Genomic DNA, 1,129,335 nt, shown 5'->3' with positions numbered 1-1,129,335 from the left:
AGTGAGAACTAATTTCATGGCAAGTTTGATGTCTGAATGCATAACATTTTTAACACTCACATCATACTCTAAAACAGATCAACTAATTTTGTTGTAACTTTCCACAAAAATATTCGTTTTTGGTCTTAGAATAAACATGGAAAATTATTTGCAATAAAGAATTTTTTAAAGAAAGTTATGATCGTAAAAATAAATTAGTGCATTAACACTTTCATTCTTTGTGGTGGTTTTGATATCACTTGTGTAACAGTAGCCAATGGAATCAGAGAATGCTGGTCCCCTGTCATGTGATAGGAGTCTAAACTTTTTGTAACCCTGGCTTATGTCATATGACAGGAGCCAGGAAATACCAGCAAGTCTGTGTTTCACATCTTTATTATATTGAATAAGAAGTAAACTAAATCTCTGGCAAAAGAGTGGAAAATGAATCCACCTGAATACAAAGGAACAGGAAGGAGAGTTTGTAGTGTTAACAGATTTTCCTAGAAGCAAATGGCATTGCAGAGAAACCGAAGAGGGTGAAATCCTCCACACTGCTTCATGGGGCAGGCCCAGCAGCATGGAGACCTACATTGAATTCTCATAGGAGCAAAAGGGGACTGCAGAGTCTCATTTAAAACTTAGAAGTGTAATGTGCTTTTTTCCATACAAGAATATCACTTGAGGAATGCACATTTTCTTTGCAAGAAACAGGCTGCCTGGTGACATCATGGACTTTTTTTTAAAGCAAATTCATATGAATTTGGACTATTTAGAGACCAAATTATTGGGGGTATAACTGATAAGCAGAGTAGAGCAAGATAATTATGAAAAATAGACTTTGCTGTGCAAACAAGTTTGTCATGTTTTTTTACCTAAAACCAACAAGAGGTTGGAACAGACTTTGCTCTGTACGGACTCGGTTATTATGGAGCCCTACACAGCAGCGTAGGGAAATGAGAGTGTAAGCTCTTTCCCTACCTTCCTCCCACCAGCAAAGTGTCATAGGCTTGCCCAGATTTGGAGTCTGGGATGGGGGATGGGTGCCTTAGAATCACAGTTCCTTGGAACGTCTCCTAGGCTGGCACAGTTAATAAGGAAACTCCAACAACATATTCTATCGTATGACAACTTTTTTTGCCAGGTAACATTCATGTCAGGTATGTCAGGTGCATCCCAGGCATAAATATTTCTGGTTGCATAAAACAGCTTAGAGCCGATTCATGCTGTTTCCACTTACTTGTGAAAACATGCCCATTTTGATCTGCCTCCAATAAAAGAAAAGGTTAGACAGGTCTGGAGGACAAGAGCACTTGAACCTGTTCCAAAGCTCATTGAAGTCAATGGAAGTTTTTTCTGTTGACTTTAATAGGCACTAGTCAAATTCTTAGGGAGTTGTAGCCGTCATGCAGCTGTTACAGGAGGTACTATAGACAGCTGCAATCCATAGGGCCCTGGGCTGGAACCTGGAGTAGAGGGCGGGCCCGGGTTCCCCCAAACCTCCCAACTCCTGATCAGACACAGGAGGAGTTGACCCAGGCTGTGAGGAAAATCACTGAGGTGAGCAAATCTGCCAATAAGCGCAGGACCCACCAAGGTAGAGGAGGAACTTTGTCGCACCAAATATTTAAAAAATCATACAGAATCAAAAACAGGCAGAGGTCAAAGAATTAAAACATTAAGGGGGGAGGACAATGTGTGTCCTAAGGGCTAGCACACTGTACTAAACCTCAGGAGAACTACAGTCTATTCTTGGCTCTGCCACTGGCCTGCTGGGTGACCTTGGGCAAGACACTTCACTTCTCTGGCTTGGTTTTCCCATCTGTACAATGGGAATAATGATACTGGCCTCTTTTGAGATCCACTGATGACTAAAATAAAACAAAGAAATAGAGTTTAAAATTTTAAAAATAGCAATTGAAAGTGAAGAAAGCCCCCAGGCCCATTGGCTTCCTCTGCTGAATTATATAGATGCTTCCTTGGCCTCCTGTCTGACAAGAGGCTTGAAATGTTTGAGTCACTTGTGGAGGTCAACCTTCCTTTTATGCTCAGGGAAGGCCTAACATCAGTTAAACCAGGAAGATATGCCACACCATGTTCCAATTACAGGCCAATTTCACATTAATAATGCTGTCAAATTACTGACAGAAGTCCTGGCAATGAGACTGGAGAAGGCTTTGAGCTCTATCGTGCATCCTGGTCAAGCTAGATTTGACAGAGGCCATTGTTTCTCTGATAGCCTTTGACAACTTATTGATAGTGTAGCAGTGAAATATGATCATCCGAAACCAACAGGCCATTTTAGCGTTGGCTGGAAAAGACCTTTGATAGGGTAGACTGGAAGTTATATGTGTTATCCTACAAACATATGATTTGGACCCAACTTCAGTCCCTGGATTCACATGTTATATTCGCACCCAACCTCTCACATTACAGCCAACAATGCAACCATGGAAACCTTCAGGGGTACTAAGCAAGAGTGTCTGCTGTCTCCATTACATTTTCATTTGGCTCTTGAGCCCCTGGAAATAGCTATACAGCTTCATCCAGATATCTGAGGCATATATGTTGGTTCCACAGAGTATGGGCCAGATGCCCTTTTATATATATTCAAACCAGAAACCACTATTGCAGCCCTCCTATCACTATTTCAAAAATTCGGAGCAATATCTGGTTACAAAATAAATTGGAAAAAATTGGAACTGTTGGAAATCTCCCAGTTGTCAGGTACTGAAAATTTTCTCAGTGGGAATTCCATGTGCAAACTGATGTTATTAAATGCCTAGGTATAAAAGTACCAAAAACATTATGAAACTAGTGAAGATAAACTTAGATCCTGTATTCTCTCAAATAATTAGTGATACAAATAAGTAGAATTCTGAGCATGTGAGGAAGGGTTAAAACAATAAAAATGAATTTTCAGCCTAGGCTCCTCTATATTCTAAGCAGCCTGTCTCTATATGTCTCTCCTTCTTATTTTAGAAAATGTAAGAACATTATTAGGCTTCTGTTGGGGCCTGGTCAGTGCCCACAAGTTTCACTCAAAAAATAGCTCCCTATAGCCAACGGGGGCTTTGAGTTCCCAGACCTACAAAATTACTGTTATACTTTTAGCATGTCACACATGTAAAATTGGTTTCAGCATGCTAACACCTTTATTCCCACCTGGGTAGAAAATGAATAGGTATTAATGTATCCAAGTCTCCCTGAAGCTCTGCTCAATTCTTCTTTTTGGCCAATTGAGAAAAATAAGGTGCCTACAGCGGTGGGTACGCAAAGAGTCTAGACTGTCTGGGCAAAGCGGTACCAAATTCATCCTTGCCATCATGCAAAAGCACCTAGCTGGGTAACTGAGACTTGTAAAATGTGGAGGGGGGGAACCCTATAGTTTGGAAGAAATGGCTGAACAAGGGCATCATGTGAATTTCACAGTTAGTCAAGGATGAGGGCTTTGTCTCTTTTCTAATACGAAAGCAATGACATAACCTGCCACCTTCAGTGGAGTGGTAGTATATAGAACTAAGACACTTGTTAATGTATCAGTTTGGTCTGGATGCCTTAGGACTTTCAGAGGCCCCAGTGCTACTGGGAAGCTTGGAAATGCTTCATAAACTCCCCAGGCCCATGTCCACTACGTGTGCTTTAGTAATGAAGAGGAGCTCGATTGGTTTGAAGTTCTTCATGAAAGCATGGGAAGGGGAGTTATCACAGCCTTTGAAAGAACCCCAATGGCAGAGCATATAATAGACTATTAATGATGCTTCTGTGGATCTCAGGCTATGCCTGATACAGCAAAAGAGTCTATTGAAAATGTATTGGATGACACAGAAGTTGTACAAGATGTGGGTCTGAAAATAGTGCTTGATTTCAGCAACCAAATCTCAGCTGAAAATTATATCCTAGGTTATGTACCTACTACTATGGGTTCACATCCATCACAAAGACTAGGGTTTTTGCAGGATTCAATAGTTACCAAGCATGTGATTTTACAAAAATGGAGGAACACGCTTATGCTAAGAATAGAGCAGTAGTATTCTGACCTGTCTGAGTTAGCAGCAAAAGAAAGAATAGCATATCATCGTAGAGAGCAATTATGTCAATTTGAAGAAATTTAGACCCCATTTCTTGATACATTTGGCTAAAGAATGCTGACATAGCTCAAATAATGCCAGACTTGCCTTCCACATGATTTCTCTGCTTTTTCCCTCCTTCTCTCTTCCTCCCTGTCTTCTCTTCTCTTTTTTGACTATTTGTGTATGCCTTTTGTTTGTTTGCTTGCTTGTTTTTAGCCCCACCCTAACATGTTATGTCTGTGTAATACACCTCTACCCCGATATAATGCTGTCTTCGGGAGCCAAAAAATCTTACCGCATTATAGGTGAAACCGAGTTATATCGAGCTTGCTTTTATCCACCAGAGTGCTCAGCCCCGCCCCTTTGGAGTGCTGCTTTACCGCGTTATATCCAAATTTCTGTTATATCATGTTGCATTATATCGGGGTAGAGGTGTATTGTATGATTTTGTAGTTTCTGACTTTGCAGCTTTGACGAGTTGTAAAGTTGTAATGCATAATCTTATTGGCTCATCTGTGAAATGTGGAGATATTGGGGAACTATGATGAGATGTCCACCCCACACAAGGCCTGAAGAGGTAAATTAGGCCAGTTAACCTACAGGCTGAACTTGGAGGAAAAACAGGGAGTGCTAAGGCCTAACTTGCTGATGAAGTCTGGCTGAGGGGGGCGGAGCTGGACTGGGTTTATAAAGCCAGGAAGCTGACAACAGAAAAGGGGCTGCAAGGAAGTAGTCTGCAGTCACTCTCTGAGAGCTATATTTGAGGCGACAGGGTTCAGTAGTCTGTAGTTATTCCCTGGGCGTAGGGAGTTGGAGCTGGTACACCTGGGAGGGAACCAGAAGCTGTAAGAAGGAGTCCAGGGAAGGCACAACAGGGTCTGAGAGAAAGCAGATCACAGTTGCCAGGTAAAGGGTCCCTGGACAGGAACCCAGAAGTGGTGGGCAGGCCTGGGTTCCCCTATTGGCCACTGGGGAAGTGGCACTAACAGTGCGGTGCTGGAGACTACCTGAGACTGTTTGTGCAGTAGGACTTTGGTACCCCCTCGAAGGGGAAACTATATAGTGACCTGGCTGTAGGCTGAGTCATGAAGAAGAAGCTGCAGTTCCTGGAACAAGAGAGGGGCTGCAGACAGAGGAAGAGACAGAGTATAACTGCATCCGCAGGAAGGGTCATTGGCCTGGCAGATCTAATCCCCAGAACCGCCAGGAGGTGGTGCAGTCATAGCAGTGAGTAGAGTCCCCTGTCACAGTGACACAGAGAAGCTGTAAATCACTTACCCTTTTTGCACTTTTTATTGTACTTTCCTTATGAAAATCATTAAACAATCACAAATAATAGCAACTGAGAGGGATTACTCAGATGCTTAAAGTTAAGCACATGCTAAAGGAAGATCTGCTAGCTCATCAGCTTCCCATCCTTTCTGCCAGGAGAAGAGGAGTCTCATTGCAGCTGGAGGTTCCCCTTTTCCCTCTGGGTAGAGTGTGAGATAAATAATACTGTAATGAACAAGCTAGCTCATCACTGGGCACCACTGCAACAGCCATAATATTTCCAGTACAGGCAAAATAGACTCTCCGGTTAGTAGCAGCCAGAGGCTGCGTGAGAACAGGAGTGGCAGATTGGAGGCAGCTACCTGGAAGCCAGTTGCTAGGGAAAGGTCAGGCACTGAGGAGCTGTGACAGGACAGCCGAGAGACGGACAGAGACAACCCTGTTGCTGACAGGATGCCAGCAGTTGCCTCAGTGAGAGGATACAGGGCTGCAGCTTGCATGCAGATGGTCAGTGTTACTTAGAATGTAGTTCTGTGGGGGCAGAGACTGTCTTTGTTCTGTGTTTGTACAGGGCCTAGCACAATGCGGTCCTGGGTGCTATGGTAATATAACAAATAATAATAAATCTCTAGGGATTACACATGAGACTCTGTTACCTTCACACCCCTGAACTGGACTGCCCCTAGGCAGGAATCACCCTAGCCATTTTGCCAAACAGGATAGAAAATGTTTTCAGGGTCCCCCTGGAGTTGCTGAACCAAAAAAAAAAAAAGCCCCAAACCAAAAACATAGACGGCCAATTACAGCAGAGCAAAACAAAAGAAAGGGGGAAAAAAGCTCATTAGTATGGTGCTCCCTGGAAGTTGCCATGACCTCCCACCCCTAGAACCAGCCCTATCTCTTGGGGCCTCATTGGGAACTACTGTGTTTCTCCTCTTTGTTGAAGCCTCTGAACCACATGTGTTTAGGGTGTTTGCACCTTTTATTTCTGGCAGCCATAGTAAAAAAGTTCTGTTACTTCCTTGGACTAGGTGGGTGTTCGTAGGCTGAAGTCTGTAGAGCCTAGTGCTTAGAGAGCGTATAGTGCTGGCCTCCAAACTTTTGGGCCACAGAGCACACTTTGTAAAGCCCTGGCATGTCACAGTCCTCACAGCCACACTTTGAAGTGGGCTACGCAATTACAGTGCAAACTAGATTTCATGCAACTTCTTTCTTGGAATGGCTTAAAACTAGAGCTGACTGAAAAAAATAGCACATTTTTGTGGAAAATGTGGTGTTCTTTTTTTGTCAATAAACTTGGAAATGTTTCAACCAGGGAAACTGATTGCCTGTGGAGTTTTGAAATCTTCCAAGGAAGGAACCTGGGCCCCTTTGTTGTTATACTGATAATGATCCTCCATTCAGAACAATTCATTCCACCCTAGAACCTGCTACTAACATGGGCAGAGATGAAAGGGCTAATTCTTTAGAACTGAGATTTCGTAAGATGAAAAGCCTGAAAGAAATTACCGGAAAAGAGTTGCAAGACATTGCCAAGAGGTGGTTCCCTACTGTTCCGGTATGTAATTACAGTCTTTCTCACTTTACCTGTGTGGGCCCATTGCTTTCTTAATATCCCTCCCGTGTGGGTAGAAGGAGGTTTTACTTTAGGCACAGTCCAAGAAAGAAGCACCTGCTCTTGATTTCCTGTTGATAAAGTTGCTTGCAGCTTAGAGCCCATAGATGCTGGGATTTTACAACTTCACTGAGACTTTCCATCTGCCTCCTGTTTGAATATAGGTTCCTAACTCTTGATTGGATGGACGTCTCTATGGATCCAGGTTCTGGTATGTTTTTGAATTCTCATTATTGAAAGTAGTTGGAGTTTTAAGAACTCACATAGACCCAATCAATTTTATAATTTGCCAAAAATTATTTACCTGAATCCTTATCTTTTTTTCCCTTTTGCAAAGCTGTACCTGGCAATATGGGAGCCCAGTGGAAGCAAGTTAAACCAACTTCCAGCCTGCTTTAATACTCCTTTAATTAATCAAAGAGCAGTCACATTGATTAACAGCATAATGCTAAATGTTGCCCTTGAACTACCTGTGTAATTCCCATTGACGTAAATGGGAATTCAGTGGGCAGCATAAACACTTATGTAAAACACTTTTGTAAAGCAAGGGAGAGTTAAAATATATTACGTTTTCTTGTGCAATAATAATAATGCTTAATCCTTTTATACTGTTTTTTATTAATAGCTCTCAAAGCAATACATAAGCATTATTGTTTCTATTCTATAGATGAGGTAACTGAGTCACAAAAATTGGTTAAGGGACTTGCCCAGGGTCACACAGCAAGGCATAGAGCCAGGAACAGAACCTAACTCCTACTTCAGCATCCTTTCTTCTGACTTCTTGAACGTCATACTTAACTATACCTTCAAAGGGAGTCTTGATGGAACAAAGATTCAGGTTGAGAATGTTTAGACTCTACATGACTAGAATGCATTTCTGTTGCCAGTGTAATTTAGAGCAGCCTCAAGGCTGTTCTAATTTATGCTGGGCTGTAAAGACCCTTGTGAGCCCTTCACAGCTGAAATGATCCAGATGGTAATACACTCAAGCCATGGCCCTCTCCCATCCCCAGCATACACTTATGCCATGTTCTGCAAGAAATGGGGGCGGCATAGATCCATGTCTTCTGGGTTTTCAACCCCCTTATATTTCTAAAGCAGTGTGAAGGGGCTCAACCGGGATGAGATTAAGGCAATCCAGTTCTCTAAGGACACTGATATGCCCCGGGCCTCCATGGTTTCACTCTTCAGCTAATAACAATAGTGATAGGGGGTCCCATCCCCTCAGAGTGGCAGAGTTGGCAGCATTTGTAATCCCCTTCTTCCCAGGAGGGGGAATAAGAGCCCCCCTCCCTTCATGGGTAACATCTGGAGGGTCCCTCTCCCTTGCTAGAAAGGCAAGTGTGGCAGCAAAGGAGCAAGGGGTCTTGGGTTTCACTCCAGTGAGATAGATAGGGAAACTCATACGTCTCAGAGCTATTGTTTCAAGTTGTCTGCAGACGTCACTGAATTGGTTACATGCAGGTGTGACCAAAACCACCCCATAGTCACACTCTACAACACATTATTATAATAATCTTTATGCAAAATACACCTTGTGAGGTATCATCTAAAACTAACAACACACTGATCATTAATACTCTTGTGAAATATTCTTGTGCAAATTCGGGACTGGCGAGAGTGTAGCGTCACCTTACCAGTGATTAACCAAGGCTGGTGGAGACCAGTGGAAGTCTGGTGTTGCAGGCAGGCTCCTGAATCCAAAGCATTGAACCAGGGCTGTCTATATAGACATTAATGGCATGCTTATTGCTGCCTGTGGACAGCCAAAGCAGAGACTCACAGTGGTGAGACATCATAAGGCACTCAGGGTTACAGGGTAAAAGGTGATGCAACTCTTTACCAGTCTGGGTTGCCCCCCAGAACTTTGCTACAGGTCAGGGTTTTAAAATGCTCTCTAACTCTCATGGTTATGAACTCACTTTTTACATAAAAGCTGAGATACTAGTGTCATCACAAACTGCAGAAGTGGGGAGACCTTACCGTAGGCCTCTAATGTCTGTTTTACTCCATGCACAGAACGATTCTGTTCTGTGCATGAAGTAAAATATGTCCCAGAATAGTGTGAAAACAGGCAAAGCAATTCTATTTTTTTTTGAGTGAATATTCATGGGGGGAGAAAAATGTGACTCATTCACCCAGCTCTAATTATAACCAACTAGTATTACAGCTACCAACTAGATACAGTACTTTTTTTTTTCCATGTACAGCATGTGTAGCCATTTCCAACATGCATGAGTGAAGTGTCAGAGTTTGCACTGACTTACACTGACCTTTTGCCAGAAGCTGGGCATGAATGACAGGGAAAGGATCACTTAATGATTACCTGCTCTGTTCATTCCCTCTGGGGCACCTGGCGTTGGCCACTGTCAGAAGACTGGATACTGGCCTAGATAGACCTTTGGTCTAACCCAGTATGGCGATTCTTAAGTACATCCCCACTGACTTCCCTGGGGATGCTTTGGGTGTATGTGAGGGCAAAATTTAATGTTTTATTGCCTTCTATTGACTTACATATAGCGCTTGCAGCTAAGTATTGACGTATTGATAGTGAAAGGGAAAAATACTTTTTTTATATAGAGAGAGGGACATTATTGTACCAGCTTTGTCTGGGAACAGAAACCTTCTACCTGTTGCAATATTAGTCTGGGCCTGATTCTGCTGTAGGTGCATGTGCAGATCTCCCACTGAAGTCAAAGGGAACTTTGAGTGGGGGTTGATGGCAGGACTAAGCATAGTTTGGATAAGAACTTAGGAATGACTATTCAGATTTTTCACTGCAAAACCCTTAAACTTGTTCCTGGATTAAGAGATCACATAAATCACTGTGTGTGGACAGGGCCGGATCCAGCTTTTTTGCCGCCCGAAGCGGTGGAAAAAAAAAAAGGAAAAAAAAGAAAAACCCAATTGAGCTGCCACTGAAGTGCCACCGAAGAGGAAGACAGGGAGTGAAGGACCCGCTGCCGAATTGCCGCCGAAGACTGAAATGGAGCCATTGAGCTGCCACCAAAGTGCCGACGACGACGACCCGGACGTGCCGCCCCAACAACGGACGGAGTGCTGCCCCTTTCTGTTGGCCACCCCAGGCACCTGCTTCTTTCGCTGGTTCCTGGAGCCGGCCCTGTCTGTGGATTAGAAGAGATACAGCCCCCGCCTAATGCATGACCAGAGAAATCTCACCTGCTGCTTGTTGTGCAGCCACTGAGTAACTCCCGGCAGCTAATTACTCTTATCACATTATCAGACAAGTGAAGGACACCGTCAGTCACACTGCTGTCTTTATCTGGGATAGACACAGGCTTCACTTTAAGGATTAGGCAAGACTGTGCATGTTGTTCATTAAGCAAAATTTTCATCTCATCTAATGAGCAGTGCACGTACCAGTTGCAAACCTAGGACTGAGTTCCACTGCTATGCTACCTGATTGTCATTTGGAAAACTTCTTATTGCAACACCAATACTGTGACGAGAAAGCATATGACCATCAAAATTACTGGCAAAAATGTAAGCCAAAAATGATATAGTATATTGGGTCCAAATCAGAGGGCCTTGCTACAGATCTTTGAGTTATAATTGTATGGTTATAAGTTACATATAGATATGCAAGGAGGACAAAAGAGGGCATTAGGAACAGAGGAGAGAAATGAAGTCTGCATGTTAGAGTTCTAAGCAAAAACATTTTATTATCATTACTTATGTTAAGCAGAGACAGGGCTTAACAAATTTGGTGCTACACAAGACATGAGAAGATCTAGTCTCTACCCTGAGGAGCTTTCAGTTTAACCAACCATCTTAAATACATTTAATGTTATGAAACAAAAATATACTTATGTAGGAACGCCATATCTTGATATATTGTTCAGTGAGATGGCAATTGTGACATGATACCTTCCATTAATAAAGGGCCTTCCATCCATAAAGATCCCAAAATACAACCATAGATGGAGAAATCACTTCAGCTGTCACTGGAGCGTAGCTACTTCTTGGGCAGAACATAACATATTGTTTATCAGCATGCAGTAACACTAGGCAGTAGTTTAGGACATTGGGTGAATACAGAATGCTGCTGAGACCATATTGGGAATATAGGCAGGAAGAATTTGACCAAGATACTAGTGCTAACACACTTTCGAAAATGCCATCGTTATTCTGTGAGAAGGAATTTGGTTATGTCTGAAGCTCAGTGGTTCAGCAATGACTCAGGGAGAAGTGCCAGTCCCCAGCACCCCTTCCTACAGCAGCTGCTTGTTTTTTAGAGATGTGCCATGAAATCACTAACCAAGTCCAACTCTGCTTAGCCTGTAAATTCGCAGCTGTAGCTTGTATGGCAGGAGACCATTTAGTCAGGGCCTAACTTTAGTCTTTTAAGCTCACTACATAAGGAAGCTCTTGTAACCCCTGCTTATTTGTCAACAGTTTAGCAGTGTCACTGAAGGAAGGAGTGGCCGGATATAGCCCTAGTTCCTTGTCTTATGGAAATTGCTGGGCCTCTTATTTGCATGCATTTTAGAGGAATACTAGCTGCTACTGAAAACTGAGCAGAATTCCAACTTTCTTTTACCCGGGTAGGTGTGGTTTTAAAATCAAGAGCACTAAAACTGTGCAATGTGCAGGGAAGAATGGCTGTGTTTGATCTTCATATTACATGCCAAATGCTAAGGAAGTGTGTTTAAAAAAACAACAACAACCCCCAGTGAAAAAGAGAAGAGGAAATGCAATAACCTTTATTCCTGCCCCTTTTCCGTTCCCTTTCTATAGGAGCACAGAAGCTGTCTGCTTTTCAGCCCCAATAAATCAGGAAAACATAGCTGTTTTCAAACACTAGGAATGTTTTTGGCCTTGAAAATTTAGATCTGTAGGAATGCATTTGGTGTTACATGGAACACAAGAATAAAGTCAAGCTTTTTTAAACAGCTCGTTTTTGCTCTGCATAAAGCATCTACTTTCACAGGCAAGTGACCAAGGCAGTGTTTGTTCTTGGGAAGCAGTTACCTTTATCTCACCATGAGGAATCAGTGACGTCCCACCTTGCATTTATCTTGCTGCTCACGTGCCTGGGGAACAAGGTGCCCTTCTCTGCGCTGCACATCCATGCAGTTGCTGGGCCTGGTAGCTGTCTGTTCAAAGGTTGTGACTCCTAAGTAAACACTTACAATGATACTAACCTCTTTAGAGGAGGTGGGGCCCACCCTGTCCCACACTAGACAAGATTGCTGGTCCTGTGGCTGGGTATGGAGGGTACTCATGCTTCACTTTCACCCCTTCTGCTCATGAAGGCCTCAACCATGTCCTAAGGCTCAGATTCTGCCCCTCTTCTTTAGTGATTCCAATGTGACAACTACTCGGCATGTGTTGGGCATGGCAGAATCGGGCTCCAGATAACTGCAATGGCCAAAACTCCAACTTCTTTGTGTATAATAAGGCTGCACCTTCAAACTTGTCCTTTCTGTTTGTTTAGAAGCTTAGCACATTGCTCAGAGCAGTTGGAAAATGGAGCGCAGATCTGAGAGCAGCCTAAGTACCATTCCAGTCCCTTTGCACAGGGAAAAGCTGCTTATTTGTTTGGGAAATAGAGGTCATAATACTTAACTTGTGATATTTCAATCATTTCTATGGCAACAGACTTTGATAACAAATAGGACTTCAGTACAGGATCAAATCATAGCTTGCAAAATGGAAAATGCAATTCAGAAAGTTACCAGGGGCACTATGAAGTTCCTCTTTAAAATGTGCTTATTGCTGTAGCTCTTAACATTCGGATTTTCTCTGTTAATTAACTGTGTTAATTTCTTCAGTGAAGTAATTGTTGCTCTGGTGAGTGATTACAAACAAATCAGCACAGATTTCTTGCAGTTCCCAATGCAAACGAGCTGTGCACATGTTCTGTGATTACAGAGACTGTCCAGGCACTGCTTCCCCCGAACACCCAGCATAACATCATCCAAAGAGGAGCCAACATTTTTGATACCTCAAACACAAGGGCTGTTCAGAGACCAGTGTACAGAGTGGGTATTTTGAATCACATCATTCCCTTAGGCGATGCTGCAAAAGCAAAACTTCTGGGAAAGAGATAATAGAACAGACAAGACCTTTTTTGGCCAGCATTACTGCATCATTTGCAGAACATCTGCCTCTTGGAGGTTGACTATCCTAGAGGCTGTAGGTATTTGTGAGGCACAATATATAAAAGAAAATCAAGTGTTTCTAACTTCCCCATACACACCATGTACCCTCCTAAGGTGAGCCTCCCTGCTGCTACCATCATAAGAGCAGTGTTTCCCAAACTTGGGACGCCGCTTGTTTAGGGAAAGTCCCTGGTGGGCCAGGCCAGTTTGTTTACCTGCCGTGTCTGCAGGTCTGGCTGATTGTGGCTCCCACTGGCCACAGTTCACGCTCCAAGCCAATGGGGGCTGCTGGAAATGGCGGCCTGTACATCCCCCGGCCCGCGCCACTTCCCGCAGCCCCCATTGGCCTGGAGCGGCGAACTGCGGCCAGTGGGAGCTGCGATTGGCCGAACCTGCGGACGCAGCAGGTAAACAAACCGGCCCGGCCCGCCAGAGGCTTTTCCTACGCAAACGGCATCCCAAGTTTGGGAAACACTGATAAGAGGCATCATGGCACCCACATCATGCTGTACCTAGAGAAACTGAAATCTCAACATTTTGCTTTGTTTGGAATGAAAATTATTCCAATTTTTTTGTGTGTGAAATTGGCATTTGTGGGGTTGATTTTTTGTTTTGTTTTTGCCTGGCTGTGTTAATAATTAATGCTACATGTAACAACTCACTGGAGCAACAGTCAGTGCATAGTCCAGCATTCGGGGTCCATGACAATGAAAGGAAGAGATAGGAATTCCACCTGGGTGATCTCTCTTCAATATTTGGAAAGGTCCCTAGTCCAAAGAGGATTTTCATGTGTTAGGTGTCTTTGAGCAGGCAGAATTAGCTGCCGACGGGTGAAGATGGTAAATGGATGCGTTGTAACATCATGCATTTAGGGGGAAAGCAGTACTTCTTGCAGCCATGGGCCTGGTCCAAAACGAATTGATGTCAATGGGAATCTTTCCATTGACTTCCATGGGCTCTGGATCAGGCCTATATAAGAAAAGTAGCATAGCACATTGCAGGACAGACAGCTGCCGGTTGCAAAAGGCACAGCCCATTAACAATCCTCTGAATGCTGCTCTGGTTGAAGGTACACTTCTCACATCCTCTCTGAACTAGGCCTGATGTTTGGTTTTACTCTTTCCAAAATGGCCAGGGGACAGGGTGAGACACTAATTTACACCTCAGTGTTTTGCTATGCTCTGTGTATCACATGTTCTGTTTCACTAGCTCACTCAGGTAGCAGAGAAAAGGGAAACTTGCACCAGATGTCTAAATCCTTCCAGGCTTTCAAGTAATGTAAAAGAAAGCTGGGTGTGGCTGCTTCCCTGGAAACAAATGCTTCTTCTGATTTATCTTCTTTTCTCACCATCTCTCTAACCATTTCTCCAACATTATCTGCAACAAACTATGCTAAATGAAGGAAAATTGATTTCATTTAAAAGCACAAACAGCTTGCAAATGCCAGAACAGTGAGTGAATTTTCAGTGGAGCCGACTGGGCAAGCAGGAAGTTGAGCTTTTTAAAGTTTAACTGAGTGCATTGCTAGAAATGCATCACATAGGCTTGTCAACTATTACTACTTGGAGAGTATTTTTCCTGTCTTCTGCTGCCATAACCCTCACCCCAGTGGATAGTGAAGGGCTAACCAGATCTATTCATCTGTTTTACATTTCACATTTTGTCTCTTACTTTCAGTATGTCTCTGTCCATTTCTAAGCCCGCTGGTGAATATGAGTGAAATGACCCTTCTGCGTGCCTGTTCTCATTAGGCAAGTCTGGAACACATTAATAGGAGCTCTTTCATTCTCTCCCTCATTCAATGGCTGCGGCACATTGAAAGGGCTGACAATGAGACATTTCAGGTCCCTCATTTGTGCTAGTATACATTCTCCCACTCATCCCTCAGATAGCTCTGCATTTCCCGTCTTTGGGCCCCAATCATTGTCTAGAGTGGCTGCAGAAATATGGAAATGAACTTGCTGTTGTTCATCACAATAATTGTGCCTAAGTATGCAACCTCATTCTCTGTCTTGAGTAGCCACAATTTATATAGTAGGTGACACAATGGAAGTAAAGGAGAGGCTTTAATCTCATTTTTAGTGCTGGGGTATTGTAGAAATTGGTACAATAATGTAAGAAGTTATCTCCACACTATTCATATCTCAGCGTTTTATGTGTTTTTCCTTTACATTATTATTGTTGCTGTTTTAATTTACTGTATGCATGACTCAGTGTTGACCAAGAACAAAAAATGCACCTAGGCTTTTTCACCTCTCAGAAAGTTAGTCTCTTAGGTATAACTTTTCAAAATAACAAGACTTTGTGAACACCAGGGTCATTTGGGACAGGGAGACAGTATTATCTGAAGGTTAGAACTGGAGTCAGGCGATCAGGATTATATTCCCTACAAATGATCTTGGGCAAGTCACTGTGTGATCTTGGGCAAGTCACTTAAGATCAAATTTTCAAGTGGCCTATAATTTTGGGTACAGTTTTCAACACCTAGAGCTTGATTTTAGGAAGTGCTGAGCACCCGCCAACCCCGGGGAAGTCTAGAAGAACTGCAGATGCTCAGCTCCTTTGACAAGCAGGCTGCTTGGGATTGACTTTTCTTGACTTAGGCACTCCAGTTTCACTTGGCTTCAGTAGGAGTTGTGGGTGCATAGACCCTACGAAAATCAAATCCTAGATATCTAGTGTTGGTAGGGTGGCCAACTTTCGAATGTGTGAAAACTGGACACTGAACACTGGAACCTCTCCTGCCTGCTCTGTCTCTTTCCGCTGAGGCTCCGCCCCCTGCTTCTCTTCCCACCCCCGCTGTCGCTTGCTGCTCTTTCCACCTCGCTCCCCTGGCCAGTTGAGCAGGGCCATAGGGGTGAGTGGGGAAGGGGCGGGGGAGCCATGCTTGGGGTAAGAAGTGGGAGCTGTCAGTACCTCTCATTGCTGGATCCATTCCTGAATTCTCCTCCAGGCTCCAGCAGCACCTACTGCTCTTCCCACCCCCATGGTGGCGGAAGCCAGTTACTGCAGGTAACCAGACCTTGAGTGTCCAGTCAGCACTGCTAAGTGGACACTGTCAGGTTCCCTTTTTGACTGGACTTTCTGGTCAAAAAACAGACACCTGGCAACCCATATTGGGCATCCAAGAGTTGAGTCACCCACAATTACAAGTTGCTTTTGAAAATTTGGGCCCTCATCTCTCTCTTTCTGCCATAGGATATATCTGCACTTGGAGCTGGGGCTGTGCTTCTCAGTTTGAGGAGACCTCCTTGTGCTAGCTCTCATCAAGCTAGCACACCAAAAATAGTAGTGTGTCCACAGTAGCATGGACAGTGGTGAGGGGCTAGCTACTCTGAGTACAAACCTGTCAGGACCCTGTGAGTATGTACTCAAGTGGCTAGCCCATGCCACCACTACTAGTGCCAATGTTACCAGACTTACAATACTATTTTTAGTGCGCTAGCTTGATGAGCGCTAGCATGAGTATATCTCCTCAAGCTAGGAATCACACCCTGAGCTCGAAGTGTAGACATACCTTCTGTGACCACATCAGTATAATGGAAGTAGTGGCACTTAACCATCTCTGGGAAGCAGCTGGAGATAGGTGAATAATGCTAAAGAACTGCAAAGTATTTTATGCTATCATTTGATAACTGAACATCCACTTTTCTGAGCCAGAAGTTCTTTCTCTTTGTGCTATTGGCACAGATGTTGCTTTGGACTGAAATTGAAAACTAGCTGTAGTCTAGGTCAAATGTTGCTTAAACCCTCTTTCTTTTGGATACAAAGGGTTGTCCTAATACCCTTCTCATACTGGCGGCAAACTGGGAATACTTTAGTTGAAGTTGATGGAGTTACATTCTTGTAAATCTGGTTGGAGTGAGGAGAGCGTCAGGCCTGCCGTGCCCAGTTTTGCTGCACCTCCAGCAATGTGTGGTGGATTGCAGATGCCTAGTACAGGGGAGATACAATTTCAGTTGGGATTTTTAGGTGCTACGTAATTCACAGAAGGGAAAAAATGGGAAAGTGATCAACTCAAAAGTAACATAGGGTCAAATCTTGTGTGCCTGACTTATATGAATGACTTCAGTGGGACTGGAGGTGTGAGTATAAGGAGCAGGATTTGATCCTTGTGACTTCTAATGGACAGCACACTAGGCATGAGTTTGCAATGTGGTACATAGCAGCCAAAAGGCCAATGTAACTTTGGGCTATAGACACTGAAGCACCAAATCACAGAACAGATATAAGTCCCTCTCTTTACAGTTGAGGTGAAACCACACCAATAGTTAAGAGGTACCTAAAGATACCAGAGCTGCTTTTATTAGTAGTAGGAAATTTTTTTCTAGAAACAGCTTACAATAGTCTAAATGGCTCATGTAAAAATGAATTTGTTTGAAGTTGTTCTTTGGATTCACTCACTTTTGCATAATGACAGGCATGCTGTTCCTGTCACTTCCATATAATTATGGGGAGAATTTACAAAGCAGAGCACAGGATTTAGATACCCATATATTGTCATACAGCTATAGGTCTGCTAGGCATTTCTCTGGAAGGAAGAGCTCTTACAACTTGTCCATTGAGGCCATGGTAGCAAAAATTAAGCAGCTGGGAAATATTTGTTTTCTTTTCCAAAATCCAGATTATTTAGGAGAAAGCAGTGTCCTTATCTGTGGTTTTTAAAAATTTTTCATTTGCATGAAAAAGTGTAAAGGTATTTGGGAGTGACAAATCTACAGCATTTTTTATTTTTGGCTGCTCTTGAGAAAACCTGAAGTGAACCTTGCAAGTTCTTTGTAAGGTTAATTTTTTGTGTGACTTTATTTGCTGAAGGTTCCACATGGCTGCATCTGTGAAGCATCTGGAAAAGGCAGGTGTCCAGCCATTTAAAATGGTTGGCAAAGTACTGGCATTTTATCATCTTAGCTTGTCACTTCATCACGTTGCATAATGGCAGCAGCATGATGATAGGCACCCAAAGGACAAATTGCCAGATTGATCTCCTCCTGTTATCTGCTGCTGTCTTCCAGTTCACATGGCAGTTTTCTTAGTTAAATTAATGCTGAGAACCAATGAGGAAATGAAGTTTTATGGCAGACTCACCAAGAGAATTGCCTACCCTAGTGATATTCAGTGGCCTGGGTTCCCTTACTCATAAGTTAATGATGTAACAAACAAGAAGGCCCAGACTTTCACAAAGAGGTGTTGAAAGTTAGGCTCCCAAGTTTGTATTCAGGCATCTAAATAAATAGCCTGTTCTACAGAGGTTCTGAGCACTCAGCAGTTCTAACTGAAGTCATTGCAATCCTAAAGGCCTGCAGCTTGGCACTGGCAGAGTGAGCTAGAAGTACTGAGCCAGTAATTTCACAGAGGCTTGTGCTTTGACATCACCCTTGCAAGCTGCAAAATGCTGAGTCTGCGATGTCACTTTGTCTTTACATCAACTCTAGTGGTACTCCTCCTGCGGGCCCATTGAGGCCATGTCTACACTGCAGCGGGGAGGTTTGATTCTCAGAGCAGGTAGCCTCTAGCTAAAAATAGCAAGTGGGGATGTTGTGGCACAAGCTCTTCCCTGGGCTCAGATCCAGCGGGTTGGACGAGCTTGGCTATGGGCGGCTAGCCCAAGTCACAGCCCATGCTGCAATGTCCATGCTGCTAGTTTTACCATGCTAGCTTGAGCAGAGTGAGCACGAGTGTGTCTAACCACACAGAGAATCACAGCAGACATACCCATAGTCTATTCTCAGAACTCAAGCAGGAGTTTTCACTGCACTACTCTCCTGTTTTATCTAGTCTCATCTTATCTAATGCCCCAGTGAACTCCATTGGCAAACTATTCCATTGTCTAATTGACTTTGCTATTAGAAACATTTTTCAGTATGTCAAATATTAGGTCGATATTCTTACGTTAATTGCCAAGTGTTCCTCCCTGGTCCCTGGCCCACGTTAGTGTAATCACCCTGCATGCAATAATTCCCAGTAACAGTACCAAATTCTCAAACATCTCTGGCCCACTCCTGTTCCCCATAATCTAAAAAGTTGTTAGAGAGATGCTACCTTTTACATTGGCTATGGACTGAAAAATGGAAAGAAAGAGAGAGAAAAACTGTGTAAACTATTGAAAAGATTTTTTAAACTCCACATGGTACCATTCAAGTTAAAAAAGTGTCCTCCCAAGAGTAATTAGAACTTAATATAATGCTGCTTTTCTTTTTCACATCTGAGAAATGAATGAAAATTAACAGGGTGGGTTTTTCTTATCTACATCAAAGACAAATGCACATGTTTTAAAGTCTAGTTAATTTCCACACAACAGTGAAGGAAAATGTGTGTTTGAAAGGTTGGTGAACACAACACATCCCATGGGCCTTTCCCTCTATCCTTAAACTATATTATCCATGTGGCTGTCTTGGTGAGGTACAATTGCACTGAAGAGAAATGAGGTTAGCTGGAAACACCACTTTCTGTCAGCGGGACAAAGGAAATTCTGCCCTGAATCTCTCTGCAATGGTTCCTGTGACCCGTGGTGCCTGGGGCAGCCCTCACTAGAAATGCCAAGGTCAGGGCAGGCTGCAAAAGGGAGAGCAGATACTCCCAATACTGGTGGGTAACACCGAAGTTAAATTCCCCAACTAGTCACAAACTGTGCTTCTGATCCCCACACTGGTTATCAAGAAGCAAAGAAGAACTCACACAGCCCCCTTGATTGCATTCCAGTTCTCTGGCTCCCAGGCAGCACCTAGGTCCAGTACAGTGAAAAGTTATTTTAAAACTCTGCTCACAAGTATAAAATGTTCTTCTGACCCCCAAACAGTCAGCTACGTTACCAGGTCAGTATAGGTTTGGATGTTACCCAAAATACCACTCTGCCAGCCAATCCTTCAGTGATTAAAACTAAAGGTTTATTATAAAGAAAAAGGAAAGAACAAGAAGAGAGGTTAATACATACATCAAAAATATATAATCAGGTTCCTAGCAGTATTGGTGAGTTTTGTGGTTTGAGTTCTCTGTTTCTCTGTAACCACACACACATGGTGGATTCAGGTTTTTCAGAGCTGTTCTCAGAGTTTCAGTCCTCCAAGTTCCTCAGAAAGAAGGTAAGAAGAATGGAGAAAGGAGCAGATGCCTTTGCATTTTTTTTTCTTTGCCATGCGGCCTGTGCTTCCTTTGTTTCCACCACAAGCTGCCCAGCCCATGGCTTGAAAGCCTTAGAGTTCTGTTCATAGTCATGTCCCTGCATGCCGTGCTTGTATCTTCTCAGTATCTCTCAGTTCAGTTGTCAGTTAACTCTTAACTTACTACTTTGTAGTTGTGTTGAAAAAAATGAAAATTTTGATGTTATGATGTGAATCCAATTCTCCCAAAATTAAAATAAATGGGGGGGGGGGGGGGGGGATTTTTTTTTTTTTTGCCACAAAAGGCACTGCATACAAAAACATTTTTTTTTTTTAAACACAATTTAATACAGGAGGAGAGGGGGGGGAAGTGTGCACGTGCTGTGTGTATACAAACATACTGTACATACAGTGCTGTAGGCCCTACACACCCACACCCCTGGTGCTGCTGATGGGCAGGCAAAGGAGGAGGCAGGGGAGGGAAAGCACTGGGAGAGCAGCAGCAGCAGCTTCCCTACTCTGCCCTCTGCAAGGGGGGGGGGGGGGGGCAACCTCAGCCCACCCACCCTCCTCCTCCTCCCCCCCCCCCCCCCCCCCCCCCCCTCCCTCCTCCCCCCTCTCCCCCCCTCCCCCCCCTTCTGCATGCCGCCCTCACTCACCCCCCCCCCTCCCTCCATTCTCCTAAACGCGCGCTCTCCTCCCCGGGCAGGAGGCAAGGGAGGGAGGGAGAGCCTGCACATGGAGTCCTCGCTCCTCCCCCCAATCTCCTGCCTGGGGCAATCAGCTGGCTTGTGGAGTTTAGGGGGCAGGAGGGAGGGGGGAAGAGTGAGGACTTGGTGCACAGGCTCCCCTTCCCTCCGCCCCTGCCTTCTGCCTGGGGCAATCAGCTGGCTTGTGGCGTTGGGGAGGCAGGGGAGGGAGAGGGAGCCTGCGTGCTGAGTCCTCGCTCCTCCCTCCTGCTCCGGAAATGCCGCAAGCCGGCTGATTGCCGTGGGCAGGAGGCGCTGTTGAGGGGGGGAGGGGTGTAGGGAGGCTGCCAGCTGTGGAGAAAGCAGGCAGCCAAACAATTGCACAACTTTAAATGAGCATGTTCCCTAATTGATCAGCAACGTAACAACGAAACAACATTAACCAGGACGCCTTAAAGTGAGGCGTTACTATATAGCTGATGGTCCTGAATGGGCCATCAAGCAGGCTAGGCTGTGCTGATGCCAAACTAACTGTGGGTGTCAACCGAAGCATCGCACAAGTTTTGAAATACAGACACACATACATATCTATAACTCATAATGCAAAGATGATACAAACACACAAGTGAGATTATCAAATCTGGCAAATTATAACATTTTTGCAGATCTCTTACATGGCATATCTGGCATGACTCATTGCAATTTTACAATATTGGTATTCATAATATCCTCAGGTGTCCCCCAGATTTCATATAGTGTCTCAGTTCCCCCTCCACAGCAAGTGCTGCTGCGTAAGAGGCTTCAATCAGTCAATCAGTGGGGCAGGCAGCGACAAAAGGGGGAGAGGGAAGGAAACACTAGGATGAGTTAAATGAGAGACTAAAAGGAAAAACAAAGGAGGCAAAAGAGGAGATGGGGGTGGGAGGGAAGAGAGGGAGAAGTGGATTCTTCCTGCAGTGAAGCTGTTTCAGGTGCTGTGAGCAAGGCACTATTGATAGGAAAGGCTCAGTTCAACTGACCCAGGGTCAAGAAACTGACCATAACTGAAAACTAGAGCTGGATTACTACTGTGAATCTCCAGTCTAACTTCGAAATGAATTTGCTTGTTTGTGGTGCTTGTTTGAGGTGTTTGTGCCTCTTTTGTGTTTGCTCTTCATGAATAGGCTAGTGAATGTGTTTACATGGAAATATTTGGGAAAACAGCAAACAATGGAAAATATCTGCAGAAAGTGAGTTATAAATCAGCAAATGCTCGTATTTGCACAAGGGGAACCTGTGTACAAATTCAGAGAAAACAGGTAACAGAAGCAGACCATGTAACACACGTAGCTATTCACAGCTAACCACATACTTTGGATTTCAAATATCAAACGCTCACAACAAACTGCTTGCAAACTACAAATCAAAATTGTCTGCTAAGGGAGACCTAAGCAGCGTTAAAGCAGCAATTAACTGAGGTTAAACTATTTTTCCATTTGCAATCATTATTATTGCATTTTGTTTTCATTATGTTTAACATCTGTATTGGAGGGGGGTGGAGCTTAGGGAGAATGGTGCTTCGCAAATAAAGCGATTATCACCAGGATTGTGACTTATGTCCATCCGGAATAAATAAATAAAGTTCAGATACAGGCATGAGCATCTTCCCCAACCACAAAGAGCTGCTGCAGATGGACATGGGCTTTCCCGAAGTGCGGGAGGGGTGATTCAGGCCCAGGATTTTATTTCAACCCCTCCCTATTCTGATTGGCTCCGTTGGAATTTCAGTCTGCAGGGGAATACTGAGTTGTATACATGTGAGCAGAGCGCACATGCAGGCAGCCCTGTGCTCTGCCTCTGCGGGTCTGAAGTGAATTACCTCCCAGAATCCTGTATCCTGTTCCCTGCTCTGTACCTCCTCCCTCTGCTGCAAGCCCTCAGGACCAGCGTGAAGCCAGGTGTACTGCAACCTCCAGGACCGGAGAAGCTTCAGCTCCATGAGCAATCCCCAGTGGCAGCTGGAGGTACGGCACTACACAGGCTACAGCACATAACTGATAGTTGTAGTGTGACGGTTTAGCCGCAAATGACCAGCCTCCCCTGGATTTCAATGAGAACACCTCTCAGTACCTCTGGCATAAAAATATTTAGGAAAAAAATAGACTAAGTGTCAGCATCCTGAACCCCTTTAATTTAATGGCAAAATCTGATTGGTTTCAATGGGGCCACAATTTAACCCTAAGGCCTCAATCCTTCAGCATTCATGTCAATGGGAGTTTTCCCATTGATTTCAAAAGGATATAGAATCCGGGCCAACGTTTCTTGGTGAAAGGGGCTGGAAAGCAGAACCTGGTCAGTGATGTGCTCTGACACAAGAACAGTATGATTTTCCCTGATGTCAAAGTAACCTAACTGCTCTCTAGAGAAGGACAGAGCTTCTGATGTTTACTGTCCCAAACAGTTCATAGCAAAACTGGTGTAACTTATTCAGGCTACTCCATACTGGAGTACACGAAACCCCTATGGTGCCAGGTCCATCGCACCTTGGAGGCAATCACTGTAGACGCTTTAGCACGTAGGCCTTGTAGGTTCTAGCCCTGGTGGGACCCATTCAGATGCATGGCTAAGGAAAGGTCATTTTACTAAGGCTGTCAGGAAAGGCAAGGTTGCAAATACCCTAGGTACAGAGACTTTAAACAGTTATAGTTCACAGTGAGTAAGGGCAATTGCTGTTTGATTCCCTGGTGGTGGTGGTGAGGATTCAGTAGAGACCCAGGGCTCTTCAGGCCTTGTGCCTGGGTCTCTAGTCAAGCAAATAGGAGTTTGTGGGTTTCCAAGTAAGGGTTTGGCTAATGTCTCTCATTGTGGCCCCTCTGCACTAACTCTCTGCCTTGCTGCTGCTGCTCCCCCATAAGTCCCTCACACACCTTCATCCAACTGCGATGTCCGGCAGTCACAGCCTGTTCTACACAAGGATCTGCCTACAGTTCCTGGAGAATCTACTCTGCATCTAGCTTGTGGCTTGCTATGTAGCTGCCACTCACAAACTCAGTTCAGACACTTCCTGGTTTGGGACCTTTCTCTTTACCTGGCCAGGAATAAGGGTTGTGCAATGGGGAGAGGGATGATGGGAGTTGTAGTCCCCTGCTTAGCAGCTCCATTACATTGGAGCTCATTTTAGGATTTTGTACAATTGTGCAATTACATTGCAGACTCTCAGGCAGTCTCACAGAAACCTCAGCCATTTCACCATCCTTCTGCAAGCCTGGCAAGAAAGATCACAAAATGCCCTGACTTTTCCCCCACTTTTGCAAAGTAGAAATAAAATAAATAACCATCTCTTGCTTGAGATAAAAGCTCTTGAAACTGAAGTGATGGTGAATGATTTAGGTTTTGGGTTTTTTTTTGTTTTTGTTTTTCAAAATGCCAAAATAAACTCAGTTCTCTTTATGTACGAAATATATGCCTAGTTGTGCTGTTCCTTTGCTATTACACAAAATAGCTAGTCCTCTAGGCAAATAAGACTTGGATCTCATAACTCAGTGTTCCTTATGTAATACGTTTGCGACCCAAAGCCTGCAATGGGACAGGAGCGATGCTGAAGACCTTTTATTCACTAGTCTCTTTCTATTTTTTAAATGCACCTGATTTCAAATTATTAGTCAAATGAGAGCACCCTTTTGTATTCCCTGTAGTGAGGCACACTAAAATAAATCCATTCACTTTTAGATTGTTTTTGGCATTCCAAATTAATACTACTTTAGCAAAATTGTATACAGAGACCAGTACAATACATTGTTATGTTCATTCATTGTGACAGCAACAAAAACAACTAAACCGCAAACAAGACGATACTATATGGATCATGCCTTTCAATATGCATAATCCAGATTTTTTCCTGACAGTGCCAGCTTGTTTGCACAATAGCTTAGATTGGTTCAGACAACACATTATATTTCTCATATCACCAGTCTCATAGAAATCCAAAATTAGAAACAGACCTCTACTCTGATGGTGTTATAAGAATTTTCATTATTCTTTGACATATTTTCCCAACCAGGGAAAGCTGTGATTTCTAAAAATGATTTTGAAATCAAAGGCACATAGCATTTTCTCACCTCCTCCAACACTGGCTGTACAGTGCAGATTGGTCAATTGTAACAATAAAGCAGCACTCATAATAATACTTTTATCCCAGGATCCTAAGGCACTTTATCAAGCTAAGCATTATTACCCTCATTTTATACATGAGGGGAAATGAGATACAGGCTGGTTAAGTGACTTGCCCTAAATCACACAATTAATGACAGGATATTTTTTAATTTTATTTTTGAGTAAAATTTATGAGTGGTGAACTACTGTATTTTATTATGATTTTTATTTGATGTGAAAATATAGAAAGAGCAAAAGGTGTGATAACTTGGATACAAATACCATTTTTTAATATAAAGCATTTGAGATACTGTAGTGACAGGTTGCTATCAAAGATTCAGTCCTGCTATTAAGGTTCCATTTTATAAATAGTTTTATAAAGGGTTAATGATGATGTTTTAATGAATTGTATATAGATTGTTAGAGTCCAATAGGCCAATAGCTTGGTTTATAACAGTGATAGTCAGACCTCAGTGGTTCAGGAGCCAAATTAGCGATCAACACTAAATGAGCCACATTAGTGTGACTGAATTGTTTCATTTATTTGGGCATAAGCTTTCATGGGTAAAAAACACACTTCTTGCATCTGAAGAAGTGGGTTTTTAATCCATGAAAGCTTATGCCCAAATAAATCTGTTTGTCTTTAAGATGCCACTGGACTTCTTTTTTTTTTTTTTGGATACAGACTAACACAGCTACCCCTCTGATAATTGTTTCATTTATTATAGTACTATATATTTATATTTAAACAGTATAACAGAGGAAATATTTAGTTTTTATATATACGTATGTTATTCTCACAGCAAAATAACTGACCAAGTATTATTATTTTTATTAATTACAATTGGTTAATCGTCTAGTGAAAGCATCCTGATTGGTTAATAATAAATCACAGTGTTTTAATACCATGTGCTGCAACGAGCCACAGGAGATACATTAAAGAGCCATTTGCGGCTCACGAGGCTGAGTCAGAATATCACTGGTTTACAACAATCAATAACATCTTCTACTGATGTGTTTATAACACATACTACTCATGCTTATCACATCTATTAATCAGCAAGTCTTGATTAAATATTTATAAATGGAGCCTTAATACAATGTATAACCAAAGACACGCTGATAGATCAATATTCCTACATGGTTTATAGTGAAGGTTAATATTGTTAATCATTAGGCCACCGCACAAGGGGAATGGTGAGTTAGAGAGCAATTAAGCATTATGTGCCTAATTTTTTTAACAGTGAGTGTGCAAAAATAGACATGGATTTGTGTGCCGATTTTCACACATTCTTCACACAAATGACAATTTAGATTTGATAGAAAATGTTATAAGATTGCTCCCATCTGAGCCATTTAAAGTGCATAAAGCCAAGAGGAAACCTAGGCTCTAATCCTGGAAACATTTATGCATGTGCTTAATCTTACAGCCTTGACTAGCCTGGGGTGTGCTTGATTTGAAGAGTTTGATTCACTGCTGTGATGTCAATCATCTTTGTGTCCTTCATCTGAAAGTTTTCCATTTTCCACTTGTAGCACACAATTCTGAATCTATTTCCTCCTTTTGACATGGGGGTCAGTGCTGATGCTGAATGTCTACATGAAGGTTGAAATCTAAGGAATGTAAATATCTTTTATCAGCAATCAGTCTTTTCCAGATGTTGACATACGACAAAGAACTGTGAAAGCTGACGGGGGCATCTAACATTTGGCAATTGTGGCTGTTATTCATATGGCTCCATGCCTCCTTTTTCAGGTGCATCAAGTCAAGTGGGGTCAAAGTCTTTGCCAGTGTAACTGCTTGTTCCTCACTATCTGCATCTAAAATGCTCATGTCACAATGAAAGACAAGGGAGTCATTCCAACTCTTAAAATAAACCATGATACCCTAGTCCATTAGCTGGCTGTGTTTGCTGCTAGAAAATAACATTTCAACATCATCTGTATAGGCTGCACAATTGTGCCATGATTGTCTTTCTAGTGTCAGTAAAACATGGATTCTTAGTTTTATTGAATCTGAAAGTCCTAACTCCTGCTGAATTGTTGGATCTTTACAATGATGGGCACTTGCCAGCTTTCTGTCTGGCTAAACCAACACTTTCTTCACTGCTTCAACTTTCCTCACAAAGGGTACAGTCACTTCATTGCTGCTCAAGAAAAAGAAAATTGTGAATTTCAGTGAATATCAATGTACCTGGTCTGAGTTTTATCACAAAACTAGACAAGTTTTATGTGGTTTCAAGTTCTGTTGTGAACATTTTGCATAGTTTGGTTTCTAAAATCACAACAATCACCACCAGCTCTCCTTGACTCAGCTCAGGAGGGGAGAAGGTAGGTTTAAGACACTTTAGCTTTTCCCCAACGTGGGGCTGGCTGGGGCCAATGCAGCCTTTGGCATAATGTAAAGCAGCTTCAGGGCTGCCCTAAATTAGACCAGGTTACAACAATCACAAAGAAGCTGTCTGTAGTCAGAGATTATCCTGACACTTCTGCTATGCTGACACCTCGATGGGAGAGTAACGGGGAATGCTGGGGCATGGCCCACTATGCCAGGGAAATTCCAAAATGACAGGTTAAAGGGGTGTAAGAAAGGCCAAAGATCTGACTCAAACTATCTAATCCCACTATAATTTCTTACATTACAACCAAAGGAGATGTATATGCCATGTAAGAAAGTAGGAAAAATAACTGAGAAAGATGTGGCCACCATACTGTCCATAGCACACTCATCCTAAAATGGATACTAATATTTATTATTTGTATTATGGTATGGCCTGGAGGCCTGGTGTATTAATTTCATGAAATGTTACCCACTTTTCACCAGTTAGGCTAACAATTAAAGTAGGCCTGCTTGGCTCCAATTATTACAATTGGCCCCAGCTGAGATGGGAGCTCGTTTTTGTAGGTGCTTTTAATACACCTAATAAAGACATTCCATGTCTCAAATTGCTTATACACAAGACAATCAAAGGGTGGGGTTTATTATCTCCATTTTACACATGAACAATTGAGGCACAGTGAAATTAAATGGCTTGCACAAGGTCTGCTGAGTCAGTGGCAGAGTTGGAAATTGAATTGTGTTTTCTATATGCATCTGTTGTACTTAGGAGGTGGTTGAATTACCAAAAGACTTAAAGACTTTGAATCAGGAGGGACATTTGAATCATAAAATGAGAAAAATTAGTAAGGGATTATGTGTATTGCATGCAAAGGCAGGTAGGACACTGTGACGGTCTTGGAATACCCAAGACTGTTAGTCACCTTGTACCCCCGCCTCCAGTGAAAGGGAGACTTACTTGTGCTTAGTTGAGTGTTAGATCTGATACCACCAGCCTGTTAGCCATGCAAGCAATCTCCTCTAGACTGTGCCAGCCCGTACTTTGCCTTGCAGGTTAACAATACCCTTTGAAACTTGCCCCCAATAGTGTTCAGCCATCTATCTACTGAACACTCACCGAAATACTAGGTCTGCTGTCCCAAAGGAACAATGTACTCACCAACTTGTCTGATTCAACTCAGGATCAGCAGCATTTAATATCACAGCACATCGTTATAATAGTGTAAACAACAATACATTTATTAACAATGATTCAAAAGATGGTGAGCTAGGATAAGGGGTGGGGAAGGGTTATTTATAAAACAAAATCATAACACACTTTCTAGAGACTAAACTTAACAAGCCAACCTACTGTCTAAAGAAGTCGTATCTCACCAAAGTCTTTTGCAGCATCTTCCACCAAGGTAGGCAGAGAACCCATTTTCATGAATGTTAACAAGCTGACCATTTACTTCTTAAGTGCAGGATGACAAGATGTCTTCTCTGTTCCCCAAACATAGGTCAGCAAACCAAGTGTATCTCAAGATAAAGTTCTCCTTCCCCACAGTGTGCTCTTCTTTGTTGACTTAAACTTTGCATATAAATGTGCCACCATTGTGTTGGCTTACAATGCTTAATTTACCTGCCAATGGTGAGGCAGATGAATAAACAACTTTTGTCTGACGGGAAACATGTTTCTCCACCTCTACTGTGATAGACAATCTAAGACCGATTTTCAGTATACATTCTGAACTTCTTACATAGTATCTGTACACACATTTCACAGTGATATCACAATGATTAGTGTGACCCTGGCTTTCATTTAAGACCACCCTCCGATGACATTCTTTGGTGACCCAGAATGTACATACAAGCATTCAGATATTCTTGTAACCCCCTTGCCAGTAGGCGTTAACGGGTTCATGGATCACAACACACATAGTAAAAAGTGATAGAGACACTGAAGGAAGGGTTAACTTCAGTGCAGTGCTGTGCTTATGTGAGAGGTATAAGTGCACTGACAATCTACTAAAAGTAAATTCAAATAGATATTATCCTACTGCAGTGTGGTGGCATTTAAAGTATTGGCTTTCCTCTGTGAAAATCTTGGCATTAGAACCTATTGTTCTCCCAGTACATAGTAATATCAGTCAGGTCAACATGCCCTTTATTGTTAGAACTAATTTGGTTAATCTTCTTACACTTGGTTTGTGGACAGCACAAACAACTACTGTGCCAGCATTTGTAGTTAAACCCACTAGATTAACTAACAGCAGAGAAGTCCCTATCTGGGTCCATTTGCTATTTCCCCCCCCTTCAAGTAATTATCTAACATGAATAGCCTGATCAGGAAGGTAAGAGGCTGATGATATGCATGCCTTTTGTTTTCACCAACCAGGATTGCTTTTTCTATTGTTCACAGTTTGGCTATGGGATAAAATGTATTTTTCCAAACGCAGCTCTCCTTTATTTGTGGCTTGTGCCTAACCATTTGAAGCTGTAAACAGTCTAATGTGCAGCAGTTAAAAGACACTATCTGGCCTCTGACTAACTCTTTGGCATTAAGATTGTTATGTTCATACAAAGCACACGGGATCTTTATAGAGGAAGGTAAATACACAGCATTTATTGAGAATACAAATTAGCATATGCTTTTCAGTCTCTCTCTCTCTCTCTCTCTCTCTCACACACACACACACACACACACACACACACGAGTCTTGCCAGTGATGTTCATAGTTACCAGTCTGTTGTAGCTCGAGTCAATCTAATGGCCAGTTAGATTGAGCACGAGTGTGGAGATGGGCTCTTGTCAGTCGCGACCCGATGTTCCTGGAGTGGGGCAAGACGAACCCAAGTTCCATGGCCAAGCACCCTGGTTCTTATAGGTTTTTTCTTTTGTTGAAGTCTATGGATTTTGCTGTGTCAGTTTGTGATCGGTTACTTCTTAATTGGTGTAAACATTCCAATACACCTCCGAGAGGGTTATCCTGTCCTTTGTTTTGATTTAATCAATTGTCCTCAGAGGTGCCAGCCTTTACCTCAGGGTCGTCAATCTGCCCTTTATTATGGATGTGCGTTGATGATTCTTTGATGTCCTTTACACCTTATCTTTTCCTGATGCATACATCCTCATTCACACAAACAAATTGAGAATACAAACAGTAGTATTTTATATCGAGCAAAAAGGCATTGCAAATTAAACCTTGCCTTCAATGTTTCTCTAGTCTACTTAACATAGACACAATAGAGAATCCTGTATTTTACTTACTAAACCTTAAAACAAAGAAATGTATATTTAACTAGAGTGCCTAATTTATAATACATATAGGAAACTATAGTAGACATTATAACTTATCCTGAAACAAAAGGTGACCATAATCAGTCAGAAGGATTGTTCTGGTCTGTCATTCTTTTCTGCTATTCAAAAAGGGTGGCTGACAGGATGAAATCAAATCATACATTAATTCTCATAGTACATTATAAAATCCAGCTCCTACAAGATTTCATGTTGTTCAAACTACACCATTTAATATTGTTATGCAGAAAAGAGTGAATGGCTGCCAGTAGAGTGGGTCTTGGATCCAAAGACAATCACAGACCTCCTGGGTGTACGTAAGCACTCTATTTCAGACTCACCAGAAGGGGCAATCAAGCCCCTTCATGTGGTAGAAATAGCTGGTGGCTGTGAGGCTATCACTTGAGGCACTAGGTCGTGTGGCACGTCAGAGCTAAGCCATGTGGACTCAAGGGTTTCTCTGGTTGTAAAATCAGGGGTTAAGCTGTTGATGGCAGGCCGTTTGTGTGCGGGAGGCAGAAAAAACCAGAGGAAGGTGCTGAGTGTGACTCTTGAGAGGAGGAAGCAAAGAAACAGAGCTTCTTGAGGCAGACTTCACTGGACTGGCAGTCTTGAGAATTCAGAGCACGGAGACTAACTCTTCTTTGTTTCTGTTGTGTTCAAGGGACAGGACTTTGTAAATTTTTGTAAATAATAACATACCTGGCTCATAACAATGATTTCTTATCTTTACAGAAACAACCCAGCCAGGCCTCCAGTCATAGATTCATAGAACTGGAAGGGACCTTGAGAGGTCATCAAATCCAGTCTCCTGCACTAAAGGCAGGACTAAGTATTATCTAGACCATCCCTGAAAGGTATTTGTCCAACCTGCTCTTAAAAATCCCCAATGATGGAGATTCCACAATCTCCCTAGTCAATTTATTCCAGTGCTTAACCACTCAGACAGGAGTTTTTCCTAATGTCCAACCTAAACCACCCTTGCTGCAATTTGAGCCCATTGCTTCTTGTCCTATCCTCAGAGGTTAAGAAGAACAATTTTTCTCTCTCCTTCTTGTAACAACCTTTTATGTACTTGAAAACTGTTATCATGTCCCCCCTCAGTCTTCTCTTCTCCAGACTAAATAAACCCAATTTTTTCAATCTTCCCTCATAGGTCATGTTTTCTAGACCTTTAATCATTTTTGTTTTTTTCTCTGTACTTTCTCCAGTTTGTCCACATCTTTCCTGAAATGTGGTGCCCAGGACTGGACACAATACTTCAGTTTAGGCCTAATCAGCACAGAGTAGAGTGAAAGAATTACTTCTCGTGTCTTGCTTACAATACTCTTGCTAATACATCCCAGAACGATGTTTGCTTTCTTTGCAACAGTGTTACATTGTTGACTCATATTTAGCTTGTGATCCATTATGACCCCCAGATCCCTTTCTGCAGTACTCCTTCCTAGGCAGTCATTTTCCATTTTGTATGTGTGCAACTGATTGTTCTTTCCTAAGTGGAGTATTTTGCATTTGTCCTTATTGAATTTCATCCTGTTTAATTCAGACCATTTCTCCAGTTTGTCCAGATCATTTTGAATTTTAATCCTACCCTCCAAAGCACTTGCACCCCCTCCCAGCTTGGTACCATCTGCAAACTTTATAAGTGTACTGTCTATGCCAATATTGGCTAACCACTTGGGTCAAAGGGCCAACAACATTATTTAAAGAAAATTCAGTAGCCAAACCTTAGCATCCACAAACAAATCAAAGCAGAAATAAAAGCAGATGGTAATTAGGATCTGTCATCCATGGATCTTAAATCCTGCACAAAGGTTGTTGAGAATCCATATGTTACAGGTGGGGAAACAGAGACTTAATTGGAGAGATTAAAATGCCTGATTGCCAGAGGTGCTGAAGTCAACAGGAGCTGCAAACACTCAACACCTTTGAAAATCAGGCTTCATTGACTTGCCTAAGGTAGCACAACAAGTCAATATTAGAGCTGGGAATAGATCAAGGCTTCCAGATACACGGCCCAATGCCCTGTCCACTGAACTGCACTGCCAACACTCTGCACTAGCTCCTTAGTTATTAAATGTTTATTTAAAAAACACCCTAACATTCTGGCCCTTTGTCTCATCAATACTGAAGTCTGTCTACTGTGGGAACTTGGTTCGTACATCCTGAGTTGAATCAGGCATGGCAACACTTGATTGTTAGCTGGGTAAAGTTAAATATACACCTGCATTCCACCCATGGAACACCACCACTGTCTGCTTCTGACTCCAGGCCTAAAAGACATGGGCACTCCAACACATTTGGCCATCAATAACACAGCATCTAAGCACCTGCCTTTGCCTTCTTCCAGGGGTAAAAGGATGGCCACACAATCAAGACACTTCCAAGGCAGGGGCCCAATTCTCAAAAGTTTATAACGTAATTTTACTTGTTAATTACATGACACTTGTAGTAGCTGGAAGGTTGTGTGCAACATTAATGAATATATTTTAGACATTAATTCAGAAGGACCACAAAGACAGGAAACATGGTTGGGATGGTCTATAGTTCTCTCCATGTACCTGGCTCTGTTAATCTTTTACAGGATTATATAAGGAAGCTGGGAGAATATTAATCTGTGCATAGAATAGTGAGAGTAAAGGTAGTGGCTTGAAGCCAAGTTATAGAGTACATGATTACCATCTAGACAGGACCAAACCTAATGGAAAATACCAGGCCTTTGTACTTTATTCTCGCTGTGTTTATACAGACCTTCTCCAAAAGGTTAGGAAATTGTCCTTTTTCTTCATCTTTTCATATTTTGTGGAGAAAGTGAAACATACAACAAATCTGATCTTGCTTTTAATGGGAACTAGAGAATGCAGTTTGTTTTAAGCCAGAGCCTGATTCTATGGTGTGTGTAATTCCCCCAAGCATAAAGCAGATTTAAACCCAGAGGATCTGACCACTTGAGGATTTCCCTTGTGTAAGGGGATCCTCAGATGACACAGAGTTTCTGTAGTGACTCCTTTGCCACCCCTAGGCTCTTCCAAATGAGGAACCATAATGACTTCTATGATTCTACCACCATGGTCAACTCCTCAGGGGACACTAATTCCCCAATCCTGCAGTTTAGCTCAATAAGTTTGTTATTAATTAAGAACCTGTGGTGCACTCATAGCTCCTGTTGACTTCAAAGGACTGCAGGATGAGGCCCTAAATGAACAATTGCTGAAGGTGAGAAATATACAGAAAATGTCTTCTAGAATTACTTCTTAAGATCCTAAGAACAGGCTCAAAAGCATTTTAATAACGGCTTTCTGTGATTTTTACAAGTCCTCTTATGTATAATTAAGAAGGACATTGAATCCTTCTGTAAAGGCTTCATAGTTGTACAATATTGATTTACAGCTTCCTTTGAAACTGAAATGAGTGATTAGTAAAAAGGAATTAAGGATGGATCCAAACCCAAAATCCAGGACCAGCAACCCTGAATTTTCAGGCTTTTTAAAATCCAAACCTGGATCCAAACTCAAATTTTTCAAATAGAATCTCTGTGGATCCCTAAATTTTGGGGTGCCCTAGCTCTGGATCTGAAGTTGGCACTGCATGCCTGTTTTAAAAGGAAGTATTAAAAGATCAAGTAGTTATTCTGTATTTTTATTGTACTGTTTTAATAAATGTATTGAGAATGTTTAAAGAGAGATCCGTAGTGTGATCTCACATGTGGAACCTAAAACATATTGCTCATGATCACTGGTCTGTCTTAAAAGAAATGTAACATTATCCACAGCTGTTACGTCAGTAATGTTGATGGGAACAAGCTCTTTTGTTAGGAGTCTGCACTCAGATTCTTCAATAAACAGGTTTATTGAAGTGAAAATATGTTGAAAGCAAGGAAATTCAGACCTGCTCTTGAGATGAAAAATTGCTCATTGCTTGTTATTACACATTATGGGGTTTGCTCCAGACCGGGCCAGCTCTAGGCACCAGCAAACCAAGCATGTGCTTGGGGTGGCATAATGTCAAGGGTGGCATTCTGGACATTTTTTTTTATTGCTTGGGGTGGCAAAAAAGCTAGAGCCAGCCCTGGCTCCAGAAGCTGGGGAGACTTATTGTAAGCTGACTGGTTGCAAATATTCTAGTCATGCAAATTAAACTACTTGTTATTAAGTCTGTTTTAAGTCTATGAACACTAGGCCATTTTACATTGCCTGATTTTCATCACTTAAGTAATAGCAATTTTCTCAAGGTTCCCCCCCACACACACACACTTGACCTCTCCTTCAAGTTCTTTTTGTGGAAGTTTGAAAATATAATCTATGCAAATGATTTTTAGCAAGTAGAATTTACCCTTCAAAATCCAGTTTCTCGCTCAACTAGTGTGTCAGAAACCTTCAGTGCTGACCATAGAAGCCACAACTTGCTGTGTATTAATAATTTGGTAACTTTAAAAAATATCAGAGTTAATTCCTCCAGTATACGGATTTTAAACTTCCTACCAGGGGCCTTGGAATTCTGAATGTTCCAAAGAAATTTTATTAACAATGTAACTACTCCTAAAAAATTTTTTAATTGGTGCACACACACACACTTTGAAATTTGACTAAAAGATTTCAGCCACACAATTCCCATTAATTTCAATAGGCGTTGTGCGAAAAGATCCCCTAGTATAAGTTTGAAAATTTCCACCAGTAATTTAAACTTGAACTACCAATGTCTTAGCAGTTACTAATTTACCCACCAAGAAAGTTGCAATGAGACTCATTTGCTGAAACTTTTTGAATAGTTTGTTTATTGATTCAACGTTGTTACCTTGATTCAATTTTGCTGTTTGACTAAGATCAATTGAGTATTCTTCCTCAAGATTCTTTATCCTCATAGGTTTCCGAGAGAGGAAGCTGATTAACTGATTGTGCTGAATATTAATCATTCCAAGGTATTAGCTCAGAGTTGTGTCCAATAAATATTGTACTCTGATATAATATAAATTGATCTAACAACTCAGACAAAGCCAGTATGGATATATTTGAATTAATCATGAACCTTATCTTGTTGTTAAGATGCAATAATTGATGCTGCCTGAAAGTATGGCTTATGCTGCCTAAAATTAACTATGATCACTTGAAATAATTGCAATGGTTAAGGGCTCTAACACTAACGTGAACAAATGATGAGCTGCTGTAAATAATTCCCCTTTCTGGTGACTCATCTCAACAGAAATTGATCCAATATAATGCTACTGACTCATATTCTTGTTGATGGATGACTGTACAAAACAGATTTCACTTCAATGAAGGAGATCCCCACAAACAGCCTTCTAGAATAAATAGTGCCATTTTACATAATCAGAAGCTTTTTCTGCCATCCAATAAAATTGTAGCTGTAAGTGAATTCAAAGTGTGCACTCACGTTATGAGATTACAGAATGATGCCTATTTTAAAGGAAGCCTACCTTGGGCTATGTTGCACCACTGATTTGTTTTTAAAGCACAACTTTAATTGAAAGTAGTAAAAATCAGTGGCACCGTATGGTGTTTGGTCAGGATGACTCTGGATTCTGAGTTTTGTATTTTACATTCTTGTAGCTCAGATTTTTCTGCAAAATTATGTACCATTTTGAAAAACAAAATTACAAACAAAAGTGTAATGAAGGTTTTTCCTAAGTCAACAAAGAACATTATTAGCACTCTGAGCTGATAAAAATGTAGGGAGGCATACAAGTTAATGTACACGCCACAAAAGTGTGTACCTCATTACATACAGAGTGAACTTGCAGCAACTGGTACAAGTCTGAACAGCTTAGATTGTAAATTCCTTGAAAAGTTCAGGCACTGATTCAGCAATCATGTCTGCACAAGCAGACCCTTTGGTTTGTATGGAATCTCCTTCACCACAACAGGAGTCTGCACTGGTGTAAGGATCCACCAATGTAGGATAAGGGCCTTAGATTGTAAAGGACTCTCGTAGTCATAGACTACCAAGTATATGGTCAATACTCAACAAATAATAATTATTAATAAACAATGAAAACATCACATTCTAGGGGAAAATGGTACAGGGTGATCTGAGCTTGTAAGTGGTTAGAGGTCCATGTTCTGGCCTGTGCATGAGTCTAATGACCAAGAGTCACATGATGGCAGCCCAGATGTAGTGCTTTCTGTAAGATATACTTGCTGCTTATTCACTCAGGGTGCGGGACCATCAGGGAGCAGGAAGGCTTTCCTGCAGCAGAGCCAGTAAAGTGTTAGGCTGGAAAGTTTGCCAGGATTTAAGTGCAGGAGGACTGTTGAGAGCCCTTCACCCAGGGCAGATGGACTGCTGTCCCTTGAAGGAGGGCAACAGAGAAACCTGTTAAAAGATTCTTCAGTGCAGCCCCTAGAAGGTGGGCTGTGGAGAATGCTGCACCCAGGGCAGCCCGGAAGGAAGCCTGCTGACCAGAAAAGGAATGGGTGGTACCTGCAAGAGCCAAGCAGGAACCATCGAATCTCACAGTGATGAATCACAGCATAGGGCACGTGGGCACACACTTTTTAACAACGCTGTTAAGCAACTCACAACTTTATAAAAGGAGATTTGTAAAAAACAAACACAAAATCATAAAGGTCTAAAAGCAGGTTTCTTCACTAATGTAAAACATCCATTGAATCCAATGGGAGTTGTGTGAATAAGGTGAGGAGGATTTAGCTGTAAAGGATAAGTGCATCCAGGGGAATCTGGGTAACCACCTGCAATAAGAACACTATTAGGTACATATCACACAGAAAGAGAAATGGTGTCGAGGATTTAATAAAAAAAAATGGAGGAAAAGTGGGGTTAGGATTATCAGTGTTTGTCAGCTGTAGCCTATGATCACCCGGCATTGTAGTGCATCCACAAAGTAACACCATGCAGTCTTAGGCTTGTGTTGTCATGAAGGACATTGGCTGATATATAATAGTTTAGGAATACTCCATCTGTGTTAATTCAGAGACTGTATGTGACCAGGTCAGGGGAAATGTTTACTGTGTGACTATTGAGAACTAGATGATATGGAATGATTATTTTAATGGCAGGACTGTTACTCTAGCACGAAGACCACACAGGCTATGTCTACGCTGATGTACACATTTGAGTACTGGACCACGTACATGCTCACGCACATTCCCCTTACCCACTGCAAGTGTCTACCTTATGCTATGCTGCACATGAGTTTAACACTGTATATACATGCATACCCGCATCCACTCTGCCAGTATTGTTATCACCACTGAAATTGTATGGTGTATCCCAGGATTCTGTGCAGACAGGGAGACGTTCTAGGAGCCACTTTCCTATGCGGTGTTGATGCTGTCCCTTGCAATCAAATATTTGCTGATGGCAGTTCCTGATGACTTTGCCTCTCACTGTAATTCCCTGCTAAACTGGGTGGACGAAATGCAGAAATGGGATGATGGTCTGTTTCTGCAACTGCTTCTTATCGTGGGACAAATGGTTACAGAGTGGAGTAAGTGGATGGAATTTGGGCTGAATTTTCTGGCATGTTGAAGATGGATAACTAGGAGGGTCAATGACAACTCATTCAGCTCACATGGAAAAGGATATGGCGAATCCCAGTATTGCCACAGTATGCCCATCGCTTCTGGTGCAGGAGAACCAGCATGGTGTGGTGGGATCACATCATTCTGGAAACTTGGGATGAGTAGCAGTGGTGTCAGCACTTCCCAGTGAGGAAACAGAGCTTCATAGTGTGGTGAAGTCCCATGGGCTTGCTGAGTAATCACAGTTGGTGGACAGGGGGCTTGTAGCCCCTGGTCTAAAGGTGGGAGAATCGCATGATTCCAACCCAGAGACGTGAATGCTCAAGGCCTGAGCCCTGAGGGTGAGTGCACTCCGACTTATAAAGGGGGTCAGAGATACATCTAACCCCCAACCATGACCATATTATCCGGGCATGAGAGGAATTCCATGCCTGCAAAACTTAAAAAGGAGCTTTTACACTGGCTGGAGTGGCTCACAACTGTGAGTGCCTACCTCAGGGCAGACTGCCAGAAAACAGGGCAGATACCCCCAAGCTGGTGATGTGTTCTATAATTAGATTTCACCAAGCCTGTAACAAATGTGAACTCCTGGATCACTCTACGGTTTTACCATGGAGTCACAGACAGTCCCCTTTGCCTCTCCAGTCTATCTTGCCACCCAGACAAACTGGACTTTGTGATAAAAGGTCATTTAAACCAAAAATCACATCACATTTAGATATCTCTCAGTCCCAAGAGACCAGTCACTTACCCCAAGACAATGCTGGCAGCCAATGCTGTAGTAAACTAGCTAAAGGTTTATTAGCTAAGAAAAGAAAAGGAGAGTTATTGAGAGGTTAAAGCAGGTAAAATATATGTATAGGTGAGTCTCGGTTTATAATTCCAAATAGTAGCAGAGATGTAATAATCTGCCAGTTTCCCAAAAGTCTCTCGGGGCTACTCAGAATAACTCAGGGGATCTCCATCTTCTCGTTCAGTTATTCCACCATTAGACTCCAAACAGTCTAAAGAGGATGAATCTTTCTTTGAATCCATATTTATGTCTCTCACAGAAGACAAGCTGACATGGGCTTTACCCACGTGAACTTTTCCTTTGCATGCGGAATGCATTTTGAGTCTCTGACCTCAGGTCATCACCACAATGGCCATTTGCTTTGGACTTAGCACTTTTTCAAATAAAGTCCTTCATTAGCATTCCCCAAGGATTCTTTGATGTCTGAGTTATTTAGTTACAGGGATATTTACAATGTGGATGTTTGGTATTACATTATGACAGGAACAGATAAGTGAAAACAATGCATGTAACATCCCATTAGTTTTATGAAGTTGAAACACCCAAAACACTAATTGTGTTGATCCATACTAATACACAAGTGAATTGACCTCAGTACATTCTGACATGACGTGGTCAGCCAGCTTCACAGGAGCTATATAATGTGTTATAATCAATAGCTCACAAAGCTTTCCCTCTCCTTCCTACTGTAAGATTTTAAAAGTGAAAATGTTTTGTTAATGAACTATGCTACAAGAACACTGTTCTGGAATATATTGGATGCAAGCCAACTATTTTACAGTCAGCAATAGAGGCCATAGCTAAGCGCCAAATATAAGTGGTTTTCCCTCACTTTATGGACAAGTGGATCACAGGGTCACATGAAGAAAATGGGGCTTCATGTGGTTTCTGTGAGCTGCTTCTTCAAAGGCTGCCAGTGGACTCTCCTATGCTGCTATCTCTTTCTCAGCTGCTTTGCAGCTCTTGAATGTAAGTTCAGTCACATGGAACAGCTAGAAAGAAAAATAGAAAATTACAGTCTACTAGCAACCCTAAGAAACTCAAGCTAAAGAGATCATAGGAATCTGTAAATGTTTTAGTAGCACCTCTGCTGAGACCTAAACCTGTGTTTTCGTCTCCAGATTCCTAAATCACATTTTATTAAAATCTTATAGAGTTGTTTCTTCCAGTTGTTCTGCATGTTAGCTTTTATTTTTATTTATTGGTTTAACTTTATTGTTTTGCAATCTAATTGCATTTTCCATGATGGAATTCTGCTAGGGTCAGCAGTGATAATTAATCGGGAGGGAATCAGAAAAAGGGAAAATGATAAAAGTGTAGGTTTGAAGTGCATCAGATTGCATCCCCCTTAGTAGGTATGTGAGTACGTATGTCTTAAATCCTGCAGCTGCTCAGAGAGTCATTTCTGACCCCATATTGCTTATGAGTTCAGAAAAGGGAGCTCTTGAATACGTGGAAAGAAAAGTGGATAGTACTGTCTGCCACTCCAGTGGCTAAATCCTATTGATGTCATGGTCTTTGCCCAATATCCATTGCTTCTGACCCTCCCTTTGCTGTTCAGAGAACTGACTCCTCATCAGGGCCCAGCACATTGCCATCTCCTCTTTACATCCCCACTAATTTGATGGGAGGCATCATGGGCATCAATGAAGTGGGAGACATCCTGGCTCTGCTACTCATCTGCTGTGCAGCCTCAAGCGAGTCCCTCTACCTCTCTGTTTCCTCCTCTGTAAAAGGGAGATAATGATATTTACCTTCCTTGGTGATCTACAGATGAAAACTGCTATTTAAGGGCTGAATATTAGTAAATTCCAGCTGTCAATCACTCTGTGCAGCAAGTCGAGGAAATTAAAATGGATCGGTGGCAGTGGGAGCCTGGCAAAGCTTTTCTGAGCTGAGTGCATCTCTCACAGCACATACGAGGCCATGGGCCATTACAGTCAGAGATCTGACTTTCACTCCATTCTACTTTACATTTTGTAGGCATGTGCTCTCAATTATGTCTTTCAAAAATGCCAGCTTATGTCGTGTTCATGCTAATGAAATCTTTTTTTTAACTAACAGTAAAGCTGTATTAGAAGTGCCATTGATAGGTAGAGAACTTTCTTCTTCCAGATCACATGTTTTCTGTGAATCTTGTTAGTTCCTGGGCTCCCTTTAAAACAGAGCAGGCTAGGCTTGAGCTTAACGTAAATAAAATGTCAAGCATAGAGATATAACCTGTCTTTGGGTGTGAACTGGCAAGGGGCCACTCCTGTAAGTGTGGGGGTCTTCAATTCCTATTCACGTCAATGGTAGTTAAGAGCTTTCTCAACACCTTGCAGGATCTAGCTTTCTACGCCCTATTCCAGTTATAGGAATATATTATGTATATATTATGGGGGTGGGGGGAGAAGAAGATAGTAATGAGAAAACTACTACACCATAAATGCAGGGCACATTTCTAGCCTTGGGTTTACTGGTGAACACCATTCTTATCTGCCTAGTGGTAGTAAAGACACTAAAACAATAAAGAGAAAGATTTATTTTTAACTTGGCTTGACTAATCAGTCTGTTGCAAAGGCTAAAGGTGATAGTTTAGAGAAATATTAATCAGCGTCAACTATTTATAGGACATCTGATTTTTTTTGGTAGTTTCAACCAGAAAACTGTGCCATCAGCTCTCAGCAATGAAAATTTTCAGTCAGCTTTGGATCTACCGAAGGTTCCTACTGATTCTCTTCACTCCATTGCTTTTACTTCCACTGCCTCTCATCATTCGAACCAAAGTAAGTGAACTGATGTTCTAGGCAATTATTATATACTGTATGTCTGTTAGTTTCCCACATCCTTTCAGAATGGCTAGAGTCTCAGATATGTTTGCATCAGGGATTATTTTCATCACATTGCAGTGTTTTTACAGAAATATATAATGTAAGTTTAATGTAAACAGCAAAGTGACAATTATTTTGGAAACAGTTTATATCTAAGCAGCAATCCTATAGACTAACATATGTTTGCAGATAGCAGTTTGTGTGGATGTGGGTGGTCTCTCTTGCATTCGAAGAAGGGTAGAAGTGGGTATTAGCTCATGCTGCAAAAATCATTCTCTATATAATATAACACAGGATTCTTTGCTGCTTCTACAGAACCAGACTAACACGGCTACCCCTCTGATAGTTTATATCTATTTTCTCAAGCTGAGCTGGCTAAGAGATTTCTCACTAACATTGGGAACTGAACATCCAAATCACATTGCCTGTTCTGAAAATCCCACCCTGTTTGGTTTGTTTTAATTTTGGACACAATGAAGTTGCTCAATCTATTTGCAGTATATTTTACAGTATAGATGAACTAAAAAGGAAATATGGGGTTTTGCCCTTTATTTTGTTTCTTCCTGATGTATAAAGGAGATCTCTGTGTTTCATTTTTTTTAAAAGGAAGGTTCTGCTTCTTCTTTACCTTAGAAATATCAGGAATATCAATTTTCTTGTCTAACCCAGCGGTCTCTTTGGAAGACTGGAGAACTGGAGTAGGAGCTGTTGCATTCCTTATTTGAATAGGATGGACTGGTGAAAAATTGTTTCACTGGCCTGTCCCAAAACATTAAGTACAGATCTGAGCTATTCCACAAAATCTGCAGCTGACCACATTCCCTAGTCCCTCCTTGCTGCACTCATGGGCCTAAGCCCAGGTTCCTGCAGCCCAAAGCAGAGATGAAGAGGTTTGCTACAGAGCAAGTGCTACTGCTCCACTTGACAGGCTTCATTGGCTCATATGTGTAGAAAGAAGAAAAGAGAAGAATTTGATCTTAGACCTGGGCAGGCTGGACATGTCTTCCTATAAAAGTGGAATTCCTTATGTTTGTCCATTGCTCTAGTTACATTTAACCAACTTTTCCCTTCAATTGGTATCTTTTCCCCTGCTCTGCACTTGTTCTCAAGTGTGTCTGCCTGAATCTTTCAGATGAAATTTGCGGCAACTATTTTTAAAGGGAAAAAAATGCTTTGTGTAATCTAACAGCGAAAGCCAAATTTACACTTAAGAAAATGTCCAGTTGTTGCACATAAGATCAGTGCTTTAGATTACAGTCTTTGCATTTACTGAGCATCTAACACCCAACTGAATTTGTCCCTCTGTGGAAAACAATAACATGTTTATTATTTGTGAAATGTGGCCATTCTTGTGTAATCAAGACATTTGTTAGAAGTCAATAATGTTAATGAAAAGATTTTTTCTCTGAGCAGTAAAGTGATCTGAATTTTATGGGTATGCTAAATGTATTCTTAATCAGTCCATCTGTCACTAATCAAAGCAGCAATGTATTGATCTGAATTGTTTCTTGACCTCCATCAAAGCAGCATGTTCTAGGAAGGAAAGTATGTCTTTCGAGGTTCAAAATGTATTAACTGAGACACTGCTTTAAAATGCAAGAGACAGCAATAGAGAAATGGAAACATGGGGCCAACTTCTCTGCTGGTATAAGCTGGCACAGATCCAATTACTTCAGTGGAGCAGCACTCATTTGCACCAGCAGAGAATTTGGCCCATGGCCCAAACCACTGGATCCAATTCAAGCCAACAACTTTGGGTTAAATTAAGAGTCTCTGTTTGAATGTCAGAGGGGTAGCCATGTTAGTCTGGTTCTGTAGAAGCAGCAAAGAATCCTGTGGCACCTTATAGACTAACAGACGTTTTGTTTGAATATGTTTGAATATGTCAGTATTAAAAGTGAGATTTAAAGAGTGCAAAGGTACAAGCAGAAAAGGGGGCCCTAAACCTTCCGTGCTTTTGCACACTTGCCCAGAGGCCAGTGGCAATGTGTCCGGGGAATGCAGAGAGTCCAGGTGGGTAGCATTGCCAGCCAGAGGCACTGGAACTAGGGGGGCTGAAGATACGGCAGCACTCGAATGCATGTTTTCCTTCACATACGGGGTTTACAGTTTTGTTCAATGTCTTTTAGCATCCTCATTATAAAAAATCTTCCAGAGTCTCCGCTGCCAGCAGTGTTGCTATGCAAGAGGGATGAGGAGGGGGCGGGTGTGTCCGGAGTAGTATATTCCCTCTCCACCACCCGGCTGAGCTGGCCAGTTGCTGTCAGGACTTAAAGCACCTAATGGTAGTTGGAATGATAGCAATTTGCTAGCAACCATTTTTAAAGTTTAAAAAAAAACACCACACCATGTTTCAGCTAATCTTAACTGCAAGAGCTGAGATTTATATTAAAGAAAACATCTAATTGTTGCGTCATCACTGCTGATGCTAATGGGCATCCTTCCTGCCAGGCTGTTTTAGGAAGCCAAAGTCTTCCCAGACATGCACACTCAGTCAGCTTTCCTCCTCTGACAGAGGGCTCACTGCTAGGAATGGAGCACACTGGTAGGGCAGTATGATGAAGCTTGCAGGCTGCTGCCCGTACTGTACCTATATGGTGGGTTAAAAGGAGGGCTTCAAGCAATCCAGAACACTTTTATTTTTAAGTTTTGTTTATGGCATAAGCTTCCCTTTTCTCCCAGGATGAGTTAGTTGCAGGAGGTAGAGGGAGAAGGTTAAAAATTTCAAGCAATAAAGCGGATATATGAATGCACTTAATAAATTTCATTCATTTAAAAGCTCTGGAATTAAGAGATGTATAATATGGTCTGGGACACAGAGAACTGATTCTTATAAATATGCTGGGTTTTTTTAATAGTTTCTTATAAGAAGGCTTCTCTGTAATGTATTTGGAAAATGAATATATGAAAGAGCTAATCAAGAGTCTATGACTACAGTAGTTTTACCATAACACAAAAAGCTATATTACAAGAACATTTTTAAGACTGCAAAGTCGCGCACTCAGAAGGTAGAAAATGACAGAATTAAGATTGCCCATGCAACCTTAATGGGCCCCCCTTGTGTGTATGCATTATGATATAGATTTTACATGATCACATATTATTTTTTCCTTAGGACCCCTCCTCAATCAGTGGAAGGTGCTCACTAAGTGAGCGGGTTTCAATGGTTTGTTTTCTTCTCATTGTTCAAGGCCTTATTTACTGCACTCAATACAAACCCTGCTCTGAAGACAGAGTTATTAGTTTCCTCATGGACTTTTCTGTAGTCTCATCACTGTGGAATGTTCAACGTGCAGCTCTTATCTACTTCAGTCAAAGCTGTGAATGCTCAGAATTTATGCAAATTAGACTCCTGGATCTCAAGTCAGGTATCCAGAAAATGAGGAACACACAATTAGTGACCACCTGTGAAAAGTTTAGTTTAAGTGACTTGCCCAGCATCACTTACAAATTCTGTGGCAGAGGAAGGGATAGACTCCAGTTCTCCAGGGCAGAATTCCACTGCCTTGACCAGAAGGCATTCCTTTTTCATACTTCAATCCCTGCCTCATTCACTACACACCTTCTGACTTCTGCAACCAACAAAACAGAGGTCCTACAGACAACAGTCTCTTTCACTACGCTTCCCTGATTCATCCTCAGAGCAGTTCTATCCTGTACATTGAAAGAGCCGGGGGTCCTAGGAAAAATATGTGATCCTGTCATTTAAAACTGTATCATAATGCATATGCACAAGGGGAGGGGGAAAATTAAGGTTGCATGGGCAACCTTAATTTTGACATTTCCTAACTTCTGAATACTTGAACTTTGCATTTTTAATAATGTTCTTTTAATATAGTTTTTTGTGTGCAATTTCCTAGGTTTCTAAAAAAGCAAACTGAAAAAACAAACAAACAGAAATTCCATTATGTGGCATTATGTTGACACCCACATGGGTCATCAGCAGTGTTGGAACCTTTAGATCCACCACTCAGATCTCTGCCACTTGAACTAACTGAGGAAAAAAAGGTTACCAGAATTTATTAACATTGGCAAAGCAATGTATTTTCACCAGCATTATTCTTGTAAACAGCTAAACTGCTTTGGCTGCAACTATTCAAGAAAGATCAAATGGAAAATGACCTAGCATTATCCTAGAATGGAAAATTTCAGTAATTAAAGTTTGGCACAGTAATAAGCAACTGAAAACAAGGTCTTATAATGGGAAATGTTGAGCAACCTTAATAAAAAGCAGTGAATTTTGTAACCTTAATAAAAAGCATCCCTGCCTACAATAAACAGACTTATCTATAGCTCATTTCCTAGTCATTTATGAGTTCTTGTCAGAGATAGTGGCTTCCATATTGTGACATTGTGGTACAATGAATTCTGGAAGGCAGCCAGAATTCTCCTTGGTCAACATATACTTTCCTCAGGGCCCAGAGAATATGGCTGTGCAACAACATAAATTGATGCATAATTGTTCTTCTTTTTAAACTACCCAGGTAATTTTTCTCCAGAATCTACATTTTTCAAAAATGGCTTTATCGCCTATGATTGTGAAAACAACCTTCAACATATTACATTAATTTATGTTAAATTAATTAATATCAGAATTTGCACCATTTTACTTAAAATAACTCTTTAGAGGTGTGAACTGCCCCATTCAGGTCATGTCTTGAATTATCATCGAGCAGGTGTATTTCTAGTGGGGTTCTGTAAAGATAGGTTTTTGCCCTTCTGCTAGTTAACATTTTTATCAGTGACCTGGAAGAAAACATAAAATCATTACTGATAAAGTTTGCAGATGACATTAAAAATTGGGGAAGTGGCAAATAATGAAGAGGACAGGCCATTGATGCAGAGCGACCTGCATCATTTAGTAAAAGTGGACACAACCAAACAATATGAATTTTCATGTGGCTAGATGTAAATGTAGCCATCGAGGAACAAAGAATGTAGGCCATATTACAAGATGAGGGACTCTATCCTGGGAAGCAGTGACTCTGAAAAAGATTTGGGGGTCGCGGTGGATAATAAGCTGAACATGAGCTCCCACTGTGACACTGTGGCGAAAAGGCCTAATGAAATCCTGGGATGCATAAGCAATGGATTCTCAATTAGGAGTAGAGAGGTTATTTTACCTCTATATTTGGCACTGGTGCGACCGCTGCTGGAATACTGTGTCCAATTCTGGTGCTCACAATTCAAGAATGATGTTGATAAATTGGAGAGGGTTTAGAGAAGAGCCATTAGAACGATTAAAGGATTAGAAAACATGCCTTATAGTGATGGGCTTAAAGAGTTCAATCTATACAGTGTAACAAAGAGAGAGATGAGAAGTCACTTGATTACTGTCTATAAGTACCTGTATGAGGAATAAATATTTAATAATGGGCTCTTCAATCTAGCAGAGAAAGGTATGACATGATCCAATGGCTGAAAGTTGAAGCTAGACAAATTCAAACTGGAAATAAGGTGTAAATTTTTAACTGTGAAAGTAATTAATCATTGGAACAATTTACCAAGGGTCATGGTGGATCCTCCATTACTGGCAATTTTTAAATCAGGACTGGATGTTTTCCTAAAAAATATGCGCCAGGAATTTTTTCGGGGAAGTGCTATGGCCTGTGTTATACAGGACGTCAAACTAGATAATCATTTCTGGGCTTGGAATTTATGAATCTATGAAGTCTCAACTCTGAAGTCTCATGATAAGTTAAATATTGGTAATGCTTTCACTGCTGATCCTTTTAGCAGAAAAATCCATCTGGTCCCTCTGTATTGGATGAAGTAAGGTGTAGTTTTGTTGGGTTGACGAATGAAAAATTAAATCCTGCATCCACTCCCAAATTTAGGCCCCTATTCAGCAAGGTACTTAAGAGCATGCGTAACTTTAAACTCGTGCATAGTTCCATTGATTGCAATAAGTTAATTTAAGCATGCACTCAATTATCTTACTGAATCAGGATTTTAAAGAGCAGATGCACCCATTTGCCCATATCAAAGGCTTCAGTTGCTTTGCAGTTACAAAAACAAAACCTTCCCACATCTCCCTGAGTGTCAGAAGCCTCAGCTATCACCTCTCCAGCTGTTAAAACCCCTAAATTCCCACCAGCACTTTTGATAATGCTGCCATGCATTTTTTCAATACAAAAATCTGCAGGATGCAGATACATGCCTAGGATTACCTTCAGCCAATTATTATTACCCCATAGTGTTTTGCATAACTTTACAAGATGTCAATTTCTTAATATTTTTCTTTCTGCCTGCTAACAGACTAAAAAGCAAACTGTTCTTGTGTGCAAGACTGAAGTTCAGAGCAAATGCTAAATCACTGCACTTGTTGAACATATGAGAATTTTAGGACAAAATCCTGTCCTTATCTGAGGGAGCTGAGGTGAGGAAGCAGAGCACTGTTGATCATAATACATCCAATACAAAAGCTACAAAAGCAGTTCCTGGGCAGGATTGCTCAGTGCCCCCTTCTGCTGCTGCCATCATCATCCTCTGGGCACCAGGGCCTACCCCTGCTTGTCTAACTCACTCAAGTGAGTACTCTGGAACTTCACTTCAGGGGTACTACTTATGTAAGGGGAGTTAGCCTTATGTGTTTAAGTTATGCTTTCTGTTCACTTGTTGGAATTATGCTGTAAGCTCTTCAAGAAAGGGACTGCGTCTTCACTACATTGGTGAAGCAGATGTACAGTTCTGGCACTGATCTGAATAATAAAATAATTATAATAATAATAATGATAAAAGAAGAACGTATTGCAATATCTGAAAGTACTTGCATGGTGTAAAGAAGACTGTATCTTGTATCCAAGTGTCGGGCCAAGTGTAGGCCAGGGTATGTAGACTCTGAGTCTGACTCTCATTTGCAGTAAGGCCCCTTTACACCACTCTGGCTGTGTAAATAGAATCTAAAGTGGGGAGTAAATATAACGAGTCATAATATTTGTATAGCAGTGGCAGACCTTACGACAGTCCTGGGTTTTGCAGGACTATCCCGCTTTGACACCCCCACCCCCCAGACTCTCTGAAGTGGAACATTCCTGTAATCAGAGCCACCCAAGATGGTGGGGGAATGGGGCAATTTGCTCTGGGACCCTCTGTGACATTCTATATCTTTGGGGAGCGTCCTAGAACCCCCATATTCCTCTTTTTTATATAATCATGATCTTACATATAAAGCATGCCTTGTAAGGTATCAGGAGGAAGGTTATGATCTGCTGAGCATCATTTCTCTATCCGTATATGTATATCATTAGTGCATATGAAGTTATGAGAAATGTGTTGTACGGTGGTCACTAAAACATGCTGTAAATTGGGGAATCAGCCAGCTATTACCTCCCGCGAGGCAACAGCAAGGAAAGTAGCCAACATCCGGGCAGGGTGTCAATCAACCCACCAACAACCATTGTCCAGCAAGGGAGCCTCAATGCAATGACTCACCTGCATGAGGCCACACCAGGGGATTTGCTCAATCTTTCCTGGAGACTCAGCAATGCCCCAGACATGCCTGGAATTGTGCTCCCCAAGCACATAGAACTGAGTATATAAAAGAGACACAGTGGCCATATGCTGGGCCTTTCTCATTCACCCACCTACGTTGCAAGCAATGAGGACACGCTGAAGGCTCCAACTGAGGGGACTGGCCCAGATTTCAAGGCTGAAATCTGTATATTAAGGACTGAAATATCCAGTGGGGTGAGAAAAACTGCTTAGTCTAGTTGTTGCCCAGTCTAATCGGGTTGAGAGTTTAGACTGCGTGCTTATATTTTATTTCTTTTGGTAACTAACTCTGACTTCTTGCCTATTGCTTAATATCACTTAAAATCTACCTTTTGTAGTCAATAAACTTCTTTAACTTTTTATCTTTACCTGTGAGTTTGCCTGAAGTGTGTGGCAAATCTGCTCAGGTTTTGCAAAGGCTGGTGTATACCCACTTTCCATTGAAGAAGTGGTAAACCAATTGATACATTTTTTACTGCTCATCTTCAGCAGTGCAAGACAGTATATTCCTGAGGTACAGTGCTGGGAGCTGGGGGGGATTTGGCTCTGGTTCCTTTCCCTGTGTGATTGATGAGTGGCTCTGGGAGCATTAATGCAATCTAGCTGGGGGTGGGGACTCCACATGCTATTGTGCTGTGTGATCACAGCTCCTGGAGAGGTTTGCTACTGGTCACTAGCAAAGCACTGTGAGAGACAGCTCAGGCTGGAGAGAATTTAGGGGGCACAGTGGTCTCACAGTCCCAGGCTGCACCCCAGGGATCCCATCCCATTAAAGATGGTCCCCAAACCAAGTGGCATTGTGACCTGGCCCACAGGGTAGCAGCACCACTCAGGTTTGGCCCAGCTGCCCTTCCATCATTGTCTATGGTGAAGTTGATGGGCCAAATCTGAGTGGTGCTGCATCTTGCTTTAGCCCCTTGAAATGTTGGGAGATATACAGTAGTGACAAGGTGCCCCCCTCATGGGCCAGAGCCCCATTATGCTAGGCACAGAACAAGAAGAAACTCCCTGCCCTGGAGAGTTTTCAATCTAAGCAACAATCTACATTTACAGTCTCAGTAAATGCAATTTTACCCACTTTAAGGGACTTTGTACTTCCCGTGTAGGGCAAGGGGCCCAAGTGTAAACAAGAATCAGGCCCTCTGACTTCAATGATTAAAAAAGTTAAATAAAATCCTGATCTGCATTGACCCGTGTCTTCAATTTCAGGCCAGCTTACCTACATTTTAGTATTATAAATAAATGTCATATAAAGATACCATATCAAGTCCACAAGGGTGACCTACAAATATAGTGAAAGGTTATAGAAGGGATCATTTTTTGATTTTTTTACTTAAAATAAATGTATTATGTCATTTCAGGCCAGTAACTTCTGAAGCCTGGTCTACACTAGGCGTTTAAATCGGTTTTAGGAGCGTAAAACCGATTTAACGCCAAAACCGTCCACACTAGGAGGCACCTTATATCGATTTTAATGGCTCTTTAAACCGGTTTCTGTACTCCTCCCTAACAAGAGGAGTAGCGCTAGTATCGGTATTACCATATTGGATTAGGGTTAGTGTGGCCGCTGATCGAAGGTATTGGCCTCCGGGCGGTATCCCACAGTGCACCACTGACCGCTCTGGACAGCAATCTGAACTCGGATGCAGTGGCCAGGTAGAAAGGAAAAGCCCCGTGAACTTTTGAATATTTCCTGTTTGCCCAGCATGGAGCTCCGATCAGCACGTGTGGCAATGCAGTTAAAAATCAAAATAAAGAAAGAGCTCCCGCATGGACCATGCAGACGTGATCACTGTAAGGGCAGGCAAATCTGTTCTATCAGCGCTCCGTTACAGAAGACGAAATTCAAAATCATTTTTTTAAAATCTCCAGACGCCATAGCAGGGGCTCAGCGCACTGCTGCGTGACAAGCGTAACGGAAAGCCAAAGAATCAAATGGACGCTCATGGACTGGAGGACTCAAGCTATCCCACAGTTCCTGCAGTCTCTGAAAAGCATTTGCATTCTTGGCTGAGCTCCAAATGCTTCTAGGGTCAAACACCGTGTCCGCGGTGGGTCAGGGCATAGCTCGGCAATTTACGCACCCCCCCCCACCCACCCCCAGAAGTGAAAGGGAAAACAATCCTCTCTTGACTCTTTAACATGTCACCCTATCTTTACTGAATGCTGCAGATAGATGTGATGCTGCAGCACTCAACACCAACATCCTTGCTCCCCCTGCCATGGGTGTCTGATGGTGCAATAAGACTGGTACCCGTCCTCATCATCAGCCTATTGGCACATGCGGCAGTGCAAAAGGACTGGTAACCATGCTGACTAGCATCAGTTAGGTCAATCAAGGGCGCCTGGCCCTAATTTTTCCTGGCAGATGGTGCAGTATGGCTGATAACCATCGTCGTCATAGCAACAGGGGGCTGAGCTCCTTCAGCCCCCACCCTTCATGTGTAAAGAAAAGATTCAATTGCCCCTGGACTAGCAGAGGGATGCTGGGCTCCTCTCCTCCACACTCCTTACTGTCCTGTCTGGACTATCATAGCAGCTGGAGGCTGCCTTCCACTCATTTCTCACTAAGAAGTCACTGTGTCTTATTCCTGCATTCTTTATTACTTCATCACACAAGTGGGGGGACAATGCTACAGTAGCCCAGGAAGGCTGGGGGAAGAATGGAATCAACAGGTGGGGTTGTTGCAGGAGCACCCCCTGTGAATAGCATACAGCTCATAATTTCTGCTGGATCTGACACAGAGCAGCTGTGCTCTCTGGTTCTATGATACAGTAGTTCTCTAGTACACTTGCCCAAATTCTAGACAGGACTGATTCTATTTTTAGATACCAAAAAGGAGGGATTGACTCAGGGAGTCATTCCCAATTTTGGCTTTTGCGCCCCTGGCTAAGAGCAGCCAGGGGCATATATGACAGCAACAGATGGAGCAGTGCAAAAGGACTGGTAACCATGCCCATCTTTTTACCAATTTATGGATTGGTAGATGGTGCAGTATGGCTGATAACCATCTCTGCTGTCATGCAAAAGCAAAAGCATGCTGCTGTGTAGCGCTGCTGAATCGCCTCTGTCAGCGGCATCTAGTACACATACGGTGACAGTCACAAAAGGCAAAACAGGCTCCATGATTGCCATGCTATGGCATCTGCCAGGGCAATCCAGGGAAAAAAGCCGCGAAATGCTTGTCTGCCATTGCTTTCCCAGAGGAAGGAGTGACTGACGACATTTACCCAGAACCACCCGCGACAATTATTTTTACCCCATCAGGCACTGGGATCGCAACCCGGAAATTCCAAGGGGCGGGGGAGGCTGCGGGAACTATGGGATAGCTACGGGATAGCTACCCACAGTGCAACGCTCCAGAAATCGACGCTAGCCTCGGACCATGGACGCACACCACCGATTTAATGTGTTTAGTGTGGCCGCGCGCACTCAATTTTATAAAATCTGTTTTACAAAACCGGTTTATGCAAATTCGGAATAGTCCAGTAGTGTAGACGTACCCTGAGGCTTGAATGGCTTCTGGTATGCCAATTCCACATAGGCAGAACAATCACACTGGATAAAGGCAGTGATGAGCTGCCAAAATCTTAACAACCGGTTCCCTACAAAAAGTTCTGATTTAAGGCGGGGGGGAGTGGGGGAGGGGCCGGGGCGGGGGGAGACATACTTGTGGGGCTGGAGGCCCATGCAGGGCCTGGGGAAAATTGCACCCCCACCCCAGTGGCCCTGGAGCTTGCAGCCCCCCCCCCTTACCTTGTCTGCAGCTCAAAGCAGCAGGACGACTCAGGAGCTCAGCTGAGCTGCCCAGCTGGTGCCGGCGGCTGGCCACGCTGCAGCTGGGGGAAAACGGGGGAGGAGCTGGGGGAACCTCAGCCTCCCCAGCTGGGAATCCTGGGAGCAACAGGATGGTCCGGCCTGCGGACCAGAGTTCTTTGCCCACCCCCTGGCCTTTTAAAAAACGGTTCTCCACGGAGGTCTAATTTTAGCAACTGGTTCTTGGGAACTGGTGGAAACTGGCTCCAGCTCACCACTGGATAAAGGTTTTTCTGGTACTTCTTCTTGGCACTGATCTGATCTCAGTAGAAAAAATGATAGCACGTAAAAGTCTAGTTCAGAAGTCACTGAGTCTCAGTGGAAAGCTCCCATTATAAAAAGGGGGGTGGGAGGTGGAATCATTCACTGAATCCTTCAGAAATATCTACATTAAGCAAGTAAGGATTTCACTGAACCCAGTAAAAGCTATATGCAATCCTGGACATTAATTTGACTTTTGGGGGCCTAAATTTTGCTGATATTAGAGAAACTACATGAGATGCTTTCATACATATTCCAGTGTAAACACCATACACAGTGATGCAAAGGATACCATTGCTTGCTTGCTTTTCTAAACTATTAATATATTTTTACTGCAAATAAAAGGTGCTAGAGTGACGATCCTGGAGAATGAAGGTGTCTTGTTATCCATGGAACAGACACTATCAGATAGCAACCTTCTCCACAGTGCCTCACAAATCCACCTCCTCTTTTTTTCTGCAGGATTCACCAGTTGGTGGGAATCAGTCCAGTTTCTGCTCAATCTGTGAACAAAGGTGCAAATTAGTGTCAAATGTGGTAGAAGTTTTCCAATACAGACACTTCAGCTTATTTCACATAGACCAAAAACTGCCAGTAGAAGTAATAATGTTTGACCATTAGTCCCTTGGGTTGGATTTGAACCAGCCTTCCTAAGGTAAAAACTATATCTCATCATTTATCCCCAAAGCTACATCGTTTAGTATTAGCCATATATGATGATTGTAACAAGTAGTGCCATCGTCTCCATCAGGGTATCAAAGTCCATGACAGAAGCTGGCTCCTACATCCTGAAGAGAAAAGAGCCCATAGGAAGCAAGCAGCTCCCAACCAAGATATATACATTTGCAATAATTGCCAAAGATCATGCAAATCTCAGATTGGACTATTCAGTCACATGAGACATTGCAAACCATCTACATCATAGCCTGCAATTCCCACCGTCTCTCGTAGATAAAAGGATGCCAACAATACATATGCCATTTTCCTCTCCTGACCTCGCATGGTAAGAAAGGCACTTTTTTCAAGAGCAGATGTGTAAACCAGAGCTGTGCAAAGTATGCCTAACAGAATTCCATACACAAGGCATTTTGTTTCAGTACAAACCCAAAGCTCAGAGCAGGTTTGGCCAAAGTCTAATTTTGATAATTTCATTCTACCTACCCCAATTCCTTCTACAGCTTCATATGCTGCAGCGGTGGCTGCATTTCAGTGGTGAAGCTAAAGTGAATCCTGTGTTTCAGGATTCAGAATGAAAGACGCTGAAACTGCAAGATATAAGGACAACTGTATCAAAGCAGACTGGGTGAAATCCTTGTTCCATTGATGTCAATGGCAAAATCGAATTATCTTCAGCAGGGCCAGGATTTCACGTACTGCCTGCATAAGAGTTGTCTGGGCGATCTTAAAGATCAAAGGGATATTTTTAGTTGCTGGGGGTTATGATTTATTTTAATTCTTGGGTGAAGAGAGGTTCCTGGCATAATCTACTTATATAATTGTAGTTTCAAAATGTCTCATGAAGTGCCTGGAGAAAATGGCAGGCGTTTCTTTTTAATGGTGAGTCTTTATAAACAGAGAAAAATCATAAATAAAATAATGAATGCATAAAATAATATTTCATCATAATGTTTTTTTATTATTTATAAGGCTATAAATCAAAGTATCTGCTTCTGATGATAATACTAAGTACAATTAAGCTTTGGGCCCTGACTCAAAACCCAATTAAGTCAGCGCGAGTCCTTCTATTGACTTCTGTGGGCTTTGCATTGGTCCCCTATACCATTGTAGGATTGTTTGCTAAGTGAATCCAATCTTATTTTTAATGATGTCTTGTGTATTCTAGGAAGCAGAATGTGCATACACGCTGTTTGTAGTTGCGATCTTTTGGCTCACAGAAGCTCTGCCACTGGGTGTTTCAGCTTTACTTCCTGCCTTAATGTTCCCAATGTTTGGTATTATGGCATCCAAGGAGGTAACCTTCCTCTTCTTCCCTATCTTCTTACGCTGCACATATTATATAACCATAAACTGTGGAATGCCCAAAGAAAGAACTGCGTAATGCTGCAATTTCATCAGCTGTCTTTACTATATGTTTCTGCAGCACCTATCACAATGGGGCCTCAAGCTCAGGACTACTCGCATGCTCAAAATTAAGCACACAGCTTAAGTGTTTTTCTGGACCGAGATCTATTCAATTGGTTCTGCCTCATGCTCTGACCTGCAGCAGAAGCCAGCACAAACTATTGCAGGCATCATCTCTGAGCCAAAGTTGTCCCATCTGTGAAATGGCAATAATAACATTTATCTCCCTTTGCAAAGTGCTTTGAGATCAATAGATGAAAAAGTGCTATGGACATTCAAAGTATTATTAATGTTACACTACATTACATCAGAAATATGAAATGCTAAGGGCCCAATAAGCCTACTTTGATATCAATGGAAATTGATACCAGTTGATCTCAAACCAGAAAAACATTTAAACATGTGAATAGTCCTGAGCTCGAGGCATCATTGTGATAGGCATTGTAGGATCATGTTCTAAATCCTTATACCTCAAAGTGTTTGCAATGGGGAGGTAGCTGGATGGATTAAAGATAAAATGGACTAATGCAGCAGGCTTTCACCTTTAGCTTAGGTCATATGTGAAATGTGCTTGATGATCTTCGGTTGCTTACATCATGAACCTTATTATTGGGGCTGTCAAGTGATTTAAAAAATTAATCGTGATTAATCACACGATTAATTGCACTGGTAAACAATAATAGAATACCATTTATTTGAATGTTTTTGAATGTTTTCTACATTTTCAAATATATTGATTTCAATTACAACACAGAATACAAAATGTACAGAGCTCACTTTATATTTATTTTTATTACAAATATTTGCACTGTAAAAAATAAAAGAAATAGGATTTTTCAATTCACCTAATACAAGTACTGTAGTGCAATCTCTTTATCATGAAAATTGAACTTGCAAATTTAGAATTATGTACAAAAAATAACTGCATTCAAATATAAAACAATGTAAAACTTTAGAGCCTACAAGTCCACTCAGTCCTACTTCTTTTTCAGCCAATCACTCAGACAAGCAAGTTTGGTTACATTCGCAGGAGATAATGCTGCCCGCTTCTTGTTTACAATGTCACTTGAAAATGAGAACAGGTCTACGCGTGGCACTGTTGTAGCCAGTGTCAGAAGATATTTACGTGCCAGATGCGCTAAAGAGTCATATGTCCCTTCATGCTTCAACCACCATTCCAGAGGCCATGTGTCCATGCTGATGACGGGTTCTGCTTGATAACAATTCAAGCAGAGCGACGCATGTTCACTTTCATTATCTGAATCAGATGCCACCAGCAGAAGTTTGATTTTCTTTTTTGGTGGTAGCCGAAGCACGAAGAGGCATACAAATGTTTAGCATATCTGGCAGGTAAATGCCTTGCAATGCCAGCTACAAAAGTGCCATGTGAATGCCTGTTCTCACTTTCAGGTGACATTGTAAACAAGAAGCGGGCAGCATTATCTCCTGCAACTTGTAACTAAACTTGTTTGTCTGAGTGATTGGCTGAACAAGAGGTAGGACTGAGTGGATTTGTAGGCTCTAAAGTTTTACATTGTTTTGTTTTCAGTGCAGTTATGTAACAAAAAAAAATCTACATTTGTAAGTTATACTTTCACGATAAAGAAATTGCACTACAGTACTTGTAGGAGGTGAACTGAAAAATACTATTTCTTTTGTTTACCATTTTTACAGTGAAAATATTTGTAATAAAAATAATATAAAATGAGCAGTGTACACTTTGTATTCTGTCTTCTACAGAAATCAATATGTTTGAAAATGTAGAAAAACATCCAAAATATTTAATACATTTCAATAGGTATTCTATTGTTTAACAGTGCAATTAATATTGGTTAATTTTTAAACTGTGATTACTTTTTTTGAGTTAATCGTGTGAGTTAACTGTGATTAACTGACAGCCTTACTTATTATCCTCTTTCTTCCATTGTTTCACACCTATTTAACTCCATGTACCCAGTGATTCACATGGGTTTAAGCAATAGCACTGACCTAATTAAATGAAAATGGGACCTTTCCAGCACATATTTCAATGCATGCCTTAACTTGTTTCTGCTGAGGCTGATATTTTTTATTTGGTCATATTAAAAATGATAGGTAAAAAGCACCCATTTCATTAACAAATTGTTTTTGCTTTCAGGTGGCAGCTGCTTATTTCAAAGATTTTCATTTGCTATTAATTGGAGTAATTTGTTTGGCCACATCAATAGAAAAATGGAATTTGCACAAGAGAATTGCTTTGAAAATGGTGATGATAATAGGTGTGAATCCTGCATGGTATGTACTAAATACTACATATGGAAAATGGTAATGCTCATGGGAAACTTGGTACTACAGAAATAATTGCCTACAGAGGGCTACTGTTTTGTTCCTTAGTAAAAATCCAAGCACCTTTTGCTGCCGAAATAAAATGAAAATATGTTAAATGCTTTGGTTGAACTATACTGGGTGAAACATTATTCTTTTGCTGAAATTCTAATTATAGGGATAGTTAGGATATGAATGAGTTCTATTTCTAATGCCGCCGATATTCACAATAACTATGTAATATTCAGAACAAATATATGTTGAATTTGTGAATATATTTAAGATTCATATTTCTTAATGATTGGTTGTAAAGCCCACAACTGAAGAGTCATGTCACATGCTTATTATTAGTAATTTGTATTTCAGAAGTACTTGCAGCGTTCTGGGCACTTTCAAAATATACTGTAAGACAGTCCTCACCCCTAATAGTTCACAGTTTAAGGTAGGAAGGACAGTAAGACTGGTGGAGGAGAGGGGCAAAACATACTTTACAAAAAGAAAATTGAAAGCCTCAGCTGTCTACACCTAGGCTCCTCTTTGCCATTATCTGTGAAGAAAGCAGCTCCCAAACAGAACTGAACTTCTCCATCTCAGGCTATGTCTACACTAGTGTACCGCTGCAGCTGGTCATTGCAAGGTCTCCTGGATAGCCGCTCTATGCCAGCAGGAAAGAACTCTTCTGCTGGCATAATTAAACCACCCCCACTGACATAGCACTGTCCACACCGGCACTTTTGTCAGTGTAACTTTTGTTGGTCAGGAGTGTGGTTTTTTCCACCCCCTGACCGACAAAAGTTTTGCCGAAAAAGTGCTAGTGTAGACATAGCCTCAGAATGGTCAGATGATGCAGTGAAGGCACTGAAGATACTCATCATACATTCATCTCTTAATAATGAGCTAGTGATATCAAATGAAGTGAAAACCCTACTCGGCTTCTGAACAAGAAGGCTGTGGGGGGCGGGGGGTGGAGGCCTCCATCAGCATCTTAGTAAGACTGGACAGGAAATGTGCTATGTCATTCTGGCTCCCCAGAATATGAGATTCTCATAATCCTACTTTAAGAAACAGACATTAAAAGCTAGATGTTAAAAGGCCAGACAAAAAGAATTCAGATATTAGCGATGGAAAATGCCTGTTAGATCATCTAATCTCTCCTTCTGTCAGTGCAGAATTATCTCTATTCTCCAATGCTTTATCTGCCCTAGTTTTCAATAATTTCTCTAATGGGCCTTCCACCACTTCCTTTAATAACTATTCTCTTCCCTGACAGGTTTTATTATTAGAAAAATGTTCCTGCTATTCTACATTTTACTGCGTTCAATTTTCTCCTATTACTCTTAACTATCCTCCTTGAGCCCCGTCAAGAATTCTATTCCTTCCTTGATGTTCATGCCTTTCAAATATTTGTACCGAGCTTTTGCATCTCCCCTCCTCATTGGTAAGCCAAGCTTTGCACATTAGCTATTTTAATCTTTCCTAATCACTCACACTTGCCAGGCCTTTCATTTTGGCTGAAGTCTAGTAATCTGGCAGATGACCTGAATGCTGTGCTGAGGACTCTGCTGAGTAGCCCCCTGTGCAGTTATGGAGAAAGGAATTCTGCCCTCAAGCCATAGAGTGGACGTAGAGCCATTCCACAGGCAATACTGAAACCATGAGGATTGCAGCAGTTCCACTCTCCTCTCGCCCCACCACTAAACCACCATCTCCTCATGAGAAGGTTCTAAGTAGTGGAGGTTCCTCGAGCTTCACCCTCAGCCCCATCCAGCTCATGCCCAATTCTCACATGCCTTCTGCAAACTACCAGACACAAGCTCTCTGTGCTGAGCTCTCTGCTCCTCTGAGCAGCAGCCTGCACCCGAGCCCGGCCCTTGCGTATAGGAATCACAGCAGTTTCTCTGACAGGGGAGACTACAAAGCCACAGAAGTGAAAGCTGGGTTTGCCCATTTTTTCTTCTTCTCTAAATCCCCTCCAGTTTTGTACTATGTATTTTGCATTTCACAGTATTTTAGATGCAGTGTCACCAGTAAAATACAGAGAGGCTACAACCTTGATAGTTTGAGATGTAATACCACCACTTTGTATGCAGGCCAAAATCATACAGGGTAGAGATGCCTTCTTAGTCAGTCAGGCTAGCTGTGTTTTAAATGATCTGTTGTGACAGCTATGAACCATCTGACCTGGAGTTCCGGTTAGAACTGTGCCCTAGACCTCAACACAGACACGAGGTGAAATAGTGGGCTCATTTAAGTCAATGGGAGTTTTGGCATTGACTTCAATGGAGCCAGGATTTCATTCAAGAATTCAACAGAATGGACAGACAGTAGGCTCCATCCTCAGGTCTGGCCAAGCTGTACTGTACTTTGGTTTTTCTTGGCATCCAGAAAGGCCCCTGAGGGCTATGAACAGCGTAGTATGGCATACCTTAGAATAGCCTTGAGGCTACTCTAAATTACACTAGTGACTGGGCCACTCCTTTGTTGGCCCCAAGATCAGTAAACAAACACAGAGATAGTATAGAGCAACCTTTGCCTCACCACCAATTGCACTGTATTTCACTTGCAGCAGAGGATGTAGTCCACAGGGACGAATTGTGTGAGTAAGGCAAACAAGATTCTCCTCTCATTGTTATATGGCAAAAGGATATTAGCTTTATTGTTGGTTATAAATGAAGCCGTCATCCAAGATTTCATACAAAGTGTCACTTGAAATACTGTGGGTGGAATAGATTAGGAAAAATTGAGGTTGAATAGGTTAGGAAATGCTCTGTTATTTTTTAGATCAGTGAATCATCAGCTCTTAATCTCTGAAGCTACTGGGAACAGGTTAATTTTCCAATGTATTGAATGATGATTTGAACATCTGACCATCAACTATATGACGTCAATAAGAAATTATTTCAAAGCAGCTGTCAGTGAATGTCTTCTTTTTCTTTATTTCTTAAGGTTGCTGCTAGCTCTGTTAAGGTTGTATATTTTTCCAGTATAAAAAAATCTGTTTCCAGAGCTTTTGGCCTTCAAAGCCCCTCCCTTTCCTTCATTCAAATTCCTACTGGTCCTGGAGACCCACTTCTTACACAATTCCTTCAAGAGACTAACTGAAGATCTAATCCAAAGCCCTGTGAGGTCCATGAGTGTCATTCTAGTGTTTTGGATCAGACTGTAAATTAGCAAGTTCTACAGTCAAAAAAGTACAACTCTGTATTATCAGTGCTATTAAAAATGGGCAGAAATACAAGCAGAGATCATCTACTTGTCCAGGGCCTGAATTTAACCCAATCACTTTTTTGTGTCTCCATCATGAAAACAGACTTCTATTTTTAAATTAAAATGTTGCCTTTAGTTATTAGGGAGAGAAATACCATGGGAGTAATTTTGATTTTTTTAAAAATACTCTAATTATTTTGCATATTTTTAAAAAAAAAATTCTGCTCCTGCTGAGTTCAGTAATCCTTATAATTTATGTAACATCTTTCATCCAGGGAGGTTCCAAAGTGCTTTGCAACCTTTACAACCTGGTTGCACAAAATTATATTCGTTCATTTCAATTTACCCACTGCCGAACTGCTGCCATCTCTTGGTGTGAAAAATGTCAACTGTTTAACTGCACTCAATAATTTAGTACAGGAAGTGAAGCAGGCCGTATTAATTTAAAATTGCAGAGAAAAATGTTGGTAGACAGATGATAAATTCCTAATTAAAACTTGTTCATGATGCTAGGTTTAACACATCTGCTGTTACAGAAAGTGACTTGGAGCATCAGTTTCTGATATACTTTCAGTGGTGGTAAAACAGGAGTAATTACAATGAAGTCAACAGAGTTACATCAGTATAAAACCACTGTAAGTGAGATCAGCGCCAGACCAAGGATCAGTAACCGCTGATACGATCTAACCTCAGTTTTATGTTTCCTTTGAAAGACAGTATGTGTTGCAGGTGACCCCTAATACCATCCAGGGATCAGTGCTGACTTTATGTATGCCTGCACTGCAATCAGAGCTGTGACTGCAGCATGTGTAGATATCCATTTGAACTTATAACAGTCTGATGTGTCATGATACCTTGAATTAAGTATTGTCCAGATGGATAATGATATCATAAGTAAAAAACATTACTGTAGTTTTAACTGCATAATATATTTAATCTGTACACAATTTTACAGTATTTACTATTTGTATGAATAACTCTTCTTTTATATATTAAAAAAATCACAATCAAATTAACAGCCCTTAACGCTGGCGTTTTTTATAGTCCCATATTTATGCTGAAAAAGTTATCCTTTTGTATTAAATTGGATGCTCGTAGCAGAGGTTAATGGAACAGTAATAGACTGGAACAGTAATAGACTGAAGTATTTCTCATTTCAGGCTTACGCTGGGCTTCATGATGAGCTGTGGCTTCTTATCTATGTGGCTTAGTAACACCTCTACTGCTGCTATGGTGATGCCAATTGTAGAGGCTGTAGCTCAGCAGATCATAGGTGCTGAAGCAGAAGTCGATGCCTTAGAGATGAATTGCGCAACTGGATCCACCAATGAGGCATTGGAACTTGATGGTGGGCATAGATACAGTTTTGATATTGATCCACCCTCATTCTTCAGTTTGAAAGTGACCAGCTAAATTGAAGTATTTATCTTTCTAATTCCCCTAATATTTTACAGAAAGTGTTAGTGAATGTGAAGCTAGTGACTGGAAAGAGAAAACAAAAGAAGTTAATGGGTACAATTTATGGATTTCATCATTCATATTTTAATAATTTGTTTAAGAAAAATAGTTCATTTATTACAGTAAGGAATTTTTTTCCAGATACACCAATGGTGAGGGTCACACTGTGTGCGAGATTGAAAAGGAAAAGGTATTTAAGCTGTGATTATTTTGAGAAAAAAAAATCATGCAGTTACTACACGTTAATTAACATAATTTTAACCTAGCAATCAAATCTAAGTTTTTACATAGCACCTGTCTCTGTTATCTAAATGTTTAATTTTTTATATGTACACACACACATATAGATAGATATTTAAATACACATGACATGCAGTTTTTATTATTTTATTGTTATTTCATTTATTTGAGTGCTCACAATGTGCTTGGCGCTACATAACACTGTCACTGCCTCAAGGATCATATTACAACCTTCTTCAAATACTGACAAATCAGTTCAGAGATATATAATACCTTGGGTTAGGGAACAAATTTGAGCCCCAGCCCTGCAAATGCCTATGCATTGCTTAACATTACACACTTGGGTAGTCCCACTGACTTCAGTGTGATTACGCCCACACATAAAGATAAGCACATATGTAAAGTATTTGCAGGTTTGGGGCCTTGAGATGGAGCAGAAAACTTCCAGAAGTCACTGCTGAACCACCTCTTGCAATAGTGAAGTCAATGGGAGTTTTGCCATTGACTTAAATAGGCACAGAATAAGGACTTAAGTATGTTTTAAGGAGGAATTTTAGTTCCACCCATAATGGAGTCAAATTAGTACCTTCCACCGAAAGGCAAACAGTGCACATCCCCATCCAGTCAGGATTCCCCAGAATCTGAAATGTCTGTGGGCCAAATCCTGATGTTATTAATCAGTTATTACTCATCCTTATTCTGGATTATTAATTGCAGTGAGGATTTTACTTGTGTAAGGACTGAGAAAAACTAGGGAAAAACTCTTCTCTATAATATTTCTATCACCATAGTTAGAGCCCTACCAAATTCATGGCCATGGAAAACACGTCATGGACCATGAAATCTGGTCTCCCCCTGTGAAATCTGGTCTTTTTGTGTGCTTTTACCCTCTACTATACCGATTTCACAGGGGAAATGAGAGTTTCTCAAATTGGGGGTCCTGACCCAAAAGGGAGTTGCAAGGGGGTTGCAAGGTTATTTTTGGGGGGATCATTATATTGCCATCCTTTCTTCTGCACTGCTGCCTTCAGAGCTGGGTGGCTGGAAAGCAGTGGCTGTTGGCCAGGCACCCTGCTCTGAAGGCAGCGCTCCACCAGCAGCAGTGCAGAATAGTGGCAATACCCCATACCATGACACCCTTACTTCTGCGCTGCTGCCTTCAGAGCTGGGTGGCCAGAGAGTGGCAGCTGCTGACTGAGGGCCCAGCTCTGCAGGCAGCAGCACAGAAGTAAGGGTGGCAATACCATACAATCCTTACTTCTGCACTGCTGCTGGCGGTGGCTCTGCCTTCAGAGCTGGGCTCCTGGCCGCAAACTGCCACTCTCCAGCTGCCCAGCTCTGAAGGCAGCACCACCATCTGCAGCAGTGCAGAAGTAAGGGTAGCAGTACCGCAAACCCCTCCCACACACAATAACCTTGCAACCTCCCCGCACACACAACTCCTTTTTGGGTCAGGACTCCTACAATTACAACACCATGAAATTTCAGATTTTAATAGCTGAAATCATGAAATTTACTATTTTAAAAATCCTATTACTGTGAAGTTGACCAAAATGGACCGTAAATTTGGTAGGGCCCTAACCATAGTCCTAGGCCCCAACAAATGCTGCATATGACAATACTCCTAGCAAATGAAACAGCCCTGTGGAATGCTGGGAAATCCTGAAAGCTGGTTGCTTCTTAAAGATACTGGTTTTTATGTAGAGTTTATAATGTCAGATGAACCCTTCTCACACATTAATCAATATGTATTCTTATTGAGCAGACTCTGCCCCCAGCTGAGACAGGAAGAAAATACAGAAACCAGAAAGACCACATGATGTGCAAAGTGATGTGCTTGTGTATTGCTTATTCTTCTACCATTGGAGGGCTGACTACAATCACAGGAACATCAACAAATTTGATTTTTGCTGAGCAGTTCAATACGTAAGCGATATCAAGTTATTTCTATACCTGTTACCCATAAGTCCAAATACTACTTTTTGTACTCTTAGCTGGTTCCCCCAAGTGTGTGATAGTCTGGAGTTATGGCTTGGCAATGCCTGGCATCACGACTGACATCATGACTTTGTTGTTTTCCCATAAGACATACAATGAAATTCCATGATATCTGATTTGCGTGCATTCAGTTGCATTGGAAAAGGTTGCAAGGACTCATTCTACAAATGCAAAATGACAGCCAGATTCTGTCATCCTTCTCAAATTGAATAATACCTTACTCTTTGAATTCTCCCATTGAAACAGATGGGTTTATTCGAGGGGTTAGGTACCACTCAATGTAAATCCTGGTAACCAATGGCACAATATCTGGCCGTAAGAGACTTTTCCTCATTGCTAAATAGAATTGGAGCTAAGTTTTTATTGCCTTTTAATTCCAAAGCAGCTGTGACAGCACCATTTAATCTTCCTGATACTATTTGGCATTTCTTTGAGTGATATCAATGATCATTTTGTCAGTTTCACTTTGTGTTCCAAATGTCTCTAAGGGGCTAATGTGATTTTTAAGTAGTAGGCATAATGTCTGACTGCCCCTATGTTTTGTTAAAATTGGTGTAATTGAAAATCAAACTTTTACAGCAGGGAATATACCATCATTTAGATTTAAAAAAACCCAGACAAACCAAAACAGCTAAGGCCCCAGCTAAGGTCTATTTCCTCTTCTTCATCACCAGAATGGGACTTAAAATCAGTCTTATATCTGGATACTGAGCATTCTGCTGCTGTGAGGTAGCCACCTGCTTCCTCGGCCTCTGGGATAGAAAGAAACATGTTGGAGTGGAGCCCAAGTGCAGTGCACTCTTGCAGAGCCGGCTTTAGGCCGATTCCTCCGATTCCCTGGAATCGGGCCCCGCGGCTAAGAGGGCCTCGCACCATAGGCACCTTTTTAATTTTTAAATTTTTTTTACATACTCGGTGGTGGTCTGGGTCTTCGGCAGCACTGGGTCCTTCACTTGCTCCGGGTCTTTGGCGGAATTTTGGTGGTGGGGAGTCCGGAGCAAGTGAAGGACCCCTTGCCGCTGAAGTGCTGCTGAAGACCCGGACCGCTGCCAGTTATTCGAATCAGGCCCTGCAGTTCCTAAAGGCGGCCCTGCACTCTTGTGCTCCTGTGCCAATTAGCATAACTTAGCGCAGCCCTGTGGCGACTCTAACTTGCACTGTGGGGTAGTTTGGTCCCCAGCTCATTCCAGGTAGCTCACAGCCAATTCCTGCTCTTGCTCACAGCGGAGGATTCAGCCCTATAGCTGATTTTCCACTCATTTGCACCAGTCTAAAGATAGTGTTTTCAAACTCTAAAACCTATTTAATAGATTGTAAAATCAAATCTGTAGCACACAGTGGAACTCATAAATAGTCTAAGAGTTTTCATCAAAAAGCCCCTTTTTCATTTGTGTAAAACTTTTCTCAAACTTTCATCTTTTAAGACTCAAATTTTCTGGGTCTGGTCTCTGACCAAACATGTGTGCTTTTTAGTTTGGACATTTTGAGGAAAAAAGTCCAACCATTTTCAAGAAGAGTTGGGGAAAGAATATGTTTGCCATTACTAAAAATAAATAAATGAAAAAAATTGTACACTGTTTTATGAGCAGCTCTGGCACCAAAGCAGGAGGGTAGGTAGGTAGATTTGGCACAGAGACACTCTGAACATGTGACTTTCATTCTTCTTTGTTCCAACAGCATGAATCACATTCCACATATGTTACTATTTTTCTAACAATAAGAGTTTGTTAAATAATGATCTCCTGGCATTGTACTGGCTCTGAAAGTGTGTAGAAGTAAGCTGTATGGAATATGAGATCTGACTAAAACATTTGAAACCCTTTTCATTCAGAACCAGTGTTTGACCCTTGCTGCATACTCAGGCAGGGAAGTAAGGAGGCTTGAAGATTCTTTTCATTCCCCTGTGCTTGCTACTTGTAACACTCATAGCAATGCAGAGGGGAGAGCAGCCACTGATGGGCTGCTACCCTTCCTGTGCTGGTGACCAGGGAGGGGAGGTGGGGCGTGGAGCCTTGGCTCTTACCCCACAATACACTGGCCACCACAGCTGAACTAGTACGGTGGAGGGGAAGCAAACTGCACTAGGAGAAGGTCTGGTGCAGATTATGTCTCCCATGGAACAATGGGGAAAGCAGGGACCAAATTATAACACAGAGTCTGCTCTTGGGGCAACACAATGACATGCTGCCCCTTTCTCAGGGTAGATTATGAGATCACAGTGGAGCCCTTAATGCACAGGACTGTGCTGAATAAGACTGAGCCCTGCAGGAAAGACCTTTGTAAGTCTGTAGGGGTTCCTGCAAATAACAGGATGATTCTGCAAAGGAGCCTTACATCCTTATGCAGGGTTCTAGAGTTGGCCACTTTGTTACAGTGCAGTTAAAATAGAATAATGGGGTTTCATATTCATTGTGTCTCACTGATTTCAATATCAAATGCACTGAGTTTGCAAGTAAAGAGAGTTTTTCAGCTGGTGGTTCTCCCAAGACCCACTTTTAAGGCAGATTACCAAATGCAGAGGAAAGCCACAGAAAGGGTGATGCAGCCTTAAATTGCATTAATTTTTTGTAGGCTTGGGATGATGTGCTATCCCCAGATTACTTCTTATCCAACTACACATGCCTGGTCCCAGGGAGGGGGCAGCTGGAGATGGTGCCACAGAGGAGGTTGACTCCTGCCGCTACAACTGGACAGGGATGATCCTACAGAGGGGACCCTCTGTTTTCCTTCTGTTGGGCCCACTGAAAATTCCCTAGATTATTGCAAACATATTCAGGTAATTTACTTTGACCTGTATATAAACTCCACAAGGAATAGTCAAGCCTTATCGAGAATTAATCATATAAATGCTTAAGAATGTTCTAAAAATAATAAAAACACATTACTAAGTAATAGCCTGTCCTTGGAAGGAAGGGAATTTTGTTTTCAATACTGAGAGTATAAATCACTTTAATATAGGATGCATATTACAGCTTATCACAGAAGTTAAAGATGGAAAAAAGCTATTATAGCAGGTCATCCAGTCCATTTCTGTTCAAAGGCAAGATTTTATCAATGGGACAATCCAATCTGTGTCATCACTTAGGTCAACATATTAGATTAATTAGCATTTAAATAATTTTTTAATTCTAATTAGTCCAACAGTCTTTCAGAGCAATACTTGCCAGAGGGCTAATGATTAGGTAACCTTAATCTTCAAGTTACTAGAACTACGGAAGTATAGCCTCAAATATCCCCAAAGTTACACTGCAATCTGACGCCAGTAAATGAGTAACTGAGAGCAGAACTTGCCCTGTAGTATAGAGAGTTAAAGAGCTTGTTCTTCCTGGCAAAAATTGCTAACTAATGTGAGTATAAATCAGGTTCCAGGATGATAAGTACTATATCAAAACGTTGGATAAATCGTGAAACTGAGTCATTGTAACAGTAAAGTCACTCACATACTATCTAAGAAAAAGGTATGTTCTAGAGAGTGTTTTTAATCATTTAATAAGAAATACACAGCCATATAGTCAATAGAGTATGTATAATAACGTGCTATCTTTTCTTGTCTGAACTTAATTCCTGTTCCCTGACAGCAATGAGTTCAAACATTGCTGTCTCAGCACTAGTTACGGTTGAAGATTGGAACTTTAATCTCAAGAAGGATGCAGACATTTTGGATCATTCCCTGGTGGCATTATAATGACAGGATCTATTTTTTTTATTATTACTCTTAGAATTAAATGAAATTAAAATTAGAAAAGCATATCTTTTTAATTATAAACTTGCACAGCACTTTGGAAAATGCTCCCTGCCCCAAAGACCTATTTGAACATTACCAGAGGCTTTCCTTTTAAAATATTGGAATACAGAAGATTCAGGTATAAAGAATTGTTATGATCTCTGACTAAACGTCCCAATTTCCTTTCCTTCTGACCCTAGCAAGGAGAGGAGAGACTGCCCCCATAGTATAGAATCATAGAATCATCGAATCTCAGGGTTGGAAGGGACCTCAGGAGGTCATCTAGTCCAACCCCCTGCTCAAAGCAGGACCAAACCCAACTAAATCATCCCATCCCGGGCTTTGTCAAGCCTGACCTTAAAAACCTCTAAGGAAGGAGATTCCACTACCTCCCTAGGTAACCCATTCCAGTTCTTCACCACCCTAGTGAAAAAGTGAAAAAGTTTTTCCTAATGTCCAACCTAAACCTCCCCCTCTGCAACTTGAGACCATTACTCCTTGTTCTGTCATCTTCTACCACTGAGAACAGTCTAGATCAGGGATGGGCAAACTATGGCCCGCGGGCCGGATCCGGCCCTTCAGGGCTTTGGATCCGGCCCGCGGGATTACCCCTGGTGGTGCTGCGGGCCCGGCGCTGCTCTCAGAAGCAGCCCCCGGGCCGGGAGGCAAAGGGCTCCATGTGCGCACGCAGAGCCATCTGCCCCCCCCACACACAGGGGCCGTAGCACTTTCTGGAGTGGCGTGGGGACAGGGCAGGCATGCAGGGAGCCTGCCTTGGCCCTGGTGTGCTCCACTGCCATCCCGGAGCCACTTTAGGTAAGCGGCACCGGGCTGGAGCTCAAACCCCTCCTGCCCCCCGCCCCCCAACTTCCTGCCCTAAGCCCTCTGCCTGTACCTCGCACCCCTCCTGCACCCAACTCCCTGCCCTGAGCCCCTTTCTTCACTCCTGTGCATTCCAACCACCTGCCCTGAGCTCCCTGCTGCACCCTGCACCCCGTGCACCCCAACTCCCTGCCCTGAGCCCCGTCCTGCACTCCGCACCCCTCCTGTACCCCAACCCCCTTCCCTGAGCCCCCTCTTACACTCTGCACCCCTTCTCTGCCCCAATCCCTTGTCCTGAGCCCCTTCCTCCACATCCCGCACTCCACCCCCCCTGCCCTGGCCCTGCATACAATTTCCTCACCCAGATGTGGCCCTCGCCCCAAAAAGTTTGCCCACCCCTGGTCTAGATCCATCCTCTTTGGAACCCCCTTTCAGGTAGTTGAAAGCAGCTATCAAATCCCCCCTCAGTCTTCTCTTCTGCAGACTAAACAATCCCAGTTCCCTCAGCCTCTCCTCATAAGTCATGTGCTCCAGCCCCCTAATCATTTTTGTTGCCCTCCGCTGGACTCTCTCCAATTTATCCACATCCTTCTTGTAGTGTGGGGCCCAAAACTGGACACAGTACTCCAAATGAGGCCTCACCAGTGCTGAGTAGAGGGGAATGATCACATCCCTCGATCTGCTGGAAATGCCCCTACTTATACAACCCAAAATGCCATTAGCCTTCTTGGCAACAAGGGCACACTGTTGACTCATATTCAGCTTTTCGTCCACCGTAACCCCTAGGTCCTTTTCTGCAGAACTGCTGCCCAGCTATTCGGTCCCTAGTCTGTAGCAGTGCATGGGATTGTTCCGTCCTAAATGCAGGACTCTGCACTTGTCCTTGTTGAACCTCATCATATTTCTTTTGGCCCAATCCTCTAATTTGTCTAGGTCCCTCTGTATCCTATCCCTACCCTCCAGCATATCAACCACTCCTCCCAGTTTAGTGTCATCTGCAAACTTGCTAAGGGTGCAGTCCACACCATCCTCCAGATCGTTAATGAAGATATTGAATAAAACTGGCCCCAGCACCGACCCTTGGGGCACTCCACTTGATACCGGCTGCCAACTAGACATGGAACCATTGATCACTACCCGTTGAGCCCGACCATCTAGCCAGTTTTCTATCCACCTTACCATCAATTCATCCAACCCATACTTCTTTAACTTGCTGGCAAGAATACTGTGGGAGACTGTATCAAAAGCTTTGCTAAAGTCCAGAAATAGCACATCCACTGCTTTCCCCTCATCCACAGAGCCGGTTATCTCATCATAGAAGGCAATTAGGTTAGTCAGGCATGACTTGCCCTTGGTGAATCCATGCTGACTGTTCCTGATCACTTTCCCCTCCTTTAAGTGGTTCAGGATTGATTCCTTGAGGACCTGTTCCATGATTTTTCCAGGGACTGAGGTGAGACTGACTGGCCTGTAGTTCCCTGGATCTTCCTTCTTCCCTTTTTTAAAGATGGGCACTACATTACCTTTTTTCCAGTCATCCGGGACCTCCCCCGATCGCCATGATTTTTCAAAGATAATGGCCAATGGCTCTGCAATCTCATCGGCCAACTCCTTTAGCACCCTCGGATGCAGCGCATCCGGCCCCATGGACTTGTGCTCGTCCAGCTTTCCTAAATAGCCCCGAACTACTTCTTTCTCCACAGAGAGCTGGTCACCTCCTCCCCATACCGTGCTGCAGAGTGCAGCTGTCTGGGAGCTGACCTTGTCTGTGAAGACAGAGGCAAAAAAAGCATTTAGTACACTAGCTTTCTCCACATCCTCTGTCACTAGGTTCCCTCCCTCATTCAGCAAGGGGCCCACACTTTCCTTGACTTTCTTCCTGTTGCTAACATACCTAAAGAAACCCTTCTTGTTACTCCTAACATCTCCGGCTAGCTGCAACTCCAAGTGTGATTTGGCCTTCCTAATTTCACATCTGCATGCCTGAGCAATACTTTTATACTCCTCCCTGGTTATTTGTCCAATCTTCCACTTCTTGTAAGCTGTTTTTTTGTGTTTAAGACGAGCAAGGATTTCACTGTTAAGCCAAGCTGGTCGCCTGCCATATTTACTTTTCTTCCTACACATCGGGATGGTTTGTTCCTGCAACCTCAATAAGGATTCTTTAAAATACAGCCAGCTTTCCTCGACTCCTTTTCCCGTCATGTTATTCTCCCAGGGGACCTTGCCCATCAGTTCCCTGAAGGAGTCGAAGTCTGCTTTTCTGAAGTCCAGGGTCTCTGTTCTACTGCTTTCCTTTTTTCCTTGTGTCAGGATCCTGAACTCGACCATCTCATGGTCACTGCCTCCCAGGTTCCCATCCACTATTGCTTCCTCTACTATTTCTTCCCTGTTTGTGAGCAGCAGGTCAAGAAGAGCTTTTCCCCTAGTTGGTTCCTCCTGCACTTGCACCAGGAAATTGTCCCCTACACTTTCCAGAAACTTCCTAGATTGTCTGTGCACTGCTGTATTGCTCTCCCAGCAGATATCGGGGTGATTAAAGTCACCCATGAGAACCAGGGCCTGTGATCTAGCAACTTCTGTTAGTTGCTGGAAGAAAGCCTCGTCCACCTCTCATCCCCCTGGTCTGGTGGTCTGTAGCAGACTCCCACCACGACATTACCCTTGTTGTTCATACTTCTAAATTTAATCCAGAGACACTCAGGTTTTTCTGCAGTTTCATACTGGAGCTCTGAGCAGTCATACTGCTCTCTTACATACAATGCAACTCCCCCACCTTTTCTGCCCTGCCTATCCTTCCTGAACAGTTTGTATCCATCCATGACAGTACTCCAATCATGTATCAGAGGGGTAGCCGTGTTAGTCTGGATCTGTAAAAGCAACAAAGAATCCTGTGGCACCTTATAGACTAACAGACGTTTTGCAGCATGAGCTTTCGTGGGTGAATACCCACTTCTTCGGATGCAAGTCTTCTTGCATCCGAAGAAGTGGGTATTCACCCACGAAAGCTCATGCTGCAAAACGTCTGTTAGTCTATAAGGTGCCACAGGATTCTTTGTTACTCCAATCATGTGAGTTATCCCACCAAGTCTCTGTTATTCCAATTACATCATAATTCCCTGACTGTGCCAGGACTTCTAGTTCTCCCTGCTTGTTCCTCAGGCTTCTTGCATTTGTGTATAGGCACTTAAGATAACTCGCTGATTGTCCCGCCTTCTCGGTCTGAGACAGGAGTCCTCCCCTCTTGCAGTCTCCTGCTTGTGCTTCCTCCCGGTATCCCACTTCCCCACTTACCTCAGGGCTTTGGTCTCCTTCCCCTGGTGAACCTAGTTTAAAGCCCTCCTCACTAGGTTAGCCAGCCTGCTTGCAAAGATGCTCTTCCCTCTCTTCGTGAGGTGGAGCCCATCTCTGCCTAGCAATCCTTCTTCTTGGAAGACCATCCCATAGTCAAAGAATCCAAACCCTTCTCTCCAACACCATCTGCATAGCCATTCGTTGATTTCCACAATTCGACGGTCTCTACCCTGGTCTTTTCCTGCCACAGGGAGGATAGACGAGAACACCACTTGCACCTCAAACTCCTTTATCCTTCTTCCCAGAGCCACGTAGTCTGCAGTGATACGCTCAAGGTCATTCTTGGCAGTACCATTGGTGCCCACGTGGAGAAGCAGGAAGGGGTAGCGATCCGAGGGCTTGATGAGTCTTGGCAGTCTCTCCGTCACATCATGAATCCTAGCCCCTGGCAAGCAGCACACCTCTCGGTTTTCCCGGTCAGGGCGGCAGATAGATGACTCAGTCCCCCTGAGGAGAGTGTCCCCGACCTCTACCACCCTCCTCCTCCTCCTCTTGGGAGTGGTGGTCGTGGAACCCCCATCCCTAGGACGGTGCATCTCATGTCTTCCAATCAGTGGAGTCTCCTTCTGCTCTGTTCCCTCAGATGTATCATCCACTCCACCCTCTGCACTAGTACCTGCGGAGAGAACATGAAAACGGTTGCTCACCTGTATCTGTGTTACTGGTACATGGACATTTCTGGTACTCTTTCCTCTTCTGGAAGTCACATGCCGCCAATTATCCTCGCTGGCCTTCTGTCCCCGCTGCGTAGCCTGCTCTGAATCTTCAGAACATTGTGGCCGCTGAAGCTGATCCTGACGTCTATCCAGGAAATCCTCATTTACTTTTATGGAACGCAGGGTTGATATCTGTTTCTCCAGACCTTGAATCTTCTCTTCCAATATGGAGATCAGCTTGCACTTTGTACAGACAAAGTCACTTCTATCCTGTGGAAGGAAGACAAACATGGCGCATCCTGTGCAGGTCACAACAGCGGATTGCTCAGCATCCATAGTCTCTTCCTTCTAAGAGCTTCTTTACCTGTGGCAGAAGCTACTCAGGGACACCTGCGAGAGGGGGGCCTCGGCAGGCTCTCTCCAGGCGAACTCCTTCTGTTTGCCTCTCTGCTCCATATGGAGTTAAAGGCTCTGTAGGTAGAGCTTGTGGTTTAAATACAACATTTGCTCATTTACCTCTTTCCCCAGTTGGTCTCCATCTCCTGCAACAGCCAGTTCTTTTCTTTCAGAAAATCCCACAACTCTACTTTCCTTAGATGTCTGCAGGTGGAGGCTGTTTGTGGCTGGGTGGCCCTTTTATCTGCAAACTTGCATGGTGGGTTCAGATTATATGGGGCCCCAACCAGATTGCAGGGCTCCACACACCTCTCCCACAGGCTCCAACCCAGCAAATGATCTTGGACATTTTATAAGCAATTATCATGGTTATTAAATGTGCATTGGCCTTTCTTCCTCCAATTCTTGCCTTCCCATTTCCATAGCCCATCTTAGAGCCCTAAAGCCCTATCTTCCTCCACCACCACCCCTTCTCACAGAAAGGCCCTTCCTTCTCTTCCTCCATTGCCCCAGAGTCCTAATGGCCCTTCCTCCTCCACCGCCATCCCCATGAGCCATGGGGAGCCTTTACCACAGAGTAGATATTTAATTCTTTCGATCCAGGGAGCAATAGGGTATTCTGTTGCTGCTCTGATATTCAGTGCTCATGGCATGAGGGTTGGACACAGAGGTATGAGCAGCCCAGTTACTTTAATGGCCATTGTCATCATGGGACAGGATAGGAGAGTGAGGTGACATTGACAGTCTGTGGCTGAAGATTCCTGCTCCACTGGAGGCAGCTGATAGCAGCAGTCTTCCCTGAGTATTCCTGTGCGTCAGAGCCTGATGGCATTTTATATAGGGTTTGATTCCTCTTGCAATGCCTAATGTAAGTCTATTTTATTTTCATTCAGACGCTATCCAGATTGCCAGTGCATCAATTTTGGATCCTGGTTTATACTCTGCATCCCCATCACTATTATCATTATGTTGCTCTCCTGGGTCTGGCTCCAGTGGCTTTTCCTTGGTTTCAAGTGAGTAAATGTTAAAAGCAAATAGTAAAATGACAGGTTGATAATGCATGAGATATTCTATACAGATCAAAAAGAACATCATGTCTATATCTAATGCATACACTGTAGAAGGGTAACAATTTATTGTCCTTTCATTGTCAAATAGCACAAATGAGTTCTCTGGAAGTGCTGGGAATTCACACTATCAGTTGTTATGGCTTCTCTGGACTGTCCAACAGGACACCATGGGAAAACTTATTCAAGGATCCATTTTGTAAAATATGTTGTACATTTCTATAGAATATATATACATCATTAGTAGAGAGTATCTGAGAGAAGAATTCAGATTTTACAGTTTGTGGTTCAAAACTTGATGTTATTGAAATAACAAGTATCAGAGGGGTAGCTATGTTAGTCTGGATCTGTAAAAAGCGACAAAGAGTCCTGTAGCACCTTATAGACTTAACAGAAGTATTGGAGCATAAGTTTTCATGGGTGAATACCCACTTGTCAGATGCATGTGGTGGAAATTTCCAGAGGCAGGTATAAATATGCAGGCAAGAATCAGTCTAGAGTTAATGAGGTTAGCTCATTCAGGGAGGATGAGGTCCTCTTCTAGTAGTTGAGGTGTGAACACCAAGGGAGGAGAAACTGCTTTCGTACCTGCTAGAAGAGGGCCTCATCCTCTCTGATTGAGCTAACCCTGTTATCTCTAGACTGATTTTTGCCTGCATATTTATACCTGCCTCTGGAAATTTCCACCACGTGTCTGCCAAAGTGGGTATTCACCCACGAAAGCTTATGCTCCAATACATCTGTTAGTCTATAAGGTGCCACAGGACTCTTTGTCACCTTTTTATTGAAGTAACAGTAGTTTCCTGGCTGATTTCAATGAGGCCAGCATTTAATCCTATGTTTGAACAATGTTTAGCTAACAAACTTGATGAGCAGACTGACCTATTATATTTATAGAAAAATACAATGTTTCCTGTCCACAGATATTCCTGTGTGTGTTTTTTGGGTGGGTTTGCTTCACCCCTGAGTTTTGTGCTTCACGTTTTTTCATAGAATGACAGTTCTTTGGGCCCAATTCTCCATTGCCTTGAACTCTGGATACTTATTTACAGCTGTATGAAGTAGGTGCTCAAAAGTATGAAAAATGGAGTCAGGGTAATTTAGTGTGAAACACTTCCCACATAGCATTTGCTTTCCACACGTATAAAAGGCTGCTTAAGGTGAAGACAGTGGAAAAGTAGGCCCTCTATATTTAATCTTAAATAGAAGCATCTTAAATTTCCTTCTCACTCCACTGATAGTTTGAAACATTAACATTTCATTTTTCTAGGCCATTTTGGCAGTGTTCTTATTAATGCTGTGGAGTGGCTCACTTCAAGAGTGTGGACTGAAAGCCAAAATTGCTAATCTTGTCCCCTGCAAAAGATGCTACAGAACACTCTGATTAATGTGCTGGCTAGTTACACAGTAAAAACTTTCCCATTAGAAAAGAAGGCAATGTATTAACAGGAGAGAGTCTGATTCAGTGAAGACATAGATGACTTCCCTTAATTAGATGGATATGTTGTGTGCTTCATTTGTTCCTTTGTGAAAGCACCCCCTTCATGGGCAAACAAGCCAATTTGACCTTTGAGGCCTTTATTCTTTCTGACAGAAATACTATGATGAATAATACTGCACAGGCATAATGATGATTGTCTAAAACATGAGCTTCCAATGTTCGGACATGAGGTGGCTCTTAGCTATAGATATTTATTGGTAGACACACCAGTACTCCAGTGTTATGTGCCTGTGGTTGTTATTAATATCACTGTTTTGATGGCAGAGCCTAGAGCCCTACTTGTGCTGGATTCTGCATAAGCACTTAGCTAGACATAGTGCCTGCCTCAAGTAGTTTACAATGTAAGTAGAGTAACAAAGAGTGGGATGGGACAGAGAGAGACTGAAGTAAAGTGACTTGCCTAAGAATACATCTTGGCCCACTGGCAGGGCTGGGTATTGTTATATTTGGACCCAGCAAAGAAGGAGATAGAGGCATAGGCACAAAGAGATTTGACTGAACCAAAGATCTCTATTCTGCTGGATTTATCCTTCAGGCTGCAAAACAGAAACTAACATGAAAGTGAGGCTTTGCATTGGGGAAGGTAGAGTGCTCAAACATTTAAAGGGGCAAGACATCACATTCTTCCAACCTACTATAAAAACTTTCCAAACACACATACATTATCGTTTACATGGCTAAAAATAAACACTATATAACTTAACTAAGAATTGTGGGTGGACTACAGCAGACTCTTAAAATGCAAGGGATTATTCTGTGCTGGAATAGCAACTCACTAACTAAACAATTTAACTGGTTTTTGTACGCTCTTGGGACAATGTGGTGATGGTGGTCCAGCCGAGTTCTGAATATCAGGAACAGTCACTGGTAAGGAATCAACTGCATCTAGTATGGAATCAACTGCATTGGGTACCACATTTTTTCCCAACAAGTCATCGAAAATAAGAGTTGCAGGAGAAGGAGGTTCAATTAGAAGAACAGATAGACTTACTGGAACATCCCTGGACTGTGGTACTCATCAAGACTGAAACTGGTCCATGTTATTTCCATAAAATACCACTGGATAGTTCTACCATGAACAAAACAGGTCCTGTCCATTTTAGAAGTTCTACAACTGTAGCTGCAATTCTACACTAAGTCCCCAGCTTGAAAAGAATGATGACAAGTCTCATATGATTGATCAATTTGCATAGTTTGGGATTTGGCTACACATGAAGAAAGTTCAGGACGTAGCAGGTTCCAACAGGTATGCAAATACTGCTTCAGGAAAAGAGGTGCAGGTGACTCCTGGGTAGTAGCATGTGGAGGGTTCCTGGAGAGAAGCCAGAAATTGTCCAATTTTTGCTGATGACTCAAAATAGATTTGTTAGCTTTTAAGGCATGCCTAAGTGTTTACATAAAGCAGTCTGCTAGTCAATTTGTAGCAGGATAATATGGAACAGAGCATATGTGCTTTCATTTGAAGCTAGGAACCTGTGAAATTCTTCAGAACAGAATTGAGGTCCAATATCACTCACCAACTGTACCAGTAAACCAAACTTGCTAAACAAAGTACAAATATGTCCAATGGTCTTAGTGACTGTTGTAGAAGTCATTCTGAAAACTTCTGGCCATTTTGAATGTAACCCCTCTGCTAGGCTGAGACGATAGCAGCAAGGGCCGGGTTCAATACATAGGGGTCCCTTCCCCACCACGTAATGCAAACCAGCTCGAGCCCCCACCCAGTGACCTGGGAAAATCTTACACACACCCCTGGGCGCCTCAAGGAGGCAATGCTTCCCCTCTCGCAAGCACAGACTCTTGGTGTAGCAGAAAAGGTTTAATCACATAAGATAAACAACAAGCATTAAATTTGGAAAATACCTCAACTAAAGTTCATAGGTCAAACCGTGAGCAAAGACCCACCCTAACAAATTGGGCCGTGTCCTTCTCTCTGGGCCCTTGAGTCCAGCAACCCCCCAAATCACCCACAGTCCCAAAAGTCCCACAATTCAAAAGTCTCTGTCCCGGGTCAGTGCAGCCCCAGAGTTCAAGAGTCTCTTTGCAGAGGTCCCCCTCCCCAGCCTGGGTAGAAAGGGGCACCTTATGTGGTTTCGGGGCCAACTGCCCTGCCTCTCCGTGGGGTTCTGCTTCCACTAGTCGTCCCTGCAAACAGCTCAGCTCCGCTTGCTCTGTGGGCTGCTCCACTCTGCCAGCTGCTCTGGTCCACCAGCTGTCCTGTGAGCCACTCCAGCCGTCCTCACGAGCTGCTCAGCTCCACTCACCCAGTGGCTGCACAAACTGCTCCACTCCGCTCTGCCAGTATTGCTTCAGGCTCCCCCACTCATTAGCACAGTGCTCTCAGCTCAGCAAGTCCAGCTCTTCAGTGATTTCAGCTTTTAGTGATTCCAGCTCATAGTAGGGGAGCCCCAGTACCAGTGAATTCAGCTCAGTAACCTACATCTAGGATTCTTAAGGGAATCAAAAATTAACTCTGACATTCCACAGTGGAGAGAGGCATAGGTGGAACTGGTGCTTCTGGCTCACACAAGGAGCCTATGTCACCAAGTACAGATACCTGTCCCCAACCTCTCTCCTTTCAATGGGTTTTGGAACCCATGTGCCCCATCTAGCAAGCGCTATCCAGCTGACAATGAAACCCCCCATCACAAGACAATTTTGTAGTTCCCCATTTACCCAATCAGGGTGACAACATTTTATTCCTCCTGCCCCAATAACAACGAAATTGGGGCTCCCACAGCTGTGAAAATAACCATCCCATGCTGCTTTGCGGTATGCTAAGCGGGGTGGGAGTGCCCATGCAAATAACTGAAATGCTAATGTGAATACTTGAAACTTCCACTCTGCACTCCCCATAATCTACCATCAGATGTCAGGTTAGAGCTCATCCTGACTCTGCTTACATGAACATGTAATTTTCTAAAGGTCCAGCAAAGTCCACATGAATATGTATCCAAGGAGTCTGAGGCCACGATCAAGGCTGTAGATGAGATGGGTCAGGATCATGCTGAATTTGCTGACACATAGTAGAGCACTTTACATTCCTCTCAATAGCTTTGTCAATCCCCAGCCACCAGACATGACTCCAGGCTATGGTCTTCGTCCGTACAATGCCAAAATCACCTTCATGAAGAGCTTCCAAAATCTGACCTTGAAGTGATTTTGGAATATTCACTCACATTCCCCATAAGATGCAACTATGATTCACAGATAATTCCTATTGATGTGATATGAATTGTGTATGTTGATCCAGTGCCTTACCATGTAGTACCATTCCCTTTGTAAGCAAAAACACATTCTCCTTAGCAGTTCATTTGTGGATGTCTGTGCTAGTGATGAGTAACCTATTGCTCAAATTGAGAAAAATACTTCATCTGAAGTTCCTTTGGGTTGATGGGAGCTTGGGCATGGCAGGAGTGACAACTTATTGGCATTGCAGTGCTAAGTCTCTTTACAGAATTGAATAGCATAGGAGTGAGCTGAAAGATGTAATGCCCCTCATTGCATATGAGCAGCAGCTAATGATGGGATTCCATGTTTCCGTCCAAAAAATTGAAAGTAATGGGTGATGATCCATCAGCAAGGTAAAATATCTATCATATTGATAGTTATGGAACTTCTCAATTCTGAAAATAACGCTGAGAGCTTCTTGCTCTGGTTGCGCATAGTTCTCAGGAGTAGTAAGTGTTCATGATGCAAGGGCAGCTGGTTTCTTCATGCCATTAGAAAAAATGTGGGAAAGAACTGCACCCACACCACATGGTGAAGTATCAAAAGCCGATTGCAATAGTAGTGAAGTATCAAAATGCATAAGAACTTCAGCGGATGTCAACAGTTTCTTTGCTTCCTTAAATGCACACTCACACCCTTTAGTCCATTTCCATTTTTTCTTTGCTTCTGACAATTCATGTAAAGATGCCAATACTGTTGCCAGATTAGGCAGAAATTCACCATAGTACTTAAGCAGTCCTAAGAATGAATATAACTGTGAAATGTTCTCTGTTGATGATGCCTGAAGATGGTGCTCCTTTTCTGGCAATTTCCTTAAGCCCATGGCACCAATTACATGTCCAAGGTATTCAACTGAAGGTTTGAAAAACTCACATTTGTCTCAACATAATCTTAGTCCATAGTCTTCCAAATGTTAAAGGCATCCAAATTTCGAAGATGATCCTCGTGATCCTTTCCTGTAACATGGATGTCATCCAAATAGCACTGAACTCCATTCAGTCCCTTCAGAATCTCATCCATGGCTTTCTGGAACAGAGGAGGTGCCAATGTGATACTAAAAGGCAACCAGTTGCAATAAGTAAGTCTTTTTGTGTGTTGATTTTGAGATATTTGTGAGATGCTGGATCAATCTCTGAGCAAATCCAATTTACTGCAACACTCTTCACCACTAAGAATAGAAAACAAATCTTCAGTAAGAGGATACTGGTCTGTATGTAAAACTGGACTCAGCATCACTTTGAGATCTCCACAAATTTGGACTGAGTCTTCCTTCTTGAACACTGGTACAAGAGATGTAGCCCACTCTGTTTGAAACCAATAACAAGATTCCAGTGTTCACTAAACAGTCCAAATCAGCTTCTACCAGAGGCTTCAGAGCATAAGACATAACTCTGGGGTTGCAATATTATGGTTGGCTGTCAGACTTAACAGTGAGCTTCACTGACATGTTGCTTGGTCCAAAGATTTTGAAACAGAGCTTGAAGTGTCTGTCCAGTATTTTGAAGTGCTTTTGTGATCGCCTTGATCTCGGTTCAATTCACCTTGAGCATTTCAAGCCAAGATCTGCTAAATAATGATGGATACTTTTGTTTTACCCTTGTATGTGATTGAACAACTGATAGTCCATCTAGTTGAACTTTTACCTGGAGTATCCCTTTTAAGACTAACAATTCTCTGGTATCCCTTTTAGGACTAACATTTCAAAACCATGGAGGTTCCTTTGTGTGGAACTTGTGACAAAGTCTGGAGATAGGTGGATGCAGAAATCTATGACATAGCAGCTCCCCAGTATTAAGCTGAATTCTTGTAGGAACTCCTTCAGTCCAGGGTGTGACCTAGATCCCATCTGTGACTCCATCTTCTGACAACACATGCAGTGCTAGGTCTTGATCAGCATCACTACAGCTCTTGTCTTTTTCCTCATTATGAATTCCCAACTTCCATCTTTTCTTAGGTTCAGTTGTCACAGGTGTCTTTTATATGTGTTTACTCTATTACTGGTTGTTGAACTGTGCAACATCATGCTGATGTGTCCTTTCTTCTGCAAATGACCTGGTGTGCCCAGCAGTCCTTTTCAGCAGGCACAGCTTGTGCAAACTGCCACATGGAAATTCCTTATGTTTCTGTGGTCCTCTGTCTTGCAGATTCACAAGATGAACTTTTCAGTGCACACTAAATTGCAGAGAATCCTTCTCTGTGGTTTCCATTGCAACTGCTATATCAACTGCTAAGGGAAAGGGATAGCTCAGTGGTTTGAGCATTAGCCTGCTAAACCCATGGTTGTGAGCTCAATCCCTGAGGGGGCCACTTAGAGATCTGGGGCAAAAATCAGTACTTGGTCCTGCTAGTGAAGGCAGGGGGCTGGACTCAATGACCTTTCAAGGTCCCTTCCAGTTGTAGGAGATGGGTATACCTCCAATTATAGAACTGAATATAACCTCTGTTTCAGTGAGTAACTTCATTCCAATGTGGTCATTGTGTAACCCAGAGACTAACTGGTCATGCAGGGCATAACTTAATGTTTCTCCAAACTGACAGTGCTCTGACAACTTCCTGAGAGTAGCAACAAACTCTCCACCTCCCTGATGTCACTCATGAAACCACTATAATCAACGGGATAGGAGAAAAATATGCTGCAGTAATTGCAGCATACATGGCAGTTCCAGGCATAGTTGGAGACATAACAGTCCGTATGCCTTCAGACCCATCACAGTCAGCAAGGTTGAAATTCTTTGTCCATCTGTAATGGTGTTGCAGGTTACAAATTGCTCAGAATGTATGAGGTATACTACACAACATTGCCCATAAAAGATGCCATTTTACTGCTCTCCTGTTGAACTTTGCACCTCCTGGACATTGCTTCCACAGGGAAATTCTTTCTATTCCTTTTTTTTTTTTTAAATTGTACACTATCTGCTCTGGCTCACCCACTGCTGGCTGCCTGCTTACATTGCAAAATTCAGAATTCTTCCTTTTGGCTGCATTTGGGCTCCCTCTGCTGGCTACCGATCCTGTAGTGCAGCCTACAGGTTGTTTGCCTGCCTGCTTGCACCTGGTCAACAAAGATGGCTGCTTGCTTCTACTTCACTGTCTTGTTTGAACAGCTCCAACAGCAGAAACCTCTTCCTTTGATCTGCTTCTAATTGCCTACTTCCCCCTATGTAGCGAACTGGTTCCCAGAAGCAAAAACAGCAGTCTGTCACCCTGTGCCTCCAGGTGAACTTTGTCCCCTTTTCACGTTATTATCTGCTTACTCTTTCTTTTTGTTGTTCAGGTAATGGGAGTACTGAACACTCATGGGATATAAATCCTGCCTTGCCAATGTTATATTTCTGGACCCAGCAAAGAAGGAGAGAGTCGCAAAGACAGAGGGAACTGATAGAAAGACAACTGTCTGCTGTGCTTGCAAAACTGAAACTAACACAAAAGTGAGGTTTTGCACTGCAGAGGGCTCAAATATTTAAAGGGACAGGACATCACAGGAATAGATCCCAAGGCTTTTCATTTCCTAGTCCTATGCCTTGAGCCACTAGACCATGCTGCATCTTTAAAGAACCCAGTGATCTAGGTTGCCTCCTCTACCTTAATGACAAGCCTGAGTTTTGGGCTATATTTTGCTGCTGCCTCTGCCAAGCTCCCATTCACTTGTGTAGACTCCAGCCTGCTCAGGTTACTCCAAATCAGTACTGTAAAGTTCAGAGTGTGCACAATTAAATAGGAGATAATGAGCACTGGCTGGTAGAACTGAAATCTTAGCCTAGTAAATTGGTACAATTAGCTGGAAAGGTTGGGATCTGTGACTATCCTGTAAGAGTAACACTCCATTATTGTTGACTTACATTCCAGTTTCAAAGAAATGTTCCGATGTGGCAAGGAAAAAACAGCCAGAGAACAGGCCTCTGCGCAGGTGATTAAAGAGGAGTACACAAAGCTTGGACCAATAAGGTAAAACAGACTGCAAAACATCAGGCCATTTCAAAACAAGCACAGATTTAAATGTAAGGAAACCAGACACTAACAAATTGTGCTTTTGCTCCAGCTACCCAGAAATCATTACCCTTGTCCTGTTCATTTTAATGGCCCTCTTGTGGTTTACCAGAGAACCTGGATTCATCCCTGGATGGTCTTCTCTTTTTCTTCAGTAAGTAAAACAGCTGAAATACCAACAATGACTATACTGTATTTAATTGTTTGCATTTTCTCCTAGATTTAAAGTGAACTTTAGTACTTGTGAAAGACTGTAGACTGACAGCACTGAAAATCTTTGTTTATCTACAATATGGGAACAGCACGGGCAGCAATATTTCTTTGTACAATATTGAAAAGTAGTACTAAAATGTACTAATTTTACAGAACAAATTCAAGGACATGGTGGACATTTGACATGCTTCAGTCTAATTTTAGACATGCCCAATGAGTGAGAATGAGTAAAGGGGTGGATGGGGGTGGAGATTATGTAGTTATATGAGAAATGAGATTAGTTATGAGTGGGCACATCTTGGTGATTCTTTTGAGTATGTAAAAATGTGCTTTGTTTACATTAACTTGCTGCTTATCAGCAATGCAGAGAAATGGGGTTTTAGGGTGGATTCGAATGAAGAGAGGGGTTGTGGTTTGGTGAATAACCAATGAGATGACCAAACCAAACAAATACAGCAAGCTTCTCCATACTGTTCCCCCCCTCTCCAGTGTGCCTCCAATTGAACCTGGAGGAAATACCTCCAGGAGGAAAAGGTATTTCAGTTTCCATGTCCTTTCAGTCCTTAGCCTCTCTGCTGAAACTCCAGAAAGTGGTGCCAGATGTGATGTAGACAAGCACCTACTAGGAATTCATTTGAAAGCACCACTTTGTTTCGGTCAAAACAGAAAACAAACATCTTGAACCATCATGACCGGTGTGTTACCTAAATGGAATAACCACATAATCACATGTACATAACCTGTGCCTCTTTCCACCTTCCCCTTCCTTTTTGCCTGTATGCCGTGTTGTTTTAACCATGTCAATCCCAGGATATTAGAGAGTCAAGGTTGGTGGGGTAAATCTTTTACTGGACCAACTTCTGTTGGTGAGAGAGACAAGCTTTCAAGCTTACACAGCGTTCTTCTTCAGATATGAGAAACTAACTCAGGGAAGGTCTACACTTAAAATACTGCAACTGCACCGCTGTAGCACTTAAGTGAAGTCTTTCCTGCTGGCATAATTAATCCACCTCCCTGAGAGGTGGCAGCTATGTCAATGGTAGAAGCTCTTCTATCGTCACAGCACTGTCTACACAGAGGGAATCATGTATAATTACGTCACTATAATACAGTATAATTACGTCACTCTGGGGTATGAATTTTTCACACTCTAAGCGACATAGTTATAACGATATAGGTCTGTAATGTAGACCTGGCCACAGAACGTCACAGCTGAAAACAAGGTGGAACAAATTGTTTAGCACCTGTAGTTAACACATATTTCAAGCAACCATTCAAGGTGAAGTGGCCTGTTAACACCTCTCCCGTTGGGGAGGGGGCTATTTATGACTTATTACAACAATCTATAATCCACTAACAACTCCCCTGAGCTGCTTTGCCCTCCCCACCATTCCTTTTCTCCCTCTGACTGGAGGGGTGTTAACCACCTTGTTTTTCTTTTTGCTGGTTATGTCTTCCATTTAAATTCTAAGGTGTTGGGGGCAAGGAGCCGTCCTTTTGGAGTTTTTCCGTGAAGCAACTAGCACACTCGTGTGTGTCATAAAATAATAAATATCAGTAACTTCATGCAGACCATAATGCAGCCACCAAATAGTGCATCTTTTGTTTTTTTCTGGGCTTGGAAGGAATCCATCTAGTAGCCTACATTAAAATGTCCTATAACTCTTTATCACCCATTTCTCTGATGCCCTGCCTCCACTCCTCCCTGTCCTACCTCACTCTTACATTGACTCCATAGTTTCCACACACAACTCTATCTTCTCATCCATTCTCAGCTTTTTTTGCACTTCTCTCAAACAGCTGTATTTATCCCACACATGCCCAGGCTTGGCTCACTCCTTGCATCTTCTTTCTCTGCTGCTGCTTGTGTTCCGCTGAACGACTCTTGAGAAAATCCAGAGACTAGCTATGCATGATTCTTCCACACAAGTGCATCCTCTGCTTTCAAATCCCTCCTCAACCTCCAATATCTGACTGACTTCTTCAAAAAAAAAAATCAATGTGAGCCAATATGAAACAATCCCCCTCTCTCTGCCCCATTTCCCACAGCCTACCATTTTCTCCTCCTTTAGCATGATCTCTGGTTCTAAAGTGTCCAACCTCCTCTCATTTGCATGTCCTTCAATCCTATTCTGTCTCCTGACCTCCTCAGCTCCTCCTTTTCCATTGCCCTTCATCTCACGCTCTCAAAAAACCTTTCTTGACCCCACTTGCTTATTTGGGTACCACCCCATCTTCCTTTTTCTTCTAAATTTCTTGGTCACCTCATCAATAACTCAACTCCATTCTTACCCTTCTTGGTCTGTCTGCTGCCTTTGACATGTTGAACACTTGTTATACTGAAAACTCTCCTCCCCAAGCTCATGATTCTCTCACCTCTTCTGGTTCTCTTCCTACCTCCCTAACCAATTCTTCTGCATATCCTCTTGGAGCTCTAGCTCCTCCTCCTCCTCCTCCTTCTCTTCCACTCTCCAGCTGTCTGTTACTGTTCCCCCAGGGGCCTGTCCTATCTTGTCTCTATATATAGCCTCTCCTTGGGCAACCTCATTCACTCTGCTAGCTTTAAGTATTATCTGTAATGATGCCCAGATCTATATCTGTATCTCAGCTGGGATAGTAAGTTCTCTCCTTACTATATATCAACACACACACACACACACACACACACACACACACACACACACACACACACACACACACACACACACACACACACACACACACACACAGGGTGTTGTAAGGAATAATTAGTTAATGGTTGTAGTTCTTTGAAAAAGTAAAGTGTTAAGTAGAGTTATTTTGTGACACCCAAAGAAAGATAATCAGTATAATGCATCTTATAGTTTTAAAATTGTTTTTTATCTTTTAAACATATTTCTCCAAACAATAGCAAAAATTCAAAAAAAAAATCTACCCCCACAGCAACAATAGAAGAGCTTTTGATCTTGCTCTTGCATGAAGCAACATCTTTTTAAAGAAGATTTTAAAGTGCTGAGCTAATCAAGCAATCAGCCAATCAAGCAATTAAGCTGACTTGAACATGCCTACCTGCTTTAAAATAGCATTTAATGTTCAGAGAGCACCACTTAATGACCTATCCTGATACTAACAAAGCAATTGTAAACAGCTTTTTAAAGGTGCATACACTGATATGTTCCTATATTATCTTCTCTGTTTATTGTTTATCAAACCATCTTGATCTTAAAAAGAGAGGAGTGGAGTGTAGCTATACTATTCACAGGTACTGCACAAGTGTGTTACTTGTGGATGTCCTTTAATGTTTTCATTTGAAATAGACTGCAAACATGTCTCATTTCACATTAGGCTAAATCATGTTGTATTGTATGATAGCTGACCTAACCTGTTGAAATACAAAGCCTGTACTGCTTTACAATGAAAGCATAAGAAACAACATGTCCTGCAATTCAGTATGCCTCTTATTATAATTAATTGATTGTATAATAATTTCCATAAAAAATGAGCAGTTATATTCTTATTCTTACAATCCTCCTTAGATTGATCAGAAATACAGTTTTGCATATTGCAGTTTCAGAGGGGAGTTAAGAATTTTTTCAGGGAGTTGAATTACTTTCATTTTAATATAATAATGTACTGTGGACTGCGTGCAGGGATGACATATATTGATTATATTTTTTTATTCAATTCTAATAGTAGGCCATCTACATGCACTTCTGAAAGGTGTTCAGATACACAGTGATGAATGTGGGACAAGAACCTGAATAAAATCATTCACATTAGGTTGCTACTGGGCCTATTTCCCAGGAATGCTTCAATTCAGCCCATTGTGAGATTTCCTTACAGGACCATACCTACCTGATATATGGGACAATTATTTTTATAGCACCTCATGCTGATATATATTTTGTATCCATGTATCATAAGTCAGGCAAATAGGTGCTTAAAAATCATATATTTCAATACACCATGGTCTTTGGAAAACTACAGTTAGAGAAACACCCATGCCCATCATGTCAAACAGCAGTGACAGCTGCTAATTTTTAATTCCAGCTCAGGTATTGTTCTCCTTTTGAATCCATTTCTGTGTATGCAGTATTGTCCCAAGAGCAGATTTTCCAGGAATAATGGAATTGCATCAGAAAATCTAATTCTGTAACCTCACTATTGTTCACAGATGTTTCTGCTGCCTAGACATAGTAGTTGCAGGCATTATATCATTACAAGCCAAATCCTACATTCCAGTACAACTCCCAGTGAGTACAGAATAGGATCCTCCTATAAATGTCTGCTTGGAATATCAATGCTTTGAATTGACAAACGTACACATTTAATATATTTTGCATATTTTAAGAACATAGGTTTTTATGGAATGATGTTAAAGTAATGAAGAGGGCTACAAATAAGTTCAGTTCTTCTAGGAACTGATGAAGCGGGAAGGTTGAGCAATATTGTCACATGAGTATTGTACATGCAGCCATAAGGGTATTGCAGTAGCAGTGGCATTAATGTGTCCCACATATTATTTCTAAAAACTGTAGCCTGCAAAAACAAATCTTTTCCATGGTAGCAGACAACAGAACAAAAATATTTTTAAAGCAACTCCCAGCATTTATGGACCATTCCTCTTTTTACAACCTTAAGAAGCTAGCTAGTAGTGTTCCTTTCACATGAGAGTTTGTGGGACAAAATTAGTTTTAGAAGAACTATGAGGTGGTTTCAGTGCAATATTCATATTAAAATATCTTTGAGTTTCACTCAGCATTGTTAATAGATTTAGGATACCCTAGGTTGCCCTGTTGGATTATACAATGTTATAAAGTGTAACAAAGTGTGATGGTTTATTCCAAGGAAATAGCTAACATAATATAAAACCTAAGGGTCAAATTATTCCTGGAACATATAAACCAGGATAGGACCAAAAATATGTGGAAATGTGGCATGATGCTGGAAGGAAAAATACTCTGTATCAATCCAAAAATAAGGAGATCCCAAGGGCCCTTTGCAAAAAAATAAATAAATACTGACAAGACATTGGCTCGGATCCGTCTTGCTCAAGCAAAATTCTCATTCTACTTAATGGGAGTTTGGGCTGAGTAAGAAGTGCAGAACTGGACACAATGGACTAGATCCTTGCCTATGCCTGAGAAGCACACAGCATAAATTATGTGAGTATTTGTGTGTTAAGGTGGCATAAAGCTCACCTTTTCATTCCTCTGATCCTGGGCTGCTCTGTGCTGAGCTGATCCCCAGTAGTAAACAGAGCAGTGGAAGGGCTACTCTAATTTGCACCACTTTCAAACAGTTCCAAGGAGCTGTAAATGCACCCAGAGATCAGTGCAGCATAGGGGCACCCCAGACTCTATGGTTATACCTCCTATGGTGGCAGCAGAGAGAGGTTGCCATAAAAGGCTCCATGTCATCTCTAGATCATGAGAGGATCCCTCTTTGGGCAGGAATGATCTTCCTGGGACCAGTTACCTTGGCTCTATTGCTAGATTCTACCGCTGCGAGAAGTGCAACGCAACTATATTACACCCAAGAATCTGGCCATTTTTTATTTTATTTATTTATTATTATTATTTTGTGAAAATGGGAACCATATAACTGCAGATTTATAAACTTGATAGAATGTGACAAATTACTGTGCAGTCACACACAGACCAAAAGTTTTAGTATTTATAATATTCTTCTTGTATGCTGTTTCTACAGAATATTATTTTTCCTGGAGCTGTATATCCTTTATTCTTTATTTACTAAAAATACATTTAATCTCTCCTTAGATACCCAGGCTTTGCTACAGATTCAACAGCTGCCTTATTAATTGGCCTCCTCTTCTTCATTATTCCAGCAAAAACTTTGTCTAGGACTTCAAATGGAGAGAACAGTTGGGTATATTTTTATTGGACCTTTGTTAGACCGAGGATTGTAGTGACCTTATGTGAATATAATTGAGTGTTTAGTCTAGGAACTCTATCAGGTATTTAAGCCCAACAGGTACACTAGATTTTGTTAAATAAAAGGAAACGTGGATAGTCGATGGAGATTGTTAGAAAAACCTGATAGAAATCGAAAAATGTTCATGATATCAATTCAAATAGTTTTTGTTCCCATTTAAACAACTCCCTGCAGTGCTAGAAACCAGAACACAAGAGCATTGAGTTAGTGCATGAGATCTAGGGCTCATCTTCACTATCGGGCTAATTCAACCTAAATTACGCGACTCCATCTACAACCTAAATTACGTGACTCTGGTCGATTTCCCTTACTCTTCTCGGGGAGCTGGAATACCAGAGTTGACTGGCATGCACTCTGATGTCGATTTAGCATGTCTTCACTAGACCCACTAAATTGACACCCATTGCATCAATTGCAGTAGTGTCGATCACCCTGATAGTGAAGACAAGCCTTCAGAAAGCAAAACTGACCTATGATGAGAAAGTGATACTGAGCTTCATTTCAGTGTCCAAACTGAGTGAAGACCAAATAGAATAAATTAAAAATAGCTGGATAAGTGGCGAGAAGTACATTTGATTGTTAAAAAATTCTTTGGGACATATTTTGTTCAGTTTCACTCATGTAAATCCAGATTAACTCGAAGTCCATGTAACACTGAATGTTACTTTATATATTATTGTTGCTATGGTACATAAACTAGCTCATGTGTTCAAAAAAAGGGTTCACTGATATGTGCATATATGGGCCGGATTCTCATTTACAGAGCTGGCGCTTCCATTAGGTGACCCTAGGCGGTCGCCCAGGGCGCCAGGATTTGGGGGGCGGCATTTTGTGCGCTTACCACGGGGCACATGGGAACTTCCGGTTCTGCTCCCGTCGCGCCGCCGGAGAAGGACCTTCTGTCGATGTGCCGCGGAAAGCAGTGGCAGGCAATTGAGCAGCTCAATGACTGCCGCTGTCGCCTGCGGCATTTCAGCGGAGGGTCCTTCTTTGGCGGCGCGATGGGAGTGGAACCAGAAGCTCCCGCACACCCTGTGGGGAGCGCACAAAATGCCGCCCCCCGAATTCTGCCTAGGGCGCCAGAAACTCTGGCACCGCTCCTGCTCATTTACAATAGGTGGCTTTAAATAGCTTTGGCCGTGGAAAGAGGTTTTAAAAAGGGCATAAATGGAAAGGGGCCTTGAAATTTATACTTGCTTTAAGGTCCCCTTACAGTGGTAGAGTTGTGTAAAGTGTCTGTAGCATAAATGAGAATCAGAATTGTGTATATATACATTTTTCTAGGTAACAAGTGTGGGATTTTTTGTGGGGGTGTTACTGGTTTGCGTTTTTTTTTTCTTTCCTCACTAAGGGGCTAATTCTGCCACCATCACAATGAGCAGAAAATTAATTCCTTGCCAAGGAAATCAAGTGGTAGTACTTGCAGAGTAAGAACAGAATCAGTGTAAGGCCAGCAGAAGTTCACTCTAAGTAGGCACGTGATCCAAAGCCCATTGAATTGAGTGGAAACCTTTCCATTGACTTAGTGGGCTTTGGATCAGACACTAGGGTTTGTTTCTTAACAAAATATTTTCAGCCCTTATTTACATTAACCTTAGGAAAATATAAAATGGTGAATGAGTCTATTTTCATTCCATTCTCCTGTCTTAGAAAGTAATTTACCCAGATTAGAATATGACCTGAGCTGGAATTCTGTATGTACTCAAAACTCCTCCTGAAATCAGTGAATTTTTTAGATGAGCAAGGAATACAAGATCAGACCCTAAATGTGTCTCAGTGAAGCCCAGAATTTACACTGCAATCTATTTAAGTAGAGTAGCCATCTTGCTGCATTAGGCCCATCAATTTCTATTTTTCATAAGGGGGCAGCTTCTCAGCTGGTGCGAAGTATCATGGCTCCACTGAAGTCAATGGTGTATTGACAATTCAGAGCTGCAAAGGGTCTTCCCCAGGAAGTTCAAGATGATGAGAAGAAAAGCCTTCTTAATGTTGTGATAAAGATTTGCCTTTACATGTTTCACTTGCATATCTGGAGAGAAGTTATATCGAGATGTCTTTTTAAAACTTTTTTTTTCCTCTAGCTATTTTTGATTACACTCCTCTGATTACTTGGAAGGAATTTCAGTCATGCATGCCCTGGGAGATAACGATTCTTGTTGGTGGAGGTTTTGCACTGGCAGAGGGCTGTGAGGTAATGCAATTTCTACAAGATTCTGAACAATTAACATGACCTGTGCCGAGAAAAACACAGCCTACTGGCATATTCAAGGTTATTCTGTCATTTTACAAGTGTGTCTTGCTAACAATTAAACCTGGAACACTGAAATGCAGAGAAGATACAAGAATATTCATATTGGACACTAAAAAAAACAGATCCAAGCCTCAATTAACAGACTTCATAAATTATATGCCTGAAGCTAGCAGCATCTAAGTCTTTGTGCACAGAAGTTTGAAATAAAGACTTATTTGCTGAATTTCACTGTATATAAATGACTCCCAGTTAATCCAAATCCTTTGTTATCTGAACAGTTTATATTTTTCTGCTGTTGAAAAAAAAAATCTAAAGTCAAGCAATGAACTGGAGAAAAAATACAAATATTTTGGTCAGTGAAGTCATTTCAAAATCTTTTAATCCTGTCGCAGTTTGTATTACTTGTTATTATTACTGTGGTAGCTGTCAGGGATCCAAAGAGGGATTTAGAATTCCATTGTACTAGAAACTATACAAACAAATAACATGACTCCAGAAAGCAGATTTGAATTTTGGTCTCCCACATCCTAAGTTTGGCAAGAAACTGTGATTGAGACAGATTCTGGAGCTATGTGGATGTTAGGATAAACATCTAGGATGAGAGAGCCCCAAGTTCAAGTCCTATTCCACTGGTTAGTTAATTAATTATACGCAGTAGAACAGCTTCAACCAGAGAAATTGACAGGTACCCATCCCAGTGGCTAAGGCAATCTTCTTAAAGCATAGGCTAGAGCTGAGTTTAAATCTCTTCTCAACATCAGGTAGTGAGGAGAACTGAGCCTGGCTGCATGCCCCAACTACCAGGCTAAAAGTTATGAGAGCTCTGACTCCAGCCCAAAAAATTTAAAGGTTTCTCAGTTTAAACTATCCAGTGAAAACAAATTCGCAGATAGTGTTAGGTTGCCCAAAACTGCATTTTTCAGTGAATAAACTGACTGCCAAAAAAATTCTTCCAGCTTTATTCTGCCTGGGTTGAGCTCCCATGTAGAACACCACTGTTTTATCCCATAACTAAGGTGAGCAAGATTTGGCCCTAAAGGTTATCTAGTAACATAAGAACAGCCATACTGGGTTGGACCAAAGGTCCGTCTAGCCCAGTGTCCTGTCTTCTGACAGCGGCCAATGCCAGGTGCCTTAGAGGGAATGAACAGAACAGGTAATCATCAAGTGATCCATCCCCTGTCACCCATTCCCAGCTTCTAGCAAACAGAGGCTAGGGAAACCATCCCTGCCCATCCTGGCTAATAGCCATTGATTGACCTATCCTCCATGAATTTATCTAGTTCTTTTTTGAGCAGACTTAAAACATTTGAGGTTAGAGTCATGGAGTCATAGACTTTAAGGTCAGAAGGGACCATTATGATCATCTAGTCTGACCTGCACAACGCAGGCCAGAGAATCTCACCCACCCACTCCCGCAACAAACCCCTAACCTATGTCTGAGCCATTGAAGTCCTCAAATCATGGTTTGAAGACTTCAAGGTGCAGAGAATCCTCCAGCAAGTGACCCGTACCCCACGCTGCAGAGGAAAGCGAAAAACTCCAAGAGCCTCTGCCAATCTGCCCTTGAGGAAAATTCCTTCCCGACCCCAAATATGGCGATCAGCTAAACCCTGGGCATGTGGACAAGACTCACCAGCCAGTCACCCAAGCAAGAATTCTCTGTAGTAACTCAGATCCCACCCCATCTACTATCCCATCACAGACCATTGGGCATATTTACCGCTAATAGTCAAAGATCAATTAATTGCCAAAATTAGGCTGTTCCATCATACCATCCCCTCCATAAACTTATCAAACTTAGTCTTGAAGCCAGATATGTCTTTTGTCCCCACTGCTCGCCTTGGAAGGCTGTTCCAGAACTTCACTCCTCTGATAGTTAGAAACCTTTGTCTAATTTCAAGTCGAATCTTCTTGATGGCCAGTTTATATCCATTTGTTCTTGTGTCCACATTGGTACTGAGCTTAAATAATTCCTCTCCCTCCCTGGTATTTATCCCTCTGATATATTTATAGAGAGCCATCATATCTCCCTTCAGCCTTCTTTTGGTTAGGCTAAACAAGCCAAGCTCTTTGAGTCTCCTTTCATAAAACAGGTTTTCCATTCCTCAGATCATCCTAGCCAGGTTGTCTCTGTAAACATCTGTAAGTTATAAACATTGCAGTATAGTTTGTGCACTTGGCTTAGGAGAAGAAATGCAATGTCTTGATATGAGAACACTGCAATAAAAACACATGGTAGGATGAAGTATATTTTATGATCTGTGTTATCGCTAACTATACAAATATGCCACATATTAATAAGTGAATAAACTTCATTAATACTATGTTGTTTAAATTTTTCATTCAATAATTGTATAATCCTATTCCTTATTCAGGTTTCAAAACTATCAGCTTGGATAGGAAGCAAATTAACCCCTCTCGGATCATTACCAATGTGGTTGATTATCCTAATATCATCTCTGATTGTCACCTCAGTAACAGAAGTGGCCAGCAATCCAGCTACCATCACTATATTCTTGCCTATACTATCACCTTTGGTGAGTACTCTGTCTAGGTCTGTTTTAACCTTCGTGTTCTTTGCTCTATCCAAGAAAAATACACTATATAATTGTAATGTGTCTATAAACTCACACACACACACTGAGCAGCTGCCAATTGTGGAGGCAGGCACCCACAGCTGCAACCAGTAGAGAAAACAAAACCTGCTATAAAGGGGAGAGTACAGGGCCAGAAGGGGAGGTAGAAAGCCCTGGGATAGCAAAGGGGTGACAGTCCTGTTCCAGGCTGCCTTCAAGAAAAAGTAAGGAGATTGCAAGACCTAAAACTGAAGGACTGATAGACCTAATTGAAGGTGAGGGTCCAGGAACTGACCTGACTGAGAAGCAAAGTAAGATGGTTCAGTCAGGAGAAGCTGAGACCCCTCAAGAGATCACCCCAAGAGACCATGACAATAATATATAATGGACTCTCAAAGCATGGGTGCCATCAGCTTAAAAACCAAGCTGGTCAAAGAAATAGTTTAAAACAAACAAAAAACATGATTTAAAAAAAAAAATTCAAATTTTGATGGAATTTTGAATGCTTTGAAAATCAAAAAATCCCCAACAAGCTCTAATCTTCTTTTTTAAAATGGAAGTGTTTCCAAGAAAATTTCTGACAGAGGGTTTTATCAAAATTGAAATTTTTTTGAGAAAACATTTTGTTGAGAAATCACAAGTCAAAATCTTTGACAAGCTCAATCTGAAAAATAGTAGTAAGCCAACTGAGAGTTGCTGAATATGTATTTCCCACTTTCTCAATCGCTTCTCCATCTCTCCCTGTCCTCCCGATCAAATACTGGGGCAATGGCATAAAGCTCATCCTCTCCTTCCTTTTACCATCTGCACCCTCTGAGTTCTCTACCCTCCCACTCTTCTTCCTCCTTTGTAACCTACTATGTTCAGCTCCCTATCTTCTCGTCTTGCCTGGCTCCTATATAATTATCTTCTTCTTCTCCCACTGCTCCAGTCACATTACTTAACTTCCTGAATCACTTTGCTAACTTCCTGTTTTTTACCACATCCAAATTCAATCTCCCCCCATCTCTTTTAAAGCTCTTCCTTGAACTGTTGCACTGTATCTGTTAGAATGTAAACACTCTGATGCAGGGGCCCTTGCTTTATTCTGTGGTTAATAAAACACTCTGTACTTACTATGCTAATGTTTATTAACTATAATTACAGTAAGTATTATAATGTAATCAAGCTGCAATTATAATATTTTGTTACAATATAAACAAATTTATAAACCTTTCAAAAGGTTGTTTCTTTGTATTTGAACAAGTTATTCAGTTCATTCATGTGCTTGTATTATTGTAGCAAGTAAGTATTTGTAGGTATGTGTCCCTGGAAATCTGTTATTTCTCATTATCTTTACCATCTGGCAGGCTGAAGCTATTCATGTGAACCCACTTTATATTTTGATACCGACTACACTGTGTACTTCATTTGCGTTCCTGCTTCCCGTAGCAAATCCACCCAATGCCATTGTATTTTCATATGGTCATTTGAAAGTTATTGACATGGTGAGTTATTAACAGAAATACCATAACATCCAGTGTTGCTTTCTGATAATCACACTAATGCTGATGTCTGATTTTGCCATTTTGGAAATTTTCTTCAGAATTGCTTAGTTTTTCTGATACCAACTTTTGATTTTTGTTATTACTCTAGGTGAAAGCTGGCTTGGGTGTTAATATCATCGGAGTTGCTGTAGTTATGCTTGCTGTCACAACATGGGCAGTGCCCCTGTTTGATCTTCAAACATATCCAGGTTGGGCACCAGGTCTTTCCACTGTGAATAACACAGGGCCGTAAAAACTGGCAAGGTTTTTGTGGGTTTTTTTACTATTATTTGGTGAGTTAGTAGAAATGCAAAATACACCACAATAACGATAGTGATCCATGTTACTTTGAAGTCCATATTTCCCAGTCCCAGGGATAGATGATCTGCTGATCCTAATCAGGAATAATGTTATCCAAATATGGACTTTGCAAACACCATGAAGCTTGAATATGTTTCTTAGCCAGGTCGTCTTATTCAGATTTTACTTGTACATGTTGTTGAGTACCATCTGTGAATGTGCACATTCTTTATGAATGACAATTTGTCCCTGTTCTTAGGGTCATAAAATAACAGGAGCTATCTATTTTAACATTTTAAATGTAGGAACATTTGCTGCTGGTCTGTAGAACACACTGTATTTTTGGTTGTTGGGGTTTTTTTGGTTTTTTTTTTTCAAGTCATAAAATTTTAGATGATGATGATGATTACAAATGAAAGGTCAGGCTGGGGATTGTCTGAACAATCCATTCACTGCCCTGTCCATAAATCTGATCTTGTAGGAAAAGTACAATCTGTGGAGAGCTGCCTGGGTATTTATACTCCCGCTATTCTGTCAATGTTTCTCTGGCCATCCCCTTACTATCTGCAGGGAAAATCATTTAGACCCCAGTTCAGGAAAGCAATTAAGCGTTTATTTAATTCTATCCTTATCCAGGACTGTACTTAAGCCAGGGGGTATCACAACAAATTTTTTGGTGGCCTCAGAGTGCAGCCACCAACTCTTGCTGGTGGCCACACTGATACTTTTTCCTAAAATACTTAATTTACTTTAGGAAAAACAAATAAATATGCATGTATACACATCCAGATCATTGTAATTTATTCATGTAGGATTTTTTTTTGCAGACTCAATACAAATAATGCTGTGAAAAGTCATATTTGTATGTTTGTTAATATCACTTTTCACAGGAAGTCCTTGCAAGGTAAGACCTGAATGGAGGGGTTGAGGGTGAGGCAGCAGAGGCCAGGGGCGATGGATGGGGGGCTCCACGACCACGTGGTCAGAGATGCGGGTCAGCACCTGGGGCTGAGGGTCGGTGCCCTGGCCCAGCACCCACTGGAGCCCAGGGTCATTCCCCCAGTTGTGTGGCCAGGGCCGGGAATCGGCGCCCAGGGCTGGGGATCAGCACCCACTGCCATGTAGCTGGGGGTTGGCACCTGGAGCCAGCACCTTATGCTGTGCAACTGGGCTGAGGGTCAGCACCCAGGGTCAGAGCCTGGGGTCCATGCCTGCTGCTGCACAGATGGGGCTAGTAATCAGTGTCCTGAGCCAGCACCCACTGGCGCCAGCTGCTGCGCAACTGGGACTGGAGGTCGACATCCAGGGCCAGCATATACCGGAGCCTGGGGTTGGTGTCCGCTGCTGCATGACTGGGGATGGGGATCTGCACCCAGGGCTGGTGCCTGGGGCTGGGGATCGGTGCCCATGGCCAGAACCTGCCGGAACCCAGGGTCGACATCCAGGAGCAGTGCCCGGGGTCAGCAGCCAGGGCTGGGAGTCAGAGCATGTGGCCAGGGTTTGACTGCCAACAGGTTTGGGGCTGACACTTGGGGTCTGCACCTGCTGTTGCATGGCCAGAGCTAAGGGTCAGCATCCAGAGCTAGCACCCACCAGAGCCCAAGACCAGCACTGGGGATCTGCACCCAGGACGGGCAGCTGCTGGAGCTCAGGGTCAGTGCCTGGGGCCAGCCCCCAGGGTAGGGTAGGGGGTTGGTGCACGGATGGGGGTCAGCGCCTGGGGCCAGCAGCCGCTGGTGGGATTGGGGGTTGGCATCATGCGGCCAGAGCCAGGGATTGGAGCCCGTCGCTGCGCGACCAGGGGTTGGAGTGTGCAGCCCCATGACTGGATCCCTAGTCTGCAGCCAGGCTCCCTAAGTCCCTGCCACCCAACCACCCCAGGGCTGAAGTATGAGCGCCACTAAGTCTCCTGCCCCAGTACAGAACTCGCCTTGCTCCTTCAGCGTTGTACCCCACTTGTCTCTAAAGACATGCAGAGTGGTGCAACAGGGACAAAGGGGAGGGGCCATTGCTTTGCCACCCCCCTTTATCAATGCCCAGGAAGCTGTCGTGGCCATAGGTAAACCCCCTGGTGGTTGCCTGTGGCCAGAGTGGCCACATTTGAGAATAGGTGAATTAAGCATTTACTTAAAGTTACGGACATACTTTAGAGTTGTCCTAGATAGAGATGCTCTCCTGAATTGGAGCCTATAAGAGTGAAGAATAAACTATCAGAATAATTCTCTGCTCAGGACCTGTCAAAACAATAGATGCATTCTTTAGATTAATACACAGCATACAGTCCTGGCGAGTTAAAATGCAACTCTCCTTAACAAGTTGATATCTCCTTCAGGATAGGTACAATTTTAAGCTTCCTAGACTGTATTAATGTTAGAAACATTAAAAAAGCCCATGTGATTGAAGAGGAAGTTTGCAGTTAAAAGCTGTTTAGAGATCATTTACATTGTTATAATGTGTTTTGCAGATTAAGAGCTATAACATTCGCCTCTTATTGGGTTATAGTAGTTAGTGAGTTATGTGTACCATCATCCAAATGTTAGACTCAAGTCTACATACTTGAGGTCAGGTCCACCCTTGGGGCTGCCTTACAAACAGTGTATGGGACGATAGGAGTGTTTTTTCCCCCTGGGGAACCTCACAAAAATAAGATTGGTGTCTCTTCAGTTAATCCCAGGAAGCAAAATTTTACAAAGATATTTTCTTGGCAAGTTTAAAGAAAGGGGGCATATTGTCTTCTGCCATGGAAAACATGAAGTAAGCAAACTTCCTGTGCCTTTGCCACAATGAATGTGACATCCTAAGGGTACGTCTATACTACGGGATTATTCCGATTTTACATAAACCGGTTTTGTAAAACAGATTGTATAAAGTCGAGTGCACGCGGTCACACTAAGCACATTAATTCGGCGGTGTGCGTCCATGTACCGAGGCTAGTGTCGATTTCCGGAGCGTTGTACTGTGGGTAGCTATCCCGTAGCTATCCCATAGTTCCCGCAGTCTCCCCTGCTCATTGGAATTCTGGGTTGAGATCCCAATGCAAAAACAGTGTCGCGGGTGATTCTGGGTAAATATCGTCACTCAATCCTTCCTCCGGGAAAGCAACTGCAGACAATCATTTCACGCCCTTTTTCCCTGGATTGCTGTGGTAGACTCCATAGCATGGCAATCATGGAGCCCGTTTTGCCTTTTGTCACTGTCACCGTATGTGTACTGGAAGCTGCTGACAGACGTGGTACTGCACTGCTACACAGCAGCATTCATTTGCCTTTGCAAGATAGCAGAGATGGTTACCAGTCATATTGTACCGTCTACCATGCCATTGTAAATTGGCGATGAGATGACAGTTATCAATCGTTCTGTTCAGTCTGCTGCTGTCATGAGTGCTCCTGGCTGGCCTCGCTGAGGTTGGCCGGGGGCGCATAGGCAAAAATGGGAATGACCCCCTGGGTCATTCCCTTCCTATGTTTTGTCTAAAAATAGAGTCAGTCCTGCCTAGAATATGGGGTAAGTGTACTAGAGAACCAGAGAGCACAGCCGCTCTGTGTCAGAACCCCAGAGATCCCGCAGAAATGATGAGCTGCATGCCATTCTAGGGGGTGCCCCTGCAACAACCCCACCTGTTGCTTCCCTCCTCCCCCAACCCTCCTGGGCTACCGTGGCAGTGTCCCCCGATTTGTGTGATGAAGTAATAAAGAATGCAGGAATAAGAAACACAGACTTTTTAGTGAGATAAATTGAGGGGGAGGAAGCCTCCAGCTGCTATGATAGTCCAGGCAGGACATTAAAGGGTAGGGCGGGAGAGGAGACCAGCCTTCCGCTGCTATGATAGTCCAGGCAGTACAGAATCTTTTCTTTATACATGACGGGGGGGAGGGGTGATGGAGCTCAGCCCCCAGTTGCTATGATGAGGACAGTTACCAGCCCTTCTGTACCATCTGCTGGGAATGACCAGGAGTCATTCCTATTTTTACCCAGGCGCCCCCAGCCAACCTCACCGAGGCCAGCCAGGAGCACTCATGGGCTGATGACGAGAACGGATACCAGTCCTTCTGTACTGTACCGTCTGCCACCGGGGAGGGGAGGGGAGAGGATACTGCTGTTTAGCTCTCCAGCACCCCGTCTACCAGCAGCATGCAGTAGACATAGGGTGACATTGAAAAAAGGTGAGAAACGATTTTTTTCCCTTTTTTTTCGGGGGGGGTGAAGGGTGTAAATTGATGACATACACCCTGAAACACCCGGGAAAATGTTTTTGACCCTTCAGGCACTTGGAGCCCAGCCAAGAATGCAAATGCTTTTCGGAGACTGCAGGGACTGTGGGATAGCTGGAGTCCTCAGTCCCCCCTCCCTCCCTCCATGAGCGTCCATTTGATTCTTTGGCTTTCCGTTACGCTTCTCACGCAGAACTGTGCTGAGTCCCTGCTGTGGCCTCTGTCTATCATAGTCTGGAGATTTTTTCAAATGCTTTGTCATTTCGTCTTCTGTAACAGAGCTCTGATAGAACAGATTTGTCTCCGCATACAGCGATCAGATCCAGTATCTCCCGTACGGTCCATGCTGGAGCTCTTTTTGGATTTGGGACTGCATCGCCACCCATGCTGATCAGAGCTCCACGCTGGGCAAACAGGAAATGAAATTCAAAAGTTCATGGGGCTTTTCCTGTCTACCTGGCCAGTGCATCCGAGTTCAGATGGCTTTCCAGAGCGGTCACAATGGTGCACTGTGGGATAGCTCCCGGAGGCCAATACCGTCGATTTGCGGCCACACTAACCCTAATCCGACATGGCAATACTGATTTCAGCACTACTCCTCTCGTCGGAGAGGAGTACAGAAACCAGTTTAAAGAGCCCTTTATATCGATATAAAGGGCCTCATTGTGTGGACGGGTGCAGGGTTAAATCGGTATAATGCTGCTAAATTCGGTTTAAACGCGTAGTGTAGACCAGGCCTTAGTTATCCATGGTTTACAATCCAAAGGATATCTATTGTCTTACCAAGACAATTCCTTATTGTCTAAGAGTCACACTGAGTGTTTTAATCTTGATATAGCAGCACTGATTGAAATTGTCATCTTGAATATGGCATTGTGGCCCACCGAGTTTGTCGGTCCCAGCATGCAATACTCTATCAAATCAGAATTGAGCTCCTTGCATGCTTGGGTACCTGTATTCTCTCCATCTTTATTAAAGAAAATGCTGACTGGTTAAATTTTGCCAGCCCCTTAACAGTTAAGACAACTGTTTTGTTATAAAACTGAGGTTTAGTTTGTACAGTAGAACTGTCAGCCTTACTGCTGTTTTATTTAGAGGCTTTTAATGATCCCATTGACAGCATACAAAAAAATCCAAGTAAACTAGAGACAGGTTTAAACATTTCAAGAAAGGATGCGCTCTTAAAAGTTATTTTTACCAGCAGATTGCATTTGAAGTGAATAGTCTGCAGGGTGCAGGAGGGGGAAGTGAGAGTTGTGCAGAAAATATAAATTGCAGTGATTTGTTCTGTCTATTTTTGGATATTTTAAAGTGTGTAATAGAGGACACTTCCCAATGCCTCCTGACATGCATTCCTCCTACCCTACCATGTTCTGGCTCTGGCTTGAAAGGGCCTTCCAAGAGTCCATGTTCTTTATGATTAGGCTTGGAAGGGTTAGATTTTTACTGGCAAATGTCAGTAAATATCGATTTCACTGTACACACACAAACTGAAGAAAAAATATTTCCATCAATGATGATTGAAATTTACAGATAGCAAAATAACAAAAATGCTGCTTGAGAACTTATTAGTTTGATTTAAAGATATTTACCTTGTATATTTTGTTATGTGATGTCGACAATTTGTGAGTTAATGGTTATAAAGCTTTAACTTTTTGAATCTCAACGTCTACTGTCATTAATTGTCTGACCCCCCTATTTTCTGATCCAGCTATAATTTCCCGCAGGTGTGAAAATTTAAATAAACATTAAAAAAAACTTAAAACCCATAATTTTGAGCAACTGAAAATTTAAATTGAAAAAAATGCTTACAAATTAACAGATTGTATGTCAAAATTATAAATAAATAAAAATCAAATTCTGCCAAACTTATTTAATATAAGGTGTTTGTCTACATGATCACTAACCATGAGGGAATATCATACTTTGTATGATATGGAGGAGGAGGTATTGGGTGCATTATAAAATATAGTCCTTATTTAACTTATAAAAATAGTAATATTTGCTATATATTTTATATCACTATTTTCAAAATGAAATGCAATGCTGTAAGTGAGTTGATTTTTATTCTTACCAATATTTTAATTATGATATTACATGATAGTCGTGACAGATAAAATGAGCACAATTTTCGTTAAAAGAATGTTATCCTTTCATGAGTAAAGGAGTGGGTGGTTGAGTGAATGTGAGATTCCTGTGACTGAACCACTGTTAAACTTTTTAAAAAAAAAACTAAGGAAATTCCCAGACAAAACAGCTTTGTTAACATGGAACTAAGATTGTTCAGACATAACATTAACCTTTTTTGAAACAGCTTTTAAAGAATATTTCAGTTAAAATATATCAACGTTATGTGCAATGTGCCCAGCCATTTGATGGCGTCATCATTAGCCAGGTGGAGAGCTGGTAGCCTGCTGTTGAAATAAGTTAGTGGGCACTCATCAAGGATATGCAACATAGTCTGAAATTGACCACAGCTGCATCGTGGGTCATTAGAAAAACCCCATTTAGTAAGATTGGCTGCACCATTGCCATGTCCTGTTCTAAACCAGGTCAAAGATGACTACAGGTGCCTTGGCAGATCAAAACCTTGTGGACAGATGGTTGGGTCAATGATAAGAGAGTGATTAACAACTGTCATCAGTGATAGCTCATTGAGCCAAGCACATTCCACTGTCATGTTCTGTGGTGGCATAAATGACCATAATGGCATCTAGAAGACAGGCAAGTTGGTGGGTGATTAAAGAGGTTTGCCTATAAAGGCAGGTCACTATTGTCATGGATCTTGGCAAGCAGCATGACAGAGGCCTTCTCGCGGTGAATATGGGGCAGTGCTATGTTATTAAGTATCAGTAGCCATTGCAATGGAGTTGTCTGTAAAGTCCTGGTAACAATTTGCAAATCTTTGTTAAGCTTTGGCAAGCAACACCAGACAGGAGCATAGTTCATTGCTGTTGAATAGCAGGGGGTGAGGGCTGATGTTCTAAGCATCCAGACCAAGGGTGAACCCCAGGGCTGCTTGCGGCCCAAATAGCACACAGCTGTGGCCCATGTGACATCCTCAGGGCCATACAGGTAGTATATGTATTGTATGGACGCAGCCCACATAACACATAGAGAGCTGCATATGTGGTCCACAAAGGTAAGTAGATTGAAAACAGCTGGTCCAGGAGCTCACACTCCAAGTTGAACTGACCAATTTTCCAAACAGATTGTTCCAAATGCTGACTTGGCTGCCATCTGCCTCAAGTTGTTGTGGTACATTAATGGTCAATCTCACACCGAGGTAAACTGGGTTTGGATCATGCTGCAGGCATTGGCCATTGAGAGAAACATTTAACTTGTGGCTTGCACTTGCATTATGCAGATGAAATATACTAGAAACTGTGTTGGAAAATCTTGGCTGCAGGCCAATAGTCTGCCATTAGCTTCATATCATCATGATAGTTAGTTGTCAGTTAAAATGGCAAATGCTTAAATGCATGGAAATACCAAAATATCAGTAGCAATGGAGAAGTATAATTAGGATTATCCTAGTAATGTTGACTATGCCGCACTCTAATCTAACATTTGGAAAAGAAACTGTATAGTTTGCAGATGTAGAACTGATAATGTTAACCACAAAGTATTGGTTCTAAAGGGTTAAGAATAGAGGGGAAAATAGAAATACAAAATGTTAGGCTCTACAGGTTGGCTTGATTCATCTCTGACAGGCTGCATGGGGCACCATTCCAATTGCCGGAGGAAAATGTGCTCTTTATTTGTCACTAGTGCATTAGTTATTTAAAGCTTTATCCAGAGGATGTATACGGTGTGGCAAATGGTAGAAATTATTTTTAACAATTGACCAATATGATCAATATATTAAATATTTTTAATGCTTCAAGCATAAATTAATATACAAATGAATGTGTTTTCCTTTTCCTCTAATGCGGATAAGTAGAATATATGGAATATAATTACTATGTATTAGTGGTCCCAATCCTACACCTGAGGAATTTAGTAGGAATTTTGTTTTTTACTTCACTAGGCATTGGGTCAGGCCTTTGTTTTGCTACTTTTATTGATGTTCTGTATTTAGTTTATCCTTCCCTCACTTTATTTCTTGGAGGCATGTGTTCAAATTATCAGAAAATACAAATCAAGTATTTCAAGGAACTTCAGCTCATCTTGCCTGCGCATCCACCTCGTGCATACCCTGAGCTGCAGCTATGGAGCACTCAGCACAGAGGTTCAAAATGGAGAGAAGACGCAAAACCACCTTTACATTCCCTCAGTCTTTTGAGTATCCAAATGCCAAGCTGACCCTACTGTCAACTACAATAGTCTGAAGGCTGCTGCAACTTATGCCCAATTGCCAATAGCCCCCGGATACCATTGCAACAGTTGGCGTACACGGTCACTCAGCACGCCCTTGTTTCCCTTGCCACCCTCTTGCACTAGTAGCCAGGAGTAGGGAGTGTAGCAAGCATTATAGCAGCTCGAGGCCACAAAAGCATTCCCCCATGTAGGGGAAATCCTTCAGTGGGCAAATCTGCCAGGTTTGGAGCCTCTTTGTGCCATTGGAGCAGCACTAAGAAGCCTCGAAGTACTGAAGCACCAGGAAAATCATAAAATATTAATGATTGTGGGAAATACACATCAATGTTACAATAAATTATCCACCTGTGTGTGTAAAGGTGACTAAATATTTAGTCTCTTTTTGACCAATATACATAGAATTGCTTTTTAGTGCTATCTTTCCCCCCACTGTTCTTGGAAGCTATTGTATGTTTTCAGTTTTCCTGTGTACTGTACAATTACTGTACGACATTGCTATGCCTTCGCATGCTTAAAGCTTACTTGTAAAAGTAATATTTGCCAAATGTTGTACAGAGAAACCTGTGTTAAGTGCTCATTTAACAAGTCCTGATCTGTGAAGGAAGGCAGTCTTTTGATAAAGGTGGCTGAGAATTTAAAATGTTTTTTATTGTCATAATATTTCAGAATCAATGCAGGAAAGGACCATCATGCATAAAGCTGAAGGAAATCCCATTAGGGAATAAATTATAGGTATTTAACAAAAACAAAACCCCTGCTTAGGTTCTAAAACACTTTCAGACGCAAATGCTAAAGTACTCACATTTTTATTGTTTGTGAAATGTAAATACTTAACAAAAAAAGTTTTTAAAATATATGTAAAGTCATTTGTAGCTGAAACACTGATCTTTTTACTAGGCAGGCATCTTGTTGAGAGGTGAAATAAAGATGGAACACTTTTCCATCATCTGTGGTCAGGGGTTTCAGTATAAAAGGTTAAAGCAATACATATATCTACCTGAAGTGCAATCCCCTGTACACTGGGCACCTTTCCAGTGCCCACTAAAGTCAGGGAGAATCTTTCCAGAATCTTCAGCAGACATTGGCTTGGGCGGCAGCCCCTGGATTAAGTCCACAATATGCCATGTGTGCATGGAAGTCCAAGTCAGATCACCTGGTCTCTTAGAAGTATCTGGGCCCAATTCTGAATGGCTTTAGAGGGATTGTCACTTAACATAAGTAGCTTAACATACATACCCCTATACAGTCAATCCACTGGTGAACCCAAGAGACAGATTCCAGGTTAGTGAAGTTCCTATTATAAGAATACAAATTTTAGATAAGAAAAAAATTCTATAGTAAAGTACGTGGGGAGATCGCTTAGGATAGGTGATTTTAAAACAAGTTTCAAAGTAGTTTATCACCCTGAGGAACTCTTTCTTCAGTATACAAAGCATCACCAAGGTTCATGGGCTGTTTTTACACAGAATATTGTAGACCATGCTATCTGACACCCACTCCACAAGTCATAATGGTAGCTGAGACATGAGACATGGGAGACGTATACGCAAAATAAACATTCCTGACACATTTAACTGAATTGTAGCCCTTTGCTACTTATAACTGTTTGAATCAGCAGTAATATCACTAAATGGAATAAATGCCCAAATGTACTGCAATACTTTCAAACATGTAAAAGTGTGTGCAAAGGGTTCCTGCTTTCTTAAATAAGCTGTCTGAATAATTGGCTTTTATCATCTATAGCATCTTGCAAGAATCTACTTATTACTGCCATACACTTAAAGCATTTAAAAAGGTTTGATAAGCTAAAGCTGGCAGTTTGAAGCTCTGTTGTCCACTAAAAATGGCAGTGAGCCAGATACAAGATTGAGACACCTTTTGTTGCTAGCCTTGATTGACTTGACTTTGCATAGTATTAGAAAAACCATATGCTTGTCTCTCTTTTTTCAGGTGTCACTTGCTTTGTTCAGGTGCTATTATAATACATCAAAGGAGGAGAAAATGGGTGGCATAGAAAATACCATAATTTGCACTGTTTGTACTGCACAAGCAGATGGAGCTTTGTGCTTGTTGTGAACCATTCATCCATTCCAACCAGCTGTTAACCCTTTACTGTTTGCATTGTACAATCCCAGGGCAGCAGTTATAGTTTGCACAACATTGGCTTATGATTCCTTCCAATTTTCCATGAGTAATATACTGAAAGCACTGACCCAGAAAGAGCTAGATGCGAGGAGCTCTCTGCACAATACTGCCTTAAATCCAGTACCTTTTAGCAAGCATTATATACGAAGCAGAGCAGCCAATGTCACTACCCCTACAACTGCACTGGCCGTCACTCACAAGTCTTGTTTTACTCTTCCTTCACCATTGCTGCAGTGGAGGAAAAATGTAGTGCATGATGCTGACAGAACTCTGTGAGGATCATAATGTGATGTTGGTGAGAAATGGGATTTCTCTTCATCACAGCTATGACTGGGACATATGGCAGATACCCTACTGCCTCTCCTGTTTAATGTGAAACCTCTATGCACTGTCTAAATCCCCTCCCAAGCCAGCATAGCACAGGAGTTTGGGACAGGTGGGGTACATGGAAGTGCAGAGTGAATCTTGGGCCGACTAGTGTGTGATCTTGTCTGCAAAGGTGAACAATGCAAGCTGCCTCACCAGAAGCTGTGGATGTACATAAGTGTGGAATACGTTACTATAAAAGGAGATGTGTTTCCTCACTCCAGCTGATGTTCATTTTATGCCCAGAATCATGATAGCTCTTCACATGTTATCTCAGCCAAAGGGACTGCACATTAATAAATGTCTAATCCTATTTGGAAACTACTAGGAATTTTTTACTTCAAGTGGTTGGCCGTAGCAGAAAAGTAAAAATCAATAGTACTATCCGTGTACTGCCAGATACTGTAAAGTGCTAAGAAGTATAATAGGAAAGGAAAAGCCTTGTATGTGATGGAAACAAATAAGACTAGAAACCTTTGAGAAACCGATTATGGACAAAGTAATGGAAGATTTCAACTACTTAGACATAAACTCAGACATAAAACAAATCCTACTTGTCTTACATGAGTAGTCTCAATCAGCCAATTTCATCCCAGATGTAAGTCCTTTCCATGACACTATTCAAGACCCTGATCCATATTCTACTGAAATCTATGGCAGTTTTACAACTGAAATCAATGGGAAGTGGATCAGGTCAGTGCTGGATTATGGCACAGACAGAACTGTGCATAAGGCCCTGGCTTCTGGAGTCATTTGATTACATCGGAATCTAAGCTTTCATTTCAAAACAGAGTAAATATCTAGCCTTCGTGTTTACCAAGAATAGCTTGGAAATGTGGTGTATGGCTGAGTCTGCAGACAGTCTGCAGCAATAGCTCTAGGGGTGGGGCAGTGAATAGCCTCATGCATCACAATGAAGTGTTAACTCCAATGAACATTGCTCTGGGAGTCCCTGCTACCCCAGCAAAGGGCTCTATGTGTGTCAGGAGAAGAAGAGTGCAGAGAGCCCAGTCCACTCAACCAAATGAATATATCCTGCCTGCTGGGGGTAAATACTGGGGATTCCCTGCTGCCATAAAATCATAGACTCTCAGGGTTGGAAGGGACCTCAGGAGGTCATCTAGTCCAACCCCCTGCTCAAAGCAGGACCAAACCCAACTAAATCATCCCAGCCAGGGCTTTGTCAAGCCTGACCTTAAAAGCCTCTAAGGAAGGAGATTCCACCACCTCCCTAGGTAACCCATTCCAGTGCTTTGCCACTCTCTGAGTGTAAAAGTTTTTCCTAATATCCAACCTAAACCTCCCCCTCTGCAACTTGAGACCATTACTCCTCATTCTGTCATCTTCTACCACTGAGAAAAGTCTAGATCCATCCTCTTTGGAACCCCCTCTCAGGTAGTTGAAAGCAGCTATCAAATCCCCCCTCATCCTTCTCTTCTGCAGACTAAACAATCCCAGTTCCCTCAGCCTTTCCTCATAAGTCATGTGCTCCAGCCCCCTAATCATTTTTGTTGCCCTCCGCTGGACTCTCTCCAATTTATCCACATCCTTCTTGTAGTGTGGGGCCCAAAACTGGACACAGTACTCCAAATGAGGCCTCACCAGTGCTGAATAGAGGGGAATGATCACGTCCCTCGATCTGCTGGAAATGCCCCTACTTATACAACCCAAAATGCCATTAGCCTTCTTGGCAACAAGGGCACACTGTTGACTCATATTTAGCTTTTCGTCCACTGTAACCCCTAGGTCCCTTTCTGCAGAACTGCTGCCCAGCCATTCGGTCCCTAGTCTATAGCAGTGCATGGGATTCTTCCATCCTAAATGCAGGACTCTGCACTTGTCCTTGTTGAACCTCATCATATTTCTTTTGGCCCAATCCTCTAATTTGTCTAGGTCCCTCTGTATCCTATCCCTACCCTCCAGCGTTATCAACCACTCTCCCAGTTTAGTGTCATCTGCAAACTTGCTAAGGGTGCAGTCCACACCATCCTCCAGATCGTTAATGAAGATATTGAACAAAACCTGCCCCAGCACCGACCCTTGGGGCACTCCACTTGATACCGGCTGCCAACTAGACATGGAACCATTGATCACTACCCGTTGAGCCTGACCATCTAGCCAGTTTTCTATCCACCTTACCGTCCATTCATCCAGCCCATACTTCTTTAACTTGCTGGCAAGAATACTGTGGGAGACTGTATCAAAAGCTTTGCTAAAGTCCAGAAATAGCACATCCACTGCTTTCCCCTCATCCACAGAGCCGGCTATCTCATCATAGAAGGCAATTAGGTTAGTCAGGCATGACTTGCCCTTGGTGAATCCATGCTGACTGTTCCTGATCACTTTCCCCTCCTTTAAGTGGTTCAGAATTGATTCCTTGAGGACCTGTTCCATGATTTTTCCAGGGACTGAGGTGAGACTGACTGGCCTGTAGTTCCCTGGATCTTCCTTCTTCCCTTTTTTAAAGATGGGCACTAAGTTAGCCTTTTTCCAGTCATCTGGGACCTCCCCCGATCGCCATGATTTTTCAAAGATAATGGCCAATGGCTCTGCAATCTCATCGGCCAACTCCTTTAGCACCCTCGGATGCAGTGCATCCGGCCCCATGGACTTGTGCTCGTCCAGCTTTTCTAAATAGTCCCTAACTACTTCTTTCTCTACAGAGAGCTGGTCACCTCCTCCCCATACCGTGCTGCAGAGTGCAGCTGTCTGGGAGCTGACCTTGTCTGTGAAGACAGAGGCAAAAAAAGCATTGAGTACACTAGCTTTCTCCACATCCTCTCTCTCTAGGTTCCCTCCCTCATTCAGCAAGGGGCCCACACTTTCCTTGACTTTCTTCTTGTTGCTAACATACCTGAAGAAACCCTTCTTGTTACTCCTAACATCTCCAGTTAGCTGCAACTCCAAGTGTGATTTGGCCTTCCTAATTTCACTCCTGCATGCCTGAGCAATACTTTTATACTCCTCCCTGGTTATTTGTCCAATCTTCCACTTCTTGTAAGCTGTTTTTTTGTGTTTAAGACGAGCAAGGATTTCACTGTTAAGCCAAGCTGGTCGCCTGTCATATTTACTTTTCTTCCTACACATCAGGATGGTTTGTTCCTGCAACCTCAATAAGGATTCTTTAAAATACAGCCAGCTTTCCTCAGCTCCTTTCCCCGTCATGTTATTCTCCCAGGGGACCTTGCCCATCAGTTCCCTGAGGAAGTCGAAGTCTGCTTTTCTGAAGTCCAGGGTCTCTGTTCTACTGCTCTCCTTTCTTCCTTGTATCAGGATCCTGAGGTGAGAAACGGGACGCCTGCTGATGCAGCTTGTGAGAGGAGGAACCCTGTTGCCACTGCTGGGATAGAAGAAGGAGGGCCCATGCTGGTGTCCCAGCAAGACAGGAGAGGAAGGGGACATGGAAAAAGACCAGAACTATGGGGGAGGAGTTATGACATGACTAGGTTTCCAGGATTGTCTAAATTCAGTCCTGGATGAGACATCAAGTGAGTAAGGCAAGTAGCATTTCATTTGTTAAGGGCAATGAATAAATTTTAGGGCCATGAGAACCTTACAAGTTTTTAACCAACCTTTCTGAATTTCTGTGGGGGCAAATCCAAACCATTTCCAAATCTATTGAGAAGCGAAAAAAAAAAATGGAAGAGATGCAATTCATTGAAGTCATTAATCCTAAATAAATGACTAAAAAAACCAAGACTTTCCTAATCTTGGTGCTTTTTGTTTTTGTTAAATCCTTGGGGCAGCAGGTGTAGGAAGCAATCACTTGAGGCCAGAGAGCAGGCAGCTAACCAAAACCTCCATTTTATTTACAGACACAGAGAGCTCACTCGGCCGGTTGAAACCGGTTGAGCTAACCCATAATAATCTAACTCAGTTGCCATAGCAACAAAAACCATGACAACCAAATACACAACATATTCCTCCCCCCCTAATAAGAACATCCCCTAAATAAAACACACACTAGACTAGAGAAGGAGGGTAGACTGCCTCCATTCCCGGCTAAACCCTGGGGATTATTTTGCCCCATAACCGTGGGTTCGCCCTAGCTAAAGATCCAGCCGATGAGGAGGCCTTCTGTCTCTAGGTGGATTACGGCGAACTTCTGGTGTTATTGCACCCGAAAGCACTAGGGGCTCAGGGTCCGCAGCACGAACAGGTGAGGAGGTGGTATCAGCTCGTGCTGGGCAAAGGGGTATCTCAGCCGCCGGCAGTAATGGAGGAGAACAGTCAGAAACAGGTGACTCGTGATTCGGTCCCTCACCAGAAGAGGTGAAGTCAGACCCCTCAACTGCAGATGGGTCCTGAGGACTGGCATGACCTGGCAACAGCTGATCTACATGTCGCCGCCAGGTAAGATTCTCTGCAGTCCGGACTGTGTAGGAAACAGGTCCTGTTTGAGTGATGACTGTGGCCGGAACCCATTTAGCTCTGGAAGTATAATTCCGAGCCAAAACTGGCTGTCCCGGGCTAAAGGTTTGGTCTTTTGCTCTGGGTGCCCGTCTGATGACTTGATATTGCTGCTGATGTTGCACAATTTGTCGGGGTTCAGAAGGTTTCAGCAGATCAAAGCAAGTGCGCAGCTGTCGTCCCATCATTAGAAAGGCCGGAGATGCGTGGGTCGTAGCATGAGGTGTGTTTCTGTAGGAAAGTAAAAAGGTATCCAGACGCTTTTGAATGGAGTGTTGTCCCCTTGCTGATTTCAAAGCGTTTTTCATTGTCTGCACAAATCTTTCAGCTAATCCGTTGGTGGACGGATGATATGGTGCTGACGTGATGTGGTGTATCCCATTTGCCTTCATAAAATTTTGAAACTCCTGAGAAATGAACTGTGGTCCGTTGTCACTGACAAGTTGTTCTGGCAGACCAAAACGACTAAAGAGTCCTCGTAGTTTTTGGATAGTACTCTCTGCAGAAGTGGACTGCATTATAGAGACTTCTGGCCATTTAGAATGGGCATCTATTGCCACCAAGAACATGCTTCCTTCAAGGGGGCCAGCAAAGTCAACATGAATACGTTGCCACGGGTTTTCAGGCCAGTCCCATGGGTGTAGGGGTGCCCACTGGGGTGCATTCCTCACACCCTGACATGACATACAAGCTTTTGCCTTCTCTTCAATAGCGCTGTCCAGTCCAGGCCACCAAAAATAGCTTCGTGCAATTTCCTTCATGCGCACTATTCCACAGTGACCGGAATGTAACTGTTCTAACATCTGTGATCTCAGTGGTGGTGGAATAATGACACGTCTCCCCCACAACAAACAACCAGATTGGACCGATAACTCCGTCCGCTTGGACATGTAGGGAACAAGGTCAGATGAGACCGGAGAGGTTTGTCGAGATTTTCCATGCATCACCAGGTCCATAACGTGGGACAATACCGGGTCAACGCGAGTTGCCTTCTTTATCTGAGTAGCAGTGATGGGTGTATTCTCTACCTGTTCAAAGTAGAAGATTTCCTTTTGGGCACTATCTTGGTGTTTGACCGGCAAAGGCAACCTTGAGAGGCCATCTGCATTGCCGTGCAGAGTGGATTTCCGATATTTGATTTCATATGTGTGTGCTGAAAGTAACAATGCCCAACGTTGCATACGACTAGCAGCTAATGGGGGAATGCCTGTGTAGGGTCCAAAAATTGATGTCAGAGGTCGATGGTCTGTGAGAAGAGTAAATTTTCGCCCAAACAGGTACTGATGAAACTTCCGAATTCCAAAAACAATTCCTAATGCCTCACGTTCGATTTGGGCGTAGTTAGTTTCTGCTTTGCTTAGAGTGTGTGAAGCAAAAGCAATAGGTCTCTCTTCTCCTGAAGGCATAATATGTGACACAACTGCTCCCACTCCATAAGGGGAGGCATCGCAGGCCAATTGCAGTGGTAAGGATGGATCAAAGTGCGTTAGAACTTCAGAATTTAGCAGTGCATCCTTAGCTTTGTTAAACGCAACATCACAGGCTTCAGTCCACTTCCAGGCCTTGTTCTGCCCAAGGAGCTCATGAAGTGGTTTTAGCAGTGTGGCTAACTGTGAGATGAACTTTCCATAATAGTTCAGGAGTCCTAGAAACGAGCGCAGCTGGCTTACATTTCGAGGTGGGGAGCCTCACAATAGCTTTAACTTTTGCAAGGGCCTTATGAAGACCTGCAGAATCAATGATGTGTCCCAAATATTCAACAGAGGGCTTGAAGAATTCACACTTGTCTTTGCGAACTCGTAGGCCATACTCTTCCAGTCTTTGTAGGGTAGCCTCTAAATTCTTTAAGTGATCCTCTTCATTTCTTCCAGTGACCAGGATATCATCCAGATAGCACTGAACTCCTGACAAGCCACACAAGATCTGGTCCATAGCCCTCTGGAACAGGGCGGGAGCAGATGTTATTCCGAAGGGTAGGCGACAGTATCGATAAAGCCCCTTATGAGTCACAATAGTCAACAGCTCTTGGGACTTTTCATCGACGTGCATCTGTAAATATGCTTGACTCAGATCAATCTTACTGAACTTTTGTCCCCCAGCCAGGCCTGCGAAGAGGTCATCGATGCGGGGAAGCGGGTATTGCTCTGCACACAACACTGGGTTGACAGTGACTTTAAAATCACCACAAATCCGGAGAGAGCCATCTTTCTTCACGATTGGAACGATAGGAGTGGCCCATGAGCTATGGGTAACTGGTATTAGGACTCCATTGGTGACCAGGCACTCCAGGTCTGCTTCAACTTTTGGCCTGATGGCATATGGCACAGTTCGGGCTTTCAGATATTTTGGTGGACTGTCAGGTTTAATGTTCAATGTCACAGTGATTCCCTTCATACTTCCCAAATCATCTCCAAAAACAGCAGCATGTTTCCTTAGAATAGGGGTTAGACTGGTTTCTTCTTTAGTCATCCGGTGCACTTCTGCCCAGTTCAGTTGAATCTTCCCAAGCCAAGACCTACCCATTAAGGCTGGGTAGTCACCTCTCACCACAAACAGTGGCAATTTAGCTGCCTGTCCATTGAGCTCCACCTTAACATCAATAGTGCCCAACATGGGCACAGCTTCACCTGTATACGTCTTCAGAACAGTTTTTGTTGCCTTAAGCGGAAGATGCTGTAGCTTTTCCTTATACACAGTCTCAGGAACCAGCGAGACAGCTGCACCGGTGTCTAGTTCCATGCGTATAGGTTTGCCCTCCAATAAAGGGGTTACCCAGTATTCATGTGAGCCCGCTGCCAAAGACAAAACATGCAGTGGCACTTCCTCTTGTGAGGAGGTGTCACCTTGATCATCCTGGGTCTGCTCTAGGGTATGCAAGGTTCCTCTTTTGTCGGCCAGACCACAGGCCTCTTTTTCTTTTGTTTACAGGCATACTCAATGTGTCCCTTTGCCACAGTGTCGACACACCAGGTCCTTACACCAGCATTCTGATGCCTGGTGACCCAGCTACCACAGCGGTAACATTCTTGACTCTGCACCGTTTTGTGGGTCAGTTCTTGTGACACTTTTTGCACCCTAGGGGATGCACCGATGTATTGTGCCTCCCTTGTAGCCAGTTCCATGGAGACAGCAATATCAACAGCCTTCTGTAATGTAAGCTGAGCCTCTGTCAGTAGGCGCTTCCGTATAGCTTCACTGCAGAGGCCACACACTAACCTGTCACGCAGGGCATCATTTAACATCTCTTTAAATTCACAGTGTTCTGCTAGCTTTTTTAAAATGGCTACAAATTGTACAACTGTTTCATCTTCCTTTTGGTCTCTTTTGTGGAACCTATATCTTTCAGCAATTACCAGTGGTTTTGGGGAGAAATGAGACCCCAGGATTTCCACAATGTCACTGTAAGATTTAGTCTCAGGCTTAACAGGGTGCAGTAAGCTGCGTAGCAGAGAGTAGGTTTTAGCCCCTACAACAGTTAAGAATATTGGCACCTTCTTCGCTTCTGTAATGTCATTTGCAATACCAAAAAGCTCAAAACGCTCAGTATACACATGCCACTGCTCTGTATTCTCATCAAAAGGCTCCAGGGGCCTGGTCAGAGTAGCCATGATTTTTAGTTTCACTTTCACAGTCAGTGCAAACAAGCAGCTTTTTTTGTTTGTTTGTTCTTTACCTTGACTTCTACTTCCTTCTGTTACGGGAGCAGCACCAGGATCCCATCCTCGTCGCCAGTGTTAAATCCTTGGGGCAGCAGGTGTAGGAAGCAATCACTTGAGGCCAGAGAGCAGGCAGCTAACCAAAACCTCCATTTTATTTACAGACACAGAGAGCTCACTCGGCCGGTTGAAACCGGTTGAGCTAACCCATAATAATCTAACTCAGTTGCCATAGCAACAAAAACCATGACAACCAAATACACAACAGTTTTCACTGAGGATAAAACTAACCCCATGCACATCAGGCTCTGTGTGGGTGAAATCCTGCCCACAGCCTTCAGTCCGGAGCCAGATTGTAGAGCTCTTGCACAGCCTTTCTAGTCTATAGGCCTCTCTGTCATCACCTGTAACTAGAGCTGCTTGAAATTTTTCATATTAAAGGCTTTTCTGCAGACAAACCATCTTTTCTTAAAGTCACATTTTTTGTGAAAATTGTCAGCATTGAAATTTTCAATTTTTCCTGAAGTTTGTGACATTTTAACACATTTTTTAATCAAAATCAAAATTTATATAAAAATTATTGAACATTTTTGTTTACCAAAAATAGAATTTTTGGTAAAGGAACCTGTTTGATAAGGATTCTAAATAGTATTTTGATTTTAAAAAGGCATAAGAAAGTCAAGGACATTTTCACAAAACCCAGAAAATGAGTGCATTTGAAATCCTGTGAAACAGAAACAGTTTAGAAATCTCCCACAAAACTGTTTTGCTCTTTTTTGACCACTTCTACTCATAACATAATCTCCCAGTTCCACTTATGCAGGGTTGGCACACAGACTGCTTTTAAAAGTGTTTGATTACACAACTTAGCACCTATCACAATTTTTGTGTTTGATATTAGCAGGGGGTGAAAAATAGTATTGCTCCAAATGGGATAAAACCTACTTTAGCAGTAATTTGGATGTTACAATGCTAACCTTGGACCTAAGTAACAAGTGGGGAATAGGTGTGTTCCTCAAACTCTCTCCTTCCCTGCCCAGCACAATGCTAATATGGCTGCCACGTCTCCTTTCATTATGATATCCCCTGGCAGTCATTATGAATAGTACCTGCCAACAAAAGCACTCAGTGTTCAAATGAGTAATGTGAATGGTCATTTTGTATTCAACAATACGAAAGTGGAATGGACAAGGCACATCAACTATCTGCTCAAAGAGGAGAGGTATTTTAGCTCAACAGCAGTAGGGTGGCCTGTGATGCTGCACACTCTGTACTAGTATGTCATTGGGCCCAGACCTGCAAGCTCCTAAGCATTTTTTGCTGAAGTCAATGGGAACTGAAGGCAGGTAGAGAATCTTGGAAGAGCAGGATGAGGTTTAGTAAGTCAACGATCTGGTTCAAAAGACATTGAAGAGATGAAGTAATTCAGCCTCCAAAGTTAACTTCCATTCCTCAAGCAATCAAGAAACAATGAAGGGTAAAATGTTGAGAAGGTCTTGCATGACTCTGGAGCCTAAGTGCCATTTCAGAAAGTGACATAATAACGTAAACAGTCAGTGGACGAGAGAGAGTGAGAATGACTCTATAGCCTGGTGGCTTGTGTACTCGCCTAGAAACCCCAGGCCCTGTTCCAATAGGTATGTAATTATGTTATACAAAGTGGAACAGCTTCAAGAGGAGAGGTAGTGACCCACCCTTGAATACACATTGCCCAGTGGTTAGGGCACTCACCTGGGTTCAAGTCCCTGTTCCACATCAGGTAGAGGAAGAATTTGAACCCTGGTCTCCCACATCCTGGGTGAGTGCTCGAACCATTGGGCGAAAGGGAGTGGCCTCTCAATTTTCAGTGACAAAGGGCTGACCTGGCTTGAACACCTAACTCCAGAAGAGTATTCATACCCATGAATCCTCAGCACAAGGAGTTGCCTAACTCCCTTTGAGGGGCAGAGCCTAAGCCCCACCCTTCTCCTCATTATTTCCTACTGATGAGTTTAGGTGGTTCCCCACTCAGCATGCTGGTTTCTGTGAATCCCATTCTTATGCACCTAACTTTCCCCATGCATTGTACAGGGAGCTTGGGTGCCTAACTCAGGGCTGTGAACTCCAGTAGGTAGCAGGGCCCTTCTACTTAAGCATTGCAACACTGAGTCTAAGGGCTTATCTCCACAAACATTTAGTTAGCGGCAAACTGGGATGTGAATCTACCCTGCACTATCCTGCATACACTAACTGTCCATGTGGCCCCTGCTTTAACAGTTTGTTAATGTGCTTTGATTAGTCCCATTTCAATGAGGACTAGATCAAAGTGCGTTAGCAAACAGTTCATGTGCATCACCAGGGCTAAATGGACAGTTAGTCTGTGCCAAGCTACTGCAGGGTAGATTCAAAACCCATCTTGCCTCAAATTAACTGTTCATGTAGACAAGCCATAAGTCCCCTTTGTAGCTCTAGCCCCTAGAAGCTTAAGCCTAACTGAAAATCAATAGGACTGAGGCTCTGAAGTGGGAAATTAGGCTTCCAAAATCAATTAGGTGCTTTTGAAATGTGACCCTAAATCACAAGTTGGCCTGTATTTTTATTTACCATTCTCTTTCTATGGAGTGTGGCCATATGGCTAAGCTTGTTGCTTTGCTTCACCTGGCTTCCTTTCCTCTGGGTCATCTGCACTGAAGGAATTTTGCTGACATGAAAGCAATGAACATGCATTTACTAAGCCCGGCTATATGTTCACATGTACAGAGGTGGTTTTTTTCACTTCACGTGTTTCTGCTTCAGAATGCACCTCTTTATTGTAACGTTTATCTGAGAGAGTACAAAGGACGCCCTTTGAATAGCTGAGCAGAAACTAAAAGGTAATCCACCTAAAATGCAATAACGTGGTAATTTTGTGTATTTTATTTTTGAAGAATGTCCATATTTATGCTTGCTTTGTGAGCTTTAATAGAGCTTGATGAATTGCCCACAGTCTCCAAGAGGCAGGCAACAGCATCTAAATTATTTAAGAGAGCATCCACAGTATTATAATGACTACTAACCCATCTCCGGGAATAAAGGTCAGCAAATATATTAGGGTCTTTGTGCATTGCTACTGACATTTTCCAGTGCCTTCCCCACAGCTTTTTGAAAAAGAGAAACAGAGTAAAATGCAAACACTGATTTAATGGCAATCGCTGCCCCAATTTCATGCTTAGAGTTGCTTAGTGATAGTCAAGAATAGTTGGCTTTAAATGATAAGAATGTAATGAAGATTGATAAACTGGAGAAAGATGGGTTTTAATTATTTTTTAATTTGTCATGGCATTATCTAATCACACTATGCAATTAAAATATGCAACAATATTCAGTTAGCAATTAATAAATTAAACTCCAGAAACTACTTATTGAACTATTGGCCAGTTCACACTCAAACAAATAAAAAAACCCTCATATAATAAAATGGCACCGGTTGTTTGAGAGAGACAAGAAAACATGGGGTTCTCATCTCTACCCTATCACTGATTCACTCTGTAAGTCTTTAGGAAAACTAAGACCAAGGAAAACTCTGAGTCTGATCCTGCTGCCTCTGATGACAGTGGCAAAACTCCCACTCACTTTCTTCAAAGATGATCCTGGAGAATAACAGTAAAAGTTACTAAGTATTATTAGTGTTAGAATTCATATCTTCATGTTGGCAATGGAAAACCTTCATTGCAAACATTTGTTGAAGTTAGTAACATATGTTTAATATAAATTCTTGGCTGCTGGGATAGTGCAAGTCATTAGTAGAGCTGAGCAAATAATTGCTTTTGGTTCAGGGGCCAAACGGAAAATTAAAAACTATGGTCCATTTCAAAATGAAAAAATTGCAATGAAGTGTTTTGAACTGGTTGAAACAAAATGTTTTGACTCTTTTGAACATTTTTCCTATTGCATTATTTGCCAAATTCGGGAGTTTTGCAGGCCCCCCTCCCATGCATTTTTGGCAAAAAAATAAAAATAAAATAAAAGCAATTTGTAGAAAAAAAATTACCCAATTGTCGTCATTAGGTCACACCAGCCTCCAAATATGGTGAAGCAATCACTTTCGAATATCATAACCATTTGAAAATGCAGTGAGACTGTTGGTGAGCAGAGGGTAATTATTCAAACTGGAACTTGGGCTGGATACTAGAGATGAAATGCTTATGCCTGCAAGACCTTTGGAAGATGCAAATCACTAGACAATTGCTAAGGAGCAGCAAGTGGGAGCTGTGTTACTAAAAGGCAGATTATGGGGATGGTGTCATCTCCATGAGGCCAAAGCTGCACAGTGGAAGTGATTGCATAGTTGTCATGAAATCAGTAAGTCAAAATACAAGATCCGACAGACACTGTCCAAAACCCTACACAGCCCAGAAATTTTTGGTGTTCAAAATCCAAATCCAGCTCTAAATGTCATGGCTTCAGTCCTTAAATGCCACCATTATTAATCACAGAATTCTAAAAATGTAGGGCTGAAAAGGACCATGAGAGATCATTTAGTCCATTCTCCTCCACTGAGGCAGGACCTTTTAAAAAAAACAAAGAGATGGAAATCAAAACTCTCCTGAAGCTACTCCATAGCTTAACTATCCTTATAATTGCTGAATACTTGTCCTACCTTCAGGGACATGGAGAACAATTACTCACTGTCCTCTTTATAACAGCTTTGAAGAAGAAGACTGTTATCTGTCCCCCACTCAGTCTTCTCAAGACTGAAAAATGTTTTGAACTTTTCCTCATAGATCAGGTTTTCTAAACTTTTTATCATTTTAATTTGTCTACATCTTCAGTTGAAGCCTCATCAGAGCTGAGTAGAGCAAGACAATTACCTCCCAGGTCTTATATTCAACAATCCCGTTACTACACCCCAAAACAATATTAGCCTTTATTGCAACTGCATCACATTGTTATCATTGTATCACATTGCATCACACTATAACCCCCAGATCCTTTTCAGCAATACTACTGCCTAGTCAGTTATTCCCCATTTTGTAGTTGTGCATTTGATTTTACAAATAACTAATGAGCTTGTTAGGTCAGTGCAGCTGGACATACCTGCCCTGGTCTGATAATTTAAATGGGTTTTACATTGAAATAAAGGTGTGAGGCAGCTTATTTAACACACATGGAGTTGCATGCACACAGTGCAAGGGAGTTGCAATGGATTCTGTGATGTTTCTGTATGAATGCTGCTGTACAGAAACACATCATAGTTAGGGCCCTACTAAAGTCATGGTCCATTTTGGTCAATTTCAGAGTCATAGGATTTTAAAAATAGTAAATTTCATGATTTCAGCTATTTCAATCGGCAATTTCACAGTGTTGAAATTGTAGGGGTCCTGACCCAAAAAGGAGTTGATGTGGGGAACTTTAGAGGCAAACAGCATTAGAGTCACACAGACACTCAGCCCCAGTGAGGAGGGTGGGCCAGGGCCCCCCTACCACCACCCACACACAACGTGGGGAGCAATTTATATGGACCCTGGCCATTGGGCCACACTGCCCTGACACTTGGGGCGAGTTACCTGGACTCCAGCCACCCAGATGTTTGGGCTGAGTTACCTGGACTCTAGCTGCTAGGTCCACTACCCCGACCAAGGAGTGATTGTGTGGAAGGAGGCCATTAGGCCACAAATGGCCACCCACAGAGAGACAGCGAGTGAACTTGAGAGTGGTGAGGTTCCGACACCGCATCCCACCCCTGCCACAAAGGGGCAGTGCGGTGCCAGGCCCGCCACAAGGTCCCTTATAAAACTGATATTCCTGCACTGGGTGACCCCCATGATAGACTTATTTGCCATCGACAATGCCAAGTACCAGAAAGTTTGTTACATAGAGGGTCTAGCTTCACCCATACAAGTTCCTCATGAAGACCAGGCCTAAGCTACACTGGTGCAGATGGCTAGCTGGCAACCAATAGATGGCAACAGGACAAATCCCCAGCATAAGCAAGACTCTAACATCTGAGAACAGGGCCAATGGAAAAACAAAAAAGAACAAGCCTGTGTAGAAATTACCCAGAATTTAGCAATGTCCTTCACCCCTGCAGATTAGGGAATGAAGTCTCAAAACGCTGTCAAAACTCTGCAGATCTCTGGCTCTTGGCTAGGAAAAAAGATTTTCTCCTGAATGTTGATGTTATGAGGGACAAGGTGGGTGAGGTCATATCTTTTATTGGACCAACTGTTGGTGAAAGACACGAGCTTTCGATCTACACAGATGTCATGGTTAGGGATAGTGTTACAGTGAAGTGATAGCAGCATCAGTTTAGCCTGTCAATTTAAAATTACTTAGAACAGCTTTGATTGAGGCCACTGGTTTTTTTTTTTAAATAGCATTTGCTTGTTTTCATAGAATCAGTTGTTTATTTGGAATATTCTCTCCCACCCCCAAAGAATGGTTTCTGCGTGTGTCATATGGACCTTTTAGATTCACGTCATTATGCAGGGCTGACATCTACTGTGCAAAGCACACAATGTGAAAAACGCACACACAAAGGTGAAACTCCTCTTATGATTGTGCCTGCCCAGGATCTGAGATTTGCTGGTAAGTGATGAAGATCTGCTGGATCAGGAATATAATATCCCCAAAGCACATTTTGAAGTCAGGTGTTGCTGGTTATTAACAAAGGATAAAATGCCTTTAAAGACCCAGTTTGGATATGAAGAAGGAAAGGCAGACACCCTTTCTCTCAGCAATGTAGAAGAGAGGGGACAGGGCCAGAAGCTCAATAAGCAAATGTTGTTCCTGGAGGGCTCACTCAGAGGAGAATGTATGTCAGCTCCTGAGTCTGGGTGTTGGTAAGTCTTATGAAGTTTAATTTTTATCTGTCCAAAGTAGAGCTTTCCAATACCCCAATTTAATTTCTAGCTAGGTTTTTGGTAATGCAGTTTCAATATATACCATTTTAATTTCTTTTTTGTTTTGCTTCATGACATTGGCCTTGTAAATAGTGGTAAAAATACCATAGTTAGCATTCGCTTTGGTTGACACTTATTTAAGAGGTGTCCTCTCAAAGCATTTCTGAGGGCATGTCTACCCTGCAGCTGGGAGCATGCTTCCCAAACTAGCATGCTAAAAATAGCTGTGTAGGTGGGGGTCACATGGGCAGTGGCTTGGGCTATTCACTTGAGTACGTATGCAGGGGGTCTTGGCAGATTTGTACTCGGGCAGCTAGCCCAAGCTGCCACTCATGCTACCCCTGGCCACACTGCTAATTTTTTTGTGCTAGCTAGTGTGACTGTCTACCCAAGCAGAGGAGCACGCTCCCAGCTGCAGTGTAGATCCCTTGGAGGCACCTTACCCAGGTGGAAGCAAACCATTATGAAAGAGTTGTCCTGAATGACCTCATTAGCTGGGCAGTCAAGAGAGAATTTAAGAAACAAGCCTCAGAATATGGCTTAAGCAATTGGTCCCATTCCAAGACTAACCAAAGACTTTGCCATAGGAGTGAACCATGAGTGATTTTATATGGGCAAACACTGGATGGAAACAATATCAAGGTATCTCATAGATTTTTTTTTTTTAGGCCAGAAGAGATAATTATGATAATCTACTCCGATGTCTTGTATAACACAGGCCATAGAATTTCACCCAGCAATATCGGTGACGCTGGCAACTCCATCGTCCAGGAAAGAGCTTAAAAAATAGCACTAGTCTGAGTGAGCACAGAGCCATGGCAAAGGAGGAGCTTCATTATAAATACATTAAAAGTTCTCTTCATGGGGTATTTTTGTTCCAAGCCATTTAAGCTGAAGTTGGGTAGCATAAAGACCTTTTACTTCAAAAAAGAAAGGAGGAGGGGGTGGAATCCTAAGTATTAACAGACAATAGTTGCATTTAGGATGATTAAATGGCAGATATGAAAAATCAAATAATATTTGTATAATGGGGGGAAAAGAACCAATCATATATTCATCACTGGAATCCACATAGCTCCTTATCTAATAAGATATGACTGAATTCTTGTAAAAATAGCAATAAAAGATTGACCTCATAGAGAATGGCCAGAAGATGCATGTTAGTTCTTCCTTTCATTATTTGCTCCCCTTCTCCATCAAATGCAGCTATTAATTTTTTAAGGAAGAAATTGATTATTATTACCTGACTGTTATACTGAAGAAAGAACAAGAATTTCACTATAAGAAAATCAGAATTTAAAAGTGGGGGGAAATTGCTGATATCTTTCTTTAAAATATATAGATAAAGTAAATGCTTGTGTTTTAGAATTAATAATGTATGAGTTTCTCTAAGAAGTAGCAGAGTGACAGTATAAGGGATACCATTCCTCTGCAGTCAGGCCTGCAGCTAGCTAAGTGGCTGATTAGCCCCATCTGCTGCACCTGGGAAAAGAACTGAAAACTTAACTGTCTGATCCTCATGAAAGAGGGAAGGCAGGAAGTGGAAGGTAGAGATTGCAACACTCTTCAGAAAGTAGAAGGGTCAGGGGTTGTGTTCTCCATGGACTGTTACTGGAGCTACAGCAGAGAGGAATTATTCCAGAAACCAAACAGATGGCAGGGAGACCCTGCAAAGACCTTTATTATGGAGGCTCTGTGGTAAGAGCCAGGAAATTTTGAGTTGCTGGAGTTACTGGTGTGAGAGGCAGACTTAGGGAAGGAACTGCCCAACTTGCACAGACTTTGAAGGAGGAGTCTGTGAGGGTCTGATTTGTTTTGTTAAGAAGGCTTAAAATAAAAACCAACTAACCCTGTTGGAAACTGTTTCCCTGGATTCTGAGAGAGCTCTGGCAGAATTACACGGGGGAGTGAGCCAGCTCAGTAAGGGCAAAACCTGGTCCAGTAGGAGGAAGATGCCATAAGATAGGCTCCAATCCTTTACCAGTAGGCAGTATATAGAGTTTGCTGTAGTAGTTATCAAAATGCTAATTATTGGCATCAGTCCTACAAGATTCTGGCTCCAGTCCAGTAAACCATGTGCTTAAAATTAAGGCTGTGCTTAAGTGCTTTACTTGATCTGGTTCTTGTCATCCTCAGGGTATCTGAGAAGGAAGCCACCTTTATATAGCAGACAACCAGTTTCTATTTTTTGTTTTAAATATGTAACTTGAAAAAATGTTTTTACACTTTATACAGGTAAAATGATATGTCAAGGTTTAATGAATTGGGTCCACAGGAAGCTAAGATTTGTTTCTATTTACTACACCAGTTAGTACAGGGTGTACAGAATCTTCAGCACATCCTGTGTCAGGGAACTCAAAAACACATTTCAGAATTACCAGGAGAGTACATATGAAACCAGAGCTTGAATGTGGGGTGGCCTGACAGGCCCTTCAAAATGGAGATAAGGATGGAAGTGTAGATTGATGATGGGGGATGTGAGCAAATGCCTTTTGCCCTGGTGTTATACATTTTACAAGAATTTAAAGGGCAGGCCTTTTCAGGGCAATCTAAATGTAAATAAACATAAGAGATCTCCACATGGCTACTATGGTTCTCAAAGGGATGTTTTAATGAGTATTTTTGTCTGTATTTCAGTAAGTATTTTAAATATATTAAAAAGAGTGAAAATGTGGGCAGGCAGTCTATCAGGGACCCTTCTCTGGGATTCCTTCTGAGGTTTATTACCAGTGGTAGCATTGCAGCGTTTTACCTGATAAATGCTGTCCTTCTTTTACTTGTCTTGACTCCAGCAGCCTCCTGTCTAATCTCCATTGGCTCTAGACTTGTGTCGGGAGGTCGGCTCCCACACCCTGGATGTTCTGTCATCCTGCTCTCTTTCTGATCCTGTGAAAACTTCCCCACAGCCTCACCCCTGCCAGAGCCTTTCTTTGCTGCCAAAGTCTCTCCCTGTGGCAGGCGAAGGGCACCAATAGTGGGGAACTGCCAGACCCTTTCTCCACTACTGGAGCCTTTCCCTGTGGTGGGGAAAGGCTCCAGCAGCAGAGAAAGGGTCTGGTAGAGCCTGTTCTCAGGGGCTGTCCCCTGCAAGAGCCTTTCCCCATTAACAGTCTTTTTCTGCAGCGGGGAAAGGCTCCAGCAGTGGGGAGGCAGCAGGATGCTACCCAGCTAAAAATAAAAATATAGAGGGGGAGGCAGGGCTTGAGAGATTAAAGAGCTGTGTAATGTAAATACTCTAGTACATACTCATACCCTTAAGACGTGTCTTAATTCTACGCACCTCACGATCTGCACTGCTATATATACACCTGGGCTAGGGGTGCTACACATATACATACACCACATGCCACCAAAAGAAGCATACGGTATGGGTACATCTACACGGCACACTTCTTTTGGCCATGACATGTATATATGCACATAGCCCCATAGCATGGGTGTATATATCAGTGAGGCCCGGCTTAGGGGAGTAGAGTAAAGACATGCCTGAAGTGTGTGGGTATCCACTGGAGTACATATCCTACATAGCTCTCTACTCACCAAGGCTGTGCCACCTCATCTATGCTGCTATTTTTAGCAGTGTAGTGTCTTACTGCCTCCCTGCAGCTGGAGCTTTTCCCTGCCACAAGGAAAGACTCCAGGTTCTTCATTTTATTTACCTCCTGACACTGTTCCTCTTTAACAGTGTCTCTGTGTGATTTTTTTTTTCCTTCTACTCCCTCTCTGCTCCATTTTTTTTTTATTATTAATTTTTTGGTCCATTTATTTCTTTGGCTTTTTCCTGTCTGTTCCTCTTTGTGCAGCTCTTGCCTAGTCACTGAACAAACCCGGTATTATTTCATACTTTCAATTTTATTAGTTCATTTCATATATGTGCATAATCAGTATGTTAAATGAATGTTATTTAAGTTACACAATCAAATGCTCAAAAGTTATGAAATGCCAGATTTATGGTTGCCTGTGAAACCATAATTTGGCCTATTTGTGCATTCATCCTATGTGCTGAATGAAGCAGGATCTTAGAGAAAAAGTAGTTTGTGATTATGTAATTAAAGACTGTATCATAATACATATGTATGAGAGTGAAATTGAGGTTGCACCAGCACACAAGTGAGAGAAGGGAAATGGTAACTTTTTTTTTTTTAAACCCTTTTCAACTCAGGTAAATGTGAAATTCCATTCACATGACAAAGAAAAGTAACTTCTAGGGTCTGAGGGCTTTTCCTCAGCTGAATATGGAAGGCCTACTGCTAACAATGGAGGTGTTAATGTTTCTCAAAGAAAAGCTTGCAGGAATCTTTTAAAATGGAAAATTGTAGGCAATCTAAATGGTTTCTAACAACTGCCTTCATAATATTATACAAATTATGTTTAAAATATTTTAAGGTAGCAAAGTTGACAAAATAATAAATTATTGTAATTAAGACTGTACCATAGTGTATATGCACAAGGGGGTAGAATTAAGGTTGCACAGATAATCATAATTCTGGTGTTTCCTAACTTTTCAGTTCTTGCACTTTGCACTCTTAATGTTCTTATAACAGAACTGTATGTTGTATGCAATTTCCTAGGCTTAACTTTTTTTTGTTTTTTTAACTGAAAAAAACAAAGTCCATGATCTGGCATCATACTGGTTCACCACATGGTTAATCAGCATGGTTGGAACCTTTAGATCCACCACAGAGACTTCTGCCACTTGAGCTAACAGAATAACCAATAGCCATTGTGGATTTCATCTTCTGTGTGGACCAGCACTAGAGGGAGATGAGAGACACACTTTGCCAATGGATTTCACAGGTGTCTGCTGACAGCAATGGAACTGAGTTCTGCTCCAGGCTTTGGAGGGGAGTGTTTCTTAGTGAACATAGACTCTCCTGCCCATTTCCCCCGCCCCACCACACCCCACCCAAGCTTGACCCCTTTTCCCCTACCCCTCCAACCTGTCCACATCCCCAGTCTTGTCTCTTCCCCACCAGTAGCTTCTTGTCCCAGTCTCATTCTCCTTGCCTGCCCAGTCTCCATTCCTCAGTTTTCTCATCCCAGTTCCAGTGTCCTTGCCCATCCAGTCGTATTTACCCACTCCAGGCTCACTATCCAAACCCCAGTGACCCAGCCAGTCCCAGTTTCCCCCAATCAGCTCCTTGTCCGATCTCTCTCTCTCTCTCTCTCTCTCTCTCTCTCTCCATCCTTCCCACTGACTCCCAGTCCTAGTCTCCCCTCCTGGGCTTCTCACTTATCTGAATCTCTCTCTCTCTCTCTCTCTCTCGTCTTTCTTGGCTCCTTGTCCCAGTCCCTTTGCCAAGTTAGTCTCAGTTCTCCATCTCATCATAAGAATGGCCCTACTGGGTCAGACCAAGGGTCCATCTAGCCCAGTATCCTGTTTTCCAACTGTGACCAGTACTAGGTGCCACAGAGGGAATGAACAGAACAGGTAATCATCAAGTGATTCATCCCCTGTCGCTCATTCCCAGAGGCTAGGGACACCATTCCTGCCCTTCCTGGCTAATAGCCATTGATTGACCTATCCTCCCTTTTTGAACCCTGTTATGGTCTTGTCCTTCACAACATCCTCTGGCAAGGAGTTCCACAGGTTGACTGTGTGTTGTGTGAAGAAATGCATCCTTTTATTTGTTTTAAACCTGCTGCCTATTAATTTAAATTGGTGACACCTAGTTCTTGTGTTATGAGAAGTAGTAAACAACACTTCCTTATCTACTTTCTCTACACCAGTCATAATTTTATAGGCCTCCTTAGCTGTCTCTTTTCCAAGCTGAAAAGTCCCAGTCTTATTAATCTCTCCTCATGCTGAACCCGTTCCATACCTCTAATCATTTGTGTTGCCCTTTTCTGAACCTTTTCCAATTCCAATATGTCTTTTTTGAGATGGGATGCAGGGGCGGCTCCAGGCCCCAGCATGCCAAGCGCGTGCTTGGGGCAGCAAGCCGCGGGGGGCGCTCTGCCGGCGCTGCGAGGGCAGCAGGCAGGCTTCCCTCGGTGGCGTGCCTGCAGAGGGTCCACTGGTCCCGCGGCTTCGGCAAAATCCCTAGAGCCGCCTCTGATGGGGTGACCACATCTGCACACAGTATTCAAGATGTGGGTATACCATGGATTTATATAGAGGCAACATGATATTTTCTGTCCTATTATCTATCCCTTTCTTAATTATTCCGAGCATTCTGATTGCTTTTTTGACTGCCACTGCACATTGAGTGGATGTTTTCAGAGAACTATCCACAATGACTCCAAGATCTTTCTTGAGTGGTAACAGCTAATTTAGACCCCATAACTTTATATGTATAGTTGGGATTATGTTTTCCAATGTGCATTATTTTGCATTTATCAACATTAAACATCTGCCATTTTGTTGCCCAGTCACCCAGTTTTGAGAGATCCTTTTGTAGCTCTTCGCAGTCTGTCTGGGTTTTGACTATCTTTAGTAATTTTGTATCATTTTGTATCAAATGTTCCCACTTCACTGTTTACCCCTTTTCCCAGATCATTTATGAACATGTTGACTAGGACTGGTCCCAGAACAGACCCCTGGGGGACACCACTATTTACCTTTCTCCATTCTGAAAACTGATCATTTATACCTACCCTTTGTTTCCTATCTTTCAACCAGTTACCAATCCATGAGAGCACTTTCCCTCTTATCCTGTGGCAACTTATTTTCAGTAAGAGCCTTTGGTGAGAGACCTTGTCAAAGGCTTTCTGAAAATCTAAGTACACTATATCTGCTGGTTCCCTCTTGTCCACCTGCTTGTTGATCCCCTCAAAGAATTCTGGTAGATTGGTGAGGCATGATTTCCCTTTACAAAAACCATATTGACTATTCCCCAACAAATTATGTTCATCTATGTGTCTGACAATTTTGTTCTTTACTATAGTTTCAACCAGTTTGCCCAGTACTGAAGTCAGGCTTACTGGCCTGTAATTGTTGGGGACACCTCTGGAGCCCTTTTAAAAAAAAATTGGCATCACATTAGCTATCCTCCAGCCATTTGGTACAGAAGCTGATTTAAGTGATAGGTTACAGACAACCGTTAGTAGTCCTATAATTTCACATTTGAGTTCCTTCAGAACTCTTGGGTGAATACTTGGAGAACACTTACTCACAGTCCTGTTTATAACTGTTCATAACATATTTGAAGACTTATCAGGTCCCCCATCAATCTCCTTTTCTCAAAACTAAACATGCCCAGTTTTTAAAATCTCCCCCCCCCACCCCAGTCAGGTTTTCTAAACCTTTTATCATTTTTGTTACTCTTTCTGGACTCTCTTTAATTTTTAAAGTGTGGAGCTCAAAACTGGATACAATACTCCTGCTGGCACCTCACTGATGCTGAGTAGAGGATGTTTTACCTCTACTTCAGTGTCTTGCATATGACACTGCTGTCAATCCACCCCAGAATGATAATAGCTTTTTTTGCTATTGCATCACATTTTTGGCTCATATTCAGTTAGTGATCCATTATAACCTCAAATCCTTTTCTGCAGTACTACTGCCTAGCCAGTTGTTTATTTTGTATATGTGCATTTGATTTTTCCTGTCTATGTGTAGTACTTTGCACTTGTCTTTTAAAGAATTTCATCTTGTTGATTTCAGTCCAATTTGTCAAGGTCATTTTGAACTCTAATTCTGTTCTTCAAAGTGCTTGCACCGCCTCCCAGCTTGGTGTCATCTGAAAATTTTATAAGCATATTCTCCATTCCATTATCCAAGTAATTCATGATAATATTGAACAGTGCCAGACCCAGGACAAACTCCTGTGGGACAGCACTAGATACATACTCCCAGTTTGACAGTGAACCATTGATAACTATTCTTTGAGTATAGTTTTTTCAACCAGTTATGCACCCACCTTATCTTAATTTCATCTAAACCATATTTCCCTAGCTTGCTTCTGAGAATGTCATGTGGGACTGGGTCAAAAACCTTACTAAAATCAAGATATCACCTCTACTGCTTCCCCCATCTATGAGGTCAGTAACCCTGTCAAGGAAGGTGATTAGGTTAGTTTGACTTTTTTTGTTCTTGACAAATCCATGTTGGCTATTACCCTGTTATCCTCTAAGTGCTTACAAATTGATAGTTAATTTGTTCCAGTATCTTTCCAGGTATCAAATTAGGCCGACTGGTCTATAATTCCCCAGATCCGCTTTGTTCCTCGTCCTAAACATAGTACTATGTTTGTCCTTCTTCTCTTTGAGACCTCACCATCCTCCATGAGTTCTCAAATATAATTGCTAATCTTTCTGAGATAGCAAAAGCAATTTCCTTAAGTGCCCTAAGGTGAATTTCATCAGGCCCTGCTGTCTGGAATACATCTAACATATCTAAATATTCTTTAACCTGTTCCTTTTCCCATTCTGGCTTGTTCCTTCCCCCTTGTTAAATGTTGATTGTATTAAGCATCTGGTCACAATTAACTTTTTTAGTGAAGACTGCAACAAAATAGGCATTAAACACACATTGGCGCTTCTTGATGTCACCCATTATTAGCTCACCTTCTCCGCTAAATAGTTAGCACCTACACTTTTCTTGTTATTATAGAACAGAGATGCCTTTTATGTCCCTTGCTAGATGTAACTCATTTTGTGCCTACTAGGGCTCGTCTGCACAGGGCTTGTCTTCACTTCCACAGTGAATTAAGATACACTGAATTCAGGCCACTTTAGTTCTGAATGAGAGTGTCCGCACAGGGGTTCAATGCAGTTTGATTAATCCACTTTAAATTTACACCTATAGATTGGATTAATTTTTCTGAGTGTCTCCATGTAAAGCAGCCCTTATCTTTTCTGATTTTGATTTTGTCCCTATGTGCTTGTGCTATATATATATATATATATTGTACTCAGCCTTAGCAGTTTGTCCATGTTTTCACTTTCCTATAGGATTCCTTTTTGATTTTAGGTGATTAAACAGTTCCTGGTCCAGCCTCTTCCTATCAACCTCTTACTATTGTTGGATGCTGTTGTGCCATTAATATTGCCTCTGAGAAATTGCCAGCTCTCCTGAACTCCTTTTTTCCTTAGATTTTCTTCCTATCAGATCTCTGAATTTGTTAGTCTTTTTATTCTGCTGCTTTCACTTCTTCCTTTTCTTAGAATCATGAAATCTATAATTTTGTGATCACTTTCACTCAGATTTCCTTTTTACCTTCACATTTGCAACCAATTTCTCCCTGTTAGTTAGAATCAAGTCCAAAATGGATGTCCCACTAGTTTCTTCCTCTACCTTCTGAAACAAGTTGTCATCCTTAGTATAGTCCAAGAACTTATTGGAGGTTTTATGTTTTGCTGTATTACTTTTTCCAATGCATATCCAGCAATTAAAGTCCTCTATTACTACCAGGTCTTGTGTGTTGGCTATTTCTGGTATTTGTTCTAGAAATACCTTCTCCTCCTCCTCCTCTTGATTTGGTGGTCTATAGTAGACATCTACTATGACATTGTCCCTGATTTTTCCCCCCCTTTTTATCTTCATCCAGAGACTTTCAAGTGGCCTGCCTCTTACACTTGTTCTGAGGTCCAGAAGGAGGTATGTATTCTTGATATATAATGCAATAACTCCTCCCTTTTTCCCCTGCCTGTCTTTACTGAACAAGCAATAGCCCTTTATACCAATATTCCAGCAATGAGATTTATCCCACCCAGTCACAGTGCTGCCAAAGTAATAATTTAGCTTGTGGTACTGACTTCCAGTTCTTCCTGTTAGTCCCCATCCCTCTTGCATTTATGTATAGACATCTTAAAAAAAAACAAAAACACTTTCCACCCCCTGCACAGGAGGGGGATTAGCAGCCTCAGAGGCTGCCTTCCTCTTGCATGCTGTTACCCATGACATGGGTAGCTGGCACACAGGAGAGAGGAGGTGCCTTACACCCCCTTACTCCTCTGTGGTGCATCACAAGGCTAATGGTGATCTAGCCCAAAGTGACTAGCACTCATGCTGGAAATAAGCTCAGAAATAATACTTCAGAGAACTTTTTTTGTCAAGGAAAAAAAGATCCTTGAGAAATCAGGAAGAAGGAATCCATCTATAATTATTCTGTGTCACAGAGATGTGATCACAGCAGGCAGGCTCACGTTTTGCCAACTCCAAATGGGCATATTCAGAATAAAGTCTAGAAGTTGTGGTTCAGCAGGCAGCCCAGCTGGCTGGAACATGGGGAACTTGGAGCTTTTTTCCCCAAACAGAAGGGAGCTGGAGGCATCATAAAGTGACAATATCAATCTTCCAAGAGTAGCAGTGCAGGTTATCATCCTTTAAACATGCTGCGAGCAAGTCACAGTGTGAAGATCAACACATCAAGCCATCTTTGAGCTATTATATGGTAATTTACACTGACATTACAGCTAAAATCCCCAGATGTTTGAAAGAAAGGAATTGCAAATTAGGAATACGCAGGAGCCCTGGCGATGATGAGGAATGGGCTTGATAGCCGCCATCTTCTGATTTCAGCCAGGATGGGCTTTGCTATTAGAGCTGGGGGGAATAATTGTTTTTCTGGTTCGCTGCCAGGTCTGAAAAACCAAAAAACCCCTAGTGGTTTGAAGTGAACCAAATCTGAACATCTTTGGAATTTTCACTGAATCAGAAAAATCAACAAAAAGCCCCCTGTGGGCTGAAATGGTGAAACCTCCTTTCTTTTCATTTTGTAAATGGTGCCTAAGTCCCTTTGTGAATCTAGGCTGAACACTTTTTTTTGTCAAAAGTATTCAGTGAATGTGTCAAATTCAAAAATAATGTCCACAAAAATTTACCTCTCTAATTTCAATACCAGAGGGAAGTTAAGGGAATTTTAAACGAATACCTTAAGCAGACCTTTTTAACACAGATGCTCACAGCATGAGTGAGAGAGCAGCTTTACTGCCTTCTAGTGCCTCATCCAACATTGTACAGAATAATCAAGTAATAGTGGAACATAGGAGTTTCTATATGGGATTGGACCCAATGTCCATCTAATCCATCCTGTCTCTGACAGTGGCCCACTCAGGAAGGGGTGTAAGAACACCACAGTAAGCATATGAGGGAAAAACTGTCCCTTCACATTAAGCCTCCTCTTAACCTCTAATAGAGACTGGCTTAAACTCTGAAGCCCCAGGTTTGATATCCCTTCCAATATATTTTTTTAATCATTAATGATGGCAACTCTGGCTACTACTGAAAACAAATATTGCTTTGTGCTCAAATTCTCTGACTAAAAGGCAGGCAGGCTAATTCAGAAATGATTTCAGTGCATGACAGAATGAGGCTTGCAAAACAGGAAGGTGATGATCAATCCTTGATCAGGGTGGGACATGGAGGAAGGGCAAGGCAATCTTAAAATGGATGACTTCTTGCTGGGCTCTGAAGATGAAAGATGCAGACTTTGTAACCATAGAAACATGATGGGCCAAGGATAATGCTGAACTTCTGATTAGGTTTTTGGTTTAGCATAAAATGCAGTTTGGAGAAGAAGATGAGATGTAGTAATAGACTTTTTTGCTCTTTCTGACATCCATGGATGAAAAGCACTAAAGTGATTTACAAAGAAAGTTCAAGTATTATGTCCAGTTTACAGATAGGGAAACTGAGACCCAGGGAGGTGACATGCCTAAGGCCAGAAATAGAAGCCACATCTCCCAACTCTTAGGCTAGGTCTACCCTTGGAGCTAGGGGTGTGATTCCCAGCTTGAGCAAACATATGTTAGCTGTCATTGAGCTAGCACGCTAGAAGTAGTGGTGTAGCTCCAGGGGCAAGAGGTGGCACAGACTAACTGGCCCTGAGTACGAACCCTCCTGGACCCCTGGGTAAATACTCATGGCAGTTAACCCATACCACTATTTGCCACTACCTGTGTTACCATGGCTATGCTATTTTTAGCCACTAGCTCAATGAGAGCAACCATAAGTATGTTTACTGAAACCTGGGAATCACACCCCCAGCTACAAGTACAGATGTAGCCTTAGTTTATTGCCCTACCCTCTGGATCAAATAGGCTCCCGTAAGATCCAGAGAGGCATTCTGATGCTAATTGTTAATAATTCACCCTTTGACAGTATTGGGACATAGGGCCAAATTTCCCTCACCCCTTTGCATCCACATATCCCCATTGATTTTGGTTGGTCCGAGTGAGAGCAAATTTGACTTAAAGCTTATGCAAGATTTACAGAAAGGAAACTGTGTAAACATTTAGGTAGTCAAACAGAACAAGGATACTTACAGAAAGTTGGCCAGTCTCGCATATCTCCTGTTTGCATATGTAGCCCTTCTGCCAGGTGGAGCCAGCAGCAACAAGGGCCAGAGTCAGTATCTAGGGGTTTTGTTTCAACAATACAACATAAAACTTGCTCGAACCGTCACCCAGTGACCTGGGACAATTACACACCACCCCTCATAGAGGCAATACTTCCCCTCTCACAAGGACAGAGTCTGAGTGTAGCAAAACCTTTTAATAAAAGGAGGGAAGTAACTTAGCATTAATTTGGGGAAACACCACAACTAGGGTTCATAAACATTAAACTATGAGCAAAAGACCTACCTCCAAGTAAGTTGGGCAGTGCCCTTTTCCCCTCAGGTTCTTAAGTTCAGCAACCCAAAAGTCCCTTTAACTTGCTCATCCCTTCTCTGCACCCCACTCACAGTTGCTGTCCTTAGCCAGTGCAGCCCCAGACTTCAGAGGTTCATTTGCAGAGTTCACCTCCCACCCTGGGCAGAAGGTGGGGGTAAGAAGGCACCTTACATACTCTGCTGCTTGGGCACTTACTCATCACCCCAATGGCTGATTGCCACACCTCTCTGTGTAGCCTCTCCACCAGCTGCCCTGCTGGCCACTTCCTGTACCTCTCTGCCAGCCTTCCTAAGGGCCACTTGCCTCACCTTTCCATCAGCTGCTCTGCTGGCTGTGCCTCTCCACTAGCCACCCGGCTGGCCACTTACCACACTTGTCCACCAGCCACCCTGCTGGCCACGCCTTTCCAACACCAACAACCTGGCTGGCCATTCACCAAGATGTCTTCAGGGCCCCCCACTTAACACAGCTCTCAGTGATTTTTAACTCTGTGATTTCAGCTGTTAGTGGGGGAGCCTCACTGCTAGTGCACACTATCCCAAAGTAGGTCTAATACTTAGACCTAGGTATCAGTGATTTCATCTCTGCAGTGTGTAACAAGACCCTCAATTGAGCCTAAATTATACCTTGGAGAGAGAACAGGTCAAATGGTGTCTAGAACCCTTAAACAGGGCCCACACCACCAAGTACCTGTCCCCACCCTCTCTCAACTCATTGGGCTTTGGAACCCATTCCCCATGCCTAGCGAGGGCAATTCTGTTGACAGTGAGTCCCTCCATCAGCGTATGTCAGGTACAGTTCTGCTGCCTTCGGTTCACACAACAAGGATAACAACCCTTTATTACTCCTGCCCCAATAACAAGGAGACTGGGGATGCAACACCAGCCACAAGTGATCATTTGGGCAAGGAAGCCCATCATGCTGAGCACCTAGGCAGGGTGGGTGTGTCCATGCAAACGAGATCAGCTCCTGAAGTCCTTTTCCACAGCTCACCATTAGATGTCAGGGGAGAGCTCATTCAGACTCTGCTTACATGGAACAAACCTCAACATCTGGCAAACATGAAGGCACAGTGCTAAGCCTACCCTCAAAGGATAATCATAGTTGAGAATTGAGATGATGTATTGAATTGAGCAAATGACAGGAAATGACTTGAAGTTTTCAAAAGACATGCCACAGTAATGTAGTTTCTAAGAATATGAGCTCAACCTCTGCTTCTGAAAATACCACTGGGCATCTTGTTTCAATGCTCAACTTAATCACACTTAAACCTGGATTGAAATTTCTGTGAGAGAAAAATATTGATTGATGCATGAGCACAAACAGCCTCCCCAAACCTCTGAAAGAATCAGCACTTTTGCAGAAAGATTAACATTATCCAGTGAATCCACAAACCAAAGGATATCTTTTGTGTTTTGAGCAAATGGTTCAGATCAAGAATAATTAGTTATTTAGCAATAATAGAGACAAATAAAAAATCTGGATCACAATCCATTTGAATCAATATAGAATTTCATTTTTCATGTATTCAAGTATAAAGAATAAGATTTTTCTCCTTGGAAGAGTTGACTAGTGCTTTGACTTTGATGCATTGAAATGTACAAAGCCATTTATCCTAAAAAGGCATTTGTAAAGCTAAAGGGCATATTTATACAAAAAAAAACCATGAATCCCTATGGAGGCCTTCATTTATCTATTGTACTGTGGAAGAGTCCTTATAGGGGTCTGCTGAGGACTTAGGTAGACCTTAATATTGTATGGTTTTTAGAAGCAAATATGCACTCACATGCTGTATTGAAATGCTAATGGATACAGAACTGAAGGCTTCTCTTCTGTTCTGACAGGCCATGGGTAAATGATTAAATCTGCCTGTCTATCCCCATCCTCTGGCCTCTACTTGAGCTGCCTAATAGCCATGATGCTCTGTCAATTAAATCAAGTGTCCTTTGACACACCTGCTCATATGGGATCCTCCTCTGTTACAGATATGTATAAAGCACTACATTTTAGTTTACATATAGAGGAGAAATAGATCCAGTGTAGTAAGCGTAACAAAAGGCAACTTGAGCTAACATATTAAAGGGAAAAGATTAAGGTTGTTCTGTAGAAACACTCACTTTCCCCCCCTCAGTAGTACAGAAGTATCATTCAGTATCTCTTCTTCGCAACCTATATAAACCAGTGTTTGAGAGCACACATTTTTCAGTGCACTATGAATAATTTGATTGGTATGTGCTTGGATCTGGAACACTGTGTGGCACACCCACTCCCCCCTGGATAGCAACTCCTCTCTCTTCCCTTCAATGCTGCATGGTGCCCTTGATCTCTTTCCTCAACTATGTTGCTAGATACTGACAGTCATTCTGGTAAACTGAATTTGTCTTCTGAAAGGAACTACAGGTTACTCACTCTAAAATGGCAAAAGTGAAAAAAATCAAACTATCCTTAAGAGTGTGGATGGTGTCTTCTCATATCACTGTCATGTTAATGTAAAATTAAGCATTAATTAACCACAAGGCTGGCAGTTGGGCTTGAGTGAAGCCCAGTACCTTGGGTCCTCCCGCCTTTAGGGGAAACTACAAATGAAATGAGGCTCTTACTTTAAAAAAGTGATTCACTGGCCCTTTTCCTTCTAGAGGTAGCCTTAAAACTATAAACTGATGTAAGCCAATTACTAGAGTCAGGAAAGGAGCTGGACACCACTAGCAGCAGCAGAGGAATAGACAGAGAGCTAGGCAGAGGAATAGACCGGCTAGTGAAGGGACGGGGTGGTGGTCTTCCAGTGTTCTGGTGCCCGTTGGGGGTTTGTTTTGCTGTGGGGGGTGGTGTTTGGTTTGGTTTGTGTTTCCCAGACTAACAGGATTTAGGTGGGAAAGCTATGACCGATAGAGGCGCAGCAGTGGTAGTGACCCAAGCAGTGGAAGACACAATGAAGATGACTGGATGTGGAAGCTGCGGCATGTACATGATCCCGGAGGGGGTACCTGAAAAGAGTTTCATCTGCATGAAGTGCCGCCTGATAGAGCTGATGGAAGAAAAGACCCGAGGACTGGAGAGGCAGGTGGAAACTCTGGTTGAGTTTAGAAGGAGGTTCGAGCAGATGATAGAGCAAAGACATGAGGAGTCTGAAGGGAAAAGCTCAGACTTGCAGATGGAAGCAAAGAACTCTGAGGGGAGACTGTTGGGTGAGGAAAGTGGACAGTGGAAGCATGTGACTAACAGAACCAGGCAGAGGAAAAGACGGGCCAGTGAAGGAGAAATAGAGCTCAGGAACAGGTTTGCGGAGTTGGAAAATGAAGAACGGGCACAGCAGGTGGTCGCTGAAGGTGAGAGGGCAAGGAAAAAGAGAAGAGCAGCTAGTCCTATAGGAAGAGGGGAAGAGTCAATGGAAATGATAACACCAAATATGAGCCCTGGAGGATACAGGATGGGTTGCAGAGGATTGCAAGGGACAATAGGAATCGAGAGGACTTGCAGCCAGAGGGAACAGGAGATAGACCAGAGAATCACACCATCACCAGGAAAAGGCAGGTCTATGTGATTGGGGACTCCTTACTGAGAAGAATAGACAGGCCTGTAAATAGAGCTGATCCGGAGAACAGAAGGGTGTGCTGTATGCCAGGTGCTAAGATACAGGATGTAGACCTGAGGCTGAAGAGGATCCTAACAGGAGTGAGAAAGAATCTGCTGATTGTCCTCCATGTGGGAACAAATGATATGGCTAGATTCTCGCTGGAACATATCAAGGGAGACTATGCCAGGCTGGGGAAGACACTTAAGGAAATTGAGGCTCAGGTGATCTTCAGTGGGACTCTGCCTGTTCCTAGAGAAGGGCAACAAAGGTGTGACAAGATTATTGTGATCAACAGATGGCTCAGGCAGTGGTGCTATAAGGAGGGCTTTGGGACGTATGGCCACTGGGAAGCATTCATGGACAGAAGACTGTTCTCTCGGGATGGACTTCACCTGAGTAAGGAGGTAAATAATACTTCTAGGATGGAGGCTGGCACAACTGATTAAGAGAGCTTTAAACTAGGAATTTGGGGGAGATGGTTGGGAGATGTCCAGGTAATCTCCACACCGGAATTTAACATTGAGAGGGAAGAAAACAAAATAAGAAAGGATACAGCCGTGGGTATGAGAATGGACATAAAGAGGAAGGGTAGTGTAGATACTGGTCTAATAGGTGATACTGGTGGTAGAATGTCTGTGCCTAACTGGGTAAAGAATGCCAGTGAAGCCAAATGGTAAAAATTAAGATGCGTGTACACTAATGCAAGGAGCCTAGGTAACAAAATGGAGCAACTAGAGCTACTGGTGCAGGAAGTGAAACCAGATATTATAGGGATAACAGAAACATGGTGGAATAGTAGTCATGACTGGAGTATAGGTATTGAAGGGTGTATGCTGTTTAGGAAAGACGGAAATAAAGGCAAAGGTGGTGGTGTAGCATTGTATATCAATGATGAGGTAAACTGTAAAGAAATAAGAAGTGATGGAATGGACAAGACAGAGTCTGGGCAAAAATCACATTGGGAAAGAAAGGTACTAGAGCCTCCCCTGGGATAGTGCTTGAGGTGTGCTACAGACCACCAGGATCTGATTTGGATATGGATAGAGACCTCTTTAATGTTTTTAATGAAGTAAACACTAATGGGAATTGTGTAATCATGGGAGACTTTAACTTCCCAGATATAGACTGGAGGACAAGTGCTAGTAATAATCATAGGGCTCAGATTTTCCTGGATGCAATAGCTGATGGATTTCTTCACCAAGTAGTTGAAGAACCAACAAGATTTAGTTTTGGTGAGTAGTGAGCACCTCATAGAAGAAATGGTTGTAGGGGACAACCTTGGTTAGAGGGATCATGAGCTAATTCAGTTCAAACTAGATGGAAGGATAAACAAAAATAGATCTGGGCCTAGAGTTTTTTATTTCAAAAGGGATAACTTTAAAGAATTAAGGAAATTAGTTAGGGAAGTGGATTGGACTGAAGAACTCGTGGATCTAAAGGCGGATGAGGCCTGGAATTACTTCAAGTCAAAGTTGCAGAAACTATCAGAGGCCTGCATCCCAAGAAAGGGGAAAAAATTCATAGGCAGGAGGTGTAGACCAAGCTGGATGAGAAATCACCTCTCTGAGGCCTGGTCTACACTAGGAGTTTATGTCGAATTTAGCAGCGTTAATTCGATTTAACTGTGCAACCGTCCACACCAGGAAGCGAATTAGTTCGACCTAGAGGGCTCTTTAGTTCAAATTCGGTACTCCACCCCGACGAGGGGAGTAGCGCTAAATTCGACATGGCTATGTCGAGTTAGCCTATGTGTGGACGGAAATCGACCTTAGTAGCTCCGGGAGCTATCCCACAGTGCACCACTATGTTGACGCTCTGGACAGCAGTCTGAGCTCAGATGTTCTGATCAGCCATACAGGAAAAGCCCCGGGAAAATTTGAATTCCTTTTCCTGTCTGGCCAGTTTGAATCTCAATTCCTGGTTGGACATCGGGGCGAGCTCAGCAGCAGCGGCAACGATGCAGAGCTCTCCAGCAGAGGGGTCCATGCAATCTCAGAGTAGAAAGAGGGCCCCAGCATGGACTGACCGGGAAGTCTTGGATCTGATCACTGTGTGGGGCGATGAGTCTGTGCTTTTGGAGCTGCGCTCCAAAAAACGGAATGCAAAGACCTACGAGAAGGTCTCCAAAGCCATGGCACTCAGAGGATACAGCCGGGATGCAACGCAGTGCTGCGTGAAAATCAAGGACCTGAGACAAGGCTACCAAAAAATCAAAGCGGCAAATGAACGCTCTGGAGCCCAGCCCCAGACATGCTACTTCTACGAGGCACTGCATGCCATTCTCAGTGGGTCTGCCACTGCCCCACCAGTGACCGTGGACTCTGAGGATGGGATAGTGTCGACGGGCAATTTCTCGGCGATGTTCGCGGATGGGGAAGATGAGGAAGGGTTTGTGGAGGACGAGGCAGGTGACAGCGCTTACACTACTGATTTCCCCGACAGCCAGGATCTCTTCATCAGCCTCACAGAGATCCCCTACCAACCCTCCCCGGCCGTTAACCCGGACTCTGAATCAGGGGAAGGATCAGTCGGTAAGTGCTATAAACATGTAAACATTTATTTTTTAAAAAACAGGAATAAAAACTATATGAAAAGAAGATCAATACATATAGGGATAGAACAGAAATCCTCTTGGGAGAGTTCCACGAAGCTCTCGTAGAGGTACTCGAAAAGCCTCCACAGGAGGTTCCTGGGGAGAGGTGCCTTATTGGGTGCTCCGTGGAAGCACACTCTTCCGCGCCAGGCCATCCTCAGGTACAGTGGGAGCATTGCCTCCACGAGCATGGCAGCATAGAACCCTGGTCTGTGCAGGGTTTCACGCAGCATGCACTCTCTGTCTCTCTTAGTGACCCGCCTCAGGGTGATCTCTCTCGGCGACTGCTGCATCTAATTAGGGGAATTAGTGTAATGTTACTATTGGGAATGCTTGACTTTTCCTTTGCATAACAATGACTGTCGTTTAACAGCCACGTGGTGGAGGCTGCAGAGGGAAAGCATACAGGGATCTTTCCCGGGGATAGCCGCGAGGGGGTGGAACAGGGTCAGACTTTATGCTTTCCAGATTGCCTGCAGCAGGAGGGCACTGCTATCCATTAACTGTTAAGCAGCCTAAAGTTTACGGCTTACCAGGCCTGGCTGCTACACGGATTCTGCTGTCCTGCCCCACTTGTCTGATCTCCAGTGCAAGACCCCAGGCAATGAAAGCGAATGCCAAAAATTCGAACTTGTCCTGAGAGCGCATGAGATAGGTGCCGTGTATGGTCTTGTTCACAGAAACAGACTAGACTGTGTTCAGTGTTCGCAAACATGTATCTTTGCAAGGAAATCACTTACTTTTTCCCATCACACAGCTGCGGCTCTTTCCCGAACTGCCCCGGCATCCCCCTCACAGAGGCTGGCGCACATTAGGCGGCGAAAGAAAAAGACTCGGGACGAGATGTTCGCTGAACTGATGGCCTGCTCCAGAGCCGAGGTGGCCCAGCAGAGCCAGTGGAGGGAGACCCTCTCTCAGCAGCAGCGCTCACACAGCAAACGGGAGGACAGGTGGCGGCAGGAAGACCAGCAGGCGACTCAAACGCTGCTTGGACTAATGAGGGAGCAAACAGACACGCTCTGGCGCCTTGTGGATGTTCTGCAGGACTGCAGGAAGGAGCAGAGAGCCCCCCTGAACTGTATCTGCAACCGCCCTCCCCCGCCACAAAGTCCTGTCCCGCCCTCACCCAAAATCACAAGAAGGAGGGGCGCTAGGGGCCGTGAAAACTGTCACTCCACCCCAGCAGAGCGCTCATGTACCAAACAGCTCTCATTCCCTAAAGTATGAGAATTGCTTCCCTTCCTGGCTCACCCAATCCAAAATCCCAGTTTCATCCCCCAACTGTGTAGTTGAGTATTTAAAAATAGTTTGCTGTTCATTACTGTTTCCGTCATGTTTCTTTGCAGAAGACTTTGTGTGAAGGGGAGATAGGGGTTTGTTAATTGCATAGGACAGCCACCATTACCAGGGTACAGACATGGGGGCAGGATCAACAGCAGGTCACACACAGAATGCAGTCACTAGGCACCTGGGTCACTCTGGGAGGTGTCTGCTGCCCCAGGTCAGTCTGGGAGGTGTATGCTGCCCCAGGGTCCGCGCGCCTGGCATCCACAAATGGCAAGGCAGGCTGCCCTTACCATGCCCTTCCACCCTAGCCATGAGCCTCTCCGATGCCCTGAGCCCCAGCCAGAGCCATCATCCCCCTACACCTACTCACCCTTCCCACACACCCCTCACCCCTTCCTGCAAACCCACCCCTTCCTGCACACCCTCCTGTAACCGTCCTCCCCCCAGAGACCGCTGTAGGAGCAGGAGCCTGTCAGTCCTCGAGTGTAGAAGCGGTCTGTACATCACTGCACACCGTACCCACCACAGTCTGTGTCCCTGTTTGAACCCTTTAACGTGAATTTGTTAGTAAAGAAAACTTTGTTAATTAAAAATGTTCCAATAACTTTATTTTTAAACGTCTGTTGGAAGGGGGGAAACCTGGTGAACGGGGTATGTAACCGCTGAAAAAAGTCAATAGTAACTGAAACAGGGGCAGGTTCAGCTTCTCTGTAAAGAGACTGGACAGTCATAGGTTACCCTGCTCTCTGAGGAACCTAGCTTTCAAAGCCTCCCGGATGCACAGCGCTTCCCGCTGGGCTCTTCTAATCGCACGGGTGTCTGGCTGAGCATAATCAGCAGCCAGGTGATTTGCCTCAACCTCCCATCCCGCCATAAAGGTCTCCCCCTTGCTCTCACAGAGATTGTGGAGCACACAGCAAGCTGCAATAACAATGGGGATATTGGTTTTGCTGAGATCTGAGCGAGTCAGTAAGTTCCTCCCTCTCCCCTTGAGACGTCCAAAAGCACACTCCACCACCATTCGGCACTTGCTCAGCCGGTAGTTGAAGAGCTCCTTGTCACTGTCCAGGGCGCCTGTATAGGGCTTCATGAGCCAGGACATTAGCGGGTAGGCTGGGTCCCCGAGGATCACTGTAGGCATCTCCACATCGCCAACAGTTATTTTGTGGTCCGGGAAGAAACTACCTTCCTGCAGGCGTCTAAACAGACAAGAGTTCCTGAAAACACGCGCGTCATGAACCTTGCCCGCCCACCCGACGTTGATGTTGGTAAAACGTCCCCTATGGTCCACCAGTGCTTGCAGCACCATTGAAAAGTAGCCCTTTCGGTTAATATACTGGCTGGCCTGGTGGGCCGGTCCCAGGATAGGGATGTGAGTCCCATCTATAGCCCCACCGCAGTTTGGGAATCCCATCGTGGCGAAGCCATCTATGACGACCTAGACGTTTCCCAGGGTCACTACCTTTGAGAGCAGTAGGTCAACGATTGCGTGGGCTACTTGCATCACAGCAACCCCCACGGTAGATTTGCCCACGCCAAAGTGGTTCGCTACTGACCGGTAGCTGTTTGGCGTGACAAGTTTCCAGAGGGCTATGGCCACTCGCTTCTGCACAGTCAGGGCTGCTCGCAGCCGGGTGTCCTGGCGCTTCAGGGCAGGGGCCAGCAAGTCACACAGTTCAAGGAAAGTGCCCTTACGCATCCTGAAGTTTCGCAGCCACTCTGTGTCATCCCAGACCTGCAGCACTATGTGGTCCCACCAGTCCGTGCTTGAATCGCCGTCCCATAGCATGAACGTGATCCATTGCCACCATGATCTCCGCGGCACGGGATCCCGTGCTTTGTGAGAGGTCTGTGCCACTCTGACACTTCATGTCCTCACCGCGCTGCCGGAGCCTCCTCGCCCAATTTCTCAGCAGCTGACTGTGGAAGAGGTGGACGATAAGGTGCGAGGAGTTGACAACGGCCATAAGTGCAGCGATGATCGCAGCAGGCTCCATGCTCGCAGTGCTGTGGCGTCCGCGCTGTCACTGACCAGAAAAGTGCGCAAACAGATTTCCCGCCGGCGCTTTCAGGGAGGGAGGGCGGGAGTGACGGTTGAATGACGACAGTTACCCAAAACCACCCTCGACACATTTTTCCCCCAGCAGGCATTGGGGGCTCTACCCAGAATTCCAATGGGAAGCGGGGACTGTGGGAACTGTGGGATAGCTGCCCAGAATGCACCGCTTCCAATGTTGACGCTTGCCCCGTTAGTGTGGACTCACAAAGTCGAATTAGTGTCCTTAGTGTGGATACACAAATTTGACTTCATAAGGTCGAATCCACAAATTCGACCTAAGTTAAACCGAACTACTCTTGTAGTGTAGACATACCCTGAGATGCTTAAGAAAAAGCAGAAAGCCTACAAGGAGTGGAAGATGAGAGGGATTAGCAAGGAAAGCTACCTTATTGAGGTCAGAACATGTAGGGATAAAGTGAGAAAAGTTAAAAGCCATGTAGAGTTGGACTTTGCATAGGGAATTAAAACCAATAGTAAAAGGTTCTATAGCCATATAAATAAGAAGAAAACAAAGAAAGAAGAAGTGGGACCGCTAAACATGGAGGATGGAGTAGAGGTTAAGGATAATCTAGGCATGGCCCAATATCTAAACAAATACTTTGCCTCAGTCTTTAATTAGGCTAATGAGGAGCTTAGGGATAATGGTAGGATGATAAATGAGAATGAGGATATGGAGGTAGATATTACCACATCTGAGGTATAAGCCAAACTCAAACAGCTTAATGGGGGCCCAGATAATCTTCATCCAAGAATATTAAAGGAACTGGCACATGAAATTGCTAGCCCATTAGCAAGAATTTTTAATGAATGTGTAAACTCAGGGGTTGTACCCTATGACTGGAGAATTTCTAACAGAGTTCCTATTTTTAAGAAAGCGGGGGGGAAAGTGATCCGGGTAACTATAGGCCTGTTAGTTTGACATCTGTAGTATGCAAGGTCTTGGAAAAAAATTTGAAGGAGAAAGTAGTTAAGGACATGGAGGTTAATGGTAATTGGGACAAAATACAACATGGTTTTACAAAAGGTAGATTGTGTCAAACCAACCTGATCTCCTTCTTTGAGAAGGTAACAGATTTTCTAGACAAAGGAAACACAGTGGATCTGATTTACCTCGATTTTAGTAAGGCATTTGATACGGTTCCACATGGGGAATTATTAGCTAAATTGGAAAAGATGAGGATCAATATGAAAATTGAAAGATGGATAAGGAACTGGTTAAAGGGAGACTACAACGGGTCATACTAAAAGGTGGAAGGAGGTTACTAGTGGAGTTCCTCAGGGATCAGTTTTGGGACCAATCTTATTTAATCTTTTTATTACTGACCTTGGCACAAAAAGTGGGAATGGACTAATAAAGTTTGCAGATGACACAAAGCTGGGAGGTATTGCTAATACAGAGAAGGACCAGGATATCATACAGGAAGATCTGGATGACCTTGTAAACTGGAGTAATAATAATAGGATGGAAGGAGGTTACTAGTGGAGTTCCTCAGGGATCAGTTTTGGAACCAATCTTATTTAATCTTTTTATTACTGACCTTGGCACAAAAAGTGGGAATGGACTAATAAAGTTTGCAGATGACACAAAGCTGGGAGGTATTGCTAATACAGAGAAGGACCGGGATATCATACAGGAAGATCTGGATGACCTTGTAAACTGGAGTAATAATAATAGGATGAAATTTAATAGTGAAAAGTGCAAAGTCATGCATTTAGGAATTAATAACAAGATTTTTTGTTATAAATTGGGGACACATCAGTTGGAAGTAACAGAAGAGTAGAGGGACCTAGGAGTATTGGTTGATCACAGGATGACTATGAGCCGCCAATGTGATATGGCTGTTTAAAAAAAAATGCAGTTTTAGGATGCATCAGGCGAGGTATTTCCAGCAAAGATAAGGAGGTGTTAATACCGTTGTGCAAGGCACTGGTGAGACCTCATCTGGAATACTGTGTGCAGTTCTGGTCTCCCATGTTTAAGAAGGATGAATTCAAACTGGAACAGGTTCAGAGACGGGCTACTAGGATGATCCGAGGAATGGAAAACCTGTCTTATGAAAGAAGACTCAAAGAGCTTGGCTTGTTTAGCCTAACCAAAGGAAGGTTGAGGGGGGATATGATTGCTCTTTATAAATATATCAGAGGGATTAATATTAGGGAGGGAGAGGAATTATTTAAGCTTAGTACCAATGTGGATACAAGAACAAATAGATATAAACTGGACACTAGGAAGTTTAGACTTGAAATCAGACGAAGGTTTCTAACCATTAGAGGAGTGAAGTTCTGGAACAGCCTTCTAAAGGGAGTAGTGGGGGCAAAAGACATATCTGGCTTTAAGACCTAAGCGTGATAAGTTTATGGAGGGAATGCTATGATGGGATAGCCTAATTTTGGCAATTAATCAAAGATCAATTGCCAAATTATCAGCAGGTAAGTATGCCCAGTGGTCTGTGATGGGATGTTAGATGGGATGGGATCTGAGTTACTACAGAGAATTCTTTCCTGCGTGCTAACTGGTGAGTCTTGCCCACATGCTCAGGGTTTAACTGATCGCCATATTTGGGGTCAGGAAGGAATTTTCCTCCAGGGCAGATTGGCAGAGGCCCTGGAGGTTTTTTGTCTTCCTCTGAAGCATGGGACATGGGTCACTTGCTGGAGGATTCTCTGCAGCTTGAGGTCTTCAAAGCACGATTTGAGGACTTCGATAACTCAGACATAGGTTAGGGGTTTGTTCCAGGAGTGGGTGGGTGAGATTCTGTGGCCTGTGTTGTGCAGGAGGTCAGACTAGACGATCATAATGGTCCCTTCTGACCTTAAAATCTATGAGTCTATGAGCAGCCTAGGGCCAAACCTAAATATCTTAAATGTTCACACCTGCAAAATAAATAAATCTGGATTGGTGGGGTGATTCAAACTGAGAATATATGAGAATTTTAGCTAGACTCTTCACATCTCAGTTGAAATATATAGGCCAGTAAGCAAAGCATTTCCAAAGATCTGTATTAGGTTAATAGAAGAAGGAGCAACGTGCTATATGTAGGCACTTGTGGGATTAATTCTTGCAGTGCAAAGCTGACTATCTCAGCCCGAGCCTTGATAATTTTCTAATGAAAATTATTTGGGAAGCTCTCCAGCCCTGGTGATTTATTATTTTGTATACATTTTTAACTACCCGAATTTTTGCTTGCTGTGGTCCCCTCTAGCTGCAAGGCCATCTCTCTGTCACCGTTTGGAAGATCTAGTGATTGTAACAAAATCGCCGAGCTTGAACCATCAGTGCTTTGGCTAGCTGTGTATAGATGTCAGAATAATGGAAAACTCAATCATTGATGCCTTTGGGGTCTGAAGTTAAGTGTCCATTATCTAATTCAATTTGAAGTGTTACCCTTGACATTTCTGCTTGCTTTATTAACCAAATCAGATGGTCATTTTTGTCTCTGTCTCATATCAACTCTATTTTGCTTTAAATGTAAAAAGTTTGTTACTAGATGCCTTCTGTTTAGTAGTTGTGCTCTGGCATTCTCCGAATCCCCATATAGCTGTGTACAACATTGATATCACTCTCTTGTTCGTGAATCCAGACCCAAACAGTTAGAATCAATTTGACTTTTAGTGTTTTTAAGACTAGCGATAATGTGAAGAGCACAATCACTTTAAAGGCTTCCCATCTTGGGTTAATTTCATTTTGTGTTGGAAGTATTTTAATTCTAATAAAACACTTGTACTTGTTAGTAATTGTAGCCAGAGCTACATTTCTGTGCACGTAAGGGCCTGCCTGTCTCTGCAGAGGCTGATGTAGTGAACTCCACTGTGGATAAAAGAGAGAGGTGTGGATACATGTAATAATCTCAGCATAGGTCCTTGGGATTAAGCAAAGCAGTTGATAAGAGAAAGAGAATTCTATTGAACAGAGGGTTAGGCAAACTGTTTAATATCTGGGTTCCTGTTGCACCACACATTCACCAAGTCCGCCTCTTCAAATCGTCTCCGGAGGTTTAAACTCCAAGAGTGAATTTCTGTACAGCACAGCACAGGGTCAGTAGGGCAACTTAAATCACCCCCCACTACAGTACAAAGCCGTTAGATAAGGAGATAACTGAGTCCCAATGTTTAAGAAAGTTGGTGCCACAGCATTGGAGACATACATAGCATTATTAATTATTATATTAACTTATCTTTGAGAATTGACATCTACTACTAGGCTTTCATTTAGAGCTGGATGGGAAATGGTTTTTCCTTCCTGCAAAAACATTCCCAACATAAAAAAAATTCCCATTCTGAATTCCCTAGCAGCTCTACTTCCATCATTTCCCCCCCCCCTTTGGTAAACATGTACATTGCAACCACCTGAGTTGGAGATCTGAGAGGAGTCAGACCTGTACTACTCAGAAATTGTTAAATTATTTTGCATTTGTGAACAGTGTAGCCCTGGTCTACACTACAAACTTATAACTGTGTCACTCAAGAGTGTGGATTTTCTGAACTACCACCTCACTGAACTCCCAGTGTAGACAATGCTATGGTAAGGGGATAGCTCCCATCAACATAGCTACCACTTCTTGGAGAGGTGAAGTACCTACACCAATGGGAGAAGCTCTCCCGTCAGTGTAGGTACCATCTTCACTAAGAGCTACCAGCTATGCCACTACAGTGCTGCAAGTGCTGTAGACAAGCTCGGAGGCTCCTGTACTATAACTTACTGGTGTATAATAGTTTAAGACTTGAAAAGATGACAGCTGCTTTTTAGGGATGTTCATCTCTTTCCCATCTGCAGACTGCCAGCCTCTCTCCTCACTGCTGCAGACAGTGGCCTGAACTAGCCTCCTTCTCAGGGGTACAGAAGCCTTAGGTCAGAAGCTTAAGGTGGTCTGAGTGTCAATAACTTTTGAAGGGTTTGGGGGCTGGAAACAATATAGGTTTCTGAGCTATACGTGCTCCCTAGCTTTGACTGACTGAACTTCCAAATTCCTGGAGAGCCTCAAATCATATGGAATTGACATAAAAGATCAGCCCAGTGGTTTATGGAAATGCTGCATAGATTTAGTTCACTTCCTTTATGAGACGTTTACCCCTTTTCGGCAGGATTACTTCTCTCTTCCATGTGGGTAGCTTTGGGGAGCTTCATCATAAGGCTAAGTACTTTTGGTTTCCTCCAAACCAGTACTTTGGTCTGGGATGAAATTCCAAGGCTCGTGATATAGGGCTCTATCTCCTGTTCAAAAGGAAGCACCACAGCAGAATCAAGAAAATCAGTCCATCGAGGTGGATTAGTAACTAAGCAATGGATTACCAGGTTGGGGACTTTGATGATCAGGGGGTCACTTGACAAAGGGGATGGGACATTATAATAGGTAGGTTATCTCACCAGCCATTTTAGAGAGAGGGAGAAGAGACAAGAGACACTCCATGTTCCATAGGAGAAGCGATATGAAGTAGGGTAGAGGAAGGAGGAGGATTTGGACTCCTTAGAAGACACTTCCCCAAGTGCCAGAGAACACTCCAGAGAGATGAGGAAACTGAGGCAGGGATGGCATATAAGTGTTCTATTGTTTTAGTCTTGATCTGTATATCTTTCATGCTATCTAACTGTAAGTGGGGGAACTTTCCTGGTTTTTACACTACCCCAGTGAAATGGACTAGTGAAAGGATCTGAGGCCTGGTCTACACTAGGACTTTAATTCGAATTTATCAGCGTTAATTCGAACTAACCGCTCAACCGTCCACACCAGGAAGCCATTTAATTCGAACTAGAGGGCTCTTTAGTTCGAATTTTGTATTCCACCCCGGGAGGTGGAGTATCTCTAAATTCGCACTTGCTAGCTCTAATTAGGCTTGGTGTGGATGCTAATCGAACTTAGCAGCCCGGGAGCTATCCACAGTGCACCACTCTGTTGACGCTCTGGACAGCAGTCCGAGCTTGGATTCTCTGGCCAGCCACACAGGAAATGACCTTTGAATTCATTTTCCTGTCTGGGCGGTTTGAATCTGACGTTCTGGTTGCACATCGAGCACCTGCAACGATGCAGAGCTCTCCAGCAGAGGAGTCCGGGCAATCCCAGAATAGAAAGAGGTCCCCAGCATGGAGTGACCGGGAAGTCCAGGATCTGATCGCTGTGTGGGGCGAGAGTCTGTGCTCTCGGGCTGCGCTCCAACAAGCGGAACGAAGACGTTCGAGAAGGTTTCTAAAGCCATGAAAGACAAAGGATACAGCCGGGATGCGATGCAGTGCCGCGTGAAAGTGAAGGACCTAAGACAAGGGTATCAAAAGTCAGAGCGCAAACGGACCCAGACATGCCGCTTCTACGAGGCACTGCATGCCATTCTAGGTGGCTCTGCCACCAGTGCCCCACCAGTGACGGTGGACTCCGAGGACGGAATAGTGTACGGGACAGTTCCCCTCCTGTTCGCCGATGGGGAAGATGAGGAAGGGTCTTTAGAGGACGGCGCAGGCGACATCGAACCCACTCCCGCTTTCCTGACAGCCAGGATCTCTTCATCACCCTCACAGAGATCCCCTACCAACCGTCCCTGCCCGTTAACCAGGACTCGGAATCAGGGGAAGGATCAGGCGGTAAGTGCAACACACGTATAAACATTTATTTTTTATAACATTGTTATAGAAAAAATAGAAACAGTATTTACAAAATTCTAAATATTAAACTATAATATATATTAAATTATATGAAGAGAAGGTCCACACAAATGGACTTTAAAAAATTCTAAATATTTACAATTTAAAACATTCTAAATATTAAACTATAATATATATTAAACTATATAAAGAGAAGGTCCACACAAATGGGGATAGAAAAATAGTCCTCTAGCGACATTTCTACGAAGGTGTCATTCAGTTCAAAGCCTCCGCATGAGGTGGAAGAGGTCGCTGTTGGGCGCCCGTGGAAGCAGACTCTTCCACGCCAGGACATCCGAATATAGAGTGGAACCATCGCCTCTACTAGCATTGCTGCATATGGTCCTGGTCTGTGCAGTGCGTCCCGTAACATGCGGTCTTTCTGGGCACGAGTGACCCGCCTCAGGTGATCTCGGTCTGCAAATACTGCATCTAAGTAGGCAATTAGTGTAGTGTTACTATTGTTAATGGTTTACAATTAGGTTGCATAACAATGACCCTCGCCTAACAGCCACGAGAGGCCACAGAGAACAAGCATGCATTGATCGTTCCGTGCGCTGGTGGGAGGGGCTGCAAAGGCTTATCCTTTCTGCTTTGCACATTGCCTTTAGCAGGAGAGCACAGCTAACCAGTAACTGATAAGCAGTATGTACTGTAAGGCTTACCAGGACTTTGTGCAAGAGGGATGCAGCTATCTTTCTCCAGTGCAATGGCGCCGCCAATGAGCGTATTCAAATCTCGGACTAGTTCTGAGATCTCCTGAGACTTGGTTCCCTCTTTGGTCTTGTTCACTGAAACTGACTAGACTGTGTTTACTGTTGGCAAACATGTATGTGTTCAAGGAAATCACCTACTTTTTCACATCACACAGCTTGGCTCCTTCCCGGACTGCCCGCCATCCGCAGAGGCTGGCTCGGATTAAAAGAAAAAAGGGACGACATGTTCCAGGAACTGATGGCCAGCTCCAGAGCGGAGGCGGCAGAGCAGAGACAGTCGAGGAGAGCCTGTGTCAGCAGCATCGCACACACCTGGAACGGGAGGATAGGTGGCGGCAGGAAGACCAGCAGGCGACTCAACGCTGCTTGGTCTAATGAGCCGGCGCCTTGTAGATGTTCTGCAAGACCGCAGTCAGGAGGAGAGCCCCTGCAGTGCATCTGCAACGCCCTCCAACGCCAAGAAGTCCTGTCCCCCTCACCCAAAGTGACAAGACGGAGGCGGTAGGGGCCGTGAGAACTGTCCCTGCACCGCAGCACACCGATAATGTTAGAGACAACTGTGCTCTTTCTTTACAGCATCAACCAGTCCCAACTCCAAGTTCAAACCCCCACTGTGTATTACATTATTAAAAGCGGTTTGGTGTTACTGACTGTTCACGTTTCTGGTGTCAGAAGACTTTCTGTTGTTCTGTGGGGAATTGTAATGTCACTGCATAGCCCACAGTGCCATGCTACAGACTTGGCTGCAGGGTCAACTGCAGGGCACACACAGACTGCAGTCACTAGGCACCAGGGACAGTCTGTGTGGTGTAGGTCTTTCCTTGATGTGTATGCTTGTGCAGGGTCCTGGTGCCTGACATCCCGAATGTAAAGGCAGGCTTCCCTTCACATGCATTTGGACCGTAGTCACGATCCTCCCGGTGCCCCGAGCCCCAAAAATAGACCTCATCCAGGGCAGATACTCACCCTTCCCCACCCTTCCAACGCCCAAACCCACAGCCGTCATGGTAACCCCTATCCAAGCTTCCTGCAAACCCACCCATCAGTGCACACCTTAACCAGCACAGAATGCTTCCATGTTTCAACGAATAAACAGAAATGCAAAGTCAACGAAAGATTTATTATTAATTACTAAAACATGTCCTTAGTTTTAAAACGTCCTTGGGAAGTGGGGAAAACTTGGTTTATGATCAGGCTCTCTTAAAATCAAGTGGACAGTCACAGGTTACCCTGCTCTGCGAGGAAACTCGCTTTCAAAGCCTCCTGATGCATATCGCTTCCGCTGGGATATTCTCTCAGCACGGGTGTCTGGCTGATCGTAAACAGCAGCCAGGCGATTTGCCTCAACCTCCTTGCTCTCACAGAGATTGTGGAGCACACAGCAAGCAGCAATAACTACGGGGATATTCTTTTCGCTGATGTCCAGCGAGTCAGTAAGGTCCGCCATCTCCTTGAGGCACACTCCACCACCATTCTGCACTTGCTCAGCCGGTAGTTGAAGAGTTCCTTTTCAGTGTCCAAGGCGCCTGTATAGGGCTTCATGAGCCAGGGCATTAGCGGGTAGGCCGGGTCCCGAGGATCACTGTAGGCATCTGCACATCCCCAACCGTTATTTTGTGGTCCGGGAAGAAAGTGCCTGCCTGGGCGTCTAAACAGACCAGAGTTCCTGAACACATGAACCTTGCCCGCCCACCCGACGTTGATGTTGGTAAACGTCCCCTATGGTCCACCACAGCTTACAGCACCATTGAAAAGTAGCCCTTTCGGTTAATGTACTCGCTGGCCTGGTGGGCTGGTGCCAGGATAGGGATGTGAGTCCCATCTATAGCCCCACCGCAGTTTGGGAATCCCATGCCATCTATGATGGCCTGGACATTTCCGACAGTCACTACCTTTGAGAGCAGTTGCTCAACGATTGCGTGGGCTACTTGAATGACAGCAATCCCACGTAGATTTGCCCACGCCAAAGTGGTTCGCTACTGACCGGTAGCTGTCTGGCGTGGCAAGTTTCCAGAGGGCTATGGCCACTCGCTTCTGCACAGTCAGGGCTGCTCGCATCCTTGTGTCCTGGCGCTTCAGGGCAGGGGACAGCAAGTCACACAGTTCAAGGAAAGTGCCCCACGCATCCTGAAGTTTCGCAGCCACTCTGTGTCATCCCAGACCTGCAGCACTATGCGGTCCCACCAGTCTGTGCTTGTTTCCCGGGCCCAGAATCGCCGTTCCACACCATGAACTTGACCCATTGCCACCATGATCTCCACTGCCCGGCGTACCCTGCTTTGTGAGAGGTCTCGCCACTCTCCTCACCGTGCTGCGAGCCTCCTCGCCCAGTTTCTCAGCATCTGACTGTGGAAGAGGTGGACGATAATGTGCGAGGAGTTGACAATGGCCATAAGTGCAGCGATGATCGCAGCGGGCTCCATGCTCGCAGTGCTGTGGCGTCCACGCTGTAACCGACCAGAGAAGGGCGCGAACAGATTTCCAAGGAAGACAGGGAGGCGGGATTGACGGTTCAATGACGACACATTTTTCCCCCAGCATGCATTGGAAATCCAAATGGGCAGCGGGAGTGCGGGAACTGTGGGATAGGTTCCCACAGTGCACCGCCCAAAGTCGAAGCTGGCCCTGTGAATGTGGAAATTTGTGTATTTAGTATGGATACACAAATTCGACTTATTAAGGTCGAATCCACAAATTCGACTTAAGTAGATTCGAAATAGTCCTGTAGTGTAGACAAGCCCTGAGTCCTCACTCCCACTTCCTTTACCAAGATGCCTGCCTGACCTTGAGGGCTCCCCTTCCACTCTCCTGTGTGGCAGAATCCTCGTAACCCGACAAGGCTAGGCCTAAGATTCCTGGGGGGCTGAGACCCCCAACCTTATCCTGGTCAATTAGGGCAGGGAATAGGGTATCTTCACTCTGGGGTGCTCTCTCCGCACTGGACATTTCCCTGACTCACTGATCATTACATACAGTTCAAAGCAAATACAATTTATTAAACTGCAATCAATTTTTAAAAAATAAGGAAAAAATGGGAAAGGTTAAAGGAAAACACATAACCCCGCTCTGTGGCACGGGGACGTCACAACCAGCCTCGCTGGAATGTAAGGGCAGTTCACAGTCTGTTCCTCACAAGTCCCATTCCTCCTTCTCAGGCCCTGGCTGTGCTTCAGGGATGCCGTGGGTCAGACACTTGCTCTGGCAGTGGCCAGACACCATCAGGCTCTAGGTGGCAGGGCCCTTCTTTCCAGCGTCAGCCCCCCGTCAGGGTTACGATCCTCCTCCAAGTCTGGCCTGCAAGGCCTCTTGGCTGGGGGCATCTCCCTGTGCTGGGCCCGCTGTCCAGGATCACCCCTCACTCTATCCAGTGGCTCACCCCACTTGGCTCCGGACTGCTCCAGCCCCAGCTCCAGCTCCACTCTGCCTCCGCACTGATGCTGCTGCTCTGCCTCCAGGCCCCTATGCTGCTTTTTCTGTCCCCTCTGGCTCTAGTTGCTGCAGTTCTCCTCCCAGCACAGGGCTGCTCTCAAGGGCTAGACAGCTGGACTGCAGGGTCTCAGTTCTCTGGAGGGGGTGCTAGATGAAGGATCTGCACCCCAAACGTGTGCCTAGAAACTCAAAGCCAAAGGGAGTGTCTAAATTCTGCTGTCTCATGAAGCTTAAAAGCACATGGGCCAACCTGTTGGGCTCCAAGCACAGCAGCCTGGTAAGTGTCTAGGGACCCCAGGGGCGATGGATGCTTGTAGAAAGTAAGTATTCATTGGCAGTGTCAAAGCTCCTATGTGAACGTGGATGTTGAGTCCCAGTCATTATCAGTTTGGCCAGCACCACCTTCTTTAATTTAACCATCTAGTGATTCTCTCCAGCCCCTACATTTAAAATTTTATAAAAGAAAAAGTGAAAGTGGTTATAAAAACCCAAACAACTAGCAAACATACACTCACAGGCCTGGGAAATTCCCAAAACAAAATAACGGCTTTCAGAAATCCATAACTATTCACTTCCTTGCTTTTTGAGTGTTCGAGTTTTGTCAGTGATATAAAAGGCTAAGTACATTGTTGTTACTTAGCAACCATGATTAGTTTTCAAAACATTTTTTAAAATACAATGTATTTAATTATTTAGCAGAATTCTCCCCCCCCCCCACCTTTCTGCTCCTTTTTCCTTACTGAAATTTCAACAAAAGAATGCTTGAGTCTCATCAAACTTCTGAAGCCAGGATTTTGGAGTGGATCCAAAAGTAGATTGTAAACAGGTATGGTTGGTTTTATTCAATAAACAGTAATTATAGAAAATCAGAGCAAAAATACAGCTAGGAGCCAGAGATAGTGTTGCTGGTTCATATAAACAGATCAGTTTCCAGCATGTTTTGAATTTGTATTTCAATGGTCCTGAATGCCCTCTGAGGAAAAAATACAAAAGCAAGTTCTAGGATTATTTTTCATGTTTGTTTTTATTCATTTTAAATTCACATGTTTTAGGTGTGGTAGGGCTCTTTTTTCAGTTTTAATTTAAAAACTGAAGGCTGAAGTGAATTTCAACTATTAATGAATTCAGACTTGAAAAGTGTAATTTACGTGGGATTATTTAATAAATAGCTGTGCTGTTGTGTTGATTTTATGGTTATGCATATTTTAATATTAGATGAATAATTAATCAAAGACAATCAGAACCAAAATACAGGTGAAATACTGGCTTTGCTAACGTCAAAGGGAGTTTTACCATTGACTTTAATGGGGTCAGGATTTCACTCTGTTTGAAGAATCAGGAGTATAGCTCCAAAGATGTTCCTATTCTAGAAACATGAAACGGTGAGGATAAGTGCATCAATTGCAAGTGCTATGCTCTCCATCTAGCTATATTTGACTACGTCACCTCTCTTTAGGAGTCAGGAATTAGGCATAAAAAACTGAGCAGCAAGAGTATAGTGTCTTAGGTGTCCTGGTCAGAGGAGATAGTAGATCAGAAATTGCCTGAAAGCAGGGAGTTGTAGTTCTTAGTTCCCTTTAATCTCAGGGTGTTCAAATCAACTGTAAACGCATTTATAGTGGCTTGCAACACAGAGCTTTTTATTTTAGAATTTTCACTGATCAGAGCTCTGCTGACAATATATCTGCTCATCGAAGCAGGATGAAACTGAAGGGATGCTTTTGTCATTTAAATATTGATGATTCTTGGACTTAGAAGCCGAGTGGCTTTGAAGCTGCATCTATTTGCTACCATAGTACTTTGAAGATGATGAACACAAAGAGCAGGTACTATATTAAGAGCATTTTGATGTGTGTGACAGAGTCCAGTCCCTCCCAAAGGGGAGAACAGGGATCTGAACCCCAAAGAATAAGCAATTCAATCAACTGCCTACACTAGTACTGTACTATAAAACTTGTGATTAATATCATTGTGAAATACTAATACTCTGAGGAATTAGAGATACTCACTGATAATACGCTTTAATCTCTGTTCTGGCCAGTTCAGATTCTGACAAAATATTTGAATTCTATATAGATACATCAGACGTTGGTTTAGATGCTGTACTGAAGCAAGAAACTGGTTTAAAAAATATTGTCATGGAGAAAGAATGGTATTACCATAGTGTGGGCAATTAGGCAGATCAAGCCCTAAACAAGAAATTCAGGGTCTCAATTGACCACTCTCCATTGATTTGGCTGCACAGACCCACTCCAAGAATATGACATGGAAGTTGTACGTATAAAGGGGAAGAAAATATGGTGGCTGATGCCCTACCCAGGAAAGAGTGTTCTGACTTGTTCCCGAGGGGGTAGCCCTTCTGCAGCTTTATAAGGAGGGCAGGTGTGACCCTAACAACACCCCAATACCAGATGGCAAGGGGATCCCTGGTATCTAGCAGTGAATCTCAGCTGGCCTGACCAGCTCATCATACCCCCACTCACTGTTGTCATAATCTGTATCTAAAAAGGTGTCATGTAAATTGTCATATGCAAACTGGTAGCACACTGGTCATTACTGTTTTTGCAGAGTGTACTTACAGGTGAGAGATGAAAAATTAGATACATGCCAGAAATGTGTTCTTAATCTGTTTGTCAAATAGGGCTTCAGTCACCATGCCCTAGACAAAGAAATGTTGTTTCCCAGGCTTGACAGTGTCTCCAACGTAAATTTAGCCAGGTGTGACCTAAAACACTGAAAAGCACATATACATGCAAGGTAAAAAAAAGCCATCACATTAGCGAGTGGGGGAGATAGCCACCTGTGACTGGGGTCCTTCGGGGCCATGCTGAGATTGCTCAATAAGGGCAAACTGCAAAGAATGGGGCAGACAATCTCCAAGACTTGCGATTATTCTAATACTTAGATTCACCAAGCTAGCAACAAAACTTCTATAATACTTTACTGGTTACCCAGAAGCCAGACATACAATTCCCTTAAAGCAACCGAGCCTTTGGGCTCCCACCCATACAGCGAAATCAAATAGGATGAGGATTACTGAAAATCTTGTTCATCATATAAAAAGTTCTATCAATCCCAAAGGATCAGACACATTATCCTCCAGGTTAATGAATATTTCAGATCTGACCCAAATAAAAACTTATAGCCAATTCTTATTAACTAAACTAAAATTTATTTTAAAAAGAAAAGAGAGGGTATTGGTTAAAAGATACATACAGACATGAATAGAGTTCTTAGGTCAGTTTCATAGTAGAGATGATGAGCTTTAGAGTTGAAAAGAGTTCTTTCAGAATTAGTCCATAGGTTCAGCCTAATGTTCAATGTCAGGGTGATCCAGAATGGAACTGGAGACCTCAATCTTGTTGCTCAAGCTGATGAAGCATAAGCAGATTTGAGATGAAAGGATCAGGCCCCAAAAGCCCTTTATACAGTTCTCAGGCAGCCTCTTGACAGCATGCAGTCCTTGGGTGAACAATAAGCAATTATCCTAGCTTTGAAGTAGACTTCCTATTTCCTATGTATACTCAGGTAATTAGTTACATGGAGTACCATAAAGCAATTGCCCATCTCCTGCCATTTACAGGTAGTTTGCTATATACTTCAAAGAGAAATGAAGATACTGATATCACTACAATCACAGTTCACTAAAAATGTTAATATCTCCTTTTGATCTCTGAATTAACAGAATACAGCAATAGACAGGAACTGTTTGATTACATTGTCAACCTCTAACAATACATATGTAAAGTCATAAAAAACACAAACATTATCTGCTGATATGTCTCTAAAGGTTGAATCTGGGTTAACTAGCCTGCAAGTTCTGTATCCCTTTCTGACCCTGTGTCATGCCACCTAACTATCATGACGTGGGGAGGAGACTGCAGATATTAATGTGGCATCCACTCCCTGGTGGATATGACAAGCTGAGCCTCCAGGAGGGCATCTTGACTTTGAAAACAAAGAAACGTTGAGAATACAAGTAGAGAGACAGCTACATCGGCATCTTTCATCTGAGGAGACAAAGAAACCCAATGCTTTGAGCTCTGTGTTGGATGATGGCCAAAGACTGACCAGCCATGATGGAAGAATGACTGTGGTGAGAAAATTACTTTGAACAAAAGACTTTAGTGTGTTAAGTTAGGTTTTAGTCTTAGAAGCATATTTTTATTTGTGTTCATCTGTAACCATTTCTATTCCAATTCCTTCTACTTCAGATCACTTAAATAACTTTTTTTTATTAATAACTGAATCTTATTTGTTACACAACCATCTCAGGGCAGTGTTTCAAACTGAAGACTAAAATTCTCAGCCAAATTAACAAGCTGATGCTGTGTACTTCTCTAGAAAAAGAAGCAGCCAAGGTTTTGAGCATGCGACAGTGGGAGGGGCTGAGCGCTGAACAGGAGACAATTTTGGGTACACTCAGGTCTGGACGGTCTGGTAGTTCACCTTGCAAGGTAGATCCAGGCTGGTGGGAGCCAAGGTGAGATCATTGTGCTGTAAGCAGGCTGCTGGTGGCAGGGCTCTGAGCCAAATCTGCACAGCATAGAAGCACCCACAGTTACAGGGCAGGCAGGGACAAAATCCCTTACTGGGTTGGGTTGAACTCCCAAAGTGTCACAGTATTAGCATTGGATCTTCACCATTATGATGGCTCTCTTACATTCCTCCATGGCAGTTTTGAATAAGAAAAATGAATTTAATATGGTCTCAAAAGAACTGGATTCTTAACTTTGCTTTTTTATTTATAAAGCAGCAATTAAGTAGATCATAGAATCTCAGGGTTGGAAGGGACCTCAGGAGGTCATCTAGTCCAACCCCCTGCTCAAAGCAGGACCAAACCCAACTAAATCATCCCAGCCAGGGCTTTGTCAAGCCTGACCTTAAAAACCTCTAAGGAAGGAGATTCCACCACCTCCCTAGGTTACCCATTCCAGTGCTTCACCACCCTACTAGTGAAAAAGCTTTTCCTAATGTCCAACCTAAACCTCCCCCTCTGCAACTTGAGACCATTACTCCTTGTTCTGTCATCTTCTACCACTGAGAACAGTCTAGATCCATCCTCTTTAGAACCCCCTTTCAGGTAGTTGAAAGCAGCTATCAAATCCCCCCTCAATCTTCTCTTCTGCAGACTAAACAATCCCAGTTCCCTCAGCCTCTCCTCATAGGTCATGTGCTCCAGCCCCCTAATCGTTTTTGTTGCCCTCCGCTGGACTCTTACCAATTTATCCACATCCTTCTTGTAGTGTGGGGCCCAAAACTGGACACAGTACTCCAGATGAGGCCTCACCAGTGCTGAATAGAGGGGAATGATCACATCCCTCGATCTGCTGGAAATGCCCTTACTTATACAACCCAAAAATGCCATTAGCCTTCTTGGCAACAAGGGCACACTGTTGACTCATATTCAGCTTTTCGTCCATTGTAACCCCTAGGTCCCTTTCTGCAGAACTGCTGCCCAGCCATTCGGTCCCTAGTCTATAGCAGTGCATGGGATTCTTCCGTCCTAAATGCAGGACTCTGCACTTGTCCTTGTTGAACCTCCTCATATTTCTTTTGGCGCAATCCTCTAATTTGTCTAGGTCCCTCTGTATCCTATCCCTACCCTCCAGCGTATCAACCACTCCTCCCAGTTTAGTGTCATCTGCAAACTTGCTAAGGGTGCAGTCCACACCATCCTCCAGATCATTAATGAAGATATTAAACAAAACCGGCCCCAGCACCGACCCTTGGGGCACTCCACTTGATACCGGCTGCCAACTAGACATAGAAGCATTGATCACTACCCATTGAGCCCGACCATCTAGCCAGTTTTCTATCCACCTTACCGTCCATTCATCCAGCCCATACTTCTTTAACTTGCTGGCAAGAATACTGTGGGAGACTGTATCAAAAGCTTTGCTAAAGTCCAGAAATAGCACATCCACTGCTTTCCCCTCATCCACAGAGCCGGTTATCTCATCATAATAGATCTACATAGCTTCTCTGTGTTTGGGTTAAAAAGGTAAACCCAAGAAACCAGCTACAGGAACAAGGCCGGCTCCAGACCCCAGCGCGCCAAGCGCGTGCTTGGGGCGGCATTTTGCCAGCAGGGCAGAAGCCGGGTCCGGCAGACCTTCCGCAGTCATGCCTGCGGGAGGTCCACCGGAACCGCAGGACCAGCGGACCTCCCGCAGGCATGACTGCGGACGGATCGCTGGTCCCACGGCTCTGGTGGACCTCCCGCAGGCACGACTGCGGATGCTCCACCGGAGCTGCGGACCAGCGAACCCTCTGCAGCTGCGGGAGGTCCACTGGTCCCGCGGACCCTCCGCAGTCATGCATGCGGGAGGTCCGCTGGTCCCGTGGCTCCGGTGCACCTCCCGCAGGCATGACTGCTTGGGGCGGCCAAATTCCTAGAGCCGCCCCTGTACAGGAAACAATGTTTCTTAAAAAATAAATCAGTGGTGGAATTGTATAGGAAGCTATAAAACATGAGGTTTCATCATGTCAAGGCTAAACAAGTTTCAGAGACTCAATTTTCCTCGAGACAACAAAGCTTTCACATGATCAGGGCTACTCGACACAGCCTTGAAGAAAAGTCCTTCCTCTGTCTGTTCATTCAGAAAACATAATATAAAGAATAAAATTCCTCATCTCTCTTCCTTCCCCTGTCCTCCCTTTTTTCTTTTCTTCATTTTACAACTAAGCAGCTAACGAAATACCTTGCTTTCTTTTCACCCAAGATGACTTTTGGGACCATACAGGCAGCAGTAAGACAAAAGGGATTCAAAGCATCAGAGCAGAAGGTACCTGCCTCTCTTGGAGCCTCACAGCTCTTTAGAGGACTTTCATACAGCACACATAATAGATAAGCTGGGGAATACAAATATCTTAACTAGTTTCCTGGAAGGACAGGAAGAGCTTTTGTCTGCCTGCCCTTTTCTCTCTCTGGCGAAGGGTTTGAATTGTTAGTCAGCCCCCTTCCCAACCCCAACCCCCCAGCACCTCAACTTCCCTCTCTGGGTATAGCTCCTGACTCCTCTATCCTACTCATACCTTAGTGTAGTAGACCCCCAAGGGTAGGATGAACAACTTTTCAAAACAAAAATGGGTTTGATGTTACACAAAGACTGAAGGCTGGATGAAGCATTTATACAATTGTAGTGGACTCACTGATAGGGTACGTCTACACTACGGGATTATTCCGAATTTACATAAACCGGTTTAGCAAAACAGATTGTATAAAATCGAGTGCGCGCGGCCACACTAAACACAGTCAATCGGTGGTGTGCGTCCACGGTCCGAGGCTAGCGTCGATTTCTGGAGCGTTGCACTGTGGGTAGCTATTCCGTAGCTATCCCATAGTTCCCGCAGCCTACCCCGCCCCTTGGAATTTCCGGGTTGAGATCCCAGTGCCTGATGGGGCAAAAATCATTGTCGCGGGTGGTTCTGGGTAAATGCCATCAGTCACTCCTTCCTCTGGGAAAGCAACGGCAGACAAGCATTTCGCGCCTTTTTTCCCTGGATTGCCCTGGCAGATGCCATAGCATGGCAATCATGGAGCCTGTTTTGCCTTTCGTGACTGTCACCGTATGTGTACTAGATGCCGCTCACAGAGGCGATTCAGCAGCGCTACACAGAAGCATGCTTTTGCTTTTGCATGACAGCAGAGATGGTTACAAGCCATACTGCACCATCTACCATACCGTAAATTGGTAATAAGATGATCATGGTTACCAGTCCTTTTGCACCATTTGCTGCTGTCATAAGTGCCCCTGGCTAAGATCAGCCAGGGGCGCAAAAGCCAAAATTGGGAATGACTCCCTGAGTCAATCCCTCCTTTTTGGTATCTAAAAATAGAATCAGTCCTGCCTAGAATATGGGCAAGTGTACTAGAGAACCACTGTATCAGAGAGCACAGCTGCTCTGTGTCAGATCCTGCAGAAATTATGAGCTGTATGCTATTCACAGGAGATGCTCCTGCAACAACCCCACCTGTTGATTCCATTCTTCCCCCAGGTAGCCTTCCTGGGCTACCGTAGCATTGTCCCCCCACTTGTGTGATGAAGTAATAAAGAATGCAGGAATAAGAGACACTGACTTGTTAGTGAGGAATGAGTGGAAGGCAGCCTCCAGCTGCTATGATAGTCCAGACAGGACAGTAAGGAGTGTGGAGGAGAGGAGCCCAGCATCCCTCTGCTAGTCCAGGGGCAATTGAATCTTTTCTTTACACATGAAGGGTGGGGGCTGATGGAGCTCAGCCCCCTGTTGCTATGATGACGATGGTTATCAGCCATACTGCACCATCTGCCAGGAAAAATTAGGGCCAGGTGCCCTTGATTGACCTAACTGATGCTAGTCGGCATGGTTACCAGTCCTTTTGCACTGCCCCATGTGCCAATAGGCTGATGATGAGGACGGGTACCAGTCATATTGCACCATCAGCCACCCATGGCGGGGGGAGCAAGGATGTTGATGTTGAGTGCTGCAGCATCGCATCTATCTGCAGCATTCAGTAAAGATAGGGTGACATGTTAAAGAGTCAAGAGAGGATTTTTTTCCCTTTCACTTCTGGGGGTGGGTTGGGGGGTGCGTAAATTGCCGAGCTATGCCCTGACCCACCGCGGACACTGTGTTTGACCCTAGAAGCATTTGGAGCTCAGCCAAGAATGCAAATGCTTTTCAGAGAGACTGCAGGAACTGTGGCATAGTTTGAGTCCTCCAGTCCATGAGCGTCCATTTGATTCCTTGGCTTTCCGTTACGCTTGTCACGCAGCAGTGCGCTGAGTCCCTGCTATTGCGTCTGTCTGTCTGGAGATTTTTAAAAAATGTTTTTTAATTCGTCTTCTGTAACGGAGCGCTGATAGAACAGATTTGCCTGCCCTTACAGCGATCACGTCCGCATGGTCCATGCGGGAGCTCTTTCTTTATTTTGATTTTTAACTGCATCACCACACGTGCTGATCGGAGCTCCACGCTGGGCAAACAGGAAATATTTAAAAGTTCGCGGGGCTTTTCCTGTCTACCTGGCCACTGCATCCGAGTTCAGATTGCTGTCCGGAGTGGTCAGTGGTGCACTGTGGGATACCGCCCGGAGGCCAATACCGTCGATCTGCGGCCACACTAACCCTAATCCGATATGGTAATACCAATATTAGCGCTACTCCTCTCGTTAGGGAGGAGTACAGAAACCGGTTTAAAGAGCCCTTTATACCGATATAAAGGGTCTCTTAGTGTGGACGGGTGTGACGTTAAATCGGTTTAATGCTCCTAAAACCGGTTTAAACACGTAGTGTAGACTAGGCCGTAGCATGTGACAGGCCTGATGGGGCCAATCCTTGAACTGCATGGTCAGAGTAATTGGCTCAGCTGGTCAAGTAGCCAGACCCTGCAGGGAGTTACGAAAACAGACAGACAAAAACACTTGTATCTATCTATTAGGATCACTGGGACTTTCCTGTTTTCAGGGACACATGGTTGTTTTACCTGAGAGTAAACTTTTGTGACCAGTCCTGTTCTTCCCACTGCCTAGACCTGCAGTGCTACCAAATTTTACACACCTCATGTGAGATTCATGCTATTGACTCTCCTCCCCATCACGCCTGCTCACAGGTATGCTGTATTCTTATGCATCCATTGAAGCTGCAGGCAGTAGGGTTTACCTCACACTTCCTCCCAGGGCCCATGCAAGGATGTTTCGCGCCCTAAGCAAAACTTCCACCTTATGTCCTCCCCCGTCCCTGAACCCCTGCCCTGAAGCGCCCCCCCCCACAGCAGCTCCTTCCCTCCGCCCTGAGGCCCCCCCATGGCAGCTCCCCATCCCCCACCCTCCGCTCTGAGGCACCCCCCCACCCCAGCTCACCCCTGCTCCGCACACAAGCACAAGCACCCCGAGCACACCGTGGCTGCTTCACTTCTCCTGCCTCCCAGGCTTGCGGCGCCTAAGCTAATTGCAGGCAGCCCTCCCTGTGCTCCCCTGCCCCAGCTCCCTCTGCCTAAATGCTGGCGGTGACCAGGGCAGCCGAAGATCCGGCCGTCGTGGTCGCTGCCAAAGAAAATGCCACCCCCCAAATCCTAGCGCCCTCGGCGACCGCCTAGGTCACCTAAATGGTTGCACCAGCCCTGCTTCCTCCTCTTTATCACCAGGGCTCAACATTGCTGGATTACAGCCAGCCTACTGTTTTCTCTGCTCCCAATCAGTCTGGGAGCATATGTAACTCTCTGTGGGCAAATTAGTGATAGACAGGTAAGTCCGGTGTCATTAGATCTGTAAAAATCCACAGCATCATAATTACAATAGTGTCACCTTCTGTGGCATAGCATGGGACTGCCTCCCTTCCTCCTAGCTCTCAATTCTTTCATTTGGAGGAAATTTTGATACTATGTCATCAGAAACAGGTCAAGTTAGATATCATTTGAAAGCCCTTTTTCCCACAAACAGCATGGCATGAAACACGACAAATCTAGAACAATTATTGTTATATATTCAAAAATGTATGATAAAATTGATTTTTTTTTAAACACAGGCACATGAAACAAGCAGCCCTCACAAAGTTAAATTGTGTTGTCAGTTAATGCTCACAACATGGAACCAGATTAATGTTTTGAATGTTACAGATTACTATAAATGGAAGGAGTGCCTCAATCTGATTTGCCATCATTGGCAGAAAACCAATACCGCTGACCTGTTTCGTATCAGCTTTGTTTATTATGCCAAAATATTTCTTCTTTGAACAGCATAATGAAGTGTTTGAAATCATTTCCCAAAGGGCACAGGACTTGCAAGAACAGTTCCACACATCTAGTGTACATTCCACTCTCATTAATCTATTGCCTACGATGGAGAGCTGCAATATCATAGAACAGATCAAGCAATTCAATGAGCTTAAATCTGCAACAAAATCAACTTTCAGGATGGTGCAGCAATGAATGAAGATGGTTGAGTCTTTGCTGCTCTTTACTCAATCTGTTAGGACTGCTAATTAGAATTTGCACCTTTGCAGCACTTGAAGACTTGGTTAAAACTAAAGCAAAGAAAAAAAGTATTTCACTAGCTCTTCAGTGATGATTGACTGTGCCTCCCAGAAATAAGAAGCACAGAAAAGTCTGACTCATGGGAAGAATTTCTAAAAGGAATTGGGTTGTTAAAAACTCAACATTTCCCTTCTGTGCACTTGGTTCAGCTGAAGCCCTAGAACACACAAACAGAGCCGTTAAAGGTGTTGGAGGAGTGGGGGGATGGGAGTGGGGGGGGTGGGCATAACCCAGCATCCAAATGTTCTTCCCTAGTTTTTCATGACAGCCCCAGAACTCCATTGAATTTCAAATAAAACATTCAGCATGGCTGGGATGGATTCCTGTGATGGGGTGTACAAACCTCACACTGGGCACCAGAGCGTTGAGGAGCTAATCTGGTCACAGGAGCCTCTGCCCAGCCACACCTACTGGGTGTGTTCTAAATGAAGGGGGAGCTTTAAAAAGCACAGTACAGCTCAGTCAGTGCCAGGGAGCAGATCTGCCCTCGTAGCTCCTGCAGAAATACAGTAGGATCCCTGTACTGTCCTAAACTAAGCTTCAATCCAGAGCTGCTAGTCAACCCAGAAGAGATGGCTAAACATCTATTAATTAGGAGGGAAGGGACCCTCCTGTCTCCCTTCTGAGGGGACATATTGCAGGCTGTTGGCCAGGCCTTCTTCATGCCTCTGGTGAGGAAGAGATGCAGTAGGAAGTAAGCTAGGAAGTAAACCAGCATCTTCACAGTGAAACTCCTGCTGTTTGTCTAACCTGAAAATTCTCCGCAAAAGGAGATGCACTGTTCCCAGAGACATGCATTGTCCTGGTATTGCAGTGAGATGGACAGAGCAAGCTCCTATTCCAGCCCACTCTTTCAAAAATCAATTTTATATTCAGTCCTCAAATAAAGGACATATCAGATATGAAACTGATAAGAACAGGTACTACACTTGATCTGAGCTCTAAGGAGCCGAGAAGTTCCCCATCATGCCAATGTTTGGCTAGCTGCGTGCCTTGTACAGTGATGTGAGACTGCGACACAGGCAAGGATCAGTGTGATTAGGAAAGCACTACTAGACACAGATAGAGAGAGAGATTTCAGAGAGGTAGCTGTGTTAGTCTGTATCAGTAAAACCAAAGAGTCCTTGTGACACCTTAGAGACTAACAAATTTATTTGGGCATAAGCTTTTGTGGGATATAACCCACTTCATCAGATGCATGGAGTGGAAAATACAGTACGCAGGTATAAATATACAGCCCATGAAAAGATAGGAGTTGCCTTACCAAGTGGGGAGTCAGTGCTAACGAGGCCAATTCAATCAAGGTGGATGTGGCCCATTCCCAGCAGTTGACAAGAAGGCGTGAGTATCAACAGAAGGGGAAATTATTTTTTGTAGTGACCCAGCCACTCCCAATCTTTATTCAGACCTAATTCGATGGTGTCAAGTTTGCAAATTAATTCCAGTTCTGCAGTTTCTCATTTAAGTCTGTTTTTGAAGTTTTTTTGTTGAAGAATGGCCACTTTTAAGTCTGTTATTGAGTGTCCAGGGAGATTGAAGTGCTCTTCTACTGGTTTTTGAATGTTAAAATTCTTGATTTGTGTCGATTTATTCTTTTGTTGCGTAGAGTGTCCGGTTTGGCAAATGTACATGGCAGAGGGGCATTGCTGGCACATATCATATTGGTAGATGTGCAGGTGAATGAGCCCTTGATGGTGTGGTTGGGTCCTATAATGGTGTTCCTTAGACTCATAGACTCCTAGACGTTAAGGTCAGAAGTGACCCGTGTCCCATGCTGCAGAGGAAGGCAAAAAACCTCCAGGGCCTCTGCCAATCTGCCTTGAAGGAAAATTCCTTCCCAACCCCAAATATGGCAATCAGTTAAACCCTGAGCACATGGGCAAGACTCACAAGCCAGCACCACGGAAAGAATTCTCTATAGTAACTCAGATCCCAACCCATCTAACATCCCATCACAGACCACTGGGCATACTTACCTGCTGATAATCAAAGATCAATAGCCTAATTTTGGCAATTAATTTGGCAATCCCATCATCCCATCCCCTCCATAAACTTATCAAGCTTAGTCTTAAAGCTAGATATGTCTTTTGCCCCCACTACTCCCCTTGGAAGGCTGTTCCAGAACTTCGCTCCTCTAATGGTTAGAAACCTTCGTCTAATTTCAAGTCTAAACTTCCTAGTGTCTAGTTTTATATCCATTTGTTCTTGTATCCACATTGGTACTAAGCTTAAATAATTCCTCTCCCTCCCTAATATTTACCCCTCTGATATATTTATAAAGAGAAATCATATCCCCCCCTCAACCTTCTTTTGATTAGGCTAAACAAGCCAAGCTCTTTGAGTCTCCTTTCATAAGACAGGTTTTCCATTTCTCAGATCATCCTAGTAGCCCTTCTCTGTACCTGTTGAATAGATATGCAGACAGAGTTGGCAATGGGGTTTGTTGCAGGGGTTGGTTCCTGGGTTAGTGTTTCTGTTGTGTGGTGTGTAGTTGCTGGTGAGCATTTGCTTCAGGTTGGGGGCTGTCTGTAAGCGAGGACTGGCCTGTCTCCCAAGGTCTGTGAGAGTGAGGGATCATCCTTCAGGATAGGTTGTAGATCCTTGATGATGCATTGGAGAGGTTTTAGTTGGGGGGCTGTAGGTGATGGCTAGTGGCGTTCTGTTACTTTCTTTGTTTGGCCTTTCCTGTGGTAGGGGACTTTTGGGTACCCTTCTGGCTCTGTCAATCTGTTTCCTCACTTCCCCAGGTGGGTATTGTAGTTTTAAGAATGCCTGATAGAGATCTTGTAGGTGTTTGTCTCTGTCTGAGGGATTGGAGCAAATATGGTTGTATCTTAGGGCTTGGCTGTAGACAATGAATCGTGTGATGTGGTCTGGATGAAAGCTGGAGGTATGTAGGTAAATATAGTGGTCAGTAGGTTTCCGGTATAGGGTGGTGTTTATGTGACCATCACTTATTTGTATAGTGTCCGGGAAGTGGATCTCTTGTGTGGACTGGTCCAAGCTGAGATTGATGATGGAGTGGAAATTGTTGAAATCCCGGTGTAATTCCTCAAGGACCTCCTTCCCCTGGGTCCAGATGATGAAGATGTCATCAGTGTAGTGCAAGTAGAGCAGAGGCACTAGGGGACAAGAGCTGAGGAAGCATTGTTCTAAGGCAACCATAAAAATGTTGGCATACTGTGGGGCCATGCAGGTACCCATAGCAGTGCCACTGACGTTAGGGTATAAATTGTCCCCAAATCTGAAATAGTTGTGGGTGAAGACAAAGTCACAAATCTCAGCCACCTGGTTTGCCATGTTATTATCAGGGATACTATTCCTGATGGCTTGTAGTCCATCTTTGTGTGGAATGTTGGTGTAGAGAGCTTCTACATCCATAGTGGCTAGGATGGTGTTTTCTGGAAGATCACCAATGAATTGTAGTTTCCTCAGGAAGTCAGTGGTTTCTCAGAGATAGGTGGGAGTGCTGGTAACGTAGGGCCTTAGGAGAGAGTCCACATAGCCGGACAATCCTGCTGTCAGGATGCCAATGCCTGAGATGATGGGGCATCCAGGATTCCCAAGTTTATGGCTCTAGGGGTGTGTCTGTGTAGATTTGTTCCTGTGCTTCTTCACAGAGTTACTTGAGCAGATGGTGCAGTTTCTTTTGGTACCCCTCAGTGGAGTCAGAGGGTAATGGCCTGTAGAAGGTGGTGTCAGTGAGTTGCTTAGCAGCCTCTCGTTCATACTCTGACCTAATCATGATTACTACAGCACCTTCTGTTGAGAATGGGCCACATCCACCCTAATTGAATTGGCCTCGTTAGCACTGACCCCACACTTGGTAAGGCAACTCCCATCTTTCCATGTGCTGTATATTTATACCTGCTTACTGTATTTTCCACTCCATGCATCTGATGAAATGGGTTATATCCCATGAAAGCTTATGCCCAAATAATTTGTTAGTCTCTAACTTGCCACAAGGACTTCTCATTGTTTTTACTAGATGGAGATGACACTGATAACTTTGGTGAATAAGTGTTTTCAGTCTTGCATGTCAGGCCTAATTTCCCTTGGATTACCAAAGATTAATGCGTTTTTTTTTAATTTAAGACATGCATCTCTGTGCTAAAGTTTTAATTTAAAAAATTTAAACATTTTCTCAGATACATAGCTACATAATTGTTCTTGGTTTGTCATATTTGGTACCATTGTGTTTGTGGGAGAAAAGGCTTTCAAACAGTACCCAACTTGACCCATTTCCCATGACATTGTATTCTCAAAATTTCCACCAATTGGAGGGCATGAAGCAGTGAGTCTCCCTAGCCCGCCTAGCTGCAGAAGGGGATTGTGACACTTCACCCCATATTCTTCATAGAGATATTGTTATGATACGAATATGGTACAACTATGATATTTTTATGCAAGATGATTTACTGAATGAGATTATCCTGTTTGTATGCATGCATCATTTCTTTATGTGAAGTTAGAAATATTGACTATGTATCAATTGCAAATGTGTTTGCATCTGGGGAATGCCCACCAGACAGTAGGCAATCAGCCTGAATGGGCCATTAGGGAGAACAATAGGACTTTGAAGATGCTAATCTCCCACATTCCTGAAAAGCTTCCTGGGATGCTGCTTTGATACTTCAGGGTCATGTGATCATGTCACCTGGTACTGGACACCATCTTGGACTGCTGGTATTTTTCCACTAGTAGGGGGTGGTGATCAAACTGTGAAACAAAGGATTCCCATATGTACCGGTAAAAGCCTATTTAAGGCTGGGGAGGGAGTTAATCAGGGTCAGTTCTTCACTGAATCCCTGCCCAATATGACTGCTGAAAACACTTATGACTGAGCTGGGGAAGAACTGGACCCAGGCTAGAAGGTGTCTGGCCTATGAAAGGATTATCTGAAATTCTAAGCTGCAAGCAAAACAAGTTTATCTTCAAGAATCTCTGCAATCTGTTTAAAACATTTAGGGTGAGAAATTACGACTTGTAGCCAGTTTCTTTAATGTATTAAGCTTAGTTTGTGTGTTTGCTTTATTTGCTCAGTAAACTAAATTTGATCTGTTTGCTATCCCTTATAAACACTTAAAATCTATCCTTTGTAGTTAATAAACTTGTTTTTGTTTTCTATAAACCAATTTGTGCTATTCATATCTTGGGTGCAAAAAAGCTGGGCATATCTTCCTCCCACATTGAGGGAGGGAGCGAATTTCATGAGCTTATGCTGTACAGCTATCTGTGCCGTGCCAGACATTACAATTTTGAGTTTGCACCCCAGAAGGGGTGTGCACTTGAATGCAATTCCCATGATGATTCTTCTCATGCGGAGCTGATTTCAGTGTCCGTGTCTTTCTGGAGCTGGGCGTGGCCCTACCTGTGTGTGTGCTAGAGAAGGCTTGAGGGCCTGGTGCAGCAGGATAGGGTGAGGGAGTCCAGGCCCGTGGAACAGGAGGGCTTAGTGGGACCCCACTACATCAAGTGGCACCCTGGAGTGGCTGGCTTGGGGGGGGGGGGCAACCCATCACAGGGATATCATTCAAATTGTGTTTCTGTAAATTTTTACAAATCAGATGACACCCATCACTAACTTGCCCATGGAATGAGGTTTAATTTCATTATGCTCCCAGACTAAGTGCTCCATATTCTATCTAGACCCAAGCCACCCCGTCAGAGCTTCCAGAAGAGCAGGGAGGTGGACACAGAAGAATCCAGTTGCCTACAGGGGTGGTGAGTTATCTGGGCCCCCTGTGGCTGTGCTCCAGCAATATTCAGGGCCCAGGGGCCCGACTCCACCAATGTTTGGGACCAGGTCTCTCCCCTGGCTCCACCTGCCACCCCCAGAGTGTCCCTGCCTGTGCCCTGGGCAGCTGCCCTGACACTCCGCTGTGCTCCCTCGCTGGTGACTGCTGGCTACAACATAGGGAGTGGCACCAGTGGCAGGCTGTGGCAGCTGCTGCACCAGGGGTGGCGGTGGGGGGAGAAGAAGTGCAGGCCCTGCCCCCCGCACCCACTGGCAGATGACTCCGAGGGAGCTTCCTGGAGTCCTGTCCCCATGACTGCAGTCACCACTCCTGCCCCACGCTGGGCAAGGGGCAGCTCCATCCCCCACTGAACAACAATGGAAAGTATTTGCTGCCTCCTGAAGAACATCACAAAAGAAGGGGCTACATTTTGTTTTAGTTTTAGAAAGTATTTGCTTTTGAGGGTTATTGATCCAAGAGTGCTTGGTTGTTTCTATATTCAAAAGAGTATTAATAAAGTTGATATTCTTAGTGATATTGTGCAATATAGGGAAACTGTTAAATGCTTACAGTCCATTTTACATTTTAATAAATATCTATCAGCTTACAAGGCAGGTGTGTGTGGGGTGGAGGGGAAGACTTGGACCCCTTCTGGGCATCACCAAATATTATTCAAGCCTTCCACCCCTGGTTGTCTATCCTATCAGGTGAATGTGGGGTCAGACATGATGAGGGGGACAGAATGGGGAACATAGGGCATGACTGGGATTCACAGAGCAAAATGGGAGGAATGTCGGAAATGGACTGGGGACAAGAGAGACAGAGGCAGAATGAAAGGTAGTTTACAGTGGAAGGAGTAATTTTGATCTACTTAAAAACACATCGCTCAGTTCTAACTTAACTGTAGACATTCAGGATAAGATCTCGACATAGTCAGACAGTCAAATGAAAACCTTTTCTCAATGTGGAGTGATGATCACAGAAAAAGAAAAGGAGAGTAAACAGACAGAATGGTTACACCACTGGATAGAAAATACTCTAATGCCATTATATAAATCAGCTGTATCCTCTCCTCTGGAATTCTGTGTTCTGTTCTGACCAACCGATTGCAAAAAGTTACGACTAATATACAGGCTGTCCAAGGATAGAATATAGAAAAAGTCAAAGTGGATAGCACTGCTCCTAGTAGGAAGATTTCACAAGGTCAGCCATCAGGTTAGCATCTTCCTGATTATTTTTTCCCTGATATTCCTTTGCATATTCATAACTCAGAAAATACTCTATACCTTCATAACTCATTTTTGTTGTATAAGAAGCTCTGATATTTTCCTGATTTAATCTTCACTCAACATACATTTTCCAGTTTCCAAAATTTAGTTTCAGAGACAGCCACTGACGTTCCCTTTTCTCCCATCCCCAAATATCCCTGAGCTGACAGAATGCAACAGTAGGAGGGATGGATTTAGCTGGCAGTTACTTCCTGGCATGCAATTTTAATTAAAGAGTCAGCATGTATGCTACAGAAGCCACAGGAGTCAGTAGCTAAGAACGACTAGGAAAGTTTCCATGGATAAAAAAGTAAGAGAAAGGGACAATGAAGCTGTATGTCAGGAGACTAATGGAATGTTTTCATCCTACTTTACTCCAAATAAATCCTATTTCCAAGGGAAAAACAGACAAATTGCTGTGGTCAAAGACTGCTCAAAAAATACCTACTTTGTGGAATACAGTCACAGCTCTATTATTGACCCAGGGTAATTCAGCATAAAGGCAACATCTATTTTTCAGACAGGTTCTGTGTTTATACCAGGTTGCACATCAACGCGATGAGAGCTTTTTCTGATTGGGAACATTCCATTCCTAGTGATTATGCCTGTCATTTAACAGGTAAATTAATATAAGCATAAGAAGCAGATTTAGCTTGTCCAAAGATCACATACTAAGATATTACAGTTATCAGTTAGTATATTTAATCAGCTCCAAACAGAAGCTTCCTTTCTCTTAGACTGTAGTTATTACCTATCTATAAGAATAGTTATTACTTATCACAAGAATGTGGCTTTAAATCATCACTAGTGATTTTTCAAAACTACATTTTTTTTCTCCTCAGTGTAATGAATCAGAGCCAAACAGGATAGAGAGGCTGATTCATATCCTGAATTTTCAACAACCATTATTAATCGTACAAACATCCTGCCTCAGAAGTGCTGCAAAATCCTGCTGCAGAAATCTCATTGTTGGCTGTTGTCTCCACTGGCAAAATGTTCAGACATAACTCCAAAAAGTAAGGGATGGAGTTCATGCACCTGTCTTGTTTTATAACTTCACACATCAATCTGAAGGAACTTGGACTAAAAATAATTTGTGAAAGAAAAATAAATTAATGTGATATGACTTAAAATGAGAGCCATGAGTTCTGAGGAGAAAAGAACTGGTGAGGAGCTAGTCTCCCTGTCTGTATCACTTTCACTTATTAAGAGCTCTCCAGAGAGGAGCATAATTTATGTCTATAGTGAAATAAACTGTAGGGTAAATATTAGGGAAATGAGATAGTTATACACTTGTATTAAGACTAAATGAGACCTCTCAGACTGACAATTTCTTTTGTATAAAAGCATTTTAATGTTCTCCTTTAGTGTCACAAGTATTACAATATGATTTCATAGCTGCTGCGACTGCAGGCAAAACACTATTTTATTTTTTACTTGCAGAGCAATCAGTAATGAGTCTCCTCCCTCCTTCTGTTTAAATGCCCTTCCAAATCAGAATCAGTTGAGTGATGTTCAGAACCAGATGCCACAATGTGGTTTTGAATATTACCCATTCATTACATTTCTCATGTCTGATTTCTGGAACTGGAGCAAACTAAAAAGATTTCCTATATTGAAGACTTTGATGTACCACTTAGATGAACAAAATTACTGGACCACATTGTTTAGGCAAACATACAGGCAGAATTTTGTCTGCTGCTTCCCACTGGGCATAGCAGAAAGGATCTCCCTGATTCTCTGTACATCCCTGGCTCAGGATGCTCTAATGTGCACTGGCTGGCAATGGCCCCATAAGGGACCATATGCCAGTTGAAAATTGCCAGAGAGCACTGCATTGCAGCCATTCCTCCTCCCTGCTCTCCTCACCCACAACATGTGTGCTGCAGAAAAAAGGAGGCGTAAGAGCCAACTTGCCAGCATTATGCCCACTGTGGAATTCACAGCCCATGAGCAGAGTAGAGAAACCACCCCATAATGTCTTGTGTGCAAGAATTCATATCTGAGACATTTCTGCTGCCATAACATTAAAATGTCCATCATATGCCTGATTCTACACTGTCCTGAACTGTATTACCCCTTTGCAAAGTGAGCCCAAAGTGTGTGTTAAGTGCCACCACCTGTGAGTGCAGAATTCTGATCTGGTGGCATTTTACACCCATCTGCTTTTCACAGGTGTAAGTGACTACGCAAGGTAGGAGAACGAGGTCAGTTTGCACAGCCTCTTTCATAGATTGAACGTATCATTTGATTTTCAATATCACTGGACAACCTTAAAAGTAAAAGGAAATGTATTGTTGTGCCTGCATGCCGGAAAAAGTGATGTGTCCAACATACAGTATTTTCACTGGAGCCAACGTGCTATTTTAAAGCAAAAATATTGAAAAGAGATTATTCATAACAACAGGGTTTTAAGTATTCCAGGTACCTTTTCTGCCCCTACTTTTCCCTTGTCGACTTCAATTTTTAATTTCCTTTGAACAATAAACTTGCACTATGTGGCCTTCTTATTCAAAGTACTCTGAGTAAGTATTTTACCTCTGAGATTCTGTGACTAAATCTGGAAACTTGTCAGATATATGAAGGGATGGGTTCCATGTCCAAAAGAGGCTGCAAACCCGAAGAAAAGGGGAGGCAGGGGGAGGGGGAGAGAAACTGAGCCAAAAAACAGCAGGTTGCACATATTTTCTTCCCTACATTTTGTATGAAATCATGAAAAAGTTGTATGCATTAATAATAGCTGCCTCGAGGCAGTTTTAATTTGCCAGAACAGAACCTATTCAATTGCTCACTGTACTGTAGATGGCATGGTTCTTGGCTGCATGACAGGAATAATATGTTCACATGGGTGAACTATTCTTGATTAATTTCTCTGCTGTGGTAGGCAGAAATAGGTTTTCCACAGACCTCAAAGATAGAGTAGTGCAGCAGGGTTGTTGGGTAACTTGGGATTGTCTATATATGTGTGTGTGTGTGTTCATTTCTACAATTTTGAAAATATAGGTGGAGCTGGTAACATCACCTAATATTAAGGTTGCCCAACACTTCCCATTATAAGACTCTGTTTTCGGTTGCTTATAACTTTGGCAGACTACCCATTTGGGCTGAAATCTTACACATCAGGTATCTGCCTGAGGATGATTAGTTAGGGAAAATTTTAACCAGAACAGTTCAACCATTTGTAAGAGTGAAGCTAGGGAAAATTATGTTTTTGGCCATTTAAATTTGGGTGACCTTTTCTTTCAATTGCTCAGATGTCTCCATGCTTTCAAACAGGGATTTTAAGTTTGACAGTGCAATGGCCTTTGTGAGGGATGTGCCTTTTGCCATGAGCATCAAAATCCAACCAAATTTGGCCATGACATGAGTCCTTGAAAAAAAAATACATTTGCTCAGTAGAAATCTGTTGTTTTTAGTATCTAGAATCTCCAAAGATTCTGTCCTCACTGGCATGCTCGAGCTTCCTGGTGGTGATCAAACTCTGCATAAGCCACCATCACAGACTGCTCCTATGCATGACCAGATTATGCACGCACTTTCCCCTTCCCCACAAAGGAACTGAATATGATCCTGTGATAAATAGGATGTGGGGGGTAAACTCCCTTTTATGGACACCCAGCCAGCCAGCTAACTATAAAGTCCCTCTTTGTGGCTGGTCTCTGCTCGCTTTACCTGCAAAGGGTTAACAAAGTCCCCCAGGTAAAGAAAAGGGCACCTGACCAAAAGAGCCAATGGGAAGGCTAGAACTTTTTAAAATTTGGAAAGAAGCTTTCCCTTTATGTCTGTGGCTGTTCTCCAGAGAGTGGAGACACAGAGCAGCAATGCTGTAAGCAGCTTTAAGCTAGGTAGGATCATAAATCATCAGCTCATACCTAGAACTACTTAGCTGGAACTCCCGAATGTGTAGTAGATCAGGAATGTTTAGAAAGATGTGATTAGGGTTATTTCTGTTTATTTCTTATGGCTAATAGAGTCCTCTGTGCTAACCCCAGATGCTTTTGTTTGCTTGTAACCTTTAAGCTGAACCCCCAAGAAAGCTATTTTGGGTGCTTAATTTTTGGAATTGCTCTTTTAAAATCTAGCAAAAGCCTAAGTTCCAGATGTATTTTCCTTCTTTTTTGTTTTTAATAAAATTTATCTTTTTAAGGGCAGGATTGAAATTTTGGTGTCCTAAGAGGTTTGTGCATGTTGTTTGATTAGCTGGTAGCAATAGCTAATTTCCTTTGTTTTCTTTCTCAGCTCTTCCCTGGGATGCGTGGGTGTGGCTGTGAAAGGGCTTGAGGGTACTCCACAGGGAGGAATTCCCAAGTGTTCCTTACTGGGCCCTTTTTTTTTTTTTTTTGCATTTCGATGGTGGCAGCATTTACCTAGCCAAGGTCAGAGAAAAGCTGTCACTTTGGGAGTGACAAGTATTAATTTTTAAAATCCTTGCAGGTCCCCACCTTCTGCACTCAAAGTGCCAGAGTGGGGATTCAGCCTTGACAGATCCCTCCAGTCCAAGACTACTGGGGGCCATGGTGGACTCTGTCTGTAGTGGCTGCTCAGGGCCAGAGTGGGGCCAGTGTCTCCTGTCTTCTCAGTGACCCACCTGTTGTCACCCGGACAGCGTGCAGGAGAATGCTGTCCGAGTGAAGTGCGGAGCAGACAAAAGCCAGACTGGGGGGCATGAAAGGAATAGATTGGGACAAGGACTGGGACCAGACTGTAATAAAGAAGGAAGAGAAACAGGGACTGGTTGGGCAAGGAGACTGGAGCTGGGGTGGGGGTTGAGGAGTGAAACAAGGGGGTCTGAAGGCCAGTGAGAGAAAGAAGTGGGACTTAAGTCAGTTGGCTGAGAGGAGACAATAAAACTGGATGAGGAGCTAAGGGGTGGTGGCTCAGCTGGGACTAGGAACCAGCATGGAGGGAAACAAAGGCAGTGGGGAGAGGAAACAGATGTGATAAGATGGGTTGATCAGAAACAGTCAAATAAAAAAAGAGTCCCATTCAATTACATTGTGTAATGGCAGACAGCTAAAAGGAAACAAGTTTTTAAAGTGCTTGTACACCAATGCTAGACGTCTAAATAATAAAATGGGTGAACTAGAGTGCCTCGTACTAAATGAGGATATTGATATAATAGACAGCACAGAAATTTGGTGGAATGAGGATAATCAATGGGATACAGTAATACCAGGGTACAAACAGGGCCGGCTCAAGGGGTTTTGCCGCCCCAAGCAGCCAAAAAAAAAAGCTGAGATCGCAATCGTGATCTGCGGCAATTCAGCGGGAGGGCCTTCGCTCCGACCAGGAGTGAGGGATCCTCCGCCGAATTGCCGCCGAATAGCTGGACCTACCGCCCCTCTCCAGAATGGCCACCCCAAGCACCTGCTTGCTAAGCTGGTGCCTGGAGCCAGCCTTGGGTACAAGATATATCAGAAGGACAGAACAGGTCGTGCTGGTGGGGGAGTGGTATTATATGTGAAAGAAAGCATAGAATGAAATGAAGTAAAAATCGTAAATGAATCAAACTGTACCATAGAATAACTATGGATAGATATTCCATGCTTTAATAAGAATAGAGCGGTAGGAATATATTACCGACCACCTGACCAGGATGGTGATAGTGACTGTGATATGTGAAATGCTCAGGGAGATTAGAGAGGCTATTAAAATAAAAAAACTCATTAATAATAATAATTAATAATAATAAAGGGGGGGTTTAATTATCCCCATATTGACTGGGTACATGTCACCTCAGGATGGGATGCAGATAAAGTTCCTTGACACCTTAAATGACTGCTTCTTGGAGCAGCTGGTCCTGGAACCCCCCAGAGGAGAGGCAATACTTGATTTAGTCCTAGGTGGAGCACAGGATCTGGTCCAAGAGATGAATATAGCTGGACCGCTTGGTAATAGTGACCATAATATAATTAAATTTAATATTCCTGTGGCAGGAAAAACACCACAGCAGCCCAACACTGTAGCATTTAATTTCAGAAAGAGGAACTACACAAAAATGAGGAGGTTAGTTAAACAGAAATTAAACTGTACAGTGCCAAAAGTGAAATCTCTGCAAGCTGCATGGAAACGTTTAAAAGACAGCATAATAGAGGCTCAACTTAAATGTATACCCCAAATTAAAAAACATAGTAAGAGAACCAAAAGAGAGCCACTGTGGCTAAACAATAAAGTAAAAGAAGCAGCGAGAGGCAAAAAGGCATCCTTTAAAAAGTGGAAGTTAAATCCTAGTGAGGAAAATAGAAAGGAACATAAACTCTGGCAAATGAAGTGTAAAATTACAATTAGGAAGGCCAAAAAAGAATTTGAAGAACAGCGAGCCAAAGACTCAAAAACTAATAGTGTAGCTGTGTGGCCACTCACTGGCGCGGCGCCTCCTGCTGGTTGTCCAGGGAATTAGCTTGCCAGCCTTCGGAGCACCTTCTGCAGGCTGATGTCCCACTTGCCCCCGTGGACCTCCCTGACCCCGGTGTCCCTTTATGTTGGGTGCTGCCCCCGGCAGTACCCCCACAGATCTGGGTCACCCCTTCCCAGGGAACCCCCAACTCCCTATCCCTGCCTTGCCTCAGTATATGGCTATGGCCAGTCACCATCTAGCCCCTGTGCACTGGGGCGGACTGCAGTGTACACGCCATTCATCACTGGCAAAGGGGGGGTTGGACCTGCTGCCTTTGCCTACCACAGGCTACCCCTCTGTAGCCCCAGTACCTGTCCTGGCCTTTATCAAGGCCTGCAGCCTGGGGATTCTCCAGGCTGGAGCTCCTCACCCCAGCTACTTTAGCCTTTCTCCAGCCCTGCTCCACTCTAGCTACCTTCCTCAACTCCTAGGCAGCCAGGCCCTTCTCCCTCAGAAGCTAGAGGGAGAATCCTCTTAGTTCCTGGCTTCCCTGCCCTTTATAATGCCAGCTATGGTCTGATTGGGGCATGGCCCCAGCTGTGGCTGTTTCCCCAATCAGCCAAGGCTTGCTGCTCTCCCTAGCAGCAGCCCTCACGCAGCCTCAGCCCTGTCCCAGGCCTGATTTCAAGCCCTTCAGGGCAGGAGCAGGTGACCACCCTGCTACAAATAGCAATTTATTTATTTTTTTAAGTACATCAGAAGCAGGAAGCCTGCTAAACAACCAGTGGGGCCACTGGATGATCGAGGTGCTAAAGGAGCACTAAAGGGGGATAAGGGCATTGCGGAGAAACTAAATGAATTCTTTGCATCAGTCTTCACGGCTGAGGATGTGAGGGTTATTCCCAAACCTGACCCATTCTTTTTAGGTGACAAATCTGAGGAACTGTCCCAAATTGAGGTATCATTAGAGGAAGTTTTGGAACAAAACACCAGGACCAGATGGTATTCACCCAAGAGATCCGAGGAACTCAAATGTGAAATTGAAGAACTGTAGTCTGTAACCTATCATTTAAATCAGCTTCTCTACTAGATGACTGGAGGATAGCTAATGTGACGCCAATTTTTAAAAAGGACTCCAGAGGTGATCCTGGCAATTACAGGCCTGTAAGCCTGACTTCAGTATTGGTTGAAACTATAATAAAGAACAATATTGTCAGACATGTAGATGAACATAATTTGTTGAGGAAGAGTCAACATGGTTTTAGTAAAGGGAAATCATGCCTCACTAGTCTACGAGAATTCTTTGATGGAGTCAACAAGCATGTGGACCAAGGGGACCCAGTGGAGATAGTGTAGATTTTCAGAAAGCCTTTGACAAGGTCCCTTACCAAAGGCTCTTAAGCAAAGTAAGCAGTCATGGGATCAGAGGGAAGGTTCTCTCATGGATTGGTAACTGGTTAAAAGATAGGAAACAAAGGGTAGGTATAAATGGTCTGTTTTCAGAATGGAGAGAGGTAAATAGTGGTGTCCTCCAGGAGTCTGTACTGGGACCAGTCCTATTCAACATATTCATAAATGATCTGGAAAAAGGGGTAAACAGTGAGGTGTCAACATTTGCAGATGACACAAACCTACTGAAGATAGTTAAGTCCCAGGCAGACTGTGAAGAGCTACAAAAGGATCTCTCAAAACTGGGTGATTGGGCAACAAAATGACAGATGACATTCAATGTTGATAAATGCAAAATAATGCACATTGGAAAACATAATCCCAACTATCCATATAAAATGATGGGGTCTAAATTAACTGTTACCACTCAAGAAAGAGATCTTGGAGGCATTGTGGATAGTTCTCCAAAAACATCCACTAATGTGGCAGTCAAAAAAGCTAACAGAATGTTGGGAATCATTAAGACAGGGATAGATAATAAGACAGAAAATATCATGTTGCCTCCATATAAATCCATGGTATGCCCAAATCTTGAATACTGTGTGCAGATGTGGTCGCCCCATCTCAAAATAGATATATTGGACTTGGAAAAGATTCAGAAAAGGGCAACAAAAATTATTAGGGGTATGGAACAGGTTCCATATGAGGACAGATTAATAAGACTGGGACTTTTTAGCTTGGAAAAGAGATGACTAAGGAGGGATAAGATAGAGATCTATAAAATTCTGGAGAAAATAAATAAGGAAGTGTTTTTACTCCTTCTCATAACACAAGAACTAGGGGCCACCAAATGAAATTAATAGGCAGCAGGTTTAAAACAAACAAAAGGAAATATTTTTTCACACATTGCACAGTCAACCTGTGGAACTCCTTGCCAGAGGATCTTGTGAAGACCAAGACTATAACAGGGTTCAAAAAAGAGCTAGATAAATTCATGGAGGATACATCCATCAATGGCTATTAGCTAGGATGGTCAAGGATGGTGTTCCTAGCCTCTGTTTTCCAGAAACTGAGAATAGGCCACAGGGGATGGATCACTTGATGATTACCTGTTCTGTTCATTCCCTCTCGGGCACCTGGCACTGGCCACTGTCGGAAGACAAGACACATGGCTAGATGGACTTTTGGTCTAACCCAGTATGGCTGTTCTTATGTCCACTGAAGGCAGGACAAGAAGTAATCCATTTAATCTTCAGCAAGGGAGATTTAGGTTAGTTATTAGGAAAAACTTTCTATTTGTAAGGGTAGTTTAGCATTGTAGTAAGCTTCCAAGGAAGATAGTGGAATCCCCATCATTGGAGGTTGGACAAACGCCTGTCAGGGATGGTTTAGGTATGTTTGGTCCTCCCACAGAACAGATGCTAAATTAAATGACTTCTTAAGGTCCCTGCCATCCCTACATTTCTATGATATTTTGGGATATTCCTTTAGTGAAACAATATTAGTGTGTATGAATTAACAGTGGGGCTAAGATGAGCTCTAGTTCTGTCGTTAGCGCAAAGGTCTAACTGAAAAGAATCTAGCAGAACCAGAATGCCATGATTTCAAGAGGCGGATTAAATGGAGCACACATAAGGGAATAGAAGTACCATTCACTGAAAGTACTGCTAAGCTTCAAAACAGCTAGGTGGCCAATAAGAAGAGTGTGACAGACTCACAATTGTCACTATTAATCATAACAGTGTGATACCAGTTTGCAATGTCCGGAGAGAAAGCAGAAGGGACGGACATGATAAACTGTTCTCATTATCATAACCTGGAGAGACAGACCATAGATAATGTGGTTCCAGAATTCACTAACCAATAAACCAATAGAGGGAATGAGGGGGAATTAATGCTGTAGACTGACTCTGCAAGCCCAGAGATGTTATGGTTTTGCTATAGTCTTTACCTGGAAACAAATACCTTGCTGCTAAAGAAAGCTAAATGAGAGGCCTTAGTTTGTTCTAGCAATAGGGTAGGACAGGAGAGCAGAGCATTCAGCACTATATCAGTCCCATAAACAGGGCTCTACCTAGCCATTCTGGGGCACTACGCAGGTCTCCGGGGCGCTGGCTGGCGGGGCAGAGGGGAACCTCCCCCAGCACTCACCAGTGGTGTGGCTGGGGACAGGTTGCTGCACTTCCTGCCACCAGTGGGTGCAGGCCCGGCCCTGCTGCAGTCCTCAGGGGAGTGGAGGCAGGGCGGGGGCAGGGGCAGGAAGGGGTGGGCTGGGGGGGTTTAGCAGGAGCGGGTGCTTTGGGAAAGGGGTGGGGTGGAGGCGGGGCTGGAGCAGAGCAGGGGTGGGGTGGAGGCCATGGAGAAGAGGTGGAGCAGGGGCTGGAGCAGCACACAGCTGTGCAGGGCACCAGGAAATGTGGTGCCCCAAATTCCCTGGTGCCCTACACAGCTGCGTACTTTGCGTATAGGTAGAGTTGGTCCTGCCCATAAATAGATTCTCATGAATCTACTGGCACAAACATAGTAACTAAAACCTGCTCTAATTATCACATATTTAGAGAGCCCTGAAGACCTTAGAAATGCTGCAGGGCCAGGAGAGGAATTTCACTGCTGCACACTTTAAGATGTGTGCAGGAAAGGAACTTCACTTTCATTGGCTTCCTACGGTCAGCAGGAAAAGAGCTGTCCTCTTTCATGCCTTAGGACAGGGGTGGCCAACCTGTGGCTCCGGAGCCACATGCAGCTCTTCAGAAGTTAATATGCGGCTCCTTGCATAGCACCGACTCCGGGTCTGGAGCTACAGGCGCCAACTTTCCAATGTGCCGGAGAGTGCTCACTGCTCAACCCCTGGCTCTGCCACAGGTCCTGCCCCCACTCCACCCCTTCCCGCCCCCTCCCCTGATCCTGCCATGCCCTCGCTCCTCCCCGTCCCCCTGGAGCCTCCTGCATGAGTTAGTTTTCCAGACCTGAAAAAAAGCTCTGTGTAAGCTCAAAACTTGTCTCTCTCACCCAACAGAAATTGGTCCAATAAAAGATATTACTCCACGCACCTTGTCTCTCTAATATCCTGGGACCAGCGCAGCTACAATAAGACTGCATATTTAATAAGAGTAATTTTTAACTCCTTTGGATTCTTGGAGTAGTGAGACATTCTCAGAATTTTGCAGAAAATTTTGGGTTACATCCTCAACTGGTGTAAGTCAGCACTGCTCTATTGGCTTGACACTGATTTACACCAGCTGACTTTACCCTCCGAGTAAATGGTGTAATTTTGGTTATGGTTAAGATTTGTTGTTATGCCTTAAAAAAGGTTTAAATATGCTTCTAACTAGAAAAACTGAACCCAGTTTGACGATGAAATAGTTGCCAGTTCCTCCATAATTAACACATTCACCAAATATGTCAATACTGGCTTGTCAGCATTTTGAATTTTCCAAGTACAAAAGAAAGGGATGCAACAGATAACTGGATACCAATTACAGCAAATTACAATTAAGATTATTGGAAGATGAAGACCCTCAGGGAACTACAGTGCCACTTAATTGTAAACCTGATAATCAGATAGTTCAACCTTCTTCTAAAAATTGAATCATCTTAGACTATAAAAATTAATTTAAAAGAAAAGTTACTCATTCTGGGCTACTGAAACAACACAGACAAAACCTTTCAAACGTCAGGTCTTCTGTCTTCAAAGAAGCAAATTAATTTCTGACTTGATTATAGCCATTCTTCAGGCCCAATATTCCCCCACTATCCTCTCCCTGAAAATAATCAGGAGACCCAAATCTTGCAAGTTGTTCTACGAAGGCACCTCTGTGTCAGCCCTGAATCCCTTTGGCATCAATGGTCCATCGAGGCAGAACCATTTGCAGGATCAACGCCATAGCAACTAGTCTTCTCTACTGCCTTGGAAATAGGCAAATGTCACGAAAAATACACAATATGCACAGTTAGAAATTCTAAGGGCCGAATCCTTCTTGCCTTATACACAGGGATAATATTATTGACATCAGGCAAACAACATTTGACTTAGAGTAGGGGATAGTCAATAAGCAGCCTGCGGTGCAAATCTGGACTGCCAGAGGCTTTTCAGTGGACCGCACAGGGACTCAAGGCTGCATGTATTTGTTATTGGAAAGACTTAAATCATAAAAGATGAAGAATTCATGTGTTCTGAGTGTTGTTTTCTTTCAAACTCTGATACTTATGTTAACTTTTCAGCCTTTTATGGTTTATTTTTAATATGTTTATCTATATACAGATATGCCTACAATAATTTTATTTCACAAAAAAGATTCAAAACTTGACAGTTGTCTGTATGATTAGATGTTCGGCTGCTTGTATGTGTTCTCCCTATGTGCTGCCCCAGTTCTGCACAGACAGACGGCACAGCAGACCTTGAGCAAACCACCCAATGACCATAAGATCGGTTAAGGTATTGAAGGCACCAGGCCAGGTTTATTTTTAACAAAGCACAGTAATAGCACCTGGCAGACTCTATGAGGCTACTAAGATATGTATGCCCCATGACAATGGACACAAATCAGTGAATGGCGGGACTTTCCATTTCCCCCTTGGTTGAACAAAGATACAGTAACTCGTCACTTACCAAGTCATCCTGGTTAAAGTTGTTTCATTATTAAGTCTCTGTTCTATTAGAGAACATGCTCATTTAAAGTTGTGCAATGTTCTAACACCCTCCACCACCATCCCCAGCACGTCCCTTCCACCAATGGGCCCCGCAGATCAGCACCTCCCTCTTCCCTCTCCGTGCCTCCTGCCTACCACAATCAGCTGTGTCGCGGCATGCAGAGATGCTGGGAGGGAAGAGGAAGAGCAAGGACACGGTGCACTCGGTGGAGGGGGCAGAACTGGGCAGGAATAGGCGGGGTGGGACCTTTGGGGAAAGGGACTGGGGCAGAGCCAGGGGTTGAGCACCCACCGGCAGTTTGAAAAGTCGGCGCCTGCAGTGCCAGAAGCCGATTGCTGTCTCCAGCTCTGCAGAGATCTAGTGCCTCTGCATTGTGTGTCCTGAGCGTACCATACTACCTGGCAGATTGGTTCCCTTAGGATAGGGGTTCTCAACCATTTTCTTTATGAGGCCCCTCAACATGCTATAAAAACTCCATGGCCCATCTATATCACAATAACTGGTTTTCTACATATAAAAGCCAGGGCTGGCATTAGGGGGTAGCAAGCAGGGCAATTGCCTAGGTCGTACAATGATGCTGTCTTTGGTGGGACACTACTGAGAGTATCAATTCAGGACAAGTTGCTTAGAACAGGGCAGTTACAGCTCAAAGCTGGAGTTCCTTTACTATTAAGGCATGCCAAACCAGCCAAACAGAGAGGACTTTGGTTTTACCCCACTGGTTAACCATAAGTCATACAAGCAATTTCCTTAGACACTCCAGTTTCCCAGCATCACCACCAGCACCACTCCTTATGGGGATGACTGGTTATGAAAAGCAATACCCCAGTAAAAGAAAAAAGGTTCTCCCAATCCCAAAGGACCAAGCCCTAGACCCAGATTAATATACAAGTCAGATCTTACCCACAAATCACGCTGTTGCCAATCCTTTAGAATCCAAAATCTAAAGGTTTATTCATAAAAAGAAAGAAATATAGATGAGAGCTAAAATTGGTTAAATGGAATCAATTACAAACAGTAATGGCAAAGTTTTTGGTTCAGGCTTGTAGCAGTGATGGAATAAACTGCAGGTTCAAATCAAATCTCTGGAATACATTCACAACTTGGATGGATCATTAGTCCTTTGTTCAGAGCTTCAGTTTGTAGCAAAGTTCCTCTAGAGGCAAGAAGCAGGATTGAAGACAAAATGGAGGGGTTTCCAGGGCCTTTTATAGCCTCTGCCATGTGGAAGCAGGGACGGCTCTAGGTTTTTTGCCGCCTCAAGCAAAAAAGTTGCCACCCCAAGCTCTGAGAGTGCAACCGCCCAAGCAAAAAAAAAAAAAAAATGGCCAGAATGCTGCCCCTTTGTTCTTACTGTAGAAAATCATAGCAGCTAGATGGAGTTTGGAGTCATATGGGCAAGTCACATGTCCATGCATGACTCAGTTCTTTACAGGGAGAGCGGCCAGTGCTCACATGCTACCTTGAACGTTCCCAGGAAGCCTCCTTATGTGGACTGGAGTCTCCCAAGGTCCATCATCAGTTAAGAGTTTGGAGTCTTCCAAGGTCCATTGTCAGTTAAGTGTTTCTTGATTAGGCACTTAATCTGCAAATTCCTTTCTCAAGAAGCTGACCAAATGCTTCACTAATGCTACTTAAAATCAAACACATTGAGCTACAAGTACAAATCCAATATTTATAACTTCAAATACAAAAATGATACACGCATACAGATCTCATAATCATAACCAGGAAATCATAACCTTTTCATAGACACCTCACTCGACAACCATTGTACAATATTTGCTGCAAATATAGAACAGTGGTTGCAACAATGATCTATACGGTTACAGTTCATGTCAATAACGTCACAGGGCCCCATGTGACAGGGGCTCCCACAAAGCTAAGTTGTTCAGGCTTTGGCTTCAGCCCCTGGTAGCAGGGTTCAGGGCCCCAGGCTTCAGTGCCATGCAGTGGGCCTTTGGCTTTCTGCTCTGGGCCCAAGCAAGTCTAACACTGGCCCTGCTTGGAGGACCCCCTGAAACCTGCTCGCGGCCCCCCATAGGCCCCGGACCCCTGGTTGAGAATCACATCACTGCCTTAGGAGACAACTGGTCTCCCCAGCTACTGGGGGGCGGGAAGGGCATTCAGTGACTAACTGGATCAATTATCAGAGGGGTAGCCGTGTTAGTCTGGATCTGTAAAAGCAGCAAAGAGTCCTATGGCACCTTATAGACTAACAGACGTATTGGAGCATGAGCTTTTGTGGGTGACGAAGTGGGTATTCACCCACGAAAGCTCATGCTCCGTGCTATACGTCTGTTAGGCTATGGCTACACTTGCACTTCAAAGCGCTGCCGCGGCAGCGCTTTGAAGCGCTAAGTGTAGTCAAAGCGCCAGCGCTGGGGGAGAGCTCTCCCAGCGCTGTCCGTACTCCACCTCCCTGTGGGGAATAACGTACAGCGCTGGGAGCCGCGCTCCCAGCGCTGGGGCTTTGACCACACTGGCGCTTTGCAGCGCCGCAATTTGCAGCGCTGGAGAGGGTGTGTTTTCACACCCTGCTGCAGCGCTGCAAATTTGCAAGTGTAGCCATGGCCAAAGTCTAGCTGGATCAGGCATTTGTACGATCTGCTGCTCAGAGGCCAGCAGAGACATCGCCATTGGGTGTTGAGGAAGGATGCAGCACAGTGTCCGTTCCTATGTGCTGCTGCTTGCCTACCCTGCCTGGCTCCCATGTCGAGCCCAAACCCGCGGAGCTTGCTCAGGGAGGACTCTGCAGGCCTAGGACTGGGGGTACTGTTGGCCCACACCCTCACCAGAGCTTTGAGCCAGAGGATAGTCACTTACCTAGTCACAGCTGTGAGTCAAACCGCATATAATGTCTTTTGTGTAGTGAAAAAAATTTCCCTGCAACCTAACACCCACCCACCCCCATTTACATTAATTTTTATGGGGAAATTGTATCTTTATACCCTGATACAAACAAGTTAGTGCTGCCTCTGACTTAGTTACGGCCCGCTGACATGGCTAGTTATCACCCATCACCTTGTATATGTTGGTTCGATCAAAGCATCTCTATTACGTACTGTCATCCAGACCTTATCTTTTAGGAGGGGTCAGTGTGTTCCTGTTATCTTTGAGAAATGTTTTTGTACCATCCTTGATATCGGGATGTGTTTGTGTGAGTACTCTGTGCTTAGCACTTCTTAGGAATGTGTATTTCTGCAATATTAGCCCTGTTCTTGCCAGATTCTGTGAGCAGGTCTTGCCTTATACCAGGCCTCTGATACAGCTCTTATGTCTCAGGCTCTCTTCCTACTACAGTCTGAAAGTGTTTAGATGCTAATATTTGCTTTTATTTGACATTTTATCTGAGTACTTTCTCAAAATCTCAGATATAAATAAATAATAATTGGAGATATACCTATCTCCTAGAACTGGAAGGGACCTTGAAAGGTCATCAAGTCCAGCCCTCTGCCTTCACTAGCAGGACAATTTTTGGTGCAGATTCCTAAGTGACTTCCTAAAGGATTGAACTCACAACTCTACGTTTAGCAAACCAATGCTCAAACCACTGAGCTAGCCCTCCCCTTTCTCAGGGGGTTATGTCTAGGTAATACAGTGGTTTGATTTTATTTTTCATTTAATGCACTAAAAATATAAGCAACAGGTCCCGGGTATATTTCACAGCATTGTATGTGTGGGGCACTTGCGGTGTGAAAAATGTTTCTCTGGAGTGTGGACCTCGACTAAATCTTGACCAAGAAATTTTGACCTTGACAAAAAGTAATTTCCTGTCCCTGGCGTTAGGTTGTACACTAGAGAATTCATTAAAATCTATTAAGTATATGTGACAGTCCTGAGATCTTAAAATGTAAAATATTGAATATTTCTGATAATTAAACAATGCAACAAATATTTGAACAAAACAAATAGAGAAAATCAATATGTATATTTTTAAATCAAAGCTTCTAAAAAAAGCTCCTGCAGCTGTCCCAGTGCAGGTCTCTTCTTGCCAGCTGAAGCCATTGTGTGCCAGCACATGAAGTCTGGTATTTAAAATGCTGTCCCAGTATTGCCTACATTTGCAGAATTAAATTGGTTCCTATTTTCAACATGCTTCCAGACTTTACTTAAAAAAATGAAAAGCTCCACATCATTCATTTGCTCTTGCTACAGGTCACCTACTTTAAATCACTTTGAATACAGGATAATCTATTCCTACACTCATTCTCCCATTCTGTTAAATATGGGAATGAAGTTGAAATTTAATAGATAGGGACGGAGTGAAGATATATGTGGGAGGTGGTTCAGGGTGGAGAAAGAAGGAAGGAGCTGGAAGAGAAAAAATAATGGGCCAGATCTCTTTACCTCCAGGGTATTTTTGGAGTGCCTTTTGGCCACTTCTATTGCCCTTCAAAATTCCAAGGGTTTTTGGTGGGTGAGAGACAAGAATCTGCCTTTACACCCCCTACCTCCTCCACACACTCTTTCTCTGTCTCCCCCTCTCTCCCCTTATTATGACTCTAAGTCTAGAGGCAGATAGTGTCTCATAAAGCCCACTGCGGCAAGTAGTATAATCAAGAGTTTTCTAGTAAATATACACTAGGAAGTAAAGTTTCCTAATTCCAAGCCTAACATTGCCAGGATTTATGAAGCATTATCTCTCCCTGTAACTTAATCCACTGACTTCAGTGGAAGAGGGAAAACCACCTTTTCCCACTGTTATGTGTGAGTGGATGGAGATGGGCAGTTTCTTGGCCATCTCAAACGATCCTTTGGAATTGAGAAGTTGGGGGTGGGGACAACCATTTTGTCCAGCAGCCTCTCCAAGCTTCAAAAATGGGGAAAAACAGCCAGCCAGCCAGCACAACACAAGAAGGCAGACAGAGAGGGAAAGTCGGGTGGAGTGGCAATGATCAGTGTCCCAGTGCTAGAGAGGTTGGACCCATGTAGTGAGAAGGGATACAATATTCCTTTGAACATGTTTTTTCTTTTAACTCAAACATCCAAGCAGATCCGAAGAGGCTCATTCTGCCTGCAGGACTGGCATGACTCTAGTACAGAGGTTATTTCAAAGGACTTGTCACTTGGAGGCTTATTGGTTCTAAAGAAGGATAACTTGCAACTCACTGTCTGACTACTGGCAAGTCCTCGGATGTCTTTACTCTGTTATCAATAGAACTTTATAACTCAGCATAATTTCTTTCATTTAAAATACTATAGTATGAGGTGCATCCAAAGGAATGAAGTGAGACCACATTGTCTAAAAATTCCAACAAATTTCCACAACTCTCACACAGCAGCACCTGCCTCTCCTAAAGCTGGCATCCTTCAAAACATCACTTTGTTTCAGTTCCCATTCCCCAGCATTCCTCCCAAGCCACACCCACCTGCTGTCCAACTAGTGAGGGAGAAAAAGCTCATTACAGGCTGAATTTCAGAATCCAGACAGAGTTTGTAGGTTTAGCAGTTATCAAAATGTTAGTTTTTGTATGGAGTCATTGAGACAATGCCATTTTTTTAGAGGTAGCACCTCTGTATGTTGTTTGGCACAGTGGGGAGTGGAAAGAGCTGGAAGTGAGCAGTTATTGTTAATAACCAGCCATTAAGAACTTATGTTACTGTATACATATGCATATTTCTATGTACTTTGATCTTTGCAACACCTAGCCCAGGAACTAGTAATCTTCTGGTTACTCCTAAATTTAAATGTCTTGCATTGCTACAGGTGCTGAATATACAACACAGCAAACTGAAGGACTGACATCCTATCAGTAGATGGAGTTTAAGATTACAGTTACAATTGTATTGAACTGAAGGACACCAGTCTGAGTTGTGGATACACCTTTTTGTTTTGCCAAGGGAGCTGGGAACCTGATCTGTATTACCTTAACAACAAATCTTAAGAAAGCTCTCACATCTCAACTCCATGCTATTACACCGTGCAACAGACTACACTAACTAAGGGTATGTCTACACTACAAATTTAGGTCAATTTTATAGAAGTTAATTTTTTAGAATTTAATTTTATACAGTCTATTGTGTATGCCCACACTAAGCGCATTAAGTCGGTGTAGTGCGTCCTCACTACTGTGGCTAGCATTGACTTACAAAGCAGTGCACTGTGGGTAGCTATCCCACAGTTCCCACCATCTCCACTGCCCATTGGAATTCTGGGTTAAGCTCACAATGCCTGATGGGGCAAAAACTGTCGCAGGTGGTTTTGGGTACATGTCGTCAGGCCCCCCTCCCTCTCTCCTTCCATGAAAGCAATGGCAGACAATCGTTTCACGCCTTTTTTCTGAGGTCCCATCCACCGGCCCTGCTCAGCCCACTGCCTGCCTGGGGTTCTGATCATCATGCTCAGAAACATGCAGGATCAAGCCCTTTATGCTTAATTTTCTTTCATTCCAGAATGTTTCCATTTTGGTAGATTCTCCAGACATGACTATGTCAGAGTACCACTTTCACACTGTCAGGTAGGGACTGCAGCTGTGTTCTGCAGTCCAGAATAATCATGAGGGCTCCTGTGTCTTCAGTCTGTCATGTTGGCAGGTGGTGTCACGCAGGAATCCTTCCTATCATCTTCAGAATATTGAGGATGGCCAAATGACCATCTGAGTGGAGCGTAAACATCAGGGATAAACCACCTTTCTTTTCGTGCAACAAAAGATTATTTCAGCTTTTAAGTGTGGCTTGCAAGCTGCTTTATAACTATGAGCTAATTTAAACTTCTTATGGTTTGGCTAAGATTAGCTCATGCAGTGACATTTAAATTTCATTTGCTAGCGGTAATTTTGCTGTGCAGAATGTTGCAGATAAGAGAAAATGGCAGATTATGTAAATAATCATTTATAAAAACAGCAGCTTTTTTCATTCCATTGTCTTGAACATCCTACCCAAATTGCCTTATGCATGTTTTTCATTTTAAATATGCACAATTAATACCAGAGGCTTTGCTGTAACAAATATTTCCAAGTTGCACCCATATACCAAAGAGAAAAGTTGTCTTAAGCTAAAAGGCTACAGAAATCCAACCATTTGGCCAGAGTCCAAATAAATAATCTTCCCAAATGAAGGACATGAAATACAAAAAACCCATCTGCTATATGTGGCAATAGTATTAAAAAGGTGCAAGAAGTGACATCTGAAGCAAAACTACTGGCCGACATAGAGCAAGCCACATCAAAAATGTTGCCCATCAGATCATTTATGAGCCTTTTCAATTTATGGCAGTGAGACCTTGACATGGATCATCTATCTGAAGCTTCATAAAAGCCCTAGTCCTAAGTTCTGCCTCATTCCATACTGCAAGAAATCACAATTTGACTATTTTTGTGTAAGGACTGTGCTTACATACAAATAAGCATTGTCATTTAATAGAAGCACTATACGAATTGGAAAAGCATTTGTTCTCTGTCAAGGACGAGGCTTTTCAAATCATGTTTAGAAGAAAAACCTGTGAAGGATAACTAAATATGATTTCCTTCTTGTTAATAAAGTCCTCTGAGATTTTTTAAAAAAAAGATGGATATGATGTGTCTGAAAGTTAAAACTGAGGGCCAAAGAGAGAAGCAGAGAGACATTGGAGAAGAGGAAAAAAAGATTTAAAGAAGCAGTAACTCAAACCAGTACGTTCAGTAAGGGTGGAGTATCTCCCTGGTTTAAACCCTGCTGCTCCATCTCCAGCAGTGGTGGCATTAGGCTTAGGTGACCTATTCAAATGCGTGGGGCACCACCCTGCCATGGGCACCCAGGCCATACTTGCATGCTAGCCCTGCCAGGCAGAATTGCATCCCTGACTCTTCTTCTGTACGGCAAGGAAAGTGTTGTTGGCACTGTTGGGGCCTGATCTGGAATCCAGTGAAGTCAACTGGGAGTCTAATTTGATTTCAATTGGTTTTGGATGAGACCTATTCCATTTGTCTGGCTATTCCATAGGAAGCTAGTGTCAAAAAGTTTGCATATCCTAGCAAAGGCAAAATAGTTGAGAAATGTAAAGGAAAAATATGCCCTAAATTATATACGTGATTCATTATATACATATGGTATAAAACAGGACAAAGTTTAGCATCACTGAAAAGAAAAGAGACAAAATGGAGTTAGATGAAAGATGAATTTGGTTCAAGATGGTATCACTCAAATCCATATATAGTTACCATTTATTTAACACTTTTAACATTTTTTATTTTAATTTTTTTCTACTTGAAGAACACAGTACATATTTTGATAGGCCTTTTGCAAAAGATATGGGAAAAAGACAAATACCAGATGAGTGGGAAAGGGATCATGTAGTGAAGCTGCCAAAGAAAGGAAACCTCTGTCAATGTAAAAACTTGAGGGGCATTCAGTGTCTGTCTATCCCATGTAAGGTATTTATATATATATATATATATATATATATATATATATATAATTCCAGACAGAATAAAGAAAGCAGTAGATTCAAGGTTCTGACAAGAACAAGCAGGGTGGAGACAGGACAAATCATGTATAGATCAAATAGTAACCCTATGTATCATCATAGAACTGCAAATCAAATGGCAGTCACTGCTTTATGTGATTTTTTTTTAAAGATTTCCAAAAAGCCTTTAATACAGTGGACAGTACAGTATATGGAAATTGCTATGTTATTATGGTTTCACCCAGAAATCTGTGAACATCATTCAGAGCTTCTTTGAAAATAGGAACAAAATGTCTTAGTCATTCGAGGTTACTGCAGGCATCAGACAAGGATATCTTATGTTACTCATGCTCTTTTTACTTGTGGTGGATTGGATAATGAGACCACAGAACAACCAATGGGTATACAATGGACTTTCACACAGAATTCAGAGGACCTTGACTTTGCAGATGACATCAACTTGCTATCCCGTACGCAAAGAGACATAGAAACCAAAACAAATTATCTCCAGGCTTATGCACAATTAGTAAGATAGAAAATCAACACTGAGAAAACTAAAGCCATGAAAATCAATACACACATCCCTCCCATAGGCTTCAAAGCTTGAGCTCCAGCCCAAGCAGCAATGATACACAGCTATTTTTAGTGCAGTAGCATGAGCCCGAGTCTGTCAATCTGGATTGGGAGGCTCACTGCCATAGTTTATGTAGATGTACCCAAAGATTAAAGCAGGAGAATGGCAAAGATGGAAGGCAGTGGTGAAGGCCCTTGGAATAGAGAGGCATAAGACAGTGAGAGCGAGAGAGAGGAGGGAAAGATTTTAGGCTAGTATCTGAAAGCCCATGCTGTTGCACATGTGTAATTGGTCAAGTCACATGTATAAAAAAGCCAAAAAGGGGGACTCTGTTTCCATGTGCTGTGTTGTAGTGCGCAGTGTTGCTGTTTGTACATGTTCACCAAAGTTTATACTTGGTTGGAGGCACCAACCACCTCTTAGCTACCCCACACAGCTGTCACTCCCATTGTCTATGATCAACTGTCACACTGCAACCACAGCTGCCAACTTGGTAAATAAGCAGGGCCGCCCAGAGGATTCCGGGGGCCTGGGGTCTTCAGCGGTGGGGGACCCCCGCTTTGGCGATAATTCGGAGGTGGGGGGTCCTTCCGCTCCAGGACCTGCCACCGGAGTGCCCCGAAGACCCGCGGCGGGGGCCCCCCGCCACCGAATTACCACCAAAGCAGGACCCGTCACTGCCGGGTCTTCAGCGGTAATTCGGCGGCGGAGAGTCCCTGCCACGGGTCTTCGGGGCACTTCAGCGGCAGGTCCCGGAATGGAAGGCCTCCCCCCCCCCACCGCCAAATTACCGCCGAAGAGCCGACTGCACTTCGGCGGCAGGTCCCACTTTGGTGGTAATTCGGTGGCAGAGGGTTCTTCCATCCCGGAGTGGAAGGAACCCCCCACCGGTGAAGACCGGGAACAGAAGAAGCTCTGGGGGCCTGGGCCCTGCGAGAGTTTGCCGGGGCCCCCGGAGCAAGTGAAGAACCCTGCTCCAGGGGCCCTGAAAAACTCTCGTGGGGGCCCCTGCGGGGCCCGGGGCAAATTGCCCCTCTTGCCCCCACCTCTGGGCAGCCCTGTAAATAAGCACCCCGACTTTCACAATAAGCCAAAAATCAAGCTAATCCCATTTCAAAACAAGGCCAAAACAAGCCAATCCCTAAGAACCCCAACACTCTATGTGACTAGATCCCCCGCCCCCCAGCATGCAGTCTGGGACTGTGGTGGGCCTGCAGTGCACCCTTGACTCCCCCTCCCCCCCAGCTTGTCCCTTGCTCCTGCTTGCTGGGAGCCAATCAAAAAAAAAAAAGAAGCAACAAGCTACAACAAGCAACAAGCCAAAAACTAGCCAACAAGCAACTCACAAGCCAATTAAGCCAAAACCAAGCCCAGTTTCTGCGTTTTTTTCACGGGTTTGGCATGTCTGATTCCAACTGCCACAGAACTTTTGTATTCCAATGTTCCATCTGGTTCTTGTAGGCCCCAGTGATGACTGAACCTGGTGCCTCAGAACAGAAAGTGCCTTGGAAAAACTTTGCCTGTAACAGAATGACGTTCCTAGAATCTTCTTATACAGATTACATACAGAGTTTTTCCAAGACACTTTCTGTTCAAAATGTTTTCATTAGAGGTAAGATATAGGTAAGCTGATTCTAACACATATTTTATTAGAATTTTGCCAAAACATTGTTTTTAAATACAAATGAATATATTTAAATTTTAGATAGAAGTATTTTATGAACACACTATATGTGTATAAGGGAAGATGCAGAACAACGAAGTAGCTTAAAGCCAGCATAAAATCCTATGGATGAGTATTGTACAGATATCTACATAACAGACCAATGATGGTGTCTCTGTGCTGTGAAAAATAATTTGATTTGGACTGTAATCCGTAAACTATTAATATTCATTTAACATGGATATGATGAGCTGGATTAGAGAAGAAAGTGTGTGTGTGTGTGTGTGTGTGTGTGTGTGTGTGTGTGTGTGTAGAGAGAAGGGACAGAAAGGGTTAGTTTGAGATGCATTAAATGTTATCTGAGATTCGTTAAAATAAGGATGTGGATGGAACATATCCTAGTTTGTATGAACATGAATATTCTGAAAGGACCACAAAAGCTTCCTACAGGCAAACATAGATTATTGTTATTAGAATGGGTTCTTACTGTGATATAAGACAACAAAACTTTGAATAACTTCTGTTCTAAAAGTATGATCAGGCTCAAGAATGTATGGGCCAAATTCTGGGGCATTATACGTTCATAGAGTAGAGCTGGGTAGCTGCTTGGACTCTGCAGCTGTGGAAGACTATATGGATCCTGACTATGGTATTGCCACATACATTACCAGTTTTTATTGGCAACTCCCAAGCCAGAAAGAAGAAAAGATCTCTGCTCTGAGGAGTTTCCAAACCCAAATTACACTGGATGTAATGAGGAGGAAATAAGACAGTTGGGGGAGGAGAAAATGGAGGTAACATCAATAAGATTATGTGATCACTCATGAAGGGCAAGTAAAAGGCACAGTATAGTAAAAGGGCTGGATTTCTTCCTTCTTTTGTCAGGGAGGAGGGGATAAATGGATATCTTAAAGGAAGCTGGTTAGTTTTCAGTAGATATGGTGTGAGAAATGGGTCTTGAGGGACTGGAATGAGAAGGGGGAGCCTTACTGATCAGCTCATGGAAGGTATTCTAGGTGTCACAACTTGGGCAGGGGAGGGAAACTCAAACATGTTTGTGAGAGACTTGGTGGAATGGGATATTTAGGCTGGCATTGTTGATGGAGCAGGAGGGACATGGGGCAATGCGGAAAGAGAATGTCAGCTAAATATGGGAAGGCAGAGTTAGGCAGGGTATTGAATGTGAGGACAAGAAGTTTAAACTTGATGTAGAAGAGAAGGAAGAGAGTGCAGGGAATCAAAGATGGGGCAATGTTGTCAGCTCAATAGGCAAGGCATATGATTTCACCATCAGCATTCTGAATTGACTGAAGAAGGCAATGTGGGTGTCTGAGCCAGGAAAGCAGGAGGTTACAGTATTCAGGACAGGAAATGATGTCTGAATAGACAGAAATGGTTGGATATTAAAGATGCTGTGGAGGAAGAAGCAGAAGGATCTGGCCACCACCAGGATGTGTGAGATGAATGAAAGAGACGAGCCAATGATGACATGTTAAATGGTCGAGGTATAAAGGAAGAATCACCATCAAGATGGAAGAACCAGGAGAGAACCTAAGCCAGAAGGGGAGTATAATCAGCTATGTCAAAAACAGCTGAGAGAACAAGGAGGATGAGGATGCTACATAGGCACGGAGATTTGACCACGAAGAGGCCAGTGGAACCCATTAGTGAGAGTGGTTTCAGTGGAAAGCACAGGAAGTAGATGGATAGAAGAGGACCCAGGATGGAATTAGGGCTAGATTTTCAGAAGTGCTGAGCTCCCATAATTCTTAATGTAAATCAATGTTCAGCACCTCTGAACATCAAGTCCAAGATGTCTCAAGTCAGGCACCCAAAATTAGTGGTCAGTTTTGAAAAGTTGGGCACAGATACCTCCTCAATGGATTCTTACTATGACTGAATAAATGGGTAGCAAAAAAAAAAAAAAGTGAAGCGATTGCATGAAACAGTTTTTTAAAATGATGCTTTTAGGAGGAAACTGATTTTAAAGTTACCATTTTGGGGACTATTTCCTGCAGAAAAGGACCTGTGGGTTACAGTGGCCGAGAAGCTGGATATGAGTCAACAGCGTGCCCTTATTGCCAAGAAGGCTAACGGCATTTTGAGCTGTATAAGTAGGGGCATTGCCAGCAGATCAAGGGACGTGATCATTCCCCTCTATTTGGCATTGGTGAGGCCTAATCTGGAGTACTATGTCCAGTTTTGGACCCCATACTACAAGAAGGATGTGGGAAAATTGGAAAGAGTCCAGCAGAGGGCAACAAAAATGGTTAGGGGGCTGGAGCACATGACTTATGGGGAGAGGCTGCGGGAACTGGGATCGTTTAGTCTGCAGAAGAAAAGAATTAGGGGGGATTTGATAGCTGTGTTCAACTACCTGAAAGGGGGTTCTAAAGAGGATGGATCTAGACTGTTCTCAGTGGTAGCAGATGACAGAACAAGGAGTAATGGTCTCAAGTTGCACTGGGGGAGGTTTAGGTTGGATATTAGGAAAAACTTTTTCACTAGGAGGGTGGTGAAGCACTGGAATGGATTACCTAGGGAGGTGATGGAATCTCCTTCCTTAGAGGTTTTTAAGGTCAGGCTTGACGAAGCCCTGGCTGGGATGATTTAGTTGGGAATTGGTCCTGCTTTGAGCAGGGGATTGGACTGGATGACCTCCTGAGGTCCCTTCCAACCTGATATTCTATGATTCTATGATTTCTGTGCACAGTGCATTAAATATTTTCTGTATCCATATAATGTTACTAGTACAGCAATCGGCTACAATGTAAAGGAATAAAGATGTGTTTATTTTTTAACAATCAATACAAATCTCTAAAAAGAAGAAAAACCACTACACTTAAATTTCTAATTTCTGTTCTTTGCCATGAGAGGAAGACCCAGACTGCATGCCAAGGGCCTGATTCTGACCTCACACTGACTTTCCCCCAGAGTAATTCTGTTGTCTTTAGTCCTGATTTACTCTGATGTAAATCTGAAAAGAATCATGCCCCTTATCTTTCATCCCCATTCCTACATATAAAATGAGATGACTCATGTCAAGCAACACCAAGCCCTCCAGCCAGGGTAAAGCAAGCTCTGAAGGGGAGTCTCATCTCATTAGCTTCTCAACTGGAAGCTACAGAGGTTTCAACGGTGAGGTCAATAAAATGAAGGAAGGTGGGAATCCTAATAACTCTGACAGAGATGCAGTAGGGCCCCTGACTGTCTTGCCTGCTCTCCACAGCTTTCAGATCTAGCAACAGTAAGTTGCTGTGATGGCAGCTTTTAAAGAAAGGATTGGTATAAATCAGAGGAAAAGTAAAAGAAATTATAATCTTCCTTTGATTGCAGTTTTATTACATCTTACTGAACTGCAGTACAACATAAAGATATCTGAATGGTGATGGCCTATTAAGTCATCTAAAATTTGTATATGTGTAGTGCTTTCTTCGTTACATATTAACAGTTACAATGCTTTAGCATAGCAAAGTTGAATCAACATAGAATTTTCTCTGCTGAACATAAATTCTACTAGACAGCACTTAACTACACATGGATCCATATGGGAATCATTGTGCTGCTTGGCTGTAATAAATAGAGGTGTGCGCTGCCCATATGTCAATAATCGATAATGCAATGGACCCCGTGTAATGAAGAATTATAATGGTGGCTGCCATTGCTTTAAAAAGCATTCAGATCTAAAGGAAAATTCAATCCAAAACATCTCTGAAACGCTTGTGGTGACTCACTGGCATAGCATGGTGCAAGTGATCATGTCAGGGCCCATGAGGTTATGGAGGCCCAACCAGCAGAGGAACAGGAAGTGGTTCCCTGCCAGGCTGCTAAGGAAGTGCTCCCAGCCTCTCTCCAGGGGCTCCCCGCCTCCAGCATGGGTAAGACTATGACCATACTCAGGCTCTGCGCAGCCCAGGGCTGCTCCTAACAGCACTGCTGGATGCACACAGTGGCTGATGCTTCAGCAGCAAGGACTTCTTGTGGAAAGGTGCAGGGGGCAGATTGAGGGATGCAGCAATTGCTGGTGGCTAGGCAGAGTGTATGGGCTGGGCTGGAATAAGGGTATGCAGTCTGGGGGGCCAGGTGAGGGGTGCCTGAGTCCCATTGTGGTTGAGCTGAATGGCTCCAGGGGAAGTGTTGCAGGTGGTGTGGTCCTCAGCCCTGGGGAGTGAGGAAAAGGAAGCCAGGGGAGGGGGCCCCTAGCCTATTCTTGTACCAGGGCCCTCTGGGGCCTTGTTATGCCACTGTCGGTGGCTGTTCACAAATTCATAATAGAGAGCTGACTCAGCCTAACTGCAAAAGGAATTCGAATGTATAAAAAAATGTATGTGAGGCCTAAAGTGATGGATTAATACACAAGCTAAAGGCTAGATTTTTATTCTGATATATTTAGCTCCTACTAACTGGATCAGCAGATAGCAGAACATGAACTTGAGTCTCCTGCAGAAGAGCTTGACACTTTGAGAAATGAAAAGTGAGCTAAATAGGGTCATTATAGAAATCCCTCTGGTAAATCTACAGGGGGAAAAAGTTGAAGCCAGATGCTTCTATTAACTGGCTTGTCCAATTTAGAGAGTGAAAACCAGTTCGTGATCTAATTTTCACCCGTGTAAATCCAAAGTGGCCAACATCAGTGGAGTTGCTCCAGATTTGCACCATTGTTACTGAGACCAGACTCTGGCATCAAGCTTTCAATTGTCTAAAACGTGAAAAGAAACCTTTAATGAATTAAATTGAATTAGGTGCAGTGACAACAGATTTGATACCATCAGTATTTTGTCTTTTGACGTTGTTTTTAATATTCCAGGCAAGCAGGTAGATTTGATAATGTTCTGTGTGGGTGCTTCCAAAATCTGTCCCTATTTTGCATTCACTGAACAGGTGTTGCTTTTATATATCTGCAGATGGCAACAGTGCCAGAAAGGATATCAAATCACCAGGTAAACAGCATTTTTCAATAGTGTGGTACCATTTCTTCTTTCAGTGTAGTGACATCAAGGTAGAGTGACCATATGTCCGATTTTGGCCGGGACAGTCCCGTTTTTAAGCCCTGTCTTGGCCATCCTAAAAATTGGGCATTTGTCCTGTTTGCTCTTGACAAATGCTCAGTTTTGCCAAAACAAAAGTCGAGTGCAACCTTTAGTGGGAGCACTGAGGAACATGCAGGGTTCAACGCCAGCCCCATGTGAGGGAAAGGAAAGCTCAGGTCAGCTGCTCGAGCTAGGCAGCCCTGCACGGGTGGGTTGGCGGGTAGCTTGGGCCAACGGCAAGTAGGCCGAGGGGAATGAGTGGTGCAAGTCAGTCTAGTGTGGTGGGGAGGGGTAAGCAGCGCGGGCCAGGGGGATGAGCAGCTCGTGGCGGGGGAGGAAGAGTCAGTGGCATGAGCCAGGAGGATGAGCGGCGTGGGCTGGTGGGGGAATGGTAAGCGGCACAGGCTAACCCCACATGTGGGGAGAGGGAGGCCTTTGGCTAGCCCAAGGCAGTGTCCTGATTACTCTTTTGGGAAATATGGCCACCCTATATCAAGACTAACTTCTCTAGGAGAAGCCCCCAGTGCTGAAGCCTAGAATTAGTATGGAATTAGGTGGAGTAGTCTAGTGGTTCTCAGGTTTCAGAGTGGTAGCCGTGTAGCTGTATCAGCAAAAAGAACGAGGAGTACTTGTGGCACCTTAGAGACTAACAAATTTATTTAAGCATAAGCTTTTAGCCCACAAAAGTTTATGCTTAAATAAATTTGTTAGTTTCTAAGGTGCCACAAGTACTCCTCATTCTTTTTAGTGGTTCTCAGATTTTCTGGAAGCGAGGAACTGTTTTCCAATTAGAAGATGTGGGGAGGAATATCCATCACATTCTCAGAACCGTATAGGACTTTCTAAAGAAATTTCTCCCAAACTAAAGGGCATTTTTTGTATAACAAATTTTCTTGGGGATTTTCTTTGATACTTTTCTTTTTATATTTATATTATATTCCCTATGGTTTGGGCAAAGGCTGAGCTATGTCCTTGACAGGGGCTTTTCTGCTGCCTTCATTTATAGGCTAGCTACACTAATTTGTTTCCTGTAGATTATTTTGATGCCAGTGATTATTTTGATGCCAGTGCCACCATTGTGGGCTAGATTGTGCCCTAACTGCTAGGCCTGCATGTGGGGTGGCATGTAACAGCATTGCCTCAGAGGGAGAGGTGGGAAAGTATTGTGACTTAACAGTATGTCTGCACTACAGTCAGAGGTGTGACTGCAGCATGTCTAGACATACCCAAGCTAACTTTGATCTAGCTAGCTCGAGTAACCATAGCAGTGAAGGTCCTGCAGTGTGGACAGCTACTTGCTTAAGTACATACCGAAGGTCATGGGCAGACTTCACTGCTACTGTTAATTAAGCTAGCCAAATTAAAGCTAGAGCAGGTGTGACTACATGTGCTGCAGTGACAGCTCTGAGCTCTGATTGCTTTGTAGACAATTCCTTCCCTATTTTTTCTTTGCTCAGGAGCGGGGGGAGTAGTTACTGCAGTCCTTTACAGGGTGCAGGTTACTTCCTCCACCTTGTGCTGACTCAGTCCTGCCAGGCCAACTTTGATACATTGGGAGTGGAGCCAAGATTCCATCTGCTTCCCACCTCTTTCCACTCCCTACATGCTTTAAGCCTCCATATATCCCTGAAAACCCATGTAAAGGCAAGTGACAACTTTGCCCTATGGGATTTTTAAGCCTAGCTTTTAGAGTGCCAAAAACTCTTGTATAGGTGTGTTTTAAATATTGTTTACAACTAAAGAAATAATAATAAGCTACAACGTGCAGAGTCCGTCTCTCAGTGTTGCACAAACATGAGCACAAAAATACTTTTCTGTTGTAACAACCAAGGCATGACAATAATTGAAAATGAGTGCAGGAAAAAGTGGGATGAATTCAAGCTAACTGTGGTTCAGAGAGATTATTTGCATGTATAGGAGATTGAAAACAGTTACATAATATTGGCATTCATAGATTTGCTAAGGTACTAAATGGAAAGAAGAACAGTATGTCTCTAAGCAAAACAAAATAAAACACAAATCGATTGGCGGTTAAGAAGGATTATAGTTTTGTTGTATTCTAAATTACTGGAACACTGCACTTGATCACAGTCTGCATTTTGGATTAGGAAACGTTTGACAATATTTACAACAAATTCCACCTATTGAACTAAACACTTGTAACCTTCATGATATAGGTCATTATTTCCAGGATTGCATTTTCACAGCAAAGCCTGTGGACATTAATAAGGCCTTTAAATGTGTAAACCAATTAAAATACAATTATAAAAATCCATTATGCAAATCTAGAAAGGTTTACGGGCATGGGCCTAAGATGTGCTGAGCACCCACAACTGTCATTGACTTAATTTCTCAGGATCAGTTGCTAAGAAACTAAATTTTCTTATCTCTAGAACTCCTCAGTGATGTATCCAGTCCATGCACAATAATGCAATAAAATGTTACTTTTAAAAGGCCCAATCCTTCTCCTAGTGCAAAATTGTTATTGATTTTAATGGCACAGGATTAGATCCATCTAGCACTTTTTGTCCCAAACTACATCATAAACAGTGTATAATCAGGGATCACTTTATCCACTTTACTAGCTGCCAAGTCTGAAGTACAACCTAGTAACAGTTTAACAGCAAATACAACTACACAACAGTTGGGGACAAGAAGCAAGACAATTACCATAGCCAATTAAAACTTCAGGGGAAATTTAGGATTCAACATACGATTACCCGAACTGGAACACTGTTGTTAAAATCCTTGCTTTTGAGAAAGTGCCATGGTGTATTTTGTAAAGAGTCGTAAAATATTCTACTCCAGTCCTGAACACATTCATATAATCAGCTTTTGTTCAAAGCTGACTTCTATTTATGAACTATTGTAGTGCACGCAAACATAGATTTAGTCTGTGAGCTCTGGGTTAAAGCTGAACACGAACTTTTTTGCTTTGTCCGAATATCCCTGAACATTCTGAATTTGCTGCTCACCAGTGTATATTTGTGATTATAGTTTTTGGCTGAGAAACATCTCATGATATAGTATGGCTGCTAGCTCCACTTGCATTTCCTAGTGGAAATACCAGATGAGAATTTCCAGTTGGTTCCAGTTGGCCAAACTAGGTTTATAAACTATGATGTATAGCTCCACTGGTTTCTGGAGTTACTCCTCCCCCAGTTTAAACCAATAGAGACCACCTGAAAAATTCTAATGGATTTCTGGCAAATAAGCTAACTGATGGGGGAATGGGGAATTGAACTTTGCCTGTTGGTTCACAAGGCAAATGAGGCATGGAAGAGACAATTTCATTCAAACTCAAACCTTCAGGACTTGGAAACTGATGTGATTTATACCAGTTCTGACTACAAATGTTTCCAAATCAGACCCTTGATATGCACACCTGAAACTTTGGAGAAGTTGGAATCTCAACCCAAATCAGGATTCAAATTCCCCATATGCATAATGAGGTCCTATATCTCTAATGAGCCCTGAATGTGAACAGCCCTCAACTTTGGGGAAATTAAAATCTGCCTTTATTATTATTAATTTTTTATTACAGTTGTGCCTCGAGACCTTAACCAGCCCTGTGCCCAATTGTGCTAGACACTGTACAAACACACAGAGATGTTCCCTATGTTGAAGAGCTCACATTTTAAATAGGTAAGACAAAGGACAGGAGACACTAAGTATTATTATCCCCATTACAGATAGAGAACTGAAACACAGAGAATGACTTCTCTGAGGTCACGCCAGAAATCTGTGGCACAGTCAGGAACTGGACTCAGGAATCCTGCATCCCAGTGCTTTAACTACAAGACAATCCTGCTGCCACTAAGCCTAAAAACTCTAGTTCTGGCATTAAAGAAATGTGAATGTTTCAAACCAACCCTGGAAGGGCTTGCACAGCAATAACAGTCAATGCTCACAAGAAATACAGTCTTTTACTTAATCTATAATCCAAGAAGCAGCACCTCCAGCAGCATAGTGCCCTTTCATACTATGCTTGGGCACTAGTTCGGTACCAAATCAGAGGGGAGAACGCTACCTATTAAATTTCCAGCAGCACTTAAAACAACAACTGTGCGTTCCTTAGAGGATCCACATCTAACCTGACCCTGCTAAACTTGTGAGATCTGATGAGCTCACAGACTAGGTGGCACAGCAGCAGGAAAAACAAGCAATGTATGATATTACAGAAATAGAAAATGGAACATATTGTAGTCAGATCAGCCACTAGCTTATAGAGAGTACAAGAGTAATTCAACAATACTTTTTAATCAGCCTTAAATCTTCAGTCTTATAATGTCAAATATTATTAGATTATTTGCCAACACGGAGAGGAGCAGCTCTCGCTTTGACACAGATCTGAGCTCACTTCCTTGCTTTTGATTATGACTGTCCTCTCTACCAGAACCAGGATTTTTTCTGCGCTGGTTTCTTATGAAACCTTTGTAAGACTCATCTGCTGGATTTTTCTTGGGAGACTGAAACCAAAATATACCCAATAAAAATATCAAATTGCTTAGCATCTGAAAAATACAATTTCTGAATTGTCTTGCTTAGGACTATATGTTTTGCTGTCAGATAAATGAACTTTACCTGCACCTAAAAACAAAAGAAATTATTAATACCGTTTATATATATTCTATTATGTTTTCTAAGAACTGTATTTGACAGCAATCAAAATATATTTCTAGCTTGCACTGTAGAACAAGACTAGGCATTTGTCTCATTAAGTTAAGGGCTTAGATTTTTGTAGGTATTTTGGGAATGGAAAAAACAATACATGTACTTCCTTTCATCAACACTGGCAGCTTTCATTAATGTTAGTGAATTGTCCATAGCCATACTTTACCCAGGTCCATTAGGCAAGTGACAGGCCCCACTAAGAAGAATGAGGTCCTTACCAAAAAATGATCAATCATGAAAAGTTAAACACTTAAGGCCCATATCCTCTGCTAGTGTAAATGGCTGTAGCTCAGCTGATATCAATGGAGTTGCACTGATTTACACCAGCTGATGATCTGGCCCCTTAAGAACAAGATACAAAAGTTCAGTTTTTCTATTGATATGTATGGAGATAGTCTACATGAGCATTTTTAATCTGTTCCCCTGCATAGTACAGGATGGGATTATCTCCTCAGTTACAGTGTTACACACACTTTGAGGGGGAATAGAGGGGGTTTTTGTTAGGGTTTTTATCCTTTGATTTTAGAGACTCTCTCTCTCTTTCCTATTCTATACTAATGAAGAAATATCAATCTTTACAGAAATTTAAACTTCCAGGGCCGGCTCCAGACCCCAGCGCGACAAGCACGCGTGTGGGGCGGCAGTTGTTGTCAGGGGCGGCAGATTGGGCCGGCGTACCTGCCGCAGTCATGCCTGCGGGAGGTCCACCGGAGCCCCGGGACGACCGGACCTGCTGCAGGCATGACTGCGGACGGCTCGCTGGTCGCGCAGCTCGGCTGGACCTCCCTCAGGCATGACTGCGGCGACTCAACCGGAGCCACCGGACCAGCCAACCATCCGCAGCTGTGGGAGGTCCAGCCGAGCCGCGCGACTAGCGGACCCTCACCAGTCAAGCCAGCGGAAGGTCCGCTGCTCCTGGGGCTCTGGGGCGTCTCCCGCGCATGACTGCTTGGGGTGGCCGAATATGTAGAGCCGGCCCTGGGTCCTACCCTATAAAGCCCTCCAGACAAGAAATCCCCACTGAAGTCAATGAATTCTGCTAGCAACATCAGGTCTTCCATTTAATTTAATTTTGTATCACAGGCCTTACGAAAAGAGATCAAGTGGGCATTCATCTGCTATATATGTAGAATATTTCATTCTCCTATAAACTTCAGTAGTACTTTAAAAATTCTTTTTTTTCTTTAGCTGCTTTTTTGTCTTGCTGTATCCCAGGTTCTTTACTTGTGCAGAATTGTCAGATCTCTTGCTCCCCATCTCACCTGCTCATCAAACACTCATTCAGGGACTCTCTCTGTCTTTAGCCAATTGGCAATTATTAGCTGCCACCCAGTGACCGTCCCGTTGTGACATCCTATTCATTAGAAGGAATACTCTAGATTCATGGCTAGCTTGTTAAACATGTATTTGTTTTAAATAAGCAGCAGTCTATACCCATTACTGGACTTCAGGAGTGTTGAATGTTAGCAGAGTCTCAGTATTATAATGTAACAGTCTTTAAAGTAACCTCACAATCTCATCCTCAGTGACTTCATTTTCCATATTTATGATACACCCAACTCCTCAGCTGTACATTTTCTTGCCCTCAGCTCTTCATTCTAGCTGATTTAACTGTCCCACTCACCGGAAGAGCTGTTCACTTGACTTGATATTTACCAAGCACGGCTTTCTTTCTGAGCTCTCTGATGAATTCCCACTCTCTGACCATCACCTGGCCTCATTCAGCATTGCCTATCAGCTCCTCCCTGTCTCATGCCTTGTCATCACTTGGTCTTTCCATGACCTCCAGTCCATCAACACTGATGACTTCTTGTCTTGTCTCAGCCTTCTCCTCCCTATCCCCTATCCCCTCTTCCCTTTCTTCCATCTTTATGGTTGTAATTCTTTCCTTGCTTCATTCTCCTTCACCCCTTGACATTTTTGACCCTGTTTCCCATTGGAAGGTCTGCCCTACCAACCCCTAGTCCAGGCTCACTCCCAACATCTTTTCTGATGTTCCAGTTCTCATGCTGTGGAGTCTCTCTGGTGGAAACCCCATGAACAGGCTGACTTCCTCCATTACAAATGTGTTCTCTCCTCCTTCAGTTCTGCCCTCTTCCTTGCTAAATAACTCTACTACTCCAACTTAATTGAATCACCTAAGCCATGATCCCAGCCACCTTTTGAAACCTTTGACTCACTCCTCAACCCTCCTCACTCCTCCTGCTTCTGCACATAATCTTACTAATTTCTTCCAAGAGAATATTGACAAAATATGGCTAATCTTACCCCTCCCCTGAGCTGGCCTTTCCTTCCCCCTTTCCCTCCTACAACTTTCTCTCTCCTTCTTCCCTGCAGATGCAGAAGTTTCTCATCTGATCTACTCTTCTAACTCCTCCTTTTGCCCCAGTGACCCCATCTCAAACCATCCCATTTTCTGATCTCCCTCACGCCAACTCTCATCCCTACCCATATTCTTTTCTTTAACCTCTCACTCTCTTCTGTCTCTTTTCCCTCACAATACAAACATTCTTTAGTGTCTTCTGTCTTAAAAAAAGCAAGTGACCCCACTTGCCTCTCCAGCTGCTGCCCCATCTCTCTTCTCCTTTTCATCTATAAGCTCATTGAACATTCTGTCTTCAATCACTGTCTGGAGTTCCTTTCCTCCAATTCCACCCTAGTCCCTATCCATTATGGCATCCACCTTTTGCACTTCACTGAAAGTACTCTTGCAAAAGTCTCTAATGACCTCTTTCTAGCCAAAGCTCAGAATTAGTACTCTAGCCTCCATCCTTGACCTGCTAACTGCCTTTACACAGTCAACCATGCTCTTCTTCTTGAAATCTTGTCCTCCCTTGTCTCCTGGGAATCTGGCCTCTCCCAATTCTCCTCCTGTCTCTTTAATCACTCTTTCTGTGGATCCTTTGGAGGATCCTCCTTTCCCTTCTTCAGCTTTCTGCAGGAGTTTCACAGTGCTCTGTCCTTGTTCCCCTTCTCTTTTTCCTCTACACCTCTCTGGGTAATCAAATCCACAAACACAAATTCAACTGCCATCTCTATGCTGATGACTCACAGATCTACCTGTCGACTCCAGACCTGTCTCTTTCCATCCAGACTATAATCTCAACCCACCTCTCTGACATCTCCTCATGGAAGTCTAGCTGCTAAATCCAGCTCAGCATGACTAAAACAGAGTGCTTAATCTTTCCATCCTAGCCCTCCCCTTCTATTTCTTTTCTCAGTCACTATGGACATCACCACCATCCTGCCTGTCATTCAGGCCCATAACTTGGGCATCATCTTTGACTCAGACCTCTCTCTAGGTCCTCACATCCAGACTATCTCTAAATCTTGCAGATTCTTTCTGCATAAAATCTCTAAGGTATGAACTTTCCTGTCCACCCACACAGCTAAAACTCTTGTCCAGCCTGTCATCATCTCACATCTCAGTTACTTCAAAGTCCTTCTCTCTGGCCTTAACAAGTTCAATCTTGCCCTGCACATATCCACTCAGAATGCTGCTGCAAAGTTCATTTTCCTAGCTCACAGTTTTGACCATGTCACCACTCTCTTTGAATCCCTCCACTGCTCCCTCTACTCTACTCCCTCAAACATAAGTTGCTTGTATTCACTTTCAAGGCATTCATGGCCTTTCCACACCCTATCTATCATCTCTAATTCAGTATTGAAAAGCCATCTCCTACCTCCAATCAGTCCATGATGCCACCCTTGTTAAATTTTCAAACAAGCTCCTTTGTTCTTTCTTCCATGCTTCCTCTCATGCTTGCGTGAAGCTCCCCATAAACATCCTCAAAACAACCTCAATATCCTCCTTCCAAACCCGCCTTAAAATTTTCCTTTGCTGTTATGCCTACAAAAAACTTGACAGTGCCCCCCTACACACACACGCATACATCTGTTGTCTCTTGTCTTATACTGTACTTAGATTGTAAACTCTTTGGGGCAGGAATTGTCTTGTTTTGTATTTATGCAGTGCCTAGCACAATGGGGTCCTGGTCAATGACTAGGACACCTAGGTTTTATGGTAATAAATAATAGCAACTGTTTAAATAAGTGGCTACATTTGCTCTGTTGTACGGTTTAATTTTAGGGTAATACCACTGGCTTCTGTAGAATTACTTTGGATTTACACCACTGGAAAGGAGAGTAGGATTCAGCCCGTGTATGGTATGTCACTTTTGTACCTGCATAGCATTGTACTGATTAAAATACGGTTTTACACTATGAAAGATGGTTGTAGTAGGTCCCTTTGTTTTCTTAATATGTGTTATTTAACTGAGGAAAAATGAAAAGCTTTCTGTTAAGCACAGGTGTCCTTCCTTACTTAAGTGTTCAGATAAAGACCTAATAAAATCAGCTATATCATTTAACAATATAAATAGTTATCTGTGCTGATGATCTCACATTGTTAACTCATATGATCCCAGCTGTGTGGCTCTTTCATAGTCTCTTCTACTCTCAAAATTTCAGACGTTTTGGAGTTATCAGTGTATCTTTGCTTAGTACGCTTAACAGAGCCCTGTTCTATGGTCTACTAAAGCATTTATCACAATCATCATTGTATGATCTTAAACAAAATTACAAAACAAAGTGACAAACTAGAGCAAGAAAATAACACAAGTTTGTGTGATATAGAAAGAGAAATGCAATAGTGTCCAGGTCTATTTTCTGCTCTGGATATAAACAAAACAACATTAAATATAAAAAATCCTTCACCCGTGGATACAAAGAATACGTGATTTTGCCAGGGATCATTCTTTTTCAGTTGAAGAAATGAATTCTGTGCAGTGGGGTCAAGGAGACAGAGATTCCTTTACACAGACTTTTAAGAGTAAATTTCCATTGTGTTTTGCTGGGTTGCAGCCAGTGACATTGACTGACTGAGTCACATGTTCAAAAGCCTGTGTAACACTTTGTAACTTTAATTCCATTAGTGTCATGGTGGCCAGGTTTAAGGCCAGCAGCTAATGGTTGAAAAAAGAAACACAAATATGATTTATCTGAAGCCAGCTCAGTCCTAAAAGAATTGGAATTTTGTGAGGGATCCTGCACAGGAACAATTTACAACCGCAACAAAGTGGCAACACCGAAAAGATTGCAATATATGTTCAGATAATTAGCCTAAATCTGCTATATAAGATTCATCCAACAGGTTACTAGATGGCACTATTGCTCAGTACAGCTGCAGCAAGGACTGCATTTCCTTGTCAATAAGAAGCCCAAGTCCTCAGCAGGCATTCTGAGTTTGGATCCATCCCTAACAAAAAGTTAATTGCGCCTCTGTTTAGAATGCATATAAAAGAAAGTAAAGTTAAACAAGAGAGACTTTGACTCTTTTCCAAAAGTGTTTTTAATTATTTCTTTTCTTTATAAGGATATTTTTAGGTAAACATGAAAGCTACATAGATAGGCAAACAAGTTTTAGGTGTGGTTTTAGGTACAACCAAGTACCCACCAGTACAGAATTGATGCATTAGTGCTCAATAACAAAGCAAACTTTTAATGTATTTAAATAGATTCTGTGCCATATTTATTATTCTGATAGATGTCTTGGAAATGTTCTCATCAGCTAAATGCTTTAATTCATTACAGATTTTGAGCTAAAGCCAAGTTGCAGTAGTGATAACGGTTATATTAAAAATACTTTTTTCATGTAAATGTCAATTTTTTTAGACAACTGATAAGTTAATTTTAATATGACTGATTGTCCAAGAGAATGCCATTGGAGTGTCCATGGCTCACAGAAGGATACCAGTCAGATTATGACAAAAGGTAAACCAATAGATAGTGGGTGCAAACAGATACACCAGTGACAAATATTTGATTATTAAAATGATGAGCTTTTCAGGGATCTGCTTGACCAAGAACAATGCTGTCTGGCATCAGCATGGCCAGGATTTAGCTTTGCAGTGATAATGACCTTGGGTGAGATTCTGTGCTGCATCTCAAATATGGGCAGCACAGATCTCCCAGATCACATAAGATGGGTTCAAGACACCTTACTGCCCTCACATCCTGGACTGTTTTGGGGACTGGAGGGACCCCTGGCCTAACTTAGGGCTTGTCTACACTTACTGGAGGATCGATGTGTCGGTGGTCGATTTAGCGGGTCTAGTGAAGACCTGCTAAATCGACTGTCGATCGCTCTCCCGTCGACTCCTGTACTCCACTGGATCGAGAAGAGTAAGGGGAGTCAATGGGAGTGTAAGGGGAGTCTCCCATCGACATCGCATAATGTGGACCCTGCAGTAAGTAGATCTAAGCTACATTGATTCATGTAACTCAAACTGTGTAGCTATTCACGTAACTCAAATTGTGTAGCTTAGATCAACTTTTCCTTTTAGTGTAGACAAGGCATTAGGCTGTGCTGGGGGCCAGTCCAAGTTACAGAACCTTTCCCTGAGCTGTGCTCTGGGCTGCAGCACTTTCTGGAATCTCACAGCTGTGCAAGCTGCAGTCCTTCCCTGGCATACCCTCTATGCCAGCATTGGGTAGGGGATCCTCAGAAGGCAGACTTATGGCTGTGTTCCACAGTTCCTCCACCAGGGAAATCCTTCCCTGGCTAGATATTGGGCTTTTAGGGCCCTTTTATGTCTTTTCATCCTTTTTACCTGGCATAAGGGGTCAGAACAGTGTGTGAGTATTTCTCCTCTTGCATTTGTAGATATCACTTTCCAGCCAAATAGAGATAGAAGCACTCTGCAACTGTTCCTGAACTGATGCTTAAAGGTCTCCAAATAGTAACCACTTTGTCCCCCACTGAAGCACGGCCAACTCTGAGGATAATTGTGGCAATAGTTTAATAGTGTATATCAGCACTACATGAAAATATAGGATAGTTCTTGAAGAATAGCATATCCAGTGGAAACTGAAGGTAGGATTTAGGGCTAGATTGTAACTACAATACTGAACATGAGATTGTTCCAAGACAGCTGTGTTAACCCCCTGCCCCTCCACTTTTTTCAAACATAGGATCTGTCATGACAAGTGGTCAGTGTTATGGATTTGGAACTGTCTGTACTAATTTATGAATATTGTATCTTGATTGGGTTATTGTGATGTTTACTGTATGCATATATTGAGTTAATTTAACAACAGAAGTGTCAGGAAATACAACCAGAAAGGGGGAGGTGGATTCAGACATATGCTTCGTAGCAAACACTTGAGTGACAATTCAACAGCCATTCACTTTGATGCCCTGGATCAGCCCCCCATAAAGCTCATTAAACAAGTTTGGGGTACTAAATCCATGCCCTGAAAACTGAGAAGAAAGAATTTTGGCTGGATTTAAAGACAGGAATTCAAGGATAAGTGGAGAGAGCATTAAAGGGAAGACTGAGACCCAGCGCCACAGAGGCTAGGGGTGTAGAGTAAGATAGGCCGATCTAGGACTCTAGGTAAGATGGACATGCATGAAGACTTTTTGTTGTTTTATAAATCCTTAAGTTAGACTTTGTTCCTACTCTTAAGAATGTACAGTAACTATTTTTACAAAAACTGTTTTGATTAATTGTAATGCACTGGTCACTGAAGGAAATAACTGCAGGTGCCTGAATCCAGTCCAACCTGCAGGATAAGGTCAATACACAGGATGCTATAATGCAGGACCCAGTTTAAAAGTGGAGAACCACATTGTCGTCCCTCCCACCCCCAAAAAGTAATAGCTTGAGGCCTGTGAATAGAGGAAGTGCACTGGAAAGACCAGAGAGGGGTCAGAGGTGTAGCCTGTAACCATGACAGTCAGGACCTGGTTGTATGTCTCCCCAGAAAGGTAGCGCCCCTGCACCAGCACAATGCTCAGTATTGCCAACCTCCCAGATCGTGAGTCAGACTCCAGAAATCACAAGATTGGCTTAATAATCATGAGATTTTTTTTAAAAAAATGGATAAATTTTGAGGGGTTTTTTCCTATTTGCTTTTTGAGCTTTAGTGCACTGAGGTCATGTTTTCCAGACTTTTTTCTGCAATCAGCAGGGTTAGAAATTTATTCTTTAAAAAAAAAATGAAATCTGAGATTCTCACCTAATCACATGAATCTAGACACTATGGCTTTAAGAACACCAAATAGCATGGCACACAATAAAATTATGTGTTGCTAACACTGAGTGTGCTGGTTCAGTACACACTGGGGGGAACAAATGTTACCCTCTGAATTATCAACTCAGCTTTTCTTCTGCCTTGGTTTTCTCTAGAGGGCTTCCATCCAAGCACTGCTGCAGCCCAGCCCTGCCTTGCTTACCAGCTCTGACAAGACCACCACTTGAGGTGATCTGAATGCAGACAATAGGCAAAACAAGTTGTGGTCGTGATGATTGGCTGAAACACCCAGGCCTATAATTGTCTGATAACAACACCATACAGTCTCTTCTGCATGGCAGTATCGTGTTAAGCGAAGTTGTCTCACTGCTCTTGCTCAATAAGAGGCAGTGTGAACAAATCAAAGCAACGCTGTAACAAAATTAAGCAATGAATGCATAAGCAATTAGGAGGTGCAGAAAGCCTCAGCAACTAGGAAAGCAGTGGCCATACAAGACATTGCAGCAAAGGAAAATAAGGCTAAAAAAGCCATGGGGCATTTGCATCCTAAGGTCAGACAGAACTCTTATTTATTCTTCTAGCATTTGCAGAATTTATTAGGGAAGGTGGAGGCAAATGACTGTTATACACAACATTTTCTGGCTGATTTTAAAAGCAAGAGATTTCAGAAAAGAGCATATTCAATAGGGTGTGCTGATGTCAGTCTTAGCATGGCAAATGGACTGGACATAAGCAGAGATACTGCTCTGCAGGAAGGCTTGGTGTGGAGCACCTAATACAATATCCCTCACTGACTGGAGAAAAGGAGATTTCATCCCCTTTAAGAACAATGATTGTTCTGGACAAGGTCTGTGGACCAACTACTACAGAAGCAGGATGTTCAGCAGAAATTTCTTTAGGTAGAAGAAAATTAAGGTGGGAAACAGGCTGCCAAGTGCAGCAATTGTATCCATCATGAACACCATGTATGTTTGTGAGATTTGAGATATATAAATTGGACAAGCTATGGCAGAAAATGACAGTACAGATATAAATGCTATAGACAGAAAATATATTCCTTGAATAACCACCTTTCCGCCTTCTGTACTGAAATTTTACAATTGCAAGCTTATAACCTAAGGCAGTATTCCCAGCAAGTATAGAAATTATAATGCAATACAATTTATTTTATATAGTGTCTTTTCATACAAACTCTCCCCAAAAATGCTTTTCCACACTAAATAACACCATTACAAAGTCAATAGATGAAGTGAGAGAAAACAGAGGCAGTGATTAAGTGGTATATTTAAGGAAAGCTTGTCACAAACTATGTGTGGGTAGGAAATGTTGTAAAGGTATGAAACTAATATCCGTATTGAAGATATTATGCACAGATTCATAGGTTTTAATAGTTATCTAAGATGGGAACCCACAGAAGTGATTAACTGTGACTGTATGCCCCAAATGCTCGCTAATGAGTTGGATTAACAGCTGAGTGCTTGAAGGTATGTAAGTGAAAACAAACAGAGGCTTCAAAAGAGGTTTGATTCCTGGTGGTTGAGAGAGAGGATTACTGAAATCAGATGGGTTTCCTTTTGTAAACCAAAACAGCTATAGTTAGGGAGGTATCCCTAACATGGATCCTCCAGACAAACCCTCAACCCCAGAGTGTTTTTAATTGACACATGGATAGGGTGGCTAAAGGGTACATGAGTTAGTATGACAACCTAAGCATGTGCCCTTAAGAAATATTAAAAAATGTGTGGGGAGAAGTTAAGACTTAGGGCCTGATCTACAGTACCTTGCAGCTTGTGTAGTGATTTATACCTGTGCAAAGTGAGTGTATAATACGGTAATTAAATCTGAATTCTCCGCTAATATACACCTGTAATAATTTTATGCTGCTTTTGCCCAGACATAAATAACTACACAGAGCAGAAGGAGCAGAAGGAGACTCCACTGATTGGAAGGCATGAGATGCACCGTCCTAGGGATGGGGGTTCCACGACCACCACTCCCAAGAGAAGGAGGAGGAGGGTGGTGGTGGTCGGGGACTCTCTGCTCAGGGGGACTGAGTCATCTATCTGCTGCCCTGACCGGGAAAACCAAGAGGTGTGCTGCTTGCCAGGGGCTAGGATTCATGATGTGACGGAGAGACTGCCGAGACTCATCAAGCCCTCAGATCGCTACCCCTTTCTGCTTCTCCACGTGGGCACCAATGATACTGCCAAGAATGACCTTGAGTGTATCACTGCAGACTACGTGGCTCTGGGAAGAAGGATAAAGGTTTTTGAGGCACAAGTGGTGTTCTCGTCTATCCTCCCTGTGGCAGGAAAAGGCCAGGGTAGAGACCGTCGAATCGTGGAAGTCAACAAATGGCTACGCAGATGGTGTCGGAGAGAAGGGTTTGGATTCTTTGACCATGGGATGGTCTTCCAAGAAGAAGGATTGCTAGGCAGAGACGGGCTCCACCTCACGAAGAGAGGGAAGAGCAACTTTGCAAGCAGGCTGGCTAACCTAGTGAGGAGGGCTTTAAACTAGGTTCATCGGGGGAAGGAGACCAAAGCCCCGAGGTAAGTGGGGCAGTGGGATATCGGGAGAAAGCACAAGTAGGTGAGTGCAAGAGGGGAGGGCTCCTGCCCCATACTGGGACACCAGGGCGATCAGTGAGTTACCTTACATCCCTATACACAAATGCAAGAAGCCTGGGGAACAAGCAGGGAGAACTAGAAGTCCTGGCACAGTCAAGGAATTATGATGTAATTGGAATAACAGAGACTTGGTGGGATAACTCACATGATTGGAGTACTGTCATGGATGGATATAAACTGTTCAGGAAGGATAGGCAGGGCAGAAAAGGTGGGGGAGTTGCGTTGTATGTAAGAGAGCAGTATGACTGCTCAGAGCTCCAGTATGAAACTGCAGAAAAACCTGAGAGTCTCTGGATTAAATTTAGAAGTATGAACAACAAGGGTAATGTCGTGGTGGGAGTCTGCTACAGACCACCAGACCAGGGGGATGAGGTGGACGAGGCTTTCTTCCAGCAACTAACAGAAGTTGCTAGATCACAGGCCCTGGTTCTCATGGGTGACTTTAATCACCCCGATATCTGCTGGGAGAGCAATACAGCAGTGCACAGACAATCCAGGAAGTTTCTGGAAAGTGTAGGGGACAATTTCCTGGTGCAAGTGCTGGAGGAACTAACTAGGGGAAAAGCTCTTCTTGACCTGCTGCTCACGAACAGGGAAGAAATAGTAGAGGAAGCAATAGTGGATGGGAACCTGGAAGGCAGTGACAATGTCGAGTGAGTGGTCGAGACACAAGGACTGACACAAGAAAGAGAGAGAGCAGAAGAGCAGAGAGAAGAGAGACAGAGACTCAGCAGAGAGAAGAACTGCAGACTCCCCTGAGAATGACATGATGGGGAAAAGGAGAGATGGGAAGTGGGAATGCTTTTAAAGAAAGCTGGCTGAGGTTTAAAGAAAAAAATTGAATGTTGTGGAAGAAAAGAAAATAAAAGAGGCAAAAAAAGGCAACCAACAGGCTTGGGCAAAAAAACAAACTTAAAAAAAACACAAAAACAAAAAAAACAAACAACAAATGGAAGACAGGAGGAAATAAGGAGGAGAAGTAAGCAGGGAGGATGCAGAAAGATTGAGAAGGTGAGGAGGAGAAAAGCAGTTGCAGGGCAGCGTTAGGGAGAGGAGAGGAAGGAGGGTTTAGGTTTCTATAGGGCAAGAAGAAACAAAGAAAAAAAAAGTGAAAGCCCTGGAGGGAAGGGGGAGAATGTGGTGAGAGAGGGGAGAGAGAGGATGTGGAGAAAAGCTTTTTTGCTTTTTTTTTTCAACAAGGTCTTCTCTTCACACTCTCAGACAGCTGCACTGCAGCTGCACTCTGGGGGAGGGAGGGAGTGCTCCAGGAAGAGAAAGGAAAGAAAACTAGGAATATGGAGAAGCAAAATGGGATGAGCACAAGGGGCCGGATGGATGTGCTGCATCCCGAAAAAGAGTTGAGATTGGGATTTGAGATGCATTGGCCATTATCATTGAAAAAAAAAATGATGCGGGTCGGGAGGGGTCAGATGAAAAAAAAAAAAAAAGTGCCATCTTTAAAAAAAAAAAAAAAGAATCCAGGTGAGACTGAGACAGACACACAGTCAGTCCTCAGTCAGTCCCTGAAATCATGGAACAGAGTGCTCAGAGAACAACTCTGAACCACTTAAAGAAGTGAAAGTGATGTGATCACAACAGTCAGATTGTCAGCAATGCAAAGTCATGCCTACTACCCCTATTGCCTTCTATTTTGAGATAACCGAGAGATGGATGAGGGGAAAGTAGTGGATGTTATTTTCTTTTCTTTTTAGCTTTTTTTTGATACAGTCTCCACAGTATTCCTGCCAGCAAGTTAAAAAAAGTATGGGCTGATGATGATGATGGATGGAGATAAAAAAACTGGCTATGGTCAGGCTCTCAACGGGTAGTCAATGGTGTTCCATGCCTAGTTTGCAGCCCAGTATGTGGGAGTCCCCCCCAGTCGGGTGCTGAGCTGGTTTTGTTCAATATCTTCATTAACAATCTGAGGATGGTGTGGTGTGCTGCACTAGCAAAGTTTTGCAGATGACTAAACTGGGGGGAGAGGTTGTGATACGCTGCAGGGTAGGGATAGGATACAGAGGGACCTAGACAAATTAGAGGATTGGGCCAAAAGAAATATGATGAGGTTCAACAAGGACAAGTGCAGAGTCCTGCACTTAGGACGGAAGAATCCCATGCACTGCTACAGACTAGGGACTGAATGGCTGGGCAGCAGTTCTGCAGAAAAGGACCTAGGGGTTACGGTGGACAAAAAGCTGAATATGAGTCAACAGTGTGCCCTTGTTGCCAAGAAGGCTAATGGCATTTTGGGTTGTATAAGTAGGGGCATTTCCAGCAGATCAAGGGACGTGATCATTCCCCTCTATTCAGCACTGGTGAGGCCTCATTTGGAGTACTGTGTCCAGTTTTGGGCCCCACACTACAAGAAGGATGTGGATAAATTGGAGAGAGTCCAGCAGAGGGCAACAAAAATGATTAGGGGGAGCACATGACTTATGAGGAGAGGCTGAGGGAACTGGGATTGTTTAGTCTGCAGAAGAGAAGAATGAGGGGGGATTTGATAGCTGCTTTCAACTAACTGAGAGGGGGTTCCAAAGAGGATGGATCTAGACTGTTCTCAGTGGTAGAAGATGACAGAACAAGGAGTAATGGTCTCAAGTTGCAGAGGGGGAGGTTTAGGTTGGACATTAGGAAAAACTTTTTCACTAGTACGGTGGTGAAGAACTGGAATGGGTTACCTAGGGAGGTGGTGGAATCTCCTTCCTTAGAGGCTTTTAAGGTCAGGCTTGACAAAGCCCTGGCTGGGATGATTTAGTTGGGTTTGGTCCTGCTTTGAGCAGGGGGTTGGACTAGATGACCTCCTGAGGTCCCGTCCAACCCTGAGATTCTATGATTCTATGATACACAAGGTGTAAGCTAATAAAGAATTAGAACCAGACTCTCACAGCTGTTGGTACATGGAAGAATGGAAGAATCAATCAAAAGAAAATTGGCTGGCTCAGGGTTGAACACAGCTGTTAGATTTAGTGCTATTCTATACATGTGAGTTATAAATTGCATATTGCTCTGTTGTCTAATATCCCTACTCAAGAGTATACCTACTTATCAACCAAGTAGCCCAGGATATAGTGTTCTATATTTGTGGCAATTTATTTTACTTCCAGTGAGGAAATAACCCATACCTGAAGTCTTTTGTGATACTTTGGAAACTGAAGTATGCAAGAAAGAAAGAAAAAGTCCAAGAAAGACTGAACAAAATGGGGATGGATAGCTCGGTGGTTTGAGCATTGGCCTGCTAAACCCAGCATTGTGAGTTCAATCCTTGAGGGGGCCATTTAGGGATCTAGGGCAAAAATCTCACAGTACTTGGTCCTGCTGTGAAGGCAGGGGACTGGACTTGATGACCTTTCAAGGTCCCTTCTAGTTCTATGAGATAGGTATAGCTCCATATATAAACATGAGGGGAAAATTGCTAGAATGCTTATGTTCCTCTGGTGTTATTACAATGTCTTCTAAATCCCAAATTGAGAACCTCAGCTTTAAATCTTTTGTGTAAACAAATATTAGTCTCTACTTTTATTTATTTATTTTTAAGCTGAAAACATTTTCAGGCTGAAGACCTTGGAGATTCCATAATTGTACAAAACTTTAATAACTTTTTTAAAAGTTTTCAGTGTTTCCAAAGCCTCTTTGGACACAAATGGAATTCAAAATTAATGAAGCCAGGCAAAAAGTTTGAAATTGGATTCTCCACCTAATTAATGGGCAAAATCTATGTATTTACCATAAGAGATTTTTAGCCTGCATCAGTGTAGATAACTAAGCACTGATCCAACTGATGCACTTAAACTTATTTCCCTTTAGAGTTCTGATTCAGAAAAACACTTAAGCATGTGCTTAAATCCATCCCTCTTCAAGACCTCATTTAAGCATGTGCTTAACTTTAGGTACATGCTTAAATCTCATTGACTTCAATGGGACTTAATTACACACATAAGTGCCATCCTGAATAGAGATCACGGCATACAATAGTATTTTTCTTGTATGTCTTAACTTCTATAATTGTGTTATATGCACTTAAAGGTCACAGATTAATCTTTCAAATATAAGTAATCTCATTTTAGCCAAGTTACATAGACAAACAACTGTCTTCAACTACAGTCCCTTGCAAAATAATGAGTTTTTAATGGCCATTATTAACAATCTTGCAGATTCAAACTATGCCAGCTATTGCCCAATTTTAATAGTAGCCAGAGATGGAGAGATTAAATTTAGACACACTGGCAGTGCATGAATCACAGGCCATTCTTATCTAATTCTGCATTAAAAGAAAAGCCCGACCACCTACAGTCTACTATTAAATCACCAGGCATGCACTTGCCTTAGCAAAATACATAATGAAATACAATACGTTACTAGCTCATCATTTCAACAACTGAATCGGATTTTACAATGAAAATGTAATTTTATCTCATCAGGTTTCATAGTGGTGAAATATTACACTTATCAATAGCAGTTGATACGAGATGCTTCAAATTAAATTGGACTGCTGCAAACAATGGGATTCTTCAGAGGTTGGCCATGACTAAATCTGTTTTCCACTCCAGTTTGACCAAGAGATTATTCATTATATTGCAGATAAATCCTCACGTCTGGTGACTTCAAGCAAAGTGATGTGCAGGTTAAATTAAAAAATAACCAACTTAACTGAAATGAGTATCTTAATTAAACAAAGAAAGAAGTTAACATACAAGAAACTTCTGCTGAAGTCAAGGGGCCTGACTGAAAGCCACAGAAGTCAATGAAAAGACACCCATTGACTTCATTTGTATTTGGATCAGACCCAAGGTCCTACACATGTTGCATAACTGTTACCTAGCTCTCAGAGGAGGGGCTGATCTCGCATATCATCATGTGTGTGCTGGAAAAGCTAGATACAAAGGAACGATTTTAAGTTAATTACCAAGGGCTAGATGTTGCCCTCCACAGCATAGTGCAGAGGAGAGCAAAGGAAAAGAAATCCTAGCAGACAGGAGGCAAAACTTGTGAAAGGAGAAGTTCAGAGCTTATATTGCATGTGCATCCTTTCCCCAGCCTGCAGTACCCTGTACCCATAAGCATTCTACAGGATTTTAGGTGTGGTTGCCCTGGTAAGGGAGTATCCAGCCTATTGGTGGAAATCCTTATTGATGTTTAATGGGCTCAGTGCAGTCCCATACCTCTTCCAGCTCACAGAGGGGGTGAGGGCAGTGTGTGGATAAGACACTCTGGAGCAATGCTGGAGCATTCCTGAGCTGGCAGAGCCGCCATGCATATGACAAGTAAGCAGCAGAGAGGAAGCACATCATCTGGGGCTCCTGAGACACAGGTCTAGGACCTGTATGTAGTGCTGTTGTAGCTGTGTTGGTCCAGGATATTAGAGAGATGAAGTGGGTGAGGTAATACCTTTTGTTGGACCAACTTCTGTTGGGAAGAGTGACTAGCTTTTGAGCTTACACAGAGCTCTTCTTCAGGTCTTCAGGAAACATTTCCCAGACTTGAAGAAGAGCTCTGTATAGCCTGAAAGCTTGTCTCTCTTGCCAACAGAAGTTGGTCCAATAAAAGATATTACCTCACCCACCTTGTCTCTCTCCTGAGTCTTTGCAGTTATCCCCCTTCACCTGGCTACTAACCCCTTCCCTCTCAAGGGAAACGCTGCCATTTCTTCTGTACAGTCAATCTCACAAAGCTTTTAGTCTGCTTTTTCCAGGAGAGGGGATAATACAGGGCTGAGAGTATCTAGCCACTCTGTAGTAAAAATAGCAGATACATGTCAGTGAGATACACAGTAACCATATTAATGTTTTAAATAACTGTTTCATTTAACTTCCAATCATAATTAAAAATAAAACAAGAGACATCTGAATCTGAAATCAATATTACGTGCTTGTACATTTCCATTCTGTTAATGTACTTGGCAAGTTTCGCTGTTTACAATTTTTTTAAAAACTCACAGTGCTGGGGAAAAAAATACCCAACATTTTTTTCCTTCTAGAGCTAGACTGCTAGCCAATTCCTCCTTACAAAGACTTCCAGATGGCTTTGAGCTAATTCTGATACCAACTGTCCAATTCCTAGATGCCTCTTTTGGCAATATTGTTTATCTTCATTTGTTTACTTTCAGAGTATCCCTATAGTGAGATTTATGGCCTAAATCATCCCACCCCATGGGAAAACCTATGTGAGCAAGCAAAGACTGGAGGAAGGAAATCAGAAGTTCACCTCATGGGGTTTCCCCCACTTCTTCACTGGGAGGGGCCAGGTTGGATGGCTGGTTGGGGTTTGCCACCCATATGGCAGAAGCAAAGGGATTCAGTTCCCAAGCTCCACAGATCTCCTGAAATAAGCACATCTCAGGATTCAATGGAGGGCAATCCAAGTGAAGGTCCTACCTCTGTCTTGACACCAGGACGTAGCTTCCTGGGACTCTCTAGCTTTTGACTGTCCTTGAACCTTCCATAGTTCCACAGTACAAGAAGGCTCAGCTCAGAAGTTAATACTTCTCAGGATATGTTAACTTCTGAGCAGATTGCCCACCAAAGTTAGTGGGGGAATGATGTGAGTTCCCAGACCCTCACCCAATTCATCACATAGGAATTCAGAAAGCCAGGGAGAATGAGCTGATGCCACAGATGCAGCTGCTTGAAGAGGGATCCTATATTTACTTAAAGAAATAGCAATACATTTATAACTTTAGGCCATGCTATTTAAAGTGGGCTTGTCTTGGCCTCCCTTTTTTGTGGGTGTATTTGCATCTTCAGTTGATACAATGTGCAAATCCTGCTATTTTTCAGTCTAAAGGTATGTCTACACTGCACTTAGAGATGCAAATAGAATACACATGCCGCACGTCTGCCTAGCATGGGTATAAATCATAGGCGCTGACTCCTGGGTGCTCCGATGCTGGAACAACCAAAGAAAAAAGATAGTGAGTGGTCAGCACTCACCAGCCACAGTTGTTTGGCAGCTAGGGGAGAAGGTGGAAAGCAGCAGGCAGGCAGATGCCTCGGGGTGGGGGTAGAGTGGGGGCAGGAAAAGGCAGAGCAAGGGCATGGAGGGGGCGGGGCAAGAAGAGGCAGAGCGAGGGCAGGGCCTTGGGGGAAGGGGTGGATTGGGGGTGGGGCCTCGGGCAGAACAGGGGTGAAGCATCCCAGGGGAAAACTAGAAGTCAGTGCCTATGGTATAAATAACAGTGGAGATGGTGAGGCACTGCTTAGGTGAGTAAAGAAGCATCTGAAACCTGTGGGGATGTCCCTGGGGTATGTACCCTGCATCACTCTCTACAACCCAAGCAATGCCTCCCCGCATCTAATCTGCTATTTTTAGCAGTGTAGTGTCCCACTCCTGGAGTATCTCCCCACTACTGGAGTCTTCTTCACCACAGGGAAAAACAGCTCTCCACTGCTGGAGCCTTACCCCACTGCCTCCCACTGGCCAGAGCCTTTCATTGACACATGTAGCTATACACTGCAGTGTGGCTGCAGCTTGCTTTTCACTGTGGAGTGTAACTACACATACCCAACATGTTGCTGACACTGTAGACATCGACTAAGTAACTGATTTGAGAGCGTAATCAAGAGTTTAGCTAAATGGAAGAATTGTGTCCATAAGTAATTGCAGGTGCTAAATTGGATGCACAAAAGAAGGAATAGCACTGAAATTCTGTCCCTTAATGTATCTATCATTTTATGGTAGCAACTGTAATACAATCAAGTCACTATGGATGCATTAGTCCAATACTCTGAATTCATAATTGACTCCTCAGTAAGGAGAGAGTAGCTAGCGAGGAGGAATGCATACTGCACACTTAAAGCTCCTACAGGCTTTGTGCCTGGCTCCTGATGGGGAAGTGCACCATTACACTTCTTCCTACTGTGCAGCTATGGCTTAAAGCCACAATTTAGCCCACAAAGTCTATTTTTGATTAAACAGAGGTACTGGAATTCTAGAACACACCTAGCCATAATGAAATATTTATCTTTTTTTTTTAATTTCCCAGGGACACGAGTGAGTAATGCACTGGGCCAGACCTTCAGCTGATGGAAATTGGCACCATTGACTTCAGTGGAGCTGTATTCATTTCCACCAGCTATGGATCTGGCTCAATGTATGCCAAGGTAGAAAATAGGTCACATAGGTCAAACTAAGATCTTTTAAATGTCTATATACATAAAAGATACTTTAAAAATAAACAACTTCAGTACATGTCCAATTACTTGTTATGTGTTTTATTTTTTAAGGCCAGTCATTTCTTGCTGTGGCCAAAACGTCTCAAATTTTGATAAACTGTTTGCCCTCTGTGGGAGCAGCAGCTTTTCTCTAATTCTCTATCAAATAGAAATGTTGGGCTGGAAGGGATGTCAAGAAGTCACCCAGTCCAGCCTATTCAGACAATAATACTATATATCTCTTATAGCATGATTGAAATTTTTTGTTTGTAAAAAATCAAAATGGATTAATCCAGTCTGGAAGAATTAAAAACCTTACTCTTATTTCTCCTTTTACTTATACTGTTGATCTACAGGGCTATGGTATGTATTAAAAGCCCATCAGGATAAGTACCTCTCTTATGTAAAGTTTGATGATGGATTGAAAGAGCAGTTTTACTCTGAAACTTAACTCGCTACCAAAAAATAAATAAACTTTAAAAGTGGCGTCATGGGTTTCCATGATTATCATGTCTCAATGGCTTCCAAATCAAATTTCTCAGTTTACAAGTAAATAGATGGTTTTTCTAACTGCCATCCCTGGAAACTCGAGCTGGTATCTGAGAATCAAGCTGTGATCCTTTTCACTCCTGCCTAATTTGCTAAATACTAAAGTTTCTACAGGCCAAATTCTGACTCCGTTACATCTGTGCAGCTTCAGTGGTTTGGAAGAGTGTAGGGAGCAGAAGGGAGAAGATAGAGACATGAAAGGAGAGATGTAGATGGGGGCAAAGTGATGTAGGGCTTTGTATATGAGGCTCAATTTGATGCAGTAATTTGAGGCAGCAGGCTACTGTAGGGAATCAGAGGACCATAATGTGTTTGTCATGTCTAGAGATGAAGATGATTTTAGAAGCATAATTTTAGACAGACTGGAGTGAGTACAGAGAGCATCAGGGTGAGAGATAACCTTGCCTTGGGAAAGGGTATTAATAGAGGGCAAAGAGTATATTTTGCTAACACTAAAGAGGACGAAACTACAGAAATTATAAAGAGGTTTGATCTGGGGGAAAGAGCAGAGCCAGTAATTAGGGAATATGGCCATAATTTGATACCTGAGGAATATTTGCCCTGAACTCAGACATTATATATTTCATTTGCCATTGATTATCAACCTTTCCATTAAAGTAATAGGGCTGTATGGACTGTCTCTAGTGGTTAATTTAACATCTGAAAACTAACATCTGAAATAGTTATGGGGTTTTTTTAATCAAAGACTTTCTGTACCTCATGGATAAAAGTAATTGGCTTGAGCACAGAAGACAGCAGTTTCATTTTGGTTGTGCTATGACCCTGGGTGGCCTTCAATGTGAACTGGCAGAGGGCACACCATACCATAACTCACATCAGGCCTGACATGCTCATTGCCCCAACATACTGTTGTCATAATCTGTAGCTAGAAGGGGTCATGTAAAGTGTCAAAATTGGTAATGTGCAGGCCCCGAAAATCATTGTGTGACACATATGTACGGGGTGTGTATAAAGAATGATAAATGTGTGCTGGAAAGATGTTCGTAAAATGCATTTGTCAGGCAACACATTAAGCCCAGCCTGCCCTAGACAAAGGAATAAGTATTTACTTGTCTGACCATCTTGATCACAAAGGACAGTGAAATGTACATTTATATATGAGGTAAACAAAACAATCAAGCTAACAAGTGGGGGAGATGACTACTTAACCATCATGATGGGGCATGGAGTCTGGACCCTCAGGCAGCCTTCCTGGCTCTTCAAACAGAAACAATGAACTTTGGGGGAATGTAAAGGAGGCACAGAGACATTTGAGTCATCCATCACTTAGGGGATTAAGGGGTGCAGCACCCTTTGAGTTCATGAAAAGTGGACCTTCTTGACCTGGGAGGCAAAGGAAACTGACTATAGGTGAAAAACCTACTTATACAAAGATTGTAACTTGCTGAAATTAAGTTTTAGTCACTAGAGGGCATGTTTTGTTTTGTTTACTTGTAGCTATGCCTGTCTCATTCTAACCTATTATCACTTAAATCTTTGTTCTTAGTTTTATAATAAAACATGAATATGTTTTTGAACCATCTCAGTGCTGTGTATTAAACTGGAGAGAGAGTGTCCTCAGCTAACCTAACAGGCTGATGTACATATTGTCTCTCTGGAGGCAGTGAACTTAATAACTTCTGTGAGTGTTCAGTGACAGGGATTGGACACTGCAGAAAGACATCCTGGGAGAACTCAGGAGTTGGGATTCACTGGTTGTTACCTGCAAGACAAGGTTTGGACTTGCAGAGTCCTGTAGATCTTGATGGCAAGACAGAAAGCTGGTGTGTCAGGAAGCTGACACAGAACTTAGCAGCAGCAAAACTCCCAGTTGCTGAGGCTAATGGATAGCAATGACTCACAGCTCTAGGTACCCCAAGAGAATCATCACAGTTGCATCAGGGGTTCATTTAAAATTTGGTTTTCAATGAGACCTACTGATGAAAAGCACTAGATAAGACCTAGCTATTATTGCCATTACCATCATCTCAAAGTGACATGAGTGAATACATCCTCTGCACTTATATTCATGTGGCTCCAATTAATTGTAAAGGGAATTAAGCATACTTAATGCTGACAAATGCAAGGTAAAACACACTTAAAGGAATAAACTGACCCACTCCTCTACACTGCTCGGTTCTAAATTAACTGTAACCATTCAGAAAATAGACCTCGGCATCACTGTGAACAGGTCATTGCAAACTTCTGCTTCGTGTGCAGCAGCAGTTAAAAAAGCAATCAAGATGTTAGGATAAATGAAGAATGGGATAAAAGTGAGACTGCAAGTAGAATCATGTCATTCTCTGAATTGATGGAATAATAGCTATGGTTCTGATCTCCCTAGCTCCAAAAAAGATACAGCAGAAATAGAGGAGGTTTAGAGATGGACATTGAGAATGATTAGGATAAGAGAGATAGAAAAGATTAACACTGTTTACAGAGGAGTCAAGTAAAAAAGGACATGGTACAAGTATTCAAAATACTGAATGGTACATTTCTTTTAAAAATTTATGTATTTATTTATTTATTTATTGATACATACATACATAATACTATACTTACAATAGAAATGTATCCATCCCAGTTTCTCAGCGCTCTTGACAATGACTTTACACTATACAGTTCAATGGATTCTAATCTACTTCCTAGATCACAGTACTGGCAACAGGGAATATGTAATAAAGATTAATTTAAGCCAACCCTGTGGCAGAATCTCTACCCAAGTCTTTCCTCATTACTCACGCTCTCACCTGCCTCCTGCCCACTTATGAGCCATTGCCACATGGGTGTAGCTTGGTTTAGATGTAATTGAAAATAATGCTTACTAGGAATCTATAAAAGGATTGGTTCATCAAACCAATGTGTACTTGCAACCACTAGGAGAACTGATGACATGGGCATAAGTGCCAGCAATATGCAGATGATGTGCAGCTCTACGTATCCTTCAACACATACAATACACTATTGGGCCTTATAATTGAATGCTCCAACATATCTAATTTTTCTGTAACTTCCTTAAAATCAATTTTGCTCTTAAATTAGTCATGGAAATTTCTTTCCTTCAAGTACTGCTTTTTTTTCCTTTAAGTATCCCTTTAAATCTCAGTCATAATCAGTCTCCTCACAAAATTTCCAGATGGCAGTTTCATCTGAGACAATCTGCTATCTCAAGTACCTCTCTCTGAAAAGCCCAGTGAGGATCAAGTGAATTTATTACATTCTGATGCAACTTCCAGTGCAAGTTCTGTTTACTTTTTATCTAATACTATATCAAATATTTTACATCGTAATTATTGATGCAGTGATTGCAAAACTACTATTCAGCAGGGGAAAAACTAGCTGTTACAAAACAACAGTGGAGCATTTGACTGTATTAACATCTATCATAATGCTGACAAAATGGCACAATAAATTCTGCTCATGTCCTTACTAATCAGCAGTTCAGCAAAGCCACTTTCTGCTGTTTTAGTGCTTTGTTAGGCTAAAGTCCATAAAAAACAGTTCTCAGTTTGAGTTTCAGATGAAACTTCTTGTGAATATATAAAATAGCAGCCTCCAGTCAATCCCCATGCACTATTTCTGGCACTTCATTAACATATGCTAAATGTCACTGAATCTCTCTGTGCTAGTCATACTTTAACTGTCACAGGCCAACCATGACATTGAAAGAAAATGAAGGGGGAAAAAAATCCTCTTCTCATTAGTTTTCCTTTCCAGCAAAATCTAAGCCCTATGTAAGCCAGAGGTCCTATGGGATGCAGCTCTTTGTACTTTATTCTAATTGTTTGCTTCAGAATAGTTTTGCTTTAGATACACAGGATCAGATTCTGCCTTCATATAGGTGCGTGTGAGATGGGATATACCTGCTCCACACTGGACAGGAAGGGGTTAACCCCATACTGTGGGCTGAGGAAGCCACACCCCCTTGCCTCTGCTAGGCAGGTTCCAGTTGGAACCACAGTATAAAAGGGAGCAGCCCAGATCAGTCTGCCTGGACTACTGAGGAGAAAGGATGTGCATTGCAGACTCCTACCCGGGAGCTGTTGGCGCCTTGGGTTGCAGAGGCCAGGCACGCCAAGACCCAGGCACCTGGCTGGCCATGGAAGCCCATGAGAAGGAGTTGTCGGGAGCTTCACCTGTTGGCTATCCCAGAGAACCCAAGGACTGAGCAGGAAGACAGGGCAGGAAGTAGCCCAGGGGAACTGGACATTGATCTGGTTGTGGAACTGGCAGCAGAGTCAGCATGTCACTTGATCATTGCCTGTTAGGTTCACTCCCTCTGGGGCACCTGGCATTGGCCACTGTCGGTAGACAGGATACTGGGCTAGATGGACCTTTGGTCTGACCCAGTACGGCCATTCTTATGTTCTTATGTTTTGGAGGGATCCCTGCTGACTCAGTAGCAGATACATCTGACACTTCTAGGGCCGTGGGCTGGGACCAGGTGGAGTAGAGAGAGACTGGCTGCCATCCCACCCCCTGCCTGGCCCCTAGGCCGTACTACCCCGATCTGAAGGACAGTCCTATTAACTTTGGCCCCTCAGGCCAGAGCACCTCATCCCGCCTGTAGTCATCGTGGATAGTTCTCTGAAGACGTCCACGCAGTGTGCAGCAGCAGTCAAAAAAGCAAACAGGATGTTAGGAATCATTAAAAAGGGATAGAGAATAAGACGGATAATATCTTATTGCCCTTATATAAATCCATGGTACTCCCACATCTTGAATACTGCATACAGATGTGGTCTCCTCATCTCAAAAAAGATATACTGGCATTAGAAAAAATTCAGAAAAAGGCAACTAAAATTATTAGGGGTTTGGAACAGGTTCCATATGAGGAGAGATTAAAGAGGCTAGGACTTTTCAGCTTGGAAAAGAGGAGACTCAGGGGGAATATGATAGAGGTATATAAAATCATGAGTGATGTGGAGAAAGTGAATAAGGAAAAGTTATTTACTTGTACCCATAATATAAGAACTAGGGGCCACCAAAGGAAATTAATGGATAGCAAGTTTAAAACAAATAAAAAGAAGTTCTTCTTCACACAGCACACATTCAACTTGTGGAACTCCTTGCCTGAGGAAGTTGTAAAGGCTAGGACTATAACAGGGTTTAAAAGAGAACTAGATAAATTCATGGAGGTTAAATCCATTAATGTCTATTAGCCAGGATGGGTAAGGAATGGTGTTCCCATGTATGTCAGAGGGTGGGGATGGATGGCAGGAGAGAGATCACTAGATCATTACCTTTTAGGTTCACTCCCTCTGGGGCACCTGGCATTGGCCACTGTCGGTAGACAGGATACTGGACTGGATGGACCTTTGGCCATTCTTATGTTGTTATGTTCTTATCTTCTGGAGGGTGGTTCTATTGACTCTGGCCGCTCAGCCACACTGTCCTGCACAGAAGAAGGCGGTCCCATTGGCTTTAGCCAATTGGCCAGACCATCCTGAATTGAAGGACAGTCCTATTGACTCTGGCCATGAGGCCATACTACCCTGAACCTAAGGGCAGTCCCCCATGACCGTTAGGCTATACAGCCCTGAGAGGAGGAGTGGTTCTTTGGACTTGACTGCAGGGCTGGGGCCATATTGTCCCTAGGGGTCAACAGGGTATACCTGCCTTGTGACAACATGTCATTGAATTCACTAGTGTTACTCTGGATTAGATTGCTGTAATTTTGGAAAGAATTTGGCCCTCAAGCAATTGTTCAAATGTTGAGAGCAGAATTTGGTTCATATTCTTCAAGTATCTTTCAAATCCTCCACTTTATACATCACACTTTACATGTGTCCAGTTCAACTGAATCCCACTAATATGCCACTGTTTTAAGTGCTGATGTATTAATTTAGATGGAAAATATGGACCCAAAGAGTGAAAAGTATTAACATAATCCAGTTATTGTTTAACATTTAACAGTTTTAAACAAAGTTCAGGGTTGGTATACAGAGATCTTAGCCTGCTTAGTACCATGGCAAACACACCATTAAAATTTTTTTTTACCTCAAAGATACAGAAGGGGAAATAGTAAAAGCATTGAAATATGAAGTGTCAAGTAAGGTTTAATTGGTAGCATGGCTCCTAGAGCTATACTGACAGGGCAGAGGGGCCAGCAGAGCTGCAGCCATACCCCCAGGATGACTACTGTCTCCATATGGAAGGAAGTTCTCTTAAACCCCTTCATGATCTGGGACCCAGTTACCCAAGTGTATTTCTACACAGCCTAGCAGGAGCAAATCTCCAAGCCTGGGTCGATAGACTTAGGCTAGCAGGGCTCATGCTAGCACTCTATACAAAGAATTGTGTTGACAGCTCAGGCTGGAGCTTATGCTCTGAAACCCTACACAAGCACTCTGAAACCAGAGTGCTTGTGTAGGCACCACTCTCCTAAGTCTGTCGATGCAGGCTGGGAGTCTCATTCCTGCAGGCTATGTAGACATCCCCTAAGACTCTTAAACTGAGCCTCTCTTTGGGTATGTTTACACTGTACTTTAAAACCTACAGCAGTGAATCTCAGAGCCCAGACTCTGGCTCATGGGGCTCATTCTACAGTGCTATAAACATCAGCGTGGATGCTGCACCTCGGGCGGGAACTCAGGCTCTGAAAGCTGGGAAGGGGGGTGGGTTTCAGACCCTGAGCTCCAGCCTAAGCCATAACATCCACAATGCTGTTTTTGAGTATTGTAGCGCAAGCCCAAGTGTGTCAATCCAGGCTCAGAGACTTGCTGCAGTGGGTTTTCAAATGCAATGTAGACATATCGTTTTAGGTCTTGTCACAAGCTTTGAGCTTAGATGAGTCATTTGTTTCAATAACCATCCTGCCAGGTGGAGTTGGCAGAAATGAGGGGCAGGTTCAGTGGCTAGGGGGTTCTCTTAACAACACTCAACCCCCACCTAGTAATCTGGAAAAAGTAAACACCACCTTTGGGTGTCTCTAAGAGGCAATACTTCCCATTTCGCAAGCACTGAGTCCATGTACAACAAAAAAAAAACCTTGGTTAGAAGGGAAAAGAGAACCAGCATTAATTTGGGAAAACACCACAACTCAAAACCACGGGCACATAGACAAATACCCTCCCCACAGTATGTTGGGCAGTGTCCTTTGCCTCAGTTTCTCACCTCACAGTGGGAAGATCCAATAAACAAATGTCCCTTTAAGACATCACTCCCCTCTCCCTCTGTGGCACACCACTCACAATTGCTGTCCTTGGTTAGTGAAAATGTGGAGTTCACAGGTGCGTTCATAGGGTTCACCTCCCATCCCTGTGCAGGGCAGGGCATTGTATGGCTTCACATTGGGAATAAGGAGGGAGGCTGTAGCTAGCTAAGTGGGGAGGTTATCGCTCTGTGTCGGTCTGCAGAGAGGGGCAGAAGAGGGCATTGGAGGAGTTGTGGGGGAAAGTTTACTGTTGCCAAAGATGACCAGGAGCACCCAAAACTGACTGCAGGACTGAAACTCTGCCTAGGATTCCTGAACTCTGATGAGTCTCTATCCTTGGCCTCTGTCCTTTTATATTGTGATACCACTGGGCCCATGTTGGATGTAACCCAGTTTAACCGATCCCCCTATCTTATCACACTGTTGTTTTTCTCCATTCATTCCTCTGTAAATAAATATTTCACTTTCTTTCATTCACTGTACTAATCCAGGGTGTGTGTATGTATTTACACTGTGGGGTTTGGAACAGGTGCCCCTGGGGAGGGAAGGGAGTTTCCCTGCTGCATTTCTGTATCTGCCTTTTCTTGGCCGGAGCCACCCGCAGCATGGATTCCATCTTGGATATAAGGACACTATAGTTACATGAAAATGTATTTATGAAGCAGTCCAGTAATTCAGACCTTTTAGGATCATGAAAGAGTTTGTCTTCGTATTAATTTCTTGGGTCTACTTGGTTTTGAATGATCTAAATCTAACAGTTTGTTAAAATGAAAAACCAAAAGCCAAGGGGTATTTTGGCACTGCCACAGACATAGCTTTTACTCTGGATTCGTCCTTGCTACTGAAATGTACCATCTTAAGAAATTATGTGAATACTTTTTTTTGTTGATGTGTTACACCATCTAATATATCAAATGAATGAGGTATCAAGTGGCATTATACTAACACAGTACATCAACAGAGTTAGCTGTCTCTATAATCATGTCTTGCATCACTACACTGAGAAGCAATCAGTGTTACTCAAATGATGGCACTATGAAAAGGAAGAAAAAATCCAGAAACAGATTTAACAAAAATGTACAGGATTCAAACAGTGACAGCAGCTCTTCTATGATACCAGGTAGAAGTGCTGGCCATAAATTAATACATGTCTTTTCCTGTAACTAGGACATCATATTAACCACCCTGCACTACTAGTCAGTTTCTCTCTCTCTCTGTCTTCAATTTACATCAGTTCTACTGATATGACTAATGCTTCCTTTTTTCCCTCCTTGGTATTTTAAATTTCTTACTAAAACAGTTTTATTTGGGAAGGGGGACATTGTATCATCATTTATCATCAACTATGCTTTTTACATTTTTGCTTTCCCTTACCCCCTAAGTAACAGTAATAACAATAAAAGTATATTTCATGTTTGCATTGTGTATCTCACCAAAAAAAACGAGTATTTGCAAGCTGAGGCCCAAGCAGTGCCGTATGTTGGAAAACCCTACCATAGGGCTTACCTTCTAGAGTTTCCTGTGTATCAGCTCATGAACTGTGGTGTTAACCCTCACACATGCATAAACTAGTCAAGAGGGTTGGCCTTTAAAGGCCATTTTGGGATGTATTAGCAGGAATGTTGTAAACAAGACATGAGAAGTCCCATATATACTCGTTCATAAGCTAAATTTTTTTAGTAAAAAAGGGAAGCACCAGAGAAGGTGGTTGGCTTATGAACGGGTATAGAGAGGGGGAGGTGGGACACAACCCCTCCCCACAACAGAGGGCGCAAGGAGAGGCAGCACAGCCAGCAGAACCAGAAGGGAAGAGGCAGGACCAGAGTCTCTTCACTTCTGGCCACGCTCCTCTCCCCGCAGCCTCCAAAGCAGCTGCAGCTCTGGGGCTGGCAGGCTGCAGCTGTGTTGCTCAGCCCCGCCCCCAGAGCAGGCTGTGGCTGTGCCGCCCGGGTGCCAGAGCACGCTGGCCCAGCCCGCTGGAGCAGGCTGCAGCCGCGCTGCCCAACCTGCCAGAGCAGCTCCAGCCAGGCCAGAGACATCCTCCCCGGCCCTCCCCAGATAAGGTTGGAAGGGATGGGATGGGGAGAGTGTGGGGGTCCCGGGCTAGGGGTAGGGTCATGTCAGGGGTGGTCACAGGGGTTACTCCCCTGATTCCCAGCTTCTCCCCCCAAAAAAATTTCCCACCAGTTGCTGCCCCGGCCCATCAGGGTATGCAGCTGGCACGCTGGGACACTTTGTTTACTTAGGTTTACCTCTGTGCCTGCGTACGCTCAAGGTAAACAAACCATCTCGGCACCCCAGGGGCTTATCCTGATGGCTCGGGAGCCAAAGTTTGCTGACCCCTGAATTATAGGGTTGGCTTATGAATGGGTTATACAGATTTTCCATTTTTACTTATCCATCTTGGGGGGTCATCTTATAAACGAACCGGCTTATGATTGAGTATATACGGTAATTCTTCCATTCTACTTAGCACTGATAAATCCTCAACTGAAATACTGTGTCCAGTTCTGGGCGCCATATATCAGAAAAGATGTGAAAAAATTGGAAAAAGTCCAGAGGAAAGGAACAAAGATGGTTAAATGTCTAGAAAATATGACCTATGAGGAAAGATTTAAAAAAATGGGTTTGTTTAGTCTGGAGAAGAGTGATGGGGGACATGATAATAGTCTTCAAGTACGTAAAAGGTTGTTATAAAGAGGAGGGTGATAAATTGTTCTCCTTAACCACTGAGGACAGGACAAGAAGTAATGGGCTTAAATTACAACAAGGGAGATTTAGGATAGACATTAGGAAAAACTTCCTGTCAGTGTAGTTAAGCACTGGAACAAATTGTCTTGGGAGGTTGTGAAATCTCCGTTATTGGAGGATTTTTAAGAACAGGTTAGACATACACCTGTCATGGATTGTCTAGATAATATTTAGTCCTGTCTCTGTGTAGGGGATTGGACTAGATGACCTATTGAAGTCTCTTTCAGTCCTAAATTTCTGATTCTGTAATAACAGATATGATATGACAGGGTGCTCTAAATTCCTGATTAGTCAGAGGGAAAACTCACAGGGTTGTGTGGGGGAAAACAATTGGTAAGAATTTATCTTGTATGGGAAATTGCAGCATCAGAGGGGGATGATGTTACATAGTGAATGTGGTGTGTTTAGCTATGTAAACATGCGGATGTTATGACTCTCTCTCCTGTGTACAGCACCACTTTATCTGATGGTGGGCAGTACCCATATGGCTGTTACATACTGAGTGCTCACTCTCTTCCTCTCTCTTGCATAGAGGATTATATGCATCCTTTCTTTATTTTCCTTTATCTCATATAAGCTCCACACTAGTATAACATGTTTTGCTCTTTGAGAACAGAAAACATAATAGCCCCAGCTTGCCCCTCCCCCAAAACAATCCAGTCCCAAAGCCATGGAGGATGCTTTTGTAGGTTTTCAGGGGAGAGGGGATGATGCTCTTTGTGCACATTTCCCCACTTCCTTTCCTTGTGTACTGGCTACTATTGACCCATGAGTGTTCTGTTCTATGTAGGTTCTTATACTGCACTCATAGTATATAGTACATAGTATACTGCACTGTACTATCTGAGTGCCTTCCAGTAGTGTGTTAAGTCAACGTGACTACACATCTGTCATGTGTTTGTTCTCTCATTCTCTCCTGGGGGGGAGAAGCATGTGCAGAGAAGTGCCTTGTTTTGGTAAAGTTTTTTTTGTTTTACATTTGTATAAATATTCTGTTGCTATGTGTTTGTGTTAGTGAAGATGAGGTCAAAGAAATGTGCCTTGCACTTGGAGCAGAAAGTGGTAAGGTTTGTGATGGTCCATGTTCTTGGGGAAGTTCATTCCACAGTCTTGGATTGTCCCCCTGGAGAAAGTTCTGGCTCCAGCACAGACAAGCTTTACTCTCATTGCAGAGGGAGTGGTTGCGCCAGAAGAGTGAAGTTGTCAACCAGAAGTCTTCACCCTGGAGCTTTATAAGGTCTTTTAGGTGTCCTTCAACCAGACCTCAGAACACTTTCATGATAAGGATCAATATCTTGAACTTTATTTGAAATTCTGTGGGAAGCCAGTGTAAAGAGTCGAGGACAGGTGTGATGTGCTTTTGGTTGTCTGTGCTGCTGGGGAGATTCATTGCAGCATTCTGTACTAGTTGGAATTATCCCAAATGTTGAAGGCTTGGCCAGGTATACTGCATTGATGTGAGAGGTAATGAAAGCATGAATAAATGAATCCAGGCTTTCGTCCATGTTAGTGTTCCTTCCCAGCCATAGGTGCTTCCCAATGGGATGATTTGGCTCTGACTCTGTTTAAATAATTTCAGAAGTAAATGCATAAGAGAGCTGGATTTTATTGTGACCTGGAGCTTGAGCTGATCTCGGGGCAAGGAAAATGTGTTTGGAAAACTGCACTGATAAGTTAGTACATAGCCCCAGGTCATGTTGTAAACAGGTTTTGGTCCTAGCTGTTTTTTACAAATGTTTTAGATAAAATATTGATATATTGGAAAATGCTGTTTATATTGATAGTTATTGGCATGGCATTTATGCAAATATTAATTAAGATGACACAAAGTAAAAATAGCAATGAGAAAGTAGAATATATTTAATTGTGGTAAAAGGATTGATTTTATGTTAATTAACATAAGGGGCAGTATTATAATAGATGATTAAAAGGATAGCATAATAATTGTAGACTGGGTGTGGCCATGTATCATCAAGTTACCTTTAAAGAAAGGATTAGATCCATCCTTCTCATTTAGGGACTGATCACCCCGAATGCATCATTTCATCTTAGAATGCGAGTACCAATGCAGTGTATGGTTTACTGTAATGCCTATTTGCTTCACTAACTATTTCATATTAAATAAAGTTTTTTAATTTTATCACTCACTGTGTCATTCCCAGTCTTCCACTAAATTAATTGTCTATAACTGCCTTGGTGGCTCAAACCTTACATAAATCAGCTTGGTTTTATTCCTTATTTTGACCATTTAATTGAGAACACCTAAATCAAAGGTTACATGGCCCAGAGACAGTTGGGTGCTATCCCAGTCATGGGATTGTGAGGGGAGTTAATTACTGATAGATATTCCACTGGAAAATCTACCAGTATCAGAGGCATGATACTGTAATTTGCTGCCCTTTCAACTCCTCCTCTTTTAGTTGCTCTTTTCTCAACAAATCCCAGAAAGCCATGTGTTAGCTGCACATTACATTTCTGTTGTCTTGGAGTGTGTGTGTGTGTGTGTGTGTGTGTGTGTGTGTGTGTATAGATACCTCAGCCATGTCTGTCCCACACCTTTTGCACTTCTGAACAGATTTGGCCATTATCTGTGTCACATCCGTCCCCTCTGTGCTTCACACCTTTAAGTAGAACCTCTAGGGTGCAATTTTTTCCTCTTTGTCAAAGTGAATGACTATAGATGATCCTTTAAGACTATCACAAGTCTTTAGCAGAAATGGATGAAGTAAAATTTAACTATGAAAGGGAGCTGCTGCTAGCTCATAGAATGTCAGCTAAAACTAACATTTCAGCTAGTTTTCAGATTTACAGCCTTGAACTGAATCTTGAACAAAGATCCGATGACTAATATTTTAATACATGTAAATTAACATATTGGAATGATTTTGAAACCAACATTTGCAATCTGCCTGCCAAAAAATTGTCACCAACTCTCAGATTATAAAAAGGACTTTTAGCTACAAATGCAACATACATTTTATTTTTCAATCCAAATGACTCTGGTCAAATTAAAGATACAGCACCATCTTATGGATATTTCTGTATAAGTTAATGAATGCAACAGTTTTTCTATTGGCAAACAAAGTTGAACCGTTTAAGCATTTTCTGTCCTACAGAATGTAATATACTAGCATTATCAATTGCTAGGCACTTTCTAATTATATTAGAAATCACAACTAACTTCAGGAATGAGAGATGTGAGGGATAGTCTTGAAATCTTTACTCAGGCAAATTTCTCATTTGGAGTCATGAAGCATATGGCAATAGTGGCAATACAACAAACTCAAAAATCATGAAACAGGCCTCAAAAACATGTGAGATGAGTTTAGAAATCATGAAGTTGTCTCTTTTTAAATTATAAGGTTTTGGGTTCATTTTATTTTTCTTCTGTTTCCAAGCTTTCCTCTGTAACCACAGGGGCTAGAAACTTCCTTTTTATTACATGGAAGTTGAGAGTCTCTCCTAATCATCTAATTCCAGGAGTTCGGGCTTTAAGAAAACCACCATATATCACGAATCACAATAAAATTGTCAGTGTTGTCATCACCGCAATGGGTTTGATTCTCATTTGCATTAAGCGCTGCCCCTACAGGAGGTATAAATGTAATTTATTTCACTTTAAAGTCCTTTTAAAAGCCCAAAGTGTTGTAAATGAGAATCAGGCCTACATTGCTTCCTTTTATTGACTGTACTAAAAATGATTTGAGTCAAGCTTGATATTATGTGAATTACTTATAAAAAGGTAATTTATTCATACAGCTTCTTGTCTCGCAAACAATACATCAGATGAGCTTATCTTTGTTTTGCCAAGATGGTTTATAGCATGTCATTAAAAAAAAAAAAGGCATGACAGACAAATTAAGGCCCTAATTCTGCAACTGAGTCCTTGCTGGCTGACCCTTACAGTCACATAGTATTCAATTAAAGTCAATGGGGCTCTTCATGAGCTCCAGGGTCTCCCCTTTTCGATCTGATTACAGGGTCACGTGCTAAGTCCCAAATTCAGGAAGGCATCCATGTTAAGGAAAGCACCTCAGCAGGTGTTTAACTTTAAACTTGTGCTTAAGTCTCAATGAATTCAAAGGGCATTATGGAGCATACTTAAAGTAACGATGCATGCAAGTGCTTTCCTAAATAGGGATAAACTTACATACATGCTTAAGAAAACATTTTCCTGAGTCAGGACCTAAACTATGTGTGCATATACATACATAATTAATTTAGATTTAAAATAGTAAAAAATACATCTATCCAAGTCTCTAGGGATCCTAATAAATCATTAACAATATAATAAAATCCCAGCATTAAAGCAATCATTTAATTCCAGCCAGATACCTACAGAAACTCTTTTCCTGCCCTTCATGGTTCTGGGAAGCATACTCTCAGGCCTCTCCAAACAATTTATCAAACAGATGTCTTTTGCTTAGGACTGGGTCCAGCTTTTTTGCTGCCCCAAGCGGCGAAGGAAAAAAAAAAGGAAAACCAGATTGAGCAGCCGCAGAAGTGCCGCCAAAGAGGAGAAGATGGAGTGAAGGACCCACCACCGAATTGCTGCCTAAGACTAACGTGAGGTGCTTGAGTTGCCGCCGAAGTGCCGCTGAAGACACAGACGTGCCGCCCCAATAATGGGTGGAGTGCCACCCCTTTCTATTGGCCACCCCAGGCACCTGCTTCCTTTGCTGGTGCCTGGAGCCGGCCCTGCTTTTGCAGCATGTCTGGGAGGTTACCACATTTGGGCTATTCTGGACTAGGGCAGGAGCCATTCTAGAGTCTTGGAGCCCTCAGAGAGAACACCCTGCCAGCCAACCCTCTTTCATAATGACATAGGCTGCTCCCATGCTGTTTAGGGCTTTACGGTCATAACCAACACCTTAAATGCCACCCAGAGATGGAGAGGCAGCCAGTGCAGATCCCAGAGTACTGGTGTTATCTGCTCCCAGCCAATAAGTGAGTCACAGCTTTCTGCGCCAGCTTCTGTCTCCAAATGGTTTTAAGGAGTAGCTTCATGTAGAGCACATTGCAGTAGTCTGATCTTGAGGGACAAAACCCTGGATAACACTGGAAAGCTCCACATGGAAAAGGAAGGGTTGCAACTTCCTAGCCAGATGCAGATGGTAAAAAGCAGGGCCAGCTCCAGGCACCAGTGAAGGAAGCAGGCGCTTGGGGAAGCCAATACAAAGGAGCGGCACTCTGTCTGTTATTGGGGCAGCACGTCCAGATCTTCGGCGGCACTTTGGCGGCAACTCAAGCACTCCGCGTTAGTCTTCAGCAGAAGTTCGGCGGCGGTTCCTTCACTCCGTCTCCTCCTCTTCGGCATCACTTCTGCGGCAGCTCAATCGGGTTTTCCTTTTTTTTCTTCACTGCTTGGGGCGGCAAAAATGCTGGAGCCAGCCCTGGTAAAAAGCTGTAATATGATTAAACAGCATCAGTGGGGGAAGGTCTAAAATCACGCCTGAGCTGAAAACTCTCAAACAATGAAGGATGTACCCACACAATTAAAGAGGTTGTTATTACCTCCACCAGCTCCCCTAGCTGCTTACCCCAATCTGCCATGCAAAGAAATGGAGAAACAGAAAGTGATCTAAGTTAAAGTATTGATTGCAGAATACAGGGCAGTGTGAATAAATAACATTTATATGTGTTAGTCACATTAGGAATGAGCATAACTCAAATAATTTTATACATTTAATATGCGCAAGCAAAGTGGCCTTCTGACTGTATTATTAATTATAAGTTAAATATTTCATGTAGTCTTAATAATCCTATATTGAATCAAATGTACTAATCTTATACTGAACGGACTTTAAATTAGTTGCTGTAAAAATCTTAATAAAATTAAACTTGGTACAGATTTCATTAAAATAATTTGTTTAGTAGATGTTTGGATCAGTTGAAATATCTATTATACATAAAGGCTTATGAAACTAATATAAAATGTGAACTGTGCTTTTAGCACTGTTTACTTTTGAGGCACATGTAACTATTTTTGAACAGATTACAAATCTGATAAATGCTCACAGTTCCCCTTTCAGCATATTGCTCACCAGACTGTCTGCCATTGCCTATACCTATATTGGAGGTAGAAACCGAGGCTCAGATGCTGAATGGTAATTTAGGCACCTAACTCCCATTGATCTAAACACTGTTTAGGATCTGGGCCCAAGATCCAAGCTGTCTTTAATAATTAATAGTAATCAATAGTGTATTTCTGACAAACTCCCTACCAAGTGACTAGGACACTGCAAAAACACTAGCAGTGGAAAGATCATAAAATGCTAAAAGGCTAATGTGGCATTACTGGATAGGATCAAAAGCAGTACTGCCAACCCTGAGTGCTCAAAAATCATGAGTCAGGCTCCCCAAAATCATGAAATTGGCTTCAGAATCATTTGGTTTTTGTTATTTTAAAATAAATATATGTTGTGTTATTTGTCTTCTGGTTTCTGAGCCATTAGGGTGCACTTGCTTCATGTTTTCAAGCTTTTCTCTGCAACTAAAAGGTCAAGAAATTTTGAGAGTTTTTTAAAATGAAAGCAGAGATTCTCATGCAATCTATTGATTCTAGGAGCTGGGATGCTAGGAAAAACACCAGCTATCATGACCCTGATAGCAAAATTGCTTGAGTTGGCAATGCTGTAACAGTAGATCATAACCATACACTTTTGAAAAAGAGAGGGTTTTTTCAATTGCCTCTTAAAAGTAGATTGAGGGTGGCTGAGATAGTGTGCACAGGAGAGTGAGCCGTACAAAGTTAAACTTGATCACCAGTTGACCTAAGGCATGGTGACGGAACCCCAAAAATGTGGAGTTCGGATACCTGCCAGAGCAAGTCTCAAAGTCTTGAATGCCTGTTCCATTTAAGGGCTTTACAAACCACTAAAGCCAGTTTAAATAAAACCAGAAGAAACATTTGGGCCACAGCTGACATAAGTCTTGCCATGAAAAGTGTGTGATGAACAATGATTCCAAGGCCCTTAACTTGGTTTGCCACATCTGAAAATGCTCCCTTCAGCAAGTGGGGTATAAAGGAGAGAAAGCATCATCATAATGATGACTCCAGCCACAAGCCAGGCTTCCCTCTTCCCCAGGTTGAAACTGAGGATAATCTGATGTATCCAACTAGCAGCTTTGTCGAATGGCCCTGCAGGACAGATCTTTTTCAGAGAGACTCCTATTGACTTCAGTAGCCTTTGGATCAGGTCCTATGTTTGCAAGATCTACATTCAGAAGATGTACAACTGTGTACCATTAGAATGCTGTGAAAAATAGGCAGGGATAAAATAGATTAGCATATTCCATTTAGTAAGAGCGCTATTCATATGTATTGGATTTCTGCCTGTATCCATATTTTTTATAATCTTTCTTTGGGGACTAGGACAGGTGAGCTGTTTGCATGGTATTCAACTAGAACAAAAATCAATTAAAAACACATCTTGTACGCAGGCATCTGAGCAAGGTTTGAATGACCAACTACTTAAAATGCAGATTTCAAAAATGGCCACAGGGATACCTTTTGTTTTGACCATATGTTGCAAGAGAACTGCCAAAGTGAGTACAAGCACTTATATTTCTTTACAAAACAGAAAATGTCATCGCTCCTTAAGGGTCAGGAACAAGCTGGCTTCATTGCATACAATGAGAAGGTCTGTTCATATCAGCAGTGCTCTTTTTATTGCCAGTTCTGATTCTATAAAAGTAGTTGTACATGTTCATCATCCTTGGGTACTGGGCAGGGCCACAGCCCAGGGTGCTGTGCTCCCACCCAACTGACCGGCCGACAGCCAGCGGGGCTTAGAGGCAGCCAGGCAGCTACGGCAGTGTCTGGAGAGGGCAGATGGACTGAGCTGCAGGGGGCGGTAGCTGGACCAGCCAGGTAACTCTTACAGGGCAGGGGTGCCCCTCTTCCCCTGCTCCACTGCTGACTGCAGCTGCTGCTGTTCCTGCCTGCCCCCGGTCCAAGGAGCCTCCCTGGGCCAAGATGCTTAGGACCTGGAGCCTGCCTCCTGTCTGCTGTGCAGAGTGGGGGTGGGAACACTGATGTTGGGGAGCCCCCTCCTCCCGCACCCATGTACCTAGTCTCTGCTGAGCTGCAGTGGAGGTCAGGGGGAGTGTGCCTGTATTGGTGTCTCTGGGTCCAGAGTGGGTGTTGCCGGTGCTGCTGTTCAGGTTCCTGAATGCTCTGCTTAAAGAGACAGTGTGCTGTCACATTCACTCAGGCACGCACACACTCCCCCCAACTCTCTCTCTCTCACACACACTTCCCTAACACACATTCTGTCTCACACACACACACACATTCCTCCCAACACACACACTCACACTCTCTCTCACACACACTCCTCCCAACACACAGACACACACACACACAGGCCTCCCAACCCACACACTTCTCCCAACTCTCTCTCCCTCACACTCTCTCACACTCACTCCCCCAGCACACTCTAACACACACACACACATTGCCCACAACACTCTCTCTCACACACTCGCACACACTCCTCCCAGCATTCACTCTTTCTCTCTCTCTCTCTCTCACACACACACACACACATTGTTGTTGTTATTACTCTTGGTACTTCATGTTAAAACGTGCAAGGCACATATATTCTCTGTAATTTTATTCTTTCAAAGTTCATTAAGGATTGCAGTGCTGTTATTTTAGTGTTTTGACTAATCTGTGCATTTCATTATTGTATTTCTCTCATGCTTAAATTTAATTATTTGAGTAGTGAGTTCTAAAATACCAAACCTGTCCTGGCAGGAGTAATTATCATTATTACTTTTATTACCATATTGTGCTTTGTCATTCATCATTTAAAGTGGTACAATCAAATATTTGTATCCTTCTAGTATGTACATTTAGCTTGTACTCATGTTAGTAGTGTCAATTTAAAAAACATTAACTAAACACATAACTTTAGAAACTGTCAGATGAAAGTTGTTTATTTTCAAATGGTATTTTTAGTTATATCTGTAAGATAACTTTAAATTCGTACGACAATAAATGCAATTCCAAGTCTGATACTAATAGTTATGATGGAGTCAAATGTTAGCGAGTCACATTCACAGTTGTGATTGGTAAGCATAAATGCCAAAATAAGTAGAAAAATAAATTCCTGTTCTTAATAAAAGGGAAAAAAACCTTAATCACATCTGTTAAAATTAAGTAAATATGTTTTTAGTGGAGTGAAAAACAATTGACAAAAATAAAATTAGATAATGCACTAACACAGTGTGTGTCTAGAGAAAGTAAGCAGATTTTATTTCTTTGTATTTATCTCTCCTAAAGATAGTTTACAAAGTATCAAACATCTGTTTCTGATATCAGTGTGAAGCTCCAGAACTGATACCTCAAGCCTTGGGATTGGGAATATCTTGCTGTGTTATCTCCTGATGGTTCTAAATTTAAAATATGTCTTTAATTGGTGTTTATATATATATATATATATATTCTTTCTTTGTACAGGAATTAGATACAGCAAAAAATCTAGTTTTCATGTTAAAGTTGTGCCCACCCTTGCTCACCAAAATCTGAAATGGTGCCCCTGCTGAACCAGGAGTGGCTAGAGGACTGTGGGATAACCATGGGCTCCAGCAGATGCAGCCCCCATGCAACAGCATGGAGCCCACCTTGAGCCTCAGGCTGAGTGCTAGGCTCCACAAGATGCAGCAGCAGTAAGAGTAGGGGGAAAGGATAGCTCAGTGGTTTGAGCATTGGCCTGCTAAACCCAGGGTTGTGATTTTCATGTATTGTGCACAGTATATGTGGACCAAATTCTGCTCTCAGCTGTACTGGTGTAAAATCCACTGAAAGTCAATAGTGGTTGCACCCCATGCAGTTGAAAAAATTGTTTTGGCCTTATAGAAGGGCCAGATGCTTTCTGATAGGGAGTCAAAACTTGCAGAACCCAGCTCAGAAGGAATAGGGGGCTTGACAGGAGCAAGTGCTGTCTCCATTGCATTCCCTTGGCTTTGCCCCAACCTTGCAAAAACTATTCTGTAGGGTTCCAGCTGCAACCTTGCAGAGTAAAAGTATTAATTTTACTGCATAGGGATATTCTGGTGCAGTGTGGAGTCTTCCCCAGGACAACCCAGAGTTGGCAGTTGTCAGGGGAACACTCAGGAGCATGGCTTATTTAGGATCATGGCTGTCAAGGTGCAATAGCAGGCAGAGGGTGGGGGATCAGGGACTCATGTGGGGAACAGGCAGTCTTCAGTCCTTCCACTTGCCTCAGCGGCCAACTGCAGTCTCTAGTCTAGCCTCTGGCTTCAGGGGCAAACTGCAGTCTGGATTTAGGCCACTCTTCTCATTGGCAACCAGGGACCCTATAGCTGGCGGCCACTTACTGTCCCTCCTCCTATTCCTGCTGCCTACTTTCCTTGGGCTACTTCCCCTGTAGCCCTATCATCTTCCCTGCCCTTGCTTCAGGGCCTCAGTCTGGCCATGGTCAGCCAAGAGCTCCCCTATTGCTCTGCTACCCTGCCCAGCACCGCAGTATCCCCAGTGCTCCTCAGCAGATAATCCTTCCCCTTTGCCCTCTAGAAAGAGACTGCCCCTTGCTCCGCTGAGCAGCCCTTTACATATGGGCTGCTCCAGCAAGCCTTCTCCTGATTGGCTCTCCCAGTAAACCCTTTCCTGATTGGATGGGTTCTGCACAGCCTCTCCCAGGCTGCCTCAACTCTTCTTCTGCCCACACAGGAGGTCACGTGCCTCCCTCCACCCTCTCACCCCAAGGTTTCTGCCTTCCATTTTAGCACAGAGGTTTTCAAACTGTCGCCTACTGCCAGGAAGCAGCGGATTGGAATCTGGAGCCACCCAGGGTGCTCAGGGACGGCATGGCAGCTGCGCTTTATGGGCAGGGGCATAGGCGCTAACTTTCCCTGGTGCCGGTGGGAGCTCGTAGCCCCTGCCCCTATTCCACCCTTTCCCCGCCCCCATTCCAATCCCTTCCCCAAAGTCCCTGCCCCATTGGACCCCTTCCCCAAATCCCCACCCTGGCCCTGCCTCTTCCCCGAGCGCGCCGTGTTCTCCCTCCTCCCCCATCCCTCCCAGTGCTTGCCGCTGTGAAACCTCTAGGGGGGAAAAGCAGGCACGCAGTGCACTCAGGAGGCGGAGGTGACTTGGGCAGGGGGGTGGGGCAGGGATACATTACAGCATAACAAGAAACTACAGCCACAAACTCAGATTGTGTACTTCAGGATGGATTTGACCTAAGGCTCAGACCTACAAAGATGTTTAGACTCTTAACTTCCACTGATTTCAATGAAAGTTAGCCCTAAATACCTTTGTGGATCTGAGCCTAAGTGATTTCCCAATTCAAGTGAAATCCACAATACACGCTGCATCAGCCATTCATGAATATGGTGGCTCAATCCTGCAACTTTTGCTTTTCATATTAGCAGACTACAATACTATCAACCCTGAGCATTCAAAAATCATGAGTCAGGCCCCCCTAATCATGAGATTAACTTCAAAATTATGAGAATTTAAAAAGAATAAATGTTGAGTTCTTTCTATTTTTTTCTAGTTTTGAGCCTTCAGGGGGCACTTGCTGAATGTTTTCAAACTTTTCTCCACAAACATGAAGGCGCAACCAAACTTTTTTTCTAAAATACAAAAGTGAGATTCTCAGATCATCATTTAACTCTAGCATCCGGGGCTTTAAGAAATACACCAAATATTACAAGAACTGGCAATACTGAGAATGAGCTCTGTGAGGGTACAACCCACTAACATGAACTACAAGGGTTCTAAGAAGAAATACTGCATTTTTACCATTAAATGTTCTGCAAGTGACTTACAAAATATCTAATATAAAAAAGGGACAAGGCAGATGAGTCCAAATTTAGTTTTATGGAATACATTTTTATTTGTAGACTTGCCTGAAGTAGGGTGACCAGACATCAAATGTGAAAAATCAGGATAGGCGGTGGGGAGTAATAGGAGCCTATATAAGAAAAAGACCCCAAAATCGGGACTGTCCCTATAAAATCAGGACATCTGGTCACCCTAGCCTGAAAAATGGTTAAAAATTAGTTTTCTCGTTGCTCTAATTTCTCTTAACACTTATTTTCTCCTTGATACCCTAAATAAGACATTGTATTGCACAAAGCCTCTATCAACTGCTCTTAGTGCAGTTTCTCTAGGATAGTGACTCTCAACCTTTCCAGACTACTGTCCCCCTTTCCAGAGTCTGATTTGTCTTGTTTACCCACAGGTTTCAGCTCACTTAAAAACTACTTGCTTACACAATCAGACATAAAAATACAAAAGTGTCCCAGCACACTTACTGAAAAATTGCTGACTTCCTCATTTTTACCATATAATTATAAAATAAATCCACTGGAATATAAATATTGTACTTACGTTTCAGTGTATAGTATATAGAGCAGTATAAACAAGTCATTGTCTGTATAAAATTTTAGTTTGTACTGACTTAATTAGTGCTTTTGATGTAGCATGTTGTAAAACGAGGCAAATTCTGTTGCCCAACTGGAAGACATACATTCATACCTCTTTACTAGACTATCATTTTTGTTCCTGTGCTTCTTTGAGATTTTTCTCTAGCATATGCCTCCATAGCCTCCAGTCTCTTACATAACTTTAGAACATATTATACTCTGTTTTCAACTCTTGGTGCCTGCCTCTCCCATATTTCCCATACCAGGTCTAGTATGCTTCTTGGCTGCCTCCCATATAGCAGTTTGAACAGTGAAAACCCTGCTGAGGCATGGAGCATTTCCCTGACGGCAAAGAATAGTGCTGGGAGTAGCTGACCCGAATATTGAGAGTCCTGGATAAGGAATTTCTTGAGCATTCTCTTGAGCATCTGATTGAATCTTTCCAGTAGGCCATTGGTGTATGGATGGTCTATGGATGTGCATAATGCTTTGACTTTCAATAATTCCCAGACCTCTCTCACTAGCTGGAATGTGAAAGTTGTGAAACTTTGGGAATCCCCACCTGTGCAAATCCCTACCTGTGCAAAGACCTTCACCAGCTCATTGGTGATAATCTTGGCATTTTCTGACCAGAGTCATATGGCTTCCAGGTATCAGGTGGCATGATAGCAAGTATATGCTGGTGACTAGAGATGCTTTTGTCTAGGGGGCCAATAAGCTCAATTCCTATTCATTAAAAAGGGATCTCTGTCAAGAAAGTAGTAGCAGTGGGGCTGTGGGATTCCCTTAGGGGATACTAATTGGCATTCAGAGCAGGCTGAACAGAAATTCTCAACTTCTTTAAGGACCACTAGCCAAAAGTATTGGGCCAGGATCCTAGACTGTGTCGTCCTTCCCAAGCTGTCCTGTACATGGGGCTGTGTGTGCGAGATGGAGGCGTTTGTGATGATATACCTAGAGTATTAGTAGTTGTGTCCATAGCTCCTGTGTCTGCTTGTCCTGGTCTATGCAATATAACAAGTCCATATAAAGGACAAAATGGGGGTATAGCCGTGCCCTCAGAGGATCCACCTCTTTGTTGTCTATCACTGCTACTTGTATAAAGACCTGTCTCAAAGTCTCATCATGTCTTTGCTCTGTACAGAAATCTGAGAATCCTGTTAGCTTCTCTGGGTCCAGTTGCAGAGGGGGCATTTTATTTGGGCCCATAGAATCATAGAATATCAGGGTTGGAAGGGACCTCAGGAGGTCATCTAGTCCAACCCCCTGCTCAAAGCAGGACTAATTCCCAACTAAATCATCCCACCCAGGGCTTTGTCAAGCCTGACCTTAAAAACCTCTAAGGAAGGAGATTCCACCACCTCCCTAGGTAACCCATTCCAGTGCTTTGCCACTCTCTGAGTGTAAACGTTTTTCCTAATATCCAACCTAAACCTCCCCCACTGCAGCTTGAGACCATTACTCCTCGTTCTGTCATCTTCTACCACTGAGAACAGTCTAGATCCATCCTCTTTGGAACCCTCTCTCAGGTAGTTGAAAGCAGCTATCAAATCCCCCCTCATCCTTCTCTTCTGCAGACTAAACAATCCCAGTTCCCTCAGCCTCTCCTCATAAGTCATGTGCTCCAGCCCCCTAATCATTTTTGTTGCCCTCCGCTGGACTCTTTCCAATTTTTCCACATCCTTCTTGTAGTGTGGGGCCCAAAACTGGACACAGTACTCCAGATGAGGCCTCACCAATGTTGAATAGAGGGGAATGATCACATCCCTTGATCTGCTGGCAATGCCCCTACTTATACAGCCCAAAATGCCATTAGCTTTCTTGGCAACAAGGGCACACTGTTGACTCATATCCAGCTTCTCGTCCACTGTAACCCCTAGGTCCTTTTCTGCAGAACTGCTGCCCAGCCATTCGGTCCCTAGTCTGTAACAGTGCATGAGATTCTTCCTTCCTAAGTGCAGGACTCTGCACTTGTCCTTGTTGAACCTCATCAGGTTTCTTTTGGCCCAGTCCTCTAATTTGTCTAGGTCCCTCTGTATCCTATCCCTACCCTCCAGTGTATCTACTACTCCTCCAAGTTTAGTGTCATCTGCAAACTTGCTGAGAGTGCAGTCCACGCCATCCTCCAGATCATTAATGAAGATATTGAACAAAACCGGCCCCAGGACCGACCCTTGGGGCACTCCGCTTGAAACCGGCTGCCAACTAGACATGGACCCGTTGATCACTACCCGTTGAGCCCAATGATCTAGCCAGCTTTCTATCCACCTTATAGTCCAATCATCCAGCCCATACTTCTTTAACTTGCTGGCAAGAATACTGTGGGAGACCATGTCAAAAGCTCTGCTAAAGTCAAGGAATAACACATCCACTGCTTTCCCCTCATCCACAGAGCCAGTTATCTCACCATAGAAGGCAATTAGGTTAGTCAGGCATGACTTGCCCTTGGTGACTCCATGCTGACTGTTCCTGATCACTTTCCTCTCCTCTAAGTGCTTCAGAATTGATTCCTTGAGTACCTGCTCCATGATTTTTCCAGGGACTGAGGTGAGGCTGACTGGCCTGTAGTTCCCTGGATCCTCCTTCTTCCCTTTTTTAAAGATGGGCACTACATTAGCTTTTTTCCAGTCATCCGGGACCTCCCCCGATTGCCATGATTTTTCAAAGATAATGGCCAATGGCTCTGCAATCTCATCCGCCAACTCCTTTAGCACCCGAGGATGCAGCACATCCGGCCCCATGGACTTGTGCTAGTCCAGTTTTTCTAAATAATCCCGAACCACTTCTTTCTCCACAGAGGGCTGGTCACCTTCTCCCCATACTGTGCTGCCCAGTGAAGCAGTCTGGGAGCTGACCTTGTTTGTGAAGACAGAGGCAAAAAAAACATTGAGTACATTAGCTTTTTCCACATCCTCTGTCACTAGGTTGCCTCCCTCATTCAGTAAGGGGCCCACACTTTCCTTGACTTTCTTCTTGTTGCTAACATACCTGAAGAAACCCTTCTTGTTACTCTTAACATCTCTTGCTAGCTGCAACTCCAGGTGTGATTTGGCCTTCCTGATTTCAGTCCTGCATGCCTGAGCAATATTTTTATACTCCTCCCTGGTAATTTGCCCAAGCTTCCACTTCTTGTAAGCTTCTTTTTTGTGTTTTAAGATCAGCAAGGATTACACTGTTAAGCCAAGCTAGTCACCTGCCATATTTACTATTCTTCCTACACATCGGGATGTTTTTTTCCTGCAACCTCAATAAGGATTCTTTAAAATACAGCCAGCTGTCCTGGATTCCTTTCCCCCTCATGTTATTTTCCCAGGGGATCCTGCCCATCAGCTCCCTGAGGGAGTCAAAGTCTGCTTTTCTGAAGTCCAGGGTCTGTATTCTGCTGCTCTCCTTTCTTCCTTGTGTCAGGATCCTGAACTCGACCATCTCATGGTCACTGCCTCCCAGGTTCCCATCCACTTTTGCTTCCCCTACTAACTCTTCTCTGTTTGTGAGCAGCAGGTCAAGAAGAGCTCTGCCCCTAGTTGGTTTCTCCAGCACTTGGACCAGGAAATTGTCCCCTAAACTTTCCAAAAGCTTCCTGGATTGTCTGAGCACCACTGTATTGCTCTCCCAGCAGATATCAGGGTGATTAAAGTCTCCCATGAGAACCAGGGCCTGCGATCTAGTAACTTCTGCTAGTTGCCAAAAGAAATCCTCGTCCACCTCATCCCCCTAGTCTGGTGGTCTATAGCAGACTCCCACCACGACATCACCCTTGTTGCTCACACTTCTAAACTTAATCCAGAGACTCTCAGGTTTTTCTGCAGTTTCATACTGGAGCACTGAGCAGTCCTACTGCTCTCTTACATACAACGCAACTCCCCCATCTTTTCTGCCCTGCCTGTCCTTCCTGAACAGTTTATATCCATCCATGACAGTACTCCAGTCATGTGAGTTATCCCACCAAGTCTCTGTTATTCCAATCATATCATAGTTCCTTGACTGTGCTAGGACTTCCAGTTCTCCCTGCTTGTTTCCCAGGCTTCTTGCATTTGTGTATAGGCAGTTAAGATAACTCGCTGATCGTCCCGCTGTCTCTGTCTGAGACAGGAGTCCTCCCCTCTTGCACTCTCCTGCTTGTGCTTCCTCCCGGTATCCCATTTCCCCGCTTACCTCAGGGCTTTGGTCTCCTTCCCCCAGTGAACCCTTCTTCAGTGTCTTCTGTATTGACTACGGAGTCTGTGATTTCCATTATGCCTAAGGAGGGGATCACCCTGCTGTCCACAGGAGAAACAGGCTATCAAATCTCTCCCTTGTCTTCTAGCGGCTGGATCTTCATCTTTCCAAGCTTCACTGGGCCCTTGTTCCTGTGTAGGCATGGGGTGAAGGGCTGGTGGGGTGATTAAAGTCATGGGCCTGCTGTCTTGGGAAAATCTTACCCACAGAACCTGAGAGGGCTGCCTGTCACCTATCCTGCCCACCAACTAGTCAGTTGCCTGGGGAATTACCCAATATGGGCCACCACCACCCTCAGATACCCAGTCCATTTCCTTCTCTAATGTATGAGGAGCAGCTACTTCCACAGTAGCTTGAGTGCCCATGTAGTCTTCCATGATGTGGGTGGCATCACCTAGGGTTACTGGTTGGAGTCTGCAGACCTGCAGATGGAGGAATCTGTACAAACTGCTCCATAGCTATGAGTTCTACTATCTGGGGTCCCATTCAAGACTCTAGCTTTAACTAAAACAAGCAGAAGTCTTTGGACAACCGCCCTTGGCCATGCTTTGGTGGGGAGCACTCTTGGCAAAAGCGCTGATGGTAGATATCTTCATCCAGACCTAGCCAGTTCAATATGACCGCCTTTACTTGTTCCTAGACCTGTGCTGCCACATCACCTAATCCCCCTATATGCTGCTTAGGCTTCCCCAATGAGGAGTGGAGGAAGTCAGATTGCCTTCTGGGCTGAGGGCCATTGACAGGCTGGGGCTACCCTTTCAAAAGTTACCAAGAAGACTTCAGGTCATCATCTCTCATCATCTCGCAAAGCATTAGGGTCTAAGTGTTCCCTGAATTATGGAAGATATATTCTCTTTAGGGGCAGGACCCTGAGGAGTAGCAGCTGGTACTAATTCCGCCAGCCATTGTAACAAATATTGCTGATGTGATGCCATTGGTCTGAACAGTTGTTGCTGTCTCTTTTGCTGAATTGCTTGTGAGTCATCCAGCTATTGCAGGAGCTAATTCACCTCCACAGCTCTCTTGTGTATATATAAAAGAATAGGGGGGGGAGTTGTTTGTTTTTTTATTTTAAGCTTCCCTTTTCTACAGGGACAGTGAAAATCCACCCCACTTCTTGTACCACATTCTCAATTGCTCTTGGTGCAGTCTCTCTAGGAGTCCCAGCTTTTTCCTAACTGGTTCCCTTCAATTTATCTGCAATTAAACCAGTCCATAAACTCTTAACTTCAATTGAGTCTATCAGCCCTTAAACTCCAGTACTAGCAGTCTTCTTTTGTCTCCTTGTTGGTTTCTCAGAGGCGGCATGGCATGGCATGGCATGGCATGGCATGGCATGGCATGGCATGGCATGGCATGGCAGTGGTGTCCCTCTGGTATCCCAACTCCCTCTTCCCCCCATTTCCTCTCTATTCTCCCTCCTTTATAGCTGGGTGTGGGTGCATATCTCCATGACTGGCAGTTCTGGGAACTGTGTGGGGGTGTGGTCAGGTGATTGCCTGTAAGCAGGGTAGACTCTGATCTCCCTTCTGCCTGTGCTCAATATGGGGTTTGTAAGGCTATTCCAGTCTCATATTGCTGCTCAGTAGATAGAACCAGAACTGTAACTAGTGCTAATTATTTAAAATAAATTGCAGTGTAAATTAGGATAATTATAACATTTAAGGGAGGGGGGGAAGGTTACTCTTGGGTAAACATGTCCTGAAAATAAACCTGTGAGGTCAGCAAGAAGTAGAGAACAAAACAGGTTAGGTTAGATTACATTGATAAGAAGCTGCAAAAGTTGTTGCCTTGCCAAGAGCGCCTACTCATGCAGCCTAAGGGAAGATTCACTTCATTTTCTAGGTGTTAAAAAGCATTAAAGAAAACTAAGATATTTTTCCCTTCACAAAAAATATAGGCAGCAAATAGAGCAAAAGCAATTGTAATGCTAAACAAGAAGTGTGTTGTAATCCACTGTATGATAACACAGTATGAACAACCTAAGATTAATATGGCAGTAGTTGGTATTATAGATTTATGACCAAATCCTGCAGTGCTGATGCAAGTAAAACTCCTACTGCAGGATTTGGGCCCTATGTTAAAACAAACAAACAAACAACAAATCCCCAAAACCTCAGTAAAATGGAGTTATGGACCTTTGGAGACGCATAACAGCTCCCCTGATGGAAGCAGAATTTGCCTGGAATGGGCATGGTCCACTGAGATGCTATGGTACTCAAAGTGTTAAGAAAACATATATCACTGATTTCTAGAAACCTGAATTGACTAATTGGTGTATATATATATAGCAGACAGGAATGACTCTTATTTATGACTTTTAAACCTGCAGGTTTCCTACCTGCTATTTATATACCAGACTAGTGAAAGTTCATAACATTTCACATAATTTACTTAACTTCTGAGGTGCTATGACTTCTCAAGTCAGAGGAAGCAATAAGTTTGGTCCTAAAAGCATAAAGGAGCAGAACAGGTTAGATTGTAAGCACCTTGGGGCAGGGACCCTCTCATCCTCTCTGTTTAGCACCATGTATGCTGATGGTGCTCAATAAATAATAAAGGGTTGTGTCCCTGTTCCTTCAGCTCTGAGTCTGTGGAATGCAGTACCTTTTGATCTGAAAAATGCCTCGGACCAGGAGTCTGTTAAAAAGAATTTAAAAGTATTTTTATTTCTAAACACATTGTGCATGGCAGCATGATTTGATTTTCTTTTTAAAATGTCATTGGTGGTAAGTAGAGACAGGACCAAGCTGTGAAGTTCAGATCTGGATCCAAATTTTCCCAAAAAAGTTTAAATCTAGGCCTTTAATAGAAATAGACCTCAGCCACAACGTTTGAATTTAAACTCTCAAAGCCTAAAGGAGTTCTGGTTTGAGCCCATCTCTGTTTCATAGTGGTATCTGTATTGTGTTTGTGAAGCACTTAGAATGATGGAAATAGGAGCTGCTGATGATCTAACTCTAAAGTTGGGTAGGGCTGACTTCTCTGTCAGTTTCTTGGCTCGGGTAAGTAACTAGAATTCCAGCCACCTCAAGGATAGGCCCATGTCAGAGATGGGGAACTAAAGCACAGAGAGGTTGTGACTTGCCCAAAATCACACAGTAAGTCTGTAGCATAACAGGGGCATGAACCCAGTCTCCCATGTATTAGGTGTGTGCCCTAAATACCAGCTCATCCTCCCTGTCAGAATGACAGATGTCAGCCACAAAAATGTAAATTACAATAAATGTTCATGAAAGACCTGCAAATCTGAGTGTGCATACAGTAGTTCCCATGGAGAAAACTGGTGTGTACATGAATAAATCTATTCTTTCAGTACTAATGGTTGTGTTTGTCATGGCCCTGGCTAGGCTGCCCCTGCTGAGATTCTTTTCCAGTTCCCCATGTGCACCTCCTTCAAGTAACTGGCCAAGGCTTCCACTCTTCTTTGGCATGGGATCCCACAATCTAACCATTCTCCGAGTGATTCTCTGAGTTACATGCCCTGGTTGCCAACCATGATACCTAGAAGGCCCAACAGGGTTGGCACCTGCAGGAATTTCCCTTTGGAAGCATGGGTACAGTAGTAGTATACAGTGATGCAGAGGCAACTTCTTCAAAACAAAGTATGATTTATTTTCCCAAAAGGTGAGTAGCACTCAGACAAATGGATTTAAAACAACAAAGAGGATTTAAACAAATGGATTTAAAACAACACATACTGTCTTATCTATGCTTGGCATTCCCCTCAAGCCACTAAAAGATATAACTTAGCCGAGGTGCCTCCTATTCTCTTGGGGACCACAAGTCACAATTTGTTTGCCACAGATCCTGACTCTCCATCAGTCTGTGTCAGCCTGCCGCAGGTGACAACTTCCCCTGCCTTCTCTTAGGGCAGATCTTAGAGCCTTTTCTCTTGTGATCTCCATGTTCTCAGCCTTGGCAAAACAGCCATGTAACCAGGATTGGGACCGAGGAGTCGACTCTTCACAGCTGTTAATCTGGCTGTTGTCTTTGAGTGTGTGTTAGGATGCTCCTTATCTAGGCCATTGTGTTACCTTTCCTGCTTGGTTACTCTACCAGCTCCCTGTTGCTCTAACTCCATAGCAAGCAACTCATTATTAACACAGAGAGGCATGACTAATATTAATAAAAATAATACAAATATTTCCTAGTTCTCCATAGATATCTAAACTCTGAATATCTGAGAATGAAAGAGCCTATATCAGTCTATAAAAGCTGCAGATGCAGGCCCGGATTAATCAATGTGCTCTTGGTCACTTACACTAAACCCCCATCTCAGGTCACCAGTTTTTTGTGGGTGGTGGTGTGACCTGGCACGTGGGGTTGCAACACTGCTCAGGGTTGGCTTGGCTGCCCCCTCTGTCATGAGGGGGGCAGCTAGGTCAATTCTGAGTGAGTGGCATTGCAGCCTAGCACATGGGGTCATAGTACCTCTCAGGACAAATTTGAGAGAAGATGTAAGACCCCCAATTTCCACAAGCATAGGGCTCCAAAATTCTTTAATCTGGCACTGTGCAGTTGCTTACTGTACTGGTAGCACACTCAAGTTTAATGTAATATGGCAGCTTCTATGTGTACGAATAGGCTAGCTAATCCTGCAAATAAATGCGGAGTACAAAGGAAATATTACTAACAACAAAACATTTTAAAAAGGACAATAGTATTTACTGACAATTATATATATTCCTTTAAAGGAAAAAGGAGTAGTTCAGTCTCCAGGGCCCCTGCAGTTCTGGGTCTCTATACTGAGTTTGTTGATTAGAGCAAAGCAAGGTGGTGAGTTTGCAAAGTGGGAGCTGGAATTAAACCCTGGCAAACTCATCTCAGACAAGGGCCACCAAACATCCATTTGATAGAAACAACCTTCAGACCCTACAGTGAAAGGCTGTGTAGTCTGTATCAATATCCTGTGGCATCCAGTCCTCCAGTAAGTTAATTTAAGAAGGAATCCTTAAAGTAGGTTACCTTCAACTCCAAGAGGGGGAAGTCACTTTGCCAAGAGGTTACACACCTATCACTGTTGAGCCACACTGGTAGGTAGGGCTCCAAAACAGCAAGTATTCAAATGTCTTTGAAGGAGCTATTTTGTTCCCGAGAATATAGGCTAAAAAGTCTTTAGGTGTTAAGGTTGGAAAGAAAACCTCAAAAACATCAACCTTGATAGAGCCGGGACCAATAGCGCTGAGAGCTGTGAACTGCTCCTTTCATCTCAGTGAAATGCTAACTCAGATGTCCACTATGTCATTCCTCAGCTAAGAGAGGAGAGGGAGGGTCACAGAGCTTCAGAAGTTACTATGAGCAATGTCTCCTTTTGTTGCCACAACCATGTAGCTTTTTGGCAGATTTATTATTTTCCACCCTTTGAGAAGGAGACACACTCAAGACACTTAGCAAGGCACAAGTACATATTCAAGCCCTCCAGAAGGGGAGCTAAGCTCAAGGAAGCCAGTGAAGCCCTAGCAGCTGCCCAGTGAATGATATTTTGAACATTGCACAAACTGCTGTGAGAGGTGTCTCATTTTGGCTATTTGCCCAGGCAGTTTATTTTATGGGTGTAGTTTAGAAGAGTGGTATTTCCCCAACCTGACCCCGCTGGCTAGGCTGTGTGTTCAGGAAGCTAAAGAGGAAATCGACAGAGAGTCCTGTGGCACCTTATAGACTAACAGAAGTACTGGAGCATGAGCTTCCGTGGGTGAAGTCCACATGTGTCTGAAGAAGTGGGTATTCACCCACGAACGGTTATGCTTCAATACTTCTGTTAATCTATAAGGTGCCACAGGATTCTGTCGCTTTTTACAGATCCACACTAACATGCCTACCCCTCTGATACTAAAGAGGAAATGTCATTCACCTGGGAAGTTCAAACGGTTTCATTCACCACCACTAGATCCACACATTAAAAAACAAACAAAAACCCGTTACACTTCTGCTTATATGCAAATTATCGTATTAACCAACTTGCATATGTTTTCCATCATAGCAATTAAGTTGTTCCCGATTTTCCCCTCCCTCCGAAAAGTGGCAACGCTAAACTGGATCCCAGTGCTGGATCCGGGGTTTGGTGGGACTGTTGTGCAAAGATGCATCAGGGTTGGGATTTCTGTTTTCTGGCGGAGCAGGAGCGACGGCGGGATCCTCTACTCAGGCAGCGGATCTGGGGAAAGGCAAAAGTTGGCTGGATCCCTGTTTTGTGGCAGGGTTTTCCTGGTGCAATCGGAGCGGCGACGTTTCTTTATCGGCGGGCCCCAACATCGGCAGGATCCAGCTGGCGGCAGCTTTCCTCCGTTTTGGTTTCCCGGCAGGAGCCAGCCTCGCTTGGGCGGGCGGGCGGAGCGCGCCGGGCCCCATTAACATTCCGCTCCACGTGTTGCTTGTTGTGGGCGCTACAGGTTCCCCACCTGCGCGGCGCGGCGGCCGCCGGCGGGCGGAGCCCGTCCCCGTCGCTCGGGGAGAAGTGACAGGCTGGCCGGGGCTCTGATAGGAGCCGGCCGGAGCAATTCCCAAGGCAACCCAAGCTCGACCCCCTTCCCAGGCCCCGCCCCCTCCCTGGCGGCTGCCGCGGGTAGGAACTAGTCGGTGTGTAAAACTCGACGTGTCCGGAAAGGTGCGCGCCGCTTTCCCTTTCGCTCCGCGCCCGCCCGCCCGCCGGCACCATGCTGGACCCGTCCTCCAGCGAAGAGGAGTCCGACGAGGTGCTGGAAGAGGAGAAGGGGGAGGTGCTGCTGGTGGCGCCCGGGGGCTGCAGCGGCAGCTCGCCGCGAGTCCTGCCGGCTCCTAACCGGGAGCCCCGCGCGAGGGAGCCGGGGCGCCAGGGCAGCGGCCCCGCCAGACCGGCGAGCCCCAGCCCCTCGGTGCTGAGCGAGGGCCGGGAGGAGCAGGAGAGGCTGCAGAAAGAGGAGAAGGAGAAGCGGCTCCGGCTGCAGCTGTATGTGTTCATAGTGAGGTGCATCGCGTACCCGTTCAACGCCAAGCAGCCCACCGACATGGCCCGCAGGCAGCAGAAGGTGAGTCGCCGCAGGCAGCGGTCCCACCAGCCACCCCCCTCCCTTCCCGCCTGGCCGCTGGGCACTGCCCGCTCCGCTCCTGCTCCATCTCCGCTGCATGGTCCGCGAGCTTGGGGCTTTGTTTTCTGCAGTGCGACCCCCATCTCGGTGGCCGCAGCAGCAGCTGATCGTCACTGGCAGCCTGAGCCTGGCGTGCTTGTTCCGTCCGGGTGCAATCCCCGGGATCCCGCTGCACGTCTCTGAAGTGCCATAAAGTATTAAATCGCCCGTAACTTCTTCTGAGCACGCCCGAGACCGGGATTGTGGGCCATCGTCTGCCCACCTTTCATCCGAGTCTCTGCATTGATCGGTTCAGTAGTGAAGTGTTTTTGTGTCAGTGGGTCACACCGCACTGCTGAGAGTAATTTCCAGCTCGCTAGCAGAGCATGAGAAGCCTGTTCAGACACTACCATATTCTAGGCTGGGCACATCTCTGGTTCCTTCAACAGGTTGATCTCTTTAATAGGCGTTTGTTTAATGAGCCTCCGAACGTTTGGGAGGAAGAAAATGCAGTTGTTCAACAGAATGATTCCCTTTGCAGAAACATCTCTGAAAATTAATCAATTTCTTGTATTTTATGTCGGTGTTAACAGGATTATTTTTGCAGCAGATACTCACTAAAGTAGGTGCCAGTGCATTTTTTAAATCAGCATGGCACTACTGGCATGTAGAAATGAGCAGAAGAAAATTTCTTTACAAATTATAAGTTTTCAGGGTGACAGTTAAATCCACCTCTATTGTCAAATATGGGCATATAGGATCATTTTATAGTAAAAAATAAATAATGGAAGATTTGTTAGAAGTACTAATCCAGCAGGGTATGATCCATGGCAAAACAGATGTTAAAATGACATTAAACTCTGAAAGGTATTTCATGCAAAAAAATAATGTGCTGACCAAATACATCTAAAGATAAATCATGGATATAATACAAAGGAGAATTGTTTGGTAAATGATACAATCCATCTATTTTATTTCAGTGATTATTACTAAATGCAGACTTCAGATAAGGAGAAACAGTGTCTTAACAACTCAGGGAGCCAATAACATGGTTGTTTGCCTTTTATTAAAGGTAGAGGAAAGTTTCATTTGCTGTGCAATATATTTGGGGCAGGCTCCCAAGATAGAGTGTGTTACTCTGTGCTTTTAGATTTTGCAGTAGCTTAAACTTTTCAATAACTGAGTATTTTTATTTTAAAATTTGAAATCTTTTCATTTTGTACTTGGTTCTGTAAATATCACATAATCAATTTCTAGAAGGACACTAAACACACTTCTATTAATGGCTATTAATGACTCTAGAGGCTAATGAAGAGAATTTTTTAAAGTTCAATCTCCAGACAGAATATTTCTGATTCTGACTCTTGATCTTTTTGAATACATACGGGCTATTGGGGAAGAGAATTGTCTGGGTATTGACTTTTACATAGATTCAAATCTTCATATATTTCAGAATGTATTTATTTTTAATTCACAAAATGGATTGAATTCCACTTGGTTTGTTGCTGTGAAGACTAGTAAACTGTAAGTTTTTAAGGGTTTACTGTTTTGGGGACATGTAGGGTGCCAGCCTGAATGTGACTGGTATAGATGAGGGCAGATTGTCACAAAAATCCAGTAGGCACTAATGCAGGGGTCGGCAACCTTTCAGAAGTGGTGTGCCGAGTCTTCATTTAGTCACTCTAATTTAAGGTTTCGTGTGCCAGTAATACATTTTTAACATTTTTAGAAAGTCTCTTTCTATAAGTCTATAATATATAACTAAACTATTGTTGTATGTAAAGTAAATAAGGTTTTTAAAATGTTTAAGAAGCTTCATTTAAAAATAAATTAAAATGCAGAGCCCCCCGTACCGGTGGCCAGGACCCGGGTAGTGTGAGTGCCACTGAAAATCAGCTTGCGTGCCACAGGTTGCCTACCCCTGCACTGATGTAATGTGATGATAGTAACAGCAACAAAATAGTATATTGTAGTAATTCTTTTATTACATCTTACTTATTTAAACAGAGAAACCCCTGGTCAAGATTTTTCATAAACAAGTGCCTAAAGTTAGGTTCCTAAATCTATATTTAGGACCTAAATAAATGGCCTGATTTTTCCAAAATGCTAAGCACCTAGCTGCTGCTATTGATTACAACCTTTAAATTCATTAAGTATTTTGATGGTATGCTCCAAGGTAGTACCATGTACATGGTGTTTCTAAAGGTATGTAAAAAAGGATCTTGAGCATTTCTGAGATCAGTATAGGGCCCTTATTGGTGTTGCACCCAATGTAAAAAAGTATGACACTTGCTGTATTAATTTTTAGCCATTGAGCTGTAAATCACCCAATCTGACATCTCACCTCAAATCAAATGCTACTACCTGCAATTTTCACTTCTGACACATGACATTCGCTGTACAGTAATTAAAATGGGACACATTTTCATTTGCTTTAAGAATTTAACTGTGGAACTAGAATGTTTTATGTTTTTAATCAGTCTGAAAAACCTAGTGCTTTTGTAAGAAAGAAAAACGTCATTTTTCAGTGTCCATAACAGTTAGAAGTAAGAAACTATCAGATGTTGTTGTTATAATCTAGTAAATGTAACATACTTAAATACTGTAGATCTGTTAGGCTTCAGCTGCTCAGCTAGAATGTTTTATTTACCAGGAATTGTCTGAATTGTAAACACACCTGTTTTCAGTACATGCCTCGTGATCATTACAGTGTTGTCTGGAACGTAACAGACAGCAATATCCCACTTTGTACCAGGGATAAATTTAAGATTTAGCCATACACCCTGTAATTTCAAATTGCAAATCTATTTAAATCATTCAAATTTTCATTCATTACATAGATTGTAGTAGGAACTACAGTGTTCTAGGTGTTTTCCAAACATGAAAGTCATAGACCCTGCCACAAACAAAACCCATAATTTGAAATAATCTGAATCTTTGTCTATTTCAAAATTAGCTTTTTAAAACTTCATATGTATAAACTTTACTCTTTATATAATAACTCCTCAAAGATTATTTAGATTTTGATAATTTTCTTAGCTTTTATTTCTTGTCCACAAAATGTTTAGAGGTCTTATTGTCAAGTGCACAAATATCTTCTTGAACTCTTTGGATATTGATAACTCATATATTAATCAGAGCCACTAGACAAATAGGAATATTGTCATTTTAAAAACAGAGTATTGGATAACCTATATGAAAATCTCATTGATCTACTACATATTTTATTATTTGGATTATATAGTAGTATGTTGGGCTGCTTTTTATGTGTGAGGCTAACTACTATAGACAGCTCCTGCTGTCTGTGTTCTTGTCTCCTCCTGGTACACAAGCTAATTAACCATACTTGTTAACAATAGGTAGGGGTTTGCTTACCTTACTATTTCTCTACCTCCTACTCCCTCTTCATACCCCTTCTATAACATGCTTTCTTCTTGATAATGTGTTAAGTAATCTCTTTCTAAGGTAAATTGCCTCAGGAAGCTTCACTTCTAGATGCGTGCCTCTGTCTTAAGTTCCCTTATCACATCTTGAGGATTTTCTGACTTCTGGCCTCATAAGTCTTAAATAATGGGGTATCTGAAATAAAAAAAAAACATTTTAAAAAGTGAACATCATGCTTGTGCAAAGCTCTACAGCTGGTATGTTCTGGGTAGCAAGTGTGCAAGATCCTGCCAATGTGCCTTAACCCCGACTAAGAGATTCATAGATTATTTTAAGGTTAGAAGGAACAATTGTGATCTAAACAGGTATCATCCCCCTTTTACAGATGGGCACAGACAATCTAAGTGACATGCCTAAGGTGAGACAGGAAATCTTGGTTCATTTTTCAACTGCACCACAGATCTTTCAAGTCCCGGTACAGTTCCTCAACTGCAAGACCAGCCTTCTGTCCTACCACATTGAAGGGTTAAAATCTCTTATTCACATTTATTTAATCCTTGAAGTCTGTTACACAGATGTTTAATGTCACTTGTAATGATAATTTCTGTGGTCCTTTTCACAGGGAACTGGACTGAGACCACCCTATTGTGTTGTTTATCATAGACCACTAAATAGTTCATATGGTATCCACTGGTTGTCACTAATGATTGGGAAGTATTTGAACCAGTGGCCTACATGTGGAAATACTCCAAATTCCGGCATCATCTCAGTCTTCCCAAAGACCAGATCTCTTGATGCTGTGCACTGTCAGTGATGTTTTTGCTTGCAGGCTTCTAGCAGTCTTGCTAATAAACTAAAAAGAAGTTAGATAACTTATTAGGCTTTGATCATTTATTTTTTCTGCTAATTCAGTATTACTTTGTTGCTGAGCAAATACTGCAAGATGTGCCAGACTGCTGCTTTTTGTTATGTGGAATATATTATCCAGTAGGGAACATGATGGAAACCACATATTAAACTACAACCTCAGTCTGAACAGAAACAATATCTGTGAGGAGATGGTTTATTTCTTTTAAAACCAATGCATTGGTCTCTATGATAGCCTGAGACCACAATACTTAGTTTTATAGGCTGAGTTGTATTAATGAACTTAAACATTTTTAAACTGTGATTTAGCATTTACTCTACTTCCCCCTATACAACAAGAAATGTATTCAGCTCATTTATGAAGCTCAGGAAACAAGAAGTAAAAACAAATATTAGAGTATTTTATATAAGAACTGCCATATTGGACCAGATTAGTGGTTCACCTAATCCAGGGGTAGGCAATCTATCGCACGGGTGCCGAAGGCGGCACGCGAGCTGATTTTCAGTGGCACTCACACTTCCTGGGTTCTTGCCACTGGTCTGAGGGGCTCTGCATTTTAATTTAATTTTAAATGAAGCTTCTTAAACATTTTAAAAACCTTATTTACTTTACATACAACAATAGTTTAGTTATATATTATAGACTTAGAGAAAGAGACCTTCTAAAAACATTAAAATGTATTACTGGCACGCAAAACCTTAAATTAGAGTGAATAAATGAAGACTCGGCACACTGCTGCTGAAAGGTTGCAGACCCCTGACCTAATCCAATAACCTGTTTTTGACTGTATAATTTACTGTCATTTATCCCGTAATTTTATTTAAGCACAAGCTATGTAAGAAAAATAGTTGTTAAATAGACGTTAAAATTAATTTACAGGATTATGCCTAACTAAAAATATTCCTGTGAAATCTGACTCTAGGTGGAATCCTACCACCCCATCCTCTTATTACCTAATTACCACTAGACTAAGGCAAATTGCGAGGGGAAAAAAATCCATGCTAAACATTTTTAGAGAAATTGAGAAGTTTAACAAATACTTCCAGGAGTGGCCCATTTTAAGGTGCCGAGTCCATGTACTCCATTGAAGATCAGCAAGACTTTTCTTTTGCTTGAGACAAAAGTTAAAATGATGGTCAAATTGCTAAAATGGCTGTCTTAAGCATTACATTGGAGGCTATCTGGCACAGACAGGTAGGAAGTCCTCAAGGGATCAGGGCAGGGTGCACCCTTTTGCTAGAAGTGCTGTACTCCATAGATATTCTCTCCTGTGAATGTACATGCTTAGTGATGAAAAACCTTCCAAATAAACTTCACTGTAGATCTCGCCACATTTATTGTGGAAGAGGAAATGAAATAATGAAAAGATGAAGCAGTGGTTGCTGCAATTCATTGATGTCCATCATTGTACTTACCAGTGCTGTAGCATCAGAGCATCTGCAAGTATTTGTGGATTTAATCTCTCCGTACTCCCCTCTGAGGGAGGGCAGGATTATTACCTTCACTTTACAGATGTGCAACTGAAGAACAGAGAGACTAAGGGCAGGTCTACACTATGGGGGAAAATCGATATAAGATACGCAACTTCAGCTATGTGAATAACGTAGCTGAAGTTGAAGTATCTGATATCGAATTACTTACCGTCCTCACGGCGCGGGATCGACGTCCGCGGCTCCCCATGTCGACTCCGCTACCACCGTTCATGTTGGTGGAGTTACGGAGTCGACATGAGCGTGTTCGGGGATCAATATATCGCGAACGTGATATATCGATCCCCGAGAAATCGATTGCTACCTGCCGATACGGCGGGTAGTGAAGACGTACCCTAAGTGATTTTTCTCAAGTTGACACAAAGTCTTCAGCAGAGCCAGAGTTGAATCTAGGCCTCCTGAGTATCAATGCAGTGCCTTAACCAGAAGACCATCATTCCAGTGGATATTTTGCAAACGTTCAACCACATACTTGTCCAGATGTCTTGGAATGTTAATGTCACCAGTGTACTGAGGGTGGCATTCTATTTTCTATGAGCAATAGAGCCTAGTCTAAAACAAGTTATGATTTTGTTTGGTTCCTGAGAATCCAATGAAGTATATGCTGGTGTCTTTCTTCTCACCCGCACCCCCCAAAATACAGCTAATTCAATTTATATATGGAAAGCTCATAGAATAAAGTGTGTAAACAGAAATGGATTGTTCTGTAAACTGTTTTCAGTCTAGAAAGAATTTTGTTTGTGAACATGCATTGAACCACTTGAGTGAGGAAAGATTGTGACAATTATAGTGCTCAGCTTTATTCATGGACTACATGCCAGAGGAATGTTCTCTGGGTAACACATCAGGAGGAGGGTTCCTGAGTAAAGAGAGGACAATAAAGTGTTAAAATTCAGTGCCTGAAAGGATATCAAACGACTGCTTTTTCCCTCCATATTTATAATTTTACTTTAATAATCAACATGTACATACAGTAGAAATCCAAGGATGGGGGAAGAATTTAAAAATAAATCAATAAAAAACCTATCAAAACCAAAGAGAGAAATATTCCCAAGCACAATATGAAGTCAAACACCACCAAGAGTTAATAATTAAACTATGCCTTTAACTGATTATAAAGAATGGACACTAATTTAGCTGGCTGTTTAAGACCAGAACTAAATCAGTCTAACATCTGAATCAGAAGAAGCAAAAAGAAAAAACTGTTTAAAGTAGTAAATGACTGACATTTCATATTTTTCACTTGAAAATAGGAGGGTGGGGATATAACCAAACAAACCCACAAATGAGTACGTCAGAAGCGTTACTACTCAAAGCTGGGAATCATGGAATTCAATAATTCATTTTCATCTGAATCCCACAAGATTCCTTTTGCCTGTTTTTTTTCCCCATTTTTCTAGGATTTTATCGATGATAGACCAGTTGATCATAAGTTATAATAATAAAAACCTCCAAGCAACTATCAGGAAAAATTTAGCAAGAAACAAAACCATGGTGTTCATCCCCAGGGAACAGACTGTATTGTCAGATGTTTCTTTAGGCCTGTTTTGCCCAAGCAATATCTGGAACTACACCTCTACCCCGGTAGAATGCTGTCCTCGAGAGCCAAAAAATCTTACTGCATTATAGGTGAAACCGCATTATATCGAACTCGCTTTGATCTGCCGGAGTGTGCAGCCCTGCCCCCCCGGAGCACTGCTTTACCGTGTTATATACGAATTCGTGTTATATTGGGGTAGAAGTGTACATTTGTTTTTCTTCTCCTGGATGCTTCCAGGCCTCCTTTATATGATGGTCTCAGACCAAAGTAAAGGTAAATGTGGAAGTACCTCACAAAGCCAATTCTGATGAAGATTCAAGGGGTATTTCAGAGGAAGAAGTACATTGCAAAGAATTCTCATGCTCCCTTCCAAGGCAGATCAAACTTAATCAGAAATGGTTTCTATCAAGAGAGGTAAAATGGAACATTGATCTTCTCCCCCCATACCCTCAGGGAGAGCTAACACTCCCAAATTACAGCTCTTAAAATGATTTTCCACCATGTCTTTTTTTCTGATGAAACTCAGGCTTATCCTTTACAAGCAACCTAAGGCCCTGTCTTGATGGGCAAAGTGTTTATTTTACTTTCAGTTCTCTTAGATCCAGTTAGCATGCCATGATTTGATAAGCCCTGTGAATGCCAAAGATGTGGCTTAAGACAGCTTCACATGTGTTTAAAAGGCTGTTCAATTTTGTTGTGTTAACATCATTGAAAAATTCACCCTTTTTGTCCATCAGGAAAGGCTTTGGGGTTTTAGATTTTTTTACCTTAGACTTGTCTGTGCTAGGAAAATTACCCGTTGAGGGTGATGAATGTTGGCCATGGATGAGATTGAAGAGAGATTGAAAGCTGCTTTATAGCCAGTGACAGTGTCCAGCACCATTTCAGAGAATGGCGATTAAAGCAGAACTTTGTCAGTTAAAACTGCTGTCTTGTTTATCCAACTCAGCTTGGTCAAAAGTTTATAAGTCTAGTTAGCACCCATTATGCTTCTGATGCTTAAGGCAGCAATGAAGCTCCTCCACTCCTGTATGTTTCTGGCAAGTCTTTCAATGGTTCCCCAACTGTGTCCCAGGTTTTTCAGGTCGGCTTCCACAGCCCTTTGCCATGTTGTTTTTGGGCAACCTCGTTTTCGCTTGCCTTCAGGTGTCCATCTTATTGCTACTCTGGTGATGGAATCAGTTTCCATCCGAAGGAGATGGCCAATCCATCTCCAGCGCCTCCTGGTAATGATGGTGCTCATATCGTCTTGGCTGCACTATGTGAATAAGTCCTGGTTTGAAATTCTTCTGGGCCAAAAGATACGAAGGATTTTTCTGAGGCAGGTTGTATGAAACAAAGACAGTCTGGCCATGTTGTATTTTGTCATTTCCCAGCTTCTGCCCTGTAAAGTAGTGTTAAAAGTACTCAGCTCTGATAAATCTTGAGTTTGGTTTTGGTGTTATATTTTGATGATTTCCAGGCTTTGGATAATAGTCTAAGGTGCTGAAACCTTAGCAATGCATTTGCTTTTATCAGACGCAAAGAGTGGCAGTCCTGGCTAGCTAGAAGATTGGCAACAATTATATGTTTTACTTGCATGGTTGCAAACTTTTTATTTTGGCCAATTTCTGCCTTTTTACGTTTAATAAAACCACAGAGGTTTTGTTAGTTTACCCCTCACTTCCCCTTCCCCTCTCCCAGTTTTGGGAAAAATCTCATCAGCTCTGTTTGCTTTGGTTAACACCCTGTTCTGAGTGGGGCTGGGAGGGGAGAGGGGAAAGAAGAGAACTTCACAGGTTCTCTAAAGGTGGCTGATCAAAGCACTTGTCAGGAAGACAGCATGGGGAGCCCAGTAACTGTCACAGTCTCTGCAGGGCTAGTGGGAGGGAGCTGGCTAGCTGCTTTGCTCTTTTCCCATATTCAGAAAATTATTCCTGCCCTTCTGTTTTGTATGTTGGTGTGCGTGCTTTCTTTCCTGCCACAGCAGGCTACCTGATGCTTGGGGAAGCATGGGTGTGGTGTTCTGTTCCCCTCACCCACTTCCAGGAGTCCTTTGACAGGACTCAAAAAGTGTGTGTGTATGTGGGAAATATCTGCTATGACACAACTGCTCCCACTCCATCCAAACCTCTTGCAATTTAAACAACTAAAACATTTGTGTACTGTATTTGGTTGTAGACTATTGTCAACCAATGCAGCAAAAATCCATTTGTTGAATGTCATTTGACTAATTTCACTTGTATTTATTGAATGTTATATTTGCTGAATAACATTTGACTAGCTCTTAAAAAAAATCGTGACTAATATATTTTGGTGAATACTAGCCAGTCATCCCTCCATCTCCCTATCTTTTGGTATGCCTTTTTCCCCTTCCTGATTTCACTCCATTCTTCCATAATAGATCATCATACTTAGGGTTCTGATTTTTGGTTTTAACTGATAACGCTGTTAAAGCACCCACAATACAGAAACAATTAAAATTGTTTATCCAATAAACTTGTACCTAAGGGCTTGTCTACACAGAGCAGTAATGCGGACTACCGGGGGTGATTTCTAAAGCATACTAACGTGTTGCTCATTAATTTGTTGATGTAGGCCCTGGTGGTGCGCACTAAGTGTTCCCTAGTGTGCTTTAACATAGTGCTGCCTGAAACAGTGCTTCGTTAAAGCGCATCAGAGATTACAGTAGTATATATTGTAATGTGTATAATACATATTACTCATTACAGTAGAGACAGTGAACCCTGAAAAACCATGATTTTTGGACATCTATATAAAACTCAAAAATTGCTAAAAATAAACTCTGAAAAACAGAAGTCCTACTCATAGTATATCTCTTCCTGACTTTCCTTCAGTGTATGGTTCCTCACTATTTCTCTCCCCCTCCAGACATATTGTGCTCTCTACCTTGTTTGCCTCTATTTTCTCCCTTTTCATCTTCCACTTCTTTCTGCAATATCTTTATTTTCTGACTTAAATCATCCTTCTCTCCTGCTTGGTCTGTCTCCTGTCCATATGCTGATTAAAAAAGATTGGGGGTGGGGGGAAGGTGCTGCCCAGGGAAAGTACACAGATGTGAATTCAAAGAACTCCTCTAATGAATAGAAGGAGGGTGCTTGATGCTGTCTGTTGGCTCTGTTCTGGGACTCTTATTCATTAATATGAAGCTCAGGCTAGTGTGTTTAACAGATTTTTAGCCCACCGCCCAGCTCTGGCTTCTGGAAGAGAAAAGAGTATTCTCTCTCCTCACTTTCTGGTTCCCACATAGTCTCTTGTTGCTAGAAGGAAATGTGGGCGGAGTCTTTGCAATGTGACCCTCCCCAAAGTCTCCTGGTTGCTGTGATGGGCTTGAGTCTACTACTCCAACCTTATCTGGGTTTTCTGGCTATTGTGTGAAGGTGTCTGTGCTGAACTACCCTTCCCTCAATGTGTTTTGGGTAGTCCTCTCTGGTGTCTAGCTCTAGTGCCTATTTCTGCCTGGAAATGCTAACACCATATTGAAATTGACCAAATTCTTGTCATTCTCACTTATTCCCAGTGTCCTGAACAACAGCTGTGAAAAAGGACAAGACTCTGGTCAGTTTTCTTTCTGACGTAGTTTGGGGAGAAGTGTGAGGCGCATCAGAGGCAGTAGAGTTGCTTCCAGTGCGCTAGATTGCATCAGTTTATGCCCAAGTTCAGTTTGAAGATTGTTTTGGTAGTTATAAGGACTAGAGACTTAAAAAAATAAAAAGAGAGTTTAGATTCTGTTGAAGTTGATGCCACTTGTGTGAAAGAGCTTATTACATACTCTGGGCAAGTGGAGTTTTTAAGTCCTGCTATTTGTGTTATAACTGTAAGTAGGGTGACCAGATGTCCCGATTTTATAGGGACAGTCCTGATATTTGGGGCTCTTTCTTATATAGGCTCCTATTACCCCCCCCACCCTGTCCTGATTTTTCACACTTGCTGTCTGGTCACCCTAACTGTAAGAGATCCAGTTCAGCAAAGAATTTAAGTGAATGCTTAACTTTAAGCATGACTACTCAAGTATATTCTTGGACTTACACACGAGTGCTTTGCTGAATTGGGGCCAGAATGAGAATTTGTTGGCGGGGCTATCAGAAGCTAAACTACAGTTACTGAATTTTAAGTTTGTAATAAATAATGTGTTGATTTAAAAAAAATCACCAGGGAAATTGTGCAAAACCTTTTGCACTATTTTGTTTGCATCTTTTTTTTTCTTGAAAATTCATTGTCTGTACTTGAGTCTTTCCATTGAAGTCAATGGAATTTAGATCAGACTCCATGACATTCCCTTTCCAAAAAAGTGAGATCAGTGAATACAGTAATACACCTTTTATCATTATGGTGATTAGGAGATGATAGGTAGGGTGGACATAGATCATGAAAGGCTTTGAAAGTGAAGACAAGCAATTTGTTTGATGCCATGGAAAATGGGGAAACAGAAGAGGGATCCAAAGGAAGATGTAGTCAAAGTGATGTGCAAGGAAAATGATCCTAGCAACACCATTCTGAATGGGTATGAGTAGGGCAAGGTTACATTTATTAAGGCCACAGAGAAGGATATAGCAATAATTGAGATTTGAGATGACCGCCTGGATTAAAGTTTTAGCTGTGTGAATGGATAGGAAAAGTCATGTTTTAGAGATGTTACGCAGAAACAGTCTGCAAGATTTGGACCTAGCCTGGATGTGAGGCTCTAGGCTAGAGAGACATCTGAGTTGAAGATAATGCCCAAGTTGTGGGCCTGAGTGATAGGCAGATGCTTGTGTTGTCCTCAGTGATCAAGAAAGGAGGAGAGGGGTGGGCCTGGGTGGAAAGATTAGTTTTAGTCATGTTGAACTTGAGCTGATGGCTAGACATCAACTAGATCAGGGGTGGGCAAACTTTTGGCCCGTGGGTCACATCTGGGTATGGAAATTGTGTGGCGGGCCATGAATGCTGACAAAATTGGGGTTGGGCTGGGGGTGCGGGCTCTGGGGTGGGGCTGGGGATGAGGGGTGCAGAAGGGTGCTTTGGACTGGGACCGAGGGGTTCGGAGGGTGGGAGGGGGATCAGGGCTGGGCTAGGGCAGGGGGTTGGAGCGCGGGAGGAGGTCAGAGGTGCAGGCTCCCAGCGGCACTTACCTCAAGCAGTTCCCTGAAACAGCGGCATATTCCCCACTCTGGCTCCTATGTGAGCGTATGGCCAGGCAGCTCTGCATGCTGCCCCGTCCACTGGCGCCACCCCTGCAGATCCCATTGGCCATGGTTCCTGGCTAATGGGAGCTGTGGGGGTAGTGCCTGGGGTGGGGGCAGCGGGCAGAGTCCCCTGGCTGCCCCTAGGCATAGGAACTGGAGGGTGGGGCATGCCACTGCTTCTAGGAGCCGCATGGAGCCGCGGCACGTATGGAGCAGGGTCGGATTGAAATGTCTGACATGCCAGACGTGGCCTGCAGGACGTAGTTTGCCCACCCCTGAACTAGAGTAAGAGAGACAAGCTGAGATTTGTAGTTTGGACAGAAAATCAGGTCTAGAGTACAGAGGTAGATCTGTGTTTCATCAGCATAGATATGGTAGTTAAATTTGTGCTTATGGATGAGATTACTCAGAGAGAGGGAACAGAAGGGGACCAGGGATAGAGCCATGTGAAACACCATTGAAAGTGGGAGGGGAAGGAGGAGAACCAGGAAAGGACAGAGTCACAGAACTCAAAGGAGAATGAGATTTCAAGAAGAAGAGTATGATAGATGGACTCACACGTTGCTTACAGGTCAAGGGGAATAAGGGAGTATTAGTTCTGAGCTTTGGCTAGGAGGAGGTCATTAGAGACTTTGACAGGAGTGGTTTTCAGTGGAGTGGAAGGGTGGGGGGAGGGGGCAAAGCCAGATTGGAGAGGGTCTAGGCTAGAACTGGAGGACAGGAACTTTAGATAGTGTTTGTAAACAATGTCTTCAATAAGCTTAGAGATGAAAGGGAGGGGTTAGGGGAGTAGGGCGAGTAAGAAGCATCCACATCTGTGATGGGGAAAGGGAAGGGAAGCCAAGGGGAAGGGCAGTGGTATTTAGTCAGTGTTCTCTTGGAGGAAATCAGCAAGATCCTCTGCAGAGAAGGGAGGGTTTGAGGAGTTGTCCTAGGTGGCAAAAAGGCAGCTGGGGTTGCAACCAGGGGGTTCGATTAGGTTGGAGTTGTAGGGTTGTTTAGCTAGAAGTATGGCAGAACTGAAGGAAGGAGGCGAGAATGTAAGGAAGGAGGTCGCTCTGGTTGTAAGGTTTCCAGCAGGTATTCTCCACAGCGTGAGAACTGGAGTGGCGAAAGTGGATGTTGGGGCTGAGCCAGAACTGGGGGTTGTCAGGTGGTTGCAATGGGGGAAACAGGCAAAAGAATCAAGGGAGGAGGAGAGTGAAACGTGAAGAGAATCAACTACCGTTACAGTGGAAGAGAGGGCAGGGCTGAGAGCAGATGAGAAGTCGTTAATGCTGGTGGACTGGAGTTCATGGAAAGGACAAGTGAAAGGGCTTAAGGAGGGGGGTCAGTGAGCGATGCTAAATGAGACCACTAAGTGATGGGTGGATAGGAGGAGTTCAGCAAGAAAGAGATCAGAGAGAGAGAGCAGTGCTTGATGAAGGCGAAGTCAAGCAAATGGCCCTTTTTTGGTGGATGGGACAGTTGAACCAGGTGCAGGAGGAATAAAGAGGTGAGGGCAAGGAGACTAGAGCCCCATGGCCTGATAAACTGAGCCAGCAGAGCAAAGTTTCCTAGCCACTGGGGAGGAGTCAGGAGCTGTCATGCTGGAGCAGGATTTGTGCTTGAGAGAGAGAGAGGGCAGGGAAGCTGCTGCAGAGAGGGGAGAGGAACTGGGGTCATGTTACTGCGGGATCTTTTCTATCCAGAACTTCCTGGCTAGAGCTTGATGTGGGGGGATCAGCAGCTCCTTCCAGCGGTGTCTGAAACACAGGAGTTGAGAAGGAAAAGGTGGAGACAGTTTCTAGACCTGGTGAGATGCCTGGAGACTAAAAGTGCTGCCTCCTTTCATTTGTTGTTTCATACTTTGCATGAAACGGTTTGGGTGTCTGGAATTTTTGTACCTTAGAGGTGGTAACCCTAGAGGAGATGTGCAGGTTGCGGTGAGTCATCAATATGGAAGTTTGGGTCCCCAAGAATAAGTGTGGGAGACAGGGAGGAGAGGCAGATAGAGTACAATATAGTACCATAAAAACTCTTGCAAAAGAATGTACCCTTTAACGGCTTGTGTGATAACAGGATGACTTTTGTGTTTTCATTAAAAATATAAATGAACATCTCCAGGCAGTGTGTGCCAAATATTTATTTTGAAAGCTGTTGCTCAAGAGAGCCCCCTGCATGTGCTTAGTTGTCCTCTATCCCTTCATTAAGTTTTGAATTACATATTCAGAGGCCGCATAGCAGGGTACCGGAGGATGTTTCCTTGTACAAAAATGTCATAATATTGTCTTTCTATTGGAACTGTTTGGCATATCAAATATGCATTGTGTTTAAAATATTAATATTGGACCTTTATTGTGATCTCCTTACAGATGAGGTGCCTAGCAAGACAAAGAAACACAAATAAAAAGCAGACTAGTTTGAGGTGTGTCTGAAACTTGCTGTGTTACTCTGCTAATATCACTTCATGGAGGAGAGGAGAATTTCTCTTCCTCCTGGGTTGGTTTTTCAGAGTAGCAAAGGTTGAAAAAATACCTGGAAATCAAAAATAACAAGCTGTATTTATGAGCTTAGGCCAGATCATGCAGTCATACTGAGATCAAACTCCTATTGAAATCAGTGGGTGTTTGACCTGAGTGAAGGCTGCAGGAAGTCGGGTCATGGTCTAGAAGGGACTCAAATAGAAGGAAAATGTTGATATGTGAGGATGGTACTACTCATGTTTTAGTGCATTCACTTTATAGTATCAGTATTGCCAACCCCAAGAGTTCAGAAATCATGAATCGGGCCCCTGAAAGTCGTGAGATTTACGAATTTTTTTTGAAGAACTTTTTCTCTGTCTTTGGGTTTCTGAGCCTGTAGGGTGCAATCACTTCATAGTTTCAATCTTTTTCTACAGCCATGAGTGCTAGAAACATCCGGGTTGTCTTTAAAATGAAAATTTAAATACTCTTGGTGCTGCAGCTGGAGTGTTAAGAAAAACATCAAATATTGTGAGATATGATTAAAATCACCAGAGGTGGCAACATGGTACTATGTATGCATTAGCCATTGAAAACTACTAAACAAATTTAAAAATTGTAGAAATCAAGTCGTTACATTGTCTGGGATTTTTGCATGTGTAGCATAAAGATAACATAGTAATCTGTGTTGAAAATCTGATTTAGATCCCAACTATTTCAGAAGATGGAAATATTTTTTCCTCTGGTTACTTGTGTGATCCTGTGTGATTGTGTCTGCCCACAACTCTCATTGAAATAAACCTGTGGGGTGGTTAGTACCTTTGGGGATTGGCCCCATAAAGTGGTGACTTTTTAAAAACTTTGAAAGTAGTTACAACTTTTTTTTTTTTAAACTTTGGTGAATTGGGTGGTGGAGAGTATCTTACAGAAACCATGTTTGCTGTACATTTTTCTCCCAGACAAGTAGATCTTGTAAGTTCTAGTAAGATCTTTGATCATACATTTATAAGTTGCAATGGGAGTCAGAGTGTCCCAAAGAATGGGGCACTAGACTGGGAGTGAGGCGACGTAGGCTCTGTTCCTGGCTCTGCCAATGACATGCAATATAACCTTGAGCAAGTCACTTAACCTACTTGAAGAATGGAACTAATGACTCCTCCTCATTGTTGGTAATGTGCTTTGTAAACTATAGATGAAAAAGCATTGTGTAAGAATGAATGTATTATTATAATGAGGAAATCAATCATTCACTCTAAATCACTTACTGACTAACTTTTGGATGTTTCAAGTCCTTTGTCTAAATATAGGTGTCTCCTGAAGTCCTATATGTAATATAAAAGTCTTTTAGTGTTAACTACTAGTACAACTCAGAGCTCAGTCTGGTATAGTTTGCTGAGATATGATGGCATCAATTACATTTTGATAAAAGCTACACAAGGTAGATCTTTCTAATGTGCTTCACTATTTGAAGCAAAAGTTAACAGAAAGCTGTTGTACAGATAATATTGGCATGTGGAGGAGAGAGGGAAGGGGAGAGTGAGTGAGTGCATTCAAGGACAGAGTCTGTTTTCAGAAGCATGTAACTTTTAGAAAGATTACCTATTTCTTATGTGTTTCTGCTTTTACAGAACCAGACTAACACGGCTACCTCTCTGATATTTCTTATGTATGATTTTTGTCTGAAGATTGTTTCCCCTTCGTTGAAAAATTTAAATTCCCCCCCCCTTTTTTTTTAAATTATCCAAGCATTTATCAAAGTATGTATAACAAGGTGTTAATTTTTCCAGATGCTTATTTTTGTACCCTTTTTAAATCACCTTAATTTGTAAAGTTTAAATGTACCATGGACTTTGGCCTCCATTACTTTTGACATGTTTGAAGAAATGCCTGTTAGGTATAACTAAGCTATAATTATTTGAAAATCACTTACTGGGCCCTAAAATTTCCTGTCGTGTTTTTAAGCATCTGCCATCATGGTAGGAGGTGGGGCGTTCCAGGTACACCATAGCATGGTTGCTGCAGCTCCCTAGGTTGAGAGAAGTGCAGGAGCATTGGTTTAAGGAATTGGGCGCTCAAACAAATACACAGCTATATGAATGCCTCTTGATCAGTGGTTCTCAGGCTGCTTGCGGCCCAATGGCACACACTGCAGCCCATGTGACATCTTCTGGGCCATACAGGTAGTGTATATATTGTAAAAGCAACAAAGAATCCTTTGGCACCTTATAGACTAACAGACGTTTTGCAGCATGAGCTTTCGTGGGTGAATACCCACTTCTTCGGATGCAAGTATTCACCCACGAAAGCTCATGCTGCAAAACGTCTGTTAGTCTATAAGGTGCCACAGGATTCTTTGTTGCTTTTACAGATCCAGACTAACACGGCTACCCCTCTGATACTTGTATATATTGTGTGGACGCAGCCCACATAGCACAGAAAGAGCTGTATATGCGGTCCACAATGTAAGTAAATAGTTTGAGAACCACTACGCTAGATCAGGGGTGGTCAATCTGAGCCTGAGAAGGAGCAGAATTTACCAATGTACATTGCCAAAGAGCCACAGTAATACATCAGTAGCCCCCCATTCGCTCCCCCCTGCTCCCAGCACCACCCACCCACCAGCAGCCCCGCCAATCAGTGCCTCCCCTTCCCTCCCCATCAGCTGTTCGTGGCGTGCAGGAGGCTCTGGGGGGGGGTAGGAGTGAGGGCATGGCAGGCTCAAGGGAGGGGGTGGGAAGGGGTAGAGGGGGGGCAGGCCCTGTGGCAGAGCCAGGGGTTGAGCAGCGAGCACCCCCCAGCACATTGGAAAGTTGGTGCCTGTACCTCCAGCCCTGGAGTCTGTGCCTATACAAGGGGCCACATATTAACTTCTGAAGAGCTGCATGAGGCTCCGGAGCCACAGGTTGGCCACCCCTGCTCTAGATAGTCATTATATTTAATTTTGACATTTCAACATATGATCATTGCAATAAACACAGATGCGGTGCTGTCAGATGGAGTGGAGGTAACAGGACAGATTACATGCATGTGTATTTGCATCATGCACGTGGTGTTGGCAGGTTTGTTTGTTTGGTCCTCCCCCTCCCCCCAAGTTACTGGAATGTTAAGATTGTTGTAGCTCTCAAGGACGGACAGGTGTACCAACATCTCGGCACAACCATGGGTGTCCATGTCCAGCAGACTCCTGAGGATACCATCGCGGAGATCCTACAAGATGTGGCCAGGATTGACTCCTCCTTATTGGCACTATGGCAGAAGATCAACTCCTTGAACACTTTCCTGATTCCCCGTATCTCATTTGTCCTGAGGGGATCTGCCATGGCGAAGGTACCTCTGAACAAGGCAGACAGCACCATCTGGCAGCTGGCGAAGAAGTGGATGTTTCTTCCCCAGAGGACCAGCAATGAACCGGTGTACATCTTGCACAGGCAGGGCAAGGCCAGCGTCCTTTGAATGGGTGATCTGATTGACGTTGCCATGATCACTCATGCATTCCACCTTCTGACGTGCCTGGACGCCATGGTGAGGAACATTGCGGAGAGTGCTCTGCAGGATGCTATCAAGATGCAAATCACCAGGACCCCCTCCAACCAAGATGTTACCACCTACCTGAGCGGCTCGCTGGAAGGTGAATTTGGAAGAGATGGGAGGCTTTGCTTCACTCTGGACTCGTGCCCACAATGCTACTCGATGACTGGAAAAGTGTATCGGCTGCCACTGGACTTGGTGCAAGGAATGCCAGGAGCTGGGAGTCCTGGTGCCACAGATGAAGAATACAGATCACACTATCATCACTCTGAGAGCTAGAACCACACTGGAGAGCACCCTGAAGGATGCCATCTGCAGCCAATACATGGAAAACCTGAAACGGAAGCTGGACTAGGGCAAGGCGTTCAAAGTGACGTGCAAGTGGGATGCCAGCAACCACTTCCGCCCTGGGGGCAGCTTCACCCAATTTGCCGATTGGAGGTTCATCCACAGGGCCTGGCTCAACTGCATCCCACTGAATGGAGCTGTCTGCCGTGGTAATCAGGTCAAGCGATGCAGGAAGTGTAGCCATGCCAACGAGATGCTACCCCACATCCTGTGTAGCTGCAAGCCCCATTCGAGAACTTGGCAGCTGAGGCACAACACCATTTAAGATCGCCTGGCCAGAGCCATCCCGCCTCCCGTGGGGAAGGTTGCCGTAAACTCCGCCATCCCCAGAATCGACAGCCAACTGCGACCGCACATAGTCATCACCAACAAGGACCAGAAGAAGATCATCATGGTGGACATCACAGTGCTGTTCGATATCAGGACCCTGGCCTTCCATGATGACCGAGCTCGAAAGGTAGAGAAATATGCCCCTCTGGCCGAAACCTTGAGAGCTAAGGGTTACCAGGTCCAGATGCATGCACTGATTGTCAGAGCTTTAAGTGCTTGGGACCCCAGTAATGAGTGAGTGCTGAGAGAATGCGGAATCGGTCTACGCTATGCTCGGCTGATGCGGCAACTCATGGTGTTGGACACCATCAGATGGTTGAGAGACCTCTACATGGAATACAACACTGGACATTGAAAATACCATGAGGGGATGAGCTGGAGTGCTGATGAGAAGCGCAGTCAGGAAAGTAACACATACTTTCCTTGTGGATTGTATTTTCTAAATGGATAACCAACCTAATTCTCAATTACTGAGGGACAATCTCCACTCGTTTATATATTTTGCTTTCCCCAACCAAGTCTCCATACAACTTTTCATGAGTGATGTACCCAACTATTCAGATTCTAATATCTAAACTGTATTGTTAAATCTATTCACCTAAATTTGGGTTATTGCTGATTATGTACTCTATGTATCAGAGGAGTAGCCGTGTTAGTCTGGTTTTGTAGAAGCAGCAAAGAATCCTGTGGCACCTTATAGACTAACAGAAGTTTTGCAGCATGAGCTTTCGTGGGTGAATAACCACTTCTTCGGATGCAAGTAGTGGAAATTTCCAGGGACAGGTTTATATATGCAAGCAAGAAGCAAGCTAGAGATAACGAGGTTAGTTCAATCAGGGAGGATGAGGCCCTGTTCTAGCAGTTGAGTGAAAACCAAGAGAGGAGAAACTGGTTCTGTAGTTGGCAAGCCATTCACAGTCTTTGTTTAATCCTGAGCTGATGGTGTCAAATTTGCAGATGAACTGGAGCTCAGCAGTTTCTCTTTGAAGTCTGGTCCTGAAGTTTTTTTGCTGCAGGATGGCCACCTTAAGATCTGCTATTGTGTGGCCAGGGAGGTTGAAGTGTTCTCCTACAGGTTTTTGTATATTGCCATTCCTAATATCTGATTTGTGTCCATTTATCCTTTTCCTTAGAGACTGTCCAGTTTGGTCGATGTACATAGCAGAGGGGCATTGCTGGCATATGATGGCATATATAACATTGGTGGACGTGCAGCTGTCAGAAACAGTATCCCTGATGATGCCACAGCACAACTGGTTGCTGAGCTCTGTGCCTTTATCCTCACACACAACTATTTCAAATTTAATGACAATATATATCTCCAGATCAGTGGCACCGCTATGGGCACCCGCATGGCCCCACAATATGCCAATATTTTTATGGCTGACCTGGAACAATGCTTCCTCAGCTCCCGTCCACTCACGCCCCTTCTCTACCTACGCTACATTGATGACATCTTCATCATCTGGACCCATGGGAAGGAGACTCTGGAAAAATTCCACCACGATTTCAACAGCTTCCACCCCACCATCAACCTCAGCCTGGACCAATCTACACGGGAGGTCCACTTCCTAGACACTATGGTGCAAATAATTGATGGTCACATTAACACCACCCTATACCGAAAACCTACCGACCGCTGTGCCTACCTTCATGCCTCCAGCTTCCATTCCGGGCACACCACAAGATCCATTGTCTACAGCCAAGCACTGAGGTACAACCGCATCTGCTCTAACCCCTCAGACAGAGACCAACACCTACAAAATCTCCACCAAGCATTCTCAAAACTACAGTACCCGCACAAGGAAATAAGGAAACAGATCAACAGAGCCAGACGTGTACCCAGAAGCCTCCTACTGCAAGACAAACCCAAGAAAGAAACCAACAGGACTCCACTGGCTATCACATACAGTCCCCAGCTAAAACCCCTCCAGCGCATCATCAGGGATCTACAACCCATCCTGGACAATGATCCCACACTTTCACAGGCCTTGGGTGGCAGGCCAGTCCTCACCCACAGACAACCTGCCAACCTGAAGCATATTCTCACCAGTAACTGCACACTGCACCATAGTAACTCTAACTCAGGAACCAATCCATGCAACAAACTTCGATGCCAACTCTGCCCGCATATCTACACCAGCGACACCATCACAGGACCTAACCAGATCAGCCACACCATCACCGGTTCATTCACCTGCACGTCCACCAATGTTATGTATGCCATCATATGCCAGCAATGCCCCTTTGCTATGTACATTGGCCAAACTGGACAGTCTCTAAGGAAAAGGATAAATGGACACAAATCAGATATTAGGAATGGCAATATACAAAAACCTGTAGGAGAACACTTCAACCTCCCTGGCCACACAATAGCAGATCTTAAGGTGGCCATCCTGCAGCAAAAAAACTGCTGACCTCCAGTTCATCTGCAAATTTGACACCATCAGCTCAGGATTAAACAAAGACTGTGAATGGCTTGCCAACTACAGAACCAGTTTCTCCTCTCTTGGTTTTCACTCAACTGCTAGAACAGGGCCTCATCCTCCCTGATTGAACTAACCTCGTTATCTCTAGCCTGCTTCTTGCTTGCATATATATACCTGCCCCTGGAAATTTCCACTACATGCATCCGAAGAAGTGGTTATTCACCCACGAAAGCTCATGCTGCAAAACTTCTGTTAGTCTATAAGGTGCCACAGGATTCTTTGCTGCTTCTATGTATCATATGACTTTTAAAAACTAACTTCATATTTGTGGATAATCTAAGCACTATACCCAGATGTACAGACACTCTTTCCCTAACCTATGCATTGTATAATTTTTTTTAACATTAGCTTTAATAAAAATTTTATTGTTTAGGAAGACTGCTAAGAAGGATCAGCCAGTGCCCTTTGTTAGGAACTGATGTCATAAGAGGTTTGCTTTATTTCCTGTCTGTATGTGCTGGTAGAAAAAGTTATACCCACTTGTCTGGCTGGCATAATTTGAATTCTTCAAAGTTCTTTTATCAGTTAAGAAATTACCATTTACAAGTTTCAGGTTAAAGAGGCTTTCTTTTGATTGGTTCAACAAGACAAAATGGTGAGATTGGATTCATGTTCAGCAGCCATACATATCCCCAAACATTCCCAGTTACTAGATGCTACTGTGGAAAAGGACAAACAGCAGTGGGCATTATTGTTAATGTGTACCCCGTCTTAGCATTGCAGTGAGCTTGCCTTGACTGTAATTTTTGTCAGCTAAACCTCCCCCAAAAAGTTCTCAGTTTTGAGTGTTCTAATAAGCGAAAGCTTCCTCTGGCATGGTGCCAGAGCTTGTTTGCCAAGTTTCTGAGTGGAGGGTAAGAAACATCTGTTGGGTCAAGCATTTAATTGACCTCAGGACCGTTTAATTACCAGGACATGCAGATTTTAATATAGAATGCCTTTTGAGCTATATTTTGTGAATTTTTATTATATTTTTGAGTACTGTTTGAATGGGCCTTCTGAACATAATATATATTTAAAAAAAAGCCATAATTAGGAAAATTTAATTTTAAAATGGTTAAAAATCTTGAATATTTGCAGTTTTTTCAACCTTGTAAGTGTACATACACATATTTTACATAATAAAATAATGAAAAAAACCATACTTATTTACTGTAGTCTTCCTAATCTCTCCCCCCTGAAATTCCCCATGTTCTGCATGACCTGCTTTTATTGTTGTAATATATCACAACTTCATAACTGTACAAAACATAACAATGTTATGTGACCTAAGTGCAGGATAGAAAGATTAAGTTAAACACTTTTTAATTCAAGTGCCTTACAATTTCTGGAATTTACAAAGGGTTTTATGTTTCCTTCCATTCTCCAACTGGGAGGGCTTTCTTTTTAAGTATTATTAGTATTTATTATTGTAGGAAAGCTAGTTCAAAGAAGTGAGTGAGGTCTGTCATCTCTCTGATAGTTTTGGAAGTGATGCCTACAGGTAGCTGCCAAGAAAGCAATGTTCATGTTCTCCAGAGTCTTACCCACACTGCATTTAAAAGATGCACTGCCAAAAGTGAAATCCCTGCAAGCTGGAAACTTTCTAAAGACACCATAATGGAGGTTCAAACTAAATGTAAACCCCCAAATTAAAAAACATGGAGGACCAAAAAAGTGCCACCGCGGCTAAACAACAAAGTAAAAGAAGCAGTGAGAGGCAAAAAGGCATCTTTTAGAAAGAGGAAGTTAGAAAGAGGAAAATAGAAAGGAGCACAAACCTTGGCAAATGAAGTGTAAAAGTATAATTAGGAAAGCCAAAAAAGAATTTGAAGAACAGCTAAGACTCAAAGTAACAGCAATTTTTTTTTTAGTACATCAGAAGCAGGATGCCTCCTAAACTACCAATGGGGCCACTGGACGATCGAGGTGCTAAAGGAGCACTCAAGGGGGATAAGGCCATTATGGAGAAGCTAAATTAATTATTTGCAAAGATATTCACTGAAAAGGATGTGAGGGAGATTCCCAAACCTGAGCCCTTCTTTTTACATGACAAATATGAGGAACTGTCCCAGACTGAGGTGTCACTAGAGGAGGCTTTGGAACAATTTGATAAACTAAACAGCAATAAGTCACCAGGCCCAGATGGTATTCACCCAAGAGTTCTGAAGGAACTCAAATGTGAAATTGAAGAACTAACAACTGTAGTGTGTAACCAGGGCCGGCTCCAGACCCCAGCGCGCCAAGCGCGCGCTTGGGGTGGCGTGCCGTGGGAGGGCAGCAGGCGGCTCCGGTGGACCTCCCGCAGGCGTCCCTGCGGAGGGTCCTCTGGTCCCGCGGCTCCGGTGGACCTCCCGCAGGCGTCCCTGCGGAGGGTCCTCTGGTCCCGCGGCTTCAGTGGAGCATCCGCAGGCGTGCCTGCGGGAGCTCCACCGGAGCCGCGGGACCAGCGGACCCTCCGCAGGCACGTCTGCAGGAGGTCCACCGGAGCCACGGGACCGGCGACTGCCAGAGCGCCCCCTGCGGCGTGCCGCCCTGCTTGGGGCGGCGCAATTCCTAGAGCCGCCCCTGTGTGTAACCTATCATTTAAATCGGCTTCTATACCAAATGACTGGAGGATAGCTAATGTGACACCAATTTTAAAAAAGGGCTCCAGAAGCAATCCCGGCAATTACAGGCTGGTAAGCCTAACATCAGTACTGGGCAAACTGTTTGAAACTATAGTAAAGAACAGAATTATCTCTGCTAGGGGCATCCTTGCGTGGTGAGCATCCCTCGCTCCCCCGGGCCGCCTTGCTGTTCCTCTGGGTCCAGCTCTCAGCCCTGGACATATCAGTGGGTAAGTTCCTCTGCTGTTCCCCTGCTTTCAGCCTTCTCCAGGTATAGACTCTGTCTCTCCATCTTAGAACTAGCAGTCAACTCTCTCTACAGCTACTGCTGCCTTCAGCCCTCTCCAGCCTGCTGGCCGTAGCTCTCTGGCTTGGGGTTGCTAGCCAGCAAACCCGTCTTGCTGCTTTCCTGCCTTCAACCTTCTCCCATGTCCCAAACATACAGTCTCCTAGCCAATTCCTCCCTCTTTCCTGGGAGGGCGGAAGCTCTCCCCAGAGATAACCACCATCACCTCCTCCAGTCTCCTGACTTTTCTCGACTGACACACTGAGGGCTGGTCTACACTACGGGGGGAAATCGATCTAAGATACGCAACTTCAGCTACGTGAATAACATAGCTGAAGTCGAAGTATCTTAGATCGAATTACCTACCGTCCTCACGGCGCGGGATCGACGTCCGGGGCTCCCCATGTCGACTCCGCTACCGCCGTTCGGATTGGAGGAGTTCCGGAGTCGACAGGAGCTCATTCGGGGATCGATATATCGCATCTAGATGAGACGCAATATATCGATCCCCGAGAAATCGATTGCTACCCGCCGATACGGCGGGTAGTGAAGACGTAGCCTGTCTCTCTCCCTCTCTCTCTCTCTCTCTCTCTCTGGGCTTCTCCCTGACCTTTTATAGTCCCCTGATGTTGCCCTGCCCTCTTAATGGCCCAATTGGGAGCACTTGCTCTGGCACAGGTGAGTTGGACGTGCCTTAATCACCAGACACCCTGTGACAGACATTTCAAGCATACTGGATCTTGCAGACTATTCAGCTTTTTTGCTGAATCATGCTGTCTGTCTGATTGTACCACAAAGGCAGGCAGAGTCCCCACAAAGGGGAAGAGAGATTATTTTCCTAAATACTCTGTAGCCTAGGGGAAAGTGCCCTAAACTGGGAGCCAGGAGAATGAGTTCATATCTCACGTCTGCTGTCTGTTTATTTTTCTTGTGCTTCACAGTCCTTATAACTGACAATGGCCTTCCACCCCAAATGTAAAATGTGGTCAGGTATTCGCCCCTTTCCCTCATTTTACAAATAAGTTAACAGAGAAATTGCACCAGATCATTTGAGACAAAATTGGGAATAAAACGTGGGTCTCTAATATGATAGACCTAACTCTTATCCACTTAGCAGTGCTGTCTTTTTTTTTTAACACCGAAGTGCCAAATCTATGTCCTTTGGTTATCCCGTATCTAACCACTACCCCATACACCCCACCCATGGCTATGGATACAGCCGAGGAGTCCTAATCTTCAATATTCTACTGCAGCCTAATAAATAGATGTGTAACCTACGAGCAAAGCATGTATTGAGTTCCTCTAAGGTTGCTGGTCTATAGAGAGGTTAGCAGTTATGTCTTAACCCAAGCGATAAAGGTCTGTGCTGAGGATCTGAAGAGCCGAGGTTCAAACCCTGCTGGTGACCCATGTACAGGGTTGAATATGACCAAACTAGTTTTTCCTGTTTGCTTTTTCCAAAACTGGTTTATTTGCACAATGAAGAAACATCTTTAAAACAGGTATTGTAGTTACAAAGCAAAATAATCTGTAAATGATGGTGAAATACACAACAAAATACAGGCCTTCTGCCATTCTGTAGTCTGTCCCACCTTTTTGATTGTTGATGTCAGGAATTGGTACGTTAACAGAGATGCCATCTATGGAAAGAGTTTGTGAGGTCTCAGAATTTCATAAAAATCCTAAACTTCCTTTTTCTAATGCTGAAAACTCAATTTATGTTTAGAATAGATCTCCACAAAGTTTCTGCTGAAATGGTGTTTGAGTCCCACATCTTTATCTGTGGAAGTGATACAATGACAAATTTCTTTCAAAGCAGAGTAGGAGAAAAAAGGAAAGTGTTCTCATCAACTCATGACAAAGGAAATCTGCGGCATTCATCAGAGTGGCTGGGAGTTTTTCCCTTCTCACTCTGTTTCCAACTCTTTCTTCCTGCCCTCCCCCTCCACCCCTAAAAAGACACAGGGTGCAGGGTGGGAAGGTATTCTCACAAACACGAAGAATCTTGGACAGCCTGGTGCGGGAGATAAGAGAAGAAACACAACAACTACTCCTTCCATGAAGACTGGGGTAGGTAATTTGGTTGAAGACAGCTAGGGCTGGATAGGAGCAGATCTTGTTCCACCTTGCAATGTTCTAGTACAAATACTGAAAAGAGAATTAATCTGAGAAAGTGCCAAAGGATCCTGGAGATCCTTCCTGTCCTGCAAATAAAGGAAACCAAAAGGCAGAAGATTCTGTAAGTGAACCTTTGGTTGGGTAAGTGACGTAAGATGGAGAGTTTGGGTTTTGTGGAACACTGGTCCACCTTCTATGGGGAGAGAGGACTGTATAGTTTGGATGACCTCCCTCTCAGTAGAAGGGGAACCAGTCTCCTCAGGGGCAGGCTGTTTAGAGTAGTCAGGAGAGTTTTGAACTCACAACAGAACGGATATGAGCATTCTGAGCAAAGATATGAGCATTCAGTTAGTGTAAAACGGAGATATTGAGGACAAAATTAATCAAGAGACCAGGGGTCATGAAGAGAAGAAATTATTGAATTGCCTATATAGCAATGTTAGCAACCGGGATAACAAACAGGAGGAATTTAATTTATTCTCAGAAGTGAGCAATTCTATCTAGTTGGTATTACTACAACCTGGTGGGATGATTCACGTGATTTAGGATGTTAAGATCAATGGTTATAACTTCCTTAGGAAAGATCTAGTGGGCAAAAGGAGAGGAAGAGTGGACTTTGTCAAAAATGGCATTACCTGTTTCTGAGTCCCTGACAACTCAGAAGAAATAATATTTGATCCATAAGCATTCATGTTCTAACAGATAAAGCACAAGATGGGTTATTAGTTGGTTTCTGCTACAGACCACCAAATCACTGGGGCACAGGATGACTGGGTCCTATAATGTGTAGGCAAAAACTGTGTGATTGTTGGGACTTCAATTTCAGTGACGTATGCTGGAGGTGTCATGCTGCCAGTATTAAAACAGCCTCGGAATTTCTAAATATTATAGATGAGTTTCTGAACTAGCAGAGTGTTTCATCAAACCCAGGGGAAATCTATATTAGACCTTGCTTTGACAGATAAAGGGTAATTGCTCACCGAACTAAAAATTAATGGTAACTTAGGTACGGGTGATCATAACAACTTGATCACACTTGTAAACCAGTAATATATATGCTTGGTGCCTAAGACCTGTTTTCACCAAGCTGAAAATAATTATGAGCTAGTTCAGCTGGGAGGAAAATGTGATAATGGGGAATTGTTTAAGAGCACTTAACAAGATGCCCAAAAGCCACAATCAATAAAGAAGTTAAAATACGACCTGGTTTAGAAGGGAAGTAAAGGCAGCTATAAAAAAAAAAGAATAAAATGGAAGTTGATAGTAATAAAAATAAATAAGAGGCTAGGACATGTAGAAAACAGAAAAGGAAAGCAAACGGACACAAGGAGAAATCTCTGGCAAGCAGAGTTAAGGAACAAAAAGAATCCTAACAATATTGGTCCATTGCTAAATAGAAATGATAGCATTATCCATAATAATGCAGAAAAGGCAGACATGTTCAATAAATATTTCTGTTCTATATTTGTGTGGGGGGGGGGGAGAGGGGAAAAAGATGTAGATTTCCGTTCCACTAAACAGCAGCTACAAAAGTTAGATATTTTAAATCAGCAGGTCTGGGTAACTTGCATCCAGGTGTTTCAAAAAAGCTGGGTGAGGAGCTCACTGGTCTGTTAATGTTGATTTTTCAATAAGTCTTGGAACACTGGAGAAGTAAGAAAGCTAATGTTGTGCTACTATTTAAAAAGGGTGCATGTGTTGAGCCTGTCAGTCTGATACTAACCCCTGGCAAGATAATGGAGTGGCTGATATGGGCCTCAATTTCTAAAGAATTAAAGGAAGGTGGTATTTAATGCAATAAACATGGGTTTATAGAAAATAGATCCTGTCCAACTAACTTATCTTTTTTATGAGATTACAGGCTGTGATGGGGGGGGGGGGAACTGAGGGTTTTTTAATCTTTCCTTCCACTTTAGAAAAATATTGAATAAGAGGAAGGAAATTTCAAGCGTGTATGCTTTTGAGATGAAGGGCTGCCATTTGTTGGCCATGGGGCTAGATGTTAAGCAGATCAGATGAACTCCACTGATAGCTTAATATACTTCCTTTCCCACAGGACGTTTCTCTCCTCATTTTGTGTGTGTGTGTGTGTGTTTCCTTTTGCTCTTGCACTGATTGCCAAGTGGAAGCTGCTCCTCTTTCTCCTGATTCATGTTTGTACAGAGTACAGAAAACGGTTAGGATGGAGCTTCTCACTCAGCTATCCTTAAAGGAGGGAGGGAAGCGTCTGATCCAAGAGTGTTGTTTCTCTGACTGAATATATTTGCTCCCTGCAAATACAAATTTCCAGGAGTTTGTTTTTCATGGTAGATTTTAAATAGCTGTTGATCGTGGTTGTTGGATTTTTTTTGGTCTGCTTCTTCCCCGCCACCCCATTGCCTGGAATCGTCGTTCTTCCTCTTCCTTCTCCACAAGTCATTTCTCTGTTAACATGTTTTTCATGAAGCTTGTCTTTCCTGGTTATTATTTGTGGGATTGGGGGTGGGGGAAAAGAGGCTGGTAGGCTGCTCAGCTGACTTCCTTTAGTTGTCTTCAAGACATTCAGCGTGGTCTCTTTGGCCCTTTATAACCCAGTCATAGTATCACACAGGTTTTTCTCTTTTCATACACCTCTTAGGCATCTGTTCAGCTTTCTTTACTTGGGCAAAACTTTCATTCGTTTTAGTGGGAGTTTCCCTGAGTATGTGGTGTATTAAGTACTGCGGTGTGGTTGTGATGTACCCTTGCGGAGAGAGCCTCTAGCTTTCAGAATATATTCACATTTAAAAAATTAGTGTGTGGCCACTTGTCGTCATGCCCTAAGTACAGTAGATGGGATTTGGAGAGAACTGTTTTGCTTTACTGTTGAATTTCACTTCGTACAAAGCATCTTTTGATCAATTTGTTACTGTTAGCCTTCAGTCTTGTGCATTCTGTCTGACCTAGTTATTAGTGAATTATATTCTATGATGTGGTCTAGTTCCCACTGCATAACTTTTCTGTATTGATTTCCATTCACGTTTTCATTCCATTGTCATCCTCTCTCTTTGCGTAGTTTAACTTTTATATTATACCTTTTCAGAATGAATATCTGTAACTCATGATTTGAAATGAAATACTGATAATTGCATTATGGTACGCTGTGAAATAACTGTGTGCGAGGCTGTTACACGAGCCCTTTACGTGTTAGACTTTCCTGCAAAGAATGATGGCATGCTGCAGTGATCACAAATAAAAAAAAAAATAAGGTGCTGACAAATTTCAATATTTCATTTAAAGGGCTTATCTCTGAATAGGCTTGCCAGCGGCAAGCTGAGGGAGAAAATTGGATAGGTTATTTATTCAAATGAAATACTAATAATTTAATAAATCACATAACTACTGTAGAACGAGAAATTTGATGTAAATTAGTTTTTGCTACATTCACAGATATGAAAAATCAGATGTTAATTTTCAGTGACTTTTATTTCTAGCAATAGGGAAATGGCAGCACTCCCCTGCAGAGCCTGGAGAAGTGACAATGTTGCTAGGGAGTCAGCCTCATTGTATTTAAATAGGTGGTGAAATAAACAATGCTAGAGAATATGCACTATTCCATTCCATTGCAAAATGTCTGACTATTCAGCATTAAGCAGCAAGAGTTTAAAAAGACTTTTCTGTTTTAAAACATTCAAATATTTGTGAGAGATTAATAAATAAGGCCTGCAAAAGCATTCTCGGTCATGGACCAGTACATCTGCTCTGTGACCCATTGACTTCATTGGGACTACATGCAGGAATAAGAATCCACGCCTGTAGATTGCTTTATAGATATAGGCTCTCAGAGGGGAATAATTCAGTGAAATGAGGGAAGAGAGTGGCGGTTTATATACCTGTTTGGGGGTCAGGGAAAATGTAATGGTAACCATTGGTTTAGGACCTGTTTTTTACCAATAGCTGTTTTGTAACTATGGATCATGGAATTCAGCTGCTGAGCTTCCCTAAAATGGTTTGCAGCAGTACATTTCTTCCTGCTTTTTAATGAAATAATATCTATAATGTAATCTAAATATTATTTTGGTAATTAATTTCCAAGTGAAAATTCTTCTCAGGTATGCTTGCTATCAGTGAGGAGTAACCAGTCTGGTATTGAATTACTTGCTGGAACTGCTACCTAAACCTTTGAGCATCGTAGAGGCATTTTTAAGTACTCTTGTAGCATGAAAAAGCAGCATTAATATTAATATGTGTTAATATTTCATAGTTGGATTGACATTTGTATCTGTCACTTTTTATGTGCTATCTTTTTTTTTCTAACACATAATTTGGTAACTGCTCTTTTACTGAGCAATTCATTTTCAGTGACTTTCTGTGTTTTTTAAACATTTAATTACTTAGATGGAACTTGTTTCTGGTCAGTCTAAAGTACAGTTAGAAGGACCTTAGGAAGGGTTTCCTGCCCACTTGATTAGAGATTGGTAGCTACAAGGCAGACCTTTTTAGAAACAAGTTTTCAAGGAGGTGTGATGGAGTTCTTTGGAATCTCACTGGGGAAGGGAGAGAAATATTTGCTTTGTGCAATGTCTGATGGGTTTTTAAGCGCCTCTGTGTATTTCTTCAACACAGCAACAGTTAATTGTTAAATTACATTTGGATTAGCGGACAACAGGGCCCTGTATTTTTAATAGTATTTACCAGCTGCGGTAAGTGCACATTACACATTCATAGATTTTTAAGGCCACAAGGAACCATTATGATCTGCCAGTCTGATCTCATCAAAAAGACAAGTTACCAGCCCTGAGAAATTCAACATTTAATTCAAACCAATATGCTGCACAGGACAACAATTCAAATGCACAATATCGTGGAGACATCTTTGAGGGGAGCCATGGAAAACTGTAGCTCCGTGGATACTAAAACATGCTATATTAAAACATGCCTGAGTTAAGGTTCTGTTTTCAACACCCCATGTGGTAGGTGGGTATAATTCCCATTTTACAGATGAGTAACTGAAATGCAGCAGTGATAATGACTTATTGAAGAGCGCATAATTCCATATGGAAATTAGAACTGAAGAGTTCCCATCTCTGTGTTTATACCATGCTGCATCTAACTTCTATTGATCTGAATAGCTGTATTAGAGCTAAACGTGGGCACACCATAATGAAAATTTTCATGTAATTTTGTACTGTAAGTGCTCAAACACATCATTCAGCGTCTTATCTGCCGAGTGTCTTAAATCATAGACACATTCAAGCCTGTACATTTCTTCAGATTGGTAGGCCTGTTACAGTCTGTCCATCACATGGCTCACACAGATGATATATCGCCATTTTCCTCCTTAAAGCCACTAATAAATGGGTAAAAGGCTGACAGTATTTCTTCACAAGCTGGGGAAGAATCCACCTTGTATAAATGGGTTCTAAAGTCAAGATAAGAGTAAGTTCTTCGATATTGATAAATGCAAAGTAACGTACTCTGGAGGGGAAAATACAATTTACTGGTATATCTTAAAGGGTTCTAAACTAACTATATCAACCCGAGAAAGGGATCTGGGCTTCATTGGTGGCAGCTCCATGATCACCATGGCTCCATGTGCAGCTACTGTCAAAAAAGATAAGATGTTAGGATTCATAGAGAATTGGATGAAGAATAAAACAAAAATATTATAACACATTTGTATAAATCAATGGTGTAGCTGTATCTGGAATACTGTTTTCAGTACTGGTCACCCCACTCCAAAAAAGGATATTGCATAACTGGAGGGAGTTCAGAGAGACCATTAGAATGATTAGGAGCATGGAAAGCTCTCCTATGAAGAAAGTAGAAAGATTGGGATTGTGGAGGTGACATAAGAGTATATCAAATAGAGAAGGTAGATTGAGACCGTAGGTTCTCCCAGTCTCATAATACAAAAGCAAAGGGACATTTACTGAAATTAAAAGGTGGGAAATTTAAAATTGATAAAAGGAAAGTCTACTTTATACAAGTATAGTTAAACTGTAGAATTCATTGCCAGGAAGTCACTGAGGCCAGGAACGTAACAATATTTATATGGATATCAAGAATATCCAGAGTTGTAAAAATTAATAAAACATGTTGGAAGGGCTATTAAACCTCATGCTTCAGGGTTTAAACCTATCTCTAACTGTTAAATCAGGATGAAACCTGTCATGGGGGCAGACTGCCTACACCACCTTCTGAAGCATCTGGTGCTGGCCATTGTCAGAGATCTGATACTGGACTAGATGGACCACAGGTCTGATCCAGCGTGGTAGTTCCTATGAATCTGCTGGAGCAGCTAAGAGAGCCTCATGCAGTGCTGTGATGTTTGTTACAGATGTCAGTATTTTAGATTAAGTTGCAAAGAAAATGAGTGTAAGCAGTAAAGTAGCAAGCACTGAGGTGTACCTTAAATATCAAAGGGACAGATATGTGTAGCAGGAAAGGCACCTAACAAAGGGTCAAATAAGAGTTCCCTTGTGTATTCTAAAGAGCAGGATAGTATCTTGAAGCAGATTGAGTGGGAAGGCAGTGCTGAGTTCAGAACACCCGGGATCTGTGCCAGACCTGAAAGGGGCACACTTAGGACACAAGCTGTTGTGTGATCCATCAGTTTCCTTCATCTTCAGTTCTAGACATAATCTGTGAAATGTAATAGTGTTCTGCAAAATAATGTTATGCTCGTTGCATACCAGTTACCTGCAAAATTCACAGGATGCACTTGCTAGAATATTCGTTGAAGGAAAGAAGATCCTTTGCTTGGAGTGGAAGTGAAGTATCAAGCTTATCTGGCTATTAGCAGACAAAGATTCTGTTGTCCTTTCCACAGAATGGTTAGCTAAGATTAGCATTTCTATTTCTCAAGACAGAGATTGGGGTAATGTTCTCTCTCTTTGCTGTGAGCAGAATAAATGAATGACTGAGTTCAAGTATGAAACCTGTGAATGCAGTCTTCCCCTGCTACTCTGTTCTCTCCCTCTTTCCAGCTATGCTTTCACTCATTCCTTTCTCTTTTCCCACTGACACATTCTTTCAGCTCCTTCCCATAATGCACACTAGTTATTGTCTCCTCTCCATCGCACCTCCTTTCACTTTTCCTTGCCCATTCTTCTTCTCTCCATACCACATACCTTCTCCCTCACTTTCACTGTTTATGTAAGGGGAAGAGAAAGCAAGATGAGGAAAAATTACTTGGGAGTGGGGAGAAGGAAACGGCCAGAAGAAGGGGGAATCTGGTGTCCCCTCCCCTGTGGTTCCAGGCAACCTTTGTTAGCAAGGTGTATGGCTTAGAGGGTAATGAGTGGGTGGAGGGGAGCCTTAAGAGCTGCCCAACGTAAGCACTGACATGAACAAACAGACTGTTGGAAAGATCCACCAAGTTGCATTACACAGCTGATCAGTTAATGATTAAAGACTGTTACTGCATGTGGCAGTAGACCAACCTGGAAGTAACAAAGGACTTAAGTGTGTTACTTGAGCATAGTCAGATTCTGGTGAAAGGAAAGTGGTGTACTGAAGAGTAGGCATATCACAGATATTAACCCCTGGCCATATTCTAAAATATAAACTTTTTCTGATTCCTGCGCTGAGTGGCTGTCTGTCCAAAATTACGTAATCTGTGTAATCAAAATGACTGAAACTGTAAATGTATCCTATCCCCGCTATTCATGAAGTCTGTTTAAATGTACACACCTAGCATAACCAAACACAAATTATCTAAAGCCATAGAAATGCCCTCCCCCTCCCCCGTTAGCTTTATGGATGGAGAATAACATTATATGGCTATAAATCAGGTGGGTATAGACAACTTGATTCTTCTCTCTTTTAAACAGATGCAACTCTCACTTCAGTGATGTTAACTACAGTGGTGTAAATGAAGAGTAAAAGGTTCTCCTTTAAAAATGTTTTTTACAGCAGTTGGTCACCAAAGCAGTACAGTGTGGTTAAATATGACTGTGGTGTCTGAAATGCTTGCAGATGTCATGGTTCAAAATAAGGGCTTAGGGGAGGGAGAGAGAGTGTGTACACAAATATATAAAGAACAGTGACAGTGTACACTATATTTTTAAAGTTTGCTCCATGTTCCTTGCTTAATTGTTTTTGTTGAAGAAGCATTGTTACCTATGACGTTTTTGTAAACTTCAATAAATGCATTTTTAACAACTTGTCTGACAAAATTAATTCAGGTACAGCTCATGCCATTTTTGGGTTAACATCCACCACCCCATTCTATTAATTCATAACAAAAGCAAAGCAAAATACATTTCCTGGCTTACAGATCATTCATTAATCAAAGTTACCCCTGGTATCAAAGTAGAAGCACTATGCATCCCTGACCCTCTTCCCTTGACCATTTGGGCCCTTTTGCAATGGCACTGTCTGTGGTGACCCCCAATTTTGAGAGAGAATGCTCCCAGTTCCTGCTCCCGTTTCTCCCCTGGCCTCACAGATGTCATGCAAAGTACAGATGGCATTTATCACACGAGGCACATAATGATGAGACACCACCATCCTTTTCATAAGGCACTGCCATCTTCCGTTAAGCCTTCTAAAAACACACTCCACCGACTACAACTACTCAGGGTAAAGTTTAACTTCTCCTTTTTCTTGTCCAAGGATCCATTGTCAGTCTTCATAAGCCAGGAAAGCAGAGGGTGAGCTGAGTCTCCCAGAATGAGAGGAGGAATCCTTAACTCTGTTAATGTCCACAGTGTTCTGAAGAGCAAAAGTTCCCTTAGTCATTTCAGCAAACAGGCATGAGCTGCTAAATATCCTTGCATCATGAACCTTTCCAGACCAACCCGCATTAATAATGGCAAGTTTTTTGGCTTATGACCAGGGACTTGCAGCACCATGGAAATCTCCTGTTGATAATTAAGGCTAAGTTTTAGTCACAGTATTTTTAGTAAAACGAATGGACAGGTCATGGGCAGTAAACAAATATTTACGGCCCGTGACCTGTCCATAACTTTTACTAAAAATTCCTGTGACTAAAATTTGGGTGGGGGGCCATGGGTACTCTGGGAGGGAGGGGGTGGCACAATCTGGGGCTGGCTTGAGTGCTTGGGGAGGTGGCCCGGGATCTGTGGGGCTGCTGTTAGAGGGAGGGCTGGCAGGGGCTCTCTACCCAGCTCTGCATCCCTGCAGCTCCTAGGTGGCTCAGGCAGCCCCTGAACTAGCACTAGCCGCTGCAGAAGTCACAGCGATCACGGCAAGTCACGGAATCCATGACTTTCCGTGACCTCTGTGGCAGACTAGCAGTCCTGTTGATAATCAATGCCTTGGAGTGAGGGAGGCAAAGAATGGGCATCTACGTCCCATCAGTAGCCCCTGTATAGTTTGGGAATCCCATTCATGCAAAGCGATCAATAGCCTCCTGTGCATGGTCAAGTTTTATGACCTGGCACAGCTGCACCCTCCTCATAGCATTGGCAGCCTCTGTGACAACAACCCTGACAGCTGATCTACCAACACCAAGCTCGTTAGCTACTGATTGGTAGGAATCGAGAGTGGTGAGGTTCCATATGTTGATGGCCCCACAGTTCTCCATGTTGAGGGGAATTCTCATGTTAGTCTTCTGCAGCTAAGGAGTGAGTTCTGCACAGATTTGCTTTGTCATCCTGAAGTTCTGCTGCCATTGCTGATCCATCCTGGTTTTGCGTCACTACCCTTTTCCATCAGCTAATGCTAGTTGGTCAAGCCCAGAGGCAGCACTCCACTGAGTAAAGATGCTCTAAGAATATGCTCTGCAGACGTAACTGCTCAATTTCATCCTTATTCTTCTTCATTAGCTGTATCACTGCAGCATCAGCAACTTTATGAAACTGCAGAGCAACATCCATGCATCTGTGTGACTCAAAATGCATTTGCATCATCTTGTTCATAATGACTGTCATGACCACAGTACTCAGTACTGGATCATCTACACTGCTTGTCAATAGTTTGAAAATGGTGCTGGCAACACGAATGAATATCAGGAGAGGAATCATGGAAGTTGATTAGTTTGGCCCCAAGTCCCAGAATTCCTATAGTTTCCTGTATGCATCCCAAATGCACTGTGCAAACAATCAGAGCATACATGTAGAGCATCGCACCATAAGACATCTGCCCAGAATGCTGACTGTTAATTCAAACTAATAGAGCTGCATAAATGCAATTATTAACTGTGATGAACTGAAGTGTGTACTTTATAATATCACTTCATTTTAGAGAAAGTAAGAGAGAGTGATCCATCCCTCTGATCACTAGCCCGTGCTGCTCATCTACATGGGTACTAATGATACTGCCAAGTAAGACCCTGAGCAGATCAGTAGTTGACTACAAGGCTCCGTGAGCGAGAGTAAAGGAGTCAGGGATTCAGGTGGTGTCCTCACCCATCTTCCTAGTTCAGGGTAAGGGCCTAAGCAGGGACACGCACATTCTGAAGATGAATGCATGGCTGCACAGATGATGACAGGATGGCTTTGGTTTCCTTGACCATGGGATGCTGTTCTGGGAATTAAGTCTGGTGGGAAGAGATGAGGTGTTTCTGACCAAAAAGGGGAAGAAAATCGGGGGGGGGGGGCTTTAAACTAGGTTCACGGGTTGCAGAGTAGCCAAAGCCCACAAGTAGGCATAAAAATGTGACCTTGACCAAGGGCAAGCGGGGGAAAATGGAAGATTACAATAGAGTAATAGGAGCATCAAGAGGGAAAACAGTGGGGAAAATTTGCTTAGCATCTTAGATGTCTCTACACAAATGCAAGGAATGTGGGGGAATAATCAGGAAGAGCTGGAAATTTTAGTACACAGAATAAAATAGGACTTAACTGCATTACTGAGAGTTGGTGGGATAAATCTCATGTCTGAAATACTGGTTTACAGGGGTATAGCTTGTTTAGGAAGAACGGGCAAGGAAAAAAGGGAGGAGATATTGCATTTTACATCAAGAATGTATACGCTTGTTCTAAGGCCTAAAAGGTTGTATGAGGCAAACCAGTTGCAAGTCTCTGAAGTAAGGGAAAAAAACAAGGGTTACATCACGGTTGGGGTCTACTATAGGCCACCAAATCGAAGTGGTGGTGGTGGTGGAAGGGAGATGGATGAAGCATTTCTAGGACAAATAATAGAAAAAGCCAAAACACAAGTCATGGTAATAATGGGGACTTTAACTACCCAGATACCTGTTGAAAGAGTAATACATCAATACATACACCAATAAGTTCACAGAGTATATTGGGAACAACTTCTTGTTCCAGAAGATAGAAGTAGTAACTTGCAAGACAGCCATTTTAGACTTGATTCTGATTAACAGGGAAAAATTGGTTGTGAATCTGAACATAGAAGGCAATTTGGGGACAAATGATCATAAATTGATAGATTTCATGATTCTAAGTGAGAGCAGCAGAATAAGGATGTTGGACATAAAAAAACCCCCCAGACTTTAACAAACTCTGAGAAAAGTGGTAGGTAAGGCCCCAAGGGAACAAAATCTAAGGGAAAAAGGAGTTCAGGTGAGCTGGCAGTTTCTCCGAGACAATATTAAATAAAGGCATAGCAGCAAGCTATCCCGATGCAAATAAAAGATAGGAAATAGGTGGCCAATATAGCTCCACCAAGAGCTCTTCTAATGAGCTGAAAATCAGAGGAATCCTTCACAAGAGGAGACATGGACAAATTGCCAAGAATGAGTACAAAAGATTAGCACAAGTGTGTAGGGGCAAAATCAGAAAGACTAAGGATTTGCGTACACAGGGACACTCAGGAACATTAATCTGTATTAATGCAAGGTTTTAAATTTAAGTGGATTAGTTAAACTGCATTCAGCACCTGGTATGGAAACTCACATTCAGAATTAAAGTGGCCTTAATTCGGTTTAGCTTACTTCGCTTTGGAAGTGAAGACAAACCCCATTTAGACAAATCGTATTAGGCGCAAAATGAGTTACACCCAGCAAGGGACATAAAAGGCAATAAAAAGAGGTTGTACAAATACATTGGGAGCAAGGGAAATAGGAGTGAAAGTGTAGGTCCTCTACTTAGTGGGGAAAGAATGGATGACATCAAGAAGGCTGAGGTGTTTAATGTCTATTTTGCTGGAATCTTCATTTAAAAAGGTTCATGGTGACCAGGTGCTTAATAATTTAATATTAACAGCAGGGTGGGAGGAACACAAGCCGGAATAGAGAAAGAACAGGTTAAAGGATATTTAGGTAAGTTAGCTGTCTTCAAGTCAGCAGAGCCTGATGAAATTCATCCTAGGAATTTAAGGAACTAGCTGAAACAATCTCAGAATGATTAGCAGTTATCTTCACACACTCATGGAGGACAGTCCCATAGAACTGGAGAAGAGCAAATATAGTACCTGTCTTTAAAAAGTGGAACAAATAGGATCCAGTGAATTAAAGACCAGTCAGCATAACTTCAATTCCTGGAAAGATACTGGAACAAATTATTAAACAATCAGTTTGTAAGCATCTAGAGGATCATCAAGTAAAAGTAGTTGCTAACATGGATTTGTCAAGAATAATTAATTCAAACCAATCTAATTTCTTTCTTTGACAAGGTTACTAGCCTGGTGGTTGGGGAAGCAGTGGATGTGATGCATTTTGATTTTAGGAAGGCTTTTGACAGTCTGACATGAGATTCCCATGAGCAAACCAGGGAAATGGGGACTACATGAAATTGGTGGGTGATCAAATGGTTGAAAGGCCGTACTCAGAGTATTTATCAGTGGCTTGCTATCAAACTTGGAGGATGCAGCTAATGGGGTCTTATAGGGATCTGTCCTGAGTCCAGTACTAGTCAACATTTTCATGAATGACTTGGATAATGGAGTGGAGAATATGCTTATAAAATCTGAAGATGACACGAAGATTGGAGGGGTTGTAAGCACTCTGGATGACAGGATTAAAATTCAAAATGACCTTGATGAATTGGTCTGAAATCAACATGGTGCAATTCAGTAAAGACAAATTCAAAGCTCTGCTCTTAGGAAGGAATACTGAAATGCACAAATACAAAATGAGGAATAACTGAGTAGGTAGTATAACTGCAGAAATGGATCTGTGGGTTATAGTGGGTTACAAATTGAATATAAGTGAACAGTGTGATGCAATTGTGTAGAGGCTAATTCTGGAGTGTATTAATTGGAATGTCATATGTAAGTCATGGGGGTAATTGTCCAACTCTGGTGAGGCCTCAGCTGGACTAATGTATCCAATTCTGGATACCACACTTTAAGAAAGAGGTGGACAAACTGGAGAGAGTCCAAAGGAGAGCAACAAAAATGATAAAAGATTTAGAAAACCTGACCTATGAGGAAAGGTTAAAAAAACTACATATATTTAGTCTAGAGAAAAGATTGGCAAGGGTCCTGATAAGTTTTCGGAGATGTTAAGGGGTGTTATAAAGAGGATGGTGATTGATTGTTCTCCATGTCCACTGAAGGTAAGACAAGAAGAATACAGCTTAATGTGCAGCAAGGGAGGTTTAGGTTAGATATTAGGAAAAACTTCCTAACTTGAAGGATAGTTAAGTACTGGAATAAGTTTTCAAGGAAATTGTGGAATCCCCAGCATTGGAGGTTTCTAAGACCAGGTTAGACAAACACCTGTCAGGTGTGGTTTAGATTTGCTTGGCTCTGCCTCAGTGGAGAGCACTGTAATTGATGTCCTCTCGAGGTCCTTTACAGCTATATGATTCTGTGAAATTACATGACTGTAACATCACCATGTAGACATGCCTGAGTGTGTTAGAGACATCTGAGCTTTGTGTAGGAGATTTTGCCTGAGTGCGTACAGAATGGAATACCCTGCCTGTGTAAGCTCCAAAAAAGACTGATCAAAACTAGAAAGCAGACCTCATTTTCAGAGGCGTAATACTTGGTGCTTATGGGGGACTGGCTGCCTCAGGTTGTTGCTAGTGATCTACAGAGCTGGTCACCAGTGTAATCCTATCCAGCACAGCAGGGATTAAATATTTCATTTAATGGAAGTTTGTTAGCTCCTTAGAGATATTTAGTGAGTAGTAGTTCCAGGTCCCATATCACAAACAGGGCTGTGATCCCTGGCAGCAGACCTGGTTCTAGGTTTTTTACTGCCCCCAAGCAAAAAAAACAAAACAAAAAAATCTCCGAGAGCGCAACTGCCGCCCCCCGGAATGCCGCCCCTGCAATTGTGCCGCCCCAAGCATGTGCTTGGTTTGCTGGTGCCTAAAGTGCAACGCCAAGAAGATCTCACTTCCCTCTTCCTGTGTAACCTTATCCATTCAGGTCAAGTATTCTCTGTTAACCTCATGAAACACAAATACATTACATAGGCTTATTGTTCTCATTGGTTATGTCTGCATAATAACTAGACACCTATGGCTGGCCTGTGCCAGCTGTCTCAGGCTCAGGCTGCGGGGCTGTTTCATTGCTGTGTAGATGACCTGGAAGTCATCACAGTAATGAAACAGCCCCATGAGCATGAGTCGGCTGGCATGGGCCTGCCGCAGGTGTCTAGTTGCTCTGTAGACATACCCAGTTGATACGTTTTTTTACTTAATTAATTTTTTGACTTTGGATACAGGGATTGCCAGCCTGAAAGCACTGAGAAACCCTTCTCTAGGCTATAAGCTCTTCAGGGTAAGGACTGTCTCTCAGTATGTTTGTATACAATGGAGCCTGTTCTGATTGAGTCCTCTTAGCATAGATCTTCTGCAGGAGGGGCCAGAGTTGTATTACTTTTGATAAATTTATGAGAGCTGGCAGCACTATAATTATCATGTGCACATGCTGTAGAAAAAGGTCAGGGGAGTTAGAAATAGTTCCAAAAACATGGCTTAATGTATTTTTTAAAAATCTTGTGTTTTTGGAGGGACTTTATCATGATTTTTTAATTTTTGGGATTGGCAAAAGTGATCCGTAGAGAAGGAAAGTTGATAACTTAATTCTGAAAGGGTCAGCACCAGCTTTCAGGCTAGAGCTTAACAAAGTTAATATTGGGGTAATTCCACAAAGAACATCTGACTCCTCCCTAGCCAAAGGGTTTCCACAGTGTTGGTGGATGCGGTAATACTGCTGTAGAGCTGTCCCTCCTAGTTGTGTGCTCCCTCTCTTGTTGGCTTCTTATCCCTTCTGCTTGAGGAAGCAGAAAGCGTACCTGCAGTGTTGCCAACTCTTGTGATTTTACTGACTCTCTTGAGAAATGTTATGTATTTTTAAGTCCCAGCTCCTGGAGACAAGTGATTATGTGAGAATCTCAGCTTTCGTTAAAAAAAATATATTTGGCCGTATTGTTTTCTGAGCCTTCAGGGTGCACTGGGGTTATGTTCCCATGCTTTTCCCTGCAATCATAAGACAAACAAGAAGAATCTGAAATTGAATTTTTTTTAATTACATGATTTTTAATCCAGTCTCGTGTTATGTTTTGCCTCGTGATTTTTGTTTTTGAACATTTGAACAATATTGTGTAGAAAAGGTAGTTTTTCTTTTCTAAAAGGTACATAGTGTGAACTGATGTAGTACCTTTTAGAGCACATCAGCAGGGTCTAGAATTAGAGTGCAGCACTTCAGAACATTCTACAATTGATACCCCTGTGGTTTGCATTGCTGCACTGTATAGACAAGCCCTAGGTGAAGAAGGGGAATTTCTTTATATTTCAGTAAAATTATGACCAAGACAACATTTACTTATTTTTATTTCTCAGCCTCTATCTCATCTTCTCAACCCAGCTCGCACAATAATACAGAGCCGGGTTGGATTACCTACAGTTTGAATTGTCATAATAGGTGGATGGTCTTCAGTGGATCAGGTTTATAGGTGATGAAAAATTGTAGGAGGTAAAAGACAAAGCCACATACTGTGTGATCTTACCTTAGAGAGGAGAAACAAACTGTCAGATCCACGTAATAGAATACACCTGGCACCCCATACTTTATTTTAGCAGCTAATTAATTGTTTGTACGAACCATGTCTTGCTGTATTTGATCCCTTCCTTTGGTCGCCAGAGTTGCTACTGTTGTTACCCCAGCTGGAACTGCTGAGGTAAACTGAATCCTATCTTCTGTTGCTCTGAGGACTGTACACACTTTATCACTATTACACTAGCCCTTAATTATTGGGGATATACTCCCCTGCTTGAATTTCTGGTCATGAAGGCTATGGTTAGGTTTTTGTGCAGAGAGTGCTTGATCTGCTCGCTCCCTGCATATGTAAAAAGCTGACACCCAACTGTTTCAGGCCTTCTGAGACTGTACATGAGTTTATGTAGGACTAACATTAAAAATCCCCAGGCTGTGCAAGGTATTATAACCTGTGTTTAACTTCACCATGACTCCTTGTCAAATCCATTATAGGTTGAGCACTTGAAGAGGTTAACTTTTGGGGTATAATGTAGGATATTTTTCTTTCTAAGAAGAAATAGAAAATTGCTTTTCTAAGGAACTGGGAAGCCAGTGCTCAAAAAGCACAGAAAAAGCCTTGCTGAATAAGACTTTTTTTAATGTACACACCATTTTAAGCATATTAATTTGACTAAAAGAAAGCTTACTGATGCTTTTCATGAACCTTGGTCTGTGAAGATCTGTCTCTGTGTGCCTAGTAATTTCCTGTTTTAAAGAAAAAAAAATGCAGTTGCTGTGGATAAGTTAGTCTGTGACACTGGGTTTAATACTTCTCTAACCCTTGTATGAAGTCTTTATTGGCTTCTGTTCAGATGGAATATAATAGAGTAGGAGACTACAGAAATTACTACAGTGACCCTGCCAGTCTACATCCACAGTGTGGTGCCCTGAAAGATGAACTGCTTTGGATTCTACTGTAGGATATTGCATTTCATCCGGATTTGAAGCCAAACTTAACCTTTGGGAAGACTGAATTCCAACTTGTATTCTCATTATTAGCAATAGCTCAATTGGATCTGACTCCAGCAATAGGCTGTAATTATTTAAACTGGATTCTTGAAAGACAGTAACAGGCATACTGTGGGCATAATACAGAATTTGTCTTGGCTTACTACTCCTTTTGTTTGCCTCACATCTGAGACAGAGTTTGTGCTGGAGAACATATGAAAGCCGTTCCATCAGTTCCCCCACCTCATTTAAAAAAAAATCTGAACTATTTTCTGCGTGTTGCCTGTTAGCACAGACTGTAACTGTCTTCCATCATAGGAGTCTAATGTAGAGAAAAGATGGATACAGCATAATCCTTCTCCTTTGCAGAGATACTTGTGGTCAGTTAACAGTCTGAGGGTTAGAAATATTGCACAAAGTCCTATGGTGCAGTGGTTTTTTTAACTTTTTTTTCCTGGGGACCCAGTTGAAGAAAATTGTTGATGCCTGTGACCCAGTGGAGCTGGGGATGAGGGGTTTGGGCTGTGGGAGGGGCTCAGGGCTGGGGCAGAATGTTGTGGGGAGGGCTGTGGGGTGAGGCCAGGAATGAGGAGTTTGGGGTGTGGGAAGGGGTCAGGGCTCTGGGCTGGGGTGCAGACTCTGGGGTGAGGCCTGGGATGAAGGGTTTGGGGAGGGCTTCAGGGCTGGGACAGGAGATTGGGGTGCGGGGTTGGGGCACGGACTTGCCTCTGGTGGCTCCCGGTTAGCGGCACAGCCGGAGTGCAGAGGCAGGCTTCCTGCCTGTCCTGGCACCACGGACTGCGTTGCGCCCTGGAAGCGGCCAGCAGCAAGTCCAGCTCGTAGGCGGAGGTGCACAAGCGTCTCTGCGTGGCTCTCACCTGCAGGCACTGCCCTCCTAGCTCTGGCCAATGGGAGTGCAGAGCCAGTGCTCGGGGTGGGAGCAGCACACAGAACCCCATGGCCCCCCTGCCTAGAAGCTGGACCCACTGCTGGCTGCTTCTGGGGTGTAACATGGTGTCAGAACATGTAGGCACTAGCCTGTCTTAGCTGGGCAGCACCGCCAACGGTACTTTTACCGTCCTGGTCAGTGGTGCTGACCAGAGCTGCTAGGGTCCCAGGATGCTGAGCAAGGCAACCCAGTGCTTTACATGCCGTGACCCAGCACTGTGTCATGACCGAAACTTTGAAAAACACTGCTGTAGTGCAGTGGTTCTCCACCTTTCCAGACTACTGAATGTCTGGATTTGTCTTGCGTACCCCCAGTTTCACCTCACTTAAAAACTACTTGCTTACAAAATGAGATGTAAAAATACAAAAGTGTCATAGCACACTATTACTGAAAAATTGTTTACTTTCTCATTTTTACCATAAATTATACAATAAATCAATTGGAATATAAATTCTGTACTTACATTTCAGTGTATAGTATATAGAGTAATACAGTCTAAACAAGTCATTGTATGAAATTTTAACTTGTACTGACTTAGTAGCGCTTTTCATGTAACCTGTTGTAAAACTAGGCAAATATCTAGATGAGTTGATGTACCCCCTGGAAGACTTCTGTGTACTCCCAGGGGTACACACATCCCTGGTTGAGTAACACTGCTATAGTGAGTTGGTGGGACCCAGACCTCCTGATTCTCAGTCCTGTGCCACAACATTTATTCATCTCTTTATAATGTCTTGGTCTGTTTTCTTTGGTAAAGAATGTAAATAGGTCAATATGAATATGCTTTCCAGAAAATTTGTTGGAAACCTTTCCAAAAATACCCTTTCCATAAAAATTAAACAGTTAAAATTTTTAAGGCACGTGGTATTATAATTTAGAATCACTTACCACTTGATTTATAAATTACAGATTATATCACAAGAAGAGCAATTTATACATGAACCATAGAATCTATTGTACTTTTTTTTTTACAGTTCTTTATCTATAGGCAACTTAATGGAAATAATAAAAAAATTTTGAGAGATTATTGTAGGTGGTGAGAAATAAGCGAAGGTATCCAAAGGCCCAGATGCAGATAGGATGTAGTATATCTTGTCATAGTGATACACCAGTACATAAAAGGTACATTTTGAGAGATGTTTAAGGAATAGTGTGCCAAAATGGCATGCGTACGTAGGGTGGCCTCTCATGCATCCCCAGAATACTGGATGTTCCAGTACTTCTAGGAATGGTGTTGGACAGCCTACCTTGTGTGACCCCGCCCCTGCTGGCGTCACCTCACACACAAGTCATATCGGCAGGGGCGGAGCAGTGTGCTTATCAAGATAGCATCCCCCGTCCATGATACCCTACAAAACTACATCTGGTTTTGTCTCTGGTTTGTTAGTATATGGTATTAACCATTTAAAAACAGGACTGTATGGCATAAAATCTAATGCATGGCCTGCCTGTGCATGTCAAGAAAATTGTGTCAGTAAGTAACCAGATAAATCTCCATATTCATTCAACTTTTTGCATCACTAATAATCTGTTTCCTAAAGGTTTTTAATAATCAAATTATGTGCAATCTGACAGATCAGTTACAGACTCTGCCTTGTCGATGTGCTTGTGTGTGGGTGTGGGTTTTTTTTGTTTTTTGTTTTTTTTAAGTCCGTGAAACAAGTGAAAAGTGGCAGGAAGACATTGGAAGAAATCCAATATACAGTCATTAAACTCTCAAATACTCTTTATAAAATGGATGGTAAACACCTCACGTGTTGAACATGAAGTTTTTTTTTTAAGTTATTAAAGAGTATTTTGAAAGTTTTCATAGAAGTAATTTATTTGCAATGCAGTAACTTCATGCTGTGCTTGCTTATTATTTATAATCAACTGTCTGAGATAAATCTTGTTTACAGTAGCATCCTGTCAGCAGAGTTTTCTTAATACAATACTACAGATGTCAAATAGATACTCTCCTTGTTACAGACCTACTGCAGGATTAAATTAGGTATTCACTGTAAGCAGGTCCATACATTTCAGTAAGAATTCGACGTTTTGTATACTTTTGGCCCGGTGTTGCATGAACAAAGTGCTTTTTTTCAAGAAGGGATAGTGCTTAGAAAATAGCAGTCTATGATGTTGGAGGGGAAAAAATCTAATATGTACAATGTTTATTAGCCCTGCATATACTTCAAACAGGCTTTTTTTCCTTATTGAGGAATTAGCTAGCATTTCCTTGTAATCCCGTTAGCTTCATCAGCTTTTTTTACTTAATGGTTATGCAGTAGTATGCAAATGGAGCACATAAAAATAGAGACAAAACCTGAACTGATAATTCTGTGTAGTACTTGAAGGATAATCCTAAATATTTCACAAGAAATAAATAGCTACGTTACCTTTGCCTTTTTATACTATACACTTCTTGTTCCTCCTCTGTGCTGCCTGGGCACCAGCAGGGAGGTCATTGAAACCACAGGAGAGACAGTCTCCCTGCACCTAGTTCCAATGCCCAGACTGGAACAGCAAGTACAGGGCAAGTTTAGTCCTGGGCTAGATCACGTTTACTTGCTTTGTGGGCTGGTACAATGCATGCATAGGCCAGTCACATATAGGAGCTGTGAGAGACTGGAACGTGCTCAGCATGAATGGAATTTTGCGGGGTTTAGGGTGTTAACATCTAAAGTCTCTACAGAGCATGTGCAAACTATTTTTTTTTCCAAAGGCTCTTGGGCAGATTTTACAGGATGGCAAAAGGCACATCCTGACACACAGGCCAATCCTTGCCAAATTTCAGATCCATGCTTCAAAGCATTTATTGATAGAGCTGTTCAAAAAAGGGTTGCCAGAATTTAACTTGGACGTTTTTCTCTAGTCTTGTTTGTGTAAGCAGCTGAACCATTTTGGCTGATTTTTTCCCCACAAAATATTGAGTCCAAAGAAGACACCTGGTACAGAAAATATCTGCCCAAATGGTCAAAGTTTGGCAAACTTATAAACAACTTTAAACAGGATCTTAGAATACAGTGTATTAATAGTTGTTGCTTCCAGCGTTGTGTGGAATACTTTAGTTTTCTATATATCATAGAAAAACATGAAACATACTTATTTATAATATGAGTTATGTATTTGCACAACAGGGTGATTGACTATTCAACTCTCTCCTTTATAAACATCAGTGGATAAATAAGTCTTGGTTGCATTTTTAAACCCTTTTTCCTTCTGTTTTCAAATTTAATTACGTTTTTGTTTCTATGGGTTTAGGTTAGATTTCTTGACTGAATTTTATATTTTTATATTTTACTGGGAGACAGGTAGGGAGTCAAAGTAGTGTTAAATCTGGTGTCATAACGTTCTTTGTCTTTCTTGCCTCTTTTAGAAAACAGACAAGCAGTATAAATAATGCAGGGGAAAAAGAATACCAGGCTGGAGAGAAGGTGGGATTTTAAATCTTTTATTTTTTTTTTCAACAAAGGTTTGAAACAACATTTAAAAAAAATCCTGGGAAGCAGGGAATACATTTGTAATGTGTAAAGGTGGTTAGCTTAATATATTGTTACAGTTTTCATGGTTTTGTTATGGCTCTGGTGCTGACTACAGCTTGTTTTTCTGATTTTAATCTTATTGGAGAAATTTGTAATATGGCCAAATCCTGCCTGCTTACTTATGCATGGGACCTGACCCTGATAAGGGCAGAGTTATCCCAGCTCCTGTTAAACACCTCAGCACCTTGTAGGAACTCAGCCACAAGTAGACTCCTGGTATTTGGCATGGACCTAAGTTTTACGAGTGACACCTTCTTTCCTGCTTTCGGGGAGAGGCGGGGCTGGGCCCCTTCCTCCACAACTTTCAGCCACTACCTGGATGGGGGGGGGAGCAGTTGGAGGCTGCTGTTCAATGCATCTGTGGTCAGCAGGTGGGTGGCGAGGTGGGGCTGCTCTATTTTGCTGCTGGGCTGGCAGAGGCTTCTGTGTGGCACTCCCCTTGGCTTCCTCTCAGTCTGTCCCTTCCCCACCCTCTGAGTACAAAGCCGGGGTGGCCCGCAGGGCTGAGCTGGCAGCAGAGAGACTGAGCTGCTGATGCCCTGTTCTGCAGTGGGAGCTTTTGTTGCTGCCCCACCTCCTCCCTCTACCTGCCCTTGAACCAGGTTTGGGTGTGAGCTGGTGCCATGAGGAGAGCAGCTTGAGGGGAAGGAATCAGGAGCCCAGCCTGGTTGGGTGCGTGTTCAGTGTTCAAGCATAGAAAGAGCCCAGGGAGGGGCGACACCATGGTGAGAGGCAGGGATAACTCTACAGTTGAAGAAATACCCTCAGTAAGTTGATGCTGTTTCCTACTGGCTATCATTTTATGCTCTAGAGCAGTGGTTCTCAACCAGGAGTACGTAGAGCTCTTCTGGGGGTGTCATAAGTCTCACCCCCACTCTGAACTTTAGGGTACAGATGTGGGGACCTGCATGGACACTTCTAAGCTTAATTACCAGCTTAGATCTGGTCTCGCTGCCACCATCCAGAATTTCTGAGTACCTGGATCACTCCCTTTCCCCCCCAAAACCTTCCCCTCCCTGGGTAGCGTTGAGAGACTCCTCCACCAATTCCCTGGTGAGTCCAGATCCAATTTCCTTGGATCTCAAAAACAAGGAAGAATTACTCCTTCCCCCTCCCTTTTTCCCCCCACTAATCCTTGGTGAGTCCAGATCCAATTCCCTTGGATCTAAAAAAACAGGGAAAAAATCAATCAGGTTCTTAAAAGAAGGCTTTTAATTAAAGAAAAGGAAGGTGAAAGAAAGAAGGAAAAAAAACCTCTGGGGGACAGCATATCAGCTAATCTCACAGACAATAGATTGAAAACACAGGATGATCCCCTGGGCAGAAATCTTAATACACACAAGAATACCCAATTTGATAATTCCCCCCTAATTGCACCAAGACAAGTTACAAAGAAAATAAACATAAACCTATTTATTCCTTTCTAAAACTTACTACTCTGATAAGAGGCTGGTTCCTTGATCTTTTTCACTCTGGCTGAAACTGACTAAACAAAGGAAACTTTCCTCCTTCCTTTTGAAACATCTTGTTCCCCCATTGGTTCCTCTGGTCAGGTGTCAGCTAGGCTAGGTGAACTTCTTAAGAGAGGCATTAACCCTTAACTATCTGTAAAGGGTTAATGCCTCTCATCTGTTTATGACAAGGGGTATGCAAGTTTCAGTGCAATAAAGTGGCAGTTTAGACAGTGCACCAGCGCTGGGAGCTACTCCCCTCATGGGGGTGGTGTTTTTTTTGTTTTTTTTTGTTTGTTTGTTTTTTAACAGCACTGGGAGAGCTCTCTTTCAGCGCTGGTGCTGCAACTACACACCACGTTAAAGCGCTGCTGCGCTTTAACGTTGGTAGTGAAGACATACCTTAAAACTGACCACAGACAATGACTTGTTTCTACTACTCTATATACTGTACACTGAGATGTAAGTACAGTATTTATATTCCAGTTAACTTTATTTTATAATTTATGGTAAAAATTAGAAAGTAAGCAATTGTTCAGTAATAGTGTGGCTGTAAAAGCAACAAAGAATCCTGTGGCACCTTATAGACTAACAGACGTTCTGCAGCATGAGCTTTCGTGGGTGAATACCCACTTCTTCAGATGCAAGTGTGGCTGTGACTCTCTCTTGTATTTTTACGTCTGATTTTGTAAACATATAGTTAAGTGAGGTGACACTTGGGGGTGCGCAAGACAAATCAGACTCCTGAAAAGGGGTACAGTAGTCTGGAAAGGTTGGGAACCACTGCTCTAGAGACAAGGCTGGATTAAGGCAAACTGCATCCAGACTCCTAAATATTAGTTTTTCTTTATTTCAATTGTGAAAGTTCTTTCAATATTTGCTTACCCAAATACATGAAGTTCTATTATGAAAATATGATGATGGCTTTCCAATGCATGTCTCTTCTCACTTGAAGAAAAATATAATCTTTAAATTATGAATAACTTTAAATCATAAGCTATTTTCTTGCATTTATTCCAAAACACTTTTAGAAGGGTTTAAATGTTAGAATAATTCCAATTAATTTTCATGAACTGAAATGACTAACTGTATATCTTTTATTTAATGTAGCCACTTATTCCCTCTCTCCTTAATTCTCCCTTTCTCTTCTCCTGTTCATGACCCTTTGTCTCACTTCACACTGCCCTGTGACTAGAACAGTCACTTCCTAACTCTGCATCATATAAGCTTCTTTATTACATCAAGTTCTGTCTCAAAAGTTCACTACTTTCTGCAACCTTTCCACTGCTAAAGAAAAGAAAGAAAGAGCTTGAAAAAATGATGCCTAGAGTCTTCCATCCTCAGATCTCAGAAATAATTGATTCAAATCCTTCAGTATTCTTGCAGGGTTTTTTTTTCCTTTTTGTTTCTCCTCCCTATCTTAGGGTTTTGTCATTTCTTATTGTTCATAGTAAATTGGTGCCCTGTCCTACAGCCCCTAGTCCTCTGAGTCAGTAGGAGACTCTTATCGCTAAGGGCTGAAGGATTAGGTTACAAGACTCTAAGCTCCTTGGAGCTGGGATTTGGGTCTCTGTCAAGTGTCATGCACATCTATGTCATTTTATAAATAAGAGGTGAGCCTGATACTTGTGATATGAACTTCCCCAAAATTCAAGGTTAGTAGGTTCTGTCCATTTAAAAATAAATAGTATATTTTTTCCCTTAAAAGTTCCACAGTATTAGTACTTGTACTATCTTTTTTTTTTTACTTTTTTCAAGAAAATGTATTTTAAACACTGAACATTTGGCTCATCTTTAATAGCTTGCATTTATATGCAGGCTCTGACTTTCATCTTTCAAGCAAGTTGAGTGTAAAGAATACTGATAAAGACATAATTAACTGGCACTTCCCTGTAAGATAATGGTTTTTGGGCTTTATAGCTGCTTAATGCCGAAACTTGGAAAAATGAAAAGTGATAGGGTCTTAATCCTTCTGTGCTGTTCCTTCCTAATGCATCCATTGTATGCGCTGAACTTCACACCAGGAAATTGACTACTGGCACCAAGGAGGTTAAGTAACAACTGACCTTCATGAAATCCAAAGGCTACAGAAGAGACACAGTAGGCTCTCTGAGATTGCAGTTTTAGTTGTTGAACATCAGTTTGCATCATGGTACAACATGCAATCTGCTACTTTTTAAGTTACAAAAATAAAATAAAAAGCTTAGTGGAACTAGATCGGATACACATGCATATTGCATGAATGGGGGCAGGGATTGTTACTTTTTAAGTTTTTTGTACAGTATTTACTGCAATGGGGTCCTGACATACTTGTTCATCTTCGAGTGATTGCTCATGTCCATTCCACAATAGGTGTGCGTGCTTGCCATGTGCACCAGTGCCAGAAGCTTTCCCCCAGCAGTACCCGTAGGGAAGCGCCCCCAGCAGCCTCTGGAGTACCTCTATGGTGCAATATAAGGGGTGCTGCGCGCTCCCCTCAACCTTCTTGTCTCCAGTGAAGGTGCGTCACAACTGCTCTGCTCTAGCTTGGCTCCAGCTTTCCTCTTGAACTCTTGTTCGTTCATAGTTGTTAGTACCCATAGTTAAAGTAGTTTAGTTTAGCTTTAGTTTAGTGCGCCCGGATTGGGGCATGCCCCGGGCTCTAAGTCGTGCAACACTTGCAGGCGGCCAATGCCAGTGAGTGATCTGCACGAAGACTGTTTACGCTGTCTGGGGGAAACCCATCTCAGTGATCGCTGCAACATTTGCAGATCCTTCAAGCCTCGGACCAAGAAGGAAAGGGACATTCGGCTCCGAGCCATTCTGATGGAGTTGGCGTTGACCGTGACTCTGGTGTGCTGCTCCGAATCAGCACCGAGTACTGTGGTGTCGGTGTGCGGTGACCCTTTAGTGCCTTCCACCAGTTGGCACCGCTCCCCATCCGCGGGGCATGCCATAAAGGCTAAGAAGAGGTCTTTTCCACTGAGACACTGGAGCAAGACCGGGGGAGAGACTAGACCCACGTTGGGCAGTTCTTGATCCCCGTCGGCCTCCGACTCAGGTTGAGTGAAGCAGCCCAGCCCACTTGGTGCCGACCTCCCTGGATGTCTGGGTGTCCTCTGTGCTGGAGGCCCTGCAAGCGGCCTGGGATATTATGTCTCTGCCGGTACCAGGGGCACCACCACCGTTGGCTCCCCGGTCCAGAGGCAAGCCACCGCTTCGATCTCCGCAGCCACCGCCTGGTCAGTACCGTTCACAGTCTAGGGAATGTTTCCGACGCCATTCGCCGCTCAGCGACTGCCCCATGTGCAGTCTGTGCCGGTCCTCATCAACCTCCACCAGGTTGTCTGACTGGGTTCTGACCGGCAGGGATTCCAGGCACCGCTCTGCCTCCAGGGACCACAGACCTCTTGAGGAGGGCGTGCCCCGTCGAGACTGGGACAGACAGCACCGGAGGTCCTAGTCTCTGAGAGGCTACCGTAGCCCGTCGCAGTACGGGCATCAACGCTGTTCCCGTTCTTTGTCTCGCTCCAGGACCCCGCCGCGGCACCGCTCCATCAGTCCCAGGTATCTATTGCCAGCACCTCGCCATCACGCATCCCCCCCATCGGAGCTGATCGTTGAGCAGCCGCTACTGGCAGTACTACTGCTCCTCCACGCTGGGATCATGGTCTTGTGGTCAGCAAAATTTATTACAAAGCGGCATGATTTTGCCCTCTGCTGCAGGCGCTCTCATGGAAACATCATAACCTTTTGGTTTCATGTAGTTTTGGATGAGGAGAGGGAAAAGAGTGAGACAACCAACCACATGTAATGCCCTGAACCTTTGAGGTATATGCACTGAGCTGCCAGTCAGGACACCATGAATTCTAGCCAGCTCTTCCACTGAATGCTGTTAATATATTTTAGTTAGAATCCTTAGTATTAACCAAGGCCACATATCACTACCTTTAGGGAGGTAACTACCATTCACGTATTTTATAGCTAGGGTAACTGAGAGCTTGCATAAAGTCACTTCAGACAGTGTTAAGAATAGAACTCAGCTCTCCAATATAACAGATTATTCTCACCTACTTTGCTAGAGAGCTTCAGAAAGAACACTCCAAATTATGTGTGTGTGTAACCTATTGTGTAACACAGCTTGGTTCTGTCACCATCTAGTCTAATGGCTAGACCTTATGTAAAGGGTTGACTCTTCTGTTGTGTGTCTAACAGACATGATTTTTTTAATTCACTGATAGAGGCATATGCTTTTACATTCCAGCTTCATTCCCCATAGATGAGTTAAATAGGGGTGTGTTTTATGCTTGATTGTGTTGTCTGTTACCATGAGACCACACTCTGCTCCAAGAAACAGAATCAAGCATTTTTTTGTCCAAGATTCCAGTGCTGTCCCAGGTTCCACTGCTGCCTCAAAAATACTTGTGTAAACCACTGGCAAAATGTATGTGGTGCTGGTAGAGGATAACTTTTCCTGTAGCAGTTACTATTATAACTGCAGCAGAAGATGTCTGAGCTGTGGATCTCAAGGTTTTGGGTTCAAACCCTGATGAGGACCTAAGTGGTAGTGAAAAAGATAGTGTAAAAGCTAATGTAAGGACTCTTGAGTAATTGTTGGAATGATTTTTACACTCTATTTAGAAGTGGATTTGAATGTTGTATTAATGTGTTCATCTATTTTTAGTGTTGGTATATTGGTTAGTGGGACTGGTCCCTTTTAGATCAGGCTAGGCTGGCTACTTTATTGTTGAATATGTTTTGAGGCTGACAGCAGTGGATAATGCTCTATATATACAGAGAGGGGAAGACCCAGCCAGTGTAAGTATCAGAAGGTCAGAACGTGATGTAATATACTGATTTTTTCCAGAAACAGCTTCATTCTTGAAGATATAATCTTAACACTTTCTGGGGACTACATACTTCAAGACATAGTTAATGAGCTGCAGAATCTTTTATTTAATAGGCAATAAATTTATGAGTGTGGTAACACTGTAATTGTCTCTACTAACAGCTGCCCCATGAAGAGTTGTAGTAGGTCAGCAGTAAGGTTGCACTGAGGCTAATGAAGGGGAAATAACTTACCTTGTATTTCTGCTTCTTGGAAGATATCTTTTTGCAGGACTCTTGGTCACCCATGTGCCTCCCCTCAGTTTGGAGATTTTGTTTTTGGGTTGGTGCGTTTTTTGCCTACATAGCTGAATATGTAATCCTTTCCCTTGAAAAAGGAATGGCCAGTTGAATGCATCAGATGAATGGCTTTTTTGACCTCGCTCCCCTCGCTGATTTGCACTCAGAAGGGTTGAACAAGTGTAATTAAGGGCATTTTGTAAAGACAGTAGGGGGCAAAGGAGAATAATTTGGCACTGTCAAACAAGAGACTGTCTCTGCCACCATAGGTTGTATGGCGGTAGGTGTAACACATGCTACATCCTCTGCATTGGTTTCTGATCTGCAGTTTCTGTAGTAATCAAGGATGAGCAATGTTGCTGATGGAGCAGATCTCACAAAGAATGACTCTAATGGAAATGATCTGAATAGCATTTTCTGACAAAAGTACACAGCTGCCTTTCTTTTCTGTATGTATGCACACATCTCAGGTCGGTAGTGCTTACTTCACAGTACACAATCATGATGGATACAGGCTTCACTAACATTACCTTTAACACTTCAGCTGGCTTTCAAGTATATTAATTTTTCTCACCCCTAAAAATAACCATGTAAGTGCCCTCTCTGAGACTCTTGGTTACTGCAGATTACATAAAAAGGCATAGGGTATGTCTACACTGGCACAGTTATGTTGCCAGCAGTTACAGTGCCGCTCAGAGAGCGCTGAAGGGAAACGGGTGTGGTGTGTTCACACTGTCAGCTTCCTGCACAATAGTGTGTTCATGCTTGTGGCACTGTAGCAGGGTGGACCCTGCTCCTGCCCGAAGGGGTTTAAAAAGTGGCCTGGCAGGGCTTGAGAAGACAGCCTTCAGGCTAGGCTGATTGGGGAAGTGGCTGCAGCTGGGGCAACGCCCCATACTGAGCCACAGGCCTTATAAAAGAAGGCAGGGAAGCCAGGAGCCAGACAGTCTCTCTCTGGCTATAGAGAGAGATGGGCCTGGCTGCTTAGGAGCTTGAGACTAGATACCTGAGGGCAGCAGGGCTGGGGAAGGCTGAGGAGCCGGGGAGCTCCAGCCTAGACAGCCCCAGGCTGCGGCCTAGCAGTGGGCCAATAGGTACTGGGGGTTGCAGAGGGCAACCTAGGGGTAGGCCAAGGCAGCAGGTCCAAACCCAACTTTGCCTGTGATGAGTAGGCTGATACTGCAGTCTGCCCCAGAGTGTGGGGCTAGACAATGACTGGCAGTAGCCAAATACTGAGGCAAGGTAGGGATAGAGGGTGGGGGTTCCCTGAGAGAGAAAGGGGACCCAGAGAGAAAGGGGTTGCTGCTAGGGGGCAGTGCCCCATGTAAAAGGGCACCGGGTCCAGGGAGGGACACGGGGGCCTACGAACAGGTGGATCACCGGCCTGCAGAGGGTGCTCCAGGGCTGGACTGAGCTAAATTCGCAGAGCAACCAGCAGGAGGCGCCGCAGGGGTGAGTCCGACCTGTTACAGGCACTTGCAGCGGTATTTGGAGCGGTGTACTCTGGGCAGCTGTCCCACAGAGTATTTCTTCCTCTTGTGCTGCTAAGAGTTGTAAGAAAATGGAGGGGGTTGCGGGGCATCCTGGGTCATGTCCCAATGCCCGGTGATGCATTGCTTCGCATCCCAGCAATCCCTGTGGTTCTGTCTGCATTTGGTGCTCTTTCAACAGTTTGTGTACTGTGCGCTCTGCCTCTTAGGTCTGCAGGAATGGATCCCACACTATTGACCAATATGCTACTCGCTCTCACTAACACATTACGAATGGCAGTGGAGTTATTCCTTAAACTACAAAGGCAAGAGGAGTTTGACATTGATTGTGCCATGCATAGTAGCTATGACACAAGATTGCTTGTGGCAATCACAGAGATGCTGACCACAGTGGATCGCCACTTTTGGGCTCGTGAAACAAGCACTGAGTAGTGGGATCACATCGTCATACATGTCTGGGATGATGAGCAGTGGCTGCAGAACTTTCAGATGAGGAAAGCCACATTCATGGGACTGTGTGATGAGCTCGTCCCAGCCCTGTGGTGCAAGGACACGAGAATGAGAGCTGCCCTGTTGTTGGAGAAGCGTGTGGTGATTGCACTGTGGAAGCTGGCTACACCAGACGGCTACTGATCAGTCGCTAACCAGTTCGGAGTGGGAAAGTCTACCGTTGGGCTTGTGTTGATGGAAGTCTGCAGGGCCATTAATCTTGCTCTGAAAGACTGTGACTCTGGGCAACATGCATTCCAATTCTGGCACCAGACCACCTAGCAACTGAGTACATTAATTGGAAGGGATATATCTTAATGGTTCTTCAGGCGCGTGTGGATCACTGTGGGCATTTCACGGACGTTAATGCAGGCTGGTCTGGAAAGGTGCATGACACACGCATCTTTCGGAACACTTGCCTGTTAAGGAAGCTGCAAGCAAGGACTTTCTTCCTGGACCAGAAGATCACTGCAGGGGAAGTTGAAATGCCCATTGTGATCCTGGGAAACCCTGCCTTCCCCTTAATGCCGTGGCTTATGAAGCCATACATGGGGAACCTGGACAGCAGCAAGGAGCGGTTCAACAACAGGATGAGCAAGTGCAGAATGACTGAGTGTGCTTTTGGCTGTTTAAAGGCCCGCTAGCGCTGCCTATATGGGAGGCTGGACCTGGCTGATGACAATATTTCTATGCTTATAGCTGTGTGTTGTACGTTCCATAATATTTGTGAAGGGAAGGGTGAAAGCTTCACTTAGGGCTGGACCACTGAGGCTCAGTGCCTGGAGACTGAATTTGAACAGCCAGAGACTAGGGCTATTAGAGAGGCACAGCGCAGGGCCATAAGGATCAAGGATCCCTTGAGGCAGCAATTTGAAGCTGAAAGACGACACTAATATTTGTTGCTATGCTTGGGAGTACCATGCTTGTAATGCTAGGAGGTGATTGTGATTAGTGCAGACGATGCACTATGAAGGTTTAAGAAAATCGCCTGTTGCTTTGCAGGGCTCTGTTTGCTTTCAATTAATGGAATAAAGATTGCTTTTAAACCAAAACAATTCTTGTATTAAAAAAAAACCACTGGAGGAGAGAGACGAGCAAAAAAAAACCAAACACAGCAGCATGGTGGGGGATTGGAGGAAGGGAGGGGCCTAGAAGGAGGCGGTGTCCCGGGATGCTTAAAGATTTGTGTATGTCCAGGTATCATATGCAACCTTGTCCTTTGGAGTACAGTGCAGTGGGTATTGTACTTCATCGGGTCTAAACCGCAGAGGGACGGGTGTTGAGAGCAATGGGTACTGGGAGTCTGCAGGGCTGGATTGTGATGGGGGAGGAATATAATGCATCAGGTACAGACTGGAGCCAGGAAGTTGATAAGAGTGTGCTGGCGGAGTTTGTGAGTGCATGGGAAAGAGTTTTGCAACAGAGGCTGGAGGGGAGGGTGGGCGCGGAGCTGCTCAGTTTGCAGTGCTAGTAGCACCTGGAGCATGTCTGCTTGGCACTCCATAATATTTAAGAGCCGCTCCGTGGCTTTGTTCTGGCATGTCGTGTTCTCCTTTCGATCCCTCTATTTGCTGTCCCGCCACTCCAATTCTTGTTTTTTGGCCGCAGAGTGCATCATGATATCACACAGAAAGTCCTCTTTAGTTCTTCGTGGCCGCTTTCTAATTCTCCTCAGCTGTTCAGCCAGCGATAACAAAGAGGGAGGCTGGGCTCCCAAGGTCATATCTGTGAAGCGAAACTGCAACATTTTACAGAAGTAGTATTGTTTGCAACACACAGACCACTGATTCAGTGATTTAAAACACAGCCACTATTCACATACCTGTCACTAACTGGCTGACCCCAGGCAAGCTCACATAAGCCACAAGGTCCCCAAAATGGTGAGTAACCACAGGGGCAGGGGAAATCAATGTTCCAGGACCGTACTGTACACTGGGCACATGGCTCTTGGGGAGAGCAAGCATTGTAGGGGACCTTATAATCATTACTGTCCCCACATTTTCCACAGACTGTTCATTATGGAAGCTATTTCTCTGCAGAGGATGAGTAGGGAATCAAGGGACGGTCTTCTCAAAGACTGCGGCTTCAGCCCTGGCCCTTATGTGGCTCGCCTGTGTGCAGCAATGGGTAGCCTCCCCCAGTGATGGCAGAGTGGCACGGGAAAGTTCCTCTGAATGGGGCAAGAAACAAAACAGCTCCTGCCAAAGAACGTGCAGCAGTGGATTGCCCAGTATCTCCATGAGAGTTTCATGGAGATCTGAGGCAGATTTCCATGAAATGAGGGCATCAACCAACACCCTGTTCCACCGCTCAGACTAGGTGTGTGGTGGTATTTGCATCATACAGATACAAGCCTGTTTTCTGCAACCCGCCTGCCCCCAACAACTTGCTTCAGTGATTCCCAAAATCAAAGCCACTTACCTCTCTTGTTTGCACTTCGCCAAGCTCTGACAGCTGTGACTAGGTAACCTCTTCCAGGGTAGAGAAGGGCTTCTGGCTGCATGCATCTCTGAGCTCCAAGTTGTCCTCAGCCTCTGGGTCCCCCTCCACATCCTTGTCCAAGATTTTCTCCTCCTGGCTCAGTCCACACTTGACTGGCATGCGAGCCACCAAAATATCCACAGTGGCCTTCACAGTGGAGGTAGGGTCGCTACCGAGTATCGTGTGCAGCTCTTTGTATAAATGGCAGCTTATGGGCACAGCACCAGAACGGCAGTTAGCCTCCTGCGCCTTGTGGTAGGTGTTCCGCAGTTCCTTCACTTTGACCCTGCACTGCAGTGTGTCCTGGTCATGGCCCCTTTCTGTCCTGCATCATGGAGTCTGTCTATAGGTATTCTAATTCCTGCAGCTGGAGTGTAGCTGGGACTGCACAGCCTCCTCTCCCCAAATGCTGATGAGGTCCAGCAGCTTGGCATTGCTCCAAGCCTGGGATTGCCTGGTGTTTGGAGCAAGCATGGTCACCTGGAAAGATGTGCTGAGACCACTGCACACGTCACTGAGCATATAGGAAGAGGTCTTTCAAAATTCCCAAGGAATTTAAGGGGTGGTGCTCATGGTTAATCACCTGAGGCAGGGCAGTAGAGTTCAAATCGATGACCAGAGAAGTGAGAACAGGCATTGTGGAACAGCTCCCGGAGGCCAATCACAGCACTGTAATTGACCAGGGTGTCTACACTGGCACCGCAGCGCTGTACTCCCGGCGCAGAAAGCTGTACGCCTCTTGACCAGGTGGCTTTTTTAAAGCGCTACAACTGCACAGTTTGTGTGCACTAAGTGGCTTGGCAGTGTGCACACCTTGGGAGTTACACTGCAGAAAGCTGCTTTACTGCGCAGAAACTTGCCAGTGTAGACAAGGCCATAGATTTTTGGGGGGTGGGAGGAAGGAAAATTTGTATGTATTGTTCCATCATTTGCCCTTCAGGAAGAAAACAAAATTTGAAGTTTGCCAAATACATCAGACTTGGTCTCAGTGACATGACAGGTAGCACATACTGTATGTAGGGATAGTAACTCAAGGCAATCACTCTGGGGAATAGATGAGGGGAGAGAGGAGCTAGCAGCTAAATCTACTCTGAGGATCAAGAAGGCAGGGAATAGATATGTTGGTTCATGACAAGAAGCACGAATGTTGTGCTAGAAACGGATCAATTGGTGGTTGATGAGAAAGGAACATTAGTAAGCAGAGGAGAAAAAAACAACAAAAACAGATTTTAGAAATGATTAAATGAATAATTATCCAAGGTAGTTGGTGAATTATCTCCCTGTTCAGCAGTGCCTGGTAGTACAGTGTAATAAAATCAAGGACATGCAGCACTTCCTGTGTCCAAATATAATGTATTTCTCCAACAAAGTAAACTAATAAGGCAATCTGTTAATGTCCATGGTAAGAGAGACATCACATTACGAACGGACACATTAGCATTTAGCCAGTACAAAAGTAACACAAATCCATATTGAAAAAGGAAAAGAAAAAAATGCACATCAACCACATTTTATTAGCCTTTTGCATAAGTTTTTTGTTCTATTAATATATTCCATTTCCCCCTTCCCATCAATGTGCGTGCTTGCAAGCAAGTCCTTCGAGTGGATTATTTTTAAGTAAGAGTATTAATATTGCTTGTCCTTAAGTTAAGACTTTTTTGTTTTTCTGAGAGCTATATACTCATTAGCATAAAGAACTCTGCAAAAGTCACAGCAGTGGCCATGGCTATTAATCTTCAGTGTGTTGATCAGCTTTAATAAATCCGTGTTGGCAATTTAAAAATATTAATTTTTTGAGCATTTATTCTGTATATTCCCACTTTTGGGATATGCATCTCCTCTAGTCAAAAAGCTTCGGGAGTGTCTAGAACAGCAGTAGTTGGGACACTGCGAAGGTCTCGTGGCTCAGGCTTGGTGGTTTGAGCATTGGGCTGCTAAACCCAGGATTGTGAGTTCAATCCTTGAGGGGGCCATTTAGTGATCTGGGGCAAAAATCTGTCTGGGGATTGGGCCTTGTCATAACTATAAAGGGAAGGGTAACAGCCCTCCTGTTTACAATACTATAAAATCCCTCCTGGCCAGAGACACCAAAATCCTTTTACCTATAAAGGGTTAAGAAGCTCAGGTAACCTGACTGACACCTAGCCCAAAGGACCAATAAGGGTACAAGATACTTGCAAATCTTGGTGGGGGGAAGGCTTTTGTTTGTGTGCGCTTTGTTTTCGGGGTTGTTCGCTCTTGGGACTAAGAGGGACCCAACATCAATCCGTGCTCTCCAAATCTTTCTGAACAAGTCTCTCATATTTCAAACTTGTAAGTAACAGCCAGGCAAGGCATGTTAGTTTTATCTTTGTTTCCTCAACTTGTAAATGTTCCTTTTGCTAGAGGGTTTACCTGTGTTTGCAGTAACTTTGAACCTAAGGCTAGAGGGGGTTCCTGTGGGCTCTTTGAATCTGATTACTCTGTAAAGTTATTTTCCATCCTGATTTTACAAAGATGATTTTTACCTTTCTTTCTTTCATTAAAAGCCTTCTTTTTAAGAACCTGATTGATTTTTCCTTGTTTTAAGATCCAAGGGGGTTGCATCTGGACTCACCGGGAATTGGTGGGGGGAAAGGAGGGGGAATGGTTAATTTCTCCTTGTTTTAAGATCCAAGGGTTTGGATCGGTGTCCACCAGGAAATTGGTGGAGAAGTCTCTCAAGATTACCCAGGGAAGGGGTATAGTACTTGGGAGGGAGAGATTCTGGGGGGAAGGTAGACATAGTTTCCCAAATGATGCATAAATAATTTGGGTGGTGGCAGCAAAACCAGATCTAAGCTGGTAGTTAAGCTTAGAGGTTCTCATGCAGGTCCTCACATCTGTGCCCTAGAGTTCAGAGTGGGGAAGGAACCTTGACAGGCCTGCTTTGAGCAGAGGGTGGGACTAGATGACCGCCTGAGGTCCCTTCCAACCCTGATATTCTATGATTCTATAAGTGTGGAGAACAAAAGTAAGATAATGATTAGAATGACGTTGTATCTTATGACATATCAGGGCTAATAGATCTTTGGGTGAGTACAAATACCTTCAGAACTAGTAAAGTTTTGAAATACTGGGCCTGCACAAATGACCTTTTCTAATAGTGTCTACATGTGGGATTTATAAATGTGTAATTCTTGAATTATCCCCAAGAATTCTATTAGAATGATCTGTGTTGTATGTTGCATTGGTTTTGTATTACAAATTAAAATTTGCAAACATTTAGGCATGAATAACTTTACATATGTGAATAGTCATCCCCTTGAGTTCATTGGGCTATAAGTGTTTGCAGGATTGGGGCCTTAATTTGTCAAATTCACTTTTGAATTCATTTTGTTTTGAGTAGATCTGAAAAGAATTGATTATTCTGAAACAAAAGTAAATCAGCTGATGTACTAACTTCTAATATTACCCTTTAGTGATTGGAAGGAAAATAAATACTTTGAGAAAAAGTTTAGATTGGGGACTGAAGTGTGTTATGCAGTATTCAAAATTTATCTCTGCTTAATTCCTTCTCCTAGGGTAACCTTCTCCCTGCACTGCCAGATTGAGGGAATTCATTAACTAATTATTGTACCTGTTTTACAATTAGCTTAAATGCCTTTAATGAGTCTTTTCAAACAAACTGATCGATCATTGTCTTTACCTTCTGTTAATGAGGGTCATAATGACTTCAGTTTTCCTCCAATTTCCTGTAAAGAGATTTGTGAAGTGTTCTTGCCATAGCAATCTTAAAAGAAGCGTTTAGGTTAATAACATAGAAGCTAAACTATTTAGCTTAGCAGCTAGATCTCTTTTAAGATTGGCTTTTTGTTTGTTTAACCTTTCTCTTGAGACTGAACTTCATTTTGGAAATGTGTAAACGGGGTCACCTTGTTATAGAAGGGAGTAGAACAAATTAGACTAGATTTCTTGCAGTTCTTTAAATGTTTTCTAAACCACGAGAAGAAAAAAGTACACTCCTGAGTAATTAAACTTCATGGGGTGTGTTTATCACTAATATAATCAGGTTTTGGAACTGAACAACCCACCACTTCTTCACTTAATAAAGGTTATTGCTGTATTTATCGTATTAGGGTAGCATGCTTGTATTATTAGTTTTATTGACCTAATTAGAACATCTGCTTCCTCTATAACACTTTACAGACCCTTTCATTGGATGGTTTAGTTGTCTGAATAGGCAACGTCCGAAATGTTGTTTAAGTAACTGGGTGTCTGAGCTAGGCTAATACCCGAATGGGTGCATTGCAATGGCCAGCCGTAGATAAGGTGCTTTTCTCAGTTTTTGTGATTAACTTGCTTACATGTTCAGTGTGTGTATATGTAGATTAAAAGAAAGCTACCTGGGTTACAAAGTCAAGGATGTGAAAGTTAGGAAATGCCAGGTTTAAAGTTGCTTGTTCAGCCTGAATGCCGCCCTTTTGAACATCCATACTGTACACAGAATGAGGCAGGGGTCCTATGGAAAAAGTAGTATGTGATCGTGTAACTAACAGCTATCATAATGCAAATGCACAAGTGGACTGAATTAAGATTGGAACATAACCTTATATTTTATCATTTCCTGACTTTTGAGTCTTTGGCTTTGCAACCTAAATGTTATTTTAATGTAGGTTTTTAAATATAATTTACAATTTTTTAAAATAAAAGTTGTAACAATGATAATGAATAGAAATTGTTTTAACTCCCCTGCCCCATCATGCATCATCAGCACGATTTGAACCCTGAACCTTCCTTGCTGCATCACAAATTTCTACTGTTTGAGCTTCAGGACTACCTTCATTAGCTCACAGCAGAAGACTTGTATTCCAGACTGGGGATGGGCCACTAGTGATGTGCAGGATCTGAGATAGTGGTTGTAGGAGATGGGGGAGTCTGGACAGTCTCTCAACCCCCTGCCCCCAGCTGCTACAACAACTTCCTAGGTGTTCCTACTTCAGAGTGCGTTGCTGCAGCTGCTTTGGTGGTGATTGGGCCTGGCTCTTTAAATAAGTTCAAGTCCATGTAATTATTTTGAGATGGTGCCAAAATTTTCCTGAGCATTGCATGCAAGGGAAGAGAAATGACAATTTTTCAAATGCTTATAACTCTGTTAAACTGAATGAAATTAGATAGGTCAAGTAAAAGTCATGTCTCCAAACCGAGGGCTGTGTCCTTGATGATTTTCGAAGCCTGGCTGCAAACAGTGGAGGTGTCCAGAGGTTCTGGGAGGGGGAAAAGGTTGCAAGCAGGGCTGGCTTTAGGCCGATTCCCCCGAATCAGGACCTGTGTAAGAGGGCCCCACAAGCTAAAGAAGAGTGCCTAACTTTTTAATTTTTACTCACTCGGTGGCAGTCCGGGTCTTCAGCAGCACTTCGGTGGCGGTTCCTTCACTCTCTCTGGGTCTTCGGTGGCGGGTCCTTCAGTGCCACGGAAAACCCAGAGCGAGTGAAGGACCCGCCGCTGAAGTGCCACCAAAGACCCGGACTGCCGCCGGGTATTTGAATTGGGCCCTGCACTTCCTAAAGCCGGCCCTGGTTGCGAGAATCTTTTGTAATGGAAATTTTAGAAAGTATTTAGGAAACTAAATACAGGGATCACTGCCAGCTTCCTCTGTACTGATATTGTTGAAAAAGTGTTAAAGATGTTAAAATAATTAATCAATATACATAATATTGGAGTTATTCTTTTTCACTATGCAAAGGATTAAAAAAACCACTGCAGTCCTAGTGCACTAGCAAGTTGAATTAATAGATGGTTCATCTCTCAAATGGGAAATCTAGAAAATAGGGACCACATCACCTTATCTGCAAGGTAGCTTACAGCACCCAGGAACAGATTCTGATCTCAACTGCAGTTCTTGAAGTAATAGTAGTATTTAATTTATTAATTTTTTTACATACTTAAATGGCGCCCTTTATTGTAGTATCTGGGAACCTCACAATCTTTTAAATGTATTTATCCTCACAACACTGATGTGAGATTGAAAAACATAATCTCTGTTTTTACAGATGGGAAATTGAGGCACAGCAAGGTTTATTGACTTGTCCATGGTCACACAGTCCATGGTGGAGCTTGGATTTGAATTTGGGTCTTCCAAGTCCTAGACTGGTGCCCCAACCACCATATCACTCCTCCTGGACAAGCTTACTGCCAAGGGAGATGCAAGAAACCCTGAGAGGGGAAGTTTCTTCTTTACCCTCCTTTTTTGGAGGTTGACTTGTGCCCAGAAGCACAAGGGTTTATGTGTCTTGAAGCATGATGGTTTACCTTTCTGCGAATGGGTAATTGTGTTGATTTCTGTAGGTGGTGATGTGGAAGTGGGGAGTAATTGGAGCAGAGCTATTGTATCAGCAGTCAGAGAGTGGCTATAGTGCTTCTGTTCCTTAACTTCCTGGCTGGTAGAGTTTTCTAGAAGTAAACTTGGAATTTCAGATCTAGCTGTCACTACTAGTAGTGCTGGATCCTGAGGGCCTTTCCAAGGTGAGTCTCAGTGCCTGGAAAGAAGATCACCAGAATGCGTCTTAAAATCCACTACAAGCATCAAGCAGCTTCCCCATGCAAGGCCAAAAACAGACAAACACCCGGGGGCCTCAGCCTCATGCTGATCTCTGGTGGTCAGATATTTTACTATCTTACCGTCTTCTCTCTGATGAATTGCCCATCCTGACTTGCATCACAGAAATCTGGCTGAAGCCCAGGCCCAGTGCTTGCTTCCCATTTCCCTTCAAGCTGCTTTCTATGCTACAGCATTGGACTCCAGAAACACTCTTAGGGCTTGGCTACAGCGCTGCGCAGCTGTTGCAGGGTCACAGCGCTGTGTGCAGGGCTGTGCAGGCCCAGCACACCACAGCAGCCTGGCCACACAGCTGCACCACACACTGCAGCTTTCACTTGCTGTACTGAGAGGTGCATTGTGGGCAGCTATCCCCACAGCACCTCGTCCCAGATTTGGTTGGCGAGGTTTGGGGGAAGGAGGGCGGAAAGGGAAGATTCCTGCGTTCCTGTGTGCCAACGCGTCGTGGTGCATCCCTTCACATCCCAGCATTCACTCTTGGCGCCATTTTGCGTGGCGCTGTTGTTTTCTTCTTTCTTTACTCTCTGTGTGTGAATCGCGATTTCTGTGGAGCAATGGAGCCTGAGCTGCTGAGGACTGTGCTTGATGAGTGCCAGCACAACACACGTTTAGCAGTCGAGCTCCTCAGTCCCAGTGACAGGAGGAGTCTGACGATGATGATGATATCCATTCTCCCCTGCGCGTGTGTGACACGTAAGTGTGCATTGAAATATCAACTCAGCACCGTTGCGCGCGCGCTTTGGGCGGAAACAAGCAAGACTGGTGGGGATCACATCGTCATGGAAGTCTGGGATGACGAGCAGTGGCTGCAGACGGGGTTGATTGTAGAAAAAGTTCATTTAAAATTAAATCTTTTGTGCGTCCACTTACTCCTTGAGTCCAGAGAGAAAAACAGTTTGGCTAATCTGCAAATTGTTTTTCAGATTACAGCCATCCAAGGCTTTCCAGAAAAGATGGGTAGAAATGCAGTCTCATATAGTGACTCAGTTTCCCAAGACTCTTTTCCTTGGAGACTTGAACGTACATGCAATGCCTCTAATACAGATGTGGGCAAACTACAGCCCGCGGGCCCGTCCTGCCCAGCCCCTGAGCTCCTGGCCGGAGAGCCTAGTCCCTGTCCCCTCCCTTGCTGTCCCCTTCCCCCCCCCCCGCAGCCATGCTGCTGTGCGGGCCACACTCTGGCCTGCCGCTCCTGCTGGGCAGTGTGGGGAGCACAGCTGGTTCTGGCTGGGTGTCATGGCTGCAAGCTCCTGCTGCTGGTAAGGGAGCGGGGGGTTCTGGGGACAGTCAGAGGAGGGGGAGGTTGGATGGGGTGGTGGTTCTGGGGGGGGGCGGTCTGGGGATGGGGAACAGGGAGGGTTGGGAATGGGAGTCCCGGGGGGCCTGCCAGGGGGTGGGGATGTGGTTAGGGGTCGGGAGGGCAGTCAGAGGACAGGGAGCAGGGGGGGTTGTATAAGGGGGTGGGATCCTGGGGGCAGTTAGGGGTGGAGGGTCCTGGGAGAGGGATGAGGAGCAGAGGGCGGTTGGATAGGGGTGGGAGACCTGGGAGGCTGTCAGGGTGTGGATAGGGGTTGGGGCAGTTGGGACAGGGAGCAGGGGGCTGGATAGGGGGCGGGGGTCCTGGGAGGGGGCGGTCAGGGGACAAGGAGCAGGGGGCATTGGATGAGTTGGAGATTCTGAGGGGGGGCAGTCAAGGGGTGGGAGGGGCGGATAGGGGGTGGGGGCCAGGCTGTTTGGGGAGGCACAGCCCTCCCTACCCAGTCCTCCATACAGTTGCGCAACCCCAATGTGACTCTTGGGCCAAATAGTTTGCCCACCTCTGCTCTAAGAGAACAACACCAAAACTCCTATTTGATATCCGTCCTAGGTTACTCAGAAGGAGAGTGGGACAGAAATAACTGGATAATTTGGTTCACAGGTGGTTTCAAAAGAAACCTTTGACTCAGCTCGAACGGAATTAAAAAAAATGCTGAAAACCTTTGGCAAATTGAAACAGTCCATTTTGGGTGAAACAAAACTTGTCATTCAACCCAAAATGCTTTGTTGCTGGGCATTTTGAAAGGTGGGGGTGGTAGCAGTGGTGGTGCCCAGCTTAACTTTTAGCATGGTGGTTGGGGCACTTATCTTGAATGCAAGAGACCCAGATTTAAATCCCTTCTCTGCTTCATGTGGAGCAGGGATTTTAACTTTTATCTCTCCATCCCTGCTGAGTTCCCTAACCACTGGGCTCAAAGTTATAAGTTGGGCACCTCCCCCACCAGCTGCTTTATGAACTAGCCTTCCCCCCTCCACCGTTTGTTTGTTTTTTCTTTCTTTGGCTAAAATTATTCTGTGAGTTTATGCCAAACTCTCATATAGTTTCAGGTTGAACACATACAATTTTTGAGAAAATCAACTATTTGTTTGACAGATTTTTTCCAGCTCTAGTCAGAAATTATCTCCAGACCTGCATGCTACAGATAACACCCTGGATGCAGATATAAACACAAGAACGGCCTCCTTGTTTTGGTCAGAGCTCTTCTTTTGTGCGGGAATCTGAATTCTTCCTGCCACAAGACCAACAGCAGCTATTAGTCCTCCTCCAAAAACTCTTAGACACTGCCAAATTCCAACTCTAATGCTGGAGTCTGTTTTCGTGATTGCTCAAATGATAAAGATAGGCCAAGAGAAAAATGGGCTGAAGATTGAGAGAGAAGTTGGCTGAAAGTGTGTAGGGAGGAGTATAAGGGACAAGAGGAAAGGAGTTATGAGAGGTAACACACAAGACTGAAGCTTGTAATGGAAGGGAATGGGGAAATGGGTCATTCTGTCCTATCACGGGCCTCATTTAATGTCTAGAATGAAAAGTGCACAGCAGTATTTATCTTCCTGCCTACTGTTTTTTACTGATCTCTAAATCTAATTATAGGTCCAGTTGTTCCTTAAGGTCAAGTCCTGCTGCTTTCCTGTTGTGTTCAACCTTTTAATTAAAACTTCTTTGGATGTTGTGCCACTGCAATTTGTAAGTTGCCACTATCTCTCCTACTTCTTTTTTTTTCCTGTGTGTTTAAAAAGACACCACCAAAATATAGAAAAAGTAGTAATGCAGTGCACGTTTTTGAATTAATATGAAAACTAACTAAATATATCCCCTGCTTCCCTTCACAGTATCCAACCTGAGCTAATTTCTGTAGGTACGCTAAGGCCTTTTGCTAAAGGTACTTTGGGAGTGTGAACACCATGTTTTAAGTGCAAAACTGAACTCAGCCTAACTTATGGAGTCACCACCATAATAAGCCCCAGAAGACTTAAAAATCTGTAACTAATAGTTTAATGTTTTGGAGCCATTTAGAATACATCTACAGAGGTATAAAAGACCTGTGACATGGCAGTGGCAGGTCTGAGTCAATAGATTTTGGCTCGGGCTGCAGCGCTAAAAATTGCTGTGTAGACATTTGGGCTTGGGCTGGAGCCCAAGCTCTGGGATCCTCCCCTCCTCGCAGGGTCCCAGAGCTCAGGCTCCTGCCTGAGCCTGAACATCTACTTGGCAATTTTTTAACCCTGTGACCCTGAGTCAGCTGACCTGGACCAGTGGTGGGTGTTTTACACCTGTGTAGACACATCCTGACTGTTCCACTACTTAGCTTGAGTGACAGATAGTAGCAATCAGTCAGTCTGTACAATTTTGATATACTCACTCCCAACTTGGTTGCCATGATCCTCTCCAAGCTCCCAATTCTTTCTGCATTAGTTAGAAACAGTCACAATGTTCACCTATGGTTGTTCGTTGTTTGTGTGGGAAAACTTTGCTTCTTGTGCAACAAAAAAGAAAAAAAATCACATGAGATAAAAGCAGTGTGATGAATATGGAAACCCCTTTTTGATTCATTATACTAAGGCCTGTTTGCATGCATTGCTAGGCTTATATTTGGATGTTTGATGGGAATTGTGAAGAAGGAAACAGGACAGTTTGACTTCTTTGACTTCACCACCACAATCTTTTCTTTTGCTACACCTGAAATTAGACATTTTAACATTAAAGGACATTTTTAAAAATAAGAGCTTTCTAGCACTATAGTGATACCTAGCTCAGGGGTCGGCAACCTTTCAGAAGTGCTGTGCCGAGTCTTCATTTAGTCACTCTAATTTAAGGTTTCGCGTGCCAGTCACACATTTTAACATTTTTAGAAGGTCTCTTTCTATAAGTCTATAATATAACTAAACTATTGTCGTATGTAAAGTAAATAAGGTTTTTAAAATGTTTTATTTTTTTAATATGCTGTACAATTGACATACCAAAGAAGCGCAGAGAGAGATCTCACAAAAACAGCAAGCTCAAATAAGTCAAAGATCTATGAAATGTGCCCTCTGTGTGGAAAACACTATATCCTTTGTCTGGGCATCTCAAAAATGAATGGTGTGCAGACCATATAGATTCTGTTTTTGTTTATGAAAACATACTTGTATTCATGTGAACTAACTTGATGTCTCTAACATAATGTTTTTTGTATTTATAGTTTATGCCTGTGAGAATGCTTTGATAATTTTCTTAAACTATGCAAGTACTTGAGGTGTATAGGCTGCTAAATAAGGGATAAAAAGTAAAATGTACTTGTATGGAATCTAACACTGAAACTACATTGGCAGAGATAAAAGGTATATATTCTTTTAACTATATTACAAAAGACATAAGATCATTTTTAGCAGGACTGCAGTCCTTCTAGTAATGTAGCTATGCTACTTCATTGCAGAACAGTTGGATGTACTTCTATTGACTGTATTCTCTTAATCCAAAACACAGTAAAGATGTAACCCTTTTATTGTCTGTGGTTTGTTCATTGAGGAGTGTGGGTTAGCAATGCATCTTGCATTGTGCAAAGTCATGTTTCAGTTGGCAGACATTTAGTCTGCTTTTTTTTGTGATGATCATTCCTTTTTAGTATTCAGTGCATGGAAGAAAATGTGAAATAAGGGAATTGGTCTGCTGTCTTACAGACTGATTCAGTCATTTATTTCTGTTTTCTTAAGGTATGAAACATGGCAATAAAAGTATTTCCTTTACCAAAAATGACTTTGCATAGAAATGCACATTAATCATAATTGTTGACTTTTTAAAAAACTGGCATGTGAAAAAGATAGTAAAGGAAAAAATATAAATATTGTATCCAATTGAGCTTCTATTTTGTTTTTAATTTATTCTTCAGAATACATTTTGCTAGTATTTTAAGGCGTTAAAGTTATTCATTAGCATACTTGCAGAAATGCAAATATACATTTTATAACTAGCAAGGAGAGATTCTTAACGCTGCAAAAATCTCAGTTAAAAATAGATGTTTTGTGAAAAAAGCTAAATATTTCTATCAATACATTACATGATTAAAAATAATTAAGTAGGAATTAAATCATGCTGTCGAGACCAGAAATTCTTGAGATTGGCAGAAGGGTTTTTTTTTTGTTTTTTTTTTTAAGTATGAAGCATTGTTTTCTAGCTGGTGGTCCCGGGCAATTATACAAGAGAGCTGATTAGGAAATGGGCTTCCAGAATGCAACTGTAAAATAATTTTAGATTTCAGGGAAACATTTAAGAAGTTAAGGAATATGGGGCTAAATCTTACTGAGTCCAGAGAATATGCACGCAAGAGTATCAAAGGACCTAGAAAACAAACTTACTACATTGTCATTTTATTTTAAGTAATGGAAAACTGAGGTACCTGAATCAGGGGTGCTGGAGTGTGGGGGGGTAAGAGGCCATGCCCCCACTTTTAAAAGGTGAGAGGACTATACCTTCCCACTTTTTAACCGTCCGTAAGGACAAGCGATGGAGGGTGGCGTGGGAGTGAGACCTTGGGGTTGAAGGGGTGGTGCTGGTGGATGGGTTTGGGTGCTGGTGACCCCTCTACTGTTAAGAAGCTTTTGCTGCCCCTGACCTGAATACAGAAAGCAAATAAAATCTTGCACTCATTTTGGCTGGTACTATCCCATAATTGTCTAACTTCTTTTCCTTTTAAAATAATTCAACAAATACTAACTGAGGAAGGGGGAGAAATCACACAACATTTAGAAGATAGTGGAACCATGATCATTAAGCAACATGAGACAAATTCAGAACCAAAAATACAGTCTTTGTGTTAGAGTTTACAATCTAAGTAGGAGACAGGAGACGAGAGGTGGATACAACAGACTGGAGCACTGGGTAAAAATGAGACCAAACTGGTCACTTTGAAAAGCTGTGGTCATAGCACACCAACTTCCTAATCACTGTCTGGTATTTTTAAGCATTATGGTAGAGAAGAGTATTTTAAGGAGGGATTTGAAGGAGAACAAGGAGGTGGTTATTTGTATCTTTGAGGAATGCTTCCTAGGATTGTGAGAGTGTGTGAAGGTGCTTGTTTGAAATTTTAACAAGTGATGAAGCTTGGTCCCATTGGAAAGTAGAGGCGGGGATCAATTTCTTAATAGTATGTAAAGGATGATAAATAGAGCAGGAATAGGCTGTGAATACAAGTAGTTTGTGTTTTAGACCATGGAGCCAGGGGAGCCAGTTTAGGGCTGCAAAGAGAGAGGTGAAATGGCTGAAGCAACAGTTTGGGAACATGATCTACACAGCAGTGTATTAATAGATGGCGGTTGCAGTAGTTGATGTGAGATGAGGGCCTGGACTAGAGATTTGGCTGTGTGTACTGAGAGGAAACGCTGGATTGTAGAGTTGTTTTGCAGGAAGGAGCAGCAAAATTTAGGCACTACTAGATATGAAGATCTAGAGAGAGGGTTGAGTTGAAGATAAAGCCTAGATTAGGCCTGAGTGACAGGGAGGAGGAATGGTGCCCATGGTAAATGAGGAAGGAGGGAGAGGAGAGGTTAAGAGCTGTTTTGGCCATGTTGAGTTTAAATTGAAGGCTGGACTTCCAGAAGGAGTTGCCTGAATAACAGGCTGAGATTTTAGCTTGGATCTGTCTTTTCCTGTGGAAGATAAATCTGAGAGTCTTCTGTATAGAGATGTTAGTTGAAATACTGTTTGTGAATAAGATATCTCTTCCTGTATCTTATCATTGAGGAAAGAGGAGAGGGGGCCAAGGATGGAGCCCTATGGACCCTCCTCCTGTGAGTTGGAGGGAGGATGATGGAGAACTTCCAAACAAATACTGATAGAGTGATTAGAGGGGTAGGAGGAGAATCGGGAGAGGACTGAAACATCAAAGTTGGGGGAAAATGAGGTTTCAGGAAGAATAGTGTGGTTGATTGTGCCAAAGGCTGATGGTTTGAAGATGATGAGGATGGAATGCTTTGTCCTGGAGAAGTAATTAGAGACCTTAATGAAAGCTATTTAAATGGAGTGAAAGGCATGGAACTTGGAAGGTGGATCAGAGAGGGTCTAGGGTGGAATTGGAGGAGAGGAACTCCAGACAGAGGTGGTAGGTGGCATGCTCAGTGAGCTTAAACAGAGTGCATTAGTAGTAGAGGAAAGTGAGGTGGGATTTTTATGGTTAGAGAGACTAAAATATGCTTGTATTGTGAGAGGAAGGAAACTGAGGAGAGTACAAGGTTGAGGAGAAAAGTAAAGGAAGGAATGAGTGTATGGGTCAGGGGAGATCAGGAGATTCATGGAGTCACTGAGGTGCGGGGGTGGGTTAGAGAGGAGATGTGAAGTTATTCTTTCATGGCACTGATGCAGGAGGGATTGACAGGGGTGTGAACAATGGGAAGATAAGCAGGGGCATGAGCCCCTCACAGAACTCCTCCGCCTGGCCCCAGGATGGGGAGAGTGAGCTCCTCCAGCCTCTCCAAAAGCAGTGAAATTTAAATTCCTCTGCACATCCCTAGGGACTGGTGCAGCAATGGAGGGGAGAAAAGAAAGTGGGAATGATACACCAGACTTTTGTCAACTTTTTATAATAAAATTACAAAAAGAAGGGAAGGCAGTAGCTTCAGTATTTGCATTTTAGTAAAGTATTGATTGCATCATGAAATTTTACACTCTCAAAATTAATTCCAATCAGCTGTCATATGAACACTTGTGCAATAAAACAGGTTGAAGATCCATAACCAAAGGGTTAGGAAAAAATGAATGGCTAAGTATCAAATTGCATTTAGGTAGGTGTCCAGCAGGGACCCACAAAAATCTCTATTGGATTAATTCTTTAATGAGCTACAAAAGAGTAAAAAAATGTAATGAAATTGTTGATAATTGAGAAGAGCTGTGAACACGAATAACACAAATGGACGACAGAAGGTCAGAAAGAGGGGGGAAAAAAGTAGTTTTAAACGTAGTTTAATGTAAACTAATCATATGAGGAAAATATCCAAAATGCAAATTTCTGGACTTTTTCAAGTTTCTTCATCCCACTGTTTATTTGCAATGTGAAGTTACCAGAACAAAGTGCTCCCACACAAAAAACAACAACCCCCAACCAAACCCCACAACACACAGAGCAGCAACTAGGGACCTTGATAGAATGATTTAGGAGGAAAATATAAAAATCCAAATATTGATGGTTTGGCAAAGAGATGACCAAGTGGGGACATGAGTTTACAAAGATTTGAGGGATGTGAACATCAAGGAGGGAGAGGAATTGATTAGCATACTAAAAGGAAATAGACAGAAGTAGAAGGGTAAAATTATAGTAAGAAAGTGAAAAGTCAGGCTGAGTATAAAGAAAATCTTAAAATCTGTTAGTTGTGAAATAATCTGCCAAATTTAGTGGTGGTGTAAATCCCATTGCGTGGCACATTTAAAATTGGCCTGGCCATGGTTTATCTTTGACTCATTTTCAGAGTGTTTAATTTTTTTGGGTTCTTTTGTGGGAGTCTATTCTCTTGGCTCTAAAAGTTATTTAAGACATAGGGAAATAATAAATTGAATAGAATTAACATAATATTTCTTCTATCATCTCTTAAAATCCTTAAAGTTCTAAGGTTTAGAAATATATCTGGAATGTGAAAATTGTATATTTCGAGTTATAAAGACACCATTTCTTTCCATGTTTATAATGTCTTGTAACCTACAATTCTCTAGTGACAAATTCACTTTCCTGGAAAGATGGTCCAATTTACAGTAGTTATTAAATATACTTTATCTGTTACTATTCATAAGATATTATAGGAGATGTCAGCAAGAATTGTATGGTATGTGTGCTGTCTAAGTTTGCATACTAAACTAGCACTTCTACAGAAGAGGAAATAGTAATCATATAATTAATATGACTTAGATGATCTCATGCTAAATACTTTATCCTGTTCTCAGTTATATGGATGAGTATGGCCACATAGCTTGTAAAATTTTGCTATTGTGCCAGTATTCAGTAGCCAGTTACACTGGTATGCATCACTGCATGTCTTTGAATCTGAAGATAGGATTGAGTCTATAAATTTAGACAAGTGACAAAACACATTTGTGTGATTATAACATGCTTTCACATCATAGACATTCCAAAATAAAAGCACAGATAATTTTTAACTTGTCTTTTGTTCAGTTCAAGGAAGGGAAACTTATTTGGAGCATTAATTAAGATTGCAACCAAGTTCCATTGTAAAGCCTATTTTTAGGATCTATCTTCTCCCATAATTTTGGCTATGAAAATTATTTAGGCTGGATGAATTCCAGATTTATTCTGCAGCAAAGGAATAATTTTTTGCAAAGGCTGAAGAATACTGATTCATATATTATAAGGCCAGAGGGACTGTTATGATCTAGTCTAGTCTTCTGAATAAGATGGGCCATAAAAATTCACCCAGTAAATTACTGCATCAGGACCATATTGTCTGAGTTAGAGCCTATCCTTTATCAAGACATCCAGTTTTGATTTAAAGATGTCAAGTGATGGGCCTTGACATGGGCACAAGTTCATACCAGGAGATAGCATAGCAGGGTTGGTGCCTAAATGTGTATACTACATTTGTTTTAGGTAGTTAAATGATCAGTCTTTTGGAACCTGGGGTCTATTGCAACTACTGGGAAGGTGAACAGAGAAAGTATATTGGCATTTTAGTCCACATAAGGAAGGTAGTTGGAGTAGAGAGGCTTTTCTGTCTCATAATAGAATTGTGGATGAGGTTAGGGTGATGTTTCAGGATTATATATGGCAAACAAGGGCCAGCCATATATGATGTCTTGACCATAGTGAGAATTTGACCTGAAGAGGGTCAAGTCTATGGTCAGTATATGGAGGGGAGGGACAAAATCACGTGTTTGGAAAATTGACCCTACCTCTTTTTGTTCCAGGAATAAGGTGACTAGTACCCTCCTCCCACTCTTCCCTGATCTTGAAAAAGGCCATATACCCCTTTGTGTCCTCTCACCTTCCTCATGCAGATGCACAACCAGGCTGGTGGCCCCATCCTCACACTGGTATCAAGTTGTGGGACAGAGGGATATGGTGTCCATCTCACACCCAAAGTCTTGGGGTGGGGAAGTACCACTAGGATGCTTTCCAACCCCTCACCGGATATGGGGACTGTTTAGTTGCATCTGAGGAGGGTAGCAGGGCAAGTGCTCTGATCAAGGCTCCGCTAACTTTTTTTTTCTATTCTGAGGTTGAAGTAAGGTGAGTAGAGTATTGATCAGAGCTCCTGCTCTGCATCACCAGATTGCCACCTTACCCTCTGCTAAATACATAGTTCCTTCCCTTTGTCATATTGTCCACCCTGACTCCCCCTAGAGTTGCCAACCCTCCCAGTTTCACCGGGAGTCTCCCGGAATCACGCCCTATCTCCCGGAGGCTACTGAAGCCAAGCCGGGAGATTTTAAGTGCTGAAAGTCCAGTGGCGCAGTTGGGGCTAAGGCAGGCTCCCTGGCTCTGCACCATTCCCAAAAGCAGCTGGCACGTCCCTGTGACCCCTAAGGGAGGGAGGGGGGCAGGTGGCTCTGCGTGCTGCCCCCGCCCCCAGCGCCGACTCCGCAGCTCCCATTGGCCAGGAACTGTGGGTGTTTGGGTTTGTGTGATTAGACAGTTGGCAACCGTAACTCCCCTGTACTGGATTCTTTCTGCTTCTTCAGATCCTCGCTGCTTGCTCAGCAGCCTGCTGTTCACCAAGGTTGAATTTCCATTTCCCTTGGGCGAACAAATGAGTAGGAGTTTTTTCAACCTTGGGCAAAATGCTGATGTATGGACAATAATGTGATATTGACCTGGAAGGTGGTGTATGAGCCACATGGTGGATTATGGCTCTTGAAGACTTATCACCCATATTGGAAACATCTAGGGAGAAAAATGTGTGTAAGAGGGTGTTTGATCTATAGGTTGAGATTGGATGGGGATACATGGGGAGAAGTGGTCTATTTTATTTTTTTGAAAGTGCAATAAGATCTTTAAGAGATTATAGAGCCTCACAGTTCATACAAACACATCTACTTCAACTTTGGATTGCTTTTTTGTGTGTAGCATCTCTTGGTCCTTAGGATATCCTTTGTCCAAATCCTTGGGCGTAAAAAAAGTGAGAATTTGGCCCTTCCCAGGATCATTGTTCTCTTACTTCCTGGTCACTACTGATATCTCTCAGATACTTCTGAATCACACTTTTTCAGGAATTTTTCCCAGCATGCTGATCTGGTAGCAGACAGTTTAGATTTTCTAGACAATATGGCCATGACTTAAGCTAGAAGTAACCACATTTATTTAATAGTTTCTTTTTTGTTGTACCACAGTGATAGTAACACACTGTTGTATAGCTTGTGTGATGTATGTTTAGTATGAGTTTCTATGTTTTTTCCCCCTATTCTTTGTGCTGGCAAACAACTTTTTTTTGGTAGAGAATATTTCTGTGTTAATGTCAATGTATTTTCATAAATCCCAGTTGAAACATTTCTTTATGAAAAATAGTCTAAAGGTCAATGCATAGAAACTGACGTCATAAAGGATTAGGTTAATAGAACTAATAAATATGATCCCCAGCACTCCTAAGTGCCCAAGAGAACTCCTAATTTTCATTTTCTGATCTTGCTCTGCAGCAAGCAAGTGTTTTTTGTATGGGAACCCCTCTTCTTCTCACTTCTACAGACTGAAAAACCAACTATCCATGCTGTCATGAGTCTGTGTAGCACTGGCAGATAAAGATTATTTAAATAGCTTTGATATAGTGATATCCCCAAAAGCATCTCTGTTCTTATTGTAGAAACAAATAAACAAATGCAAACTAAGGTTCCACACCAGGTTCCAGTTTCTGGTAGCTATTTTTTAGACAAACCCTTAGCCCTTAGAAAGATGAGAATTTTGCCCTTTCCCACAATTATCCCTCCCCTCCCCCCGGTAATTGTAGTTACACTCACACACACCAGTCCTGGAATGGCCAAACAGAATCCAGGCAATTCTTCTTTCAGGAATCTCAGCCCAACACTGATGCCTGATTCCCAGACAGTAACTCTGCCTTCATCTCTAATTGGAGACATTCTCAAGGCAGAGAGCAAACTCTCTTGCTGCTTGCCATAGCATGTCTTTCCGAAGACCATTGTCTGTACACATAACCTAGCCCAATTCAAAAACTAACACACAGTATTTCTTCCCAAGACTGAACATTGACTCACAACCTAAGAAAAACTGAAGACTGTCATACTACACCTATACATTTCCTTAAGTTTTACCTTTCTTATTCATGAGGAGATGGCACGTACACAAAAGGTAGTAGCTACAAGACACTTTCACGACATCTACATACATGAAATGCTGATTTCACAGTGTGGAGTTTTGCAGGGAGACAAGGAAGAAGTTCTTTAAAAATATAAATAGCCTATCAAACAACCAGAAAGACCCTTCATATCACATTTCTCTACGTTCCTTATTTTCTGGTTCTACTCTTGTCCAGCAGTTAGCAGAGTGCTTTTTTTCCCTTTTTAAAATCTTAGTTTCTATCTTCATAACATCCTCCACTGCCCCCAGTGAATATGAATTACCTGGTATTTTATGAGACTGTCTTCATTGCTTTATATATTGGCTACTAGAGGGCACTGAAGAAGCTGTTGCCTGCAATTCTTTCTCTGCAAGTTCAATTGTTATTACGCATATCACTTGTGGCTTCTGCTAACTGCGGAATCCAAAGGTCTGTTTAAAGATTTTAAAAAAACAACACTTGTCTCTATCTTGGGTATATCTCTTAAGATTCTGAAAGTATGGAGGGTTTGACAAAATGTCTTCTGTGTTGTAGAGAGGTGCCCTAGACTGTGGAACAGGGTGGCAGAGGAGTAGGAGTTAGGTGGCACTTCATAGTCATCTATGTTGAATTGTCTGTGGAACAACACTAATGTAAAAACATTTACATACTCACATTAAACGTCAGATCAAGTTGTTAAAATCTAATATTTCTTAAAAATTTGCTAAATTATTGCATCCTGTATGACAAAATAGAGATGTGATGGTACAATTTGAGTGGCAGCCTTTAAAGTTATTCCAAACCCAATGTGTTTTTTTTTAAGTTAAAATAGGGAAATGATAGCAATATATTTACCTGTCAAATCATTTACGAAACCCAAGCACTTAAAGCAAGGAAAAGACATAAATCTTATGCTACTATTGCTATATAATAAATCCATTATTTTTAAAAGTATAAAGTATTGCATATTTCAGCTCACTAACAACTCTGACTCAAGGAGGTTTTGGGTTTTTTTTTTAATTTTTGTTACCTTTATTAGAGTATCTAAATTATCTATTGAAGGGCTTTTTTTGCCCATAAGAAAATATCAGTTAATATAGTTTTTCCAATTGAAGGACTATTTTTAGTTAAGTACTTACATAATTGTTGTTTCTTGAGAATTATCTTGAATGTTCAGTGACCTATATTGATTTGATACAGGAGAGGGAATATTAGATTCTGGATACAGGATTCCCCTTAAAATGCTTGTTTTACTGGGGCATTATCCTGTCCCACCCTTCAAAATCAGCAGCAGGGTCCCTCCATTCCTTGATTTTAAATTGGAATCAATTAATTCTTTACAAAATAAAGCCAAACAAACCGAAGTTGGAGAAAATAGTCTGTGATCATGTAAGCAAAGACTGCAGACAAGGAGGCTAAATTAAGAGTTTACAAACAACCTTAACTTTGGCATTTTTTAACTTTTGAGCACTTGACTTTGCAACTTCTATGTTCTTTTAATGCAGATTGTGTGTGCAATTTCCTATGTTTTTAAGGGACTGTATTTGTTTTGGGTTTGTACAGCACCTGGAACAATGGGGTCCTGGTTTGTGACCAATCCTGGGAGCTATTGTAATACAAATAACTGAAAAGAAATCCATCTTGTTGCAACATATTGACACTGACATGGGTCATCACCTGGGTTGGACCCTTTAGATGCCTGACACAAACTTCTGCCACTTGAGTTAATGGAGTAACAGATAGCAATAGTAGGTTGTCATCCTCTGTGTGGACCCGCATTAGAGGAGAATGGGAGACCTTGCCAGTGGACTTCAAAGATATTTGCTGACATCAAAGGAATCATGAGACTTGGGTTCCATTCTAGACTCTGGAAGGGAATGTGTTCTAGTCACCCCAAGCTTGACCCTCCTGTCCGAGTCTGGTTTCTTCACCTAGCTGGTCTCAATCTACACTCATCAGACTCCTCATCCCAGTCTTCTTCCCCAGCAAGTCCTAATCTAATGCCTTCGAATTCCCTGCCCAAGCCTTCCCTCGCCTTCAGCACTCTCCAGGTCTTAATGTCTGGCTGTTCCCAGTCCCTATGCATCTTCACCCCACGTGCTCCTCATTCAATGTGTGTGTCCCCCCAAGTCTGCCCTCCAGTAGCACTTTGCCAATATTCCTCATCCTCACATACTCCCAGTAATAACCTCCCTCCTCAGACGCCTTTTCCAATCTCCACCCCTCCTGACTCCTTTTCCTAGTCCCTTTTCCCAGCCGTTTAGTTCTCTCCCATTGCCGATAGGTCTCCTGTTCCTCTTCGCCTCTTCCCCAGCCCCAGTGAATCTCAGTTCTAGTCTCATTGCCTTTGTCCCAATCTCCTTCATGACTCCTCATACGATCTCATATCCCCCGCCCCCTAGGACCTGTTTCCCTCCCTGGCTCCCAGATCCCAATCTCCTTGCTCAGTCAGTCTCACTCCTCTGACCTCAATCTGTTCCTTCACTCCCACCGGCTTCTTGTCCCAATCTACTCTGCCACATCCCTCCACAGATCCAACACTTGTCCCCTCTGCATTCACATCAGGCAGGTTCCTCCTTCACCCTGTCGTGGTTCTCTGGGGAAGTGTATGTGGGGTTGTCATTGAGAGTACAGGAGAGACAGTCTCCCTTCTCTCAGTTCAGGTGCCTGGACCTGACATGGCCCACAGCAACCTAGAAGTGCCATTGCAAGGAAAGTCCTGCTCAGTCCCAGGTTTGGAGCATGCATAGTGTGGAGGGAATCTTTGCGGAATTTAGCTGCTAAAATCTAAGTCTCTACGCATCTGTAAACTGTCTTTTTTTTTTTAAAGGCTTATAACTTAGCTAAATTTGGGTTGATTTCGACAGGATTGGCAAAAGCCATGTTCCTGAAACAAAGGTCACGCACTACCAAATTTCAAGTCCCGGCTCCAAAGCATGGGGATGCTAAAGCTTTTCAAATAAAAGGTCATCTGAATTTAAAGCTGGCAAAACAATGTATTTTTTTTCCTGCTCTAGGTCTTGGAAATGGCTGAACTGTTTTGGCTGAAATTTTTTGGGGAAAAAAAAAATGAGCCTGAGACAGACATCTGGCATGGACAACTTCAGCCCAATCAGCAATCTATAAGCAACTGAAAAAGTGGGAAGTGTCAAGGAACATAAATAGGTGGTGCTACCAGCCCCACCTATATTAAAATGTTACAAGAATAGTATGCATACTGTAACTGTGAAGGAAAGTTGTCTTTTTGCTGTTCTTTTCAGTCAAAATTAAAAAGAAATATTGTCTTTAGCTCTAAATAGACCAAGAACACACATTTCCATTTATTTTCTTCTGCAAAAATCCATGTGCTAGTGGTGAGAAAATATTCTTATTTTCTGTTAGTCTTTGTTTTGGAAATATTGTGTTGTCACAAATTCATAGACACTTACAAGTTCCATTAAGTGCAGTTTTGAGTCTTGCACATGTATAGTATAATTGCTGTTTCTTTGATATATCTTTCTTAATTTGCCACAAGATGGCAGTGCTTCAGAAGATTATTGCTACCTTGCCAGGTCTTTGGTTTTCAAAATTTCAGGTATACAGAATTAGCCATAGCATATGCTTATACCATATAATTGTGTGTGTGTGTGTGTGTGTGTGTGTGTGAGAGAGAGAGAGCGCTAGCCTTTAAAATTCACAAATCTTATTACTTTTGTGGCAATTAGTTTTTTGTGCTATGATTCATGCCTTTGGATACCTTCAGCTTCTGCATTTTTGGGGGGATGTATTGATTTGCTCCTTCTATACAGCCAATTACAACCGAATCATAATGTCCAAAAAGAATTGTTGATATAAACTTAGGGTCTGATCCCTCAAAGCCTTACTTTGTAATTTGGTGAAAATGTTGGCAGACGTTGGTAACTGGATATGATGCATGAGGTAGGAATGCCTTAAGGTTTTCAAGTTTCAGAGTAGCAGCGGTGTTAGTCTGTATCCATGTCGAGGAGTGGACTCACATCTGCGGCGCCTCCTGCTGGTCGTCCTCGGGAATTAGCTCATTCCAGGGTCCGGAGCGCCCTCTGCAGGCCAGTGATCCGCCTTCCAGCTACAGGCCCCCGTGTCCCTCCCAGGACGCCGGTGCCCCTTTAACTGGGTCTCCCCCTCCCAGGGGAACCCCCACCCCACTGTCCCCACTTCGCCTCAGTATTGGCTACTGCCCAGTCTCTATCTAGCCCCCTGTTCACTGGGGCAGACTGCAGTATCAGCCACTCATCGTTGGCAAAGGGGTTTGGACCTGCTGCCGTTGCCTACTCCTGGGGTGCCCCCTGGAGCCCCCAGTACCTCTTGGCCTTACCCTAGGCCGCAGCCTGGGGCTTTCCATGCAGGAGCTCCCGAGCTCCTCTGCCTTTGTCCAGCCCTGCTCCACTTTAGGTACCTAGGTACAGGCAGAGGGAGAGTTCCTAGGCCTCTGGCTCACAGCCTTTTATAGGGGCCAGCTGGGCCTGATTGGGGCATGGCCACAGCTGAGCGTACTTTCCCCAATCAGCCCAGGCTTCTTGCCCCAGCCACAGCCCTCTCCTGGGCTGTTTCAAGCCCCGCAGGGCAGGCGCAGGTAATCACTCCGCTACAATCCGCGAAAAGAACAGGAGTACTTCTGGCACCTTAAGGTACCTCCAGACTACCTGCTGGATCGGCGGGTAGCGATCGATCTATCGGGGATCAATATATTGCGTCTCGTCTAGATGCGATATCTTGATCCCTGAATGCGCTCCCGTCGACTCTGGAACTCCACCAGGGCAAGTGGCGGAAGCGGAGTCGGCAGGAGCCACGGCCGTCGATCCCGCGCCATGAGGATGGGAGGTTAGTCGAACTAAGATATGTCGACTTCAGCTACACTATTCTCGTAGCTGAAGTTGTGTATCTTACCTAAATCCCCCCCTCCCCCAGTGTAGACCAGGCCTTAGAGACTAACAAATGTATTTGAGCATAAGCTTTCGTGGGTTAAAACCCACTTCATCGGATGCATGCAGTGGAAAATACAGTAGGAAGGGGTGTGTGTGTGTGTGTATATATACACACACACACACACACACACACACACACACACACACAACATGAAACAATGGGTGTTACCATACACACTATAACAAGAGTGATCAGTTAAGGTGAGCTATTACTAGCAGAGGGGGGGAGAGAACTGTTTGTAGTGGTAATGAAAATGGCTCATTTCCAGCAATTGACAAGGTGTGAGGAAACGTGTGTGTGTGGGGGGAAATAAACATGGGGAAATAGTTTTGCTTTGTGTAATGACCCATCCACTCCCAGTCTTTTTTCAAGCCTAATTTAATGGTGTCCAATTTGCAAATTAATTCCAGTTCAGCAGTCTCTTGTTGGAGTCTGTTTTTGAAGTTTTTTTGTTGTAATATTGCGACTTTTAGGTCTGTAATCGAGTGACCAGGGAGATTGAAGTGTTCTCCGACTGGTTTTTGAATGTTATAATTCTTGACGTCTGATTTGTGTCCATTTATTCTTTTACATAGAGACTGTCCAGTTTGGCCAATGTACATGGCAGAGGAGCATTGCTGGCACATGATGGCATATATCACTTTGGTAGATGTGCAGGTGAACGAGCTTCTGAAATTTGTTCCTCCCTTATCTTGACTCTGCCTCTTGGGGAATGAATAAACTGAAGCCCAGAATAGCTGGAATTCAGCGCTGTTCAGCTGTGAAGCAGTGGTTACTATTGTTTGGTATATGTTTAACATTTACAGTATGGGCACTGTACAGAGAAGTATGATGACAGTCCATTCTTTCAGGATCTTAAAATCCAAGCAGACAATGTACAACTGACTGAAGTTTATTGCATGTCTCGTTAATTCTTGGATTTTTGTTTGGGGCTGTGGGGGTAAAGACTTTTCAATCACCTAGCTTAGTACTTCTGAGTGGAACAACAAACTCAGAAAGAACTGTTTTAAGGTGAAGAGTAAGGAGTGGTAAGAGTAATAAGGAGATGGTCCACATGTGAGAGCAAGACTCTAAGAAGAGGAGTAAATATGCGGCTTGTGCAGAGTCAAGGGGACAGGGAGAACAGAAAGGTACCTTTGGGCCAATTTGTATAAATTATTGAAAGAGAGGACAGAAGAGCTTAAATGTGCAGTGGAAAGTGAGAGGAAGCCAATGAAGGGGATTGAAGAGGTGGTTGGATGACTTTTACAGCTGCATTTTGAAGAAATGGTGACCTCTTCAAAATCTTACAGGGTGGATGGCCACACTTTGCTGCATAGTTCCACCCATCCTCTCCTCCACTCTGTGCCACTGAAATGTTGATTAATGTGGAACCCCTTTATTTCCTGGGGCAGCAACCCACAGACTCTTTGGCAGCACAGGCTGAGCAGGATCACAGTGCCTCTGGCAGATCTTAACCAGATTGTCAGTTTTGCAGGGATCAAACATCCTGCCACTTGTATGGCTGGAGGAAACCTCACTTCCCTGGCAAAAACTGGAAGAAATCCCCACAAGTTCCAAGCACTGATGTAGAAATAACACATGTAAAGAAGCATCTGGCCCTTCATTTATTAAAGTGCAAAGGCTTAAGAGTGCATCTCTATACTGCCTGAATGAGGGGAAGGATGTAATAAAACCAGAAATAAAACCTTTAATTTTTCTGAATCTTGCTTTCACCTTATGCTCCTTTCATTTATCTCTCTCCCCTTTGCTGAGTGCTTCTCCTCACTCCCTCTCTGTTATATTTAAAAAAAAAATGTCTTGTATGTTCATTAGTACATGCTAATGAGGGTCTTCAAAATGAAAAGACAGACAGGAGAGGGAGGGGGAGCATACAGCAACCTCAGTAGTTTGAGGAATCTTTCAATAGTATGGGACAATAAAAATTCTTCTGTTTTTTTTTTTTTGGCAGCTGGCCCAATTGCATCTCTACAAGTCAAACCAGTTAGATCTATTAAAATATGCTTAACGTGTTGTCATTCTCTCGGGACATTAGAGCTGAGAAATCCAGAAATTTATGTTGCAGTATTTCATCCATAATTTTTCTGTTTGATATGTCAGTAATAGACAGATAAATCACGTAGAAAATACAGTCTGCAAGCAGGAAAAACATTTTTATAATTGTCCTGGCAGACAACCCACATATTCTAATAGAATATTCATCTGTCTATTTCCTAGCAGTGCTACATTGTCTGACTATGGAAATGGTTAGTTATCTTTAATCCCCTGCATAATAAGTACAACGTGCATACATTCAGGTAAAAACTCACATAATCAGGTATGCTTTGTATTTTCCACTGTCTCAGCTTCTTTCAATTTCTGTAGGAAAACTTTGACATAGGAAATGCATAACAGATGAAGGGATGATGGTTGTCTTCCCTAGGAAAGAAATAAAAACCAGGAGGCTTGAATCAGTTAACATACGAGAGGTAAAATATATAGTACTAGGAACAGAGACATTTGTCAACTCATGGTATGGATATCTTTAAGGTGAGGTACTACAGATATACCAGTGAGTCATGTGAAACAAATATTTGTATTACCGAGTAGTAGGTGTGATTTGAAACACAGGGTGGAGATATTAAAAACCCGCAAGAATTGTGTTGGGAAGCAGGTGAAGCACTGTATATTTACATACACGGAAATATGCTGCAAACTTTTCCAATCTTTGTGGTCTGAGATGAAGTTTACCCCCTCCCCCGCCCTTGTTTGCATAGACTTCCACCAAAGTTTATATCTTGCTGCTAATCAGTTAGTATTTCTTCTGTCTGTAATCATTGCCAGTTTTCTATAGTTAGCTTACCCTTTTCCCCAAGTGTGCAGAGTTCTTCAGCTTTGAATTGACTCCTCCCTCTTTTCTATACACACTACTCTTTTTTAGGATTTGTCCCATTCAGAAATCAATAAAATATTTGCTAATATTTGTGTTGTCATTTCTTGTTGCAGAACAACAAATAGCTTTTACATATCATTGGGAGGTGAATTTTGTAGTAAATTGCTGCAGGTTCCAGCATACAAGTCATGGAGCCATGTGGTTGCTTAAATGTTTGAGGAATCTTGTCATGCTATAGCTTGTTAAGCCTCATCTGCAGTAAAGCAATTGAAAATTCTCATGGGTACTACCTCTGGTAGCAGTTCTTTGTAAAATTCCTTAAGTTATACACAACATTAATAAGATGAGCAGAGTTTGGTTCTCTCATTTACAATGTTGCAACTCCAGTGACCTCAATGGGTATGTCTATGCTGCATTGTAAACCTGGATCTGCAGGACACTGGCTTATGAACATCCACACTGTGCTGCTGATGCTGGAGTTAGTGAGTCTGTGATGATGCAGCAATTACTCGGGTGTTAATCAAATCACTGTGTGTTGCTCCAGTGTTTTGCAGTTGGTTGCTCTCACTTGAAGTAGGCTAGCTTGAGTGGAGTAACTCCAGTGTACTAATTCAAGCTAACTTTGTCAGCTAAAGGCAAGTCCTAAATGAAACATGCAAAATCTAAATTCTTTTTTTATCTTCTTAGAAAAGTGGTTCAAAATGGAAACCTTTTTTTCCTGCTGAGTATTTTGCCAGTCATTATTATTTAGCAATTTCTAGCACTGTCATGTGAGATTTGGGATATTTCAGTATTGGCTTAACAAAAAGTTGGCAATAATTAGAAACTTTTGCAATAAATGATGCTGTGTGTTAAGTGTGATACACTGCACAGTACATCCATTAGCAAGCATTATTTTTTGGACTACAAAGTATTTGTGTTAGTAACTTAAAACAAACCATAGCTGCATACTTGCTTAACAAAGCAAGATTAAAAAGACTGACTTTCTTTCAGTCAGCAGTGTTTGAATATTTTAATGATGAACTTCAAGTAGAAAAGTTAATCGCAACTATTTGCTGTTTTAATCGCACTGTTAATAGAATACTAATTGAAATTTATTAAATATTTTGGATATATTTCTACATTTTCATATATATTTTATTCTGTGTTGTAATTGAAATTAGTGTATATTTTTATTACAAATATTTGCACTGTAAAAATGATAAAAGAAATAGTATTTTTCAGTTCACCTCATACAAGTACTGTTGTGCAATCTTTGTCGTTAAAATGAAACTTACAAATGTAGATTTTTTTTTTTGGTTACATAACTATACTAAACAAAACAATGTAAAATTTTAGAGCCTACAAGCTCACTCAGTTCTACTCCTTGTTCAGCCAATTGCTAAGACAAACAAGTTTGTTTACATTTACAGGAGATAATCAGAATCTCAGGGTTGGAAGGGACCTCAGGAGGTCATCTAGTCCAACCCCCTGCTCAAAGCAGGACCAGATTTTTTCTCCAGATCCCTAAATGGCCCCCTTAAGGATTGAACTCACAACCCTGGGTTTAGCAGGCCAGTGCTCAAACCACTGAGCTGTCCAGTGCTGCCCATTTCTTAATTATAATGTCACCTGAAAGTGAGAACAGGCATTTGCATGGCACTTTTGTAGCCAGCATTTCAAGCTATTTATGTGCCAGATATGCTAAACATTCATATGTCCCTTCATGCTTTGGCCACCATTCCAGAGTCCATGCTCATGACGCTTGTGTGTTTATATTATTTTAAAAAAAAAGTGTTAATTAAATTTGAGACTGAACTCTTTTGGGGAGAATTCTACCTCCCCTGCTCTTTTTTCCCTGCATTCTGCCATATATTTCATGTTATAGCCATTTCGGATGATGACCCAGCACACGTTGTTCGTTTTAAGAACACTTTCACAGATTTGACATAACGCAAAGAAGGTACCAATGTGAGATTTCTAAAGATAGCTACAGCACTCAACCCAAGGTTTAAGAATCTGAAGTGGCAAAATTTGCAGATGATACAAAACTACTCAAGATAGTGAAGTCCCAGGCAGACTGCAAAGAGCCACAAAAGGTCACTCAGTTTTCAGCTTTCTTTGAAGTCTGAGAGTAAACCTATGGTTGCTCACTGAGGCAACTGCCATGATGAGGGTCGAGTTGCTATTGCTGAACTATGGGAACTGCCACAAGGGGAGATTCCCCCCCCCATTTCTGACCAACCAGCATCACAACAAGTACACGAGGGATACACCAGTGGGATACACTAGTGCTGCTGGTATCACGCTAAGTCTCTGCTTCTGTACTTAGTGAATGTCCGAGAGCTGCTGCAGTTTGCCTATTTCTCGTATCAGTCCCTGTCTGCTCTGCCTGGACTTTAAAGAGCCAGTACTTTGAGGGAGCCCATTTCTTTTCCAGTCCCTGCCCCCAAAAGGCCATTAGTTTGATGTTGGAAGGAGTTTTGACGTTGATACTAATAGCATTTATCTTTTTCTCCCACAGCTCAACAGACAGCAATTACAGATCCTTAAGGAGCATTTCCAGGCCTTCCTGAATGGAGAGACACAAATTGTAGCAGATGAAGCATTTTGCAATGCAGTGCGAAGTTATTATGAGGCAAGTTGAACACAGTTTTCTGTGCTGTTTTAAAGTTAGTTCACAAGACTGTTCTTTTTAAATCCATTTACATGGCAGAAATTGTAAGGTTCCAAGCCTGAGAGCTCGCATACCTCTTGAAAACATTTTCTACACCGCTTTGCAATTTAAAAATTTTAAATCCACTGCCTGGGCATAAGAGATAAAACTGAACTGGAAAATATCCACTACTTTTGGGAAAACAAAACAAACACACACAAAAACCCGGTGCTAAAAATCTTTCTGGCATGATTGATACCACTGGGTACTGCTATCTTTATCTCCATATGTCTAAATTACCCCCTTTAATCAAGGTGTCAGCTGTAAATTACCACCTTGAGATACATGTCCCCTGGCCTTTTAAATTTTTAGGGACAGTAGAGAATATCTTAGGGACAGACTGCTCTTTTTTCTTCCAGAAGGAATAATGCTGCCAGTGCAGCTATACCAAGTCTCTTGAATTCAGCTTGTGACTTCCGAGGGATTCTGTGTGGTTAACACCGCCAGCACCAGTTTTCACATGTGTTCTATAATTGCTTAAGGGAAATGCCCTTTTCTGGGGAAGATAAAAATGTGTCTCTGATGTCATAGGTAATGCATGACTGGGGAGTATATTTCTTACACTGTGCAGAAAGCAGCCACTGTGAATACAGTATTTATCTATAGAACAAAAAAGCTCAAATTTGCTCAGCATATCATCAAGGCTGCACATTTAAACTTGATTGTTATTTCTTTGTGTTTGCTTCCTAATTTCACTGTATTGCTTTGTTCGTTTTCAAATTACTCTCATATTTTCTTTTAGCATATTGTTGCTTTTTATTTCCTACTGATGTACTTCATTTATTGGGCTAAGACCGGGGCCGGCCTACAACATTTTGGCACCTGAGGCAGGGAGCTCAAATGATGCCTCCATGCACCCTTGCTTGGGCCAAAACTTTGAAAGGTCTCAGTTCTACCTTCTTCCTGTTCTGTTTCTCATGGTACTGCTCTGCTATCTACCCCAGTAAAGGAGAATTAACAACTTAAAATGCCTTGTTCAAAAATTTTAAGTAATGCTTAACTTTCAAATGCCTGAACAGCAAATGTAACTTTTCTTGTCTGCGTAGAAAACCCTGGCATTTTTATCTGTTTGAATAATCAAAGTGGTGCTTTCCGTACCTTCTTGGTTGCAAAGATTTGAACTGCTTCCTGGAGGCCCACAGTCTGGGCCAGGTCATGCTCTATTGAGATGGTTGCAAGGCCAACCAGCGTCTCCTGTGTCATTGTGGAGTGTAGATGTGTTTTTGTAAACTTCAGCTTGGAGAAGCTGCGTTCTCCACTGGCAACTGTTACAGGAAGTGTTAGACGTATGCGCAGAGCAACCAAAGCATTTGTAAAGAGGGTGGTCATCTTATTTGTGCATGTGTATTCCAGATCAGCCTTTGGAGTTGATCCTGCTGAAATGTATCTTCAAAGGGGTTTCAGTTTATCACCTAAATCACTCGCATCAATATCGCGCATGTCATCATGTGTCAACACTGTCTCTCGTGCCCTGCATTGCTGGTGTAGGCCTTCTTCAGGTATAGTGAGGAGTTTTGGAATATCATACAACATTCCAAAATATACTGATGTGTTCCTTGAGCTGCATGAAATGTTCTTCAACCGACTGTATTGCACAATCTAGTGCCCGGTTAAAGAATTCAACTTTGAATTGTTGTTTGGGGTTTCTTATGGGATTATCCTGTGCCTCATAATCAAAATGTCATAATCGTCGGTGACTCTTGTATTCTTGAATGGGTGGGAAAATAGCTTCAGTGTGAAGTTCCTCTGCCAGCTTCTGTGCACTCTTCAGGACTTTTTGAAATCTCTCCTCTGACCGGTAAGATTGTAGGTATGACTTTGCTTTGTCCAGTTGTTCCATTGCTCCAGATATATCAAGGTCCACACCTTGGAGTCTCTTGCTTACAACATTTATTTCAAACAGTGTGTCATGCCACAACGCTAAGCCACACAGAAATTTGAAGTTATGTATGTTTCTGGTGATTCCATTTCCCTCTGCCACTGTTCTCCCACAAACAGTTCCTGTCATAGCATTATCCTCCATAATGGCAACTATGGCATCATCTATCTTCCCAATTTGGTATTTGTTAGGCTTTATCGCCTCCACTTGACTTTCCCATTATGTGGCACTCAGTGGTTTCAGTGTCAGAGAGGATATTCCCAGATGTTGCTTCAGAATTTGCCATCAATGAGTTGATGCTGAGAAATACATAGATGCTTTGAATTACATAAAAAAATTCAGTTGCCTCACTAGAAGCTGATGCTGCATCACTGACCACCAAGTTCAATGAATGAGAATTGCATGGGACAAAAAAAGCTCGAGAGTTTAACTCTTGGATCCGTGTCTGCTCTCTGTTCTTTCCTCTCATGTTGGCACCATTATTGTAGCCCTGACCTCTCATGTCAGCTATCGCAATTCCCGTATCTTCCAGCTTTTTAAGAAGCACATTTGTCATGCCAACTCCTGTAATATCATCCATATCAGTAAATTCTAGAAAATGCTCTCTGACAGTCACCATTGCAGGGACATTTTCGCTAGGTTCTGTTGTTGTTGTTACAAAACGCACCATTAAAGTCATTTGTTCCGTATGGCTGATGTCAGGTGTGCAGTCCAGAACAACAGAGTAATATCTTGCTGACTTCAGATCTGCCACAATCTTCTGTTTTGACTTTTGTTGCCAATAACTGTGTGATCTCATTTTGAATAGTTTTTTCCAAGGTAGTGGTGATGACTCTTCTTTGATGCTGTACTCCAGGAGCATCTAACTCAGCCATTAGCAATTGTGTGTAAGTGACTGCTGAGCCAGTCACTCAATAGCAGGGTTTAGAGAGAGAAGGGTGGGCCATGGACAAAATCTTTGGGGACATTGAAAGAATAGAGTAGAAGTGAAGAGGATTTATTATTTAATAGTACAGTTCTTACCATTTGTTCAGCTCCTCATATGTTCAAAGTGTTAACATAAGGTGCCTCAGAAGGAAATGGTGAAGCAGTATTTGGGTAAGAAAAGAACCAGAAGACTACACCAACGTAGAACCCCAAATAGAAGACAGCAGATTAAGAAGAATTAGAACTGAAAAGCATGAGGAGTGGACTATTTAGTCTTCTAGAGAGACTGATTTAATGCCACAAGGAAATAGCTTACTGGTGGCCAGAAAGAGAGGCATGATGAACTGACAGCTTTCTTGTGCTAAAACTGTAATGACAAAATCAAGGGAGAGAGTTGTTCATTTTAAGGATTCTTCCTCATCTAGACATTTTTGGTGTTCAACCAGCAACTACAATAATTGCATCCTCAAAAGTGGGAAACAATCGCATGTATCCATAAATTTCTGGTATTTTTGAACTCATGAAAGATTTTCTTTTTCTGGGCCTCTTTCACTTATGACAGCTATGCTCTTGAGGAACACTAGAATTGTCTGCTTCCAAAATGTGGCTTGCGTATGCCAGAGATGGGGCTTTTTCGGTGGCTGACTGATGAGTGTGGAATTAGCATTTGCAAGAATGCACAGTAAGCATGAATCTGAACTCCTTCAAGACTAATGCAGAGCTGCTTTGACGAAGTCTTCACACGCCACGCAATATTTAAAGAAAAACATTCACTAAAACCCTTTTCTGGGATGAAGGAAGAGAACAAAAGTCAAGAATATGTTATATGTCTGAATTGCTTTTTAACTTCCCAAGGTGCTAAATTACCTGAAAGGGGATCGTGATACAAATACCTAATTAGGAAATCTTGTTAGCTGAGTAAACTTACTTTTTCATCAGACTATATTGACTCATATAGAAGCTACTCTGCCCTCTCCAACAACTCAGTTTAATATAATGAGGAACATGGCCTAAGAAAAATAAGGCCATGCATGGAGTGGAAGAGCTCAGTTCTTCAGGTGTGTTACATACTATCCTTTCTTAGCTCTGGTAGGATAGCTGGGATTTTTGTACACAATTCTCCTTCTCAAACATTGGGACTTCAAATGACTTCCCTCTAGGGGTGGTCTTGGACCTAATTTTGAAGCCCGGCATGAACCCCAGTAGATTACACCCAATCCTGAGGATGTGGAGCTGTTTCATACCTGACCTTACCTGAAAAGCTCCCCAAATAAAATAATCCTAAACATACACCTCTACCTCGATATAATGCTGTCCTCAGGAGACAAAAAATCTTACCGCGTTATAGGTGAAACGACGTTATATTGAACTTGCTTTGATCCACTGGAGTGCACAGCCCTGTTCTCCCCCCCCCCCCAGCACTGCTTTACCGAGTTATATCTGAATTCGTGTTATATCGAGGTAGCGGTGTACATGGTTCAAATTAAGGGCGTGTCTAAATAAACAATTGATTAATTGCACGATGGGGTGTGAATCTACCCTGCATTAGTCTGCAGTGGACTAACTTCTTGTGCACCCTGCTCATGTGGACACTAACAGTTCGTTAATGTGCTTTGATCTAGTCCCATTTCAAAGACTACTAGATCAAAGTGCATTAAGGAACAGTGAATGAGCATCGGCAGGGTCAGGATGGACAGTTAGTCTGCAGCAGGCTAGCGTGGGGAGATTCACACCGCATCCCAGCTTGCCGCAAGCTGGTGGTTTGTGTAGACAAGCCAAAAGGCACATTCTGAACAACCCCAGTACTGTGCGTTTTCTGGTTTGAGTGGCAACACACTTCTGATAGCTAGACTGAGATTATAATTACGAGAGGTCGGGGGACACTCTCATTAGCTGTGCTATCATAATGGGATTGCTCACACTGAGGCAATATTATCCTCTTGGCTTCCAACTCCAAGAAAGGCCCTCCCCAAGGCACATTTTAGCTATAACAAGCAAATATCTTAGCCTTTAGAAACAGCCTTTCATAGAAAAAAAAACAACCAGTACAGACTATGGATATAAACAACAACAATGGAAAAATACCAAATATATGCTGATCATAAGTCATCTCAAGTTTTTTTCTTCTTCAGCTTTATATTTCCTGAGGTCAAAGAAAAGTCTATGAAGAGTCCCCAAGACTCCTCATTTATTAAAAATTGAGATTCATTTAACATTCAAACAGCACAGTGCATGGTCAACAGAAATATTAAACCAAGACAGCAGCTTTTAATAACTATATGATTTTTTACTGTAAACCAGGGATCATGCAGTGTCCATCTTCTTTCAATAATATGTAATCCAAAAAGTCTTTACTGATTTGTTATATTTATAACTTTAGCCTTGGTCAAGTTAAACTGGATAGGTAAAATTATTAAATCCCTCTTAACAGAAGCCAAAATCATTAATAAAAAAGCTGTTTTACAAAGTTTATTTAAGAAAAGAATAGAGTCGCTGGTTAATGGCTTGAGGAAAGTCTTCCATTGGGCAATCATCCTTCAAGACACACTGCTGCTGGCTGGCATACATAGCACATTTCTAGCCAACATGGTCAATGCTGTGTTTCTTCCACCAGTTAGTTCAGTGTATCCTGTTCATTTTCCATTGTGGCTGTCTGTGGCGTATACCGCTGCACTTCATCGTCTTCTAGTCTATCACCATCATGTAGATTCTCCCAATCAACAAAGTCAGTCAGTGCTTTTCTGGCAGCTGTAAGCCGATTGTCAATGTTGCCGTGCTTTACAGGGTCTGCTCTGCTTCCTTTGATTAGTCTGCACACTTCGGAGTTAACTTCACATTCATTGCATTCAAAATGGATTATATTTAGGCCAGAGAAGTCATTCTATCTTGTGTAGGTCATGTGTTTACACTTTTTTTTTAACAATGACTTATAGTCATTGCCTGGGCAATGGCACTATGAGTGCTTAGTTTAAAATAAAAATAAATAAATAAATAAAGGCTGGGGGGAATACATGGCTTGCACTGGTGTATCTGAAGATAGATACTGTGCATATCTTAGGGTAAAGCTTCACTCACATGGGATGATTAACAGACAGACAAAAAGGAAGTTGGATGAGGTCTTTAGGAACAACGTGACAATGCCATGTGGCAGTGCACAATGAAGAAAAAATAAAAAAGTAAGGAAATACTTCTTGGCTTACAGTTGCAAAGAATAGCACTGTAATCGGACTCTGCATCCATTAAACTCATAGGTTGTGTACATCACCATTTAGTTTGTGGCAAGCTGGGTTGTGCTGCTCCTTCCCAGCACTAGCTAACTGTCCATGTAGACCTTACTGACAGGTGTTAACAGTTGGTTAGTGCTTTTTGATCTAGTCCTTTTTGAAGATGCGTGTAGTCGGGTCCTGTTTTGGTTCGGGTTGGGTTTTTTGCAAGCCTCTACTTCCCACATGAACTAGTTAAAGACTCAGTCATAGAAGCAAACAGATGTGATCTATCTAATCCAACAGGGTGTGTGAGGCAATATCTTGTATTTTACCAACTTCTGTTGGTGAGAGAGATAAGCTTTCAAGCCACACAGAGCTCTTCAGAGATGGGAAAGGTACTCTAAGCATCACAGCTAAATGCAAGATGGAACAGACTGTGCAGCATAAGTAGACCACAAGTAGTCTAAGGGACCATTCAAGGTAGAATGGCCCGTTAACACCTCTGCAGTCATAGGAAAAAAAGGGGGGGGGATTTACAGATTAGTGTCATAAGGCATAAATCCAGTGTGTGTGTTCAGTTGGTGATATCTAGTGTCTAGCAGAGTTATAAATTTAAGCTCCCAAACTCGGTTTTTGAAAATATTGTGCAAGTTTCCTTTGAGGAGGAGGATCCCAAACATTGCCAAACTCGTTCATTTCATCCTTATCCATAAGAATTTTACATTCAACCACAAACACTTTGCCCAAACTAGGAGAAAAGCCATGTGTACTAGGATAGCTCCCTTATATGCCAACCTCTTCCTGCATCACCCTGAAAAAGAATTTCTGGAAAAATGCACCACGAAACCAATGATATATCTGAGATACATCAATGATATTATCGTCATCTGGACAGATGGCTTAAATTCCCTCATAATTTCCACCACAACTTCAACAATCACTATCCATCCATTAAACTCTCTCTGGAATGCTTGCACATCCGCTTCTTGGACACCACAATCAGTTTCAGTAATAGAGGTTTACAGATTACCATACACAAGAAACCCTTGCATCACTACACCTACCTTCATAGATCTAGTAACCATCCCAAACATACCAAGAAATCTGTTGTTGTATAGGAGTGCCTAGCTTAGACAACATAAGCTCCAAGGAGAAAGCCCAAAATATAAACCTTAACATGCTCAAAAGCACCTTCGCCAAACAAGGACACTGCACCAGAGAAGTAGATCTCCTCATCATGGAATTGGCCACCCAAATACCCCAAGAGAACCTGCTTCAATACACAAACCCCACTTTACCACACACACCCTAGTTTTCACCTACCACCCCACACTGAAACCCATCCATATGGGGTATCATCAAACTACAACCTATACTTGATGGGAACCACATCCTGAAAGAAGTCTTTCCTGAAACCCCTCTTCTGGCTTCAAACAACCCCAAATCTCTCCAAGCTCATCATCAGAAGCAATCTTCCCACAGACCAAGATACACCAACTCAAAGTGGCAACAGACCCTGGCAGAACCATAGATGCAAAACCTGCAGAGATCTCTACTACTACACTGATCACCCCCCCCCCCCCCACAACACACCTTTCAAGATCCATGGATCCTACACATCACTTCATGTTGTGAGAGGCTACTTCGTCCAGTGCACTAAATGCCCCAATAACAATTATGTGTGTGAAACTAGATAATCACTACGCTCTCGAATGAACTCTTACAGGAAAATAAGACGAAAACACCCTACCACCTGTGAGTGAACACTTTTCACAAAGTGAGCACTCTATATCTGACCTATCAGTCCTCATCCTGAAAGGAAACCTGCACAACACTTTCAAAAGCCTGGGAGCTTAAATTCATAACTTTGCTAGACACTAAAGATCATGGACTGAACAGAACGACTGGATTTATGGCTTGTTGCACTAATCTGTAACCCACTAACCCTCCTTTTTCTCCTATGATTGCAGCGGTGCCGATGGGCCACTCTACCTTGAATGGTCCCTTAGAATATGTGTTAGCTACTTATGCTCAACAGTCTGTTCCATCTTGCATTTAGTTGTGACGCTCAGAGTACCTTTCCTAGATCTGAAGAAGAGCTCATCTGTGGCTCAAAAGCTTGTCTCTTTCACCAACAGAAGTTAGTCTACTAAAAGATATTGCCTCGCCCACTTTTGGTGTCTCATATCCTGAAACTGACACGACTACGCTACGCTGCATACATGACCTATCTAGCAATTTTTTACTCTGAAAATTATTTCTATCAGTTCCTCCTTGATTCTATGCAGGGATTTTGTGACATACGCTCTTCAAAGCCAGGCTACTTTACCTTTCACATATGTTGAATAAAAAGTCTCTTGAAATGGCTGTTCTGCATGTGAGTCATAAACAGTAAGCTAATCTGTTCAATAATAGTTCCTTCAGTAAAATGAAAAGTCTGTTACTGACCTTGGGTTTAGCAGGCTAATGCTCAAACCACTGAGCTATCCCTCTCCCAATTCTTACTATTACTCTGGGATCCTTTTTAAGTTACCTTGAAAACCTCATGGGAGCTGAATTGTTAGGAAATGCATTAACTCAATTTTTCATTTTATTTATCCCATGAATCTACCTTTGTTTTCCCCTTTCTTCTAACCCTGCTCTGTTTTTGTGACTCTTTTGTGTCTTGGTCTTTGCATAATTAAAATTGTATCGGGGACTTCATTAGAAGCTTGATCTGATTTTATTACTTCCACACTTAATATATCGTTGGATAGAAAAAAATGTGGCTGTCTTTCTTCCCCTTCCCCCCCATGTGTGTGATTTACTCTCAGGGCTATAGTAGAATTTTTATGGAAAATTCCATTATATTCATTGAGCCCAGCTTCTAATCTGCTTAGAACATCAGTTGTTGGTGATTTTAGATAAATAGAAAAATTCAATCATATGGCAATTTATTATGAGTAATTATATTAGACACACTAAGAATAAAATTCAAGTGGGAAAATGATTTGTGAAATAAAGTATTCCTTTGCATATTTTAGTCCAATTAGTTCAGACAAAAACCAACTCAGTAAAATAGGCACAGATTCATGCTCTTAAATTTCAAACATGGTGGGTGGAAAGCCTCCGGCATAAGACCTGTATTCAGATGTCCAGCACAAGAACCAATATGTACCACTTAAGCCATATTTTGAAAACTTAAGTGGAATTTAAGTGATTCGTATAAGCCTTGTGCTAGCGTTCTGCACAGGAGTGGTTTTTTACCTTTGGTTGTGTTTAATCTCAGAAATACATAACTAGGTGACAAGAATGGTGACTTGATTCATATTTTCTGGAACTAACTGGTTATTCAGAAGTTCTGGATTGCAGTAAGAACTGCTGTAGATGTTGTAGAGATGCAAGGTTTACTACAACCACAGGTTTGTATTAATGATGTTTTCAAACATTGCCTGGACAGATAGATGTAAAAACAAATGACTTGAAATGTCCTTAGCAGTAGCTAAGAATTTTTAAAAGGCATAATTTGTACGGGCTGGTTTTTTGTTTATATTCCTTTAAAATAGCCTTTTGCTATTTTTTAAAGTCTGGAGCCCTAAATGTTAATGGTAGTAAAACAACAATGTGATGCTGTAGCTAAGAGGGCTAATGTGATCCTTGGATGTATAAGCAGGGGACTATCAAGTAGGGATAGGGAAGTGGTGTTTTTCTGTGCACGGCATTAGTGATGCCATTTATTGGAATAATGTGTCTTCTTATAGTGTCCATAGTGGAATATAGCATGTCCCTTTCTGGTGTCCACACTTGAAAAAAGGCTGGTGACAGATTGAAAAGGATTCAGAGAAGAGCCACAAGAATGATTAAAGATCTGGGAAACATGCCTTATAATGAGCCTGAAGAAGTACAGTATATTTAGTTTATCCAAGAGAAGATTAAGAGGTGACTTGATCTGTGTACAAGTTCCTAAAATGGGGTAGAAATTTCTGATAGTAAAAAGCTCTTTAATTTATCAGAAGAAGTTATAACAAGATTCAGTAGTTGGAAGTTGAAGCCAGACAAATTCAGACTAGAAATAAAGTGCAATTTTTTTTTAACATGGAAGATAAATAACCATGGGAATAATTTATCTAGGGACATGGTAGATTCTCTATCACTTGAAGTGTTTTAAGATTAGATATCTTTCTAAAAACTATGCTATATCTCAAACATAAGTTGTGAGCTTGATGCCAAGAATCATTTGATGATCTTCTATGGTGTGTATTATACAAAAGGTCAGACTAGATAATCACAGTGGTCCCTTAAGGCCTTAAAATCCATGAATCTATGTATAAACTAGTATGATTTTAGTCTTTGTAACTGTGTAGTAAAAAATCTATAACAGATGGAGTGAAATAAATGACAGCAGAGGTTTTTATAATTCATTATAGAAATTTGTATAGCTATGCTGAAGAATCTTAAGGCAAAAAAGGTTGATGGCTTGAGTTCATCTATTAACTGACTTACCACATGTGTGGATGAAATCATTATGAGTCTGAAAAATGAATGCCATAGTTCTGTTATTTTTTTTCCAACAAGGTGAAGAAATCTATATTATCAGTGTTATGAAACTGATCATTTGAGTTGATATCTTCTTATGTGTGCACAAAAAGGAGAATGTATGTATTAATTTTACATTCTCTGGCAGCAAGAATGCAAGGAAATTTAATGGGAAATCGTTGTCAGAACTTACTCTAAAATTTCTGTGTAATCACAAAACTAAACTCTGTAAGGAATTATTGGAGAATGAGAGTTTTCCTCTAGGTGTATGAGATGGTTCGTTTAAAAGATTCAGTATTAAATTACCAGAGTTTAATAGGTTGGAACTTAAAGATGATCTTGTTAATATTTTATTTAAAAATTTACCATTATGAAATAACTCAGTCATACAATTGTGTTAAGGCTTGGAGTCAAATTCAGAATTGCTGGAACATCACTAGAGTTGCAGCAAAGAGTCCTGTGGCACTTTATAGACTAACAGACGTTTTGGAGCATGAGCTTTCATGGGTGAATACCCACTTCGTCGGATGCATGTAGTGGAAATTTCCAGGGGCAGGTATATATATGCAAGCAAGAAGCAGGCTAGAGATAACAAGGTTAGTTCAATCAGGGAGGATGAGGCCCTGTTCTAGCAGCTGAGGTGTGAAAACCAAAGGAGGAGAAACTGATTTTGTAGTTGGTAAGCCATTCACAGTCTTTGTTTAATCCTGAGCTGATGGTGTCAGATTTACAGATGAACTGAAGCTCAGCAGTTTCTCTCTGAAGTCTGGTCCTGAAGTTTTTTTTGCTGCAGGATGGCCACCTTAAGATCTGCTATTGTGTGGCCAGGGAGGTTGAAGTGTTCTCCTACAGGTTTTTGTATATTGCCATTCCGAATATCTGACTTGTGTCCATTTATCCTTTTCCGTAGAGACTGTCCAGTTTGGCCGATGTGCATAGCAGAGGGGCATTGCTGGCATATGATGGCGTATATTACATTGGTGGATGTGCAGGTGAATGAACCGGTGATGGTGTGGCTGATCTGGTTAGGTCCTGTGATGGTGTCGCTGGTGTAGATATGCGGGCAGAGTTGGCATCGAGGTTTGTTGCATGGATTGGTTCCTGAGTTAGAGTTACTATGGTGTGGTGTGTGGTTGCTGGTGAGAATATGCTTCAGGTTGGCAGGTTGTCTGTGGGCGAGGACTGGCCTGCCACCCAAGGCCTGTGAAAGTGTGGGATCATTGTCCAGGATGGGTTGTAGATCCCTGATGATGCATTGGAGGGGTTTTAGCTGGGGACTGTATGTGATGGCCAGTGGAGTCCTGTTGGTTTCTTTCTTGGGTTTGTCTTGCAGTAGAAGGCTTCTGGGTACACGTCTGGCTCTGTTGATTGGTTTCCTTATTTCCTTGTGGGGGTATTGTAGTTTTGAGAGTGCTTGATGGAGATTTTGTAGGTGTTGGTCTCTGTCTGAGGGGTTAGAGCAGATGCGGTTGTACCTAAGTGCTTGGCTGTAGACAATGGATCGTGTGGTGTGCCTGGGATGGAAGCTGTAGGCATGAAGGTAGGCATAGTGGTCGGTAGGTTTTCGGTATAGGGTGGTGTTAATGTGACCATCACTTATTTGCACCGTGGTGTCTAGGAAGTGGACCTCCCATGTAGATTGGTCCAGGCTGAGGTTGATGGTGGGGTGGAAGCTGTTGAAATCGTGGTGGAATTTTTCCAGAGTCTTCTTCCCATGGGTCCAGATGATGATGTCATTAATGTAGCGTAGGTAGAGAAGGGGCGTGAGTGGACGAGAGCTGAGGAAGCGTTGTTCCAGGTCAGCCATAAAAATGTTGGCATATTGTGGGGCCATGTGGGTGCCCATAGCGGTGCCACTGATCTGGAGGTATATATTGTCATCAAATTTGAAATAGTTGTGTGTGAGGATAAAGGCACAGAGCTCAGCAACCAGTTGTGCTGTGGCATCATCAGGGATACTGTTCCTGACAGCTTGTATTCCATCTGTGTGTGGGATGTTTGTGTAGAGAGCCTCTACATCCATGGTGGCTAAGATGGTGTTTTCTGGAAGGTCACCAATGCATTGTAGTTTCCTCAGGAAATCAGTGGTGTCACGGAGATAGCTGGGAGTGCTGGTGGCATAGGGTCTGAGTAGAGAGTCCACATAGCCAGACAGTCCTTCAGTGAGAGTGCCAATGCCCGAGATGATGGGTCGTCCAGGATTTCCGGGTTTGTGGATCTTGGGTAGTAGATAGAATAACCCTGGTCGGGGCTCTAAGGGTATGCTGATTTGTTCCGGTGTTAGTGTAGGGAGTGTCCTGAGTAGAGGTGCAGTTTCTTAGTGTATTCCTCAGTGGGATCTGAGGGAAGAGGCCTGTAGAATTTGGTATTGGAGAGTTGTCTGGTGGCCTCCTTTTGGTAGTCAGACCTGTTCGTGATGACAACAGCACCTCCTTTATCAGCCTCTTAGATTATAATGTCAGGGTGGTTTCTGAGGCTGTGGATGGCATTGCGTTCTGCACGACTTAGGTTATGAGGCAAGCAATGTTGTTTTTCCACAATTTCTGCCTGTGCATGTCGGCATAAGCATTCTATGTATAGGTCCAGACTGTCATTTCGACCCTCAGGAGGAGTCCATGTGGAGTTTTTCTTCTTGTGCTGTTGGTGGGAGGGTAACTGTGTATCAGTGGGCTGTTCAGTGTTATTCCGAAAGTATTCTTTGAGTCGGAGATGGCAGAAGTAGGCTTCCAGATTGCCGCAGAACTGTATCATGTTGGTGGGGGTGGCAGGGCAGAAAGAGAGTCCCCGAGATAGGACAGACTTTTCTTCTGGGCTGTGTGTGTGGTTGGATAGATTGACGATATTGCTGGGTGGGTTAGGGGTACCACGGTTGTGGCCCCATGTGGCAGATAGGAGTTTAGACAGCTTACAGTTCTTTTTCCTTTGTAGAGAGGTGAAGTGAGTAATGTAGCTCTCCTGTCTTATTTTAGTGAAGTCCGTTTGTATGGAAGTTTGGTTATTTATGAGCATCTCCAGGTTGGAGAGCTCTTTTTTGATGTTTTCCTGTTTGCTGTCTAGGATGCTGATCAGGTGGTTCCTCAGTTTCTTTGATAGAGTATGCATAATCAATGCAACAAACCTCGAAGCCAACTCTGCCCACATATCTACACCAGCGACACCATCACAGGACCTAACCAGATCAGCCACACCATCACCAGTTCATTCACCTGCATGTCCACCAATGTAATATACGCCATCATATGCCAGCAATGCCCCTCTGCTATGTACATCGGCCAAACTGGACAATTCCTACGTAAAAGGATAAATGGACACACATCAGATATTAGGAATGGCAATATACAAAAAACCTGTAGGAGAACACTTCAACCTCCCTGGCCACACAATAGCAGATCTTAAGGTGGCCATCCTGCAGCAAAAAAACATCAGGACCAGACTTCAGAGAGAAACTGCTGAGCTTCATTTCATCTGCAAATTTGACACCATCAGCTCAGGATTAAACAAAGACTGTGAATGGCTTGCCAACTACAAAACCAGTTTCTCCTCCTTTGGTTTTCACACCCCAGCAGCTAGAAGAGGGCCTCATCCTCCCTGATTGAACTAACCTCGTTATCTCTAGCCTGCTTCTTGCTTGCATATATATACCTGCCCCTGGAAATTTCCGCTACATGCATCCGACGAAGTGGGTATTCACCCACGAAAGCTCATGCTCCAAAACGTCTGTTAGTCTATAAGGTGCCACAGGACTCTTCGCTGCTTTTACAGATCCAGACTAACACAGCTACCCCTCTGATACTGATCACTAGAGTTGCATCTGTTTACATAAAGTCTGAATTTGGCCCTGGATTATCAATTATTGAGCACAATTGTTTTTGACCATTGTATTGTTAACTTTAGGTGCATATCCTTATGATACCAGAAAGCTTAGAAATTTTGTCTCAATTTTTGCTATTTGATCTTAGCACATACAAAATTGTTGTATCTAAGTGTCAACATTTCAAAAGGTTTTTTCATATATATATATATACACACACACACACACACACACACACACACACACACACACACACACACACACACACACACCAGTGAGATATTGTGTGTGTGTGTGTGAGAGAGAGAGGAGGCGGGGCATAAGTGGCTTTAAGTAATACACAAGTCGTGCTGACCCACTGTACAAGGATGAATTTTGTGTGCTAAGAATTAGTCTTTAAAATTGGCAGTGCAAATAAACTTGACACCATTTATCGTTATTTGTTAGAATCATGTTTTCTGGCAGTCTTTTCTTTTTCTTAGAAATAAAACCATCAGTAATCAAGTCTAGAATCATAGAATATCAGGGTTGGAAGGGACCTCAGGAGGTCATCTAGTCCAAACCCCTGCTCAAAGCAGGACTAATCCCCAGATAGATTTTTGCCCCAGATCCCTAAATGGCCCCCTCAAGGATTGAACTCACAACTATGGGTTTAGCAAGGCAATGCTCAAACCACTGAGCTAGACAGGAAAAGGAACATTTTACTTTAGTACGTTAGGAGCCAAATGGTTGCTGTCAGGCTTTTAGGATTGTATCAAAACATAATAAGAGAAAATTTGCTCTGAAGTGTAGTCAGTTTTTTGTTTTGTTTTTTTTAGTGTGTGTGTGTGTGTGTGTGTGTGTGTGTGTGTGTGTGAAAAATTTGACTCAAAATGATGAGGATAATTGCAGATGTATGCGTTAGTTCAATTTCTTCCCTACATCTTTCCTTCCTTCCTTTTTAATTAATATTTGTTCATATTGCACAATAACCCTATATTAATAGATTGTTCAGGTTGCAAAGTCAAGAACTCAAAAATTAGAAAATACCAGAATTATAGTTACCTATGCAACTTCGATTTGAGCCCTTGGTATAATGCATTATGATAGTCTTTTATGACGTGATCATGTATTCCCAGAGGATACCTGCCTCATTCAGTGCACAGGATGGATAGTGCACACTGAGCAGCTACTTAATAATTGTTTTTATCCTCATCTTTCAGTATGTGCCCTCAGGCTTTATTTACTATGCACCATATAAACCATCCACTGAATACAGAATTCTGGACTTTCTTCAGAGTACTTAGCATTTTTATAGCACTTTATATGTTCAGATAATTCCGATTGGTTGAAATTACTGTTGTGAGTGCTCAGCACATCTACAGCTCTCATGTTGAAAATCCAGGAGTTCACAGTAGCCACCTGGGAAAAATTTGATTTAAGTGATTTGCCTGGCAGAGCAGGGGTAAAATCCAGTACTACAATGGGGCTTAATCACAAGACCACCCTTTTTCTTCCTGCACTCCCCTGACTCATTCATCACACATCTTTCAACTTCTGCAATAAATAAGGCAAGGGTCCTATAGGCAACACCCTTCTTCATTACGCAAAACCCTGAATCCTCCCTGGCATCCTGTGCACTGAATGAGGGAGGGTCCGATGGGGCAGAAGTCCATGATCCTGTAATAAGACTGTTCCACAATGCATATGCAAAGTAGGCTGAATTAAGGTTGCACAGGCCGTATTAATTCTGGCATTCTTTAACTTTTGAGTGATTGACTTTGCAATCTTAATAATGTTTTTAACATAGTGTAATGTAGTTTCTTCAGTGTTTAAAAAATTAAACCAAAAAAAAACAACCAAATTCCCTCACATAAAACCATATTGTTTCCTCACGTGGGTCGTCATCAGGGCTGGGAGCTTTTAGATTAACAGCAGGTACCTCTATTACTTGAATTAATGAGGTAACTGGTAGCAGTAGTAAGCAGTTATCCTCTGTGGACGTCACTAATGGGCGAAGGGACACACTTTTCCACTGGCTTATACAATCTTTTGCTGACAACAGGGGAACAGACGATTCACCAAGACTCCTGTGTTCAATTCCATGTTCTGGGGGAGAGTTCTTTCTCCTTACTTTCAGTTCCATTTCCTGGCACCATAGCAGCCTTTATCAGCCAAGAAGAGTAATTGCACAAAGTTTTGCTCCGCACTGGGCTGGAGTGTGCTCAGTGGAGATGGCATGTAACAGAGTGAATGCCCTGTTAAAGATAATAAGAACTAGTGGTCAATGAACACCCCTTCTGTTGTGTGTCCCTCTAGCTCCTGAGACTTTTTAGAATGGATGAAGACCCACGGAAGGCAGAACAAAGTGTTGGGAGAGAGGAAGATGGTCCCAGGGAAATAATTAGGGCTTGGGGAGAAACCAGGTGTTGTTTCTTTAAGGGTCTGAGAACAGGACTCCTGTAGAATGAATAGGGAAGGGCTCCTCTCTCTCCCAGCCAACCAGGACAAGCACTGGGAAGAAGACTATATATATATTCTGTCTCTTCTCTCAGAATGAGGGAGACAGGAGTAGGAGCAGGTCTGCCTGCTGAACTCTCTTAGCCTGAGATTGAAAGTACTGAGTGGGGAAAAGGGACAGCTGGAGGAGAAGCTGGCTGGGGGTCTACAGCTGGCCCAAAGTACAGCTCCAGCTCCAAAGAAGAGAGCTAGGGGCTGGAGCAGAGAGCAGACTTCAGGGAGGGGAAGAAGACTCCAGACAAAATAGGTACAATCCCAAGAAGAGTAACTAAAATTGATTTTATCTAAATTTACACAGTGCTATCCAATTGTGATTTTTTTTCTAAAGTTCTAAGCAGATACAATAGAATGAAGAACAAACCATTCTTATTGGCTATTTATATCTGGCATAATTGAGGGCATGGGGCCAATATCATTTAGCAGAGATTAAAAGATTAGGATTATTTAGATTAGAAAGGAGAAGAGTAAGAGGAAATATGTTGAAGTTTATAAAATGAATGAAGGTCACAGAGAGCTACATCTGATCAGTAATAGAGGAATAAAATGAACATTTAAATGATTAATTAGAATAGATAATTGAAATACTACTTTATGCAATGTATGGTATAATTTAAATGATGGAGCTCGCTGCCTCATGATATTATTGAGGCAAATAAAGCAATAAGACCAAAATGTAATTAAACACTTCTGTGAAGGGACAAATTACAAATTGCAATCAATAATTATGTTTCAGGGCATAAACTGATCACTGCCAAAAGTGGTATTGTTTAGCACAGCTGAAATATCTGGTACTTGGAAAACAATGCCAGATGAGAATAGTATGGGTGTTTTTATTAATCTGTTCTAAGCAAAGGCTGATTCAGCAGTGTTTTGAGATGCTAACTAGGATAGTTTTGGACTTTGCCAATTTGAGGGAGCTTCCTAACAACAAATGTGTTCTATTATAGGTGTAGGTGATAGTGTCTCGTGTACTTAAGGTTGCCTGATACGTCTCATTATAAGTCCCTGTTTTCAGTTTATCAATTTATCAACCGTTAGCCATTTGGATTTAAATTTTTCATGCCTGGCGTCTGCTTTAGATCATGTTTTTTTTAAGTTTTAGCAAAATGTTTTATCCATTTCAGAGAATGAGATTAGGGGATAAATACATTGTTCTGCCCATGTTTGATTTTTTCTTTTAATCAGTTTTGTTGACTTGTGTTTCCAAGATTTGGAACAGGAACTTGAAATTTGACAATGGAAGGGGGTGTGTCATATGTGATCCATTTGCTATTCCTGCAGGGGACGTGGCGGGGACAGACAGTTTAATCAAGTTATATGCAGATCACACAAGCTCAGTAGGGGCAGGTTAGAGTTTGGCAACTAAATTCTTTAAGGATTCTGAGCATGCTTCAGCCTAGAGCTGCAGGGGCTGAGCAGGACTTTTCCTACAACTGGTGCCCCCAGCTGCTGTGGGCCACTGTGCAGCTGGGCAGCAGAACTGAAAGTAGGGAGATGCTCTCAGTGTTGCTTCTGCTGTTGCACAGGCAAGCTTAATTCTGGCACTTCCTAAATTTTGAGTGCTTGATTTTTGCAACCTTTGTGAGCAAGCGAGAGAGAGGGGCTGGATTTCTAAAAGTATGTACCTTCAAATTTCTTTCCTCTTCTTTCCATTACTAAGTTTCAATAATATTTTAGTACAGACTGTATTGATTTTTTTTCTTTCTATTCATTTAGATAATATAATTTGGCAATTTGGTAAAGAATATTCAGAGAAAAGTCTTGAGATTGAGTCTTAGGTATATTTATGACTACAGAACAAGTAACTCATAGTATTTATGTATAACTTTCCTTCCAGTTGCTATTACCTTGTTGTTGCATTGTTCATAGATTTTTTTTTTTCGTGTGGAATGGTGTTAACTCTGAATTCCCCTATATCTTCCACACATCATAACTAGCTAAGGATAACAGGACTCTTTTTTGCTTTGATGGGCTGAATATCCTACCTTCACTCAAGTGCATGATGATCCAAGATATTGGAGACCATGCTTGAGAATCAAAACCAGTTTGCTATATGGTAGTGCAGAGTATGATCACTAGGCTATTGAATCTATGCCTGCTGTTCAGTCTGTTCTGGCACTGGTATTTTTCTATTATCATTGTTAAATTGACTGAGAATGTTATACAGCTGCTTTATCCATATTACGGGTATAACTATAATAAACTTATTTCAAACTTTTAAATATAGTGGCTGAAATAAACCCATTATTACACTATAATTTTATCTATCCCTGGATTTGCAAGTGATGTGTTCTTGTTGGAAGAGAGCTGGAGAATTTGCTTACTGAATGAAATGAACAATTTCTCCTAATGCTTGTAGTTTAAATTGTTATTTCTCACCTTTTTGTGAAGGTAGTTGCCCTGGCAGAATGAGGAAGTCTCTCACAAATCGGACACAATAGTGAGGAAGTAATTAGTTTGCGTAGTCAAATACTTTACTAGTTTGTAAGCAATAGATTAAATTGCTCACTTATTCATTACACTAATTCTACTTGTCTTCTCATCAGAATACACCAGTTACAAACCAAAGAATGGCTTAAAATGTTATGCATCAGTGGACTTAATCTGCATGTTTTTAATTATTTTTCTACTAATCTCCATGCTGTTTTGTTGTGGATTTTTTTTCCCTAGAAAACAATTTATCTGGACTTTGGTTTTGCACTGTTAACAAATTGCACTGAGACACTTGGAATACACACACCACACTTATTTTTATCAAATATTTTTCTGGACAATTAAAGTTGATAAGCTTGTATTTTAACCAGCACAATCCTGATATGGGAATATATTAACAAAATATCACTGGGGCAGAAATCCTGAAGGCTTCAGAAATATTCTAGGTACTGATTGACTTTTTATTATTAATTGTATTAATGTTCCACCTAGGAGCCCTTATCATGGATTGGAACCCCATTGTGCTAGGCAGTGCACAAACTCAGAAAAGATTATCATTCTGAAGCACTGGATGGCCAAAGGCCACATCATTCCCTTCCTCACAGGAAAGGCAGAGGGAGGGAGAATAAATATTCAACTTGCTCAACAAGAATGTTGGCAATATGAAAAGTGGTGGTAGCTCTCAACGCTGCCCCTACCCCCCCTTGGGAAGGTGGAGTCTGCAGATTGGAAATAATTCTTCAAAGAGCTTTGAATATGACATGTATGGTAATATGCTCACATCTATCTCATATTCTTCATTTTGAGTCTAGACGATCCTAAAGAGCCCCAAAAATACTGGGGAGGAAGGAGGACCATCACTCTACTTTGTCCTTTGAGTGATTGTCTATGTGCCTATTCCACTGATGATATGCATGAGCCTCAAGTGGTGGAGATCGGCATTTTTGGCCAGCAGATCTGGTAGGGGGTGTGTGTGCTCTCCAGTCTTTGTGCTCTGTGAGAGCATATGAGGGTGAAGTGCACCCACTGCCATTCAGTTCCTCTCACCACCTCAGAGCTTAGAGACAGGGTCCAAGAGACGACTAGCCTTCTAGATAGCTATGAAGCTACATATTCAGTGTTAGTAGTTGAATAGTCATTGTTTCAGTTGCCTATTGCAGCCTTCACTAGTTGTTCGCTATGGTGTTGCCTGTTTCACTCAGGTTTAAACACTGTCCTTGTGTGAGGGAGTTATCTGAGCTTCTGGTGAACACTCAGTGTCTCTATTGTTTTGGAGAGATGCACATACTGAGGAAATGTGCGATTTGTAAGTCCTTCAACCCCAGAGCTAGGAAGGGCAGGGAGGCCCAAGTTCAGGTCTTCCTAATGACCAAATCAGTAAGACCAGCTTCCCAGCCAAGTTGTCTTGTACAAGGGCCTTCTGAACCCAAGAGCATCAGTGTGGGCTTTTTAACATGGAGAGCTCTGACTTGAATCCTGACTACAACAATGGTGTCATGCTCAGACTGCAGGGAGCTGGAAGCCCCAGGGGTAGGTCGGTCACCAGGGCTGCTTCTAAGAAGAAGCTCTCCCTATGGCACTGTACATCATCTTAGACCTCACAGCCCAGAATGGCTCCTGCTGAACCTTAGTCTCAAGCTGGCTCCAGCCACGTGGCACCAAAACATTTGGCACCGAAACTCAGCACTTCAGGAAAGACTATTGTGACCCAAATATCCCCCAATACCAACTGGCAAGGGGGTTACAAGAATATCCTGATTCTGGTGTGTACATTCAGGTTCACCAAAGAATGTCATGTGAGGTCTTAAATGAAAACTTGGGTCATACTAGTAATTGATATCATTGTGAAATGTAAGTACAGATACTATGTAAGAAGTTATGTATGTATACTGAAATATGTTCTTAGATTCTGTGTCACAGCAGAGGTGTAGAAACAGGTTTTTTGTTAGACAAAAGATGTTTATTCACCTGTCATTGTCAGATGTAAATTAAGCATTGTAATCTAACACAATGAATGCACATTTCCATATGAAGTTATCAAAGAGATGTAAAGTCAACAGGGAAGAGCACACAGGAGAACAAGCAATGGGGTTTTGTGGGAATTATATGGTCTCTGCATACAGAAAATCAACTTTGCGTACTGTAATGACCCTATGACAAACCCTAGAAGCTGCTTTTTTGAGTAAATCCTTGATATCAGCTTGCTGACTTGTCTTCTGCTTCTTTCTCATAAAAGTCGAGTGCAGTATTTGCAGTTGCATAACCTCCAAGGCAGTATACTTGTCCCGGTTACTAGATGGAAGATTTGTATTGGGAGATATCAGAAATGCTCGTTAATAGAGCTATCCGTTTGGTAAAGTGCCGGATAACACAGCTTTTACTGTAAATGGGCAGAACATTTACATTCATGAAAATGGGATCTCAGCCAGCCTTAGTTGAAGGTGCTGCAAAAGGATTTGACTGAGAGAAACTTCATTAGACTGGAAGTTAACCTAATAGTTAAGTTTAGTCTCCAGAAAGCATGTTATGAAGTTTGTTTGCTATATAATCTTTTTTTCCCCCCCATTATCCTTACTATATCTTGAATCTTTGGTAATAAACATATTATTGTTTTCACTATAGATTTGTCTCATTGCTGTAAATATATGTGATATATCTCAGTTGAATCACTCAAGCTGGTGTGTGCACCTTTCGCTTGGGGACACCAGACCTGGTATTTGTGAGTGTTCAGTGGATAAGGGTCTGAGCACCTCAGGAGAAAAGCTTTAAAGGGAGTTGGGGACTCGGGTATTCATATTGTTAACCTGCAAGGCAAAGTAAGGGCAGACATAGCTCCTTGGGTGGCTAGCAGGCTGGTGGTGTCAGGGAGCAAGCCTCCCTCATGCTGGAGGCAGAGGGCTAACAAGGTGAGACTCAGTCCTTAGTACTCCGAGAACCATCAGAACTACAGCACTGACATTGGCAGTGTCTACCTCAATGGTGCACGAACCAACACTGCTAACACCAGAACTAGACCACTTCGGACAGCACAGTGTCTCACTGCGGTGGACATCACTATACTGCCTCAACAAAACCTGGTTCTGATACAGCTAACTACACTGCCCCACACAGCATCATTTTTTTAGGTGGTTCGCACTGATGAACTTCCAGATTCACCTGGAACCATGGATACCGGCCTCCCTGCTACCCGCCTGTGTATTTTAGTTGGCACTGAATCCACCTCGTAATGTGGCACCATTGGGCCCCTCACTCCCCAAGACCCTCATCACAACTTTTGGATCTGGGCTCTGTTTTCCTTGGACTCGCATTCCTAATTGGGGGATGAAGAAATCCATTTGCAGGAGCACATTTATTTGCTGAGGCTGTTACCTCAGCCCTTGACATTCTATAGAGGATCCAGACGCTCCTCATGAGAAAGATATTGTGACCCACAGAAAATGGTCTATTGGTTTCCTACACCCTGGCCACCTTGGACATACCTGCCAATGCCTATGTGGCTGTACTGGGGACCCTGATTGGCTCAGTGCATCTCTGGTCCTAGGGAACAGCTATACTTTCAAAAAACTGTATCCTTCATGGCACTGTGCGCTCAGGTGCTCCAACCACCCTTTCTGTTTCTGGCACAGCCAAGAACAGAGGAGGCAGCAATAGAAGAACAAACACTGGAAGGTGATCTGCTTACACCAGTAACCCTTCCCTTCTTGTCCCCAGATGAGGCTGTAGTACCATGTTGTGGGGTAGGCACACCCCATCACGGGGTGCCAGGTCATGTAGTGTCAGATGGAAGGGCAAAGGCGATTCTGCAGCTGGTCAGGTCCTCCGCTGATGACCCTTACTGTAACATGGGGTAGTATTACTTAGTAACTAGAGTCAGTAAGTGGCCCTTACTATTAGGGCCGCATGCCCCAATGGTCAGGGTCAGTGAGCTGCCCTTCCCATGAGGGCCACATGACCCAATGGCCAGGGTCAGTGAAATAGCCCACCTCTATGAGCTTGCATGGCTGGTTGGCCCATGGGGGGAGTGGTGCCCCAGGTAATGGGACTCGGGCCCTCCCTGCTCCTCCAAGCCCCAGCCTAGGGTCCTGGCAGTGCAGGGATCTTCCTGAAACATGCTGACCTGTCCCCCAGTTCACTCACTGGCAAAGAGTTCAAGTCCCTTGGGCTGCTTTTTACCCTTTCACCCTCATTGAAACTCCCCGGGTCTCTGGGGTCTTCAAATGGCTGGGCTCCCACTGGTGCCATCCTTTCTCTGGGCTTGTTGGGAAACCTGGAGTCTCCAGTCAGGAACTCTGTGAGCCGTTGTCCTGTAGTTGAGGTTTGTAGCAACTCCTTGCAGGGAGCTTGCAGCGTGTGTCCTTCCCTGCTGGGAAGCTACCTTTTATATGCTGCCTCCAAGCTGAGCATGCTCAGCAAGGTTGGAGGGGTGGGGCTTCCTCAGCCTGCAAAGCAGAGTTAACCCTTTCGGGGCTGGTGTGGGGTAGGTATGCCCCATCACATACCACTCACTGCTCCACAAATGAATGATTATAAGGGTTTCCAGAACTTATTAGAAGGATGTCTCCAAGCCTCCTCAGAAGAGAAGGTTGCCCTCCCAGTTAATGAGGCCATGATGGATCATACTAGAACTGTGGGGCAGGCACCTCCCTCAGCACCCACCTCCATCTCGCTGGGTAGATTAAAAAATACCAGGTGCCTTCTAAGGGAGCAAAATTATTTTATATACACCCTATCCCATTATCCTTTGTCATCACTGCAGCAAATGAAAAGGCAGGGCAATTTAGGTCCACATTAAAAGAGAGAGAGCAAAGCGATTAGATATATTTGGCGAAGAAGTCTACTCTCCGGGATGCCTACAGCTCCATGTAGCTAATTATCAGGCCTTACTGGCCAGATACGACTTTTTGTATACATTAGAAATTGCTGGCCTTCGTGGACAATATTCCCAACAACGCCCATGAAGAATTTATGTCTCAGGTGCTGGATGCAAGCTTTTCCTCAGTAAACAAGTCTCCAAGTGGCACTGAATGCAGATCAATGGCAATGACATATTCTCGCCTGTCCTTGTGGTTTCAGGGGTCGGGCTTCCCCAGAGAAGTACAAGCCATGGTGAAAGATCTGACCTTTTAAAGAAGCTTAATTGCTCAGCTCTTAAATCAACGAGGACCTCAACATACTAAAGACCTCATGATTCACCTTATGTTCCCTCAGAGTTTATGCACCAGTTCCTTAAAAAAGCAAATGAAACCAGGCAATATTCTTTACAGAGACTGACCCAGTCATACTTTTGCCAGAGATCTTTGGAGACTGACTGGCTCTACTTCAACTCTCCCCTTCCCCCACCTCCACCCATCTTTGCAGTCCCAGAACCATTCATTTTGATGGAATGGTTAAGAGATGTGTCCTGTCCCCACCAACTCTGGAAACTGTCAACCTCTTCTTTGGAAATCACTTAGCTCATTTCAGGCAAATTTAGTCCCTTATCACTGTTGTGCAATGAGCCATGGATATGATTACACATGGCTAGTTCATCCAGTTTTCTGCGATGCCTATTCCCAACCCTCCTCTCCATCCCTTTTCAACGACCCTTCTCAAGAGGTCCTCATGCTTCACTCTCTTCGAGTGGTAGAGTAGATACCTGCACCTTATGGGGGAAAGGGATTCTACAGTAACTGTTTATTCCAAATAAAATGGAAGGATGGTGACCTGTCCTAGACTAGTGAAACCCTAATACCTTTATTCACTGAAGTTCTAGTTGGTCACCCTATTTGATAATTCCAACTATTCTAGAGTCAGGAGGCTGGTTCACAACTCAGTCTTCAGGATTGATTCTTCCACATCTCCATCATTCCACCCCACGGGAAGTACCTGAGCTTTATAGTACAGCAGAACTATTACCAATTATGAGTGCTACCCTTCACCCTCTCTACAGTGCCAAGAATATTCACCAGGGTGCTATCAGTAGTGTCATCTTACTTGAAAAGGCACAACATCGTACCAGCTAATCATCAAGATACTGGGGAAAATCTCCTCATCAGACCTCTGAGGCAGTCTGCATCATGCTCAATCTTTTCAGGACATTGGCCCTAAAAGTCAACCACATCCAGGCGTTACCTACCGAAGGACAGATTCATGAATATGTCTGTTTTGATTAATTAGTTTAGAAAGAAACCCAAACACCGATGTGAGGCCATGCCTTGCCCTATTAGGCCATGGGGTCTCATGATACCACATTCCAGACTCCACTTCTGATGCCTGCAGGATTAGCTGAAGTCAGTCTCTGCACCCTCCAAACATCTCCTGGATGTATCCCTCACCATCCCAGCCACTGTCCTCTTATCACTGAAATGGTGCAAGGAACCACTGAATGCATGCAGAGGAGTCCCATTCAGAGCACCTCTATCTTCCAAGACCATAGTACCGGAGACATCTCTGCAGGGTTGGGGAGCCCACATGGGAGAACTAACTGTTCATGGCCTGTTGTACCTGAGGGAGAGGAGAATGCAAATCAACCTCTTGGAACTGCATGGGCTGCATGTCCTGTCTCCATTAATATTGGGACAGTCTATCCAAATCATAACAGACAACATGACTACGATGTTTTACATCAACAAGCAGGATGGAGCCACGTCCTCCTTACTCTGTCAGGAGGCAGCCAAACTCTGGAATTCGGTCAACTATCAAATAGCGGCAATACACTTACCTAGATTGCAGAACATGGGAGCAGGCTTTTTCCCAAATCATGAGTAAGAGATCAAAACCAGGATCCTAGTAGACATCCCACAACAGTCCTCTTTGCCTCTCAATCCAACTGCAAATGTCAGAGATTCTGCTCAAGAGGAGGGAGGAGTCCAGGATCTGTAGCAGATACATTCCCGATACCATAGTCAAGCAGTCTGATGTACGCTTACTCTTTGACCTCATTAATCTCCAAAGTATTCTGCAAACTCAAACAAGACTCAGCCAAGCTGATCCTTATCTCTCCATCATGGTCAAGACCATTCTGGAAGTAGGGTTAGAGTCAACAGATCTACTGACATAGAATCAAGGACAGATTCTATACCAGAATCTAGCATCTCTGCGCCTCACTGTATGGAGACTGGATGAATGTTGATGATAGAGCAGACCTGCTCTTCCACAGTTAGGGAGGTTGTGATAAACAGCAGAAGAGACTCAACAAGACAAACTTACCCATCAATGGACAAGGTTTTCTAGCTGGTGCCAACGAAAAATGTTAATCCCACTTCACTCCTCAATCCTGCATATTTCTTACTATTTACTAGAACCCAAAAATGAAGAATCTGTCCCTCAGCTTGCAAAGTGCACTTGGCAGTGATCTTGGTTCACCTCCCACCAGTGGAGGATCTCATGGTCTTTGCTCACTTAATGGTGACTAGATTCTTGAAAGCCCTAAAAGTATTCCCACCCATCAAAGAAGAAACTCCCCCATGGGGCTTGAATCTAGTGCTCACAACGCTCAGGTTGTGCCCATGGCCACCTCTTCCCTACTGTACTGGTGAATGAAAATTGGCTTTTTGGTAGCTATAACTTCAGCCTGAAGAGTAGGAGAGATTCAAGCATTAATGTCTGACCTACCATGCACAGCTTTCCATATTGAATAAGGTATCAATGAGAACACTTTCTAAATTCCTTCTGAAGGTAGTCATAGAATTTCTCCTTAACCAACCAATACACCTCCTGGTATTTTCCCAAAACACCCTACATCCAAATCTGAGGCAATGATGCATATTTTGGATATGAGGAGAGCCTTGGCCTGCTACCTGAATAGAACAGCCTTTCAAAACATTGCCAGGATTGTTTGTGTCCATTGGGCAAAGAATGAAAAGCTCTGCACTGGCCAGTTAAGACACATCCCACCAGCACTTAAGCATCAGCACTCAAACTTACCAATATCAGATGTTTGTAAGGCAGCCACTTGGGCACCGATCTACATGTTTACTCCACATTATCATCTTGATGGAAAGCCTCTCAATCGGATGCTGTGTTTGGTAAAGCTGTCCTTCAATCACTATTTAATTAAGTTACACAGAGCTCCCACTTCCGTAACAGGATAACTGCTTGGGAGACACCATCAGTGGAATAGGCATATGGACACTCAAAGGACAAAGGAAAGTTACGTACTGTGCCTAGTGTTCAAAGTTCTTCAAGATGTGTTGTCCATATACACATTCCATGGTGACCCTGCCATCCCTTCTACCTTGGAGTCCTCTTCTAAGGGATTCTTCAGTAAGAAGGAACTGAATTGTGATGAGTATGCCTGGCCCTTATATGCCCTCTGAGTGGAGTATGAGGACTGGAGAGCATATGCGTGCTCTATGGGTGCTGCTGACCAAAAAGACTCTGCTGTCCACCACATGAGACATGTGCACCATCAGTGGAATGTGTATATGGACAACACATCTTGAAGGACTCTAGTTACTATACATGGTAAGTAACTTTCTTGCTTTCATCAACCTGCACATTTGGTCCCTTCTGCAGTTTGCTACCTTTGTATTCTAGTCAGAAGAAAGCATGTGGCACCAAAATAGTAGGGCACGACCTCAGAATAGAAAAACAAGAGAAAATTTCCACTGACATTCTGTGAATTAGCTGCAAGTGGTTGTTAAACTCAGTGAATCCAGATCTTTGCAACCAGTATTTCTGAGAAGGCGGTGGACTTCCATCAAACCAGATCTTTGGATTCTGAAACCCATCTGGATACCTCAGGGAACAACCGTTGTGCTATTATGATAGACTTTTTTTTTTAATAGTCTTTACTATTCAAGGTGATAAGTAAAATAACAGCTAAGGAGTTTCTTGACAAAAGAAAGGTGGTGATTTTTCTGTATCATACTGGATAAGATAAATACCAGTCCAAAAAATGGACTATTAAGTGTTATTTCATTCAGTCATTGTTTTCTCCCCCAAGTAGAAATCTATGCTCATTTACATATTTTGATTGAAATTCTATGATAACATCTTACTTGAATAGAAAGATTTACCTCTCAAATCCCTAGAGATATGTGACCCGTCAACCTCTTTTAAACTTTGAAGTAAACTTTGAAAAAAGATATTTTTTTCCCTAGCAAATTGATAATCCCTAAGTAAACCAAGCTATGCAGCATGTTGCAGTAAGGGATAAAAAAGGTCAAAAAATTCATAGCTGAAATCCAGACACTAGTAATGTGACGTGAGGTATTAAATTCACATTGATCTCTCTTGATCAAATTTTGTTTTCTATTATTAACCTTAACAGAGAACAAATTCTTATATCAGAATAGCTGTTTCAGTGTGGTAGAGGAGCCCTGGCAATAATAATGTAAATACTTTCTTTGTGGTTATTTTCAAACTTTGTTACATTTAAATTTCCCATCACTCCGCTGTAAAGAGCAAACTGGGAAATCAGATTCTTCACCAGTTTGTATTCTCTGAAGTAACCATTCTAATGCTATAGAGAGGGTTGTTCCTATTTCATGTTCCCTGTAAAGGCTATTACTACATCCATTGAACAGGAACGAGCCTTCTTTACTACTAAAACTAGGCCTAATGTCCATGCTCATTTAATTTGATTTTTGTTGAGATATAACTTAAAACAACATAATAAAAGAAAATTAATTATCCAGCCTATTTAGGTTTGTAAATACCATTGCTTAGAGCACCTCTATTTAGTTAGCGATAGCTACTTCATTAAGGAAACTGTCTGATGGCAAGGGCTATCAGACAAACAGTTTTCTTTAATTTCCTAGTTTCCCTTTCCCTTATTAGCTGAAGCTTGTTCCTTAGCTCATTGTTTTTCTGTGTAAATAGTACATTTCCTTTTCTTACTTTATTACCCTTTAAGTATTTATATGAGGCTATCATGTGCCTACTTACCATATGAAAAAGGCTTAATAAATTCAGTTCTATTAACCTGTCCTACTAAATCATTAATCTCAAGTTTTTATTATTTTGGTTGTCCTCTTTTGAACCTCTTAAAAAAAACAAAACTCTCTCTCTCTCAAGTGAAGGTTTCTAAAACGGCACAGTGGTACTGATGTGGTTCTAACACTTTAACCTATAGAGTTGCATTACATCTTCTCATCCTATAATTGATCCCTCTATATAAACATTGGATATGCATTTTTTTATTGCTCTTGGGGTAATTCTGCACCACTGCACATGCACAGAATTCATGGGTTGTACAGAATTTTTTCTGCCGCAAAAAATACATTCTGCTGGAAAAGTGCTACAGTTACACCTTTTGTCCATGAGGGGCCTCTGATGCCAGAAGAGAGCTGCTGTTTCCGGGCAGGAGCAGTCCAAGCTGTGGATAGGGACGAGAAAGAGGCTGCCTGCCTCACAGCACTGTGGGGCCAGGTTAGGAGGAATGGGATATGGAGGGATGGACAGTGTGGGGCACATGAGGCTGCTGGGGATCACAGACTGGGGTTGAGAAGGAGGGACAGATTAGGCTGAGGCTGAATGGGAATGGTGGTACAGGGACACATGGGGAAAGGGGGGATGGAGTGCAGGGGTGCATGGGGAAGAGGGAAGGAAGGGTGGCTGAGTGGTGGTGCAGAGACACATGAGGATAAGGGCAGATGTATCTGACTGAGAAAAGCTAAGGGTTATCTGGGGTCATCCAGGGTCTGCATGGTAGAGGTTCCCTAAAAATCTCTCCCCGCCCAAAAAACCCCTCTGTTCCGTATTTCTCCTACCCACATCCAACAACCCTCCAAGTTCACACTCAGGCTCCTTCCCATCAATGACTTCCCTCTATCTCAGCTCCTCTGTTATCCCTGATTCCCCCAAGCTTTTGTGTGGCTTCTGAGGGTGCAATATATACATTTCTGTATTGTAGTTTAAATGAATTATTACTCAGAGTTCTGTATTAATATGCCTAGTAAGAAATCTATTCGTCAAAAACATTTCCTCAATCTTTTTTGTTTTCTGTATCATTACAGACATAAATGCTGATAGATATTTTTAAATAAATTACCAAAATAATTGAAACTGGTATAATTATATTGTTATTTTGACACAAATGCAGAATTTTGCATAATTTTAAAATATTGTGTGCAGAATTTTTAATCTTTTTGGTGCAGAATTCCCCCAGGAGTATTTGTGTCACAAAAAGAACCCAAGTAGTAGACTTCAGTATGGGTACTGAATTGCCATAAGTACAGTGTGACCTTTGGAATAGTAAGTTATTTCTAAGTGGACCAAAATACTATAGTGCTAGAGATTGCTTTTGGTACTAAGGTCTTGTCTACACAAACACTCAGTCCATGGCAAGCTGCGTTGTGAATCTATCCCACAATGGCCTGCTGTGCACTAACTTTCAATGTGGACCCTACTAATGCGCTCTGACCGTTGCTTAGTGTGCTTGAAATGAACCATTGGTATGGGGTATAGTTACACCCTAGTTTGCTGTGGACTAAGGCCTCGTCTACACTACAGTGTTAGGTTGGCTTAACTACATTGCTCAGTGCTGTGAAAAAAATCATGTATAATGTTGTTAAGCCAGCCTAAGCCCCAGTGTAGACACTGCTAGGTCGATAGAGGAGTTCTTTTTGACCTAACTGCCACCTTTCAGAGAAGTGAATTTACTACAGTGATGGAAGAACCTCTTCTGTTGCTGTAGTACATGTCTACACTAAAACACTACAGTAGCACAACTGCAGCATTTCTAGTGTAGACATATCCTGACTATGTACAGCTTAATTCTGCACAGCATTGCTTATAGACTGTGTAGATTGAAATCAAAAGGTACTCTTCCCCCCCCCCCCAAAAAAAAAAAAAAGGAAAAAGTGACAAGTGAGTCAGATGTGCATGGCAGCCTGATCCTGCATGAAAGAGTGTTATCTTTCTAGTCCAGACTCTTGCTAATAAGGGTGTCACCATATAAAAGGCTTAATGCTTAAAATGCTTAAGGCTGGTCACTCAGTGGAGTAGGCTAAATGTAGGCCAGTATTCTCATACTAAAGTGCAAGGTAGCCTACAACTATTTTTAGGTACTCAGTGCTAGTGTGTGTCACACATCTTGCAGGACTTTCACATAGATGGCAGCCTTGTCATGCCTGCCCACATTCCAGTCCTTTTTTGAGTTTATAATTATTTGATGCGTTAATTATTGGTTGAGTTTTCTATTCTTATTGCTTTAAGTTTATTTGGGTTTTCTAAAATCTGTTTCAGCTTTATCATCTATTTTCTCAAATTACACGTATCTGATTTTTTTTTCTTTCATTTGGTGCTTGTTTTATTGATTGGGATGACTCTTCAAATTTGTCCAAGCTCTCTTAAATTCTTTGACTCAGCATAGTTTCATTGTGATAAATATTCAGAGTAAATAAAATGTTGTACTCACCATCTACTGGATAGTGATTTGTCTGCATAGTACTTTACATAATTTGGAAGATGTTCTCATTTTCTTTGTTATGGAGTTAAGTTTTCTCTCAAACCTCACTTTCTTCCTGATTTTGTTTTAAAAATACCCCCTAGATATTTGAGTGCCTTTCCTACTATATTTTAGGCTCTTCCTTTAAACATGCCTTGACCAGTTCTTGTCTTAACTATTCTAATTTCTTCTTTGATAGTCTTCCTACATCCCTCTTTTTTAGCTCCAGGCATTTCAGAATGCTGGAAAAGAAGTAGTTTGCTACACTGCATGTAGCAATACATTGTAAGTATTTTGTATATTACTGTCCCCCATCTTCATTGTTTTCCAAGTCATCACTGAATCCAATTCAACCTTTACTACTTGAAATTTTTTCCCTAAGTTTGCTCTATAAACATCTTGTACTATATTAAATCTTTTTTTACTGACGTGACTGTCCAGTTCTCCATTTTTGCACTCTCCTTGCAATTGCTAGAATGTACTATGGCATGCACAGAATAATAAAATGTATGGAGATTTACATGCTGTTCTATGTATGCAGGCTTTACTGTAGATGCTTGTTTTTTGTTACTCTAGGATTCTTTTTTTCAAATGGTGTTTGCAATAACTACCTTGGTGTAGTAGTACATCTATTCCGAACTGAGCATACACCCTACACCTAGCTTCAAGTTTCAGAATTCACCTGAACACTTTTTAGTTGATTGCAAAAAAGGACTAACCAGTTTTTTTAAGGGCAAGCAAATAAACTTCATACTTGCTTAAGCTCAAATACAGCTGACAATATCTTACTTTAAGCTACTAAAAAAATCCAAACCAAACAAAAACTATTCATTTTGGGGATAAGATAACACCTGTGAAATTCCCATACAAAAGCACATTATTCAGAGTACTTGTGACTAAGTAAAATGAACTACAATTGCCTTCTTAAAGGTAACTACACTGTGATGGCTATTACCAGAATAAAGTGATTGTAATTATGAAACCGATTTGTTAAAACATAACAGAGGAAGACAGCAATGTTCAAATATCTGTGCAGTAAATTTTTGCAGGGGCTGACCTTTTTTCAGTATTTTCTTCTAGCATTAAAATGTATATACTATGTGCTTTTTCTTTGTCCAGAAGTTTATCTCTAGAGTTTTTTCTTTGTGGGGAGGAGGAGAGTTTTAATTAAACTGAAAACTGAGGTTTAGAATTCAAATGTCATTTTTTGCAGCTTTAACAACGTTATTTGTAGTCACTAGCCTTCTTTTCTGCCTCTGTATTTTACTTATGCTGTGAGGGGAGCAGAAGTGACACAAAATACAAACATCTCTCTCATGCTCACTGGTCTTCTGTTCTAACAAGTATAAATATGTTCAGCTGTAAAAAGACAATCTAGGAAAAAAAACCAGGGCCTTAGTTTCTAAAATAATCTACACAGCTGTTATGGTGTGGAATCTTGTTTAAAGAAGATGGGGGGGGGGGAAAATCTGGATCTGAGGTTTTTTTTTTTATTTCTGTTAATTGTAGGTGTTACCTTTCTCATCCCTCTCATCCCCTCAGTTATGCTTCAGTACTTTATAGATGGAGAGGGATTATAATTGAATTCAAAATCACATTCCCTTCATTTCTCTTTCCTTGTAACCCCATTTCCCCTGTTCATGTACCTTCTCCTCAGCTTGATTGTATGAGGCTTCTATTCTTCCTTCCTGGGACTTAGGCCTTACAGGAAATAAACCTGTTTAATATGATGTTTGTCTCAAGACCCCTTGCACTCTCACTGCCTCCCCAGATGGTTGCTACACAGTTCATTTTGATGCTTACTCCTCTGTCTTTCCTCCTGCCTGGTAATGGAGAACCAGTACCTGAGCACAGGAATTACTTGGAAGTAATGAACATACCAGGCAGGTAGAGGTTGAGTAGTCAAAGTGGTGAGGACCCCTAATAAGCAGAATACGGAGAGAAGTCCTCACCCTACTAATCTCTCTAGGTAATGGGTATTATGTAAGTGTGAATCCCAGTGTAGGTGTGCTTGCATCTCATGCTGTGAGATCAATTTTTTTTTAATAGTAGTGTCAGAGTGGCACAACAAAATGGTCTTTGTCCATGAATGTGCTTTTTGTTAATTTTCGGGTGCAACTTGTCCATCTCGCTGCAACTCCAAGGGCAAATTATCAGGCATTCTCAGAATATAATTTAGTGATGTGCGAGTAAGTGACTCCCTTTCATGCAAAAAAAAAGTCTCTAGGGAGAAATTGAAAGGCACAGTCTAAGGAAATCAAATGAGGCCCAGGTCAGCCCTGCAGGCATACACAGTTGCCAGCTGTTAGCATCTGAAATACGAAGAGAGGTCCAGAACATCATTCATACCTCTCATTCAAGGAAATGGAGCTCTTCAGCAAAAGAACTGACTAAGCATTCCACTCCTTAAAGGACTCAAGGCTCACCCTGCGATCACTGGGGATCTGCACACCAGCCTTCTACAAGAAGCTCTATAGGTATCAGCCTCAATAGAAACAGTAGGCTCATCCATAGTCTCAGGGTAGACAGCCCTGAATCCCCATTGCAAAAATTATCATGATACTCCAGGAAATACCTGTCATTTGCCTCTCTCACCCACCCAACCCCATCAAGACAGAAGATTTGACTAAAGGTGTTAGGAGCCACATTGAAAATAATCAGGAGCCAGCCTTCAGGAGCTGCTTTGCCTTGTTCCCTTGGCTTGGTATGATACGTCACCATGGACATATCTGCCCATGGCTATCCCATTCATTTCTATGGCCTTCTCTGTTCTTCTTTGGGAACCCTTCTGACAAAAACCTGTTGCAAAAAAATGGCCTCGTTGCTTCAACTGAGAGGCAGATTTCTTAGAGAGAGAGAGGAAGACTTCACTCTTTTTTTTTTCCAAAAAAAAGAGGTTTTCATTCTTAGATCCTAGATCTGATGAAAAAAAAAAAAAAAAATATCTTGCCTCAGATTCAGGTGTGCTATGCTCATCTCCATCATCTCATCAGACTCAGAGAAAGACTGGTGACTCTTCTTCTGCAAGAAGACACGTAATTTCACCCCACCACCACCCACCTGTAATGAGGCGACACTCACCCGTGCCTGCTCCTGCTGGTTGTCCTGGGAATTAGCTCTTTTCCAGCCCGGAGCGCCTTCTTCAGGCCAGTGTCTCGCCTGCCGCTGGCCCTGTGTCCCTCCTGGACCCCAGGGCCCCTTTCCCTGGGGTTCTGCCCTCCACAGTATCCCCACTCTGGGTCTCCTCTCCCAGGGGAACCCCCAACCCCCTATCCCCACCTTACCTCAGTGGCTACTGCCAGTCATCACCCAGCCCCTACTCACTGGGGCTGTCTGCAGTCTGTAAATCCGTCATCAATGGCAAAGGGGATTTGGACCAGCTACCTCTGCCTGACCCAGTACCTTTCTTTAGGTCTTGCATAAGGCCTGCAGCCTGGGGGTTTACCAGGCTGGAGCTCCCCAGCTCCCTTGCCCTATTCCCCAGCACTGCTCCAGTTCAGGTACCCTTTTCTCCCAGGTAGCCACGTCCTTCTCCTTCCACACCTAGAGAGAGATTGACTCAGCCCTTTTATAGGGCCAGCTGTGACCTAATTGGGGAAGCAGCCACACCCACTCACCTACTCTTTTCAGGAGCAGGGTAACTGCCCTGCTAAGGCCCTCCTCCCCCATAGGAGAGGAAATACTTGAGTCACAGTGGGACCAAATCATTACTAGTACAGGGTACTGCCATTTGGACTCTTCACAATACCAAGGGTATTCATGAAATGCCTAGTGGGGGCAGCAGCCCACCTAAGGAGGCAGGACATCATGTATACCCCTACCAGGACAAATAACTGATCAAAGGCTGATTGCAGTGGGAGATGATGATGGTGAGCCTCTAGTGCAAGGATGGCCAAACTGTGGCTCGCGCGCCACATGCAGCTTTTTTATCGTTAAAGTGCAGCTGGCAGAGCCCCCCACCCACTGCCATTCTCCACCTCCCAGACTGGGGGTGAGGGGTGGGAGAGATTGGGATGTCTACCTTGAAGTGGGGAAGAGGCTTCTGCACAGCGGGGAGGGGAGTCTGGGGGCTTTAGCCCCAAAGGGCACAGCTGCTGGGCTCAGGGCTTCAGCAGGAGAGGGGCTGAAGCCCCGAGCCCTGGAAGGTGTTCCCTGACTCTCTAACTTCTAAAGATTGTCATATGCAGCTCAGAGGGTCATAAGTTTGGCCACCCTGGTCTAGTGTGTTATATCCCTATTTCCCTGGCTGGGCCTACTAGTGAACAACAAAAAATAGTCATTCACACCATCTCATATAATACAGCTCATAGGAGCTATGATAGACTCCAAATCAGAAAAAGCATACGTGCCCGAGGACAGATTGCAGCTATTAACAAGAGCTCATCCTCCAACTTAATTCAAAACAACTAGGAGAGTACGGGATTATCTCACCGTATTGGTCTGCATGTTGTTGTGCAAGAACATGATGCTACTTGCCAAACTTCACCTGCAGCCCCTCTAACTCTAGCTCAGGCCAGTCTATTCTGCAGCAAGTCATCAAATAAACAGGAAAGTTTCATTGCCCCAGCACATCATTGCAGAGCTTGCTTGGTGGTTGGACCCCACAAATGCATGATGAAAGGTGCCCTTTTCAGTCTTCCCTGACAAACATGCTAATCATGGACATGTCAGGGATAGGCTGGGGAGCTCACTTGGATCACTGACAGATTCAAGGAACTTGGTCTCTGCGTGATATGGAGTTGCACAGGAATATCCTGGAGCTCAGAGTCATCAGACTGGCCTGTGTAGCGTTCCTGCCTCTCCTCTGGAATTCAGTAGTGCAGATCTTCACAGACACCATTGCAGCTGTACATTTTATAAACCAACAAGAGACACCTATTCCTTGCCCTTGTGTGTGAAGGCTATCAAGTTTTGGACTGGTGCCATCAGAACAGTGTGACCCTGATGGCTCTTCACCTTCCAGGAATCAGCAACAACTTGATGGATTTTTTTGAGCAGGTAGACGTTGACCAATCACAATGGTCCTTGCACAGATCTAACATAGGACCAATATTTCATCATTTGTGCTCCCTGGATGGTCTTGTTTGTCAAAACTTGCTCCATGAGAGAACTGAGTCCAGGGTGGCTGTTTGGAGTAAAGATCACCTGTTCAAAAGAGGTACATGAGGTATTGCTGAACAGTAGAAAGGTGTTGACATATCTGCAGAAGTGGAAGAGCTTCTACACTGGTGTACCCTTTTGGCATCTGTCCCCTGTTGACTCTTTCTTATCTGATGTCTAGGATTACCTTTTGGGGTTTGAAGAACTCAGACCTATATCTGAGCTGTTAAAGTCCACTTAGCAGCAAACACAGCTTTCCGTTAGTGTTTTACTCACCCCACCCCTTCCTGGTTAATCAAGGGATTAGCTAACCTGTTTCCACATCTCAGGGAACCTCTCCCATATGGAACATGAATTTGATCTTCAATTCTCTAGTGAAGCCTCCTTTGAGCCGCTAGCTAAATGTTCTCTTCTCCATATGTCCATGAAGACTCTCTAGTGCAGTGGTTCTCAAACTTTTGTACTGGTGACTCCTTTCACATAGCAAGCCTCCGAGTGCCACCCCTGCCCTTAAATATATAAAAAAGTGTTTTTAATTTATAACACAGTTATAAATGTTGGGTGCAAAGCAGGGTTTAGGGTGGAGGTTGACAGCTTGCGACCCCCCCCATGTAATAACCTCATGACCCCCTTAGGGGTCCTGACCCCCAGTTTGAGAACCCCTGCTCTAGTGACTATCACCTCTTCTAGAAAAATCGGTGAGCTAAGGGCTCTAACAGTGATTTCTTTTGTCCAGTTTCCTATAGAGTGGAAGCTTTAGCTTTTTGGCACCCCATGAGGAAAATTATGGAGCTCTCAGCTAGTTTTAATTAGGAAACACGGTCCTGAACTTTTTGATCTTAACTGAAATACTAGGAGGTGTCACTGGGAGAAATGGGAAATCCCATGTCCAGGGTCTCAAGATTTCAGAGAGATGTCACTGATTTCTTCTTTTGCCCTGGATTTGAAAAACATTTTTGCATTGTTTTTATTACTTTTAAAATAAAACTGTTGCACTAAATAGGATTATTTAATAATTTGAGGCTTTATTTTTTTTTTCTTTTGTAACACATGGTGTAAATGAAGCAGACGCTGGAGAGTTGAGGCTACACATTTTTTAACAGGAGTAGATTAAATGTAATGGAACAATCATTTAATGCTTACAGAATTTTAATAAACCAAACTTACATAAGCTGTTTTTCATTTAAAAAAAAAATGACCTGGTGAAAACCAGTGGTCATATTTTACAAAACTGAAGTCTATTTCATGCACTTACTAGATGATGCAAGGAAATCATGTACATTTTGCAAACAGTTTGATAAAGAAACTATAAATGGCTTAAGTAAATCACCACGTACTAAGTAGCAGCTTATTCATACTAAGGTTAAGGAGAAGGGAGGAATTGCTGATACCTGAGTTAAAAATTTGATTCAAACTGAAACCAAATGTATTTTGTTTGGATAAGTATCCTGTCTCACTTCTGTTACAGTCAATTTTTCCCTACTTTTGCTAAGATTCATCTTGCGATTTAGGCATACCTGATGATGATCGCTGAGTTGGTTTTCATCTTATTTTGGTGCCTAAATTATGGAGTTCATAAGTCATTCAAAAGTCAAGTGGGATAATGAAACTTTCAGCCACTTTGACCTCACCATTATGAACAGCCTCTCTCCTATGTTATTTTTAACACTGTTTTTTTTTAATTATAGCTTGAGTTGCTTCCTATATACAAGATTGTTGTCTGTTGTTACTGCATCCAGTAACTCCAAGGCTTTGATATAATTTTGATGCAGAAAGGTTCCAAATGAGATCTTCAAAAAATAGATCATTTTGGAGGTTAAATATTGAACTTGGCACTATCAGTGTGTGAATAAATATCTGCCAAAACTGATGGGATGCACTGAGTGAATAGATTATTGGCAACTCCAGCTAAAATAGGGGCAATATCCTCTAGCATACTGTAGCAAGTCTGAGTCTTATGTTCTAATTGTGGTTGTTTGGCTAAATCCTAGTGTGTGTTCTGGGACTATATTGTCCTGTCATACTGCTTTATTACAGGATACCATCATTTGTATTTTGTGCTTCACAAGAGGCAGCTACTCTAACATCACCATTTTAGTATGGCAGATTAAAAAACTGCAGGTAGGAATCAACTGAAAACTCCAGAGGGCAGGAGTAGCTGCAGAAGCAGCCCAAGTAGGGACCTTTAGACATTCTGGGAACTTTCTGTACAGTCTCTGGTCAGTAATATGGACTGGACCCCAAAATTCTGGTACTGCAATTTTCTAGGGCTGTAACTAGGGCAGTGCGTGAGGGGCAGCTGCCCCAGGCACAGAGCTGGTGGGGGAGGTGAAAAATGAGGCGGTGCAGGATTGGGTGCCCCCCCCCCCCCCAAAAAAAAACCCTACAGCAGGATTAGGGCAGAGCAGCTCCTGCAAGGGGTGGAGATGCTTTTGGTTCTACTTTACCCTGGCCCCTGGGCGCGTCTGACTCTGCTTCTGCCACAGGCATGGATGAGCTGCTGCTGGGGGAAGAGAGTGTGGCCTGGCCCCTTACTGGCTGCTGGGTGCGGGAGGATCCCTGTGGGAAGCTCAGCAGCCTAGGCAATTTTGATCATAGCTGTAGTTCAGGGGTGCTGGAATGGGAGGGCCAAGGACCATGCCCTCCCACTTTTTACCTGTGTGAAGGGTGAGCAGGCTGGGGGGAGCTAGGTTATCAACCTGCTTAGCCAAGCCTGCCTCCTACCTGCATCTCGTGGGCAGACAGGCAGGCACTGCTTAGGCTACAGCTTCCAGCGCCAGCTCTGAGGGCAGAGGTGAGTAGTCCTATTCCGGGCAGAGGGAGCTCAGTTAGTGGGGGTGGAGAGGATAGAGTCAGGGCCGGCTTTAGGCTGATTCCCCTGAATTGGGCCCAGCACCTAAGAGGGCCTCACGCCCTAAAGAAGAACGTCTAACTTTTTAATTTTTACTCACCCGGCGGTGGTCCGGGTCTTTGGCATTTCGGCAGTGCCGCGGAAGACCTGGAGCAAGTGAAGGACCCACCGCTGAAGACCCAGACCGCTGCCGGGTATTCGAATTGGGCCCGGCACTTCCTAAAGCCGGCCCTGGATAGAGTGACAGAGAAGGGAGAGATGAGAGAGGAACGAGTAGGGGGCGGTGCCTCGGGGGAAGTGGCGGAGCAGAGGGAGGTTCTGGCACTCCTGCAGTAGTGTCCAGATTTGAGAAATTGGGAAGTTAGCAACCCTACCCTCTTTCCCTCTTCTCTCTTGCTCTGTTTCTCTTCACCCCTTCCCTTCACTTTTTGCTCCATGTAGCTTATCCCGTTGGTTAAACCCTCCCAAAAAATAAAATTGTGCAAATAACATGATGTTTGCAGCCATCACACTGTTCATTCTGCTGGTGTGTCATATCCCTTCCCTGGTTCGGTGTCTCTCTGTCTATTTGGATTGTTAGCTCTTTGAGGCGGGGACTGTCTACTATTGTGTTGGTGCTGTGCCTAGATGGTAAGCTCTGTGCACTGTCAGCAACATCGGTTACAAATACCTTGCTGCTGTTTACTAAATAGCCTAATTATTTAATTACAAAAGCATAGATTGCAATGTATTCTGCACAGTGTAATATATGCTCAAGTATCGTCTTGTTATATTCCATGTAGCTATAATGGAAGAGTGAGAGAAAGCCATTTTGATTATAAGGGACAATGATACTAAGGAGGACTCTGGTTGTGTGTCAAAATTGTGACCAAAAAAATCCCAGGAGGATTATTTCGGCTTTTCAAGGCATCAAATAGAGAAGTGATCTCTGTTTAAGCATGGCAAAAATAACCCTCACAGTATGAGCTATGTGTTTTAGAGGCTAGCAGATGGATAATAAAAAAAACAACAACCACCAACTTTCAAATACTCTGGAACAGAATTTAGTTACAATTTATTATAACTACTTAGGTCACTGTAAATCTGATGTTTAGCTAAATGGGAAATAACTTTTCAGAGTAGCATAGAAGAAGCTGTAATAAAAATGAAAAATCTCACACAGCTGAAGTACAATTTTATAAATTGAGTGGAATAATAGAAAATAACAAGCACTTGAAATTACTCTGGCTATTTAAAGCTTTAGGATTTAACATTAGATGAGATGAGTGCAGATCTTCTCAGGACATTAAAAACTCATTAGTATATTGGCTAATAAGTCAGTGACAATAACAAGAAAAAGTTGAGTTCTACCTAGGTATAGTGTAGTAGTTTTTTGACAGCAGGGAGATAATGCTTGCCTTAGTTATTGGCTATGACTGCATAATTCACAGCTCTTACCAAAGCTCTTGCTTGTCCTTTGCTTAACAGCTACTCAGAATGGCATATAGTTGCTATGTTTACATTTCATTTTAAAAGAATTTAACTAGCATACTCTTGAGGGAATTCTGCACCAAAAAATTAAAAATGATGCACCCAGAATTAAAAATTATGCTCACTGTATTTTAAAATTCTGCAAATTTTATATGTCAATAAATAAATATGGCTCCAGCATGGCAGTGGGGAGCACAGGCCACTGGCTGCGTTGAGGTGGGAGCTCACCCTGAAGCCCCCACCTCCCTTGATACAGGGAATGGGCAGTGACCCTGGCACAGTAGAAGGGCTAGGCATGCCCCAGAAACACCCCAGGGCCCTGCCCCTGTGCACCAGGTGTGGGTGGGCAGGCTAAGCCCGGGAGGCTCCAAGTGTGGAAGGGCTTAGTGTGGGGGGATCCAGGTGTGGGGTGAGAGGTTTCTCTGTGGGGCAATCTGGGTGCGGGTGGCTCAGTGGGACATCTGGATGCACAGGGGCTCATTGGAGGCTTCTGGGTGTAGGGGCAATGGGACTCTGCAGGGGATCCAGGTGAAGGTAGTTGGGGCTCAGTGGAGAGGTGTCTCAGTGTGGGCAGATGGGGCTTGGTGGTGGAATCTGGGTGTGTGGGGCTCAGTGAGGGTGTCTGGGTCCTGGGGGATGAGGTGGGGGTCCAGGTGCAGCTGTTTGGGGCTCAGTGGCTGGGGAACTCATTGGAGGGGTCCATGGGTAGGGGTAGGGCTTGTCAGGGTGAGGGTTCGATGGACCTGCTTAATGGGGGAGCCCCAGCTGCTGCCGAGGGGACGCTGTATGCCAGGCTCGCACTTCCCCCAGTGATTCCCCTTTTCTTCTCCATCCCCTTCCTTTCCCCCAGCCCTATGCCAACCCCCCCTTACCTAGCCCCACTACTAACACTCACTGTTGTACAGAAAACAGGAAGGCTCCTATCACACAGAAAGGGAGCATGGCTGGCACTAGGACCCAGGAGGCAGTGTTCAGCTGCAGAGTCAGCTGAGGCCAGAGAGAGCCTCCCTCAGCTGGGCAGCTCAGTGCTTGCAAAAATGTCAGTATGTGTCGGGGGGGGGGGAGTGGCACTTAACTCCGTGTGCCTCCCCATGCCTCACCTCTGTTTGGAGAGGGGAAATTCCCCCAAAAAAACTGTGCCCATGGTCGCTTCCCCCCACCCACCATGGATTTCCTTTGTTTCCCTGCTGTTTTCTGCAGGGAGAGGGGAGTGTTTTCTGAGGGCATGCAGTCATGCAGAATCCCCCCCAGGAGTAAGTGTAGTCGGTGTTCCTATGTACAGAATGCAAAAGTAGTGAAAGCTCTATTACTAAATTCACTTAAATTAGTCTAGACAATATACTTAAATATATGGTAGGGCAGGGGCTATGCTGTGCCATTTAAAGTTGGGAAGGGGCATAGATTCTTCGAGTGATTGCTCATGTGTATTTCACAATAGGTGTGCGTGCCCCCGTTTGAGCTGCTAGCCATGTGCTCCTGGTCACACCTCTCGTGGAAGGTGGCCTTTCTGGTTGTGATCACGTTGGCCAGGCCCTGACCTCCGAGCCCCTATACGTGCTGTTTCATAAGGATAAGGTCCAGCTCCGCCCACACCCTTTGTTCCTCCCAAAGGTGGTCTCCGCCTATAACATGGGTCAGGACATTTTTCTGCCGGTCCTCTGCTCCAAGTCCCACGTGTCCAGTAAGGAACGCCATCTCCACACGCTGGATGTGAGACAGGCTCTGGTTTTCTACCTGGAGTGGGCTAAGCTGTTCAGAAAGTCCTCACAACTGTTCATCGCCTTGGCTGAGCGCATGAAAAGTCGGCCAATCTCCGCTCAGCGGCTCTCCAAGCGGATCACTTTGTGCATCCGTACCTGTTGTGACCTGGTGGGAATCCCTCCGCCACCAATTGTGAAGGCACGCTTGACTCTGGCACAAGCCTCGTCGGCTGCCTTTTTGGCCCATGTCCACATTCAGGACATTTGTAGGGCTGCCACGTGGTCTTCAGTTCATACGTTCACCTCGCATTATGTGATCATCTCCCAAACCAGGGATGACGCCAGGTTCTGCAGGGCTGTGCTTCGTCCCGAGAATTAGTGAACTCCTACCCATCTCCAACAGATATAGCTTGGAATCACCTATTGTGGAATACACATGAGCAATCACTTGAAGAAGAAACGATAGTTACCTGTTCCATAACTGGTGGTGTTTGTTATGTGTTGCTCATGTCTATACCACATCCTGCCCTCCTTACCCTCTGTTGGAGTTGTCTGGCAAGAAGGAACTGAGGGTGGGGGGAGCCACGCAGCACCCCTTATACCGCGCCATGGAGGCGCCACTCCAGGAGTTGCTGGGGTACTCCCCTACGGGTATTGCTAGGGGAAAAACTTCCAGCACCAGGGCACATGGTGAGCATGCACACCTATTCATGGGGAGGGGAGCGGGAAAATTTATTAAATCTCTTGCACCATCATGCTCTTCCCCGCACCCATCCTGTCTATTCTGCTGTTGCTGCTCATAGTTCTTTCCTCCAAGAAGCATCAGGAACAGGATGATGAAATTTGACATAATCCTTAATTTCATAAGTTTCATACGGTCCTGTTTGCCACAGAATGTGAAGTTAATGGGGATTGCATCAGGTTTGCGAAAACTGGACTTCTGTGTGCACTGTATTCAAATGCTGTGGGCAGGAACAGTGGCACAGGCACAATCCTTCACTATGGGATTCTCCTGTAGAAGAATTTCAGAAAAGTAGCGAGAGTGGCAGTTGAAGGTTTTAGGGGAAAATACGGGATTCCAATGATTCCAGGCTATCAACTTCTGAAAATGTGTCTAGAAGTATTAGTGATTTTAGATGAAGATGCAATTTTTGACAGATTTATTCAAAATACCGCTACCTCAATGTAACGCCACCCGGTATAACACGAATTTGGATATTACGTGGTAAAGCAGTGCTCCGGGGGTGGGCGGGGCTGCGCCCTCCGGTGGATCAAAGCAAGTTCAATATAACACGGTTTCACCTATAACGTGGTAAGATTTTTTTGGCTCCCAAGGACAGCGTTATATGTAGGTAGAGGTGTAGCTGCAGTGGTTGGGTAATTTCTGAGGCCAGTGGAAGCATATTTTAAATTTACAGAAGATTTTTGCTCTTAAGATGGTACTTGGTGATAGCCTCTCTTACTATGTAAATGATTTTCCAAGAAACTGAACACTATGTTGAAAGCAGTGCTATGTATCAGCATAAATTTGCAAAAGTCTTTGACAAATTCTGTTGAATTTCATTGTGAATCTGTATAACAATGAATAGTTAATCTTGCATTACAGCCTTTAATAATCTGAGGGTATTTACAGAAGTATCTGCTAAATGTGCACGGGCAGAGAGATGTACAGACTCTGTTACTCCACAGCACCAAATTCCATACCAAACATAGTGGAATTTCAGCTGAAGGATCCTCTTGTCCGTCCTCATATCTGGAAGTAAAGCACTATAGAAAGTGAGAAACAAGGAAGTAAAAGGGGGGAAAAAACAAGGATGCAAGTATAGGGAAACCTTTGGTTGCTCATCTATCCTAATGTCTGTGAAAGAAAATTTCTGTTTAGGAACTGGGGTATAATGAGGATGAGGACCTCATTGTGATAGTGTTTTACATTTTTAATAGTGAAAACCCCAGGAAGTACTTGTGAGAAACGTTCTCTTTCAGTGCATCTAGGAGCCTGGAGTACCATTGTATGTTAATGTATATTATGGGTGAAGACGTTCCATGTAAACTACAGGTATCTATTGTTTTTAAAGTTCTTTCTTCTACTGTCCTGCAAATCTGTGAATGCTGCAAAAACAGTAGCCCTCATCTTTGGGTGAGTGGGGCAATGACTTGCTTCATTCCCTTGAGATTTCTTCTGACTCCAGAAGCTGTCCGTGTTGCTCTGATGATTTCAGGAGCATTAGGACAAGGGAGCAAAAGGGCAGAGTCCCACATACTGGTGCTTCCTGTGTAAGTGATGATGATGTTTTGTATTAATGTTCCCCATCTCTTTCCTTCTCTCCTAAGAAGTCATTTCTGTGGCGCACGGGGGAAGCATCAGACTGACGGCTGCTGCTGGGCAAGAGTGCGGGGTGTTAAGCTAAGACTGAGATAAGGAGAGAGCAGTAGATGGCAAATGCAAGAGCTGCTTTTGCATAGTTTAATTTGGGGAAAGCCCTAGGAATAGGGTGACCATGTCTCCCTGAAAAAGAACTTTGTCCATATTTTCAAGGTTCTTAGCCTCTCCCTGTTGGTTTTACAAAATAAAAAGCCGTGTTTTGTCAGTGTTTATAAACCTCAGACTGGCCACATGGAGACATTGTGAGCAGGTGAGGATGAGCACCTGTGCACATCACCATCTTGCCTGCCATATGTTGGGAACATGCCCACTATGAAGCCTCCAGTGAATAACTTTTTCAAATCAGCCCTTCTCTCAGTATCTGCTTGGTTCTATGTGGAGTTAGACTTTGGTCATTGCTGTGGGTGGGAAGCCTGTAGCCCGATCTAGCATCCTGCCTTCTGTTCTCCTCCTTGTGTGTGCTCATGAGCACTGGATGGTGGCGGGTCTGTGAGGCAGTGTGAACGCAAGACAGCAAGCAGGGAGAGTTAAGACTTCAGAGTGAATGTGATAAAGATTTTAGGTCTCTCAAAGGGAGTCAGAAGCAAGAGATGCAAGCTGGTGTGGGAAGAGGAAAGGGGAAGAAGATTAGAGGATATGGTGACAGAGGAATGAGCAGAGGAGATAGTGGGGAGTGGAAAGGCAAAAGAATAATTATAAGAGGAAGGAGTGGAGACATGGCGTCCTTCCTGTGCACAACTCTCTAACTTCAACCCAAACTGACCCCATTAACTTTATCTCCACAGTACAAGTGTGATGGCTTTTCACTTCAAAAAAAATCTAGTCATCTAACTAGGAACCACCTCCTTTCCTCCACTGGCAATTGCTCCCCTAGTCCACAGCAGGTTCCCCAGGCTGTCCTAGCAAGAACACCTTTTGCTGTTGAGAGTTGAGTGACCCACCTGGTAAGAGAAATGGGGAAGCAGAATTTGCAGTTGTTGCTGGCAGAGGAAAGGAAACAGGTCTGGGGCATTGGCATGGATCTGTTAGAAGGCCCTTTCTCTACAGACAAAAGCATATTTGTCTGTAGAGAAATATGCCTTCATATTCTTCCACTTCCAGACCCTTTTATTTCAAAATCTGCCTGAATGTACAACATGAAAGGACTGAAAACTTAGTTTGAAGCATGCATACCAATAAAACTATCATGACATGATGGATCAAAACGGTTACTGTATAGCTTAGTTGTAGGGAAATCTGCATTAAAGTTATCATCCATGCCATTTGTATGTTTGTCAGTGTCTTGCTGCAGTTAAATTTATGGGAGAAAATATAATGGCAGGAAAATATAATTGCAGAAATATATTTGTTTTGGAATGATGCATTAAAAAGTAATTTTCAAAGGTCTAGAAGTTACTGTAGTTCAGTGAATTTTTAATATTTTCTAAAAATTTAACAGCTCTAAAGGGAGAGCGAACTATGACTAAGAAGTCTCAAAATTACTATTAAAGCTATATGAACCTTGACACATAATTGGAATGCAGAAAAATAGTCTAATTTATAAAAGTTTGCACTTTGCATACTAAACTCTAGAGGGATTAAACTGCAGTCCAAATGTTCATTAATCTTCCCATTGAAGCATTGCTGTCTGAAGTGCAGATGGGTTATTATTAAATCTGAAGAAGGTTTTAAGATTCAGAATGCATTTTGAACCTATTATATATATTATAACTTTTCCACCATCATTTTGAATTGATCACCCTTGTGAAAAATCAATCAAGGAAAATGTGGCATTGCTTTTTCACACATGAAGTTTACTTTTTAGAACTGGGGGAAATAGGGGTTGTGTTTGTTTATGATAAAAAGTTGACATTTTGAAAGTTGTGTTGGAATAACCTTATCCGTGCTTTCTATAATGAAAACTAGCTGTAGGAAGTAGGACTGTAAAACGATTAAAAGCACTGTAATTAATCATGAGTTTAAAAAAAATTAGTCATGATTAATTGCAGTTTTAATCACACTTTAGAGCCTACAAATCAAAGCATGAAGGGACATAGAAATGTGTAGCATATCTGGCACATAAATACCTTGCAACACTGACTACAATAGTGCCATTCGAACTGCTGTTCTCACTTTCAGGTGACCTTGTAAATAAGAAGCGGGCAATATTATCTACTGTAAATGAAAATGTTTGTCTTAGCAATTGACTGAACAAGAAATAGGACTGAGTGAACTTGTAGGCTGTAAAATTTTACATTGCCTTGTTTTTGAGTGCAATTAAGTAAAAAACAAAAAACAAAAAATTGACATTTGTAAGTTGCACTTTAACGATAAAGAGATTGCACTATAGTACTCATATGAGGTGAATTGAAAAAATACTATTTTATAATTTTTATAGCGCAAATATATGTAATTCAAACTAATAATATAAAGTGAGCACTGTACACGTTGTATTCTGTTGTAAATGAAATCAGTATATTTGAGCAAAGAGTCCTGTGGCACCTTACGGATATGCATCCGACGAAGTGGGTATTCACCCACGAAAGCTCATGCTCCAAAACTTCTGTTAGTCTATAAGGTGCCACAGGACTCTTTGCTGCTTTTACAGATCCAGACTAACACGGCTACCCCTCTGATACTTGTCAGTATATTTGAAGATGTAGAAAAACAAAAATATTTATAATTTAAATTGGTTTTCTATTATGATTTAAAGTGATTAAAACTGATTGATTGTGACTATTTTTAATATAATTAATTTGTTTTGCATTAATTGCATATATTAAGTGTGATTAATAGACAACCCTAGTAGGAAGGAAATGGAGTTCAAGGAGGGGGTCGCAGCCCAGCCCAGGAAAAAAAAGGCAGGAACATATTTTCATTTTTTTAATGTAATCTTAACCAAGCCACTATTGATTCAAGACTTGTTTCTTCCTCCTGTATTTTCCAGTGCAGTCTGTGTGTCTTTTAGATTTTAAGCTCTTTGAGGTAGGGACTGTCTATATATCTGTATTTTCTACAGCACCAAGCACACTGTTGGCACTAGTACTAATCAAACTTTCTAGTGATATATTATTGATTATAAACTGAGATCAGCTTGCTAGATCTTCAGTCGTCTTTTCCCCTCTAACTTATTGAACTGTTTTACCATTTTAGAGACTCTTTTCCTTTTTAAATGGCAGTTTTCTTGTGCAGATAGATGATGATAATTTAAAACACTCTTTCCTTATTTGACTTTTATGTTTCTGTGTTTATCTTCTTTGTCTCTTTTCTTCATTAGCCTTTTTCCGTTTCCACTTCCCTATTTCCCTACCCACTTAGTCTATTTTCCCCTTCCACAACCATTTTACTGCTCTCCTGTCCTCCGCCACCTGCCACTTCGGTCCTCATCATTTACAAATTCCCCTCGTGGTCTTCATGTGTCACCCAGACACTGTCCCTCAGACCAGCAGTGGGGAATGATGGGTAGGGAAGTCATTTCTTTTTTTCCTTTGGCATGGGGAATCTTCTATCCTTGGCCTTCCTCTGTGGATCTTTCCTCCTCTCCCCCACAAACACCCCCATCCAACCCTTCCTCCCAAAAAGAACCCCAAACCAAAAAACATCACAATTGTGTTTCTTGAAATAAAAAAAAAAAATCTTCCTTGATTAGGAAGGGGAAGTATCCTTTTATCTTGATCGGTTCTGGCCTCCCCCAACCCAAATTCATTCTCTCTCCTCTTTCCCTCCTTCCCCCGATCCTGAAGGTTATGGTAGAAGTGATAATATATTACAGTGAAAAGTGAGAGGCAGCATAGTCTAGTGGATTTCAGGGTGTGAGTTCTAATCCAGAGTCTGCCAATTACATTTGGTATGTCCATGAGCAAATCTTTTACAAGACTGTAAAGTCTCTGAGACAAGGACCATGTTCTTCTGTATTTTCTCTGAAGTATCTAGCACTTATTGAAGCGGCAAAAGCAAACTGCGGAATATGAACTTTGGAGTACTGTTGGAATTGTTAATGTTGGTTTGATTTAATTTTTTTAAAAAAGAACTGATGCAAAAGAATAATAAGAATTTTTGACCTTTCAGGAAATTTTTAAAATTGGATTGTCACTATTCTTTGTATCCTTTTTGCAAGTAATCTGAAACACACCGGGATCTGTCCTTTGGCCATATTGTTACTCTTCATGTGTTGCTTCCTAGAATATCAGTTATGCATTGTTATTATCTATAGAATATTTTGTAAATTTTTAACCTTAACAGAAATATATTTTCTACAGCAAACGTGCCAAATTGTAATTAGATAACAAATCTGTTGTGGTGTGAAAGTCGTGGCCACTCAAGTGCTCAAGAAGGCTTTCACTTTCATCTCCAACCAGAAACCTAAGAGTAATACGTACCCCAGCTATATCAGAATTGCACTTCAATACAAAACCTTAACAGTGACCTCCATAATGTTAAGGCAAAATAACTTCCTATATATAGATTGAATGTGAGACTGTCAGATGTGCTGATCTGTTTATATAATTGATACAAAAGCATATGAGATCACTGTTAACATTTTGCATTGGAGTTCAGGTTTGATAAACCTGGTATATGTGTTGCTTTTTGGCATCTGTTGGAGATGAAAGCCTTATGGAATACTGGCGTATGCTGTTGACGGTGTTGTAGGCAGTATGAAGGTGGAAAGGAATGAATTTCCATTGTTTTAAGTGTTTAGGTGGATGACGTATATAGCCCCATTAAAGTCAATGGCAAACTGGGATTTCATCTTCTCTGTTTCCAGCGTTTATGTCAGGAATATGTGAGTAGTGGGCCTATAATACTACTTCTGTCTCTGGGGGTTTGTGCCCTTCATTGGGCTGTGGAGAATGGAAGGAAGCAACCACACTGTATACTACTATATACACCCAAATACTTAAATGCATACTACTTTGTGTGGAGAAATGTTAAAGTACCCTTTATATGCTCTCTGGGTTCCTTTTTGCTATAAACAACAGTGCTGTTCGCTTTAGGCTGCAGTGCATAATTGAGACTATTACGGAGTACTTGTACGTACAGACAACCTTAACAGAATGTCCAGATTCTTCTATGATACTGCTATTAAACTTTACAGCTCTACAAACTCATTTTTAACCAAAAAAAAAAAAAGGAAATTTCTCCTCTTCTCCAAAAGAATTACTAAGGTTGAAGGTACATTGGTAGGGCAGCATGGGGAAGGTTACACTGGGGCTCATGCTAATGTAAATAATGGAATTAAGTCTCCAAGGCTTTTAATTTGGCACTTTCCAGGGATACTAAATTAACTGGGGAGGGGAAAAAAGTCGCACCACCTTCTCGCCTCTCCCTCCCTAATAAACAACATATATTTTCAAAATACTGGGTCGGGGTTTTTATCTATACAGCTTTCATTAAGCCTAATGAGAGTTGTGAAACAGAAACACAGCATAACTTAGAAGATGTATTAATGTTTCAGGGTTTTACTGAACCTTTTTTACTGGTATGAGGAGAGACGATATTATGGATTAAATTTTTAATGGGGCTTCACTCTGTTTCTCTTTGCCTGCATGTTTTTTGAGCACTCATATACACAGGCAAAATCTTTACATGTGCAAAAACCCTCTGAATAAATAATCTTTTGAAAATTAGACCTCTTTTGGTCCTGAAACATCCAAATATGTTTGATTTCAAAATAGAGATACAATAGGGTTTTTTTTTTTTCAGACTAATAGCTACTAACCCACATTGGGGGGAAAAAATAGCTACTGCAAGAGAACTTTAATGACAACGAAAAAATACTTGTAGTGAAAGGATCTTTATATTTCAAGCAAAATTAACCCTGTATGACACCAATGACAAATGTGCTTAGACTTGCACGGTTTCTGTTTTACACTCAAGTGGAGCAAAAATGAGAACCACAGATCACTCTAGGGAAACATTTAATGAAGAGGAATAATCTTTTCTCCTACCACAAACTTAACTGTGGTTTTGTTCAGTAAACAACTGTAAAATTTGGGTCCCACATCCAGGGATGGACTATCCTGGGAGATCAGAGTATAAAACACTATTTTTTAACAAAGAATCATATGGCAATTACAAAACTCCCTTGCGAGTGGAATGGAGATCCTCCCTATTGGTTTTAAACAATTTTCGTTTTAAAAAAACAATTATTTCCAATTATCTGTGACTGAAAAAATTGCCTTTTGTAGTGTCTAGGTTTAATACATTCTTCCTGAATCTTCCAGATACAGTTTCAGTGTGTTTGCTGCTCATCACTTTCACAAGTATGGGCATATAGCATTTAATAAGATTCTGGTAATGCCTATGATCACCCAGCAGACCGATCACAGAGCTGGGAATAGAACCCTGGGCTTCTGAGCCTCAGTCTGGTGCTCTATTCTCTAGGCCATACTAGAGAGTGTTTTTTCAAAGTTTGGGTCGCTACCCAGTACTGGGTTGTGGCATATAAGGCACTAGGTCGCCTTGTCAGCACCCAAGGACCCTAGCGATTCTGGTCAGCACTGCCCCCTGGGATATTAAAAGTCCCATCAGTGGTACTGCCTAGCTAAGGCAGGCTAGTGCCTACCTGTTCCAACACCGCGCTGCGCCTGTGGAATGTTCCACATTATTTTATTCAGATCTCATAAACTGGCATCTCTTTTCATAAATTACATTAAGAACAAGTATTACAAAATTAGAATGGAAAACCATATGTCTTGTCAGCAGCAACAGGAACGTTCAATCTTGGGGAGTAGCATATGTAAAACCAACAGCAAACTGCCTCTGCACTCAAAAAAGCACTCCTTGATTTCCTGGTTCTCTTTTTATTTTCTCATATTTATTTTTCTTTGATTGTTTTCTCCTCGTCTCTCTCTAGATATCTTTGTCTTGTGATTCTCTTTTCCTTTTGAAGTTTTTCTCTCTTTTTCAAATTCCTTCTCCTTTTTCTTCCTTTTTTGGTCTGTCTCATTTTTATTTCTCCCCTTCCCTTTTAATTTTGAGACCCCTTCACTCAATGTGTGAATCCCACATCTTGCCCTCTTTTCCCCTCTCATACTAATCTGGGCCCCCATTTTTCCCATGTCTCTTTGCAGACCTGCTTTCCCCATTATCTCTTTCTGTACCCTTTGGCACATCTTCCCTTGTTTATGTGCCTCCTTTTATGTCCAATTTCCTTGTATGGTTGCAGGGGGCAGGGGGAAGGTAGTATTTTCCATGGCCCTTTAAAGGCCTTTTGACCTCACTGTTGCCTTCTCCCCCAGCTCTATCTCAGTTCATTTCCTGGCTCTGTCTTTTAGTCAGTCTGAGACAGCACTACTGAAGGAAGTTGGCAGGACGACTTCAGAGTAGCACACAGAGGAATTGAAGAGACTGTCACCAAGCTGATGACTGATGGGGAGGGATTTTTGCCTAAACAGAGAGGAGGGCTGGTCCCACAGAGGAGAGATGTTCACTTGTCATTCCTTTGCCAGTGCTGGAACCCAGTAGTTTTCCTGCTGAGTTCTTTGCCTTCGGTGTTCTGGAGACAGAGTAGAGAAATCAGGGTGCAGCATGGTAGTTTCCATGAGGGAATGTGGGAGCTGTGCAAAAACGAGTGGAAATCATTTAAACCAACTCACACAGTGAAGGGTGTCCCCACTTCATCCCCTGATGTTCTATGCCTTCAAAGCATGGTGAGGAATGCAGAGAGATCAATTGACAGTCCACATCTTGTGGTTAGCAGTAGAAACAAGGCTACTTAAGAGCAGTTTATCTGGCATTCAGAGCTTTCTCTCTCTCTATAGCCACGGGAATGCCCTGTGAAAGACTTAATCCAAGCATACTTTTTGCAAATGTTCCTTTTCCCAAATAGATGCAATTGGATCTAATTGGAGGGCAACAAGCATTTCTACAGTTTTGCTCCGGAGGTGGAAGTAGTTTTGGTTCCTTGATAGGGTTGCCAACTTTCTAATTGCAGAAAACTGAACACCTTTGCCCTGCCCCTGGCCCTAGGCCCTGCCCTACCCCTTTTCTGAGGCCCCACCCCCACTCACTCCATCCACCCTTTTTCTGTCGCTCACTCACCACCACCCTTGCTCATTTTCACCAGGCTGGGGCATGTTTCCTCTAATTTTTTCCATCCATGTGCGGAATAAATTTTGTTATGTGCACCAAGGTATGTGCCTATGTGCACCACCAGTAGAAACAAAAAACCTAGATATAATATATACCCCGATATGATGTGACCCAATATAACACGAATTCGGATATAACGCAGTAAAGCAGCACTCCGGGGGGGCGGGGCTGCGCACTCCGGTGGATCAAAGCAAGTTCGATATAGCGCGGTTTCACCTTTAACACGGTAAGATTTTTTTGGCTCCCGAGGACAGAGTTATATTGGGGTAGAGGTGTATTTTTAAAAAGTTACCATGGAGATAATTACTCCAGCCAGTACAGAGTAGGCATTTTAGAACTCAGTACTCAAAGAATTAAATGCAAGTATAAGAGAAATAAAAATTATGAGATGCATAGACCAGTCAAAACATTAAAATAACACACTTTGAAAGAATAAAATTACAGAGAATATACCAGAAACCTACTGACTGTTATACTTACCTACATGCCTCCAGCTTTCATCCAGACCACACCACTCGATCCATTGTCTACAGCCAAGCTCTAAGATACAATTGCATTTGCTCCAACCCCTCAGACAGAGACAAACATCTACAAGATCTCTATCAAGCGTTCTTACAACTACAGTACCCACCTGCTGAAGTGAAGAAACAGATTGACAGAGCCAGAAGAGTACCTAGAAGTCACCTACTACAGGACAGGCCCAACAGAGAGAGTAACAGAACGCCACTAGCCATCACCTTCAACTCCCAACTAAAACCTCTCCAGCGCATCATCAAGGATCTACAACCTATCCTGAAGGACGATCCACAACTCTCTCAGATCTTGGGAGACAGGCCAGTCCTTGCTTACAGACAACCCCCAAACCTGAAGCAAATACCAGCAATCACACAACAAAAACACTAACCCAGGAACCTATCCTTGCAACAAAGCCCGTTGCCAACTCTGTCCACATATCTATTCAGGGGATACCATCATAGGACCTAATCACGTCAGCCACACCATCAAGGGCTCGTTTACCTGCACATCTACCAATGTGATATATGCCATCATGTGCCAGCAATGCCCCTCTGCCATGTACATTGGCCAAACTGGACAGTCTCTACGTAAAAGAATAAATGGACACAAATCAGACGTCAAGAATTATAACATTCAAAAACCAGTTGGAGAACACTTCAATCTTGCCCTGTGCTTATCATTGGAGATTTGTAGTAGCAGTGCCCTAGTTGGCTGCGCATGTGCAGCAGCCGTTTTGCGCCACTCCAAGCAGCTACCTAGCATGAGCAGCCAACTGACCCCCAGTTCCTTCTCTACTGCCCTTGGCTTGAGTTGGAGCAACAGCAGAACCCCTTTAACTTCGTAGAAAGTTTGTTCCTTCCTTTTTCTTTTATCCTCTCTTCTAGCTAACTTTGGTTACCATTACTTTTAATTTCTTCCATACTTTAAAAATATATATATATTAGGGTAGTTTTTCCCCTCCCGCCCCCAGCAGGCCTCCGCCAACAATGACTCCTTAAACACGAGCTGCCCCATTTCTCTCCAGAGCTGGACGTTCCTCAGGCATGCCTGGTTCCCCTGGATTTAAACACTGCCTGACCTGTAGGCTATCCATACCTGTTTCAGATAGCCATGCTCATTGCGTCCACTGTCTCGGAGAGACTCGTATTCCTCACTGGAAAAAACTGACTTCCAGGACACTAAAAGCCAGGGACCTCCAATATTACTTATGATGGAGAAATCCCTCAGGCCAGCCTCTGACCCAGATTCCAGGATACCTCCTGGCCAACGGTTGCAAGCAGCAGCCTCAGACAAGGGCACAACTACTAAGACTGTTTCTAAGGACCCTGTCCCTAAAAAGGCAACCAAACACCAGTCTCCGTCCCCGCCAGAGTGAGACTTGCCTAAAAACAAACAGTCTCCTGGCGAAAAATCAGCCCTGGTACCAACAGCACCGAGAGCCTCTGAGCAAGAGTCACCATGAATGTCCAGTACCGAGATTTCCCGAGGAGCCAAGGACCCGGTATGGGCAGGCTGTAGCAGACCTGCTGACTCACCGGCATGGTGCCTACTGCTGGTCAGTCCGGGAATTAGCTCAGTCCAGCCTTGGAGTGCCTCCTGCTGCCCGGTATCTCCCTACCTGCTTCCTTGTCAATCCCCACCATTGTACTTCAGGCCCCCAAGCTCTGGGTCTCCCCCTCCCCCTATGCCCACCTTGCCTCAGTGGCTACTGCCAGTCGTCATCTTCTCTGGGGCAAACGGCAGTCTGTAATGGCCACTCATCATTGGCAAGGGGGTTGGACCTGTCTCCATGCAGCCACAGTAACTCCTCAGGCCTTCCTGCCAGGCCCTCAGCCTGGGAGGTAGCCAGGCCTGAGCTCCCCAGCTCAGCCTGCTCGTTCTCCAGCACTGCTCTGTCGAAGGTACCCTGTCTCTCCCAGGCAGCCAGGTCCTTCCCACTCCTAGCTAGAATGAGACTGACCTGGCTCCTGACTATAAAGCCCTCTTATCAGGGCCAGCTGTGCCCTGATTGAGCTGTCCACACCTGTGGCCAGCTACTCAGCCAGCCTCCCTCAGCTGCTCTCACTCCTTTTATCCCAGGAGTGGGGTAACCACCCTGCTATACAGGCTCTCAATCAGGTGTGTGATCTAAAGCCAAGCTTCTTAGCTCGATACCAACCTTGCCGAAGAATGTCCTGACCCTCTCCCCTCAGACTGAGATGCCATTCCCAGCACCAAGCTTCCCGATATCGCAACTTTTCACTAGACAGGCATACCTGGCAGTTTCTTCGATACCAAGGTACCCAGTGAGCCCCGGACCAAGCCAGACCATCACCCCAGGGGTTTCGGCGCCACCTCTCTCCAGTGATGATGATGAAGAGGATGACCCTGGACTGTATACCCCTCGCCACTCCTCTCCTAAAGCTGGACCCTCACATCACCAGCCACTGGTAGACACACGAGCTTGGTAGCCCAGCCCCAATCCTGGAATCCTGGCTGCCATCTCCTATGGCTCTCCCACCCAGCTGGCCATATTGGGACCCAGGGGCCATTTATAGGACCAAGGACATAAGATCGCCTAACCCACCGGTCTCCAGAACACTCTGCCCTCCCTCACCAATGGACCAGCACCTTCAGAGGCCCAGGATGAGGAGACTGAAGAGCAGCAGGAAGGACCTGAAGGAGACACCTTGCCACCTGTGCATATCTCATCTTCGTCTCCAGATGAAATTATCATGCCACCCCCCCCCCCACATTGGGGGATGACTTCAAATCCTTTCGGGTCCTTTTCAAGAGGGTGGCGGAATATCTCGACATCTCTTTGCCTGAGCTCCCTGAGACCCAACATAAGCTTACTGACATTCTCCAGGCATCCCCATTGGCAAAAATAGCACTGCTGATTAATGCTGCCATAATGGACGCTGCCAAAATCATCTGGCAGACGCCAGCCATGGCCCCTCCTTCCTGCAAAAAATATTACGTGCTGGCAAAAGGGGCTGACTTTCTGTTTACTCACCCCACTCCTAATTCGCTGTTCGTGGAGATAGTAAATCAGAGGGGCAAACAGCAACAGTCCAGATCCGCCCCTTACGACAAGGACTGGAAGAAGCTAGACCTCTTTGGGCACAAAGCCTATTCTTCTGCCACCCTGCAATTCTGTATCACAAATTACTCTGCATTGCTTGCAAGATATACACACAACCTATCTTCTATAATGAACATCTCCCAGAGGACAAGAGAGAAGCGCATAAGTCCAACATCTCTGAAGGCTCTCTCATTGCAAAGATGGCCCTCCAAACCTCTCTCAATTCCGCGGGCACAGAAGCATGCTCCATCGCAACTTCCATCGTCATGCGTCGGGCATCATGGCTACATCTATCTGGATTCCTGAGAGAAGTGCAGGTTACTATGGAAGATCTACCCTTTGAGGCTCAGAAACTGTTCGCAGAATCCACAGATGCGTCCTTACATACTCTAAACAACTCCTGGGCCACCTTAATGACTCTGGGCATCTATGTCCCTGGAATCAAGAAAAAGAAAAGCAAGTTTTACAACCAAAAATTCCAGGCTGCAGCATACTCCCAGCCCCAAAGACACTATATGCAATGCTGCAAACAGAGGTAGATGGAATGAAGACCGAATCAAGACCAGCCTTCCACCTCCAGGCAATCATTTTGAAGGTCTGGTCAAGGGCCCAAGAGCTCTATACTCTCTCACTTCGGAACTCAACCCTACCTTAACACCATTTGGGCACTGCCTGCCTCCATATTACTCAATCTGGAACAAGATCACTACAGACAAATGGGTCCTGGAAATTATCTAGCAGGGTTACCCCATCCCATTTATTTCTATCCAACCTATCCGCCCCTCTTCTCCGTTCCTCTTCAGGGACCCCTCTCATGAGCCCCTATTACAACAGGAAATAAACCGCCTCCTGCAATTAGGGACCGTGGAACCAGTACCACCTCAACATGGGAAGAGGATTTTATTCCCATTATTTCCTCACTCAGAAAAAGAACGGAGGATGGAGACCCATTCTGGATTTACGCAAACTCAACAAGTTTGTGAGAACACAGCGATTCAAAATGGTGACCCTATCAACGATAATTCCGGCATTACAGAGAAGAGATTGGCTCTCGTCCCTCGACCTACAAGATGCATACTTTCATGTCACCATTCACCCAGCGCACAGAAAATTCTTGCGGTTCACCCTAGGACATCAACATTACCAATGCAAAGTGCTACCCTTCGGACTGTCAACAGCCCCAAGGGTCTTTTCCCTGATCCTTGCTGTTGCTGCAGCTCACCTTCGCAGACTAGGGGTTATGATTTTTCCATACCTAGATGACTGCCTATTATGAGAACCAACTCAGCGGGTAACATGAGAAGCCACACAGACCACAATGGCCCTCTTTATGAACTTCAGACTCAAATAAATTTTCAGAAGTCCACTTTCGTTCCTGTCCAACAATTGGAATTTTTAGGGGCCTATCTCAACTGCCTCACAGCAACAGCGTGGTTACTTCAACAACGCTTCTCAACTTAACCACTCTGATTACTACAGGCACGCTCAGCCCACAGACATCCACCAGGACGTGCCTACAACTTTTGGGTCACATGGCTGCTACAACTTTGATCATCAAACATGCCAGATTACATATGAGATAACTACAAGCCTGGATTCTCACTCGCTATATACCACACAAGCACTCCCTCAACAGGTAGCTCACCATTCCCCACAAGGTAAAGGGCTCTCTCGAGTAGTGGACACACCCACAAAACATCTGCTCAGGTGTCCCATTCCTACCGAAAGCTTCTACAATAACCATCACCATGGGTGCCTCTCTCATGGGATGGGGAGCTCACCAGGACAACAATGTGATCCAGGGTCGTTGGTGGGCCACGGAAGCCAACTTGCATATAAACATACTAGAACTAAGAGCACTCGGAAACACATGCCAGCGTTTCCTTCCTCTAATCCTACTACTATCAAAGTCCTTACCGACAACACAGTATGCATATTCTAAATAAACTGCCAAGGGGGAGCCTGATCATACCCTCTGTGCATGGAGGCAATACAACGCTGGAATTGGTGCATCTCCCACAATGTAGACATCTCGGCATCTTACCTGCTGGACACCAGAACACAATGGTGGACCAATGGAGCAGAGACTTCTCACAAACCCATGAGTGGGAGATGGACTATGCAACCCTCACCACCATCTTCAACCTACAGGGGTTCCCCGCTAAAGACCTATTTACCACAGCTCAAAACGCAAAGTGCCCTCAATACTGTTCCCAAGCGGGACTGCAATGCCACTCCCTGGACAATGCCCTCCTCATGAAATAGCAGGCGCCGCTAATGTATGTGTTCACTCAAATTCCACTTCTGAGTTGGGTTATATACAAGATCAGCCAAGACAAGTCCAGGGTCATTCTCATTGCCCCTACATGGCCCAGACAAACATGGTTCCCATTCCTGAGACAAATCTCAGTGAAACCACCTCAAACCCTCCCTTTAATATCTCACCTCCTGACACAGGACTCAGGATGCGTCAATCACCCAGAGGTGAAAGTAAGCCAGTATGGTCTGGCATAGCGTACCGGCAAGAGCCGGTACACTGTGCCAGACTGGACCGGCTTCTCTGGTGGTGATTTAAGGGCCCAGGGCTCCAGCCACTGCAGGGAGCCCTGGGCCTTTTAATCACCGATGGAGCTCCGGCAGCCGGGTTCGGGCGGGGATTTAAAGGGCCCAGAGCTCCAGCCCCTGTGGGGAGCCCCGGGCCCTTTAAAGCACTGCCTGAGCTCTGCTATCTATCTTTGCTCATCCAACGACTAAGCATTTTCTAAAAGGCATGATGAATACCTACCCAACGCTAAAAAACCCTACACCCACATGGGATCTTAATCTCATCCTTCGTAGCCTCATGGGGAAACCATTTGAACCCTCAGCGACTTGTTCATTGCTACATCATTCTATGAAAGTGGCCTTCCTGATTGCCATCACATCGGCGAGAAGGGTAGGAGAGCTAGGTGTCTTAATGGCACACTCACCTTATACCACATTCTATAAAAGACAAAGTGGTCCTATGACCTCACGCCAAATTCATACCCAAGGAAGCCTCACCCTTTCATCTAAATCAACCGATACACTTACCTGTGTTTTTCCCAAAACCACATGCCAACAGCAGGGAGGCTTCTCCTCACACGCTTGACATCAGTAGAGCACTAGCCTTTTACCTAGAAAGAACAAAAACATTTAGAAAACTCTCATCTTTCTCTCCATAATAGAACGATCGACGGGTCAGACAGTCTCTGTTTAGAGATGATCTAAATGGATCTTGCGCTGTATCCATTTGTGTTACCAGCAGAACAACCTCCTTCTTCCTCCAGGAGTTTGCACACACTCCACTAGAGCGTTACTAACATCAGTAGCATTTCTCAATGACATCTCCATCGCGGACATTAGCAAAGCATCTACCTGGGCCTCTGCCCCCACTTTTGCTAAGCACTACTCTCTCGAGCAGCAATCAGCTGCAGACGTACAGTTTGGACTCTCAGTGCTAGCCACTGTCAATAAACCAACTCCAAAGCTCCCCCTCCATTGAGGAGTACTGCTCCATAGTCACCTAAAGTGGAGCACCCACAGGGACACTCGAAGAAGAAGAAGAAGAAGAGGAGGTTACTCACTCAGTGCAGTAACTGAGGTTCATCGAGAGGGTTGGCCCTGTGGGTGCTCCACTGCCCCCCTATCCCCTCTACTTTGGAGTTCCATGCTGATCCTCTTGGATAGAGAAGGAACTTGGGAGCTGGTTGGCTGCGTATGCTAGGTAGCCGCTTGGAGCACACTGCTACTACAGATCTCTGATTATAAGCACTGGGTGCCAAGACACCTAAAGTGGAGCACCCACAGGGACAACCATCTTGAAGAACCTCAGTTACTGCACAGGGTGAGTAACCTCATTAAAATAGGACAGAAAATAACTACTGCTAGGCACTCCAAATTGGGCTAGGTGCTTTTAGTATTTAGGTCTTTTGGATCTGGCAACACTGCAGTGCTTCTAGATTTGCTTTATATAGCCAAATCTTTCACCCCAAATTTGAACCTTTGTAAGTACCTGTATAGATAATACATCTCTGATAGCAAGAGGCAATTGTTAGATAGAAAAGCATGGACATGCACTGGCAAGTTACTCAGATCTTTAGTTACTTTTAAGTAGCCTTTCTTTTCATAGCTAAATTGTAATAATTTGTGGACTGTGTAGCTATGAAATCAGACTTCATTTATTGTGTTAAAAGCCATAAAATATTTCCATACCATTAGCCAATAGGATTGGAATATGCAATGAATTAGCCCACTGTTTGGCATTGTAGCCTGAGATGTCACAATCCTACCTCCAAATATTAAACTTTTCAGATTAAAAAAAAACATATACGCTGATCTCAGTTTTTCTTGTTTCTTTTTCTCTTTAAGAACTGGAACCTCACAAAATATCTAAATGTAGAGACACTATTCCCACTGGCGTCCTGTGGTCTCTTTCCTTTATTTTTATCACCTAATTTCTCCCTGATATGCGAGACTGATTTTTGTTTGTTTTTTTTATTTTCTATTTTTTATTTGGTCAATTCTGTAGTTACTTGGTAAAGGAAGGAATGAAACTGCTTGTGAGTGGTATTTGGGAAAGAGAGAATGCATCATCCTGGCTGGCATTAAATGATTTTTCTTGCTGTTTAGCCAGCTTGGGCCTCAAGCCATTAGAACTTCTGTTGCCTGCATGAACATAACATTTCTGGAGGGGAATGGGACTGTCAGATTTTACAACAGGCTTTGTTTCTAGAGAACTCCCCTTTGGAAAAAGTGACTGGAATGCTGGGTACCACCAGAAAGAAAAAATGCCAAGATGTGCAGCTGCTGGATGGATTTTAGAAAGCTAGTAAATTCTGGCTCCCAGTTAGCCTTCCTTGTGCAGGAAGTTTGTGCTGTTAAAGACAAAATAAAGGTGACTGTGGAGAATGGTGTCACCTACAATAATTCAGGCATAAGCAACAGAGTGTTTAATATGTCTCCTCAGAGTGTGGAAGATATTGTTGCAATCATGATTGGCAATCTGATGACTGAAAGGAAAACAAATGTTGTACTCGATTCACAAGGGTATCCAGGTAACTGAGAAGTAGGAACAAAGCACTCCTGGATTAAGTATTTTTTGTGTGTACTTTTTTCAGTCACATAGCTAAGGGACATCTTCAGTTGCACAGATTTTAAAAAGGGAAACATGGACGTTGATTCAGAGGGAGAGAGCTGTGTTGTATGCTTAGAAGCACACAAGCCCAGAGAGTGAGTTCATAGTTTAACGTGCAAGCAGTTATTCCACAAGAAATGCTTTGAATTCTGGCTGTAAAAGCATAAAACATGCCCAGTGTGGAACTGTGACATCTTAAAAATGAATTGAAGGAAATGAATTAAGCCTTTAAAATCTCTAATTTTGAAAGACTCATAGCACTGCTATTCTTGATGAGAATACAATAGCCATTTTGAATATGCTCTAGTAAGAGGCCAGATAAATTTGTGGACTAAGAACATGCTTCCTTAGAGAATTATGATCCAGTTCTGTGACTTTGGTTATCTTTCATAACCTTGACAATGCAACTTTTGAAGGAGAGGATTTAAAACTCATGTTTGTTCAGAAAAGTTTGGGATTTTATTTAAGCAACACAATTTTTTGTGTTTAGAAATCTGCCAGCCATAGTTTAATTTTCTTCATTTAATTTTGGGTATATGCACAATTAACAAAATTGTGAATGAAGTGTGCAACTTGTGGAAATGCTGATTTATTAATTTAACTTCTCTAAAATTAAAAAGGTATTATCTTTTCTGCAGCATTATGGATCCAGTCCTGAAAACCCTTTCTTGGGTAAGAAGCCCTTAACTCTCTTGAGTAGCGCCTTTGAAATCACCGGAAACATTGTTAGTTTTGCTATTTAAAAAAAAAAATCTTCTAAGCAATTCATTACATAGGAGAAAAACACTTATGATTTCAAAATATTAAGCTGAACTCTCATTACACAGATACGCTTTTGTTGTTCTCCACCATCCTGTAGTTATTAAAAGAACATTTACATTTAAAATGCTCAGATAAATTTTAGTCTCCTCTTGGTCTGCATTGGAGGTCCCTATTGGAAATGTATTTCAGTTAAAGTAGACAGGTTTTTAGTTGAATTTTAAAGGACCTGTAGTAATGTACTAGATTTTTTTTTATTTAGCCCACATACAATTGTTTATCTCAACTAAGAGCTGTATAAACCCATTGCATAAACATAGGTCTGTCTCATTTCAAGAAAAGCTCACCTTGTTCCTGTTACTGGATTAAGTTGATACCCACCTCCAACTAGGGAAATATACTTCTATTTTACTGCTAGAATCTAGTTAGTGGCCTACAACTGTAGAGCTTGCTGTAATCCTAGGCATGGCTAACAGTATGAATCAAAGTAAGGCTGAGAACCAAAGTAGGCCTTGTCAGAATACTAACACTAAATATCATCTTACCAAGTAAGCACATTCCTGACATGAGAGGATGGTAGAGCAACTCACAGACCTCTTAAGTAACTACGTAAACACGGTCCTAAGAGGGAGGTCTCTTCCTTTTTCTTATAGTACTCTTTTTCTTTGAAAATAATCTCTGGCTAAGGTTCAGGAGACGGAAGTTTGTGAGGATGGGAACCTCCAGGTATTCCTTTGCCAAAATGTAGATTTCTCGCTCACACCAATAGGCAGCGGGTTGCATAGGCTGTGGGGAGGCTGTGCCTCCCCAAACAGCCAGGTGTGGCCCTAACCTCTGCGTGCAGCTCCAGTCCTCCACCTTCCTGGTGCTTCGGGGTGGGGGAGGCTGTGGCCGCCCTCCCTTCTGCGCACCAGGGCCGGGGAGGCCGGGGCCATTCACCGCCCACCGTCCCGGCACTCCTTTGGGGCTGAGAGGCTAGCCTGGGGTGGGACTGAGCCAGTGGCCGCTGTGGGGGGGAAGCTCTGGGCTCCAGATGGGGGAAGAAGAGATGGGGCCTCGGGTGGACAGGGTGGGGTTGGGGACTAGCCTCCTCCAGCCGGTGGTTCACATGCCACCAGTGCTCACACTCTTTTTCCTGCCAAAGAATGGTCTCTTAATCAGGTGATAGACCATTTTATTTTGTTGACACATGGCTGTGGCTTTGGTTTGCCTTTTGTCTCCAGGGAACTGGTTTGTGTCTGATTTTCTAAACTTTGAATATGTATCAACAGTGTCATACAGTAGAATTTTGTAAATTTACATTATGTAATGTTGCCATACGTATTTTATCAGGACAATAATGCTCAGCAAACTGAATTTTCAAATGATACCTGACAAGGCATACTTTTTAAACAAAATTTATCATGATATTGTAAAAAGAGTGAGCGTAGGGACATCTGTCTGAGGGACATCTCAGGTGAATGGTAAATAGTGTTTGACCCTTACGTTGTAAGACAATTGAGTGAGGGTGTGGGTGTGTAAGTGTAATGTAGTAAAATGGGATATATATTTTTCAAATATTTGAGAGGGGGATGAGGAATATCACTAGAAGCTGGGCAGGGGGTAGTTTACTGTGAAACTTGCTCATTGAAGATTTTGGAAGGAAAAAGTACAAGATTAAAAACAGCTTTAAACATTTCTTGTTGGTACATCAGTGCTCAAGGTTGTAAGAGTTTTATTTTTTCAGTTTTTTTTTAAAAAGGGCGGCAATAGCATATCAAAAGTATGCATATACAATAGTATATTGATTACAAAGTATAACCCTGTATTGTAATATAATGAATCTAGATGGCAAAAATTCCAACTAGCAAAAATAAGATTGTTTTACACTTAGTATGGTTGTTTTGGGGATATCAAAAGTCTGTGTGCTGAAGCAGAGGGTTTAGTTCACCACCACAGAATGCTGGCTGTGAAAATACATTTTTCATAGAGTAATATAGAGAAAACTAAGTCAGTACTTTAGTTTTTTTAGCAAGTACAATTACAGGTATGCAAATGAGTTAGTCCTTGTTAATACATTGGCTCATGAGCATGTGATGTCACAATCCCATTACCCAACAATGAGCTGTTTATGACTATTTTGAAATGAGCCTTTTAACTTTTTTTTTAAAGCTATATTTTTCTTCTTCTGTTTGTAAGAAACACACTAGCAGGCTATCAAAATGCAGGAGACCAGTGGAACTTATTCTGTTTTTACAGGCATTTAATGTTTTATTCTCTTCAGTTAACTGTTCTTAACTATGATCATTTTGTTTTGTTTTACTGGTTATGTAATTGTTTGGCTGAGAAAGGAATGAAGTTGCTTGAGACTAGTGCTTGGAGAAGAGGGGACAAATTGTCCTGGTTGCTGTGTCTTGGTGTCTTTCTGGTGCTGAGTCTGCACGTCTCCCAAGCCAATGCCTTTTGGGTTGCTCATCTGAACATATCGTTTCAAATAGGGAACAAGACGGTATGGGAGCAGGCTGACAATGGAGTATTTGGAAAAAACTCCCCATTGAAGAAGGTGTCTGGAGTGGTGGTGCCACCAGAGGGACTGAACCAAATTGCCTGCAACCCCTTAACAAACTTCAGCAGGCCTGTAAACTCTGAAACCTGGATAGCCCTCATTATGAGGGGACACTGTACCTTCACAAAGAAAATAAATGTGGCAGCAGAGAGGGGAGCAGTTGGCGTGATTATCTATAACCATGCAGGCACAGGCAATGGAGTATTTCCTATGATTTACCTGGGTTCAGAAGATATTGTTGCAATTATGATTGGCAATCTGAAAGGCGCGGACATTTTACACTTGATACAGAATGGCATCCAAGTAATAATAGGAATAGAAGTAGGAAAACACTATGGTTCCTGGATGAATCATTACTGGGGGTCCCTTCTCGTCTGCACACTGGTCACGGTGGCCTATTTTACCTTTTACTGTGCTGGAAGGCTAAGGATAGCAAGAACTCAGATCAGGAGATGCCGACAATTAACAGATGTCGAGAAAGCTATTGGTCAACTTGAGCTTCGCATATTAAAAGAGGGTGACAAGGAAGCTGATACAGATGGAGAGAACTGTGTAGTGTGTCTGGAAGTATACATGCCGAAAGACGTAGTGCGCATTTTAAGATGTAGCCATATTTTCCATAGGAAGTGCATTGACCCTTGGCTGCTGAAACACAGAACATGCCCAGTGTGCAAATGTGACATTCTCAAAGCTAGGGAAACTGAGCTGCCTGTCAAAAATGAAGCAGAGTCTTTACAAGCTGTAGTGCCAAATGAAGCTCCTAACACCACTTTACTTAATGAAGAAGATAATCATAATGAATATGTGTTAGTACAAGGTGCAGAGAGATCATCTGTGAATGAATAACTTCCTTCTTCACAGATGGATAATCAAACCATTTCTCTAGTCCTTCATGTTGCTTCACTTTGATCACCTAGTTTGTAAAGGTCAAAATTAAACTTACATTCTTGAAATAAATTCCGAAATTCTGTCAGCATAAATTTTGAACTCTTTTTTGCTAATTTCAATAATGCTCTGAAATGTAGAATGGATGAACGTGAATTAACTTGGCAAGTATTTCTATGATAATGAGTATTTTTTATGTAACACTTTTTGGTAACTTAAATGTCACAGTTTACACTTTCTGTATAAAAATAGTTTGGAAAACTTTGCCCTGAAAAATAATTAAATTGGCTCTGTAACTTATTACATATGAAAAATTTCAGCCTTCACTTTACTGTATGGACTAGAACATATCTGTGTGTTTTTGTGCAGTAGCCGGGTGTGGCAAAGATATACAACTTTGCATTTTAATATATGGATATCACATCCTTTTGGTTAAATTACACCTTCCTAGCTAAGAAAAACACATGATTTTAAAATCAGGGTTTTTTTTTTTACATCTGCCACTTTGATTTAAATTTTATTTCCTATTCTCAGTCTTTTTTTCTGTTGAGGCCGGGGTTTGGAGGGCACTGCTCACGTGACTTGGAAGACCAGAGAAGCATTGAGGCAGCATTGGGTAGAATTATAGTTTCTGCTGGGAGTCTGCCTAGGTTTAAGGAACACTTCTTCCCTTCTTCTCTTCCCTGCTCCTCCCCCACAACTCTTATCCTTCAAAGACTCTGGAGAGAGAGAGAAACTGATTGTTGATACCGATTTACTTACTACATATGTAAATTGACCACACAGCTGATCTACCAGTGTACTAATACAATATGTTGTTTCCTTGTCCTCCCTCCCCTGCCCCTGTGTTTGTGTCCCCATCAGTTACATATTTTCTTGTCTCTTAGAATAGATTGTAAGCTTTTGGGGGTCATGGACTGTCATTTCTTATGTTTGTACAGAGCCTGCTAGCACAATAGACCCATGGAGCCCTGATGTGATGGTGATCTCTATGTGCTACCGTAACCCGTGCCTGGTTGGTGTGGTGCTCAGTCTCCCTCTAGTGGCACCTAGCCCAGCTAGAGATTGATAAGTCTGCTACAGCCTTGGCTAAGAGTCATGTGGTTTTTAGCTCGCGCTGTAGAGGCTTGTACACCAAGCTTCAGAGGTCCCAAGTTTGATGCTGATGACGAGTCTGTCAGCATTACAGTACAAAGAATAAATAATGAGTATTATGCTGCCATCTTGTCATTTCTTAAAGAGTACAGGAGGATTAGAGGAAGGAGCCTTTAATTCCCCAGCTTCTTCCACATTTTTTTCCTTTGGCTACAGCACTAGCATAATACACTTACTGGTTCCTCACCTGCTCTTTTCACCTAGACATGTGGTGGAGCAAAGGGACAAGCAACTGCATAGGCAAATAAAAATCACTATACTGGAGGAGACCAGAGGTCCATCTAATCCAGTATTCAGTCTCTTACAAAGGAGGAAGGTGTAAGGATGCTGCAGCAGGCAAATTGCACCCCCCCACACACACACATTAAATTTCATCCTAATATCTAAATTGAGATTAGTTTAAACCAAGAAGCATGAGGTTGATATCCTTTTTAAAATGTTGTGTTACTAATTATAACTGGATCTTCTTTATCCATAGACATGTACTATCTCTTTTTCAATCTTGCTAAATTCTTAGTCTCAGTGATTGGGAATGACTTCCAAAGCCTAATTGCAGATTTTTTGAAAAGCTGTTGTTTTTATTGGCTTTGAATTTGCCACCTTTTAGTTTCATTTAATATTGTCTTGTTGCTGTGTTATGAGATGGGAAGAACAGATGTTCCCAGTGTAATTTCTCTACACAATTCATTCTTTTCTTTTAACGTATTCCCTCTTATTCGTCCTCTTTCCATGATAAACAATCCCACTCTTTTTAGTCTGTTTTCCGTGCTGCAGTCATTCAACCAAAAAGTGAAGGCAGCTGCTGGAAATAGAAAATGGGACCTTTTCAAACAAACAAACCAACAAAAACCATAAATAAGGGGAAAAAACATACGGTAAGGGGAAAAATAACTTCAGCTGAATGGCAGACAATCTAATCTTACATAATTGAACAAGATGCTTAAAATAATATCAAAGATATTTAAGGTAACACAAACAATAAACATTTGGGTTTGTTTTGTACAATCCTATAGTAATGAGAGAATGGTTCCAGTGTGGTTTGCATGTTCACTTTCTCAAACTTATTGCAGAGTTTTTTTACCTGTGAATAAGAAGGAGTTTGTAAAGCACGTGGGACCAAGTTCAAATGTTTGTATAAGCGGGTGCAACACCAGTTGGCCAGAGCTGAATTTGGGTTATTAGGTGATTTGGCTCACTAAGTGGATTGACATTTGGGTAAAGGATACCAAAGAAGATGTTTTAAGTCACAAATGTAGCAGAATTACAATTTATCCGCTGTAATACTTTAGTAATACGCTGATCTGAGGAAACTAGTAAATATTGGTATTTTGTAGATACAATAGGTAAGTATTTATCATTGTAGATATTTATCATTGATAGGGATTAGATGTACAGAAGCTTGCTGAAGGGAGGCCACAATAATACAAAATTGAAGCAGTGAGTATTTTTTTTAAAAGTGAAAAGAAAACTTAAATTATAAATTTACGTGATATTGTGGTCTAATGGATTTTTTGTATCTTACAAACTGGTTAAATATGATTGAAATTACAGTTGCTGAAATTGAGATAATGTAAATATAATTGTTTAGTAAATTGGCTTTCTAATCTTTTAAGTGGAAAAAAAAGTAGGTTTTTGCCATCAAAATCTCTTAATGTGCATGCACAGCCATGTGGACTTCATTAAATTCAGTATCATGTTTAGTAAATACTATAGTGTTTTCAGTTTTGAGCGGCAAGTCCTAGGTCCAGTAAAAAAAAAAAAAAAACCAAAAAACCCCCCCACAACTCTTTCTCCTCCAACCCCCACCCCCACCCCCACCCCAAACCACTTGTTTGGGTATGTATTTTACATTTTTCAATGCTAGCTTTTCTTAGTCCACAGAAATGTTACTTAAAAGATAAATGTGTTACACAGCTCCATTCTTGTAAGCTATTTATTCATGGTTCCATTATTTTTTTAATTCAAAAAGTGAATTATTGGATTTTCTTTGAAGGATAATTGATAAGAATAATTGATCCGGTGGTATAAAACTATACAGTGAAGTGTTCCAAGCCTATCAAAGCAGCAAGATTATTCCAGTTTATTCCCAATGATTAGGCTAAAGGAAACCTTTTAAAGTAAATTATTTCAGTAGATAAAATAAAAAATGGTAATTACTGCAGCTGTAACAGAGGATGCACTTGTGGCCATTTTTATGATAGTTTAAACCCATTCTTGAACCCATGTCATTTAGTGAAGATGATATGAAAAAGAGTATTGTATCAACAGAAGGTTAATATCTAAGTTTGTGTGTTGACCCAGGAGCCGTTTCCAGGGTTGAGATTGGTGATCCATTTCAATGCTTATATATTTAGGTGATTTATGGATTGTAGCAAAGTCAGGAGAGCTCCTCAGGAAAGGAAGTTGGCCTCTTGCCATCAGTTTGTCCTGATTGCATCCTATATGCCAGCCACTCTGATCTTCCCAGTATCAGGTGCTTTCACACCAGCGGTCATGTGGGGTTTTGACGTCTGTGAATGAGGTCCATTTTTAGGTCTCCACTGACTTCAGTCTGACTGATGTTGGCATCAGTGTTGGGTACCTCAGTCTGACAGCCTATATGCTGAGTAGATAAATATGGTAGACTGGGATTGTTCTGGGGAAGTGAATTTTTTTTTTTTGGTATAGAACAGGAAATCTTTCACAAGAAAGTTCTATGACCCGACCTGAACAGGCAGAAGGTATCTTAAACGGCTACTGGCTGACCCACCTAGTGCAGTGTTCCACAGAAATAAACTGATGTTCTCATACATTGCTCGTGAAGGGTGTTTTTACTTGTATTGGTACAGCTTTGCTGGTGTAGCTGCATCCACATTAGGAGTACTAGCTGGTATACTGGTATAGCATACTGCTAAAGTACTCCCACTGAGATTTCCATTTTCCACTTAGTTTAATCCATGAATATGTTTATCTCCAAGCCCCAGTAGCTACTTTGCTGAGGCTAGGTTATGTAGTTTAGTTAATTAGGACTAAGCTTAGTTTCAAATACAAGAACAATACGGGGGGAGAATCTTCTGTAAACTTATTATTAAACACATTTTAAACCAATGCGCTAATTATCAGAATGAACAACCTGACTCAGGGAGAGGATTGGGTTTTGTGTATACCCTACTCCGGAGGAATGGAAGTGAAGGACTAGGGGGATAGACTTTATTGGGGTGCTTATAACAATGGCTATGGAAATGGGTGCTGGCAAGAAAGTATATGCAATGAGAGCTAAAGTGTATACCTTGTAGAGATGAAGCACACTGTAAAGTATGACCCCAGACCATCGGAGTGCAGAAATTCAGCCAGAGAGGCTGCCTGAAGAGTGGCTTGTGTACTGTGGAATGGTGATAGATGGAGTAATGGAACCGTTCCAGCTGCAATGTCAGTGCTGTCTGACTTCACTGCAGCACAACATCCTTCAGACAGTGGGGTTTACTATAAACTTTCACAAAACTTTTTTTAAGCAAGGAAATTCAGGCACAAAAAATTAACAGGAGCTTTAAGTTTCAGGAGAAAAAATGCAACAAACACAATAGAAAGCATAGAATTTTGCATTTAAAGTGAAATGAATCATATGCCTTCAGTACAAGGAACAAGAATGTCTTAATGTCTTTCTAATGCATTGTATTGTGTCATATTTGTAGCACATATGGTATATTTCACTCTTAACTGTGAAATTCACTTCCTTTGTGGTTTTCTGTCACAAACATAATATTTTGTAAATATAGCCTTTATGCATGAATGTTCCTGGATTTTTATTTATTTTTATCTTAAAACAGTTTTCTCCAAAGTATATGGTAATAAGCTGTTTATATTAAGGATGTTGTGATTTATTTATTTTCAATGACTTCTATAGGGAAATTACCATTCATTAAGAGTCTATCCTGAGGCTGGATAGAAGCATTGAAGAAGTCAGATTAGTTCCTTCTCAGTAGATATGTATGAGCTTTCTATGGTGTGAAAATTGTACCCTGAAGTTTTGTTTCTGTGTAGCATCTTTGTAATCCACTCTAATAATGTGTCATGTATTTGTTGAGTTAAATACCTTGAAATATTTGTGTTGTAATACTACTAAAATTTTTACTCCTGGGGGAATTCTGCGCCACTGCGCATGTGCAGAATTTATGTCCTGCGCAGATTTCTTTGCTTCCCAGTCAAGAAAAATGACTTTCTGACAGGGAAGCAAATGGAAGCCACAGGAGTGGTCATGTGACCCTCCCCAGCAGTATGTTTTGGGTGCCCAGGGCAGCTGGTAGAGAGGAAAATCAGTGTGGAGCAGGGGGTGGGACTGGAGAAGACCTGGCTGGTGGCTCCTACCCTGCAGCATGCTCTGCTGCTAGTCTCCAGCTGGGCTGGGGTAGATGGGACTTCCTTTTCTCCTACACTGCATCTGAGGCTGGGTTAGACTCACCCCCAGATTTCTTCTTCAGCTGCAGGAAGCTCTGCAAACTCCACATGTCATTTCCTGCACCCATTACTCCTCAGCTGCAGGGATCCTTGTACAGGGACCTGCTCCCCCATCGGCCCAGACCCCCTCATACTCAGATCCTCCCGCTGAGCCTCAACCCCCGCACTGAGAACCCCCCTATATGACCCCCACTCCCTCTGCATCTGGACCATCCGCACGAGCCACCTGCACCCGGATCCCCACCCCATCGAGCTGCAACCAGCTGCATCTGGATCCCCACCCCACTAAGCCCCCCATACCCAGACCCCCTGCTGAGCTATATCCCCCCCATATCCAGACCCCCCCCCTCCTGCTGAATCCCAACCACCTTCACCTAGACCACCCTGCGGAGTCCCATTACCTTTGCACCCAGAAGCCCCTGTACATCCAGATCCTGCCCACACCCATACCCCTCACTGAGCTGCCCACACACAGTTTGCCATCCACAGAACCCTCTCAACCCCCACGTAGATCCCCCCACACTAACCCCCTCCACACTTGGATCCTGCCTTGCTGAGCCTGCCTGCCCACACATACTGGCATGGAGGGGCAGGGCCCAGGGGTATTTGAGGGGCAGGCCCGGTCCTTGCGCTGTGTCAGGGTTGGGTGCAACCTCACCACTGAGTCCATGTCCCAAGGGGAGCTGCACAGTGATCTCCCACCTCTGTGCAGCCAGTGGCCTGTGCTCCCCAGTGCCAGGCTGGAGCCTCCACATTTATCTGACAAATAAAATTTGCAGAATTTTAAAATATTGTGTGCAAGATTTTTTTTGGGGGTGCAGAATGCCCTCAGGAGTATAAAATGCACTCTGTTGCTGAAAACGTATGTTGTATCACATGACTTTAAAACAGTGTGGCTTTTTTTATCACAACTGCTTGCTGTTTCACCCAACACAAACATGACAAAATCTTGCTGAATGATGGTGCAGGCACCATGAATTGCACTATTGCTCCAATCTCAAGTAGATCCAATGAGTGAAGGTCACAGAAGAGCATTCCAGCCGTCTGCTAGAGAATCCAGGATTTACAAACAGTTCTGGAAGTTTACAGATAAAAAAATATAGTCTGTTGCAGAAGTCAAGGAAAATGCTACATCAGTGGTAGACCAGCTCCTTTATTTAACCTGAAATCATGGCCTCAAATCATATGCGCCATATGTTGTGAACAGTGGAAGATTGTCATCTTTATCTAGCCCAGGGATCTCAAACTCAAATCACCACAAGGGCCACATGAGGACTAGTACATTGGCCCAAGGGCCGCATTACTGAAACCTTTTGATACAACAATACAAAAGTATAGTAAAAAAAAGAAGAGTAATATAGTATGCTATTAAAAGTTAATACATTTAACTTTTTTAAAACTCTAATGTGAAAAATCAGTGCTAATTTCACAGTCATTTCATTTTTGGCCACTTAGCTGGCAGCGTTAATTTGTTAATTGTATGAGTTAAAAAAAAAAATTCTGGCAGCCTGTGATGGGGTGTCCATCCCACACAGGCCCTGAGTGGGTAAATGTGGGCCAGAAAGGGCCAATTAACCTTATATGTTGGAAGCCAGAGATTGATAAGAACTAATGGAAGATGAAGCCCAGTGGGGAGAAGACCTGGGCTAGGATGATAAAGCCAGGAAATGACAGCAGGAAGGAGGCTGCAGGGTGGAGGTCTACAACCACTCCCTAGAGGGAAAGGGAGTTACCTAGATACAAGGAGGAGGTCAGGAGGAGAGTAAACCCTGTGGTTCTGTCCTGGATTAGGGATTCTTACAAGAGGCCTTAGAGGGTGGAGTACCCACAAGGAGAGCTCCTGCAGTGAGTGGACTGCTTTACACAGGTCTGCAAACGTACCTTCTAATTTCAGTCCAGCAGTGTTCTTTCTCACTTATGCTTCTTCACCAGTACTATATTCTTCAACTGGAATTTAGGGTCTTGTCTAACTCCCATTGAAATCAATGGAAAGAATGTCATTGACTTCAATGGGGGTTGGACTAGACTCATAGTCAAAAGTTCTGTTGATGATGCATAAGCCAGAATAGCATACAACTCATGCTCCTCATCCCCGTTCTGGCGCCACCTCTTCTTCACCTCCTCCCTCCTGGAAAGTCTTAAGCATCACCAAACAGCTGTTTGGCAGCGGGAAGCGCTGGGAGGTAGGTAGAGGAGTGGGGATGCAGTGCACTGGGTGGCGGGGGAAGGAAGGGGACGGTGGGGAGGTGGCGCCTATGGCTGGCAGCAGGAAATAGCTCCGTGGGCTGCATGTTTAAGACCCCTGGTCTAGCCAAAGGTTTACCTTTGATCTGCTGAGTGGGAGACCCCTGGGCTCTGTGGAAGACATCAAAGCTAGATTAAAGGGAGAGATGTTTGCTTTTCCCTCTGCAATTGCTCTTTTCTCCTCCAGACTGTACAAGGCATCTGATAATAAAATTTCCAAGGTGCTTCATAAACTCAAAGTACTATACAAACATTTATGCAAGCATTAATCTTTACAGTATATTTCTGAGGTAGCAGAGTAGTAGTATCTCCTTTTGCAGATAGAGCACCTGAAAGCAAGAGGCTAATGGCCTGATTTACAGACCTGCTGAGTACCCGCAAATTTGCTGAAGTCAGTGGGAGGTGCAGGTACATACCATCTTTTGAAAATCACCCCGTGTATCTTGCACAAAGTACAACAGAACGTAAGTCTCAAAACCAGGATTAGAATTCAGATCTCCTGACTTCCAGGTCTTTGCTTAGTCCAGTATGTCAGTGACCTTAGGCAAGTCACTTACCTTCTCATTGTCTCCAGGTGACTTGGTGTTATAGATCTTGTCAGGCTCCCTGCTGCTGGTGGCTCCCCAGGCTGCTGGGAGGGAACCGAGCCACTGGATTCCATGCGTTTTAGGCCTCTGGAGTCTGAACTCAGTCCAGGACTGTCCATGTTTTGTGGACCCAAGTCACATTTTCTGTCTAGCACCCCCTTCTCAGAGCTATAACCTTGTGGCCAAGCTGCCTAGCCCCTGGGCTCAGTGCTGGATCCTCAGAATTCCCTTGTAGTTGAAATATACCTTCCCCCAGAACTCCACCCAGACCTTTTGATTTACCTCTTCAAGGAACCATGTGGTAGGAGAACTGTATAACACAGACACTTCACAGAATTCTAACACATCATTGCTCTTTATTTAATCAAGGAAGATGTACACAGATCTATACAAAAGCAATAATCCCATAAGCACATTTCCTCACCATTGCAGTGTTCTTTGGGCTGGGGTCTGGGTCGTCTTTGAGATGGAGGATCCTTCCCCTGCAGCTACATTACTTCCTCACTCCTGCTCAAACTTCCATTGTGTTCCTCTGTGAGCCTTTTTATAACCTTTTGCTTTTCTCGCCTGTCTTTGTCCTGTTCTGATAACTTTCCACCGCTCTCCATTCTTACCCTCTCTTCAGGCAGCAAGAGGAAGTATCTTCTCCAAACTCAAGCAGCCCCACTGTCTCCAGGTACTTTACTTTGAAAAGATGGTTATTGAGTTCTAAGTATTCAATTCCCGCCCCCTGCCTTGTCCCTGGTTTGGCAGAGACGTGATGCAACCCTTCTTGTTCGTGGTGGATACACACTGACAAAAGGGCTTCATGATACATCTGTTTTCATAATAACTTCGTAATATCAAACAGGATTCATGAGTTGTTAAGACAGATTCCCTCCAAATTATCCCACTTGGCTAAGTAATTAAATTTGAGACTTGGAGTCAGGATATCTGGGTTCTAATCCTAGTTCTGAGACTGACTTGCTGTGTGATTTTTAGACTGCAAAATGTGGGCAGTGATACTGCAACTTCTTTTGACCTAAACAGTTATCCAGTATTTGGAGTCTGTTGGGCTATTTTAATTAGGAGGAGAAATTGATAATAGTCATGTATTTTTTTTAGATAATCTTGTTTATTTATAAGAACGTACTGAGTCCTGTTTCCCTGAACACAATAGGAATCAAACACGAGATGGATTCCTTGCTCAATATTCTAAGCTTCTTTTTCCAAACCACACTCTACGCAAGGAGTGTGCGCTCTCTCTTATCTTTCTCTGTGTCATGTTACAAATGGTTTGCTGGTTGTTGTTGGCTTTCTGTCTCTTCTGCGGTGTTTCTGCTACTTTTCTGTCTCGCACACAGTTCCATCAAACAATACCCAGCAACCCCCCTACAACCAAATAGCTCAGTTTCTGACCCACCTTGCATGTGATTTGGGTCGTGGCTCTTACTTGTCTATCTTACTCGAAAAGGAGCTTAACTGCTCCTCAATTTCTTACAACACACAGCATAACAAACATTGTGAGGCATTACTAATAACATTTGCAAAGTACTACAGTGAATTAGTGTGCATAATTAAGGCCACTCTGGCAGAAATGAGAATAAAATTTGGAAGTTCCTGATTCATTTAGCAGCCTATGATGCGTCTAGAAACAGCAGACATATATTACGAATTTGCAAGCTAATATTTGAGCAAAAAGGTGCTATTTGATTTTTCAAATGCTTCAGAAAATGTCATCTCAAAATGTCACAATAAAACAAAACATTGGGGTTCTGAAATTGTATGGAACAACACAGTAAAATATTTTGCACAAAGATTTTTTTCCCCCTGTTCCTTCTTGTTATTCCTAGGGGCTCTATTGAGTTAGGTGCTGTGCAAAGAGAGAGCTTAGAGTCTAAGAGTCTTAGAGTCTAAGTAGACAAGACAGACAAAGGAGGGGATAGAGTGAAGAGTATGATGATCTACCAATTTTGTTCATTAGTTGTACTTAGCTGTATTGAAAGTAAACAATGATGTGAAACTTTTGATAAGATTGATTGATGTTATGTCACTAGTCCATCTGTATCCGAATCTATTTTGTAAGGCCTGCATGCTAGTGTGGTGGAAGATCTATTGTTGTGATACAGAATACAAAAGAGAGAAAGTGGAGCATAAGCTACATGAGCCCTTCTTAGATTCTTAACTAATCACTTTACAACTTTGTTTTCACTGATGATGCTGTAAGAAATAAATTGTAGTTTTAATTGCAAAGTATTTCAACAAGAAAACAACAGAATGCACTTGCACCAATTTGTGTTAGTAAAGTTCACTGCAGCAGGGAATTTCTGACCATATGTTTTGTTCTGAAATTAGATTCTAATTTTACTTTTGAACAATGTGTTGAGGAAATTAAACTAGTAAGTCATCTGTAACCATGCCAGCTCCTAGTTTAATGCACTAGGAAACACATCTGAAATATCGATATCTATAAAAGAAGTGATTAAACAGAGAACATGTTTAATGAAAAATGTAATCCTTAGGTATAGGAAAAAAATCTTTTAACCCAAGCTTTGATCATGGCTCTTTTGGTCCCAGATAATCTACAGGTTACAAGACAGTAAGGGTCATTATGACATTTGGAAGATTAAATCATTAAATTAATCTTTAAAATATATTATAGAGGTTGCTTGAATCACTGGGCATCAGCACCTCCCTAACACATCCTCCTTGGGCTTCTCTCTTTCTTTTTTCACTCTTTTTTGTTGACACATGGTATGAAATAATTAGGGCGGTCAAGTGATTAAAAAAATTAATCATGATTAATCGCACTGTTAATAACAGAATACTATTTATTTAAATATTTTTGATGTAATTGAAATTAATATATTTGAAAATATAGAAAACAACACAATACAAAGTGTACAGTGCTCACTTTATATTTATTTTTATTACAAATATTTGCATTGTAAAAAACAAAAGAACTAGTATATTTCAATTCATCTAATACAAGTACTGTAGTGCAATCTATTTATCATGACAGTTGAACTTAGGAATGTAGAATTATGTACAAAAATAACCACATTAAAAAATAAAACAATGTAAAACTTTAGAACCTGCAAGTCCACTCAGTCCTACTTCAGCCAGGCCTTCACATGGCACTGTTGTAGCCAGCAATGCACAATATTTACGTGCCAGATGTGCTAAAGATTCAAATGCTTCAGCCGCCATTCCAGAAGAAATGCATCCATGCTGATGATGGGTTCTGCTTGATGATGATCCAAAGCAGAGCGGACCGACACATGTTCATTTTCATCATCTGAGTCAGATGCCACCAGCAGAAGGTTGATTTTTGTTTTTTTGGTGGTTTGGGTTCTGTAGTTTCTGCATCGGAGTATTGCTATTTTAGACATCTGAAAGCATTCTCCACACCTTGTCCCTGTCAGTTTTTGGAATTCAGATTCTTAAACTTTGGGTTGAGTGCTGTATCTATACTTAGAAATCTCACATTGGTACCTTCTCTGCATTTTGTGAAAGCTGCTGTGAAAGTGTTCTTAAAATGAACACGTGCTGGGTCATCATCTGAGACTATAACATGAAATATATGGCAGAATGTGGGTAAAACAGAACAGGAGACATGCAGTTCTCCCCAAAGGAGTTCAGTCACAAATTTAATTAACGCATTTTTTTTTAATGAGCATCATCAGCATGTCCTCTGGAATGGTGGTCGAAGCATGAAGGGGTATACGAATGTTTAGCATATCTGGCACCTAAATACCTTGCAACGCCGGCTGTGAAAGTGCCATGCGAACGCCTGTTCTCACTTTCAGGTGACACTGTAAATAAGAAGCAGTCAGCAATACTCCCATAAATATAAACAAACTTGTTTGTCTTAGCAATTGGCTGAACAAGAAGTAGGACTGAGTGGACTTTTAGGTCAGTGGTTCCCAAACTTTAACAACCTGTGAACCCCTTTCAAGAAAATGTCAAGTCTCATGAACCCTTTCTTAAAAATGAATATTTTCAGGGATTTTCTCCTTTACCTAAGTATAAATTATAAAAGCAGTGATCTTGGAAATATAAAATTTGTTTTTGTGACATGTTTATTACACACTATGTATTATTATTTATCATCACAGTATATTTATTACATTACAAAAATGGCAACACTCTTCTAAAATCTCACTTTCGTAGGTTGTATCACTTTGAATAAGCCTGTTATAAGACAAGGCTCCTATGTTTCATCAAGGAGTATCAGATGTGAAACAGCATGAAGGTATTTAAGAAGCCAACTCAGAGAGTTCCTCCTATACAAGCATTCAGGTATTGAGCAGTCCAGGCAAATAACGCATGTTACAACAAAACTTAAACTTGTTCTTCATAATTTAAAAAAACAATACTAGCTGCCTATTTCATTTTAAAAACAGCAGAAAATATCCCTTCCCTTTCCATTTCTTATAAGGAGTCTTGAAGGATGGGATCAGTGTCCCATCCTGCTTGGGGTTCCTAGGGACAGCTCTGTCCGCCATTAGGGAATTTTTCCCTGAGAACCTCCTGTAACATTTCGTGAACCCCCAGTTTGGGAAACACTGTTTTATGCTCTAAAGTTTTACATTGTTTTGTTTTTGAGTGCAGTTATGTAACAAAAAAAAAAATCTACATTTGTAAGTTGGACTTCACGATAAAGAGATTTCACTACAGTACTTGTATGAGGTGAATTGAAAAATACTGTTTTTGTTATTTTTACAGTGCAAATATTTAATAAAAAAAATATAAAGTGAGCAGAGTACACTTTGTAGCCTGTATTGTAATAGAAATCAATATATTTGAAAATATAGAAAAACATCCAAAAATATTTAATAACTTTCATTTGGTATTCTATTGTTTAACAGTGTGATTAATCATGATTAATTTTTTAATCTCAGTTTATTTGTTTGCAGTTAACTCATGCGATTAACTCAATTAATTGACAGCCCTAGAAATAATGTTTTAAGTTGTTGGCTAGATGCACTGTCCTTGTGCACGTGGAGGAAGGTGGAATCTATAATAACAGCGGGCATGTATACACTTTGAATTGGGGATGTGATTCCCAGCTCAAGGAGACATTCTTGCGCTAGTTCTGATCGAGCTAACATACTAAAATCACCAGAGTGTAGCTGGAGCAACATGAGTGGCAGGAGGGGCCAGCTGCCTGGAGTACCTTCTGGGCATCTCAGTTGGGTACATACTTGAGGTGGCTAGCCCTTCCTGCCACTTCTGCTGCTGCTGTTTCACTCTGTTGTTAGTGTACTAGCTTGAGCTGGGAATTACGACCCCAGCTTGAAGTGTAGACATATCCTGTATATTATTGTCATCTTTCATTTGTATTCTGATAGTGCCCACAATGTGCTAGGTGCTGTCCAAACACACTGAAAGACAATTTGTCCCTTAAAGAGCTTCCAGTCTAAGTAGGCAAACTATGTTCAAAAGGTGGAGGAGAGGGGTACAATCAAAATGTATGCATCTTTTTTTTCTCTTATCAGCTATGTCTGAATGCCTCTCTTCCTGTCTGTTACAGTTATTAGTGGGGACAATTTCTTGCAGACATACTGGTAGAAATAAGTCTTGAAGAGAGTTTCTAAAGAGCTGAACACAAGTAGCCATTCAGATTAATTCCATACATAAGGAGTGGCTTAATGGAATGTATGAATACAGTTTTGTAAGTTTTTAAAATTTAAATAAACACTAATAAAACTTCACAATTAATTATTTATATTTGTTTTTGAAGTTACCTCAATCTGCTAATGTGTTGTACTTTTCAACGGAGAATCTTGCAGTATGTCATCTAAGTTTATGCAACACTAACTCCATTGTTCTCTCTTCTGGTACTCCCAACCATCCTGCGTTAGCACTGATCATCTTATTCCCTTCAGTATTTTTACTTGCCCACTTCATGGTTTTCTCTGATCCTTGGACTTCTTATTGTTACCTGGGAAGATACTGGAACAAATTATTAAACAATCAGTTTGTAAATACCTAGAGGATAACAGGTTTATGAGGAATAACCAGCATGGAACTGTGAAGAACAAATCATGCCAAACCAACCTAATTTCCTGTTTCTCTGGTTATTGACCTAGTGGATGGGGGGAAGCAGTAGACATGATAGATCTTGATTTTAGACACATCCCACACAATGTTCTCATAAGCAACCCAGGGAATTCAGTCTAGATTAAATTACTGTAAAGTGGGTGAATAACCGGTTGAAAGACTGTACTAAGTGTAATTATCAATGGTTCCTTGTCAAATGGGAGGGCGACTCTAGTGGGATCATGCAGGAGTCTGTCCTGGGTCAGGTACTACTCAGTATTTTCATTAGTGACTTGGATAACAGAGTGAAGAGTATGCTTATAAAATTGGTAGGTGACACCAAACCAAGGGGTGTTGGAATTACTTTTGGAGGACAGGATTAGAATTCAAAATGACCTTGACAAATTGGAAAATTGGCCTGAATTCAATAATAAATGCAAAGTACTTTACTTAGGAAGGAAAAATCAGATGCACAGCTACAATGGGGAATAATTGGCTAGATGTTAATACTACTGAAAAGGATCTCTAGGTTGTAGTGGAGTACAAATTGAGGATGAGTCGACAGTGTGATGCAATTTCCAAAAAGGCTAATATCATTCTGTGGTATATTAACAGGAGTGTTGTACGTAAGACACAGGAGGTTATTGTCCTGCTCTACTGGCGCTGGTGAGGTTTCAGCTAGAGTACTGTTTCTGGGTGCCCCACTTTAGGAAAGATGTGGAGAAATTGCAGACAATCCAGATGGAGATAAAAGGTTTAGAAAAACTTGACCTATGAAGAAAAGTTAAAAAAAACTGTTCATGTTTGGTCTTGAGAAAAGAAGACTGAGGAGGGATCTGATTAGTCTTCAAATATGTTAGGGGCTATTGTAAACAGGACAATGATCAGTTGTTTTCCTTGTCCATTGAAGGTAGGACAAGAAATAATAGGATTAATCTGTAGCAAGGGAGATTTAGGTTAGATATTAGGAAAAGCTTTTTAACTATAAGGATAGTTAAGCACAGGAATAGGCTTCCAAGGGTGGTGGTTGGATCCCCATCACTAGAGGTTTTTAAGAGCAGGCTGGACAAACATCCATCAGGCATGGTCTTGTTTACATGGGGGCTGCAGTTGGTGACTTCTTGAAGTCCCTTCCAAATCTACGTTTCTATGATTCTGTGAAGCACCTGCTCCACTCATTCTCAACTCTTTTAACACTGTTGTTCCACTTCCATCCTGCTATTGAGTTAATTCTGTTGCAAAATTTGCTGAGGGCTGCATTTTCCTCCAATGGTGTTTCAAAAAATAATGGACTTTATTAAAAAAAAAAAAAGTCTCACTTAAAAATATATTTATCTTCAGGAGGAATATATAAGATGTTGGGAGACTGTGTATTTTCATAAATATTTACAGTTCATTTTACATTTCCCTTGTGGCCATGGAGGAAAGAGGAAGTCTTAATTTTAAATTAATTTTTTGCACATTCAGAGAATTTAATTTGTCTATAGTAATTCTTTGTAGAGTTTCATATAAGGTTATTTGGTTCTTTTATTAATTTAAGTCATTAACATAAAAAATATATACATTTCTTTATGATGAACACTTAACAATTTTTGCATGTGTAATTTACATTATAAAGCCATTTTCATAGTAGCACAATGCTAGTCTGTAATTCCTATACACTAGGGTATTCAGTATTTATGCCCATACCTAACTGTGTGTTTTTGTTTTGTTTTAAAAGGTTTTTCTCAAGAGTGACCGAGTTGCCAGAATGGTTCACTGTGGAGGATGTTCTGCAAATGACTTTAGAGATGTTTTTAAGAAAAACATAGAAAAAAGGGTCCGAAGTTTGCCAGAGATTGATGGATTAAGCAAAGAGACAGTGTTAAGCTCTTGGATAGCCAAATATGATGCCATATGCAGGGGAGAAGAGGACTTGTGCAAACAGCCCAATAGAATGGCATTAAGTGCTGTATCGGAACTTATTCTGAGTAAAGAACAGCTGTATGAAATGTTTCAACAGATTCTAGGGATCAAAAAATTGGAACACCAGTTGATTTATAATGCCTGCCAAGTAAGTAATTGATCTTGCTCAGTTCTGTAGCATTCAAAGCCTTTCACCCAAAAGGCCAAATCTTGTCTCCACACCTCCATCAGTGCAGCAGACCCTAAATACAGCAGAATCATGTGGTTCCACTGTATGGCGTCCCAAGTCTGCAGAGAGTCCTCACAAGGAAACTACACCCTGCGCAGAGTGGGTTTAGAGTGGGTTCTTTATTAAAAAGAATAATCATTAATGATCCAAAAACCTATTGACACATTTTACAATCTTGCTGCTGCAGTGATTTGGGTGATGGTAGAACATGGTATGGTTTATATATTTTTAATAATGGCCTCTCCATGGCAGCATGGAAAATGGGGGACAGGGGTAGGAATTTGAGGCTACGTGGGCAAGGAACATAGTGAATGGGAATATATCTATGCTGACCCAATAATTAAATTTTATTTGCATTGGAGCTTGGTGGCCTTCGTTGCTACTAATTCCAGTGAGCTGAGTTAGCAGCTGCTTTGCTGTTCTGCACTGTGGAAGAAGAATGATTCTCCCCAAACCATTAACAGAACCAGAGCAAAGCCAGTTTAATCAAGATTTGATCTAAATCAATTACAAAATAAACAACCTACTAGTCAGCAGAACCCTGTTTATCTGCTCTAATTGGGACCAGGGCCATATCCGATAATAAAAAAAAAAATCGGATAATCCGGCCAATGGGGGAGTGCGAGGCTGCAGCACCATCTAGCGGCTACAGGAGAGGTCACCTGCTTCTGGATCTTCATGTGCTTGTTGTTGAGTTAATACAGAGAACTGGATAATGGAGGGTAAGATAAACAGGGTTCTACTGTAATATAAAATGTATTGCCATAAAACCTGTAGACTGCTAAAATGTTTTTGTAGCTATAACCTCACTATTTTTCTCAAAAATGTCATAGAACTGTTTTAGAATGTAAAAGTACTGTAATTACTAAATCTATTATCCTTCATAAGGATAACAGAATAGCAGCTATCTTACTGCAACCACCACCACTACCAAAGTAAATATAAATTAATTAAACTCATTGACTTACCTAGCTGACTGACCTTGTCTTAACAGTGGTGTGACTGTAAATTCGCCATTACTTGGATTTTTAATGCAGAAAATGATGGTAGCTGTATTGATAACTTGTCCAAATTATTTGTTTATAACACACATCTTTAGTCATCCAAGAAAAGTTAAACCCTTAAAAGGCATCCCATTATCTAACTTTTCCATATGACTTTCCTACGTATTTTTGGCTGTTTTGCACTTTGTTCTTTAGGCTAACATTTCACAAGTTTTTATTTTTTCACATCATTCCACTTACTGGAACATATCAGTAGTTATTTATACAGTGCAAACAATACAAATCCAGGTAATTGTATAATTTCAGGAGTGGTCAGGTTAAACTCCATAAAATAACACTTCTGGAGACCTTCCATTCAATGATCACCAAGCACTTTGCTATTGTTAATGAATGAATGCTTAGAAGCTTTTAACTGGATATAATTATGCCATTAGGAAAAACTGAAACACAGATGTCTGCTTGCCAAAGGTCACACAGCAAATTGAGGTAGAGCTGGGAACTGAACCCAGATCACCTGAGTCCTAGGCCTATACGTCTCCGACAAGACCAGTGGCTCTCAACTTTTCCAGACTACTGTACCCCTTTCAGGAGTCTGATTTGTCTTGCATACCCTCAACCAACACCTCACTTAAAAACTACTTGCTTACAAAAGCAGACATAAAAATACAAAAGTGGCACATCACACTATTGCTGAAAAATTGCTTAGTCTCTCATTTTATCTGTATGAAATTTTAGTTTGTATTGACTTCACTAGTGCTTTTTATGTAGCCTATGATGAATCTAGGCAAATATCTAGATGAGTGGATGTACCTCCTGGAAGACCTCTATGTACCCCCAGGTGTACACACATCGCTGGTTGAGAACCACTGACTAGACTGTGCTTCAGACTTTGTTTTCTCCCATGGTCTATATGACAGGCCAATGTTGTACGCCAACAGGACCATATCAGCACAGGGGGAAATGAGAAATCTTGAGGATTGACTACTAAATGTACACAGTGGATTGACATAAAATTATACAACAAAATTGTTCCTGTCACTGAAACATTTGCTGTGTATAGTGACCCTCACACTCTCAGCTTTTACCTCTGATGGAACACTCTAATGTTTGCCTTCTGGGCTATATATTGAAGGTGTCTCATTTTCAGTTCCAGCTGTTTGTCAATAAAATAAAACGACTTCTCAGGAAATAGAGGTTTAAGTGAAAAGAGCTTGAAATTATTCCATAATTTTATTTGTCCTCTTTGCCCCCTTCCCATCCTCCTTCCCTTGGTCTCTTCCTCCCTCCATGCATGTACCCACCAGAGGACTACTAGCTTTGTGACATTCTCCCCAATTCACATGGGGAAGTTGCATGGGACTGACTTCTGAGGGCATGAAGATCACAAGCAAAGGTAGAGAATGTTTTGCAAAAGGGATTTTTAACATCACATCACATAAAATGCTAATGAATCAGTTCTATTATTCTACAAATAAACAGCCATAGCTGTAGTAGAGGCCCTGTAGAAATAGTCTTTAAAGACTGTTAGAATTGCATTTTATTTTCATTTCCACTTTTTTTTCCCCAGGTGGCTTCTGATGTTTTTAGGTCCCACTTGTCTTTTCCTTGTAGACAGCCAAATTCTGCCATTACGTTTATTAAATCCAGAGTAACTCTACTGAAGTAAATGATATTGCTATGGATTTAGCTGTAGTAACAGAGGTGAATGTCTATAGAGCTTTGAAGAATGATTTTGGTTGTTAAGAACAGAAAATAGTTGTGCTAGTGCAACCTAGTGGTTATGCCCAAAGGCATTCCTTTGATTTAATGCAGGAATTTTGATAGAATTATGGAAGTTAGGCTAATAGAGGTTTTCCAACTCTATCTAGTCCAGTGGTTTTCAGTCCATTTTTGGTCTGTGACCTGCAAAATGACTGAAAATATCATCCAGTGACTGACCATATTCCACAGTCCTAGTGGGATTTTCGGTCATGGAACAGTCTTTTGGCCTTGTTATAAGTTGTAGATTTTTTTTAAAAAATGATGTGAAGGTGGGGATGGGCTTGTGTATGTGCATCAAGGGGGTTGTCTCCCAAGATTGGTAAGACTGCTGGTATGGGGAGCTGGTGCTATGGAGTGGAATGGGACTTTTCCCCCCTCCTTACCTGCACAGTGCTGAGCTCTGCAGGTTGGGAATCCTGTACTACACCTCCTTGGAGCACTTCTTTACCTGTCCCAGAGCCAAGCCATTGTGGTTACGCGTTCGGGGGTGGAACAGAGCAATTGTTGTCAGTTTGAGTAGAGGACACACAACAAACAAGCAGGAGTGGAGGGAAGCAAAACGCAGCAAACCAGAAGCAGTGGGGAAGGAGAGAGCTACTTCAAACCCATCCCTGACCAGTTTCACTATTGGTCGTAGTTTTTCAGGGATTTTGTTTTCTTTAGGGAGGGGGTGTGTGTGTGTGCGTGTGCGCGCGTGCGCAACCCACAGGATATCTCCTGGTGACTGTTTCCAGGTTGCAGCACATCTGTTGAGCCACATTGACTCAGTTCATCCTCCTGACAGTACAGGATTGTTCCAAGCAGCACACTTTGTGTAATGCTTTGTGCAGTCCAGTTCAATCAATTAGGTTTCCACTTCTCTCTTTGGGAAATTATTCCATAGTCTAATATCATAGATCTCACTTTTCACAGCAAGTGTACCACAGGCAGCTAGCGACCTGTTCCTTATGCTGTTAATGGTAGTTTTTGACAGAGAGATCCTTCCAATCCCAATATAGCTATAACAAGTGTTTTTTGTTTTGTATTCTATTTCCCTGTATTTTCAGGGTATTCACAGAATGGGAGCAAAAGTGAAGTGAAAAATTAGAGTAAAGCAAAATTACATCCAAATAGCACCTACTATTTACATGCCTATCCCCACCCCATATACAGACATGTTCTTTTATTTCCCTTAGCCATGGCTTTTAGACTTGCAGATAGTGACAGTCAATACTATCCAGGAGGAGAGGAAACAGCCAGACAAGTGAGAAACCAAACAGATGTTAAAATTGAATTTTTGATAGAGGTTTCGATGAGTCAGCTGCTGGTTTGTGCTTTTGACAGACTTGGAGTCTGAAATGAAATCCTGCATGAGTTTATTCACCCCTTGTGAGAAACAACCATCACAGCAAACTTGTATAATTACAATTTGTACAGAGAGTTGTAAGTTATTTGTCCTCCTCTTTGTACTTCCAGTCCCTTTGGAAACACCAGGCTATGCAATATATCTTTGAGGGAAAAACTGTCCTACAGTTAAGCTGCATTTTGTGAGGCCCATAGATGTGGGTAACAGTAGGTAGTGCTGCCTACCAACCTCTGTTCACTGTCTCCCATGCAGATCCTCTGCATGTTTTGCAGCAGTTGCCTGTGTTAGGCAGAAGTACAGAAAGCAGCTGTTCTCTTTGCTTTGCTGCAGGCTTCCAGCAGCGCCCTCACTGGTTGCCTGCTGTATTGTGCCCCACCACTTTGAAAATGGAGCTTCCTCCTTTTCATCCTTGTTTAGGGGAGTTCAGCGTCTTTACTGATGCTGCTTCTCACTGACTGGTGACGTGAAACTCACCAGCCATGGCAAGTTGAGGTGGGAAAAATGGGAGAAGTGAGTGGAATATGTTGGAATATGTTGGGCCTTCAGCTTTCCCTGCAGTAGATAGAGCAGCAGGAGTGTCTGACAGAAGGGGAAGTTTTGCCTCTCTGCCTCCTCACCAATTCCACTTTTCCTCAGGGGGGAAGAAGAGGACCTCCACTGCCAGTTTGAAAGGGAGAGGGGATTGAAGTGCATCAGGTATTTCAGAGGACAAGAGGTAAAGAGGTTTTAGGGGTAAGAGGTAAATTGATGCTTTGTTTCCCTTGCCATATGGTCCTCTGCTTCACAGCCCTCAACCAACTGGTCCTTTTCCTCCCCTCTGAAAAATGTTGAAATAACTGATGCAATTTCCTCCATTTTAGAACATTTTAAACTTAACAGACCATAACTTGGCTCTGGCAAGTGTTAATAAATACACACCGAAGCCAGGGTTTGAACTGGGGGAGGAGTGGGGGGGAGAGGCTGTGATATTCTTCTAAGCTCTGTCCACAAAATATGTTCAGCTTGCGTCCTCAAAATATGATGCTGCTTAGAGTAAATTGTGCAGATATTAAAAATATAATTGTGTGTGACACTTGGCTCCATTAGCTGTTTGAGTTTGAGTGCCTCTTCGCGTGGTTTGTGTATGCACATGGGCTCTGTGAGGCTCTTGGGTTTGGTTTTTTGTGGAGGGGAGCTGTAGCATCTCCCAAATACCACCCATTTGTGGCACCAAAATGAGATGTCAGTCTCAGGGAATTGTGCAGATCTGTGATACCCTTCTCGCCTTGCTTTCAAGAGGAATGAAATCATTAACATCTCTGCCTTGGTTATACTCTCTTCACAGTTTTGAGGTTTCCTTTGCAGCCATAACAGCTAGAGACTTAATTTTTTAAATATGAATGCTGAGATTCTGGAGAATAAGATAGTAGTTTTCAGAGATGCCAGTTTTGTGTCTGGGCCTGTATCAGCTATTTGCTATACACCAAAGCCACTAAAACGAACATGCCCCATCAACCCAGAGCAAGTTCTCTTTTCTCCTGTTTGTAAAGACATTAGGATCCTGTGCACATTTCCCATTTATGAGCACGGCTGCTGAGCCTCCTCCTTCCACATAAGCATGTCCCCTGACAGGTATATCAACCAGGAATGTGTGTTTTATTGCAGTAGTTTGGCAATAAACTTTCCGTAGAACAACGTATCATATTTTCATCTGCTGTGTTTCCTGAGCTCTTTTCTCACCCTCCTTTTCTCTCTTGCCTATCTTTGTTCCTTAGCTTTTCAGTCTCCTGTGTCTAATTTTTTTCTTCCTTTCCTCATCTATAATTCCCCCTTTCCCCACCTCCTATATTTTTTCTGTGTTTTCCCCTGTTGACTCCTTCTGTCCTTCATGCTACTTTTTTGTGCAGGATGAATGAAGCGTGGTAGATCAGGGGTGAAAATTTCACCCTAGCTTAATAGCCCTTGTATATTGCTGCAGTGGCATTCCAGGGCATCCCAACAGCCAGCCAGGAGAGAATACCTCAGTTCAGTGCATAGGATCTCTGTAGCCTGCTGTGCACATGCTGCCACCACAGGTCCCTGCACAAGGGGCATGATAGGGTGAGCGAGGATGGGCCTGTAATACTATGTTCTGTGGTGATTCTCAGTAGCGTTGTTGCCCACGGGCACCCTGCAGTAGCATGCTATAACCTGTGCTACCTAGGTTACATCAGGTGCAGGGGTGCCTGTACAATTTGTATAGTGGGTGTCCTGAGAGCCATTGAACCAACTGCAAACCCTGTATATGATAGAAACCACTGCAAGCCAGGTGGTGCGGCAGCACCCCTAGTTTCAGCATCTATGGTCAGGTGCCATTTCAGCCCCAAGAGTAGCCCAGAAGTGGTAGGGTACAAAGATGGCACCCCTGGTTGTGAGTTGGACTTGTGAGTCTGTTCCTAAGTATGTGTTGAGAAGGGAAATAATCTGCTTTATTTAACAAAAGAGACACAAAAAATCCAAACTCGTAGTCAACCTTGATTTTATGATTATTTTATTACTGTTTCTGTGACTACTGGGAAATATGACTGCTTTCAGGACTTCGGGGTTTTGGTGCATATTTAGTGTTTCAAAGGAACATTATCAGTTTGAAATCTCATGTTTCACAAAGAGTTCTTTCCAATATTGCACCTGCCCTCTAATTCTTTCTGCCAATTTACAATCACATTTTCCTATTTTTAAAGATGTTTATCTTCCCTTTTGCTATGTGAAACACCTACACAAGCAATGAAGGAAACTGATTATACAAGGATCTTGTGAAAATGATTATATGTAGCTAAAACTGCACTAAGAACTGATCAAATACAAAAAAAACCCTCAAATCTCTCACTTCTAAAGATCATAGGTGTTTCGTGTAACAATAGGGGACAAAAAATTAGATGCAGTAGTCTCTTTTAATAGAATATAATTTACCAGTGACAACTTCTAGAATTCCAAGGTCAGCTTCCAGTGGGAATATATAGGGTTTTTTTTTTTTTTTTTACCTCCCCACTAGGGTTGGGCATTTGGCTGGTCCAAATATTATTGATTAAATATTGTTAAATAATATATAAAAAAATTGCTGTGATAGTTTTGTTTGTAAGGGAGAGGCTTAATGGTTAAGAGTTTTTCTCTTTGTGTTAGGTGAAGAAGTTTAATTACTGAATCCTTTGCTCTCCCCCCCTCCCCCACAATTTCTTTGTGTTTGCTTAGTCAGTTTAGATTGTAAGCTCTTTGGGACATTTACTTAATGTGCTTTGTAAACCGCCATGTACATTGTGATGTACATGATCAAGACAAGTGATCAAGACAATTAAGTAGGCTTGCAAACCGATGGCACCATGATAAAATCAAAAAAGTAGGACACCAACTACAGCAGGGTACTCTTGTTGGAATATTTGACCACGGTCAAATAGGCCATCAACTGACATTATTTGACTTTGTCAATTGACTGACTTGCCAAGCCTACTCCCCATAGCTTCCTTACTTTTGTTTCCCAAGCTACGGGTCTCTGCAAAGTTTGTAAGTTATAGCAATCTGGGGTACATTATATGGGAGAACAAAGATCTGCTGGCTTCAGACATTCTAAAGATATTTACAGGCTTCCATGGAAATGTCCCAGGTTACATTTATTTAATTATTTAGGATGAGTTTTAGGCTGAGGCTGGCTATTAGGAAACGGGAATTAAACTATCCGAATTTAGTTGAAGTTTGACCACATATGGAGTAAACTGGATTTAGGTGTTCAGCTTGGTCTGTGAGCTTTATAGAAGAAATGGAAATCTAGGAACTTGAGAATCCTTCAGAGCCACAAGAAGGCACATTTGCGGTGCAGAAGGTTTCCAGCTTGTGCGGCAGAAATGTAAAAGATAACATAACCATAGCAAAAAAATATAATTTGAGAGTCTCATTAAGAAAATATCCGTAGGGTTACCATATGTCTAGGTTTTCCCAGACATGGCCTCTTTTTTGATCCTCTGCCTTCTCTATCCAGACAGAATATTCAAATAAGAGGCAATATCTGGGGTTTTTGTGGAACAGATGTTGCAGCTCAGAAAGAGTCCTGATTGGTCCGTTTCCCGATTGGTCCCTCCTTTGCATCTGCATCTGATTGGTCTCTCGCAACTACCAGGATCTTGCCCACTCAGGCCCTGACTCCTAGCCCAGAGGAGGAGAAGAGCCCTGCAGGGAAGCACTGACTGACTGCTGTCATATCCAGGGTCTGTGCCAGCTGCCCTGCCACCATGACAGGGAGCGACACTGCCCCCCAGGTTAACACATGCGATTAATTAAAAACAAATTAATGTGTAATTTTTTAAATGGGAGTTAATCGCACACCTCTAGAGATGGGATTTGGTGGTAGCCAGGTGGGGAGGGAGGCACCAGCTGGGGCAGTGAGCAGGACAAGGTTATCGCGGGGGAGAGGGCGCAGACTACTGGAATCCTCAGGGCTGATCTTGCGCCCTCTCCCCCGCGATAATCTATTGATTTGTTTTACGTCGGGGGAGAAGTAAGGGCAATCGCCAGCAGCCGCAAGGACACAAAGCAGGGAAAGGGCTCTTCGGAGCCACTGCAGCAGGACCCCCTGCCCTCCCCCACCTGGGTGACTCTAGGGGTATCTCCCCCCACTGCACTAATTGATAGTTACCCAGTCCCATAGTCTGTGAGCAATTTGGGAGACCCTGTTAAACATCTTCCAAGGGGGAGAGAGGAGCCCAGCCACTGCTGCCTACACCATCCCCTCTCCACTGGACGAGGCTGGCTTTAGGAATGGGCGAGAGGGGCCAAGCCCCAGGGTGCCATGCTCCTACTGAGAGAAACATTTTACATAATATTTTTAAAATGAAATATTAATTTTTCTGAGGTGCCCCTCTTCCTACCACCCAGCTCCGCTCCTGTTTTTGGCCCCCGTGGAGCCACCCCGGCCAACCTAGTCTGGACTGATTAAAACTGCGATTAATCAACACTTTTTTTTTTAATCTCACAATCATTCATTTTAAAAAATTGTTCAACAGCCCTAATTGGTTTGTATTGTGAATTTATTAAAAACAAGTCTTGGTTTCGAACTAAAATATTTAAGATACCCAGGACCTCAAGGTAATTTGCATGTATAATGTTATTTGCATATATGGCACTGAGAGTTCTCTATAGTAGCCAAGTCTCTCCGCCTCATTTTCCTGTGATACTCAGTTTAGTTCAGTACATACAGCATAATTTTGGCTCCAATTCACTGCATCAGAATGCAGCTTGGACGTACTGTTGAGTGGTAGCCACGGGGAGTCAGGTGCAGCCCTGATCCTCAGCCAACCCAGCTCTGGTGGAAGGGAGAGTGACCAGGGTCTGCTCTAACTTCTACCACTAGTGTAAACTACATAATGTAATGGATCTTGTGCCAGCAGAGGGATTGGCCATTGTGCAGCTCTGCTCCATGCCGCCCCCAAGATTCTACATCATGCCCTGTACGTTTGGGTTTGTGGGAGCAGCTGGTGTATGCAGTGAAGTTGACAGACTGGAAAATGGAGCCCTTAACATCTAATTACTCCATGCCTTTTCTTCTTTGGGTTCACCTCCACGGATCTGTTACAATGGGTACTTCAGCCTGTTTGCTTCTTGGGGGCAGACTCAGACCTGCCACTCGCTGGCAGGAGGGGAATGCCTTGTCTCCTGAAGTTTCTCTGCCTCCAAACTGGTCAGCGGCTCAGCCAGACCTCCCTACCGCAGAGCTTTTCTGAGGAATATTCCAAACTTTATTTTGAATGTTTAGAGTAGTAATTCAGTTGAATGTCTGTCAAATTCCCATCCATGTCCCAGGGCTGCATATGGCTTTTGGGAGACATTATCGTCTCAGCTCTTCTTCCCTTTCTGAGGCATTTACTGCAGCTGGTGCTCCTGAAGGCATCAGGGCAGAGCTAGGCCAAGAAAAGCCAGTCTGTCTCCTGCTCCCCCATCTTATCAAGTGTCTTGTTAGGGAGTTTGACTGGCTGCCTGGGCAGAGAGTGGTTTTCCTCTCAGCCCAGTCTGGACAGGGTTTCCCTAGCAGGAGGGGATCCAAGGGTGGGACTGAAGATTTCAGCTCTGCTGGGCAAGTTGCAGGCCAGGCCAGGCTTTGGCATCCTCTCCCCAGGAGGAAAGGAACTAGGAAGGAATGGAAAAGAATGGTTCCAGGGCAACTGCTCTCTCCCTACCCTCCCAGTTCATTGGAGTGAAGTCAGAAGACCAGTGCACCAGTTGGAAATTTGCACCTGAGTCCCCATAGCATGCATGAGCTACCACACCTCTGATTGCAAAGTTCAGCTTCCTCCTCTTCCTCCTCTGCTTCCCAGTGGGTCACAGATGGAGGGTGTTGGGCACAGCATGGACACTGCCCATGTCCGAGAATGCGGTAAGGGGCTTTTGGCCCAGGTATCTTCCTTTGCTGCCACTTCTATAACGGAACTCCCCTTCCACCACCCTCCACACCCTGAGGATCCCTACTCATATCCAAGACTGAAACCTCCAGGGGAAATGCAGACCTATCTGGCCCATTTGGATGCCATGCAACAGAGAGGAGTGGGGCTTCTGGGGCAGCCCGTCCTTGAGCCCCAGGTGAAACTGATGCCTTGAGAAACTGAGAAGGAAGCCATCTGAGGGAGAGGAGACAAATGAGCTCAGCCTCTTCGAGCATGTGGACATCACTAGCCACTTGAAATATTTTCGGAGCAATCTTTGAGCCCAATTTTCCTCCACCCTCTGAAGCAGTATTAAGGGGATAAACCCAAAGGAAACTAAACAGTGTTGTTTCCCTGTCTCACTTTCAGAGTGCGGTCGGGCAGATAATCCTGAATGCCCGATTCCTCTGCTCACCTTCACAGGGTGCAGCAGAACAGATCAATGCAGAAAAGACCAGCCCTAGGTGTGCCAATTCCTCACCTCATGTCTGGTCTGAAACATCTAAATAAGTTCCTAAAAGAGGCTTATCTTCAAAGCAATCTTCCTTTACCATCCTCAGACAATTCTTGTTTGCATACGGATGAGACCCATTTTCTTTTCCTAACTTTAATCATTATCATTTGATCTTCCAGGGTCTCTCTCCATGCAGTAGTAATAGTGGCTTTAAGGAAGAAGGAAATTGACTTATCTTTTCCTAGACAATTTTTTTGATCAGGGCTTTCAGAGTGTTATGGATCTTGGAGTATCTTTGATTCAGGACAAAGACAACACAGTGCTAGGGAGGTCGATCATAGGCTTGGGCTGAGGATGGTACTATCAGATAAGAGATCTCACCTCAGAAGGATGTTAACAGATGAAAATGGCCATAATGGAAAACAAATGGAGTCACAGAAACAAAAATCTAAGTCTTATTGGAGCTTATTAGGAATTTTGGTCTCAGGCATAGGCAAGCTTCAGTGATCCAGAGTTCCTTTGTTAGCTATGTACTAACTCCGAGTATTCCCTCCACATCTCCTTCCATCTCATCTGTTGGTAGATAACTATCTCTAATTTCTATATTCTTTGCTCCCACAACTGGTGAAACCGGTGAATCAGATTTACTTATTGATTTGATTGATTGAAAGGGATCTTCCTGATTCAGTTCAGGGAACAGCTACCAGAAAGAGATCTCAGGCATCCACCAGCCGGAAGAGTTCCATCTGTTCATTCATTCTTTCATATGTGTTTCTTCAGAATGGCATTCCTCACAATTATTGTCCTGCTCAAAAAAAGAAATTTTGTTTCTAGAATATTTGCCCAGAAGCTGCGTCTTTAAATTTAAATGAAATGTAAATGCTGATTTCATTTCAAATAAATATGAACTCCCTCCCTCTGTGTAAGGCTTTGTTATTTAGACATGGTTGGTTTTTTCACTCTGTGAAATCTGAAGACAACTTAGTTAATGAAACGTTTGCGTCTTGAAAAAGTATAATAAATTGGCAGTTCAACTAAAGATACACTGTCCTCTTGAATTTTAAGGCTCTTATCTAATTAAGTGACAGGCAGCTACAATTATTTGGGATAAATTATTGGTGTGACATTCAAGGTGCTTTTGCATATTAAATACAGCATTCGTTAACATTTATTGCCCTAATTACATAGATTCACTTTGCTTTCAACACTCAAGAGGAAATCTAATCAATAATTAACGCTTACTGAGAGAAACATTTTACATAATATTTTGAAAATGAAATATTAATTCTTCTGAGGCAAACCCTCAAATTTGCATTCACTTTATAACTGAAGTCACTGTGGAACAACAAAGTGATGGTTATCTGTCTTTGTGTTACAGAAAGCCTGAATTTTACAAATGAAATCTGGGAAAATTCCTGAAAGGGTTTATAATTTTTTTTTTAAACCTTGTACAGTGAGAGTTTGCATGTATGCAAGTCCCTGGTCATGGAGTGTCTTTGGATATGCTATAAGAAGTGTTTTATAGCATCTTATAAATACATAAGATAATTGTCCTTACAGTGGACTCCTTTCTCCAAAGGTGTCACTTGTCACAGACTCCCATCTATACTTCTAATGCAAAATGGATGGCGAAACGCCGACAACTTTAAAATTCCATGGCATTCCATTATTCTTCCCCTGCTATAGAATGAGAGTGAGCCCTAGTGCCTCAATAGTCAGTTTCTTTCTTACCATTGATGCAATAGAAGCTGCCAGATGCTGAGGTGTTGAAAACATGAAATCACTTGCTTTCCCTTCTTTGCTAGTATTTGGCTGTTGGATTTATGAGTGTGACTAGTCTATATGAGGAGCAATGTAAGGGTTTTTTATTTGACTTACAAAACAATGAGTTCTGTGGTAAGCTCAAAGAGGATAAGAATGGCTGGAAGTTATCCAATAATAAATAATATTTGGGGCTGATGCAGTTTTTCTTTTCTGTTTTTCGTGTAGTAGCAAGAGCCATTGTCTTTCCTGGTTTCTGCTGCTTCACTGGGAAAAGCCAAGCCTAGCTGAATCTATGCTTTTCGTAGCGCTTGGGTCTAGAAATTCCTGCCTTTTTATTTTGTATTTCTGAACTGGAGTGGAGGTAGAATGAGATTTTGATCAAGTTGATGTTTAAATCCTCTTTCCATCTGGCAAATTATTTTACCTCTGTCTCTAAATTGGACAGGATACTCCCACAGTTCTGGGAAAACAGACAGGTGAGAAAAGTTGGGGGAAGAGCCTAATACTTATGAGAGTATTTGGATGGTATCAGGTTTTGAATTCTGTCTGAGAAAGCAGTTATAGCAACTCTACCATATATTCAGCAGGTTTCTTCAGTTGATCTGTCTGCTACTGAAATCTGTTTTTATTATTAAAAAATGGAGTTTCTCCAGTTGTGGTTTCTTGAACATTTCTTTTCCATTTCCATATTTTCTTAAGTGTTCCACATGTTTGGTGTCACCTGCAAAGGTGAGGCCAACATTCCCATCTGTAGTTTCCCCTGCTGGTATTTTGTTGACAAGAGATTGTTGTTTCTTCCTGTATGTCTGTAGGGTACCTGGGTGCTACTTTTCTGATCTAATGTTGCCCAGTAGTTCCTCAAGGAACATAGTGATGGTTCATAGCATACTGATTCAGTTAGAAGCAAGTTCTCAGCCTGCATCGTAGATGTCACGTAGTCTCCTAAACCTCAGTGTTGACAAAGTAGTGCTGCTTCTGTTTTCTTCATGGTAACCATATTTTATTTTATTCTTAGTAGGTATCTGGCATCAAAAACCATCAGTACTGTACTTTAGTTCTTTTATGTAAATTCTCAACATTTTTTCTGCAAAATCTTACGTCTAAGACTTAAGACTTGTAATATAATTGTTAGCCAAAATGCCTTTTGGTTAAATTTTTCTAATGGCCACTTGATATCTGTTCAGGGATAAAACATTAGTTAGCAGACTTTGAAAAAATCAATGTGCTCAGTCATCTCCGTAATCTCAGCAATCTTAACATTTTTGGTATGGGGTTAATTCTTTAGTATTTTATTTTTCTTTTACACAAACATTTAATTTCTCCTTTATGACAAGGTCAGTGATGTTTGTTTTATACTTCTACTTCTTACTCTTTTTTATTTGTTTTTCATTTCAGCATATTATCTACATCAAGGGCAGTTCCTATATCTCTCCTTTTGCTAATGAATATACTCTTTACCTGTTTATTGTAATGGAGAAATTATTTTGTTTATAGCAAATTTTTATCAGTGCACACCAACTTTATTCAACCATTCATTATTCCTCCCTTATCATCCCTAATCTGAAGATTTTAACTTTGAAAGTTGAATCTGACTTTTGAAATGCATTTCATGTGGGAGCACTTCTGTACCAGCTGTAAAATATATTAACTGGATGTTTCGTCAGTGTTGCCAACTCTCACAATTTTATTGGAAGTCTTAAGGTTTCTGGTGGGTTTTTTCTGAAAGCCCCAGCTCCTGGATTCATGAGATTATACGAGAATCTTAGTTTCCATGTTTAATAAAGGTAAATTTCTGGCCCTTATGGTTGAGAGAAAAGCTTGACAATGCAAAAAGCTGAAACTAAATAAAAGGAACACAACTTTTATTTTATTTTTTTACATTTCCCATGGTTTGTTGGGGCCTGACTTGTGATCTTTGAATATTTGGAATTGGCGATGCTGGAAAGTATGTGCTTTCTCTGTTACTGTCGTATTTGCATTTTACTTGTGTAAAGCATGTATATGGCTGTATCTGGAACTGATCTTAACTCTGTCAGTACCTGAATAAGCTTATACAAGGTATGTTCAGATAAGGAGGACATCTACACTGTGGCATATATTATAGGTGCTGATTTTTTTGGTTTCTATAAAAAAGCAAACTGTACTCTACATCTGAATCCCAGATTTATTGGCACAGGACATATGCGTAATTCATCCTTGTATGCACTCTAGGCAAAATGTCAGGCACTAAAAATCCAAGTTGCCATTGCTCTCTTCCCCTCTCCCTTTTGCCCCAAGCCTTTGTCTTTTTGCCCTGGCCAGGTGGGCAGAAGCAACATACTTCAGCATCTGCCCTTTGGGACACTAAAACTTAGGTAGGGATTAGGCTTTGGCTTTTGAGCTCTTATATCATTTTTCAGAAGTAGAATGAGCTCAGGAGACAAAAGGATGAAAGAGGGTAGGAAGCTCATTGGTTGTAGTGGCGCTATTCAGACCATACTGGCAGGTTTCCTTGCTCTGCCTGTTTGCAGCCCATGTCTACTTTCTAATGTGTCTTCTGGAGCTGGGGCTTAACAGTGGCTTCTTTAAATCTGTGCACACTGTATTTCATCAGGGAGGATAGCCTGCTTTGCAGGTGACAGGTTTTGCAGTTGTTGTTCACACAGTCAGGGCAGTAATTTAAGATCCATTCTTGGAAATAGCCTCGTTTGTCTTTTCTCCTCTTCTGCTCCCAGGAGAATTTCTAATTGGTTGCTCTCTGGTCAGATCTGCCTATGAAGAAGAGCTATGTATCTGTGCTGTGCTCACCAGAAACCCTGCTCATCACTCACTGTAATACAGATTGAAATTTTTAATAGATAGCCAAGTTTTTTGGCATGTCTTGAGCTCAAAGCAAGGGGATGGTAGGCAACGTCTTCATTGTAGAGTTAGTCCAGATGATTTGCACTTGGGTTAGCCTAGCTGGGGCTAAGGAATTAGTATTAAAAATGTTTCCTTTCTCATGGTTTTGAGAACTTGGCATTTACCAGGAAAACCAGGATTTTTAAAAATATATTTTATACCTTTTATGGAGATCATCATCATATGAAAGGAATTTCTCTTCACAGCATTTGAATTAGACAAATAGGATGATGGTCTTTGCTCTCTTGATTTGAATGCATAATATATCAGCAAAAATGCAACTGAGAAATAAAGTAGAGTGTATTATAGGTGACAAAGTGAATAATACAGATTTTACAATAAAGCACAATTTAAAATGCATCCATTTTATGCATTTGTAGCGTGGACTTGTGGTAATGGAATGGCCTGTGCAGCTAGATAACTCGTTAGATTACTTAGTCTTTTATTTTCTTTCAAATTTTCCTTGTGAACTATACAGCTTCAAAATCTATCCTCTATCATCATCATCCTTTGACAGGGAATCTGCAAGCATTAGAGTGATTTATCTAAAAGTAATTTGACATTGTGTGTCACAGTCTTCTCTCCCAGAAACCCTGCTCATCGCTCACTGTAATACAGATTGAAATTTTTAATAGATAGCCAAGTTTTTTTTGGCATGTCTTGAGCTCAAAGCAAGGGGATGGTAGGCAACGTCTTCACTGTAGAGTTAGTCCGGATGATTTGCACTTGGGTTAGCCTAGCTGGGGCTATGCTGGACTTTCAAACTACACTGCAAAGCCCTGCCCGAGTTGCTGTATCCATGTGTGTTGCTAGGACTTCTGGGGGCATGTCCCATGGTGGTTTTTCTAGTGCTGTCCCTGTGGGTGCTCCACTCCAGGTGACGGTGCGTCCTGGCAGTGATCGGAGATCTTCGGTAACAGTGCCCAGTCAGGATGCCCAGTCAGCTGCTGTCTCGCAGCGTTGTTAGGGTCTGCCTGAGTGCGCGCATCCTGCACCCCCCTGAGTTCCTTCTCAACTGTCTTCGGCTGAAGACAGGACTCAGGGCAGTGCTCATCTCTTCCCTGGTTACTTTAGGAAATAAGTAGAGAAAAATAGAAATAGCTAGCTAGCCATTTCCCAGTTCTCCCTTTCCTAGCGTAGTTTGCTAGTTTAAAAAAAAAATCCTCAAGTTAGTCTCTTGTTGAGACTTCCCCGGCTGCTCAGATTTTCATTATGGCGAGGTCACCAGGCTTTAAGAAATGTGGCTCCTGCAAGGAGTCTCTGACATAGTGCCCGTCAGACCAACTCTGCGTTAAATGCCTCAGCGAGAGACACGTCCCTGTGAAGTGTCTCCACTATACTAACTTAAAAACTAGAGCTCACCCTGACAGAGACTTGCGGCTAAAAATGCTCCTCATGGAGAAAGCTCTGCAGCTGCCTATGGAGAAGAGCAGTAAACCCTTTCCTTCACGCTCCCCTGGCAAGTCAGAACTGACCGGGAGCGCGGCTCCACCCCCTCATGCGAAGAGCCAGGAAGCCCTAATGCCTCCTCTCAGAGACACTCAAAAGGGTAAAGGATCTCCCACAAGGTCTTTACCCTTGGTGCTAACAGCACTGAGAGCAGGCAACGCTGATCACCCCAGCACCTCAGCAGCAACTCACGCAGGGCACAAAAGCAGGGACTCGACTTCCCACAGCAGGAAGCTCTCTCTGCACTGGTCCTGCCGGCACCAATGATGGACCCGGTGCCGGCAGCACGTTCCACCCCAGTGCCGACAAGAACATCGGCACTGAGCCTGCCTGCCACCCCCGGAGCAGATTACGACCCCCGGCAGGGCACTCACAAATTTCTCGTGGCTCCTACAAAAGTGAAGCTAAATCACTCTGGGCTGCTGCTCACACTTCACACTCTGCAGCACACCACTCTAGGGAGAAGCAACAATTCCTGCATCAGCAGGATATCTCTGTGGCTCCCAAGCAGCTCTCTTCACCTGACCTGGCTACTTTCACAGATAGTGAGAACAACATACAGCAGCAGGCAGAGTTCTCCCCGCTTGAATCTCCCCCTCCACCGGAGCCATACACACCCCAAAACATGGTGTATCATAAGAATCAGCCTCAGTTTCCCTACTTTGTCCCCCCTGGTGGCCAGGACTCAAATTTTCCTACCTGGTGCCCTGGCCTCAGTGGTACCCGTGGTCAGCTGCTGCCACTGCTCCTCCTTGCACCCCTTTTACCAGGCAGCAAGCTCGTCCTATGCCTATATCTCCAGCTCCATCAACATCTAGAGCTCCTGAACCCCCTCTTGAAGAGGTGGGTTATGAACCCTTCCTGGATTTACTAGCTCCTGCCTCACTATCAGCTGCAGAGGATGCCCTCGTGCCTCCACCTCCACAACACGTGGATGACTTTAAGCAATTCCAGGAACTTTTCAAGAGAGTGGCGCTCAGCCAGGACATCCCTTTGGAGGAAATTCAGGAGACCCAACGTAGACTCCTCAAAATCCTCCAACCTTCTGCACCCTCAAAGATCTCACTACCCATAAACAAAGCCCTCCTAGAACCAGATGATACTCTCCGGCAGACCCCTGCCTCCATCCCACCAACATGCAAGAAAGCTGAACGTAAATACTATGTGCCTGTGAAGGACGTCGATTTCTTATTTTCCCACCTACAACCCAATTTTCTTGTGGATGCAGCGACACAGAGAACAAAGTAGCCACACTACCGGCCCACTCCGCAGGGCAAGGATCTCAAACGCCTTGACCTCCTGGGCTGCAAAGTTTATACCTCTTCTACTCTACAATTTAGAATTGCAAATTATTCCGCCCTCCTCGCAAGCTATGACTATGACAATTACAAGCTCTTTGATTTTGCCTCCCATATACCAGAGGACAGGACAGCGGACTTCAACTCAGTCCTCGTCGAAGGTCAGTTGGTGTCTAGGACAGCACTACAAGCGTCAATGGACGTGGCAGATACAGCAGCCCACACCACTGCAGTGATGATGTGCCGGTGTTCCTGGCTGTCTGCATCTGGTATCCCCAAGGATTTCCAGACCAAAGTGGAAGATCTTCCCTTTGACAAAGATAAATTCTTTTCCAAAAAAAACCGATGAAGTCCTTCACACTATGAAAGTCTCTAGAGCCACTCTGCGCACACTGGGCATATACCCATCCATCCCTAGGAGACAATGGTATCAACCTTATCAGAGGCCCCGTGCACAACAATATCACCAACTCTAGTCCAGGTTGGATGACACTGGGAGAAACCACAACAGACCTCCTAGGCACTGGCAAAACCAGGCGCAACCAACTACTTCCCACACATCGGGTAACAAACAACAATTCTGAAGTGCTGGTCAGGGCTCTGCGCATCCACTCCTTGATTCCGCTGCCTATTTGCCCATTTGGCTACCGCCTCCAGGCTTCCACCATGTCTGGTTTGCCAGACTTTGCACCTCATGTCAGATTCCAACCTCTGCTTTACTTGATGTGCCAGTTCCATCAGGGTGTCATAAACCTCAGTCACTTGGTACCTCACTAGCCTTACACTGTCAATTCAGCTCTCCTAGCAAGTGCCACTTGGCAGCTTCACAGTCAGATTTGTAACATAGTGAGTATCTTCCACCTGATAGTTGATGCTGCAAACAGGATGTATATCCTTAGCAGTACTCTGAAGAGAGAGACTGAATCTAAGGAAGATGATGCAGCATCTGACGCAACCAGGTTTTTGGGAATGGCAGCCACAAGGCACGAAGAAAGCTCTTGGATTCAGCGCAATGACCCTTGTGTGGATGCCACTGTTTCTTCCCTTCATGTTTATGCTGTTGTCATAGTCTTGGCCACAGCAGTCCCAAAGCTTTATTTCATTCTCACTCAAAACATTCATAAACAGTTCTCTTCGGCCTTTCCTAGTAGAGTCATCCATAGACCTGAAACAGATAGTATTCCTTTATTTGAATACAGTCATCCTCATCAATAAATCGTATTTATATAACATCTTTTCACTGTGACTAATGTCAGGAGTGCAGTCCATTATTATGGTGTAGTACTTCGCTTTGCTGAGCTGCATCAATATGTTATCAAGCACTTTCCTTTCTATAAGGTCAATTGATTTGTTTTGAATTATTTTGCTGCAGTAATGGTCAATAGCTTCTTTATGGACTACTCGATGTAGGTGCTCATGCATGACATCATCGTATTTCCCAAAGAGCTCTACCAAACCGAGAAAATTACCATTATGTTCAGTGAACAACTTATCTGACGTGCCCGAGAAAGCCAAATTATTTGTTGCAAGGAAGAGGTTAATTGAGATCAGATGTTAAAGCATGTTCTTCCAATGCTGGGTTTCTGCATTAATAGTGTGCTGGTTTTCTGCATCTGTGCATTTATTCAGCTTGAGCCTGGACTCGACCTCCATCCATTTGGAGATGGCCATGTTGCTTCAGAGCATCAGCCAAATTATGCCAGCAATTGTACCCAGAAAGCGCAAACAACATTTGGCATTCTTGTCAAATATTTTGCAATGAAAACAGAACACTTTGCCAGTTGATTTTGAGTAAACTAGTCAATGCCGATTCAGTTTCTCACCATTCTCGATCGCTCTTTCTCAGTGTGACTTTGAGAAGTGTCACCACTGTTCATTTACTGGAAATGTCATATCCTTGATTTTGCCTGTCCCGTTCAAAATTGTACAATCAATACAGACAGCCCCCCAACCTGAAGCAAATAGTCACCAGCAACTACACACCGCACAACAAAAACACCAACCCAGGAACCAAACCCTGCTACAAACCCCAGTGCCAACTCTGTCCATATATCTATTCAAGGGACACCATCATAGGGCCTAATCACATCAGCCACACCATCTGGGGCTCGTTCACTTGCACATCTACCAATATGTTATATGCCATCATGTGCCAGTAATCTGCCATGTTCATTGGCCAAACCAGACAGTCTCTATGCAAAAGAATAAATGGACACAAATCTGACATCAGGACATTCAAAAATCAGTAGGAGAACACTTCAGTCTCTCTGGTTACTCAATAACAGTGGCAATTCTTCAATAAAAAAACTTCAAAAACAGACTCCAATGTGAAGTTGCAGAACTGGAATTAATATGCAAACTAAATACCATCAGATTAGGCCTGAATAAAGACTGGGAGTGGTTGGGTCATTACAAAACCTAAACTTAATTTCCCCAATACTAATTTCACCCTACTGTTACTCGCACCTTCTTGTCAACTGTCTGTAATGAGCCACTCTCTTACCACTTCAAAAGTTATTTTTCCTCTCTTTGTATCCTGCTGTTAATTGATTTATCTCGTTAGACTGACCTAACACTTGGTAAAACATCCCCATCCTTTCATGTATTTATACTTGCTCCTGTATTTTTTTACTTCATACATCTGATGAAGTGGATTCTAGCCCACGAAAGCTTATGCCCAAATAAATGTTAGTTTCTAAGGTGCCACAAGGACTCCTTGTTTTTTAAATATTGACAGTTTAGTATCGCCAACCATAAAGTAGGATCTGATGTATAGATTTGTGGTGTGCAGTTTTTCTCACTGCTGTTTTGGTCATAATGCGAGGCTAATTCTTCTTTATCATTTCTCTCCTTTTCATGTAAACCAGATTTTTCTTTATCGTCACTCTCCTTTATGCCACCAGGAAAACTAGATGATTCTCCATCACTTTCCTCACATTTTCATTTCTTATCTTCAGGTAAATCTGCTAATTTGCAATTTTAAGCCTGGCAAAAGAAGTAACAGTATTTCTTTTACATTGTTGCGTATATAGGTGTTCGATAGATATCTCTGGCGTCTCATTAAATATGTCCTTTATTAGTCGCTACCTACACTCTTCAAGTCTTAAAACACAAGTAGACTTTCACAACTGAATTTTGTCATCTAGTGACTGGAAGGAATACTACTTTGCTCTATCTAGTGTCTTGCCCCAGCTTTGCACAGTAGAAAATGGCATCAGCAGTTTCAATTTTCCTGTTTGGATTTGAGCAGACCATGGCATTCCCCTTTAATTGAATAGGCCCACAATAAAACAAGGTTCACAGTATCACAGCTGGGCTCTCACTTCACTTCAGTTTGTTCTTGTATCTCACCGACTGATTGGCAAAGCCCCACCCTTTATATACCCATGAGACCATGGTTGACAACATACTAGGACAACATTTGAGGAAAATGTAGTTCTCAGAAACTCTGGAGGATTCTTCAAGATTCTATAAAAGTCCAGAACATTTTAGGAGGCTAGTGAAAAGTGAATCCAAATACGGAATACATGAAACGTTTTTCTTTAAATGTTCTATTTTCTCTTTTGTTAACAACAAAAATAGCACAGCGAGCCTGGCACCCCGCAAGCCCTGCACCACTGTCAGTCGCCTGGGTTGCCTGCCTCTAAATCCAGCCCTAGGTCACAGCATCTGGTAGCTAATAAGGAAAAAGTATCTGCCATTGTGATGTTTTCTAGTTATACCCTCAAACCCTCTCCCTCTCCCCTCATTTCTCTAGATTAAAGATTAAAAAAAAAAAGAAAGAAAAAAAAAAAGATAAGGTGACCCTCTGGTTAGACTTTTCTGATTAGTTAGTTTAGAATCATCTCCTCTGGGTACCAGAGCAGAAGAAATGATATCACTTAATTATATTAGAGATCTTTTAATTCCTTTTAGGTTTTAAGTATTCAATGGTTCATTTGTGGGTTGCAAACGTAGTTCTTCTTCAATATATTCAGCATTAGTTATCACTTCATTTCAGTTTAAGCATTTAGTCTAAACTCTTCACTCACTCCAGTCATTTTATGGACATAAACCATAACTTTTTATTCCAGTTTCAACTTCAGGTATCCAAACTTCAGGTATCCAGAAAAAAATAGAATACAAATATCAAAATGACAAAAACAGAAAACTATACTACCACATTATTTCTGAGCCATTCCCTGTAGTTATATAGTTGGCTAGTTTTATGTCAAATTAGTATTAATCTAGTGAGCTGGTCAATCATTGCAACAATGGCAGATTATATGCAGTTAATTGATGATATAACTTTACCTAGAAAGACAAGAGAAATGTCAGGCACTTGAATTTCAAGTGTTACATTAAAAATATATGTACCAACAAACCAGAAAAATAATGAAAATCCTTATTTTCAAGATTTAAACCTTGTGTAGTATTTCAGGTATCATCCACTTACTCTTGTACAAATACATCTGCAAAACATATCCCCTTTGCTGACCAAGAAGAAAAGAAAGGTAGCAGCTGAACAAATCAGAAGTCAGCTTTGTATTGATTATTGCTGGGCTTTTGCTGCCTTTTAAACCCTCTCTTAAGCTGTTTGATAAATGCAATAAAGATAAATATAGTACCAGGTGTGTCTGTAGGGAGAACCTTATTGAATGGTTATTACAAGTATCTCATTGATTTACTACTTTCAGGTAAGCCAGTAATATTATACTGTGTATATTTAGACGGAGGATATTTCAGGTGTTGAATATCATTGTAGATCTTTAGATGACAAATACTTTGAGTCTTTTTTACAAAATTATCCTGTGCTCATTCTATTAAAGAGAGTATCGTGTGACAGAATTATTCACTGCTGATGTTGATTTGTTGACCGTATATAAATATAGCCTTTCTCAATATAGTTTTTCAAAATGAGTAAATAAGTGCTTATAAAAGTAAGAGACTGATGTCTCTGGTGCCTCATTTAAGGTGGCGACAGGTGCTATGCAATTCTACCCATCTGTCTGACAAGGGAATGCAACACTTGCTTGGTGGAGTCAGTTATCCCATCAGTTGTATACAAGCAGCTTCCACTGACTACAGTGGTAGTTGTATATGCACAACTGATGGGATGAGTTGATCCTTTACTATTTCAATTCCATGTCTTTCTTGAGCCGAGACTGTCATTTTTGTGACAAATGGCATGGTAGTTTAGTCATGTGGACAAATGACTATGATGAAAAACAAATTTTGTCAGTGGCAGAGTGTTCACTACTTTTTGGATTTAAGGTTGTAAAACAAAGCCTCACCTACACTAGTAGTGTGAGTGTGCTGGGAAGTATGGAGTTTACCATTGTTTCAGAGCCTGCTGTTTCAGACTAGCTTGTAAAACTATTCACACATTTAAAAATAGATTGCCAAGATTTGTGTGGTAAGATTGGGATTCACCCTTTTTTTTTGTATGATTGCAAAACCCAAATAATCTATGGGGAGAAGATCTGCATTTAAGGATAGATTCATCAGAGAACAGAAAGACAGTGTGCCCATATGCCAGTATTTATGAACAGTCCTTTGAAAACAAACCAATAAATGCATGTGATAGAGGAAAAATCATTGAAGTGAGAAAGGAAATACCGGTAGATTTCAATGCTAAGCTTAATTGTAATGGTTTAATTTTCCAACCTTCTCTTTTTATTGGATTTTTCCTTCCAAAACCTGTTGTTAGTTCCCAAGTTTTGAAAAGATCTTCATAATAGCAATACATTATAGTCCTGAAAAATACAATTGAAAGAAACATTGGAGACTTACAATTCAATATCTGTCTACCTATAGTTTTCTGATTTCCTCCCCTCAATCCCTAAACAGATCACAGGGAGTGAATAAATATTTAAAATATTTGTTTCCAGTTCACAGTGTGCATGTGTCCATGTAAATGGAGTACCCAATGCCTGGACTTTTATCTTTGTATAAAATCTGAGGAAAATAATGAGTAATCAAGTGGATTTTATCTATGATTCACAAAGCCACATACAGAGCAAGCTACACACTTTCTTCAAATGATTTTTCTAAGTACCAAAGAGACGTACAACTTCCTCCAAAAGATTTGGGATATATTATGTGGTCCAATATGGAATTCTTCTACAAGCTGTTTGCTCAGATTACCAGATTGGGAAGAGGGAATGAGTCCCCGTAGAGTTATGAGTCCTTGACTTCCTGGAACTTCATACGGCAGAATAGGTATTTTAAATTCAGCTCAGGAAACAAAAGAAAAATTGAACCGCATGATTATATCTAAAATGTTGGATTTGAGGGGCAACAACAGTGCCATGGGCAGCACATGACAGAAAGGATCTTGTGCATAAATGAGTGAAAATTCTGGGCCTGTTCAATTAAAGGGGAATGCCATGGTCTGCTCAAATCCAAACAGAGAAATTGAAACAGCTGATGCCATTCTCTACCGTGCAAAGCTAGGGCAAGACACTAGAGGGAGCAAAGTAGTATTCCTTCCAGTCATTAAATGACAAAATTCAACTGCAAAATACAAGGAAGACCAGACTTTAACTCAGACCAAGGCAATCTTCACATGAATTGTTAGTTTTCAAACATTTGGTTTGGCCACTGAAATGAAAAACTGGAAATCTACCTGGAAGATCCTGCTAATGCAGAATGCAGCCACCTATCTGTGTAATGCATTTGGCATGAATAATATTTGTACTGAGTCTGAGTCTGCTTCCTAGTCCTGTTTACTTTGAAGTGTGATTCAGGATGTTGATGGCTTCTAAATCCCTTAGTAAATTGGAACACAATTGTTCAAGAGGGCACCTCTCTCCCTATGCCATGGCTGTTAAGATCACTTGGGAGATTCTTTCTTCATCCCAAAGCTTGATCATGCTCTATATAGCAACAGGGCTTTCTCAGTAGAGTGGTTCTGGCTTTGGAATTGAAACTATCAAAGCCTACATCTAGTACATGGTGTAAAGGCCTTTTATTTTGTTTAGTGTCTGGTTTTTTCCCCCAGATTTCTGCTCACTAATTGGTATTTTAATCTCTTATCAAAGCACCTAGCTGCCATGGGAGTTGGCATTATAGAGCCAGTCAAATAAATGTGTTCTTATGTTTCTTGGTTTACATTTTCTTTCTTTTTAAACATTTTTCTGCAGGTTAATATTAATTCAGTATGCTGACTTCTGCAGTCTTAATTGTATTTTTATGAGATATGGTTGAATAATATAGGCAAGTTGAGGACTTCTAAGATACTTTCAGGGCCCAGAAATTCTCACCATGGCAGGTCCTGTATGCATACTTTTAAGCCAGAGTTCAAGAGCAGTCAAACTTGCATACAGAACTTGCCTGTGGAATAAGAGGGTCGAAGGGATAGTTTGAGTAAGATATAAGATTTCATGTTTTTAAACTTGAAATGTAGTGTTCTGGGGTAAGTCAGCTTAAAAATTCCAGACACAGCTTCTGAGAACTTTCTTTTTTGGCACATGTTGAATGTAAGGATTATATAACTCAGGCCAGTATAGTGCATGTAGTTGTTGACGAGTCTTGTTGTGTAGCTGCATGAATACTTGTCATCAGCAGGGTGTTGGATATATGGTGTGAAATTTTCACTCCTGCTTCATATAAGCAAAGAGACCAGAGTGGCATAAAAGGGCCCCAGGAGAATTCCCCTGGCTGTCTCCTGAGGACCCCTGGCATATATGACAGGCCAAGAGCATGGGTCTGGGAACAAAAGGGAAGGGGGTGGGACTGCAGCAGGTAGCACTGCAGAGATTTTGGACAGCCCTGCTGCCCATAGGCTGGAGGGCACAGCTTGCTGTAATTTAGCACCAAAAGGCTGTCTAAATTACACTAAAGACTACTCTGGTCACCAGAGAAGCCCAGAATCAGGAGAGCACAAATGTGGCTTACAGACAGCTTAGCGCCACCTGTCCCTGACTGGCAAAATCTGTGCTGCACCTCGCAAAATGTCACCCATGATATGGAGGCAAAAGGAAGAGGAACTCTTAGTGGTTGTGATATACAAAGCAGAAATGTATCCCCATAATTTCCAAAGGAGAAAATATTATCTCTGTATTTGCACAGGTCCCAGTATGGTAGCTCGCTGTGGCTGCACACCCTCCCGCACACCACTGGTGGTGTAGTGGGCCAGTGGCTTTGCCTCTGTTTCCTTCCTAGTCTTGTCTTCTGTTGCTCCACCCATCCTTCAACAGCCTCTGAGTTCAGGTGACAGCCTTCCAGTGATGTCATGTAACAGTCCCACCTCTTCGGGGTACCAAACGTCCAAAATCAACACAAAGAAACAAACTCTTCTATTCCTTCAGAGAGGTCCTGGGTAAGCAGCATTCTTTCCCAGTTCCTGGCCCCAGCCACTTCTCTCCCACATTCAGAGTTCCAAGTCTGCTCTCCATCCCACCCAGGCAGCAAATGAGCTGGGCTCTCCCTTTTTAGCTCCTCCCTTGATGTTGGGTATCTGCTTCAGGTGTCATGGGGTGGGGCTGATTGGCCCCCAGCAGCCCATTAATTTGCTGCTGATTTGTGAGTTTTGTACACCCCATCACTTGTCTGTTTTGTATAATTTAAAAAGCATGCCTTTACAGTATTGGACTTCTTTAAAGGTGATCTACAAAGCGCTTTCACGTGTGTTCACTTTTTTCAGCTTATGAAATTCATGGTCTCTGAAGGTATGCTTTACCTTTGGTTTTTTTTTCATAAATTCATAGATTAATTTTAGTTAGCATGCCTCTTTTCATGATTCTTTTTAAAATAGTGCTTGTAAGCCCCCTGCCTGACAACATGAGTGAGAGATTCAAGATTTCAGCTATGCATCTTGATTGATATTATTATTTGCAGGCTTGGCAGAAATTTTATTTTTAATGACGATGGATAATATTGATATTTATTTTTAAGCATTCGACAAAAGAAGAGTTTTAAAAGTTATTAGGATTTAAAATGTACATGCTAACATATGAAAACTGTTAAAACATTTCATAAAAGCTTTGCAGGTCACCTTTTATAATACACCTTTTATTTTTTTAGCTGAAGACAGATTGAAGTGAAAGTACTGTGATTTACTTTAGAGCATCCTTCCGTGGGCCCTGAAGTTGTCTTTTGACCTAGGATTTCCTGTAAATGATGTATATTTAATTCTTCATCCAGAAGATATATAATTTTAAGGAAAAGATCCTGGTTACTTTTTGCAAAGTTTACAGATTGTATGTATGAAAGATCTTTCCTCATCCTCTTGTGTTTGTTTTACTTTGATTCCTCTTTGCACATAAGCTTAAATACTACCAGTTCCACGAGGTTTTTATTTGCCAAATCCAGCATATTTTCTGCACTCTGTAGGTTAATTGGGAGAGGGGGTTGCTTGAGTAGCAGGGGACTAGGAAGAACTAAGAACTGATTATGTACACAGAATTCCCTTTGAAATCAATGGGAATTCTGTGTGTGGAGCTTGCAAGGTCAGGACCCAGATCCTTAGGGATCAGGGCCTAACTTTCACTGATGTCACCTTTGAAGATTTGGGCCTAGGCCATTAGGATGCATTGCTATTGGAGCCATCCATCGCTACTATAGGAGATACTGATCCTGCAAAGTGCAGCGCTCCTTCTATGAGGTGTTGTGCCCCTGAAACTCATGATGGAGACCATGAGAGTGCAGGGCCTTTAGAAATTTGCAGGAGGATCTCTGCACCTTCCAGGATGAGGTCTGTTAAGTGTAAAAATCTATAATAGTGCAAAGATTTCAAATTCGAGTCAGAATGTAAAAGTTTTAGGGCTTGATCCTACAATATGCTGAGCACTGCATCCCTAATCCCACAAAGCACTGAAGCATGTGCATAATTTCTTTGTAGGACTGAGCACTCAGACTCCATAGCAGCATTGAATTAAGTAAATTCTTAAAAGGAAATAAAATATTAAAGCAAAATACTTCATTTGGGGGTCATTTTATGCATCTGAAAACTGTAAATCTTATCAGAATTGTAATCCAGAATTTAGTCTGTAAGAAGACAAGAACAAAAACAAAACAAAACCCTCAATCAAACTAACAAACCCCCCAACCCCACTACCAACACCTTTGAAGAACTAGACTCCTATTTTGATAAATAAATTTAAGAATTATGTATTTTACATATTAATTTGGGGTTAAATGAGAGGGAATTGTCTGATAAGACATTGAAGAGTTATTTTTTTCCACTGTAACACTCTACCTGAAACAAAAGACTGAAGAGTTTTTAATAAAGGGTTTAATAAAAAAAAAAACAGTTGCAATATTTGGGAAAACTATATAGGCTGGCCTTTAAATAAACCTTTATTCTGCTTGTTTTGCCTGTGCAAATAATTTAAGGTTGCAACCAATACTCTGATGGCTTTTCTTTGGGGTCATAAAATCCTTTTATTGATACCATATCCAAAAGTGCTGTTGCTGTTGATTAGGTGTTGGCCTTTTGTGTTTTCTGGCTATTTGAGAGTTGCTGATCCTTCTACAGTATATACTTAACTGCTAATCCTGGCTCATAAGCTTGAGAAATTTTAGGAACATTGACCATCTTTTCTGGGGTCAATGCACAACATTAGGAGTTTACTGCTCTTAGGCTGTGACACTGCAAAGACTTATGAACATGCTTAACTTTACAGTTGAAGTCTATGGGACTGCTCGGCATGTGTAAAGTTGAGCACATGTATAAATCTTGGCAGAATCAGGGCTTCATAGACCTAGTGTTGCTTGGAACAGGTATCTTTTTCTGGGTACTTTTATCTTTGATGACAAGGAAAGTGGACAGTATGAAAAACCTGTATCTACATATTCCATGCCTACCATATTTCTTAATGCCACATACTCACAGGACAACCATAAATCTGAACCTTACCCTCTCATTCCCAGGAGCAGTGCTGGACTCCATTTGTTGCTAGTAGAATGGAGGAATCAACCTTTTCCCCCTCTAATATCATAAGAAGGCTTCTAAACTATTCCACTGTGACTAGGATGGTCATTGAGCACATCCCCCAGAACACCAGACATTCCGGACTTAGGGGAGCAATGTGACACCATCCTCCCTGCGTGATCCTGCCCCCACCAGCATGACCTTGTACACATGTGAGGTCATGCTGGTGGGACAGAGTGGTGCTGTCTTCAATATGGTGTCCTCCATCCCATGCAGTGTGATGCTGGACAAAACCATGTCCAAAACCATGTTTTACATTCATACTGGACAGGGGACAAAGTTTGAGAAAACAGACCTGTCCAGCTTAAAACAGAACACATGACCTGCCAAACTATGACCTTTATTGCACCACAGTGGCTGACAACTTTTCCGTGGTTGTATGCAATGTTGTAGCTGTGTCGGTCCCAGGATATTAGAGAGACTAGGTGGGTGAGATGATCTGTGTGGCTCGAAAGCTTGTCTCATTCACCAACAGAAGTTGATCCAATAAAAGATACTACCTCACTCACTTTATGTCTCTAACTTTTCCCCTTGGCTATCAGACAGAAATGCCATAGGGGGAACTCTTGGCTACCTCAGGTAGGCACCTCTCAGCGGCCTCTCAGTATAGCAGAGTCCCAATTAGTCAGCATTGAAAGAGATGATCACCGGGGAACATTATGTGGTCCAGGAGCTGCCAGCCACTCAAAGAGCATAGGAGAAAGTTATAGTGCTTTTTAATTGATGTGACAGAAATGAGAATGGGCCCCAAAGCTGCAGATGTATTAAAATATTTTGAATTCAGTCATTAATTTAGAATACATTTAAAGCTGCACATTTGTTATTTCACATTAATATGGAATTAAAAAGTTACAAGAAACTAATTTAACATTAATGAAATGCTCAGGGGGGAGAGCAAACTTTAATAATTATGGATGTGAAGAACTATAATTTCTGTCAGGTCAATATTCCCATTTGTATATAATTAAAATGTTTTAATTTCTTCTATGAATGATATTTGACATACTGTGTGTGTATAGGAACTCAAACGAACATCATGGAATTTAGTGCATTACCTCTTGGCAACATGATTACCTCTTCCACTGCAAGTTGTTCTTGTACTTTAGCCAGATTTTTCACATAGTGCCATTTCCCTTTTGTGTCAAAATGCATGAACATGTGTTAGGGTCCTTTAGGTAATATAACAGTAAACAAAGGATATTTACAATCAGAACTGCAAATCATTCTGTCCTTGGATTTCAACCTCTAAAAACATGGGTGCTCATTCAGTAGACCTGTGCTCCCTTTCCATATTTTTATGCACATAAACAAATAGGTTGCAAACTGATCAAGATATTATGCTATTGATCTGACCTGTGGTTCTTACTCAGATAAACTCACAATGAAGCCAGTTTTGCCTAAATAAGGGCTATTGCAGCAGAATCTGCTTAAGCAGAATGACCTCCATAAGTAAGTGGTCTTATTTGCCACTTAGGCAGAATTCCCAGTTATTGGAGGATGTCATTTCAATAGAAATGCTATTCATGGAGCTGAAGATGTAGTACCATCTAGTCTGGTATCCTGTCACTGAAATTGGCTAGTACTAGTACCTTCAGAGGAAGGTCCAAGAAAAACATGCAGTAGCCAGTTACTGTTTCTCCTAACTAGTCTCCTGCCCAATCAGTCCCAGTGTCCTGCTAAGCAAGTCTCAATATTCCCTGCACTCCACTTCCCAGTCCCAGGTTCCCTTGCCAGGTTCCTTGTTCCAATGTACTTTCCCCACCCCTCCTTTGCAGGTGTGACTCTTGTCCCCTCTGCATTTGAATCAGGCAGCTTCCTTCTCCACTCAGCTTGAGTCCAACAGCAAGTCACAGAGTACAGAAGAGCCCCCCGGTTCTCAGTTCAGGACCTGGACCTGGCATGACCCTCATCAGACCAAAGCTGCAATTGCAGGGGAAGTGCTGCTCAGCCCTAGGTTGGAGCATGCCCAGTAAAGACAATTTTAGGGAATTTAGCTGCTAAAAATGACCATGTGTGAACAAGAGATTATTTTTCAAAGGTTTATAATTTGGCTTAATGTGGGTGGATTATCACAGGGACAGCAAAAGACACATCCCTGCTGCACAGGCCACTCCCTTGCCAATTTCAAGTCCCTGTTCCAAAGCATGGAGCAATAGAGCTGTTCAAGGAAAAGATCATTTAAAAAAAAACCAAACAGTTTCAAACAATATATTTTTCCTTAACTTCTTTCTTGGCAGTGACTGAACTATTTTATTTGGGCTCAGCCTGAGTCAGACACCTCGCATAGGAAATGTCAGCCCAAATGGTTATAAGCAACTGAAAAGAGAGTGCTGCATGAAGTGCTGTGTAACCTTAATAGTCAGTGCTATCAGCCCCGCCTATAATAATAATAAAAATACTTTTGCTCTTTTAAGAGATGGGAGAGAGAGTAAAATATATTGGGGAAAATGGAGTGAAAATGTAGGCTGGAGAGAGGCAAGCAATTGGCAAAAATAATTGACTGGCAGAAAGGATTTGTTGATGAGCATGTGAATAAAACTAGGAGGTCTCTTGAGAGTGTCCAGAAAGACATAACAGCGTGTAGTAGAGAGGAGCCGGTAGCAAGAAGGCAAGGAGTAACAAAGTTGAGCAACACTCAGCTAAGAGTGTTTTGTCCCCAGATCTCTCATACTTTGTGCTGGTCTTTGTAATCTGCATTGTCTGTGGAGCACAGTGGTCTTGGCAGTTCATAGATGGAGATGTGGTCTCTAATGTAGCTTGGACATGATCCATTAATTGTTTTGAAGATTAGGTCCAAAGTCTTAAACTGGCTATTATAACACCACTTGGAGAGACAGTAAGATGTCATGGGTCTTGCTCTCTATATATGTTGATGACACCTGTTTGCATATCTCATTCTCCACTGATGCAATCACTGCCATGATAAGATGCCACAATGCTTACAAGAGTTCAGCTTTCTGGATGAAGAGCAACTGGCTCAAACTCAGACCTGGCAAAACCAAAATGATCCTGGTTGGCCAGGGAGATGCCTTGAAGGACTAGTTGGGAAGCTGTCACTATATCTAAAGCTGAATATGAAAACAACAGAAATACTCCCGCTGATGTAAAATGTGGCTACTTGTCTCCTCCAGGGTTTAGGCTACCATGAGCACATCACAGGCAATGCTCTACTCCCTCCACTTGTTCCCATTCTAAAAATCAGCTGTTAAAATGGTTCATGTGATTTTAAAATGGCACGGATGGTTCTATTTATGTAATCTTAGTTTTTCCTCACCCTCCCTGTTTTTTGTCACTCTCACTTACTGTATCTATCTAAAATTTAGACTGTAAGGTCCTTTGATAATCCTGCATTCTATCTCCCATGAAGCACTTTTGGAAGTTACAATGTCCTAATAATGAGGAAAATATTGGGAATTTTTAATCACAACTAATCTATATAAATCTCTTTGTATGTCATAGCTCTAGTGGCTAATGCCTCCATGATAATTTGCATTTGTACTTGTCATGATATATTCAGTGTTCTTGTAGCTGTGTTGGTTGCAGGATATTAGAGACAAGATAGGTGAGGTAATATATTTTATTGAGTTATCTTTTGAGTTTACACAGAGCTGAAGAAGAGCTCTGTGTAAGTTCAAAAGATTATCTCTCTCACCAAAAGAAGTTGGTCCAATAAAATATTATATTAAATAAAATATAAATAATATTACCGCATCCACCTTCTCTCTAATGATGATATATTGTCATGATTCACTTACAAATTGAAATTGCCTTGCATTTCTGATGAAAGTCAGACCTTTAATATTTGTGTGTAACATTTTACTATAAATACAGAGAATATTTGAAGCTTTTCTGTTATTCCCTTATTTTGAAATGTTGTTTTTATTATAATTAAAACAGGCAATTACCATAGCTTATCCCATATGATTAATTTTTGCATTTTGTGTGCTCTGTACCGAAGCTGGATAATGCAGATGAACAAGCAGCTCAGATCCGACGTGAACTAGATGGACGTCTACAAATGGCAGAACAAATGACAAAGGTAAATTATGATTGTCACTTTCATGCCTACAATTTTAAATGGTGTGTGAGAGTGCATGCGTGTACGCCATATACCTTCCTGAATATTATAACCATTGATCCTTTTAAAAGGAAAATCAAGCAAATTAGGGCAGTTGTACTGTGCAGCAGTTTAGAAGAACAGACTAGTTCCAGACTAGAGCCTCTGTCTCTCTCTCTCGTTTTATATATATATATATATAGACACGCTGGGTGGAAGGAGAGAGAGGAGACTTTGTTAAGTCATATATAGTGTGATCTGATTCTGCCATTGTCAGCGAGCTCAATTGGAGAGAAAAGAAAGTGTGTGTGTAATTTGTACACATGTGAGTATGATATGGTATAAAATTTGTATTCACATGAGTTTAGGATGGATTTTGGCATTACAAGTAGCAAAGCCATCAGAGAGTTGTGCAGGCCATCCTAAATGGTAATGGATAGATTAAAGAGAGTGTTTTTTTATAAATGTTTTAGAAAATTGGATCTATTTTTATATCCCTCAACCTATAAAGCCAGACCAGGGTGCACCACTGACCTGTTAATGCACATCAGCAGGGTCCATACGGACAATTAGTGAATGGCAAGCTAGTGCAGGGTAGATTCACATGTCAGCTTTCTGTGAACTAAATAATTATGTAGACAAGGCCATATAATTCCTATGGCCCAGAGCACGTCCTCCCATGTTAAAAACTATGGGCGGAAGATAATGGTGAGTAAATCTCTGGGTGTATTCATTAGGAGAGAACATCCCTACCTTTGTACCACAGGCCACATCACTCGGGCCGAATTTCCCAATTGCAGAAAGAGCCATATGAGCCTTCCCCACACCTAGTATTCCCTGGGCCATAAACAAGGAACTTCTGTACTAGTTCTGTACTCTGGTGGCTCCCCAGCCCCTTGCTAGTGTAGCTCTAATCATATATATGGTTTTCTCAATGTGTACATTTAAAAAACCCTTCTCTTCTTCTTCAAGTGCTTGCTCATGTCCATTCCAAGTAGGTGTGTGCACGCCACGTGCACAGTTGTCGGAAGGGTTTTTCCCCTAGTGGTACCTGTCATGTCGGCCCTGGAACCCCTGGAGTCGTGCCTTCATGGTGGTATATATAGGTCCCTGCTGAACCACCGCCTTCTCAGTTCCTTCTTAACGCCACTGATGGTTGTTGGAGCAGCTCTCTTCTCTTGCAAGCGATCCACTAGTGGGCCTTCTCTTGTTGTACCTGTAAATAGTTAAAACTTAGTATTAGTTCCAGTAGTTCATAGTTAGTTAAGGTAAGTTTTAGTTGGGGGGTTTCCCCCACCACCTTTCCCGACTGGGATATATCTCGGTCTCAAGGATTCAAACCATGTGGGTCCTGTCTGAAGCCTATGCCAAAGGGAGACCCACATGCCTGCTGCTTAAAGTGTTTGGGGAAGCCCATCAGACTGAGAAGTGCAAAATCTGTAGAAGCTTCTGCCCAAGGACTAAGAAGGAGAGGGACTTTAGGGTGACATTACTCCTCATGGAGCCAGCCCTTCATCCGCAGCCGGCATAGGTGGCATTCGACCCCACGTCCAGCACTTCGGTGCGGAGTGCACTGGCCTTAGTAAGAGAGGCTGTGGTGCTGAGAAAGGACTCGGGCTCCAAGGACCCTTTGCACCACCATTCCCCAGCACTGAAGACCTTCTCTGGTACGAGTGCCAGGCATTGCTCCCATTCGCCAGTGCCGCACAAGAAAAAGAAGAGGTTGCTCTCCCACTAGAGTAGTGGAGTGAGGAGGCAGTGGGGTGCATCTGCACCGGGTCACCTTGTTTCGGATCTGACTGAGCCGGCACCGTCGACTCCGGCCTCACAGGGAAGTCCGTCGAGTCCGGTTATCATGGAGTCCCTGGTGTGGGGTGGTTGGGTGGAGGAGTTAGACCTTCCCTCCACGCTGGACACCTTTGAGGCAGGTAGAGACCTCATAGCAATGACGGCACAGTCCCCCACACAGGCACCACAAGTGGCACCGTGCCTTCTAAGGGCAAGCCGGCAATGATGTGGCCCTCCTCTCCCTTGCCTTGACACTGTTCCCCAGCACCATCTCACTCCACAACACCTTGGTCACAGAGATCAGAGTCCTTGTCTGACTCGAAGGCAGAGTTGTATGCGTCTAGGCGATGCCGGCTCCACTCCAGACAAGAGGAAGAGCAACCATTGCCTATGATGCCGTGGCCACCGCAGTGGCAGACGCCTGCTCAATGGCCCTTCTGGACCCAGTGGGCCTACTACCAAGCTCAAGGGCTGGAGTCCAGGTCCTTGTAGGTGGTATCAGAGCAATGGGCCCCTCCACCATCATCATCTGTAGCCTGTGAATCTCCACGAGGCTAAGAGATGGGCACACGGGCCAGCACTGAGACTGCAGCAGGACCCGGCACCAGGGCCAGTACCAGGATGTGTCGGCACAGGGGGATCCCCACAACTGGAGGGTCAGGAAGACCTGGTGCCCCTGTGGGCATCTTCCTTATCCTCCCCTGATGAAAGTGTGGCGGGAACATCCACCACGCTTCCGGCCATGGACAACTGAGTCCACAAGGAGTTGCTCAGAAGGATGGCTGGAAATTTGGACATGCAGGCAGAGGTGGAGACTGACCCATGGTTGACATTCTGGTGCCTGAAGGTCCCTCAGGGGTGGCTTTGCCCCTCATTAAGACCATCCACAACACTACAAAAGCGTTGTGGCAAAAGCCCGCCTCCCTTTCCCCTCACAGCCAAAGGGGTGGAGAGGAAGTATTTTGTGCCTTCAAAAGGGTGTTAGTACCTGTTCACTCACCCTCAGCTGGGCACTCTGGTGGTGGCGGTTTCCAACCAAACGGAAAGACAAGGACAACCGGGACCTACTACTAAGTCCAAGGAGGCGAAGAAACTGAATCTCTTCGGTAGGAAGGTGTATTCTTCCGCGGGGTCCATCTTCACATTTCCAACCAGCAGGCAGCCTTAGTTGCTACAGTTTTAACTCTTGGACCATGTTGTCTAAATTCAAGGAGCTACTCCCGGTGGACTCCCACTAGGACTTTGCTGCTGTTCTTGAGGAAGGCAAGGTCGTTGCAACGACCTCCTTACAGGCCTCTCTAGATTGGGTGGACTCGGCAACCCGTACTTTGTTGACAGTCGTAGCCATGAGAAGGAGCTCATGGCTTCAGGTGTCGGGACTCCTGCACAAAGTTCAGCAGACAATCCAGGACTTTCCTTTTGACTGTTTAGGGCTTTTCTCGGCGCAAACAGACTCTAAGCTCCACAGCCTGAAAGACTCACGGGCAATACTAAAGTCCCTGGGGCTTCATACGTCTTAGCCTGGTAGGTAGTTCTCTTTCCCTGCCTCAGTGGTTTTATGATAATGACTTTTCACTTTCAAGTGTCTGTTTATAACTTTTAAGCTAGTTTCAGGTTTTTCAGGTTGCTCCTGCTTTTTGTTCTGTTCTTTGACTAATTCTGACTACTTTGCCATTCTGTATAGCTGTGGCTAGGGTTAAATCTCTCTTCACTTGTAGCTGCTGTGAAAGATTTTTATCAATTAACCCAATAACCAGCCTGTCTGATATTTTTAAGTTTTGCATCCCCAAAATCTCAGTTTTCAGCCAATACATGTAGAGCTCTTATAAAACATACATTTCTCCTGGTTCTTGAATTCTCTGCTGCAAAAAAATGTTCTTTGATAAATCACATTTCTCTGGAGTATAAAGACATAGCCAGACTTAGCCAGAACTCCTTCACGGTCATGTTTGTGATTGTCTTCACTAAAATCAAAGGATTTAAATATATGCTCTGCCTGCTGTCCCATAGCATAAATTACAGAAAATACTTCTATATCACCAGTTTCTTTGTGGAGTTTGTTTGCAATGCAAAATCTTGCAAAATTATTGTTTCCAGTCTGTTCATTGTGAATGTTTGTCAAAGCTGAAGTTCTCTGGGGCATTGAAGAGTAGCAGATTGATAAGGTCCTACAACTTTTGTTGCTTTGTTTCTTCTGTCTGTAACCTTTGTTGCTGTTTTCCTTCTGTTTCTGTTCTTTCTTTATTTCTGACACCATGCCATGTTCTTTTGTATCAGATATGGTCTGGTCACAGAGCGTGCTTATACACATCAGCTCTGTTAATCAAGATCCTTTACTGCTCTGCCAGATATGGCTGAAGTTTTAAAAATGGTATTTTTTCACACAGTGCCACCTAGTTGCTGAACAGTATAATACTGTTTACCATTCCATTCCATTCCAACAACAATTTAAGACTGGCTTCTTGCACTCAGAGGAATTGTTTGTCATATGTAAGGTATTCCCAGATCGTTTTTATTTTTGACCGTCAAAATTAGGAATTATGGATTCTTTCCGTGAAAACTGGCTTTTTTAGCAGCAGTGATCCAACTTAAAAAGACTGACAGAACTACAGTCTTTGGTGATCAACATATATTTTTAAAGTTTCCCCAGCACATGGTATTTTAAGATCTGACCCATGTTTTCCTGTAAAATATTACATACTAATTTTGATATTAGAGTTCATAATTATACGCCAGGTATATATATTATCAAAAAAGATTAGCTACTGCACCTAGTGAATGCAAGAATGTTAGAAAGTGTTGATCTAGGATAGGATAGAATTATTCAAGAAGACAAACTTCAGTATATTTGTTATCTCTTTCCAGCTGACAGACTTAGAAATGTATATCAAAGTGCATCTTGGTATAATGGATTTTTATCCATATTAGCAAATTATGCCACAGTTGAGAGAGCTTTTTGCTTTCCTGTAAATATCCACTTCACAATAAAAATTGTCCCATTACCATCAGAATAAAGAGACACTCATGTAGTGTGATATGTTAGCCGTAAGTTTGGGATCTCTGTAGAGCAGGGGTCGGCAACCTTTCAGAAGTGGTGTGCTGAGTCTTCATTTATTCACTGTAATTTAAGGTTCCGTGTGCCAGTAATACATTTTAACATTTTTAGAAGGTCTTTTTTCTATAAGTCTATAATATAGAACTAAACTACTGTATGTAAAGTAAATAAGGTTTTTCAAATGTTTAAGAAGCTTCAATTAAAATTAAATTAAAATGCAGAGTTCCCCAGTCTGGTGGCCAGGACCCGGTGTGAGTGCCACTGAAAATCAGCTCAAGTGCCGCCTTCGGCAAGCGTGCCATAGGTTGCCTACCCCTGCTGTAGAGCATTTAAGTCACAGTAGTGCTGCAGTAATGTTGAAATGCTAGTGCCAATGTCCTGGCCAAACTCCAGCTCACTGTTGTATCAAGCAGGCAAGGTACTAACAAACTTTAACAGGACTTTATTTTTACAGTGGAAACCCTTTTACCAAGCTGCTGCTGCACACTCTGTAACTCTCACTCAGCCTCCTCAACTCCTCCCCCCTCCTTCCTGTTTCCTGTCCTTTCAGACTCCCAACAGCCAGTGCTCTCAGTTCTAATAATTACAAGCACAGCTAAACACCACACTCATGTAATCATATTCAATGATTCAGTGGTTGCCAGTTCAATTTCTCCCCTACTTTCAACTGTCTGTTATTTTTCAATCTTCAAAATGAGCAAACAAAGGCTGCTTTTCAGTAATGGGTGAATTGATCCCTGAGATTTAGGGACCAGTTCTGGCCCTAGTTCCAGCTCCAATAGGTCACTCTGGCTGCATGCAGGGACCATTCTGCTGGGGCAGAATTCCACCTGCATAGGAGCAATGTAGCATTCATGTAAACAGCATTACATTATCCCCCTTGCAGCCTGCAGTGTGCAGTGGGGGAGATTTGGGCAGGAGGGGGGGCTTACTGAATGCTATGGCGGTATTCTGGCAACTTGAGGGAAGGCTGCAAACTAAGCCCCATTAGTATAGATGACCCTCTCTCTCAACTGATGGCCTATTTTATATCTTTTCATTTTTAATTACCTATCACAATAAGAATGGATTGACAAGTACTTTCACTTACTTTAATAGGTAGGATGCGGCATCTTGGGGGGGGTGTAATTAGCCTCTTTGAGTTGGTAGGGCTACTCTCACCTTTTCAAGTTCTCTGTATGTGTATACATCTCCTCATTATATGTTCCATTCTATGCATCCGATAAAGTGGGCTGTAGCCCACAAAAGCTTATGCTCAAATAAATTTGTTATTCTCTAAGGGGCCACAAGTACTCCTGTTCTTTTTGAGAGAGAGAGAGTGTGAGAGTGAGAGAGAGATTACCTACATGTGATCCAGGACTAGTCAAATATCTCTCAGATACGAGGGAATGATACTCACCAATGATTAGAGAAGCACACACAGAAATAGAAATAAGAATTCCCTATAACGCTTTTTAACATAGCATATATTCCTATCAAAATAAGTAAATAAAAGCTGATAACCATAATGTAACATTCATGGTACTTGGGGCTTTAGAGTAAATGCTTTAATTTTTAAAAGTCTGTTAGCGTTTGTTTATTTTGACCTTAAAGAAACTTAAACTGCATTCTTCTTAAGTTGCATTTTGACTTAGCCTTTACTTTCAAAAGTTCAGGGAGATAATTCCAGCCATAGTCTGCATCATGTTTGTCCATGGTCCCTTTCTTTAATAGCATAGGTTTAGACCAGTGGAAATTTTCTTTGACCTTTTACATTGTGAGACATTCTATTTGGCAATATTTGCATCATAACAGGGCTTTATTAAACTTTTTTCATTTAATTGTTTTATTAGGTCTGCCCATGATTATAATACACATTTATGGGCTTGTCCTATATAATTTAACAGGATTGTAGCTAATAGAGTTTAATATAAATTATTCTAAACCATCTACAGAGTCTAATAGAAAATTGTTTCTTATCTATAGAATGTTTAAATCAGCCTGTGGAATTCAATGGCACGGGTATAATTCTCTATAAGATTCCATAGGATTTTTCCATAAGGGAACTTGTAAGATATGAGAGAAGACTACTTGAAATGTTTGTTCCACATTCATTGCCCTTTCTTTCCTGTTCAATAGCCTATGCTAATTAACAGATATTCATTTATTTTAGTATTTAGTATTTTAAGCTTACTTTGATCTTGTTTTTTTCCCCTCCACATTTTTCTTTATTTTTATACTCAGGAAAGTAGAAATAATTCTGTTGAGTTCTCTGCCAGTTTCTTTCATTTATGTGAAGCTCACATGGTGTGTCAAGATATATCAGACAGTGAAAATGCAATATGCTTTTCACTACAGCAAAGCTCAACTCATTTGTGACTTCACTTCAGTCCTTGCCATGAGCTACTCAGTCATACTGAATGAATGAAAATGAACACTTCAGAGGGGAGTTTAATAAGTAAATTAGAAGTATAAACGTTTTGTTATTTTGACAATGCAATTAAGTTATCTTTCTACATATCAAAATAACAGTTACTGTTGTTTTTTATTTTTTTATTATTGGTTTGGTATGGAAAATACTGTATTGCTCCATATATCTGAAATGTGCTTGAGATCAGAAATATTCAAATAAATGGGGATTGGGTGATGTCACGCCATCTGGAGTGGCTCATGATCGTGAGTGTCAACCTCAGGGCAGACTGTCAAAAAAACAGGGCAGACACCCTAATCCGATTGTATGCTCTATAATTAGATTTCACCAACCCAGTAACAAGTGTGAACTCCTAAAGCACTATGACAGTCTTACCGTGGAAGGAATGAGGAGTACTTGTGGCACCTTAGAGATTAACACATTTATTTGGGCATAAGCTTTCGTGGGCTAAACCCCAATTTGTTAGTCTCTAAGGTGCCACAAGTTAGTACTCATTCTTTTTGCTGATACAGACTAACACGGCTACCACTTTGAAACAAGTTTTACCATGGAGTCACAGACAGTTCCCTTGGGCATTTCAGTCTAACTTGCCACCCAGGCAAGCTGGAATATGTGTTAGATGATCACTTTACACCAAAAATCACAATAATATTTAGGTTTCAGAGTAGCAGCCGTGTTAGTCTGTATCCGCAAAAAAAAACAGGAGTACTTGTGGCACCTTAAAGACTAACAAATTTATTTTAGCATGAGCTTTCGTGAGCTAAAGCTCACTTCTTCGGATGCATAGAATGGAACACACAGACAGGAGATATTTATACATACAGAGAACATGAAAAGGTGGAAGTATGCATACCAACAGGCAGAGTCTAATCAATTGAGATGAGCTATCGTTAGCAGGAGGAAAAAAAACTTTTTGAAGTGATCATTAAGATGGCCCATAGAAGGTGTGAGGAGAACTTAACATAGGGAAATAGATTCAATTGGTGTAATGACCCAACCATTCCCAGTCTTTGTTTAGACCACAGTTAATAGTATCTAGTTTGCATATTAATTCAAGTTCAGCAGTCTCTCTTTGGAGTCTGTTTTTGAAGTTTTTTTGTTGCAAAATTGCCACCTTCAAGTCTGTCACTGAGTGGTTAGAAAGGTTGAAGTGTTCTCCCACTGGTTTTTGAATGTTATGATTCCTGATGTCAGATTTGTGTCCATTTATTCTTTTGCGTAGAGACTGTCCGGTTTGGCCAATGTACATGGCAGAGGGGCATTGCTGGCACATGATGGCATATATCACGTTGGTAGATGTGCAGGTGTACGAGCCCCTGATGGCGTGTCTGATGTGATTAGGTCCTGTGATGGTGTCACTTGAATGGATATGTGGACAGAGCTGGCATCGGGCTTTATTGCAAGGATAGGTTCCTGGGTTAGTGTTTATGTTGTATGGTGTGCGGTTGCTGGTGAGTATTTGCTTCAGGTTGGGAGGCTGTCTATAAGCGAGGAGACAGGCCAGTCAGTGACAGACTTGAAGGTGGCAATTTTGCAACAAAAAAACAAACAAAGTCTAAACAAAGACTGGGAATGGTTGGGTCATTACACCAATTGAATCTATTTCCCTATGTTAAGTTCTCCTCACACCTTCTATGGGCCATCTTAATTATCACTTAAAAAAGTTTTTTTTCCTCCTGCTAAGGATAGCTCATCTCAATTGATTAGACTCTGCCTGTTGGTATGCATACTTCCACCTTTTCATGTTCTCTGTATGTATAAATATCCCCTGTCTGTGTGTTCCATTCTATGCATCCGAAGAAGTGAGCTTTAGCTCACGAAAGCTCATGCTAAAATAAATTTGTTAGTCTTTAAGGTGCCACAAGTACTCCAATAATATTTAGGTAACTCTCAGTCCCAAAGGACCAGTCACTTACCTCAGATCAACTCTACTCAGATCTCAAATCAAAGACAACGCCTGTAGCCAATCCTGGCTAAAGATTTATTAACTAAGAAAAGAAATGGGTGGTTAAAACAGAAAACACAAACGAGTTACTGTCTTAGATTTAAAAAGGTAATATAAGTTTCTATAATAAGCAGCTCTAGGTGTCCTTTAGGGCTGACACATGATAAGCAGCATGGGGATTTCTTGCTTACGTTTAGGAATCTTTGCCCCTCAGAGTCCTGGCAGCATAAAGAGACCAAGTTTCTCTTTGACAGGGATTTTTATCCCCTTCACCTCAGATTCCAAGCTGATGGGATGAGTTCATGCACAGGTTTCCTCTTTCTGGAGTGAGGAATGCAATCAACAAGGTCTCTGTCCTTTGGTACTACACAATGTCTCATTTATTTTCAATGGGCCATCTTGTGTGCAAGATGAGCACTTTACCTTAATTAATGCTTCTTTTCCTGCTTGGTGATACACAGTTACAGAGATTTACAATGCAAACACGCAATATAACTTTAAACCATGGGATACAGATATTGCAAGTAGGGTTAATACATGCAGCATCCTACAAGCATTCCATAAAGTCTAAAAACATTCTTATAATGCTAATATCTGTTTTAACTAATTTTAATGTTAGTGAGACTAGAAAAGTTGTTTGTTTAGTTAACCTATTTAACTTCATTGCCTAGCAAGGAAGCCTTTTTCAAAATTAAGATTCAACACCTACAGCACCTACAATTAAAGTGTTAGAGATGTATATTGTGAACTCTGAGACTTCCTAATTGAATCTATTTCCCTATGTTAAGTTCTCCTCACACCTTCTATGGGCCATCTTAATTATCACTTCAAAAAGTTTTTTTTCCTCCTGCTGATGATAGCTCATCTCAATTGATTAGACTTTTCCTGTTGTTATGCATACTTCCACCTTTTCATGTTCTCTGTATGTATAAATATCTCCTGTCTGTGTGTTCCATTCTATGCATCCGAAGAAGTGAGCTGTAGCTCACGAAAGCTCATGCTAAAATAAATTTGTTAGTCTTTAAGGTGCCACAAGTACTCCTGTTCTTTTTGAGACTTCCTAGAAGTTCTCCAGCAAGAACAAGGAGGACCAAATATTATATTCTTTACTTTTCTATGTTTACAAAAAAATAAAGAAAGCAAATAACAAACAATTTTTGGGCTTTCTTTGTGCATCATAAAGAAGCAAAAGAGGGCACATGCTCAGTTTCTTTTAGTAATCGTTTGCAAGGCTTCTTTAAATTTGTTTTCTATGAATATTCTTCATGGAAACTTGACTGGGGTTGTTGTGCTCATCCTGTTAAGGAGCAGAATCAATACCATGTTAGTAATCCTACAACGATGGGGCTGGAAGGGACATTGAGAGGTCATCGAGTCCAGGTCCCTGTGCTGAGGCAGGACTAAGTAAACCTAGACCGCCCCGACAGGTGTTTGTCTAACTTGTTCTTAAAAACTTCCAAGGGTGGAGATTTCACAGCCTCTCTTGGAAGCCTATTCCAGAGCTTAACTACATAGTTAGAAAGTTTTTCCTAATATCTAACCTAATTCTCCCTTGCTGCAGATTAAGCCCATTACTTGTTGTCCTGCCTTCATTGGACACGGAGAACAATTGATCACCATCCTCTTCATAACAAAGTTCCCCCAAGCTGATAACATGGTTAAGGCTTGTCAGTTTCATAGCCAATGGTACACAAGGGACTGATGTGGCCAGCATCATGTCTGACTGATTTTGACTTCCCTACAGGGCCGGCGCAACCCATTAGGAGACCTAGGCGATTGCCTAGGGCACTAACATTTGGGGGGCAGCGACCGTGGCCGGACTTTCCGCCACCTCTGTTGGGGGCGGCATTTTGGGGGCGGGACCTTCCGCCGCCTAGGGCGGCAAAAAAGCTGGTGGCGCTCCTGCTTCCCTAACCTGATAGATCATGTTTCTTACATGCAGCAGACAGACTAGCCTTCTCCACCATCTCTCTTGTCCCCGAGACCCTGGAATCTGACTTCCTTGTCTGATTCAACAGCCTATCAGCACTCAAACCACCCAGGTTTCAAGTGTTTCAGCCTGAACTATCTCCTACTTCTCCTTCTAGCCTTTTCAACCTTTTCTTTCAGGATTCATCAGTATATCTTCTAGGGAATCCATTTTTCCCTCAGCTTCTTTTCCAGGTTGCAGGACCTTCCAGTCTGTTATCAAAAGTGGATGGCTTAAGGCCATAAGAATGGCCGTACTGGGTCAGACCAACAGAGGCCAGCGCCAGATGCTTCAGAGGGAGTAAACAGAACAGGGTACTTTATCGAGTGATCCACTTCTCATCCAGTAACATGGGCTTGTTCCATTATGTTGCACTAATCCTAATCATAGCCCTGATGATTACAGCCTTGTGGGAGGCATTATCTCTGAGAAGATTTGGGCTTCATAAATCAACTTCACCAGACTACATCCCCCACCTTGAGTTTGAAATATAATTGAGGTGGGGGGAAAGAATAGAAACCTTATTGCTCTAAAATATCTGTAATAAATATCGGATATCACAATTTGTCACAACTTGACTTCTCTTGAAATGTATTATGAAAAAAACATAGCCTATATACTGAAGATGCTAGACTATACTTTCGTGAGACAGGGGCAAGTGGGTAATAGAGGGCTCCTTTTTGAGTGCAGAAAATGATCTAATCCAGAGTAGAAGCTTATTGCACAATGCAAATTTACAAATGTGACTTGTTTTGAAATATAGGCACTATTGTTGCCACCACTATTTTTGCTGCTAGTGAGAGTTAGTGCTGCGTTAGACTTTTGGAGATCACCTTTACTGAAAATAATTGAGGAAAGTAAGAAGAAAGATCATTTAACACAATTGACTAATGTTCTATCTTTAACATTCTAAAACGTCCCACATACAGTCAGAATATTATTTGTTATCCTAGTAAGACATTTTTAAATGTAACTTTGTAATCTATAATTTGAAAAGCATTGGGAAGGGCTTTGCTTAAAACCACTCTGAGTTTTAACTTGTTACAATTTTATTGCTGTCACAAAGCAAGATTTTTTTAAAAATCTGTTTTGTGTACTGCCTTTGACTGTTAGACTTGTATAAAATATTTCTGATTGCAATTGGCTTGCCTTCTGGTGGTTGCCCTTGAACCATTCAAATCTTAAAATTTTTAAAATGTTACTTAATTAAATTAGAATGGTATTTCCTTTACCTGGCATAAGCCTGCTCATCAGACCATGCATCAAGAGTCCTTAGAGTTATACTCAGTGATGCAATTGACTGAATGAGTGTCCTTGGGAATGTCACTTAAGCTATATGTGTCTCATCTATAAAACAGTACTCAAAATGCTTACCTGCATTTTTTTAAAGGTTTTGAGATTTGTGACTGAAATCTGTCATTTAACTGCTATGTGTTCCTGTTGTTCCTTGTACACGGTATGTGTAGCAAAAAGCAATTGTAAAGATTTTAAATGGCCATTATTTTCAGCCTCCTTACTAGAAACAGGTAGTGGGGAATTTTCTGTAGTTCAACAGAGAGATGTCTGTTTTTTCCAGCAAAAAGTTGGGCGTACTATTCCTCATGCTTCACATATGTGGTTAATAGAAAGCTGTATTGTTTCTCTTTGTCCACTGATCACACAATGCTTTTATATTACTCATTGACCATAGGTAGGGTGTTTTGTTTTGTTTTGTTTTTTTACAGTGCAGGTTGGCAGAGCTTACACACTATTGTCTGTTTAACTCCTACTGAGAGTGAAAGTTAGCTCTTAGCTACCCTATAAGTTCCATTTTAAAACAAGTCTTTCTCTAGCATAATTAGCATTGTCATCTAAAATAATGATTTAAAAAAATAAGAGTACAGTTTGATTTTACTTTTTTTTAAGCTTTCTGTGTCCAGATATGAAGAGTTTTAAATAGCAAAATTACTACTGGACAATGGAATTTTGTGTCAGCTTGTCAGATACACCTCTACCCCGATATAACGCTATCCGATAGAACACGAATTCGGATATAACGTGGTAAAGCAGCGCTCCAGCGGATCAAATCAAGTTTGATATAACGCGATTTCACCTATAACGCGGTAAGATTTTTTGGCTCCCGAGGGCAGCGTTATATCGAGGTAGAGGTGTATTAACAGTGAACATTAAAGGGATACAGTAAGTTGATGAACATACAAGTAGAGCAGAGAGACTGTGTAAAATGCATGCACATACTCACATTTTGAAATTAAGGTAGAATGAATTATTTGGCCCTGCCTCCTTTGAAAGATGCCCTTTAATCTGTTTTTCTCTGTAAGTACTCAAGAAGTTGCAATTTGGTTTAATCTGTTTGAAGTATTTGATGGAATTCCTCAATTCAATTCACATTGTTTCTGGCTAAAGACAGCAATGTATTTAGGATAGATTTCCAAAGCCAAGTATTTGTAACATGTAATCCTAGATAATCATTAAAGTTCAGATTTATATTTTAATTAACTATCTCTGGCTGCAAGCACATAGCCCATTGATTAGTAAGTTAAACAAAATTTATAATATGACATAATTAATGACATTCTGAATTTTAAAAATATTTTCAAGGAAAGAAAATTTCCAAAGTTTGTAGCGAAAGAAATGGAGAACATGTTTATAGAAGAGTTGCGGTCTTCAGTGAATTTGCTAATGGCAAATTTGGAAAGTCTTCCAGTGTCTAAAGGTGGCCCAGAATTTAAATTGCAGAAGTTAAAGCGATCACAGAATTCTGCTTTCTTGGACATAGGAGATGAAAATGAAATTCAGCTGTCAAAGTCAGATGTGGTGCTATCATTCACATTAGAGGTAAGTGAATATATCACGTAACATTTGTTGATTATTTAAATGATTCTAGAATATTATTTCTTACTACCTTCTTATGATTAGTCCTTCCCCATTTTTGTAGTTATATTTAGAATTTTCATACTCATGTTAAATAGCTAGACCATAATTTAATTTTTGATAATTAGGGTTTATGTGCAAACATATGTACATTTTCCCCTTTAAACTAAGAGCAGGATTCAGGATCACAATATTGTCAGGTGAGCTGTAGCCTATAGCATGGCTTTGGTTAAGAAATAAGTAAACCTTAGGTTTTGGGCCTAAATTAGCCTAAATGTAGAGGAGTATGGGAAACTTAAGTTCCTAGTGTGAAAAAAGTCAAAGATAACTTGGAGATAAATTATGGGAAAGTAAGAATCAGCAACGACATGATGTAGGGTTATGTTACCATTATGTTTTGGTTATAACTGGTTTGAGCACAGTTTTCAATGGATGTTTTTGAGAATTGTAAACGTTTTACTAAAATGCTATCTATATTGATAGTAGGGGGGGACATTGGTGCAGATGTTAAATTAAGTCGTGTGAAAAGACAACAAGAAGGTGGAGGAAATATAATTATGATAGAGGCTAACATAATATTAATTAGGATGATAATGGAGCATAGAAGGTGTAGTTTTGCTGAATTGTGAGAGAGTGCCCGAAGGGTTAACATCCGAAGGGTACCATTAGGTTCTAGTGTTATAAGTCTGTACTTCCTCTGTTATCAGTGGACTGATTTCCCACCCCCACCCCCCATTGATATACCATTTTGTCATTGAATGTGAGTATAGTAGAACCTCAAAGATATGAACACCAGACTTACGGACTGACCGGTCAACCGGACACCATGTGGAACCAGAAGTAAGCAATCAGGCAGCAGTGGAGACCAAAAAAAAAAATAGTGAATATTGTATTATGCCTGTATTGCATTTTAAAGGTAGGCACATCTGGGCTGCCTGTCCCCACCCCCTACTCGCCACACGGGGGATGGGGAGCACAGCCACTTACAAGTAGGAGGTGAAGATGCTGACTTAGTTTCACAGGCACAGCTGTGAGCCTCTGAGCAGGGAGAGCAGGAGCAGCGCTGGGGTCTTCTCTGCTTCCCTGTAATCCAGGGGTCCCCAACCCCCGGTCCGCGGCCCGGTACCGGTCCGCGGCCTCTTAGAAACCGGGCCGCGAACTGACCCAGTGGAGCTTCCGCAGGCGTGCCTGCGGGAGGTCCAGCTGAGCCGCGGGACGAGCGCTCCCTCCGCAGTCGTGCCTGCGGGAGGTCCGCTGCTCCCGGAAGCTCCACTGGAGCTGGTGGACCTCCCGCAGGCATGCCTGCGGAAGCTCCAGCTGAGCCCCGGGAGCAGCGGACCTCCCGCAGGCACGACTGCGGAGGGAGCGCTCGTCCCGCGGCAGGCACGCCTGCGGAGGGTCCGGCAAACGAAACCAGTCCCTGGACCTAAAAAGGTTGGGGACCCCTGCTGTAATCTATGAGTGCAGTTCCTTCCCCTCCTTCCCCGGAGGGAGGGGGACAAGCTTGGATGCTCAGTAAGAGCCAGGAAAGAAACTTCCCGAGCTCCTGCTGGAACCTGGCCTGGCCCAAGCTCCTGCCTCCATGCTGTGCTCTGAAGGAATAGCTCAGTTTTAAAGGGCTACAGCCCCAGGATACCTCACTCATCACCCTTGCAGCCAGGGGCTAGAACCAGCTGCCTGTCCCCACACCCACTTGCCAGGCAGCCACTTACAGGTAGAAAATGAAGATGCTAATATCGCAAGCAGAGCTGAGAGACCCCACTCTGAGCAGTCTGCCCTGAGGAGCATCCCATAACGTCTTGTTCAGAGTTATGAACAACGTCCATTCCCAAGGTGTCAGTAACTGAGGTTCTACTGTATAATAGTAGCATTTGTGTAAGTAATAATTGAATGCCTGTTTAAAAAAACTAATCATTTTTTAAAATAAAGTTTGGTTGCATCATTCAAAGTATTGCCTGGTGGTCCTCTATTAAATAAATTTTCTGTAACCAACCTAGAGGTGTGAACCTCAATGCTAAGTTAGGTTATTTCACCCTTATTTTTAACAACATAATATTAATTGGGAACATTTTAGTATAAAAGTTACAAAACGTCACACTCTCTCTCCTTGTGACTGGCAATCTTGTATAAATTCCATGCTAATTTATTAAATACACAGGAATACTGTTGGCCATAATTAGGAATGAAAGTGAAGGTTGTCTGATCAACTCTGGATTCTTTTTAATCCATCAGTCCATTTTGGCTTTCACTTCCTATCCTCCATTGTTTCAGCTCACCTGTATATCTTCTCCAGAGGTTAAGGGTAAGAATCTCTCTTATGATGTGGGAAAGTATTATCATATTTATTTAATTTGATTTCCCTTGTGGGCAAAACTAGAAAGAGGCAAATCAGAAGTCTGCTTTTGTTTTTTCTTTCTCTTTTCCTTAATTTAATTATTTTTGCCTTAACTCTACCTCTGCGACTATTAACACATAGTTTGTCATCTGCCATGGACTCAAAGCTGTAGAAGTTCACAAACAAATTATCCATTTTACTGAGCAGTAATATAAATAAACGTGCAATTTACATCTTCCATGCTCATTATTAATAGTAGCAGGAAAGACAGTTTTTGAAATCTCCTGTATTTTCCTCAAGAAAACAGCTATCTTTTTGAGAATATTCAGGAAGAATCGAAGGCCTTAAGTCCAAAATACTGTAGTAGGAGAGCATGTGGACATAAGATTTCAGGATCAGGCTTTGTCTATTAATGCAAACCGTATACCAGGGAATACCAGCCTCTCCTTGTGATAACAGCATACGTAAAAAGAAAGACTGGAGTTTGTATTTGACACCTTTACGTGTGCTGCATTTAGAGCACATTCTGCACATTTGAGAATAGTTACACGGATGGATGAAAGTGCAACTTGGATTATATTATTGTTTTAATTTTTTTAACTAGCTTAAAATAAACTTAGAAGTATGCATATACTTCTTAAACAATTGTTCTTTTCTAAGCAATGTGTCTTTAAATAAAAAGCTTTCAATGTTGTTATTGGGGGAGCTGGTAAGTGATCCTTATATTAAGGTTGCCTGACACCTCCCATTACAGCCCCTTGTTTTTAGTTGTTTATAATTTGGCTGCTTGGGCTAAAAAGATTTCCCAAGTCACGTATGTACACCTGTAATCACAAACATTCCGAGCATCTTGGATTCATTGTTAATTGGCTACTACTGTAAGTAGCTGGGATTTTATTTTGCATTATGAATAGCCTTCATTTAGGGGGACTCACGCTTTTCCACAAAGGATGAAATGTGTAAAATATCCAAAATGTTCAAACATAAATGTTTCAAATTCAGTTCCTAAATAGTTTTCAAAGATGCTGATGAAAATTGGAGATGTAGGTGCTCAGCACCTTTTGAAAATGTCATTTTTTTTAAAGCTGTTTGAAAACTTTATCTTGCATTTTTAGGTGGGTTTAAATTTTGGGTCTGTGAACTGGGACTGATTGTGCTTCTTTAAGGAACTGCTCTTTACCAGAGCTGATTGAAAAACAGAACTTCTGTCCTGTGGGAAATTGCAGTATTTTGCCATTTTGATTTTATCTTAATTCAGGAAGCAAAGTCAAAATAGCAAAACTTTTTGTGGAATAAAAAATTAGCATTTGGGAATGCTGAAATGATCCACTTTCACATTTTTGATTGAAGGTAAATGTTTTCCCTCTCTCTCTGTGCATGAGCAACTGTGGTGCCCTGAGGGAGCTGAAGTTTCCTCTTTCCTCTTGGTTTGTTTCAGAATCTACAATTTCTGTTAAGCACTGCAGCTGCTCAACTACAATGAGAGACTGCAGTGCTTCCTGGGAGGTGAAGTCTGGCCAGGAGACTGGGACCGTTTGGAGAATAGAAACAGGAGGGACACGGCACTACAATTCCCATGATGCATTGCAGTGGCTCAGGCAGAGGGAGAAATTCTGAAACTAAATGTTTCTCATGTCAGGTTGACTTTTACAACTGAAGCACATTTATATTCTTTATGGAAAATTCCACTGAAGTTGATCTGTACCAGAGAAAAAACTTGGTTTTGATGAAACCCTGTTTTGGGGAAATTTTTCTTTGAAATTTTTCGACCAGGCCACAATTGTTGTTCCTATTTATTACTGTGGCTTCTAGAAGTCAACAGTTACAGTGCTTCCAAATCCTAAGCTAAAATCTTCAGCAATTCTCTGCTGCACCTATTACATATACTTGGCGTGGCTTGGTGGCATTAGTAAACCAATTTATGGTTAGAAATGAACTTTTGAATAAATGCTTCAATCTACACTGACTAAATGTTTTAAATAATATTGTCTCCTGTACTGTGTGCCACCTCAACTGTCAGTTCTGAAGTCATTAAGGAATTTAATTTATACACTGGACTTCAGAGCACAGTGATTAGTGGACCACTAGTAACAGTTTTCTCTTAATTTTTTTTTAAGACTTTTATATGCTAATTCGGAACTCTCACAATTAAGGAAAAGTGCTATGACCATTTTCTTTGCCATTATTGAGCCATAAAGTAAAATGCAAATGCATACTGATCACATTGATACTGTACTTGAACTGATAGTAATAATTTATTTGAGATTGTTTGATGCAGGAGGTAACCTCTGAAGTTTCTTTCATTTGATTTATTTTTAATAAGATGCAAAATGATAGGAAGATTCTGATTGATACGTGTATCAATACAAAAACATGTCTAGCATTCTTGTAATGGGAGAGTTTTTAAGAGCAATTTAAATCCTTAATTACTTGGAAAAGAAGAAAAGGAATAGGGCTTCTCCTCTACGTGCAATATTCATATGTAAAAGGCTAACTTTTTTTTTTTAAAAGAACAACAATAGTCCTTCATTCCATGCATCAAAACAGCAGCAGTTCATCAGCTAGACAGGTACTCTAGTGGTAAAGTACATGAAATGAATTAGCCGTTATATAAAACAATACATACCTCCCTTGTTTTCACCAAACCCACTGAAGAGAGTGAATGCAAAGCCTGAAAATAGTGCCATAAGTCTCCATTGCAAATATTGGTTGTGTAGCTCCTACAGTGCATGGCAGACAGAAAATGTCCTATTTTATAAAAGGAGATTGCTTTTTACGGAGTGGATGTTGAAAGTTTAATGGAAATGTCAAAAAAAGGCTTTCTGCAACTTGCTTTAGGTTTCTAAAGATGGACACATTTCACACCATGAGTGACATGATATTTGGTAAGGAAATATATTGAGATCAGAAGAATCACAACAGCCAATAAAACTAAAAATCAGAAGAATCATGAAAGCTAATGAATCTAAAAGATGCTCAGGGATGACATGAAGAAGAAGAAATCAGATTTTCTTGTAAATGTTCTATTTGGGGTGAATATAGTTTTTCCACTAGAAACTTATCCAGCTTAAACAACGAGGAGTTTGGTGGCACAGCTTGTTTTATCCATCTTGTTTTAGTGAATTTACAAAGCTCTTGTAGCCTTTTCTGTCACTGACAGGCTCTTTAGAGGTCAAGAGGCTACAGTTCATTTTTTGACAAGTCAAAAAGTAGATTAGTTTTCTGATCTGTTATTTTACAGGTAGCATTTTTTTAGCATGGGACACTTATATTTTAAATGCTGAGTGTTAAAAATCTGAAAGCCAGATTCTTGCCTGAGATCGATACATGCACATCCTATCACTTAAAGCTAAATCTCAAAGAAAAAAAAGTGGGTGGGGGGAAACTAAGGCCTGGTCTACACTAGGACTTTAATTCAAATTTAGCAGCGTTAATTCGAATTAACCGTGCACCCATCCACACCAGGAAGCCATTTAATTCGACATAGAGGGCTCTTTAGTTCGAATTCTGTACTCCTCCCCGACGAGGGGAGTAGCGCTAAATTCGACATGGCTATGTCGAATTAGGCTAGGTGTGGATGCAAATCGAACTTAGTAGCTCCGGGAGCTATCCCACACTGCACCACTCTGTTGACACTCTGGACAGCAGTCCGAGCTTCGATGTTCTGACCAGCCACACAGGAAAAGCCCCGGGAAAATTTGAATTCCTTTTCCTATCTGGACAGTTTGAATCTCATTTCGTGGTTGGACATCGGGGCGAGCTCAGCAGCACCGGCAGCAATGCAGAGCTCTCCAGCAGAGGAGTTCATGCAATCTCTGAATAGAAAGAGGGACCCGGCATAGACTGACCAGGAAGTCTTGGATCTGATCGGTGTATGGGGCGAGGAGTCTGTGCTTTTGGAGCTGCGCTCCAAAAAACGGAATGCAAAGACCTATGAGAAGTTCTCCAAAGCCATGAGAGACAGAGGATACAGGCGGGATGCAACGCAGCGCCGCGTGAAAATCAAGGACCCCAGACAAGGCTACCAAAAAATCAAAGCGGCAAACGGACGCTACGGAGCCTGCCACCACTGCCCCACCAGTGACCATGGACTCTGACGATGGGACAGTGTCGACGGCCAGTTCCTCGGCGATGTTCGCGGACGGGGAAGATGAGGAAGGGTTTGTGAAAGACGAGGCAGGCGACAGCGCTTACAACGCTGGTTTCCCTGACAGCCAGGATCTCTTCATCACCGTCACGGAGATCCCCTACCAACCCTCCCCAGCCGTTAACCCGGACCCTGAATCAGGGGAAGGATCACTCGGTAAGTGCTTTAAACATGTAAACTTTTATTCTTAATATAACAGGAATCTGAAGTATGTGAAAAGGAGGTCTCTATATATATGGGGATAAAACAGAAATCCTCCTGGGGGATCTCCACGAAGCTCTCCTGGAGGTAATTGAAAAGCCTCCGCAGGAGGTTCCTGGGGAGAGCTGCCTTATTGGGTGCTCCGTGGTAGCACACCTTTCCGCACCAGGCTTTCATGAGGTACTCAGGGAGCATTGCCTCCCTGAGCATGGCTGCATAGGCCCCTGGTTTGTGCTGGCTTTCACGCAGCATGCGCTCTCTGTCTCCTTCAGTGACCCTCCTCAGGGCGATCTCGCTCAGCGACTCCTGCATCTAATTAGGAAAATTACCATAATGTTACACCTGGTCCAAAGTATTTTAAAAAAATCTCCGGACAGACGGCGTAGCAGAGAGTCAGCACGCTGCTGCGTGACAAGCCAAAGAATCAAATGGACGCTCATGGAGGGAGGAAGGGGTGGGGGACTGAGGACGCAAGCTATCCCACAGTTTCCGCTGTGTCCGAAAATCATTTGCATTCTTGGCTGAGCTCAAAATGCTTCTAGGGTCAAACACAGGGTCCGCGGTGGTTCAGGGCATAGCTCGTCAATGTACAGCCACCCCCCACCCCCAGAAGGAAAAGGGAAAGAAATCGTCTCTTGACTTTTGTAAATGTCACCCTATGTGTACTGAATGCTGCTGGTAGATGCGATGCTGCGGCACACTATGGTAGCATCCTTGCCCTCCCTCCCCGCCTCATGGGTGACTGATAGTGCAAAATGACTGGTACCCGTCCTCATCATCAGCCTTGCGGTAGATGGTGTAGTGCAATAGGACTGCTACCTGTCCTCATCATCAGCCCATAAGTAGACGGCCTGCTAACCGTCTTCATCATAGCAACAGGGGGCTGAGCTCCATCAGCCCCCGCCCTTCATGTGTAAAGAAAAGATTCTGTACTGCCTGGACTATCATAGCAGCTGGAGGCTGCCTTACCCTCATTTCATTTCCCTAACAAGTCACTGTTTCTTATTCCTGCATTCCTTATTACTTCAGCATACAAATGGGGGGACACTACAATGGTAGCCCAGGAAGGCTGGAGGAGGAGGGAAGCAACAGGTAGGGTTGTTGCAGGGGCACCCCCTGTGAATGGCACGCAGCTCGTCATTCCTGTGGGATCTGACACAGAGCGGCTGTGCTCTGTAGTTCTCTGATACACTGCAACCCTAGTACAGTTGCCCCATATTCTAGGCGGGACTGTTTCTATTTTTAGATACCATAAAGGAGGGATTGACTCGGGGAGTCATTCCCAGTTTTGTCTTTTGCGCCCCCGGCTGATCTCGGCCAGGGGCACCTATGACAGCAGCAGAAGGTGTAGTGCAATAGGACAGCTACCCGTCATCACCTTGCCAATTTACATTGGCGTGGTTGATGGTGCAATATGGCTGATAACCATCTCTGCTGTCATGCAAAAGCAAATGAATGCTGCTGTGTAGCGCTGCTGAATCGCCTCTGTCCGCGGCATCTAGTACACATACGGTGACAGTGACAAAAGGCAAAACAGGCTCCATGGTTGCCACGCTATGGCGTCTGCCAGGGCAATCCAGGGAAAATGGGCTCGAAATGATTATCTGGCATTGCTTTCCCGGAGGAAGGAATGACTGACTACATTTACCCAGAACCACCCGCGACAATGAAATTTGCACCATCAGGCACTGGGATCTCAACCCAGAAGTGCAAGGGTCGGGGGACACTGCGATGGGGTAGAACAGGGGCAGAGTTTATGCTTTCCGGATTGCCTGCTGCAGGAGTGCGGACGAGATAGGTGCTGTGCATGGTGTTGTTCACAGACACAGACTAGACTGTGTTCATTGTTCGCAGAAATGTATCTTTGCAAGGAATTCACTCCCTCTTTCCCATCACACAGCTTCGACTGTCTCCAGACCTGCCACAGCATCCCCCTCACAGAGGCTGGCAAAGATTAGGCGGCGAAAGAGAAAGACACGGGACGAGATGATCGCTGAAGTTATGGGGTGCTCCCGAGCCGAGGCGGACCAGCAGAGCCAGTGGAGGGAGACCCTCTCTCTGTACCAGCGCTCACACAGCGAACGGGAGGAGAGGTGGCATGAGGAAGACAAGCAGGCGACTCAAACGCTGCTTGGACTAATGAGGGAGCAAACGGACACGCTCCGGCGCCTTGTGGATGTTCTGCAGGACCGCAGCCAGGAGGACAGAGCCCCCCCGCAGTGTATCTGCAACCGCCCTCCCCCGCCACAAAGTCCCATACCTCCCGTCACCCAAAGTAACCAGAAGGAGTGGCGCCAGGGGCCGTGAAAACTGTCACTGCACCCCAGCAGAGTGCTCAAGTACCCAAAAGCTCTCATACCCTAATTTTTGAGAATTCCTTCCCTTCCTGACTCACCCTAGCCCCAATCCCAGTTTCATCCCCTGACTGTCTGGTTAATTATTAAAAATACTTTGCTGTTAATTACTGTTTCCGTCATGCTTTTTTACACAATGCTGCGTTTGAAGGGGTGGGTGGGGAAGGGGGTAGGGTATTGCATAGGACAGTCACCTTTAGCAGGGTACAGAGACGGGGGCAGGATCAGCAGCAGGTCACACACACAGTGCAGTCAGTAGGCACCCTGGTCGGTATGGGAGGTGGTTTGCAGGTTCTGTGTGGGTGGGGGGGTACGTGACTTTGTAGCGGGGGAGAGGGGGTTACAGATCTCATGCAACGGTCCCTGTCCTGGACCATAGAGCCACGCAGCAGAGGAATCTGTATCCGTCCTCCCCCGCCACAAGGCCACATAGCCCCCGCACACAGAGTCCCAAAAAGGAGGGATGGCAGGCTCCGTTGAAACAACCAGTCCGGCACTGCAGACCGCTCTGGGAGCAGGAGCCTGTCATTCCTCGAGTTTAGAGGTGGTCTTTACATCACCGCACACCCTACCCAGCACAGTCTGCGTCCCAGTTTCAACCGTTTAATGCAAAGTCATCAATAAAGAAACCTTTGTAAAGTTACAGTGGAACATGTATTTTATTTTTAAATGTGTGTTGGAAGTGGGGGAAGCGGGGTGGACGGGGTATGTAACTGCAGATGCTGGTCAACAGTAACTTGGTAAAGAAACAGGGGCAGGTTCAGCTTCTCTGTAAAGAAACTGAACAGTCACAGGTCACGCTGCTCGCTGGTACTTGAAGAGTTCCTTGTCGCTGTGCAAGGCGCCTGCATAGGGCTTCACGAGGCAGGGCATTAGCGGGTAGGCTGGGTCCCCGAGGATCACTATAGGCATCTGCACATCCCCAAGAGTTATTTTGTGGTCCGGGAAGAAACTACCTTCCTGCAGGCGTCTAAACAGAGCAGAGTTCCTGAAAACACGCGCGTCATGAACTTTGCCTGGCCACCCGACATTGATGTTGGTAAAACGTCCCCCATGGTCCACCAGTGCTCGCAGCACCATTGAGGGCCTTTTTACAGCAACTTGTAACAAAAATGATAAAAATAGTGGCAGAAGGTGCCTTTTTCATATCTTGTCTATTTTGGCTACTAAACAGGTATAGGAAAGGAATACAATACAAACAAATAGGACCTAGAAAGCTGTTTATCACCTAATGAGAATATGATGATTTCCTTTCACCAGGAGTTGTCTTGACCTTCTTGTTTTCTGTTCCGAGCATCCAGAATTGATATCAGAGACGAATGTACCTTCTAATTAAAATGGAAACTGAAGAAGAAAACAAAACCACATCAATGTAGATTGCATCACAATAGTTGCATTCAACAGAGCTATTCATTTGGCATGAGAAAAGGAAGAATAGGTATTATTAGGTACCATAATGTTTCAATGCCTCAACTAGCAATTATGAAATAATTTAATGAGCATGGAGATCACAAATGACAAAGAGAGTAATTCATAAAGCAATGATGTAATTGTTATTCTTTACAACGCTCTGTAGGTATTGGTGGTATTTCTCAGTTAAAAAAATGCTCCGTGTAGCCCAGTACCTGTCACCCCAATGTGGTATTATCTTGGCTTTAGCCATTTCACAATGCATGCTGTTGTATCAAGGTATTGGAGGCTTTATGGTACATGTTATCATTAGCTATTAAATCCCTTACATTCCCCTCCTCCCCCAACCTTATCTTTAAAGGTGGATTTTTGTAAGTGAGTAGAAATAAAAAAGCCAAAGTACAGATGTTAGAGAGACAAGGTAGGTGAGGCAATGTCTTTTTTTTTTTTATTGGACCAATGTCTATTGATGAAAGAAACAAGCTTTCAGGCTACACAGAGCTCTTCTTAGGTCTGGGAAAGTTAGTCAGAGTGTCACAGCTAAATACAAGGTGGAATAGAGTGTTTAGCATAAGTAGTCAACCCACATTGTAAGAAACTGTTCAATGTGAAGTGACCTGTTAACACATCTGCAGTCATAGGACAAGAAAGGGTGGGGGCGGTTAGTGGGTTACAAATTGCTATAATGAGCCATAAATCCAGTGTCTTTATTAAGACCATGATTTATACTGTCTAGCAAAGTTATGAATTTAAGCTCCCAGGTTTGTCTTTTGAAGGTGTTGTGCAGGTTTCCTCTGAGGATGAGGACTGAGAGGTGAGATGGAATTATTGTTTTGTGAAAGGTGTTCATCCACAGGTGATAAGGGATTTAAACGTGATGAAAGACAAAAGCACCATATCACCTGTGGATAAAATAAATGGTGAATAATCCTGTACTCTCCTTCAGCTTTTTTAGGGACTACATCTAGGTGGGGATAGTCCTAGGTCTGGCACTGGTAAACTCAAAAAGGTCCAGCCACTTGTTTAGCTGCAATCTCCAACTGTATTTTTCCCTGAATTATTTCCTTGTCCTTTAATAGATTTCACTTTTTTCTGCCCGCACATGCAACCTCTCTGCTCATATGGGATCTCAAAATTCTGTGACACAAGTCTGCAAGGTAGTCATTATCCCCCTGCGCAGCCCTGCCTCTAGAGCTTGAGGCCACCAGGCTTTTAGCTCTCCCATGAGCGGAGAGGGGATCTGGCACAGTAGTAGCCAGTGCTGCATGGCTCTCATGAGGCAGTTGGAGCCAGCTGGAGGCCAGTCTTAGCAGCCGTCACATGGCCCACAGCCTCCTCCAGGCTTCTGATCCCAAGCAATAGCACCCCACTCCTGGGCTGTTGCCAGTGATCCTCCCTCAACTTGCAAGTGGGTGAGGGGGGCAAGGCTCCGACTCGCTGCTGTTGCAATGTGTTCCAGAGTCCCCCTGCAGTTTCTATTACCCAGCATGTTGACTGAGGGGACAGATGAAGAAAACGTCTATCTGTCTCTTTTCTGCTGCACTGATCTCTTCCTGAGCACAACAGAAAATCTGGGCTATTATCTTTGTGCTACAGAGCTGTAAAGAGGTAAACTGGAGCACAGAGAAAAGCTCAAAGCCACAGAAGAAATATGTGGTGCAGCTGTGAATAAGAACCCAAGTCCCTTGACTTCCAGTGCTTTAGTCGCAAGAACATATTTCCTCTCATCATAATGCGCTAGTGTCTGGTATCCATAATTGGTCAGAGTCTCACATTATTGGGACAACCACTATACTTTCTGTAAAGATTAGCTAATATTGAAAAATAACTACGATAACATAGTTTTCCAACTATATTAGAATTTTGTAAGTCAATTCATAATACAGTAAAAATCAAGGGTATGCATTTTGTTTATAATATGCATATATTAGATACGTGAATGTTAACAAATATGTCATATGTTTTTTAAATCAAGACAGCTTTAAAGTGTTTCTTGAGTGAGTGTATTTAGTAGAACTGCTGAAGAGACTTTGGGTCAATTTATCCAATTTTTCACTTAGAAAGAAAAATGGAAAAAAGTTTAGACAACGTCTAAACATCCCATTTCAACATTTTTTAAACAAATGTTTCTGATTTTTGTTTTGAAATGATTTTTTTGTTTTGAATTTTGTTTTATTTTATATTTCTAAGTTTAAAAAGTCAAAATTGAAACAAAATATTTGAATTGACCTGAAATGAAATTATTTTTCTTAAATAATTTTCCTTTGCAGAATTTCAAAATTTTCTGTTTTCACTCCAAATCAGATGCTGAAATCCTTTGAAAAACAGAACTTCCGTTCTCCACACCGCTCTACTATTTAGTTGTCTGTTTGCAACATGTTACATTTTTGACCCTCTCCAGCAATAGATAGGTACTTTTTCTAGTAAATTGAAAAATATAGACTTTTTTACGACAAAGGATGATGGTTAACAATTAAAATAAAATTTTCATAGAAGATATAACTAAAAATGGAGTTTTCCCATACCATCTGACACCAAAATTAATTAAGCAACCCTTTGGAAACTATCCATCAGTTTAACAGGCAAATTACCAAAACTTTTATGGTGTAACATATGTTCTTCATATCATTTGTACCTCTTATTTATTAAAGGCCTGATCGAATGCCCATTAAAGTTAATGGAAAGATTGATTGACTTTATGTGCATTAGGTCAGCCCTTAAAACTCTGAAAATTATCTTTTTTATGAACACTTATTTAAGCAGTTGCTTTAAAAATTGTAATCTGTTCTAGCATTTAGACCTCAATGTAAACATTAATTTTAAATGTAAATACTTTACATCAATGTTTAGTTTATGGTTAACATGAGAGATTTCAACAGGTACCCAAATAGAACCCCACTGAAGATTAATAGAGCACAAGGCATAACTTTACATTCTTTGTTCCTTAATTGCTGTAGTATATATTACTTAAAGATGATGATAAGGGGAAAATATAAATTCATGTCTATTTATAGAGACTTGAGTGAATTATTTGTTTTTCTGTGTGTAGCAGCTTAATATCACAATATCTGTGTTGTTTAACATTTTTTAAATCTGACATATAAATTGTTTGTGTTCCTTTCTTCTTGCTTAGATTGTTATAATGGAAGTGCAAGGTTTAAAGTCAGTAGCTCCCAATCGGATTGTTTACTGCACAATGGAAGTGGAAGGAGGAGAGAAGCTTCAGACAGATCAGGCAGAAGCGTCAAGGCCACAGTAAGCGCTTCTAAAATTGTTTTTTATAAAATATATTTTCTTCACAGTGTGGAAGACTCTACAAGAAGATTTGGAGAGACCTTTAAGAAGAATCAGGCATTACAATGGTTGGTTGGTTTAGTATTAGAGCACTATAGTGTTTTTACTTGGAGCAACACTTGAACTTTTGTCCAACGTAGAGGGGAAATGTAATATATAAAACACTATGCAGTGTGACTGTAGCCATGTTGGTCTCAGGATATTAGAGAGAGAAGGTGGGTGAGGTAATATCTTTTATTGGACCAACTTCTGTTGGTGAGAGAGACAAGCTTTCGAGCTAAAGGACCTGAAGAAGAGCTCTGTGTAGCCTGAAAGTCTGTCTCTCTCACCAACAGAAGCTGGTCCAGTAAAAGATATTACCTCACCCACTTTGTATCTCCAGTACAAAACAATAGTTAAATAGAACAGGTAAACAAAACACTTGTAAACCGTGCAAATGAAAAGATGCTTGTTGTCAAAAAATCAATACAAATATTTAAAGTCTGTGTGAACAAAGCAATTGGAGGCTGTAGCACTGTGCTCTTTTCTGTATCATCTGACAATGCAAACCTTTTTATATAAATTAACCTGAGATAGCTTGTATGCTTTCTAGGTTAATATGAAGGCGGCCTTGTGGAGTTCAGCTTGCACAACCAGTGGAAAATCAATACTCAGTAATCAATCCTCACAAAGCTTAGTCACCTGCTGAGCTTATTTCATTTTAAATTATAGGATTCACTTCTTTCATTTAATTTTTGAAGGAAATGGACTCAGAGGGGAAACATATCGTACCATTGCAGTTGAACTAGTCAGAGGAAAAAAAATGTGTGATTTTGGTAGATTTGTATGACCTCTGGCTGCACATTGACGTCATAAACTTTTTCCTCTGTTAAAATGTCATTTGGAATCTCTTTGCAGATATGTTTTCAGATAGACTGTGAGGGTTTTACCAGCACCTTTGTGTCTTGTGAAAATTTAAAAATTGCTGTCACTAATATTTCTAAAAGACAACTTAAACTCAGATGTGAAGTTGGCTTCAGTTCAACTCAAAACACAACTATAAAATTCCATTAGGCCAAATGGTAAGCATGTAATTGTGATTGCGTGCCTCTTTTCTATAAAATTTCCATAAGTCAGTAAACTTTCTCCTTGCAGTGGCCAAGCTAGCACAAGTGGTGGTGCTAGCTTGTTGAGTCTCTGGTTGCTTCCAAAAGATGGGAAGGTCCTCATTCCTTCGGTTAGAATGCTCCCATTAGTGTAAGTCCGTAGTCCAGAGCAGGAAAGAGGCAAAATGGAGATGCTTCCAGGGCCTTTTATACTTTCTGCCATGTGGTGGGTCTCAGGTACAGGATTATTGAGATGCAGGGGGGTGAGGACTCCGGGGTGGGGCTGGGGATGAAGGGCTCAAGGCTGGGGCAGATAGTTGGGGTGTGGTGTGGGGGGGTGAGGGCTCCCCATAGCTCTCTCTCTCCGCAGCAGCACCTTGGTTGGGGTGGGGTAGAGGGTCAGGGGGAGAAGCTGCTGCTTATTAGGCTGCTGCGCGGTCGTGCATCTTAGAGGAAACTTAGGCACTGAAATCTCATTGGTACCAAGAGGCTTTGCTCTGTAAAGTGAGCCTTTCTTTTCCTAGAACACAATGGTTTGCAGACAGATTTGGGTTTCAAAGCAATGGTTTGGTACAGGTTGGAGTTCCCCTTTCACCATAGCATTGAGGGGCTCAGATGACTGACCTGTGACAGTGATCCAAACTAGAACTATTTTCTGACGCAGTCAGTTCTCAGATATATCAAGCCCATTCCTGTTGAGAATTGCAACATTGAAACCCTGTTTTAGACCTGTGGCAGGCATGGCATGTCTTTCTGCTTACTTCTAGCTAGGTGAGCAATTCTAGAATCCGGTTGGATTGTGTGGGGTTGAAAGGGGTAATTTTAAATTATATTGGGCACCAAATTATTTTATCCTAAAAATTACTTAATATATTAATCTGCCGGGGGGGGGGGGGGAAAGGTAGGCCAGCTCTTACTAATTGTTTCTCTTATTGCCAGCTCAGGAGTATGGCTTTTACATAACTTAGGGGACACCATGCTTAGGACTAAGCAAAATAATTGCAATTATTAACCTTGGCTATTTTAGTTATGGCATGGTATTTCACAGTGCTTATATCTGAGATATCAAAGTGCAGCAATCTCTCCCTTCAAACAAACCAAAGAGATTTTGGTGTGCTTTGATGTTATTTTAGTGCTCTGTCCTTCAGTTGATTTTATATTACAATGGTCTTCTGTCTCCATCTCAACTTAATTTGATTTAATGTGAAAATGCACACATATAATGGCCAATGCAATGAAAATCTCTGTGCTGATATGAGTACAAAGCCTTAATCAATATCCTTCTATTCTGTCTCTCTGCATCGTACCATAAAGGAACAATTCCAAGGTATAGCAGCTGAGAACCAAGAACTTCTTGTATATATCGTTTGATTTTTAAACTAGAAATAGCCAATATGTTTTTATAATGCTTTATGTACTTAAAGTTTGGCACAGGCAATTAAAAAAATCACCTGGCTAACAGATTACTCATTGAATGTGGTCTTGAATAGATTATAGAGAACAAAGATGACAGATGTTAGATTAGTCTTACAAAATCTACTCACTTAACACTCACCAACATATTCATCGTCATGGGGGGGAAATATTTTATTTGGCATTAATCAAAAAGGCAAATAGCATGTGTGAAGTTGTTTTTAGAAGGAATTTGACAAAGAAGACTAAGTCCCAGATTTTAAAATCAATAGGAATTGGGGATCTGGGTATTTTTAAAAATCCAACTAGGTATCTGTCTTTATCTTTAGGTGATTAAATACGTATAAATATATAGCCCTGTGTTCTTTAAGATTCCAACCTGTAAACATGATATGTATTTTGTGAAACATTTTTCTGTTAACGAGAGATAATTAACAAGAAATATTTCCTGATATTTAAAAAAAAAATGCTTTCTCTCTATCTCAGTAGCTATATAAAGCTTAACTAATTGTAAAAATCTGATTTTACTTTTCACATTTTTTGCATGCTGATGGGTTACATTTTCCACTTCACTCAATTTGTGATCATGTTTTTCTACTTGTTCTCAGACACTAGCACAATACTGATTTGATTGAAGACACTACAGGAGAATGTTTATATAGAACAGCTAAGTATAGAATCATAGACATGTATGAGGGGAGGGATAGCTCAGTGGTTTGATCATTGGCCTGTTAAACCCAGGGTTGTGAGTTCAATCCTTGAGGGGGCCACTTAGGGATCTAGGGCAAAAATTGGTCCTGCTAGTGAAGGCAGGGGGCTGGACTTGATGACCTTTCAAGGACCCTTCCAGTTCTAGGAGATTAGTATATCTCCAGTTATTACCTTATCCTTGAGGGGCCACTTAGGGATCTGGGGTAAAATCAGTACTTAGTCCTGCAAGTGAAAGCAGGGGGCTGGACTCAGTGACCTTTCAGGGTCCCTTCCAGCTCTATGAGATAGGTATATCTCCATATTTTTTTTTTAAATTTATGGGCAGGGCAGCCCGGGATGGAGGGGAGGGAGCAAGTGGGGCAGTTTGCCCCGGGCCCCACAGAGGCCCCTACGAGAATATAGTATTCTATAATATTACAACTTTTTTTATGGAAGGGGCCCCCAAAATTGCTTTGCCCCAGGCCCCCGAATCCCCCTAGCCCTGTTTATGGGTGGTGGGGCCCTAGACCATCCTTGACAGTTGATTTCTAACCTGTTCTTAAAAATCTCCAATGACAGGAATTCCACAACCTTGCTTGGAAGCCTATTTCAGTGCTTAACTATCCACATAGTTGGAAAGTTTTTTTCCTAATATCATCATAAAAGCTTTTCTTTCTGCAGATTCTTGTCCTACCTTCAGTAGACATGGAGAACAATCAGTCACCACCCTCTTTATAAAAGGCCTTGACGTATTTGAAGACTATGATCCATTCCTCCTTCAGTCTTCGTTTCTCAAGACTAAACATGCCCTGTATTTTTTACCTTTTCCTCATAGGTCAGATTTTCCAAACCTTCTATCATTTTTGTTGCTCCTCTCTGGACTTTCTCAAATTTGTCCATATCTTTCTTAAAATATGGCACCCAGAACTGGACACAGTACTCCAGCTGAGGCCTCACCAATGCCGAGTAGAGCCGGACAGTTACCTCCTGTGTCTTATGTATGTCACTCCAGTTAACACACCCCAAAATGATATTAGCCTTTTTTGCAACTGCATCACATTGTTGACTTCATTTAATTTGTGATCTATTATAAACCTCATATCCTTTTCAGCAGTTATACCATCTATGTAGTTATTCCCCATTTTGTAATTGTACATTTGATTTTTCCTTTCTAAGTACTTTCTGCTTGTCTTGATTCAATTTTTGAATTCTAATCCTTTCCTCATAAGTGCTTGAAACCACTATCCCCCAGATTGGTGTCATTTGCAGATATTATAAGCATATTCTCCACTCCATTATCCAAGTCTTTAATGAAAATATTGAATAGTAGCAGACCTAGGACAGATCCCTGTGCGACCCTACCAGATATGTCCGCCCATTTGACAGCAAAATATTGATAATTACACTTTGAATATGGTCTTTCAACCAGTTATGCATGCCCTTCATAGTAATTTCATCTAGACCCCATGTCCCTAGTTTTCTTCTGATACTGTCATATGAGAGTATATCAAAAGCCTCACTAAAATCAAAATATATTACACCAACTGCTTCCCCCTTCCACTAGGCTAGAAACTCTGTCAAAGAAGGAAATTAGGCTGGTTTGGCATGACTTGTTCTTGACAAATCCATGGTGGCTATTACTTATTACCTCTATGCGCTTACAAATTGATTGCTTAATAAATTGTTCCACTATCTTTCCAGGTATCGAAGTTAGGCAGGCTGGTCTATAATTCCCCGGATCCTCCTTGTTCCCGTTTTAAAAGATAGGTACTAAATTTGCCTTTCTGTAGTCCTCTGGGACCTCACCTGTCCTCCATCAGTTCCTGAAGATAATCTCTAATGGTTCTGAGAGTACTTCAGCTAGTTCTTAATCTGAATTTCATCAGGCACTGCCGACTTGAATACATCTAACTTATCTAAACATGCTTTAATGTTTGCTTTCTCTATTTTAGCTTAACCTCTTTCTCCCTTGTTGTTAATAGTAACTGTGTTGAGTATCAGGCCACCATGAACATTTTTAGTGAAGACTGAAGAAAAATAGGCATTAAACACCTCAGCCTTCTTTATGACATCCATTATTCACTCTCCTCTGCTAAGTAGCGGTCCTACACTTTCCTTTGTTTTTCTCTTGCTCCTGTGTTTGTAGAATCTCTTTTTGTTGCCTTTTTATGTCCCTTGCTGGATGTAACTCATTTTGTGCCTTAGCCTTTCTGATTTTGTTCCTTCATGCATGTGCTATTCTTTTTCACTCATCTTTACCAATTTGTCCATATTTCCACTTTTTGCAGGATTCCTTTTCGATATTCAGGCTATTAAAGAGCTCCTGATGGAGCCATAATGGCCTCTTACTATTTTTCATATCTTTCTTTTGTATTGGGACAATTTTTTGTTTTGCCTTTCACAACCAATTCCTCCCAGTTAGTCAAAGTCAAGTCTAAAATGGCTGTCCCCCAATTACATTCTTAGATGTGGTTTTATTGAACTTATTTTCACAGAGCTCAAAATAAGTTCATGTAAAACTCCCTTTAAAAACAAATTATGAATTCCAGGAACATAATTATATGGATGTACATTTGAATGATTTTCATGGGAAATACATATATGTATAAATCTTTATTTTGCAACTGGTGGTTCATTTGGACCCAGGTGGCTTTTTATATAGCATCTACAAAAGTTGGTCAAATAAATATTAAATCTTTCAAAATAATTTGAGATGTGAGTACTATTAGAGTGGTAGTGATCATGACACAGGTGGTGTATGTTCACTTTTAATAACTAATTTAGGCTGACGTTTTTGTGTAACTTTCAGCATTTCCTATTCTGTTTCTCAGATGGTTTGGAGATAAATTATTGTATTTCTAAAGGGATAACTACCTTCATGGCTCCCATTGTGCCTGGTTTTAGTAAAACTTTCCTTTCTGGTTTGTCATGACTGGGGTAAGTCATGGACTAGGATTTAACAAATTGCCCTTCAAAATTAAGATACTATGAACAGAGAAGCCAAATATGCCTGTCTGGTATCCAGCTGTGAAGAGGAAAAAGGAAACTGAAATGAACTGATCCATCTTTTCTGAAACACCATTTTGTCGCAGCGTATTTTGCTGGGCTCTGAACAGAAGATGATGGAATACATTTTTATCACAGTCTGTGTACCAAACTAACACTGAATGAATTTCACAAAAGATGTATGGATTCAGTGGAGGGTTTAAGCCACAATTTTATTCAACTATGTCTGACCAATTGTTCACTTTTTTAGAGGCAAGAAATAGCTGCTAATCTGTTTTGAGAGCAGAGAAGAACAGTAATGGGCAAGAGAGAGAGAGAGTGGGTCTCCGCAGTAAACAAGCTCCTACACTACACTGTATTCTGTCATTGATCATTATCCTGTAAAATAATCTTTTCTACAAATGTTTTCTTTCTGCACAGAATTTTTTCTTTTTCTGTCACTGGGAAATATAAGTAGTTTTTGTATGTACTTTTAAAAACAAAAAAGAAATCCTCTATTTTTATGATTTCCCCCTCTAGGGTTTTTAGTTAAAAAAAATCATGGCTACTCAAAAGGAATTTTTACAGCTCTACTATAAAAGTGTAGTATTGTGTCATTCAACAATTCGGGTATGTGGAGAAGGGAATTAACTAAAGTTAGTTGTGAGGCCACTGTGTCTGGTATTTAAAATAAAGATAGTCCCTCTCCTTATCCAGCATATCTCTTGTGCTTGATTTCCTTCTCTCCTACCCCTTTTCATGTTCCTCTTTGTGTGTTCTGCCTAATTCCCCACATGCCTCCATTTTTCTCACCCAACTTCTGACGATGTTCTGTGCGATTTTGCATATGAGTGAAATTGGCTAAAATCTGCCACTGATGTCCTGTTTGATAGCACTTTGGAGATTGGAATAAAATTGAACAAAATACCACTACTACACTGAGGCACAAGACAGGACGCAAAGGAAATAAGAGTTATACAGTTGCTAGGTTGTCTGGTTCAGGTAGGAAGCTTGACATTTCTTGAAATTTGATGCTCAACAAAATCTTTGTACTCCATCTGCAAATCAATTTGCATGCCTATATCCTGTTTTTGAAACGGCAGATTATTTGAATTATCTTCCAACTGTCCCAGTGACCCTCAGTTCCCTCCAAAAATGGGCTGAAAAGAAGCTGGGAAACTTTAAGCCAAAATTGATACATTTTGAGAAAGTGATAAACTTCTAAAAATGGGGGATTAGTATGGAATTGCCATCTCCTCTTTAATTAAAACACTGCTGTTATGATGGGTCAATCATTTCAGAATGAATATTCCATCCAAAACATGTCAGCATCACTAACTTCTGGCTACAATGACATTCAAGTTTTATTTTGAAGTTTTAAAGAAGAATTTGGGCAGACCCAGTGGCTTAGAGGTACATTTTCATTCTTATTCCAATGTCTCTTTCTCTTCCAAAACCGGTAAAGGTTTGGAGGAATGTTGTGTAACCCACTGGTCAATGTATGTAAGGTGTCCCTCTCTTTTCCTGATCCCCAGAGGGATGTGAGTTTGTTTTTGGAGACCTTGATTCTTTAGTTCAAGCTTACCCAGTGGGTTACAGTTGCATAGGTTGGAAATCACTCCTTGGAGAAGGGGAGTAAGAATGATTAATTTAACTCAACAGCAATCCCAGGGGTGAGTAGGCATCTGCAAATCTCCTTCAGGAATATTATTAACAATAGATTTGGTTGAGAATTTTTGATGCAATTTGTGGGAGGTGTCAGAAAATTCTAATTCATAAAAAGTAAAACTATTCGAATGGTCAGCTTCAGCAAATTTCCCATTTTGGAAAGAAAATCAAAATTGTTGAAATGTCCCATATTCATGCTTTCAGAATGAAAAGTTCTGTATTTTGTTTCAAACAGATTTTCTTTTTGAGGTCATTTATTATAATAAATAATAATAAAAGTTTGAAAGGGTTAAAATAAAGCATTTAGAAATTATCAGAACATTTCGATTGGCCTGATCTGATTTTCAGTTTGTTGAAAAATTTAGAGTTTCTGACTTTTCATCCCTGTTCAGGATGGGAAAATTTCCCCAAATCTCAAAAATTCTCATGGGACAGGAGAAGCATTTCTCCCCCCAGCTCTAATTAATAGGCCTTTCTCAATCAGAAGAACTATAGCAGCAATGTGTGAGACCTCAAGAATCAGGTGACTAAAGTGTGTGTGCAAGGGGACCACTCCAGAAAGGATATAAAATGCTCCCTTACCCCAGAGGAAAAACTATAAATTTTCTGTTTTATGATCTAAACTACTAATTTCCTTTTATATAAAAAAGTAAAAGGGCAGGAATTTAGTGTAGCTGCCAGCAAGCCTCCTTGAAAGTTGCAGCAGATTTAGAGTAGGAGGGCAGCGGAAACAAAAAGTTAGAACAACAAAGGGGGGTGAGAATAGCAGGAAGTAGGGAGACAAGTAATTATTTTAGAGCAGAAGTAATGGTGGGGACACTGGAAACCAGAAGCTCTTGAAATCTAATCCTGGCTCTGCCACAGATTTACTGTTGTTAATTATTTATATTACTATAGCACCTAGAAGCCCTAGACATGGGCCAGGACCTGATTGCGGTAGGTATTGTACAAACACAGAATACAAATATGGTCCCTGCCCCAAAGAGCTTACAATCTAAGTATTGTGTCAGTTTAGGCATGTCACTTCACTTGGTTGTCTGTTTTCCCCCGCCCCCTTTAAAGTGCAATGATAATACTTAGCAGTTTCACAGAGGTGTGGTGAGTTAACAAATGTTTGTTCACCATTTTGAAGATTATAATGTGCTAATTATGATTGCTGCTAAACGTTATGGAAAAATAGTTTACAGCAAAAATATTCATAGACTATAAGCTGTAACTTTACTTTTACTTTAACAAACAACTTGATCTTGCTTCTTAAGGTTTGTGATGTCAAAGAAAATGTAAGTAGAATCTTCTATTTATAGTGGTGGTGTACATTGCAAATTGTAGCCTCTGAATTGTTTTCTATGTAGTAAGCCTAAACTAATGCATTCACTTGCTCTACACATATAGTTCTCTGTAATTTAAAAACATGCACTACTTAATTGCTCTGAGTCTGATTAATAATTGTTCTTAGTCTGATTAATGGCGCTAGAAGAAATGGTTGGTAATTAAGGCTTTTGCTCTGTTACTTCCCTTATCAATTATTACTATGTTGTTAAATACAAAAAAAATTGCATTAAGATAAAAGGCCCTGATTCTCATTTATACTGTGGCCACTTTACACCATTCTAGTTGTGTAAAGAGGCCTTTAAACGTACATAAATATAATTTCTTGTCACTTAAAGGCCCCTTTTGACTGTTAGAGGAGCAAATAGTGGCTGTAGTGTAAATGAGAATCAAACTCAATGGACTCAAACTTATAGCTTTTAGCCCTTCCCTATATGGATTCAATAAGGCATTGCTATATGTTGTCTTAGAGCTAGTTTAGGCCATAATTTTTTTAAAAAGCTTGGTTTAAAATGAACTCTTCATGGCTGAGTTCATAGAAAATACCCTGTGACTTTTCCCAGAGGGTCTGGTTTTGAATCTAAATGGTGACTAGGAACCTCAGAATATTTCAATACACATATATCCAGAAATCCCCACAAAATTTTCCTGGCTAGTCTATCGCAGAGGTGGGCAAACTATGGCCTGCGGGCCACATCCAGACTGGAGAACCGTCCTGCCCAGCCCCCAGAGCCAGAGGGTTTTGCCGCCTCCCAATTCAGCGGGAGGTCCTTCGCTCAGACCGGGACCCGCCGCCGAATTGCCGCCGAATGGCTGGACCTGCCGCCCCTCTCCGGAGTGGCTGCCCCAAGCACCTGCTTGCTGGTGCCTGGAGCCAGCCCTGCCAGCCCCCGAGCTCCTGGCCCGGGAAGCTCACCCTCGCCCCTCCCCTGCTGTTCCCCCTTCCCCGAAGCCTCAGCTCACTCGCTCCACCGCCGGCACCATGCTCTGGGCAGCGAGGCTGTGAGCTCCTGGGGCAGCGCAGCTGCTGAGCCCAGCCTAACCTGGTGCTCTGTGCTGTGTAGTGGTGGCGGTGTGGCCTGGCTGTAGCACTGCCAGCCATCAGTGCTCCAGGCAGCACAGTAAGGGGGCAGGGACTGGGGGGGTTGGATAGAGGGCAGGGGAGTCGGGGTGGTGGTCGGGGGCGGGGGTGTGGATGGGGTCGGGGTAGGGAACAGGGGTTGAATAGGGGTAGGGGTCCTGGAGGACAGTCAAGAAGGAGGGGGGGTTGGATCAGGCAGCAGGGGGCAGTTAGGGGACAGGGAGAAGGAGTGGTTTGATGGGGCAGGGGTTCGGGTAGGGGCCATCAGGAATGAGAGGAGGGGTTGGATGGGGCAGCAGGGGTCTTGGGGTGGTCAGGGGACAGGGAATGGGTGTGTGTGGATGGGGAAAAAGTACAGAGTAGGGGAGCAAAACTTATTAGGGGTATGGAAGAGCTTCTGTGTGAGGAGAGATTAATAAGACTGGGACTGCTCATCTAGGAAAATAAACTACTATGGGGGTCTATAATGATAGAGGTCTATAAAATCATTAATGGTGTGAAGAAAGTGAATAAGGGGAAGTGTTATTTACCCTGTTCCAATAACACAAGTATCTGGGTCACCCAATGAAATTAATAGGCATCAGGTTTAAAAAAACATGAAGTATTCACACAACGCACAGTCAACTTGTGGAACTTGCTGCTAGGGGATGTTGTGAAGTTCAAAAGTATAACTGGGTTCAGAAGAATTAGATAAGTTCATGGAGGATAGGGCCATCAATGGCTAATATGCCAAGATGGTCAAGGATGCAACCTCATGTTCTGGGTGTACTTAAGCTTCTCACTGCCAGATGCTGAGACTGGACTGGAGGGGATGGATCACTGAATAACTGTTCTATTTATTCTCTCTGAAGCATCTGGTACCAGCCGCTTTTGGAAGACAGGATACTGGAGTAGGTGGACCACTGGTCTGACCTAGTATGGTCATACTTATCTTCTTTTTGGATATTTATAAATAGCTACAAATTAAAAATTAGAGAAAAATCCCACCTTATTCCTATTCTTCGAACTATGGTATCTCCAGAGTCATAGCATCTGAATGTTGGACTTAGTTTGGTAACAAAAATCACACATTTTTGTTAAAATGTTGTCGGAGAAAAACTCAGTTCTCGCATTTTTGTTTGGGTGCAGCAGAGTCAGATACTTTATTCTGTTTAGCAGCTACAACAGGGAGAGAGTGCACTAGGACATAGGGTCTCCCCTTCCTAGACAGGTCTCTCAACAGGTAAACAATTACAGCCAGCATTTATACTTTTGTTACAGACAATAATAAGCAACAGCTGCATTTTGTTTATACATAGGTCATCCTGATATCTTCTTTTTCTCACTTCTAAAAAGATGCCAGTCTACATATTTTATCGTTGCGACCTTGCACTAACTTCTCACACAGTTCTTTTCCACTCGCCTCACACAATTCTCGCTTCTACAAATCTCGCGTTATTAGGGTTAGAGCTAGCCTAACTCTTGCTAACAAAGACTGTCATGCATTAAGATCCCCTACAAATCCCTGTCAGTTCTTTCTGTACTTCCACAATGTATTCATATTTGGAAAAAAAAAAAGCCCTAATTGTTTCTAGTCTGTTGAGATTTATCTGCATTTTATTAACATAAAATCAAATGCAGATGCTACTGATTTTTTTACATACTGTGAAATATTGTGCAAAAAATCTTTTACGCCTCATTTGACTTTTCCCTTTTTGTGATGTAGCATAAATGTAAAAATGTTCATATTTTTGCAATATATTTAATGTGATTTCATGCAGCCTGTGTTTGAACCACTTTAAATACTTTTTTTTTTAAATGGAAGAAGCCTATTGTTTGAATGAAGGTACATTCCTGGGTCTCCATTCAGGGGCTCCATTCAAGAATTGCATTAGATGACTAAATCTCCATAAACATTTTATTTTATAAAAGGTTAGAAAGTCAATATATTATGAAGAAAAGAAAGTGAATTTTCTCTCTTAGGCCTCGGTCCTCAAAGTTACAGTGTCTGGGCAGACTGCTGAACCTGCATGGAGCTGCTTTGAACTCAGTGTGCTCGTGATTTGTGCATTGCAGGGTCAGGGTCTAAGGATGTAATGCTTATAAAATGTCGGAGGCAGTTCTAAAAGTCATTAAACAAATACACTAATTAAGGAAAAGATCCTGCAGTTCAAAAATTCTTCTTGTGGAACTCTAAATATAGAATATTTTCCATATATCAAAATTATTGTAAAAAGGGCACTGTGTGGCCAAAAGTACATAAGAACATAAGAATGGCCATACTGGGTCAGACCAAAGGTCCATCCAGCCCAATATCCTGTCTACCAACAGTGGTCAATGCCGAGTGCCCCAAAGGGAGTGAACCTAACAGGTAATGATCTAGTGATCTCTCTCCTGCCATCCATCTCCATCCTCTGACAAACAGAGCCCTCTGACAAAACCTCAGGCAAGGAGTTCTACAAGTTGTCGATGTGCTGTGTGAAGAAGAACTTCCTTTTATTTGTTTTAAACCTGCTGCCCATTAATTTCCTTTGGTGGCCCCTAGTTCTTATATAATGGGAACAAGTAAATAACTTTTCCTTATTCACTTTCTCCACACTACTCATGATTTTATATACCTCTATCGTGTCCCCCCCCCTTAGTCTCCTCTTTTCCAAGCTGAAAAGTCCTAGCCTCTTTAATCTCTCCTTATATGGGACCCGTTCCAAACCCCTAATCATTTTAGTTGCCCTTCTCTGAACCTTTTCTAATGCCAGGATATCTTTTTTGAGATGAGGAGACCACATCTGTACGCAGTGTTCAAGATGTGGGCATACCATGGATTTATATAAGGGCAGAATGGGGCCCTAGGCAGGGGGAAGAGCTTATAAGCCTTCACCTTGCAGGAGCCAATAGACTGCTTCCTTCTGTCCAGCCAAGGAGCTACCCTGCCAAAAACCCATCAAGAAGAGAGGAAGAACTGGGGGAGGATGAGTGAGAAATCAGAGGAGCAAAAGGTTTCTTTCCTTGTTTGACCCGATAAAACCTCCCAACCTGAGAGGTTGTGGGGGGAAGGGGTATACTTTGTGGTGAGTCCTCCACTTCCAGTTTTTAAAAAAGACATATATGTTGGCCCTAAATTTATTGTAGTGACCTTTTCCTTATTATTTTGTTATTTTTACTCATTTGAATATATTGTTTGCAAAGGAGGTTGATGTATTTTCAGGGTGTGAAGAGGGCAATCCAATAGCTTTTTCCTCACTGCTACTAACCTTTCAGAGCTGAATATGCATTAAACTTGCAGTGATTGACATATAGTAATTGCTTCATTTCAGAATAATAGATTGCAGCATTTTGTCTCCAAGGCTGCCAGTTCTTCCTGTAAATATCACTTGGTATCTCAAATATTGTTACCTGCTCTAGCAAAAACATGAATTCACATGAGTTGTTTGTCTGACCATGTTTAAATCATTCCGTATATTTTCATGTAAAATTTACAAAAAAAATTAACATGATCTTAAAACCATTAAACAGTCTCAAATATGGATAGTCTATTTCATATAGTAAAGATTCTGTTTATTTTAAGAAGGGAATATTTGATAATTTTTTCGTATAAGAACTTTTCTGGCAATTTGTGGGAAACGGGGATAATTTGCAGCATATCCATATGAAAAAATTGCAATGAATGGATTTCTTCAAGAAATAGTTGAAGTGTTTACAGTATTAAAAGTAATGCTGAAATCTTATGCTTTTTGCTTGTGTGTAAGATTTAGACATAAAATACTCACATTCCTGAAGGAGGCATTACTTTTTAATGTTTACCATGTTTCCTTTTCACTTTTCGTTTCCTTTCTGTTGCATTTTGTGATTTGATCCATGGCCTTTCCTTAGTCACACTTAACTTATCTGATAAACTGCTTCATGAAGAATATTCATCAGCTGTGTTATAAACAATTTTTATGCAAAATTATTCAATTTAAGGGGATCTATACACACATACAGAGAACATGAAAAGGTGGGAGTTGTCCTACCAGCTCCAAGAGGCTAATTAATTAAGAGAAAAAACTTTTGTAGTGATAATCAAGATAGCCCATTACAGACACCTTGTCAAGAAGGTGCGAGGATACTTAGCATGGGGAAATAGATTCAATGTGTGTAATGGCTCATTCATTCCTGTCACCTTCAGCCCCCAACTAAAACCTCTCCAGCGCATCATCAAAGATCTACAACCTATCCTGAAAGATGATCCCTCACGCTCACAGATCTCGCTTACAGACAGCCCCCCAACCTGAAGCAAATACTCACCAGCAACCACACACCACAGAACAAAAACACTAACCCAGGAAGCTATCCTTGCAACAAAGCCCGATGCCAAGTCTGTCCACATATCTCTTCAAGTGACACCATCATAGGACCTAATCACATCAGCCACGCCATCAGGGGCTCATTCACCTGCACATCTACCAATGTGATATATGCCATCATGTGCCAGCAATGCCCCTCTGCCAGGTACATTGGCCAAACCAGTCAGTCTCTACACAAAAGAATAAATGGACAAAAATCTGACATCAGGAAACCAGGCTAATCTAAGAGTACATAAGTGTCTGTGTGCGCCTCTGAGAGATTAGATCGTTCAGGTATATATTGCACAGAAAACCTAGAAACAAGAGGGAAGAAACTCAGGTTAGGGTCTGTTTCCTTAAGAATAAAGGAAAGAACTCTGCTCTGCTGTGTTGAGCGTGGGGACCTTACTGTAGATTTTGGCACAAGAATTGGGGTTTGCCAGGCATCCTCTGCACAAGTGAGGGAAGATGGAAGACACCCTGAATGAAGGACAAAGGGTGCATTAGCATGGAGCCCTAGCTGCTGTTCAACAATGATCCCAGGCTGCTGTGCAAGAGAACTTGATGCAATTTATGAAGGAACAGCATCAATTTATGCATTAGGAACAGGAGCAAGCCCCAGGCTGCAACCCACAACAGCCACAGGTGGAAGGTCCTTGGGTGAAAGTGATCATCAAATGATAGAGTTCATGAATTTAAGGAATGATTGGAGGAAAACAGCAGAATAAAGATAATGAATTTCAAGAAGGCAGACTTCAGCAAACTCTGGGAGTTGGTAGGTAAGATCCCATGGGAAAAACAGTTCGAGAGAGTTGGCCGTAGTTTTTCTATGCAAAAGGCGTATTGGACATATGTATAATATATGTAATACACACACACGTACATATGTACATATGCCATATCCTCTCGTGCTTATCTGATGTTGATGGAGTTAATTCCTTTTTATAGATGCTATTAATCCATACATACTAGAGTTGACAACTTTTTTTAATCTCAGGACCATGAAGACACTTCTGATTTGGCCTACACCAGATTGTACCCGTTGCCTTCTGCACCTCAAAAAAACAGACAAACAAACAAACAAAAAACCCTAGAGGAGAATAACTCTTGTTTCTTACAAATTAATTGGTGATATATGGGCTAGCCAAAACACATTGCCCAAGACACCTTACTCTTCCCAGCTCAGGGGGAAAAAAGGCCATCTGGAGAATGATTCATTGCAGCAGCAGCAGCAGGCCTGATGGAGGATAAGAGCTGGGAAAATTAACATGTTAATGATAACTTATAAACATGTTTGACAAGAGACAAACAAGACAGGTTTTTGGAAAGAAACTAGTAAAATTTCCCAGTCATGATATTCTTGAGAGCTGGCAGTGCATATAAATTATATGAATGTGTAAAGTAATTTATAAATTGAAATAAGGAATTTTAATAATATGGTAATCAAGATCCACTCCATGGATTACTAGGTGTCATGCAATCTATTTTTCACTATAAAATTGAGAAGTTTTGTATTGGCTTGAAGAGCAAACAGGCAAAAATCTCGCGTTTCTATAACCCTATTACAATAAACCTAAAGAAAGTAGAAAGAACTTTTAAGTATATCAGGCCTTGTCTACACTACAGGGAAAAGTCAATCTAAGCTACACAGTTTGAGTACGTGAATAGTGTAACTCGAGTCGACATAGCTTAAATCTACTTACCATGGGGTCCACACTACTTGATGTCAATGGGAGATGCTCTCCTGTTGACTCTCCTTACTCTTCTCGAACCGGTGCAGGAGAGATGGGAGAGCGATCTGTGGTCTATTTAGCATGTCTTCACTAGACTCGCTAAATCGACTGCCGATGCATTGATCGCTGCATGTCGATGCCTTGGTAAGTGTAGACAAGCCCTCAGAAATAGGAAACCAGCAAAGATGTTCAGTAAGCCCACTTGGCTGCCAGGCAGTAAAGTGCATAATTAAGGTAGATAAGGACATTACATTGAAGCTAAACAACTTATCTGCATAATATTTAACCACAGAGAATGATGGGACAAAAGCTACCCTAAAAGCTGCATTTTGCAAGGGTATAATAGATTCATACAAAAACGAATGGTATAGAGAAGGCCTTCATGGCACTCCAGTTTATTCTTTCTTGAATTACGAAAACAAGGTGACACCTAATTAAATTCAAAGGTAACTCATTTACAATTATTAAAATGAAATACTTTTTTATGCAATACATAGTTCATTTGTGGAAATCAGTGCCACAAACCATTAGTGAGGCAAAGAACTTTGGTAATTTTTAAAAATCTTACTGTGAATGAATAATATCACCCTTAGTAATCCTAGCTAAAATAAAAATATATAAGAAATATCAACCTTCATGCTTGTTCCCTGAGCCTTTTTAAGGTTGATGATGTTTAGATTTATGGCCAATTGATCTGACCGTGATAAGGTTCTTCCCCCCCAGAATGAGGCTACACTGAATTAACACTATGGAGTTCAGTATCTTGTGGGGAATCTTGGGTGGATGCCGAGGACACTCACGCTGAGGACTAAGTAAAACCTTAGACACCTTTGTTAAAATAATGGATAAAGCTAGAAAATATCCAATACGCATAACAAAATCGTGTTAATACAGGATTGGGGTTATCTGTGGTATTCTATGCATAAACTCTTAGAATTGCATACTCACACCCTTAGTTGAGGACCTGGTGGTAAGAGACAAAAGGACCAGCTCTGGGTCTGGCATGCAGTGTCTGATGGTCCAAGTCCTGCAGTGAATTGAAGGGTCAAGTAGAAAAGAAACAGAATGCAATGGAAGATGCCCAGGAAAGAACAGTCCCAGACCATGTGGTGACTGCCCTATTATGGGACATGAGCATCATCTGCTCCTGCTCAGTCCTCCATGGCCATATTTAGCCTTTATATCAATATAATAATGAGGGGTACTAATTCTATAGGTTAACATATTGATATGTGTAACTACCATTGCAATGCATGATCGTACCATCACCCCTTACTTAAGCAGATTTGCGGTTATTACTTCCACGTTTCTTGCAGTAGCACTTACTAGAGCATTCTAACTCCTACCATTGAGCAAACTCCTCATTTCTTCCCAAAATCTAAAGGTAATTGTTGATCTGTGCCAAGGGTTATGCCTTACTTAACCACACTTATGCTAACTTAGGCTCCAGCTAATATCTTACAGGATACAGGCCAGTAGGTTTCTTGCGTTACAGCTTAATATAATAGAAGGCAAGCCAGTGAATATAATGGGGTAAACTTTCCTTATGAGCTACATGCTGTAGGTCATAATCTAACCATAGACTTACTGGGTTTGGGTAGAAAATTCCCCAGAAGCATATTCTTGAATAACTGTCTCAACTAGAGGTTTCACCATTTATTTTATTAATTAATATTAATAATTAATCCATAATATTAATAGTATGGGTTTTAGGCTCGCCAGTCTGTTTGATCGGAAGATAAAAATTCTTGTCCTGAATCAGGCTCCACAGAATTTACAAAGCTCACACGGAGACAGATATAGCCTTAAAGACTTTTTATTAAAATCAATAATATTAAGTAAATGGTAAAATACCCAGAGTTACAAAGTTGCAATTGCATTACTGCTATTCAAAAGATACATATGATAATATAGTATTATATGCAACAAAGCTTTGGCTAATATACTCACACCCTTCCTTGATAAACTGGTAGTAAGAGACACAGGACTAGCCTTGCAGTTCAGGTTTCTCAATTCTTGAGTGAGGGATGCTTAGAAAAATCTAATGCTAAGAGCTATCAAAGCTAAATTAGGGTTTACTTGACTAACTTAAACTTAAAATCAAAACCTAATAAACTAAGAATAAAACTTAGGGAGACCAAGCTTAGCCTAGTTCCCGTGAAACTTAAAGTTTAAGAAGAACAAGTACAGCCTACTAATAGTAGCAGTCATCGTAGATAGACTAGAGAGAAAGAGAGAGTAGAAATAGAACGTAGATGAGAATGATAGAGCGGAGTAAGTGAGAATGGAAATGGAGTACTCTAGCGAGGTGGGTTGCGTCTTTTATAGGTCAAAGTGCCAGAAATCCTTCCTCCTATGCCCAAATTTCATTCCTCACCCACAAAATGTTAGGGTACACTTATCCCATAGGCTAATATGTATGTGCGTATTGGTGACAGGTATGTACGCACATCAGTCTCTTGTGGTATACTTGTTAAGTCTCTGGGTGCAACACTGAAAAATCCCCTATGCCATTTTTCATTGTCTGTTGGTCTAGGTCAGGGGTAGGCAACCTATGGCACGCGTGCCGATTTTCAGTGGCATTCACACTGCTTGGGTCCTGTCCACCGGTTGGGGGGGCTCTGCGTTTTAATTTAATTTTAAATGAAGCTTCTTAAATATTTTAAAAATCTTATTTACTTTACATACAACAAAAGTTTAGTTATGTATTATGGATTTATAGAAAAAGACCTTCTAAAAACATTAAAATGTATTACTGGCACACACAACCTTAAATTAGAGTGAATAAATGAAGACTCGGCACAACACTTCTGAAAGGTTGCCAACCCCTGGTCTAGGTAAAGGTCTTAGACATAGGTGTGGGTACTTTATCTATTTGGCTAACAAGATAAAGGTCAACTTCACTTTCTGGATAAAAGTGCCCACTATAGATACGCTAACTTTTGCTTTAGCTTAACATGTAGGTTTTTGGCCTGTAGGTCTCTTGCATTACAGCCAAACTTATTTTTAATATAAATTTATAAACCTATTACAATAAACCAAATACTTAAACTATGAGAAAAGATTAGTCCTATAGGCTACAGGGTATCACGAAGACTTAAATCTCATGTCTGAAATATTGGTAAAGAGGAATATAGCTTGTGTTTTTCTGTAGCGCTGATGTTTTTCACAAAATGCCAATGTATTACTTGTACATTTGTGTCTACTTGTATGTAGATGATTGGCTGATGAGAGCTCAGTCATTTCAAGGAGTGTCCTCCGCTGTGAAGAATGTATAAATGCTGTCCACGGTGCTTAGGTACTCTAGGGATGGATGTGATAGAAAAATCTGAATAGAGGAGAATAGAATTTTGGGCCTTGGGGCTTCATATAATCATTTTTTCTTGGCAGAAAATGTTGGAATTATCTTGAGCAGTTTCCTGCCCAGCAGACAAGTCTCATACCATTCAGAAGACAATATGCTCTGAGAGCCGAGCCTCAGAGGAGTTGTGTAATTCTTTCTGTGGCTGTTAAATCTCATGGCTTTGTACTTCTGTGGCACCATTTACTGGGTTATGTCCTAGCCTGTGCAGGGCTGATTATGTATATCGTTCTCATCTTGGCATCATGGACATCTTAGCCATTCAGGACTGAGCTGTGGTATGAAAGGAGAAACATGCCAATCAGAGAATTCCCTCATCTTTCTCCTGAAGGTAGAGGGGGAGAGGGTGTGCTCACCTACACTACCCTCACACTGTTCAAGGCTTGTGCATACTGCAGAGACAAGGTGCCACATTGATGTGCTTCTGGTCTTTCCTTCCTCTGATCAGTTCCAGAGTTGCCCAGGTTTTGACTAATGTCATCATGGCAACAGATTACAGCAATATCTTAAGAGGATCCTGATTGAGATAGCCATGCCAAGAAGCTGTCTTGTCCTGAGAGTGGAGCATTTGCCATCAAATCATCCCAGTTCATGTACCAGGGAAAGATAATGTCTTAGCAAACTCCTAAAGCCCAAATTATGATTAGCAGCCTTAATGACTACTAAGCAACTTAATTCAGCTAAGGGCTTGCTTACTATAGAACGATGGTAGCAACAGCAGAGTGCCCATCTAATGTAGACAGGACCAGGCATGGAGGCCAAGTGCCTCCAACAGACATTGTTGACTAGAAGCTAGTGAGTTTATTTCCATACATGTGCTTTTCTAAGAGTGTGAATCCATATGGGAGCAATTATCTCACAGAACTACAGTCTCTATTGTAAGTAACCATTTTTACTTCCAGGCATATTTGAGTTTAACATTTTCTCTACTTCTACATTAATTTATGGTGCTTCTTGAAACATAATTGTTCACCTGTGCTTCCTCCTCCAACAATGTAATTTAAAGGCTTAGTCCTTCAAATGTAATGGACAGGGGGATGGTCAGGCAATCTTATCTATAACTATATGCTCCCCTTCTTCTTTCACCTCAGCTTTATTCTTTGCTGAAGCACTGGTCTGAGTTCTGTCTTCTCAGAAAGCATTACACAGAGTTAAACCTCAGAGCTATTGTATTTAAAATCTTGATAAATTGATGTTAATTCTCAGTCAATTTTCAAAGAAAGTACTATACACTTTATTAGTAAAGCAAACATTTAATGCACACAAAACACTGTGTATATAGTTAAGGTTAAAATTCGGTCACAGGTGTTTTTAGTAAAAGTCAGGGACAGGTCGAGGACCATAAATAAAAATTCACGGAAGCCCACAACCTGTCGCTAACTTTTACTAAAAATACCCTTGGGGGAACTGACAGCTGGTCTAGCCCTGCCACTAGAAGTAGTCACGGAGGTGCTGGAAAGTCACAGAATCCATGCCCTCCATGACAGAATCGTACCCCTATATATCATATAAAGCCATGTAAATAGTATTTTGAATAATATGAGTATCTTTTAAACAAACCTATCAGACAATAAATGTACTGGTGTTCCTTATATAGACTTTCCCCCTTTTTTGTTTCTGTTATACATATTCAAACATAAGGTTTCCACATAACATTTTCCATGCTTTAGCAAACAAACATCAAAATACATTCTCCTCTGATCTTCTCTCAGAGATGACTTCTCAGTCTTTATAGCGGGGTCGGCAACCTTTCAGAAGTGGTGTGCCAAGTCTTCATTTATTCACTGTAATTTAAGGGTTTGCGTGCCAGTAATACATTTTACATTTACAGAGGCTGGCAGATGGAACCCCAGGCCGGTAGTGGACTGAGCGGGGCCGGTGGCTGGGACCCCAGGCCGGCAGCAGAGTGCCACTGAAAATCAGCTTGCATGCCACCTTTGGCACACATGCCATAGGTTTCTGACCCCTGCTTTATAGTGTATGTTGATGTGTGTCCCCTGGACTTTTCAGATCTTCAGAAATGGCACATCTCAGCCCTTCAGAATCCTGTCAGCAAACAAACAGTCTGGGGATCTCCACAGCTAGCAGCATTCCAACCCTTGGGTTAATAGTTGACAGGTCCCCACAGTGTATGCTACACTGCAGGGTAAGCCAACATTTATTGAGACTTGAGCCAGTGGACCCTGGGTTTGGAGGCCCAGGGCCTGAGCGTCCACATTGCATATTGACCAGAGGTTAAGAATTTTTGGACCCAGACCCCGAACACATGGCTAAGGTGTCCACGCTACAATAAGCAGACCCAAGTCAAATTTCCATTTCCTGCCATATCCTAGTCTTCCTAGCACCCTCCATAGCTGGGGATACTTTAGCCCCTGCTTCTTGGACAGTGTGGGGAAACTTGATTGTCTGCCCTGAATGTTACAGGAAGTTGTGGCAGCCAAACTCCGAGCTATGTTTTAGGTCTGTATGCTCCTAATAATCAGAGCCAGCAACATGGAAGAGTCACTATTTGAAGAGCTTCTTTTCCTTGCATTTTCACTCCTGTTTCAGCAAACAGGAAGAACATCCATTAGACACTGGAAGACATTCCAGTGGAGGTTTCTGAGCTACTGAAGGTACCTGGTGGAGGAGGAGAGCAATACAGACATGGATGAATAGAATTGGTTGCTGATGCTCACAGCTCGGTGTAAATGCTTATGTACTCTACCTAGATCAGCACTTCTGCAGCAGGGCCGCAAGCACAGACTGGTGGGATCACATTGTCCTGCAGACCTTGGTTGACCAGCAGAACTTTTGCATGAAGAAAGCTACATTTCTGGAGCCTCATGAGCAGCTTTCCCTGACCCTCCAGTGTCATGACACGTGCATGAGGGAGGCCAGACCTACCCAAAAACAGGTCACTGTCTAGAAGCTGGCTACCCCTGACTGCTACAGGTTTGTTGCTAACCAGTTTGGCATTCGATAGTCAACAGTGAGTAAAGTGGTCATGGAGGTTTCAGAGGCCATCAGGTGTGTGATTTACCCAAAGATGGTGGGCGTAAACAATATATCTGAAGTAGTCACTGCTTTTGAGAGAATTGATTTTCCAAACTGCGTTTGGGCTCATGTACCCATATTTGCTCATCCTCAAGGAGCACGAGCACATAAACCACAAATAATACTACTCCATTATTATGCAGGCCCTTGTGGACCGCAGAGGCTTATTTATGGATGCCAGTATAGGCTGCACTGGAAAAAATACATGAAGCCAGGTTTTCTGCTGATCGAGTGTCTACTTTCATGGACAGACTGGGATGCTGTTACCATCAAGTGACATTGTCATAAATGGAGTGACTGTCTCTATTGTTCTCATTGGGGACACTGCTTATGAAACTATATCTTGATTTCATAGGACCTGGCAAAAGAAGCTTTAATTACACTCTCAGCAGGTGCAGAATGGTTGCTGAATATGCTTTTGACAGATTGAAACCGCTTTGGAGATGTGTACAAACCCATCTGGATGCCAGTGTCATCAATGCTGTCCACATCACAGTAGTTTGCTGTGCTCTTCACAATCTGTACCCTCAGCCAGAAAGTGCACCTACCGCAGATAAAGCTGGCTGCACCCAGGCAATAGAAGTCAGGGATGCCTTGTGTTCCCACATTATGGACTTGCATGGGCCAGTGAAAGAGGCAGAATAGTATGTTTATGAATGTGCTTGTGCAATTTTTACAGAACACGAGGTACTGTCTCATCATGCAATGAAATGGTTGGGTGGGGAAAGTGATTGCCAGGCATTGTACTTAATGAATGAATGAATCAACATGAACCGCTTGTGAAAACTGAGGGAAGTTACAATGAAAGAATGAATGACATGACTGCCTAGGGAAAATTTTTTTTGAGGGGGATTGTTAATTACATGCATTGTACTTGTAGATGAAAGGACTGCTTATGAACTGCCGGGTGAAGAGTTGATTGCCATGCATTGTGCTTATGAATTAATAACACACCCACTTATGAAATGGGGGTGGGGTAAGAGTGGTAAGAACTGTGGATGTACAGTATGAGATATATGTAGGTAACTATTGAGAAATGGTGTTTGCATACAACTTTCCAGTTGTTCCATAGCATGTATTTATCTTTATTATTTGAAACACACATTATATGATGTGATGCAATGATAGCAATAAAACTTCTTAATAAAATAAAAAACTTTACTTTTCTGAAGGCTCCTATTTGAGGAGCCTCTGAACCCTATCAGGTTCAGATTAGACAGACCTCTGTGTACCGTTATGCTGACTTTGAAGGACTGCAGATCCCAGAATGCAGTGGTAGATGCTCTCTGTGATTGGACTGAGCTTCCTGGGTCAGAGGGTGCAGGGGAGTGGCAGTGTCCGTATTGTGGGAAGGGAACTGGAACAGAGAGCTACTGCTCCCTTTGGAATCTGGGCTGATGAGAAGCTATGACAGAACATAAGAACAACCATATTGAGTCAGACCAAAGATCCATCTAGCCCAGTATCCTGTCTTCTGACAGTGACCAATGCCAGGTGCCCCAGAGGGAATGAACAGAACAGGTAATCACCAAATGATCCATTCTCTATTGCCCGCTCTCAGCTTCTGGCAAACAGTGCTAGGGACACCATCCCTGCCCATCCTGGTTAATAGCCATTGATGGACCTATCCTCCATGAATTTATCTAATTCTTTTTTGAACCCTGTTATAGTCTTAGCTGTCACAACATCCTCTGGCAAAGAGTTCCACAGGTTGACTGTGCATTGTGTAAAGAAATACTTCCTTTTCTTTGGTTTAAACCTGTTGCCTATTTATTTCATTTGTTGACCTCTAGTTCTTTTGTTATGAGAAGAGTAAATAACACTGCCTTATTTACTCTCTCCACACCAGTCATGATTTTATAGACCACTATTATATTCTCCCTTAGTCGTCTATTTTCCAAGCTGAAAAGTCCCAGTCTTTTTAATCTTTCCTCATACAGAAGCTGTTCCATTCCCCTAATAATTTTTGTTGCCCTTTTCTGAACCTCTTCCAATTCCAATATATCTTTTTTGAGATGGGGCAACCATATCTGCATGCAGTATTCAAGATGTGGGTGTACCATGGATTTATATAGAGGCAATATGATATTTTCTGTCTTATTATCTATCCCTTTCTTAATGATTCCCAACATTCTGTTAGCTTTTCTGACTGCCACTGTACATTGAGTGGTGTTTTCAGAGAACTATCCACAATGACTCCAAGATCTTTCTTGAGTGCAAACAGCTAATTTAGATCCCATCATTTTATATGTATAGTTCGGATTATATTTTTCCAGTGTGCATTACTTTGCATTGATCAACATTGAATTTCATTTTCCATTTTGTTGCCCAGTCACTCAGTTTTTATCAGACCCCTTTGTAACTCTTCAAAGTCTGCTTTGGACTGAACTAAATTGCATGGTTTTGTATCATCTGCAAATTTTGCCACCTCACTGTTTACCCCTTTTTCAGATAATTTATGAATAGGCAGCAGGTTTAAAACAAATAAAAGGAAGTTCTTCTTCACACAGCACACAGTCAACTTGTGGAACTCCTTACCTGAGGAGGTTGTGACGGCTAGGACTATAACCATGTTTAAAAGGGGACTGGATAAATTCATGGTGGCTAAGTCCATAAATGGATATTAGCCAGGATGGGTAAGAATGGTGTCCCTAGCCTCTGTTCGTCAGAGGATGGAGATGGATGGCAGGAGAGAGATCACTTGATCATTGCCTGTTAGGTGCCCCTGAGGGAGTGAACCTGGGATTGGCCACTGTCGGTAGACAGATACTGGGCTAGATGGACCTTTGGTCTGACCCGGTACGGCCGTTCTTATGTTCTTATATGTTCTTAATATGTTGAATAGTTCTGGTCCAAGTACAGAGCTCTGGGGGACACCACTATTTACCTCTCTCCATTCTGAAAACTGACCATTTATTCCTACCTTTTATTTTCTGTCTTTTAACCAGTTACTGATCCATGCGAGAACCTTCCCTCTTATCCCATGACAGCTTACTTTGCTTAAGAGCCTTTGGTGAGGGATCTTGTCAGAGAGTTTCTGAAAATCTAAGTACACTATATTCATTGGATCCCGCTTGTCCACATGCTTGTTGACCCCCTCAAAGAATTCTAGTAGATTGGTGAGGCATGTTTTCCTGTTACAAAAACCCCAACAAATCAAGTAGGGACTCCAAGCAGGGTCCCAAAATGTGCTGCAGCTTCTCCAGCGGGAAAGCTTCCTTGGGGACCAGTTTGAGAAAGAGTCATTTCATCAGCCTGGTCTGGGACTTGCTGGCTCCCCTCCAGTGCTGTACTGGATTCCGGGTTTAGAAGTTTGCCATCTTGGCTCGGTGCTAGTACTGGTTTTACAATGGCACCAATGGTCCTGTAGGGCCGGGTCCATACTCAGAAGGGGCCTTGGTGCCCAGACCGTGGCCTCGCTCCCTGCTCTACCACACTCTGCCCTGAGGCCCTGCCTCCACTTGGCCTCTTCCCTCCCTCACCCCTCCAAGGCCCTGCTCGCTCCTCTCTGTCCTCTCCCCCCATTTAAGCGGCAGGTGGGTTTTGGGGGGAAGAGGTCGAGTTGGGGTAGGGTCTCGGGGGAACAAATTTGGGGGGGGTGTCTTGGGGTGGGTGGAGTGGGGGCCCACAAAACATTCATCCCGCCCTGCTTGGCACAGTACCCAGCACCTAGTCAAACTCCTTGTAAAATGGGCAGGGTGATATGGAGTTCCTAGAGGAGTGGTTTTCATCTCTGGCTTTCTGGTAGTCTGTCTTGAGCTGCTTAATCTGCTCCCTACACTGGTCACTGATCCGGTGAATCCCCAACACTGCAAGCTTCTTTGATTTTAGCAAGAGTTCCAGGAATGACCACTCATACCAGCTCTCAGCAAACTGTTTACTCACCTCACACCAGAGATTCACCAATGTCTGCCTGCAGCACACTTTCAAAGGACTTCTTCATGTCAGTGGCCATTGCAAATGCAGAAAGAGGTTCACTGTGTTTGCAGCTCTGTGTCCTGAACAAAAGGGAAGGGTTAAATGCTGAGCAGCTGTACTAGAACCAGAGAGTTACTTCAGTTTTTGGGGGTCGATTGGCCAGTGTTGGGATAGAAAGGACAAAGGACACTGTCTCATGGGATTGTGGGATAGAATTGGCAGATTCTCAGGAGCCGAATCAGACATGTTCCTAAGTTTAAGCAAACAAATAGTTTCAAAGTTAAGCCCATGTATGAGTCTTTGTAGGATTGGGACCCAACTTTACAATTGGGTGAATCTCTTGAGAAATCAATTTAATTTTTGCACGCCCAAGAGATATTAAACCTAATAATTTCAGTATATTTCAATAGAAGAATAAATGTGATCTTCTGCTTTGTTATACATAAATCTGTCCACAAGCTTGATACTGCATTCTCCCAATAGTCTATTGTTGCAATGCTTTGATTATGCCATCTGTCAAATTGTGATTTTAATTACAAAATCATGTACAAAAACCATGGTCCATCACAAAGGAAGCCCAATTTTCAGATGCAGATGTCTAGTCTCTGTAGCCAACTACAGCTGCAGATGTACAATTTTTTTCCCCTAAATATACAATTCTGCTGTTTAAAAATTAGGCCCAGGGAGTAAAGTTACATGTATTCTACAAAACATTACAAAGCTATTGCCTTAAAACTTGAAAAAATAAATCTTAAATTCTGTTACTTTATTTATTACAGATGGGGAACTCAAGGGGACTTCACCACTACTCACCCTCGGCCTGTTGTCAAAGTAAAACTCTTTACAGAAAGCACTGGGGTCCTAGCCCTTGAAGATAAAGAATTAGGAAGGGTGAGTGTCATTGCATTTACAAAATCAGAATATTGACAAAGCACATTGTGCAAACAAACCATAGCAGACCACCTGCTCTGCTATGGTTAAGGCTGATGCTTGCTTTCTGTTTAAAGGTGGGCTATTCTAAGTGCTCCAAAATCTATATTCTGACTCTGATTGTCTTGAAATTTGCTGTCTCGTGGGTTTCTGCATAGTGTTAGTGATTCAAATTTGGGGTCATTTGAACAATACAGCCCCCTCCCCCCCCCAAAAAAAAAGTACCACGGCATTTTACATTTTTTGCAAACATTGATCCTCCCCAAACTAATCTCAGCTCAGGATTTCTCTCAGCTAGGGCATGGCACCTCTTTGGGGCAGCATTGCTGAAAAAAGTGTGTAACTCTGGGTGGATGCCAAAGTGATGCACCTAAAAGTGAAATAGGTTATGTGCCTTTACAGAAGACTAGGGTTCTGTTGAAGCAAGAGGGTTTCCAATCTGTTGTCACAGCAAAGGAACATACTGCACTCATTGAACCTGAACTGCACCCATGAACTGGGATTTTGAGCCCTGCCATTGAGTTTTCAAAGAATGTGTTGTGCATGTTCCTTGTTCTTTGCCTGCCAGGGGCAGATATAGCCTCCCAATTAAAAAGAAGGAAAAAAGACTCTAGTAAGTGGTTAAGATAATGTGAACATGTTTCCTGAACAATGGAACTGAATGAGATCAAATGGCAGTAAGTCACTGGGTCATTTGATCAAGGGGTTCCTGATAAATACCCGCCCCCCAGTCATGAGCTGCTTGTAACATTTTCAGATTCTTATAACATTTTGGCATAGAGCTAGGGAATAGCAGCTAGCAATGTACAATCATACCACACTGAAAGCTGTGGGGTAATGTAAAATCAAAACAAGAAATCCAAGGAACAAAAAAGAAATGCAGACTGGACTTTGCGGTAATAGATGATGAGACAGCAATAGCACTTCTGGGCAGCAAGTCCACCTAAGCCATGAACCTGATACAAGTACTGTTCTAGAACATAATGAAAGTGCTTAGCAAAATGACTAAAGCTATCTAGGATGGTATTACCTGGGCCCAGGAGATGATACAGAGGGTGTATAGAGATGTGTTTCATGGAGACAGATATCTAGATGGTGTTTGTCCAATAGAGAGTGACACTAGTGTGAAGCCAGTTAAATTGCCAAAAAGAAAAGTACCCATTGCAGTACTACAGCCACTGAAAGAGGAACTGCAGCGCCTACAGAATTGTGGAATTGTACAGCCTGTAGAGAATAGCATAGATTAGATAAGCAGTCTTGGAGTAGTAAGTAAAGTCATCTGGAAAACTGAGAATATGCATAGACCCAAAGCTTTGAAACGGAACCATTTCCTTCTACCTACAATTGAGGACTTATCAGTGAGACTTTTTACAATATGCAATGTACAAAATGGATTCTGGCACATTGAACTGAATGAAGAATCCAGTTACTTGACAACTTTCGCAACTTATGGTTAAGGATGCCAGTGGGAATCACTCCAGCACCAGAGATATTCCAGAGCAGATTGACCCACACATTGGAGGGCCTGACAAGAATCTGGACAATAACTGATGATGTGCTGATAGTGAGAGAAGGTGACAGTCCAGAACAGTACAATGAGATCATGACTACAAATTATTACAATTTTTGTAGAGATGCTGAGAAAAAAATATTAAATTGAACTTAGACAAGCTCAGGTTGAGAGTAACTGAGATGCCATATCTTGGACATTTGTTGACTTCCAAAGTCCTGAAAGTAGACCCAGAAAAAGTGAGGCATTGTAAAGAAATTCCAAGGTTCAGTAATGTTAAAGGAGTTCAGAGGTTCCTGTGAATGGTCAGTTATTTAGTAGCTAAGTTTTGCAGCCATCTGTCTGAGAGCTGCAGGATCTTGAAACAGTTGGCACTTTGAGACAACTTATGGGAGTGGATGGACCAACATGAGCAAACATTCAAGAAAGTAAAAGAGATGATTGGGAAGGCTCCCATTCTGAAATTGCTTGGGGGACATGCTGCAAGGGAGACAACCTGTCGCATATGCAAACAAAGCATTGTCCATAGCCTTTGGAATGGGAATATTTCACCAATACACTTACGGTTACACCATGGACATACAATCTGACCATAAATCTCTTGAAAGCATTTGGAGAAATCCATTACTTGGTGCAACAAAGTGCTTACAGTGGTTGTTGATGCATCTGCAGAAGTATGACATACAAATCAAGTATTACCCAGGTAGAGACTTGGTGTTGGCAGACACCTTGACCCATGCATATCTGCCAGAACCCAACTAAGAGGGCTCTGTAGAGGCCAAGGTGGAGAGAATAAACATGTTATAATACTTACCTATCTCAGAAGAAAGACTGAGAAAGAAACAGAGAGGTACAAAACAAGACAGAATGCTGTTGACATTGAAATTCATGATCCTACAAGAATGGCTGGTGACAAAACACCAAGTACCCAAAAAGAGAACAACATTTTTTTCAGATAACAGATGAGTTGTATGTACAGAATGTCACCATATTTCAGGGAGAAAGCGTGGTTATGCCAACAAACAGCTTTTAGGAATGAGATTATGCACAAAGTTCATTTGTCATATCTGGGAATTGAAGGCCACTTAAGGCAAGCCAGAGAGACTATATACTGAATACATACTGAATGCGCAATTAAAGAGATTTGTGGAGAAGTGTGGTGTATGCAGACCTTGAAAAGACCATCAACCGAAAGAGGCCGTGTGGCAATGCAAAGTTCCAAAAAGACCATGTTCAAAGGTGGATGTTGATTTGTTTACCTTTGGAGACAAAGGACACATGATCATCGTAAACTATTTTTCCAGTTTCTGTGAGACAGACTGTTTACCAGACACAGGATCCAGAACATTCATGTGGAAGATAAAAACACCCTTTGCGCGGTATAAGAGATACCAATTATTGTGTGTTCCAATAATGGACCACAGTTTGTTTCAGGATAGCTCTGGAAGTTCAGTAAGGCCTGAGATTTTGATCACATAACATCTTCACCAGGGTATCTTCAGAGAAACAGAAAAGTAGACTCAGCAGTAAAACTGCCAAGAAACTAATGAAAAAAGCAAAAACCGCAGATGCTGACCCATGTGTAGCATAACAAGATCACAGGAATACTCCCTCACAGTACCTAAATTCTAATGCAGCCCAAAGGTTGATGAGCTGGAGAATGAAGACACTCTGGCTGACAAGTGGGAAATTGTTAGAGCGTGGGTACTCAGGAGTTTCCCTTGGTGAATTATGGACAAACTGGCAAAAAAGACAAGTGTTTTACTACAGTAGATCTGCAAGAGATCTGCCAGGTCTGGAGCTGGGTAACAAAGTGCAGATGCAACCGTTAACAAAACAGGGTAAGTTTTAGCAAAAAGCTACAGTGGTTCAACCAGGAAACAAAAGATCATATCAAGTGCAAATGGACAATAGACAGATAGTATCAGAGGGGTAGCCATGTTAGTCTGTATCCACAAAAACAATGAGGAGTCCGGTGGCACCTTAAAGACTAACACATTTATTTGGGCATAAGCTTTCATGGATAAAAAACCCCACTTCTTCAGATGGATGGAGTGAAAATTACAGATGCAGGCATTATTATACTGACACATGAAGAGAAGGGAAGAAGTGGAGAACCAGTGTTGACAGGGCCAATTCAATCAGGTTGAATGTAGTCCACTCCCAGTAATTGATGGCCTGATTTTACCCACAAAAGCTTATGCCCAAATAAATTTTGTTAGCCTTTAAGGTGCCACTGGACTCCTCGTTGTTTTAATAGACAGATAGTGAGGCAAAATCTTAGGCACCTCAGGAAAACAAAAGACAGTATGGACAACACGTCTTCACATTCTACAGCAGGAGAATCCCGAGCAGAGTCATTAGAAGTAGGCATACGTATGTCAGGGCATATGAGAGGAAATACAGGAAGAAGAAGATATTTCAACAGAGGCTTCAGCAACATCAAACCTAGAGACAGTGGTTGACCAGACTGGTGGAAGACAGCATCAGGGAGGCACCAGTGAACCTAACTGTACTAGAGGAAAGTGGATTGTTAAAAGATCGACTTATCTGAGGGATTTTGTGTGATGAACCTGTTTATACAGGTGCCTAGCCAGACAAATTGATAAGATGTTGAATGCAGTAACCGTAAGGATGGACAGTATCTGAAAGGAGTATGTTAGATTATTGTTGGGATGTTAGTTTTATTTAAAAGAGAATGGATGTAACAATATAAAGGTTCTAGCAAACTTCCAGTCATCATACGTCTTGGAAGGAAAACCTCCTGGGAAACTGTCGAAGAAGCCATGTTGTAAGCAGCTACAATAAAGCTGGAGTTTGTTGATCATCCTGGTGTTAGCACAAGATCTTATATGGCAGATGATCCAGAGACAACAAAGCATAAAACAAGAGTAGTGAGGGAGAATGGGGTGGGTTTAGGAACAGTACAGGGAGTGTGGGAGTTGGAAGGATGCAGGAAGGAGGGTTAGGGGTTGGAGGAGTGGGAGGAATAGGGAGAGAGGGGTTTGGGGCTGCAGTGAGGGGAGGGAGATGCATGGGATGGGTGATAGGGAAGAGTATTAAAGGGAGGAGATGGGTTGTGGGGCTTGGGTCAATTGAAGGGGTTAAGGATTAGTGGAAGGGGGAATGGGTGGCAGAGGAAGTGGGGGGAATTCGGGTGGGGAGGATCTGTCAGTCCGACATTCTCTCCTCCAATTAAGCCACAGTCCCCTCCCCTTCTCCCCTTGTCCTGGCTTGGCCAAGTGGTGGTGGAAGGTGCACCATAGTCACATCCCCATCTCTCAGGGCCAGATGTGGGGGTCCAAGAGGGTGCATTTTGCACAAAGAGGAGTGGGAGGAATGGGGCAAATGACATTTTAAAACAATACATTTTTAAAAGAGAGTCTAAAGTCATATTGGCTATATGTATTGACATTCATCTTTTATGTAATCATTCCTTCAAAGAATGGTTCTTGACCCCATGACACTTTCCCATAGTATTAAAAATTTGTATTCCCCTGGTCCAGTGATTATTGTTTTGGGGTGTGTTTTAACCTATAATTTGAATGAGACTTGGGTCCAAGGTACAAAAATTTGGAATGAGGCCTGAACTTTCACCAGGTTCAAAGGTGCTCATATTCATGGTTCCTCTTATAACGCCTTATATGGACAGACCCAAGCTACAAAATTTGGGTCCAGGGATTGCAAGGAATTGAGGGTAAGGGGTTTTAGACCTAGGGTTTCAGTTTAGGGCAAGCCATAATTTGAATAATTAAATTTTGTATATAGGGCCCAATTCTGATATAAATCAGGCATTTCTCCACTGAAATCAAGGTGTCACAACAATGTAAAACCCATTTAAGTGAGGAAAAGAATCAGGCTCACACTTTTAATAGATGTGACCCATCTTAGAATTATTGGATTTGAATATTTCCCTCTTCTTCAACTTCCAGAAAGTTTGAATCTGAATCTGAGCCTCATGACTCAGATCAGTCCCACCTTTGTAGCATTTCACTTCCCGTTTGGAGGCAGGGGCAGGATATGTTGCTCTGGTGAGATCTGCCAGAGATATCGGCAGAGGAGCAACAAGGGGTAGACCGGTGGAGTCTATGATTCTTCTTATAAAAAGTCAGACATAGCACTGTCTTACCACTCCTGGGGCTGTAGGGGTGCTGTTGTTGTGAGACTGAACTGAGAGATGTTGCAGGTGGCTACTGTTTAGGGGGCAGGAAAATGCATAGAAATGCTTTCCCCTGAATGACTCATGGTCCACTCACAGATAGAGTAAGAAGATGGTGAGTTGGACCCTGCTGGTTGAAAAGGAATTAGAGGTTCTTACAAAGATTTAATCATATAATTTGTGGTTGTTATAGTACTGAGTTGTCAGTGGATGCTATCGTACTAGATAAAATAATTTTTGCTGAAATCAAAAGTAATTTCTGTCACTCTGAAGAGTAATTAAATTATTCTTAATGACAAATTGCCCAGTTAAATGTTATTTTTCACTGAATAACAAATGCTATTTTTGTTTTCTCACTGTGCAGAACCACTTTATGGTTGAGTCATCTGTTGTATTATCCATAAAACATCATTACAGACACTGTAGGATAAAGATTCAAATTTTGGGACCTAAATTTAGGCAGTTGACTCCTATAAAGATCATTGGGAGTTGCATGAATAAATCCTTAACAGCATTTTGAAAATGTGTCCCTCTTTCGCAGAGTAGTCATCTCTTTGTATATCCATAGCTATAGTACATACTTATAATTATGGTTTTGGTTTTGTATCCTTGCCCATCCTGGCTAATAGCCATTGATGGACATATCCTTCATGAAATTAACCCTGTTAGTCTTAATCTTCACAACATCCTCTGGCAAAAAGTTCCACAGGTTGACTACGCGTTGTGTGAAGAAATGCTCCTTTTGTTTGTTTTAAACTGCTGCCTATTCATTTCATTGGGTGACCCCTAGTTCTTGTGTTATGATAAGGAGTAAATAACACTTCTTTATTTACTTTCTCCACACCAGTCATGATTTAATTGAACTCTATCCTATCCCCCCTTTTCCAAGTTGAAAAGTCCCAGTCTTATTAATCTCTCTCAATATGGAAGCCTTTCCATACACTATCATTTTTGTTGCCCTTTTCTATATCTTTTCCAATTCCTATAGTTCTTTTTTGAGATTATGTGACAACTCCCTGTTACTACATAAAAAGCATAATGCTAAGCCTATTTAAAGAATATTTTTCTTACTGTTACATTGAACATACATCTCTTGCAGATAGTGAACTACAGCAAATGAAGAGAGCCATTTATTGCAGAAGTTCAGTGACAATATTCCATTTGAAAAAAAAATTGTTTTAAACCATTTGCAGCTTTGCAAGCCAAGAATAGAACAAAAGTAATAAAATGTGCTTCCAATAATTTGGTCAAGTATGACAAATCTTATATATAATGTGATATAATCTCAGGAAAATCATCTTTCAAGGACCAGTTCAGTACTTCTTGCTCACTTCTCAGTCAGGCAAAACATCTGTTGATATGTTGGATTGAAATATTAAAATATAAAAAGTTCCTGTCATGTTTCAGATATGATATAAAATCAAGAATAGAAAAATAAACAAACAACCAAATAACCAAACGTCTTGCCACTCTAAAGACACACATATCCTTCATCTAAACATGCATGTCTCACAGTTATCACCTTTTTCACTGTGACGCTGCCCAGGGTACCCAGGGCTTAGAGGCACTTCACCACTACCCACCTTTGGCATCAAGTAGTCTTATCTTTGCATGCTGTGGCTCAGCTCCATAAAACCAGTAGCCTCTGGCAATATAATTACTTACTTCATGGTATCCACAAACCTCACCGTCTCTATTCAGGTTAGTGATAGGCACACACCAACCCGCGAGTCCTTGGAGCGCTCTTTGCAGGGTCCAGCCCTTAACCACTAGATACTCTCAGAAATTACCAGATTTACTGTCCCTGAGGGGACAGTATACATACTAGCTTGTTTGATTCAACTGAGGATCAACTCCTTTATAACATCACAGCACTGAGATATATTTATAGTGAAAACAATCATAAATTTATTGTCAAAGGCTAAGATTAAGAGATAGTGAGTAAGGATAATAATGGAACAGAAATGGCTACATATACGGTAAAACAAAAGGAAACAGGCTTCCGAAGTCTAAATTTAATTTTAACAGGCCAAACCCTTGTCTAAAGTAGTTTATCTCTCCTAAAGCAATCTCTGTCTCTCCAACCAACATGGCTGAAATCCCTCTTTCATGAATGCAAAAAGTGCTGTCCTTTTTGTTTCCTTAGTGAAGGATAAAGAAGTGTCCTTTTGCCTGCTTCTTATATTCCCCCTCCCCCACCCCCGCCTCCAATTCATTGTTTTGTCTCCAGGGTCAGGATGTCCCCTCTTGGTTTGTTCCCTGGTGTGCTGACTTCATTGACTTCACATCCTTACGTTGTGACGTCTTATGCAAATAGAGCTTCCATTGGGTTAGTTTATAATGCTTACGTTACGTGTGAACCGAGGCAAAGGTGAATATACTTTCATTGTCCGGCAAGATCTGCTTGTCAACCCTGCACTGATTCAGACTTTAAAACATATTTTCAATATATAGAGATAACTTTTTACATAGTGTCAATGATATTAATGACCAATGTGATCCCGGCCTTCATTGAAGACCTCACATGACATTCTTTATAGTTAAAAATACTATGAAAGCAGTGTGCTAGGTGTAGTGAGTGTCAGGTATGACAGGAGATGCTGTTATAGAACAGTGAACCATTTGCCAGTTTTCATTGAGGAATTCTTAGGGTCACAGTCACCTCTTGTTGATCTTGTCTTAATGTGAGGCTTCATCCTGCAACAGATTGTACACAGACACCGGGATCCCTCCATTTACAGCCAATTGCAGGATAGGGGCCTTAAACTGTAAATTCTTCAGGGGGAGGAGTCCATCTTTATTTGTTTTGTAAAATGTTGCATACATGTATGCCATTGTGTAAATAATTGTATATTGTGCATTTCTGGCATCTTCAGCTTCTAAGGCATTTAGGATATGCCTGTTATTGGAGGAATCTCTTACCTGGCACAATTCTGACATCTTATTTTCTGTCTAACAAATCCAAATATGAAGACAAGAATAGTTTGCTCACATAGGGATGCCCTGTTTGCTTTCTGCTGGTTGCTCAGAACATTTTTAAAAAAAAAACAATGCCTTTTTCACTGTTCTTAGGTAATAATTGGAGATATACCAATCTCCTAGAACTGGAAGGGACCTTGAAAGGTCATTGAGTCCAGCCCCCTGCCTTCACTAGCAGGACCAGTTTTTGCCCCAGATCCCTAAGTGGCCTCCTCAAGGATTGAACTCACAACCCTGGGTTTAGCAGGCCAATGCTCAAACCACTGAGCTATACCTCCTCCCTTCTTCTGGAAGATACTGGAGGATCATTAGATATACTGACTCAATGTAAAATGAGAAGTGGACCAGGACCCCATGACTAGGGCTCCTAGGCACTACAGCAGTACAAATGAGCAAAGGTGTGTGCTTGTCTTTGTACAGACCTAAGCATACACTCAGTCATTTAATTTAAAAAAGTGTTAGAGAACTGTGACCCTAGGTACCCCTGTATTCGCACCCTAGGCACTACTGTAATGACATTAGTACAGAATATGCCCCGGGAGGTATCATTTGAAAACTAACAACACACTGGCTATTAATATCATTGTAAAATGCAGGCATTAACATTATATATGAAGTTACCAATTCCATCTGTATGATGTTGCTAGAACATGTGTAAGATCAGACATCCTAGCCTAGGTAAAAGTGATAATCAAGTCTGTCTTAGATAAAGGAATATAGGTTTACCTCAATTTACATATTAGCAGTAAACAAAGGCATTGAGTTAAAGCATTGGGGTTTATCCTGATCCTGAACTCCAGAGTCAGAGAATTAACACTGGTCCCGCACCCCAGAGACACAGGAGACTGAATCCCCAGGAGGCCTTCCTGCCTTGTAACACACAGACATCCCTTGGGGATATAAGGAACAGAGAGAGACTCCATCTTTATCTGTCAGCTTAGGAGACAAAGGAACCAAGCAATTTGATCTTTGTGATGGATCCTGGCCAGCCTGGCCAGGAAAAGCTGAAAAGGAGACTGGTTTAGAGAAATTATCTAGAGCAAAGACTGTATCTTGCTGTATTAAGTTGTAGTCTGTTAGATGCCTGTTTTTACTTGTAACCTTTTCTAACTTTATCTCCTTTGCATGGTATCTCTTAACCTATGTCCTTTTGTTAATCAACTTTTTTATTTTTACTGTAAACCTACTCAGTGCTGTATTTGAAGGGAAGGGTTTGTTTACTCCAGTCAAGCTAATAGGCTGTAATGTACTGACTCTCTAAAAGAGCAGCAAACGGATTATCTTCTGTGAATGTACAGTGATAGATGCTGTGCATTGCAGAGAAATATTTCTGAGGAGCTTGGGGGCTGGAATTCACTGATGGTGACCTGCTGGTAAAGTTTGGGCTGGGAGAGCCTTGAGGAGTTTGCTGGTGATGAAGACAGGGCAGGGAGCTGACACAGTTTAACTTCCATCTAAGATCATTCTTGCTGAGGCTCTGGATGTCCCCAGCAGCATGTTACATGAGCAAAGTAAAGTACAGCATTTAAAGTTCTTAAGTTTAAATTTCTTAAAGTTATAAATTTCTTCTAACGGGAAAACAGAATTTGAGAGGATTAGGTCAAGGTGGGCCAACTAGCATCCAGCCCATGGCAGTGAAAAGGTTGGACCACCCTGAATTAGGTAATGGTTGAGATCTCCCAAAATATGTGCATTATTTTGCATGCTGCTGACTTAGGGTGACCAGATGTCCCAATTTTATAAGGACAGTCCGGATTTTGGGGGGCTTTTTCTTATATAGGCGGCTATTACCCCTCACCCCCATTCTGATTTTTTACACTTGCTATCTGGTCACCCTATGCTGACTCCAGTTTGCCCAGGTATCTAGCTATGTATGTACACAAAACAAGGTTGATGTAAATGCTGGAGTTTGTGTGAGACAGCTGAGTGAGTGTAAAAAGTGATGATTTTCTCTCTCCTTCCTACCAGAGAACCTTTTTGTTCAAGGTTTTGTCTATGAAGATGTTCAAACGTAATAATTCAAAGTGACAGCCATTGTGCTTGCTTCATACACATGTGAATACAATGTGGGAGCAGCAGGTGGTGTTTGATTACAGATATTTTTTGAATATAAAGATAATTTAGTCTTGTTGCACTGATTATTCAATTAAAAGTGAAGAACTATTGTCTTTTTAGCTGCTTGTCACATCCAAATGCAGCCAGTAATAATTAGCTTTATAGCTATGCTTTTCATTGATGCTGTTATTCTGTATTTGCTTTAAAGATATCTTGCTGGGCAGGTACCCACACTTGCATAATTTTCTAGTTTCTGAATGTTGACTACAGCAGGCACATAATTTATATTCTGTGATCTGTTCAAACACCCTCCAAGAAAAGTAAATTTTAAAACAGATTCCACACTTTGAATATGCTAGTTTATGGTTCTCTGTTGTGGGAATAGGAGTACTTGTGGCACCTTAGAGACTAACAAATTTATTTCCGCATAAGCTTTCGTGGGCTACAGCTCACTTCTTCGGATGCATAGAATGGAACACACAGACAGGAGATATTTATACAACAGAGAATATGAAAAGGTGGAAGTATGCATACCAACTGGAAGAGTCCAATCAATTGAGACGAGCAATTGGTATGCATACTTCAACCTTTTCATAATCTCTGTTGTATAAATATCTCCTGTCTGTGTGTTCCATTCTATGCATCCAAAGAAGTGAGCTGTAGCCCATGAAAGCTTATGCTGAAATAAATTTGTTAGTCACAAGTACTCCTGTTTATTTTTTGCGGATACAGACTAACACGGATGCTACTCTGAAACCTGTTGTGGGAATGTGCTTCTCTATCCGGTGATGAAATACTTGTTTTTTCCTTCCCACCCCTCATCTCTGTTTTTCTGTCTTTTCCAAGTCTTGCAGTGCAGGTCCCATCCCCAGCACCCATTATAAGTGTGGTTCCACAGGTTTTTTCCTCATGCTCAAAAGCAGAGGTTTCCTGAGCAGCTCTGTCTGAGTCTCATTTCTTCAGAAATGTTTACCATCTGTCTTTCACTCCAGCATGGTCTCTTTCTGGCAGAAACCAATTCTTTGGGGAGCATGTGTAGGAAGGCTGGAACGCCCCTAGCTTAATGTTAGCTCTCCAGCCACTTCAGCAGTTGTATGGGGCTCAGGTGGCAGCATCCAAAGGCTCCCATTGCTACAGCTGGCCCCATGTGCTGCCAGACCTCACTCCCTCTCATCACTATATCATTATTTTAGGGTCTTCTCAGCATGTGCTTTGTGTGTCAGATATTGCAAATATACACACCGTCTTTAGGGACTATTGTTTCAACTTTATGAATGGTATCTGTATGTTTGAACCAGATCTGTAAATCATGGACACTTCAAAGACTGCTATACTGGAATGGATCAGACAACATGGGCCTGTAGAATATTCAGAGACCTTTGTGTCAATATGTATTATATGTATGTGTGTGTTTCTGGCTCACTGGGTGTATTTCATGGGGAATATGGAATCACTAGGTAAGTGATTAGTGCAAAATCCCAATACTAGTTATGCAGACACCCAGCCTTGACACTTTGCCCCCGGGGAAAGGAGTATTGACTAGTTTTAGCTGTTTTAGGAGGCCTGGGAACAAAGGCTTTTGGGGTATAAAGGCTGAGTTTAAACAGACTCAGGGCTCTCATTTTGATCCAACAAACTGACATCAGTGTTTAACCAAGGATCCAAACCCTACTGAAGGGTTGGAAGGACTTGAACCTGCTGTGGTCTCCATAGGACTGATGGTGGTCCTCCGGTAAGCTTAAATATGTGTTTAGACCTGTTATGACTATTATTATCTGTATTGAAATAGCACCTGTTGTTTTTTATGTTTTCTCTGTAAGAATTTTGTCCTTAAATTAATGTACTTTGCTTTTTCAAAGCTGTCTAGTTACTGGTAAACCACTGTCAGTGCTCCTAGAGGAAAAAAAAGATTGAAATGGCAGGTACTGAGCTAGGTCAGACCTGCTAGGATATGCACAGTAAATTGCGAGGTGGGGGGTTGCAGCCTAAACGCTGGTCCGGAGGGAAAGAGGACATGGCTCCATGGCCACAGAAAGGTGATGGCAAGAGGCCTGAGACTTAAAGGTGCATCCTTTGAGTTAGATCATGGTTGGGGGTCAAAGGTGCACTTACCCAGAAACTATGACTCGTTGCTGTTTGCCATTTTCCCTGGTCATTTTTTGTGCAGTTTCTTTTCTAGTATTATGGCAGCTGGCAAGTCCGAGATCACTCAGCAAGGTAGGTAATGTAGGTTGTATGGAATCCCCACAAACTGCCTTGGTGACCAGGCTTCAACGCCCATCCTCCCAATCATTGTCCTTTGCTTTGCCTGAGAGCTTTCCCTCAGAATTTCTACCTGTGATAAGGTATAAAAACCCCACACTGGGCTACACAGGGTTAACAAGCTAATGTAGGCTTGGGTGGCCCTGCCCTGTCACACCTGCGAGAGATGTTGGAATTGGAGAGAGGAGCTTAAAAATGAGAAGCCCAGCTCATCTGATGGCAGACCAGGGAGAAGAACAAACTTTCAGTCACAGCTCCTGGAGAAAGGGCTGGCTGAAGGCAGGAGCTCCTCAGATGACTGTTGCCTGACAGCCCCTCCCTGATGGAAGGGAGGGTCCGATGCTGACTCACGTTGAGAAGGGTCTGTTCCTGTCCACAGCCTGACGAGTGCCCTATGAAGGAAGAAAGCCTTAACCCAGTTTTGGGATGATTCATTTGTGTTAATTCCCCTTTTGTTCTGTTCATTGACAGTCTGTCCTTTCTGGGGTTATCTGGGGCTAAGCCTTTTAGTACTAGAACCAGAGTGGGAAAACCACCTGGCCATTCCAGAGCAGCGGCCTGGTTGAGAGCTGGGTCCCTGCCCAGAGCCCAGGGGGTGCCTTGGGTAAGGAAATTTGACACTACCCAGCACTCAGCCACAAGTGACTTACAACTTCAACAACTGTGAGGCCTGCATGGACTCCTCAGAGGATAAAATTATGCTCAGCAATCTGTCATCAAGGCATTCAAGGGCATTATTTACAACTTTGAGCCTTCTGAAGTTCAGTCATGTGAATTTGGTGAGACCAAAGCAACTCCAAATAGTCCCAAACTCTCTCATGCCATTGTGTGCGGGAGAAGAAGGCTTAAAGCGGGGCAGTGTATCCTAAAAAAATGGGCAAGAGTGTCTGGTTAAGGGGACACAGCCAAAATCACCCTGAGAGTATGCTCATTCAGTGCATCCCCACATCGATTCCTGCCCAAGGAGCTTTCTGAAGGAATTAAAGCTACTCCCACGCCCAGGTGCTTAGGGAAGAAGTTGGTGGCAAGGGGTCTCACAATAATATACCTCCATGAACCAGTTTCATTGACCCTGTCCCATTATCTGTATCTTAAAGGTAATTTACCAAAGGGCATACTAGCAATGAAACTTCTTGTGCCTTTGTGCAGACAATGGCTTGGCTCAGTCACATGTATAATTCACTCAGTTTGACAGTCATAGGTGCCATGTAACAATAGGCAAAAATATACAGCAAAACCTGCCCACACTGTCTGCTTTGTCTGGAATCCTTTCCTTTTTCAGTCATTAACTTTGTAAATCATAAAAGAATAAGCCCTCTACAGAGTGAATTATTCTGCTACATGGTGAAAAATTCCAAAAGGATATACTTGAGGGAACAAAGGAAATTATATGTAGAACAATGTTTCCCTCTCCATCTCTACCATCTCCAGCTTCTCTCCCCCTATTTCAGGCTGCAGGACACAGGGCCCCTCTCCCTGCCTCCAAACACAAGAAGCTCCCAGCTGGATGGACCTAATCAGCCTCTGGGAAATTGCAAAAGAGCCGCTGGTGGTAGCTGGTGATTAGGTACAGTTTCATCTTTGAGGTTGGCAACACTGAGAAGCAGCCTGACAGAAGTGCAGAGGGTCGTGGGTTGGGTGGGGGGCGGGCACAGGCTGGAAGCAGGGTCTCAGAGTGGGAGTTGTGGGAACACTGCAATTGGCTGGACAAAGAAGCGGGGAGTGGGAGCCAGGGGTCAGTATAATTCCACATGGTGAAATTTCTGGTTTTCCAGTTTACTTTATAATTTTCTAGGTTTCTAAAACAAATAAACGGTGTTAAAATAATATTAAGTTTGCAAAGTAAAGAACGCAAAAATTAGGAAATGTCAGAATTAATATTGTCTGTGCAAATGTAGTTTGTCCCCTTTGTGCATGTGCATTATGATACAGTGTGATCAGACTATTTTTCCACAGGACCCCTGCTTCATTCACAGGCTGGAGCTGCACTGGGGATGAACTGGGGTGGTGTGAAAAAGGTGGTTGTAGTTTGGAGGACTCTACCTTATTTGTTGCAGAGGCTGGAAGGCGTGTAGCTGAATGGGGCAAGGGACTGTAGGAAAAGATGACACAGTCTCAAGGCTAAGGCAGCTGAATGCTGCTCTGGAGAATTGGTTTTATTTCTGCCTCTGGCACAGATTGCTGGTGTGATGCTTGGCAAGTCACTTAAACCATACTCTTCAGAGGTGGTCACAAACTGTGCGCTTCCCATTTTATGGGTGACCCTGGCGCTGAGTACTCACAGCTGCAACTGAAGCCCCTGGGAGCTGTGCTTTGTACATAGTATACAGTGTTATTTAATGCTAAGGACTCTGAAAAATAAGGCTGTCATGATCTCAAATTGAGCACCCAAAGTTAGAGGAAACTTTTGATCTAAATTTCTCCATACCTCAGTTTCTCATCTGGAAAATAGGGAGAATTACAGTGCTTTATTTCACAGGGCTGTTGTGAAAATAAATAAACTAATGTTTGTGAAAATACCATTGTGATGAGTGTTGTAGGTCAACCCTCAGCCTGCGCTTAGCTGTAGTCTCTTTGAGTGTCTTGCCCCTGGGTCCTCTACTGGAGCCCCCACTCCTGCGCATTCTCTCTGTTCCCAAGAGGAATTCAGCTCACTCCTGCAGTTCTTTCTGAGTCCAATTACTTCTAGTTCCTGGCAGTGTGCCCTGGGTCTCACCAGAGGTCACTGGTTTGGAGCAGCCCCCCCCCCACCCCACCCCCGCCGGCTGCCACCTGTATCAGGCTTGTAGTGTCGGTCCCCAGAACAAGGGGGGAGGGGAAGGAAAGGCTAGCCACCACCTCAGGCTGGGCTCCTCTCGCTCCTGAACTCACTGGCAGTCCCTAGCAGCCACTCCTCCTGGGCAGACTTCTCCTCCCACTTCTCTGTGGTGGGTTTAACCTTTTTAAGCTCCCCTTTTCCAGGTGGAGCATACTCTGCAGGTGCACCTAATTGCCAGTGTCTGAGTGTAGGAATGTTACCTTCATCCAGCTGATAGAAAGGCTATGTCCCATCACCATCACCACCACAGTAAAGCCCTGAAGGAGAATAGTAATTCTAGATTCAGAGCAGTATTTGAATAATAAATAAGGCATGGACACCCCTAACGGCTAAGGATAAAATGGACTGTGGAATAACTACTTATTCAGTAGATGTGATTAACTACTTAACTTCAGATGTGTTAACTACTTGCATCCGAAGAAGTGGGTATTCACCCACGAAAGCTCATGCTGCAAAACGTCTGTTAGTCTATAAGGTGCCACAGGATTCTTTGCTGCTTCTACAGAACCAGACTAACATGGCTACCCCTCTGATACTTATTCAGTGAACATCATTCATTCTGTGCACTGAATGAGGCAGGGGTCCTGTTGAAAAAAATAGTATGTGATTGTGTAATTAGATGTATCATAATATATATGCATAAGGGGACTGAATTAACATTGCATAGTCAACCTTAATTCTGGCATTTTCTGTTTAACCATTTATCTAGTCTCTGGCCTAAATTGGGGCTTAGATAAGGGTCAGTTGACTGGGCCTGAACTCAGATGTGATCGAGGTTATGCATGTGGGCTGGGAGAAGTAACCAGAAGAAATGGCTCCCTTGATTGGGGAGTGTGCTTATAGTTTGTGTCTTGGGTGTGATGAATCTGCTGAAGAGTCCTTTTGAGGACCACTGCCTCATTTGACACCGCGGCGGATGAAATCAGTTGAAGAGCTTGAGCTAACAGTCCCTGGCTTAAACAGGAGAGTATGGGTGGCAGGTGTTTTCAATGAAATGTCTTTGACTCTGAGGGTACGTCTTCACTACCAACGTTAAAGCGCTGCTGCTGTGTAGTCGTGGCACCACAAGGGGAGTAGCTACCAGCGCTGGGAGCATGGCCACACTGTCACTTTACAGCACTGAAACCTGCATTGCTCAAGAGGTGTTTTTTCACACCTCTGAGCGAGAAAGTTTCAGCACTGTAAAGTGGCAGCGTGGACAAAGGCCTGAAACGCCCTGCTTACACCTTTCTTCTGGTAGATCAAGAGTTTAAGCTTTAGGGCATGCTCCGTGGCTCAACTATTATTCCAAACTTCCTAGAGGAAGTGGATTAAGGCTGGGGAAGGGATGGAACTTGCGCACCCTGATAAGTTAATGACTGAGGAAGAGTTGTTCTGTTGGGTATAAATTATAACTTCTGTATTTGCTTTTATAATGTGGTTGACATTTTCAAAGCTGACTTGGGGATTTAGCCACATAGTTCAATTGCAATAGATAGTTGTGTACCTACATACTCTAGTTGGCTGTGAATATTTCAACCTGTGTTATACCTAGGGCTTAGGAGAGAAACATTCTGCCAGTCACAAAAAGTGACTCAAAAAGTGCTTTGAGATCCTTGCTTGGAAGAGAGTATTTAGATACAAAATATTGTATATCTGTGTGGGTTTTTAAAATTTTATTTTTTGTGATTTTTATCCCTGGGCAATATACGTTATGTGTATGATCGGAAGGAAAAGCATAAAAAGCGAGATTCTAACTTTTATTTTCTAGATCTTTAGAAAGACATGATGATTTAAAAAAAAAGAGGGAGAAGATTAAGATGTGATACTTAACCCCTTGTGGCTTAGTTTAATTAAAACGTCTGGCATACTTACTAGGATCATAAGATGACTGCATTTATCACCAATATCCCAAGCAACAGTAGACTGAGATTGATGATTTGTCATAAGTCACGTGGCCCCATGCAACACTCAAGACCCACTTTTGGCACTCAATTATATGGTCATAAATAATGCATGTGACTTTTGTAATGAAGGTTACCTATCTGGTTATTTCTTTATGCTTCTCTTTAGAATTATGGTTTATAGTTCTTGTTACTTCTGACAGAATGTATTTTAAAAATAAGATCATTGAGAGTAAAAGGTGATTTGAAATCATTTTGCAACTGGAATTTGTGTGAAACTTGTAGAATTACTGTGTATAGAAAAAAGGGATACTTACAGGTGTTTTCTAAATCCATTAGTGAAAAGAAGAAGAAGTTGATGACTTCTTTGTAAGCAGGTTATGGAAAATATAGCTAGATGATTAAAACCATGAAATGACATAACACTTTGAAAATAAACCTGTGACAAAACAATCTAGAAAGTTATTTGTTCACTAACATTGGAAATAATACTGTTTTACAACATATATTACAATGGAGAACAATCCTTTTAATAATAGCAATCAACTGTTTTTCCTTTTCTTGCTCCCCTTGGCAGTATGTCACCTTTATTTACAGTGACACAAAGCACTGTAGTTAGAGCTATAAGATAGAGTGATGTGTATTTATTCACATTTCTCATGGTTTCATTAATCTTTAGGCTTTAGTTCTTGATGTTCAGTTCAAAATAATAGTAAGGTTCACCCATCTGTTCCAAAAGAGATCATTGGACACATGAAACTGCCCTCTCTCCTTTCTCCTATTGCTTGAGATACACACATGCGCACACACCCGTGAGCATGCACACAGATATTTACATCGTGCTAAACTATTAAAACTTGGGAGGGGGGGGAAATCCCCATAAATACATTACTTTTTAGTTAAGGCTGCTGGGTGATGTAAAACTTAATGATTAATCAATAATGATCTGGATGATGGGATGGATTGCACCCACAGTAAGTTTGCAGATGACACTAAGCCAACTGCATTCCAAAACATGTTAAAACCTTTTTAAATTCTTGTTTAAGGTACTCCGCCTTGCACCTGGTTTGTGGCATAGCTCTTAGGCTCTTCAGGTATATGTGTGTGTGTGGTGGTGGGTGTCTTTGCCAAGTGTAGCATGCAGCTCTTTGTAAGAGCTGCCTGTCTTTGGATCAGCACCAGATTGACTGTTGGCCTCCTTGGCCTTCTGGTATGTCTGTCTCATTTTCTCCACTTTCATGTGGCATTGCTACTGATCCTTGTCATTCTCCTTCTCCTGCATCCCCGTGCAAGCTGCTTGTAGATGTCCACATTTCTGTGGTTGGCCCGTAGCTGTGCCTGCACAGCCTCATCTCCCCACAGGCCCAGGAGAGCCAATATCTCCTGTCTATTCCAGACCAAGGTGTGTCTGGAGCACATAGCTGGCATGATCATCTGGGCAGTTGCACACAGAAATGGAGAGCTGCTTGATGTGCTCGCCAAGCTGGACAATCAGGAAAAGGCATTTAAAAAAATTGCGTTTGTGATAAATGAAGGGTGGGGTAGCCCCCATTTATGAACACCCAGCCATCCCCTTAGCCGTAAAATCCCTCTTGGTTTCTGTTCTATACTTGTTTTTCCTGTAAAGGGTTAACAAGCCCACAGTTAAAAGAAAAGGAGTGGGCACCTGACCAAAAGAGCCAATGGAAAGGTAGAACTTTTAAATTTTGGAAAGGAACTTTCCCTTTGTCTGTTGTTCTCCTGAGAAGGAGACACGGAGCAGCAATGCCATATAAGGCTTGAATCAGGTATGAAGATTCATCTTTCGTACCTAGAAGAAATTATTTGGATAGGGGATGTTTGTGTCTAACTAATCAGGTTTATTTTTTTATTTTGGCTTGTGGATCTCCTGTGTGCTAACCCCAGATGCTTTTGTTTGCTTGTAACTTTTATGGTGAGCCCCCAAGATGCTTTATTTGGGTGCTTGATGATTGGAATTGCTCTTTTAAAATCTAGCAAAAGCCTAAGTCCCAGATGTATTTTCTTTCTTTTTGTTTTTAGTAGAATTTACCTTTTTTAAGAACAGGATTGGATTTTTGGTGTCCTAAGAGGTTTGTGCATATGCTGTTTGATTAGCTGGTGGCAACAGATAATTTCCTTTCTTTTCTTTCTCAGCTCTTCCCCGGATGGGAGGTGGGGTGAAAGGGCTTGAAGGTACCCCACAGGGAGTGCTCCTTCCTGGGTACAAGGTTTTTTTTTTGCATTTGGGTGGTGGCAGCATTTACCAAGCCAAGATCAGAGAAAAGCAGTAACCTTGGGAGTTTAATACAAGCCTGGAGTGGCCAGTATTAATTTTTAGAATCCCTGCGGTCCCCCACCTTCTGCACTCGGAGTGACAAAGCTAGGATTCAGCCTTGACAGCGTTGACCTTAGTGTGTTGACCACAACTCTCTGCCGTTTGGGGAGATGGTGTTATTGTGTCACTACAATAGGGCACTTACATGGGTCAGAGATGAATTTAAGTATAGACACATGGACAGATAGGTTGATGCAAGATTGCTTACGTTGACCTAACTTTGTAGTGTCGACCAGGCCTGAATGATGCATGAGTTCTGTTGAAAAAATAGTAGAGTGATCATGTAATTAAAGACTGTATCATAATGCATATGTACAAGGGAGCTGAATTAAAGGTGCACAGGCAACTTTAACTCTGGCATTTCCTAACATTTGAGTGCTTGACTTTGCAAGCTTAATAATCTTTTAGCACAGTTTTTTTAATGTAATTATAATTATTATGTACTTTAAGGGGTTGATTATATTGCTTGGGCATCCTCATTAGAGAAAAACATGAATACAAGACAGTGTCCTTTGTGTCCTGTATATGACTATGTGAAATGAAATGTTAGTATTACTTGTAATAGATGAAACGTTAGTATTATTTGTAATAGATAGCTAATGTGACTTGAGATTTTGTCAGAGAGCTATGATGGACATGAAATGGAGTACACTGTTGCTGTGGGATTGTTATTTGGTATAAAGGGCTTATGATAAACTACATGAGGTTATATGCGTGCAATGGGCTAATGGACCATTTTCAAATTTCTTAACTTGCAGATTTATTTTTAACTCCCTTTAACCTCCTTGTTGAGGCATTGTGATTTGGAAGAATGAGCATAGAGTCAGGAGGTCCAGAATTCTAATAATAGTTCTGCCACTGACTCACTGGGTGGCCTTGGGCATATTGCTTTGCCTTCCCATCTCTGTTTCTCTATCTATTATACATTGAGCCAGATCCTCGGCTGGTGTAAATCAGTGTGGCTCCATTGACTTCCACAGTGCTATGACAATTTATGCCAGGTGATAATCGGACACATAGGGGTTAATACTTGCCCAACTACCTCACCTACCTTGATGATTAATTAGCTAATATCCGTACATGCTTTGTAACATAAAGTGCTAGAAAAATGTTAAACATTATCACTAACATTCTTGGAATGCAATTTGTACAAGATTTGCCTCTCTTAGCAATCTGTACTTAAAGTTAACAATGTTTTGTTGGGGGGTATATGCAAATAGATCTTCTGTGCACATTTGGTATATAAGAACTTGTGCCAAAAAAGAGATATGGGAAGAAAATTCTATCATTCTTTTAAAATACAGAAAGAAACTACCAGTTGAAAACTTATGAATTAATGACACACTTGTCTATTTGTGTTTACATCAACTTTAAAAAAATAAATAAATAACCTTGGAGAAAGAAATGTTGCTTGCGACTCATTAGGTCTGTTAATCTGTTTCATGACAGCAGTAACTACTGCCTGTAGAAAAGGAAAAAAATCAGACTATTATCTACTGTTCGGCATGAATGCCTAGATATATGTGAAATCATTAAATGCAAGGAAGGAGTAATAATGTTATTTACATAGTTTCCACTTAAAAGGAAAAAACAACTGGAAACTATTTCCTATGCAATGGAACTCAAAGGCTTCTATATTTATGGAAGAGGGGGAACTATCAAGAATTACCTTTCTTGGAATTCTGTTAATAAGCACAATGAGAAATTTAAAATTGTTAGAATGTAGTAACCTTCAGCATGCACACAGATACTTTGCTTAATATTCAGTGTGGTTTGCTTTGAATTAACAACATTTTTTATTTCAGACACATGCATTGCAACTTAGGGTTACACTAAATGACTTTGGGTTTTGGATATGTATTTAGAAGATGATTTTTATATTAAATGGAAATCATTTTGCTTCCTTAGGGGCCCCATTCTGAAAAATCATCATTTTTGAACAGTAGAAGCATCTAAGTACTAAAACTGAGATGTACTGTCAGCTTACTAGCTCTTTAAAGGGAACTGAGTCTACTTAATGCCCCAGAGCAAGTCACTACTATTAGTTGTATTATGAAATATGCACATTTCATATGTTTTATGATGATAGATCTTGATTCTTTTTCTCTGTCACTAAAACAGTTGAGAAATAGAGAGCAACTGGTTGAGAATTTGAAAGTGAAAGGCAGCTTGGGTGAAAGTGATCATGAAATGATAAGAGTTCATGATTTTAAGGAATGATAGGAGGGAAAACAGCACAATAAAGATAATGGATTTCAAGAAGGCAGACTTCAGCAAACTTGGGGAGTTGGTAGGTAAGATCCCCTGGGAAGCAAGTCAAAGGGGAAAAAGAGAGTTGGCATTTTTTCAGAGAGACATTATTAAGGACCAAAGGTAGGAAAGATAGGAAGTATGGCAAGAGACCACCCTGGTTTAACCAGGAGATCTTCGGTGATCTGAAACTTAAAAAAGAGTCCTACAAAAAGTGGAAACTAGGTCAAATTACAAAAGATGAAAATAAACAAACAACACAAGCAAAATAGGGACAAAATTGGAAAGGCCGAGGCACAAAACGAGATCAAACTAGCTAGAGACATAAAGGGTTACAAGAAAACATTCTACAAATACATTAGAAGCAAGAGGAAGACTAAAGACAGGGTGGGCCAATTCCTCAGTGAAGGGGGGGAACTAACAGGAAATGTAGAAATGGCAGAAGTGCTAAATAAGTTTCATGTTTCAGTTTTCACCAAAAAGTTTAGTAGCCCATTGGACATCTAACTTAATGAATGCCAGTGAAAATGAGGTGGACTCAGAGGCTAAAATAGGGAAAGTACAAGTTAAAAATTATGTAGACAAGTTAGATGTCTTCAGGTCACCAGGGCCTGATGAAATGCATCCTAGAATCACAGGCGCCGACTTTCCAAAGTGCCAGGGGGTGCTCAACCCCCATCTCTGCCCCAGGCCCTGCCCCATTCCATCCCTTCCCCCAAAACCCCACAACTCCACCTTTTTCGGCCCCCACTCTACTGCTGTCCCGCCTCTTCCAGCCCCTATCTCCATCCCCACCTCACCTCTTGCCGCCCAGTTCCACCCCCCAGCGTGCCATGTCCTTTCTCCTCCCCACTCCCTCCCAGCCTCCTGCATGCCACAAAACAGCTGATTGCAGTGGGTGGGAGGTGCGGGGAGGGAAGGGGAGGCACTGATCCATGGGGCCCGCTGGTGGGCGGGAGGCGCTGTGGGGGTGGGAGGGAGCTGAAAGAGGGGCTAGCACCCACCATTTTTTCCCCACTGATGCTCCAGCTTTGGAGCACCCATGGAATCGGCGCCAGTGCCTAGAATACTGAAGGAAATGCCTGAAGAGATATCTAAGCCACAAACAATTATCTTCAAAAAGTCAGGGACTACGGTCAGATTCCAGAGGACTCGAATGGACAAATATAGTGCCAATCTATAAAAAGGGGAATAAGGACAACCCAGGGAATTACAGACCAGTCAGTTTAACTTCAGTACCCAGAAAGATAATAGAGCAAATAATTAAGCAATTTGCAAAGATAATAAAGTGATAACTAATAGTCAACATGGATTTGTCAAGAACAAATTGTGTCAAACCAACCTAATAGCTTTCTTTGACAGGATAACAACCCATTTGGATGGGGGGAAAGTGGTAGCTGTGATATATCTTGACTTTATTAAGGCTTTTGATACTGTCTCACATGACCGTCTCATAAACAAACTAGGGAAATACAACTTAGAATCTGATGGAGCTACTATAAGGTGGGTCATAACTGGTTGGAAAACTGTTCCCAGAGAGTAGTCATCAGTCGATCACAATCAAGCTGAAAGGGCATATCAAGTGGGGTCCTGCAGGATGAGTTCTGGGTCCAGTTCTGTTCAATTTCTTAATCAGTGATTTAGATAATGGCAGAGACAGGACACTTGATGATACCAAGCTGGGAGGTGTTGGAAGTGCTTTGGTGGATAGGATTAAAAATCAAAATTATCTGGACAAATTGGTGAAATGATCTGAAGTAAATAGGATGAAATTCAATAAGGACAAATGCAAAGTACTCCTCTTAGGAAGGAACCGTCAGTTGCACATATACAAAATGGGAAATGACTGCCTGGGAAGGAGTACTGCGGAAAGGGATCTTGGGGTCATAGTGGATCACAAGCTAAATATGAGTCAACAGTATAATGCTGTTGCAAAAAAAGCAAACATCGTTCTGGGATGTATTAGCATGAATGTTGTAAGTAAGACGCAAGAAGAAATTCTTCTGTTCTACTCTGCACTGATATGGCCTCAACTGGAGTATTGTGCCCAGTTCTGGGCGCCACATTTCATGAAAGATGTGGACAAATGGGAGAAAGTCCAGAGAAAAGCAACAAAAATGATTAAAGGTCTAGAAAACATGACCTGTGAGAGAAGATCGAAAAAATTTGGTTTGTTTAGTCTGGAGAACAAAAGACTGAGAGGGGATATAATAGTTTTCAAGTACATAAAATGTTACAAGCAAGAGGGAGAAAAATTGTTCTCCTTAACCTCTGAGGTTATGACAAGAAGCAATGCGCTTAAATTGCAGTAAGGGAGGTTTAGGTTGGACATCAGGAAATACTTCCTAACTGTCAGGGTGGTTATGCACTGGAATAAATTGCCTAGGGAGGTTGTGGAATCTCCATCATTGGAGATTTTTAAGAGCAGGTGTCAAGGCTGATTCCCCATTCTGGCACTTTGAGTGCAGAAGGTGAGGTCCCGCAAGGATTCTAAAAATTAATACTGGCCACTCCAGGCTGGTATTAAACTCCCAAGGTTGCAGCTTCTCTCTGATCTTGAATGGGTAGATGCTGCCACCACCCAAGTTTGCAAAAAACAAAAAAACAACAAAAAAAAACTTTTGAGAACCCAGGAAGGAGCAGTTGGGAATTCCTTCCTGTGGGGTACCCTCAAGCCCCCCCCCCCCCCACACACACACGCACGAGCAGAGGAAGAAAACAAAGGAAATCAGCTGTTGCTACCAGCTAATTAAACAACATATGCACAAATCTTTTAGGACACACACACAAAAACACACCAATCCTGTTCTTAAAAAGGGTACATTTTATTAAAAACAAAAAGAAAGAAAATACATCTGGAACTTAGGCTATTGCTAGAATTAAAAAGAGCAAATATAATAATTAAGCATCAAGAATGGTTTTCTTGAGGTCCAGCTTAAAGGTTACAAGCAAAACAAAAGCATTTGGGGTTAGCACAGAGGAGTCCACAAGCCAATAATAAATAAAAGAAATAATCCTAATCACGTCTTCCTAGACATTCCCTGATTTATTTACATATCTGGGGTTCAAATAAGTAGTTTTAGGTATGATCTGATGATTTTCCATACCTGGCTTAAAGCTTCTTATAGCACTGCTGCTCTGTGTCGCCTCTCTCTGGAGAACAACAGACAGACCAAGGGAAAGTTTTTTTCCAATTTTAAAATGTTCTAGCCTCCCATTGGCTGTCTTGGTCAGGTGCCCACTCACTTCCCTTTACCTGTGCATGCAGTCAGACTTTTTAACCTTTTACAGGTAAAGCAAGTAGAGAACAGCTACCAAGAGGGATTCTATAGCTAGCTGGCTGGCTGGCTGTCCACGAACGGGGGCTATCCCTCCCCCCTCATTTATCACAGCAGGTTAGACAAACACTTGTTAGGAATGGTGTAGATAACACTTAGTCCTGCCATGAGTGCAAAGGACTGGACTAGAAGACCACTCGAGTTCCCTTCCAGTCCTACAATTGTATGATTCTGTGGTTACCAGAATTCATGATCCTAATCCTGCAAAGTACTAAGATAATATGATGTAAACTGGGGTCATTCAACATCCCAGAGATGTAGGCCTCAGATACAGTACCATTGTAATGGTCTTAGCATTGAAGGTATTCTTTACATTTACTTTTCTTGGTGACTTGTACTCAAGTTCTCATTTTAACTTTCCCATATTACATGGAGGAGATATGTAGATAGCCTTTTCTTGAGAATCTTACAAAACAGTGACACAGAAGAAGTAGATTATTGTTTTACAGGGTTGTGCTTTAGTTTGAAATATTTCATTTCTCGGTGGTGATAGTCTGAACACACTGACTTGTCATGAGGCCACAAGAGATGTGCAGTTTTGACGTATAATCCTGTTCAAGGGCTGTGGCCAAAATGAGAATGGAGGTGGCTATGGTCAGGGGTGGTTCCAGGCCACAGCATACCAAGCGCGTGCTTGGGGCGGCAAGCCGCGGGGGGCGCTCTGCCGGCACCGCGAGGGCGGCAGGCAGGCTGCCTTCCGTGGCTTGCCTGCGGAGGGTCCGCTGGTCCCGCGGCTTCGGTGGACCTCCCGCAGGCAAACCGCTGGAGGCAGCCTGCCTGCCATGCTTGGGGCAGCAAAATCCGCCCCTGGCTATGGTTATCTAATGTTATTCAGGTACTACATAGAAACTGCTTAATTGTAAGTAGTAATAAATGAAGGATTTTTTTAACAGTTTGCATGAAAGCTTCTGTTTGATTTGAAATAAAGGTTTATTTTTTTCTAACTTTATATAACTTGTCATCATTGTAGATATATCAACATGGTACTGCGAATAGATTACCTGGATTGAATGGAGTGCTAGAGAAATAAATGTAGTCTACTGCACTTGTACCAAGATAGGCTAGACCTAATCGATCTCTTCCATCTCTAATTTCTGTGATATTACTTTAATTGATTTTCATTATTACCACTGATTGAATAATGAAGCTGGTAAGAAAGAGTGTATTACTCTTGTGTTCTCTCATGTAATTAATTTCATTGCTGGAGAATGCCATCTATTGTATAATACCATAGCACATTATTTCACTAGACATATTCCCTGTGGAGTACTGAATGATGTAAGTGTCTAGGTGCCTGCTTAATTGTACATGAGCATTTCTCAACTGTCAGTTCTGCTGGTGCTTCTTGAGCTATTAATTTGGAATGAAGTAACATAGGAGGAAAACATGTTATCTGATAATATAAAAACACCCATTTGTCAGAAAATAAATGAATCCCCTTTGAAAACACATCTGTTGTGAGGAGATGGAATAAAATGGTTTAATAGCCATGTCTTGACTCTGACAACCCCTATTGGAAAAGACACAATGAAGCTCTCAATTGGTCACACGTCACCAAGTAGATTCTGGTAAGATTTTTGAGTCAGTACAATAAAAAAGTTCTTATTTTATATTTTACAGGTTATATTATATCCAACATCCAATAGCTCAAAGTCACCTGAGTTACATAAAATGATAGTCCCCAAAAACAGCCAGGACTCTGACTTGAAGATTAAACTGGCAGTGAGGATGGATAAGCCACCCCATATGAAGCATTGTGGGTGAGTATGCACTTTGTGAATTCCTCTGCATGTTTAGTTCCAGTCTTATGTTCACATTTTTCCACATGTAACTATAAGGCAAAGTTGAGAGGCAGCACTGAAATGCACAACATTTGCTGTAATATGGGAAGGTATAGTGCTGGCTTTATAAGTAATTTGTAGCCTGGACTAACATTTAATTCAAATGATTCACTGGGATGTAAAGACAAATTGTAAGAACTAATTCTAAGGGCTTGGCTACACTTGCAAGTTACAGCGCATTAAAGGAGCCCCGGGCGCACTAGCTCACTACCCATCCACACTGGCAAGGCACGTAGAGCGCTCTGACTCTGCAGCTACAGCGCTGCTGGTACTCCACCTCAGCAAGTGGAATAATGTTTGCTGCGCCCCCGCTGTAGCGACGCAGCACTAGTGTGAACAAGGTGTTGCATTACTGCACTCTGATTGACCTCCGGAAACATCCCATAATCCCCTTAAGTCAAGTGGCCACTCTTGTCATTGTTTTGAACTCGCTGTAGGACTGCAGATACACCCTTTCAAAGCTCTGTTTCTGACAGCTGGCTGCTTATCTGCTCCAGGACAAAAGAATCATTATTGAGGAATGCTGCTTGCTTCGAGGGAGAGAGAGAGAGAGAGAGAGAGAGGTGGGGGCGGGGGCGGGGGGTCTTTTTTGCTGCTGTCTGAACTTACAAGACAGCATGCTGACATGCTATCAGCCCCACAAAAACCTACTCTCTCTCTCCACATACACACAACATACTCCCTGTGACACTCCACCCCACCCCCCCGCATTTGAAAAGCACCTTGCAGCCACTTGCATGCTGGGATAGCTATCACAATGCACTGCTCTTTGTGGCATTGCAAGAGCTGCTAATGTGGCCACATGAGTGTGCTTCCAGCTGAGAATGTAAACACTCAGCAGCGTTTTCCCTGCTGTGGTCTCCGAAGGCTGGTATAACTCCCAGTGCTCTACAACTGCAAGTGTAGCCTGCCCTAAGATGTCAGAGTGAAAAGTGCAATGCCCTTTACAAAAAGCAGTTCTTGAATGTTAGGCTTAGAGTTAATAATTATTTAAAAAATACTTGATATCTAGGTGGCACACAATTTCCATTAAAATAAAATAAATTTTATATGTGAATGTGGTGCTATTTGTAACACAAAAAGTTTCTGTCCTCTCATGTTCCGTATTTCTGTTCAAGGGTATTTGCATTATAGTAGCAATTTAGGAACTTTTCCTGTTTCTAGATCTTACATTAGAGCTATGTGTAATGGATTATAAAAAGAATATAAATATAAAAACACATGGCCAGCATCTCCCATCCCAATTGCAAAAATAATAATGTCTCCTGGAAGAGGGAAAGGCTTCAATTACAAGTATTACGAAGTGTTTGGCAGGCATATTTTTTATCCTTCTACACAATGCAAACAAAAGGCAGAAGTGCTTTCCAGAAAAAGAACACCATTGTAGATTCTAATTATTACTGTATAAATTAGCATCAAGTATGCTATTAAATTCTTCTGAAATACTTCCTATTGTTTCTATTTTGCTTATTTCAGACAGGGCTGATGTCATTGCCTATTATTAAAGATGCCCCATACTTCCTATTATATAACACAGTTTTCAGTTCCTTATGACTTTGCTAAACTTTAACTGTATGGCCTGAAATTTTCCATGACACATGTCTGCCTCAGGATGTTTTTGTGTGTGTGTGTGTGTGTGTGTGTGTGTGTGTGTGTGTGTGTGTGTGTGTGTGTGTGTGTGTGTGTGTGTGTGTGTGTGTGAGAAAATGTCAGCCCAAATGGTTCTGTTGTTTCAAAGAATGAGACTCGGGATTGGTAGGCAAGGAGACCGGGACCGGTTGTTCCAGAGGACTGAGCTCAGGAGCCTGAGGCATTAGGGGATAGATGCATTGTGTGAGGAGCTGGGACTGGCTGGGCAAGGAGAGTGTGAAGGGGTGAGAAATCTGAGAAGTGGAAACTGAGACTGGGTAGGCAAGGAGAATAGGACAGGGAATAAGAAGAGGCCAGGGATGGGGTAGATGGAGACAAGTTGGAGGGAACAGGGCAGAAGGGGTCAAGATTTGGGGGGAGGGAGGGCAAAGGGACAGGCAGAAGAGCCTCTGCAGAATCCGTGTCGACTAGAAAACATTTCCCTTCAGAACCTGTAATAGAACCCATGACTCAATAGTCTTCTGTTCTCAGCAAATATCTGGGAAACCAACTGGCAAAGTGTGTGCCTCATCTCTCTCTAGTGCTTTCATGTACAGGATGATGATCTACTATTGAGATCAGTTACTCCATTAGCTCATGTAGCTGAGGTACGTGTGGTGGAACTAAAAGTTCTAAATCTACTGCTGACCTATCTGGGTGTCAATATGATGCCACATGATGGACTTTCTTGCGGGAGGGGTACAGTGTTTGGGGCTATTTTAAAAATTAAGGAATTATTTTTTTAAATGTTAAAAATAGGGATGTAAAATGTTAACCGCTTAACCAGTTAATTGGTAAGCATTAGGCTTACCGGTTAACTGACATTAACCGTTAATCTCTGGCCATGCCAGGCGGCCCATGGCTGCGCCACGCCGAACCCCATGTTGGCCAGACCCCAGCCTTCTGACTCTTTAAATCTTTCATGAATGGATATTTGAAAGAGTGGAAGAAACTGAAGGACATTCCAATCCTCCCCTTCCCCCACTTTTTACACACTTAATCCATGCATTTGATGCCACAAGCACATGTGTGCCTGGCCCTAACAAATGCTACTAGCCAGAAGGTTCTGTGCAGTCTGAGGTGAATGCAACCCAGCAATGTGGATTTGTGACACATTCTTCTTGAGAACTCTAGCTACTAGTAACTTATGCATTTTTTAAAAATTCTTTTTTACTATAACTCAGAATCTGTTTATCTTGTATTCATGGAATGTGGCAACGTTCTACTTGCCAAAGATTGTAGAGCCTGCTAGATAAAGTGTTGTCTCAGTATTGCAAAGGTAGTGAGTTCATATTTTGCTAGAGTTTTACTTTTATTAAAATTTCTATTAAAATGTTTCCATTATGATTTTAGATTTTCCAAAAACTTATGAGCCAAAATGTATCACATGCTAAAAAGCCTATTTTGAAAGCTGTTTAGCTATATGAAGATGTGATAGTTAAGATTACCTGTGTAAGTGATTACACTGAAGACACGTGTGCCAATTTGGTCTTTCCCTTTAACTCATCACTTCATTGTGTGGGGTTGTTGAGGCAGATGAGTCAGTCCTATTTGTCTTACTTTGCTTAATAATTTAAGTAGCTTTCCTCTGTCTAATACGTTCTCTTTTAATGTACATCTTTACATGACTGAATAGATGGATTTGTAATTTGGATTATTTTTACAAGTGAAATATTTTGGATCAGTTGAATTATCTTTTAGCATAGCCTAGTGGCTAATAGAGGGTATTGCTCTGTTGCTGTCAGTTTAGAATGAAAACAGGCACAATGAAGTTTTTACAAGTAACTTCTTCAAGAAATAAATGCAGAACAAATAATATTCAATAGTCTCATCTAAAAGGGAAAAGAATAAAAACAAATTTTAGAAAGCAAAACCCAAACAGTGTTATGTTTACAAAGCATTACTGCTTGAATTGGATATTGCATTTCTGTCTCAGTGCTCCAGAAATTGTTTCCAAGATACAGGAGGCAAAACTTTCATTCCCTAAATGTTTTGTTTTGCTTTTTCTTGAGATGTCCCTTATCAGTTTTTCCATGTTTGTCTTGTTTGTTTTCCTGGATTCCTCTCTCATTCTACAGACTTTTGATTGTTGTTCTTAATGCTGAATTTTAAAGAGGTTTCTTGGTCCTCTGTATTTGTGTGTGTATGTAATTATATATAAAAACTCTGTGTGTGTAAAACTCCCTCGCTTTTTGTGTTATTGGCCATATTGTTGTGGCTTGTTGCATCTGTGCTCTCATTTTCCTTTTGGGACATCTTTACAATTTATTCTCTTCAGTAGTAAGAACCCTAGACAGGATATCTTCAGAGCATTACTTACCCTATCATTCTGATTCTCTGAACATATCTTCCAGAATTGTCACTCGCTGGCCCACCTCTTCTGTGTTTAGTAAGTAATATTGGGTGAGTCTCATGTGGAAACCTCGGGGATTGTGAAAGATATTTTTCAACAGAAAACTGTTAACAAGTATTCTGAAATTAGCTGCAACAGATCTTTCTTACTAGATACAGATATGGATGGTTCATTTTTATTTTCCACCAGAAACAGTGCCACTCTGTGGAAAGCAGAAGGGTTGCTAGGAGGAATCTGAAGATGGTTTTGAGAATTCAAGGGTCTCAGTGAAACTGAATATAATTGCAAACTGCCATAAATGTCTGTTAATGTTCCCAGGAGTCCTAACCACTTGTCACTGATAAGTATTGAGATTTGTATATAATATTTCAGAAAGTTAATAAATGATCTGTTGTTACTTACAGCCTTTGCTGCCCCAAGCACAATCCGTCTGGCATATTGTGTATTTATCTCATAACACTACTCCTGGGCAGACATTCAAATTTCCACATGACATCAGAAAGATCAAATCCCTAAGTTTAGCTAAAACAAAATATGGCACATATTGTGCTTGTTTCTCAAGATATACATTTGCATTATGGAACTAGTCCAGGTCAGCATCTTCTCATGAGACATTTCTAAAATTTGTGGGGAGGATTATTAACCTATAGTTGCTAATTGATTATTTCTGTTGCCCTAAAGATACATGCTTTCATAGCTGTAGTTTTCAGTCTCACAGGATCCTTCTCTGATATTTTCTTGTATAACATATCCTAGTATGGTATCAAGAGAACTGCAAAAGTGTTCACCAAACAGATGTAAATTCATTGATACACACCTGAGCTGAAATCTGCCTGCTAAAGTCCAGCCCAAATAGCTGATCTGGGCACTGGGAAGACATAGGAGAAGGAATCTCCACTGCTAGAGAAGGTCTCTCTAGGTCAGTGTTAATGGCACATGGCCTTGCCCTGAAGAGGTTAATTTAATCTTAGGGGTGTAACCCAGCAAGTATGTGGGGTGTGCAGTAAGGGGGATGGGATGAAGAGATAAGAGCTACAGCATTTCAATCACATGTTTACTAAGTTTAGAATGTGCCCATCTTGGTAGTTCAGAATTTGGGTTGAATAACTCAATATTGTTGTAGAAGCCCACCAGGGAGTCTACAGAGAAGCGAGTTCTAAAGAAGGGATTTGAATGAGGAGAAGGTAATGTCTTGGTGGGCCAGAACTTGGGTAGTGTAGTGTTGCCTAGTAGATGCAACATTGGACTGTGATTTGAGAGATACAGATTCTAGCCCCATCGTTGCAAATATCAGGCTGGGTAAATTTGGGTAAGTCATTTCACCCCTGTGTGCCTCAGTTTCCCCATTTGTAAAATGGGATAATGATACTTGCCACCTTTGTAAAGCACTTTGAGATCTATAGATGGGAAGTGCTATGTAGGAGCTAGGAATTACTATGATTTGAATAGAGTGTGACCTGCAAAAAGGCCCTGAGACATTTGACAGGGAAGCAGGCAAATGGTGCACTGAGCCTGATATTATTGGTAGAGTGGATGAGATGTGATTGACAATGGCACACATCTGAAAAACTTTCACCACAGAATTTTCTCTCTTTTATAGAGTGAAATTAAGTACTCAGAAGTATTTAAACAAACTATGTTATGACATAAGCCAACAAAAATTAAAAATAATTGAACATAATGGTTTGTACTCCATCCCTAATACCTGTTCTTATTTTAATGCCTACGTGTAAGTGGACTGTTGGAAGTTGACATTAATACTGCATATTCTGGCTTTTGTCAGTTTTAGTAATCTTAACATTATTTATACATACATTTTCTTTTTAATTAATAGGCACTCCTCCGCACAATGATAAGAGTGCCCCAGGGCACTACAACTAGTGTTAAGAACATAAGAATGGCCATATTGGGTCAGACCAAAGGTCCTTCCAGCCCAGTATCCTGTCTACCGACAGTGGTCAATGCCAGGTGCCCCAGAGGGAGTGAACCTAACAGGTAATGATCAAATGATCTCTCTCCTGCCATCCATCTCCACCCTCTGACAAACAGAGGCTAGGGACACCATTCCTTACCCATCCTGGCTAATAGCCATTAATGGACTTAACCTCCATGAATTTATCTAGTTCTCTTTTAAACCCTGTTATAGTCCTAGCCTTCACAATCTCCTCAGGAAAGGAGTTCCACAGGTTGACTGTGCACTGTGTGAAGAAGAACTTTCTTTTATTTGTTTTAAACCTGCTGCCCATTAATTTCCTTTGGTGACCCCTAGTTCTTATATTATGGGAACAAGTAAATAACTTTTCCTTATTCACTTTCTCCACATCACTCATGATTTTATCTACCTTTATCCTATCCCCTCTTAGTCTCCTCTTTTCCAAGTTGAAAAGTCCTGGCCTCTTTAATCTCTCCTCATATGGGACCCGTTCCAAACCCCTAATCATTTTACTTGCCCTTCTCTGAACCTTTTCTAATGCCAGTATATCTTTTTTGAGATGAGGAGACCACATCTGTATGCAGTATTTAAGATGTGGGTGTACCATGGATTTATATAAGGACAATAAGATATTCTTTGTCTTATTTTCTATCCCTTTTTTAATGATTCCTAATATCCTGTTTGCTTTTTTGACTGCTACTGCACACTGCATTAATGTCTTCAGAGAACTATCCACGAGGACTTCAAGATCTCTTTCCTGATTAGTGGTAACTAAATTAGCCCCCATCATATTGTTTGTATAGTTGGGGTTATTTTTTCCAATGTGCATTACTTTACATTTATCCACATTAAATTTCATTTGCCATCTTGTGGCCCAATCACTTAGTTTTGTGAGATCTTTTTGAAGTTCTTCACAGTCTGCTTTGGTCTTAACTATCTTGAGCAGTTTAGTATCATCTGCAAACTTTGCCACCTCACTGATCATTTATGAATAAGTTGAATAGGATTTGTCCTAGGACTGATCCTTCGGGGACACCAATAGTTACCCCTCTCCATTGTGAAAATTTACCATTTATTCCTATGCTTCCCTGTCTTTTAACCAGTTCTCAATCCATGAAAGGATCTTCCCTCTTATCCCATGACAACTTAATTTACATAAGAGCCTTTGGTGAGGGACCTTGTCAAAGACTTTCTGGAAATCTAAGTAGACTATGTTCACTGGATCCCCCTTGTCCACATGTTTGTTGACCCCTTCAAAGAACTCTAATAGATTAGTAAGACACGATTTCCCTTTAGAGAAACTATGTTGACTTTTGCCCAATAATTTATGTTCTTCTATGTGTCTGATAATTTTATTTTTTACTATTGTTTCAACTAATTTGTCCAGTACCGACGTTAGACTTACCGGTCTATAATGCTGGGATTACCACTAGAGCCCTTTTTAAATATTGGTGTTACATTAGCCATCTTCCAGTCATTGGATACAGAAGCCGATTTAAAGGACAGGTTACAAACCCTAGTTAATAGTTCCACAATTTCACATTTGAGTTCTTTCAGAACTCTTGGGTGAATACCATCTGGTCTCGGTGACTTGTTACTGTTACTGTTAATTCCAAAACCTCCTCTAGTAACACTTCAATCTATGACAATTCCTCAGATTTGTCACCTACAAATGATGGCTTGGGTTTGGGAATCTCCCTAACATATAAGTTGGGCCTCTATTACGGAGTCTTTGAAAACTGTCCATGCAGCTTTCAGGGATTTTCCTCTAGTCACTGTACCTTTTAATTTCTATTTAACTAACCTCCTCATTTTTGCACAGTTCCCCTTTCTGAAATTAAATGCCACAATGTTGGGCGGTTGAGGTGTTCTTCCCACCACAGGAATGTTAAAAGTTATTATATTATGGTCACTATTTCCAAGCGGTCCTGTTATAGATTCATAGACTCGTAGACTTTAAGGTCGGAAGGGACCATTATGATCATCTAGTCTGACCTCCTGTACAACTCTGGCCACAGAATCTCACCCACCCACTCCTGTAACAAACCCCTAACCTATGTCTGAGTTATTGAAGTCCTCAAATCATGGTTTAAAGACCTCAAGGTGCAGAGAATCCTCCAGCAAGTGACCCATGTCCCACGCTGCAGCGGAAGGCGAAAAACCTCCAGGGCCTCTGCCAATCTGCCCTGGAGGAAAATTCTTTCCCAACTCCAAATATGGCGATCATGTGGGCAAGACTCGCCAGCCAGAACCCAGGAAAGAATTCTCTGTAGTAATTCAGATCCCACCCCATCTAACATCCCATCACAGACCATTGGGCATATTTAGCTGCTAATAATCAAAGATCAATTAATTGCCAAAATTTAGGCTATCCCATCATACCATCCCCTCCATAAACATATCAAGCTTAGTCTTGAAGCCAGATAAGTCTTTTGCCCCCACTACTCCCCTTGGAAGGCTGTTTCAGAACTTCACTCCTCTAATGGTTAGAAACCTTCGTCTAATTTCAAGTCTAAACTTCTTAATGTCCAGTTTATATCCATTTGTTCTTGTGTCCACATTGATACTAAGCTTAAATAATTTCTCTCCCTCCCTGATATTTATCCCTCTGGTATATTTATAAAGAGCAATCATCTCTCCCCTCAGCCTTCTTTTGGTTAGGCTAAACAAGCCAAGCTCTTTGAGTCTCCTTTCATAAGACAGGTTTTCCATTCCTCGGATCATCCTAGTAGCCCTTCTCTGTACCTGTTCCAGTTTGAATTCAGCCTTCTTAAACATGAGAGACCAGAACTACACACAATATTCCAGATGAGGTCTCACCAGTGCCTTGTATAACAGTACTAACACCTCTTTATCTTTACTGTAAATACCTCACCTGATGCATTCTAAAACCGCATTAGCTTTTTTTAACGGCCATATCACATTGACTATGATCATAGTCATCCTGTGATCAACCAATACTCCAAAGTCCTTCTCCTCCTCCTCTGTTACTTCCAATTGATGTGTCCCCAATTTATAACCAAAATTCTTGTTATTAATCCCTAAATGCATGACCTTGCACTTTTCACTATTAAATTTCATCCTATTACTATTACTCCAGTTTACAAGGTCATCCAGATCTTCCTGTATGATATCCCGGTCCTTCTCTGTGTTAGCAATACCTCCCAGCTTTGTGTCATCCGCAAACTTTATTAGCACATTCTCACTTTTTGTGCCAAGGTCAGTAATAAAAAGATTAAACAAGATTGGTCCCAAAACCGATCCCTGAGGAACTCCACTAGTAACCTCCTTCCAGCCTGACAGTTCATCTTTCAGTATGACCCTGAGGTCAAGAATTCATGGCTCACCATAGTCAGCTCTGAGTCTGATGCTTTGGGCCACATTTTTCTGACTAGCTACAGAGAGGAGGCAGCTTAATTTTCAGCCAGGGCTATTTGAGCACCCAATCACGCTGAGGGAGTCTAATAGGACACCAACACTGGAAACGAATTTAGCAGGCTCTGAGCAGAGGCTTTGGATAAAGAGAGATGTAAGGTCAACAATTCTGTCTTTATTTACTTAAACATTCAGGGAGAAATTGCAATGCAAAAGCCAGCTTTTCTTCCTAAACCACACTTTTAAAAAATGATGTAAATCATAATTAGGTTGAAGTCAAAACATTCTCAGCTTTATTCACAAAGGTGTTAGTTTTGTCAAGTCAATTTCCTCAATCAAATACATACATAAGAAGATATACCCATGAAAAGGAAGGAGAAGGAAAAGGCAATAAAATAGATTCAGTGCAATATTCCTTTTTTATAATCAAGTGGGTGGTACGTAGTGTTTGCCATTAGCTTCAGACCAAAGTTCCTTGGTGCACTTTAGGAGAAATTGGATCAGAGAAGGAGGTTTGCTTTTCAGATAGCTTTTTTATTTCTCTCTGGATAATGGAAATCAACAGAAAGATGATCAGGCAAAGACCAAACTCAAGACTCTGGGGTGTGTTAAATCCAAGAAACATTATGGTCTTATGTTCAATAACCTTTACACAGAATAGACCTGTAACCTGCAGCAGTAAGAAGGAAAAGTACAGACACATAGCAACCAAACTAAAAAACAAAAAAGGCCCCTCAGGATTGCTCAGGGTTTTATATTTTCTTAGTCCATGGAAAATTAACCAGGCTGTTTCAGAAGGTTTCCAATAGTCTTTTAAACAAAAAGTCTTAGTTCATAAATAGAGCAACCGAAGTACTGTCTCAAAACATGTCTGAATATTCAGTTATCAGAGAAGAAGTTCCAGCATACAGTGTGTTCCTCCTTCAGTTACTTTGGTTAGGGGTAACAAGCATTCTCAGAATTCTGGTGGCAGGTCATTAGTTCATGAGGCCTTCACCCAATGTCAGATGTACACATGCCCCACATGAGAGCCCCCAAGGCCTGCCCACTGCCATATTCCACTTCTCCATGAGGTGTTAGTGATAAGGGCTGCCCACATGAACTGGCTGTTGGGCTGGTAGAGATTGGGGGCTGCCACCACTTCTCTTTGGGCAGGCTGGTATGTCCCCTGACCACAACTCCCATTCCGTGTCTTCTGGTGGGTGAGGATCTGTCCCAGAAGAGAGAGGATTCAGCTCCGCCTCTCTTCCCCCACTACCATCACTATCTGAACAAAGGACTCTCTCTCTCTCTCTCTGTGTATATATATATATATATATATATATACAGAGAGAGAGAGAGAGGAGACCCCTGCCAACACCGCCCTAGTGGAACCATAATAGGCTAGTGGCAATGAGGGCCCCTGCTCACACAGCCCTCTGCTGGAGTGGTGTTAACAGCATGCGTCAGAGTTAAGCCATTAAGATGAAGGGGGCAGTTCACACCTCTCAGAGATGCTGTTTTAGGTTCTCTGAACACTTAAGCAGACACAGCTGTATCTGTTATAATCAGATCACATAATTAGACTTTTTTGGGTGGGGGAGAGGGCAACTAGGAGGGCTAGGATCATAATTTTAATTTTCCACAATGAAAGCTGAGATTCTGATGTCATTGTATGTCTCCAGGAGTGAGGGCCCTAGACACATGCCTATTGTGCCTGTGCTTTACTCTTGCTTTGTGTTTGCAGAGTCTCTCTTTCACAGGTAGGCCTGGTCCATTGTTATGAAATTGTCTGCTACTAAACTGCTAACTCCACTTCCTGAAACTTGTAGGTATTTTGTGGAGGTCCCCCTTTCAAATACTGATTTAGCCTCACTCTGCTTGTCTGGTGAGTTCTGATGTTACCACAGCACAAGATGCTATGGTTTGACACGTTGACATTAATATTTCTGCGTGTTTCATACAAGTATTGGTGGCCACACTGGTTTAAGCTGTGCTAAATGCTAGAATGATACATTTAAGAAATGTGCTAATATGTTAATTCTGTCTTAGTATACATGATTTTCATTCTATATATTTCTGCAAAATCAATTGAGTGAAATCCATTACATTAAAAATGGAAAATTGAACTTCGTGACAAATGACGTGTTAAAATTACATTAATGATTGATTGGATAATGATGATGACTTTAAATGCAAAATTGCTGGGGAAGGAAGAAGCAAAAGTGTTTATCCTGCTGCTAGATCCTCAGAGAACAGATTATAGCGATGAGCTTGATTTTTAATGCTTCCTTCAGTAATTGCTAGTGGGGAGGCATGGGGGATCTTGGAGACCTTAGTAATATGCCACTGCCATTTTAATTGCCAAGAGAAGTATTCCTAATTAAGGTGTCATTCTTCATTCATTCCAAAGTAATTAGTCTGAAATATTTGCAAAAGCTGAGCTATACATTTAGATCCAAACTCACTTAGCTTAACCACAACACACTTTATGTGAAAAAGATCTGTGGGTTAAGCAAGGTTAATATTCAAAAAACTGAAAATGTCATTTCTTTTCTTAGAATAATTTGGTGCAATTATGTGATTTTCATGTTTTCATGGCTTGTTTTTAACTGAAGTAGCAGAATTGAGGATGGTTTCAGAATTCTGCATAACCAAAGGACAGTGTTTAAAATGTGATTCTACTCTGGGATAAAAACATCTCTAAAAATGGCAATGTGGTGATTCATTTTTACTGTCTTTCAATGAAAAGCTGAATGCTTTTGAAAATCCTGTCTTTGAAGTCAAGATGAGTTATTGCCTTCTTGAATATCATCGCAGAATAATCAAGTTTCACTTTTATTAGTACAGCCCCATTGTCCTCAGATTATGTTCTCAGTGACACCTGTTCAACCTCACTGCCTTCCGTGGGTTTATGCAAGTATAACTGATGGTTCACGGAATAGCTCACAGAAAAATATCCATATAGCCCCACTACTTTATCCTCTTTGTATCTCAATTTGACTCACCTATGCTGAAATACCAGTGTATTTCTGCCAGATGATCACCAGGAGACAAGTTAATATTACTGCTACTTAGGAATTTGCCTGGAAACTCTGCACACAACTAGTTATTGGAACAACATGCTCTTGTTGTGGTTACCTTGCCTTGTCCTCCCTCCCTAATTTGTTTCATCCATCTGTTACGTCTTGCCTTTAAGGGTATGTCTACGCTGTAATTAAAAACCTGCGACTGGCCCATGCCAGCTGACTTGGGCTCATGTGGCTCCAGCTCAGGGGATGTTTAACTGCAGTGTAGAGGTTAGGGCTTGGGCTGGAGTCTGGGCTCTCAGACCCTGTGAGGTGGAAGGGTCCCTGATCTCAGGCTGTGGGCTGCAGCCTGTGCCCAAATGTCTACACCACAACTAAACAGCCCCTTAGCCCCAAGCTCATTAGCACAATCATAGATTCATAGGACTGGAAGGGACCCTGAGAGTTCTTCTAGTCCAGTCCCCTGCACTCAACGCATGACTTAAGTATTATCTAGACCCTCCCAAACAGGTGTTTGTCTAACCTACTCTTAAAAATCTCAAATGATGGAGATTCTACAACCTCCCTAGGCAATTTATCCCAGTGTTTAACTATCCTGACAGTTAGGAAGTTTTTCCTAATGTCCAACCTAAACTGCACTTGCTGCAATTTAAGCCCATTGCTTCTTGTCCTATCCTCGGAGGTTAAGGAGAACAATTTTTCTCCCTTCTCCTTGTAACAACATTTTATGTACTTGAAAACTATCATGTCCACCCTCAGTCTTCTTTTCTACAGACTAAACAAACACAGTTTTTCAGTCTTTCCTCATGGGTCATGTTTTCTAGATCTTTAATCATTTATATTGCTCTTCTGTGGACTTTCTCCATTTTGTCTACATCTTTCTTGAAATGTGGCACCCCGAACTGGACACAATACTCCAGTTGAGGCCAAATCAGACAAAGTAGAGTGGAAGAATTACTTCTTGTGTCTTGCTTACAACACTCATGCTAATACAGAATGATGTTTGCTTTCTTTTTTTTTCCTTGCAAGAGTGTTACGCTCAGGGCCGGCTCTACTGTTTTCACCACCCCAAGCAGCGCGCCGAATTGCCACCGTGGGCCAGGGCTGCCCAGGGGTGGGGGGGGGCGCGCAAGTGGGGCAATTTGCCCCGGGCCCCACAGGGGCCTCCACAAGAGTATAGTATTCTATAGTATTGCAACTTTTTTTTATGGAAGGGGCCCCCAAAATTGCTTTGCCCCAGACCCCCTGAATCCTCTGGGCAGCCCTGCCGTGGACAGCGGGGGCAGTCCATGAGCTGTTAGGGCAGCACGCGCATTTCCACGGCGGTGGCAATTCGGTGGCAGCTTCTGTCTTCAGCCAGAAGACAGAAGCTGCGCCACCGCGGACAGCTGAACATAGAAGCTGCCGCCGAATTGCCGCCACCGCCGAAATGCGCATGCCGCCCTAACGGCACATGAACTGCCCCCGCCGTCCATGGCGGCAATTCGGCGTGCTGCTTGGGGGCAAAAACACACGGACTTCCGCCCCTTGCAGATTGCCGCCCCAAGCAGCTGCTTGGAATGCTGGTGCCGGCCCTGGTTACACTGTTGACTCCTATTTAGCTTGTGAGTTACTATGTCCCACAGATCTCTTTCCGCAGTACTCCTTCCTAGGCAGTCATTTCCCATTTTGTGTGTGTGGCACTGATTGGTCTTTCCTGAGTCAGACCATTTCTCCAATTTATCCAGATCATTTTGAATTTTAATCCTATCCTCCAAAGCACTTGCAACCCTCCCAGCTTGGTATCATCCGCAAACTTTATAAGTGTCCTGTCTCTGCCATTATCTAAATCACTGATTGAACAGAACTGGACCCAGAACTCATCCTGCAGGACCCCACTTGATATGCCCTTTCAGCTTAATTGTGAACAACTGATAACTACTCTCTGGGATCAGTTTTCCAGTCATTTATGCACTACCTTATAGTAGCTCCATCAGATTCTAGGTTGTATTTCCCTAGTTTGTTTATGAGACGATTATGTGAGACAGTAAAAAAAAAAAAAAAAAAAAAAAAAAAACCTTAATAAAGTCAAGATATACCACAGCTACCACTCCCCCACCCCCAATTGCTTGTTACCCTGTCAAAGAAAGCTACTAGGTTGGTTTGACATGATTTGTTCTTGACAAATCGATGGTGACTGTTACCAATCATCTTTTTATCTTCTTGGTGTCTGAAAATTGATTACTTAATTATTTGCTCCATTATCTGTCTGGGTACTGAAGTTAAGTTGACTGGTCTGTGATTTCATTTGTTGTCCTTATTACCCTTTTCATAGATTGTCATTATATTTGCCGTTTTCCAGTCCTCTGATATCTCACTGCATTCCATGATTTTTCGACGATAATTGATAATGGCTCAGCTATCTCCTCAGTCAGCTCCTTGAGTATTCTAGGATGTTTTTCATCAGGCCCTGGTGACTTGAAGACATCTAACTTGTCTAAGTAATTTTTAACTTGTTCTTTCCCTATTTTAGCCTCTGATCCTAGCTCATTTTCACTGACATTCACTGTGCTAGACGTCTAGTCGCTACTAAACTTTCTTGTGAAAACTGAAACAAAGTAATTTAGCACTTCTGACATTTCCACATTTTCAGTTATTGTTCTCCCCACTGAGTAACGGGTCTACCCTGTCCTTGGTCTTCCTCTTGCTTCTAATGTATTTGAAGCCATTATTATTAATTATATGTCACTCTTAATATTCACTGCTAGCATCTGTTGAGTAAGCTGCCATTTTTACATTGACATTTTCTATAGTAAAACCACACCTTGAACAAAGAGTTCTGTTATGATATTTTTATATGACTGAAGTTTTAGTATGGATGTGGACATGGAAAAACAATGGGACATTGGCATCAAATGTGGTTAAATGCACAAGCCAGAAGTTTATTCAACAAGCCATAAATAATTGGGATAAGCCACCCTAAACTACCGGATGGGGTTCTTCCAGAGTAGATCTCAAACTGGCACCAGTGGCCTGTGATGTGTTTATGAACTTGAGGTTGAGGGCTATGGTCATGCCCTCTCACCTTCAGCCCGTCCAAAGGACCCTGACCGGGTCCTTATCCCCTCCCTTCCTCCACCCATCCCCCCCACACACAAACATACACTAAAGTACAAAATAAAAATCTAAACAAAAAGTTGTTTTGAAAGAAAAAAATCAAAATGGACCCCTTTTGATGTTGTTGGAACTATTTTCCTTTTTTTTCCCCCTTCCTATAAAAAGGAAATTTTGGTGAAATTGAGACAATATTGCAAATTATTTTGATTTTGACAGAGCTACATTTTCTGATAGAAAACTGTTCCATTTAATCTTTCTGGACAGCTATAGTTGTGATATTTCAACTTTAACCCTGCCCCCCTCACCCAACCGAACTTCTTGGATGCCAAGAGAAAAGTGAAAAATCACCAGCCATTTGCTGAGCCCTGGATATCACAGAAGATCTAGCATTGAAGTTTAGGGTAGGGCTGATAAAAGGAAGTAAAATATATTCACTCCCCTTCCCCCCAGCTACCACTGGATGAGAGCCAATCACCTGATCCCATCCTCACCATCAATGACAGCAGCAGTGGGCAAGACAAGCCCCAGCATTCAGATGAGGCATGCAGCTTTCCTTCCCTGCCATGAGGAAAGAAGAGGTGGGGAAGGGAAGCGCAAAAGCACCAACACACCAACAAAGACTCCTGTCTCCAAGTAGGAATTTCTGTGCTGCTACCAGTCCCACCAAAGCACCATTCCTCGCTCTCCCGCCCCGCACCCTCCTCCCCACCCCGGTACCAGCGTTAGCATTTCTTCAAAGATAAAAGATTAATGTTTTCGTACTCTTTTAAGAAAAATTACTATTGCTACTGAGAATACAAGGGCCAATCCTGCAAGCCCTCACTTGGGTGAATAGTTGCACTCACAGTCATGATTGTTTGCAATAGCAGACCTTTAATAAAAATGAAGAGTAAAATCCAAGTTGCATGTTGCCCGTTGCCGTTAGTGAGAGTTTTGTGCTCATCAGAGAACCCTTAATGTCTAAAACCCAAATGTTTTAAAGTTTGTTTAATAAAAACAGCTTATCGTGGTAATAATTTGAAAGAGCAAATTATTTCATAATATTTTCATTTGACAGAACCTGCAGCTAGATATAAAACTGGGCAGCCTGTATACGTAGTTGGGACAATCTCAGGCCAGATGTAACCTGCAACTGGCTTTCATTCTAGAGTGCTATCTTCATTTGGAGCTTCATTTACATGTCACAAGTTATTACTGAAACAGCCAGGGTAAACAGACTCAGGGCTTTGGTTGTTTGAATATATTACTTTTAAAAAAAGAAAAAAGGAAACATGATGTTATGCCATTGCAAAATATGTCCATCTGATTAGGTAATTGCTGGAAAGACAGCTGAATAGGCTAGCTAGTCACCATGTTCACATGAAATAAGGCAAAGAAAAGTCACTTCCTTTCCTGTGTAGTAAGTGCCATTTAACAAAGTCCCCCATAACTGTGGAAAAGATCAGTTCACAACAAGATCTGAACTTTACTGTTCAGACCCATTTCTGATTTTTAAGAAAGGGACTAATACCCTGTAATATTACCTACTGATTCAAAATATGACTACCGTAATCTTTTCAGAACAAAGCCACATCTGTGCTTCGGTGCCACTATTTTTATACATATTACAGCATTGCACAATATTTTTAAACTCTTCTATCATTTGAACTCTTTTTTAAATGTCATATGAAAACTTCCCTCCTATGAGGTGTCTGTCCATGTTAATGAAGGGGGAACTGGCTGTGACAGTAGAGTGGCCTATTTACCATACCCATGACACAAGTATTCTTTATGGTTATTTCACCATGATGTGGGACTATCACAATAAGAACATTTTTAGGTTGTTTTTGTATTTGAGTTATTCTGTTTATATATTAAGTATATTATCCATGTTAATAATGTGGAGAGAGCTAGGTGATGCTGTGGTTATTTATTAGCCTTTCTCTCCAGGTGATCTGACTTGAATTCAGTATAGGTCCTATAAAACATTTCGAATGGCATAACATTTAAATACCAGTTTCCCCACCTGACATTCACCTCAAATTGCAAGTGGTTTTATAGCTCCTGGCATTCTTTTAATTTAGAGTTACTGTTAACTGCAGAGAGATTTGCATTGTGCCACATCCTCACTTGCACTATCTATCTGTCACTTGCCCAAACATAAAATTCACCCAATTTGTGTTTCATGGAAAATAAACCCACCCAGATTCAAGCACACTAATTAAATCAGGACATCATTAATTGTAAAGGCTAATGGTATGTCTTAATTCTTAATTCTCTCTCTCGGACTCAGAAAATAGTGGATCAGTTTACATACCATAGACCTGATGTTGCTCTTAGATATGTGGGCATACATCCTTCCATGTCTTATAAAATTTGTTACTGCATTGAATCTGAAGGTAGATTTCAGCTCATAGTAGCTCATAGTGCTTCTGTACTTATGAACACTAGGACTAAAACATACAGGTGATATGACTAAGAATTTCCTAGCTTTTTGTGATATTATGTGAGTTTCTTCACAGTATTTTAACAATTATTTTAGTTCAGTGTTATGGGTTTTATTTCCACAGTAACATAATTCCAATGACATTATTTCATTCTCTTTAGACATGGTAACAGAGTCCCCATGATCTTATGCTGCTATTGTTTTGCCAAAATAGTGTGTTGATCACAATGAAGTCCCTTTAGATAGTTCGTATGGTGTTATATTCCAATTTTATTGGCAATTGCACACTGTAACATTTTCACAAGGTCCTCATGGAAATCTCACATCACAAAGTAATATATCATGGTGGCATCACCTTGGTAATCTGGCAGTGCACTTCCCAACAGAAATGTATTTTCTTTGTAGTAATGCCATCAGACTGAGCTCTGTACCATAAGTTCACACTGAAATGTGGCTTTTTTTCAAGTTATGATTGAACAACTATGCACATGTACTTTTAAGAATGTTCTCAGCATATCTAAAGTCACCAGTCTAAAGGAAAATCTAGAATACAGTTTTAAATTGTTGATATGTTTGTGTTAGTGCTTGTATATATTCTCTAGAATATTTTTTTTTTGTCTCTGGGGCTGTGTATGACAGGATGAGGTTTTGCTCATAAATGAGAGGGGGGAAAGTGAGTGAAACAGTATAAAAAAAATCTTTTTGTGGGCACTATCACAGAAGCAAGAGATTGAAATGACCTGTTCGATCTTCCTGCCAGGCATCTTTTAGAGACTGAGACATAAGGAATACCGGCAGGTAAACTCCTCTGGCAAGTGTGTTCCATTATTGAACCAACCCCTGGTTCAGACAAACTTCCTCTGGTTTGTCAGATGGAAAGTTCTGTGATAAACCGTGGGAAGTTTGAGAGTCCAAAACTGCCATCTGCCACTGTTCTGATGCTGGGGAGAAGGATCCGGGGGGGAGTATTGGGATTTTGGTGAGAGAAATGAGGGGAGGCTACTAGAATCAGTATTATCAATGACTGATCAGCACCCCAAATCATGATATTGGCTTAAAAACCATGAGGTTTTAAAAAAAAATCACTTTTTTCCCATATGCTGTCTGACCTTTGAGCTTTAAGGAGGAAGCCACTTTTCCCCAATTTGTGTCTGATAATTTTAGGTTCAAAATTCAGCCTTAAAGGCAAAAATGTGAGCAGTGCAGAAGGGGCTGCAGTATTTCAGGTGAGGATGTGTCACAGTAGCATGGAGAAGGTCTATGAGCGTATTTCCGTAGTCTGTGGCATGTCAACTGCACTGGACTTTCTGACTGCCACTTCACATTGCACGTTCATGTTGAATACTTGTGGAAAAGTTTGTGAATTCTGAATGATCATTCATGCAAATTCAAAAATTTGTACTGGAAATTATTTTGTTAGTCATTTAAAAGTTTCAGTCATCCAATCAGGGAGCAGAGACAATTTCCATATGATTTAGATGACCAATTACATGAGAAGAATGAATAATGAATAGAGAAGTTAACGTGAAAAATTAATGAACTATCCATATCTTAAAAATTAGTCATCCAAACTACTCAGCAAATACTTACAAATTACAAATACGTTCAAAGAAAATCAGAATTGCTTTAGAAGTAAAAATGGGTCTAGATTTATATTAAATATTTTTTCATAACAAATAGTTTGACCAGCTGTAAAGATATGATATACTAAAATCCTAACATATTATAATAAATGTATTACACCTACATTTCTTTCATCTACTAATTCTGTAATTTTACTATAAAAAGCAATCCAGCCAGCATCCAAACATGCTGATGTATATCTAAGTGGAGAAAACCAACAACCTAACTTGCATATGTGACTGAATATCTATATGTAAATATATATTAACATCCAGATTAAATTTTGCATATCAAGTATCAACAGATGCATTTTAAAACACCAGATAAATCAAATAGTTAATAATTCAAAGGCTGATCCTATGAATATGATGTAATAAAGTAGCAATGTAGAGTACAGAATTAAAATGTTGTTGACTTTATAGAATGTTTGAGTATAATTTCATCATGAATTGATAGACTGTTTTTTTAATTGAACTGCATGCGTTCCATTAAATGGAAAGTTTATGCTTTCTCTTGCACACCTAATATTTTTAATTGAATACCTGATTTCTATCACTAACAAATTAACATCCACACTGTATATATGTCTTATGCAAATAGATACACTGATTAGAATTCTATAGAAAAGCAGATACTAGAAAGCAAAAAGACAGCATTGTGAAACATTTAGAGCCATAAATTTTGATTACATATTGAGAAGTGTTTAATTATCTTATTTCATTTAATTAGCCCCACTACTTGGGTCAATTGCTTTTTTTTTTTTTTATTAAGATGGCATGTTAGCAACTTTGTTAATTGGCATGAAATAGCATGCGACTCCACTGAATATTTTGTTTGATTATCATTTTTGTGTGGTTTTAGCTTTCCCTGAGATTTCTATTTATTTGAGAGAATCTTTTCAATAATGTGTACAATATCTGATCAAATTGCTCCTTGGTTTGAAATTCAGCATTCATTCTCCATTTGCTTGAATATCAAGAGACAAAATGACACTATAAAGAATCCAGATGATTAGCTCTTAGTATGCATCTTTTAAAGTTTGAGAGCATCTCTATCTCTTCCTTAGATACAAGAAAGATTTGTTCTTATTTGCAAAGATAATTATTTTGCTCTGTTTGTAAGCACTCTTTAACATTAAATATTTAAACATTCATCTAGAAGAATTTTGGTGTTTAGTCTGTAATATTGTTACTCCGACTCTCACACCTCTCCGACACTGATGTTATCTGTTCAGCACTCCTGTTGTTGCTGTAAACCTGTAATTTATAGTAGAACTGACTTTTATAACAAAGTGTAACAGGCTTAGTTCTAAGAAGACCCTTACTTTATACTTAGGCTTGGAAGGATTAAATTTTTATCAGTAAATATCGGTAAACATTGATTTCACTGTATACACACAAATGGCCAAAAAAATATTTTCCATCAAAGGTAATCAAAAGTTACAGATAAGCTAAGTAAGAAAAATGCTTCTTGAGAACATCTTATAATTTAAGGATATTTACTTTGTATATTTTGATGTGATGTTGATAATTTGTTTTGAGGCTTATAAAGCTTTAACTTTTTTAATATGAATGTCTGTCATTAAATAATTATTGTCACCCTCCCAATTTCTTTGCAACTGTGAAATTTAAATAGATATAAATTGAAAAAATGCTTTAAAATAAACATTGATACTATCTCTGAACATTATAAAAAATAAAAAATTCTGCTAAGACTCGTCATATTTTATGAAGTATTTCTCATACATACTACCACTTTGCAGTCACAGTGTGACACAGAGCACGTTAGAACCCTGGATTTATTAAAATCCATTTTATCTGGAATGCCTTTCTGTCCCGCCCCCCCCCCCAAAAGACCATTCTTTATTGAACCACCTAATAATGCTCATTTTTAATTGTAGTATATTTTATTCAGATTTATTTTAATTTGTATGCTTTATATATTTACATATAAAGCACTTACATGTACTTTAAAAAGAATTTACTATATTCCGCTCAGTGTTTTTACTTTTGCCCTTCAAAAATGAATTTAGACTATTATACTGGATGCTGTTGCCTTTGAAATTTATTTCAGGTTTCCTGATTGTATAGCCCCCTGATTTATGAGGGTCTTGGGTGACCTTCATAATATCAGGGCTAAAATGTTTTGCCCTACAGCATGCAATATAAGTGTATGTTTCATACAATATATGGCCTTTCCCTAATTTGAAAATAAATGTATTATAATGGCATAATACTGTGTATTCTCATGAGAACATGGGTTGCAGGATAATAAGGCACACCATCAACTTGAAAGTACTCCTTTTCAAAAATAAATTCGAAGTATTTTTCAGTAGCTGCTCTTGGCCCTAAGTTTCTCTGTCAAATTTTTTTGGCTTTATAGTGACATGTTCCTATTTTAAATGTTTTTCTCTTCCCTGTTACTGTGTGACAGACCCACACAAACAACATGGAAAACTAACTACACAGGGTAAACAGTAAACATGACTGCCCCAAAGTCTGTCAAATGCAGAAAATAAACTGAAAAAATATGTTTTTCTTATCTTTCCCTTTATAATAATTATAATAGGTTGATTTGTAACAATAAAAAGTCAGACAGAAGTGTGATCTTTAAATTGATTGTGGTTTCCTTAAATATTATACAGAAGGGAAAATGAGACTAGTTTTGAAGAGATTTGTATGATGTCCTAAGTGAAAAGTGTATTGAGGCTATGTTTTAGTTGTGTTGGGAGACCTACAAGAGTTTAGATTTGCTGGTCCTCCAGTTAGAAAACTGCACCATAAGTAGTTGTAACAATGATTATATAATGGTAACCAGTTGTGGGCTTCGCTTTTGGCAAAGGTTTCAGTAAAGGACTTCTGATGTTACTGGCCCCCACAGAGTAGTGATACTAGATGTGTCTGTTGTAACAGGATGAATTGCAAAGACAGATCTGCTCACCAGTGCAACTCCAAGGCAAGAGAGTAGGACAGAAGGAGACACAGGCATGAAAATAGACCGAAAGTATGATGTACGCTTGAGAACTGACATTGTTACATTTTTGAAAAACAGAGAAATCTGGTTTAATCCTAAATTTGTCAGAGTGGCAAAATTTGTTATGTACTCTCAGTTATAACACAATAAATGAAATGCTTTACTGTGTTCACTCTCTTCTGTGTCTAAGCCTAAAATTACATTAGATCATATACATCAGGGTTACTCCAAGCCTGTAACCTTAACATCAGATTGCTGTGTATCAAGTAAGGATTGCATAGTTCAAAATGCTAGGCCTAATTCACATCTGGTGTAAGCATTAGGCCACATTAGGACTGAAGTCAGCCCCTCTCTCTCTCTCTCTCTCTCTCTGCCTTGTTGAATATATTGACATCCACAAGAGGGCAGTGTGGTTAAATTTTAAAGGCAAGAAGGGCCAGGGAAACATTAAGCATTAATGATTTTTATATTTAAAAAGTCATAAACGCATAATAAACATATTTAATTGTATGAAAGCATTTTTTCTAGTCAGCATAGATTAAGATGTTACCTTTTAATTGTATATGTTTTCCTTTATATCCATTGATTAATATGAATGAAAGTGTATCACAATATGAATGCCATCTGTTTCAGACCAAGTTGCAAAAATTTAAGTTTATAATTTTTAAAGCCAAATAGGAGATTTAGCTACACAACTTCTGTTAATTTCAATATGACTTTTTTGGCTAACTCTACTGGACTAGGTGCTCCCAACCTGGGCATTGTGACCCTTAACAGGTGTCAGGTGTGGAGGCCAACCTACTGTTCCCATATTGCTAAATGGGAGGAGGTTCCTGCTTCCACTGTGATTTGGAGGAGGGACAATTCAGGCATGTAAAAGGGTGTCCTGATCTGGGAAACACTGGCTTTTAAAATCTCAACCTAAAACCTGAATAATATCAGAAAACCATATAAATAAGATACATTGTAATAATTGATGCAATTTAAAAACTGTTGCCAAAACACCACATATTTTCCAATTTACAATAAGAAAAGGTATGTTGTCATATGTTGCAATGTGTGTGTATTTGCAAATTAGCCTCTTTATCAGGAATATATTTGTGGAACTTACACATTGAAGCTTATGAGTTATGTATTGTGTATTTCAGAGAGAAGCTGCATAGATCTGTATAGCAAAAGGGAGCAATCCAACATTTTTTTTTTATTTTATTTTGTTCTTTATCCTTTTATGTCCCCTTAGCTTTCATGGAAGTAGGCATCTATAGCATTTTATATATGATAGGAAAATATATATGTAAAAATATCAACGTGAATATACCTTTGACTGTTTGTAGGGGTCCTTGAAGTATTATGCATTGTCCAGTAGATGGCCCTGATATGTTCCACATTCCTGCAAGTGTTAGTATATCAATTTCTGTAGAACTATTCATTTCGGCACTACAGTACAGGCACAGAGAAATTCACTTGAACATTGTAAGAAAAGTGTTTGAAAATGATAAAATGCAAGTGATGTTATGGTGCGCATCTTTCTTATCTATCTGTTTTGTTTTTCCATATTGCCCATCACTGCAGTGCAATATCTAAGGGCTGATAAGTGTAGTGCAATCTGTGACAATTTGGGGAATGTATGTAAATTTAGGGATAATATTTGAAATTATGGACTCTATATGCATCTCTCAAACTACAAACTCCATTTTGATTGCAAGGCTGATCAGGCTTCCCTGCTAGCATTGCCTCCATCTTGGATCGAAATTCCAAGCAATAGTGACAGGGGGCTAACAATGGAAGGCTTGATCCTCTATTCTATGTGGAAGCACCCTGGAACAAAGAGTTGGCTACCTTCCAAAAGAACTAGTCCGCCCAGATGGGCTGGTAACTAAGCAGTGGCACCTGTGGGTGGAATTGGTTGCCTGATGAGGCTGATCAGTGGATCACCTGACAAAAGGGACTGGAAGTTATAGACAAAGGGTCTCTCACTGGCCATTTTTGAGAACCAAGGTCAAAGGAAGCTAGCTGGGGCAGAAACGAGCAGACGGAAACTGGCAGTAGGAGAGAGAGACTCTCCGATTCTTCTTTGAGTAGATGCAACCATGTATTCCATTTTTGGGGGGGGGTGCATGCATGCGCACCTAGCGCACTGGAGCCAAAGAATTTTGCCTAGCGTTCCCCATAGAGGGGTGGCACTCACTCCTCATGGCTGTAGCTCCTCCCCTGGCTATATGAGATGGCACCACCCAAAACCCATCTTCCTTCAGTTCCTTCTTACTGCCCATGGCTGGAGCTCTGTGTGGTTTTTCACCTCACAAACCCTCTATTTTAATTACTTTTTCTAGTTCTATATAGTTAATTAGTATCCTTAGTATAGTGTTAATGTTAGTTAGTTGTAGTTAAATGTTCTCTGAAGATGCCCTCACCAGAGTTTAAACATTGTCCATTATGTTGAGGAGCGATTCCCAACAACGATCACCACACGTGGTGCTTGCTGTGTCTAGACAGAGCCCCCATCAAGGAGCAGTGCTCGATTTGCAGATTGCAAATGAACTCAAGTGATGATAGATCTTCATCTGAAGCAGCACCTGTTTGAACAGGCTGTGCAGCCCTGCTTTGGCACTGAGGCCCTCATCAGATCGGAGGTCACCCTGGGGTTCGAAGAGGGCTCTCACTTTGCATCCTGGAGCTGGCACCTCTCCAAAGAGATGGAGGAGTCATTCCCTGTTGAGTGTGCTGAGGAAAAGGTCACACAAAACTGACTGACACAGCTCAATATCCGGTGGAGCTCTTCTTCCTACTCCAGAAGTGTGGATTGGCATGGGGTGAATGGTGGTGCTCAGAATGAAGCAGGTCCCGTCAACTGCTCTCCAGTTCTCCGCAAGGAGGTTAGACACACCATACCATTTGGTCTCGCCCCGGAGTGTCCATTGAGTCCGGTACCAGCAAGGGCGATGCTGGCACTAGCTGCTTCCACGCTGGTGGTGTATCAGGTAGCAATGGACCTCCTCTGCCTTTCTGTTCCTATCTTGCCACTGGTCTAGGACTTTGCCAAGGCCATCCTTTATAGCCCCATTGGCTGGGCAGGCCATTAAGCCTGTTGGCACCATACCCTGAGGTTCCCCTTTCACAGTCAGTGGAAGTGTGCCAGGCTCGGAACAAGGCACTTCCTTGACACCTCTACTGTCAGTGCTGCTGATGTTATCATGGTGGCACTCATGTTGGAGGCATACTCAGTGCTGCCAGCACTGTTCCCACTGTCAGTGCCAGTCCCCTCTTCTTTCTGGGCTATGGATGAGTCAGACCGGCTCCTTGCACCCTCAGGGCTGGCACAACCTCTATCCCCTGAAGCTCGGGACTCCTTGGCATACAGGTTGGGAGCCTCCTCCTTTCTCTCTCCATCAGCTGACCCACACTGGGGACTGTTCATGCAGCACTGCAGGTACCAGAACTGACGCTCGTCTCACGGTCAGGATGTGGGCCTCCTGACCCAGCACTTATTGGCCATCAATGCCTTATCTGTACCGGTGGCCTCCATCGAATCCATGGGACTTGCCTCAGTTGTGGAGGGCCCACTCCTCATCTCACTCAAACGTGATATCACTGGCCATGTCTGCAGCAGTGACCATTGATCTACCACAGGCCTGGGTACTGGTGAGCCTTTCCTTCGCAGAGCCTCCAGAGTCATCCCATCCAGGCCTGTCAGTCCTGAACAGGATCCAGCTCTGGGAGTTAACTGCTTCATCTTCATCCCTGGATGATTCTGCAGTGACGGGTACTTCCTTCCCTTTGGTACTGGAGGAGTTCAAGGCATATCAGCACCTTTTGAAATGTATGGCCATCTCCCTCAGTATCCAAGTGGAGTTGATATCCTGCACCCATAAGTTGATATCCTGCAGCCCCTGCAGACGCGCTTGGGACAGTTGCCCTTCCTATTAATGATGCGCTCTTTGAGCCTCCTAAGGTCCTGGAGCATGCCTGTACTGCCTGCAGCAAAGCTCATGGAGAAGTGCTACTTCGTCCCAGTGCAGGGATCTGAGGGGTTTTAGTCCCATCCGGCCCCAAATTCCCTGGTTGTAACTGCGGTGAATGATAGAGCCTGGCTGAGCAGGTTTAAGGCCACCCCCAAGGATAAGGACACTAAACAATTGGACCTGATGTGCAGGAAGATTTACACCTCCTCTTTGTTGTTGGGGGGGATAGCTCAGTGGCTTGAGCATTGGCCTGCTAAACCCAGGGTTGTAAGTTCAATCCTTGAGGGGGCCATTTAGGGAATTGGGGCAAAAATTTGTCTGGGGATTGGTCCTGCTTTGAGCAGGGGGTTTGGTCAAGGTGACTTCCTGAGGTCCCTTCTAACCCTGATATTCTATGCTTCTATGAATTGCCAGCCAACAGGCATTGCTGTCCAGGTACAATTAGATCACTATGTTTGTGTTCGTGGACCAGCTGCCCAAGGCCTTGAGAGAGAGGAATTTCAGTCATTTGTCATCAAAGGCTGCTTGGTGGCAAAGACATCATTGCAGTCCATGCTGCTGGACATCATGGATAATTCGGCCACAGTGGTGGCCTCAGGAGTGACCAGGAGGAGGGTTTCCTGGCTGCAGAATTTGGACATTACTCCCAATGTTCAGCAGGCCATAGACGATTTGCCCTTTGATGGCCAAGTACAGCTTTTGGACAAGACTCTGGACATCCTCAAGGATTCTAGGGCTATCCTACCCTCGTTGGGGGCATACACACCAGTGGCGCAGAGGCACCATTACAGCAGTCAGCAGCAGTGTCATCCACAGTGCATGTCTGGGCAGTCTTTCCCTTTCCTGAAACAGCAGGACTACCCCAGAAGGGGATAGGTCCCAGTGGAGGAGACAGTCAGGTCTGGGGTTCAGTCAGTCCACATGCCCTGCCCCAGTGCCCCTCAAGCACCCATTTTCATACCTTGGTCCAGAGCAGTGTTCCAGTTGGTACTCCTTTGTCCCCATCCTCTCTGTTTGGGGAAAGGCTGGCCTGTTGTCATGATGCTTGGGGCTCAGTCATCACTGACAGCTGAGTCCTAAGCACCATCAGATCAGGCTATGACATCCAATTCCTCCCTGTCCCTCTTTAGGGACCCCTATCTCACGATACTGCTCCTCAAGCAGGTTCGCTCTTTACTGACTTTGGGAGTGGTGAAGGAAGTTCCACCAGAACACCAGGATCATGGCTTCTATTTGTGATACTTTCTGATGTTCAGATCTAAAGGAGGGGTAAGACTCATGCTCGACCTTTGCCGCTTCAACAAATATGTCACATGTGAGGTTTCAAATGGTCGCTCTATCAACTACCCTCCCCTTGTTGTCTCAGAATGATTGGTTTGCTGCTCTGGACCTTTAGGCCACCTGCTTCCATGTGGCAATTTTGCCAGATCACAGAATTCCTTTAATTTGTTGTAGCAAAGCGCCATTTTCAGTATACAGTCCTCCCCTTTGGCCTCTTTTCTGCCCCTCGGAATTTTTACCAAATGCATGGTCATCATGCAAGCGAATGTTAAGAAGAAGGGGAGTCACACCTTCCTGTATCTGAACAACTAGCTGCTGAGAGGCAGGTTCAGAGGGGCAGTCCTTTCTCACGTCGACAGTAAATTCTGCTGCTTTGACTGTCTGGTTCTCATCCTAAACATCGGGAAGCCAACTTTGGTTCCCACTCAGAAAATCGAGTTAATCGGGGCTCTAATAGACTCTTGAGTTTAAGAGCATTTCTGATGACTGACTGTTTTCAGGCAATTTTCCACCTTTGCCTCAGTCTGCATCAGTCTTCCACAATAGTTTAGATGTGCCTAAGGCTCTTGGACCCCATATCCGCTTACACAACCATAATTTGTAAGGTTTGCCTTCTACCCCTCCAAATGGGGCTCAGGGTGTTTTACCATCTTACTCTTCATCCCGTGGACAGATTGGTCTGTTTTCCTCAGCTGGTCCTGGACTCCTTGCAGTGGTGGACATGTCCAGAGAACATTAGACAGAGCATTCCATTTGTCTGGCCCTTGCCAGCCAGGTCAGTTGTCACAGACACATCCCTGGTGAATTGAGGGGCACACCTGGGATTGCTGGAAGTCCAAGGTCTGTGGTCAGAAAAGGAGTCAGTGTGCTGGAGCTTTGGCCATTTACAATGCATGTCATGCTTTTCTGCACCATATCAAGGGTTCAGTGGTTCACATACTTATCAAAAATAACTTTGTGATGCATTTTGTGAACAAGCAAGGGGGAGCACGTTCCAGGGTACTCGGCCAAGAGGTGATAAGGTTGTGGCAGTTCTGCATTGAGGAGAGTATTACTCCGATAGCCAACCACTTGCCAGGGCTCCAGAATCATCCTGTGGACCATCTCAGCAGTTTTTCCCTGAGTCATGAGTGGTCTCTGAAGACAAGGTCACATTCGCACCATGAGGCATCCTGAAGATCAACCTATTTGCTATGATGGATAACAGGAAATGCCATCTGTTTTGCTCTCAAGGGGTTCTCAGTCTTCACTCCCTGTCTGATGCTTTCCATCTCAGCTGGCAGTTGGCTCTCTTGTATGCTTTTCCCCCATTCCTGACCATCTCACAGGTCACCCTCAACCTTCTTGTGCTGTGAATTCAGCCTCCCATACCACCTCCTCTCAGTCCTGACCTGCTCACTCAGAAATACGGCCACATCTTGCATCCCATGTTCAGCTCCCTGCATCTCATAATGTGGCTGCTTCATGGCTAAATGATGAGGAAGAACAGTGTTCAGCAGCTGTTCAATGGGTCTAATCAGCAGTAGAAAGCCCTCTACCAGAGTGGCCTATTCAGTGAAATGGAAGTGGGTTTTGGTGTGGTCATTGGCCCACAGAATTCAACCAATTCCACTTATATCCTAGGGATCCTGGAGTCCCTGTTGCACCTTCAGTCTTTGAGACTTCTGCTTAGTTCATAGAAAGTGCAGTGATATCGGCATTTCATCTCCTGTTCAGGAAAGATCAGTCTTCTCCAGTGCCATGATAGCAAGATCCTTAAAAGGGCTTCTTTTGTCTACATCCTTTGGTCTGAAAGCCTCTGTGGGACCTTAACATGGTCCTAATGGCTTTAATGGGATCTCCGTTTTAGCCCCTGGCATCCTGTCCCTTTTCATTTTTGTGTCAGAAGACTGCATTCCTGGCAATAACATCTGTAAGAATGTTGCAGGCTCTGATGGCAGAGTCTTCTTATACACAGTTCTCCAAGGACAAAGTGACTTTATGACCACAGCAAATTTTTTTGTCTAAAGTGGTGTCTCCATTTCATCTGAACCAGTCAGTGTATCTACCTATATTTTTTCCTAAGCCACATTAATCTCCAGAGGAGCAGCAGCTTCATGCATTAGAAGTCAAGTGATGCCTAGCCTTCTAGCTGGACAGGACTAAACTTTTGTGCTTAGACTCGCCTGTTTGTGTCATATGCAGACCGTATGAAGGGTCAGGTGGTCTCTTTACAGATGTTCTCTAACTGAATAACAGCCGGTATCAAGACTGCATATGAAACATAAGTGCTGACTCCATGGGTGCTCTGGGGCTCAAACACCCACTGAAAAAAGTAGTGGGTGCTCAGCACCCAGAGGGCCGGATTAATCATTTATGGGCCCTGGCATCCAGACTGTGGCCCTGCCCCCTGCTTGGCCTCTTAGAATCATAGAATTGTAGAATATCAGGATTGGAAGGGATCTCAGGAGGTCATCTAGTCCATCCCCCTGCTCAAAGCAGGACCAATCCCCAGGCAGATTTTTGTCCCAGATCCCTAAATGACCCCCTCAAGGATTGAACTCTCAACCCTGGGTTTAGCAGGCCAATGCTCAAGCCACTGAGCTATCCCTCTCCCAGCTTTCCTCCTGAGCCCACGCCCACTTCTTGCACTGGGGTGAGGGGGTGGAGAAGAGCTAGCAGAGGGAAGGGGGCGGAGTGGAGCGAGTGTCAGGTGGGGCCTCGGGGGGGGGAAAGGTCAAGTGGCAGAGCATGGACAGGGCTTCAGGGGGGAAGAGTCTGAGCGAGGATGGAGCATAGGGTCACGGGTGGAGTGGGGGGCGGGGCCACGGTCCAGGTGCCAGGTTGCGTGTGGGCCCAGCACCATGGATGCGCCATTACTGAGCACACACAAGCCACAGTGTTGCTGACAGTTTCATCCAGAAAGCTACAGGGAGACGTAATATATTTAAACTGGGATATTAGTGAAGACAGCTTGTAGGTGAGTACAATGATTTTAATATACTGTAATTCATGATAATGTAATTATATAGCTCATTACTATTTTAATTATTAAATTAAGATACCAATGATACACACATTCAGTAACTAGAATATGAAAGAAATATATAAATATGTTGAAAATAGCCTCCCTCCCCCAAACACACACATCTCTTCAGAAGCACCCAGTGGCAGAAACAAAAGTCAGCGCCTGCGATTTGAAATAGCTTTGGCAACACCTCCTCAGTGGGTGCAAGCTCATTCTACAAGAGCGCAAGCAATGTCAATAGTGTTCCTCAGTGACGTTCCAATCCAGGACATTTGCAGGGCGGCTACATGGTCATCCATTCATACATTTATGAACCACTGTGCCATCATTTCATCTTCCAAGGCGGATGCAAACTTTGCGGTGTGGCCGTCCTTGTTTCTATGGACTCTGAGCCCCACCTCCTGGATAGGTAATACTTGTAAGTCATCTTTGTGGAATATACAGCTGCAGCTACTTGAAGAAGGAGAAGAAGAAATGATTACTTACTGTAACTGTGGTTCTTCGAGATGTGAAGCAGACTGTAGTCCACGCCTCCCTCCTTCTGCCCCCTCTGTATCGGATTCTAGTCTGGGTGTTCAGTGAAAAGGAACTGAGGGAAGTTGGGGCGGCACCACATCATGTAGCGTGGGAATGGATTAAAGCCATAAGAAGTGAGTTCTGCCCCTCTGTGCGTATGGCTAGGCAAAAATCTCTGTTGCGCTGGGTGCACAGACACCTAAGAGTAAGTAACTGTTCGTCAGCGGAAAAGCCATGTGCAAGGAGAGGATCCTGGATAGCCTAGAGGATTTTGACCAGATCCCAAAGGTGGTGAGGGAAGTGAGGCAGGGAATGGTGTACAGGTGTTCATTGTTTTTATTTGGATCTGGGTGTCTCTTGTACCATCTAAAGTAAAGAGTAATTGTGTTCAAAACATCTGCAAAGCCTGCTTCAACTATCACATGTACCTTGAGAGGTAAACTAGAGTGCCCATTAAGGTAGAGCTTTGGGAAATGGTGTGATGAAGTGACTGGGGTGTCTTGTGGTGGGCAGGTGTCACACTGGGGACCTAGGACAAAAAAGGTCCCGCTTTTGTGAAGGGGTAACAGAGTCTGTGCCCAGGACGTGTGCCAGAGAGGCTGGAGAAAGACAGTGCTGGAGCCTCCTCAGACTCAGGAAGCTTAAAGCTCCTAGGTCCAGCATGTTGGGACCCAAATATAGTAGTCTGGTGAGTGTCCAGCAGGGGGAACTTTGCTACAGCTGTGAGGCATCCAAAGCACGTCTTTTTTCTGGGTTTTATACAAAAACCTTTATAAATGCCTTATGGAAAAGTCTTAAATAGAAAGTTCTTTTTTTTTTTTAGTTTTTGTTCCATTTAACAGAAAATGACCCACTTTCCTGGTATTCTATAAGATTTTTGGAAAAAACGTCTAGAAAGATACAATTCTCTATTACATTCATTACGTTTGTAGAGTAATTTCTATAGAACGTTGTTTTCACTTTACACGTTTCTGTAGAACATTTCCAAGAGCAGTCTTCTAATTAAATGTATGGTCATTTTGTAAACGTCTTTACTGAAAGATTCTAAAAAGGTAAAATTATTGCTAAAGGATGGGATTTTTAAAAGAGCCCAAGTGACATAGGTGCACATCCCCATTGCTGCTTCAGCATGTTTGAAAATTTCAACCATAATATCCTCTCTATGGCAGGATTTCTCAAAATGTGGTTTGAAAAGAACTGACTGGTTATACTGTGAAACTCTCCTCCTTGTTTCTACCCCCTAAGCTGCATTAAAAGACAGTAAACAATACAATAAATACTTCCCTAATGTACAGCTGTTGTTGCCACAGAGAGGTTACTCAACTGTGAATGGAAGGGTAGATAGTCAATGAGTGAACCTCTGTATTAAATGTGAACCACAGTATGAAAAAGATTGAGAACCCTACTTAATGAGAACAGACCATTAGATGCTGCACTGGCATATGAGATCTGGATTCAGCCTCTGGTTCTGTTCCTTTGCTCTCCAAGTTGAAAGAGGCTGGAGTGCAATGGAAGCAGTGCACTCTGCTTTTGGGGTATTGACAGCATCTTGTGTCACTGCAGCACCTCTTTTGGCTGACTTAGAAGGGCCATTCATGAGCTCCAAAGAGAGTTCCATTCAACCCTTGTAGCTGAAAGACGCTTCCAAGGTATGAGGACTCATGCAGATTTGCATACAACCCAGGGGAAAATCAGAGAATTCACAGGACGCTGTCAGTTCAAAAGATTTTTTTTTCCCTTGGTCAAAAAAAAAAAAAGGACCCTCCATTTTTATTTAGGAATTATTATGTTATGTTCTTGCACACTCTTGAGTTTTGGAAATCTGTATGTCATGTGAGGAAATCTGAGAAGAGTAGTAGTTTGTTGTTTCTATTATTATTATTTAGTAAGTTTATAAATAGTAGTTATCCAGAGCAGAATTCACCTCTGTTCAGATGGCTACACTACTTAAATTTCACCTAATCCCTATTTGGAGGGTTTTTTTTCCTATCTCAGTCTCCCTCTCTCTATTAGTATATATAGTAGATTCCACTTATTAGCAATTCTTTGGTTATCAGCAAAAAGTTGCTATTATCCAGCCATTGCTAAATAAGTGGAAGGCAGGTTTGCAAGGCAGCAGCCAGGGGAAGAAACTCGGACATGCCTTCCCTGGCTGCAGTCTTGCAAACCTGCCTGCAGGGAAGGGAGCTGCAGGCCAGATGCTTGGGCCTCCTATGGGGAGACAGGGTGCTGGGAGGCTGTGGGGCTGCACTGTACCTCTCCCTGCGCTCTCCAGGGGTCAGCACATCCCAGTGCTTCCTTCCTTGTATGCAGTCCACGTGCAGGGCACAAACTGGAAAGCTCAGGGAGAGGTGCCATGCAGTTCCAGCATCTGGGCTGCAGCCCCCCTCCATGTTACTGCTCTCCCCACAGCCTCCCCTCCCAACCTCCACACACACACACCCCTTATCTCCTGCAGGCACGTTTTTGCGGCTGCAACTTCAGAAGAGAGAGCTGAGCACCGGCCAAAGATCAGTTTGCAGGGCTGTAGCCAGGAAAGGCGTGTCCCAGCACTTCCTTCCCTCGCTGCAGCCTTGCAAACCTGCCTGCAGGTAGGGTCTTTCTTCCAAAAAAGTTGCTATTAAGTAGCATACTGTTGTCACTAATCTGAATGCCATTAACACTGATGTTAATGGGGCGGGATTGGTTCCCAGCCATATGTTGCCTTTAACCAGAAGTTGTTAATATCAGGATTTCTTTCACGTGGAATCTACTGTAATATGGAAAGATGCAATATTTTTTTGGTTGGCAGAGTTTGTATTCACTGGAGGCCCATCTTCATTGATTTGATTAATCTGGGTAACAAAAGGTACGTCCAACTACTGAGACTTTACTTGTTCTGTACAGGAGTTCTTATATTAGACTAATTTGATTTACTTTTGATGAAGACATTTTCCCTATAAGGTTGTGCTGTCAACTTGAATGCCCTGGCTAAATTCCAAGTAGACAGTTGCATTTTTGCTTGCCTAAAATTCTACTGTTTCATTTTTACAAGCTCCACTTGTTATCCTAGACTATTTGGTAGTATGTGAGTGAAATAAAGACTTTAACTGTCAGTGAAATGAAGATCATATATAAAGCTTGCCAAACACTTTGAAACCTTTGAAATAAAGGTATTCTAAAAATGTAAATTATCATAATTAAAGTTCAGGCATGGTAGCAGCAGCAGGTTCACATGGCTATAATGTAGCTGTGATGTCACGTAGACTGGACTTTCATCTCGAACACTCCCTTGTAAGTCTTCTTTCTTCATCAAGAGTCAGTATGGAAGGATTTAGGCTTCTTAAATCCCTTAAAACTGCATCCTCCAACCTCATCCCTGCCTGTCATCGTGCTCTACTTTCTTCAGCCTTGGCTCTGTAAACCTTGCACAGAAGCATACCTTCTTCTGCACGTTGGACATGATTCCAGCATTGGAGTCATCTTGTTTTTAGGCGCGGCCCAACTTGCTGGGATTATCTGAGCATCTCCTCTTTTGTGACAAAATCAAGCCAATGAATGTTAAGAATACACTGTAACTTTTGACATTGGAAACTGTTAATTTTCTGCCCTCAGCAGTTTTTAGTGAGATGTTTCTGCTCCATATAACAGGGTTGCCATCACCCAGTGCATTCAACACTCATATCGTAGCTGTCACACAGACATCCCACCGCCCAAACAGAGACCTTTGAAGATGTTGAAATGCCATTGACACAAGATTGACCTGATGAGTGATTTCTTCAATTATGCAACCTCCTGATGTTAATCAACCACCTAGATAGTTAAAACAATTCAGCCATTTGATGTCATTACCATCTATCTGCAGTATCGGAAGGCCATTCCATTTTATAAGAGGCATGCATTGCTTTAGTTTTATCACCACTGATCTTAAGTACCATACATTCTGCAATTTTTCTCAGCTCTTCCAGCATTAGCTGTAGTTGGTCAGTAGTCTCTCCAAGCAAGGAAATATCATCTGTGTACTCAAGAGCCTCTAAAGATGAATCTTTAATTTTTACACCTCCTACTTTGTCCTCAATCAGCTTTGTCGTCAGATCCTCTATTAGAACATTAAAGGTAGGTGAAATAATGCATCACTGATATACTCCTGATTCTTCTGAAAACCAGTCTGTAAGACAGCTGTTGACCCTCACACAACTAAATGTACCGCGGTACTATTCCTCCACTAGGTTTGCTAAGTCCTCAGGCACCTCATGCTGGTGTAGCTGAGTCCAAAGCAGCTGTAAAGTCTATAAATGAGATGTTAACTTCCTTTTCTCGATTAAGTCATTTTTCAGTACCTCTGTGAAAGGCATATATAGCATTGTCGATTGACCTGTATGGAAACCACACTGATTGTCTCTCATTTTAGGGCTGAGACAGTATTTCAACTGTTTGAGCAGTTTGATTGTAAATACTTTCCTTGGAATTGACAGCAACATTCTTCCCCTATAATTTGAACAAATTGATCAGTCTCCATTGTTTAAGGAGGGATGATACAGCCACTTTTCTAGTCCTCTGGGAGTGTGACCTGTTTCCCAGACTTTTAAGATGACTCTATGAAGCCAGTGAACTAAATCTGGACTTCCATTCTTTCACAGTTTTGCTGAAATGTTATCCAGGCTAGGTGCTTCATTATTTCGTAGCTGTTTGTCTGCAAGTATCAATTCCTCTGTCATTGGCCTATTTTCTGCTGGGCTCATTTTTTACATGAAGTTGTAGTTTATATCTTGGTAGAGATCTGTTCCTTAATTCACAAAAATGCTTGTGCCTGCTCTTAAGTTGTTCATCAATGTCCTGGCATTATTTTCCATATTTATCCTTAATTAGCAGAAGCTGTGAGAGTGGGTGTCCAGTCCAGACATTCCAATACGCACTTCTGGTGATGTCTTTCAGAGGCTCCCTCAAAGTGCTGCACCATATCATTCCACCATTGATTACCATAATTCCTACAGTCCTCTTAACTGCTCGTTCAAGATATTTCTTTTCCTCTATTGCCCATTTTCTCCTACTACTTCAGTAATTCACTACTGATCTTCAAGTGCATCCATTCTACATTGCAGTTTTTTTCTTTCCCATAATTTGATGGCATCATCTGTAATCCAACATTGCTTTTCATATTTCTTAGTCTTAGTTGTTCTCCAGCAATCTCTGTAATAGAATTGCAAAATGAAGTCCACTCTTCCTCTGTGGTAGACAGCTGGTCATCCTATATGGAATATTTAGAGAAATCTCTATTGCTTAACTACTTGCAATCACTTTATCATGAAGCTTATCAATACTGAAGTGTTTCAATATGGTAGGAACCTCTCTCTGAAACTTTATTAAGCAGAACAACACTGTTGCTGTTAGGAGTTGATGACCGGGTTCTGGAGCAAAATCTGCTCTCCTAAATACACATACATCCTGGATGAGTTTACTTCGGGGGTTCCAAACAAGAGTGTGATCCAATATTGCATAGTTACCCAAAAGATATTGAAATGTATACAATTCCTGTGCTGAAACCAGGTAACCCTTAAAAATAGTCCATGTATAAAAGCAAATTCTAACAGACACACACCATTATCTGACTTCTCATCCAATAAGCTGTGTGGCCCTAGTATGCGTTCAAATCCAGTTTTATCATAACCAGTTCTTGCATTTATATCCTGAAATGACAATTTGATGTTGAAGTGATGTACTAGATACAATGTCATCTAGCATAGCATTAAAAACATCTCTTTCAACATCAGGCCTTACATTGTGTTAGGCATATGCACTAATAACTACTGCACATCCTACATTCAGACTGAAAATGGTGGCTATCAGGTGTGGAGAATAAGCTTGCCACGTAAGTAGTGCAGAAGGCGCCCTCGGGGACAAAACCAAAGCCACACCAGTGTGTCCCATTAGATGTATCACACATATGCAACGGTTGAAAGATCTGACTACTGCAAGTCAGGGCTGAGCTCTTGGTGTTCAAATTCCATCATGTGTCCTGCATGCCACATAGATCAGCACTCAACTTTTCCAATTTTTTAGTTGAGAGAGTCGTTTTTTCAACAGCTTAATGATCAAACATTCCACAGACCATCCTCAGATACAGATATCATTGCAGAAGCAGACATACCATCTTTATATCAGATGCTTCCCCCAAAGTCTGGTTTATGGAAGAACCATCATCATATGGTCTGACTCTCCTGTGTATAGTAGGAGATTTAGATGAATCCCAAAGTTTGGTTTCATTCTGAATAGCAGATGAAGTTGCTGAAGTTTTATGTCCTTTTCTTCCATGTGTTGAAGCTAGAGATGTTTTAGGGGGATGGCTTGCCAGGCCATCACCCAGTCTTCCCATTTCATCCCACCTTGGAACCAGCACGAGGAACCCAGTGGTGTGGTTCAGACATAGTATACATCATTAGTTATAAAAAAAATCCTATATTATATTAGGACTGACTCAAATTAACAAAGTCTAGTAAATTCAGAGTTAACTTTTAGAACACAGATATTTTCCAGAGGGCCAGCAAAGTACTGTGAGGATATACAATATCTATATTTCTAATACCTGTAGACCTATTTCAGTAATATAAAATCATACACATTTTTCAAATCATAGGTACAGGAAGTGCTGCTGTTATTTGTATAGTGTCAAAACAGTGTTCAAGGCTATTATTAAAACAGCAAACGTTTAAGAAGGTTTTATTTTCTAAATAGTTTTGTGTTGAATTTCAATCCCTATTATTATTACTACTACTAATATTTATATATGTTCGTATTGTCTTATCATCTAAAGGCCCTGATTCTGATTGGGGCCCCATTGTGCTAGCCTCAGATTACTGCCAAACTAAGAAAATGAGCCAATATACAAAGGTTGAGGGAGCGGGACAATCAAGTATATACATTGTTAATATATGTACAGATTTTATACTTGTGTGTTTGAAATTCTGTGATTACTAGGGTGACCAGACACAAGTGTGAAAAATCGGGATGGATGGGGGGTAATAGGAGCCTATATAAGAAAAAGACCCAAAAATCTGGACAGTCCCTATAAAATCGGGACTGCCCTGAGAGCTTAAATCTATACACATACAAGGAGTGGGGAAAGGGAGCAATAGAAAGAAGCCTGATGGAATGATGAAAGTTAAGCATTTGTTTAGTTCATGATTTTATTTGGATATTTTTCTAGTATGTCTAATTTATTCTGTGTATGATTTTCAAGTGTGTTTTGGCACCTGTGCAATGGGAGGGCTGAGTGGGGTTTATAGGTCTTTGAAATGCATGGAATAGCTGTCAGAACAAGACTGGGAACAAGCAACTCTTGAATTCTAATTCCAGATGTAACAGATTCCTTCTGTGTTCTTGAGCAGTTTACTAAACTTCTCTGCCTCAATTGCTGTTCCTGAAAATCTGAGATTTTAATAGTACTTACCTACCTCCCTGGACTCTGGGGGTGTTTATGAGGAGTAATTATTTAATGTTTGTAAAGAATTATTCAAATGCCATGTACTATTCTTGTTAAGGAAATAATGAGAGTTTTAATTTAAAACTTTTTAGTTTCATTGATTTGTTTCAAAACTTTAATAATGTTTTCAAATAAGTTTTTTAATTAATTTCCTTTTGCTTTTTATGTAAAAAAAATCTGATTTACTAAGAATTTAAAAAAATAATTACAGGATATCCAAACACACTGAATAAATCTTTGTGCACAAATTGAGTTAAACTCCTAGATTGATTTATTACTGTAACTTCTAACTTCAAAGTAGTAATAGAAGATACCAGATACAGCAGAATTTGCCAGCCTGTAGCACACTCTGATGCAACTTTTCAATATTATGACACCCATTTAAAGAGAGTTGCTCGAAAGAAATAATTTAAAAAAAAATACTGTGATACTTGTGCAGGAAATTAAAATAAGAACATCTTGGACTCACTTAATCTTGTCAGTCCATATCATGGAATTGTGGAATTATATACATCTACTTATTTTATTACTTAATTTTACTTATAACTCACATTAAAAACACTTATCCTGGATTATAGGTGCCTTTGATGTAATTAAAAGTAGAATTTTGTAAAGATAAAACTGTCAGCTTCCCTATAACCAGCTAGATAGATCAAATATAAACAGTACCCCAGAAACATTCCACCACTTCTACCAGTACCTACTTGGCCTTCCCAAGCCCTGGCTATATAAAATCAGGCTATTTTGCATCAGGGAGGAGAAAGGAATGAATTTTAAAGCAGTGTCCCTCATAGACAACACCCTGCTGGTGGTTCCTTCTCTTTTATATCCCACAGATTCTAAGGGTATGTCTACACTTAAAACACTACAGTGGCACAATGGTTCTCCTGTCAGCGTTGGTAATCCACCTCCCCAAGAGGCAGTACCTAGGTCCACCGAAGAATTCTTCTGTCAACCTAGCACTATCTACACAAGGAGTTAGGCCAGTTTAACAACATCACTCAGGTGTGCATTTTTCACAACCCTGACTGTTATGGCTAAACTGACCTAATTTTCTAGGCCAAACCTCAGTGAAGTTCTTTTGCTGACACAGGCACAGGGACAAAGAGATTCTCTCAAATAGGCAGGTCCTAAGCCATTTAAGATTTCATAGGTCAAATTCAACTTTTCAGCAATACCTTGAAATCAACTGGATCAGTGTCATATGCTGCTTGTGAGATACGCTACAGACTACAATCCCCTGTACCTACTTCAGTTTCTGGGTTGACTTAAGGGGTAGTCTTGTAGAGTGCACTGTAGTAGTCTAATCAAGAGGTGACTAAAGTACGGGTAACTAATCAGGTTTGTATCCAAAGAAGTCGTCAGAATTGCCAAGCTGGAAGCTGAAGAAAACTTTCCTTAGACATCACTGCTCTGTGATCGTTCACCAATAATACACCCACATTGAGAAGTAATAACAAAGGACAGGAACACACCTTCAAACACAGGAGCAGATGTAATCCTCTTTATATCTTCAGGTTGCTTCCTCAAACCTTACCCAAATTGAGCCTTCAACCAATAGCAGAGCTGGATCAGATAGGGAAATAGGGGTGTGTGTCACCAGCCTGGTGAAAACACTGTTGTTCGTGCTTTCTCACCAGGCCTCCCAACAGTTTCAAATACACATTGAACGAAAGGTGCGGCGGGGGGGGGGCGTAAAAATAACTGTTCTGTCTTAATTTCTTATTGTCATGTCTCTGTCATGGTTTTTCTTATAAATGTGTAATGCAAAGCCTTTTACTGGGAAGTTAGATATTATGTGCATAATGTTCTGCTTCCTGTTATTGGAACACTACCCGCATTTATGTTGTATACACACATACAAAGGATATTAATCACTTTTTTATTGTCTTGGAGGTCCTTTCAAAGTTGAAGAATGCTTTTTACCTTTAATGTGAATGCTCAGTTAATAAATTTAGTTAATTTTACAGTACTACATAGGTTCATTAGCAAATCATAATAGTATTTATTTCACAGCTGATGTAAGTCCAGTAATGCTTATTTAGTAGTGGTAAAATGTTGTTGGATGGGGCTATTAAGATGGTAAACGGACCTTTTCAGATAAAAATGTATGCAAGAATATACAGATCCTTAAGTGCACCTGTATTAATCAAAATACTGTATTTATAATGAAATGTAAATAGAATGAAAAGGTGCTCAAAATAAATCACATTTTTTCTGTCCATATTATGAGACTATTGCTCATTGGAATAAATAGTACTATGTTCCCTCTCAGTTGTGATGCTTACATTACTTGACATTTCTCAAGATTTCTGCATCCTTAGCAGTCATAATTACAATAGAAGTTTGGGCTGATATGTTTTCATTTGTTGATGGTTTATTTAGTCCTCTTTCTCAAGAGCACAGAAAGTACTGAAATCAATCTGAGAATGTTTGTTACTAGGCTTTGATGACCCAGGTCATATTGTTGTCTTGCATCGGTTGTGCCTCTCATCCTCAACTGAAGGCAAAAAGAAAAAAAAAGGCTTAATCTTGTGGGGTTAAATAAAAGAAGGAATGCAGTGCAAGGAAGATTCCTTTTATGCAAGCAACACAGAACGTGCAGTGATGACTGAAAGTGCCTGTGGGCATTTGGTCCCTATTGGTTCTCACATCAAATGCAATGATGCCCACAGATAGCCTGTATTGTTGTCAGTTAAATGGGATCATGAGTGTCTGAAAGGTGTTTGAGAATGAACTGAAAATCATTTTCACAAGTGGATGATTACTTCTGCCACATGTTAACTGAACTCTATCAGAATGGCCCAGATTTTTGAGACTGCATTAATTGCTCTTTCAACCTTGACTGAGGTTTCTCTTTAAGAAAGCCCTTTGCTGGACTAAACTGCTATATGTATTGATTTTTCTTTATGTATTTTTTCATTGTCTGTGATCAATGAAGCCTTGGAAAAGTAGAGGATTTATCATTCAAGATGTAAATTGATTGCTTCATTCCTTAGAATGAAAAGCCGGACTAAAAAATTATCTGTGTTGAAGTAATAAGTCCTTTTCCCTTTTTTTTCAAGCAGTGAATAGTTCCAGTATTCCACCCACAATTAGATTTTTCAGCTATTCATTAGTGCTGATTTTTCATCAAAAACTAAATCCCTGAACTCTCACAGCATGAATTTAGTGCAAATAATCTGCCATCCTCTCTTTCATTTTTGACACATATGCCACCACATAATTGAAACTAAATTACAATATTTAACAATATGCTTTTGAACTTTTGTAGTATGTGGATATGTACTTTGAAAAACCTTTAAGTTTATTGTATTTAAAAAATGTCAGTTTTCTCATTGCAAATATTTCAGGAGTACAACATTCAGTAAATTTCTTTGATTTTCAGATAAAAGGATATTGACTGCCCTTACATTGTTATATAAATAAAATCAGCATCCATCACAGTTTTTATCTTATACAGAAAATTAATTATAAAAATTCCATGAAATGTGCATGAATTGTATTTTTGTTGTTGGAAAAAATACTGCAAACAGCATAGAATAGATTGTTTTAATCTATGACTTAATTGATTATAATACAATTCTGAGTTCTACAGCTCAACTCCTTATGTGGATTGAAAAATAAAAGGGAAATATAGCTTGTCCGTTTGACAAAACAGTGTTCAAGGCTATTATTAAAACAGCAAACGTTTAAGAAGGTTTTATTTTCTAAATAGTTTTGTGTTGAATTTCAATCCCTATTATTATTACTACTACTAATATTTATATTTGTTCGTATTGTCTTATCATCTAAAGGCCCTGATTCTGATTGGGGCCCCATTGTGCTAGCCTCAGATTACTGCCAAACTAAGAAAATGAGCCAATATACAAAGGTTGAGGGAGCGGGACAATCAAGTATATACATTGTTAATATATGTATAGATTTTATACTTGTGTGTTTGAAATTCTGTGATTACTAGGGTGACCAGACACAAGTGTGAAAAATCGGGATGGATGGGGGGTAATAGGAGCCTATATAAGAAAAAGACCCAAAAATCTGGACAGTCCCTATAAAATCGGGACATCTGGTCACCCTAGTGATTACATAGATCAATAAATAACAACTTTTCTCAACTTGCCTTCAGCCTACCCATTGAATGCTGGCCAGTTTGTAATAGGTGTTGTAACAAAAGTGGATCTTGAGAAATGGAGTTGAAGGTGAAGCTATTTAGTAATAAGCAACATGTAACTGTTTTTTCAGAGGCCTCCATCTAAATATGTAGCCAAATTGTAATAATTCAAGAACTACCTTTGACAATCTCTATGGTGGAACCAGAATTAGAGAGAGAGAGACTACATGTAGTATATGGTGCAATATTTTTGAGGAATATCATATCAGCTGTATCTGCATATATGTTTCAGTGTTTCCCAAAGAGAGAGAGAAAATCTATGAGAATGACTGCTGTGTCATTTTCAGTATGGCCGAAAATAATCAAAAGGGCATATACCCCAAGGTATAGTGTTAAGGGCATATTCTGTGCATGGAATGATTGATCAGTACGTGTAAATGAATGAAGGTACAGACAGGGATAGATTTAAGCAGCAAGCTGCAACTTTATTAACTGAGCGGAGGGCAGGGGTGCAGTATGCCCTCCCAGGCATTTAACTGGGTCCAATGTGGGATTACAGGGCTCCCACCATATAACTAATAACAAAGGGTAGGCCCTCCTAAGCCTAGCCCCTGTGATTCAGCTCACTTCTGAGCCTTTTGGCCCTTCTCCCTTGTGAGAGTATAGAGGGTACTAAGAGGGACACTTTGGTTTGCAAAGACTTCAGGTCTTCCCTTCTCCCAGAGGCACAAGGTCTGCCAGTGAAATCCCAGGTCTCCTTCACTCAGTGCTTAATTTGTAGTGAAAGAGCTGCTAGGGCTCAAGCAATTTTTTTAGTTTCATAATTGATGTGCCAAGCCCAGAAATGCCGGGGCGATGAACTGCCAAGTCCAGAGGTGCCAGGGCAATGAACTGCCAAGCCCAGAGGTGCCAGGGTTCAGCCCTGGCACAAATTAAGTATTGCTTTCACCTCTGGGAGCTGGCCTTTTTACTGTTATTCCCAATGAGCCCTGGCCAGAATTTGTCACAAACTAACATTCCTATAAATTCCTAATATGAAATTTCCAAGTGCTACTCCACACAGAATAAACGTTTAACTCTTTATGGTACCACAGGAGTTTTCCCATGTGCCATGGTAATTACTGAAATGTTCTACGGTAGGAAATAGCACTTCCCTTTACGGAGAGCACTGGAAGCGGGATTACTAGTTTAAGATTATTGTTGTGTGTTCATAGTGATTTGTAAAACCAAATGCCATAAGGCTTTGCTTCTCTGTGTTAAATCCCTGCTTTGTGTCAATAGTGCTAATTTCTTTGTTACCTAATCCTATGTAAGAACAGCAGATTTTAAAGTTAAGTAGGCAGCGTTTTCCTCCCCCTCTTTCTCACTCCCCAGAGAAAGCTGGTATTTAACATCTTACATTGGTTGGACTTACTAGAGGAATATAGGCTTTTCCCCCTATATTTTTGAACTGGTTTTGAGTTGATTGTTAATTGTGAGCATTGTGCCCATTTAAGTGACAGTAATAAAAAAAAGAGTATCAAAGAGAAGTTTTAATGTAAACAACCGTATGGGAAGAGAAGTTTAAAAAAAAAAACCCACCACCTTTTTTCTTATAGAAAGACTTCATTCAGAGATCAAATGTTCATGGATCATCATACAATTATGATTGTTATTTCTCAGTGCCATACTCATTTGGTCTCAGAGAAAACCCTTAGTGTGAGGTGTTCATTTTATGCTGCAGCCCTAATGGATTCTAGGCCTACAACCAGCATTGCTGGGTGTGAAAGGATTATCCTGGAGTTGGGGGATCCTCTGATGGCATAGAGATGGCTCCCTTTGTAACCGTCTCAGAGTAAGTCTATCCTGCAGTTAGGCAATTGTGGCTGGCCTGGGCCAGCTGACTCGGGCTTGTGGGACTTAGTGTAAGGAGCTGTTTAATTGCAGTGTAAATGTCTGGGATCAGACTCTAGGACCCTGCAAGGTGGAAGGGTCATAGAGCTTGGGCTGCAGCCTGAGCCGGAAGATCTACACAACAGTTAAACACCCCTGCATCCTGAGTCCCAGTCAGCTGGCATGGGCCAGCTGCAGGTGCCTAATTGCAGTGTAGACATACACTAAGGGGCCACACCCAGCAGTAAGTTCACATGGTCACGACGTTCCTGTGTCTCAGCACTTTCCAGCTGTTTATTCCTAGCTGCTGTGTTGGCCACATGAGACCATTGGCATGCAGCATGGGTTAAAGCATGGCTCCTCTGAGTTATGCCACAAGACTAGCTTGGCAGAGGGCAGGTTCAGAATTGAGAGATCACAAAGGTCACCTGTGCACCCCCTTTCCTGAGCTATGCTGTGGTCTCCTTTGTCCCCAAGGATGAGAGCAGTATTCTGTAGATGTTTTAGTTACTGTTCTTCAGACATGTCCATTCACACTTTTCCCTCCCCCAAACATGATCATTGAAATGAAAGAAATTACAAGGGGGAAGAATGGGTATGTGTTGGCAAAAAAGAATAAATGTTCCAACCTAGGGGAACGTGCTTACTTCTTTTAAAGTATATATGAAAAGTAAAACAAGTCACATTACACATTAGAGTATGTTTCTGGCACTCTGTGTGGTAAATACATATATTATTGGCAAACACTAAAAATTCTCACATAAAACACAGTTAAATATATGCTCCCAGTATGCCCTTTCTCTGACAGGTCTGATTTACACACCCTATTTCTTAAACTTTCTTTTTATCGAATTTAAGATAATCATACAATTGAGAGAAGATGGGAATTACACAGCAGGCTCTAGAGTATTCAGCCAGAACACAATCACACAGCAGTCCTGCAAACAAACCTCTGGTACACAAACCAAATTGTCTGATCTCACCAGCACAAAAAACCCCACAGTACTTAAGTAGAATTCTTACACATTTGTACCAGGGTATGAACTAAGGGAAGATAACTCCATGTTTTAATAATGAGGAGAGAGGTGCAGTGTGTGATATAACAAAATGATCACAGTCTGATTAAAAAACAGTTGTGTCCTACACATTCTCAGTGGGCAAAAGTTTATATTCTTCACCTGTAATAAGTATACAGTGCAAGAATCTATTTAGAAACACAAGAGTATTTTCTTCTGTCCCCTGCAAAAGTGAGTGGAAGGAACAAGTTACTGCTGACAGGATGCAGAACACAGGGGATTGAGCCCAAAAAGACAGCAGAAACCAGAGATCCGCAGGGAACCACAATCCCAACCCCTTGGACCTCAAGCAGCTGTCCCCTCTGTACTCCCATACAGCGATGGCTGCATGTTATAAGACGACCCTGTGCTATTGTGAACTCAGTGATCCCATTACACTCTGAGACATAGAATACACAGAGGAGAGTTAATGCTGCCTCTCTGATTTTTCTTGTGGAGCAGCTGATAGTTTGTAGGGTAGCATACCTCTTAGCCCCTCTGTGGCACTTTCCATCCCATGTCCTACCTTTTCTTAGTGAGGCAAGGTCCACAGGTCCTACAGTGAGTTTTCAGTCCTACAGTGAGTTTTCAGCCTTGCTTGAAGTTTTGGAGGCAGAACTAGCCCTGTCAGTCACCAGGAGACCTTAGCCTCCACCCTCCTTACTTGCAAGTAGACAGACCTCCTGCTGCAGAATTTCAGGATTGAAACCAGTCAGATTCTTGATACCATGATTCTCCTCAGTGCTTTAACCCAGGACTGTCAGTTTGCAGTGCTTTCTACAGTCTCATGTGGGTCTTTATTTCAAAGACTCTTTAATACCACTCTTGGTTGTCCTCAGACTCAAGGAAAAAGAGAAAGAAGTGCTTACCCGTGTTTGGGACTGGAGTTCCCATCACTATGTCAGAAAAGGAAAATGCATGATCAAGAATCCAAAAATCTGTGACCCTGAGATGCCTGCTATGGCACCATTAGTGCTGAGGACTCTTCTCATTTTGGCAGTGATTTCGATGCCTAGGACTCTGGGTTCCTCTTCTATATCCATAATTTTTGTGGGGCCTTCAGCACCTTCACCAGAGTTTATACCCCTGAGTATATGCTTTTCTGAGGAATGCCCTGTGAGTCCAGCCCCATCAAATCCAGACACTGAATTGCAATTTTGTATAAGGAGTTGGTTCCATGAATTATACTAGTTATCTTCAGTGCAGTCTGGCAGGCTCCTGGCCAGCTGCTGGGGCAGAGGGTTGTGTTGTTCTCCCTCAGGTTCTACAAGGAGTTCTCTCTCTCAGCTTTTCTGGGCTGTTGGGGATGTTCATTTCAGACCACCTTCTTTTGCCCTCTGACATTATGAGCAGGCTTGTCCTCCTCATGATTAGGAGTCTGACAATCATTAAAAAAAAACAGCCATAAAACTTGCTGCTAGTCTGCACCCTTCTGCTTCTTCTCAGATAACTACAGTGTTGCTCTTCTGCCCAAACTTTCACCAAAGTCTTGAATTCTCTGTCCCCGGGAACAAGAAGTCCAGGTTTTTATTCTCTATGCCAGGTGAATCTGTATTTGGGAACCTCAGTTTTATTTACATTAAAGAGAATGAAGTCCTGTTTCCTTGATGGCAGTTTTATATTTGAACATCTTCCCACCTTGGCACTATGGATGATGTTATACAAAACTTACCCGCACTCACCGTGTTGAAGAAGTAACAGCAAAAAATTAGAAATAGAAAGTAAATCTGCACGGAGCAAAAAGATGAGCCTGCAGTCTAATTATTTGACAAAAACACACGTGTGTGTGTGTGTGTGTGTGTGTGTGTGTGTGTGTGGCCATAAGCGTTCTAATTTGCTGTCGTGTTTCTATTCTATCTTTCCTTTTTTTTTTCCCAGTGTCAATTGCTTGCATAAAAGAGCCAAGCAGATTAGTCTTTTTAAATATCAATGCACTCAGTTTGTATCTGTTTCTCTTTGTCATATTTTTAATTACAGTCTAATTTTGAGTGAAAAGGAATATTTACACACTTACATTTTTAATGACTTGAATAAATAGAAGAGAAAATTTCTTCTGTTTGGAGATGACAATGCTTAATTTAAAGGAAGGCTTGATAGTAGTTGAATAATTTTTTTCATTGGCTCCTCTTTATATCACATTGATTATTCACAGATGACTTTTTTTTTTTAACTTGGCAGGTATTTATATGCTCTTGGACAGAAGGTTTGGAAAAGATGGAAAAAACGCTACTTTGTTCTTGTTCAGGTTAGTAGTTTCTTTGTCTAACAAGTTTGGATGGTAAAATTTCTGGAAATGTACTCTCAGAACGGTAACATCTTACCTGTGATTTCTGCAATGTTAAAGCAGCGTATTCTCCTTTGTAAATACATACCTTCCATTTATGTTCACAGAACTCCTCCAGATTTTTTAGCAGCCTCTCATCCTGCTGTTCCCCCATGCTTCCCTCCTGTAGCCCCCCCTGTTCTGCTGCCCTCTATCTCACAAAAAGGCTCAATTCTCTTCCTGCCAGGCTCTATTCTCTCCCTTTTTGTGGACCTTCTAGACGTGTAGAAAGTGAGCACCTTAGCAGGCCTAGGGGGGTGGATGGAGAGGTTGTGGGACAAACTCAGAGACCAGCTGAGTCCAATAAACTTAACTTCAATTATCTCTCACTCTCTGTTCTCAAGCTAGAATCTAGGGGAAAGCATTACAATAATTTTCTAACTGTGATGATCTTCTGCACTAGACATCAGTGCTTTATTTTGGCCCATATCAGTAAAGTTGGTGCATGATGTCAGCATGGCAGAATCATAACATGAAGTAGCTACAAAAATCAACAAGATTATATTATATGAAGAAACTGTGTGAATTTAATATTAGCTGTACAGTCAGGCCCTGTTTATTGATGTGATCTATACATGCTACTTGCCTTATGTTATCAGTGCAGGTGAAAGATTTGAAATAAACACATAACAATGCATATCAACCTGTTGTATTGATTCATTATTGATGTTCTTGGTGATCCTCCCTTCTCTTTCTGTCTCTTTCATATCCATTTGACCTACATCATTAAAGCACTAAGCACATAAAATTCAGTTATATGATAGATGCCTTCAACATGGTTTACACATGGTCATGAACTATTATTCAGGTGTGATGTTGGTGTGTAATGCTGATTGTGCAGGATGCTGATGTGAGAGTGTGATTAGTCCCTTTTATTGAGAAATTGTATCTCTGCATATTCATAGAATATCAGGGTTGGAAGGGATCTCAGGAGGTCATCTAGTCCAACCCTCTGCTCAAAGCAGGATCAGTCCCCAGACAGATTTTTGCCCCAGATCCTTAAATGGCCCCCTCAAGGATTGAACTCACAACCCTGGGTTTAGCAGACCAATCCTCAAACCACTGAGCTATTTAATAGTATAGGGTGGATACAATTGGCTCTTGAGTATTTGGAAATTCTAACAACCTCTGTTCTGTGATATAATTGTTTATTCCTTTTAAAATACAGTCACTTCTTTAGACGGCTATCTATCCATCCTTTTCAAACTGGAAAACAACAGGGGCACAATATCTTATATTTTAGAGAAGAAGAAAAAGCAGGCAGTTCTGATATTTTATCTTGCATATGATCTGGCAATATTTTCTTCTTCCAATAAGCCAAATAGAGAAACATTTCTCTTTTAATTGTAATTCATTCGTAGCTGTTCTTTTCATCATTAAATGCCAGAAGTCCATCTGCCCAGATATTGGTGCTCTTGTTATCTCAGAAATGTTGGTGCCCATAGGAATACAAGCTGTCAGGAACAGTATCCCTGATGATGCCACAGCACAACTGGTTGCTGAGCTCTGTGCCTTTATCCTCAGACACAACTATTTCAAATTTGATGACAATATATATCTCCAGATCAGTGGCACCGCTATGGGCACCCGCATGGCCCCACAATATGCCAATATTTTTATGGCTGACCTGGAACAACGCTTCCTCAGCTCCCGTCCACTCACGCCCCTTCTCTACCTACGCTACATTGATGACATCTTCATCATCTGGACCCATGGGAAAGAGACTCTGGAAAAATTCCACCACGATTTCAACAGCTTCCACCCCACCATCAACCTCAGCCTGGACCAATCTACACGGGAGGTCCACTTCCTAGACACTACGGTGCAAATAATTGATGGACACATTAACACCACCCTATACCGAAAACCTACCGACCGCTATGCCTACCTTCATGCCTCCAGCTTCCATCCCGGGCACACCACAAGATCCATTGTCTACAGCCAAGCACTGAGGTACAACCGCATCTGCTCTAACCCCACAGACAGAGACCAACACCTACAAAATCTCCAACAAGCATTCTCAAAACTACAGTACCCGCGAGGAAATAAGGAGACAGATCAACAGAGCCAGACGTGTACCCAGAAGCCTCCTACTGCAAGACAAACCCAAGAAAGAAACCAACAGGACTCCACTGGCCATCACATACAGTCCCCAGCTAAAACCCTCCAGCGCATCATCAGGGATCTACAACCCATCCTGGAGAATGATCCCACACTTTCACAGGCCTTGGGTGGCAGGCCAGTCCTCGCCCACAGACAACCTGCCAACCTGAAGCATATTCTCACCAGTAACTGCACACCGCACCATAGTAACTCTAGCTCAGGAACCAACCCATGCAACAAACCTCGATGCCAACTCTGCCCACATATCTACACCAGTAACACCATCACAGGACCTAACCAGATCAGCCACACCATCACCGGTTCATTCACCTGCACGTCCACCAATGTAATATATGCCATCATATGCCAGCAATGCCCCTCTGCTATGTACATCGGCCAAACTGGACAGTCTCTAAGGAAGAGGATAAATGGACACAAATCAGATATTAGGAATGGCAATATACAAAAACCTGTAGGAGAACACTTCAACCTCCCTGGCCACACAATAACAGATCTTAAGGTGGCCATCCTGCAGCAAAAAAACTTCAGGACCAGACTTCAAAGAGAAACTGCTGAGCTCCAGTTCATCTGCAAATTTGACACCATCAGCTCAGGATTAAACAAAGACTGTGAATGGCTTGCCAATTACAGAACCAGTTTCTCCTCCCTTGGTTTTCACACCTCAACTGCTAGAACAGGGCCTCATCCTCCCTGATTGAACTAACCTCGTTATCTCTAGCTTGTTTCTTGCTTGCATATATAAACCTGCCCCTGGAAATTTCCACCACTTGCATCTGAAGAAGTGGGTATTCACCCACGAAAGCTCATGCTGCAGAACGTCTGTTAGTCTATAAGGTGCCACAGGATTCTTTGTCATCTCACCAACTCAGTCAAATAAACTAAGCTCTATCTCAGAAATGTAAGAAAAAGAGGAAGGTTCTTATATGCTCTTCAAGTTTCTCAATGAACTAACAGTACCTACACCTTATCTCCTGGGTAGCAGAACTCTACAAGGGCATGAGCCACACAGCAGGTGCACATTTTATGCATAGAGAGACATGGTGAGTAAGATAATATCTTTTATTGGGCCAAATTTCTTTTTGTGGAAGAGACAAGCGTTTGAGCCACACAAAGCTCTTCTTCAGGTCTGGGAAAGGTACTCAGAGTATCTCAGCTAAATACAAGTTGGAACAGATTGTTTAGAGCTGTGACCTCTGGGAGTCCGCAGACTATGTCTAAAGGGTCTGGAAAAGGTTGTTGTTACCATAAAACAGTAGTTTACAACCTGTGGTCCACAGATTTCTAGCGGTCCACAGACTATATCTAAGATTTCCAAAGGGATCCACACCGCCATTCAAAATTTGTTAGTGGTCCACAAATGAAAAAAGGTTGAAAATCACTGGTTTAGAGTAAATAGTTGACACATTCTAAGAGACCATTCAAGGTGAAGTGGCCAATTAATACCTCTACAGTCATAGGATGAAAAAAAGGGAGGGGGGAGAGCTAGTAGATTACAGATTGTTGTAATAAACCATAAATCCAGTATCTGTATTAAATCCATCATTTTCAGTGTCTAGCAAAGTTATGAATTAAAGCTTCTAGGCTCATCCTTTGAAGATTTTGTGCAGGTTTCCTTTGAGGATGAAGATTGAGAGGTCAAATATGTAGTGATTGCCCACAGGCGATATGGTGCTTTTGTGTTTTATTATTTTCTGTATGAGTTCATTCGAGAGCGTAGTGATTGTCTCATTTCACCCACATACCTGATATTGGGGCATGTAGTACATTGGATGAGGTACACTACCTGTTGTGACAGGCACATGTAGGACCCCTGGATCTTGAAAGATGTGTTGTATGGGATATTGGTAGCAGTGGGGATATGTCTGCAGGTTTTGCATCTGTTGTTCTGGCAGGATCTTGTGCCACTTTGAGTTGCTGTGTCCTCGTCTGTGGGGACTTTGCTTCTGACGATGAGCTGAGTGAGGTTGTGGGCTTGTATGAGGGCCAGAAGAGGGGATTCTGGCAATATTTCAGGATGGTGTCCCCATCGACTATATGTTGTAGTTGTTTAATGATAGTCCCATACGGGTCCCAGCATAGGGTAGTAGGTGACAACTAGGGGTGTGTGGTCAGAGTAGTTTTTTTCCCATAATGAAGCAGGTTCTCGTGGGATATTTGAGTGGCTCATTCCATGATATGACCTACTTCTCTGGTGGAGTGTCCTTGTTTGTTGAAGGCTGTTTTAAGTGTGTAAAGGTGTGTATCCTGGACTGTCTCCTCAGAGCATATTCTGTGGTATCTAAGTGCCTGGCTGTTGATAACAGCTTTTTTGGTGTGATTGGGGTGGTTACTGGATCAGTGAAGGGAGGTGTGGTGGTCCTGTGGGTGTCTTGTATATAGTTATCTGTAGGGCTTCATTGTTGAAGTTGATTGTGGTGTCCAGGAGGTTGATCCTGGTGTGGAAGTGTTCTAGAGAGAGTTTGATGAGTGGGTAGTGGTTGTTGAAGTTGTGGTGGAAATCTGTGAGGGAGTTTAAGTTGTCTGTCCAGAATATGAAAATATCATTGATGTATCTCAGGTATAACACTGGTTTCATAGTGCATTAGTCCAGAAATTCTTCCTCAAGGTGGCCCATGAAATCCTGGCCTCATAGACTTTATGCATAAAAATGTGACTACTACAAAAGAAAGTGGAAACACGCCTTATAATCACAGAGCCCAGTGAGTGTTGATTTTCTAGATTTATTTTAAAATCTTTTTTACTAGGAACTTTTACAATTTGAAAATATTTTAGGTTAAATATATATTTTTTTGCTTTACCTTTATACTGTAAGAAGGATTTTTTTATTAGCAGTACAGTATATTGTTGTGCTTGGGAGTATGATTACATCAGTTAAATAGCCAGTAAAACATAAGGGTAATAGAAAGGGTAACTAAAGAATTTATAGCAGGTGGTAACACCTGTGCCTCCCTGATTCCAGCCCAAACAATCTGCCACCGTGTTGTGAGATAGCACAGAGAATCTGTAGTGACCCAGATGGGAGTATAGGGAAGGGGGTTGTGGCTCAGGTTCAATCACAGAGTTTTCTGTGGTGGGGGATCATTACTATAATTAGAACCAGTGGCTATTGACAAGTCTGTCTGTAATCGGCAGTATGTGATTCATGAAAAAAATATTTGGAAAGATAGCAAATGTGAGCTCAAAATTACATGCCAGATGGGTACAGCTGTGAGTGTGTTGTTCATATCCAAGTGAATACACAGCATTACTCTAGCTTAGAATGGTGATGGAGGGTTTAACATACATTTAAAAGAGTAGCAGTGAACAAAAATACATTTTTTTTTCTTTCCTCCTTATTGTAAGCCCTTTTTAGCAGGGACTTGTCTCTTATTTGTTCTACTAAGTACCTTGCACACTTTTGAGTGCTGCAAAAATAATTAACACTAATAATAATGTTGTGGCAGGAGCACTGATTCCTGATGAGACAAAAGATGATGCAACTAAAACAATGTTTTTGGAATATACAAACACCTTCATGTCTTTAGCTGAGCAGATCCAGTTACCCAATTATTTCAATAATCGTACATCAGCAGCCTTCATAGTTTATAGATTGTAATAGACTTAATTAACTTTTATATGTTTATTATTATTTGGATTTATATAAACTATTATAGTGCCCACAGTTTCAAATCAGGATCAGGGTCAAGTTTTGCTGGACATTGTATAAATACATAGGAAGATTTGGTCACCAACTCAAAAATCTTAAAATCTCATGGAAGACAAAACTCATTGGATGAGTGTAACAGACAGTAGGAAGGAATGGAATGCAGGGAATGGGAGGTTAACATTATTAATGTTACATAGGCTAACAGTTTGCACCACTTTAGGATTTTGAATTACATTATTTTTAAAACAATTCTAAATATTCCCTAGGAAATGATAACCCTCAAGCACCCTTTATGATGTGGCTCTGTACCTGCTGATTATCCACTCCTTCCTATTAGGTTTTATATATACAGTACCTAAAAAACTATCTTCAAAACTCCCTCAGACCATGGGCGTCCTCTATCCCTAGGGTGGCCAACTGTCTAATCGCACAAACCCAAAGATCCTTGCCCCGCCCCTGCCCCATACCTTCCCCAAGGCCATGCCCCCCATTACATCCGCCCTTCCCCACGTTGCTCGCTGTTCCCCACCCTCACTCACTTTCACCAAGCTGGGGCAGAGTGTTGGGGTCTGGGAGGGAGTTTGGGTGCAGGAGGTAGCATGGGGTGCGGGCTGTCGGAGGGCATTTGGGTGCAGGGAGGTGCAGGGTGCAGGCTCTGGGAGGGAGTTTTGGGGCAGAAGTGGGTGTGGGGTCAGGCTCTCGGAAGGAGTTTGGATGCAGGGTGCAGGCTCTGGGCTGGGGCAGGGGGGTTGGGTGCAGGAGAGGGTGTGGGATAGGGCTCTCGAAGGGAGTTTTGGTGCGGGAGGGGATGCAGGGTGTGGGCTCCAGGAGGGAGTTTGGGTGCAGGGTGCGGGCAATAGGCTGGGGCAGGGGGTTGGAGTGCAGGGTGTGGGCTTTGGGAGGGAGTTTGGATGCAGGAGGCGGTGCGGGTTCTGGGCTGGGGCAGGGGCTTGGGGTGTGGGAGGGGGTGAGGAGGTCAGCGTTTACCTCAGGCGGCTCCCAAAAGTGACTGGCATATCCCTCTGTCTGTGACTCCTAGGTGGGGGGCCAGGAGGTCTCCATGCGCCACTGCCCATAGGCACCACCCCCGCAGCTCCCATTGGCCACAGTTCCCGGCCAATGGGAGCTGCAGAGTCGACACTCGGGGCGGGGGCAGCATGTGGAAACCCCCTGTCCTCCAGGGGCTGCAGGTATGATGCCGGCCGCTTCTGAGAGCGGCGCTGAGCCCAGGCAGGTAAGGGAGCCTGCCTTAGCCCTGCTGCTGCACTGGACTCTTAATGCCCAAAATTTCCTAGTTTGGCTGAAGTAGACCCTGGGAGATAGAGCGTGATTCCAAGAGACTCCCGGCGAAACTGAGAGGGTTGGCAACCCTGTCCATCCCTATAGGTAATTGTCTGTTTGGGCCCTGACCCACTGATCAATTATGGATCATATTCTCTCTGTAACTGTGGTCCTGGACCATGAAGGTATTGCCAGAGTGTGCTCATGCCCACCTGGTAGTCAAGCTTTGAACCCTATACTCCACCTCCTAGAGTCTGGAACTGATGAGAAGATATGGAAAACTTGGAGCCATATGTCCCCCAAATCTTCCCTCTCTATGAATGAAAACTTGTCTGCTCCCTTCCACCTGCCTTCTGGTGGGGAATGCTTCACCTTATGGGCTGGGTCTCCTTTTAAAAATTGGTATACCTTGGTGAAATTGTTTTACAGCCCATTTTCAGGTTTGTAATAAACAAACACAAAATTTTAGTAGCTTTACGTTTTGTTATAAATAAACTTTACCATGCAAGCTAATTAAACATATGTGTGAGACCCTGATGTTTGGCTCTGTGGAAATTATGACCTTCAGAGAACTCCAATTACAGACAAAAAATTTACATTTCTTCCTACCTAACAGTGCTTAATTTGTGCCAGAGCGTGCCCTGGCTGAGCCCTGACACCGCTAGGCCTGGCATTTCATAGCCCCAGCACCTCTGGGCTTGCTGCATGAGTTGTCAGGGCTCAAGCAAGTTTTTTACACTAACGAGTCTTCCATTACATTTTAAGCACTACAACCTAATATTGCTATTTAAGAAGATAGATCAGTTCTATTTTTATCTGAAAATATCTTGTCTCTAGCTTCAGGCTTTCCATTTTTGACAGTTATTTGATGAATTATCAGGGGAGACTTCCTTTAGCCCAATTACTTGAAAATGTATTTCTCCACTTTTCCAGCTTTTGTTTATGATGAAACAACAAAATGTATATTTTCATAGATGTGTAGATTCCAAGTCCAGAAGGGACCATGGTGATCATCTAACCTACCACAGGCCTAGAAGTTCCACAAAATAATTCCTCGAACATATCTTGTAGAACAAAATCCAATCTGGATTTAAAAGGAGTCAGTGATGTAGAATCCAGCACAATCCTTGGTAAATTGTTCCAGTGGTTCATTATTCTCAAAATTATGCCTTATTTCCAGTCTGAATTTATCTAGATTCAACTTCCAGTCACTGGATCTTGTTATACCTTTCTCAGCTATGTTAAAGAGCCTATTATTAAATATTTGTTCCCTGAGCATATTGTTGTTTTGTTGTCCACATGATGTTCCTGTTTAGCATCTTATGTGGCCACTGACAGAGATAGGTAGCAGACTAAATGGACCATGATATAATCCAATAAGGAAATTCCTGTGTTCTCATGTTTTCTGAAGGATTTTCTAGTGATTTTATTCTCTTTGTCTTAGGATTTGAAAAGGTTTAGGTTTTATATTTTTAAATAAAATCTAAAATGTGGGGCTGATTTTGAGGAATGTCCCATTAGAAAAATGCAAGTAAAGCCAACAGACTATGGGTAGGTTTACACTTACCTTCCGGGTCGACGCGGTGAGTTCAACTTCTCGGAGTTCGAACTATCGCGTCTGATCTAGACGAGATAGTTCGAACTCCGGAAGCGCTGCGGTCGACTCCGGTACTCCACCACTGCAAACGGCGGTGGCGGAGTCGACAGGGGAGCCGCGGAGTTCGACCCCGCTGCGTCTGGACGGGTGAGTAGGTCGAACTAGGGTACTTCGAATTCAGCTACGCTATTCACGTAGCTGAATTTGCATACCCTAGTTCAACCCCCCTTCTTAGTGTAGACCAGGCCTATGTTGCACAGTCCGTGGGAGACTACCTTGTGATGCAAAACCGTGCAGGAGATATTAGCAGTCAGCCTAGTACCAAGTAATTCACAATGTCTTCACAGGTGTACAGTAACTGCAGGAAAAACTGGAATATAATCATTATAACGATTAGTTAATTACTAACTACCTCTATGATGCAAGTCATTGGTGTGATATTGTTATTTAAAGCTGCTAGTCTGAGAAAACCGATATGGATACAGAACAAACTGAATCAGCTGGTAAGAACAACCTGTGTTTTAGTGTATAGCCAAATGCAGGAACATTCAGCTAGGAACAAAGATTGTAGGTCACATTTACAAGATGGGTGTCTGTATCCTGGGATTTGGTGATGCTGAAAAGGACTTCAGGGTCATGGTAGATAATCAGTTGAATGTGAGGTCTCAGTATGATGCTGTAGTTAAGAGAGCAAATATGATCCTTTGGTGTATAAGCAGGTGAATATCAAGTAGAAGTAGAGAGGTGGTATTGTCTCCGTATATGGCATTAGTAGACCATCACTGGAATGTTGTCTCAGTTCTGGTATCAACACTTCAGAAAGGATGTTGAAAAATTAAAAGGGGTTCAGAAATGAGCTGCAAGGATGATTTGCAGTCTGAAAAAACATGCCTTTTAGTTGAGAGAATTAAATACAAAATATATTTAGTTTATCCAGGAAAAAGTTAAGTGACTTGATCCTTGTCTACAAGTATCTGAATGTGGAAGAGTTCTTCTTTTAGTAGATGGGTCTTTGATCTAGGCAGAAAAAGGCACAACAAGATCTAACTGTTGGAAACTGAAGCTAATGAATTCAGAAATAAAATGTAAATTTTTAGCTGTGAGGGTAATTAACTGTTGGAACAACATACTTTGGGATCTGGTAGATTCTCTATCACCTGTAGTCTTTGTAAATCAAGACTCATTATCTTTCTAAATGATATGCATTAGCTTATACAAAAAGTATGGGCTTCCTGCATACCTGAGCAAGGTTCTATGGCCTGTGTGGTTCAGGGGGTCAGACTAGCTGATCATAATGGCCTGTGTGGCCTTAAAATCTATGAATCTGTGTGAAAGAAAATTTTAATCATTTTGGCCAGATTTGGCCCTTACTCATGTTGAGCTGTACCTTACTCCTAGGGCAGTCCCATTTAAATTGGTGGACCAAGCTTGAGGAGCAAGGTTGCTGCTCAGTGTGAGTAAAAGAATCTGGCTCTTAGCTAGCATGTGCTGCTCATCTTAATATTTATAGAAGTATCAGACTAAATTAAATAAATATTTTAAGTAACCGATAATATAAAAAATCTACATACAGAATCTCATATATGTACATATGCACTTTATAGTTTAATTTATCCTTAGTTCATTTATGTGAAAAATTAAACAGAAGGGTTGGTCTTGTGGTTAAGATATTTGACTGGGACTCAAGATATTTAGGTTTTGTTCCTGTCTCACCATGACTGCCTTTGCGACACTGAATAAGTCACTTAATCTTTTTGTCCCTAGTTTCCCCTGTAAAATGGGATCATACTCCACTTGTCTGTTTTGTTCATTTAGAGTGTAAACTCTGTGGGCAGGGACTGTTCACTTACTATGTGCATCTACCCCTACCACAATGGGGCCCAATCTTTTTGGGGGCCCTTAAAACTACTGTAAAACAACAAATAATAACTAAAACAATGCAATACATTTTCAAAGCAGTGTACAGGAATTTAGCTACCCACATTCCATTATTATTATACTTGACATTCATATTGCACCTTTTGTCTGAGTATGTCAAAGCTCTGATTAATTCCAGTAAAAATCACACAGCAAAATGTACATGCACCGTTCTGAAAATGTACTGAGATAGAGATCTGTTGCCTTTTTTTTTTTCCGATGTGATGCATAATTTGGCTAAGCACCTGCCGAACCCATTGAATTCAGCTGGAGTCAGCTGTTGAAATTTGACTTCAGATGAGGGTTGTTAGTGAATGATGTACTGATTGGGTCTAGAATGGAGAAACCTGAAAAGGCTGATTTAGATAAAAATTCAAAAGCTCCACCATAGCTTTCCACCCAGCCCCATGTGAAACTTGGGGTTCTCTTCCTCCCCATACTACAGACTATAGGTAGCTCTTACCTCTATTGATTAGGAGTGACCAGACTGCACACTCATTTATCCCCACTGGCTGATTGTATGCATTTCCCTCTGTCAGCAGTTTCTTTTCCACAAGGTAGTCTGCTTTTAGTCTTCTGGCAACTGATCCTCTTCAGAGGATGACTTATGGCACTTTCTCACCCCCTTGGTTTGAGCATTTAGAAGATGTGAAGTAGCATTTCTTCTGCTTTCTGTATGTGTCTTGTTGTTTGTGTTGTATAACACCAGTCAATTGTCATCTGGCATGTAAACATATGAAATGCAATGTAACAAACCAAAACTCATGTTCTTATTCAGGTAAGCCAGTACACATTTGCAATGTGCAGTTACAGAGAAAAGAAATCTGAGCCTCAGGAATTAATGCAGCTTGAAGGATACACTGTGGATTATACAGCTCCTCACACAGGTACACTTGATGCTATTACAAAAGTTTTACAGAGTATGTACAACAGCAAATTCATTTTACTTATTATCTTTGATTTTTCTGTCAGTCAATATGATAACGTTTATTTTCTGTCAGCGGCTGAAGGTTTTACAGTTACTCCTCTGAGATTTTCAAGTAGGAAAATCATGCTTTAGAAAGAAGGAAGTTTGTTGAAAGAAAAAGAAAGAAAGAAAGATCAAAAAATTCAAACTAAAGTGTCCAAAAGGTCACAGAGCCATTTGCACTAAAACAAAAACACACCTATCAGGGAAACATAGTAAACCAATATCTTCCCCTTTCTTCCTATATTGTTAGTATTGATAGTAAACATTGACAAAGAGAACTCAGCAGGACTCTACTGAATGAAGTCTGTTATCTAAAGCCACACACTTCAACACTGCAAGAGTTGGCATGGTCTAGTATATTTATACTAGAATCAGAAGCCAGGAATTTATAGGTTATAATCCTGACTGAGGAAGTCAGTTAACAGCTCTGCCTCAATTTCTGGACATGAAAATAGGAGTGATCAAAATTACCTACACATCAGGGATGTTGAGAGGCTTGATTAGTTTGTTTGTGCGGTGGTTTGTAGATGAAAAGTGATACATGAGTGCTAAATATTATTATTAGTCTCTCTCATTCTTGACTCCAATGGGAAACAGATTAATCTTTGCATGGCCTGTATATATTATGACTACACACTACCATTTAATGGCTGTGCTGCAAATTTTGTCATGCTTCTTGAGCACAAATACCTATTTAATTCATTTGATGATCTTAAAAATATTGGCATCCAGTTAGTTAACATACTAAATATGTATTTAATATTCACATTAAAAATCACTGATGCCATTGTGCACTGATATTTTGCAGGTCTTCAGGGGGGGCGAATGTTTTTCAATGCTGTTAAAGAAGGAGATACGGTAATATTTGCCAGTGATGATGACCAGGATAGAATACTATGGGTTCAAGCAATGTACAGAGCAACAGGCCAGTCATATAAACCCATTCCTGCAAGTCAAGCACAGAAGATGAATCCAAAGGGAGGAAATGTCCACATGGAATTATCACAGCTTTGTAAGTATTTATTTATTTTATTTTTATTTTATATTTTTTTTGTTTTGGTTTATAAAAAGTGAAGCATGGAATGGCTCCCTCAGGGAACATTAAGCAGGAGTGATTAGCAGGGAGGATGTTTCCTGCTAGTTTGTTCTTATCTGAAAGCTCTTTAACCCAGAGTATCATTAACAGCCAGAGAATGTCTGATTTGAAGGTCATTGTTGCTATTGTAAATTATGAAAATATAGCAATTAACTATATACGGGTTAAAGTCGAACCACATATTGCCATGGAGATAGCATTTGCTGTAGAATATATTTTTCTGAGTGTTAACCATTACAGTGATCAATAGGAAAGCATTATTTTATCCTCATCAATCCATTAGCTTATAATCTGCTTTTCTGTGCACCCAAATATATTATTCAAATATGTTAATGCAAACATAAGATAGAGAGGTGGATGGCCTAGATGGGCTGCAAGATTTCCATACATCCCCAGAGGATACTAAATTATGTGTTAAATCTTCAAAGCATTCAGACAAAGCATGAAGGTGCTAGAGCTTTAATAAAGCACCAGAATATTTTAACATAGGCAAAACTTATTTTTCCATAGCCTCATTCTCAGAAATGGCTGAACCATTTTGGCTGAAGTTTTCCCCCCAAAAGTACCAACCTGAGGCAGAAACCCAGCATATACAATTTCAGCCCAAACAGTTGAAGTTGTACAGAGTTATAAGCAACTGGAATCAGAATTTTATAATGGCTAATGTTGAGCAACCTGAATAGAGGCGGTGCTACCAGTCTCTCATATAATCACACCCCCTCTGATGCAGCCCACGTCATGCTGACTCTGCTGTCATATTCTGTTCGAAGTCACTGTGGGTTGAAGAGAAAAGCTAATTTCAAATAAACCACACGTGCTTTTACTGATTAATTCCTTGACTTATCAAAGCACTTAAACACATCCCGCTTGAGCAAACACTGAAACACATGCTTAACCTTAAGCACATGCTGAATTTCCATTGACTTCATATTAACAGCTGGGTGAAACCAGGAGTTATGGTTTTACTTTACTTCTACTTTTGCAAAGCCTATCCATAAGTGAGGTTGCTTCAAGTTAGGCACGTGCATAAGTGCTTTGCTGAATCTGGGTCTACTTCTTAAATTAAAAGATGGCATTTCTCAAAACATTACTTTAAAAAAAATCAAATATGAGCAGGTTTGAATAAATACCCACATCTCTTTAGACCACAAAAGTTTAAAGCAGTCTACTAGCAGACTTTGAAAAGATTGGTATGTCTGATACTCTTAACAGTTGCCCTATAGCTACTGAAAGTCTTCTGTAATCTAGGGTTTCCTTATACCTGGTAGCAGAATGATGAATTACAGTTCTATCAACATATACACAAATATTTTGTATAATAAAGGTGAACTTGGAAATATTTTGTTGGAAATTTAAAGCTCTTTTTAGAATATAAAGGGAAGGGATTTAATTCTTATTTATTTAAAAAAAAATCAAATGTTAACTTCTGCTGTATTTGAATTTGGAGCATTAAAAATGCCATACTGACCCATGATAGTGCTTCATTTTCAGTCACTCCTAGCTTATTTTTATTTGTGAACCAGTTTCTTTTTTCCAGATATGTCAGAAACATTCACTGAAGACTAAGGGCCTGAATCAACTCCTGTTGAAATCAGTGGAGCCTTTTCATTGATTTTTAGTGAGAGTTAGACCAAGCCCTGTGGTCCATTAAATTAAACAATTAACCTATTTATGGTTCCTGAACAGAAAAGGGCACGTTAATTTCACATGTACCTAATCCAGAGATGACACAGATAGTACTGCTGGGGGCGGGGAAGTCAAATATGAACTGAAAATAAGCAGGAGCAATTTCAGTCCTCCTTATGTTTTTTTCTCCATAAAGTTGAGGGAGTGAACAGAAGTTAAAAAGGAATTGCATTTTTATTATATCATTATGGTGGTCAAGGTGTCACTTTTTTACCCTGGTGGGCAAACCAGAAAGTCTCAAACTCATTGCTTCAAGGATCTGATGAAGCAAATTTTTATTCTAAATAATGCTAAAATTTAGTGCTAATCGAATTTTGAAACCACAGCCATGGTCTTTTAATCTTCCAAACAAGTTCTTATGTTTTTAATTATGCAGTTCAACTTTATTTTATTTTATTTTTGTGGGGAAAGGATTGGAAAAGATGAACAGTTACTAGAGTGTAAACACTGTAGAGTAAATGGTAAACTATTCTTTTAATTATTATTTCCTGCTCCCCTATAGCTGGCAAAGGTAAGTTTTTAACTATTCTTTTCTTTTTTAAAAATCTGGAGTGGTATATTTCCCATTTAATGTTTGATATTAGTACATTAAGGTTTTTTATTGACTTTTGAAGAAAAATATAAAATGCAAATATTGGTAGGAAATGGGTATTGGGACTAAGTACCATTAAGTATGTATATCTGAAAACTTTGTTTTGGTTTTCCCAACTTATCCTGTACCTGGGTCTGCTGTCACAGACTCCATTGACTTCAGTGAGACTTCATACATGTTCAACTGTCCATATTAATGCATCTGGATGTTAGGTCAAAGTCTCATTGTGTAACAACACACACGCCACTGATTTCAAATTAAGCATCAAAAGAAATATATACTTTTTTTAAAATAAGAAAAAAGATCTTGTACCTGTAATTATGCAGAGAAGAATTAAGTCCCAAAAGCTTAAGTAAGCTGCTGCTGAGTACATGTTATGCACAAGAGACACAGCACAAAGGAACATTATGTATTCTTTTTTCTGTGACCTGCTGTAATGTTTAAAAAAAAAAATACTCAAAGTAGATATTTATACAAGAAGCAATTGTTACTAAGAAATGCAGAAAAAAATCTATTTATTACATTGACATGGATTGTGTCTAGGGAAATATTTCTATTAATGTAGAACATTTTGGAAACAATATTCAAAATAATTTCACAACATAGTTTAATACTTTGAATCAAATATTATCTTGTTGATGCCCAAGTGTATCTCTTTAAACTTATTTAAAATATTAATTTGAACTATTTACTTCTTATATTTAGGAAAGGACCCTTCAAATTACTGTGTGTGAAATACAGTCTAAGTTTGTGATTAATGGTAGGCCACTTGTATTCAGAAAAGAAATGTTAATCTTTTTAAAAGGTGTTTAATCATACATGCAGTTGCTTCTTAAATGCTAAGAAATAATATGCTGCTGTTTCTGTAGATGATCATCTTATACCTTAAATCATCAATGTACTGTCACACTGTTTATTTGCTACATCCACCTTGGTGAAATCTGTCACATGGATTTGACTCTTGCTTTGACAATGCAAAGCCAAGTGATATGAATTAGTTTGTGCATCTTTTCAAGATATGATGCTGCAGAACCTTCAGCTTGAATTAAATAATTCTTCCATCTACAAATACAGCTGAAAGTTGGAGTTGACATGGATCAATATGATCTGGGGCTAAATTTCTAAATGTGACTGATTATGTTAGCATCATGCCCGCAGATCAATATTGAGTTTTATTATGAACCTGACTCTATAATTGGGTTTAATCAATAAACTTTTGTCTCCCTTTCTTTAGAAATTTTAGGTTTGTACCATGCAGTTATCAAAATTACATTTAGGATACATTTAGGACTGTAGTTTTCTAGTAACGAGCATAAAAAGACATATTTGAATTTGAAGGAACAAAAGCTGAGATCCTATTGTAAGGGAAAGTCAATTTTTAAGTTGATAGGACTGTTCACCCTAATATAGTCTATAGAATCTAGCAGAGCTAATGTGCTAATACATAACTAGTCCTTTTGGGCACTGTAAGGCTTTTTCTGTCCATACTTGGTAGATAATTCACATTGAGGACTTTGACAAAACATACCATTAATGAAAGCAATCACTAAAGCTTGTCTTTTGATAAACCCGCGGGGTTCAAAGGCGTTGAAAGATGCAATCTGTGAAGAACAATAAATTTGGGCCTTTGATTGAAGTGCCATTTGGAATGGCATGTTTTCTCTATGTATTTACACAAAAATACTGCTCCCTTTTTTCATTACTCTTTGCTTGGAGGTTGAAGGAGCTTTTTGCCATTACTACATTTAGGTTTGTCTCATTAAAAGCGGAATACAAAAAGAAGGCTGGAAATGACCTAGCTCAACCCAATGTGTTCATTTCTGCTCCAGTTTGCCATTTGGGAAATGGGCTTCTAGCAATGGTGAATGTTTTCTCTGAGTGGTACTTTGATGTGCAGTGGACATACTCTTTCCTACATCGACAAATGAATGCATAAACTTTTATTGCAATGGAGGAAGGCTATTTATTTGGTAATATTACTAAAATTAGCAAGAGGACCTCATGTAAACAAGAAACCTTAGAAATAAATTGTTTACACTCATAAGATTATTTTGTAATCTGTGATGGTTAAAAAGGTACAATAAAAGAATCATACAATCAGAATGATTTTAAATATCCTGTTTTGTGTTTGCAAATAGATTTTCTAAACTGGGGTTTTGGTCAAGCACTTGTTTGATTCTGGGCCTTATCTGGATCATTTATGTTTGTTTGGGACTGTACAAGGAAAAAGAGCTGTTTGTGCTGTTAGTTGCAGGTTACTTAATTACACCCACTGTTACATTTAATCTGTGTTGTGCCCAGATTTTATGGTGATAGGCAATTAAAAAAAATAATTCAATAAAACTATTTGCTAGATCAATTTAAGACGAGATTCTATAATTGGAGTCACCTGCATGCACCCGTTGATGTAATTCAGCCCTCAGTTTTTAATGCTTTCAAGAATCTTCTTCATTCTATGAGAGTCATAGGCCATTAATTAAAAGAATATACATACACATGTACTGTATAGTATGTTTTTTCCTGTCTCTGAACAGATGCAGATCGTGCTCAGAAACATGGGATGGATGAGTGTATTTCTGCTAATCCCTGCAAGTTTGACCATGCTTCCCTCTTTAAAGTACTTCAGAGGCAGACCTTGGATCATAGATTGAATGATTCCTATTCTTGTTTGGTGAGTACAGAATGGAATAAAAGAAAAGAAAAAGTGAGAAATAGTTGTTAACAAAGTGGCCTTTTCTTCCTGACTCATTCAATAACTGTGCTTGTAGTTGGGATAAAGGATTCTAATCGATTGGCTTCAAATTTGAAAATTATACACTTGAAGACTACTGCTGTGCCACTCAATAGAGAACAGAATAGAATCAAACTGACTCTGAACTGTAGTTTATCAGCTCCTCTAGGGAGGGCTGAATAAAACAGAAGGCTTTAATAAAAATGGAAACCTCTGTGGTAGGATTTACTAACACCTGTACAGGCATTTTAAGGTACAAATTCAGCTTGCCAGATGTCAGACAGTATGTCATCTATCTTGTAATCCTCTCTTCTGTCATGAACTAGGAAAGTTTTAAAAACAAAGAATAGAATCAAAACCACAGGGGGAAAAGGCAACAGAATTGTGAGGGTTTTAATCAGCTGAGCCAAGGTTCGCTCTATGAGAATAAATCCTGTATAAATTACATACAATAATTGGTAGTTAGAAATATATATTTTAATTATTAAAAGAAAACAGGAAAAATGTGATCACTCTGCCAAAATGAATGTTTTTCCCCCAAATCTGAAGTATTATTAATAGGGAAAATTGGGGTGAGAAAGTGTTTGTCAATATTTATTATTCACATTTCACTGTTTATTGCATATTGTATTTTTTGTCTTGGCTTTTCCTGTTTTGTTTTGTGTAATTTTTTTTAAAGCTGTCCCTCTGATCCTGATTTAATTTAAAACAGTGAAAATCAGGAGTGACTACATGAAAGTTAATGGAATTACACAGGTGTAAAAGTAGTGTTATTAACATCAGAATGAGATCCCCTAACCTGAGAGTGCCATATTTTTAACTTTGGGAGGTCTGGAGTTGTGATCAATTGCTCTAAGCATCAAAATCAAAGTCTACTAGCATCTGCTCTTCAAAACTGTGAGCCCTAGCAAGTTAATACAACACTTTTTTTTACTTTCATTACTAACCAATCATGGTTGCCCAGATATAACAATGAACAGATTTCTGTAGGTTAGTTTGTTCAATTTAAAAAAAATAACTTTTTTGATGGCACTTTCTTTCTTTTAAAACACTTTTTAAATTATGGTTTTCTTTGGTAGTGTACCAACTAAGTGTGTACAGAAAAAGTTAAAGGACTAATTTTGTGTCTGTGAGTTGTGCATTGAATCAAATGAAAAGGCCTGAAGGTACATCTGCACAAAGTAATTGGCACTCAAGAGAAAATGGTTAGCTTTCTAACAGTGCATCAGGGTCAAAAACCTTTTTTATAATAATAATATGGTAAGACACTAAATATAACCTTGGATTCAAGAACTTTTAAAAAGAATTTCTGAAGAATATGCAGTGCTATAGCAACCACAGAACAGGTGGATTTCTTATTGGTCTTTGTTATTTTAGCTTTTGATAAACAGAACGTGCATGCCGAATGTTCTGTTTTCCTTGGAATATAAAGGAGAAATAAATCATTGTATTAACTCCTTCCCCTTTTTGTTTTAAAGAAATATTTTGAGACTGCTAACATGAGAACAGTTAATGCAAACATAGCTATAGATGTGTTTGGTGACTTTGTACTAAACATTTCAAATTGTATATACTGCAGATATTTTAAAAAAATCAATACCTCTTTACATTTCAATAAATTAAAATATAATTATCCACACATATGACTACAAAGAAACCTAAACCTTAATTTTTAAGAATTGGAATTATACATAGTTTTTGATTATTTGCTATTACCAGCACTAAACATCTTTAATTTAACACTCTTGTAAACAGTAGGGAGCTTTTTTGCAATTATGCAATAAATAAAATCTGATTGCCAGAAAATTATCTAGTTATCTAACAATATCTAGTGCATAGTTGTTCGCATAATTATATGTGTGCATATATACATACGAGTGTATATGTGTGGACATATTATGTAAAGATACACATTTTGTGACAGATTTATTAAAGGGATAATGGGAAGATGATCTTCATTTAAAGGTTTTAATCAATTAAATGGCACTCCTATTTCTTATATAGCTACTTTCTGATCTAATATTCAGCAGGTCTAGTGATGACGTACTGCTTTTAAATAATTTTGTTTTATTTACATGGATATATAAATAATATAAATAAAAAATCTTCACTAAAATGTTCGTTAAGATGTGGGAATGTATAATTAATTAATTTTGTTCGTGTATAAGAAAAGTATCTTTTTGGTTAATAGTATCATTTTGATAAATTAGGGTATCCTGAATCTATGGATACATTTAATCACCTGGATTCAATTAAACCTCTATTTCTCATTTCCTTGCCAGAATAATATGTTCTCTTTACTGAAAAATCTTTGTTTATTGATACTTTTACATCATATTTAGTAATATGAGTGTATAGTTGGAGTTTATTTTAAAATGTTGAAGGGCTGGAGGTTTTTTGGGTGCCATCACAAAACTAGGTTTCCTCTAAAAACAGTAACGGCCTGATCCAAAGCCCATCGAAGGCAATGGAAAGATTCCCATTGACTTGAATGGGATTTGGATCATGCCTTAAGAGCTTTATACTGGACAACTCTGTGCGATAACTGTGAGGAGCTGTCAGACAATAATCCTAAATTACAGATGAGTGTCAGACTGAGACTATAGGGCCAAATTCCTTTCTGCTGTAACCCCATTGTCTTCAATGAAGTTACACCATGGATGAATTGGAACTATAATGGGAATATTTTTTCCAGGACTCTTTTCTAAGATTTTTGTTTCTATTTCATTTAAATTATAAATATCTAAGACCATTGAAGTATTCTGATTATATAGGAAATAATTCAGAAGAGATGCTTTCAGATGCTAGACCACGGTAATAATTTAATGACATCCAAAACCTTTCTGAAGCATTCGTCACTTACACCGAAATATTTTTTCTTATTTTTTTTCAAATGTTCTTAATATTAAAGTTTAGTTTACATGTTCCTCAATGATCTCTTTTAATGATGAAAAAAGGAAAAAGTGTCACTATTAAAAATTCTGCCATTTAAAAAGAAAAATATTTGTCTTTCCACCACAACCACCACCCTCTACCTCAATGTTTATATCTCTCTTCCTGTTGTATTTGGAAGTTTATTTTGACACCTTTCCCCAAATCATGAGATAAATCAAATGATTTTTTTTCTGAATCAGGAATCCAATTCTTTGCAGTCTGAATCTGATCAAAGAATATACAGCTTTCCTTCCCTCAAAGACATGCCCCCCCATCTTCCTCAGTCTCTGCAATTTTGGGCCGATCATCTCAAATCCATTTCCAAAAGGCAGTGTTCCAGTCCAAGTAATGCACCAGAATGTCTATTAAAGGTCAAATCCTCCTCATCTTACTCATATGAGTAGTCTCATAAACTATCTGGTTGTATATCTTTGAATAAATACAACACTATATATGCTGAAATGGTTATGCACAAGCGTGTTATATAAGAAATATGGATAAGCAGTCAAATTGTGGTTCATCTCTCTCAGATTAAGTATGCAGTCACAGACAATTGGCCACCTGGAACTTGTCTTTTAACGATCTCGCTAAAGGCACTATAACATTACCTTCCAAAATTCTTTTTTAGATTATTAATTACATTAATAAATCCCAGCTCTTTGAGGTGTTTGTTATTTAATAAACGAAAAAGAGTCCTGTGGCACCTTATAGACTAACAGACATATTGGAGCATAACTTTCGTGGGTGAATACCCACTTCGTCGGATGCATGTAGTGGAAATTTCCAGAGGCAGGTATAAATATGCAGGCAAGACTCAGTCTAGAGATAACGAGGTTAGCTCAATTAGGGAAGATGAGGCCCTCTTCCAGCAACTGAGGTGTGAACACCAAGGGAGGAGAAACTGCTTTTGTAGTTGGCTAGTCATCCACAGTCTTTGTTTAATCCTGAGTGATGGTGTCAAATTTGCAAATGAACTGAAGCTCAGCAGTTTCTCTTTGAAGTCTGGTCCTAAAGTTTTTTTGATGCAGGATGGCTACCTTTAAATCTGCTATTGTGTGTCCAGGGAGATTGAAGTGTTCTCCTACAGGTTTTTGTATATTGCCATTCCTAATATCTGACTTGTGTCCATTTATCCTTTTACGTAGGGACTGTCCAGTTTGGCTGAGGTACATAGCAGAGTGGCATTATAATCAAAGAGGCTGATAAAGGATGTGCTGTTGTCATCATGAACAGGTCTGACTACCAAAAGGAGGCTGCCAGACAACTCTCCAATACCAAATTCTACAGTCCACTTTCCTCAGATCCCTCTGAGGAATATACTAAAAAACTACACCATCTATTCAGGACACTCCCTACACTAACAACACTAACTTTCACCCACGAAAGCTTATGCTCCAATACGTCTGTTAGTCTATAAGGTGCCACAGGACTCTTTTTCACTTTTTACAGATCCAGACTAACATGGCTACCCCTCTGATACATGTTTTTTAATGTATTTTATCACTTGTCAGACAGTGACATTTTAGATTCGGTACAAGATCATGGACATATCAGTGCATTTTTTTCTGAGCCGTGTGGTACACAGTAGTACTAAGGCTGAAGAACTGCAAAGAGTTACTCCATGACACTCAGTCGCAGTTCTCAAACAAGCTATTGTTAGAGCCCAGCCCCTCTGATATATTTCCTACGTTATTAGCATCAACTTGATTAGTATGAAATGTTTCTGTAATGCATACAAAAATGTTATTTGCTTTTGTTTCTTCTTTGCTGGGTTGATTTAAAAGTAGAGCAATGAAAAGAAAAATGCTGATTAATTAAAAGAATGTATTTTTCCCCTTCTCTTCCAGGGTTGGTTTAGTCCAGGCCAAGTCTTCGTATTAGATGAATACTGTGCTCGTTATGGTGTGAGAGGCTGTCACCGCCATCTCTGCTACCTTAATGAATTGATGGACCATTCAGAAAATGGTGCTGTCATTGATCCAACCTTGCTCCATTACAGCTTTGCATTCTGTGCTTCTCATGTTCATGGCAATAGGTAATTTAACATGCAAATACACAGTAAAACTAATTAGGTTTGGCTGAATGGATAAAGGAAAAATATTTTACTTAGTTTCTTGCACTCACCAGATAGCAAAATTTAATATTTTAAACAAATGAATCAGTTCATAAAAAGCTTCTGCAGTGGTTCTGGGGTTCTTATGGAGCTTATAGAAAATATCATTTCCATTTCATTAAGCATGTTTTCTCATGCATTGTGTCTGGGCCTTGAGTTTTTCTTCTGCATTCCCCATTTTGTATTGCACTAGTGAATAAATACCCTGAGCAATCCTGGAACCCAGTAAACTCCGGTGCTCCTTCCACATCCTGTAACATGTCAACTTGTCTCTTTTATTGAATTCTCCTTGTCCCAGACACTGCAGGAAGACAGAGAAGACACTAGGAATGTGATTGAAGTAGGTGATAACTTTAGTAAGTAACATATCTGGCAGCTCTCTGGCAATAACTTGTCCAGAGCTGGTCACCCTTCCTTTTTAATCCGTTCCACCTGGTGGAGGATTGCCATCAGCCCTCCACCCTATTACATGGTCCCAGCACTGTTGCTGGGACCCCCACTGCCCTCCCCTCATATGATGTTTAAGGGGGTCAGGGAATAGGGGAGTGTATGCACACTGTGCTGGACATTAGGAGCTGCAACCACATTCCCCATCTTCTTTGGGAGATGCCTTCTCCTAATCTCCTTCCAATTCCATTTGATCAGGAAACCAGATCCCCTACTGAACTGTACTGGGCTCCTGTCAAGTTGAAAGAACAATTAATTTTACAACCTGCCCACTGAGTCCCGGAGCTGCAGAGAGGCAGGTGAATGAACTCCACAATACCCAGGCCAATCTGGCAGTGAGAGAAAAAATTCCTGCTGAGCCCTAAAAAAGCAATTAGCATGATGCCCACAGCAAGGCCTCAAAACCCAGCCCTTTTCTAATCACAAGAGAGGCAGCTTTTCTTCCCACCACAGAATGGCACTCCTGGGCAGGAAGAAGGGCTTATAAGTCCTTCCCTTGGGTTCACGGCAGCAAGTAGGCTTATGTTGCAGCCTTCTGTCGAACCAATCAGTCACAGAGCCCCTCTCCTCAAGTCCATGAGGGGGTGCAATCTTTAAAGGGGCCAAGGATTTCTTCCCCCTGCCCAGACAAAGCCTCCCAACCTCTGAGGCTGCATGGGGCACAGGTGAGGATCAAGAGGGTTGGGCATTTGAGCACCTGAGGGATATGCAAAGGGGGAACAGGGGAATCAAGGGGGAAGTGATTTCCTTGGCTGTAAGGTGCAAAGGAAGAATTCTCACCAAGTATCTAAGATGCTCTCCAGGTATCTTAACTTGCATGCTGACTAGCTAGGTAGATTTTCTGGCTTTTACTTAGTAACCTCTTCTCTGTCAAAGCACATTTCTCTTGTCAACTCTTGAAGCATCTGGCAGCTCAAGTAAGTTTCTTGTAGAAGTCTGATTCTATGTAGTTTTCTCTCTAGATTTTTTTATTAGCTGTGAATCTGACAAGACAAATAGTGATAATTGCGCAAACTTATTTCAAGTTTTCAAAAGCAAGGGAGATATATTTCTTTTTATTTATTAACTTAAGTGAAGGACAACAGTGCATGCAATATGTGGAAAAATCTCTGGGAGCACATCATTTTGCACAGTAGTAAGCACTCTGTATGTATGTATTCCTTCTGTACAAATGCATGCTGTCTGAATAGCATTATGAGTGTTTTAGGTATAAAAGAATAGTGTTGAACAGAGCGGGTCTGACTAGTACTGAGACATTGTAAAAAGATTGGAAAAAAGAAAAGAAGAAGAAGAAGAAGAAAAGTAAGTCAAGGACAGAAACAGAGACACTCACTGAGGATGACAGACACACATACACAGATAATACATCCACTCGTTCATCTACAGCATCACTAGGGAAGTGCAGGAAGGGGGAGAAAGAATTTCACAGACAATACATGATAGGCCAAAGTTCTAGGCTGATCTATGTTGTTATACATCTTAGTTTTATAAGTCATGCTGAGGAGAAGAAATACCACAGAGCCAAGACAAAGAATTTTCATGGCCCAATTAAATGGTTTAGAAATGATGGATAAGCAGTGAATTCAAAGATTTTTCTTTGGTTAGGAGGGCCTTAGACCTGCTACTAGCCTGACAAAGACCATCTAAGATATGCTAGCTTTGGAGTGGGGGAGATATAGAAATACCAGTTCATAACTATAGTCCATATACAAAGTAATCCTTGTTTCTTTTAGTACTAGTTATTTCAGAGTGGCAAGCAACCTTAGTGACATCAGTCAAATGATCAGATGAAGATGTCTCTTTTTCTTCATGTTTTCTAACTTATTGTGTGGCATCATAGTGATATATATGGAAATAGACAGATATAGTTAGATATTGTGTATGTATATTTACACTCCTCTCACTTCAAAAAAAGCAAAAACAGGAATCCTGGCTGAATTCTTCAACCTATATTTCTAAGAGACAATGACAGTATTCACATAATTAAAATTTAACATTTTGCAACAACATGAAAGGATGTGGAATCAGAGCAAACCTTATACAACAATTATATGCAAATACACCGCTACCTCGATATAACGCCACCTGATATAACACGAATTTGGATGTAATGCGGTAAAGCAGTGCTCCGAGGTGGGCAGGGCTGCGCACTCTGGTGGATCAAAGCAAATTCAATATAACACGGTTTCACCTATAACGCGGTAAGATTTTTTTGGCTCCCAAGGACAGCATTATATTGAGGTAGAGGTGTACTCTAAAGAATATCATGAATGCGGTGGCCAAGTTTTGAGATCAGCTACTATTCATACATACATATTTCAAGTATATCAATTTAATATTTTAAAAATATGCATTGTGATTATAATTATTATTAGATATTTGTTGTACTCAGCAATGTATAAGAGAGAGCCTTACTCCCTTTACCTGGAGCTAAAATGCTGTACAGATACAGTGTTTACACTACATTACATTCATTGCAGATGTGTGTGGGGGGTGAGTTATTTTATTTATTTGGTTGGAAACAAATAACATTAAATTGTCGGAGGAATTATGGAAGATCACTTCTTAATTTTCCCGCTTCCCTTTTTCTCCTTTTTCACCCTATTCAGAACCCCCAGAATTTCATTTATTGGTTACCTTCCTGGTTACCTGTTTTAAACTCTTTTTCAAGGAAACTATAGTGCTAACCTAGTAGAAACGTTCTTTGGAGCCTATCCATAGCAGACCTGAATCAGTCAGAAGATCAGTGCTCCATACTGGCCTGAGTCTGGTTGTGAATGCAAAGAGAGCTCTCTAGTCACAGCTCTCCCCGTGTCCAGGCAGAAGCAGGTATCATCAGTCTCTGCTGCACCATGCCTTACATTGCAGATGTCCTCCATGGGCTTGTAAATCTTTATGGGAGCGGGGAGCAAGCTAGACAGGAGGCAGGTTTGGGGGGAGATGCACATTGTTTTTCTTGCCTTTCAGCCCCTTTTCTTTGCAATAACTCTATATGGAATCTGCTGGAAAGGTGATACAGATTCAGTCAGGCTGCCTTTTACATATCCATGAGGCATCCCCTGTACAATGGAATCTGTCTTTAGCAATGGGACCCGGAGGTCACAATGGGGGTACTAGAGCTGCATGGCTGGGGAGTTGATTCTGGTTTGTTGAAGAGGGCAAGACCCATGTTCAGCCTCAATGATCTGGGGAAAAGCAAAGGGAAACGATGTGGAGTTGCTCCTCCATGTTCACAGGATATATCTGTGAGCCGGAGCATAGACCATCGGGCCTAGGCTTCAATTGACAGCCCATACTGAGAGTCTTTCCTTTTCAGTTCTGCAGAGATGTTGAAGCAGACAGGGAAGGATTCTACTGTCTGGAGCACATGCAGCTGAGCTCAACAACCTGTAGGACGTAGCTGCTAGGAGCTAGAAGCAAGCAAGCAGTAGTAGTCTGGTAGGGGAGAGGTCAGGCTCAAGTAAGGAGGAAACTGTTCTCCTTATACCTCAAAAGGAGAGAACTTTTATTTCAAACCTTGCTTATACTGCTAAAAGGGGTGCATTTGGGGCCAAATCCCGAGAGGTCCTGAGCACCTCCATGTGGCATAGGCTTCTGTGAAAACAGGTTCATTCTCTGTCAGGACTTTACATAACTGACTAGATTGTGGGTTTTGAACTGAAGAGAGGGGAGAACTGTGCTTATTGTTAATAATTGTAATGTATTAATTAATTGTTTGTATTGCCGTAAGACCCAAGATCTACCAGGATCTTACCAGGATCCTACCAGGATCAGGGCTCCACTGTGTTGAATGCTATACAAATACAGATAGGAAGACACAGTCCCTGCCTCAAAGATCTTATAATGTAATTTCACTTCACCTGAAATGGTCCCTCAGACTGTGTGTTTTAGGGCAGGTCTACACTAAGGACGGGGGTCAAACTAGGGTACGCAAGTTCAGCTACGTGAATAGCGTAGCTGAACTCGAAGTACCCTAGTTCAAACTACTTACCCGTCCAGACGCCACGGGATCAAAGTCCGCGCCTCCAAGGTCGACTCCGCCACCGCCGTTTGCAGTGGTGGAGTACCGGAGTCAACTGGAGCGCGCGGGGAGTTCGAACTATCGCGTCCAGATTAGACGCGATAGTTCGAACTCCGAGAAGTCGAACTCACCGCGTCGACCCGACAGGTAAGTGTAGACTAGCCCTTAGCTACTTACAGTAAACAATCTGTTCCACCTTGTATTTAGCTGTGACACTCTGAGTACCTATTCCAGACCTGAAGAAGAGCTCTGTAGCTCAAAACCTTCTCTCTCACCAAAAGAAGTTGCCCCCATCTCACCAAACATCAGTCGCCACGTCGGGCAAGCACCAAACTGCACCAACATCCCCGGGCTTGGTGTGCGAAGTGCAAGCAGATGCTGAGGTGTAGGGACAGGTGCCCATCCCGAGACCCCCTTTCCCCATGGGGAATGATCCTCTGGGCCCTCCACCTGTGGTTCAATCATCCTTATCCTCTGCAGATGAGGTTGTGGTGGGACCCACTTGTTCTAGCCCAGCAGACGACTTTAAGGAGCATCAAGCCCTGCTCCGAAGGGTGGCCACTAACTTAGGCCTAGAGGTGGAAGAGATGGCAGAACAATCAGATGCTTTGTTTTATATGCTCTCTTCATCCACCCCCACATGCGTCACACTCCTGGATCCTAAAGATTTCCAAAGCCCTCTGGCAAACCCTGTCCTCAATCCCACCTACTTCCAAGAGGGCTGAGAAAAAGTATTTTGTTCCAGCAAGGGGTCAAATACTTATACACTCACCCGCCCCCAGGGTTGTTGGTTGTTTCAGCAGCCAACAAGACAAGGGCCTTCTACTTCCACCCCCAAAAATAAGGAGGCCAAGAGATTGGACCTTTTTTGGGAGGAGAATATATTCCAGAGCCAGTTTCCAATTCCAAGTTGCAAGCCACGAGGTTCTTTTGGGACGATATAACTTTAACCTGTGGGACTCCCTCCATAAGTGTAAGGACTCCATGCCCCAGGAGGTGGCCCAAGAATTCGGGGACCTTGTCGAGGAGGGTACAATAGCAGCTTGGTGTTCCCTCCAGATGGCCTGGGATGCGGCTTATTCGGCGTCCAGGGTGGTCGCCTTGGCAGTGATCATGAGGCGCAGTGCCTGGCTTCAGACCACAGGTCTGTCTCAGGAGATACAGTCCTCGATACAAGATCTCCTGTTTGATGGAGTTGGACTCTTTGCAGAGCAAACAGACACGAGGCTGCACGGTCTGAAGGACACTCAAGCCACCCTCTGCTCCCTGGTGTTGCATACTCCTCAGTCGGGGAGGAAACAGTTCCAGCCGCCCCCACCACCAGGGCCTTGGCAGCCTCGGCAGGGATCTACAATGAGAAGGGACACTAGTTTTAGTCACTGCTGCCCTTCCTCCTCCCGTTCCCCTGAGCAACCTGACCCGGCGAACCACCACAGGGCAAGAAGTGTGAGTTTTGAGGGTGCACTTGAGAGCAACACTCCAGTCAACTCCCCAGATCTGCCCCATCTTTTCCTCAACCATCTCGGTCCCTACCATTCAGTCTGGTCGTGGGTTACCTCAGACCACTGGGTGCTAGAGATTCTGTCATTGCGCTATACCGTCCAGTTTTCAGCCACCCCTCTTTCCCTGGCCAACCCCCTACAACTGGGGGCGTTGGAGGAGGTCCCTCAGGAAACAAGGGGGAAAGGTTTCTACTCCCACTATTTCCTGATCCCAAAAGCAAAAGGGGGCCTAAGACCCATTCTGGACCTGCGGCGACTCAACAAGTACCTCAAGAAGTTGACGTTCCACATGGTTTCACTGGCCTCCATCATCTCCTCTCTGGATCCAGGAGACTGGTACGCTGCTCTCAACTTGAAAGACACTTATTTCCATATTTCTATCTTCCAAGTATGCAGACGGTTCCTCCCTTTTACTGTGGGCCATTTCCAGTTTACGGCACTTCCTTTTGGCCTCTCCTCGGTACTGCAGGTATTTACAAAATGTATGGCGCTGGTAGCCGCTTACCTGAGGCATCGGCGGGTCCACATCTATCCTTATCTCAACGATTGGCTCATCAAGGGCAGGTCGCAGGATCAAGTGCAGAACAGTCTCAGTCTGGTGTGTTCCACCTGTCGCAACCTGAGTCTGTTAGTGAACGAAAAGAAATATACCCTCATACCAGGGTCTAATAGAGTTTATTGGGGCAGTCCTTGACTCCACTCAGGCCAAAGCCTTCCTTCCAGAGGCCCATTTCCAAGCCATGTCAGACGTGATCTCCCATGTAAGGGGTCACCTGCTCACCCCCGCCCACACTTGCCTAAGGTTGATAGGCCACATGGCTGCCTGTACTTACATGGTCCTTTATGCCTGGCTCCACCTCCGGTTGCTGCAGGCATGGTTGGCATCACCCTACATCCCCAACAGGCACGACCTGGGCCTGGTAGTCAAGGTGCTGGACCACATTCGATCATAACTGGCTGGGTGGTTGGACCCCGCATTGGTGTTGAAGGGAGTTCCCTTTGTGGCCCCGTCCCCATCACTAACTCTGGTTTCTGACACCTTAGACCTGGGCTGGGGAGCCCACCTGAGTGAGCTCAGTACACAAGACTGCTGGTTGGGAGTTGACTGCTGCATGGTTAACTGCTGAAGAGCAGGAGTGCTTGGCTTGCATCCAGCAGGTTCTACTGGGTAGTAGAAAGCCCTCCACTAGAGCAAGCTATCAGGACAAATTGAAACGATTCACATGTTGGGCCTCAGCCCAAGGGGTTAGGCTTGAGAAGGCCTCACTACAGTCGATCCTGGACTACCTTATGCATCTCAAGCTCCAGGGCTTGTCCCTTTCATCAGTGAAGGTCCACTTGGCTGCCATATCAGCCTTTCACCCTTCATTCCAGGGCAGGTAGGTCTTCGCTCATAACATGACAGGCCGGTTCTTGAAAGGTCTGGAGCAACTTTACCCCCAGGTCCAGGACCTAGTCCCTCTGTGGGACCTGAATCTGGTGCTTGTGCGGCTCATGGAAGCCCCCTTCCAGCCCTTGGTATCCTGTTCCCTTCTTCTTTTCTCCTGGAAGGTCATCCTGGTGGTGATAACTTCTGCCCAAAGGGTCTCTGAGATTAAGGCACTTACTTCAGAGCTGCACTATACGATGTTCTTCAAGGACAAGGTCCAGCTGCGGACACATCCAGTTTTCCTGCCCAAGGTGGTTTTGCAGTTTCACACGAGCCAGGACATATTTTTGCTAGCCTTCTTCCCAAAGCCTCATAAGTCTGAGGAGAAATGTAGGATACCACTAAGGCAAAAGTCTCCAACAACTGTGCACGTGGGCGTGCACACACCTAGAATAGAATGGACCTGAGCAAGACATCTCAAAGAAAAACTGTTATGAAAGATAGGTAACCATTTTTTCAGTGCTCCCAGCCAAGATCACTATCTCACAAGTGATTTTGTCTCACTGCTGTTATTATTCATGCTCATGTACTTCTGATGTAAGTGAAATGGGCTGATTATGTAAATACAATATAGCCCTGAAGGTTGATATTTCAGTCTAAACAACAGCAGTGGGTGTTAAGCACAGGTCAGAGTTATTGTTTTCTTCCCCGTCATCTTCTTTTCTATCTGGTTCTCATGCTGTGACTTCCCATTCTGTCTCTCTTGTTCTGAAATGGATGCTGGTGAGAAATACATGAAGTGCAAAGTGACTTCTTTCACCTGCTGAGCTGCAGGCAGAATTGAAACATTCAAATTTCAAAAATACCCCTCCATTAGATCGAGAGAGAGAGCTGATGTGTCATACATTCCTTATATGGATAGTGTAGGTGAAAAGCGTCTGACCAAAAACTTTGTAATTTTTCTCTCCTTTGTTTTTGAAATTTTCAGCCCTTGTGAGAAATGGAATGAATCTGTAGCTTTTGAGTTCTACTGTACTTGACTAACTTGAAGAGGTATGCATGAGTATGTAAGAGTATTGCAGCTCTGTAGATCAACATGGATATCATATAGAAAATTGAGAGAGTTGTGGGAGAGCCACTGCGTTAACTCACCTTCTTTCGCTGTTAATTGATTTGTAACAGGAACCATTTATTGTGTTCATCCACCTCAAGTCAAGTGACAATGATAAGTATCACAGGAACTGTTGCTTTCTTCAGACTCTGATCCAGGAACTTTACAAAAAAATAAGCAATATTATCTCTAAAGCTAATCTGTCTCTTTCCTTCACTCTGCTTCACTGTAGAGCTTCTGTTCAGAGCTTTCTCCTTCTTCTTCTTCTACCTGGCTTCCTTCAAGATTTAAAGTAACAGGGCTTATAGCATGAAATCTCCTTCACCTTTTTTTCAGCATAAGCAATCTCTAGCAAGATTTAACAGAAAATGATGCCTCACCTCTCATCCAAGTCTGATCATCATCAGGCATGATGGATAGTTTTATTGATTTACTTGGATTATCAAATTGAAAGAAAGAGATTCCTGTTGAGTGATCCTTCTCAGCTCGTTCCATGAAAGCTGTGTTGTCAGAACCAGTGCTAGTAGACCATATGTCAGTTCAACTGGGTTGGAATCACATTAAGATGCTGCCTCTTTCTTCTGTACTGAATACCTTGATCAGTCTCAATTCTGTAGAATCTTGGGCTGTAGCTGCATTTAGTGATAACAGCTGGTTTACTATATTTTTCTTCGTTCTGTTTTATTGAGATTGTCTCCTGGTTAAGTCTGGGTAAGCTGCAGGCTGCATTCTAACAGTTAAAGGAGGAAAACTGAGATCCTTTACATTATGGGTAGGGCCCTACTAAATTCATGGCCATGAAAAACACGTCACGGATCGTGAAATCTTGTCTTCCCCCATGAAATCTGGTCTTTTGTGTGCTTTTACCCTTTACTATACAGATTTCATGGGGGAGACCAGAGTTTCTCAAATTGGGGGTCCTGATCCAAAAGGAAGTTGCAGAGGGGTCACAAGGTTATTTTAGGGGGGAGTATGATATTGTCACCCTTACTTCTGTGTTGTCTTCAGAGTTGGGCAGCCCAGAGAGCGGTAGCAGCTGGCTGGGCACCCAGCTCTGAAAGCAGTGCCCTGACAGCAGCAGCGCAGAAGTAAGGGTGACAATACCATACCATGCCACCCTTACTTCTGCGCTGCTGCCTTCAGAGCTGGGTTGCTGAAGAGTTGCAGCTGCTGACTGAGGGCCCTCTGCTGACTGAGGGCCCTCCAGCTCTGCAAGCAGCAGCGCAGAAATAAGGGTAGCAATAGCATACCTTGTCACCTTGTCATCCTTACTTCTGCACTGCTGCTGCTGGCAGTGGCTCTGCCTTTAGAGCTGGGCTCCCGGCCAGCAGCTGCCACTCTCTGGCCACCCAGCTCTGAAGGCAGCGCCAAAGTCTGCAGCATTAAAGAAGTAAGTGTAGCAGTACCACAGCCCCCTACAATAACCTTGCGACTCCCCTCCCCCATAACCTGTTTTTGGTTCAGGACCCCTACAGTTACAACAACATGAAATTTCCGTTTTCAGTAGCTGAAATTATGAAATTTAATATTTTTAAAATCCTATGACCATGAAATTGACCAAAATAGTGAATTTGGTAGGGCCCTAGTTATGGGGTTACTCAGGATGATTTACCTCTAAGGTTGGTAGAGTTCTTCTAATCTGACCACCCATGAGAACTCGTGGGTCAAGGTGAGATGCAGAATTTCCACAAATTTAGAAAAATAGCCATTGACTGTTAGACAGATATGTTCTTTTTCTTCACAAGAAGATAGCTAATGCCATTCTTTTCTGAGGTCCATTGGGTAATGCTGGGGGCGTGAGATATTCTTCACTTGTGTCCTTCTTGTCCCTATTCGAGACTCCCATGATTCCCTCCTATGTTTTAGATACTGCCCTATTCCAAGCCACCATTCCATCTTACTCAGTTTGTTTCTTCACTTGGGTAGCTGCAGGACTGGCACCCTCTAGACGTTTCTGGGTGCACGGGTATGCCTTCCCGCCCTTCACTTTGATTTGCACTGGTTCTCCTTTTAGCAGTTCATTTTCACAGAACAGCATTGTTACCCCACTGTGTGATTTATAAGGCCTGTCTCAGTGGCTGTGCTTTGGTCTAGAAAGTCATTTGTTGTGGTCTTGATTATAAAGGTGTCAAATACATGCTTGTAGCGTTCATAGCTAGTACAATCTTTGAATTGCCCAAGGTCACACAAAGCTTATGGTAGAGCAGGGAATTGAACCTAGTTTCCCAAGTCCCAGGCCAGCACCCAAACCACTGTTGCATCATTTCTCTCTCTGATTATGTATTACCATGCATGATAATGGCCAAATAAATGGACTAATGAGCATTCAGATTATTCTACCGTTCAACAACAGCAACAACAGAAGTGAAATGGCACAGGCTGGTGACTGAGTCATGGTGCTTTGAAAGACTATCCAGAAGATCTAGGTTGTGGTAGTTTTTCACTGTAAATGTTTTCCAGAGGCTGAGACTTATGGAGAAGTGGAGACACCTTTCTTCTGTCTTTTCTTTAACACAATGAATGGGTGACTTTCATTTCAAAAACATTGACTCTTTATCACACCTATTCATTTAAAATAGGGGGAAAAAACAAGAGTCTGTTTCAGTTACAGAGAGAAAATATATTGACTTCATCTATCGCCTGAGGAAAGGAGTTATCCTAGGATGTATTGTGCTGATGGTTTATAATGTGGTGAGATCTAAATCTGTCCTTACCAGGAAATATACAGCTGCATATTTTTCAACACAGTGAGTCTGGTCTGCTCCTAATAAGTCTCAGAGAAATTGTCAGTGGAAAAACATATTTACATGTAACAAGAAAACAGTAAACCCAGATCTTGTATGTGTAATGTGGCAGTTACCTTTTAGACAGTGAAATAACAGCTGCTAATACTTGATTTTAATGAAGTCCTCTATAAATTTTATAAGATGTCTTATGATTATTTTTAGTTACCTATATCCTGCTTATATGTCAACATATGTCCTATGTAAATAGTATTTTTTGCAACACATGCTTAGCCTTTGAACTGGAAGACACTAATGAGTCGTATCTAAAATGTTCCCCTAAAGAGATCATGAAATTAACATGACCTACCTTCATAATCCATTCTATAGACCTCTAAAAATGGCCTTTTTCTTTTGCTTGTGAAAATAGAGGGTATGACCTGTAAGCAGATGTAGGAGCAGGCTGAGAAGCACATGCAACAGAAGGCTCTATTGTACACATTTTCTTTTGTAAGGATGTTTAAAGTATAGTTAATATAAACACCAAAATGCTTGGTCTTCAAGTGCCTGCTGGTTGAAGGAGTGCCAAAATGCTGCACCCTAATTTGTTCTCTTCCTTCTGTGTGTTCCTCCTTAACTCACATGCCTACTTTTTGAGCACATAACGGCTTGCTTTTCTCAAACTCCTTTCACGTGTTCCTCAGATTCTGCTAGTCTTTAATTAACAACACTGAGCTTTGAAGGAAAATTCAGGTATTAAGAGCTTGTTAAATGAATAAGAGAATTCTTTTCATCAAAGCTGCAGACTTAATCTTTCTGTGACTTAAAGATAGTAAATGCATGTTTTTCACTTGCAGATTTGAAAACTGGTTGGTTTCATTTTGCTTGTTTTTATTCTGAGTGTCACTGTGCATGTTACATTTGAAAACAAGCATTCTTAGAAAGGGTTGAGGCTTTTTTAGTAAATTTGTTTCTAGCCAAAAAACTCAGGGGGGGCGGGGATTCTGAAATGTAATACACTATAAAAATCCACAGGTGAAATTAATGGCTCCATGTAAACATTATGAATTAATTTTTTTCTTGTCTTACAACTCTTTTATTTTCTCTCTTTTGCTGCTACATTTTTGGTAACGCTGCTGTACCTATCTGTCCACATGGATTCAAATCCAAATGTCAACTTGTGTATTCCTCCTTATCTCAAGTTTTTCAGTTTTCATCTATTTTGGTAATGCTAGAAAAGATTCTATTTTTTTAATATTTGGACATATGCAGATCAGTAATATCAGTTACTGTGCAGATGACCAGTATCACATAACACTTAAAAATAACTTCACCTGTGTTCAGTTGAAAACAAACATACATACACCCTATTATCACCTCTTTAGGCAAAAGCCTGATTGAAGGTCAAGAGATTCACACTCTGTCAAACCAGCAGGAGAAGCTACTTCCAGAGTTGAGGGCCCTTCACTGAGAACATTCTGCCACCAGTCCTATGACATTCGTATCTAGGGACGGTAAACTTGAGAGCCCCGTTTGATCTCATCTGCTGCAGCTGTTCACAGGGGCCCCCGTCCTGCATTACACTCAGTGACTCCTGCAAATTACTTGGAGCATTTAACTCCTATTGACATCAGTGTTTCACAGGAGGCTCTCCACACCTTACAGGATTGTGCCAAGTGAGAAATGATTGGGGTCAAGGAAATCTCAGCACTCAAGGAAATCCCTAAATTTGCTGTCTGATCAATCACTTTTTTCTAAAGGCTGGGTAGAGTATGGGTATCAATTTGCAAGACTGTCAGTTTTTCTTTCTGCAAAAGGATGCTGGAATCCTCTTTTCTGCTTGGACACCATTTAACAGTCTCCACTAGCAACAAAGTTGCTACTTCTCACTTTATTTTACTGACCATAATGAACACAGGTCCAACTCACAGTAGGGTTTCAAACCTTTTGATATATCTAGAACCGCAGTGAGTGAAACTTGTTGAAAGATGAGTAGAGATGACATTTCATCTCTACTCCTCAGGCATGAATATATTCCAGCAGAAGCAGACGGGCTAGTCCAAATCCACTGATCTGATCCTCAAAAATAAGTGGGAATTTTACAAGTGAGGGAAAGTATTATTTTTCAATAATTCAGCTAGCTGTACAGTACCAAAAGCATTTGTGGTGGATGAGATTTTGTGGTTGCTGTTTACGAGGAAAGGAAAATCCAATTTGCCTCTTCGTTTAAGGGAAGAAGATGCTTAAGTGGTGGAAGGCCATAGGTGGTCATCAGCAGATTGGCCCACCAACTGTAAACTACTCTACTCTCATTTAGAGACATCTGAAACTTACTTGGGTCCATCAGTTGCCATGGATGAACCAATGGAAGAGGTCCTAAACTGTAACAAGAAAAATGAGCTCTGAATTGAAATTGAAAAATCAAGTCACCTGTATAACTTTTCCTTGGTTGGTAAGAGGGTGTCACAAATATTGCTATTAGCTCCAGAAGAGTACTCAGGTGATTTATGGAGAAGAAAAGCTTTATCATCCCACAAGTCCAATGGAAAGAAAAGGTTTAATTCTAATTGCCCTGTGCTACCGGCCATATTAGTATGTTCCTGTGGGGATGGACAACAAAATAACACTAAAACATACAAATAACTAGTTAAAAAATGTAAGTGCCATTTTGTTTTAATCTCATTTTAACTTTGAAGCAAATGAAGAAAAAGATTTGAAAGAGTAAAACAAGAATGTGTTTTGAAATCTGTTGTTTTTCTGTATTTTTAAGATAGAACTATCTTGGGGCCAGGTGGACTACCCCTTACTCTTGTGGGTGGGCGGTTACTTACAGAAACTGCATCTGAAAGTAAATGTTCAGTATTTTAAATCAGGTTATGTCTACACTGCATTTAAACACCTGCAGCTGGCCAGTGCCAGCTGACTCAGGTTTGTGGGGCTCAGGCTAAGTCGCTGTTTAATTGCCGTGTAGACATTAGGGTTTGGGCTGCAGCCTCCCACTTCAATCCCACCTTGCAGGCTCCAGTCTGATTCTGAATGTCGACACCACAACTAAACAGCCCCTTAGCCCAAGCCCCGCAAGCCTGGATCAGCTGGCATGGGCCAGCTGCGAGTGTCTAACTGCAGTGTAGATATACCTTTAAGGGGCTCACTATCTGGCCCTCATTTATATCTTGGAGAATAACAATTTTATATACTATTCTACCACAGTAATATTTAAGTGAAACAAGAAAACCATGTTTGAAAGTTGGGGCAATTTTCCAAGAGCACATTTTGGAGGGCTCAATCGTACCTTATTGTCTATTGTACACATTTTCTGACATCTTTTTGTGCTCTCCTTATTCTTCTTGCAGCACATTCAGTTCTGTCGAAACACTCACTGCAAATACATTTGGCAATTGTAAAAAATTGTAAAAAATTTAGGTATTGTCGGTGTGGTTCTGTGTGACAACAAACTCAGTGAAGTGACAGTTCCTTTGTATGTAGTTATTCTATTCTTAGTGCAGGTTGACAGATGTGACATTCTCCTGGTTCACCTTTCTCTCTTGTCATTATCTAGACCCCTGGCTCTTTCCTGTCACATATATAACATGCCTCAGTGAGGTTTAACATGACAGAACTATTTACTTTATCACTCCATAGCACAATCTCTCTTGACAATGAAATCAGACAGTGAAATTTACTCAAATTTGAACACGTTCCATCTGTCAGGGGACTGAGGCAAAGTGTCAGGGCATCCATCAAAAGAGAGAAGATACGTTATTTGCTCTTTCACTTCAAATTTATATGATAGTATATTGATGTACATAGCTACACATACCTTCACCATATCTGACTTTTGTTCTTTGAAATAATTTAAAGAGTTCAGGCATGTTTTCCTCCTTGACCAGACAGGTCACAAATATAAATGATTATGAGGGTAGGGAGTTGTTGCTTTTGATTTTACAGCACATTATGTCATGACCAGGTAACAATCTATCACTTCTAGATTTAATGTTGGTTGAGAAAGTTAAGATCAGAGTTTAGCCAGTTGACCTTTCATTAATTTTTGGTGGTTAGTTTAAATTATTAATAAATGAAAGCATTGATATGTCTTTTTAAACGTGCTGCACAGGGAAAAGTCATGAGTTGTATATGGCAGATATATAATATTGGAAATGTTTACTTCAGGTTTCTGTAACTCTTCTGTATTACCTTTCATGCAATATTTTTAATGATATACATTTTAAGGTCCTGATTCTGTAAAACATTCTTATTCAGGACAAGACTTGAGCATATGCTTAAATTTGCTCTTAAGTTAAAGAGTGTGCTTGTATAGAATTGGACTTAAACATTTACTTAAATACGTTCCAGAATCAAGGCCAGTATTCCTTGGGCCACATCACAATCTTCTTGTTCATTAGAATTTATTGAGAAACTAAGTACAATTTGACACTATAGTCAAATTACAGTATAGTAATTGAATGTCTGTTTCTCTCTTTATTTGTTATTTTCATGGCTTACTGTCTTTTGATGTTCAAAAGCTGAAAATAGGCCATTTAAATAGTAGATAAAATTGTATTCACAAATCATGTGTAGTCTGTTGCCTTGATAATTTCCAATCTCTTTAAATTTTTATTGTTTTAGAGCATATTGTCGCAAACCTTACTCCTATGAGCAGTCCTGCATAGTTCCATTAAAATCAAGCTCGTTAACTCCATGGGGTTACTTGCAGGAGTAGTAACGTTTTAAGTATTGGGCCCTTAATTTTACCTTTTGTGCCTGATTTGGTTAAAAAATAAAAACAACTTCCTTAGCATGAAAGCCTTGCTGAGGAGTTTAAATCAGAGATAATTTTTCATCATTTATTTACAGCTTGTTTAGAAATACTATTCCAGTATTTTGATATATATGTCTGTCTGCATATAAAAAATAAATACATTGGAATATATGCAACATTTTTAAATTTGAGATATACTTTAAAGAAAACAAAGTATTGAGATATTTACAGTCTGAGCAAAATAGGAAATAATTATGAATGTGATTTGTTAAAAAATAAATTACAGCCCGACACGCCACATTTACAGTGGTAACTCTGCACAGGAAATCCATTCCTTTCTCAACATGCTGTGGACTGACTGTTTGAATTCATGGCCTAACTTCTTTTCATTAACAATAACAAGCCACAAATAAACTGGAGCTTAAATTAATTGCCAGTATTCTAAATGTCATCGGTTCTAATCATCTTGTTAATTCAATGCCCAATATTATTTTAATTGTATCAGTTTTCCTTTTGACACTTTTTCATGAAGTAAATATAATATTTTATAAACATGCAGGCCTGCTCATTATAAAACATAATGGTGTCTACTGTCAGTGAGAGACATAGAAAAACGAGTATGCAGGTAAACTTTTTTTAATTGCTATGTACTTGCATTTAATATTCAGTATAGCTAATGCATTAATTATATTTCTATGGTGTAAAAGAAAGGTACATTATAATTTGCGTGTACTCACACAGAATATAACTGCTTTTTCAGTTTTATCATTTCTATGTAGTTAGGGTCTCTCATATATTCAAACTATGGTAATACAATTTGTCTCCAATTACTTATCTATTCTTTGCATTTTTGAAGTGATGTTATTAGATAGCTGAGATGCAAACTTAGGTGATTGTATATCCTTAGTTCCATTATATGACTGAATCAAAAAGGATTTATGTTAAAGTGTATGTAAGTAGCTGGGAAAACGTACACAGAAAATTGTACTGGAAAGATCAGACGTTTTGGGTTCTGGACAAGACATCTAAGGTGAGATTCACCTTGGTGTGGGTACAAGGCCCTCTGAATCACTCGAGTTTCATGGGAGAGGAGATACTAAGGTCACACCTAATTTTATTAGACATTTACTTGGGAATGTTGACCCCTGTATAAATTTGTTCACACCAGGTTAAATCTCTTAAGGAATCCAGTAATAATTATGCTTCCTTTGGTATATGAATGCTCTTTTCCTAGGTGTGTATTCCTTCAACGATTCATAATAGACAACATTTACCATTGTGCAGAAACCCAGCATAAGGTCTAAACATTGCTTAAACTCCACTTAAGCCCTCCTGTGGGTTTACGAGGAATTTAAACAGTGCATAGACCTTGTACTGGCCCTCTGTACAGAGATGAATTTCACCCAAGCCATCAGCTATCAAAGCAAGACCTTTAGAGATGCAGTTGAGCTAATGGTTTATTTTTATATCAAGTATTTGCCTGTATTTAAGAAGAGGTTTGTGTTACTTGATAGATGTTTTTCAACATATGTATTAGAGTAATATTATTTTAACTGTTGAAACATAGCTTTCCCTTTTGCAAGTGCAAATTTGCACTTGTGGTTTAGCACCCATAAAATGGAATTACAGGTACCAGTCAGAGGCTCTGCACTTTGAAGTACCTGTTTTTCACCTATAAAAAGGACTGAAGATGTGCAAATATCCAGATTTGCACTGGCAGTTTAGTTGCGGGTGAAAATTTTGCAGGTGTAAATTGCACCCACAGAAAGGGCACTTCCTAAAGGTTAATTATTAATTACTGCAAGTTGAATGAGGAAAAAAATAGACAATTTGTTTTGAGAAAGGACCTCATTTGTTGAAGTCTCTTTTGCTGTATACCTGGTCTTCCTCCAATGTTCTGGTGGCTGCTCTGTCTTGTTCACTTGCTGCTTCTTGTTCATGTTGAAGGAGCTTCATTTGATAGGTCTGACCCTAATTGGTGCTCATTCCCTCAGGAAGGGATTCTTAGGAGCTGCCTGCTAGAGGTGGGAAACTTTTTCATGATGGGATGCCATGTCAGCAGCACAATTCCTCAGGGTGGGTACCTCCAAGGATCAGGGAGTTGGAATTCAGAAGACTGGGCCTGAGTTTTGGGCAGGAATGCTCAGTTGAGTGTGCAAGGATAGGACCTATCTGGGGGATGGATCAGAAAGACTGTCTGTGCTACCTTCTATTGGGTAAGCATGGCTGTTATTGGGAGGGGTCTTTATGACAGGGATGCTGGAATGAAAGACTGCACGGAAATGGGAGCCAGATAGATAGTTAAGAATTTGAATTTCTAAGCTCTAGTCTAATTGATTTCTCAATATAAGTTTCCGCCTCGTTCTTTAACTATATACATACATTATTATTGGGATTATTTCAAAGCAATGGAAAGGGGGCAAAGGCCCGGGAGAACTCTGGGTGTAGGAATGGGGTAAATGACAATGCTTACATTGAAGGATGTTGTTCAAACAAAACTCACTGCGTAGTTTTAATCGATTAAAACATACCAAGACAGAAGACAGGTTTAGTTTCTATGATTATGATAATATGTGGAAGAAAATGTTGAACAAAAGATTAAATAACTATATCATATTACAGGCCTGATGGAATTGGAACAGTCTCGGTTGAAGAGAAAGAAAGGTTTGAGGACACTAAAAACCGACTTTCTTCCCTTTTAGAAAACCAGATAAGCCACTTCAGGTGAGTGTATAATTCATTCAGTGCATATGAAGCTTCATTCAAAATGGTTTTGACATGGTGGTGTTCATTGTTGTGACTATGAACAAGGCATAGTAAAGATAAAAGTTGTTACTTGAGGAAAAATTCAAGTCATAGTAAGTATAACATAATACATTTATAATAGATGTTTTTCAAAAAGATATCATTTAATTTAATCACACATTATTGGCCTATAACATTCACTTATATAGCAGAGGAGATTAATTCCTTCCAATGTGGGAATCACTGGATGAAATTCTGTGGCCTCTGACCTCCTGCATAACAGACTAGATGACCATAGCAGTGCTTTTGGCCTTAAAACCTGTGACTGTAATTCTAGTTCATGATTAGCTGAAAATCTTCAAATGAAGATGAGTGAGTAAGCCATAACTGAAGTCTTGAATAGTTTTAATGAGTATGATCCATACGCAAACTGAGTGCCTTGATTGATTGCAGCTAAGTTAAGTTAAAATTATTTTTTTAACCTTTGAGCTAATCAGATCCCATATGCAAGCACTCAAAGAAGAAAAAACAGTTACTTACCCTACAGTAACTTTGGTTCTTTGAGATATGTTGTCCGCATGGATTCCGCAACCCACCCTTGTTCCCCTCTACAATAGAGTTCTACTTCTCTGGGATTGGGGATTGGCAAAGGAAATGAGGGATGGTTGGGCCTGCTCTGCCCTTTATGCCCGCAGGTGGAGGAGCAAGAGGACATCTAGGGCTCAAGTGCAGCCCAATGAACACTGTTGGCCAAAATAATCCAATCTCATTCACATGGGGTGCATGCCTACCAAGAGTGGAATCCATGTGGAGAATATACCTCAAAGAACGACAGTTACTATAAGTAACCATTCTTCTTTTTCCATTATCCCACAACTTAAAAATAGCTGAAATATATCTTTTCAAACTCTCCTAAAAAGTTCACCTTTTGGCAGAGACAAAGCATGGAAAAATGTAGCTGATCAAGTGAGTATTTTGGACAAGTATGACTGCATGAAAATAGGTGGTTGTAATCGAAACTGTTTTGTAGCCTTAATTCTAGTGGCAACTACAATACAAAACTGTAATTATTAAGTATGGCCCTCTATACTTCGATTGTTTTCAGCATTGACTTGGGATTACATGCATTTTAGAAGTGTTACGTTATTTACATATCATATGAAGGAAGCCTATGAACGTACCCAGTGGGATCTCTTAATTTGAAATGCTAAATGTAATCCAGGGATCAATAACATGTATTCATAAATGATGTCACCTACAGGTTAACAGGACTAAACAATAGAAAAGACAATACATGGATTATGCAAATACTCTGAGAAGGTTTAAGAAGGAGGAGGCAAATACAACAGCCAAATGTGTATTTTATTTAAAGGTGGATTAAGGCTAAGGATTAAATCTGTTTTGCTAATTTGTTAATACGCCCAAGAGTTGCTAGCACAACAATAAGAAACAAGCAGAATGAAGGAGATAGTGTACTGGCACTATGTCTGCTGAAAAGATTTGTCTGACCTCATTTTCAGGGCTTTTTATAGGTTGGCCAAAGTGATTACTAAAATTCATTGCTCTGAATCCTTTTATTACTGGTAAAACGATGTTAGAAAATGAAGCAGCCATTCTCACTAAACAATAATAATATTAAAAGAAATGTAGTTTCATGCAAATAATCTCAGCAAAGTAGAAAATCCCTTTTTTGATTGGGGATATCCCAGCAAAATACAGGTTTCATAGATAGGATTAGGATAAGGTATGGTGTTCTAAACTCTACAGACATGAAGGAGTGGCAGGTGGTTTTGTATGTTTGTTTCTGTAATCTGTTGAATTTATGGAATATTTTCTTTTAATTAGTTAAGCGCCAAAAGTGTGGTCGTGCTGTATGATTCATAAGAGGCTTGTGTCCTGGGGATCTTCCAATATAAAGCCAATATAAAATGCATTCATATGTAATATAGTTATAACAAAAGAGGAAATATTAGAGGAAATTTGCACTCATTTTAGCATTAATATTTTAAAAGTTTAGACAAAGATTTTCTTATGATAGTTAAACTAATATTAAAGCAGGATAGAACAGGTAAAATGCTACTTTACAGTTTCTTACTGGGATGTCTGCTAAAGTCATAAATGAAATCCCTTCTCAACATCATGGACACCTCTGACACCAAACTCGGAATATTTTTGTAAATACCATTCATAGTTTAATCACCGTGGTGGGTTCTTTTTACCTTTTGGACTTTCAGAATCTTGGGGCTAAGCAAGAGGGATTCAGCTTTCATTTAATGTTATCCTATAAATTGGATTAATGAAAAGATTTAAAGGTGTCTTCTGTCAATATACAGTATATATGTACCTTGTATTAATGTAAATTAAGGGAATGATGTATGCACATTACATGTAAAATAAAATTCTTAATTTAGAAATTACACTCTTAATTAATGGATCATGTGTTTTGTTGTTTGTTTTTTTGTTGTTGTTGTTGTTGGTTTTTTTTTAAGATACTGTTTCCCTTTTGGACGTCCTGAAGGAGCTTTAAAAGCCACGCTTTCATTACTTGAAAGGGTATGTTTTTTTAATTTGTTTTAATCCTGCTGGAGTACTTAATCTGTGTGTCCTATTATAATTGGGCCAGTGAGGACACCTGCACTTCTGTTTAGATACTGTTCTACTGGTTTCATTAATGCTCTGCAACATTTTTCAAGCATGACAGATAGAAAATATTTACACGAATTTCCCAGAAGTCATTGCAGTGATTTCTTATTTCTTTATAAATTGATGGTTATTGAGCACAACCTCTCAAATGAAGGTGGTTATGATGAATCCTGGTCATGTGCCACCTGAGGCACATTGCGCATATGCTTAATTTAACTTTAAAAAAAACCTCCATAAAATTGAAATAAACTCCCAGTAAGCGCAAAAAAAGTCGATTTAAGAAGAAAAGGCGAAGGGCTAAAGTCAGTCAAATTGGCCTGGAGAGCTGGAAGTAAACTCTGGTCCTACAAATCCCCTGCACTGGTCCACAGGAAGGACAAGCAGTGTTAACAGCATCTATCCTCTCTTGGGAAAGAGGAGCTTTACATTTTAGAAATGACTCCATAGGAGTGGGAGGCTGCTGAGGGAATGAGCTAAAACAAAGCATTGTGTGACCACCCAGGCAATACCCTAGGTTGTCTAACACTGCCCAGCATTTAAATGGCACCTGACCCTGTAGCTTCACGCACAAAGTGGAAGTGGCAGCCATTTTGTGCCACTGAAACATTCCCTTGGCAGATTTTCTGCCTTGGAAGCCCTCTGCCAGGATCTATACCTAGGGAGTTTGATTCTATCTATCCATTTTGTTTTAAAACTAACTTCATGTACTATTTTACCATATGTTTATAAATCTGTTATGTGAAAACAGCATTACAATTTGTGTTGCTGCAGAATGTACATCATATGCAAGTGCCAGCTTTGCATGCATACCTGGGACCTCATTGTTTTTTTATACTTACTTTTGAAAAATTTGGTTCATGCTTTCTAGTGTAGATGCTTTGATTAAAGATCAAGTCTAGAATAAACATAATCATGTAAAATCAGAACTGAATTTTGGTCACAGCTAACTACAGGCAGCAAAGTGCAAATAAGAAAATTTTTAAATAGCAAAATTAAGAGATGTAAGTGAAACATTAAAGCAATTTTTTAGCTTTGTTGGATTATTAAAAAAATAGTGTTAGAGACTGGAGGATATCAGACTCCCTTAGTATTATCTTCAAGGGAGATATATATATCTAGATTTACATATTAAATTCTCCATGACCAATTCACCTCATTTATAACAGTCTTGATTTTTCAAATCTGTATTTAAATTTTAGTCAGTAATTAAGTGTGTATAAGAAAAATCTTTAATTTGTTCAAATGCTTACATTTGTCCACACATTGAAAAATGTAAATAGTTCTTTTCTGTATTTTTTGTACATACTTTATTTATATTTTAAGCTACTAAAAGCCAACATACATGTAAAGATTGAGTGACATTGAAGTCACTGGCAAAGCTTCCGTTGTCTGTCCACGCCAGAAGAGACATAAGGCCATGGATGTGGTTTAACTAGGCCACAGTTTTATTCACTTATAATATCTGGAAGTGCCCTGCAATAAATTGTACAGTGCAGAGAGCAGACGTCAGCTCCCTGCTGATCTAAACATAGGCGCTCCAATCCCCCTTCCTCTACTTCGTTAAAGTGGGTCAAGAAAAGGAGGGGGGTCTCAGTGATGAGATGTAGGAGACCCAAACCTCCATTACTCAGCTCCCATAAGGGATGCTTTCCTGCAAATCTTTTTCCAGTCCATTTTATCCAATAACAGTATCCCATTTATACCAAGTACCTGCACTGGTCATCCGCCACAAGTTAAACCCAAGCCACTCCGGCCACTTTGGCAGTGAGGGAAAAATTACTTTCCAACCTTCAAAGGAAAAGAAGCAACTACCACAATACCCACAGCAGCTCAACACAGAACCCGGTCCTTTTGCCAGCTTCAAGGGAAGTGGGGAGAGAGAAGGGGCTTCCAGCCCAATCTGGGTAAAGAGGGTCTCTCCATGGCTACCTAGGCTATAAATACCCACACCACACTTCTGGTCAGCAGGAAGGGCAATGCAGTGAGCTTGTCCTTACATGACCCCCATCTGCTTCCTACCCTTCCTGTCCATCCCCGTAAACTTCCCCCTTCTTCCCATCTGCTGTCAGGGATCCCTTAAAGAGACAATGCTCCTTTTCTTCCAGCTAGCCAGAAAAAGACCCACTCTCATAAAGGTTGCAGTGGGTATGTTAATTTCAAAAGGGATCAGGATTTCATCCTCAGCCCATTTTATCTTGGTTACTAATTTTAAATGCTGGAAGACTAGTCTCCTTTAATTTTTTTTTAAAAGTGTCACAATTTTTTTGAAAGTCTGTTTGTTTACTAGCCTTCTACTGCTTCAAAAATTCAATGAAAGTCTGATACTTGTTCTGCCTAAAATAGCTAATCCTTTTTCATGAATGAGACCTGCTTAATTTTAATAGGCATATGCAGGAGGAAGAACAGTCAGTAATGGCAAGTCTTGATGCTGTGCTCTTCAAATATTTTTTTTCATCTGTCAGTGAGTGTTATGCTCATGAAATTGTTGGATGAATTTCACTGGCAAAGGCTTAGCATAGCACAGATAAGTGCTCCGCAAATTTCGCTACTCACATCTCTAGCTGTGTACCTTAATCTAACCTTCAACACTTCTGGTATTCCAGTCCTGGCTCTCGCTAGAACAGAAATCGACAATCATGCTGAATGGTGCCACGCTGTAGGGGTGGTCTTTTAATGTGCATAAATGAGAATAAGAATGAAACCATCAAATTAATGCAACATAAATCAGGGTTTGAAGTCAAATCTTCAGAGCTAGTTTATTAACCAACTGTTATCTACTGAAATGCCTCTTTGATTTCTGCATTTATTAGCAAATCTAAAATAGCCACTAGCGTACATTCAGATTTTTCTCTTGGGCTTTAGCTAATGTGTGTAACCAATGTGTCTATGTTTGTCTCTGGGATAGGTTTTAATGAAAGATATTGCCACTCCCATACCAGCAGAAGAGGTGAAGAAAGTGGTTAGAAAATGTCTGGAGAAAGCTGCCTTGATCAATTACATGCGACTTACAGAATATGCCAAAATAGAAGGTTAGTACAGTGATCAACTGCCAAAGTGGCTGTAAAAGCCAGTAATGCCTATTAACTGAATATTCTGTGAGCAGCCTTTTCCCTTTCCTGAACAAACCTGTACCACAGCAAGGGGACATGTCTCATTAAAATCTCAGCTGGTGAACTATAGAGCTTTTTCCTATTCATTGCTTTAATATGCCTCCTGGGACCCTGCTTGAATGAAAGATCCAGACTTGATGTTTAAGTTATCCTTTGTTCTTATTTGATTTTTCTTTAAGCCTAAAAGTGTGTTCATGGCTTATTTTTAATTTCTCTAAGTATTCCTAATAATTAAATTATTGGCAGTACATTCTTGCCATATCAGCAATAACAGTGCCCTGAAACTTGGAAACCCGGGTGATAGAGACCTTAAGCAGCCAAATAGATAACAGAGTAATTTTGTTTGTTGTTGTGATGTCTTATCATTGTCAGTCAGAGATAGAAAACTTACTGGTGGTATATATAGTGAGATGTAACGGTAAACTGTTGAACTATCAAGTATCTTTAGATTATTTATAAATGCAGTAACAGAAATAAGCATTCTTTCTTATGATGATCTGTACTTTTTCTTTATTTACAATTCGTGTACATTTGGGATAATGAGATTCATCAGAATTGTTGCTAGTCATGGAGTAGTTTATGATGTGCAATGTTATTGTTCAACATCAGGCTTGTATTACCGTAAGTCATAACATTGGGAAAAGTTTATGAAGCCATAAATGCAATAAAATTATTTTCAGAACGCATCAGGTAGTGTACCAGTCATCCATTGTATATTGCTACAGAGTTAACTTTAGGATCAGGAAAAAGGCATGAATCTCATTTTTAAAAAACATAGACCGTAGTTGAGTTAGTTCAGCAGAAGAAGGACCATAACATATTCTTAAGAGTTACATGTTATTACTAAACATTAAAATAGTTTAATATAATGTGTAATATTCTGGAATTAAATACAGTAATGATATCAAAACCCAGTGAAATGAAAAGAGGCCAATGTTTGTAGAAGTATTATTATTTATTTATTTATTTATTTTTTAACTCCATCTCTGGTCAAACTCACTGACAAACATGAGTTAACCAATCTCATGAGTGATTAACCAAAAAAAAGGAAAAAAAGCTATTTCATCACTATAGCAACCAATATTATATAACAGCAGTAACAATGTGAAGCGACCTTAGTAACCAGCTTATCATAATTAATTATGATATCACGTTGTGTTAAACCAAGAAGGATGAATATTAGGGTGTTTTTTTTAAATGAGAGAGCCAAGATACCTCTTCTTCCTTAGCTTTAATAGTATGCATACTCATAATGGGGACTTCTGCTGTTCAATAATCTTGAGCTTTTAGCAGAGCTGTTAGAATAATAGGTATAAAAATTTTAAAAATAAATTAGACACCACTAAAGCCTATAAAAAACTTAGAAACTTACTAATTTTAAGTTGGATGTAGAAACAGTTTATTTGCAGTTAAAAAAAAATACAGCATTGCACAGAGGTTCTGAATTTTATTCTGGAAAAGTGTGGGAATGCAATTCTCCTGTGGACCACATTCTGCACTTTAAACCACACATATAGTTCCCACTGAAATAAACAGGAATTCCATGTGAGCATCCAAAGCAGAAATTTGGCCCACTATATATTTTGACTAAAGTGAATTTCTTTGGGGTTTACTAAGCCCCTGCCCCGTCTGATGCATAATTAGCTTGCTCTAAGGCATATAATGGAAAGCCCGAGATACAGAAGTCCATCTTCTAAATTTTCTTTTATATATACAAATACATAACATCAAGAAGACACATTTTTTAAAGAACAAGAGAGAGTATACATGTCCTAAATCCCTATTGGCACCAAAACCTCATATGACAAATACCTTATCCAATAGCTTGCATTGAGTCTCTTTAGATTGATAGTATCAGAGGGATCTACAAAAAAATCTCAAAAAGCAACAAGAATCCTGTGGCAGATAACAGATAGACAGAGCTTTTGCAGAATACTCTTTTTTCGGATGCAATTCTTCTCTTGCATCCGAATTCTTCTTGCATCCGAGTGAGTTCATGCTGCAAACTCCTGTCTTATCTGTCTATCTAACAGGGATTCTTTGTTGCTTTTAGATTGATAGCAATCCTGGTCTGTCTTCATGTACTGAAATGGAGTTCTGGGACCCCATAACAATAAGTATTACTTGCTTACTCCCTGCATTGGACAGTGGGAAGCATCTAAGCATTATGTAACTTGCACAGCATTCATGGGTATTGGAACTGATGCCTAATCAATTAATATTTCCAGTCAACAAACCAGCTTCAGTTAGTCAAACATCAGCCTACTCCACGTGCTCTAGCGGTTATATTGGCTACATATAAATCAATAACAATGAAGTACAGAATAAAGCTACAAAGATGGTTATCATAACAATAGTAACATACAGTGTTCTTATTCTGTGTTTTACTGCTTTTTCTCTCACCAATTTCCCAAGCACAATATGGGATGGATATGCAGGCTCAGTCATTGGGCATAAACCAGAAAGAGAACTGTTCCTAAAATATAGTCAGATGGGAGTAGCAAATCAACAAGGACTACATGGAAAAACACATGCATTACACCCTCAATGGGAAAAGTCAGGTGATCTGTGAAAACTCAAACAGGACAATCGGGGATTAAGAAATATCCTGTATTATTTGAAATGAAAATGTACTATACATTTAAATACATGATGAAAATAGAAAATACCATTATCAAAATTTCAACATGAGTTCAGCTTATTTTAATCCTCTTTCATTTCCCCATTTTTCTACCTCCTTTCCCCACATATCTCTTCATTACCAAAGAAGGAAGTCTGTTCAGAATATCATTATTAATGTTATCTATTTTTGGATGAATAGCATGTGATTAATTCATTTTTTGAATTGCTTAATGTTATTGAATTTTAAAGTGAATTTTTCAGTGCCTGCTTTTTTTCTCAAACTGATTTGTGGTTGTCAAGTTTTTATTTGAAGAGCAACAAATGTAGTTTTCTGGATGCATACATAAAAGTCAGTCAAAAATTTTAAATAGATGAGCACTGAAATGCCTGATTTGATATTTGTTCTGGGTTAAATTAAACACTGTATTTTTCTCTGATGGTGTCTTCATTTCTTTTTTCTTGCACTTTAGCAACAGCAGAGAAGGATCCAGGTGATTACTATTTGTGTGTATGCATGATTGTACCATTGCTTTCAGTGTATTATATTTAAGTTAAGTTAATTTATTAATTTATTTAAATAATCCCAGCATTTGAACCAGAACACAATAAAATATTACAATTAAAGTTGTGCTTGGAGTACAGTCCATGCATTGTTTGCCTATAGTGAAACATACATATGATGTGTATTATTTATTAACAATCTAGATAATTGTAAAATTCTGTAATTTCTGGAGATTGATACAGTTTTGAGAATAATATTTTCATCACATTCTTCAAACAGAACATTTTGTTTAATTTGAAAAATATACACAGAGGAATTCATTAATAGCTTCTTTGGGTTTTTTTTAATTGACTAAATTTATAATTAAAGGGACATTGTCAAATTACTTGAGACCCAAACTTTAGGTTTTCCGAGTATAAGCTTTTATGAAACATAATGGGCTAAATCCTGAATTTGGCCCTCTGTTTTTACTCAGGTTTTACTCCATTGAAATTAATAGAAGGTGTCCTGAGTAAGGACCTTAATGTTTGGCCCCATGTAATTGTAATTGTTTCCAATAAAACTTTAAGAAATAGGGGGAAAGATTAGTGGCAAAAAATTGTTGAAATGGAAAATATTCTCTTATTTTTGTTTGCAGTTGAAACATGACAATATCTTTCTAATGTCTGAGAATCAGAAAGTGAAACTTATTAAAAACCACAGTGAAATTGACTAGCTTATTTTCATTGATCCACCTGAACTCTCCATATACTGGTGTTTTCTGCAATGTCCATTACCACCCAAATGGGTGCTCCATGGAGTCTTCTGCTTTCCGCTTTGCCCAGTTTGTTTGTTGGGTGTATGTGCATGCGTGCGTGCACGCACACACACACCCCTAAAAATGGTCAGATTGGATTAGCTTCATCTCCTTTCAAAGCTAGTTCCACAGTCAAATGCTCTCAGTAAAATAGCTAAGATGCCTTATTTCTGTCTCACATTTCATTCAGATCTTTGTAAACTGCATTGTTACGGAGGCAAGCAGTTTTGAGAGGTCATGGATGGAGATGTCTTTTAAGATCAGGACCGGAAACTTGAACTAGCAACAGAAATTTTGCTCAGTCACTCTCCTGATGGGAAGGGAGAAAGGCCATTATTATTACCTAGATAAAGTGGTGGAATAAAAATCTTTGTTAAATCTTCAGTGTTCACTCCTAGTCTAAAAATGAGGCTCAGTGCATGTCTGGTTAGGAGTATGGTGCTGCCAACTTTTGCAATTTTATCATGAATCTTGTGTATTCTGCATTTTTTCTTAAAGGTCCAGCTCCTAGAGTTATGCAGTTTTGTTCTAATCCCAGTTTTCAATTAAAAAAAATAAAATTTCTAGTGCTCACGGCTACAGAGAAAGGCTTGAAAATACAAACCATAATGGCCCAAAACCACCAGAAGGGAAATAAAGAGAACCCAAAATGTGTATTTTTAAAAAAATCAAAAATGGTAAGCTAAACTCATGATTTGTGGGGGCCTCACTCATGGTTTTTTGAATACTTAGGGTTGGCAATATTGGATGTAGGCTTGCCTATGAGAAAGACATGGCTACCATGAGGTACCAAAGAACGGATGCTGTGGTAATCGTAGTTCTGTTTATGTGGACACTAATTTCCCCAAGCATGATTAATCTTGGAGATTCTGGCAGCATGAGGAACAGTGGGTCTGTCTGTTCCTCTAGGAACTCAGGAGAGTCCTTCTCTGGACTGTAGCCCCTGGGGGTCTTAGGTTTCTTTGCCTTGCAGACCACATTTTATTTCTGGACTGGGGCATCTGAGACTGAAGCGGAACAGGACTGATGATTTGCCTCCCTTTGTCTTTCACTATGTCTAACCGGTGCATGTATTCAAGTACAGGACTTTGTACATGCTCACACATGTTTCCCAATCCCATTTCAGGTGTCTACATTATGCTGTGCTGCACATGGGTATAACACAGTGTACACATGTATACATGTGTCCACGTTGCTGCTGCTGTTACATGTCTCAAGAGACCAGGTCACAGGTGGTTGGGCCTAATGGTCAGAGCAGGAGTCAGGCCTAATGGTTTGAGTCTGAATGGCAGAGCCAAGGACCGAGATAGAGTTGGAGCTGAGGGTCAGAACCAGATTACCTGGAGTCAGGGAAGGCAGAAGCAGGGCTGGTTCCCAGACAGGAGCGAGGCTGGGACAGGACTGGAACAAGGCTGGGACAGGGCAGGATCTAGGCTGGAATGAGGTTGGGTCAGTGCAGGAGCAGGGCTTGGTGTGAGCTGAGCACAGGGAGGCAGAAAATCTGCTGGCCTGTGCGTTGAGCAGGCACTCATCCTCTGCAGTTGTTGGGCTTAAGAACAAGCCAACTGACTGCCTTAGCCAATCAGGTGGTTCTGCTGTAGCCTAGCAGTGCTTATTGGCTGCCTGACAACTAGGCAAGTGCATCTGCAGGTCCTCATCCCTGACAATATGACATTAGCACTATCATTTTGGGCAGCGTGCTAGAGTTCTGTGTCTCAGAGGGAGACACCGTAGGAACCGCTTTACTGTGTGCTGTTGGTACTGTCCCCTGCCATCACACATTTGCTGATGGCCATTCCTGATCACGTTGCCCCTCACTGTTATTCCCTGCCAAACTGGGTGGAAGATATGCAGCAATGGGATGATTATTTGGTTCTGCTTCTGCTCTGTATTGTGGGACAAATAGTTATGCAGTGGAGTAGGCACTTGTTGAGGTACTGGATGAAATTTGGACAGAGCTTCCTGGCAAGTTGAAGATGGCTGACCTTGAGAGTCAATGACAATTTATTCAGCTTACATGGTGTAGCTCATGGGTCGGCAACCTTTCAGAAGTGGTGTGCCGAGTCTTCATTTATTCACTCTAAGGTTTCGCGTGCCAGTAATACATTTTAACCTTTTTTAGAAGGTCTCTTTCTAGAAGTCTATAATATATAACTAAACTATTGTTGTATGTAAAGTAAATAAGGTTTCAAAATGTTGAAGCTTTATTTAAAATTAAATTTAAAATGCAGAGCCCCCCGGACCGGTGGCCAGGACCCAGGCAGTGTGAGTGCCACTGAAAATCAGCTCGCCTTCGGCACCTGTGCCATAGGTTGCCTACCCCTGGTTTAGCTATAGTGAATGCTGGTATTACCATAGTGTAACTTTGGGTGTACTGTCACTTCTGGTTCAGGAGAAGCAGCACCGTGCGGTGGAGTCAGATTGTTTTGGAAACCTGGGATGACCAGCAATGGCTTCAAAACTTCCCAGTGAGGAAGCAGATTTTCATGGAACTATGTGAAGCACTTGCACCAAACCTCCAGCACCAGAACACTCGATTCAGGAAAGCCACGCCAGTCCAGAAGTGGGTGGCTATTGCCCGGTGGAAGCTGGCAACATGAGACAGCTCTGGGTCCATTGCAAACCACTTTGGGGAAGGAAAATCCATCGTTGGGGTTGGGGTTGTTCATGTTTGCAAGGTAATTAGCACTGTGATCTAGCCAGGGATGGTTACCATAAAAAAAAGTTCCAGAAATAATAGCTGGGTTTGAGAATATGAAGTTTCCAAGCTCTGCGTTTGGTGGCACCCACATCCCAATACTTTGCCCACCACAAGGGGCAAGTGAGTATGTGAACCAAAAAGGTTACTATTCACTCATTTTGCAAGGCTTGGTAGACCACAGAGGCAGATTCATGGATACCAACATGGGAAACACTGGAAAGGTTTGTGAGAAGATTAGGATTGTACTTCAAAAAGGAAAGAAGGGACTTTATATTGTTCTGCACGGTTTGTCTGTACCCACTGTTATTTTGAGGGATCCTGCATACCTACTTCTAACTTGGCTCACAAAACCATACCTTGACATCTGTGACTCTGGTAGGGACTTCAGCTCCCATTCCTCCAGGAAGGCAGGAGCAGCACCTCAGAGACAGCAGAGGCAGATGGAGAAGGGCCCTGGAAGAATTGCCACACCAAGTCCTGCTGTACAAGTCAGGTGGGAGAGGAACCAGTCTGGGAGTTGGATAAACACAGTGTGGTGCCTCTTTACAATAGAGAGACGAGGGGCTTGTGCTGATCTCAAACTTCGGGGTATTCGCCATGGTCCCTGCTGCCTCCTCACCCTGGCCCTCATCGGCATCGTGTTGGACATTGAGGTCAGCAGGGTTCAGGAGGGAATCATGAGCCACTTCAGGCTCTGTACTGGGAGCCTCTGACAGCACCAGATCAAGCTCTTCGTAGAAGGGGTGTGTATGACAAGCCCTTCTGGTGCGATCATTGGAGTCTTTTGCTCTCCTATACAGGAGCCTCGTGCTTGATGTGTTCCCGGCACTGGGTTGGAGTCCACTGTATACCCGCCTTCTCCAGCCTCCATGAAATTTCCCAGTACAGCTGTATGTTCCACCACTGCCGGCAAAGTTGTGGAGGACGATGTATTCTGACTACATATTGATCAGCACCCATGTGTGGTTTGTGGGCCAGATGGCTGCTGTTGGAGCAGGATCCATGTTCACCTGTAATACTCTGTAAAGAGTGCAGTGCAAATCTGTTCTGATGTGATCAGTGCAGCTTGTGCCTACTGGTGATAATGGCGGGGAGGGGCGGGGAAGGAACCTTCACAGATTGGGCAAGGGCCAGGAACAAAAGTGTTCAGTGCACTGTAGAAATGGGGATAGAGGACTATTGAAACTTGCGACACAGTACACTCCCCTTGGCCCCATCCACACTGAAAACTGGCCTGGGTACGGGCTGTGCCACACCCCTCAGGTATGCTAGCTCACTCTCCCTGTGCTGGCCTGCAGACATGTGCTTCTGGGGTTTAGGTGCAGATGATAGGGAAGATATGGTGCAGGAATGGGCATGTGTATAGCCACTGTGTACCTTTTGTTTTGGTTAGTTCTGGAATCAATCTTAGTGTGTGTTGTACGGAGTAGCCTGTTGGGACTAGCTGGACTAGAACATGTTTGAAGTGTCATTAAATCATGTCTCAGTGATGCAGACAAGTTTGGGTGTTCTGTCTAAAATCAGATGATGTTCAGTGCTGGATTTATTGACAGCTGATCTCACATTCATCAGCAGATGGTTGTGTCTGCAATTTGGGAGGGAGGGAGGTCTTCAGGTTCCACTCTCTTGAAGGTTCCTGTTCTCCAGCAGCATAGGAGCTCTCTTGGGTGCCTTATGGTCAAGGAGTTGGCAATATGGCCTGTAAAAGAGAACTGTTGGAGCCTTAGTGTGTTTGACTAGTAGTCTGATGTATGTGAGGGCATTTTCTGTGTGCATGTGTGCCTTTTGGTGCCTTTTTATTACATATATGTACAATACCTAGCACAATAGAACCTTGATCCATGAAGCCTTGAGGTACCACTGCAATATCAGTTATATCAGCAACAGTGTGGGGGTTGCCTTGGTGATGTTCCCAGGATGAGGTCACTTTCCATTTGAGAAGAAGGCTCAGATGATGATGGAAGGCCGTGTGAAGATGACTCTGGCTGGGGCTCCCTCTTGATGCTAGTGATGGAGTGAGGAAGACAGCTGCTGTGAAGTGGGCTTCCCAGTTGTCCCTTTCCTCAGGGAGGAGAAGTTTCTGTAGTGAGTAAACAAACAGCATACTGTATATGGTGAAAATTAAATTAGATTTTAAAATTCTTTCAATTTTTATAGTGTATACGCAAGTTCTATTCTTCAAGTTGTTGTTACAAACAAGTAAGGACGTGTGTGTGTGTGTGTGTGTGTGTACACATTATATACACCTCTACCCCGATATAACATGACCTGATATAACACAAATTCAGATATAACGCGGTAAAGCAGCGCTCTGGGGGGTGGGGCTGCGTGCTCCATTGGATCAAAGCATGTTCAATATAACGCGGTTTCACCTATAACGCGGTAAGATTTTTTGGCTCCTGAGGACAGCATTATATCTGGGTAGAGGTGTATTATACATACATCTATTTTATAATTATATTTTATAACATATAATGTGTATGTTTGTACACACACATGTACAAAGATTTCCTTACCTCTTTGTAACAGCCATTTATATATAGATATAGATATATATATAAAAATATATTTTTTTTTAAAAAGTCCTGTTATTACTGACCAACTGACTTCTAATTTTAAGTGAAGAATATAGAAAAATAGTACAAAGACTTAAAAGAACTGAGCAGCCTGCAGCACAATAGCAGTGGTGACAAGTTACGAATAGTAGTTATATGATTAGAATGTGTTTATAGAGTGAATCCTTATACCTTTGCTTTACTCCTCTTTGCTGTACGATTATGGTGTATGTTATTTGTTTTAAGGACATATTTTCTTATGTGCACCACAGACGTACTGCTCTTACTTCTTATTCCTGCAAGCCATTGATATGAGCAATGTAAAATGATGAAATGGAGGGAATGGAGAATAGTACAGGAATTGACTGAAATTATATGGTGTGTTTATTTCTTCATTTTTCTTCGTTATTTTTGTGTTTATCCCTCACTTTGGGGTTTTTTGCACACTTTAAAATAAGTTCATTATCATCCAGCTAAGTCTTAGAGGATAGTGAATTGTTCTTTGGATGCACTGGCAAGTGAATATATTGTGGAATGAATATGAATAAAGTCCTTTGCTCACAGTGAGAAAAGAGTGATGCACAATGTTAGAAAGATCAATTTTTTATTTTCTGGTATATTTATCATTTAAATGCATAATTAAATTAACTTTTTTACAAAAAGGGTAGCTGTAAATAAATCAGACAATTCACAGGAACGGGTAAAATGACAATAAATACATTGTGAGGAAAAAGCTTTTTGGATCACGCGAATCACTTTTATCCAATGAAAATCACAAAAGGTCCTGAAAAAGATGCAAATACTAATGGATCTTGCATATCTTAATTCTAGATAGACAAATAGGGCCTGCTCCTATTGTAGTCAATGACCAAACTGCTGTTCACTTCAGTGAAAACATGACTGGACCCATAATGTGTATTGGATTTATCCATAACATTATATCTGACATTGTAGCTGAAGACAAGGGAAGACTATCTCTTAGTGATTATCACTGACCTCTTAACTTATGCAATAGATTTTGTATATAGGATCTTGAAATGAAAAGGTGTCCTGAATAAAAGGTATACAGAGGTGAACATGCAAATTCTTTGTGTTATGAGAATCTTTTCTCAGCAGTGTGGTTGCCAGGTTCCCAGGTCTAACCCCCAAGTGCTCTCATTTTCACAGTGTCTCAATTGAACTAAATTCAGAGTGCTTTCCCAGAAGACCTTAGTTAGGTTTTTGTTTTGTTTTGTCTTTTTAATTGAAGATGTGGTGTAAGCTGAATTTACATAGACAGGATGTGTTTGCAGTCTGGATGATATTTTGCTTAGCTCTCCTATGTCGTTGGATTATACAGAAAACCCTGTCTGAATAAAAATGAACATTTACAATAGCCAATACACCATGTAACTTACTTATACCATATGCCATTCTTTACAGCGTGGGCTGCTGAAATTCTCATAGCTGTAGATACTCTGTTCAGGCAGTATAATTGCTATATTATAGTGAAATAGCAGCAACCTCCATATTAAGGTTTTCTAACACTTCCCATTATATTTTTTTCTTCCAACCATTTTAAAAGCTCTAATGCCTCCATGGTTTGCAGCAGAGACTTGACATTTTGCTGAGAGATGGTCCTGGGAACAAACACACGTTTTGCCATCCCCATGAAAGTGTCATGTTTATGCATGTCAGGGTTCCCTCCCCACTCTGAACTCTAGGGTACAGACATGGGGACCCGCATGAAAGACCCTCTAAACTTATTTATCCCAGTTTAGGTTAAAAAGTCCCCAAGGCGCAAATCCTTCCTTGTACCTTGGATTAGTTAATGCTGCCACCACCAAGTGATTTAAACAAACATGTAGGGAGGGCCACTTGGAGCCCTACCTTCCCCAAATATCCCCCCAAGCCCTACACCCCTTTTCCTGGGCAGGCTTGAGAATAATCCCCTAAACCCTTCACCCCCTTTCCTAGGGAGGCTTGAGAATATATCCTCACCAATTGGTACAGGTGAACACAGACCCAAACCCTTGGATCTTAAAACAATGAAAAATCAATTAGGTTCTTTAAAAAATAATTTTAATTAAAGAAAAAAGGTGAAAGGAGTACCTCTGTAAGATTAGAATGGAAGATAATCTCACGGGCAATCAGATTCAAAACACAGAGGGTTTCCCGCTGGGCAAAACTTTAAAGTTACAAAAAGAAAACCAGGAATACCCTCCCTCTCAGCACAGAGAAAATTCACAAGCCAAAATAAAAGTAAATCTAACACATTTCCTTGCTAAATTCTTACTAACTCTATAGGAGTTGGATTGTTTGCTTTTTTGATCTTGCTCCGGCCAAAGCCGCATGGAACAGACCGAATAAAAGCCTCCACCACCCCTGATTTGAAAGTATCTTGTACCCTTATTGGTCCTTTTTAACCCTTTACAGGTAAGAGGATTTGGTGCCTCTGTCCAGGAGGGATTGTATAATACGGTATACAGGAAGGTTGTTACCCTTCCCTTTATATTTATGACAATGCACAAGCAGCCTTAATACTGGCATATCCTAACTTTTGAGTACTTGACTTTTTGCAACCGTAAAAACATTCTTCTAATGTAGCTTTTTTGTATGTAAATATATATTTGAGGTAATTTTATGAATTGTCATATTAATAACCAGTAATATTTGGTATATAACTTGATATAAATTCTCTGTGTAGTAATAAACATATCTTTTTGATTAAGGTCTGAGCTATTAGATGAGTTTACTGTACTAGTTCATAAACAGGGAGCCCACTCCAATGAGCAATATGGAAATGTGATCTTCTCCATTGCCTTTTCTGTCCCTTTCAACCTCCATGCTGCTTAGGAAGAAGATGACGCCACACACACAATGAATAATGTTTTATTTACATTGTATTTATAATAAAGCAACCATTCATCACTTACCCCATTTATTCTCCCTCCTCAGAAATGAATATTTTTGCCCATAAAGTTATTTAAAACAGGACTAGATTAGGCTCTACCCCCTGACTCAGAGGCTGGATAGGAGCTTTTAAAGTTAATTTTTTAAATAAATTACTCACCATTGGGAGTTGGGGAGGCTTAGCCTTTCTTATGAATGCTACAGGGGTTGAGGATGTGGGACTAAGTTTCAAATGGTTGGGAAGTTGAAGGGGCCGTATTTGTTGTAGGTATATGGATGTTCCTTGAGGGTGCAGGAGCCAATCAGACTGCAGAGATTTCCATGAAGTCTAGTTCTTTTATTCATTATATAAATTGGATCTCTTCTTCCAATTGGATACCGTTGTGATGGATGTGCTCTAAGAACCTGAAGAGAATAGACTAGGGGAAAATCATACCAAAGGCTCCTGTAGACTTTGCAGCTGTTCAAAAACATACCATATATATCATGCGCATATTACTCTTCAGCCAGTCAAAGTGCTGAGGTCTGAAGTAAGTGTGAACCCCATGCTATAGTGGGTCAGTAGTAGCACAGCCTGTGTCTGCTTAATTTGAAATAAATTCACAGGTAATATATCATTAGAAACAAGTTTTCTAAAGGAAGGGAAACATGTAAATGCCCTCAAAGCTCACAAGGATCTATCTGAGGAAAAACAAGAACACTACAAACATTATTGAAATTGAGGAGGCAAGTAGAGAGTCACTTGTGCAGGTGGTGAGAGGGCTTCATGGTGATTTAAAGCTCTCAGTGCATGTTCATTTCACTGAATGAACAAAGAAAAATCAGTGACCTGCACAATCACATAACATCGTGTTGTTGGACTCTGATTACTATGCAACTAAATGAAAATCAAATGAGAACATAAGAAATCACTCCGATCCTTAGCTTATTCATATGGATCTAAAGTTTGCTATGTTTATTTATACAGGGCTTTATTCCATTGAAATAAAATATTCTGTAGCCACCAGTGGAACCAAAGATTGACCCAGAACTAAGCATTTAATTCTTTTTCACTTTTTGAAGAGAAATTAAATTATAAAAGGAGAAAATTATAGAGCAGTAGTGTCACTATTGCCAAACTCAAGCATTCAAAATTGGCTTTAAAATGATGGGATTTTTAAAAATAATACATTTTGTATTCTTTTTTATTTGCCTTCCAGTTTTTGAATCTTCGGGGTTCACATTTTGAAGTTTTTTTCTTCAAAATCATGAGGCCTAGGAAATTTTTTTAATTGAGAGCTGAGAGCCTCATGATTTGCATGTGACTCCAGGAGCTGGGGCTCTAAAGAAATAATGGTAATTAAGTTTTTAATAGAATGTTTTAAGACCCTTGATTTACAAAACCTATTTAACTCCTAAGTAATAATCATGGAGTCACTGGTTACAGCTCCATAGTTAAGGTTGAGTTCCGTTTTTCCTTAAAGCAGGAATTCATCCTCTTTGTTTTGTAAGGAAAATGTAGTGTATCCTTCTTAGATAAATAGTCCTTACCCTTTCAGTACAGAATTAATTTTTTGAGAATGTACAAGAAAATCCATCAATTAGTTTGAGTTAAGAAATTCAGCATCTATAGCAGTTTTTACTTGATTCCAAATGAGCTTAACAATTAAATAACAAAGACACTTCAGACTTTCCAGGTAGTTAAAATTAAATGAAGTCCTTTGAATAAACTGTATTTGAAGAAATATTAGGCTGAGATTAAGCTAAGATATTAATGATTGTGATGTATAATTCTCTAGGCTACAGACAGGCTCAGGTAACTCTTAAATGCAGACATTGTATCATCAGAGGTAACCCAAACAATTGCCATCTTTCCTACATGTGCATGTACAGTTGTGTTGGTTGTGGTGGATTCTGAGAGAGAGATTTGACACATGAGTGAAGAGTTCTCATTGGTAGATGATTTGGCCTAGCTGTCACTGCTTTATAAAGATTCTGTGGCTGCATAATAGCTTGGGCATCAGTGTTTCAAAGGCTCCCCGTGGCACTGCTGTCATGGCTCTGCTGTTCATTGATGCAACACAACCAGGAGAACTGAGGAAGAATCACAAGGGGAGCCCTTCACATAGTTACAGTCTCACTAACACAGCTCTCTAAATTAATGAGTCAGTTGCATACCAGATTCAGCTGTTTCAGCTGCTCTGGCAATTCAAAGCAGCTGTAAACCCATCTTAAGTGGACAATGGGCTCTGGCTGCCTTGTGCTGTTCTAATATACCGGTGACTCTACCCTTAAAAGTTATTTATAAAAATAGATTTAAGATGGAGAATCCATGTCATCAAATTGTTAGATATAATGCATAGTGATGTTATTTTTGGGGTTCAGAATTGTTTAGTATTTGTAGATGTCATTTTTATTAATTATTAAAAACTAAGGACATTCCTAGACAAAAAACTATGTGAAGATGTAGTTAAGTTTGAGAGGACATACCACTGACTTATGGAAAGAAATAAACTGCTACGGTTCCCAAAATAACCTTAAGTCTGCCCTGTAGGGACATTATGCAATAAACGTACAATTGTTTTATATCTTGCAGTCCCAGATTAGATAAAACTGATTTTAACACTATTTGAGTTTTTTTCATATTTCCCTTTCTCCTCCTTCCCCACTCCCTCATGTGGCATCACTCGTTTTTTGTTAGGGAATATTATTAGAATACAAAATGGTAAAGATATTAAACTGGAAAAGGTTTGTGCCTATGGTAAACATATTTCCCTAAAGATATCCCAACAAGAAATGAGTTATGTTTAATTCACAGTAATTATTTTATTTCAGTTTATTTTAAGCACTCCTGTCTGTAGTTCCATAATCCTAGAATATCTGTAGCACACAACTGAAATTTAAAATCAAAAGGCATAAATGTATTGATTATAAAATAATTTTGGTGTAGGAAAATTAATTTTTTCAGCCTCAGAAGGATCAGTTCTTGGTAATTCCATTGGAAGTGGGCTGTGTTGGGATTTTTGAAGACTCAAAATGTCTCTCCAACAGGGTTTTATAGTGTTGTGTAACAATGGACAAGTTACTTCCTCCATCTGTTCCTCTGTTTCCCACCCCATCCTTTCTGTCGTGTATTTAAATTGTAAGCTCTTCAGGACAAGGACTGTTTCATACTACTTGTTTGAACAGGGCCTAACACCACGCGGCCCTAGTCTTGGTTGTGACCTCAAGACCATTACTATAAAATACAAAGTAAAGATCTGTTGCTTGGTCTTCATCTGTCTGAGGTGTCACATACTGTTTATCTTATGAATTAGTTGCTATGTTAAATTATTCCTTTTCATTGAAAACTATAGGAGGAAAAAACAAATTCACATAGCTTAAGATATCCCCTTTTAATACAGTATAATTTTTTTTGACAGTAGGTGGAGGTAGGGGCTGCCTGAAACAGACTGACTGCTTTTTAAGTAGGCACATCCCAGCCTAGTATGAGTCACCAGTAACACTGGCGAAAGGAACCCATCTTAGGCCTGGTCTACACTAGGAGTTTATGTTGAATTTAGCAGCGTTAATTCGACTTAACTGTGCACCCGTCCACACCAGGAAGCTAATTAGTTCGACCTAGAGGGCTCTTTAGTTCGAATTCTGTACTCCTCCCCGACGAGGGGAGTAGCGCTAAATTCAACATGGCTATGTCGAATTAGGCTATGTGTGGACGGAAATCGACCTTAGTAGCTCCAGGAGCTATCCCACAGTGCATCACTCTGTTGACACTCTGGACAGCAGTCCGAGCTTGGATGTTCTGACCAGCCACACAGGAAATGCCCAGGGAAAATTTGACACGCTCCAGCGCCTTGTGGATGTTCTGCAGGACCGCAGGCAGGAGGACAGAGCCCCCCTGCACTGTATCTGCAACCGCCCTCCCCCGCCACAAAGTCCCAAACCCCCCTCACCCAAAGTAACAAGAAGGAGGGGCGACAGGGGCCGTGAAAACTGTCACTGCACCCCTGCAGAGTGCACAAATACAAGAAGGCTCTCATTCCCTAAATGTTGAGAAGTCCTTCCCTTCCTGGCTCAGCGAAGCCCCAATCCTAGTTTCATCCCCTAACTGTGTAGTTGATTATTAAAAGTAGTTTGCTGTTAATTACTATTTCCGTCAAGTTTTTCTACAGAAGACTGTCTGTGAAGGGGGTGGGGAAGGGGGTTGTTAATTGCATAGGACAGTCACCAGGGTACAGACATGGGGGCAGGATCAACAGCAGGTCACACACACAGTGCAGTCAGTAGGCACCCTGGTCGGTCTGGGAGGTGTTTTCCATGTTCTGTGTGGGTGGGGGGTACGTGACTTTGTGGCATGGGAGGGCGGTTACAGAACTTATGCAGCGGTCCTTGTCCCGGACCACAGAGTCACGTAGCAGGGGAATCTGTAACCGTCCTCCCCCGCCACAAGGTCACATAGCCCCCGCACACAGAGTCCCAAAAAGGAGGGATGGCAGTCTCCGTTGAAACAACCAGTCCAGCACTGCAGACCGTTCTAGGAGCAGGAGCCTATCATTCCTCGAGTGTAGAAGCGGTGTTAACATCACTGCACACCCTACCCATCACAGTCTGCATCCCTGTTTCAACCCTTTAACGCGAATTCATTAATAAAGAAAACATTGTTAATTAACAATGTTCCATTAACTTTATTTTTAAACGTGTGTTGGAAGGGGGGAAACGTGGTGAACGGGGTATGTAACCGCAGAAGAAAGTCAACAGTAACTGAAGCAGGGGCAGGTTCAGCTTCTCTGTAAAGAAACTGAACAGTCACAGGTTACCCTGCTCCCTGAGGAACTTAGCTTTCAAAGTCTCCCAGATGCACAGCGCTTCCCGCTGGGCTCTTCTAATCGCACGGGTGTCTGGCTGAGCGTAATCAGCAGCCAGGCGATTTGCCTCAACCTCCCATCCCGCCAGAAAGGTCTCCCCCTTGCTTTCACAGAGATTGTGAAGCACACAGCAAGCTGCAATAACAATGGGGATATTGGTTTCGCTGAGATCCGAGCGAGTCAGTAAGCTCCTCCATCTCCCCTTGAGACGTCCGAAAGCACGTTGAATGATGACAGTTACCCAAGACCACCCTCGACACATTTTTCCCCCAGCATGCATTGTGGGGAAATCCCAGAATTCAAATGGGCAGCGGGGACTGCGGGAACTGTGGGATAGCTTCCCACAGTGCACCGCTTCCAATGTCAACGTTTGCCCCGTTAGTGTGGACTCACAAAGTCGAATTAGTGTCCTTAGTGTGGACACACAAATTCGACTTTGTAAGGTCGATTCCACAAGTTCGAATTAAGTTAAATTGAACTAATCTGGTAGTGTAGACATACCCTTAGGGTTTTGTATTGCCACTTATCACTGTACTATCTGAGAGTGACTCCCAGTTCCCTGATTTAATCAACAAACCATGCTCCTTTCTCTTTTGATCTAGTGGCATTCCATGGAATTCATATCCTTTGAGACTTTTTTCACTCCAATGTGAGATCCTGATACATGCATCTGCAAAACACATACAAAGAAAAAAAAAGAAAATAGTGTAAAATGATACATTGTGTAATATAATCTTAGTCATGGCTGCTTTATGGGCAAAAACAGCCCTCCAAATGATTGAAATAACATTTTTTTTCACTGAATAACTTCTGACATAAACTAAGCATTTTCTTCACGTAAGGTGAAAATCCTCTTGAAGAAGCCTATAAAACAGGCGAGCACTACTTGGAAGAGGAATTTTGGAGGGCATAGCTGCAGATCCTGTGTTTGGAAGTAGAGGAACTTGGCAAGTTGCATGTTTCATGCTTCTGATTGTTCTTTGTGAAGGTCATGTGGCTAGGCTGTGGGCCCCTGAACAGGCCAGATGAGACAGGTCTGTTTGTAGTGTCTCAGTAAGGTGCTGTATCAATCAGGCAAGGTACTAACAAGCTTCAACAGGACTTTATCTTTACAGTGGAAACCTCTTTACCAAGCTGCTGCTGCTGCACACTCTGTAACTCTCACTCTGCCTCCTCAACTCCTCCCCCCTCCTTCCTGTTTCCAGTCCTTTCAGACTCCCAACAGCCAGTGCTCCCAGTTCTAATCATTACAAGCAACATCTAAACACCACATTCCCTCCTCTCTTAAGAAACTCTCCCAATTAAAATAAACATTGTTGTTCTAACCACAGGAACAAATAGGAAACAAGACGCTATATTATTGTCAGAAATATTACACTGAAAACACTGTAGATAGTACATAACATAGTCTCTACTCCAGACAGGTGGTCGTTTGGGTCTGACAGGCCGTCTATCAAGCCCTGGTTCCAGTGCAATGTCTTGTTGTGTTGGTTCTATGGTGAAGTCATCCACTGCAGACTGGGTGTTGGCATAATCTCCTCTTGGTGCATAGGCAGGTGTAAGATAAGAAGCATTCCATACCCGCCCATGAGAAAGTCAATAGGTGTAAGGTCCCTTCTTCTCTATGATTTTAAGAGGAGCTGTGAATTTATGGTCCCCTCTGCGTAAGATTCCAGGTTTTCGTATTATAACGAAGGAACCACACTCAAACTTTGGTTCCTTAGCACCCCACTGCTTGTCTGTGAAAACCTTATACTTTGCTTGGTTCTGTTCATCTGTTTTTCTCACATCATCCTCGTTTGGGGCATCAGGTCGTGCCTTTAACAATGCAGCAATGTTCAGTTTAGCATTCATCCGTTTCCCATGCAGTAACTCTGCAGGTGATCTTTGCATTGTGGCATGTCGTGTAGCCCGGTATGCTTGCAAGAAATCAGTAGTGAAGGGTAACCACAATCGTCCTTCCAGTTTAGCTGTTTGCAAAATCTATTTCAAACTTCTGTTAAACTGTTCAATTTCCCCATTGGCTTGAGGGTAATATAGGGATGACCTTCTGTGTAAAATGTTCCTCTCTGCTAGGAAGGTTTCGAACGCCAGGGAAGTAAATTGACTACCATTATCGGAAACCAGTTCTTTGGGGTTACCTTCCCTGCTAAAAACTGAAGAGAGGAACTTAATTACTGTAGCAGAAGAGATTTGCGATGTAAATGCTACTTCAGGCTATTTACTGAAATAGTCTATTAAAGTGATGGCATAACAACAGTCAATTGGAGCAGTATCAAAGGGTCCTACAATGTCAATCACCACTTTTTCCCATGCAGATACAGGAAGAGGAACAGGCTGTAATGGAGAGATACATGTCACTGCTGTCTTATCATGCATTTGGCACGTGACACAAGATTTTATGAGTGCTTCAGTTTGAGAGTCCATCCCTGGCCACCAATACAGATCTCATAGTCGTTGTTTGGTTCTGACAATTCCTTGATGAGTATCATGTGCCAGGTGTATGAGTTTTGACTGTAATGCTTCTGGAACAAGTAGCCGGTATGGACCTCGTAGCACCCAGCCATCGAGCAAAGAAAGTTCATCCCGAACTCTAAAATAAGGCAACAAAACTGGGTCAAGGTTTTTAGGGTTACTGGGCCATCTCTTTGTCAGAAATTCCCGTAGTTTTTGTTGAATTGGACACACTGAACAAGCAGCTTGAAATTGTTCTCTTGTAACTGCAGTAAGAGTGTTTGTAATAAACGCAACTACTACATCCTCATCCTCCGGTGGACCATCTGGTGAAGGCAAAGGCAGGCAAGAAAGGCAATCAGCTTCCACATTTTTGTTTTCAGGCTTATATTCCAGTTCATAATTGAAAGAGAGTAGTTTTGCAGACCATCTAGCAATACTATATCTTGCTCTTCCCAGTCTTTTCGTGGTGAGCAACATCGTCAAAGGGCTGTGGTCTGTGCACAACTTGAACGTGCGGCCCCACAGGGAAGTTCTCCATTTTTCAGTAGCCCAGACACAAGCCAGTGCTTCTTTTTCGACTGTAGAATATTTTCTCTCAGCATTACTCAGTGTCCTTGAAGCAAACGCAACAGTCCTCTCTGTGTTGTCCTCCTGAAGTTGTGTGAGGTCAGCCCCAAGTCCATAATCAGAAGCTTCAGTAGTTACAATTGTGGGCAATGCAGGACTGAATAGTGCAAGTACTGGACTATGTACAATCAGGTCTTTCACTGTTTCAAAACTAGCTTGTGCATCCATCGTCCACACTAAGGCTGAACTTCTCCGTAGTAATTCTCATAATGGTTCAATGACAGAAGCATAATTGGGAATGAATTTTGCATACCAGGAGGTAAGACCCAAGAAGGAACGTAAGGTTTGCAAATCTGTTGGAGGAGGAGCATTTGAAATTGCGAGGTTTTAGATCAGCCTGTGAAATTGTATGCCCCGGAAAGGAGAGTTCGGTTTGTCTAAATTTGCATTTGGACCTATTGAGCTTGAGGCCTGCTTTGCTGATGCAGTTTAGTACAGACTGCAGGTTATTGTCATGCTCCTCAGAAGTATTTCCAAACACGATAATATCATCCAAATAGCACTGAACTCCATGTTGATTCTTCAGAATCAATTACATCATTTTTGGAAGGCACTTGGGGCTGATGTGAGACCGTATGAAACACGTTTAAAATGAAATAATCCCTCATGTGTAATAAATGCTGTGAGGTCTCTGCTGTCTTCATGCAACATAACCTGGTGGTATGTGCTCTGCAAATCAAGAGTAGAAAACATCTTTGCTCCGCAGAGTTCCGCAAATACTTCTTCTATGTGAGGAAGAGGATGGCTGTTAATCACAACAGCTTTATTTGGCTCCCTTAAGTCCACACAAAGGCGAATGCGTCACTACTATAGGTGAAACCCATTCCAAGGAGTTAATCTCTTCAATAATATCATTTTGAACAAGTTTTCTAAGTTCCTCTGAAACAGTGTCCCTGACTGAAAATCGTAAGCACCATAATTTCTGTCGTACAAGCATCACATTATTCCGCCTTTTAACTTTATACAGAAACCCTTAAGCACAGCTGAGTTTCTCCTCAACATTGTGTTGGGTCCCAGCTGAAGCTGGTGTGTGTACCGCAAGAGTGCTTTGCTGAGGAAGATTAATTCATCCATTAACTACCCTGAGATTTAAAGCAGCCAATACATCTCTGCCAAGGATAGGGTGCCTTTGTGGACAATGTAGAACTCCGCAATCACCAAAAGTAACTATTCCTGGCAGGCAGCCATATACTGGAATATGGCTTTTCAAATAGCGCACCAACTGAAGTTTGGATTCAGTAAGAGGCACTTCTTTAAAGTAATGCAAATAAATGGAATCGGGTAGTATAGATACTGCTGAGCCAGTGTCCAACATGAGCTGAATAGAGTGTGCTTTGCCTGAGGGTATGGTGGAAACGTTTACAGTGCACTTTATCTGTTCTGGAATATGTGCAGTAGTGGTTTTGTCCACACTCAGCACAGTAACATCTGGTATTGTAACTACATGCACCTGTTGATGGAACTGGCTACTGTGACATACTTTAGCAAAATGCCCAATCTTTTTGCAATGATTGCACTGAGCTACTTTTGCTGGACATCCTGTGTAGCTTGCAAGGTGTTGTGGGGATCCACAGCGAAAGCTTTTACTGTATTTTGCATTTACTGATTCAGTGGCTTTTTATTCGTTTTCCTCTTGCAATTGTTTGTCTGCAGCGATAGTGAACTTTTCTGCAAAGGAGTCACAGCCTGGACTGTGCCCTCCTGTATCTTTGCTCATTATTTTGGCTTCAGCAGTAGCTGACTCAATCTGAGTAGCAATGGTTATTGCTTTTTCTAGTGTAAGTTGTGGTTCTAGAAGTAAGTGTTCTCTTACATGAAGCATGGTTGTTTTCTCAATGAGCTGGTCTCTAATAATCTCAACTGCCATATTCCCAAAGTCATAAGTTACAATCAGACTCCTCAGGGAAGCAATATACTGCATTATAGTCTCCCCTAGTTTCTGCTCACGCTGGCAAAATCTGTAGCAATTAGCTACTACATTCACTTTTGGCACAAAAAAGTTCTTTAATGCAGTGAGTGCAGTCTCATATTTATCATCTGCAAGGGGAAAAGTGTAAAATATATGCTGCCCTTCTGCTCCAAGGCAGTGGATTAGCAGAGCACGCTTTCTTACATCAGAAATCTCTGTAGCACTGATTGCAAGCAGATAAGTCTCAAACGTATGGATCCAGACAGTAAAAGCAATTGGAGGCTCACCTGGGCTTTACAGAAAGGGTGCAGGTGGGTTCAGAGGCAGAAGATCCATCCTCGTTGCCAAAATGTTGTATCAATCAGGCAAGGTACTAACAAACTTCAACAGGACTTTATTTTTACAGTGGGAACCTCTTTACCAACCTGCTACTGCACACTCTGTAACTCTCACTCCGCCTCCTCAACTCCTCCCCCCTCCTTCCTGTTTCCTGTCCTTTCAGACTCCCAACAGCCAGCGCTCCCAGTTCTAATCATTACAAACACATCTAAACACCACATAAGGCCTCATGGCTGTGAGACCAGGCCTGGTGTTTGAAGTCTCTGAGCACATGGTTAATCCCTCCCTATTAACAAGGGGATTGAGCTGAGCAGTGAGGCTTAGTATTTGTTAGCTGCCAGGTGAGCTCGTGAATTGGTGCATAGGAGCTGCAAATGGGGTTTTCTGAGGGAGTTGGCAGAAGGGACCATGGTGCCTTATTTTAGGTCTTGTCCTACACCAGGCAGCGGATATGAATGACAAGAAACAAACTTCTTTGGCCTACTTTAGATGTTCTATATTTTCCTTTCTGCCCAAAGATAGGAGAAAGTTCTGGTGCACAAAATGCTAATTGGTAGCCAGATTGAAGGAGAGGATACACAGTATTTAAAGAATACCTGATCAAAAGGGGTCACAGAACCAGCAAATACAATTTCTGCAATTCCAGCTGGGTTACTAATCAGAGTTCTTTTGAGACCTGCTTGCAGGACAAGTGTGTGGGGAGAGAGGGTGGACAGAATTGATGAAAGCCTGGTGGGAGCAAGAATTGATGTGAAGGAGGGAGTCAGGCAGATGTGATGTCACTTTCATTTCTGTAGAAAGTGAATGGTCCCTCAGATCACTTTAAGCACTGAAGTTACATGCTGTGAAAGCACAAGTTTCAGCACCTCAGTATACAGTATCCAAGAAAACAAAGACTTCTTAGACAATCACATTTTGAAATCATTGCCACTAATGCCACAAAGGGAAGGATTGGTGATGGGAGAACCAGAGAGAGTAGAAACTGAAGAACTGGACTGGCAATTTGTGACCAAGAAGGAAAACAGAACCAGGACTCATGCAACCTGGCTAGAAGGATCAAATTATCAGATACTGAGCAAGTCGACTACCGGGGGCACCAGTCTGGGGAAACAGAACAGGTATGAAGCAAGCAGCTACCAAGACAGGTTCTTCAACCTTCCTAGGAAGGCCAACAATTGGCATCAGCAACTTCACATTAAGAAACATGGACAGAGAATTCAGCAACTGGCACAAGAACAACAGTCTCTCTGGATGGGATTATGAAAATATCTGGCCGGTTTCCACAGGTGATGATACACATTGGAACCAATGACTCAGCGTCACCTGGACCTACAGAGAGAATAGAAGACTTCAGAGATTTTGAAAGGGAGCTGAAGAATAGGAAATTCCAAGTGATCCTCTCTGAGATCCTTCTGGTCCCATAAGCAGGAGAAAGGAGAAAATACTGTAAATGAACCCTTGGCTGTGCCACTGGTGTGACACTGAAAATTTTGGTTTTGTGGAACATTGGGTGGCATCCAGGTGGGAGTCGGGGATGTGCAAATGGGATGCTTGCATCTCACAGGTATAGGGGGTAAACTTCTCAGTGGAGACTAAGTGGAGCAGCCAAGAGGGAGTCTAACAATGCAGGAGAGGGTGCATGTCACAAACAAATTGAACTGATCTGACAATGAATGTGAAGAGAAGAAATTATTCATGCATTTATATACCAATACTAGAAGTCTGGGTAACAAGCAAGAGAAATTGGAGATTCTTATTGATTAGAAGAAATTTAATATAATTGACATTACCAAAACCTGGTGCGACAATTTGCATGGTTGGAATATTTAAAACACTGGCTATAACCTGTTCAGGAAGGATAGAGCCAGGTAGAAGAGGTCAGGGGTGGAACACCATTATCTGTTTTAGAGTTATGGATAACTCAGAACCATAGGATCTTGAATGCACATGAATCAATGTGCTAACTAACAAAGCCCAGGAGGGACTACTGGTTGGGAGTGTCTGTTACAGACCACCAAATCAAATGAGAGAATAGGATGAACTACCTGGGAAGAAAGAAAATTTGTTTTGTTATTGGGGATTTCAGTTTGGGGAGACATATACTGTAGGTCTCATGCAACCAGCAGTAAAACATCATTAGAGTTTCTAAAAATTATAGATGATTTTCTAACACAGGAAGTATTGCAGTCAACACAATGGAATTCTATTTTGGACCTCGTTGTGATGAAAAAGGTGAATTAATCACTGGACCAGTGATTGTGAACTGATTCATGGGCAAACTGAGGAAAGTGCTGACCAGTAGTATACATACTTGGTCCTTAAAAAGGACAGTTGGGGCTGTGGTGTGGGTGGCCTGGCCTAGGTGTTAGCGTTGGGCATGGGCCAAGGAATCAGGGCAGAAAGCCAGGAGATAAGAGTCAAGTGACAAATTGGAGGGCTGGACCAAGAGATAAGTGTCAGGAGGCAGACATAGTCAGGGTATCAGGAGGTCAGGATCAGGTGACAGTACCAGAGGGCAGGAACCAGAAGGCAGCTACCAAGAATCAGGCTACGTCAGAATCGGAATGCAGGAACAAGTAAACCCCAGTGTTGCTGTCCATGACAGGGTGGAGCCCAGTTATTTAGATAGCTTCCTGTTTCCTCTTCTGGCTGAAATAGGGCTGTGGCCCCAGGAGGAGACTTGGAGCTCTCCCAGTCAGAGCACAGGGGCGAGGCTTGTGTTTCAGTTGGGCTTCCTGGGCCAGGGTCCAACTCCTGTCTGTGAGCTGCCAGGTGGAGGATTGGAGTGTGATGACTTCCATGACCCCCACAGATTCAGGCTCAAGGCCAGCAGGGCCTGACAGACACACAGATTGGTGATGTGGTAAATAATGATGCATGCAGGGCAGTCATACAGAGCGATCTGGATTGCTTGGTAAGATGGGTGTGTTCAAACAAAAAGTGTTTTTATACAGCCAAATGCCGTGTTATACATCTAGGAACAAAGAATGCAGGCCATACATCCAAAATGGAAAACAGTGGTAGGGGTGTAATAGTGGGAAGAAACACTCAACCTGAGTTCCCAGTGCAATACTTGGATGTATAAATGAGGGAATAGTGAATAGGATTAGGGAAGTGATTTTTACCTCTGTATATGGCATTGATGAAACCAATACTAGAATCCTGTGTCCAGTGCTGATGTCCACATTTTTAAAGGATGTTGAAAAATTGGAGAGAGTGCAGAATAGAGCCACAAAAATGATTTGAAGGCTGGAGGAAAATGTCTTTCAGTGGGAGACTTAAAGAACTTAATCTACTTAGCTTATCAAAAAGAAGTTTTAGTAGTGACTTGTTTACATTGGAAAAGTGCCTTCATAGGAAGAAAATACCAGGTTCTAAATGGCTCTTTAATTTAGCAGAGAAAGACATAAGAAGCACTAATGACTGGAAGCTGACGCTAGACAAATTCGAATTAGAAACTAGGCACAATTTTTTAACAGTGAGGGTGATTAACCATTCAGACACACAGCTAAGGGAATTGGTGGGGTCTCCTAATCTTGATATCTTCAAATCAAAACTTGATGCCTTTCGGAAGATATGCTTTAACTAAATACAAGTTATGCTTTAGTGAAATAAAAGTAAGATATTGGGCTCAATACAAGGGTAACTGGGTGAAATTTAAAAACTTGTGATATACAGGAAGTCACACTAGATGATCTAATGGCCCCTTCTGGCCTTAAACTCTCTGAATCTATGAAGTAGTCATCTTTCATTTCAAAACCTTGAGATTAGTCAGTTTACTTAGCTCAGTTAGCAATGTCGGCTTGTTTTCTTGCTACCATATGTGACTCACTGATAATACATACTTGAGATGTCATCCATTACTTCCAAGCCTTTCTTTTTTCCTTCGGTGAGAAAGTGAAGTAGAAAACAGATGATTGATGGCTTTTGCTGTTTGTTTACTAAAAGATGTCAACAGGTATACTTACTGACTTGCAGGAGCTTGTTTCCTGCAGTGTGGTGTTAATCTGAGCAGTGTAAATATATCTTCACAAACACCTTTACCATTTGAGAGAAGAAACATAATGAAGAATGACAGAACAGATTTCCATTTTTTTTGTGTGGTGATTTTTGTATTTGGTTGCTTTACAATGGTTATAAATATTCACAAACGAAGAGCAGAATATTTTTCCAATATTCCTGAGATATTGGAGCTTCCAAATAACAGCTGATTGTACAAATAAGGCCCATATCAAAAATGAAAAGATGTGTTCCCTTTGCTTGGGGGAAAAAACCTTTAAAATTTGGCTTATTGGTCTTCTAATGCAGTGGTTTTCAACCTTTCCAGATGACTGTACCCCTTCAGGAGTCTGATTTGTCTTGCATATCCCAAGTTTCACCTCACTTAAAAGCTACTTGCTTACAAAATCAGACATAAACATACAAAAGTGTCACAGCACACTTAGTGAAAAATTGCTTTCTTATTTTTACCATATCATTATCAAATAAATCAGTTGGAATATACCGTATATACTCGATCATAAGCCAGTTTGTTTATAAGCTGACCCTCCCAAGATGGATAAGTAAAAATGGAAACATTTTATAACCCGTTCATGAGCCGGCGCTATAATTCAGGGGTCAGCAAACTTTGGCTCCCAGGCCATCAGGATAAACCGCTGGGGGGCCAAGACGGTTTTTTACCTCAAGCATCCACAGGCACGGAGGTAAACCTAAGTAAACCAAGTGTCCCAGCATGCCAGCTGCTTACCCTGACGGGATGGGACAGCAACTGGTGGGAAATTTTTTTGAGGGGGAGAAGCTGGGTGTCGGGGAGTAACCCCTGTGACCACTCCCCACATGACCCACTCCTAGCCCGAGACCCCCCCCCCAACTCTCCCCATCCCATCCCTTCCCACCTTATCTGGGGAGGGCCGGGGAGGATGTCTCTGGCCTGGCTGGAGCTGCTCCAACAGGCTGGGCAGGGTGGCCGCAGCCTGCTCCGGCAGGCCAGACCGGGTGGCGCAGCCACAGCATGTTCCAGCGGGCTGGGCCGAGCAGACATTAGCAGTGGGGAATGTAGTCTGTTTAAACAGCAATTAATTAGTAGTTGCTGCAAAAATGTATTTGCCTGTTTTGTAAGTTGTGCATGGATAGTACGACTTTTACAGTCAGCCTTAAATACATGGTTACTGCACATTGCAGCACACTCATGGAGAATTGGGCCAAAATTGTATCTTGTGTCAAGATAGTGTATTTCAGTCTTCCACTTTGTTCGGTATTAAGAGGTTTAGATTGGAGATGAAGCACAATAAATTAACAGTTAATGTTGCCTGAGTATTTCCATTCTAATGGGTCTTTTCCCACTGCTTTTAACTTTATCAGACTTTAACCTTTGAGGCACAAAAATGGCAGCCTTTTTTAAGTTTGAGGAGAGTAGGGGAAAATATCACTTTCCCTTGTTAAAATGGCTGTAAAGAGCTCTAGTGTCCTTGTGTTTTGGAAAGGGGCGGCTCCAGGCACCAGCGCAGCAAGCGCGTGCCTGGGGCAGCAAGCCGTGGGGGGCGGCCTGCCAGTCTCTGTGAGGGTGGCAGGCAGGTGGCTTTCAGCGGTGCGCCTGCGGTAGGTCTGCCAGTCCTGCGGCTTCAGCGGCGGGGACGCCGCTGGCGCAGCACTGGTTGACCTCCCACAGTCATGCTGCCGAAAGCCGCCTGACTGCTGTGCTTGGGGCAGCAAAAAACACACAGCCGCCCCAGGTTTTGGGGTAGACACGTGAAATTTGGCAGTGGCATATGCCTTTCCATTGTCTGAAGAGATGTTTTGATTTGGCAGAGTTGTAAGTCTTTAAAAAATACTTTGTGTACACAAGCTAGTTTTTTTTTCTTTTTTTAATAGACAGCAAAGTCTTGGTTGGTTGGTGGAGGAGGGTTTTTTCTTATCAATCTACCATTGTTCTGTAGCAATGTACATACATAAGAAAGAAACTTAGGTAGCGTTTTCCATCTGTGGAGATATGTATGAAACTTCACTCATATGATGTCTGAATATGCGTATGGAATAAGGCAGGGCTCTAAAATGCTTGTGGAGTTCTCATCTTGTGTTACCTCCTTCAGAAAACTTCCAAAAACCCACCTGCTCTGTGACCCATTCTATTTATAATGCATTGCTTTATATTTGAATCGTACTGTACTGCGTTGTTTCCATCCCACATCTTTAAGGTTGTTAGCTCTTAAGGGCAAGGACTTTGTTAACTGAGGAAGCTTACCTATCTCAATGCAATTAATACACTTAAAAATAATTTCTTATTCCTGATGAAGATAGTGATATAGTCTGGTCAATATGTTTATTCTTATTGTATTAATTTTTTCTTCAAATTGATTGTTAATTGTTCCTGTCTGCCTAGATTTAGTCTGATGGATATTATATTTGAAACTAAACTGAGTTAATTGCACCTTTAAAGATTTAGTAATATTTATTCCACCTTTATGTTCTTTGCTGTTTTTTTTTTAATTCCAAAGTAACTTATCCTAGTTTCACGTGTATTTTTTTTTCAATCCTTGCAATCCTATTATAGCATCTTTTATTTAATAGTGCTAGTTTTCACTGCAGTGCAGAAAAGAACCTTCTGCTTCAAAGAATGTTATTGAGGGGTGGAAGCAGTGGTAGAGGAATCAGTTAATTACATGATGTCAGTTTTTGTACTTTTCCAATTTTTAGATCAACTAAAATTTAGGCTCTTATTCAGATAAAATATGCCTGGAATTTAAACTGCAGCAAAAAGCATGAATCTTGCTAATGCCAGTAATGACTCATCTGGTGAGAATGGCATTGTATTGACAATACAATAAGAAAAAAAAGTCTCTTGTGTCTGCTGTCTTTGTATATCTGACCTTGGTGAGAATTAGAATTTTCTTGTTGCAGAAGTTGAGCATCTAATGTGTTGCTGCACCTCTTTATTCTCATGTATTAAATCAGAAAATGTTCGTAGTGGCCAGTGATTTCTTTGTGGATGATATATTTTCTGTAATCCATTGATGTGGCCATACAGTTGCATTCATTTACATTAAAAGAATGTCCCTAAAATGTTGAATTGCTTGTGTATCAGAAAATTATTTCAATGCAGTATTCCAGCTCCCTGCCAGTACCATTCTCTGCTGTAAAATACAGTTTATTTTTCTGTATTTCTAGCTAAAATAATTTTGACTTGCATATTTTTAATTTTATATGTGTGTGTGTGTGTGTGTGTGTGTATAGAGACCTTGAATCAAGCAACTCCTGCTAGAAAGCTGGAAGAGGTTCTTCACCTTGCAGAGCTCTGCATCGAAGTATTGCAGCAGAATGAAGAGCATCATGCAGAGGTGAGGATATCTGCATTCACTATAGGATAATGGTTCATACCTATTTTGTTTCTCCATGATGTGAAGGAATTCTGTCAAGAAACATTCTGACTTTGGGTTCTGACATATGTTCAAGGCAGTTCACATTTACAGAGAAAATGAGTGTTTTGAAGCTTAAGAATAGTGAAGTGAAATAAAACTCTACCTGAATTCCTGTGAATGAGCTCCAGGTCTGGAAATTTCAGATTAAAGAGCATAACACCAATAACAGGCGATTAAATGATATCAAAAACATTCAGCCTTATACAGTTGTCCCTTCCAACTTTTTATCCCCACAGAAAGGAAATATAACTTTAAACACTAGGTTTCATTGTGTCTTGTGCCAATTAATTTTAACTTTAAAAATAATGACTGGTGAAATAAATATTCATATTGGTATTATGCTTATTTTGTGGGACTGATTAAACAACGATTTCTATTCCATTTATCTTGTCTTTTTTAAAATGTCATTTTAAAATGGAAGAGGTAAATTTAGTCAATTTCATATTTCTTACCCTCTCAAGTCTTTTTGTTCCTTGATTCATAAACTACAATGGGTTCTACAAGCATTATAGTACCTTTTATCTCTAGGTATTACAAAAAAAGAACAAATAGACCAAATACATATAAATTTATATTATTAACATTAATATGATAATCTAGTTGTCTAAGATACAGATTCTAGGATGTTCTATAAAAAATCCTAGAATTATTTTCTGGAAAAGCATACAAAGAGGTAAACCAAGATTTTGTGTGTGTGTGTGTGTGTATATATATATATATATATAGTTATAAATATGATCATTCAAAACATCTGCTTTTAGCTCACACTGTGGAATCTAGTTTTTAGCTTACATCTGTCAAGTGTGAACTTGTTATGGATATTTTATTTTATACTGAAGAAACAGCTGCTTCAATAATTTGAAATTAATTCCCAGGAGATTTTATTTTACACTAGTATTACCACTGTGTTACACTGTAAATGATTACTTAATAAAATGTATATATTTTTCTTTGTCTTTTGAGGATGTCTTAGAATATTAGACTTGAAAAAACAAAGGAATCTGATAAAATACCAATATGCAATACATTTTACTGTTTAATAATTGTGTTTCTTAGTAATTAAATGTAATAATAAATAATGCCTTAAAATTAATTTTTGCAAAAAAGATGTATTCTGTTCTTTTATCTGCCCAAATGAAAATCAGTCCTGCAGGAATACTGAATCTGTCAAGTTCAAAACTACTATTTTTACATCACTTCTTCCTTCTTTGTTTCCAAAAATAAATGTGCATTTCTAGTGAAAGTTATAAAATAAACAGAAGTGAAATATTAAAAGGTAAATGAAGCAAAGAATACAAAAATTGTACATATGCATCCCTTGTCCCCATTCAAAATATAAATACATCACACTGAGCTCAGATCATAACAGTACAGAAATTATGATGGTGCAGTTAATTAAATGGATTAGTAGCCTCTAAAATAGTGACATCGAACTCCTCGTTTTAATAGTATAACTTTTTTTTTCTATTCCACAACACTTGAAATTTACGGATTCCCACAGGCACAAGAGGTATGTGGTTCCTCACAAACAAGGCATTATTATTTCTCACCATTTGTAGCATGGAGCTGTTAATGTGTCTTGAACGTGTGTCATAAATTGTTCTGATCATTTCTGATTTTGTTTTGCCACATTTGTCTCTCTTTCTAGAATCTAAGAACTTCAGTCTTTCTTTAATCAGGTCAGATGTTTTTGTTCTCTTAGGATGTATATGACCAATCACTAACTGCATTCAGCTTGTTTTCATATTGTTCATTTTGATGGAACAACATCTTAGCCCTGGTATATGTTTTCCCATTCTTCTCACTTGCTCCCAGACACTTTTGGATAATTCTTGAGAGGGTCCAGAGAATTTGTTTGGTTTACAGTGTCATTTGCAAAGGGGTTTAAAATGGGAATAGAATGGGCTGGCTTGCTAGAAATTTTTTTTTGGGGGGAGGGCGCTATATGTTATGAAAAGATTTTTGTTTACCTGTCCCAAAGGGACACCTGCCAATGCCTATACACTTTTAAAAAACTTTCACGCTACTTCTTTTTATTGTGGTAGGTTATTTTCTTGGGCTAGGAGGTTGTTTCCTTAATGATCTCTCATTTAAGCTCAATTTGTCAGTCAGACTTCTTCCCATTACAGGAAAAGGAATCTATTTTAAATTCTTGCCAAAAAAATTGCAACAGGTTCTGTACTGTTCACTTGATTACCAGTCAGTATCCTTAAGGCCTGATGTAGCAGTGTGCTGAGCACCTCTATTCCTGTTAACTTCACTAGGAGCAGCAGGTGCTTTCAGGGAGCACCAGTACCTCTCAGAAACCTTTCTCCAGGTCATGTTGCAATCATTCCTTTCAGAAAAAACCAAAACACCATGTTAGACTGTCATCAGGAAGTCCCGGATGCAAGTAAACATTTATGACCACATTTTCAAAAGTGTAATCTAATTTTGGGCTCTTCAGTTCTAGACCTGAATTTCTGGAATTTTAGACCTCTCGGGCCTGATTTTCAGAAGTGCTTGAGCACGTGTTGTTGCCATTGACTTCAGTTGGAGTTGTGGGTGCTTAGCCCCTCTGGTGATCAGGCCCTAAGTGTGTCTGATGTTGGCACTTCAGAAATGGGGGTGGTCAGAATTAGAGGTCACACTTGAAAATGGGGGCTGTAATATAACTCTCTTTATTCAAGGAGACTGTATGTTTCTCAGCATTAGATGTTTGCAGTGACACTGGACAAAACAGTTGCAGCAGTGTTAGCTTGATACCAGTATGAACTTTAAAACCTGCTCTTTCACAGGCTCAGATTATTACTTGGCCTCCATCTTTACTGCCAGTATCTCCATTTACCATATTTCTCACTTTGATATAACATCCAACTACTGTACAATTCCTGTCATTCTTTTCCTTCTCCACCAAGCACATATGTAAATGCAGGAAAAAGATGCATGATGTGAATGTGGTAGAGTCCTTAATTTTGCCTGAACACAGCAACTTTTGAATGAATTTCCTCCCCAACCTCCGTTCTTCTGAGCTAAGATCACCTAATACATGAAGCTTACACTCAAGAAAGCAGTATTTTCCAAAACACTATTACATTAGTGGAAAGAGATGTTATAAACTAGAATTATTGAATCTCCAGATTATCTACCCATAACACTTATTAAAGAAAATGGGGATTTATTCATCATGAATGGTCTATCACTTCAGGACAAAATAATGATAAAAATGAAGATTTTGCATCTATCAAAAATACAGATTTCAGTGGATATTATTATTAGCTATTAGTTAAAGTTTAAATCAAATTTCTTCTGATGAATGAGGACAAAATGCTTTTAAATATGTATTTGTTTAGAGAACATTTGACAATAAATTAGGCTGATTTCTTATAACTTTAGTACTGAATCAAACCAAAATTAGTGTGTTGTAATTTTCCAAAGATTGTCTTTAGACTTTCAGTTCTTCTGTTTCACTCTCCCCCCCCCCCCCCCCGGAGACAATTTGTTTGCTATTTTTTTCCCTCTTGTTGGCAGTAATTTGGGGTTTATTATTAGTGCTGCCTTTCCAACAAAATAATTTCTGGTTTGATTTTTTTCCCCCATGTTGACAAATGTGGTATATTTTTTAATACATGTCTGTATAAGAATGCATTTACATTTATCACACATGGACTGTACATCACCCATGCATGATAAAAGACATAAAGTGACATATCCAAAGATATTTGACCATAGCTACCATACAGTAGCTATTTTTTTTTGTGACTTGTGTTTACTAATTTTGTTGTTGTTGTTGTTGTTACATTATAGGCTTTTGCTTGGTGGCCAGATTTATTAGCTGAACACGCAGAGAAATTTTGGTCTCTCTTTTCTGTTGATATGGATTCAGCACTGGAGGCACAACCTCAAGATTCCTGGGATACTTTCCCGCTTTTCCAACTGCTAAATAACTTCCTAAGAAATGACAGTAAGATCTTAAGGTTTTTTCTTTTTGTTTATATATGATTTTTTTTCTTTCAGTCTACGCACACTCCAGAATTCTGTTGTATTTCAATTCCCAGAGCAAGACAAAAGTTACACTGCCCCTCTTTGCTATAAATATTTCTCTGCTGAGTTCCTCTGAAATTAAGCTGTTACTCTCTCTCTTTGTCCCATCAGATTCTTTACTGTATACCATACTTGAACCATATAGTATTGCATGAATTGCTTACCTCTGAAGCAACACTATAAACACTGCATAGTGTATTTTAATATTTTTAATACTAAGGCATTATATTTAAATAGGTGTGTATCAGTAAGTGTACCCTCATACTAAATTCTCATTCCCATCACTGCTTTAACACCATTGACCATATTTTATAAATGTATTGTAGACCTCATATTAATTGGAGTTAAGCATGTACATCAAACTGAAAGAGATTTTTAATTTACACCATTTGTATTTGCCCAAAACTTAAGACATATTGGTTATGAAATGCAATGCTCTTGCTTTTATTTGTCTTGAGTGCACTGGTTTTGCTTTTTTAATAGCTAAATCTAATATACAGACACTAAACTTGATTGTTCTTTTTTCTGGGTGATTTTACATGTGGAAATATACAGAGAGTATCAATGCAACTTTAGAAAATGAAGTAGGTTAAATTAAAAAGCACAAATTGTACTTTATTTTACCTGCAGATTATTTTTCAAACATTTTAAGACAACATTCAGAAAGTCGTAGATTTGCTATTTTTAAATAGAAAGGTAAAATGCGCTGTTTTCCTTAATTATTAAGGAAAGGCAAAATTCTATTTTTATTCCATGTCTCAGTTTATTCCAAGCTTTAAATTTTTTCTTGTATTTACAGGATTCATATGCTCAACAAACTAGTTTTTTAAATTATTTTTATGCTATTTTTGTTATCATATAAAAAGCAGTATCAGAATGTCCTTTCTGTATTAAAGCTGCATGATTTAGGGGATTGGAAATGGGATACTGGGACATCCATCATGAGATCAGAGGTGCTGTGACAACTCACATTGCTTATAACAGACAGGGCCGGCTTTAAGCCGATTCCCCTGATTCCCTGGAATCGGGCCCTGCGCCTTAGGTGTCTTTTTAATTTTTATTTTTTTTTACTCATCTGGTGGTGGGGGGCTCCACTCCGGGTCTTCGGCGGCGGGGGATCCTTCGGTGCCACAGAAGACCCGGAGCGGACCCCCTGCCGCCGAAGCCCCAGACCGCCACCGGGTATTCAAATCAGGCCCCGCCGTTCATAAAGCCGGCCCTGATAACAGAATATTGTTACCATCAGCTTCTGAGTGCCTGAGTGAAATAAGTAGGTGATCTCAGTGCTACCATAGGGGCATCCATATCACAAAAAGAAGCATTGCAATTGGTGCTAGTCCCCTGGATGGCAGACTCCTCAGGATGCAAAAGGCTGAACAGACATAAAGCCTTAACTACCTTCTTATCCTAAAAGCTAGTCATTCTGGATAGCTCATCTCAATTGATTGGCCTCTTACAGTTGGTATGGCTACTTCCACCTTTTCATGTTCTCTGTATGTATAAATATCTTCTTGCTGTACGTTCCAGTCTATGCATCCGAAGAAGTGGGCTGTAGCCCACGAAAGCTTATGCTCAAATAAATGTGGTAGTCTCTAAGGTGCCACAAGTACTCCTGTTCATTCTAGTTAGAGTTGAGAACTATTGGTACTGCAGTGTAGTAACTTACATTGCCTGTTAAGTATATGTTCTGTGGATAAGTGGAGGACTTTGACAACACTGGACTCTAGTCTCTTTTCATGAGTACTTAACTGTGTTTTCATTAATTGGCATTAATACATTAAATGCTACGTTCCTGTCGTGTAGTTGTCTTTTTTTACATGGGTTCCTTAGTGAGAGAGTGTCTATTTTGTTACTGTTTTCTTTATTTTTGGTTGTGTTTTTGTGGAAGGTGCTGGAGGTTACTCCCTTTGAAGTTCTCTAGGATAGGTACAGTGTAGACATCAGCAACAAAGACTTCCTAACTCTGCCATGGAAACGTGCTTCAACCTTGATTCTGAAGGAACACTTGAAGCGATGTAAGAGTAGTTTCCTCCTTGTGCCCATTCGATACTTGGTGCCTGTGTTGAGACTGCCAACAAGGATTACAATCATAGTGCTGGATTTTGTGATATGTAATTTTGTTAGGGTCGGATTGTTTGAATTTTATTCAGCCAGTGGTATCTATAAACTTGGTACTGGGTTCCATTACAGCAATAGTTAAGTTTCCAGAACCAATGGAAATGAAGCTTATTGCAGGATGATATTCTTGTCCTTCAGGCAGGGTTTGTGACACCCGAGTTACAGCTAACCCTCTTATTACACAACGTGGGCTGCCTTGCCTGCTGATTTCCAGAATAACACAAGCAATACAAACAGACTCTAGCTCCACACTTACATAAGAAAAGACTGTTGGAAGGCTACTGCTTGCTTTTTCTTCTGTGAAGAGATTAAATGGATAATTACTTTAAATGATTACTAAGGAAACAGTTTCAGGAAAGACATATTATTAAAACTGGAGGAAATTTTGTTTTCATAATGAAGTAATTATTAGCAGGGTTGTAAAATGTAACTGAAAGAACAAGTAGCAGCTACTGCAAGAAATAAATGCCACACCTGTATACTGTTTTCTACAATTCTCCTAATGGCAAAAGATATAGTAAGTCACCATTTCTGACAAGTGAAAGCCATCTGGAAAACTGTCTTTTTTTTTTCTTCCAGTGCTATTGAAAAGCAACCGTTGGAACTAGTCACCTTTTAATCGGTGGATATGCTAGCAAGTGGCAAATGACCATTCTCCCAGGAACAGATTCCCAAGTGAAACATACCATGATTCTTATTCTTTAATTAACAGCCCTTTCACATTGCTAGTACATTAAAGCTATCAGAAAGAATACCCCATGCTTCTAAATCAATGTCACAGGGTCTCCCTAAACGAATAATAAATGCTCTAGCTTTCTACTAAGTGAAAACCTATTCCCGGAGACTTCCACCTTCCTAAAGATAAGCTCATAAAAATCTTAAAAAGAGAGAAACTGGAATGTGGTCTCATGAGGATAAAAAGGCTAGTGTTAATAATTAACAGAGAAAGTGAAGTGGAGTCAAATTAGCCATAATAGAGCCCAGAGTGACTGGCAAAGTCACCTCTCATTATCGAAAAACTCATTAGGAAATGAAGAGGTAGAAATCCCACTGGGTTATTCTCTCTCTGAGGCTGTATCAGAGATTATTTTTCAGATTTCTTTCAAATGAAGAACTGTTAGGTCACCATATTGCATATTAGGTTAATCTTCAACCTTTGAAATTTGGAGGGCTGACACCTGCGTGTTATTCTATCTCAAGAGCCTTAAATGAGCTCTAAATCTGAGATGCAGGAATCAGTTTTCATGTAAATCTAACATGTGCCAACAGTATAGAAATATCTAACTAACAATTATAGCCTTTAAGCAGATCTTCATGCAAGATTATTTTTTATAAACATGACACTAAAATATAGTGCCAGAAAGACTGCAGGATAATGAATGTATAGTCTTTATAAATATACTGTGTCTTACCCTACGAACTTTATACATTTTTTGAGTTTCTTCTAAAGAACACAAGGTGCTACACAAATTCAAGCAAAATGCATCAAAGCACAGCTGCCATTAACTTAGCAAAAAGCAGAAATGAGAAAAAATCCTTGTGTTATAGTTCTGCACAGAATAAAGAGAAGCAAATCAAGTTTTCTTTTTTTGTCTTGCTTCTTGATAAGAATAGGTAGCAGATAATATTTTTTGGTCTACTCTTGGTGTAGACATGCAGAGTTCAATCCTCAGCTGCATCCAGTAAGCATTAGGTACCGCTGAAGACTGCGTATGCAAAGAGGCTGTTTGAGCCCCAAGTCCCAGGGCCAAATCTACACCAGCACCTATGTAGTTTAGAGCAGCCACAGGTTGGTTTTAAACTACTCCAGCTGGTTACGGACCTAAGGTTCTGATATGCTAGTGAGAACTAGCCAGAGCACAGTGATTCTCCAGTTTGTCCCTTCCTTCTAGGCCCCTAAGCCATGGAGTGAAAGAGATGGCCAGTTATTCAGAACCCGGGCTGGCCAGCTTTCCTGGCTCTTTCTACTGCCGAAGTGCAAAGCCCAGGATCTGGCCCACAGTCTTAGTACTGTTGTTTTGAAAGCCTTCTTTGCAGTTCTTGCTTTCTGTCTGGAATGGCCTTTCTGCACCTGCCCATCTGATTTCAGATCTCAACCAAAAGCCTATATTTTTGTCTCTATATAGCTTAATTTCTCCATCTCCCTATTGTATTTTTAAGTATTGACCTCTGTAAATTATTTTAGGATATGATTTGTATGAAAGAAGCTATCTAAAATCAAGTTGCACTGTGCTATTGTATATATGTCTAGCAAGTAGCATGAAGATCCAGGAGAAGACTCATTATAAGAACATTATGCAATAAAATGTTCTGAAAATATAGGTAGATAGCTTATAAATGTGTCCAGAAACTCATGTTGGAAACTCATTAGGAAATATCCATTTCCTTATAATTAACCTCATATAGTGTGTGCTGTGGAGACATCACAGAATTATCTTTTATTCTACAGCATACCATATTAACACAGGAAAGAAAACTGAGAAAAAATCATTAACAGTTGTAACATTTTAATGTACTGGACAAAATGCTTCTCTCACTCCCAACATCCCCCCTCCCCGTCCTTCCACCTCATTATTATTATTATTATTACTATGTAGTTCAAACAGGATTGAATTTCCCAGAACAGTCAGCATATATGAACATTCAGTATAAAAGGCAGAGCATGTAACAGCTCCATTTGTTCAGATTGCACAAATGTGTCCATTCTAAAGGAATTCCATCTGCATTTGTGTGTAATTGTTGTTGTTGGGGGGGGGGGGTAGCTGAAACTTGGGAAGTTTGTTCTCCATTCATGGCTAATTTTTTTTTTTGTATATTTTTTAAGCTTGAACTAAAACGATATTTTCAAAAATGAAGAGTGGAAAAATGTACTGTCTTCCCATTATACAAAAATGTTCAACTTTTTTGAACAACACGGTATAATAGATGGTTAAAATTACCATTTGGCGATAATAATACACATTTGGCAGATGTTCTTTTTAGTGATCTGGTAAATCGGCTGTGAATAGTCAAAGTGTAAAGATTTGAACAATATATTTTGCACATCTGCACTGGATTTTGTCACAAAATCTCTTAATGATCTGCTGGGATTCTGTTGGTTCTGCACATGTGAACATAGCTTTGGAAAGTCTGTCAGCTCTGCTGTGTCTTTTTGTATAATTAGAGAAAGTGTACAGGGAAGGAGGCAGAGTGCAAATGAGCCTTGTATCCATCTTTACAATAGGTAAGAGCGCATATGAGAGGGGGTTGGATTCCCAAGGAGGTTTGGTTCTTTTCATACAATACATTTGGGATATATATGGAAGGGGGCAGGACTGGAAAGATGTCCATTCAGTGCAACTCCTACTTTTGTATATTTGACTGGACAGAGCATTCTGTTGTTGTCTGGCAGATAGTTCCATATTGTGGGATTTTCTTTTAAAAACATGACAGAAATTCCATTTTTTGAAAAAATAATAAAGATACAGTTCAGAATAAAATTAGGATTTCCTGTGCAGCCTGAGCTCTGCTTATAGTTTTTCATAACATGTTTAATACTATATTTTCTGCCAGACCATTGCCGGACTTCAGGTATTTTCTCAGCTCTTACCCATTGTTTTATATTTAATGCTAACAACGGTAGAAAAGAAAGTGGTACTGATCCTTCAAATTTATTAGTCATAATAATAATAATGCCTAGTGTAAATGTAGCACTTTTCATCCATAGAGCTCAAAGCACCTTATAAAAGAGGTAAAGCTGTTCTGAGTAAACCTTACAACCCCAGTGGGCAATATGACCGCAGCCAACTTTAAAAAGGCCATACACTGAGGGCTTGCTTCCTGATGTATGTTGTCATAATAGCTGTTGTTGGTTAAAGGAATAATGCTAGAACATTCTTATTAGACCATATGGAGGGACGAGAAAAGCTCTCACTCATGCCTCAGGCTGCATGCCCTTAAAAAAAAGTGCATTGACAATGCACAACTGTCTGTTGTGTGATTGTGAGTGGAATGTACACTGGCATATGTACACTGTAAGAAAGGAAGCATAGATTTACATAGAAAATGTTATTGATGGGAACATGCTAGTATAGTTGAGGTTGTGTCAGCATTTCTACTGCAGGCCCGTGTTTCGTGAGGGGCTGTCATTCATCACAAAATACTTGGGCTGTGCAGGAACTTGGCATGTAACATCTCCATGTGTGAGACAAACCAGTTCAATCATTTTTAAGTATCAGAGGGGTAGCCGTGTTAGTCTGGATCTGTAAAAGCAGCAAAGAATCCTGTGGCACCTTATAGACTAACAGACGTTTTGGAGCATGAGCTTTCGTGGGTGAATACCCACTTCGTCGGACTTGCATCCGATGAAGTGGGTATTCACCCACGAAAGCTCATGCTCCAAAATGTCTGTTAGTCTATAAGGTGCCACAGGAATCATTTTTAAGTCTGGTGGATTATTTTTAATAGTGGCATTATGAATAAAGAAGCTTTTGAGCCTTTAAACCTAACTTTATGCACTGCCTATATATGATTGAACACAACTTGAAGTGGTCTCAGGTTAAAAAAACAACACCCCAACTGTCCTAAATCAGTTCCTATGCCAACTACGTATTTACAGGATATATCATGTCAAACTGAGTAATTTATTTGAAAAAAAAAATCAGTCACATGCAGTTATACATTATAACACAGTTGCTGGGTTTTGCTTTGGCAATTAACATCTTCCATTGATCTCAAACTGCTTCCTATATAGACATCATAAAAGGATGGATTAAAAACCTTCAAGTCTTCCCAGTGTACATCAGTGCTTCTGGTATTTGCTTGGTTTTTTTCATTTGTAGTGAATTTTTAGTGCCCTACAAGCTCTGCTTTTGCCCTAGAGCTCTACCTAAGTGTTAACCTTAGAAGACTTGCTAATTCTCCAGTGTTTAACCCCGGTGAAAGCTGTCTATTGCTGAAGGTTTGGGGGATCAGCTATTCGGTACTCTGCCAGGGAGTGACTGCTTTTATCCTCTGAAAGATGGGGCTAGTATAGGGTTTCTTTTTGAAGGAGCAAGTTCTACCTCAACTTCCTCTCACAAGAATTTTAACCCTTTGGGGTATCTTCCAACATACCCAATTTACCCTCACTGGTAGGAGCCAATACATCAGGTGGTAACTGCTTTCAAAAGTCATGTCAGGTATGGTTGGGAAGAGTAGGACCAGTGGAGCTGGCAGGATGGGGGAGATGGACAAATAGTGTCTCTCTCTCTGATGTTTCTGTGAGTAAGGAGGAGAGGCAGCTCTTCCCACATGTAACAGAGGGAGGGAGCAAGGGGTGGTTAAGTGGGTCGGAAGATCTTCATTTGAGAGGGGAGCGAGAAGGAAGGTAAGACTTCTGTTGTTTATTTTCTTTACTCCTGTAAAATTACAACAAAATCATCTGCTGTCTCAGAGAGGGAATGGTAGTGACCATCTTTAAGGATAAAAAAAAAAACTTGTGAGAAATTGTGGCAGACATCATTGTGTGCACCATTGTTAGTTATTAGACGTTAATAATGGACTCTGCAGTAACAGAAGTTAACAGAACAAAATAGGAGGAAAAATAATATGTTAAATAAAAGTATGAAAGAAAATTGTATAAAAATACAAGAAGGAAAAAAATAAGAATCGCAAAAAAACAAAACAGTAGATTGGCATGGATGTGAACGAAATTTTTGGGATTTAATACCCATGACAATGAAGTAGTTGCTCAGCTATGGTAGAAATGGATAAGCAGATTCTGAAATCTGTTGGTGGCACTAAATATTAAAAATCTAAAATGACAAATTGTACTTCTGCAACAGTATGTGGGTGAGGAGATAAATCAGATTTGTGATTCACTGACCAGCACAATGCCTCACTGAGAAGATGATCTCCTTGAAAAAGTCATTATTGTTGTTAGTGATCATTTCTCTCTTTGAAACAGTGTGTGATGTATGAAGTGCTTCTTTTCAGGCAAGTGTAACAATAATTTGAAGCTTGACCTGTGTATGATAGATCTATAATACCAACTGGCACTCCCATGGGAGTTTTCTGACTTGGATTTTAAAGTCATTAGGACCAAATCCTAGAGTTCTTATACCAAGAAAAATTCCCATTCATTGGAAATCTATCCTGAGTATAAGTATTCAGGAATTTTTGCCCATGCCTGATAAAAATTAACTACAGTACCATAACCTTCCTTTTAATTCAGAGCTGCACTTTTGGGTCACTAAAATTTAATAGTGATCATTGGTTAAATAGTTCTGTAGGAAATTTCAGGCAAAAGAGTTACTAGGGTACCCAGAACTCCTACTGTCTGAGTGAGCATTTTAGATGCACAAGAATTCTTGAGTGAGCCTTTTGTTTTGCTTAATCTTTTAAATATGAATTTAACTGTGGTCTCATTAGCACAGGATCAGAGAATTTTAAAAGTTTCTTTGCCCTTAAAATATATTTAGGTCAAATTTGAAGCCTGTTTCCACTTATACGTCTACAAAAATCATGGTTACATCCCTTTGCACATGCAGACAGGTTCCTATGTGAATGAGAAGATACACTTGCAGATTTTGCCAGTGAATGAATAATAGCCATTTAAAGGTTTGAAAAAATAACATTCTACATAGAAAATGACTACAAATGCAATATAAGCTGTCTTCTTTCAAGCTTACTGGACCATTTTCAACAGCCACACATAGAACACTGATCCCCAAGTTCATTTTCTTGTCGAACCCTATCATAGGTGCTGGGGGTACTGCCACACTCCCTGGCTTGAAGTGGTTTCCATTATATGCAGGATTTACAGTTTAGTTCAATGGCTCTCAGCACTCTCACTATAAAAATTGTTCCAGCGCCCCTGAACCCTACTTATTTTAATACTGTTAATTAAAAATACAATTATAATATTCAATTATCATCAGTTTACAATAACATGAAATAAGAAAGCATATACGCCAGCAGGGCCAGATGATGCCTTCTTAGAGAATCCATTGCAGTGGCAGGATAATTTTTAGACTATCTGCAAAAATGGGACAATCTTGGTCTGTGGGAGACAGGTTGACATTAAGTTGCATCATTCTTCCTTTCAGTTCTGCAGAAGCCCTTTCTCTGTGCATGCGTGCTGGGGTACGGGTGTGTGCGTGGGGCGTGTGTGTGTTCTGTTTGTGAAACTCGTGCAATTTTCCTGCCCCTTTTCTTCAGAGGATGGCTTAACTCCACTGACTTTAGAGTTACTCCTGATTTACACTGTTGTAAGTGAGATCACAATCAGCCCCTCATAATTCTTAGCCTGAATGAGCAATGTAGTCTGTTTCCCTTGTTCTGGAGGTGAAGCCCCATTCTAGTGCTGCAGTATAGTTTACACTGCAATAGCTAATGCTATTTGAAACCGGTCTTGTGATCACTGCTTATATTTTACTGTATTTAGAATAGTCAAGAAGGATAAGGTAAAAGTAGCTTTTATCTTTCAGTATTTCTTGGATCTTCCTTAGGATTTTTCTGCTCCCAAAATCAGCTTTCGAATAGTACATATGAAGTATTTCTGTTTTGTCTTTTTTACTCTGGTACATGTCATTTTTGTGGTGGTGTGCTATGTGAATGTAGGATGGTTTCATGCACAGAGAATGTGGGATGGGTGAATTGTCTAGGGAAAGGAGAATGGCTTGAAGATAAATGCTAGGATTACTTTTTCCTTGGACAAAGTTTCCTTATCTTAAGCTCTTTTGACAAATCCCTTTAACTCTCATTGAATGAGTCCTATTTACTTAAAGTGGAAATGGTAACTTACAATCAGCATGTGATTTTTGGCTGTGTATTGCCAGATCTGTTGTGCAAAGAGGCAGCATGCCAGAATTTTATTTCGGATTATCTTCCAAACCAATCTAGCACTGTTACTTAGTTGGATGACGATATTCGTTTTAAATTAGGTCAGTCTATTTGGACATGCTGGAACTCTCAACAGCTTTTGATACAACAAGCCATGGATTGTTAGTTTGGCAGATGAGAGACATTGCTGGCGTGTCTGTAGCTGCCCTCTAGCGGTTCCACTCATGCCTATAATACAGGAGCAAGTCAGTACTTGACGGTCAATTGCACTACGTCACTGAGGGATTTGCAGTGTGGCATTCCTATAAGGCACTCTCTTGTCTTCCATCTTGTTTGATGTACAGGGGATACCTTTTGGCAAGTTCATTTCTAACCACTATGCTGATGATCCTCAGCAGTATACCTCTTGTCCCATGGCCCTGCAAGTCTATTCTCTGCCCTGGAGGAATGCTTGAATGAATTCTCCAGACGGATACATCAGAGCTGCCATGTCCTCAACCCTGGGGAAATAAAAGGCTTGCTGCTGGGTTAATAGTATGAGAAAGCTCACTCCTCTTTCATGTCCCCACTTGTAGAAAGATTTGTTTGGAGGTAGAGTCAAGTTGAGAATCTTGGCATCACTTTACACAATTTCTTTTCCCCACAAAGCCGAGCATCAGCTTGATATGAAAATGGGTTTTTTCAGTTGCACAATTTTTACTTACTGTGCCCTTTCTAATCCCATTCCAGCTTCACCATAGCCTCACAACACATGTCCTCCTGCCCATGAGGCTTGATTATTGTAATTCCCTCTGAGCAGGGCATGCAGCAGGGCATCTCTACAGCTTGTTCAGAAAGCAGTACCATGCTTGCTTACCCATTCAAGCAACTGTGATTATATTATGCCAGCCTTGCATTGACTGCCTATAAAGTAGCATGTTGATTTAAAACTGGCACTGTTGTTTTTTAAAGCTCTAAACAGTATTGGGCTTATCTTGCTCAAGATCTCCTCCTTGAAAATTATTCTGGTAGATATTCTGAACCACCCACCTTTTATGTCTCAGGCCAGTGATCAATTTTTTGTTGTTGGGGTAATCCTTGGGCTTCATACATGCTATCTGTATGTATTTGTGTAGTGGGGTGGTTACCCACTCCTGCCCTGCAGCGTTTGAAACAGCCCAGGAGGAGGCTGGGGCTGGGGAAGGGAGCAAAGCCCTGGCTGATTGGGGGAAGTTGCTGCAGCCGGGGCCATGCCCCAAACAGACTAACCGGGCCTTATAAGAAGGCCAGGGTAGCCAGAGGCTCAGGACTGACTCTCTGCTTGTAGTAGAGAGAGAAGGGCCTGGCTGCTAAGGAGCTGAGCAGGGTACCAGGAGTAGAGCAGGGTTGGGGGAAGGCTAGAGGAGCTGGGGAGCTCTGGCCTACGAAAGCCCCGGGCTGTGGGCCTAGCCGAGGGCCTAAGACCAGTACCGGGGCTGCAGAGGGGCAGCCCAGCTGTAGAGAGAGGCAGCAGGTCCAACCCAACTTTGCCTGTGATGAGTGGGGGTTCCCCTGGGTGGAGAGACCCAGAGTGTGGGGATCACACTCTGTCAGTGGGGCAGCAACCCAGAGAAAGGGGCACCAGGGTCCTGGGAGGGACACGGGGGCCAGCAGTAAGGCGGATCACCAGCCTGCAGGGGGCGGTCCAGGATGCTGGAAGAGCTAATTTCCTGAGACCACCAGCAGGAGGTGCTTCAGGGGTGAGTCCACTCGCTTACAATTAGGCACCCTTGGGTTAGTATATAATCCCTTTCTTCTGTATTAATGTGGATCACAGTTATGCTAATTTTAAAAATATACAAAAACAAAAAATCTTAGTCTGCTTTTAAGTGATTCTAAAATGGGTATCAAATTTGATGCCAAATATAAAAAAAAATTATGCTGAAGATAAGTAGTTAAAATTACTAGCACTTCTAAAAATAATACTTTGCACAGCTTAGCAAGGAGGGGAATGCAAGGTGGTTAATTGTATCTGTCCTTTTTTAAAGAAAATAATTCTTGTCTTCTGATCGTTACCTTTGAAACAACAAATTTTATCCAGACACTCAGCAGCGGTGACACCCCCTGATGCTGCTGGCAGCAATGGGAGAGGGGTGGCATATCCTCCTGTGTAGCAGCCCCCACCTGTCCCAGATGTACTTCACCAAAGGATTTCCCAAGAGGGGTATTCCTTTAAGAAGGCCCCAATTTCCTCCAGGAAAGAAAGAGCAATGGTGGTAGTTTTAGTAGTAATAATAATAATGCCTGTTTGCTATATAGTGCTTTTCATCAGTAGATCTCACAGTGCCTCATAATCCCCTGTGAGGTAGAGCAGTGCTATGTATCCCCATTTTACAGAAAAGGAACTGAGGCACAGAGTAAGCCTGGTCTACACTACAAAGTTATGCTGAAGTAAGCCACCTTGCGTCAACCTAGTTGTGCAGGTGTCTACACTTAAAATTGGTCTCCCACCAATGTAAGTGCCTTGTTATGGCAACATATTAACACCACCTCCCCGAACAGCATTGAACCATACTCGATGTACTGAGATTGACACATGCCAATGTAGACACTGCCTTATCTGTGTCGATCCTAACAGTCCTCCAGCAGCTGTCCCACAATGCCTGAGGCTGGTCACGATTGTGAACTCCACCATGCAGGGATCATGGAGATGAGAAGCCTTCCCTCTACCCCCTTTAAGACTCCAAGATTTTTTGAAATGCCTTTTCCTGATTGCCCAGCTTGGCGAGCGCACCTAGCAGCTCTCCATTGGTGTGTGCAACTGCCCAGCTGACCATCCTGGCAACACATTCCAGACTCACTCTGGCCTGGAATAGACAGGGGGACCAGTCATGGAAGTGTGGACATCAATGAGCCTGCATGGGGGATGCAGGACAAGGACAACAATGGGGATCAGCAGCAGTTCTGCCTGAAAGCAAAGGAACTGTGGCAGGCATACCAGAAGGCCAGGGAGGCCAACAGTCAACCTGGTGCTGACCTGCAGACCTGCCACTTTTACAAAGAGCTGCTGTCATACTTGGCGGAGACGCCAGCAGCACCCCACAGACCATCATGGATACCTCAAAGGAACCCGAGACACAAACCTCCTCATCCTCATGCCAGGGAAAGAGGAGGAGGCGGAGGATGGGGAATATGTGACTGGGGTACAGCTATGCCGCAAGCCAGGGCCTGTTTGAGACTCTGCCACAGTCCAATGAGTCCTGGCAATCAAGCACGGGCAAGTCCGCTGTGGGGGAAGGCACTTCGGGTAAGTGTGTAAATGTATTTCTCGTACAAAGAGGTACTGATGGTGCCCCAACTTAGCAGGGCACAGCTACTGACTTTTAATTAATTTACTCATTCTAGAGAGGTAGCGGTACAACAAAGAGCGGGAGAGAGTTATCTGCTTTTTATTCCCAGGAAGAGTTAGGTTGGGGTGGCTGTGCTGAGAATTTTGTTTATGCAGTTTGTGCCTTGAATCTTCCTGAGAGATCTCAATGAAATTTCCATGGAGGCACTCTGCAATCCTTTCCCGAAGGTTTCTAGGGATGGCAACCTTATTGCTTCCTCCATGGTAGGACATGGTAGGACATGGTAGTCTGCAGTAACTTCAGCAGGCGCCATTGCAATAAACAGGCTAGGGGCACATGAACCCAGGCAGCTACAGGACACCAGCAGCCACTGTGCTCTCCATGATATCAGCGAAAATCATCTGTGGAAAATGGTGCCAATATATAGTGCCATTGCCTAATATTCATAGTTTCATGCAACTGAACAATTCCCTCCTCATTTCACTCACCCCTGGTGGGCCAAAGTCCACATGGCTGGTGCTGTGAGGAGTGCCATGCACAAGCACTCCAAAGCAGAAGTGCCAATAAGTATGTCGTCTTTAGATGAGCAAGGGAAGGGAGTTCTGAATCTTAACTTTTGCTTTTTATCGTGACTATACTGACAATGATACCTCTGTCTGTTTTAGCTGTAGCTGCTGTGATTGTATCCTTGAGGGGTTCACCCTCCACACTCATGGACTGCCTGCTCCAGATGAAATGTTCAGCAAGATCCTGCAAACCAGTGCTGCATTGGAACATGAGCAGAGGACCTGGAGGTGAATATTTCAGACTGTATGGAGAAGGAAAGAGCAGACAGGAGAAAGGCGCAGGAATCCCAGCAGAAGAAGGAGAGGGAGATACATCAAGACATAATGGGGCTTCTCCAGCAACAAACACAGATGCTTCAGACTCTTGCAGACCTACAGATTGGCAATCCGGGCTCACCACCTTTTACAGTCCATGGAGAAGTCCATTATAGCACCTCCCTGCACCCACTCCCTCAGTTTTCCCCCATGGCATCAGGGGACTCATACTGACACTTACCACTCCTCACCGGGGGACAGTAAGGACAACCATAGCTTCACATATACTGACCTGCGAGAGCCATGGTTGCTATATGTGTAGCAAAAATGGACAAGAATGTTCTTTCCCCTTTAGTTCTGTGTTACATCTGGACTAACAGAGAAGGAGATACAGACACATTTAAGCACAGCAAGTTGCCACGGAAACTTTTTATTGTTCTTGTAGCAAAACTGAAACTAACATGAAAGTGAGGCGTTGCACTGGTGTGGGAGGAGTGTGCAAACATATAAAGGAACAGAACAATCAGATTCCTTCACCTTACTTTAAAAAACTTCCTAAATATATATACATTATCATTTACACGGTTGACATGAAACACTATATAACCTAACTAAAAGTTGTGGGTGGACTGTTGCAGATAGTTGCACAGGATTATTCTGCCCTGGAATAGCAACTCACTAACTGAACAATTTATAAATTCAGACACACAACTAATTTTCACACTCTCTTGGGATAATGTGTGATGGCAATGTGTCCTGAACAAAAGGAACACTCAGTGGTAAGGAATCAACTGAATCTGGTATCAAAGTTTCTCCCAACAAGTCATTGAAATTAGGAGTTGTAACAGAAGGAGGTTCGATCAGAGGAACAGAAACTCCTACTGGAACATCCCTGGTCTCCGGTTCTAGTCAAGGCTGCAAATGGTCTATATGTCGTTTCCATAAAATACCATTAGTCAGTTTTACCACATGCATTTTACATGGTCTCCAGTACCCATTTCACTCCACAACTGTAGTTTCAAGTCCACACCAAGTCTCCTACTTGAAAAAAGTGATGACAAGTCTCACGTAGTTGATCGATTTTCATAGATTGGGATTTGGCTACATGTGAAGCAATTTCAGGATGTAGCAGGTCCCAACAAGTACATAAAGATCACTTCAAAAAAGAGTTGCAGGTGACTGTTGGGTAGTAGCATGTGATGTGTTCCCGTAGACAAGGAAGAAATTGTCCACTTTCTGCTGACAATTCAAAATAGACTTATTAGCTCTTAAGGTGTGTTAAGTGTCTGTATAACGTGTCTGTTTGTAGCAGGATGGTAAGGAGCTGAAGGTACGTGCTGAATTCCATTTGAAGCTAGGAACCTCTGAAATTCTTTAGAAAAGAATTAAAGTCCATTGTCACTCACCAACTGTAACGATAAACCAAATTGACTAAACAAGGTACAAAGATGTCCAAGGATCTTAGCAGCTGTATTAGAAGTCTTTCTGAAAACTTCTGGCCATTTTGAATGAGTGTCAACTACAATGAAAATCAGATAACCTTCTAAAGGTCTGGCAAAGGAATATGTATCCAAGGAGTCTGAGGCCATGACGAAGCGTATAGATGAACTGAGCAAGGATCGTGCTGAATTTAGTGACATTAGTATACCTTGCCTGCCTGCCAATATCTTTGTCGATCTCCAGCTACCAGGCGTGACTCTGGGCTATAGCCTTCATCAGAACAATGCCAAAATTACTTCCATGAAGAGCTACCAAGACCTGAGATTGAAATGATTTTGGAACAGTCACTCACATTCCCCATAAAATATAACTATGATTTACAGATAATGACACAAACTGTGTAAACTGGATTCTTATGATCCAGCACTATACTGTGTAGCACCATTCCTTTCACAAGAGAAGACACATCATCCTTCATCATATCTTTGTTGATTGCTGTGCTAGTGATGGGTAACCTATCCATCAAATGGAGATAGAACACTTTATCTGAAGTTTCTTTGGGTTGACTGGAGCTTAGGCATGACAGTCTATCAGCATTTCTGTGCTGAGTCCCTTTATGGAATTAAATAATATAAGAATTACCTGAAAGTATGTTATGATCATAAGAAGCACATGGGATCTTTTTCAGGGGAAAAGGCAATACGTCACATTTACTGAAAATACAACAATTAGCATATGCATTCAATTACATACACACACACACACACTGCCCTGCCAGTCAATATTATAGTTACCAGTCCAGAGTCCGGATCAATCTAGTGGCCAGCTAGGTTGATCAGGGTAGGTAGGAGCCGGGTTCTGTCAGTCACGACACAATGCTCCAGGGAAGTCTTGGCAGGACTAACCCAAAGTTTCATGGCAAGGCACCCTGTTTATATAGTGATTTTCCTTCATTGGGACCAATGAGTTTTGCACTGTCATACTGTAATCAATTGTTGTTTGATGAGTGCTTGGTTTTTAAAATTGTCCTTTTTATTTTTTATTTGGTTTTTTATTAAGTCTTTTAGGGAGTTATTTCATGCTGGTTTTGATTACAGCTATCTTGTCCCCATTAATAGGTGCCTGTTTTATTTTTTTAAGGCGTCAATTTGCCCTCCTCTGACATTTCAATAGGGGCATGTTGCAGCCTCGTGGCGCCCTTGCGTCTGTCCTTGGTTCCTCCATAGAACATCTTGTTCGTAATGGCCTTCACACTTATTTCCTAACACACACATTCCTTGTTCACACACAAAACAAAACTAATTTACACAAAACATTTTAAACAGGAATATCAAGTTGCAATGCAAAAGAAAAACAATCATTGCATTCTTTTACTTATTTTAAAATGCTAAACCTACATTTAGGTTTAAGTGGTGACCCTAAAAGGTCTGTTACTGCCTTAAAATCAGCCCAGACACAGATTCTGGCTGATGCATCTCTACCAATGGCACATTAGGCCATTCCTTTCCGCTATTCAAAAAGGGTGGCTAACAAAATATGGTCAAATCATACATTAATACATTTAATACATGCTACATTATTATTTTATTATTTTTATTCTAAATTATACAAAATACAAACATAAAATCCTACTACTATAAGTAGCCATGTCATTGTTGCATATGAGTAGCAGCTAATGATGGAATTCCATTTTTGGTCCAAAAATTGAAAGTAATGGTGATGAGCCGTCAGCAAGGTAAAATGTCTGTCATATAGATATGAAACTTTTGAATTCTGAAGATAATGCTTAGAGCTTCCCACATGGTTCTTCTCAAGAGTAGCAACTGTTTGTGATGCAAGGGCAATTGGTTTCTCCATGCCATGAGAAAAAATGTGGGAAAGAACTGCTCCCACATATCATGAAGCATAACATACCAATTGTAGTGGTAGCAAAGCATCAAACTGAATAAGATTCTTGGCTGATGTCAACAGTTTCTTTTCCTCCTTAAATGCACAATCACACTCTTCAGTCCATTTCCATTTTTTCTTTGTAGCGGTTCATGTAAAGATGTCAAGACTGTTGCCAGATTAGGCAGGAATATACAATAGTAGTTAAGCAGTCCTAAGAATGAACCAACTGTGACACATTCTCTGGCAGTGGCGCTTCAAGAATGGCCTTCTCTTTCTCTGGCAATTTCATTAAGTCTGTGGTGTCAATCACATGTCCAAGGTATTCAACTGAAGGTTTGAAAACTTCCTATTTGTCTTGAGGTACTTCCAATCATGATCTTTCAAATATTGCAAAACAGCATCCACATTTTTAAGATGATTCTCTTCATCCTTTTCTGTAATACGGACGTCATCCAAATAGCATTGAACTCCATTCAGTGCCATCACAATCTCATCCATGGCTTTCTGAAACAGGACCAGTGCCAATGTGATACTGAAAGGCAACCCGTTATAAGAAAATAAGCCTTTTTTGCATGTTGATTGTGAGATATTTACAAGATGCTGGATCAGCCTCCATTTGTCAGTATGTATTGAGCCAATCCAATTTATTGAAACAAATAAACCTTCAGTATGAGATAGTGGGATACTGGTCTGCACATAAAACTAGATTCAGCATCACTTTGAAATCTCCACAGATTTGGACTGAGGCTTCCTTCTTGATCACTAATATGAATGTAGCCCATTCCCTATGTGAAACCAGTGACAAGACTGCAATGTTCACTAAACAGTCCAAATCAACTTCTACCAGAGACTTCAGAGTGTAAGACAGAACTCTGCGCTTGCAATATTTTGGCTGGCTGTCAGACTTAACAGTGAGCGTCACTGACACGTTGCTAATCTGTCCAAGTTCTTGCCCAGTATTTTTTAAAGCTTTCAAGGTGATTTCTTGATCACCTTGATCTTGGTCCAATTCTCCTTGAGCTTCTCAAGACAAGGTTTGCCAAATAACGGTGGATACTTTTGTTCAGTCACATCCAAGAGTAATACAACTGATTGTTCATCTAATTGAATTTCCACCTGGAGTATCCCTTTTGGCACCTACTTTTTTCTGGTATAAGTAGATCCCTTCACGGATACAAAATTTATATCCATATCCGATCCGCAAAAATGGTCTGAGAATATCCACAGATTTTGAGGGCTCTAGGTATAAGTCTTAAAAAATGTGGAGGTTTCTTCCAGGGGAGCTTGTGACAATGTCTGGTGATAGGTAGATGCAAACATCAGTGAAACAGCAGCTCCGATATCAAGCTCCATTCTTGTAGGAACTCCTTCAATCAACAATGTAACCCACATGCCATCTCTCACTCCAGCTTCTGATAACATCTGTGGTGTTAGGTCTTGGTCAGTGTCACTAGAGCTTTTGTCTTTTTCCACGTTATGAATTCTCGACTTCCATCCTTTTCTGAGGTTCAGTCTTCACAGGTGTTTTCTTAGATGTATGGTTACTTTGTGTTGCTGGTCGTTGAACTGTTTGGCAGGTCACAGCAATATGGCCTTTCTTCTGGCACTGTCTCCAAATGACCTGGTCTGCCCAGTAATCCTTCTCAGCATGTAATTTGTGCACAGTGGCCACATGGAAATTCCTTACATTCCCATGGTCCTCTATCTCGCTGTCTCATAAAATGAACTCAGTTCATGCTAAATGTTTCTCTGCAGTTTCCTTTACAACTGCTACTCCATGTGATGCAGTATACAAGTCCCACACTGGGGAGTAAGGGTTCAGGAGCAGTTCTGGACCCAGAAAGCCATGCCTGGTCATCCCTGTTGCACATGCTTACAATGGGTGCTGAGCTCAAATAGGAGCAGCAGCTCAGTCTAGGCAGACAAAGTAGGAAAGCAGTTATGTGGTGCAGGCTCCTGCCGAGAAGCTGCTGGGGCCCCAGATGGCTGGGATCAGGCCCTACCACCAAGCCACCAAAGGCCTTTCAACAGCAGAGTACAGCAATGATGAGCCCTAACCAAGAGAGGAAGACCCTTCAGACCGTAACCAAAGAGGACTCCCGAGGGATCTCAGAAGCAAACCAGTGGCACCAACAGAGGAACTGAAGCCGAGGTAGGAAGTGGCCCAGGGAGCAGGCATTGGTACACCCACTTCCTAGGTCACATATTTGAATTATTGTTTCATTGGGCCCTGGGCTGGAACCCAGTGGAGCAGGGAGAGCCCAGGTTCCCATACCCCCAGCTATTGATTCTCTGGGCGATACAGACACTGACTCCAGCTGCTAGGTGATGTGGCTATTGACTCTTGCCACTGGGTGACTCCAGCCTCTAGGCGTCGTGGCTATTGACTCCAGCCACTAGGCAATGGGGCTCTTGACTCTCACCCGTGGGTGATGCGGCTATTGACTCTCACCACTGGGTGACACAACTGATGACTCTTGCCACTGGGCAATACAGGATGACATGGCTGTGGACCCTTGCCACTGGGTGATACAGCACTGACTGTAGCTTCTAGGCAACGTAGCTATTGACTCTCACCACTTGGTGACACAGCTAACGATTCTTGCCATGTGGCAATCTGGCCACGGTACCCAGCCGCTAGGCAACGTGGTTCTTGACTCTTGCCACTGGGCAATGCGACCGTTGACTCTTGCCACTGGACGATGCAGCCCAGAGTATCACGACTAGGTGGTACTGCCAAGCACAGACACCAACCCTCCCAACACGTCAACAGTCTTCTTGAATGTACAATCAGTAACTTCTTCTGGATCTTGATATTGCATAATCCAGAGACAAATTGGTCACGCAGGACATCACTTAATGCTTGTCCAAATTGACAGTGCTCTGACAACTTCCTTAGAGCAGCAACAAACTGCTCCTGGCTCTCCACTTCCCTGATGGAACCAATATCGTTCTGTTATCATTAATGAGGTAGGAGAAAAATGTTCCTGTGCTGGTGCAGTACTGGTGCAGTAATTGTGATGTACATGGCAGTTCCAGGTACAGTCAGAGAGACAGTATGTCACACAGCAGTCCATATGCCCTAGGGCCCATCACTGTCAGCAAGGTTGAAACTCGTTGTCCATCTAAATGGTGTTGTGGGTTCAAGGTATACCTCCATGATTCGTGGTTTTTGTCAAAATCAGCAAAATTGCCCACCAAAGTTGCCACTTCTCTGCTCTCCTGTTGGACTTCACACCTCCTGGACTACTTCTCTGCCACAGAGAAACTGTTTTTTGTTAGTGCAGAAAAACAAACAAATGAACAATCTGCCTCTTCTGGCTGTGTGCAGACTGCAGAATTTTCCTATGGCTGTGTTTGGGCTCCCTCTGCTGGCTTTACATCCTCAGTGCAGGCTACGTTGTTTGCCTGCTCGCATGTGGTCAGCCAATAGGGCTGCTTACTTCCCTCTCAGTGCTTGGTTCGAAGTAGCTCCAGGCAGCAACCTATTCCTTTGTTCTGTCTTTACTGTGAGCGACCCCTCTCTGTCTGGCTGGTTCATGCTGTCCCAGCAGCAAAAGCAGCCATCTGTCACCTTGTGCCTCTAGGTGAACTCTCCCCCTCTTTTTATAATATTCTTTGCTTAAAAGCAACAAAGAGTCCTGTAGCACCTTATAGGCTAACAGATGTATTGGAGAATAAGCTTTCGTGGGTGAATACCCACTTCGTCAGACACTTACTTTTTCTTCTTGGCCAGGCATAGGCAGCAAAGGACACTCGTGGGACAGAAATCCTTCACCACCAAACGTTATATCTGGTCCCAGCTGAGAAGGAGATGCAGACACAGAGGAGCTCCACATCTCACTGCCATTGAAACTATTGTTCTGGCAGCAAAAGTGAAACTAACACTTGCACTGGGGGGCGGGGAGCGCTCAAACATTTAAAGGGACAGGACATCACATTCTGTTGCTAATTTATTAAGTTTTTAATGTATTTGCTTGTAAGTAGCACCAATTTTTAACACTGATTTTGTTACTCAATAAAATTCTATTCCGTGGGAAATAGTTCATCTTGATTAGTTCACAACATATGCTGCAGACTGCCTTGCAGTACTGAATGCACCCACTTACTTGTTATTGTACAGTGTGACACAACTCATTCAGTAATAAATACAGTGTAATAATCATAACTGTACAGTAAGACCCACAAAATTAAGAGGTGCATTGACAGTTTTGTATTCATAAATGGGCACCAAGCACCACACAATTCCTAACAGGCCCCAGAACTGCAGGCCAGGTAGAGCACAGTCCACTACAACACATTGCAATGGCACACTTTTAAAATGCTCTCGGGGCCTCCCTCAGCCATATAGCTCCACACTGAGCTCTTCTAATAGCCTTTGCGTCTGGCTGTTCAAACTCAGCAGAAAGCTGCTCCACCTCTGCCCTTCACCACAGCAGCAACTTTTCCCACTTTGCCTCACAGATATTATGCAGGACACAGCACTAGAGCCCTGCAAATCCATAGATATCCTCTTTACGTCCACGGATATGTGCAGCCACGGATGCAGTTCTTTGTTTCTCATCTTTGGGAATTGGATGCGGATCCAACTGTTTTTTCTGCGCAGGGCTTTAGAGCAATGGTACTCAACGGAGGGATGCAGTTTCAGGGGGACTGCCCATAAGGCTGAAGCCAAGAGCCCTGGCGCCAAGAGCCCTGGCGCCCCCTGTGGGGCTAAAGCCCAGAGTTTCAAGCCCCGGTGCCCGCACTGGGAGGGAGTACCAGAGCTCTGAGCTTTAGCTCCACAGGGGACTCGGGGCTTGGGGTTTCTGCCCTGTGGGGCCACAGTCCTCCTGAAACAGGCTCGCAGCCCCTTATAGGACCACAGATGCCCAGTTGAGGACCGCTGCTCTAGAGGGTGCTTGTCTGGGTGCAAATGCAGATACATATAAAAGGTGGAGTGCAGATCGCAGGTTGGATACAATTTAATTACTGTGGATGCAGATTGGATGCTGATCCAAATTTTTGTATCTGCACAGGACTCTACACATCAGGCTGCTATAACCATTGGGATATTTTTCCTAGAGATCCAATCTTGTGAGTAAACAATGCCATCATCTCTTCAGTCTTCTGAAAGTACATTCAACTGTCATTCTGCACCTGCTGAGCCAATAGCTGAATCTATCATTGTTGTCAAGTTGATCAGTGGACAGCTTTATGAGCTTCAACATCGCCTATGGTGATCCACCAGTTGGAAAAGAAAGTCCTTGCTTGCAGCTTTCTGAGCAGTCCTATGTTCTTAAAGATATGGCTTTCTTAACCAGTCAACACTAGTGTTGGTGAAGTGTCTCCAATGATCTCCAGTGTTTGCATAGTAACCCTTTCTGTTAATATACTCTTGGGCAAGGTGGACTGGTGTCAAAATAGGAATCTGCATGCTGTCTATCACTCCATTGCAATTCAGGAACCCCACTGCTACAGATTCATCCACTATGTCTTGAATACTTCTGAGTCACAATTAATGGCCCTGCACACTTGAATGACAACAATCCGGCGTTGCAAGTTTCCACAATGCAATCACCACTCGCTTCTCTGCTGTCAGTGCAGCTTTCATCTGGTGTCCCTGCACTGAGGCCCAGAAGTTGTGTGCCACCATTTGCTGCTGCTCCATGAATGCCACCAAAAACCTGGAATTAGTTTTCACTATATCCCACAACAATCTGTCTTCAAAGAAATTGTCATAGAATCATAGAATATCATGGTTGGAAGAGACCTTAGGAGGTCATCTAGTCCAACCCCCTGCTCAAAGCAGGACCAATCCCCAACAAAATCATCCCAGCCAGGGCTTTGTCAAGCCTGACCTTAAAAACCTTTAAGGAAGGAGATTCCACCACCTCCTTAGGTAACCCAATCCAGTGCTTCACCACCCTCCTAGTGAAAAAGTTTTTCCTAATATCCATCCTAAATCTCCCCTACTGCAACTTGAGACCATTACTCCTTGTTCTGTCATCTGCTACCACTGAAAACAGTGTAGATCCATCCTCTTTAGAACCCCCTTTCAGATAGTTGAAAGCAGCTATCAAGTCCCCCCTCATTCTTCTCTTCTGCAGACTAAACAATCCCAGTTCCCTCAGCCTCTCTTTATAAGTCGTGTGCTCCAGCCCCCTAATCATTTTTGTTGCCCTCCGCTGGACTCTTTCCAATTTTTCCACATCCTCCTTGTAGTGTGGGGCCCAAAACTGGACACAGTACTCCAGATGAGGTCTCACCAAAGTCGAATAGAAGGGAATGATCATGTCCCTCGATCTGCTGGCAGTGCCCCTACTTATACAGCCCAAAATGCTGTTAGCCTTCTTGGCAGCAAGGGCACACTGTTGACTCATATCCACTGTAACCCCTAGGTCCTTTTCTGCAGAACTGCTGCCTAACCATTTGGTCCCTAGTCTGTAGCAGTACATGGGATTCTTCCATCCTAAATGCAGGACTCTGCACTTGTCCTTGTTGAACCTCATCAGGTTTCTTTTGGCCCAATCCTCTAATTTGTCTAGGTCCCTCTGTATCCTATCCATACCCTCCAGCGTATCAACCACTCCTCCCACTTTAGTGTAATCTGCAAACTTGCTAAGGGTGCAGTCCACACCATCCTCCAGATTGTTAATGAAGATATTGAACAAAACCGGCCCCAGCACCGACCCTTGGGGCACTCCACTTGATACCGGCTGCCAACTAGACATGGAGCCATTGATCACTACCCGTTGAGCCAGATGATCTAGCCAGCTTTCTATCCACCTTATAGTCCATTCATCCAGCCCATACTACTTTAACTTGCTGGCAAGAATACTGTGGGAGACCATATCAAAAGCTTTGCTAAGTCAAGGAATAACACATCCACTGCTTTCCCCTCATCCACAGAGCCAATTATCTCATCATAGAAGGCAATTAGGTTAGTCAGACATGACTTGCCCTTGGTTAATCCATGCTGACTGTTCCTGATCACTTTCCTCTCCTCTAAGTGCTTCAGAATTGATTCCTTGAGGACCTGCTCCAGGGACTGAGGTGAGGCTGACTGGCCTGTGGTTCCCCGATCCTCCTCCTTCCCTTTTTTAAAGATGGGCACTACCATTATCCTTTTTCCAGTCATCCTGGACCTCCCCCGATCACCATGAGTTTTCAAAGATAATGGCCAATGGCTCTGCAATCACATCTGCCAACTCCTCTAGTACCCTCAGATGCAGCGCATCCTGCCCCATGGATTTGTGCTCGTCTAGCTTTTCTAAATAGTCCTGAACCACTTCTTTCTCCACAGAGTGCTGGTCACCTCCTCCCCATGCTGTGCCACCCAATCCAGTAGTCTGGGAGATGACCCTGTTTGTGAAGACAGAGGCAAAAAAAGCATTGAGTACATTAGCTTTTTCCACATCATCTGTCACTAGGTTGCCTCCCTCATTCAGCAAGGGGCCCACACTTTCCTTGACTTTCTTCTTGTTGCTAACATACCTGAAGAAACCTTTCTTGTTACTCTTAACATCTCTTCCTAGCTGCAACTCCAAGTGTGATTTGGCCTTCCTGATTTCACTCCTGCATGCCTGAGCAATATTTTTATACTCCTTGGTCATTTGTCCAGTCTTCCACTTTTTGAAAGCTTCTTTTTTGTGTTTAAGATCAGCAAGGATTTCACTGTTAAGCCAAGCTGGTCATCTGCCATATTTACTATTCTTTCTGCCCATCAGGATGGTTTGTTCCTGCAACCTCAATAAGGATTCTTTAAAATACAGCCATGTTCCTCACTGACGCAGTTTTTCTTGTAGCTCTGCAAACACCAGATGACTGCATCCTGTGCTTGCAACACTTAAGACAATAGCGCAGATCTGTGCAGGTTCCATGCGTTTGTCAGAGTCAGACAACTCCAGCCCAACTTCAAAGCACTGTCTCCAGGGCTAGGTTTAGGGTGCTAACATGAGCCCTGGGAGGCTGGCACCCGTGGGCTTCAAAGTGCTATGTAGACATACCCTGCTAGGTCAGTAGTTCCAGACAGGTCCTGACCTCGCAAAGCCTTAAGCATGTATTTAACTTTCAGCACATACTCACATACATAAAGTTTAGCATATGTGTAAGTCTTGCAGGATCAGGCCCTCAGTGAGCTGCTTTATGGGGTTTAGAGATAGACAGTAGGGTGTGGGGAGCAGAATCAGTGAATACCATGGTGAGCAATGGACATCGCATTCACAGGTTCAGACCACAGTCCATAATTGATCATGGCTTTTTGCCTTCTTGCCCCCTGCAGGAACCCACCCCTCTCTCCCTGGGCAGTACAGAGCAAGTGATCATACTTCTGGGTCCCCTACTCTGGGACAGAGGAAAGCATAAATAGATGATGGGGACCCAAACCTAGAGGGAGTTGTGGGGATTGTTTCTATATATTATATACATTTAATTATATTGGTAATATACACATTTTTAAAAGGAAATAAAAACCATAAGTAGTAGGATGGTTGGGGATAGTCTGTATGGGAAGGGGATAATCTATATGGAAAAGCAAACAAACTCAAATAAAGCAATATAAGAATAATAGTGAGCCAAAGCACACCACCTTGGATATTAAGGGAGCACAGGAGAGAGTTGTTTGGATAAGGATTTTTTTTTAAATTCAGAATCTTCTAGTGGAGCACATTGTTAGCCTGTGGCTCACTAGTCTTCTGATAATATTAATCATCAAACTCATTCTCTCTCCCACCACCTGCTATTGTTTGTCACACTCATTGCTTCTCGTCTTGAATTGTATTGAAAGCTCCTTATAGCAGGTACCGTGTGTACCTACCTATGTGTAGGCATAGAGCCTGGCAAAATTTTACACCAATCTTGATTGCAGCCTTTGGGCTTTAGTGTGATATAAATAAAAAAATAATATTATTTCATTATTACTAGTGTTTATACTTCTTTTGTTTGTTATCTTTGCATCCAAGTTTTTTATCAAGGCAATATAATTACTAAGTCCCGATTCAGGAAATCCCTTAAACACAATCTTAAATCCATCCCTATTCAGCAAAAAACAGAAGGAGTTTGCCTGGGATCCCTCTGAGCAGAGGTACGCTAAGTGCTGCAGTAGGGGGACTGCGCTGGTGAGTATCTGAGTGTCTGTTGGGGGGGCAGTTTGACTGTGTGCTTGATTGTTTGATTGCTTGTTTGACCAGTGTGACCTGGGAGTGCTTTGTTCCAGCTGGGCCTGACTGTTATAAAAAGGCAGTCAGCTGCGAACCAGCTGAGCAGCGAACAGCAGAGAGGCAAACAGAAGGAGTTTGCCTGGGATCCCTCTGAGCAGAGGTACGCTAAGTGCTGCAGTAGGGGGACTGCGCTGTGTGACCTGGGAGTGCTTTGTTCCAGCTGGGCCTGACTGTTATAAAAAGGCAGTCAGCTGCGAACCAGCTGAGCAGCGAACAGCAGAGAGGCAAACAGAAGGAGTTTGCCTGGGAGTTCACCCGGAGAGAGCCTACCGAGGCCCCCCCTCGCAGGTTCCTCTGAGTAGCGTCTGCCACAAGTAAGGTAGCTCTTAGAAGGAAGAGACTATGGATGCTGAGCGATCCGCTGTTGTGACCTGCACAGGATGCGCCATGTTCGTCTTCCTTCCACAGGATAGGAGCGACTTTGTCTGTACAAAGTGCAAGCTGATCTCTGTATTGGAAGAGAAGATTCAAGGTCTGGAGAAACGAATATCAACCCTGCATTCCATAAAAGAAAATGAGGATTTCCTGGATAGACGTCAGGATCAGCTTCAGCGGGCACAATGTTCTGAAGATTCAGAGCAGGCTATGCAGCGGGGACAGAAGGCCAGTGAGGATAATTGGCGGCATGTGACTTCCAGAAGAGGAAAGAGTACCAGAAATGTCCATGTACCAGTAACACAGATGCAGGTGAGCAACCGTTTTCATGTTCTCTCCGCAGGTACTAGTGCAGAGGGTGGAGTGGATGATACATCTGAGGGAACAGAGCAGAAGGAGACTCCACTGATTGGAAGGCATGAGATGCACCGTTCTAGGGATGGGGGTTCCACGACCACCACTCCCAAGAGGAGGAGGAGGAGGGTGGTGGTGGTCGGGGACTCTCTCCTCAGGGGGACTGAGTCATCTATCTGCCGCCCTGATCGGGAAAACCAAGAGGTGTGCTGCTTGCCAGGGGCTAGGATTCACGATGTGACGGAGAGACTGCCGAGACTCATCAAGCCCTCAGATCGCTACCCCTTCCTGTTTCTCCACGTGGGCACCAATGATACTGCCAAGAATGACCTTGAGCGTATCACTGCAGACTACATGGCTCTGGGAAGAAGGATAAAGGAGTTTGAGGCGCAAGTGGTGTTCTTGTCTATCCTCCCTGTGGCAGGAAAAGGCCAGGGTAGAGACCGTTGAATTGTGGAAATCAACGAATGGCTACGCAGATGGTGTCGGAGAGAAGGGTTTGGATTCTTTGACCATGGGATGGTCTTCCAAGAAGAAGGATTGCTAGGCAGAGATGGGCTCCACCTCATGAAGAGAGGGAAGAGCATCTTTGCAAGCAGGCTGGCTAACCTAGTGAGGAGGGCTTTAAACTAGGTTCACCGGGGGAAGGAGACCAAAGGCCCGAGGTAAGTGGGGAAGTGAGATATCGAGAGAAAGCACAAGTAGGTGAGTGCAAGTGGGGAGGGCTCCAGCCCCATACTGGGACACCAGGACGATCAGTGAGTTATCTTACATGCCTATACACAAATGCAAGAAGCCTGGGGAACAAGCAGGGAGAACTAGAAGTCCTGGCACAGTCAAGGAATTATGATGTAATTGGAATAACAGAGACTTGGTGGGATAACTCACATGATTGGAGTACTGTCATGGATGGATATAAACTGTTCAGGAAGGATAGGCAGGGCAGAAAAGGTGGGGGAGTTGTGTTGTATGTAAGAGAGCAGTATGACTGCTCAGAGCTTCAGTATGAAACTGCAGAAAAACCTGAGAGTCTCAGGATTAAATTTAGAAGTATGAACAACAAGGGTGATGTCGTGGTGGGAGTCTGCTACAGACCACCAGACCAGGGGGATGAGGTGGACGAGGCTTTCTTCCAGCATCTAACAGAAGTTGCTAGATCGCAGGCCCTGGTTCTCATGGGTGACTTTAATCACCCTGATATCTGCTGGGAGAGCAATACAGCAGTGCACAGACAATCCAGGAAGTTTCTGGAAAGTGTAGGGGACAATTTCCTGGTGCAAGTGCTGGAGGAACCAACTAGGGGAAAAGCTCTTCTTGACCTGCTGCTCACAAACAGGGAAGAAATAGTAGAGGAAGCAATAGTGGATGGGAACCTGGGAGGCAGTGACCATGAGATGGTCGAGTTCAGGATCCTGATACAAGGAAGAAAGGAGAGCAGTAGAACAGAGACCCTGGACTTCAGAAAAGCAGACTTCGACTCCCTCAGAGAACTGATGGGCAAGGTCCCCTGGGAGAATAACATGACGGGGAAAGGAGTCGAGGAAAGCTGGCTGTATTTTAAAGAATCCTTATTGAGGTTGCAGGAACAAACCATCCCGATGTGTAGGAAGAAAAGTAAATATGGCAGGCCACCAGCTTGGCTTAACAGTGAAATCCTTGCTCGCCTTAAACACAAAAAAACAGCTTACAAGAAGTGGAAGATTGGACAAATAACCAGGGAGGAGTATAAAAGTATTGCTCAGGCATGCAGGAGTTAAATTAGGAAGGCCAAATCACACTTGGAGTTGCAGCTAGCCGGAGATGTTAGGAGTAACAAGAAGGGTTTCTTCAGGTATGTAAGCAACAAGAAGAAAGTCAAGGAAAGTGTGGGCCCCTTGCTGAATGAGGGAGGGAACCTAGTGACAGAGGATGTGGAGAAAGCTAGTGTACTCAATGCTTTTTTGCAGCTGCACTCTGCAGCACGGTATGGGGAGGAGGTGACCAGCTCTCTGTGGAGAAAGAAGTAGTTAGGGACTATTTAGAAAAGCTGGATGAGCACAAGTCCATGGGGCCGGATGCACTGCATCCGAGGGTGCTAAAGGAGTTGGCCGATGAGATTGCAGAGCCATTGACCATTATCTTTGAAAAATCATGGCGATTGGGGGAGGTCCCGGATGACTGGAAAAAACCTAATGTAGTGCCCATCTTTAAAAAAGGGAAGAAGGAAGATCCAGGGAACTACAGGCCAGTCAGTCTCACCTCAGTCCCTGGAAAAATCATGGAACAGGTCCTCATGGAATCAATTCTGAACCACTTAAAGGAGGGGAAAGTGATCAGGAACAGTCAGCATGGATTCACCAAGGGCAAGTCATGCCTGACTAACCTAATTGCCTTCTGTGATGAGATAACTGGCTCTGTGGATGAGGGGAAAGCAGTGGATGTGCTATTTCTGGACTTTAGCAAAGCTTTTGATACAGTCTCCCACAGTATTCTTGCCAGCAAGTTAAAGAAGTATGGGCTGGATGAATGGACGGTAAGGTGGATAGAAAACTGGCTAGATGGTCGGGCTCAACGGGTAGTGATCAATGGTTCCATGTCTAGTTGGCAGCCGGTATCATGTGGAGTGCCCCAAGGGACGGTGCTGGGGCCGGTTTTGTTCAATATCTTCATTAACGATCTGGAGGATGGTGTGGACTGCACCCTTAGCAAGTTTGCAGATGACACTAAAGTGGGAGGAGTGGTTGATATGCTGGAGGGTAGGGATAGGATACAGAGGGACCTAGACAAATTAGAGGATTGGGCCAAAAGAAATATGATGAGGTTCAACAAGGACAAGTGCAGAGTCCTGCATTTAGGACGGAAGAATCCCATGCACTGCTATAGACTAGGGACCGAATGGCTGGGCAGCAGTTCTGCAGAAAGGGACCTAGGGGTTACGGTGGACGAAAAGCTGAATATGAGTCAACAGTGTGCCCTTGTTGCCAAGAAGGCTAATGGCATTTTGGGTTGTATAAGTAGGGGCATTTCCAGCAGATCGAGAGATGTGATCATTCCCCTCTATTCAGCACTGGTGAGGCCTCATTTGGAGTACTGTGTCCAGTTTTGGGCCCCACACTACAAGAAGGATGTGGATAAATTGGAAAGAGTCCAGTGGAGGGCAACAAAAATGATTAAGGGACTGGAGCACATGACTTACGAGGAGAGGCTGAGGCAACTGAGATTGTTTAGCCTGCAGAAGAGAAGAATGAGGGGGGATTTGATAGCTGCTTTCAACTACCTGAAAGGGGGTTCCAAAGAGGATGGATCTAGACTGTTCTCAGTAGAAGATGACAGAACAAGGAGTAATGGTCTCAAGTTGCAGAGGGAGAGGTTTAGGTTGGACATTAGGAAAAACTTTTTCACTAGTAGGGTGGTGAAGATCTGGAATGGGTTACCTAGGGAGGTGGTGGAATCTCCTTCCTTAGAGGTTTTTAAGGTCAGGCTTGACAAAGCCCTGGCTGGGATGATTTAGTTGGGTTTGATCCTGCTTTGAGCAGGGGGTTGGACTAGATGACCTCCTGAGGTCCCTTCCAACCCTGAGATTCTATGATTCTATGTGCCTAAGTTTCATGATAGTGAAAGTTAAACACATTCTTAAGTGTATTGCTGAATTGAGGCCTAATTCTGTACGGGCATAGTGCATTCAGTTACTTATCATTTATAATACAAGCGTATGATCTGTGAATGTGCAAACATACTATTTTCCAAGTCAGTCACGCTATGTAGAAGTAACTAACTGATATAAAGCAAGAATGACTGGAATGGCTAAATTCAGCCTTGGGATAAACAGTCGCTACTATGTTGACTTCCTCATGTAAATAATAGTTACTTACCGAGTAATAAAACTAGTCTAAACTTAAGAAAAGCCCTTAGGAATTTTTCTGACATGGTATTTATCACAGAGGTTGGGCCATGCTATCACTGCACTTAAAACTATATATATATGCACACACCAGAACATTTTAGATTTCTTTTTCCATAGCTAATGAAATTGGATCACAGCCTGTTGAGTAACTGAGAATTGTTTTTGTTTGTTTTTAAAGTACTTTTGTGCAATGGAAAGTTTCACAAGCACTTGCAAGAGATTTTTGTTCCCTTGGTCGTCCGCTATGTTGATCTCATGGAATCATCTATTGCCCAGTCCATTCATAGAGGTCTTGAACAAGAGTCCTGGCAGCCTGTCAAGTAAGTGTTTATAGAAGGTCTAACCTGCCTATATCATTATACCCAATCTGCTTTACTCCTCTATTGTCCTCTAAGTTCTATTTTTATTGTATTCCTACATTGTTTATTTCTTCACAGGAGCATCACCAACAGTCTTCCCAATGTAGCTCTTCCGAAAGTTCCAAGTTTGCCTCTTAATCTTCCACAGATACCTAGCTTTTCTGCACCAACCTGGATGGCTTCTTTATATGATTCCACGTGTGTATTCTTCACTAATCTTCTGACTGTATGTCAGCTCTGCATGGCCTTGCTGGTGTCCTGTATAGTTATATTTGGATTGCATGGTGTGTAGGATTGCATAGTTGGAAACAAGAATTTCTCAGTTGTGAACCAAGCATGGAATGTCAGTGCATTGTGCGTTTTTTAGTGCATAAAAATGCAGCAGAGTGTTATAGTTAATATCTCACTTAAAATCAACTTGGCAAAGGTTTGTTGTGGTACAGTTAACAGTCTAAATGCCATAATTGCTCTTCTTATTCAGTTAGTAAGCAAGGGAGAAAAATTAAAATAATTGTTCTTAGACCATGTTTTCATAAACTATAATAGCTCTTCATGTTTTCGCATGAATGTGACTAATTCATTGCATGTGCAAAATGGTTCAGAAAACAATTTCAACAATTGTTTGCAATATTTCTGTTAGATTTAAATTCTTAATCTTAGAGGGAAACTGTAAAGATTAGTAGGCCCAAAATTTGACCTACATTAGTTTCTTTTTGTGTTGTTGTTTTTTCACCACGCTTCTGTTTTTTAAATTGAGCCAGTAGCTCATGCCGAGTTGAGTAATCCCACAATAACATACAGAAGTTCTGTGTGTCTACCTGTTTATGGATGTGCATGCACAGTTGAGGAAAATAGTTTTGGGTAAAGAAACATGTTTCAGTTACAAGTTTCCAAAAGAGAGGGTTTAATAGAAGCAACAACAGAAAATATTTTTAAATTTTGAAAACTAATCTTGACAATATCCTTTAAAGTGAAAGATAATTTAATGTTTTGAAAAACAAGCTTTTTTTTTTCTACAAGCAAATGCCAAAATCCATTATCACATGAATGTTCTCTGTTTGTGCTAAGAATTACGTAGCCAAGTGTATTGAGTGATGTGTCTCCAGACTTTTGGCATTTGTTCATTAGCTGTAATGGGATTTGTTTTTCTGGCTCCCCTAAGGAATTGTCAACCTTTTTCCTCCTCATCCTTAGTGTTTTACGCCCTTTGTTTTGACTGTAACACTACAAGTTTGCACCTGCATACTTTTGCCTTTATAAATCATTATTCCAGCTTTGAATCACAACTCAGTGGCGTTTTGCCCTTCAGAAAAAGCCCTCTTCCTACCTGCTTATTCCTATCCTTTGAAGGTTACTGTCTTAAACAGTGTCCTCCACACGTTACACTTCCTTGAGACTTAATGTTCTTAACTGTGGTCTTCTAACAATCTGCACTTACAGCACTTCCTTAAAAATGAATTTTAATTTACATCTTACATATGTGGACACTAGTTGGAGGTTTTTACACACAGATGTTTTTCCCATGGGAAAATATATAGTAGGCTCCCCAAATTACAGATATTAAGGACTGGTGGTATTATATGCAGGGCTGGTAGCACTGACTATTAGTAGGGTTGCCGAACACTTCCTATTATAAGATCCTGTCTTTAGTTGCTTATAACTTTGCCAACTTTAACTGATTGTGTTGAAATTTTCCATGCTGATTGTCTGCATCAGGCTAAATTTCTTCAGAAAATTTCAGCCAAAAGGGTTCAGCCATTCTGAGAATGGGGGAAGGGGCTGATACGTTGTTTTGCCCATGTTAAAAAAAAATTCTGATGATCTTTTCTTCGAGCAGTTGTAGCGCCTTCAGACTTTAAAGCAGGAACTTGCAATTTGGCAGGGGGTGACCTTGGTGTCAGGGATGTGCCTTTTGCCATCCCCATGGAAACTCACCCAAATTTAGTCACGTTGTAAGCCTTTGCCCAGGAATCCTAATTCTGGCATTTCTTAACTTCTGATTGTTTGACTTTGCAACCTTAATAATGTCCTTTTAATGTAATGTATCTGTTTGTTTATTTATTTATAATTTTGCGTAATCTTTGTTTTAAAAAAAAAAGGAGTGAGAAAGGGAGTGTTATTAAATATGTACAAGTGCCATAGGGCCAATTCTGTCATCGGCTACACCACTGTTTAAGTATTCAAAGAGGTTATAAAGGAGTGTCCTCCTATTTGTAATATCTCCGGGTAGTTAACACAAATGACGCACAAGAGTGCTCAGCAAAGTATGAATAACATGTCAACTCACACACCCAGTTCACAAGGGCTGCATTCAGCTAGTACAAGTGCTTGCAGGCAGTGGCTAGAGTGCCGCTTCTGCTGAAAGGAACAGTAACAAACAGCCCACCAGGCATTGTACAAGCTCACTGAGACATCTTGCTTAGCAGCTTCAGTATGCTTCCAGGGCTGGCTGCACAGCTGCCTGCGAGCCAGCCACTGTTCCTTCAACCCCTGGTGCCATTGTAAGGGCATGAGTTAATTTAGAATATTCAGTTTCAAGATAAGTGACTCAGATCGTGTTTGAGAGAGAGCAAGTTAATATGTTCTTCACTGTGGCCTCTGTATGTGTATTCCCACTTGTGGGGCATATCCACCTCCATCTGGTGCCATGGCACATTCTAGTAAAAGCAGTGTCTGCTGGGACATCATCTGGGGTGTGAAGTCCTTTTTGTATGCCTTTCAGAAACCAGTGATTGATGTTAGACAGGCATTCAGTGGAATTCAGATCACATTTTTGGATTAATTCCTTTATCATTATTACAAAAGCTGGCCATTTTAGACATTTTTACAGTTAATCATTTCAGTGGCTGGAGATTTTATTATACAATGAGGAGCTAAAACACATCAGAAACTATGATTTAACTGAGTTCTTTTTAAATACTTTCTAAGAATGTCAAGTCATCTATCTAGTTGACCATAGCCTTATTGTTTTGTGAAGTGACAAGAAAGGGTTTCATATTCTAGCGTACATTGCTAACATTCAAGTCCTGGTAGTAAAGCTGTTGTTCCCAATTCAGCAAAGCACTGAAGCACATGTTTAAGTCCATCCCTTTTAACAAAGCAGTTAAGTACTTGCCTAAATACTTAGCTGAATAAGGATGGGCTTAAGCATGTAGTTATGGTTAAGCATGTGCTTAAGTGCTTTGCTGAAGGGGGGTCATCGATATTAAAATTATTTTCCTCTCTGACTAATAATTTATGTTTACTTTTTTGAGCATTACCTTTTAAATATGCCATAAAACTTTGTATACATGCCGTGTTAAATCACTATAGATGTTCTGTTGCTATTTCCATCGACAAGTTTTTTTTTTCCTTTAATGTGTGGCTAGGAACACTAAATGTGTACTCTTCTCTATCATTACACTGTGACAAGAACATCATTACTGTGTTTTCAGTTGTTTTTGCTGGTCCTATAATTTAATGGTACATTTGGGGCATTGCATGTTAAGGTTAGGGAGATATTAAGAAAGTAAAGTGCTGTGTGTAGTAGTCAGTATTTTGCTTGATTGGTCCCATGAGAAGTTAACTCAGAGGACACCTTGGCTAGACGTGCAGAGCACTGTGAATTATCGTCAGATTCAGCTAAGGAAAACATGCTGAAAGGTTGAGAGGGTTGGGACAGTGTGTTTGGGGGAAGGGGAAGTAAAAGCTTTTAATTAACCAGAATGGGAGTTTTTCTTACAATCTACTAGTTAATTAAAACTTGTTACTCTAAATCTAATTTTTATTTCCTTTCCGTTGAATCTTTATGCTTTTACAGGTTTTGAACCTAGCTTTTACGTTAGATTTATGGCTTGTTTTGATTATACCAATGTTCCATTTCTAAATTATTTTCTCTGTTACATTTGTAACAGATGTTCCACAGTCACTGTAAACTTCACCACTGGCAGAAGCAGCAACAATCCTATGGAGTTAGGGCCACTTCTTACGCTAGCAATGACTTTGACTCTCAGTATGTGAGTCATTGTTTTGTGGAGTTTTTCCTATGTACAGAGCTCAGTCAATTCACTACATAACAATTAATTCTTTTCTCCTACACCAAGATATGCCTGGTGCAGGAAAAGGGAGGAGCCTCAAGGAGCTGGTTACAATTCCTTGAATCTTAATCTGCTCCAGCAGTATTAGATTCCAGTGTACAAATTGCAAATCCATTTAAGAATGTTCTTGACTTTAAGCAGGTATGTCCTGATTTACTGGACCAAGTGCTTTATTGGGTTAAGATCAGAGTGCAGGATCAAGTCCAAATAAAGTATATACCATTGTACAAATAATCGTAGCCTGTCAGTGTAAAATCATAATCCTCCAGAGTAATTTACTGTAATAGTTAGTAATAATCAAATGACAGATGTGTGGTTTTGGAATACACCATTTCTTTCTGTTGTCACAGCTCCTTTTATGCCAGTAGTATACAATATTAATCTATATCTTTAAGAAAAATGGTTCCGGGTGTCGTTGTGCAATATATAACTAAATAATAAATAAGAGTGGTGGCTCAGAAGCATATAAAAAACAAGAAATGTTTATTACGGAGCTCCTCTCAAATTTCAAGAACCAATGGCTATTATTATAATTATTATAATTGTAAAACCTTATTTGGCTGTGTAATGAAACCAGTTTAAGTGGACACCAGGGAGTGAACGTGCATAAGAATACATTGACAATATTTGAGAGCACATGATTCCTCCTGAGTCTTAGAGGATTCCATTTAGTTTGGAGTCCTGTTAAGCAGAAATATGATTTAAAGAGAACAAAATTAAAATGCATAAAATCCCTGCAGATCGAATAGAAAGAAGTGATTATCACATTTGATAAATAAATGTGCTTTACTTTCAGATAGGCACTCTCATCAAAGTCAATATACATTGAGACTTTGTATGAAAATATATTAGTGTATTTATGCACACACTCCCATCTTGTTTTTTGGTTAGTACACCTTCTTTCCATCTTTCTCATCTATACCAGTTAACTATCTTATTTTGTGGTCTAAGTTTGTATATAATGTAACATATATAAGCGTAAAACTCACTACCAAGGGATATGGAAGATATGTGATAACCATGTCAAGTTATTTCATTAGTCTGTAAGGAAGAATCCTACCCTAGCAGGACAGTGGACTATTATTTTTCTTGTATTAAAAAACTGTTGCCACTGTGTAAATAGGTGCTTTATGTTCAGTACAAAGGCAGGGTCTTTGTCTCAAAATGCTTGCAATCTAAACAGGCAACATACACACACAAGATGGGGATGAGGATGGAATCTAGTCAGCCCAATAGATTTTCTGTCTCTTGAGGTCTGGTTGTTCTATTTCAAGCATGTAACAGGGAAGTATAACTAAGAATTATTGGTTATCAGTAAGCAGGAACATGTAGGCAAAATACCATGAGACTCCCTGACGGTAAAATCTACTAGACTGTGGGCTATCAATGTAAGGAACTTGGGGAAGCATCAAAATTTGGGTCATTTAAAATTGGAGAAGTCATGGCCACTAACAAATTACTGTAGGTAACCATCCAACATTATTAGATATTGTAGCCTTTTCCATCTCTAATTTCTTTGGCCCTTATCCTCCTCCATCCTAAGCACTCTCAACTCCCATTGACTCATTCAGTGGGAATTGAGGGCAGTCAACCCCTTCATGATGATGGCCTTTTGTCATGAGACTATAGGAATGAAAATGGCAATGCTTATAAATTAAAATGCAGAGTCAAGGCTGCTATGCTAAATTTTTATCACTTTTGCTTCTGAAGTATGTTGAAATCTGTTACTTGGAATGTTAGTGTGGATAGCATTAGGACCCCTAGTACAGCAGTTCAGGCTTCAGAGTATAGGCACAATATTAGCACACTTGGAGGAGTTCATTCTGGCTGAATATTGTAATGGTATCACTGTAATTAGTGATGAGCAGATCTATCTATTAAAATCTATGAGTTGGTCAGAAGGGAGAGTTTTAAAATTGTGGCAACCGCAAATGACGTAGGGACATTTTCTTCTTTTGTTCTGCTCATGTTAAGTTTCTTGACATTAATGTGAGTTCTGTTTTTCCTTGTTTTGGAGATCTTCTGTACTACTTTCCTCGGTGGGAGTTAATCTGCATGTGTCAAGAGAGTATCTGTCTGTGTGTGGCTCTCCTACTACACTATACTTCTTCAGTACTATAGGAGGTTTACCCACCCGTGCTGTGAGAGCAAGCAAATATATGTGCAAAGTGTTCACTGTCGCGAAAAAGTTCTTTCTTAAATAAAACCCCTTCTGTCAACATTTTTCCTCTCTTCTCTTGAATTTGGGTTGCTTCACTTCCCTCTCCCACCTCCATGATACAAGGGTTGAACAGATCTACTTGTTTCACCCCCGTGGGAAGTCATATTAAATCAAAAGGACAGGACTTCCACAACCACTCCAATACTCTTGGAGCAACACCCAACTGTGTTGTGGGAGCTGCATGTGGGAAGTGAACTGGAAGGAGGGGAGGACTCTACTTCTGCAAGTAATTCTGTGGGTTTTTTTCATATGTCCTATAAATGTATCTTCTGTTTTTCTTCATAGCAATGGTTCAGCTACATCAGAAGATCTTTTCTGGAAACTTGATGCACTGCAGATGTTTGTTTTCGATCTGCACTGGCCAGAACCAGAATTTGCCCATCATTTAGAGCAGAGACTTAAACTTATGGCCAGTGATATGATAGAGGCCTGCGTCAAAAGGTACAGTTATATTTTGAAATTGTCTGTTAAAAGTTGTAACACATTTGGAAATGAACATCTAGGAAATGTTAATGAGAACATCTAGATGTGTGATATCCATTTAGAATGCTGCTGCAAAGATCCTACCCCATCTCTTTGACCATGTCACTCATTTCTTTGTATCTCTGACTGACTCTTCTCTATTGCATCAAACATAAGCTGCTTGCCTTCACTTTTAAGGTCCTCAGTGTCCTGTCCCCACCTTACCTATTGTCTGTCATTCACTATTGAGATGTTAAATCCCACCTCCATTCGATCCATGATACCAGCCTCTGTCACCCGCTTCTTTGATTTTCAGACAAGTACCTTTATGCTTTCTCCCATATTACCTTTCATGCTTGGGAGGCGTTCCACACAAATAGCCACAAAGCCACCTCATTATCCTCCTTTAATATCCTCCTTTTCTGTGATCCCTACAGGAAGCTTGACAATGATGTGCTGAGACCACTGTCTATCACACTGACCAAATTGCCTCATTGGTTCATTGTACCCACCCCAACCCCTGTCTGTCTTTATCCATCTGGTGTCTCTTGTTTCATACTTAGATTGAAAGGTCTTTGGGCCAGGGCAAGGCTTTTTTTTCTGTGGAGTTTTTTTACAGCGCCGAACACAATGGGGTCCTGATCTACGAGTGGGACTCTAAGCGTTATGATAAAACAAATAATAAATAATAGAGCTATTTTGGGAGCCTGCAAAGACCACAAATCCCATCTCCTACTTTTGACCCTGAAGCATATAGCTACTATCAGTTGGGTGGTGTTTGTTTTTTAAAGTGAGTTTCTGGCCCTGTTCCTTTCAAAGGTAGGTTTGAACATGTAAACATCAATTAATGTAAACCAATCATTGGGATGAAAGTTTGTCATGGGGATTTTTACTGAATATTATAGGTTATTCATGACTTATCAATGATCATACATATAACCAAGACTAGCTTTGGGATTCTTGAAACCCATATTCACATATTCTTCAATTTTGGGGGTGACCCTATGCCAATTTAAAGCTGTAGGGGGCCTGTGCCCACCTGGGATACTGCTAATAGCAGTTGGTCAGCTACAGTCTCTCTCGGCTCCCTGTTGGCTACTTGAATGGCTCTTCTGGTGAATAGTTAGTGGGTCTCTAAGCTCAAGGAGAGGTGGCTACAAAGTATAAAGGGCACTATTGTTTTGTAGACTACTACGCATAGGTCTGAGAGCAAGAGACTTCTGCATTGCAGTCTTGGTTCTGACATTGACTGTGTGGTTTTCATCAAACCATGCAACCTTTCTGCCTCAGTATCCCCATCTGTAGAATTGGGATACTACTACTAAGATATATCACCGGGGGTTATAATGACTAAATAGCCAATATTTGTAAAACACAATTATATAAGTGCTGAAATTCACTAGGATGTACACAGATCCCTCGCAGATCTGGGTTGTAGTTTGAGTCTGTCCTAATAAATTATCTTGCTGACCTTCCTCTGAATTGAATCCTAAGGCTCTCATGCTACATAGTGGCAAGATCACAGTGGTCCAGTATATATGTTTATGGAAGAAAGTTGAGAAATACTTTTTGAAAGCCACCCAAAAATCCTAATAAAGATGGATCTGCATATTATCAAAGTCAAGTGAGGTGCCAAATGCTGTATTGATGGCAGATTGCACTGAGATGTACACTTCAAAGTGATAGAAAAGTGCAAGTACTTTTCAAACTTGCTAAAGTATCTACAAAATATGATTTCAGGCATCTTAAAGCACAAGCATAAATTATGTAAGCATAAGCTAGATATGGCTCATACATTATATTATGTGTTATATATAACTTTGATAAGTTATTATAACTGTTATCTGGATATATCTAACTAGAGCTGGGTTGAAAAACAAAAGCCTAATTTTATTTAAAAAATTAAAATGTCAACATTGTTTTCATTTTGATGTATTTGAAAAGGACCTATTTCTGATTTTATCAAATTTTGACATATTTTTAATATTTCTTAAAAAATCAGCTATAACATTATCAAAATGGTTGTTGACGTTTTTGTTTATTGAAACCCAATTTTTCTGTAAACAAAAATTTGATAACCATTTTTCTGATGTTTTAAATAAAAAAGTTGTTTTTAAAAAAAGCCTGAGTGTTTATGAAAAACAACATTTTTGACAAGGTAGATCAACAATTCTTCATGAAAAATTTTGCTTTCCAAAAAAGGCAATTTTTCAATTTAAAAAAAATCATTTGAAAAATATTGAACAGCTCTTAGTGCTGACCATAGTGGTTGAGATTTTAAAAGCCTAAACTATTTCTTTACAATAGTTTGCACAAATTGGTATTTAGAATGGCAAATTAACAATCACTAGCTCATGTACCTATTTCTCACGTGTTCATTACCGATTTTTCAGACAGAAATATGGAGGGTCACATGTGAAATGAGTCCAGATTCAAATTTTGTGGCTGCAGCTTGAAAACCCCCTTTTGAAAATAAACCTTTATTATGGCCAATTTTTAAGTCTGTGTTACTGCTTTCAAAGTGATAGGAAGATTTAAAACCATATGTCTAGTCTTGTTTGACAAGAAGGAACCTGAGATTAGTGGCCTAAAAGAAAATTGTTTTCACTTATCACTCCTTCTGTATCTAACTCAAAACCAACTCTTAGAAGATTTGCAGTCAAAAATTCTTGGTAGAGGAGAAATCTTTTGACACTGCAAATACGTAACATGACCAGCTTCCGTAAATAAATGAATTACATCTGTGGTCTTGAAAAAATATTCCACCACAAAGTGCAGGTGGTTCAAGGTTATTGACTGCCAATGTGAAATTGTGTCTGGCTGGTTAAAGAGCATGGAACCTACAGAATGCCTAAGAACCTACTATGGGTAGAAAATACGTCAAGCTCTAGTGTCATTGGAGAAAAGTGTCATAGTGTCACTGTACCAGGGAAATTACTTTTACTCACTGCTGACTCCAACAAATGTCATTTGACCAATGTCAGCTGCTTCACAAGACTTTTATGGACCCAACCAGGCCACCAGATATATATAAGAGGAGTATTGTGAACAATCCCACAGAAAATACTGTTGTATGAAAGAATTTGTCATCTGTTTATTCCAAGAAGATATATCTGGAATGCTGTCTCTAAGCAAGTTGGGCCGAGTATATTTAGAACTTTAAAGAAAAGCATTTTTATAGTAAATCAGAACTGGATCAGGTAATTGTAGCAGGGCATTGCTGTCATTACAAGCTGTCTCGGTTAGGAGGCAAGCTGCCACATGATGAACCTGCTACACCTTTTGAGTTGCTTTTGGCTTTGGTGTCAGGTACGATAGAGCTTGTTGCAGTAGGCAAATCTGGAAATGTCAAAGGCCTGATTATGAGATCTAGACTTCTTTCTTAATCAAATCAGATGGCTTCCAGGTGCATTGGCTTGATAAGATTCTCAGAAACAACTCATATGGCTTAGTCTTTAACATGATCATTGCCATTCTTCAGTAAATTCATCTCCAGTGGGGTAGATACATTATTCAGTAGCCCTCTATATGCCCACCATAGGGAATATTCTAATTCAGCTATGTTAAGCTTCACCTCAGCATGAGTTTCCATGTTCAAGATACCCGTAAATGGTCCCAAAACAGCAATAATATTGCAGCTGACACATGAGAAATCTTGTCACTCTCTCAAATCAAATGGAGAATCATACGAGGAAAGTTTTTTGGGGAGAGACTAACTGAAACTTGTAGGCTGATTTATATGAACTGTCTTAATGATTATAAGAATTATATTTCTCTAGTAGCATAGATGTTTGATTTAGACGTGTTTTTACATTCATATAATATAGGTCTGATTCTGATCTTTCAGTAAATTTTCTCAGATGTAACTCTATTGACTGCAGTGATGATGCTCCTGATTTACACCAGCATGAGAAGAGAGCCAGATCTTTGTGCATCTATCTTTGTTTTAATATGAAAGGAAATAATTTAACTCAGTTTTCTTTATTAAAGATTCTTTTTTTTAATTAAAACGGTAAGAGAATTTTTGAGTCATATGCATCAGAAGTGGGATCCTAACATGATAGAGGAGCTGTTATGTTTTAATGCAGAAGATCTAAATATTTCTTTGAGCTTTATATTTTTACTCTTAAAAATTGTTCACAGATAATGGATTAGGAAGCATATTGTTAAATATTATGTTTTTGCCTACTGGTCATTATTTAGCTAAATCAAAGCAGAACCTTGAGATTACTGTCACTGTCATGTTCTATTGAACAGATGAATATTTTACTCTACTGCTTCTAGTATTGTGTTTCTACATGCTTCCACCTGGTGCTCAGACTTAATTTTTAAATTAACACATTTAGTGTTTTGCTTTTACACATCAGTTGTCTGGAATTATGACAGACTTTCATGTTGTGAATTCATGTTTAAATAAATAGAACAAGAATTGCATTTGAACTCAAGCTGCAAAAGACAAACAAATCAATGGACTTGCGCATTCCTGCGTCTGTGTGTACGATGTTTAACGTTTTAGTCGATGCCAAAAAGCAAACTGCTAAACTCTGCATTCTGGATGGTGGGCAAGAGGTAGGTAGAATTGTGTATGTTTAGATTAATCAGGGGTGTCTAGCACTGTGGACTGTCTTTACTAGATTCATTAAAATAGCTTTGATTTTTTTTATTAGTGAATTTTGTCTTCTGAAATGTATCACATACTTACATAAACAAAATTAAAACTATCTGAGTCACTCAGGGTGCAAACCGCCCCCCATTATTCCATCCAAATGGATAGAGGAATGCTCATAATTTCTGTGTTTGGGGGACACCAGAGGGATTTTGCATTATCCATCCCAGATCTTCTCCTGAGTTGCATCTGAGAACCACCCTTGCTTATGACAGTGTCTTAATAGCACAACTGAGCCAAAGCCTCGGTCTTTACAGTAAACTGTTCAACTGATTAGATTTATATTTAATTGGTTCCTTTAATGCTCTGGCTGGCATTTGCACCAACATGTACACTTGAAAAATTTTAACTAGAGGAGAGAAATCATTGAGTACAATTATTAACCTTTAACATTTGCTCTTCCAGAACCTGTGTAGAGGCCACTGTTTGGGTGCTGTACAAATGGGGCTGTAGAGAGAGACTCTACAGTGGGGCAATGGCCCATGCTTTTTGAGTGAATATATATCCATACTTGGCTACTGCCCCATCTTCTATTTGAATACAGAATACTCCCATTCCTGTCAGGAATATTCTGTGCAGTGGTGAGGGAATGATAGTGGTCTCTAGGTAATCCAGAATACTGATGCACAACTAATATTGCTTTTGCAATGTTGATGTACATGTGTGGTGGTGGTGGTGATGTAGTTTTGTTTGTTTGGGTTTTGGTGGGGGAGGGAAACCAGTTGTCAGAATTTGACACCAAGAATTATTCCTGCCTTGTGCAGAAATATATTTATCACACCATTGATACAGGCAGTTTTATTTTTATTTTATTCAGCCATATCATTTCTGTTGATTGCCCTTTTGTGTTGTCTTGGTGGATGTGCTCCTCATTTCCTTAGCTCATCTATTTAAGTTAGCATTTTAGCCATAATTAATTTTCCATTTTCCTGTTCTTCCCCATCCTCTGCTTTTTCTACTTTGATTTTCCATGATTTGATCCAGTTTGCTGGTCAGTGGGTAAGTGCCTTTCATTTTAGAAACTACTTGTTCTTTGTGAATTGTCTATGTTCATTGCTTGTTATAAACTACCTATTGCTGCTCCTGCTCATTCAACAACATGGAGCAGAGGGATTTCCTCTGCTGTTTGAACTTGCTAGGCAGTGATCATTCACCAGATGCCAAGTTTCTTCTCACCCCATCCAGCTGAAATCGCTGTTCAGGCTGGTTCCAGAAATTTCTTCTGTTTGTCTTCTGCCCCGCTCCAGGCAGATGCCTTCAGAGCCTCCTGGAGCAGAACACACAAAAATGTGCAGGAAGTACTCTGAGCATGGCTATGCAGTTATACTATGACTTGTTCTTGGTGCCACAGTTGTGATGTCTCTCTCGTGCCCTTTCAAGACTGACTGAGTCGGACAGCTTTGGAATCTCCCTCGCCTCAATGCAGAGGAGCATGTCAAACCAAGACCAATAGCATCAGAGCCAATCCAAGAGACTTCAGCCCCTCTTCACCTCATCCCATAGTAGTGAGTCCACCTCTACCCCTACTTGTTGTTCAGACAATGTCCTGAAAATAGGCCTCCCACCTTCTTCTCAGGGAAGGCAGCACTTCCATGAAGGCCTTTCACACAGAAGATAAACAGTCCCACTCTCTCCATCCATTCCATTCCACTTCCCTTCTCATGCACTGCCAGCCAGATACCCTCACAGCCATCAGAGCTCCAGTCCTTGCGAAAGGGCTCTTCAGAAATCTTCCTGTGCTGCTGCCATGTGGCACTGCAGTCTCCAGAGCTCCAGCCTCCCTTCATCATCCTCTCTCAGCAGCAGAGTAGGGAACTGTCTCAGGTTCTTACTCTGAAAGCACGAGACTTCCTTGAAGAAAAGATACAAAACAGCTCTTCAAGTTATCAGCATGACCCAGAATACCTCATGCTTCTTTGGCATCCTTTCTTTGAATTCAGGATGTATGCAAGAGCCTGGCATCTCAATGCATCTGCATGGAAAGTTAAAAATTAATCTTAATCTTGCCACCAAGGAAAACAAAAAAGTTCTTAAATTTTGCCACAAGTTCAAGGCATCATCACATATCATGGATGCTTTCTCAATAAGGGCTTTTTAATATCAATTTATCTAATTTCTCCCTTTCCCAAGGGTCCTTTGAAATATAGGAAAGTATGTGTCCTCCTTAATACTCATATCCGCACCCTAGTGTCTAAGGTCTTGGTACTGTCCTCCTCAACCTTCAAATGACCCTTTACCTTGTCCTGTGTTTTCTTACTTCCTTCTAAGGCAAGGTCTTTCATCAGAGTCTGTAAAAGCATTTTTGAAAGGCCACTCTCAAGGTAATCAGAGAGGAGGTGAGGGAATTAAATTCATCCCTTACCAACCTTTTTGTTACGGTACTGTCTCACCTGAAACAAAAATTTGACCATGTAGTTCCTCTGTCTGGAGTGTAAATTAGATTCTAATTCTCTCTTTTTCTCCCTTTCAAACATGTGACCACAGTTCTTTTAGATTTCCTCTCATTCTGATTACATCAGTCAGACAAGTTGGAGACACCACGGCCCTTTCCTATAATGAGTCTTTTCAGATTTGTCATAAAAATGAAGCTGGCCTCAGAATCGTCTCAAGAAGTCTCCAGTTCAGGAAATTCTCACCATGTAAGTCAAGAAATGCATGCCCTGGCTTTTGTCTATTTGCTCAAACTCACAAGGAGAAGTTTGGCATGGTTTGGATGTGGCCTGAACCATTCTGTTCTGGTTAAATAGAGCTCATCCATTCAGACAGTCAGATGCCTTCTTCATGGGTGGCCAAGTTTCCTAGAAAGGATTTGTGTGATGTCATACCCAGGTGGTTAAAATCTTGTATATTTTCCACATATCAGTCCACAGTGCAAGTTCCTCCAACAGCACCCCCAGTCCATTCTGCTGTGGATATAGCCATCTCATGGGTTGAAAGGAAAAGGATTAGAACAAGACAGCTGTGTTTCCTAGCAGTTTTTACCACTTTTCTAGGAGCTTCAAGCTTGACTTGTCAACTTCATCAGATGCCACTTTGGGCTGTTGGATGCTGAATGCTATCACTTCTCTGTCCTTCTGAACTGAGGTTCAGTGGGTGCTACTCCTAAGAGTCCTTGTCTTCAGCCTGTCAAATGATTGGGCGCCTAAAGAGACATTTTTTTTCTGTAACAAAACACTTGAGAATCTGAGGCCAGATGTGAAAAATCCACACCCCTGAGCGACATAGTTATACCGACCTAACCTCCTGTGTAGACAGCACTATATCAACAGGAGAACTTCTCCTGCCAACCTGGCTACCACCTCTTGGGGAGGTGGATAAACTACGCTGATGGGAGATGCTCTCCCATAAGCATAGTAGTGCCTTCACTAAAGCGCTACAGCAGCACAGTTGCCCCACTAAAGTACTGTACATGAAGCCAAGCCCTGAAGCTTTTTCAGCTTTTAATAGTTTTTGTTATTGAAGTTAATTGGTTTTAAACCTATTTTCAAACATTGTAACTTACATTCTGTAGGACTTTCAGCGTTATCTAGTAACATTTTTTATTTTGAGAATGATAAACAGCTACAGAAGAATCAAGCTGAAGAAACTGCTGGGACCAAGGCAGCTGGAGGAGAGCTGCAGCTGGGCAGGGAGAAACAAACAGACTTGGGTTGGTCACTGTGTAGCTTAGTTCGAACAGCAGAGGAAATGCCATTGAACTAGGTTGTTGAATGCTTCACAGAAAATTATATACTCTCATTACCCTGTCATGCTTGTAAAGGAAAGAAGGCAGGCATTATTCTTTAACTATTCCTTAACCTGGGAAAACTGAATAGTGGCATGTATTGAGGCTAATGCTTCTTAGTATATTTATTAATGGTGGACAGCAAGTTGGTGAACTTTGTCAATGACTCCAAGGTAATTTTGATTAATAAATCCAAAAAGGATCCTGATTAACCCCAGAAGGATTAAAACTCTTCATGCGGTTTGGCAGTAAAAGACCAGAGGAAATGTAATATAAATACACACTGGCAATAGTAGTTTAAATTCATAAATTGGTGGGATATTGATTTCCAAGACGCCTCCAAGGAAAAAGACTTGGGATTCACCAGTGATAACAGTAAAAATGTTAGTCCAATGTGCTGCAGCAGTTTAATAAAAAACAAATAGGATACTTAAGTGCACATAAATGGAACAAAAAATAATAAAGATTATACTATAAATATTGAACAAGGGTGTGGTTAGGTGTAACTTCAGAATGTAAACTCATCACCACAGGAATTGGGAGAGAATTCCTCTCTTTACCAAATGCAATAATGCACAGGTGGCCAAGTGCAGTATAAGTATTTTTTAGGGCTGTCAATTAATCACAGTTAACTCATGTGATTAAAAAAAAATCATGATTTAAAAAATGAATCACAATTAATACCACTGTTAAACAATAGAATACCAATTTAAATTTATTAAATATTTTGGGATGTTTTTCTGCATTTTCAAATATATTTATTTCTATTACAACCCGCAATACAAAGTTTACAGTGCTCACTTGATATTATTATTTTTATTACCAATATTTGCACTGTAAAAATGATAAACAAAGAAACAGTATTTTTTCAATTCACGTCGTACAAGTACTGTAGTGCAATCTCTTTATCGTGAAAGTGTAACTTACAAATGTAGATTTTTTTGTTACATAACTGCACTCAAAAACAAAACAATGTAAAACTTTAGAACCTACAAGTCCACTTAGTCCTATTTCTTGTTCAGCCAATTGCTAAGACAAACAAGTTGGTTTACATTTACAGGAGATCATGCTGCCTGCTTCTTATTTACAATGTCACCTGAAAGTGAGAACAGGCATCTGCATAGCACTGTTTGTAGCCAATGTTGCAAGGTATTTACGTGCCAGATATGCTAAACATAAGTATGCCACTTCATGCTTCGGCCACCATTCCAGAGGACATACTTCCATGCTGATGATGCTCATTAAAAAAAAGTGTTAATTAAATTTGTGACTGAACTCCTTGGGGGATAATTGTATGTCTCCTATTCTGTTTTACCCACATTCTGCCATATATTTCATGTTATAGCAGTCTCGGATGATGACCCAACACACGTTGTTCATTTTAAGTACACTTTCACCGCAGATTTGACAAAACGCAAAGAAAGTACCAAGGTGAGATTTCTAAAAATAGCTGCAGCACTCAACCCAAGGTTTAAGAATCTGAAGTGCTATCCAGAATCTGAGGGGGACAAGGTGGGGAACATGCTTTCAGAACTCTTAAAAGAGGAACACTCCAATGCAGAAACTACAGAATCTGAACCACCAAAAAAGAAATCAACCTTTTGCTGGTGGCATCCAACTCAGATAATGAAAATGAACGTGTGACGGTCTGCTCTGCTTTGGATCATTATTGAGCAGAACTTGTCATCAGCATTAATGCATGTCCTGTGGAATGATGATTGAAGCATGAAGGGACATATGAATCTTCAGCGCATCTGGCATGTAAATGTCTTGCGATGCCAGCTACAACAGTGCCATGTGAATGCCTTTTCTCACTTTCAGGTGACATTGTAAACAAGAAGCAGGCAGCATTATCTCCTGCAAATTGTAACCAAACTTGTTTGTCTGAGCGATTGGTTGAACAAGAAGTAGGACTGAGTCAACTTGTAGGCTCTAAAGTTTTACATTGTTTTTATTTTTGAATGCAGTTATTTTTGTACATAATTCTACATTTCTAAGTTCAACTGTCATGATAAAGAGATTACACTACAGTACTTGTATTGGGCGAATTGAAAAATACTATTTCTTTTGTTTTTTACAGTGCAAATATTTGTAATAAAAATAAAGTGAGCACTATACACATTGTATTCTGTCTTGTAATTGAAATCAATATATTTGAAAATGTAGAAAACATCCAAAAATATTTAAATAAATGGTATTCTATTATTGTTTAACAGTGTGATTAATCGCACGATTAACCGTGATTAATTTTTTTAATATTTGACAGCCCTAGCATTTTTGTCTTCCTCCAAATGATGAGCTTATTATCACGGTCAGAATCAAGATACCACACCTGAAGGACCAGTGGTCTGGTCAAGAAAGGGAAATCTTATATGTTCTTAGCTCAGGGTAAATTCACCACAGCTGAAAATAGTCTCCCTATTGACACTCTATGGACCTCCTTTTGCTGCAGTTTGTCACATTTTTTTTTAGAAGAAAATATCCCAGAGCCATTGGGGAAGGGATGCCACATTTTGCAATGTCTCCTTCGGGGATCTCGGGAGTGATGCTAGGAGATTCTGTTGAGCATGCTCAAATTAGTTCAGTTCTGTAAATCGCTTTGTCTACCCTCCCAGCCCCTAAATGGACAATACATCAGCCAAGGAAGAATTTTAAAATGACCAAAGGTGTGTTATTTTTCTGACTTTCTATTCCTTCATCCATTCAGAGAGAATCATTTATACTATCCATTGGTCTCACTAGGGAGAGTTTGGAGAGGTGGAGGCCAAATGTTGCCATAAATATCTCTTACAGATAATTTCCGAAACTGGACTGTTGGGCAAAGATCATGCATGCAGCATTGCCAACATTCACAGTTGTACTGCAAGTTTGTAGTGTTTGATGTTTCTCTTGAAGCTCCAGCTTCTGAGTCAAATGATTACATGAGAACCTCAGCCTAAAAAAAAAAAAAAAAGTTTATAGCCCTCATGGTTGCAGAGAAAAACTTGAAAACATTAACCTTAAAAGTTCCAAAACCAGGAAGCAAATAAAATAACCCCAATTCTTTTATTAAAAAATATCTCATTCTCTGAGGATCTTGTATCAAGCTTTTTGAATGCTTGGGGTTGCCTGAGCTCCCTTCTCTCAACTTATTCCTATGAGAGTTACTTTAGTCAGCAATAGATTAACTCCCAATTCCTGCAAAATCATAGGTGATCAGGATGGTGGTGGGATAGGAGAATGGAGGGAAATGAAAACATAAGGATTTGAGGCATTAGAAGTGGAGGTCATTTGCATGAACTTTTGGTTAACTCTGCAACTGTCAGCTGTTTCACTAAAGTTGAGGAGATTGTGTAGGAGGAATGGGGTGACATCTGTGATAAATCAATTTTTGGATACTTCTGCTGGAGAGGCAGGATCTATGGTCTGCTGGGATTGCATAACAACAAAAGACACTGACTATTTTGGCTGAATTGGGTCCTTAAAGTGTCAACAAAATTTTATGCTGTTCAAAAAATTAATAATTCCCCTCTTGGATGTAGGGTGAAGGCCAACAACTTGTCCGTACTGCTGCCACAGAAAGCTTCTCTGTGTATTTGCCTTAGGTTCATTCACTCTTCAGAGTGAATGAGATGTGCATTGGGATCTGCATGAGGCATATATTCAATTATTTGCATTTTTAAAGGGAGATTTTTTTTTAAATATTGATTCAACATACAATAAAAAGTACTTGGGGCACTGAGAAGTTACATAACCTAGCCCTATGCTCCTTTAATTTGAATGTGGATACAGTAAGTATTTATTGTTTGGAAAATCATTTCCTGAGCATATTAAGCAGATCCAATTTAATGTTTTGATTTGTATGGAAACTTTCAGACAGAAGAAAAATGGCCTTCAAAAACTTACATCTTAGAAAACTATTCATCTGGCAGCTGCTAAGCTAGGCTAGTGTTTATGTTGACCTCAGTACTTTTACTCCAAGCATTATGTTATTAGCTGTTCCAAGTAGCCTTGAATTATCAAGATAGGGTTAGTCTTTACAAGTCACATTTTTGTGAAGTGGCTATTGAGGACAATCTTTGCTGTCAGATAAATGTTTTTAAAGGAAGAATTACTATTTAAATTGATGTCCCTTCACTGCAGAATAGGAGTCCTAGCTCCTGTTAATTTCAGGATGGAACTCTGTAGTATTATCTAAAGAAAGCATAAAAGTCTTTCAGATTTATTTTAAATAGCACCTACTTAAAAACATCTTTTTTCATGAAAAAGCAGGGGGAAAAAAGCTATGGAGAATGAGGACTGTTTTATTATGCCTTCTGTGGACTATTAATTTGTTACCATCTATTCAGCTTTGTTGATGAAATTTTAATTTTGTCCTTGCTTGAGCATAATGTAAGGTTTGTATAAACTGCAGCTCACTAAGCTGACAAAAAGGCCCTTTTAGAATGAACAATTGGGAGCTCATTTTATTTCTAGAGGACATTTAAAATAACTTATGAATGAGAGTTGTCAGACATGAAATGCTGTATTAATTAAATCTTTTTCTAGTCCTTTTGCTTCTCCAGCTATACCAATCCTTTAGAAAAAAAAATACATGGCCACCTTAATTATAGAGGAGAAGACAAAAAGTATCCTTCACATTCCTTCGCCTGAATAAGAATAAGAACTCAATTCATCTAAATAATAACCCTATTAGCTGCTTAACTCAACAGTATACATGGGAAAATTTTCAACACAGAATGTAAGAAAGTGTTGATTGGGTGGATCGTTTTCAATGTTTTGTTCTTCTGATGTTCAAAATGATAATTTTAAGTGAATCTGATCTGTCAGGGTTAGCAGCTTTGTACAATTTATGACTTATGACAAAAGTGTTGTGTTCATATACACATTAATGCTTTCTTTGTCTTTTAAAACACAGCAACAATACCATTCAAAAATAGATGACTTGATTGAAGAAACTGTTAAAGAAATTATTTCACTTCTCGTTTCAAAGGTAAACATATTTAGATTTTGATTGGTAGTAGAATGGCAAACACATTTTAAATCACGGGCTGTGAGAAATGTCCTTAGAATGCATTTCATTCTATATTTTCTACAATGTGATTGGACAAATATGATTTTTAAATATCGATCACCCAATTTATCACAAATGTTACAGAATTAAATTGGTAAGACCCTCATCCGGAGAAAGCTTTCTGAGTAGTTTGCTAATCAGAGTAGTTTTTCTTTTGTTTATATTGCAGCTCCTTCATGACTACTGGCAGCCAGTAGCACCAACACCTCTGAGTATATTAACATTGTATCTCTGAGTACGTTAACATTGACTTTATTAATTGTGTCTTTATTTCCTTGCTTGTTTCATTGTGCACATAAAGAAAACTTTCTGTCCACTTTTAAATACAATTTAAATCACTTTTCAATTTAGAAATGGGCCACACAAAAAATCTGAATAACATTTTTGTTCACTTTTCCTTTATCCTAAATACTTAGAGGATGTTTTTAAGTGCAGCAAGATTAAATAATATTTTTATTATTGTAGCACCACTTAGGATCCTAAAGTGCTTCACAAAATACACAGTAGGAGGGGGGGAAAACCCTCAACCACAGACAGGTCCACGAACAGTAAAGAAAACAGCAAATAGTATTGGGAAAGTATATAGCTTTTAAAATAAATGTTCTCCTGTTTTAAATACATCTGTGTACTTTAAACAGCTAATGCATACCAGAGGTGTCAGCTTTTCAGGATTAGGATAAAAGATTTATAAGTATATGGTGCCTTAATTGATTAATGAGGAACCAAGAAAGAATACTATACAGACCTCCATTATGACTTTGTCTTCTCTTGCTCACAACTTCCTGAAATTTTTTCCCTTTTAACCAACATCTCTCATACTTGGGCATAAGCCAAAGATGGACTTTTTTTGGAAATTTGAGCAAAATGTGTTCACCCATGGTTGGATTATGTGAAGGCACAAAAATATTTTTTTTTCTTTTGTAAAGAGATTTAAATATTTTGAATGCATACATAATTTTAAAATGGCTGAACTTTACAAGTGGAAGCATTACATGAAGTTAATCCTCACTGAGGACTCATCTCTCCGGTAAATGTTTGTATGTAAAGAGAGAGAGAGAGAGAACTCCTATAAAAGTAATTCTTCTTTAAATTAAAGTGTATTTAATATTTGCGACTAAGTGGTGGGCATATAGAATAGAATCAGAAGCAGTATTTGTTGTGGACATATGGAAGGAGAGTTCTGAGTAACATAGCCAATCAAAGCAGAAAAATTTGCAAAATCAGTTTTTTTTTAAAGAAAGTTTATTGAGGCTGCAGGCAACACAACTGGATTCTGCGAGTTGTTCTTCATTGGATTATACTTCCATTCTGAAATGAACTGATGACCAAAAGTATGCCAATGAAGTAGTCATTTGAAGCTGATGGGGAATTGAAACCTCTAATTGTGTCTACATTAGCCTTTTTTGGGATAACTCCCACTATGCATTGTCATTGGTGTATCTCCACCAGCAGTAGCAATGATGGGAGCACTAGTGTAGACGGGGCACAGGCATATTTACCACTATATCATTGATGCCATTGATACATTGGTGGTAATGCAGCAGCAGGTGATTTCCCATAAAAAGTTTAGTGTAGACAAGCTATAAAAGGGTAATGTAGTACCCCGGAGAAGAAGGAAAGAAGACTCTCACACAACCTCTCATTAACATTTTTTCTGTAACTTTTTACAAGATATTCAAGGCCACTGCCTCAGGCTTCATCTATAAAGAGAATAAGCTATTATATAAAAATACATTTATTATTATAGTGAGCAAATATGACATGAGAAATTCTTAAAATCATGGAAAGAGTATTGGATTTATGCCTAAGAAGAAAATTTGCTTTAGTAAGAAAGTTCGTCCTAAGTTTGAAAGTTAAATATTTAACTACTTTTCATTTTAAAACATTTAATGCACTAGCACGATATTTATTCCTGGAAACTATGTTTAAAATATTCTAGCATGCAAAGTATTTAAAACATTGTGGAATTTGTTGTTCATTCCTTTATTTATACTCATTACAGAAGTTTGAAATAAGATTTTCTTTCCCACAGATTTTGTCTTTTTGTCGTTGACAAATTACTTGCTATTTTGATGGGGCAGAAATTAACATAGCTGGTTTTCTTTACCAAGAGTTTCTATTTACATTGTACCTTTTGATGCCAAAACAGAAGCATAATTGATAATATTCCCACAGCTATGAAAATAATGTTAGTTTACAGGAAAGTAAGCTGAGAACAGTGACTATTTATTCTCTCTCTAGTTTCTTAACAGTGTTGAAGTGGTTTAAGGGGCATGCATACACACCACTAGACATTTGGATCCCAATTTTTAGCTACTCTTTCACGAAACCTGAATCTGTGTACATAAATAGTGTACTTGGGAATGTAATAACCCAACCTGCATGAACAAATATCCATTTTCATGCGCAAATAGGGGTTTTTGCAAGGCAAGTAGGTGACCCCCAAAATGTTGCTTGTGCACTAGTGGAGACTCTCTAACACAACAGGTTGGTTAATTATTATTTCTCGTCTTCAAGATGCAAAACTCTATATAAGTGCTAAATATTACTATCATTATTTCATTTTAGTTTTACAGCTCCAGTTTAGCAAAGCATTTAACAGTTAGGTTGCTGATGTGTTGAGGCTACGCATGACTGATGCGACTATAATACAACAAATAATAATAAATAAATAAATAACCAACTTCATGTAAATCATTTGTATGTAAGAATGGATTTAAGCACATACTTAAGTGCTTGCTGAATCAGGGCCTATATAAGGTTAAACTTGCAGCATAACCTGTTTGCTAATGTCCTGTGAATGTAACTTTTACATTTTACTTTCTTAGCTTTTTTTTTAGCTCATGGGTTAAACTCATATAGTATAACCTAATGGAGAGTGCGACAGTGGAATCTCTGCCAGGTGGCTAGGTTGCAATCACACAAAGTAACCACAACTTTAGTATCAAAGCAGTAGCATAAGTATCCAGCCACCTCATCATAAGTGTATATCACAAGCCAGGAAAGGGACATGGCATGGGCAGTTAGGGGATCTTCTGATTCATTGGTTCTTCTTCGAGTGGTTGTTCATGTCCATTCAAAGTAGGTGTGCGCTCACCGCGTGCACGCCAGCCGGAAGATTTTCCCTAGCAGCGTCCGTAGGGTCGGCCCGGGCTCCCCCTGGAGTGGCGCCACCGCAGCGCCCTATAAAGGGGCCCGCTGACCCTCCACCCCCTCAGTTCCTTCTTACTGCCAGTGACGGCTAGCTGGAACTTCTCTTGCGCATAGCAAGTCGGCAGCGTCCTATCCTTACCATTTAGTCCATGTATAAAGTTGTATTATAGTTAGCTGATTAGTTCTCTGTATATAGTTCTTAGTAGTTGGGGGGTTCCCCCCTGAGTTTTCGTCACCCGCTGGGGCATGCCCAGGTCCCCTGGGTTCAAACTTTGCAAGGATTGCGGGAAATTCATGCCCAAGAGTGACCCGCACTCTACGTGTTTAAGGTGCCTCGGAGAGAGCCACCAAAAGGACCGGTGCTCTATCTGTAGAGCCTTCCGCCCGAGAACTCTCAAGGACAGGGCTCAAAGACTTAGAGTCCTCCTGATGGAGGCGGCCCTACAGCCACCCTCGGACCCGGAGCCGGCCGAGGCGGTGCCCAGCATGTCGTCTTCAGTGCGGAGCGCACCGGCATCAGGACTTAGGGCCCAGCCCAAGTCGTCAAAGACCCGGCACCGGACGGAGTCGGGTCATAGGAAGTCGGCCTCAGTGCAGCACCGCTCGCCTTTGCCAGTGCCCACCAAGAGGAGGAAGCCGGTGAGGGATAGGTCACCCCACCAGGATCTGAGGCCGACGCCATCCGTGACTGCAAGCGGACAGGCCGGGCTACAGCCCTTGGCGGTTCCGTCGACTCCTGCACCGCAGAGAGGGCGATCGAGTCCGGACCGGCCTAATTCCCCAGACCTTAGCGGCGACTTACGCCCCCCTTCGACGCCGGAGGCATTCGAGGCAGCCTCAGATCTGATGGGACTCTCGGCGCCGGCCTCCCCACACTGCAAGGAGTTGCCTACAGTGGTCCATCCCCCTGTGCAGTCTAAGGGCAAGCCGGCCATGCTGTCGCCTCCCTCCCCGCACCGCACCACGAGGACGGCACCGGACCAGACGAAAGGCCCGCCGCCGCCTCCGCACCGCTCTCCATCGGCACCGGGTGCTGCTCCCCCCAGGTCCTCATACTCAGAGACCTCAGACTGAGAGGCAGACTCCTATCGCTCCAGCCGGTCGCGGAGCAGGAGATCGGTGTCGGGGGCGAGCCCTACCGTTACCCGCAGTGGCAGCAACAATGGCAGCCGCCCTCGCAGTGGCCGTTTTGGACTCCCTGGGCCTACCACCAGTCGATAGGCCAGGCATTCGGCCCTCGATCAAGGTCGGCCTCGGTGGCCCCGGCGCAGCTGCCTCCTCCACCGGCACCGTCGCCGGGTGGGGTGTGCCATTTCCAAGTTCAGCACCCCCTAGCAGGACAGCCGCACCGGCAGCGGCTTCAGGTCGGGCTCTGCAGGCGCCGCATGATACGCCAAGCTGCTCACTGGCGACCCCGGTACCGGTCGCGGTGCCGCAGTTAGACTCGGAACTGGCATCACAACCACAGTACCGTGTGCCGCAGGACCCTGAGGGACTGCATGCACCGCAGGAAGGGCCGCTTCATGTACCCTCCTCGTCGTCCTCCCCGGACGAAGTGGTCTCGGACGAAGTGGTCTCGTATCCTCCAGCAATTGCTCCAGCGAGCAGCTCAGAGCCTCGCGATCCAGGCGGAGGAAATCGAGGTGGATGCGGACCCTGTAGTAGACATCCTGGCCCCCTCAGGGCCATCCAGGGTGGCCCTCCTGCCGATAAAGACTATAGCGGATACGTCCCGCACCCTATGGCAAACGCCAGCCTCATTGGCCCCTACTGCCAAGAGGACGGAGCAGCGCTATTTCGTCCCTTCTAAAGGGCACGAACACCTGTACACCCACCCCACCCCACCCCCAGACTCCCTGGTAGTGGATGCGGCCAACCAGCGGGAGCGTCAGGGGTTTCAAGGGTCGACGCCAAAGAACAGGGACGCGAAAAGACTCGAGCTCTTTGGTAGAAAGGTGTACTCCACGGAGGGCCTACAACTCCGCATTGCCAGCCGACAGGCAATTGTAAGCCGATATGGTCACAACATGTGTTCGGCCATGTCGAAGTTTACGGAGCTCCTTCCCCAGGACTACCAGTTGGAAGTAACGGAAGAGGAGAAGGACCTCGGAGTCCTGGTTGATCGCAGGATGACTATGAGTCGGCAATGTGATGTGGCCGTTAAAAAAGCTAATGCGGTCTTGGGATGCATTAGGCGAGGTATTTCTAGTAGAGATAAGGAGGTGCTAGTCCCGTTATACAAAGCGTTGGTGAGACCTCATTTGGAGTACTGTGTGCAGTTTTGGTCTCCCATGTTTAAGAAGGATGAATTCAAACTGGAACGGGTACAAAGAAGGGCCCCTAAAATGATCCGAGGAATGGAAAGCCTGTCGTATGAAAAGAGACTTGAGGAGCTCGGTTTGTTTTCCTTAACCAAAAGAAGGTTGAGAGGAGATATGATTGCTCTCTTTAAATATATCAGAGGGATAAATACCAGGGAGGGAGAGGAATTATTGCAGCTCAGTACTAATGTGGATATGAGAACAAATGGATATAAATTGGCAGTCGGGAAGTTTAGGCTTGAAATTAGACGAAGGTTTCTAACCATCAGAGGAGTGAAATTCTGGAACAGCCTACCGAGGGAAACAGTGGGGGCGAAGGACCTCTCTGGCTTTAAGATTAAGCTTGATAAGTTTATGGAGGGAATGGTTTGATAGGATAACACTATTTAGTCAATAGGTCAATAACGTGCTGCCACTGGTAATTAGTACAGAGAGTCAATGTTGGGATATTGAAAGTCTTTTTCCTGAGTGTCTGGCTGGTGAGTCTTGCCCGCATGCTCGGGGTTCAGCTGATCGCCATATTTGGGGTCGGGAAGGAATTTTCCTCCAGGGTAGATTGGCAGTGGCCCTGGAGGTTTTTCACCTTCCTCCGCAGCATGGGGCAGGGGTCGCTTGCTGGAGGATTACCTGCTACTTGAAGTCTTTAAACCAGGATTTGGGGACTTCAACAGCTGAGTCAAGGGAGAGAATTATTTCAAGAGTGGGTGGGTCAGCTTTTGTGGCCTGCATTTTGCGGGAGGTCAGACTAGATGATCATAATGGTCCCTTCTGATCTTAAGTTCTATGATTCTATGACTCGAGGCCAGAGTTTCCGGCCCTAGTGGAGGAGGGCAAACTGATCTCCTGAGCCTCCCTCCAGGCCGCCTTAGATGCAGCGGACTCAGCCTCGCGCACCCTGGCCATTGGCCTGGTCATGCGGCAGGGAGCCTGGCTCCAGGTCTCGGGCCTGCCCTATGAGGTCCAGCAGACGATTCAAGACCTCCCCTTCGAGGGGCAGCTGCTATTTTCAGAGAAAACGGACAAACGTCTGCACAGCTTAAAGGACTCGAGGGCCACGCTTCGCTCGCTGGGCCTGCATACCCCCGCAACCCAGCGCAGACAGTTTAGGCCGCAGACGGCCCCCCGCCTGTACCAGCCACAGACTCTCCAGGAGCCAGGGCGCAGGCGGGGCAGAAATGGCAGGAGGCGTCACCAACGCCACCCCTCCGGCCAGGCATCGGGTCAATCGAGACCACCATCAGGGCCTAGACCCCCTATTTGATGGTACGGTCAAGGGAGACCTACCAATCGAGACTCTGGATCCTTCCACCCCTACCTTTGGGTCACGTCTGTCCCCCTTTTACCATGCCTGGTCCTGAATCACGTCGGACAAATGGGTGCTCCGCACGGTAGAGAGGGGATATTCTATCCAGTTCTCCTCCCTTCCGCCCCACCAACCCTCCTCCCTGTCCCTCTTCAGGGACCCATCTCACGAGCATCTTCTAACTCAAGAAGTGCAGTCCCTTACGGAGGCAAGGTTGGTGGAGGAAGTCCCTTGGGAGCTCAGGGGCAAAGGCTTCTACTCCCGATATTTCCTAATACCGAAGGCGAAAGGGGGCCTAAGGCCCATCCTAGACCTGCGGCGGCTGAACAAGTTTGTACGGAAACTCAAGTTCCGCATGGTCTCCCTGTCCTCGATTATTCCCTCCCTGGATCCAGGAGATTGGTATGCCTCCCTCAACTTAAAGGACACCTATTTCCACTTTGCCATAATTCCCCAACACCGTCGGTACCTCAGGTTCGTTGTGGCCGACGCCCATCTGCAGTTCACAGTGCTCCCGTTCGGCCTGTCAGCCGCTCCCAGGGTCTTCACGAAGTGCATGGCAGTCGTGGCCGCCTTCCTGCGCAGGCGGGGCATCCAGGTATTCCCCTACCTGGACGACTGGCTCATAAAGGGCCGCTCCAAAGAGCAGGTAGAGACACAGGTGTCGTTCATCAGGTGGACCTTTCTCGACCTCAGCCTCCTCTTGAACGAGGCCAAGTCCACCCTGTCTCCGACACAACGCATAGAGTTCATAGGAGCAGTTCTGGACTCCACTCCCACCAAAGCGTATCTGCCGGAATCCAGGTTCCGTGCGATTTCCGAGCTTATCCTTGGACTGCGCTGCGCCCCGGTAACCACGGCGCGAGTGTGCCTCCAGCTGTTGGGCCCCATGGCAGCGTGCACCTATGTGGTGGTCCACGCCAGACTCCGGCTCCACCTGCTACAGTCCTGGTTAGCGACAGTTTATCACCCGGCCAGGGACCCCCTGGACTTAGTGGTGTCCATTCCCCATTTGGTGCTAAGCTCGCTGCGATGGTGGCTCGACCCGCGGGAAGTCTGCATGAGTGTCCCCTTCGCTGCCCCGCAGCCCTCCCTCTCCTTGGTGACAGACGCCTCGGATCGAGGTTGGGGAGCGCACCTGGGTCACCTCAAGACGCAGGGCTTGTGGTCGCCGGAGGACCTCGAGTTGCATATCAATGTCAGGGAGCTGCGGGTAGTCCGCCTGGCGTGTCTAACCCTTCCGGTCCCACCTGGCCGGCAGATGTGTTTCAGTCCTCTCGGACAACACGGCAACAGTTTTCTATATCAACAAACGGGGGTGCACGCTCCTCTCCCCTATGCAGGGAAGCCCTCGCGCTGTGGGATTTCTGCATTCTCAATGCCACCCACCTGACGGCATTCTACCTTCCGGCGGAGCAGAATGGTCTGGCAGACACCCTCAGCCGCTCGTTCCGGGGTCACGAGTGGTCCCTTCGGTGGGATGTAGCGCGATCAATTTTCCAGCGCTGGGGCTTTCCCTGGTTAGACCTGTTTGCTTCGAGGGAAAACAGGAAGTGCCGATGGTTCTGCTCCCTCCTGGGCTGCAGTCAGGGGTCTCTGTTGGATGCCTTCCTACAGTCTTGGGTGGTCAGTCTGCTCTATGCCTTCCCTCCTTTCCCCCTGGTACACAGGGTGCTTTTGAAGATTCGCAGGGGCCATGCGAGGGTAATCCTGATAGCTCCGGCGTGGCCGCGCCAGCATTGGTACACGTCACTCCTGCACATGTCAGTTCAGGCGCCCCTGACGCTGCCCCTGCTGCTGGACCTGATCACGCAGGACCGGGGATCCCTCCACCATCCGAACCTCGAATCCCTTCACCTCACTGCCAGGATGCTCCATGGCTGAACCCGGTGGAGTTGCAGTGCTCCCAGAAGGTCAGGCAGGTGCTGCTAGGTAGCAGGAAACCGTCTACTAGGGCCACCTACCTGGCAAAATGGAAGCGCTTCTCCATATGGTCGAGTCAGCGGGGTCACGACCTGCTGGGGGTCCCAATCCCCATTGTCCTAGACTATTTGCTCCACCTAAGACATCTGGGCCTCTCCCTTTCCTCCATTCGCGTTCACTTGGCGGCCATATCCACCTTTCATCTGGGAGAAGGGGATGCCTCGGTGTTTGCGAACCCGCTGGTTGGGCGTTTCCTCAAGGGTATGGACAGGCTCTTCCCGCATGTTCGTCAGCCGACCCCTGCCTGGGACCTGAATCTGGTCCTCTGAGGGCCTCCCTTTGAGCCTCTGGCTTCGTGCTCCCTGCTATATCTGTCAGACAAGACCGCCTTCCTGGTGGCGATCACCTCGGCCAGAAGGGTGTCGGAGCTTCAGGCATTAACATCTGAGCCCCCGTACACTGTCTTCTACAAGGACAAGGTCCAACTTAGACCTCACCCTTTCTACCTAAGGTCGTTTCCCAGTTCCACGTGGGCCAAGATATATTTCTCCCGGTGTTTTATCCGAAACCACACTCCTCCAGTGAGGAGTGGAGGCTACATTCCCTGGATGTCCGCAGGGCCTTGGCTTTTTACATAGAGCGTACCAAGCCCTTCAGACGCTCGACTCAGCAATTTGTCTCTGTGGCAGAGAGGATGAAGGGGCTCCCGGTCTCCTCTCAGCGCATCTCTTCGTGGATCGTGACCTGCATCCGGGAATGCTACCGTATAGCTAAGACCCCTGTCCCTCCGGTCATGGCCCACTCCACTAGGGCACAGGCCTCCTCTGTGGCGTTCCTGGCTCAGGTCCCGACTCAGGAGATTTGTAGAGCGGCCACGTGATCCTCCATCCACACATTCTCGACTCACTACGCCATCATGCAACAGGCGAGGGATGACGCAGCCTTCGGTCATGCAGTTCTCCAGTCAGTAGTGATCTCCGACCCCTCCTCCTAAGGTTAGGCTTGTGAGTCACCTACTTTGAATGGACATGAACAACCACTCGAAGAAGAAAAAATGGTTACCCACCTTTTGGTAACTGTTGTTCTTCGAGATGTGTTGTTCATGTCCATTCCAACACCCACCCTCCTACCCCTCTGTCGGAGAGCTGGCAAGAAGGAACTGAGGGGGGGGGTCAGCGGGCCCCTTTATAGGGTGCCGCGGTGATGCCACTCCAGGGGGCGCCCGGGCCAAGCCTATGGACGCTGCTAGGGAAAATCTTCCGGCTGGCGTGCACGCGGTGCGCGCACACCTACTTTGAATGGACATGAACAACACATCTCGAAGAACAACAGTTACCAAAAGGTGGGTAACTGTTTTTTTTACAGACTCCCTCCAATTAACTTCCTGAAGCCCTGGAAGAAGATAAAGATACTGTCTACCCTTCCAGGCAGCAAACCCTTGCAGGACAGCAGCTGTAACACTTGCCTACCTTTTGCAGGGGTGACTCTTCAGCAGAGGACAAGAAGCTTGCACCAGTTTTGCTGAATATAGCCCCATCATTCCTAACCCTGGTACATACTCCCAAACAAAAATTACATTCAAATGGATTTAAGGTTGAGAGTGCAAATTTACTCTCTCATAAATTTAACCTTCACTTTTGAGATTTTCTTGGTATATAAAGCAGTTTTTTCCAGGGGGGATAATTACAATGTCTCTGTCATTTATTTAACCCCAATTTACTGATATGTACTTTCAATCTTAGCTCCATCTTAACATATTTTTGGCTGGGAATTTCCTTAGGTTTTTTTTTAATTATTAAAAGTCTCATACATGAACATGAAACAAGAAACACAAAGAGAATGTGCCATTTGATTTTTCTGATTATTTGAAGGTATGAAATATGAATCTTAAATCATTGTTTTCAAGAAGACTGAGGCTATAGGTTGCGCACAGTTAAGGCTACCTCCTTTAAAAATAGCCACAGCCTGCTATTGTTTCCAGTTTGATTGAAAGAGAGATGTGCTCAGGAAAAATAGTCATCTCAAACTCTCAGGAGGCAAAGAACACCACTGTGAGGAGCCGGTGAATCGCTACCCTGCACTTAAGCAGCGAGGAGTTTGGCTGGCTGGCCGAGAGAAGAAGGCAATGCTTTCTGGTTTAGGGGAGGAGTAGAGCAATACTCACTGGGAATAAGGGGTTTAAAAAGGTCCGCTGGGCCTGGTCCCTTCCCTCTTCACTCAGAACAGGCTGGGCAGCACCCACCCTTCCTCCCTAATTAGGTCACAAATATGCCAGGTGTTTAGTTATATCTGCTGTGGGCATTATGCTAACCGCCCAACTAAGGAGGGCTGGGAAGGAATTTTTCCCTTCCCACCATATTGGCCAGGTGCAGTGGGGGGGGTTTCACCTTCCTTGCAGCAGGTTCAGGTAGGCTCTGTTCATGCATGGCATGATGGGCGGTAGGCCATATGTTGCAACTCTTTATTTAAGTGTATAGCGGATGTTCAGTGCAGGTACTCCATAAATTAAAGCACAAAAGAACGAAAAAATGGCTTGGAAAATGAATTAGAGAGGTGCTTGGTAATTGAGCAAGCCGGGGGCAGTTGGAGACTCCTATGATTGGTATAGCAGGGAGCAACCCCCCCCATCATTATAGTCCACCTTAACCCCTCTTATGAGAGGGGGAGTCAGTAAGGCCCAGACAAGGGAATTGCTGGAGGGACCTGGATGAAAAGGGCGGGTGGGGGGAGAGCTGGTGCCGGTGAAAGGCCCCCTGCCCTACCCCCTGGAATTGGCTGGAAGTGGTAAGGTCCTAGCAAGGAAATTGCTGGAGGGACTTGAACAAATGGGGAAGAGCTGTGGAAGCCCCTCACCCCCAAAAGTGGCTGGAATTGGTAAGGTCCCGGCAGGGAATCTGCTGGAGGGACATAAATTTTGCACCTGCACTGCACACATTTTATCCACCGGGTTAGTCCCAGACATCTGTCTAATAATAAAGTTGAAGCCTGATTAAACCCATATCTAATGTCTCCTGTCATTCCTATCTTTAGGAACAATTCTTTTAATATAGCTAATATGCACAAGATTTCAGTTGAGTATAAACTATGTGAGAAGTTTGAAGTCTATGTTGTTCCATTTTTAAGGTAATATGAGACAAAGAAAAGGTCCAAAACAGGTAGTTCAATTTCTTAAAGTCAGATTTTTAATTAATTTTGTCCCTAACCTATTTAATGGGTTTACTTATAAATTCTTAAAAAAAAATTCTATATTGTAAAAGAAAGTGTTGTAATTTTGGGAAGGATATGCTGTATTTTTCATATATAACAAAGATGTTGAATCCCCTTTTTTAAGCGCAAAACTCATCCTTAATTAGGGAACAGCGACCAACATCTCCATAATGTGGAGATGGGCTGCCTTTCATGATTTTTCAGCAACAGTCATCCTGACAGCATAACCTGGCAAATCTTGCCCTAAGATTACCTACTTCAATTGCTGTTGCAGTTAGATATGAAGGGAATTTTTAGATACATTTTACTGCAGCATTGATACTATTAGAGGATGCTGAAGCCTAGGAAATTGGGGGAAAGCAGTCTTCTTCGTGATTGGCTGATCACTGAAAGCCTAACTATCTCTTCCTAGTGGAATACAGAGCTTGGATGCCCAGTGACATCAGCAAATTGTATTGCTTGCTTCCATTCCAAGGGACAAAGACTGAAGATTCAAAGCATAGTTGATAAATCATTGTTATTCTTGGTCAGCAAGAACCAACAGCTGTCATTATAACATCCATATTCTTTTATGTTCTGGATCCAAAGATGGTATTAATCAATCACACTATTTTGAGTTATCACCAGTGTATTATATTTTTGACAGGGAAGTAAACCTTGTTTATTAGAATATTTACCTTTTACTAATTGCTTTTATCTGTAATGATTTCCTACAGAAATGAAAAGGATGCTGATACCTTTTTATTTCAATGAGATTTCACGTAGTAACGATTAAATTGCTAATTTCACAAAGATTTACCATGCTAAAATGTTAAACAAATCACATGAATAATACAGAGCAGTGAAACAAAGCAATCTCAGTGTCTCATCCTGACAACCCCAGAAGACCTGAAAATGCAAAGTATACTCAGAAGTATTTATATAGTCCCTCAGGTCTATGTAGAGAGATCACAGGAAACAGCTAAAGACACAATCACCAGCCTCATATCTGAGCCCTGTATTTAACTGGATTTCTTTGGGATTTCAATGCATTCTTTTAATATACTGGTTTTAATAACATGTTAGTGCTCAAAACATGGGCCTGGTGTTTGTTTCTGAGATCAGTCCCTCCAGCAATGGCTCTTTTCAGAATAATATTGACTAACATTTTGCAGAAAGAATCCTTCTGAATAAGATGAGTGTTGTAAGAGTACTGCAGTGAGAAAGCAATGGTTACTCACTGGCATGTAATAGCAAGGCAGAGAACTGGCATCCCATGCAAGGCCAGGACCCTGATTATACCCAGAGCAGAGAAAAATACAACTTCCATCCCCTCCAGTAGCCCAATGCATTTGTAATCCAACTACAGCTCTTGGATCCTACAGTGATGATAAATCATTTATAAATGTGAATGAATAGATTAGGTGATGAGTGTCATTGTGCACTTACTCTTGCTCTTTGAACTGTTGGGAGCAGGTTTTATTGTAAGGTGATGCTCTCAGTTTCTCATAGGGAGAAGGGAAGGTGACACTGTTGTGACACCGTGATACTGCCCATTAACAGCATGCCAGATGGAATTTTGTCCTGTCCTCACACTCATAAAGAGCTACTCCTTGGTTCTGAGAATGAATATTTAGGCAGCAGACAGTTACTTTTTACAACATTCTTTACGTATGTCATGAGGCAATTAACATATGACCAGTGAGCATGCACGTATGCAATAATTAACCAGTAATGGAGCTACATTGTGTGTGTATTCTTTTCTCAGCAATTGTTACATTTTCTTTTTTTCTTGTACGTGATGTCATAAATGACATTATCAAAGAAATCTAATACACGAAGGTGGAGGGTTTGTTTAGTTTGGTTTAAGTTATTTTTTTCATAACCTATGTCAACATTATGCCTAAAATTTGCATGCAGGACTCAGTGTTTGGCAAAGGTGGCCTTATACTATGACTGTGCCATGGCACTCATAGAATCACAGGTGCCAGATCCACCAGGTTTATGGTCTCTTTCCAATTGCAGAGTAGAGCAAAGTGATCATAGTACGTCCAAGATTCAGGCCTTATATTTTTGGATTCTTAGCTAGTTCTTCAGTAGCAGTTCGGTAATGAACACTGTTCCTAGAGCAGTGCTGACGTAATCAGTGGTGCTAATACACAAACCAGTGAAATCAGCTTTGGTTAATTTCATCTGCCTTTTAAACATTAGAAAAATATTGCATGTCAGGACATTTAAACTTAACCGTTGCACTTGATCCTTAATTCCTACCACCATGCCATTTTAAAAACAGTTTCCAACAGCAGCATGAATGAAATTCCCATGGCTGCCCATAACTTTCTACTTCCTATTGTGCCACATTCTGAAATGTGGTCTTAAAAAATAATAAAAGTGTTTTTCTATTTCTGAATAAATGTATAATGGGTACACGCATTTTTTTAAGCACACGTTCTGGAGGTAATAAAGTGGTACAAGACAGAAAGCCATTCTTTAGAAGTGGGGTTTTGTTTTTTGTTTGGTTGGTTGGTTGATTTGCTTTTCCCCCCTATTTCTGAGTTGTTTTAAGCAATTGGAAGTAGTGACTTCCATCAGTTTTGTTTATAGATGAAACTGAAAAACTAAGTACTTCCTATGACTTCAGCTCATTGAGAGATGGAGAAAATGATCAGATTTTCAGGCTACAGTGTTCTGTTACAGAGTGCAAACAGGAGAAGGTATTCACTTTCCCATCCTTAATAATAACATGGCACTGTATATATATAAATATTTATACTGTGTCTTTGTGTAGTTTGTTTCAGTGTTAGAAGGTGTGCTGTCTAAACTATCAAGGTACGATGAAGGCACATTCTTCTCATCAATACTTTCATTCACTGTAAGTATATGAATTATTAACCAACTATTAATTTTAAAACTACATATAATCCTAATAATTATCACTTACAGTATTTGTTTCTTATTTTTAATTTTTTTAAAGGTGAAAGCAGCTGCAAAATATGTTGATGTTCCTGTAAGTATGACTTTTTTTAAAATTTCACTTGTTTCTAGTATTAGGCACAATCTACAAATAGATGTAGTTTTTCTTAGTTTACATTTTTCATTGTTGTCATTATGATCTCTCATAGAGGTTCACTACAGCTTTACACAGAGTAGTTAAACAGTCATCACAACCCTTAGAGGGCATCTCATTTCCCTCTCGCAACAGCTAACTCTCAAAGCAAAGCTTAGAAAGGTTATTCTCAATGCACTTTTTCAGTTGTGGGAAGACAGAGAATTGTAACCTAGGAACTCAATCATAGGGGACATTTCATCATTTTGAAATGATATATTGTTTGCGCAAGTATGATCAGTTACATTTAAACAATTGGATACTGTATGTACAAGCATCATCCTCAGGTATCACTGTTGATAAATTCCTTACTTGTAAACAAAAGCCTGATCCTACAGCCTTTATTCAGATGAGTAACCCTTATTTATGCCTGCAGCTCTGTTGGTGCTACATGCAACATACATGAGTAAGGGTTACGTATGTGAGTAAGGGATGTTGGTTAAGCTCTTTTTAATGTAGAAACAAAAGTCAGCTGCTCTATTTATTGTCCATTAAATATATTTTAAATATTTTTTCAAAACAAGCATAAAAGTTATCTGAGAAACATAATAATAAGCGTGATTAGCCTAATATTAATAATATCTCTTTTAAAATGGTATGTCCTTATTGATGCTTACAAGAAATAAGAAATACAAGTTACAGAAGAATTGCAAATATATCTGAAGTTGCAGGTAGAAATCCTTTAAACAGTTTTACACCCCAAAAACCTAATGCCTACAAGTCCCTTTGTACAATAATTCATAAAATTAAAAAACAAATTCCCCTCCCCCCCCAAAAAAAAACAAAACAGAAAGCCTCAATAAAAGGAAAAGCCTTACCACACTTGTGGAACTGTTTTAGGTTACTTCATTACCTTTGTCTTATATTTCTGCCTAACTTGCACATACTGTAACAAATTATGACATTTCTCTCTTAATATTATTTCTTGGTGTTTGTTTTGTTTGGCTGGTGTTTTCTTTTTCTGAATCTTAGAACTACCCCCTATGTTTTATCAAAAACATGCAACTTGTCTTCCATTCGAAATGATGACCTCAGACCAAATCCAGATTAAACACCATTTATGCTGGCAATATTTCATGCTTGGGGAATGCCTAAATAAAATCTTTGGAAAGGTACTTCAGAAGCTAAACAAATGCCTGTGGAAGATGTCTTTAAAAATTAGAAATTCGTAGACTTCTGTTAGATCAAATGAAAAGAGCTCCTATTTATTTAGACTAGATATGGAAAAGAGATTTCAAAAGCTCTCAGCATTGGCCTAACTCTGCTCTCATTGAAGTCAATGGTAAAACTCTCATTGACTTCAATTTGAGTAGAGTGGGGCCAAGACTGAGCACTTTTGAATCCCGCTCTTCATGTTCAGAATGTGATTGGTTAAAAAAGTGGCATGAGGCTTACAAGGCAGCCAGAAATGCTGCTTTACGGTTGATGTAGTTTCAAATATATAATAAATTGAATTCTATTTGGGATCTAAATTCTCCCCCCATCCTCCACAGTCACAAAGAAACCAAGATGCAGCTGAGCCAGTGTGGTTCCAGTGGATCACAGGGTAGGGCCAGGATTTGCACCCTAAGGTGACTCTATACTGCTAGGTGTGGGGGATGAACTGAGGAAAGAGCCACAAGTGAGTCCATTGGATTCCCCACTCCCTGGGTCAGATTGACCCACTATCATCCTACACGAAGCAGGAGCAGCTCGGACTACTGCAGCCTCTAGGGGAATCTACATGGCAGAACATAAATCTCTCCGTTATAGTGCTACATCTTTTATAGATGCCACAGGAATTACTTCTGATCAAATGTCTTGCAGCGAGGGTGATATGTAAAGCTCAGAATGGCCATTTAGTCGCCTCAGCGTCTGTGCGAGCACTGCAACTGAAGGAAAGGGAAATCTTTGAAAAGGGACAATACGTGTGAAAGGAGGACGTTTTAAAGAATACTGGGTAGTTTGCCAGCAGGGAGTTTGTCACGCCAGGAAAGCCAGTGAGGAGGCTGCTGTAATCCCCAGGAGTCTTGAAGGATTAATGAGGGGAAGCATTTATAGAGGGGCCTTCCCCTCACCAATTAACGAGCCTTGGTTCTATACCACCCCTTTCTGGTCCTCACAGGGTGTAAGAGCTGTGTGGCCTGAGCATACAGTGATCTTTCAATGCTATCCTTGGGGGCTATTGCAGGCAACTGTAAATTTGAGCAGCCCCGAGGCTTCTCTAACTTACACCAATGGCCAAATCAGTCTCCAGAAGTGCAGGGACTGGGGGAGCACAAATGCAGCATGAAAACACCTTTGTCACCTTTCACCCTTAGGGCCAGTGCTGATCACAGCAAAGCTAGACCTCTCTCTTGAATGGTTCACCACTTTCAGAAGATGACCAGATGCTGCTTGACAACCTCAAGTACCTGCCTTTCAGGCCTGCAGTTGTGTGATCTCATTTTGGGGAGTCAATGTATCAATCTGTGCTTTCATTTAAAAAAAAAATCTAGTACATTAGGTTGCAAGGATTGCTCTGAAAATGTGACTGATCATTAGGGCCCCAAATCAGGAAAGTATCCTTGTTGAGGATAATGTTTAAACATGTGCCTCACTTTGATCATATACGTAAGCCCAACTGAAGTCATTAGTGCTGTTCTGAATAGGGGCCTAGGGTTGAGTGTCTCAGGACAAGAGTTCAAATGTTGTGAACTATGCACATCCCCCAGAACAATAAACTAGGCTATGTCTCTTCTGCAGCATGAGGCTGGTGGTGACCTGAGGATTCCCCTCCACCTTTATCATTTCATACACATACATTTATATTATCAGTGGTGTTTGGGTTGTTTAGCCCATTTAGTTGACCCTCCCCCCCAAATCCTAAGACTGGCCGTGTACCTAGTGAGGCACATGAGAAGCTGCTGCCGCCAGTATATCAGGATGGAGGCAGACCTGTTGGTCTGCAGTTAAAGCTATCCAGAACAGCAGAACAGAAAAAGCCAGAGAGAAGCATGAGCGAAGAAACCAGGTCATGTTAAAAACATGTGGCCAGATCTGCCCGACATGCGGATGTATCTGCGGATCCCTCATTGGTGTATGTTCATACAAGAAGACTCACTGAAACAAACTGACACTCATACGTCAGCTACGATGGGATACGCCAAGAAAACAGCACAACACGCCACACGCAGTGATGGGATCACAGCAGATAGAGGTTGGGGGTCTCAAAATTTGTTGAATAGGCCTACCCTACATACCAACTCTGGCCTACTAGAGTTGACTGGAACTGGATATGTTTGGGTTATGAATTTAAAGGTACATACTTATATCTACTGTTTAGCATCTTAAATTGGTAGAGAGTATTAACAAAGCTAGTAATAAGACTCCAGCAATGATAAATCAGTGCAACATTTTACTTTCCCAGCTTGTGCTCCATTATATAGTCAGACACTGAGTTTACTGAACGTTCAGGTTTCCTTTCAACATACATAACAGAATAACATGCCAGTCAAACTGAACAGTTAGCAATAGGTGCTGTTTTGCAGTCTTTTTCTGCACTGCTTCACATTGTCTTAAGAAATTAGACACAGTGTTCTTCCTTTTGCTTTGGTATTTAAACTAAGTGAAAGTAGTTTATAATCTATTGTGTGGGTAACGAGTTGGCCCCTTTCAGGCATTTACTAAATTTGCAGAGTCTTTAACAGCTGAGTTGCAGTTGTAAAGAAAGAGCTGAGAAATCCAGAGATGCAGTGATAGCCTAGAAGCCTCTCTTCCGGATGTTCCTTTACTTGTTCCTTGTCTTTAGCATTTCTGCTACTACTCACCCTATTTTCTGTGGTCCAGTCTCCAACCTTCAGTTCTTTCCTATGTGACACGTTGAGGTCCAAATACTAAACTATATATTTAGTTGCCTTTGAAATTTGTGTAAGCAGCTAATCAAGCACTCTTTGAGGTCAGTATATTATTATGATGCCTATATGGTTTTTGTTTGTTTTATTGTACCTCTTGCATATGTGGATTGTAGCTGCTTTGGGATGCTAAAATATCTGACTCCCTGTTTGTGATATAGTTGTTGGTCTTTGACATTAAGGCAGCATTAAGAATTGTTAGCAAAATAATTCTGCATTCTCTCCTGTACATCACTGATGTGCTGAGGTCTTAACTTCTAGCTTTGAGTTGTACGTCTTCAGCAATCTCCTGATTGCCAATCTGTTCTTCCAGTCATTCAGCTTTTCAAGGATAAAATATAACCCAACCAAGCCCTTTTCATTCATACCTGCCATGAACCATCTTCTGCTTTTTCCACTCCTGCTTAAATCAACAACTACAAAAATTATTCCTCCATTTTAGGAAGCCTTTTTTGAAGGAGGGGGGGAGGGAGCATCTTGTCACAGGGAATTTGCATTTGGAAGCATTGAACATTTGTAGTATGTGGCTTTTACAAAGAAACAGTTATGGGTCATGGGCATGGCATCAGTGCACTAGCTAAAGCAACAGCAAAAAGATGTGCTGAAAGCCCTGGACTGAGAATAGTAGCAGCACTGATAGCAGTTTATTCTTCTTCAAGTGCTTGCTCATATCGATTCCAATTAGGTGTGCACGCGCTGCATGCACAATTGTCAGAGAATTTTTACCCTAGCAACACCCGGTGGGTCGGCTGTGGAGCCCGCTGGAGTGGTGCCTTAATGGTGCTGGATATATACCCCAGCCTACCCAGAGCCTCCTCTGTTCCTTCTTACCACCCGTGACGGTCGTTGGAACTGTGGAGCGCAGCATAGCTGTCCTCCACTCTCCCTAGCTTTTGCTTCCCGGTTTTAGATCGTTGTTCTAGTTGTTATATAGGTAATATAGTGTAAATAGTGTTATAGTTATAAAGTTAGGCTTGTAGTTAAGTTTAGCAGGTTGGAAGGGATCCTCCCCCTTCCTCCCTGCCGCCGCCCAAGGCTCTGCGTTTTAAGCCGTGTTCAACCTGCTCAAAGCCTATGCCAATGGGAGACCCCCATGACTTTTGGCTGAAGTGTCTCGGGGAGTCTCACCAGGCCGAGAAGTGTACGATCTATAAGGTGTTCAGACCTCGAGCCAAAAAGGAGCGGGACTTTAGGCTCAAGCAGCTCCTTATGGAGGTGGCCCTGAGCCTGGATTCCCTATCGGCACGCCAAGTTCCAGCACCGAGCACATCGGTGCGCAGTGCCCCGGCAGTGGCTTCAGGTACAGCACCGCGGGGAGACTCGGATAGAGGCCCGCGGCACCAGACCTCTCCAGCACCACGTCCAGTGCAAATGGCTCAGCGCCATTCTCTGTCACCAGGACAGAAGAGACTGCGCAAGCCGGAGGTGACTGTCTTGCAGCAACAGGCGCCAGCACCTCCTTTGCCTAACCTCAGAGTCACATCCGGCACCGAAGCGACCGAAGGTACAAGCGCTGATATCAGCACCGTTGACTCCGGCACCGAGGGAGGAGCCATTGAGTCCAGTGCACACTGGCTCCCCGACCCGGACCGTGGTTGAGCCCCAGCTTCTGTCGACGCCGAAGACATTTGCGACAGCGAGAGACCTCATTGCCCTCACAGAGCCGGCACCGGCGCAGAGTGTGGCACCGCCTCTGACTTCTGTTATACTGTCTAGGGACAAGCCTACCCTAATACATCTGCCATCTCCTAGCATGGAGACGCAGCACTGCTCCCGATCCTGGCACCATTCGCAGTCCCAACGCAGTCCCAACACCAGTCGTACTCGCGGCACCGGTCGTACTCGCGGCACCAGTCCACCTCTCGGCATGACTCCGGGCTGCGGTACCATTCGGACTCCCAACGTCGCTCCCAGCACCGATCGCAGCGCTGATCGCCTTCCCAAAATCAATCCCGGCACCGCTCCCACAGACGTTCGTCATCGCGATCCAGGTCTGGATCCCGGTACCGGGTCGATCTCAATCCTGGTACCGCTCCCCGACGCCTCGCCACCACCTCTCTCCAGCATCCCGGTACTGGTCCGCACCACGCCCTGGAGAGTTGACACAGACACGCTCCGCACCACCTTGGTCCTTGTGCTCCGCCTCACGGTCGTTGCAGTCTGAGGGTACTTCGCACTCGACCTACCCAGCTTCAGGCCAGAGCAAGGATAATGTGGGTCAATGGCATGATGAAGGCCAAGACCTTAATCAGGATCCTGCGCAATGGTCCTTGTGGGCATACCAGCAAGCCCAAGGAGTTCCGTCAGGGGCCTCCCACTCAACCCATTAAGAACCTCGGGTACCAGAAGCCACCATAAGTCATCCCCATCCGGGGGGTATGGAAGAGGCTGCACCTACCCCAACACAGGCCCCAGACCCCAGTGTAGCAGATCCTGGGCAAGAGGACTCCTCGCTACACGATCCGCCACAGGACCCTCTGTACCCTGTGGCATCTTTGTCATCTTCTCCAGACGAGGCAGTGGCGGGGACAACAGCCTCGGGCCCTCCCCCGATAGACCTTCGTGCCCACCAAGACCTTTTACATAGGGTGGCACATAATGTGGACCTCCAAGTGGAGGAGGTAGTGGAATTGGAGGACCCAGTGGTGGACATCCTTTCGGCGGAGGCCCTGTCCCGAGTAGCGTTGCCCATCATCCAGACCAACACCAAGACAATATCTCAGACCCCCGCCTCTATCCCACCGATGGCCAGAGGGAGATAGAGGAAATACTTGTCCCCTCCAAGGAGTATGAGTACCTTTATACTCACCCTCTGCCATGTTCATTAGTGGTGTCCTCGGTGAATGCAAGGGAATGGCATGGTCAACAGACCCCAGCGCCCAAATCAAAAGACGCCAGGTATCTAGATCTGTTTGGGCGCAAAATTTATTCGGCAGGGGGTCTTCAGCTCAGGGTTGCAAACCAACAAGCACTCCTGAGCTGGTATTGCTATAACTTGTGGAACTCCATGGGGAAATTTCAGGAGTTAATTCCGCGGGAGTCCAGGGACAAGTTTGGGGCTTTAGTGGAGGAAGGCAAAAAGGTGGCTAGGACCTCCTTACAGGCCTCCTTAGATGCAGCAGACTCTGCAGCTAGGACCCTGGCATTGGGCATAGCCAGGCGACGCATCTCCTGGTTGCAGGTATCTGGCCTGCCACCAGAGCTGCAACAGACCCTGCAAGACCTGCCATTTGATGGGCAGGACCTGTTCTCAGACAAGACGGACTCTAGATTATGGAGCCTGAAAGATTCCAGGGCTATCATGTGCTCCCTGAGTATGCACACCCCGGTGACTCAGCACAAGCCTTTTAAGCCGCAGCCTCAAAGGTTTTACCCTCCCCCTCGTCCGAGGCAGGACTTCTATAGAAGACGCGGACGAGGTGGTAGAAAGAAATCCAACGGCCACCAACCTGGTCAGAACCAAGGCCCTCCCAAACCATCGGCGGGGCCTAAGCAAAACTCGTGAAGGTGCGCCCGAGGACGGCGTATTAGTCACCACCCAGGATCCTTCCCCTCCATTTTGAGATTCTCTCTCCCATTTCCACCGTGTGTGGTCCCGTATAATTTCAGACTGGTGGGTTCTTCGCACGGTGGAAAATGGATATTCTCTCCAGTTTTCTTTCTCCCCTCCTTCCCATCCTCCCTCCCCGTCCCTCTTCAGGGACCCCTCTCATGAGCAACTCCTTATACAGGAGGTCCAAACGCTCCTGTCCATAGGAGCGATCGTGGAGGTTCCAAGGGAGCTAAGGGGCAGGGGTTTTTACTCCCTCTACTTCCTATCCCCAAGGCCAAGGGTAGGCTTCGACCCACCCTAGGTCTGCGCGGACTCAACAAATTCATGATAAAGTTGAAGTTCCGTATGGTTTCACTGGGGACCATTATTCCTTCCCCGGATCCTGGGGACTGGTACGCCGCCCTCAACACGAAGGACACGTACTTCCACATAGTGATTTACCTGCCGCACAGGCACTTCCTTCGCTTTGTGGTCAATCACGAACACTATCAATTTGCTGTCCTTCCCTTCGGCCTGTCCACGGCTCCCAGAGTGTTCACCAAGTGTATGGCCGTCGTGGCAGCCTACTTTCGTCAACGGATCCAGGTGTTTCCGTATCTCGACGACTGCCTCATTCGAGGCCAAACCAGGGACCAAGTTCAATCCCATGTTCTATTCGCCCTAAGCACGTTCTGCTGGCTGGGTCTCCTGCTCAACACAATGGAAAGCTGACTCTGGAACCAACCCAGAGAATAGAGTTTATCGGGGCAGTCCTGGACTCCAGACTCACCCTTGCTCTCCTGCCGGACGCACGCTTTCAGTCAATGGTGAGCATCATCGGCAGCCTCCTAAACTTTCCTACTTCCACGGTAAAGACGTGCCTCGGCCTTCTGGGGCACATGGCTTCGTGCATTTATGTAACCAGGCATGCCAGACTTCAGCTTCACATGCTTCAGGCCTGGTTATCAACAGCATATCGACCAGGTCGAGACAGCCTGAGCATGGTGGTCACTGTCCCGGAATCGGTTTTGACTTCCCTCCGTTGGTGGCTGGACCCCACATCGGTGTGCAACGGGGTACCATTTCACACCCCACAACCCTCCTTGTACCTGGTCACAGACACATCATCTCTGGGCTGGGGTGCCCACCTCGGGGAGCTCCAAACACAGGGCCTGTGGACCACATCCAATCTGACTCTGCATATCAATGTACGAGAACTGATGGCAGTACGCCTAGCGTGTCAAGCATTTCACGAGCACCTACATGGCCGTTGTGTGGCAGTCCTCACAGACACCACCACGGCCATGTTCTACATCAACAAGCAAGGGGGAGCCCGGTCGTCCCCCCTATGCCAGGAGGCCTTTCGCCTGTGGGAATTCTGCATAGTCCACTCGATACATCTGATGGCGTCGTTTCTCCCAGGGGTCCAGAACACGCTGGCAGACTGCCTCAGCAGGTCCTTCCAGCCTCACAAGTGGTCGATTCGTCCAGATATCATCCACTCCATCTTCCTGAGGTGGGGGTTTCCCCAGGTCGACCTATTTGTTTCGTGCATCAATTGGAAGTGCCAAGTGTTCTGTTCTCTCCAGGCGCGCTCTCAGGTTTCCCTATCAGATGTTTTCCTACTTCCTGCTGGAAAGGCCAGCTGTTCTATGCCTTCCCTCCATTCCCGCAGGTCCACAGGGTCCTACTCAAGCTGTGCAGGAACAAAGCATGCATGATTCTGGTCGCCCCAGCATGGCCCAGGCAGCACTGGTACACCACACTCCTGGAGTTATCAGTAGAGCCTCCGATCACGCTCCCATTGTGGCTGAACACCGTATCTCACAGGACCAAGGAGGACTCTGTCACCCTGACCTAAAATCGCTCCACCTTACAGCATGGATGCTGCATGGCTAACTCAGTCAGAGTTACTCTGCTCACAGTCGGTGTAGCGGGTTCTGTTAGGCAGCAGGCAACCCTCGACTCGAGCCACATACCTGGCTAAATGGAGGCATTTCTTCTGTTGGTGCAAGCAGCATGACATGCCCCCGTTGCAGGCATCGATACCTCTCATCCTAGACTATCTCCTATCCCTAAAGCATCAGGGCCTGGAGATATCATCTGTCAGGGTGCACCTGGCAGCCATCTTGGCTTTCCATCTAGGAGAACATGCTTCCTCTGTCTTCTCCAACCTGATAGTCGTTAGATTTCTGAAGGGTTTAGATCGCCTCTACCCATGGTTCCGGCGTGGGACCTTAACCTGGCTCACGGGGCCCCCGTTAGAGCCAATGGCCACCTGCTCACTCCTTTACCTATCTTGGAAGACAGCCTTCCTTGTAGCCATCATTTCAGCGAGACGCGTATCTGAAATCAGAGCCCTCACATCGGAGCCGCCGTATACAGTTTTCCATAAAGACAACGTGCAGCTTCACCCCTCCCCCACCCCCAGCCCCACCCCCTCGCCTTTCTCCCCAAGGTGGTATCAGCTTTTCATGTGAACCAGGACATTTTCCTCCAAGTCTTTCATCCGAAGCCGCATGCTACGTGGCAGGATTAACTTATGCACTCTCTGGACATTTGTAGGGCCCTCGCATTCTATATCGAGCGTACGAAGCCATTTAGGAAAATGACCGAGCTCTTCGTTGCAGTGGCCGACTGGATGAAAGGCCTACCGGTCTCCTCGCAACGCATCTCCTCTTGGATCACGGCCTGTATCCGTGCTTGCTATGACTTGGCCGGTGTCCCGACCCCACACCTTACTGCCCACTCCACGAGGGCTCAAGCATCATCAGCCGCTTTCCTGGCCCAGGTTCCAATTCACTAAATCTGTAGAGCTGCGGTTTGGTCATCAATACATGCCTTTGCTGCTCACTATGCGTTAGTACAGCAGTCTAGAGATGATGCCACATTTGGTTCAGCGGTTCTGTACTCAGCAATGTCTCACTCTGACCCCACTGCCTAGGTAAGGCTTGGGAGTCACCTAATTGGAATCGATATGAGCAAGCACTCAAAGAAGAAAAATCAGTTACTCACCTTTGTAACTACTGTTCTTCGAGATGTGTTGGTCATATCCATTCCAAACCCGGCCTCCTTCCCCTCTTTTGGAGTAGCCAGCAAGAAGGAACTGAGGGGGCGCTGGGTCGGCAGGGGGTATATATCCAGCGCCATTAAGGCGCCACTCCAGGGGGCTATACAGCCGACCCACCGGGTGTTGCTAGGGTAAAAATTCTCCGAAGATCGTGCACGCGGCGCACGCACACCTAATTGGAATGGATATGAGCAACACATCTTAAAGAACAACAGTTACAAAGATGAGTAACCATTTTTTTACTTTTATTAATAATTAAAAAGAATTAGCATACATTATTTGTATTTGCTTCTGGTAGCACCCAGAACATGGTATGCTCTTTTCCTGACATAAAAGAAGGTGCAGTGCTTGTTCTGAAGAACTTGCCATCTAAAAAGACAAAGAAAGAGTAGGGGAAAATCATTTCCTTAAAAACAATCACATGGGGCGCAGCACTATCTTGCAAACTAATTAAGTGCACAGATAATATAGTTTGTAGTGTGAGAGTGAAGCAGGGGAGAATGAAGACCTTGTAGGGGGTTCCAAGGGTATCTACCACAATAATTTTTTTAATTGCTGCCATTTGGTGCCATCTGATCATTTCCAAAGCCAAACAATTATGAGTAAGGCTGCCAGTCTGTCATGGAGGTCATGGATTCCGTGACTTTCCGTGACCTCTGTGACTTCTGTAGTAGCTGGTGCTGGCTCAGGGGCTGCCTGAGCTAGGCAGCCCCTGGGCCAGCAGCAGCAGTTTGGGTGTGTGGAAGGGGGCTAGGGGCAGGTGGTTTGGGGGTCCCAGGGGGTGGGGCTCCCACTGGCATGGCCTTGCAGCTCCTAGGTGGTGGAGGGGCCGAGAGGGACTCTGGACTGCCCGCTCCCACAGGCTTCACCCCTGCAGCTCCCATTGGCTGTGTTTCCCAGCCAATGGGAGCTGTGGTAGCCGGCGCTTGTGCTCCTCTGCCCCCCACCCAAATTTTAGTCACAGGTATTTTTAGTAAATGTCATGCACAGGTCATGGACCGTGAATTCTTGTTTACTGCCCATGACCTGTCCATGACTTTTACTAAAAATACCCGTGACTAAAACGTAGCCTTAATGTTGAGCACAGGGGATAAGTCACTTCTGGCAATGATATTTAGCTGTATCCAGAGAGGAGCGATTTCCTTCAAAGTAAGGAAAATCACCCCAACCTTCTCTTCAGTGTAGTGGTGGAATGTTAACATGGGGCTCCCATATTCTTCCCCAGAGCCCCCTTCCCGCTCATGGCTGCTTTGCAGCTAAGTGCTTCAGTTGAAAATGCCTTCCTTCAGTCAAAAAAATACTCAGATATTAAAATAAAATCAGGAGAATTTTGTTCTTGGACAGATATAGTATGACATCAATTTTAAGCTCCTGAGGAATGAACACTTTCATGATACCAATCCTTATCAAACTAATTTTTTTCTCAGTAACACCAGAAACATGGGTATGTTTAATATGCTCTGCTAAGTAACAATATCTTTTGAATGATGAAGTGACAACAACATAACTTAAGTATTTACAAATATGTGTGGTTTCTACTGAGATTGTGACAAGCTGTTCCATTGTAGAAGCAGAACACAAAAACCAAGTCATATCTCACCAGCCATAGGGAAACATTAGGAGGAGTAGCACTTGTTGCAGACCTTTCATCTGTAAACACTTGAACTCTCCGAAATTAAGACAATATGGCATTACTTCTGATTTGTTGCTGCAGGCAAGCTTTTCTAAGGGAAAAGACGTGCTTTCAAATTAAGTCAATTATAATGTAGCTTCTGGATCCTCTTTGAAACTGGAATAGTGTATTTATAAATTTGTCTCCTTGTTAGACAGGCACCATGACAATGTTTTTCTGGAGTATTGGTAACCTCTAGTGAAAGGTTAAGCAGCTTCTTCTGTATCTAAATCTGTTGCTCTGAAAAAATGACTGTGGAGTTGAATCCACCTACCAGTGAATGGTAAAAGAAACGACCTGCACCTGTGGGATTAGGTGTAGCAGCAGGAAGTAAGAGCACTTGCAGCATATAATTAACAAGGAATTTTTTTATCTTTTTTTTTTTTTAAACAGCATGTTCATCTTGCCAGGTTAACTAGTGATTAACCCTAGAAGGGCTCTGTTGAAGCCTACACCCTTGTTTAAACTCAATCACTTGTGACTGTATTTGGTTACTTGTGTAACCAATAACAGGGTAACCCTATTAAAATATTTCATTTCCTGGTATTTCATTTGATGTCTTTGTTTTTCTAGTTTTTCTATTAATCTCGTTGTGACTTTCTCTTTCAATCTCTGATCATTCAAAACATCCTGCCTACTATTCTGAATTAAATAAACAATAGTACAGTAGCTTTTGTCTTTCCTAAAATATGGTTATTCCTTTTCTGTAAGATTTCAGACCATTAAAAAACTTTATGCTTATTCAGTTAAGTTTACCAGGCTAACTTCTGCTCTCAATTGCATTTGGGTAGCTCTCTTCCATTGACTTCAGTAGGAGTTCCATACAAGGAGAATTTGATATTTCAGGTATAAAAGTGCTCACCATTATAATCTATTTGATATTCATAACAGTCTGCTGAAATGTCCATTGCTATATAGCATGTTATAGTTACTTTAAATACAACTTAGTATCCGTTTGTCATTTAAGGTATATCTGATTGCTAATGAGACTTAATCTTTCTCTCACATTTTCAAATTTGATATTCATCTTGTTTTCTTAAATGTAAAAATCCAAAATAAGAGAGTGATGATATGTTTTGATATAAATGGCTCAACTGAAAGAAGTCATCCCTATGGGGGAAAAAACCACATTTTTCTATTTATGTTAAAAACACAGTTTACAGTGACACATCCTGTTTTGTCACTTGTTTACAATATATATTTTTCTTTCACATATTTGAAGAAGGCCAAATAAATGCAACATACCCAGTGTGGAGAGACAGTGAAGTATATATTTTATTATGGATTTAGTCAAATTTGTTTAAAGTGTCTATCCCAAATGACATGCAATAAAGGGACAGCTTGTAATGGCTTCAATGAGTTCATGAATCAGTGTGCCACAGCTTTTAAAACAGAGAGACCTACCATAAAGAAACATTGAACCAGTTATAATCTTCCTTATCCAGACACATTTGTACTATAAGTAGAAATTGTTTAGAAGGAAAATTACATTTTTTCAGCAATTTATCAGAAATAATTGCCCTGCATACACATTAAAAAAGGATAGTGTTTTTAAGAACTGTAATTGTAATTGGTAAATGTCACCAGCTGTTGCAGTTACTCTTACTTGTGTATATTCTTTTAATGATTAGAGTCTCATGCCACAAGCTACATGAAAATATATTCACTAGGTGTGAAATTCCCATATGTCACAGCTTCAAGAATAGATAAACATCTCAAAGAAAAAGAAAGAGTTGATGCTAATGGGAAATGTTATTTTTTCTAGTTTTGACTGTTTTCAGGACAAACATTTCTTTACTCAACTTAGTGAAAGCAAAATTTGCATGTATCATAGAAATGTTAGAGATTAACATTTCAATGGGAGACTTGTGTGTATTATGAAAAATTATCCCCAAGAACAATAACAGGTCCCTAATTTGTTAGATTTTTTTTTTCAGTTTACAGATTTCAAAATATTTTCCCATTGTCACTCCAAATCAGAACCATTTTTATTTCTGTCTCGTGCATGTCAGGACTCAGCAAGTTCCTAGGGTCTATGGAATGCTGAAATATTTTTCTAACAATCTCAAAAAGGTATACTGAATGAAAGTATATCATTTTGTATTATAGGTTATGAATATCCTTCACTTAGTGATTTAGTTTCTAAACTGAGGAGACAAGTGATTGAAACAAATGTCTAAGAATAGGATGTTTTGTGCTAACTGCAAAAGTAGAATTCTGCTTCCCAAATGCCCTTCATTTTGGCCACGATCCTGGAAGGAGCTGTGTCCTCAACTCTCATTGAAATCTGGTTATGCTGAAGTCACTCACAACTGGAGCTGGTAAGAAAATGGAATTTCCATCCCATGGGAAAGTTTGACATTTTGAAATTTCTTTTCATCCTGAATCAGGGCAAAAAGCTGACATTTTGAAATTTAACATGGGATGGAAATTCTGAAATATTGATTTTTGAAACTTCAAAATGATCTTATGGAAATGTTCATTTTAATAATGTTGAAACATGAGCACCAGGTCAGGCAGCCGTGCCGCCCGGCTGGAGCCAGCCACCCCACCGCACAGCACGGAGCACCAGGTCAGGCTGCGGCTCTGCAGCTGCGCTGCCACCCAGAGCATTGCGCCAGCAGTGCAGTGAGCTGAGGCAGTAGGGGAGTGGGTACAGCAGGGGAGTGGGTACAGCAGGGGAGTGGCCGGGGGCCAGCCTCCTGGACCAGGAGCTATGGGGCTGGGCAAGAGGGTCCCACGGATGTGGCCTGTGGGCCATAGTTTGCCCACCTCTGGTCTATGTGATAAATTCTACGGCTACATTTTCTCATTCATATTATGATATATTGGAAAACGAAGTCCTAGACCCTGTTATTTATGCAAAAATAATAAATTCCATATATATTAATGAATCCCTTATTCTGGGTTGTCTTCCCAGTTTTGTTCCTTGGTAGATTCAGTGAAAGAGTTATTCTAACAAAGAATGTCTGATTTTGTTAATGGTCTTGAGGGGCTGGATAATTGAACTTGTGAGTGGTGAATATTCTCAGAGTGTTGCATCCTGTTATTGTGGTAGACATCGCTGGGATCTTAGCTGCAGTTTCTGAAAGTACAGCAGGTTCTGTGTGCTAGCGCTAGTCCATGCTATTGTGCTACATCGGCACAGCTGCACCACTCTAGCACATCTGGTGAAGATGTGCTATTCCGATGGGAGAGCGCAGTCCTGTCAGCATAATTATTCCACCACAGTGAGAGGTGGGAGAAGCTATGTTGGCAGAAGAGCTTTTTCCTCTGACATAGCACAGCGTAGGCACTGCTGTAAGTCGATGCAACTTACGCCGCTCACTGATTTGACGTACATTGACTTAAGCAGTAGTGTAGACGAGTCCTACTGCCTTTGTGCACAAACATAATTATACCCCTCTTCTAATAAAGTACATTATAATAAGGACTGGTAAAAACATAATTCCATACAACGATAGCGTAATAAAATAGCCATGTTTTCAAAATCTTCTGTAAAGGTATTTTTGAATATATAAATGGTTTACATATAATTCTCTAAAATATGCTAAATATCTGCCTTTAAAAATCTATTAAAGACAGATTCTGATGTATGCTGTGGTCATTGTGCTGCTCTGTCAATACAGCCCTGGGAAGCTGTTACAGACCGGTATATGTTAAAGCTGCTATGCAGCTGCTTTAACGTATTCCAGAAATGAAAAGGTGGCATACAGCCACCTTCCTCCTCAACCATTGAAGCTGTACGCTGAGCAAAGCTCAGCCAGACCTAAGGATTGGAGCATGAGTGCTTTAGAAACATTGTTTTCTGTTAAGATGTACTATCAGATAAATAAATTGCATAACATTCAGTACCATCATCTGATCTAGATCAGTGGTTTTCAAACCTTTTCTCTGGGGACCCAGTTGAAGGAAATGTTGATGCCCCCGACCTAACAGAGCTGGGGATGAGGGGTTTGAGGTGTGTGAGGGGGCTCTGGGCCAGGTAGGAGGTTGGGATGCAGGAGGGGGTCAGTGCTCTGGGCTGGGGGTGCAGGCTCTGGGGTGGGGCCAAGGATGAGGGGTTTGGGATGCAGGAAGGAGTCCCAGGTTTGGGGGGCTCCGGGCTAGGGCAGCGGATTGGGGCACGGACTTACTTCTGGCAGCTTCTGGTCAGCAGTGCAGCGGGGGTGCAGAGGCAGGCTTCCTGCCTGTCCTGACACTGTGGACCGTGCTGCACCCCAGAAGTGGCCAGCAGTGGGTCTTGCTCCTAGGCAGAGGCACGCAAGCAGCTTTGCGCAACTCTCACCCACAGGCACAGCTCCCATTGCCCGATTCCTGGCCAATGGGAGTGTGGAGGGGGTGCTTGGGGTGGGGGCTGCGCACGGAGCCCCGTGGCCCCCCTGACTAGAAGGTGAACTCGCTGGTGGCTGCTTCCAGGGCCCAGCGCAGTGTTAGAAAAGGTAGGTACTAGCACGTTAAAAGTCCCATCTGCGGTGCTGACCAGAGCAAGACAACCCAGTGCCTGACGTGCTGCGACCCAGTACTGGGTCACAACCCACGGACTGAAAAACATTGATCTATATCATCATAACAGTTGTCCTTCAGTTGCATTCTATGAACATCATAAAATATTATTTTTGGACAAATTATATTTTTAGACTGAAACTAACCCAAGAGTGGTGCATTTTCAGAAGGCTATCCATACTCCTTCACCCCTCTTATAGCTTGCCTTCAAGGAAGCTCCTATCAGGTTTCAATAGGCCAGTATGGACAGTGGGTTGTCTGGGGAGGGTCTAATGGAAACACATTTATGGATACAAAACTTTAGCAGCCACCATTCCAGCCAGAGTGGAATAGACATGGAAAGACAGCCTAGCCTACACTCATCCTGTCTTCGGGATGTGGTATGTGACTTCAGTCTCTTCAGCCCCCACACAAAGCCTGAAGAATTTGGGCTTGATGCAGGGAGGGGAATATTTCACTCTTAGCAAACATTTCAAAGAGCAGTGACCATCCTCTCTGTTTTCCCATATATGGTTCCAAAGCTCCATCCGTAGTCATCCTCTTTGCTCATTATGCCAGTGCAAAGGCCTGGGGAAGATGGGGTTAGATTGTACTATCACACTAGCTTTATATGCTATTGTAACTCAACTGACTTCAGTGGAGATACTGCTAATTTATATCAGTTGGGAGATCAGAATCAGGCCAAGGTTTGTAGATATTTAGAAACAAACCTGAGCCTCTGACAGTTTGGATCCCCAAAGTTCATACTGCTCTCATTTGCACCTTGGAACCAGAACAAGTCTGAAGGAGTGCAAAAGGGAGCTAAAGCCACCTTCGTACTCCTTAATCTCTATGAATTGTCATATACTCTTTAGGCGCAAACTAATTTCTGGACCAGTATCGAGGAAGTGGTGTATGAGGGCTTCAGCAACATGAGATTCTGCGGGTTTTTTTCTGATTTATAATTTTGATTTATGTGGCCATCTTTTTGGATTCATATTTAATGTACATACATTTCTATTTTCAACTATTTACATTAGATATATAAATTGTATATGTATTTGTATACCCACATACAAGTTGTCATCTTTCATAAATGTATGGATATAAATTACTTTAAATATTATGTTCTCCCTGCTCTGTTTGCATCCACCTTCCCTTAGTGCTCATAGATCAAGAGGAGCATATAACCTGACGTTTTTCCTTCATTGTTAACTAGTTCATAAGTATTACTGCCTCTGTATTTCAGAATTTCCAAAGGGCATATCCAGCAAGCAATACTGAAAACACTAAGCGTGAAATCTAGGTTCCATTGAGTTCAATGGAAGTTTTGCTGTAGACATCAGTGGAACTAGGATTTCACCCTAAATGTGTATCGGTGTACATAGATGGCTAAAAATGTTCATGAAATTACAATGCTAGGAATTATTAATATCGAATCCTGCTTTAATATGGCATCTGATTCAAAGTTAATAGCAACTTTAATTAAAACAAAGAGTTGGTACATATTTACATCATTTTTCATTTTTAATAATCTCACAATCGCAACTGATTAAAAATAACCCCTTTCTCAGTGAGTTACAGTTTTCTTATGGTCTCTCTCTTCCGCAGAAACCAGGAATGGATCTAGCAGACACCTACATTATGTTTGTTCGGCAAAACCAGGATATACTTCGAGAAAAGGTCAATGAGGAAATGTATATAGAAAAGTTGTTTGATGTAAGTAACTACCCTTGCAAGGCATGCTGGCATCATGGTTACATCTGAAAGGGATAAGTTGCATTTTGATTACATTCAGCATGCAGGTCAGGATGTTTTTCTCTGTTGGCTATTTTTGTTCTGCTTTTTTATTTGGTTGTCTTCTGCTACTAAAGATAGCCTTAATTGTATGCATTTCCTGCATGAGAGCTGTCTGTGTTGGAATGAGTAAATCAAAAGTGTTCTAAGATTAATATTTTAACTAGTCTATCATTTTATCATTGTGTGATATGCAATTTTGTTTTATTCCACCTTTTGATTTTGAAGTAAAGTGCCATGAACAGAATTGTATTGTAATGGATGTTCTTAGTGTATGAAGATACAGTTGAAAAGGTATTTTCCCTAAATAACAATTCTTATACCTTATTCTTCAGATAAAGTAAGAAAACAAATAAACTGTGCGACATTCCTTCAGATTTCTAAGAGCTGTTTTTGCTGAGTAACTTTTAGAACTTAGTTTAATGTACATTTAGTCCAAAATTTTCAAATATATAGAATCCTAAAGTTAGCCTAATGCTTATTTAGATACAGGACTCGTATTTTCAAAACTTCACCCAACATCACCTGTTGACCTCACGTTTCAAGTGCGCTTCTCATCCTCACCATCAAAACCCTGCACAGCACTCTTGCCCATGTCATCACTCTAATTTTCCCACGCACACTTTCTTTGCTCCCTCCCCAAACTGCCTATAACCGCTCCCTTTGCTTCTTAATGGCCTCGTCCTCCAAATCTCTCCTTACACAAGCCTCATCCACAAAGCCCTGCAGTCACACGCTGTCTGGATATCTCCACTGCTTCAGGCTTCGACCATCACTTGATGTGTGATGCATCTGATCTGTGTTGTCTGTGTCTCTGAACTAGAAGCTGTGTGAGGTGATCATGTTTTATATGTGTTGAAAGTACCAAGCCCATAAAAATAGTAATAAAATCTAAATTCCTTTGTTACATATCTGAAATCTGGATCAAGAGAGCAATCACTTCTGATTATATGGGAATCTGAACAGAGGAAGTAATCCTATGTCTTTGAGACAGCTTAATACAGTCTGTTACAATACTGATTCTGAAATGTGATATTCACTTTGAAATGTATTTATTGTGTACCATCTACTCAGCATTTTACAGAGCTTTTCTGGCAGTTTCATTTAATTATGCAAGTTACTGCAAATGTTTTCATAACAGCAATTCACAGCCTCTACTGTGACACTTCAATTGTGGCAGTTGTAGAAGGTCCTGTAACATAGACTCGCAGCCATGATATGTCATGTCAGTGTTTGTTGTTTGTTAGATTGGGTGGTCAAAATGAGACTTATCTCTTGTACTTTATATTTTCAGACATTCCTAGGCAGTTTTACAATAAAAGTATCATCTGTTTTAATAAGCTAAGTGTTAATATGTGTGAAAAGAAAGATTTTGTAAAAGCTTTGATGCCCTGCAGGGGTAGAAAAATTATCATCCATCCAGCTGGCGCTTTCACAAAGCACTAAAACTGTGTTAGCAACTTCTGCTTCAGTTTGGTATTGCACTGAATCTGCAAGCATATGTTTCATTTTCGTGTGTGTGTGTGTGTGTGTTGGGGGGGGGGGAGATAGGGGAGGTTTTTTTCTTGCTTAAGTTGTAATTTTCTGAAACTTAATAGATGTCTAGGGCCAAATCCAATGCTCATTGGTGTCAACAATAGGCTTTCTATTAGCTTTAACGGGACTTGAATCACACCCTTTGTCCCTAACACTATAGTTTTCAGGCAGAAAAAAATGTATTCAAGGTACTCTCTTTCACACCATCCACTTACATCTTTGCTTTTCTTTGTATATGCATGAGAGATGAAGTGGTGTCATATTGAAACAAATCAGAAAGACATTATTACAAACATGAACATTATGGGATGTGTATATTCACTTAGTATAACAAGGAGCCAAATCCAGCTCTCAGTTACACTGATGTAAATCTAGAATAACCCATATAATGCAACTTGCCTTCAATGAGATTACTTTGGATTTACAGCAGTATAACTGAGAGCAGGATTAGGTTATGGTTATTGGTGTCAGTAATTTAGCAAAGACTACGTAACCTTTGTATATACAGATCTATTAAGTTGTATTTTTATGGAAGGATTAAAATGAGTTTAATTAACTTTTATATTGGCTGTCCCAAGCCATTTATTTCTGACTACAGTTTCAGATTGTTTTACTACTGAAATATTTTTTTCATTTTCATCAGATGAGAAACTGGCAGGTGGGGGAAGGGAGAATATGCCAATGCATGTTTGTTTCTGAAAGGGAAATACCTCTCTGGAATAGAGTAAAACCTCTGTAGCTAATGACCCAGGGAGGCTTGTAGCTATTCTTTGTTCCAGCAGATACAGATGCAGATTTGAGCAGGACAGAGCCCTTGGTATTTTAAGGTTATTTTTTATTTAGTCTGAAAAATTATCCTTCAAAATCTCTTGTGTATATGTCATAGGTCTCATTCACTACTGCATTACTTCAGTTTTATGCTGGTGTAATTCCACTGAAATCATTTATTTCAATGAAGTTACACTGGGATAAAACTGGAATAATGCAGTGGTGAATCGGGCCAAGTATATCTAGGTTTCTGACTATACCGTACAAACCAAACTCTTTCTACCATTTATATTGCTATGACGCAACAGGGTGCAGTACATAATTAGTAAAATCATGATAATTAAACATTCTCTTGTGTTTATAAAATGATTAAAAATTAGCTGTTGAAAAGTTTTATTTAGTGAAGATTTCTTTTAAATATCTTCATTCCCTTCTTTCAGTGAAGGCTCTCAAAGTGGTACTTGGTGAACTGGAGAATTAAATACTTAAATGGAATTACAGTAGCATAATTCCCTTATTAAAACATTCTATTAGGCAATTGGCTTGGGAAGCCTGGAATAAACATTGAGAGTTTCCCATTTATCCAAGCACAAACTTTAACCGTGCAAATAATTTAAATGCACCCTGTATCCAGTAATATCAACTTTCTCCTAGTGTCAGATTTTATACCATTAAAATCAATGGGAGCAGGAGTGAGCCCTTAAAAAAGCATTTCTCAGAATCCACTGTGGTTGAACTTAGATACATGTTCTGATCTGAATTGTTAAGATAAGGTGAATAACTCTCTGTGTTTCATGTGCACTTTTAATTGGCATTAGACTTATTCAGTGAGAAGCTAGTGTGTGTAGATTAAAACCAAAATTGGATTACATTAAATTTTCACACTTCAAAGAATTGAGCTTCTGATCCAAATTCTTCCTTTTTCTGCAAATGTAACTCTCTCAAGCTCCTCTTTTGGTAGCTCATCAGTTTGATATATTTCTTATCATTTGTGCAATAACCACAGAGATGTGTATCTGCAAACGGAAAAGCTGACTTTAGGTTTTTTTCAAAAATATTCCTATTCCCATTCTCCAACGAGGCCTATTGTATAGATTGTATTTGTATAGAGATGCTTCCTGTTGAAAGGCTTCCAGTTTAAGCAACTATACGATTTTGTTCTGATGTTGTCAAGGTCACACTAGTAGTAAATTTGTCTAGGTAAACAGTTTCCTTTTTAAGTAACAGAGAGACAAAAGAAAGCCAGTAAAGCCATGTAGGTCTACCCATTATTTTAGGTTAAAATTTGGGCCTCTCTTTCGCTTAAAAAAAAAAAATGTGCGCGCGAAAACACAGACACAAAACATAAACAAAAAACCCACAACCCAACAATAACCACCTTAATTTTTTCATTATTGAAATAATAATGCATGTGTGTTACCATATGCATATCTATGTACATAAAGTGAACACCATTAAAAAGTCAGTATTTGCCAACAGTTAATCTCACTGTGATATGTTAGATGATACAGTGTAGTAACTATTAGCAAATGTGAACTTTGGCCCTGACCCTGCCAACTCTTACATACTTGCTTAACTTTTGGCACATGATTTGTAGATTCCAAGGCCACAAGGGATCACTGTGATCATCCAGATTGACCTGTCTTGCACAAGCCATAGAACTTCCCCAAAATAGTTCCTAAAGCATAAATCATAGAAATGTATGGCTGGAAGGCACCTTTGGAGGTCATCTAATCCAACCCCCTGCACTGAGGCAGGACCAAGTATATCCAGACCGTTCCTGTCAGGTATTTGTCTAATCTGTCCTCCAAAGATAAGGATTCCACAATATCCCTTGGAAGTGTAGTCCAATGTTTAACTATTCATATAATTAGAAAGTTTTTCCTATTATCTGATCTAAATCTCTCTCGCTGCAGATTAAACTGATTACTTCTTGCCCTACCATCAGTAGACACGGAGAACAATTGATCACCACCCTCTTTGTAACAGCCATTAGAATATTTGAAGTGTGTTATCAGGTCTGCCCTTAGTCGTCTTATCTTAAGACTAAACATGCCCAATTTTTTTTAACCTTTCCTCAAAGGTCAGGTTTGCTAAACCTTTTGTCGTTTTTGTTACTCTCCTCTGGACTCTCTCCAATTTGTCCACATCTTTCTTAAAGTGTGATGCCTGGGGCCAACCTTACAGGTGGGTGCACTGGGGCCAACCTCTCATGTGGGCGAGTGCACAGGGCACCATGGTCAGGGGGTGACATGATCAAGAGGCAAGAAATGGCGCAGGTCTCGGGTACGAGGCTGTGGAAGGGAGCTCAGGGCAATGGTAGGGAGAGAGGCAGCAGGTCCCGGGGGTGATGAGAGGGGGTGGGGGAGCCCAGAGAGGCAGCAGGGGCCAAGGGTGATGGGTGGGGAGCCTGGGAGGGGCAGCAGAAGTGAGGGGGAATGGGTTAGGAGCCCACAGAGGTAGCGGCGACCAGGGGTACCAAAATACAAGTTAGCCCAGGGTACCATTTTCTCAAAGGCCGGCCCCGATGGTGCCCAAAATTGGACACTCTACCCCAGTTGAGGCCACCCTAGTACTGAGTAGAATCCCATGTCTTACATATGACACTCCTGTTAATACACCTCAGTATAATAATAGCCTTTTTTGCCACTACATCACATTTTGGCTCATATTCAAGTTATGATCCACTATAACCCCCTGATCCTTTTCTGCAGTACTACTGCCTAGCCAGTTATTCCCCATTTGGTATTTGTGCTTTTGATTTTTCCTTCCTAAATGTAGTACTTTGTGTTTCTCTTTATTAAATTTCATCTTGTAGATTTTAGACAAATTCTCCAATTTATCAAGATCATTTTGAAATCTAAGCCTGTGCTCCAAAGTGCTACCCAGTATTGATTTGAAAATAGCCAGTGACGGAGAATCCACCACGACCTTGGCAAATTGTTCCAATGGTTAATTACCCTCACTGTAAAAATTGATACCTTATTTCCAGTCTGTTTCTCTAGCTTCAGCTTCCAGCCACTGGATCGGGTCATACCTTTCTCTGTTGGACTGAATAGCCCATTATCAAATATTTGTTTCCCATGTAGGTACTTATAGACTGTAATCAAGTCACCCCTTAACCTTCTCTTTGTTAAGCTGAATAGATTGAGCTCCTTGAATCTATCACTATAAGGCGTGCTTTCTAATTTTTTAATCGCTTTCCTGGCCCCTCTCTGAACCCTCTCCAATTTCTCAATATCCTTCTTGAATTGTGGACACCAGAACAGGACACAGTATTCCAGCAATGGTTGCATCAGTGCCAAATACAGAGGTAAAATAACCTCTCTACTCCTTCTCGAGATTCCCGTCTATGCAGCCTAGGATTGCATGAACTCTTTTTGCCATTGGCCACAGAGTTGCACTAGGAGCCCATGATTAGCTGATTATCCACCACAATCCCCAAATGTTTTTCAAAGTCACTGCTTCCCAGGATAGAGTCGCCCCATCCAAAGGCTTCTATATGGCCTACAGTCCCATTGAATTGAATGGGACTGCTCATGCGTCTATAGGTGAGCACATTCCTAAGTGTTTGCAAGATCATGTCCTATTATGGTGGTCACTGTGTATGTATGCATGAACACTTACAATGATTGGAGGAATAGAAATGAAGGATAAAGCACTCCTAGAGTATTCTTTGAAATTTAGAAAGACTGGGATTTATTACATATAACATACAATGTTTCAGCATCCCAGCTTTCCATAGACTTTATTATTTGTATTTTGTTGTGCTTTTTGTATTTGAGATGTTCAAATATAAGCCATTAACTTTGTTGACCTGTCATAACCAGTCATTCTATTTATTTTTATTTTTTTCTGTCAAAAGAAACTGATTGATCACATTATTTTGGTTATAATGTCAACACTCTGAATTGAATACTAATCATGTTTCCATGTCATAACCATTATTTTCCTTTTCCGTTAGTAGAAAGGGATGGATGATATAAGTTCATTGATGTACTTGAGGCTGTTTGAGGTAATAGTTTATTTCTAAAGATTGTTATGTCATGTACCTCATTATGTGCTGAAGGGTGGAAATGAAGTGCTTGTTTAATTCATGTGTGTTTATGATTTCTGCTAGTATCTAGAAGCAAACAATTTATTGGCCAATTCAGCTGCATGTTTTTATATAGCATTTATAATAATTTGCAAAAATGATCTCTAGTTAAAAACTTGTGTTTCTCCTTAGTAAATAAAAAGTCATTTATTTTCCTGGTGACATTTGCTAGAGTAAGAATGTGTTTCAGATGTGAGTTTTGAGTTTTCTGTTGTACTGGTTTGTTCTCTGTGTTGTCCATATCTGTCTGTAGTATTTAGCAGTGTTTTTCTAGCAAAATTTAATGTCTTGTTTTGAAAAAATTGCTCATTCTCAAATGACTACCTGTCAAGTTAGTTTTATTAATAATCGTCATTGTCAATGTTAAGTAATGATTTGCAAGTGTAAGATTTTACTTTTGATCTAGGTTATCTGCCAAGATGACTCTGACAAGTTGAAACTAGGTGGGGACTGGTTAAAGGCCTTGACTTGACTCTGAAGCTGTATGTGAATTAAAATCTGCGAAACTTGAGAGGAGCGTACCTAATTACCTAAAAGAAACTCAACAAGCAAATGTATTGTAGCTTGTTGATCTTCTTATTTCTTTGATAATTCAGAATAATCTTCAAGAAATATGTAGACTTCTTGCTCAGCTTCTTGAAATGTGATCGCAGAAGAACACAATTGTCATTTGGCACAAACCCAGAATTACACATCTTTGCATGATGCACCTGGACATATGTGGCAGGTCTGGTAGAATCAGCTAATTAACAACACAGGCTTAAACAGGCACCTCATCTGGCAGTGTAGTTAGTTGCCTGATGGTGCTCAGCAGGATTTGGTAGTGCTTTTTATTTTTCTATCCTAATGGTCTGCTGCCCACCTAATTTTGCCTTATTGTCAGCCACTACTTACCGCAGCTTGAGGCCCTCCCAGGAGGCTGAATTACTATCAAAGGATTAGGGAGATGTAGCCTTGCAGCTCTGACATTTCTGATTACTTGTCTATGCCAGAACACTAATTAGCTGTGACTAATTAAGAAAAATGTTCCTGCCATAGAAAACCATTTAAAAGAACTGAGAAGTAGAAAAGCAATTCAAAAGCTGAGCAGTGCTCAGATTTGCCGATGCTCTTTAGATTTCCACCAAAGCCTTAACTCACCTTTAATTGTGCCTAATATTTAAAAAAAAAAAAAAAAAGCAGCCCTCCATATGTGAATTGATCTCAGTTTTTCTCTTGAACTGGAAGAATGTTTGTCTCCTTAGAACAGCTTGTAGTATCACTTTTCCTTCCAGTGAAAAAAAGAACAAATCTTTTTATTTTTCAGGCACTTTTACCAAACACTGAGTATGAATGAAGATGTTTTGTGCGCACACACATGTATACATACACACAGAGCAAGAAGCCATCAGTATCTTGCAAATATGTTATTTAAAGTTCACTGCAGTGTTACTATTTTTCCTAAATAATTTTTCCCACTCTTTTTTTTTAAATGAGAAGCAATATAGAAAAGAAATAGACCATTTAAAAATCTGGTAAAGATAGTCCAGTATGATTTTATAAAGAATAGAGGAACATTTATTTTTTCCAAATATTATTGAGAAGCAGAGAGCTCAGTCTAGCACTGATCCAACAAAGCTCAGTACTATTGAAATCAATGGAACTACTCACATGCTTAAAGTTAAGCATGTGCTTAGCAAAATCAGGACTAGTGTGCACAGTACCTTGCAGGTGGAATCCACTGTGAGCATCTTTAAGAGTTTAATGGTGTGTTTTTTCTGTAGAAGAATGCTTGCAAGTAATTCCTTTGGCTCTTCCTGACTATTATAACCTGGGCCTAAGCATGGTGGTTGGTCCAGATGTGGTCCTAAAGGTCTGGTCTACACTGGGGTGGGGAAGGGGGTGTTGAGCTAAGTCGGTCTAAGTTATGCAACTTCAGCTAAGAAAATAGCATAGCTGAAGTCGACGTACTTAGAGCTACTTACCGTGGTGTCTTCACTGCGGTAGGTTGACTGCTGACGCGCCTCCTTCAACTCCGCCTACGCTTCTCACTCCGGTGGAGTACCGGAGTCGACGGGAGAGCGCTTAGCGGATCGATCGCTCCAAATTTTCCCCACCTCTTCATTTCGATGATGTTTTTCCTTAAGTCCTTGGAACTTCCATCTTGCATCTTATTATTGTCACCCTCCTTTACTAGCATGAGAAGCCATGGGAATGATTTTACCTCACAGGTTGTGTGTGTCATAATTCAGTCGGCATGTTGCGCTCATGGGCTAGGTCTACACTACAAATGAAGGGTGTGATTCCCAGGCCATGTACGCATACTCACGCTAGCTCAGTGGGAGCTAGAGCAAGTATAAATAGCAGTGTAGTTGCAGTAGCATGGACAGCATCAGCACAGGTTAGCCATGCCAAGCACCAACCCACCTGAATCCTCTGGGTATGTACTCAGCATGGCTGAGCCATGCTGCTGCTGCCGCTGCTCGAGTAACTGCGGCTGCACTGCTCTTTATACTCACACTAGCTCTCAATGAGCTATGTGTAGACAAGCTGGGAATCACAGCCCTTGCTTGTAGGGTGGATGTAGCCATGGAGTTGTTGTGTGCCGCTTATTCCCCACAAGCTTAATTGTGTCATTTGCATGACTCCTCTAAACTGCCGCAGTTTGGGGAGTAAGAGTCTCTGAGTTAGATGCTAGAAAAGAATTGAGACCTGTACATTATCTGAATAAACAAGAAACAGGGAAATGAAGTCATTTTCTCAACATTGCCAACTCTTGTGCTTTTATCGTGAGTTTCATATTATTTAGAGTGTCTCTAGCTCCTGGTTTCATCTGATTACTTGAGAATCTCAGCTTTGACTTATAAAAAGAAAAAGTACATTTCTAAGCCTTATAGTTGTGGAGAAAGCCTTGAAAACATGAATCCTAAAGATTAAAAAAACAGAAGGCAAATTTTAAAAAATCCCAACCCAGATTATTTTGTAAATCTCATTATTTTTAAGCCAACTTCATGATATCTGGCGGTCTGACTCATGATTTGTAAATGCCTGTGGTTGGCAATACAGTCTTCTACTAGAAATATTTATGCTGGCCACCGTTTATTTAAACTTCTTTTAAATGCACCTATCCATCCATTCCTGTGCATCAAGAAAAATAACCAATTTTAGCAAACAGTGAACTCTTCTCAACACCTCGTCAAGATTAAATCTGTTAACCCCTTTGTCCCGCTCGGGCTATGTGCAAATAAGCAGCTCATTACAAGTATTTTATCTTTTATCTAGATGGCTTGAAAAGTGTCTGGTACCTTAATGAAATTTATGGGACACTTACAAGTTTACACATATAAACCAGCACTGAAACGTTAGATGAGGCTGTTGGTAAGTGTTAACTGTGCCTACAGCTGTCACATTCTGTGCTGTCAAGGAAAATCAATAGGGATTGTACCATTTGTATTGTCTTATCTAATATTTGTTCACCATGAAGTGCCAGGCACAAGCACCACCTAGAGCATATTGATTTTGTGATGTAGTGTAATCCACACACACATAGTCAGCAGGTGAAACTCGCAGCTTCTGGAACCATACCATGCAGGTTTGGTGGGTTTTACTTGTGTTTCATCTGGGTCAAGCTCACTGCAAAACAACAACAACAACAACAACCTTATGTGTAAATATTCACAAACAGAAACATAACTGTATTATTCACCATGTAAAGAAGCTGCCAAGAATGAGGGACACCCAGTGAGAGTGCTCTAGTTTTATGAGAATTGGTACGCAGCAGCAGAAATAGGGTGTTCCTTTGTAAATCAGAATAGTCTAAGGAGAAGAAGCTGCAAGCTATCTGAAACAATTTGCGAAGTTAGTAAACATGTAGTAGTAAGTGCTGCTTGTCTGATCCTGCAGTGTTGAAATCAGTGAAAGCTTTGCCACTGATTTCCCTGAGCATAGGGGTCACATGTATAAATGTAGGATGTCTTTCAACCAAGAGAGGGGCCTCGTTTTTAGTGTTCCCTCTTATATCTATGTACCTTTTCATAGGACTCAGGTTTAACACCTGTCCTTCACTTTTCACTGTGCGCTGTACTGTACATATGTAAAAATGTGCAAACCAAATTGTAAAAACACAGAAGTGAACGGCACTGCAGAAGTTCAAGCTGGGTTGAAAAAAATGTGTAAGTCAAAGAATGCAGGTGTGTGAAATAGAAAAGATGCGCGCATCAGAGTTGAAAAGAACTAAACCAGGAGTTATGTCATAGAAACAACATCCAGATTAGAGAGACAAGCATTTTTAAAATGCTCTAATTTAAAACATATTTGCCAAACTTCAGATGTAAACTGAGAGCTACCTTTATAAGGGGCAACACCACCAGGCCTGAAAATAAGCCATTTTAGGATCTGATCCTGCAAAAAAAACACTTATTCATGTCCTTAACTTTACACATTAGCCGTTCCATTGGCTTTGATGGATGACTCACAAAGATAAAGTTAAGCTGCTGCATAAGTGTTTGTAGGACTAGGACATTAGTGATGGGGATAGTATTAAGTAATTTAAAACAGTGGCCTTTCACCTTTTATTTATTTATTTTGGGGATTCGTGTTGGCTTAAGCTCAAGAAATATTCACTGGCTGGTCTCATTCTGTTCCTTGGTGGACATTGGTCTATATCATAGAACCACAACATACAGCAGAGCACACAAATATGGCATGACTGGTAGTAGGTGCTCAAGGAAGCCCTAGTACTGTAATAGCATAAAGCAGTGCAGTTCAGGAATGAAGAGCATGGGGGCAAGGGGGGAATCTATATGTTCCAATGCCATTAGTCTCTCACTTTAATAAGCCCTACATTAGCACACAATATTTAAAATAAAGATAACATAACCGATGTCCAGGTCTGCATGGCAGCTTTGTGTACAGATAATTTTTCAAAACCCCACTTCATTCTGCATCTATCATATGTGAGGAAGGGAGATGCAGATAATATGGGTTCCAATTACAAAATTACCAAAATGTTGCAAACAAATTATTTGAAATTTTATATTCTGTCTCTGAGATAGCAATGTAGAATACAGTATGTGGATGGATGGTTACTGTATGTCATGTATTGAACATTACATTTGTTATGGATGACAGTACTTCCACAATCATGTAGCCTCCAATTCAGAGCTCAGTTTAAAACAAAAAAACTTTACTTTTCTTCAGAAAAACAATCCCCTTGAAATGCAACATGCCATATCTCATTCCATGGCAGAGTTTTTCTAGGATGTTTGGAAAAAATCAGAAAGAATTTTAAAGCTGTGGGATTTAAAAATTCCCCCCAGTGACATATTTTTTTTAAATGATCCTAACAGTTTTTGGCTCTTCCTATCTCCAAAATGGCTCAGCCAACAAACTCCAAATTTGTTTGGTATCATTCGCCACGTGGATTCTGTGGCTTGGGTGAGTATTTTTGTTGGGTTTCTTTTTGCAAGGGAGGTGTTAGTGAGTCGATTACAAAAGTGGATAATACGAACCCCTCACTAAAGTAGGCAGGGAAGAGACTAATTAGGGGATCATTCGAGTAGGGATATAAATAAAGGCACAGAAAGGCCGGAGGAGGGGGACCTGAGGGGAAAAGGAAGTGTTCTTCCTTCTAAGTACAGGCCAAGATACAAGAAGAAAGCTGATCACCTTGCTGTAAGGAGAGAAGAGACTTTGTGAAGTAGTAAAGGTCTGTTTGTCACTTTACCAGGCTGAAAAAAAAGTCCCAGTTCTGATTCCCTTTTCAATGGGATTGGACAGAGAATAGATCTGCACAGTTATCAGTGTTTTAAAGTGGCCGGCTGCAGTATTGTTCTTCCTCACTCCTCCCTTCCTGTTACCTGTGGATACAGTTTGGGCTGTACAGAGCAATGATTTACACACACACAGATACACACACTGCACTGCTCTACATTTTTTTCAGATATTGGAGGGAGAGATTTGAGGTGGAGGATCTGTGGATGAGCAGGAGTCCAAGAGGAGGCCTGTAGAAGTGGGGACGTGAGTTTCAAGGGGAATAGACTGGGTGACTTAGAACTGTGCCACTATGTGTTGGATTGGGGCATCTGTGGGAGGAAGAAGAATATGAGACGACAGGAGACTGGCAGAGCATGCAGTGGGGAAAGAGGGGGGAGTGCAGGGAGCCAGGGGTATAGAAAAGGGTGCAGGGGATTGGGGGAGACATAGACGATGGATGCAAGATACTTGAGTAGGAAGATATACAGGAATTGGGATGGGGAAATGGAGAGTTTATGCATGATAAATTTTAAATATTTAAAATTTTCTAGATAGACAACTTTAAGCACTTAGTTTACAGCAGGGATCGGCAACCTTTGGCACACGGCCCGCCAGGCCGGTTTGTTTACCTGCCGCGTCCACAGGTTTGGCCGATCGTGGCTCCCACTGGCCGCGTATCGCCGTTCCAGGCCAATGGGGGTGGCGGCCAGCACATCCCTTGGCCCGCGCCGCTTTCCACAGCCCCCATTGGCCAGGGACACCGAACCGCGGCCAGTGGGAGCCGCGATTGGCTGAACCTGCGGACACGGCAGGTAAACAAACAGGCCCAACCCGCCAGGGTGTTTACCCTGGCGAGCCGCGTGCCAAAGGTTGCTGATCCCTGGTTTACAGTGTAGATAAAAAGCTCCATTCCCTTCCACTGTCCTCTAACCCCATAATCCACACAAATACAACTCTAGACACACACAACTCCACATGCACAGAGCCTCATAAAATGTCACAGTAAAGGTCCCCTCCTGTGGACCTTATATCCCAGATAACATTTATAAAAAAAAAACAAATTAAGGAAATTCCCCCCAAAAAAATTCATTACAAGAAGGTTTTAAAGTTGAAAGTGTGTTTCAGTGGAGTCTAGTTGGCACCCAAAACCAAGATTAGTCATCTCTTCACAAAATTGTGAACCTTAAACACGCACACACACACACACACATCTACAAATGAACAGTTACAGGATTCACCCAGTTTCTTTATTCTCATATAATCCTTCACCATTATCGTTCCATCAGATTTACACCGCCGCCTGACATTAATTTTGCCCTCCCCAAAAGTGTCCGATATGTATGCAAATGTTAAAATAACAAATGACTGGAGATCAGAAAATCTTTTTTATTTTATTTATTGAAGGGACCCATTTCCAGCATATTACTACATTACTCACTACAAAAAACTTCTTGTTATCGGATACACAATATAGTTAATGTAGTTATAAAATATAACTTACCAGGCCTATCTACAATCACATAAACCTAAAGCACCATGCAATCAATGGACATTATATCGCCAAATTACACCAGTCATTCATTTAAATATTATTTTACCCCTTCATCATATCACACTATGAAATATCTGATGACATATCTTAATATACCTTTTGAACTATATTATTTTTTGAATCTTTACTTCACAATGAAAATAACATACAAAATCAACAGTACACATCCAGCAGCATATTTCCATTATACAACAAATCGAGTTAGCCAAACTAAGATTGGGTGTGTAAAACAGGGAGGCTTATAGTGAGTGATGAAGGATTGTATGGCAGACAATTATTGGCTATTCCTTAACTGATCATTTCCATACAGTTATTAATATTTGTTTTTTAAACGTATTGAATTTTTTAAAAGAATCAATTAAAATGTACCTTCAGATGTAACATTTTTATTGTTTTTGTGTGTGTATCATAATAGAATAATATAGTCAGGCTTAGCAAATATATATTAAGTGCATATCTAGGCCAAGAAGCAGCTACTCCAGTACAGATGCTTGCTATATGTTTTACTGTGCAATGACCATAAATATGGAGGCCACTTAATTCTGGCAACCTAATTCCAGTACTATCTGCAAATTCATATTTGCAAATATCAGTTCTCTGTACACTCGGTGTTCTATAAAATGTGTGCAGCATAAAAATGCCACCTGATTCTAAAAATGTTTCAAACTAAAAGGTGAGGCTCCATACACTGTTTACCTGAAGCAATTACTTTTTAAAGAATTCTGTGTAGAATAACTATTGATTTACCAAGATAAAAATAAAGTTTCAGGAGCAGCTATAAAAATATTCTAGTTACTCCTCTAATAAAGAACAGACAGGTTTTTTAGAGCAAAATAAAATTAAAAGTTGCATATTTAAAGCCTGTTCCTGCAGTTGCTTAATACCATGAAGAGTACCAATACTCATGTTACTAAGCCCTTTGCCTAGGAGAAAGGGTTTACCAGATTGCACCCTTAGAACCAAATGCTGATCCCACCTGCACCCATAGCGTGGAGTCCAGAACTTGGCTTTGTTCCACAGCAGCAGAGGCCTAATCAAATGCCTACTATCCCCCCCGCCACACACACACACACCCTCAAGAACAGTTCTACAGAAGGACCTGTTGTTGTCTGTCCCCCATGCTCTCTGCCCAGGAGCAGAGTCTCTGCCCCACTTAGAGGCTAAGGGATCACCTCAGGGAGGCACTCAACATATATAGTATCTCCCTAATTCCATAAGAGTTAGTTAATGGAATCCCCCACCCCTCCTAGCTGTCAAGTAGTAACCAAGAAGAGTGACTGGGCCTTGCAGTCCGAGATGGGAATCTTCAGGATGATATCTCTGAAAAAGAGCTGCCACCCTAGGATGAAAGTGAACAAAGCCCCCTCTGCCGCACACACCAACTACTGTTGGAGGGAACAGATTCTTCACACAATGCACAGTCAACCCTGTGGAATTGTTTGCCAGAGGATGTTGTGAAGGCCAAGACTGTAACAGGGTTCAAAAGAGAGCTAAATAAGTTCATGGAGGATAGGTCCATCAATGGCTATTAGCCAAGAAGAGCTGGGATGGTGTCCCTAACCTCTGTTTGCCAGAAGCTTGGAATGGGCAATGGGGGATGGAGCACTTGATGATTATCTGTTCTGTTCATTCCCTCTGAAGCACCTGGCATTTGCCACTGTTGGAAGACAGGACACAGGGCTAGATGGACTTTGGTCTGATCCAGTGTGGACATTTTTTTGTTCTTATTCCCTCCCCATCAGCTCCTCTCTCCCTTGGGCCAGCAAGGTTGGAGGTCTGGGCCTAGTCCCTCTTCCCCAAGCCAGTTCCATTGGGTTACTGTTGCAGTAATCAGGAAGGTGAGAGTGGCAGGATCTGCAGAAGCCGCTCAGAGAAGATGAAGCTCATATGCGTGAACTGTCCAGTTCCCGCAGTCTGTTCCAAGGTCTCATGGAGACAATTAACCTCCCTTCTTCACCAGGTCCACCTGTCTCCAAGATCAGTTAAAGCAGCAAAGAGTCTTGTGGCACCTTATAGACTAACAGATGTTTTGGAGCATGAGCTTTCGTGGGTGAATACCCACTTCGTCGGATGCATGTAGTGGAAATCTCCAGGGGCAGGTATATATAAGCAAGCAAGAAGCAGGCTAGAGATAACGAGGTTAGTTCAATCAGGGAGGATGAGGCCCTCTTCTAGCAGCTAAGGTGTGAAAACCAAGGAAGGAGAAACTTCAGGACCAGACTTCAAAGAGAAACTGCTGAGCATCAGTTCATCTGCAAATTTGACACCGTCAGCTCAAGATTAAACAAAGACTGTGAATGGCTTACCAACTACAAAACCAGTTTCTCCTCCCTTGGTTTTCACACCTCAGCTGCTAGAAGAGGGCCTCATCCTCCCTGATTGAACTAACCTCGTTATCTCTAGCCTGCTTCTTCCTTGCTTATATATACCTGCCTCTGGAGATTTCCACTACATGCATCCGACGAAGTGGGTATTCACCCACGAAAGCTCATGCTCCAAAACGTCTGTTAGTCTATAAGGTGCCACAAGACTCTTTGCTGCTTTTACAGATCCAGACTAACATGGCTACCCCTCTGATACAAGATCAGTTAGGCTGCTGAGGAGAGACCATATATTGAATCATAGAAATATAGGGCTGGAAGGGTTCTCAAGAGGTTGTCCAGTCCATCCTCTTGGTCTGATGCAGGACCAAATATACCTAGACCATCCCCGACAGGTGTTTGTCTAACCTGTTCTTAGAAACCTCCGGTAGTGAGGATTCCACAGCCTCTGAAGGTAAGCTGTTCCAGTGCTTAACTTCATAATCCAACACAGCTGCAACATAAAGTTGGGACATGGCCCGTGAAACACAAACCTGCAATCCTCCCTTAGGAAGTACTCTCACTGAAGCCAATAGTTTTGTCTGAGGAAGGGCTGTGGGATCAAGCCCAGATTTGGATAACTCCATATTTATCATGCTTCAATATTTGTGCAATGAAGTGGGGAGATGAGTATCATATAGATGTGCATTAGAGCAAATGTGTTTTAGTTAATAGAAATGATTTTGTGGCACCCTGACTGAAGACCTTAGAAATATAAATTAAATTATCTGTAGTTATAATGTAGCTTTACAAGTTAAAGGAAAGCTATTGACACTCAAAATGCAACATAAACAATAGCAGATTGTTGCCAGTTAATAGGCCACTTCATTGTTTAAGGGTTCTGTTCCTTGTTACCCATTCCCACCTTTTGGCAAACAGAACTTGTGACGACAGATTTTGAAAAAATTAACAGACTGAAATTTTCAGACCTTGATACATAAAATTAGGCATCTCAATCTGTTTGCAGTCACCAAGATAATTGGCCTGATTTTTCAGAAGTGCTGAGCATCTACAACATTCATTGAAAACAATGGGAGTTGAGTGTTCAGTAACTCTGGAAATCCAGCCACTTATTTACACATATGCATATGGAGTTAGGTGTCTAACTTCAGCACCCAAATAAGAAAACATTTGCCATAATTCCTAAGCCCTCAAAGTGTCATTAAAGATACAATAATAGTAATAACACTTAGGTCTTGTATAGCAGTTTCATCAGTAGATCTCAAAGCCCTCTACAAAGTAGGTCAATAACATTATCCCTATTTTATAGTTGGGAGTTATAGAGTGGTTGAAACATTAGGTAACTAAACAGATCTTTTTGTCTATTGAAAATGTCCGTATTATTTAATGTCTCTCTTTATTTTTTTATAATTTGCATTTTTAAACCTAACTTCATTATTCTTTTGATGATTTAACTTTTTTTTCCTGACGTGCTAAAGCACCTAGCATACCATTAGTGCTACGCATCTAAATAATAATACATTTTGATACAGGTGGTATAGTATTCTAAACACTCAACTATTTTACACTGACAGTTTAGCTTTCACTGTCTTGACATACAATCTTTCCAGTGGAAAGTATAATCTCTGCTATTGTTCCTATTGAGACAAGCATAGCTGGAGGAGGTAAAAACCTATCATTGTTTGTTCAGCACCAATTCCTAATCAATAAGAAGCTAAACACTTCAGTAGAAAAAAATATTACAGCTTTGTTTCCACAAAATGTTACCATTTTTTTCCCCTCTCATCTTCATCAAAAGCAGCATTCCCGACAGTGCCCGTTTGCCAGGAATAGCCAAGATATAGAAACCCTATGGGGTCTTGTGATTCAGATTTAGGAATATCAGACCTAGAAGGTCTAAGGCATTGTGTATTAGTATGTATTGAGGCCTCATTCCAGGTGGCAAACAGCTGCACCTTTTAATAAAACTTCAAAACTAAATCTGAAGTGCTTGCTTTCAGGAGATAAGTGTTATATTTAATTGAATCATTCTCAAAACATTATAGATTAGGCAAGAAAAAGGATTGTGAATATTTAATATATTTGTTTTGTATTTCCAATAGTCAACAGAATAATGAAATTCCTTAACTACTTCTCTTTAACTTGCATGAAGAAAGCACGGTATGTTGCTAAATCTCTTTTCACCAGCACTGCCGAGAAACAACTTTAATCCTTGTTAGAAAATTGCAGAGTCTGGGGCTGACAAAGAGCTCATGCTTGTTCTATTGTGAGTGCTCCTGGGCCCTGAGAGTGGAGCCCTTTACAGCTGCATGGATCCAGCCTGGCTCAGCTGTACTATTTAGGAGAGGAGGTTTGTCAATTTCTATTGACAATGGAGAGAGTTTTTCAGTGCCTGTAGCAGTGCTGAACACAGTTGGGGATCAATGCCAGCCATTCAAGCTGCACCCTCTTTCATTGCTTTGGTTTGTTAATTCAAGACTAAAGGTCCACTGAGGGGGTTTAGGGTGTTTAAGAAAGCTGATGAACTGAGAGCGTTTATAGCCCTGGTGTGGCAATTTCCATAGTCAGTGGCAACTATTGGCACTGAGGGAGTTGTGTCCTTGTTGACCCTCTTGTTATTAAAAATGCACAAGTGCTGCGCTTCTCAATATTTCAACACTCTTTCATTGTCAATACCACCTTCTGAGCCCTTCAGCTTGTTGCTTGCTCTAAAGATCTTCTTAGATTGGGTTTGAAAACTTCACCTTAAACACTAGATTAGACTGATGTTCTGTTTTCCGTGCTCCTGTTGATTTGTTGAACCTTCCCAGGGCTGGAAAGCAAGTAGCAGCTTGATGGGGAGACAGGCTGCTAATATGATTTACCAGTCTACAGTCATGCACAATAAGTGTGAATAAATACAGGGGTCTCACAGAGTCAACCCTAGCCTTTCCTTTTCTCTTATTTTTACTTTAAAAGAGATATCTGTGGAAAATTGAAGTGAGTAATGCATGCCCTTACAGGAGCTGGATGAACCATGAATAAGAAAAAACTAACATATTTTTTCTTAAAGTGGTTGGCTGCTGTCATGCACTGATGTGAAAAAATATATAATATTCACTTACTGCTTTATGCCTGCATAGACCACAGCAAAGAATAAGCCACTAATACCGTATCATTGACATCTACAAGAGTCTTACTGCCCTTCCAGTGTCATTGTTAGAAGGGGGAAAGTGCATTTTTACCAGTTAAAAAGGAACTGTTTTTATTTAAAAACTTTGAAAGCTAAAGGCCGTTATCTGACTGCTAAAGGTTGCAAGCGAGTTTGCAACAGATCTTCCAAATGACACGTTGGGTGCATACTCTGCCAATAAACTATACTGATGGTCAAAATGCGTGGCCTGCTTTCCAACTCCCTCTGAGATTGTAGCACTGTGCCTATTTTAACACCATTTTAAAAAACAGAAATAGGGAAACATTCATCTTAGATAGACTAGAGGAAATTCCTTAAATGGCCAAAGTCTGTGTATTAGAGGCCAGAAAGTAACAGGTATTATTTCTAGCAATGCTACTGGTGGGGCGGGAGAGGAGAGACCCTGAAAATACGCTAGCTGTGATTCTTGTAAAAATTCTGTGACAATTCTGACTTTAAAATTTGAATGTCATTTTCCATATAATGCTTTTTAAATATTTTCTTAATGTGTTTTGATATATAATATCAGTTAATTCTGTTTAATGGTAATTTCACAGTATGATTTTCCTGTATATGGTTAACTTGTTAAAACTAGGCTAAGAATTTTTCAATGATTTTGATTTTAACATTTTACCATTTTTGTGTTAATAATTATAAAAATGCTTTTTTGCCCTGATTTATTGATAATCCTATTTATACAATGGCGGGATAAAGTTAATTTTTATTTGCCTCTCAAATATTGCCTGAGCAGCATTTATTCTTTAGTCTCCAAATTTAGCTGAACTAATATGAAGCAGTGATTTTAGTTTCTTGGCTGTGTTTTCAATCTGTCTGTCTTAGTGGGGTGATGTAACAAAGTTGCATTCTATGGCAGTTTTCATTTACATATCTGGATTTTTTGAAAATACACACATTTTGAGAGAATGAGACAGGTTCTGTTTCAATTTTCCTTCTACAACACCATTAATTTCAATAGTGTTACACAAGGATAACCAATCACAGAATTTATCACAGTGTCTGCAGCTTGCTCATTCATTCCTTACCAATTATTTCAACACAACCCCCTTAGCAGAAGTAAATTGTAGCTCATGTTATGCAGGTCTTTTCTCATGGAATAATTTCTTGAAAATTAATTGATAGAATCATGTTCTGTGTTTCTCCCCTATGCAAGATTAAGATGTGTAGCACCTAAGCAACAAGAGGATAGATTAGGTCCATCTTGTTTCAAAGAACAGTAGAGGGTCCAGAGAGAATGCATGGCTATATGACATTTCAAGTTTATCATGTCAGTAGAGTCCAGCAAGTGAATTCACATATTTGCTATTTGTTATAGTACATGACAATCATCCTGTATCAGCCTTTACTTGAATAAGACCCCATTATCCATCATTTCAAAAAAATGTGAAGTAATTGTAATGAAAACCCTAAAATAAGTGTGTGACTAATAAAAGAAAAGAAACTCTATTAACTCTATTTCAGTGATCCGGAGCAATGTTCCATGGATACCAAATCAACCCTACATAATATTGAACAAATCAAGTTACTTCATTTTATGAGATTTGTGTAGCCACATGCATTTTATTCAGTGTGTTTGTTCAGTTCAATATAATAATAAATTAATAGGAATACATTTGAAAAAAAGTAAAGTTAATTTATTTCCTATGATATGTAATTAAAATACCTTTTATACATATTAAACAAAATTGTTAAAGCAACCTTAATAAATACAAGTCAATATTATATGAAAATCTTACTTTTAATCATTACAAACATTTCTTAAAGCTGATTGCTAATCACTTCTGAGTCTAGATTTATTTTATTTACTATAAAGAAAAAGTATTTAAATATATATCCAATATATGTATAAAAAGCTTGTTCCACCAGGCTGGCATTTTTGGTATAAAGAGTGCTACTTTTATCATTAGTTAGATGAAATCCAAAAACCACATTGTGTTAGATCTTTCAATATTTTTAATTGGGCTTACAATATTCAGAGAGTGCTAAAGCTACATACAGTAGCCATCCTTCGAACTTCGTTAATATATGCACCTTGTATCATATGCTACATTTTAAAACATAAACACACAATGTTTCTCTTCTTTACATATCTGTGTATGTTGTAAGGGGACAGGAAATTACAACAGGAAAGGATTTAAGCCTCCTCCCTGTGGGAGAGAGACTATAAATAAGGATGAGAAATGAACTCTCTCGAAGTGTAATTTCTTATTTCTAAAATGAAACAAGACCCTTCCTTTTTTATACTTTGACTGAATGACATCTGGTTAGTAGTTTACATGAGAGAGAGAGAGAAACTGCTACAACATTTTGTAAAAACTCTGTTAACTTTAGTTAATTTTAATGCAACTTGGTGCTGTATCTTCTTGACCACTCGTATATTTGAGCTGGACATTATTTTTATGATAAAATGAGCACCAACTACAGTAAGATTATTTTTGCAATATCCATTCATAAAGCGTTGAGTGAAAATGTTGACACACATGCCTAGCATGCAAAAGGAAGAAGAGATATCTTGTAATATAATTAGTAACAAATGGAAGGCAAAATCCTGAAAAGCTTTTTATTGTCTGTTTCTGGTTTTACTGAAGTAAAACGCCCATTGACTTTGGGGTGATTTCGCAAAGTCAGGAGTGAGTAAAAACAGAATAAGGACTTCAGGATTTTTGGCTCATCGTTAGATGCCCTTATTCTATATTAGATGTTGTTTTCTTGTTTGGTATGGAAAACCTGAAACACAGCAAAATCTTTAAAGCTAATCTTACTGCATTTTCCCCTACTGTTTCAGCAGTCAGTTCTTCCATGTGTGTTTAATACCCATTCTTACTGACAGATAGCAAAGTGCAAAACACTATTTCACATTAATTTGTTAAAACTCAAAGACAGCATAGTGAGTGCTAATTAATGTAAAACAGTCCAGGAATAGGCGTAGTTTGACTTCTATGTATATTTTTTTTGGAGGGTGTTGGGGGGCAGCTCCAGTCAGATCAATAAGGCTGTGCCTGGGAGGGCAAATTCAGCCCCTGCCCGAGACTTGTAGTTGGGGGGGGGGGCAACGCCACCCTGTCCACCCCTAAATTATGCCCATGAGTCTAGGTCAAGTTAGTTGATTTCCTAGCAACACACACAATTCTCTTAACAGAAAATTATATCACTGGTGACTTCAAATGCTGATCTATGGTCATTACCTCTCATTACTAAATATGTTAAATGAATACTTCAGAATTGTTGTTGTTTTTGTTTTTTTTTCACCCTTCTTTCTAGCAATGGTACAGCAGCTCCATGAAAGTCATATGTATGTGGCTGGCTGATAGATTAGACCTTCAGCTTCACATCTACCAGCTGAAGACTCTCATCAAGATAGTGAAGGTAAACAAAAATATATTTGAATTAGATTACAAAATGGCATTAGAGAGAAAAGTGAGGGATAGTTAATAGAAAATAAACTACTATAGATAAACATGGGTCACTGTGCAAATCCAGACATATATAGTGAAGCAAGTTGCTACTTTTTATCAGGGTTTCATCCCCCTTTGGTTACCTGTGTGTGTGGGGAGAGGGGAAGTATGTTTAAAAATGCTTATCTTGATTTGCGGGAAGAAAGACAAGAGGCAATGAATGTGATTTAATTAAGCCACTTTATTCACTTAACTATCTGGGAATAGTTGGTACAATGCAGGTCATCTTTCTTTCCTTAACCATTCCACCTATTTGGAAGCACTGCCCTCAGGCCTCCCCCATCTGAACCTGATCTTAGCCCGTTCCCACCACCTTCCCCTCATCTGATGGAATTAAACGGGGCTGGAAAAAAGATGGGGCTGTCTCTCTGCTGAATCAGATATTAGGAGCTCCAATCCTACTTTTACCAACTTCATTAGGGGATGCTTCCCCCTAAACCAGTGGTGGGCAACCCGCAGGGACATGCTGGCCGCCGCTTCCCGCAGCTCCCTTTGGCCGGGAATGGCAAACCACGGCCACTGGGAGCTGGACACCTGCCACACCTACTAAATTGTGATGTTGTACAGTTAAAGTCATGGCTGTAACATCAGGAGAATTTCATCTCTTGGACACCAGAGTTACATTTGGAATTTTCATTGTAAAGTGGAAAAATGATTTAATGTGGCAGATGTTGCCATGCTTACACCAGCATCAGCCCAACAGGCCATCCAAGTTTAGCTTTGCCATCTTAGAGCCAGGTCCTGCGCCATTGGTTTCAATTGAACCAATTTCCTTTCAGGCCACTGGCTGGTAACAGCATAATCAAGACACACTGTAAGTGGTGACACCAATGAGAGCCCCCTTGTGGAATTCAAAGTTTTTCTCAAGGAAGGACTAGAGTGGAAACATGTGCTCTCCTCCAGGGCTAAAGAGCTCATGGAGTACAAGAAGTGCACACAGTGAGAGCTAAAGGCAAAATTATACAAGTGTGGAGCTTCTGGAAAAATGGACCCCAAGTCTATAGAGTCCAAAAGATTTACCTAAACGGACACTTAAGGAGTGACTGGTGCACTGTGAGTCAGTAGATGGCAGGACTAACTATGCCAGTACTGTTGTCTACATTAAAACTACAGAGTGACATAGTGGTTACCCTTGCTTAGAGGAAGTGCAGTGAACACCTGTGCAAAACTGGTAGCAACTTTGTGGCTGGACATGCAGAGTGTTATGGGCATGTGAGAAAAGGTTCCAAAGTTGGTTTAAATGTCTATGGTCTCTAGTGTAGAAAAGGTCCTAAAATCTCATCTGCATCACTTTACATCCATCTGTGTATACAGATTCTGGAGAAGGTCCAGAAAGAGCTATATAAGTTGTTCAAAGGCTCTGAACTACCATCATAAGAATGCGAGTTTAATCTTATACACTTTGGAAAAGATACCAAGAGGAAACCTTGTTGTATTTTATAAGTACCTAAAGAATGATCACAAAGTCTTTAAAAAGATGGGTTTAAGCTAAACAGCAACAGAACCCAGGGACACTCATGGAAATTTAAAAGGAAAGAAACTGGATTTAAGTAAATGAAAAGGCTTTTTTCTTGGAAGGTAATCAAAGCTTGGAATTCAAGAAAAAAGGCTGTTACTTGGACACTAGAGATACCTCAGGATATAAATGAGATTAAGTGTCAATAACTTCATATTACATAATTATTTGTATTATTTATAGAGTACCATCAGTTTGCACAGAGCTGTACACTAAGTGAGGTATGCCAGATCTCTGCGTCAGTGTGCTAAATTCATGGCAAGAACAATAGAGCACATGAACATGCACACAGAAGGGAAAAATGTAGTCTGAAGGATAAGGAATATTCTTTCCCCAGCTGGCCAGCAGAGGCTACCTTAGGAGAAATACTAATAAAATATTAAAACTGCCAAATTGTTATGAGATGCTTTAGATGTGCAACTGCTTTTAACAATAACAGTAGTTGCACCACCAAAGGCCACTACATTGAATTGAGAATATATCAGTGGGGCTGATGCTGAAGTCTATAATGAGGTAAAAGTTCCTCTGAAATCAATGGGAGATTTGTCTGGATAATGGTTGCAAAGTCAATCCTTAAAAGTCATGTAAAAGGAGAATTCTGAAAAAGTGTGAAAATCCTACTGTATTTACAGTAGTGAAATACAGTGAGTGACTGTATCCAGAGACTACAGCATTTTCTGTTTGTTGTCCCACACTTGTTTCCTCGTTTAAAGGAAAAGTGCACCCACTTTGCTCAAACCCAAAATATAAAAATCCACAGGGTAACCCATAAACTCTAAAATGTGGGGACTGGGGCACAGGTTAAAGTTTTGAATTAAAATGGATATTTCTGAGCTTTGTACTTGCACAAGCAATATCAGGCATGGAGGATGTCATGAAAGAAGGCTATAGTGGATGTGGACATAAATCAAGTGATTGGAAAGGAAGCATAGAGTGCATGAAGTGGGAAGGGTCATAAGTAGAGATGAAAGAGATATGAGCAGTGATGAAGTTCTGGAGAGATTTGAAAGTGATGAGTAGAACTTTGATCTCAGTATGGTTCAGAACACAGCTTAAAGTGGCACTGACTTAAAGGATTTCCTTCGGGGAGCACACTATACCTATGTTCTGTTGAGTGCAGTGGCTACCTATTCAATGCAATTCAAGGTTTTGATATAAACTGTGTGTGTGAGAGAGAGAGAGAGTGCGCAGCAATTGAAATAAATTGAGATGATCAAACTGATATGTTCATTTTGGGGCTGAGAACAGAGCCACCTCTGGAACTTACTCCCTCTTTGATCCAACAGAGAAACAACAGTGATGTTCATGGAAGGCTGCAGACCTCAGCAGTTAACCCAGGATTAGTCTAAGGGAGCTGATTAAGGAGGGGTTCCCTGGAAAGATAGGCTCCTTATTGGGATTGGTTGGGTTACCCTGAGTTATAGTTACTTTATTGTTGATTTTATTGCACTGAAATGTCAGTGCATCTACAGGAGATTATTCAATAGGCATATAATATGAATGCAAAAAAATTAAATCTGGATCGAGAATCAGTAGGAGTGATTTAGTCAGAGCATCGGAAGAATGAAAAACTTGATAGCTGTGTTTTGGATGGACTGGGGGCAAAATCGATGGGACAGGGAAAAGTCAGTAAAATGGATCCATATAGGATAACAGGCAGTGGTAAAAGTAAACAAAGTAGTAAGGAATTGTGGGGCTTTAGACCTTCCCTGGTCCTCTTCTCTTATAGCCTTTTCCATGCACATTGTAAGCCCAGACCAGTGCTACCAGAAAAAATGGCAGAGTATGTGTTGGATTTTCACTGCTGCAGTGCTGCCTGCCTGCTTTTAGACATCATCACTGAATAATGTGGTTCCTCCTTCGTCTTCTTGCCCAACACAGAAAGTCAAATGAAACAGTAGCCTCTGCTGTGTCATGTCAAATCTATGCATCAGGGAAACAAAACCTTGAGAAGTGAACAAAAGGAAGGATATGTAGATGATTTGCAATTTAAGTGAGCATTTACTCTGGCTTTTTCTTTTTTTAAGCAGTGACCATAGAAACTGTTACATCACAGGATACAGAACACATCTTAAAACTTGTTTTCAAATGTATTTTCATAAACACCTGGTTTATAATGCAGAGATAACTGAAAAGGAAATTATATTATGAGGAAAGAGTTCAGGTATTGAGATTTTCTGCTGGATGGTAAACAGTAGCTGTAACCAAATTCATAATTGAATATACAACTGTAGATGTCTCAGCTTCAAAATGCTGTACTTTTAAGACTGATTTAACAGAGTGATGCCAATTTGTTTAGGCATTCACAAAGCTCTTTATCAAGTTACCTCTGAATGAATGAGGGAACTACAGAGTTACTGCAAAATGTGCACTGAGTGAAGTATGGAAGCTTAACACAAAACATACCACCTTAAAGGAATGTTTTTTAATTTGAGGACAAGGGACCTTTTCTGGTGTTCATAGAATGAAACAATTTAGCATTGTCTACAGTTTTGCAAAAATTACCCCAAGTTAGACAACAGACTGTTAACACCTCTGTCCACTTCCGTGGTTGCTACCAGTCATGAAAGCTGGATAAGTGCAAGAGATCAAAGTGTAGAGAAGGTCTTTGGGAACTAAGTATTTAGGGGATTATTGTATTGGGAGGGAACTGACCCATGAAAAGCGATCTTTCTTTCAAAATGGTGCACAAGAGGAAAAAGTTGATAACTACCTTAAAGAAATAATTGCTAATACATCTTGGTAACATGAACTATATAATGTTTCTAGTAAGGTGGCTTATCATCACTTCACATCTCTCCTGACTTGACAGGTATAACAGAGTCATATGCACAAGTTCACAGATGATTATGACAATAAGTTGCTTATATGGATACACAGCATGGTTGGTGGTGTTTGTGTTCTGTGGCCCAAATTTTCAAAAGTGATTAGTGATTTTGGGTGCCTTGTATTTTGGAGGGGTCATCTTGATATGTTTTAAAAGGACCTAGTTTTCAGAAAGTGCTGAGCTCTGACCCAAAAATGAAAGCACCAGCACCACTTAAAATGATAGGCCTTTATTCTTAAAAGGAATGAAAATATTTTAATAATGGTATAATTGGGCACTTTATGCAGTGATTATGCGTGGGCTTCTTGGGAAAATCCATTGGTGCATTTTGAATGTTCTCTCTTCTTGCTACAGAAAACCTACCGAGATTTCAGATTGCAGGGTGTGCTGGAAGGAACACTGAACAGTAAAACCTACGATACTGTTCACAGCCGTCTTACAGTAGAGGAGGCCACAGTCTCCGTCACTGATGGAGGAGGACTTCAGGGTATCACCATGAAAGACAGCGATGAAGAAGAAGGATGATAGTGAGATATTTCATCTAGAAGGTCAACACTAGGTGTTTGTTTTGTAACTTGTCCTTGTATTTGCATTTATAGTTTCGCTTTACAACACTTGAGTACCAAAAATGTAATTCATTCCACTTTTTTAAATCTGAAAGCAGAATTATTGGGAGCAAAAGTGCCAAGAATTTTTTGAGGACAATGATTTTAGCATATTTCAATGTATAGCTTTGCTTAGAACTGTGAGAATGTTGGCATGAAGTTTGAGTTCCACTTGTGATTATGTTTCTTTACCTTTTGTTAGAGTTACCATTTGTTCCTGTAACTCCGCCATCAAATAGTGATGTCCTGTGCAGAAAACAAGATGTGTGCCTCACATAATACACAATTATACAGGAAATCATTCTTGGAATAATTCAGTGCCCTTGTTAAAAAAGTGTGTTTTCAGGATTACACTTTACATATTTTTTTCTTGTTTTGTACTTAATTTTTCATTATTGTGTGATGTGCATTAAAAACTTAAATCTTGGTTCACGGTGCTTTCAGTTTGGTGTATAAATAAGAAGACTCCAGGGACTACAAAATGCACATAGACTACTTACGAGTGTTGTGTCTTGTTTCCCTACATTCATCTCGCAAGTTTAAGGATATCTCATCATGCTGAATGTCAGTAAGCTTGCCATCAGTGTTTCTATTTCTATGTGAAATTTTGCAGGCAATAAGAACACATTTTATCATGACTGCGTCTGTATCTATCCAAGTTTGTATAGAATTCTAAAATTAAACGATGTTTTCAGTATTTCAAATCATTCAAACTGTCACCTAGTTTTTTCTTGTAAAAACAAATAAGCCATTTCTGAATGTTTGTATTTGATACCCTGCTTTTGTATGAGCCCATGGCAGTGTTCTATAAACAACCATCTATATTCTCATGCCTTTGGTGAGAGTTTGACAGAATCAGACAAGGTTTTCTCAAAATTTGCTGTTTCTATAAAAAATATCACCATGTTTATTTTCAGAGAACATGTATGAATCTTCATATGGATGAGATCTCTAGGAATTCTGAAAGGGCAATATCAGAAGGAGGAGTGGGAAGAAGTTAGTGAAGTGCCCATTGACACTAAATGTCTGTGCTTAGTTTAACAGAGTGATGTGTTTTAAACACAGAACAATTCAAAATTCGTGCAGCTTACATGAAGTTTCCTTACAGTGACAGTTGTGGAACTTCAGAGGGGTTCTGGAAGGGCAAAGGGCCTGATGAATTGAAAAGTTTTTGAGCCATTAACAGAGTTGGTTTTTAAGTGTGCATATAAACTGTGCAGAACAAGGGCAGGCAGGTTACACTTCTGCAGAGCTGAGCTACTTACAAAAGAAAATGACAATTACTCCCTGCTGCTCTCCTGGCACCCAAACCGAAAAGGAGTTTGTTTAAATGAAATAGAGGGGAAAATCAACCATCATTTGCTGTTGAAAACCATCCATGTCCTGCCTCTTCACAGGGGCGAGGAGAGGTACAGTTTTCCAGGTCATGTGCCTCCTGTTCTGCCTTCCCAGATTGTCCCTGCTGAATCGCCTTTAATTTTCATTGCCCCGAACCCGTCAGGAGAGGGGATTTCATTTGCTGCTGTAGCAAGTAAGTGCTCGTGCGAAGTGCACTAGTGGTTCCCCCCGCCTCAGCGGGTTAAAGCCCTCTCCCTGCATTTGGGGAGAGCCGCTGCTGCGCGCACACACTTTGCCAAAGGGAAAGGGGAGCTTTACTGGGCGTTAGGGTGAACGTTTCCAAATTCTCCTCTGAAGCTGCTGCTGTTTGCATCCCGTTCCTTTCCCGCCCCCACCCCGCTCTAAAACTCTGCGCCCAGTGGAGCAGCGCCCTGGAGAAGGGGAGGGAAGGGAGCGGGATAGGCAGACTCCAGCTCCGGAATAACGTGCGTAGGTCTGGAGAGAAGCCGCTTCCACACGGCAGCTGGAGAACGCTCGCTCTTCCCTGCTGGTCCATGGCTCACAGGCTGCTCGGAGCCGCTCAAGAGCGGGAGGGGGTGGGATTGGCGACCCAGGCCTATGGCCAGTGCCTAACCCCAGTCCCACGGCGCTCCGGGGGACATGCCAAACCCTGCGCAGCAGGGGAACCCCTGGGGTGCACCGCACCAACGCCTTAACCAGAGCGGCCTCGCAGCAGTATCCCTGGGGAATACTTCGCTCCACGAGGCGCGCAAGCTTCCGCCAAGCAAATAGACCACTAGCTGCGCGGATTTCTTTTAATCCAGGGACCTCTTTGCTATTTTGCCCCGAAGCGCTAAATCGGTGGCGTTTTACACGTGTGCCTTTTGCAGCAACAAGTCAAGTTATATTTTATACTAGGCTAGTTCTACAAATATAATAATCTCCCAGATCATCCGTCCATATTATCCCCCCCTGTTCACGATCCGGCTCAAAAAGCTCGGATGTCCTGGGAAATTCACGTTGGAAAAACCTCCTTTGCTGCATTGTTGTTAGCAGAGATGTGTGAACACGGAGAGCGCTGTGGCTCTGGCCCCTAAGAACTCCTGGCTTCTCAGCAACCACGAACAACGACACAAATCTTACAGCAAATGCCGGGCTACGTTCCCGTGGCAAACCAGAGATTCCCTGGGATCAGAGGCACCAAACGGGCTGTTCTGAAGTATCAGGAGAGATTTGTGACAATTCTCATTCTCAAACGACCAAGGAACTGCCCTGGCAATGCTTGATACCACAAACTTCATTTTTCCCCCTCGGGAATAACGGGCAAAATCCAAGTTCTACCGGCTGAATCTGTCAGAGACCAGAGTAAATTGGCCTCCCTCGTCTGTGGAGGAGGAGGGGAGACTATTGTGGGAAAATCTATAGCGCCATAAGGTGTTTTTGGATCCTTTGGACAAACAATCACAAGTGCTGTACCTGCCCTTGGACGCTCTGTGGCCAAACTCCCCGGGAGCTGCGACTGAGCGTTTTTCTCTGATGTTCTGCAAATTGCCTTCACGGGCTCGAGTACAATTGCACGTTAGTGAATTGCTTGGCTCGCGAGGAGCGCTCCAGACCTGCCCTGGGTGTTTGCCGAACTTCTTGTCTATTGATTGGCCTGCGGCGCATCTTCCAGCCCGGAAGAGGCGAGTTGCCAGGCGAGGGCAGCGGGAGAGGTCAGGGAACCCCCCGGCGTTTTGTGGGCTATTGTGGCGTTGCTGCTGTTAATGAGCAGGACATAGTGGCAAGTGTTGGTCGGTGGATTTATTTTTTTGTAACGGTGGGGCTGTTTTGTCGCGCACCAAACTGAACAGAACAGTACACAAAGAGGGGCAACCCTCTTCAACCCTAATCAAAAGAGGAAAGGTTATTCCAGCGGGAGCCGCTCAAAGCAGCGTAGCCAGAATATGCATGTGGTTTGAGGAGAGCCTAATTTCCGTGTAAACCTAACCATCCAGTCCCCTACTTTGTATACACAATAGGCAGACCAGTCCCATTCTCCGATTTGAACAAGAGATTTCTAGTACATAAGAAAGGAAACTGCAATCCCACACGTGTGGGCTTCGAGATCCAGTTATCTTTTGAGTAACTTCGGTTTGGTCTGAGGGGATTTGGTCAGAGTGTTCTTGCATTTTGCAGCTACCAAAGGAGTGCAGGGTTTTCTCGGAGGTACAGAATAAAAATTCAGCCCGGTAAGCAAAGAGCCTGTGACTGCTTAGAGCTGAAAGAGAATTGTAGGGGATGGAAACCTGAAAATACGGGAGATAGGGACATCAAGGAACCGGTTCTGGGGGATTTTGAGTAGCAACAAGTCGACCAGGGAGGTTTAAAAGCTTAGAAACCAACGCTGACTCCTTTAGTGATAGTATCCGAGTAAAGGCACGATTTGTGTTTTGTCTCTTCTCCCGGGGTTTGGAGTTAAAGCCGCTTAGCTTCCCTTGAAGAGCGTGTAAAAAAAGAAAAGAAAAATAACGTTACAGGTAATTAATGCAACAATCATTTCCCATAGATTCGTTTTTCAATGTAAGTAGATGGCTGGGTTCAAATGACGCGCTATTCCTACCCGGCGAGTCGTGATGTTGCCGAGAGAGCAGAGCCCATTAAAATAGTTCCAGTTGTTAATATGCTGCTAATAAACCCTGATAAACAAAAGACGTATGAGCCCACGTGTTTTCCAGAAGGACTCCTGCTCTGTTTGCTTCCTGAATGTAGGACTGCACTTGATTAACTGTGTGGGTCTTATTAAGGGACGGAATGGGCACATGAATACTGCTGGAAACGGGGAAAGCACAGTTTCAAAAGCAAAGCAGCACAAGAAGGTAAATGAAGTGGAAAATAATAGGGTTGTTTCTCCTAGCTGGTAATACGTCTGCATTCAGTCATTTTTAATTCCTTGGGTGTTTGTTGGACTCGGGTTAATAATTGTGACATACTGTATTGTACTGGCACAATGTACCCAACCCACCTGCATAGGAATCCCTCTCTTGTTGAGTCGGCAGCTCACCATTTCACTGTTATGGTTGAACTTATTTTTGTTTTAAATAATTCACTGAAAAAGCCTGGATAGGGAGTTGTAGAGATGTGACCCCGCCTATGGGCCTTACCCCTCAACATGCTTCCCTGGTGCATGGAAACCTGCTGCATCCGAGGGGATGAGGCGGGAGGGGATACTAACCAGATCAACTTAACAGCCTAAAATGAGAGCCTTCTGCTAGGAAAGGGGAAGGCAAGATATACAAAAGAGACGAAGGTTCATCCATGGCGTGCTACGTCCTGATGGAACGCCCGAGGAAGCAGTGAGGCTAATCAGGCATAAGTAGTGTAGACAGAAGGCCAAACTCCTGATAGAAACCTTCAGGAGACCCCGAGCCATAGCTGGTTGAGGCGAAGGGGAGGCTTTCTATTGGATCAGGCGCAGGTCCATGCACGTTCGTTCCTTTCTTCGCCAGGCCTCTCCTCCCACATCTCGCTGAGGCCCTGCTGTAGGTGACACAGCTGGGAGGGACGACTGGAGAGAGCCTCAGATATTTGTTGTGCCGCACCAGCCCTGTAGGGTTTGGGGCTGAATGGGCCCCGATGTATGTGTGTCGTTGGAGCGGGAAGGAGGAGAGGGAAAGCTAACCTTTATTCCCCCTGTGAAATGATCTGAGACAAACTCCGTGAAGTTGCCAAGTATTTCTCCTCCAGCAGGCTCCTGTGTGAGAGGGATGGAACTGACCCTAAGCTGCTGAAGAGTGAGATATTCCGCGGTATATCTAATCGTGCTTCAGAGCACAAGTCTCTCAAGTGTAGAAGTCAAGAAGGTGGCATGGATCCAATGATCTAGATGAAGTCGTGTAGCACCCTTCCAGTGCTGAGCGTTCCGGTATATCTGTCTGCGTGCTCAGGGGAAGTTGATGTCCTCCTGCCCCTCTGTTTCATTGTTTTGGGCACAGGGGCTTTCTTCACAGTGGATGTGAGAAGGTTTTTCAGAGAAGGAGAGAGGGTAGAAAGTAAAGTTAAAAGCATCCCTTTTGTTTAGCTGACAAAATCCTAACGAGATCCAACCGCTGGGAGCTGAAGTTAGAAATATTGAAACTGGAAAGTTTTTTAAGTGAAAGGGAAGGGGCCCTTTGGAACAGCTTATCAAGGCATGGGGTAACTTCTCCATCATTTGGAGTCTTTACATCAGATGCTCTAGTTCAATCACAAGTTCCTGCTGAACTCACTGGTGCTCACTTTATGCAGGACGGGTTAATAATTCTCTCCCCTGGAGGAATCACTAGGTGAAATGTTATGGCTGTTTTATGCAGAAGGTCAGACTAGATGATCATCTATAGGCTGGCCTTAAAATCGATGAACCCTCGTGTGTTGAAGACAGTCTGAGTTTCTTAAATAACACCAAACTAAAGAGATCGCCTCACATGTTCTGCTTGGCCCCCAACACTGCCCTCCTTCAGTTTTAAGCCCAAACTCCTTATTAATGGCAAAATCGAGCTCACTTTTATATCAGAGAGAACCTGTAACAATGCTACTGAACGGTGCTTTTAACAGAGACAACCAAATGGGCTTGTATCTGTGGAAAGGTTATAAAACCATTAACTAAAGTTAGATTGCAAAAGGCAACTGCACGATAAGAAAGTTGTTATCGGAACCAAAGCACCACATCCTCCGAAGGTCACAGGAGCTGTTTATTTAGCACGGGCTACAATAATAGTACTTTGGAGAGGGTGTTTTCATTTTTTAGTCATCCGGATATTTTGCTAGTAGCTGAACACTGATATGGATTATCCTCGAGTTAAGCAAAATGTTGGATTTGTATTCAGAGATTCCTCTAATGGGTCAGCTACTGCTTCCATGAAATTCTGTTGAGCTCAAGGGGAACTGCGTCGGGGCCTGTATTTCAGTCTGCATTTTAAAATGTTCATTACAGACACGCAGAAATGTGTTATGAACTCAGTGCAGAGGAAACCTAAGGGCTTCCTGGGCCATTCTTGAGACTGAGAAGAATTCTTTTCATACCCGGAGTCTTTCTCACCAGTGAATTCCGCAGAGCCTTTCTATTGATGCAGGGAAATGCTGAAATTGCACCACAGCAAGTGACTAGTTAGCTCAGATTACTGAGGGCTCCTAAAATTTAGCCTCCGACTCTAACAGCCTCAGAGAAGCCAGGTGCTGTGTTTTGATGTATAACAGAGAAGATCCGGTACGAGGCCTCAATTCAGCGAGGAGACTCAAGCAGCTGCCTGATTTTAACGAGTCCCAGGGCCGCCAAAGTTGGGGTGCTAAAGTACCGCGCTGAACTGGGGCCTGAGCGTACAACACAGACTAACGCTTCAGTCTTCCCAGGCCTTCAGAGCTCTAAAGGCCCGGGCCCATTGATCCCACACCGAACTGATGCTGTCCCCCCAGCTAGAATCATGGGCCCATCCCCCGTGCATCGGGGCTGCGCCACCGTAAGACTTGTTAGGAAAGTAACTCAAATGCAGTGGGAGAAAGGAAAGAGCTTAACAACGTGTGGTGACCGTATCACTGGTTTTAACCCCCACCCCCCGGTGGCACCGCAGCAGCTTTCCGGAACATGTAGCAGTTAGAAAAGACACAATAACCGCGTCTGAGATCCTGCGGAGGTTCCCGCATTCCGTGATTCGTTGACTAGAAGGGGTTTCTTCACCGGCTTAACTGGGTCTAGTCCCAAGGAGCCCAGCGCACGCGGTGGCCCAAATCACCGTTTTTACAGTCCACGCACTGTGAGCATCGGGGGAAACGGGAGAGCACGTGGGATGCCGCCGCTCCTGGGCCCAAGAGACTTTTCTTTGTCAGGTATCATTTGTCTCTGCCGCCTGACCCGCGCAGCCAGTGCGACAGGTGGAGGGCGAACAATAGAACGGAAGCCAGATGGGCAAGTTCAGGGCTAAGCCTATGAAGGTGTAACCCGGGGGTGGGGCGCTGCCCCTCCTCCCCAGACCGTGTCCTAGGCAGGGAAGAAGCTGCTTGCAAATCAAAGCGGTGTGATCCTGCCCTGAGCGGCTGTTCTCTTTCACTGGCTCCCCTGCGACGCTTTCAATTCCTCCCCTCCCCCATTCACATGTGCCAGGAGCCAGGGGGGTAAAGGCAGGGAAGGAACGAGCTTGTTAGCAGCCTAAGCTGCTCATCTCTTTCACAGCTAAAGCTGGGGCGCTAAAGCCAACTCAAACAAGAAGGGAAGGTGCAGCCAGCCGTGCCAACGCAGGGCACCACTCCAGGGAGGAAGGTGGGCAAGGAGCCGCGCAGAGAGAGCGGGGATTCGGAGTCACTCTGGGCCGCTGTGTCTCTATTATGTAAATTCTAGAGGGACTGGAAATGGCCAGGCTAGAAATAGCCGGGAGGGCTGCTCTGGCGTGACACGCGGCTCAGCCGTCAGTGCTCTGTGGTGAGATGGTTACCAGAACAACCTGTGCACAGCAGCCTTGCGTACACAGAGACTACACTTCACGCAGGGCCCGATCCGAAGGGAATGGGTGCCCTTTTAATCAGTCCCAGCGAGAGAGAGAAGCGTTCTGAGTGCAAGTTAGAAGCTACTGATCTCTCACTCTAACACCGACTCCTTTTGTGGCCTGGGGCATGCCGCCGCAGTTTCCCCCACCTGTAAATGGGACTCACTGGACTGACGGGCTTAGTTCGTTGGTTTGGATGATGAGCGGACAGCGTCTGGAACGGCTAGAACCCCATAGTGTTGATTGTTTCACCTCTCATGATGGTTGACCTGAAAAGCCCACTCCCTGTGTTTATAAACCTTATTAGAGAGAGCCCCGTATGTGTGCATTACTCCTTGTACAGATAATACACCCGGAAGGGAATAGATTCCCCTTTGCCAGCTGGCCTTCCTCTTGCCCTGACATTGGTGATGTTTCCTCGCTCATTTACACGAAAATCGTGACTTCTTTGGAAACCGAACTTCATAATGGCCCAAGCAACAAAGAATCCCGTGGCACCTTATAGACTAACAGACGTTTTGCAGCATGAGCTTTCGTGGGTGAATACCCACTTCTTCGGATGCAAGTCATGGCCCAAGATTCGATCATTAGATTATCCCAGTTAATACACTCAACCCAGTGGCGCCTTCTCCGTTTATTTCAGTACAAGACAGACTGTTCCCGGGTGGTTTATTAATGTATTTGCCGAGACGCTTAAAAACTAAACCACTTGAATCCAGAAATCAAATCCTCATTGAAACCGGATATAAACCTGGGGGCTTCTATTGCAATAGTTGAAACCGCTCGGCCATGAGTTTGTCGATGGGAAAGGAAGCAGGCATGAGAGCCTTTTGAAAAGGCCTGTCACCGGGTTACATAACCAGCTAGCACCAGATCTTTTAGAAGCGTCCAGCGAAAAGACCTGCAAAGAAGAGACTCTCTCTGGGGCGTTGGTGACGTGGGGCCATGCAGGAGTCTTTTAGGCTTTGAATCAGGCCCATCGAATAGGATCCTTAAACATTTCCTTTCTAAGAGCCCTAGGTAGGATTTGATCCCACACCATCAAATCAAATTCTGCAATGACAGTCCAGGCCGCATCTATAACAATCTGCCCCAAAAGCCAGCGCAAGCATAGCAATGCAATAACAAACACGATTCTATGGGCGTGTGAACAATGAGCTTTTTTTCCCCCCAAAACGAGCCTATAATAAATTTGTTTAATCGAAAGTTTAACAAGCAAATAAAAAATTGCACCTCAAACAGATGGGGGGAAAACAACAACAGCGAATTATTTCCCAGAGACAGAAAGTTGAGACTCTTTTCTGTACATTGATGGAAATTCCCTTACGGTTCCTTGGTATCCAGAGAATTGTACTCACCAAGGACTATTTCACATGTCCAGTATTGTAGATTGCGGCTAACAATTTCACTCCAATTTACAAGGACAGGATTTTTTTAATATGATTTGGGGCTTCTGGCTTAATTTCTCCCGAGATAAACCCTCTTTTGACCTTTCAACTTTATTCCACCACCAGTTTTGTAATTCAGCCTGAACGGGCAGCAAACTGACAGACAAGAAACTTTTCCCCGCCTAAATGGGTCAGCCGCCGGCTATGGCCAAGGCACAGAGTCTCCTCCCTTTTGCAGCACTGGTGCCGTTGAGATGTGCTAGTGCTGAGAAGCAACATGGAGAAGTCAATGGGACTTGTGAAAGAGCAGGATTATGCTGCGGGATTGGATTCAGGCCGGGACAGGTCTTGTAGCACCGTTTATATTTCACCCAGTGAAGCAGAGTAACAGGAAGGCACGCACTTTCTAGTAACTGGAATGCTGTACCTGACCAGAGGACAGCTTGGGAACTAGAGCTCTCGCAGTTAACCGTTTAGTCAAACCTTCTCCCAGTCCCACCTCCAAATACACTAAGAGAAAACAGAAGCGAAAATAATTATTCCCGACCCTACTCAGCGCATATAAAATACATGGATTGCCTGATCCAGCAAGCGTAACACGTTCCTGTCCCGGGAATTTGGCTCAGCATTTGTTGAACTGGAAAGGAACAAGTGGGAAAGTGTCATTCATAGCCCCAGCTGCTGTTGGCCCCTCCCAGCCACTTTTACCAAGGGCCCTTTGGAGTTGATGACACCGCTGGGCCCCCTCATAGGCAGACTGATTAGATTAGATGTGATTGCTTGGAGTTTATGCTCATCGCTGGTATGCTTAAACAGATCGGGTGCGAGCTGGGAGCGCTGCTCCAGTGTCACTTGTAATTATAATTATATGCGATTAAAGGATTTATACCTGAAAAGTTTTAATTTGCACCAGGCTGGCTGGTTGTCCTGGAGGGTCAGAGCCCTGCGTGGAGTTTGCACGGGTGTAAAATAGAGCAGCAAACATGTTTGTTTGGTTTTGGTTCAGACAACTTTTTTTGCTGGCGGATTCACTAAAAATATGGTTTAAAACAATGTCATCATTCTTGCCATGGACTAATATATATTGCCGGGGAGAAAAAATAAACGACCGCGTTAAGTAGATAAGGATGCCTAAATGTCCTACGCAACAAAAAAATCCTACACCAGTATTCCTCCTGCACATAGCGCGGATACTTCAGAAATGAACCTGCTAATTTCCAAAGGACTTCGCTGCTAACATCATATCATAACAGCTCCATTCATTATTAGATTGGCTCATGAAGTATGTCAATGCCTTAGCATTCTCACTCCGCGAGATCAGGGCTGTGGGGAACAACAATTCACCACGGAATAGGAATGCACCTTAGAGTCCTGCCAGGAGCCGTTACAACGGAACCTGTTCCAATAAAATTACATTGGGGCCGGTGACTCTGATACTAAGCCAGAGGTCTATGTTTCCCTCTTTTTTCTTTTGTAAATCTTTTATATAAACCATTCTCGTTTATATTTTAGAGACACGTTCATTTAAAAAAATAATTCTAATCATCACAACAGTAACAACAACCAGGGGCTAATTTCCCTACTGAAAAAGCCATGGCAATGCCGGGTTAATTTACTCCATTGTGGCCAGGTATGTCAAATTGCACGGTGTAGAATATAAGGCGCTATTCTGAGCCGTCTGGCAGTACAACAGAGGCGTGTAGGGGATGGAGTGGCAGTTTTAGCTCTGGATTTCCTGGCTTTTGTTTGAGGGCAAATCACCCCTTTAACAATGCTGGATTGTAAAGATGTGATCCTGGTGATTGACTGACCGATTGATTAGCTAATATGAACAAAGCAGTGGCTGTAAACGAATCAAAGTGACTAAAAATAATAATCGGACACAGAGGAAGCCGCCAGAGTCCTTCAATGAAGCAGGCAGGAGTATTGTCTGTAACCTCCGTGCTTCTTTCCTAGATCGCCTGCAAACATAATCCCAAATAAAACACGCTAGATTCCCGTCGCCTTCTCCTCCTGTAGCTAATCTGCAGCAAGTGAAAGAAGCTTGTTGTCTTTATCCAGATCTGAGGGTGAAATGCAGCCTGTTCCTAGTGGGACTGTGAAACACGTCCAGGAGAAGATTAATACACGCAGCAGAAGGTTGGGGAAATTATGCTTTTCAATTCATTTTTTACTTAAAAACGCAATGGAATTTGTGTCTTTTATTACGAAGGAAGAAATGAAAGATTAAGGTTTAGGCGGTATTTTACATCGCGTGTAATCGCCTTTGGGTTCAGATTGGAGTAATCTTGACCACGAGATGAATTCGCCTGTGGCTCGGATTTAAACGCACGGAGAGATATGTCATGAGAATAATGCAAGTGAGCAATATCAAGAACATAGTTTAGGAGCGAATGAAATGCAAAACCGATTACGGGAAAAAAGAGAACAGCAGCTTTCCCAGAGAGGATACGAAATTACTGTTCTGCACTCAAACTTTTGCCCTTAATTCCTCAGCAGGTTTTTAACTCTGGGGAGGTCACCTGGGGTTTGTTACTTCCCCAGGCAGAACAGACCAGACTTCCCCCTCCAGGACAACCCACTCACCCCCTGAACCTGTCTCGAGAGAAGGGCCAGAGATTGGAAAAAGAAAGGCAAACAAAAGGTGAAACACCCGTTCGAAGACAGCTGAAATGCGCTCTGAACATAGAAGCAGACAAGCCGTCACTCTTACCACCGCGAATCATATACATCTAAGCGTTTCAGGAATACCTGTCTTCAGCACCAGCAGTTCTGTTGGTAGCTGGTAGCTTAGCAGACCCGCCAGTCTAATACGTTAGAAAAGCGTGATCCTGAGTGAAATGTAAGGTCCGGGAAAGGAGCAGACTTCGTTATGCTGCTTTAAGAGCGTAACTAGATTTTCAGCAATTTTTGCATTCGCAAAACTCCCTTCTCTCAAACAGAAGCTAAGCCTGACAAGAGATCCGTGCCTCTGCTTATTAATGTGGCTTGCGCACAAGTTTTCATCTATACTAGGTACAGAGGGGAAAATATCCATTAACAAATAATGAATAATCAAGCTTTCCAAAGCGCCCTCTTTACCACTTCAGCATTAAGAAGGCCGGTGTTATCCTAATGGACGGGCTGTAATTGCTGCTTTGGGATATTTACACTGCTCAAATGCCACTACATGTATGTTACTTTCCAACGCAAGTCAAAAAGTCAATCCCAAAAAGACCACTTAAAAGCAACCTGTTAACCTATCAAGTATGTGGGATTTGAAGCCTCTAACCCCACCCCATAATAATTCCTTTCTTTCCTATCAGTTAAACGGAAATTTGTCTAGATCAAATTTAATGTACATTGTTCGGAAGCAGGAAACTCTGCTAGAATAGGCACAAAATAGACCCGGGAGGTTTACACGCTAGAAAACGAAGATCTCTCAAGTTGGACGAAGTGACCTCCGCACAGGTCCGGGATCCGCTAATCTGGTTTTATTTGTGTCTCTGTCAAGATCATTCAGACGCAGTGTTTGCAGTGTCTCTGGTGCGCCTTTAAATCGGTGCCCCGCCGCTGGAGGAGTCCCCGGGCTTTCGGTGCCGACTCCGAGGCAGGAAGCAGCAGGTAAGAAGAGGACCCCGCCTATGGGAACCTGATCAGCGCTTAAAAGGCAGCAATTAAAGTCTTAACCGCGACCCATCTGCTGCGGGACCCTCTCCTGCGCCCCCCCCCACCCGGGTAACCCCCACCGCTCGCCCTTTGTCTGCGCACAGGAGGGAGCAGCGCCCAGCAGGGAAAGAGGAGAAACGTGGAGCTCTGCCGGGAACCCCCAAATCTGTGTGGCCCAAGCCCCGGCTCGCCGAGCCCCCCGCTCTTCCCTTCTATTGGGGCAGCGCTTGCTCTCCATCCCGCGCTCAGCGCCCCACTTCCCACTACTCAGCGGCCCCGGGCATCTCCCCACACTGCTAACCACCCCTCCTCCCCCAGGACTCCTAGGCCTTGGGGCTTTTGTCCCCGTCAGAGGGGTTTTGATCCTGCGCCGTGAGGAGAGTTTTGCATGCGGGTGTCGCACGCCCAGGGCAGGGGTCACAGGCTGGTGCCGTGGGAAGGGATGGGATTCCGCACCCCAGGAACAGCCCCCAGCACACTGGGCCCATGTTGCCTCGCCAGCGTGAAGCAAAGCCGAGCTATGAGCCCTGGATCAGTCTGTCCCTGCCCGTCCCATGGTACTCCCCACGTGAAAGATCTCGGCCCACAGCCACCAGTGCGTCCGGGGCAGGGAGACCTCCCAGTGCCAGCATCCCTACAGGGGCCCACCCTCCCAGGAGGCCTGCAGAAATCGCCGCCCACTTGACCCACCGACCGCGGGCTGCCAGGGGAGAGGGGCCCTGGGTACCTGGCTCTCCAGATGTCTGCTCCACTGGGAGAGGCGGATCCACCCTTCTCTGCCCCGGAGGAGGCGGCGAATCAGACCCTTGTCCAGCTTCTTCTCCGTGCCCGGCCGCCCGGGCCCCCGCAGAGGGCAGGGGAGGTCCTCGGGGCTGGGTCCGGACAGGCTATTGCAGAGTTTCTAGCAGGGCGTTACCCCGGCCCGGATTCCCAGGTGGGTGTGTGGCGACCTTTCCCTGCTATCCCGGCTCCATTTCGGGCGCCTCCATTGGAGCCCGCTGGAGCCGTCCCCCCTTAGAAAGGTCCAGGGGCCTTGGTCCATCCCTCTGCGCCAGCCTCCCTGCTTCCGCGGGCCCAGAGAAGGGCTTGGGGTGGTTGGGGAGCGGGCTATTGCTGCCCCCCAGCTACCCCCTTTCGCCACCCTGAAATCGGAGACTAGAGGGAGCCAGTCCCGGGGACACCCCCATGCTGTGCCCGGGCTGGGCTGTTTCTCGCCCCCCACGTGGCCCTTGTGAGCAGCCGGGCACGAAGTCGCTGGGGGGGGGGGGGCGTGTGCATGCAACAGGCACCTCCGGGCGGTGCGAAAGGGGCGGCTGCTCGGCCACATCCAGGCCCGTCCAAGGGCCCCCGAAAGCGTCAGCAGCCCAGGACACGGGGGAGGGGACCTGCCCAATCCAGCAGGGACCCCATGCACCCAGGGCAATGCCCGGGCCAGGCGCACGTGCAGCCTGTTGCTTTGCTGCCTCTAGCAGAGACGGATTGTACACAGATTTGTCAGGAATTGCAGGCCTCTCGCTTTTTATAATACCAGCCAATGTTCAGGGCAGGCGGGAATAACTGACACCTGCTTTAGCCGTAGATTATCGTGTCTACAAAATGAATAGATCGGCAAAAAATCGATGGTAACCTTCTCTCCCAGCCACGCTGTCTTACTCCAGTGCTTTGCCTGTAATCAAGAGGAGCAGGGAGCCCGGCTCCCTCTATGTAGACAGGGTTCCCCGTCAGCATTAAGGCCTCTAGGCACTGCTGAAACACCCAGGGAGTGCATATATAAGGTGTCGGTTTGGGCCAGCACTTCCTCCTCCCTCCAAATCGTGATTCAACTTTTGGTTATTCGGTCTCAACTCGGCTTGACCCCGGTGGTTTCTGTCTAGCCGTTTGCGTTTGGATTCGGGGGCGATCTGATCTGGGGCAAGGGTCAGCCCGTTTGTTGGCTGTCTTTTCCACAAGACCTCCAAGCCCCGGTGTAAGCCCCCGACCAGCGCCTGCGAGAAGGGCAGCAGTCTCAGAGCCGCCAGCAGCCCCCCCGCCCCTCACTTCCTCAAGCCGGAGCCTAGGCTGGAAAGTGGCAGGGAAACGACCAGCTTCCCCCAGAGCCGCTTCTCCTGCAGCTCCCCGCTCGCCCCCAAATTGGGCTCCGTTTCCGCATTTAGCACGTGGACACTGATTTTAGATGCTGTCACTTCGAGCCAAACAAGAACATTGATGTCGGTTCGGCTTGGCCTCTGAAGCCTGGCGAAACAGATTGAGAATAATAAATAAAAAGAGAGTGAGGGGGCGTGCGAGCGGGAAGGGGGGGGGGGGAGAGACGCCTCCTTCTCTGGGAGGGGGAGCCTGCGGCTCCAATGAAAAGTAGTCGCTTACTAGGGAAGTGGGGGTGTGTGTAGGGGGGGGGGAGATAACTTTTCCTGTTGACTGTTGGAAGCGAATTGAGCAATTATCTAGTTTACCTTCTCCTCTTGGAAGTTAACGATTGGCGAGATCTTGGCTGCGTTATTGACACAACACTTTCTATTGATAGAAATAAGCAGCGATTGTCCTTAAGTCACGGGCGCGCCAAAGTAAACTGTGATGGGCTGGCATGAGTCCACTGGACCGGGAAGGCTGGTTCCGCCGGCGGAGGCTCTGATGATGGTGGTGGCGGCGACGGTGCTGGTCTCCCTCGGTGCAGATCAGTGACCAGAAAAAGGGGGAGAGAGAGAGAGAGAGAGAGGGGACAAAAAAGAGGCGTCTACCAAAGCGGCTCAGACCGGCGAACAAATGCAAGCCAGCCATGGACAATAGTAGCCACCACACGGCGACCAAAATCTTAGCAACTTCTCCAGCCAGAGAGAGCCTGTCTGCTCGAAGCAACATGATCAGCACCTCCAAACCCCTGGCGTTCTCCATTGAGCGAATCATGGCCAGGACTCCAGAGCCCAAGTCCATTCCGGTGCCGCCCTTCCTCCAAGGATCCGTGCCCAAAGGAGACCCCAAACACTCTCTGCAACTCAACTCCTCCATCCCCTGCATGATCCCCTTTGTCCCAGTGGCGTACGACCCCCTCCCCAAAGCGGCGGTGGCCGGATCAGAGGCCAGGAAGGCTCACTTGGACTCCTCTGCCTCCCCCTTCAGCTGCGGCGATCTATTGAACTGTGCCCTGAGCCTAAAAGGCGATTTCCCCCGCGACGCCCTGCCCCTGCAGCAGTACAAACTGGTGAGGCCGCGAGTGGTCAATCACTCCTCTTTCCACGCCATGGGAGCGCTGTGCTACTTCAACCGCAGCGACGGCCCTTGTCACCCGTCGTCCAGCCTCAACATCCACCCGGTGGCTTCTTATTTCCTCAGCTCGCCTCTGCACCCGCAGCCCAAGGCGTACCTGGCGGAGAGAAACAAACTGGTGCTGCCGCCCGTGGAAAAGTACCCTTCCGGAGTGGCCTTTAAAGACTTATCGCAGGCTCAGCTCCAGCACTACATGAAAGAAAGTGCCCAGATCCTATCGGAAAAAATCGCGTTCAAGAGCTCGGAGTTCAGCCGGAGCTCTCCCAGCAGCAAGCCCAAAGTTTTCACGTGTGAAGTTTGTGGAAAGGCAAGTAACTAACTTCCTTTGCTTGCATAAAGTTTCTAGCCATTTGTCTGCTCTCGTTTTAGAACTACCCCCTTCCCCCTGTTGCTTTATGATTCTAATTGGGGTTTTTTTCTGATTTAACTTTCAAGGTATTTAATGCACATTATAATTTAACTCGCCACATGCCAGTCCACACAGGAGCCAGACCCTTTGTTTGCAAAGTTTGTGGCAAGGGCTTCAGACAAGCAAGCACTCTCTGCCGGCACAAGATCATACACACCCAGGTGAATATCTCTCACGCCTATTGCACTGCGTATTTCCACCTGCTTTCGCTGATCCGATCCGACAGAACACTGTTAAAACCGGGGTCATTTGGTCGGGAGGCGCTGGTTTTTGTTTTCGTTTGTTTTTTAAACAGACTTTGCGTCGCTCTCACGTCTCGATAAAGCCACAAATTTTCAAGCACTGGAAAGCGCTTTGCCATGCACTTACTTCAATATTTGCTTTTGTTTCCTTATAGGAAAAGCCTCACAAGTGTAACCAGTGCGGCAAAGCGTTTAACCGAAGTTCCACTTTAAACACACACACACGAATCCATGCCGGCTACAAACCTTTTGTCTGTGAATTTTGTGGCAAAGGATTTCATCAAAAAGGTACAAGTCTCAAACCGCTTCTTGTTATTCTCCTCAGAATCCCACCCCTAGCAGGTAAACAATCAAAACAATTTGCAGGAGGCCTTGCTTTATTATTTATTAATTGTTTTATTTGATTTATTTTAAACCCGTGGCTCAGTTTTAACCTGGAGATCAATTTTTTATATTGAATACTCGGTATCTGGAGTGTCCGATCTGAGCTTGTAGAGGAATGAAAAAGGAGAAATTTGGTTTTTATTTCGCACTGCAAGATGCAATTTTCAACCTACTTGAATTCCCCCGTCTCACATGCAATTTTTTACTGCTCATATTTTTGCTCAGGTGTAAGAACCTTTGTTTAATATGAATCTTGGATTCTAGTAATCGTCATGGTATCGCGTAGACTTTTTTAAAATACATATCGTGTGGGGTTTATAAATCGGGTTTGATTCAGCGCTTTACCGTTTGGTTCTAACAATACATTTCCTAACCGGAATATTGTGGGTGGGTGGTTTGTGTTCTGTTTTAGTTAAAAACGGTCAATTGCCATTTTCGTCTGGAGCCGGGGTTTGGGGAGGGGGCAAAGCTCTTTCCCCAGTGTAGCGTCTGTGACCCTTGACTTGTCTGTTCCCAGGTAATTACAAAAACCACAAACTGACCCACAGCGGCGAGAAGCAGTTCAAGTGCAATATCTGCAACAAAGCTTTCCATCAGGTGTACAACCTGACCTTCCACATGCACACCCACAACGACAAGAAGCCCTTCACGTGCCCCACCTGCGGCAAGGGCTTCTGCAGGAACTTTGATCTCAAGAAGCACGTCCGCAAGCTGCACGACAGCGCCCTGGGACTGCCGCGAGCCCCTGCCGAGCCGGGGCCAGACCAGACGCTGCAGCCGTCGGGCCCGCTGCTGCAACAGCCGCACCATCAGTGAGCGGGACTGCAAGCCCGGAGCTCTGCCGGTCCTATCAGCGGGGAAAGCAACCCGGAGCCCCGCCGTTGCAACCACCCTCCTGCTTCTTTGCATGCACCTGTTAAGCGGTTTTGTGTATTACGCTCTATTTGGCCACTAACATTGGTGGGCTGGTCGTTTCCTTCTTTTTGTTGTTGTTGGGTTGTTTTCTCTTTCTTTCTTTCTTTCAAGACTCGATTTTTTTAACATCTCAGGGTTAGAGATGGTTAAAAAAAAAGCCAAGCCAATTTCTGCTGTATTTATTGGGATCTGTATTATCCGAGCCGGGAATGCTGCACCACTTAATTATTTCGATGTGTGTATATATATGTGTTGGTTCTACCCTGTCTCCGATGCCTGCTGGTTGTCCCTTCTTGATAGCTTCCCCTCCCTCACCCCCTCCCTGAATATCGTATCTCTATGGCCAGAGCTGGTTCACTATGTACGGATTTGAATTTCAGTTTGATTCTTGCACGTGGAAAATGAATTCGTTGACCTGGTGGAAATAAATACTTGGAGCATGATGACTGAATCATCAAGGGCGCATTAGCTATTTAAATTATTCAGCTACAAGACCAATGATCCTATTAAAGAGCTGTGATCCCACCATACCGATTCCTAATGTATTGATAACGAAAGGCTGGGGGCGGATGACAGATAATACCAACATAGTGTGTGTGTATGTGTGTGTGTATTTATTTATGTTTAATCAAGAAGGGAAGATGGAGGGAAATCAAAACTGTGGCTGATGCCAGGTCCTTGAAATGCTCCAAGTGTTAATCAGCAGCTCTGCTGTGAGCTTAGGCTCTTGTGTTTTCTAACTGCAAACCTCTCCTGTTTTCTTGCCAAAACACTGAAACAACTGCTAAAGACTTTAATTAAGAGGGGGTAATTAGCTCGGATTTATCAAAGCCGGGTTGTTATACTATTAGCTGCTCAGTAGAAGCTGCCAATCCAGCCTTAAAAACTAAGCACGCTGCCACCGGCCCGTTGCCTAGAAAGAAAGCGGGGAGGGAGAATGGATGAGCCCGGGAAGGAGAGCTTATTTTATGTCTTTATTTTGAATCTCCTGTCGCAAAACAAAATTAACCTCTCCCCAATCGGGTGCTGTCCCCAGCCGTTAGTACAAGCAGCATCTTTAAGGGGCTGCTTTTGCTACTATTATTTATTCGCCTCCTCCCGAAAAGAGCCATGAGCCTTGTGGGAGCCGCCCGCGGTGCTCCGAGCCCGCCGGCAGCTGACCGGCTGCCCCAGGTAACCCGCTCCCAGAGGGGGGGGGGGTTGGGGCTCTCCTCGGGATCGCCTTGTTTGGCATAAAATAGACTAACTCGTCGGGAACATCTTTTCCAGGGGGCGAGGGCAGCAAAATGGATGCGGGCGAATCCGAGGAGAGGCGCCAGCTGCGAAGCAGCCTCACATGCCCTTAGCCGCTTCTTCGCGCTCCAGTTTGACGTGTTAAGAGCCGTTGTCCGCATGTGAATTTCGGGTCGTGTTGTTGTTCAGAAAGGAAAGGCTTGGAACTGTCCCCATCTCCCCCCTCCCTCCACACACACACACGAAGGGGGCCGAGCTGAGGTTACACCGACTGGATTTCAAGCCTGTCCGCTGCTCACTGCACCTGGGCAGGACAGTGGCTGCCACCCACGGCCGCGCGTGGGAAGACAATGTATCGACCGGGCGGAAAGTCACTAGAGAGGAGCAGAGCACAACGCGTTCCGATGCTCTCCGGGAGAGAAGGTGGGAGACTAGAGAGCATTGCCTGGGCGCAAGCGCTACCCGTGTGGCTGCAGACACCAGGGGAGGAATGTCAGGGAGCGTGCGAAATAAACAGATCCCTGACAGATGACCAGCTCTCGGGAAGCTACAGCTGCTCAGTCCCGGCAGACCCTTGGAGTTTGTACGTGTCTCCCACCTGCGTGGTACGTTGTGAGCCAGTATCTGGACAATTCAGGTTTCTTTCCCGAGCTTAGAGGATACAATGTTTCTGTGCGGTGTGTTGCCCATGAACACAGATCTCCAGGTCCTGGCCGCGAAGTTCTCAAACGGATCCCATGATCACACCGGGCGCCCCGCTCTTGCCGTGTTTCCAGGATCTGGACTGGCACCCGGATTCCGGCTCTGTAGAAAGGGGCTGCGCAGGGAAAGCGAGTCAAGCCGGTTGTAGGGACAGGCCTAGGAGGTCACGTCAGGGTAAATATCAGTTTGCCATGTTGCAAAAATGAGTGGTCCCTTTGTCGTGGTGCGCTGGGGAATGGCTGTTTGATATGAATCTGTAGAATGGGCATAAACTTTAAACAGACTTCGTTTGTCTAAATATGTGTTAGAAAGTGCTGTAAAAGCGGAAGTACTCTCCCTTCCCCATACATGAGATTAGCGATTGGGGCCTTAAGAGAAGATTTTATTTGTAAAATAAACAAACAACGCATCTTCAAGGGCAGCTAAGGTTGCTTGCAGCATCGCTTTCCATTTTCTCCCCAGACTCAGGTACCATGAGATGCCTGAACGCTGGGTGACGCCCTGAACGGAATGGGTATGAGAACACTAACTAATACACTGGCGATGGAGCAGTTGGATTTCCCCCCCACCACCCGACTTTGTTTTTACCCAGTATACCAATGGCATGGTGGGCTGGCGGAAACGGAGAGAAAGGAGACTGTTGAATCGGGTCAAGTGGCGGTAGTTTTGCAGGTCAGACCAAAAAGAGAGACTGAAATAAAAACTACAGGAAGAGTTAGTTTGCCCGAACATGTGTTAAATGATAGCAAAGGTAACCGGGAAAGAGGCAGACACCAGTGTATTTCCCCCTGTGTGCAATTTGTATCGAAGACACGTTTGCCCGGGGCTCTGTAGGAACTGGATTAGAATGTCTGACCCAAGAATTTTGAGGCTATTGGGGGCGGGCGGGGAGAGTATTTTGGGCTTATCCCAATTCCCCTTCTAACCGAGAGCCGCCTACTGCCCAGGAGAGAACTGGGAAAGAGACAGGGCTGTAGTCTGTCGGGCGGGGAGGGTTTGGGTTCAGCTCCCTCTGTCGGGAGTCCCCGTCTTTGCAGGGGCGCTTCGCTGGCCACACATTCTTCCTTTGACAAATGTCTCCACTCCGATGGACCCACACGGGCACGAGTGGCTGAGGGGCAAAGTGGGAGCCAGCTCCGGAGTTCTCAGCTGTTGGCTCTGGGGCTGCACTGTGCAGGCTGGCTTCCTTCTGTCGCTAAAGAGCGGGGTTGCTCCCTCGCTCGCCGCCTCTCCTGGAGGGTCACCGTAGGGTCTCCTCCTTGACACCATGCAACGCTCCTCTCTTGTACATCAAGGCAGTTTTAGGGAGAACGCCCAACGCTTCTGCCATGGAAACCAAAGGAAGTGTGGCGCCAAGAAGAGCCGGATCCGAGCCGGCTCCGCTGCGTGCGTGGAGTGAAGGGAGAGAGATCAGATGTCATCAGCGAGTAGCAACATTCTGCTTTCACACCTCTTGTTCTTCATCGTCCGTGTGAGGCGCACCTGGTGCCCTTCTTAGAAAGTCTTCTCCTCTGGAGACCTCAATACAAAAAAAAAATACAACCGAGGCGCAGGGAGTCTGCCAAGGTCATAGACCCTCTTGTCTAGTACACGATCAGTCGGGCACAGTTCTTCGTCTGTGTAGGAGCTTGGATAAAGGAGTGTTTCAATCAGCAGCAGGACTGAACTGATGGAGCAGAGCTGGCTGGGGAAATCAGAGCAAAGGCCGATGTTAAACACCTACTAGTGTGGCTGGGTTTCACCCACAGGAGCACTGGCTGTTGTCCACTTTTCACCTAGATTTCCAAACCGGCCCCTAAACACTCAGGACTAAGGACCAGGAAGAGGGGCAAAAAACAGGGTGCCCTTCCAAGTGACTTTTGATGTGAGGGTGGGGATGGGTTCATCTCCGAGGCATTTCTAGTCCTATCCGACTTGAATCTGACCTGCTGTAAGTTTTGTGTGTGCTGTAAATGACCAGAGTGGCAAAATGGGGAGCCCCTCCCCCAATTTCAGCTGCACTACAATGGCATTTCAGTGTGGACACTCTGGGTGAGGTTCTCCCATCCCTGTAGTAAATCCAGCTCCCCAGAGAAGGTATCTAGGTCCACAAGAATTCTTCCCTGGACCTAGCACTGTCTACACACCCCTGAGCAATATGCCTGGGTGGTGCTAACTTTTTAGTGTAGACTTGGCCTCTGTGTTACCAAAGGGTAGTTAAATACAACGGTCCAAAGCAGAACAAGCAAAGGCCAAACAATCAGAAGCCAACCCCTCTTTGTTCAAAATGAAACTATGGAGGAGTTGAGCCTCAACAAGCTGTTTGGAAGTAGCCAAGTGCCTGACAGCCCAGGTGCATGTGCAGTAATCACCTCTCAGGACATTTCCAGGATTCATCAGGTTCCTCCTGCGAATCATTTAGAGTTTAGCAGGGACAAACTGCAGTTGAGATGTGTGAGGGTGGGGACACCCATCGTTCATGTTCTTAGCCCCTGTGCACGTCATGGTTACCTAGGCCTAGGCAGTCCAGCAAACTAGGCTTTAGCATGTTTATTTCCCCAGCCTATATTAGCACATGATACCAATGATCTTGGTAGTAAACTTTTAAAATGTCCATTGACTTGACTGCACCAGCCATTAGAGAGTCCAGGTGGATGAGGTAACATGTTTTATTGTACCAACTTCTGTTGGGGAGAGAGAGATGAGCTTTGGAGTTTCAACAGAGTTCTTCTTCAGGTCTGGGAAAGATTTCCTGCAGAAGAGTTCCCAAGCTTGTCTCTCTCCCCAACAGAAGTTGGTCCAATACAGGATATTACCTCACCCACCCTGTCTCTCTAATATCCTGGGACCAACACGTCTACAACAACACTGCATCCACCAAAGTCACCAGTACTGTTTCCTTTCCCTATCACTGGCACACTGGGGTGACAGAACAGTATCACAATGATGTGATGCAAATGCAACTCTGTAGAGAATCTGTTACCACCTGAGGATGAATTTAAATGATGCCTGCATTGTAAATCTGTTCTCACCACTCTGTGATGTGGGGAAAGGGGAGAAGGGAAGCCAGTAAGAACATAAGAATGGCCCTAATGGGTCAGACCAAAGATCCATCTAGCCCAGTGTCCTGTCTTCTGACAGCGGCCAATGCCAAGTGCCCCAGATGGAATGAATAGAACAGATAATCATCAAGTGTCCATCCCGTCACTCACTCCCAGCTTCTGGCAAACAGAGGCTAGGGACACCATTCCTGCCTATCCTGGCTAATAGCCATTGATGGACCTATCCTCCATGAATTTATCTAGTTCTTCTTTGAACCCTGTTATGGTTTTGGCCTTCACAACATCCTCTGGGAAGGAGTTCCACAGGTTGACTGTGTGCTGTGTGAAGAAATACTTCATTTTATTTGTTTTAAACCTGGTGCCTAATAATTTCATTTGGTGACCCCTAGTTCTTATGTTATGAGAAGTAGTAAACAACACTTTCTTATCTACTTTCTCTACACCAGTCATGATTTTATAGACCTCAATCATATCTCCCCTTAGCTGTCTCTTTTCCAAGCTGAAAAGTCCCAGTCTTATTAATCCTGTCTCGTACGGAAGCCGTTCCATACCCCTCATCATTTTTGTTGCCCTTTTCTGAACCTTTTCCAATTCCAATATATCATATAGTTACTGGGATAACACTACTGAAAAGGAAATTGCTCTCCTCCCTCCCCAAAGGCCACCTTGCACTTATGGGGCTACTGCACCTCTGCTAACGCTCTGCCAAGAGAAGTGTCCAGCTCCCTTTCACCAATCTGGCTCTCAGGCAGGCTTTATCTATTGGATACTCAAAGTTGTACCAAAAATTGATCACTGTGAAAGATATCAACACACCGGACCAGAGCCTCAGAACGAGGCTTTCTGCAGAAGGAGCTGAAAAGTTATCAGTGCTGATACAGTTTCTGGAGAAGCAACGTCCTTTCAGATAGTCCCTTTGGTTTGCTATCAGAGTTGTATTTGTATAACTCCACTTGTGTTGTTATGTGGTGAAATCCCGGCCCTGTGACTTCAATAGGGCCAGGATTTCATCCATATGCCTAGGCACCCTTAACATCACTGAAAAGCACAACCAAATTAATGTCCAGGAATTAAAATTAAGTAGTTTAATTCACTAAAATTCACTTGCAGCAAAGCAAGCAACTCATAATCTCAAGTTTTCCTCCAATTCCTCCACTAATTCCTAATCTCCTACCATTCCTCCCTGATGCCTGTGTGAAAATGCAAACTTTATGGTGCGGAAGTAAGTGAGTCATCTGTGTGAACAAGGGAGACCATATTGCCCAGAAGCTTTAAGGCAGCCAAAGCCCAAACTATAGAAGAGCTGATCCATCCCTCTATCTATCCATTTTTTTGTCAATCTATGGTACACATATTCCCTCTGTTATTGTAGTATCCCAGTGCTGCACATCTGTAATGTATTTCTATAACACTTTTGTGAGGTAGAGAAGTGCTATTATCCCCATTTTGCAGATGGGGAACTGCAGCTCAGAGATACTAAATGATTTAGGAACATGATATTGAAAAGGACCTCCTGGGTCATCACATCCAGTGCCATGCTAAGGCAGGCAACCTTATTGTATAATCCTATCAATAAATGTATCAAACTCCATCTTACAACTAGTTAGTGTTGTAACTCTTTGCAACTATTGGAAACCTTCTCTAGACCTTCACTCTGATGGTTAGAAACCTTTTTCTAGTTTTTGGCCTTAATTTGTCCCAAATCACATAAGAATGGACATACTGGATCAAACCAATGGGACATCTAGCCCAGCATCTCTCTTCTGACAGTGACCAATGACAGTTGCTTCTGAGGGAATCATAGAATCATAGGGCTGGAAGGGACATTGAGAGGTCATCTAGTCCAGTCGCCAGCACGCAAGGCAGGACTATGTATTATTTAGGCCATCCCTGATAGGTGTTTGTCTAACCTGCTCTTAAAAATTGCCAAAGATGGAGATTCCACAACCTCCCGAGGCAATTTATTCCAGTGTTTAACCACCCTGACAGTTAGGAAGTTTTTCCTAATGTCCAACCTAAACCTCCCTTGCTGCAATTTAAGCTCATTGCTTCTTGTCCTATTCCCCAGAGGTTAAGAAGAAAAATTCTTCTCCCTCCTCCTTGTAACAACCTTTTATGTACTTGAATGAACAGTTACATTGCATTTTCAAGTGATCCATCCTCTGTCATCCAGTTGCAGCTTCTGGCAGTTGGAGGTTTAGGGATACCCAGAGGATGGGATTATGTCCCTGACCATCTTGGCTCATAGCCATTTATGGACCTATTCTCCATGAATTTATGTAATTTCTTTTTTGACCCTGGTTAGTTATTTGGCCTTAATAACATCCCTTGGCAACAAGTACCACAGGTTTTACTGGGAATTGTGTGAAGTTTCTTCCTTTTGTTGGTTTAAAACCTGCTGCCTATTAATTGCATTGTGTGACCCCTAGTTCTTGAATTCCATGATGAGGTAAATAAAACTTCTGTAGTCACTTTCTCCGTACTGTTAATGATTTTATTGCCTTCTACCATATCCTCCCATAGTCATCTCTTTTCTAAACTAAACAGTCAGTCTTTTTTAATCTCTCCTCACATGGAAGCTGTTCCATACCCTTAATCATTTTTGTTCTTCTCTTTTCCAGTTTAAATATAGCTTTTTTTTTGAGCTGTGGTGACCAGAACTGCACACAGTATTCAAGGTGTAGACATACCATAGATTTATCTAGTGGCATTATGATATTTTTTGTTTTAGTTATATCCCTTTCCTAATGGTTCCTAACATTCTTCTAGCTTTTCTGACTGCCACTGCACATTGAGTGGATATTTTCAGAGAGCTATCCACACTGATGCTAAGATCTCATTCTCGAGTGATAACAGCCAATTTAGCACCACCCCTCATCATTTTGTATATATAGCTGGGATTATTTCTTCCAATGTGCATTACTGTGCACATATCAACACTGAATTTCATCTGCCATTTTGTTGCCCCATCACCCAGTTTAGCAAGATGCCTTTGTAACGCTTTGCAGTTAGCTTTGGTCTTAACTATCTTGAGTAATTTTGTATCATCAGCAAATTTTCCACCTCACTGTTCACTCCCTTTTCCAGATCACTTATGAATATGTTGAACAGCACAGGTCCCCATATGAATCCTTGGCCTTCTCCCCTCCCCTCCACTATTTAGTTCTCTCCATTGTGAAAACTGACCATTTATGCCTATCCTTTGTTTCTTCTCTTTTAACCAGTTATCAATCCATGAGAGGACCATCCCATGATTGCTTATTTTGCTTATGAGCCTCTGGTGAGGGACTTTGTTAAAGGCTTTCTGAAAGTCCAAGTACATTATATCTGCAGGTCTGGAGAGTCTGCCAACTCTATCCCCAAATCCCTTGGGGCTGTGCTTTCTGACATTTCCATCCCAATACCTCCCACTCACTTCCCAGGAAACAGCAGCAATCTCCTGGTTCAAATGCAGCCTGCTCAGCATTTAACTCTTTATTTCCACATGGACTGCTCAACCGAAAACACAGTCAATTCACATGTGTATTAGCTATGGCCAGCACGAAGGAGAAAGCCTGCATCAAGTGCCCTGCTAGCTGGCCAGAGGCACACAGCCTGATTCTGGAAAACCACTGGTGTGAGGCGAGGAAGAGGTTCGACTTTGGCAAGAGCACAAGAAATGATCATGTCTACAAAGCTGTAACCGAGCAGCTGATGGCACTGGGAATCGATCGAATAGCAGAACAATACAGACAGCTAATCAAGCAGCTGAAGACAGACTACTGCAAAGTCAAATATGCTAATGGAACCTCTGGGAACTCCCCATCTTCTTGCCTTTTTTATAAGGAATTCCACCAGGTACTGGGAGCTGTAGTGAGCACTGAGCTGCTGCCTGGCATCTACTGAGTGGGGATGGAACCCTTATAATTCTCCAATCATAGGCAGCTCCAGAGACCAGCCAGCCACCAGATGATGGACCAGAAGTGACCCTGGTACTGATAACCAAAGGGCTATGCTGCCAAAGTAGCTTCAGCACATCCTGGGGCCATATTCAGAGATGCTATTTAGGGAGAGTCCTGGGGAGCAGCCGGCAGCAGAACTGGCATCAGAGCAAGTGCCAGAGCTTGTAAGTTTTAGCTGCTATGTTTGTTGTTATTAATGGATGGGAGGGATTTCTGGGTTTTGGCCCTAATAAGTTAATACAAGCTGGAGTTTTAGTGTACTTCTGTCAGGGCAGAATCCACATCATCCTCCCCTCCACCCCCTCACCTTCTCCCTTCCCCCCAACCCTATATGGGATTCAAAATGGACACAGTGAAAAGAGGGAAGTGGTTAAACAAGCAGTTATTCTGACATTTTTACCAGTTACTCACTGATTGTAAGTATGGGTTGGGGCTCCACAATTCATAGCCTCACGTACCCCTCCCATGTAATACAGCACACCTCATAAATCAGCCATATTTGCACTATTCCAGGCTGCCTGTGAACAGAGTCCCAAAAAAATCTGGCTGTTATCAATCCAAACAAAGCCAGAGTGTGTATTTAGTCCATCCATGGCTTTAATAAATGAGTCCAAATTACAGTGGCAGGTGGCAGTCTGTCTGTGTTAAGAGTCAATCGGGTCTCTTAAAGAATGAGAGCATGCCCACAGGGAATGGGAGCAAGCCCTAATGGAGAGGCCCATAGAACTGGTGACTGAATGAGTTCAGGGTCTGCCTGCTGTCATGGCCACTGCACCCGTCCATGAACTGCCACTATTTCCTCAAGCTGCTTCCCAGGGTGCTGCTGAGGTGGAGAACCCAACCCCTTGAGCAACTGGGAGGAGCCTGCAGGACTGCTGGGACAACCCCTCAACTGGCATCTGAAATGCCTCATAAGGGGACCTCTCTGAGCACCCAGAAGGGGAACAACGAGCCTGTTGTAGTCCCTGAACCCCACCAAGTGCCTGCTCCCCAACCCTGCACAGGAGACATTCCCAGTTGTTCCCCAGAACAATTTTCCACACTCATTCCCCCTTGTCAGGGGGAGGGATGACAACGAGACAGGTTCAGAGACATTAACATTTGGCCATTTTTAACAGATTCAGTCCTGCTATGTTTTGTTGGTTTACATTCCCCTTTATAGATTCATAGATTCATAGATTCTAGGGCTGGAAGGGACCTCGAGAGGTCATCGAGTCCAGTCCCCTGCCCTCATGGCAGGACCAAATACTGTCTAGACCATCCCGGATAGACATTTATCTAACCTACTCTTAAATATCTCCAGAGATGGAGATTCCACAACCTCCCTAGGCAATTTATTCCAGTGTTTAACCACCCTGACAGTTAGGAACTTTTTCCTAATGTCAAACCTAAACCTCCCATGCTGCAGTTTAAACCCATTGCTTCTTGTTCTATCCTTAGAGGCTAAGGTGAACAAGTTTTCTCCCTCCTCCTTATGACACCCTTTTAGATACCTGAAAACTGCTATCATGTCCCCTCTCAGTCTTCTCTTTTCCAAACTAAACTAACCCAATTCTTTCAGCCTTCCTTCATAGGTCAAACATAATTGTTCCCCAAAATATGTTCAATATACTAGTTTTAATAAATGTTACAGTTTCTTGACTTGTGTGTGGACCTTTCTTCTTGGGTATGAAGAACATAAGTTGTTTTAAAGTTTGGGATTGGACTCCATAACTCACAGCACCTGAAATTGAATGAATAGAACTGTCTGGTGCCATGATACTGCAAACACTTTTCTATCCATCCCACACCCACAATGCCCATCCCCAGGTTAGGAAATATTAGAAGTCCCAAGGAGACAGGGGAGGGATGGGGAAGCATTGTTGTGTGCTTACAGAAAGCACTGGTCATTTTAAAAGTAGCAGAACTCACAACACAGAATATGGGTAGATAATGTCTTTATGGTTTGGTTCATATATAGAACAACAAAACATAATTAAAGTAACAATACAGGCACCTTGGGAGGTAGGCCAGTCCTCACTTACAGACAGCCCCCCCAAACTGAAGCAAATACTCCCCAGCAACTACACACCATACCACAGAAATACTAACCCAGGAACCAATTCCTGTAACAAACCCTGTTGCCTATTCTGTCCCCATCTCTACTCTGGCAACACCGTCAATGGACCCAACCACATCAGCCATGCCATCAGGGGCTCATTCATGTGCCAGCAATACCCCTCTGCCATGTACATTAGCCAAACTGGACAGGCGCTACATAAAAGAATAAATGGACACAAATCGGACATCAGGAATAGTAACATGCTAAAGCCAATAGGAGAACACTTCAATCTCCCTGTACATTCAATAACAGATTTAAAAGTAGCCATCCTGCAACAAAAAAAACCCTTCAAAAACAGGCTTCAGAGAGAAACTACAAAACTACAATTCATTTGCAAACTTAATACCATTAATTTGGGCTTGAATAGGGACTGGGAGTGGCTGGCTCACTATAAAAGCAATTTCCCTCCCTTGGTATTGACCCTCTACATCAGTTATGGGGAGTGGACCACATCCATCCTGATTGAATTGGCCTTGTCATCACTGGTTTGCCACTAGTAAGGTAACGCCCCTCTCTTCATGTGCCAGTATATTTATGCTTGTATCTGTAATTTTCATTCCATGCATCTGAAGAAGTGGTTTTTTAATCTACAAAAGGTTATGCCCAAATAAATCTGCTAGTCTTTAAGGTGCCACCAGACTCCTTGTTGTTTATACCAACTGCCACTAGCCAGTGATTAAACTGACCCTCCTTTCCCCCGACTTCCAAAATCTTGACCAGTTTCAGCCTTGGGGTTACTGCTCCAGAACAGCTGCTACGTGCAGTTAGCACCACCAACAATGAACAGTGAAAAAAAGAATGGGTGAACCTCTTTCCCACCAAACAAAATGTTGATGAGCTCATTAAGAGCAACAAAGTGCTCCTGATAAAGTCCATCCTGCAGCTCATCTAGCACCTACTCTATCACATAATTGGCTGTCCTGCGGTAAGGAGAAGGAATGGAATCAGATCATCATTCACTTACACCATGGCTTCCATTCAATTTGTTGCGGAGAACAGCGAGTAGGAATTGACATCAGCAGCAGGTATGTGAAGGCAGGGGACAGTATCAACAACACACAGCAACGTGATTCCTAGAGTGTCTCTCTGTGATGCACAGAACCCTGGGATACTGTCTCTGAAATGGTAGTGCTAATGTTGTGTAACAACAACGCCAGTGTGGCTGTGGGTATAGACCATTAACTTGCATTATAACATGTCCAGCATAGCATATGCGGACACTCAGTGTGGGTATTGGAACTTGTGCAAGCATGTACATGGCCCAGTATGCAAGTATGCATGCCAATGTAGCCATACCCATAGAATCCCTCTGGGGATTTGAAAGAAGTAATCTCAAGCAGTAATTTTCTTTTAAAATAATAATAATAATTAATAGAGTCCAATAGATAAAAATGTTCAAAAACATTCCTGGAAATAAGTGATACTGCAGCAGAAAGCAATTTGTGTCAAAAATATGCTAAGAAAACAAAACAAGATGGAAGCCTAGAGTACAAACAAACAATTTATTTAGGTTGTTAGCAATTGCTTTCTCCTAGGTTTAACCAGAGAAAGAAGCAAGCAAGCCCCATGCTAGCTTTCCCCTATAGTTATCAATTTAGTGGGAGGCATATTTTGGCTTTTTTAATAGACCCCATAAAGAAATTACATAGAATGTAGGTAATAATCTGGTAGCTCGTTTTTTTTTAATTGTTTAAGTTTATCAAAAATAATATAATATACACAGAATAAAATAAAATATAGAAATTATTTGAATCTGTTCACTGAATTATGCAATCAGCAAATACAAAATTTAGAACTAGTTTCTTTACTTATAGCCATGCAGCCCTATTACAGCAAGTGGTATTGTTAGGGATGTAGCGAGAAGAATTTGGCCAATATTTTTTTTTTGCTCTTAAATAAATGTACTAACCATTGCTATTTACTGAGGCAAATGTGCGGCAGTGATGGAGAACTGGTACTGATGATTTTATATAGCCTCCTATTTTGAAGTTGCTTCTTGGCAGACGTCATTGGCTTTAGGGCAAATTAAAGATCTGAAAAGACTAATGATGATACTGCTTATTGGGTTGTGAAAGCCGAGACCACAACAGGGTTCAAAAAAGAACCAGCTAAATTCATGGAGGATAGGTCCATCAGTGGCTATTAGCCAGGATGGGCAGGGATGGTGTCCCTAGCCTCTGTTTGCCAGATACTGGGAGCGGGCGACAGGGGATGGATCACTTGATGATTGCCTGTTCTGTTCATTCCCTCTGGATCACCTGGCACTGGCTGCTGTCGGAAGACAGGATACTGGGCTAGATGGACCTTTGGTCTGATCCAGTATGGCCATTCTTATGTTATTAGATGTGGATTAAGGCTTTCTTTTCTGTAGCACCATCATCCTTTGGCATTTTAAAAGTTATGCCAAACCAGGGCAGTCTAAACTCTACCCTCTGATCCCATTTGCTGTATGCAAATTTTTTCTGTGGGCAGCAACCTGAGAATGGGGTTTAACTGTGGGTGGATGTGCTGTATAAGGAAGAAGGCGTGTTTATTCCAATGTTGCAAAAGCATCCACAGCACAGTACTTTGCTTTTAACCTTAATGGGATCAGCTATGGGCGATCTCCATTACACACACAGCACCGAAGGTGGGGCAGCTGATGCTGGCAGCAGATGCAGGCAGACAGTCCAAGCGTGGTGCAAGGGAGGATAATGGAACGTGTGACAGTTGAAGTAAAGCCGAGGTTTAAGACAGGGGTTCTTAAACTGGAGGGTCATGACCACTCAGGGAGTTGTTTAGATTATTACATGGGAGGTTGCAAGCTGTCAGCCTTCATCCCCAAACCCCGCTTCACCTCCAGCATTTATAATAGTGGTAAATATACTTAAAAAGTGTTTTTAAATTATAAGGTTAGGGGAGGGTGTCACACTCAGAGGATTGCTGTGTTAAAGGGGTCACCAATACAACAGTTTGAGAACCACTGGTTTAAGAGAAGTGGTGTTTGGCTGACTCCCACATGAATGTGAACAGCAGAGCTGTTTGGAATTGCAGCAAAAAAAGTAAAACGAGCATGATCGCTTTTGTGGGTTTTTTTGTTGTTGTTGTTGCCAGCCCTAGTGTATGGTACCCTCCCTGCACAAATCGTATATCTGCTGTGACGCCTGGAATGATGTTTGTCTCACATGTCAGAAATGCAATGTATGGACACATATGATCCAAAAATATTCAGTAATAAATATTCAATAACACAGTACCATAAACAGACTCATATTTATAGCAGCGATTCCAGCCATTCCGAGCTGACTCTCCATGAAGACAGTGGGCTGAATCCTGAGCAATGCCTAAGCCTTGTGCCTTGGAGTGTCTACGCCTTCTTTGAACCTGGAGATAGCTGTAGGTCAGACTGGCACTTGATGTAAAGTAGAGTGGCCACAGGGCAGCTCTAATTTATGCTGGCAAAGGAGCAAGTTAAAGCTGAGCTGCATTAAGTAGCTTTAATTTACTCCCTTTTTTAATACTGCTCTTACAGAGGCTGATGCTGGGTAAGGCACTAAGTCCTGCTCATACCCACCTTTTCTACAGAGCTCCTAAAATGGCATCATTTCTCCAGGAACAGACAGTAGCAGTTTTCTCATGCTTTATGCTCACTTCAGAGGCTTATATGTAACTGGCAACTGTTTTTGTCAACTGCATGCCATGCATCAGGTGGGATAAGTAGACCACAAATCACCTTGCCTTTCTGTGCCTCAATTTCCTCTTCTGTCAACAGCCGACCAGGGAAATAACCCACTTGCTTCCCTGAGAGACCAAGGGACGCACCCCACCCATGTACCTAGCCACTCCACCGATACTGACTTGGACTCCTTATTCATTCCATGGGTGGCGAACCTGAGCCCACTTATTCACTGACACTTTAAAAACCCTTGCACCCCAATCTGGGTCTATGCCGGTTATGCGATATGTATGTATCTTTTCATCCTTGCAAACGATATCTGTAACCCCCCATAACCCAAGCCTGACCCCAGATGTACAGTACCTTCCCTCTCAACCTGTGTATATTTCATTTAAAACATTTACTTTAATAAAATTTACTAACACAAAATGATGTTGTTTTAGGCCCTGTATAAACTTAGGCCTAGTCTACACTGCAGACATATATTGGTATAACTGCGTCGCTCATGGGGTGTGAAAAATCCACACCCCTGAGTGACATAGTTATACCAACCTACCTCCCCCCACCAGTGCTATGTCGCTGGGGAGCCTCTCTTCAGGAGGTGGATTAATTACACCGATGGGAGAAGATCTCACCTGTCAGTGTAGTAGTGTCTTCACTGAAGTGCTGCAGTGGCGCTGCTGCAATGTTGTATGTGAAGACAAGCCCATAGAAGTAGGCATGATCTCTGTCCTGAAGATCTTACAATCTAAGAAAGAACATGGAGGGTATTATTAGAGCCAAGACTGCTAGTATGGGAAGCTATAGCTGCTGCAGACAATGTTGGAGCAGGAGTCCTGTGTCTGGAAGCTAGTGCTGTTAGGTAAATAAAAAGCTCTGGACCCTCTGGTTAGAAAAAATAACTGTGCAGGAAGGAGACAGTTGACTACAAGGGCTCTATATATTGTTATTTGTTTCAAAAGGGAAACGCACGACCCAACATTAATTTGCATTACTTTATCTGGCTGAATTGCTGGAACTTCTTACATGTTTTGGAGTAAGGAGGAAATTAGTGTTTATTTTGTTTGTTTTTGAAATGGTACTTTATTGAAGCAGCTCATCATGACACCAGCAGTTTTCTAGGCTTGTTGATAACAAAATCAACACAAATAGTATTTCAAGATAGGCTTTTACAGTAATAAAATATTTGCTTGTATTTGCCTTGAAATGTAAATTTGAATAAATGAAATCTCCCCCCGTTTGTTTGTTCACCCCCCTGTTGCAATTTGTTTCAGACTAGCCTTATAGATGCCCTGGCGAGAGACTGTCGCTTAGTAGATCTGCACAGCATCTAGAACGATAGGGCCCTAAACTGGTTGGGGTATTTAAAAACTGGTGTTAACATAATAATGTTCCAGTAACTACATCATTATATGTTCTTATATGAGCAGAAATTTTAGCAAGTTTATATAGTCAGCACTCTTTTTACTTGAGGCTCAACCAACTCCCATTAAAGTCAATGGAAAAATGTCTATTGACTTCAGTGGACGCTGGACTGGACAGCTGAACCAGATGCTTTTTGGGACAGAAAATGTATCCTACTTTACAAGACATCTGGGATAGTGAAATAGGCTTATGGTCCTTTTTCTATCAAACGTATCTCCATTCCTCATGGTTCTCCCAGCAGTCTGAAACAATGTTCCCCAATCAATTTGGATGCTCTGTTGGCCCTTATCTTCCATATCACAAACTTTTACTTTTTCATTGTTGTTATAATCTGAGTTATACATGTACCATATGCTATTTCTTTGCAGTAGTGGAGTATCAATATGCAGTAGAGAGAAATTTACTGTATTACTTACATGTAAAGTTTTCAGTCACATTTTCAAGAGGTTTGCTAATAATGAATGAAATGGGTGTTTTATTAAAAGGGTGATTCTTAGTGGGAATTTCAATATTAAGTTTTGCCACTGACTTCATTGGGGCAGAATTGGGTCCAGGAATACATATATTTTTGAAAAGGAATAGTATGCATATTTCTAAAGTTTAATATCCTGGTAGATAAATAGTTAAACCTAAAACACAACCATATGAAGAAGTGACATGATAAATTACAATTAAGCAAAATTTGAAAACGAGGAAACAAGTACATTGCAGGCCAAATAGTCATAGCCAGTCTCTAAAATTACAGGTGCAGTTTTACATGTGCAAATGCTTAGGGTCTCTTTCAGAATTTGTCCCTGAATCTGTATAGAACAGCCAATGCTGGCACTTTGAAGTCAATGAGTATTTTGCAGGGTCAGGACATTATTATACTTACGAAAGGATAGAACATTCTGTGATGAATAGGTATGCAGTGTAAATGCTCTGTAGATATATATAACATGCAATCAGCCATGTATGCACAGTGTGATACTTCTGTTAATTGCAACAGCTGTAGAGAGAACTAAGGCAGCAGCTTCTCATTCAGGTCTAAACAAATTAAAGCTAAATTTAAAATGAATCCATCTGAAGAAGCTGAGTGTTGCTTTTATGGGTCATTAGCTATTAGCACTATTAGCAGTGTAAAAAGGTTGTTAATGAACTTATTATATATCACACAGCCTATTACTCAGTCTGAGAAGCAGATTAAAAAAACGAGACTTTATATGGTGATCTAGGAGTTTGGTGTTAACCCAAGTTCTTTCATTTTTTATATCCTGTGAGAGAAACACGTCAGTGTTCATAGCTGTTAATTTATACAATTCAAGGTCCAGGTCAAAGTTCACTTAGAACTCTGTATCTAAGTATGATGTGCTGGGTTTTCTTTTTTTGTTGTTTTCTCAAATCAGGATGTGATCTTCCTGCAATCTCTAATAAGAAAACACTGAAACGTTCAATATATTCACCTAATAGCCCAGAATGGATTATGATATTGGCTACTTCAATCTTGAAATCTTCTTCACACCCGTGTAGGGAGTTGTTGTCAAGGAGAACAGATGGAATGCAAAATTGTGGGTTTTTTAATCCAAATCTGACTACTAATTCCATTTTCTTGTATCTGATCATATTAAAAACAAAAGTGGGTCATAACAAGATGCTCTTTAAATTATACACTCTTTTAGATAAAAAGGATATACTTCTTGCAGTGGATGTTGGGAGCTGTGGGCACTGGATTTGGCTGTAATGCTGGCTAACACGTGGCAGATCACTCCCTTTACGGAAGAAGTAATCTGAGTTTGTTAGACTTTTGCAATGGAATTACACTGATCATGGCTAACACTTCAGCCTAACACAAAGAAACTTGGTTCTGAAAACCAGACAAAGGGGAAAATCTTGATTGTTAAAGTCATTCACAGATCTATTGTCTGTGTGACATCTGATATAGTGAGCAATTATTGCCTGTGGCTGGTAAACAGGAGGCAAACAATTCAAATTCAGTGGGAAAGCCCAAGATTAGTAATTCGTTTGCCTCTCTTTCTTCCGGTTGCATAAATAGCTGATTCACATGTGCAAAAGGGAAGTTAATATACTGTTGATTATTTTTGTTGTGGTAGCCTCCTCAATTCCCAAATGGGCACTGTACAAACGCACACAGAAGGCATGTTCCCTGTCCTGGAAAGTCTATAATCAAAGGCCCAGATCCCTCCAGAGAATCGTGGGGCAGATGCTTGCTCCTGCGTGGAATCCCATTCACGTGAGATTCTGAGTGCAGGACCAGGCTGAAATGAACAATTGATGGTAAGTAAAGTGATCAAGGGGACGTCCATGGTAGTTCTAGTTATTTGCTTTTCAGTACTGACAGCAGTGACTACATTACCTGAATGGTGACATCCTGCAATATTTTGACTTAGGCTGAAGTTCTGTGAGCCGCTATTTCCATAAAAAATGATGAGATGTGGCGACCGTAACCTTCATAGAGATGCAATAATGGTGTCTTGTTATCTGGTGAAAATGCCACCACAGTTATGTCATCTCTGCAGGGACAAAGAGGAGGTAAGTTAAAGATGGAGGGCCAGAGTCATGGGACTCTTGGACTGCTTGACCTGCATTGTTGATGTAAAGCAACCATAAACACAAATGAACTGATGCATTAAACTGTATTTTTAGATGCTTCGGATCACTGAGGAGCACAACACAACCAGAGTTTACTAGTGACTCTGTTCAATTTGGACAAAATGTGATACATTCCAGCTTCAGCAAATAAAAAAAAGGGGAAACTTAAGGCTTTTCTGCACAGGGAAATTAGTGTAAAATAAGCTAGTGTGTGAATTTAAAGCATACCAGCCACCCCACCCAAAGCTGCGTGTGGACACTGTTACACCACATTAAGGCCTTGTCAACACTACACAGTTTTGTCGACAAAAGTCATCTTTTGTATACACAAAAATGCTCCTTCAGCCGATTTAAATTCCTTGCTACACTGACAAAATAAAGCCACCTCGACGAGCGGCATAGAGCTTTTTGCGACATAGTTAGAATGATGCAGTGTCAGTGTAGACAGTGCGCTTGCTTATGTCACCCTAATTGGCCTTCAGGAAGCGTCCCACAATGCCCATCATAACCACTCTGGTCAGCAGTTGAACTCCGCTGTCTTCAGGTATGCAGGCATATGTCCCTCTCCCATTTAAAGGCCCAGGAATTTTTGAAATACCTCTTTCTGTTTTCTTGGCATGGACTGTTCTCACAACATCTGACCATGCTGGCTTTCTGCAACAGATGCACTTCCAGGTGGAGTACACTGGAGCTGTTGGATCTGCTGGGTCTGTAGAGACAGGAGGTTGTGCAGTCACAGTCGCTCAAGCTGTAGGAACTTTGATATCCATAGGCAGATTGCTCACGGCATGCATGAGCGGGAGCACAAAAGAGACGTGCAGCAGTGCTGTGCTAAGATCAAGGAGCTGAGACAGGCATACCAGAAGGCAAGGGAGGGCAACCATCGCTCTGGTGCAGAGCCGAAAACATGACACTTCTATGAGGAGTTGCACGCCATCCTCAGCGGTGGCCCCCACTGCCACTGTCAGGAGCCCTGTGGATACTTCAGGGGGAACTAGAGGCAACAGCCAGTTGAGTCAACCACGAGGATGAAGTGGTGGATGAGGAGGAGGATGTGGGACATGTGACAGAGTTGTCCAGAGGCGCCTATTTTCAATTCTGGAGGGGTCTAGCTAGTCCCAGAACTCTGGCTGTGGTGCTCATGAAGCAGGAGAGACAAGCTCTGGTAAGCATGCACTTTGCTTTGATACTGCACAGTGAGAGGGATAAGGGATATAAATTACCAATAGTCTATGCAGCTGTGCAGTGGGGGCCCATTAGAAAAGTTTGTTACTGTACACCAGGTTGTCCCGGGAATCCTCCATAGAGAGCTCTAGGAAACTTTTGTGTAGGTACTACTCTGCAATTCTCTGCCGAAGGTTCCTTGGTACAGTTGCCTTGCTTCCCCCTCTGTAGGAAACTTTACTGTGCCAACTGGCAATTATTTCTGCAGAGACCAAAGTGGCACATAGGCAAGCAGCAATTGGACCCAGTCTGAAGCTGCACACAGGGGCGGCTCCAGGCACCAGCATGCCAAACGCGTGCCTGGGCGGCAAGCCAAGGGGGGCGCTCTGCCGGTTGCCGCGAGGGCGGCAGGCAGGTTGCCTTTGGTGGCATGCCTGTGAAGGGTCCGCTGGTCCCGTGGCTTCGGCGGACCTCCTGCAGGTGTGCCACCGAATCCGTGGGACCAGGGACCTCCCACAGGCAAGCCGCCGAAGGCAGCCTGCCTGCCGTGCTTGGGGCAGCAAAATACCTAGAGCCGCCCCTGGCTGCACATATGCAGGAGATACACCCTTGCATCCTGGATTACCCTCAGGAGTGAGATATTGGGTTCAATTACCCCGGTCTGTGGAAAAGGATGCCAATATTCAGAATACCCTCCCTAGGCACAGGTAGTCATAGGCATTGACTCTGTGAGTGCTTCGGGGCTGGAGCACCCACAGAAAAGAAATAGTGGGTGCTCAGCACCCACCGGCAGCTCTGCGGATCAGCTCCTCCTCCTCTCCCCTGAGCCCTCCTGCTCGCTGGTGGGCCCTGCCAATCAGCTCCTCCCTCCCAGCGCCTCAGGCCTGCTGCAATCAGCTGTTCAGTGGCATGCAGGAGGTGCTGAGGCAGGGAGGGGAAGGAGTGGGGGCAGGAAGAGGTGGCAGGCAAGGTAGGGGTGGGGGTGGGAAGAGGCAGGGTGAGGACTTGGGGGAAGGGGTGGAGTGGTGGCAGGTCCTAGGGCAGAGCAGGGGTTGAGCACTGCCCCAGGAACTGGAGAAGTCAGCACCTCTGCGTGTAGTGATCCTCTTCACAAACTACCCAGACCCTTCGTCCCTTCTTGCCCATTCCCTCTTCCCACCCCCCACCCTACCCAACCCACCATATTTGGACTCTCACTAAGCTGTGTGCTAGCAAAGGGACAGTGAGAAAGAGGTCTATGTGACTTTTGTGATTCATGGCTTTGAGTGCACTCAATACTGTCTCTATTCAGTGTTTCTTTGGCTTCTGCAGATGTGCCCTTGAGAACAACCCCGACACACTGGCAGAGTGCCTCTGTCAGACAAGGAGGCAAACCATAAGGAGTAAGGAGGATATGTTTAGAGAAGTGCTGACGTCAACAGATGCAGCACATGGCCAAACAAGAGCATGGAGGGAGACAAATAATGAAAAACTCAGGCTGGATAGCCTCAAAAGGAGACATGGGCAGAAGCAGATGATAGATGGACAGGAGCAGATGATAAAGCTACTGCAGGGACAGGCAGAGAGTCCCTCATAATGCTGCAGTCTGAGCACATGCATGCATGACTCCCCCTGCAGCCAATACAGAACACCATTCCATGCCCTTCCCAAATCCCCCCAACAGATTCTTTGCATGTTCCCATTCTATCGCAACACCCCTTGCAATCCACTGCTAGAGACTGGTTTCATGATGAAAGCTGGAGTTACACACAGCTGTGAGAGCATGAACTGAGAGACTGCTCCTCATTGCCATGTCTCCTGTTTGGAAAAAAAAAGTGATTTATCCTTTAATTAAAGGCTAGAATTTGAAACAAAATGAGTCTTTATTTGTATCACGCTAATGATAGTTGCTGCTAAAATTGAAACATAGCTGTTACAAGCAGGAACATTTGCTCACTACAATTAAAGCTCAAGGAGCAAGTATTACAGGGGTCATTTGAGGCAGCAAATAATAATTGCCTGACTGAATGCATCACATAAAGACACATTACCAGTGCTCATTGTCAAAATGCTCCTTTAGATCCTCACTGATTCTAATAGCCCCTGCTGAGTCCCTCTAATTGCCCTAGTATCTGGCTGCTCACACTCAGCAGCCAGAGGATCCACCTCAGTGCTCCACCCTGGGAAAACTTTCCCCCCTTCGCTTCACAAATGTTATACAGAGCTGAGCAGGCTGCTATGACCATCAGAATATTTTCCTCATTGAGGTCTCACCTGCTAAAAAGGCAGCACCGACGACCTTTTAAAATCCAACAATCATTCGGCATCTGCTGAGCCTGTTGTTGAAGGGCTCCTTGATGCTGTCTAGGTTCCCGGTGAAAGGCTTCATGAGCCATTGGAGCAAGTGGTAGGCAGGGTCTCCCAGGATCACTATGGGCATTTGCACATCACTCAATGGAATCTTCTGGTCTGGAAAGAAAGTCCCAGTGTGCAGCTTTCTATACAGTCTCGTGTTCCTAAAGATGCGAGCATCATGAACTTTCCCTGACTAGTCCGCATTGATGTCAGTGAAACAGCCCCAGTGATCCACCAGCGCCTCCAAGACTTTGGAGAATTAGCCCTTTCAGTTGATGTACTCTGTTGCAAGATGATCTGGGGCCAAAATTGGGATATGCGTGCCATCTATCACCCCACTGAAGTTAGGGAATCCCACTGCCGCAAAGCCATCAATTATTTCCTGCTCGTTACCCAGAGTCACAGTCCTTCATAGCACGAGGCAATTAATGGCCTTGAACACTTGCCTCACCGCAACCCTCACCGTGGATTTTCCAACTCCAAACTGACTCATGACTGACCGTTAGTAGACTGGATTTGTCAGCTTCCATACAGTGATCGCTTTTCCAGATTTGTTTTTCCACTGAATGGGCAGCTCTCATTCGGGTGTCCTTACGCCGCTGGGCAGGGGTGAGCTCCACACACAGTCCCAGGAAAGTGGCTTTGTACGTCCAAAAATTCGGCAGCTACTGCTCATCATCCCATACGTACATCACGATGTGATCGCACCACTCAGTGTTTGTTTCCTGAGCCCAGTATCGATGGTCCGCTGTGTGCAGCTGCTCCGTGACTACCAGAAGCAGGCTTGAATTGTTTCTTTCCATTGCACACCACAGATTCATTTTCTGTTTCCCAGCTCATAAAATATTTCAGGACCAGCCACATTGTGTTCATAATGTTCCTCTCCAGACTCGTCAGCAGTTCAGGATCCATGCTTTCCATAAGAGATGGTGGGCACACAATTTACAGGGGGCTGTTAAAAAATAGCACAAAACGAAATCAGAAGCCCATGGAATGTTGGGATGGAAAGAACTGCATCATGGGATGGTGAGCACACCCCCATGATGTACTGCAATCTGTTCCCAGATCTCCCAGTGCCAGAGAGTGGCGAGTTGCACAGTGGGATAGCTACCCACGATGCAATGCTCTCTCTGTTGGTGCAAGAGCACCGACAGTGAACACACTCTGCCGACACAAGGAGCATTGTGTGGATGTGCACAACTAATGCAATTAAAGAAGCTTATGGTAATCGATGTAACTTAAGATGACTTAATTCTGTAATGTAGACAAGTCCTAAGACTGCCTTTGTGCACTTTAGCATAATACACTTCCACAGTGTAGAAATAGCTAGTGAGCACTATCTATTCTGCCCTAGGTACTCTGGGCTTTTTTCCTGTGTAGACAAACCTTTAGTGTTAATATGCTTACGCTAATTTCTTTTGCTTTTTGTCTTGTATACTTTGCCTTGGCATCAAATGATTTCGAACCAGGACAGATTGTCAGGTTCAGAGGTCAAAAAACCATAGTGTCAAGGTTCCATAAATACTCAGTGGCATAGACAAAGTCCAAATGTGTGACAAAGAGCCAAAAATGAGGGCTGTGAACATTTATTCATGCAGAAACTCAGAGATTGTGGGAGATTCATTCCTTTCAGGTGAATCTTTCTCTAACTTTTGTCTGATGAGTTTTTATTTCTGATGTAAAGAATTTTCAACAATAAAACCGAGGGGACACCAAATGTGTGTGGAACAGAGGTAACTTTGGGACTAACTTGGTTGCTAACCTTTTGAAATGTAGGCAATTTGAGAGGTATGTTCACATGACATGTCATAACAGCTCTGTTGACAGGAGGAGCTCATAGACTCATAGACTTTAAGGTCAGAAGGGACCATTATGATAATCTAGTCTGACCTCCTGCACAATGCAGTCCACAGAATCTCACCCATCCACTTCTATAACAAATCCCTAACCTATGTCTGAGTTATTGAAGTCCTCAAATTGTGGTTTGAAGACCTCAAGCTGCAGAGAATCCTCCAGCAAGTGACCCATGCCCCATGCTGCAGAGGAAGGCGAAAAACCTCCAGGGCCTCTGCCAATCTGCCCTGGAGGAAAATTCCTTCCCGACCCCAAATATGGCAATCAGTTAAACCCTGAGCATGTGGGCAAGACTCACCAGCCAGCACCCAGGAAAGAATTCTCTATAGTAACTCAGATCCCAACCCATCTAACATCCCATCACAGACCACTGGGCATACTTACCTGCTGATAATAAAAGATCAACTGCTAAATTAATTGTCAAAATTAGGCTATCCCATCATACCATCCCCTTACTGAAGGGTAAGGAGGAACATATTTTATAAAAAATAATGTATAATCCACTATACCACTATTGTAGCTTAGTACTACACAGAATAAACAGCCTTATGAACAGTAGTTACTGTGAAGGCATAACCAAAAGCTGGTTTTCTAAGATTAATGATACGTGTGGCTTAATTTTTATTTTGAATAAAAAAGCCAGGGCTAAATTACATAGTGTATTAGCTTTATGTACAGGGGAAATCTGGATTCAAATGAGATTAGCTCACACATGAAAAATGATTTGATTGTCACAGCCTAGTTCCTAAGGGAAGTTTGTCTACAAAATAAATCCCATTCAATTCAGCACCATTGGTAATCCCTGGGCAGAATTGCCTGGGTGGTGTGTAGGCCAGGGCGGAGCTGCATTGGCAGAGTATCTGTCAGTGGAGATGCCAGGCTCAAGTCAGTGTTCTAAGTCCCTTGAGTGGGTATAAAAAGCACCAAGTTAAGAGGGGATTGGGTGGAAGCTATAGTGCTCCGAGTTTCCTTGGTCTAGGTGAGAAATAGGGAAATGTTCTCAACTCTTCTGGTAAAAGCATGACTGGAGGTTCCTCCTGCTGAGTGCTGGTAAAAATGGAAGTTTTTCTCTTGGTGGGCACTTTTGTACATATAGCACTGGACTAAGCCTCAGGGGATGAGTTCAATTTCTGGTTCTCCTATAAATTTCCTCTGTGACCTTGGGCATGTCATATGGGGCAAAACTTTAAAAAAGTGGTCAGCCCCTAGCCACTAACAATCCTCCCTACTCTCAGTGGGACCTTCTGAATACTGGGCAAGGCCTAATTAAGAGTTGAGCTCTTCTGAAAATTTGGCTATTTACCTGGAGGAGGAGAAGTGGGCTGCCTGCCAGTGAGACACCTTGAGTCCTTGCCTGGCAGAACAGATAGCCAGGAGTCTTTTAAGAAGCTTCTCTGCCATTTCATCTTTGCTGCCGCTTGCTGAGGAGAGGTCTTACACACAGCATTAGGCCTCAAAGTAAAGGCCAAAAGAGTAAAGGTGCCAGATTGACTCTCCTCTGGCAGGAGCAGACCACTCTTCACTGTTAGCCAGGCCACAAACTGAAGAGAAGTTATGTTTAGAAAGGTTACTTGAAGCAAAAAAGATTGTTTTGCTCAGTTCAGAAGCAAGTGTCTAACTACTTCCAGGCAGGAGACCAGGTGAACCAGGAACATCATTACAGGGCCTAAAGGTCATTTCCCTTTTCAGCTTTAGATGGCTACCAGTCTCTCCTGAGTGCAAACAGCACCCATCACTGAAGACTTATAGACACACACTTGTCAGAACAACATCACAACATTAATAAACCTATTGCTCTGTTTAGCAATAGTTTCCTTTAGGTATGTCTGCACTTTGGGCTGAAATGTGTAATTTGCAGCTGAAGGAACCATACCTGTGCTAGCTCAGTTGAACTAGCATAGGTACATTTCTTTGAGCTGGAAATTACACCTCCAGTTTGAATTACAGACACACCCTTAGTCCCTAATTAAGAAAATGAGCATGCACATAAACTTGTGCAGCCACATTATGGACTGAAGGAAATACATTTACAGCATTTTAGAAAACAGGTTTTTTTCCCAGATAAATTTTGAGATGTTTGTTCCCTTTAATTTGGAAATGTGGGATTATTTGCATGTCATGCTTCATCTCCAGGGCCGGCTCCAGGCACCAGCTCAGCAAGCAGGTGCTTGGGGCGGCCAAGGGGAAGGGGCGGCACGTCAGGCTCTTTGGCGGCAATTTGGTAGCAGGTCCCTCGGTCCCTCTTGGAGGGAAGGACCTGCCACCGAATTGCCGCAGAAGAAGAAAGCAGCTCGGTGGAGCTGTTGCCGATCACGATAGTGGCTTCTTTTTTTTTTTTTCCGCCGCTTGGAGCGGCAAAAACCCTGGAGCCGGCCCTGTTCATCTCAGAGTGAAATTTAAAGTACAGAGCTAAGCCTTTAAATATGAGATTTTAGAATGGAAATATTATTAGGTGCTGCTGTTGAGACTGTGCTTGGCAGATGAGAAATGTCAAGTCTGAGACAAACACATCTCCTAAATCGTATGACTACCACCAAAAAAATGTGTGGTCATAAGAGCAGAAAATAAAGGTTTGGAAAGGCATTTGGTAAATAAAGACTCCTACAAAGAAACTGGGAATTATGGCAGACATCTTATACACTTTTCTAAGCTTCACAGAAAGGTATGTAATAAGGAATATAGAGAAAAGAGAGTCACAGTTGGACAGATAAAAAAATTATGTCAGAATATGATTCACTGTAGCAACTTGCATGGAACTTGGAGGGAGGACCACAAGTTGCAGGAGGGAAAGAGTTTGGCGGCACCAGGAACTCTCAACTGTTTGGACCTGGTTAGAATGCTAGCTACAGTTGCAGCACCTCTGTAGATCATTCTCTTAACAAAGAGCCAATTACGTTTTACAAGTTTAGAATCCTCTCATGTTATTACCCAGCATGAGGTACTTAAAACATTTTCCAAAAAGTGATTCAGCTTTCTGAAGGTTGAGAAATCTCCAAGAACTATGTTAACTGGCCTTGTGCAATGTAGAAGTCAAATTGATTTTCATTTAATCAGACCCTGAGTGCTTAGGATACATTGAATAGAATTAATACTGAAACATCCCAGGAAATAAAAATTTCTAATAAATAATATGTTTACTCTACAAATATTGAGTTTAATGGAATTGGATCAGAAACAGATAAGGCTACTGAAAGGAGAGGATGATATATCATTGAGCAGTAATTTAAATATTGAACAGAAAATTCAAGATCAGGAAAAAACTGGGGCTGATATTCAACTCTTAAGATATTGCCCACTATTTTTGTCCACATTTACATGAGCATAGTTTATTCTAAAGTCAGTGAGCATTTCAGCCATGTGACTGGGGGTCCAATTTATCCCAATATGCTGAATTTCAGAACAGAGTAATAATACAAGATTAATTTTTTGTTGAATTGGGACATAGTTCAATCAATGCAAAAAAATAAAAAAAGAAAAATAAAAAAAAGGGAAAAAAAGAAAAAGAAAAGTGTGTGTGTGTGCGTGTGCACGCGAGCCAGAATGCACATTTAGTGGGTCATGGCCAAACAGGATAGTGCAAAGCGCTGTAATGGATTAAATTTGATCCTTATAATGAACTCCAGCCATTTAAATATAGTATTTATTTATTCAGTAATTTGTAATTGCTCAGCAGGAGTCACTGATCTTGATTAACTTTTCCCGACCAGTTCCTCCAAATTGTGTTGCTGCTCAGCCATTGTGTTGAGTTGAGGTTTAAAAAACAAAATTTGGTGCCATCAAGTGGAAATATTCTGTACTGCTGAACAGAAGTGTCAAAGTGGCAGGACACAGTTTTGAGCAAACATATTGGCACTTAAGACTGTTGTGCTGTGAACATTTTCTTCTCCCTATGCACACCTCCCACCCCCTTCCGAAAGATCCAGAAATATTCCCAACTGTTCACAGGTTTTTGGTGTTAAAATGCCTCTTTTGCATAAGGCAAAAATGTATGTAATCTTTTTTCCATCTCTTCTTTATTGGTCAATCACATTTATTGTGGTCATTTTAAGGAGAAAATTCCTTTCCATTGTTTTGTGATTTCCATTATGTAACCCTGACAGTATTTTCCCTAAACATTAATCTATTGAAGCAGCAAAGAATCCTGTGGCACCTTATAGACTAACATATGTTTTGCAGCATGAGCTTTCGGGGGTGAATACCCACTTCTTCGGATGCAAATCTATTGCTAGATTATACTCCATTGCAGAATGTTGTGTGTTTTTTTTTCAGTGATTTTTCCAAATGTTCAGACAGTTAGCAATTACTAGTGTTTGATGATCTAGTTCCAGTTTTGGACTTTTGAAAGTGATTTTCTTTGGCTTACCATGTGAAATGCCTTATCAGGCAGAAATGCTGTGATACCAATAGGGTGAACCATGAGGGTTTGTATTATATTCATAAACTGCTGACATGTACTCTCCAGCTTAACTCTATTTTAACCTAGTTTTTGTCTGCAAATTGAGGGTACGTCCAGACTACCCGCCGTATTGGCGGGTAGCGACTGATTTTTTGGGATCGATATATCGCGTCTCATCTAGACGCGATATATCGATCACTGAACGCACTCCTGTCGACTCCAGAACTCCACCGGAGTGAGCGGCGGTAGTGGAGTCGACACGGGGAGCCGCGGAAATCGATCCCACGCCGTGAAGACCTGAGGTAAATCGATCTAAGATACTTTGACTTCAGCTACGCTATTCACGTAGCTGAAGTTGCATAACTTAGATTGATACCTGCCCCAGTGTAGACCAGCCCTGAGTCACAGATAGAGACTGAAAAGCCCTGTTAGATCACTCAGCCTATGGGCTGGTCTACACTGGGGAGGGAGGGGTATTGATCTAAGATACGCAACTCCAGCTACGTGAATAGCGTAGCTGAAGTTGAAGTATCTTAGATCGATTTACCTCGGGTCCTGACGGCGCGGGATCGACGTCCACGGCTCCCTGTGTCGACTCCACTACTGCCGCTCGCTCTGGTGGAGTTCCGGAGTCGACAGGAGCGCGTTCGGGGATCAATATATCGCGTCTAGATGAGAGGTGATATATCGATCCCCGAAAAATCGATCGCTACCCGCCGATACGGCGGGTAGTCTGGATGTACCCTATGTCCCAGTCAGTGCAGATTTGTTCCCTACAGTACATTGTCTCATTCGTTGGCCAATCCAGTTTTAAATATCCCAAGAGATGGCATTTTCACCATTTCCCTTGAGAGACAATTTGATATTCTCATTTATTTCACTGTCAGGAAGCTTTCAGACTAAATTTTACCATTCTTAATTCTATCCCATCACTTATAGTTAACATCCCAAAATGTTGTATTAAATTATAGTTAAGGTTACACAAGTGTATTTTCTAACAACACAATCACTATAAACATGAAGGAAATCAACAGTGAAGACAGCATTAACATTCACTCCAACCTTAATTCATATGCTTCCTACACAAACAGCATAATACCTAAGTGCATTGTCAGAGTCTTGAACTCTATAAACTCTTTTTCACTTCCTAGATACAATCATGAGAATGTGCATGTCTAGTTTCTTAAAAATCTCCTTGTTTCTGATATGCATTAGCACATGTTGGGCGGGGCAGGGCAAAGATATCTTCAAGCTACCATTTTACTGTCATGTTCTGGACTTGGGCGGTTAGGCCTAATGTCAAAGTCCAGGGGCCTAGGATGGAGGTCAGAACCTGTGATAGTGTCTAAGGGCAGTAGGCTGAGTTTGGGACTGGTATCAGGGTCCTAGTACTGATGCTAGAGGACAGGAACAGAACCAGGTGCAAAACTAGGGTCCTTAGCCAAAGTCTGAGTTCAAATGCTGAAGCCTGGGGTTAAAGCTGTAGTCAGAGTTCAAGCACCAAAGCCTAAGGTCAAATCCAGAGTCAGAATCCAAGTACCAAAGCCAGGGGTGAGGACTGGAGTCAGAGTTCAATGGTAGAAGCTGAGGGTCTGATTTGGGGTTGAAGCGTGGGAGTGAGCCGACAGGCAGGTCCATCACTACAGCTAGCAGGCATGTCCACCTCACTGCACAAACAGTTCTTGGAACTCCTCTTGGGCTTAAATAGAATACCTGGGCCAATTAGGGGGCCACAAGGGAAGCTATCAGCCCAGCTTTCCCAGGTGGTACTTCCTGTGGCATTTATCTCCACAGGGTCTATGTGGCAGCACATGTGGCCCTACCATGGTTGCTGGGTAGAGGCTTTGGCCTTTTGGCAGACCAGGCTTCTTGTGCCGTTCCTGCAGAACCTCACATTTGCTTTCTTTATTCTGGGGCTCAGTTCCTGGTGTAAGTTACAGAAGCCTCAAAGGCTGCTCTAATTAATGCTCACGTCCCATAGTCCTCCTGTGAGTGCTGGGATTAATGGTAGCTCAGAGGACTTCAGTCATGCCCCTGACACTCCCCTCCTCTCACATGTCCAAAATTTGCTTTCTGTGCCAGGGAGTAAGGCTGGTATAGAGCCCTTATGCCAGTTCTACATCAGTCAGGGTCTCTTCCTGCACAAAGGGTGTTCTCATGAGGGATGGTTACACACACTTTGAGGACCCTCTACAGGCTCCTTATACCTCAGAGTGGTGTAAATGAGAATTAGGCCCACTATGTCTTGAAGGAGTGGTGTGTCAGTACTGGAAACACTGACTCCATCGAGAATACAGTCTTCTGCAAGTATATTTACAGGAAAGAGAGACAGGCACACTTTTGTTTGCCTTCTTCAAACAAAAGTGTTTGTTGTAACAGTGGGAACAAAACATTTGGAGAAAAAGGATTTTAAACACCAAACCATCTACACACGTCTGTCTTACCTAAAGTTCTTAGTTAACCCTGATGATAACTGAGGCAGGCCTAACTTCTTCAGACACCTCTGTCGGGGTCTTGTGTCTCAGTTTGTTTCTTCAGAATAACTATTGCCTCTCTCTTGATTATGCCTTAATAAGCTGTCAAAGTTCTTTCATCCTTCTGTGTTCACAGACTTTTCCTGTCCCGGTACAACCAGTTTTATAGGTTGGCTGGAGAAGAGGGAAAGTTATCAAAGCTAATAATTCTGGTATTATCCTTGAACAACTATTTAGTATTTGCTGAGAGGGGGCTTAGCCTGAACCATTCTTCTCCTTCCTGCCTGTTTTTCCAGACAGCCTCTTGTGGAGTTAAACCAATATAGTCATACAGAAAACACCACAGCAACCAGGCCAACATACAGCAGTCATAAATTATTACAGAGCAGCTCCAAATCTGTGACCATATCAGTAGAAAATCTATGAATCCCAAAATGTAGTATGATTTCTATATTGTGGTAAGAGTATTAATATTCCTATAATTGGGGCAAAAGATGTGTGTATGTATACATATAATGTATACACACACACATGATTTTTTTAAATCTTTTAAATGAAAGAATGTGTTTAAAAGTACCTAGCACAGCCATTTGGTGAATAATTTTTTTCTGCAAACTACAATTCTATATGAGTGATCCAATAGCTGTGCAAGGATTAAAGAGATCATATTATGTTTATGAAATGAAATATTTGTGTCTCTGGTTTGTGCATCACATGTTATAAGATAATGAACAGTTCCATAGCAACAAAAGTCTAGCGCTAAACTATTACCTTGATTTTGCTTCTTGAACAGAAGAAACAATAAAACAGAAGACAATAAAACCAGAAATACCAATCCTGAGCTTCAGACAGTAGTAGTGAATTGATCAGGCTTTTTCAGACTCTTTTTTATATCAACAAAATATTTAACAATTTTCTTTTAAAAGGAAATGTCATCTACTGAGGATATTAGAACTCACCAAAAGAAAATTCTCCTTGGGTTTACAAATAAATGCTATTAAGTAATTATAAAGTCATCCAGTCACCTAACCAATTTTCTTAATTATGGGCGGATTATCTAAATATAGGCTGTAAAATTTAAATTAGCTATAGTTCTGACAATACTCAACAAAACACAGGGAAGTGGTCATCTATGAAGGAGGTTCTAAGATGGAGAAAATCAATATGCACTCTGCAACTTAAAAACTAATATTATGGCCAATAAAATAATAAAAGAGATGCTTATGGTATGTTTGAATTAAGGTATATGATACAGCATAGCTTAGTACCAACCAATAAGAAGCAAAAAAATCTCTCATTTTATTCAAAGTAACCATGAATAGTCATCCCTCGCTCCCACAGTTAGGATCCTCCTGATCCCATTTCCAGTTAAATCAATAGCAAAAGTCCAATTAATGTCATTGGGGAGACAATTGTGTGTTGGATGTGATGGGATTTTATGATTTCCATACAAAAAGCAACGTATTTTCCAGACAGCAAGGTCCCTAAAGATTTCAAGATGCAGTATACAGAAAGCAGAGGCAAAATAATTACATAGCTAAGTGTACCACATGAAGGAATTTTATAGCAGCTAGTCACATCTATCTGCCATAATCCCTAATGCACTGTCTGATCACTGTATACCACTGATCACAGACTCCTGAAGGGGAGAACCACAGGTGCCCAAACTTAGTCAGACCTGTAGCATGAGAACAGAGGTTATGCAACACAAAGCACTATAGACCACAGCCTGATCTAAGAGTGGGAGAATTGTGAAATTCCATCCCAGGATAGGTAAGTCATGAGACCTGAGGGAGTGCTCTCAGAATGACCAGAAAGGGCACAGAGGTGTAGTAAGCCCTGTAAATATGACAGGTATATTTTTAGGACTCTCTCCAAATTTTAAAGAAATAAAAGTGAAAATTGAATAGTAATTAAAGTCCAGATTTCTCTGTGTATGTTTCTCCCTCTCTCTACCTCACCCCCCAAAATAAAGCACACATACAGAGTTTTCATCTTCTTAATGGAAGTGTGTGTTTAGAAGTATTTAACATAGCCATTTGGTGAATAAAACATTTACTTTGGAGTAAAAAAGTCCTCATGCATTTTTCACTTTTACTGTAAATGAGCCCAAATAAAAACTTTTGATCTGAATAAACCCAAACTTTGGGAGACCAGTTTGCCTAAATGAATATAAACTAGGCCATATTTTTAATCTTTATATACTTTATGTGGTCTTGCATTTTGCTGCACCATCTGGTATGAAATATCACAGTCAGTGAGTGTTGTTGTGTACACGCATACTGTGTAAAGAGATTTGAATATTATATCTGATTGGCTCAGAGTCAATACTAGATTTATCTAAACTCAGGCAGCCAATCAGGATGCAAAATTGTCAGTGTTATTCCAGACCTCAGTACTGTTCACATCTGAGGAAGGAAACAGATGAAGCCTGCTAGTTCACCAGATGCTTTTTCCATCCAGTCATGTTCCAGGATATTCTTTTTGTATGTAGTAAGAGAAATTAGGAATACAAAAGATGTATTAGGTCATCTGTTGCCTATCCCCTCTTGCAAGGCAAGCTTTCTCCATCTAATTTAATCTTGGATTCAGTCCACTTTAAAGCTAAACTGCTAAGCAAAAAGGAAACTGGAGTTAAACACAGATTTCTGTGCTGAATGCCCCCACTAACCAGGTTGCAGATTTCTTCACAGAAATAAGTTTTAATTAACCTTTTCCAAATGTAACCCCCTTGGGGTTTAGATAGCACCGCCCTTTTAAAATGTTGTCCTATGGCAGAGGAAGTGCTGTTTGCTCCAGGAGGAGAAAGTGCCAGTTGTTCCAGGTGGGAGAAGAGTGGAGAGAGGGAGAGCGACAGAGTGTGTGTGACTGTAGTGCCAAACAGTAGGGGCTACAGTGAACAGGCCCTCATGTAGTGAAACAACTGAGAACGAGCCCAAAGCCTGGGAGGGACAGAGCAGACAATGGGGACTGTCCCAGGATAGGAGCCAGGTAGGGTTGCCACTTGCCAGGTTTTCAACTATAATGTCTGGTTGAAAAGGGAACCTGGCAGGCTGACTGGACACTAAAAGTCCGGTTGCCTGCAGTAACCAGTCTCCGCCACCAGGGGGAGGGAAGAGCAGCAGCTGCTGCTGGAACTTGGAGGAGCAGCTCTGTTTAGCGGCTGTTGCTCTTCCCTCCCGGAGCCTGATGGAGGCAAGTGGTCGGCTCCCTGAGGGGGCTGCAAAGTAGGTACCGGCGCCATCCAGGGTAGGGTGTAACCTGTCTGCCCCCCTACCCTGCTGGGGCCCGATTTCCCCACCCTGGTGCCTCGCTCTGGGGACCCCCACTGCCCGACCATGCCCTGATTTCCCCACCCCATCCCCTCGCGCTGGGGACTGACGCCTGCTGTGCCCTGCTCTGTCCCAGTTGGGCGGGCAGGCAGGCAGGCTCCACGTCAGCTCCTCCCAGCCCAGCTCTGCAGGTGGCAGGTGAGTCCCAGGGGATGGTGGAGTGAGCGACGGGGGCGGGGTGGAGAGTGAACTACGGAGAGGGGGACCGGTGGGGTAGGGGGGAGGGCCTCTGATGAAGAGGCCGCCCGGGCAGGGGTGGAGGAAGGGAAGGGACGCGGGTGTTCAGTTTTCAGGGTTCAGAAAGTTGGCAAGCCTAGAGCCAGGAGAAGCACTGTGAGAAGGACAAACTGGAGCTGGACCCAGTATCACTGTCTCCAAGAGCTGTATGGGACTGTGAGTACTGGGGCTTGTGACTTTGCATTGGGAATAAAGAAGGAGGCTCTAGCTAGTCAAGTGGGGAGGTTGTTGCTCTGTGTGAGTTTGCAAAGAGGGGCAGAAGAGGCAGGGCTGGCTCCAGACCCCAGCGCGCCAAGCGCGCGCTTGGGGCGGCATTTTGCCGGCAGGGTGGCAGGCGGGTCCGGCGGACCTTCCGCAGTCATGACTGCGGACGGTTCGCTGGTCCCGCGGCTCGGGTGGACCTCCTGCAGGCATGCCTGCGTATGCTCCACCGGAGCCGCACCAGCGAACCCTCCGCAGCTGCGGGAGGTCCACTGGAGCCGCGGGACCAGCGGACCCTCCGCAGTCATGCCTGCGGGAGGTCCGCTGGTCCCGCGGCTCCGGTGCACCTCCTGCAGGCATGACTGCTTGGGGCGGCCAAATTCCTAGAGCCGCCCCTGAGAAGAGGGTACCGGAGGGGTTTGTTGTGGAAAGTTTACTGGCACTGAAGATGACCAGGAGCACCCAAGACTCACTGCTGAACTGGAACTCTGCCTAGGATTCCTGAACTCTGAGTCTAGATGCATTGCTTGACCTCTATCCTTTTATACTGAGTTTCTTGTGGGTCCTCATGTTGGATGTAACCCTGTTTAACTGCTCCCCCTATCTTATCACCCTGTTTTTCTCTATTCATCTCTCTATAAATAAATATTTCCCTTTCCTATATTCATTGTAGTATTCCGGTGTGCGTGCGTGTTTACTCTGGGTGGAGGTTGAAACAGTTGCCCTTGGGGCAGCAAAGAGTTTCCCTGCTGCATTGCTGCACATGCCATTATTTGGCCAGAGTCATCTGCAAAGTGGATTCTGTCTTGGCCAGGTGGGTGCTATAGTTACACAAAGATATCCCAGAATGTCATATCATGATCCTCAGAAGTCATATTGTCAACAGACAATGGCAACCCATGGCATTTATCATGACCCACAATGATGTATTCAGGGTTATCATCAGTGAACCAAGAGATACAAAGAGGATTTTACTAAGGAGGAAAAATTATATATATAAAAGTTTAGTTAAAATTTAATTCTGTTCCAAATCGGCTCCCCTGAGCTTGGTTAGTATAGGGCCTGTCAGCACATGCATTACATATTTAACCCCATTTTCATTTTTAATTTGTAATCACCTTTAAATGATCTATGATTTTAGAGGCTTCCAAAAGAATCTGGCTCAAGAAGTTCAGTGTAGGAATGAGCAAGATATTGATAGGAAGACCTGAACTTTAACCCTGGTTTTGACACTGATTTACTGTGTGATTTTAGGCAAGTCTCAGTCTGTCTGGGAATAGGCAACAGGGGATCACTGGATGATTATCTGCTCTGTTCATTCTCTCTGGGGTATCTGGCATTGGCCACTGTTGGAAGACCTTTGGTCTAACCCACTACAGCCGTTCTTATATTCTTATGTCTCAGTTTTATCATCTGTAAAAGGGAGATAACACACAATTCTCACCACACTGTTAGGAAAATAAGTTGTTAGTCAATTACTTCAGTGATTTGAAGATGGAAAGTGCTAAATAAGTGAAAAGTGTTGCTGTTTTTGTTTTGGTTTCTTTATAAGAGATCAGCAACTTCTGCCTGAGATGTGGCAATTGGTTGAGATAAGGCAGGGAGAACCATTATTTATTGAAAGAGCTTCATAAGTAAGGTTGCAGTTTTAATGCATCTATGGCATAATTGCTTAATGGACTCTTTAAGCTCTAAATCCTTATTCTTTCAGGGAAAAGCCAAGGTTTTGATTATATTCACACTAAGGATCGATATATAATAGAAGATTAGTATTGACTTGAGAGCCCTACTAATGTGAATATGGACAAGCCTAATTCTTAGAACTCAGGAAAGATTCTCATTGCATTTATATTTCTCACAGACACCAGGCTCACCCACTGATCCTTACTTTTGTAAGATGCCAGAGTGTGTAAATGTTGTAAACCTAGTAGGAGAGATTCCTGTTTATTAACCATAGATGAGATTCAGCTAATGAAGCCTTTTTTGGAACTGCAAAATCTCTTTCTTGTCTTTCTCCACTGCCAGATTGTTTTGTTACACAGCAAGCTGACCTTGCATGAGGAGAGCTGTGCCGTGTGAGATATAGGACAAAAATATTTTCAGAATGGAGGCCTTGAAAACTATTTCATTTGCACAATAAATTAGGCTAATTTGTATCCATAAGGCACTGCAGTGGTTTGCAATTATCTGAGTACTATATTCTTAACTGGAGCCAGTTTGTTAATTGGATTAAATTATTTCACAGGTTGCAATTTTTCTATTTAAATTATTTGCATTGCAATTTAAAAATATTTTGGAAAGAATTTAGTATTTAAGGGTACAAATTAAAATTGAATTCCTAACATGTATTTTTGGGAGAAGATGCTGCAAACAACCTAATGTGTATTTTTTTATGAGTATGGATGTACATGATGCTACAGCAATATTCAGTATCTACAAATGTGACTAGATCCATGCCAACTGTTAGTTTAGTGGCCAATACTGAAGAGTACAGAGCCATTTCTGATGGTATGTGAAGCCCTGCAGATCCCAGTTTCCCCTGTTGGGCAAGACAATGCATTGTAATAGAGATTCCCTACCTAACTAGCAATGTGTTCTATAATGTTCAGTGATGGCTACTATTCTGATGTGAACTCTGTATTCACAGTGGTAGTCAACAGCCGCCACAGGTAGTTGCTTTGAAATAAAATGTCACATTTTTCAATAACCTCATTCTGATTAAAGTCCCGAAAGCTTTGTGGAAGCCACTTGATCTTTGCAGAACGAAACCAGAATTAAAACGGAAAATAAAGTCTGCCTGGTAAAGACATAATTTGCGGAAAAAGTCTTTTCAGAGTGTTGATTATTCTGTTCATTTGAGATATGGGGTGAAATCCTGGTCCTATTAAGGCCAATGGGAATTTTGCCATAGATGTCAATGGGGCATCTTGATATTTTAAGAAGAAAATCTGCTAAGTCTACCACTTACTGGGTGCTCAGGGGAGCTAAACATTAATATAACAGAAGCCGGCACTGTCCCATTAGTGCTGAGTCAAAAGCATTCCATTTGGCTGAGAACTAACCGTTATGGTTGGGGACTTTCATAAAATTATAGAAATGTAAGGCTGGAAGGCACCTCCATAGGTCATCTAGTACATCTGCTCCTCGCCCCCCCCCCTCCCCCCGCCTCCAGGTCAACTAAACCCAGAATATCCCTGACAGGTGTTTATCTGACCGTTCTTAAAAAACCTCCATTGACGGGGAGTCCACAACCTCCCATGGTGACCAATATTTAACTACCCTTGTAGTTAGAAAGTTTTTCACAATATCTAACCTAAATCTCCCTTCATGCAGATAAATCTGACTACTGCTGGCTCTGTCTTCAGTGGACATGGAGAACAATTGATCATTGTCCTCTTTATAACATATTTGAAGATTGTTATTGGGTTCCCCCTTAGTCTTCTTTTCTCAAGGCTAAAAATTACCTTTTTTAACCTTTCTTCATAAATCAGATTTTTTTAAAACCTTTTTATCATTCTTGTTGCTCTACTCTGGACTCCTTCCAGTTTAGTCACATCTTTCTTAAAGTGTGGTGCCCAGAACTGGACATAGTACTCCAGGTGAGGCCTCACCTGTGCTGAGTAAAGCAAAGCAAATACTTTCTATGCCTTAGATATGGAACTCCTATTAGTACACCCCCAACTGATATTAGCCTTTTTCACAACTGCATCACACTGTTGGCTCATATTCAGTTTGTGATCCACTATAACCCTCAGGTAACTCCACCAGAGAGGTCCTTTGGGGCCATCTGCCTGTCCCAAGTCAGGGTAAAGGAGGAGGGTTGGGCGTGGGGCTAGCAACTCCACCCCATAAAAATCAGCTTGCTACAGAAACGCCAACAATAGAGTTAACAGAGACTTTTAGCCTGGAAAAAGAAAGGTCTTCAACTCGAAGACGCATGACGCTGGGTGGTGAAAGCCGCGAGGAAGCCACTAAGCCGATCACCCTTCTTACAACCAGGAGGATTACCATCGGCACATGGAACGTGAGGACCATGTACGAGTCAGGAAAGACGGCGCAGGTTGCAGCAGAGATGAGGAGCAACAACCTGACGCAAGCAGCCAACCAACATCACCAGACAGGCACTGCGGTGGAACCCCCAAGGCAAGCGGAAAAGAGGCCGCCCAAGAAATACCTGGCGACGCGACCTTCAGGTTGATAGCAAAAAAATGGGCTATACCTGGAACCAGCTAGAGCGAATGGCCCAGGATAGAAGACTCTGGAGATCTGTGGTTGGCGGCCCATACCCCGGTTGGGGTGACGGGCATGAATGAATGAATGATAACCCTCAGGTCCTTTTCAGCCGTACCACCCCCTAGTCATTTACTTCCCATTTTATAGTTCTGCATTTGATTTTTCCTTCCTACATGTAGTAGTTGGCACCTATCTTTATTGAATTTCATCTTCTTGATTTCAGACCAATTCTCCAATTTATCAAAATAATTTTGAATTTTAATCCAAAGTGCTTGCAACTCCTCTCCTCTCTCCTCTTGCAAATTTTATAAGCATACTGCTCAGGAGAATGGGTTGTAGGCAGTCTAAGCTAGTGGTCAGCATAGAAGTCAGGCCTAGTGCTTGGAGCATCAGAGTTCAAGTGCAAATGCCAAAACCACAGGACAAGACCGAGTGAGAGCCAGGAATTGGAGCTGAAGGTCAGAACCAGATTACCCAGAGTCAGGGAAGGCAGGAAAAGGGCTGGTTCCAAGGCAGGAGTGAGGCTAGGAAAGAACTGGAATAAGGCAGGGTCTAGGCTGGAGCAAAGCAGAAGCAAGGCAGGAGTAAGGCTTGGAGTGAAGTGAGCACAGAGAGGCAGAGAATCCGTGTGTGTGTGTTGAACAGCCAGTGAGCTGCTGCTGCTGAATTTAGGAACAGGTTTGCTAGCTTCCTCAGCCAATCAGGTGGGGCAGTCTGTCAGGTGGCCTAGCTGATGTGGCCCAGTTGTGCTTTTTAGACCATTAAGAGTCACACCTGCAGGGCCTTATTCCCGATAACAATTCTCCTCCTCAAAGGCCCAGTTTCTCGGGGTGGTCTCTGTAAAGGCCCACAACAGATCTGGGGAGTGGAGGTGATTCACCAGTTCCCAGGACTGTTCATCCAAACCATAATCCTCCCAGTCTACCAAGAACTGGAGGCGTCCTCTAACACATCAGGCTATGCCAGACATGATGAGTACATGCCCTTAAGTTGTTACAGGAGGAGACGCCAGGCTAGAACAGCATTCTCAGTGTATGGATTCAGAAGGGAGGCAGGAGTGAGGCTGAGACAAGACTCGAACAAGGCTGGGAGCAGGGCTTGGAGCAAGGCAAGCACAGGGAAGTAGAGAATCCATGGACATGTGCATTGAGCAGCCCGCAAGTTACTGCTGCTCCTGAGCTTAAGAACAGGCTTTCTAGCTTCCTCTGCCAATCAGATGGGGCGGTCTGTCAGATAACCTAGATGATGATGAGGTCCAGCTGGGATCGTTAGGCCATCAGAAGACTGAGCAAGTGCAGCTGCAGGTCCTTATCTCTGACACATACTCTCCACTCCATTACCCAAGCCATTAATGAAAATGTTGAACAGTATGGGACCAAGGATAGACTTTAAGTACAGTATTACAATCAGCTGTGCACCCACCTAATAGTAATTTCATCTAGACCACATTTCATCATAGATGGACTCACAGTCCACCTCAATCAGAAGGTGTCTCTTACAGAAAACAGCTACAGCTACACACCAGCTGGTTCCCTCAAAGCCTGAATTCCATCTGTGTTTCCTTTGTTTCCCAGGAACCACATCCTCTCTGTCTGGAACTCTGTACAGCACACAGACTGCTAGTGGCTGAATAATATAGTAAGAAAACTTATCTTTAGGGGCTAGCACTTGTTGGGAATATTTTGCTAGCTTGGCAGTTGGTAGTGTGGGAAGCTAAGATGTTTAGGTTTTTAGGATGGGTTAATTAGGCTTTGAGCTTTGTTTTGAGAAGTTGGCCTTGGCTAGTTCTATGAAGTCACAGCTCCGGCTGTGTTAATTTTGTTAACCAATTAGCAACTGCTTGCTTGCCTGCTTCAAGAGTATAAAGATGTATGCTGGAGAGAAATAAATGACTTTGCTGCCAATCAAACTGACTGAAGAGCTTTGTTCATATACGCCTGCGATGCAACAAATGGTGACCCCGACGTGATTGAATGAGGACAGTGTTGGTGGCCTGAACTGAAAAGAAGAAAAGGAGGCGCACCTGAGTCTCAGTGTCGAGCGGCTAGGAGCCGCAGGGCGTCGGCGCACCTGAGCTCAGTGTGCGCACCTGAGTTCAGTGTTGGAGGGACGCACCTGAGCTCAGTGTCGAGTGGCAAGCCGCAGGGCGTCTGAAAAGGGAGGCATACCCCAGCCCAGAGGTGAGCAGCTAACATGGGAACCGCTGCATCAGCGGAAGAAAGGACGGTGCATGAATGTTTGATCGTTATCCCGTCTGCTGCGGTGGGGACGGAGAAGGGGACTGTCTGTTCAACCAAGTACAATTTTTGATAAAACTGTTTGGGAGCGGCTAGGCTCCGAGCTTTGGAAGTCGGTGGCTCAGGGCGATAAGGAGGCCTTCTCCCTGAGTCCAGTATGGAATAAGGCGAAGGAGATAGTAGAAACTCTCACGGCCGAGGCAGGAGTGCAGGCGGCCCTTTCTGAGCTTTGCCGCCCAACGCCGGAATGCCTTCTGTGTTGCGGTTGGAGCCAGAGAGTTTTTCGGTGGTGAGGACACGGTGATACCTTTGGCTTTTCCCCATGGATGATGTTGCCCTGCTACGGCCCCACTACCCTCCAATGTGGCTATCGGCCCCGACATGATTGATCCTGCTACGGTCTACCCCGTCGCCCGAGCCTATGGAGACAGCCTTGCCGTATGCACCCTCCAAAGCCATGCCGTGTCCACGGGTCTGGGGTGCCACGATTGCGGGGGGACAGAGGAGGCTCGGGTGGAACATGTGCCATCGAACCCATATCCCGATTTGACTACGTTTACTCAGTCTGATGCCTTCTATAAGGAGATGGAGCGCCAGGGTCGACAGCTGCAGCATATATGTGACAAGTTGGACCAATTGGAAGGTCTTCCACCTGGATCATCGCGATCGCATCTTCACAAGTGCTTTCATTCGACTCGCCCCGCCTGGCCCCGGGGACCCTCCAACTGGGGACCCTCCGGATCCGGTACAGCGCTGGCATGGAGTTTTAAGAGAAGCCATCCTTGAAGGTCTAACACCTGAGGCCTTTCCGGTGATTACGCCAGACCCTCAACACCCTAATCATAGACGGTGGGCCCCTTTGGATTGGAAGTTGATCCGTGAGGCGCAGAAATCGATTATGGCTTATGGACTAGATAATCCGTATGTACAGTCTATCATTGAACAGGTATTTGCTGGCCAAGCAATGTGTCCGTACGATGCGATTAAGCTAGCTGACATGCTTCTTACACCTACACAGAAACTGTTGTGGAAAGATGATTGGGCTAAGAGAGTTGACTTGGCTCTTGTCCGCAATTTGGATTTACCGGATGATGATCCTCGGTGCGTGGCCACTGCTGATATGTTTTTGGGAGCCGGTCGCTTTGTTGACCCGCATTTGCAAGTCCGCCTCGATCCCCGGATCCTGCAGCAATCACAGGAACTGGCTTTGGCTGCCTTTAAAGCGGTGCCCCAAATGGGGAAGCCGACCCCTCCCTATGCTAAAATTACACAAGGCCCATCGGAACCGTATTCCACCTTTTGGATCGCCGAGAGGCTATTGATAAATCTCTAATCTGACGCCAGAGGCCAGAACTGCAGTTGGACTTGATCTTGCAACCCAGAATGCAAATCCCACTTGCATATTAGCCACCTTGCCCAAGACTGCGACCCTGATGGAAATGATTGAGGCATGTGGTAGGGCCGCTATGCTTGAGGAGACGGATAAGGCAGCAATTCATGCTAAGGCACAGGCCTCTGCACTGGCCGTGGCGTTACAACCCCTGCTCGGGCGACAGCGGGGGGCTAGAAAACCGACCCGGCCAGCCGGCCTGTTTTGCTGCGGAAAACCCGGCATTTCGGCGGGACTGCCCTATGCAAAATGGGCAGCGGGCCTCTGATGTGTTACCTGAAGCTGCAACTGGCGCTTGCACGATGTGTTAAGTTTGGACAACGCGCCGCCGACTGGTGGGCGCGTTACAAGAAGGCTGGAACACCGCTGCCGGTCAACGGATCACGGAGCTCGCCTCGGTGGAGCGCGACGACACAAGTGCCTCCAACCGCCATCTCGGCTGCCTGGACCACCTCACCGAGCAACCTGGCAGTGCCGGAGTGGATTTGGCCACAGCGACAGATGTAGTTTTAGAGACTGACGAGGTTCAAGTTCTTCCTTCCAACACCGATGGTCCATTAGGATTTGGCCTGAGTGCCCTTTTGATTGGCCGCTCGTCAACATTGAAACAAGGTATTTTTGTTTTGCCTGGCCTTATTGATGCCGACCATACGGGGAATATTGGGATAATGGTACGCGCCCTTTGTCCCCCTGTGACTATAACTGCTGGTACACGTCTTGCTCAGTTAATACCTTTCGAGGGATGTGTGCCCCGATCGACCCCGATTGACCGCGGGTCTCGAGGGTTTGGATCCACTGGCCCTCCCCAACCTGCCTTTGCTATGGACATCACTTTGCGCAAGCCCACCCGAACCGCTCGGCTTCAGGGATCCGATGGGCGGCAGATCACTCAGGGAGCTTTTATTGGGGATGCAATGCAGAGTGGGGTAACTGAAGCACCTGTGACGACAGAGGTAGAAGATCCTGTGTTTACCTTGGAATCAGAGCCCACTGAAGCGGTTGCAGCTGAGGCCCCCATGCAGAATGATGTAGGAGATGCGCCATCTAACCTAGTATCAGAATGCCCAGGGGCAGTTGTAAATGGGGCCCCTCTACAGAGCGCCATGTGTCCTCAAGAACTGCCTGTGTGTGGAAAGGGAGACGAAGAGGAGCAAGAGAATTTAGCTGTGCAGCTGGCAGATACTGGCTCACCCATTTTTAGTATTGAAAGCTCTGGGGCTCAAAAAACATTTGTGCCTGTTACAGCTGCAGCAATTGAAGAACAAATCATTGCAGAAACTGTAACATCTATGGAAACCTCAGCTGAAACTTTAAAGCCTTTAGAAGCAGTGCCTGGAAAACTATTTCCTGAACTAGTCCAAGATATTACCACTGCTCATTCAGGATTTGAGGCTGCAAACAGTAGGACTGAAGAAACTGCAACAGTGTCAGTATTAGAGATGACTGCTGCAATGGTGGATGGAATGACTGAGAAAGCAACAAGATGTACACACCCTGAGCCCCTGGAGAACAACTGCTTGTTAGCTGTGCCAGGATCCCGTTTGTTTGATCCTCCCTGATTGATTTAATTGATTGAAATAATTTTTGCTTTGCCTGAATGTATAGGATGATATCCTGATAATTTCCCCCGTAGAACTTGAACCACGATGGTGGTGGAACAGAAGAAAAAACACTCACATCATTGATATTGCCAATGTCTAGAAATTCCTGACTAAAAGGGCATTGAGAACTGACCCTGGTAAAGAAGCAAAGAATTGCACACTGGCAGGAAAAAATTTGGGACTCCTGCTAAAAAATGTGGTATTGATTGGATTTTGGGGTTTATTTTACAGGCTGCGCCCTGTGTTGTGGAATTTTTTTTTAGCATGTATTGCCCTCCCTAATTGGATTGTAAATGGTATTACCCCCCCCCCATTACTACCCCTGTTTTTTAGAGCCTAATTGTTTTTTGTTTTTAAAGTTTGAGAAAACTCAGCCAAAAGGTTTGTTGAGTATTCTCAAAGGGGGGGGGGAGTTTATGGTGTTATTTAGGCATAAATTTAGGTAATTTGGGAGAATGGCTTTGAATTTATGTGACCCAAAATACCTTTATGTAAAGTGCTTTGGATCGGGCCCAGGCAGGCACGCGATAGATAGAGAACTTGAAGAGGAAAAAAGGATCGGGCCCAGGCGGCGGGCAACAGACAAGAAGCTTCGAAAACTGGTTGATAACCTTGAGGGTGTAGTTGATAGAGAAGGTAATTAACTACAAGCGAGTAATGTTAGGCAGAGTAAAAGTTAACTCTGTGATTGCTAGAGGGAACAGCAGTTGAATTTTGCAAAGTTGCTAAAGAGTAAAGTTTTGGTGTTTTTTAAATGTTTGTAAATAAATTTAGGTAAAGAAATTAGTTTGCAATTGTTTGGTCATAAATAATTTTGTTGCATTAGTTGAAGATTGTATATTGTGTTATGTTATTGTAATTGTATTAGGCTAAGGGTATATAAGTGGTGATTTTGGGGGGGGGGGGTTTAAAGGTAGAAGTTAATAGTAAGAACCCTTAAGCTGTGAATAGCTTTGAATTTAGAAGTAAGCCAAGATGCAATTGTATTACTGTAAATGATTTAATTGATGAAGTGATTCCCCTGTTTTGTCTGAAATTAATAAGGGTATTTGTGTATTTTAAGTAATGATTGATTGCCCAGTAGGGGTATATTTGTTTTTGTATTTTAGATAATTGAGGAATATGGATGTTAGCTGCTTAGTACTTGATATACCATGCATTTGTTTACAGAGTTAAATTTATGTTATGTGTTTTATGTTTGTTTGTTTGTTTCTTTGTTTGTTTCTGGCCAGAATTGTTTTTTGCGTTTTATGTGGTTTATGTTGTGTTTTTCTAGGACCCCCCCTCCCTCAGTGTCAGTTTGATCGCCTGACATCTGAGGGATGATTTGGTAATAGAAGTTTGCCACAAGTTGGTGTGCTATAGAGAAGGGGGGAATCCTGTAGAATTTACACCATTTATTTGTTGTGCTTTGTTTTTGTTTGGTGTTGTTGGGGTTATGTTAAGAATTGCATGGTTATATAGGTTGGCTTTATAAAGTTTTAATTTTGGCTTGTGATAGATTGTGGTGTTATGCTGTAATAAGTTGGAAATGTTTTGCTTATGTTTTTATTCCTTTTTTCTTTCCCTCCTTTTTGATTTTGGGTAGAGGGGGGAGGTGTTGGGAATATTTTGCTAGCTTGGCAGTTGGTAGTGTGGGAAGCTAAGATGTTTAGGTTTTTAGGATGGGTTAATTAGGCTTTGAGCTTTGTTTTGAGAAGTTGGCCTTGGCTAGTTCTATGAAGTCACAGCTCCGGCTGTGTTAATTTTGTTAACCAATTAGCAACTGCTTGCTTGCCTGCTTCAAGAGTATAAAGATGTATGCTGGAGAGAAATAAATGACTTTGCTGCCAATCAAACTGACTGAAGAGCTTTGTTCATATACGCCTGCGATGCAACAAGCACTTCTGCCCTCCTTACAGCTTCTTACTGCTACTCTAGTTGGTTTGATAATCTATAGTAAACAATGTCCAGTCTGGTTGTAGAAGATCAGTTTGAATTAATCACAGTCATGTAGACAATGATAGACAATGGTCTCCAATTTGGGAGTATTAAATATCCAGAATCTCTTGATCTTGTCCTGACTACCACTCCTGGAACAGCCCAACAGTGTAATGTAACAGGACTCTCACCACTGCTTCTCCATCAGACATCAGAGGCTGTAAGGAACCTCCACGCCCTGGAAACAAAGATTTTCTTCACACCAAGACCTCTCAGAGCTGCATAACGCCCTAAAAATCCTCTCAATGTGTAGAAAAAGGGGTTGAGCAGCATAGAGCTTTTGACTAGTGAGCACTGTTGAGAAGCTGCCACTCCAGAAAGGAATGATGGTCTAGTGGTAAAGGCTCTAGCCTAGGACTTAGGAGACCAAGGGTATGTCTACACTATGAAATTAGGTCGAATTTATAGAAGTCGTTTTTTTAGAAATCGTTTTTATACAGTTGATTGTGCGTGTCCCCACACAAAATGCTCTAAGTACATTAAGTCGGTGGACTGCGTCCACAGTACCAAGGCTAGCGTCGACTTCTGGAGTGTTGCACTGTGGGTAGCTATCCCACAGTTCCCGCAGTCTCTGCTGCCCTTTGGAATTCTGGGTTGAGATCCCAATGCCTGAAGGGGCAAAAACAGTGTCGCGGGTGATTCTGGGTACATGTCATCAGGCCCCCCTCCCTCCGTCCCTCCCTCCGTGAAAGCAATGGAAGACAATGGTTTCACGCCTTGTTTCCTGGGTTACCTGAGCAGATGCCATACCATGGCAAACATGGAGCCCGCTCAGCTCACCGTCACCACAAGTCTCCTGGGTGCTGGCAGTTGTGGGACTGCATTGCTACACAGCAGCAGCTCATTGCCTTTTGGCAGCAGATGGTGCATTACAATTGGTAGCCATTGTCGTCTTACTCCTGGGTGCTCTTTTAGTTGACCTTGGTTAGGTCGGTCAGGAGTGCCTGGGCAGACAAGGGAGTGACTCAGACAGGTCATTCCCATTTTCTGCCGAGCACCCAGGAGATGACGATGGCTAGCAGTCGTACTGCACTGTCTTCTGCCAGCTTAAGTTGTAAAAGATAGATGGAGTGGATCAAAACAAGAAATTGACCTGATTTGTTTTGTGAAATCAACGGCCTGCTAAACCCAAGGTTTTGAGTTCAATCCTTGAGGGGGCCATTCTGTGTGACAGTTGTTTGTGTTTCTCCTTGATGCAAAGTCACCCCTTTTGTTGATTTTAATTCCCTCTAAGCCATGTCATCAGTCACCCCTCCCTCCGTCAGAGCAATGGCAGACAATTGTTTCATGCCTTTTTTCAGCGCAGAACCAGGAGCTGCAAAAGCAAAACCAGGCGAGGAGGTGACAGCAGTGTGGTGACGAGAGTGATGAGGACATAGACATGGACATAGACTTCTCACAAAGTACTGGCCTGGCAATTTGCCCCAGCAATGTGCACATTATGCTGATGAGCTCTGCATGGTCACCTGTGCTGATTAGCTCGCCACGCTGGCCAAACAGGAAATGAAATTCAAAAGTTTGTGGGCCTTTTCCTGTCTACCTGGCCAGTGCATCTGAGTTGAGAGCACTGTCCAGAGCGGTCACAACGGAGCACTCTGGGATAGCTCCCGGACGCCAATACCGTCGAATTGCATCCACACTACCCCAAATTTGACCCGGCAAGGCTGATTTCAGCGCTAATCCCCTCGTCGGAGGTGGAATAAAGAAATCAATGTAAAGAGCCCTTTAAGTCAAAAAAAGGGCTTCGTCATGTGGACGGGTCCAGGCTTAAATCGAGATAACGCTGCTAAATTCGACCTAAAATCATAGTGTAGACCAGGCCCAAGTCTTTGCTTTCCCACAGATATTCTGTGTGACCTTAGGCAAGTCACTTAGCTTCAATGTACCTCAGTTCCCCTTCTGCAAAGTGTGGACAATAGCACTATTAGTCACTATTCTTCAGTTTTATTTTAGGAAATGAAGAAAAATGGTAAAATATTTCTCTGGGGTGGGTGTGAGGCCAATACTGACTTTTTGTAAATGGCAACTGTGAAGGGTTAGATCACAAAAACCCCCTTGGGAGCTGCCACCTGATGTGCCAAGACTACTTCTACTTCTGTTTTCCCTGCCAGCTCAGGGACCCCAGCACCCTGTCTTGCTGAGCCAGACACACCAGTCTGCTCCAACACAGACCCAGGGTCTGAATTACTTGCCCTAAATCTGCAGACTTAACTGAAAGCAGCTTACAGAAGTGTTCCTGTCATTAACACTCAGATGTCCAACTCCCAATGGGGTCTAAACCCCAAATAAATCCATTTTACCCTGAATAAATCTTTTATTTATAATTGGGTCACTCAAACAGGAACACAAGCTGCAAGAAGAATGAACAAATGAAGATTCATGAAAACAAAAGGGATCAAAAGTAGCTTTTCCCACCAACATAGCTTCTGCCATTTGCAGAGAACATGAGAACATAAGAATGTCCGTACCGGGTCAGACCAAAGGTCCATCGAGCCCAGTATCTGTCTACCGACAGTGGCCAATGCCAGGTGCCCCAGAAGGAGTGAATCTAACAGGGAATAATCAAATGATCTCTCTCCTGCCAACCATCTCCATCCTCTGATAAACAGAGGCTAGGGACACCATTCCTTACCCATACTGGCTAATAGCCATTTATGGACTTAACCACCATGAATTTATTCAGTTCTCTTTTAAACGCTGTTATAGTCCTAGCCTTCACAACCTCCTCAGGTAAGGAGTTTCACAAGTTGACTGTGCGCTGCATGAAGGAGAACTTCCTTTTATTTGTTTTAAACCTGCGCCTATTAATTTCATTTGGTGACCCCTAGTTCTTGTATTATGGGAATAAGTAAATAACTTTTCCTTATCCACTTTCTCCACATCACTCATGATTTTATATACCTCTATCATATCCCCCCTTAGTCTCCTCTTTTCCAAGCTGAAGAGTCCTAGCCTCTTTAATCTTTCCTCATATGGGACCTTCTCCAAACCCCTAATCATTTTAGTTGCCCTTTTCTGAACCTTTTCTAGTGCTAGAATATCTTTTTTGAGGTGAGGAGACCACATCTGTACACAGTATTCGAGATGTGGGTGTACCATGGATTTATATAAGGGCAATAATATATTCTCAGTCTTATTCTCTATCCCCTTTTTAATGATTCCTAACATCCTGTTTGCTTTTTTGACCGCCTCTGCACACTGCGTGGACATCTTCAGAGAACTGTCCACGGTGACTCCAAGATCTTTTTCCTGACTCGTTGTAGCTAAATTAGCCCCCATCATATTGTATGTATAGTTGGGGTTATTTTTTCCAATGTGCATTACTTTACATTTATCCACATTACATTTCATTTGCCATTTTGTTGCCCAATCACTTAGTTTTGTGAGATCTTTTTGAAGTTCTTCACAGTCTGCTTTGGTCTTAACTATCTTGAGCAGTTTAGTATCATCTGCAAACTTTGCCACCTCACTGTTTACCCCTTTCTTCAGATCATTTATGAATAAGTTGAATAGGATTGGTCCTAGGACTGACCCTTGGGGAACACCACTTGTTACCCCTCTCCATTCTGAGAATTTACCATTAATTCCTACCCTTTGTTCCCTGTCTTTTAACCAGTTCTCAGTCCATGAAAGGACCTTCCCTTTTATCCAATGACAGCTTAATTTATGTAACAGCCTTTGGTGAGGGACCTTGTCAAAGGCTTTCTGAAAATCTAAGTATACTATGTCCACTGGATCCCCCTTGTCCACATGTTTGTTGACCCCTTCAAAGAACTCTAATAGATTAGTAAGACACGATTTCCTTTCATGGTTTCTGTAAGAGTGGTTTGATTATGCCAAAGGGAGAGCTCTCTCCTGTTGACATAGAGCATCATTGGACTCTGCATTATTTTGCTTACACTTGAATTTTTAACAAGAATGTTATACCAGATTACTACAGAGGTTAGAAACTTGAAGCTGGATATTTCGGAAGCCAATGACTGTGCTTCACTTTTAGCTTCTGGATCTCTGGCTTCTTCCGAAATAGCAACCAGTGCTTCGTAAACTTCCTCAGACTGATATCTCAGTATTTTTACACTTTCTACTCCGCTTTCCCAGAGTGTCTCAGATAGAGGCTTAACGGTAATACCATTGACATGTGCTTTGAATATTTGACATCATTGAGTGGAAGGTGAAAGAGCACATAAATGCGTTGGAGCAAACCAAAAAAAGAAGTAGCTTCTACAGAAGACTTGGCCATATCACACAAAATCAAATTAAGGCTGTAGCATGCACATGGAACAAAAAAGGCTCCTGGATTTTCTGCCAGCAATCTAGCTTGCATGCCAGAAATACATCCTCTCATATTGGCACTATTATCATAGCCTTGTCCTCTAATATTCATTACTGTCAATCCCATTCATTTTAGTTCATAAAGGAGAGCTTGAAGAAGTCCAAAACCTGTAGTGTCCTTTACTTCTAGAAATGTGATAAATGATTCCTTAACTGTAATCTGTGCTGAATCACTAATATTGGCAAATCTCACTACTAATGGAATCTGTTCTTGATGACTTATGTCTGGAGTGCAATCTAGAATTATGGCAAAATATTTTGCCAAAGTAACAATGAAACTATTTTGTCTTTCACTTTCACTTTATCACTCATTAGCATGATCAGTTCATTTTTTGTAATGCCCTCCCCCGCCACAAAGTCACATAGCTCCCCCCCCCCGAAAAAGCTTTGTGTGACAAATCAGGACAGGGGGTTGGGGTAGGGTGACCGGATGTCCCACTTTTATAGGGCCAGTCCTGATATTTGGGGCTTTGTCTTATATAGGCACCAATTACCCCCCACCTAGGGTGACCAGAGAGCAAGTGTGAAAAATCAGGACGGGGGTCGGGGTAATAGGAGCCTATATAAGAAAAAGACCCAAAATTGGGACTGTCCCTATAAAAGTGGGACATCCGGTCACCCTACCCCAACCCCCTGTCCTGATTTGTCACACATGCTACCTGGTCACCCTATCCCCAGCCCTTCCAGCTGTGTGTGATCATTCCAATCCAGTTCCTGTTGCTTGGGCTGGCTGCTGAGGAAATGAGTCACTTTCAGTTTCACTTCCTCAGCACCCAGCCAGCCAGCGCCCCCACCCACCAGCAGCTTTACCCAACCAAGCCCTACCGGAGGGGAGGGGGGAGAGAGGGGTGCTTTGGGGGGGGGAAGGGAGTGCTGGGAGAATGCACGTTATGGGGAGCAACAAAGGATACTGCCAGAGCCACCCAGCCTGCCTGGGAGAGTCACACTCACAGGTGAATTCCTTCCCTCACCCCTTCCCAGAGACCCCAGCAGCCAATCCCCTCCCTCAGACTGGGCTGCAGGCAGCACATTCGGCTCCTGGCAGAGTGGTGCCCCAGACAAACTGGTGCCCTAGGCAGCTGCCTATTCTGCCTATGGCTAAGAACGGCCCTCACCAGGACAACTTCCACCAACCTAAGAGGGATGGGGTTGGGAGCTGACCGCCCAGTTTCTCAGCTCCGTTGGCAGCTCCCTGTCAGCAGTCTGGCTACTTCACAGGGTCACAGGCTCCTGGAAGGTTGCTCTCCCCTCAGTTTTCCATTCCCCGCTAGGAGTGGTGGGAGGGGGAAGCCGCCCAGGGCTTCTCGCCCCAGGAAAGCAGGATCTGGCTGCCTGGCTTCTCCCTCCCCTCCCGCTCCCTGCAAGGAGAGAGGCAGCCTTGTCAATTTCAGGGCTCCATGCTGGGAGCAGGGTGGGGGTGAGGTTGGAGGAGTGGCCCTGGCTTCTCACCCCAGATTCCAGCTGGGAGCAGGGACCAGCTTCCAAGGCTTCTTGTCCTGGCTACAGGGGAGGGGGGCAGAGGTGTGTCCAGCAGCCCAAGCTCTTCAGGGGAGTGGGAGCAGCTGAAATCTAGCTGCCCTGCTTTCTTGTCTATTTCACAGTTCCTGCTGTGAAATTGACAAGATAACTAACAGCCAAAGTAAGTAGCACAGTTTCTACACAGATAGTGTCACCCTAACTACACCAACATAAACCCTATACCTCTTGTGGAGATGGAGTTATTATGTGTAGTAGGGCATTTACATTGGTGGGAGCAAGACTAATGTAGACACTGACATAATTAAATAAAAAAATAAATAAATTGGAGATATACCCATCTCCTAGAACTGGAAGGGACCTTGAAAGGTCATGGAGTCCAGCCCCCTGCCTTCACTAGCAGGACTAAGTACTGATTTTTGCCCCAGATCCCTAAGTGGTCCCCTCAAGGATTGAACTCACAACTCTGGGTTTAAGCAGGCTAATACTCAAAGCACTTGAGCTATCCCTTCCCCTACAAGTAATTCAATATAAGCTGCCACATGTTGACCTAACTGTGTAGTGTGGCCCAGGCCTTAGTTTTTCATAGGGTATGTCTACCCTTAGCATTCTGCAGTGGTTCAGGGTAGTTCTTACATCACTGTAGGTAATCCATCTCCCCAAGAGGAGGTAGTTAAGTTGATGGAAGAATTCTTCTGTTGACCTAGCGCTGTCTACACCAGGGGTTAGGTTGGCATAGCTATGTCTCTCCGGATTTTTCATACCCTGCAGTATCTTGTTACATGAATATGTAACTCAAATCGATGTAGCTTAGATTTACTTCTCGTGGGGTTCACACTATGCAATGTTGAAGGGAGACACTCTCCCATCGACTCCCCCTACTCTTCTCAATCTAGTGGAATACAGGAGTTGATGGGAGAGCGATCTGCAGTCAATTTAGCAGGGCCGCCCAGAGGATTCAGGGGGTCTGGGGCAAAGCAATTTTGGGGGCCCCTTCCATAAAAAAATTTGCAATATTATACAATACTATATTCTCGTGGGGGCCCCTGCAGGGCCTGGGGCAAATTGCCCCACTTGCTCCCCCCCATGGGTGGCCCTGGGAAAAATAAACCTTCTGCATCTCGGCACAAACCCAGTTTTGAGAAAACTTCTTTACAAGGTATCACTGGTTCTCAGCATCAGCTAGTGCTAAAAGGCACTAAAGCTCATTAAAAGGGTTGGACAAATATTTTCCGTCAAAACTTTTTTTGGATCGAAAACTAGGGGTTTTTAAAAAGCAGAAAAAATCATGGACAATGTCTGCTTTCCTTCAAAATTTGTTGTGGTTTTTTTTAATTGAAAAGCTGAAATTAGTCTGCCAAAACCTGCATATGGTTTGGGGTTTCAGACGTGTGTGGCCAAATATTTGCTGCTTGCTGTGTTTGATTGTTTAAAGAAACAATAAAAAAATTCTGCTTTAAAAAAATCCAAAACTTTTGAACCACCTCAGCTTGTGACCAAACTCCTGAGCCCATCCAGTCAGAGATTTTTCCAGGTTTCTGATACTCTGCTGGCTTCCTTCACTCATATCTGTCTCCATAACTTTGGGTTCATTTAGCTTAGAACATAAGAACAGCCATACTGGGTCAAACCAAAGGTCCATCCAGCCCAATATCTTGTCTACCGACAATGGCCAATGCCAAGTGCTCCAGAGGGAGTGAATCAAACAGGTAACGATCAAGTGATCTCTCTCCTGCCATCCATCTCCACCCTCTGACAAACAGAGGCTAGGTACACCATTCCTTACCCATCCTGGCTAATGGCCATTAATGGACTTAACCTCCATGCATTTACCTGTTTCCTAGAGACTGGCTCCATGGGGTCCCTCACAAACTGGAGACAGTTACTTTGGGTTTGTCTTTAGTATAGCTTATGTACATACTCCACGAACTGAGCATTTGAGCTTGTTCCAGAATCTGGGATGAGCCTATGTTGTCAAAACGGAAATGCTCAAAATAGCACATGCATGTGAATGGACACAGGGTGCTAAAATTAAATTAACTCAGGGGTTCTCCAACTGGGGATCAGGACTCCTCAGGGGGTCACGAGGTTATTATTGGGGGTCACGAACTATAAGCCTCCACCTCAAACCCCGCTTTGCCTTCAGCATTTATAATAGTGTTAAATATATTAAAAAGTGTTTTTAATTTATAAGGGGGTGTCACACTCAGAGGTTTGCTATGTGAAAGGGGTCACCAGTACAAAAGTTTGAGAACCACTGAATTAACCCCTTTGAAGCCTCAGGGAATGCAGGTTGGGGGGGGTCTCCCTTGGTAGGGTTGGGAAGGAGGTAGGTGGTGTAGGATATTGCTCTTCTCATGTGATCCCTCCCCCAGTGGCTAATTTTAAATGCAGCTACCCTCCCCTGACATGAATCTCCCTATGCCACTGAAATTAGGGTATGTCTACGCTACCAGAGTAGTTCGATTCTACTTAAATCGAATTTGTGGAACCGATATTACAAAGTCGAATGTGTGTATCCACACTAAGGACAGTAATTCGACTTTGTGAGTCCACACTAACGGGGCAAGCGTCGACATTGGAAGCAGTGCACTGTGGGCAGCTATCCCACAGTTCCCGCAGTCCCCGCTGCCCATTGGAATTCTGGGTAGAGCCCCCAATGCCTGCTGGGGGAAAAAAATGTGTCGAGGGTGGTTTTGGGTAACTGTCGTCATTCAACCGTCACTCCTGCCGGCGGGCAATCAGTTCGCGCACTTTTCTGGTGAGTGACAGCGCGGACACCACAGCACTGCGAGCATGGAGCCCGCTGCGATCATCGCTGCAGTTATGGCCGTTAACTCCTCGCACCTTATCGCCCACCTTTTTCACAGTCAGATGCTGAGAAATCGGGCGAGGAGGCTACGGCAGCGCGGTGAGGACATGAAGTCAGAGAGTGGCACAGACCTCTCACACAGCACGGTACCCCATGCCGTGGAGATCATGGTGGCAATGGGTCATGTTCATGCTGTGGAACGGCGATTCTGGGCCCGGGAAACAAGCACGGACTGGTGGGACCGCATAGTGCTCCAGGTCTGGGATAAATCACAGTGGCCGTGAAACTTCAGGATGCGTAAGGGAACTTTCCTTGAACTGTGTGAGTTGCTGTCCCTGCCCTGAAGCACAAGGACACCCGCATGCGAGCAGCCCTGACTGTGCAGAAGCAAGTGGCCATAGCCCTCTGGAAACTTGCAACGCCAGACAGCTACCGGTCAGTAGCGAACCACTTTGGCGTGGGCAAATCTACCATGGGGGTTGCTGTGATGCAAGTAGCCAACGCAATCGTTGAGCTACTGCTCTCAAAGGTAGTGACCCTGGGAAACGTCCAGGTCGTCATAGATGGCTTTGCCGCGATGGGATTCCCAAACTGCGGTGGGGCTATAGATGGAACTCACATCCCTATCCTGGGACCGGACCACCAGGCCAGCCAGTATATTAACCGAAAGGGCTACTTTTCAATGGTGCTGCAAGCACTGGTGGATCATAGGGGACGCTTTACCAACATCAACGTCGGATGGCCGGGCAAGGTTCATGACACGCGTGTTTTCAGGAACTCTGGTCTGTTTAGACGCCTGCAGGAAGGTATTTTCTTCCCAGGGAGATGGAGAAGCTTACTGACTCGCTCAGATCTCAGCGAAACCAATATCTGTTATTGCAGCTTGCTGTGTGCTCCACAATCTCTGTGAGAGCAAGGGGGAGACCTTTATGGCAGGATGGGAGGTTGAGGCAAATAGCCTGGCTGCTGATTACGCCCAGCCAGACAGCCGTGTGATTAGAAGAGCCCAGCGGGAAGCGCTGTGCATCCGGAAGGCTTTGAAAGCTAGGTTCCTCAGGGAGCAGGGTAACCTGTGACTATTAAGTTTGTTTACAGAGAAGCTGAACCTGCCCCCGTTTCTTTACCCAGCTAATGTTGACTACCCTCTGCAGTTACATACCCCGTTCACCCCGTTCCCCCTCTTCCAACACACGCTTAAAAATAAAATACATGGAACTTTGTTAATTAACACCGTTTTCTTTATTACTGATTTCGCGGTAAAGGGTTGAAACTGGGACGCAGACTGTGGTGGGGAGGGTGTGTAGTGATGTAGAGACCGCTTCTAAACTTGAGGAATGACAGGCTCCTGCTCCTAGAGCGGTCCGCAGTGGCGGACTGGTTGTTTCAATGGAGCCTGCCACCCCTCCTTTTTGGGACTCTGTGTGTGGGGGCTATGTGACTTTGTGGCGGGGAAGGACGGTTGCAGAGCCCCTGCTGCATGGCTCTGTGATCCAGGATAAGGACCGCTGCATAAGATCTCTAACCACCCTCCCCTGCCACAAAGTCACATAGCCCCCCCTCCCCCCTCGAACATGAAAACCACCTCCCAGACTGACCAGGGTGCCTAGTGACTGCACTGTGTGTGTGACCTGCTGCTGAATCTGCCCCCGTGTCTGTACCCTGGTAAAGGTGACTGTCCTGTCCAATTACCAACCCCCTTCCCCCCCTTCAAACACAGTCTCCTCTAAACAGGATGGAACCAGTAATTAACAGAAAAGTATTTTTTATTATCAACTAGACAGTTAGGGGATGAAACTGGGACCGTTTTCTTGGGTAAGGTGGGAAGGAAAGAACTTATCAAAATTTTGGGAATGAGAGCCTTCCTGTAATTGAGCACTGTGCAGGGGTGGAGTGACAGTTTTCACGGCCCCTGCCGCCCCTCCTTCTTGGTATTTTGGGTGAGGGGGGTATGGGACTTTGTGGCGGGGGAGGGCGGTTAGAGATAGACTGCAGTGGGGCTCTGTCCTCCTGCCTCCAGTCCTGCAGAACAGCCACAAGGTGCCGGAGCGTGTCCGTTTGCTCCCTCATTAGTCCAAGCAGCGTTTGAGTTGCCTGCTGGTCTTCCTGCTGCCACCTGTCCTCCCGTTCGCTGTGTGAGCGCTGGTACTGCGACATGTTCTCCCTCCACTGGGTCTGCTGGGCCGCCTCGGCTCGGGAGCAGCCCATAAGTTCTGAGAACATGTCGTCCCGTGTACTTTTCTTTCGCTGCCTAATCTGCGCCAGCCTCCGTGAGGGGGATGCCGGGGTAGGTCGGGAGACAGTCACAGCTGTGTGATGGGAAAAAGGGAGTGAATTCCTTACAAAGATACATTTTTGCAAACAATGAACATAGTCTAATCTGTCTCTGTGAACAAGACCATGCACAGCACCTCTCTCATGCGCACTCAGGACCAGTTCGAATTTTCGGCCTTCGCATTCAGTGCCTGGGGTCTTGCAGTGGAGATCAGACAAGCGGGGCAGGACAGCAGAATTTGTGGAGCAGGCAGACATGGTAAGCCGTAGACTTTTGGCTGCTTAAAACTTAATTTATAGCAGTGCCCTCCTTTTACGGTCAAAGCAATGCTCCTACCGTTGGCCAGTTCCTGCTGCCGGCAATCGGGAAAGCATGAACTCTGCCCCTGTCCCGCCTCCACCGCGTGGCTGTAAACCGCCGGTTACAGTTATGTAAAGGAAAAGGCAAGCAGTCCCAATACTAACATTCCCCTAATTCAAAGCAGGCCACCATGGGCAACATCACCCTGCTGAGGATCAGTGAGACAGAGAAAGACCGCATGCTGCGTGAAAGTCAGCAAAAACCAGGGCCCTATGCCGCCATGATCTGCGAGGCAATGATACCAGAGTACCTGAGGATAGCCTGGCGTGGAAAAGTGTGCTACCACGGAGGATGCAATAAGGCCGCTCTCCCCAGGAACCTCGTGCGGAGGCTTTTCGATTACCTGCAGGAGACCTTCGTGGAGATCTCCCAAGAGCATTTCTTTTCTATCCCCGTTCATATTGACCTTCTTTTCACATAGTTAATATTCCTGTTCTGTTAAAAATAAATGTTTACATGTTTAAAGCACTTATCGACTGATCCTTCCCCTGATTCAGGGTCCGGGTTAACAGCTGGGGAGGGTTGGTAGGGGATCTCCGTGAGGGAGATGAAGAGATCCTGGCTGTCGGGGAAATCAGCGTTGTAAGCGCTGTCGACTGCCTCGTCTTCCTCATCTCCTTCCTCATCTTCCCCGTCCACGAACATCTCCGAGGAACCGGCTGTTGACACTATCCCATCCTCAGAGTCCACGGTCACTGGTGGGGTAGTGGTGGCGGCCGCACCTAGAATGGCATGCAGTGCCTCGTAGAAACGGCATGTCTGGGGCTGGGTTCTGGAGCGTCCATTTGCCGCTTTGGTCTTCTGGTAGCCTTGTCTCAGCTCCTTGATTTTCACGCGGCACTGCGTTGTATCCCGGCTGTATCCTCTCTCTGTCATGGCTTTGGAGATCTTCTCGTAGATCTTCACATTCCATTTTTTGGAGCGCAGCTCCGAAAGCACAGACTCATCGCCCCACACAGCGATCAGATCCAAGACTTCCTGGTCAGTCCATGCTGGGGCCCTCTTTCTATTCTGAGATTGCATGGACACCTCTGCTGGAGAGCTCTGCATCGTTGCCAGTGCTGCTGAGCTCGCCACGATGTCCAAACAGGAAATGAGATTCAAACTGGCCAGACAGGAAAAGGAATTCAAATTTTCCCGGGGCTTTTCCTGTGTGGCTGGTCAGAGCATCCGAGCTTGGACTGCTGTCCAGAGCGTCAACAGAGTGGTGCACTGTGGGATAGCTCCCGGAGCTATTAGCGTCGAATTCCATCCACACCTAGCCTAATTCGACATGGCTATGTCGAATTTAGCGCTACTCCCCTCGTCGGGGAGGAGTACAGAAATCGAACTAAAGAGACCTCTGTGTCGAACTAAATAGCTTCGTTGTGTGGACAGGTGCAGGGTTAATTTGATTTAATGCTGCTAAATTCGACATAACCTCCTAGTGTAGACCAGGCCTAAAATATAGACTATAATTTGGCATTTGAGAAGTGAAAGGGATGGTAGCCCTAAGGGAAAAGCTAACAGCTTGGCTCTTGTGCAAGCCTCAAACTGCTGAATGAGTTTTAGAGTAGGGAAGGCTGTGCCTCCCAAACAGCCTAGCCCTGCCCCCTATCTGACCCCCACCCACTTCCTGCCCCCCGACTGCCCGCTCCCCTCAGAATCCCCGACCCATCCTGCTCCTTGTCCCCTCACCGTCCGCCAGAAACCCCCCAACCACCACCCCGGGACCAAACCCCTGCTCCCTGTCCCCTGACTGCCCCAACCCCTATCCACCCCCTGCTGAGTCCTAACAGACCCCCGGAATGCCCATGATCCAACCCCCCTGTTCCCTGTCCCCTGACCGCCCCTCCAACCTCTGCCCCCTCCCTGTCTCCTGACTGTCCCTGGGACTCCCTGCCCCTTATCCAACCCCCAGCCCCGGCCCCTTACCCCGGCTTCCCCCTCACCTGACACCTCAGTGCGCCACATCCAGGAGTGTCCCTGAACAGCGCTGCAGCGTGGCTCCAGTGGGGCCTGAGCTCCTCCCTGCTCAGCCGTGTAGTAAAGGGGTGGGGCTGCGAGCTCCAGCAGGGCCTGAGCTCCTTCTGCTGGGCCTGGAGCTTGCAGCCCCGCCCCCTTACCACGTGGCTCTGAGTGGGGAGGAGCTCAGGCCCCACCGGAGCCATGCTGCACTGCTGTTCAGGGATGCTCCTGGATGCGCTGAGGCTCCGGGAGAGGGACGGAGGTGGGGTTGGGCCGGGGAGGGAACCTCAGCCATTCTCGGGGGGGGCCCCTGCGGAGCCCGGGGCCTGGGGCAAATTGTCCCACTTGCCCCTCCCCCCCCCCCCTGGGAGGCCCTGCAATTTAGCAGGTCTTCCCTAGGCCTGCTAATTGACTGCTGATGCATCATCACCACTTGTTGATCCTTGGTAAGTGTAGACAAGCCCTATGCTGATATAAGTTTTCAGTGTAGACCAGCCTGTAGTAAGAGGAGGTCCTGAGATATAAACCTTGGTATCAGAGGCTCGGTATGAGGCCTAAGGCCTGACCTAAAGTAATGGTAAAGACTTTGCTAACATAAAGCAAAGTTAAGCTGTGAGCCAGAGGCAGGCCCTGCTCACAGAAGCTGGAAGGAAAGGGCTGATACTGCAAAAAGGTACCTAAAAGGTACTGGACACCAGATATCAGAACATTCACATACTTGTACACTCCACATAGATAACAAGGAACAGGCTGACCCTTCCCAATGACAGGGCCAAAAGGGTAATATTATGGATAGAGTTGTTTTGTTCGAACCAACATGTACAAGGTGAGAGGCGGCACTTTATTACGTAGAGGGGTTGTACCTTGCTACATAGAGGGGTTGCACCTCAATACGTCAGGAGTGATGTGTAACTTGTTTGTACCTGTCTATAAGAATGCATCCCTGGGGCAGTGTCTTTGTCCAGCCTAGGGGGCAGTGGAAAGTCCCGCCACTGACTGAGCTGAGTCCATTGCCAGGGGGCACATATTCATAGTATGTCCTCCAGAGTAAAGTCTAGAGGGAACTATCATTGTGCTTCGTTTGACAATAAACCTGGCCAAAGTGCCTTCGTACCTTACTAGAGTCTGTGGTCATTGGGGGTTCTCCCGGGGTCTGCTGAGTCAGCTATCTGCGCAGAGCTGGGACAGCACACAGAGGGAGCACACGCACACAGCCGATTGATATCAAGATTGAACAGAGCAGAGCACCACACCAGTAGCATCTGATGACACAGCCCTTAGATTCCAAGGCCAGAAATGACCATTCTGATCATCTAGTCCTACTTCCTGTATAACACAGGCCCTAGAACTTCCCCAAAATAATTCCTTGAGCAGATCTTTAAGAAAAAAAATCCAAACTTGAATTAAAAATCGTCACTGATGGAAAATCCACCACAACCCTCTGGAAATTGTTCATAAATTGTTCTAATGGTTACTTTCTGTCACTGTTAAAAATTTACGCCTTAGGTAGGCCTGTGTATTTGTATATAGTTAAACACTGTTATCTGGAATCCAACTGTGTGTGGTTTCCCCCATTACTAATGTTGTGTAGTGAGCAAAGAGACTGTACTGCCATTCCTTATTTTAGTGGGTGGGGAAAGGAGATCATAGGAAATTACAGAGCTCCGGTTTACTTGTCATTGAGGAGGAGGGGGATATACAAGGATTTTGTCAGTTGGGGAGGGGCTGGGATGCTTTTCAGAGGCAGGAGGACGTTGATCCTTCGCTATCCTATCTGCCTTGCCCATCCCTATTACCCTACAATTTATGTTAAGAATACAATGTTGACACACCCATTTTATTAATGTGTTTCTAGTCTCCCGGATCCCCACCGTGTTTTCCCTCGTATTCCAGATGCCCCTGAGCCATTTCGGGGTAGGGGGGCTCCGCTCTGGCAGCCATCCCCGACTATCATGTATGGCGGATCCCCGCAGCATTGCGGGCTGTGCTGCCAGTAGGATCCCTGCTGCTAGCCCATTGACTGTCCCTATCTAGGAGCGTTCCCGTGCCCTTGTGCAAGTCCCCCTGGAGAGCCAGGGCCCCTGGGCGGGACATTCCGGGAAATCTCTCCCGTCCAAGCAGGAGCACACACATAAGAGAGGCGGGTTGGGGGGTGTGTATGGGCGGGATGAGACGTCACCAATGACGTCACGCCTGAAGCCCTTTTGCGATTGGCGGAAAGGAAAGGTTGTACCCCGAAGGTCACACTCGATTGGCTGGCGTCTGGGACCGCATCCCTTAGTTCCCCAAAATTCTGTTAATAGCCTGGCTGGGCAGCGGCTCGGTTCCTTTGCGCAATCCCAGAGCCGGCGGCTCCGTTCTCCCCGTGGAAACCCCGCTCCGCGGGCAGGTAGGTGCCGCGCGTGGGGTGGGGCGGGAGCTGGGCGCTGCATCCCTGCCGTGGGGTCCTGCAGCAGCAGCAGCAGGCGGCGGCGCCTTTCCCCAGGGGCCTACGCTCCCGGGTGCCTCCAGGCCGCGCGTGGAGCTGTTCCTGCTGGCGCTGGGCTGGACCTTGGGGGCCGCTGCGCCCCGGGCAGTCGGCGGGGCTCCCTGGGTCACTGCGGGACAGGGGGCTGGGCTGTGGGAGTCGCCCCCCCCCCCTGCGTTCCGTGATTCCGCCCCCCCCGGGGGTGGTGGTTCTTGGCAGCAGCTTCTCGCTCTCTGGGAACCTGTGTCTCTGCCTCCGAGCCCGTCCCGTCTGGCTTTCAGCTCCCTCCCTGCTCCTCGGCACAGCGGGACTATTGAGGACACGTTTGCATCTTCCTTTCTGGCAACAGAGTAGCCACGTTTGTCCTCGGAGGTGACCCCGGCAGCGAGCCTGACTTTTCCAGCTCGTGAGGTCTTTTCTGGCCAGTAACTTAGACTGTCAGGGAGAAATCCATCAGAGAGAAAACTGCGAAGGAGATTAAATGCTCTCTTTAGCTGCATCTCTAGATCAGGGGTTACCTGCCGCCCCGTTCTAATCCGGGGAAAACAAGTTTGGATCACATCATACGTCAGTTAGGAAGGAACTGTTCATAACCTCTGGCAAAGGTGTATGTGAATCTGAAGGTCACCATTGATTTAAAAGCAGCAAAGAGTCCTGTGGCACCTTATAGACTAACGGACGTTTTGGAGCATGAGCTTTCGTGGATGAAACCCACTTCCTCGGATGCATGACATGACATTTTACCCACGAAAGCTCATGCTCCAAAACGTCTGTTAGTCTATAAGGTGCCACAGGACTCTTTGCTGCTTTTACAGATCGAGACTAACAGGGCTACCCCTCTGATAATTGATTTAAAAAATCCCACGGGGGAGGGATATAAAACCCATCGATCTGCTATTGCTCCAATTAACAATTAAGATAAGTATAACTGAAGGAGATTGTGGGGAATTTTTTTTTCTATATTTTCACTTTGCACTGGGTACCTGGCAGAATTTTTAGTTTTTTGTTAAAGATTCAGCTGGAAAAACAGAAATTGGCAGTACGCTTCAGGCAGGTATTGATAAATGAGATTGTTTAATTTCAAAACTAAATGCTTTAAATAATCATTTTTTAAAAAATTAAAAACTCATGCCAACTTCATCAGTTTGTGGCACTAAACTGATTACCATTACCATTAGAAGCATAACCATATATTCAGTATGCTTTACAACATATTATTTTTAAATTGACAGCAACTCTTTAAATATAATATCTTGGCTGCATTAATTATGTTAAAGATAGTACAAGTAAGAATATTTTTTAAACCCATCTTGCCAATCTTTATATGCCTTGTACTTCTTCCAGCAAGGCCAGTGAAAATCAGTGAAGTCAGTTTCACTCTGACTTACTTTAGCAGTGTTGGATTTCAAAGGCTCCTGGGAATGTTTGTTTAAAAGCCATCCTTTTAGTGGAACTCAAAAAAAGTTTCCACAATGTTTGTTTTTGGTCTGAGGTTTTATAAAATCTTGTTTTCAGGCCAAATTGAAGATGAAAGTGTCCCTTTAATAGACCAAATGTGAAAAATACAAGCACTGTACAAGCAGGAAAGAAGATATGATCCCTATCTCAGAATTTTGCATGCTCACTCTTCTCTCCCCCACCCCACCCAAACAAGCAAACGAAACCCTATCCCCACGTGACCCATAATCAGCCAGTTAGTTTCTTGTACAAGTGGGTCTTCATCAGGAAGGATTCTGTGCTTGCAGGCATTCTGCTCATAGGAAGGTGCCATGTAAGTGAGAACTAAAAGATCATTACACTTTTCATTTCGAAGTAGCTTTCTCTGATACTGTAGGATGCTCACTATGTATTTCTCTCTACAGACACTCCTAACTTGAAGTCCGTGAGCAGTCCCACTGGGTTTAAAGGGCCTCTGTATGCTTAAATAGGTGCATAGGTCTTTGCAAAACTGGGGTCTAAGAGCTAGATTTTTCAAAGATGTTTAAATGCAGATAGGCATCTAGATCCAGATCCTCAAAGGTATTCAGACATCTAAGTACCTTTTGGGGATCTGGACCTTACTGGGGTTTTCAAAAGTGCCTAAGCACCTAATTCACGTTGATTTAAATAAGGGTTGGGTGCCGAGGCATTCTTATGTAAATACCTTTAAAGAACTGTCCCAAGGGCATTTGGCATTGGTCATGTAGCACCTTTAACTCTACCTTATTGCTCTTTTATGAGTTAGTCTCTTTTTTTATCACTACACCAAGTGATAAGGGAGATACTTATAAGATTTATAAGGTGGGGTGTTGATAAAAGTTTTTGACTCTTGCATATTTATACTGGTGACTCAGTCTAATTGGCATTTTTGCTTAAGCCTCTAGCACTGATTACAAGTACAGTAACTGGAATTAAGAACAATATATCTTGCACAGGAGTAAAAGCTTTTTGATACAGCAATACTGGTGGTTTGATTTTGTGAAGTAACCCAGCCAAAGCGAAGAGAAAACAAGACTTTTATATTCTATTACTGTTTCAGTTACGGTTTACATTAGAGCACTTACATTTGGTAATGAAAGTAAATTCAGTTTTCTCTTGCACAGGAAATCTGGGAATATTAGTACCATTAATCAGAAAATTGTGATAATTATTGCTGCGGTTGTGATCATTGTAGTGATTAGTAGTTGAGTATGTTTTACAAAAGATTTCTAAAGAGACACAAACACAATGGCTTCTAAGCACCTTTACAAGCCTGGTATTGTTTAACTACTTTGTCTTTGCTACCATCAGGTTTTATCATGCTACGAATATTCAGAGAGACAACTGACAAGTTTGGGGTCCATCTTTTAAAGTGCCGTCACCATCATAAACATGTACTGGCAATCAGGAGGGAAGATGTTAGTGTTTGGGAAAGAAGAGCACCTCTAGCACCAAAGCATGTTAAAGAGCTAACAAATCTGGGATACAAAGTCTTAGTACAACCATCAAACCGGAGAGCCATCCATGAAAAGGTAAGTTCTGCTGTGGTTCCTATTTAGATGAACAAAATGTAACATTGGTTTATTTAATGATATTACAGCATTAAAGGATGTACATAATAGCGAACCTATGTTATTAGCTACTCTGTTATGTATTACATAAGGGGGTCATTCTTTCCCACTGACTAAAGCAATGGGAATCGTTGGCTAGATCTGTAAGGCAATATTGATGCCTATTCATTGTTCTTTGTTTTTTAGGTCTGTCCTGCCCTCCCGCAACTTCCCTGCCTTCTATTGTCTAAATTCTCAATAATTCTTTGCATAGGAACTTTGGGGTTTTATTTAATTCATGATGTCCTATGTAACTGTTTTTGTCTTTTTCCTTGCTGCCTGCAGCGTATTTCCACTGATGCTGTGTATAGTTGTGACAGAGAAAAGGTGTGGCTTCCCCCTCCTGCCCCCCCAATCCTGTTAATTCATCTGAGTTACGTTGAAGTGATTGCAAATGCCTGTTAAGATGCAGGCCATCATGTTTGAAGCCTTGCTAGCTGGCCGTATTGTAGTCATGCTAGCCTGATTCTTAATGAGGCATTTGTATTAAGCTAATGCAATTGTGACACATACCCTTTTTACTTGTCAAGTTCAGGGTCTGAGAGTGGGAGGAATATAGTTGAAGGCGAAAAAAATAAAATACAACCTGCTGTCCAGGCTTCAAGGATTTGTACTTTAACCAGCTGTTTTAAGTAACAACCACATTTACACCAACGATAACTTACTTTGTGTAAGTCTATTGATTTTTTTGTTATGCTAATGTTCAGCCTGGTCCCGCTGTCATTTGAAGTCAATGGGAGGTTGCCATCAACCTCAGTGGAAGCAGCATGATAGTATGGTTGAGTGGGTAAGGCACAGAGGTGGGAGCAGAAGCCCTAGCCCTAGCTTTTGTAACCCACTGTATGACCGTGAACAAACCACCCAATTTCTGTGTCTTAGTTGCACCATCTTAGAATGGGGATTGAGATGCTTTACTCACTTTTGAAGGAATGAAAACCTCTATAACCTATTTATTACTAGTAATAAGATGGGCTGAATTCTGCCTCCAGGTTCAATCCTATGCTATCCCAATGAAATAATCCTTTTATGTAGTGTGACCGGGATCCCAGGGGAGCCACACTGAGATTGCACAATTAGGTCAAACTGTGAAGAATGGGGCAGACAGTCCCCCAGACTGGTTATTCTGATATTTAGATTCACAAAGCCAGCAACAAAACAGCTTTTACAATACCTTACCGGTTACCCAAAAGCAAAAAATACAGTTCTCTTAAAGCAACCCAGCCTTGAGCTCACACCAAGGCAGTGAAGTCAGATATGATGAGGATTACTGAAAATCTTGTTCATCATATAAAACAATGCCATACGAACACCTATCTCACTTCCAGGTAACGTTGTAAACAAGAAGTGGGCAGCATGATCTCCTCCTGCAAATGTAAACAAACTTGTTTGTCTGAGTGATTGGCAGAACAAGAAGTAGGACTGAGTGGACTTGTAGGCTCTAAAATTTTACATTGTTTTGTTTTTGAATTTTTTTTGTACATAATTTTCCCTTTCTAAGTTCAACTTTCATGGTAGAGATTGCACTACAGAAATTGTATTAGGTGAATTGAAAAACACTATTTCTTGTTTTTTACAGTGCAAATATTTATAATAGAATATAAAGTGTACAGTGCTCACTTTATTTTTTTGTTGTAATTGAAATCAATATATTTGAAAATGTAGAAAATATCCAAAATATTTAAATAAATGGTATTCTATTGTTTAACAGTGCGATTAATCATGATTAATTTGTTTAATCGCTTGACAGCCCTAATACAAATCCAAGCTCTTAAACTCTTAAATAAGTTTGTTTAGTAATAGGCCTTAACTTGTTTCTGTATCTTTCTGCTTCATAAGTTCTTAAGTCTGCCTTTGTCTTTTCTGCATTAATATTGAAGAATGAAAGTGTTTCTTAATGCTCTGTTTACAGGAATATATAAAAGCAGGTGGCATTATTCAAGAAGATATTTCTGAGGCATCTCTAATTGTGGGAGTGAAGAGACCTCCAGAGGATAAATTAATTCCAAAGAAAAACTATGCATTCTTCTCTCACACTATTAAAGCCCAAGAGGCAAACATGTCTCTACTGGATGAAATTCTAAGAAAGGTAAATATTGTAGTAAGAAAGATCAGTGACTGTTACCACAAGGTAAAAAACAGGATTAAGCATACAGTGCATTGGAAGATAACCTAAGTATTCATAGATATTTGAGCTTGCTTTTTTGATACAATAATAGAAAGTCTGAACTCTCCACAGTTGTTGTTGTTTTAAGAGGTGCATTTAATTTTTTAAGCTGTTTATATTGATTCTCTTAAGCTATAATATGGAAATAATCAAGAGGGTATTGTATATCCAAACACCAGCTATAGGGTATCTACCACACATCACTTAGCTATGGGTTAGAACACATTGCTGCATAGCAACATTTATATTCTACACTTCTATTTTTATTCCTGAGGGAAATAAAAAATTTTCACACTATTTTAAAATTCTACAAATTTTATTTGTCAATAAATGTGGTGGCTCTAGCATGGCAGTGGGGAGCACAGGCCACTGGCTGCATGGAGGTGGGAGATCACCCTGCAGCCCCACCCCCCCAGGACACAGACCCGGCAATGAGGCTGCACTTGACCCTGACATAGCATAAGGGCTGGGCCTGCCCCAGAAACCCCCCAGGACCCTGCCCCTCCATCCAGGTGCAGGAGGTGTGGGTAGGTAGGTTCATCCCAGCAAGATCTAAGTGTGGAGGGGCTTAGTGTGGAGGATCCAGATGTGAGGTGAGAGGGATCTGTGTGGGGCAGTCAGTGTGGGTGGCTCAGTGGGGGTCCAGATGCAGGGGGTTCTGGGTACAAGGGCATGGGACTTTGCAGCAGAGTTGGGTGCTGGGTGAATGGGGTTTCATAGGGTGAGGGTCCAGGTGCAGCTGGTTGGGGCTCTGCGGGGAACTTGTCAGGGTGGAGGTTTGAGTGTGGAGGGTTCAGTGAGGGGTGGTCTGAGTGAGGGGTGGGAGTCCAGATGCAGGGGGTTGGGGCTTATGGGTGCAGGGGGGTCTGGGTCTGGGGGGTCCAGATGTGTGGGGTTGGGCAGATGGGGGAGCAGCTTCCCAAACAGTGACCTCTCCCCCATGGCTGAAGAATAATGGGGGTGGGAAGCGGTGTTCATGTGTGTGCGTTCATGTTCCTGCAGCTGGGGGAGGTTTCTGCCCCTGGTCTCTCCTTTCAGGGGAAGAGGAAGTCCCGGCCTGCAGCCCAGCTGGGACTAGCAGCTTGAGCCTAGCACAGGGTATGAGCCACCGGTCAAGGCACCCTTAGCATTTCTCTCCCTCCCTCCCTTCCCCCTCCACTGCTGGTGAGGGGGTGCATGACTGCTCGTGCAGCTTCTCTTTGCTTCCCCATCAGAAAGTCATTTTTCTGTTGGGGAGCAAAGAAATCTGCGGGGGATATGAATTCTGCATGCATGTAATGATGCAGAATTTCCTCAGGAGTATATTTTGACAGTTATAACTGGGCTTTAAATATTCATTCTAGGCTGAAATTGCCATTCCTAGCTTCAGTCAAGGACTTAATTATCCCTCTGTACTTGTTATTTATACGATGCAAAGTGCTCAACTTGAAACTGATCGTCTTGGCCAGGGGTTCTCAAACTGGGAGTTGGGACCCTTCAGGGGGTCATCTGTCAGCCTCCACCCCAAACCCCGCTTTGCTTCCAGCATTTATAATGGTGTTAAATATATAAAAAAGTGTTCTTAGTTTATAAGGGGCAGTCGCATTCAGAAGCTTGCTACACCTCTACCCCAATATAACTCGGTCCTCGGGAGACAAAAAAATCTTGCCGTGTTATAGGTGAGACCGCATTATATCGAACTTGCTTTGCCCCCCCCCATTCCTTGTTCCATGACCGCCCCGTCCAGAGACCCCCGTCCCTAATCACCCCCAGGACCCCACCCCCTACCCAACCCCCCTGCTCCCTGTCCCCTGACTGCCCCGATCCCTATCCGCACACCCCCGCCTCCTGACAGACACTCACCAGCAGCGGCAGGAAGCAGAGCAGCCCGGCCCCAGCCCGCTCCACTCCGCCACCTCCCAGCCACGGCGCTCTGCTTCCCGCCATCGGTGAGTGCGGGGAGGTTGGGGAAAGGATGCCCCCCCCCACACTCACCTGCGGCTGGAAGTGGAGCGCCATGGCTGGAAGCTGGCGGAATGGAGCTGGCTGGGGTTGGGCTGCTCTGCTTCTGCCGCTGCTGGTGAGTGCGGGGGGATCCCTTCCCCCAAGCCCCCTCCCCTGAGTGACACAGCTGGGGCCGGGGTGTGGGAAGCAGAGCAGGCCACTCCTGGCCCCCTGCTAAACCCCCAGGCCACTCTGGGACTGCAGGGCCCCCAAAAGTGCCCTCCCACAGCTCCTGCTCCCCAGACCCTGGGGCGGGGGGGAAGCCCCTGACTGCCCCCGAAACCCTCTGCCCCTTATTGAACCCCTCGGCCCCGGCATGGTCTGGCACCCTTAACATGCTGCTCAAAGCAGTGTGTCAGAGCTTTACCGCCTTGTATGCGAACCCACGTTATATTGGGGTAGAGGTGTATGTGAAAGGGGTCACCAGTACAAAAGTTTGAGAGCCACTGGTCTTGGCTATAATACACTTTGAAAAGCTGATTAAGTGATGGATGTGTTTTCCTAAGAGACATTCTCTCATGGTTAAAGAATATGGGACCTTTCTTGCTAGAGTAAATTGTGAGGAGAAAAAAAAATTGAAGTCAGTGTGACTGTACTGGTATACATGATATTGATATCAAGTCTAAAGGGTCTGGTGTGCAGTCCTTATGTGGCTAACTATTCCAAAGAAATTAATTCTGCCTGATTAGAAACTGCAAAATTTGGCCCTTTGCATGTTTTATAACATTGGGTAAAATCCTGGCCTCATGGAAGTTTTGCCATTTATTTCACTGGGACCAGGATTTCATCCTCTGTTTATTCAGTGTATTGATTTGAGCAACTAGTTGTCCCCGAGAACAGAAGTCCTCTGTCACTTAAAAACATTATGGAGACTCTGGTTATAAACCAAGCAAGCCAAAGTCAACCTGTTGTAGAAAAAACAATTGGTTTTTTAACAGTTGAAAACTCAGTCCTGTGCATCTGCGTGTCTCATGCACAAAACGTGACAGGCGTACATGTAAAAGCAGTTCCCATGGAAGCAGTACATCCTTGATTTTGCTGTTTAAAATCAAACTTTTAGTGAAAACATAAAAGCAACTTTTTATGTATTTTCAGGAAATTCGATTGATTGACTATGAGAAAATGGTTGATCACAGAGGACTACGAGTGGTAGCCTTTGGACAGTGGGCTGGTGTAGCAGGTATAGTGCACTATACAAGAAGTAGGCCTAGGACTAATAATGCTCCACCAACATCAGCACCTTTTCAATTTACATTAACTTCCTGAGAATCCAGGCCTGTCGTGCTTTTTGTAGCTGCTGTGTAGCTCCTGAGAATCTTTTTCTAGTCTGTTGCTAATTCCCGGCACTCCCCAACTCCATTATTTTACTTCCTATAAAGTCCCATCTATCTATACAGAACCAGTATTTCTCTTGCCAGGAGAGTAGATACTCAACATCACTGGAAGGAGAATCAGTGACTCTAGGCCTACAGAATGTGTGCTCTAGAAAGAAATGTCTATCACTTTCCCTGTGAGCCAAAGTGTATGGTGAAGCTACAACACACTTACTAATCAGCCCTCTTTTTTGTGACACAGTCCTGATAGCTTTGTATTCAAGTATTTATCGTTTTTCCACTGTACCTAGAAAAAGCTCACGACTCTTCAGTGGAATTTAGTGGTGTGGGTTTGTCTCTTCCCCCACCCCCCCAACATGGTGGTCTGCGCCCCCCCTCAAAAAAATATTGTCATGTTTGAGGGATGCCAAACGGAGGACTGAGATCCAAGTCTGCTATTGAACCTGTTTTATCTTGAGTCCAGGAAGATCTTGGGTATCAGTCACTGTAGATCCTGTATGTCCATTCTTAATTATATTAACTGTGTAATTCTGAAATAGGAATGATCAATATTTTACATGGAATGGGATTACGATTTCTTGCCCTAGGACATCACACTCCTTTCATGGTAAGATTTTTACATAATATCACTTGAACATTTTAGTAAAAAGAAATATCGTTGGATCTGGACAAACATATTGATGAAAACCCTTTTGTGTCTGGTTTCAGCACATTGGTATGGCTCATAACTACAGGAACAGCAGCCAGGCTGTGCAGGCAGTGCGGGATGCTGGCTATGAAATCTCTCTGGGTTTGATGCCAAAGTCGATTGGACCCTTAACGTTTGTGTTTACAGGCACTGGTAACGTTTCTAAGGTAAGAAGCCCTCCCACCACCAATGCAATTCTCATTTTTGATGCATCTTTTTACCCAAGTCCTATTTCTACATCTTGTAGACTCACTGTACACAATTTCGTGATAGAATTAATGTGTTCAGTATTCTTGCTTCTAGGTTTTTTGCCACGATGTGGTATGAATTCCTAGTTACCATAGACTTGTGCCTGTAGAGGAGCTATGATACTGGTTACTAGTCATGAATCATAAAAACTAGGATGCGCTGTCAAGGAAAGCTGCTCCTCGTGCCCTTAAATGCTATAGAATGGATAAGGATGACTATGGGAGAGAACTTCTGTTTGCTTTGTCTGTATACATTATTTCTCAAAGAAGGTTCGACTTCTGCATTATTTATGTGGTGTAAGACTTGATGTTGGTCTCTACCTAAAGGATGGATGGTTGATTTGATGGATGGGTTACACTCTCCACTATCCCTGAGATGCAGTCATCTGCAGAAGCTTTTTGCCTTTTTGGGCTGGGTGGTTGCAGGGTGCAGTCTCCATTACATTCACACAGCCCTTTAGCATACATCCTTAGGCAAGAGACTACTAGCCAGCTGTTGGCTGCAGTGAGCGACTGATGTGGAACCTGGTTGATGGTCTGTCAGGAGATGCTAATGAACATGTGCTAAAGTGAAATGTCAGTCCAGAATTAGCAGTGAAACTCCTTTCTGGGGTCAACCAAGCCTCAGAGGTACCATAATCCTGCAGGCAATTCTCCATGAAACAGAGGAAGAGCCAGAGGGGAATATCAGTTGTCCCATCTACCATAGGAAGAAGTGTCAAAAGAACAGCTGCTGCCATTCAGGAAAAAGAGGAGGCTTTGGAAGAGGATTAGATGCTGACAACATTTGTGTTCCCAGAGCAGACTCTTTCCCAGTCACCTGCTACTCCCCTGGTTCGCTAACCAGCACAGGCCCTTCCTAGCTGCATGCCTTCTTGGTCTTGGTCATCTTCCCCAATCCAGAAAGGCTTTGATACCTGTACCTCTTCCCAGCTGAACCTAGATGCAGTCTAAGGTATTTCTCCCCACCTCCCCATCATTGTCTGGGAGCTGTGGGTATTCCTGCACAGAAGAGAATCCTCTGCTGGTTAGATACTCCTGGGAGAATTCTGCACCACTGTGCATGCACAGAATTCATGCCCCTGCAGATTTTTTTGCTTCCCTGCAGAAAAAGGACTTTCTGATGGAAGCAAAGGGAAGCTGCAAGAGCAGTCATGCACCACTCCCTAGCTGCGCAGGTACATAATTTCAGGCACGCAGAGCAGCCAGCGGAGAGGCAAATCACCCCCCTGAACCTCAACCTCCTGCATCTGGAGCCCCCTGCACACAGATACTCTGCCTGCGGACCCTCACCCCTGCACCCAGACCACCCCTCCATTGAGCTCCCTGCACTCAAACCCCCACCTTGATGAGTCCCACCCCCTTGCACCTCCCTGAGCCCCCACATCCAGATCTCCAGGCCACTGACCCCAGTGAGCTGCACCCAGACCTCTCCACTGAGCCCCAACCACTTTCGCCTGGAAGCCCCTGCAGAGTCCCATTGCACCTGCACCTAGAACCCCCCTAGCGAGCCTTTGTGCATCCAGATCCCCTAATACCTAGACCCCCCCTCCACTGAGCTGCCTGTATCCAGATTGTCCCACATAGAATCCTCTCACCCCACACCTGGATCCCCCCACACTGAGCCCCTCCACACTTGGATCCTGCCTGGTTGAGCCTGCCTGCCCCACATCTGGTGTGCCTGGCACAGAGGGGCAGGGCCAGGCCTTGTGCTGTGTTAAGGTCAGGTGCAACCTCACCACTGAGTTTGTGTCCTCAGAGTGGGGAGGCTGCAGGGTGATCTCCCACCTTCATGCAGCCAGTAGCCTGTGCTCCCCACTGCCATGCTGGAGCCTATGCATTTATTTATTGACAAATAAAACTCGCAGAATTTTGAAATCTTGTGTTCAGAATTTTTAATATTTGGTACAGACTACCCTCAGAAGTAGTTAGAGGAGCAATACTGATGGGATGGAGTTTTTAAAGTCTATGGAAGAGAGTGAGGTTTGGAGTGGGGTAAGAAGCCTATTGGTAAGGATCAAATTGAGATGTATGATCAGGGATTGGGTGTCCCAGAGGGAATTTGTGTGTGTGTGTTGTAGTCTGTCAGTGACTTTGGTCATAAACTTCAGACTATAACTTCACTGCAAGATCATACAGAGGAAGCAGGTTTTGTTATGAAAATATCTCTGAACCAATGTCCATAATTAATAAATGACCTTGACTCGACTCCTCCTCAGTTCAGCACTTTGGAAGTGCCACTTTAAGATAGAGAAATTTGTCCCCCCTCTCCCCCAATATAGCCAGACAAGACTAAATCAAAAAGTGGAACCACTCGCTATGAAAAACACTGCAGAAGGGAGGAATGTGGAATGTTTGGATCACAGTATGGCTCCTTGCTGTGTTTTGCCTTTGGGAAACTCTCATAAATGTGGGCAAAAATCATTTTGCAAAATGCTGCCAATCCAAAATGCAGGAAAGTCAAATGTATTCAGTTGAAGACAATCTGGCTGAGGAGTTTTACCTGCTGGGATCTAGCAAACCTGATGAGAGGAACTGGATACTGCCTCTGAAAGTGAATGAAACAATTACTCCACTCAAATGACACAGGAGCTCAGGTTTATATTCTGTCTGAACAAAATTATAAGAGCCTGAAAATAGGACTTCCATTTTTTTGGTCATAGTTTAGGTAACTGGTTATTCTGGAACAAATATACTATTGAAGATGCATTGCTAGCATCAACTAGAAAAGCCTCACGTACAGGCTCTTGCTCATTGTAGTGCCAAAGGAGGTGACCCCAATTTTGCATTTTACACAGGTAGCCAGGGCTAAATCTGGTGAAATGGATGCCTTCACTACATCATACTGAACCTGGCTATGAGGCACTCAGTGGGGAATATCATGGTCTGTTTCAAGGGTTGAATTACTTGTATGGTGAACATACAAGCCACATAAACAATCAGGCAGGTCCCTCCAGTTGTCCAGCCTTTTAGAAAGGTGCCATTTGCATTCCATGATAAACTCAAGGTTGAGCTCACAGGGATGGAAGCAATGCCAGTAATACAAAAAATTGAGGCGCCAATGGAAAGGGTGAGCTCCCTAGTCATTGTGGTGATAAATAATGGCCATCTATGCATGTGCTTAGATCAGAGAGACCTTGATAAGGCTATACAAGGACAATATTTCACACTGCCAGTCAGAGAAGATATTATGGTTCAGTTTGCAAATGTACAATATTTCAGTAAATTGGATGTATCCTCAGGAATTTGGCAGCTAAAATTAACTGAAAAAGCTCAAAACTATGCACATCTACTACCCAATTTGGAAGACAAATTCTTATGATTACCCTTTGGCACAACTGTACCACAAAACCATGCATGTGATCTCTGAACTTATTAATGGTGTTGACATCTTATTAATGGTATTGAACGACATCTGGGGCTCAGCTAAAAAGAAACATGATTGTAGACTTTGGGAAGTCTTGGATACAACTAGAGCTGCAAACTTGAAACTAAATAGAGAGAAATGTGTTTTAGAGGTTACAGAACTGACTTTTGCTGGAGATCTTTCTAACAAAGATGTAAAACCTGATGAGGATGATTTCAAGCCATTGAAATGATGCCATGTTCCCCATCAAAGAAAGATGTCTATTGTTTCCTGGGAATGGTTAGTAATCTTGGAAAATTCATATCTAACCTATGTACAAAATCAGTGGCTTTGAGGAAACTCCTAGAAAATAAAAATGAATAGTCCTGTGGTGCAGAACGGGAGGAATTGTTGGAAGGTTTGCAACAACGACTTTATACAAGAACCAGTGTCGAAGTTCTGCTCACCAGGCAGGCCTATTAAAACTTCAGCAGCTGCATCAGTCTGGGTTAGGTGCAGTTATTTTACAGAAATATGAGGATTGTTGGCAACCAGTGGCACATGCATAAAAATCACTGACTGATGCGGAAACAAGAGAGACACAAATTGAGACTGAGATTTTAGGAATATTGTTTCTCTGTGAGAGATTTAATCAGTATATTTATGGCCAGACAATGGATGTTGAAATGGACTACAAGACCCTGATAGCATCTTTTGGCAAACCACTAAATGACTGTACCTTAAGGGTTCAAAGAATAATGATAAAACTGCAAAAGTTTGATTTTGGTTGTGACCTACATGCCTGGTAAATTCATGTTTACTACAGATGCTCTTTCTAGAATGATGACTGCCACTATGAAACCAAAGACCACCTTTGAAATAGAGATGCAAGCCTAGATCTATTTGTGAAGTCCATTCCAATAGCTAACTAGAACCTGCAACAAATAAGAGGGCAAATGGAGAAAGATAAATCATTGGGGATCCTTAAAGAAGTAATAATTAAAGTGTGGCCTGAAGAAATAAGCAGTTGCTGTACAAGTATAAGATTGGAACGGCAGACGTGAATTTACAGTGATATGGTGATTTTCAAGGGCAGCAACATTATAATACCAATGAGCCTCCAGAAAGAAACATCCACAAGGGTCACTTAAGAATTGAGAAGTGCAAACAATGAGCGTGAGTACTGTATTGGCTGTGGATCAATCACGACATTACTAATGGGGTAGGAAACTGCTTTTCATGCTTCAGTACAAGCCATGCCAGCAGGCAGAGCTGCTGAGATCTCACCCAGTTCCATAAAGGCCTTTAGGAGAATGTAGGCACTGTAACAGGCCGGTGTGGCTCCCCGCCTCCCCAGGGAGGGTTGAGCCCCGGCGGACACCGGAAGGGGCGGGGCTACAGAGCAGTGAGCCCGCCCCTCAGAGGGTCAGGCGGCGACCCGGAAGCATAAATGCCGGCCATCAGAGCTCAGTGGGAGCCCAGCCACCGTCAGGAGCAGACCTGCCAGAGAGGGCTCGGGACTGGGAAGCCGCTGGAGCCCAGGGCAGTTGCCCTGACTGGCTGGAGCTTCCCCACACCCGCTACTGGGAGGAGCCGCCAGAGACTCCCCCTCTCCCTTGCTGTTACCCCAAGGAACCCCCGGAGCAAGCCTGGCCGGACTTCCCGGAGGAACTGCCGGATCTACCCTGCAGCACCGGCTGCGAAGAACCTATGCTATGGGACTTCCCGGGAGCTGATGCCACAGGCCAGGTAGGTCCAGAGGGGGAAATTGGAAGTGGCCCGGGGGCAGCCGACCCCAGTCAGGCTGCAGATCTACCGGAACCTATGTCAGTGTGTTGCGGTCAGGATCCCCACTGACCGCCAGCGGTGGTAACCGCTAGTGGGGCCCCGGGCTGGAACGCAGTGGAGTGGGAGGGCCTGCGTTCCCCCTGCCACCCTCTCCAGGGTGGCAGATTCCTCCTCTCCCTGGCCTGAGGAGGCCATTAAGACTAGTCTGTTTGCTCAGCCCCTGCTCCAGAGGGCCTGAATCCTGACTGTTGTTGCCCTGCCCTGATCCAGGGCCTGGGCCTCTATACTAACTTGTATTGTTGCTTAGCCCCTGCACCAGAGGGGGCTGAGCTCCCTGAACTTGTGCTTTGTTACTCAGTCCCTGCACCAGAGGGCCTGAGCCCTTAACTGACTGTGTGCTTTGTTGCTCAGCCTTGCGGAAACAGGGCAGGACACGAGTACGAACAACAGGCCGGTGTGGCTCCCCTCCTCCCCAGGGAGGGTTGAGCCCCGGCCACCCTACTTTACAGCACTGATTTATTTACCTGGCAATTAAAGAGGTTTTTAAATGTCACAGATTATTCTCTGACCCAGAAATTTGCACACTTCACAGTACTAATAGTGATAGCTGGCATGAAGGGAATCTTTTCCAGACATGGAATTCCAGATGAAGTCTTTAGCAATAATGGGCTGTAACTTTCCAATGTGGATTTTAGGCCATTTGCAATAGATTGGGTGTAATTTAGACTTGATGTGTTACCCACACAAAATTCTGTTACCGTCACACTCTAGGGTACCCACCTGTACCCTGTTCCTAGGGCTCAGACATAACCCTGTTAATTTAGGCACCTACTCTTACCCTTTCGTGGGCGCAGGGCATAACCTTATGCTCTGCAGGTTTGCAGGGTCTTTTACCCGTGAAAGAGCCTTACACAGTAGTATCCTACTTAACCTCTATTTATTATCAATTACCAAAACAGAATGCACATAATGCTCACCACTCCCAGTAAGGCAGATGAACTTTTCATGATGGCCAGTCAGGATCAGGTCATCTGGGGAAATCCAGCTTCTGCACGGTGTCGTTAGCAGAGTGTTGAGATCTGGCAACTCTGATCTTGGGGCTGTGTCCTGGAGTTGGTTCCCAAGAACTTCCTTTTGGACCCTAATTTATATAGTGAAACTTGAGTCCTGCTTAGCTGTACCTTAACCAATCATTTTACTGAAATATTACTAAACAGTTTTCTAACCAATCCTAACCTTGTAAAACAATTCTCTAACCAATCATACCCCACCACCTTAATTGATTTTTACACCTAGCAAAATTAATTATAAAACAGACAGAAATGATCAAAGAACCAGAAAGAGACCATAGAGAGAAACACTAGCGAAGTGGGGAGCCATAAAGACAAAACAATAAAGTAGGGATTTCACAACCACAACTTGATAAGTGGTTTCTTGCCAGACAGAATACCATCAAACTACGTTTTCTTTAACCATTTTAAGATCTGTTTCTTTATCTAGTGATGGTGGGTACTGTTAGGACAGGATCGCCTTCTTAACAACCCGATATTGCATTGTTTTAAGGTAATTTAAATGGAATGTGAGGATGTGACTTTCTGCTTCTAGCTCATGGCTGCTGCTGTCCTAATATGACTGCAGACAACGGTCTCAGACCTTACAATACGGCTACAGGAAAAGGCCTTATCCTTACAGGTGTTTGGTATTTTCTTCACATGTCAAAAGGACTTGTGGAAAGGTCTATATGGATGCTAAGGAACCTTATGAAAAAGACTTTCAACAGTGGGGGTGATTTGCATAAAGTTTCATTGGTTTAGTTGAAGAACATCTGTATTAGCTTTAATCTAGCTAGCATGGGTACTGATAGGAGTGTAGTGGTGGTGACACAGGCTTCAGTGCAGATTATCTGCCAGAGTAGAGACCCTGGAGCTGAGAGCAACCATGCTTCAAAATAACATTTGAGTTTCACAGAGCGATTGGGTTAGCTGCTGCTGACTTATAACTCAAGCTGTTGCATCCCCATTGCCTTACTAGCTGAAGCTTCAGCAGCACTGGAACCCCAAACAGACCCCTTCCTCTGCTGTCCCACCCCCAACAGGCTAGCTAGTTAGAGTTAAAAGAACCACTTAACTCAAGCTAGAGATGTGTGTGTGGCTGGGAGTCGAATTAGGGGTAATACTCGAGTTCTAACTCCAGTTAACAATGCTCTGAAGACATATCTGGTGACTTTTTTGTTTTTAGTTCACTAAAGTAAAATGAACACTTGCTCATGTTACACAGTGGACCAGAGTTCAGGCAGCATTCCATTTCAGGCAGGTACTTGGCACATGTGGATTAGTATGTTTCTCTATAGAGACAGTGTAATCTGGCAGGATTGGCAAGACCTATTGAAAATGAGCCCTTGTGAACATACTGTGAATGCAAAATTTAACAATTTTCTTTCTGCAATTTTTCAATATCCTGTACTCTTTGCTGATGTCCACATGATTCTGGGTCATATTTTTATCTGCAGGGTGCCCAAGAAGTGTTCAATGAACTCCCCTATGAGTTTGTGGAGCCACATGAACTGAGGGAGGTTTCCAAATCTGGAGGTAATGCTAAGCACAAGCTTGATAAGCTTTAGAATCTCTGACCAATTGTATTGCTTCTTAAATAACTGACTTTCTTCTCTTTATTGCAGACCTTAGGAAAGTATATGGGACAGTGTTAAGTCGTCACCATCATCTTGTAAGGAAGACCGATGGGGTGTATGATCCGGAGGAATACGACAAACATCCAGAACTCTACACTTCTCGTTTTAATACTGATGTGAGCATTGCTGCTGTTCTCTCAGTACAAGGTTTTCCAAATACTGCTGATAGCAAATACTGTTCCAAGTTCGCTGTAGTTAGGGAATCACTTGTCTAAAAGGCTAGATCAAATGCAAGTTCCCTTGACTATCAATAACATCCATGAGAGAGATTCTGGAATTTGTGACTTTCTTTGCAGATTGCACCATACACTACTTGTTTGATTAATGGAATATACTGGGAGCAACACACCCCTCGCTTGTTAAATCGACATGATGCAAAAAAGTTGCTGGCTCCAGTTAAACCTTCTGCTGCTGCCACTGAGGGTTGTCCAGAATTACCACACAAGTAAGGCACCTTCATTTGGTAGTAAGAATTATTCTCTAGCATTCTAATTAAGCAATAAGGATCAGTGGTTTCAGCAAAGCATCTAATAAATACATTGACAGTATATGAGAGAAACTTAGGGGCAGAACACCCGACCCATCCTGCTTTCTTTTCCCACATGCTTCCCTATTTCTTTGTTTCCTTTTGGAATTTGTACATCCCACTTACAAATGTCATTCATTTGTACTATTAACAAATGGCAGATTTGTAAATTAAGTTAACCCTAAAGATGCTTCTCTCCCTGGGGAAAGGATGAGAGAGCAAATGTGACAAATGACGTTGTGTGTGCAGATTTAATAAATTATTATGTTAAATACTTCAGCCGAGTTAAGACAACAAGAAATAGTTAATAGAGTGCTATTCACCAAATTTGAGACTGGTGAAGTGTGGCCCCCTACTGGAGTTCACTTGTGACTAACTCCCTAAAACTCCTCTCTAACATGCTGTTCGGAATGAAGAAAAAATCCTTTTTCATGCTTGACCTTATTTATGAATCAATAAACCAACGATAATTGTAACTAATTTATCATTACTAGGACAATATGTAACCACAGTTAGCTCTTAAGCCTTAGATGTTAATCCATACTTTAATATTTTGCTGATGCATTGATTATTGTGATAGAGCAGATGTTTTCATGTTCCTTGTTTTTGTCAATTACTGAGTATTTAAGGGCCTCCCTTATCAATGACATCATTTTGTCCATTACAATATACATCTATAATAGTAGGAATCTCTTTTTATATACTACCTGTGTTCACAGAAGAGACAAAGAAAATAGACTATTGACCATGGTCTCCTTTTCATGGTGTCTGGTTTATGTAATTGATAAGTTAAAGAGATGTCTTTAACTATCTACTAATTTTATCGATTTTAAAAAAGGTATCTAGAACTATCTATATCTATCTATACCAAGTCATTATAGAAATAGTCTGTTACTATTCCTGATAAAATAAGTGTCTTTCAATAGATTATTTTATTAATTACAGAAAATACCTGTTCCATGTCCCCTACAAGTGGTTCCTTTCTGGACATAACGGCCATACTGGGTGAGGCCAATGGTCAGTTTAGCCCAGTATCCTGTCTTCTGACAGTGGCCAATGCCAGGTGCTTCCACAGCTTCTAGCAGTTAGAGGCTGAAGACACCCAGAGCGTGGGATTGCTAATAGCCACTTATAAACCTGTCCTCCATGAACTCAGCTAATTCTTTTTGAACCCAGTTTTGGCCTTCACAACAACCCTGGTGTGTTGCGTGAAGTAGTACTTCCTGTTTCTTTTAAACCTGCTGTTTATTAATTTCATTAGGTGACCCTTGGTTCTTGTGTTATGTGAAGGAGTAAATAATATTTCCTATTCACTTTCTCCACACCATTCATGATTTTATAGACCTCTATCATATTTCCTTGTAGTAGTCTCTTTTCTAAGATGAATAGTCTGTCTGTTTTAACTTCTCCATGTATGACAGCTGTTTCATACCCCCAAATCATGTTAGCTTTAACTGCTGCTACATGTTGAGTGGATGTTTTCAGAGGTGTCCCTAGCCTGTTTGCCAGAAGCTGGGGAATGGGTGACAGGGCATAGATCACTTGATGATTACCTATTCTGTTAATTCCCTCTGGGGCACCTGGCATTGGCCACTGTCAGAAGACAGGATACTGGGCTAGATGGACCTTTGGTCTGATCCAGTATGGCCATTCTTATGTTCTTAACTATCCTCTATGACTCCAAGATCTTTCTTGAGTGGTAACAGCTAATTTAGATCAAGTCATTTTGTATGTATAGTTGGGATTTGTTTTCCAATGTGCATTACTTTGCACTTATCAACATTTGGGCAACAAAATGGCAGATTAAATCAATCACCTAGTTTTGTGAGATCCCTTTGTAACTCTGCCACGTCCAAAGCAGACTGCCATCTTGAGTAATTTTGTATTGTCAGCAAACTTTGCCACCCGACTATTCACCTCCTTTCCCAGATAGCTTATGAATATGTTAAACAGTATAGGTCCCAGTACAGATCCTTGGGGTATCTTGTTAGTTACATCTTTTTTATCATGAAAACTGACCATTTATTTCTACCTTTGGTTTCTTATCTTTTAACCAGTTACTGAACCATGAGAGGGCCTGCCTTATCCCATGACTGCTTAATTTGCTTAAGATCAGGGGCAGCTCCAGGCACCAGCACGCCAAGTGTGTGCCTGGGGCGGCAAGCCTCGGGGGGGGCGCTCTGCCGGTCGCCGCGAGGGCGGCAGGCAGGTTGCCTTCGGCAGCATGCCTGCGGAGGGTCTACTGGTCCCGCGGCTTCAGCGGACCTCCCGTAGGCTTGCCGCCGAATCTGCGGGACCAGGGACCTCCCGCAGGCAAGCCGCCGAAGGCAGCCTGCCTGCTGTGCTTGGGGCGGCAAAATACCTAGAGCCGCCCCTGCTTAAGATGAGGTCCCTCACCAAAGGCTTTCTGAAAGTCCAAGTACATGATACCCAGGATCACCCCACATTCTTGTTGACCCACTCCAACCATTCTAGTAAATTGGTCAGGCATGATTTTCCTTTAGAAAAGCCATGTTGACTTTTCCCCAACATATTGTATTTATCTGTGTCTGATAAATCTGGTTGAAACTCTTGTGAAGAACAATCTTCTGATCTTTTGTAACTATTCTTATTTGTGTTTGGATGTTTTTGTTCATTGTTTTTTATTTAATTACTTTAGACTTATGGCAATATGTGACATTTCAGCAGACACTGGAGGATCCATAGAATTTATGACAGAGTGTACATCAATTGACAGTCCATTTTGTATGTATGACGCTGACCAGCATATTATTCATGGCAGGTGGGAGAACCTTTAATTTGCGCACTGTACTTTGTGTTTCAATATCATAGTCTGCTCAGACTACTATATGAAAAGTCATGCTTTTGAAACATGACCGCTAAAGATATGACCAAGAAAATGTGACATGGAATCATGTTTTCTCTTCCAGTATGGAAGGCTTTGGGATTCTGATGTGTTCCATTGACAACTTACCAGCACAGCTGCCTATAGAAGCAACAGAATACTTTGGAGACATGCTTTTAACTTATATTGAAGAGATGGTAAGGCCTTGGGTATTCAGCGAGAGAGTGAAGGTTTGAACTTAAACTTTGTATCATGTAGCTCTTTTGGTCTGCCATATATAGATTTAAAAAAAATCTGCTGTAGAACATAACTGAATCAGTCTGAAAAATGACTGCTCCATAGTGTCTGAGGTAAAATTTCCAAAGGCACTGAAGTCCCATTTTCAAAAGTGACTTTGGCATGTAAGAGCCGAAGTCTCATTGAGAGTCAATGGGAATGAAAGTCACTTGAAACAGTAAATTATATGGGTCAGGAGAATTTCAGGTTTCAAAGGTTATTTTATGTGCAATTCCTGCATGTACTTTAATATGCCTTAAAACCTTGACAGTTTCCTTCTTTTTTTTTTTTAAATGAAGGAAATTTTTCCAAAGAGGATTTATCTCTGAAAGTTCTCTGAAAATATGTGGGAAATAAAATGCTCTGACTGAAATCCTTCATCTCCACAGCTGTTATCTGACGGCTCACAGCCTCTCGAAAGCCAGAATTATTCACCTGTTGTACGAGATGTAAGTCTTTCGAGCTATTTCCATTCCTCTTCTGACCTATATATGTAAAGTTCAGACGTAGGAAAAGTAATTTTATGTTTCATATACTTTGTAGGCAGTGATTACATCCAATGGTTCATTGACTGATAAGTATAAATATATCCAGAAATTGAGGGAGAGCAGGTAATGTATAGTGTGGTTTAAGTTTCTCATTGTCTTGATTCTGTGACTCAGGTTTTAAATAACCATGCTTGCTTTCTACCTTCCTTTTTTCATTTATTTAACTGTTGGTGAAATTCGGCTGTGTTAATTTATGTGGTTAAATGTATCCTGGGTTGAATCTCTCTACTGTGTCTAACCCCATTAGCATATATTACTAATTTAATGCTGAACCTGAGGAAAAAGCCAAGGTGACAAATGTGCCATGTTAGTAATCAGGATTTCTCAGACAGAAAATAATTGCATGCTAACTGTATTATTCCCTCCTTGCACCTTCCAAACATGCAGCACTAGCTTATTTAGGGGTGGCTGGGCTCTGAGGACCAGTAATATAATTTTGCAGACTTCCCATTTTAGTACTATAGACTTGCAGTTCTTGCCCTCAGGAAGAGGTGTTCCTCTTGCCCCACTGATCTGCAGCACTCTTCTGTGATTGGGAGTATTCAGGATTCTGCATAAGGGCCTCTAACTTTCCATTAGACTTGTCCTGGATCCATCACCTGAGGTACCATTCTATCCTTGTCATGTCTATTTTATCTTGCAGTGGTAAAAATGAATGGAGCAGATGGGGTTAGCGTCATTCACTTAACGTACAATTTCCCTCCCTGACTCTTCAGTTATTCCTAGTAACCAACACGTTTTATTTTTATGTTTTTTACAGAGTAGTGTTATGGCAGTGATTAACTCTGTCTTTGTGGTTTTTTAGCTAGTTATGGCTGGAGCACATGTAATTTTAAAGAAAATAGGAAAAACACAAAGGAAATAAATATGGATTTAAGCACTAGGTACATTCATGGCCATTAAAAACAATGTAACATGTTAAGTAAATGAGGAAAATGACATCTGGATTGCAGAAATGTAAAATATAATGGTCCAGATAATTAATAGTGAATCCCTCTGAGGATATTAGGAATATTCTGTTTTAAATGAAGAATTATTATTTACAGGCCTTATTGCACCCTTTTCTTTAGTAGTGGAGCGAGTCATTTGCTTCTGGAAGACCACAGCTTACCACAGAGTTTTCACCATATGCTGTTATGGTGGACAACCTTAGCCGGTTGTCTTCACTAACATACCTTCTTATTCCTGGCGCAGCATTGTGGCCCCTCTTTTGGCACCCTTCTTAGCTCACACTAGACCAAGCAAGAGGTTAAGAAGCTGAAAACCCCTTTGGTAAAGGGTCAACTTGTGTGTAGATTTTTTAAATCTTTCTGCAAAATAGTGTATTGTGCCTAAAGGAAGAGTGGACAGAGCCTTTTCTCTGATGCCTTCTCTTTGGAACTAATGCAAATGAACTTACTGTTTAAAATGTGAGGGGAGGAGAGAAGTTTGATGGCTTATTATACCCTTCTCCATAATCTCTTCACCACTGCATAGCTTATGCTGGTTATCTGTTCCTCTTGCATAGCTGCAAATGACACATCTCTTTAACTAACCTAAATGTACAAAGTGCTGTACAAAGATTACTTAATTGAACTACTCACGTGTATGTTCGTGATGGGCAATAGTTCATATGTTCTTTTCTGGAATATAAAAACTTTGCTGCAATTATTGATGTACCAAAAATATCTCTTAGTAGCTTGTAACAGACAAGCACAAATACAGGCAGGGATCAGCCAATCCCAGTTTGGTCAAACTCTTGCCATTGGACAGTTAGAGCTAGAGATCAGTGTATTTAGAAGCTAGATTTGCAAAAGCCATTTCTTCTGCAAGGAGTCTTTCCTCTGTACTAGCACTGGAGGTGCAATCTACTTTACCCCTCTTCGCATGTCTGTATGTATGTACGCATCTGGTGTAGGTATGGAATGGGTGAAGAAGTCATCACTCTTTCTCTATGGATCTGAGAGTAGTATCCTTAGTGAGGAGGATCTTGCATCCAAACTGATGATGAGGCTGTTGAAGGAAAGATTCTTTGTCCTACCATGCCAGAAGATCTACAAAGTGATATTCAGCGGGTGTTGGTGGTTCATGAAGTAATGCTGGGACTGTTGTCCAATCTGGGACCATGTGTACAAGCAGGTTTTATTATGTAGACGCTATCTGTCTATATAGGATCCCATGATGCCCTGAAGTGACTCTGGTATAATCTGTCCAAAGTTGGCCTCTAAGTTGAGAGGTCACAGATGATGGAGGGAGCTAGGCACAATCTGGAACCTTGCAATGTTAGTTCAAGATGATACAATCCAATCGCTAGCCCAGAAGTGGTCAGGTTGTTTTTTGAAGTAGAGTAAATAATGGATTCTTTTTTTTATTTGAAGACTTCAAGTTAAGTTTGAGAACTTCTGTAACTCAGGCAGATGTTGTGGGCCTATTGCAGGACTGGTGGGTGAGGTTGTCTTGCAATGTTCAAAAGTTTGTATTCTATCATGATGATCCTTGCTGGCCTTAAAGTCTTTGGGCCTATGAGAAGGGATCTACCAAATTCACGGTCCATTTTAGTCAATTTAAAAATAGGAAAGATTCTAAAAATTAGGAAAGATTTCCTAAAAATAGGAAAAATAGGATTTAAAAATTCGTAAGTTTCATGATTTCAGCTATTTAAATCTGAAATGTAAGTGTTGTAAATTGTAGAGGTCCTGACCCAAAAAGGACCTGTGGGGGGGGGGGTGTCACAAGGTTGTGTGTGTGGTGGGGGGGGAGGAGAGGGTTTGCAGTGCTGCTACACTTACTTCTGCGTTGCTGCTGACAGCAGCTCTGCCTTCAGAGCTGGGCTCCCGGTCGACAGCTGCTGCTCTCCTGCACTGCTGCTGGTGGCGGCGCTGCCTTCAGAGCTGGACTGCTGAAGTAAGTGTAGCAGAAGGAAGGTTGGCATGGTATGGTATTGCCACTCTTACTTTTGCACTGCTGCTGGCCAGGCCCTACCTTTGGAGCTGGGTAGCTTACTGCTGCTCTCCGGCTGCCCAAATCTGAAGGCAGCACAGAATACTGCAACCCCCTTAAATAACCTTGTGACCGCCCTGCATCTCCCTTTTGTTTCAGGATGTCCAATTTGAGAAATTCTCATCTCCCCAATGAATTTTGTATAGTATAGGGTAAAAGCGCACACAAGATCAGATTTCATGGTCCGTGACACGTTTTTCATGGCCGGATTCTACCAAATTCACAATCTATGAGGTTGGACTAGTTTGTCTGTTGAGGAAAATTCAGTGACTTCTGAGGAAGAATGAGAAGTCACAGCTGCAGTAGTTGCTGGAAAAACAATGGAAAAGGTATTGAGTGGTGTGACCCTTTTTGAGGCTGGATTTAAACTTTTTAGTCCACTTTCCCTGATGTAGGAGCCATGCAATAGAAATTTTGAAAAAGCTTAAGGAAGTGACATTGTACTTTGGTTAGATAATCAGGCTGCAGAATTTAAACTTCTTCCTGAAATGAGCTCTTGGTTTATAAACTTACTAAAACATGCTGACTTGACATTGGCTTCAGCAGTTTGCTGTTTGCTTATCCTGTATGTTTTAATTTTTGACTATAACCCCTCTAGGGAATACTCACAGTCACTAACCAAGAATAAGAAGAGGGTCTTGTTACTTGGATCTGGCTATGTTTCTGGCCCTGTGATAGAATACCTCACTAGAGATCCCAACGTAGAAATCACAGCAGGTACGTAAGGCCTTGCTTGCTTTCAAGTATTAAAGAACTGTATTAAGCTTCAAGTATGTATACTGTGTATTGAAATAATTCTTTATTTTGTATCAGCATGGCAGCACACTAAAACTTTCTATTTAAAAGCATATGAAATGCGCTATGGGAAAACTGAAGATATATTCTACATTTGTAACTATTGTGCACCTCATTCAAAAAATTATTCTGTAGATTTAAGGACACCAACTTGAAAAACCACATTGCTATCTGAAAATATTTTACCTACTTCTTGTTACAAGTAGTGCCTAGGAAGAGACTGCAGAGACTATTTCTTTCTTTTCAGCTTGTTTAATTCCTGCATCTAACAGTATTTTGTGCATAGTCAGTTTCAGTCTTTCCTTGACGGTCACTGCATTTTCTGTCATGGAAAAGCATGATGACACCACTTTTTTATGTGCTTCACTGGGGTGGTGGCTCACATGAATGAACTTTCCTCTTCTCTACAAGAATGTGTTTAATTAACAACAGTGGTAGCAAAGCTGAAACCAGATAGGCAGCAGGCAGGCGTATGCACAGACATCGGGGGAAAGTGGGAGGAGGTTTGGCCAGGTGTGTTTGCTGTCAGTCATGTCCAAAATAACCTTCCAGTCACCACCAGGAGAAGGAGATTTTTTTAAGTCGGAATGTACTCATTAAAGTCTGCTCCATTAGGGAATGGGTTCTCTTGGAATTAGTCCACTTAAAAAATTATAGTTGACACTAAGAAGAGCTAATGAGGTGCGTGTCTATAACAAGCATCTCTCATGATCTTTCTTTGCCCACCTGTGCTACCTATCCCACCTTGTTTGTCGCTTTTTGCTGTGGCAGTGGTGGTTGAATTACAATAGCATGTAGAGAACCCAGCGGAGTTGAAGACTATTGCAGTAGGCATTGTGCAAATACACAGTAAGAGACAGGCCTTGCTCTTAAGAGCTTGCAGTTTAAATAGACTACAGATAAAGGGTGGAAGGTGAAACAGATGCCTGGAGAGGTGAAGTAACTAGTTTACCATTACACAGCAGGTCAGTAGCAAAGTCAGGAATAAACTTGCACCTCCTGACTCCCAGTCCAGTACCTCTACCCACTAGACCATGCTGCTTTTCCATTCTGTTTTATACAGTAAACTCTTTGGTGCAAGGACCCCTCATTTTATTAATTGGGGAAGGACCGTGCATATGGAATAATGCTGTATGAATAATTAAAATAAACTCCACCCATTTTAAATTCCTACTTTGTCTAGTATATGTAGACCTAAACCTACAAATAAAAACATCTTTCAAATAACACTTTTCTTTCTTAGCAGCCTGTGGATACAGTGTTTCTCCTGCAAGCTGATGAGATTGTGGATGCCTAAAGCATTGTAATGATTACAGCTCTCTGATCCCATCATCTGTGGCAGGAGAAGCAGACCCCAGAACCCAGTTCCTGGTGTTTCAGTTTACTTTTCAGGCCTGTGAACCTGTTGATGGCCATAGGACTACTCCACATGGCTAAGGGTTGTGCAACTGGCCCTATATCACAACATTTGAGACTAGTTTTCTAGTGTTGTCCACTAAATTGACAAGATAAATCACTCTCCAGAGGTTCGTGTAGTTCTAGGTGCTGTATGTGAGATTGTGTTGGGAGTGGCAGAGCAGAATGCTTCATCCACCTAGATCCTCGTCTTTCAGGCTTTTCTGTGTTTGATCATCTTGTGTCCCCCCCCCCCCCCCACAGTTTCTCCACTGACTCTTTATTTCAGAACAGGTACCGTTTGCCTGCATGAGTTTGTGGTAGTTTTGGCTGGTCATAGCGTAGCTAGCTGCTGGTATATTTTCTGGCAATACCCTTTTATTCTAGTCCTCCCAGCTCTTGTCCTATTGCATTGTCAGGATTAATATTCCAGAGGAAATATACTTTGAGATCCCATCAGCGTCTCTCTTGTGAATTGTGACCAAGATTTTCTCAGTCATGAGTATCCCCAGTGTAGTTCTCCCCCACCATGTGGCTTTTCCTTACATTCTGTGTAAGAATCCCTTAAGCATTTTTGTCTAATGGATCATCTTTTGGATCCAGTTCCAGCACATTGTTAATGATGAAGGGAATCAGATCTGTCCCCTTATCAGCGGTCCACTCACTTTTTTTCAATTTTTAAAAATTTCTAATGCCTCTTTTTTCTAGTAAAAATATTAAGAGACTGTGTGTGAGTGATATATATTGAGGCTCCAGCTCTCCTCATGGAACCATATCTTAATCTCCGTTTGAATGTACTCCCTCCTCCATCAGTTCTACATGAGTGACTAGATTAGATATCTTAGGGCATGCCTGGGAGCTGGTTTCGTGCCCTGTCTACACTAGAACTACAACTGTGTTTTGTTTTGCAACCTGTTTGTCACACCCATCTGACCCAGGTAGGAAAAAATCCATTGAGTGGTGTCCACACAGCAACCTTTTTTTTTTTTTTAACACAACACAACCACCATGTGTCTGTGTCCTGCATCCACCACACTTACTAATGGTGTTTGGATTGATGCATCCTTGGTAAATGTGGGCAGCTATTCCATAACGCCTAAGCAGAGGACAGAGTGCCTGGAGGATGCATGTGAGGCAGTGCATTTGAGGAAGTCCTGCTACACAAAGTTGGGACAAAGGAGGCCTGGCCAAACCAGTGTTGCAGGCACAGTTTCAGATTCTGTGCCAAGATAGTGGGCTGCATTGCTGACTGTAAGATAAAGTTGTGCTAGTCTAGGCTGCTGGTGAGGACAAACTCTGTTAACAGCTGCAGTTATTAACCATTTTTTGTGTAATTGGAGTCTACAGTGTCACTGACTAGAGACACTGAGGAGGTATGCTTTGAGGTGTGGGAGGAAGGGTAGCAGTTTTCACTTCACATGGGACACCTCGTTATTGGCTAATGTTGGTGCCCCACGAGGGCTCAGGAAGAGACCTTCGGTCTCTCCTGATTCCTACAATAACCTGCTTTATCGTACTCTAGAGCAGTGGTTCTCAAAGCCGGTCCACCGCTTGTTCAGGGGAAAGCCCCTGGCAGGCCGGGCCGGTTTGTTTACCTGCTGCATCCGCAGGTTCGGCCGATCGTGGCTCCCACTGGCTGCGGTTTGCCGCTCCAGGCCAATGGGGCTGCCGGCGCCACTTCTAGACAGCAATTAAGGCTGCTAGGAAGAGAAGAGAGTCAAAATAAATAAAAAGAACAAGCAGGAATAAAGCAGAGTTATCAGAAATGCTGTTCATTTCTTGTTCTCGTTCTGCAGTTTCCCTTAGTGGATCACTGTTTCTCTAGGTAAGGATCTCCTGTGGATCCCTTAGGTCACAGCTGCTGTAGCTTGACATGACTTTTTTTCTTCACTTTCTAGTGCATTGCTCAAGACATGAAACACTTACACCTGTTTATCTTTCAAGTGTGCACCTTCTTTTTCGGTCTACTTTCTGTGCAACTGCTTTCTTAAGAAAGAGAGATGGATGTGGAGTGTAGTTGTGTATTTGCGAAGGAACCCATGCAACAAGTGCCAGTGAATGGAGTTTGATGCATGATGACTAGGTTATTCTGCTAGTTTGAACCAGGGTGGAGGGTGCAGTTGGTGTTTTTACCTTGATACTTTGGGGAGTGGGGTTGGGAGGGAAGTAAGAGTCAATTTAACTTGTCAAATATCCGAGGGGTAGCCATGTTAGTCTGGATCTGTAAAAGCGGCAAAGAGTTCTGTGGCACCTTATAGACTAACAAACGTATTGGAGCATGAGCTTTTGTGGGTGAACACCCACTTCGTCGGCTACACATCACTCGTGTAATGGTTGACATTCATACTTTTTAAACAGCATCCATCATGAAGGAGCAACTTGGCCAGCTGACCAAGAAATACAACAATGTTACTTCTGTTCACGTGGACATCATTAAGCGCGAGGATAAACTGTCCTCCTTGGTGAAAACACATGACCTCGTGATCAGGTCAGAATGCTGATTAAAACATGGCGGCTTGATCCTGAGATTTGCTATGGCTCCTTTACATTTCTTCAGTGGCACAAGTCACCTGTGTAGCTGCTTTTAAATAGCTACCTGGGGATTCCACCAAGGTACAGGGAATCACTGGGTGATGTAAAGCTAGCATAGTCCTTCTCCCCCACTCACAGCACTCAGGGAAGGTGTGTTGCGGGGTAGATAGTGACTAGCCATATTCCCATCTCTCTGCACACAAGAGCACCAGGACTGTATCTAATGCAGTGTAATCTCTTCTTTGGTGTTAAAAAGGCATGATAACTTATGAGGCAAGATTTTCAAATGGCTCTCTGTTCAGCTCCTTCGTGGGCATGCAGTGTTAATTGCACAAACATTTGTGCCTACTTTGGGGACAGAATTCACCCACAAAACCATCACCTGTATGTGCTAGTTACATTGCTCAGTAAACACGTACAGTCATTGGTGCTTGCTAAATTGCATGCATATGTACAGAAGCCAAATTTGGAAAATTCAGCCATTACTGTCAAATGTTTGAAGAGTAAAAGGTTTTCTTTGAGCATTAAAACTAGCATTAAAGTAGGGATAGAAACTGCTTTATAGTGCTTGCCGTTGGGTCCCCCTCACTGAACTTGTCCTGAGTGATATCTCCTTTTCAGGCAGCCTATGCCCTTCCAGAGATGGCTCAGCAGGACTTCTAATGAAAGTTTCTTCCAAGACCGCATTCTACTTTGAATCCTTTAGACATTTAACGCACCAATGTAGAATGTGGTACTGAGAAACAAGGGCCCGGTTCTGTTTTCACAAAGGTGACTCTGAAAGCTGGGGCCTCAAAGGGTTGAGAGAATTTGAACTCTCTCCTCCACTGCCCTGCATTTTGTACAGTCACTTGCAGCAGTGCAAAGTGCGTGTAAAGCAGTGCCATTCTGCTTTGCTAGGAATTCATGCCCACTTGCATCAGTATAAAAACTGCATTTAGGTCAATGATGGAGGCCCCTTGTGTTAACAGACCTCATCTAGATACAAATAAACTTCTTGCAAATTGTCTTCCAATGAAAACACCAACTAGTCAGATTTTTGACATTCAATTTTTCTTTTGTTGGTAGCTTGCTGCCTTACTCAGCACATCCTTTAGTCGCTAAGAAGTGCATTGACAGCAAAGTAAACTTAGTGACAGCCAGCTACTTAACACCAGCTATGAAAGAACTCCAAGAAAGGTAGGTCAAAAGATCAGTAATGAGATGTGACTTCTTTCTTAGGAACCTACATGGCCCTGTTACCGTACTATTAAAATTCCCCACAATAGTTAATGTATTTATGTTCTCAGTGTCTCCTGTCTTATGATTATCCATATTCTACAGGTGGAACTGAATCCGAGACTAAGGCCCAGATTCTCAGATATGTAGGCACGTAGCCCCCATTTAAAGATGGGTTAAAGCAGTGGTCACCAACCCATCAATTGCAATCCACTGGTCGATCCTGGAGCCTCTGCCAGTCATTCATGATCTCCGGGCTGCTAAAAGTCCAGCAGGGCTCAGAAGTGGCTGGCTGCTGGCATGTCTTTGCGGCCCCTGGGTAGGGGTAGGTGGCTCCGCCCCCAGCACTGTCCCTGCATCTCCCATTGGCCCTCCCCTCCAGGGGTTGCAGAGATGTCCCAGCAGCCAGCTGCTTCTGGGAGTGGCGTGGGGCCACGGCAGGCACACCGCCTGCCTGAGCCCTGCTGTGCCGCTGGCTGGGAGCTGCCTGTGGTAAGCGCCTCCAGGCCGGAACCTGTGCCTCAAACCCTCCTCCTCTCCCCGCACCCTTGCCCAGCCTCCCTCCCAGAGCCCACACCCCTCACTTTCTCCTGCATCCCAACACTGTGCCCCAGCCCGGAGCCCCCTCCTGCACCCAAACTCTCTCCCAGAGCTTGCACCCCTCATGCCTGCATGCCCTAGGCTCAGCCCAGAGCCTCCTCCCACACTCTGAACCCCTCTGGCCCCAGGCTCAGCCTGAGCCTGCACCCCCTCCGCCCACGCCCCAACCCCCTGCCCCAGCCTGATGAAAGTAAGTAAGGGAGAGCGAGTGACAGAGGGAGGGGGGGAATGGAGTGTGCGGGGCCTCGGGAAAGGGGCGGGGCTTTGGGGAAGGGGCAGGATAGATCCTGGGTTGATCTTAAATTCAAAATGTGATCTTGTGCGTAAAAAGGTTGGAGACCACTGGGTTAAAGAGTTACATCTCCATTTCCCAGGCTTAGCACAGAATCTGTCCTAGCGTTTCTAGTTTGCCCATGGCTGATAATGGATATCATGAGGCTATTGCTTGTCAAGTTAGACTTCAGGAATATTATGCAATATTCTGACAATACTGTGTTTTTATTATTTTAGTGTAGAAGCTGCTGGTATTACGGTTATCAGTGAAGTAGGTTTGGATCCTGGCCTCGATCATATGTTGGCAATGGAGTGTATTGAGAAGGCAAAAGATGTAGGCGCTACGGTAAGGTGATGGATGAGTTCCACATGCATAGTTTTGCCAAAGCTATATTAACAAAACTGTTATTCCTTCAGCAAGAACCTGTCTTTGCTACCATTTGGTAACTTAAGGTGCTACGGCTTTTATTCTGGAAAGGACTTCGCCACTTGTTTTACTGCAGGCTCAGATGGAAGCATATGGGCCACTTGTTTTTGGAGGAAGTTTCCTAGAGAACAGCAGCCATTAGGGTCACTAGTGAATATTATTTTTCTTTTCTTTTCTATTTTAAAAATCAATTTTTTTTTCTGAACAGAGAAGCCATGAATGACCTGGAAAAGGCTCTATGCCTGCTGCAACTTCCTCAGTGCTAGAGCCATAGGTTTTGTTAAACTTAAAGTAACAGCTGTGAATTTCATAATTACCCATATCTAGCTCCTGGGTCTCATAAACTCATAGACTTTAAGGTCAGAAGGGACCATTATGATCATCTAGTCTGACCTCCTGCACAATGCAGGCCACACAATCTCACCCATCCACTTCTATAACAAACCCCCTAACCTATGTCTGAGTTATTGAAGTCCTCAAATTGTGATTTGAAGACCTCAAGCTGCAGAGAATCCTCCAGCAAGTGACCTGTACCCCATGCTGCAGAGGAAGGCGAAAAACCTCCAGGGCCTCTGCCAATCTTCCCTGGAGGAAAATTCCTTCCCGACCCCAAATATGGCGATCAGCTAAACCCTGAGCATGTGGGCAAGACTCACCAGCCAGCACCCAGGAAAGAATTCTCTATAGTAACTCAGATCCCAACCCATCTAACATCCCATCGCAGACCACTGGGCATACTTAGCTGCTGATAATCAAAGATCAATTGCAAAATTAATTGCCAAAATTAGGCTATCCCATCATACCATCTGGGTCCATATGCATGTCAATGAATCCCTTTCCTCTTGGCTCACTTTAAAGCCTACAAAGCCTCTTGCTCGTAGTTTCCATTAGCTGACTCGGGAGGACTGAGTCAGCTCTTCCTGGGCAGCCTGCCAATGCCAGTCCTTGTGGGCCGGAGAAGGCCCTGCTGAACGAAGCAAGATGCGTCTCTCCACTGTCCCAGCATCTGCCCAGGGTGACATATCAGAATGAGGGTTCTTACTTGGCTGTCTGACTTAGTAGTGTGGATCATCACCCTTGAGCCACCTGCCCAGATGACATGAGGGTATATTGGCTAAACTCCATTGATTGCAATAGATCTGGCCTAATATTTTTTTATCTGTACTGCTCGTAAAATGTGCAAGATTGACAGCGTTGTCAACTAAATTCCTCTACCAGCACATAGATACCTCCTTAAACAAAGGCTGTCACAGCCTTGCTAATCTACCTCAAGCTTTCCACAGAAGGAGAAGGTAGCGAACGGTGGCTAGTCACCAGGCCCAATTAGTTTTTGGCTTGTTGGCTCAGATTTACCACCTGGATGCCCCAGGAGATAGTCTCAGTACAGTTTCTATTGCTTAGCCAAGAAATCGTATCATGAGTTCTGCTAAATAACTGTTGGATGCTACTCTTCCATTGATGTGAGTGGTGCTTCGCTGGAATGAATTGGATTGTTCATCTGTGATCTCTTCCAGATGGGAGCTGAGGGGGGCAGATCCTCAGGTGGTGTAAATTGACAATTCAAGCAGCCGGAGTCAATGGAGCGATGACTGTTTACACCAGCTGTAGTTCTGACCCAGTACCCTCAGAGATGAAAGTCCCATGAATAAACTTGCTCTGTGGCCTGTTATATGTGAAAATCATAAATATTTTTGGCACTGTTGGCATAAAATCCTCGCAGTTCTTTGCCTAATTCAGGCCTTCCAGGGAATGATTTACCAAACACAGAGAGCTGAATATTGCAGGGAAGTCGGTGGTGGTTGTTTCCTGTTGCTAGCTGGATGATGCTGTATATCTTTTTCTGATCATATGCAACTTGTGGATTTATTTTTATATTTGCAGGTCATATCGTACACTTCCTTCTGCGGTGGCCTGCCAGCTCCTGAATATTCTGCTAATCCTCTGCGATACAAATTCAGCTGGAGTCCACAGGGTGTTCTGTTGAATACAGTTCAGTCTGCCACATATTTAAAAGATGGAGAGGTGAAGTAATCCTGACCTTTCTATTTAAACACAAGCAGAGAAGATGGTATTAGGCCAAAGAGGGAATTGGGATTTGTGAGCTGTTGCATTATTTTTAAACTACTGATAGATACTTAAACTCAGTTTATGTAATTGTCACTGTATCACCTGTTATCTGTATGTGTAAAGTGGCATGCCTCCTTGCTACTATCAGGCTAATATTTGCAGAGGTCTGAGGGCAGTGAAGAGGGATGGGCTTGTGATTAAGGCACTGGACTGGGATGGAGATCTGGGTTCAGGCTCCAACTCTGCCGTGTGTATATTACATCACTTGATCTCCTTGAAGAGGCTTCCTTTCTCCTAAATTTTCGTCTCTCATCTGTTTAGATGGTGGGACTGCCTCTTACTGTCTTTGTACAGTGCCTAGAACAATCCCTGATCTCCTTTGTGGGGATGAAAGGTGCCTAGTGCTAAAAAGTAGTGATAACTGATGCTGTACATTGTTGCACTGGGGGTGGTCAGCATCTCATTGGGTATTACACGAGTCCTATTTGTAGTAAAAGGCAAAACTCCATATTGCATTGATAGTAATACTTAGTGAATATTTCTATTGTCATTTTACAGCTAGGAGGAACCCTGGCATGAGATTGACTTGTCCAAGGCCGCACAGCAAGACTGTGTCGTTGCCAGATTTAGAAATCTGAGTTTCTGGCTTCCAAGCCTGTGTTTGTTCCTCTGGCCCACTCCACTTTGGTCAGAGAAACTACTGATGGGTGCACCACTAAGTGTCTAGGGGTTCTGTCAGTATGGGCATCCCAGAGTCTGGATGATTGGAGATCCAAGGGGTTTGGATAAAGAGGCTTTCTTGTGACATTTCAGGGTTTCACTGTTCCAGCTACCATGCAAAATGGATTGTGAACTGGATTTTTATATGGAAAAAAATAAATTGGTCCAATTTTCAAATAAAGGTCATGTGGGTAGATGGAGAAATGTTTATTTAATTCTGTGCTGGTTCACCCATTGCTAGTTGAAGTTAGATCATGGCTGTCCAGGATTTATTATGAAAGGCTCTGTGGGTCTCTTGGTAAATGCAGCAATCCTCCTCCCTGCCCCCAAATCCATAGTTCTCTTTGACTGTTGTGTGGGCGTTCCTCCACATGTGTCTTAAGCAACATACACAATAAATTCCTGTGGCATGGCTGCAGGCTTTGCAGCTACGGGTGGTTTTTGAGAAGGCAACGTCACCCCCTTGCTCAGAAGCCACAAAAGGAATTGGTATTGATGCAGCATAACAGACTTGTGCTTCAGCTGCTTGAAGGAAGCATGGTTCAAGGTTTTAGGCCTCATTGATAATAGAGCTAGTCATCCCATTCTTTTATTCTTCTTTAACAGTGTATTCTTTACATTTGCTTGCTTTTTAGTGGCAACTGAAGATGTTCATGGGGGCAGATTCTGTATCCAGTGCACATGGTGGAGAGTGATTACTGTAATCGTAAAACAAACCAATCCCTCCTCCCCCCAAAACTTAAATTTTCGAAAGACAAACTAGTCCAGGCCAGATCTTATCTTACTTACACTGGTGTAAATCAGTGAAGTTATTCCAGATTTACACTGATGTGAGATCAAAACTGGGTCCCTTGTTACTGAGTGTAAAGCATAGCACTAATCTGCAGTAGGCATTGAAAATAGAAATGTTCTTTTGAATAAACAACCTAAAATACAGTACACTCACCTGCCTATTTTTTATTTATTTTATTTTTTTACAATCCTTAGATTATTAATATTCCAGCTGGAGGAGCATTGCTTGATTCTGTTGCTGTCATGGATTTTTTCCCAGGATTAAATTTGGAAGGTTTTCCCAACAGGGACAGTACAAAATATGCTGAACCATATGGTATTCAGTCAGCCCATACCTTGATAAGAGGCACCTTAAGGTATAAGGTAAATTCTTAGATATTTTCTAGGTTTTTAAATATTAAAATCTTGTTCAAATTAGACAGATTTTTAATAGTGTGAATTGAAGGGATACTGTCAGTCTGTCACATTTTCAGTGATAACTTTTTACCTGCTATTGTTATGAGGAATACCTGTGATTGCTATAGCCAAAAGGGACCCCCAAAAAATTGGTTTTTGCTTTACTTTGTGAATATGACTGCACTTTGCTGTGTCCAGGAAGCAAGAATAATTTCCCCTGTTTCCCTAGATAGTTGACTATTCAATTTGCATGGGTTTCTGACCCCCCCAACAGTGCAGGGGAGGAATGTTTTAAGAAATTGGCAGGGATGGTTCCTGAAACTTGCATTTTTTTTTATGAAATCCCAAAGGAAAACGGTCTTCTTGCACAAAGTAAAATAATAATAAAAAGCACTCTCTCTGGCCAACTCTCTTAAAAACAAATGGAAGATTAGAGCTAGTTTTTGTGAATGATAAGAGTAAATTGATGTCCCCTTCTTTCTCTTTTGCTCATCTTCCTCTGAGGTGATGCCACAGGGATTTGTTTTTGGCATTTTGTGGACATGAATGAAGAGGTGTGGTGTGAAATGGTTTTTTTGGGGGGTCATGAAAATTTCACTGCATTATAATCCAAAAGGATTGAGTTGGTCCCTTTCTGTCTTTGTGCAAAAGCAGGTGGCAGAAATGGCTCAAGGAGTTAGTGAAGGATATATTGGAACTTTTCACCTTCTAAGTCCAAGTATGGTTTATATTGGTCAGAAGCTCTAATAATATATTAAAGGCCTCTTTGAAATGACTTTGTTACAGTAGGTACTGTGGTTATTAGGTACTTTAAATGCTAAGTGATGGTAGGTCTAAATCTAGTTCCCAGTGGATAAGGGTGAACTTTAAAAAAACAAACAAACAAACAAAAAAAAAAACCTACAAAATATCCACTAGCTTAGCTGGCATGAATTGATATTCTCAGCTCTGAGGTGAAGACATGAATGGCCATGAAGACTGCACTACTTTCTTATTTCAAGGAGTTGGTCCCTCCATTTTAGGACTGAAATACATTGGCAGGGTTTTGTAGGGGAGCTTGCAGTATTGCTTTTTTTTTCTTTAATCTGTCCTGTGGGTATCTAGTGGACTTCAACCTCTAGCAACGAGCATAAACTTTAGAAATGAACGTAAGGCCTTCTCTACACATGAGTTGCACTGACAGTTAAATCAGAGCAATCCCATTATGTGGACATGAAAACTGGTTTAAGAGCGGCTTATCTGGATCTAAGCTTAAGTAGGTAAGGAATTAAGTCCTGTAACAGAAATGTCTGGAGTGGTCTCTATGGGTGTGAGTACATCTACACTACAGTTAAAAACAAACTGCAGCACTGATTCTCAGAGGCTGGATCAGCTGACTTTGGCTCACTGGGCTTGGACTGCAGGGCTAAAAATTGCAGTGTAGATGTCTTGACTGGAGTCCAGGTTCTGAAACGCCCCCAAGGGTAGTGGGTCTCAGAGCCTGGATGAGCCCTACAAGCACAAGTCACCTGACCAAGGCCAGTAACAGCCATGGCGTTGTCTTTATTGCAGTGTAGACCTTCCCTTTGACTGCAGATCACGGTGCCCATGTGATTTCTCTGTGCCAGCCACTGTGGAGGGTGCTCTGAATGAAATTAGCCCTTTATGGGAGTGTATTTTATTGTTAACCTGGGTTCTTGTCTTTCCTGCCTCCTGTGCTGTCTACATAGTAATTAACATCCAATTGCTTTGAAGAATTTACAAATGGAGCAGCATTTTGTTTATGAAGACTTCTAATGTCAGAGAATCAAGAAACAGTAGTTTGGGTTTTTTTAATGAAAACCTTTGACTAAAACATGCTTTGTTTGCTTTAAAAAAAAAAAAAAATCTCAAACCAGTCAGGAGATTTTTATTGCAAAGGCCTAACAACCTTGACAGTGTCCCTTAGAATGCATTCCACTTCCATGCTGTTGGCAGCTCTGATATTTTGGGAGGAAGAGCGCCATGTTTGTACCCTAGGCATTCTGAGCCCAAATCTGATTTTACTTACTGTGGCGTAAACCAGGAGTTAATCCACTGATGTCAGTGCATGTACTGATGTAAAATTGGAGGTGAGTGAGCTCAGAATCAGGTCCTTTGTCTTTAATTTAGCTATTGGCCAGCTGAGCAGTTGAGTACCTCCCCAAAGGAAAGCTTGTCACATCAGCTGAACCCTTTGATCTGTTGAACCAATGCTACTTGTGGGGGAAGGGATAGCTATTTCTTCTGCAGCTAAAGAGCGTATTGAAAGGAGTGAGGGAGTGGGGAAGGCAGTGAGGTTAAACCCCCTTTGGCATCACATCTGACTGACTGTTGCAGTCTTCCCATGTGCGTAATATTAATCATGGCTTTGTTTGTCCTTGTCTGACTGTAGTGGGAAGTATGTAAATATTCACCTGAGCATCGAGTTGCAATGTGCAGCATTTATAGCCACCTTTGTTTTGTTTTAGGGGTATTCGAAAGCTGTGAGAGGCTTTGTGAAATTAGGTTTAATAAACCCAGATCCCTATCCTTTGCTTAGCTCAACAGCACCACCTATAACCTGGGTAAGTGTGTAGGATTGTATTTGGTTTTCTGCTTTCCTTCATTCCATTAATCTTTTTCTGTTTGTCAGGTTTGGGATTTGCTTTCTCTGGGAAGCCTGTGTTGAGTTCTGTTCTTCTGTGTTTGTTTGTAAGGAGGTTGAATTCTTAATGGCCTTTATTGCTCATAATTCAGCTCTCCCTGGCCACTGACATTTGGCCACAGTTGGGAGACAGGATACTGGGCTAAATGGACCTTTGATCTGACCCAGTATGGCCGTTCTTATGCTCTCAAACCCAGAGGCCTCTCAGCATGCATTTTATTTCCTCATGACACTCCTCCCCCCCCCCCCCCCTTCCCTCCTACCTGTGCCAAGGAATTGCTTTTACAAGCCTTTTCTGATGCAGGTTGCCCGTATGAATATGAGAACTTTCATTCTGTATATCCTTGTGCATGTTTAATTTCCTTGATGGATATTTTCAAGTCCTATCCTCCTTCTCTGCTGTCTTCCTTTCCAAATTCTTCCCTTGTTCTTAAGTTTACATGTAGTTTTTCTCCTAGATGTTTCTCCTGATATTTGTCATCTGCAGACTGCCACCCGAGGGTCAGAAACTCAGCTGGTGTAAATCACCATAGCTCCATTGAGGTCACGGGGGACTACAGTGATTACTCTAGTTAAGGGACTGGTCTACAATGTATTTTTCCTTTGTTCAAGGCTGCCTGTGAATGTAGGACAGGGTCAACTGGGGATAGGGGTAGCTAAGAAGGATACAATTAGAGGCTTGACCTCTGCAATTAAAAAGCTGTGGCTTGTCTGTGCCAGCTGACTGGGGCTCAGGCTAAGGGGCTGTTTAATTGTGGTGTAGACATTTGGGCGTGGGCTGGAGCCTGGACTCTAGGACTCTGTGAAGTGAGAGGGTGCTACAGCCCGAGCCAAAGTGTCTAGACCACAGTTAAACTGCGCTTAGCCTGAGCCCTGCAAATCCAAGTCAGCTGGCATAGGCCAGCTGCAGGTGGCTTATTGCAGTGTAGACATCCTAAGAGCCCAGACTCCAGCCTGGCTGAAAATTTTTCCTGTAAACTATTTTTTATGGAAAATGGGTTTGTGATTGAAAACCCACCCACAAATGTCCACTTTCTGCAAGTGTGTGTTTTTTTTTTCAGTGACCGTGACTCCAGGATCTGGGGCTTTAAGGAAAACTCCAACTGTCATAGGACTCGCAATAGCATGAGAAATGGCAACACTGCCATTTAATGAATTTTATCCCTGTGTCTTAATGACAGAGCTGTCCTCTCTCGTGATGCCTTAAGAATTTTTCCTTTTATTTCATTTCTCTTGTACAATCTTCCAGGTCACAGCTTGAGGCTTGCTGCTGAACTGACTTTGTAACTGCCAGATGACACTTGCTTCATACATGCAGTCCTGCTTTACAGCTTCCCTTATTATATGTTTGGAAGAACATGGAGCAAGCAATAATTAACATGACTGAAAAATATATTCAGCCCCTGTAACTTTTAAACACCTCTCAGGAAGGGATTTTTGGGGAAACGTTTGAGATGACTAAAATCAGGGCTGTTGGCAGGCTGCTGCTATTCTGTCCTTTTTTCCCTTCCTTTTGTAAATTGAAGTGTCTACCCCTTAGGCGATCGTTCTGGCCTTCTGATGACCTGCCCCCAAACAGGTGGTCTTGCTCACCTCACCAGTCCGTTTCCTCCCTTCTAAATGGGATTCCCCCAGCTCTCACCGGCTTTAAGAACCCCCCAGCCAAGCAGAGAACCTCTGGCTCCTCTGACACTTGGTCTCTGTCATTTGTCACCAGTTCAACATAAAGCAGTTCTGTGTTCGGTGTTGCCCTCCTCCCCTGTCTTTTGTTTGTTCACGTTCCCATGTCACCCTTCCCTTGCTCAGCAAGAGGGCAGGACCAAGGAGAGGCAGATAGCTCAGAAAGAGTGCTGGCTGGAGAGACTGTGCATGTGTGCGCACATGCACAGCCCATCCCCTTTCTCCCTCCCTGCAGTTTGGAGAATGGGCAGTTGGCTCTCACTGCACTTGAGAATTCTGACCTACCCTTGCTTCCCTGGAAGCAGAGACCGTCCTCTCTTCTCTCCCGCAAACCCTAGAGATTCACTTGTCCTCCGTGACCTGCACCTTTAGATTAGCTAGTTCATCCCAGGGGTATGAGAAGAGATCCCAGGCCTGCAGGTGGTAACTTGCTATTTGAATTTTTTTGTAACTAGAAAGAGTTGATGTGTAAGCTGCTTGGACTCAAACCTTCTGCCGAATCTGCTCTCCTTAGAGACGCAATCTACAACAAACTGGAACAGGACAACAGTCAGCTGGAAGCAGTGGAATGGTAGGAGATTCCAGTTATGATTCTTTTTTTTTCTTTTTATTTTTTTTAACAAAGCCTTTCTAGAATCCAAGTATATGGCCCAGAAAATGAATGTTAGGGTTTACTAAACAGTCATTCAGAGTTTTTTTCTCTAAACTTTACTTTTAAACCTGTGTCTTGATAATTGTGACAAATGTTTGGCAAGGCCTGATCCTGCAGTTGTTACATATGTGGATGTGTTGCATGGGGATAGGATTCAGACAGAGCCCCCATTGTTAACCTTCTAGAAAACTGAGAAGTTTGACCCTAGAGAGCTCTAAAATATTTAGGAACATTCCATTGGGTTCCTTGCATAGTAGTTAACAGTCGATTGACACAGTGATGATCTTGCATCCCACTAGCAATGCTATGATCTAATGGAGAGGTCTTCTAGAATGACAAGGATGCATTTAAGTTTAAAAAAAAAAAAGTGTAGTTTCAGACAGCAAAGATTTGTCCCCAGCACCACCTTTTGGAGTGTTAGGGAACTGATACTCAATGCTCAATGTGTTTTGCTAAAATATGGTGCTATAGAAAATGGAAATCAGGTGAAACATCCACTTCAGCGCTAAGTCGATATGACTTTGGTTTGGTTCTGTTTGTATAATCGTTGCCCCTTCTTCCCTCTCCCCCCCCCAGGTGTGTATGGGAGTTAATGGTTTTTGACCGTTTTTCAACGGGGACTAATGCTTTTATGTAGCTATCTGTTTAGTTGTATGCTTTATGACTATTATGTTTTTTAACAAAAAGAAACCCACACACATCTTGAGGGATGTATGTGGGGGTGAGGGTTAATGGAATTCAGTATTTGCCAATGCAACGCCATTCACAAAATATTTCCTTAGCATTTTCGTAGAGTATTTTTGGAGTACTGTCACTGGGTTCATGTACTCTCCTCTGTTTCTTTGCAAAATCTATCTTAACCGTTGTCAATGATAAAATGAGTAATGTCTGACTTCATGGTGACACCAAAGAGCAAGATGAGGCAGCACAGTGGCTAGGATATGGTACTGGCAACCAGGAGAACGTAATCTCTTTCTGCTCTGCTGATGACATGCTAAGTCACGTTCAGGAAGTCGCTCCTCTTCTGGGCCTGCATTTTTCCCCAGCTAACAAATGGATGATATGTAGCATGTCTTTAATTTGTAGATCGGACAGTGCTTTGCCAAGGTGTTAGAAGTCTTGTTTGTTGCTCCAGTGTGACCTAGTATTACGTCTACGCTGTAGACCGTGCATATGGATGAACTTTTGCTGGAATTGATCCTAGAGATGCTCTGGGCTCCTGTCCTGTTGAGTTGCAGGGTGGGTTGATTTAAATCAGCAAGCAGGAAACCTCTATTTAAATGATCAGTGTTCATCTAGTTTTGCATTTGTACTATTTTTCCTAAAAGTTCATTCTCATTGGTTGGTATAGCCATTAAAATATGTTTTATGGGAGAACTCATATGAAAATGCACAAAACCAACATTTTAAAAATTGCTTTGTGTTAACTAGAACTACCTTAAGTGTTCTGGATACATAAACAAGAAAAGGTTATCAAAAATGTTTTGCATTTAAAACTGACTGATTTACTAAACAAAAGAACTTCAGTTAGTAAATTGATTAATTGTTTTTGGTCACCATGGGCCAGATTTTTGAAGATATTTAGGTGCCTGAAGTTGCAGATAGGTGCCTATTGGTGTTTTCAAAACTGTCTGACCAGGTTAAATGCCTAACCCCTTGAAATCTGTGGGGGTTAGGTGCCTTCCCTGCTTAGATTTTTTTTTTTTTTTTAAATAGCTTGGTGTATGTATTTTTTTAGGCACCTAGATAGTGTTGAAAATCTGGCTGCATGTTCTTCAAGTTCTAGAATTCGTAGATCTTATCTCCCAACTGGTTTTTATTTCTAAATGGGAAGAGGAAAAACAAGCTTTCCTGTTTTTTGTGTCCCCCCCGCCCAACTTTTAATTGGTCTCTCAACTTTGAATGAATTGATCCAAATGAAGAAAATATTCTCTCTGTTCCTGTTAGCTAAACTGAACCTAAAAGTAATGAAAGCAAAAGTTTTTCTACACAACAAACTGAAGATGCTTACATTTGGAAACATGTAAATATCAGCATTCACTCCACTGGAAAGACTGAAAATAGATTCTTTCTTTCTTTATGTGGTACATAAAATTATGGCGCACAGTTTTTCCCCGGATTCACTATAATTAAACAAGTACCACCCTTTAACTCATTTAAAATGTTGAGGCAGACTCATTTGATGCAGCATATTTTTTTTTGTTTTAAATGATTTTAATATATTCTAGTAAGTTTAGGCCTTAACATGAGTTGTTATAATTTCAAATTTAATTTTAAACAGGTTTATTTCTCAAAAGGAAAAAAAATGTAAATGTTATTTGTTTAAATCACTTGTTTTATCCACCCTGCTGTGTTTTCGGTTACATAGATACAAGGTAAAAATTCCACATGATGTCCTATTGCTCCTCTCCCAGAATTACACACTAAGGACCTTGTCCCTCAGTTTGTGTATTGTAGAACGTAACTTTCAGAGGAAAGCAATGATCTCATTCTGTCGTCTCTCTCTCTCTCACCAGGTTAGGGGTACTTGGAGATGAGCCAGTTCCTATAGCAGACTCTATTGTGGGGGCACTTGCCAAGCACATGGAGCTGAAGCTGCCCTTTGGTACGTAAGCCTGCTTTTATTTCACATTTGAACTGAGGTCTTGCCTACACACACTCAAGAAAATTAATCTGAATTAAGTAAAGGTATGGATTTTAAAGTGGATTTGTTAAATCCTCTGTGTGGATGCTCCCAGGCTGGTCTTCACTAGGATGTTAAATTGATACCACTATCTTGCTCATGGGTGTCAAAAGTCCACATCCCTGAGCGACATAGTTGAACCGACCTAACCCCTGGGGTAGGCTGCATTAGGTAGATGGGAGAATTCTCCCATCGATTTAGCTCAGGGAGGTGGATTATATATGCTAGTGCTCACCAACTGGTTGATTGCGATCGACTGGTTGATCCTAGAGGATCTCCCAGTCAATTGTGATCTCTGGTGGTGCAGTGTGGCTGCCGCTAAGTGGCGCGCCACTTCCCGCAGCTCCCATTGGCTGGGAACAGCAAACTGCGGACACTGGGAGCTGAGGGGCTCCGTGCCTGTGAACGCTCCAGGTAACCAAAACAGCCAGGCCTGCTAGCGGCTTATCCTACGGGCCAGGAGCCATAGTTTGCCAGCCCCTGAAATATAGGCTTATGAAAGGGTCATACAGTTTTTGCTATTTTTACCTACCCATCTGGGGGTTGGCTTATAAACGAACGGGCTAATGAACAAGTATGTACGGTAGTTCAGCGTTGCACAATCATCGATAACTTCTGCTCTGCGTTCTCATCTTCCTTGGAGGGCACAGATGAGCAGTAAGGAAACCAAAATCATCTTGGCAACTGTCTTCTCCATGCTGCTGAGGTTGCGTGCTGGGAAGAAATGCTATGGGGCTGCTACTCTGAGTGGATGGCCTTTATCGTAATGGCTGGAGACAGGTTTCCTTGTGATTATATGGCTCTCTCCTTCAGGAGTAGTCATGTAGGCCCTGCTCCACAAAGACTTTAGCTGCCAATTTCATGCTGGGATCCCCAAGACACCCCCGCTTGGCTGTTGCTTAACCCTGTAGATGTCTAAACTCATGAAGTACCAAATTTTAGCTGTAAAAGTCACCTAGGTGCTTAAGTTTCTGCTTCGGTGTATGTGCATACCTGAGGCAGCAGGGCACCTGAATTCCTATCTCACATCTAAGCCCCAGTGCAGTCCTCAAACCAGATGGATATAGGCAGATGAAACACCTGTCTTGTCTGCTGGATCTGATCCATTGGGGTGCTCAGAGCACACCTAACTACATGGAACAGCCATAGGATGATGGCCCCCCCCCCCCGTTGTAACTTTTAGCCCAGTGGTACTCACTTGGGACCCAGGTTCAGTTTCCTGCTTTCCTTATGAGGAGAAGGAACATGAAAAGTGGTATTCCACCTCTCAAGTGTGTGCCTAACCACTAGACTATGGGATATTCTGACGTGGGGCTCTGTTGCTCCTGTGGAAGCTGTTCCACATGGTATAAATAATTAAATATAGTTTGGACCAGAGAGAGAGTGAGAAGGCCCCAGGCACCACTCGGCACTTCCAGAATGAGAATGGCCAGATAACTGAGATGTGTGAACAGCTCTGTTCATCTCAATGGAAGTTCTCATCTCCCCTTTCTGCCTTCCTCTGTCCCGTTCCTCTCCCCCCACCCCACCCTGGTGTCAGTGCTTGTGAACCTCTGTTATGTACCAAGCCATGCCCACTCATAGCTCTTTATCCCAGTCCCAGCATTGTTTGGTACGAGCATGCCTGTTCTCAGTTCCCCACCCAGAGGGACAGTCCTCCGCAGATCCTGATTGACATGGGAAGGGGAGCAGAATCTGGGAAAGGGGCTCAGACTGCCCAGAGGGGGGATGACAGGGAGAGGGGTTTGGAACCCCCACAAGGGCAAGACACCCCAGATCCTGGCTCACATGCTCGAAGGGCACCCCCAGAAAATTCAAAGTCCTTCTATATTAGCTGTACTACTCAAGGCATGTTTCCTAAAAGTATAAAACCCCTTACTCTCTGCCTCTGCTGAAACAACATGCCCATTGATCATTCTCAGATTTCTGCCAAGCTTAGAGTTCAAATTCACAATGCATGGGTGCAGCTCAGGTTCAGTGGCCACAGTGCTTCCCTTTGAAGGCTCAAACCCTGTTTCAACAAAGCTCTAATCTGATCATCCCATTTCAAATTTTTTCATTGCAGCTGTTTTCCTCACTTGACCCTGAATAACTTCTTCAATATACATCCTCCACCTCAAGGGGCAGGGAGTGCCATGCTCCATGTGCTAAATCCCATGTGACTGACATCAGTTTGGGGTGGATCAGAGCCATAGTTTGAACCCGGGTGTGGGTTTAAAAAACAAAAATAAAACAGAAGAATTTTAGAATGATCCAAGTTTGGACCAGCTAACACTATTCAGCACTTCCATGAGGCACAGTAAATTTTAAGGCCATCTGAGTAAGCGTGTGGATTTTAAAGCACTTAAAGTAGGCCTTAACAGAGAGCAATGATGAACTGTAACTCCACTCTAATAGAAATTAGTGTTGTACTTAGTAAATTATGTATTCTATAGATGCAGCTGATCCAAAGGTTTGTGCTGTGGAAAAAAATAAAGCAGTGTAGGCCTGAACCTGCAAAGCACACAATGTGAGCAGTCCCATTTGAAGCAAACGGGATTGCACATGTTTTGAGAGAACCATGTGCTGAAGTGCTTTGCAGCATCAGGACCAGAGAGCTCAGAATTGTGCAGGGTCAAGACTAATCACAGTATCCATTCTATGTCCATTCTATGAATGGCTAAACAGACATGTGAAATAACCCAAGGTGGGAAAATTAATAATTCTGCCATATAAAGATGCATCTTCAGGAAAAAGAACTACATTATGGCCATTTGACCAGCTAACCACTTTATATTAGCTCAGAACCATTGTGGGGTCTACTTCTCCAAGGGTTCCATGACTGGGTTTACGTAGCCAGGTACAGTGTTCCTTTGTTACATGGTTTTTCAATTAATATTATGGGACTGATTCTGATCTCACTTGTGCTGATGTGAATAAGGAAAGTCTCCAGTGAAGTCCAAGTAAGTTCAATAGGACCCATGCTCCAAATCTCCATATTACAGAACTGTTAGAATTCTAACTTGGTTTATTTTATATGTGAAATGTTCAGGATCAGGCTCTTAGCACGGGCAGGTGACTGTTTGGGTTAATCAGAAATAAGAGAATAAATCAGAGCGCTTACACATTTGATTTGTAAGCTCTTGGGCCTGCAGCTAATCTTCTCGTGTCTACAGTGCCTAGCACAATTGAGCCCTGAATTACCGTAATACAAATGATATATAATAATCTAGGTTTGTCTCTTTAGGTGCTGGAGAACGAGATATGATCATTATGAGAAATGAAATAGGTATCAGGCACCCATCTGGCCATTTGGAAGATAAATTCATCAATCTGGTTGTGTATGGTGATGATAAAGGATATTCTGCAATGGCTAAAACTGTAGGGTACCCCACAGCTATTGCTGCTAGGATGGTTCTAGATGGTAAGTGCCTATTCATCCTATACTATGAATATACAATAACTATTTTAGGGAATTGCTTCACACCTTTCTTTATGTTCTGCTACCTTTAGAAAATGTAGAATACACACATAGGGCTTGTCTACACTGGCACTCTACAGCACTGCAGCTTTCTCGCTCAGGGGTGTGAAATGACACCCTCCTGAGCGCAGCAAGTTTCAGAGCTGTAAAGTGCCAGTGTAGACAGTGCCCCAGTGCTGTGCTTCTAGCGCTGGTAGCTATGCCCCTCGTGGAGGTGTTGGGGTTTTTTTTATAGTGCTGGGAGAGAACTGCCAGTGTAGACTAGCCCATAGTTTATATAAACCACCTTTAGAAAGTCTTGAAGTGTTCCTATATCATCTTAAATTTGATTTTTATTTTTTTTTAATTTCCATTTTTGGGGGTGGATGAGTTAGTGATTTTCTTAAATCACTTTGTCACTGATTTGTTTTTTTAAATCTAAACTGTACTAAAGGCACGTTAATGATACTTATTAGTGACTAACATCCGCACAGAAGCTTTCATCCAAAGGTCCCAAAGTGCTTTTCTGTCTTTAAAACTGATCTACAAAGTATGGGTTAAGAGTGAAAACTCCATGACCTATTTGGTTCCTTCCTAATCTTTATGCTGAATGGTTTTAGGGCCCACTGCTGAAACCCCAGAGTAACTCAGTACTAACTAAAATACAAGTCTAGCCATGCAGACCAATTTCTGATTTGATTTTCAGGGATCATGTTAAAGGAGAGATGGGACGGGGAGGGATGTTAGATCATTTTGAGGAATGGGAGCTACTCTTTCTCCATAACCAAAATCTTCCCTAAAATCACAACCAAAAAGTCACTGTCTTTGTGCTCCGTCTATCACCGCTTTCCAGCGTGATCATGTGCACGCAGAGAGGGAGGGGAGCATCACTGTTGCATGATGCGCTGTCCTTGCTTCCCCTCTGACAATTACATTGTCCCCCTCAAGACTGAGATCCTACTCATTCTGTGGCTTGCAAACAGATTGCTGAACCACAAAGGGCCAAATTCTGTATTTACTCCCGTCAGTAATCCTGTCAATCAATGGGGCTAGTTCTCTGAGTAAAAGTTACTCAGCATGACTAAGGATTGTAGAGTCTGACCCAAGATATTCAGAGGCTTCAGCTCACTTGCAAAATCTTAACGATCCTTAAAAAATTTTGAGTACTGTTACTAAATGACTGTTTTTGGCAGGGAAGAGAGGCCTTTGACATGGCAAATAAACTTCTGTTGCATTCAGCAGAGAGAGATCCTGACTCACAACAGGCTAAAGGCAGACAAAGCTAGTTGTCCGCACCCTCTGAATCATTTAACTTTTGAGGCCTGCATTAATGTTAACCCAGACTGTATATGTAAATAAGCATGTGCTTATTGGTTGTAGCCACCTCTAAGCAATTCCTCACATTCAGATCTGCTCCTTTATTAGCTAATTGGAAATGAAGAAACATTTTCAGAGTCTGATATCACCTTGCTCTTTTTAGTTTGGTTTAAAAGGGAAGAAATTGTTACACACCTGTTGCTCATGGCCAAAATGGAAAGTCTTCCACATATTTTGTTGGAGACATTTTGAAATGTGCAAAAAGTTCTGTTTTCAGTATCTCTTGAAATAAAGATCAACTTTGCTTTCACCTCCAGGCAGCATCAATACTTTACCTAACAGGTCAATAAATCTTGATATACACTGCAACAGAAATTAGTATATGCACATTAGTCTAAATGTCATTTAATTTCCTTTTTTTAATCTTTCAGGTGAAATTGATGTCAAAGGCATGGTAATTCCATTGACGAAGAATATCTATGCACCAGTACTTGAGCGCATTAGAGCAGAAGGCATTGTATGTAGTACCCAAAGCATTATCAGACAATAACTGACAACAAGAGATTGAGCTTGATTTTTTTTTTTTTTTTTTAAGGATCTCAGTTTGGCTTACAGTTTTATGTACACAATTGTGGCCCCACTACTGACTGTGCCTACAGACGGAGGCACAAATGATGCCCTTTATAAAATTATCTACCTGCCTTTATGTGGGCCTAATGAATATTTAGATGTATAAATGGTATCACTTTTCCCTTCAAAACTGAGGGGGCTGTTCAAGAAGCCAATTGGCTCTGCTCAAGATAAACAGGTCACATCATAAAGTGCCCAAAGCCTTTTGCCATCAACACACCTTACAATGCATTATTACACTGTATAATCCGTTAATGATGTATTCGTAGTATACACTTTGCTAATAAAGAAGATATCTAAGGAGATTTTAAACACCGTGTATATCTTTAGAACATGAGAGAATGTTATTGGTAGAAGCGTGGAACTCTATTGTAGGAAAAATCTCAAGGTTAGGTCCACAAAAGGATTTAGGGCCATTACTGCCACTTTAGGTGCCTAAATCCAAAATTTAGATCCTCCAATCCCCACACAGCTGCCACCTAACTCTGTATGTGCCAAAAATCTCTAGGCACAAAAGTTGCTTTTGGTTAAGTTCCCATGGTGCCTAAAAATGTGTCAGAGTATGTAAATAGCTGCCTTAGTCTAGGTGCCCCAGTGCCACTGGGGATTAGGCATGAGCTAGGCGTCTTCCACCTGTTTCTCCTGCAGGGCCCAATCTGGTAGCTGTTCTCAGAAGCACATTCTCTCTGGCCTGATGGAGATTTATTTATATTCCATGGAACAGCTTCAGTAGGAGCAGAGGTGTGCACAAGGCGAGCCAGCTGGAGCATGGGCCCCCCAATAATCAGCAGGGGCACAGAACTCCTCCAGCCCCAGGGCTGCAGTGGTGGGAAGAGTGAGCTCCTCCAGGCCCCAGGGCTCCCGGGAGAGAGCAAGCTTCTGCTGGAGCTGGGACAGGAGGAGGGAGAGAGGGAAAAGCGAGATGGCGGGGAGGAAGGAGAGGAAGTGGGGAGCCAGAGCTGGGAGGGAGAGATGAGTGAGCTCCTGCTGGGGGAAGGGGAGGGGAGGCACAGAATGTTTTCTCCCCGCCACCCCCAACAGTCAAAGTTAAATTTCTGCCCACACTCCTGAACATGAGAGACTGAGAGAAAACCATACCAGAATACCCCATAGCCTGGTGGTTAGGCCACTCTCCTGGGAGTGGGGAGACCAAAGTTCAAGGCCCTACTCCTCTTCTGGCAGGAAGGGGAACTGAACCTGGGTCTCCTAAATCCTGGGTGAGTATCTAATCATTGGCCTAAAGGTTATAAGAGAGGAACAGCTCCTTCTCCTTGTTTGCTTGCTGCAAGAAAGGGCTTGGGTATCTAACTCTAGGGAAGGGATCCTGCCGGTGAATTCTAAACGGAGAGAGGGGCCTGGAGTTAGCCACCTAACTCCCCTGGAGGGGTAGGGGTTGAGCTATACCCCCTCATCATCATTTCCCATTGGCTAGCTTACATGACTCCCCACTCAGCATGCTGACTTTTGTGGATTCCATTCTTAGGCACCTAACTCTCCCCGTGCATTGTATAGGGAGCATGGGTGCATAACTTAGCTATGGAAGTCACTAGGTAGCAGGGTGCCTAAAATGTTAAGCACTGTGATGCTTAACATTTAAATCCCCTTAGTGGACCTAGCGCTTATGTGCATATTAATGTGACAGAAGTATGTCTGGTTAATGAGTTCCAACCAGGAATTAATTTTAAACATTGTCTTGGTCTAAGTCATTGACAAATATATACCAAAGTCAGTACCAGAAGCAGAACTAAATACTGAATTTGCATCTTGTTACCAAGAAAATATTGATCTTGTTGTAAAATAAATGAATATTTTTGTACATCTCAGGGTAATATAAAAGCAATTATAATTTCAGAAACTCTAGTTCGCTAGTGCATTAAATCACGTGAAATCTTGAAATGGCAGTCTTGCAGGCTTTAAATAGAAAATCTGCATTTTCATACCTGCCAGATCTGTGGCTCTTGGAAATCAGAATAAATATACAGGTTAATAAAGAGTGCTTATATTTAAAAACAAACAAACAAAAACCCCACCAAAACCCATGTTTCTAGTTACTGAATAGAAGCTTATACATTGGGTTAATAACTATAGCATGTATTGCTTTTTCCCCCTCGCTCCCCCCCCCCCCCCCGTTAAAAGGCATGCAATGGCATATAAAAGTACTCACGCTTGGGATTCGCAAGGGCATTTGGGATGTAAATATAGTGCAGTTAAAATGTCATTTGGAGAAAAGCTCTTAAGTCTGTTTACTTTTGAATTACTCTTTCCACTTAACTTGGCCTGTCAGAATAATGTAATTACAAGTGTAAAAGAAATAGACTATGTGGTGTGCAAGGCCTTAAGATATTATAAGCAGAGAAGTATAAATCCAGTATGTACTATTGTTTTTACACTGGTCTGTGTGTTCTCCTTCCTCTCTGCCTCATCCTAGAACACATTATGAAAACATTCATCCAATACATCAGGGGTAGGCAACCTATGGTACTCGTGCCGAAGGTGGCACACAAGCTGATTTTCAGTGGCACTCACACTGCCCAGTCCTGACCACCGGTCCAGGGGGCTCTGCATTTTAATTTAATTTAATTTTAAATGAAGCTTCTTCAACATTTTAAAAACCTTATTTACTTTACATACAACAATAGTTTAGTTATATATTATAGACTTATAGAAAGAGACCTTCTAAAAACATTAAAATGTATTACTGGCACGCAGAACCTTAAATTAGAGTGAATAAATGAAGACTCGGCACACCACTTCTGAAAGGTTGCCGACCCCTGCAATACATAAATCAGTTAGGACTTCCACAGAGCAGCATCTGGCCTGTAAAGCTGTCCTTCCCTCTTGTAATACTGACCCTTGATTCTGGAAGTCTGCCTGCTTTCCTTCTTGGTTCTTCCCCACTGCACCCTTCTCCCTAGTTTGCTATGTCACAGCCCTGAGAGGCTGAGCTATCAGAGGTAATTTTTGGTTTTGGAAGGGAAGCAGCTTGTCCAATAGTAGGAATCAGCTGCAAGCATAGATGAAGTTCATGATTAGAGGTAAAAATAAATTATTTTCACAGGAGTTAGATGTTCTAGGTGCAGTATTTAATAAGATGCCACTTTGTAGTGGTTTGTTTAAATTTTTAAATATACCTTTGTGTGGAGTGAAAATCGCTTTCTTTTCTTTTTTTTTTTTTGGTTTTTAAATGTGAGAACTTCTGATGTTGGATTATTTTGTATACAACCGGGATATCTACATGTAGAACTGATAGACATCCAGGGCTTCTCTTGTGAAGTTTTCTGTACACAATAAATGTCTTTTGAAGCTGAGTTTATACTTGCCTCCTTTTTGCATAAATCACAAAATATATCATGGCTGTGGCTGCAGAAACAAATGTCCATGAATAATTTGGGGTGTCCAGAAGCTGTTGTCTAAACTAGACTCCAGGGTGAAATTCTGGCCCTGTTGAAGTCAATGGCACAACTCCCATTTGACTTTAGTGGAGCCATGGTTTCCCCCAGAGGCTCTGATTCTGCAGACTTCAGTGGGGCTCTGCATGGGTACAGGGGTCTGCCTGTATGCAGCAGTGGGTGAGATCAGGGCCCCTATCAAGGTGCATAAATACTCAACCACACAAATATTAGAAACCCAGAAAATGCACAGTTAAAGTTGTACTTTCCATGCCACACAACTGTAACTGTACCTCTGTAGAGCTGGCAATGTGGATTATAACCCCTCTCTCCTCAACACCACCTACCATTTTCTACACCTCCCACCACCCTCTCATTTCCACCTCCAGATCTGCTGTCTTAGCTTCACACTTCCATGGACCTGAACTGCTCCTTGAGTTGGGGGAGTACTAGCACAGGGCAGGTGAACAGCACTCTGGGAGATCGGCTGCCTTGTCCACATGCACAGGTTCTACTGCTTTGACTATATTGGTACAGTTAAAGTAGTACAACTCTTTCTTCCTGCACTGTGGATGCAGTTGTACTGGCATAGCTTACTTTCATCAAGGAAGGGGAATAAGATATACTTCTGTAATGCACCTTCAAACTGCCTCCACAGTAGGGCTTGTTCTGCTATAACTACTTTGTGTGGGTTTTTTTGTTTTTGTTTTTTTTTAAATACCAGTACAAAACCTGCGTAGAGCAACCCTTGCTGAGGGATAAAGTAATGGAATTGTACTGAGATGCCTTTGATTGGGGATTAGAGAATTTAAAACACAATTTCTTTAGTTTCCCTTTCTCCTTTAATTTTATTACTGCTCCTCTTGACCCTTGAGCTGGCTGAGGGAGGGCTATAACAATGTGATCTGCCTCAAGAACCCTTTAGCAAGATAATCAAAGAGGCAGAGTTAAGATCAGGGGGTTTTGGTGTAGGGCACATGACATGAAATGCATTTCTCAATTTTTTTTAATGGGTGTCTTCTAGGTAGATGAGTATTTTTCCTCATTCAAATAAAAAGTGTAAAACACTTACAGTAAGAAGCCTAGGCTGAGGGACTACTAGACTATTACTAGGGTGGCTTAATGAATGTAAATGAAATGGTGCTGTGATTACTGCGCATCACAAAAGTAATCCCAATGGCAATACATATATATTCCATCTAAATCATAGAAGATTAGGGTTGGAAGCGATGTCAGGAGGTCATCTTGTCCAATCGCCTGCTCAAAGCAGGACCAACACCAACTAAATCATCTCAGCTAAGGCTTTGTCAAGCTGGGCCTTAAAAACCTCTAAGGATGGAGAGTTTACCACCTGCCTAGGTAACCCATTCCAGTGCTTCACCACCTTCCTAGTGAAAAAGTTTTTCCTACTATCCAACCTAGACCTCCCGCATTGCAACTTGAGATCATTGCTCCTTGTTCTGTCATCTGTCACCACTCAGAACAGCCGAGCTTCATCCTCTTTGGGAACCCCCCATTCAGGTAATTGAAGGCTGCTATCAAATCCCCCCTCACCTCCTTACTCTTCTTTTCTGCAGACTAAATAAGCCCAGTTCCCTCAGCCTCTCCAAATAAGTCATGTGCTCCAGCCCCCTAATAATTTTTGTTGCCCTCTGCTGGACTCTCTGCAATTTGTCCACATCCCTTCTGTAGTGAGGGCCCAAAACTGGACACAATACTCCAGATGTGGCCTCACCAGTGCCAAATAGAGGGGAATAATCACTTCCCTCGCTCTGCTGGCAATGGTCCTACTAATACAGCCCAATACGCCATTGGCCTTGGCAACAAGGGCACACTGCTGACTCATATTCAGCTTCTCGTCCATTGTAATCCCCAGGTCCTTTTCTGCAGAACTACTTCTTAGCCAGTCGGTCCCCAGCCTGTAGCAGTGCATGGTGTGACGGGTTGGATCACAGAAACCCCCTTGGAGCTGCCACCCGATGTGCCAAGACTACCTCTGCTCCTACTTTCCCTGCCAGCTCAGGACTCTAGCACCCTATCTTGCTGAGCCAGACACTCCTGTCTGCTCCAACACAGACCCAGGGTCTGAATTACTTGCCCCACAGCTGCAGGTTTACCTGAAAGCAGCTCACAGAAGTGTTCCTGTCTTTAACACTCAGATGCGCAACTTTCAATGGGGTCTAAACCCAAATAAATCTGTTTTACCCTGTATAAAGCTTATATAGGGTAAACTCATAAATTGTTCACCCTCTATAACACTGATAGAGAGAGATGCACAGCTGTTTGCCCCCTCCCCCCCTGGTATTAATAGATACTCTGAGTTAATAAGTGAAAAGTGATTTTATTAAATACAGAAAGTGGGATTTAAGTGGTTCCAAGTAGTAATAAGACAGAATAAAGTAAGTCACCAAGCAAAATAAAATAAAACATGCAAATCTATGTGTAATCAAACTGAATACAGATAATCTCACCCTCAGAGATACTTCAGTAAGTTTTTTCCTCAGACTGGACACCTTCCAGGCCTGGACACAGTTCTTTCCCCTGGTACACATCTTGTTCCACCTTAGGTGGTAGCTAGGGGATTCTTCATGATGGCTGCTCCCTTTCTTCTGTTCCACCCCTTATATATCTTTTGCATAAGGCGTGAATCCTTTGTCTCTCTGGGTTCCCACTCCTCCTCACTGGAAAAGCACCAGGTTAAAGATGGATTCCAGTTCAGGTGACATGATCACATGTCACTGTAAGACCCCCAAGCCTTCATTCCTTCCAGGAATGACTCTCAGGAGGCCTGCCTGCAAACAGAGCCATTCAGTCAATTGTCCTGGTTAATGGGAGTCATCAAGATTCCAAACCACCATTAATGGTCCACACTTTGCATAATTACAATAGCCCCTCAGTTATATTTCATATTTCTAGTTTCAGATACAAGAGTGATACATTTATACAAATAGGATGACCACACTCAGTAGATTATAAGCTTTGTAATGATACTGTACAAGACACTTTTTGCATCAAGCATATTCCAGTTACATTATATTCACTCAATAGCATATTTTTATAAAATCATATAGACTGTAACATCACACATGGGCTTCTTCCCTCCTAAGTGCAGAACTCCACACTTGTTGACCCTCATCAGATTTCTTTTGGCACAAGTCTCCAATTTGTCTAGGTCACCCTGGACCCTATTGCTACCCTCCAGCATATCTACCTCTCCCCCCACCTTAGTGTCATCTGAGAACTTGCTGCGGGTGCAATCCAGCACATCCTCCAGATCAGTGCTAAAGCTGTTGAACAAAACCACCCCCTCCCCAAACTCCTCTAGTAACGTTGCAAAGTGACACACTCAAACATTAGGAGCTGCCAGTGTTAAGCTGACCTGTGCATCCGTGATTTAGCCCCTCCCCCCATATATTACATTGTGCTCCAGTCTTTACATGATCTCACACTTTTCCCTCTGCACCTCTTAACCTCCTCACCGCTGTTTCCTTCCCATTATGTAACTAGCTACACCCGCCCAGCTTTATGAATCCACCCACACACTCCCCTGGCCACTGCTGCTCCCATCCACTGTCCTAGCTGCCTCTCTGTACCTATGAAAACTCCACCCCTCCTCTCTGCCCTTATTCATGGGTCCTTCCTTTCTGGCTCTTGCCCTAATTCTGCAACTGTCTATTCTCCCAGCTTCCTAACTCTTCCATTCACACCAGGCCCCTTTATTTTCTCTAACCCCCTGGCCCCTGTGCCCCACATTCCTCTGCTTTCCAGTCAGGCTGCTGCTACCTTCTCCAGGTTGCTTGGACTCTCAATAGCAAGAATCTTGGGAGCTCAAGAATGAGTGTCACCTGCTCTCAGTTCCTGTGCCTGGCACCACTGCAGCCCCGCACAATGGGGAGATGCAATTTCAGGGAATGACCTCTTCAGCCCCTGCAGGAACATGTCAGTGGAGGCTTCAGAGCATTTAACTGTCAACTGCTAACAAGGCTGCTTAGCATGTGTGCATGCTCAGAGCTCACAGTGTGGCCAAATTTAGGTGAAGGTTTATGTGGATGGCTAAAGGCATAGCCATAACACCAGGATGATGTCCCTGCCAAATATCAAGCCCTTGCACCAAATCCTGGACATGGTAGAGTTTCTTAACAAAATAAGTAAGCATTTCTTTGAACATGAGCAAAACACCCTTCCTTCTCACTCGCTGTCCTGCTGTCCCCATTCCCCAACCATCTTATTCTCAGGAATGGTTGGCCAGTTTTAGCAGAAATGTTCCAAACCCAGTTATCTTGAGGGAACCACCCGGAATGAAAAATGGCTGCCCAGACAGGAAAGTTATACGCAACGGAAACTAGGGTCTTAGAAAGCCAAGGAGCAGGCAGCTGTAACTAGAGGTGTCACTACCTGCATTATCCATAATGTAAGCAACAATTTAATCTTCAGAACCATTACACATGGTTGAGAGCCCTAGCTGCTGGCAACTGTTACTGTGTCTTTAGAGCAGTTACAAGTGATACATAAATGACAGCTGTAAAAGTTTTCCTTATATATGCAGTCCCAGTGACAAATGCTGTATTTTCAGGGGTTGGGAGTGTTGCTGGTGCATATATGGTTATGTGGGTGTTCTTAGCAGGAAACCTGTTAAGCATAGCATGACATACACAGGTTTAAAAAAAAAATTCTTAAATTGACATTATGTTGAGTTAGTTGACGACTAGCCGGCTATGTCTAACATCTTTTCCCCACTTGACCCAGTTTACAAAGACAGGCTCTGTCTTTTGAGGCTGTAGCCTGGATTATAAGAAAAAAATTAATTAAAAGATGGCCTTTGTCTGAGAATTACGTGCCAGCTCTATTTGGGAACTGACACGCATTTATTCAAATCAATAATCCATCACAGGTTGAAGATTAGGGAAGATTTTTTATGATTCTTAATTTTTTTCCATATCAAAACCAATATGTGTTGCTAAAGAGATTATCCTAAGGACTTATGTTTTAAATAACTTGTCAGGCATGCTAAGATGATGAATGTGATTGCAGACATTGGTGGAAAAAAAGTCTTGGAACACCACTTGATTCCTTGGATTATTGTTTTAAAATGGACAGTGTTTCTTTCAAACTGATTTCAAGGGTGCATTTTCAAAATAGGACTGTTCAATTTTGCTTTTAGTGTGAGTTAGATTTAAGAGCTACAGTGGAGTATATTTGCCTATAAACCATTTTGTGTACTTGGATTATATATAATTATTTTTAAGTGGAAGGTGTGGGGTAAAAATACTACTAGAAGTTGCCAGGGGAAAAAAGTATGACATTGTGTTTGGTCAAGTTTTCCTAGTGCAAAAGCTGGAGCAGACACAAGCTAGCGAGGGTTACTTTTGCTGTTGTGAATCATACCGTGTGCTGATACTACGGTGAGGAGAGAAAATATAAAGTAAGAGGCATGAGGTTTTGGAAAGAGCCATAAAATCAAAATTAACCTCACTGGCACTTGCATCCCGGGGGATTAAGAGACGAAAAATTATTTTGTCTGTTTATGTTCTGTGTTGTTGGAACAGAAGAAAAGAGCCTTAAACTCCATAGCTGCCCTGTTTGAACTACTTATGCAAAGGTTTCAAGCAGTTGAGTGCTTTGCAAGAGGTAGCATCCAATTGCCCAGGCCCCTTAGAGGAAGATGTCTTCTGGCAAAGGACTATCTTACTTCTTTAAAATAAGCTCAGCTGAGGATTGCAAAGATGCAATTTATGGAGTTTTACAATGTTATAAATTAATGTGTATTTTTGTGGGTGTGATCAGGTACAATATACATGGAACTCTTCCATTTTATCAAATGAAGAGAAAATATGCATAAACTACAGAGTAGCTGTACAAATATACGTTAGACTTGTTTTTTTTAAACACTCTCTGACATTCGACATGGCTAAGACCATATAAATAATACTGCATCGTATTCACACACACAATGTATCCCATTAAGCTGTATTTCCTACCTAACCTAGAATTAGCAATGTACAAATATGACAAGTAACAGCACAAGAGAACCAGAATAACCTTAGCAGCGAGCAGCCTGATTCACAAAGAGAGGCTCCTTTATTTCCATATGAGTTATTTGTGCAATTGGTTGACCCTTTGAATTAGGGAGGCAGGGGGCTGCATAACTATAGAATCGGATGAGGTCAAGTGGAAAATGGGATTTAACAGAATAAACACATTGGCACAATTTTAGAAGACAAATTATGCATTGTTTTGTTTTGACTGATTCAGGTCAGTCCACTCATACTTGAGATTTCATCCACATGTTACACAGCAAAATGAATGAGTTTGCCTGGGAAAATCCATTCTACTTAGGACTTGTCTACATGCTCAGTTATGCACAGCAAGTCAGGGTGTAACTCTAGCTTGCTGCGTTCTAGTTGGTCATATGGAACCCTGCTACTGTGCACTCAGAGTTCTGTAGCATGCTTTGATGTACAACTATTTCAAAGTGAGTTCTTATAAAATGAGACTCCCCGTTGCTGGAGGACTAAGACACTGTTAAGGCTTTAGGACTGTAGGCAATAAATGAGAGAAGCTGAAGACAAAATTTTATAAATGATTCCTGTGGCGCAGGAACACTTTTAATAGTGTGGGTGCTGAAAGCCAGACCCCTTACCTTTGTCTGCCTCTTCCCCCTGAGTTTCTGGGGGTGGGGGGGAAGGGCCAATATCCAGGACCTTGCGGGGAAGGGGTGGCAGCTGGGACCCGAGGAGAGGGGGGTAGCAGCTGGGACTTGGCCATGGGGTCAGTAGTGGAGCCCCAGCTAAAAGCTGTGTGTGTGTGTGTGGGGGGGGGGTGCTGCAGCAAGCCCCGCCCCACTCGTTCCCACGCCTATGAATGATTCCCATGTGAAGTTACACAAACAAACAATGTTGCATGTCTCAGTCCTTCTAGCTTTCATGGCTCTGAATTCTGGAGCCCAGAGATCCCCTTTAATGCCTTTCTGTTGTCAGGCACTCTTCAGATAAGCACATCAGAATGTCCATACTGAGTCAGACCAATGGTCCATCTAGCTCAGTATCCTGTGCCCCGGAAGCAGCCAGCAGCAGTCTGGCTTCTAGGTGGGGAAGGCCACAGGACTCCACACACTGATCCCGCCCCAAGCACTAGCTCCGCACTCCTGTTAGCCGGGAACTGGCCAATGGGAACTGTTGGGGGGACGGTGATGTGGACGAGACTTGCATGCATTTGCCTAGGAGCCAGACCTGCTGCTGGCTGCTTCTGGGATGCAATGCAGTCCATGGTGCACCCTGGCTGCACCGCTGACCAGGAGTTGCTGGAGGTAAGTCTGTATCCCAACCCTGCGCCCCAATCCCCTGCCCCAGCCCTGAGCCTGCCCAAACCCAGAACCCCTTCCTGCACCCCAAACTCCTCATCCCTGGCCCCACCCCAGAGCTGGTACCCCCAGCCCAGAGCCCAGACCCCTTCCCACACCCCAACTCCCTGCCCCAGCCCAAAGCTCCCTCCCACACCCTGAACTCCTCAGTCCCAACCTTGCCCCACAGCCCGCACCCCAACCCTCTGCCCCAGCCCTGAGCCCCCTCACCCCCCCAAACCCCTCATCCCCAGCTCCGTTGGGTTGTGAGCATCAATAATTTTCTTCAACTGGGTCCCCAGGAAAAAATGTTTGAAACCTGCTGATCTATCATATCGCCCTCTTAGTTGTCTCTTTTCAAAGCTGAAAAGTCCCAGCCTTTCATATGGAAGCTGTTCCATACCCCTAATCATTTTTGTTGTCCTCTGTACCTTTTCCAATTCTAATATAGCTTTTTTGAGATGAGGTGACCAGAACTGCATGCCATATTCAAGGTGTTGGCATACCTTGGATTTATATAGGGTCATTATGATATTCTCTATCTTATTATCAATCCCTTTCCTAATGTTAGTTTTCACAAATGCTGCTTCATAGTGAATGGATGTTTTCAGAGTCCTATCTACAATGACTCCAAGAGCTCTTTCTTGAGTGGTAACAACTAATTTAGATCCCAACATTTCCTATGTAGAGTTGGGATGTTTTCTATTGTGCATTATTTTGCATTTATCAACACTGAATTTCAAGTGCCATTTTGTTGTCCAGTCACCCAGTTTTATGAGAGCCCTTTGTAACTCATGACAATCTGCCTTACACTTAACTATCTTGAGTAATTTTTTATCATCTGCCAATTTTGCCACTCTCACTGTTTACCCCTTTTTCTAGTTCATTTATGACTATACTGAACAGCAGTGGTCCTGGGGGACATCACTATTTACCTCTCTCCATTCTGAATACTGACCATTTATTCCTACCCTTTGTTTCCTGTCTTTTAACCAGTTACTGATCCATGAGAGGACCTTCCCTCTTATCCCATGACAGCTTACTTTGCTCAAGAGCCTTTGGTGAGAGATCTTATCAAAGGCTTTCTGAAAGCCTAAGTACACTATATACACTGGATCACCCTTGTTCACGGTTGTTGGTCCCCTCAAATAATTGTAATAGATTGGTGTAGGGTTGCCAGCTGTCTAATCACACAAACCCAAACACCCTTGCCCTGGCCCCTGCCCTGTCCCTTCCCTGACATCCTGCCTATGCTCCACCCCTTCTCTGAGGCCCCCACCCCACTCACTCCATCCACCCTCCCTCCATCACTCATTCTCCCCCACCCTCACTCACTTTCACCGGGCTGGGGCAGGGAGTTGGGCTGCGGGCTCTGGGCTGGGGCCAAGGGGTTTGGAGTGTGGGAGGGGGCTCTGGGTTGAGCCTGGGGTAGGGGGTTGGGAAGCAGGATGGAGTGCGGGGTGCAAGGTCTGGGAGAGAGTTTGGGTGCAGGAAGGGGCTCAGGGCTGGGGCAGGGGGTTGGGGTGCAGGAGTGGATGAGGGGTGGGAGGCTAGGACTCTTCAGCTTGGAAAAGAGAAGACTAAGGGGGGATATGATAGAGGTATATAAAATCATGAGTGATGTTGAGAAAGTGGATAAGGAAAAGTTATTTACTTATTCCCATAATACAAGAACTAGGGGTCACCAAATGAAATTAATAGGCAGCAGGTTTAAAACAAATAAAAGGAAGTTCTTCTTCACGCAGCACACAGTCAACTTGTGGAACTCCTTACCTGAGGAGGTTGTGAAGGCTAGGACTATAACAATGTTTAAAAGGGGACTGGATAAATTCATGGTGGCTAAGTCCATAAATGGCTATTAGCCAGGATGGATAAGAATGGTGTCCCTAGCCTCTGTTCGTCAGAGGATGGAGATGGATGGCAGGAGAGAGATCACTGTTAGGTTCACTTCCTCTGGGGCACCTGGCATTGGCCACTGTCGGTAGACAGATATTGGGCTAGATGGACCTTTGGTCTGACCCTGTACGGCCATTTTTATGTTCTTACGTTCTTATGTGTGGGCCCCGGCCAGGCAGCACTTACCTCAGGCAGCTCCTGGTTGGTGGTGCAGCGGAGCTAAGGCAGGTCCTCCCCCATCTCTGTGGCCCCTACGTGACAGGGGACCCTGTCTGCAGGCACCACCCCCACAGCTCCCATTGGTCGCAGTTCCTGGCCAATGGGAGCTGCGGACTTGGCGCTCGGGGCATGGGCAGCACACGGAGCCCCCTGCCCCCTCAAGGGGCTGCAGGGATATGCCACCCGCTTCTGGGAGTGGCATGGGGCCAGGGCCTTAGCCCCACTGCACCTACTGACTTTTAGTGGCCTAAAATCCCCGTTTGCTGTCAGTAGCCTCCGGGAAATAGAGCCTGATTCTGGGAGACTCCCTGTGAAGCAGGGAGGGTTGGCAACCCTAGATTGGTGAGGCACGATTTCCCTTTACAAAAGCTGTGTGGACTCTTCCCCAACATAGGGTGTTCATCTGTGTGTCTGATAATTCGGTTCTTTACTATAGTTTCAACCGATTTGTCTGGTACTGAAGTTAGGCTGACTGGCCTGTAATTGCCAGGATCACCCTGCAGCCTTTTGTAAAAATTGATGCCACATTAGCTATTCTCCAGTCATCTGGTACAGAAGCTGATTTAAGTAATAGGTTACATACCACACATAGTAGTTCTGCAATTTCACATTTGAGTTCCTTCAGCAATCTTTGGTGAATATCATCTGGTCCTGGTGACTTATTACGTTTAGTTTATCAGTTTGTTCCAAAACCTCCTCTAATGACACCTCAACCTGGGGCAGTTCCTCAGATTTGTCACCTAAAAGAATGGCTCAGGGCTTGGCTTCACTGGAGAGTTGCAGCACTGGTGGAGGCTTTACAGCGCTGCAACTTAGTAACTGTCCACACCTGCAAGGCACATCCAGAGCTGCAACTCCCTGGCTGCAGCGCTGGCTGTACACCTGGTCTGCTTGGGGTATAACGAGTGCAGCGCTGCTCGTCAAGTGTGGCCACACACCAGCGCTGTTATTGGCCTCCAGGGTATTAGGAGATATCCCAGAATGCTTTTAACTAAATTACTCTCTTTGTTTTGTTATGATGCCTCTCTTTGTTTTGTTGTGAACACGGGGCTCTGGGACCTTCTTATCTAAAAAACAAACACAGCTCCTGTTTGCTGTGATCAATCTGTAACTGACTGTGAACAATCAATTGAGATAACCCACTACCTTGCTGTGAATGAGGCAGGCAGGGGGATGAGTGTTTGCTTGAGGAGAGAAACAGCGGGGGGAGGGGGAGAAAGGGAGTCCGTTGGAGCAGCTGCTTATCTGGTCTGCAGGCTGTTTGCAGTTAAGAGTGAATGAGGGGTCGAGGAAATTTTCAGATTTTGCAAGGCAGGGAGCTGAAGTGTCGTCTCCAAAAATCCACTCTCTCTCTCCCCCGCTCCCTGTCACACTCCACCCCATCTCCCTCTTTTGAAAAGCATGTTGCTGCCACTTGAACGCTGGGATAGCTGCCCATAATGCATCACTCCCAACAGCGCTGCAAATGCGGCCACACTGCAGCTCTGGTAGCTGTCAGTGTGGTCACACTGCAGCGCTTTCCCTACACAGCTGTACGAAGACAGCTTTAACTCCCAGCGCTGCACATCTGTAAGTGTAGCCATACCCTCGGGCTTGGGAATCTCCATCACATCCTCTGCAGTGAAAACCAATGCAAAGAATTCATTTAGCTTCTCCACAATGGGCTTATCTTCCTTTGAGTGCTCCTTTAGCACCTCATTCGTCCTGTGGTCCCACTGATTGGCAGGCTTCCTGCTTCTGATGTACTTAAAAACTAACACCAAAAATTTTTCTTTTAAAGGCTTTTGCTAGTTGCGCTTCAAATCCTTTTTTGACCAGCCTAATTATACTTTTGCACTTGCCTTGCCAGAGGTTATGCTCCTTTCTGTTTTGCTCAAGTGTACAAAAGCTCCAAGCCCAAGTAGGTCGATGATCTTCTGCTTCTAAAATCCATTCCCCTCTCATTGCCACAGCATTTCTCTCCAGCCTCATATCAGATCCCAATATGCCCCCTAAAAATCTAAAACCAACTGTGCCAAAGTAAACTGGTTATTGTTACACTAGCCTCACGAGAGCTCAATCACAACAGGATGGGGCAAAACCAGCCTGCAGGAGGCAGGCCAGAACTTAGCACTCATGAGTTTCACATAGGAAGTTTTTCTAACATGGCCTTGAGCCAGTAATATTGTTCTTGATAAGTAAAATGTCTTTAGTATTGATGATGCACATTGTTTACTGTGCCAGGCATAGGCTGGAATATTTATATTTATTTTTTCAATGCCTTAGGTAAAAACAATTAAAACAATGCCAAGTACAGATGTTATTCTCATAAAAACTTCTCATTTCAAAACAACTCAATTTATATTTCCCACAAAAAGTTAAAATTCCATGCACATATATGAAGGTTAATCACCGAAGATGCACAATAGTATATCAGGAGACTTTGTTAAAATAAAAACAGATACTGAACTACATCATTATAACAATGCAATTACACAGAACTAGAAAACTGACTCTGTAGTAAAATATAAAAATCTACAATTATAAATATAAATTTGGTCCATGGAATCACTATAGAAGTATTTACAGTAAGTATTAGGTTACTAGTCTAAATATCTACTGCAGTCTTAAAATGTTGAATATTATAGAGAACAGTATTTTATTTACATTCTACTATATTAAAAGTTATATGGATTGCTATAAATACAGCAAGTAAATTGGATACTAAAAACATGACATGTTTATTTGTAGTTGAGAACCCCCCTACCATCTATAAATATGATAAATTTTAAGTTAGAAGTAAAGCCAGACAAACTGAAAACTAATACTGAAAAACATACCACAATCTCATTCTTAGAAACACTGTAAAATTCAATCAAGTTAGTCCAGACGTAACAAATGTATTACAAGAAATCTTTCAAAAAAAGGCACACATTGTTAATGATGTGAGTTCGGAAGTAAAATCATATGCCACAAAAATAACTGTTGTTTGTTTGAACAGGAGAAGGGAACAGATCATATAATAACTGGACAGATATCTCCCTGCATAATTTAAAAATGAAAACAACAATGCTAAATTCCAGGGATGACTGGTGTGTGTGTGTGTGTGTGTGTGTGTGTGTGTTAGTTAAACTAAAGATTCTAAGCTTTCAGCTGCATTTCCATCAGGTAAAGCTGTGCCATTACTGTCCATGGATGCAGAAGGGTTTTCTTCTTGCCTCGTGCTAACAAGACTTAGGATAGCTTTGTACAGAAACTGGTACTGCTCCTACAGAAGAAAAGAGGATACGTTCAATGTGGTGCTCTAAATAATAATGTTAGATTATTCTGTAATACTTTTACACAAAAATAATTTAGCAACTGATGATGAGTCAATTTGGTGCTATACAGCCCCCCTGCAGTCTACTGTGTGTAACTCATTAACTGATGTGTTAATTCTGTGACAAATAGCCCCCAGCTGCATACAGTATGTAACTCAGTATCAATGGCTATTGTGCGGGTGCTCCAGGAGAGAATATTTGCTTGTGCATTTTTTTCAATATAGGGGGTGAAATCCTGGTCTCACTGAAGTCAATGGTAAATCTCCTATTGACTTCAACTGGGCCAGGATTTCATCCATAATGTGAAATGTTCCTGTAACTCTGTAGTAATGGCACTGAACCTACTCTAGGTTTCCATTGGTGTAACTGACAACAGAATTCAGCCACAGTTGTCCTCTCTAAAATGAATCTGTATCTGTTGCTACATGGACTTCACTGGAGATTTCTAATCTAATACTGTTATCATAGAATCATAGAATATCAGGGTTGGAAGGGACCTCAGGAGGTCATCTAGTCCAACCCGCTGCTCAAAGCAGGACCAATCCCCAGACAGATTTTTTTTTTACCCCAGTTCCCTAAATGGCCCCCTCAAGGATTGAGCTCACAACGCTGGGTTTAGCAGACCAATGCTCAAATCACTGAGCTATCCCTCTCCATTAAAATATATGGAGATATACCAATCTCATAGAGCTGGAAGGGACCCTGAAAGGTCCTCAAGTCCAGCCCCCTGACTTCACTAGCAGGACCAAGTACTGATTTTTTCCCCAGATCCCTAAGTGGCCCCCTCAAGGATTGAGCTCATAACCCTGGGTTTGGGGGGTCAATGCTCAAACCACTGCTCAAACCACTAAGCTATCCCTCTCCTCTCCCCAAAACCCCAGTGAAATTGATCTTAAGTGATCACTCACTAGATCAGGAAAGATCAGGGTCTCAATGGCAGTAGCAGTACACCTTTACTACAAATTGATCCTAACCATACCAGCAACATTTGGGTGATCACTGAAGGGTCTACTTGCCATGTTTGGGAGTGTGCGTGTATTCCTTGGTGAAATCAAACCATAATTTGCAGATTATAGTGCAAGTTTTGTAACAGTATAGGAAGTGCTGCACTTTCTGACTGACAATTATTAAATAATATTCTATCAAGTAGGCTTAATATATTTAGTTCTTCATATGAACACTTTATTTTGGAACACAGTTTTGCTTTAACCAATGAAGAGATTCACACTGAAAAGTGTGGTTTTGCTGCTCTAACTCTATTTTTGCCAAAGATGATACATATATTGAAAAAATATACACATTTGGCTTATTTACTTACAATGTCTGTGAAGACTCCTGGCCTCATCAAATTTATCATCTTAGCTACCTGATAAACATCCATGGAACTTTCATTTTCCAGCTGATGCATGAGTGTTGTTAGTGCACAGAAAGTACCTGCTGTCACTCCTCCATGCCTTTTGAAAGTTAAAAACACACAAAATAAATATTTATATGAACTGGGTCACATTCACACAGCTGGAGAAGATGCAGAAGCCCTCTGAGTGCATGGGGTGGCACTAGGATGACCAGATGTCCCGATTTTATAGGGAGAGTCCCAATATTTGGGGCTTTTGTTTATATGGGCTCCTATTATTCCCCACCCCCTGTCCCCATTTTTCACACTAGCTATCTAGTCACCCTATGTGACATTCTGTGCTGCACCTCTAGGAGGTACAGCACATAGGGAGGGTGGCCACTATGGTGGCTTTATGCTGCTTTTGCACCCTTCTGATCCTTGGCTGCTTCAAGGCTACCACTGTAATTTAGGCACCCCTGTGGCCTGTCTTATGGCAGCCTTCATGGACTTCCCTATGGGCAGCAACACAACTAGGAATCTCTGCAGCACTGTCACAACACAGCCCAAAGGCAAGCCCCTCTTGCTCCCATGCCTTTCCTGCCAGGCCCCCTACCCCAGGGCTTGAGAGGTCCTCAGGAGGTAGCTTTATGGCTGTCTACAGTGCCTGCACTGAGAGAATCCTTCCACAGCTAGAACCAGGGCTTTTTAGGGCTCCTTTATGCTGCTCTAGCACTTTTTCCCATGGTAAGGGGGCCAGAGCAGGGGTGAGGATCTCACCCACAGTAATTTCTAAAGACCAGTGTCTAAATTGTGTATTTACTTCTCGCTATACTAAAAGAAAGACACAAATGTATTTAATCTCCATTGGATGGAAACTGGTTCATCTTTCAGATTATCAAAAAACAAAGACCCAATAAGAGAACATTCTTGATGCTGAGTCAAGTGTTTCTCTTGATGACGCAGCTAAAATAACAGGATGGTTCTGCTACTTTTATTATTTGCGCTCTCTATATGCTTTAGGCCTAATTTCAATGGATCAGGCTCTTTATGAGAAATTAGCGTGAGTGTGGTGGGATAATGCCCATGTATGTAGTACCCAAAGCAAAGCGAAAGTTACAATGCTTACTCATCGTGCACTATCATGGGTCCATCTCTGTTGGAACTTTCTTCTTTTATGATACTTATAAGTTCAAATGTTTTACTAATAGGGCTATCAGGATTTGGCCATTTTGGACACTGAAAATGCCTCACTTCAAGTACATAGTCATCCTAAAAGGAAAATGTCATGATTAATACTTTTGCATAAATCTAGCTCTTCAGAGAATAGACTGCCCTTGTTTGGTGTCTTGTGGAGAGTTGCGTACACTGTCAATGTCTAACACACACAAAATAATTTCTATAATTTTCTTTTTTTTCTCTATTACAACAGGAAATTGGAGTTTCTTATGAGCTAATAGATGCTCCACAAGTAACCTAGCAAAAATGTGACTTGTTTTTTCAAGACCAATATATCAAGACTTAAATTAAACCCTAAGAACTGAGTCTTGCAAGGTATTGACTTCTAGCTCTACCAAAACACTTATGTACATGCTCAAAATTAAGTATGTGAGTAGGGTGAAGTCAATGGATTAGGCGAGGGTGCCCAGTAACTTTCAGAACTAATCCCTTAAATTCCTGGGGTTAATTTGGTAATACAACCACATTTAACCTAGAATTTCTATGATGTTTCTATGAAAATTAATAGGGCATTCGTATGATTAAAACAACAAGAAGGCATTTTTGGTGTCTCTGTATGTGTAGTTATTGTGTTCTTGAAGCTATAGCATTCCATTCATGCAATTATTATTACTTATTATTTGTATTATCATTTATTATAGTATGCAAAGGCCCAAGTGGGAGCAAACCCTCATTACTTTGCACACACATAGAAACACATGTTCTATCCCCAAAGAATTTACAATCTGTGTCCTGCCTAATCCCCAGATTTACACCCCTGTGAGACAAAGTTATGCTGAAGTAAATTCCCATTGTACACTAGCCCTTACTCTGGGCATCTGGAACCTATCTCCTGCCTGAGCCCCAAGGCGATCCACAAACTGGAGGGAGATACATATTCACACACCTATCTTGCCTGCAGGGCCCTGTCTGGTAGGCAAACTCAGAGACTGGCTAGCACAAAACAGCTGGGTGTTGGGGGTCCCTTATATCCTTCAGCCCAGTGGTTAGGGAGCTCACCTGGGATGTGGGAGAGCACCAGATCAAGACCTGATAGAACAGATTTGAAGAGTGATTAAGTACCTATTAGGTGAGTGACCTGGTCATTGCTCTATGGATTATTCTAATGTGGGTCTCCTTCAATCTCTCCTACTGAAGTTGTTCCACTTAAACAATTGAATAATGAAATATTAATTGGGCCAGAGAAAAAGTGAGAATCACTATGTAGTCTACTGACTAGCGCACTCTCCTGAGAGGTGGCAGGTCCATGTTCAACTCCCTTCGTCTCATCAGGCAGATTGGGGACTTGAACCAAGGGGTCTCTTGCATCCTTGGTGAGTACCCCAACCATTGGGCAAAACATAATAAGGGAATCCTAGCTTATTCTCCACTCCCCCTGGTTGTTTTGTGCTAGGCAGCCTCTGAGCACGCTTACCAGCTCGGGTCTGCAAGGCAAGATAGGTGTTTGCCTGCCTATTTCCCCCCAGAGACAGGCGTCTCCCTTCACCCCAGACTTCAGCACCTATCTTTGTGTGAGGGATGAGGCTTAGGATACACTTCTTTTTTGGGGGTCACATTCTAATATGCCTACCTCTCCCCCTTTGTTGTATATGGAGCCTATGTGCCTAATTAAGGCTTTGTTGATCACAGTTTATTCCAGTGTTTTCTAATCACCTAAAAGTTCAGTATTGTGAAGCTCAGGAGTGTAATGCCTTAGTCCCTCTGTGGATCCTGGCCTGTGTGTTTAAAGGACCTCGCATATTATTTTTTTTAATATTAAAATCTTTACAATTTAACTTTAACAAATCAAATTCCCACAAGTGTACCACTTTAATGATGTTACCTGTGTAGCCTCTAGAATAAAGTCTTGGATTATAAGCTTTTCCTCACTAGACAGACACTTGTGTTCTTCAGCAATCATAGTAACTTTAAAGCTCTCACAATTTATAGGCTCGTCTTTGTTTGGCCAGTAAACAAATTCATCCTCAGCCTAAAAAAAAGCCACAAAGTTAAGTAATTTTCTTTCCAGTTCTCAAAATAAAACAATCCAATGTAGATGCTTTGGTAGAGAAATAATGCAAAATGTATATAAGTGACAGTCTTAAAGTTCAATTCATGAATTTAAATTTGACAGGATTAAAAATGTCTTTTCTTGCAGGCACAATTATTTACAGTTCTCAGAAGTTGCCCTGATCACTAAGGCTAACTTAAAAGTCTTTCCCATTTACGAAAAGAATAACTTTCATGAAATGTTTGCAGAGAAAGCAAGACTGTAGATTTTCGTGTTCACAGCTATTTCTCAGATAACAGAAGTTTCTCTCAAGCATTTGCATGACTATCCTCCAAAATGCACACTCATACACTGTCCCCTTCCCATGCCTCAGGTCTTACCCAAAACATAAAAATAAAAACCCTGAGATGTTTCTATAGCATATGCCACTAGTCATTGAAGAGTGCATTAGCTCATTCTTAATGTATACATACAGCTCCAACACTTGAGCGTCTCTCTCAGTTTTTACTCAGATAAACTACTATTGACTTCAGTTGGAGTTTGCCGAATAAGGCCTCAAGAATTGGCCCACAGTGAATAACACAAGCTGATTTCCCATATGTTTCAGATCAGTACTATCAAAACTGTATTTGGCAGAGTCTCAGACTCCATATTCAAGTTTTGTGTTGACCTGTTTCGTGTTTTTAAATTAGGATACTATTATAGCCTACATTGGATCAAACCACAACAATTAGACATCAATCTTACCATGTTTTGACTATCAGGAAGCATGACTATTAGCTGAGCATTATGGTCCCATATCATTCTCCAGAAATCCTTGATGGTATGTAACAGGGGATGCTGGGTAATAATGAATTCATTACTTTGATAATAACCCTGTGAAACAAAAACATCAGTCTGAGAATTGATGTCCAACAATATATATATATTTAAAGGAAGCTTTCACTATACAAAGATGGAAGTCTAAAAAACAGAGCTAGATTGGCCTGTATTTCATGTGACTCCCAGGAATAGAAATCAATGTATATCAAATGGAAAAGGAGAAAACCAATAAAAAACAAAAAATAAATGTTCAAGTTTTCCCCCTCCCCCCAAAAATGTATTGCAAGCAGCAGAGAGTTAATGGTGAACTGCCAACTCAAAATAAAAATGTGTATTAGCCCAGACATATGTACTGATTGCTCTGCCCTGGCCAGGTTTCTGCAGGGACTCGGGGTACACAGCAAAAGAATAAATTCAATTTCTTAAAATAATTATTCTTTCTGTCTGTGAAATCCTCTAGCATTAATTATAACTTCCCTGCTTTATGAAAGAAAGCCCAGACATACCTGTCAAATGTCACTCATCAAGAGTGACAGCTTCTGCTGTCACTCTCACGTATGCCTGGTAAAATGCCATGCATAAGCAGGACTGCAGGCCGTGAGCAAGGTTTCCCATCAAGTCCTCCTACCAGCCAGCAGAGGCCACTCCTAGAGCTTCTGAATCCCGAGCCAAGGCTTTCTCCTCCTCTCTCCCCCCCACTCACTGTGGCCAGCACAGTGGATTCCTGGCCCTGAACACATTCCACTCTCGGGAGATGGCCGTGGTGTGAGGGAGACAACAGCAAAGGGGTTACAAAGGAATCCAAAGGAAAAAATGATGCAGGGGGAAAAGCGGAAGGCGGGAGGCAACACTTTGTGGCTCCTGCACAGGCACTAAAACATTCATAGACTGGTCCCTGCACATGATCAGGGAGGAAGCAAGGCTATGGCTCCCCTCCCCCAACATGTGGACACTGTTTTTGCCAGAATGATTCACTGAGGCTTGAAAAAAGTTGGTAGCTTTAATTAACCTTTGAATCTCACCCATAATTTGTGCTATATTGTACTATTTTAAAAGTGTTGTGTGTTCTTACTGTATGCTGAGTCAAACTGTAATGTGTTTGAGTGGACTTAAAACCAATTCCAGTGCAGCATCCACCATGGAAGTGTGAAAAATGAAAAAGAAAGCAGAGAATCCCTTCAAAATAAAGACTGTGCCACTAACATGCAGATATCTGACAACTCTAAAATATATATATATATATATAGCAGTATAGAGTATTTTTCAGCAGACCAGACAATTTGACTTACCATAATATAGGAAGCATTGATGTAGTCTGTACCTTCACCAGACAGTGATGAGATACCCACTCTAGATCTTTCCACTGTAAAAGAAAGTTGTGAACTAGTCTATATGTTGTACTGTCTGGCTCATGTATTATAGTAATGATAAAATAAAGATCCATCAAACAGGATAAAACATCACCCAGCTCTCTACCTTCTTCTCCTAACAGCGGCTACTTAGGGCAGGTCTAAACTACCACTTATGTTGATATAATGTACGTCGCTCAGAGGTGTGAAAAAAGACACCCCCCGAGTGACGCAAGTTACAGCGACCTAAGTGCTATGCACACCGGCGCTATGTTGGCAGGAGATGCTCTCCTGCCAACATAACTTGCACTTCTCGCGGAGGTGGAGTAATTGTGCTGACAGGAGAGCTCTCTCCTGTCGGCGTACAGCATCTTCATCAGACACACTACAGCCGTGCAGCTGCATCAGTGCAGATGTGTTGATGTAGCACTTTTAGTGTAAACTAGCCCTGAGTGTGAAACATTATTTCACTAAAATTACATTACAGGAATCATGGACCCTCTGCCCCACTGCCATCAAAAGCAACTGATTTGAACAAGCCTACCAGGGATGATTGATGAAGTTCTGTTCTTTTCTCTGTTACACTGTTTCAGTGCAGTAGAATAATCACACTGCTGTATATTAGATTGGCTCAGTAGCTGAAACAATAGGAGAAAGAATCCTGTTACTGTACAATGAAGAAAATAGAGACTAACTGTAGAGTTAGTTATATTAAAATCAGCTTACAGTAATGTCTTAATTAGATCGAGTCATTCACATTTTTAATATTAATGCTCTAATAATTTTCAAGGGAAAGGAAGAGTGAGGGAAACACCCACTCTCTGATATTATTTGGTTTGTTGGAATTTGGCCTTCAACGTTTCCTTCCATTTACACTTGGGATCCAGTCTGTCATGTACTTTCAGCTACGCAGCACTGTTAGGGGATTCCCTTCTGAGCTCACCAACTCCTAGTTTCTCTGAAAGGGTCATTGTTAAGCAATCTGAGGTTCTGCTTTCCCCCACGGAGTGACTTTGCAGCATTACAAGCTCGTCCTACCCAGGAGAGAGGGCCAAACTGTGAATTCCTATTAATAAGCCTGGTTTATTCCTACTCAGTCATTAATTATATTGGAGAAATACTAGTACTGTGGAGGTGTGAGTAACGTTCGCTAGTAAATTAGAGCACTAATTCAGTTGTACCACATAACCCAGCAAGTACAAAGGTGGGATTTGTTTTCCTGAATTAAAATTTGTTTGAAAAGGCAGATTTCTCACTTAATGGGCCAGGTTCACCCCAACTAGCAAACCTGTGTCAGCCACTAGCACTACACCTGGGTGCCACGATGGCAGTGGCTGTAGCAGGGGTGTGTTGAATCAGTGCATCCCCCATCTTCTCCATGCCACACCTCCTGCCCAGCCAGGGCTGCCTACTTTTGGGGCTGTGCTGGCTGGCTCTGCCTACTCTGCAAAGCAGATTTCAGGCACCTTGTGCTTCCAGGCAGTCTTTCCACCACTGGGGCCTCTCTAGCAGGGACACTTCAGTAAATCAGGCCCAATATCCACCTTTTAGATTGTGTTTCCAGCCCTTGTTTTTGTGAAAACATGGCTTGTTTGAGGTTGAGCTCATGATTAGGTCTTTTTACCCAAGATGTGCTACGTAGTTTTGTGCTGCTCTAGATCTAGTCTCAGCAGTTATGAATAGAGAAAACTAATGGAAAGCTGTGGTACCAGTCACTTCATCTAGTCTCAAACTTTTCAAGCCCACTGTTTACTTGTAATGGGTCAGAGTATGAAAATGACACTGCCCTGATATTTTTCATTTTGACATCCATGAAAGCTTACCTTGAATTGTTTCTCGAGCTTTGTCTTTCCTGTTGGTCCAGGTATTAAGAGAATATTAACATAGGCATGAATGTGACTGTCAAGAACTTCTGTTTCTTTACTGAGTATGGCTTCAACCAGGGCATCATGAATAAAGACGTACTGCTCCTAGTAAAATAGCAACAAACATCTTAGGTCTAACAATTGTCAGATTGCTCCCATGAACACCTTCTTTGGTTAAACTGCAACAGCTGGCTCACAGCAACCTTTCTATATGGTTATGAATTCTTCCCATCTTACTGCTATGATTTAGTATGTTGAAATTTTATTTAATTATTTAACTGAAGAGAACTCAAGATGTGCCACAAACTTCTTCAGATGGGGTCTGGGAGCCAGAAATTCCCTGCCTACTATGCCAATGACCCTCCATTAACTGGGTACCATAAAAAAAAATCTATTAGCCTTTGCCACACAGTGGTGTGTGAGGTACCACAGATCTTTTGTATAATTAGAGTAGGAATAACTGGAGTAATTGTGATATTTGTTGGCTAATGGTGAGCAGTGTAATTAGAGACAATCAGGAAGTCAAGCATCTTTTTAATTGTTTGAATGGCAGCAGCAGAGCCTGGCTTTCCAAAAATATACCATATGTATACTGTATGGGCTCCTGAAGGGGGAGGCCTCTTAGATGTGATCACAACAGACTGTGTCCCTTTATACTGAAATGTAATATTAAAACCCAGAAGTCCAACAAAATCACATTGTGATCAAATCCACTCCTGTAGTCACACCCTACACAGGATTAGAATAACCTTTGTATGAACTATTAATATAGCTGTCCTTAACACAGACCCCAAGAGCTACTGGCAGGTCCTCCATTGAATTTTGTGAGGTCTGACCCGATGGAGGTAGATATGGAATTTACAGACCTATCTTTTTAACAGAAAGTTCAGGTTATTAACTGATCATTTTCCATTAGTCTGGTTACACAAAATAAAAGGCTCCAATTCTAAACTGCTCCAACAGAGTCTCATTCTCCAAGAATATGATATGGAAATTGTGCATATAAAGGGAAAAGAGAACATGGTGGCAGATGACCTGTCCAGGAAAGAGGGCTCTGATTTCCTGCCTCTGGGTCAGCAGTGGCTAACCCTCTTGCAGCTTTATGGGGGGGGGGGGTTGTGACTGAATTCACCCCTGTATTCACACTCTATTACACACTATTGTAATAATCTTTATGCTAAATATGCCTTGTGAGGTATCATCTGAAAACTAATAACTCACTGGTCAATAATATCATGATGAAATATGTATAGCAACATTATATGTAAAGTTATGAATTCCATCTGAATGATGTTGGTAGCACATGTTCAAACCCACATAGCCCCAATGAGGAAGGAATGGTCAAGTGGGTCTTAAACAAAGGAATGTGTGTTTACCTCAATTTACATATAAGTTATAAACAGGATCTTCAGAAAGGGAGAGGGGGGAAGACAGGAGACAAGGAAAATTTGCATTTCAGCAAACAGAGGTGAGAAGAAAACGTGCAACCTCTTTTACCACCAGACACCATGTCTCCTTTATTGTTTGAATGAACTTTAACTAGGGGGTAACCTTCAGGAAACTGCATTTTGAAGGGTGACCGATCTATAAAAATGAGAGGCAAAAACACCTCAGGTTATCTCTCCCTATCGATCTCTCTCTTTTTAATCTAAGAACACAAAAGAAACAACCTTTGGACTTTAGGAGCAGATCCTGACCTGAAACTTTTAGTCAGCAATGTTACTGGAAACCTGTGGTAAGAATTTCACTTTGAACTAAGTCTAGTTTAAGTTTAGCACTGGGAAGTGTTTATCTTTATTTCTTTTTCTGACTTTAATGCCTCATACTTGTACTCACTTAAAATCTTTTTGTACTTAAATAAACTTGTTTTATTCTTTAATCAAAACTAATCTCATGTTGTACACTCTGTTGGTGACTCCATTTGGTGTAGCAGACTGTTGTACGTTGATCCCCTTAGAGGGGCAATAGACCCAATATGTCTGAACTGTCCAGGAGAGGGCTGGACCGTGCAGAACACACATTTGGGAGAGGGGAGGGGAAATTGGGGACTGGGATTGTATTGGGCTCACCCTGCAAGTAGTAACCAAGGCTGCTGGAAGCCAGAGTGCGGCTGGTGTTTGCTGACAGGCTGCTGGGAACACTGTTGCTGGGCCAGAAATGTGGCTATACACAAACACTCAGGGTGTGACTTGCATGCTGGCAGACTGTGAATGGACTAGGTGGGAGCTACAGCAGCAAAGCATTTTGAGGCACCCAAGTTTGCAGAGCAGGTGTGACACAGCCCCTCACTGGTCTGAATTGCACCCTGAAATGTCATACTCATATGCTATGCATGGCTGGTGGTGTATCATATCCCCATCTGTTCTGAGAGACCTGCAATTCCTACAGCCATAGGATGAGTTAGGAATGGAATGATAGCCTTGGTCAGAATTTTCCAACCAGCCTCTTACTTAGCTGTATTGCACTGTCTTCCTTGCTATCACAATAAGCATCTCTCCCCCAATTCCTACGGCTATAATGTGTTCCCTCTCTCAACCATTTTAACACTTGGCTACTTTCTTCTCTAGTGAAGGTATTTCTAAGGCATTTATCACCATGGTATCTAACCACCAATAGCATCTGACTCCAGCTCTTGAGGTCTGAAATAGACTTCCCTATCCCGTTCCTATTTATACTTATTGTTTCTCTTTGACATAACACCATTCTGCCTATCTTTGTGCATCACTGGTACAATAGCCTTTTTATATACATCATTTCATGCTTCAATCCAGATTACTGAACTACTGACAGAGGTCACTTCCCTGCTCATTGCTTAAGGGAGCCAAGAACAAACTCTAAAAGCAAAGGAGGGAAACCAAGCCAGAAGGAAAATCCTGGGTGGTGATTGGTCACCATCCTGCCTGTCAGAGAAAATGAGGAGGAGGAACCCAGCATCTGTGCTGTTGCCAACTGAGTCACAGAAGCTGGCTTCAGTTTACTTACCATAATGCATATTCTCATCTTACCTCAGTCTGCACCAAGTAGTTCCTTTGTGTACGTATGTGTTTTAAGAATCCAAATATGTTGACTGTCCCTTCGTGCTGAATTTGCTGCAGCATGCTGTCTAATACTATGTATGTGCCTGTTCTTCCAACGCCAGCACTGTAAAACAAACAAAAAAAATGCACCTGAGTCGGAAGCAGGGTGAAAGAACTCATGTGGCGTGAATTATTGCTCCTTAGATATCAGTTTTTCAGCGCAAGCTCTTACATACCTATATTACATATAACATATTCATATACAAATTCAAATACAGATTACATATTCTTAGTGTAAGGAAAGTAATGAAGAGGAATCTCTCCTCTTCCTCTCTATTCATCTTTTATTAAAGGGGAAGACTTATTTCTCATCTCCTTCAACCACTCTCCCTATATTCCAGTTTAAACAAGACTTGTGACTTCCCGTTGTTTTGCAGCTTTCAGGCCTTTAATGCTCCAGGTATCTTTTGAAGCAGGTGCACTTCAGAGCTTTGATGTGCCCAGAATCCTCTCTGCTGATACACGTGACCCTTCAGACAAGAGGCTACATTTACCACACCTTACAAATTCAGACATTGCCTAAGGATCTTTCAAAGGAGATATTACACTGAGGAAGATCCTAGGAAGCATCAGAACTGTTTAAAGTACACTAGCAAATAGAAATCTTACTGCTCTTCAGACATAGCTCAGAAAGGCAAGCAAAGTGTGAGGCCTTCTTAAATAAACAAGAGGAAGAAAGGGAGCCAACCTAGTTTAGTCAATGGTCAGTTGATCAATAGTTTATAAAAATCCTATTGATTGTGCAAGAAGGTCATTGGTATTCAAGTATTTTAGGACTCATGATAGTGCCATAGTCTGATGTTAACACCAAATTTTGCCCCAATGCAGCTTACCTGTGCAAATCCCATTCAATTCAGCACGCACATATCAAAGGCAAAATTTGTCGCTTATGCTTATAACCCTAACCAAAACTTTTCATGAGAAACTAAAAAAAGAGGTACCTTTGAAGCAATTTATCTTTTTTATCCCTGGATTAGAGAACACAATCCAGTTATTTAACACAGTCTTAGATCCCACAGTGATGCGTGTGGTATTAAAAACCTCAATACATAAACAGTTTCTCATTAATAGTTTGGGTTAGAGTTGTAAAGTCAATATTCTGCTCTTTGTTATATAGTCACAATTCCATTTACGTCAATTAGAATTGTATGTATGTAAAAGTGCAGAATTGGGCACCAACATAGTAATGTAAAACTGAATAGGTCCAGGTTAGCAGCACACTATTAGACTCATTAAAATACAAATACAGATTATCAGGCTCCATATACCCTTGTTAGAAATGACAAACATGAAATAACAAAAGCACGGAAATAAGAAAATAATTAAGTAAAATTTAATAAAAATAAGAGTATTTTCACTTCAGTGTAACCTGGAAAGGTAACAAGAGAAGTTAGTCTCATACCATGAGATTCCTTCTAAACTCCATTACAATCCAGAAACAAAAACCAAGAAGTCTATAAAACTATTTGCAGTTAGAACCCTGAAATTTGTACTTGACCCAGTGGAGAGGTCTGAATGAAGCCATACAATTTAGCATTGTTAAAAAATTATTGAGGGCTATCATATTGCTGATCTCTCTGCAACCCATTGGAATATATCTCAGTGTTGGTATTTCTGGAAAGCTCCAATTTTGGACTTCTGAAGAACAATCAGAGGTGGTGATATCAGCATAAGAAAGAAAACTTGACCATTTTTTTCCAGTACAAAAAATGTTTCGGTAAAATTAGATCATCCCAAAACAAATTATCTTCAACTTGCAGCATTTCTATGGCAACTTTACCTGTTGGCTTCATCAGTCTCAGCTCCAGAAGGACAGAATTCATGAGGAGGTTCTCTTTTCAAATGTTCCATCAAAGATGAGGTACTATAGTAGAAAACCAGAACCTGCTTATATATTTTCCAATAATCTGGTCATTCACTGGTACTGTGAAGTAATCCCAGGTCCTGTAAGCCATTTTAAACCAACTTTCCCTGGGTTGCTTCAGTCTCAGCAAGCACTACCAGTACATCTGCCTAAAACTTGCAGCACTGTCAGAGCTCAAGTAGTTTCCCCTGAACTCTCCTCTGTTTCAAACCATTGATAGAGCACAGAGTAATGATAGAAACAGCAGAACTATAGTTCAGCAGGTAGTATATTCAGTCTTCTTTTTTGCATAGTCTCCTTTTAGAACTACAATGCATCCCTGCATCAAAGACCATATGAGCTGAAAAAATTAGAATACATATTCTGGCAGAAGTGAGACAATTACTGCAATACATGTATCAGGAAAGTCCTTAGCTACCCAAACTGCAATATATACATGCAAAATAAATCAAAAAGAAAAGCAATTTGAAAAATATATATGTAGCACAGAGCAGCATCACATTGTTTACAGTCACCAGATGATTCATGGTGCTGGCATGGCCAGTTGATTATTCAGCCTTACAAAAGCTACAGCTACTACATAAAGAATTTAGTGTTCTTTCATCAGTAATTATTAAATATTAAAGTGAAATTCTGCCTATAACACCATTGAAAAATTATTTTTTGTGCAAAGAAGCAATGCGATAAAAATCAGAGTGAAAACCACACCTGCAATGAACCACCACAGGCCCCACAGCATGGCGCTTAGCATATGATGCCTTTCGCACAAACGTGAGGACGGGCAGAGTATATTCTGGAACACCCATATCAGGCCACTGGGTATAATGATATTGAGTAACTACACGTCCACTAGACCTTCCTTTCTGGGAACCCTGAAACAGAAAATAGTTATATAAGTAAATAGACCAAGTCAGAGCAAGGCCATCCTCTCACTGTTTTCTTTGTATACTTAATATTCTCTTTTGCAATTGAATTAACATAGTCACTATTCAGTATAAAGCACACCGGACCACTAAGAATACTGGTAGCGAATCATTATATGTACTATAATGGCCAAATTGTGCCTTCTTAATAAGGAACACAAGGGGTCTTTCCACTGACTTTATTGAGTCAAAACACATGCTGCTTTTGACTTCAGTGGAGCCATGCTTTGATCTGCCTTCATTAGGGCTACTCCTGATTTACAGTGGTCTAAGTGTGCATCAAGCTTGTATTTCCACTGGGATGCTCAGACAAGCGTACCTCCTCCCTCTCCCCAGAACAGCTCTGTCTCTTAAACTGAATCATCTAGCCCTAGAAATGGAGCAAACATTGCTGAGCAAAATGATTTAAAATCAGCCTACTTCTTTTTTGTTAGACTTTTTCATTCTGAGACTTCCCCCTGCTCACTAGTCTAAGCGATGTCCACAGCAACAGACTTGTATGACCACAGCTCTTCCCCTGCCGGTGGTATTACTGCTGCACTCAGCTTGCTTGCTACGAGGGCAGAACATGTAGCCTCAATAGCAATTTCCCTTAATAAGTCTAACTGGGCATTAGATTGTGGTTATACAGCTGTGAGGCCATCATCTCCACATTTAGAGAGCACTCAGGTAAAACTCGCTGTGACATCAATGGGAGTTTTGCCTTGGTAAGAACTGCAGGATTCAGTCTTGAGTTTGTATCAAAACAATTGACATTACAAGATTCTGAAAATCATAAAACATCCCTGTGTCCAAGACATGCTTTTGGGATATCACAAACCTTTTTGACCTTGGTGTTTCTAATAGTAAAATTCCTCACAGTGTAATAAGCAAGTACATGAACACTCTTCTGAGTGACCAAAAAGTTTCCATATTCTTCGCTACCATCAGCAGGCCAGTACTGGTCACACTTTCTCTGCCATAAAGAGAGAACACAGTGTCAAACTACAGAGTTAAAATGAGCAAATTTAAGGGCACTATAATCTACAGAAGTCAATGGAAACTCCAAGGACACATAGCAAAGGTTGAATTTGTCCCTTACTGTGTGTCTGGTTATCTCTGCTATCCCCTTATCAGAGCAGGTGTTTATTTAGAATCTCAAAGTTGGGCTTTGCATTTCTTTCACTCTCTTCAGAAGCAAGAATGTTGTAGAAAAGAATCCATAAGGACAATTATTGACCAAATAGCCTATTAAGTATTAACTACAAAGAATTCAGATCACCCCATGACATAGAAGAAGCCGCAGAAAGGGAAAGCATATTTGCAGTGCCTCTCCTACAGTTCTTCCCTCAGTTGTCTGGGGATGGCCGTCTCTTGGAGAAATGGAGTCTACAATTACAGAATAGGTCAGGACCCTGAGAAGATGCCAGGGGATGATAAATCCCTCTTCATGGATTGCAAGGGATCTCCTAGCAGCATCTCCACTCCTGTGTTGTCTCTGCTACTGGCTTCTCCACTATAGCTATGCACTAGGGGAAATTAATAGTGGTGTGACCAGTGGTAAATTCACAGTGGTGAACTGTTACTGAATTTAACCTCCTTTGCCAGAGAAGCAGGTTCTGCTCATCATGTGGCCCTATACGTAGCTTCATAGAGTCCAAGGCCAGAAGGGACCACTGTGATCATCTAGTCTGACTCCTGTATAACTAGGGCCCTACCAAATTCACGGCCATGAAAAACACATCATGGACCATGAAATTTGGTCTCTCCCCTCTGAAATCTGGCCTTTTGTGTGCTCTTACCCTATACTATACAGATTTTATGGGGGAGACCAGCATTTCTCAAACTGGGGGTCCTGATCCAAAAGGGAGTTGCAGGGGGGCTGCAAGGTTGTTAAGCACCCTTATGTCTGTGCTGCCTTTAGAGCTGGGCAGCTGGAGAGCAGTGGCTGTTGGCCAAGCACCCAGCTCTGAAGACAGCACCCTGCCAGCAGCAGCGCAGAAGGGTGGCAATACCATCCCATGCCACCTTTACTTCTGCATTGCTACCTTCAGAGCTGGACGGCCAGAGAGTGGCGGTTGCTGACTGATGGCCCAGCTCTGCAGGCAGCTGCACAGAAGTAAGGGTGGCAATACCACTCTGACTTCAGAGCTGGGCTCCCGGCCAACAGCTGCACGTCTCCAGCTGCTCAACTCTGAAAGCAGCACTGCCACCAGCAGCAGTGCAGAAGTAAGGGTAGCAGTACTGCAACCCTCCCTACAATAGCCTTGCAACCTCCCCCAGAACTCCTTTTTGGGTCAGGATCCCTACAATTACACCACCATGAAATTTCAGATTGAAATAGCTGAAATCATGAAATTTACCATTTTTAAAATACTATGACCATGAAATTGACCAAAATGGAGCACGAATTTAGTAGGGTCCTGGTATAACACATGCCATAGAACTTCCCCAAAATAATTCCAGGAGCATATCTGTTAGAAAAAACATCCAACCTGGATTTAAAAATGGCCTTGATTTAAAAATCTACCACAATCTTTGCTAAATTGTTCCAATGGTTAACTACTGTCACTGTTAAAAATCTACACCTTATTTTCTGTCTGAATTTGTCTAGTTTCAACTTCCAGCCATTGGAGCATGTTATACCTTTCTCTGCTAGATTGAAATGCCCATTATTAAGTATTTGTTTCCCAGGTAGATACTTAGAGGCTATAATCAAGTCACCCCTTAACCTTCTCTTTGTTAAGCTAAATACACTGAGCTCCTTGAGTCTAAGACATGTTTTCTAATCCTTTAATCATTCTCATGGCTCTTCTCTGAACCCTCTCCTATTTATCAACATCCTTCTTGAATTATGGGCACCAGAACTGTACACAGTATTCCAGCAGCAGTCTCACCAGTTCCAAATTCAGAGGTAAAATAATCTCTCTACTCTTATTCAAGATTTCCATGTTTATGCATCCCAGGAATGCATTAGCCCTTTTGGCTACAGTGTGTCTTTGGGAGTGCATGCTCAGCTGATTATCCAACACAAGCCCCAATGTTTTTTCAGAGTCACTGGTTTCCAGGATAGAGACCCCCCATCCTGTAAGTAAGGCCTACATTCTTTGTTCCTAGATGGATACATTTACATCTAGCCACATTAAAATACATATTGTTTGCAGGTGCCCAGTTTATCAAATGATCCAGATTGCTCTATGTATGTGCCCTATCCTTTGCATTATTTACTAGTCCCCCGAATTTTGTGTCAGCTGCAAATTTTATCAGTGATGATTTTATGTTTTCTACACCTCACGCTTAGGATAGCTGTGGGGCCTGGAGAGGATAGACCAATAGTTGTTGCAAAATGCCCAAATGGTTGTTAATGTAGCTATTCTTATAATTTGGGGTTATTATAAACTTGCTTTTACCTTTACTGAATTTTAAGAGATATTTATAATTACTTTCATACACATAATGCTTGGAGATTATAATAGCTCACATATGTTTGTTTTTTGTTGCTTTTCTAATTAGATGAAATGTTTATATTTATTAAGGAAATCCCTTGGAAATCTCTCTTTCTGTGAATCAGTGATGGACATCAAGTGTCAAAGAAGATGACACCTTGTTAGCCATAAAATCATATTTATTATTTCCAACTGTGTTTACACAGATTGTGAGATGCAGCATTATGGCTTCTATTTGTATTAATGGTCTTATTATTTTCTTTTATACTATGTTTTGAAAGATGTATATAAGTATTATTGTGACTTCTGCTTTGTATAGAATATTTGATATGAGTCTAATCGCAAATTTTAAACATACATAGGCTGTATATGTAGGAACCATTTGGTGTAAATAATATAAAGAAATGGATTTGTACCCTTCCTTTCTCAACAAGATTAGTTATCATCACAATGACTTCCACATTATGCTCCCAAATCATTCTCCAGAAATCTTCTGCTGTTGATTTTAATGGCCCTTGAGCGGCAATGTAAGCTTTTGGCTTGTTGTAGCCCTAAATTAAAATATAAGAAATGACACTTGTTAATGTCCTGTTTGTATAAAAAAGGCAGTTGGGTAGAGTACATGACATTTTATATATGGATACAGTAGAAAACCTCACACAACTTCAGGTATTTTTTTATTTGTAACAATTTCATTCACATGAAGCCTGTGGTACTGGATACAATGTAAATGGAATTATTATGTTAATGTGTAAAATTCCAACCAAGGGAATAATACCTTACTGTGTATTAGATTACTCTATGTTCTGGCAGAACACTGACATACTAATGATTTGAAAAGATCTGTTATGATATTAGTGTAAGAAATAAACCAGTATAATTCACATATAACAGGTTTAAAGAATAGGGTAACTAAAACTGAAAAAAATGCTGTCCCCTTGAGACCCTTATCCGAATGGCATACACATCTCATGAGATTATGCCAGATAGAAGAATTAAGTATCTATTGCAAATATATAATAATATAGAAATTCAGAACTGAAATACTCACTCTGTACTGCCATACCACATACTTTATGGTATAAAAAATCATCAGCTGTTCTGAAGCCTCTACAATAACTGAACACAAGAACATGTGTTCAAGATAGAATTTGAGATTTATCTTCATGTTGATGGTTTGTGGATTTAAGTCAGATCCTTAAAGAATCTCCTACTAAAGAAGCTTTTAATATTGTTTTGTGCATATATATTTAAGAATTAATCCATTTTTATGAAACCTAGATGCCTCAGTGCCTCAGCTATCTTGGAGATACCTGACCAGATTAGTAGATATGTAAACGTACTTACATCAACATAGTTGGCATTGATGTAATCAGTCACTCTTCCATCCTTTTCTGCAAGTTGTGCAAGTTTAACCCTACTATGATCATCTGCAATAAAACAAGTCAAAATGAACACAGCACTCTAGCAAGCATGGTTCCTTTTCTTTAGGAAATGTTTAACAATGAGAGGCGTTGATTGGATTTTGGAATATTTATTCTAAAGTACATCAACAACCATATGCAAGTATTCTGTGCTTAAATATGAATCACATTCAAAATTTCAGCTGGAGAAATACAAACTAACATCTGGGTTTTGGGTTAGGAAATAATCAGAAACATGTATCTTCTAGAGAAGGGAGAAATTAGATAACCCTGTGAGATGCACATGTACAATTCCCTTTGAAGCCAATGGAAGGATGTATGGCTAGATGGTCAGAGAATGTATCCCTTCGGAGATCTATCTATATGGATTCTCATAGTGCCACACATCACTATAGTATCTGAGCACCTCCTAGGAACTAACCAAAATCACCTGGTTAGTGCTCCAGTAAAGTGTTGGATAGAAATGGGGAGAACGGGACAGCAAACAATGCTAACCTTCCCTCCGTTAAGGTGAATCTTCAATAAGGTGAAGTGAACCTCATTTGTTCTGGGGTGAAATTTGCCAAATAGGCTGAATTGGTCCTATTATCTATACAGCTCAAATGCTACTGCACCTAGAACACTGTATTTAATTCTGAGGGCCTTATTACCAGAAAAATATTGGTAGACCAGAGATAGTTCAGAAAAATGGCCACAAAAATGATCAGCAGGCTGAAAGGACTGACATTAAAGAAAGATTAAAAGAGCTAAATATATATACACATTAGCTAAAAATTACTAGCGTGATGGAGAGGGGCAAAGCAACTGGAACATGTGTCCCAGCTAATGAAACTGATTTATATCCAGTGATGGGGCACATACAACCTAAAGAATTGATAAATATGTATTTCTGTGTGTGCAGCAACTAGAGATCCTGGGATTCTGCAGATTGCTAAAGAGGATAAATCATCATTATTCCAGCTCAAAGATGGATTAACTTTGGTAATCAAAACATAGCTTCTTTGGCTTTATAATGGCATTGTAATGAAGTCTCCGATTTCTTTTTGTTTTGTCACAGAAGGCCTACATTGGTTTCACTATCAAAAGCTCAGTAGGGCAGCAGAATTTCAGAGAAATAACTTGAAAAGATATGAAAGTCTGTTCTGTAACTCACAGAACACTTCTGCTGAAAGGACCAATAATTTTCAGACCAGTGTGATTCCCTCCTCACCCCCGCCCCCCGCCCCGTGATAATACATAAGTGTACACTGCTCTACATTGACCTCTAAAATACATAACCAAGCGTGTTTACTTACAAGCAACAATATTTATATATCGATTCTTATTCTTGTTGTCTGGGTGATTAGAGCTGTCTGAAGTAATACCAAGATCTACAGTACAGCTCTGGATTTCCTGAAAAGAAAATGGGCATATGCTATTTTCATAAATATTAACTTACATGCAGTATCTTAAAATGTATTAAATCAACATGAAAACCCACAACTGTATACCAAACTATCTATGATATCTTACAACTAGCTCTTTGCTAAAAAAAAAATGCAGTGAAATAATTCCTTACCTTGTAAAACTCTTTCAGTGTCTAATGAGGGAATGAATGCAAAAAAAGTAAAGAAATCAAATTCCACAGCACACAACAAATGGATAGAAGTGCTTATACATATTACAATTACAATGGAAAACAATTATGGTCATGCAATATATGTGTTTATAATATAGCAACAATGTTGAATATTTTTGAGGTAATGCATGCAAGTAAAAGAAATGAGAAATTCTGAACTTGAAATAACTTTCATAACAAAGTCTGACATCTGAGTATCTGATATCTCATGTATCTGAGTGACTTTGCCTCAGTCTTAGACTCTGGACTTGCAAGTACTTATGCATGAGTAGTCTCATTGACAGGGCAGAGGCCTTTAGTTATTGATCCAGAACTGGGTTAAGTTTTACAGGCCCGCTCTTACTCTCTTTGAAGTCAACTGCAAAACCTCAACTGATTTCAATGGGGGCAGGATTGTGCATCTTTACATCTTCATGTGACTATAATCTGCCAGTTTTGGGCTCTAAACCACAACCCTTATTCATACAAGTAGTCTCACTGGACCTAATGTATGTGTAAGGACTATTTGAATGAGTAAGGGTAACATGAGCAGACCCTTAAAAATCCATAACAGTATTCTCAGCATGTAATTCAAGTTTTTATTTTATGGAATGCTTCACTTATATAGGAAACTCAATCTTCTATACGGGGCACCTTGTTAAACAGAAAATAAATTTCATTAATTTAAAAATAGTACAATCATGTTTCCTGTAATGTTCTGGGACTCATTTTAAGGCCAAAACATCTTCCTTTTAGGCTTTCTAAAAGTTAAAAATAAGAGAAGTGGTTATTAGTCATGGTTAAAGCCTAATGACATGGTAAATTAGGTTTTAAATAGGATTTGCTTTACAGTTAATAGGAATTAAAAACTGAAAAAGCTAATTTCTGTCAGCTCTGCAAAGATAATAACTTTAGTTTAGAGTCTTGCATATCTTGTAAGTTCTCCAGGAGCAGAAAGAAAGTCAGGGCACATTTTATAAACCTGGAAGAATAGATAGGTAGATTAGGTTCTCCTATCTACAACTATGCTCTGAGTAAAAATGCTGTTTTTCAACCATACATTCAGAACAAAATGCTCTATACTGTGGTCTCTGCACAACAGTGGGAAATAGAGATGGGGGACGGTCAAGGGTCTGGTTTGTACATGGTCTTCTTATTTGTGGTGAGACACAAACCAAACCCTTGACCAAAAAATTGAATTCTGCCAAGCCTATCTATAGGCAATATGTGTTGAGTGTTGTCTTGTGTCCTATACAGGAAATGTTTATGGGGTAAATTGAAAATAAAAAAGCATAGGAGAGTTTTTTCCCTATACATTGTGAATGGGCAGAGAAAACACAACAAAGCAAAGGGTGTTTAACAGTGAATGCTCATATTTTCAAACATTTTTGATGCAATTATAACATTCTAATAATATTTATACCGATGATCTATTTACAACCTTAACTGTGCCTCCACAAACTTTTTTGTTTGGGAATACATACCAGATTTTTAACAATAGATCTTTGATGATAGAAGTGAGATTGACTATTTCAGTTTTGCAATTTTGTAGTTAGATATGGGAAATATGACTTATCAAAAGCTTGTTCATGAAATACATATGAGTATTTTATCATGCATTGAAATTCATTCATTATATAGGGTAAAATTAATGAATTATGTGATGAAGTTAATATTTTCAATTTTGTGAAACACACAATGAATTATATGTGCTATGGGATTAATCTGAAAGTCCTCACTATCATATACCAAGACTGTGCATCAGTTCACTTGCTAATTGTAAGTCCAAGTAGATAAATCTATCAATTTGTCAGCACTTACGTAGGTTCTTAGCTTTATATACATGAGTACATACTGGGTTCAAGGTACTCACGTCCATAAGCATTTGCAGAATTGGTCCCAGAATCAGGATCCCATCTGACATTAAATAACGCCTAATTCTTTATTTTCAAATTAATTTTAATCTGACATTATTTGTAGCCTTTATTTAAAAAGAAGACATAGAGCCATACCTCAAATTCTTCAGTAAAACCATTACTTGCATGTAAGTCTGCAACATGTTTTGGAAAATGCTTTATTGGAATTGCTCCAACATCATCTTAGGGGTGGGAAAAGACAGAAAAATATATATATTTGTCATGGATAATAAGCCAGAGTGATATATAATGAGCTTTATAGTTAGGCAAACTATACAAAATCTCAAAATACAACAGGCAGCTTGTGCAGGAGCTTTTGGAACTTGTCTTCTTCTTAAAATCATAACCCATAACAATGGTGCTGTCTACAAGTTTTGCTAAGGCCCTGTGAAATAAGGCATACAAGTTCCCCATCCAGCTCTTTTTCTGCCTTTGAAGCTTCTCTCTTTTCCTCACATCTGCATACCCATGATACCTCCACAAACAAGGGGCTGATCCTGCAAAATGCTGAGCCTATAAATTGAAGAGTGCTCTCAGCTCTCACTGAAGTGAGAGTTGAGTGTTTCAGCCATTTGCTGAAGCAGGTTCAAAGTGAGGCAGTCAGAGTAGAGTTCTTTAGTAATGTTGGGGGAGGGCAGAGAAGGAATGACTAGGTTCTGGAGTCAGAATGCTCTGTGTTGAGTGGTATTATACTGGGTGTGTGGGGCCAGCTGTATAGGCCCCAGACTAGGAAATTAAGCCAGCATCATGCCACCAAGACTGTGTTAATTAAGGCATGTGTATCAGCTCTAGTGTCAAGGGCAACTTTTATTCTCTCTCTTTCACTCACAATGAATCACTCGTGCAAGCAAATTTTCTTTATTTGTTGTACAACTATAAGTTTCTGTGGTTGTAATTATTGGCAATAATTTTATGTCTCATCCTGAGAAGTGTTGAGCATCTGTAATCTCTCAGGATCAGGGACTTATAGTGCAATTCTTAACCAAGACTTTTTTCTCAGAGGTAGCTCTTATTACCATTAATGGGAATTACATACATCAGGGAAAACTTTCTGGATACCACAGATAAAATATTTACATTGTTGTAAATTGCTTTACACATAAATATGACAAATTGATATTGATGGGTTTTTCTGTTTGCATTTAACATGCTGTAATCAGAATTTTTAGGCTGATATTTTATTTGAGAATCTCTCTTTCATACTTTACATGTACAGAAAAACATTTATGTGCAAAATATTCATTAAGGATCATGTAACAAACCTTCAGGATTTTTAATCTGCAGGTCTCCAAAGAAATATGCTTTGTAAATAAAATCATCTGTTCTGTTAGTTAATTGTTAAAGGGACACATTATTTTAACTAGTTTTGGCTCTAAAGGGAAGAGATCTTTTTTTTTCCATGGAAAGCATTCCATGGATTAAACATACGACTATTTCACAATATGCAATTTCATAACTGTTTTATATGACAAGGAAACATCAATTACATTGCATAAGGAACAGCTATTTACATCAACAGATGTTCATCATTTAGGACACCTAATATTTTTAGGCTTCAGTTACCATGAATTTGTTGATTTGTATTGAGATCCATCTGCTCTTTCCCTTACATGAATGGACATGAATACTAAAACTGAATTAGGCAGTCAAGCCTAAGAAAAACAGCACAAATGTATAATACCACCTTCACACCTAGGAGAAGGATTCTGGCATGAAGTATATTTTCCAATGAGCTCAGAACACAGAAACAAGCACCAATATCCGCAGACACACCCAAAATATTGTTAAAGCTTCCTTCAGATAAGGTCTGACCATGCATTAATTGAATTCAGTAGCAAAACTCCCATTGACTACAATGAGCATAGGATCAAACCTTAAAAGTGTTCTAACAATATTGCCAATTTATGACCATGACTACGGAGACCCTGAGGACGGAAGAGGGGTATTTTTAAAGTGGCAACAAGATGGGCAAATGCCAACCAGGCCTCCTATCTACTGTGTGTAAACGAATATTTGCAGCATTCCTGGAATGCGGCAACCTCTTGATCTTAAAACAAAGTAGGCTCAGAAACAAACAACTCAATCCCTACTGCCTCTGTGACACCTTTCCCTCAGGCTATAGATGCACAGTAGGTGGGGAGGGGGCAACACTGGGGCTATGGACAGTAAAAGAGAAAGGTGGTTGCTTGCACTTGTTTTTTATAGGCAGTGCTGAGTTGCCCCCCAGCTAGTTCTGGCTAGAGGAGTAGGTCTTATCGCTAGTTGGCAGGTGCCATCAGCACTGTCCAAATGATTGGACTAGTCCCCAGGTCCCACACCCCAACAATCTAGAGTTACCTGATTCATGCTATAGATCTTTAGGGCATGTTCTGTATAGCTCTGGTATGTGGATCTCTTATGGATGCTAATGACAATGCACTGAAGTAATACAGACTATGTAATAGAAATGGATGGTGTGTGTTTGAATTCAGTTACAATAGAAATAATACTTGGCAGTTGTATAGTGCTTTTCCTGCTCAAACCACTTTACCTACACTGGACTGATATGAGCCTTTCACATACTGTGTATTGAGTAGCCTTACATAATGTGTCAATAGTTCTAAAAATACAATGTTTTCAAAAACATGTGCATTGGGAAACCTAAAACTTGCTCACTTAAAATCTATCACATAACAAGGTAGGTCAGAATTATTTTTTCTACAATCTTGAGAAGTTTTCCACAAAAAGTTCTATATATTTTTGTCACTTTAAAAGGTTCTTTTCACCTGTTTTAAATTAACATTCATTACTATTTTTAGTAAGTAAAATCCCCAATACCAAAACACATATATGAATTACACAAAAACAACTGTAGATGCAATTCTCCCCCATGACAGTGGAACGTTATATTTCCTGTGCTGAACTGATAAGTACAGATTGTAAAAACAAATGGCACAATGACACTACAATACAGTTATTGACTTGGAACAGAAACAACTTATAATGAACTACTCTAACAAGACATGACAATGGCTAATCCAAAATAAATAAAACAAACAAAAATGGAACTTCTGCATGACATTCAGTCTAAAATCACTCTAGAGAATTGTTTGAATTTCCTGAGATTTACCTATTAGATTTGTGATTAACTATTTAAAATATGATCCTCACATTCGCAGCTGTTACTGGGCTTAGAGGGAACACTTTAAAAATATCTAATTTTCAGTTACAATTAGGAATCAGATGCTTGAGATTTAATAAATAATATGTATTTATTAGTTACCTATATGGGGCAGATTTTGTGCCCCTTACTCACTGTAAGTAGTGTCTTACTCCACAAGTAATGACATTGTTTTCAGTGGCAGGACTTATGGAGTGATGGACAGAATATGGGTCACAGATTTTTGTAGAAAGTTTTATTCAGCACATCTCCCAAGCAGCCTCTATCAGAGGATGATGTCTTAAAGAGCACTGGCTATAAGTTAAAGGTGCTTTATTCCTGCAGAACATTCAGGTGAGCCTATTGACAGTAGCATTGTCTGACTCCCCTGAGGGTGTCTCCCCACTCTCAGGTACAGCTGTCTCCATGAATACAAGGGGGTGCAAATCTCAAACTCTTACATTTCCGAGAGGTGAATCAAACCATGTTTATAGATATTGGACTGTGCATGAGGAATGGTTATTGACCCAAAAGCCATTTGCCATATCTTCCTGTTTAATGACAGTACACTTTAATATTCACCACATTTTTTCAATGACAAACAATAATTCTCAAAATATTTCAAAACAAATTACCTAAAACTGGGAAGACTGGTGCTGAAGGAGTGGAAATCACTCTAGGTGATGTGTTATCTTCTAAATAAAAGTGAGCAGTCTGGAAGCATTTCCTAAAGAAAAAGATCATATGTAAATATAGCAAATATAACATGTTTTCTGAGATGTCTTCTTGGAATATTGGCAATATGATTTAAAAAATCAAACATCTGAGAACCTCTTGTAAAGAATATTGAAACACACCGGTTAAAATATAAATATTCACTGTCAGTGCCACTATATTGCACTAATAACGTTATGCCTACAATTTACGACATCACATACCTGCACATTAGCCCAGAAGATCAAATAGTTTATGCTACTTTTACCTGTACCAGAGGCAGAAGATAGAGCAGACGTCAGCCATAGTGAAAGCCAAGAGAGTGTGAATCTGCACCTGGAACCACTGTAGATGCTGTACAGTACTTTCAAGTGTAATGAAATTCCATTGCCCTATCACTCATCCAGATCCACATGATTCTACTCCTTCTTTCGTATTCTAGGTACTGTACTACTCCAAAGCTGGAATCGTGTGTGAAACCACTTTCACTGAGAGACCTTTCCTACCACAGGTACAGAAATCAGTAAAAGGCAATATGCTGCGTAGAAAACAAAACAGAGGCTCACAGTGCTATTATAATTGGGGGGGTGGGGGAGGTTGCTTCTTAATGTAGCCATCACACTGAGCACATCTTAACCAAGGAAGTCATCATGATGCAGATAGCTGAAAGCAGGGGAGTTTATGATTCCAACAGATGCTAGCCGTGTTGCAGAGGGGTTTAAGAATGAATACTAATGGAACCAACTTTAACTATGGTCCACAATGTTACTTGTGTCTATTTCCATACCCCAGCTGTGAAGATAATATGGGTAGCATCTGCTAAGGGTATAAAACAAGCTATTCAAAAGAGTAAATAACCAACTGCTGCTTAAAGCACTGCACACCCTCCTTAATTAAAAAACTCACCAGATAATTAAACTTGCTAATAACATTCTTTGCTGTGGGTCATTTAATCTATTTGAAACATTACTCACAAGTGGTTAACTTTAAAAAGAGATACCTGTTTCAGGGAAAATATTAATCTCATTTTATGTTTATGAATTTCCATTCACTGAAAGCCATTGGCTAAAATGGTTGTAGCGTCTTTTGCCATTTTGTGAGGTTATTGTTATTCTAAATTCTACTTCCATATAATAATTTCTCCAAATTAATAGCATTGCACAGAGAAAATATACCTTATAATTAATCTGTGTGATGTTATAACAAAAGAGAGTTATATCCAGTTTTTGTATGTTAAAACAGGGGCTCTCCACTTTCCAGAACTCAGTCATTCCTGTTATCACCCAATTTTATGAGACCTATTAAGAAACATTTTTTAGGAGAGAAAATTTTGGATTTACATAGGGGTAGATTTTTAAGATGAATCAGTGGGCAAATGAACTGGGGTGAGGACAGTAGATTCTGCTGTGGGTTATGAGACCTCTGCCAGGGAAAAATACTACTTCTTCTCCATCTTCTAACTCTGTCATCTGTCCCCGCTCTAGGCCATTCATGATACTGCAGTTAGCTATCTACCTTTCCTGCTGCTCTGATCATATAGCCCTCCCCCTTTTGCTTCAGTTCCCAAATTCCTCCATTATTTTCCTATCCCATTCCTCAGTAATTTCAGTCTCCCTGATCTCACCTTCATGGCTGTCCATACAATGGTCCCTGCTTACATGTGGCTTTCATGCCACCCCATCCCCACCCTTGTGAATGTATTTATACTGATTTCATGAAGATGCACCCATTGCTCCCACTGCTCTACACTTTGCCCATCTCTCAAACTTTATTCTGTGCTCTTTTTTCCCCCATGCTGCTCCCTATTCCAGGAACAGCCTCCCTGAAAACGGCCTAAGTGCAGAGCTGAGGACTCCCCTGGTGACCAAAGCTATGCAGGACCTTATCTATGATGACAAGCTGAAGAGCATGGACTATTCAGTATAGAGAAGAAGAGGCTGTGGAGATGTTAGCATCCTCTAGAAAAACATAAGTGTAGATCACAGACACTTGGGTGAGAACTGTTTCAACTAAGTATTTGGGAAATATGTACACACTCCTGGAATGATTTTTTTTTTTATTCCTTCAGACTGTAATCAGTGTCTGGAATGTTTTGTCCCTATAGCTCCTGGCAGATTCCCCTCTAGGATTCTAGGGGGATAAAAGGATAGTTACATGAACAAAAAAATCATAGAGTATTCACATGACAACCAAACTTGGGGCCAAGAAGGAATTTTCCCTCACAGAATATCTGCAAGAGCCTTGGAGGATGTTTGGCCATCCACAAGAGTCTTGAGCAGGGATTATCCATTATGTACTTACTTTATTTTGATTTAGACAAATAAAAAGCACTTGTACACAGGCTCTAAGCACCCTGCCAATGACTTAAAATACAACATGAAATATAAATCTCAGTCCCCCTTCTACTAAGAAGCAGCTCTTAATCAAATATTAGCACCCCCACAATAGCCGATAACTCAGTCCACTATCTTTCTTCAGAGGCTGGGTAAACATATGGGTGCTGCAGCATGACCTGACAGTCAACTAATCAGGGCTATTTTGAACCAGAATCAAGAGGGCATCCCAGAGCCTGCTGGAGAACACCCTGGCAGCCACCCCTGCTTTAATATATTGAGAGAGATCTATCACCAGTGCCCTCATTGACTGCAGCTCCATCTGTTTATCATGATGAGAGAGGCGGTCTGTCATGGTAGGCTGCTCTCAGGCCCAAGTGTTGGTGCTCAGCACCTGCTGCAAATCAGGCTCATTTAAGATGTCTCAAATAGGGCACCCAAAAAATAAGGCACCAAAGATCTCTACTTACTTTTAAACATCCTGGCCTGATGCTCAGCGCATTGGGCATTTTAACAGGGTGGGTGGATTTAAAATACATGAATAAATAAAAATAATAACAGGAAAATCTAAAAAGCTTGATGCAATTGTTCCAAAAGATCTTGTTCCATTAAGTGTATACAGTCACATTATAGTGTTTTGTCACATTTCTGCATGAAATAGTATAAATTGAAAAAGATTTGTGTAATGATTTTCACATCTAAAGAGTGCTTTAAAGCATTCTAGTAACATACTGTGTGTTAATTATCCCTTGTAGCCTCAAGTAAATTATACACTAAAACATCTGGGAGAAAAAATTCAAAGCATACTACTTAATCTAGAACAAGATTCATACTAAGTATTCCATCTGCTCTGCATCAGCAGTGAAAGCCTTCATGACTAAGCTAAGTGTTGATAGCCATGTCACTTACTAATTACCACTCATCTTTAATGAAAAAAGTGAGGACTGATTTAAACTTGCAGACAAAAGTCCCATCAATCAATGTTAACCTCATTATTTAATTTACACCTTTTTGCCTCAGTATTTTGATCTCATACCTAAAACTGTGTAATTCACAATTCAGACATTGCACTTAGATCATTCAGTTAAAACCTGAGACAGTATTAAAGATGTTGCAATAATTAAAGAGGCTATAGCAGTAGTGTAAGGCGAGCAGCAGCACATAAAATTGCCCTGAAGAAACTAGAGCTGAGTGAATAATTTAAAAAGAACATTTTAGGGCAAGACTGTGACTTGGACTCTTTATCAGCGGCTCACTGGGGAGTAACAACCCTCCACCCACCCTTTCACTCCTGTGTAGGCTAGGTAGACTTTGGCTCTCGGCATGCAGGAATAAGTAGGTGCCTATTATTCCTTCCCTTCCCCTGAGGGTAGGGAGTGGACAGAGCCTTGGCTCTAACCTCCAACAGCTGGTCAGTGCAGCTCTACTGGCAAGGATGGTGGTGTAATTTGCTGCTGGTATAGGATAGGGAAACTTTCATTTTTCAGAACTGGGACTTTTTTTCACCCAGTGACCCTAAAATACAAATTCCATTCACCAAAGTAGAAAGCCATCAATAATGAAATTTGGGCCCAGAGCGCAGGGCCACCCAGGGGGGGTGGGGGTGGGCAAGAGGGGCAATTTGCCCCAGGCCCCGCAGGGGCCCCCACGAGAGTTTTTTGGGGCCCCTGGAGTGGGGTCCTTCACTCACTCCGAGGGGCCCAGAAAACTCTTGCGGGGCCCAGGCCCCCGGAGCTTCTTCCCCTCCGAGTGGAAGGACCCCCCACCGGTGAATTACTGCCGAAGCGGGACCCGCCGCCAAAGTGCAGCCCGGTCTTCGGCGATAATTCGGTGGTGGGGGGCTCTTCCATTCTGGGACCCGCCACGGAAGTGCCCCGAAGACCCGCGGCGGGGGCCCCCTGCCACTGAATTACCGCCGAATACCCGGCTGCACTTCAGCGGTGGGTCCTGCTTCGGCAGCAATTCGGCGGTGGGGGGCCTGCCGCGGGTCTTCGGGGCACTTCGGCAGCAGGTCCCGGAACAGAAGGGCCCCCCGCCGCAGAATTACCACTGAAGTGGGGGCACCCCGCTGCCAAAGACCCCAGGCCCCCGGAATCCTCTGGGTGGCCCTGCCAGAGCGTCAGACATGAAAGCAACAAAACCAGCAGATTCAAGCATTCCCAGTGAAGCTCTATTATGAAGACTGAAACTTCTATCTGTTTTCTTTGGTTTCACATATTCTATTTTTGGGTGAAAAATCCTCCCAAAGGCTGTACAAAACAATGTGTCCAAAGGAACAAGGCTGTGAAATGAATAAAAAGGATCTCTTTGCCTACTTCACTGTAAACCTAGACTGTGGAAGAGAAAGAACAATTATATTGACTGGAAACTCATTGCCTGAGGTACAAGAGGCCTTGAATGACCAAACTAGAAAGGGACACAATTATACATTTTTATTTCATATATGGAATCTGAATAAAAAAATTAGAAAACATCAGAGTTAAAAGTTGCCATTTCTGCCAGTCAAGACAGCTTTTCACCATGAAAAGAGTGAAACTCCGCCTCATGAAATAGTAAAGAGTTGTTGTGAATGTCTCCAGGTGGAAGTTCAATAATTCTTTACTAAGAACAGAGTTAGACTGCAAAGTTAGTTTTCTGCTGGCCACAACTGCTGTTTGTTTTTACAAACAATTTGAAGTGAGAACAAAATAATTTCTGCATTTTTCCATGAATCTGAAAAACAGGTATTTGTCAGCTTTGCCAGGGATGATTCTTTCTGACTCATCTTCAGACCAAAGAGCTCCACTGAATAGCTGTGGCTATGCCACCATCATTTTTTGTGAACGTTGTTGTCAATAAGCATACAGAGATAAGTTTCTTGCAAATTTCAGTATTTGATGAGCAATTAGCATGAATTTGGCCAACAAAAAATAAAATAAAAAAGGCTCATATCTGATATCAACTACCAGCTTAAAACCAACTAAAGCTAAACATGAGAATTGCTCTGTTAGGGATTCATTCTATTATTCATTTCTTCCTATAGAACATTTTGCAAGTACAAAGAAAATAAAATTGTCATGTAAAGTTAATGTCCTAATTTTCCATTGACTTTAAAAAGAGCTGTGGGTGCTCAGCACCTTTGAAAATTAGGCCACAAAGTCCAAATTACAGTACATGATATTTAGATTTCATTCCTTTTAAAAACATAGAAAATATGTTACTGGCTTTAGCATAAGGTCAACAAAATTTTCTCTTGAAGATTAACAAAAAAGAGCTCCATATTTTATTTTGTAATACATGGGAAATACACAAAGGATTAAATTAAACATCTAGAAGATATTACTGCTAACGGGATCTTTGTTATATTTTGAAAGACTGGGTTACAAAACTGTGCATTCTCTGAGAAAGAATACCAAATGAACACAATGTCATTTGACAAGAACAAGCTCATAACATGTGTAGGATTACTAAAACTACACCATGCAATCCGGGTCTTAAAGTGTATGGCATTGTTTTCTTTTGTAAACAGGAAAGATTTCGAATACCATTAGCTTTAAAAATAAAGCCCTTTGAAGATGAATATGAACATTCATGTTGGACAATGTGAAACTAAGAGAAGCCTGTCAGTAAAATGAAGGAGAGTTAACCATAAATCCCTGTGGTAGAAATCATAATCAACTGACTAGAAGTAATCTAGGAAATGAGTTGTGCAATTCTTCTGGACATTAACTGATTCCTTTCCAAGACTCACTATGAAGATGAAATATTTTAAAAACATCATTTTTCATACAGCAGCTTGAATACTGTCAAAGGCTGGGCTGCTAGTTACCATAGTAGCCTGGGTCTTGGGAAACTTGGGTTCAATTCCCTGCTCCACCACAGAGTTCCTGTGGGACCTCAAGCAAGTCACAAAGTCTCTCTGTGGCTCAGTTCCCTGTCTGTAAAATGGGAATAATAGCACTTTCCTACCTCACAGCGTCGTTGTGAGGCTTAATCTATTAAAGACTGTGAGATGCTGAGATACTACAACAATAGAGGCCAGATTTAGATAGATAGTAGAAGTGTGTCATTACTCCTGAATTTATTCATTTCATTTGTTTTACACTTGTCATGCAGCTTCTTTGTTGAGTGTTATTTTGACATGACAATCTATTAGAATACAACACTATCACTTTATACCTTTATCAGGACATTTTAGAGATGCCTTAACTAGTGGTGTTCACATGAGTGAAACTAGGTGTAACTCACATGCATAATAGGTGGAAGAGGGTGGCTGTAGGAAAAGAACCAACAGGAGAATGTACAAAGGTGTAAAATGTAGCAGGCCCCCTGTGCTTTACCTTACACTTTATATTCCCTGTTGGCTGTTGGTACAACCCCACCCTTCCATATCTTTAGTATGTAACCTACAGCCACTTGCACTCATTTGTGCAGATTTACTCACATGTAAGTTACACTTATTAGTTACATCATGTCTGAATTTATCCCCAATTGTTTAAATTTCCGTGGATTCACATTATTTAAAAGACAGTAACACAGATAATATATCAACCATGGTATGCCCTCCTCTTCTTTGTACCTCTAACATCTATCTTCACTCCACTGCAGTCCCTCACTTTAGACTTCCTTTCCAGGAGCATATCAATGATAATACAAGATGTCTATTTAAAGAAAAAGCTGACTCACCCTCCAAAAGGCAAAATGGGCAGATTCAATCCTGGGCTACGCTGACAGATAAAGTTCTTTGGTGGCAGAAAATCCATCTGGCAGAGGGTAGGTTTGGTATGATGCACAGTGCCCACAGCCCTCTGCTAGAAACTGGGCCTGTGCTGGGCAGAGAGGCCAGGAAAGGGCAGGGCAACCATGCAACCAAAGGTCCCATTGATCAAAAAAATTGTGCTCCGCCAGTCGAACCCTCAAGGGAAAGGTGGTGGCGCAAATACTGACTTTCTTCCCTTGGGGATGGATTGCTGCCCCCCAGACAGAATGGCTTAGGCTGGCCAAACTGGCCCAGTATCTCTATTTGCTCACATCTTCTTCTTCTCGTCGTCAGTTTAAAAAAAAAGCTCCCCCGTGGTTTTCTGATCAGCTTGGAGAATTGCTTGAATTTTTCAAAAAAATCAAAAATTCAAACTTTTTTGGTGATTCCCTCCCTCCCCCCAATTGTTTACATTTTTTACACAACTCTACTCCTGTGTCATCTTATATGTTTGCTTGGAACCGAGCAGAATAGGGCCTATGACAAAGCAGGACTTTTCTGTAATATTTTTATGAATTCTGTGTGTGCCTCATTTTCCCCCTATACTTTGCATTGCTACCCAGTTGTGGGGGAGGGGGCAAAGGATTAAGTTTACTCTCAGGGCAGGCAAAGACACGTAGGTCTGCGTGTCATCTCCCTGTCTGGGTACAATGAACAGAGTCATTAAGGAACTGGTTGAAACTGACCCAGACCAACAAGGTGCTAAGAGAGACAACAGAAGCTCCAATGACTTATAGATTGAAGCTATCAGCAGTGAAGCTGAGCAGAGACCCCAGCTCAAGAACAAAGGACTGAGAGGTGTAAATTAAGAGAATAAGTGTGGGCTCTGGAAGAAGCTTGAGCTCTCTAACCTGGGAACTGTCTAAGGAAGAAAATCAGAGAGAGACAGAATCTGAAAATGGAGTTCACTACAGGTTGGTGAATTGCTCTGGGCTGAACAGAATGGACTAGGTATTAAGCTTTATTTCTCTATGCCAATGGTCTCCAAAATTCTGAGGGTCATCCCCCCCTTGTCCCAGTCCACCCCCCACACCTTCCTGGAACTGGGGCTGGGAGAGGGGTGGGGTTCTGGTGCTGGGGCTGTGGAGGAGGGAGACCCGGACAGCGGTAAGGGTGCCGAGGCTGGGGCTGCAGATGGGGATGGGGATGGAGCCGGAAGCAGGGTAGCCAGAGGCCAAAGCTGGGGATGGGAACGGCGCTGCAGGCAGGCTGCGGTGGGGGCTGGCAGCCGGGCCTGTGGACAAGTGCAGCTCCTCTCCCAGCCTTGCCCCCCAGGCCGGGAATGGAGCCACAGCAAGCAGCAGCAGCTGGCTGGTGTGGTGCCGGCAGCAGAGCTGCGCCGAGGCTGGAGACAGTGCCAGGAGCCCAGGATGCGGTGGGAGGCAGGGCCGGAGCAGAGCTGGAGGTGGGGAGGAGCTGGGTAACACTCTATCCCTGCCCCCCGGGGGCTGGCCTGGGCCCTGCCGTGTTGTCCCCACCCCCGAAGGTTCCTCTGCGCCCCACACTTTGGGGACTTCTGCTCTATGCTAACCTAAGGACTGTCAATGGTACATGCCAGGTGACTAATAAAGCCTGCTCTTTTGAAAACATTGCTTGAGTCCCTGAAGAGTGTACTAATCTTGAACCAGGGGTCTATCTCAGTTGGATTCGCTGAACAGAGCTCATGGTGTGAAGCAGGAGTGCTGAAGCCCCAGAGGATTAGTCCTGGAAGGCATTGAGGCCGCATGGCCTACCCTGAAGGAAGAGTGAGACACCTTAGGTGTCTAGCACATTGAAAAGGTTCCTCCAAGAGACTGTTCAAAAGCTGGGGGCATAGCATTAATCCTGAGAGTCCATGACAGGATCCCATTACATATATATATATAATATGGGATCAGATAGCTCAGAACCATAGTATAACAGGAGGCTTTGGGGGAGGAAATCTTTGCAAGGGAATTTCTCCCTAATTGTCCCAGGGAATAGGCCATGGAGCCCACCTCTGGAACTCGAGGACCACCAGCGTTCTGCAATGGATCTTATCGTCCTGGAGACCTCTTCTCCTCACTCACTTTGGCCCACAGAAAACTTTGTGTACAATGGAGCTATGCTACAAGGTGGTGGAGCTAAGCATAATCAGACTAAGCAATTGCTTAGTGCCCTAAGCAGCTCAAGGAGGCCCTGATTTAGTATTACCCCCAAAATACCATTCATGGAATTTAACATGGACTTTTTAACAAGTGCATTAGTACGTGTTATGTTGGCTATTTTTTGGTTTCTGAAAATAATGCAATTAGTATTTTTAGGAGGTGAGTGAGGGGCAAGAGGGACTCCAACATATTCCTGCTCAGGAACTCTAGCACTGCCTCTGGCTACTAGGGAATCCCCTAGTTATGACTGTTGTCATAGCCCTAGGCATAACCTCCATGTTTTCTGTGGAATCCTCACTGGGCTAGAGGAGCACCAAGTGCAGGCCCAGCATCTGCTAACCCTCCCACTTCATATGGGATGGTGGAACTCTGTGTGCTAGAGAATGAGAAAAGGTTCCGTCCCTGGCCACCTGTTGGCCTAATGTAGGATCTGTGCTTGCATGGAAGACCCTTAGGTTAGGACCTGTAACTTCCTTTGCTTTGTACTTCTCCTTCCATGCTGATGGTGCTCCATAAGTAATTTTAAAACATGGAAAAAAATAGCCATGTAAAAAAATTAAATTTGGATTGATACAGAAATATATTACTATACACTTATCTTCACTGCATTTTAATAGGAGTTAAAAGCCTAATCCTGCAACCCTTTACAAAGTTCCCACTGACGTCAAGAACTCCAGGATCGGGTACTAAATTTGTAAATCACCCTACAGATACATTTCTGGTACATGTGGAAAAGGAAGCTGCGATGTTTAATTTTTTTTTCCTATATCATTTAATTCCTAAAGGTAAACAAACAATCACATCAATTATTTGTTTTTTAAAATCTCTTGATATGCAAGTGAATATTTTAATAGCTTACCAAAATAGGTACTACTGCAATACAAATAAATAATAATAGTATCTGTTAGAGAGTCAGGATCCAGTTTGATCTCTTGCAAATCTTCAGTAATGCCAATTATATTTTTCTAATTAGGACAAATCTAAGCTTTGTAAAACTGCGAAAATAAATAACTTACCTCCAGTATATGAGAATACCCACAAGAATCACTAGACAGATAAAAGTCAGAGCTGATACGACCACAAGTGGTATAACTGTCTTCTTCTCTGATTCCAGACTCTCAGCTAGACCAATACGAGACTCATGGCTACTATTACTTGCCTCTGTAGTCAGAGAAAATTGAAATAATCCATATTTAAATGTCAACAAAAAGCACAGCATAACTGAACGTGTTTATAAGAGCCCTAGGTAATGTCACTTACCGTTCTAATTTTTACTGTGTAGCAGAAAATATACATATTTGCAAACCAGTTTAAAGAAAATAGGCAGACAGAAAGCATAGCAAAGTATTAGAGTTTATGCAACAGAGCATCCCAGCAGCGTAGAACTTCTTTGTAAAAATGCAGATTGTTGTTAAAATATAATTTCAAGAAGAAAATGTTTCATTTTGAATTTCAGTTGGCAGACACTCAATGCTTCGAGGGATCTGAATATATAATATTGAAGTGTTTAAAGATAGCTTTAATATTATATTTTTACTCATGTAATTCAAAACATTGTTCTTTTGATCAATAAATATAAATGGACAATTTTCTTAACATAGCAAATAGATACATGACTGCTAAGTTGAAACTGAAATTGCAATATTTTAATATTTTGTCAGTTCTGGAAATTTGGCCTAGCGATTCATGAGAGAAATCCTGCTTCCACTGAAGTCAGTTCAGTTGAGCCAAATTTCACTCCTTACTTGGCTTTTTACAGAGAATCAAATTATTGTATATTACTAGATACACTTTATAGATCTCACATGTTTCTATTAGCCTTGTATTACCGGATGCTTGAAACGCTCAGGCCCAGGAGTGCATTAGGATTTCAAAATATATTTTTACTATTTTATTGAAATAAAAGAACATAGTAAAGGGACTGGCCCTGCAACCCTCTCTCAGGTCAACCCTGAAACTTGAAGTCAATGGGACTTCTCACAATATAGTTAGGGTTGTGGGTTTTGTCCCAAATGAGAGTTTTTCTAGTGAGTACAGTTCACCCACATCAATGTCTATGATCTTTACATTATCACTGCAAATGAAAAGGTATTTCACAGTTGTTGGAATTAAAGCCCCAATATTTCAAAGAGCAGTGCATGGGCAGACCTCTGTGCCCATGCATAACCCAGAGTCAAGGGGGGCAGGAATCTGCCTGTGTAGAGCCAATTGCAGGTTTCGGGCCTAAGGAAGCAATTCTACAATTCTTCTTGAACAACACTGCCCTTAGATGGAGGGTTAATGGGATTTTTGTCCTAGAAAGGACATCAGGAGCAAGCCCTACTTTCTGAAATGCACAATACTAGAGCTGCTTGGAAAATTGTCAGTGAAACAGTTTTCCACTGAAAAATGGTGTTTCATCAAATCTGCAACTTTTTGAAAAATCTTGATGATTTTGACACAAATTTGTTTAAACTTGGGGGGAAATATTTCAACATCGTTGGAACAGAACGTTCCGATTTTTCATTTCAAAACATCTTTTTGTTTAATTTGATTTTATTTTAAAAAATATATTAAAAAATTTTAAAAGATCAATATTGAAACATTTCAAAATTTCAATAGATTTCAAGACCATAAAGAGCCATTGTGATCACCTAGTCTGACTCGCTGTATAACACAGGCCATAGAACTTCCCCAAAATAATTCTTAGAGCATAATTTTTAGAATAACATCCAACCTCCATTTAAAAATTGCCGGTCATGGAGAATCCAACACAACCCTTGGTAAATTGTTCCAATGCTTAATTCTCTCACCATTAAAAATGTACATCCTATTTTCAGTCTAAATTTGTCGAGATTCATCTTCCAGCCATTGGATTGTATTATAGAATCATACAATCATTGGACTAGAAGGGACCTTAAGAGGTCATCTAGTTCAGTTCCCTTCACTCATGGCAGGACTAAGTATTATCTAGACCATCCCTGATAGGTATTTGTCTAACCTGCTCCTTAAAATATCCAGTGATGGAGATTCCACAACCTCCCTAGGCCATTTAATTCAGTGCTTAACCACCCTGACATTAGCAAGTTTTTCCTAATGTTCAACCTAAACTGCCCTTGCTGTAATTTCTGCCCATTGTTTCTTGTTGTATCCTCAGTGGTTAATGAGAACAATTTACCTCCCTCCTCCTTGTAACAACCTTTATGTACTTGGAAACTTATCATGTCCTTTGTCAGTCTTCTCTTCTCCAGACTAAACAAACCCAATTTTGTCAATCTTCCCTCATAAGTCATGTTTTCTAGACCTTTAATTATTTTTGTTGCTCTTCTCTGGACTCTCTCCAATTTGCTCACATCTTTCCTGAAATGTGGCACCCAGAACTGGACATAATACTCCACTTGAGGCCTAATCAGTGGAGAGTAGAGCGGAAGAATTTCTTCTCATGTCTTGCTTACAACAGTCCTGCTAATACATCCCAGAATGATGTTTGCTTTTTTTTTTGCAACAGTATTATACTGTTGACTCAGATTTAGCTTGTGATCCACTATGACCCCCAGATGCCTGTCCCCAGTACTCCTTCATAGACAGTCATTTCCCATTTTGTATGCGTGCAACTGATTGTCCCTTCCTAAGTGGAGTACTTTGCATTTGTCCTTATTGAATTTCATCCTATTTACTTCAGACCATTTCTCCAGTTTGTCCAGATCATTTTGAATTTTAATCTTATCCTCCAAAGCACTTGCAACCTCTCCCATCTTGGTATCATCCACAAACTTTATAAGTGTACTCTCTATTCCATTATCTAAATCACTGATGAAGATATTTAACAAAACTGGAGTCAGAACCGATTCCTGCAGAACCCCACTTGATATGCTCTTCCAGCTTGACTGTGAACCACTGATAACGATTCTCTGGAAATGGTTTTCCAACCAGTTATGCACCCATCTTATAGTAGCTCAATCTAGATTAAATTTTCCTAGTTTGTTTATGAGACGCTCATGCAAGACATTATCAAATGTCTTACTAAAGTCAAGATATACCACCAGCTACTGCTTCCCCCCTATTCACAAGGCTTGTTATCCAGTGAAAGAAAGCTTTTAGGTTGGTTTGACATGATTTGTTCTTGATAAATTCATGCAGACTCTTACTTGGAGGAGGACTAGCTCAGTGGCTTGAGCATGGGCCTGCTAAACCCAGGATTGTGAGTTCAATCCTTGAGGGGACCACTTAGGAATCTGGGGCAAAAATTGGTCCTGCTAGTGAAGGCAGGGGCGGGACTCAATGACCTTTCAAGGTCCCTTCCAGTTCTAGGAGATTGGTATATCTCCAATATTTACTTTTATTTTCTTATCACCTTATAATCTTCTAGGTGTTTGCAAATTGATTGCTTAGTTATTTGCTCAATTATCTTTCCAGATACTGAAGTTAAGATGACTGGTCTATAATTCCCTGGGTTGTCCTTATTTCCCTTTTTATAGATTGGCACTATATTTGCCTTTTTCCAGTCCTCTGGAATCTCTCCAGTCTTCCATGACTTTTTGAAGACAATCGCTAATGGCTCAGATATCTTCTCAGTCAGCTCCTGGAGTATTCTCAAATGTATTTCCCCATTTTAGCCTCTGATCCTACCTCATTTTCACTGGCATTCACTATGTTAGACGTCCAGTTGTTACTAACCTTTTTGGTGAAAACTGAAACAAAAAAAGTCATTTAGCACTTTTGCCTTTCCACATTTTCTGTTATTGTTTTCCCCGCCTCATTAAGTAATGGGCCTATCTTGTCCTTGGTCTTCCTTTTGCTTCTCATGTATTTGTAGAATGTTTTCTTGTTACCCTTTATGTCTCTAGCTAGTTTCACCTCTTTTTGTGCCTTGGCCTTTCTAATTTTTATATCTTTCACTCCTAAATTGAAGAGCCCATTTTTCAACATTTGTTCCCCATGTACATAGAGACAGTAATCAAGTTTGTTAAGCTAAATAGATTGAGCTCCTTGAATCTATCACTACAAGTCATATTTGCTAATCCTTACTCCTCAAGTAGTCCCACTAAAATCAAGACTGGTAGAATCTAGCCCTTAAAACTACAAGAACAGCACCCATTTAGAAAATATAAAGTACAAACAATACATGAATTTCACAAACATCTACTAAATGAATCACTTCAGTTGAGAAAAAATGGTGTTCTTTTGAAATTTCATTTAGTAAAGTTTCAAAATTTTGTTTTTTGTCTTAATTTGGGATAATTTTTTTTTGCAATCTCAAATTTTTTCTGCAGAATGTAATTTCCATTTTTGTCTCCAACCCTACAGAATAACAAATGGCATCTGCAAAGGCCAAATATTGAATGAATTGTCCTCTGAAAGCTATCAGCCTTAGCAAAGTGATTAAAATATGTCAATGGCAAGGCAATTAGCAGGTTACTTGAATTTCTTGAGCTCACAGGCCTCTTTTTTATAATGACCTCAACTTAGTTGCCAATTTCGCATGGCACAATTTTGTTCCTAATTTATAGCATTTAAACATCTTAATAACTCACTTCCTGTAAATCAGCTAGTTAAATATGCAAATGATATCAGTTGTGGTCACAATTAATTGCAGGCGCAGAATTGCACCCACAGTATTGGAAGCTGTTTCTAAAAAATCAGGGCCCAAATTTCTGGTGAACGAGATATGGGATGCACTCAAGTTTTTAACTGGAACTATGTATATGCATGAGCAATCAGGATGTGGCCATTGAGCAAAGTGCACTTATTCGACTCTGGAGGTACTCCCAAGGTAGAACATGATCTAATATTTTTAATAACAAGGCAGCTTAAAAATGCACCATACTTTAGTGCTTTAAATTAGGGGAGTGAAAAGAATGGCATAAGGTAGTTCTTTGCCACCATCTCAGTCATTCCAAATGCTAAATCCTACTAAGTCCACTAGAAGGATAGTATCATATACATTATTATTATGGGTTCCTCATATATATATCATTTATATTTTAGCTGTGCACCATGCCCATGATGCACAACTAAAATACAAATTTACATTTCACATTTGAATCCACTAGCACAGACCCAGATGTGACCATGCGGTATTTTATAATAGAGAGATGCTCCCTCAGTGCACCGTTAAAAGAAAGCATTTATACTGTATGGTGCTCATTTAAATAGCTCAGGTTTCTTGTACTTAGCCTTCAGTCTGTGACAGATTTTGGCCCATTCCTATCCCCTCCCACCCAATTGGGCAAAAGAACAGTGTAATTTGAGGTGAGCTAAGATAAATGTCTGTATAAATAAGTAGCTAGCTCTTTACACAGTAGTTTGAATAGATTATTATGACATAAAATCTTATGAAAATAAACTATATTATTATTTGATCACTGATTTCACTAGGAGCCAAATTCTGGTTCATGGTAAAATGCCATATTATAACTGTCCCTATGCTGAGCCGGCTGATTCTGAGACAAAGTTTAGCTTGGTGCACAAGGGGCAGAAGGGATGGTCAGCTGCTGATGTATAGGGTACCATTGTTCATAAGGTCCTGTCCTCCTCCCCAAATTGTGTTTGCAAAATTTTTGCGAAGCTACTGCGGGGTGCACAGCAGAAACCCTGACCAAAAATAAGCATTACTTGTGGATATATGGGATTGCAGGGGACCTAGTCTGCACGTCATCTTTCCCCTGATTTCCACAGGAGAATGTTCCTACCATCATTGGGACCCTCTCATCTTCCTGGGTTACATCTTCAGCTCCTTTTTGGGAGGACATTTTGCTCCAGGCAGCCCACTGAATCTCCGTTCCATGGGTAATTGGCAACCAGGGTGGAAACGGCTCCTCTCTCTGCAACTGGGATATCAGGGCCTCCCCTGACACAGTGCTACAGGTGGAACAAGTTTGGTGGGCACGTAGGTGGTAGGCAAAAAACTCTCATTTGGATTCTGTCTCAGAATATGTATGAATACAGCCCTACAGTCATGAAGAGTCACCAAACCTTATAGTTCCATTTGCATCTTTTCCAGCCAGGCCATGATCTGGGCTCTGTAACTGTGTTTAAATTAATCAACTATTTCTTATAATTAAGACATTTATTTTTATATTCAGTGTAACTGGTGCTATTTTAAAACACCGGCACATATTAGTTTCTCAAAGCTCAATTCTTCCTGTGCTTATGAATTTTCATTTTTAGCAGCAATAGCAACCTCATTTGCTAAGAGAGGTAATTAAGGGCCAGAATCTAAAATATCACACATAAGCCGCACATAATGCATTTTGTAAAATCTTCTAGCTGGGCCTGGGTGGCATATAAATTCAGACTAACTCCATACAGGGAGATTTAAAAAAAAATTTTTTTTTCAAACAAAAACATCAGTCATTCTCTTCTACAAGAGCAACACTCATTAGCATTACTAATTACAATATATGTATGGTGTGAGATGCACAATTCTCTGCAGTCATTAACAAGAGAATCAGAAAGCCCTCTTAATGTTTACCATCACTATTTTCCTGATTTGAATCCCAATGTAGTAAGTAGTATAACTCCTACTGATTTCACTGGTATAGGAACAAGCCCTGTGAGCCTGAACTAATGACCACAGAACTCAACGGGAAAACTCCCATTGGATTCACTGGGCTTTGGATCAGGTCCGGTGTAATTTTCTTTTCACCTAAAGCTAGTTCCTCCTTATTTTTGGACACACCTTCATATTTGTGAGGCAGTTAGCCATAAATCCTGCATCATCCTTTTCTCTTTGATGTTACAATCCAGTTAAAAATTCATGGTAAACCTGCTATAGCAATTTTAAAATATAAATGACATCTTGAAATTCCCCTCAAATAAATGGTTCTATTGGAAAGCTTGACAAGATGATTGCTAACTGATAAAGCAATTTTTCAGTGATGCAGATCTTAAAAATACATCTCATACTACCCCTAATTAATAATAATAATACGATTTACTATTAAACAAAATATGAGTTAACAATTTTTTAAACTCACACAAACTCTCAACAAAACATTTGACTTATGTAACTACTAAGGAATGTGCTGTAATACTTGAGATTTAAATTTAATATAAATTTTCATATATCACAAGGTTCTTTTGTTGTTATTGTTTTTAAATTGAAATTAAGATGTAACTAGGTAGCTATTTCTGATTAGCAGGAGACCTCATATGAGAAATGCTCCAATTTAATTGCGATTTTATTAAAAGTCAATATAGGGAATAATTTGTTGGAAGAAACTAATGCATAGGCAAGTTTTTTAATGAGAGTGATGACTGGAAACTAAATTTTAAATATGCATTATTAGTTAAGCCACATGCTATACCATCCTTTTGGAGAACTGTCAAGAATCAAAGCTCTTCATGGTTAATTGAAAGTGAGGCATTTTAAGTTTAATTACAGAAAACTATAAATAATTTAGGATAACCTTCATGTCATTAGCTGGTACAAAATGTGCTTGGAAATTATTCTCCTTTTCTTTTTTGCTGACCTTTAAAGGAAACAAATTTACTTCATGTGTGTTTTACATAATTTCCTTTAGGAAACATCAAAACAATTCACTGATTTACTGACTCAATTGCTTGCTCAGGTAAAACTCCTGTTGACCAAAAGGGCTCATGATTATCCACGCTATAACATCCTGAGCTATGCAGACTGCCTGGGACTGCTTTTATGCACAAAGTTACTGACAAATTTATCTGATTGTATATTTGCAAGATTAGAGCTAAGATTTTTGCATACTTTAAAGATACCATTAGTTGGATGACACTGCCCTCTAGAGAGATTATAAATATGTGATGGAAGTTCAGTTTTTTAACATATTTCCTACATTATCAAATTAACCTTGAATATTTCAAAGAAGTACACATATTGATGGTTCTGATTTTACACTTAGATTTCAACAAATACGACAAATAGGCAATACAAGTTAATTTCTTGATCATTTCGAGTTTTTCACAACAGAACTTTTTAAAGCCTTTGCTTTAAATTTTATCAAGATCTTATAAATGTATGGTCCAATTCTGCCACCCATACTCAGGCTGAGAATGTTACTCCACAAATAGCTAATTGGCATCAGTAGAGCTGAACAAAGAGAAAGGCAAGCACCGCAGAATATAGCCCGTAGTGATTTTAGAAATGAGCAAGTCTAGGAGGAAATTTCTGTATGTTTCTGAAATTTAAAAATATGAGAAGCAATAAAAATGAAAACAATTTTTTACAAGCTAAAACCAGTCAGAACTAGGTTGAAACATCTTTTACCTAGCTCAGTTCATCTTGAAGATTACAAAATAAAAAAGTATTGCCATAATAAAACCATAATTTTAAGACTCTTTCGTACAGAACTTTAGAATCTTGCAGTGAGCTTTCCTCTGAAAAAGTGATATTTACCCCTGTGCAAATGGCTTAAGTCCCATTTAACCTTTAAAGAGCAAAAAGTCACACTTTTGGGACCTCTGTGCATAACTTCCATTGACTGTACAAACATACCCAAGGGCAGCATTTGGACCTTAATACTACAGCGTATTTCAGTTGTAGTTGTGAGTAATCAGAAGTTGCATTTACAGCAGAACTGTTGCAATGCTTATGTTCCCTGTTCCACAGCATTTCCTTAATCAAACTGACTGCCCCATTAAGTTCTTCCATCACTGAAATATCTGTAGCAATTCTCACGAGTCTCCTATATATTGGTGTTAAGATATTTTTTCATTTTCAGTGGCAGAAGAATGTCACAGCTATACATGTTATGCATTAGATTGATCCACAACTAACCTGCCTCAGAAATGTTGAATACTGGTGAGTGACCACTAGTTACAGATGGTGCTGATGACTGTGATGATCCAGGAGTTAAATCTGAGTTACCTGCTTCAATTGCCCCCTCAGCGTCTCTCTCATTAAGGTCAGGAAAACTGAAATCTGTTGAAGTCTCATTATCATTAAGGCTATCTGAGGTACCTTGACCAGAGCCACTTTCTTCATCACTGGTAAAAACAGCCCAAGATTTAGACTCTGGTGTGTTTTGCAACGGGATACTAAGAGTCTGAATACGGTTTTCCCATATTGTTGGATCGTTGTGCTTCTTAGGTATCAGTGCTGCCAATGTTGGTATTGATGGATAATTATGTCTGTCCATACCATGACTTATCTGACTGTCTGATGCAGCAGTTGTAATTTTCTTTTCTTCTTCTTCTTCTTCAGATTTCTCAGAATATGAATGGATAATTAGGTTACTCTGATCCTTTATATTGTTTACCTGTGTATTCTGTTCATCTACTACCTTTTCCTGAGTTTCTCTATGGGAAGTGCATGTGATACAATTACTTACAGGTAAACCATCATCATACTCATCATAATCAACATCAATTACAGGATGCCACAAATTAGTATCAGAATTGGCACTGGGGACCAACCCAGAGGATGTTTGAGAGGGAACCAGCAACTTGGTTAGGGTTCTAAGGCTCTCACTGCTGGGAGAAATAGCCATAACAGAAATATACACGTTTGGTAAAGGAAGGGCATGATGAGCAGATACATGAGAATCAGAAACAACTGCAGGCACATGAACAGAAACATCAGCACTGGTAGAACTTGAGAAAAAAATGGGAACCTCATTTCTTTGAGAAACACTTGAAGAAATATGGCTGTTTAGAAGAGTGGGAATATTTGGTAATATGTCAATTGTTAAGGCAGGAGTAGCCACTCTGTTCACTGCCTTGGGGGAAAAAGCATTTGTATTTTCTAAACTGGTTGACTGGAATGAAACATCACTACTGTACAATGAAGGAGCAACCTGGTGATTATCTTCATTGTTAACCAAACTGGATAAAACATATTCCTCACTTCCATAAGAGCCAGTTAAACCTTGAAATGATGTTCTGGGCTTACTAGAGGTGTGGGGAAACATGTCAACAACTGAAGGTGCAGATGTAGAATGCAACATTGTTTTATTTGTAGCAGAATCTGGTGCCATCTGATAGAATATTTGGTCAAATGTAGAACTATCTTTATAAACCCTGGAGTGTTCAACCAATATTGGATCACTAGGCACAGTTGCAGCTGTTTTAAGCAGAGTGCCATCATCAGAAGCTTGAAAGGAGGTTTGTAGTAATGCTTCATTATTTAATGGAGCTGAGGTCTCATAAGAGTACTGCTGTGTTGAAGGAGACAATATTTTGCTAGAAGCAGGGACAGAGACAGCTTGATCTGAGATTGCACTAAACATAGGTTTAAGCAAAGTGTCATCAAAGGCTGGAGATGTAACATGCAAAGGCTGAACAGAAAAGTAATTTTCTGAAAGTTTACTAATATCATAATCAAAAATCTTAGTAGAGGGAAAAGCAAGAGAGACTGGAAGGATTCCCTTTGTGCTAGAAACAGTAAGTGGGATTTCTTGCAAAGACGTAGTCTGCTTAATTACATCATTGTTAGAAACATATGTAGGAAGTTCAGGCATCACTGTACTTTCAGCATGGGAAGCCACTTCACTGAAAGAAGAAATTTGCAGTTCTTTCTCATCTCCATATATTACATCACTTTTGTGAATTGTCTTATTAACATCACTAAACTCATATGTTGCATATGTAAATTCACCTATAGAATCAGATGAAGAAACTTTAAGTGTGGCCAGAGCATCTGTATCAGGCAAAAGGGACTCACTACCAGAGTACGGTTCAGACCAATCCATATCACTAGATAGAGCGCGTGTAGGCAGCAGCAAAGTATCAGCTTGTGGTATTACAGAAGAAGGCTTATGCACCAGTACATTGTTATAGCTGCTAAATAGGGGACCCTGATGAAATACGCCAACAGAATCATGCACATATTCTGCAGAGTCATAAGAAACAGTAAAAGTTTGGAGGGAGCCCACATTACTAGACAAAGCATAAGTAAGTTCAGACATTGTAGACAGTGCATGCATATTTAAATCACTGCTGGATGGTTCAACTTGAGTAAACATGTGAGTTCTATTATGACCAAATATCAATGTCTCTGAAGCAGCATGTGTAGTCTGATGTGACATCACATCAGAATATTGAGCAAGGCTTGACTGTATTAAAGTATCACCCTCAGCCAATGTCAAAGAAGCATGCAGGGACACCTTATCACTTGCAACAGCTGGAGTAACTTGTGGAAACATTTGAGAAACTGTATACAGATGGTGAAACATGTTACTACTGAAGGAAGCAGAGGAAAATGTAAGCAAAGGTACATCACCATAGGAAGACAGGGTGGGTTCAAATGACACATCAACACTGGGAAATACAGGTGTAGCATGCAAGGTCACATCACTACCTGATGTAGCAGGGGTAGTGTTGAGCATCTGCGTGTCAAACAATAAAGGGGTGACTAGAGGAAACACTTCACTACTGTAGGAAGGTTGAAGAGGTATCTCACCATTATATACTGGTTGAGTTGTCTGAGAGAGTACCTCACTGGCAACAGAAGCAGAGCCATATTCTCCAGAGCTTGAAGAGATAGAATGAGGTGATAATTCAGTAGGGGAGAAAGCAAAATTAGAATAATGTAGCAATTCTATATCCGCATCTGAAGTATCTTGTGATATCACTGGACCACTGGAATAGGGCACTGTAGCTGGCTTTGATCCCTCAACATAAGCATCAGTATAACTAGTCTGAAATAACAGCTCACTATCCAATGGAACATCAGATCTAGGTGCCAAATCTGTTGCATTTTGAAACCACAACTTTCCATCAACAGAAGGAGTACTCTCTGCAGATTCTTCTGCACCTGAGGGTGCTACATCTTCTGAAACATTTTTTACATCGCCTTGTGAATCAATATCATGTTTGCTTATTTCTGGGCTTCCAGAATGAAGGATGTCTTCCTGGGATGCTTCCTCAGTGACAAATTGCATAGCAGAGGTAGTAGGAATGGAACCCCAAGAGGTGTATACATCTTGATAAGGCTTAAAAGTTGACAATGAAATATCTTCCTCACTACCACCAGTAGCAGATATGCTTGTTGGTTCAGTGCCAGAAGAAATGTAAATGTATTCTTCGTCAATACCTTTAGTGGAGTCAGTGACTTGCAGGGGGATTCCAATAATAGTTTGAGATTCCAAAGAAGCATCTTCTTCTTCATCTGATGTTTCAATAGTAGGTTGGGAAGTAGGGTAAAAAATTGCTTTGAAAACATCATCCTTTCCATGTGATCCTTCCTCTCTTGTTAAGTATCTGTTTGTTTTAGCTTCATTGAATTTTGTCCCCATTTTCTCTTGACTATAGCTAGACGTAGTCACCTGGAATTCTTTTTTCCTTATTTTATTTAGAGTACTATCAGTGCTAGGAATCACTGCAATTTCTTCATCCACCTCTTTCTCTTCAACTTCCTCCTTTGGAAAGAAAACAACATACTCAAAGTTTACTAAGAGTGTTTATGGATAAAACAGGAAAACTCAGGGTACATACTGCAATACATTTGCCTGTGTCCATAAATTATAACAGACAAAATGGCAGGTAACCAATGAAATGGCTATTGAACTTAATAATAAAATGGCTTTAGTTACAAAAACATTCATCTCATTTTTTTTCTTGAAACCATAAATTTGTAATACTGACAAAAGAACCACAGATCCCTCTACCTTCTTACACATTGTGCTCCTGCTACCTGTGACTCACTGTTAGAGAGAGAGAGAAAAACCTCTCAACTGTGTTTTGTACACCTAACTCTATCATTGTACAGTAATAATAAAAAAATTAAACACAGAATGTTTTTTATTTGTAGTGTCTCAAAGATATGCATTAATATTCTTTGATATCAGTTCAAGTGTCATTGCAACATAACAGAAGATCATCTTTTTCTTCTTTCTTGCCATTTCCCTATTTGGAGTTGGTGACTTTTATAGCCTTCTTTCAAAACTCATGATTGTATACCTGGCTGTTGTGCAAATTGATCTTTCTAAGGTCCGTTGATATCTAATCTTTGGCCTCCCCCTTAGTCATCTTCCATCCATGATAATTGCCAGGGCCATCCAAAATTACAGAAGATACTTTAAAACATTTACGTTCTGCTTTCAAATAATTTAATCTTCATAGTTACTCCAAACAGGATGTTAGGGTTTAGGATTTTAAAGGTCAACATGACCCTGAGACAGTTAAAAGCAATTTCATAGGCAATATCTCACATACCACACACTGAAATTCATGTTGCAGACATCTTAGTAACTGTTTAGTGAAGACAATTCAAAGTATTTCTGCAGAAATGTATGTTAGAGCTTTGCATTAGGTTCTGAAAATCTATTTCTTAAGGTCAACTCCCCTAGTCTTTATGCAGTCCTAAATCAGGCAAAATCACAATTAAAATTAACTAACATCCTGATATCATGTTGATGGGTGCAATATAAATACTTAGATAAAGAGTTTAAATAAATATAGATAAATGGATTGAAAAAATGGGTAATTGGATAAATAGATTTGATAGTTTGGATGAATTGGTACAGAGATGGAAAGATAGATATGGGCCGTTTCTCTCTCTATTTAACTGATTAGGATTTACCCCTTGGTGAGAATAATGTGCACATATTATGAAACAGTAAAACAGATGTTCTGAATGACCACTTGATGCTAACACATGTTATAGAGGTATTGGCCACATTACAAAAATTATTTTACAGTCTATTAAAAATTGTACTGGGACTCTTTCATATTCCTCTGTTTGTATGCCAGCTACCTTAGTTGCCAAAAATATAACTGTGCTAGATCAGAGGGAGTTATGAAAACATCTAAAATTGTATAAAACACAGTTACATTATTATAAAATATGGTTAATACATCAAAATATTATTACTTATGTTCAAGGGGTGGAATTATCACCCTATTGAAATGAATGGAAGTTTTGCCATTGACTTCAATGGAGCGAGGATTTCACCCAGTTTTTCTGGCCAGGTTCACAAAGGTATTTAGGCGCCCAAAGCTGCAGATAGGCATCTAGTGAAAAGAACAAAAGTGCCTAAGCAGGTCAGGCACTTAACTTCCATGGCCCATCCAGGATTAGATGAGTGCTGGGATCCTTCTGGAAACTGAGAATCTCTTTCATTCTCAATAGTATAAAACTGCCATTTCTAGCATTACAGAGAAGCAAGGCATTGGACTTCAAAGTCATTACATTTTTATGTACAGAAAACCTGTCACTAGCCCAAAGCTGAATCTTGCCTGAGGCAGGTGTAACTGGGGAAGAGGAGGCAATTCCACATTTTGGGGAGGAAGAAAAAACATTTCTTTGGCAGGTGGATTTTTTAAATTGTACTTTTTTGAAGCTGCTCAAGCATCTGGAACGTAGAGTAATTCCCAGCGGATATGCATTAGTGGGCAAAGTGTAGGTGATATGGTTAAAAGTACAGGCTAAATTCAACTCTGCAAATTATCCCAGTTGATCACCTCCATTTATGTGGAGTGTGTTATATATTATTTGAAACGCTTGTGTGAAAATGAATGAATACAATACCTCATATTCTTCAGTTTCATTCAGTTCAGGAAAGAGGTCAATTTCTATGAAACAAAAAGGTGCATTATATTATCCACTGTTTTAAGCTCACAGATTTTTTGATTTTGCAAGACACAACGTTATACTTTTCATGGTTAGTTTAGAAATGATAGACCAAAAGATGTTATTTAAGCTGTATTACAATCACAGGTCATGACAATGTTATAATCATGTTCTAACCAGGGCTGTATTAACCAATAAACCCATTAGGCTGAGGTCTGAGATGATTTTGGAGGTGCTATCTGCAGAAGCTGCCAAGCAGCTGCACGGAGGGAAACAATGGGACTCAACAACTGGCTGGCAATTTAGCTGCAACATTACTGAGGGGCTGAGGGGTGCAGCTGCCGCTGCCTGTCTGCACAGAGGAACAGCATCCAGGCCCATGGTGATGAGACTGAACAGGCAGGCTTGGAACTGAGGGGGAGGGAGGCAGACAGGAAAAAAGTACTAGGTGAAGAATGCTCCAGGCACAGAAGCTGGGAATAGGCCTACTCAGCCCAGATAGAAAGACACTTGCTAGCACCGCTCAAGCTAGTGCATTAAAAATAAGTGTGGATGTTGCAGCAGTGGTGGCAGCTCAAGCTAGCCACCAAAGTCCAAGCTTATCTGACCACCTGGTCCGAACCCAAGCTGTGCCACTGTCACAATGTCCACACTGCAATTTCAGTGTCCTGGTGTTAGTCTTTCTACCTGGGCAGGGAGGCATGCTCCCAGCTGCAGTGTAGACACACCCTTTGGAGTAAAAGATAGAGGCTTAGGTGTGGCTTATGCCCAGATCTTCAGCAGTACCAGTGTTAAACTTCCATTGATCTGGACCTTATCTGCCTCACTTATGGGCCAGAGATAGTCATCTCTCTCCATTCAGGAGTCTCAGCCATTAATTCTCTGCTGGAATTAGGTGCCTAAACTAGGTCATGCCCTAGCAGCCAAATGCAGATCTCAAAAACCAGAGAAAATAAGACCCCAGAATAGCCCAGTGTTTAGAGCTTTTATGTGGTAGACCCAAGTTCAGATCCCTGCTCTGCCTGATTTGAAATAGGGACTTGAATCCACATTCTAGATGAATGCCCTAGCCAACTGGCTGTTCTGGGGTAGATCTCACCAACCTCCCTGGTTCTACTTTGAAGAAATAATTAAATGTTAATTGAAGCAGAGACTCCACATTTTCCATATCCCATGTGAGTATGCTAATCACTGGGCTACTGAGTCAGACCCTCTCTCTCTATTGCCTGCCCAATGGATAGTTGATTATTAATTAGGGTTCCATCACACTAACAAGCTAAAATATTTATATTGATAAGTTGTAGAATGTAAAAAAATGAAATGATCAATTCTTCATGAAAGCATTTTATAAGTAGCAACTATTGAATTAAATACTTGGCATATTAACAAAATACAGAAAAAAAGTTATCTTACCTCTGTGTTTCTGAAGGCTAGAAGGCTGGGGGGAGGGGGGGAAAAGATGATGATATTCCCTGGCTTCTCAATGATTTCTGTTTAAATTTTTAGATAGTGTTTTCAAAATTCTTAATACTGTAGCCTGGTAACATACATTATGTGGTCAACAGACTCTTAAAAACAGCCTTTCATTAAAGAGAAATATGATTATTTTTGTTGTTAGGGTTAATTTAGTCTTCAAATAATAAAAATGAATATATTCTTTCAGATTTCATGTTTTCTACAGTATCTATGTTATCTTTTGAACTTTATCTAGAAGAAAAACTAATGCAGTGATAATACAAATGGATGTAAAATACCTCTACAAACTTTATTTACTACAAGGAAAACTGTAAAAGGTTTCAATATCCTCTGTTTCAACCAGAATGAAACTACAATTTCATCCTGATGTATCCATGGAAACTCTCTTGATTAGATGGTAACAAAACAAATCTATTTGCCAGCAACATTTAATTACTCAGTTATTGTGGTTTTGCTAATCTTAATACTGTGTTCTTGAACCAATAATATATATATAAGTAATATGGTACCATTTCCCAGCACAGAAATAAAACTCAGAGGGAGGTTAACAAACAAGGTACAGTATGTTTGATTTTTTGTATAACTGCAAATTGGTTATTCTATAGCTTAGGTTTTATTGGAAAAGTTCAAACCTTAAATTTATTAGAAAGGCTTCAAGTGAATACATATAATATTGTAGTTTAATGATTCCTGCAGAAACGATAGAATAAGGACAAAAGGAAAATGTGATATCTAAATATTTCCCTATATTTAAATTCAGCTCAACTCCTAAAAACATCCCCCCACAACAATGTGTTCCATAATTTTACAATAATATTCGCAGAGTAAATTATCTTCAGTTCTACACTACAATACATAATAAATGACACTGGAAGAACACAAGTAAAACCATTTTTGCTACATTTAAATGAAATATCTATTATCTTTTCATCATTCATCAGCATAAGAATCACAAAAGCCCTCCTAAAGTGAAATATTTCAGATACCCTTATTGTTCTTTATGAAGAAAATCTCTCACAAAGACATTGCATAAAAAGGCCCTCACAAAGAACTGATGCTAGCGTGAGCTGCCAAGTAGGAGACAAAAGTTTGAGATTTATATCCCTTCATGTTGTTTTTATGAAAAACTTCAGTTGACTTCCTCACGCAGAACAAGGGGAGGATATGTATTTAGTCCAGTGGTTCTCAACTTATTTATCGTTGTGGGTTGCATAGCAGCCCACAATGTGTTATGTGGGCTCCAGGGGTCGGGTGGCAGGGCAGCAGCAGCCCAGACTCTGACCCTGAACCCCAGACCCCTGCCATGTGGGGCTGGTGGGCTGCCTGCCCCGGACTCCCAACCCTGCAGGGCCGGATGGGAGCCCCAGAGGTTGGGGCCGGTTGGCTGCCTGCCCTGGATCCTAGACCCCTGCTGTGCGGGGCTGGGCAGCTGCCTGGAGCTTGTGGGGCCGGGCGGCAGTCCCAAACATCCGACCCTGCGGGGCCGGCCGGGAGCCCCGGACCCCTTTGGCATGGCTGTCCCGGACCTCCGCCACATGAGGCTGGGTGGCTGCCCCAGAGCTTGCCTGGCCAGGCAGCAGCTCCAGACCCAGGACTCCTAACACCACGGGGCCAGCTGGACCCCATCACACCCTGGACCCCGTCACGCGGGCCGGCCTTAACGCACAGCTGAGTTTATGCGCCTATAGTATCAAACTTTCATAACTATACAAATGTTATTTAAAGAGTGAAACACATGCATGTAGGTCACCATTCAGAAACCACTTCCAAAAGCAAATAATCAGATTGTAAATAATGGCTGAGATATTGTCAAAGCTGGCTATGCCATTTAGCCATGCAAGTCCCATTAATTTTAATGGTAGTTGTGTGGCTAAATCTCCTACTTGGGTTTGAAAATGTTAACCATTAAGAATAAATATTGATAAAGCACCCCAAGACCCAAAGACCCTTTTTGACTAGCCATAAGCTTACTGGAAACTATATATGTGTGTGTATATATATATACACACACACACACACACAGTATCACAAGTTTTAAAATTCCACAGTTCTAAATAAAAAACAATATAGGAACAAATAAGGAGAAAATGGTACAGTTCTTCTCACAAACGTAATAGACTAGTATTGTAGTTCTCATGAAGGCATGTGGGCCCTCAGTGGATTGCAGAGCTCTTCTGGAGAGTCCACAGATTGTAATGTGTCTTAGAACCCAGCAGTGCAGGGCTGAAGTTGGAAGAGGACCTGGCCCATGACAGGATCTTTCCTCTTATGTAATAGGCCTAGAGAATGAGAAGTTTCACTCTGGTCGGTCGATCATCTGTGCTCTGCAGAACCCTTAGTGGTGGTTCGCAGAATTAAATGTTTTGAAAGGGTGGTGGCAGGCTATGAAAGGGTCTCTCTCTCTTACAAAATGGACAGCATAATGGAAAACCAAGAACAAATGAGTGGTAGCGGGTGTTGAGTAAATGAAAATATATAGTACAGCAGTACTAAAACAGCCCTTATATTAAAAATATGCAGTCCAAGGGTGAAATTCAACCCCAAGCAGAGGGCCCATGCAAAGTCTTTTGCATCACTTAAGGTCCACTTAAGCTTTTAACATGAAATTTAAATTGTTCAGATGGCATTGCAGTGAATTTCATCCTAACTGGGCTGACATACTCAGAATAAGTCTTGAATATAAAAGTTATACTGAATTTGAGTCAATTTTGTTTCAGGTCTTCATGGGTGAAGATAATGGGTTTTTTTCCAGAAGCAGGAGTTCTGGGAAATATTTTGATCTTATTACTGTGAACCCCATTTTATACCATCATCTATAAAGCAGATCACAAAATCAGTTTTGGTATTATATTTGGCATGTGAAAGTTTGTATGAACACATCTCTTTCTCTGACTAATTAGATACATACTTTCTCATGTCTCCGTTATTTAATATTTTCAGCACAGTTCATTCAAATGCAACTGATTAAATAAATAAATTGAAGTTACAAGTGAATGAACATTTTCTTTAGCATGTTACCATGTTCCCACTCCGTATGGATGTAAGATGACATTTACAAGACTAGGGAATAGTGTATATTTATATTAATGATACTGACTACATATGAGGGATTTTATACCTCTCTTTCATTGTAGAGTTTCATAATTCAATCATTTTTGCATATGAAACTGTGAAAGTAGACAGTGAAATATGTACAGAGATTGTTTTAATCTCCTCTTCACATTTTTTCTTTAAAATGGGGAAATGATAAACTTATATTTAGGAATTTATTTTAATGTAACTTTAAGGTTACCATTTTAAAAGCTCAAAAGCAATACAATGTAAAAATCAAGTTCTTATCATAACATTAATTGTTCATGCTGCATATAGGTATGTTTTTTTATTACTACTTATGAAGCAGATCCTTAATTTCTTATTCCTCACTCAAAGAGTTTTCCTTGCAAAAAAATGGAGTAAGAACCTTAAGCCTTGACTCTATGCTGATAAATGTAACATACAATGGATCAGTTTCTGCCCTCAGATATGCACACAAAATTCCAAATGACGTCTGTGTGCGTTTTATAGATGTAATGAAGGGTGAAATTAGTTTCTACAGTAAGTATGTGCAATGTAAGGGCCCCACTCCTGCTCCCCCTGAAGTCAAAGGCAAAATTATCACTGACCTCCGTGAGAGAATCACAGGGTTCAAATTTACTATGAGAATCTTAGCTTGTGAGTATTTAAAGCTGTAATGTTTGTGTTGTACCAACGTAAGTTTATGTATTGGATTAAACATTGTTTAATTGTGGAAACCGCATGAACGGTTGGCTTCAATCCAAATGGAGTCATACTGGAATCGAGGCCCTGATCCTTTAAAAGGTATCTGCCAATGAGGTGCCTTGCCAATGGGACTTGGGACAGGAATAAGGATCTGTGCTTGTGGATTCTTTGCATAATTGGGGCTCACATTGCTTCAAGCTACTGGCTGGGATAGTCATGTGTCTAGACTTTGGGTGGATGTCTGTGGATAGAGTTCCCTCTCATGTGATTTCTGAAGCACAAGTTGGGAAAACTCTGCTGGAGAGACGTAAGGAAATCCAATATCAAGGAGTTACAGATAGGATACAAACTCAAGTGAAATGCCAATTACATTGACAGAACCTCTCCTCAGAGAAATACAGAGTACAAAGGCTCTGACAAATATTAGCATAATAAGACCTAGGAAACACAGTCCTCTAAACATGTTGTCTTTGAAAGACAGGTTAGATATGCCTTGGAAACTTTTGTGTTTTAACAAAAAATGTTGCAACATAAAACAACATCTTATGCTCATATATCTTTACTTTCACACAGTTCATGGTAACAAGCAGATAGATATATTCTCTATCAGCAGTGGTTCTCTTAACATTATGGGCCAAACTGGGCTCTCAGGTACATTGCTGTACCTCCTCTGACTTAACTGGAGTTGCACAGGTAAGTGTAATTGAGGGGAGAATTCCAGCCTGGTAACCCAGAATTAAAAACAACAATCTAATCCATATGATAAGCAAAACTGGGGTGTGTGAGTATGCTAAAGACCATTATGGACTGACCCTATAATCAAGACAGTCCAACCCAACAGCTGCTAAAGTCAATGGAAGGTTCCCACTGACTTCCATGGGAACTGGATCAAGCCCTAAATCTTCCACTGACTTTAAGGAATGACTGAAGGACAAGGACAAGTCTCTCTATTTTGGTTTAAAATTACCTATCATTTACTTACAGACAGAGGAGTTAAATCTGGCTTTGAAATCAACAAGATTTGATTGTTAGCCCTTTTGATTTTCACAATCCAACATTAAGAAGCAAGGGAATTCCATCACCACATATACTTTGAAATCAAACTCCAAGTACTCATATGTAATAAAATTTCAAAATCAATTGAGATATGAATTTTTAATATATATTAGCTCCTTTATTTTGTTTGCTTTACATTTTTATCACGTGGATTAATTTTAGGAGGCAGAAGGATGCAACTGAAACAATTCCAAAATGGCGTTACTTCCCAAAGGTTTATTGTTCAAAATCATTCATCTGAATTGTAAGCATGTTCACTTTTTCAATATATTTTTATAGTTAAAAAACATCAACATAAAATGCTCGTGTTTAAAGAAACACATGACAGAATAAAAGTCATCTCATTAAACAAATTTAAGGTTAACTACAATGATTTTGAAATTCCATTTTAATGTACTTTGATAGTCAAGCATTTTTAACTGGTTTGCAAGCAAACTATTTATCTGAACACAGATTTTTAGCTAAAAGTTACTACTGTGCTCAAAAGAACACTTACCTGGATCATCTAAAGGCATATCAACAATGACTTGATCACTGTATTTTCCATATAGACCATTAGTGCAAACCGCAACTATCTGAAGAACATAACTTGTATTGGACAGCAGATTATTTAGAATAGCTCCCTAAAAGAAAAATCATGTTTAATCACATAAATGTGAATTTTAGCATATTTTTTGAAAATATTCGATTATTTTTTTTAGAACAGTGTTTTCTCATATGAGAGACAAGGTGGGTGAGGTAATATCTTTTATTGGACTAATTTCTGCTGGTGAAAGAGACAAGCTTTTCGAGCTACACAGAGCTTATAAGAGCTCAAAAAAGCTTGTCTTTTTCACCAACAGAAGTTGGTCCAATAAAAGATATTACCTCACCCACTTTGTCTCTCTAATATCCTGGGACCAACACAGCTACAACAACACTGCAAACAACAATAGAAGATATCAACATTTTCTCACATGAAACATCATTTTTACATTTTATAGCCAGAAAAACAGGCATAAAACTTTAATCAATGAATTTTGTGAAATGTTCTAATGGCAGGCGATTGAATAACTGGAGAGAGTACATTTTTCTATGTTGAATATTAGTTTTAGATTCTAATATTCCTTGTGAAGTTTATGCAGCTTCAAAGGGGGTGAATGTAATTGTTTGTGCTGGTAAAGCACCATCATATTATAAATCAGTGCATCAATATAGTAATCACAGATGGATCATTGTTCAGATGCTGAATTTTTCATTAGTTACCTGTGTACAAATATCCTACACATCAAAGATCATTGGGGCAGAGGCTCTTACTGCATGAAGAAAGTGTCTTGTGACTAACAAGATCTGAGTTTGACACCACAGCAATAGTTATTTCAAGGTATTACAGACAAATAGGAACTCCAGTTTTAGAAATTAGAACTGGAGGTGATGGTAGCTCTCTCTCATATAGCCTTTTTTTTCCCCCATTTTTCTCTGGCTGTATAGCCAATGATACAAGCAGAGTTTCTATGAGCAGCAGCCAAAGACATTAGTTCTAGCTGGATCAGCTCCCTGACATAATCCTTTAGAATAATTCTTTGTAAGTGCTTTACCACCACCACTTTTGTATGAAACTTGAAGAGTTTACAGTTACCAAGTCCTGATACCCATCTGTCAGAAACTCATGTTTAGTCTGGTCTTCTCCATCCAATTGCTGATAAAAGACAGCAAATCTCTCAATCATGGCATCATAAACAACTCGAGGTCTTTCCCATGTAACAAGAAGGCTGGTATAGTTCTTTGGATCGGCTTGGACGTTTTCCGGTTCTGAGCTGCAAACTAAAAACAGCATAATATTTATAAACAGCATAATGGATTCTGAGCACTGAGGGTGTGGTCTAATTCTCATGGAAACTGGCATAAGTCTATCCATTGATTTTCATGGGAGTTGGATCAGTCCCTAAAATTCTAAACCATGTAAATCTAAACTACCAAAGATCTACTTAAGTCACCACTGTGTTTGGGTTGTTTTCCAATTAGTGGAAGTGGAATTTTTCCTTTCTTTTTAATATTATCTAAAAGAATGAAGAGATATTGATACATTTTGAGTTTTCACATTTTGATAAAGGTTCATATCAAGTTCCATGAAAATTAGAGAATAACATTCTTTTTGATTTGTGTTAGAACTGCTTATTGGTCATAAAATACTGGTATACCCAGAAGGGTACATTTTATTTCTTTGTAATCATGCAAGTGACAAAATGGAAGTGTAAAGGTTCTTAAGTATGTGTCTCAGGAAAAAAAAGTCTCTAGTAGTCTGTGCTTTCATGAATCTGTGAAAGAGGAAGCCATTAAAGTAGGAGGAACTATGAATTGCCTTGACAATATCTGCATTTTAGGACATGTTTTGTAATAGATTTTTACAATCAATAGCGGTATTCTTACAAATTATTATGAATGTACTACTCAACAGTAAGAATATTAATAATAATGGCTGAGATCTTCAAAGGAGCCTAGCAGAGTGTGGTGTCCAAGCCCCACAAGACGAAATGGAATATAGGCGCCTGTCTTACTCTGGCTTCTTTTAAAATTCCAGCCAATAGTATCTTCCATTTACTTAGCAGTTTTCATCGGAGGATGAAACAATTCCTAACTGCCAATGGAAATGATTAGTCCTCACAACACACTTCTTGAGGTAGGTAAATATCATGCTCATTTTACAGATTGGACAACTGAAGACAAACTTGCATAAAATACCTAGGGTGAAATCCTAGCTTTATTGAGGTCAATGGAAGGTTTTGTTGTTGACTTCAATTAAGTTAAGATTTCACCTCTAGATTTTTAAAAGTGGACTCTAATTTTAGGTCCCTTAATATTTTTTAGGTGTCTAAAACTGAAACTTGTGGTCAGGTTTGAAAATTTGGGTCATAGTCACTTGTTCAAAAGTCAAGTGTTGGGGTTCACATGGTACCCATGAAGAAGATGGCTGCTTAGTCCTGGACCTCCTCATTCCCCACATATCTATTGTTTCTAATAATTACTTTTCTAGCAAATTAGCAATAAGTTTCTGTGATAAAAGTTTACATTAATCCCCTAAATAAACTGTTGAATATGGATTCCAATGGAAAAAAATGAGAGGCAACAAAAGACCCGAGGAGCTGAAGGAGGAGACCACAAGGCCACCACAGAACGTAGCTGAACATATTGCAGCACTCAAAGAATTCCTCAGAGACCGACTGTATTCAGAAGATATTTGTGGCCTCTCGAAAGATGCAAGCCATGTAAAATCCCAAATGGCTCACTTAGAAAATGAGCTACAAAAGACAGTCATTGAAACCTGCAAAATTAAAGAAGAAACTGCCTCCTTAAATCTTAGACTACACAAACTGGAAGAAAACCAGGATGACTTAGAAACTAGACCTCAAAGAAACAACCATCACTTCTTGGGGACTATTGAGGGTCAAGAGGAGAAGGATATTATCAACTTTCTTCAGAAGCTGCTCCCTGATATATTTAAATTGGACCCCCAGCCGCCCCCATTAAATATTGAAAGGGCTCATCGAATGCCTGGTACTAGAAGGCAAAAGTCTGAAAAGCCCAGACCCATCATCTTCAAGCTGCTGAAGTTCAATGATAAAGTAATGTTAATGAATACTGCCAGAAAAGCTCAAACCCTTATGTACAAAGGCCACAAAAGGTCTCTTTTTCCTGACTTCTCAGATGAGCTTAACAACAAGAGGGCTGCATTCAGTGGCATAAAGCAAATTCCAAGGATGATCATAAAGTACCCATCCACCTTCACTATGGATTTAGCAGGCTGCACATGATTTTGCAAAACCCCCTCTGAAGCTTGGCAAACATTTCAAAGACTGAGGCCTGGTCTACACTACGGAGTTAGGTCAAATTTAGCCATGTTAGGTTGATTTAAAAATGACTATGTCCACACAACCAACCCCGTTCCGTCAACCTAAAGGGCTCTTAAAATCGACTTCTGTCTCCTCCCCAGCGAGGGGTGTAGCGCTAAAATTGACCTTGCTGGGTCGAATTTGGGCTAGTGCAGATGCAAATCAACGGTATTGGCCTCTGGGAGCTATCCCAGAGTGCTCCATTGTGACCGCTCTGGACAGCACTTTCAACTCCGATGCACTAGCCAGGTACACAGGAAAAGCCCCGGGAACTTCTGAATTTCATTTCCTGTTTGGTCAGCGTGGCGAACTCAGCAGCACAGGTGACCATGCAGTCCCCCCAGAATTGCAAACGAGCTCCAGCATGGACTGAAAGGGAGACACTGGATCTGATCGCTGTATGGGGAGAAGCATCTGTAGAGGCTGAACTCCGATCAAAAAGAAGAAATGGAAATATATTAGCCAAAATCTCACAGGGCACAGTGGAGAGAGCCTACAACAGGGACACACAGCTGTGCTGCATGAAAGTTAAGGAGCTCAGGCAAGCTTACCAAAAGAAAAAGGAGGCAAATGGTCACTCCGGGTTAGAGCCCCATACCTGCCGCTTCTATGATCAGATGCATGGCATTCTAGGGGGGAACCCTACCGCTATCCCACCACTGTCCGTGGACACCTGCAAGGGGAGAGTCTCACGCAACAGGGAGGAGGATTTTGTGGAGGAGGAGGAGGAGAATGCGCAGCAGGCAAGCGGTGAATCCGTTCTTCCTGGCAGCCAGGACCTTTTCATCACTCTGGAGCCAATATCCTCCCAAGACGGGATCCCTGACCCTGAAGCTGGAGAAGGCACCTCTGGTGAGTGCACATTTGTAACTACAGTACAGGGTTTAAAAGCAATTGTGTTTAATGTTTGATTTGCCCTGAAGAATTGGGATGCATTCACGGCCAGTACAGCTACTGGAAAAGTCTGTTCACATGTCTGGGGATGGAGCGGGTATCCTCCAGGGACATCTCCATGAAGCTCTCCTGGAGGTACTCTGAAAGCCTTTGCAGAAGGTTTCTTGGGAGGGCTGCCTTATTTCGTCTCCAGGGTAGGACACTTTACCGCACCAAGGTGGTAGCAAGTATTCTGGAAACATTGCAGCAGAAAGCATGGCAACTATTGGTCCTGGGTTTTGGTCGCATTCAAGCAACATTCGGTCTTTATCTTTCTATGTTAGCCTCAGTAGAGTGATCTCATTCATGGTCACCTGGTTGAAATAGGGGAATTTTTGTAAGGGAACAGTAAAAGGACCCCATTCATGCTGGGCTGTTTGTGCTTGGCTAAAAGGGATCGTTCCAGAGAATAGCAATGCGGCAGGGGGAGGGGAGAAGGGATCATCCCAGAGAATAGCCACATGGTGGGGTGGGGGGAGGGGTGTGCTGCACATCCACCCCAAAACCGAAGCCCCTCCTTTTAAATGTGAAACCCAACTCATTGCTTGCTCTGGGAAAGGAGGGCGCTGCAGTATGAAAACATTCCCACAGGTTATGAAGGCGGAAGAAGCCAATCCCACATACCAAAAGGCTTACCATGGCTGCCTGGAAACCAAATTCTGTTGCTCAGCCATGTGTGATGTGTCACCATACCGGCAGGCACTCAATATAAACGGCAAAATGTGACCTTGTACCTAAAGCACATGTGCTGTCTGCTGTGAATTGCTTGATTCACTGTGAAAGAGTCTCCCTTTTGTTCTCAGAAATGTATCACCTTAAATTTTACTCTCTCTTTTTATCTACCCCCAAGTGCAAATCTGTCTACACTCCCCCTATCATCTCCATCCCCGAGATTATTGCAGATTAGAAGGCGATGACATGTTTTCCAAGCTCATGCAGTCCTCACGCACTGATAGGGCACAGCTGAATGCATGGAGGCATTCAGTGGCAGAGGCCAGGAAAGAATTAAGTGAGCACGAAGAGCGGAGGCAGGACGTGATACTGAGGCTAATGGGGGAGCAAAATGGACATGATGAAGCGTCTGTTGGGGGAGCAAAAGGACACGATGAAGCATCTCTTGGAGTTGCAGGAAAGCCACAAGAGCACAGACCCCCACTGCATCCACTGTATAACCGCATGCCCTCCTCCCCATGTTCCATAGCCTCCTCACCCAGACACCCAAGAACGCATGGGGGGAGGATCTGGGCACCCAGCCATTCCACTCCAAAGGATGGCCCAAGCAACAGAAGGCTGTCATTCAAACAGTTTGATTTTTAGTGTGGCTACAATAAACAATGTGGCCTTGTCCTTCCCTCCTCCCCCACCCCACCCAGGCTACCTTGTCCGTTATCTCATTTTTTCCCCCAATTAATAAAGAAAGAATGCATGGTTTCAAAACAATAGTTATTTTATTTCAAAGAGGGGAGGGTGGTTGGCTTACAGAAAATTAAAATCAACAAAGGGGGTGGGTTTGCATCAAGGAGAAACACACACAACTGTCACACCGAAGCCTGGCCCGTCATGAAACTGGTTTTCAAAGCCTCTCTGATGCGCAGCTGTGCTCTTCTAATCGCCCTGGTGTCTGGCGGCTCAAAATCAGATGCCAGATGATTTGCCTCAACCTCCCACCCCACCATAAACGTCTCCCCCTTACCCTCACAGATATTATGGAGCACACAGAAAGCAGCAATAACAATGGGAATGTTGGTTGTGCTGAGGTCTGACCTAGTCAGCAAATAGCGCCAGTGAGCTTTTAAATGTGCAAAGGCACATTCTACCATCATTCTTCACTTGCTCAGCCTATAGTTGAACTGCTCCTTACTACTGTCCAGGCTGCCTATGTACGGCTTCATGAGCCATGGGAGCAAGGGGTAGGCTGGGTCACCAAGGATAACTACTGGCATCTCAACATCCCCAGCAGTAATTTTCTGGTCTGGGAAGTAAATCCCTTCTTGCAGCTGCTCAAACAGCCCGGAGTTCCTAAAGATGCGAGCGTCGTGCTCCTTTCCCGGCCATCCCATGTTGATGTCAGTGAAACATCCCTTGTGATCCATCAGTGCTTGCAACACCATTGAGAAGTACCCCTTGCGGTTTACGTACTGGGTGGCAAGGTGGTCTGGTGCCAAGATGCGGATATGCATTCCGTCTATCACCCACGACAGTTAGGGAACCCCACTGCAGCAAAGCCATCCAGTATGACCTGCACATTTCCCAGAGTCACTACCCTTGATAACAGAACGTCAATGATTGCATAGGCTACTTGGATCACAGCAGGCCCCAAAGTAGACTTGCCCACTCCAAATTGATTCCTGACTGACTGGTCTGCTACCAGTCAGGTGTTGCAAGCTTCCACAAGGCTATCGCCACTTGCTTCTCAACTGTCAGGGCAGCTCTCATCTTGGTATTCCTGTGCTTCAGGGTGGGGGAAAGCAACTCACAGAGTTCCAGGAAAGTGGCCTTATGCATGTGAAAGTTTCGCAGCCACTGTGAATCATTCCATACCTGCAACACTATGCGGTCCCACCAGTCTGTGCTTGTTTGCCTGGCCCAAAATCGGCATTCCACTGTATCAACCAGCCCCACTGCTGCCATGATGTCCCAATTGCCACAGCCCGTGCTTTCAGGAACATCTGTGTCCACGTCCTCATCAAAATCCTCCTTGTGCTGGCGTCTCTTAGCCAGATTCTGCATATACTCCAGGATAATGCGCGAGGTGTTTACAATGCTCAAAACAGCAGTGGCGAGGGTGAGCTGGGCAGGCTCCATACTTGCCATGGTATGGTGTCTGCATGGGTAACCCAGGAAAAAAGGCACAAAAATGACAGGCGCCCCTGCCATTGCTTTCATGGAGGGAGGGGCGACTGACGGCATGTACCCCAAACCACCCGCGACAATGTTTTTGCCCCACCAGGCATTGGGAGCTTAACCAGAATTCCAATGGGCAACGGAGACTACGGGAACTGTGGGATAGCTACCCACAGTGCACCGCTCTGTAAATTGATGCTAGCCACGGTAGTGAGGACGTACTCCGCTGACTTAATGCACTTAGAAGGGACATACGCAATCGACTGTATAAAATAGATTTCTAAAAATAGACTTCTATAAAATTGACCTAATTACATCGTGTACACAGACCTTGAGACACTAAGCACCATCTACTGACTGAAGTATTATCTGCACTAATCATCACAATTTGATAGAGAGAATCATGATATTACGATAACCACAAGTCCTTGGAACAATCAATACTCCTGACATGTAAAGTAGTCTATAACCTAAGCCTTAAATAGCAATAGTTATTCAATTTGTGCAGGGCATTTGATATTTGATTTACCAAATCAATTGTAAATTTACATTTGATGAGTGTGTGTATATGTATATCCATATATGTATGTGTATGTATCCATAAAACTTCTGTAGGTGGGTATATATTATACATGTTCTAGAATGTGCAATGGTATTTACAAGATAAAATTTGACTTTAAATATATTTGCATTGGAGATGTTTAGACTATTATTAGATAATATAGGGAGGGAAGAAGGGGATGGAATTGAAGCCATCAGGGATCTGAACATGCCTACGCTGGCTTGTTTTAAGTCTGTTAAATTTTTTTTGTTTTCTGTTACAAATATATTTTGGAAGACACATGATATTTAACTACATATCTTTTTGTGTACTTGATACTCTTAGAGGTTCAATTGAAGGCATACATTCATTCATAACTAACCAGTATCTAATATGTATAAATACAGATCATATCGTAGACGTGGTTTTACAATATCAATGGGGAAATGTGCGTCTTGATGTCTTCATATATCATTTAAAACTTTGTCATGAATTTTCTTAGTGTGTGCTCCTGGAATGCAAAGGTACTTAATCAACCTTCCAAAAGAATTAAAATCCTGAGGTACCTCAGATCAAAAAAGTGCTAAGTAGCTTATTGAAGGAAACTCATCTAGCAGATATAACAGGATCAAGAAGATGGGGGTAGGTGCTGAGTATCATTCATCATTGAATCCTAAGAGCAGAGACACATCCATTGTAATTCATAAAAGTGTAGCTTTTCAATATATACAGTCTTGGTCTGTTTCAACTCAAAAAAGTTAATTCTAGGAAGCATTTACAATCCAAGTGGAGGTAATTCTGAATTTTCCAAAGACATAGCGGACATTCTTTCTAATAATATAGACATTCCTGTAATATTGGGAGGTATCTGGAATAATATGCTAGACAGACATCTGGACTAATCCAATTACATGAGACCCAGCTCTCAAAGCACAATAGGTCAACCCCGCGGCAGCTGGGAGCTTGGGGATTCCCCGGCTCTGGAGTTCCCCCGCCGCCTGGGAGCTGCAGGGTATCCCCGCTATCTGCGGCAGCTTGGAGCTCTGGGGGCTACCAAAGGTGGCTGGGGTACCCCGCAGCTCACAGCCTCCATGGGCGGCAGGGGACCCTGCAGCTCCCGAGCACCAAGGCTAAAGTCACGGAGGTCGATGGAATTCACGGATTCCAAGATTTCTGTGACCTCCGTGACTAAATTGTAGCCTTACTCGAGATATGAGAACTGCTTTAATTACTTTAATATTAAAGAAGAAAAAAGATGGTCACAATTGTGATGACTTCTGCCCCATATCTCTATTGAACACAGATTGCAAAATAAATGTAAACATTTTAGCTACATGACTGAACACTATCATCCCAACAATTATACATGCAGATCAGGTTGCTTTCATTAAAGGCACATTGGCTGCTGCTAACACAAGAAAAATCGCTCACTTTATCTAGCAAGCTCAGATGTCTCCACAGAGTTATCTCTAGATGCAGCAAAAGCCTTTGATAAGGTTGAATGGCTTTACCTAATGAATTCTAAATGAATACTAAAAGAATTCAGATTTGGACCAATATTCCTGGATTGGGTCAGGGTATTATACAACTCTCCCCACACTTTACTATCAACTATTTGAATTATTTCCCCCATATTTCAGCTAGAAAGAGGGACACGATAGGACTGACTGTCCCTTTTTACCCCTCCTTTTTAATCTCTCTTGTAGCACTGGCAATGTACATACATCAGCACTCAGCCACTGAACGTGTGACTGGAAACGGGAGAGAATACAAAATCAATTTATATGTTGATGATATAATAGTACTATTGAAGAATCCTCCTATCATTATTGAATGTAGCTGATATTTTTTGAAAGATCTTTGTTTTTTGCATTAACTGGGATGAATCACAAGCAATGGATATATCCAAAAGACCAGATCCTTCTCATTTTCAGCATTTTCCATTTCAAATATGAAAGGAAATAACTTATTTAGGTATTAAAATTTGTCCTAATCTTCCTGAAATGGTTTCTATAAATATGGACTATATATTAAAAGAAATGCCCAAGGATGTAGAGAGGTAGTATCTACTCCCTCTGCCCTTACTGGGAACAATAGAAATAGCCAAAATGAATATCTGCCCAAGATTGACTTCTATCATTAGCCTCGTGTCTTTCAAGGTCTCCCACTTGCTCTTTCCTCGAATAAACAGTCTTACCATGCACTTTATATGGGATTAAAAAAATGGCCTCACTTGTTACACAAGACTACAAAAAAATGCTGGGCAGCTGCAAGGTCCAAGGGTTGCCAGATTTGTATCTATATTATCTAGCATTTCAAATGTGCCCTGTTGTAAGGTGGTTCCCTTCTAGTAGCTGTGTATACACATCAGCCTGGTTTTAAATGGAACAAAGCTTAACTATGTCATTTGGTTCCCTTTCTTCTTTTATATACCTTAAGAGGCTACCCACACCCTTAAGGAAAAGTCCAGACTTTGCATCTACAAGTGGCATTTGCTAATTCTCTTCTTGTACCACTAGGACATAACCCATGTCTCAGGATAAAGGCCACCTCGACACAAGACAAATTGAACAGAAAAAGGATTAACAAAAATTAAAGATATAGTACAAGATGATAGACTGACTTCCTTCAATTACATGTGTCAAAATATCAGCTATCCTTGTCTCATAGTTCCTTCTTGCAGCAACTGTCCTCAAGGATTCATGCAAGGATGAGGGGATAATTGGTCTGTTTCAACTCTCTCACTTCTAGAAAAACATGTTAAGAAATATAGAATCAAATATGGAATTAATTTTGTAGGAATTTAATAGGTGTTTTAATGCTTTGCACTACCTCCTCAATCTCAATCTCAAAGAAAAATGGGAAAAAGTACTTAGCCATACTGTCACAACAGAAACCTGGGAAGATATCTGGCTTAATATGAAAGATACTTCAAATTCTTTCTCCATGCGATTCTTCCAGAACGAGATATCAAACAGGCAATACTGGACTCCAGAACATTTGTTTAAGGCTAGATTGGCATCACACAGTGCATGCGGGCATTGCAAACAGCCCCTTGCCAACCCATCCTCTATACCTGTCAAAAATGCATGTATTCTGGAATGCCATATTCAGTGCTCTCTCAAAAAAGTTAACTATTGCTATCTGTCCTTCTCCAAACTTGGGTATTTTAGGGGTGCTGAATGAGTTGATATTACCAATTAACATTAAGAAATGGATTGCAGTAAATATTTTAGTGGCCAAAAGAGTTATTTTGAGACAATGGAAATCTGCAATTTTCCCCTCATACACAGACTGGCTTAGTGAGCTCCCTACTACTACATTAATGAAAAAAAATGACTCAGTTTAATAGAAATGCCTGGAAAAAATATGGGGATGTCTGGTCACACATGAAACTATTGCATATTTTTGCAGTTTAGTATATATTAGTCCCTGATACTCATAGGTTATGTTCTTACTTATTTAGTCTCTTTAATCATTGATGCCCTGCATGATTTCTATGTGGGTTCAGATTTTTTGTTTGTTTTTTTCCAAGTTTTGAAAATAATGAGTGTTGAATTGTATTATTTAATATACTATTTCCATCTTGTGCATGTTTTTATATATGTTTTGTTTCTTTGTGTTTATATTTTATATAAAAACAATACAAATAAATGTTAAAAAGGTCAAGCGTCAAGTAGGGGGAGAGTTAGTAATATACACTTCTAACTCCCAATCCTGTGCTGTAACCACCAAATAACTGCCTCCCTTATAGTGTCATCTGTTAAGATTTGATTGCAATGCATTATAATACATTTGTCTCTGTATTGCATAACCAGTTATTGCATGCTATTTACAACATTAAAGTGTAACCCTGTAAATGTAAGTGTTCCATTCAAGATTGTTTGAATCCATAAATGCAGATCTCCATCTTAGAAAGGAAGACCAGGGGCAAGGGAAGGAAGAGTTCAGGATATACAAATTATGCTATAGTATTGTGTAGAGGTTAGAACATAAGACTCAGAGCAAAATCTTGTGGGTACTTTTTCTGACTCTTCTACAGGGTCTTTATGTGGCTTCGAACATGTCACTTAACCTTCCTATGTAAAAATTGATCAAATGGCTAGAAGAATATCTACTTCACTGTGCCTGAGGCTTAACCAGCTGTTTGCAGGGGATTCTGAGATCCTCAGAAGAAAGAGGCTACATAAATTCAAATTATTTTTAATGTCCCTACTAATCATTATATGACCCTCAAAGGAGAGAGAGCTATGGAAGATGGGGGGGGGGGGCAGGAGAGCCACAGAGAGTATAAAACTGAAGGCGTCAAGGAAAAAGAAAGAGAAGCAAGAACAAATACAAAATACACATGTTAAGTTCAACATTTATTTATTAGAAAATGTTTGTGGGACTGAAATTTGCCCTGTGAAATAAAAGTTAGTTTGTGAGTACCACTGTTCTATTTATTATGTTTCCTATCCATCAACCTTTTCATGCAAGGTCCACATAGCACTTCAATACTCTTCCAAAAATACAGGTGATTGAATACAAATTACATGGGAGAATAAGATTTTGTCACTTTACTACTTAAATTACCTGAGAACTGTACCAGTGTGTGGTGTAAATTAGCACATCAGGCCTAATGGGTTTATCCCTACATGACTAAATCACATTAACTTAGTATACAAACTATTTTGCAAAGGCTAACTAAAAGATTACAGATCATGTCAGCTTACACTGAAGAGTAAAGCGACCTAGTCCAGGGTTTAATACATACAGTATTATTTTCTATTCTAGCCTGGGACAGGTATGAGAATCTTCAATGACGTTAATAGAGAGATCTTTTCGGATATCACTTTCCGTTACATCATCTAATCCTACTTCTAGGAGATATTAGTATCCTGGAATCCAATCTAATGTTCCTTTCATAAACTCTAATGACCTGTTCCTGCGGTAATCTCAGGGCTTCCACTCTGTCCTCATCTTCTCTGCTGATTTCAGCATCTATTCTCCTTCTCCAAATCTTGTTTCCTCCTGAGGAGATAGTGGCTCTGTCCTCTTCTGGCCTCCTCCTACCTCTCTGGCCATTCCTGCCATCCTTCTTATCTCTTCACCCATTCTCTGTGGGGGTTCTACATGGCTCAGTTCTTAGCCCTCTGTCTTCTCCTTTTACACCCTCTCTAAAGACCCACTTCTTCCACGAAGCTGACAAGCAACTGGCTAACTAATAACAGAAAAGTTGAGAAATCAGTGATATTTGCTCATTTAATTTAAAATGCATATATAAAATTGCACACGTTGACTGTGCCCCTCACCCATCATACGTCATTTGTCGTCTTAGATTGTAAAAGCTTTGCAGCATGGACGGTGTCTTTCTCTGTACACAGAAAGCACAGAGCCTACCATGTTTTTTGGTGCTACTACAATGCAAATAAAAAATTACAAACAAAAAACTGTGTTAAAAGAGCATTGTTAAGGTTGCAAAGTCAAGCACTCAAAAGGTAGGAAATGGTAGTGTAAGCAGAGTCAGGATGAGCTCTACCCTGACATCTGGTGGTGAATTATGGGGAGTGTGGAAAGGAATTTCAGGTATTTTGCATTGGCACACCCACCCCACCTAGTATAGTCCACAGCAGTCTGGGATAGTTATTTTCACAGCTGTGGGATCCCCAATTTCTTTGTTATTGGGGCAGGAGGAATAAAGTGTTGTCACCCTGATTAAGTAAATGAGGAACTGTGAGACTGCGTTATGACAGAGATGGCTCACTATCCGTTAAGTAGCACTTGCTAGACAAGGGACTGGTGTGTGTACCTGATGGTATGGGCCCCTTTTGAGGGCCTGAAACACCAATTGCACATCCTCCTCTCTCCACTGTTGAAGAGCAGAGCTAATTTTGAATCCTTTAGGAGTCCATCTAGAGGCTGCTGACCTGAATTCACATTGGGCCAATGGTGCACCAGCGCTGGGGCTCCCCTACTACAAGCTGAAATCACTAAGAGCTGAAGTCACTAAAAGAGCTAAGCTTACTGAGCTGAGATCACTGAGTGCTGTGTTAACTAGTGGGGGAGCCTGAAGATCTATCGCTAAGCGGCTGGCAGAGCAGAGCAGTTTGCAGCACATTGGAGCAGCCCATGGAACAGTGAGCAGTGTGGAGCGGTTTGCGGGGACGGCTGACGTGGTTCACGGGTCGGCTGGTGAAGTGGAGCCAGTCGTGGTGAAGGCTGCAGCAGAACTCCATGGAGAGGCGGAGCAGTTGGCCCTGGCCCACATAAGGTGCCCCTTAACACCCTGTGTGTGCCCTCCCATTTCCACCCAGGCTGGGGGGGGGGGTAAAACTCTGCAGATAAACTTTTGAACTCTGGGGTGGCACTGACCGGAGACAGAGACTTTTGGGTTGTTGGACTTTGGGGTGATTGGACTTAAGACCCTAAGGGGGAAAAGGACATTGCCAAACGTACTTGGAGGTGGGTTTTTTGCTTATGGTTTGTGTATAATCCTGTTTGTGGTGTCTCTCCAACGTGATGCCGCATTGTTTCCCTCCTTAATTAAAAGGATTTTGCTACACTCGGACTCCGTGTTTGCGAGTGGGGAAGTATTGCCTCCTAGAGGCGCCTGGGGGGTGGTATGTAATTATCCCAGGTCACTGGGTGGGGGCTCCAGCCGGTTTTGCATTGTGTTATTGAAATGGAACCCCTGGATACTGAACCCGGCCCTTGTTGCTGCCAACTCAGAGGGGCAGAAGGGTTACAGTAGAAATAAAGTTTTCTGTACAATCTCCCCCTGCTTGTTCATGTGCATATGATACAGCCTTTAATTACATGATCACATGCTATTTAGGGGCCGTGCCTCATTCAGTGCACAGGATGGATGGTGTGGCTATTCAATGTTTGTTTTCTCCTGACGGCTCAATGTGTGTCCCAGCCTATGCCTTATTTACTGTACTCTATGCAAACCCTGCTCTGAAGACAAAAATTAATTTCCTCATGGGCTTGACTCTGGTTCTCGTTGCTATGGCATACGAGTGCTTCACAAACATTAACTAATTTATTTTAACAAGACCCCTGTGAGGTGAGGGGATGGTATTATTTCTTTGGAGCAGGGACCTGAAATTGATTGGGGAATGGCCTTTGAGTACCTGTGTAAGCTTGAAAGCTTGTCTCTCTCACTAACTGAAGTCGATCCAATAAAAGATATGTTCTCACCCACCTCCTCTTTCTAATATCCTGGGACCAACATGGTTACCACTACACTGTCAATAGACATTCCTTTTGCCATCTGTGTGAAAATCTGTCCAAATTTGGCCATTATAAGCTTTTGAAAAATCATATTTCACACATGCTTGGTAGAGAATTCTTAGATTTTTAGCAGCTAAATTCCCCAAAGATTCCATGAGGACAAACCTTGTGAAGACAAAACTGCAGCTTGCAATAGAGGGGCAGGAACGGATAGTGAACTTTTAATTAACTTTGCAATTTGCATCTTGACCACAGGAGGGCACTGAAACTAAATATTGTTTTGCAAAAGAAAATTACAATAGACTGGAGGGAAGTGCTAAAAGTTCTTTTTTTGTATGGGCAAATAAAACAATGAAAATTAGTGAGAATGTCTTTTTTCCCTCACTAGGACACACTGATGATCCTTATAAATTATTCTGAAACCTATCATTGTGCCCATTTTCATATTTTGAATGTACAGTGGTGATGTGTTAATGTCTTCGTTATAGTGAATTCCTTTAGGTGCAGTACGAGAAAATGTGAATACCCACAATAAATTGTCTTTTCAAACCATTTTCAATTACATTCAATCACTCCAACTGTTGCTATTACAGTTCCTGCCCTCCAGATGGCATAAGGAAATCAATACAAATAACCAGAGGATGTTTTTTGCCTTTTCAATTGTAAGCAACCATGAGGAACAGGGAAGCTGGAACAATTTGTATAGTGGGGTGCTGAGAGCTGTTGAACTAAACTATAAACCCTGTATATGGAAAACCACTTCAAGCCAGAGGGTGCAGCAGTACCCCCAGAACCCCTAGTTCCAGCACCTATGATGAGGGATGCTGTCAATTGGTAGGACACAACCCAGTGCTCAGTGCTTTGTTGAATTGGCTGTATGGGGAAGCAACTGGCCCCACTCCCTCTTCCCATGGGAATTCAGAGTCTTTCCATGGTGAAAAGGGGAGGTTGAAATTGAAAGTGATTTGGCAGTCCTATGTATGGTCAGGTGGCTATATCTTTTTAGTCACCCTCACTGCAAGTTGTAGCTGTAGTATCGGCCTTGTGGCTGAGGAGTGAAAACATTTCCTACTAGTGAGCACTGTAGATACGGATGATAATGTTTAAATCATCACTTTCAATCATCTAATGTAGTGTTTAGTTCAGTCAATCAGCAGGTCCCCTCCCTTCTGCACAAGCAGCAACCTTGAGAGCAATAGACTCCCCCAAGGATAGGAAACCAAAACCAATCTAAGCTGGTCAATGAGACCAGGTGGATGGGACCAGGAGCCTTCCCCCGTGACTCAAAGAACCTAGACACAGGAAGAAGAGGCCTAAGCAGACTGGGAAGTACAGGAGGCACAGGATTGAGAAGGAGAAGCTGTCAGCTGGCAAAGGACAACAGCCCTAACAGCTGCTGGGGGTAAGGGTCAGAGACACTGCAGGGGATTCAGAGCCTAGAGGGAGAGATCCAGCATTCTAGCAGCTGAATGGGAGAAAACTAGTGAGAGGAAGATGAGCAGCTGCAGGGAGAATTGCTGGAAAGAAGTAGCCCAGCTGTTGGAGGGTGTCGGGAAGATTTAGGGAGGGGGAACGGGGAGAGAAGACTGCTTGATAGCAGGGCTCACAGAACAACAGGGTTTGTGCAGGAGAAGGTGCTGGGAGGAGCAGTGAGCACCAGATAAAATAACTGAAACATGTTCATGCAATACACACAAAGCCAATATCCAAAACCAATGGGGCAAGGGTTCCAGGCAGCTATTAGCCTGAGGACTCAACTTTACTAGCCTAGTTGAAAAATGCCCCCAAACCACTTCTTCCAAGCCACATACATGCAATTAAAAAAAGTAAAGCCACTTATTGCCTCCCATGTCCACTACATTCTGCTAACAATGCCAACTTCAATGCTGCATTTATTGCCTTTTTCGCACCCACCTCTGGGTCTAAACTAGCACCCTTTGAAATCTATGGAAAACTTCCCACTGGCATGAGTGGGCGCTGGATCAGGCCTTCTGTGCCTTTCTTGATGCTACCCCCTTTTGTGTGTAATGACTTCCCTGTCCCAGTGAGTCACCATTCTCTCCTCTTTCATCTACCTTATAAAAATCTAACTCAAAAAGCGAGTTTAAAATTAAATAAACAGTAAATAAAAAAAGAAACCTTCAAACTGTTCCCTCTTTGGACTGCCCAGTGTCTCCTGTCTTCTGTTTGTTTAGCAAAGTTCTTTGGTGCAGGGACTGTCTAACTCTGAGGGGTTTTATCACTTTACAGATGCTAATAAAATAATAATGATGTGACCTACATTTAACTCTGAGCTCTGAACACAAAATCCAGCAATCAGGGACACTGGATTTTGACACTTTCTGAAATACTGGGGGCTTTTGGTTACCTATGTACATTTATAATTGCTTTGCCGGAATGGTCCGGCTATTGTTCTTTCTGCGTAATTAATCTATTTATGATTCAATACCTGGTATTGATGAGCAGGAACAGTTAACTGTTTTTTTCCAGACTATCCTGTGCAGGAATGGAAATGGCTTTTGCAACGTGTGAGACGCATTGTGTGCTATGTGACACGCCGCAGCTTTACTGACATGTCATTGCTTGACAGGTGCTGATTTTTGTTTCTGCTGGTGGGTGCTCTTCTCCGCCTCACCCCCTCTGTGAGACCGGCGGGCGGGGCCTTGGGGAGGGGAGAGGCTGAGTGGGTGCAGGGCCTCGGGGCAGAGCAGGGACGGGTCCTTGGGGGAAAGAGGGCAAGTGGGGGCAGGGCCTCAGAGCAGAGTGCAGGCAGGGCCTCCAGGGAAAGAGACTGAGCAGGGGCAGGGCCTTGGGGTGGAGCATCAGGCAGAGCCTGGGAGGATCGGGAGGGGGCGGGAAGAGGCTGAGCGGGGGCAGGGCCTCGGAGTGGAGGTCAGACAGGACTTTGGGGGAAAGAGGCCAAGCAGGGGTGGGTTCTCAGGGCAGATCATGGGCAGAGCGGGGGGCAGGGCCACGGTTTGGGCACTGGGGCCAACAAAAGATTAATCTGGCCCTGCAGATACTGAGCACCCCTGGTTTTTTTTTTGGTGGGTGCTTGAGTCACCCATGGAGTTGGCGCCTATGCTTGAAAGCCACTTACTGATGCCTTTTGCTTGAGTAGGAGGCATGTCACATGCCACAAAATGCAGCAGCCCAAACTTCAAAACCCTGCACTGCATATTGTGTTTCTGGGCTCCATGTAATTCACTATTATTTTGGTCAAAACAGCAATGAATTGTTGGCTTAGCTAAAAAAGGAAGTTGCCATACACTAACGTGACAAAGTCCTATCTAGACCTGTTTGAAATATTTGCAAAAAAACCCTCCAAATCCACACAAAACTTTTCATGTTCGGTTACCAACTATAAATTTATACCAGTTTGATGTAAAGTTTCTCTAAGGTTCATGAACCGTTTGAGTGACTCTGGGTCTAATTTTGAGGGAACTAAGCCAATTTATGGATTTCTATAATTTGTTATGTTATTGATCATTCTTTTTTAAGCACTTTACAACCCTGCCCCAAATAGACTGCAACTCAAAAATCATGTGAATTTTGAAGTTTGGTTTGGTTTCAATTTTGATGTGGATTCAGGTGAATCCCAAGAGTTTTGACTGAGTTTGGCTTTGAGATTTTGAATTTGAATTCAAAATTGAAAGTGAAACTCTGGGTATTGTTTGTGAGACCATGATAATTAGTCCGAAGAAAACGGGACCATTTCTGTCTTGCTCCCGAGCTCCAGGATGCACCAGGGAGCTGGTTCCAGCACCCCAATTCTGAGGGCCAGCCAACCCAGACGCCACTTAGAGCTGTCCAGCAACAGCTCTAACTTTTGCCACTGGAGTAGGGTCCTTAGTGGACCCTATGCCAGTGGAGGATTGGCATGGTCAAGCTCTGCTATGCTACAACACATCTTCTATGCTGGAAGGAGGGGAGGCACAGGGCAGGTCTACACTACAGCCCGGATTGATGCTCTGAGATTGATCCACTGATGGTTGATTTAGCGGGTCTAGTGAAGACCCGCCAAATCAACAGCAGATCGCTCTCCAGTTGATCCCTGTACTCTACCCCCCACGAGAAGAGTAAAGTAAGTCGATGGGAGAGTTTCTCCTGTCGACCCCCTGCGGTGTAGAACCTGCAGTAACTCGACCTAAGGTACGTCAACTCCAGCTATGTCATTCACGTAGCTGGAGTTGCGTAGTGTAGGTTGACTTATCGTGGTAGTGTAGACATAGCCTCAGATGCAGGGCCCAGCAGTGGTACAGATATGTCAGCATCAGAGTTCCCTGTGCCAGGGAAATTCTCTGCTTGTGATTTGTGGCTGAATTATGTCTTTTATGAGTGGTATTAAGAGGCCATAATGAGGCTTGAGGCTGTGACCCAATATTTGCACGAGATCCTGTAAAGAGAAATTGCTGAGTTTCACACAGCTCTAGTTCTAAGGAAAATACAAAACGTTGGGTTAAAAGGTGTTTTATGTTGAGCACATACTGTTGCTCTTTAATTTTAAGAACTTATAGACTTTTTTTATGTCTTTACTGAGTCTGTGTAAGATTACCAAGAGCTGTATTTCTACAGTTATCCTACAGGACACCATTAGAGGAGTACATTTGCTGACATGTTATATAAACAGCTTGGTGTCTGTCAATATTATTTTCAGATGTATATGAACAGCAATTGATCACTGTTAGACATAAATAGATTTTCATTTATGCTGGGGCTGGGGACAGATAAAGAGCTAAAGTTTTCTCGCAAGCTTTCTGTGTTGAGCCCTGACATGCGGCCTTTAAGTCTACTGCTAATGAAAAATATGCCACATATGAAAATTACATGCAACACTGTGCAGGCTAAGAGAATGAAATACCTTTCAACCTAAAACAAAGCAATCCCTGCAAGGTAAGTTTGCCAATGCTGGCATGGCTGCATGGAAATTCCTGACAGCTCATTTCTGAACCCAGTATGTAATTCAATAGAGAGTGTATTTCCCAACACTAGCAGCCTTTTAGACCTCATGGAACAATTCCACTCAGATAACCAATAATAAATAACAATAATAATAAATGAAAGGCGCAATCCTACTCTCTATGAGAGATTGCATTGACTCCAACAGGAGAAGGATTTGGCCCTAATCTCCTTATTATATAATTTTAACTTTTCAAATGGGCACTTGAATAAGGCTCATGTTGCAATTTCTCCTATGTTAACTGCAGGGAAGTCAGATATTTTTTTCTGCTAACTACAATATTAGTTGTAGTTTCTATTGGTTATAGAAAATAAACTGCATATGATTCCATTTATTACTGAAGTTAGCCATTCATGTTTTAATTTTTATATTTCAGCATTTCAGAGCTCCTAAAGACCCTTTCAGAACAATGAGAGTTTTCTTCTATTTTCTTTATCTACTACCTGTTCAGAACAAGTACCCTCAAATACTACAAATTCAAGTTCTCAAATAAGCACATTTTAGATAAATATTGCTCTTGATATACGTCCATAGCTGATGTTAATATAAAAGGAAGCTATATGTATTCACATCAAGAGTAATCACCCTTTCCTTTCATTACAGTGAGTTAACACGTTAGGATGAATTGTAAAATACGTGCACACCTGGAATTTTTATTAACCCATGCCTAGCCCTCCATATTGCCTATGGGCAGAGCAGAATGTTTAACTTACAATTAGACATTTTAAATTCCTACTTCAGAACAAATACTAAATGTGTTTGTTGCCAGGGTGATATGAAGAGCAGAATAAATATATTTCCTAAGATCAGTAGATGGAAAACACTTTGCTCTGTGTCTGTACGTCTACACTGCAATAAAAGACCCATGGCTCGGCTGCGGCTGGCCCCAGTGAGCTGACTCAGGCTCATGGGAGTCAGGCTGTAGAGCTAAAACCTGCGGTATAGACGTCTGAGCTTGGGTTCTGAGACCAACTCCCACCTCGCTGGGCTTCAGCCCGAGCCCAAACGTTTACACTGCAATTTCTAGCCCCACAGCCTGAGCCACATGAGTCCGAGTTAGCTGACCTGGGCTCTGAGACTAGGTGCAGCAGGTTTTTATTGCAATGTACACATACCCTGTTATACAAGTCTATCAGTCATGTATGAAAATGTCTGTTGTGCTAGTCTGAAACTGGAAGCTATAGAAAAGTCAAACTATATTCATGCAATGTTAAGTATGAGGTTTTAATTGCATAACTGTCAGACATTTTGGATACTCAGTACAAAATATTTAATCAGTAGTGGAGCTGAGGTTACTCCCTATGTACACTGACTGTGTGACTGAGAGCAGAAAAGGGCCTTGCTAACTTTAGATTGTTTCTACACATACGCGTAATGAAAGGGCACTTTGGCAATGAAACGTTGCCTGCTAGGGCAGAAAGGGAGAAGCTGGATACAAATCTACCTCTGCAGTTCTATCCCTCATTGTGTAAATCCACACACTTGTGAGAGTCAGCACAGAGAGGGCTCCTCCAGGCTTTTGGGTGTGGGATGGGAGGGATAGAGCAGTGCTGTAGCCCACTTTCTGTGGCACCATCCCCCACTCTGCCCCCTATTTTATGTGGAAATCCAGGTGGGGGTAACACAGCTCAAAGCTGTATTAACTCCCTCTGGGTTCCTTCCACTAGTGCTAGTGACCTGCGGGGACATGACCATTGGCAGAAGTGCTGCCAGATGGAGAGAGGCAGAGTGGAAGAAGGAGCCAGGCATGCAGATGCCTTCTCTCACTATGAGTATAGGGTCTCATCCCAGTGGAAAACCTTATCGGTGGATCCCAGGTTCCACAGGCTTGAGAGGTCTCATCCCCTCCCAACAACATGGACCCCCTAAACTCAAAAGGATGATCCATCTGAGGGAATGATTTGCCTCTATGGGCCCTCCTTCAAGCATCTCCTTGGGAGGGGAAAATCTTAGGTTTGGTCTATACTACACAGTTAGGTCAACACAAGGCAGCTTACGTCAACCTAAGTACGTCAGTGTACACGTGACAGCCTTCCTCCCATGGATGTAAGTGTCCTAATACACCGACATCATAACTCCACCTCCATGAGAGGCGTAGGGCTTAAATCAGTGTAGTTAGAGTGATGCAGTGTCTATGTAGGTTTCAGTGATAGCCATGTTAGTCTGCATCAGCAACTGCATTACTTACATCAGCTGTTGGCTGCTCCATGCTGGAGCCGTGAAATTGACAAGAAAGCTGGGCAGGTACAGCCCAGCTGCTCCTGGCTCCTCACTCCCAGATGGGATGCTGCCCGGAGGCTCCCCACTCAGGGAGCCGAGAAGACTGGATGGCTGACCCCCAAGCCTTGGCGGGGAGCTGGGGGGAAGGGGAGGGCAAGCTGAACTCCTGGCAGGGAGCTGTATGGAGTTGAGAGCCCTGGCTCTCAGCCCCCACCAGTTGGTGGAAGTGCTCGTGGTGAGGACGCACACCACTGACAGAAGGAAGGTAGTGTGGACATCAGCCACCGCAGTAACTACTGCGGTGGCTGAAAGTTGACCTAACATAAGGGTATGTCTACACTACGGGATTATTCCGATTTTACATAAACCGGTTTTGTAAAACAGATTGTATAAAGTCGAGTGCACGCGGCCACACTAAGCACATTAATTCGGCGGTGTGCGTCCATGTACAGAGGCTAGCGTCGATTTCCGGAGCGTTGCACTGTGGGTAGCTATCCCGTAGCTATCCCATAGTTCCCGCAGTCTCTCCTGCCCATTGGAATTCTGGGATGAGATCCCAATGCAAAAACAGTGTCGCGGGTGATTCTGGGTAAATGTCGTCACTCAATCCTTCCTCCGGGAAAGCAACGGCAGACAATAATTTCACGCCCTTTTTCCCTGGATTGCCCTGGCAGACGCCATAGCATGGCAATCATGGAACCCGTTTTGCCTTTTGTCACTGTATGTGTACTGGATGCTGCTGACAGACGCGGTACTGCAGTGCTACACAGCAGCATTCATTTGCCTTTGCAAGGTAGCAGAGACGGTTACCATCCCTATTGCACCGTCTGCCATGCCATTGTAAATTGGCGATGAGATGACGGTTATCAGTCGTTCTGTACCATCTGCTGCTATCATGGGTGCTCCTGGCTGGCCTTGCTGACGTTGGCCAGGGGCGCATGGACAAAAATGGGAATGACTCCCCGGGTCATTCCCTTCTTTATGTTTTGTCTAAAAATAGAGTCAGTCCAGCCTAGAATATGGGGCAAATGTACTAGAGAACCAGAGAGCACAGCCGCTCCATGTCAGAGCCCCAGAGATCCCGCAGAAATGATGAGCTGCATGCCATTCTAGGGGGTGCCCCTGCAACAACCATACCCATTGCTTCCCTCCTCCCCCAACCCTCCTGGGCTACTGTGGCAGTGTCCCCCATTTGTGTGATGAAGTAATAAAGAATGCAGGAATAAGAAACACTGACTTTTTAGTGAGATAAAATGAGGGGGAGGAAGCCTCCAGCTGCTATGATAGTCCAGGCAGTACAGAATCTTTTCTTTAGACATGAAAGGGGGGTGGGGGCTGATGGAGCTCAGCCTCCAGTTGCTATGATGAAGATGGTTACCAGCCGTTCTGTACCATCTGCCAGGAATGACCGGGAGTCATTCCCATTTTTACCCAGGCGCCCCCAGCCCACCTCATCGAGGCCAGCCAGGAGCACTCACAGGCTGATGATGACGATGGATAGCAGTCATATTGTACTGTCTGCCACCGGGAAGGGGATGCTGGTGTTCAGCACTGCAGCACCCTGTCTACCAGCAACATGCAATAGACATAGGGTGACACTGAAAAAAGGCAAGAAACGTTTTTTTCCCCTTTTCTTTTGGGGGGGAGGGAAGGGTGTAAATTGACGACATATACCCTGAAAGACCCGGGAAAATGTTTTTGACCCTTCAGGCATTGGGAGCCCAGCCAAGAATGCAAATGCTTTTCGGAGACTGCGGGGACTGTGGGATAGCTGGAGTCCTCAATACCCCCTCCCTCCCTCCATGAGCGTCCATTTGATTCTTTGGCTTTCCATTACGCTTGTCACACAGCACTGTGCTATGGCCTCTGTCTATCATAGCCTGGAGATTTTTTCAAATGCTTTGTCATTTTGTCTTCTGTAACAGAGCTCTGATAGAACAGATTTGTCTCCCCATACAGCGATCAGATCCAGTATCTCCCGTACGGTCCATGCTGGAGCTCTTTTTGGATTTGGGACTGCATCGCCACCCGTGCTGATCAGAGCTCCACGATGGGCAAACAGGAAATGAAATTCAAAAGTTCGTGGGGCTTTTCCTGTCTACCTGGCCAGTGCATCCGAGTTCAGAGCGGTCACAATGGTGCACTTTGTGATACCGCCCGGAGGCCAATACCGTCGATTTGTGGCCACACTAACCCTAATCCGACATGGCAATACCGATTTCAGCGCTACTCCTCTCATCGGGAGGAGTACAGAAATTGGTTTAAAGAGCCCTTTATATTGATATAAAGGGCCTCGTTGTGTGGATGGGTGCAGGGTTAAATCGGTTTAATGCTGCTAAATTCGGTTTAAACGCGTAGTGTAGACCAGGCCTAAGTTGACTTAGGGCTGTCGTGTCAACATGCTCTTAGGCCTTGGCTAAACTGGCGCTTTACAGCGCTGCAATTTTCTCGCTCAGGGGTGTGAAAAAACACCCCCCTGTGTGCAGCAAGTTACAGTGCTGTAAAGCACCAGTGTAAACAGTGCCCCAGTGCTGGGAGCGCGACTCCCAGCGCTGCAAGCTAATCTCCCCGGCGAGGTGGAGTACCACGACCACACTCGCACTTCAAAGCGCTGCCGCGGGAGCGCTCCCACGGCAGCGCTTTGGAGTTTCGAGTGTAGCCAAGCCCTTAGTTATTTTCCAAACTGAATTTCTTCAAACAAGGTAGAGTGCATGTTCTTCATGTAAAAGTGTCTGTGCACGTGAAAAGTATGATGCTATAAAACAGCAGTTTAATTATTTGACCTCAATTCTAACTGGTATTAAACACTTTCCACTCTCCATCCCTCCCCGTTCCTCTGTTTGAAAAATTCAGATACAGTTTGGTATCTTTTTATGAAGCTTTTCCCCCTCAGAAAAATCATTTATTGGCTAAGACGTAGTGATGACAAATTTCAGCCCCAAGAGCAATTATCTGAGAATTTTGTAGTAGTTTGAAAGGATGGGCTCAGAAGTGAAGTATCATTTTGGCTAATTATAGCAAAGATGCTATAAATCGATCCCATTTATCATCATTTTGATGCAAATAGCAACACATATATGTGCCAGGGGCCCAATTCTGTAAGGGTTCTGAATACAGAACATCCACTGACTTCATTGCAAGTTCCAAGCAGAGTCTTTTTAGTATCAGGCCCAGAACCGGTGGGAAATGTTCATGGCACAGGCTCCAATGTTCCAAAATGCCGGGGGTGCTTGACCCCCAGCCCTGCCCCCACTCTACCCCTTCACCCAAGGCCCCACCCCACTTCTTCCCACCCCTGCTCCACTCCCACCCCTCCTCTTCCCACCCAGTTCCACCACTTCCCCAGAGCGTGCCGCATCCTTGCTCCTCCCCCGCCCCCAGCCTCCTGCATGCCACAAAACAGCTGATCTGCAGGGCCTGCATGCAGGTGGGAGCTGACTGGGGGGCTACCAGTGGGAGCTTAGAATTCACCATTTTTTCCCTGTGTGTGCTTCAGCCCTGGAGCACCCATGGAGTTGGCGTCTATGGTTCATGGAATCGAAGCTGGTAAAAATTACCACTCCTTTCCCCCTCTCCCCCTTTTGGGGTGTATTTGTACTTGTGAATATAAATTCCTAATTAACAGATTTAGTGCCAATTTTTGCTGTCAGTTACATGGATTTAGTTTCTATTGATTTATGTGAGATTCCGCAGGTGTAACAGAGAACAAAATTTGACCTTTGATGCTGTATCCATTTACAGAAAATGACACACAGTGGCCTGAGTAACGGCTGATCAGAAGTAGCTTCTCTCTTGCAGTTGCTTGGTAGCTTAAGTGAAATTAATTTGGTGGTTTCCTTTTAAATGTTATTGACAGCGGTTCCACATCACACAACAAAGAATTAAATTGGTATGGAGAATGAAATACTCCTTCACCCCTATGACTGCAGTGGTGTCAATGGGCCACTTTACTTTGAATGGTCCCTCTTAAAATATGTGCAAACTACTTATGCAAAATTATCTGCTCCACCTTGTATTTAGCTGTGACATTCTGAGTACCTTTCCCAGACCTGAAGAAGAGCTCTGTGTAGCTCAAAAGCTTGTTTCTCTCATCAACAGAAGTTGGTCCAATAAAAGATATTACCTCACCCCCCTGCACCTTGTCTCTCTAATATCCTGGGACCGACATGGCTACAACACTGCATACCCCTCAAGATGGCAGCTTTGATCAGTGTTGAAGCCATTAAAGGGCTGCATGGGGACACTTGGACTGATGTCCTCTTCACTATATGTGCTCTGTAGATGCAAGAATTTAATTTTCTACTCCATTTAATCTGGCATTTTTTTATGAGCACTAACCTGTCTTTTAAAGCTGTGTATTATTAGGCTCTTTTCTTCTTCAAGTTTAAAATCAGTATCTCGTTATTGGGGTCAATAGTTGTACTTAAAACAGTCTTATAATCTCTGAAGCCTGCAGTAGTAATTACTCTGTAAATACCTGCTTCATGAATTTCTTCTTGGCCAGTGTATGAGGAAAACACCTGTCCAAAGAATTTATATTGCTGTTCTCTAAAGTTGTTTTGCAGGTAATCCATCAGCATGACATAGCCAGACTGCTGCATTGTAAGGACTTCACAAAATACAGCCAACTGAAAAATAAAAGACAGCACACTTCCCCTAAGTCATAAAAATTAACTGGATTCTGATATTAGGCACAACTTTGAGAAAGGGAAGGTGTGTAGATTGTCTCAGTTCAGGAATAATCCCAGTAAACATTGTGATTCAGACACATACCTCTGAGGGCATGTGTACACTGCAATTAGACACTTGCAACTGGTCCATGTCAGCTGACTTGGCTTGCAGGGCTTGGGCTAAGGGGCTGTTTAATTGCAGTGTAGACATTTGGGCTTGGACTGCAACCCAAGCTCTGGGACCTTCTCGCCTCACAAGGTCCTAGAGCCCGGGTTCCAGCCCATGCCTGAATGTCTATACCACAGTTAAACAGCTCCTTAGCCTGATCTCCAGTAACCTGAGTCAGCTGGCATGGACCAGCCGTGGTTTTTTAATTACAGAGATATCCTGAGTCACTATTCCTCCAGTGCTTCCTACTTGCTTTCTTTGGGTTAGTAGTTTACTTTGCACAGGCACGTAGTCAGAATCTACCCATGAATGAAAAAGGGGGTGGGCGTGGAGGGGATTACTCACACATGTGCAAGTGAAAAGCTAGAAAAAAGAAATGTTAGGTTGTTAGGCTAGAAAGTAATGCCATGCACTTTTACCACATACATGAAAACTGTTTTTCCTTTCATTTAATCCATGTGAAAGAAATAATTGTTCTTATTTGAATTACCTGGTTTTCAGAAATGTTAATGGGATCTTTAAACACAATCCATTCGACTGTCTCTGAGCAGGGAGGTGTCGACAAAGATCCATTATAAGTGTAATATTTGTCTGTTGAGTTCGGCAAAAGGTTCAGCAAAATAAATGGCTCTAATGCAGCCTGTTTTCCTGCAAAACATTTATATTCAAATTATTAAGATATTAAATAAAAGCTGAATAAAACAAAAGTAGAGCTGCAAAATGGAAGTTCCTTCAAGTGAAACAAAGGAATGTTTGAGGATATTTGGAGTCTGATTTCAATGGCTGTTCAGCCTATGAAAGGTTGGGCCCTTTGCACTTAAGTTTTAACAAAGATCCTAAAACAATAATTCTACTGGGTCAGCAGAAGGTTCTAATGAGCTACTTTATGGAAGGCTGAAGTTCAGCTGTAAACTCAGAACTCCCAATCTTCATCTCAGCAGTGAGATTCAAAGAAACAACGCTTTTAGTCTTTGCGCCTGGGAGGGACTCCCATGGAGTGCTGAATGACAGACCATTACTGAACTCAGAGTCAAGGTCATTCAATACATCACATTCACAATACCTCTTACTCTCTGTGGGGCAGGGAAGAGGTATGAAAGCTGCATATGAAGTGCCATCTAGTCCAGGGAAGTGTTACTTCATTGGAACACACTGATCATTACATTACTCTAGCCTGGAGCAAACTGTGTTGAGATGCAGGAAATAGTGAAACATGGTGAAAAAGAATGGGAAAGCTCAAGGAACAATGTTACAAGAGAAAGAACAGGAGATGAAGACCTCTTCCAAGATGATGTAACACTTCAGGTGACTGCCCTGTATGCAACAGTAAGGGATGGTCCTCACAGGGAGCTCACATCAGCATAGCTACATGTCTTAGGGCTTAGCTACACTTGCGAGTTACAGCGCATTAAAGGAGCTCCGGGTGCACTAGCTCACTACCTGTCCACACTGGCAAGGCATGTAGAGCGCTCTGATTCCACAGCTAGAGCACTGCTGGTACTCCACCTTGGTGAGTGGAATAACGTTTGCTGCACCCCCGCTGGAGCGCCCCAGCATCAGTGTGAACGAGGTGTTGCATTACTGAACTCTCATCAGCCTCTGGAAATGTCCCATAATCCCCTTAAGCCAAGTGGCCACTCTTGTCATTGTTTTGGATATGCTCTTTGAAAGCTCCATTTGACAGCCAGCTGCTTATCTGCTCCGAGACAAAGCAACCATTACTGTGGAATGCTGTGTGTGAGAGAGAGAGGTGGGGGGGAGGTCTGCTGCTGTCTGAACTTACAAGACAGCATGATGACATTCTCTCAGCCCCCCCAAACCCCACTCTCTCCCCCCAGATACACATAACACTCCCTGTCACACTCCACCCCACCCCCCCATTTGAAAAGCACGTTGCAGCCACTTGCATGCGGGGATAGCAACCACAATGCACTGCTCTTTGTGGCCATTGCAAGAGCTGCTAATGTGGCCATGCCAGTGCACTGGCAGCTGTCAGTTTGGACAGACTACAGCGCTTTCCCTACTGTGCTCTACGAAGTCTGGTTTAACTCAAAATGCTCTACATCTGCAAGTATAGCCATGCCACTTCACACCCATGAGAGATGTAGCTATACTGACCTAACCCCCCAGAGTAGACAGCATTAGGTCAACAGAAGAATTTTTCCATCAGCCTAGCTACTGCCTGCCAGGGAGGTGGATTACCTATGCCAATGGGAGAACCCCTGCTGGTTGTGTAGGTAGTGTCTACACTGAAGTGCTGGAGCTATGCCGCCGTAGTGTTTCAAGTGTAGAGAAGCCCTTACTCTCCTTTGCATACACTCATATCAGAGGAGGGAGAAGAAACATTCCAGTTCACTTAGATGCTTTGCCCTCACTGAAGACCATGGAAAAACCCCACTTACACATTTAGTCACGCGTGTAAATGTATGGCTGGTGCAGTTCATCCACTTCCCTGGTATCTTGCCAGGATTGGGGCTTGGATGAGGATGAGCTGACTGAGATTCAGCTGGTGAGGTAGCAGGAGCCCGTCAGTGGAACTGGCAGAGATTATACCAACTTCCTCAAGTGGGGGAATTTACCAGCTTTTGGACAATCCCACTTCCATGAGAGGATGATTGTGTTTATCTAAAATACCACTGGTCCTTTTAGATGTGATTTTAAATAAAATCTGACTCATGTCTATATAATTTGCTGTTTGTTATCATCCCTAGGTTCATTTGAATGTTACTGCTTTGTAAACTTCCCTCTCTCAATAAATATCCAAATGATTTCCCCCACATGCAGGTATTTCTAACCTAGTCATGTCCCTTTGCATTATATCTGTCCTCAGTGATGTTTGTAACTCATCCCCATTTAGCGTCACCTTAACATTCCGCTATAAACTGTTGGCCATTTTATTGCACAGAATCACAGTTGTTCTACTGAGTCAAGTCTTAGAAACCACCTTTTCTTTCAAAATGACTTGTTCTTGTCCACATCTGATGACAGGGGAACATTCAACAGTGTTGAGCAAAATATTTCCACCTATCTGTAGTATTCTGTCAACCTCTTAGGCACCTTCAGATTGCAGCCACCCTAACAATCTATCAGAGGGGTAGCCGTGTTAGTCTGGATCTGTAAAAAGCAACAATGAGTCCTGTGGCTCCTTAAAGACTAACAGATGTATTGGAGCATAAGCTTTCGTGGGTGAATACCCACTTCGTCAGACGCATGCATTCACCCACGAAAGCTTATGCTCCTAACAATCTAGTGTATATCTAGTTAAATAATTCTAGCTTCACAAATCCTTTTGTAGTTGTGAGCATCAGGATATCAAACCTGACATTTACAGCAAGTGTCCTGATAGGATAACTTCCTTTGCTAGAAGGATCTTCAATAGCTTGTGGAACTTTGAATGTTAGTAACAACTTGTGTTCTGTTTATAGTCTAGACTATAAAACTAAACATCTGAAAAGTTTCAAGAGAAAATGTCCGATGTCAGATAGTAACATGACTGGTTTCTATTCCCAGAGTGTTAGCGGGGGAAGAAACTGAGAATACTTCCACTCTAGAGCCTGAGAACTCAGCAACTCTCATTTTAATATACAAAATATAAGATATGATTTACAAGGACAGCTGATGTACTATACATCTTTCTCCAGTATAAACCATCTGAATTAGTCTTGGCCTGAATTTTGTGAGCTCACTTAGATCTATTAAAATAAAGCATGTTCTGTTCATCATTAAAGTGTCATGTAGCTTGACACCTGCTGCCCTTGGCTTTACAGCTCCTCAGCAAGGTTGCTGGATGGTGTTTACCTTGATGGGTTTCCCTTCAGGTGTCTCGTGTAAGCATGGCATCTAAAACTAATGAATAGGGCTGGTCAGAAATTTTTTCATGAAACACACCTTTGTCAGAAAGCGCCAGTTCATCAAACCTCAAATGTCTTGCAAAAGCAAGTCAGGCTTGACAAACTTTTGACTTGCAAGCAAGATTACAATGGAAACACTTCCCTGCCTGCTCACAAGGCCGGCTACTGTGGACGCTGGGTTTCCCTGTTCTGGTGCAGTCATGTCATGCTAGGCCATCCAGGTTTTCCAGGCTCCTTGGTGTGGAGCTGGGAGCCTGGCAGCCCTGGAAACCCAGGCTCTAGTTCCGGTTCTGAGGGTACATCTACACTGTTCAAAAAAAAAAAAAGAAAGAAAGAAATGTGGCAGCGAGTCTCAGAGCCCAGGTCAGCTGACCAGGCCTCACAGAGCTGGTGCTGTGGGGCTAAAAATAGCAGGGTAGACATTCCCACTTGGGCTCTGAGAGCCTCCCCACTCCCAGATTTCAGAACCTGGGCTCCACCCTGAGTTCAAACATCAACAGTGCTATTTTTAGCCCACATGCAAGCCCTGCAAGCCCAAGACAGTTGGCCCAGCCTCTGAGATTCGCTGACTCAGGTCTCTTATTGCAGTGTAGACATACCTAGATCCCTGCAAATTCGCAGGTATCTGCTTTATATCCATTGATATCTGCGTCCGTGGATGTGGTCATATTGCTTATCTTCTTGGATTGGATGTGGATCCAAATTTTTTTATCCGCCCCGGGCTCTAGCTCAGCAGCAGTTCTCAACCAGGGGTTTGTGGCTCCTTGTAGGGCCACAGTTTCAGAGGTTCCACTCACAGGGCTGAAGCTCAGAGCCTGGCAGAGCTGAAGCCCTGAGCCCTTGTGCCCCCCCTGGGGCTAAAGCCCAGAGTCCCGAGAGCCCCTGGCAGAGCTAAGGCAAAGCCCCAGGTTCCAGTGCCCCCCAAAAGGCTAAAGCTTCGAGCTCTGAGCCATGGTGCCCCCCGAGAGCAGTGGTGGTCGTGGGGGGGGGTTGAAGCCTGAAGTCCCAGTGGTCCCGGCAGGGCTAAAACATTGAGCCTTGGTACCCCCCCCCCCACAGGGCTAAAGCCCAGAGCACTGAAGGGGAGGCAGGAGCACCAGGGCTTGGGGTGCTGGAACTCTGGACTTTAGATCATTATAGGGGTGCTGGGGCTCAGGCCTCCAGCCCCACGGGGCTCATGGACCCCTTGAAACTGGCTCACAGCCCCCCAAGGGCCCACGGGTGCCCAGTTGAGAACCCCTGCTGAAGAGGGTGTTGCTGTGGATAAAAGGTGGAGTGTGGATTTCAGATTGGATACAATTTAATTACCACAGATGCAGATCAGATGCAGATCCAAATTTCTGTATCCGCGCAGGGCTCAGAGTCTAGGATACTAGCTTCATAGCAGGAGCCCCACATCTAACCAGTGCTTTCTCCTGTCTTTGCAGCAGGGAGCATGGAAGCCCTGAGAACTACAGTTTGGACTGGGGCTCTCAAGGCTTCCAGGCCAGGAGTCTTGAAGTCTTGGGATGGTCTTCCAGGGTCCATGGCTCTGGGACAGCACTGCTATATGGACTCTGCTTGGGCGGTGACCCCAGGGCTTCCAGACTCCCAGGCCGGCTGGCTCACCATGCTGCTGATTCCCAAGTTGGACCAGGAGTCTGGAAGACCTGGGGTCTCCGTGTCTGGATTTGCAGATCCTGGGATCATGGGAAGCTGCTGTCTGAAACTGACATGAATGTTAATTTCAGTCAGCGGCTACCTGTCCCAGGGAGCATATTTCCTTTCAGAACCATCATGTGTCAGTGTTTTCTAAATGATTTTTTTTCATGATTTCCAGTTTGAGAGAAATTTTTGAAAAATTTAGCTTTGGTCCAACTCAGAACAAAACCAGATTTCAAAGTAGCATTTCTCATTTCTGAGAATTTTTGGTGAGTTTTGACTAGTTGTAATAATGAATCCTAGCTGATTTATACAATTCACCTTGTCCTCATAAGCTAAAAAAGTTCCATCACTTTGTTTTGTGTTGGAGACTGATATCTGCTTCCATTTTGGGGGCTAAATGTTTTAAAAGTTTATGACACACATCCTATAATAACTAATCAGAATAAATAATCAATACTTTACATTTTAAATCCATATATTTCAGAGGACTTTTTACAAAAGGTAGGTATTTTTATCCCCATTTTATAGCCAGAGAAACTGATGAGCTAGGCAGGGTGAGGTCGATATATCTACACTAAAGCTGCTGCAATAGCACGGCTACAGTGCTATAGCTGTAGTGGTGTAGCATATAAACTTCCTACATTGACACAAAGGGTTTTTCAGTCAATGTCAGTAATCTTTCTCTCTCAGAGGCGGTAGCTAGGTCAACGGAAGAATATTTTCATCGACCTAGCTCAGTCTACACCAGAGGTTAGGTGAACCTGCTTTGAGCAGGGGGTTGGACTAGATGACCTCCTGAGGTCCCTTCCAACCCTGAGATTCTATGATTCTATGAACCTAACTATGGCACTCAAGGCATGAAATTTTTCACAGCACTGAGCGATGTAGCTAGTTTGACTTAAGTTTTAGGTGTGGACCAGGGCTTGATTACGTACCCAAGGCAAAGATTTGGCCCTGATTTAGGAAAGAATCCTTACTCATGTGCTTAAATGCTTTCCTCAACTGGGGCCGCAGTGAGACAGCGTAAGTAACAGAAACTAGATCTCCTGATGCACCATCCTCTACTCAGCATGCTCTGATGTAAATGAATAGACAATTTTTAAAAAAGCAAAGCATCACACACTGAGTCAAAATCTGCTCTGAATGACACCAGTGTAACTGTAAAGTAAACTGTGTAAACTGACTGAGTTATTTCAGATTGACACCAGTGTCACTGAAAGTGGAATATAGCTCCCTGACTCTACTGAATACTGACATTCATAAAATCTCACTTTATTCCCAGAACTAGACTTGTAAGACAGATCTTTGTTTGCTACAATACTTGTATTTGTGCTACAAATTACACAGAAAACTCAGATATACACGACTAAGAAACCTTAATGAATAAATCGGTAATTTCTCTTGACCAAACACTGAAAGTGTAGCAAAGGCCTTGGAAAAGTTAAATCTATTCACTTTGTGACTCAGGTTTTTCCAGTTTTTTCAAGTAATCATTTTTTGGGGAAATATAACCAATTTGTGACATTTTTTATTTTGGTTTTAACAAAAGTGACCAAATCCAGTTCATGGTTCCCAATAGCTTCAATAAGTTTTGTATGCACATTCAAAAGCAGAATTTGGCCCAACCAATAACCAATCAAGCAAGACGATAAACTCACCAAACCGGCTAACACTATCTACTCCTTTGATAATTGCATTATAATCCATATTATCTTCCAGGCTAACCTGTTAAAGAGAAATTGTATACTTTATTAAAAACAGGGTTTAATAAAAAATGAAAGCTATAAGTTAGCTGAGCAGGCAACAGAGGATTTAAAGAAGAGTAATTACACATATTTGCCAAATTGTTTTTTGTGCAAAATAAATTACAAATATATATTAATGTGCTTATTATATACCAGAACCATTTAGCTCAGATTGGATATTTGCTATATTTTAAAGCAAAGTTAATGCCACAGATATACAAAATGGTTACCTCAAATAAAATTGATAAAGCTCTTAACTTCCCATTTCCTTTAATTGCCTCCTCAAAATTTGTAAACTGATCTGCATCATAGCAGTAGATTTGCATCTGTAAATATAAAGATTAGATCTTCAATTTTCAGAGGTATACATTACATGATAGAAAAAAAATCTTTAAAAGAATGTAAACAATACAATTATTTATTTCAGATATTCCTACACTGAGAAAAATCTTGAAGCAGTAACAAACTTTAATCTAATAAATGCCTCTTCTATAGTTCTCTCATCCATTGCCTAAAAACTTACGTGGTGAAGCCAATGGCAAAACTATTGACTTCAGGAGGACAGGATTTCACCCACTGTATCTACCCCAAACTAAAAGTAGAGATGTATTGGTAATACAACCAAGACTTTGATCCTGTCTCTTCTGCAGCCTGGAGTCGGCTGGAACAGTAGACTTGCATCAGGCTCTACATCCTCATACCCTCACTCTTCCACCACAGGGGTAGCTTCATGATCAACCAAAATCTGGCTCCCTACCTTGGGGCAGAGTTTGTGACTCCACCCCTCTTCCCATGGGATGTTTTCAGAGGAGGCTCTGCTCCCTGATATCCTGGCAGGATGGAAAATATAAGGCCGGAGCTTGAATGGCAAGTCCAAATGGGTCATGAAGTCAAGAAGACTGAATGGACTGCACTGGCCATAGTGTAAGTTTGTCCCTAACAGTTTTCCATGGAACTGGGGAGAAGAGAGGAAGAGAGGACCCCAGCAACCCCATCCCTCCATTTGTTCCCTCAGAGATATATACTGTTTTGTAACTTATTATAATAGACTATGAATGGGTCCATGGAGTTTACTGTAACTCTCAGGTATTTGATCATCTGTGGCAATTGGGCCTATATTCAGTTTGCAGGATTAGACCCTGTATTTGATACCAAGATTTGTGCTCATCTCTCCTGAACAATTCTGAATTTGAAAATGCACACTTCATTTTCAGAATGGCAAACTAAATACAACTGTACAGGAAGGATCTCATTCAGAGGCTACTGTAGTCAGTGGCAAAACTTCCATGTGCTTTGGATCAGGCCTTGATTCATATTTGCAAACATAAAATTTAAATATTACTCATTTGGATTTGAAGGAGGATTATATACACACAATGTACCCTAATCAAATGATAAATTAACATCTTTAACAAGTATCAGAGGGGTAGCCGCATTAGTCTGGATCTGTAAAAAGCGACAAAAAGTCCTGTGGCGCCTTATAGACTAACAGAAGTATTGGAGCGTGAGCTTTGGTGCCACAGGACTCTTTGTCACATCTTTAACAAGTTTGATTATTTGCAGGATTGTACAGTATTGAGTCTATTACAATTCATTACCTCAAGAGGAAATTTTTGTCCTTCTAAACTATGTTCCGATCCATCTGATGATATATTGCATTTTCCCCAGTGAAAAGTTATCTTGCTTGCTTTAAATACTGTTTCTGAGCCACCTCCACTGACATAATAATCATTTGTCAGGTTAATTTCCACTAAAGAGAAAAAAAGAATGGTCAATGAGCATGTCTGTGCATTTGAAATTCAGATACATCAACATTACTAGCTAAAAGGTGAACATATGTTGGTTCTCCTTACATTTCATCAACAGCTTGACAGAATGTGGATTATTCAGCTAAGAAATAAAACCATTAGGGAGATTTATAGCTGCTAATAACAAAATGAAATGTATTTTACTTCATTTCAAACTCTGATTAATAAAATAGACATATGGGGAGCTGAATTACTTTAATGCACTCTCATAATCCATTGTTTTGTAATTCATCTGAAATCTGTCATAGTCTTACATTAAACAAAAGCTCAAGAAAGCTGGCCTATCAGTGAAGCCCTCCTTCTAAGGAAAGAAAACAAAACCCTAATGTCCTATCTTTGCACTCCTAGGATATAGATCTTCTGGAAAGTGGATGTGTTGATAATGCAAATGGGAATGAAGAGAAAAAATTTATTGAGCATGGTAGAAGGGGGTTAACTAGAAATAATGAGGTAACACTTAGGGCTTGTCTACACTAGGACCTGGAACACTCCTTGGACAACAGATTAAGGGCACTTTACTCCTGAATGACAGTATCCTCCCGGGGGATGGGATGGAGGGTGGGAATGGTTAAGGTGCTTTAACTTTCACTTTTCATGTGGATGTGGCCAAAGGAAAGGAAAATGTAGGCTAGATACCAGGAAGAATTTCCTGGCTGTGAGATATACAAGGTTGTGGAATAGTCTCCCAAATGATGTGGTGGAAGCTCTGTCCCTGCAGATAATTACAAATAAACTGGAAAAAGAGCTGAACACAGATATGTTGCGGAGAAAATCCTACACTGGCAGAGGGATGGACTAGATGATTGGGACTCTGCTCTCTTCTTGCCACACATAACAGCAGTGGATTCTCAGTTTCCTAGATTCCCGTACTCAGTGCCATGAAGAAAGCTGAAGGAGGTTTGGCTGGAGTGCCATGCTGCTCCTTTCAAATACTTTGAACTTCAACAGTGGAGGAGGATCTCAATTCGCTTTTTTGAGCATTAAAGAATTTATCCTCAGAACATTCCTGTAAGGTAGGGAAGAACTATTTGCCTAATTTACAGATAGGGAAATGGAGGCACAGGGGAATTAAATGACTTGTCCAGGATTATACAGGAAGTATATGGCAGAACCAAGAATAGAACCTAAATGTCCTTACTCCAAATCCTGTGCCTGAAACAAAAGACCATCCCCCGCTTCTCCAACAGCCAAACAGCTTTTGATAACTACAGCACTAGATCCAAATAGCAACCTTGGCTCTGTAAATACCAAGTAATTCTATGAACTACTTACTGGTGATTGGGTGATTATTCATGATACATTAAAAATTATTTTTTGTATCTTAATTGCATCTTCCAGAGCAGTCATTATTAGTAGTAATTATTATTTTGTGAAAGCAACAAAGAATCCTGTGGCACCTTATAGACTATGGCAAATGCTAAATTATTATTTTGTGGCAAATGCTAAATTATTATTTAGCTTCAATAAACACTCATTATGGGATGATACTAATGATGTGATTACTTTGGCTATTTCTAACCGTGCACATAATTTCCATTTGTTTTCTTTATTTTAGTGGCTTTCTATTACGCTTGGCTGCTATCACCACCTGGCCTTTGGCTAATAGCTAAAATCCAAAATGCAAAGGCTAAAAAAAGAAAAGAAAAGAAAGAAAAAGAAAAACATAATTAAAAAACCTCAGCTATCCACCACATTTCACTTTCATGACGCCCAATTAACTCAAAACATGAAATCAGACATTTTACCTGTTTTGCCAGTATTGTGAATGAAAGCGTCTTCTGAAGTTTCCTTTTCCCAACCTTGGAATTTAAGTTTTTTGAGATTTACATTTACTTGCGTAAGATCTTCATCAATATTAATAGGAGATTGTTTGGCACCATTACATGCTGGATACTTCTTCCCCCAGTTCTTTTGGTTCAAAGTTCCTAAACATCAAAACATAACAGGCAAACATTATAAGTAAACATGATCTTGCAAGCTAATACTCTTATTTTTTGCATGTGAAAAAGGTAAAATATAGAATGTAATAGCATGGCAGAAAACTTGCCTTTCTTAGTCTTCATTTACATCGTAATAGGCAATACATATGACTTACATCCTAAATATTAGACATAGAGAATCACCTTTTTAGGCCATCTAAAAAAATCATGTAAAAAACCTAAGGTGAAATGACTTTGGGCTGATGACAAAGCAGATTATACAAACATACAAAGTATATGCTAAAATATGTAATATAGGAATGGAACAAACATCCAGAGGAGGTCAAGCGAATCGAGAATCTGATCATCTTTAGGAAATGCTGCAAAACCTTCTTCGCTGAAAAAGCTTGTACACTATAAGTCTGACACTTATAACACTGCCACCTTCTTGTACAAAATAATGCACTGCCAACCACAACACAAAAAGAAGGAATTAATAACATATAAAAAAAATCAAAAACAAAATCCTCACCCCAATCAGAATTTTTACCATTGAAAGGGAGAAGTGACAGAGACCTTATGATTCCACAAAGTCCGCTAATGACTTTGCTATTACTATTGGAATAAATGGAAGGCATTCAGGTAACATGGTAATGAGTGTGGTGGGTTTGGAGGTGATCTGTAATAACTGATGAATATTATATATGGTCTTTCTGTTCATCTCTTGTAAGTGGGGGTTAGTGTATGAATACAAGAGGAATTCAAGCAGGGATTGTCTGGACATAAGCTGGGAAAAGGACAATTGCTTCAGATAGCCACCCATTTACTGATACATAAGCGACAATGCAAGGGCCATTCACTTTGAAATTTTACGTCTGACACCCAGCTGAGCTCGACAGTCTAGCTTGACAAAAGGGTGGTGGTGTCCCAGCTTGTAACCACACGGGGATCAAAGCTCATGAATACTGGAACAAGGAACTTTGGCAAGATCAAAAGACAGGCCCTCAAAGACAAGGCAGACAGTGACTGTAGGGGAACTGATTGAGCCCCAGAGGCCAATGATCTGGGGTAAGACAGGCCTGCCTCAACCTTTAGGCGTGTGTATAGACTGTTTATTGTTTTAAAAGCCTCTACTTTTATACTTTGCCTTGTTTCTGCTGTTAAGATTAAACAATACTTTGTTTTAAGAAGGCAGTTTGTGGTCCCTATTCAATGCTGGCCAAAAGTTTCCAAAGGGAAGAGCTGCAGGTACCAAGTCCCGTACAAACTGCTGAGAGTAAGCTTGGTTCATCCACAGAGTGGGAGACTCAACTACTTGATCTAAGAGTGGGAGAAATGTGTGATTCTACTCCAGGGAGGTAAAGGTGCAAGGCCTCACGCTAGAGTGTGGTGCAATGAGCGGCCAGAGAAGGGGTCAGAGGTGCAGTAGTTTTGCAGCCGTGACAATGGCCGGTGGTATAAAACCCTACAATCAGACTGATTGACAGACAGACAGATAGATCAATCTTGAACTAACTAATTCAGGAAACTGAGTTAAATAGGGTACTGACATCACCTAACGGTGCATAAGTAATGTAGGTACTACTCTGAAATTTTGACAGGTGAAACTGTCAACTGCAATATCCAAGCAAACTAAACAGACTTCTCAGTGAAGTTTTAGATTTTCTGGACATGGGGATTATAGCTTCATACTAAGTACCTGACCAATGGAGAAAGTTTATACTTCCAGCCCTATCCAAACATGCATACTCCTTATAGTGGACAATCTCTAAATTGAGATTTAGAGTTAACGATCAAGTGATCTCTCTCCTGCCATCCATCTCCACCCTCTGACAAACAGACAGAGACTAGGGACACCATTCCTTACCCATCGTGGCAAATAGCCATTAATGGACTTAACCTCCATGAATGTATCCAGTTCTCTTTTAAACGCTGTTATAGTCCTAGTCTTCACAACCTCCTCAGGTAAGGAGTTCCACAAGTTGACTGTGCGCTGTGTGAAGAAGAACTTCCTTTTATTTGTTTTAAACCTGCCGGCCATAAATTTCATTTGGTGACCCCTAGTTCTTGTATTATGGGAATAAGTAAATAACTTTTCCTTATCTACTTTCTCCACATCACTCATAATTTTATATACCTCTATCATATCCCCCCTTAGTCTCCTCTTTTCCAAGCTGAAAAGTCCTAGCCTCTTTAATCTCTCCTCATATGGGACCCTCTCCAAACACCTAATCATTTTAGTTGCCCTTCTCTAAACCTTTTCTAGTGCCAATATATCTTTTTTGAGATGAGGTGACCACATCTGTATGCAGTATTCAAGATGTGAGCGTACCATGGATTTATATATGGGCAATAATATATTCTCCATCTTATTCTCTATCCCCCTTTTTAATTATTCCTAGCATCCTGTTTGCTTTTTTGAATGCCTCTGCACACTGCATGGACATCTTCAGAGAACTATCCACGATGACTCCAAGATCTTTTTCCTGATTTGTTGTAGCTAAATTAGCCCCCATCATATTGTATGTATAGTAGGGGTTATTTTTTCCAATGTGCATTACTTTACATTTATCCACATTAAATTTCATTTGCCACTAACCAATCACTTAGTTTTGTGAGATCTTTTTGAAGTTCTTCACAGTCTGCTTTGGTCTTAACTATCTTGAGCAGTTTAGTATCATCTGCAAACTTTGACACCTCACTTTTTACCCCTTTCTTCAGATCATTTATGAATAAGTTGAATAGGATTGGTCCTAGGATTGACCCTTGGGGAACACCACTAATTACCCCTCTCCATTCTGAGAATTTACCATTAATTCCTACCCTTTGTTCCCTGACTTTTAACCAGTTCTCAATCCATGAAAGGACCTTCCCTTTTATCCCATGACAGTTTAATTTACCTAACAGCCTTTGGGGAGGGACCTTGTCAAAGGCTTTCTGGAAATCTAAGTACACTATGTCCACTGGATCCCCCTTGTCCACATGTTTGTTGACCCCTTCAAAGAACTCTAATAGATTAGTAAGACACGATTTCCCTTTAGAGAAACCATGTTGACTTTTGCCCAACAATTTATGTTCTTCTATGTGTCTGACAATTTTATTCTTTCCTATTGTTTCGACTAATTTGCCCGGTCCTGACGTTAGACTTACTGGTCTGTAATTGCCGGGATCACCTCTAGAGCCCTTTTTAAATATTGGCGTTACATTAGCTATCTTCCAGTCATTGGGTACAGAAGCCGATTTAAAGGACAGGTTACAAACCCTAGTTAATAGTTCCACAATTTCACATTTGAGTTCTTTCAGAACTCTTGGGCGAATACCATCTGGTCCCGGTGACTTGTTACTGTTAAGTTTATCAATTAATTCCAAAACCTCCTCTAGTGACACTTCCATCTGTGACAGTTCCTCAGATTTGTCACCTACAAAAACCAGCTCAGGTTTGGGAATCTCCCTAACATCCTCAGCCGTGAAGACTGAAGCAAAGAATTTGTTTAGTTTCTCCGCAATGACTTTATCGTCTTTAAGCACTCCTTTTCTATCTCTATCATTGAGGGGCCCCACGGGTTGTTTGGCAGGCTTCCTGCTTCTGATGTACTTAAAAAAAACATTTTGTTATTACCTTTTGAGTTTTTGGCTAGCCGTTCTTCAAACTCCTCTTTGGCTTTTCTTATTACATGTTTACACTTAATTAGGCAGTGTTTATGCTCCTTTCTATTTACCTCGCTAGGATTTGACTTCCACTTTTTAAAGGAAGTCTTTTTATCTCTCACTGTGTCTTTTAAATGGTTGTTAAGCCACGTTGGCTCTTTTTTAGTTCTTTTACTGTGTTTCTTAATTTGGGGTATACATTTAAGTTGGGCCCCTATTATGGTGTCTTTAAAAAGCGCCCATGCAGTTTGCAGGGATTTCACTCTAGTCACTGTACCTTTTAATTTCTGTTTAACTAACCCCCTCATTTTTGCATAGTTCCCCTTTTTGAAATTAAATGCCACAGTGTTGGGCTGTTGAGATGTTCTTTCCACCACAGAGATGTTAAATGTTATTATATTATGGTCACTATTTCCAAGCGGTCCTGTTATTATTACCTCTTGGACCAGCTCCTGCACTCCACTCAGGACTAAATCTAAAGTTGCCTCTCCCCTATCCACTCATTAGCTCTCTTTTCACAGCATTTTTGTTGGCAGATTATTCTCCCTTCCTTACCTCCTCTGTAGAAGTCCCACATGTTTCTGTCCTTCACTCCCTCCTCTTCTCCTTACTCCTGGGAGACTCAAACAGCTTCCATAGTTTCTGCCCTACGCTGGCAACTCCCAAATCTATCACTTAAAACTGGTCCTTTCTTGCTCTACCCTGTTTAGTTATCAGGTGTACCTTTCTCTCCTACAGCTTACCTGGATAGCCTATCTCCAGTTCAGACTCAGCTTCTTATTTCTCATCTAATTCCTTCCCTTTCTCTCTTTTGTCCACCATCCTCCCATTCTCTAAAGCTTGCAATCTTTGTGTCATTGCTCTTCTGCTCATATGAGCATCCAGGCTCTTGCCACTTCCTGCTCCACAACCTTTAAAAAGCCTGATCCTTCGTTTCCGATTGTATGGCATCATCAGTTGTTCATACCCTTATCATCTCCCTACTACAATACTGTATCCTCTTCCTAGTCCTTTCTGGTCTCCTCAATATCCATTTCACAGCTAAAATGATCGTTCTCCCCATCAATCAGAATGTGCCACTATCCTGTGCTGAATCATTGCACCGGCTTCCCTCACTGCATCAACTTTTAGCTTCTAGTCCTCATCGTCAAAACCCTGCCCTGACAGACATGTTGGATCTTGTGCCCTGCTGCATTCCCCTCATCATCTTATTTCCCCCAGCGATGCCAGACATGAGGCCTCCATGGTTTCTTTCTCCCACTGCTGTCTTCTTTGCACCTTCTTCCCTCCCAGTGCCAGTGTGACAGGCCCCTAGCCTCTCTTCATTCAAATCCTCTCTAAAGTGTCACATCATCTATGAAGCCTACAATAAAAATCAATACATTTTTTAAAAAAATAAAAACAAACCCACAATCTATGGCAGAGGTGGGCAAACTATGGCCCGCGGGCCACATCCAGCCCGCAGGACCCTCCTGCCCGGCCCTTGAGCTCCCAGCCAAGGAAGCTAGCCCACGCCCCCTCCCCTGCTGTCCCTCCCACCCCCATAGCCTCAGCTCGCCGTGCCAACAGCGCTCTGGGTGGCATGGCTGTGAGCTCCTACCGGGCAGCGTGGCTGTCTCCAGCCAGTAAAGGGGTGGGGAGCAGGGGGGTTGGATAGATGTGCAAGTCCCAGGGGGCCTGTCAGGGGGCGGGGGTGTGGATAGGGGCTGGGGCAGTCAGGAGACAGGGAGCTGGAGGGGAGGGGTTGGATGGGGGTTGCATAGGGGGTGGGATCCCGGGGGGAGATTAGGGGAGGGGGTCCTGGGAGGGGGCAGTAAGGGACTAGGAGCAGGGGGGTTTGGACGGGCTGGGGGTTGTGAGTGGGGCAGTCAGGGGGCAGGAAGTGGGAGGAGGCAGATAGGAGGTGGAGGTGTGGCTGTTTGGGGAGGCACAACCTTCCCTACCTGGCCCTCCATACAGTTTGGCAACCCTGATGTGGCGCCAAAAAGTTTGCCCACCTCTGATCTATAGGAACTCCTTCCTCTAGTTTTTCCAGCATGTTTTGTGCTGCTGTATTTGTCATCTAGAAAGTAAGCTCTTTGAGTAAAGGATTGCCTTGTTATTGGAGCCTGAGACAGCACAAAGCATAACAAATCTTGAATGCTAAATTAATAACAATACTAATAAATAATCCTAGAGTATCCCAAGAAGCACAGGACTGTTATAAATCCTCCACACTGCCCTGAGTTAGTGCCGTTAAATAGGAAACTGGCTGCAAGTAATGCAGCATCACTAAGACCCAGCAAAGGCAGATAGACCTCCAGTCCTAAGGTAAGGGGGAAGCACTTGAAGTAAATGGGAAAAGATGGAGGATGGTGTCATGAAAAGGGAGGAAGTGTGACTGGCAAAAGAGAGAGGACAGAAGGCTGAGAACACAGGAAGGGATGGTGGCTAGGCAAGGACGGAATATGGCTGGAGCATATGTGGGAGGGAAAGGGCCCAGGTGGCTTGGGAAAGTCAAAGTAAGTGGGAGGGATGGGTAGGAGAGAAAAAGGAAGCACATCTTTTTTTTTTTTTCCTCCCAGTAAGGGCCCAGTGCAGCCTGCTACAGCTGGCTGGAAAAAAAAGAATTACATTTTTTTTTTAAATAAATACCCGAAAGAAGGACAAATTTTGCAGGAAAGTTTTTGTGATTTTTTTTTCAACCAGCTTTACTGCCTACCCACTTTCAGTTACCAAAATTCTACTGTGGGTGCAAACCCTGATGCCCTGGGAGAAAGTTACTGAATTGTGATAGCTTTCCAGTTATATGTTGCACATAGTTACTGTAACAGGATGATCTTCTTCCTGTTGTGAATAAAGGAAAAGCACAGAGTCTCTCTGTTGCTCTCTAGTTGACAAAAAATTACTGATCTTTGTATGGTGCCATGAATGTTAAGTGAAATCCAGAAGAATGAAAGAAAAGGCATTTTCAAAGGTGCAACTGAAGAAGAGATAAGACTTCCAACTAAGACGAATTAATCAAGCCTCCACATTCACTGCACATGGTAGGAAGTATGAACAGTAATTGGAAAACTTTCAAACAGACTTTTCTTCTCTATATCACAGCAGTTGGTGCAACTGAAAAGCTAGATAAACAAAGAGCAATATCACTGCTTACAACTGCAGAATCACAAGCAACTGATATTGACCCGGAGGAAGACAAAATTGGCAAAATAGTTTTCAAAAGTTTGATGCATACTGCTCTTCAAAAGGAGAATGAGCTATATGAGGAAATTTATTTGAACACAGTAAGTAATAAGGAGTGACATCTGATGTGCTCATTTCATGTCCTGGGCTCAAAGCATAGATAAGCAACTACAGAGATCTTACATAATTGATTGAATAGCATTAGGAATTAAATATAAAACAAATCACACACAAACTGCAAAGAGAACCGGAGTTCAAGCCTGATTGTCCAATTCATATGTGTGTGCCTGAGAGATAGCACTATTACATGTAAGTATTGGTGTAGGTGTTGAAAGTGACAACTGGTGAAACTACCACAGTTTAGATGATTTATAGAAGGTCAACAAACAAACAAAACCCCATCAACTACAAGATGTAGAAGACCCAAGTTCAAGTCCCTGCTCTCAATGATTCAGAGGAAAGACTTGAACCCGGGTCTACCACATGCTCACCCCCATTCTCTCACTTCCATCCTGGACCTCAGAAACTCTCCCAAGGAAAGTTTAGTCAAAACCAGTAAGTTTCCAGGGAACGTTTGGACTTTGATGAGTCAGTATTTTCTTATACAAAACATTTTCTCGGATTTCCGAGCAGTTCTACTCTCCAGGATGCCATCCATCCATGGATAGCTGTAGCTACTGACTCTGTGATCTACTCTTGTCTGCTGAGCTCTTTTGGAATCTGGCCCATAATATATTATTGCACAGCAGACCACTTCCCCCAAATCACTCTTGCTTTGTGTTAAAATACCAAAAGGAAAAACATCTGTCAGATGATAGTGCATGAAACATCTAGAGCTAGCTAAAAAAGTGTGTAGGATTTCAAAGACAAGCTATGAAACTAAGTAGGCTGTGGTACCCTCTGCAACTCTACAGAAGAAGTGCTTTTCAGAGGGTTGATGCACTGCCATGCACATATAGTCAGGGCTGTAAACCATCTCTATGTACATTGTATCCACTTGTACACAGTGATGATTTATGACTTGTGGTTCACGCATCATGTACCAGTGCTGCTTGGGAAACATTATATACAAAGAACTTCAGATTCAAATCTGGAACCAAAGGAATGTGGTTCTGAAACAAGGAACAAATACTGCATATTATTTCAGCTCATTACTGAGAATGGACATATTTGTGCAAGAAACAGGAGGTTGAGATAAGTATTACCGGTATTCCCAGGAAACCAAAGTATGCCAGAAAGAAGTACATTAGGAAGGAGAGTTTTTAACTTGGGAAATTCCATTTTCTCAAGATTACATTTTAGTAAAATACCATAGATCAAAACTACCAGAGCACATAACTGATTAAGTAGTTTTCTCTTGAATGGAGGTATGTCTGCCCTGAGGCAATGTAAGATGGGTTAGTGTTAACAGCAGCTACTAGTGGAGATATGCTTTGCAAATATGTCAAAGTGGAGAGGCCACTCTCACTTCACAGGTATAAATTTTGAAAACACTAAAAGATTAGAGCCATAGTTGTAGGGATTAGGGATGGGAGAACTATATCATATAAAATAACTATTTTGACTCTATTCCGAAATTGAACCATCCCTCTTGTCAGTCATCTGAAATACTGCTTCTGGAATAGGCAGCTCAGCATGAGTGGAACAGGACTGTAGAAAAACAGTCATGGAAGAGGCACTTGAAACTACTTTAGGTTTTCCTTAGTACCCCTCTCCCTATTATCTAAGAAATGGAACCCTAGAAAACTTTATTTTTAAATTTGAGTGACAGATGAAAGAGAATAGAGAAGGGATATGGAGGTTTTTCCATCTTTTCTTTAATTCCTTCCTACCCAGTTTTCTCCCTTACTTCCCATCTTCCCTTTATGTTTAGAAATGTAATCTCTACACATAAGGGAGATTAAGGATGTACATTCTATGCAATTAATAATACTGGATCTGCCTTAGCTAAAATCTTACAATCTTATTACTTTTAAACTAAGTGATTTTAAACAATTCTATTAGAGCAGAATAATTCTACCCAGTGGTACCAAGAATGCACAGTCAACCTGTGGAATTGTTTGCCAAAGGATGTTGTGAAGGCCAAGACTATAACAGGGTTCAAAAAAGAACTAGATAAATTCATGGAGGATAGGTCCATCAATTGCTATTAGCCAGGATGAGCAGGGATAGTGTCAATGGCCTCTGTCTGCCAGAAGCTGGAAACAGGCAACAGTGGATGGATCACTTGATGATTACCTGTTCTGTTCATTCCCTCTGGGGTACCTGGCACTGGCCACTATCAGAAGAATACTGGACTAGATGGACCTTTGGTCTGACCCAGTATGGCTGTTCTTATGTTCTAAGAATACAACTAACATTGAGGACAAGTTTGTCTTTCATGATCAGAAGTTGGTCCAGTAAAAGATATTACTTTACCCACCTTGTCTCTCTAGTATCCTGAGACTGACATGGCTACAGCAATACTGCATGTGAACTTGGGATGTATCCAACACCATCCTGCTTCTTAAGCGCCTTTGTCCTATTAAGGCCGTCTCACCAGTTCCATACTTAGAATTATAGGACTGCAAGGCAGGACTAAGTATTATCTAGACCAGGGGTTGGCAACCTTTCAGAAGTGCTGTGCCGGGTCTTCATTTATTCATTCTAATTTAAGGTTTCGCGTGCTGGTAAAACATTTAAACGTTTTTAGAAGGTCTCTTTCTATAAGTCTATAATATATAAATAAACTATTGTTGTATGTAAAGTAAATAAGGTTTTTAAAATGTTTAAGAAACTTCATTTAAAACTAAATTAAAATGCAGAGCCCCCCCGGACCAGTGGCCAGGACCCGGGCAGTGTGAGTGCCACTGAAAAAATCGGCTTGAGTGCTGCCTTTGGCACATGTGCCATAGGTTGCCTACCCCTGACCTAGACCATTCCTGACAGGTGTTTGTCTAACCTGCTCTTAAAAAATCTCCAATGATGGAGATTCCACAACCTCCCTAGGCAATTTATTCCAGTGTATAACCACCTTGACAGTTAGGACATTTTTCCTAATGTCCAACCTAAATCACCTTTGCTGTCCTATCCTCAGAGGTTAAGAAAAACAATTTCTCTCCCTCCTCCTTGTAACAACCTTTTACATACTTGAAAAGTGTTATCATGTTCCCCCTCAGTCTTCTCTTTTCCAGACTAAACAAACCCAATTTTTTCAACCTTCCCTCATAGGTCATGTTTTCTAGACCTTTAATCATTCTTCGCTGGACTCTCTCCAGTTTGTCCACATCCTTTCTGAAATGTGGTGCCCAGAACTGGACACAATACTCCTGTTGAGGCCTAATCAGTGCTGAGTAGAGTGGAAGAATTACTTCTTGTATCTTGCTTACAACACTCCTGCTAATACATCCCAGAATTATGTTCACTTTTTTTGCAACAGTGTTACACTGTTGACTCATATTTAGCTTGTGGTCCACTATGACCCCCACATCCCTTTCCACAGTACTCCTTCCTAGCACTATGACCCCCACATCCCTTTCCACAGTACTCCTTCCTAGGTAGTCATTTACCATTTTATACGAGTGCAACTGATTATTCCTTCCTAAATGGAGTACTTTGAATTTGTCCTTATTGAATGTCATCCTATTAACTTCAGACCATTTCTCCAGTTTGTCCAGATCATTTTGAATTTTAATCCTATCCTCCAAAGCACTTGCAACCCCTCCCAGCTTGGTATCATCTGCAAACTTTATAAGTGTACCCTCTATGCCATTATCTAAATTATTGATGAAGATGTTGAACAGAACCAGACCCAGAACTGATCCCTGCGGGATCCCACTCGTTATGCCCTTCCAGCATGACTATGAACCACTGATAACTACTCTCTGGGAATGGTTTTCCAACCAGTTTTGCACCCACTTTAATAGTAGCTCCATCTAGGTTGCATTTCCCTAGTTAGTTTATGATAAGGTCATGTGAGACACTATCAAAACCCTTACTAAAGTCAAGATATACCGCATCTACCACTTCCCCCATATCCCCAAGGTTTGTTACCCTGTCAAAGAAAGCTATCAGGTTGGTTTGACATGATTTGTTCTTGACAAATCCATGCTGTCACTTATCACCTTATTATCTTCTGGATGTTTGCAAATTGATTGCTTAATTATTCACTCCATTATCTTTCTGGGTACAGAAGTTAAACTGACTGGTCTGTAATTCCCTGGGTTGTCCTTATTTCCCTTTTTATAGATTGGCACTAAATTTGCCCTTTTCCAGTCTTCTGGAATCTCTCCCATCTTCTATGACTTTCCAAAGATAATTGCTAATGGCTCAGATATCTCCTCAGGCCCTGGTGACTTGAAGACATCTAAACTTATCTAAGTAATTTTTAACTTGTTCTTTCCCTATTTTAGCTTCTTCTGATCCCACCTCATTTTCACTGGCATTCACTATGTTAGATGTCCAATCACCATCAACCTTCTTAGTGAAAACCAAAACAAAGACGTCATTAAGCACCTCTGCCATCGCCCCCCCCCACCATTGAGTAACAGGCCTACCCTGTCCTTGGTCTTCCTCTTGCTTCTAATGTATTTGTAGAATGTTTTCTCGTTACTCTTTATGTCTCTAGCTAGTTTGCTCTCATTTTGTGCCTTGGCCTTTCTAATTTTGTCCCTACATACTTGTGTTATTTGTTTATATTCATCATTTGTAATTTGACCTAGTTTCCACTTTTTGTAGGACTCTCTTGATTTTTAGATCATTGAAGATCTCCTGGTTAAGCCAGGGTGGTCTCTTACCATACTTCCTGTCTTTCCTACGCAGTGGGATAGTTTGCTCTTGTGCCCTTAATAATGTCTCTTTGAAAAATTGCCAATTGTCTTCAATTGTTTTTTCCCCCTTAGACTTGCTTCCCATGGGATCTTACCTACCAACTCCCTGAGTTTGCTAAAGTCTGCCTTCTTGAAATCCATTGTCTTTATTTTGCTGTTCTCCCTCCTACCATTCCTTAGAATCATGAACTCTACCATTTCATGTTCACTTTCACCCAAGCTGCCTGCCACTTTTAAATTCTCAGCCAGTTCCTCCCTATTTGTCAAAATCAAATCCAGATCAGCCTGTCCCCTAGTAGATTTCTCTACCTTCTGAAATTAAAAAAATGTCTCCAATACATTCCAAGAACTTGTTGGATAATCTGTGCCCTGCGGTGTTATTTTCTCTAACAGAGGACTGAGTAGTTGAAGTCCTTGTTTGGACTGCCCTTCTGAACTTTCCTTTAGCTCTTACTGGGCTGCACTTCCTGCTCCCACGCTGTTCCACTCTATGGTGTCCATTTCTCCAGCACCAGCTCCAGTTGCTGAGGCTGCATCCCTCCTTTTTCACCTCAGCTATGGGTGCCTCTCCCCCATTTCCCTCAGTAGGCAAGAGCTCTCCCTCACTCCCTGCCACAGCTCTGCCCTCCTGCACCACTTCTCCCTACCTCCACTACTTAAGAATGCCCCTGTCCAACACACAGCTTCACTGCCCCCCTAATTTAAAATTATCCTCATCCCTTCAGTTTAAAAAAAAAATCTAAGCATTGAACAGCTGAGTGACTTGTCCAAAACCAGAGAGGGAGTCAGGTCAGAGCCAGGAATAGAATGAAGTAGTTCCTGGGGCCTCATTTTGGACTCAGATAATTAGATTATGCCTCTTGCAAATGTCTCATTTCTTGTGGCTTTTCCAAGGTGCTAATTGCCTGCTAATAAGTAGGTCAAGAGTTCAAAACCAAAAGTAACTAGTACTGCTTTGTCAGGTACAGTAATATCAAAGATCAACTCTCTGACTACTGGGGAAAACTTTAATGACATTGTAAAACGCATAAGGGGCAAGTTCAGCCCTCATATAAGCAGGCACAACTCTTACGGAAGTCAGTAATTATAAATCTAGTGAGCTGTGCCTGGTTATACCACATCTTTATTTGGCACATATATAGGGGCTGGGAAATTGATGTATTTTATGCTGCTAACACAGGATGCAGTATTTAAAATGAAACAAACAAACGAACAACCCCCCCTAGATGGTTGGCAACTGCCAGTCTCTGATGTAATTAGGACAAATGAACTGGAAAAGATAGTCTGGTATTTATTTTAGCTGCTTATATCCTTTTCATGTTTTCATATCAGTGTATTTGTATTGTATGAAAATGTACTTCAACCTCTGGACACAAGACAATAAGTAATGTACAAATAAAGACTTGTAACAGCACAACTATCATTGGTTGCCTTGAGTAAATGACATCTACTGGACGACCCAACACAAACAAGTTAGTAAACTCAACCTCTGCCATCAGAATATAAGGGTATGTATGATCTTCTGTCCTTGAGTGAAATCCAGTTCGAGGTGTCAATAAGTCTGAGAAATTCTACAGGGGCCATTTGTTGTCTCCAAATCACAGAAAGTCTAGTACTTTCACTGTGTTAGATAGCAATGCTTTCTGCAATGTCTCTGAAGCAGAAAACCCCCAGAAAGCATGGCTTTTGAGTAGAACATACAAACAAAGCCAAACCTTTGGTATAACATCACAAATTGAGTGTGTTGGTCACTAGGGGAAATATGCCCTCAAGGATTAGGAAATGAGATGTTGCAGATGAAGAGAGGAAGTTGGACGTCCAAAGTCCTAAACTACGAGTTTGGAAGAAAATCTTTAAAATAACAGAATACAAAATAGGTGTAGTTATTGTAAGAAAGTTAACTCCCATAGGCCCTGAAAGTTCTGTAACATGAACCTAGGCCTGGTCTGCACACAGGTTTTTACCAGTATAATAATAGGTTGGTCAAGGGTGGAATTTTTTAAATGGTATATTGGTACAATACTCTTAATGTGGATATAATTACATTAATATAAAGGTGCTTTACACTGGTATAGATTAATTCTCTTCCCATATAAGAATACACCGCTACCCCGATATAACGCTGTCCTTGGGAGCAAAAAAATCTTACTGCATTATAGGTGAAACCATGTTATATCGAACTTGCTTTGATCCACCTGAGTGCTCAGCCCCAGCCCCCTGGAGCGCTGCTTTACCACGTTATATCTGAATTCATGTTATATTGGGTCGCGTTATATCAGGGTAGCGGAATAAAGTACCTTTATACTGATATAACTGTGTTCACATTAGGGGAGCATGTACAGCTTTAATTATATTGTGCTAGTTAAAGCAGTACACCTCTCTAGTACAGACAAGACCATAGAGAAATATGTTTGTTAGTTTTTCAGGGCAGAAGCCTTGTCATTTTACTTGTCTATAAATTCCGAAGGACACTCACAGCACTAGATAAATAAAACTATGTAATCATCACTTGCACTGTGTCTAGTACCACAGAGATATAGCTCAGCAGAACAAAAACTGAAAAATTAGTGACACTGCTGGACAAGACCAAGAACCAACTTTCTTCTTCCACATCACCCACAGTGGATAAAATGTTTAAGTCCTAAGTACAATTGTAGGGATAAAAAGCAACTTTGCAATCAGCATTATGATACTGCTGGCCTGGAGATTTTTCTGCCTGGGACTCAGGGACTCTCATAATGATTCAGAGTCAGGGTGAGGAAAATACTGAGCCAAATGTGTAGGAGGATAAATGCTAGTGGACACTTTCTTTTAATTTAACAACAGTTAGCTCGTTCGCCTCTCCTTCCTTCACATCCTTCCAAATCTGGCTATTGCTGGCTGGTTAGCAAGTATAGAATCAAACACTTGCATACCAGAGAGATACCAGTCATCACTACAGATCCATCTGCAGTGCACTCAGTAGGATAGCTGTTTAGATTACGAGGCGGATCATTAGAGAAAGTCAATCAGACTATTCTCCTTTTATTTCCTCCGAACCTTCACATGAGTGGTGCTAACTGATAGTGTGGCAGCACATGACCCACACTTGCCAGGTATTTATGGTAATTCATTTTGGCACTAATACCCAGATTATATTTTTTCAGGTAATTAGCAAGCCGGAGTTTTGTGAAAATACCAGCTGATATGTAAATATGCAAGAAGAAAAAAAGAAAAAGAAAAAAATGCATTCTCTCCTCTGATTGTATTTATTTAATTTTGCAGACATGTACATTAAATTGAAAGCTTTAGTTATCTCTTAGTGCCTCATGTTTCTGATGCACTAATATTTTATGGAAACAATTTCCTTTAACCTACAGATGCATAGCAACCTGTGTTTGCAAACTACTAATAGGATTTCACAAGTGAGGAGGAATATTATAACAATACAGATAAGCAAGGCTGTGAAATTGCAAATGGAATCTGAATACCATATATAGAGAAGAGTCATTGTAGTAACCCTGGCCCTGGTATTAGCACATGGTGCAGCAGCATCGAATGATGTCCTGGGGAGAGAGACAGTCAGTGAGAGGGCAGCTCAAGCTGCGGAGGTGGCAGTTGGATGGTGGTTAGAGAAGAACAAGGCAAAAAGAGGTGGTGACGGCCGTGTGCAAAGAGCCTGGCTGTAAGGAGCACAGAGTGTGAGTGGTGAGGTTGATCCCTGGCAGTACTTCACCCAAAACGCCAAACCCATTCCCCAAGCACTCAAAGCAGGACCAATCCCCAACTAAAACATCCCAGACAGGGCTTTGTCAAGCCAGGCTTTAAAAACCTCTAAGGAAGGAGATTCCACCACCTCCCTAGGTAACCCATTCCAGTGCTTCACCACCCTCCCAGTGAAAAAGTTTTTCCTAATATCCAACCTAAACCTCCTCCACTGCAACTTGAGACCATTGCTCCTTGTTCTCTCATCTGCCACTACTGAGAACAGTTGAGCTCCATTCTCTTTGGACCTCCCCTTCAGGTAGTTGAAGGCTGCTATCAAATCCCCCCTCACTCTTCTCTTCTGCAGACTAAATAAGCCCAGGTCCCTCAGCCTCTCTTCATAAGTCACGTGTCCCGGCCCCCTAATCATTTTTGTTGCTCTCTGCTGGACTCTCTCCAATTTGTCACATCCTTTCTGTAGTGGGGGGGCCCAAAACTGGACACAGTACTCCAGATGTGGCCTCACCAGTGTCGAATAGAGGGGAATAATCACTTCCCTCGATCTGCTGGCAATGCTCCTACTAGTGCAGCCCAATATGCTGTTAGCCTTCTTGGCAGCAAGGGCACACTGCTGACTCATATCCAGCTTCTCATCCACTGTAATCCCCAGGTCCTTTCCTGCGGAACTGCTGCTTAGCCAGTCTGTCCCCAGCCTGTAGCAGTGCATGGGATTCTTCCATCCTAAATGCAGGACTCTGCACTTGTCCTTGTTGAACCTCATCAGATTTCCTTTGGCCCAATCCTCCAATTTGTCTAGGTCACTCTGGACCCTATCCCTACCCTCCAGCATATCTCCCTCTTCCCCCAGCTTAGTGTCATCCGTGAACTTGCTGAGGGTGCAATCCATCCCATGTTCCTGCCACATTTCTTTATAATTTATAACATTTAAAATTAAGGTTATCGCCAATGTCTGAGGTTGCCTCTCCTCACAGGAGGCATAGCCTAGCTGAAGTCTGAAGCTCCTGCATCATTTTTAGATTCAAGGCTAGATTGTGCCTTTAGGCACAGCCCTGAGCAAGGGGTGACTAGGGATGCCCCTCTGAGGCACACTTCCCTCCCTGCTTTCTCCTTGGGCCTATCAACAGCCAGTTACCAGTACCAGCAACAAATTATGACACTCCCTCGGTCAGCTCATCTGTGCTGGCTGGCAACAAAGGTAAAACTGAAGGCATCACTCATTCCCTGCTCACTCTCCACCCACCTGCTCTGGGAGGGGAATGAGTGGCTGTGTATTATCCACATATTTCTGGGGCAGGGGCATTAACCGGGCTGTTTCCCCTTTACATCCTTGCACAACTGTGTCCTCCAAGTCACGATGTACTTGGAAATGAACAATGGATGAATAGGAGAAAGTGTGAAATCAAGGCATGCACCAATTTTTAATTAGGCCATGAAAGAGACAGCTTAAAGGGACATTACTTTTTAAAGATAACACAATTTGCTGCTATTAAAATCTCTTTGGTGTGTGTTCTAGCATTGCAACTAGGGTGACCAGATGTCCCAATTTTATAGGGGCAGTCTGGATATTTGGGGCTTTTTCTTATATCGGCACCTATTACCCCCCACCGCCTGTCCCGATTTTTCACACTTGCTATCTCGTCTCCCTAATTGCAACTACAATATTAGAAGGGAATATGTGGGCTGAAAACAATCTGAAAGATATAGATAGCACCACTGAAAGCAAAGCAGGTAGGCTATCAGGGGCTGAGGGAGGTGGTGGGCAGAAGCAGGGCTGCCCAGAGGGGGGGCAAGTGGGGCAATTTGCCCCAGGCCCCGGGCCCCGCAAGAATATAATATTCTATAGTTTTGCAACTTTTTTTTATGGAAGGGGCCCCCGAAATTGCTTTGCCCCAGGCCCCCTGAATCCTCTGGGCAGCCCTGGGCAGAAGATGTGGAAGCCATATCACCCTGTCAGTGCAGATCAGATGCAAAAGACTGGCAGCCAAGGATTTACCCCCTTCTCCCACAAAGTAGTAGCAACTTGCTACCCCCTCTCTTCCTCTGATCAGCAGGAGCAAAGGAGGAGGGGGAAATCATCATCTGCTTCAAATGCAGCATTTATCCTCTACCTAGTAAGTGATAGCTGATATATTCAAAGGAGATTAGCACAATGAAACGTCTTCATAGGAGAGAAAATCACTATAAGTAGAATAAAGTTCATGGTCAAAAGAGAGCAAGTCTACTGAAATGCACAAAAGCAAATTTTCCTTCTCATTCCATATTGCTATATGGTAGATTCTACAGTATTTAGAAAAGATTTTCAAGGAGGCACCATTCTTGCTCCCAGTACAGACACAGGTCATTGCAATGATATACCTAAAAAAAAAAAAAGCTCACTCCATGTCATTTTCCTCCTCCTTCAGCCTCTCTCCTGATCAACAAATACAACATGTTTTCCTCCCCCGAGTGTATTAATTGTTTTTTAACTGTTATGGTGATTATTTTCTCTTTATTTAAAACAGTTGTGCTGAATGTTAATGTAACACTCATTTGTCTAACTCCATGCAAACATTATTCTTGTACAAAAATCACAAAAGGAACTTTTTCCAGTTACCAGATAGGTTATATTGTTGAATTAACTGTGGTTTGCTGTCACCTAGGAAGGTAGTTTATTTTAGGTTTCCTATCACTAACGCTAATATTTATTATTTTGCCCACAGTCAGAGAGGTTCTGATCCAAACCCAACTGAAGTAAGTAGAAAGACCCCCAATGAATTCAGCGGGCTTTGGATATGGCCTATTATTATAGTGCATTAAAAAAATTACCTATAAATGACAGCAGAAGAGTCTCGTATGCCAAAATTTCACAAATAGCCATGAAAAAGGTTGACATTGACACTTGAATAAAAAGATGGCCTTTGCCTCAAGTTTCAGGAATAACTTAAAGCTATTGAAATGCAAGGACTTGACAGCAATAAACCAAAGCAAGACAAATATAATCCAGTACTGTTTTAATCTCACATCACTGCTCAGTCAGTCTCAGCAGCCACCAGCACAGTGGTGAAACATTATGAAACTTCAAATTTTATAAAGGAGATATACAGATCTCCAGAACAATATATGTTACCATATGAAAACTATTTTATGTAACAGGATTCTGTATATACCTGTGCTACACTTCTACGGGGAATAAGGGAATTTTTAAAAGTGCTAATTTTACATGCCACAAGGACAGAAAAGGATACAAATAAGAGAGAGAGTGAATTTTGCTTTGCAATATTATATTGAGCAATATGGAATTCTTGCACACATGTGCATGTACACACACAAACATTTGCCCAAGTAAACTGATTTTTATCCTAGATATTAGGTTCTAGAAATTATATGGCCCATAAAGCATATCATAGTTCATAATATTCTGAAACTCATACAATAATAACAACAACTTTAATTCCCACTTATCTTTGTAAAATTAAAAGGCAAATAGAAAAAAGGAATAACTTATTATACAACTCATAATTAGTCTTTGGACTCACTGCAATAAGAGATTGACAGAATTTGAAAAAAGATAACATTTATATAAATAATAAGGGCTTCCACCATTATTTTAGGTAGGATAAAAAAGTGTAAGCAATTTAAATCTGCATGCTTCAAGACATAAGCCAACAACTAACTGCAGATATTATACATGTCCATTTTAGGGTTTCTCACCCACTCTTCCAATTCTGCTGTTCCTGGGCACCGATGGAGAAAGTATGATGGACTAGTTTCAGAGTGGTAGCTGTGTTAGTCTGCATCAGCAAAAACAACGAGGAATCCTTGTGGCACCTTATGAAGTGGGTTCTAGCCCACGAAAGCTCCTCGTTGTTTACGCTGGACCAGACGCACCATTCTTCTGGCCCAGTACTGCAACTCTTATGTTGCTAAAAATTAATGCCTTAACTTTATTTTTAATCCCGTTTTTTTCTTGATTTCCTTCCGGGGGTGGGAGTTCACCTTAGCATTTTGAAAATATACAAAAATAGGTTATAAGCAAAGAGGTGAAAGCCAAAAAATGTCCCACAAGCCTTTTGAACTGAAATGGCATTATTTTATTTGGACCCAGTGTAATGTCAGTTGAACCATTATGTTCCCATTTTTCCATTGAAGTTATAATGGCTCTTTTAGAACTATGACATCAATTTCAATGGAAGTATAAAAGATTCTTCCTCAGAAATTGTGTCATATTTCAATAGCACTATTATGTGATTATTGTGTCTTTGAGACTATCAGGCTTCAAAAAACACTCCTTACTAATGTTCCACTGAATAGGATTTTACTCTGCCTTGACATGATAACAACATTATGTAAATTACATAATAGCTGCTATACAAACTCACACTTTTCCCTAGTTTAAACATTTTGTTTGAACATTTTTTTCTCCCCTCTGCAGTTTTAAAAAAGGCTTAACCAGGCTTTTTAAAATCTTCTTTCTGAACTAAGAACTTTCATAGCAATTTCCAGTGTGGAGAAATTATTCTTAGTTATACATTTCTGACAAACAAACAATCAGATGGATAAACTCACCTTAGCTGTGGAACCAACTCTGCCTCGGGGTGTTTCCATTGCTGCCCTTCAAAGGAATTTATGTTTGGAGTGGTGAAGGAATCAGCTTAATTGTAGCCATGATGCAGTGAATAAGTGCATCTCTTGGCAACTGTATAATAATTCTCTATAGAAACATGGAGTTTTATTTTGAATGGTCTTTGTGTTTGAATGTCAGAAATTCTATAGCAAAGTTCTATTGCAAAGATTCCAATCCTTCCTATCATCAATTCTCCTTTTAAAATTCACTAAACTCTTTAAGGGTTTGGTAGCCTCATTCTTTATTCCATCTATGACTAATACACAGTATAATCAACTTCCAAGATGATTTGTATTATCGTCATCCTTTTTTTTTTCACTCCACCAAAGAAAAATATTTCTTCCCCTTCTTCCCTCATTTCTACATGCAGAAGGATAGCAGAGAATCAGGAGCAACAAATGTTATTTCCTTTCCCCCCTTCTGTCACCTAGGGATCAAAAGTAAATATTTATTATCTGCAGCAATATTTGTAAAATCTTTTCTCTAACTAAGCCATTTCAAAGGGAGGACTACTAGATTTGCATAGCAGACTTTGTGGCTTAATTTAAGGAATGCTTCCAGTACCCACTCACCAGTTTTAAACTGGAAGTTGTCAGAGAGCAGGCAGGGACTAGATGAGTACATAGCTCTCTGCCCTGCATATACACCCTCACCCATCTGTCCCCAAAGCAGAAGATGCACAAGGAGATTTAATGCTTTTTGGACAAGCATTAACTCACATACATATTGCCTATTGGATATCAATCAGGTCCTAAAAAAGATGTGCTGCACAGAGATGCTTCCCTGCTCCATTTCCTCTGGATTCAGAAAACTCCAACTGTGCTGTCTGTCTCTGGAGGGCTTCTGTAGCAAGAGACACTGATTATTTGTTTTAGTTCTGTGGCTTTTACCTGTTTCCTGTTGATGGCAAGTAGCTGAATGTATTTATGCTAAAAAACAAATTGTCTCAGTAACATGTATAACAAAATTGTCCTGTGGCAGAATTAAGTTATGTATTAGAAATCTTCCTTCCAAGAATCTTCTCTGCTCATACTGTTGAGTACTGTACTCTCAGAGCTAAAATATTGACAGATGGAATTTTTTGAACTAAATTATTATGAGCTAGCAAAAAGAGAACCCTGTAGGCCCTTTGTCATAAGATCATAGGTAACCATAAAAATTATTTGACTAGCGACAGAAAAAGCAGAATAGGTAAGAAATATTACCCAGTGTCTATGCAGATTGCCTTTCACAGCAACATACTATAAAAATTATTGAAAAGTAACATTTCCAAACACAGGGTTTTGAGATAGTTAACAATAAATCAAGGACATTACTGTACAAAACATTGTGAAGATCTCTTAAAGAAACTGGTCTCTAAGAGATCTCCATTGTCCTTGCTACTGAGTATATCCAGGAAAATTATTAAAATGTAGATGACAGTTTAAAGTGCTTCTTTTTAGAAACTCCAATTAAATCGTAATTTAACTCTATACTAATATTTCTCTACTATATTAGTCCTCAGTTTGATTTGAGCCCCAATCTTGCAATGAGATCCTCAGAGGCAGACCCATTTAAGTCAGCTATTCAGGCCACAGAACTTATCTTTATACTTGTCTGCAAAGCACCTTACATGCCATTAAAATAATTAAAAAAATACAACATGTTTCTCTGGCATACTTAGAGTTCAGTCCTATCAAGGAAATACAGTTTAAAATGTAATTAAAATATTAAATATTTTCTATTGGATACTCAAGTAACATAGCTACCGTTTCTTTTACGTCACTTAACTCCATACGGTACAGTGTGTATGTACCAAAAAATTTCTGATGCAACTTCACACAGATTGAGTAATATCTGTATCAACTGATCATATTTAATTTCCAGACTATCAAACACAGAACTCAGTGTTTTATGCAATATAAATTATTCAGAAAAACAAGGGAAAATAGATGAAGCCAAAAACCCCCAACAAGCTTAACTAGCCTGGCATAGAATATTAATATGTGGAAAATCTTGCTGTTAAGGGTACCACACACACCATAGTTGACACAAACCCACAGAAGTAAGGAAATGAAAAGTTAAGCCACCTAACAGTACATTCCCTCTACTTCTCCGTTCACAATCACAACAATTACCATTCACCACAGACCAGGCACCACAACTGTAATTATGTCCGTTTTGCCCTTCTGTGCATACCGGGTTAGTTCCTCCTAACATTAGTAGTTGTAGACGGTTGGTGTAATAGTTGGTTGTGTTGGGAGATCGTAGTAAGGTAAAGAATTGTGTACAGAAGGGTGGCGCTATAAAGCTGGCATCTCTAGGGGGGCAGAGGTTGGCTGTGAAGTGTAGCCTGTGGTATGTGGTAGTTATGATAGTGCTAAAGTATATGTTAATAGGAGGGTATTTACTGTTAGATCACTTATCTTTTCATTTCTTTGCTTTCTTGCGTTTGTGTCAGGTCTCTTGTATATATGTTCAGTAACCCTAACTGCTTTACAACCAAGTTTGTGTATTAATTTCTAAGGGATTTTTAATGCTAATTGAGAATGGGGTTTGAATGAGGCTGGGTACAGCTTGTGGCGAGTAGGACAGTTGTTGATAGAGTAGATGTGATCTGACAGCAGCTGCACATGAATCCTTTTCTGTCATAGGATAAATTAAGACAGGAAAGTGTAGCTCCTAATGGAGGTTTCATGTCAAATCAGCTAGCAGGTTTGCATTTGCCCAGCCCTCTTCCTCCCCACCATCAGTCAGGCTTATATGTGCCAATCAAACTTATGGGCATCTGACTTAAAAATCAGGTTTGTGGGACCAGGACATACATTTTTACTTACAATGTGACTAATGGCTAAAAAGGGCCTTAAAGTCAACATTTTAAAAAAAAATCCAATCACTGCCTATCGCCCCAGATTTAGCTAAGATTCACTTCCTTACCAAGGTATGTATAGATAGACAATGTTTAAGAGTACTGGTCATCAATGTAAAGTAGGATTGCCCTGGACAAATTTTAAAACTTCCTGTTAAAAATGTAAGGCACAAAACCAAACAAAACCTCCACAGAAAATTAGAAGGGAAGCAAAAGTAATTCTGTGGGAAATTTCACTCTGACTGACCAACTACTTTTAGGGATGCCCCATTGTACGCTCTCTTTTAACACTTTTTTAGAATGCAGCCCGAGCTAGGAAGTGACATGTGTGGTTTACATTAATATCAGTGCAGCTATGCATATGTATGTGATGGCAGAATTTGATTCTAATATATATTTATTCATCATTTATTTGTTTAGCACCAACAATGGACTCAGCATTTTCCTTTCTGGAAGACATTACAGTCTGAGGCTATGTCTACACGAGAGAGCTTAGAGCAGCACAGCTGTACCAAAGCAGCTACATCGTTGTAAGATCTCTTGTGTAGCAACTCTAAGCCAACAGGAGAGAGCTCTCCCGTCAACATAATTAAATTACCCTCAATGGCGATAGCTATGTCCCGCCGACATAGCGCTATGCACTACCACTTATGCTAGCATCATTTATGTCGCTCAGGGCTGTGTTTTTTTCACACTCTTGAGTGACATAAATTTTGCCGATATAAGTGGCAGTGCAGACATGGCCTAAAAGAGACACAGAGAAGATGAGATACAATGACACATCCAGAGATGGAGAGAACACAGTCAGGGGCGGCTCTAGACCCTAGCGCGCCAAGCAGGCGCTTGGGGCGGCCGTTTCCCGGGGGGCGGCATTTGGCTCCGGTTGAGCTCCCGCAGGCATGACTGCGGCAGGTCCGCTGGTCCCGGGCTCCGGTGGACCTGCCGCAGGCATGCAGGCAGGAGCTCAACCGGAGCCGCGGGAAGAGGGGACCCGCTGCGGTACCGGGGAAGAGCGGCGCAGCGCTCCGCGCTGCTTGGGGCAGCCTACTTTCTAGAGCTGCCCCTGAACACAGTGATTGTTTCTTGTTTATTTGTGTTCCTTTTTCTTTTAGTATTTATGTATGAAAGAACAGAGTAATTAACTAGAGTAACATTCTCTTTTTACACACAGGTACAAGTAGTATATACTTCTTCCAGTATAATAGTGAAGATGCAAGGGTGTTAGGGGTCTATTCGTGAATGATTTGCACAACACTTACAGGGGAATTTTAGTGCGAAAGAGGTGATCAAAAGCCTTTTAAAGTGAATTACACAAGATTATGATTCATCCACGTGAGTTTCATGGCATGTAATGGCACATTAGATTAAAAAAAGGTGAGACGTCAAGGGCAGGAAAGCAAGGAGAAACAAAGAGCAGATTAAATCAATGTTTCTGAGAATGTAGCAATACTTACTTTCAGATATAATGGTGACCTGTTTTGAATAATTTCTATAGAGTACAGGCACAAACATGACTTCTTCAACATCAGTTCTTTTGCCTCAACCTTGTCTTGGAATAAAATGCAGGGTGTCATGTTCTCCTGTTCAAGGTACCCTCCTGCAGGGGAAAGTTAAATCTGGGACATTTGATTCTCAAGTTCCTTGGAATTCTTCTTGAAATCATGAAATGGCATGGGACCAGCCTACTAAACCTGCAGATCTCAGGGGATCTGCTAGAGGAAAGAGCCATCTACCTCTTCTCCACATGGCCATCTCAGCTCCCAGCTTTACTACAATCCCTTCACAGCATATAGGGAACTGCACAACTGGTGGTTGTCTCAGGACCCCTCCCTCTGTGGATATTACACATAGAATAGGGCAAAATTTTCCAACCAGAATATTTTCCAGTAAAAAATGCAGCACTAAAATATTTTACTAATTTGTGTCAATTCCACTGAATATTTTTGACTGAAAAAAAAATAAAAATCTGAAAAAACTCTATTTTTTCCACTATTTTCAAAATGAAACACTTCGATTTTTTGATTCAAAATGACTTTTCATTTTGAAATTTCCTTTAATTTTATTTTAAAAAATAAAAATCTAAGCAAATGCTCAAAATAAAAATCAAACATTTTGTTTTGGGTTGAACAAAATATTTTGTTTAAACCAAGATAAAACTTTGTAATAATCTGATCCTGCCCCTAATCATTTCTTTTTAAATTGTTTTCAATTGGACTCCAAACAATTTTTTTTGGCACTGTCAGCACACCAATAAAACCTGCTGTTGATCTAGCTTTAGTTGCACAGCATGGAGATTTAATCTGTTCTAACTAAATTACACCTCTTTGTCCTGAAGGTTTATGCCGAGAGAGAATCCTGCTGAGCATGTATGGCCTTCCTCGGCCCTGCCCTCTCTCAATCTGCAAGATTCCTGCACTCTGCAGAGGTCTGACTACTGCTCTAGGAGTCCAAACAGAGGAACAGAATGGGGACTAGGTTGGCCAGGGAAGAAGTGAGTGAACCAGGAGTGGGAGCAGAGGGAAAGCACATCCTCCTCCTGATGCACCTTGTGGAGTTTATATAGTATGGCCTGGAGCAGCCATGACCAGAGGGAGTCACTGGCAGCTCAACTTCATTGGAGCTGCACATGCAGGGAGCACCTGCAGTCAGTGCAACTGTGGAGTCACAGAGCTTCCAGAGTCTGGTCCTCCTGCCTCTCTAATGGCACTCATAGGGCATGGGGACGAGTCACACAGACTATTCTGCACCCCCAACAGTGGGACCGTCAGTGGAAGGAGCCTGAAGAGGATGGGCTTGGCTACACTGGAGAGTTGCAGTGCTGGTGGTGGGTTTACAGCACTGCAACTTACTCACCGTCCACACTTGCAAGGCACATACAGCGCTGCATCTCCCTGGCTGCAGCGCTGGCTGTACTCCTGCTCTGCCTCAGGTATAACTATTGCAGCGCTGGTGATGCAGCGCTGCTCCGCCAGTGTGGCCACCAAAAGCGCTGTAATTGGCCTCCAGAATTTTCCCATAATGCTTTTAACTAAAGAACTCTCTTTGTTTTGTTATGATGCCTCTCTTTGTTTTGTTGTGAACTTGGGGCTCCCGGAGCTGCTTATCTAAAAAACAAACACAGCTCCTGTTTGCTGTGAATGAGGCAGGCAGGGGGATGAATGTCTACAGCTAGTGTTTGCTTGAGGAGAGAAACAGCACGGCGTGGGGGAGGGGGGGAAAGGGAGTCCATCGGAGCAGCTGCTTATCTGGTCTGCAGGCTATTTGCATTTTTAAGAGTGAATGAGGGGTCGGGGAAATGGTCAGAATTTGCAAGGCAGGGAGCTGACACAGTGTCGGCTCCAAAAATCCACTCTCTCTCTCTCTCCTCCCCACGCTCCCTGTCACACTCCACCCCACCCCCTTCTTTTGAAAAGCACGTTGCAGCCATTTGAACGCTGAGATAGCTGCCCATAATGCACCACTCCCAACACCGCTGCAAATGCTGCAAATGTGGCCACACTGCAACGCTGGTAGCTGTCAGTGTGGCCACACTCCAGCGCTTTCCCTACACAGCTGTATGAAGACAGCTGTAACTCCCAGCGCTGCACACCTGCAAGTGTAGCCAAGCCCTAGATCCCTTCTGCTAGACGTTATCATCAGGTATTGTCCCACTCCAGTCCCTGTGAAGGTAGCAAGCAGTGCAATACCCAGGGACAACAGCATGAGGATATCAATTCAGTCTCACACCAGAATTGATTTTCTTTTTGTTCACTCAAACTATTGTCAATATTCTTTTATTTTATAGTTGAAGACAATCCAATTACAAGCAATTTCAAGAAATATTTGGCCATTTAAAAAAAAATACTCTCCACCACCACAAGAAATAAAGAGCAAGCAAGATGTAATCCCTGGTCTTGGCTTTAAATAGGTATGGAATTTAATTTTGTATTATGACAAACTGCTTAGCGATGTACAATAAATATTGCAACCACTCAAACAATTATGATTCCCTAGCTAATAATGATGATGATGATTGTTGAAAAATTGGCAGTTATAGAACTTCAGATGTTCCAGTTAGATGATCATTTAGGTTGATGGGTTTCCAGTATAATGAGTTATGTCTCACATACTAGGATATGAAGGAAGTTAATTCAACGTGTTAATTGATTTAAGCTTACTATATTTTAATGGATTTTGAAAAGCAAAATATTTATTTTACAAAAATGCTGTAAACAAATTGACACAAGCAATAACAAGTCATGTCCTTTGTACCCAGTAAGACAGATATGCTTGTAGTAGAAGACCTTGACAATTAATTTACAAATTTCCAACTGTGATTGTCTAATGAGCACGTAAAGGGCATCTTATGAGGGAGCCAAAGAAAAAAAAAACTTCCACTCAAGAAATGTGATTTGTATTTTGGATTCTTATGAAGTATCGACTTGACAGCCATGCACAAGTCAACAGAAATTTTTGTTCTCTTTTTGTTCTCTTGTCTCTGCTGGAGGTATTGTTACAAAGGGGGTCATTGCTTTGTAAGTCTGGCATCTACTTACATTGTTTAAAAATCTTGCAAAGCCCCTATTAGAATAATGGATACTGACATATATTTCCTAATTTGCTTCATGATTTAACCACTGTGGACAACTGTAATCAACTGCTGTTTCAGAGGGTTTTTTTTTTTTAAAGGCTTCTTTGAAAAAAAAATTGCTCCATTGATCTGAGATGTATTGTGCATCTGTGATGGTATAAACAGTATGTCCTGTGGGACGACAGTATTAATATTTAATGAATAACTCTGAAAACTGCCTGTTACATGAGTTGCTTAATGCAAAAACAGCCTTTATTGAAGTTGCTTAATGAAAACTTTGAAGAGGATTTATAAATAGGCTTTTGGGAACATTGTCTCTGTATGAACTGTATTTAAATTGAAGTTTTTCATTTTTAAATTACAGTATTGATATCCAATAAAGATTTAAAAGGACACTGTCAGCTTGACATCCAGTCAGTTTTTAAAAATTAGATGAACAAGTTTCAGGTATTGCACCTCCTCCTGAGTAAGCCTGCCAATCTTTGAGGTTTTATTATTACATTTCCTATTTTAATTTTTTTCTCCTCTGTATTACTATGCAACTGACTTCATGAACACAAAAAGGAAACTGGCTAACTACTCAGGGGAAACAGAAAAAGTGATTGTACACAAAATGTTGCCAAATGACCAGCAAAAACTAACTGAAAAAAATCAGACTTTTCCTCCACTAATCACATTCAGTAATAGTAGTCTTAGATGTTGTAACAATAGTAGGAAAAAGGATTTTCAGAGTCTGATTTTCATATGTCCCTATACAAAAAAATAAAGCCTATGTCAATTTAGGAATTACTACTAAATTGAACATTATTAAAACAATGAAAGTTAGTTACAGGTATATTGGATAACAATGCTGGGCTTCCTTAGATACAGTAGTCCTGTGGTTGTGAGGTGAGGAAGGTTCAGGTAGTGGCCTCCCAGACCACCTCACCACCCCTCTGATGGCCCACACCTGATCAAGGAATGCTACACACTAGGTCCCATGCATCTGCTTCTGAAAGCCAAGTGGGCCTGGATGAAGTAACAATAAGAACTCCTGCAGGAGAAGCAAGCTCCAGGAGCCAGAAGGACTCCTCGACAAGCAACACCCCTGTAGGCAGAGAGGGATGCCAACCAGGATATATATTAGGATATCTGTAAACAGACTTTACATACCCCATACAAGACACCTGTGTTACATTCTTCTCCTGTTTAAAATTACACCACATTGCATGGTGAGGAAAGCAGAAGAGCAGAACTTCTAAATTTTCAAAGAGGGGTCTTAGACACAATTCAGAGTTTGTGTGCAACTAAAAATCCCCTGTAACTTCCTTGGAAAATGTAGGTATCCCCACATATGTACTAACATTTTGGTTACCAACTTACATACAACAGCCCTGGCTTCTAGTGATCCCAGCATCAGAACAGGTTATAGAAGATCAATTATGAGGATTTTTCCATCCCCACTGTATCCTTTTTTTGAAAAAAGTACAGAACTAGGTAAGAGCTCTATTCTGTAAATGGCTAAATGCCCTGAACTCCCCATCTCTATAACAGTCCTACTATGTTTGTTATATTTCAGTATATAAGAATATCAATTGAAATATACCACCAGGATATTATACTCACTGTAGGGTAGCCAAATCCTATCTGACTGTGACAATTAGGGGATAATGAGCTGTTCAATGAAAATAAAATTGTTTGTTTTTTAAGCATTGTACACAAAAGGGTGGTGAGGACATGCTGATGTTAGCTCGACATTTTGAAAGTAGTTATTAGTTTTTACAGCTCTGCTCATGCTTGGTTGATTTGTTTATAACTATGCTATTGTTAGACATTTTCATTCTAATATTATCTGGCTATATTATGCAAAATCTCTTGTATACATAAATAACAGTGGATGGCAGCAGGAATGCAGATGGTTGGCTAGCAGTATGGGCTACAAAGCTCTGCATTCCTTTCCCCAGTCCCAGCCGTGTTGCTGAGGGGCAGCTGGGGAAAGGTCCTGCACTCACCTGCCACGGGAAGTGGAGCGTCATGGCTGGGAGCTGGCGGAGTGGGCTGGGGCCGGGCTGCTCCGCTTCCTGCCGCCGGTGAGTGCGGAGAGGTTGGGGAAAGGACGCCCTTCGCACTCACTGGCGATGGGAAGCAGAGCGATGCGGCCCCAGCCTGCTCCACTCTGCCACCTCCCAGCCGCAGTGCTCTGCTTCCTGCCGCAGGTGAGTGCGGGGAGGTTGGGGAAAGGACGCCCTTCGCACTCACCTGCGGTGGGAAGCGGAGCGCCGCGGCTGGGAGCTAGTGGAGTGGAGCAGGCTGGAGCTGGGCTGCTTCATTTCCGCTGCTGCTGGTGAGTGTGTGTGGGGGGGAAATCCCTTCCCCCAAGCCTCCTTCCCCAAGCGACATGACTGGCGCTGGGGCAAGGGAAGCAGAGCAGGCTGCTCCCGGCCCCCCCGCTAATCCCCCGGGCCACTCTGGGACTGCGGGGCCCCCAAAAGTGCCCTCCCATAGCTCCTGCCCCCCCCCCATACCCTGTGCGGGGGGGAGCCCCTGACCTCCCCGGAGACACTCTTCCCCTTATCAAACCCCTCGGCCCTGGCCTGGCCCGGCACCCTTAACACGCTGCTCAGAGCAGCGTGTCAGAACTTTACCGCATTGTATGCGAACCCGCGTTATATCGGGTCGTGTTATATCAGGGGAGAGGTGTACTTGCCATTTTTTGCTGTCATGGCAAATAATGGGGAGGAAAGTGTAGTGGGGCTGGTGGTTGCTGTGCAGGAACACTGGAGTGACCCGATATGCATCTGCTGAAATCTCCAACTTCTGCCCTGATAACTTTTACAGTACAGTTATGCATCTTATAGCTAGAATAAATGGTCATAATGCATTTCTCAGGACTACTACTATTAGGCCAAAATTCTAAACGTTGTACATGTAAATTATTTTGAAACCTACTCCATTTAAGTAAATTACTAGTACTGCTTATAAAAAAAGTTGGCTGTATCTATACTGTGAGACCGATCCAAGCCCACTGAAATCAAGGGACATCTTTTCATTGACCCCAATGGGCTTTAATTCAGGGCCTTACACAAAAATTTGAAACATGGCCAAATTCCAATTGGAAAATTTCAGTTAAAGTAGAAGTTAAATATTACAATTTAAAAAAATATATTGAAATGTATCAAAGCAAAATGAATTTGTGGGTAATAATGCAGTAAATAATAGAGTCACTAATAAATGTTTCTAAAGCATTAATTTGCTATTTATGCAGGCCTTAATTTTAGTCCTGTAAAAATCACTTGAATTTTATAATGCTTGAGCAGGAAAGAAACTTTGGGCATTAGCAGTATTTTGGCTAGGCTGCAGAGAATTGTACAAATCAATTCTTATATCTTCACTCATGCTCAGCAAGTCAATGGAGCTACACCAGGAATGAACTTTGCCCACAGTATAGGAATTAGACATGTAATTGGACAGTTGGTGTCCCTAGCCTCTGTTTGTCAGAGGATGAAGATGGATGGCAGAAGAGAGATCACTTGATCATTGCCTGTTAGGTTCACTCCCTCTGGGGCACCTGGCATTGGCCACTGGCCACTGTCGGTAGACAGATACTGGGCTAGATGGACCTTTGGTACGGCCGTTTTTATGTTCTTATGACAGTTCAGAAGACTATGAGAAATTGGGAACTGTGCTGAGTACAGCATTAATTATCCAAAAATGTTTCCACTAACACCCAAACAAAACATGATGTTTACTCCACCAGTAATAATAATTACAAAATCTAAGGTTACAGTTGCTGTTAATCACAGTTGTCCAATCTTATGGACTTCGTTGGAGTTAAACCAGTACAACATGAGTAGAATTCAGTCCTGTTATGTAAAAAAATATTTTTCAATGAAACAGAGCAGAACAAACTGTAGTTCTGAGATGCTGTCCATATTTTGTGCTATTTCATTTGTTGCATCTATCACAATGTGTTACTCAGTGTACCTCATTGCAGTGAAGCAAAACGTGACCAATACAACCTGAAACAAATAATGGTAATGGTGTGGTTCGAGACTATTTAGAAAAACTGGACAAGCACAAGTCCATGGGGCCGGATGCGCTGCATCCGAGGGTGCTAAAGGAGTTGGCGGATGTGATTGCAGAGCCATTGGCCATTATCTTTGAAAACTCATGGCGATCGGGGGAGCTGCCGGATGACTGGAAAAAGGCTACTGTAGTGCCCTCCTTCCAAAAGGGAAGGAGGAGGATCCGGGGAACTACAGGCCAGTCAGCCTCACCTCAGTCCCTGGAAAAATCATGGAGCAAGTCCTCAAGGAATCAATTCTGAAGCACTTAGAGGAGAGGAAAGTGATCAGGAACAGTCAGCATGGATTCACCAAGGGCAAGTCATGCCTGACTAACCTAATTGCCTTCTGTGAAGAGATAACTGGGTCTGTGGATGAGGGGAAAGCAGTGGATGTGTTATTCCTTGACTTTAGCACAGCTTCTGATATGGTCTCCCACAATATTCTTGTCAGCAACTTAAATAAGTATTGGCTGGATGAATGGACTATAAGGTAGATAGAAAGCTGGCTAGATTGTCAGGCTCAATGGGTAGTGATCAATGGCTCCATGTCTAGTTGGCAGCTGGTTTCAAGCGGAGTGCCCCAAGGGTCGGTCCTGGGGCCGGTTTTGTTCAATATCTTCATTAATGATCTGGATGATGGCATGGACTGCACTCTCAGCAACTTTGCAGATGACACTAAACTGGGAGGAGAGGTAGATACGCTGGAAGGTAGGGATAGGATACAGAGGGACTTAGACAAATTAGAGGATTGGGCCAAAAGAAACCTGATGAGGTTCAACATGGACAAGTGCAGAGTCCTGCACTTAGGACAGAAGAATCCCATTCACTGTTACAGACTAGGGACCGAATGGCTAGGAAGCAGTTCTGCAGAAAAGGACCTAGGGGTTACAGTGGATGAGAAGCTGGATATGAGTCAACAGTGTGCCTTTGTTGCCAAGAAGGCTAATGGCATTTTAGGCTGTATAAGTAGGGGCATTGCCAGCAGATCGAGGGACATGATCATTCCCCTCTATTTGACATTGGTGAGGCCTGTGTTATATGGAGTATTGTGTCCAGTTTTGGGCCCCACACTACAAGAAGGATGTGGATAAATTGGAGAGAGTCCAGCGGAGGGCAACAAAAATGATTAGGGGGCTGGAGCACATGACCTATGAGGAGAGGCTGAGGGAACTGGGATTGTTTAGTCTGCAGAAGAGAAGAATGAGGGGGGATTTGATAGCTGCTTTCAACTACCTGAAAGGGGGTTCCAAAGAGGATGGATCTACACTGTTCTCAGTGGTACCTGATGACAGAACAAGGAGTAATGGTCTCAAGTTGCAGTGAGGGAGGTTTAGGTTGGATATTAGGAAAAAAAATTTCACTAGGAGAGTGGTGAAGCACTGGAATGGGTTACCTGGGGAGGTGATGGAATCTCCTTCCTTAGAGGTTTTTAAGGTCAGGCTTGACAAAGCCCTGGCTGGGATGATTTAGTTGGGGATTGGTCCTGTTTTGAGCAGGAGGTTGGACTAGATGACCTCCTGAGGTCCCTTCCAATTCTGATATTCTATGATTCTATGAATGCAATTTACAAGCATCTTAACTTTTGGAGCAAAAGCATTTATTCATGTTTATGTTAGAAAATATGTTTATGAAGTGAATAAAATATTGTAGAAAAAATGTATAATGTTGTTAAAGGATTCCACAAAGTGCTTTAAAATCTATGTTTCTTTTTTTAAATGGGCTCCACTGTTTGGGCATCAGTTTAGCTGTGGCTAGCTACAAATTTGAGATTTTTCTTTTATAATTTTCATACAGCTGGAGGCCAGCCATTCCCAATCTACAGATATACATTTGCACAACAGGAAACAATGTCTACCAAGAAGAGGGTTATTTTTTTTTTTGGAAATGACTGATCAGTTGTGAGGAAGTGGATAAAATCTTCTAGCATCCTTGAAGAAGATAATGAACAAAAGGAGCAGTGGATTTAACTGTTCTATAGCAGTGCTAATATTTATAAACTAGTCAGCTGATTTGAAAAGCTCCCAGGTAGTTTATAGATACACACACACACAATGTGAGGGGCAAAAAGATAGAAGGAGAAGATTCTGGGGTACTAGACCGGTGAGCTCCAATAAGCACCTACTATAATGCCCTTCAAATTGTAATACAGTAGGTAAATGGCTGGCATCATTACATGACCTTTTAAAATGTGTTGCTGATTTGCTGGTAGGTTGTATGAACTCTTGCAGACATTCCAACAGAATGCACCATGGTAACCATGCTGGAGAGTGTCTGTGACATTTCGGGAAAGGCAGTTGAGGAGAGGGTAAGCACAAAGATAGCCAAGGAAACAGAGTCAGCTGGCTCCTTCTCCAGCACCGTAATAGCTGCTTGATACTGGAAAGAGTTTCTCCCTAGAATACAGTAGGCAGAATGATTTTATAACTAGTGACAGTGATTTTATAACTAGTATGTAGACAAAAGGACTAGGAAGGAAGACACCAAAAGGCTAGGCAGAAATAATTTAATATGGGAAAAGAGAAATAGGCTCCGTGGAAAGAAAGCAAAGCCAGAGACACTTTGAAAAATAGTGATTGTGTCACAGGAGAAGAAAATCAGACAGTGTTGGCAGAGTCACAAATGTAAATGCTAGGGAGGGCTGATACAGTGAAAGGAGTGTCCTGAGAAAACGCAGGCACTGAGTACTTCTCTAAACAGGAGCCTAATTGGTGAGGAGGAGTTAATGCACAGATCATAATACTGACTAAGTACATTTGCATTCCTGCCTCCCATGAAGAAGTGAAGTACTATTAGCCCCATCTTACAGATTTTGTCTCAGAATTGAGGCATAATATGTTAAAGTGGCTTATTACATTGCATGTCTGTGGCAAAGCTTGGAGATCTGGGTTATGTTCCCGACTTCCCATCCTGTTTTAGGGGCCAGACCTCTATGCCCAGTATACTACACTGCCTTAAGCACACAAGAGGCCAGCAGCAGGTCTCAACTTCCCATCTGCTTTTCCTGATGCTCCTGACTAAGGGCATCCTCTGAACCCCATTTTCTTAACATTTAATGCTGCCCCTGAATGGGGAGTTTGAAAGGAGTCCCCCAGGTGCTGCTTTTCATGCTGCATTCTGGTTCCCTTTCATGTCCTTGCATCTCTTCATGAAAATCATCTCATCTCTGTCTCTGTTCTTACTCTCTCCTTGCCTCAGCCTTCCTGTCCTGTACCACCTTTCACACATCCAACTCAATCTTCCATAATATACAGAAAGTGTATGTAATTTCAGGACAAATCATTCAGTTGGGGATGAGGGCAGGACAAATGAACTTCAGATGGGCTGAACAAACCCTGCAACCAGATTATCATCTGTTACTCTCACTTGTATGAGTACAGACATTGCTTTATCTGGCCCTGCATCCATATCCAATAACAGACTTTGACAACCAGTCATAGGTTTTGACTAACAGTCTGTCACTGATAGTTAAAATATGTTGTTAAAGATTAGTTATAGCAGGATACTATAGTTGTCAAGGTTTCCTCCCCCACTCTGAACTTTAGGGTGCAGATGTGGGGACCTGCATGGACCCTTCTAAGCTTAATTCCTAGCTTAGATCTGGTAACACTGCCACCAGCCAGAAATTCAGTGTCTGGCGCACTCCCTGTCCCCCCAAAACCTTCCCCTCCCTGGGCTGCCTTGAGGGACTTCACCAGAAAATTGGTGAACACAGATCCAAACCCCTTGGATCTTAAAACAAGGAGAAATTAACCATTCCCCCTCCTTTCCCCCCACCAATTCCTGGTGAGTCCAGATCCAATCTCCTTGGATCTTAAAACAAGGAAAATCAATCAGGTTCTAAAAAAAACCCTTTTAATTAAAGAAGAAAGGTAAAAATCATCTCTGTAAAATCAGGATGGAAAATACTTTACAGGGTACTTAGATTTATATAGCCCAGAGAAAACCCCTCTAGCCCTAGGTTCAAAGTTACAGCAAACAGAGGTAAAATCCTCTCAGCAAAAAGGAACATTTACAGGTTGAGAAAACAAACATAAGACTAGCACGCCTTGCCTGTGCTACTTACAAGTTTGAAACATGAGACTGATTCAGAAAGATTTGGAGAGCCTGGATTGATGTCTGGTCCCTCTTAGTCCCGAGAACGAACAACCCCCAAAACAAAGAGCACAAAACAAAGACTTCCCTCCAACAAGATTTGAAAGTATCTTGTCCCCTTATTGGTCCTCTGGTCAGGTGTCAGCCAGGTTTACTGAGCTTCTTAACCCTTTACAGGTAAAAGAGACATTAACCCTTAACTATCTGTTTATGACAATAGTACTGACAGTATACAGAGATTTACAAGCAAGGGGAATCTACAGATTTCCCTATTTAAATCATTGTACTTCCCCCCCCAATAAAACATGCTACATGGTATCCATTCTTCTGTGTGTCGCTCTCCTTCTTCACCCTGTTCTGGATATTCTGAAAAGTGGTAAAGTGACAGATTAAGGAGTTTGGGAACTCATGTTTCATATTTAGTTCCTAGAGATCACTCTACTCAGAATTCCAAGGCTCACTTCACAAATAACATATTCGAAACATAACTCTAGCCTTCTTGAGTACCTATCTGAGATAAGTGAAGAGGTATCAGTCACTAAATAACATTTTTTACTGCTTTAAAAAAAATTCAAAAGAAAAAATACAGGTGGAGGATTCATCCAACCAATACTTTAAAACATTTACCAGTCTTGATTGTATGTATGCAAGAGTGGCCAGAGACTTTAAAAGTAGTTTCTAAATCCATGGCTACCTGAGACATTAGAAAATAATTTGCAAATAACTGGAGCAATTCCAACTGCCACGTTTATCTGATGTTGAAATACTGTAGCAATAGTTTGTGCACTTTTCTCTATTAAACTATCAAATAAAATAGTGTAGGATTTTTTGTTTCTTTTTAAATCAGTAGAATAAACGGCTGCTGATCTGTGACAACCCAACCTTGGCCAGGATTAACTCTCTGTTAAACTAAGATACTTCAGATATTTAAAAAAAAATTCCTAGTATCCTAAACTTCTAACTTGGGAGTCTCTTCCCAGCCATCAACCATCTTTCCCAGGTTTCAATGCTCTCACCTCCCACCCGTTAACTGCATTATTCTTAAGGCCCACATATTTCTTTAAAATATCTCATTTTGGTCAGAGGAAGTCCACCTGAGAGGACTGTCACTGAGTCCGCAAATTCATTGGTAGTATTCTAATTCACATTGCGTAGTACTGAAGTGAAGAATCTGTAACGATGGATGAAAGAGGTGGCTGATAAAACAAACATTCTAGAGCTGTCAATATATTTGTGGCTATTGAAATAGGATTAGGATCTGAGAGTGTCAGATCAAGGAATTCCATAGAGTTTTTCTGGTTTAGCAGCTACAGCCTAATTTCTCCTAAAGAAAGCCCTTGGGGAATGTGGAGGAAGGGCCCAGAGGAGGGGATGGAGTTGATTTATTGTGAGTATAACTGTGACAATATGGAAAGAAATATCTATAACTATGTCCAACTTTGATCGGTGTGCAGAGGGACTATGCACTTCTTCCACCTGAAAGAGGGGCTCAAGCTGGCTCTGTGGCAGCAGAGGACATTCTGCAGGTCTGGGACCAAATGGAAGGAGTGGGGAGTTGGGTCGGGGGATGTATACTGTCAACCCCCACCAGCCCTGTGGAAATTATGGCAGAGATACAAACACAGCTCTAGGCTGTAATAGCTTTCCACTGGACCACCTCCACCGTGGCGACCCACCTTTCATGAGGAATTGTGGGGCAACCACCAGCTGCAGAAGCCCTACCTTGAGAGTGTGGTTCCATTTGAGCCATGGAGCCATGGTCACGGGAAGAGGGTACTGCAAAGTTCAAGGAACCAGTCCAGGAGCACATGACCTCTGCATGGATGTCTATAACTACCAGTGCTCTTCTAGGATCCTTGAGCATCAATGAGGATAGATGCAGTTTGTGGGCACAACTCATTGTCTGTTCTGAGGGGAAGACAAACCTTGACTCCCTGGTGGAGCAACAGGGGGTGAATCTCCCAGAAGACCCTCATGGAGGTTTCCTCTTCCTCATTTTCCCCTGGAAGGGAGTGATCAGTCCCTTTATATTTACTTCTTTCCCCTCCATAAACTACTTCAAACATTTATTGTTTCTCAACAACTCCTGATCAAATGCACTCATCTTAGAAGTATTTTTTCCCCCCAGTTGTCAGCCCTGCAGAGTCAGCCTGAGATCTAAATCAAGCTGGTTTCTTGCCTTGACATGTGTTATTACCAATGATAATAGAAAGTCTGTAAACCAAACTAGGTCATTATTGACACTTGGATAACCCCACTGGTGTGAACAGGTTTTCACAGGTGTGACTGTATGGAACTCAGTAAACAATTCTGTTGTTGATGCACAAGAGGGAAGAACAGGAACCAGTTCACACCCTGTTAGTTGTATTGGATTTGAAGGCCTAACTGGAGCAAGAGCAGAAAACACTTATTTTTGACTCTGAAATGAACAGATGACTCTGAATATGCACAGGGAGCCAATCTTTTGAGTAGGAAGGTTCCATTTTTATATTGTCACTATTCAGTGTGACACTGCATTTTAAACCCATGAGTCTAGGAAGAAATTAAGATTTTAAATTTTGGGGGGAGATACTTTGATGTGCAAGAAAATATAAAAATGTACAGAGAATCTAGAAAACTGAGTTTCTCAAACTGTATTGCAATAAATAGGACAAATATACAATCTATGACCAAAAAATATTGAGTCATATGAACATAATCTGAAAAGTCTTTAAAATATCCTCTCTAGGCACAATTATCCCCTGGCCTGAGTACCTGAAATGGGACATAGAGGGGAGTAAGATGCCCACAGTGTGTCCCAGTACAGGCTTACCTGGATCTTGGGTCCTGGCTCACTGGTCTAGATACTTCCCCCCAGTGCAGACAGGCTGCCGTGGAAAGGAAGATCTGATTAGTGGGGATAGCCTTGGCTCTGCCCCTCCAACACTTTGGCCAGAATAGATGAGCTTGTGGTGAAGTATTGTCATTTGATGCTGGTGTAGGCCAGCAGCAAATTATCATCCCACTGTAGCAAGGAAGAAACATGGAGGGAATTTCGATTTTTAGAGGTATAAGTCCTTCCCTGCACTGTCCCTGGGGCAGTGCTCAGCTGCACATCACCCCACACAAGCCCTAAATATGCAAATAAGCTGCAGCAAATCTTTAAGAATGCTCAGAAATAGTAATAAATGAGATTGCAATTTCTGTCAATAGGGGCTATTCCATGCTCCCCTCGCTTCTATATCAATCTAAGCAGTTGTTCATCTGCCTCAAACTGGATCCAATTAAAAGGGAAAAAAATTAAAAGCGAAATATACATGTGCTCCTTGGAGGTTCACAAAACTCTCCAGTGTAGAATATTCAAACTATGTCCTGTCTGTGCTTCTCCCACTCTCTGCTTACTCCCCACTCACCTGCACTGGGGATACACCAGGCATGCAGCCCCTGCTTACACCACCTACCTTAGGGATAAGGGCAGGCTGAGAGGGCCACTGGGGGAAAAAGTCTTACCCCTCCTTACATCCCTATGAGGCTTCATAGGTTGGGCCATGATCTGTTCCATGAGATGTTACACTTGTCACTGGTCAATTGTATGGCTCTTCTTCATGGTGTGAACATTTATACAAGTAGACTCACTGAAACTAATGGGATTACTCACATGAGTAAATGCACACACCAAAAGAGGTTCATAACTGGACCCAACCCAGTGGGATTGCTCATGGAGTAAGATACTGACATGAGCATGAGTAAGGGTGACAGACCAGGTCTTAAGTTTGCAGGGCTCTGATATTCATCAGTGCAGAAATCTATTTTGGTTTGTGGTTGACAATAACCTTATGTTAAGCATCTGCACATTTCAGAAACAAGTATTCCTCAAGCACACATCTTGCCTAGTGTAGCATGGCTTGAATATACTTACAAGTGAGAAATAAATCCATGGTTATAGAGGAAGTTGGTTTATAGGAAAGGATAGCTCAGTGGTTTGAGCAGTGGCCTCCTAAACTCAGGGTTGTGAGTTCAATCCTTGAGGGGGCCATTTGGGGCAAAAATCTGTCAGGGACAATACTTACTCCTGCTGTGAAGGCAGGGCACTGGATTTGATACCCCTTCCAGCTCTATGAGATAGGTACATCTCCATATTAAATTATACTTAACCACAGCCCATTCTCTACTGTGAGATGACCGCAGCATGCTTGTTCCTTTTACTTCGGTGCATGTTCCAGAGATGGTAAGCTTAGAAAAAGCGTGTGGCTTAATATTGCCTATCTCTAACAGGTACCACATACACCGTTTTGAGCCTATGAAATTTTCATCAAAACAATAGTACCATACTTTACACAGGCACATCCTCACACACATTCTCGATCATCTGTAACTTTGAAGCATCTTTTTAAAAGATCTAGTTAATGAGATGATGTGTTGATTCTGAGCATTACTCACCTGCTCCATTGCCTTTGTATGCAGCAGTTACAGGGGCCAAGTGGGGATGGGATAGGCCTCATCAGAGCAGGAAATTTTGGCAAACAGATCACTGCAGTCTTAACTGCAAATCATTAGAGGGCAGAAAATTATAGAACTTTATGAAACTGGGGACAAACATGAGCTGGGGTCATACATGGGTCATGCTTTGTATCTTTGTTACTTTAATCTGCTACAAGCATCCAAGGCTGAAGGGCCACGTGCAACCATACCAGGGCCCACTTGATAAACAATATCTGCATTGTGTACTTAGTTTTCCACCGAATTTATGCTAAAAACTGTTGATTGCATCAAAGTTCAATAAGCTGTAATTTGCTGTTATGAGCCTTCTTTTTTGTGCTCAAAGACCAATTCTACTGTAACAAAAGAGGCAGCTTCCATTTGAATGAACAGGCTCTTTTGAACCATAGCTTTTATTTACAGGAACATAAGGGCCACACATATTTGATCATAAATATAGTTATTTTCTCATTTATTTTACACATGTTCTTTGCTTGTTTCTCATTGACACAGTCCATCTAGAGATTTAAAATGTCTTCTCCATGGTCAATAATGTTTACATGTAATTGCATACCAGGGAAAACCGCAACCCTGTGATGCACTGAAATGAGTAATGTTGTAATTTCTGTTGCCGAATCATCAGCCTGCCCAAACACAGGGACACAAATGTATGGAATTAACTATCATGCAAGAAGCATTTGGACAGCCTCCTAAGCAAACAGCCAACTAGGAAAATGAAGCTAGCCTCTGCTGAGCCACTTTTTAAATCAGCTAATTCAATAATCCACATTATTTTTATCTTTTATGCTATAACCTTTATTAGGGTGGGACCCTCCAAAGCACAGTAGAATAGGTGTTTCTTTGTTACTTACAGCACTGATCTATCAGGTCATTTATTATTAATACATGGATATGATCACAGTGATGTATTTCCTGCAGGGCAATAGAAATATCAGGTCTGCCAATACTGCTATAGTAGGTAGCCAGCAGGAATAAATACAAATATGATGTGACATGCACCCTCTCCTTGGAGCCCAGATGCATCCATGCTTCCCTCTGAATCATGGGACAGGGGTCGCTTGCTGGTGGATTATCTGCTACTTGACGTCTTTAAATCATGATTTGGAGCATTCAACAGCAGAGTCAAGGGAGTGAATTAGTTCAGGAGTGGGTGGATCGGCTTATGTGGCCTGCATCTTGCAGGAGGTCAGACTAGATGATCATAATGGTCCCTTCTGATCTTGAATTCTATGAATTCTATGATTCATCAGCCCTTGGCTGCTCCTGAACCTAAGTTTCCCATGTGTCAGCACCCTGCCATCTCTCACTTAGTCCTGGGAAGAAGGAAGGAATTCATTAGTTTTCTTTCACTGGGGAAACCATCCTATTAAAAATGGTATTTAATAATTGCAATCTAACCACAATTTAATATGATTTAATTACAAGAGACAGATCTTCACCTTGTAGGGGTATAAATGTGGGCAAAGTCCCTCCTCCCAACCTACCAGTGCAGCTTTCCCACATCAGGCATAGGGAGGAGAAGCTGGGGCTATGTCCCCAGTGATCGCACTCTCTAACAGGGGGGTGCTAAGTGGGCAGAGAGGGGTGAAGAGTGGGTGGAGCCTTAGCTCTGAACTCCTAATATGTAGATAAACCCAGTTTAGCTGGCACACAGGTCAGAGGTGGGATGGTGTTGTAATCAGCTACTGGTCAGGAGTGGTAGTTGATAACTTTTCCCTGGGAATAAGAGGGAAGTAAGGTCAGCTCTCTGTGTCACAATTCCTTCCCTGAGTTCCAGCTGAGGTGGCACAGCTACCTGCTGCCCCATGGAAGAGTGAGAAATAGAAGCACACTCTGATTCCTAAAATATTCATAGATTCAAGGTCAGAAGGGACCACCCTAAAACATCCCCCAAATAATTCCTAGTGTAAATCTTTCAGAAAAGCATTCAATTTTGATTTAAAAATATTGCCAGTGATGGAGAATCTACCAATGCTCCCAGTAAATTGTTCCAATGGTTAATTACATTCACTGTTAAAATTTTATGCATTATTTCCAGTTTGAATTTGCCTAGCTTCAACTTGTAGCTATTGGATTGTGTCATACATTTCTCTGTTAGACCGAAAAGGCCATTGTCAAATATTTGCTCCCCATGTAGGTACTTATAGACTGTAATCAAATAACCCCTTAAACTTTTCTTTGTTAAGCTAAATAGATTGGTCTCCTTAAGTCAATCTCTATAAGGCATGTGTGTTGTAAGCCCTTTATCATTCTCATGGCTCTTCTCTGAACCCTCTCCATAAGCAAAGACATATTTTTCTGGCATTTCTATGACATTGAGTTTGCCACAGAATTTACCCAGTCCTGAGGAATTAGGCAACAGAATCTAAGGTCAAAAAACCCTAAAGTTGGGCACCTGAGTCCATACATACGCAACAAACAGAACTGGAAATCTAACAGAATGTCTAAAAAATCAGGCCACTTTTAGTTAGGAGCCTAATTATGGATTTAGATACCAAACCCAGGTTTGGAAATGTTGACCTAATATTTTCAGCACTCACAGTTTCAAAGATAAGCTTCTTAATGTGAACTGAACATGAGCTGGAACGGTGATGTTTACTGGAGATTGAAACTGACCACCTGAAACAGTAGCTCCAGCTGATATGTTGAATTATAGCAATGTTAATGTTAATATGGTTAGTCATTTCACCACTGATTGTTTTCACAGTAAAGTGCTTACCCATAATTGTCAGAGGCAATTGGGGTGGGTGCGGAGAGGGACGTCAGGAGTCAAGAGTTGCTGATGTGGTAAACTAGTTGTTCAAGACCCGCCAGAAAAGTTCAAAATTATCTTCAACCCAGCTCAAAAGAAGGAGGAAAGAGATGCATCCTTTGCAGTGCCAAAAGCCTCAGCAGCCCTCTGAATTCCAAACTACTCAACAACTCCCACACCTTCCTGGACACTCCAATCTCGAATTACCTCTTACCCAATAGCCAGGGTGAAAGTTGGTGCTTTTGACAACTTCCAAAAGGCAGTTATGCATTGTCATGTTGCACACTGGGAGGCAGTATAAACTGAATTTAATATCAAACAACAAGACAAGGAATACTGAACTGGTGGTATTATTCATTCACATATTAAATTCAATAAAATACCTCCCTTTTTTATTTACTGGAAAATTGCGCAGAATTTCCAATTTTAGCATAATACTGCACTGGAGTCCTACAGAAGCTAGGGGCCTCATCAGAGAATTTAGATCCTATTTGAGGCACATGGGAACATGAATATAAACAATAAAACCCTGACTAAGAGTAGAATTTCACCAAGAGAAAAAGTGATTCTTTGTAGTAGGAGTCCATGTTTACAAGGTATATACACAGACTTGAAACTTCTCAGACCACATTCATCCAGACATATCAGAAAAGCTGCAGTAGGCCACTTATTCCAGCTAAAATTACGTATTTGAACATGGCATCCATACAAAAGCTTTCATGTAGATGTCACAAAAATAATTTAAACTCATGTTGCTTGTTTTACAGATTGAATTAACATGGGATTGTTGCTGCACCCAAAATATATATAAATGTTCATTGTCCACCAAATAATCAATTTCACCAAATGTAGTTGCTCAGTATACTTAATTTTTTCTCTGTAAGATTATCAGTCTCATTATTTCTAAAGTAGTGACATATATTAAGAAATGTTCCACACTGGACAAAGTCATTTCATCTGATAATTTAATGCTCAATTATAATCCTATTGAAATAAAGATATTTACTTAGTAAAATAACTGTTAGGGTACATTTTTCTGTTTTATGCATTACACATACATCTGCAAAATGCTTACATTTCTTGCACCTTCAAAATTCAACACTTGTGTATTCAAACCAGTTTACTTCACATGCAGATTTATAGATCTATGCATGCAAATGCACGGTTTAGTGCACAGCAGTAAATTGGGTCCTAATAAGAATTATGAAGTGTATTAAAAAAACAGGTATTCCTTCAGAATACAATGTTGTTAATAACATTTTATTAGGAGCCTAATTTAAAAGATATGTAAACAATACCATGGTATATGAAGTGGTTTATTATTAAATTACATTTTCAGGATTTTTGGGAGGGAGATTCAAATTATTCTTTCATTTGTCCTATTCTATATCAGTTCATATGCCACCATCATCCCACGGTAGCAGACGAGTGCCTTCCAGAAGTACATTAAGGGAGGTGACCATATGTCCGAGTTTCCCCTGACACAGCCTCTTTTTTTGAACTGCCTTTCTTTGTCCAGGCAGATTTTTCAAATAACAGGAAATGTCCGGGGTTTTTGCAGAGCAGACAGGCTGTAGCTCAGAAAGAGCCCCAATTAGTCCACTTCCTGATTGGTCCATTCCCCTGCAAGCCACAGCTGCCAGATTCCGCCCACCCAGGCCCAGGCTCCCAGCCTTGGGAAGGGTGTCCCACAGGGAGGTGCTGATTAACAACTGTTGCTGCATCCTGGGCTTGTGCCTGCTGTCCTGTCACTGCCCCCCCATCTCCAATAAGTACCCCTACCACAGGTATCCCCTCCAACACCCCCAGCTGTACCCCCCATTTTGTTCCGCTCTTCTCACCTCCTCCACAGAGTGTCCTCTTTATGATAACCTGAAATATAGTAACCCTAGACTAACATTTGTGGGCAGGGTGAAGTTTGTCCAAACCTGGCTATATTGCTGTTTACTAGCAGAACAGACTTACAGGCACCTGTCTAAAATAAATTGTGCAACTGCAGGAGAGGGAATTCTTCTACCTCATGCTGATGAAACTCAATGGTTGGCGAGCCCCAAAGGCCCACAAAGCTGCCACAAGGCAACAGCCACAGAGGCTAATTTCTCAAGCTCTTTAGTGCTCAGGATTCAAGGCTATCAAATCCAAGCATAATTTGAGTCTGAGCAAAGAATGAGTACACTTTCTCAGTTTGGGCTTTACATTCAAACTTGTGCATGCAAGTTTATGCACCAAAACCCTAGTTTCCATATGCAAATAGGCATGTGCATACCTCATACCTCGTATTGCCAACCTTGAGCATTCAAAAATCATCAGTCAGGCCTTAAAAATTCATGTGACTGGCTTTAAAATGTTGAGATTTAATAAATAAATAAAGGTTGGGTTCTTTTTATTTGCCTTCTGGCTTTTGAGCCTTTAGAATGCACTCAGGTTGTTACATTTTAAAGCTGTTCTCTGCAACCAGTAAGTAGAAACTTACTTTTAAAAAATGAAAGCTGAAGTTTTAATGCATCTCTTGACTCCGGGAGCTGGATCTTTAAGAAACACACCAAATATCATGACAGTTATCATAAAATTATGAGAGCTGGCAAAATTGAGTACATAGACAAATTCAAGTTTTGGTGACAACAAATGCATCCAGAAGGAGATACTTAGAAAATGTAAGACCAGGAAAGACTTTGCGAAAGAGTCTTAGGATGTCTCATAGCAACAGAGCTGTGCAGTGTGGTCCCAGCCAGATACAAACTTCTTAGAGGTTAAGTCTGTCCATCTGAATGGTACAGATCCAGCTTTAAAAAAATCAGGCAGAGAGGATGCCCATGGATTAGAGGTGTTACTGCGGGTGTAGTAGCAGCTGAAAAAAAGCTCTGATGGTATTTTGTGGCCTATGGAGTCCTGAGGGTGTAGTAGCAGCTGAAAAAAAGCTCTGATGGTATTTTGTGGCCTAAGGGGAGGTTCTGTCCTGCCCTGACCCCCATATCAATCCCCTATGCAAAGATGTGCAAAAGCGCTTTACTAGTTCTTTGCACAGGGATCAGGATTTGGCCTCTGAGCATATGCATTCTTTGTGATCAACTCTACTTCTTTTATACAGAGTAATATTTACAAAAGACAGAGAAGGATTTTGAATAAGGAATGTTGTGCTGATTGATCTCGCCCATGGATACTATAGCGCAAAGTGTCTTGAGTAGGTGTTTCCATTATAAACTCATTGTTAAGGGGTTTATGACTTGCCTGCTTCAATTCTCTCTGGGCTCAAACTTGTTAGACATGTTATACCATGGAAGAAAAGGTTTTGCCTTACAAACTGACAGATGGAGACTAAAATCAGTTTAGATCTATTTTTAGATTTGAAAAGTTATCTGTGGCTTCAGAAACTTTTTGAACTAAAGATATTAAAAGCTGAAATTTGCCAGGTTCCTGATTCTTCTCATACTGGCGCCTTTTGACAGTGATTAAACAAATTAAAGCTATACAAAAAGTATGTGGCTATATACAGCTACTATATGTTACTTTGCATTTTTTTAAATTGGCTCTGGGTAAGATGTAAATAATGCTTTAGAACAAAATTAACATTTCAATACATCTGAAAGATCACAGTCCTTTATAGCAAAATCTGGGATCCTGAAGTTCTAATACAGCCCATCTGTATAAGTCTTATTCACCTGTTATTCAATCCATACTGAAGACAAGTGTGGGTAAATCCCAAGCAGCACTAAAGTCCTCCCCTCCCACAGATGGGAGCTCTGTACCAGACTGACTGATCCTGAGGATGGTTAAACCAGTGTGGTAGCTGGTGTGGAAAAGAGACAGTCAGGTGCTCCAAAGCTGAATCCTACTGAGTTCCAGGAGTGGACATAGAGCAGGTGCAGATAATTTTGCTACCCCTCAACCAGGACTTAGACAGCCATGGCCTGTCTGTCTGCCTTGCATAATCCCCAAATTGTGATATACAGGTGATGAGAGAGAACGCCTAACAATAGAGGGTGAGTACTCAAGTCTTAAAGACCACTGCATGTTAAACCACTTTGCTTAATCAGAGCCATGCCGTTTTGAGTGTAACAAATTCAATGAAAAACAAATCTAGCCTGTTCTACAGCAACTGAATCAATACTTGTTCCTCAAACTTTCCAGACTTAATTTCAAACTCTCTCTATATAAAACTCAGTCCCCAGTACAACTTTAGCTACAGCTATATTGCAGACCCCAGGAGTTATAATAGTGAATGTGAAATATCAAATCAAAATATTTTCTTCAGTCACATAATGTATTTACCTGTATAGGACCAGTCAATCTCTTCAATCATTTTTCTCTGCTGTCTATAGTATCCATAAACCAAATCTACAAAAAAATAAAAATAAAAACAGAAAAGTATCAGTAACAAGAAAAAAAAAAAGGATGAATCCACAAACAAGTTGTGATGCTGGTAGACCAGATACCAGCTCATGTCAGAACCCAGTCCAATTCACTTGTATATTAGAATAGATCAAAGTGATTGTTAATGGTATGAGTTTATTTAGTATTTAAATGTCTTGAACACTAGTGGGATGTTATTTGCATTGGTTTTACTTATCGTATCCCATTATAATGTTGTAGCAAACATTTACATTGTGTATACCCCAGGGACTAAATAACACATCAAACAAGAAAGAAGCCTTGTGGAATTCAAATGAAGAACTTTAACAGAAAAGTGCTAACTTCAAAGCAAGTGGCCATTGTGCGTGATAATCAGAGGTCAAAGACTCAAAATGCATTCCTCACTCTCCATTATCAAAGGAAAAGCCCATGTGGGTAGTGACATTGTCAGCTTGTTTTCTGTGAGAAGAAACTATAAGTATGGACTCAAGGAAAGGTCCTGCATTTCTGGACTATTTGGACTCTTACAGGGAAGTGTACCAGACGCAAAACAGAGTTCCTCAGACACCTTTTGGATATTCTGGAAAAGACTTTTGGGAATGTGGCAGTTTATAACATTACTGCCACCATTGGAGTTACAAACTGTGACTCACCAGTGCCTATATTTAAACTCTCAATAACTCTCATGTCCTTTTCTTAGCTAGAAACCTTTAGTTAGTTTACCATAGAACTGGCTTCCAGCATTGTCTTTGGTGTAAGATCTAGCATACCAATTGATCTGGGGGTAAGTGACTGGTAGCAACATAAAATTAAATATGATGTAATTTTTGTCATAAAAGGTCATTTAGACTGGAGAGGCTAGGGGGACTGTCTGTGGCTCCATGGTTAGACCAGTATAGTGATCCAGGAGTTTGCATTTGTTAATGGCTTGGTGAAATCTAATTATAGAACACTCTACCAGTTTGGGATATCTGCCCTGTTTTCTGACACTCTGCCCTGAGGTAGGCTCTCACAGTCACGAGCCACTCCAGACAGTGTGACACAAGTGAATTATCATTTCTAATGCCTAGACATTTATTAAATTCACCTGTTTTAGATTTTGAATGGTAAATATAGGATAAATAAAACACTAACGTCATCAGTATTGCAGTCTATATCGGTCTTATAAGCAAATGTGCACAAAATAGTAATGTATTTGGTAGTTTTATTTGAATGTAGATTATTGACCAGTTTTAAAGCTTTAGCTCATCCACATTTGATATACTTGTAGGTAGCAGGACTAATGAAACATTTCTTTTTCTTTCCAGTCTTCATTCCATCCCCATTCCCTTCTTTCCATTCTCCATCACATCTAAAGTACAGCAACTGGCACCAGAAACTCCCACTTCCAGAAAATGTATTCCTTCGTGGCCCTTCAGAAATGGTCAATTCTGACTCCACTGAAGTCAGTGGGAATTTTGTCATTGACTTCAAGGGACCAGGACTTCACTCTAAATCTTTCTTTGTCCAGCATGTGACTGGTGACTTCATTTGATGATAGGGGGAACAAAGCTTTCTGCAATGGAATTTCAGCACTGAATAGAAAAATTGGTTACTATTAAAAGTGCGTATTACAATTTACGTAGTTTTGTTTTTAGATGAATATCCCCCATTAAATAACCTCAGACCAAACTCTGCTCTCACTTATGCCCATACAACTCTTGTGACTTTATTGGTGTGCACAGGTGATAAAAGCAGAATCTGGGCCCTCATGTTTAGATAGAGGTTGCAGGGGTTTTGAGAATCCCTGTCATATTTTAGGGTCATAACCCTAATGTAGTTTCTTTAAACATTGTTCAAAAGAAGCACACTGTAACCTACTGCAGAAACAATTAACTATGCAGGCATACCAAGTGCATGTACTGATTGTCTTTTTTGAGAAAATGCTGTAAGATGTTGTAAAACTCTGCTCATATTGTGCCATTGATAAAATTTTACAAAAAACAAACAAGTTAGCTCAGCAAGGTCCCTATATTATTTTCACCAGGATCCCTGGGAGAAAGCCATCATATATTATTGATTATAGGACATTACAATTCTAGTTGCTTCTAGGCAAGAATATTTACATATATATCACAATATTTTCCAGTTGTTTCCCTGGAGCATGTTGCTGATTCTGACAGGACACCTGTATCATCCACATGACTCCAACTCCTTTAAGACATTTCCCCTGAAATTTTGCAGCCCCTATACATGTGTACACCCACCTTAGTCAACAGGAATTTGGTGTGCACAAAAACAGCAGGATCAGGCCCAGGGGCGGCTCTACAAAGTAGGCTGCCCCAAGCAGCGCGGAGCGCTGCGCCGCCCTTCCCCAGTCCCGCGGCAGGTCCCCTCTTCCCGCGGCTCCGGCCTCCTGGGGAGGGCGGCATTTGGCTCCGGTGGAGCTCCCGCCGGCATGCCTGCGGCAGGTCCACCGGAGCCCGGGACGAGCGGACCTGCCGCAGTCATGCCTGCGGGAGCTCAACCGGAGCCGCGGGAAGACGGGACCCGCCGCAGGCATGACTGCGGCAGGTCCGCTCGTCCCGGGCTCCGGTGGACCTGCAGCAGGCATGCCGGCGGGAGCTCCACCGGGGCCAAATGCCGCCCTCCCCAGGATGCCGCCCAAAGCGGGCGCTTGGCCCGCTGGTGCCTAGAGCCGCCCCTGATCAGGCCCTTACGAGGCAAAGTGGTAAGTGAGCTATGTGTAGAGTGTAACTGAAAGTGACAGCCAAGCCATGCGTTATGTATATTAGCACTTTTTCTGTACCACGTTTTCAGTCAATATGCATTTGCTAGTGTTTTCTTTTAATCAATATGTAAAAGAAAGCTGCTTAAGCCCTGATTCCCAGGTGTTAGTTGCTGTCTCCAATTTCCTCCTTTATCTATTGTTCTCCTAATTGTTACTTCAAACAATCTGTTGGACATTCATATGCTAACGAAGCAGAGTTTGGGCGTGAGAGAGTACTACCACTTTTTAAATTCCATACGGAGGTCTGATGGACAAGGAGTGATAGCTTCAACGAACAAGAAAAAAGGAGAAGGATTCACTTTTTTGGTGCATTATACACTTTTATACCCAGTAAATCTTGTGGGAAGCCTGTATAAATGCCAGAGGATTTTCTAAGTTCATACACCTTCTTTACTCTGCTATTCACCTATTGTACTCTTTACAAAATGCTCACAGAAAACTGATTTACAAATACTATGCTTTCCCACATTTGCAGTTAACTTTTTTCCAATGCTTTCTTAAAATTGAAAATTGCAATACACACACACACACAGAATGAACTGCTTTTGAGGAAGGTGATGGTGGAAGTAATGCACAGTGGGGGAGGGGAGAGTTCAAGAAAAGAGTGAGTGAAAGACAGAGAGAGGACACAAATATAGCAGTGGTACTGGTGTAATACTACTATGAGAAAAAACAGTAATGCTTTGTGTAAACACTTGAGGTTGACCAGCTGACGATGTATGGACAAAATAGGGGTGGGATATCTTTGTGTAATTTATTGTATGTTATAATTAGCAAATCTACAACCACTTTATTCCTGGTTACCTGGGAGTAGGCATCCATGTAAATGCAATGCTTTATTGTGCTTAAATTAAAATTTTATTTTAGCTGAATGGAAGAAAAAAATATTTTAAAAAGAGGAAACAAAAAATGAAGTCAAATCTGCATTATTAGAAACTAATTTCTGGACTGAATGCTTGATTTTAAAAATTGATGGCAACATGGTTTCCATAAAATTGACCCACAGTATTTCATCCAATACCTAAAAATAGTTTGAACTCTAATACTGGAGGTTTTATTTTATAAAGCAAAAAGACTTCATGTTTTCATGTGCACATAGGCTTGCCTGAAGCTGCAGAACATGTTTCCACAGCTTGTTGATTTATTCATACAGCAAGTTGGTGGAGTCCTAGTATCATGTTTTAGCCAGTTGCATGGCTACCTTTATATAGAAGTCAGATAGGAGTGAAAAATAATTAAAATGCTTTTCATTTCCCTATTCCCCCACACTTCTACCAGGCCAAAAATTTCCTTGTGAGGCTGTGAAACAAAAGAAAATTAATTTCTGCTCAAATGGATTTCAGTAGTGCACATGGCATTTCCATTGGCACTTAAGGGACATTTCTGGCAAAAGGCTACACTGATCAAAATGGGTTACTACCAGGTTGACTCATTCGTTGTTGGCCTTGTTGCATGTTCCAGTCCTTAGCCAGGAGGAGAAAATGGAAGATGATGATGGTTAAAAGTGGAGGACTGACAATGACAAGATCTAGTAGTTATTTTTCCACTATTATAAATATAAATACCCAGAGTCTTCTCTCACTTATATCAGTTTTACCCCCATTTACCTCATCAGTTAAACCACCAGTTTAGCTCCATTTATCTTAGTGAAGTTACACCTAATTTACCTCTGGGTACGCAAGATTGATTCATGCCCAGAATTTTTATTAATTAAAATGCAAAAGTAAATAATGAATAGTTCTGTCAATAAAAACAAAAACAAAAACACTTCTATGCCTGTGACCCTCATTTGTTCTGGCTCCTTTATATTACTGACATTGGGCAAAGGGGCCAGAGGGCATAAAAGGTCTTTAAAAACCTCAGATCCAGCCAGGAACCCTTCTCACAAGCCCCAACGCAGGAGACATTGCTCACGGCAGAAGGGGCATGTTGGGCAGCGGCGGCTCCAGGGAATTTTGGCCTTATTGGGTTGAGGTCCAGATGGTTGCTGGCCTACATCTCTTGCCAGACTCAAAGTTAGGGAGTAAGAACCGTGTTAGTATCCATGTGGATAGTAACTGCCTGAAATGGGTGAAGACAGGACCATGACCTCCTGTACCCCTAGGTTGGCCAGTGAGCTGGCTGGACATAGAGGGAAGCATACACTGTACCCTATGCAGTGGAGTGACCATTCCAGCATGCTCTCCCTAGGAGCTTTGATTTAACCAGAATTCCTCCCCTCAGAATATCTCCTATGCACCCTCTCTGGTGCAATTACTGAAGATAGGAAATGGGAATCTAATGGTTTATAAAATCTACTTTCCATATCCTGCTTTACTAAGTATATTGACAGATTAAGAATAGTGCAGGCAGCCAGTAAATTGCATGAAGATTTTAGCAAAACTTATGATTGTTTTTCCCGAACATGTTAATTGCTTGTTCTTTTTTAATAAGTCAGTAAAGGCTAAATGAAACCTCAGGAAAAGTGGATGTGCATTCAGTCTGTAGGCTGGGAAGAATTCTGGAAACTATCTACATAATGGTTCCTGCCTTGGGCATATCCAAACATAAGGCATGACATGGCCTGCCATTGTGTTATAAATACTAAAAATATGCAGTGGGATCATCTGAGTAGTTATTAGAATGCACTGATGAAACTTTCAAGGCATCTTGCTTCTCTACATTGAGATGATCATTAGTAGGATGCACAAGAATGGCCTTCATTGTTAATATTAAGTCTTTTATCTTTTATGACATCTCTTGCCCAAGGTTAATCAGATAGTAAAGTCATATACATTTACATTTATTTAATTGGTCAATACACTCTCTTCTAACCATTAGAGCACAGTGTTAAGATCTTGCTAAAGTCACACAATAAATGAACTTAATGTAGTTCCCTGTAGGCATTACTCGCCCCTTCTTTAAAAAAAAAAAAAAAGCCCTACATAATATGTCATACTGACAGACCATTTACTGAGTGACAGAGGTACTCAACACTTACCAAACAGATGTATTTAAGAAAAAGCACTAAGCAGTGGGAAATATTATGGCAACCTAAATACAACTGTGTGGCTACTTTTGGTCATTGGTGACTTTTTAATGGTGACCAACATATGTGGCATATGTACCAGCAGCCTGAAAAAATTCATCAAATTCGATAACAAATCTTTGGGAAAAAATGATGCTGCCAAGAATGGTTGGAAAGTAGCCAAGAAAAATGATGAATGACAGCCAGAAAATGCAATAATAGATAATGTAATGTGTTTGCAGCTTCTTAGGCATAGCAGTGCGAATCACTCATTAACTCTATGTTTCCAGGCTTCTCCTGTAACCCATGTGTCAGGAAACAATGCTGGCTCTCCTGGATATGCATATGTGAGAGAAAAGGGATCTATGAGAGGAACTGTGAGGCATAACTGTTCCCTAATCCTGGTTCTCTGAAATCCCACAAAACTGGCACTTTGCAGGCTATCTTTGAATTCACAAGAGCTGCCATAAAGCATTCCAAGGTGGGGCTCAGGAATCATATGCACAAATATACCTAGAGTATAACACATACGTGATCGCTCTGCACTCATCCTTGGAGAAATCTGCATGAGAAGCTGTTTAGGGGTTGTGTGAAGCCACATGGCCAGCCAGAATATGGTGCAAACACACACACACAAGCAATGCTGATTTGCACACATTTCAGATAAACCTGAAGAGAGTCAGAATTCAGCTAATTTCAGAATACAGAATCTATGGAGAATCCAGAATATTTTCTCTCTCCAAGTATCTGCTGAATTCAGTTAACAGACTAATTTAGTTCTAAAAGTTGCCCCCGAATGCTGAAATAACAGCCTTTTAGGATGATGGGCAACAAGCTATCCAAACTTAAATCATTTTCCTCAGCAAAGATACAGTGTTTAATCAACCATTGAAAATACGAAACTACCTTTCTGCAATCTCCATCCCACATATAGTCCAACCTTTTGATAACACAATAAAAAGGCCTTTTACCAATTCTTGTGTGGTACTGGTGCACCATGTCTCAATTTCTTTGTTGAGCCACAAAATGCAGGTTATGACCTTTTGTTACTTGCCATCTTGAACTTTGTCTGTAACACTAAACTGGAAAACTTCACTTCAGCTAAACTCTCATAGGTTTCAAATTAGTTCAATGGAAATGAAAGTTCACATATTGTGGCATTTAGCTGTCAATGCTCCCTAACCAAATGCCAACAGATCTTGGCTTTTTCTCTGACTTTCTAGTGCAAGGAAATTAAATATTTGCAACAAAAATAAGATAAAGCCTGAGAACAAGGCATAGTCTCAACACTGTAACACAAAAACAGAAACTTCATAGCCATTATTTGTTTTCGGTCAATTGCAATAACAATCACCCAGACCAAAAATAAATAAATAAAATAACTGTTTTTCCAACCAGACTTGGTGGGGATTGGGTGGGGGGAGAAGAAGGGAACGATCTATGAACTACCCACTGTGAGTAGTTTTCAGAAGCATTTATGTGATTTAAGAGCTTAAGTGCCATTTTCAAAAGTGGCTTTAGGAGTAGAGGTAGTGAAAGATTTTTCTCAAACATTTTTTCCACCCCAGGGGAAAAAAAAAATGCAGATTTGGGTTGACCAAACATTTTGCAAATTCATATTGAATTTGCCAAAAATTGTCTGAGTAAAAAAAAAAAAAAAAACCTTTAAAAAAACGAATAAAAACCGCAACCAAAAAAACCATTTTGACATTCTCATAATGAAATATTTTGATTATTTGATCTGAAGTGACTTACTTTCAAAATTTCCTTTGATTTTTAAAAAATAATAATGTAGAAAAAGATCAAAATGAAAAACATTCCATTTTTGGCTAAACAAAATGTGTAGTTCAACCAAAAACAAGTTTTTCCAATTTTGCAATTTGCTAAAAATCTCAAAAACATTCAATTTTGGATCAGCCCAAAACATTTTTTTCTAATTTTTTAGAATTGCCAATGAACCAAAAAATATATGTTATTCACACAGCTCTACTTAGGAGTCTACGTCTCTTATAAATTAAATGGGATTAAGCTCCTACATGGCTAAATCACTTTTGAAAATGGAATTTAGAAGCCTAAATTGCTTAGGTCCTTTTGAGAATATCATTTTATGGGCCTAATCCAAAGCTTAAGGAACTCAGTGTAAAGACTCCAGTTGATTTCCATGGCCTTAGGATCACGTGTTATAAAAAAAGAGAAACCAAACTTTTTGTCCCCTCAGATTTTAGAGGAAACTTATTCAAATGAATAGATATTCAGCTGCTACACTCTGCCTTCTTCAGATAATCCAGTAATGCTTTTCTTTGTCATCTTTTCTTTAGAAAAAACAGTAAATGTTGTGATATAATGCATCTCTGGGATACATGAATACCTCTGTGCTCTTCAGATATTATTTGACAGGGTAGGAATCTGGTCAATGGTACTTCCTTTTTCTCTCACTAGGGGGACATTTAAACTTGCAGTTGACCTTTTTAGAAAACATACATATATAGCATTTGTTTATATGTTATGTTTAAATTACTTTAGACATATGGGATTTCATTCTGCTTCTAGACACTAGTTTGAATCCAGAGTACCTGAGGATAGAATCTAGCCCAACCTGTATACAACAATACTGCAATCTAGACACTGCCTTCTTGATAATGAAAGCAACTATTTAGTGAATTAGACAGGTTTAAAATTCTGTTCAAGATGATGCATAGTTCATACATAATATTTTGCCAAGGTAAAAAATTACTTTTACAAATCAAAATCCAAATACTTTTTGGAGAACAAGACTAATTTATTTATCTTGGAAAACTCGGCATAGATGCAAGCTTTATTTTTCAGTGGATTCCTGCTTATTATCCAGTTTGACAGCTGGGCACTGAGCAGTGAAGCGAGTTGCCCAGGTTCATGCAGTGCAACGGCTTGGATTAAAACCAGAGTACCCCTGGCTTGTAGACCATTTTTCTCATCACTAAGCCACATAGATTCATCAAAATCATCCAACTACACTGGCAGCAGCCAAAAAATAATGTTGTCACTAACAAATCCTTCCCAAGGTGGCAGATTCCATACTTCAGTACTAGATATGAGATGGAATAAAAGTAGATCTATAAAAGTCAAACCTCATATTATCCTCACAAATAAATACTAAATTAGTTTCAATTAACTTTGTATCTCCCTTTAAAATTGATCCAGAGGAGAATACTGTATGTTTTTTAATTAAGGCTCCTTAGACATTTTTACTTTACTTAAGCAGATTCTGTTTTCAAAGGTGGAGATGGGGTGGGGCGGTTGGGGGGGGGGGGGACTGATCATCAGGAATGTAAAAAGTTGGGTATGAGGTGACTGAGAACTGCTGGATGACATGCCTGCTGGGTGTGAAGGTGACAGATATCATGAGACACCTAGATGGATTTCTATTGAGGAACCTGTGCTCTGTAGTCATGATACATATTAGTACCAATGATGTCCGGAGATGTGCAAGAGGTCCTGGAACCTAAATTTAGCTCTAAATAGAAGGCTTAAATCCAGGGACTCAGTGATAGCTTTTTCTGAAATATTTCCAGTTCCATGCGTAGTACAGCTAGTCAAAGGAAAACTCAATGCATCATGTGACGCTGGCAGACCAGGTGCCAGCTCATGCCAGAGGCCCAGGCCAATTCACTTGTGTATTAGTATAGATCAAAGTGATTGTTAAATGAATAAGAGTGTATTTGTTTTTTAAACTTAATGAAAACTAGTGGGATGTTACTTGCATTGTTTTCACTTTTCAGGGTACCGTAATGGGCTACAGATAAGATTTTTGGGAAACTGGCAGTTTATTACATTACTACCACCATTTGGAGTTACAAACTGTGACTCACCTGTGCATACATTTTACCTGCTTTTACCTCTCAATAACTCTCATTTCCTTTTCTTAGCTAATAAACCTTTAATTAGTTTACTGTAGAATTCACTACCAGCGTTATCTTTAGTGTAAGATCTAGAGTACCAACTGATCTGAGGTAAGTGACTGGTCTCTTGGGACTGGAAGCAACCTAAATGTGATGTGATTTTTAGTGTAAGTAACCATTTTGTCACAAAGTCCCATTTGTCCGGGTAGCAAGGTAGACTGGAGTGTCTAAGGGGACTGTCTGTGACTCCATGGTAAGACTGCAGAACAGTGTTTCCCAAACTTGGGACGCTGCTTGTGTAGGGAAAGCCCCTGGCGGGCCGGGCCGGTTTGTTTACCTCCCGTGTCCACAGCAATGGCCAGCACATCCCTCAGCCTGCACCGCTTCCAGCAGCTCCCATTGGCCTGGAGCAGCGAACCGCGGCCTGTGGGAGCTGCGATCGGCCGGACCTGTGGACACATAGACTCATAGACTTTAAGGTCAGAAGGGACCATTATGATCATCTAGTCTGACCGCAGGCACAACGCAGGCCATACAATCTCACCCATCCACTTCTATAACAAACCCTTAACCTATGTCTGAGTTATTGAAGTCCTCAAATTGTGGTTTGAAGACCTCAAGCTGCAGAGAATCCTCCAGCAAGTGACCCGTGCCCCATGCTGCAGAGGAAGGTGAAAAACCTCCAGGGCCTCTGCCAATCTGCCCTGGAGAAAAATTCCTTCTCGACCCCAAATATAAACAAACCTGCCCAGCCTGCCAAGGGCTTTCCCTGTACAAGCGGCATCCGAAGTTTGGGAAACACTGCTATAGAGTGATCCAGGAGTTCACATTTGTCACTGGCTTGATGAAATCTAATTATAGAACACACCACCAATTTGGGATGTCTGTCCTGTTCTCTGACAGTCTGCCCTGAGGTAAGCACTCTCAGTCGTGAGCCACTCCAAACAGCGTGACACATGGTTGAGAAGATGGTACAAAGTTTATTAGGCATTGGGGAACATTTTTCAAGAAAATGGAGCCAGAATTCTGGCACGTAAATAAATAAGGTTTTGGAAGAGTATTTAAATTAAGCACTGGGGAAAAGCCAGCAGCAGGGATGCCAGAACAGGGGAAGATCAGGGGGCTATGGCCCCATCACTTTTTTACTGGCTGTAAGGGTGAGCAATAGGGGGAGGGGATGGAAAGGAGTGAGCAGAGCCTCAGGGGGAAGGGGCATAGCAGGGGACAGGGCCTCCAGGGAAAGGGGCAGTGTAGGGGCAGGGCCGTGGTTTGGGCACTGGTGATCTCCCCATTTTAGGGAGCTTCCACCACTCCTGGCCAGCAGCAGTTGAGAAGAAAATCAATGAAACAGAGACATCTGTTAAATACAACACTATCTGTGTATCTAATAAAGGGTAGGATGCAAACTACAACTGGAGTAGAACAAGGAGAGGGTAAAAACAGAGAGGTAAATTCTATAAAATCAGCAGGAAGTCAGATTAAGAAACTAAATAATATCAGGCTTCTAGTCAACAGTAAAAACCTATAGCTGTCTATCTACAAATGCAAGAAGTTTAAAAGCAAATTTAGGTGAATTAGAATGCAATGGACGAAGACCTAAATATAATAGACATTATCAAAACAGACAAAAAATAATGGAATACTGTAATATCAGGTTATAAACTATATAATCAAGAAAGACAAGGCTGAAGAGGTTGGGTTATAGAGTTGCATCTAAATGTTTTCACAGAATCTAGCAAGGTAAAAATTCTGAGTAGACAGGAATACACAGTTGAATCTAGATATAAATATATTAGTAGGGCTACATGACTGGCCCCTGGATCAAGAAAAGGAGATTGATCTCTCTCAACCCTGTGCAACCAGGGCAGCAGCAAAATGATATACTGGTGGTCTTCAACTACCACACATACACTGGTCAAACAGCACAATGGAATAACATTTAGAAAAACAATTTCTCAACATTTTAAGTGATTGCTTCTGGGAACAACTAGTTATCGAGCACAAAAGAACAGAGGCTAATCTTGACTTAGGCTTTGTCTACACTGCCAATTGAACGACAAAACTTTTGTCATTCACAGGTGCTTTAAAAAGCCACCTTCCCCCCAGAAAGACAAATATTTTGCCGCAGTAAGTAACAATGTAAACGGTTTGTTGTCGGCAGGAGCACCTGACAACGTGAACCCAAGTTGTAGGGGGTGGAAGTATTTAGTCCGCAAAAGTGCCGACAAACAACGTTTACACCGCCCGACTTTTAATGACACGGCCATGTCAACGTGGCCATGTCGCTAAAAGCTGCGCAGTATAGACAAAGCCTTAGTCTTCAGTAACACCTAGCAGCTAATTCAAGAAATGACTGTAGCTGACCACTAAATAACAGTGGCCACAATATAATTGAGTTCAACTTCCAAGGGACAAGTAAGGTAACAAAAAGCGATACAGTGGCACTAAACTTCAGAAAGGGAAATTTCAACAAAATAAGACGGTTGGTTAAAAAAGATATAAAGTTAAAAATAAAGGAAGTAAAATTCTTAGTCCTAGCATGGATGCTACTTTAAAAAAAGTCTCAGAAGAAATGTCTACTGCTGAACAGAAAGGGAACCAAGAAGGCAAAGACTAAACCAATATGGCTACATGGCAAGGCTCTAGAGGCTATTTGAGCTAAACAGAAAACCTTAAAAATATGCAGATAAAGTTATTCTATTTATAGGACTAGAGAGGACAGTGACGAACTTCAGGGAGACAAAGAAAGTAGGTGAACGTGCAACAAAATTGGAAATGCTTTCGTCAATAAATGGCAAGTGATATACATACAAACTACTCTTATAACTCACAGCATTCTAAATTAACTATTGTCATAGGTTTCACCCCCACTCTGGACTTTAGAGTACAGATATGAGGACCTGCATGTGAACCCTTAAACTGAATTACCAGCTTAGATCTGGTTTTGCTGCCACCACTCCCAAGTACTAACTCCCTTCCCTGGGTAGTCTTGAGAGACTTCTTTACCAATTTCCTGGTGAACACCGATCCAAGTCCTTGGATCTTAACACAAGGAGAATTTAACCATCCCCCCTCCTTTCCCCCACCAATTCCTGGTGAGTCCAGATCCAATCCCTTTGGATCTTAACACAAGGAAAAATCAATCAGGTTCTTAAAAATAAGACTTTTTATTAAAGAAAAGAAAGGTAAAAGAAAAAAAAACCTCTGGGAGAAATTGGCATATCAGCTACTCTCACAGACAACAGATTCAAAACACAGAGGATGTTCCCCTGGGCAAAACTTAGTACACAAAAGAATTCCCAATTTGATTATTCCTCTAATTGCACAAAGACAAAGTCACAAAGGAAAATAAACATAAACCTATTTATTCTTTTCTAAAACTTACTACTCTGATAAGAGGCTGGTTCCTTGATCTTTTCCACTCCATCTGAAACTGACCAAGACAAAGGGAACTGCCCTCCTTCCTTTTGAAACATTCTGTCCCCCCATTGGTTCCTCTGGTCAGGTGTCAGCTAGGCTAGGTGAACTTCTTAACCCTTTACAGGTAAAAGAGTCATTAACCCTTAACTATCTGTTTATGACAACTATCAACTCAAGAAAGGGACCTTCAACATAGATTGCTCAATGAAGACTTTGGAATTCACAAAACCCCTGCTGCACCTGCAGTCAAAAAAAGCTAATAAGATGATAGGATGAATAAAGCTGGGATAGTGATGAGTACAAAGATTATTATAATGCCTTTATATAAATCAATGTTGCAGCCTCGTTTGGAATATTGTGTACAGTATTGATCACTCCATCTCAAAAAAAAAGCATATTGAAGAACTAATGAGAGTGATGAGAATGCTCAAGGATGTGGAAAAACTAATAAAAAGAGAGATGGACAAGACTGGGATTCAAATAAATCTGTTAGTCTTTAAGGTGCCACCGGATTCCTCATTGTTTTTAAGACTGGGATTGTTAACCTTGGAAAGGAGATGAATCAGAGGGGATAAAAATATATGTAAAATAATGAATGGGCTAGAGAAGTGAGACTGAGAACTTTGGTTATCCATTCCTCAAACACAAGAACAAGGGGACATTCAATTAAATTAAAAAGGTGGAAAATTCAAAGCCAATTAAAGGAAATACTTTTCCACACAATAAGTCATTAAATTGCGGAACTCATTGCCACAGGAATTCACTGAGGCCAAAAATTGACTACGATAATTATTAATGTTGCTTTTTCCTTGGAATCTCTCTTTAGGTACTGCAGCATCTGCTTGTGTTGAGCCTTTGGAACTCTTGATTGGCTATTCACACATGCACACCGTGAAGGCAGTGAATCTTCCTAAACAATGTCGGTGGTCTATTCAGTTATATTAACTTGTAGGAAAATTCTTGCTCTTGTTAATGCACATGGGAAAAGACTATGCGGCTAACAGACAGTTTCAATTTAAAAAAAAAAAAAGGCCAGCCATTATGTTTCTTATCTATTTGCTCCTGCTCTGTCCTGCTGAGAAGTTGCTGTCACCTTCTCTGTGTCAATCAGTCTCTTCATTTGTGCTTTGTTTGAACTTTGGGTAACCACCATCACTCCTGCTCTAGTTTGACACTGAAATATACCCTCCAGTAGAGAGAAACAGAGGCACAGTATGTTGTATGAAAATAATTCCTGGAATTAATATTTCCAAAATTCCATTAGGGTCAACTACTAGCTGTCTTTGCTATGTTAGTTCAGAACCCGAAGTACAAAACCATGTTTCTTCACATTGGAAAGCTGTTGGATGATGTCATTTTAAGGGACGGTCAGGAAATATAGTTTCCGTGCTCTTTGAATTTAGCTTCACGTAGCATCACAGCAAATTAGTGTATTCCTAAAAATTGTATTACATGATGGCAATACCTACTTCATTAAAAAAAAAACTAAACAAGAAAATAAAATAATATGGATGACCTATGCAGTACTTTTATTCTATTACATTTGCTCTATTGATTTTTATCATTATAACCATCAGCAAACTGTATATAAATGCAAGTATAATATTAAACTTTGGAAATATCTGGTAGCATATTAAGCTATGATGTTAAATGATCTTTTGCTGTTGCTGAAATGACATTCTGAGGAAGCTAAACTGGGTATTAATTTCTTGATCTTGCAAGTTTAATGCCTGCTGACTGTGCAAATGAACACAGGTTATCCTAAAACAGATGTAGTTGGTACTACTCGCTCTTACTATGATTTAATGTAATGACTGAACATAACAAAAAAAAGTCCAAAGTGGAGCATATGGGCTTGAGTTTTCCTCCAAGAGCAGAGTGGGATGCAATTTGAGCCATTCTGTTCTCACCAGGTCTGCTATGCCATTGGAAGCATTCATTGCCATTGGAAGCCTGGGGCAGAGCAGGCTATCCTTCCAGTGGGGGAGCAGATATGCCCTCTGACCAGGGTCCCATAGAAGCCCTATGGGTGGATGCTCCATGGGAGATTCTCTGAATCACAACTTCTGGGTGCCCTGGCCCCTCCACGCCTACTTTCTTGGATGTGTTAGCCATCTCATCCACATCCTCCTCAGAGGTGTGGAATGGGAGTTGAGGGCCTTGTGCTGCAGACTTCCTGCCGCTCGGGGCTCACAGCCTGACATCAGTCAGCTTCCACTAGCAGAAGCTAGGCAATGAATCTGGGCCTATTCGACATAGTCATGCTTCCAGTTTCACAGTGGGAGTTATAAATAATTATGGGATTTTTTGTCTTGCGATGTATTTGTTCTCCAACTTTTCTGTATAATTTGCTTTTGTCATATAATAAGTGGTATCTTGAGTGTAGCAGGTGACCAGCATTAAGCTCTTTCAAAGAGAAACCCTTAATAAATGATGTCCAGCTCTGATTAACTTGGCTATCTGAATGCAAAGCATGTCTTGACTGCTTTCCATGAAAACAAGTGATACAATGGCATTAAGCCATGAAAAGTAACTTCCTCCACACGTTGAAGAGATTACCAAGGACACAGATTCAGACTCCTTCCATTCAGACAAGTCTCTGGAAGTTTACATAAGTCTGCAGAGAGACCAGACAGCCAAGCCTTTACTGACTTGAGGCTTGTGATGAAACTTTCAAACAATACATATTTTGTCTCAGAAAACTGAGTTCATAACTGAAAACTTCAAAAATAGTTAATGCGGGGAGGGAAACAAAGGTTTACATTTATTTTTAGACAGTTGTATCAAACACTTTCAATATATAATCAATATCTAATTGTGTTAAACTCATGATTTATGGTGAAAGCAAAACAACAACAATTTCGAAATAGTCAGCATAGAATAAAAATGACATCTTTCTCTACACACCATTGAGGGGTCTTCTTATGATGTCAAAGTGTCATTTCAACAGGGGAACAAAGCTAAACTCTGCCAGCACTCACAGCTTGATCCTGTCCTTAGCACAGCCTGGTTTTACTCTGTCTTTTTAACCCAACCCCCTTTTGGGATGACACATTCTTTTGCTAAAACTGGTGTACCCATCCTCTCCACACAAGGTATTCATTGGGCCCAGAATGATTGAGAAACAATTAAGCAACCTTTATTCAAACAAGACTCGCACTGAACTCAGTTTTGGCCAGTTGATCAATATAGAATCATAGGATTCGAAGGGACTGCAATGGTCATGTAGTCTAACCCCTGACCAAAATGCAGGATTTTTTATGTCTAAACCATCCAAGACAGATGGCTATCCAGTTGCCTTTTGTAAGTCTCCAGTGAAGGAGCTGCCTTGACTTCCCTAGGCAGTCTGTTCCATTGTCCTACAGTTCTTACAGTTCAGAAGTTTTTCTGGAGATTTAATCTAAATCTGCTATGCTGTAGTTTGAACCCATTGCCTCATGTCCTGCCCTCTGTGGCAAGAGAGAACAATTTTCCTCCATCTTTCTTATGGCAGCCTTTCAAGTATGAAGACCACTATCATGTCTCCACCTTAGTTTCCTCTTTTCCAAACTAAACTTACCCATTTCCTTCATCCTTTGCGCATATGGCTTGCATTCCATCCCTTTGATCATCTTTGTTGCTCACCTCTGGATCCTATCCAGTTTCTCTACATTCATCTTATACAGCAATGACCAAAACAGGACACAATACTCCAGCTGAGGCCTAACCAGCACCGAGTTGAGCAGTACTATCACCTCCAGTGACTTGGGTTGCATTAACAGAAGCATAGCATGCAAAATTGCATTTGCCTTTTTTTTTTTTTGCAACAGCATTGCATTGTTGGCTCATGTTGAGATTTTGATCCACCACAAATCCTTCTCAACAGTGCTGCTGTGAAGTCAGTTATCCCCTCATTCTCTATTTGTGCATATGGATTTTCTTCCTTAAGTGTAACACCTTACATTTGTACTCACTGAATTTCATTTTGTTGGCTATAGCATCTGTAGTGTGATTCAAGGTTTTTTAGTCTTGAGGGCTGTCAACCAGCATGTCACCTGCATGAGAGACAGGCCTGAGTGGTAGAGTTCAGGTGCAGAATCGAACCCTGAGCAGCACTCCCCAGACTTAGCTTGGGATGTATGAATAGGGTGCTCCAGTCTAGGCCAATCACGAACCAGCACTATGTTTACCTTGAACAATAAAACTGCCACCTGTGATGTGCCAAAAGATATTTCAGTTCCATGTATAAATACAGCAACAAGCCCCCAGGTAAGGATCCCACTGCTGCCAGTGTGCTGTGCACCATATAGTCACTTAAGGCCACGTCACTGTGACAGCAACGTGGTCAATTCTGAGTTCAACAGGAGTTTTGCTTGAGTACAGAGTGCAGGACAGTGGCAGTATTTCTTGAATCTATATTTAGGTAACATTATTACGGAAGATTTTCAAAAGTGCCTAAGGGGTTCCATTCACCCAAGTCCAAGTCCCCCATTGTAACTTGTTCTCCTAAATCCCATAGGTACTTTTGAAAATCTCTCCCTAAAAGGGTGAAACAACCTTGCTATAATGAAATGTTGCATCTGGAGAAAACTTCACCTCTTCTGAGGAATCCTTAAAGGCTCTATTATGACACCCTTATGGTGAACAGCATTTTACATAATTAATTGTCGTCAGTGGGACTAACTTGTATGGTAATACTCAGTGCAAGCAAGAGTGGCACTATCTGGCTCTAAATGAGAGGTGCATGAGACCTGCTCCAGTCTACTTTTCAGACTATGTCTGCCCTATTCCCCTCCCTTCTCCCTCTGCTCATTTAGCACTAACTTCCTCTCAACCCTTTGCACAGTTCTGACACTGTTGGCTTAAGAGCCTTCTTCTCTGCAGCTTCTGTCATCTAGGGGCAGCCCCCTTGTATCTCCCACTGCCTCAGAAATGTCAAAATACTCCCAGTGTATGTGTTATCTTGTAACAAATGTTGGTTTCTTTCCTAACAGAATCCTATACCACCAATCTTATTTTAAAGCCTTTTTCTTTTAACAAAGCTCCCTGGGTGTTAATAAAAGGAACTCTATTTTTTCTTACTCTGGAATCTATTTCTGTAGCCCATAAAGATACAATTACAAATTGAACATACTTCTCTTTCATATTTAAGGCTGGAAATTTACTAGGTTCAGGGTTAATTACTAGTTTCTGTGACAAGCTATGAAAAGATTTTTTTTAAAGCCAAACTAACATACCACATTTCTAATCACAATGCCTGATCCGGAATTCCTTGCACATCCACAACTCTATTGGGTGAAATCCTTGCTGCACTGAAGTCAATGGAAGCTTTGTCATTGACTTCAGTGAGGCCAGAATTTCACCCATTAAGTTCAGGAGGGATTGAGGAGCACAGGGAATTCAGGAGCACACACATAGGATACTTTTCTTTAAAATGTCCCTGTCAGCTCAGAATATGTCTTAATATTATGACTTTTACAAATACCACTTAGTCCAAATTTTCATTGTCTTAACCTACTCACCCTTACAATCCTGAATGGATCCCTTACACTTTAACCTACCCACAAGACTGTAGTTATCTGTTTCCAAAAAAATAAAACATCAGACTTGAAACACTTAATGGTACAAACATAAATTCAGTAAAAGAAAAATAAAACATTAAAATAATCATGGGCAATTTATCAGCAGCACTAGCTCAGTTATTCTGAGTGAGCTGCAATACCGTTGTATTATCAAGATAGTGAATGATGACAACTCAACTAAAGAGAGCTCCTTTATGTTTCCATTAATAATTACTCTTTATATTAGAGTGCCTTTTAGATGGGGATCTCAAAGTTAATCTTAAGGCTATAAAGAAATTAAACTTCAAAATACATTTGTGAGGAAGATGAGTATTTTGACACCCATTTAAAAAAATGGGATGACTGAGGTGCTAAGTGATTTGCCCAAGTTCTCACACTGAGTTGGTGGCAGCTTGAAAGAGAACTTTGGAGACCTGACTTCTAGAGCTCTGCTCATACCACAGACCCTACTACTACCACCAACAGATATGTGTCAAATACATGTATGGTTTTCTGTTATCCAGCAATATTTTAGATACTTCTGGCTCAGTTCATCAATGTGTTCCTCCAGTTTTATGACAGTAGAACTCTATTGACCTCAGTAGGTTTCTCCCAGCATGAAACTGGAGTACAACAGTGGTGAGTAAGGCCCATTGTGTTTATTAATAGCAAAGCAGGGTTTCCTATAGACAAAATAATATATCTTTGCAAGTGATGAGCAGTGATTGTTTGAAGATGTATGTATTTCGTTAGTAATCATGAGAAGTGCTCTGTTGTTCAAACCAAAGGGCTGCAAGCACAAGCACATCAGCTGATCTCATCTATTGCAATGGTGCATAAAGAGAGATGTAGTTTCGGAGGAAACTAGAACCCAAACAATATAGAGCTTTAAAGATCTGAATCAGCGAATAGAGCTACATATGGAAGTGAACAAAAAGCCAGTGCCATTTTGGGAGTACCGATGTAATATGGCCATGCCTGTTATATTCTGTGCTAACTGTAGCTTCTGAGTCACCGTCAAGGCTGGCACATGTAGAGATCATATTACAATATTCCTATTTGAGCCGACAGTGGCATAAATAGCTGTTAGAAAGTAATGGTACTAATCCTCATGCTAAAGGTGAAAAAAGACTACTTCATTTTTAAGGCTTCTTCATTTTTAAAACTTATTGGCAAAGAGTGGATAAACTCCCTCAGGACTGGGGTAGTGTTAACACCTCACAATGCCTTTTTCCTGGAGGTAGAGAACAGGCCTGAACAGGAAGAGAGAATGCCAGCACAGCTCTCTTAGGCATCATGCTATCAGATGTAGAAGCTAGGGAGCGCCTATAAGGGGTTGGACCTCTCTTGTAAGTGCCCAGTGATCCTGGTTTCCCTGAAGAGCCTAGGGATTTCCAGCTTCTGTTCTTAGCCCTTCACAAATGCCTGAACCCACCCCTTTGAGCACAACATGCAGAGGAGACTCCTTGAGGTGAACCACAGGTTTCCGCTAGAGGGGAATATCTGGCCCTTTTAAATTCTGTAATGAGAAAATCTATCCCTATGCAAAAGGCAAGCAGAAGTCCTATATGCCACTAAGTCCCACATAAATCCTCAAAATAGCTCATAAGTGGTTCATATTCTTTGTTCTCCCTCATGTTCCCCCTCCACACTCAAGAGTAAATTTCACCCTAAATATTTCCCTGTCCCTCCTCCAAATGCTTCCGTACATATTTTATAAACATTAATTAAAATTACTCATGAATATTATTTGAGTAACAACAAAACCGTGAGCTTTAGTGAGAAAAAACACCCCAATCACCTTCCCACTCCCCATGGTCACTTGGGGATTACCATTTTACTCCTCTCTTTGCTAGCTTGTCTCACTCTCAGTTTCATTCCTCAGCCCCGTGTTGAGTCCTGTTTTCCTATACTCAGCAAGGACAAATCTACCCACCCTACTTCTCTTCTTTATCAATTGCCATGCCCTCCTTCTCAACAGCTGCCCTATATCTTGTGGTTATTAGTTTTTTCATAATTAGACAAAGAGAGAGAGCATAACTTATTTATGTTTAAGTGCTTTGTAAGCTAACAGTATGATTTAACTGTTTTATAGACAGTAATTCCATTATCAGAGAAATTCTTTCTCCTAGTAAGGTATATCATAAAAGAGGGAAGAGTATTAGAATTAAGAGAAATCACATTCTATATTCCTTCTCTAATGTTATGCTTATTACTTTAACTAGTCCAACTAGCGTCAATTAAATGCAAAATCAGGCTGAGACAGAGAGACTGCATTCTAAATTAACCTACAGTAACCTGGATTATTTCCAAATTCTCAATTGGATGAATGGACTCATAGCCCACATACTGATGGCAAACCAGTTTATTAAAGTAAGGATTAAGAGTCTCATTCATTCATTAAGAGATATCTGCTCTGTTATGTTTTCTATAGTGGGCTTGGGTTGAGGGGGATTGGTGGGTTTTTTTTTATTGCCTTGCATCATAGCTTTACCATCCAAGAGCTCCACTTCCTGGGAAGACACAGCAGTACATTAACTCTGCCACACCCTCCTCCTCAGGACTTTAGTAGTCTGGCCCTCCAGCCATGTCACACTATAGCCCCCCCCAACTTTGAAGTATCAATAATCCAAACAAATAGTGCCCATCAAAATTGTGGTAGTCAACACACCATCTTCCTCCCATCCTGGGCTCCTCTTTGGCCTCACTTTTTCCAGAGCAGCAGCTCACAGGGCTTCCCCCTGGAGTTCCTCAGCAAAATTCAAAAACTAGACAAAAATACAAACTATGCAACTTCCACCCACACCAGGGTTGAGTTTTTAGTCCATCTTAAATTCTCCACAGTCCTCCGTCCTTCAACAGAGACTAGCCCACAGAGCTACCTCCCTAAAAAGTCTTGCACCTTTTCCAAGGCCCCATACAGGAGCTAATTCCACAGTTCTCTCTTCACCTGGCCTCTGGTAGGCCTTCCCACACAGAGGGAACTCCAAGCCACCTCTTTCCAGGGTCTCCTCCCGCAACTGCACTGAACTCCTTCACTTTAACTGCTCTCTGAGCCTGACTCACCCTCCAGATGTGACAAGATGGGGCTAATAGAGCTCACAGGCTCTAGTTAACCCTTTCTCAGCCAGTATGTGGCTTATACACCCCATCACACCTGGCTTCAGTTTTACTTTCCTCTTCGATTGTTACAATGTATGGTTATTGGGTTCACAGTTGTTAAATACTGGCAGATTCTGACTATAAGGTTTTAATACTCCATGTCCTATGCCCATCTTTTGGACTGTACTCTAGAGATAAAGAAAAAAAACAGGCATATGGATACGCTAGGATACCCTTCTTCACTTCAGATTTTCCATTTTAGAAACCATCTGTATTAGTACCAACATTTATCTAATTTCATTTTGAATATACAAAAATCACTGAAATCTAATAGAATCATAGAAGATTAGGGCTGGAAAAGACCTCAGGAGGTCATCTAGTCCAACCCCCTACTCAAAGCAGGACCAACACCAACTAAATCATCCCAGCCAGGGCTTTGTCAAGATGGGTCTTAAAAACCTCAAAGGATGGAGATTCCACCACCTCCCTAGGTAACCCATTCCACTGCTTCACCACCCTGCTAGTGAAATAGTTTTTCCTAATATCCAACCTAGACCTCTCCCACTGCAACTTGAGACCATTGCTCCTTTTCCTGTCATCTGCCACCATGGAGAACAGCCAAGCTCCAAACTCTTTGGAACTCCCCCTCAGTAGTTGAAGGTTGCTACCAAATCCCCTCTCACTCTTCTCTTCTGTAGACTAAATAAGTCCAGTTCCCTTAGCCTCTCCTCACAAGTCATGTGCCCCAGCCCCCTAATCATTTTCGTTGCCCTCCGCTAGACTCTCTCCAATTTGTCCATGTCCTTTATGTACTGGGGGGCCCCCAACTGGATGCAATACTCCAGATGTGGCCTCACCAGTGCCAAATAGAGGGGAATGATCACTTCCCTCAATCTGCTGGCAATGTTCCTACTAATGTACCCCAATATGCCATTAGCTTTCTTGGCAACAGAGGCACAATGTTGACTCATATCCAGCTTCTCATCCACTGTAATCCTCAGGTTCTTTTCTGCAGAACTGCTGCTTAGCCAGTCGGTCCCCAGCCTGTAGCAGTGCATGGGCTTCTTTTGTCCTCAGTTCAGGACTCTGCACTTGTCCTTGTTGAACCTTTTGGTCCAATCCTCTAATTTGTCTAATTTGTCACTCTAAACCCTATCCCTACCCTCCAGCCTATCTACCTCTCCCCCCAGCTTAGGGTAGGTCTACACTTACCTGCCGGGTCGACGCGTAGAGTTCGACTTCTCGGAGTTCGAACTATCGCGTCTAATCTAGACGCGATAGTTTGAACTCCAAATGCGCTCCCGTTGACTCCGGAACTCCACCACCGCAAACGGCGGTGGCGGAGTTGACGGGGGAGCCGCGGACTTCGATCCTGCGGTGTCTGGACGGGTGAGTAGTTCGAACTAAGGTAGTTCAAGTTCAGCTACGCTATTCGCGTAGCTGAACTTGCGTACCTTAGTTCGACACCCCCCCCAGTGTAGACCAGGCCTTAGTGTCATCCGTGAATTGCTAAGGGTGCAATCCATCCCATCATCCAGATCATTAATGAAGATGTTGAAAAAAAACTGGCCCCAGAACAGACTCCTGGGGCACTCCGCTTGATACTGGCTGCCAACTAGACATTGAGCCATTGATCACTACGCGTTGAGCCCAATGATCTATCCACCTTTTAGTCCATTTATCCAAGCCATACTTTTTTAACTTGCTGGAAAGAATACTGTGGGAGACCATATCAAAAGCTTTGCTAAAGTCAAGATATATCATGTCCACCCCTTCCCCCATATCCAGAGCCAGTTATCTCATCATAGAAGGCAATCAGGTGGTCAGGCATGACTTGCCTTTGGTGAATCCATGTTGACTATTTCTGATCACCTTCATTTTAAAAGATGGGCACTATATTTGCCTTTTTCCAGTCATCTGGGACCTTCCCTGATCGCCACGAGTTTTCCAAGATAATGGCTCTACAATCACATCAGCCAACTCCCTCAGCAGCCTCGGATGCATTACATCCGGACCCATGGACTTGTGCATGTCCAGCTTTTCTAAATAGTCCTCAACCTGTTCTTTCACCACTGAGGGCTGCTCACCTCCTCCCCATACTGTGTTGCCCAGGACAGCAGTCTGGGAGCTGACCTTGTCTGTGAAGACTGAGGCAAAAAAAAAAAAAAAAAAAAGCATTAAGTACTTCAGCTTTTTCCACATCATCTGTCACTAGGTTGCCTTCCTCATTCAGTAAGGGTTCCACACTTTCCCTGAACATCTTCTTGTTGCTAACATACCTGTAGAAACCCTTCTTGTTACTCTTCAGATCCTTTGCTAGCTGCAACTCCAATTGTGCTTTGGCCTTCCTGATTACACCCCTGCATTCTCTTTCTGCACATCTGGGTGTTTTTTCCCCTGCACTCTCAATAAGGCTTCTTAAAAATACAGCCAGCTCTCCTGGACTCCTTGCCCCCTCATATTAGCCTCACAAGGGATCCTGCCCATCAGTTCCCTGAGAGAGTCAAAGTCTGCTTTTCTGAAGTCCAGGGTCTGTATTCTGTTGCTCTCCTTTCTTCCTTTTGTCAGGATCCTGAACTCGACCATCTCATGGTCGCTGCTGCCCAGGTTACCACCCACTTCTACTTCCCCTACCAATTCTTCCCTGTTTATGAGCAGCAAGTCAAGAGGAGCATGGCCCCTAGTTAGTTCCTCCAGCACTTGCACCAGGAAGTTGTTCCCAACACTCTCCAAAAACTTCCTGGATTGTCTGTGCACTGCTGTATTGCTCTCCCAGCAGATGTCAGGGTGATTGAAATCCCCCATGAGAACCAGAGCCAGTGATCTGGAAACTTCTGTTAGTTATCCGAAGAAAGCCTCATCTACCTCATCCTCCTGGTCTGGTGTTCTATAGCAGACGCCCACCATGATATCACCCTTGTTGCTCTCAGCTCTAAATTTAACCCAAATTTAACTCAGCTCTAAATTTAACCTATGTTCTCAGGAGCTGACCTTGTTGAAGCAGGTGCTTTTGCAGATACCTAAACTCTGAGGACAGAACTTCCATTATTTAAATTCCAGTATTTCCTACCTTGCTAGCATATGGAGAGCAGCCTAGGGAAAACAAAAACAAAAAACCCCATCTTCTTAAATTGAGAGTATTTTTTCCTTTGCTTATGGTAACTCTTATCCTTGAGCCAGCCTCTTTCTTCTGTGGCCTTTTATACTCCACCACAATACCAAATAGCAATTTTCCAGAACACCTCAAATGTCTGATGCAAAAACCAAAAAGCTTGACACATGAAATGTTAGAAGTTAGCAATAGCATCTTCAGTCCCATTTTCTGCAACCTTTAGGGCTTATATTCTCATTCCCAAATATGTAACTTTCATCAGAGCAGAGAGAAAAGTAAATTACCACAATTTAAGATGAAAAGATAAGCTACATTCTGGTTGGTCCTGTGCAGAGGTGCGCAGTAGAAACCCACAATTAGAAGGTAAAAGATGACCACTCTTGTTTCAAATGTCCAAAATATCATGGAGAGGCAGTCCTGCAGGCACTCCGGGACAAGAAGCACAGATGGGCATTATAAGGTATAGATGGGCATTATAAGGTATAGTCTTGGCATCTTGTGGTCTTAATGTGAACCTGTATTCTGAGATCAGCTTTGGTTTCTCCTAAGTTGACTAGGAAATAGTCTCTTTATACAGCCCTCTGTGCAGTTTAGTCCTATTCTTAGGAATAACAGAGGCTGATCTCCTCCATGCTAGTGAAAATGTGGCTTCTACCATTGTTTTCCTTGCCCTTTGATCTGATCATGACACTTCCCATTGCTTCAAATTCTTCATTCAACTCTTTATTCAACACCACATTAAAATTAAAGTTTTTGTCCTTGCCATCAAGAACTTGCAGAATTCCAACTTACAAGTTCTAGGATATAGGGTATCCCACTGTCTCCAGGCACCTCCAATCTTCCAATACTACTGCCCTTAATGTCATGTTTTTTTCCTTCCTACCCGTCTCCAGGCATTTTCTTGGGCTGTCCCTAACGTATGGAATGACATTTCTATCCCAACATCACAAGCCATAACCTCTTTTCATTCAAACCCTTCCTAAAATCTCATTTATTCAATGATGCTCAATAAATAAAATACACACACCAAGTTATTTATTCCCTCCTCTGGTTTTCCCCAATGTATCCTGTCTTCTGTGAGTCCATTAGCTGATGCTGAACAAATCAATAACCGATATTAAATAGTGATAATAGCTCTACTATAGGTGCCTCAGACATACTTTTTATTTGCTATACAATGGACACTGGTAGGGACAGTGACTGTTTATAACTGAGCAAGACTGCTTCTATTGGCCATGGTTTGCATATCATTAATGTGAAAATATTTTCTCAGCCAATTTCTTGCAAAAATGTTTTATGATATATGAAATTATATATTGTTCTGCCTCACACACCTTTTTCATTTAAAAAAAATATTTCTCATGACCGTAAAAATGGAATTCTGGATTTGAAAAAAAAATGGGGATTTTCCTTTCTGAACGGCAAGTAGAACACACATCAACTTTATTTTTAAGAGTGAATGTGACCCAGCCAAGCATGTATTTCTTTATGACTACAGCCCTTGGGGGATTCCTAAAATAGTATTTTTATAATATATATTGCATCAGAAAGACCTTAGGGATGTTGTGTCCAATTAAAATCATGCTGAAATATAGCTAAAACCTATTTCTGAATATGTCCTCTCTGAACAAGAATACAAACTTACATTGTGAGTGGAAAATCTTTAGCTCCCAGTGGCTGGGAACTGCAGCCTTTACTTGTGGGCTGCAGGTTGCCCATCACTTGAGTAGAGGCTCATGCATTTAGCTTTAGAGGTCCTAGGTTTGATCCCGCCCACCAACAACTGGGGTCTGTCTGCATTACATAAATACAAACAGAAGGCTAACACCTTCCTCAACTGCTTATCGTAAAAGACAATTGGTGTTTTGCCAGACTACAGTAGCAGGATTTGTCTCTTTCTTAGGCTACTCTTTCTTTTCAGATGAGAGCTCTCCTCTTTAATAGCAGAGTATACAGTTTTAACTACAATTAAAGCCCATTGGGCCCATTTCTGAAATCCTTGTGAACTCCTTGTCCTTTAAGGGACTTTGGTGAGCAAACCTCTTTACAGCTCCTCCCATTTAGCTCAGTGGGATGTTTGGAGTTTTGCAGGAATGTAGAATTGTTGCCCTCATTTGCAAAAACAGTCAGTGCATTTTTGTTAAATTTTCTAGTAACAAGTATAAAGGATTCTAGGAAGTACTGTTAATGTCCCTTTGCTTAGCAAACTCTCACCCTTTATCTTTGCCCAGCAGTCCAGAATTTCATTACAAAATTGGTCATTTATCAGAAGGCATTAAAAATACTGGAAAATCTCTTTTTATTAGGTGTTTTTGTTTGTTTTTTTAAAGAAGGGTTCTTTAGTTCTGAAAAAAAATAAAGGTAGGTAGGTTTTCATTCAGCACTTGCTTGCCTAATGTAAACCCTTTGTGCATGTCAGAGCTGGTATTCATGGCCTGTTTTGAACTTTTACTTGCAATGTGTATTGTTGTAACATATTTCGGATCAATTGTGCTGAGTAAGGGTTGTTGAAGACTTCTCTGCTACAGCACCCTGTTTGCTTTCCCAGACAGATCCACTGACCTCTGTGGACAGGGGCGGCTCTAGAAATCCGGCTGCCCCAAGCAGCGCGGAGCGCTGCGCCGCCCTTCCCCGGTCCCGCGGCGGGTCCCGTCTTCCCGCGACTCCGGTTGAGCTCCCGCCGGCATGCCGGCGGCAGGTCCACCGGAGCCCGGGACGAGCGGACCTGCCGCCGTCATGCCTGCGGGAGCTCAACCGGAGCCGCGGGAAGACGGGACCCGCCGCAGTCATGCCTGCGGCAGGTCCGCTCATCCCGGGCTCCGGTGGACCTGCCGCAGGCATGCCGGCGGGAGCTCCACCGGAGCCAAATGCCGCCCCCCCGGGAAACGGCCGCCCCAAGCGCCTGCTTGGCACGCTGGTGTCTAGAGCCGCCCCTGTCTGTGGAAAGGTCAGGGCCATATAGTTATGGCTCTTCCCTGCCACTTTTGTAGTGGCCAGTGCCCACACAGGTATAGACAGACCTCTCAGAATAGGGTTATTGTGTTATCATTCAAAATACATCTGAGGGTCACCACATCCCTAAACCACTGACCAAGATTTAGCAATGGTTCATCACAGTGGAGGTATAATTTACTCGGCAGGCGAGAGCTGGGGGTGGTGGTGTGTTACACCATGACAAAAAGGTTATTTAATGGTAGCAAAGATAATATAAATGGTTAACCAAAAAAATAACGTAATGGGGATTTTATTTAAACCAGAACAAATGGAACTGGATTCAACCTACCTACAACATTAAATAGATGAAGAATATAGATAATAAACAAAATTAGAACAATTTGACTATATACATATATATATATATATACACACACACACACACACACACACACACACACTATACATACACATTCTCTCTCTTTAGCTTACTACTAAATGTGTTCTTAACTAAATGCAACCTTCTAAATAAATAAATATATCTATATCTATCTATCTTTGCATGCACAGGCCTCTTTTAGGTCATTATTATAGTTCAAGGTTCCCCTTTCCCAAATCTCTAACCTAGTGCTGTCTAATGCCCAACTCAGTCTTTGACCCTCAAGTGCCTTTCATGACTTCCTGAAAAGATGGACTGTAGTGATTCTTGCTCACAGGGGTGCACATTAGACCAGACCCATGGGATCTGAAGGACCTTTGGTTTTCCTGTTCCGAATCTCTGGGACAACATAAATCAATGACAGGAGATGACCGGAACCGATGATCAGGAACACACCATCAAACACAGATTTACTCGACCAGCCAACTTCCAAACGAAGGGACCCTCTCCTGCATGTCTGTCCGTCCTGCCCAGTCTCAGCCTCTCCACTTCTTCTCCTTCTCGCTCAGTCCCGGTTTCCCTCCATCCCTCTGATCGCCCTTTCCCCCTGCCCAGGTTTCTCTTATTTTACTCACAGACTCTTGATTTTTTTCTGTCTCTATCTTTTAGTCTCCCCACGCCTGCCTCTGTCCCTTCACCATCCCCCTCTTCTCCTCAAATTGTCAGTTTCCCCCCTGCTGAGGAGAGAGACCACCTCATCTCCACAGAAAAATGACAGTGCATTCACCTGAGCACACCCTAAATCATATGGCTCCATACACAGTCGAATCCCTTTACTGTATTTACATGGGCTACAGGAAGGACCAGTCTCTAGCACTTGAGGGAGGGCTGGACTGCAACTTTCTCCGGTTGCTGTGCAGGATTGACAAAAATAGGGAGGCAAATATAATATACTGAGTACAGCGGCAACGGTCAGTGTCAAAAAGTCAGCGTTTACCACTGAGTTTTAACTATTGGTATCTGACACACTGTAATATCTTCCTATAGTTAGAACAGGCGATAATGGTGGTATCTTGGGACACTACCGTGTGTTAACTGTCAGTAAAATGTCGAATTTCAAATGGTGATCAATGTATCTTCTGATCTCTAAGGTTTGTTTTGTGACCTCTACATTAGCAAGCCAGATCACCAAGTAGGAACTAGATATTATTTTGGAACGTGTTCCAAGACCACACAGAACTGAGATGGCAGCTAATGAAAGATGTAACCTTGTTTTCGCATGTTCCAGCGGTGAATGTTAAAAGCCTCACCTTTTAGCATGAAGAGACTATCAAAATGAAACAGGGTGCTATTATTTCTTACAAATGTGACTCTTATGAGAAGCCACACAGTGACAGTGGTCTGTTAGCCATTGTTGAATGCCTCGTGTGAGCAAAAAAAAAAAATCAGTTTTCTAAACCCTGAAAGTGACCTGCCACATTTTTGGGGCATGAATAGTCATTAAATGAAAGGTGTCCCTAGCCTCTGTTTGCCAGAAGCTGGAAATGAGCGATGGGATGGATCACTTGATGATTACCTGTTCTGTTCATTCCCTCTGGGGCATCTGGCACTGGCCACTGTCAGAAGACATGATACTGGGCTAGATGGATCCTTGGTCTGACCCAGTAGGGCCATTCTTATGTATTCTAATGAGAAAATACTTAAGTTGAATGGGACAGCCATAAAACAAGTGTATTCCCTTTACCATGCTACAGCTAAGCTATGGCATGGCTGACATCACAAATGCACATCAGATTTGTCACATTCTTTTCACTTCACTGACTGAGACACAACATGCCACAAAATGCTCACCTACTGCTTCCATTCAGAATCTGATTACACAATAAAAGTAAATGGTACTTGACGGCATGAACAACATAGCAGTTAAAAATATTTGGCCTAGATGTTATATCTAATATTCATAGAAAACATGGTTAGAGATAATATATTGGGAATAAAATGTCAGACCAGCTGGTTTGACCCAAGTCTTCTAGCATAAACATAACTATGACAATTTATCTGAGTACCGGTACATTTAAGACCACTACATTCAGAAGATGAGAAGAACTGCTATTTGTCAGCAGAAGCAGGGTACCTTAGCCCAAGAACATTTGTAATATTAACCACACTTCTTTGCATTTATATAGTACTTTTCATCCCAAAGTGCTTTTAAAAAGGTTGGGGAGTTACCTCCATTTTATAGATTATAAAAGTGACATGCCCAAGATTGCACAGCATGCCAGTGGCAGTCAGAACTAGTAACCAGGTCTCATGACTCCCAGTTCCATGCTTTAATCACTAAATCAAACGGCATCCACATATGTAAATTTAGCCACAAATGTAATTCTAGTTATTGGTTAAAATACTGACCACAGATAAGGGGAATACAAATATAGGAACTACTCTCCCTGCCATCTGAATGGAAGTCTGCTTCCTTGTACATACACTGTAGATCTCTGTAGACTATGAAGGAGTCTACCTATATCATTTTCTGACAGTAGGATTTTGCCCATCATCATGGTACATAACACTAACATAGCATTTTCCTCCTGAAAGTACTTATAAATTCTCACAACATGCCTTGGAGGAAGGTAAGTATTAGTAAGCCCATTTTACAGACGGGCAGCTAAGGCAGAGTGTTTAAATGACTTGCCCATGGCTGCAGAGGCCAGGATGAGAACTCAGGTGTTCCTAGCGCCCACTCTTGGGCTAAGGTCTATAGAATGCCTAAGTCTATAAAATGAAAACCTCCTTCTATTATGTAAATAGCTATATTTCTCATAAACACCGAAGTAATTGTAAAATACAGAGGTATTACATCAGTAAGCATAGTAATAACATTTCCTCTTTAAATTAAAATCCTGCAGGTCTGTAGAGAGAGATTATTTTTACCTGTATTTATAGATCATTTTGTTTTGTAAATGAAGTTTCAAAACTAACTAGTGTTCATACACTGCCTCTTGAGATATGTTTCCACAAGCAAAATGGGGGAAAAATTGCTAATAAATTATTTTGATGTAGAAACATTACCAGAATGTTTGTTTCCCTAGGGAGCAATATTGAAGAATATTTTTTCACTTATTTGAACATAATTAAGAAGCATTTATTAAGCAATTTATCAAAGTAAACAAAATGTTTTTGAATATTCTTTGCCTGGGAACACTTTGTTTTGCATGTAATATATGAGTACAATCAGGGGTGGCTCTAGCTTTTTTGCCACCCCAAGCATGGCAGGCAGGCTGCCTTTGGTGGCGTGCCTGCGGGAGGTCCCTGGTCCCGCGGATTCAGTGTACCCACCACTGAATTGCTGCAGAATCCGCAGAACCAGCAGACATCCTGCAGGCAAGCCGCCGAAGGCTGCCTGACTGCCGCCCTCACAGGGACTGGCAGGGTGCCCCCCATGGCTTGCCGCCCCAGGCACGTACTTGGAGCACTGGTGGCTGGAGCGCCGCTGAGTACAATAGCTAAAAGATATCCATGCAACCTTAAAATTAAAGCTTTTCTGTGGTGCTTTTATTCTATATACTTAAATATGTATATTCATAAATAATTCTTAAGTATAGAGAGATTACAAGCAAATTCTGTACTGCTTTATACCACAGAGCCTTTGGTACCTCTCTCCTTAATTTTGATCAGTCTTATGAAAAATTAATAGTATGGGGATACATTTTGGCAGATGCTGTTTCTGAGCCTACAACCAGCAAAAACACATCCATCACAAATTATGCAGAGCAGAAGATGGCCTCAAAGATTTTGCGTCTTGTAAAAAGTCACAGCAACACCAACCTTTAGGGGCATAACAGGGCACAGACTAGGGATCTGGGGTGTAGTGTGCATTTTTAAACACATACTATATTCACTCAGGCCTGACTGACCTCAGGCCTCAATGTACAGTCTCCATGCAAAATGTTCCTCCTCTTGAAAGAAACAGATTGTTCTGGTCTCAGCCAGGCTATGGGTGCACATTAATGCTGCTTTTTCAACCTATTGATGCATTCACTCTCAAAGGTAAGGCAAGGAAGAGTGTGCCTATGGTGACTAGATGTCCCAATTTTATAGGGTCAGTTCCAATATTCGGGGCTTTGTCTTATATCAGCACCTATTACCCCTCCCCCTGTCCTGATTTTTCATACTTGCTATCTGGACACCATAGGTGTGCCCATTATGTCCCTTTCCAGCAGCCTGTTTGAATGTAGCCTTATACTTATGTACATGCAAGTTAAAGAATTTCTGTAAGAGGACATGAAAGTAAAATTCTTCATATTCTCTTCTCTCTCTTCAGATCATAAATACATGTAACTGCAGATAGCCTAAGACCTGGCCAGTCTTTTCTGCAATACAGAAATGCCTAAGTGGTTGCACATCTAGTTTTGGAAATAGCAATAATAAATCTGTGTTTTAACCTTTTGTCATGCACTGGATATCTAAAATTTGTAGTTGTTCTGTAAATATATCTCACAAGTGCAAGTTGAACATTTATTTCCTGTTCTGGACTGATCGAAAGCTTTTCAATCTCAAACAAGTTATAACTGCCCATTTCAAAGGATTGAGAAATGCTTTGTAAATCTAAAATAATAATAATCATAATACTTAGGACTTATCTAATGCTTTATATCTGCCAAACATTGCACAAACTAACTAATTAAGGGGCTTGGTTGATCCTTTAAGGCTTTGCCCTGCATTGGGGGAGGTCTGAGATGTACTAAGTCAATGGAAACTCAGGGCGGTATTGTGCTTCAGAGAAGCTGAGTGACTCAGTGGGGAAATGGTTCTAATTCTTGCCACTCCATCCAACGGAGCTGGCTTACTGCGAACAGGAGCAAATGTTCTACCCTCCTTAAGGATGGTGCAGCTACTGCCTGCTCTGTGAATCTGGGAGGTATTGTATCTGCCTGAAGCAAAATGCATCTTGGAGATCCAGCTAGGATGGTGCAACTACACACGCAGTTCCCAACACAGGGATGCAGATTAATGACTCAGTTATACAACTGCACCCTTTAAGGGTGCAGCATGCACTTTTCTGCTGGACCAGTTCTGTTTCTGATACATTGAAATGGGGATCTGCCAAGACTGAAATGTGCATGGTCTTCTGGGATATGCAATCCCTCGGAGGGTGCCCAAATTCTGCAAAGCCCCAGATGTACAGCAACCCGACTTATCCAGAAGTAAACACTGCACTGTCAACCAGGTTACAAAATTACAAACAAACAACCAAGAATGAGAGAGACTCTCCTCTCAAGCAGCTGGGCAGCAGGGAGATGTGACACTGCTTGAGAGGTTAATTTCTCTCATCTTCTTTAATGCTCCCTACCCCTACACCATCCCATTCGCAAGGGAAGACTTTTTAGCCTAACTTTGTGCTAGGAAGAAAAGGGCTTTCCCACCCTAAATATTTCTACTTTTATTTATATATTACAGTAGCACCCGGAGGCCCTAATCAAGAGCATGGTCACATTGTGTCATACAAGTACATAAAACAACATGGACCCTACTGCAAAGAGCTTGTCTGGAAAGGAGTCCTGGAAATCACTGTTACCAGTGGTGACCCCCAACCTAGAAAACACTATCATAACAGACTCCTTTCTACAACACTGGCAGTTGTCATACTGGGGGGAATTATCACTCTTTTGGTTCCTGTAGAGAGGGTTCGTCGGGGCTTGTCCCTCTCTGGGGTGGTGGGGAACCACACCGCCTCCCTTAGTCCCTGCACTGGCCCCTGGGGAATCAGTCAGCCACAGGAGTCCATCCAGCAGGGGCTGAGCAAACACAGGTAACTAGCATGTCCAGGCTTCAGGCTCTGAGCGGCCTGGGAGAGGGGGAGACTGCCATCCACGCCACTGCATCCCAGCCCAGGGCCCTAGCAGTGGCCAATGGCCTGCTGCTGTGTCAGTCGGGATCCTGGCCGCAACATACTGACATGCATTCCGGCAGCGTTGGAGCCAGACTCGGGTCAGCTGCCCCCGGGCTATTTCCCAACTCCCCCTCTGGAGGTACCTGGGTCAAGGTGGTGTCCTCAGGGGGGTTGATCACCATTGGGCCAAGGGATGTGCTGGCTGTGGCTTCCTGCAGCCCCCATTGGCCTGGGACAGCAAACCGCGGCCAGTGGGAGCCGTGAGTGGCCGAACCTGCAGACACGGTAAGTAAACAAACTGGCGCGGCCCTCCAGGTGGGCCACGTGCCAAAGGTTGCCAATCCCTAATTTAACCTTTTATTTACTTTTTAACTAGAACTCTAGAGTTATTCCCCCAACACCATCACTAAGAAAGTTACATTATTCACAAAATGTACTGTTTCTAATATCTAATGTCAAGAATAAAATATAATTTTGCATTACTATATAAAGTCTTTGGGCCATATTCTTGCTATGAAAGCCTGATCCAAGTTCCAATGCAATCAGCAGAAATCTTTCCATTGGTTTCAGTGGGAGTCTGACTGACTTCATATGCACCAAAAACGCACGTAAGCAAGGAAATGGTGGAACCCACCACACATATGCAAGTGGAAGATTCCACTGGGATTCTGGATCATTGGTGAATGTAGCAAAGGGAATGTGAAGCCCATTAAACCCAGCAGATCATAAATTCTAACTGTTCACAACTAGACTGAAGATCTCTGTAAGGCCATTTCCTCCATCTACTATATTCACAGGTTGCTATATGGTCTGCAAGCAGGAGCGGCGCCAGAGTTTCTGGCGCCCTAGGCAGAATTCAGGGGGTGGCATTTTGTGCGCGCCCCATGGGGCGCATGGGAGCTTCCAGTTCCGCTCCCATTGCGCCGCCGAAGAAGGACCCTGTGCCGAAATGCCGCAAGTGACAGAAGCAGTCATTGAGCTGCTCAATTGCCTGCTGCTGTTTTCCGCGACACGTCGGCAGAAGGTCCTCCTTCGGCGGTGCGATGGGAGCGGAACCGGAAGCTCCCATGCACCCCGTGAGGAGCGCACAAAATGCCACCCCCCGAATCCTGGCACTCTAGGCGACCGCCTAGGGTTGCCTAATGGAAGCGCCGGCCCTGCCTGCAAGGCAAGTATATCCTGCATGAAGCCTCTTCTGCCATCCTCATTCACTTTTACCTTTCTTCCCTGTGACTTTCCTTCCACATCAGACATTTCCATAGGATTTACTCCAGCTACTGCACGTGGGGCAGAAGTTGGGATACTTCTTGTAGCCGTTCCCTTCCTTATATATTTATGGGGGGAAAAGCCATAGTCTGGCCCAAAGACTGCAAATTCCCCTGGGTAGAGCCTTTCTTGTCCCCATTAATGTCAATGGCAGAGATCCCATTAATTTGTCAGCAAAACTTTATGCACACCCAGCGTGTTCTATAAACACTGTACAAATAGTGTCTACAATTACAGCTTTTTCACGACAAAGTCTGTGATAAAGTTTTATCCACACACAGTATCTCCATTAGGGATAAAATTTGTAGATCATATTCCAACCAACTGATTAACTTACATCTTATTTACCACAAACAAAAAACACATTTTCGGGTCCTGTTGTATTTTGTTTCTATTTCTTTCAAACTCTGTGTAACCTGAAACTTTCCACTGTGCACTCCTGCATTATTATCTCCATCTGATTTATTTGAACCGATCTTCTTTCATTCAGCAAGACAACTAGACTAAGCTTAATGTACATTAAATTGCCCTAGTAATTTTTTCACATTAGGAATCTCTTTCTCTATAGTAAACATTTAAACAGTTGAGAATGTTAGTCACATCATTTAAGATGTGCACATATTCCCAAGGGGAAGTATATATTCATCTTTCCTGGCTGCATATTTCTAGTGAGTTTTCTGCTCGGCAATTCAACCACTCAGACAAATCTCTAGTAGATTGTGTGTCACAGTCACATCACCTCACACAAAAAAGTCAGAGCTCCCCATATAGACAGTGAAGAACACGGTTAGATGAAGGTACATTTTCTCTGCCAGTTCACACAATACAAATCCCACAGCTGACAGCACAATTCAGAAAAGACACAAAACTACTCAGAGCTAAAGGGCTGGGTAGTCTCCCAAAATCTTTTTGTACAGGTCTATTTATCACTAATGGATGAGGAGAATGATTTCTTGGCTAAATGTATTCTTGTCTGCACTTGAATGAATGCTATTGAGTATAATACTGACTAATCTGTGTTCAAATGCCTATGTTGCTAACTACAGAAATCTGCTTTTCTTCCTCTAATCCACAGATGCCAAACACTGTAAACCTCCATACAAAATAATGACATGGTGCAGAAAATAAAATTCACAGAAAAAAAATAAGAAATTTACATTTTTTTTCTTTTACCCACTCTTTCTTATTAACAAAAATTACTATTGATTGTGATTCATACCAATCCTTAAATTACTACTGTATACAGATAAAGTCAGTATTAAGCAAAACTAAAATAAGAATAAAAAACTAAATAAAGAATACAGAGTGGGATAAATCCAAATGCCAAATATATGGAGAATAATATTAAAGAAATAAAGAGAGTGTGGTTAGAAAGAGTGGGGAAGATTGTCCCCTCCTGTGGAAATACATATGGGAGTGGGTCTGAAAACCGTGGATGAGGAACCTTGCAAAGCTTCCTGAAAAGGATCTGCAGATGCTGGAATCATCCTGCACTTAATTCACTATAATCAACACAGCAGAAGTGGGTCTTTAGGAAGGACTTGTATGTGGATGGGGTAAGGGCTTTGTGGATGAGGTCAGGGAGGTCACACCATTTATAAGGCGCTGCATGGAAGAAGGCATGTAAGGGAATGTGTGAAAAGCTGACAAACCAGCGGATAAGGCTGGAAACACTGTCAGAGTGGAAGGGATGGGCCAATGCTATGCTTAGCATTGACAAGCTAAGACAAACTGGAAGGGGCAGGTTATGTAGAACTTTGAAAGTGGTAACAAGAGTATTTTGTTTTATGCAATAGCAGATGGGCAGCCAAGAGAGAATTGCAAAGAGGGAGGAGACATGATAATATGGGTGGGCAAGGAAGATTATTTTAGTAGTTACATTTTGTATGGATTGAAGTGAGGGGGCAGGGGAGGAAGTGAGTGTACACCACCACAGAAATGGCAGCCCCTCATCTTTCATGCTCCACAGGACAATTCTACTCACACAGAGAGCCTTTCATTTGCTAAAACTGAGATGAACCAAGCCAGTGTCAGACCTATTTGCATTATTTTATAATTATTAAGCTTTTAAAGTCAAGCACTCAAAAGTTAGGAAATACCAGAACTGAGGTTGCCTGTGCACTTTGGCCCTCTGTATGTATGCATTATGCTAAATCTTGAATTACAAGAACACATTCTATTCCGCCCCACCCCAGGACCCATATACTAGTCCCCCCAAAATATTATTCACATGTATCGTGCCTTCCATCTCAAAACATTTATTATTTTAGCCATAAAACATGCCTCTAAAGCAGATGTTATTGCCCCAATTTACAAAAGGGAATTCTAAGGCAGAGGGAGATGAAGTGACTAATCTAAGTGCATGGAGGAAGTCTGTGGCAGAACCATGTATGATCTACTAAGTTCTAGTCTAGTGTCTTATCTACGAGAGCCTCTTTTCTCCATCCAGGACAACTCTGCAACCATGTGAACAGCGTGGGTTATATGAGAAGGTTCTACAGGGGAAGGTTCTACAGTGAGGAATCTTTCCCCCAGCATGAGGAGCAGCTAATGTTGCCAACTCTCATGATGTTATTATAGATCTTGTAATATTTAGTGTTTTATTTGCAGCCCCAGCTCCTGGAATCACACAATTAATTTGATCATTTGTTAAAACATCACTTTTTAAAACCATTAATGAAGTGTCTAGCCCTCCTGTTTGTGGAGAAAACCTTGCTTGAAATAGTAGATGCTAAAGGGTTCAAAAAACAGAAAGCAAATAAAAAGAAACCCAAATCTACATTTTAAAATCTCATGTTTTTTAAGACAATCTAATGAGTTTTTGGGCCATGACTCATGATTTTTGAGTATTTGGGTTTGGCAATATTGAACAGCAGTGGATTTGCTATATGACCTCTGACTGTGGCCATGATCCAGTGTGCATTCCCCCTCCAGAGTGAAAGATGGATTTTCTGGACATGTAGTTGTAGATACATGAATGGAGTAGCATTATTTTCCCCTTGAAATGCCGAATATATTACTACTAATTTGGTACTCAATTTTCTGATCAACCAGTTACAAATGCTCATTCTGGGCCTGATTTTCCCTTAAGTTATCTTGTTGTAAAATCACTAGTAACGTCAGTGAAGTCAACAAAGTAACAAGTGTTACAAAAGTGGCGTAAGTGAGAAGAGAATCAGGCTCCTGGGGTTTTATTGTGAAACACAAACTCCATAGTACTAGAAGAAAATGCAATTATTGTCCAAACTTCAAAGTAAATTACACACAACAAGGTACCCCATGACACTTCTATGTTATTTACAAAGCACCTATCAACGTACCAGATACGGGGAGAAAATGCATAGAACAAAAGTTTTCAAAATGGCTGGAACTGAATAAAACATGATTAATTTGGGGATGCGTCTGGAACTGAAAAAGGTATCTTGTATTTTTAAAAGACAAATTGCCTTTATTAATATTAGGAGAACCTATAAAAATCAGCTATTTTTGCAATAACTAATTATTTAATATCCAATTCAGTATCCAGTCCAATATTGCTTTTCACGTGGAACATCCAATTTGAAATCATGGGAGTTTTGCATATGGTATAGGCATAGAATCAGGCATCTTTAAGGAATGATTTTAAGGACTACAATTTCCCTTAAATGTATTGGTCTGGCCTTCAAAAGGAACTTTCAGGCACCTTAATGCAGGCTGCCCCTATTGGAATATTACAAGATATTCTTTCCCTAAACTTTGACTGATTTAAAAAAGAATCTAAAGGATTTTTTTAATGAGCTACAATGCAGGGAGAATCCAGTTCAACTCCCAGTGAAGTCAATACATCTTTCCATGACTCCAGTGGGAGTTGAATTGGGACCCTATAGCATATAAATCAACTGAAAACCAGACACATTAAAGGAACACCCAGTGATTTATCGGGAAAGTTTAAATGAGTTAGCAATGTTCTATGAAATTCAATTCAATTAACGCATGTACAGAAACACACATCTTTATTCATTAAGAAATTTGATTTAATGTATTTGTGTACAACATCCTTTATTCACTGTATTTTAAAGAAGTACCCTGTAACAGTATTTCAATATAGCACTCCAGCTGTCTCATTTCTCCCTTTGTAACACTAATATTTCATCAACTCTCCACTACTTTTATCTTTAACAACCCTTAGCAAAAGATACTTAAGTCAGTGAGAACAGATATAATTCTTAATTGTAACTGTTTAATTCAACTGTCAAGCAATCTAGAACTAAACAGAATTCTCTGGACACAGAATATGAAAATTAAGGGTCCACCACCAGTCCTGCAAATCCTTAATCAAATGAGTAATTTGTACGCAGGTGAGTGCTCCCAATAATTTCAATGGAACTACTTATTATACTCATATGACTATGGCTTTGCAGGACTGGTCCTTTATTCTGCAGGGCACTTATTTCAACATGATGCAACAGTTGCAGTAGCAAAAATAAAAATACCATTGAATTTTGTTGTAGTGTTTTTTGTTTGGAAGGTATCCTTAAATATTTTACAAAGATAAGATATGTATTGAGAGTATGACGACTGTATGGAGCAATAGCAATCAGTATGCCCCTCACAATGACATATATAAATGCACAGAGAATTTTGTACGTTAGAATCATCCATTTGATTGAAAAGGATTGTTTTCTAACTCCAAACTAGTTTGCAGGAATGCCAAATAATTTCTTTATCTTTATGGGGTTGAACCTGAAATGGGAATTTGGAATGAAGATCAGTTGGAGGATTGTACCCCTAGATTCGAATCCTAAATTAAGATTCCCAAATGTAATATTTCAATTTTACATAGGGAATTTTTCAGGTATGATTAACATCTATAAATGTAAAGAAATACCTTGTTCTTTAGCATGCTTTCAAGGTAGGAGGTAATTTTGTAAAGCAAAATTGAAAGGATCCATGTTAAACCTGACATTAATAAGCGACAAAGAGTCCTGTGGCACCTTATAGACTAACAGAAGTATTGGAGCATAAGCTTTCATGGGTGAATACCCACTTCATCAGATGCATGCTTTTTACACATCCAGACTAACACGGCTACCCCTCTGATACCTGACATTAATAAACCATGATATTTACACAGAAAATCATGTGTATGACTGGTAGGGTGTCTGGTTTTCAACTGAACACCCAGTTGAAAAGGGACCCTGGTGGCTCTGGTCAGCACCACCAACCAGACCATTAAAAGTCCGGTTGGCAGTGCTGTGCGTCTAAGGCAGGTTAGTCCCTACCTATCCTGGCACTATACTGCATCCCAGAAGTGACCAGCAGGTCCGGCTCCTATGCAGGGGGGGAGGAGGGGACACGGGACTCTGCGAGCTGCCCCCACCTGAGCACCGGCTCCACACTCCCATTGTATGGGAGCTAGGAGGGATGGTGCCTGTGGGTGGGCAGGGGCAGTGCACAGAGGCTCTTGGCCCCCTCGCCAGGCCTGCTGCTGGTCGCTTCCAGGGTGCCGCTGACCGGGAGCTGCCCGAGATAAGCCTGCACCCCAACCCTAAGCCCCCTCTTGCACCCCAAACCCCTCATCCCTGGTCCCACCCCAGAGCCTGCACCCCCAGCCCAGAGCCTGCACCCCCTCCCACACCCCAACCCCCTGCCTCAACCTACAGCTCCCTCCCACATTCTGAATCCCTCAGCCCCACCCCCCAGACTGGAGCCCCGTCCTGCACCCCAAACCCTTCACCCCCAGTCCCACCCCAGAGCCCGCACCCCCAGCTGAGCCCTCAACCCCTCCCGCACAATCCCCTGAACCAGCCTGGTAAAAATGAGGGAGTGAGTGAGGGTGGGAAGAGCAAGCAACAGAGGGAGGGGGGATGGAGTGAGCAGGGATGTGGCCTTGGAGAAGGGGTGGGGCCTCGAAGGAGGGGTGGGGCAAGGGTGTTCGGTTTTGTGTGAGTAGAAAGTTGGCAACCCTAATGACCGGTCACTATCAGAAGCTAGAAAAAGTGGATAATAAGCAATTTCCATATTTCCTAACGTGTGAAACATTCAAAAGAGAATAATTTGACAGTTAGATAGTACCACTGGATTTGATGAATTCAAAAAATTTGAAGTCCTTACTTAGACAAAAATCTTTTAAAAGTCAGTTTGAATTTTGCCTGATAAAGGACTTTTGAATTTGGCCTATACAGAAATCTGTTCAATCAACAACGGAATGTATCTACTTCTGGGGTAAAATATGGCTATTTCTGATAGAGCCAGCAAATCTAAATAAAAGTTTAGTCTGGGAAGTGAAAAAGATACAAGATCCAGTTGGAAGTGTTGGGAGAAATGTTGCATCCAAAAATCACCCACACTATTTCATATAGTGCCTGGATTGTCCTTAGAAGTCTCCTATCCAAATATTACATCAGGCCTGACCCCATTAAACTGGCAAAATATGACAAAAATACGGTGCCACCAACAGAACCTCAAGAACTTGCTGGGGCCAAGTGTCACAACACCAGCCTCTTTTGGAAAATTCCCTCTTTTGCAGTTAGTTGATTTGCATGTTTTTCTTATTTAATACTGCAAGCCCTCTTTTCCTGGCAATTTATTTTCGAATGCGGAACCCTTGACATGTATACAAAAAGGTGACTTTAGTCTTTATAGGGAAAAAAGCTTATTGAATAGCCAAAAGGATGCCTCATACTGAAAAACAACATAAAATGGTGCATGAAGCTATAAGAATCAAGCTATTAACTGGGAGACATGGATTCCGGAACTAACTCAGACTTCCAATCCCCAGGGGGAATATTGAGGAGCACTGCCCATTTGATGAGGAATTGAATGGTCAGCAAAAGAACAGAATCTGCTCACCCTTAAATTACTAATTAGAGGAGTCATAGTGGGAAGTGGCAACTTAAATAATGAACACAGGAAATGAGGAAAATAACGTTAAATTGGAGAATAGGCAATACATATGAAGAATAGGCAATACATATAGTTGCATGTTAATGTACTAATTCCTAATTTGATTATATTCAGAATATTTCAGCTATCTCCACATAATTTTTCTATAAATTATGTTTTTCTTCAGGAATTAAGTAACAAAAATACATTTAAACAAGCTTAAGTAGTACTGCCTAGCATAGCTTTGAAAACTTTGCTTCTACATTGCATTAAAAGTGGGAAAAATTACTGTGCCAGCTACCTTTTATATCACACCCACAAATAGTGTACAGCATAAATATTGGTTTGCACTTAAGCCATTTAAAGTTTCTTTAAAAACATTCTCAGTAACTTCTGCATAACTTTTCAGATCTACTTTTATAAGTATAATCAATCAATATAATACTGTATATGTAGATACATTCACATTTCAAAGTGTGTATATGTATAATGTCTTTTTGGTACACAAATATATAAAATCAAATATAATACAGCCACAAATAGATGGTTAAAAATAAAATTCCCTTTAAATTTATGTTTATGTTTTATCTTTTTTATTCTGCTTAACTAAATGTAACCATAGAAAGCATGTAATAGGAAACGTGTACCATCTTAAGTGTAAAGCAGAGTTAATAATAAAGTCTCCACTGTGATATCATCTAGTATAAAATACTTCAAAGTTAATATGAGAGACAAAAAAAATATCAGTATAAGAAATTTAAGCTGGGCAATAGGGCCTGATTCTGTATTCTTTACATAGTCCAAGTCATACTGAATCCAAATGAGGTTGTAAATATGCACATGATGTATGATTGAGTCCATAAAGATCATAAAAGCATACTTGATCCAAGGCTTTCATGTTTGCACATTCATTAATTGTTAATTATTAGGGGTACATATCAAAGTACAGCACAGCAGGTGCATTCACAACGCTCTTATTTGTAATGAGATAATTGCTTGTACTGTACCTCCACCACTCAGCTTTGGAAATAAACCCCTTGAAGTCAGTAGAATAACACAAAATGAATTATTTAGAAAAAAGTGCTCTTTTCTATATTGATAATGGCTTGTTATTCTGATGCTACAGACTGAACTAAAACTGAGCAATGCATTGCACATAATGAAAACAAAGGGATAATTTACTAATTGGAAGATTTGCTTATTGGGTTTTGAGGGGTCGAGGGTTGGGTAGAGAGTGGAATTTAATAATGGCAAAGTATAGATGAGCTACATTCCAAGTGATTTTTTAATATAGTTTAGGGAAACCATCTGTAAATTTTCACAAGTAAAAGGAGGGCATAGAGAATCACAAAGCAATCTGCAACATGTTAAGTTCATCTGAATATTTAAGTCACTTTAACTCAAAATGAATCACTCTTCATAATAGGCATTTTAACAAATTGTCTTTCTGGTTTTTAAAACATTTTCTCCTCTTCAATTATTTATACCTAAATCTGGACACTGGAAGCCACTATGATTTTTCCATAAGACAGAATGGGACAAATTCTGCAAAATCTTGCAGCTCATTGACTTTGGTTACTTAGGATGTGTCGGTAAGTCAGAGCAGACTTGAAATGAGAGTGAATTAGCTGAATAAATGCAATTACAAACAGCATCGATGATTTTTTGTTCATGGTAAAAATGCCACAACCAATGCGGAATGATGTGCACCACTTTTAATTTTTTCATAATAAAAACAAGAATTTACTAGGAAATCTTTATTCTGACTATAGAATAATGTTTGCATATAATCATATAGTGCCAGATTCTACTACCCATAAGGATCCCAGATGAATAGCATCATGCTCCACAAGTAGCGTCATTGAAGAATTGAAGTAATTGGTACTATTTGAATAAAACCTTATTGTATAAGGAGTCCCAGTGATTTCAGGTCTTTAACTGACTTCAGTGGGATGACTTGTGGAATAGGGTATTATTCATCCCTAAGTAAGGGCATCAGAATCAGGCCATTATAATTTGTCCAGTAATACAGCAGATGAAACCCCTGCCCGCTACTCACTCCCAAAGGAACAATTTAGCCTTTGAGTTTTCTTCCCTCCTGTTCCCCTCCTATGAGTTTTTCTCATGGGTGGGGAGAGCCAGGCTTTATGTATTTTTCAGAGATTAAGTGCCTCATACTGCTCCCATTGAAGTCCATGGCAAAACTCCAAAGTAGAACTGGACCCCAGAGTAGACTTCCCTTGAAACATGAGAGGATATCACTGTAAGATAGTGGCAAACTGGGAACTCCACTATATTTTTTTGAAATTACATGCAAATCAGGTTGGATCTGTAAAACACAGTAGGTTTTCAAGAAAGTTCTCTGTATCTCCCTGAGGATAAAACAATAGACTCTTGAAACAACGTGCACAGCCTTCATGATGAAGATACAGTCTACCATGCTCTACAGCAACATTCCATTCACAAAATAAACTGGCGCTGGTTCTGGATACCAGAATGAATGGTAACCACTAACCCAATACAAAAAACCCTAGTACTTATAAAATTCACTAAACCCAATGATTCAATTCTTTATTGTGAGAAAGCAAAACTAAATTATATCAAAATCTAAAACATCTTTAATCTTACAGGCAAAGAGCGATAGAGTAGAATTATTCTGGGTTGCAGGCAGAGGGAAGAAGATATTCAAATGAAATCTGATTAAAATCAGTCTAATATCCTGTACAGTGTATTCATTCATGGGAACAATCACATCATTCAACAAGCTACGCAGTCTGGCTCATCAGTCCTCAGAATGAGCTACCATTGAGACCAAATCATCCATCACCTCTAAGGAGGGTGACCCCTCCAGGTCAGTTTTGAAAACAATAGTGAATCTGTCAAGGGAGAAAAATGAAGTAGCAGCTGGTATTATACCTGATGTATGATTGAAAAAAAAATGGTTTCTAGTATTGGCAGTTCTTTTGTATTTAGGAGTACAGCATAGTCACACAAGTACACTGTTAGAAAGTTACATTATAAACAAACACCTTATTTCTACCACAACACAAAAGGAAGTACAACAAATGTTTAACCAACAAGAATTTCTATTTCCCTAGAGAGTTCAAGTTCTACTAAATGCCTTTCCATTGTTTATAATATGGCATGACCACATTAACCTGCAAGTAAGACGTAAACTCCAGTAACATTGCACTTCTGTCAGAAATGTAATTATGTTTCTATATCATATACATTGTGTCATAACAGCATACACCCATATTTACACATACAGATAAATAGATCTTAATTTTAAATTTTAAAATAGGAATTTTCATTACTATTAGGAAATAAGTTAGGAATATGTAAAAGATGTTATAAAAATCATCAAGTATATTTTGCTAGTTCATACTTTGCCACAAATTACCACCAGAAAAATGTAATGGTCTATTCATTTATATTTTATTTTAGAATAACTAAGATTTTTAGAATTAACATTTTAGAATTAAAATTTGAATAGTGCCTATCAAAAGTTAAGAATGTCTTTATAACAACTGAAATATTTTTAATTAAAGGTCAGTTGCACCCATCAAATTTACAATTCAACCACCTCCAATAAGCTTTTTGGAAAGGGAATTCAAATTAGTTTTTTCATTTGTCAAATCAAAACAATTACAGTATGAGGAGTTCAACTACAGTGAAATTGATTGCACCGTTAGCACATGACACTGATCTTTGTTTATAAAGATTTAATGTGCCAGAAGCAGCACCACCTATTGGATGAAAAATGTAGGTTAATATCTACTTTAACAAGAGAGCTCTACTATAAAACTGGTTTTGTGGACAGATGACAATGACTGAAGATCTTATTTTCACATAAGTATGTGAAACTTAACCAATATTATGCAGTGTTTTGGCAGGAGCTAATAACATCACAACAAACATAATACACAATATAAAATTTCATGATTTAAAAACGTTTTTATTTTAATATATATGACAAAGTGCTTAAGACAACACTTCTAATAATATAAGTTAACTATTCCTTTAATATCTGCTTTCGAATGATAGAAAGGAAATTGCAGGATTCTCACGATACACTCTGCACGAATCTGAATGTGTTTAAAATTAATTTGGTTATGTAAGTGGTCCTGCTAAAATCAGAATACCAATAGTGTGTTCAGTAAGGGTGAAACGTTAATATACGGACTAATGTATTTTTGCCTTTAAAGACATCAGTATCTTACTCATTTTAGAGCAATGACTGACTTAATCAGCTATTGGCTAACTGTCTTCTTTTTAGACTGAGAGTTAGCACCATTCATTGATACTCTTAAAAATGTTAATTGCCTAAACAGGCTGCTGGCTAAAATAAAATCGAACATCTAATGTACTGTACAGGCAAGTTGATGCTTGTTGCCTAAATTGCCTTGAATTGTAGATCTCTCTCTGTCATTTCATATGTGATAAATTTTCATGTGAGTGCATCCTGTCGGGCTGTGGGAGTGAATGGCTGGAACACAGTCTCCTCGGAAGAGGCTGATCCTGGCTCCTTGGCTAATGGCAATGCAAACAGCCCTTTACCTAATGCTTTCGGTGTTAAATGCCACTTTTCAGGCCAGGGCGTGGGTGGGATTGTGAGCGAGCCCAGCCAGAGCAGCCTGTCTCTGCTGGTGGGGGCATGACTGGAGCTTGCATCCATGGAGCCCAGCAGCAGCAGCAGCTGGAGGGAGGCAAGAAACATTCCCGTCCATGATGTTGACAGCATGTTTCCGTGGTGTGAAAGTAAAGGAGGCTCTGGTCGGGAATGGCACTAGCCAGAGCACAGTTAGGGCTCCCAGAGGCGCAAAGTTGGTTTTAACCCCCCGCCTCTTATTATTTGCATGCAAATCTCACTCACCCGCTCGGAGGACGCAGAGCAGCTGGATGCAAGCAAGCAAGCGCCCTAGAATTAGCATTTCCAAATCGTCCTGTTCCCCTTCTCTCTGTGGCTCTCTGTCCCCAGGCAGCTGCACCTCGCCTCACTGGGGGAATGGCTTGTGATTCTCCAGCCTCGCCTTTTAAACGCTTTCCAGTCGCGGAGGAGGAGGAGGAGGAGAAGAAGAAGGAGGGGGTGGGGGAACGGGGCTTAATGCCTGGCAGGGGAAGCTAGCAGGGCCAGACTTGGTGCTGCATCTCTGGGACTTTCGCTCGCGCTCTCCAGCCTGCAGCTCCCATTCACCCGGCAGCGGCGGAGCTGCCTGATGTGCGCGGGGGAGAGAGGGCGAGAGAAGGCGCGAGCCCGCCCGCTCCTGCGTGTGAGGGCGGGGGCGCGCGCCCGGCACTGTAGAGGCGGCTGGGGGAGGCCCCCAGTGTGTGTCTTGCCCCTGCTGCACGTCTGCGGGATGGGGATTTGCCCCTTCAGGCCAGGGGAAAGTTCGTCGCGAGCCAAAGCAGCGTCCGGGTGTCTGACTTGGCAGGGGCAGCAAGGGTTAGCGCCATTCTAAAAATGCACCCCACAGAGCCTTGCAAGCCCTGCTGACTTCAGCTGGGCTGCACACCCCAGAAAGGGGCGCCTAGGCCACCTGCCCAGCAGCTAGTTTAACAACCCTCAAACCCTGCCACCTGTGCTTAATTTGTGGCGGGGCTTGCGAAGCCTGAGCCCCGGCACCTCTAGGCTTGGCAGTTCATAGCCCCGGCACCTCTGGGCTTGTGGCATCAGTTGTGAAAGTAAAATAATTGTTTGAGCCCCAGCACCTCTTTCATTCCAAATTAAGCACTGCCTATCACCCACACTTGTAGGGATCCTGCAGGCATTCCCTGGTGTATATAATAGTGTGACAAAGCCCAGTGGTTTCAATGTAAGCACTATTGCCTATTACTTATATAGCCCTTTCTTTCAATCAGCAGATCCCAAAGCACTTCCCAATCTTTAAGGTGTTTATCCTCCACCCCACACTTCTGAAGCAGGGTAGAGTTGGTATTCCCATTTTACACATGGGGAACTGTGGCACCGAAAGGCTAAATGACTTGCCCAAGCTCACACAGAAGGGTCCTGAACCCCATCTCCCATGTCCTAAGCAGCACACCAACCCCTGCATCATCCTTCCTCTCTGCTCTGTGACAGGAACCATTGAAGAATATTGGATTCATTTGAAACTGTGTGGGTGGTGGTGGTGGTGGTGAAGAGATGGAGGTAGCAGAATAAAATGAACTATGATAACATGATCAGAATATAAGAATTAGCATTATTTCCCTTGTAAAATGAACCACAGAATCTTTAATGACCACTTGTTGCAATGTTTGGTAAGGAAATTGAAGAAGGCTAAGCAGTATGTGATTTTGGTGCTGTGTTGATAAATCAACCAGTATGTGTCAGTTTCTCCTAAGGAAGGGGGTGATGGCCAGTTTTCTGGACTGCCTGAAAGATGATCTTCTGATTCAGCAACTTCACTGACATTAGGAGCAAGGGATTAAGACCCTGGAACAAAAATGTTAACATTCTCTGTTTCAGCATTTATATGAAATCAACATCATATGCTGAAAGTCTGTAATGAAGCAGATATATATCAATAGCACTGATTTTAGGATGAAAGGACAATTCTGGGATTTGGAATGCCTATATCCATCAATTAGCCACACAACAAAAATATGTTCAAAGAGCTTAGGCTGTTGCATCTATGATGTCTTGGTTTGCACTGTATTTTGCAATAAAGTGCTGAACATATCCTGCTTAGAAAATGGATTAACAGTCCTGTCCTTAATATTATTAAAGAGTCCATATGATACCCCACTCTATACCAAATCCCAAGGAGTGGAAAGTAATAACAGTCTGAATTATTTTTAATACAGTTTTGTGTTTGCAATACTAGTCCCATCTGAGCTAAACCATCCACTCCGTTTGTATGTGATGTGACTTTTAATGGCTGGAGATACTGAAGTGTAATTTCACTTCATGCTTTATAGCAGGGGTAGGAAACCTATGGCATGGGTGCCGAAGGAGGCACGCGAGCTGATTTTCAGTGGCACTCACACTGCCTAGGTCCTGGACACTGGTCTGGGGGCTCTGCATTTTAATTTAATTTTAAATGAAGCTTCTTAAACATTTTAAAAACCTTATTTACTTTACATACAACAATAGTTTAGTTATATATTATAGACTTATAGAAAGAGACCTTCTAAAAACATTAAAATGTATGACTGGCACACGAAACCTAAAATTAGAGTGAATAAATGAAGACTTGGCACAGCACTTCTGAAAGGTTGCCAACCCCTGCTTTATAGTTACTCTATTCTGTTGGAGCTTTGTTATTCCTCATGTACTAGTAGCATATTCTTCTGTCTACTTCACAAAAAAGAAAGAAAAAACTCTTGCATCAGCTTTTCATTTCACATTTCTGGCTGCTGACAATTCAAGTACCTGACTGGGCAGTTATGAGCTGTCTTGACACAAAGCAAATTGGAGAGTTCTGAGAAATCAAAAGCAATACAAGGAATTGTCATTAATATTTAGGAATGTAGGAAGTTGACTGTGTTAAGTGGCAAACTGCTGACGTGTCTTATTGTGAAGTTCAGTATCTTCCACTATGTTATATGATGTACATAGGGATGGAGGCTGGTTCATTAGTAGAAGTAGAATGACAGTCTTGTTAACACAGTATTGTTGTAGCCAGGAGGATATTAGAGACACAAGGTAGGCTAGTCCAATAAAAGATATTTCCACACCCACCCAGTCTTGCTAACAGAATACAATTTATCACATGAACAATAAAGTTTTATGTATTTAGCTTTCCCATCAAATGATGATATTTCAAGATATTCCTGGGGGGAAATATTTTCCATGTTACCCACTGAGGCTCATATTCTTACAGGTGCCACGTATAATGCCCCCCAGATGTGCATGCGTACATGTTGCAAAAGCAGTGTTAATGTTAACATGTATTGTGGCCAAGATCAGCCTCACCCTCCACACACAACATTACTGCACAATTCGTACTCAGAGAAGGAATAATAAGCACTTGTACAATACTTTACATCTTCACAAGCACGTATATTAACATGTTAAGGAATAATCTGTGAAGAGGCCTGTGCTTAAAGGCCACTGCAGGGTCAGAATGCATACACCCCAACACTCCAGATCAGATTCTTCATTGGCTTACATCTTGTCTAGTAATTTTAATTCAGCCAAAAAAAAGTCATAGATCTAGGAAAAAAGAATGTAGGCTGTACCTATAGAATGGGGAACTGCAGCTTGGAAAGCAGGCTCTCCATAAGGAATGTAAGGATCTTGTGACCAACAGCCCATGAGCTCTTAGTATAGTCCTTGGAGATATAAATAGGGGAATATCAACCAAGAGGAGAGAAGTAGTTTTACCCTTGTATACAGCAACTGGGGTCCCCACTACTGGAAAACTATACACTTTAAAAAGAGATATTGAAAAATTAGAGAGGGTTCAAAAAAGAGATATAAAAGAATCCGGAAAATATGTCTTACAATGAGAGATACAATAAGGAACTCAATCCATGTAGTTTATCAAAGAGAAGATTAAGAGATTACTTGATCACAGTATGTAAGTGTCACTGTCTCTGGATAAACTGCCCCTTCCAAGACTCTTATTCAGGCCCTTGAGTGCATTCCTTTCAAGTGACAAGCCTGTGCCTCCACCCTTCTTTGGGGTGGGATCCCATGAGCCAAAGCACTTCAACAGAGCCTCTGGTTTATACCCCAGGTGGCCAACCATGCTACCCAGCAGGCCCAATGGACAGCACATGTGCTGTCTGCTGTGAATTGCTTGATTCACTGTGAAAGAGTCTCCCTTTTGTTCTCAGAAATGTATCATCTTAAATGTTACTCTCCCTTTTTATTCCCCTGCAGGTGCAAATGTTTCTGTGCTCTCCCTATCATCTCCATTCCTGAGGTTATCGCAGATTAGAAGGTGAAAAAAACACACTTGCAATGGCATGTTTTCTGAGCTCATGCAGTCCTCCTGCACTGATAGGGCACAGTTGAATGCATGGAGGCATTCAGTGACAGAGGCCAGGAAAGCATTAAGTGAGCGCAATCAGAAGATGCAGAAGGCGATGCTGAGGCTAATGGAGGAGCAAACAGACATGATGAGGCATCTGGTGGAGCTGCAGGAAAGGCAACAAGAACACATACCGCCCCCTGCATCCACTGCATAACCTTCTGCCCTCCTCCCCACAAGTTCCATATCCTCCTCACCCAGACACCCAAGAATGCAGGAGGGGAGGCTCCGGCCACCCAGTCACTCCATTCCAGAGGATGGCCCAAGCAACAGAAGGCTGTCATTCAAACAGTTTTGATTTGTAGTGTGGCTACAGTAAGCAATGTGGCCTTGTCCTTCCCTCCTTCCCTCCTCCCACACCCCACTCGGGTTACCTTGTCATTTATCTCACTTTTTTAAAATTAATAAAGAAAGAATGCATGGTTTCAAAACAATAGTGACTTTATTTCCTTTGCCAGCTGTGATCGAAGGTGGTTGGCTTACAGGGAATTAAAATCAACAAAGGGGGCAGGTTTGCATCAAGGAGAAACACAAAAACTGTCACACCGTAGCCTGGCCAATCATGAAACTGGTTTTCAAAGTGTCTCTGATGCGCTGCGTGTCTTGCGGTGCTCTTCTAATTGCCCTGGTGTCTGGCTGCTCAAAATCAGCCACCAGGAGATTTGCCTCAACCTCCCCCCCTGCCATAAATGTCTCCTCGTTATTGTCACAGATATTATGGATCACACAACAAGCAGCAATGACAATGGGAATATTGGTTGGCTGAGGTCTAACCTAGTCAGCAAACAGCACCATCGAGCTTTTAAACATCCAAAGGCACATTCTACCACCATTCTGCACTTGCTCAGCCTATAGTTGAACTGCTCCTTTCTACTGTCCAGGCTGCCTATGTACAGCTTCATGAGCCATGGGAACAAGGGGTAGGCTGGGTCCCCAAGGATAACTATTGACATTTCAACATCTCCAACAGTAATTTTCTGGTCTGGGAAGTAAGTCCCTTCTTGCAGCTGCTCAAACAGCCCGGAGTTCCTAAAGATGCGAACATCATGCATCTTTCCCGGCCATCCCACGTTGATGTTGGTGAAACATCCCTTGTGATCCACCAGTGCTTGCAACACCATTGAGAAGTACCCATTGCAGTTTACGTACTAGTTTGCAAGGTGTTCCAGTGCCAAGATAGGGATATGCGTTCTGCCTATCACCCCACCACAGTTAGGGAACCCCATTGCAGCAAAGCCATCCACTATGACCTGCACATTTCCCAGAGTCACTACCCTTCTTAGCAGAAGGTCAGTGATTGCATTGGCTACTTAGATCACAGCAGCCCCCCACAGCAGATTTGCCCACAATATCTTTTGATCTCCAGGTTCTCAGCCTTGGAAAAACCACCATGGAACCAGGCTTGGGGCTGAAGAGTCTCCTCATAACTGTTATTTACCTGATATTGTGTTTCTGCATTTGTTAGGACACTCCTCATCTAGGTCATAATGTTGTCTTTCCTGCTTGGTTCCCCTAACAGCCCACTTTTGAACTAACTCCACAGCAAGTAACCCATCTGTGACATTACGCCCCATATGCTTCATAGAAATATTGTTATGATACGAATATGGCATACATATGAAATGTTTTATGCAAGAGGTATCATTGGAAAGGTTATGATTTACTGAATGTGATTATCCAGTTCATATGCATGTATCATTCCTGTACCTGAAGTTAGGAATATTGATTATATAACAATTACAACTGTGTGTGTACTTGGGGAATGCCCACCAGATAGTAGGCAATCAGCCTGGATGGGCCATTAGGAAGGAAAATAGGACTTTGAAGATACTAATCTCTCTCCTTCCTGAGATGCTGCTTTGATGCTACAAGGTCCCATCTTGAGTTGATATTTTTCAAATGGAAGGGAGTGGGCTAGGAAACAAAAGATTCCCGCCACATGTAAATCCTATTTAAGGCTGGGAGAGAGTTAATCTTGGCTCTTCTCAACTGCTTCCCCGTCCAAGAAGGAAGACTGCTGAAAACACATGAAGAAAGAATGGAACTAAGCTGGGGGAGGTGGGGACTGAGTCCAGGCAAGACAGATCAGCCTGTAAAATGAATCCCCGGAGATTTAAGCTACAATCAGTGCAGTTTACCTTCAAGAAACTCTGCAACCTGCTTGAAACAACATTTAGGGTGAGAAATTATTATTTGTAGCTAGTATTCCTTAGTGTATTAAGCTTAGTTTGTGTGTTTTGTTTCATTTGCTCAGTAATCTGTTTTTTTCTGTTTGCTATCCCTTACAATCACTTAAAATTTACCTTTTGTAGTTAATAAACTTGTTTTTTGTTTATTCCAAAACCCAGTTTGTGCAATTCAAAACCTGGAGGGGGGGAGGCTGTGCATATCTTCCTCCACATTGAGGGAGGAGGCAAATTTCATGAGTTTATGCTGTATAAATCTCTGTACAGCACAAGACAATATAATTTTGGATTTAAACTCTAGAGCAGGGGTTCTCAAACTGGGGGTTGGGACCCCTCAGGGGGTTGTGTCATTATTACATAGGGGGGTCACGAGCTATCAGCCTCCACCCCAAATCCCACTTTGCCTCTAGCATTTATAAGGGTGTTAAATATATTAAAAAGTGTTTTTAATGTATAAGGGGGGTGGCACTCAGAGGCTTGCTGTGTGAAAGGGGTCACCAGTACAAAAGTTTGAGAGCCACTGCTCTAGAGGGTGTGTGCGCCAGTGTGCTGGGCAATTCCCGAGCTGAGCCTTCCCACACAGAACTGATCGCAGCCTCTGAGTGATTCTACAGGTGGGCGTGTGCCTACCTGTGTATGTGTGGAAAGGGGGCTTGAGAGCCTGATACAGCAGCACAGAGTGGGGGGGGACCCAGGCTGGTGGGACAGGCGGGCTCAT

At 42.2% G+C, this 1,129,335-nt stretch overlaps 6 protein-coding genes, 1 long non-coding RNA gene and 1 other non-coding gene across 18 annotated transcripts; 6 read left to right on the top strand and 2 right to left on the bottom strand.

The window, feature by feature from the left end:
- The first annotated feature begins 41,557 nt into the window (after nt 1-41,557).
- SLC13A1 (solute carrier family 13 member 1) lies at nt 41,558-96,802 on the top strand. Of its 2 annotated transcripts, XM_039488312.1 has the most exons (16): nt 41,558-41,656; nt 55,117-55,245; nt 57,493-57,629; nt 62,027-62,214; nt 62,321-62,378; nt 62,466-62,514; nt 63,673-63,676; nt 64,343-64,490; nt 74,408-74,527; nt 83,160-83,258; nt 83,353-83,454; nt 89,273-89,376; nt 91,529-91,638; nt 94,077-94,238; nt 95,627-95,764; nt 95,913-96,802. In XM_039488312.1, exons 1-16 carry the CDS (start codon nt 41,558-41,560, stop codon nt 96,054-96,056), a joined length of 1,791 nt encoding a protein of 596 aa, XP_039344246.1. In that variant the 3' UTR covers nt 96,057-96,802. The 2 variants fall into 2 exon arrangements, with proteins under 2 accessions (XP_039344246.1, XP_039344256.1); XM_039488322.1 differs by lacking the exons at nt 41,558-41,656; nt 63,673-63,676 and having other exon boundaries at nt 55,123-55,245; nt 64,330-64,490.
- Nucleotides 96,803-123,619: 26,817 nt separating this feature from the next.
- LOC120398513 lies at nt 123,620-173,916 on the top strand. The gene is made up of 3 exons (XR_005594490.1): nt 123,620-123,769; nt 171,584-171,658; nt 173,783-173,916. It is a non-coding gene; the product is annotated as an uncharacterized LOC120398513 (long non-coding RNA).
- Nucleotides 166,703-166,895, bottom strand: LOC120396164. Its single transcript, XR_005593029.1, has one exon. It is a non-coding gene; the product is annotated as a U2 spliceosomal RNA (small nuclear RNA).
- Nucleotides 173,917-257,896: 83,980 nt separating the features above from the next.
- CADPS2 (calcium dependent secretion activator 2) lies at nt 257,897-788,159 on the top strand. Of its 5 annotated transcripts, XM_039510109.1 has the most exons (31): nt 257,897-258,544; nt 326,910-327,002; nt 346,879-346,992; nt 429,379-429,711; nt 463,043-463,123; nt 476,907-477,143; nt 490,760-490,881; nt 518,300-518,411; nt 545,660-545,799; nt 593,737-593,803; nt 605,225-605,333; nt 606,225-606,428; nt 611,325-611,461; nt 616,303-616,490; nt 635,123-635,224; nt 637,735-637,798; nt 640,794-640,917; nt 644,091-644,111; nt 670,473-670,576; nt 674,444-674,600; nt 706,051-706,192; nt 706,310-706,429; nt 712,814-712,969; nt 717,412-717,559; nt 718,641-718,655; nt 726,278-726,352; nt 741,108-741,191; nt 741,294-741,326; nt 759,668-759,775; nt 782,311-782,415; nt 787,202-788,159. In XM_039510109.1, exons 1-31 carry the CDS (start codon nt 258,194-258,196, stop codon nt 787,370-787,372), a joined length of 4,017 nt encoding a protein of 1,338 aa, XP_039366043.1. In that variant the 5' UTR covers nt 257,897-258,193; the 3' UTR covers nt 787,373-788,159. The 5 variants fall into 5 exon arrangements, with proteins under 5 accessions (XP_039366043.1, XP_039366052.1, XP_039366070.1 ...); XM_039510118.1 differs by lacking the exon at nt 644,091-644,111 and having other exon boundaries at nt 257,898-258,544; nt 787,202-787,372; XM_039510136.1 differs by lacking the exons at nt 644,091-644,111; nt 706,310-706,429 and having other exon boundaries at nt 257,899-258,544; nt 787,202-787,372.
- Nucleotides 411,935-413,309, top strand: LOC120388358 (RING finger protein 148-like). Its single transcript, XM_039510157.1, has one exon. The coding sequence runs from the start codon at nt 412,030-412,032 to the stop codon at nt 413,173-413,175; it is 1,146 nt and encodes a 381-aa protein (XP_039366091.1). The 5' UTR covers nt 411,935-412,029; the 3' UTR covers nt 413,176-413,309.
- Nucleotides 788,160-791,216: 3,057 nt separating the features above from the next.
- Nucleotides 791,217-806,333, top strand: FEZF1 (FEZ family zinc finger 1). Its single transcript, XM_039499850.1, has 6 exons — nt 791,217-791,309; nt 800,166-800,275; nt 802,842-803,888; nt 804,017-804,151; nt 804,388-804,520; nt 805,134-806,333. The coding sequence occupies exons 3-6, from the start codon at nt 803,094-803,096 to the stop codon at nt 805,430-805,432; spliced, it is 1,362 nt and encodes a 453-aa protein (XP_039355784.1). The 5' UTR covers nt 791,217-791,309; nt 800,166-800,275; nt 802,842-803,093; the 3' UTR covers nt 805,433-806,333.
- A 60,771-nt stretch (nt 806,334-867,104) lies between these two features.
- AASS (aminoadipate-semialdehyde synthase) lies at nt 867,105-916,371 on the top strand. Its single transcript, XM_039510055.1, has 24 exons — nt 867,105-867,239; nt 870,087-870,307; nt 872,295-872,471; nt 875,628-875,712; nt 876,406-876,473; nt 876,575-876,721; nt 884,446-884,524; nt 884,614-884,741; nt 884,922-885,070; nt 887,811-887,933; nt 888,082-888,193; nt 888,662-888,721; nt 888,816-888,883; nt 892,398-892,516; nt 896,348-896,477; nt 897,590-897,700; nt 898,850-898,958; nt 900,921-901,061; nt 902,814-902,981; nt 905,483-905,578; nt 907,794-907,909; nt 910,507-910,595; nt 913,900-914,076; nt 915,861-916,371. Exons 2-24 carry the CDS (start codon nt 870,095-870,097, stop codon nt 915,977-915,979), a joined length of 2,784 nt encoding a protein of 927 aa, XP_039365989.1. The 5' UTR covers nt 867,105-867,239; nt 870,087-870,094; the 3' UTR covers nt 915,980-916,371.
- Nucleotides 916,372-931,126: 14,755 nt separating this feature from the next.
- PTPRZ1 (protein tyrosine phosphatase receptor type Z1) lies at nt 931,127-1,122,957 on the bottom strand. Of its 6 annotated transcripts, XM_039509988.1 has the most exons (31): nt 1,122,327-1,122,957; nt 1,075,208-1,075,273; nt 1,028,047-1,028,226; nt 1,026,092-1,026,243; nt 1,024,724-1,024,819; nt 1,024,407-1,024,473; nt 1,017,744-1,017,901; nt 1,016,892-1,017,042; nt 991,451-991,635; nt 990,329-990,455; nt 983,500-983,543; nt 977,809-981,388; nt 969,092-969,236; nt 958,800-958,891; nt 955,122-955,207; nt 953,071-953,091; nt 952,808-952,904; nt 951,436-951,518; nt 950,505-950,639; nt 947,484-947,618; nt 946,449-946,612; nt 945,657-945,740; nt 943,805-943,940; nt 940,758-940,904; nt 939,479-939,572; nt 938,875-938,948; nt 937,511-937,639; nt 936,596-936,742; nt 934,664-934,806; nt 933,520-933,655; nt 931,127-932,149 (listed from the first exon to the last, which is right to left on the bottom strand). In XM_039509988.1, exons 1-31 carry the CDS (start codon nt 1,122,382-1,122,384, stop codon nt 932,009-932,011), a joined length of 7,053 nt encoding a protein of 2,350 aa, XP_039365922.1. In that variant the 5' UTR covers nt 1,122,385-1,122,957; the 3' UTR covers nt 931,127-932,008. The 6 variants fall into 6 exon arrangements, with proteins under 6 accessions (XP_039365922.1, XP_039365941.1, XP_039365932.1 ...); XM_039510007.1 differs by lacking the exon at nt 945,657-945,740; XM_039509998.1 differs by lacking the exon at nt 953,071-953,091.
- Between the last annotated feature and the right edge of the window lie 6,378 nt (nt 1,122,958-1,129,335).

The sequence above is a fragment of the Mauremys reevesii genome, linkage group 1, assembly GCF_016161935.1.
Source record: "Mauremys reevesii isolate NIE-2019 linkage group 1, ASM1616193v1, whole genome shotgun sequence".
In the NCBI taxonomy this organism is placed as follows: Eukaryota; Metazoa; Chordata; order Testudines; family Geoemydidae; genus Mauremys; species Mauremys reevesii.
Note: the sequence above shows the minus strand (reverse complement) of the source record. Positions and strands in the feature narration are given on the sequence as shown.

What these genes read in the sequence shown, in the direction of transcription:
- SLC13A1 (XM_039488312.1), top strand. Translation starts at nt 41,558, where the DNA reads ATGAAAATTTTCAGTCAGCTTTGGATCTACCGAAGGTTCCTACTGATT. An exon ending in GTATTATGGCATCCAAGGAG is followed by an intron (nt 55,246 to 57,492) that starts GTAACCTTCCTC and finishes TTTTGCTTTCAG; the next exon opens with GTGGCAGCTGCTTATTTCAA. An exon ending in ACAAAGCTTGGACCAATAAG is followed by an intron (nt 83,259 to 83,352) that starts GTAAAACAGACT and finishes CTTTTGCTCCAG; the next exon opens with CTACCCAGAAATCATTACCC.
- CADPS2 (XM_039510109.1), top strand. Translation starts at nt 258,194, where the DNA reads ATGCTGGACCCGTCCTCCAGCGAAGAGGAGTCCGACGAGGTGCTGGAA. An exon ending in ATGAAGAGCATCATGCAGAG is followed by an intron (nt 670,577 to 674,443) that starts GTGAGGATATCT and finishes GTTACATTATAG; the next exon opens with GCTTTTGCTTGGTGGCCAGA. An exon ending in GAGTCCTGGCAGCCTGTCAA is followed by an intron (nt 706,193 to 706,309) that starts GTAAGTGTTTAT and finishes ATTTCTTCACAG; the next exon opens with GAGCATCACCAACAGTCTTC.
- LOC120388358 (XM_039510157.1), top strand. Translation starts at nt 412,030, where the DNA reads ATGTTTTATTCTCTTCAGTTAACTGTTCTTAACTATGATCATTTTGTT.
- FEZF1 (XM_039499850.1), top strand. Translation starts at nt 803,094, where the DNA reads ATGGACAATAGTAGCCACCACACGGCGACCAAAATCTTAGCAACTTCT. An exon ending in CGTGTGAAGTTTGTGGAAAG is followed by an intron (nt 803,889 to 804,016) that starts GCAAGTAACTAA and finishes TTAACTTTCAAG; the next exon opens with GTATTTAATGCACATTATAA. An exon ending in ACAAGATCATACACACCCAG is followed by an intron (nt 804,152 to 804,387) that starts GTGAATATCTCT and finishes GTTTCCTTATAG; the next exon opens with GAAAAGCCTCACAAGTGTAA.
- AASS (XM_039510055.1), top strand. Translation starts at nt 870,095, where the DNA reads ATGCTACGAATATTCAGAGAGACAACTGACAAGTTTGGGGTCCATCTT. An exon ending in ATTCACCTGTTGTACGAGAT is followed by an intron (nt 888,722 to 888,815) that starts GTAAGTCTTTCG and finishes TATACTTTGTAG; the next exon opens with GCAGTGATTACATCCAATGG. An exon ending in CAACGTAGAAATCACAGCAG is followed by an intron (nt 892,517 to 896,347) that starts GTACGTAAGGCC and finishes CTTTTTAAACAG; the next exon opens with CATCCATCATGAAGGAGCAA.
- PTPRZ1 (XM_039509988.1), bottom strand. Translation starts at nt 1,122,384, where the DNA reads ATGCTAATTCTAGGGCGCTTGCTTGCTTGCATCCAGCTGCTCTGCGTC. An exon ending in GATTGACTGGTCCTATACAG is followed by an intron (nt 1,028,227 to 1,075,207) that starts GTAAATACATTA and finishes TTTGATGTTTAG; the next exon opens with GAACTTTGAACCAAAAGAAC. An exon ending in TTATTCTAGAGGCTACACAG is followed by an intron (nt 934,807 to 936,595) that starts GTAACATCATTA and finishes TTTTCCTTTTAG; the next exon opens with GATGACTATGTACTTGAAGT.